The sequence below is a fragment of the Dromaius novaehollandiae genome, chromosome 3 (assembly GCF_036370855.1).
Source record: "Dromaius novaehollandiae isolate bDroNov1 chromosome 3, bDroNov1.hap1, whole genome shotgun sequence".
Classification (NCBI taxonomy): Eukaryota; Metazoa; Chordata; class Aves; order Casuariiformes; family Dromaiidae; genus Dromaius; species Dromaius novaehollandiae.
Window position 1 is genome coordinate 22,688,815 of NC_088100.1, and position 1,153,433 is coordinate 23,842,247.

General features: G+C 38.6%; 8 protein-coding genes and 2 long non-coding RNA genes across 44 annotated transcripts; 8 read left to right on the plus strand and 2 right to left on the minus strand.

Moving 5' to 3' along the window:
- Positions 1-9,409: 9,409 nt before the first annotated feature.
- Positions 9,410-44,817, plus strand: FBXO25 (F-box protein 25). 7 transcript variants are annotated; one of them, XM_026101871.2, is made up of 12 exons: positions 9,418-9,533; positions 13,790-13,860; positions 14,602-14,742; positions 19,254-19,360; positions 20,320-20,369; positions 24,198-24,290; positions 30,565-30,658; positions 31,368-31,552; positions 32,478-32,660; positions 35,143-35,286; positions 39,545-39,571; positions 43,635-44,817. In XM_026101871.2, the coding sequence occupies exons 3-12, from the start codon at positions 14,609-14,611 to the stop codon at positions 43,722-43,724; spliced, it is 1,107 nt and encodes a 368-aa protein (XP_025957656.1). In that variant the 5' UTR covers positions 9,418-9,533; positions 13,790-13,860; positions 14,602-14,608; the 3' UTR covers positions 43,725-44,817. The 7 variants fall into 7 exon arrangements, with proteins under 7 accessions (XP_025957654.1, XP_025957659.1, XP_025957660.1 ...); XM_064508519.1 differs by lacking the exon at positions 13,790-13,860 and adding an exon at positions 11,917-11,981 and having other exon boundaries at positions 9,431-9,533; XM_026101870.2 differs by lacking the exon at positions 9,418-9,533 and adding an exon at positions 11,917-11,981.
- An 8,463-nt stretch (positions 44,818-53,280) lies between these two features.
- Positions 53,281-82,418, minus strand: TDRP (testis development related protein). 2 transcript variants are annotated; one of them, XM_064508521.1, is made up of 4 exons: positions 81,963-82,418; positions 70,395-70,454; positions 58,983-59,086; positions 53,281-56,543 (listed from the first exon to the last, which is right to left on the minus strand). In XM_064508521.1, exons 1-4 carry the CDS (start codon positions 82,074-82,076, stop codon positions 56,198-56,200), a joined length of 624 nt encoding a protein of 207 aa, XP_064364591.1. In that variant the 5' UTR covers positions 82,077-82,418; the 3' UTR covers positions 53,281-56,197. The 2 variants fall into 2 exon arrangements, with proteins under 2 accessions (XP_064364591.1, XP_064364592.1); XM_064508522.1 differs by lacking the exon at positions 70,395-70,454 and having other exon boundaries at positions 81,963-82,417.
- A 1,615-nt stretch (positions 82,419-84,033) lies between these two features.
- On the plus strand, positions 84,034-102,385 carry LOC135328009 (uncharacterized). Its single transcript, XR_010388731.1, has 3 exons — positions 84,034-84,088; positions 85,088-85,171; positions 102,275-102,385. It is a non-coding gene; the product is annotated as an uncharacterized LOC135328009 (long non-coding RNA).
- Positions 102,386-131,257: 28,872 nt separating this feature from the next.
- Positions 131,258-231,756, minus strand: ERICH1 (glutamate rich 1). 12 transcript variants are annotated; one of them, XR_010388203.1, is made up of 11 exons: positions 231,632-231,756; positions 211,450-211,644; positions 196,427-196,561; positions 172,187-172,285; positions 164,145-164,522; positions 161,495-161,689; positions 157,248-157,429; positions 153,455-153,591; positions 137,543-137,683; positions 134,251-134,330; positions 132,320-132,422 (listed from the first exon to the last, which is right to left on the minus strand). XR_010388203.1 is itself a non-coding variant. In XM_064508525.1 (10 exons), exons 4-10 carry the CDS (start codon positions 211,544-211,546, stop codon positions 132,267-132,269), a joined length of 1,140 nt encoding a protein of 379 aa, XP_064364595.1. In that variant the 5' UTR covers positions 211,547-211,644; positions 213,561-213,625; positions 215,515-215,612; positions 231,632-231,756; the 3' UTR covers positions 131,258-132,266. The 12 variants fall into 12 exon arrangements, 7 of the variants coding, with proteins under 7 accessions (XP_064364595.1, XP_064364596.1, XP_064364598.1 ...); XR_010388204.1 differs by lacking the exons at positions 132,320-132,422; positions 137,543-137,683 and adding an exon at positions 131,258-131,681; XM_064508525.1 differs by lacking the exons at positions 137,543-137,683; positions 153,455-153,591; positions 157,248-157,429 and adding exons at positions 213,561-213,625; positions 215,515-215,612 and having other exon boundaries at positions 131,258-132,422.
- Positions 231,757-231,848: 92 nt separating this feature from the next.
- On the plus strand, positions 231,849-699,422 carry DLGAP2 (DLG associated protein 2). 10 transcript variants are annotated; one of them, XM_064508530.1, is made up of 14 exons: positions 231,849-232,156; positions 311,383-311,437; positions 452,361-452,393; positions 586,997-587,062; positions 602,836-603,905; positions 621,379-621,590; positions 637,986-638,133; positions 641,992-642,211; positions 662,234-662,583; positions 673,431-673,516; positions 674,785-675,200; positions 684,936-685,027; positions 689,338-689,490; positions 691,873-699,422. In XM_064508530.1, the coding sequence occupies exons 1-14, from the start codon at positions 232,139-232,141 to the stop codon at positions 692,089-692,091; spliced, it is 3,138 nt and encodes a 1,045-aa protein (XP_064364600.1). In that variant the 5' UTR covers positions 231,849-232,138; the 3' UTR covers positions 692,092-699,422. The 10 variants fall into 10 exon arrangements, 4 of the variants coding, with proteins under 4 accessions (XP_064364600.1, XP_064364601.1, XP_064364602.1 ...); XM_064508533.1 differs by lacking the exons at positions 231,849-232,156; positions 311,383-311,437 and adding exons at positions 364,736-364,859; positions 387,589-387,760; XM_064508531.1 differs by lacking the exon at positions 586,997-587,062.
- LOC135327818 (uncharacterized) lies at positions 462,581-465,709 on the plus strand. The gene is made up of 2 exons (XR_010388213.1): positions 462,581-462,731; positions 465,297-465,709. It is a non-coding gene; the product is annotated as an uncharacterized LOC135327818 (long non-coding RNA).
- A 29,286-nt stretch (positions 699,423-728,708) lies between the features above and the next one.
- Positions 728,709-735,065, plus strand: CLN8 (CLN8 transmembrane ER and ERGIC protein). Its single transcript, XM_026101866.2, has 3 exons — positions 728,709-728,863; positions 729,877-730,541; positions 730,931-735,065. The coding sequence occupies exons 2-3, from the start codon at positions 729,999-730,001 to the stop codon at positions 731,243-731,245; spliced, it is 858 nt and encodes a 285-aa protein (XP_025957651.1). The 5' UTR covers positions 728,709-728,863; positions 729,877-729,998; the 3' UTR covers positions 731,246-735,065.
- A 9,230-nt stretch (positions 735,066-744,295) lies between these two features.
- Positions 744,296-862,639, plus strand: ARHGEF10 (Rho guanine nucleotide exchange factor 10). 6 transcript variants are annotated; one of them, XM_064508535.1, is made up of 30 exons: positions 744,307-744,420; positions 757,743-757,814; positions 759,156-759,231; positions 777,385-777,555; positions 778,815-779,105; positions 780,345-780,411; positions 781,541-781,620; positions 782,699-782,755; positions 785,579-785,742; positions 789,275-789,391; positions 790,629-790,743; positions 792,652-792,764; positions 797,856-797,933; positions 798,150-798,329; positions 798,922-799,038; positions 800,990-801,082; positions 802,569-802,739; positions 803,413-803,558; positions 806,365-806,540; positions 821,842-821,957; positions 823,592-823,719; positions 824,240-824,340; positions 825,624-825,745; positions 829,204-829,290; positions 830,714-830,937; positions 832,108-832,265; positions 842,406-842,548; positions 848,695-848,869; positions 856,475-856,597; positions 858,615-862,639. In XM_064508535.1, the coding sequence occupies exons 3-30, from the start codon at positions 759,195-759,197 to the stop codon at positions 859,127-859,129; spliced, it is 4,065 nt and encodes a 1,354-aa protein (XP_064364605.1). In that variant the 5' UTR covers positions 744,307-744,420; positions 757,743-757,814; positions 759,156-759,194; the 3' UTR covers positions 859,130-862,639. The 6 variants fall into 6 exon arrangements, with proteins under 6 accessions (XP_064364604.1, XP_064364607.1, XP_064364606.1 ...); XM_064508534.1 differs by lacking the exon at positions 757,743-757,814 and having other exon boundaries at positions 744,296-744,420; XM_064508537.1 differs by lacking the exon at positions 757,743-757,814 and having other exon boundaries at positions 744,296-744,420; positions 800,993-801,082.
- An 8,121-nt stretch (positions 862,640-870,760) lies between these two features.
- Positions 870,761-893,732, plus strand: KBTBD11 (kelch repeat and BTB domain containing 11). Of its 3 annotated transcripts, XM_064508542.1 has the most exons (4): positions 870,761-870,879; positions 879,506-879,613; positions 885,672-885,803; positions 886,083-893,732. In XM_064508542.1, the coding sequence occupies exon 4, from the start codon at positions 886,178-886,180 to the stop codon at positions 887,975-887,977; it is 1,800 nt and encodes a 599-aa protein (XP_064364612.1). In that variant the 5' UTR covers positions 870,761-870,879; positions 879,506-879,613; positions 885,672-885,803; positions 886,083-886,177; the 3' UTR covers positions 887,978-893,732. The 3 variants fall into 3 exon arrangements, with proteins under 3 accessions (XP_064364612.1, XP_064364610.1, XP_064364613.1); XM_064508540.1 differs by lacking the exon at positions 879,506-879,613; XM_064508543.1 differs by lacking the exons at positions 870,761-870,879; positions 879,506-879,613 and adding an exon at positions 871,184-871,305.
- A 38,568-nt stretch (positions 893,733-932,300) lies between these two features.
- Positions 932,301-1,002,433, plus strand: MYOM2 (myomesin 2). Its single transcript, XM_064510197.1, has 37 exons — positions 932,301-932,407; positions 933,443-933,565; positions 935,259-935,397; positions 935,598-935,755; positions 936,654-936,746; positions 945,164-945,252; positions 945,332-945,382; positions 945,676-945,840; positions 950,640-950,801; positions 952,803-952,944; positions 954,576-954,775; positions 955,952-956,005; positions 958,603-958,730; positions 962,014-962,197; positions 965,573-965,747; positions 967,135-967,256; positions 968,147-968,167; positions 969,569-969,756; positions 972,373-972,499; positions 975,707-975,885; positions 976,059-976,173; positions 976,763-976,919; positions 977,025-977,131; positions 979,709-979,753; positions 980,230-980,366; positions 984,441-984,585; positions 984,699-984,758; positions 986,200-986,267; positions 990,181-990,294; positions 991,651-991,738; positions 993,479-993,517; positions 994,176-994,281; positions 996,047-996,210; positions 996,535-996,571; positions 996,699-996,721; positions 997,595-997,650; positions 1,001,745-1,002,433. The coding sequence occupies exons 1-37, from the start codon at positions 932,301-932,303 to the stop codon at positions 1,002,087-1,002,089; spliced, it is 4,413 nt and encodes a 1,470-aa protein (XP_064366267.1). The 3' UTR covers positions 1,002,090-1,002,433.
- Positions 1,002,434-1,153,433: the final 151,000 nt, after the last annotated feature.

Genomic DNA, 1,153,433 nt, shown 5'->3' on the forward strand with positions numbered 1-1,153,433 from the left:
CTATTCACACTCTTTATTGGTGTTTGCTAGCATAAATTTCCAACTTCAAAGCAAGTTGCTCATTTCCTGCTATTTCTCTATTCAAATACAGATGTTAATGAGTCAGTTTTATCTTAATAGGGTGTCTTTAATCATTTAATTTTTTGCATATTGCTTGTGTTTCAAATAAAGAATGAAATCTACGTGACCCTCTTCCAGTACTGCAAGCCTCTGACAATGAAGATGTTTAGTTTAATTATGATCCCTCCTTTTCTATCAAAATGTGCCAGTAAAAAGATTTTTGCTAAGCCCAGGTCCCTTGTTCATGTTTCCTAAAAAATACCATACTTTGCCATTTAATAAAAGAGATTTTATATTTAAGATGTTTATAAAATTATACTTAAAGTTTCCTATAAGCAAAGGGAAGAAATGCATATTCTGAATTAATAGTTCTAAGCCTTGCTGAGAACTGGACAAAGTGTCTGCCAAAAAGTCCTGCACTGTGTAGTAGGATAGCCCTAAGGGCTGTGCAGAAATCTATTTGTGATTCTGAACAAAATTTTGTTTTTGTTTCTCTCTTCTTGGAAAAAAAAGGTAAACAAATCTTAGATTTGCCCAAATATTTCATGACTGTGTTCAGTGCTGGACTGGCTCTGAATTTAACTACAGAGTTAGAATTTAACTACAACTGTAGTTGTACATATGCAGATGCTTTTTTTATTTATGAGCAAGCACTCATTAAAGAATTGCAAAAGTAATTTCATATGCAATTAAGTTTCCTGTATAAATAATCCTGATTCGTTTCCTGTGAAATAAAGGTCAAAATCCTCCTTGACTCCCCTGGGGTTGGGATGGCACGTAAGAAAGGCTGTCATACAAAGTGGTGTTCACATTAGTACAGTAAGCAAAGAATTAATAATCAAATGCAGGAAGTTAAACCCATAAAGCTTTATTGGACTAACTCACAATAATAACAAAAAAACAGCATTCCAGATTCATCAGTAGGCAATGTGAATTTAGGGATTGTAATTAAATGCTGAGCAAGGCTGTGAATAAGGACAATCAATGTATAATGTGCTCCAGTATCACTGAACATATTATTAAGGCTTTCTGTGTTTAGCACTTCCAAAGTGAACTCTACAAACACGAATCATGTAGGACTACTAATCATAAGGATTACCAATCATGAGGTATAGGATTACTAATCATGTACTAACCTGCAGTGAATTTTTAATAGTCAGATTAGCTGTACCTAATGCAACCCGTATCATAGTCAGCCTTCAGGTTTTAGTTTTACTCATTTGAATCACTTATCTTCATGTCTTTCCAAGAAAGACTAAAATTATTCTGAACCCCATCACTCTAATGTCTTCACAGCCTACCAGCTAAAACCTTTGTCAGCTTTCTTGCTGTCTCATCTCTGTGTCAGATTGATAGTCCATTGCTGGCACTCTCCTTTGGCAGCAGTGCAAATTACTCTATCAGAAAAAATGGCAATATGTTAATTATAACCACGTTATTTCTCATAAAGCCTAGTAGGAAGGTTTACATGTGTGTAAGGACTAGATAAAAGTTAATTCCAGCAGCTGTGAGGGATGGGAGACACTGCACTTTAAATTTGATAGTGACTTTCTTTGGCCAGAGCCATGAACAATCTGAGCTCAAGAATGAGCTGAACCTGCTTTCTGAAGGGAAAGCTATCATGACTCAGAACCTCCTGAGAGAGGAGGAAGTGAAAATGGGAGGATTCAGAGTGGTTTGAGGACACCTGAAAGGGATGAAAGCATAAACTGTACCTATTTTTCACCACTAATGGCAGCAAAAGCACATCTCAAAGAAAGTTGCCATTAAAAAGCAATCTGATATACAAATATCTATGATGATGCAATGCCCCAAGGCCAGTAAAGCATCACTTCTTGACAAAAAGTCACTTGATTTTGTTTTAAACTTTAGAATGGGCTAACAAACATAATCCAGGGTATTAACTACTTCTGTAATAAAAAATGAGCAGCAGGGCAAAGTCTGCATCCGAAAGAGGCAGACATATTCACCAGCAAAATCTACAATGCTCCAGCGTTCACCGTCTGGTCATCCCACAAGCCTGATTCTGCTACCAATCTCTACAGAAATAATTGCTTTCATTTCACATCTCTCCTTCCTTCTTTTACCTCCTACCTCCTTTTAGCCTCCTCTCCTCTACATTGTCAAGACTCCGAGTAGAACATAAGACATGGAATCTGAAAACTACCAAAAAGTAAAGAAATTAAACCATACAGTTCAACATCTAAAATTTTCCAGACAGAAATCTCCAACAAGAGTGCAAGATGTACCAATTCTGAAAAATAACATAGGCATAAAAATAACATAGGTTGAAATAAGAAATTGGTTACCTCATTTTCAGAAAATTTCTCTGGAGAGAAATTTCAGAAATTATTCCGGAGACTGCTAATTGCAGTGGAAAGACATACTGACTTTAAGGGGTTTGGATCAGATTTTTTATTGAGTAAGACCTTTTTTCTTTCCTTACTACGTATCTGCAGTTCATTTCAGAAAGCAAACCTGAAACAGGACATTTAGGTAGCTGAAACTACATTGCATTGACATCAGTGGACTATACAATAACTAAGAGCATGTGTTAACCAAGAACACATTTAGTTTTATCCAGAATTATTATAAATTAGGATTCTGCACCTAATGTAGATGGAATGCTTAGTGATTAAAATGTGTTTGCTGGTTGCCATTAAAATTTTGGTAAGTCAGAGAGCCTGATTCTGTTCCCACACTGTCATAAGTAAGACTACCTAAGTTGACTAACACAACTATTATTTAAAGGTGCTTCACCTATATAAGTGAAATTGCAGTAAAGCTAAAGAACTTTTTTCCAAATGCTTTCTTTTTTTATTCCCTGAATTGTCCTGTTTTTCCAAAAAAAAAGTTACTGTCATACCAGATGCAGCTTCAGCTGTTAAGATAAAGGCAGTTATTCATACCATTAGTAATTTAGTTTGGTTTTACGCAATTCTATTAAACAATGGTTATTTCACAGATAGATGGTTAGACAGGATAGAAGTGTACTATGGACAGACATTTTAATTATGACTAGATATACAAAAGAAGATAATACAGCAAAAATGGAGATAGCTAGGTAAAAAGTAAGTGTCTGTTGCAGGAGACTGCAAAGTGGGAATTTAGGAATTGTAATCATAAGGATTCAAAGAGATCTTGCCTTAATACACATGACCTTTCATAAAAGATTTCTTTAAAAAAAGAAAGACATCTCATTTAAGAAAAGGAAAAAACAGGGGACTGAATTTTAACTATAGTCTGAAAATGTATAGGAACGCTGACAAACCAGTAACATTCAATATGATCTATATTAAGATCAGTTCGTGCCAAAATTTATGTATTTCTCATCTCATGAAAGACTCCTCAAGAAATCATTAAATTTACACAGATTTACTTTCCAGTTGTGCAGGGGATATTCAGCATGTCTCATAGGGCATGCAGGTACCTGAGCTCCATGAATTATCCTCTCTCTGCTTGGAAAGGAAACAAGGCTCCCCTTTGAGTCCAAGGCCAGAATTAAGGAAGATATGGATGTCACGAGCCTTGAGACTCTTGAGTCTCTTGAGACTACCATCATACCTTCCTTTGTGGCCTACTGAGACCTACATGACAATGGAATAGTAGGTTTTGCGGTTGATACAGTTTTCACTGCGTTGGGGTGGGCACCGGACAGGAATGAGAATCTTGTCCAAAGCCCTGTGCTGTTGGGAAACCACGGAGAGCAACGACTTGATCTATGTCTTTCTCTTACTCCATTTGAAGAAAAGGGGGTTGGAGTAGGGCCTCAGAGGTCTCTATCATGATATATCCATTGTGTTCTTGCTTACTGCAAGCTGGCTAACTACTGACCATGAGGAGCCAGGAGTATCCACAGGGCAATAACCATTCCCTTATACACAGGTATGGCACTCAAAATGTGCCATACTGGTGAATTCTCAGTGACAGCTTACAGTTATAATGCAAGTACAATGTTTGGCTTTTTCTCAGTAGCTTAATATTGTTGATTCATGTTCAATCTATGGTCACTGCAGTCCCTCAAATCCTTTCTTTTAGACCTCAGCAGTTATCCCCAACTCGTCCAAGTATTTCTTCTCATTTTTATTATTTTGCAGTGTCTGTAGGGAACTTCATTCTGTTTTTCAGACCACTTCTTCATTTTCAAAACTTAGCATATCTTCCCACATTCTTACAGATCCTCACAGATTCCTGTTGTCTACAGATTTACCATGTATACTCTCTACTCCATATTGCTAAAGAGAACGTGTTAAATTACATATCTTTCCCCCAGAAGTTGAAGCTAAATTGACAAATTACAAATTATAATTTCTTGTTTCTATTTTTTCTTTTTTTTAATAGACAGTATATTTTCCCTTTTTCCAGTTCTGCAGCATTTTCCATATTTTCCATATGTTTTCTAGATAACTACTACGATTTTTGAGATCACTTACTGTCTAAGCAACCCAGTTCATCAGGTCCAGCCAAATTGATGAACACGTAATTTCTCTAAGTACTCTCTAGCTAGCTTTCTCTTACACTAGCCTGGAAACCTTTCCTTTGTTACTAGCAGTTCTGTTAGCCATCTCCTTCAGTTGAGCATTTCAGTAAACATTACTGTAGAACGCTTTGTTGAATAGTAAGACCAACACTTTCTTTAGCCTCTCTGTTACCTCTAGTAGTTTTCATTCAGGTCCATACAGTCAGATTCAAATACATCATATAGTCCCTTTCATATACTGATAAAGTCTCTCTTTAAAATTTATTAGATTACTTTGTTCCAATTCTGGGGAACAGAGTTGTTCCAGAACCTCTCTCCTATAAACAGTTATATAGCTTCCAATTTCTAGATTAAATTTATGCCTATTTTAATTATTCCAGTGTTGTCTTCAGTTTAGATCAGTTTCCTCCTTGAGCTGTATACTCCTACCTCTGCAGCAGCAATCACTTTCTCTGATGAATACATTTGATGCCACTGATCCAAAACAATTAATTGCTTCCATGGATGCACATAAATATGGTGAAAACAGCTGGTAACTTACCAATACAGTAAGATGGTCTACTTTTAAAATTTCTGTTTTTTTTTCTGATTAAAGCCTTCAGGCAGAACATTAGAAAATCTTTCACCATCCTTCATTAGCATAAAAGCAACGGACCTCATTTTTATGTCATTTCGTGTGTATTTCTGTAGCTTGAACTCTCACACAATTCCACCACCCCATACAGCAACTTCCTAAACTAATTCATTTCCTTTTAAAAGCAGTTACTTCCCTCTTACATCAGCACAGCTCCTATCATTTGAAAAATGAAATTTCTTCTCCAAAACTCATTTTTGACCTGACTTTTCCCCTACTTTGAATGAGTTAGCTGCAGTATCTCACCTGTCACTGACCAAACAGTAGTTTCTGCTGGTGTCCCATTGCTTTCATTTAAAGATTTGTTTCAAGTTACGGAATATGCTGTTTTTCAGATTGTTTCTTTGGAGTTTAACTAAAATCATGTTTCTCATTGCAACAGTAAAACTTCCTTTGTTTCTCCATTACTGTTATGTCCCAGTAGACTGTTACCATCTTTTTCTTAGAATAATCACCACTGCTCAAAATTCTTTGTCCTACATTATATAATGCTTCTTCCCACTAAAATAAACCTGTTTTTACATTCAACAATGGATTATTACATAATATAACACCTTTTGCATTAAAATTCTACATCCAACATTGCTTTGTGAATCTTTGCTAAAAATTACATCTTTGAATACAATTGTTAATAACCCACCAAAAAAGTGTGCATCTCTGCATTCATTTTTTTTTTCACAAAGCTCATGTAAGATTCTTCTTTTCATGAGGACTACCCATTCCCCAAGGTCTTGGGAGAGCAATATGTCTCATCTCATTTTGTCAGGGTGCAGGGAGGGCTGGCAGCTCTCTGTGGGCTGGGTGCTAGGAGCCACAGGGGATCCCTGGGCTGGAAGAGCAGGGGCTTCACCGGTCAGGGCCTGTCCCACTGCCCCCACGAGGGAGCAGGGCAGACCAGTGTGGGAGCCTCTCCTCATAGTCCCCAAAGGGAAGGGGGCTACCCTCCCTCAGCTGCACCAGCCCTGAGCTGGCCCTGAACCCCAGCAGCCAAACCTCCAGTGTGGGGGGATGCTCTCAAGGCCCTTACACATTTATCATTACCTTAGTACAAACGAAGTATTATTACTTTAATTATTAAGTATTATCTTCTCAAAATTTTGGCAGAGTAACAAGCATAATGAAGGAAGAGCAGCAATATTACCTCTTGTTTTGACAGCGCTGATGATAAATACTCAGAAAAACTGATGCCAACAACAAAAGAAAGCTCTCAAGAACTGTGTAATACACTGGAAAACACCCATTAAATAATATTCAGGACAATGAGGCTTTTGTCCAAGCTTTGTTTGTTTGTTTGTTTGTTTGTTTAGCAGTTGGAAGCTTTCCTGAAAACTGTAACTTTGAGCAACTGACTCCTTGGAAAAAATATAATTACTGGGATTATTTGTTCTTTTCTACATTTGGTTTTCCTTTAAAATACTATGACTTCTGTCTTCATTATCATCATGAGCTTCCTTCTGCTGTTTAATGATTTTGTTGTTGCTGCATCACATTCTTGTTTCTTTTTGTTAACGTTAAATGTTGCTAAGTAACTCAGTCAGGCTGTGGTACTATTTAGCATAACTGTTGTATTCTTTAAAATATGAATGGAGTTGACTCGGCAAACTGAAAATGACTCTCCCAGTGGCAAGAAGGCCATTAGTATCTACCACAATCCCCATCTTCAGACAATTCTCAGAAAGATTGAAAGTGAATGCTATAAATGTGATGATGAACATTTCCATACTAGGCATTTCAGGAAATACAAATGTTGATGAAAAATATTTGCACCTTCTCCATGAAGCCTGTCCTAAGTCACCATGAATAACAAGAGTTATTTTGCTTTTAATTATGTGTCTGGGCTCTTAAAAACAAAATAACTTAAAAGCAAAACAGCTTTCCATCAGTACAAGCTCATTTAGAGAATTCACCTTTTGCTGTGGTTTATTAGAAAGAAATCATAATTCAATTAATTTAATAGGAAAAAAATGGGAGAGATGGAATTTGCCATTTCATTTAGCTCTCCTAATCTCATGTTAATGTGGCAACGGCTTAGCCTGCCTCATCTGTATTGCTCATATGGACCTGCTATCAACAAGCACAGTAATCACCAAGTTTAAAAACAGGAGACAGTCTGAGTTCAATGCAATCTTCATTCTACATCCCTCTGAAATAGTCAAAAGCAGTAACAGTCACACTGCAGATCAGTCACAAAAGACTAAAACTGCTTTAGTACTAAATAAAATAGGGAAGGTCTACAAAAGGATTGTGACACTAGAAAAGAAAAATCCACACAGGATTTTAAGAAGAATGTCTGAACCAGAATGAACTTACTCAAAAATTTTTTAAATTTCTTAAGGCTCATTAGAATTGTCTTAAAAGTTCCCATGTCCCACTATGTTATATTTATGTTTCAACTCAAAAAAAAACCCAAAATATTTTCTTTTGTATATTTTTAACCTAGGCGAGTGGCTTTGTGCTAAAAAAAAGGCCACATTGTTGCAGTTCCTACTAATGTGTAATTAATATAAATAGGCTGAAGCCAGCAAGGAAAATACTGTAATAGCTGGATCTGAGCGGGGGTGAATATTCAGGAAGTAGAGGAGTTGTCATGGAAAACCCAATTACTGATGTACCTCAGCTATTAATGACTGTATTAAATTTGCAGGGCAAATCAAAATATGTGACTGCCCAAGCTGGGAACAAACACTTGTTCTTCACCTTCTAGTACCTAGACCATAAAAGAGAAAAAAGGTAGAAAAAACACATCTCTGTAGCCTCTGCATATTTTATCCCTTCTAAGGCATGAGGTTCACAGGGCTCCTATCCAGCAAGGGGGCTTGATAATAAAGACAGCAAGTACTAGTTCTGGGTGTACCACCTCTATTTATGCATGGCAGCTATGGCTTGCAATACTTCTGCTATTTGTTGCATGTCAGCATCTTCCTAAGGTCCTCCAGCCCTCAGAGGTTCTGCACAGACCCTATGCACAGCACTATTCACGCATCTTCATCTGAATTTTTCCCTTCTCCATGTTGAAGTTCCTCAAATGAGACAGGAAGGTGCCAGGCTCCACCTTTACCAAGTTTACTTCTAACATTTTCCTGTCCATATAATGTGTATAGTGACTCCTTCCCCTTAAGATACTCCCACCACGGTGGCACTCATCTAATAGCTCTGGGAGAAGAGCAGGAGAGAAATGTCTCAGGACTTTTCTGTTGGCAGCTTATCTTCTTTCTTCATTGTTTAAGAATCTATTCAAGCATATGTAAATGCTTGTGCTTTTGCACCAAAAATCTGCTGTCTTTCAGCATTTGCTGCCTAGTCCTCAGCTAAATACAAGAATCCTGTATCATGCTTTGTGACCTGAGTCACTCTTGGATCAGATGTCTAGCTCATGAGGTTCCTTCTACTAGTCAAATCCCACCTGCCCTAGAAGATCAGCCTCACCAGGACTGCGAGGTAACTGCATACTGGTCTTATGTCCCGGGGAGAGAAAAAGGAGACAGAAGTTAGAGATGAAAGGGTTTTTGCCACAACATGCAGCAAATTTGTAGAACTAGCTCCAACAGAGCAAAGGAAGGGTCTTTTATGGGCTGAGCAAGGAGATTTACAAGTCATTGGCAGACTAGTGTGGAAACTAAGTGATGTTGATTATTAAACTTGCTGGTTTATCTTCTTTGCTTTTCAGGACCAGGAGCACTGGAAGCCTCAGGCAAATAGAGAAGAGGTGCACCCCGACTCACCTCCACCACCCGTAAGGGATACGTTTGGCACAAAATCACCATCGTGTCTTCCTCCAACTGCCTAATTTCACAAAACTTGTGGGAACTTGAGTATCTTTGAGACAACCACTTCCCCTTCGAATCGTAAGCCTGTGAATGGGTTTAAAAACTGAAGCCAAGAACTGGCAGCACAACCTTTCTTCCCTTAGGATCCTAGCTAAGCTAAAGTACTCCCTTGCCAGACACGCCACGGAACTGTCACACGGCCGAGCACCCCGCAGCGCCCTCGCTCCCGGGCTCGCTGCCCCGTCTCGGCCGTTGGGCGGCCGTTGCTCAGCGCCAGCCGCCCCGTCGGCCAAACGTGCCGCCCCGCCCCCAAGGCCTCGGCCCCGCCCCTCCCGGAGCGCCCCCCTCCCTTCGACCAAAACATTTACACGTGCGCCTAGCTTCCCCCATCACGTGACGCGGCTGGCCCGCGCCTGCCGGTGACGGCACCAGCCTCCTCCGCCAATGGAGAAGCGCGCTGCCGGGTAGCAACAAGCGCCGCGACCAGCGACCAATCAGCGGGGCCGGGGGCGTGGGGAGCGCAGCCCGATGTTACTTCCGTCAATAGCCCCACGGCCCAGGCCTAGCGCGCGTGGTGGTGCGGGGCCGTCAGGTACGGGGGGCGCGGTGTGGGTCAGAGGCAGTGTAGGGCGAGTGTGATGGCTGGGGGTCAGAGGTGGTGTGGGGCAGGTGTGAGGGGATGAGGGCGGGGGAGTAAGAGATGGTCTGGGGTGGGTGTAAGGGACCGGGGAGGTCAAGGTGGCATGAGGGGCCGGGGGTGAGAGGCGGTGTAGGGTGGCTGTGATGGCTGGGGATCAGAGGTGATGTGGGAGGGAGTGCTCGGAGGCAGTGTGGGGCAGGTGTGAGGGCTGGGGGTCAGAGGTGATGTGGGGGAGGGGAGTAAGTGGTGCTGTGGGGCAGGTGTGAGGGCCGGGGGACCAAGGCAGTGTGAGAGGCTGAGGGGCAGAAGTGGTGTGGGGGAGGGGGAGGGGTGAGGGCCACGTGGGGCAGACGTGGAGCCAGAGCTCCTTGGTCGAGCAAGGGTTGGGACTGCAGCAGGTTGCAGGGAAGAAGCAGAGGGTACAAAGTTCAATTGGGGTGGGTGAGTAGGTGTTAACGCACCTTGTTTGGAAGTGAAAGTTGGATGGGCTGTTTGCACTTAGACTGCTGTATGGGGAAGTAATAGCCAGAACAGCAGTGGCCAGGAGGAGCTGGTGAGGTGAGAGATGGTGTGTGGGGGGGTGTGACTGGCTGGGAGGGAGAGGTGGTGTGGGGTGGCTGTAAGGGCTGGTGGTCAAAGGTGGTGTGGGATGGACATGAGAGGTCAGAGGCGGTGTGGGGCAGGTGTGAGGAGTGGGGGGGGGGAGGTCAGAGGCAGCGTGGGGCATCTGTGAGGAGTGGGGTGGGGGGGGTCAGAGGTGGTGTGGGGCAGGTGTGAGGAGCCAGAGCTCCTTGGTTGAGCAAGGGCTGGGACTTTTAACAGGTTGCAGGGAAGAAGCAGAGCATACAAAGTTCAATTGGGGTGAATGAGCAGGTTAACACACCTTGTTTGGAAGTGGAAGGTGGATGGGCTGGTTGCACTTAGACTGCTGTGTGGGAAAGTAACAGCCAGAACAGGGGTGGCCAGGAGGAGCTTAATGGGCCAGAGACCGAGGCAGTGAGGGGCTGGGGATCAGAGGCAGTGTGGGGTGGGTGGGAGGTGGGGAGTCTGAGGTGATTGGGAGAGGCCCGGGGGATGAAGGTGGTGTGAGGGCCTGGGGGTGGTCAGAGACAGTGTGGGGCAGATGTGAGGGCTGGGGGGACCAAGGCAGTGTGAGGGGCTGGGGGTCAGAGGCGGTGTAGGTGAGGGAGGGGGAGGTCAGGGCCAAGTGGGGCAGATGTGGAGCCAGAGCTCCTTGGTTGAGCAAGGGTTGGGACTGCAGCAGGTTGCAGGGAAGAAGCAGAGGGTACAAAGTTCAATTGGGGTGGGTGAGCAGGTGTTAACGCACCTTGTTTGGAAGTGGAAGTTGGATGGGCTAGTTGCACTTAGACTTCTGTATGGGGAAGTAACAGCCAGAATAGAGGTGGCCAGGGACCGAGGCGGTGAGGGGCTGGGGATCTGGAGCAGGTGGGAGGGGGGAGTCAGGGGTGGTGTGGGGTGGCTGTGATGGCTGGGGGTCAGAGGTGGTGAGGGGCTGGGGGTGATCAGGGGTAGTGTGGGGCAGATGTGAGGGCTGGGGGGACCAAGGCAGTGTGAGGGGCTGGGGGGGGAGGGTCAGAGGCAGTGTGGGGCAGGTGTGGGAGGCTGGGGGGGGGTCAGAGGCAGTTTGCAGCAGGTGTGAGGGACTGGGGGAGTCAGAGACAGTGTGTGTGGGGGGGTGGGTCATGGCCACATGGGGTGGATGTGGAGCCAGAGCTCCTTGGTTGAGCAAGGGTTGGGACTGCAGCAGGTTGCAGGGAAGAAGCAGAGGGTACAAAGTTCAATTGGGGTGGGTGAGTAGGTGTTAACGCACCTTGTTTGGAAGTGAAAGTTGGATGGGCTGTTTGCAGTTAGACTGCTGTATGGGGACATAACAGCTGGAACAGGGGTGGGTGAGAAGCTGAGGAGCTGATGCTTGTGATCTTGTGGAAGTTTGAGGTTTGGTTTGAAATGGTCATTTGATATGAAGAAATGTATGGGGGAGAATGAAGTGTGGAGTCAGACTAATCTCTAACTCCCAGTGGCTGACTGGGTTAGCTCCAGGAAGATAGTCATTTCCCTGTAGTGTGAGTGTAAAGGAAGAATTTCTGTTGAAAACAGCTGCTGAAAGGATTTTGCTAGGGTGAGGGAAGAGATGAGGATGCTGTTGGCATGTTAGGGGGAATGGGAAGGACCTTGCTTATTCCAAACAGTCTTGATACTGATCAACAAGGGTGGTCTGGATCTCAATTACACATTCCTAAGTCTCTGACAGATCTTCCCCAGTAAAGGGGCAGAGTAATAGGATGTCTTGCTGCAACTTTGAATGTTATTATAGTGGTGTTTACTTTTGTGGTGAGTTACCCACCTCACTGAGAGCAGAACTGCCTTAGGAGTGCAAGGGTAAGTAGAGCAGTTACTGTAATTTCAAACTGTAGTAAGCTTGACATACACAGCCCTCTTCTATGCTTCTTGCTGGTGATTCTTATTTCCTTAGTGGATTTTTTGCTGTCTTCTGAGAAAAAGGTGTTTGATGCAAAGTGAAGAGCCCTGTTCTTTTGAAATATAGACAAGTCATTTTGAGTGGTAGAGTAGTAGAGAACCCTGGCCCCATTGCATTTTCCCCAAAATCTAAGTCTAGGGAGCCAAACTTTTGTTGTGGTAAAAGTCTGAACATGGCAACTAGTTACTTACTGAATGTACGCCTACATAAAATGTGCAGAAACTCTTGGAAGCCAGCTCTGGTCTGGAAGCCAATGCTGAAAGTGTTGTGTTAGTAGAATGCTGTACTGGGAAGCAAAGAATGAGTAGATGCAGAGCAAAAAAAAAAAAAAAAAAAGTCCAAGCAGACATACTCCATGATCACTTGCTTTGAGAGATGTATAGGGAAGTTGTTTAGGATAAACTGCAGTTTCTTAAAATTTGGCCACTTTTGCACTCCTAACAAGTTAACAATGATCAAGTCTATGGTCCTACAAATAGGCTTTGCTAAAGGAAGTGAGATGCAATAGGATTTCTTTCTAATTGTGTATGAGCTGTTACTAAATGAATACTTCTACAGTTCTGACTCCATGAGCTATGCTTTTTGAGCATAGGTAAAAGTCCTTTTGTGGATTTTCTACTTGTGGGATGCACTCCTAGCTTGTGCAATAATGAAACTATGTCTTGGGCTAAGAATATCTATTTCTTTGGGGGGGGGGGGGGGAAATAGATCAACATGTACCAACCTTGCAGAATTATAGACTCTCTAAACATCTTCCACAAATGCTTGAGTAAGTTTACGTAAGTCTATGTTAAAGTAGTATGTGATTTTTTTTTTCTAATAGCTTTTCTTTAGTGTCTTTAATCTTTTTTTTCAAGTTATCCTGTTCAGCCTCTAACGGTCTCTGTGGTTCTGAATTCCTTCAAGTTGCTGATTTTGGGGTAGTGAGGTGCACCTACAATATTGCTTTATTTCTGGTCAGTAGTTCTGATACAGAAACGGGTTTTGAGCTCTGTATACCTACATGTGGTTCAAAAATTTTCCTTCTTTGTTGGTCTAAGACTGTATTTTTGACTTGATGTCTGCTGTTTTCATAGTTGCTTTCAGTGACTTAGAAATATTTGAGATAAAGTCTGCTGATCTTGGAGGGATTAAGATGCTTTAACCTATGTTATTCTGAAATTATGCATGAGCACCAACTACTTGAACAGATGCATCATGAAAATGAGATTCCTTAATTTCAGCCTAAATGAGAGATTTTAAACAATTTGGCGCAAAGTATGTCATGGCTCATATTTGTTAGGAAGCAGTAAAAAACTGGAAACCCAGATAAGGTATGAATAGAGACTGTGGTGGTTGGAGAAAAAGAAAAATTGCTGTTGGATGGCAGAGGAGGGCAGTTATGAATAGCAAGGGGACTTTTGTCAGTGCTGAGGCTAAACAATGCATTCCCAGATTTTTTTTTAAAATCTGGTTCATGTAATATGTCTGTCTTCAGGCTTTATGTTTCTGTTCCTTCTCCTGTTCTAACTAATGTATCAAGGAGGTTCTGGTCAGGAGTGCAAATGGATGAATCAATTCATACAGTCATGTTTGACTGATCTGACCTAATGTGTTTCAAGTGGAAAGAAAGGTTAGGAAATGCATAGTTACTAGGAACAAAACTATGGATGTTCTATTTTAGTGTATATTTCAAATATGATAGTACTAGTTCTTTCTCTGTTTACAGCTTGCACATGAAATCTCTACTTAAGATAAGGAGCAACATGTATATAACAAATGGGAAAAAGAGGATAAGAGGTAATAAGATTCTTTAAAGTGTATAAAATGTTTTTCTTGAAATTCTTAGAGTTCATGTGTCAGAAATGAATCCCCATTTCAAAAAGGGGTAGCAGAACACAATGATACGTCTGTGATGAATATCTTTGTAGGTATTTGTAGGTAGACGTTGACTTTATATTGCAGTCTCCATTTGTCTTAGATATCTAGTTAGTAGCTGAACTTTGGAGGTGACCCTCAACAACTGAAAAAAATATTTGGGAAAATGAGGCTTCCCTTACTGAGAATTCATTGTATCACAGTGTAGCACTATCTCAGTATTTAGAACTCTTATAGAATAAATAATAGGAGCAACATGGACTTGTGCCTGCTAAATTTCTTGATAGTCATTTGTTAGATCTCAAAATTGGTAATCTGCTTGTATCCTGTATAATCTGCTCTGACATGATCAACCTTGCTCTTTTTGATATCATCTCTTTCCTGGATTACTGTGACACTTTCCTTTGTTTACTGAAGAAATAGGAAACCTACTATGATCTGACAGATGCCAAAGGGGCAAGAAGAATGAAGTTACAGAATCAAAAAAGTACTAAGGAAACCATTAAATCTACACCTTAGCAGAATGCTCTACAGAGAACTTTTTCCTCAGTGTAACCATAATTGTCTTTTAAGTTTGAAGAGAACACTGAAGTAATGACAAGATGTTCTGCAGCATTCGTTAATTATTAAATATTGTGCAAACAATCTTCTTGCTGCTTATAGAGAAACCATGCCGTTTTTGGGCCAAGACTGGAGATCCCCTGGATGGAGATGGGTCAAAACAGCAGATGGATGGAAGCGATCAGAACCCTTCAGTCCTGCACTTGATGGGAATAGTCAGCATAGTGACATCAGTCACACTGTGTAAGTTCCAAAAGATGATTGTCTCAGGTGATAGTGGATGGGAAGGCAAAGATTGGCTTAATTTGCATTCAAACTGGGAATGTTGTAATATGTGATCTTGTTAGCTTATTTAAGAAGCATACAAAAACAACCATGTGCTTTATTTAACTAGGCAGATAGGCTATTCCTCTGGAGACTGTTTACATTTCACCCTAAACTTTATAGAGAACTTGACCATATTAGCAGGATTGCTTTGCAAGTTGTTTATTTTAGGCAGACTAGATGCCATCCTGTATTGTATGTCTTTAAAAAAGAAAAAAAAATAAATCAAGTACTGTTTAAAGATGAACGTGATATTTATAAGTTCCAAATGCAAAAGGCCTATTGAAGTTTGTGTTAATTCTCTAAGACATATGACTATATATGCCCCTGTGGAACAGGTGAGAAATACATTAGTTTGAGACTGAAGTAAAATAATACTTGTGGCAGATATCCATAGACTGGTGTGATATAAATGACTTTGTCCAAACAAAATTCTACTTGGTTTCTTCACCAAGAAGTAGTTCTCAGTGATAGCGTTCTTGGCTATAAATTACAGCTTAATAGGTTTGTAATGAGAAAAGGGGGCATTCAGTGCTCTTCCTGTTAGTCCAGTAGAAGATACAGTAAATAATGTGTTTTAGAGGGAATTTTTTGGCTAGCTAGGACCTGCTGAACTCATACACCTGTTTTCTAAATATATAAAATGAACCTCAAGTGAGTAATCGAGCAGTGAGGAATTCTTATGTTATTAAGCTTGTCTCAAACTATTGTTTTCTTCATGCCCTTTTTATTTTTGTGCTCACCTGCTGCTGATATTATTTAGCCTTTATTTGCTGATATTATTTAGGACACTGAATATGAAAGACTGTTTGCCTGGAAGACTGTTCAGTATGCCTTCAACCTCAAAGCTGTCTTAAATATCTGTGAAAAAATCACTTCTTCCCTCTTTGTATATATGCTTACAGATACAGTTGACAAATGAAATTTAATTTTGATACCTGATTGTGTAGTCGCTAAATCATTGTTTTGTAGGCTGCTTTAATGAATATTACATGGCAAGTATGACATAAATGATCATTTTTGTAAGTATCAGTGTAAATTGTCAAGGATTTTGTTCTTCTGATCCTAGCTGTATGAGCATCTTTTCTCCAGAGAACCAGATGAGGTTTTTGTATCACTTCAAGCAAAAACATCTTTTTTTTCCTTAGTCTTCAAGTACTGGAGTTGTCTTTCCAGAGATAGATTTAAAACAGCTATTTTTGGAAAGACATCGGAGTCTTAAAGTTCAAGATTAAAATAGGAACATTGGACTAATTTGAAGAGGCTGGTCATGAAGTGCCCTGAAAAAATTGTCATGATATTTGAGGTGCCAGTGACTTGCATTTCTTAAGCTAGCTTGCTACTTTTTCAGAATCCCAAACTTGTGTACCACTGTGTTCTTCAGCAGACACCTTCATCTGTAATGATCCTGCAGTTCCCCATTGTCATCCTACACATCTTCTACTTACCTAAGCCAAACTGCACCACATCAATTCTATGTTCTGTACCTTTTTCTATTTTTACTCCGCTTCTGTCTATGCGGTTAAAAATACATAGTGTCATCTACACTTAAACTGCAGAATCGAAGTTGGTGGTACTTGGTATAGTGGCACTACTTTGGAGTAATTTCACTACAGTTTGAGAACTTTGGGTCTATGAGTTGCTTACTTTTTGCTGTTAAATGTTTTGCTGTTAATGCTTATTTACACAATATCATAGATTAATTAAGGTTGGAAAGCGCTCTCAAGGTCGACTGGTCCAAACTCCCACTCAAAGCAGGGCCAACTGAAATCAGGTTGTGAAAGACCTTGTCCAGATGAGTTTTTTACATCTCCCAAGGATGGAGACTTCACAGCCTCTATTGGCTCCTGTTCAAAGTTTTGTTAACCTTGCTGTAATTGCCTTCCCCCACCCCTCAAAAAAAATCTGATAGGATTTTCTGTTACTGCAGCTTGTGTCCATTGCCACTTGACTTAACTATTGTATCTTCACCAGGAACAGTCTAGCTACATTTTCTTTATACCCTCCCATTAGAGTTAAAGATGGTAATAAGATTCCCCCTCCTATCTTCCTCCAGCTTTCTCTTAAGACTAAACAGACTCAGTTCTCTCATCCTCATGTATCATGTGCTCCTACACCCAGTCATCTTGGTATCTTCTTGCTGGACTTGTTCCAATATGTCAATATCTTTTTCATATTGGGAAGCCAAAAACTGGACACTAGTCCAGATGAGATGTCTCAAGTGCCAGCTAGAGGGTGGTGATGACTTCTTTCAGCCTGCTGGCTACCTACACTTGTGTTAATACAGCCCAGGATGTGACTGGCATTCTTCAACACAAGGGCCCACTGCTGACTGCATTCAGTTTGTCCACCAGGATCTGTGGCTTCTTTTCTGCAAAGCTGCTTCCTATCCCATCTGTGCCCAGTCTGTACTGGTGCATGGGTTATTGCATCCCAGGTGCAGGACCTCATATTGAAATAGAGCAGCATATTGTGTTTTGCTGACTAGTTGTACTGTATCATCCTAAACCATTTGGAAACAAGTATCCGTTTATTGAACAGACAGCTCAGCTTAGGATATCTATTCATATGATGTAATGCTGAATAAAAATGAGGCTGGGTGAAATGTAGAACAGCTTCCTTCCTCATGGAAGAAGCGTGTAGTAAGCAATATGTAAATATTTTTGTGTGTGGTTGGTGGTTTGATTGTTCTGTGAATGTGCTATTGTATAAAGGGATGACAGTGAATACCAGTCTGGTTGTTCTAACAGGTGTTTTATTTTCACCAGTTAAAATAAGATGCTTTGTTCACCAAAATATTCTTTAGAAGCTATACTAAAGATAGCATACGGGTATTGTGGTTCAGAGAGCAGTGAGGGCAATTCTTTATTGCATAGAAAGAAATTCAAGCTACATAGCTGACTGAAAAACTCAGTTTACTATTGCTTCTGTTCTGATCTGAGAGAAGATATGGACAGAGTTGCTTGGCAAATCTAGTCTGACAGCAAAGCTCTTACCTTCAGATGACCTCCGAGTTCAGAGATCTAGCTATGTGTTTCAGGATTTAAACTGGGTAATTCAGATCAAACAAAATATTTTGATTGAGTTTTCTCAATTTGTGCATCTTCAACCTGAGCCAGCTTTTTACTGACTATAGCAATTTTTAAAATGCTTTTTGTACAGTGTATAGTCATCCTTTTGAAAAGATAGTTAAAACTTTCCATCTCAAACAATATAAACTAGTAGCAGTAGACTTCACTATTTAATGTATGCCATCTAATGCCTAGCTGTAAGTTATTTTTGAATACACCCTTGTCCTTCAGTTTGAAAACATTGAGCTATTGCTGGAGTAATTTAAATTTAAACCTGACAGTGATAAATAGATTAACCTGGCAAATCTCAGATTCTTTTTTTTTTTAAAGTGAATGGTAGTGAGTGGGAAAAGCTTACATACAATTTTCTTGTCAAAGAATGACAGGGAAATAAAACGGTCTGTATAGTTAAGCTTCAGTTCCATGTAGCCTTAGTTATTCTGCTTATCTGCACAGGACTGCTGCCTTTAAATGAAGAAGGATCTCCTTTATCTGTGTACTAGAAAAATGAACACCCATTCTTATCTATATTGCTATTCCTTATAATATCTGTACAAATGGAAAGCAAAACCTTAATGAACTGTAGACTTTTATGTAGCACAAGGAAGTTTTTTTAATATGAGTTTTAGAAGGGTCAGTTTATACAGCAAAACTGTTTTTTATATTGCTATTCTATATAACAGTCTGTCAGGTTAGATAGCTGTCTATAAGAAGTGACATAGGTATAGCTGATTCTGCCTGAGAGAAGGGAGATGTATTGCAAGATTCTTGATGTCCTACCAATCACTGGTAAAACAGTATGGTAACTCCTAAATTATGTACAGTGTTGTGATTAGGGTTTTTAAAATATTCATGCATTTAGCCAAAAAAAGTGTTTATTTACCCATAAGTTGACAGTAGTAAAAAGAGAGATGTCTGTCTTTCCTAGCTTTCTATCTAGAAAAGTATGTGCAATAGTTCTGTACTGGTTTTCACCTATATGTGCTGCAGAGTTTCACAAGGCTTGGTCCATTTCAAAAAGTGGTTTTTATACACGAGCTTTGCAGACAGCTAGTTGTCCAGCTAGTATTATCTCCTGAGTAGTCCTTCCTAAATGTCACTAATGACTTAATTTAAAGTATTTTTCTAATAGCTATTTTATATGTGCTTAATTACTTTGACAAAAAAGTTCAACACCACTGTGAAAAGAGCAAGACAGCTTCTCCCTTAAGATAGGTACTGCTATAGACCTTCAGATACTGGAACATATTTTAAAATACGTTTTTTCCAACTGGCAGACTTTTTTAATGCAGGGAGTTATAAGCTGTGTGCAGTTTAAATATTTAATCCCTGCCATTTTAATTAAATTTTTTATTTCAGCATCTTAACTGATGATGATGATGAAGAAATATACAGTACCGAACACTGTGAATTTGCGACTAAGAAAAGGAAAAAAGATCACTGTAGGAGTAACACAGATTCACAATGTAAGTCTGGTTTATTTTCACTTGTTTTAGAAGACTTTATGTTCAGCAAAATTAAATATTTGTATAATGGCCATTCATATATGGAACAGTCCTCTGATTTACATCCACTTCTCGTGTGAAACTTTGTTGAATATTTTCTTCATTTTTAAATTGAATTAGCAAAGCCTTTTGTGTTTATTGTTGAAAGAATAACTGTACTTTAGGCTGTAAATATATCCAAGACAGTGAGTAAACTTCTTGAAGTAGAGAATCCAGCTAAGTAGATGAAAAAAGACTTCTCAGGCTTCTTTTTGGGTTACTAATACTTTTGATTTTCCATATTTCTACCTTCCAAAACTATAACAGAGATGATCTCGGGGAAAACTGCAAGCTTCTTCAGGCTTGACTGGGCTTGAAAAATGTTTCAAAAATTTTGAGTGGTTCTATATAAGAACAGTTTCATTTGTCAACATATCCAGATATATGAAAATGAAAGGTCTATGTAATTGCCTTTAGTCTTACACAGTTGACTTCCTGCAGCATCCAGAAATAGTTGGAACAACTGGATGTAGACCAGGCACCTTAAGAAAAGAAAATAGACTGGAAAGGTAGAGTGTTCAGGAATAAAAATGTTACTCATTTCTGTTCCCTTCTGTGTTAAGTGCTGAGGAGTCTTTTTGACTGAAAAGGATCAGGAGTTTTGTGAGAAATTGGTTGCTTTTGGTACACAGTCAACAAATTGTATTACAGCTGCCAATTGTATCCCAGCTCTTGAGTGTCCGATTTATACATTTATTTAACTTTCCTTTAGTGTAGTTTTTTTAAAAGTACATCTCTCCTGAAGAGAGATGTACTTGTCTCTCTGTTCTAATACCTTTCTTCTTCTGGAGCAGTTTATTGAGGATGATCCATTTTCCTCAATTTCCAGAACACATTATGTGAAGTGGAAGTTAATTGTGTTTATTTTTGATTTATTTTAGGCTTTTATCGTGAAAAATGGATTTATGTTCATAAGGAAAGCACCAGAGAAGTAAGTCCTGCATGCTGTGGGCCAAATCCTACAGTTCTTGTGCTTCTTAATTGATGAATAGCATATATAAATAGATGTGTGTGTTATATCTTCACAGAAAGTATATTCAGCTCTCTTTTCACTTGTAACATGTATTCACATGTTGAGAGTAATGGCAAATAAAAATAACTCTTACATGGATCACTGTGACAGAGATAGGGAATTTACAAGGATGTATATGGTGGTTCTTTACCACTTTTCCATGAGCTCACTTATTTCTATTTGTAAATACTGTGTGTCTTCCTCCGAGTAAAAGTATTGAGGGGTAGAGGAGAACAGAATCCAAGCAGTCTCCAGAGAAGGCATCTGTAGGCAGCTACCTGATATTTCAAAATCTTGATGTAAATTTGAACATAAACAAGTAAAACTTGTTTCAAACTTTACAAAGAAGACCTTTGTATTCTGTGAGGTTCATCTGCCTTCAATCTGGCATACTATCTGTATCATGCAACTGTAGAGAAAACATGAAGGATCTTGGGATGAGCTCCTGGAAAGCCAAGAGTTAAAAGTATATCCATTGTGTGTAGAGATGGACTATTGTGAAGTTTGAGCTTTGTTTCAGGATAGATTTCTGTGGTTATCTGGGACAGGTGAAACTTGGATACCTGTGAGGGTGTGTCTCACCCACACAGTAAAGCTAACCAGGAGAGAGGGATTGAGGAGAGTCTGAGGACCCTAGCTGAGCAGGCCAAAGTTGACTTTGAGTCTTGCAGAGAGAGCACAAAGAGCACTCTGCTCAGGAAGAGCATGTTGTGGAGAGTCCTTACACAAAGGAGGTACTGGAAGACTTCACATGGCAGGCCAGTGAACTAGAGGCTGCTCTTCTAAATCTGAAGGATATATCACCAGATTCTTAGACTATAATCTCAGTTTTATTTTCAACTGTGATAGATGTAGCTTACATTTGTCTGCAAGAGTCTCTTATATCCTCTTTCCCTTTGCCATTTCAAATTTAGGATGATTAGGAGTGAGGGGGGACAACTGGCACCAATCTTTGCAGCATTTTGAATAAAGCTGTTAAGCTGAGTTTTCAAACTACATTGAGGCCAATACATATATTGCCTAAAAGCACTCATCACTATCCTTTGAAACCTTATTTTCTTGTGCAGAAGTTAATGTACTGGTGATGTGTGACTATTTGCTTGAGTTTCTTGTCCATTCCTAGAGTGGACAAAATATAGGTTTTCACTGCAAGAGATTTCTTGACAAGACAACTTTGTGGCTATAAGAAATGTGGAAAAAGTTTGTTGCACAGATTAACTTTTTCTTGTTGCTACTGCTATATCTACAAACAATTGATCACCCATCTTTCCAGTTAAAGATAGTTTGGATGGTTAGAATTAATCACCTTTCCCTTCCTCCCACCCAGTAATTGCTTTCTATAAGTTCAAATACATAAAGTAAAAGTTAAAAGTCCAGTAGCAGAAGGAAAGTGTCAAGGAACAAGCACTTATTAACTTAAAATTATTGCTCTGAATTTTTGGTTAAATGTTCAACAATATAATTTGCAGAGGTTCTTGGTTTCCTCCTATGTCACTTTCCTTCACTGCCTCTTAGTAACAAATACAATCTTACTTGATTTCAAAAGGGCTGGGTATGGTCACTAGAAAGTGTGTTTTTGGTTTTTTTGCCTCCTTTCCAAACTGGATAGTGAATTTTAGGGCAAAATGATAGGAGTAGGAAAGTCTTGATAAAAATGTGTGAAAAATATAATGGGCGAGCACTAAAAGCAAATTGAACCAAAATTAACCCAAGTGTACAGTTGAAATAAAGGAGGAGGTGCTGTTGTATACCTTTCTCCTCATGCTACATTGGAAGGAGTTTCATAGAAAGTTTCATAGAAATGAGTTTCCTAGAAATGTGCTTCCAGCTGTTCAAGGGAGTGCACCTCTCCTGCACCCCCTTCACAATTAGTCTGAGTTTTTATATAGTGTGAAATATGAAGAACAGGTTTTTTTGAGAGATCACCTTACTAGGTTCACCATCAGGTTTTCTATCTGATCAGTGCTGAAGAAAGTACTGATGCACTAGTGTTCTATAGCCCTCAGAAAACCTGCAGTTTTTCTTTTTTCTGCTAAAAATGTGTGCTAAAGAAGCCAAGCTAATGTGACTGATGTACCTCCTTTTTTTAATCTTTATTGAAACTCCTTGCCATATAGGAAAGAATTTTAAATGCATCTGTCACACTGTATTCTGTGCTCCTTTCCCACTTTTACTCTGTGTTAATATGCACCATGTATTCCCATTATTCAGATGCTGTATTCACTGCAGTGCTTGATGGCATTCTTTCAAGGGCAGAAAAGAGTCTTTATTTAAACCAAATAAATATTTAATGGTTTTTGACTGACGGATAATTAACTGACCATTAGAGAATTTCTAGAAACAACAATGGGAGAAAGAATCTTGCTGTTTCAAGGAGCCCTGGAATCCATTTGCACTCCTACTGAATTAAAAATGCATAATGATATCCAGAGAGGGACAAAAGTCAAATCAGTAGTAAGCTAAGTTCCGTCTTCAAGCTTTCTCCACAAAAGAAATTTTGGCTTAATAAGGCTTTTAAGCATGGCTTTAGTAGTTGTTTAGCCAGGGAACAGTCACAATTGTTTAAATTTCAACAAAAGTTTTGTCATCCACAAGCATTAATTCAATGCTGTCAGTCAGCCAAGGCATGCATATTGTGAAGTGCGCAGCATGCCTGAATCTCAGTGATATTAACTGGTTGAATAACCAGTACACTCTAGAATTTAGTAACTGATGAGCAATAATTACCACAAGTCCGCATAGTGAATTGCTAACTTTCTCCTGTCCCATTGTGGTAGCTTCAGGGTAAGCCTTCATCAGGTTACAAAAAGGAATATTCAAGTTGTACCGCCATCCTTGCACCATCACACAATTTGTGGAGGAAATCTGCATAGGAATAAAATTGAAATAATTACGTTACTTTTTTCTTTGGGACTGATAAGCCATATGAGCAACATCACCTTCACTAGCTGTAGGGGTTTGCTAGCCTCTTTATATATGCTCCAGGGAGATCACTGTGGTAGTCTCATGTATGGCTTTGTGGCTCTACATTTGCTCAGTGTATGTGATTCCATGTCATTTCAGGCTGCCACTATCATGATAACTACTTCCAGAACAGCCTCTGAAATTTCTGTTTTCTCCTCATGACACTTGTGCAGAAACACCAAAAGACAATGCTATTTTTTATTTTCCTGGTAACTAAGAAAAATTGTGGCTAAATCTCTAACACCCAGAAAATAAATTCCAGATGTTGAACCACTTGCTCTTCCTGCTCCAGGAGCAAATAGTCCTGTTCTTACTCTACATATGGGTATAAATTTAGTCAGTGAATGCTTATGGTTGCAAGACTCAGACTGCTGTATGTCTTATGTCAAGTTATACCTTGTGCTGAGACAAATATAGGACCTGGTAGCCACAAGACAGTAGCAGCAATGTGGCTGTGCAAAAATAGGGTACGATACTAAGACAGTCAGATACCAGTGATTACAGATTCTGTGATTTGTACAAATTTAAAGGTCTTGCTATCCAGTGATAGTGCTTAGATACCTGTTAGTTCTAAGTACAGTTTCTGCAGTTTCATCTGTTCTACAAGAAAGAAAATAAATCTTCAGTCCAGATACATTACACTTCCAGGGAAAGTGGTATACATATACTTCAGTTACATGTCAGAGTGCTTTCCTGAATATAGGCCTTCATGATTGTTGCATTTCTTTTGTCAGTTTTGTCCTTGTTTGTTCCTGTTTAAAGTGTGTTTATTCTTCTTCTCAGAGACATGGCTATTGCACTTTGGGAGAAGCTTTTAATCGCTTAGATTTTTCAAGTGCAGTTCAGGACATCAGAAGGTTCAATTACGTGGTCAAAGTAAGCTTTTTCTGTGTGTGTATATGTGTGTGTGTATTTCAAAAATGCATTTGCTGATATGTCTACATAAAAATAAGTTTTGCACTGAACAGCTGGTGGCTTGCAACTGCATAAATCTCCTGTATAAAATTTGTTTTATACTGCATGAAATAGCTGGGTTTTTCCTTTACACTGAGTAGTTTTTCTTTGAAAACTGGCTGTATTGCACTGTGAAAGTCTGTAGCTTGAAAAGGATGGTGATAGCCAGTACTCTGTTCTGATGTATTTACAGGAGAACATAGATGGTGGTTTCAGTTGTTGTTCATCTTTTTGGGTGGTGAACTCTTTGGAGGCAAAATGATTCCTATGCAACCAAAAATAGCAGTGTAGTACATCTTAAAATATGCTTAAAATAACAATTTCCAAAATAGCTTGTGTAAATGTTCAGCAGTACTTGTTAGAACAGTTGTGTGACTCACTACACTCCTTTTATTTGTGTAATGTGTCTCTGACAAGATATATAGGCATTTACCTCTTAACTTTCCTTGGAATTTATTTTTAGAAGACACAAAATGGAAGACTGAAAGCTGAAAAGTCTCAAGTTTTATTTCAAGTTGTCTTTCACAAATAATGCAGTAATGTGAAATTTAGAGAAATAATTCTGCTATTTTAATGTCATGATACTTCCTTCTTGGCAAGTCCATCTTTCACTATATTAGCTTCTCTGGGTCAGATCCTGTTTTTTTAATAGCGTATAAGGTGAGAATTAAGTGCATGAAACCTGGAAGTGCTGGACAATAGTCCCATCTGCCTGTTTTCCACAGCTACCTAACCTTTAGTCTAGGGAGCCCTGTAATGTCATGCCTTAATTTCCTAGATGCGTAGCCAGCTGTGCCCACAATTGCCTTTTCTGGGAGATACTTACTTTTTTCTGGGAGATACAGCCCTGAGTGTTTTGTTTTCTGACTTTAGTAAAGTGTCTGTGTCCTGTCTCCTGAAGGAGCTCAAAACATTAGATGTCCTCAGGACTACAGCTCAGTTGAGTGGTGAGGGTGCTCTCAAATGATGTGGTGGTTGGATTGTGTCCAGAAAGTGAAGGGATACAAAACAATTAGTTGAATAAGCATATCAGCAGAACACCTTTACTAGGCAATGGAGTATTTGGAAAGCAAACACATTCTGCCCATCCTTGTAAAGCTGGGACAGTATCCTACACCTCCAGAAAAACAGGAGTTGTGGGACCAGAGGAGAGGAAGCAAAAATAAATTGTTACCAGGTTAGTGGTTAGAGTACTTGCCTGTTCTGTTTCCCTTGCAGATGTTTTGGTATGTGTATGCATTGTATTTTAGACTATTGCATTTTAACATCGCATTCAGAGCAGAGGCAACAACCCTGATCAAGGGAACCCTGTTCAAGTCTCAAATGGAAGAAAAAAAATCTAAAGAATGTGTTTCATGTTATAAATGGGGTCACCCAAACTCTCCCAAGATGCCTGTCTCTATTACCTATGTGGGGGAGTTACTTGCTGTAGACTCCATACCTTGGGTTCATCACCCAAATGTTAAACTTGGCTGGAACGAATCCAGATGAGAATTTCAGGTGCTTTTTAGATGCTGCAGTGCCTAAGCTGGCTTGCTCAAAACAATAGATCTGAACACAGTGCAAGTCTAAAATAAGTGCATTGACCAGTTTATTTTCTGCTTACCAAAGAATGTAAAATGACTAAGTTAGGCAGACTTAATATTGTTGAGAAAGCAGCAGTCCTTCAGAATTCAGAAATTTAGCTTTGTGACTCAAACAGTAACTTGAGTAATGGTAGACTACAGGAAATTAGATGTGGATTTAAAAAAAGCAGACATTTCCAAAATTTTTTGAGCACTCTGGAATTAATTTGAAATCTTTAATTTTAGAATTGGATTACAAGAAAATGATATCTTTGCATCAGTTCCTCTGAGGTAATAGAAGCAAATTTATTTTCATCAACAGATGCAGAAAATGCATGTCCAAGAGCTCTGAAAGTTATCAGTTTCTCAGACATGCTCATTATGAATGACAGCTGCTCTACAAGATTGCACAGAAGTAAAATTTGTAACTACTTAAAAGATGATTTGTATGGAGTTATGCATCTCCATTTTGCAAATTGGTTGAAGTAATCAAGAACAATAACAAAATGCCTGGGATACAGTTTTTTCCATAGGATTGATCTTGGACGCCATTAATTTTAAAAGGAATAGGGATTACTGCTGATAGGTCCTGAAGTTCCTGAAAGTCCTCTTATGACCCTGTTTTCTATTGCTTATAAAGTATAATAGAAGATAAAAGGTATTTGACTCATTAGCAGAGTTGGTAGCATCATCTGTAACTGTTACATTATTTTGAGATTTCTGTGTTTTTCCCCGCTTTTTAAGCCTGTCAGAATTTACCTATTAATTCTGAACTGGATAGGATATTGGTTTTGTGAGATGGATTGGTGGGGGGGGGGGAATTTATTACCTCCACCGTATGTTTTCTGCCACAATCTTGAAGAAAAGCTGTGGAAATATCTTTTTGTTAAACCACATGATAAAGGTGTATTACTGCTTTTACTCCAGCCACATGATGAAGGCCTATTATTGTTCTAACTCTTGTTAGCCCTACTGAAAGGAGATTAGTACTGTTACTGTAAAAATTTTTGCCATGCTGGTAAACCTGTTGCCATCAGTGTGATACTACATTGTGGAATTACTGCTTTTAGTTGATTTTTCTATTCTCATTTTAAGTAAGCAAACTACACTTGAATATGTTTGCAGTGTTATATTTTCTATCTTTTAAGTGTTTGTCTTGCACGCTTAGTGTCCTGTTGGTATTGCATCCAGTAACTTGTAATTCCAAAGATACTTAACAGGTTCTAGCACAAAAGTTGCATAATAATACATAACTTGCATTATAGTCTTGCATCAAGTGGCTGGAAGCCAAAGAAAAGATAGGACTAGAGGGCAGGTTATCATTGAGATGTGTTGAATATTCAGTACTAGTTCCATTCTTAATATGTACTATAGCTTTGAAAAAGCTGATGTGGGATTACAGCATTTTTCAGTTGCAAAAAAGTGGGAGACTAAGTGTAGATATTGCCCTGGACTTCTGTTATAATAAGTGATGAGAAATATGCCCTGCTAAAGTGTGACTTATCTCAGTTACAGCTGAAACCTAAGGTATGACAAATTTAATTCTGGCCCAGTAGTAGTTCTTTTTCTCTGTTGATTACAGAGAGCTGAAGGTAACGTTCAAATGTAGACATCTCCAAAGTAGATGCTTAAAATCAAGGAGATGAATCCTACCACAGTAGGAATGGCACTACAACAGCAAATCAAACCGTCAATAAATGTGAAGCAATGTATGACGGAGGAGAATAATCATCCTGGTATCAGTAAGAGATGGTAAATCAACTCTGTCAACTCAAAAACAGATGTTGAGACTGAATATTAAATTGCTATTACAAACTAGCAGTTTGCCTTTGTCTGGGGGTATTGTCATACCTTTTTCAGGTGGGTATTTGAGAACGAAGGGATATTCAGAGGGAGGTGATAAGAAAGAACCAAAACTTGAACAGGAGAGGGGAGCTGAACTATCAAAAAACCTGAAATTTCTCATCCCAGGAAGGAGATCTGTAAGCAAGGTTAATAAATTATATAGAATAGTGAGATTGGGGGGAAGAATAGTTCCAGGTTTTCCTTGCTCCCTAACAGAAAAATAGGGAGGGTTAAGAGCAACCTTTAATCACTGACAAATTCGTAAACCAAAAATCCACTTCAAACAACACACAGATAAGTTGTAGAACTTGTTGCCTTGAGAAAGTGATGAAACCACAAAATGTAATAATCTAACACAAGTATGGATATTAGGAATATATTAAGTTGCAACAGATTTTGGAAGGGATGTTTAATCCATTATGTTAGGTTTTAAGCCAGTTTGCAACTGTGATATCTAGTACAACAAGCAAGTCATCCCATATCTATATGCTTTATGCAAATTCTTATTTCCTCCCCTGAAATGCCCAGTGGTGGTGATTTATGTTGATCTCATTTGAGCCAATGTGGCAGTTCCTGTTTCTTTAAGAATTATTTTTAATATGTGCAAACAAAATCATTATTTTTGTGTTGTTCTGCTTGTTGCATTTAAGACTGCATCAAGAAGAGTTTTCTTCTTAAATGACAAGCTCTGCTGAATAGCTCTTCTTGGATCACAGTCCATCAAGATCATCTGTTTTGATTCTCCAGCTACTTAAACCCTTCTACTGTTTTTGAAGGTCAATGCAGATGTCTGCCCAAGACCCTATTAGTCTTGGTAGTAGGAGAAGGTTGGGATCAACTCTTTTCCTGTAATTGTTCATTCTGTAGGATAATAATCACTTCTTAGCTGTTAAATTAAATGCTAGATACATTAAGTTTGATATGGACAGCCTTTTTAGAAAATGTTTACATTTGACTAAGCTGATCCACTCAAGGTTGTAATCTCCAGTACATGTAGACACCATAAGCAGTAGCTTTGGTGTAAATTCTGTAAATTTGAACTTGGGTTGTCAGAGCCTGGTACCCATACACCTGCTAAAATTATCCTGTCTTAATCCTTGTATATTAACCTTGAAATTAAAGTTTTCATTAAAACTAGCCAGGTGGAATTTATTTCTTTGATTTGATTTTCAGCTCCAAACAAGGACCTGAGTGGTAAGTCCTTAAAATTAATCAAGAGAAACATACATACTTGCTTGGATTGGCAAATTGCCAGAGACTTCTAGGTATACTCTAAGTTATTGCTTAAACTAAGCTTTTGAAAATGCCAAGAAAGAGGTCCCAATATCTAGTCTCAAAAATCATATAAATAGATCATTTGTATTTAAATGTTGTGAAGTATTTCCTCCTGTTGTAACACGTTTTGTCAAGGATCTTGCAGAGAAGCCAGAAGGAGCATTGTTAAATCAGGGAGAGAACAGATGTGTTCTCCTCCTTCTCCAAAGGAAAATTAATGTTGAGTGTAGTGACAAATCAGTGTTTCAGAAATGAAGATGCATAATAACTTTTGGCAAGCTTCATCTTTGTTGATGCTCTGTGCCAATATTTGATGATCTCCTACAAAGCATGGCTCTGCAGGTTGGCCTTTAGAGCACTCTGTAGAGAACTCTGGTTTCTGCTTCCTGCTTTCCCTTTCTGATGCACTGTGTACTTTTGTTCCTAACTCAGCATTCTGAATTACAATCCTAGAGGTAGGTGCCATACTTCTAAACATTGCAATACTGTCATAACAGCTAAATCACCTTTATACTTGGTCCTTGGAGACCATTTCTTGTTGAAGAGGCAGTAACCCTCGTCAGCTGCAAAACTAAATCTAAACTTTAAAAGCAGAGGTGTAAGAATAGAAAGGGCTGCTTCTAGTGGTTAAGGCTTGACATTCATGTGCAGCAAATCTTAAACTGTTCTGGTTGCTTTTCTGTAGACCATTACCCCTGTTTTCACCACCCTCTTCACAGTGGTTCCAGGGAAACCTATGGACAATTAGACAATTAATTATACTTACTGTGTAGTTAAGAGAACGTTACTGATGTATGTTATAGAAATGAGCTCTATGTTAGATCTTTAATAGCATATAATTTATTTTCTGAAATGACTTTTATGGCTATTCATATCAGTTTGGAGTGCCACTAATATAAAGCAGTACTACAAGCTATGTTATATTATACTATTCGCTATTAGATTACTGTGGCTTCCTCCACCTGGGAGTTGAAGGTAGTAGTACAGAAGTGAATTTTCAGTTTAGGTAAAATATGGCAGCTCCCTGCCATGAGCCAGTAGTAGTGCACTAAGTCGATTGCTCCTGTGTTTGACTGTGATAGTGTCACTCGGAAATTGGTAGTTTGGTAGTTGGTATCAGTTCAGCGTGATGACCTTGGCCACCAAATCTGTCAAGGGATTCAGGAACCAGCTACATAAAAGACCATGTTTCTACTTGTGAGCTTCCAAAACAGATTTCCTCTGTTTCATTGTAGCTGACAGAGGTCAGTTACCACCTGCTCCACTGTGGAGATGAAGCTAACACTTGCATAGTATTTTGAAAATGTACATTTCTTCAAAGCTTAGTCACAAAATGCCAGTGGGAATGCTTAGTTTTTGGCGTTTGCCTTGTTTCATTTCCCTAACTCAGTAGTTACATTTTAATGAAAAATAATTTTAGTGCTATAGGTGAATGTATGTAATGACTCTGTGTGTGTTTGTGTGTGATATTATCTTTTATTATTGTTCTAAGTTTTAATTTTTTATCCCAGCTTTTGCAGTTAATTGCAAAATCCCAGTTAACTTCACTAAGTGGTGCAGCACAGAAGAACTACTTTAACATTTTGGACAAAATTGTACGGAAGGGTAAGACCCAAGGTTTTGTTATCTGCTTGTTCAGATTTCACTTCTGTGATTGGATAATCTGTTTTTGAGGGGGAGGTTAGTCTTATTTCTGTTTACATTGTAAGACAAAGTAATAGCATATTTAATTAGTGAAAGATCTAATATTTCACATCCAGTTTTAATAAATTGTTTTCTCTATTATTGAATCATGTCTGAAGCAGGTTTGTGAAGTCAAATGACAACTAAATTCTATTTGGAAGTTATTGACTGCTATTAATTTTACTCCATGAAATGTGAAAACTCTTAGATGAAACAACTGTAATAAGAATAATAACATGATTATTTTTCAATTTGCATAATGTACTAATGTAGAAGTAATAATTGCTTTTTGCATATAAAAGAGCTGTTATAATGTTGACAAACCATTTGGTGTGATAACCACGCTAAGTGGAGATGTCATACTGTCAACTCTGAACAGGGGAAATCTCAAAGTTGTTATTCAGCATTAAGTTTATTAAATGCATAACAAAGCATAAATTTTGCTTGTGAAATTGTGTTCATTATTGATCTGGCACTTACAGAAGAGCATTAATGAATATCATTGTGGGGATTAGGGCAGTTCTCACAAACAATGGTCCTGTCTCTAATGAGTTCAGCTAAAATAATGTTGATTAGCTTGGGTTAGCTGTATTAGAAATAGAAGTTGTATTTGGTTTGTTTTATTTTCTAGTCCTGGAAGACCAATATAATCCACGATTAATCAAAGATCTTCTACAGGATCTGAGCTCTACTCTCTGTATACTGATTAGGGGAGTAGGAAAATCTGTCCTGGTAGGGAACATCAATATTTGGATTTGCCGATTAGAAACTATCCTTGTGTGGCAACAACAGCTGAAAAACCTTCAGATGAACAAGGTATGTTGTTAAATCATGCTAAGAAAGTAATGAGGGAGAGAAGTATATTAAACATTGGTTTCTGATTTGTAAATGAACAAAATTTCAAATACATCTAAAACATTATTACTTGATTTCCATATTTTTGGAGAAGTGATATGGAATTAACAAGATTAAAATTGAACTAAATTTTCTAATATTTAAGTCCTCTTCTAATGAGGGTTGCTGCAGCACCTATACTATTATGTCCTGACATAGGTGTTACAGATGCAAATTTATTACCCAAACAAACTTCAAAATAAGTTTCTTATTTTACATTTTTCATCTCTGATATCGAAGTAAATGTGCTGTTACTAAGGAAATACAAATCTGAAGGAAATTTTAGACATAGACCAAGAGTACGTGAGTAAACTATTCAAAGTAGCAGTTTCACAGCTTTATACATTAGCAGAGTTGCTTTTAGAGGAAAAAGGATAATGACTTTAGCATCTGGTCTTTGATCATGCAACTTTCTTTAAAACATATGGTATGCGTTGCTCCAGGCTGTTACAGTGGAAACTTTTGGAGAAAAGCAGAGATTTTTAAGGCTTTTAACTTGTCTGGGGTAGTCCTGGAAGAGGAGATGCTGCAAGATATTGCTTCCAGTAAAGTGATGAAACTGTTTTATCTGTTTGCTTTCAGCTATGAAATTTTGAAATTATCCTTGCTGCTTATGCTGGGTATCTGAATGAAATTGCTGTACCTGTGGTCATCTAGATTTTTCAACAGCACCACTTAAAAATGGCAGCCAAATAATCAAAGAATCACAGAATTAAAAATGGCTATTACTCAATACTTCTGTACAAACTGAACTGAAATGTCAAATATTCTAAAGAAGAAAAAATCTTTTTTTGTATCTTATACTGATAAGTCTGCATAGTTAAAAGTCTTCAACTCTTATTTCCAGCAAGTCAACAATGGCCTTACGCTTAGCGATCTACCTCTGCATATGCTGAATAACATCTTATACAGGTTCTCTGATGGCTGGGACATTATTACTTTAGGTCAAGTGACCCCAACTTTATATATGCTCAGTGAAGACAGACAGTTGTGGAAGAAACTCTGCCAGTACCATTTTGCAGAAAAACAGGTAATAAATTCTATCACTTGCATAAATGTGGTTCTTACCTCTGTCATGTTTTACAGATAACAAAGTGTGAACACCCCTCGTCTTTGAGATAAAAATGTGACAGAATATGGCAATAGTGAAAATGGTCTGGGACTTTGTTTAAATTAATGCAAGGAAGCATTCAAATAAAGTTATCTTAAACTCACAGAAGTGTTGAATACAATTTTCAGTATGACCCATGCCAAAATACAAAACAAAGTGTATTCTAAGCTTTTTTACTACACAATCCCTCACAAGTGTGGCAGAGAGGATCTTCAAGCTGTTATTTTTTAGTACCTAAAATGCAATTTGTTTCCTCTTACTAATCAAGCTAGACAGATTTGATTGCTCAAACTTTTAGACTACATGGACAGTCTGAATGGAAATGGCCTCTTTGTTTTCAGTAGCCAAAAATGGATCTTCCAAAAAATGAATAAAGCAAACGGTTCTGATATTGAAATTAAGAACAATGAGAGAAATGGGACTTTTCTATTACTTCCTTATAGCAGAGATCAAATATATCTATGTATGCCTCCAGAATTGTTGTCTTTTCCAGCAAGAACATATGTTGGGACAAAAATCAGACTAGATGAAAAAGTCATGGAAATAGGTAACTTCTATTAGAACTGGAAAAAATTTAAAAAGCTAGTACATTCAAGATAGCAGCATGTGAAAATATTCTGTCTTAAATCTGGCAGGTTGAAGTGGTATAGTTTGGTTGGTGGCTAGCAAATTAAGTGTTAGTATAAAAAAGGGAAGGTAGGAAAAAAGAGCAATTAACTTGTGTGCAGTTGACCCAAATATAAATTTTGGGTAAAACAAAAGGCTTTAGAATGAACTTCATGGAAAGTATGTACAGAGTCAAAGGCAAACTGAAAAACCCTTATCGCAATTTCTCTCATTTTTGCCGAAGTCTGACATTTTTTTTAATTCAGTAGTCAGTGTTTCTAATATAACCAAACTAATACACTTCTCGGGGTATTACCTCAACTGAATCCATACTGGCCACTGAGGAGAAAACACTTGGAAAAATTTTACAGGCTGTTTTGCTGTTAAGTCTGTAGATTTTTCTGGTATGGCCAAGAACATGCCTATAATACTTATAAGCACTGAGGAGAATATAGACTCAATGGGTGATGGTATTATTCAATAGCCAGTGTAACTACGGAATGTATTAAAATTGTTACCTCACTTTGCTGAGATGTAATAAATTCTCTATAGTAATGTAATAAAAAAGGTGGTTGGGGGGGGTAAAACAAGCAATGAAAGTGGGAGGAGAGGCAGCTTAGAAGGCAAGTGAAAGTATAAGAAGTTTGAGCTTAATGCAGTGGTTGAATGGATTTTGAGGGCAGATGGAATAAGAGCTTCTGAACTGTGACCAAACTGGTTGGAGAAGGTGTTATACTAAGGTAATGCCAGGAAAAAGATCACTTACGCATTCAGCTAGGCCTATGAACTAGTGCTGTGTTCTATAAAGAACATTTAAACAGTGTTGCTAATGTGTTTCTAAATGTTCACATTTAATTTCTGAAGCTATTAACAATATAAATAAAATCATTAGATCTTTTTCCATGATCTAAACAGAAAAGACTGAATTTGAAATGTACTACCTTAAGCTACAGAATAGCGTTATTTTTCCTGTCCTCTGCAGTATATTTGAGCTACTGAAACAACTAGAAAAACATACTTTATCTTAAAAGCACTCTTGGAAAAAATGAGAGCTTTACACAGGGAAGCTATTATGAAACAAAAGTGTAGCCTACATCCCAAAGGCTGTGCTATTCTCTCCCATATGGCAACCTTCTTCAGTGTGAAGAAAGCCCTCTATATATTAGGATTAATCCACGCTCAAAGTGGAATGAGATGCATTTTATAAACAAGCTTCATAAATCTTGTCCATGTGTTAAGCTGGTTAGAAGTAGCTGTTCTGCATCAGCTACTCTTTACATGCAAATATGTACTCAAGAAGTACATTAGTCAATTGTTTGTTGCTGTATTTCTAAAAAGGTAAGTAAATGTGAAAAAGAATTAGGTATGTTCTTTTAAACTGAAAGACAAAGCATTATTTAAATCCAGAGTTTACTGCCTTAATAGGAAAAAAACACTAGTTGTAATGCTTGATCATTTATCTCATTCCTGAAGTTTTTTAAAAGTGTAAAATGAATTATTGCTCTAAATATTGTTTTTGTTATATAGTTAGCATTGACTATAGTTAGAATCATTTCAAGACAGTAGAGTTACATCAGCTGCATATGGCCTATTTTTCTTGGCAAATCTGCACTCTCCTGTTCCTTAGTATTTATCTTTTTTGTCTGGTTCTCTATTGCTGTTCTTCAGAGATGTATACCTGTCAGGCCGTTGATTTCAGGGTTCTGGTTATAAAACTTAAGTTTAACTGCCTTTCAGTCATTTGCTGATTTGACTAGATCTTTAACCATGTTAAAGGAAGATATTTTGTATCCAGTTTTGTAGGCATTTGATTCTATCAGAAAAAGGTCACATTGACTGGAAGCTGATGTACTTTGCACTTCAGAAATATTATCCAATAAAGGAACAGTATGGGGACACTTTGCATTTCTGTCGACACTGTAGTATTCTGTTTTGGAAGGTAAGAGCTTTGAAATAGATGATTAGAAATCAGTGCATGCAATCAGCTACTGATGATTATCTGAAAGGGAAAAATATTAATGTCATGTCAGCTTTCTCATGTGAAATGTGATTGGACAACTAATATGCAAGTTTAAATAATATATGAAACTTCTAAATAAAACTAGTATTAAATTCTAAATTTTTTTTATTTAGCATTTTTCTCTTAATATCTGATAACTTAATAGTTAGAATTGCAAGGAACGCTACCCTGTGGAAGGAGTTGCAGCTCTTTGTCATCTTGTGTCTCTTTAATATTACAGAGTTGTAAGAAACTCGTATGAAGTTAGCCATTTTATGAAATCCCTTTTCTAATGATGGCTTGGCAATCAATAGACGTTTCTAATGAAAACTTATAACTGTAGTATTCCTACCACATTGGTGTAAAATTGTATCTATTTTTATAGTCTCCTTCTGTCACAGAAGTTTGGAAGAACGTGTGAAATTTCTAAAATGTCTTTTATGTTTATTTTGATGTCTACTGTGAAGCGTATTGTCTTGTACCATGATTTTTTATTTCTGCAAGGCATTATCCTGTTTAACTCATGTGAACTCATAGTCCTGTTTTGACTTCATTTGTTGCACCATAATCTAGCCTTGTCAGTCAGATTTATTTTAGCTTTTATTATTATTATATCAAAGATCAGATATGAGTAGTGCCAAGTAGAAAATAAAAAACAAACATTTGAGAAATCTTGAAAAAATATTCATCTTCCTAGTCACAGAAGTGACTTGTTCTTGTGCCTTCTTTCTACAATTTTAAGACTAGCTGCATCAAGCCAATAATGCCAGTGTGAGGCTTTTTTCTTTTCCATCTAAAAGAATGGGGCCTTTAGCAGGATAAGCTAACCTTCACGGAAATAGTGTGGTCCTGAATGATGTTATTTTTAACCTGAGTATCCTTGATATTGCAGGAGCTTTTCCAGATACCAGTATATTTCATAGCACTAAATTAATAGTAGGAAAGCATGTAGTCTGTTTCTGATTTGAAAAGCGTGGGCATTTGTTGAAGAACCTATGTCAAGAATGACTAAGAGCTGTTGATTATAGTGAAATAAGTCTTATAAAATGTTGCCTATTATTGAGGGTAAGATTTTTCTCTTTGAAAACAGAAATTTTAAAGGTAAACATACAGTTCGCATGCTGGGGGTGAGAGGGAAGAGGAGTTTGTCAGATTTGTTTGGGTTTCCTATGTTAAGACTTTGCTGTGTAAAGGGATAAGGCTTTTTGCAGTGTTTTTTCTCTCATTCTGATCTTGCTATAGTTGTGATAAAGTGTAGCATTTGCAATATTAGGAATGATTAAATAGTATTTGGAATTTAATATTTAACATCAGTCAATGGCCTAGAGGAGGCATTAGTGTGTCCTGTAATCAAGCTTGCCGATAACACTGTATTGAAGGGAGTATTCAATACCCTTGAGGGCAAGGCTGCAATGTAGAGAGGCCTAGGCAGGCTGGATGAATGGGCTGATGGGAACTTCGAATTTGCCCTTAGTTACGAAGTCCTGTACTTGGTAAGGAAGAGTTGCAGATGATACAGGCTTGGGGGCAGCTGTGCTGAAGAGGCCCTGATTGGCAGTGAGCTGAGCATGAACCAGCAGTGTGTCCTGGCAGTGGAGAAGGCCAGCAGCATCCTGGGCTGTATTAACAGGATTGTAGCCAGTAGATTGAGGGGAAGTGGTTATCCCCCTTTACTCTCTAAACTACCTCTAAAGTACTGTGTCCAGTTCTGGGTCCCCCACTGCAAGAAAGACTTTGCCCTCTCCTGAACTTGCTCCAGTCTATCAAAACGGCCAGGGAGGCTGAAGTGTGAGGCTTCTCCTGTGAGGAGAGGCTGGAGAAGATATTGCTTCTGGAGGGCCTAATAGCCTGCCTATACCTACAAGGAGGTTGTTGAGAAGATGGAGTCAGGCTGTTTACAGTTGTGCTGGACAGGTAGATGAGACAACAGACAAAAGTTGAAACAAGAAGTTCAGACTGAGCATAAGGAAAGCATTTCTAACCCTTAGGACAGGCAAGCAAGGGTACCCTGTGATCAGAGAGGCTGTGCAGTCTCCATTCTTCAAGGTTTTCAAGACCTGACTAGATAAAGCCCTGAGCAACATGGTCTGATCTCATAGCTGACCCTACTTTTAGCAGAAGGCTGGACTAGAGACCTTCTGAGGTCCCTTCCAGCCTGATTATTCTGTGAGTCTACGTTGTTAGGTCACAGAATCTAAACAGTATCTTGATCTTAAAATGTGTTTGATCAGAGTGAAATAGGCTGTGTTAGACTAATTTATTTTTGAATGAACTGGCACCCTGACTGGCAGAGATGCTAAAAGATTAGTCGTTGGTCTGAAAAACAGTTCCTTTGTCTACCCTGACAGGGCAATGTGAGTAAAGCAGTGCTAGTCATACTGAATTCTTGGGGGTGGGGGGTTCAGTTATTTGTATCTATATCCTTTCAAGCTTTTTAAACATGAGAAACAAAGTGTGGGGGACTTCATCAGTTCTAGCAAAATTGTATTGTAAATGAAAATACCTGGTTTAAGCAGAAGAAACTGTACCAGACTTTGACAGTTCATTTAAGTTTCACTAGTGTACTTGATTAAACAGATTAAATGGAATCTGTATACGAGTGGTTGACACAATTGTATGTGTGTATAATGTACACACTTGTTCACAGCTGAAGCTTTTATTCTTTAAAATACCATTGAACATACAGAAGAAAAAATTTAAAAAAACAAACTTTGATGAGAAATCACAGATACTTTACAGGGAAAAGGTACCAGTGTCTGAATCTTGAAACAAGTTGAAGCACTGGATAATTGGAATAGTTTAATATGTAAAAATTTCAAGTTTTTTTATGGTGCATTTAAAAGCTGCCTGTTTTTTAAAGTGTATTCAAAAACTTCAAAAAATGGGCTCACTACACTTTTTGGTATTGCAATTGCTTTTATTCCTGCTAAAGAACAAAGCAAAACACTGGAATAGACAAAGAAGAGAAAAGTACTTAAGTGACATAAAGGAGACTAACAGAGATTAATTTCTTTTAACTTAGCTGTGTTAAAGCCAAGAGGGAACATGACTGATCTCCATAAATTCTCCTCAGACAGGGAAGGGATGAATAAACGTGAGACTACAGAGAGAAACTGTTTAAGCTAGGGGTTAGCCTTCATGCACATAGGTTGTATAAACTACCTGTGGGGTAAATTTAATGCTGGAAATTCAGAGTTTCCAAGAATCAAAGTAGCAAGGTTATGGGACAGCCACAAAGCACAGGCCTCACTAGTTATGAGAAGAATTGTCATTGTTTATGAAACAGATGATATGATGTAGCTGCCAGTGACAGACAAGAGAGGGCTAGATTTGATGACCTGAGAAATCCTTGCAGTTCAGCATTCTGTGTCCTTTTAAAGAAGGACTTGCAGGAAAAGGGAATGAAGACTAGTGAAGTGGATTAGCAAACAGCTGAAGTAGGGAAACAATTTTTCACTTTTCAGTATGTTACAGTAATCTTAATATTACTTTTAGCAAGTCTTCAAATCTTTAAACAAACAGCATTTGAGGCATTTGTGTTGGCTGTGTTTAAAACCTGTGACCATAGTAATATTAAATACAATGGGAAAGAGATTTCAAAATTCATCATAGGAACCACAATGATATAACAAATAGCTTGTATCATTCTAAATTAAGGAGGGAATGACTATAAGCAAAACTCTTCATATCAGATGACCCTTATCTTTGAGAAGAGGCTTTTTAATAAAGGATTTGTCCACACTGAAAGTGAGCAAAATATATAATTTCAGTCATGTAATATTAACTGATGATGCTTGTGTGAATGCTTTTGATGTATCCTAACTCTTCTGTTTCACTAGGTAGCATTACCGTTGTGGGCAATTCTCCTATTTTTCTTACTTAGCTAACTGAATAGTACATCTCAATTATCTGAGATGGACATAGAAAATAGTTGAAATATTTTCTTTCTTTCAAGACCCAGGGCTTTATGTAAAAGGATAATTGTTTCACATGTGATATGCTCCACACTTGGTTTTAGTCTTACTGGAGTTTGTGATGATTTTGGTTTTCCAACTGATTGATTTGCTGCAAAAGTACTTCATGCTAAATGTTTTATAAAAAGACTGTTGTTCCAAGTGGCACATAGTTCAATAAACCTTAACTTTGCTTCTTTTACTTTATGGCTCTCCTTCCTGCTTCCTTCTTCATGATCTCAAAGGACTACCATCTTGCTTTGTTACTCAAGGTATTTCATGTGTGTCTCATCTCTGGTTTCACTGCTGACTTCTGTAATGTCAAAGTGAACAAAGTGTTCACTTCTAATAGCTTAGGTATTTTTTTCATATCAGTTTAGCAGCAGGAATAGTTTGTTCCTCATGACCCAATCAGATAAGGTAGTGGTGGATTTCCATCTTAATTTTGCTTCATCTTTGTTATTATTGAAGTATTCCCTGTTAATGCTGTTTAAACTAGGGACCATAATTCAACTTCTTATGAAAATAGGTGCAGGTGTCAGTGAAATGAGATTCACCAAGGAATAGGTTTCCCTGTAGTCAGCATTAGAAACTGTTTCTGCACTCCCTGATGTATTTAATTCAGCATTTAAGTCTGAAAACAATAACATGAATGTCAAAGAACTTTCTTTATGCAGAGGTAATAAAATGGATTTTACTCCACTTAGAATACTTAAATCATGCCTAGATTTATGAAGGATTCTCTCTGAAAAGAAATTTCCAGACTACATACAACTTGGAGAGGGGTAGGGAGGGAAGGCAATTATCTCGTTTTTTGAATGAGGAGTTTGTATGAATAATTATACAGTAAAGGATTGTAGCTTCAAAGTTATGGTGGGAACTTCATTTGCAGTTATGATAAAATTTGAGAAGAAAAACAATTATTTGTCATGCTTGTGGTGAATTCTTTTTGTTAATTTAAACAAATTCTGTTTTAGTTTTAAGTAGATTTATTGAATATCAATCTGATTTGAACAATAATGAACAGCATTAAACTTAGGGAAACTTTTCCTGGAAGGAAGAACACTCATGGTTGCATGATTCCTCTTTTAATCTTTCATGGAATTTCCAATTCCTATCACTTTTTTCCATTGCAAATTTGTTGTTTCCATTTCTTTAACTAAAAAGCCCAAGGACTGATCTTACTGAGGTTTTTTTGGATCTGTACTTCCTGACTGAGCAAAGCTTTCAAAACTGTTCTGTGATGTGCAGAGCAAAGCACACAGCATGTTAGAAATTAAAGCTAAAGTGTACATCCAGAATTATAAGTATAAATGAGCAGTAAAATAGGATTAAAAACCCTAACTTCTTTCTCAGGATCCTAACTCTCTTTTTTCCTGGAAACTAGAAAATTAAACCCATGACAATGGGGAGAGTGGATAGTAGTTCATTAGCAACTAACTTTGAGAGTGTGTTTTTCTGCTGTTGCATATCTCTTCCTTGCAAATGTCATTTCAAGGTGAAGGTGTTAAGTTTAGTCCTTTGGGTATTTTGGGGTCTTTTGCTTTTTCTTTTCTGTATCTTTTCTACAGAGGCAGTTCCACTTGGTGGCTGATTGATCTGGTGCTGTCCTTTTTCAATGGCTTTTACCTGTTTGTCATTAATGTAACACCTGGCTCCTGGGTGATATTAAAGTGGGAGGATGAGGAATTGATATTGCATGATATTTTCATATGGTCATCTACAGGTTAATGGAAAGCACAGACAATATAACTAGAATAGCAATTTCCATTTGAAAAGCTGAACAGTATCTAGAATACAAGTTCGAGCTAGTGCACTTTGTTGCAAAGAGACTGGAAGGGAATGTGGCACCCTTGACAGTATTTTCCTTACCTAAGTTTCAAAGTCAGAAAAAAAAAGTTCCACTTACAGGTTCTTTCCTTCTATTAACTGAATATAATTGCACATAATTTGCTTTCATAGTGAAACAAAAGAAATGAAGACTGCAGTGGTCTGTGACCTACTTACCATGTACTTATTCTAGCTTTTTTTGCCCCACATGAATTAGTTCATCAACACTGGTAGGAAAGAGAAAGAAGCCCCTTGAAATCTAAAGGACTGCTGGAGCTTTATTACATTGAACAACATATTGTTCAAGATGTTTAACTTCTTCATTGAACTGTCTGGGACCTTATTCTCATTACAGCTGTAGCATTTTCTTCCAGTAGAGGGTTCCAATAAGGTATAAAATTGAACTTTTCATTATAAGATGAATTTAGTAAATATCAGGCCTTTGTGCTGAGTTCAAGTTTCTGTAATATTAAAGTAAGTGCTGCAGTCTTAATGAATTTGTACTGCAAAAGCCTTTTCATTTGAGGTCTCCAGCTCAAATCCTTACCAAACAAATCAGAAAATTGACATTTCAGTAGCCTGTAGAAGACAGATGCATGATGTGTTGGAGGGATACCTGGCCCAAGCTGGTACAGACTCTTTAAAACTTAAAATACTGTCTCACCGAGAAGTGTAAAAGATTGCTGCTTTGTCAGCTCCTTCCACAAGCCTAAGGAGCTACATGAGATTTTCTGAGACAATCAGCATGAAGAGTTTTGCCTACAAAGCCTTTCATGTTATAATTCATGCATTTGAGCTAATTCTAAGTGCTTCATGTTGGTTGTACTGTACAGTAGAAGAGTGCTGTTTCTTATTACTACTTTGTACCAGATTCTGAGAGGATAGAAGTAGGACTGATGCTTTTTGCAAGTGGGTCATGCTGCTGTTTAAAATTTTCTTGCAATGGATTGCAGTTCTGAAGTGCCTTGTTGTTAATGTTTTCCCTGTATTGTTAATGGAATAAGGAGATAGTAGAAGGAGAACAAAAGATAAATTTTGCATCTTCTAATTGCATTAGCTGTATGGAGACTGCCTTCCTGAGCATGTTGCTATAGCTATAATAAACTGAAATAAAGTTTTACTATGGGGAATAAGAATAAAAGATGAGATGGATTAATGTTCCTACTGCACTCATTTTTAAAAACTTCACCTCCCAATAGTGTCTGCTAAGCAAGAGCTCAGTGGCTTTGACAGGAGACATATACTTGCATCTTTTTAGCAGTTTCTTCCTATATACTTTTTCCTCTTTAGCTTATAGTTGCTGACTGACCAGTTAGGACTCTTCCATTCTGTGTTTATGCTGCTGATTTACCTCTAAGAGGAGGTATGTGGGTCCATGGGTCTACATGCCTATGCACACAACACTCCATTCTGTAGACCTGGTCACAACATGCCACAATGTTAATTTGAGTCCTGTTTGAGCCCTATATAACCTCTCATCACATAAATAGTCCTACCAGGGAGGAGTTGAGGCAAATTGCCAAACAGTATTAATCCAGGGGCTGTCAATCTTTAGCCTTAAACTAGCATGACTGCAGTATGATTTCTTTGGCAGCCTTGTTTTTTGCCTTCTGAACCATTCAGAAAGCCATAGTTTAAATTAATCTTCTTGAATGTGACCCATTGCTTGCAAACTTTTATCTTCCATATTGCACCTTCCTTGTGTGAGTTGTAGGGTTTTCTATTTTATTTGTGCAGAATCTTCTCCAAATCCTTCCTTTGGTCAAATTGCTATTGGATTTGTTTTCTCTATGTTCTTTCTATATGTCACGAAATTAGAGGTGACAATGATTTGAGGGAGTTCCTTTGTGCATCCCATCTTCCGCATTCCTGGCTTGCTTGGGTACAAACTTGTATTTTAAGGCAAGAAATTCTTTGTGATTTCAGCTGGGGAAGGGGTAGGAGTGAAAGAGGAGGAAAGATGTTGGGGAAAAGAACTCCAAGCAAGGTTGAGAGTCTCATGGTTTGGACATCAAACATGATGCTATTTTTTTGGGGGAGGTGTCTGCTGACAGAGCTCATTGTGTGCTCCCCCCATCCCTGATGAAGATGATTTCAGTTTTTTATTGAACAAAGTCAGTTTAGGTTCAACAAGGCATTTGTCCTTTTTAAGACTTCAGCATTTATTTCTTAACTGTTTTAGACTAGGTTTTTAGAAAAAGGACCCTTCCCGTTTGCAAGTAGTGTTGTAAGACAGCTTCAGATTACAAGAAAACAAACAACTTCTGCTGCCCACAAAACATCCTGAGTCAGAGCTCTTGAAAAAAATTTCATATCTTGACCCATTAGTTTTTGACAAATGTTGTTTAAAAGGGGGGGGGGGGGGGCAAGAAATTCCTATCAGTTTGCTTATAGTGAAAGTAGTTGCATGTGCCTATGTGTGATCTTTGTTTTGTTTTTAATGGGGAGGGAGGGAGTTTGGCTATAAAAAGAGAACTTATTTTTTTCCCCTCCTTCATCTTGTAGGACACAGGACACCCCTGCACAGCCAGTGATCCAAACACCTGTCTCATGCCAGTGTCTCCTCAGCATTTCATTGATCTCTTCAAATTTTGAGATGTTCAGTAGCTGTTTTCCTGTGTTTGTGGCTGTTTTTGTGAAGAGTCAGGCAAGATACATTATGCTTTTTGTGCAATATATTCTTAAATGTTATGTTCTGTGGTTTAAAAGAAGTTATGTTGGAATATTATTGGACAGACTTATTCTGTGTGTTTTTTTTGTGCAGAAAAGAGCTGAGGAGAGGGAGACGTACTAAAGAAGCAAAACAAAATATTGCTAGGAAATCTGCAGTGGATGACTTTTGAGTCCAAGAAAGACAGTTTTAATCTCAACTTGAAATCCATTCTTTCACTGCTTTAATAGTGGGTTAAAACTCTGTGGAAGAGTTAAGCTATTCTTACAGGGACCAAAGGAATTTTCTGTTAATCCTTTCTTCTTTCTTTAAGCCACTGTTTTCAGAGCACTTCTATATAATTTGCACCATTATGATGACTAGGCTGGTATTGTCTTGGACTCATAATGTCTCAATTACCAAGGTGGCACTAATCATTGTGAGCTAGTGAATGAAATATAGCTGTGGTTATCTGTTGTTGAACCTATAAATGAAGGAAGTCAATCAATATTTGTACATACATTATGCAAAAATATTTATTTTTTCTTAAAAGGACTTTATTAAACAACATATAACCTATCTCAGCACATCCTATATAACCCAAGGGACAGATCTGGGGCTGCTGCAAAATGATGGATTTTTCTGACAGTAGCCAAGCCTTCATTTATACTCTGTTTAGTGTTGAACTAATGCAGTTGAAACTGTAGACATCTCCTAAAAAGGAGACATTACTGAAATTTAATGAAAATGAGTTACTTTTTTCTAAGCTGGTACAGTGGCATTACATTATACTACCAACTGAGGTTCTAACCTGACAAGTCTTTATGAGCTATGGGAAACCCTGAAAGTCGGTCTGAGCTGAAGTGCCCTGAGCTGGGTAATCAGATAATAAATTCTCCAGGAAGCTATTTTCTATCCTGTAAAATGAAAGTAATTGCTAGGCTTAGGCAGGTATAGGAAAAATTTGTGAAGTTTGGATTTTGTCAATGAAGCTTAATATTGTAATGTACAGAAAAAATAAATGTACTATATTCTGCACTGGCTTGTTTTGAATCTAGTTTTGTATACAGTGTAATAAATCATGTTTTTGTTATTGCTAGAAATATCTTTTGCATAGAAATGAATCCGTTTGAATTTTGTAACAAGGTCTTTTTCTGTAACCTGTTCTTCGTAATGGCTAACAATGACAGACATGTAGCCTGAGTGACACTGCTTTCCCCTAAATTGTTTTATTAACAATTAGCTATCTAGCTATCCTGTAAAAAATAGTAATAATAATACACAGCTAATTGGCTGCAAAGGAAGAAGATGACTATATACTTTCTCAGAAGAAGTTTTAAGTTGAAGTGTCAACTGTCAATGATGTACTAACCTTACCCCCTTTTTAAGTGAAGGGGTTTACCTTGGCTGCTGTAACATTCAGGTGCAGAGTCATGACATCTATTCTTATTCCAGTTCATTCAGCATGTTGCCGCAAGCCTCACTATCCTGGCCTCTGTGTTAGTGTTACTGCTGTATTTGTTGAGGGAATCAGTGGCCCTTATTTAACACTGATTTGCAGCCCTATTTCACTAATCTAATGGTTGCAAACTTGCTTTTCTAAGACCCTAGATAACCTTGTCACTGGTTTGTAACCACTGGCATCCATTAATCATTTCTTTAACATTTTGCTGCCCTCATTGACTTCTTGCTGGGCTGAGATGTCCACCTGTCATGCTGACAAAGTCTCTGAGGAACCACAAAGAACCAACTCTTCTGCAGGCTGAATATAAGCTCTTAGGGGAAAGACCATTACCTAAAAAGCTGTCCAGCTGAGCCCTGACTATTACAGAAAATGCAAGTAGTGTGAGAATCGGTGTAAGGTGTTGGGTGGGGGGACAGCCCTTACTGTCTTAGTTGAGGAGAGAAAGGAGTGACTTGAAATGGCTTTTAAGATTTTTTTTTTTTAATAAAAAGTTTGGAACATCAGTATTTGCAGTAAATTTTCATATCTCTTGCAAATGTGTTATAGACATTTTCCTTTTCATATCCCCTGTTGCTGTTTTGCTTGCTCCTCTGTAACAAAAAGCTGTTAGCAGGATGAAGGAGATGTTTGGAGGTACTCTTCTTGTGTAGGCCATTAATGGTAGTGAAAACATCCTACTGCTCTGAGAGGGATTTTAGTCCTCTGCTCCAAATAACTCATTTTACAATAAGATGGCTTTTTAAATCTGCTGTTACTGGAAAAGGGAAAAAAGAAATGCAAACATCCCCCAAGCAGCAGTTCAGTGCAGGGTGTGTGTGTGTGTGTGTGTGTGTGTGTGTGTGTGTGTGTGTGTGTGGTGTGGTGTGTGTTGTCTTTTTCTTTTGTTGGGTTTTTTTTGGTTTTGTTTTTTTTTTTTAAAAAAAAAAAAGGCTTTGAGGGTAGAATGACACTGTTGTCAGCAATGTTACATGTTTTTCATGCTCAGCAAAACTGAGCTTTGGGAGTAGTTTCACAATCTAATTAAGTATTCAGTGAACATTTTTCTTAGCCTGGGTAAATAGTGTAGAGTTTGATTAAAAATGACTACATGGTGTGAATTCATCAGCTGCATGATGAGACAGATTTTAATTGTGTCCCCTAAGCAAAAAGCTAAGGAAGTGATTCTGATCAATAGTTCTCCCCCCCCTGCCCCCCCCCCCAAAAAAAAAATGTGGAAAGGGGAGAGGATTTCACCCTCAGGATAATGATCTTGTTAATACTTCACCTGTAATAAAGAACATGTTCTGACAACCTGAATTAATCTCATTGCCCTTTACACCAACACTCACTTATTCATATAACTTCAAGTGTTGTAACTGATCAGAATGCTGAGTTCATGTGCCTTAAAGTGAAACCTTAACCAGCTGAACTCCCTACTCCCTCTTCCCCTATTGGCTAGCCTGTGCAAAGGCAGTCTCTCCTACAGGCAAAACCTTGCCTGGAAATGTGTACCAGATTTCTCACAGCTTTCTGTTGCTCCAGAACTTTTGTCCAGAGAGCCAAATCTGTTATATATATTTTGTACTGGCAGTGATGGGAAACTCTGTTCTAACTGTGGACCCTACATTATCACTTCACAGTATTAGTTGATTGTTTTATTAAATTCTAGTCCTGAAAAAATCAGGACTGAGTGCCTGAGAATGAGCTCTGCAATGGCTGAATAGCAAACAGGATGTAGAGCCAGGTGTTGAAAATGGCCACAGGTGTTTAGCATCTGATGAGAGAGAGTAAGAGACAGACAGAGACTCAAGCTAGATTTCCTGGGAGCTTATTACCTGCACTATTACTTTCAAAAGCTGAGAAAGGGAGCTCAGCTCTTCCAAAGTGCATGAGTGTTGTCATTGCCCCCCCCCCCCCCATTTTACCCCACCTCATCACAGTTAGAACATTCTCTGTTGGGGACTCTCTGTCCTGGGAAAGATATTTAAGATCTCTCAATAAACAGCCTACCCTCTGCCACTCAGCAGCAAAAAGGACGGGTCTTTCAGGGACCATGCCCATAGCCGGCTTTCTTGATGAAGCTCTTTCACTTGTATCTAGTAATTAATTCTCTCTCACACCTGGTGAACATTTAATTGGTGGGCTACATGTTCAGGTGCTCACCTGAAAAAAGAAAGAAGCAAAGAATCATGGTCCAATACAGGCAGCAGATACCTAGTGGTGGGGCAGTTCATCCAGTGTATGACCAAGAGTTTACACCCCAGCATGCACTGCTAAGAGAGGGCACTGGAGACAGCCCTCTTATTTTCCAAATCAGGGGTCCTGCTAAAGAGAATTTTTTTCTCTACATTTTTGCTTCTTTGTGCTTGGCATTAGGATAAAGCTAGAGCCCTAACATCCAATTAAGATCACAAATTCAGAGATACCACTATAAATAAAGAAACCAATATCAAATGGAAAGCATTGTTAAATTACAGTTCAGGCTATCCAAGCATTAGCTAATTATGTTACTTCTTTGTAACCCTTTCTATGCTTTCAGCTCCAAGGCTCAGGTCTGACTGCTTAAGGACAGTGCAACTTAATTCCTAACTCCTACAAAGTTCATTAGGCAAGAGATTACTTTTAAAGCTTGTTAATAGCCATACCAGGGAAGTGAAAGAGCAATTGATTCAGAGCATGGCTGAGGTGAGAGTGCCAGTAAAACTGGGTTCCTTTTCTTTCAGTTCCCATAGTCCATTCTCTGTGCAGCCTACAGGCCTGTCTCCCTGTCTTTCAGACATTACAGTGTTAATGGTCAGCAAACAAGTCATTTCCCTCAGGTTTGTTTGTGTACGTTCTTGTACAAATATGAATAAAAGGTTCGGTTTTATATTTGTTGCACTTTTGGGGCAGTTAGGTATTGTGCCTCCAGCTGAAAGCCTAACACCTTCCAAGGCATATACAAACAGCCACTACTTAATTCTAAACTTACCTAAAGCTAGAAGTATTATTTAACTTTCATATACTCTTTCCCCCTGAATGCATTCTATTCTATAGTAATTATGACTAAGTAATAACAGAAGAATAATTCATTTGCTAAAGTCAGTTCTCCTTCCCCCACTATGCTTAATTATAGAAAAAAATTTTGCATGCTTGAGGCACTTCTCCCCCATTCAGTCCCCATTATTCAGTCAGACACAGCACTGCTATTTATAGACCTTTTCTTATCAGAGACTTTTAAAAGTTGTAAACCCGTAGTCCCCTTCTTAACATGACAATATCCTTTCAGAATGTTGCTAATTTACAAAAGTAGTATTTTTAAAAGCCACTGAACATAAATATCATTTAATACAATGCAGCAGCTCTTTAGTTAGTTACAGCCTCCAGCCTGTAACTCTGCTCTGTTTTCCTTGTCGAGCTCTATGGTGTATGGCCTGATCCTCAATGTTCTGCAGCCCTTCTCCTCTTCTTACACTGACACATGAAGCTTAAACATTCACTGCGCAAAAGTGAGAAGAACATTAAGCAGGTTGTTATTGCTCCACTGCATAGTTAACCACATTATATAAAATGCAACATGGACTCCCTGACAGACAGGCCTGTGTCTTTGGCCCTGTTAAGGCTATGTGAGGCCTTCAACACATTGCAGGTATGCCTCCTAGGCCCAGGAATAGTGAACACCAGAGCACCTGCTTCATATACTTCTGCACAAGAGGCTATTTTATGACATATTTTGAAGATCTGTCCCCACTGGTACGTCTACAAGGACTCCTTCAGTTTCCAATTGCTCAAAACATGGTATCTGGAAGCAGGAGGCAGAGCCCAGGCATACAGAGCACTCCGATCACATTCTCTTCCTTTCCAAAACGGACAAGTTCCCAGTAATGCTTCCTAAAAAAAACAGATTTGCAAGTAGAAGCAAAAAAAAAAAAAAAAAAAATCCAACCTGTAGTATGTAATTCTTCCAATAAAGGGGGGAGGGAACTCACAAAACAAAAATCATGGCACTAATGAGGAATCACTAAAACCATGTGAGGCACCAAAAAAAAAATAGAAGTCAGGGAGACAAATGCTTAAATGGGTCCAATCAACGGCATAAAAGGCTGTGGCAACAGAGAGTAAAATTAATGAGAAATGAACTGTTGGTTAAAGAGATAAAACAGACCAAGTCAAAACATGTCTCACACTCAGTGATGGTGAAGAGAAACTCAAAGTGTGTTTGAGAGCTGAGAATTAAAGTGGAGAAGGAAATTTTGGCTTGCCTCTTTCTTGGAGGAAACTAGGAATCAGAACAAACTGAAAGGCAGATCATATGATCAATCTGTGTTTATGAGGGGGATTTAAAATGTCCCCAAGATGAGGAAAACAAGACTGCAAGCAAGCAAGACCCTGAAACCAGGGATCTCAGGGAAGAGGGGGAAGGATGGGAAAGCTCTTCATCTTAGAGATCTCAGAGACCTGAGAAAAGAGCAAAGAAGGGCTTAAAGTCTAGTACTTAAAGTAGAATACCAGGAGCTGTTTAGTTCAATTAAACCTTCAGTAGTTTCATCCCCCCACCACCTAAGTTTTTGCTGCAAGCTGATCATATACCTTCTTTTGAACCTATGTTTAAAGCTAGTCTTCTACATCTGTACCTGCACTTAACTCACTTTTGATCAATTAAGTCTAATTTACAAGTGTAGTACAGACTAGGTCTGGAAGCATGCTTGCCATGATCACCTCTGCCTCACCAGCCTTAAAGGCATTATTATCCCTGAAGAGCTACCCGGAAAGCTGTATTTTGTACCTGTGCAGTTTTTCTTTCCAACTAGTCATCACAGCAAACAGTCCCATTCTGGAACGGGATAACTGAGGAAGGAAAAAAAGAAAACAAAACTATAAAATAACCTAGTTCTGTCTTAGTTGTGATTCTCTAACACTAAATCTCCATTCTTCAAGAATATTTTCAGATATTCCGGACTTTTTACTTCTCTTTATATTGTGCTTCATTCCCCGATGCCAGAAAAATCTGCTCCTGCACTTGTCTTGAAAAATATTCCCTCTGACCCACTCCAGCTCCACTGCGCAGGTTGTGAGCTCAGATCTTCCACCAAGAATTTCACTGCCAGCAAGGGCATTCATTTTGGCTTCAATGGATTCGTTTAACATGCAAGTGTGGTCTTGCAGGCAGCAGTGTGACAGCCACACTATGCAGAAAGGATAGTACAATTCAGGAGACAGGCAAGAAAACCACAGCTTAACAGAACTTGTTTGTTAAATATGTCTCAGCTTGTTTTAACATAAAGATCCAAAGGTGCTTTTTTTGTCCCTCTCAATAATGATACAGGAGAATTTCCTAGGTTGTACCAACATACTGTTGTTGATGACAAAAAACTACAGGCACCAACAGGGCCTAAATCCTGGCCTAACTTCAGTACAGGCCTGAGACCATGAGAAGGACAAATTTTCTACATATGTTTGACTCCAGAAGTTATTGTACCATGGTTTAAAAATTAAACAAAAATGTATGTTTCATTAAATCTCAGATATTCAAAATAATTCTGTGTGAAGTGTTACTGTATTTGTAGTATGACTTTTGGCAGTTTTGGAAATCTTGTGCTTCATCTGATCAAACAATAGTTTACTTCCTAATAGGAAATGATGCTTGATTTGTTTTCCTTTGTCCTGTCAAATGCTGGTTGCCAAGTTTCTGTCCAAATGTTCAAAAGATAAACTGTTTACAGGCATTAAACTGAATGGAAGTCTATCTAAAAATGTGTATCATGAGAGAAATGGCAAACATTAGGTCTTTACGTAATCAGAGAGGAGGTCTTTGCATATATGACAAGCCTACACTGTTACTAGGGACAAGCACAAAAATACACAGAATAATTAATATTAACTATCGTGCACATAAAAAAAAAATCAAAAAGCTTTAGCAGCAAAGGAAAATTATACTAAGTGCAGTACTTATATGTGGATCCATATGCCTGCCTTCTTTTCTGCAGTACAAACACATGCACCCTGGTAAATTGCATAGATTCAATATTTGAATGAAAACGTACCACACTGTTTTTCTCTGTCTTTGCAATACCAGAAACATTTAGCAGTGTAGTCTTGCAGAGCAAAACTACAAGACAGTTGCAGCACTGCCAGACAAATAAGATGTTCTAAACAGCAGCATTTGGAGTCTTCAAGGAGAGAGGTACAAGATAATAAATGCAGAAAGGCATTGCTGACTTAAAGGAATGGTTCTGTTTCAAATCTGAGTTATTTTAGTATACAACCACAAATCAGTCTCCTCTCTGGAAAACTTGACTGTTCAGTTAGTCTTCTCAAAGGTTTAGAGCAGCCAGACAGGAAGAAAGAAGAAGAAGAAGAAGAGAAAAAAAAAATTATTTTCACCTGTAGACAATCTAGTCTTAGGAAATATGGTCTTGCATTTTTTTTCGGCAAAGTGTAATACCTTTCCTTTTCCAATAGAAAACTCGTATTCAGCATCTGTTATTAAGCTTTCATTGGTGTTATGTAAATTTCAAGGGCTTGAAGTGTCAGACAAGCTTTTACTAGATTGTTATGGATTTGAAAAGAATATAGTAGCTATCCTGCATCATTTAGTAAACACTAGATAAAACAGGAGAATTTTCTTTCCAAACACAGAAATAAATACCAGTTTTTCAAGATCACTGACATGAGTTTGTAAATACCCTATGAAAAGCTAGCATCTCTTTACACTGGATTTATTATTATATATTTTCATATTATTCTCTATTACTATTTATATCCCTTTCTTCATGCTATTACTTTATAGCTATAGAAAAAAAATCAGGTTTTTCTGCTATTGTGCTGGTTGCATTTATGATAAACGTGACTATCTCCTTTCAGTTTCTAAACTTGGGATTCTTGGCTTACCTGTTCAATTCCCTGCCTTTTATGGTACAAAGCACTCATGTTACAAGAAGTTTTTAAGAGACAGACAGACAGACATTTAATGATATAAGCCTTTGCAAACTTTATCACTGTTGACCAAGTCTTTTAGGAAATTCTTTTTCTTCTTCATAGCTCTGGTTTCATCTCCTAGATATCTGTATGTCAAAATCTGGCTAGCAGGCATCCAGGAAAAAAAAAATTCAATTAGAACAATTTAGAAATGCAAAAAGCAGCTAAACAACGTACGTATTCATATTCTTTTCATACTTTCTTTACAGAGATGAAACATGGTTTTGTCATCTGACATTCATACACATTAACAAGCATTTCAAAAGTTTCTGAAACAGAGATAGATGCTGGGCAGGATTCAGCTGGGCTGTGGAATCACCCATGTTCAATATTTGGCAGGTTCATGGTCTGGTCTGGTTCCGTGTTCTGTAAAGGTACATCCCTCCACTCCCCTTCAGCTGCCCAGATGTGCACTCCACCCAGCTGGGTAGTCAAAGGCATCTCCGCATGTAACAAATAGGGTTCCCCTCCCACCTCCCCCCCGCCTAAGTAACTGGTATGAATAAGAGGTTGTGTTTCAGCTAATTCACACAATCAGATAAAAGGCATTTTGTTGAAACACTTTCCCTGTTAAGTCTGCTTAGACAATAACAAAGCCAGTAAACAAGAATGGAAGCATGGGAATCTGAAAATATGCTTTCGATACATGATCTAGTGGCAACAGCAGCTGCATCTGCACTTCTGTCAAGGTTGAGAACGTGGAGGTGTCACCTTGTTACGGAGCCTGTGCATGCAAAAGCATTCCAGGGTCCCCCACGTTACATGTAGCTAGTGAAATGTTTAGGGAAGAAGTGCTGCTCTGTCCAAGCTTTCCTAACAGCCAATAAATTAAAAAAAGTTTAAACCAACAGTTACCAGTAAAACAACATATCTGCAGTTTGTCAAAACCAACAAATTCTTCCCACTATGAGAGCAACAGATGATGTTTTAAATCTAGGATGTTACAGCTTTGAGATGGCATGATTCACTGAGTTCAGATAAACATACCCATTGCTTCCTTGGATGTATTCTATGATGACGTAAGTAACAGAGATCCACACAGACAGAAACAAATTCACATGAGGGCAACAGAAGCAAAAAAAGAAAAAAAAAAAGAGGCATTTCAGTTCAAACTAAATCTTTATTCATATGGAAAATACTTTTTTTTTTGCAAATGATGCTAATAAATAAAAATACCCAGAGAGAACTTTGCTTAGAGTTAAGTGACTAGTTACAGCCACATGAAGCTTTTAATTCCCGTTAAAACCATGCCAACAGTCATGCAGATTGGCTACGAGAAAGCAATATAAACTGTATTTTATTTTGTGCCATCTTATTATACAATCTTAATGCTATCTTCTTCTAAACCATTTCACAAAGATTGAAATGCAATTTCAAAACAAATATTAAGGGACATATTTTACACTTATTCCACATATGGAGTTGTATATAGCTTAAGCCCATAAATGTATAATGTAATTAAGCATTTAAAGAAGGTAAAAGAAAAGAGGACCCCATTCTGAAAATTCAGACAAGCAGGTTTATGAACATAAGAGAAGGCTCACACCAGTGAGTTCTCAAAAGACAAATACATTACCAAAGCATAACAATAAATTATATTAAATTTAATAATGTTCATCCTTAAAACAGTTATTTCTGAGGAAAAAAAAATCACTTAAAAAGCACACCAAAACTTACATCGCTAAGAGTCAGACTTTAAGTATACATATCCCAATTTCCCACTTGGATGCCATTTTGTTTTATAACAGGCTTCAGCTTTGTAAGCATATTCTTTATCATAAATTTAAAAACAAATTGAAAATTTTGCAGTTAAGCTGTGCATCAAACACATCATCAAGGTGAGAAACAGGCACTTGACAGTATAATGTGCAAGGCAAAACCTTTACTGGTCACAGTATAAATAGTTACTTCAGGAGGAAAATTAAAAGTTCTCAGCCCATTTTTGAGAGTAAAATATTGAGGGTTGCTAGTAGATCTTTTTCCATCAACCAAACTATACACCTGCTCATGCCTTAGAGGGTATTCCATAAGCTATAAAATGCAGCATACCTCACCCAAGAATACTAATTCTTTTCTATAATTAGCCTCAGCATACATACTTGCCAAAGGCGAACATGGAGTTTTACTACCAGACTAAATGATGCAATATAAATGCTAACCCTTTCTCCTCTTTTTTCAGTATGTAATGCCAATTTTATAAAAGCTTTGTGAGCTTCAAGATCCTGTTTTCTCGCACAAAACACTGATGATCTTTTATATAACTTAAAAACAATGTCTCTAACATCCTACCAAAACAGGAAAAAAAAAAAACAAAACCCACTTTGCTACAGTTTCCCTCCAGGCACATCTAGAAACTCTGAAGAATAGCTATGTAGAAAATATAAGCCAAAAAGCATACATGAATCTGAAGAGAGAGGAGAAAGAACTAAGAAAGGAGTAATGTGGCAGTAACAGAAGAAAAAAAAAACAACACTTTGCTACAGTTTCCCTCCAGGCACACCTAGAAAGGAAACGCCAAAGAACAGCTATGTAGAAACTGTAAGCCAAAAAGCATACATGAATCTGAAGAGAGAGGAGAAAGAGAAAACTAAGAAAGGAATAATGTGGCACTAACAGAAACAAGCTATAGGGCTTAGAAGAAAATTGCATGCATCCCTTTTCATTAGCATAATCTTGTAAAAATAAGTTCTTGTAAAAATGTTGATTTTGTCTGAAATGCTGATTTGATCTTCCTATTGTACCAGCCATACTGCTAAGCAGTCAACAAGTTTCAGTTCCATTATACCAGTTTAACAATCAGGAGAGAAAAGTCATTTTTTAATGATTTATCTTTCCCATGAGCGTTAAAGTAGTACTTATATAGGTCATACAAACAAAATGGAAACTAGTTTTAGATCTGACATTGGTCACCCTGCTAATGAGAGACAATATGCTAGAAAGAGGCACTTTTAGTATTCCATATACATTTCAAATCTCAAGTTCAACACTTTGCCCCCTTTTACCAAAAATGAAAGTATCAGTAGCTAATAAGACAGAGCTTTATAATAAAAACGCTTCAGAAGTCATGTGCATGCACATACTTGCAATGGCTCAGTTATCCTGAAAATGCCAGAGTGTAATTCAATCACTGCTGATGGAGAAGAAAAGCCAAACATTTGTAGAACAAGGATCAGCTTTTGTAAAAATGAGAACATACACCCTTCCATAAGAAGTAACATACCCCTAGATTCACGACTACAGATTTTGAATACAGAGGCGTTTTATGCTCTCTACTCGCTGATGCTTTCCAGATTTTCAATAATTATTTACATTTTAATTTTTGGCATGACATGTCTCTTAAAAACTGAAAATTGTAGCTATGTCAAACAACATTCAGTATAAAAAACTTTGGAAGACCCGTTTGACCTGACTCTTAGAGAAGTTCCTGTGATGGAAAGAATTACATTAGAGCAGTATTTTCCCGTTTCGTACACAGTACAGCAAATTGTGACAGTTGAGCATCTTGTGTGCACAAGCTTAAGCATATGCTGAGGCTGAAGATTTGGAAAACAGTGTACTGTGTATAATCATTCTTCCTGCAAGCTACAGGTCAGTACTCTTATTAAAAAAGGGACAGCATCAAAACTAAAATTTTGAGTGACCCTCAAATACCAGAAAAAAACCCAGGACCTCAAGCTAGTGGAAGTTCCTACATAAGGCAGTCAAATTTACAACCAGTGCATACATTCACTAAGGAATTACATTTTTTTTTGGTAAAACCAACAATCCAACATACTGCAGAGTCTGAATGTGAAATATAGGCACAAAATAGATTCTCTACTTTTTTCAGTGTGGAAAACAGATAGTTAACAATGTAATAAGAAAATTCACTATCAGGTGAGCAAAAATTTGTAATAATCTGAATAAAACGAAGTACTGTATAAAGGTGCAATATTGAGCAGATTTGATTTTGGTTTAAACATACAAGTAAATCATGGAATCTTTCTCTTATTTATAAAGTATTTCACATTACCAATATCATTCTAGTTCTTCCCAGTTGTCAGTAAGGTTACCTTTGCTCTGCCGTCTAATACTAACCAGCTTTCCAGCTGATTTGATACTCCACCTGGAACTGTTTCCTGAGCTGGCCAGGTTTGTATATTTTGTGGAGCCTTTGGTTTCATCTTCCCAGCCTGACCAGGCTGTATAGTCACTTAAAGTATTTGCTGCATCACTGGTAGAGTCAGCAGCAGTAATCTGTGGTGGTTCCCATCCCTCAATCTCATCTGGTTTCCTAGATTGGACATTCTGTTTTATCACCAAACTGTCCCAAAAACCTGGCTTCTTTTCTGACTTCATCTCGTCCTTTAATTTTAGGTTTGTTCTAGAAAATAACAATGATGAGGCGATTATTAAAATTTCCTGAATTTCATTGTCAAATAATGTAGTTTCTTAAACAGCCTACGTAATAGTCATTAAAAAAATTCAATTAATTTATCACGTTTTACAGTAAGGAACCTTAAAATTTTGTTCAACGAAAAAGCAGCATCTTAAATCTAAATTTTATCCAAAGCTATGTCTACATGTTCACTAATGAAAAAAGATCATTCTATGAGAGCACATATCTACAATCCATTACCATCAACTGCAGGAAAAACTTCTTGTACTTGTAAGTCCGGGCAGAGTAGAACGTTGCAGTGATAAACAGAAGCAGATTGAATATGACCATTTGCTGTTATTATAAAGCTTACAGCTTTTTTGTGTGTGTGTGTGGTTTTTTTTTTTGTTGTTTGTTTTTTTAACCTCTCCAGTGAGTTACACAGAACTGCCTTTGGAAATGTACAAAATATTTCAGCATGCATTAGAACAATTTAGGACTTTAAAAATAAAAAACAAACAAAAAGAACCCCTAGGATAGCAGAAGGATTATGGAAGTATTTTGTCTGCCACTAGCTTTAACATTCACTCACTATTTCTATCAGTTTCTCATACCAGTTATCACCTTTGCCAAGTTTAAACTTACACTCTAAAATATCTGATGTACATTACCACCATTTTATCGATGCCATCTTTTTTTTTTTCTTAAGGAAAGATCTGCATGATATTTTGACAACAGTTGTTTTGTATTTCTAATGAAAACAAATGAACAAAATCCCCCTCCCAAAAAAACAAGAAAAAACAACCTCTGTGTGTAATCTATACTAAATTCTCTCTCAGAGAGAATTTTAAAGGGTATTCATAATATACTTACCCCATTAAGTATCTTCAGTCTGAATTAATTCATATTTTCAGTGCACAGCATTTAAAATACAGAATGTCAAATGTTTATACCTAAGTGTATATACAAGCTTATATATGTAACCAGCTAACAAGACACAAGGAAAAGTGGAATACCTGAGTGACACACACAACCTTCAAGGTTCAATAGGCTAAACAGAAAACTCAAAGCATTATCTGCTACTAGCATACAAATTACCTTGCCAAAAAAAAAAAAAATTTTTTTTTTTGAATATTTATATTGAAAGAGCTCTTTTTCATTAAGGAAAGCTTGATATAAGCAACTTCATATTACTGTATTTAAATAGAAATAACTGAGCCAATACCTTTAAAATGATTTTTCCTTTACTGAATTTGGAATCTAAGAGCAGATTTTTCAGAATTTTCAGAGTCACAGAGTCCAAACACTTTCCTTGTATTTTGTGGCTAGAAGACTTAGCAAGTTTCATTTTTCTTTAACAAAAAAATAAAGAAAAAAAATCATGGGATATGGTTATGGGGGGGGGGGGGAACACCCTTAAGATATATATAATTTTCATAGTAGTACTAAAATAGCTTTCCACATTTATGGTAAAGTAGTTTTCATATTGCATGTATTCTCTTCATAAGTTAAAAGCTATGCAAAGAGCAGGTCAATAGAAAGAGCAGCATCAACAGGTGTGTCTAAACTTAAACTGGGTTCTTTTATATTTCAGCATCAAATGCAAAGGATCTTTAAAGTATGTTAGGGTCTTAATACCACTCATACAATAGGACAGAGATTGTATGTAGTTGGGAACTTTTTGATAGTTTTAATAAACAGGTTCAAAATAAAATGGAAATGTATATGTTTATATTCTAAATATATGCGGTATATATATAAGCACATTCTTCAATGTAAAATGGAAATAAAACATACTAAGGCAAGCCTTATCCAAGTTTACATTTCACTTGAACAGCTATGCTGATAGGTGGCTCATTTTTTCCTACTTGTAACCAAGGTAACTATGTTGGTAAAACCTACATATACCTGTTATAACACCTCTTCCTAGGATAGACTATTCTGTTCAGAAAATTGCTCTAACTATACCAGTAGATAAACTGTTACAAGCAAACACTTCAGTTCCAACAGGGAAGATACTGGTACAGCTACGCTGCTTAACCCTTTTAGGTGTAGGTAAGATCTCAAAAGAGGAACTAAAGCATGCAGAAAAAGTAATTCCTATACTCAACCACAACTTATACTTCAGGGGTAGAGGGGAAGACTTTAATTCAGAAACCTTTACTTCTTCTCTACAGTAAAAAATTATTATGCAGCTAAATTCCCTTTTCTTCCTGATGCACATAAAAAAAGATCCTCAATAACTGTTCTTCCTAGTACAGCATGCATTATTCATTTTAAGTTCAAAACATATATAATTTTGAAATGGACATAAACCTTTCTGTATGATTCAACTTTCAATCAGTGAACCCTATTGCTTTTCAGTCTCTACCTTCACTACCCAGCACAAAATATTTCCTATTTCAGTTTGCACATTTTCTATAGCACACACTCAGTTTTACTCACCCTTTGGATTTTGGGGACTTGCATCCTGCTAACAATTGCTGTTCATCATCTTTATTGAACATAGATGTCACTTCCTTCCAACCCCGGAAACTTGCACCTTGAACCTAAACAGAGAATTAAAAATACTCATAAATATCTATTACATACTTAGGAGCACAGAGTAGGCCTGGCAGTACTGACTGGCTGGGTGGCTGACAGACAGCAACAGTCCTACCTCTCATGCTGTGCAGCTGGGGACACAGAGGCATTACGAGCCTGCAGAAGATAGCAACATTTTGAAAGTACATGGGTTGGGTTACAGCGGAGAGGGGCATTTCCTGCTGAGCAAAGCCCACAAGCCCTTGCAGATGGTCAGCAGAGGCTGGCAAGTGATGCCAACAAGTGCAGCTGGGCTCCTGGACGCTCGGCTGCAGGCAGGAGCTGCTGGCTCCAGTTTGATCTATCACATAAGATGACAGACGTGGGGAATCTAGGTAGTTTGAGCAGCAATCTCAGGGGGCTGCCATGTCTCAGGAGAGAGAAATTAAATGAGGAGGCATTACTAGAAGAAGGGGCCACAACAGACAGGACAGCTGGCTGAACCATCAAACTCCTAAGATTTAAACTGCCTTGGGAGCAGCACTCATTTTCCCCGTTTTTAACTCACTGCAACTATTTCTTGTGGCCCTGCAAGCCAAAGGGGATCGCAAGAGGGCTGGCTCAGCAGTGAGGTGGAACATGGGGAGCTGGTGCGTCACTTTAACTTTACTGGGACAGTTAAACATATAGCATAAAAAGACTTTTAACATTATTAAAGGTTTGATTACCCTCCTCAAAGTGAAGAAACAGCTTTTGATTAATTTTCTTCTGAGAGCATGCTTAGGGACTCTTAACAGAAATACATGTGTGCATAGCATAGAGTAGCAAAGCACTGTTCATTCTTGCAGGGTCTAGTAAGAACAGCCGAGCGATTCTAACAGTGTTGCTGGATTACATTAAACACACAATGGTACACTGCAGAAAATAATAGACAATCAAAACTAAGTTATAGTTGTCAACACAAGTGAAGGCTAATTCATCACCTATTATGCTTCATTCTTTCTGCAGAACTCATTGGTGCAAATTAGTATGAATTTGAAGTTTATATTTTAATTGATTACAGATTATAACTGGTACGGCCACAAAGGCCTTGAAACATATGCCTGAAATGATCACCTACAAATTGAGCACAAACACCGGGCAGGAAAATACTGATACTGCCAACTCCTCACCTTACAAATGCCCACAGCTTCTGCAATTTAAAGGCGTAAAACAGTGCCCTTGTTACTGCGTGTCAGTCACAGCAGGTTTCCGTCTCTTGTTCTTCTATTCCACTGTGTCCTGCACCTCCACTTCTCACCCACCTTCCTCGCCCACATCCGAACAGTCTCAGCTCTCAGACTCAGGCAACACAACAGGTCCACTCAGGACTACGAGCTAGGTCTAAGCTAGACCTTTCCTACCACTCTAGTTCATTTTGGTTAGATGCAGACACATGGATCCAGACTTAAGCAAAGCAAATTCTAGCTCTCATTTCCCAGGTATGGACAGACGGGGTACAGAAAGAGCCAAGTTCACTGCAACCTGTGCAACTACTCTGCTCACCTCTTTCTAAACCCACTCCTAATCTTATCATAAATCATAGCATTCCTCCAGGCTCCATTCCTCCAACAGCTTCTACAAGTATTTTTCCACTATGAGAATAAAGTGAACACAGATTATAATAAACACTCATGTTTAATTTAAACATATGCTATATATATTTTTTTCTTTACAAAATTAAAAATTTATATATAAACAACTAACATCAACTTTGGATGCCTGTGGTATATTCACTATACCAGTATCATAAAAAGCTGGTTCTGTCAACAGTATCAAAACAAAAACAGACAAGCTGTGGATAATACCATCAAACAGAAATCTCTATATACCAAATCTTTGTGTTTAAACTATCAGCTTCTGCAAGCTGTATTCAATATTTAATGCATCCATGGTATTAATAATGGCCTAATATCTTAATTTTGGCCTTTAAAAGCCTAATCATGTTATCTTCTGCTGCTGTTCAGTTAAATTCTGTAACAAGTTTAACATGAGGATTTTGTTACTCTGCCTTGGATTCCTGTCACTGCAAAGTAGCGCATCCACAACAACCCCTCCCCCAAAATCTCCAAGACTTAGCTCTTGAATATTCAAAAGTAGAATTTCTTGAAAGTAGAATAGTCTGCTTAAAAAAAGGGGGGGGGGGGGCCAGGGGCAGGCTCTACAAAGCACTTATCCTTTCATATATAAAAAAAAACAAAACAAAAAAACCTCCTTCCATTACAGGAGACTGAAAGAAACTTTTAAGCAATAGGAGTAAACCACAATAGCAGAATGACTTTGCAGCATCTAGCCGTGAAGAAAAAAAGGTGCGCGGAGGGAAAGGAACGTCTGTCACCACAGGCAAATCCACAATTAAAAACAGCACATAACAAGTCTTACTGTCTTAATCTTTTAGGCCTTTAAACTAGAACAAGACAAAAATATACCCCAGCAATCTAATTTATATACAAGCTTATCTTTCTTCACTAATGATGGTTCATCAAGCCATTGCCACATAACAAATCTGCAGATTAAGAAGAAAAAGGCCTGTCATTGGTCTTCAGCTAGCAATTTAATACAAAGACAGACAACTAGCCTAACTTAAATTATATGTGCTTTTTAAGGACAGCATAGGCCATTTGGAGATGAGTCTTTATACACACACTTACTTATAATCTAAAAAACGATATACACACACACACTTTTTAATCTAGGAAATGATACATATTTCACCTATACAACCCTAACCTTTGCTGCATTGTTTTGAATACTCTTTCAGCAATCCTCAGGCAAAAATAGACCAAAAATATCTTATTATAAAATCCTGTTCATATCTAGCCAAAAAAATTCTGCATTTTTAACTCTGGATATTTGAAAATTTAAGTTCTCTAAATCTCATGCTGTTTTATAGATATTAGAAAAGGGCCATTCAGTGTCAAGCAGATAATGTGTGCAAGTCTCCATATAAAAAATTACAAAAGGCTGACTGTGCACTCTTTCTACCTGTGCGTAAATCAGTAACTACTTACAAGATCTTGTATTATTCCTTTGACATGTACCAATTTATATTTTCATAAAGAAGTACTCCCACAATGACTGCATGTGTTTACCAGATAAATAGGAAAAGTAATAAAATCTGCTACAGAATTAACTGATTCACTATTCTCCCAACTCTCCTGAATGGAAACACACATTAAGCCTTTAAGATACAGTTCAACCACTTATTTACTTGGTATTTCCAAAAAAACGATGCCAGATTAATGTACATAAGAGCATCAGTGTCCAAGTGGAATATATTTTGCTAATATGTGTAAAGCCCATTGTGTAAAGCCTAGTGGACATTAAGTGGACTGGGCTGAAAGAAAGTGAAGCAAAACCAGGATCTCCACCTACCATGCTCAAGCCGCTGCTCCCGCGTCCAATGGCACCTGCGCTCAGCCCCTGAACTCTCCCTTGACTCAGCTGGAAAAAGGGGTGGGGGGCTCGCACTTGACAGCCTTCTCAGTGGCCCCATACTTATGAATATAAACTTTAGCAAAGGAAGAGGTCAAATACTTCTTTCCTAGTTCAGGAAGCTTTTCTCTAACCACTGAACTCTTTTCTAAGCCAACATTCTCCTCCTTTTTGACTATGGCTGTCATGTTACTCTGTCACGGATTAAAGACAAAAACCCAAATCCCCTACGTCCCCCCCACCACTGTATTTATGTATTTCTCTTCGATTTTCTTTAAAAATTTTAACCTAGACAAATGCCGCCGACACGTGCAATGCTACCGACAATGCAGTTGGAGCAGCTACAACTAACTGCTGGTAGTTACAACTCGGGAAAGAGATCTTGAAGTCACCATTCTCCAAGATCATCAGTTTGACATGCAGCAGCAGCAGGTAAAAAGCCAAGGAAGTGCTGGGCACCATCAGCACCATCAGTAAGAGACCAAGACAGAAAGCATTATGTAGCCGCTATGTAAACTCCTGCAGCTGCCAACAGTTCAGTACTGTTTGCAGTTTTGGTGTCCGCATCCCCAGAAGAATGCAGTACAACTGGAAAAGGTACAGAGACGGAAAACTAAAATTATCAAGGGGTGGAGCGGCACTGGTATGAGGAGAGACTAAAAAGACTGAGACTCTTTAGTCTGGGAAGGGAGAAGCCAAAAGGGTTATGACAGAGATTTACAAAAATCACAAAGGCAGCAGATAAACTGAATGCGGTTCACCAAATCCCATAATAAAAGAACTAGGATGACCCCAAAGAAACTAAGAGAAGATTTGTTTAAAACAGGCAGAAGTACTTATTTACATACCATGTGAAATTCCGTAACTTCCTTCTGCAAAGAAGAGGTAAACAGTACTGGCAAATTCAAACTAAGATTAGACAAATTCACAGACAGCAGGTCCATAAACAGACACCCTCTATTTAGAGGGTATCCTCTAATATCCCAAAACAGTAATTCTTGATGTTGGAAGAACAGGCTAAAGAAAGCAGCCAAGGTACATTCTTCCTAAAAAGCATCTCCTACTGCAATGATCAAAGACAGACTATGAGGCTAGATGGACCTGTATCCGATTCAGTAGGGAATTTCTTATGCTCTTACAGAGCATGTGGAAAAAAGCTCAGACTCCAGAACACTTAGCTTCCTTGCAATGGATGTCAAATGAAGGTGAGTAACTAAAGAAGAAATTGCATTTTGGTTAGCTGACTACTCTCCACACAGGAGAATTATTTATATAAAGAGATTAAAGTTATTCAAAACATGAAAATACATTACTGATACAGTCTTAGAGCATGAAATCACTTGTAGAAATTCCACATTTCATTTTTAAGATTTAACTGCATACACAAAACTCAAGAGTGCTATCTAAAAATTTTGAAAAAGAGATCTATATACACAGAATCACTGAATAGTTGGGGTTGGAAGGGCCCTCTGGAGATCATCTGGTCCAACTCCCTGCTCAAAAATAATCAGCTACAGCAGGTTCTCCGAACCACATCCAGTCATGTTTTGAATATCCCCAAGGATGGAGAGTCCACAACCTCTCTGGGCAACCTGTTCCAGTGCTCAGTCACCCTCACACTGAAGAAGTGTTTTCTTCTATTCAAGTGGAATTTCCTGTATTCCAGTTTGTGCCCATTGCCTCCCATCATATCACTGGGCACTCCTGCAAAGAATTTGGCTCTGTCTTCTTTACACCCTCCCATCAGATCTTTCTAAAGACTGGTAAGATTCCTGCTTAACCCCCCTCCTCTCCAAGCTGAGCAGTCCCAGCTCTCCCAGCTTCTCCTTGTATGAGAGAGACTCCAGTCCCTTCATCACCTCAGTAGCCCTTCACTGGACTCACTCCAGTCCATGTCTTTCTTGTACTGGGAAGCCCAGACCTGGGCACAACACTCCCAGTGTGACCTCACCAGTGCTGAGTAAAGGGGAAGGATCACCTCCCCCAACCTGCTGGCAACACTCTTTCTAATGTAGCACAGGACACTTTTCCTTCTTTGCCACAAGGGCGCATTGCTGGCCCATGTTCAACTTGTCCACCAGGACCCCAAGGTCTTTCTCTGCAAAGCCACTCTCCAGCTGATTGGTCCTCAGCCTGAACTGGTGCCTGGGGTTATATTCCTCCGCAGGTGCAGGACTCTGCACTTCCCTTTGTTGAACTTGATTTTAAACACTACTGGCCCTCGTATCAAGCCCTGGGGGTCAACCACTAGTGACTGGCCTCCAGCTGGACTTCACGGTGCTGATCACAACCCTTTCAAGCTCAGCAGTTCAGCCAGTTTGCAGTCCACCTCACTGTCCACTTACCTAGTCTGTACCTCATCAACTTCTCTATGAGGATGTGATGGGTGACAGCATTGAAAGCATTAATAAAAAGTCAAGGTAAGCAACATCCTAGCTCTCCCTTCATCCAACAAGACAATCATCTCATCACAGAAGGTTGGTCAGGCATCATTCCCCTTTAAAAAAAACCATGCTGACAACTCCCAATCATCATCTTGTCCCTCATACGTTTGGAAATGGTTCTCAGGATTACATGCTCTGTCACCTGCCCAGGAGTCAAAGCAAGACTGACCAGCCTATAGTTCCCAGGATCCTCCTTCTTGCCTTTCTTGAAGATAGGGCTTACATTTGCTGTCTTCCAGTCCTCAGAAACCTCCCCTGATGGCCGTGACCTTTAAAAGATTACCAAGAGTGGCCTTGCAATGACATTGGCCAGCTCCCTCAGCACTCATCCGCACATCCCATGATGTCCCAGGACTTGTGTATGTCCAGTCCATTTAATGGTCCATAATCTAATCCTCCTGCGCTGACAGCAAGTCTTCTTGCTCCAGATTTTCCCACTGTCCCAGGGACCTGGGATACCTGAAGACCGGTCTTACCAGTAAAGACTGAGGCAAAGAAAGCATTCAGGACCTCAGCCTTCTCTTTGTCCTTTGTGACCAGATCCCCATACCCATTCATCAGTGGGCCCACATCTTCCCTAGTCTTCCTTTTGCTGCTGCCATACCTGTAGAAAACTTTCTTGCTCTTCACTTCCCTCAACAAATTCAACTCTTCCCTAACCCCATCTCTGCATGCTCACATAGCGTCTCTATATTTCTCCCAAGTCACTTGTGCCAGCTTCCACTTCCTATATGCTTTCTTTTTATATCCAAGTTTAGTCAGGAGCTCCTTGGTCATCCATGCAGGCTTCCTGCCACCTTTGCCTGTTTTCCTGCTCATTAGGATGGACCATTCTTGAGCTTGGAGGAGGTGATCCTCGGGGGGACACACATACACACAAAAACCCAAAGCTGACTGACATCACTAGAATATATTCAAAGCTCCAGCTTTTAAAAATGAAGTGAGATGCCCATAAGGAACTGCAAAGAAGACAGAGCACTACTAAGAAGGACTAGAATTCTAGCACCAGATGTTAGAAAGTCCAAGTCTTTAGGGGGCTTTATTGGATACTGCAGTCTACAATTTTTCAAAACGCCAAAGAGAAATAAAGCAGAAGCTTCAAGATGCCATTTCAATATTATATCAGGCAGGATTATGGACACCTAGCTGGTCTCACACTTGTTTGACTATGACAGCATGGAGTATCCCTATCAAAACAGCCATTAATAAACTTTCTCCCCATCTTCCATTTCAGATGTTTAAAAGGCTGTGCAGCAGCATCCTGTGCAATCACCTAAAAGAATCAATGGAAGTAAAATAAATACACACAGATATAAATGAATCCATCAACTGGCAGATTAGTGAAAAAACATCATCATCATCTGTCCTACTAGGCATCCAAAGATCTCAAGTCCTGAGCACAGATTCCACTTCAGGAGATTAAATTCCCATTTATGAATACTCCACTCCTCCACCATGAAAGAGCTGCCATTTAATTAGCATACCTTCTGAAACTGGTAGTACAAGCAGTCACTTCCAGAACATCATGTAAAGGATGCAGTCTGTCTATCCCTAGTAAAACTGCCTGCTGTTTCTCCCCCTCTCTCCCATTCCCTCTGCTTTGATGACGCTTCCAGTATCAGTGTCCATCTGTTAGACTGATCCTTGAGGATAAGTTTCACAAGAAGGCAGATCTGGTCTATCAGATACCCATGCTGAACGGGGTGGTCCCAGTCCATTAACTCCTCACACTTATACTGCTTTCCTTACGCCATGCTTTTGTATCTGTGTGAATAAGTTAATTAAAGGATGTCAGAATCGGACAACCATCACACATTGTGGAAGTCAGAGGCAACCCTGTGAAGCTTGCAGTTATCTAACCACTTTCTTCTATACAGCCTTGTACATATAGTATGGCTTTCCTCAACTCAGCTCCTGAGCCTCATTCTATAAATTCAGTCCTTACAGTAAGAGTTTTCTGCTTTGTTGCCTATGCTGATTCAAATGAATCGACTGTATATAAACTGTGTATGTTGACTACAATTCTTTCCTTCTTTAAATAAAAACAGGAAACAAATGTCTACGGACAACCTACTTTCAATATATGTGCCCCAGAGAGGGACAGCTCCTCTTAGGTTTGGAAGCCTCCTTGAGAGGTTTGAGAATACTTGAGAAGTATTACTACAAATAACTGACTTTAGGTATACCAGTTTTCTCCACACCAACAAATTCTGACGATTCACATAATTCTAAGCTTCCCTTACTAGGCAGGCACCTGTATCTGTCAATGAATAATAAATGAACAAGCGAACAGCCTACTAACAAACAATAAAGCATTACTGAGAAGACTTTTCAGTTAATTTTACTGTTGAAGGCACATAATTCACCATAAGAGCTCTACCAGAGGGCAAGAATATTCATGAAAAATTGGAACCCACACCAGAAATCACAGCTAAACAATGACCATCTGGGAATTCTAGTAGTTGGTTATATACTAAAACAGTAAATCCCTTCTAAAAGCAAACTGAAAACTTATGTCACAAAACTAATATACATAGATACAGATGAACATATACTAAAGAGAAATACTATTTGTAAATTTAACTGATAAAGTGAATGTGATTAATGTATGCTAACACCTTATCAAGGGGAAAAAGCATATAATTCAATTTATTCAAAGAATAATATCAAGGAATTGGGGACAATATGTTAGATATATATGATAAACAGTTAACATTTCAAACCAAGACATTACAGTACACTGGAATATTACTTTAACTAAAATGGTACTGCTTTATGAATAGGTACTGGTAGTTTGGATACATTCTGGTTAAATTTTTCTACTTCCTGACTGCCTGACCAGCGGGGCCCTGGAGCACACAAGTTACTCTCTGTGGGTGATGAGAAGCCACATGACAACAGTCCTTAGGACCAAAAAGAGCAATTATAGGGGATTCTTGATCCATACCTGCAATGAGAATCGGCATGTTTAGCACCATTGTGTAGTTAAGCAGCTAATCCCTAAAAAAAAATCTCTGCTCAGCGTATATGAAATGCTATTTCCAGAAATTTATATTTTCGCTAAGTTTTAGCAGAACTTCGCAAGTATTTTCACATCACAGGATTGACAGTTGGTGGATCAACCCCCACCAAATAAAAGGCACTCCAAAACACTTGCAGATCTTTTTTTAATGGTAAACAAAAAGAACAGATTTTCCTCTCAACCTTGACTGAGAAGAAGCAATTGCTTGTTCTACAGCTTCCGTTTCTCCTCCCCCAGTAAAATGAGCTCCCCACCCACCCACAAGGCTGGAGATGGAATTTTCCATATAAGTAGCTTACAGTTCAGTGAAGTTACAACAAAGTGTTTTATAATAAAAAACATCAATCAGCTTTAATTCCAGAAGTGTTGTTATCACATTACAGGAAAGCTATTCATAACATGTAACAATTCAAGTAATAGAAAATGAAGAAACAACCCCCCTCCCCCAAATTTGTTCCAGATATCAAAGCATTTTAGGGGAAAAGTTCAGAATTCAACCAGCTGCTGATGTGCAGACCAAGAGCTACTCCATTCTGTGTCTCAGATGAGCTGAAACTCCAGAATTTGGCCCTACCAGAATGTCCTGGCATTTCCAATTCCGTGTCATTAACATGTTTTTTTTCCTCAGAACTATTTTCTTTTCAAAAGTAGGCCTAATAATCGTTGTAGATGATGCCTTCACTATACTTTTAGCTCAGAATTTCTGCGCTTTAGTAAAACACCTGAGATTAGCTTAGTCAAGGCCAAAAGGCCAGATGCAATGTGAACACATTCTAGATTTCTGCATTTCCTGGCGTACCACTAGAGGGATCACAGCTCCTCACTTTGAAATGCCACAAGGCTTTTAACCAGCTGTACCTGCCCTTCAGGAGAACTGTGAAGAAGGAACTAGAAAACTTTTCATTACAGTTAGCACGTGCTCACTGCTAGGTGGATAGCTTCCTGCATGAGCAAACATTAAGATCATTTTCCAACCTACATCCACTGACATTAAGGCCAGCTCACACATACTTGTGCACCTCTAAGCCTAGCTCAAAGGTTTTCCTGTGGGAATGGGAATCGGGATTGGTTTAAGATGCAATGAAGGATATCTCCCCTAAACGGCAGACGTATCAGTTCACTTCCCTTTTCTTCAAAGAACTTTGTTGTTTTTCATTATAATGCTTCAACACAGAGAATGATATATTCATGAAATACACATACTGAAAAGGCCACACACATATTCATCACCCCTTTATCAATTATTCAGTGTTTCAGAACTTCTGGAATATCACTCTGTGGATGGCTTCTAAGACAAAACAACAACAGTAAAAACTGAAGTGCCTTCATTAACATCAATAAACTATCAGAAGATGAGAATAAGGAGCTTTGTTTGTAAATCCATTTTTAACATAAGGGGGTTTTGTTTTTTAACACAGAAATACTGCAGCTCAGTGGATTGCCTGGTGACTTTTTTTTCTTGAAACCAAAGCACACACTTAACAAGCCTTCCTGAATGATTAAGAAATGAGCTAAAAGGTTTTGATATAAAACTAACAAAAAATCCTAAAATCACCACCTGGCATAAAACAACCAGTAGTTTATGTCTTCTTAAAAAGGAATCTGTTTTTTCTAAAAAGCAGAAAAATACATAGTACAATCTGACTTCTACTTTCAGTGAAAATCATGCTGCATCTAAAGTAGAACAAAAAAGTAGCAACAGAGGCAGATGTTCAGTTTATACATGTTAATGTAAAGTATCCTATTACACTAATAAAACAATTTTAAATGCTTTTCGCTACACCTGTGGAATTTCAAAACAAGCTCTAGCATATAATAACAACTTCCAGTTCTTTCATCTTCTACTAATGTATTTTAAGAACATTCAAAAAAATTCTTGGACACATATCAAGGTAAAGAATTTTCACTTGTATGCGTACTTTTCTTTTCTGAAAGAGATACAAAATACAATCCTTAACCTCCTGTGGTCAGAGAGCACACTGAGTTACATATAAAGTATGCAATAAATAATACAAATTCCTTTTACCTTTCATGTTTTTATTGCCTATTATAGCTTTAGACTGAGTTTCAGTTATTCCTTCTTACTTTGTTTTTTATTTTAATATACATAATCTCTATTTGAAGGAAAAAATGGTGAAAAGATTTTTTTTTTTGCAATAATGAAAGGAAATAGGTCAGCTATTTTATTGAACTACTACTACATTGCTAATATCTTACTTGGAGGAGAACCAACCCTGACAGTATGAGGAAGAATCATAAGTAATTTAAAAATCATCCATGAAGTGCATAAATAAGCCTCAATTCAAGCTGTATGTGAAAATAAGCTCTTAACTGACATTGACTGAAATATATATGATATAAAACATGCTACACTTCCAAAGAACAGATATTTACCTTTGTTGCAAGTTGTGACACTGAAGATGAAACTTCATCATGAAGAAACTGGTCTTTATTCTCAAAAAAAGGATAAAGATAAAAAAGGCACCACAGTCAGTTTCAGTTTGACAATAAACAGTGACATATTTCAGAGTATTCGTAATGCTTTTATTTTATTCAGCCCATCAGAATAGAAAATTGTCAAAATATGATCACAATGCAAAACTAACTGAACACCACCAATAACTAAAATAACAAAATTACATTTAGAATGATGAAAAATGCTTCACCAGAAGTAAAAACAAAAAAATCCCCCAAAGAAAGCTCAAAAAATTTACATAATACCACATTATAAAAAAATCTTAAATGAATATTTGTTTCTATATTTTTATTATGTACATTGACTTTCTGAATGCCCTATTAGATGATAGTCTATGCAGTGTCTAGAGGTTTGGAGGTTTTTTCCCTCCTAAAATTATCTTCTCTATCAAGTGAAGAGGAGCTGCATTTCCATAACTTAACAACAAGCTTTTGCCCACACCCCTTCCCATTTATAACTTTAGATTTCCAAAGAAAACCAGAGTCCTGAAGACAGCAGTGATGGTAGTTCAGTAGGGCAGCGTCTGTGCCTGTCTCTGAATTAAGTTGCTGTCTCAGTACTCTCACGCCATCATGTTACTACCAACATTCTCTTCAAGACAGGACAAGATCAATGTCAGGAGTACTTTAGAGGCCAAGGAAAGATAGGAAAAGCGGGATCGAGTATCCAGGAATTAAAAAAAAAAAAAATTCTCATTAAAACCCAGACTGTAAAAATGAAAATTATTTGCTGTACATATACATCCAAATACAAACAGGGCCAAATACAAAATACAAACAGCTACCTATAACTGAAATCATTTAACAACAATTCCCTCCCTCCAAAACAAAACAAAAAATTACAGAGTGGTTTATGGAAAACGTCTTCAAAGCGTCGATTTTGCAGAATCTCCTGTTTTCACTTCAGTCCATTTTTTGTTTATGACAGTCAGTTACTGTTTCAAAAATCAAATTTATCAACTTTCCACCACCCCAGCTAAAGTAAGGGCTAAGAAGCTGATATGCTCTTTGCTTAGTAAGCTCAATTTTTTAAAGTAACTCCATATAAACTAACACATATCTCCACACATACATACCATAACAAATACAAAACGCACAGCAGCCCAACTCCTACACATTTCCAAAGATCTGAACTCTTGCTGACGCTATCAGCAAAGCAGATGAGGGTGTCTGCATGAGGATCTTCTACGTTGTTCAAGCGCTACAGGTAGGTCTTTAGATATTTCTTATGATCTGGGGCCCAATTGCATCATCTTCGCCTTTGAGAAACCAGCTTCAGATCCCATGCATCTTTTTTTTTGTTATATTAATTTTGCCTATTAACATTTTCCTTTATAGGCAATACTTCATATTATATTCATGGACAAGGAAGGAATTAGGAGCATTTCTAGAACCACTATGAACCATCATACTACAGTGCAGTCGTAACTATATTTTAGAAATACTCTGGAATTACTTGTTGGGACAGAATACAAAGTCAGGAACTCCTATAATCATTCAAAATGAGAATATTACTTCCTGTGAATCTTAACAAGTTATTTAACTTCCAGATTTTGGTTAGCTGTCTTTAACACAGGAGGATATTATTGTAGATGGAATACCAAGAATGACAAAGTTTGGATTTGTGCAAGACTCTAACATGAAATTCAGTGACAGGTTTGGGTTTGGAGGATTGGTTTTTTTGATTTTAAAGGGAATCATTGGCAATGTTTTAAACAGAAACCCCCCCACACATACAATTTCAGAAATTTTCTGTTTTTTCCTCAACACTGTCAGTTGCCAAACTTTTGGATGAGGTTGCAAAGCCTTAACTTGATGATAACTCTGCTTGGACACAGGACAACAGCTACAGCATACTTCATCTAACCTTTCAAAATTTTTACCAAAAAGAAAAAAATAAATCCAGGAACTACAAAAGCTCCAAGAGGAAGTATGTAATGATCACAGACGTCCAGAGCTGTGGGAGCTGCAAGTTTCAGCTACCACTATCATTGTCTCCAGAACAAACAACATGATAGGCATTAGCACCTTCCAGAGTAACACCACCTCTTAATTTTAATTTTCTCAGCTCTCAGAGTATCTTAGGAAGGGTAGTAAAAGCATGGAAGTACATACAAAAAAGTTCATGCCCTACTCTGGAAAAAAATGGAGATGTGAAGGCATACAGCCTCTAGCAAGCCAGAGGGCGAGGAAACAAGTGTGAAGCAGCTTTCACACTGCAAGCTTTTTCGGGAAAAGACAAGAGATGCAATGAGCACCACATGTGGATATGGAACCAGTTTACGGGCATAATAAAATGAGAAAACTGTCTTTGATGAAAGATGTAATTTGGGATAAATGGTAGGCAAAAAGGTTAATTATTTTTTTCTTAATGTGTGACAACCAGGACTGTGGTTTTTGTTAATACATTCACATACAATGCTATGTACTATGCATAAGTAATGAAGAAGTAGCTTACAGTACCAGTATTCTCACACAGTGGAAGGAGGCTGACAGTAAAGACAACAAGACAAAGTTAAAAGATATGAAATATAAAGATGAAAAGATATGAAACCTTCAGGAAAACAACTGGTGAGAAGCAATTACTTAAAATACTTTTTTCCAGAGTGGAGCACTTACCAACTTCAGGAGCCCGACTATATACAAAAAGGAAGCTACATTCCTTTTAAGATTTGTTTCCTAAGAAGAGAGCCAGACAGTTCTGCTGTGTTTGTGATGCCCCTGCATGTGTCCCACAGGCTTGCTATTACTATTCTTGATTGAAATTGGCCAGTAGGTTTCAATTTAGCAGTCTCAAAGATTTCTAAACATTTTGTGAAAAACCTATGGCTAGGGAAAGCAGACAGAACCAAATTAATGTCCCACAGCAGGAAAAAAGCATGGCAGGAGTGCAGGCTGCCACAGCACATGCTGACCCTCACGCAGTTCATGGGGAGGGACCTCAGGGCCTGCAGGTTAGGGATAGACTGCGGATAAAATAAATAAATAAATAAATAAAAATTTAAAAAAGGACAGAGGTGGGAAGATCTAAGAAGAAAAGGCATATCATATATCATATCATATACAACTTCTTCTGATATGTATTCTTGACTTGTGTTAGCGTTCAAAGTTTGGGCATCTGACAATTTATTTTTAAATTTTCTATATTTTTTTTTTACAGAAGAATCTACTGTAGAGCTATTTGAAAAAGTCAAGAGGAGCTTGCTTTATCATGTCACGTAACAAATGTTGACACTGATCATTTATGAATTACTTCATTGTATTTTAGCCTAGTGAGCTTACAGTTATGACAACTCATTTTTACTTGAATTTAAAAGAAAAATTTGGACTACATTCCTATAATATCTAGTAACTAAGCAGGTGACTAAATGCTAACACTAGTGGGAAACGCTGATCAACAACTTGAATAGCCTTCCAGTTCTGGCAAGGGAATGTTGGTATGCACAGTGTGTTTTCATAAGGAAACAAGTGCCCTTTTGTTGGACATACTGCAAACTATAAGATACTCAAGGGATTAATTCAACTAGCACACAAACCTTTTTGTACAGAGATCAAAATTGTAATCTACTTCCCTCAGCTTCCTTTGTGGTAAAGTAATTAATTAGTCTCTTTAGATCATTCACTTTAATAATTCAGTCCAAGATGAGAAACACTGGACTTCAAAGAGTTAAAGCAAATAATAGCATCGTCTCACCCTGCGTGCCCTTCTTTTGTTCTAGTACATAAAATGGTATACTATTGATTTTCTCCAGGCAGATGTGGAACCTATATGAGATGTAAAGCTGAAAGCACATAAGCCTAAACAAGTTATTATTTTAAGAGCAAGTCCTTTCAGTGTAAATTATTGGTCTTCTGCTGTCCTATTAAATCCCCTGTGCCTATTGCCATGGCTCATCAAGGACTAAGCATAATTTAAAGTCTAGGTTATCATGACTGTTAGTGCACATTAGATTACAAACTACAGATGAACAGCTTAAGTGAAAACAAAACAAAAACATATATCACCTCAAGAGACACACTCCAGGGCAGAATTTAACACAATTCCCAGTATTACACAAACACCCAAAATAATTTAGCGATAGGAGATTGGGGGGGGGGGGGAGGGGAATACTCAGGAAATTACAAACCTGAAAGTTAACCTCTGAAGCTGGAAAGATTCCCAAAACACTGATTACAAACCAAAGAGTAGAACAGCTATACATACACAGGCTGACCAGAGACAGCACAGATACAGAAGAGGAGATCACACTACTGGATCACTGTCTTAAAATACAGTTAATAAAAATGCATAGCTTCCTTGAGTTTGAGGAGGATTTTGGTCTAACTTTAAATGAAATAAACCAGACTAAAGCAGATTGTTAATGCAAAAGTCGTCCTGCTTCTCTAGTTCTATAACTGAAACAAAAGCAGCAGACAATGCAAAGTGTACTTAAACTAAGCTGAGAGGGAAGTTATCAGCAGAAACTCAGTAGTATTGGGCCACATTTTGTTTGTCGTACATAAACATATTTGGAAAAACCAATGCGTGGATATATGCTTTCAAAGCCATGAAATTGGGACAGCTTCCAGAATAGTGATCAAATGTAAATGAACATAGAAATAGCTAAACTATTTTAATATATTCTTAACACAGCTGAAAAATAGAACTGAACTGTACCTGAACACTTGCACAAAACTGAGTATGCACTTTAAGGAAGCAAGGTTCGCATTTTTAACAAATAAAGGATGTATCAGACAGTCATACACAGGGCACTGTCTTCTGGGCCACAAGCCTGTGTGCTCAGCAGGCATCAGCTTCCATGCTTGACCGTGAATTTCCTCTGCTCCTCTCTGGCAGAGGTAATGTAGATTAAGATCATTTCATTAATCTTGTCTTTATATTTCATCTACTGCTATACCTCCAACTTCCATTCGTATGTCCTTAAAGCAAGCAAATGAACCAAACTAGTCACATGGGCAATGATGTAACTTGAAAATTTCCTATCGATATCACCAACAAAAATATTAAACTAGGCATTCCTAAAGTCTGTTCATGCTCAGGGCTAATTTTTTTAATTGTTTTTTCTCATATATAAAAAACACTTTTCCACTCCAAATTGCTCATTAAACTTAGAAAGCATCTACATTGTTACAATAAACCATATAAAATACCATTGTGACTACTACACTGCAAGTTTTCTCTACCACTCTTTGGCAAAATTGAGAGTACATTTTCTTTGTGCACAAAACAAAGCCTAAAGATGTTAAATAAGTACACTTTCACTGTTGCATATATTTATTTAATGACACTAATGTCTAAAATACAATTCATCAGCCCATTTTTAGAAGAACTTATTTTGCTCTGACTCTAAAAAGCCCAGGTGACTATTTCAGATGCAGCAGATAACCTACCCCATGCAGTGAAAATGCTTCCCTCTTCTAGGTCCCAGTCTTTTGTAACTACCTTTCACTCACCAGACTGACTTGAAGATAAAAAGTAGTCTTCCTATCTTTTCATCTTTTAAATTATCAAAACTGAATAAATTAAAATGAAGAAGATACATTTTCCTCCTACAAAAGATCCCACAGCTGTCAAAAGCTTGCTTAGCATTTTCATAAACTGCTTCTAAGTTTTAACTGCTGATTCTTCTGGTTATTGCTTTGCAGTCCTTGCATTTTCAAATAAAATATCTAAATTATTTCCATATTTTTAGTGTCAATTGATGATAAAGGCCCAAATTTACTGGAGAAGATTAATTTCAGACTATAAGAATATACATAAGAATAGTTTTGTACTTCTAGAATTTATTGTCATTACAAAATAATATCTGAGCATCAGATTCCTATGCTTTATGTTTTTACATCAATACAGGAAGGTTTTATTTTTTTAATATTAATTGTTCATATTATTGCACATTTCTGTAGTGAGTGATTTTACTCAGACCATGCTTTTCAGCAAATGCTTTTGGAAGAACATTATTAAACACTTTAAAAAAATTAAAAAGCTCAGCTCATTAAGAATTTGGTTTTGCCCAATGTGATTCAAAAGTCGAACTTACAGTATTTAAAATATGCTTCAAGAATTGGAAACACCTATATTAAGATCAAAATAACATCAGTGTTAAAGCTGAAAGAAAATAAGAAAGTCAAATACTCAATTTGACTTGAATAGCTTCAGCAATTCAAATACTCCAGTGAAAAATTTTCCACTTTTATGACACCAATCTGACTAAGAATCTTTCCATCAACTATTTTTAACAACTCCTCCGTACTAGGAGTTCATATTTGCTAACTCTTTCCTTATCCAGAAAACAAACCAACACTAGTTCAAAAGACAGTAGCAGACATACTATTTTTATGCAGTCATTGCCATTTCAAATTAAATTATACATCTAAAAAAAGATCTTCTAGTAGTAATGACAATATTTGCATAATACAGTTTCTGCAAAGTAGTATCAAAACAGACTGAACACACGATTTTTTGTTGCAGTGTTCACCAGCAAAGCCACTGTTTCTTTTCGACGTATCACCTTCAGCGTTCACATAGATCTATCAGAACAATATCTGCAGTCCCAGGTCTACTCAAAAAGAGCTGATGATGAAACTCTTTGGAAATACACTTTTATGATGATAGAACTGAATACTAGTCTACCTGTTAAAGTATTCATTCACTTGTAATAACTCCACGTAAGGATACCTCTAACATATGTAACCACTGACCAAAGACAGTTTCTTATATAAAAGTAAGGAAAAAAAGACATACACCTATTTTAATAGTTAAATATTCAGTGGATGAAAAACATTAGTTCTTGTTCAAAAAAGCACGGTATTTTAGTTTGTATATTAATGGCACAAAAAACTCCAGCACTGCTAGGAAAGTACAACTCTACAAACCTTGCAAAACTATACAAAGATAGAACAAATAGCTTAGGGAAAGTAGATTTCAAGAAATGATCTGAAGAAGAGAATAGTGGTTTTATGGATCAGTTGAAGAGGATAATTCTGTCCTAGCAAGGAAGCCTTCTGGCTAGCAAGGAAGAAGACAAACAAGGTTAGTGGCAAACAGAGGCTACCTTAGCTGGTAAAGCACAAAAGAAGACACAACAAGTGATAACACTGACAAATGGGCAAGTGGAAAGGGATGTATTAAGAAAAACCTTGAAAGCAGGGACAGAAATTTGACTTTAACTGTCCTGAAACAAAGGGAAGCTAGCTGAAGAATTTAAAACAGAAGGATGATGCAAGCTTTATGCTATAAGCAACAAAAATATCAGCAATGGGATTTATACGGACTAGAGGATAGGGGAAATGCCATGCAGCTATTGGAAGCTGAAAAAGAGGAAGTAATCACCATCAGGATAGGAAGTAAGGGTCTGCACAAGAATTTCAGCTGTCTAGACAGAAAGAAAAATAATAAAAGAAAGCAGACCTGGATTTTATAGAGGACACAGCAATAAAGTATAGACACAGATTCTCTTTTGCATAATAGATAAAAATCACAGACAGCCTTGAGCTTGCTTGCTTGAAAGAAAAAGATAGATACTGATGTTGTCTGTAGTAGGAGACCAACCGGAAAACAGGTGCTTTGAAAGACTTCTGAGAGTCAGAATTAAACAACAAAAAGGAGTAAGAGACAAGAAGCATAAGTAAGCAGGGTCAACGATGTAAAGATGGCAGTATAAATCAGAAAGTGAAGTACTTCAGAAGTGAGAGTTTTAAAAAAATAAATAAATAAAAATAAAAATACAGCTCTGTAGAGCTCCATGCAAGTGGTGAGAAAGAAAAAGGCTCCACTCAAGGAGCTGCCGACAGATGAATCAGACACGGAGGAGGAAGAGCAAGAAAGGCAGGCCAAGGAAGGTTCAAGAAAGTTTTCACCGTCAATCCCACAGTCTAACGTTCAAGAATGATGACCAAATTCAGGTGATGGATTTTAGCCAGGAAAATGTCACTGAAATGTCATAAGAACAGCTTTGATGAGAAGAAAAGAAAAACCAGGCTAGCATAGAGGGGACTTGTGAACAAATCAGAAGAGTACTGTAGGCAAAGCCATATGGGACACATTTAAATGGTTAGAAAGTGAAGAAAGACATTAGCTGGATTAACATTTATTGTTTTATTTTTTAATTAAAAAATACTCTTATTCAATGTATTAGCAGAACATATGAAATTCTACTCAATTCCCACCCATTCCTTCAGGGCCTGTCTGTGTTCTACTCATTTTAACATGAAAGCTTGTACTTAAAGTTGTACCAGAGACTTAAACATATTAATTAAAATAGGAAACTAAAATTCTGTATAGCTAGCTTTAAAACATCCAGTGAACAAGCCTAAACAAAATTCAGCATAAAACATGTTTCTGCACATACTTTCTTTGTATTTTCTGTTATATTCTTTGTCATATTCAGAGGAGAACAGGTAAGGCTAAGGATCTGAAATATTTTACTTGAAACATGAAGTCCCAAAAGACAATACAGTTCAGCTTGCATCAATCAACTACCCTAATATGTTTTTAAAAAGTTGAGCACCATTTTACATGAGTTACATGAAATATTGACACATCATTGACATCTCTGAGACTCATTATAGTAGACTTTAATCAATGAGAACTTAGCATGAGTGCAAAAACATTGCCTTGCAGAAGACAAAAACAACTATTGTTCTCATTCCAAAAAAACCCTACAGTTTGAAGCATAATGAGCATCTTACAACCTGCATGTATGTTTGCCATGCACTGCTATATGTTTCTCACGCATTTTCAGAGACATAAAAAGCACATTAATTTCACTTTATACATTTGTACTATTTACATGTATTAATGTATTCATGTATTAATTGTAGCTTTAGCCAATAAAGCACGTTCACGTTGCAAAAAGAGACTAAATATAAATTAAAATTAGTTTTTATGACTGAATCTAAAACTGTCTGGTCTAAAAAAAATATACAATTCATACAGTTATTTACACAAGTACTGTTTCAGAATTTACTTGTCTTTCTTATCTCAGGAAACAGCTTACTATTTTAAACAAGCATTAACAATTCAAAACACTTTAATGTATGCAGAAACTTTTTGCTGAAAAGTGGCTAGAGGCTGACAATTCCTTCCCATGGCAATTTTCATGTTCTAAAATTTCTTTCTGTTCTCCCCTGAAACAGAATCAAGCCATTCTCAAAAACAAAACTGACAAAACTTCTGTCTTCAGATAAAAGTAAGTATTTCTATTTGAGAAAGTGAGACTATCAACTTCCAGTTCACACAAATTCAAATGTCTGCCTGAGTAAGCCTAGATCAGGCTTCCATATCTAAATGAGATGAGTAAAATTTTTATGGAGTAACAATGTTTTTTTTCTTTTTAATTTATAGTAGCTTAATTCTCTGTTCCTTTCTACTACTACAATCATCAGGTTGCTCAGTGAGAATTCCTTCTCTCTTTCTCAGCATTGAAGAAACGTCATATATCAACAAAATTTCATTACACTGGAACACTTTCAATCCACTCTGTTTTTAATGGCACAGATGCCACTACCATATTCTGTAAGTAAATAGTTTCAGAATTATTTATTTTATATTTGAATGGTAGAAGCTTAGCAATATCCTACCAGCTTGCTCCATTAAAAATGAAAATAAAGTCAAAGGATCTTGTTGGGGAAAGCAACATATCAAAAATTAAAATCAAAGTGTTATGACTACAATTAATCTTCCCTTTTACCAAATGATGTACCAGAAAAGAACATAGAGAAAAAAAATCTAACAGTAAGTTTATGCCCCAAAGCTACTGCTGAGCTTCTTAATTTACTAAAAAGCACTCAAGTTATTTAGAGTTTGGCCCTAACAAGAGAAAACTGGGAAGTCCTGGATTTTTTTTTCTCCTGATGAGGTAATTGTTCATTCAGAGCTGCATGACAACAACCAGGAGCAGAGACTGAAGAAGACCAAGACTTTCTTAGGATAACTTTACTATCCCCAAAGGTAGCTGCGGATGCTGGTCAGGACCCTACAGAGCTTACCATAGAAATGGACAAAAAAGCAATGCAGAGTCAGCTTGGTATTTCTTAGTCATAGGAACTCTGCTGCACAAAGTAGAGGATAAAACAGTGGGAGTACTGTCAGGACAGAAGACTGACCTTCTGATCTGGGGGGCTAGGGCCAGGGGCCTCAAAGTGGTTTTGGAGTATTCGTGGCCAGAGAAGAGAAGCCGTGAATAGTCAGTGGGATTTAAGGGAAGCTTTCAGGGACCTTTGGTGCTCAAGGAAGGTTTCAGGAGGTAAGCCAGAACGGTAGACAGCAAACCAAGCAGCAGAGTGAAAACAGTGGAAGTTTCCAAGCATCTCAGGATAGGAACTGCAGAAGGAAGGAGAGATCAGATGTGGTACAGGAGGGTACAGGAGGCCTCTCAGGCCACCTGCAATCGCACAGTCCCTCTTCACCCCCAGAATGGGTCACCAACCCCTCTCCAAAAAGTGTGTCTGTTCTACCTCTCCTACAGCACAAGATCCTGTTCACCCACACACACCTTCACAGCTGCTGTCAAACAGGTAGCAAAGCACAGAAGGCTCCTGTGGCTGCAGAGCAGCAGAAAGGACCAGGCCAGACCCAACTGAGGAGCAGACTGGTTATTCCTGACACTGGTGAAAGCTGGGAAGAGGTAGGCACGACTGCTGCTACTGGGAGAAACTGCTCTTAGCTGTGGCATCAACAACCCATAGCTGTCAGTGGGAGGAGGACCAGGAACTCGAGCAGAGGGCAGGTTATCCAAACACATTCCTGCTCTTCTAGCAAGGTAGTCAAGGCAGTCATGGGGCAGGGAGCTTTTTTTTTTGGGGGGGGGGGGGGGGGGACGTTAGATACAGACGTCAGCAGCGTGCAGCCCTGGGCAACCGCCTGCTTTAGGCATGCCTAAGACCAGCTTTGTGGCAAGAGAAGATCAGTTCAGCAACAAAGCAGCATCAGCCAGCGTAACAGGCTACCGAGCTGGATGGCTGCCTAATTGTTATCAAGTTTTTGAAAGCAAGTCAACAAACATCCCTTCAGCTGTTTCGCCTCATACTCCATTGATACCCTTCCTCTGAGATTGTATTCGTTTGGCGATCAGTGCACGGAGAAGGTCACTACTGGTATTTAACTTATCATTTAACAACGGAAGTTTGCAAATAGGATCGCGGCTATTTAAAGATAACAACTGCCATAACTAAGCCGCGCCGGAGTTTCGGCGCTCCGCACGAACGCACCCGCATCTGCCAAGGCTGCGCTCCCGCAAGTCGCGGCGTCACCCGCCGCGCGGAGGAAGGGCCCCAGCGACAGCGCCGGCGCGGGGCGGGCGGGCAGCGCGGTGGGGGCAGCAGGCCCTGGCGGCGCCCTGGGGAGGGAACCGGGCAGCGCCCGCCAGGGCCCCTGAAACCAACCCAGCGACCGCGCCGAGCCCCGCCGCCGGGAAATCTAATTACTCACGTCGCGGGCGGCAGAGCCGGGCCGGGGCCGGCCGGGCGCGGCGCGGCCCCCGCTCTTACCTGGGGGGCCGAGAAGGCGGCGGCGGCGGGCGGCGGCGGGCCGTGGGGCCGACTCTCCTCCTCCTCGGGGGAGTCGTCCAGCAGAACTTTGCTGCTCTTGTTGAGCTTCCACATGGCGGGCGCGGGGGCGGCGGCCTCGCCTCGCTTCTTCCTGGCGGCCGGAGGGGCGAGGCGGGAGCGGGCGCTGCCTCCGCGGCCCCCGGCCGGGCGGCGCGGCGCGGCTGTCAACCCGCCGGGCTGCCGCGGCGGCAGGCGGGGAGGAGCGCAGCCCGCCCACCCCCCGCGCCGCGGCTGAGAGCGGCTGGGCGAGGAGGGTCCCGCCCGCGGCCGGCGACTGCGGCAAGGCGGCCCGGGGGGCGGGCGGCGGGCGGCGCCGCCGCCCCCCCGCTGTCCCTCCTCACCTGCGGCCGCTCCCCGCCGCCGCAGCCGCCGCCGCCATGTTTGCGGCGGGCGGAGGGAGCGGGCTTTCCCGTCGCCGCGGCAACCGGCGCGGCGCCCGCCGGCCTCTGACAGCGCGCCGGGCCTGCCGCCGCCGGGCCGCGGGGCCGCAGGCGCCTCTCCCCCACGGCACGCAGGCTGCCGCGGCGCCCGGCCGTGCCACGCTCCGGCGCTGCCCGCGGTGCCACCGCTGCTCCCCTCGGGGGACGCGCCCCGCGTCGCCTCGGGCGTTAGCGCGCTCCGCGCCCGCAGCACAGCCCCGAGGGCCGCCCGGGCTCCGGGCCTTACTGCGTGTCGCCAGCACGCGGAGCGGCCCCCGGGCAGCCAGGCCCGTCCCCTGCCCGCACACGCGTCCCCGCTGTGTCCCTCGCACCCCGTGCAGGCCGCCCGCCGTCTGCCCTCGCGGCTCGGCAACATGCAGGATAGAAAGGCCTGACACATCCAGCCAGCGAGCCACGACCCGGGTGCGGTAACTGCCTGTTCGACGGCACTTAGGCGTGAAGGCTGACCAACCGCGCCTGGATCTAACACCCCACCTACCAGCTGCGAGTTCCTGCACTTCTTATTTTGTTTTCAAACAGATGCTAGCATGCTTCTCCATAAAAATGCTCACCCAGGCGCTTGTTTTTCCATTATTTTCCACTCTGAGTTAGGGTTGGATGTCCAAAGAACCATGAAAATATTCTAGGGAGCTGCTTTGGGTTGTACCAGTTGCTTAACATTACTTCAGTTTTTCTAGTGGAAGGCCGTAACCTTGCACTCCCTCATGTGTATCACGGAGAGACTTGCAAGTCTTTCCGTAACTACCCGATCTCTTTGGGGGCACAGCAGCAGTGGTTAGGCAACTGCAGTGCTTTGCTTCACTTGCTTTCAGCTGCAGTGCACTCCTACCTGTTCAGCTGGAAAAATGTTCATCTTAGCGGTGGAATGCCGAATCTTCAGGGCCTGTTAGTCCACGTGCCATGCATGGATAAGGGGAGTTAGTTTAACCCAGTATCAAGAGTATAGGAACACCCACTGAGTCAAAGTTTACCATTAAATAACAGTACATTTCTGTCACAGAACAAAGTATCCATAACAACTGACACTCTAACCTTAGAGGCATCATCCTTTTAACTATAATCTCACTTCTGTACTGATTATAGATTTTTGAACTGGTTTAGGAATGTTGTGTAATGTTGTGTACCTAACTATAATTTACTGCCTAACTGCACAAAAGACACATTCACTTGCCTTTAACCTGAAGTCATAGAATTTACATCAGTGCAGTTTTAGCCCTCTGTGTTCAGAAGGAACTTAGCAAAATAATATTCATATGCCCAAAGCATGTACACAAGTGTTTGAAGGACTGGAAAAGCTTTTAGTTTTGGAATACATTTCTAAACAAAATATTCTTTATCTCATTTTCAATCCTTTCTCTTACAAGACCAAAAACTACTCAAAAGTGAACCACAGAATTCCATTTCACATCTTGCGTTAATATTAACCAAACCTCAAGAGAGTAGGAGACAAAACACATTCTCAATTATTAAAGGCAGATCAGATTTATCATGAGTTTCCTCTAGAAGGACAGGTCAATTTTTAACTAGTTCTTTAACCTCTCGCTCCTTGTTCAGATTTAAACACAAAAATATTCAGTAGGCAGAGCTGAATATTTCTAGTTTACATTGACTCCTGTTTCAGTAAATGTAAGTACTAAGTACGCATTTTAAATTATTTGATTTGACTTTTGTATTTGGACTCTTAAAAAGATTAAATAAGTTTTTATCACTGTATGACCCTACTATATTAATCTATTGCCTTTCTTATACTATTTTGCTTACCCTCCTTTGAAACATCAGGTCTATCAGTATGCTTAAATCTGGCAAATGCTTATGCATGTGTTCAGTTTTGGTCTCGTGAAGAAATGCAGTCATCATTCCCAATACAGCTATGCACAAAAATTAATATTAACCACTTGCCTTTTTTTGTTTAGCTTTCTTAATATTAAGCTTTTGGACATTGATGTGAAATCTTGACTTTACTTAGGTCACTGAAAATAGGTCCAGTTGACCTCAGAGGGCTCAGGATTTCACTCCAGATTTTCTATTTGCCCTTTGAGATGCCAAGGCATGGTTGGGCACTGTTTTGTAATTTTAAAAGAATTCTATTTTTTGTCAATCTGTTCAATAGACTTCATGCTTGCAAACTTATTATTTCCTTTTAAAAATAATTATATAAATCTAATCAAATGAATTTTCCAGATTAGGAAGTTGACATCCACAAATTGGAAAGTCCTGGGATGAAAAAGAATGCAAAACACTTGAATATAAAGTTTCTTCCTTTAGGCAACTACTTGTGATCTTTCCTTAAGCTGTGTGGAGGGGAAGGGTGTGAAATCCTGTCAGGAGGGGTGTGAGAGTCTCCTTGAATAGTATTTAAAATGTTTTGAACATTTTTATAAATATCATTATGAGGAAAAGTTGATGATTTCACTTCAGAACACCAACCCTGTCTCCCTTAAGCACACAAAACAGAATAGGAAAAAAAGAGAAGTAACCAAAAATACAGCCTTTGTCTCTAACTCTTATGGAAGACTGAGCTGTTTTGAAAGAAAAGCCAGACAACATGGTTTTAGCAGTCACTTCATGACCTGGCAAAAAATTATGCTACTGAAAAATTGCTTCTCATTTGCTCTTTTAATCCAGGCTCTCACCCAGTGTTGAAAAGGGTGGAGTTCTTTTGGCCAAACAAACCAGACTTTCAGGAGACAGAAAGCTAAAATGAGAAAGGTAAGAAAGAGCAGTAAGGAGAAGGCCTCCAATGTCATACTGCCTAACCGCATGACGACTTACAGCCTTTTTAGACTTTTTCGCATAACTCTACTTCAGCGACCCCAGGCTGGCAGCTCTTTGGGTGTTGCTGTGCTCTCAGATACCTGCGCCCTGCTTTCAAGTATTGTATTTGCCATAGTAGCTCTCAGGGTTTGTCTTTGAAATCCCTGTTGCTATGCATGACATAGCTCACTTATCTGTGCCACAACTGACATCTTATATGAGGGGCTTTATCACTCTTCAATTTCCAAACTAATGTTGCTGTAGCAGCATGTTCTGAAAAGTGCGTGAACCGTGAGAACGTGAACTGGAAAGTGCATTCTGCTGCTCTAAGTAAGAAGCAACAAGAAGCGTGGAGACAGCAAGGCCCATTGCATAAGAGACCACAAATCCACTTCTGATGCCACCACTGACCATGTCTCAGCTTCACTTAGGCATTCAGAGTGCTTAACCAAATTGTTGGAGACTATTGCCACTGAGATAAGGTTCACCACTTCCCAGCAATGTGAGGCATGCATCACAAGTGTTAAGAAACATCCTTCTCCTCCTGCAGTGGCCTATTGTTAGTCATTTTATGGTCAAAACTGTCTCCATGGCCCTCTGCCAGAAAATAGCACAGGCGCTGAAGTATCCGTATATCCCTTCCTGTATTCCTATCCCAGTGTAGAAACAAGTGTTTTTCACTTTCTGGAAGCTGATAGTGCCAGAGTCCCAGGCTGGAATTCATCTCATGTAATTTTAAACACCTAAAAGTTAGATGTCTCATTTAGTTTCTCTTTATAATCAGTGGAGAGAAATACTGTCTGGACTTTTTTCATCTTACCTATCTTAGATGTTTACTCTAGGCTGTACTGTATCTAGCTACAACCATACCAGAACTCATGAGAATAAGCAATGCCAATGTTACTTTCCCAGAACTGTAGAAGGGAAGACAAATTCAGCAGCTATCAATAAATGGAGTTCAGGGATAGCAAGACTTTATTCTTCATTTTCCCCCCATACACTTTCTAGCAGTTCTGCAACAATATTTTAAGCTAAAACATATGTAATATTTATCAGAGAATGCATATTGTGTGATATGATCCAAAGTTTTTGTATGAATTCTGGATGACTACAGTACATGAGTTCTGCAAGTCATCACAATGTCCGAGATTATTTGAATGAAATCTGTATATTTCACCTTCCTATACACATGCATAAGTCATATTTATTACTGAAAAGATATTCTAGAGCAATTTGAAGAAGGTTGCATTTTTAGGTTTTTTTGGAAAGCTGTTTGTGACTTGGGATACATCTTAGTCAATGTGGCCCTTTGTCCAAAGAAAATGTGAGGGGGAGAAAAGCCAAATAACTACTGAAAAATCCACTTATTAAAAAAAATAACAGCTATCTGAATCGACTGGAAATCAGTTCAAGAAATACCAGAAGTCACAGAGGAAGCAGCTTTAGTGCATGCAAATGCATGCTAAATTAATTTATACTCTGTCATTACAATTTATTATATGGATTTTATGTCCCCAGGGATGACATAGCAAAAACAGAAGACAGCCAGAGCTGATGGCAAAGATTGTTAGACATGGAAAAATATTCTTATGGAGATGATTAATACTACTCTTTAAAGCAGAAATGAGTAAGAGGAAATGAAATACATGTATACAAAAAATACCGAAAAGGTAGACTAATAGAATTGCCTCTTCTCACCATAGATAAACAAGGAGACATCCATTAGATTGAAAGACAATACCTTTATAACAGATAAAATAAATATTTTTCAACTGTGTAACTGCACACTGTGTGAACCGATTTCCAAAGAATGTCATTGAGGCAGGATTCAAGAAATGGGAAGTTTATGACAATAACAAGAACATTAAATAACACAAGTAGAAACCAAAAAAGCTAGCATGCTGTAAAAACCTCAGATTTAAGGGAATATAATAACATCTAGATTGTGAAAATTAGTTAGAAAGTTTTCTTATGAGAGCTTATTCCATTATTTCCTACTTCAGGATTTCTTGCTGTAGTATATATCAATTGGTAGGGATTGCTAATGGAAATAAGACATTAGACTGATGTAGCATACCACTGACCTAACCTCAAATGGCATGTCTGTTCTTGCATTCCTATTCTTTTTCACAAGTCTTCTTCATCAAAATTTCTTCGAAGGCATGAAGGAGTTAAGATACAATGATCTGAAGCAGTGCTGTTCATTGTCATACTACATTGGAGAGAAGGTTCACTCAACATATTGAAAGTGCTAAAATTTAATTGTCTGTAAGAAACAAATATCTTAATTTTGAGTGGGTGCAGTTCACCATTTTTATTAAAGATATGTTGTATTTTGTATTATATTGGTCAGAAATAGATTTGCAAGAAATCTAGCACGCTTACATTTTGAATTATTTAGCATAAATCACAGTATCAAAAAGTATCAAAAGCCAATGAGAATGAAAAATTACAAGACTAACTCTTGAGATATCAAAACCACAGGACACAATGCTCATGAGAGAAATTACCCAGACTCACACAAGAATATCAAGCATAGTCAAACATGCATCATCATCATCATCTCGACTACTCAGACAACAAGTTTGCAATACGAGGATTAAAGAGCACAGCTAAAAGAAACCTTCCCAAAGCTTTATTTAAGTCACAGGAAAACTCCTTTGGTTGCCAATTCAGGCCTACTCTGCCTGGTGAACTGCTGATCTCAGCCTGTCTTTTCATTGATGTATCAGTGCTCAGAACAGGCAAAGCACTTTTACTGCAAATATGGCTTTTTGTTGCACAATACCACCACTATCTGAGTGAAACAAGGCATATTGAAGAAAGGAGTCTGATCTGCCAAGACACAGCTGACTGCTGGCAAAGCTATGGCGGTGATGAACAACATCTCTGCACTATGGGGCTATTCCAAGCTATGGCAGAAATGGCCTCAGTTGTCTATGGAGAGCAAATTTTCACCCAGAATTTTGCTCCAAATCTACAGCACAGGGATTCTAAAGAGCATAAACCTCACCTCCAAGCTCAGCTCTCCTTGCTCAGACCATTTTAAGACCAGTTCTCACAAATAAATCTGAAAAGACAGACTCAACAAAGTGATTGGCAAAGAGTAATACTCCAGGAACGTGTCAGCCCAACACGTCTTCTGCAGATTGACATCAGCAGTGGAGAGAAAACAAAGGAAACTACCCATCTTGAAGGGAAACTCTCAAGGCACTGGCCTGACTCTCCTGAGGCCAATTATTCTGCAAGTGTTTCTCAGTGATGCAGTGAGCACATGAGCCCTCACTAGACCATGCAGGCAGGTGCTAAACAGTTTTAATTAAGTCCTGTTGAAGCCATGTTCACTGTCATCCTCCCTTTCAGAGCCAGGTGCTAGCCCAGCTGTATCCAAACTTTCAAGCCCTCTGAGAAGAATAAATAGTTAGAAGAAAAGAAATTGAGGAGAACAAAACCCAATTCCAGGGGACAAGAAATGGAAAAGGGAAGGTGTGTGTGGGTCACAGGCTCAAAAATAAGTTGAGAGGCACTGGAGGTGCATACTGAGCAGAGCACCCTGAGACAGCATCCATCATTCCTGGAAAGTGTCCAGGGAAGCAGTAGATGCAGCACAGCAATTCTCTCTCTGTTGATGTGAAAAGATGAGGGACTGGAAGCAGGTGATACCAGGCAGGGTCCTCTCCAGTTGAGTTTGCTTCTTCTAGTGGCATGAATGGCCAGTTTGGCCAGGACTAGGAGGAGACTGATGAATACATCATATGTTTAGTGCCCATTAGATTACAAACAGCTTAAGTAATGATTAATGAAAATGTGTTTGAAGAGTAAGTATTCTTTAATCTAGACAGGACTGAAATGACTGTTCTGCATCAAGAGAGCCTGCTTTGTTTATATTTCATATGTGATTTAATGCAGATTTTTTGTTTATTTGTAACATCATTCTTTCCAGACTTTTAAAATCTTCTTTATTTGTTATACTTGTAATGGGCTTCTGATACGAGAAAACAAATTATATACTTCCTTTATAGAGCTGCTTCAATACAATTATCAGAAGTACTCACTCATATATTAGTGAATTCATCCTAACAACGTATTTCTTAAATAATACTTTCAATGGCTGGAAGCTGCATCTTACCTTTTTTGCTTCTTGTTCAAAGTTTGCTATTACTGGAATCAAACAATAAATTATGATTAATAATAGTGTTATATTTGCTGGAAGTCAAAATACAGATATTTTTCTAGCAGGCTTTCTCAAATCACTTACTAACCAAACACCAGTTTTATGACTTTGCATTCTGTTGTTTAGCAACTAGCCCACTTTCTTTTCCAATACCATATCTACACTAGCAAATGTTGTTGCTAGTATAGTAACTGCCAAGTATTGTAACTGCAACTACTATAACTGCCAAAAGTACTCATAGATTGTATATCCATAAATAAATTTCTTTAAGATAACAAAACTCCAACTGTTCTCACCTGAGCCATACAACCTCCCCAAACAGATAGAAGCCTTCATCCAAGCTACAGCATAACAGGAGCATAGATAGACCTTGCCTCATTTATGTTCTTCCTAACAGTCTTCCAGTTCCACTGTGGCCTGTTGCCTCGAAGCAGTTGTCCAGTTTGGCCTTCTAAAGCTCTAGGCTCAATGTGATCCTATAGCAATTATGAAACCTTCATATTTGAGAAACACTTGGTAGTTTTTTCCTCTGCAAGCCCAGATTGCAGGCAGGCAGACATTACCTCCCATAAATTGAAAAGATACTTAAACAGCATGCTTCTGCCTGGAAAGAAACAGTATGAATCTCGTCACCATGTGGAGAACGGAAAGTTTAAGCTTATTTATGGTGCAACTGTAGGAATGAGTATGTTTATCAGTAAATCGGAAGAGATGCAAACCCAAGGAATGAGAGGCAATGTTGCTAAAAGCGAAACATCGTTCTGGACCAGTAAAGGGATATTTGCATTAGTAACACGATGGGAAAGATAATGTGGGGCAATGATACCAAAAAAATCTGGTCGTAGTTCTATGGGTGGACCAATGGCACCCACTGCAAAAAGCCCTGCAGCATATTGGCAGAGGAAGGCACCATGCCTCCCGGAGCAGCCCTACAGTTTCCACTGTCATCTGCTCACTGCAAGAGTGCTCAGCGCTCAGGTATGTATTTACTCTAGCAGCATTGTAAAGACTTTCATAAGATGACAAAACTTACTATAACTTAACTTTTTATTGCTTGCACAGGACAGCTTTCCATATCATATCCATATGCATCTCATACTGCTACGCATTCTCAACTCTTATTGTCATTAGGAGAAGAGGTGGGCACAGTCCCTTGCCGCTTTAAACATTCAATAGCTGATAGTCTATGAGTATGAGGAAGCGAGTGCAATACTGAGTCCAGAATCCAAAAAATATGTTCAATCTCTAATTTATGGAAGTATAGAATTGTTCATACTACAAAAGTATTTTATGAAAGTATAGAATTTTAGTTAAACAAAAGAATGCAATAAGAAAAAATACAAATGTATTGAGAAAATAGAAGTTTGAAGGGAACTGGAAAATGATGCGTAATGCTAGCTAGGCAACAAAACTGGGGCAACTGTGTGACGGATAGATTATAAATCACAAAATTATACCCTATAATCTCCATAGAATTTTGTAGCATGAGACATGAGGCCAGAATAAGACCACATGTGGGCCTTGTATTCAGAATTAATCATTTAAATTAATTTTGCCTACTACGCTTCAGAAGACTTTGAAAACTAGATTGAATTATATTTGGTCCTCATATGTACAGCCTTACAATTAAATTGACCTTGATTTGATTTAGTTTACTTCATTTCCAAAGTAAAGTATGCAAATTAAATTAGGGGTGCTTTAATTCTGAACCAGTGTCCACACAAGATTAAAGGGAGTTTGATTAATACACTTCAAAGTCACACCTGTAGTTAATTCAGATATTTCCTTGAATGTTTCTACATGATCAAGGCTACTGTGACACACAAGTGTGGGAAACCCTGTTGTAGTCTTGGATAATGACAGAGTAAGGGAGACAACTATAAATGTTTCTGCAGAAGTCATTACCCAGTTTTGGTTATTAATTAATTTTCTAATAACATATGCAGGAGTCAGTGGAATTTTTCTAAATTTGCCTAGAGTATGTGCCATTCCTATTAATTTTTTTCTCATTCTAATGAATTAGCATGAAAAAGTATGTTCCCATATACAGGCTGATGATGCAAGATAGAGTTTCTTTTTATATCCATGCTTAGACCAACTTGCTGAAATCTTGGGCACATTGAAATGGGTGATGAAAGTTTTCTCTGGCTTTAGCAGAGGTGTGCTTTAATTCAAAATAATGATACACAAAAGAGGAAGAAAAACCCACATACATGCACTGAACTGTAGGGACAGCAATTTAATCTAAATAGGTATGTTAGCGGATTAGTTCTTGGTAAGGCTTTTCTCTATGGACAGATCAAGAGGTTTTAATTGGAGGTTTCCTAATCTGTTAATAAAAAATTATAATAATAAATCATCCAAGTAGTTTTACCATTCCTTATACCTTTGAGAACAATATTAAAAATGAGCTTTTGCTACCCAGCTGGAGTTCACAAGAGAAAGATTTACTTTTGAACTGCTTCAAAAACTATTTGGAAGAGTGATTTTTTTTTCGCTCTCCCCCTTGATCATAGTAGCAACATCAGATCATAATAGGAAAGGAGACATGGCGTTTGCCCCAAATCCCCCAGCAGAGCTTTACTTAAACAATTCTGAATGAATGACTGAAATGACAAATACAGATTTCAGTGGATGTTGGAGCAGGGCCTTACATTCTATTTTGGTAAAAATTTAGATTATTTGCAGTAATGTCCACCCAAACAGTTCAAACTACTCTTCAGCTGCAGAGGAGCCTGTCCAAACACCGAAGAACCTCTTACCTACTTATGAGTTCCAAAGCTTGAGCTGTAACCCTTGAAAACACAGGATCGTCATCATGGCAAATTTGGGTTCTAGATAGAGCTGTAGACATAAGAAGTAGTCAGGATTAGTGTTCTAAGCAGAAGCATCTCCTAATCATGACATTTTCAGGAAAATTAGTCTTGGAGACAAGCTCATGCCATCAATTCTGCCAAATTTCTATACGCTCCACACAATCGTGTAGATACCTAAACTTAGGAAATCAAGTTAGCAGTTTATATGGCTGAGTCTTTGCAGATTTGCCAGTCTCTCACTTTGCCTTCACTGACAATAGTTTTCTCATCATTTAACGAGTCTAAAAACAGAGCCCAGGAGTGCAAAGTGCTTCCAAAATCATAAGGTCTTGAACAGTCAGTTGCTATTCATCACTGTTCTCTTTACGCTAGCAAGTAAATCCAGTGCAGATCACTAAGGAAACAAGAAGCTTGCTAACTTTATAATTTTCTTAGAATATCTCCAGTGAGACATAGATCTACAATAATCTAGAGTTTCCACTTTTTAGAGCACTTACAATTTTAGCTCTATATAAATTTTTCCCAGGTGTTCACTAGTACACATGACAGAAAAGTCCACTGTAAAGCAGATATAGGTGAAATAGCTACTTTCTAAAGGCTAACACTGTTGTCTCTGTGTGCATGTGTGTTACCCTTAATGTAGGTCAGGTAGAAGAGACTACATCCCTCATGTTTGGGGATAAGGGAGTATAATGCTTGCTTCTGCCACAAGGGGTTTATTCCACTCTAGGAATTCAGTTTAAACTAAAGCTAGGGAGATTTATGCCAGCTGAGAATTTGCTTATGCTTAAGAAGCTTATTTTGATTTGGAGAGTTCAGAGATTTTAGCAAAGGCTTCAATTAGAAGACTTTATCTTCTTTAGGGAAAATTTTATAGTAGTACTTACTTCTCATAAGAATTTTGTAACTTAAATTTACATAGTTTTTATTTATATTTAAATAATTTTATTTAATTTTTGTTAATAGAATTTTCCCTTCCTTTTTTTCATGAGTCTACAGCATATATTCACATATGGTAATTGTATTGTAAAATCACTAGCTACTTTGAAATTCCATTGTATCTTTCTCCTGGCTTTAGTAGTCTAAAACTTTGCATATGTCCCTTTTCTTTTAAAATCATGATAATTTGCTACCTAGTGTAGTTTTTCATTTGGCTCAAGAACTTACATTTCCTGTTATGAACAAAAAATGTAAAACAAAACTATCAGTTTCATAGTTTGAACTATCAAGGTTGAGAAATTTGTATGCTTCAGGAGAAGTGTAGATAAATATCAAATCTAGTAAGCTTACATTTGCTATGAGGACAATTGTTTAGATTTGTCTTTGTAAATAGTTCTGCGTCATCTGCTATAGCCTTGTATAGAGCTGTGATATTATAATCCTGCTTCTGCAAACATGTTTTTAAATCTTCATGTTAAATCTGACAATTGGTCTGTTGATCCTGAAGCAGCCATTATGTGTGCGTGCATAGTCAGTCATCATACATTTCACTCTTAAGAAAAGTAAAGTTTCCATTGAATTACAAAGTAAATAACATCTAGTTTATCCATACTGTGCAAGGCTTCTGGATGAGTTCAGCAGTGTAGGAGCCTGCAGTTGATCAGTTCTTCCACTGCCTTTGAAGGCAAATACTGAAATATTTCAGATGGTGTAGGATAACTCAGCTATCAAGCCACCAAATTCATCAATTTATACATGATAGATCTAAACACTCCTGTTTTGTTTTCTCATCCAAGAAAGGCTTGGCCTCTTAATATAACAATGCATCTTTCTTGTGTAAGCTGATGAAGCCATTTCGGAAGCAATGGACCTCATCCAAGTGACCTTGATTGGGAGCTGGGTACCCGTTGTCCAGCTAAATCCCAGATTACCATCCAGGCAGCCTGTTTTACATACTGTTTAAAAAAAGCAACAGACTCCCTAAGTGCCAGGCCTAGAATTTGCTTGCACAGCTGCAGCAGACTTCCCCCAGGCGCAGCAGCGCCTGGCTTGGGAGAGAGGGAAGACTGGTGCCTGCCTGACCTCCACTGCAGTCTGGTATTAGGAAGAAAACCATCTTAATTCTGCTAAGCTCCCTCAAAAAGGTTTTGGTTGTCTGGCCCACATTCGGTCTTTCTGGGCTGCACTGAAGCAACAAGGACGAGATCATCTCCTATTTACATGGTAGACTAATGGCCGATGTATTTCCCAGGAAATCAAGCCTGGGCTCTGTGGAGGCAGGACACACCCCTCCAGCCAGGGGAGTGTTTCTGCTGCTGGGACACTGGGGCATCCATGGGGAATTCCCTTCAGCGCTCCTGCCAAGCAGGCCGTAGCATAGTCCAGAGCAGGGGAGCCTGGTGCCCTGGAGAAGATCAGAAAGGGAGGACTCTGGCAATCAGGTGGTTTCCTAAAAGCTGGAAGGGAATATTCCTAAGGGACACCCCTTCAGGACTTTTTCTCAGCTGCTCAGAGTCTAATGCAAAGCACAGATATATTCCAGAAAGCAGGTCTGGAACCCTAATTCTCTTCTCTCCCATTATTATGAAGCAACTTTTCCCAGAGAAATGTGAAGGGGAAGTGATCCTTGCATTTCCATGGACACACAGATGACGGCTGACTCTGGCCTTTACAGGAGAGCTCTCCTTGTATTTTTCCACTAGCATCCTGTGAACAAATGCAATATGATACAATGTTATATAGAGAGAACTACCTACCCAAAGAGTAACAGAGAGACTATTTAACCATGCAGCTACTGTAAAAAAGGTTTTGCTCAGGGTGTTTACAAACACACCTCCAAGAAATCTGCTACCGCACACACTGACAAGGGGTAGATGACTCAACAGGGAGATCCAATGGTGGTACATCCATTCCTGCTTTGTGCAGTTGGCAGTGCTCACATCCAAATCCACCGCCAGCTTTCCTCATGCTACTGAACAAACCCCACCAAAGGAGCAGGACTTCAGCCCACAGAAATGAGGAATTTTTTCAGTGACTCCTCTGTAGACCTCCATCTGCTGCTTAGCAGAGGTAATGCAGCCTCTGTCTTATCCATCACTGCAACAGAAGATAAGAATTATATTATAGCATGGGTACCTGAATATATAAAATGTTACATATTTCTCTTTAAATGCCTGAATCTGATGGTCTGGAATGCTCTGGAAGCATTTAATTTTATTCTGTAATTTTAAAAAGCTTGGCCATTACAATTATGTTTGAGAATAAGTACAACAAGGCAAACAAAACAAAAGTTTTTAATCTAATTACATGAAAGTTCAAAGAAACTCAGCTTGTCAGATGTATATGGAGATTTTCTCCATTAAACAAGCCCACAGGGAAATGCCTGAGTAAACAGAATTACGCTTGCACGTAAATCAATAGATCTAGTCAATAAAAATAGCCATCCTAGTTCTGATCCCATCCATGAAAAAAGTCGCTGTTGTTTCTCCTGAGGGACTGTGGAAAAAATAATATAACATTACTAAAGCCTAGCTTTTGCCTTCCAGTACAATCCCAAGCAGGGGTTATAATGCAATGACAGGAGTCAGAGAATAGTCCAGAGAGGCCTCATATCCACAAGATACTTCTTTCTTGATTATTTCACTATCTGAAGGCAGGCGAAGTTAGAAATGTTCCATGGTCTTAGAAGGGGAGCACCGTGTGTAAACTGCAAATGCCACGGGAGAGTAATTTAGATGGTGAATACCCTTTACCCATACTGGCACGTAGTTGCCTTTCTGAAAGGTTATTCCCTAGTACTACTAGAGATGTAAATTATCTGATGAATTACATTCTAGAAATGCAGTATAGTCTAAATGAATTTTGGTTCCTTTTGGTCCCACAGCCCAAGTGATTGTATAGGGGAATTCCTAGTTGTTCCAATAGAATAATATCACACTAGGTACACTGGCAGTTCTCTTCATGTAGACATTATTCCTGAAGCACCGTAAGTTGAATCAGCAATAAAATATTCCCTTTATTGAAGGATAACAGTGTCCATTTTTACCAGTTTTACTAGTGAAAAACAGTAGCTTTGCCAGTAAAATTCCTCCCATTGATAAAATGATATATGGCATTTTAGTCAAGTGCAAAGGCTAATGGGGCAGTGCACCATACACAGCACCAATGTATAGTACTAGGGACAGCTGAGATCTGTAAGTAAATAATGTTATTAAATGCATAAGTATTCCAAGAAATAGTGTTGTACTATGTCTTACTGTAATATTTATCTCCTCGAATATGGAAGTGAGTGTTTTAACTCACTTTTACAGGGAAAATGATTTACAGTGCCTTTAAAAAAATGTGGTTTCTTACAACCTGAAGATGTTCTTCATCAATGGTGAACATTCATATTCTACACTTTCTTGCTGATACTTTTGATTTTTAATGTGATCAGTAATGGTTCTTTATAAATTATAATGTGAAAAAAGAATACTTCAAGATAGCACTGCATTTACATCTCAGGCAAAAGACATATCAGCACAACACACATGCTATGAAATCAGAAATAGCAGAATCTCTTATGGTTATTTAGTGCAAGCAGAAAGCAAACTCTTTTGTAGTATTTGCTCTTCAGGTAGTGAATATTCGTGCAGTTGGAGGTGTTCTATGAAACATGACCCCATAGTAAAGTTAATTTCTCTTACCCTATTGCAATGGTTAATAGCTATTTCATTTTAAGCTACTGCATTTCTAGAATTCTAAAGCATAAGTCTTAGCACTGCCACTGGTCATGGGGATGTTACCAGGTGGCTGCAATAAGACATTCAAGTCCTTTAGGGAGGTTATATCTTGAAGCTAACATATTGTGAATAAAAACTGCAATGAAGCTTAGTGTGTTCTGATTGAACTGGCATTGATGAAGCAATTTGGGCTGGTAATAATTTAACTTCTGATAAAGAAACACAGAGAAGTATCTATAAGTGCTGTTAAGGTTGTGACAAAAGCTGTAGAAAGCAAAGAAGTTCAAGATAAATTTTATATTCAGTTCAAAATTGCCTAATGTGTGTTACAAAGTGGCTAGCATCATTCACTGAGCTAGAAATTTTGCTATATCCGAATATATAGCAAAGCAGTGTAGGAATGTCAAATTTGTAGATCCTAAAGCTTAGCATGGTCCAATTTTTACTTAAATGTCAATCTGTGTAGGGAATGACTTGGATTGATAGTGGAAGAAAGTCTCATTTAAAAAAATTCCCAGATGAGTCATTCTTTTTTTTCTTCTTCCCTGCAGGATTGCTTAGTTAGTAAAACCACATTTTTCTGGTGATATGAGCTGCCACATCACTCTGTTTGTTGTTTTCCTCCTACAAATAGTAGAAGAACAGAGATTGTGTCTCTTCCAAAAGTTCATTGGGCTATGTCAACACAACAGAGCCTCTGACCTCTGCGGTTTCGTAGGGGACCTGAGCTGCATTTCAATACTGTAACCAAGCAAAACAAGAGCACACACCAGTCTCGCCTTCCCCCTGCATTGGTTTCCACAGAAAGGAAGCCCTAAACCTTCAGGCTGTAAGAAAGCCACGACATGCCCTGTGCCAGCTCCCAGCCTTGTCCCAGTAGGACAAGGGGGTACCAGGTCCCTACAGTGTATGAAGAACACCAAGCAGTACACCTAGGCTTTAACAGACAAAGATGACTGCAAGATGAGTGGAAAAGAGGGGGGGAAGATTTGAAATAAAGGCAATTGAAGCCAAAACTAGAACAAAAGCAACACACTCAGATGCTCAGTATTATGCAGCACCTCATTCTACTCTCTACAATTCTACCTTGCCAAGCCAGAGTAACAGAATAATCTACATCTAATCTAATGTGGAAGAATAGATTAGATTTTGTTGAAGAATACTTGCTTTGGTCTTGGGAATGTGAGGAAGAAAGGAGACAGTAAACAAACATGAGAGAGCAAAAGGCTCAGATCACAAAAAGGGAATATGTAACATTTATTTATTTATGATTACTGAAGCTTTTTATCCACAGTTTAGGTTTTGTTTCTATTCTGTGCCTCTTGCCAAATCTTGGTTTGCTAACTTGTAAAACTGGTATGCTACTTATCTCACAGAAGCCCTCTGAATATAAATAGATGAGTTAGATTCCTCTCTAGTTCTACTTGGCTCGAACTTGCATGTGTTTTTTAAGATTCCTGAGTAAAAGTCACTGGAGAAATACAAAATAATGTTATTATTACTCTGAGCTTTAGTGAAGTCATGTATCATGGACCTGACATAATGGGAATAATTACAGTGACACACTTCAATCAAATTCTGCATTTCTCATGAGGGAAAAGTTTTGACTGAGAACTGCAGGATTTATCCATAACTGTTAGCATAAGGGTCATGTATTAAAGGACAAAAAAGAGCATGAGGAGGATGGAAAGACAGTATGTTAAGATCTAGATACTTAAAAAATCTGTGTTTAGACACCTAAACAGGATGGAATTTATAGCTGCTGAACAATTCCAGATGTCAGCAACTTCAAAGGATGCTGGGAATACTGCAGCCACCTAAGTACCAATAGAGAACTGGCCTGATATTTAACTATGGATTCAGAAACCTCGAACACGCAGTTTTAAAGATGCTGTTAGAAACCTTTGGATATTTGACAAACCAAAAAATCCCCCAAATCCTCTGCTAGTAGCTATTAGCCCTTTCCAAACTGGAAGATCTGTAGAACAGCTTTCAGTAAATACTAGTAAAAACATAAGAAAAACAGGTTTCTTCTCTTCTCTTTGGTGAAAAACTCCCTAAATCCATTTCTTTCAGATGAACAGTTGGCAATGCTCTTCCAGAAATATTAGCTGCCAGTGTAAAAATGTTGGGCCTGAGTCAGCAGTACCTAGCACACTGTAAATATTGAAGCTTGTGGAAAGAACTACAGTGTGGGAGTAACCTTTTATTCCTTTGTGCATACTTCTAGGCACTCCATGCCCTTTTTCACAGGTATAAGTGATTATACGTGAAGCAAAGAGCTGTCGGAGACTTTGGAGTAATGCTGGATGTGGAGGGAGAGCAGGTGGCTCCATGCTTTCCCACCAGTGGTTTAAAAGGTACCTTTAGCCACAGTGCTTGGGGTGGACACTAGGTGAGATTCATGTTTGCTCGACCCTGGGTATGACTGAGCGACGAAGCTCATCGACTAATGCAAAGGGGAGATTTTTCTGCACTAAAGGAATCCTATACTGCCCTAGGAACCACACCAGGGACAGAGCACGGTTAGTGGTACCTGCAGGCTGTGTCAGGCAGAGGTGCTTAAGTTTGCTTTAAGCAAATTTTCTTGTGTACAGCTAGTACGGAAGTCAGAATAGACTCCCCTAGGATTTATATGCCAATAAATAGGAAATACCTTTCTGCTTCACTTAGAGGTATGTCTGAGATTTGGCCCTTCTTTTCAAGGCTTAATAGTCTACTGAGAACAAAAGGAGCGGTAAGATGCTTGCTGTTTTCTCTTAGTGCCTGGTAGCTAGTGATTGTAGTAGATAATGCCACCTAAATAAGCATATTGTATCTCTCTACGCAGGCCACTGAATTAACAGCAGTAATAATACATCACATAACATTTATTTCCTGTCCACTCAATGAGGAAATGATAAGCATTTGTTGCATATTAAAATACCACAGTGGTATAAGCCAAGCCAAATGGATCACTAAATTATCCTGAACAGCGGTATAATGTATTCTTCTTGTGACATCAGATGCCCTTGGTTTTACTTCTATTTTTTTAATGTTTTTTTTGGTAGAGCTTACATCATTTCCCCCAAATTTAAAAACTGAAAGCAGAAAAAAGTATCATGCTTTTGTCAGTACGATTGTTTAAATCTCAAAAATGACACTCCTAACTAGCATTACAGTGGCACATTTTCTAATACAGGTCTGGACTTTTGTAGGCAACTGAGAAACAGCAGCTGTTGTAATCACATTAGCATTTCAGCTGTTCCACCTCAGGTATTCCCGCAGGAATAATAACTCATTTCCTTTGTGAAACCAACCAACAAACCAATTCTGGTCTATTTCAAGATATGCAAACGACAGACAAAATTTCAAAGTGAACATATGTTTGGTGACACAAACCAACCAGGTATCTTCAATGCTTCATTGCATAAAAAGTAAAAAAGTCAGTGGAGGTATTTAAGTATTTTGTATGTTAATTGCATTAAAGCCTGAAAGAACGCGCTACTTCAGTACAAAAGGTTCGATTACATGCAGGAACAGAAGAGAAAATACAGGGGTATTTTTACAAGGTAAACAGTTTTTCTTTTGTTTTAGAAAAGGCCCACAGGATATCCTCCAGGGAAAATCAAAGCCAGAGCTGTAAGAAAGTGCAGAGCAATGAGTATGGTTTTGCAGCAGGAAGAGGAAAGAAAAAAGATACATTCAGAGCATACTGATCATTAGTGCTGGACAGGATATAGCAAAACTTCTACAGTTAAAAAAAAAAAAAAGCACCTGTCCTTGTATTCCTGTTCTACAAGACCTCCTGAAGCCCCCTTCAACCACCTAGAGCTGTCCCTGTCCCCAAGGGACCAAGGAGACGTAGCGGAGCAGAGAGGCATGACATGCATCCCTACACAAGCTGCAGGGCATGGGGGATCATCGCCCATGTGGCAGCCGAGGGCAAGGCTCTGATTTCTCCTGCGCCCAAGGTGAGTGGCCCAACGGCAGCCTGGCCGGGTAGGGAAGAGGTTCTCCAAGCGTGGAGCCATTCCATGTGCTTTGAATAATTAAGGTGATGAAGCAGGGCTCTAAACACCAGAGATTAAAGCCCTGATCTGAAAGGAAGTAATAATCATCCCATCCACTTTATAGGAGCCTTTCCTCTCTCATTCCCCATGATATTAAGAAGAAAAAAAGTGCTTTTGTGACTAGGCAGATACCTTTTATTCTTCTGAAACCAATGGTTAAAAAAGCAAACATCCACACAATCTTTCATATTCATCAACTGCAAGACAGATTGCATGAAATACAATGGCTGGCCCTCTTCACAACGTCAGGCAATAATTGAGCCATATTTCAACACATAAACACACACTTAGATGCACTTTCTCAAGGTTCCCATTGTTTCTGTACCGTTTTGTCTTTGCACTATCACTAGATTGCTTTGGTAAATGCATTTAGTGTTAGGGAAACCCCAGCCTTATGGCTGTGTTACCATCACTGTGTTTTCCAAAATTAGCACTTCGTTATGCCTCATGTGAAATCCCCATGAAAAGATGGAAACCTGCAAGGGCAATGGACCGCGGAGGACAAAGCAGAAAGAGGAGTGTCAACAGTTTGGCAATGCAAGAGGTCACTGGGTGCTTGAGGGTCTGAGTCTTTTTGTTCACCCATGTATCCATGCTCACTGAGGCTTCTGGTATCCGCAGACCTTAGGATCAGATAGGGAGAACTAGGGCATATAAGCAAAAATGTTGAAGAAGAACCCTAATGCTTTTTTATTAAAATAAATGGGTTGTGTAATAGACCAGGAGGATTCTCTTTTGACAGATAGTATTATAATTCATGCAATAACAACAGTAAGGCATATGGTGTCCCATAGAATCACCTGGGGCCACTTTGGGTAGGTTTGTGAAGTAAAAATGCTTTTTTGCCCACTATCTCTAATATAGTTGAGCCTCTGCAGAAGTCTCAAATGAAAGTGAAACATTGTTTTAAAGTTACTCCAGAATAATTCTGAAGCATATATTTCCCTTTTAGTGATCCTACATTATAGAATATGACAACAACTGAAAAACAATTCTCCAGGAAAGATTCATGCAGACATCTATAAAAAGCAGTTTCTCTTCACAAAGGTAACAGTAACTGCACTGGGACAGACAGGTATATCTTTCTGCTGTCTGACACCACCAGTAGCTGTTCCTCAAAGGAGAAGTATTACAATATAGAGTAGTGTTTCTCCTAGTATACCTTTTATTTTAGCTCCTAGCAATCTCCTACTTTGTGAATTCAATAACCCTTGACAAAATGTCCTCCTACAAATTTGTCCAATAACGCCTTGAACCCAGCTATTCACCTGACTTTCACAACCTGTAGCAATACATTTTTACATTTCATTTTTGCAGTGTATGAAAAAGTGTTTTTTCTTCTTTTCTTATTTCAGAAATTTTGCCTGACAAATTGATTGTACGCCCTCTAATTCTTGTGTCCATGCTATTCATGGTTTCAAAGACTAAATACTATCAAACCTGGCATCTCTCATGTCTCTTTCAAGGTAACGAGCCATAGTGTCTTCAGATTATTTGCCTTCCATTCTTGCTTTCTGTGACCTTTTCATGACCACAGTCAGGTGTTGTCAGAGACATACGTCATCTCTGGTACAAGTCCTCATTCCACTATAAACTTTCTAAAGTGGAGAAGGAAAATAACATGCAATATGCAAGATGTAGCTACACCATGGGTTTCTATGCTGCCATAATATTCTCTGGTTTGTTCTCTAGTTGTTTCCTAACAAAGCCTAAATTTGCACTTTTGACTGGTATTTCAAGGCATTGATCCCACTGAGTCCTGTGGCTCCATTACCTCTTTTTAACTTTGCTGGCATAACCAAATAGTGAATGGAGAAGTGGTTCAAGGAACTGATCCAGCTAAAGAGAAACAAACAGAACAACCTTTATTAATGCCCTGTTTTCTGAGTAAACCCTCTAATCTGGCTTGCAGTGTCTACCCACAGACAGCCCCGTGTGAAGCTGGTGATGCTCTCCAAGCTGCTGGAGCCACAGCCGCAGTAGATTCTTCTGCTGTTCTCTGTAGACACTTTTTGCTCTTATCAGACTTCCATGCCATCAGCAAACATTCTTAGTTTCTTCACTTCAGATTGCAAAAGTTTAGCTATGTTTCAATTGGATTTGCTGCAATAAAGGTCCCAAGATGTTGCTGTTTGAATGGGAATCAGTCAGGCCCTTGTGAGAGCACGTGAACTGCTCAGAGAGCACTGCCTGACCTAAAGCTACTTGCTCATGTGGGTCCAGCTGTGGTTGGGCAGGTTGCTCTGCCTAGGGAATATCTCAGTGTCATCATATGCCATCAACCATTTACTCAGCTTAGTTCTGTCTGCCTGCATTCAGATATGCAAGAGGTCTAACTGACAAAAGAGGTAACATTTCTAGAAGAAAATGTCTAGAAATGCAGTTTCCCACAAAAATCTTCCTGAAAAATAAAAAAAAAGAGAAAGTAAGATGTATCTTATGTAACTACTTGCTTATCAAAACCACACTTTATTAATTTGTTCAAAAATGGTTAGTATGTTGTATATTGTAAATAACTGTGCTAGCAAATTCAAAATAGTTCTATATACCTTTCAGAAATCAATATATATTTATTTTGTATTGCAAAAATATACTTTGTATTGTATACTTAGCTATGAGGTATGTAAAAGTGCTTACATATATACTGTGCTTGTTAACATATGTCTGCAATAGGAAAATAACAGAAACACTAAAAATAGAAAGCATGACTCTTGTTGAATCACAGGCAGAAATGAAAGTTATAATTGTATATGTAAATAGATTGCAATTCAAACAGAGAGGAAAAAACTTGTATTTCTATAGAAAAAGCTAGGAAAGTGAACATGAATATCCTTTACACCTTCATTATACTGTAATAAATGCTCAAATAATTATCTCACTATTCAGTCTGAGAAAAAATGTTTCACATTAAAGTTTTATTTCAATTTTTCTTCAGATCTCTATGGCAGATGAGGGAAGAGAGTGGGAATGGGAAAGAAATACAATTTTTCTCTGAAAGCTTATCTGTTTCCAGACTCATAGATCTGTTTAGAACATTCCTCTGTACTGTTCTCTTAAAAAAAAATAAAGGAGACAAATGATAACAAAAAACCCCTGGAAAATGAAGATAAAAAGGCAACTGGTGAGAAGAAGATCCCATACCGAATTTTGACCTTACAAAAAGGAGTGCAGAAGATGAGTCCTTTACAAAGAAAAAATTTGCAAGTCCAGCAGGGGTATGGCGATGCATGGTTGAGAGTATCTTCCCAGTCGCTATTCTCAACCCCAGGCTTGCCAGTGCCACGATGCAAAGCTTGGCCGCCCTGACCCTGCCGGAAGACCTCAGATTGCCTGCCCTGAGGGCTCCTCTGTGCTTGGAAGTTCTCAAAAATAGCTATTCCAGAACATTATTTGGGCATATGTCCTCTCTGGATGCTCCTGTTTCAGAATAGGAGTGCTTTTTTGGACTGACTAAAAGCCATATTCAGAGCTAACTCAGTGACAGCGTGGCTGCACAAAGCCTGAAACCAAAATAGCTCTTCCAAAATAATGATTCTGGAATAATAATTATAGCTATCATTTTTGCATCAAATCCAATTATTCTAGAATACCTCTTTCAGGGTATTTGCACATGGAGAGGAGCCCTGAGCACTCTACCACCTGTGTTTTCCTCTGTCAAGTGAAGGAAAATCTTTTTGCCAAAGTCCTGGGAAATAAAATGAAAACCCTTTAAAATGCTGCTCTAGACTATAGTTATCTTGACAATAAATCCATCAAAGGTATCACACACTATTTTTGGTGCCTGAAGAAATGAATTCAGAGCTGTAGCTTATGTTGCTTCATTGAATTACTCACTGCTTCAAGCTTAAAGAAGGATGATTCATGGGCAATTAATGCCAAGGAAGAGAAATGGCACTTGGAATGCTGAAATAGTGCAGTAGTGCTTTCCTTTGACATTGTTATTCAGGTAGGTGTTTACAGGCTCTCACTGACAACAGGCACAAGGCTTTGGTACTCATGGGCTATCCTCACACAGCCTGCTTGTACCTTAGCTGGGGGCTCAAGATCTCCTATAAACCAGAATTTCTTGGTTGTGCGGATGGCGGTTAGCTCACGCCCTAGAGCAAGCCAGCTACCTTGTGCTCTGGGGGAAGTGGGCAGCAGGTGGAGACTGGCTCAAACTCAAGCTCACTGGCACGGCAGCCTGCATACAGCATGCTTAACACCGTGCAACGCTGCAAACTTGAGCCCACCCTTGGGCAGAAGCAGCAAGAAAACTTGCTGTTTTCTGCAAAAGTCTCCAGCAGAGAGAGCTGGCTCTGAAAGGCGGTGGCGAGGGGGCAGCTGTGGCCAGAGCACTCAGTCCTCCCCCGCTCCTCGGCCCCGGGAATGGCCCCACCGCTCCACAAGGAGCTGTCGACCACAGGTGAAATGCTGCTGGGCAGGAGAGGCAGCCGGTTGGTGGTTGTACATATTCCTGCAGGGATAACTACCAGTTTAGCACTTTTGTTAATAATAAAATGTAACGGTGGGTTTTTGGAAGCTTGGGAGGAAGGGTATTTTTGCCATGAACTTCAGGCACTTGGGTGGCCGCCCTTCCCCTCTAACCAGGAGTCCATCAAAGGGCAGCTGGGAGCAGCAGCCAGGCTGAGGTGCCCTGAAGTGCTCTCCAGAAGAGACTTTCTCCCTCCCTCTCCCCCACAAAGGAAGATTATCTAGCTATATAAGAAGCTATCCAGCAGTGCATAGTGTGAATAGTTTCCCAGATTTTTAGGCCTGTAATTAATGTACAACAGATAGCAAGAAAGGGAAGATGAGAGTTACTTTTTTGATCCTGAACATAAATGTAGAGAAAGATGCTATGCCTATCAGAAGGCAGATGTCCGGCTGTTGTGACTTCTCAGCTACAAGAAAGAGATAATAAATAACCATAAAGTCATTCTATTAATTCCTTTACCAGCTGTGGCCAAAAATAGGGCTCAGCTTTTTGTAGCAGAGATAAATACTGGATGAATACTGAGAAATAAATTGCTCTTATGAATTATCAGTTAATAGATGTTGAAATGTATAAATTACAGATATGAAATAATTATGCAAATTATATTCCTTCATCCAATCATTTGTTTAGTGAAAACACTTACACTGTATCTTTACAGAGTGACTGGTGGCTGGAACAATCCTGTTGACATATAGCCTGTCAGACTTAGAAGTAAACAAACTTCTGTTACAAGTGATATTGTCTTTCATTCAGGAAACCTCAAAGCTCTTTATAATGTTACTAAGTTCTTAAGTAAGTAGCAGAGAAGGGGGTGGGAAAAGCTATCACCCCCGACCAAGGTGCTGTGATCTGCGATGGAGGGGCGCTGGCACTGGTGTGAGATACAGTCTTCCTACACCACTACGGGAAGACTGTGTCTGAAAGCACTGCTGAAACATTGTTTTGCTGGAGGCTGGGTGAAATCCAGCAAATATATCTTTGTTTTGCAAACTAGTCACACACAATCCTCACTGGATTTTATGGTTACACTGGCTGCTTCTTATTCAGACTAAATGGGCAAACAATTAAATATCCCACTGTTCAGTCAGACCTAAAACAATGGTAGCGACTGCCAAGACTAGGCTGAATGTAAACACTGACACTGGGAATTAATTAGCTAAGGGGTTACATGTGCGTGCCTGCATTACGGACAGCAAGGGCAGGCAGAATTGGAGTAGAGGGCCGTGCAGGCAGGAAAAGTCACATCTGTAGAACAGAAAGAAAAACAGAAGGCCACTTTTTGGACAGAATACTAGTTGAAAGGCAGGTTTGGAAATATGAAAAAGGAAATTGGCTCTGCGTGATCTTTGTGCTTATGAGCATATTATTTGCCAGCAAACAGGACTGCATCCAAGAAATAGCTGTCATCATTTTCTCCCGTTAAAAGGAATGCACAAGTTGCTGTGCAGAGGTCAAATGCCCGTGACAAAAAGAAGGAAAGCGCGATATCTGACCTCTTGCATCTGAGTACCCTACTGTTACCCATTTTGGGCTGCCTACTAATGAGAAATCAGAGGATTTATACGCTGACTTTCGTATCCCAGCTCCAAGCGCTGCCGAAACGGCCCCGACGCTGCCGAAGCCTCACTGCAGGCCTGCCTGAGCTGACGGGCCCACAAGCCGGCACGGGCCAGCGCACACGCTGCCTAAGCATCCGGCCGTGCCCAACACACGCTTCTAAGCTTCTCTTTTGCTGAGAGCTGCAGCAGCGAAGCATCTTTTGCTGATAGGTAGCATTTTTAGACGTACTGCTTGCTTGTTGAAATGAAACTGCTGCTGGTACAGAAAGCTTTCATATGAAACTGGGGTGAGGTAACTGGAAAATAGGACAATTTCACTGTTTGACCAAATGTCCTCGTGCGGAGGGGTGAGTGAAGAGCTGGGCACTGCCCCCAGCACGAGCAGCAGCACTTGGCCCACGGCATGCTCCCTTCAGCAGGAGATGTGCTAACCACCGACGTTGGGTATCACACCACTGCCACCTTGTTACGCTTTGCTGTGCTCAGGTGCAAAATATGCTCGTTAGCAGGGATGCGGAGTATCCTTGCCTCCACCATCCACAGCTGTCTTGATCCCTAAAATGACAACTCTCTGGTAACAATTTCTTTCCCACAGGGCTAGGCTGCGATTAATTACTAGTTTTAAGTGTGTTGAGCAATAAACAGGTTTCGAGGGATTAAGTAGCTACTAGTCATTACTGTTCCTCAACTTCAAAACAGACCAGCTGCCTAAGCAACCTCCAGAACAAGTGACCCCTGACTATTATCAATACATAACACTAACAAGTAACCATGATGACCGAATTACTAACTCTGAGATGTAATGAACATGTAATAGAGGGTGCATTGCCAAGAGGAATAAATAAGCAGTAGATCCTAAAGTAATCCCTGGAAAAATTATTACTATTTTCTCTTTGATAGCCCCAAATCTAATTACATTTTTCTAATTCTTGTTTTCTTTTTCTCCATTCCTAATTTGGTTTCTCTGTATCATTCTCCCCATTCCTTTTTAAAATTTTCTGTTTCTCTGTACATTTCTTTTCAATAAATGGGAATGAAATCCTGTGGTCCTTCATTTGAATGCTCCTTCGTAGTCAAATCGGAAGGAGAATATATGGAAGAGAAGGAAATAAAAAGGCCTTCAGATCTGCAGCAAGTTGTCAGAAATATATCTGTGCTGATTTGCACAGTTATTCTGTGCTCACTCTACTGTTGTTACCAATATTTATACTTCTAATTAGCACAAATAAAGAACAGAACTCAGCAGTGAAGCTACAAAAATTTACAAGATCATTTCAAATGTTTATTATTTTGCTAAAACCCTGCTCCTGTAATCAGCTTCAGAGATTATTCCTTGCACTTTCCTAATGCCCTACAGATAAAGTGTAAAATAATTGTTGCTCGATAGAGTAGGTCCCAGTGTTAATATATGTCTGTGTTCTTGATGTCAGGAAGGAAAGAAGGAAAGGAGGAAGAAAGGAAAGAAAGACAGACAGACAGACCCAACAAACAAATAATGTAAGCCTCAAGTGAGTTGTCTTTCTGGAAGTGAAAACAATCTTGGTGATCAAAAATTGCATGAAACTGTATCTGAAGAACATATTGTCCCATGGTAACTGATTTACTAATTGTTGCATACAATTTTCAGCAATATCAGTCATTCCAGTGAATGGAAGTAATTTGTCAAAAAAAAAGTTTAAAGTTAGTCACAAAAAAAATTAGCAGTGTCATATGAGAAAAAAAGTTCTCAAAGCATCAAATGGCATAAACAGTGTGAAATAGAAGTCAAGAAGAGCTCTTCTACTGCTCCCAAATATGGCACCGGACCTGTAAGTGAGGTACCCCTGCAATATAAAGAAGAAACACTTCACCACCTGATATTCCCCTGCTGTAATTAAAAAAGGAGGTTCTTTTCCTCATACTCCAAGGAAGAGTACATTCAGAGAACATGGATTTCTTTTTGCAGTTTTTAATCTGAAAGACTTTTTTTTTTTACTTTCATATTAGCAGGCAGGTGGGCAAGGCCATTGCTCATGGCAAGCTCGCAGCATTTTTGTGTCTCTACACTGCACGCTGGATCTCAAAAAGTGCGGAGCCAACAGCACCACAGGGAGAGGATTTTACTCTTACCTAGATAATTTGCAGATTAAAGTTAGATCTTGCCTCAGATTATGCCCTACACACCTTTTGTGAGCTAGGCCCCATCTCTCATCCTGCCTCATGGGTGGAATTAACCACAGAAACTTGAGTTTGTAGCAGAGGTGACCTCGCTTCAGTCGGTGTCCATAGGAATCAACCCAAAATTGTCTGATAAATGACAGAACTCCAGGCAAGCAGAGTGCACACCAGTTAGCCAAACTTCAACCTGTATCTGCTGGGATATGTTGTCTATTAAATATGGGAAAAGAACATGTGCATTCTGCCAGGCCCATGCAAGTGGACTGCGTTTTTCTCTGCCTTAACCAGCTCATACCATGATCAGAACTTTTGGAATGAGTAAACACTCCTCATTCACTTCCAGCTGACCTCAGAAGGATGCAGTCATCTAGCTGGGTGCTTGAGCACTCTGAGCAGCCACTTTGATTTGGCACATGTCACATTAGCTTGCAAGGCTGTTACACAGAATTCCATAACACCTGGAATTTATATGTAGTCCAAAAAAAAAAAAAAAATTGGTCTACTGTGCAGTCAGGGAAGAAGATACTTATTTATCATAGCTTCCTGATATTTTGTCAAAAGGCCATCACATTGCAGACAGACATATAGATGTAGACTGCTCTCTTATCAGCAAAGGTCAACAGAGATGACAGACTCATTGACAGTCAATTCAACTGTTCTCCAAAGTCCTCCGCTCTCAAAACCAATATTTCATTGACAGTAGGAAACATCCAGAGTTCACTCTGAGGACACCTTATGATGTCAAACCTTTTGTTCAAAAAGTTGTCCCAGCATAGACTGTCGAAAACAGCCTTCCTGAACTGCTGGATCAATACCTCCAGCCTATGTCTTTTCACTGACCTTCTTTCTCCCCAAGGCATATATGGGATTGGGGTGACGCAGCCACTCCTGTTCTAACAGCTCCCTGTTAGCAGAGTGACATTGGTTAACACAGCTTTCCAGCTGCCCAGGCTAACTTGTGCACCACTTCTGTGCTCTCCAGGCTCAGTTCTGCAGGAATATGGTCAGACTCTTCGTCCAGGTCTGATGATCTTCTAGTGGACAGCCAGTTGCCAGCTCACGGGAGAGCACCTACAGAAATCATTCCCTGCAAGAATCCCTTTGAAAGGTAGAAACTCCTGTACAAAGACTTATTTCTCTAAGTGAAAAACAATTTCAGCCTCAGCCATTCAACACAACTTTGACTTGGGGAGGTTTAATATGCCAAATAACCTACATTATGTTCTGATGTGAGAATTTTCTTGCGTAGCTACCCTAGCAGATTACCCTCCAATGTAAAACTTCTTTATGGAGCGCAACAACCAAAATAGCCATGAGTACAGGCCAAAGCACTGGACCACATAGGAAATCTTAAGCAGGAATTAATTTAGCTAGAGTAGTATTTGGATCTAATCCCAAATGCAGGATTTTGTGTACTTAATTGTGGTGCAGCTGCTCATGTCAATGTGCCAAAAGCAAATAGCATCCAGGAAGCTGGGAGAGCATTGATAGCATAGCCTCAAGGGGTAGCACTAAGAGAGAGAAGAGATGTATTTGGAAATCATCTATTTAATTCTACAGTGATGAGAAAAATCAGAATTTTTAAGTCACAGCCCCTAATTTAAGCTGCTGAAATTATGCTCCTGCTCTAAATCACCTTCTCTTTCTTGACTGCAAGAGTCAAGGAAATAGACCCTTAATTTAGACAGATTACATCCCTCCTCTTGCATCTCTCCTCTCTAAACAAAGACAGTGCCAAAGAAGTTCCCAATTCACATCACGGGTTTTCATCCTAATAGAAGCAACAGCAAGGCCTGGCTGAATACTTCAGCCCAAGGCAATAACAGCAATATTCTTTAAGACAGTGATATACAAGTGCTTCCCTTCAGAACAAAGTATGCTACTGAAAAGCAGATTTCACCTGCAGCAGTGATCTGCTGCCATCCTCAAGGGAACTAGCCCTGGTTTGCACCAGTGCCGCTGAGGATGTCAACACACCAGGGAACAACAGGCCACTTTCATTAAGCAGCTTAACAGTAATTGTCCAAATATATTTCTCTTACCCCATAAGAAATACAAGGTCATTCTAGACAGGTTGCTCTGTTTCCACCAAGAGTCAGAATACCTCATATTTGCCCTGGAGTAAAATCTTTCATATTAGCGGTTGCTGTGTCATGGCTAACATGCAGCATATGCGCAGAACACCAAAGGCTGGATGAAACAATAGGAACAGGTTATTCAGTAGTTGAATTTAATTAGGATTCCAAACAGAGTGGAACAAGGGAAACAAGTGGCTAATAATCTCATGATAAGTCATCATTTATATTTTGAAAACCTCTGTAGCTGTGTCAGTTGAGGAGGTTACTCTTCCCCACTAGCCACCCTTTTCCCTCTTCCGCCCTCCATCCGGGATCTGCTTCACACCACTGGAGGCATTGGATGGTCTACTCCTGTGATCTCTGTCTTGGGGAGAGTAGACAGGGTCAGCCAGGATACTTCATATAACAGGTCTGGAGCAACATGGACTCTCTGACTGTGAGGCAGCAGTCGCATGCCAGGGTGAGGGGGGAGCCAGGGATGGGAGGATCTCGCCTCTCACAGGCTCGCAGGAAGAGGGGCCCTTCTCCAGCAGGCCTGGGCTGGGGGGGGGGGTCTCACAGGGAGAGACAGAGCACTTTTCAGCATCCTTTCAGGGGTCATGTCTGTGAGCAGGAAACATGGGCAGTAGTTCTTACCTCTCCAACTCATTCTTCCTTTCTGCTTTCCTGTTCCGCCTTTTCTGCTCAATTATGGAATGTTCCTTGTATTATTTTAAATTTTACCCTTCTGGTGATGCTTTCCTGTGTTTCTTCTGCCTCTCCTACTGAGCCAGACCCTTCAGTCTCCGGGCTTTCATTCAGCTTGTGGTCAGAGACTGGACTCAAATAGCACCAAAGGGCTGGGGGCAGCCAGCAGTAGGGCTGGAGCAACCAATGCTGTGATTGCAGCCGATGCTGTGATTGCAACCAATGCTCTGATCACAACCAATACTCTGATTGCTGCCCACAGGCTGGGATGCAACAAGAAGCTTCTTTGTCTTTAGCCTCAAACGCCAAGTCTTGTCATCACGATAAATGGCATAATTAAATATTCTTGTTCTTCTTGTATTTCTTCTCCTTCCTCTTGGACCTTCCAACACTTTAGTCACAATCATATTATTGCTCTCTTTGGAGCTTTACTCTGTTTTTATCTTCCTGGTTTGGGTTGGTTTTCTTTTTTTTCACACTGGTTTTCTACTCTCTTCTTCCAGACCTATGGAAATGTTCTTCCAGCAGCTGAGTACAACAGCTGCAGTACCACAAACTGTACTCTAACAGCTATAAGTGGTCCTACCTATGATATTATCTCTTCTTTGAACTAGTTTATTTAAGAAAGGCCATATCTTGGAGGACTTTTTACTGGTTAGGTAGGAAAATTGGTGATGAAGTCAGGTGCTTTCTTGAAGCAACTGCTTTCCTGAAAACAGCAGTAATTAAAGAACAAATTGTACCATCTTTGCTCAGAGTGCCAAGCTTTTTCCTCTGTCAGTGTGTGGCTGAAAAACTTCTTTTCTTTTCCTCTTGTTGGGGTCATATTCTAGTTCCTGTTTTTACTTTGGTTTCTCTAGGCTCTGTGCTCTGGCGTTTTTTCCTGTTTCCCTTCATAAAACAACAGCTTGCCAACATCCTCCACCTGCAGATATCTTGCCCATGCCTTTGTTTCAGGCAGTAGCATGTGCCAGTGCTGTGGGTGCTCTAGTTTCAGGCACACCATCCCATAAAACACTTTTACTGTTTGTTACAACTACTTTAAACAAAAGACAGTTGTAGGTTTGTCAAATCGAAATGTAACAGGGTTTTGTTGCATTTTCAGGTTTTTTTTTTTTAAAGCAGACTTTGTGGTAGCTCCAACTTCTCATCGCATGGCAGTTCATTGGCCTTATTGATGACAGTGTTAGTACTGTCATCAGAATGGGCTCCCATTTTCGCTGAGTTTATACGTATGTTTATATAAATATTTAGGGATGCGTGTGTGTGAGTATATGTCTTCTAGGAGCTTTGTATCTGAGCTATTGTTCCTGTCTTGAACTTCCAGAAGGATAACTCTAAATCACAATGTAACTGCTGGGTTGTTAACCACAGACTCAAAACACAGAGGGGCAGGAGGTGCAAGCTGAGCATTGTTTTCACTATGTATGCAAGACCTGGCTGGTTTGACCACAGAGGCAAGGATGGTGCACAGAGCTGGAGTCCAAAACCCTGTGGGTTGTGATCTGGAGAGCTTGGCCTTGCCGTCATTGAACCTTTCCGGCTCACCTGCTGAAATGTAGCTCCCTTGTACGAGTGCTCTGAGAAAGGATCTAGTATTTATAAAGTGTTGTATAAAATAAAGTTGCAAATTGTTATCTGTACTTCAGTTACTATTTATAGGAGTGCTAGTTACTATAGGTGAAGTAACCAATGAAGAAGTTATGCTCGAAAGAATATTTACTGTCGGTAAAAGAAAAAATGTTGACTGGTCTCATTACATCTAGTTGAAAGGATTGCATTGCCATGTTTAGCATTAGGTGTTAAATGTCCAAAAGCAAAAGCTAGCTTGAGGTTAACAGTGTAAAACGTTATTAATATCATGGAACAGTCAAAGACTATTTCCAAAACTCCTTAAACAAGCATTGCAATGGAAGCTTGAAGATCGTGACTTTAAAGTAAAAGGCTTTGACAACAACTATTGCACAATATTGAAAAAATTATTTAGATTTTTTTTTTTTACTGTAGAGTGTAATGATAAAAGAACGAAACTAGAAAGTGTGCTTTTCTTCCCTCAAGAGTGACCACATTCTGTAACCTGTATCTAGACTGCCTCTGGCTTGAACCTTAACAGTTTAAAGATAGGATTGAACTTTGCCAGCACTTCTGTGACACGTCTCTACAAAAGCTTTCTGACGGTGATGGCTCACAGAGCTTCGCTATTGCCCTCACGCACTCACTGACCTTCACACTGCTGCACAAGGGTGAGGCCCAAGTGCTGTCCTCTGCTTCAGATGGGAGGTAGCTCTGGAAACCACAAGCCTACCTTGCCATCTTGATCTAATCTGGGTGACTGTCTTCTGCTCTAAAATGGTGGCAGACATTGTGAGATCAAAGCAGCAGTAGCAGTCTTAGGAAATATGAGATGAGTTCTTCAAAAAAAGAGCAAGCAGGCAGCAGGTCTGCGTGCTCAGTGCAGTAAATAGCAAATATGGCTATGTAGAGGCAGAGGCGCCAAGCCAAGACACATGGCTGTGGGTTGGGGGTCCCAGCCTCTTCCTGTGCCCTGGTGGTGGAGAGCCATGTGGGAACCTGCTCTCCGACCCTCGTCTCCACATTCATGGGCTGTAGATCGACCTCACGCAAGGGTGCGGGCTGTTGGGGTTGCCCTTGTGATTAAAAGCAGCCTCGTGGTGTTGGCTTTCCTTCCACCACAATCACTAGTGGATTAATGTTATTAAAATAATAGTGCCAGTGTGGGAATATAGCACCAAACAGGATGAAGACCAGGGCCAAGATAGGCTTGGTGGGTCGTGAGGGACGTGCAGAAACCTAGTGGTACCAGGCACCAGCAATTCTGGGGAATGCTGACGGGGTGCTAGCATGTGCCTTCCCCTGTGGTAAATCCACACCTAGTGAAAAACACACCAAAGAATGGGTTAGCTGAAATATATAAATGTATCTGTAGGGTTCACAAAGGGAGTTTTGCCACTGACTTGAAAGAGTGGAGAGTGGGGCTTATGGACAGGAGATACTGGGAAGAACAGAGGGGTCTTAAAAATGCCCTCCAAAAGGTCTTACAAAATTTCTAATTGAGAAATGGCATCCAGTTTTTGATTCTGTTCATTTTCTTACTCTTTTCTTACTGATGGCATTTTTAAGCTATATATATCAATGGATACAAGAGAGCTATGTAGGAGCTTTTTGAGGATACCCCACCATTGTAGGATATCCCTGACCTGAAACTTTTGTCCAGAGGCTTGTTATTTTCTTTTTACAGATTTTATTTAATTCCCAGGAAATAGCTTAGACAAAAATTAAATATTGAGTAAAGATTTCTAAAGATGGCTCCTTTATTGAGAACAATGACTGCTATTAGATTTCTCCGGGAGTGGTAAGATTTATGTCCAAAGAAGAGTATCATGCACTGCTTGCTTCAGAACTGTGAGGCTATTTCAGGAAAAATAATTGAAGAGCTGATTATCTGAAGTAGTTGGAAAGTATTTCTTGGAAGAATGTGCTTTTTTAACTTTCAAAATCATACTTTTCTTTGCATTCTCTTCTTCTTGAAACAAAATATTCAGAACCGTCTAGAAAAAGGAGGGTATTAATTATTACACTAAGGACAATGTAGTGGTTGCAGAAACTTCAGACAGGAATTTTCAGAAATAGCTTTGGGCAACTCAGCTGAGAAGAAATGTGGACAGACAGCCAGGAAGAGTGATTGATTTCCAATTTTCCAGCCACACTAACACTTATCTGATCAGACCAGTCATACTTTTTATTTTGTTTTCTTTAGAGTGTTCTTCTGTGGTTTTCCACAGACCTGCTTTCAGTTAAATATTATGACAGAACTTCCAGTTTATTCACTTAAATTGACAGATGTCTCCTTTTTTGAGAAATTATTTTGAAAATGATGAGGGAATAATAGTGTGGAAAATGTGGATTAATAAATACTATATCTGATTTTTTATTCTTTGATTTTAAGAAACAACTCTAAAACATAATGAAAAGAAATCAGCATGGAGGACTCCAAGAGCTAATCACACAGTGTGCTTTTTGTGTTGTTTATTTGATGGCATCATCACATATATTGAGATCCTAATCCAACCCACTGAAGTCAAAAGAAGGCCACCAGCATCCGTAGACTTTCAGTGATGTCTGTGGGGTGTTGTCTCAGCAGGTAAATGCATTTAAGTAGTGAGTAGTTGCTCTCTCTTCTTAGCACGCCTAAGCACAGTCATAAGACCTGGTAGTCAGAAGCCATATTATCAAAAAATTAAGCAAGAGAGCAACAGAAACTTGAAAACTGTATTCCCACTATCTGTCCAGCTTTTACAAGGTCAGATGGGCTTGTGTCCACCTGAAATGAGGGTGAGACTTGAAGAGTGAAATGATTCAGGATAAAAATACCTCTTTCAACCCCAGATCACTTCCATTTGATATACGGCATGATGCCACAAACTGTCGTACCAGCACAATTGAGATACAGTTAAACGAAGTGCAAAGGCAAGAATGAGCAAATGGTATGGGCCTATAAATGGGGTGCAAGCAAGGAAAAACCTTCTTAAATAAATTTTGATACTGAAGGGCCTTGCGGTAATGAATATTCAGATTCTATTATTTCAAAAAGTAACTCTATGAGGCCCCCAGAGATTACTAAAAACAAAACATGTACATCACTTCTATAGAACAGCCTCTGTAGGCAACATGGAGAAATGATGTGCAATCAGAAGAGGGCCATTAGCTGCGGGTGCTTGGGGTGTGCTGAGCTCCAGGCCCCAGCTGGTTTCTGCAAGCCCTGCAGCCTGCAGGAATGCTGCCGTCCCTCGGAAAGCTCGTTTATCCTGACTTGACATTTCAGCACAGGTTTGCACAGAGGTAATCACCTTCACCAGGGCAAGGGCGTTGACTGACTTTTGCAACTACAATAAAATGATGCCAGTTTTGACAGTGAATGTTTAAATTTAAACCCCTCTGTGTCACCAGCTACAAAAGGTGTCCAATATTTTCAGAATGTTGGCAAAAATAGTTTTAGTCTGGTATTTTCCAGAGTCCCTTGAATTGTCCTAGACCTGGCCAAAAGGAGAGCTAGATTTCAACAGAAGGTTAGCAGAAATATGAAACTCTCTACTGAATATTTTTATCCTTTTTTTTTTTTTGGACTCATTTTACTTGCTTCTAAATTTCTGAAAGACCCATCCTTTCCTTGCTCTTTTGGTCTTCATATTTCACCTATTTTAGTGCTACATGAACAGTTCAGAGCTAAGAAGCAAATCTGCAATAACATTTTTGTCTCTGGATGATCTCTCTGGATGATATATGAAATAAAAGCTCTATTCCTAAAATTAAACTAGGAATTTCTTCTATTACATTAACCTGACTTTACTGTAAGTATATGAATCATTCTTTAGGTTATATAATATTGAGTAGTGAATTAAAAAAAAAAAAAAAAAAAAGACTAATGCACAGGACCATGCCCAGAGAGGAGAGTAACAAAAAGAATTACAGGTATCTACAAAGTCTAAAGCTAAAACTGGGCATAAAGTGTATATGTGAAAAGAATGAAAACTCCAGGATGGAAAGAATAGAAGTGCTGAAAAGAGCAGATATTTATATAAAATTATTATTATGAACTCCAAGCAGCATCAGCAACTCTATCCACTGCTAAAAAAAAATTCAGGCTGGACTGCTGCATGCTCATGGCCTGGGCTCTGTGCTAGCTGACCTAGGTCTGATTCTCTTTGTCAAACAAAAAGTCCATCCTGACTGCTCAGATTAACTCTTTTACGTGAAAGAGGTCATCTAGGTACACAATTTATGTTTCATGGTACAACGGTTACATTATAAGTCTCAGATACCTTTCCTACTCGCAATCAATGCATTAACCCTTGAAGCAATATATCAAAATCGGGACTGCTTTTGCCTATGATCAAGACACCCAAAGGTGGGACCTTAGTCAAAGCTGGATACTAAATTTCCCTTGTGGTCAAAGGACGAAAACAGAGACTTGTATGAAGGACATCTATATTAAATACCTCAGGAGACAGTTTGCCCTCTGGATGTGTGGGGGTGACTAGTGAGACCAGATGTCCAACAAGCTGAATTTCGGTGCAATGACATCTGAAGGGGGAGGCAAGTGTAAATATCAGAGACTTGTCTCTATCCATTTCCCTGTGAAGGGACTGTGTGCAATTACAAACTTACTGGATTGTGCAACCTTGTAGTATGTGATTCAGTATTCATCTGGGATTAGGTATTTCACTGAAGATGATTATCAATGTTTGCAAACAATCTTATACAGAGAACAGACAAAATCACAAGTCTGTCTCAGAGTTTATAATGGAAATGAGAATGAAATTAATGAGATTTTACAGATTACTTAAGCTGAAGTTCAGTCAGCCTGTTTTTACTGGTTAATTACAGTTTTTGGTGAGACACGGGAAAAGCAGAGAGTGCACTAGGAGACCTGCAGTTTGAAGTTTTTGGCCTAGCTCCACACCCTGGAGTACTCTGAAACTACTGTTGTGCTCCTACGTCCTTGCACTTCCTACAGCTCCACACTCCTGTATTCCCAGCTGATCTTCCACAGGGACCTGCTGCCTCCTGAGGCCTCTCTGTCGCCCAGGGGTCTGGGCACTGCACTGGAATGGGAGATGATGGAGGCAGGGAGTCAGAGCTCCCTGCCATGGACCTGGCATCTCATCCTGGCCTCGTCAATCTGAGATAAATGTGGTGACCACTTTACGAAGAGTGATGGCATGGCACCCTCCCCTCCAGCTGTGTTTTGAAAAGCACGTACCATAGCTATGTTGGTATATCTGCTTTTGGAAGGGATTTCCATGATCTGTGTCCTGAGTGAACAGGAGTGCTTAAGCACCAAAGAAGGCTGAAATTTCAGACTGGTATTTCCAAGCAAATGCCCTGCTGTTGGGCCAGGCTTCTGCTCCATGCACAGACCCCTGGGCTCCTCTTCGAGGTTTCCATTCCTCCTGTGCACCTTTGGGGAGTCCTGGCACTCCCGGACATGGTATGGCTCACGTCACTGACGGCAAGCACTGCAGTACCCAAAGAAAGGTACCTGAAGTAGGAAGTCATGATCTTGGCTTTGGTCCCTTTATACATCTAAGACAAGCCTTTTGTTCTTTTAATGCTGTGGACTCTTCCCCCTAGGTAGAGTGCATAGAATAGGAAGAGAATTACTTTGTTGGAACTTTTTTTAGTAAACAAAATTAAAAAACATGACATTTTCAGCACTGCCCTTGTACTAGACAGTTCTTGGTAACACAGCCATGCACATTAATTTGCCTGTATGCCAAACTACAGGAAAGAAAAGGTCTGAAAGTGCTCAGTCTTTGCTCGCATGTTAGGTGGCATCTTCTATCTGACAATCTTTAACATCAAATGTTGGTCTTTATATTGTCCAGTTCCAACATAAACTTTCCTGATCCTCCTGTCCAAACCAGTTTTATCCAGAATTAACTTTGCAGATGCAACAGTGTGCATGTGACTATATTATATATCAACTAAAATATTGTCAAGTGGGGCAGCCTTATCCTTGCAAGAGTTCTGTAATGCATAGTACAGTAGGTTAGTGAAAAAAATGCTAACTTACTGTGAGTCAAGAGCGGCACGGTGTGGCTAGGGTGTTCATGGTCAGGACTGGTGGTGAGAGGGTTGGGTCAGTGGAATTTCCTGTATCAGTCTTCCGCTTTCTAGGCTACTGGTTCATTCAGTCTTTCTGTGTACGTCATATTTTCCACACTTACTTTTGTCGCTTTCCTCTGAACTTTCTTTAACTGGGCCGTCTGTATCTTGAAGAGTGATGCCCAAAACGAGATACAGCCGTCTTGCTGTGCACTGCCAGCACCAGATGAAGCAGGAAGACTATTCCATGGGCCTGCCAGATAGAATGCCTCTTATGGGCTTCCCTATGATATTTCTTCCCCACCCCAACGAGCGCTGACACTGGGTACTTCCGTAGTGATTCACTCCATCGATCTTGTGTTGCTCCTCATCCTGTGTTTGCACAGCTGATTGCTTTTGCCAAAGCATCAAGCTTTTTGCACTTGTCCCTCTTGAAAGAATACAGTAATGTTTTTTGAGACCATTTTTCAAATTTAAGATCATTGTGAATTCTGCTCCTGTCTTTAGATGGCTGGCAGACCCTCCTAGGTTGCTGTTTTATGCATACTCACTTTCATAATATGAGTCATTAGTAAAAATATCAAGCTGCCCCAGTTCACAGTAGCGTGCAGCAGCCCGTTCTGTACTTTTTTCCAGACATTCAGAGAATACTGTTCATTGTCTATAGTTTTCAGACAAGGCTTGTAATATCATTACAGTAATTCATTTAAGAGTGCATTCACCGAGCTGGCATATTATCAAAGAACATGTCAAACATCCTACTAAAGTTACATGGTATGATGCTATTTTTCCCTTGCCCACTTGCTTGTTCTGCTGTCTTAAAAGGGAACTGGGTTGGTTCCACATGATTTATTCCTGGTAAACATGTTAGCTGCTTTTTATCATTTTGTTTTCTGTCTGGGTGGGGGGTTGCAGACGGCTTATATGATTATTTGTTGGGTACTGTTGAGTGTTTGTTGAGTATTGCTGAGTGGCAAGTTGGAACATCACTCCTAGGCTTTTTCATCTGAAAGATGTTTACCCTTTTCCAGTTTTCTGGACTCTCACCTATTCTTCATGCACCTCAGATATAACCACTGATGGATCTGAGACTGCTCAGCCAGATACCAAAGCACTCCAAAGTGAATTTCATCAGTCCACCTGATAATAGTATAGTTATTAGGTGAATGCTTACTCTCTGGCAGTGATGGCTCTCAGGTAATCAAAGCAAATGGTTTCTAATATTAAAATATTACCTAAAAAACCACAAAATGATTATATTAATTAGATATCACAACTAAGAAATAAGACTTGCTATGTACAAAGCATCTGAGACATTGGCATGACTCCCTTTCAGCATTATCTAATACAGCACATTTTCAGCGAGGTTTATGGTCTGACTGATTCAGTCATTTCCTTGTTCTCCCCGTGCAAGCATATTGATATTTTCCCACCCTTTTTATTACAAGCCACTGGCAAAAAAGGCAGGGAAAAAAATCCATTTCTCCTCTTTGATTTTTTAGAAACGCTAAAAAGTCATCAGAGAAAGCTGTCAAACTGTGTATTACTCATTCACATGGAAAGCAATCTGGGCAGGAAGTTATGTCTGGTTCATTTGTGTGTGCCTAGCACAATAGGGACTTCCTTGAGGCCTCTAGGAGCAATTGCAATAGAATTAGTAAATATTCATTCATTAAGGACTGATATCATCCTTGGCTTTAAGACACTTAACACACTACTTAACACAGCTGGAGAAAGAGAAGACTGCTGAGTCAATTACAGATCAATAAGCAGCCGGAAGACTTGAGACCTTGGCTGGTTTTGAACTTTTCTTGGGAGGAGATAACCTTAAGCATCCAGGAGGCCATCATTTCTGTATGAGATTTTTTAAGCCACAGGCCATTGTTTTTTACTGTTGTATCTTTACCTATGGCAGTGGCTCATATTCTTCCTAAAGAAGATCAGGGCTCTTCTGTGCAAGCACCTGCGTTATCAGGAGGCGGAGAGGACTATAGTCAGACAGAGTAACACATCTAGCAGAGCTCTGACTGCACAACCACAGGGAAGGTCTCTGCCTTGAAATACCACATTCGGAGCTTGTATTACCTGCAACACAGAGGGCTGCCAGAGTCAGTGCTATTTAGGCAGCCATCCCTCTCCTTACAATACACAGAGCATACAAGGAGCAAGGAAAAGGAAATACTGTTACCTGTATGCCAAGTGAGGAACAGAAACAACTACTAGACACCTTAATCAGACAGAAATGTAAAACTTGAGCTCTACTCTCCATATATACTGTCTCTTTCTTTCTTTCTTTCTCTCTCTCTCTCTCTCCAGTGTATGATTTCAGGTTCTTGGCACCATGTCAGCTCACACAGCACGAAGCACACACAGCATTTTATTTACAGTACAGTGTGGATCTGCAGATAATTCACCTTCTTATACATAGAGGCATATGTTGAAAATAAATTAAAACTTTTATTTATTGAGAACTTTTCAGCAGGTCCTGGGATTGAATAATTTAATAATCAGTAACATTTTATACAAAACATTGTGTTAACAGAAAGAATACTACAGTATAGGTATTGGCATAAACATATTTCATTTAGAAGGCTGTTAAACTACAAAGAGTATACGCAGTCTAGCTTCAAAGGAACCAAGAAAACCAAGATACAGGACAGCTCACTTTTTAATTGAATCTCAAGGACAATAGTGAAGTTCCCGAGAGCAGCATAAGACAGCCCAAGGTAGATGGTGTTGACCTGTACAAGGTCTTTTCCATACTACTTCACACACTTTTCACATGCCTCGCACTGTGCCAAGGTGCAGCATATCTCTAGATGACTGACATTATTTCTGTCTGAAAAAGACTGTGGCTTTGTTGCTTGGGAAAGCCAAGTGCTAGGAGCCACCTTCTTTGTTTACCCTGGCACCAAGTTCAGCTTGGTCATTGATACTGGGAGATTCAACACTTAAGCAGACTGTTTGGAGATTGTCCTGTTCTAAAGCAGTTTGCAGTGGAAACCATCAACCACTGTTGCCTGGTGTTTCATGGTCAGCCAGACATAGCATAAATTCCTCTCCCAAACTTATGTGGAATAGCTGCTGTTGCAGCAAACGGACATGTCCTTTTTCAGTCCCTGGGACCAGTAGAAGGGCACTGACAGCAACTGTGTTTCCCCCACATCTTTACTCTGCCTGGGCCCTCTAACCTCTTCGTAGCACCACTGCCTCTGCTTCATATGAAGGGGGGGAGAGCTGGGTGCCATGAGCTCATTGCTGACATCAGACGTGTTTCTCTAGAATTAACATCAAGAGAAGTAATATTTAGAGGCAAAAGCCTATGCTGCTGCTGGCTTTCCAGGAGCTCTGTGAGAGAGACGAGGAAAGGCAGAGTAATGGCTGTGGCATTACTTTTGCTTCACTGCACTCAGCCCCCGGTCTTTCCAGTGGTCGAAGGTAGTTCTTAGCTTGAGTGCAAAACAGCTTTGGCGTGTGCCCAGCACCTCAGCCATGGAGAGCTGGGAAGAAGGAGGAGCACCATACTAAGCTAGGAAGCAGTACGAGCCATCCCTTGAGCAAGTGGGAGGATGAAGGGCCTCAATCAATCAGTCTCATGCCTCCTGTGCTTACTACTCTCTAGCTACAAGGGCATATAATGAGGAAACAGCATAGAGTTTTCGTCAGCACTTTGCTGGCAGTGACAGTGGGCAGGCAGCCAGCTTAATGCAATTCTCATCACCCTGCCAGGTCTTGTGAGTCAGCCCGTTCTTGGGACGGATGTTGAAAGCTGCTGCCACTCTGCCAGTGCAAGGGTGAGCGTACTGTGAGGGGAAAAGGAGACTGCCCATGGTGGCAAACAGTGTTAGCAAGGACAAATCTGCATTTGGAAAGGACCTAGAGTGAGCCCCACTCTGGGTCACTCTTCCAAAGAAGGGGAGATTACAGGCAATGAGCGGTGAGACTGTGGATGTATTTGGTGGTGGCTTCTTCAGGATGTGGCAATTTCAGAGTGTCTGGATGCCTTTCCTCCTGGGAAGGGCATTAAGTCTTCGCCTGCCTTCTACTGCTGTGGGAAAGGACGATAAGTAGACACCTGCCAATCACCTGTCTGGCAGCTCTCAGCTGCACAGCAATAACAGTGAAGACCTGATGGCAAAGGCTTTGGCTGACAAGTAAATACTAAATGTCCTTTGTAGGCATGTACTTCCTGCTTTGAGCCTGTGCATCTTCACTGCAGTATTTCTTATGCCAGTTAGGTGAGCTACTATGAATATGCACAGCTGTATTTACATGTCCAGTGTAAGCATAGTCTTACTACATGCTGCTTCAGGTGCTCTGAATTTTCCACATGCCTTCGTATTTTGGGTCAGCCACTGAGTGGTTGCATTTGCTGGTCAGTGAAGAGACTCTCCTTCCTTGGACCCAGAGAAAATATTCAGCTGGTATGTCTGAAAGTTGCCCAGAGCCTGGCAATGATGTCTCAAAATTTGCTAACTGATTATTTCAATATCTGTCTTCAATGGGAAATTGCTATTATTGGATTGGGACTCTAGCAATAGCAATTTATCTCACCTATCTTGAGCTTTCTAAAAGTGTGGTGTCCAGCCTAAGTGAATCCTCCATGCACCTTCTGTCATCAGTACGGAAAGGGCAGAAACACACCTTCAGAGGATCACCTCATCTAGATATCTATTAAAGGGGATGAATTGCTCTCTGGAGGTGCTGAATTTTTGCACCAGCTTTAGAGAGAACCTATGGAGGTAGCTTAGGCCAAATCTTTAATATGCAATGGCTCAGGTTTAGTGAGATAAAGGTGTAGCACCATGCTTCAGTGTCAATATCCTTGAGAAAACTCTGGGCTTTTTAATGTGCTGCTCAGTGAAGAATTAATTTTGCAGTTATGTAGGAGAGCAATCATGAAGTAGAAGTCAGGCTATATGATTTAAGAATAAACCAAATCTGTTAGTGACACAGTATAAGTCAATTGGTCCAATTTCATCTTTCTTTTTGTTATGAATTTGTACTAAGACAGTTGCATAGTCAAACCACAGCTAAAACTACACAGAACTGAATGAGTCCCCAACTTTGTTAAATGTTTGCAAGTGGAGCATTAGCTCATTAAAACCTCTTCTGGCTCAGACTGATCCCAGGCTTACTGCATAGCCTGTGAGTTCAGATTTACAACTCCTCGCATCTGGTTGGAGGGATGTTTGTTCTGCTTCTCTTCACTGAATTCTGTCTGTCCTTTCATCGCATGGTGCTCTGCAAGATCAGGTCAGCTGAGGCCTCAGTGCTTTTCTATTTGGCAAGGAAAAGACAGAGAGATAGAGACATGAATACAAAGAGCAGAATTGTTCTTTTTTGAAAAATTGAAAATGAGGAAAACATCAAAATAATGCAGGTATCTTTTCATATATGGAAAACATTCCTAGTGTTTCTTCAGTTTCTCCCCTTGATACTATCAAATTAACAATAAAATCTGAGTAAGGGATGAATGGTTGAAAACAATCCCTTAGATGAATCCAGGAGCTAATGAACAGGATGTAATCAGTAAATGACTGAGATGGAAGGAAAAGAGGAATCTGAGTCATTTGATAAAAGAAGTCTTGCCACAGACAAAGACTCGGACCTGGAAAGGAGTGTATTTTATTTTGGTAAGAGTCAGGGATTTGCACAAATCATAGATTATGTAATGACATTCCTCCTCTCACCTCTTCATTACTTACCTTCTCCTGCAATCTGAGTATCACAACACTGCCCTTGCTCTTGCACGTGTGTCGTTTCTTTGTCTCCTTTTGTGCGCACGCACTCACACGCACCCCACACATACATGAACAAAGGGCAGGTCCTGTCTCTGCATCCTTCAGTGGTACAGAGAAGCCAGAAAGCAGTTCTGGGAGCAGAAGGCAGCAGGTGATACAGAGATATGGAGTCACTCTGGTCAAATCTCAGCTTGTCACACAGCTCCTATTGCCAGTGCAGATGCTGCTGCTCTCTTATCCCTCCCAGAGCGTATGCTGACGTGTGGCCTGAACATATGTGTGTGCCCTGACACCCTCTGGTGACACAAGAGTCCCTCAAAAGCTGTTTGAGACAGCTGGGAATAATACCTCTACAACTAGATACTTCTACAACTGAGTACATCTTTGAGCCCTCAGTGAGTTATTGAGAGGCTGAATTGACTCTGCCACCCTTGGGAATTTTGGTAAAGCAAAGGCGTCTGGGCCATTTCCATGGTTTCTGTGCCATCCCACTCTTTCTTTCCTCGCCTACCAAGATGATCTACCATGGTGCAGCTGAAGATCCAGCTTAAGGAGCACAATCCTATGCATTGTTTTTTCTTAGATAAAAGTTTGTTTCTTAAAAAGAAATATGGATCAGTTATGACAGGAAAGCCACACAATGTTTGAGTTATTCCCAGCCCGTGATGATTCTGTTCAAGCTTTTATGCATTTTGGCTTTATTTGCCACCATCCCATTTGAGCTGATAGTTCCAAGTTCCTGTAATTCATTATTGAAGAACACATAGTGAAGGACAAAATAATATATTATTTGCTATTTTTTTTAAGATTCCAAAATCTTTTCTAGCAGCAGGGTTATTTTCCCTTGTATTTCTTCCTTACTCTGGCTTAAAGAACAGCAACAAGACATCCCCTCTGCCTCAAAATCAGGAGAATGATGGAAAAAGAAAACTCAAACACTAAGTACTTTGATGTGTAAGGAAAACATCCCCATTCCTTCAGCTCATTTTAAAGTACCTGGCAGGTAGCTTGGTGGAACTGCCTTCTAGAGGGATCCAGTTCTGATGTCTACAGAGGGAGCAAAGGGAACTGGTATACTTAGTTGTTTTTTAGATAGCTAATATTAGCTGAGATAAATCCCACCCATAATTTCTAAATGAAAACACACACTAGCAACTACTGAGAGTTAATTCAAGTTCTCAGTTTGGCATGGGACACCTCATTTAACCACCCTGCCTCAAATTTCTCATTTGCAAAATAGATTTCATTATTGACGTGCTGTAGATTATGTAACTTCCCTAAATGCTTCTGAAAAGGTGTGGATTCTTGTTATCAAAGCCCTTTGTACTCTTAAAGGAAGGTCACTCACAAAAATCTACGAAGGTGAAGAGGCATTGCTTTCTGGGCTTTTTTGGACCATTTTTATATCTATAAATGCACTTTTTCACTAAAATGAGAGGGGCACTCTGATTAAAAGTCAGTGACATATCACAGCTCATGACTACATGCCTGGTTAAAAGCTGAAGCAAATGGAGCTTTAGGAACCTTATAAATCTACCATTTGATTAAACTGCCTTTCAGCTACCTTATTAAATTACTATACTTGTAGATCAGTAACAGGCAAGTCATATGAAAGACTAGACTGATTTAGACTGTTTTTTGTTTGTGTTGTCATTGATTACTTTTAAATAAGAGGGAAAAAGGCTATGACATAAGTATTAATATCACAGAGAAGTATCATTGCACTGCATGGAGAAAAACATTCTCTCTTAAATCCCTGGGCAATGTAAAGTTCCACAGGGGTCTTCTGATTTCAAAGAAAGAGATGAATTACGATTAAAGAGCTGCTCTGTCATTTATAAGTTGACTGCACATTTTGTAGTTCAAAAGGTGATGTGGACAAGGAACATATTTAAAAGGCAGCTTCCACACAGCGTGAGCACTCCCATTTTTATTGTTGGTATCAGTATTACTGCTACAGCAGTACCTAGAACCGTAGCTGAGATCAGAGCTCCATGTATCTGGCACTAGTAAAAATACTTGGTGAAAGACAAGACCTACTTGAAACAGATACGGAAAAAAAAGCCAAAACACAGAGAATTGAAGTGACTTATTGGGGATCAGGTCACTAAGAGAACTGGGACTTGAATGAAGGCCTTTTTAGCCTTAAAAGGCTCAGAGTCACGGTCATGTTACCACTACCTAGTAAGTGACTACTTGTCAATGGATTGGAAACTATTCAAGTTCACTTGCTTGGTCTATGGCGTATCTGGAAAATGACAATCTGCAACTCTCTAATCTCCAGCTTTATTGCTAAATAATGTTTTAGAACTGGGGTTTTGATGCTGAAATATATTTTCCAGAAGATTTGTGAAAATTATCAGAGATGTTGCATCCGTTTTTTACTTCCCTTATTAGCAAATGAGAATATTATCTTGAGTAATTGTCCTAGGCTGTCTGCCCTGATGTGAAGATAGAAATTCTGCTTTAGACAACTTAGTATTATCTATATGAAAGAGTTTTTCACAAAACATCCTATTTCAAGTGAATTTAATGGGCTTTCTTCAGCACAATAGATCAAGCTTGAATGTTTTCTGATACACACTAGCAATGTAATTTATCTCAACTCTCCAATCTCACTGCATCTATTTGAAGAGAATAGCAAAGATGTTTGATTTACTGATTATTTAATACTTCCATTTCACTTGACTTTAAGAGGTAGAGTCAGGCATACAAACTAAACAGTTAGTTACAAAATCTCATGGGATTCCTTCTCAAAGAATAAAACTATTAACTTGATGTGTCAAGACATAATTCAAAGCAGAGAAGTTATTGCTGACAGAACTGGATTAGTTTAGTTAAAAAGTGTTTGGCATCAGGAGATATTAACCTTGATTTGCCTGATTTTTAGAGGTAAAAACAATAAGAAAAACTTTATGAAAGACTTTTAAAGTGTATTTATGAAGAAGGTCTACTATTTAGTTGCCTAAACAGCAATTTTATTTAAATATTTTTACAAGCTAGGAAAAGTAAAAAGTAATTTCTGGAGCATAATTCCTCAAACATAACAATTTATGCCAAGTGAAATCTATCGCTGGTGTTTCTTAAAAGCTTTACAAAACTAAGCAAGCAGCATTAACTTCCCAAGCTCACCAGGCTCCCGAGTTTCACCAGCATTCAGTTGTTGATGAATTGCCAACATTTTTGAAGTGAAAGCCATATAAACAAAAGTACAAATATGTTTAAAATGCAAATGCTTTTGGGGGGAGATAAAGGACGAGATTAAAGACTTCTGTTTCACAAAGAATATAAGGATGTTCCTTAAACACCTTGAGTTCAACAGGACATAAACACACGCTTGAAGCTGGCATGCACAGAGCTTTAAGGGCTAAATTCACGAACAGTTTTGGGAATTGCAACAAGGAGTGGTATCTTGCTCAGCTTTTATCAGCCCTGCCATGCACTGGAATCCACAGGCTGAAATTAGATGTCTATTAGATGTCTATAAACATGGTAAGATTCAGGTAGAGTCCAAGAACGTGGCATACACGTGTCAACACGTGTTAAGCGTTGACTGTGGGAAGAGGCAAAGGGGCAGACCTGGCTAACATGGAAGTAGCAGGAATAAGTCTTCAGCTTGTCCTTGTGCTGAATTTAGGCTCCTTCCTGTAGTGAATGTATAGGTCTGACTGAGATTCATTCATACCACGAGCCCCCTCTAGGAGTCAGGAATCTATGGGACTACAGACTATGCCAAGTCCTTTCTGAAAAACATTGCAAAAGGTATAGTGCCACACGCTCATTTGTAAGAAGACTTTTGCAGGTTCAGTTTATTCTTCTGCCAAAGAGTGTTTGCCCTAACCAACAAATAGCTGGACAAAAAGGAATAGGCTTCTTCTGCTGGATGGAGTCTTAACTTTTCACCCTTGGAAACTTGAATACAGTAAAGAGGATCTTCAGTCCAGGCCCAAGGCATAAGTGGACATTTTTAAATGTATCCATTCTATAATTAATTTCAACTATATCTTCCTGATGCTTGACTGTATATTCCTGACGGTCCCGAGTCCTGCACCTATGCCAAGTCTCCCTGCACTCTGTTTTACCTATTGCCTGTGTTGTCCATTCATCATTTTCATTGGCAATAAGTCTTCCTAAACTCTTACATGTAATTTTTATGGAAAAAAAATGCACATTCCTCATGAGTTTCATTCCCACAAAACAATAAAATGAGAATATATCTCTGTTCAGTATTTTATTTATTTCATTTAGTTCAAGTATATTTCTGAAAATTATTTTGTTATTACATTAAAGAGCTATGTATAAAAACATGATGCAATTTTTTTCTAATAGAAGAGTTTATATCGTGATCAGCAGGACAGAGTCTAGTTGGAGGCCTGTAGCTAGTGGTCTCCCCCAGGGGGTCAGTACTGGGTCCAGTCTTGTTCAACTTATTCATCAGTGACCTGGATGAAGGGACAGAGTGTACCCTCAGCAAGTTTGCTGATGATACAGAACTGGGAGGAGTGGCTGATACACCAGAGGGCTGTGCTGCCACTCAGAGGGACCTCAAGAGGCTGGAGAGATGGGTGGAGAGGAACCTCATGAAGTTCAACAAAGGCAAGTGCAGGGTCCTGCACCTGGGAAGAAATAACCCCATGCACCAGTGCAGGTTGGGGGCTGACCTGCTGGAAAACAGCTCTGCGGAAAAGGACCTGGGAGTCCTGGTGGACAACAAGTTGACCATGAGCCAGCAATGTGCCCTTGTGGCCAAGAAGGCCAATGGTATCCTGAGGTGTGTTAGGAAGAGTGTTTGCCAGCAGGTCAAGGGAGGTGATCCTCTTCCCTCTACTCAGCCCTTGCGAGGCCACATCTGGAGTACTGTGTCCAGTTCTGGGCTCCCCAGTACGAGAGAGACACAGAACCACTGGAGAGAGTCCAGTGTAGGGCTACGAAGATGATTAGGGGACTGCAGCATCTCTCCTGTGAGGAAAGGCTGAGAAAGCTGGGCCTGTTTAGCCTGGAGAAGAGAAGACTGAGAGAGGATCTTATCAATGTATACAAATATCTGAAGGGAGGGTGTCAAGAGGATGGGGCCAGACTTCTTTCAGTGGTGCCCAGCGACAAGACAAGAGGCAACGGGCACAAACTGAACCACAGAAAGTTCCATCTGAATAGGAGGAAAAACTTCTTTACTGTGAGAGTGACAGAGCACTGGCACAGGTTGCCCAGAGAGATTGTGGAGTCTCCTTCTCTGGAGATACTCAAAACCTGCCTGGACATGATCCTGTGCAACATACTCTAGGTGACTCTGCTTGAGCAGGGGGGGTTGGACTAGATGATCTCCAGAAGTCCCTTCCAACCTCAACCATTCTGTGATTCTGTGATATTAGCATAATAATGGAACTGATAACAGCAAATGGTCTTACATTCACTTTGCATGGGAACAGAAAAACAGTTGACAAAAGTACAACTGACCAACATGATGTGCACTGATTAGAAAGCCATAAGGATTACAAATTGGGAGGGACAATATGTATCTTGAATCTTTAGTTCCTGAAAAAAGCGGTTGAGTGTGATATAGCTTTCCAGCTATATCACTCTTATTTTTTTCCAAAGGATCATATTTTTTTTTCATTTTCATTTCTTGTAAGTGAAGGCAGAAGATGGAATTCCATCATGTGAGGTTTTATTTTATATATAAATACGGCTACATAAGATGGAGGTAAATTGTGACCTGGTAAATTGTGAAAAAGTACCGGCTAAACATTCATTTTCTGATCTTCTTGAATTTATCCACAGCTGGGGAGGAGAGATATTTCTTGGAGGGAGTGAGAAAGGGAAAAGGGGCAAGGATAATTAAAAAAAAAAAAACAAAACCCAAAACAGATGAGAATTTCAACCAGAATCAATTTGTGGTTTATAATGTTGCACTGAACAATCTGAAGACTTCAAAATATTCAGCTGTGTAGGATGCCCCTTAGTGGCTGAATATAAACACTGTTGACAGAAGAAATAATTTTAAACACTGAAAAAACAAAAACAGTATTTGTGTTTATTAACCGAGAACAAAGGAATTTAAATACTAACTTATACATACAGAAGAGCTATAAAGCCGTGTTTACACAAAACCTCAGAAACAATTTGAAAAATGCTAACTGAAACAGAACATTCCTGAATAAACTATTACATTCAGTGAGAAAAACAAGAAAACAAGGGGAAAGGAGAGAAAAAAGGTCAATCTCTTTTTTTATTTTAATCAGAATGTGTGTTATGGGATGAGTGAGTTTTGCAGAGAAATGTGAACAGATGTTGAACTCCGCAACAAAAAAACATCCAATATTTTTACTGGTTCTTTCCAGAGTAGAGAGTTTCTGTACAGAACGCCAAGGTATCTGGTTTGGTGTCAAGGCTCCTTTCCAACAACATACTTAGGGTGTAGTCTCCAGCCATTTCTGCTGTTATATAAGGATGTAAGATTATGCTACAATGCATGAACATTTCTACACAAAAGGCATGAAATGTTTAAGACTCAACACTAAAAGACAGAATGCACAAATCCTGTAATACAAACAAATTTATGTATCTAGAGATATAACAGTACTAAGACAGAGATGCATTATTTGCTCTAACACTTGTCATGAAGAATATACTGCTTCCAACTTTCCTTTTCAAAACAAGTCTTTGTATAAGAGTCTATTTGCAAAAGCTGTAACAAGGTGGCCTTAACTGAGCATGGTACCCCCACCAATATCCTTATACCTACTCTGATTTTAACTATACTTTATACCTTTAAATCTCTCTATGTATACACTGGATAATGAAAGAAATCTGTGTTTACAGACAATTCATCTTACTTGGAAATCTAATGCCTCTGTTAGTCATTATTCTTTTTTCTTTCTCAAAGAAATCTGTGATTCTTCAATTTTTTCAAGTTTGCATGTGGAAATCAGGACTGCAAACTGTCTCATGACCTTCAGACTGATAACTGAGAGTGAAAAGCCACTCATCAGCACTACTGACATATGCGTTTATTTCTTGGGTCACATCCCAATGCAGCTTAAGGGAAGCCTCTTCTCTTGAGCTAGCTGGTGTGTGCTGTAGCTGGATATACTGATCCCAAACATTCCCAGTAGCAAGGCTGTACGTTGCAGCAGTGTGTCTGTTGAGTTGAAAACTATTTTTCCTGCAGCTTGAGTCTATGGGAAGGAAAGGGCAAGTTACATGCTGATTCTGCTGAGTGTAATAAAGAAGCAGGTCTTTGGAACCCACAAAGTTCTTTTTCATTATGTTTAATATAGTACGACTGTGCTTTCTGCTGAACAATATGTGGCACAAACAGATACACATTTTGGAAGGTGACCCTTTTTATCACAATAAGGGGACCCTTTTTATCACAACAAGGGGAAAATTTCTGATATGACCTTTCATCCATTTGCAAGTCTCTGATTTCAGTGACTTTAATGGGGTTCCTTCTGCCTAGTTGGCTGAGAGGCAGAGCTGAATTAGGCTTAGATTTTTAAGAATAAAGGGAAGACATTTTCTTTTTCTGTGAAATATAAAGATCTCTTCCCACAGATTAGCTACTGGAGTGTCGCTCACTTCAATATTAGTTATTAATTCAGGAAAGCAAGGCTAAAGGGGATCAGTAACATCTTTTATTAGCTCAATGGATAGAACTAGACCAAGGACACAATTTTTAACAGTCTCATCATCGAATCTGGCAAAGAAGCAGGTAGTGCCAATCAAAGGGAAGATTAAAAATCAATTATTTACTGATTATCTGAATAACAATCGGAAAATAAATTAAGTTAGTACTGCTTGCCTAACACATATGATACACTGACCAAGAAGCAGAAATATAGTTGCATAGAATGTCTAGAAAACAAAACACAAATTCTTATTATAAAAATTATATTGACACTATGAGTTAAAACATATCATGCATATTTCTAATTGCAGCATTCTTATACGAAATAATGATATACGCCTATATAAAGATTTGGGTTTTTACTCTTTCCCTTGCACTCAGTGGACGGAAAGCATGGCACCATTGAAATGAGTGACAAAGTTCCCATTCAAGGAGCCTGATTTTCATTTCCAGATCACAGGTATTCTATACAAGCGCGCATAATCACAATTCTGAGCTTTGACCTTGATAACGTGACTGACTGTATGGCTACTTTAGCAGGGAATAAAAAAAGATAAAAGGAATTACAAACAAAATTACTGTGTAAGGTGATATCAGAAGATACACAGGCAGGCATGAAAGAAACTCACTACGAGGACTGAAACATAGTACTCTTAGCTCAGGTGTATCACCCATAAAGTACTATGCTCTATGATTTTGGATGCGGATCACATTGTTAAGAGCTGTGAGATTCTTGAGCAAAAGAACATACACTCCACAAATATCAAAATATGGCCTACATTAAAGAAGATGTCCTACTTTAGAATATTTTTTCTGTGGCTGTTTTATTCTCAGTTATTTAGCTGATTTAAAACATTTTCTATCCATGTTTTTATTTTTTCTTCATATAACAGTCCATTCGCTGGTCCCTTGGTGTTCCAGAGGTAAATACTGTTTGAGATTTCTTTATCATAAGCATAAAAGTAAGTTGAAATGTTTCACTGATAGTTCATTTTAGTTGATTTGGAATCCCACCATTCTTATTATTATTAACATTTTCCTACTGCCTCAAATGCACAAAGCCATTGCAATCTAAGAGGATGGAGAAATAGTTACTATTTAAGTATTACAGAAACATAAGCTGTATCTCCTTCCTAGCATTCTGCACTAGGTATTCCAGAATGATACAAATTATCAAGAATTATCATTATTCATTTACATTTGAGCAGATGCTTAATTAAGACTTATTTGAGTAGTTATGAAAGTTAACCCACCAGAAGCCAGTGCTCCCTTGGGTTGGTCACACAATAATACGAGATAAAATCTATCTGAGAAAGACAGATATTGGTAATTCAAAGATCTAATTAAAAGAGGAAAAAAAGACAGAATTTTCCTACCTGCAATAACCTTATATACCCAGGTGTCATTCTCCGTAGACGAATAACCATTATATCTAAGTCTTTGTAGAATTTCAGCCCTACAATTTTAGAACACAGAAAACATTACTAAATCCAAGGGTTTTTTTTCTACAAATGGACCTCCTAATGAAACAGAAGACTAAATCTAATATGGCTTGTCATAATGCCAAAAAACTCCAAGAAGGAACATATGCAAACATTTTTTTCCTCACCTGGTGCTTTTTCCTGTAAGCCCGTTACCTGCTAATGTCCTGCCAGTATATAAAGCCCAGCTCAGTTGCATAAGCTGTCACATGTGATCTATCTGTAGAACTTAGGTGTTGGCAGAGGCCGCAACTGTCTTGCCTGGGGCTAGGTATGTCTGCAATATTGGAAAACTCTCTGGGAATGCCTGAAGCTTGTTAAGAAAGCAAAGCAACAGCTGACCTCCTTAAGAAAAAAAGGGCCTAAGCCTGTTTTATAGATAGCACTGGACATAAAAAGGGAGGTCATTATCGCATTTTGTATCGTATAGTGACAGTGCAAATAGGATTTGACTGCTTTTATATAACTTAGAGCATATATTTATATCCCTACTTGACAGTGTAGGAAGTTTAATTCAGCTATGACCCAAGTTGAAAGGATGTGTTAATATAATAGTAGGGTTATATGGAGATACATATAGAAATAAGCTTTTTCTTTTCTGAGGGCATTCTCCTTTACATGGTATTCGGCATGTTCTTGACTCATTTTTCTAATGGTAACATTAAAAAAATCGAATCCAGTATTTATTATTACTCTTATTACTGTATTTTCCTACTGTGATTTGTTTTCCCTGTAGTGAGCTTGGACTCAGTTCTGCTCTTGGGGTTATGGGGGTTCTGCTCCAGGGGTACACAGTGTGAAAAATGGTGGTAAAATCTGATCAACAAAATTAATTTATCCATGGCTAAACTGTGCTGAGAAAGCTTCTTTCTCCCCATCACCAATATATGCAACCTTGAATAATGATAGCAAGGCAGAATTTAGCTCCAATTAGAGTCATACTTCGAAACATACAGGGCAAAATCTTCAAGTGATGAAAATCAGTATAGCACTAGTGAGCACAGTGAACCTACATCAATTTTCATCAGAAGTGCTCAGCAGAACAGCATTAATTTACAGCCCTTCAGTCGCTTTCTGATAAGGCAATCTAAAGTTTTTGGAGAAATATTCCTTCTAAAAAGCAGCAAAATAATGAAATGCTTCTACTTGGAGAAATACTCTACATTAGGTGTTCCGCAATGATATCAATTATCAAGACTTATCATAACTCATTTACTTCTTGCTTAATTAATGTTATATAAAGGAATGAAGCGGTGTTATTTTGAGGTTCTGGGTTACATAACACACAGCGGGCAGATCTAATTTTTCTCTTGCTGCACCACATTTATAACATATGAACTCTGCAGGCATCAGTGGAGTTATGTCTCATTCACAAAAAAAAAAAAAAAAAAAAAAAAAAAAAAGGTAATTTAAGCTGAACCAGTCCTAAAGTGTCAATTTAAATACTAAAAGTAGAAGAAGTCTGGGCCTTTATTAATATGCAATGGGTACATTGACTCCATGCTAAATCTTAACTGCTGAATACCTCCATGGGAAACAATCAACACACAATTGAGAGAGAACAGAAGTTAATGAAAGTTAACTTTCCCAATTTGGGTTCACGTTGTCATAACACAAGAAACCATTGAAACACAGTGTATTAGTAAATCCAAGCCAGTGTGCCTGTACAATGAGTTTGTCATTCATCATCTGTACTCTAAAAATGCAAAGGCATTTCTTGTTTTTGTTTTTGACAGTGTGCAACATGCTAACTTTTCCGTACAAACAGAAAAGCAGCAGGATTGCTGCCCAAAGCAGGTTATAGCCTAAAATTTCGGAACTTGCATTCTTTCGGAAATATAGAGAATGTTGACTTTTCCTTTAAATTTCTGGTCTTGCTCCTATTCAAAGAAAAAAATATTTTCCAAAGACTTAACTTACTATACTATCAGAATTACAGTAGCTGCAAAAAATGCATCACTAACTCAAATTTTTTGCGCAATTCCTTCAGTTTAGAGAATGAAAGCAAAAGCAGAGGCAAAGGTCCTGTGCTATTGTATTCAGAAATTGAGAGCTTTTATACCGTTTCTTTGTGCCGAAAATAAAAGGAAAGGAAAGGAAAGCAGTATGCCTTGGACACTACATCCATCCTTAGAAATGATTTCTTGGCCATCCTCAACACTGCTAAATTGTAGAATGTTTTATGTAATTATAGGTGTTACCAAAATCTGTATTACTTCCAAAAGAATAACATGACCAACTTCCATGTCATTTCAGGACTTTGAACCCAGAAAGGTCTGCCCCACTTCCTTTGAAAGTTCAGGTCTCTGAGAACTGAGGCTCCAGCTCACCACTTTAGACGGAGAAAAAAAGAGAGATGAACATGCCCCTCCACAACCCATTCTTGGGCAGGGGCACAGGATAATGGAACAGGAAAACCACAAATAGCAAATGGCTCTCTTGGCATATAAAAGAAGATTTCACTTTCAGAACAGACTACTCACTCCATTCATCTTCACTACTTGATGCAGACACTGTTTTCTAATAAGCATCAAGTAAAGAAGCAAACTGTGTGATATCCTCCCTCCTCCACTTCCCCATCACAGAATTAAAGATGGACTCTTTGAACCAAGCTGTTAGTATTTACAACCTTGTGCTCTATTTCCATTAAGAGGAGAAATCAATAATGGAGTTGGATATTTCTTTGGTGTAATCTTGTTATCTCACAAAATCATGCTCAACCTCCCTGGTTTTCCCTGATGCTTATTTTCCAGCTCATTCTCCCACTTCTTTTCCAGTACATTTCCTTTGTTTTTAACCTGAAGAAAGGACAGCTACTTCAACATTATCCCCTACAAAAATACCTCAGCATTAGAAGTTTCTCTTCAGAAGACAGACTTGTGCTGCTTTCTTCTACTACCAAAGCAGGCTGTTGCAGCTGTTTGATTTGGACTGATTTCTAGCACGGGCCATGTAGAATTGACAGAATCTGGATTCTAACGGGCCTCGATTCTCACTCTTACAGCATTCCACTCCATTCATTTAGCCATGCTTTTTTACTCTGTGCTTTCTTATTTCTTATTTTTTTTTCTCAAATTTCTAAAAATTGTTCAGCCATCATGAAGCAGAGGAAGAGAGAAATGAGCAAGCTGGGAGAGTGCATGTGTTAAACCACACACAGTTAGCTATTAAGTGCTGTTTCTCTTACCTCTGTGTGAAGTCCTAACCACTGGATTGCAGCCAACATGTGGTTATTGTACAAAGGAAGTTGAGACAGGTTCACATGTACACAGATTTATTAGTGGGGTCTGCAGCTGATGGCGTACATTGACTCCAATGTTGAAAGTCACTTTTGGCAAAAAAATGAAAACAAAAAGGGGGAGGAGAGAAAATAGTAAGAGGGAAAAATGGAAAACTATCCTCAGTGACCAGCAGGAAGAGAAATGATGGAGATCCCCATGTGAACAGCCTCCTCTCAGCTCCCCTCCAATGCAGCAAGGTTCCCCGATAACACTTTTCTCACAGTAACTACACAGGTGTCATCAGGACCCACTCAAACTGCCTGTTGGTGCTTCCTGCTTACGATGCTGTTAGCACTGATTAGACTGGTTGGGGCTGCTAAGCTCTGTGCACCTGTATTACCGGGTCCCCTGATGTCCCCAAAAGTTCCAACCAAAGGGTAGGAAAAGGGGAGAAAGATGGGGTGATTCTCCTGCTGGCAGCAGTTGCTTCCCATGTGAACCTGCCACAGCCATGCTACCGGCTTTGCCAGGGCAAGGCCATGAGAACGACAGCATGAATGAAGAGCCGGAGATCAGCAAGGGGATAATCCTGTCCCTGAGGCCCTGGGAAACCCTGCCCGACGGCTGGGGTGGCGGGTAGCCAGCTGCCAGTGGAAGGCCAGCTACACAACTGCAAATATAAGGCTCTTACACAAAGGCTAAGGCACGTAAGGCACTGCGCGGCATGGTGGTGGGGGTGTATGTGTGTACAGGTATTGATTCATTGTGATCTACTATATGCTCAAGTGATTAAAATTGATGTCTCTCAACCATTGTTGCTCCTATCTGGAGCAACTGGATTAAGATTGGAGGCAGAACATTACAGGTCATTCCATTTGTGTGGCTGCATTTCTGAATAATAAAGTTGTTCAAAGCAAAGATTCTCCATTGGCTTTGAGTGTCATTAAACTTGATTTATTCTAGGTCTTCAAAACTGACACAGGTGCAGTATTTTAAAAGAGGATGTTCCATAAATCATATACAACTTTCATTCTACCACAAGACACCAAAGTGTATTATTTTAAAATAATTAGTTTGAAAATAATTCAAATATTTAACAAAATAAATACTTTCCAAAATTCATCATTCTTATATAGGTCAGGGTGGAGGAATATGGCTAGGGCCCTGAACTTACAGATGGCTTCCAATTTGACTCTGTGTAGGATAGAAGTAAACAAAAAGTACTCTCACCTTAAACCACAGAACAAACCTTATAAAGAAAACAAACCAACAAATCTTCCTCAGCATACAACCATATGACTAATCGTATGCTTTTTACTTAAATAGTTATTAAATATGAGAATACTTCCTTGCATATAATTCTGTGCATTATTTTTTAAAAAAAGCTAAGTTAAAAGGAATTTTGTGCACAATAAATGTAAAAAAAACACCAGTTCTTTCAGGGTTATGGGACCAGACACCGCCAACTCATAGAAGGACATGGTCCAGCCCCAAAGAGCCTACAATCCATGTGGAAGCAGATGGATACAAACAGATGGAGAAGAACAGGGAAGCAAAGAGAATGGCATGTGAGGCAATGCTCTCAGCTCACTAACAGTGAAATTGTTTCCAATTTTTTTGTAGGCGTTGCAGCAAAGAACAGTGTTAAGGAGCGATCTGAAAATGGTTAATGAGTTTTAACACTATAAGACAGACACGAAACAGGAACGAAGTCATATTGTTGCATTACACAGCAATATCTTTGTGGAGCACAAAATCAGGGAAATGTATGTTGGTGACGCAGAAGTAGGAAATACTGCCAATAAAAGAGAGCTGGAATATAAGTGAATTGAGGCATAGATAGATGATTGCAAGTAATTCAGTCCTCACGGTCATCTAAGATTATGGTTGGACAGTTGCAAGAGATTGCATTGCTGAGGCTTATGGAGTTACCACAAAGTGGCTTAAACTACTCATTTTTATTTTATGTTTAGAATTGACTAGTTCACTTGCTGCAGCTGAACTACCAAGTGGTAACTCCTGTATTTGCAGGAGTCTGTATCTATACAGACTGTTGCAGACTGCCTGTATTTTGTAGTACGAATACTATCTTTAATAATAATGAGGAACAGAATAATAGAAACAGGAAAATTTAATAGCATAAAACCAAGTTAATTTCTGCTATGAAGAAAGGAGAAATGCTGCTATGAAAGAAAATTTTATGTTAGAAATTACTTAAGATTTTATCTGTTAGAAAATACAGAAAAAAGACTTGGATGTACATTTTGATCAAAAGATGGCTATGAGCCCTTACCGTGATGCAGTTGAGGAAAAGGAAAAAGTAATCCTGGTATGCATTCTCAAAGCATTTCCAGCGTAAAGATAAGTAAGTATTAACATCACTGTATAAGGCACTAGCATTAGTCATCTGGAATACAATTTCTGGTCACTCAGGGCAGTTGACTCTCACCAGAATTTAGACCTCTATAGGTCTGTAGATGTCTGCCTTTGAGCTATCTACATTAAGCTCCCATTGCAGTTTACCTCTTTTAGGTATCTCCATTAAGATAAAGTAAAGAAGTGATGACTGATAATACAATGAGTGAATACAGCTAGCTCAGACACAGACACCAATAGCATAAATACAGTCACATGAGCTGCACCTCATTGATCAGAATGGATGAATTCAAAGTGAAGCGAGTATGAAGAAGGACTATTAACATGACAGATACAAATGAAAAGTATGTATTACAAGAAGACACTATAAAAATTTGTCTTGTTTAACCTCGTAAAATGAAGACTGGAAGAGATACAATTGTTTCCTATAAATATGTATAGGAACCAGAAAAAAAGAATTGATGTATAGGCCAAAGGTCAATATTGTACAAACAAAGAACCAAATCTAGACATGGATAGATTTAGTACGGAAAGAAGAAGGCTTCTAATGAAGTGTGGGTTTCTGAACCTACTGCACAAGAGAGAAAACAGATGAAATAGTTTTAATGTACAATTTGGCTCTTCTTCTGTGTCCCAAAGCCCTAGACATTGAATAGAAATGCTATCATGTAGTGTAACAGCTGGAAAGGCAGGTGCATAAATTTATAATATAAACCTTCTGATTCATTCTTAACTGTTTTAAATCACAGACACCGTAAGGATCAGATGACAGGAAGTGGTTTCCTTTTAATGATGCTACTGTTATTGTAGTGCCTAGTAGAAACAAGTTGACAGTTTTATGACAGTTTGAAAGTATTCAGAAAAATTGCTCTTAGACTCCTAATACAAAGAGTAGTAACAAAATTACTCAGTCTCATTCTTCTTTATATTGTATCATGCCTTTACAGTGCAGCAATCAACTGAATCAGTCCAGGCAGGGCTACAAATGCCACTCTAGTTAACTAAGTTCCTACTCTACCTTTAAGAGCTGTGGCCTAGGCATTTCCAAGGTACCTGTTGCTACTGTAGAAAACACAGCCTTAATTATTTCAAAGTTTTCTGGCTGATTCCTATGCTTGGAGACTATGGGAGGAATAAAACTTGTTCTTCTTTGCCTGTATTTGTGACAGGCAGCTGTCAACAATTAAATGTTTTCAAATCTTGTCACTACTCACTCAGGTAAGATCTACGAGTGGAGACTCTCTACTTTATTCATCTAGTGCTAGTCTTTAAATGTGTAAGGATACTGGCCTTTGAGATTCACTCTTTTGCAAAAGCCAGTACAAGAATATTGCTGAAGTTCTATTTTAGGCCTTTCAAAACTGGCATATAATCCATCTCAGTAAACACTGCCACCTCTGAAATGGGACTTAGTTTCAGGAGCACACAATAAAGACTATGTCCCTATTGTCTTTGGTAGGATAACCAGAAAGCACTGTGGTCAGTCTCACATGCACATTGTCAAAGCCTCAGAGTCTCTGAGGCGGTATGGGTTGTACTTACGCCGCACATTGGCCAGAGAGACAGCTGTGCTTTAATCCCTTGCATCTCAGGAAAGCAAATTCTTCCTCTATGTAAAACTTTGTGACTTGTTTGCTTCATACATATGCCCATATCAGCGTAATCAGCCTGAATGTCAAGGTCAAATCACCCTCTCTTTGCAGTCTCTTGCTACTGCTGATGCTAAGTATTGAGCCACAAAGGATCATCTCAAAGGGCTGTACTAACACATGGGATGGGGTGAGGCAAACCATGAAAGGCTACTTAGAGCTTAGGATCATCAACGTCTTTCTCTCCTCTTAGACACTGAGGTGATGATGTCCTTGAACACTGCTTTTAGCCTCTTTCCCCAACTGCTGGACAGGGTCAATAGCCTAGCTCCATCTCCCCTTGCTCAGTGGATGTCTTCAAAGAAGGTAAGAAGCATTAAAAACTGAGTGGCCCTCTACACATGGAAAAGCCAAAACATGAGAAGGACTGCATTTAAGGCCCTGCATGAACAGGTAGTACCTGACCTGGTGTGAAAGTACACTGTCTGGGGTGGGCATCTCGAGTGTCCAGTAGACAGCCATTGCCAGTCCTGACTTCTACTGATAAGTGAGCAGTAACTTTGGATCAACAAATTCACTGCCAAGTTTGTTACAGATAATGTGTGCACTAACGCATAAGTATTTATCCTTTTAAAACTGAAAACCAAAAAGGCCCAACCAGAATAAACCCCCCAAAAACAAATAAAATAAGCAATGCACAAAGGTATTAATAGAGACTTGGGAACCTGCAGGTCTGAAGACCTTAAGGGAGAACTAGTGAAAACTGCTCCCCATACGCACATAGACACCTTCTCCTCTCTTTCTCAAAGGTGCAGTTACATTCAAGCCTACCACTGACAACCCTGGTGTTTGGATCCACCCTAATTATTTGTACAACTTTGGAGAAACTCTATGTTGGCCTGCATCGGAAAACTGGCCTGGACATATGGGCAGGGTGAGGAAAGAGGGGAGAGGCTTTTCAGGGTCTGCTGTGTAAGTGACATTGCATCAAAAGCACTTCCTGTTGTGTCTTGTGCTTTAGATCCACTCCTGGAAAGCTGTTTGAAACCAATAGTGGAATGATGGCTGTCTTTTTTTAGCAGCTGTTTTATGCCCTGCTGCTTCTGAGGATGGTTCAGGAATCAACCAGGATGACACACTACCGGAGATGCTATAACACTATGGACTGCAATTTATCTGGGGTGCATATTGGCAGAAAGGTTTATCTACATCCATTATTCTGGGAAGGTTCACATCTGGGAGTCAGTGACCAGACCTCTAGCAGAGGTCTGGAGTCCCAGTTAACCCTGGAAACAGTTTGTAATACAGCTCTCTTTCTCGCAGCTCTAATATACTGACTTGCAACCATCCCAGTATGCAGAGCATGTGTCAATCACTTTAGCAAGGTAGTGCAATCTTCCTTCAGCAAGTAAGCACACACAGTGCAATCCTGACAGTTGTTTATGAAGAATGGTGGGTATAATCATATAACATTATGCCATTTTCCAACTACCAAGGCACTGCTGATCCAGCTAGGGAAGCATATGGAGGACCTACGGATATATCTAGATTCAGAAGCCTCGCAAGACACATCACACCCCAAGAGCACAACCACTCTTGTGATTGGGTGGGACAAGATGGTATGTTATTTGTTGCTCTACAGGAGTGACATACAGTAGCTGCTCTTTTGCAAACACCCAAGGCATTAGTCTCTCCTGTAAACACCCTGCAATTTCCTTTCCATTTAGAAGGGATGGAGCAGAGGGGTGAGCTTGTTCAGGAATAAAGCATGTCCCCTTTCTCTGCTCTGCTCCACTCCACAATGTCTGCCAAATCTACATCAAGATACCCATCAGATATTGGCTCCTGGGCCACGCTGAACATGTTCTAGTCCTCCATGGGTGCCTTCCATTAGGAGAGGAATTATATTACAATCTGCAGTGAGAACTCTTGCTCTTGCCTCCCTTGCTGTCTCTATGGCTGAGGAGGTAAAAAGCTTGACTGTCAGACTCCATGGTCTCATGGGCATCTCTCCCTCCATCTGCAGAGCTTCACTGACTATGAGAGGTTAAATCATAGCTTCCCAGATATCCTCTGCAGCTTGATACACAGTGTACAGCTACAGTGACCTGCAGTTCAGAGTTGTTACCTAACCAATGCACGTACACATGAAACCTGAAGCTTTATGGATTTGAACCACTGGTTTGTAAAAAGCTGGACAGATCATTCACTATAGTTTTACACTGTTGCTGGGAAATTTTCTAATCAATAAAATGGTGCATATGAACAGGTGCATATGCAACTACTCAGCAGAGTTCCTTCTCCTCCTCCTCTAGGTTCCACACTGCAACCCCTTGCAGATATGCCAGATCTTCACAGTGATTCACACAAATAAAACACCTTCAGAAGCAGCTTTCTGACATATAATTCCAGAAGTGCAGGTGTTTGGTTATGGCACTTGAGGCTGGAGAGCCATGAGATCTTCTGTGACACTTGTGGATGACTGGAGAGCTTGGGAAAAACTGCTATATTTTATGTATGAGAAAGACCCTAACATACACTATTCTATAATCTGTAACTTCCTTTTCCCTAGTTAGGGACATATTTATCTCAGTGCAGAGCCACACTGCAAAAAAATACATGCAGTAATGACATTTGGGGTACCAGAACTCTGAAATGAGAAAGGAAGCATTCTAAGAATATGGATGCATTCAAAGCAAGACCATGATTTATTTCCAATTCTAAAGCACTGATTTACAACAGAAGCACACAACTCCAGTCAATCATTTTACTGGTACATCTCTGTTCTTTTCAAACAAAAATTTTAGATAGTCCAATAGTGTGGGTTAGTATATTCCATATGGTTTTATAAATTATGAGTCATGAATCCTACAAAGACAGGTTGCTTTTTTTTAAATGCCAGCTTTAAAGTTTCCAAAGTATCTGTTCCACCTCCTAAACAAGCCTGCAGAATCTTCTTTTCAGAAGGACTGAAACTTGTTCTTTATGTGATCACTGTTAAAATTAATCTGGAACTACTATCAGGACGTAGAATTTTATTTACAATTGTTATTACTGCATACGCAAATGTATCCGAACACTGAGAAAAAATTCTAAATCATTCCTCTTAAATCTTCTTTAGCAGTCTGTTAGGATAATTACTTACATTTGGCAATAATAGACACCTAGATCTGTAACACCCACAAGCGGTTTCCAATTCAGAAAATGTAAATGCTTCAATCCATCCTTGCAGATATCCAGGCCTGAATCAATTCTGCTGTATGCTGTATATTTCCAATGCAACAGGCTAATGAATTAGTCCAACCAAAATACATAAGGTCTGTTAATTCTCTTTTAAGACTTTAAACTACAATATAGTAACATATAACTTACTGAAGCCTTCTAAGTATGATAGAAAATGCTTTGAAGCTTTAAATTAAATTGCATAGCTGTAGTGGAACTATTTTGATTCTTGTACACTTTCTGACACATTCACTTGTTTTGTTTCCTTGTGATAGCCTTCACATTGTCAATTATATATGGTTCTCATTCATTACTATCTGTATTCCTATTTAAATGTTCTAATCCCTTATTAAGACATGCACATGGCCAGCACAGTTGTGATCATTTAACATAATCAGTAAGGCATTTTTAGGCATCATCCTGTGCAAAGGTACATTTCTTACGTTGTGAACTGTCTAGCTGAACACTGAAAGATTCTTTCATTGACTTAAGCAGAGGGCAAAACAATCTATGAGGTAAATAAAGCATGACAAATATATTAATCAAAAAGTAGCATTTCTATAATGTTTAGTTTTTCATTAGGCAGTCTTTATTCTGATTAACTGCTGTGGCTGTCTTAGTGTAAGGCCAAGCAGAAATGATTAAAGCAGAATTTAAATTACCTACTAGTGGAAAGCAAACATGAGGGAAGAATAGTGAATATTTGCACTTGAGCATGATGCACTGCACTTACTATTGAGTTCTCTTCAGAGATTATATTTCCCATGACACAACAATAACAAATCACTGGGACCAGATGGTATTCACCTAAGAGCTCTAAAGCGACTGAAGGATGAAATAGCAGAACTACTACCTGTGGTGTGTAACCTCTCACTTAGAATTGTCCCAGTATCAGAGGACTAGAAGGTGGCAAAAAGGCTGATTTTTATAAGGGATTCCTGGGGTGATCTGAGGAATTACAGACTGATGAACCTTATGTTCTTGTTCAGCAAAGCAGCAGAACTATTCTACAGAACAGAATGAGCAGACACATGGAAAATTATACTGGGAAACAGTCAATTAAGCTGCTGTAAAGGGAAGTCATACTTCACAAGCCTACTGCCGTTCTCTGAGGAATCAAGGAATAAGTGGACAAGGTGTGCTAAAGTCTACTTGGATATTCAAAAATCATTCGAAAATGTCCCTTACAAAAGCTTTTAAAAAGTGGAGTCTCATGGTTTAAGAAGAAAGATCCTCATCTGAATGAATAAGCAATAAAAAGACACGAAATAAAAAACAGGAATGGACAGTATTCACGCTGCAAGGAAATCATCAATCGAATGCTGTGGCAATTTGTACTGGGATCTGTGCTGTTGAGCAAATGCCTAAATGGTCTGGAAAATGATCTGGATTCCCTCATGAATAGTGAGGGAACAGAGATTGATGGTTACAAGAACTGAAACTAAAAGCTGACTGAAGAGCTAGAGTAGGACACCCTGAATAACTGTGTGATAAAATGACAGATGAAATTCCATGTAGGTTTTGGAAAGTGGTGCACACAGGAAAAAGCAGTCTTCACTTTAAATACCTAATGTTTACAGAAGCTGATTATGACCATTCAGGAAAGAAAATGTCAGCTCAATATTGAGTAAGGGGTCAAAAAAGTAAATAAAATTATATGGAAAGGATTAGACAATAAAGCAAAGCACACTGTGTAAATGCATAGTGAACCTATATTTTTAATAGTGTGTGCAGTTTTGGACCTCTCATCTCCAAAATGATATAGCAGACTTGAAATAGATACAGGAAATGGCAAAAAGTGTAACCAAAAGTAGGAAAAGTTTATTTATGAAGAATGAGTAAACAGGACTCTTCAAGTCCTAAGTGCCCCTTTACTTTTCTCACTCCTGCTTCCTCACTTTCTCTACACTCCTTCTTCCCTCTCATGTTATTGTATTCTCACCAACTTTTTCACAGGCTCCTCAGATCTGTAGACAAATGGAGTTTTTGGAATATAAACTGTTGGAATTTTCATTCCCCACTCAGAGTTACAGAGAAAGCTTATGGCAGTGTTCCTGTACTCCTTCTCCAAAGCAAGAAATGCATAAGGATATTCCCCCAAGCTACAAAGGAAAAAGTTACTCCTTTGAGATTTTTATCTCCTTGCTACATCACAACCTTGTCAACAAAATCTTCATTCATTATCAGACATGGTTCTCCTCGGCACATTTTTTACAGGTTGAACAGAAGAAAGTTGTGACACTGACTTCTCCAGTCTTGAAGCTGAGAGATTGCTTTCAGTGCAAGGCGTCTCTGTGAATTAGCTGTTACGATCAAACCATCCCACCTTGAAGCAAACTGCATAAATATAGTAACCTTAGAGCTTTCTCCTGATAGCTAGGTGGTACTACTAGCTAAGCATTGTGACAGTTACAAGATTTTGGTTCTTCCTGTCACTTATGTGAAGTTTTTGTGTTAATTATATTTGGATACTGGAGTCCAGGCACTACAATAGCCAGGGGGTGCAAATGACCTGGCTGCTTCAACTTAAAATTTAGCTCTGACCAGCTTTTGGGAAACCCACTCCAACTGGAGAAACACATTCATGGATTCCCACTCATTTGAGCTAAAGACTCAGGAACTGAGAAACACACTGCTTCATTCCTTGGATCCCATCACTTCAAAGACTAGCCCACGGCTCAGTTTAGGAGGAACAGCGTTGATGAGCTGCTGGCTGAAAGCTGCCCTTCTCATAAGTTCTACAAAGACTTTCCAAGAGATACATATCAATTCATTCCTATGAACTTTCATACAAAAGTCTTTCCCTACCAGAGATGATTTGTTTTTTACATTGATCTAAAAGAAGAGTACAATTGATAAAGATTACAGAGAACCTCCTTTACTTGGCCCCCTATAGCAAGAAGCACTGATCTTGTGAGCATTAAAAACTCAGTGGAAGGCTACTCTCAGTGTAGCACTGTGAAAAAGTATTGCCAATCGTGATAAAAATGCAAAGCACAAGAAAGGGAGGATGCGTTCATCTCAAAAAGACAGCTGTAAAATTGCTTAATAAAGATAGCTGGAAATTTCTGTTTTAATTTCTTCCCAACTGCAACACAGCGCTGAATGGCTGTGTACTGATAAAGCCATTTGTCTTGTTGTAGGCGTCTAGAGGAAGTCTCTGCATTGAAGCAACGTTGCCAGTTTTACAGTTAGTATCCTGGTGCACAACACTCTTGAGTTGGATCACAGTTACTTCTGCTGCCTTAGGATATACTGTAGAGCAGAATGCTTAGTTGTAATGATTCTTGCTTGCAAGCACAGACTGCCAGATTTGGGAAGGGGAATGATTACACCGTACAGGGCATAATGGCAATGCAAGTACATGATTTCCTGCACTGCAATAATATCTAGATCCATGGATTCATTTGAACCCAGAGAAGAGAAGGAACAGAAACCTTGTGTAGATTGTTTTTCCTGGATTGGTTTTTGGATGATTTGCTTAGTCCTGGACACAGAACAACAATGATTTGGGGGCTCAAAAAAGAAGGTAGCCTAGTATGGATTTCTAAAAGTTATTTTTATGGTTTTTGTGGTTTTATACAGTTTTTTTTCAGACTTCTTTGGATGGCTTCAAACAAAGAAAATGTTGTGCAAGAACCTGCAGTACAAAGCTTCTATTATTTCAGAATACCAGTAATTCCTGTGATTTGGGTCAGCCTCGGACAACTGGAGCTGCAAGCAACATTGACAGGGAGGGGTCTTAGTTATTATTCCAAAGACCAATTATCCTGCTCTCTCTTCTTAGAGATACCTGCCCAATACCATCTCATCTTTATGACTTTTACCTCCTAGGTTTCCTACCACTTTCATGTGAAAGTGCAAGTCTCAGGTTATCCACAAGAATGCTGTTCAGCACAGAGCAAAGCAGGTCTGGGAATCACAAATGCAGCCTACAAGGGAATAGTTATTACATGCACATATGCATAGACCCATCTTTCCATCCCCCCTGCCCACATCACCCCAATAAGTTGCTGTTGCATTCTGCTTCCCAGGACCTGTCCATGTTCAGATTCACCTACTGCACCTGTGGGGTAGTCTGGGATTGCATTTCACTTGGTGAAAGAGGGCTGACCTCCCTTACACGTGCTACAGGGCAAGGTCTTGCGACTTATGGAGAAAGTGCATGGGCATGGGACTTCTACAAATACAGCAGTGACCTAATTATTTGTGTCTAAAGTGCCCTGACAAATACAACTGAAGTGGTTTTGGCTTGATATCTAACTTCGATGGGTTTTGCTTATGCATAAGGGAACCAGATTGAAAGAAGGAATGCTCCCAGGGCATTTTGACAGAAGCACTGATTTTTTCCTAAAGCCTTTAGTGTAGGGAAAAGCTAAAAATCTCCTGGAATCCTACAAACCATGTTCTGCATTAGAACAGAATCAGACTCTGGGAGTGGGAGGCTGTACACTTCGTATTTTTATGAGTGGGGCTTATACAGCCACAGGTCAGATTATGGCTAAGGCAATTAGACTTTCCTCAACCAAAGCTGCAAGACTGAGTTTACCAGTTCAATTCACATTAAGAAAATAGATCAATATATATTTCTGCAAATGTCTCTTCTCTTTGAGTTTTTTCCTTTTACTATTTTTGCTATGAAACATTTCAGATTTCTCTTCTGCCTTCTAATTGAGGGCTTCTGCAGGTGGTACAGGAATGGATACTTCCAGTTATAAGTTGTTTAAAAATGCTTTTTGTTTCATGTTCAGTTCCCACAATAACTAGCCCTGCTGTGACTTTGTTGGCTACTGCACTGCTTCACTGTTATTACTCCTTTGCAGCACCTCCTGCAGCTTTGGGGACAGACTGTGACACAATCCTGACTAAAGGAAATGATGTGTGTGATGAATAACTGCACTGAAGTGGGAATCCCACAAGTTGCTTTGATACAAGGATCCTCCCGAGAATCTGTTTCTCTTCCTTTCTGGACAGTAAGCAATTAGGACTTCTGCTCTGCCCTTACTAGCTCCAACAAAAAATACTAATGCTGCCTGCATTTTGATTCATGCTACCACCTTCTCTCTTCTGCCAGCTGGCACTCAGTGAGTAGTAGAATTTTAGAGCCTAAAGATGTTCAGAGTTAGATGCCTGAATATCTGATGAATTCTCACACTAACAATGGCTCAGGGTTTAGAAAATGTTTAGATATTTAATGCTAATACTGAGAATTAATGGGTATGTGCTGTGTCCTGGATATCTGTTCAGAGAACTGCTTGTGTAATAACTTGAAAATTTGCATGCTGCACTATAAAACTGTGAATGCAACTTCCTAAGCAAATTTGTAGGTCTCAAACCATTATTTTTCATTGGTAGTGAATATGCTTATCTCAAGGATCTTCTCTAACCTACCAGCTGGAAGAAATATAACACAACAGATAACATACGTGATAGACACCTTCATGGGATTGTCTTTTTGAAGACAGAGAATATTTGAAACATAAGACTATATCACATTTTGGTGACAGAATTAAAGATATGGATCACATCTTGCATGAAAATAAACAAATACAAATTTTCCTTTGATGTTTGAAAACAAGGAATCTTTCAGAATAAACATTCTTAACTAACAGAAACCATTCCCTGCAGAGCAGCAAATTGAAAATAAACACATAAGACAGAGTTGAAAGGCTATTTATTGTGAACACCTTTCAAATATTCTGCTTCCCCTTTAAACATATTTTACAAACACAGTTTTATAGTTTTCTGTACAGGGTGTATTTAGTTTGGACTCTTATTTTTATCTGAAAAAAATAATGTTTGTTCTTGTAAAAGACTGAAGAAGTACTTGTGGACAGCAGCAGACAATCATTATACCTTGTGGTGTTACTCTCTTGTGAATTTACTAACTTAGTGCCACATGACTTTATGATTAAAAGAAAAACCTATATAAGACAATAAAGTATATTTTAAATACACTAGGAATCAGCTAGGTGACAGCTTTTAAAAAGGAAGTATCGATAGGAAATCATCACTGAATGATACTGTTTCTCTTTGGATCCCAAAAATTAGTACTAGACTCTGTTCAGGATTTTTATTAATGATCTGTAAGTAGATATATAATCATTGGTGATAAAATTTGCAAATGACATCAAGATTAGCAGATAGTAGATACTAATGAAAGCAGTATGGGCAGACAAAACAGTCCATCATTTACTAATCTAGACATAGTCAAAGAAAATTAATGTTAACACGGTCAAATAGAAAGTCAGACATCTAGGAACCAGAAGTACATAACTGGGGACTATATCCTGGACAGTGATAAATCTCAAAACTGCCTATGAGTACTTGTCCGCTACAACAAATAACTCCATATGGGCTCCCAACACAATCTTATGGCAGAAAGTGTTAATGCAATCCATGGACTCATAAACAATGGAGTAGTGAGTAGGAACGCTGGCACTGCTAAAATTTTAAATGAAGTGCTATGTGCAGTGCCAGCACACTTGCTTTCTAAATAGTGTAAAAGAAAAAAAAAAAGCTGGAGAGGATGTAGAAGAGAGCCACAAAAACAATTTGAAGGCTAGAGAAAATGCCTTAAAGCAAATAACTTGAAGAGAGAGATCTGTTTAGCTTATCAAAAAGCAGATTGTTCCATACATTGACTATACTGTTCAAATACTTTCACAGGCAGAAAATACTGGTTAGTGAGGGACTACTTAATCTAGGGAAGAAAAGCATACCAAGAACAAATGGCTGAAAGATAAATCTAGACAAATTCAAAAGAAAAAAATATTTCTACCAGTGAGAGTAATAGAGTCCTGGAATAAATGAGCAGGGAAGGGGCTAAGTCCTCATTTCCTCATGTCTTTAAATCAAGCTTGTATGTCTCTGCAGAAGACATTCTTTAGCCTAAACCACAAATTGTGCTTTTGTCAAATTCAAATATGGGGCTTCATCCTGAAGTAACAGGAAAATTTATGACCTGGGATCTAGATGAGGTCAGAGAAGATAATCTCATGTCCTTTTTAGCTTTACCCTCTATGAATCTATCAGTTTACTGAGTGAGTACAGAGAAAGAAACTTTCTGAATGACATTTGCCTTCTGATTAACAATGTGATTCACAGCAGAGCTGTAAATCACACAATAATATGTCAGAAACTATCAAGAGGAATACATTCTTGCAATGCCTTTTAATTTAGAAGTTTAAAATTATTTAATATTTTACACATTAATTTTATACTGGGTAATTGGATTAATGTGAAAGGGTTAAACAGGCAAGCTAATGAAACACTGTGCTATGTACTTAGCTTAATGTGTCTGGAAAAATCAACGCACTTTGGTCTGTCAGTTAGCAATCTCACATTTAATTGAATAATATGTCAAGTATTTTAAACTGTTTACCAATGTAAATAGAATCCAGCACTACGGTAATGGTGATAAGCTAAGATGCTCTTCCTGAATTCCAATCAGATTTGAACATGACCTTCATTTTAAATTCCCAATGTGTTCAGATACTGATCAAACAGCTATAATTATGTCTACAGAGTTTGGTGATGACCCCTATTATTCAATCCTAAATTTGCTATTGATTCACTATCTAAAGGATAGGTAATGGATAATCAGCTTGATGCTCCTAGCAATGGTTACTTCTTCCCTGTGCATTTACATTCTCTTCCACTTCATTATTGTTACTGAAAGGAGAAATAAATCATACAGCAATCTTTTACTCAGCTTATAAGCCTATCAGATAGACAGATGATGGAGGGCAGTTTGCACATGAGCGTACAAAGCTTATGAGAGGAAAAGCAGGAAAAACTCCTCCTCAACACTTTTTGGGTCAGTTCCAAGCATAGCTGTACAACAGCTCCTTACTCTTCTCCTCCTCCCTTTCACTAACGCCAGGCACTGGCTTCCCAACATGAGCATGAAAGGACCAAGGAAGGAGCAGGACGCTGTCTAAATTGAAGGAGCACGTCACTACCAGGCAGGCACCAGCTGAAGGCTGTGCTTTTGTAGAGCCGAATTGCACCTTCCTGCCTTTTTCTCATATGCAGTGAATGAATTTTTTTGACAAGATCCAGATGTCTGCAATGTGGACCTTAATGTGGCTCCTTTAATGTAAAGAAACAAGTTTTCCTATTGTACCATTCTTCTCATCCTAAAATAGATGTTTACATGTTATCAGTTATATTGGGTTTTACAATTATTTCCTCCCAATGACTATAAAGGTTCTTACGGTAAGCAGCTCAGATGAAAACCTCTATACTGTAGACATCTGAAGTTTGGAGAAATTAATCCCGCCCTGCAAGTCTCCAAGCTCTCCTCAGCAAGCTGCAGATGAATGCTGCCCCCAGTGTAGCCAGCACCTACTAGGGAAAACCTGGTCTCTGTGTTAGTAGACCAACCATTTGAGCAATACAAAATTACTCTTCTGTTTCTAACTACCAGCTGTCTTGCTTACAAAATGTTCTAGAATATTCTTAATTATAATTTAGTCTGTTATATTACCATAGCACACCTGCACCTCAGATGTTTTAGAAATCCACTGTGAGCTTGTACAGCGCCCAGCACAACACCTGCACCAAATTGTTGCTAGTCTAAGGAGGAGAAAACAGATAAGAAACTGGGCAGAATGATGTGAGAGCATACAGATACAATAAGGCAAGATTATTCAGCACAGCAGGCAGTTGTCTTAGCACACTACTGACCTAGCTGTTGCCCAGCTTTTTGGCAGCATCATGGATAATGGAAGCTAGTACTCGAAGCTGAGGGGATGGGAGAATCATCATCTGTGCATTGTGGACTGAGGAGACTGGCAAAGATCTTGAAGGTGAAGAAAATAAACCTACATTTGATGGAACAGAAAAGAGGAAATTGAACCACAGATTCATTCCTTCTCTATTTTTGTGAAGATCTCTTCAGCCTCAGATAACAGATTTTTTTGCATTATGTATCCTAAAACAGGACGCAGCATTGTAGTAATAATGTAAAACACAACTATAGCTTGCTTATACATATTACTAATGTAAACAGTTCATTAAAATTCCTACAGATTATTAATTCTACAAAGTCAAGCTGACATTCAAATCAGAATGTCTAATCACCATTAATGTATAATTTCTCAAATCAGAAGAACAAAAAAAAGCTTTCCACACCATGAAGAATCTATTTCTATTGGAAATCTTAACTTCTTCCAGTCCCTGAGTAACCTATATCTCTCAGAACTATATGCAATTAATTAAGGAAGGTAATAAATGAGGAGGAAGTAATGGAAGTACCCCATCTAACTTTAGTATGCACAGGGACTGGTATGTGCTACCAACAATATAGACTAGTTCCTCCACTGTTGCCTGCTATGGTAAAGAACCAAGTGGCTTTTTGGATTCTGTTTCCCTTCCTAGCATGCTTGGGTAATAGTGCCCCTTTGCTCAATGTATATAAGTGCTAAAAACGAAGACAATAAATTATTATGTTACTGCTTATGCAATAGCTAGATCCCTGAGTTTATATTAAAATTGCATTACTAAAGTTATGTAGCCAATCTGTAAGGGTATATGAAATGCGAGAGCATCTGCTTCATTAAGGTTAGCAGATCAAGGACTTTTCAGTTCAAAGGGAATCCTAAGTAACAGGGAAAGCAATAAAAAAATGCACAGAAACACAAACCTGACAAGCAAGCTGGAACCAGTCACTAATTAATGAGTCATTAAGAAACTACAGCCATAGCTTTGGAAATGGCCAATCTGGACTTGTAACTGCTAAGAAGGGGGAAACAAGATGAACATGAGGTTTTTGAATACTTCAGGGGGGCCTGTGGGACTATGCAAAATTTCTTAAGCAATGCTTAGGGGAAAGGCTAAAGGGAGAGGAAAGGGGGGGATTGGGGAGAAACAAGGCAGATGGAAATAGAGAGGAGGAAAGATAAAGGGGGCGGGTTGCACATAAGCTCCTGCTGGTCAGTACGCTTGTCTGACTGAGCACTCTGCCTGATCACCACCGTCTATCTTCTTATTAATCCTTTCTTAACTATCTTTCCATCTAATCTCACTCTCTACCCCATGTGTGATTGGTGCAAGGTCTAGGTGCCAGCAAATGGAGAGACTAGCATGAGTGAATCAAATGTCAGCAACTGGAGTCGGACCTCAGGCGGTAGCGGCCCACGTGCTTGTGGTGCCAGCAAGTCAGGTCTCAGTGTCAGCATCTGCAGGGTCCACAGTGTCATTGGGCCCGCATGTCTTGGATGCCAGCAACTGGGGTGGGGGAGGGTGGGGCAAATGAATTAAGTGCCAGCAACTGGAGTCAGACTTTGGGCAATAGTGGCTTGTGTGTCAGTGGTGCCAGAAACGGGAATAGGGACAGAAGGCCATGTGCCTGGGGTGCCAGCAACTGAAAGGACCAATATGTTTCTGTTTTCCCCTAATCTGATGTGTGTGGTGTGTATGTGTAATTAGCTGGCGAGTAGGAGACTGAGGTCCAGGCATGCATATTACACAGGCTGAGAGCCCGTTATTCAAAGGATCTGCAAATGTGGGTATGCTTGTGCATCTAGATAGTAAGGGCACGTGTGTTTTCACTAGCGAACTTCAATCCCAACTAGCTGGAGAGAAGGAACAGGATTTGGCTATCTAGACTTACGTTTTATGTGAGTTCTGGTAGTGCTATATGTGAATATTGTTAAAGGTAGTATACTGTTTGTGGCCGTCTGTGGCGCTGGCCACGTTAAGTGTCCTCTCTGTGTGCCTCTCTCAGATACACACTCAGCTCTACTGCTGCTGAACCTGCAAACAGGAAAGCAGCAGCTGTGTCCATTCTCCTGGGGCAGAGGGACCTTCGGGTCTCCAGATGCACAGGGCTGGGCTCCAGCAACTGAGGAGGAATCACAAGGTCCTGGAGTCTGCAGCCTTATAACATCCCTTAACAAAATCACTCAAAAATAAGGAACTGCAGGAACTGCATTCATTTGTACGATCTTAATTTGGCCTGTTTTGTTCTTACATTTTATGCTAATGTCTTTAATTACATGATCTAATTTATTTTTTCACATTCACGGTACAGGATAGATGATGCTTACTTAATGAGCTGCTATATATTCTTTTTGTGTGGTTGTTAAGCCTTATTTATTGCACAACATTCAAACCTTAATCTGAGGATGAAGTGATTAATTTCCTGTGGGGTCTGTCAATAGAGTATCTAGGTGCTTCACACACTGAAGCAGTATTTTCTCCATTCTACAGATGTGGGACTGAGGCACACAGCGTCTCAGTGAAAAGCCACAGCTACAATTGGGTGAGTAAATGTCAGGAAGTCAGGAACATTAAAACAAGGAGAAGACTATTAGTTCCCCCCTTGCAGAGTCTGGTTTAAATATCTTTCCTATCAGATACAGACCTAACTGAAGTTCTCCAGGGCTGCATGCAGCTGCCTTAGGGATGAGACCATTTTTCCTGAACCTGCAATCCTGTGACATACTGGACCCCTTTTAATTTTTTCAACTTAATGAGAAAGAGGTATGGTTGTTTTTCTATTATCTATACTTGAGCATCACTATAAACAATGCCTTGCAATAGGAAATATCAGGCAATGTAATAAAAAGAAGTATTAAAATAAGTAAATAACTTCCAGTATTTACATAGTACTTCCCAGTAATATCTCTCCAAGCACATGCTAGAAGAGATAAATACACTGTTCTTATTCTACTGATGAGGAAACTAAGACAATAAGATAAGAAATGGCTTGCTCTGTATCACCTATATGGTGAATGACTCAGCTGAGACAAGAATACCTTGCTTACAAAGCACTTTTTCTTAAAAAACTCCCAAACATGTTATAACTGTGGATATTATTTATTGTATAATCTACAGATGAATAAATTTAGGCACAGAAGGACTGTGAGAGAACTTGGTCCCATAATTCTGTAGTCAGTGAAGTTCTACTAGTCAGAACTAGTCAGTGAAGTTCTACAAAGTCAGAACCAGCCCACTTTTTCTAAACTTTTTGACTTACACTTGGGAAATTACAATGCACAGTACAATGGAATAGTCCTGAAAATGCTATCCAATTTCCTATATAATTTCAAAGAGTACCTACATGACCCAGATATAGAAATTTATCTATTTCCATAATTTAGCAGTTTGTTCAGCAAAAATACAATCCTCAGATGTATTTTTGCTTCCGTTTAAATACAAAAATATCTGTTTACCTGAAAAACAAAAATGTGTATGAGATAAACAAGAAAAGTCAGGAAATAAAACTTCCAGAAAGGAGCTATCCATTTGTAAACATATAAATTAAATAAATCAACTTCTTATAATACTTTTGATACATATTAATTATTCCAGCTAATGCCTTTATCCTAAAGGGAAATAAACATACTGATCCAACTACAGACTGGGGCCATATAACATATGCATGTTCTTGACCAACCAAGCACAAAAATCACATGCAGTTTTATCTTATTTACTGTCTTCTGCAGTTTGTAACAATGAAAAACAATTCATTTACCTGAATGTGTAGCATGTACATTGACACTGCTCTTCCTGAACAATTGTTACTTGGTTAAGAGTTTGTATATCACATTTTAACCCTGCACATATGGACACAGGCAAGGGTTTATTTCCTGTTCCCCACAGGAAGGATATCTGTAATCCAGTACAGAAACAGAGAAGAGACTATCTTGATATGATCTGAAATGAAGAAAACAAATTCTTCCTGAAATATCTCTATGACATTTCTGAACATTAAAGAAAAACAGTTGTTTGAACATCTGTTTCCATTTGGTAGAAGCATTTCATAAAAACAACACAGAAATTGGAGCTTGATGACTAATACATTAATTCCTAGATAAACAGGCGCAGATTTTGTAGGAGGTCAGTTGTTTGTCTGAGATCCCCTGTTGGTCCTATATTGTGGAATGTCATAATTTATTATTCAATAATTCAGAAAAGAGGAGAATGAAATGACATGGCCATATGGGTAAGGCTAAAAGAGTGCAATCTCCTCCATTTCTTTCTGTCTGGACAGTGGTTTCAGACATTACTATTTATGTTATAGTAGCACCTAGAAGCTCCAGTTAAGAACAAATCCTCTTGTGCTAAATCACATATAGACAGCTGCATGAAAGCCCCAAAATGCCACAGCTTTTGCCCTAACTCAGAGATTACCTATTTACCTTTATTTTTAACAATAGGAATTTCCACAGTACTTATCACTTAATGTGACATTAAAGATGATTCTAGGATATTGTTCTAGTAGAGATTTCCCCTTTAATTTTCTTTGAATGCTCATTCAAAACAATTATTATTTTTGACTATTTTAGAGTCTCTGTGTATCCAGCCTGGGTATTGTCAGCATGCAGTAACTGTATTACTTCTTGTGGTCTGCAAAATAGACTCTCCACATGAAGGAGACATATATAAAGGACAATTCTCCAAAAAAAGCCTGTTAAAAGTAGTTTCTAGCTATTCTGTGAGTGATAATTTCCTAGGCAACAGGAGAAGAGTATATTTTATACTTGATACTCACCAACAAAGGGAAAATGTTAACAGATAAGAGAATGAAACTGATGAGTAGAAACCGAACGAATTCATAAATTTGGAGATAATGACTTTTTTTTTAAATTAGGTGATCACCTATGCTTTAATAATTGATGTGAAATGAGAATTAAGTAGCCCTTCTTTCAAAAGCTAGTTTCCAACCAGAAAATGGAAGCTTTACCTCCAGTCACAGCTTCCCCCCCCCCCCCCCCCACTGCACTGTGAAGGATCATGAAAGAGTTTGGCCTCCTTTTCAGAAATGGCCACCTGCTTTCTGACAGAGATCAGTCAAAGTCCTATCACTAGAAATGTGTGTCCATTTGATTTCTAAACCATCTCTTCCCTGGGTTTATAGAAAACTTTAGGTAGAAGTAAGTATCTGTCATTAAAGAATTCAAAACAAAAGGAAACAGTAATGTGATTTTTTTTTTTAAATCTGAGAACACAGACACTTCAGAAAAATGGCCTTTTTCAAACAAAACTTGTTGACCAACCTCAGTTTTGTATGACTGCTAAAGTACAAGGTACTTATTTAGATTCTATGCAGTCTCCATTTATGCGATGGAGGATGACAACAAGATAGGTCAACCGGCATCTCTTAATCACAGAGATTCTTCTTCTCTTTTTCAGTGTGCTTTCTCACTTTATAAGAAGGAGTAAAGATAATACCTTAATGTTAACAACTTTTCTGTTTCATTCTGCTTAGCAATTTCCCCTTTCTGCAAAATTTTTACAGACCCTACCACCAATCTTCTTTAACTTTCTTCAGAATTGCTGCATATCTTAAGATCTAAGAGGTTAAAATAAAATATAAATTTGCTTTTTCTTCCTTTTTTATTTCTTCTCTTGGCTGAACCATAATTTCAAATCTGAATAACATGTGGGGAGGTATGAATATCCTTCATACCCAAATATGGAAACTCCCAAACATGGTTTTGAACCAGTGGTTTTCAACTTGAGGTCTGTAGACCTTGGGCAGCCCATCATCTAAAGAGTCTGTGAAAAGTAACCAAGTTATATAATATATAGTAAACTATATAATGATAACAACAACATACTACAAAGTATAATAGCTTTAGACTACTATTATCTCTATAAGGGAGTAAAAATATATAATTGTGTCTTTACTTCATAAAGTTTACTAATGGAGAATAAGTGTCTATATAAAAAGGATGGATCCTTTCTCACTGCTTTTTTCTAGTCTTTCTTTGCTTGATTTAAAGACGAAACAGAACAAAATATAGAACATACTACTACTCATTTGCTGCGGGCATCTTAAGTTGAATCATAACCACAGGAAAAAGGGTTAACATATTGCTTCTTGAAGTACAGGAAATAAAAGGGGTTGGTTTGAAAAAATAAAATACCTTGCTAATACTAAGAAAAATTTTCTTTTCATCGTGTTAATAAGGAATGACCTTTTCTTCTAGGAGATCACATCCCAGTAAAAAATAAACAAACAAAAACAGAAAAAAAGGCAAGATAATCATATGAACTTGGAATAAAACTGCAGTTACTATGATGTACTGTACATTCTTATGTTCATGAACAGCCCTAACTATTTCTATAAGAACTTGAATTTGCTGAGACAGAAAGTTTTAAAATTAACTAAGGAAGCTGGTCTACTTTTATCACCTGTTCATTGTGAATGAAATATAAAATTTAAAAAAATTTGGCAAGACAAGTATTATTGAGCCAAGGTAGAAGAAATAAATGAATAAATAAAAGTCTACTGAAAAAAAAAATTCAGACCACTAGATTCACTTTTAATGAAATTCCTCAATTAAAACTAAAAGTATTGTTAAACTTTGCTGAATCAAATTAATATATACCAGGTGTTTATTTATCCTTTAATAATTCGCAATACTATTTTTCTCTTACTTACGTTGTTGTACCTCATGAATATCCAATCAACTAAATTACAACATGTATGAGATTAGAATTAAGCCCTCACTGACAAAAGTCACTAGCAGAAAAATTAACTGGAAGAGTAAACAATTTCAGGCTATATCGGCAGAAACATCAAATGAATTCAAAAAAATAACTCAAAGCTGTTTTCTGCTTTTTGAAGTGACAAATAGATACATCAGCAAATCTCGCTATTTGCATGGATTTGTTTCTAATTTGCTTCTGATTTTCTTTTCCCTCCTCAACTTCCTATTTCCACTACATAGAAGTAAACAGAGAAGCTTATCCAAACGCTGTAAAACCTACAGAATTCCTACTGTATTCAGTGGATTTGGATAAGATGAGTCATTACTTTTCAAAAGACTTAGAAAACTACCTCAAATGGTTGAGATTCTCTTGTCCAATAGCAAATGCTCTCAAATCTCATTAAATTCTTCGGGATGTAAGAATATTCAGCACATTTTGTAAATTTGGCTGATGCTGACAAATGTACTAATAACAATTAACAATGACTTTTTAAATGATGACTGCTCAGAAAAAAATGATTTATTATGCCTTCCATGGACCCCATGCTGATCCTGCCCTCATTTGAGAAACTAGTAACTATCCAAGAAGGAATTCTATTAAAATTATTGGGACTCAAAGAAATAAATATAGTAAGAGAATAATTTCTCTTTTCATAAATAACATCATCATTATATTCATTATAAGCAGTAACTCTAAAATTTTTACATATTGAACAATTTTTTTTAGTAACTTTAAGTTAAACAAAACTGTAATTAAACATTAGCATGTGAAGTTTAGGTGTTAAAGAACCCAAGTAGGTGGCTAAATAAAAATGAAATAATGGGATTATTGATGCTTGTGCATTTAAAATTAAACCTAAACTGGGTAAGTGAAATCTCCAAGATTTACAACTTCACTGCAGTGATTTAAAATGAAAAAATCTAGAGAGTTCTAGAGAAATTTCTAGAGAAAAAGAGAAAAAATGTTTTAAACTTGTTTGAATCTTAAAACAATTAAGAATTAAAGAAATATTGTGTTTTAAGAACCTCAATCATCTTCTACTCAGCAGTTCCTGAAGAGTATGAAAAGTTGCTGTATTGATAGAAAGAAAAAAAGGGGAAAAGGGACAAATTACTGTATTCTGCAGGGAATTACACTTTCAAATTTTGTACAATCATGCTTTTACCACTATATAACTATTGACGGCTTTCCAATCTCCTATACAAAAAACTGTGGACAATCTGAATTTTAATCAACATAGAAAAGAACATCAGTGAAAGAATATGAGTGAATGGTATATACCAGGAGGCATCAGGGAATGTTCTTGGAATTGTTGCAAAGCATTCTTCAATCTCTCAATATCCTGTAGCAATACAAGGGATTTCAGTTCATGTAGAAGAGTCACATCTGAAGAAGCCATGTTGCGAGATTCAAGATATTGTAAAAGCTCTTGGACAGTTGCTGAATTTACAGCTGGATCTGTGCATTCTGATTTATCTAGACAAACAATTGGAAAATAGATTAAAAATATTCAGTGAGCATGGAGAATTTTCCTAATGATGCTTTCTTTTCGAAGACAGTACCTTTCTTTTTAAGACAACTTATAACCAAGCACCACATACTAAAGGGCAGTCTGTTCCTCCCATTTTCTGCTAGATATTAAAACACTGAAAAGAGGAGAAAATACCAAATACAGAAAGTATAAGGGACAATTGGGTTCATAACAACAGGAATGCAATAGGAAGATGATAGAGATCTAAGTCTTTAAGATTAGTACAGGAAGAAGGTATGATGAAGAATCTGTATTGTAGCCAAAGCACTGTTTCCTATATACTGTTTATTACAAAAATGCACATGCACATGGAGACAGAACAACTGTAGGGAACTACCACAAAGCATTTCTGAGGCATCCAATTATCTCAATATTGTACTTTTATGTTTTTATTTAAAATCTGTATATTAGAGTACGCAATACAGCAGAAAAGGACAAACTATTGTTTTTACAGCTTCATTCTTCCATTCTAGTAACAATGAATAGTCTGTCCCTTTAACCAGACTACCTTTAAAGTTGCATTCTTCTGTTTTTTTATTAGCAAACGATAAGAATAGGTTATTCCCAATTCAGCTTTCTTACATAAGTACAAGAAGTACACAAGTACAAAATCCAGCGTGACCATTTGCAAATGCTGTTAAAGCAATGGCTTCCAATTTCATCTAATAAATGAGTGCTAAATTCACTCAACTAGACAAGGCGAACAGCACAATGTCAGATTTATATATGTAAAGTAGGATTTGCCTAACAAGAAAGTTAGTCACACTCTGATTCATGGATGTGACACCTCATCTGCAGGTGAATTTGCTTTTACCTGAGAATTTATCTCTGTGGATCTCAAGGCCTTCATTAGCTTAACTTTTTAATCTGTGGGTTTGAAACCGGGGCTTGTCAGTCTGTCAGTCACTGCTAAAACTTGAACACGACAGCCAGGGAAGCAGGGCAGCTAAACAATTCTACAGGCAATGCAGCTATGGACAATAGACCAGGTTTCTGTTCTGGCTCATGTATTAATGGCAGCACTGCTAACTTAGTTTACAATTTTACTCAGTTACTCTGGAATTAAATTAACACAAATGCAAGTCGTTTAGTTTACACTTGCTTTGACATATACTGAAATAGTAAAATTCTTATTTTTGGTGATGAAAATACTTTAGCCATTAAAAGATGTCGACTTCTGGATGCTAGACTTCGTAGGAAGACCTAACACAGCAGAAATATTTTAACAGTAAGCAAAGAAAATTTTATCTATAAATCTTGAGAAAAATTAACATGAAAAACCTATGTTACCTTAATAGGGTTCTTAAAGTAATGCAGTAGTCTAAAGATAAATTCTACAGGACAGGGACTGACAGTTCTGAATTAAGATAAACAGGTAGGCAAGGTGTTTAATATTCTTCATTCAGCTCCATCAAGACAGTCAAGGCCATGTATTTTGAAAGGTTTTTACTGCTTTTTTCCCAGTTTTACACGATAGTTATCATTTTAAAGCTACGCTCTGTGCAATTAAAGAAAACACTAATTTGCCTTTAAGAAAATGTACTTAATTCTAGATGATACCAACACAGTTTTGTATATGTACAGATAATTACTATACTTATCATTAAAACATCATTATCTCTGAAAGGCATTTATGACATAAGCACCATAAGAACAGCTTTTTAGGAAGGCAATGGAAGAAACATCTTTAACTACAACAGTAGTAATTTCCCTGATCTTAGCAGCAAGAATGAGCATTTAATAGGTCATTATGGATAACATTCATGTAATCCTTTAAGTGCCATGGGATGCACAATGAACAACCGTCCACATTTGTCTTGTCCACATGCTCTTTATGCTAATACTGTTAGCATTGGGAAAGTGTATCTTCACCTTTCCTCTTGGATGCTGTCTATCTGAATTTCCTTAGATATCACAAATAAATCTCCTCCTGAAATAGAGAATTTTTTGAAAAGCAGGATCTTTTTATTTTTTTGAAAAATAGGTTGGTCCAGAGAAAGAAAGCATGGAAGTAGTTTAGAACTGCTTTTGCCCTCCTGAAGTTTTTTTGAAAGCAAATAATCCTTCTGGATATTTGCTTGTAGAGGAAAAAAATTTGGTCCATTTTAACCACTACATTTACCCAAAATGCACTGGAATGTTTTAAAAGTGAGAAAGCAGTATTATCTATATTTTCAAAGAAGGAGAAGCAAAGAGATTAGGATCACTTTTTTTTATGCTGATATGTATTCATGTAGAGACCTAAAAATGGGACAAATGCTGAACATCTGTTCCCTTAACAAGTTCAACAAAGACATTTTCCCTAATAGATTTGATCTATTCTACACGAATAATAAGAATACATCTATTTCTTCTAAGTTGTATTGCTCATGAATAGAAAGGAGCAAGAGTGGTACGTACTGTCAGCAAAATAAATTTGTTGTGTTGCCTGTAAGAAGTCCAGAATGTTATCTGCCTTTTCATCTATGTCTTTAAAGTCTGCTCCTTCTTCACTGTTGTTTTTGTCAGGCTGATATGTAAAATCCACACCAGTAGTTTTTGTTAGTAAGCCAGCTGCTCTCATTTTTTCCTTTTGTCGCCTTTTTTTCATTTTCCTCTTTTTGTTTTTGCTTATTTTGGGACTGTCTATCTGCTGTAGCTGTAAATTATCTTGCAAAAGAGTCTCTTGAATTCCAGATTCTGTTTGCTCTCCATGTAAATTGCTAGGGTTTTGCAAATTGTTCTTTTGTTTCTTCCTTCGAATGCGCTTTCTCTTGGTTTGTCCTTGATACTCCTCCTCTGCAGATTCAAGAGAGACACAATAGTTGTAAATAAGAAGACCTTTAACAAGCATTTTGGAACTGCATACAATGAAATATTACTGCCTTCAAATTCTTGGATGTCTGAGTGCCTCTAAACTTCTATGCTTAAAATGCCTTTCAGTACTACAGTGTCAAAGCAAATTTTTCTGAATGCACCAAGCAGACAAGCTCTCTTCCCTTTTGCTTTCGATAAAGACTGTACTTTCCTTTGTGCTAGGTACTTTACATCATATTTACTTTCTTAACGCACATAACAGCGCAACAGAGAGAGTGAGTTCAAAAGAATCCCCAGGGCAAAAAACATGGGCAGAGCTACCCAGGCTGAGAGACATGGGATGAGAGTTCTCCCTAGAGGCCCACAATACCAGTTGGTAGACTTGACCAAGCACACAAGAAGGCAAAATGCACTTTACAATAAAACCTTGATGCATACCTCCACAATAGCAGTGTGCCTTAAAACCACCAGGCATCTGCTTCTGATTTGTCTCCTTTCCCCTTCCCAAACATCATCTTCCTTTGGGACATCTTCCTGCTAGCTCAGCTTTGGACATCAACTTTATGGGGAAAGCATCCACAGCATCATCGACCTTGGCTAGTAATCTCTGATCTTTCTAACTGCCTTAGTTCTGCCATTCCCTTGCTACTTTATAATTTCCTTACTAGTTAATTCTTCAAAAGGCTCAAATATCAAGGGAGAGAAGTCCTTCTCACTTTCTGAGTCAGCTTTCATGCTTCTTTATTCAGATCTTATCACTGTATGCAAAGGCAGAATTCTTAAGTCATTCCTGACCCTGAACTGGCTTCCTCTCCTCCACACAGTCACTTTTCAGTGCAAGCCTTCCTGTCACTAGCAAGGGAAGACTGCCAGAATCCATCTTCACTTCTACTGCACTGCTGCTGAAATCCTTATTTATGCCTATAATAACTTTGTGTCTAATTAACTGAAATTCCCTCTTTTATGGTCTAACAAAATCCTCACACATTTAAATATCACAGACCCCAGCACTGTTCTAATGTCTTGCTCTAGAAAGCAAAGCCATTTATCCTTCCCTCAACCTTCACCTGCATGTTTCTAAATTCCTCTTAATGTACTGAGCCTGATTCTCTCATTTACCTGGGTTTAGCCCATTGTCATGAAGTCAAAGAATCTTTCCCAGACTCACACTGAAATAATGCAGCAGAGGCACCTGAAGCCCAAATCTTGGTTTCCAAATGATCTGCAAATCCTCCTGAACTACCTCTGACATTTTCAACTTGTTTGGCTTTCTCATCACTCCTCCCCCTACCAGTCGTTGCCTCTATTTTCTCAGGGTTGCAGGCCCTCGCTTTCATTTCTGATTCCTTTCCTGTCTTGAACTCTGTCAGCTCTGAGCTACTTTCTCTCTTTAAATATCACTAGAAGACTTTCAGTTCTTTAGCTGACAGATGACTCACTGCAAAGCAATTTTCCATATTTTCTGTGAAGGAGGTTGTATAAAAATAAATTCACTGCATTGTAATTGAACACCACAGCATGTTGAAGATGCACCAAACAGCACCTTGTACCCACATTATGGAACGTTTCACATGCATGGCATTTGAGCTAAACATCTTTATATACGGTTAAGACATATGGGATGTAGGAAAAATAATGTCTGTGTAGCCCTGCAGGAGTAAAATATCAGAGCTGAAGGCAGATATGAATGGTGAACGATAACATAAATAAAGCATCAGTGTTTCATCTTACCATCTAACTTGGATTTTCATGGCAGTGTTTGTGTCATAATAGGTGAATTCCACTTTAAACACAGATACATTGTTCCTTAAAATTCCTCAGTCCTTGGAGAATGTTTAGATGAACTGTTTGCTAATAAAGCTACTCTAATTTGTGCTGTCAGCAAAGGGGCCCAACATGCTTTCTAAGCAACCACGAATCACTAAATCTCAGCAAAACTATGACATGCTGTGTAGCTGAGCATTTTCAACAGGTTTGAAATAACTTAAAAAAATGGTGTAGAAGGGAGAATAGGTCTTAAGATAATTAAGTTTTGAGTCAAGTCCAAAAGTATCCTTATCTTTTGTAGCTCAGGACAGCAGAAAGTCTGAAGAGATCAGGGTGAAGCTGTCAAAAGGCAGAATGAATGCAGACTTCTCGAATGTATTTTACTGAGAGAAGGATATGACTGAGAAGAAATCAGAACTGTGCTGAGCTTCCTCCAACATAGAAAACAAATCAAACCCAAACCTTTACCTAGTTATCTTCAGGAGTTAAACTTACAGGCCTCTAGCAGTTTTAATCATTCTTTCCCCAATATTTTATTATCTCTTTAGTAAGACTGAAATTCTGCCCTTATTATTCAAGGGTTTTCCCTGCTGGTCAGTCAGCAAATTTCAGCCTCAAATACTCTGCCATGTGTGAGAGTAATTTGACATGTAGGATCAGATGAAGTTAAATGTTGATAAATGCAAAGCAACACACACCTAAGGGATTAATCTGCACAACTCATTGCTAGGGTCAGAATGAACTGTTATCAGTTCAGGAAAAGCAAAACAAAAACCAGACCCGGGCCTCAGTACAGAAAGTTCAATGAAAACATTTGCTCACTGGGCATCAGTGAACAAGCAAGCAGCTTGTTCAGCTAGACAGCAAGCAGCTTGTTCAGCTATATAAGAAACAAGATGGAATATAGTAAGAACAATATTACAAAGCTATTCCACACATCTGGGGCACTCTTCATGCTTGCAATATCAAATTAGCACAATTCCAGCACTATAAGACTCTGGCAGACAAGAACAGGATTCTCACAGAAGTTATCATAGAAAGAAACTCCAAAAAGATTAGGACTATTTGACTTGAAACAAGGGTTAATAATGTGGGCTCTTTTTCTCTCTCCTCATGCAAGAATCTAATCTAATTAATTTGAGCAGGTGCACAAACAAACAATAAAAAAGTAAACACCTGTTTTACAAACAGCTCAGTTAACTTATTGAATTCACATGCCTGAGATAATCACTGAATGCAAGAGCTTAGTGGGATTCAAGAACTGTATGTTTACACAGACAGCAAAGCTACCTGACTATAACAGCTATGCTAAAATGTAAACAGAAGTTGTAGAAGAAATATAAGCCATGGTGTTCAAGCCATAGCCCAAACAGTGAACTTACAAATGAAATACTCAGTGGGATTCACCTTGCATAACTAGCTGTCTGAACGGTAAGTACCTAGCATACGTTTAGACCTCTGCTCCCTCTAATAAACCAAGAGAGACTAACATCTTCATAAAACGATTCACCCCATCCTAAACCAGCTGAGAAGAAACTGCACCCTGAAGGTGTCCATTTCTCTCTCTCCTTCTTTAACTATAGAAGATGTAGATGATTAATTTAGACTATATGCTTTTAATAACTGGAAAGAATTAATCTCTTCTACAAAAATCATCTTAATGATATGGAAGAAGGTACTTCTTAATATAAGCACATGAGACTGATTTTTACTAATTAACAAAAATCCACTGAGTTCTATGAAAAAATACTTTTGACTGGTTCACTACATTTCATACCAGCAGAGAGGCTTGATAAAACTTCACAAGACATGAATTTGGTTCTAATAATTTTTCTACTGACTGAAGAGGTTTGTTATTTCAAAGAAAAATAATCATAACAAATACAGGGAATGTATACACAAGCATTTAATAACATGTTTAATATATACTTGAGTAACATTGATAGCAACATCAGCTTTTGGACCACACTAATGATAGCCACAACTGCAGCAATAGCTTGTCCTGATTCCACAAGATTCCTTTTCTCCCTCTGTTTCATAATGGCCTGTCACCTCCCTCACTCCTAACACTCATCTCTGCTCCACAGGTAGTCTAATTTATTACATAATTAGATTACCTAAAACAATTGTATCTAAGCTGTTTAGTCTGGATTTGGTGAGCTCTGTCAGATCTGACAAATGGCTTCAAGAGAGAAAGCCCGCATACATTTTCCAGCCATGGTCATACTTTGACAAGTACTTTTTTCAGCCTTAATAAGGACATCCTCCTCGGGAAATGTTCAGAGTTAAAAATAACTATTTCCTTTGGTGTTTTTTTTGGCAGGGTTATTTTTAACCCAGATTACTTCCCTGATCCAGTTTACCATGCAGCTGCATAGTCATACTAGTCTGACTGAGAAGATGATGTGGACGTGGGAATGAGCAGCCTGAAAAAGGAGTTTACCACCAAAAGAAAAAGTCATCTACTAACAACTTATCTGGTCTGGTCTGAAACATTAAAAAGTTTTCTCCATGCAAACTGCACATCCCCTAAGCAGAGCAGAGGCACAAAAAAGGACTTCAAATGCAGTGGAAGATTCAGTTTATAAATATAGCTTATCAAATTTTGTTAGAAAAAATGAGTATGCTTAGTTTATATCTTGGAGGAAAAATAATAAAAGTAATGATTTACATAGAGATTCTGTTGACTTACATATTGACTTTACTAACTATTATATTAGTAATATTATTCTATATTCATCATCAGGGCAGCTGGAAACATGGAGACACTAAATACAAAGCTGAAGATAAGCTATGAGCAACAGGTTTTACACTACTCCCTTTGATTTTATCTCCCACCCAGACTAACCATCAGTGGCCACATTGCTGGCAACTACATGATTGAAACGATGAGCTGTGCACTGCTTCTTCAAGTTCAACTGTATTATTTCAGTTCCTTCAGGCAAAGGCAGATGGAAAACATTCAGCAAAGCCATCACATAAGATAAACAAAAATGGGGCACTATTTACTTAGGTCTGTGTGTAATCTTCACTTGATACTTCACGTAGGCAGTGTGTAACAGTATACAAAGTTCCTCAGTACAGAAAACCAAAATGTTTGGCTTTCAACATTTGAAATATCTGAAAAATTATCTGAAAATAAACTGGTGAAGTTGGTGATGCTACGATTTTTGAAAATCAGGCCCCTAAACATTATTAGAACACGCCTCTCAAACAGCACAGGAAAAGAAAGAGTAGAGAAAAAGCAGACTGAGGAAAAGATATTCAAAGAAAATCCTCTAAGCTTTAGAAATCTTCTCTACAATGTGCTCATCATGACTCAAGTATGGCAGCTGGCTCTCCTGTACTTGTTCAAGGACCAACTCCCACAGTAGGCTTTTGGATGTTGTTCATGCTAATTTTGTTCTTTTGCTCAAATGAAAAAGGACATGTCCCTCTTTCCTTATTTTTCATCCAGTTTAAACTTTTTTTTCTCTCCCTGATCATTATACACTAGATGAATTTTCCATGGTGTATCAAGTAGTCAATGTAAAATAGTTTCATTTTGGTTTAGGATCTTGCAAGAGAAAAAATGTTACTTTTAGTGCAACTTAAAATATCAAGAAGCTATAATTTGACTAAGGGTGAAAAACTGTTGCTAACTAATGCAGTAAAATATAACAGTCCATTGGGATGACAGCAATATTGAAAAGATCTCAGGAGCACAACAGTAGACTTTAATATTTTCAGTTTTTTTTGAAATCATTTCAAATCATCACCTGAAATCAGAAAAAAACTAATGGTTTTAGTCATCCACAACACTTTTGACATGGCAGAAAATGGCAAAACATTGGAAACTGCTCAGGATAGACTGTCTTTTATTTCTTCATTCCTATTTCTCTGTTTTTATTTACACGAAGAATTCGTATAAAAATTCATAAATGTTGCATGTATACTGGCTACCACAACGGAACACTATTTTCCTGACTTACAGTAAAATCCAATATGACAATAATAGATATCACACTGTCCATAAGTTTTCTAACCTAAACATTTACCCGACTTTATACACATGTGAACTCCTCTTATTCATAAGCTGTGGCAAACTCCTGACCTAAGAACCATACTGGGTCACAACCACCCCCTACCTAGCACTATAACCTGTCTCAAACAGTAGCCATGCACGGCATTCACGATAAGAACTGTAGATCTATATACCAGTATAATGATGTTTTTTGTTTTGTTCTCTTTAATAATTCCCAGCATTTCATTTGCCTTTTGACTACTGCTGAATGCTGAAATGATGTTTTCACAGAACTATTTATCATGCCTCAAAATCTTATTCCTATTCGAGAAGGGTCACCCGAGAGCCCATCATTTCACATGTGAATTTTGACTAGTTGTTTTTTTCCTAAGTGCATCACTTGACACCTAAAATGAATTTCATCTTTTTTTTTGATTAATCACTCAATCTGAGATGTCACTGCAGCCAGCTCTTGTCTTCACTGCAGTTGATATCTCTGCATCATTATGAAACCTTCTGACTTCACTGTTCACTCTTTTTACTAGAGCATTAATTGAACATAAGCCTCCAGTTGTGACCTCCCTCTGTTTTGAGAACTGTTGCATTTTACTCATCCACTTATCTATTCTGGGACCTTCTCTCTCACACATTGTCTTAAAAACCTTTGGTTTTTGGGGGGGGCTTTATCAAAAACTTTGTGGAAATTCAAATAAACATCAGCTGGATCACCTTATCCACACATTTCCTGGCTCTTCAAAGGACTCCAAGATAAATGTGGATTTGCTTTTTGCAAAATTTATGTTGGTCTTTCCCATGTAAATCATAGTTATTAAGGCATCCATGAATCTTACTTCGTATTATAAATTGTGCTAAACTATCCAAAGCAAATACCAGGATTACAAGCTTGCAGTTTCCTTGGTGATTTAAAAACCTTTCTTAAAAACTGACATCACTCTGCTCAGCCTCCAGGTTTCTGGTAACAGGGCAATTTTAAGCATGTGGCTACACATCACTGTCAGTTATTTCGGAATTTTTCTCTTACTGTTTTTAGGTGAATATAGTGATTTTGTTTTATCATTCATTTTGTTCCATGACCTCTAAATCATTTGAATTTGATGTATCCTGTGAGAAATCCCCCAAAGGAGGGTTCCACTGTGGAGTTCTCTGCAGTTTTCTCTGCAGATAACATCAGTGCAGAGAATTCATTTAGCTTCTCTGAAACAGGTTTCTCTATGCTTCCTACATCATGATACTTTGGCTTGACAGACTGACAGGCATATCATGACGCAGGAGAAGTAAGACAGTACTAGTTTTGATTATTTGCACTAATTGCCCAAATCTTCTTTGGCCTGCCTTACTGTATTTTTACATTAAAATCTGTTTACAACACCATTTAGGTGTGAATTTAACTCTTTGAAGGATATCTACTTGTTTCTAACAACTTCCTTCACTCTGTTGTTTAGCTATGCAGGCTTCCTTTTGCTTTTTCCTCAAGCCTTTCATGACTAGTGGTGGACGATGGCCCACTTCCCATGGGGTGTCCTTAACTAGCTTCCACACCACATGGAACAACTTCCTTCTCTTAGTTGACCTGTTCAGCTTCTTTTTAGTAAATATCTTAATTTTTGTGTAGATCACTTTCTGGAAGTAGATCAGAATTGTTATTGACTTTTTCTTTTTGTTGTTTCAATAGGATGTTGAACCTAAGTATACGATGGTTGCTGTTGCAGTGAGTTGATCTTCTGAAACACAATCTAACCCTACTCAGCACCGAGTCAAGAATTACATTTCCTCTTATAGCCCCTTCCATCCAATGGCCTGGTTCTTGACTGTGTCTAAAAACTGAGACTGCACAACACCCTGATGTGACACTCACCTAGTCTGCAAAGGGAGCAAATGAAGTCTCCCATTACTTCTGTATCTCCAGCTTCTCTGATCTCTTTCGGCACACAGCAATGAGCATTCACAATCCCAGCTGGAAGCAGGATGAAACAGACTCTGAGCTTGCCCTTTTTGATATGTACACTGAGTACACAAACACATTGATCTACAGCATCTAGAAGATATTTGAAGTGATTCCAAATTAATTAATTCCAAAATAATAAATTAATGTTGACAATATGGTTCAGGCGTCCTGTCACTTTATGCAAAAAGCTATGCTTGACGAAGCCCCTGAGTAAATTTTCTTAAATAACAACTTTGCTATCATAACTTCTATACAGTTCAATGACTTAATCTTTAAATGAAAGCAAAGATTTTGACCTTTGAATGATTTATTTATTTATTTATTTTAATTTTAAGCTCGTTGCCTTCATTCATTTTGGCTTTTTTGGTGGTTATCTGCAAACAATCTGAGTTGGTCCCCTTTAGATAGAGGCATCACTCAGCTTTTCATAAGTGGGCACAATGGTACTCCCCAACGCCACTGAGAATGATTTTGACTCACTGAGCAAAAAACTGACAAATATGGAGTTGAACAGATTCACAGCCACGAAAGAAGAAGAGAGATTCTATGACAATTAATGACTGTTTTGAAGGCTACCAAATGGGAAATGCTCAAATGTTCTAAAGCTGCCTATAGTTTTTACAGTTAAGCAGCTGCAAAGACTAATTGCTACTAAATACTGAAATCTTATTAGTCTTTGGCTAATAAGATTACATTTTTATGTGTGAACAGAAAGCATCACCACAGACTGGAGGGGTGAGATTTGCAAAATTTACATTAAAAATATTTCCAACATTTCATACCACAGGTACACTTAAAAATATGTTCTTTCTTCTAATTTTGTAGGCCACAAATTTACATTTCAAAGATTTTTTTTAAGTCTTTTCTTTTTTCAAAGCTGGTTTTCAATGAATGCTTAGTTTAAAGACTCCAAAGCTCTCCCTTTGCTCAGAATAATAATAGAAAAGATGAGAAAAGCCACAATCTTAAAACCATGATCAGCATTTAAAATATTCTTTTCAAATTTGCCAGCTAAGTTGCTGTAAAATGTAAGAAGTTTTTTGGACTACAGGACCACAGACTATCAGGTGATAAGCAAACTAATGGAAACCTTATACTTTGTTTTCCATTATGACAAAATTGTACCAAAGACCACGTCTGAACTGCAAGCCAAAAGTACACTCTGAAATAGCAAAATGAAGATTCTCAGTACTAAAACTCTGCCCCAACTTAACAATTTTAGTTATCAAAGTTATCAGATATTTAAATGTGACACTTCAATTCAGTTATTGTGATGTTTTATACTCTTTACAACATTTCTTAATCTTTGACATAATGTCAAATAACCAATCACATTTAACCCAACATACAATAGAGTTTTTACAATGACATGACTACAATTAGTTACATTGTTCTATCAGTAAAGCCTATTTCAAAATAATGTGGAAAAGAAAAGTCTGAAAGAATATGAACTTTCCAAGTGTTTTATTTTGCAATATTTCCTTAATCCAGGTGTCTTTGGATCTTAATTCTGATTTAATTTAAATTTAGTAATATAGTATTTAAGCAGTTTTGTAAAAACAGGGATGTTTCAGGGTCTGTGTTCAGCTTATTTAAGTCACATTCCAATTAATTTTCTTTAAAAGAATAGTTAATATTCAGGTAATTCATTTCTGAATGACAGACTGCTTTATGTTGAGCTACTGATATGTACAGATACACAAGCAGGCATGCTATAGAAGTGAGAAACACCATACGCAAGACCCTGAACAGTCCTGTAAGTCAGTAAATACAATCATATGTCACCAGAGCTCTACCAATTTGTAATAGTTGGGAGACTGGTGACACAGTGATTTGGGTTTGTTCTCAACTGTGCGCTGCAATGGGGTCCTGACCTGTCCAGAGCTGTGAGGTCAGGCTGCTCAGACATTTTCTTCCATAAGGAGCTCTCAAAAAGACCGAAGTAGCTTTTAAAAAAGAAAGCTAGATTTTTATTAGAATGGCCACTAGGGCAGGTGACTTTTGGGGGGAGAAAACTTAAAGTGACCAAAGAGGAGGGCAAAATATATAAATAAATAAATAAAAAGCATTAATATCTCTCCACCTTGCCTAATGCATCCTAGCAGACCAGCCCCCTTTGCCTAAGTAAAGCCCATCATTAACTTTCAGAGCTGCAGAAAAATCTGTGCAGTCTCTTTTGGGTCTCTAGGGAAAGTCCTTCTTCCCATCACCCCCAAATCTGGGCACCGCCATTCTCAGCAGACTGCTGGTCTCTGCTGTGCTCAGACTGATTCCATGCCCTCCACCACCTCCTTCCCCCTTATATTCTAGAAAGTCCTTCTTTCTAGAGCAAAACTCTCCCCATCTCCTATGGGCTCCATCCCAGCCACCCTACTGTACAGCTACAGGTTTTCACAGAATGAAGCATGACTTTGTACTGTGCTTACTCCTAATAAATTGCAAACAAAAAAAGATAGATACTGTCCGTTACACAAATTAACATTGGGAAGTGGCTGAGATAATTTTGACACATACATGCTCAACAAGAGTTCATGTACTATGCATCTCTGCTCTTCTCAGGATTGATCCTGCTCTACATGTGCTGCTTTATGCTGTTAGATCACCTACTTCTAAGCATAGCAAAACATTATTGGGATAACACAAACCACTCCTTGTCACTTCCAAGATTTCTCTTGCTGCTTCCCCAAAGTGAAGCACTTAAGATAGCAATTCAAGCACACTGACTTGTGGGGCTGGCTCAGGAAAGTGCCAAGTCCTTCTCAGTTCCCATTTAATTTGGTGAAAAATAGAGGTTGCTCAACAACTCAGCAAAGGATAGTATCTTTGCTTGCAAATACCAAAGAGAGAGACTTTCTTACTGCCATTCAGTTATATGACACAATCTGTGAAATAACCCTGCTATGATACAGCAAAACACGTGCATCTGTCTGCACTTGACATACTTCATACAAATCTTAAAATGTCATCAGCTTGCAGAATACAGTGTTTTCCATCACACATTTTGCAGTCTCAATCCAGATTAGTGGTGATACTATTGCTTGCTTTATTTACTTGGAGCATTGCCTAGCACCTTTACAAACTGAAAGTTTCATTTTTCTTTTCCACTTCACAGATTTTTAGCTATCAATAGCTATAAGTCATAGATTACACATAATATAGTATGGACATGCATAACTTTTATTTCTCTTCTGTGATACATCTATACATATTCTTATACACTGTCTGTCATCAGTGGAGTATCTCACATGCTTTAGTGAACTGGCTGATGTATGCTACTATTAATCCCGCTGGGAGGAAGGCAAATCCCCTTGTTGGCATAAAATGTCATTGCTTCAAGGAAGGAACAGAAAGGTTCTCCCAAAGAGAACCTACTCCTAAGACAGATACCTAACTTAAATTTATATGCCAACTCTTAGGCAGGAGGTTCTCCATAAATGAAATACCCAGCAGCAGGTAAGAAACTTGCGATGGAAGGAGAGGGGAAATAAATCAAACTCTAATAAGTCCCCCTCTGGAGCTAGCTCTCCAGTACTATCTTTCCTCCCTACGCTTTCCATAATCTGGACTACAGATGGTAATAAAGAACGTTTGGTAGCTATAATCTAAGAGGCTCTTGTACTACTGTGCCACTGTATGTCGTTCTGGAGATATTGCCCATAGTAAGCTTACAACGGTGAGCACCTTTAGTTGGACTGGATACTGTCAGTACGCAGGCCATTCATTATACAGTTGGTGTTAAAGACTTTTTGGATTTAGGGAAGACAAAGTTTCAGAGGAAAACACCATTCCTCTCACTTAATTTTAAGATGACCACTTCCAATCTGCAAAAGCGAAAGAGAGACGTAACTGATGGATGGTTTCACCCTGATGGAACCAAACAGCAGACCAGTGTGTTTCACCTTTTACATCAATCCTTTTGGACTATAGTGGATTAGCAGGTACAGTTGACCTGGTTTACAACTGCAAAAGTCTACTATTTTGAAAAAAATAAAGTGTTTTGTATTTAATTATACAAAACCAATTTTTAAGGACAAGAAAAGGGACTGTGGAAAACTATGATTAGTGTGTCACACAAAGATAGGAAGAAGCCACTGAAGAGTTTACAACACATATTTGGAAATCTTAATTAAGAAGTTTTTTAATCTGCACTACATATAAAAATACTCAGAATACAGTATCATACAGTGAAAACCAGTATACACAACCAGGTCTGGCTTATGAGGGCTTACAAGAAAGTGACTTAAGTGACAGAAAGAAATTCATTTTTTTGTTCTTCCTGACTATTTAGTAACATTTAATATCACATATACAAAGGCTTATGAAGGGATTGGGACAGCAAAAAAATTCAGTATAATTAATGGCAGGAAGGATGAGAAGATGAAAATACAGTTCTGTGAATCAACATATTACTGAATTTGGAGTTCCCTTTTATTACAACTGCCAGTATTTGTGCAATGCCTTTAACATTGATGCAGTTCATCTGCAACTCTTGATAATTTTTTCCTGAAGAGATACAATTACATACAGTAACCAGTACTGTTCTGGAGTCCAACAGATCAGAAGCTTAAACCTTAACAAGTGCATAGAGACACCCTCAAAAGCCAGCCCTCAACTTTCAACCTCCTTGCCTGATGCTACCTAAAAGTAATTTAATTTAGAGTGCAACATTTTTGCTTCTCTTTATGTTTGTAATTTGACATGACTATTTCCAGACTAGAGTGAAAAACACAGTTTCCCATTTTCAGAAGTGGAGTACTTCAGCATGGTTCCAAAGGTGAGCTATTCTGAATGCTGACAAGACTTAATCACGACTTGAATAAGGCACCTAGCTTCAAGTCAACAAAACTGCTCTTTTGGAGTAGTGACAGGGTTACAAAATCACGTTACTTGATATACTGTATCATGTGCACTGGATTTCTGCCATACTTTAACCGAAACCTTTCCAAAGCCTGGAAACTTATTAAATTATATAGCTTTTTTCACTCAAAATTAGGGCAGCTAAGTCATAACTGTTTTTTTTCCAAAAGATAACTTCTGCGCCACAGAATGTTTTCTGACACTAAAGGAGTATTATATTTTATATTCAGAGTTCCATGACATGTCCCACACAGACTTTTCTCTAAACATGAAACAAGGTAAAAACTGCTTCATTTTACTTGCAAACATCAGAAGGGAGTCTGCTATAGGCTCCAGTTGCAAATAATAATCTCCTACAATATTAAGCCAACTACCACCAAATAAAGGTCCTTGATTTAGGTGCAAAGAATGTAGGTCTGAGGACAGCGCTTCAGTTTGTTTAAGTACTAACAGTTTCCTTAACTTTAATTAATTAGCAAGTTCAAGTCTGGCAAAAAAAAAAAAAAAAAAAAAAATTTCTTGCAAATGCAAATGCTGGAGCCAAAAGACTATAGCTTTATTTACCCTTTTCTTTTTAAGCTTAAAAGCACACATTTTTTTTCAGCAGATTAGAAAAAGCAGACTGGCTAGCTCAGTATCTTGAAATTGGAGAAATCTGTGTGCTTCTATCTAGAATAATTATGTATCTTACATAATTGCTGTTGTTCCCATCTGTACAAACTATCCAAGTGCTTTTACACTCTACTACTATCATTCCTGTGGCTGCGTCATAGCTGATGTGTCAAGTATATGAAAAACGATTGCGTACATGCAAACCCGTATATTTTTCGTGGGGATACAGGAGATTAAGTTTGCTTTCTGGATGGCTTTATCCAGGATAATAACTCCTGAATGGCTATATACTTTATGAATAAGAAATGCATTAAAAAAAAAAAAATCAATGGTCTATATTCTACACAGATCCTAAAGATAAAGGTTTTTATGCACAACTTAGCTTAGTTTCAATTCTTTCCAAAGGAAAACTAAAATAGATGCAAAATGAACCACAAAATACGGGGATGTTTTGTTGTACACTGATGAATGGCAAAGAGAAAGCAGGCCAAAATCTCAAGAAAATTAACTTATTTAAACAAAATAATCAAAGTCCAAGAAATTTGTAGTAAGATTACAAGCTACCGTGTGCACCTCTCATTAGCAAAAACAATAGTTTAAGCTTTAACTGGAACATAGAGTTTGAAATTACCACAATCAATGGCTGACTTCCTAATACCCGGATTTTCACAACAGCTGTCTTTAGTCAAGTCAGAAAAGAGGCAACACAGTTCAGGTTTCTGCCTTTCCAAAGAGCTGGAAGTTTGACTTTGGTAGCCAGTTATTGTGTTCATGGTGCCACAGCACTGACCTCTGTAAGGTCGGATTGGGGATGAGAGCCATCTGGATGGAAACAGTATGTGGCTCCCTGGTGTCAGCTGCTTCTCTGGGTAAGCTAGATCAAGAGAGACTGCAGCCTATATTTTCCTACTTGCTCATCCACTGGAGGAAAGATATGCTAGCCAGGACTTCACACAAGATTCACTTCTGCCGTTACCTTACCCTGTAGCAGGTAAGAAGGAACTTCCACTATATTAACAAGCACAGGGACATGAAAAAGCTGGCAGAAGTTCCTCAGAAATAAGACCGTAAACAGCTCAGAATAATACACAGCTTTCAATTTACTTGCCTTGTAAAATGAGCATTTCACTGTAAGCAAGTTTATGTATACGGAATTGTTATCATCAAAAGTATGTGAAAAGGGAATTATAAAAAAAACTGTTAATGCATTTGAAGTAAAGGATATATAATACACAATTAAAGTTTATACAACCTGTGATGTTCCTGCTAGAGGCATTTCTTAGATACTTTTCTATGTCTGTGCAACAGTTATTACAGCAATTGCAATGTTTTTGGCGAAGCTCTCCCTCTACGTATATATATAGTTTTGGGTTAAACACTTGAAATGTGATGTTTGTTTTCAAATGCATACATTTCTGATTATTTGCAGCTGCTGTATACTATTACAATTTCTAGATGTATGTCAACGGAAATACTATAACAACCTTTTTCCATGAGAAAAGTAATTTCTGAGATTAAACATACATCTAAATTCCATGCAATCACTGAAATATCTTACAACCTGCTTACAGATAAACGTATTTACAATACATATGCACATATATACACACACACACACACACACACACACACACACACACACACACAGTATTTCCTTAAATAGGAAGGAAAGGAAATACTGCATATTGTATTTGGTCATCTTCTATTCTTTGATATATTCTTTGATATATTCTTTTCCCTTTCCCACTACAATTTAACATTCCTCTCCTCTACAGTGTTCAGCTAAACCAAATAAAGAGGTAGTGAAATCAGAATCAACTCCTTCTCTTCTCTGGAAGAAAAAGAGGAAGGATAGGCATGACATTCTTTTCAGTAAAAATGCTTCAGTTCAACTAAGGTTTTTACTGATAAGTGTATGTTACTACAATATTCATTCCCCCTTCTGTGGTCACAGCAAAAGAGACAGGCTCCTCCAAAGGGTAAGTCAGATCCTAACTAGACTAAATCACTTGCTATCACATCACTAGATGCCTTGCTCTCTGCTGATTACATGAGTTTAGTATGAAATTCTGATGCGCTTCTGTGAAGAGGCGGAATGAATCAGGTCCTTGCACAAACCTGGCCTATTGCAACAACTGTATGTTCAGGGTAGGAAGTGACACACACCTGCACATCAACCCTGGAGTCTGCAGCAGTTGCTACTTTTCTGTGCTAATCTGTCATAACACTGTCTCAACATCCATTTTCCATGCATGTCCCATGCACATACCCTTGCTTATATCTTTATATGTTTGGGCTTCCACAACATAATTGTTACTACTTCACACAGCTTGTGATCTGACTGTTCAGTAACTTCCTGTTATCTTGGGAAACGTTCTCAACAAAGATGCATACTCAGTTCAGCTATCTTGTATTTAATCCCAAAACATAAATGTTTATAAGAACAGCACCCAAAGACTTACGGGCTTATTGTGTGAACATTGGTACAGATGAAGACATGAAGAGAGATCTACAGATCAAAGGGAATAGCTAATTAAGATTGAAAATGGATAACAAATAAAGGAGTTGCATGTTAAAGAGAAACTGGCTCAAATTTGTTAGTTAAGTACAAGACAACTAAGGTGCCTTTGCAATTCTTTTTTTGTATTTTTAGTGAAGGTCGGGGAGAAAACATCATTTTTGCAAACCACATCTTACTCTGTCAGCAGACTGAAGCATTTTATAAACTGACACATGTAATAAAGCTTATTATTATTTTTTTTTTACTGCTCATTCTTTAAGAGACGACAACAACAACAAAAGTTAGAGGTATTTACTTGTCCAAGATGAAAAAGGCTGTTTTCACTTGTAAATACTCGACAAATGTTGAAATACTAATAGATTTGAGTGCATATTAAAAATGCAAACTGAATGGAATGGTCTGTGAAAGCACTTAAAACCTAAGCCATCCAGATGAGAAAGTAACTAAGCTGCACTAAGGCAGCAGCACAAAAGGAATCAAGCTTATCATGTTTTCAGAATGTGTCTTTTTTTAATTTATTAGATGTTAGGTTCTCATTAAAGCATTGCAAGAATTTCATTTTACTTAAGATTTCTGCATCTAGTTACTCTACAGCTCAAGCTACTAATAAAAAGATTTTATGTAATTTTGTATCTGACAGCATAATTGCCATTTACCAGTGAAAAGCATTTATTTTTGTGGCAAGCTGTGCAAGGATGCTGATATCCAGTCCAGTTTCCACTCAGACCTTGGCCGTGGTTCCAAAATCATACCACCACCAGATTACCCACTAAGACTATGCTACTAAACAAATTTGAATTGGCAGAATCTGTTTGTACCAATCAGGACTTTAAGTCAGATAGCATTTTCTATCCTGATCAAGATACCTTAAAATTGGATTTATCATTGAGAAAAGGCTGCCTACGACTAATTTGACAGTGTTCCTAACATTTATGAATTTGTCTTTTAAGTAATTCCTATAATTCCTGTAAAAAACAACTTAAGAAAACTTGAGATCATATGTATTATATTAGGTTGGTAGAAGACTGGTATCATTAGCCTAAAGAAGGAAAAATGGTTCTGTAAAAGAAGCTGAGTGACTAAAAAAAACCCGTATTTCTCTCCTACTGCCTCAGCAGAAAGATACAGAGAAACAGTCTGTAGGGTGACATATATGCAAGACCTTGCCAAATATCATCAATCAACCCAGAAATAGATAGCTTTATGGAAGTAAGGTAACTCAATCCTTACCACAAGGTACAGCAGCAGGCAGAAAAGGTATGATGAATTCATGTAAAATTTCACCAGTCGATTAGGCCAAGACTTCAGGCTCAAGACTCTGCTGACTACCACCATTCAGCATCCAAGCTGTTTTACATTACATTAATTAAGCCTTCAATTTATAAGCTCACATCCTCAGCAAAGCATTATAACTGATTCTAAAAGGACACTGCAAAGATATAGCTTAAAATATCTACATCAAGCAAAGGAGGACTGTTCCAGATGCTGGCAGTGGTTCACAGATCAGTGAAGGCCATGCTCCCCAATACAATTGCACAGAGCTCAGTTCTCAGCTACTGTAAACTGGCATATTTATTCACCTCAGTACAGCTGTGCTGATTATACCAGCTGAGAATATGAGAACACTTAGAGATTTCATGCAGAGGAGTTTTTGAGGTGGAGCATCATCAGCTGGATACAAATCATCAAGTACTGTGAACCACAGATTCAGCTGTTGAAGTGATTTGCTCATTATCAGGAGAGATTGTGAATTTGTCCTATTGCCTGCTTGTGAGTTTGCATACTGCCAAAGCAGGCTGGAAATGAACTGCAACTAATGATACATATATGCAGCAAATGAATACACAACTTTAGTAGCAATAAGAAAAACTGCAGTAGCTTCCGCCAGCCAGTACATGCTGTTCAAAGCAACTGGGGGATCCTTGGAATGTGTTTAGATTGTCTGCAGTACATTTTGGCTAGATTACAGCAGTAAATTTGTGTGCTGTATTTATGCCTTTCATTTTGCTATATGGACATAACTTCCATTTTTTCAACTTTCCACAGATCCCTAGGAAGTGAGAGGGTGGGTGAGATGGGATGCATAGCACAGGCAATATATATCCTGTAATACGGAATGATTGTGATTCTATAGGCAAGTAAAGGGCTTCCTTTCTTACCCCTAGTCTTATATATTTGCACAGAAGACCCTAAGAGTGTGCAGATTACTGAAAGGGTATACTCCCAATATGAACCAATTTCCACTCACAGGGCTGAAATGGAAGGGAGAGGGCATGAAACTAGCAAACAAAAAGTATTTATTAAAAGTACTGGGAAAGGATGAAGGATGGAGGACTATTTTCAAAGCCTCCTTGGCACAGGTTACAATAGCAGAGAAGGTTGTTCAGTACTTTAAAGAGACTGATATCTGCAAATTCTGTAGAGAGCTGGAACTAAAGGCCAAAGATACGAGATGAAAAAATTTCCCAAATGGAGACTGAAAGGAGCCAGTCTACCAAAAGTTATTGCAATGTGTGGCCATATGCATACAAATTGCTGTAGTTAAAACATTGCTGTAACACAACAGTGATAAAATGAAATCGTTGGGTATGCCCGATTCTGACTTCTAACATGAGTCAACAGCACTTCCACAAGGTCTTTATCAGCAATGTTTTCTGTATGTTATACAAAATGCTTATATAAAAACACTACAAATAAAAAAGACATAATGTATAGTTATAATACTACTGTGTTTGCTACCATGCATACATTCATTTTCATGCTATCTTCATTTTCCTTATCCATTCAGCCACACTGATTGTAAAGCCTTCATGTTACAACTGAGCTTTCCACTGTTTTTACAGTGTCCAGCATATTTAAATAGCAGGGTAATAAATAACAATAGAAATTCTGCATTCAAACTGCTTTTTTCCTCTTTCTTTTTTGTGTGAGAACTGAAAATACTGCATTGAAACAAGTAAGGTTAGAGAGAAAAGGCAACATGAACACTAATGGTGAGAGGATGAGCCAGGGTTACACTCTCATGCTCGGTATTTACAAGTGTATTAATTACCTGTCAGTGGATATTTGGGTCTTGACATGTTGGACAGCAATATTTTGCCTGAATTCATTACCAGCAGGTTCTTGGGCAACAGCAGAACAGTGAAGGTGTAATTTTACATGCAACCCAATATACAATTGACAGCCAAAATGAAAATATCATGTAGATGATCATATCAGTAACGACCAGCAACTTCTCCAAGATCTACAAAACAATTGAGAGTCTCCTGCTTTTACAGGTGGTGAACTGAAACAGAGTGATGAAGCACTTCAGCACAGACCTGGAGTCAGAGCCTTAAGTTTACTGGCATGCCTTTCCCCTTAGCCCAGTGCCGTATTGACTTTACCTTGCTGCTCCACGACTCTTTGAGTACAAAAGCCTAGGCCTCGGTTATGTTTTCACGATAAAATTCAAGAAAAAAATTCAAGCAGTGTCATATTTCCAAAGAGCGTTGGGGGTCTGTTAAGTGAGGCAGCAGTTATGACAGCACTGGCCTTAAGTTGGGATCTAAGAAGGCTGCTGGTGTTGGCTGCATGTTCTCCTCTCCTTTTCCTTTCCCATCAGTTGCCTCCTGTCACTATGACAACGAGAAGCCTGGAACACAGCTGCAAGGAAGGAGGAACAGGGAGCATGCTGCAGCTGAGGGGGGAGAAGTGACCGAGTGGGTGGGGGGCAAGACTAGAAAAATATGGGAAGTTAAGGGAATGCAGTCAGAAAAGAAAAGAAAAGAAGTCTTTAGTGTCTCTTCATTCTCTAAGGCTGATCTATTAGGAGGGGATGCTTAAACCAAGAATGTTTGAAATCACTGTAATTTAAGCTAAAACAAAGCGGGGGGGGGGGGGGGAGAGGGAAGTGCCACAGAGAGAGGCCCTAATTCTCCTCCTGCTTCACATACTGCCACCTGACTAGCTGAACATACTTTAACTTATTTCCAGATTTACAGACCCATAAATGACAGGAGATTCAGTTTGACTATAGCATGAAGGGTGGAATAATGAACGAAGAAAAGATGATGAAGGGCAAGTAAGCTAATGACAGAAAGTGAAAGTAATGACCAAAGAGCATAAACATGTCTTATTAAAAAAAAAGCACTCATTGGTGAATACATTATCATCTGTTTTTATTCTGCATAAGTACAGATTTGCCTTCTTGGTTCCAACTGAGTGTAATCTTTATTTTGTTAAAATTTAAAGGCATAAGTCAGGATTAAGGGTACATTGTGTTCCATACTACAGTTACACACAGGGATGAGACCTCATTTCAAGGTACGTTTTTGTCACTCAAGTACGCAAGGCTTTTCTCAAAAGTATGCACAAAGTCAACTAATAGTTACAGCTTCTGTAAGTATACCTATTTGTAAAGTTACAGAAATATAGCTCAAAGATCTTTACTAAACCATTAACATGCAGCCATGGCTAAACTAATTCATTACGAGTATACCACATTACTATAACCTTTGTTTTTCCTCAACACATTTTCTCTCTAGTGTTTACAGCCTTACCCATCATCACAAATTTGAACCAAAGATCTGAGACAGAATTCTTTGCTATTACACTTCCAAAGACATCTTTCAGATTTTTTTTGCTTAACAGGGGATCTAAGAACACCTTAACGTTGCAAACTATCATAGTGAATAGCTGCTCAAGACTGCAGCGACATTAAAAAACTCTGAATCCATACCATGATGCATGAGTTCTGTAACAATCTCATACAGTTGTGAATATACTGGCATTTAAAGGATGTAAATAGTTACAGACAGAGAAGGTTAGAAATCACTGATGTGTGTTTATATATAAACCTAAACTGTAATTCACAGTTACAGTTTAGATTGATAGCCCAATTCTGTGTTTAAAAATCCTTGGTGGCAGCAGTGAATTTCTCTCGATTTTCAGGAGGTCCAGGCTCCTTTGTGAAGTTAAGAGAAATGATTACCAGATCCTATCTGGCTACTCAACAGATCATTGAAACTGCTTATAATACTACTACAGGGTACTGGTGGTCTGTGGATGTTTCCTAAAAATGACTGCCCAAGCTACACCTGTATCAAATGTTTATAATCTGTATTGCAGGTAGTACACAAAAATGGTTTCCATTGAAAGCAACTACACTAGTCAGCTACCTTTTGCTGCAGCATGGTACATAACCAAGCATCTGCATACAAGCATATATTTAGTTCTCGGAAAACAATAAGATAAAAGTTAAGCATATGATTAGAATTCTGGAAGATGCTTAAATCATGTCACTTTAAAAAGGAAACCTCCTCCCATTCAGACAGAACTAGGAAGAGACTAGTCAACTAAAAATTTTCCAAAGCAACAATAAATTAGGGAATTTGATTTAGGTCTCTTAAATTTACAGTTTAACTCCAATGATAAGTCAAATGATAACCGTGTAAGACAACATAAGTATTATCACCATAGAATCTAGATTTTTTTTAAAATAAACCTAAGACAATAAGTGATCAAGTACTTAATCATATTTAAAGTAAGCATTTTTATTTTCAGAATTCAAATAAAATAATTTCAGAAAGAAACCTATGGTGATTTTATCTGTTTAGAAGGTGATTGCATCTATCAAATACAAGATTTGCAGCAAGGATATTCAAGTGGTAAAACATCTGAAGTACATAGTTTTTTGGATATGACTTCCTAGCTATCCAACATCTCTACTTGTTGGTGACATCTTTCTCCATAACTAGTTCCGAAATGTCAAGTACACTTAAGCTGAAGAAGAACTTGGCTGTAGAGAAGAAAGCTGTTTAACCTCATAGACATCTAGCCTGCCAAGTCATTGATTAATCCATAAACATCAACAACATTATGGAAAGGCTTATATTAACAGCCTCAACAGAAGGGTCATTGTCACTACAGCTTCTGAGGATGACAAATACATGAGGAATGACTGAAGCTGTTGACAACTCAGGAACATTTACTATTCACAAACTGTGAGCCATATTTTAATTTCTGCAAGGACTGAGCTAAATTATAGGAGGACTCTACCACCTACAGTTTACAGTGCAAAAAATATTGTTTTAAGGATAAATAGCAAAATCCAAACTGGCAGAGAAATAAAACCAGAACATCCAAAATTAACTAGAGGAACTGGAACATCAAATATACTAATAGTAATTAAACAATATTACCCTACCCACTAGAAATGCATAACAGCCAGAACTACCATATAATCACTGCTTCTTCCTTGCTGATTTACTGAAACCCACTTTTGAAAGTAGTAATTCTTTTACAAGTAAGTTTAACCTGCAAGTTCATACTATTCTTTCTAAAACAGGAAAGATCCATGGTAATAAGTTTGGAAAAAGGAAGAGAGAAACAAACCTCATAGCAATACAGTTTTAGAAGTAGCTGAATGGGGGACAGGAAATCTTTCTTTTCGAACAAACTGTAAAAAAAAAAGGATAACTCATACATAAATCTAGTAAATAATATCTAATAAGTCATATTCACTTATTATTGCTATCATTTGAAGTACAGTTCACTGAATTTGAGTTGCAAAACACTGACTACAACACTATGTTAAGAGCTGTATTTTAGCATTCTATTTACTTACATTATTTGGGCATCTTTAATGAAGTCCTAAATTAGAAGTAATTTTTATTTTATAAGGTCCTTTAGCAGGTTTGTTGCAATCTGGATTTAAGGAATTTTATTTATTTAGCAAATGCAGAATCCTCACCCCCAAATCTCCACAGTTCCCTCAATTTGTTTTCTTAAAAGTTCTGAATATTTGAAACAAAAAGTTGCCACCATACTCACGACAGTTAACTAGAAACAGCTAATAGGATATACTAGCAGACAACCTGACTTGCAGTTTTTACTCATAGCTCGCTCTCTCAGACACCAGGTTCAGAAAAGCAATTAAGTGTGTGCTTAAATTCCTTAGATTTGAGAGAATTTGATTTTGTTTAAAGTTTAGTTTCTTTTCTGAGCAGCCTCTCACCTATTTACTTCTACAATTTAATTTAGCATTACCTATTTAAAGTAGTCATTGCTGACTACTATTAAAAGCTTTGAGATTTATAGTTGAAAAGTACAATACATACAGTATATCACAGAGATAACTGTGGATGTGGATGTACATGGATGAATGAACTAATCAAGAATTAGAACTGCAGGGAATTTTATTAACACAATTTCTCCCTTTAACTTTCTTCTACTGTTACTTCCTTCAATTAATTTTAAAACATTTAGAACTTTGATATTGCATTAAGTTCTTCAATGGTAAATAATTCTGGGAAATTTGTTGAAAATGGTATGCTGGAATGGAGATACTGCCACATGTTGAAATCAGACAGTATGACTTCATACTATGACAACCATAAAATGAGAGCTGTCAGTATATAGAGAAAATAAAAATATATTTAGATGCTCTTTCCTTATCAATACTTATTGCCTGTGGATTCATAGCACTTTGAGATTTTGAGAATATATTTTGTATTTATACTTCATACACAGTGGTTTTTGGATGGTTTGAAAAACAACTGTCAGCATAAAATTGTAACCACAGGAGGGTTCTACAGGGACTGGTAAGAACCTTGCAGCTACTCAGCATTTTCAGCATGACCTGAGATAACATTAAAATTAGTGTTGATAAAAAAACAACAATGAGAATAGGGAAGTCACACATAAGCACTACTTGGTAACTTAGTCCTTAAAAAACAAAGCTGAAACCACACACGTTTTAAGTGTGGCCAAACGCAGCTGTTTATCAAGAACCATCTTCCAAGAGACTGACTCCTGGAAAGGGCCAAGGGATCAAACATATAAAATAACTTAATACTAGTATTTGGTGCAATGCTGTGGCCAAAAATGTTGATGAAATTTTTGGACATATAAACAAGACAGTAGTGAGTAGAAACACAGAGGCGACTTTCTTTCTGCAGATGGCCTTACTGAAAACAAAATAAGAATATTACACAGTGATGGAGTTTGTATCTTAAAAAGAATGCGATGAAAAAAGATACAGAAAAGAGCTACAAAAGTGACTTAAGGTTTGAAGTAAATATCTTAAACATTTTCACTTGTGTGTTGCCCTGTCTAATAAAAAAAAATGATGGATGACTTGATTATTGTGCTTCTTTGTGGGAAGAAAATACAACTTAATAAAGGCTCTTTACTCAAGTGGAGAAAGGCAAAACAAAGGATCTTCAAGTTGTCATTTTTTAATGGAGTGAGGCCAACTAACTATTGGAACAAGTTACCAGCAGTGGACTCCAGAGATGGAGTCTCTGTGACATCTTTCAAACTTGTGGGTGTTTGTGGGTGTCTCCCCACAGCCCCACACACAATTACTCTACTCAGGATGGGCGAAGACCTCTGTAAGAGGTAGAGAAGATTAAATTACATAGTCTAACAATCCCTCGGGTTTCAAGCATTATGAATCTATTTGTAGTCTTCAGTTTCACAAGTGCTGTTACCAGTTACCAGTGGAAAAGGTTTGCTGCTGGCCTTTACTGCCTAAAACATATTGTTCCCTTGGTGTGCTGAGTACATCAGTTCTGTAACCTATCACATTCCCAACAACCTGCCAAGAATGTAAGTAGTCAATACATGATTCAAACTAGCATCTCCCCAATAAAAACACAGGCTTAAATATTATTAAGCCTTCCTAAAATGACTGCCCTGAACCTTAAGTGAATCAAAACCCACTAAAGACAGATATAAGAAGCTGCCTCTTATGCCTTTGCCAAACTATCTTTTGCTGATCAGTGAGGTTCAAACATTCTTGCTAGCAGAACCAAACTCAGTAATGCAGCATTTTGTGTGAGGTCCGATAAGGACTCCTCCAATGTCACTATCCCTCACTGACCGGGCTAATAATATCATGGGGTGCATCTTGTTGGAATAACTTAATTCACTTTTATGTAAATGTCCCGATCCAATATTGGGGGGGGGGGGGGTTTCGTTATGATCCCAAGGACAAAACTAAGACGCTAAAACCGGTCAAATATCGTACAACCGTTTAACTTTATTTTCCACAAAGTGGGGAGAAAAGGTGGAGAAAGGCGAAGGGAAGAGGGGAACAAGGGTAAGGGGCAAAAGATAAAGTTAGAAAAGGAGAGAAGCAGCTAGCTACCACCACTCCGAGTCCGATGATGTTCTGCTGACTCCGTTCGAATTACAGCTCAGGCTGGGTGCCTCCGAAGAGGGACCCCGAACAAAGAAATCCCTGGGCAGTTATACTTTCCAATCTAAGCTCTCCACCCTTCACGCAGCAGTTTGGACCAATAGTAATATTTAGGTCTGGGGTCTCCTGCTCCTTATTGGGTCCCTAGGTAGGTTGTTTACTGTTGCGGTTTCTGCTGACAGATGTGTTTTCATTCTTTGGGTCCTGCCCTTATCTCTCAAGGCCCTGACAAATTAGTACTTCCCCAGCAGTGATAGTAGGTGTTATTTCCCAAGGTCCAGACAAAGGGAATACAATCTGGACCCCGAGATAGCCCAGACCCCCCCAATCAGCATTGTTTCAGCAGCGAGAGGAGGCCCTGCTCCCCAGAGTCCTGGCACCCAAGCAGGCCTCACTTCAATGCCTTGACATCCTCCCTCCCGGAGTGTGAAGCATGGGAATGCAGACTGCTTGTAACTCCCTTGTCTTTCCCGCCTGCACCAGCTCTGGGGCCCTTTCTCACTGAACTAGGGAGTGCAGCCTAAGGCTTCAGCAAATTTAGCTACTCATGCTAAGCAAGTTTTATAGAAGTTGTGCTAAGTGGCAATAATTTACAGTCCAGGTCCCAAAGCCTCTGCCCGATCGTGCCCTGGTTCAGCGCAGGCTCGGTGTGTCCTGAATGGTTGCAGGGAGACCATTTCGGGGGTCGCAGCAGCTCAGTCCTGTTCCCGCCGGGAACAGATGGTTTGTTCAGGGTTATGGTTTGCTTGCACCTTATGTACCAAGAAATGTTAAAGGCAAAAGTTCACTCATCTGTCCGCCACAGTAAATGAGAGACAGATCTCTAGGTTCATTCCCTCTGCTCGAACCTCTTAGTACAGCAGTAGCTATTCTATTTAATATTGCTCTTTCTGACAGAGTTAGAAAGAAAGAAAAAAAGAAAAGACCAAAGACCAGCTGGGTTAACAACAAAGATGTGTGCACCTCTCAGAGAAGAGCCACCCTTCCACATTATCTCAGATTTGCCAGCTGAGTGGAGCAGAAAAAAAAAAAGGGTTCCTTCCTTCCATTTCTCTAACTTGTTCACATCATAGGAATGGAGCACATAACTGGACTCTCTTCCTCCTAGCCAAAACTCTCTAAGCTACTCAATTAGGAAGTAGGACAAAGCACAGTTAGGTCTTACTCCCTTTGTCTGTAAAAAGGGTATATATTTCAGTTTCTGTGAAACTGGGTAGCTTGTTATCAAGCTAGTAACAACAGGATATCATTAGATAGATACTGGATTACAGTTTAAAAACATGAAGGAATAGTGACTGATAAGAACAAGAAAAAGGGGGTTATCAACTTAAAAAACAAAAGTTACCATAAACAACACTTATCTTCTTGAATTCTCTTTATCTATTGCTCCTGGTGTCCTCAGTTTCTATGTATGCCTGAACTCCTACATGCATGGTCTTTTTTTTTTTTTTTTTTTTTTTTTTTTTTAATTTTCCAGTCTTTAGGTCAGGAATTTGCTCTGCCATGCATCTAAGAAACACCAAATACCACTTTGGGACTCTACATAAAAATATGCATTTAATATTAAAGCAGTTCACAGAGAAATTATATATCAGTTCACTGTTTTGTGCATCATACAATTATTTCATATGCTGTATTCTATTATCACGGCTTATATTAGAATATCTGAGAAGAAATGTCACTGGGGAATTGAGATCAAACAGTTTATCTTTTAGAACAAATAAGGTTACATTTTCAACATTAATATTTTAATGCAAAATACAGTATTTCCTGTTGTTTCATCTGTCTTGAAATAACCAGCAAGAATTTCTTAGTTTTACTTCATCTTACGAAATTAAAACACAAAAGAAATCAAAACTGAGCTACTGCTTCATAGTAAGTTAATAAATACATAATTACTAAAACTTTCCACAGTTCTGCTTTTATTTAGACTATTCTTATTAACATTATGGTAAACCTCTCAACAAATTTATCTTGAAGAAACATTTCTTAATAAATAGGTAATAAAAAAATAAATTAGAACGGAAATCAAAATTAAAAAGGTATTGACTCCATTACCAGAATTTAATGGATGATAACTTATCTATAGCTTGCACAACACACATTTTTAATGCTCTTGTCAAAAGTCTACTGTTAAAAGAAAGTTAGTAATCCATTAATATGTACAAAAATCAATACAGAAAAACATCCGAAGAAAAAAAATAAGAAGTCCTCTGCATTATTTCCTTCCTTTACTATCTAATCCCACATTACTTCCTTCTGTCCACAAAAGGGTGATCTGACTACACCATCACAGTGACTCAGTCCCTACAGAACACTTGAGTCAAGGTAGTTTTAAAAAAAGCCAGGCACTTAAGTCTAAAATTTATTTTTCTAAGTACATCGGATAAATTTTACTTTCCTTATTTTCTTGAAAGACAGCAGTCTTAGATTTTTCTTTGCATTATTAGAGGTTTGTAAAGCACTTGCTTATCTGATGAAACAAAACCTCAAAGACCAGGCCAGCTTTATTCCTCCATTCCCCTATGTCCCTCTGAAAAATGTATGAAAAGAGTATTACACAAAGATGACAAGATGCTATGCAAAACTAAATCTCAAAGCCCTTAAGTCACTTAAGCATACATCACTAGGTGACTGCATAATAGAGCTAAGGCATATATATGGTTGCAATAAATGTATTTGACATAACAGGAAAAAGTATTTGAAATGCCTAAAAACAACAGGCAGAGACAGATGCAGCAAGACAGACTGAAATATTCACATAAACATGCTTTTTCTTTTTCTTCATTAGAAGCTAGTCTGGACAGGATTCCCTTCATTCTGACGTGATCAATCATAAGGTAACTATAAGTTTAAAGGAGAGGAGTAATGGACAGAGCCCAATATATTTTATAGCTGACAAGAGCTAACTCTAATTTATAACTATAATTAACTAGACTTTTAAATGACTTCTTAGAAACAGGTCATGCCTAAACTCATATTTTAGAGACTGAAGATAGCAAACGTATATCCACGTTTTCAGAAAAATCTTGTGCAGAGTTGCATGCTCTTTTGTGAGTCAAAGAGGTGGCAAACTCTTTTCTGATGTCCTAGGTAACCCTAAACAAAACATTGTGCTGCCCAACTATAAGTACACTCAAATTCAGACATGAGGCTTCAGACAGTCTCTCAATACCTCTTGGATGCTAGTGAAATGAATTAAGAGGGATATGCAAGAATTCATGACATAGCCTTAATTGCTGCAGCCATATCTTCCAAATAAAGCAGTTTCTTGAAATAAACCTGTCTAAATGCCCTGTCTGAACTGGTTTGATTCAGCTGTTGTCCACATTAAGAGGTGATCCCATAGATAATTCTTGACAGAAGGCTAGTCTTCCCTTATTTCTTCTGAAAGCAATAGAAAGATTCCTTCACAGAAGTATTCAAAAAACCTCAAGTTGGGCTTTTGGCTCTGTACATCAGCTCTAGAACCTGCCAAGGAGACTAGCCTGCTCTACCTGAAGTGAGCTTTCAAGAATAGCTCCCACACAGCTGGGCCTAGGTGAATTATTCTAGTGGATGCACAAAAGAGCTAAGATACTTTTGCTTATTTTTAAAAGAAGTTTTCATGAGTGTTTATGAAGAAAAAAACCTAGTTATTATTTGAAGAGATGCATTTTCAAAGAAAAATCATAAGCTTTGAGAGAGAAAGACTTGGAATGTCACCCAGCAATATCAATACTCAGTGAGGACTCAGAAGCTTGATTCTGGTGACTGTCACACTAGTTTGAGGTTTAGACCCTTGAATTTGTCACCACATGTTAACAAGCTGTTATGCACAATCTATAGTAAATAGATGCACACTTGAGCAAAGTAATTCAAAAAAGCATAGCCTTTAAGAGGTTTAACCTTACCTGAGTTATATAAACACAGATTGAAAGCATGCACTTGACATTTACCATTGTCACATTTTCATTGGTCCATTTGGGTGTTGCAGGGTTTTTGTTTATTTTTGACAGCCAGACAAATTCTGACCTTAGAATCAGATTCACATTTGCCCATCTAGACAAAATATCTAGATGGATGTATGTCTGATTAGTTTCTTGGTTTACTTAAATTATTTTCTGATAAATACTTCTAGAGAAAACTTGTTTCCTGAACTGAGGAATCAATATCACACTATCTTCAAACAGGCAACATTGCTTAGGTGGTAAGACCTCCTCCCGCTACAAACATACCAAAGAAATTACCCAGTATATATTTACCTACTTTACTAAGGGCACTGCATCACATTTCTATACATTTCTCACTGTTCAGTTATGCAACTAAAACCAGGCCCACAAACTAAATAATCCATGGTATGATAGTTTAAACTATTCCTATTTTATTTACATCAGTGTTGCCTGAAATTACAGCCTTAATCCTGCAGTAAGTTTTATTTATATGCTTAATTTAAATACAACGAAAGCCATTAACATGTGTAAAATTAACTATTTCCCTCAAACCTGCAGGATTAGCACAAATTTCTATTTCTACAATTCACGCTTAGATAGGACAAACAACAAGGAGCTTAAACTGCAGCAAGAAAGATCTAGGATATATAACAGACAGTGAAACACTAGAACAAACTGAAAAGGAAGGTATAAAGTCTCCTTACCTAGAGGTCTTAAAGAACAAATTACTCTACTATCTAGCAAGAATTCCATTTATAGTAGAGCCTACCTTGGAAAGGGAAAACATATGCAAAATGTCTAAAATTCAATTCCAGGTTTATTTTTCTTGATTTTATGATAACCTGCAAAGTCAAAAAACAAAACATCCTCCCAAAACTCAAATATATTTGTCAACTGCTGAAAAGGGGGGCTGAAGTCTCAAATCTACTCTTCATGAGCCTATTTCCATAGGGAAGGGACCAGCTATAAGAGATCACCATCTACTGTCAACACTGTCACTAAGCAAAACCAGAATGCTACTGACTGCTATCATGATTGAACAGGTTTGTTTTGAAGTACTAGAAGAAAAATGATCTAAAAAAATAAATAAGTAAAGCCATTATTCAATAATCTATTAATTGTAAAACTGAACAAATATTTATCCACTCTAAAAAGAAACAATATCATGCTATCCTAAATTACTTTATTGTTATGTAATAACACCAATATTTTATATGCACCACATCTTGATTCATTTGTAGATTTTAAATAGAAGCTGAGCAACTTTGCCGTAAAAGTTCTGGACTGATACCTATATAAGGATATCACTCAGTTCTGGTAGTGCTGAGAGGGCTGTTTCTTAATGTTTTATTTCACTTAAGTCCACTTATAAAAATGAATGTTATAGGGCTAATTACAAGTATTATGACAGTTAATTTAGCCATGTTTGCAAAATACAGAAGAAGGGGTATGTACCTCTAATATTTGAAAGGAGACCACAATGAATAAACAGAGATTATAGAGGGTGGAGGAAAGGAAAGGGTGCTTCAATATTTGAACAAACAGCTTGAATTCAGCACGCTTTAGAACAGAAAACCAATGAACTGTCCTAGGAAGCTGTGTAATTAAACTTGAGGATAATATAAGAAGAGACTCAGGATTCTGAATGCAGATCCTATCCAACGCCAAGGGAAAAAGCACAGCATGAAAGTTGCACAGTAGAACACCTTTCTGCCCATAGGCCCAGTAGCATCAATTTTTACTGTTATTTTGCTCTGATAAAATAATTTCTTCCCCAGTCCAAAAAATACTTCAAAATCATTTTATATTGAGATTCCTGATATGCCACCTTAACGCATGCTGCACTTAGTCTTTTAGACTACTTTGAAGGTTTTCCTTGAATTCAGATTCAAACATTTATCAAGGTCCCTGAATGTTTTCCCCACACAAAGGTGAGATGCCTTGTTGCAAATTACACACAGTGCTGACCACAGGCTTTGTTATGAATGGAGCTCAGACTGCAATGCAGGCCCAATTTCCAAGCTAAAATTTTACCCCCATGGATACTGTTTTCAAAGGAAAGGCAGACTTGCCTTTCTTTACCTCAGATTGAATCTCAGATTTTCCTTAAATTTAGGCAATCACCAGGCCAAAATAGATATAGTAACTAAGTAAATACTGCTTATCAAATGTATTCCTTCAGGAAGCTCTTCTAGATTTTCTCTTTGCTGTAGACTGTCCTTAGCAGCTCTCAATAAGGCAGTAGCAAATGACAGTGAAACACAATTTTGGAGAATCCTACATATCTGCAGGAACATAGCAAATAGAAAAAAAGACAGTAAAAACCAGACATCTAAATGAGTTTGTCTTGTCTAAGCACAGCACTTCTCTCTAAAAGAGACAATCAATTTAATTCTGGTAATGTCATTCAAAAAAAAAAAAAGCCATGCTTTTAACTGGGGTCAACTTGCAGCCCACTTCACAGATCTTGTGCTTCTTCTCTTGCATCCTTTGGCAACACTAAACATTGGTTCTGAAGTTCTCTGGTCACAGTTTCTCATGAGAAAGCCTCTCCGGGCTTATAGATTGATATCTCCCCTTATCACCTCCAATCAAGTAAACTTCTGGTCTAACTGTGATGGGTAAATTTGACAAGCGAGTTTAAGCCATTGTCTAGCTCCTCAGAAAATAGCGAGTAAGACTTACCGAAACAGTTTTATCTAACAATACTCATAAAAAATAGTATGCCTGTAAGCAGGCATGATGTGAATAGACATGTGGCACCTGAGTGGGTGGAACTGCAGTCAGACTTTGTCCTCAGTTACACTTAATGTAACTTCAATAACATGAATGGCACTGCATGGCTAGAACCAAATGCCAAACCTAGTCTTCAAATTCTAAAATAGGAAGTTAACCCACATAGATACATATCTTCATTTTGCTTATGTTGCAAAACAGTGACACCCACTGGCAGCAACAGTTTGAATACCTAATTGTTGCAATTTGGATTTACTTGATAGGAGTTGCTAGAAAGTTTCTCTGGGAAAAAAATCATGACAACTTACCTGTTGAGTCAGCACTACTCTCTGAGTTTTCAGAAATTGAGACATTATCAGTATCTGGAGCAACTGCAACATAACCCTCAGGAGGAAGATTCACTGTGTACATTCTCCTTGGAGGCAGGATTGTATTGTCACTACCTACAAAATAGAAAAGCAAAATGTCTGGCCATTGATCTCAGTATAGATTTTCTCAAACATTTTCCCAAATACAGCAATAACAACAAGAAGTCTCAAAAATTCTTCAGAGAGGACAGAGAGTGAGAGGGAGATGTGGGACATTAAAATTTTCCTATGATTAACAAAATTGCATTGCATTCTGTAGCAGCTACAAAATAGAAAAAAAAAACACTCCAGAAGTTTGTTCTTTCCATCAGATGCATGTTTTTTCTTATTTCAGACAATTCTTCTGCCACAACTTTAGAAGAAGCTTCCATTTAACAGTGATACTTGAAAAGACACTACACACTTCTCCCCATTCAGCTTGGAGAGACTGTTTCTGTAAGAATTGTTTCATAAAAGATGGATGCAGAGATGCAAGCCAATTACCAGAGCAGAAGCAGTAGAAGTAAGTGACAGAACTGTGGTTCATCAATTTGGAGACTTTTTAGATTTAGTCCAGCTGCTGTTCTTAAGAGCACAAAGACAAAGAGAGTTTGAAAACTATTACTGAGGCTTAGTCAGGTGTATCTGTCCACCAAGAGGGCTCATTGCCTCATTTCTTCTCTGCTTCAGAAGTTCTTTCTGAACATAAGGAAAAACTTATTTACTGTGAGAGTAACAGAGCACTGGAGCAGGTTGCCCTGAGAGGTTGTGGAGTCTCCATTCTTGGAGATACTCAAAAGCTGTCTGGACATGGTCTTGGGCAACATACTCTAGGTGACCCTGCTTGAACAGGGCGGTGGACTACATGATCTCCAGAGAGACCCTTTCCAACCTCAACCACTCTGTGATCATGTGCTTTTTTTCTGAAGGAAGAGTGTTTGGGGCTAGTTTTTCCAACCATTTCATTGTATATGAAACTTCATTGCAACGATGGCAGTAGAATATTTTTGAAAGATTTCTTTCTCCTTTAAAAAAGGGATTTTAAAATACATGCAAGATTAGCAGTATAGGCTTGTCATTTGTTCACTAGATCAGAAGGAACTTTGTACAAATGACAGAGAAGCATCTCTGTTCCAGTTATATGAAGCCAGTCCAAATAGCAAGCTGTATTTTTTGCTCAATTCCCATTAAAAAAAATGACATTAGAGATTGACCACAGGGAGACAAAAGCCTTTCCAGAAGGCCAGGATGTTCATGGTGTCTCCAGATCCTGCACTAATTTTAGATGGTTCAGTGTGTTCTTTTTACACTCAGCCAGCTCCATAAGCCAGTGCAGATATAGCACTACGAGTTTCCCTTTTGGGGGGCAATTTGCCCCTTTAAAATAGACAGACAAAACTGCTATATAATGTACAATATAAATGTCTTTGGCGGGTTCATGCAATTAGCTTCTTTTCTCCACAAACTTGCCAGAGGATCAGAGATGATCCAAGCCCATTACAGAGCTGCAGCAAGCGTTCAAACTAATACCTAAATATTTCAAATGCAGTTGAATCTAACAACAACAACAACAAAAATCCCGTTAGGAATGCATGTTTCTACAATCAAATAGCTTTGGTTTACCTAAATCAGACAGACATCTTTCTACTGGGACAACACACTTACCCAGACATGTAGCTATTTCTCAGATAAAAAAATTCAAAAATTCAAACAGAAAAAAGTTCAGCATGATTGATCACTTTAAGTATCTGTGATAGATACATTTCAGAACATTAAAGATACTTTTGACAAGCTACGTTACAGTTGCTTTCAATATCAGGATGCAACCATTTTGTTTGAGAACACATTAAAAACTGACAGCTTTTCTTGAACAACCCATTATTATTTTAGCACCTAATAAAGGAAATTAAACAAATAATACAATAAGATGAAAAGTAATTACATGATTTGGAAAAAGATCCACCAAAAATTATATTTATAAGAATTCTTCAACAAAACCATTTCACCAAGATGATGCCAAATCACTGAACTGCCAGTAGCTGGGTTGATTTTTTCCTCTTTCTGCGTTCGTTAATGATGAAATAAGTGTTAATCAGTGATGTATGAATGTTTCCGAGTTATCCCCTACTGAACAATTACAAAATTTTCTTTTTTGCCCTCTGTACTTTCTCTTTTTTTTTCCTTACATACTAGTTCTGTAAAACAAACCAAAAAACCCATGAAAATATTAAATTCAATTTGCAGTACTCATGACTAACTTAAACCCTTTAGTCTTATAAGCAGTGATAGGATTCAGACACTTGTCGCTGCTGAAAGACAGACAAAGAAAAAAAAAGCTTCTTTAGGTTTTCTATTATTTAATCATGACAACACTTAAATGCAAATAGCAGCATTTATGCTGGGACATCTATAAACATCTTTGGACAAAGTACTTAAATGAAAACTTTTGGGGGAAAACTAAGACTTAATCTTCCAAAGAAGAACAGTAATAGTTTTTATTATATAAATGAGTGATGAATCAAAACTTTCTCTCTCTCTCTCTCTCTCTCTCTTTTTTTTTAAAGTCTATCTGTTCAAATGGGAGGCCCCAAAGGACATATTTACCCCATACATGCCTTGAAGCCATCTGTAAACCATAAATCATGCTCTAGTCTTTGCTAATCCCGTACATCAACCCAAACTGTTACCATATCATAAACAAAAGTATATGCATAACCATATTTGATAGATTGTCTTTATAGATAAACAACATGAACTGCAAGAGCAAAGCTATATTCTAATCATTAGAACTTTTCAGTCTTTCAAAAGCTTTCAGAAATCTGGGTCCTAATAAACTTCTGAACAACAGAGATAAGTTAAGAATACTGGATAAAGGGAAAGAAAATCATGCATCAGTCAAGCATCATCCTACCTTAGAAGCTAAGATAGCAATGAAGACACATATGGAAGACTTCACTTTTACCTCTTAGTAAGAATCCTTGATTAATTCACATTCCAATATGCAATTAAAAAAAAACAAAAAAACAAACAAAAAAACCCCCCCACACAGTGGAAAGTCCTCAAGACACCACCAGACACCTTCCTAATTCAGCTGTTTGTTCTACGATAGTAGATAATGTTTTTTCTGCAAGGAGCCTAGAAGTGAAGGGAAACTTGACAGAGACTGAAGCCCACCAGATCAAGAACAAAACACAAAGACAAAGGCTATAGAACTTTTGACTCAAGTATAAAAGGCGGCCCCAGATCTAGTTAACACCGTAAAAATGCTTAGCCTTTGCTTGTGCAGGATGCTGCTGTACATTCTCTTATGATTGTTTTTTGTGGATCAGAAAGCACAGAAACCAAGGAGCCAGCAACAAGTGTTCACTAATGGCAACTTGAGCATCACTTCCCAATGACCACATACAACCCCTCTTTTTCGCCGCACAGTATAGACACACTATCTTTTCCCCTGCGTTGATTAGCAGGACAAGTGTCTTTGAAGATGGTGAGAATCTGAATCCAGGGATAGAGAAAACTCTCTCCTCCAGAAAACTTTTATAAGCTTATAGTGTAGCAAATGTGATATCAGCAACTAAACCACAACAGTAGACTCCAGAACATACATACCTTGAGGCTTCTCCTGAGCTATGCTGCTGAGAAACAGGTATCATCCCAGTTATTAATGCAAAGACAAACTGTTCTTCATCAGTATGAAAAAAAAAAAAAAAGTGATCCTGAATATCTCTTTCTCCTCTACCTCAATTTATACATATTTTTGTTCAGCTGACATCCAAGTTCCTAACCATCAAGCTATAGTGGCTTTAGACCTCCCTGGTAAGGTATGAGAGAATAACTTCAGGGCCATAAGGTATTATATTGCATATAGGGATCCACCTCTGCTCACAGGTTGACTTGCACAGAATTATTTTCCATTTGCAAGTCCACAAGCGTGCACACAGTTTCTACAAAGGCAAAACCCTTTACCTCAGGTAATCTCCTGTGCAACTAGAAAGTCTAATTCTTTTCCTCAGAGTGCTGCACAATTCCTGCTGCTTGAGCAGGATTTCTTCCCTCAGTATTGAGGTATTGTTACGGGAATGGGTAGAGAGGGAGAAAAATGGTAACAGTAATAAGCAAATTAATAAAGAAATAATATTCACTTCCTGCTGGTTGTATGTTTTACTCAAATGATAGCCACCACCCAACTACAGGCATTTTGTGCAACTTTTCTAGGTGGAGTAGTTCATGAATTCTTCCTGTACAAAATCACCACTGCAGGAAGGCATTCAACTCTCACAGAATTATGGAATCTCTTTATAAAGATATTAACAAACATCATTTACTAGTATGGTCTAATTTCTCCAGCTTGTTTAAATCCTCTGAAGGGGCAAAAATCTTCTTATTTAGCTAATCTAAAATAATCTTTCTTTTGTAAATAGTAGTGTCCAGTTCACCCCCCCACCCATACTTTGTTGTATTGAACAAGGAAGAGTCAACTAAACACAATTTTTGACTGAAAAAGATGCACTCCACTCCTTCCAAAGGTTCTTCAGCACTTCCTAAATAAAAGTTTATTGGATGGCTTTCAGACAACCAATCAGCCTATATTAATTTGTGTTTGCCATGCATTTTATTGGTACCAATGCCTGTAAAGTTAATCCTAGAGTTGCAAACTGTTGGAAAACACAGTGGGGAAGTTGTACAGTATGCTTACTTTATTCCAAAACTCTTTTTGACAATACTATTGGCCATCAGGTCCAGAATACTGGTTTAGAGAGCAGCACTCAACTTTTGGATTGATCCAAACTTGTGTTATTGGGTACGCAGTTGTCTCCAAAGAGAAAAGTATTCCATTGTCCTTTGATCTTCAAGAAATAGCATATTTTTACTGCGTTCATACATTTCTGATAGCAGCCTAATCATGTTGTACAGGACTACTCCTGATTCTTAGGGTGTATACCATTTGTGCCTGGTGACATGCTCATTGAAGTCAGTTCATTCCAGCCTCCATCCTAATATTGCAAGTCACTAGAAGTGCTTCACTTTATTAAAAAGACTAAGCCTAGGACTACAGAAGCTGCTCCTTCTTTGCAAGTCATGGAGATGAGTATAAAGAAATTTTTAGCTCACTAGCAATGTGAGCCTCTCCTAAGCATTCTCTTTATCACTTAGTGATGTAGCAAACTAATTAAATAAAGAAAGTAGCTCTTCAACACATTTTCAAATCAAAATTCCTTCTACTGTCTACAGCCTCTGTGGTTCTTTGGTCTGTGCTCACTTGTGAGAATTATAAAACAGCTGGAAAGCTAGCAAGATGCAGGAGCAGTTTCTTTTTCATCCCCTCTTTTCCACACATGCAGAAATAAGACTAGCATATGATCATGACCACTTGGTCTCTCAGGAACAAGGTTACCCTAAACAGTTCCCTACGGAACTGGTATTTGCCTATGGCTTAGCACAGACAAAAGGTCTGGAACCAACTCCTACAGCAACTCCCTCCCCAACTTCCCTCCCACAGGGAGGGTGCACAAGTTTAACAGAATGGCAAACAGAAAGAGTAACAGAGTAACTTTGGCCAGTCTTATGAAGACAATGACTAAATTTTTGAATGACACCAGATCAAAAAAAAAAAAAAAAAAAAAAAAAAAAAATCACACAGTGGTAGCCATGGGTTTTATGTGATGGATTCCCAAACTGTTGGGAATCTACTTAATTATCATGCTACATTTCAGCCTGCTCATTCAAACATAAATATGATTAGAGGGGAAGGAATACAGAAAGATAAATAAATCACACCATCCAAATCATGATCCTCACCTAATGTTAAATATGGCACTACTTGTAGAAGTATTTGAGACAGTGCAGGCATCCTTTTGTTGGGCCCTGTGTACTTTGGGAAGGCCACCTGCTTTGGATTTTATTTGTTCTGCTTTTAAATTGTTTTGTGTTTTAAACAAAGTTTCCATTTTATTAAAAGCTACTAAAGAGGTCCAAACACATCTTGCCAGGTCATCTTAACACTTCCTTATTCAAACTCAATTTCATAATCCAAATGAAAAACATCTACTAACTACAGTGGTTGTTGTTATCTAGTAGCAGAGATCTTCAGCTCTTAAAATTGCTCTTTTTTTTTTTTAGGTAAACAAACAAACAATGGCAGACTCCTTTATTGAAGATATTAAAGATTTCAGTATGGATTTTCTATTTTTTTTTGGGGGGGGGGGTGGTAACTGTTTGACCATAATTTTTCAAAACTCTCACTATTTTGCTGGCCTACTGAAGTCCTTCCCACACATTAACATTTTGTCACGCTGTCTTACTTCTGATTTCCCTTATTCTAAAGGTTGGTAGTTTATTTTCACCAACACATTTGCATATATATATATAATGTATAAATATTATATATATATATATATATACACACACACACACTATATATATATATAAAGATTGACACACTTCTTATTTTGCTTTTCACTCCTTACACACATTTTGTGTGGTTAGTAAAAATGACCTATAATGTTTTACAAGTATGTTTTAAACCAAACTTTAAGATTCCTAGTGAAATAATTGAAAAAGTTATCAATGAAAGTATTAAATCGAGACAGACACATGGAATTTATGTTCCTCATTACATGAATGAGGAATTAGATTTCAGGTTGAAAACAAAATGTTTGATACAACTGTACTCAGAGAACTAGAGCATTTAAAGGAACAAAACAATATGAGAAAACCCTCAGAGGTACTTCCTCATCTCTTCCTTCAGCTCAATGGAGACTAAGAACAGCTTTGGATGGAAACTGAGGTCAATAAAAACATAAGCATTTTTAGAAGGCTTGAATTTGTGATGGGAAGTTCATAAAAGGCAAGGAACAAAAGACAGCTCAATTTTATTTCTCTCACCACCTCTCCCATGTACGCTGACTTTTAGATCTTTTTAGACACCAAGAAAGGCTGTGTTATAGCCCATTTTATTGAAGACAAGATTTACTAATACAATTCAGTCCCGGTTTCACTACAGAAGTGACAGAAATTCTGCGTCACAGAGAGAAAAATGGATTAAAAAAAAAGTAGTGAGCCTTCTTCTCTTGGTCTCACCCATCAACCAAGAAAGAACTTTTGCCATGAACTGTTAAAACATCTATATTCCTTTGAACCAACAACAAAAACAAAGCACAAAACAAAGTGGGAGTGAAGCAGGTACAAACCATAGCTAGGGAGCAGAGAAATAACAGAACACATTTCAGAGTAGAATCTGACTACAGGTGGACAGCTGTTTTAAAATCATGAGACAGTTAATTTATATAGTGATACAAGCTATTTTTTATTTTGTGAAAGTTAGATATATGAGGTAATGAGGAAACCAGCTTTATAGCTAAGAGTTAAGCCATTTATATAGCTTTACACCTTCAGAGTCTTGTATACTTCCTAGTGTATGTCTACAGGCAATATTCTGGTTAGATGTGTAAGAATTCTAGTTGTATAAACAGGAGAACAAAGCCTCTTAAGAATGTTAGGTTAGCACTTAGCTCAGCTGTTTCTCCTAGTGCTGTAGATCTTATTACTTCAATGTGCCCTCCAAAAGCCAAATACAACTCTGTCAATCAGTGTAATTTCCCCTCCCCCCCAAAGGCATTGCAACACTGAATCTAAAGGGTCATGTCTATGTTGCAATTAGTTAATTATTCTCACTGATTAAGTGATGACTTCCGTGAAACTAGTCCAGGAAGTAAACAGATGTGCTGATCAGAATAAAAGTAAAAACAAAGTTTAAGTTTTTAAACTAATATTTTTTTCAAAGCTTACTGTTATTCAATAATTGGAAGTAATCAATAAGAGTTCACTCCTGTTTATATGCAAAAATAATGCAAACCACAGAAGCACAAAATATACATTTATGGGGGGAGGGGAGGGAACAACAGCATTTGCCTTGAACTTGGTTCAGTGCCAAGTTATAAGCTATTTCACTAATTTCAACTAATGGTTGGAGGGTACAGTTGGTGGGAAAGACAAGTAGGAAGTAAGCATGCATATCATCAGAAAACATGAAATTTGACTCTTAAGTAACTACCGTTTTGACAGTGAAAGTTTAACTAATGCATTCCCCAGTGTACACAGCGGCAGCAGAGACATCTTACATGACCTGTTTTGTGATCACTGTACTGAAAATAATTTCAGACAAGGAGGCAGGGTGGACAGCAAAAAAGCTAACACACACACACACAATTACTAAACAGTTAGACTCACCTCAAGTTCATTTGTCAGCACCCCCCCGCCCTTTCCCTTTCTTTCCCTGGCTGAAAGGAATACATTTTACCAAGTTCTTGGACACAAACCATTTTCTGTTTTCCTTCTCAAGATAATTAGTTTTCCTGCAGCTGGCTACATTTAGGTTTAGAGATTGTTTACACTTACAGCTAATGCTGGCATTTTCTACTCCAATTAGGCAACTGCTACATACTATTAGATGAACTATTTGTTCAACCACTTTCAGTTGTCACAGAAGCCAGCAGATTTCCCTCTGGCAGCTAAGCTGTTTGAAATTAAGATGTAACCCAAAAAAGCAGTGTTTGTGTGCATGTGCGTGTGTGGAAGAAGACTAAGAGGAAGGAACAAGTCAACCAGCAGCAAAAACAAAACAGTAACAAAAAACACATTGCTAGGAAAACTTGAGACTGACCTACAGGGCAGTTTCTGTAATGACAGAAGTTACAGATATTGTACACACAGCCCACCCGATCTAAACAGAGAAAGAGGAAGAAAAAAAAATTCCCCAAATCCAGACCTCTACATTCCCCCAACCATACAGCCACCACCTTAGAAATCCACTTCGGTACCATTTCCACCCCAGTCACAAGACCTGGGGTTCTTTAGTTAAGAACTAAACTTTAGAACTAATCATATTTGGATATCTGTCCCATTTGCACAGTACAACACCACTGTAATAAAGCATGTAATCAGAGTATTTTTAAACCCCTGAGAGAAGACAAGAGTGTGAGACACCGCTTTGTTGTGTAATAACTATAATCTCCATTGCTCTTTAGCTTATTCACAATAGACAGCTTTTCAGAGTAATTAACAGCTAAAATGAACCTGAATTGTTTAATCTGTCTTTAAAGCTGTTTATTGCACTGTGTACTGCTAGAGTTTAATTTCTTAAGCATATGCACTTTGGCAATTTGATCAGCCTGGCAGAGTGAATCCTGCCCATACATATTTTACACACAAGTTTCATCTTCTACACACTTCTGCCACAAATTGAAGTTTTCTATAGAATAATGACTAAAGGAAGACAGGATGAGGGTTGCAAGGAGACAGTCCAGGTGACCCAATTCTGATGATTTCCGAAACACAGCATACCGAGAGCATAAATAGTATTAATGGAGAAAGTGAGCTGGAACACACAGAAAAAAAGCCATGCAACTGTATTGAATTCTAACAGGAACTCCTTATATAGGACAGTAATGCAGGGATATTTCACTATTGACGGACATTCACATTTTCATTCAAAGAACATAGATTAAATTGCATTTTGTCTAGCTACATAGCATTATATGATTTTTCCTTTTTAATTAAAACTTAGGAGTAATACTAGCTCAGCTTTTTTCTTCTTCATCAACTCTTATTTAAAAATAGATCAAGTAGTTTGTCTCCACAAGATTTCTGACGCGGGTGAGGCTCTGTGCATTTCAATACCCTTCCTCAGAAGCAGGGGAAAAAACAAAAGCCAAGAGTGGAACTGAATACTGCACATCTTACTAGTAGGCAATTATTCTTCTTCAGCCTCTTCCTTGTAAAAATTAAAAGTTGCTGAACACCAATCAGTAAGCCCAAATCCTTTAAACAGGGGTTAGAATCCTGACCAAGGAAAATGCCTGAGACTAAGAAGGCCATTAAAAAAGCCAATCCTACAATTAGTGAGTCTGCAGGCAGAAGCATGTAAGTCTAGTTTGAATTCATACTGAAAGGTACCATAAATGATAAGCAAGATTGGAAAGCACCAAGAAAAGTAAAGAAATCACAGAACTACAGATCAGAGAAATATCAACCTGTAGGTTGATATTAAGCTGTAGGTAGATCCTGCCCTAACAAGAGTCAGAAAGCAAAAAAAACCCCAAAACAAACTTAATCCTCTTTGAATGCAAAATTTAGACAGTTTATATCCAAGTGAGTCATTCACACTTAGAAATGCTTTCACAATTAATCCTTTGCCAAATACTTTTCTGAGATACAACAGGCTCTTAAGCATTTGTAATACTGCACTTGGAGACATACTGGCAAGCTTAGTTGGAAGAAGGAAAAATTAAGTCCTACTATTTGTAGTGGCTTCTTTCAGTTTTCCATTTGTTCTTTTTAACACTGTCTGTCAGCGAGGTTCAGGCTAATTTTACACTTATGCCTAACTTCTAAGTAGCTTAAGGTAACTCAGCTATTTATCTAGACCCTCTCTAATGTTACACTGAAAGCAAGGAAAAAAAAAGTATTTTCTTACATCTATTGAAATTAAGGACTACAGCTCTTGCAATGGAAGAATCAGGTTCTTCAAAGGAAGAAGTGTTTAGAAAGTCTCATCTAATTTTTCTATTGCTATACAAATCTCTATTTTGGTTATATGAATTTTATTATTGATTATTATGGTAAAATAGGAAAAGATTCTTATGTAGGAGAACCAGAATCCAAAGAGCAAGTACAACTTGCATGCTAGTATGTTATAAAAGGGAAGTTTTGGCTACAGTAATAAGCTGACTTTTAGAAAAAGTGATCTCTCTCTCAGAAAAAGGGGTCAACATGTAATGTGATTACCCTTGTCTTTTGGGTTTTGAAGAAAAGTGGTCTTTCCACACCTTTCCTTCCATCCCCAACAAGATTACCACCTTCCAAAAAAATGCATTCAGAAGATTAATCTGTAACCACAAAGGCTATAAATTTTCATTCTCTTCACTTGTTCTTAGTGTAAAAATTAAAGCAAACAACATCTCATCATATAAGGCAATCAGATTGGTCAGGCACAATTTGCCTTTGGTAAATCAAAACTTGCCTGTTCCCAATCCCTTTCCTGTCTTTCACGTGCTTGGAAACAGCTTCCAGAAGGATTTACTCCATAAAGGCTTGCACTTTCCTAGACCCTCCTTTATGTCTTTCTTGAAAATGCATTTGATGTTTGCCCTTTTCCAGTCATCTAGGAACTCCTGATTGACATGTCTTTTCAAAGATGATAGAAAGCAGCCTTACAATGACATCAGCCAGCTCCCCTGGATGCACTCCATCTGGTCCCATAGACTCGTGAATTGGCTTATGTACTTCCTAACTCAATCTTCTTCTATCACAGGTAATGCTTCACTCCCACAAACTCTACCACTAGGTTCAGGGACCTGGGAGGCCTAAGGAGAAGCCTGACCAGTAAAAGCTGAGGCAAAACCAGCACCAAGTACTTCAGTCTTTTCCTTGTCTTCTGTCACTAGTCCTCTGCCCAGTGAGCAGTGGGCCTGCTCCTTATTTTCCCTATCCTCCTGCTTGCTGTCCCTGTCCTTCTTGTTGCTTTCCACATTCCTCATGAGTTTCAACTCCAGCGGAGCTCTGGCTTTCCTAATTTCATCCTAGTATACTTAGGCAATGTCTCTATATTCCTCTTAGGTAGCCGTAGCCTGCTTTCACCTTCTGTTACTTCCTTTTTGTGTTGTAAGGGCCCAGGGCACATACCTTCCCTTCCTAGGAGTTTAGCTGCCTGCACTCAGGGCCAGCTCTCTGATACGGTGCTGTTGTTGATTCAGACTACTGTAAAGAGCCCTTTGGAAACAGCAGGGGCTCCCCTCCCTTTACTCAAAAGCTGCCTGTAAGCTGAGCCTTTGGCCCTGTTTCCCTGTCTGAGCTGGACTGCAGTCATTCCTGTGTAACACGCCACTAGAGGGGCGTCCTGGATTCTTTCGGATCCCCAGATTCAGTTGCACTGAACTCGAGAGCGCATCATTTGTAAAGCGTTAGAATCTGTTAGAGATGAGAGGTTATAACAAAGCTAGAAGTATAGTAAAGCTAGAAATGTAACAGAACAGAAAATATGTACAAGCATACCTCAGAGATATTGTGGGTTTGGTTCCAGACCATCACAATAAAGCAAATATCATAATAAAGCAAGTCACAGGAATTTTCGTGTTTCCCAGTGTATGTAACAGTTGTGTTCACGCTATACTGTAGTCTATTAAATGTGCAATAGCATTATATCTAAAAAAAAATATTGCATGAAATATTGCAAGAATTACCAAAATGTGATACAGAGACATGAAGCGAGCACATGCTGTTAGAAAAATGGGGCCGATAGACTTGCTCGAAGCAGGGTTGCCACAAACCTTCCATTTGTAAAGGCCACAATATCTGCAAAGCACAATAAAGCGAAACACAATAAAATGAGGTATGCCTGTATACATATCAGAGCTCCACAGTTAAATCCCAGGTGCATGGTAAAGCAATCGCTCCTGCCCTTTAAGGGCCACCCTTTCAGTCTAGTCTTCCCCGGTTTTACCTCACCATGCTGTTGATATCAGGGGCATCTCTGCTGATGTGGGGGTCCTCAGGTCTACACACCAGCTGACCCTGGGTTCCAGTCCACACCAAACCTATATGGCTTACTCTATTTTTACATCCAGTCTAAACAACACCAACCCACAGCTACACAAAAGCTGTATGCCTCTAGTCAATAACACATCAGCAGGTAACCTCCTGCTCAGCCCACAGCCCCGCTCAGTGGGTAACAACACGCCCATTAGCAGGTCATTGTGTGGGGAATGCTCCACAGCAAGGAGATGTCTATGGTGTGGGTCTGCAGTGTCACTTGCCCTTTGTCTGGACTTGTCAATCGTGGGGTCATTACAGGGTATGTCCCCAGGCTACAGCAACCCCACAGTGTGGTAGCTCCTGTCATGGTGCACCCTGCCTTTGTTAACTCTTGGGAAGCACCCTGGAGCAAACCCCTCTTCTATTGGCTGCACCATCTGGTGTCCCACGCTTGCCCGTGTGGCAGCTGTCAGCCTGTCCCATGCCACATACCCTTACAAATTTGCCTTCCTAGCTTAATCTCAGACCTGTCTTTCCCCTGCTGACTTGCCTGGCGATTGCCAGACGGCTGGATGAACCTGGTTACTGTCACAAGGCCTCCTCTGCTCTCGTCTTTCAGGTACTGTGGGACTGTTCCCACAGTGAAGACACTGCCCTTCTGCCTGCCTTGTTCCAGCTCACCTTCCCTGATGTGTGTCTGAACTCAATGAGGCATTCTGCCACGCTTGCTCAGTTTTATACATGTTAGAATGGGCCATTCTTGTGCTTTAAAGAGGTTATTGTTGAAGACCAGCTAGCTCTCCTGAGCTCCTCTGCAATTCGGAGCAGTCTTCTATTGGTTCCTGCCAAGCAGATCCCTGAACAAGACAAAAAACTGTTCTCCTGTAGCCCAGGTTTCCAATTCTACTACTCATTTTGCTCATTTTTCTCAAAGTTTTAGATCTCCTGCTCCTGCTCCACACCTGCAATCATTTTTTCCTTGTTTGTGAGCAACACGTATGAGAAAACAATTGCCCTAGCAAAAGGTCTTTTTTTTTTTTTTTTTTTTTTTTTAAAAAAAAACTCTCAGGAGATATGCCCTACTATTTTTGCTATAGGTTTTAACCTTTCAGGGATAACAGAGCTTTTAAGCTACATACTCTTTCAGTATCACTGGACATAAATAACGTCATGTACCTTTTGGTTACTACAGCAGACCACCAACATTGATCAATATGGGAGGGAAAAAAAGTATAATAGCCAGGATAATCTAATAGCGTATGTTTTATCACAGGAAAACATTTTTGCATTTCATTTTGCTAGCACTATCCACAAATTCATCACAGAGTTCAGAAGAGCTTTAGATTCTCATACCTTCTTTAGTACAGTCCATATAGAATAGCAAAGATTTTCATTCAATGACAGGAACTTACATATATGTATGGTAGGGGAAGGGAGAAAGGTAGAGCAATAAGGAGGATCTGGAGAAATAACTGTGATAAAGCAGTAGTAAAAATCTATACATGTACACCTTAAAACAGAATTAAACAACAAAAACTTTTAGTCCATAATTGAGACTGAAAGATATGTCGAATGACTTTCCAGAATATGAATATTATTTTCAGTTCTACCTCCAACTATAAATGCAGCATAACACTTTTTTCTGAGCAGTACTCACACCACATTCATTTACTCCAAATCACATTCTCCAGATAGTACTGACTGCTCACAGTACACAGGGCAAAAAAAAAAAAAGCCAGTTTAATGACCTTTTTCAGTTAAGGCAAAACTTGATTTTAGGTGAACTACAACATCAAGCAATCCATGCTCATTCTACACATAAGTGCTGAGCCTATCACTCACAAATATCATCAGTTACCCATTTTACAACCCCATCTTTTGGTACAGCATCCACATTTTATAGATCATTTGAAACAGGACTTTTACTTACCTGTCAAAATATTTACAGGCCACTTTAATTCCATCCACATAAGCTGAAAATAATGCTTTTTACTACTAACACACTGCCTGAATTGATTATATTTGCCTTCTCTTATATACACGTGCACCTGGGCTTCCATTCTAACATGAGGATAGGAAGAAGTGCTGAATCACCAACTCCCTCTAATCTGTGGGTGTATCTTTAATTACTGCTAAAACTCTGCTCAGCTTTTTAACTAATCTTCCCACTGTTCAGCAGACATTACACCAAAGATAATCATAGCTTACACTGTTGTTTCATATTAGCTACTGCTAAAGATCGCATACGCACATATACATCAAGACCATTTCCTTACCTTTCAGATGACTGATGCACTGACCTCAAGTATTCCAGGTATCAAGTACCACTAGCTCTTTTATTCAAGTTTGTCTGTGGGTATCAATTTGATGAAAATCGTAGATACTACGGTATACTCAGGTAAAGGAAATATGTTTAGAAGTATGTCATCAGAAAAAGGACTACCCATTCTCACCTTGAAGTGATGTGCAGTGTGTATCACCTGATGTGCTGGCATCTGCTGACAAAGTCTGAACATTCTCCAAATCCTTCTCTTTGGATTTTAAGTCCATGTTTCCAAGAACCGCCTGCTCTTCTCTACTTGAAGTATGCACAACAGAAGATGATGACGTTTCAGCAAAGAGTCGTTTCAGTACTTTCCCTATGAATACTGTAGGATAATAAAACTCTTTTAAACAAAAAATGCAATGATTTAAAGGTAGTTTAAGTCTATCTTCTTTTTTAAACTCTAATTCATAAAAGGCAGACTTGCCTTGCATATGACAGAAGCTATATTCAGCTGTCTTTACCTCTCACAGGTACTAAAGCTGAGACTAAAATGTTAAAGTCCTAAATTGAGTCAAAAAAGCAGCTTTAAAACCCAACTGAGTTCACTAGCAAGGTTACATACACAAAGTCCTCTATTATTTAACTACATTTTGGTAATAAACGAACACATTACATTTGCAGACCAAAGTAGTAGTGATATCTCGGTATGCATACGTAATCTTTAAATTTCTTTAAAACAAGAATCTTCCTACATGAGTGTTGTAAGGCTGCTCAAAATGCAGGTCTCTTCTGTCACGGAGACACTGTAATCGAATCAGTAAATTACAACTATTCAACCATATTAAAAAAAAAAAAAAAAAAAAAAAAAAAAAGAGCAGGCAGCCACAGAAACACATGGTATCCCAATTATTTCTACAGAAGTAACAGCATTCTTATACGCCTCTTCCTCTTCTGGGCCCCCTTCTCATGACATCTGCAATCTGCTACTAGTTACTCAAATGCAAATATCATTTGATTAAAGAAAAAGAAATATATGCAAATAATCTAATCAGTAACAAATTATCATCTGTATGTGGATACATGCATATTTCAATCACTTGAATGTATTATATAAAGTAATACTAAGAAATTGGTATTTATTACAGAGCACCAACAGTTTCCAAAATTCTACATGATCAAGCAGATATTACAGGACTGAGGGGTGGGCAGATTTGGAGAAAAATATGTAATCTTAATTCCAAGATTAAGTTTGACAGAAAAAATGTGTGTGTACTATACAAGTGACTTGGTGATGATTCTTAACAAGATAATTTTGCCTAGAGAAAAGGATGTGTGATAACAGGTATAGCTTCTATTGTAGCTAGCAGAAAAGTGTACTATCATAAAACTCTTTTCAATATATGTTTCCTTCACAGCTGAAGTTTAACACACACGCTAAGAAATCATCTTCACAGAGTTGGGAAATCCTTGAACCACTAATATTACTTTCAAAGTTTCAGATGCAAGACACCTGCCTTTTTTTTTTTTTTTTTTAAATGAATGGTATAAAAAAAAGACAATGATTCTATCCCTAAAAAGCATTTAAAGCTATCATAATTAATCACTTATGAACGCAGTTATTTTCTCACTGAAAAACAGGCTTGTAAGTGTTAGAAGCGGGGAGAACATGTCAATGCATTACACTGAAACAGGAAGAATTGGAATAGCCTGTATAGCCAGAAAAGGCTGAATAATCTCATTTAAGAAAAGATTAGTATCTTAGAGAGAACAGGAGAAATATTTGAAGTATTTCCTTATTACAAGCCCTTAGTTAGGATTCAATTGTGTAGACTATATGTACACACACAAAGACACTAAGTTAAGCTCTTGATAAACTTTTTTTTTTTAAAGAAAAAGAAGTTCTCTATTAAGCAAACAGGTATTTAGAAGTATGAGCACTAATGAACAGAATTAGAGACAGCAATAGCCAATTTATTTGCAACTTTCAGTACCCAGCAGAATTCTAGATTTTTGTTACCATAGGTAGAAGTAGTCACAAACACAGGACTTCATCTGACTTCTCGATTCTCAAATAAACAAATAAAACAACAATAACTACAAAATCCCCAAAACCCCAAAGCAAGAGAGGTCTACCAGACATCTCTAGCTAGGGAACTAAAGCTCTTAATTTTAACTAGGTATTAAAAATTATGGGAAAACTAAAGGCTAAGAAAGGTACAGATTTTATGTTCATTACAATTTTATCCTCTGTATACCATCTGCAGAAAACTCTCCCATGTTTCTGTCAGATACACTTACCTTTCCCATCTCTCTCCCTTTCTGTTCTACGAACTATTTCTCACAAAAAGGGATCTTGAGGGCACCTAAAAGAGGTTCAAGCAGCAATTTATAGTTAACTTTGAAATGTTGTCCTGAAGTTTTGGATGCTGAAACTGTAAGTGGTTGAAGAAGCAACTGATACAAAAGAAGTCTGTCAGGAGTTAACTGTGACCGTAGCTTTGAGCACAAAATCCTCCACCTCATCCCACAAACAGGGGGTTCTTTTCTTGACAGTGAAGCCTTCAACCAAGAAGTTATATTCCAGATTGTAATTGGTATCAATGTTAAAATTAAATCTAGAGCCAGGAAGAAGAAACAGGCTTCTTCTGCCACCTTTCCACCATGTCTTGGCATGTTCAAAGGAGAAAACGTGACATGCTCTGCATGTTGGAAGAGTTCCCAAAGTTTGTGGTCCTACTCAGTTTGATACATGTTTTGTTCTTCATTGGCATCTGATGACAAATAGTCTTCACAGCTTCCCTTTCCTAAATAGCTGAGAAAACCTATGTCAGAAGAATCTTCTTTACCAGAATTTAATAAAGGTAAAGGGCATCTCTTCAAAGGACTACAAACTATCTTCCTGCTATCTTTCCACATGGACCCTGATGGTGTGTTTCAATTGGCACATAAAAATGGGGGAGAATATCTTGTTAGACTTTTTGAGCTCTTACTAGTTTATACTTCACTTACTCTTTGCTTGGACCCAATCTTTACAACAATCATTAACCTTACAAAAAGGCCTATGACAAGAGGCAAGCCGGAAGAGATACTTGTACAGAAAGCTTTGCCTAAAAAGCGTGAATTTATTTTTTCTATGCTTATCATCATTCAGTGACATGAAAAATCCAAAAGAGAGTGCCAGAGGTGTCCCCTTCAAGTAATCACAATCACATTTTGCAGATTAAGGGTTAAGACTACTGTTCCCAAAAGGAAAGATATCAACAGCAAATGTGTATTGAATATGTATTTCCTCTTCATCAGGTTCCCCTGTGAGGATGTTCTACATTTAGAAAGTCAAAGCCCGCAGTTATTCTCCTCAGAGGATAAGTAGAGGAAACAGACAGAAATGAGCAGTGTACCAAGACAAGGTTAACTGACTTCTGCAAATCTCTGACTCTAAAGCAAGTTATCCAAGAGGCTGACCCTGCATCCTTTCCCCAAGTATGACTACTAACACTACAGCATTTTAATGAGCTCTAGTAGTCCTGTTACTAAATTAACAGTCAAGCACTTTTACTGATGAAACTGTTCTCCCAAAGCAAATGATCACTGAGATACTGATGAACCTATATAACGAAAAAGATTTTCTCCAAGTGTGCAGAGGAGAGGCAGTCTCATGTTGCTACAGTGGATTTCATGGTCCCCGTCTTGAATTCTGATTTCTCTAGCCATCTGTTCAGATACCCACATGCAAAAACTAATGCTGTCTTTTTCTTCTCTTATTAAATACAGGGACTACACTCACACTCATGCACAATAGCACTGGTTCAGAAAGCAATACGAGATCAGTTTTCATACATTCATTCCTTCTTATTCTCACGGGGCCATCCCCATCTGTAATACCTATGTTTGACTACAAAAGTTGAATCAATGCTTGCCTTTGAAGGGCCTGAATACAGAGGGAACTATTCTTTCATAAAAATCTCTCTCACTTAGAATAGATATAAGTGGTAGTGAAGGATTTATTCCAGCAAAGATGGGGTTTAGCTGGCAACACCAAAGAACCACTCAATCTTATTGGCTAGAGGTTTCAGCACAGACATAGAAATAAGCTGACTGGGTTGGGGTGGAGGTCTTCTCTGCCCGCAGTATTTTCACAGCTCTGTCAGCACCCTTGTCAGCACTACAAAGGCATCCATTAAGAGGAGTAGTAAATCCCAATATCCATGGGAATCTGCAGCACAGAAGCACAGACCACGGCATGACAAGTTACCTGTTTGGAACCAGATGTATTTCAAGCCTCCTGAGCAGAGCAGGAAGTAGTGTATCCCAGCAATACACCTTTCTCAGGAGAATGAAGAGGCAGTATTACTAGAGGACAGGTGAAAAACTGATTAGTTTAGTCTGAAGTATTTGGAATCCTAAGCATATTTTAACCTAAAGAAAAAAACAAAACAAAAACAAAAACATATCTGCCTGTGGCCCAAAACATTTTTGAACAAGTTTGCCCCGCATATCAGTGAACAGGGAAATTAGGCTCTGTGGCATATCTATCCTGCCACACTCCGCATTTGTAGCATGTAAAGCAGCTGAATGCTTCTTTAAGAGTCCTTCTTAGAGCTAAGCTACCAAAACATTTTTCAGATGGAGGTTGCTCTTTTTCCTCAGAATTTTATTACTGTGAATGCTTAAAGACAAGCCCTGTAACATCCATGAGTGTTGGCTTAACCACAGCATCAGGCAAGCCTAAGCTCCTACAGGGCAGCTTTTCTCCCCTACTCAGAACTCTCCTTAACCTGATGTACTGACCTGTGATACTACGTAATGCCAAAGACATCTGGCACAAACCACTCAGATCATCAACAGCAATTACCTCTTGAGATGAGACATCCAATATGAGTGGATATGAGGAAAATCATCTGCTTCTAAAGACAAACTTACCAGTTCCCAAATAGAGTAAGACTTGCTCTCACCATACCAGTAGCACAGCTAAGTACATGCATGTATTTGTTGCTGTTGTTTTCCAGTCAAAATAATGGAGAGAGGATCTGCACAGATTCATGTAGTCTTTCAACAGATCCATCCAAGAACCCTTTTCAACTTTTGGTAGCAGACTGATGAACAAGCATATGCTTTGAGATATGTTTTTGGAAGACCTCAAGAGTTGTTTCTTGAGCAAAGAGAAAAGACAGATACACTATTTGGAATCAGAACTTAAGAAACTGCCAGATTAACATACAGCATTAATGTGCAAGATGCAAGAGTGAGAGTTTAATAACTCTGACTGAATAGGTTTTGAAGGACATCCTTGAAAACTGTGTTCATTTATTACAAAACCCAGTGTTCCATTCTGGAAGAGGGGAAAAAAGATAGCAAAAGATAGTATAAGAGAAATTATCATTATCTCTGGAACCAAGTCCATAATTGAACAGGAAAGAAACATGAACAGCAATAAAAGGCCTACTACAGGGAAATGAGAAGCCTTGTTATAAGGGCTACTGCAAGCATATCTCCACTCTTAGAAGAAAACAGTCTCTTGAAGTAAAAGATGAGGAACAGGAAGCAAGAAAGGAAAGAAGATAAGCAAAGAGGTTTGGAGACAGGAACAAAAGTGAGATGGGGGCTGCTGAAAGCAATGCAGAATCTGTATGAGCATTATCTCTGTGTTGCTTTCGGCTGTCCTTATTTCCCCACAAAATCTGGAACTGCAGATGGTAATCCAAGAAGTTTTATAGGGCATGGACCAGATAGGAATTATTCAAAAGACAACTTAGTTTGCCCAATCCACAGTTAACTTTAAAAAGCTACCATAGTGTTTTTGGCATACCTTCATTTCTCTGAGGTACAATCTCATTACTCCCAACCCACAAAAAATTAAAGATACTTTCTGAGTTCTGTAGGGAACGTATTCTGCAATCTGAGGAAAAATTTCCCCATAGCTATACATGACTGAAGAAAGGCATGGTTCTGAACTCCTGGTCACAGAGTGACAATTAAAAGAAGTTCTAGTTGCTCTAGCCTAGAGGAACATGGGAGAGGTACCGCCATATTTTGGAGTTCTGTGTTAATATGGCAAATTTAGTTACCATTTTAATTCAGGAAAGTATGTGGAAAGATTTATCCATTGCTGATGTCTCCAGAATCCAGATAAAGTGAAAAACAAAACTGTGAGAAAGAAGTGCTTGCTATATATTGAGGACTCTTTCCCTTCCAGTAATCTGACAGGATTTAAATACTACACAGATAGATTCTTTTTACAGTGTAAGATACACATTGTTGAAACCAAAGACACTGAAGATGAGAGAAGCAGGAGTCTTTCTGTTATCAACTAAAGATTGCTTTGTACTCTGAGCTTTGCTGGATTTGCCAGACCTCAGTGCATGCGGGTGTGGTGGTGGGGCCAGCATTGCAGGTGCTACACCAGTACTGCTGAATGGATTTAATTCAGCTCAAAATTGTACAGGGAAATGAGATTCAGAATATGGTGCCTAATCAAAAAGGAAGCACTGCTCAGCAATAGTATTAACAGAAGTATCTAGTCCAAATCCTGGAGGTTTAAAGAGATCCTACACTATTTTGCTTTAGGGAAAGAGTTTGGCTGACGCTGCCTCTGTTTACAAAGCTGGCAAGTTTAAAGAGCTAAATCAAACCTTAAAGACTATTTATTAGGATCACCATGCTTAGAAGGACAAAAAAATTCCTAAGTGGAAATTCATCAGCTCGAGGTGATGAAAGCCTGTTGTATTATGATTCGTGAGAGAGATTCAGTCACCACTATGATTAAGGTCATGTATGATGCAAACGTAATCCAAGACCCTATTGGGCTAAGCATTCTTAATCCAAGGTAGGAAAATATAATATATAATATAAGAATCTAAAGACACCTCACTGGAAACATTAACAACCTTAAGCCTATTGTGTACAAGCTAGTTGAACTCAGAGCAGGTACAGAAAAGAGTTCTTCAAATAATCAACAGGACACAGAAGAACAAGGAGAGCTTGGACTGCTTAGCCTAAGAAAACAAACACCAAGAGAACTGTAAGCATGAAACAGTGAAAACGTTATGCAGTTCAAGGCTAAGATTGCACTGAACCATGCCACAAGTAAATACTGGAAACTAACAATGAATTAGAATCACCAATCTAAAACCTTCCTGATGAGCATCCAGACATTTTGCAACAATCTTCCAATAAACAGGGCAAAATAAAACAAAGTAGCTAGGAGTTAGAGCTTGATGTAAGAGACATTCCTATAAACACTACAAAGTTGCCTGCAACAGAGAGGACTAGAACTGAATGGTCTCAAAAATTGCTTTTAATCCTACAGCCCTGACAGCTGACTCCAGGGTTTCTTGCAGTTGGTTACTGATATGCATATAAAATAAGCCAGAGATCAGGTGAATGTGATCCATGTCACACTGGATCCTTTGTTTGTTAAAAGGAAGTAGACAAAATATATCTTAGCTATTTTGAAGTCCAGAGGAAAAACAGAAGATTCCCAAACATAATGGTACATCTATTATACACAACAATTTTTAGATTCATTACATCTATTATACGGGACAGATTTAGACCTACAAGATCTAAAATAGCTTTTTGTGAGGTTAAAACTAGCAAAAGGGAGTCACGGCATATCATGTAATACCAGATAAGCTGACTTTCACTACAGCCACTACTAGTGTGCAAGTCAAAAACTCATAAATGAGTTACCAGTTGTACCCACTAAGTATAGCTCATTTTTTGAAAGGGGGAGAAAAATACATAATATCCTAGCACAGCAACCCAAGAGCAGTAAGTAAAGATGCATGTATGCAGCTCTTGTTTACAGCATTAGGGTGAGATTTTGCTCAGCTTCCTGAAAGAAATACAACTAACATCAAGTTTTCTACTTAAAGAAAAGGAACTGCAATTTGGCTTACAGTAGTGGTAAACAACAGTTTAAAAAGCCACCAGAGGAAGTCAGTCATCTGTACAGCCACTGTATTTTCATTCAGAATATAATTAGATTTAAACACACTTTCAAGCTTCCTCACAACACTGTTAAAAGCCATTTTACAGTGGAGTACATAGCTCCTATTAGATGTACAGGAATGGTAATAAATGTAATACATTCCGTGAGAGAAAGGAGAACAATTTTGTCTGAAAATTTAAAATAGTTAAACTCCTTCCTAGAGGAACAGAAAAAGCAACAGTAAATTGCTACATCTTTTTAACTGGATGTATTTGCTTGCTACTAGCTTGTATGTTCAATCATTAATGCGAGGGTCAGACAGGTTGTACCAGAGCAAATCTCGTTTATTCTCAAGAAAGTTCAGACTTTGTTACATTCCAGTACAATTGCGTTATCACTAAAGCAACAACGGAAACAAAACCACAATTTCAGGGGGAAGATTAAAAAAAACACCAAACACAAAACCTAGACAAATTATCCCAGCTTAAACATTCAGTGATCAGGAAATATCCCTAATTGGCAAAATCAGAACATAAAGTACAGTCTTCTGTCCCCCTGGATGTGAACTCCTATCTAAAGGTTTAAACACACCGGAACAGAAAGCTTTCCTTGCCACTGCTTCAGAGGGTCTTCTGAGGTTTATCAGTATTTTCATGGCTACCAGTCTTGCACCTCTGACAGGTATGAAGTTCACTCAGAGATACAGCCATGACAGAAGGAAAAATGTTCTCTGTACTTAATAGCAGCATTTTTCTTTGTAGTTCATTTGTATTTGTTTGAGGCTCATCAATCTGAGAGCACTTAAAGTAGAATGGGTAAGATACCATATTTAAGTGTATTTATACCCCAAGATGGCACAAGCTATTATAAAGCAGTGCTCTTAATTTCTCATATTGCAGCTGTTCAATTATACAAAGCAAGGGCAAACGGGAAGTCCTAACACAAACTGCAGTTTCTGTGCAATAAAGGCACCCATGCCTAGTCAGTACCATGATAGAGAAAGGGATCTGGGCTAGAGGTCTTATGTATTCTCCATTAGCCCAGTATTCTGGGTTCTGTGATTATACTTTTCATACTTTCATCTCTCTTTAGGTGTTTTATTGCAGAGACTGTATGAGTGTGTAAGCAAACACTGCAAAGCCTACTAGTCATCATGCATCAGATGTGCATCTCTGGTGACATATAAGTTCTCACCGAAATTTTCACTGCTAGCCCTGTGTGCAGGGCTGGGGTAGGATGACAATTCTGTTTAATCCTCAAAATAGAGGCCACTCTAGAAAGTCTTCTTTCATGCCTTGGCATTAGCTTTTTTATGAAGTGCCATGGGCTATGTATTATGTTTGAATGTATATTATGTTAGAGAGATTACAAAGCATTTTAGCTGTATTTCAAGTATACCACGTGCCATCTAGAAGAAAGTTTCATTTAACTGAAGCTAGAGAGATGCAAACGGCTGGTGCACATTTCAAAAAGAAAGAGCTGCCAAGCTGCTAACTAGTCTCCATTTACAGCCTGCACATACTGTTAAGCAAGAAGAACCTGATATCATTAAAGAGATCTTTGTGTAACTTACTCTAATTTTAAATACCTTAAAAATTCTCTTCTTCCCTGGTCCTTTCCTACCCTTCTGTCTTTCCCTTCACATGCCCATGTAAAAAGATGCAAGTTCTAACAAATTACTGGCTTTTTTTTTTTTTTTTGGGGGGGGGGGGGGAACGACAAAAGGATAGATTCCCCATGCCTGCACATACATCTAGCCACACTGCTTGCCAACTCTTACTCCGTATTTGCTAATTTTTGTCAGAATTGCTTAAAGTATTGAAAGAAACTGATGTTTCTTTATAAATCAAAGTAAGCATCAACACAACCAAGAACACTGGAATTGACTTCTGTATTTCATGCAACTAAATCCAGATTATCTGATCTTTCTTGTGACCATTTTAACATCTTCAGAACCCCTAGCTGCAATGCTAACAAATTTTGAAAACATGCTTTATCTGCTAAAGGAAGGATACAGCTCCTTGCAAAATAAGCAGACCCTAAGCACTAGCAGTACTCAAACTACATTTAAGCTAGTGAAACTTAAAGATGTCTAGATCTCAAACACATACCCAAGACCTCAAATGCTTATGGCCTTGAGTTTGAAGTGCAAAGAACAGTAAATACAACATTAAGAAAAGTAGTTGATGTATTTCAGTAGAAATTTTTTATTCTAATAGACCAACAGAAGTAAAAAAGCATGCACGCTCTAGTCTTGACTTCTGAATCAGTTTTCTATTTAGGTTTCAAAAGTTAAACAAGCTCATTTTCCCACCAGCCAAACTACCAGCCAGTAGGTGAAAGTACTGAATGTTCCTACTGTGCAATGATATTGAAGGAACACCAGAAGACCTATCTTTCGATGAAATCGTTAGTGAGGAGGAGACAGTATTTTCAGAAGTGAGAACAAGTTGCAACAGGTACCACACTAGTTCTGCACCTAGTTCTTGAAAACTCTCAGGTAGAAAATGTGAGGAATAAACATATGCATCAGAAGATTGAAAAGGCATCAGGTGTCTACTGCTTGACATAGGAGAAACAAAGCAAAATACAACTCCAAGAAAAAGGCTACAGAACATGTGCTGGCTAGTGATTCAAACTAGATTAACATCCAGGATCTTTGTAGTCCTAATTACTAATTTTGTAAGTGAGAAGAGTAAAGAGATAAAAAAGCCTTCCTTCAAATAAACACATTGCTTAGCACCTAAGTATTAAACAAACACTACTTCAAGTTTCTTGTATGCATATGAGCAAACTCCCCACAATTACGCACATCAGTATCAACATACCATCACAGATTTAAAAAGGTTCCCCAGTGGTTGAGAGCATTATCAAAAATTCAGTTAAGGCTACAGACTGTATAACCAATGCATGCTGCATAACTAAACAAATATAATTCCAATCAACATCAGAAAAGGTCCCTTCCAAATGAATGTGGGAGGAGATAGTTTCCTCAAAAACATTTCTGTGGAGAATGCCTGCCATGCTCTTTTGGTTACTTGCCTTAAGTACTGCATGCACCCCCACCATGTATCTCACTTGGTCACTTGCTGTCTACTCAAATGCAACTTGGACAACAAGAATAAAGTAAAGGGCATCAAGAGTGTTGAATGCATTAGAGCTCTGAGAAGCCTGCAACTTGCTCTGTTTGTTTTTTGTCCTGCAAACACAGAAAGAGTCAGGAATTTCTTCTGAAGCCATCCCACGTGTAAAGACATTTAAAAACCTTGCTCCTGTTAATGCAGAATAACAAAAATACAGTAGAGCAGAACAGAAGATGGAAAAAAGAGCAGAAGGGATGATAATGCACATGCAAAACACATGGACAAAGCTTCATTAAATGTTTAGTTCATCTCTATTAGTGCAGAACTACTCTCCAATATTTAAAAGCATTTAAATCCTTGAAGTCTCCTGTCTTGTGTATCACATACCTCCTACAAACACCACGTAAAGAAAGTTACTTTCCTGAAAGGTCACAGAATCATCGAGAAGCTGAAGTTGCAAGGGACCTCTGGAGGTCATCTGGTCTGACCTCAATGCTCAAAGCAGGGTCGACTAGGGCAGATTGCTTATGGCCTTGTCTGGCTGGGTACAACAACTCCATTACCCTCTTGCTCAAACGTTGCTCAATAGCCCATCCTGATCAGGGATGTGAAAAGGGGGGGGGGGGGGGAAGAGTTAGATGCATGGATTCCATTAGGATCCAAGAGATGAGGTATTTAAAAAAAAAAAAAAAAAAAAAAAAAAAAAAAAAAAAAAAAAAAAAAAAAAAGGTTTTAGAGTACTGTCAAATACAGAAAGTATTAGCCAGTGCGATATTCTTACCAGCTACAAGGCTGAAAATTTATAATGGGAATTTCAGGCTAGGGGCTGAGATCCATCCCCTTAAACCATTCCCTACAAAGTTTAACATGTTTTCCCTCTGCCTTCTATCACATAAAATAAGGTTTCATGTCTTAAGTCTTCCACATTACTTCTGAAGGAGTTGCTCAGCTGGCTGAACTGATGAGCAAAGGTCTTCACTCTAACATACACTGATCCTGAGGTCATGACCCTGTAAGTCTCAAAAAGACCACAACCAAATAAAAGCATCCAATTTAGACTTTAGACACTAGGGGCAGAATTCAGGCTACAGTTATGATACTTAACTGCAGGTATGTGCTAGGTGTCATACTCTGTTTATACATTACATATCTCTCCATAGAGACCCAATCCAAGAAGGCAATTCAGCTGACCAGCCGCAGTGTAAGATAAGATACTAAAGTACTATCTAGAGTGACACTGCACTGAATACAAGCTCCCATTACAGTCAATAGAAACCAATACCTGGGACATCTGAGAACAATTAAGTATATTAAGCTTGACCTGAATTTCACAATACATTAGAAGCCACATATGCATCGCTTCCACACAAAAATATACCTCAAAAAACACCCCAAAACAAAGAGGCCACATCTGATAGGTCAAAGACCTCAGGACCACTGCTTTGAGTGGCAGAGACCAGAGGCTTGGCTGAAGCCAGTTCTGCACGTGTGTGTGTGTGTATATGCAAGTTTGAGCCCTGGTGACAACAACTAGACATTTAAACATTCACTTCAAGAAGCTTTCAGTCAAGATTACGTAGCAGCAAAGAAGATTCCCAGACTTGAGACACCAGTTCACTCACTATCAACAGATTTAAATCAAACAAAGAGGAAAGGGAGGAATTAACTAGAACAAAACATTCTATGACAGCTGAACAGGATATCACTTCTGCCTCCTCCTTCCCCTTCTTTTCACTACCTTCCATACAACTTTCCTATTTCCAAAAGTGTTCTCAAGCTGCAAGGAAACAAAAGGAAGAGAGCAGGAATGCAGTGACACGCGATTACATCCTGTATAGCCTGACAGTTCAAAACATCACAAGGACTGTTTGCCATATTTAAGAAGGGATATTCTTCTTTAAAGCAGGAGGAAGACAGAGAACAAGTCATCTTATTTTCCTGCTACCAGAGGCCAGTTTTGCCAAGATCTGGCATACTTTCATTCCACCATAGATAAAACATGTACAAACCAAAGCAAAACACAATCATGGGGATAAGAAAACTGATCTTCCAAGGGACAAAAAAGTGCAAGATAAGCAAAGTTCTGGCTGTGGATAGAAATGCAGAAAATAGAGCCTGAAGTGGACTACCTCTTGAAAGAGGCACTTGTAACGTCTGTTTAGTTTCTGGGTTCATCTACAAGACCTTGTGCTTGGTCAAAGAGGATACCATTCTGCAGATCATCCACAATACCTTCCGTTTTCATAACGTAGACCTGACTGTATCTATCTACAAGTGCACTGCTCTACATATTTAGCTCTGTTCTTTAGTTTCAGGAAGTCCACTAGTTTCTGAAATTCCTCCTTGAGAAAGATATCAAACAAATTTTCAGTTTCAAATTTCAAGGCAGAATTCACACTTCGATCTTAAGGCCAGAATGACCACTAGGTCATCTTGACTGAGTGACCGTAAGAAATAATTTTACACAATTACTTGCATTCAAACAGACAACTTGTGTCTCCATAAGTTTAATATGTTCCAAAAGACTGTGGAGGCCCTTCAATAAGCAGAGAATCCAAATCATTCACACTAGTTTATTCCATTGCTTAATCACCTTTGCCACTAAAACCACAAACTATGTTTGTTATTTACATTTGTACAACTTGAGTTTTTTGATCCACATTCTTTTTCTGCCTCTCTACATTAAAGAGTCCTTTATTATGTACTAATTCCTTTTCTGTGAAGATCTAAGAGTTAGAAACCTGGATTCTGAAGAAAAAACCAAAGTCTTTCAGCCTAGCAGGCACTGTCTCTCAGCCCCAAATCCCTAACTTTTTAGTATTTGCCTTTGCAGATAAAGTGCTTTTTTTTAAAGGCAAAGGCTGTTTGCTTCTTCCTCTTGTTCTCCAGTATAGATCTATTATCATCTGAGTCAGCAGAGCTCAAGGAGGGTGGGTTGCTTATTTTTGTTTTTTAGAACTAGCAATTGAGTGGGAACACTGGGATAAAATGCTAGTATCAGAGATTGAGTATTTTTTAACTTTATCATCTTCTTATATGATTCGTAAATTCTACTATCCTGATGAAACCTGAATGATAGATAAAGGGAAAAATGTCATGTACATTCTTTCAACTGCATATCCCCATGTAATGTGGGAATGGTTCTCACTCTTCCAGTTTCACAATTTAATTCACTTTACATTCCACAAGACACAGATCATTTCACTCTTGAATTGATAAAACTATTGTTATACATTCAGGTCAAAAAAGGAGAACTCAGACCTACAGTCTGGAGATCAAACAACAGAAGAATTTACTTTGATCCAAGGTCGCATGAATTCTATGCTTGAACTACTAGATGGGTACTGAGATGCAGACAGCTCAGTTGTTAACCGAAATATCATGGGGAGCTGCACAGGAAGCTCAGATGCTGTCGTTTTTAAGTTTAGCGCATAACGCTAACTTCACCACCTTATAGTTTGTCTCAAAACCTCTGATGTTATTCTCACTGAAACAGCATCTATTAGAGCTCCATGTCCCATCAGACAGTAAAATTGGATGCTAAATGCCTAGATTTTATTCTTGTCTTATTCTTACAATTTGGTAAATGCATAGTGTAAAAAGGACTCCAGTTTTGTGATTAATACAGCAGTCCACAAAATGTTAGGTTCCATTTATCTTTTCACCTAGCGGTATCTAGTCTTTTATATAAGGAAAAAAAAATCACACTGTTCCCTGAAACTTGAATAATACACAGTCCTCCTAGCGTTGAGGCAGCATTTGAACAAGAGCAACTTGTTTTAGTATACATCTTGACACATGTCTATAGGGCAGGAAGGAAGGAAAGGAAAAAGTATAGTGATACCATATCCCACCTTTATGTATTCACCTAAATTAAGAAGCAAGTCACAACAAGAGTTATTTTATACTTTCACCACTGTGTGCATACAGCTCAACACAGCTCACAGCAATCGCAGATACAAAATAAGTAAGTTATTCACTACAAAAAAAAAAAGCAGGCATTTATTTTCTGTTAGCTTAGATGAAACTGATTCAGCCTCACTAAGCACGATCTCTGTGTCACATTGTAGCTTCTAATCAAGATGACTAGTGTTACAGCTGTCAGCCTATTCTGCATGGCTGTGTAGTTCAATAAGAATCTGACTAATGTTTCATGCCATCCTGTCTTAACAAAGGCTTTGGAGATCTCTCAGTAGGCCACCTTAATCGCGACTGTGAGCTCCTAGACATCTAATAAACTTGACATGATACAGGAGAGACGTGATAAGAAGCCGCATAGCCAACACAATGAGAACATCAGCATTCTGTTCCGGCTGTTCATAAGAACTCTGCCTGCCTCAGAGCAAAACTTGTCATAACAGTACTCTTACCAGAGTCCTAGGAAAATGGAGCATTTTCACCATTATTTTGATTTGTGCATGTTATCCATGTTTCTAAGAATCTTTCACAATACATAACAATACATTTTTCATACAACAATCTTGATCCTACCTGGCACAATCAAACAGATCTCACACAAAATATCAGAAGATATCTCACCTTCCCTTACTAATACTCAGCTCTGCTGACAGAAGAAGAAAAAAAACCAATTAGTAATTCTGGCTACTCAAAGGTAGCTAACTTTTAATCATAATAGTAAGAGACTTTCTTCCAATCCTGAGACAGAAGTTGGAGGAAAAAACCTAAAGCCTTGAGCTTAAAACATCATCCTCTTAGGTCCACTAACCAGTGCTCATACGTCTACAAAGTCTTTAGCAAAGCAGCTGATGCTTTACATGGTTTCCCTTCACATTACACCAGTAACAAAACTGACAGCGTCCTCATAATTATGAACAGGGAGTTGGAATTAACATTCCCAATGTACACTAGACAAACAAACAAATGAACTATAAGGACACCAACAATTTACTTCAGAAATGAGAGGAAACAAATGCCTCTTGTACCATACACGCATCACAGTAGTCCAATTACATGATCATGTACTATTTTGTTTTGCTCCCGCTATGACCCATGCCTTACTCAGAGCAGAGATCAGCTGCATGACAGCATAAAATTAAGGTTGCACAAAGAGTTATAAATCTGATATTTCATAAGAGCATGACTGAATAATCTCTTTGGTTGTCAAGTCCAGCCCCCTGATTGTGAAATTTAGAAAGTTTATCGATACATTAAGTTTAAACCTTACTTCAACATAAAGAACTCTTACCACACTTTATGCATGCAGAGAGAAAACAGCACATGCCCTAAAAAAAGTGTCAAACCAAAGCACATATCTGGGCTAGAGTTCAAAAGAGTAGCCTTTTCCTTTTGAGCAACTACAGTGAGAATTTTCTAAACCTCACAAGATTCTTGTTACATTCTAATTTAGGAATATCTTTGGCATCACCAAGTAACTTTACAGTAGATACTGTTAACAACACAGAGAACAGAAAAACAGTGCTATAATGGCCTGAAATATTGCCATAAGAATAGATGAAGACTAGTGTGTGTTTGCGTGTGTGTGTGGGGGGGGGAAGGGTCGCTCAGAGTTTAGACTACTGAACAGAAAAAAAAAATCTGGAAATTTTAAAGAGATAACTTTCTCTCTCTGCTTAAAAGAAACTAAAATGAAGCTCAAAATAATACCACAGGAAAAAACAACAACAAAAAACATGAAACTGGTGGGGGCAGCATCACTGACTACAGGCAAAAGTTCAAAAAACAATGTCTCATTTAAATTAAATTGCAAAGTAATCTTTCTAAGTTCATATAATATAAAAGAGAGTAAATACAATCAAATGTCTACATGACCTTCCTCAGGAAGTAAATATAGTACAATTTCATATGACTTGAAAATTTGATCATGACATAATACCCAATAATTTCTGCATAGCTCCCCACATATGCATATAATAGAAATCGATACAAATATCCCATTGACACAAAGTACTGAAATTTTTAAGAGGAGGATTTCATGTTTTTCTTTTCTTTGCTGGTTATGAACTCAGAAAGGAGTTTTAGTATAAGCCATTATGCAACCCTTAGTAGAAGTGCAAACTTCTAGACACATGGTTTTCAACCTTTTGAACTGCAGGCAACTGAAAGCTTAATAAAGAAAATGTATTGCATATTGGATTTTTTTTTAAATAGATTACTATAGATTCAACTCCAGGAATCTACTAACCACAGCCTGAAAACTAGTGTTGTTGAGTGAAACACTTCACATGCTAATTGTTCTAAGAAAACTAACTTTGTAAAACAACAGAAGTACCTAGACCTGTTCCTAGAAATATCTTTAAATAGCGTTCTGTCTACCAGTTGTGAACCATCCTGTCTCACTGAAAACGAGATAAGAAAAACTCTTTCTAAAAAAAAATAAATGCAAGGCCACATTACGTCAGGCTACGGATATTCAACAATCTGCAAGCATGAGTTATCCTCACAGACTTTCTAAGTGCAAAGTCGGTGGATTTATCATTTCTGCCTTTTCCTTCCTTACCATGCTGGCCTGCCTCCCTGATCAGACAACTCATCTAGGCACAAGCAATGAAAGACGGCCTATGAAAACAAAATTTCTCGTTAAGTTTTAATGGCAGATTCAATTACACTTGCCCTAATGCAACTTCTATTTTCACCCTAAGAGACATTCTCCCCCCGCAAAATTATTTTTTTTGTAAAAACTGACACAAAATGTTTTCAAACAAATTATACGAAGACTTGAAAAAAATCCCGTGATCTGTAAGAAGCAAGGTTATTCTTAAAACAGAAAAAAAAAAAACACTGCTGTATCTGCAAGAACTAAATATTTTCAGATATCTGAGTCTTTAAACATCTCCCCCAACATAAGGGACTGCAATCACAGTTGAATCCCTATACAAATATGAGCCCAATAAACAAGTCATTTTACTCATCACAAAGAGGGCAAAATAGCATTCCTTGATGCAATACTCCCTACATTGTTTAAAATCTTTTGTTACTGTTGTTGATGACTTTCAGTTGACCACATCTAATTTCCAGTATAATCTCTCAAACAGGAAATCTCCTGTAGTACTACTACATTATCTTTTGTGTTGCATAGTAACTTTCGTAGCAGTGCTTTCTATCAGCAGTTAAGGTTAACCGTGTATACCTACACCAATATCTTAATTCTACCATTTAGTAGCTGGAACATCAGGCTCATCATCCAAGCATCATCTCAAACATCATCTTAAAGGCTCTATAGACAGTGTTAAAACAGATGAGACGGTGTTACCTTGGAACTACACACACATTCAAGAAGAAAGGATTGAGGAATATGGCTTTAAAGATACAATTGATGATGTTTATGAACAGTGAATTCAATAGTTCAGTGGGGGTAAACATCCCATGAGTAGACCTGCTAGTTCCTCCAGCCTGTTACTTAGCATCAGTGTATGAGCAACCAAAAATAAATAAAAACTTTGCACTTTCTCAGTTAGAGCTGTCCAACTCTTTCCTGGCAAATCAAACCTTAAATACATTTTGCTTACTTGTACTGCTAACTTCCTGTCTTTTAGTTATTTCGATTTTCTCTTCAATGAAGGTTAGCCTTACTGCCAATCTGCCTACTATAGATCAGTTATGGCCCCGTTCAGTACAAAATTAAAAACTTGGATTTTCCTTTGTAATGTGGACAAAATCCATCTGAAGCATCTTCTATCTTCTCCTATACATTGGACCAAAAATAACCTTAACAAGAAGTACCTGAACTTTCTTTTTTTAGCTCTTCTGGCACACCTATCATTTTCTGTCTGTAGATTCACACAATACTTTGTCAACTGTTTCCACAGATGCTATCTGCAACAGCAGAGCAAGGTTGCGATCTCTTCCAATCTTATTTCATCCTTTATTTTCCTCCCAGGGTGACCGCATGACATCCCATCATCCTTGTGTTCCCTGCTATATTTTCTTCCCACCGTTAATACTAGTGCTGATCATTCAATCCTTAGCGGCCACTGAAGAAAACATTATTGGTTTCTAACCTTATACTGTAAAGACACACAGCATGATCATTTAAGCCTTCTTTCACTCGCACAGAAGCAAGTGGTTCTTTATTTGACCTCTAGTTTTAAACTGTTCCCTGCTCTCATCCCCAGTGTCACCAGTTTATTTACAAGTGAAGAAACTCGCAGCTCACTAACTTCTTCCCATAAGACAACAGTGTGCACTTCTCTGCCTTCTGTCAAAGGAGGTCTACACTATGTGCAAAACAGTTACTCCATCATCCTTCCCTATCACCTGCAATGGAGCTGCATCTAAAACAGAGACTACTACTCCAGTCTTGTACTCCCTTCAAAACTTCTTCCCACTAGCTACTTACAGTCACCTAGCAAGTAGTCTATACATCAACCCTTGGTGCTCAGTCATGTTCTCACATTCTCACCCTTGCAGGAAGGATTCACATTTCAAGATGCTGGAACCATTTGAAAACTTGAAAACCAGCCAGAAAATCACTACAGAAGGTAAGCATTTCACTCTGTTGTAACTCAGCTCTACTCGAAAACGCCTAGACAATAAGATATCACTTAGCGAACACCTCTATTTGTATTATTATGCTATTCCTGCTCAAGCCCATGTCTTATAAAGCAAAAAGTATAATAAAACAGACCAAAATTCTGCTTGGATTAAGAAAAAAATATTTTTGCAAACAAACTGTGTTGGCTATTTCAGAATTGTACTAACATGCTTTAAGTAGGCCAAACTATATAGTCATTTACAGTCTGCAAGAGCACATACACACGTGCATCCTAAAGAAAAGGGTGGTCATCTTAAAATAATTTGTGATTAAAGAACTAATTTTATTTTACTTTCTTCTTCTTCAGGCACCAATACGCATCAGGAGTTTTCCCGGGTGCCTCTGAGGCAGAGGCGTACAGGACAGGAGCTTTGAGAAAGGGATACAAAATTAAGTAGCACAGCGGCTGCCCAGACAGCCATGCCCCTCCTCGCCTTGCACCCCTTACCGACCTGACTGCTTCGCGCCTCCCCACAAACTGCCACCGCGGCGTCCCGCAAGCAACACGCCCCGGGCGCCCGCCTGTCGCCTCACCCGCTCTCCGGCGCGGCCCTCCGCTTCCCACTCTCCCCGCCGCCCGTAACGGCCGGCGAGGGCGCCGAGGGGGCGGACACAGGAGCCCTCCGCCGCGGGCCGCTGCGCGCGACTACAGCAGCGCGCTCCTCCCGGCCAGGAACGCGCCGCCGCCGCGGGCGGCCGCACCCCCGACCGTTAAACCGCCGCGCCCCCCGACCGTTAACTACCCCCTCCCCCCGCCCGGGCCACACAGCCAAGGGCGCTCACCGCCCTCCGTTCCCAGCCCCAAGGAGCGGTCACGCGGCGGCCTCATCCCGCACTGCCTCACCTTCCCTCTTGCTCACAGCCATGGCACGGCCCCACGGCTCCCCCAACACCCTCCCCGCGGAGCCCCGCGCCGCCAGGAGCTCGCCACTCGCTCTCCTTCCGGCTCGCCGCCGCGCCTGTCGATCAGCGGGCGGAACGCGCGCCATTGGCGGAGGCGGCGGAGGGGCGTGTCCGCGCCGCCCGGCCCCGCCCCTCCCGGCCCCGCCCGCCGCGGCCGGCAGGCGCTGCGCCCGCGGGCGCCGCCAGGGGGAGCGCGGCTGCGCAGAGCCGGCGGGCGCCGCCGCCGCTGCCGCGCGCGCGGGGGGGGGCGCGGGGGTGTCCGCGAGCGGCGAGCGCGGCGGGCAGCCCCGGCGGCAGCGCGCGGGGAGCGCGGGCGGCGCGGCGCGGGGTAATGCGGTGTACGCGCCGCTCCTCCGCCTCCCGCCCGGGTGCCGCGTCCTCCTGAGCCGCCCCGCGAGCCGCCCGCCCGCCCCGCGCCTCCCCGCGCCGCACCGCACTGCACGCTGATATGTCAGCGCTGAAAAAGGTAAGGGGCGGGCGGCGGCCGCCGTCGGGCCGGGGCACGGGCGGGCGCGGGGCGTCGGGGTGCCGCGGGGCCGGAGCCGGAGCCGTCGGGCGGCCGGAGCGGCGGTGCCGCGGGCCGAGGGCGCACCCGGCGCCCGTCGGCGGTGCCCGCCGCGAGTGGGCGCGGAGCGGGCGGCCGCCTGTCGCGGGGTTCCGTGGGGCGCTCGCCTCGCCGCTGCCCGCGCGGGACGGGTGCGGAGCCGCGCGCCGCGGGGCCAGTGGGGCCGGAGGGAGCCGCCGCGGGTCTCCGCGGGGCAACGGGGCCGCCTCCGCGCAGGGCTGCAGCAGCGGGCGGCGATCCCGGTCTTGCGGAGCGGCGTCTTGGGGCTGCTGCGTGCGGAGGAAGCCCGGGGCAGCGGGGCCGAGACCGGCCGCTCCCCCCTCCCCTCCCACCTCGGTGCCAGACCGCGGAGGGGGCGGCGGGGGGACGCGGTCCGTCCGCGGGGCAGGGCCCCTGCGCGGCTTCCCGCAGCTGCGGGCGCGGCGCAGCCCTGCCGCCCGCCCCCGCCGGGCAGCGGCGGGCCGGCTCCGAGGGGCCGCCCTGCGCGGGGGGAGCGCAGCGCAGCGCGGCGGCCGCTCCGTCCCGCGCCCCGTCGGTGCCGACGGCGAGGCCGCGGCGGCTCCGCGCCTCCGCCCCGCCGCGGGCGCGCAGGGCGCCGCGCGGAAACCCGGTGGCCGGCGCCGCGGCTCGTAGGCGCGTGTCCGCGGGGGCGCACGCCCGGCTCCCGCCGCCCCGGCAGTGGGCAGCGCCCGGGGCCGCCGCGGCGGGCGGCTCCTGCCAGCGCAGCGCGGTGCGGCTGCCCGCTGCGCACCGCTCCGCAGGGGCGGCCGGGACCCCGCGGAGAGGGTCGTATTTACAGCCGGCCTCGCGGGGCGCGTCCGGGAACCCGTGCAACAGCGGGCAGAAATAGAAATAAGGAGGCGGCAGCTCCCTTCCCACCTGCGCCCGCCTCGCGGACAGGCCGGGGGCGGCTCGGCGCAGCGGCGGAGAGCGGTGCCGGGGGGACCTCTGCTGCTGCCCGGGCTTCGTCCCCCTCCGTAACCTACTTCGTACGCTGCTAGTGCCCCAGTTTTAATAGCGATTTCGGGATCCTGCAGCTTGGCGTTTGCTTATAAATGCACATAAGTGGTTCAGACTCAGCTTCCCTAAAACTTAAAAGGGTTTTTAATCTTTAGCTGTAAATCTTTTGTTGTTTGTTTCCGTTCGTGTTTTGTTACAGGCACAGGCTTACACTGGTTTAATGTGTCTTGGGAGCCCGTGATATTTGAATCTCCTCCAATTTAAAGCACTTACAACAAAATCAAGTGCTCCCGTTGCTCTAGGTGCGAGCCCGCGAACGAGGCTGTGAGGCTGAAGAGCTCTCCTCATTGCTGGAGTGTTTTGTGTATATATCTGTGCGCTTCAGAGGAGCTCCAGAAATGGAGCTCTGGCAAAATTCAAAATACTGAATACTTTAAGTTAGTTAGGTGCTACCTGCCTGGAAGCAAGCATGCTTCTAGGTGGAGGTGTCTCTTGAACGTGAGTAGTAAATCCAAGTGCAGATGCCTGAGAAGTCTCGCATGGGGTCGGAGAACCTGAATCCTTTGTAACATAGTTTAGGATGTGTCAGGGGAATGTGGTAGTTGTACTGGATTAATGTAAAAAAGTGACCCTGGTGTAGAGCAGGTGAAGACATCATTTTATAATGCAAATATATTTCAGATAGCTGCATTATATATCTATGATCAGCTTCCATTTCATCTTTGTGTTTTATCTGGAAAATAGATGAAATAGGGATAGTAGAAGTTTTATATTTCTGTGCTTTCAGCAATATAGCAATTATATTTCCAAAAGTCATTTTCAGATGGATTACACAAAGCATTTTCTTTCAAATTTGCAAGTTTAAATTTTACTGGGTGTAGCAATTTTTACAGTGTTAACTAGATTTTATCTTTTTTATTTAAAAGGTTATGTGTCCCCCAAATCATTTGGCTTGCTTTTCAGGATGTCTGGTGTCTGCTTAAAATGGAATCAGAAGATGTTTGGCAGTTTCATGAATCAGAATGTTATGCACTGGAGATTTAAGTCTGAGTGCTGTAGTCAGGCCCGGTGTGATCTGACATAATATTTCCAAGTTAAAGAATGTGTTTATTATGCCATTGTTCAGTTAAACATGAAGTAAGAACTAGGGCTGTCAAATAAGTTTGTTGATTATTTTTAGCTTTTCAGTTTAGTACTATAAAGTGATATTTGCTTCTGGTGACACACATATCCAGTTTGCATTAGAACAATGTAAGGCATACCTCTTGGTTACCTTTTTACAATTTTTAGGCCCTCTTTGAAAATTGTTTTAATATTTACTATCATTTTAAATTATACTAAGAACAAAGGCATAAATGCTCAAAACGAGCATTTGAGAACCAGTGGACAAAGATTTCTTGGCAGAGACATTGAGGAGAACGTGTTGCGTGTTTGTAATGTGGACTTGTGCGGTGGAATCCGAGCTCCGCTGGAGCTGTGGTTGTGCTCCTAGCGACTTAGTGGAATCGCGATTTCACGTTTACGTAGGGAAAAGTCCCACCAGTATTAGAGGTGATGTTGCTGGTTATGGCAAGCTATTAAAACAAAAGCTTACCAGATCAAGACTTCTAAAAAACGTTGTGCACCTCAAAGTCCATTATGGTTAACTAATAATTGTATTCTGATAAGATCCAATGTATAAAGTGAGTTAATATTAGTATCTGTGATACCTGAACAGTCGTTCTACCTGATCTTGAGAAATGGTTGGGTATTCAATTTTCACTGTGTCTTAACACCATTAGCATCCTACCCACACTATAACCTCTATAGGTTTCCCTGGCTGTTGACCACCCTGGTCAAGTTGCCACTTCACAGTTGCAGCATTTTATTTTGACGGTGGATGGTCTGATAGAAAGTATTCATAAATGCTGTCTTAATGACTAAATTTCAGCTTGATTGAGAGCTTTATCTGCTGAAATTATGGAAATTGGAATAATTTATGGGACGATTTCTGTGGTGCTTAGCAAAGGTTGAAAAATGTTATTTTACATCTGTCTTTAATAGTCAGGAACATTTTTTTCCCTCCCCATTTGCAATTACACATACTCAAAGCAATTTCCCTGTATAGCTATGATAATCCTGTGAGTAGTTTTGGTAATATAAAGAACATTGAAATAAACCCTTGTTTTTTCTAAGGTGTACCATCAGGGGGCCCTTTCAAACTACATCAATCAAACAAAAACAGCTGCTTCAGTTCTACTGCATGAACAAGACAATTCTTATTAGCTGCTTCAGTTCCTCACTACAGTGAATTAGTTTATTTAACCATGCATGGTAAACAGAGGACTGAGTATCACTAATGTGGAAAGTTAATGTTAGCTCATCAATTACGATTGTGTTTAAGGGACGATTTCAGTTCTTAGAAATGTAATATATGGACCAAAGTATCCCATCTGAATCTAAAATATTATGCTTGTTAAATGGGTAATTCTGTTTAAATAACTACAGAAAAAAATAAATATAATTCAGTTTGCCTTGCAAAAATTCCTAGGCATCCATGAACCATATGGCTTTCTTACCTCTAGTAGAGAAATGCATCTATGCATGGCAGATACAGTATGTCAACAGCTATGATCAAATGTAAGTAGAGGCAGGCATGGATGAATCAGAATCCCTTTTAAAGTAGACCTGGCCGAGACCACAACTTCTCATATTTCAATCCATAAATATCTCCATTAGAGAACTATATTTCCTGAAAGAGATTATATATACATCACCACAGCTAATTTCTGTCATAGGGGCCAAAATGATTCATTAAAGTAAAATAAGTACTTTTCCTATTATATTTATTTAGGAAATGTCAAGTAGCGGTTTATGTATTTAGCACACAGTTGTGATGAGAGGATGGGAAGCATTGCACTTAGATTTCTCAATTAGTGTTTCTACGCGTGCTTGTACATTTGGTCTCACTTTTTTCTCACTGTGATTTCTTAAACGCTGCTTTTGTGGAGAGAAGTTACTCACTTACTACGCATTTTCATTCTGTGTTTTTCATGTTTCTCTATCCCTGCCAGTTTTGAAAAATGAACAACAAAATCCTTCCAATATGGTGTTAGCCTTCAATCCTCTAAATTGTTTTTTTTTTGGTGCTTTTATAAGCATATATTCTTGCTATTTAAAAATACCTCCACCCACACTTTTGGTGGTAAATGTAATATACACCTACAGTCAACCGAGATATAGTAGATATTCCGTAGCTAAAGGCTTTTATATCACAAAGGGAGTCAGTATCTATTGTCTTCCATAGACATTGTTACATCTATGTCTAACGAAGTAGACAAATTGACAATAATGAAACATATCGCAAAATATGGTCAAATAGCTACATAAATCAGAAAATGGTAAAACCTGTAATTTGGAGATGCAGGTTGTACATATGTACAGGTAATACAAGAAGTATACAGAAGAGCTTTCTATCTCGCAAGGGCTCCCTTTCTTGGGTCCTTCCTACGTGCTCTTTCTCCTCACAGAATCCTTCCCTCACTCTTAATCTTGTATCCCCCCTCTTGAATACTCTCTTTCAAATGCAAATTTGTCACCTCAAAGGAAAGAAGAGAGGTTTGTCAGATTGACCTGAGTTCAGTTTGAACACTGAACAAGTTGTTGCAGAATAAATTTTAATCTAGCAAACTCAAAGGTTAAGTCTTGATAATACGGTTGGAAACAGAGTTAGAAACGAAAACATAAAACTAAGAAAATACAAATTTAGGAAGTATAGGACACGAGTCTCTTGTGTAGTAGTCATTTAGGAAGACTGATGCATATTTCAATGTGGAAGCTGAGAGGCTGGTGCAGCAGCCGTCAGCCCCTGGCATGCTGCCTTTCAGAGTGAAAACTCCCCTGCAGTACCCTAGAGAGGCAACAGGTCACTACTGAGAATGGAGATTCAAAGCATTTTTTGACCTACCTCCTTATTGTCTTTCTTTTTATCTTTTAATTTAGGAAGAGTTATGCTGCTGTACTTTCAATAAGCTCTAGGGGTGGGTGAGAATGCATATTAATTGCTTAAGCTTGTCTGCATTCTAATTGCCCATAACATGCAAGGGTTTTCTAATAAGTCGATTTCCTACACTAGATTTGTTTTCATGCATAGGAGGTCAACTGAATTAGTTTACTGTGGTTCTTTCCTTCTTGACAGTGACTTGCAGCATAAAACTTTTTAATGACTTAATATTATATAAATTACATATCATAAAATATCAGCAAATTATCCAGCAATTCTGATAATCTTGCAATTGGATAGGCTGGTGACTTTTTATAGAAACTGTATCAAGTATTATTAATGATGCAGATAATCAAATTAGCATTTTAGGAAGCTTTGTCCAAACCATTTCATCATTGCATTGTCATTTTTAGAGCTCATGTAGCTGCAGGGATACAGAAGCATATTTTTGTATTATTGCGTGTTTTATTGGTGGTGAGGAGTGGAAAGAACTTCCCAGTTTTCACGCTTTCTTTCTAGCTTCACAAGTAGCCCATAAAAATAGCACAGAACAAATAGCTTCAATAGCCGCAAGTGGGAGGTTATTTTTGACCCTGTTTTTCCTCCGAATGGCAGGCAGTAGAGAAGGAATCTCAAGAAGTTACTACACCATTTATTCTCTTATGGTGATCTATAAATGGGGGCAAAAAGGAAAAAAATAAAAATAAAAAAAAAACACTCAGAGGATCTTTCACCTCCTTATTGATTTACGGCTTAATAAGTTGTTGGGATATAGAACTACAGAGTATAAACACTCTTACTCAGTTGAATTTGTCTAAACAGGGTCAAAGTAAGAGGAAAAGATGACACTTCTGCTTCCTTCCTGTGAAGTGAAATTCTCTCCAAAGAGAATCAGTACAAGGCCTACTTTGTATCCTCTGCACGGTGACAGATTTCACCTTAAATGAACAAATTCTTTCATTTTAGCGATTGATAACAATCATCTTCCCTGATAGGCAGAAAGCGGGGCATAGCTTGCTTTTCTTCCTTTGATCTCTCAGGCTTTCAAATCCTGTGTAGTTGAAGCTACAGTAGGAGTCTGGGCCTTTTTTTACACCAGAAAAGAAACTGAAGTTAAGGTTCTTGAAAAATTTGTGCAGCTGTGTGACTTCTGTGTTACTCCTTAAAGAGGCTTCCTCATGCTAACGTGATGTAGATGAAATGATATGTAGGCTTTGTAATGCTTATTTGTCTTTTCGAATTTGGGCATGGAGACATTATGTAGCAAGAGGATGTTGTGTAGGTAAGGAGTATTCTTGTCCTCTGGCAGGGAAGACTTTGGGCTCCCGTTGGTAAGAGTGACACAAGGTTCACCTTTGCTGTGAAGTAAAATTCAAGCCTCTTTGATGTTTCTAGCTCTTTCTGGCTGTGGAACATGAAACTAACTTTTATCTTTTCTTTGATGGCAACTCTTGGCTTTGTCATCCAGCGTCTAGCCTGTTTTGTGGCCGACTCTATTTCAGGGTTATCTTTGCCGTAGTGTTTTACTTAAAGGTAAGACATTTTTAAAAATGTTAGTGTGTTAAGTGTGCAGTTATACATTGGAATTTGATTTTTATTTTCAATCCAAAATGTTGCACTTACGCATTTAAGGGTCTGTTTACTAGTAAAGCCATTTAGGAATAACTACTGTAGTTTGTATTCATGCCTCAAGTATCAAAAACTAGTTTTCAAATTTAGACAAATTATTGGATTTAGGAGAATAACTCTGATACTGAAGAGACTTGCTTTAAAAATACCCAGTGTAAGTAATGTTTTCTTAGTAGCTATATAGGAAGTAGCAAAATCATGTGTTCAGAAATTAGTTTGCTCTCTTCTTGCTGGAATTCAAATGGATAAACAGGACTACTGTTTTTTTCCATAAGTCCTAGTAGGCTAAGGAGTCAAAATGTTACACATAGCCTAGGCATGGTTCCTTCACAGCATATAATTTATTTAAACTGCAGTGTATTATGACTTGTAGATTAGAGTGCTTTTGTCACAGGTATCTGCAGAGAGCGCTTTACAACATTTTACACAGAAAATGCACCAGAGCATCTGAAAGTGCAACATTACTTTTGCTGTCTGTCCTGAAATGCATTTTACTGTATAACATATCCCATCTTCCTGTATCTCACTTTTTATTGATTATGCAAGAGGTAAGTTGTCTCAAAAGAAATTTTGATAAAGTTGAAGAGGGATATAATTAATTAGGATATCCTGTTCTTTTATACTAATATTATTAATATGAAGTATAAAAGTAATTTGATAACACTTTTCTTAAATGGTAATTTAGAATTTTACTACTTCAAAATCTTAATATATGCAATACTTCTAAAAGAGAAAGCTGCTTTGTCACTACATTGTTTTTCAGCCTTATTCCTACCTCTGTAAATTAATACAGGCTTATATAACACTGACCTCTCTGAGGAAAACTTGGACTATTTAATACGCTTCAAGATTTGAACTGCCATAAGACTTAGAAAGTTGTGCATTACATTATGAATTCAAAGAAATGTATTTGGACTTTTGAAAATAATGAAACAGACGGTTAAAGCATTGTAATAGAACTAAATAGTTAAGCTCAATAGTTTGAAGATTTCTGGAAATTTCTTTTCAAATTAAGAAATGTTACATTAATTTTATATGCTTCCCAAAGTGTCTTCTCTTTTTCCTCCAAGGGCCAAAAAAATTGTTAAAAGTTACATAAATCAGTGCAAATATCTTTAGATCAACCAGCAAATGATCATCTTTAGCAGTATGTGTTCATTCTTGAGATCATTTATAGTGCAGTAATGTTATTTGATATTGTTTTTGAGTTTTCTTTTCTTTTTGCCATACCTTTCATTCCTCTTCTTACTAACTACTATATTTCAAAATAATATTTTTGTTTTCTGGTGCTTTTGGAGATTGTACATGCCTAGTAAATGATACATATGATACAAAGAAAAAAATGATACATTAATACTGTTGTCCTTTAGACCAGGCTGGTCCTTTTTAAGGTGGAAGTCATTCAAAAGACTTCTATTGTAAAGCAAAATTCTACTCTCAGATACTCCTTTTAGTGTATAACTTAAAGTATACTTTCTTTGCCAACCAAAGTCAGGTCTCCCATTGATTCCCTGTGAATTTCTATTTCTTTTACTTTGTAAAATTGTCATGAATTGCAGTCCTACAAATGGTGCAGAAAGTGAAAATATAAAGCCAAGAACTACAGTGTATACCAGACTGTGCAATTCTTTTTTGACCAGTTAAATACAAAAGATTCTCCCATAGAGCTGTATTATATTCAGACTACAGTCTTTTTCAGGAGCTTGCCTGACATCTCTTTGTAAATAACCTGCTATTTTCTTGTGAACCCAAATAATAAGATACATTTTGTTTTTCTTTGCATTTTTTTTGTGGAGTTAACAAATGCATTTCTTTAGCTTGCTTTAAAATTATCTTTTCCATCTGTTTATTAATTTCTTTAATTACATTTCATTATTTAAAAAAATGGTGGAACTCTTATTGGCTTTGGTTAAATTTTGTTTAAAATGTTCTGATAATTTTCCATCTGTTACTACACAGCATATACATGGACACTGAAACTTATCAAACTGCAAAATGTGATATCCAGGAAACTAGAGAATGTGGGAAGGCTTACACTGTGATTACAATATTGAAAGACAAAATTTTGCTTGTCTGCTTGAAAGATCAGTGCTATAAGTAAAGCTTATCATGTTAACGTTTGTATTTCTGTGTACTTAATGTTGCAATATATCAGCTAAAAGGTCACTTACTAGAGTAAGCCCATGTTGACGTTAGAAAGGTAGCCAAAGTGGAAAATACTCTGGAAGGGTTTTAGGGAAGCATTGTGATAGTGCTTGGGACTAGAAGAAAAGGAGGCAAAGCATCAAGGATATAGATAAAAGTGTCTGAATCTAATACGAAAACCAGTGAAAAGATCTTAAAGGCTTCCAAACTTCAGTATTTTTATGGGTGCAAGGTAAAGCTGTGCAGACTGTGGAACCTTCATCAGCATCAAATAATGCATGTTAATGTGTAAAAATATTTTGACGAGCCTCATGCTGAGGTAGTGATCAGGCTGTGTTTCTAGTGTTCTTTACTTGGAAATTAGTTTACCCGTAAAATAGGCTGACCGGTTCAAAAACCTGAAGAAATATCTGATCAGTTATTATGGCTTACCACAAAGCTTGACCAATGGAACAATGTTTTTTTTTTTTTTTTTTTTCTGAATTTGGAGCGCAAGGAGCAAAGTATTCTTGGCAGCCAGGCTCTTCCTGTGTGAACTCTCTTCCGAAAGACATCAGCGTCATCATTCACTTTTTCAGAGCAAAACATAAAAACAACTTCTCCAGCCTTGTCCTCCCTTTGTAAATATGTCCAGCTCCTGTAGTCACCATCAACCACAAGATCTCCTCTGAAAGAAGAACTGCAAGAAGTATCAAAATGAATAGAAATGTATGTTCACACAAGATGTTCTAGTCAGGAAAGACTGAGGGACACGCTGAAAATATTACTCAGTGAAAACTTCTTGATGCATTGCCTTTAAAACTGCGTGTATGAAAATTTTCATTACCTTCCGGTGTTCCTATATTTTGGTTATACCTACTAATATTGTGTGGTTTGGTCTAGAGGGTTTTATGGTGTTATTACTTGACTGATTTTTCATATATTTTAACACAATGCCATGAAAACCCATATACTGTAAATTTATTAAAAAATAAACTTTTTATATAAGCAATAGATTGTGATTACACCAAAGCATTTAAATACCTGTCCACAAAGGAGAGTGGAGAAAGAGTTAAGACTGCAGCCCTAGCAGTAACTTGTACATCTTTAGTATCTTAGATTTCACAGATATTTTAACAGTAATTTAAATATTTCCATAGGAAGAAAATAAAATAAAAGTGACTAAAACCTGGTAAAATAAAACAGTTGAAATTCACAAGAGAAGGTAGAATTAACAAGTTAATATGGAGCAATAGCAAATCAGTATTAGTACAGTCATTCTGAAGATAAAATTAGTAATAATTTCACTTTTTTTCCAAAAGGAGACACTTAATTGTTTCTAAGTGTATGGGAAAACTCTCCTGAATTAAGAGGGTAAAATGGGATAGGCTGGAGTCCTGTAAAAATTGAGATATGATACGATATCACTTAGGGGTTATTCATAAAATATTTTTCTTTCTCATGCATGATTCAAAACATATTTTTACTCAAAAGTGAATTGAAAGAATTTCCTGGAATGTTGTGTGTATGAACAGGTAATGACAGTGATGTTGCTGTTAACTTATCATGATAAGTTAACACTGCTTCCACTGCTTATTTTTCCTACAGATGTTTTCAACAGATTACTTGGAAATTTCAGCTGTTGCTGGAGTGATGTATTTGTGAGTTCACTTAAAAACACATTCCACCTGTGTTTCTGCATGAATCTGGGCCTTCATTTAGTTTCTAGGTGCAGTAGGAGGCCTTTCAGAGGACTGAAATCCATCCTTGCATTTATGGCGTGGGTCCCGTGAAAACTGCAGGCTTTCTCGTCTGCGCTGGCGGTTTGTTTTGTCTGTGCGTACTTGCTTTGGTGTCATTTGAATCACTCTGAGGGCGAAGGGGAAATTCTCATTTTTGACACGGGGGAGTATTTCGGCAGGACTGCCTGTGCTGGAGACTGGCCCGTCATGGCCCAGCGCCGCTGGAGGTGCCGTGGCACGTGGCAGTGGCCCTGGCCGGTCGGACAGAGGCTGCGTCCCTGGCGCTGTAGCCTGGAGGCATGTTGGGTGCTCTAGAGTGATGCTTTGGCCTTCAGCCACTGCTCCAGAGGGGTCTCCTGAAGCCCCCGTGCCACGTACACCAACTTGTTGCATATCTGCCAAACTCCGGTATCTCAAGGCTTCTCAACTAGACGCCTATTTGCAAGCAACCAAATCCTGCCCCAGGCACGCGTTTCAGTCACAGCAAAGGAAGCTGTTTAACAGGCTGCACCTTACTGTAAGCATTGGCTTTGATGCAAACAGCTTCATAGCGAAAACTAATGTAAAGTTAACTGATTCTAGAGGTTTAAATGTATTAATGTTTACCATTTGGTATAATAAATGAGCACGCAGAAAAATGCACTCCTGATATAACTGGAGAACAGTGCTGCCTGCATGCAAAGTCGAGCTTTCACTTGCTCAGACTCCAGTTTATTTGTATTTAGTTTTCACAAATTAGCCTACTTACCACTGAAATCTAGCCATCGCAAATATTTGAAATGTTAGAATTCAGCCACTTGAATTAAATGTGAATGAGAAGGCATTTGCCTCTGAATGCAAATCTGGGCTTTTAGGCCCTAATTCACTAAGGGATCCTTAAACATGCGCCTGTCCATGAGGATTTTGTCTGGGCTGTGTCATACTTCCATTCTTTTGATTGTCGCTTTACACAGAAAGAGTGACTCAGAGATTTCAGCTAAATGTGCTTAACAAAAATAATTATCTAAATTGGGCAGAGAGTGAGTATATGGGCATTTTCAAATCGTGTAAAGAGCTAAGGTTTGTTACAAGAGAAGCTATATTTTTAGCTCAACTATATTGTATACAAGCAAGTGATCCACATTCATATTTGCAGTATAATGGAAAAAAGATGGAATTCCTTGGCTTGGAAACAGCATTTTCCTTCTGTTCTTGCTCTTCTTAGAGGACTTGCAAAATAACCCAAAACACTGGGCTAGGATATTGGTTTAGTGGTGATTAAAAAGAGAGCACCACTGAACGTTTTAATCACCTTTCTTCTGTAACATGTGCATAAAATGCTGAAGGTGTGCCAGGCATCCGAGACCAAGGCTAGGCTGCACGGGTTGCCATCGCGTAACCGGCCTTGCCTCTACACATGCCGCCTTTGGGCTTGGGATGGACTGGAAATTGTCTGCCAAGTGGGCAAATGTGTTGTTCTGTGGTGTTGTGAGTTGCCCATCTCTGTGTGGACTTGCTGCCTGCTGCCTCAGCAGTCACTAGCACAATAGGATTTATTGAAATATTTGGGGCTGTTCCTTCTATGGCATTGGTGCAACCTGAAGAAAGAGAAAGGCCTTGACTAGGGAAATGTGCCTTCTCCTTGGAAGAGGCTGTTTTCAGGCCATGCTAACACTAAGAAGCATATAGTCTTTCACTACCAAACGGCAATTTCAAGCTCTAAAACTTGCTATGGAGGCCCGGACAGAAGGCCATGCCTGCTGCCATCATGCCTGCCGCCTGGACAGTGCTATCCCTTCAGGTTGCTGTGTTTTGGGAACATCACAGTCAGCACTCTTCTTTGCTGATCTCAAGAAATGACTGAAAAAGAAAAGGAGACAGGTTTTGTTCAGTGTTTATCCAGCGCAGAGCCACGTGTGCTTTTTGATCATTTTTAGAAATTTCCTTTGAAAGAGCTAGCAATGCATCATCTATTTTAAATACTGCTTCAGAAGATGAAATTATTTTTGGTCTAAATGAAATCAATAAGACAGTATTAAATATAAGATTAGGCTTAAGTGAGCAAAAAAAAATCCAGTGACCTTCAGTATTTATCATATATTTCAGGGCTGGTGTGGCAACCTTTATTATCTAATAGCTAATATCTCCCTTTTGTAAAACAAATAGTTTATTAAAGAAAACAACAACAGCAAAACCTTCTTGCACCTAAGTCCTTTGAAGGCATATCAATAAATAACAGCTGCACATTTGGTTCATCCTCCTTTACTCCAGACTTCTCTTTCTTTCCCAGGGTCCCTATTGCAAGTAATCCTTGACCTTAGTCACCCCGGCTTCCACATGTGTGTCAGGAAATGTTTCTAAGCTTGATCTGCGTAGCCACGCTGAAGTCAGGTGCCTGTAAAATCCTGATTTGTCCGTCTCACTTGCGCTGTTACAAAATCCTCCGCACTGATGCTGTGCAGTCTAGCCCTCCAGGCTCTGGTGTCTGTAAAACAACACCGTTGCCTCACAACAGTGCTATCGCCTGACAGAAAACACACCTTTCCTCTGCCCCTACTCTCACAGTCAAACTTCTTGGAATTGATTTGATTTTCAAGCAGAGGCGTGCTTTAAATTCTTTATAAAAATTAGTGGAGCTCTTCCTTTCCAGCTTTGCTTCTAGCGGTCTCTCTCTGCTGCCTCTTGTCTCACAATCAGAATTCTGATGTTGTCGGTTCTTCCATTTGATGTATTGAATGTTTTCTGGAAGAAATAGGAACATTACTTATATCTGTGAACAATGCCAATCCCATACATATGGTACTAGGAAGTGTTGCCTAGCAAATTCTGTGAATCTTGATGAAACACGTTAGTTCCTTTTCGTAACTTACATCTGTTATTTCTCACAGTATTTGATATATTTTACATGCTTTTGTGATCCTGATTTTAAAGCAAAGAGAAATTATGGTCAAATGGACTCAAATTTTTCTTTGAGACTTTTGTCATTGGACGTGAGATTCATTTGATTAAATGTGCATGTTGAAGTTGTTTCTATGTGAACAGTAACTACTAGTTACTGGTAACTCTTGCTTCCCTGTATAGTGAGTGGGGTCAGATGGGCACCTCCAAGGGTAATTTAATCCTGAAAAGTGCCTGCTATCTCAACACGGGAGCCTGGGATGACTGGCTCAAATGCAGATTTCTATAATAAAAGATGTATACATTGATATGGTGAATTCCATCTGGGAAATTACAGCTAGTCTCTTTTTGGATATATTCCCATAAAATTTTGGACATATGGTTAAATAGGTCTTGAAGGAATGAATCTGTTTAATCTCAGTTTCTCACTGTTGCTAAAGATGCTTTTCAAATCAGCGCCTATGAATAAAGAGAGCTAAAATATCTGATTTGCATTAGTGTAAGACTGCAATTGAACACACTATTATCATGTATTGAATTCTCTTCTATGGCAAGTGGAAAACTATCATAATATTGCCTTAACTTTGAGTTTTATGTCCTGCGTACACATCCTTGTTTTTCAGCAGAAAAAGTCTGATTTCGCGTACTTGCACAGGAGCAGGGTTTGTGGTATTTTTTTTTCCCCAGTATATATTTTTGCCCAGTCTTCTGAGACACTTGGTGATTTTATCCTTTGCTGAGCAACAGGAGGTTAAGAAGAAAAAAAAAAGGTGTATCTGGAGCTTATTTGGAACATACCAATAATAGCAGTTGCTGGTAATGATTCTATTTCTTATGAGTACGTGACGTGCTCCTTCTCCCTTGTGATAAAAGCTTTAAATGTTAGTATCCAGGAAGTCTCACATTCTAATTGCTCCCTGTAGTTAAGTACATAAAAATATCAGATGCATAATATATTTTGGCCTTAAGAAAAATAGATGGGTAAAGAAATCGGATACAGTTAAGAATTCAGGAATGTAAGGCAGAAGTGAAAGTGTCTACTTACAATACCAGGCTCCAAAGATCGGTGAGCAAAGTTTAGCCACCAAGGATAGTCATGTAAGAAACAGGTGTTTGTATCCCCTTACCAGCTACATTTGAACGGGGAAACTTTCCTCCCAAAGTTGGTCCTCTTAACATGAAGATTTTTTTGTTTTGAGGTAGTTGTCGTCTTGGTTTCATAACGCTAAAAAATGGAAAACTGTATAGTAACCTGGAAACGTCAACTCCATCTGTACTGTTCTTGGAATTTACACGTTCTGTATTTACTTGGCTGATTTCACTATCAATTTCAGAAGCGGCAACACAGTAGTGTGCTACCTTTATACTCTAACTTATCCCAAAGTTAAAATTAAAAAAGTAAAAAATGAATTATAAGTGGTACTGAAAAGTCTTTTAAAATAAAAATAATTGTTATGCATTTTAACTCCAGCTGAAATTATTTTGGTGTTTTAGTTAATTGGAACTGCTGCTGACCATGTGAGTGTTAAAGAGAAAATTGCCACTGAAGCTGTGTGTTCAGTCAAAAAATATACTTCCTGCTAACGTGCAAGTGATTACTAAAATCCATTGTATACATATCCATTATTTTTGTCAGTAGCAGATACACCTGATAATTTACAAAGCTTTTTAAAATTTAGCATTTTTAATTGAAGGAAGTCTTTAATATGGGTTTTAAAAGAATGTGAAGTTCTTTTTTACAAATCTACAAACAACTTTTTAGAATTGATACAAAGTTTCTCTCAAACTGAGTCAGTGTTAGAAAGTTTCAATTGAGAATGTCTGGAAAGATTCAGACTAAGACTTCATTTTTTTATATGTAAAAGATTATGCCAACACATGTTCTATGTGTGAAGACTTTGAATACCTAAAAAAACAAAATGGATGATGTTGGCACTGTTCCATATGAAACTCTTATAAGTCATTGTACTCCTACTGAGTTTACCATCCTCAATAGAATATGCTCACCATTAGACGTAAAGCCTTCTCTGTTGTCCTGTCAAAACAAATCAAATTTTGTGGTTCTGTACTCAAAAAGCTTTATAATAGATTCCTGATTCTTCTCTTTAATTAGAAAATCAATTTTTTTCGTCCTCTAGAGAGCCTGTGTGGCCCTCAGCTAGCAGGTTAGAAGGACTCCAATCTTTCTTAGATCCTGTATAATCTCTCCCAGCTTCATGCAAGGCTCTTGAGTAACTAGGTATTCCCAAAAGGCATTAGACACCTGTATTTATGCAACTGACTCAAGCCGTATGTATCTAAGCTGGATAGCATAGGTCAGTTCAGGTGATCAGCCGCTGTGTGCACAATAAGCACAGGTATCCCCTTGGCATTTTAGATGTTCTAGGTTATCTGAGACATTTGCATGGCTTAAAACATATGTTGTAGGACCAACAGAGGATATATGCTCTTCTGAAGTGGCAGCTGGAAGTTAGGTAGGATACCCAAGAGCATTTCCAATGACACTAGACACTGGTATGTGAGCAACTGAATTGAGCTCTCAGTGTCCCTGTTGACTGTAATAGAAATGGCTTAGAAGGCATTTTGTTAACTGTAGACACCTCATTTTGGGTATTGTAGATCTGTGAGTTGAATTCCATGTTACTGAAGACTTGAATATTAATATAACATAATTTTCTTGTTTGATTATTTGCCTATGGCAACTCAGAACTTTTTTGTCATGTGTATATAGGAAGCTCCTAGTCCATCAGCTGAAGAGTCCCATTCCCATAAACTAACCCTCTCTCTTGTCCTCACCTATAAATGTTACTCAGGGTTTTCACTTAAGTCCGAACAATTCCCTGCTTTGTACTTCTTCAATGTCTGAAATCTTTGGTTCCCATGAACCAACATCCCAGTAGGTAGGACCATGATTGGCAAGTTACATCTGGTCTTTATTGAGTCAGACTTCTATTACTGAAATGTCACTCCAGTTTTATGAACCTCAAATACATACAGTGTGGGAATCTGAGGTTTATTGTGAGCTTCTTATCCGAGTACAGCTGGGTAGCATGAATAGGCCAAAGTCAGGGCCAAAGTCAAACTCCATAATAACAACAATAACAATACCTCACAGGTGATCACCTTTTGCCTAAGGATTTTAGTGGTTTGCAAACATTAATTAACTTCACAACAGAGTGAAGTGTATACTGCTAGCTTAAGCACATGTCTGTGAGAATGAAAAAGAACCTGTGAACTCTTCCTGAGACCCTGCGAAAATCATTCATACTGTTTACTTCTACTTCTCTATCTGGTGCTTCTTCCCTATTCAGTGGAGAACTGGGAGGATATACTAGTCCATCTAAAATAGTAAGTACAGGGGTGTTTTTGCAGCCAGAAATATTGCAAACGGGGGACTCAGTACATGCTTCTTATTTGCATTTATCACAATGTGTGGAATTCATACAGTGCAGATGTCTCTATCTGAGCTTGTTGCCCTCAGATCCCTTTACAGTCAGTGGAGATCTAGGCAGTGTAAAATGCAATTAGTCTCATTCAAAAATAGATGTCTGAATAGATCAAATGAATCAAGCCTCGGAATAGCTTATCTACATTGACTGTAAAGGAAGCCTGGGGGGTGACTAATTCAGATGTAGGAGAACAGAATCTCATCCTACCTGTTCTGTGGGCAAAACTGCTATGATTCTGTCTTTAAGAATATGCATTTAGTTCTACTGTGCTACAGTTAGCATGCCAGATGTAGGAATATCTTAGAATAAATCTGTTCTAAGCATTTACCACAGATTGTCATATCAGCATTTTCATGTAATTGAAAATACAAAGTAATTATTTCATCATTTTATACAAACATGAGGCTGGATACCCATTATGTCTGTATGGGTCATCCAGAGCAGCAAGGAAGGAAATGAACACAGTTTTGCAATATAGGACTGAGGAAATTTCTAGGACTTCTTAATTCAGTTCATCTATGCATTTCCTTAATGTTATCTCTTGGACCAGTGTTCAGTTTCCCCACACACAGTCATCTAATGCCATACTGGATGCCCTTGCATATCCTAGCTTATCTCCAGCTGCCACTTTAGAAGGTCTGTGTAGCTGGGTAACTTGTGTAAACAGCTACGTTTGGATCTCTTAAAGCTATTCGTGTCTAGAAGGAAATGATGTTCTAGACCCTAGTTTCCAGCACTGAGAGCTTCTGAGCAAACATGGATGATCCACACTGGAACTACACAAATTTGCTAATCTGAGCTGTTATCCTGATTATCTATAGTTTCCTTCTGCCCCATTTATTTCACAATCATGCCTGATTTTCCTATTGGGAAACAGTCTTTAAAAGTAAATAAGTAGGATTTAAGGCATACTTAGTATTATTCTCCATAATCAAAGTTCCTTCTCTTATGATAGCTAGATGTTAACATTCTACTTCAAAAATTAATACAAGAATTGTCTTATTTTAATGAATTTCCACAACTTTCAAAACTGTTGCTTTGTTTTTCTTTTTTTTAAATGTTTTCACATGCTGATCACGCTATTTACTGGTGAATTCTTTGAAATTCCATTATGTATTCAAAAGATAAATGATTTAAATAAGAAGAAACACCATGTTGCTAATTCACATTAAAGTGGATGAATATTTAAGCTCTCCTTTTGCTATGAAACCACAAGTGGTTCATTGTGGGACATCCATAGCAGTTGTAAAAGTATATTAAGTGATTCATAGGGTATTTTTCCTAAGGAATATATATTCTAAGCAAGTATGGTCAGTCTAGCTATAGAACTCAGATATCCTGAAACCTATTCAAGTGCCGTAACCACAAGGCATGTATTTAATATCTTATAGTTTAAAATTTATCATCTATTTTTAATGTTTAAACTCAAGAAAGTTCAAATGTAAACTCTTAAGTTGGAAGAAAAAGTCCATTAGCACCAATCCAGATTTAGTACCAACTCCAGAGCCCTTTGTCTTGCTAATGAAAATGCTAGGCAAGAGGAAAGTCCAGATGTGTTAGCAGTCTGCCAGTCAGGGATTCCCGCATAAAAGGGAAATTAAAAAAAGTCTATAAGATTTACAGAAAGCATTTGAGTTGTGTTAAGAATCAGTGTGAATCTAAATGAAGTGGAGTGGACAATTGTGTATTTGCTTTATCTGTAGCTAGTACACAGTAGTACACATATTCACTTCTCAGTTAGAAACAGTGTAAATGACGTAACTAAATGGAGGGATGATAAAGCAAATTGTAAAGGAATATCTTGTCTAGTCTAAAAGCTATGAAATTGTGTGGGGGCAATGCTCTGCGCAATCTAATAAGTCCAGCTGTGTCTGTGAATGCATGTGTTAAATTGCACTTTTTATGATTTTTCTTGCCACTTTTGCTGACTATCGTAAGTGCTTGGCCACGATGTATCTTGAGAAAATGCAACTCATCATGCATATTCAGAAATGAAATGCCTGGCATTTAGGTAAAGAGATAAATACAAGAAATTAACAAACATTTCAAAGTAAGCATATGGAAAGGAAGCTTTTTATTACATTTACCACTTCACTGTGAAATTTATTTGAAAACTTTAGCGTCTGTAAAGTCATCAAGGCTTTTAATACTTCATATGGAAATACCATTTGGGATTAACCTTTTTTTCTGAATTTAAACACTGGTTTTCCTACAGGAAAACATCTGTTTTGCATTTTTTGAGAGATTTTTGCTTGGGCAGAGGGTAAAATCTGACCAGATTGGGATGATAGTATATTATATTCACATTGCCCTCATTTTAAGAAAAAATTTTAGATCAGTCCTATTAAATGTTTTATTTTGTCTTCATGTGATTGCATTTAAATAAAGGTATTTCTGTCCTAAATGGAGAATGGAAAGCAGAAAGGTATTTCTATCCTGAAAGGAAAATGAAAAGCAGATTAGTAGTACAACCTCTTCACTTTCTATTCAAATTTTATCTCTAAATTTACATCAGGATAATAAGTAAGAACCTAAAGTGCAGATTTTGAAATCCAGAATGGAAATGACTATAGGAAAACATTGCTCTAGTAGTGTTAACAGCCGTTGTAAAAGTTAAGAGTTGACAGAAGAAACCTACATTATATGAAAGATAGGGAAGCAGTTCAAAACATGATCAGATTATTAAGAGCTTAATGCAAGACTATGCTTCATCAAATGAGAGCTTATACTGTCTACAAAATCTTTTGTTGTACGGCTTTTGGCTCTGCACCTCTCTCCTATTTTCCATTTTAACTGATTTTACTTCATCTTACTCTAGTCACACCCTTAATCACCCCATTTGTATTCTCCTGTTCTTATCTTCAAGCCCTTGCTGCCCGGTCCTCCTGCACTTAGCCATGCCTCCATTTCTGTGAATTTCGCTATGAACAAAGCATTTCCAAGAGCCCCTATATTCTAAGTTTCCTCCCAGAGTACGTGCTGTTGGAAACACAGTTCTGTTGACTTTTAAGGACTTGTATTTCAGTCATTTATGACCAGCTGTCATCGATAGGCACAAACGCAAGAAGATGGCATGAGAGCAGCTGACTTGAGAAGGAGATGAGAACCCAGAAGGGCGGTGGACATAGCAAAATTCAGAAAGCTTTCTAACCGGATTTCTAACCATTTGCTGATCAGAAAACAATGACTCTCTTGAGCATAAGGTCGAAACAATGAGCCCTTAGATAGTAACAGCTATTTCATGGAGTGATCCAGATACAATTTCTAGTCAGGAGGATCTGAAACCATCGATTGTTGAAAGCCAGCTAAGGATCATTCTGTTTCTTCACTCTTTCCCTACATGTCTCCTCCTAACCATTGGTGAAAGCAGGACACTAGTGTTAAGTGGCCTGCTGACCTGAGTTAATATAGCCATTTGTATGTTAATCTCTTAGAGGATATGGGCATTAGGCCAAATCCTGAGTTAGTAAAAATTCTTTAGACTTGCATTAAAGGAATTACAGAAGTTTACATAAACTGAGGTTCTGTGTTAGTGTGTTCTGTTTCTTTGAAAGTATTAACCATATGTAGGGACTTAAAGAATTTAAATCTAGTCTTTCTTGAGGAATAACTTACATAAAACAGTGTCTGCTTCCCAGTCAATAGCTTGGAAAAGTGCTCATCAGCAAGGAAAGTGAATTAGCAGAAATACTTTACTTCATGTATCCCATGTAAGCCTTTGGCTATCAGACTCTGGCTGTCTAAATCTGTAATTACATACTGTTACGCCTTTGCAGCTCGAAAGGTTGGCCCTTCTTTTAGCTTTTCAGGTTATTTTACTGGGAGCATAGATTTTGATTTACTGTTTAATTTCAGAGAATGAAGTAATTTTTTTTTCCTTGAAAAACATGGAAATATTTCTTTGCTTGCCATTTCAGCCCCTTCTTGTTCTTTACACTAAGGGCTTGGCGAATTGCAGCCTAGATTTTGGATGTGCTCTTCTTGTTTCAGTTACCTTGTTCCCTGAAATAGTTTTGTCTTCTTACATGTATATTCAGTGAAGTACGGCTACTATCACCGTTAGCAACAGTAGAATTTCCTTAGTCATTAACATAATTTTATATACAGAATAAAAATTATTTTGTGCACTGAATGAATGAGTTGGGAGTCTTTCTGGTCATCAGTCAATCACTATGTAATTTAATTTTGTATCATAATGCATATTCAGAAGGACCAAGGTAAAGGCAGATATGCATTTCGTGTTCTCTGACTTTCAAGTGCCTGACTTCACACCCTAAAATATTTTATTCTATTTTATAATACTAAAAGTATTAATCTACTTTTCTAGATCTCTTTTAATGTAAGAAGAGCAAAACCAGTGTTTTCGACAACCTTTACATCAATATCATTTACGTATTAGTTACCACATGCCTCTGTCACTCATGCTTACGAATTCAGTTTATCCAACAAGAGGAGAAGGCAGTTTTCTGAGGTAGAACAGTCATGGGAAGAAGACAGGCAATACTGGGATTGGTGGGAGATGCATTCAGCAGTAGCCAAGCACAGATACTTGGCTGACTTTGAGCTACATGTCATAGCTCTGCTGTATTTCTCTCATCTTTACTTATTTGTACTGTAGTAGTCCATATGTCTGAGGGACTTGACTTCCATTTGTTTCTCACAATCTGTGTGAGTAACACTGTATTAAAAAAAAAAAGAAAAACAGTAAGCAAGAAAGCAAACACCCTCACAAAGAAGTGGAATGTCTTGTCCAGGGTTACAAAACAAGTATCTCCTGTACAAGACCACAGTGCACCAAACCAAAATGGGAGAGGTCTCACCAGGTTGTGCAGCTCTGCTCCTTTGTATGGCCCAAGAGGTACACAGAATTCAGAGGACCAGCAGAAGCAAAGTTGGGACAGATGGTGCCGTACTTCGCAGAGCTGTGCAGCTTCTTCACAGCCAGAGAAGCAGCAAATCAACAAATAAATAGATACAGAAATACAAGATGCGGCAGAGGCGTCTGATGACTGTTGATGATTCTTTTCCCCTTTTTTTTGTCCCATGTGGCTATTGGACTCTGCTAGAGTGAGGTGCTGGAATAGGCTTGCCCAATAAACAAGAATTCCATTAAAAATGACTCTACTTAGGAATAGAGTATTTAAGACTGGAAAGAATCACTTGGATCAGTGAGGTAACAATGTCATATACCTCAATAAGATTGATTTCACTCCCATTTTAATTGTAGATATTGTTGGTTATTTTTACTTTTGCCCTTATTTCATATATTGGAAAGCTGTTCTAGATCCTTGCTACTCTCAGTGTTTAAAACCACCTAATGTATTCTTGGCCATATGAAACAGCATTTATTGTGGAAAAAGGACAGCCTTTGTCCACTCCCTTTCTCCTTCCCTCCCAACTCAGTACCATCAAGGTGTTTCTCTAGACGGTAGGAGACCAGTATTCAACTCTTGCTTTGCCTAGAGTTAGTGGCTAGACTTAATTTGTCTCTTCCATGTCACTGGTGAGTGTTCTAGATATGAAACTATTAGCTGTTTTTCCCAGCCTCACTGAGAAGTATTTTCAAGAACTAAGTATTTTTCCAAGTAAAATATCTGTTATCAAAATGTTCCTAAACAAATTTAACTCTGACACAATGTATGAACATCAGAAATAGAATATTGAGGAATGTTACCACTTTGACAGCAATGCACTGTGCTGTCTGAAACATGGACAAGAAATGCCTGTGATGAATGATCTTCTCCAGATAAAAATGGATTTTTTGTGGGGCAAGGCAAAAAGCACCTCCTTGATTCATGTGCCTGCTAAATTTTGAAGCCTGCAGAGAACTGTGAAGAGAATACTTCAAAGCAAAAGGATTTTATAGAGGAAATTAATACATAATAGAAATACAAGAATTACTGCTTCTTCCCTATCCTTATCTCAGAGTCTGCAGGAAGATAGTACTCAATACAGGCAATACTTAGGTTTGTGAATTTACCCAGTTAAATAAATTGAGTTACTCTCATGGTTAAAGTTAGTCATATGTTTTCAGGGTTGGAACCGCATGCTCCACATGCTGCTCCAGCTTCCCAATTTCACAGTGCATCTTTGTTCTCAGCTCCCTCCAGGCCTTTCTTGCATCAGAATTCCTCTCCTGGACATCATGACTAATATCTCAAAGTCCTCTATCCCTTTATATCTATTTTAGCAGTTTTTCTGGTATCTTGATAGGTCTAATTCACACTTTCATTTCTCTTAGACAGGATGTATCACTGTCAAGAAATCTCTGTTCCTCATATGCACTGTAGTGTCATGGGAATTTACAACTTGTCCATAATAGTTTTGTTTTCCCTATCTTCCTTTTGTAGAAATATCCTACTTATGTACAAATAGTACCTGTCAAATGGTGTTTCTGCTGGGTACCATATTCCAGCTACTTGTGCTTCACTAGTTCATAGACTGTAAGAGTAAAAAGCGCTGCTCTGAATATCTGAACTTGCCTCCTGAATGTTGCTGGTGATGGAATAATGATCCTCAACCCATGTTGAGGACTTCAAGACTCTGCCTATTCTTGCTCATGGAAACTTGAAATTAAAAAGTCTAAAATTGAGGCTGACAGGGAGAGCAAAATACGGTGTTTTCCTGAACTGATTACCAGTTTATGATTGTTACTTATCGCTCAGCAAAGAGTGGGGAGTTCCTTCCCTAAAATTTCATCCAAGAATTCCTGCCTCAAGTAATCAATGTCTTGAAAGAAAAAGGAGATTATTATTATCATAGAGGGAAAAAGGGAAGAGAGAAGTCTGGCTGAGAGATGGAATGACAGAAAATACAGAAGGGAAGTAAAGCAGGTAATTTGCTTTTTCCAAAAAAAAAAAAAAGAAATTAAACCAGGCAACAGCAATGAAATAGAAATGGAGAGAAGACATTGCTGTTACAGGCAGAATACTGCCAGATGAATTTCCCGTTGTAAGCTTGCCATGTGGCCAGTGCTGATTAGGCAGATTTAATAATTAACCAATCGGTGCTTTTTCTTCACCTCTCCTATGTGCCTCTCTTCTTTCAATGAATAAGCTGTAACTACAGGCAATGCAACAGGTACAGCTGTGTTCTGGTTATCTTTTCTGTACATTAACACACATTAAGTAGTATTAGAAGACTGCTCATGAATATAACATTTTCCACTGCTTTTAGCTTGTCCTTCTACTGTAGCCTAAAAAAAGAGGATTTTACAGCACACTTTGAAGGTTAACAAACCTGAGCTTTGAGAAACCCCGGGGGTAAGTGAATCCTAAACTGAGACCCCATCACTAAAAAAGCCTTCTCATTTATACCATAAAAACACAGTTAAGCATCCCTGCGGGTCTTGGCGGCAGTAAGATTTCACACGGACAAAAGCAATTTCTCAGGTAAAATGGTCCCAATTCACACAAGGCATTGTAGGTCACAGCCAGCATTTGTCTCCCACCTGGAAATGTATTGTATTTTCATTATAGTATAGAAGAGATTCAGGTACTTTGTTTCTCTTTATTAGAAGTTTCAAATTTAGGCCACAGGCCTCTTGCTATGAACTCCTGAATATGCCTATTTGCTTGCCACAGGAGGTGCTTGCGTAAGGGGTTCTTAGGATGGGGAATCAGTAAAGCTGGCTATTGGGATGACATAAAACACTGCCAGGTGTTCATTAGCCTTTTCATTATGGGCTGCCAATGATTTATAGTCCCACTTTTACCTTCATTCCTGTGTTGTTTTCCTACTTTCCTACATGCTGCTTTGGCCATGGATCTCGGGTGAGATAGACATTGAGCCTCTCCTGCTGCAGAGTTGTTGGGTCAGGCAAAGGAAGCCTCGGCTTAGGTAGGCAGCCTCAGCTCTGTGACGGGGATACTGAGTACCGCATTTGCTACTGAATTGTAAGTCTCAAGTGTAGCATATTTTGTACTCAGTCTAAGGCCTGCTGACGTCAGTGCAAAGACTTCCACTGATTAGGATGGCCTTTGGATGTGGCCCAGACCTATCAACTAAAATGGATTTAACTGTAGTTTAATGAACAAATAATTACAGCTAAGTATTCACAATTAAATGAAAAACAAATAAGCTAAATTATTTTCTGAGTCAATTCTGTTGATTTCAGTGGAGTTACACAAATAACTGATTTGACCCAGTATTTTGCTTACAGGAGAGCTTATGAAATGCTAATTATATTGGTCACATCAGTGAGAAACAAATAGATCTCTGCTTTGTTTGTATGGTTAAACAATATAATCATGAATACTGGAAATGACAACTAAGTGTAATTTGGAATACTGAGCTCTAACTAAAAATGCGTAAGTGAAACGCTTTGTTGGGAGTACATACTGTACAGAAGCTGGAACATATTTTTGGACGGCATCCCTGGCTTTGCAAATCAAATGCTAGGATTCAGTGAAGATGAGTCTTGAAGGTAAGGAACACTTTAGCAGAAGAAAATTGTGATATGAGTGTTAGTCATGGATTGCATTGCATTGTGAATGAAGACTCAACTGAAATAATTTAATATTAACAAAGATATTTAAACCATCTCTAATTCAGTACATTAAAGCAATTTGCCCGTTGCTTAATTTGCTGTGTTTGAGAGTTAGTGTTTCTGCTTTATGTGAATGACGCTAATCTGAAGAAAATTACCCATGCTAAATAACAACATGTAGATGTAATTATAATTGATTTTCTTTATATTATCCTGTTTGGCCCAAGCCAAATCCTGGCACAATGTTCTAATATGAATCTGTAGAACAGAAGATACCACACAGAAACAGAATTTAACAGTACTTTGTTATAACCAAAACACATCATTTAAGTTTAAACTACTCTCAAACCTGTTTTGTTAGACCCAGTGGAGCGAATGGTATCTAAGGCACCACATACAGCAACATTACATGATAAATTAACATAATATTTTAAAATAAAACCACTATATGCATTTCAAAGGAATTCTTTTAATATGGCCAAGCATATTTTCAAATTACCAGTCTTTGATTGCAGGTTTAGATGCAGATGCTTCCGAAGGTATTAGAAAGTATTGAAAAGGTAGTAATTGTTAACTACATGAAAATCTAGTTAAGAAATATGAGGTGGAATACCAAAACTGAAAATCTTTACTCTCTTTTGCTGTTCTGTGTTTATGAGAACAATAGCATTTACCAGAAACAGAGGTGCTGCACTAGCTTTTGCCATCCAACTCAGTAACTGTGTTTAATGCTGATGTATAGCTCCACTTTAAACATCCCTACCGCACTCACCAGAATTGCCGGCAGTGATGAACTGTGTGACTGCTGTTCTGGCTAATGTCCATTAAACAGGGCAGCCACACATTTCTCGTTATAGATTCTAATACACCCGTCATAGATAAGCAGCTATTATATTCACCCACTTAGCCTCCTACTCTCTCATAATACACCCTTAGTTCACTGTCAGAAATATCTCTGGAGTTCAAATGATTTATTTTTGCTTAAAAGGTATTCAGAAACACTTGGGGAGTTCTTTGTTTTCATTACACATTTTTTCTTAGTAACCAGTGGGGTGAAGATTAAAAAAATTAAGCCTTTGCCTCTTGTAAGAACAATTTATAGTTTTAGAACTTCTCTTTTCCTAAAGGACCCTTGTTCTTTTTTATTATACCTATGGAGAGTATTTCAAGGACTATGTTACCATACCAGAAAATGGTTTGCCAGTTTTTCAAAGATGTAGGCAATCACGTATATACAGAGGAGTAGCAGTAAGAGAGGTTTATATATTTTAAGAAGTTGCTTATGAAGTTGTCAGTTCAGACAAAAGTTCTTCAGGCAAAAGTCCTTATTTTGCATCAAACTTTACTGCTTCTTAGCTGACCAGTTAGACAGTCTAAGAGTGCACCATTAAAATGCTTGCTCCTTAGTTTGCCTATTAAACCCTTTTAACGTTAGAAGCTTTTGGTTGCTACTTTGTGGCTGTACGACAATTTATTGAAAGTGTCTATTACTCTCTGATGTTCCAACTCATCAACTTAAAACTACTTTTTGGGCAGGGATCAACATTCACCGTGGTATGCATCTGCACTTAACACAGATGAGTCTGCTATTAAAGCAGTGATTCAGAATATTCTGTTAGGAAGTTTGAATGTTATTTCATTATTAAAATCATTCAGTCCAAAGAAAGTTGAAGAAACTTCTTAAAAGGTCCATTTCCAATTATTTCTACTCATAAATTGATTTTAAAATTTTATTAGAGACTGATGGGTTTTTTTCCTCCAGCCCAGGAAAGATTGATGCAATATTTCAATAATTATTTCATAATTTTATTAGGCTGTTTCTTTAAGGGAAAGTTTATCATTTTGAATAAAACAATATGAAACAAAGCTTTCTTCTGGCCAATGCAAGTGACAGAGGCCCCCATATCATTCAGCTTTCACTTCTGTCACAGTCTAAGATCCACCAGGACAAACTTCAGCTGGTCTACCAAATAGAGGCTATAATGAGATTTCCAATCAAACTCATGCTGCAGTACAGTGCTTAAAATCCTTTTCAGCAATATTAAAGTCTCAGGGGTGCCATCATACTGCAAAAATACTAGTAGAAGGGTAGTGTTACTTGATATTTTGTTCTCTCTTCTTTGTTCCTTATGGCTTCTCTTAGCTTGTGGAAATTAATAGACTAGACTTGAGTATTGCACTTTATTCTCTCAGTTTAGAGATTTATATCTGTTCCTTCCCACATTTTTTTGAATAATGAGGAAAGGAAGAAAAAAGCATACTTTAGTGGGCTGGGTAGATTCAAATATCAGCCACTGTTGCCCTTTCATTGGTTTTCAGCAATCTTTGTGAGACTGTTTTGGGAGCGTCTCCAGCACATGAATTTGCAATCTGCTATTACATATGCTACAGAGTTGAAAGTGTTTTTCATTTATGAGAAAACTCTCAGAGCATCTTTAGGATTCCAGCACTGATTCAGACCACCAGCAGTGTTATCCCTTAAACTACATCAATGTTCAGCAGGTGAGATGAGGCATCAGTATTGCTAGGTAACAAATTAATTTCGACTACTAAAAAAAATATATATATACACTTGTCTTTCATATATTACTAACCTGTACTACAACAGATGAACTTGCTATATTTATGCAGAAAACATTTTACTACTTTCATAGTTACAATATCAATTGTATAAAGCCTTGCTATTACGTACAAAACACACTCAAATGTAAATACAAGGTTATACTACTGCTCATATGTTCACACTTAGTGTTACTAAAGTAATTTTATTAATTTCCTGACTGTACCTGGGGCATGGTCTCCTTTAAGTTTAAAGGATAAAATTCTGAAGTGTCTGTTAGAATCAAATAGTTTAAGAGTTCTAGAACTCTGAAAGGTTGGTCTAAATTAAGATTTATTCTTTAAAATAAGAAAAAAATAAGATGATGCAAAGTTTATAGTTCAAAAAACACCCTCCTTAACTTCCCTTTTTCATTGCAAATAGAGAGTAACTTTTTATTCTTTTATAGAGTTTATTAAAAAATGTTTTTTGGGGGGGTTGAAGACCATACCCATTGCAGTCTGAAATCTACACAAGGAAAGGTCTCTCTTTTACTTTCTCATTTTTTAGAAGACTTACATTCTTTTTTTTTTTTTTTTGACTAAATGACTTAACATTCATAATACATTTGTAATATGTAATTAAAGATTTCCATAAAATGTTCTGGAAGTGCCCAAAATATTATTAACTGATCATTACAAATTACTATCAAAGTAGTTAATACTGAACCTTAAACAAAATAGATATTTTAAAGTTTTGTTCCAGACCTGGGACACACGTACTGAGACAATAGATAAAGCTATATGGCTATGACGATGGTGTCTTCCTTGATGCATAGGGATCCCCTACAATGAGAGAAAAACAGAGATTTTTTAAGAGTTTCCTTAATTATCTCGCATATTTGTGTAATTCAAGTAAACAAGGAAAATTTAAGCTTATAAATTTTTATATGGACCAAGTGTCTTGTATATGGAAAGAATTGTGTATGAAAAGGATAGTTCTTTATATACAGGAAAGCACGATTTAAAAAAGCTGATACTATAGCAGTACATTGTACTTATTTTATTAGTATTCACTTTTAAATTGTTACAGAACTCCATCTGACAGCAAATGTTTTCTGTAGAGAAAGGTTTACGGACTAAAAAATGGTGGCCACCCAGCTTAGTCATCTACAACAATGTTTTAAACCCAAGTGATCTCAATTGTGAACAATAAAAATGTGCCCTAAAGTTTCCAAGATACTTATTAGCTCTTTTTTTTAAGTTCTCCATCAATAAATCCTCTGAAGTGTAAGACAGTTACTTGAGCAAATAACTCAGTTTCATCATATTCCTATGCAAATGATTATTTTTCAGCAATTAGCAATTTATAGCTGATTTGTTTCTCACTCCAGCATGCTCTCTCTCTTAAGTTCAGATAACTTTCATTACCCAATACTTCTTTAACATATGGTAGATACATCTGGATAGAGCATAGCCTGTTCTATAAAGAGAACTGAAAAATATTTTCTATCTCCACCTATCAAAAGTGAAGTCATATATTTCTAGTGTTTGTGTTATCACAAGTCGTCCAATGGAAAGAGAAAACTTTCATTAAGGTGAACATTGCTGTTGCCTAAACGTTTATAATTGTCCTTTCTGATGCATACCTAAAAGAAAAAAAAAAAGAACCCTTGATTTGCAATTACACTTGTGCTCAGGCCAAGGTCAGAAATAATGATCAAATGCACTAAGGTGAAGGTTTAAAGGTAAAATATGAGCATATAAATGTCAATAATCTTTACATTAAATGTTAGTTGTAATACCTCATTTGATGATAAGATGCTTTGCATTCCTTTTGTCTCATGTATTTCTTTCTTTAAAATTCCCCGAGTTTCATATCAGTTCAAAGAATAGTATGCAATTAGGTAATGTATTAGCTTCAAGTAGTATGAAAACATTAAGCTGATAGATGTTTTAGTGTTCAGTACTTAGATGAGTTGGTTATATTTATTTGAGTTATTGCCTATCCTTTAGTCTTCATACTTCAAAGGACGCTTTAACCAAATGACCCTCTAATATTACATCTATATTTTCCTGAATCATCAGGGGGTATGGCATCAAGCAAAGAATATACACAGGACTGAATGAGTACTTTGATTCATTGGGTCATACAGAAGCTTTGATATAATGACTGTTTTAAGGAATTCAGTTAGTCTTGGCAGTTTGAGGTAGTATTAATTTAAGAAAGTTCAGGATTAAGAAATGACTATATATATGCCTATGGGAAATCATTCCTTAGAATTCTGATACATCTTCCTAATTTTTGACCCAAGCATTAATAAGTTTATAGTTGAGATAAAATTGTTCAGATTCTTCTTTACACAAAGGTACAGTGTGCTATTCAGACAACTTAGTAGCACACTCACTTTAAGACACCTTTGTCAATGAAGAGATCTTAGTGGTACATCCACAGAAGACCTATGCATTTGATATCCTAGCAGTGCAATTCCCAGGTTTTGATCCCTTCTTCTGGGGCAGAATCCTGAGCCCGGAGATGAAGTCCACGGGAATTGTATACCTCACGTGGGGAGAGCTGAGCGTTTCAGAACTGTATTTTAAGCAGCTAGCATGTTGAACAAGAAAACCCTTCAAGTAGCTCAGTGTGAGGCCATGTAGAGCTAGTCAAAAATGATGCTGAGTGTCCTAAATAGATGTGACCTACATTTTAGACATTTGTAAGATTCAGATACCTATTGCAGGGTGCTCCCTGAGCTCAGGATTTTTTTTTTGTTTTGGTAGGGTTTTATTCAAACAAATCCAAACCCCTTCTGAGTTCCTGGTCCTGTTCTGATATCCTCGTGCATTCACAAGAAGCAGTGTCTCATTTTTACTTTCCCCTTCTGCCTGAGAGAACTGAAGTCCACACCTCTCCCCTTCATGTAGGATCCTGTAAGCTAAGGAAGGATTCTCAGTGCCTCTTGTGGATATTGTGTCTGTTTGCATGGGAACCTACTTCCTCATACTGATCTAGTGCATATGAGAGTAAAGCCCAATAATACTAGAAAGTCCTCCTGTAAAGTCCTAAGATACTGAAGAGTGCTTATTCCAAAAAGAGCCTTTGAAATTGGTATTTTTGATGACTATACTACAGTTTATATACAGTAAATTTGTCAACAAGAATAAAGTGATCCAGTTAAATCATTGATTTTAGAAAATGTGGACTATATTTTCAGTGACATTATTATCAAAGAGAATGTAATCTGTGATGTATGGTATGTATCATATACCTCATATAATGATCTGTAAATTGAATATGGTACCAGGAAGCCGTATGCTTCAAAGGCCACTGTGTTCCAAAATGATTAATATTTTCTGCTAGCCTTTGCATTGCTGCAGGAGCAAATGAGTGTGAGGTATAACCAAAAAGACCACCAGTTTTCTGTTTCCTGGCCCTGCCCAAAGCAAGGGGTAAACAGATCAGCCAGTCTTGGGAGAGTGGTCAGTCTCAATTACTTTCTGTGCTGAGGGTCAGGTGAGAGTTCTGGGAATACTTCTAAATAAATCCAATGTAGATAATCTAATCTGCTTAATCCAATCCAATCCAAATAAATCCAATTTATTATTTAGAAACACTAAATAATAGTATGCACAATAATAAATTAATAATAATAGGTATAAATTCTAAATCCAATGAGCAATTATCTGTTGCTAATATTAGTATTATTGTGCAGTGCCTGGGTGCCTGTGAGGCTGGCTCCGCGGCTAGGCACCCTGAGAGTGTGAAGTGAGGAGTTCGTCTGTTCGAATGCAGGGACAGACCGAGCTCATCTGAGGCTTGTCTGAATTTTGAAGCTCTTGCTTCTGTCCTTGGTGGAAATGGCAAGGTTGTTTTGCGGGTTTGCTCCCCGACTTTTGCCAGACATGGCTCTGTGGGCAGCACAGTTAGTTAATGCTGTTTTTATTATTATCTGTCGCTCAGGTGGATGTACTCTGCTATCACATGTCAGATCCTTTTGTATGTTTTAGTTTGTCGGGGGTATATTTTGTCACTTCAGTTGAATTTGACGTAAAATTTTGAGAAAGCCAAATTGTCACTTTGTCCTGTAATGCTGAAATCTCTTCCCCATACAAGACAAGCCTGATCGGTCAGGTATACTAGCGTATTTTCTTTGTGAAACAATACATGGTGAAGCAAGAATTTTGACCTTGCTGTATAGACTAAAACTAGTGGGAAGCATGGATAAATTCTCCAGCATCATACAAACTGACTTGATATGTACAAATAGTATATATTGGACTGAGAGATGAGCTGTACTTCAATTTTGAGTGTTGAGAGGCAAATCAAATTAACTTTTACTTTATTTCTGAAGGCTAAAATAAAAAATATTTTTCTGGTTTCTGAATCAAAATTAACTTGCATTGATTTGATTTGATTTTACTTAAGTGAAAATGTCTTCTTCCTACTGTAAATCAAACCAAAGAGCTTATGGTATATGCCATGTGGCATATATATGCTATATATGGTAAATGCCAGTATAGCTAATAGAGATATTTTTGGCTTTATCTACATTGCTGTATGCAGCTTTCAGGACTAGGTCCAGACTAATGTAGCTAGCTGCACATCCATGTTGCTTACCTGTAGGAACGCCCCCTGAAAACAGCTCCGATGCAGCCCTAGAAGTTTTGGGGGGAAATTTAGATGCCGCTTTTATTAAGAGATCACTCCCTCCCCCAGAATTCCCTTATCTCAAGAGTAACTGGATCCAGGTCTTCAGCTATTGTATTTGGCTTTGCAGTAGTGTGGCTGAAAATACAACTCAGTGTACTTTCTTGCAGGGGTTTGCTGGGAAAGCCCTGAAGTTGCTTGCTTCAAGGCCAATGTGATTCATAGGCAGCCTGGAAATGGCTACTGCTCAGTATAGGGAGGCCCATCAAGTAGCTGCAGTAGCTGGACATCATCCAGGCTCTGCGTTACCTATCCTTGTGCCAGCACTGTGAGCTGGGGCATGCTTGCACAGGGAAATCAAGGCACATCAAACAGGGAATGGGTTTTGAGCTAAGATGCCGAAAGCAATTAAATAACCTGAGTGCAGCACCACAGTGTGTTTGGAGTACAGTTTAGGTGCTCCCAGTAAATGGAATTACACATTTATAAAGCAGCTATTTCCTTAGTGTAGCCCTTTCTACAAAGGACGTACATAAAGAGCTAAATCTTCGAAGACTTCTAGGCAGGAGTTAGGAGTGCAAATCTAAAATCGAGAGTCGTAAAGCAGAGAAACTAGTTTCTGTTGGTAAAGCTCCATCTGCCCCTAAGTAGAGGACTGGCCATATTTGTAGTGAGAATTCACTGGGGTATTTTCTGGAACGCACATCTTCCTACTACCAAATGTGACTTCTCTGGTCGTTTTTTGAAAGAAAGGACATACTTGTGCAGTTTTTGAACAAAAAGAATTGATTTCCTAATTCTACTTCAGGGCTCAGGGCTTAGTGCTTCAGTCACCAAAGAGAAGGGAGTTCCTTGCCATTGTTTGCTGGAAAGCTTTTGAATTCCAGAGAAGAGTAAGTATTAAAGTACTCCCAATTCTGTAATCTCCAATAGGTTACCTTAATGTGCTGACTTATATGGGTCTCACTCTTAGGTACCTCAGATTTTGGGGGTATGGTATAGGAAGCCTAAACACTGAATCTTGAATGTCATTGATTCTAGATATCTGGATAGTCACTTGTAATGTAGGTACTGCGTTGCTTAGCATTGTGGGAAAAAAAAATTCCTTGAATACTATACAAATAATAGCAGTTTACTTCCCAGACAGCCTTCTGTGTTGTGTAAGGCTTTGTCTGTGTCCTTTCAGGTCCAATTTACTAGCTTTTTGACTACTTGTCGGTTGAGTTGTCACGTTGTCCGAAGTGTCCATGGGATACCCTCAGAGCTTTGACAATGTTAATTTAACAATAGCACTGTTGTCCAGACATGATCCCTTGTCAGGCACAGGTCAGCTCTGTGGTGCACACACTATAGGTCCAACGAGTCTCAGATATGCTGGCTTCACTGTGAATTTACCATGTAGTTTTTCCATGATTCTGCCTGCAGAGTTCCAAACGAAAATTAAACAACCTTCCCAGAAGATCCAGTTCTATGCTCTATTCATATATTTTTATGCCAACACAGAACTTGCCTGACTGCACTGCTGATTTTATTGATTTGACCCAGGTAGTGCCGGTGTTAGTTAGCATCATTATTTTAATTTATTTTACTTAACTACATGACATCTCCTTTTTTCCCAGTACGGTATCACATCTCTTGGGTAGTGTAAGGGAGCATTCAATACAGTAATGCACTGTATTTGGCACTCGGTGGACTTCTGATTACCTATGTTGGTATGCTGATTATCCTAAACAAGCTCAGTTTTTCTTTAATCTAATCTTTTGTATGTGTTTGCAATAGATAACATCCATCCTACTTGGTGAATGGATGAGTAGGTGATTCAATTACAGGTTTCTTTTGTATTCCTGTATCTTGCATGTAAGGAGCAAAAGGATTGTTCTGAACTGTTTACAGTTTGTGATGGCAAAGCTAAATACATCAAAAAGCTTTTTTTAATGGTATGATTGTTAACCTGCAGTGTGTGTCGCTATGCTTGCTTGTTTCATGCTACATTACTGTGTTTAATTGAATTAAAACCTGCTTGGGACCGTAGTTTTATTTTTGTTTTATGTGCTCACCACATGTACTTAAACCCCCTTCCTTCCTTTTTTTTTTTTCTCCCTCTTTCTCCCATTTTTTGGGGGTAAGGTCATCTTCATTTTTATCAGAGTTTCCCCATTTCTATTAATTCCTCATCTTAGGGTTTCTCATCCGCTGAAGCACTAGTGTGACTACCACAAGTTCACCCACTGCTGCTACATGTGAGTGCCTGCAATGTGCGCAAGGCTCAGACATGGGGACAGCTCAGGTACTGCTTTAAGCTCCCAGGACAAATGCCTTTATTTCTAAAGGAGACTCTGCACTGTGAACGCAGCATGACTCTCTAGACCTTAGTTCAGTGGTGTGGTCAGACGTGCAATACCACCTCTGGGGCAGGGAGAGTAAGCAGAGGGTATTGCTCCCAGACTTGTCACTCCCCCCACGGTGGCATTGCCAACCCCTCCTTCCTCACCGATATGCCACGCAGTAACCTGCCAAAGCGCTCCATTAAACCCCCCAACTGAAATATATTTAAGCTAACCTAGATCAGCGTGATAGAACCAGGTTAAGGAGAGTCTTCTGCTGGGGTTGTTCTGACTGGTCTGTGGGAACAGCAGCCCTCCAGCGATGGAGAGTGGTGGGTAGTAACCTCCTACCGCGGATCCATGGCAGCCAGAGCCGCTTTCCTGAAGGTGCCCTCAGCTAAGGCCGTGCATGCGCTCGCTCTGCCGCCCTGGCTGGTTTTGAGTGAGATGAGCAAAAGCAGAACCGCTCCTAGAGGAGGGTGTTATGCCAGCTTAGAAGTGGCAGTATGTGGCACAAAGGAGAATTATTTGTGTCTGATTATGTGCATTGACTGTTGGCAGAAAATTTTGCGCATAAAAATGTTTTCCAGAAAGCTCTTTAGTTGCTTAAATGCTGTGAAGTCTTTATGGCTAACACTTCAGTATTCCAACACGCTAACAAACAGAATAATTCTGTTAAAACTAGAGATAATTAACATTCTTGGGAAGAAATGCAAAGTTGCCAGTTTTCATACTAAGAATACTACAGCAATGCCCTCTAGTGTTGTTTTAGTTAAAGTGTGAATAGTTTCAGGATAAAATCACATTATAAGGAAGGCTTCATCCTTCGTTCTCTGCTTGCATCAGTAAGCCATGGACAAAATACACATAAGAAAAAGATCATATTCTAAGTATTTGGTCTTTTCCTCATATGAAAGTTTTTGTCTGAAAAAATATGAGTGTGTGTATTTATATATATTTCCTTTTTTAACAGACTGAATAATTTAAAAAATGATAATAATTTTCTACTGTAAGATTTTTTTTCTGAAAACTTACAACTCAAGAATTAAAGAAAAAAGTAAAGGTCTAGGCCTTAAGCCCATTTTAGGTGTTCATGTCCTGTTGGAGTTTCATTTAGTTTTATTACATTTAAAGAACAGCATGTTACTGAAATTCTGAAAATGCTTGAACTGAAATAATTTTAGGTTTTTTATTTGTTAATAGCTAATTAATTAACAGTCCTGTAAGTGAAAGAGCAGAACTTGAAAACTGAATTTTGGGTTGTAGTATCTGATATTAGAGTCAGTTATCATCTCTATTAACTATAAATAAAGCTAAGTATTCTGCATTATATGTACTGCAGATCACATACAGATGTATAGGTTCCATTTTCTTTGTGTGGTCATTTTTTGTTGCCCAATATCTCTGTAGTCTAGAATAGTGTACTATTAAAGGTATATCTGGAAATATGGATGAAAGGTTCATCCAAAAACTCTCATCACATGAAATGCAGCACTTACAGATCCTGTTTTTTAAAAACACAACAGAAGTTGTCTTCTTTCTAGGCTTTGACTTTGGTTTCTAATTATACACAATAATCATAAAGTGGTGAAAAATGAATAGTGAAAGTGAAGAGAGGATGGATGCAGTAGAAAATGCAATTTGTTTAAGTTATTTATCTCATATACTTTAAGAATACATTTCAATATCAAAACTGATTCTGAAGGAATGAATGTAGTAATATGGAAATTTCATGGAGAGAAACTGAGTAATCAAAAGGAAATTAATCTAAGCCCATCTTTTGCAGATACATGTTTCAAATTGGTTGAATCTTATTGTCATCTTTATATTCTAGATTCACTAACCTTGAAATACTGAGGGTTATTAGTTTTAGTGGCTCTCGGTTCCTGATCTGCTTTTCAAGTAAACTGTTGGCCATTAGTATGGGCAGGCTACTTCTCTTTGCAGTAGTGTGAGTGATAAAGTTTCTAGAGAGTTACTCTAGAGTTACTAGAGTTACTATCTCAGGCAGTGCCTGAGATATAAAGGCATGTCCTTAGGAAGGAGGAAAATATATATCATCAGAGTAAAGTAACTCAGTAATAAGTACATTATGAATGAATCATAAAGATCATCACCTTTTCCAGGCCTTGCAATTTAAATATATTTGTTTGAATATAAGGTAGCTATAATCTTCAAAGCTATCTTCTTTATTGCATTGTTTTATTTTCTAATATCTCTTTTCTAATCTCTCTTGCTGACCTAGATGAAAATGTTAATCTTTTATGTGCTCTTATCTTAGATGCTTAACTACATAACTGGAAAATGTTGTGGGTTCTCTGGAATAGACCAGCTACAAACATATAATGACCTCTAAAATCATGCTTTCTGTTCACAGTGTATATGGTGCATTAATATAAAGCAGCTTTTGAATTGTATTTTATTCGTTTTTTCCTTTCAGCTTACAGTTATTTTCAGCATTAAATATAACCACAACTCTAGCAACTTATTTGACAAAATATCTAGCATCCGATGTATTTGTATGCAGTTGTTCTGAGGCAGCCGCTACACTCAGAACTGTTGCTAATCACAAAAGTGAAGAGCAAAGTAAGAAACCTATGTTTTTGTAAAGACTCACAGCGTAATCTGTGCACTCTGAGGGCTTAAGCAAAATTTAAGTGATCCACAGGTCTTCTACTGCCCCTTTGCCTGTAAACCATTTTGCACTCATGCCAGCAGTTCTGAACCATTTCTGTATGTGACTGCATGTAATGACAGAGCGATTTGGGGGGAATCCCCCCACCCCCCATAAATGTTGTTGCCTTTTCTAGGCTATTCCTAAGAAAAGGGAAGCTGCTTCCATCTGAAATCTATTCAGGGTTCTCTCTTGGTGGAAGGATCAGGGAGAAAGGACGTATAAATTAGTCTACGAATAGTTCCAACCTCATAAATACAAAAAAAAAAGTGATGAAAAACAGGAAAGCATTATAACAATATGCTTCTTTAAAAAGAAAAGCACCACCCAAAACTGGGGGACAGAAAAAATGTGTTATACTTGCTTTTGGTGAGCACAGTACTGAACCTTCATATCATAATCAAATGAATTTACTTTGTAAGAGTAATTTTTTGTTGCAAGTGAAGCAAATGCACATAACAGATATAAGGTAATCTCTGTCTGTTTAAATATATAAATTAAATCTGTATGCAAAGTGCTGTTTGCACATGAATAATTGCTTTGTGCCCCACTGCCAGGCAGGCTAACCTACTCAACAAACACGCAAAAGGGGCTTGATTGCTTTCTTCATCTCTGCTCTTATTCCATGACTATAGCATTTAGTTTTTGCTTTAAAAATGTGTTTTTGCTGCAGGGTAACTAGTTGATACAAATCATGCTAAGGTAAAGTTACTGTAGAAAATCAGTGTGGTTTTTTTGTTTTTCAAAATGTGAAAGAACACGAAGATAGCATGATATCTCTGCCTATGGTTGACTTGGCCTAGTTTATCTCATGATTCAACTAAAGTGGTTTTTCTTCAGTATAACCTTATGCAGATATGGCTTTTGTGTTAGTTATATCCCAAGGTCAAATTATACCTTTTCTGACCAGGGAAGTAAAAGTTCTTAGAAAGTGTGGCACAAGAAGTGATGACACCATTGTCATTTAAAGCAGAACACTTAAAGCAGAACACTAACTTGTGTCTCATTTTTGGTTAGGCTGCTGAACTGTGATAGTCTACATTTCTAAATTTTTTAAATTTCTAAATTCTAAATTTAAGACATAAGCAACTGATTTCCAAGACTATGCACATGGGTGTTGATCGTCCGCATGGTCAGTACAAAGAACTTTTCTCTTCTAGTGTGTATGCTATGAACTTTAACTGCAAATATGATTATTTATTTCCCATGTTATTTTTATATCCAAACACACATAAATTCACCACAAATCCAGATTTCAGAGAAGACTAAACCCATTGGTCACAGTTTCTTTTAAAAAATAAAAATAAACAGTTACCAAACTCTGAGTTACTCAAACAAGGGCTGTAGTTAGTACATCATTGATTAAAAAAAAAAGAGCAGCCATTTTGATTTTTCTCAAGAATCCTGAAATCTGAAAAAGAGTTAGTAAAACGGAAAAACTCACGAAAGAGGAACAAGGACAAAGAAGGACACGGAATAGCTTCTGAATGAGTAACTGGTAGCACCTCTTCTCCCTTTCTTCCTGCACAGGAACAAGGGGTATCAGCTCAAGCTTGCAGGTGGCACATTCAAAATATATGAAGGGAAATGGTTCTGCATACACCACATAGTTAAAATGTGGAACCCTTTGCCGCAGGATACTTCAGATGCCAAAAGTTTCAGAGCTTTCAAAAAGCAATTAGATAAATTCATGGAAGAATAATATATCAAAGGCTATTAAATCCAAAGGGCTTTAATGGGTTGCTGGCACCTGTGTCTTCTAGTGTCTTTTGAGATGCTTCAAGGTATCCATGACATCTATATGGTACTGTCACTGGATTTGTGGTAGACCTGTGCCCTTCTGGAAGGGGAGATGGAGGCCGGGTGGGGTATTGTTGGGCATCAACAAATGGCACTCAATGCCTGTGGGGTAGCAACTGAGTGAGCCCAGCGGTACTGCCTCTGGCCAAGCCACTGGTTGCTGGAGGCGGGCACAACATCACTGAATTATTGTGCTGTTGGTGGAGCTGAACTAGATGATTTTCAGAGGTCCCATCCAACGTCAACCTTTCTGTGATGCTGTGGGCCATGACTACGTGGCTCTGGGAGCCCTGGAGACACGTCACCCCAACAGTGGAGGGAGAACTACATGCCCAGTGTGAGTGGCTCTGCTAACACTTGGCAGGTAGGGTTAGTTGAAACGGTGTTTGCTGGAAAGGTGATATGATTGTTTCACTGGAGCACAGTTATCCAGTATTGAGGGGCAATCTAAACAGCCTTAAAATGAAGCAAGTGCTGGTCTGTGACACGTACCAAAGGACACCTACTGAGGTTTGTGTCTGAGCAGTGAAATGAGGGGAAACATGGAATCCACAGGTTTTAATTTTGATTTCCAAAATATCTGTTGGGTTGCCAGAATTTGTCAAAGCTCTGAAACATTTCTGTTCAGATTAGATATTTTTGTTGACTTGGGTCAGATTTTTCCATTTTTCATAGAAATTTCAATACTATTATAGGCCTTTTCTAATGGCATAGCATTGGTGGTAGATTCTAGCCAGCTCTGCCAGTTCACACTGTGCTGGGTTCCTCAGCTTCACTCAGGCTGACGAGCTTGTTCATGGCCATACCGGGCAATGAGAGAATTGCTAACGTAGAGGAGAACTCTGGAAGTACAAACCTGGAGGGCTGCCCTCTCTTCCTTCAACATTGTAGGACATGCTGGGAGAGGGGTTGGGAAATACAGGGGGTAAATGGTGAAGAGCAGTTCTGTTAATCTCCAGGCAGCCTATAGCTTTGGATGGATTTTGTGTTAGTGGCATAGATTAATGTAGTTTAGTTGCTTCAACTGCTGCTGGGCCTGGTCCCTCCTTGAGTCGCAGAACCTCAGCTTGCTCTCTAGACATTATCCCTTCTTAACAACTGAAGGAGCTCAGACGCAGAGAACCAGGCCCTATTTTGCTTTCTGGATCATAATTTATGGCATTTTGGCTTACACAAATATTCCAGAAGCCATTTTAGGACTTTGCTGTATTGCTTGCTGTTCTCTTGTTTTTACCTTTCATCTGTAAGCAGAGAATAGATAGCATTGATAGCTTCTAAGTGGTCTGCAGCAGTCTTAGCCCTGTTGCCCTGAAAAAATAAAATTTATGTGCAGATGGCACATTAAAAAAAAAAAAGATCAAACAAAAAAGCACCACTGCAGGCTTGCACTGTTATCATTCACTTGTTCCAATTAATGCATTTTCTATTTATAGTGACTGAGTTAGAACTCTCCATCACAAAGCAAGCAATATCTTTAATGGTTGGCTACAGCTGATCTTACTCCTTTTGAGTCCCAAATCCTCTTTTACTGCTATTGTTTTTTATTCTGGATTTTAGGAAGTTCTTTCTGAGTGCTGCACACACTATGAGTCCCTTTGAGAGCCACATGGTTTGACTGCTGAATAGTTTATCCTAAGGCTTTCTGAAATAAATCTCTCCATGGGCTGTAACTAGTGCACAGTGATACTAATATTATTTTAATATGGTTGAAACAGATCGAAATGAGTAACTCCAGCTACACGGGAGTTTTACTGGCTCTCTGTTGAGTCTGCCCGATGCTTTATAAAGCAGTGTGTAATTTGGATCATATGTACAATGACCCTGCTCTGCAGTCTGTGCCATGTTCCTAAGTTTTCATAAGCTGGCTTGTTATAATCTTGCATTTTTTTTTCACAAGTAACCAGTCCCATATAACATGACAAACCAGTACAACATGAACTTTTGTTTATCCTAAACAATGTGAAAGTCGTGACCCAAAACACGTACCAAAGACAAAAAAAGATATGAACATAGTTTTCAAGTTAAAGTTTATTTTTAAACATTTAAAGGAAGCATGGATTTTGGGGGGTAAAGGTTAAGCAAGTATTAATAGCAAAATGATTTGCTGATTTTGTTGTAAATGATCATGCTGCATCAGGCATACAAGTAATGTAATCTAACTCAAATATTTTGGCTCCTGGATGTTTACTTGACAGAATTTCATGATATGTTTGCACTGCTAGAAGTTAGCTTTGCCCAGTTAAACTTCAGCTATGGTAGCCTGGAGCCCTAAGCAGGATGATTTACTTAGCCCAGTTAGCTAAAGGTACTAAACTGTGTATGTGTGTATATATACATGATGCTATATATGTATATATGTGTGCTAAGGCACCCATCACAGAATTCACCGCTGCTTCTCATTGATTTCTCTATGAGCTGTCTTCACCCACATGTTATCTATTCAATGAATATAAGATATGATATGGATTGTATGCTATCTTCTTAAGCTTCAAATATGAAAATTAGTTCTGAGTGGGATTTATCATTGTGGACCTACTGATTTAATCTAGAGTATGCATAAATATATCTTAGCCCTTCTTCTGACTTACGTTTTCTATAAGTGCTGAAATATTTGTAAAGTACCATTTGATTGTTTTCTGTAAATGGTGCCACTTACTCCGACTTTAGAGAGTATTGCATTATACCATGCTAAAAATGCTAGCCAGTGTGTATGTAGACAAAGGCATAGCAGACAATGAGACTAGGTTATTTCATGAGAGTCTAGATGAATGAACTCAAGCAAGCAGTGTGCTTATCCTAACAACAGACTAGCTGAACAAAAACCCCTGCAAGGTTTGTAATAAAACTGAGAAAGTTTAATGGGAATTCGAAGGTCCTGATTCCTTTCATTCATTTGCTGAATGCACACTCAGCCCTGTGCTACTGAGGATGTCGCTGATGGGAAGAGAGAATAACTACTATGTTGCTAGCTTTGATTTCTGCACTACCCCCTTTCTTCGTATGTTCATACTGTGAGCAACAATCCCCCCAAAGCTATGTTCCAGCTGTGCTCTTTAAGTACAATTCCTTTTTTTCAAAGCCCAAATTGCTCCATACATCAAGGAGATGTGCAAGAAATAGGGACAGTTACTCTGCACCAGCTGAGGCCTCCCACCTAAATCCTGGAATTTATAGAATACGCATTCATTTACCTGTAGGGTTCATTCTGAGAAACCACTTTCCAGTTAGTACTCTGCACAAACAAAGCGTGCCAGAGAGCAGACCCCTTTTCCAACAATAAAACAGCTGGAGCATTCCCAGGTAGATGAAGTGGTGTTCATTTCCCTCTTCTGTTTGAAGGAACTTTGACTCCACTCTTCCACTTTACAGGCAATAGGTCTGAATTTCTTAGTTCTTTCTCTTTGGAGTTTCTCCTTTTGCAAAAATAATTAAATCCTAGTGGGGCAAGAGAGAGAGAAAAGGATGCTAAAGCTTGGTGTTGACAGTACTTGTCTGGGAGAGGCAATGCTCGTGTGGTCCCTGGGACTGTGCACACTTAGTACTCCATACTCACCTAAATAGCCCCATACTCACTAGAGGAAGGATTGATTTCCACCTCTCCTGTCCTGTATATTTTTCCCACTCTATTCCACAAAAAGAAAGATTACTCCAAAAAATTATTTCATGCAAGATGGAATAGCCGTAATAGGAGGGATCAAGAACGTGAAACTCCCCAGCAGTCTAGTAACCAGAGAATTCAGCTCAGTGACAGAAGATTCTGGTTAAATCTAGTTAGATGTGGCAAGAACTTAAATCCTGTTTTTTCACATCCTGTAGGAATTTTAAGCACTCCAGCTGTATTTTGTGGGAAAGAGCTGCCATAGGCACCTAGGTACACAAGAGAATTCCAGATTGGGAAATCCAGCAGCCTGAAATTAGGTGCTTAAGAGAATGAGGGTTCATATCACATTTGCTCTTAATTATTTCCATAGGCAAGCCTAGGCAATGCTCCCACGCAAGTGCTGGGGTCTTGCGCTTCCCTGTTTATGCTCATGAGCTTTACTGAGAACATGTGCTCCTGGGTCCCTGACAGTTTTGCTGGTTGCTCTAGGCACCTGAGTCCATTTATGAGCCTCCCATTTTGTCTCCTTGTCAGTAAAACATATAGCACTTTGTGAGCAGTAAATATATAACATTATAGGCATGCAAAATATAGAGTTCCTCATTCAGGAAATTATTCTAAACACTTGCTTGGTCCATATGTATTGAGGGCACCAGACGCAGCCAGGCAGGCAAGCAGCTGCCTGGGGCAGGTCTCTGGAGGCAAGAAGGTGGTGGTGGCTGGAACAAGGAATCTGAAAGCCAAAGTGGGGGAGAGCCAAGAGAGGGCTTCTCATGTCATCCTCAGGGCTGGCAGCAAGTGGCTGGGTGTGAGCATATTAGCCTTAAAGTAGTGCCTGACGGAGACACCTTTCTTGCAGTGCCTTTCTAATAGCCCTCATCAAAACTGTACAACATAATAGTCTTGCATTTGAACTTGGACAATAGCATTTTGGTACAGACTGCCAGAGAAGTCACGTTATCATTATGAATATTCTCTGTCAGATTCTTTGGTATAAATAAGCTATTTTGCATCTTGCATAGATTGCTGTGTACGTCACTCCTTCTCATCAGATTTGGATGCTGTGAATACTCCCACATCTAGTAGATTTGAGGGTATCTTGATTATTTTGTACTGCTCTTTACAGTTAATGCTCTTCTGATCATTGCATACATGCTGGTCTTTATTTTGGACATTTTTCCCCATAAGATACTATCACTGAGCACATTTGGAAAGACATTTCATTAATTAGAAATTAACATTTATTGTTAAGAAAGCACAGTTCGCACAGGTGGTTTGACACACCTCTCATTTGCTGCCCAAGATTTCACATTCCTTCCATATGCACCACATTTAGCTGTCTGTGAATAGACTGGATGATTGCGTTCTTTTTGTGATAGTCTGATTTAAAAACAGACTCTGGGCACACTGAATGCATGTATCTTACATTGTCCATGCTCTCAAAGCAAAATTTTGTTCAAGTTAGGATCTTACCTACTGGTGCTTCACACTTTCAAAATATCTTTGGCTCTGCTGCATTGAGACTCACTTTCCCAGTACCTTGCAGCTGTCTTTCCATTTCTGACTTGTGTAAGAGATGTCAAGGGAATGACTTAGTGGAAATAGACCTGTTCAGAATGAATGAGTGAAGTGTTTTATAGGCTGGCCATGGTCTTGCCAATGAGAGCACCCTTGAAACACAATGTGTTCACAGCTGAGATAGTCAAGAAAAAGCACAAATTCAACTGCCCAAAAGGACTGGTGCTAAAAAAAGGCTATGTTTCTGAAAGAGTCTTTTTGGAAATGGAAATGAAGTGATTGAGGATCATCTTTTCCTTTGAAAATGGGCTAAGCTGTGTAAGCGCAATAATTTTTCCAGCAAATTCTGTGGCTTCTTCCAAAACTTGGCAAGTAAAGATAATTTAAAGCGTTGTGTATTTTTTTTAGCTTTTATAAAAATAGATTGCTTTAAACTTGTAATACCAGGATAACAAAATAGTTTTTAATTTGTACAGAAACATTTTAATGGAATACAGAAACAAGGGTTATTTCCATATTTTATTGCATAATGGAGATAAATTAAGAAACTAATTAAAGTGAGGCTAAATTGGCCACAGTTCAAGAGTTCTTGAGGAACAAAGCCTTTTCTCAATCTTTTTTTAAAAATGATATAAAATATTGGAGATGTGCTTTAAACAATTTGTAAGCAAAAGTACAGCATTTTGTACTTTTTTTTACAACAGTAAGCATTTTGTAACAAAAGTACATTACTCTCAGGTAATGAATTCCATCAAATAAGTCTCTTAATTTTCTCCTTTATTTTTCTTATATTTCAAAATTTATATTCTGATTCAAACAGACATGGCCTCTGCAAATTTATACTCTCTCAGAGTACTAGAAAAACTGGCTGTAAATTGAGATTTGCACAATGAACTGTCAGTGAAATTCAGCTTTGTTCAGAGATCTGGAATAGGAATTATGCTACATGTAAGTCACATTAAGGCCTCTGTGGAAAATCAGATTGTTTAACTGTAAGATAATGCATAATTGATTTTATCTTGGAAATGTATACTCTTACTCTTCTTTGTATAAGAAGAATGAATCTGACAGACAAAATGTGGCATTTAAAAGGCAAAAGACGAATCATTGTCCTTTCATTTCCTTCCTGTCTTTATGGGGACATCTGAATTCTTTCTCCTTATTTTCTTCTATTGGAGTTCCAGATGGGTTTCCTCATTTTCTCCCATTGAGTTTATGCCTATTCATTAGTTGTAGTAGTAGTTATATTACTAGCAGTGCTTCACCTCAAGAACCAATCTGGAGTCATGTGCTTTCTGCTAGAACTGTGCAGGCAGGTAACAATGAAGCAGTAGCAAAATCTAGATCTCTTTGAATTGTAATTACACTATTTACTACTGTGTTCAGAAGAAAACAGCAAAATGGTAATAAATGCCTGTAACTAGTTATATTGCTATGGCATATATTGCCGAACCAAAGAAAAGTGGTAACAATAAATATAAATTACAAGTTGCAGATGAATGATAAAGGTGGTCAAAAGTGCCAGTGAATTTCAGTAGCCAATTAACCAATAAGAAAACATTTTAAACATGTATTGGAAGCCAGAAGATCATTGGGTTATTTCTGTGCACAGCAAGGAAAAAAGTTAATAAAAAGGCCAAGGTACAAGTTGGGTTAACTCTAGAGAGAGGCAAAGCAGACAGTTGTTTAAGGCAGCAGGCTGCTAAGAGCAGCAAAACAGCCCTGGCCTTGAGGCTTTAGGTAAGCAAGGCCTTGGAAAGGCAAAAGGGCTTTTGGTGCTACTGTGAAATAGCTAGTTGCCTAACAGGGAAGGAGTGGGCCTCTCAGGGGCATAGGGGGCATCCCTTGCACCCTTCAGTTGAGAGGAGGGCATGGGAACAACAGCAAGCTTGGCTCTGAGGGGCTTTCCCTGGCTCCTCAGCCCCAGCTCTGCCTCATACCCTTCCCTTTCAGTGGCCGAGCTCTCACCATGGTCTCAGCAAAATGCAGGCAGCGATGAGCCAGCCTCAGATGAATTTTCTGAGCTTTTTTAGTTTGCCAGTTCTGGGTGATTTGTGCCCACGAGTTCTGGAGAAAATAGGTGAGGGGACTCTTGAACCACCGATGGGAATCTTAGAGAACTCAGGAAATTTCAGAGTTGGAAATGTGCTGATGCAGTCCAAATGTCTGAGAAGGGTAGAAGATGGCTCCTAGAAATTCCCACCTTGCCTGAATTTAGACTCCAGGAAAATAATGGAATGGTTAGCTTGGGACAGTGAACAAAAAGGGTAGGTTAAAAAATTTTTAAATAATGTAAATAAAATATAAATAATGCCAAATAATGTAAAATGGTTAGATGGAAAGGAAGCCATCAAATAAATCTATTATCTTTCTTTGACAAGATTATAGATTGATTGATGGAAATAACTGTGTGGATGTAGAAGCAATTTCATTTCTCTAAAGTGAGACTCTTGGGCAAATGTCCTAAAAAAAAGAGCAAATGCTATCTTGAGTGTATAAGGGAGGAGTATTAAATGGAAGTTGAAAAGAAATTTTGTCCTGAACTACAAGCCCTAACTGATAAGGCCACCGTCAGAATACTGTGGTTTGCTTACCACATTTCAAAGCACACACAGATGTCCTTGAAAGAGTTCCCAGCCAGACTGCAGAAGAGGTGCAGCAGCTAGATGGTGAGCTATGAGGTCTGCTGCTGAATGAGGCAGAGGCCCTGGTGACAAAGGGTATAGAGAAGGCAGAGATACTTGCTGAATTCCACCTTTGCTTCAGTCTTTACTGCTAAGACTGGCCCTCAAGAATCCCAGACCCCAGAGACCAGGGAGAAGGTCTGGGGAAAAGAAGACTTTCCCTTGGTGGAGGAAGGTTGGGTTAGGAATCAGTTAAGCAAACCTGACATGCACAAGTCCATCGGCCCTGATGGGATACACCCACAAGTGCTGAGGGAGCTGGCAGATGGCAGATGCTAGGCCACTTTCAATCATCTTTGAAAGACCGTGGTGATCAGGAGAGTGCCTGAGAACTAAAGAAAGCAAATGTCACTCTAGTCTTCAAAAAGGGCAAGAAGCAGGACCCAGGGAACTACAGGCCAGTCAGCCCCACCTCAGTCCCTTGAAAGGTGATGGAGCAGTTTGTCCTGGACACCATCTCCAAGCATACGAAGGTTAAGAAGGAGTAGTCAGCATGGCTTCACAAAGGGGAAATCATGCTTAACCAACCTGATAGCCTTCTATGACGGAATGGCTGGCTGGGTAGATGAGAGGAGAGCAGTGGATGTTGTCTACCTTTGACTTCAGTAAGGCTTTCCACACTGTCTCCCATAACATCCTTGTAGGCAGGCTCAGGAGGTGTGGGCTAGATGAGTACACAGTGAGGTGGACTGAGAAGTGGCTGAATGGCAGAGCGTGGAGGGTTGTGATTAGTGGTACAAGGTCTAGTTAGAGGCCTGTAGCTAGCGGTCTCCCCCAGGGGGTCAGTACTGGGTCCAGTCTTGTTCACCTTATTCATCAGTGACCTGGATGAAGGGACAGAGTGCACCCTCAGCAAGTTTGCTGATGATACAGAACTGGGAGGAGTGGCTGATACACCAGAGGGCTGTGCTGCCATTCAGAGGGACCTCAACAGGCTGGAGAGTTGGGCAGAGGGGAACCTCATGAAGTTCAATAAAAGGAAGTGCAGAGTCCTGCACCTGGGAAGAAATAACCCCATGCACCAGTAAAGGCTGGGGGCTGACCTGCTGGGAAGCAGCTCTGCGGAGAAGGACCTGGGAGTCCTGGTCAGTCCTGGACAGAAAGCTGACCATAAGCCTGCAATGTGTCCTTATGGCCAAGAAGGCCAAGTGTATCCTGAAGTGCATTAGGAAGAGTGTTGCCAGCAGGTTGAGGGACGTGATCCTTCCCCTCAGCACTGGGGAGGCCGCAGCTGGAATGCTGCGTCCAGTCCTGGGCTCCCCAATACAAGAGAGATGTGCTGCTCCTGGAGTGAGCCAATGAAGGGCAACTAAGATGATGAAGGGACTGGAGCATCTCTCCTGTGAGGAGAGGCTAAGAGAGTTGAGACTGTTCAGCCTGGAGAAGAGAAGGCACAGGGGGGATCTTATCAATGTATACAAATATCTGAAGGGAGGATGTAAAGATGATGGGGCCAGACTCTTTTCAGTGGTGCCCAGCGTTAGGACGAGAGGCAATGGGCACAAACTGAAACACAGGCAGTTATGTCTGAACATGAGGAAAACCTTTCTAACTGTGGGGGTGACTGAGCACTGGAAGAGGTTGTGGAGTCTCCATCCTTGGAGATATTCAAAAGCCATCTGGACATGATCCTGGGCAACATGCTCTAGGTGACCCTGCTTGAGCAGGGGGGGTTGGACTAGGTGATCTGCAGAGGCCCCTTCTAACTTCAGCCATTCTGTGCTGTGATTCTGTGGATTTCCTCAAGATCTCGTCTGTTCAGACAGTCACAAGACCACTCAATACAAGTACTTAAACAGAGTTGAGAGGTCTGATAGGAGCTTGCTTTTCAGCCTTGCAGACAAAGTCACAGCATGAACCTATGGCTGGAAATTAAGTTAAATTAATGGGAGTTTTGATTTGGAACTTTGGAATTTACCCACAGCCCTTGAAGTAGAGCTTGCAGTCTGGACATCCTGATCTAGGTAGAAGAGGATGATACAGCAGGATGAAGCAGATAGTGAGGCTGAGATTAGCCACTATATTTAATACTCCTCACTGCCAGCCTCACAGTATGTATGACTCTTGCAATGATGGCAGAGTTTTCTTTCCAAATGTGGATGTTATGTCTCTAAATATCTCTGTCCAAGAGGTACATCTTGCCTCACAGGTAAAATATATGGCATTTTTTAGAGCAACAGTGTTACTACCCTAGCTCCAAACCTAGGGAGAATTTTAAAACAGAAGTAAACCTGGCTGCCTCTATTAGCAGGATGATACAAGTCTAATCCAAAGCCCATAGAAATCACTGAAAATTGATTGCTGTTTCAAAGGCTGTGGAAGAGCCTAGCAAAATATTAAATGGATTATGCTAAATTCTCTTGAAATAACCAATAATGAGATGTATATGATTCTATACATTTGAGATATGGTATATTTAAAAGCATAATAAAAATCTTGAGTAGCAAGCTTTCAAATATATTCATACACAAATTTTTTAAAAAACAATTATACTTGATAGTGAAGGCCTGCAATGTATTTTTTAAAATTTTCACATTGATGTGTATGTATATGCTAAATATAGATGTATGCAAATATATTTTAATTATAAATATTATAATAAAAAGTCTTCCATCCCTTTCATCATGGAATATAAAAGAAGCAAAATATGAAACTGACTGGCAGGTGATTATAGTATTTAAACAAGCAAAAATGAGTGATTTGTTTTCAAAATTCAGGGGACATAAAAATCCAGCATAAAGTGTGGGCTGATTTAAAAAATGTAGTTAATACAACTTTAATGAAATCATTTTACTTTATTTTGAGCAGTAGACTACACAGCTGTGGATGCTGTGTAGTTGGCCTTCATAGTCAATGGAGAGAACAGACCTTCAGAGATGTCTCATCTATCTGCTGTAGAAACCCATCTGGACTGCTCTCTCAGGATGCCTGCCCCTTTCTGTTGCCTGTGGAGAGTATCCAGGGTGACAAACTGAGATTTAGCTGTATAATTTTCTGTCAGCTAAGTAGACTGTGAATCCCAGCTAAGTAGATATGAATCCTATCCAATATTTCTACATCATATACAGAGTTATGGTTGTTTGGCCTTTTACTATTCCAGTCCTCTTTGGTAGGCATTTGTGGCTGTCTGTCCCTGTCGTGGACCTGGTGGGCTCTTGTTTACAATCTGCTCACATCCCCAGATCCACTGCTTGAGTTTGCCCATGTAAGACCTTGCCCCAGAGCTCTTGCATTATTGCAGTTGCTGGCTGTCTGCTTATAGGTTTTCCTTTGGGGCACAGTCCGTTATTAAAAAAAACCAAAAAAACCCAAAACTGCTACCTGTGCTTCATGAGATCTAAAACCATCATGATCAGTGAAGCTGTGTATTGTGGGATGACTGCTTGTAATTTCTGTTTTTAGCAAAAGATCACAGATCTTTGGAAGGCAAACATGTCTTCAGGAAAGGACTCTACTTAAGGGAGCTTCTGTTTTAAGAAGCTGCATAGCCTGCAGTGACATGAGGCACTGGGGATAAAAAAAGTAGGGGTGATGGTGGATATCAGGCAGAATTTTGTTCTATGTGAAGCAGGCTGGAATACAAGAATTCCTGTTCCTGAATAAAACACTGCCAATTTTTGCATTTTTTTTCATACTATATCCAGGTTTTTCAATTTTTGAGGGAAGAAAGAAGACAGTCAGAGTTATGGAGCTACAACAAGCCAATAATCCTAAGGGCAGAGCCTTTCCTTGTGGTAAAAGAGGTTTGGGGGCATTATTGAGAGCATTATTTGTTGACACCAGAGCTTGTTACACCAGGCGGTGCTGTTGGGCTAGCTTCTGCAGCAGTGGTATCCCCTGCTTTCCTGACGTCCCCTCATAACCATCACTCTAGTACTGAAAAGATCTTGTTTTTTCAGGCCTGCCTGATCTCTACAACTTGACTTCTGTGTGCACCCTTGTATGCTTGGAGCTTTTCACTGTCCTGACCCTTGACAGCATTCAAACACTCCTGAGATACAAACTCCAAGGCTGATATCTCTTTTCAAGAGCGGAGCTCTGTGGTGCAGTTCCTCTAGCCCTCCAGGCCATGTTGACATGCTGTTCACCCAACAGCTTGTGCACAATTTCTTCATGTTTTCCCCATGCTGCATACTCTGGATTCCTGTCTTATTCTTCAAGGCCTGTGAAAGTGAACATTAGGGACAGGCAGGCTCCTGGCAAATACATTGCTACATTAATCACACTTTATTCCTAGGCAAAATACAAGAAAGAAGCACCTGCAAACCATCCTTCATATATACCAGTATCTCCTTTCCTTAAAACAAAAGAAATGATGCCAAGATGCAATAAAAAACATAATCAAGGGTACAAGCTTGCAAAGTGTTCATGAAATAAAATAGAAATGTATTAGTTCCCTGAGGCAGATTCCCAAACTGTCATATTTAATGTCTACTATTAGTTCAAACTTACAGGCACTTCAGAAGAAGTGAGCCAGGTGAGAACAATGTGCAGTATCATGTAACGACATACTGAACAGTTATGAATAGCAAGAGCAGGCAGAATATGGAGTGTGCTCTGTTCGTATGCTGAGGCAGAATCATGAAGACTGGTTTCACTTTAATTTGTGTATGTTTTGCATAAATATTATCAATGGTTTGTTTCAATAAAATAAATGCATTGGAATGTTCTGGATGTTAAAAGCACCCTTTAAAACACACAGGGAAGTTTTGTCAGCACATTGGTAGTATATTGCATGGTAAGTTGCTCTCTGCTAATGTTTACAGCTACTTCCGTCCACCTAATATATGTGTGTCAGAGCTTTCCATTTTTATTTTGCTCTCTTTACTGCATGACACACTGTTAGGGCTTTTAGTCACTGATTCTTCTTTCCCACAAAATATAATCATTTAAATATTTTTCATTTGTGTACTTGCATCCCTTTCTATAAAAATATTTTTATTTTTGGCTAAACCTCATACTTGCAGTTAATTAAAAGATACTGTCAACAGAGCTAGAAAATTGTCACCAGAGAATGGTCTCCTGCAGCTAGAGTGCCGTACTTAATGTTCAGACATTTATTAAAAATAAATGTAAAAGGAGAATAGATGGACTGTGAGACATTTATCCTGTGACAGTATTCAGTGCCAGTGACCCCTAATCCCTACACTAAGGGATTAATTATGTTGATTCTTCCTCTCCCCCTGCTCCTTTTTATGAGCATCACTACAGCGTGTTTAAAAAGCTGCACTGTGAGAGCAGCTCATGAATGAATTTGTGCGTTTCAGTCACCCCCGTACTCACCGCCTGAAAATGTGAGCTGCTCTCCATCTGGAGTAAGAAATGGAATATCTTGCCTATCTGCCTGACAGCTATGAAGTACGTCCCTCCATCTTTTTCGTTTAGTCTGCAGTCTGCTTTGGAAATTTAGTATCCACTCCAATTACAGAGCACCTTAGACATTATGGAGATGGCTGCTAGGTGACAGCTGGTATAGAAAGCCTTAATAAAGATGGATCATTCTGTTTCATTCACTACAATTTCCTGTTTTTACTTGCTTTGATCTGACCTTCATTTTCAAATAGTGAGTTGCTTCCATTTTCTCTTTCTAGGGATGTAGGAGCTTCCATACAGGTTCAGACTAGGGTTTCTACTAATGTAATATCCTGTCTATATCACATTCTTCAAAAGAAAATGAAACTCCTATTTGGCAGACTTGTAATTAAATATGCCTTTGCAGGAGAATTTTCTCAAACTACTAACAGCCCTATTTAATTTTAGATAAAGAGAATATAATTTTTATATAAAAAGATATAAATTTTATATAAAGATGATATAAACTTGTCGAATAAGGCTGCATATTCTTTATATTTTTCAGTAAAGTAGCTACAAAAATACTTATATCAATGTCTAGTGCTTCTTCTCTTTTCAAAATTGCTTTGTTTTCTGCCTTTCCAAGTCAATAAATTGTTTAGGCCCCACCAAATTCATCATTTCTCTTCATCTCCTGTTCAGTAACTTCTTAAAATTATAATTTTCAAGTTATATATAATTATATAACTGTTAGATAAGTCACCATTACTTTCCATTTTTATTTGGAGGGAACTACAGTATTTGAGCAGCATCTATACCTGTAGATGGTTTAGCTTTTGTGAGTGTCATTTTGCTATGAGCAGTGTTTACTCAGAAAAGAATCCATCTTGTTAGGAAAAGTGGTTGGTACTGAGCATGCACTAAATACACCTCCTTCTTCCATCTGTTTAATATCAGATAAGGTAAAAGATTTGAAAGAAGCCAGCTGAGAACTGCTGAACACTAACAAGTGGTCTAGTCAGAAAACCTGCAAAGAGGCCAGAATTCATCCCTGTTGCCTCCAGCTCTCTTCAAATATCACATCCCCTCTGCTACTTTAATTCTCTTTAATTCTTTCCATAGTTATCTTCCACGGATTCCATGCTTCACTGGGATCTACTCCTGTGAAGCAAGCCGACCACTTCTCTCCCGACTTTCTTTTGAACTTGTTTCCTTCCCCCATGTATTTTCTTGCCTGGTGTGCAGTGCAACTGCAGTCTTCTTTCAGTCAGTTCTGATTCGTGTTTGTTGATCTCTGAACATACTTCCCTGTTCCCTGTGAATGCTTAGCGTAGACACTAGCCTGTTATTCTGTCTATTCCATATTCTTTCCTGTTAACACTCACTACTGCAGCTGGTAGCATTATGTGATACAAATAAAATAACTGATTAACTGATTAGCTCTCTTCTCTCTTTGTGAAGCGGTTACATAAACTGATTCTATTTGTTGTCAATTTATGCATAAGCCTTTGCTGAGTACTTCAGATACATATTTTCTAGTCTGTGGGTACTTCACAAACTGCTTACTTTGATTATTAGCTTTTCAGTGTGTGATTAGTCATCTAAATCACAGGGTATCAGTATTGCCAACTTTAAACATCACAAAGTCATGAGTCAGTCCCCAAAAATCATGGGATTGTTTAAAAATGATGTGTTTTTTTTTCCTTTTAAAAATGCTTTTGCAGTTTGTGTTTTACTTGGCTTCTGAGCCTTTAGGTTTGATTTGCTTCATGTTTTCAAGTTTTTCATTTCAGTGCTGTAGATTAGAAGACTTTTTAGTTGAGAATAATCATTTTGCAATCACCTGATTTAATGATCTGGATCTTCAAGAAAAAATTAAGAAGACCAAAATAAAATCACAAGAGTTGGCAATGCAATGCTATACTTTCTGTTGTCTTACTGAATGGCTGAAAATTTCAACACAGAAAATAAGGAATACCAAAAAAAAAAAAAATAGATGAATAAATATAGTAATTTTCTGTATTTATTTAAATTCGTATTGTTTAAAGCCTTCACACTAAAAAGCATTAGGCCCCAGTCTCATAATGATTTCCATGCAGCTCCTGGGGGGAAAAAGAATGTAAAAATGTGTATATAGGAAGCTGTTTAACTCAAACTTGCAATAAATGGTTGAAGCAAACAAACAAACAAATAAATAAATGGAAAAACAGACTAGGGAAAATGTGGGGTCACTGCTAAATGAGGCAGGGGCCCTGGTCACCAAGGACACAGAAAAGGCAGAGATACTGAATACATTCCTTTTTTCAATCTTTACGGGTAAGACTGGCCTTCAGGAATCCTGAGCCCCTAAGACCAGGGGGAACGTGTGGTGCAAGGAGGACTTACCCGTAATGGAGGAAGGTCAAACTGGACATAAACAAGTCCATGGGACCTGATGGGAAGCACCCATGAGTGATAAGGGAGCTGGGCAGTGTCACTGTGAGATCACTCTTGGTAATCTTTGAAAGGTTATGGTGATTGGGAGTAGTTGGCATGGCTTTACAAAGGGGGAATCATGCTTAATCAAGCTGATAGGCTTCTACAGTGAGATAACTGGCATGGTGGATGAACAGAGAGCAGGGGATGTTGTTTATCTCGACTTTAGCAAGGCTTTTTACACCGTCTCCCATAACACCCTCATAGAAGAGCTGGCAAAGAATGGGCTAGATAAGTGGACAGTGAGGTGGGGTTGAGAACTGGCTGAACAGCTGGTCTCAAAGGGTTGTGATCAGCATCATGAAGTCCAGCTGGGCTGGAGGCCAGTCACTAGCCGTGTACCCAGGGGCCAACACCAGGGCCAGTGCTGTTTGCCGGCTGTGTGCGGCAGGACAGGAGAATAGGGAGAGGAGGAACCAGGTGGTGGGAGTGGGACCCTCCTGCCCTCCTCCCACTGCTGGTGGTGCTATGACTGTCTGGATGTCATTTCTGAACAGTCGGTGGAGGCCGCGATGACCAAGAGAAATACCTGAAAGTGGGAAACCACCTCTGCAGCTGCTTTTTTCTTTCTCTTGTACTCCACACCACCTCTTCAAGCTGCTTATGCCACTTCCATCACCTGGACACCACATGGGTAACAGTGAAAGGGCATGAAAGGGCAGACAGTCCACTGTGAGGAAACCCTTTAAATATGATTGGGAGGGGGATGTCAGCTCTCAACACTGTTAACCTTTTGGCATTGCACCTTACAAATCATAAGGTTCTCTGTTCTGTGAGAAAGCATGTTTATACAAAGTCACCCTTACAACAAGTAATTTAAGTAAAACTGATACAAATTTGCACTAAAACAAAGTAAATGTCATGCTTAACTTATCTTATATTTCTCATAAGCTATACCAGATACAGCTTAGTTAAAGGCTCAAAACCCAATGTAAACAGCTTAAATAGTATAGTATATTTTGAATCATACCTGTGTCACAGGTGCTTGAAAACATTACCATTAGAATTTCAACCTTTTTTGTCAAAACTGAAAATTCTGAAGATTTGTTACTGGCCTGAATGACTGCCAGCTCAGTCTTCAGCAACTTTTGTGTGATTTCTCTCCTCTATTCTCCAACAGGACTTTTTTCTCCATGCCACTGACTTTTCCGTAGCAAAGAAATCTAGTTGTCTCTGTAGGTAATTCTAGTTAGAACTCATCTCTCAAGACCTTCTGTTTAACTGCTGATACTGCTCTTCTATGCTCAGCAATAACAACCCTTTCAAAGACTTAAGTGTTCCTCTACGTCTTGGCATTTGTGTTAGAGCAAATTGTGACCATCCTAGTGTCCCTCACCACCAAGACATGTAGTCTAACATTTCTACAAATTAAGCACTCACCAAGATGAAAACAGTCATGAACAAGTCCTGTGAAGCTACATTTCAGTTGGGCAAAAAAGCTGATGATTCAGCTATTGTAGGCAGGAAGGTATCGATACCCCTAGGCAGCTCACAGATCACAGCGGTGTTTAGAGGACAGCATATGATACATAACTTTACCCCTATAGCATCTTTCCTCTCTTGTAAGAAAACTGGCTTTGAGAAGAAAAACAGTATCAGGGCTTGGGGCTGTGCTTATGTGGGAAAGCCAGCACTCTTTTAGCACTACGCTCTCTTGGTAGTCAGGCTCCAGAATTTGCATTCCCTTCCAGCCCTGTTCACAGATCCCTGCCCAGTCTGTCCCCAGGTTGCTTTGTTGCTTGATCTGCTTATCCTCCAGCACCGCCCTGTCTGCTTTACAGCTCTCTGTGGGTAGATCCATGGTGCATTTACAGCAGCCTCCAATGCGCTGCTCATGACATTGATTGAGTACGGTGTGTCTTGGCACACTTGATGTGAAAGTCAGGGATTTTCCATGCTGCTTCAGGCACCTCCTTGTTTTCTTACCATGTCACAGGGGGAAGGGGCAAGCTAGTTGTCACTGTGCTCCTCCAAAGCTACCTCCATGGTGGTAGTTACCGCCATAGCACTACGGGGGTCTTGTATACCACTGACCATGAGCAAAATGGAGCTGCACCTGAGCTAGCTCTGACTGAGCTATAGCAACATGGACTATGCACTGTAGATATACCCTAAGTTGTTTCTCTCTTGTACCTTTTTCTTCTACTTTGCGTCACAGTCTTTTCCACATAGGAAACAAATATCTCCTCCAGGCTTCTTGCTGCAGCTGCAAATATTGCACAAAATCCTTCTATCCACCCATTCATTTCTTATCAGTGTTTTCTTTCAACAGCCTTCCCACATACGTTGCATGAGTAGCTAATTTAGTGGAGTTCAAACAACAGCTGCTACCAAAAATTAGATAGCTGAAACACCTGTTTCTAGCCAATATGCTGGAATGGAAGGGCAAAAGATGCTTAGATTTATAAAAGCATAAGACCAGTGTGATGAAAGTATCAGTTCTGCTGTATGGACTCATACATTGTATTGTATTGATTCTCCTTCAAAATCAGTGTGAGATGTGTGTCGGCGGGTACTGCAAGGATGCTAAAAGTAACAAACATAACCATAAGAGCTTCTTTGGGTACAGCTGAACTGGGGGATTTTGGAGCATTTCCCAGCCCCTTCAATTGAATACCCAGGCCAGATCTTCACTGTTTGTTGGACAAAAACCCAAAACACATGAGTGAGCCATGGTGTGCTCCTCAGTGCTCTCCCATCTGGAGCATGGAATCAGGACTTTGTAATAGCTCCAAAGCATTTGTGAGCAAAAAAAGAATAGTGAAGGACAAGTCTGCTCAATTCTTCTCTCTAGATAATATGCATTAACAGTTCAGCTGCCATTAGTGCTTTGGATCAGTGTAGGTCTAAACCACAAAGGACTGTTGCAGAACTGTTGCTCATTTCCTCTTCCAGAAAACTGACTAATACAACATTTTAAAAAGTGACTCTATTTATGACTTTAAAGATGTGCTTTTGCTGTCCCCTGCTGTCTTACATGGGATGTTGTAGGGAAAAAAGGACCAACTACATTAGGGTTTTGTAACTACAGCCCTTGGCTTCTGGAAAACAAAGAAACCTCAGGAAAGGACAGAGATGCAGCAAGATATGATTAGACTGAGAATGGAGAGATGTAATGCTTTTGTTGCATATTTAACGGATTGTTTCCAGGCATGAGGGAGCCTTGTAAATCACTGGACATGTGGAAGATAGCACATTAGTGTAAGGTCATAATGATAATCTATAATGACAGAATGAGAGATCAAGTATATTTATTTTAATATTGTAATACTTAGTGAACAGGAAGATTTCCTGGGGCCAAAGTACAGACAGCAGAATGTTATTCTATTGACAGAATTTCATAAGATGTTGTGAATTTATCTGCAAATGAGTCCATATGCTACAACATCTAACATTAAATGCAAGAGCAAATTGCTTAAAGAAAAATTATCTTTGTATGCAGTATGAGAATAAGACCAGCTTTGGAGCAGCTGACTTATGAAAAACGTTAGATAAGTGCAGTCAGGGAAATGCAATTAAGACTCTTGGGTCCACATCCAAAAGGATCTTGAAGTTGGGTGACTATCTCTGGGAGCCGAATTCACAGGGGTTTATCTAAGCCCTAACTTATTACATAATAGCTTTCTTCCCTGGCAGCTGAGGAAGTCTAGGTTTTCAGCCCTTGGAGGTTTAAACCTGAGTTATAAGTAAGTTGCCTAAACTGCTATGGGTCATTTTAGAGAAGAAAAACCCTGCACTGCTTTTCTTTTGAAGTTTAACTACTCTCCAGGAGAAAAGCTGATCAGGAAGATGCTGACTTTGCAGCCCTCTGTTCAGCGCTCTCCACTGGGAGCAGAGGCTTGTCATTCTGATCCCTGCTTCCAGGACTAGCTTATGTATTTTTCTTTAGGCAGTCACTGAACAAAATCTAGAAGCCATCTGGGGAAATTCCACTGCTTCAGAGGTTCTCCTTGCAGAAAAACACAGTGAACTGCTTTACCAAGTCATGCTTGGTCCTTAGCCTTTTTCCTCAAGATCCTTCCACCTGCATTTATGTCATCTAGATGCAATAATCTTCCACTATCTCTGGCCTGGGAGACACATGACTGAAATGTTACCAGAAATAGCCGACTCCACATACATAAAAATTTTGAGTGTTTCAGTTGAAACAGTTTATAACGTCACCCATATTTCAGAAACTGCACATAAATTCCTTTGGCAATCTTGTAAGAGAGAACCACTTAGGCAGACATATAATTTTTCAGCTGCTTTTATGCTTACAGAGCACTACAGAAAAGAGTTTTTCATAAGATGGAATCATTCATACATAGTAGTTTCACTGTCTGGGGACTTTGAAAACAGTTCAGGTATGTTTTAAAGAAAAAGAAGGCAAAACCCACAGCCTAAGCATTGAACAAAGCTAATTCTCTGGATACTTGATTTTTAGTCCGTGATCTTGATTTTTTTAAAGATATATTATTACTGGCTGTATTAATACTCAGAGATGACCTTTGTCCTTGATGAAGTTTAGCTGATCATGTAAAGACTCCAACATGGATTTCTCCTAGGAGTGTTTGATTACAGCCAGATCAGGTTCCTGCTTTTCATGGCACTAAGCAGAAAGTTTCAGCTGAAAGCTCTTCTGACTCTAGCCTTTCTCCAGTTCTTGCAAAGTAACTATTTTCTTTTCCTCTTAATCTTTGATCCTTTAAGTTTAAGCTATTTTAAGTTTTCTCACAAAAGAAGTAGTAAGGTTGTGAGCTGAATTAGGTAAGTCATGCAAAAGAGTTCCTGCTGTGGTCTGCCCTTACATACTTATCACCTTCACTCCTCCCACTGAGGATATTGTCCTCTCAGTTCCAGATCAGTCCCATCTAAAGGACTTGGTTTAACTTTTAAGCACCTAATAAAAGGGTTTCCTGCTGAAATCAGCACTTGTTAGACTTGGGGTGAGGTCTGAGGAGAACACTGAGCTCATCTCTCTCCAGCCACTGGTTCTGCTGCTATAAAATGGGGTGGTTCTGCTCTGTCTTACCTCTCCTTGTTCCTGATGAGGTGGTCCTGCCCTTTCTCTTAGGCTGATCTAGCTCCATAAGGCAGTTGAAATTCATTTGTTTATTAAGTCATATATTTCTGGATTTGTTTTCTGCCACCTATAAACTGAAACTCTGTGTAGAGCTGAGCAAGGAGCAGAACCAGTATAACAGGAGCTGGCTGGGCAGCAGGACGGGACAGGACAGCTTCTACTGCTGGCAGCAGCCCTGGCTCAACTTGTCTCTTTTAATGACCTTCTAGGACTCTGTGCTGCAAACTGTGGCAGCTCAGCAACTATTACTTGATGGTCTGATAGCTAAGCTAATGTGGATGTAACTTCTACAACAAGGTTAGTGTGGGTAGTGAAGGGCAGGAACCACAACAGCCTTCCCAAGGTAAACCATCCTCACTTCTGCATTTGAGCACTTTTGTTTTCTTTTCTCCTATATACCTAACTCACAGGGATGAAAAGGTTTTTTATAGACTTTCCAAAAGCAGCAGGCACAATAAAACTCAAATTGTAATTAAGCATCCCAGATGCTGTTTTGGATGAAATCAGCTATAGAAGGATAATTTTGGAGAAGGAGAATGAGCAGGTGAAAACAGTGAGGTTATAATGAAATTGATAGACTTAATTATAGTATTTGCTGCTGTGAAAGCTATAATGCTGTCTAATCAGTTTAAAAATGTGGAAAGACTAAGGAGTTACTGTTTTGTCTACTTAAACTGCTATTTTTAAGGTTTATTGAATAACATACCATGCAGAATGTAAAGGTGTACGTGGAAGTATATAAGCTAATTGTGTATTTGGAAAAAGCACAAACTGATAATGCTTTTCTGAAGCATCAGAAAGCATGGTACAGCAGTATTGCAGGCTGTGCATCTGTATCTTCTCTCTTCTTCTTGTTTACCTGATCAGCTCTCATTGAAAAAACTTCACTGTAGTAAATCAGAACTTTTCTGTGTAAATTAGAAAAACAAAAGGGTATTATTCCTAGCTCTTACTGGAATAAATATCATTAGTAATATACTGATACTGTTAAAAAAATACTGGGTTAATTTGTTTCATTTTTCTGGTCTAGCTGTTCTATGATACTTTGGTAATGATTATTTTGCATCACTGATAGAGCCAGATTTGACCAGTGAATTATTTGAAATTTATGTTTTTTGCTTCTTCGCTTTTGTGGAGCTGGACAAAGCAGCAGGGGCAGGGAATTATCCTCCAGATTTGAGAGACGGTGCAGCACATGTTCCTTTTTGTTCTGTATTTCCTCCAATGCTGTGGCTCTTTAGAGATTAGCCACATTCTTATCTCATTTGTTTTAGTAGACATCAATAAAATACAATAAGTATGGCTAGTGTTAGTTTAAATAAAAATAAATAAGGCAATTAGAAAAAAAACCACAAATGCATTCAGATAAAATGCATACACCCAGATTTTGACTTACACTGTATAGACTTACACATACAGGAATATAAATGGTATATTCTTCTTTTCCATTATACCCTCGGCAGTTCCTATCCTCTTACTCCAAGCCCACTGGCTCCAGGTAACTGAGCCAGCAGAAGTGGTGCTGCTGTTGCAGGGCATCCTCAGGAGACTGCTTCTGATTTAGTGAATGTTATGTATCATCGTTTTCTCAAAGCAGTACCTGAAAGAGGAATCTTACCCTTAGATGCTAAAACATAAAGCTATTGACCAAATTGTTTAGAACTTTTCTTTACCCATATGAGCAAAGTATTCTTGAATGAAAGAGTAATCAACATTTCTAAGTGCTGCAGGTTTTTTCACAGTATAGGATACTAGTAATTGGAGATCAGCAGTATATTCTACTAGCTTTGCTTCTGCAAAGAAATTTTGAAATTCATTCTTATTTTAATACCAGTATTCAAAGCCCTGCTTGCTGATTACATAAGCTAATCAGTTGCCAATCAATTATAATGTTCAGCTGTCCAATATGATATTTCTGTCTCTCAGCAAAAGGCTCCAAAATCTCAAAGATGTAATAAACTATGTTTAGGGCAACAATGAGGTGTGCTAGCACCTGTAGTGTGAGTGTGATGCAGTGAATGAAAAACTTGCAAAATATATGGATATTAATGACAGCATCATAGCTGTATAGCTACCAAATGATAGTGAACATGGATAAATGTTTGCTTTTTGCATTATGCTCACTACATTAAATTTTTCAGCTGAAATGCTCATGCATGTTGGTTTTAAAGTTGTAACCCAAACATATATGTGGCAAATGTTACTAGATTCACTAACTTAAACATTTATTAATTTAGGAATAGTTTTACTAGTAATAACATCTGGTTGTAATCCAGCAAAGCACTAAAGCACATACTTAAAAAGTTAAGCATGTGATTAAATGTGAGCAGACTGCTGAATCAGGACTGTAGTCAGTGACTTGTGAATAGATATTAATCACAACTAAATATTAAACTCAAATGAGCACATCTGTGCTCCAATAAAACATCATTGTGCTGAGTCAAAGAGCAAACACAGCAGGACCCTGGAATATTTATCCTGGTGTTTTGTGGCTCAATTAATACGATTTTGTTATGTTTCCTCTAGGTATATATTGATTTCTGTAAATCTTACTCTGTGCTGACATTACTGTGCAAATACCTTAAAAAAGGCTTATTCTTTTGTTTCTCCCCAATAGCAGTTGTTAAATCTGTAACCACGTTCAGACTTTCAATATTTCTTGTTTTTAAGTGTCAGATTTCATGTAAAGAATGCTAAGTGTCTGTTTCCCATGTCACACTGCTCTAATTCTTTGTTATTAAGGATGAGAAGCGCACAATACATTTCAGTCAGGAGTCCAGTGCTGGGAAGTGGACCAGCATTCAAGCTGTTTTCTTTACGATCGGGAATGGACTCTATCATATCCATGAACTTGAATAGGTTACATCATGAATTAATTCTTTCTTATATAAATGAATAGGAGGAATGTCTACAAATGTATTTTCATTAGTAACACAATGTAGAAAAAAATAAATATTTTCTTGTATGATCATATATATAATCTTGATATTTCCTTCTAGGCTTGTTATCTTAGATATGAATAAATAGACAGGAAATAGCAGGTTACCTGTGAAAGACAGGAGATGTTTACTTACCTGTCACATAATTCAGTATGGTATTGAAAAGAACATCCTTTGCTGGAGCTGAGTCAAAGGGAAATATCTATGGGTATTAAAATAGTAATTTTTTTTTGAAAACCTTAATTTTATTTAACACTATTTTTAAAAAAATTACCATGATATGAATTTCTGCATAATGTCACATAACAGTAATGTTTTTGCTCTGTCTTCTAGCTCAAAATGTCTCCTGCTGGTGTTGTAATGGGATAGTTCAACAAGATGAGTTGCCACTAATGCCATGAAATAGGAAAATGAAAAATGATAAAATAAATCTCAAAATTCTGCAGTGATATTTCAAACCCCCCAAAGTTTCCTAGCATTTGATTACATACTGTTTTCTGTGCTGTCTTTATTGGTTGCAGCAAACCCCCAACTTTTCATTTTGTATATACTGGGCACTGCAGGTTCAGTTACCACCTGACTTTTTGTGTTTGAATAATAAATACCAATCTAAGGCAGAAGTCTGAAATCCAGTGGGATGTTATACTACTTCTTCCTTAAACTGTCAGAAGAGTTGTGTATTTCCTATTAACTCCAAGCAGGAAATATTTTGCAAAATTTTATTCCATTATGATCTGGGGATATAACAAGCATTTTTCAATGATAGTCACTCATTCGGGAACCACACCCAACATTTCAGTTGCACACTATGGTTTTCTTAAATGTCTTTCAGAATATTTGGGTAAATAAATGGAATGGAAGGAATGGAAGGTTGGCTGGTATCAAAATAACATTTTTGGTAGCTTTCTTAATAGCATTTGGCTGGAGTAAGCAATAAAAATGGTGAATGGCAGAGCCTTGTAGTATTTTTCTGGACAGTGGTATTGGAACAGGCTCAGGCAATTTCATTGCTAATTCTAGATTCTGGTTTGAAGAGGCAGAGTTCAGTTCCTGGAAAAACGAAATTGCTGGTGTTTACCAGTGATGAAGTAACATCATTGCTGAAGTGTCTGAAGATTGGATGACCCATGAGAATAATTAAAATGCTGAAACAGAAGCATATGTCAGTGCAGACAGCTTGTCTACTGGTCAGGTTGCTCATTCTTTAATATTTTCAGTGGTCTAGACTTGTCAGGCAAACTGGTTATATAGTTCAGCATTGCATGTCGTAACCTTTTGTTCTCAGGAAGTGACATTTTCTTGAAAGCAATGTGAAGGGAAGAATTAAAATAAGCAGGCTGAAAACAACCAATTTTCAACTGGATGGCCAAGACAGCAAGAAAAAAGAATAACTCTCAAAAACTACATTTATTTCAGCTTATAGTTAAGAAAGCATACATGTAAAAGCTCTGTTATTATATGTATACAGTTACCAACACAAAAATGTTCTCCTACTGTTCTACAGTTTCTTGTACTTATTTCTCTAACGGCAAAGGAAAGCTACAGAATCATCACCATAAAAAAAAAAAAAAAAAAGCCACTAAAAAATTTGCACAAGTCAGAAAACTAATCGCTCTGTGCAGCCCTATTGCAAGGCTTATAAACCCCTCAAAGCATGCAGACCTATAGGAAGGTGTAATTGTTTCCTTTTAGGGGAGCACTTAGCATGCTCTTCTGAGATGTAGCCGACCAAATCCAAATATTCCTCTGCTTAATTCAAAGTGTGATGTCCACCTTTGGGCTTCTTGTTCCTGCGAGAGTGCCCTAACTTGCACTGATACTCTAACATGGGGGATGTTTTGTTGGGCTCTGTGAAAGTAATTCTACATTATGCAAAGTACTTAAATGAGTGTTAGCATACAGGCTTGAACTTGTCCTTTTTAGCAAGTCTTCTAACCACTAAACAGTAGAGCTCTTTGTGGGCTGCCTAACATTAAGCGAATTGTGCAAAATGGAGAATCTTTATCAGAAATGGTGAATCTCATCTCATAATAACTATTAGACAAACAAACATAGTCTTTTAAAACATAAAAGGCTATCATATGTATTTGGCAGAGGTTTGATTTGCAGCTGAATCTCCCATATTCTAGATAAGTTGTGCCACCTTAGCCGTTTCCTTAAGAGGTGAGACAGCACCATCACCTCCAGTACTCAGTTTAAGACTATCCCAGTACAGGTTAGATCTTTGGTGACTGCTAACTTTGGTAACACACCTGTAGATTCCCTTGGCTCCCTCTGGGTCCCTTCCACAATGTTGGAGGAGCATAATCCACAGAAAACTAGGCGCTGGTAAGGTTAGGGGGGACCTCTTCGCAGGTTTTGGATCTATGTTTTTTTACCTTTGTAGTCCTCAAAATCCTTTCTGTGATCCTTTGGTTCACCAAGTGGTATGTAGACCCCAACCTGACTATAGATTAGAATAGCCTATGCAACCTACATAATTTTAAGTGTGGTATCATCAGCTCCCAGATTAAAACTGCCCTGCTGCTCTTCCTATTTTGTGTTCTCGAGAACTGACTGCACAAATTATGCAGTCTCCTTCCTCAAAAGTCCTTGCCAGAAGCAAATCTGTTCAACTGGAATAGAAAAATGATACCCTGCTTACTGAGACCTATCCTTACTTTATACCAGCAAAATCCTTACTTCAGCAAAATCCCCCAAAATGACTGGGGCCTGCAATACGCTCTAGTATTGTTCAATATTGAATGAAACATGAGTAATAAAGACAAATTATTGTTTTAAAAGAGAAAGCTGTTATTTCCATAAGAATGCCTGCTTGTTGGGGAAGAAGGTGTGGGTAGTCAATTTATGTTCTGAAATCTATGTCCCTCTGTGCTATGAAACATTGCTCAGGGCATGAACAAGGCTCAGGCATCTTTGTCTGTCTGTTCTCTTTGCATGAAAGATTTGCGTAACCTAAATCTGTGAAATAAGTATTCCCCAAAATAACCCTTCCTTCTTCTCTGTTTTTCTGCCATCATTTGCAGTTGTCCATCAGGAGTGGAATGTCCCAGTTCTGTTCTGCATATGCATGGATTCTGTAGTGTACTGCTACCTCAGTTAGTGTTTGGGCCAAAAGGTGATCAAATGGACTTGACTTTCAGAGGAGGACACTTTAGAAAAAGCTGTCTTTGGAAACACCATGGCTGCTTTCCAATTTTCAGGCTGTCTTTCACCTGACCAGAGGAAATAGCTAGATACAAATGCAGGCATCTGATTCATCTCTGCAATTGCCCCACTGAAGATAGATAATACTACGTATGTTTAGATACTGTTTTATATTCTCAACTTCCCTGAAGTGAGAAAAGTTTAAAAGCTACCTTTGACATGTAATATCAGATAATTTTAATATGTATACTCTGGTCCTACTGTAGTGAGGACTGCACTTGCCCACACTTACATAGGTGACTTCTATTTCTTAGCTATTAATATCAATGAACTTGAATTACTGAATAGCTTCTAAAATCAACCATATATCAAAGTTAAACTATTAATGAGTTGTAAAGTAGTAGAGGACTTCTTTGCTAGTTCAAGTTGTGATCCACCACTGCTGATACATGACTTATTCTTTGATTCACAGTGAGAAAGGTCTGTGCTATCAGGACCATAAGTGCAGGTAAACAGTTAGGATGTTGGTATTTTTTGTGATAACATCTATACTTAAAACATCCTCTCTTGCCTTACTTATGGCTTTTGAATTTCCCTTGTACATATGTGGTTCCTACACAGTAAAATAAGCAGGCCATTGGGATAATTTTGCTGTCAAGTCCTAGTACAAAACCATAAAATTTAATTTTTAATGAAGATTAGTTTGTTTCTAACAATGATGCAGGGAAGGACTGTTACTCTATTCTACATGTTTAATTCTACGCTTCTGCAGTGCAGATACAGGTATCAAAATCTTTAAGATTCTGGTTCCATGTACGCAGAAATAACACTCAAGATTCACTGCCAAAATTTTGTATATATTATTATTATCTTAATAATAGGTGCACTTGAATCACACAATTTATTAAAGTTGTGAATTAAAAAGACTTCATGTGGCAAGCCATAATATAAACACATCCTACTGCACTCTGCCTCCAAAAACCTGGGGGTGGGCAAGGTATGGCTGGTTTTGTTCAGCAGTATGTGGGTGAGATGGAAGTAAGGAGAATGTATCATCTTTTCTCTAATAAAACCTTTGAGGGGTTAACTGCTGCCCAGTGAGTCACCAGCCGCACCGCGGCCATCAGTGCTGCGAGGGCCAGCCTTCTCGGCGATTGCCAGGCACTTCCACGTCCACAGCGCTTGTTGCGAAGTGCTCGCAGGGGAGACTTTTCCTTAATCAGAAAGATTTTTTTCCTCTGTGTGTTTCTGTTGCAGGCTGTTGCAGGCACAGCCATGTCTCTCTGATGGGGATTCAACTCTGAGCCCTGTGAAAAGAGCAGTTTAGCCTTTAGGATTCACTGTGACCCCTGATGAGGACTCTGTTCAGGAGAAATAGTTTACGAGACGAGACCTCTCTGTTGCAGGGAATCCAGCGTCTGCATCTGCAGGGTGTCTGCCAGCAGTCTGTCAGCCGACGTCAGTAAGTGAAGAGTGCTTTGAGATGGCCAGAACCTATCTGTTAAAGGATTTAAAATTCTCTAGGCTGAAAACATTTATCATGGTTTGCTGTAGCCTTACTCCATACTAACTTTTATCAGCACAAACCATGTTGTCATTTCAGTGGGGAACCTTATAGCACCACAATAATAAGGATAATACCAGGGCAGCCTTTTCCCCTGGAGGACTGCTCTCTCACAAACAAATTTATCATTTATCTATACCACTGTAGTACTTTAATCTCCAACTAGGAGACCTCGTAGTCTAGGCATTGTAAGGTACATATGTACTTTATATATAATATATACATACAAGGGAGAACTATTACTATCATTTTTGTATTTCAGAGAAATAAAATGTACATGTTTGTTCTGGTCAAATAAATATAGATAGCAAGCTTGAGACTTTTTTCTGATTTGCTCAAAACACAGTCAGATGCCTAAGGATAGAAAAATCATAATAACTCGGGAAAGATTTATTTTTATAAACAATGTCTTGCCCCAAATCACTCTCCACAGCTCGCTCTTAAATTTGTTAAACAATTGTAGCCCTGGGGTGACTACGTTATAACTTCTGAGGGAGTAGCTCTCTTTAGCTGACTCCTAAAGTTGCTATGCTTCTGTCAGGTTTGGGGGTTTTGGTTTTTGCATGTGGATGTAAATGCCTTCATTATTCAAATTTAAGATTCATTAGTAGAAACAGAAATTACATATGTTTGTTACAAATAAATTTTAAAGGGGAGGGAAGAACTGTTGAGTTATAATACTATATCTTAGTGGGATATTTGAGTGCAATAGTATATGAAGTGTACTGCATTAGAATTGTAGAATAATTTAGGTTGGAAGAGACTTTTTGAGAGCTCATCTAGTCCAACCCCCTAGTCAGTGCAGGGCAAATTTCTAAGTTAGAGCAGGTTGCTCAGGTCTTTACACAGCTGAGTTTTGAAAATTTCCAAGGATGGAGATTTCACAGCCTGTCTAGGATATTTTTCTTGATGTCCAGTCAGAATTTCCTTTGCTGCAGCTTGCGAGCATCACCTCTTGTTCCTTCACCGTGCAACCTATGAGAAGAGTCTGGCTCTATCTTTTCTATAACCCTTTAGGTAGCAGAAGTGGACTTAGATTCCTCCTTAGCCTTCTCTTCTCTCTGTCAGGACCCCTCCTGATTGCCGTCATCTTGCCATCATCAAAGATGACAGAGCGAGGACTCACAGTGACACCAGCCAGCTCTGTCAACACCCTTGGATGCATCCCACCTAGCCCAGTGCAGATAAGCAGCTCAAGGGTGTAGCCTAGAGGCTGGGTGAATCTCAGCAATTGCTCTGTGACATCCAGGATCTGGGCTCTGGGCAAGCAGCAAACTCCTGAAAGGAGTGTCGTTGTCCCCTACAGCAGGGAGTATTCAACCGTTATTACCCTTTACTTTCTTTTTTTGACCTGTTCATCAGGCTCAGTCACCTTCCAAACTCTGGAAAACACTAACTACCAGCCTCCACCACTGTCCAGCACTGGGACACTGTGAGAGTCCCAGTCTGCCCCCATCCTAGAGTAGACTCTGGTCATCCCTCCATCTGTGCAATATGAGGCTTGGACTTCTGCCCCCGCAGAGACTCCATGGAGATTTGTGACCAACCTTTGCAATATTAGTGGATTACTACAGGTATTTCTGATCCACGATCCACATGAGCCACACCAGAGAGTAAAAGCTGTCTCGCATCTAGGTATGGCCATTTGGAAGGAGATGCTACTACTGCTGATGGTGGTAACAGGTGGAAGAAAAGTTTGTGAAATCTGTTTTATACCAAAACCTGTTTCTCATTTACTTTACATATGTTTTTAGGTAGCTGGGTGTGGTTCAAAGTCTCTTTGTCTTCTCTGTGTCTTCCCTGTGTTTCTGCACCTGATTGGAAGTGAAATTGAGTCTGTTTAGGTTGGTTGCTTTATATGTAGTACAATGATTATACATGTCTGATGAGTAGGTTAGAAATACTACTTTGAAGGAAAGTTGAAAATACAGCTGAATTTGTCCTGAAATTTATTCTCCTCTTGTTTTGCATTTCGAAAAAGGAATTACAGAATCAATGGAAAAGTCTTTTGTCTCTTCCTCCCAGCAATGTTACTGTATCCTTTTGGGGGCTTCATCATCTCTCTGAATCAGAGATGTTTTAGGAGATCATGGACTTGGACATTGCTTGTTCCAGATTTTGGATCACTTCAGAACAGGATATGTTGCAAGCTTTCAGAATACATGTTGTTTTCTTTTTTTTTTTGTCTAGCTGTTCTATTCACTCTGCATATTATATTCTTATATGGAGGCAGTATACTTTACATGATAACTTCTAAAAGATTTCATGTTTATAAGTGATTCTTAATCATGGGACAATTCTAATGCATCTTACTGCTGACATGAACCTGAAATCTGTCATAGTGATGATCATGTTTTCTTTCCTGGGTCATCAAGAAGTGAGGTAACTTTCAAACTCATCTTTGAGCTTAACTTGGCATGGTGATTTTGATGGCTGCGTGGTAACAGGAATAACAAAGCTTTTATTAGTGTAGGGACTTTAGCTATGCTATCTGAGGTCCTTTTAACAATATTCTTCTAAGTTTGCTTTCCCTTATTTAATTTTTGTTCCGATATATGAAATGGATTGTGCATTCAGTGGGTTCCTCATTACCTAAATCCTCTGTCTCTTTTAGTTGAAAGCCCTTTGCTAAAGAAACATTACTTCTGTTGTTGGTATCAGTATTTCCTTTAATCATGGCAGTGATCTTAGAAAATTTCCATCTTAGTTGAGACATAATACAATCTGAAAGAATACATGTATGCATATTGTAATATTTTCAGAATATATCTGAGATTTATCTTCTTCAACACATTTCCTTCTACTGAACAAGAAAAGGAGACAATATGCATATTTAAATATATGATAAATATGTTGATACGATACGAACATATTTGATATGCTACTATGAATATGTCTTTTTCAGTAAAACTTGCCCTTTCAACAAAATCTCCATGTTTTATTTATGTTCCTGATACTTAATTGGGAATGGTGGAATAAGGTAGAGGATGATATGAGAAGAAAATATTTCTATTAAAAAAAAAACAAAACAGATGAATCGTTAGCAAGTTCTATTTTGACATTAAATTAGCATGAAAGTTCACCAGAGTGTACGTGAATTTGTACATCGGACAACAGCAGTCTAGTAGAATCTTGAAGAGACATAACTGGACAAGCCTGGGACATCTCATCAGGATACAATGAAACCAACTGACAAGACAGGCTTCCCCTGGAGGTGCAGGGGGCAGGAGGCGTTTGGGGGCAGCCTGCCTCTCCCGCGGGATGGAGCTCCTCAGGAGCCATGCCGGCGGTCAGGTCCCAGGGAGGGCAGGGAAACTGGCAGCCAGCAGCGAAGGATTGAGAGCTCTTGCAAAATCTCTGCTATTTTCAGCAACACCAGATACACTAAAAATTGGAGTCTAAATATTTTCTACGTGAGTAATGAGAGCTGGAGTTGTGCTGTTATGAGTGGAGTCGGTGTTGCTCAGGCATGGGAGGTGTGCAGGTTGGGGTGAGGCCTGGGAGGGCAGAGCAGCAGCAGACTCTGCTGCTCTCCTTCTCAAGAGCCGGCTGTTTCAAGGACTGATTTAGTCAGTAACTGCTGCTGATCCCAGTGAGTGTTGTTTCAATAACAGCTTCAAGTAAGGCTCAGAGAAAAACCACTGGCAATCTCAGGTTGCTTTTGGATACCTTAGGAACTGAAATGATACCAGATGTTTGTTGATATGACCCCTTAAAAAGCATAGCAAAATATAATTATGCTCGTTACAGTGGAATGAAGTTCAGATTTAGCTTCTCGTAAACTGAACCCATTGCATGTTGTTAGGAAGCTGAAATGCAATAGCTTGGTGCAATGTTTCAGCACCTGGTTACAAGTACTTGTCTGCTCTGAAAGAAGAAATAATGGCAAATCGCCTTTGATTTATAATGGTTCATATCATGCAACAGCTTGAGAACAGGAAAGCTTGACTACTTCTCATTCCCTTTCTGGGAGCAGATACCTTTAAGGCACGTTAGATAGTTGGCTGCTATAAAATCCTGAATCGCAAATCCTGAATATTTCCTTTTTGCTTAAACAACAAGCAGGGACTAGGTTACAAAGCAGGATCTTCTCCTTTTAAGAGTGTCATTGGGAACAGAAATGTCTAACATCCTCAAGTATGGAATCCAAAAGTGAAGAAAACTTAATAATAAAAGGAAATCAAAATAGAATATGTTCCCGTAATGGCAAGAGGTAGCAAGAGACATTCAGAGAAGTGAAATTGCAGCAGAGAGAGTTAGTGCTGACTTTCAAATATTTTTAAGATCTAGCTGTTTACAAACAACATCTTGAAACATCTCTATACCAGTTGATGAAGAAATCTTACCTAAAACAAAAGCCCTGAGATGAAAATAAGGATAAGCAAATAAAGTGATGTAATGAAATATGATCCTTAGACCGAAAGCAATTAAAATTTCTTCCACTAGATTTGTGAGGATAGTAGGAAAGCAGCAATGCTTAATACATAGCAGTGGAGTTAGCAGTGTCTAGGATGCGCCTACCTTTTTAAAAGAAGTGAGGCAACATTTGAAGGACAAGAAGATAGGGATTGTCTTACTGGATCAACCCAAAACATCTGAACTATTCTTTCCAATAATGTACTGCTCCAGCAGAAGATGCAAGGGACACTTTAGGGGATAACTATGCCCTAGGACCATTTCCTTGGTTTCTTTGATTACAAAATCATCATTGCATGAGTAATGCTCCGTTCTGAAATATGTTTGCTTTATGTAACTTTAAATCTATAAACACACATGTTTTTGTCCACTGTATCTTTGATATATATTCTTCGGACTATTGCCATATTCTTGCAATCAAAATTTTTCATATGCTAAGTGTAATAATTTGCTGGGGAAGGGAGGTCAGGAGAGAAGGAGGGTTATCTGAGAGGCAGTCCTTGGAGGTGGTTGGACATGAGCACAAGGGCCATCCATGTACATGGCCTGTGAGGTTAGCATGGCCCTAAGGATGTATTCTGACTTTGCAACCTTTGGAGTTGCTGGGTTGATAAGATGTATAAAGCAGAGACAAATGCCCACATCTCCCTTTGAGACCTGAAAATCATGTTGAGGTCTTTTCTTCTGGCAAGTTATATACACAGTAAAAATTCTTTACGTCGACTTCTACCTTGAATTTTACCTATACAATGCTCTGACTTATTTTGGGTGTTCTGTAATTTTGGACCTGTAAAACATTCATTTTCAGTTGACTTACTTCTCAGCAATGGTTTGTGATTTAGTAAACATAAATTTAAACAGACAGGAGAAAATAGTATCCAGCTCCCTCTCCTATGGCCATATTACCAGTACAATTATATCTAGAGTAGTAAGCAGGCAGAACATCTTTATCATTCAGTACCATAGGGAGGCCTGAACACATTTATGCAGCAGATTCTTTTAAGTGAGCAGATATCAATTTCACAGAGACATTTTTCCATAGTAGAATCATTTTGCTTCATATGCTTCAGCTTCTCTGCGTGGGGTTTTTTTTTTTTTGTTGTTGTGTTAGGGGTTAACTTTCCAAACTTAAAACGATTCTATAGGAATTAATTGTACTTCCTATTAAAACACTCTAAGTATTTCAGGCTGAACACTCAAAAAGCCTCAAATGTTTTGTTCTATTATGAAATCAAGGAAATTTCCAAACATAGATGTCAAAATAGGAACTTTACTAAATTGTAAACTACTCTGTGTTGCTCTGAGAAGCTTTCTGCATATCTATGTAACATAAATAAATACAGATACAAATTTGAACATTAATTATGACAGTTATTTACATATACCCCTGATCAATATCTACTGACATCAGAATTTTTCACTTCATTTGAGGAATCTTTCAATCAACACTATGATCTAAGATTTACTCCTGCTACGTCTGAAAGCACAGCTCTATACTGTAGACCAGAGATAATTTGGCTACTGCTAGGGAAACACCTTGACATTAAGGACATGCTACCTGCTGTAGTATTTATTCTATTTCTGCATCTATGAAAGTCCATTTTTAATTTAGTATTGCAATTCTTTAGCTCCCAGCTGGGAGCTTATGAAAGAACTGCAGGTTAAATCTTCAGCTTAATAGAATTGATACCTGTTTCTCTTTTGTTAAGGAAAAAGATGTATGCTCTAAATAGTCTGTTCCCTCTTTTTTCTTTTTTCTGTATGTGGAGCCCTACAGCTGCTGTCAGGTTTTGATTTCTATAGCTCCAGTCACTCCAGGTCTGATTTGGATGAAGATTCTAACTCAAATTGTCTGTCTAGGTAAAGTTGCACACCATGAAAAAAAAAATCCAGGGTTTGTCTGTAAAATTAAAGAAAAACCTCTGAAAAGTAAGGCATTTTAAGGACTAAGATGTGCATTACAGCATGCAAATGAAGGAAGGGAGCAAGGGAAAGGAGAGACATGTAGAAGGAAAGGTGACAATTTTGCTGAGGAATTCTCCTGTCAAGTCCTCCCTAGGGAGGAGAGAAACGGAGTGGGGAGAAAGTGGGAGGAGAGCAGTTTGAAGAGGCTCTTGGATACCATGGAGATGGATACAGTGTAAAAATCTGTATACTGTAGATAAGCAAGTGGGAGGCTGGTATCAAACTCCTACCAGCCAGAAAACAGCTTTGTACAGGGAAACCACGTTACAGGGGTGGGGAGAAGGAAGCATTGTTGTAGCCTCTTCCATGCTGTTTCCATACTTGCCACTTAAAAGAGAGGAAGGAAGGGACAAGTAAATGTTTTTCAAGCTTGTGACCTTTGGTATGACTATTCTCTTATCTATATCGAGTCTACCAGAAATGAAAAATTACTTGCTAGAGCTTCTTGCCATTGAAATTGTCTTGCTACCCCAGACTGGCTTTTTCTGTCTCTTCTCTTAATTTCAATCTTAATTTGTTTAACTGGGCCCTCATAATAAATTCATAATACTTCTCCATGGTTTATGAATGTGGGGAAGAAAATGTGACAGATTTGGTAGGAACTAAATGATACTGTATGTCTGAGTAAAACAGCGTGTTTTTGAAATTCAGTCTTTGCGTAACGCTGCTTTGAAAGACTGTCTCTGTTCATTTTAGGATTTCTTTGTTTTCTGCCTTTAATTGTTATGCTTTCAGTACCTGTAGAACTGTGCTGTTATTTATATCCATGGGCATGAGGAAGATGCTGTAGTTCATAAGTATTTTGTTGTACTCCTAAAAATCATTGGATTTTTTAGGTTTAAACTTTAAGAAACACTTAAGAAGCAGAATGGTGACTGTAGTTTTCAGAAAATTGTTATTCATGCTATTGATTCTTCTTAAAATACAAGCTTCTTGCTGTCTATGAATCAGTGTAAGGCAGGCTGATACTATGGTACAAGTGCTATTCTATTGCCTTAAATAGTCCTACTGGAAGCAAATAGGCAAGTTCTGAGACTCCTTCAAGTGAAAAGGGTTTCTACTTAAGGAAACAATTTACTTACTGAAAGCTCTTATGCATACCAAAACAGATGAAGAGCGACAGTACTTAGCTGGCATAGCTGAGCATGCAGAAATTCAGAAATAATAGATTTATACCTGTCTGCTCCAGCTTTGCTTCCTTGGAAGTGTGCTCTATGCGCTGTGGAGCAGCCGGCTGATGGGGAATTCAGTATGTGATCCTGGAGTTAAAGATTGTATTATAATGCAGACACGCAAGACATCAGGACTGAAGTTGCACAGACAATAATGACTCTAACACTACATACTTGAGCTTGCTGTCTAAACAACATTTTTTTAATAGAGCTTCCTTAAATAACTTTTTTTTTTTTTTTTACATTCAGCTGAAACAACCTTCCCTTACCCTGCACTGACAGTGGGATTTGAGTGCTGCCTAGGTAGTTGTGCAGCTCAGAAGAATGGGCCAGTACTTTGGCACTGAATACATTAATTTAAGGATGGTGGGAGCTGTTTAAATGGGGTTACAACAGAATAAACTAAAGAGCAGTGCACATCTTGGAAGTAGATGGGTGTAATCCTAACACAGTTTTCTTTCTTCCCTCATTTCAAGGGTGGCAATGGGTGATGTGTGAGGATTTTGTGTCATGTCTACGGAAAGAAGCATTGGTCTGGCAGCTTCCAGAAATCCTGACAGTTATAAACCTACAGCTCCCAGAGACAAAAGTGTGTGTGTGTGTGTGTGTGTGTACACGTGCGCACACGAGTGCATGTGCGTGTGTATGAAACGGGTATTTGAGAGTTAAGAAGAATAAGCTACTAAGTCAGTCAGACATGTTTACATGACGTATAGTAATGTGATAAAGCCCCAAATGTGACCATAGATTGTACTTGCAACTGAGGCGATACCCGATAGTCTCTTGCGGGGATCTGCTAAGACATCTCCCTTGGACCCAGCTCGATTACCCTGTGCCTAACCTCCTCTGCTCAAACCCAGTTTGTTTTCCCCTTTATTGGCAAGCTTAACTTTAGGATTGAACCAGCATTGGCAAATCCTTTGTTTAAGAGCTTATATTTAAGTGTTTTGCCTTTGGTAGAATTTAGAGAAATTGGAGGAAACTGTTTTGTCCCTCCTAGTTCTCCCCACTGCCTTTTATCCAGGACAGCTTTCTGACCATTTATCGACTCCTGAGGATGCAGTGGAAGTAAGAGCGCATCTTTGCAGTGGCGCTGCCTCTGCGTGTGTGCATTCAGGAGGAAGGATGGAGCAACAAGTTTCTTAAGCCTTTAATTTGTTGTGCTCGGGGGCTTACAAGCCAAGGTATTGGCAGCATCCGGAGTCCCCCAGTGGGGTTACTGGAGCATATATTGGAAATGTCCCGCAGGGAGAGCATCCATGGTGCTGCCACAGGCGCAGTGCGTGTCTGACTCTTAGACTTCTCATCATGTTTACCTTGGCCAAACAGGAAGAGCATTCCCTGTGATAAATAAGCATGTCTCTAGGCCCTAAAGTATTTTCCTTCCTGAACTTCAAAAACTTAATACAAACAATAGAGCCTTGGATAATCTTAGTGCTTAAAAACCCAGCATTTCCAGACAGTGGTTATGCTGGGCTCCTGTTTGGTAGAAACTAGTAGGATTTTTGTTATACTTCTACAGACTTTAAAGGGTGTATGACCCCGAAGGGTGAATTTAAAGAGGCCATCTGAGAGCATATTTTTTAACTGGCTTTTCTCTGAAATAGCAAAGGAAAATCTATTTAACTTTGAGCTACAGTTATAAAGATGCTGACAGCATTGCAGAGGATGTTAACTGTAGATTTCATAGTGAAATTAAAATAAGTACAGGTCACTGCTGGCAGGAGGAGAAATGGGGGCAGGAGCTGGGGGGGAAATAGGGGATGGGAGAAGGGGGAGACACATCCTGCTGCTGAAGCTGCGGGCTGGTCTTTCTGCTGACAAGGGGTGAGGAAGGAAGGGGAGGGAAAGGCTGGAGCTTCAGCTGCAGCAAGGAGAGCCGTCCTCTTTGACCGTTTAGGCAAATTCACTACTTGAGCTCCTGCTGCCAGAAGCAAGGGCTTTGGGCTGAGTGGACCTGTCCCAAAGCTGTTGAGCCTTTTTATGATGACAGACAGCACCAGAGCCAGTCCTCTGCACCAAAATAGGTGGCTTCAGTGCCTACCTCTGTGAAGAAGGGTAAGCTCCTGGCTCTAAGGCTGTGCTAAGAGCTGGGAGTGGCAGTGGGAAACTTCTGCATTTCTTATTGGCTGCCCTTGGCATCTCGGCATGGTGGACGCAGTGAACCACAAGTCGAGGACCATATCTTTCCCTGTGTGTTTGAGTTTCCTACCAATCTGGGGGCAGTTGTTAGCTACTGGAACTGGGTGTCTGGAAAGTGAAATGCTGTCTTCTGGAATTTGACCCTCAGGCATTTATAGTAAGCTAAACCTAACAGCCCTAAGGAACAATATCCACTGTCCCATTTTTATGAGAGACAGTCTGCAACATGTACAGACCATGCGGATAGTCAGTAATGCTACTGAAGAGAGGACTTGTGTTTCCTCCCTACTCTTCTTAAACCATGTGCTTTAGCTATCCCTTGCTTTCTTTTACCACACTGAATGGACAAAATGACTAATAAAAGGTATTGTAGGCAATACTCTCGTGAGACATCTGCTGTTTTTATATATACAGTGGCAGTGTTTCTTAGCTCATCAAAAGGAAGTCATATTAAATCAAACGGCTGTTAGTATTCATCTTGAAACATCAGGGATGATCCCAACATTTCCTGGCACAGGTTATTTTTGTACACTGAGTAATCCATCAAAATCTTGTCTTCTGATGACCCTCCATAGTCTTTCATCTTTAAAGAAGTTTCAGGAAAGAAAACTGGCCTAACAGACTCCAGCACCTCTTTAGGAGAACCTTTTGGAAGGGACAATTCTAGGAAATAGCACCACTTCATTTATAATTCAGATATCTTAAAGAAATTTGTAATGCACTTATAATAAAAATGACAGTTAGTACTAACGTTTGTGGTAGCTGGGAGGAGTATTGTACTGTTGGGCATTTTTTAGGTAGGGGACATCCTGAATTCTGTAGGTATAAACAAAAGCATATCCCATCTCTTTCTAGGCACGTTATTGAATTTGCATGGTTAGTTAGATATATAATAAGTCCTGATTTTTAAGAATGGGAACTTAAGCTGTTATTGGTGAGAGTTGTGGGCAGTCTCTCAGACCAGATCACCTGAAGTCTAGCATCCAAGATCATTTGCCCAAGGTCACACATACAAAACACCTGATGTACACTTAAAATTCAGGTTTGCCGGCAGGTCCCTGGTTGGGGGGGGGTTGTTATTATTCAGATCTCTTAAGACTTGATGCTTGTAACTGCACTCCAGTTGTGTTTACTTAGAGAAGAATGAAGCTCTGCCAGTGTCTGCTTTTCTAACTGGTTCATAGAAAAATATCAGTCAAACAATTTTTGCAGTGCAAGTTGTTGGATGATCTGCGCTGCATATTAAAGAGGAATAAAATACATATAACAAGGATCAGTTTTCCTGCCTATAAAAATGTTATAGGCATGCTTTAAAATAAACATCCAGGAGATTTACTGGCCTTCCTGCTTACCCTGTTTGCCCATCAATAGATGATAACAGCATTGGTAAGGATAAATGAATGAGTACAGTTGCAGTGTTCTGGCTCAATACGTTAATTCACAGTTGAGCTGCTGTAATGGTCTGTGTGTGTGTGCTGTGAAACCAATCAAAACTACAAGAGAAAAGTTCAGAAAAAGAAGCTAAGCTTATGAAATTTACTTCAAAACTGGGGGAAGCGGAACATATTCAAGGCCAGGAATAGCAGCTTCATTGACTGGTAGTATATTATCTTGCTTTAAGCTCAGCATATTTAATTATGTGCTTATGTTCTTTTGCTGCGCTTTTTAATATTGTTCTCCATGGGAGAAGGTAAGATGAGCTTTGCAAGCAGTTAGGAAGCAGCTATTCTCATAAGAATCTTCTCTGGGTGCAGTTCCTAATGAGTGGGGTTAAAATTTGCTTTGTATAATGTTTCATATCCAAAATAAGAACACCAGGCTTGATCAGATGCATACTGCAACAAACATCGGCTCTTCTTCATATAATGTTAAATATGTATGTATATTAATGTCTATTTCTTTGTTGCAATAGGTTCTGCCTGGCATACTGCAGAAGCATTGCTGTATTTTACCTGACAGGAATACAGGTAAACTTTTTTCTTAATAAGTTAATATAGCTTGTTTGTAATATGGGGAAATACAAACACAAAACTGAATAGAATAGTGAAGTCTTGTTTGTTATTTATAGTCACTGAAGTTCTCTTCTGGGAAGTGAAAACTTGGATACTTAATTTGTTTAAATGATCTGCTTTCATGTAAAGATTTTGTCTTCTATAAAATTTCAGGAGTTACTGTTTTTGTAGAGACTGCAATCAGTTCTTGCTTATGAAGGTGTTCGTATGAACCCTCTGAACTGTCTGCAGTGTTAGTTATAAGGGTATATTTTTGGCAAGGAGAGAGGTTTAAAACTGGAGTGTCTTTGCAGTCTGGTCCTCTTGATTTGCAAAGGTGCTAAGCAGTAAGTCTTACGTGTAAGTGACCGCAAATAAATATTTGCTTTATGCTTATTTCCCAGAGAGTAAAGGAGTGGAATCTAGCACACTTTGAGAGAGTATCATTAATGATGCCTTGCTATTGTGCAGGAGACTTAAAGCAGTAAGTTTGTGATCTAAGGAAATCAATTGAAGAGAACAATAATATGAGAAAGAAGTGATGATTTAAAATCAAATTATTTTATTACAGAAGAAACAATGTATTTTACAACAAGTTTTAAGATCCTTTTTAGATTTTTATGAATTTGATTAAACTGATTGCGTGTGGAATTGTGAATATGATTTAACAGACTAATTTCAGAGTAATTTTTGGTATCTGTTTAATAGAATATGTATGACTGGTTGCATCTCTTAAGATTTCATTCCCACTCCCCCCAAGTAGCTACAAATTAAAACAAACCAGTTTGTTCCTTGGCTTGATATTACTAGCATTTCAGGTACAATTTGCACTGGGCATAATTGCATAGGGAACATGACCACTGTGTTGAACTGTTGTGTGACTCGTGGTTACCTGCAAGTGCTCAAAGAAAAGTTGAAATCTCATTTCCATTTTCATCTGTGAAGATGAGAGGAGTACATTGTAGTAAGACAGATAATAATATGCTTCTTCTAGCAAGACTTTGAAAGTTTGTAATTACTGAACAGATTGTAGACAGACTTTGGCCTTTAAATTCTTTTCAAATTTTCCTGAAAGCTCTACTTAAGAAGCACTGTAGAATGACCACAGCCAAATTTGTGCGTAAGGATCTCTAATCTATAATCTGTGTCTGATCATCTTTTTTTTGTTGTTTAATCTGTAATATAAGAATTTGATCCAGGTTCTGTCAATGACAAAACTCCTCTTGACTTGTATGTTAGTGTATCAATTAGATCTCAAAGCCGGTGTTATCTGCAGTGATTGCCTGGAGCTGGGCAGTTAGAATCAGACCCTTTATCTAAACAGAGTGAAATATGTCTTTATAATCAATATTTAAGAAGATGCTTATCTAAAGCACCAACCACCTACCCAATCCCAGTCACCTTCAAAAGTGCCTACATTTGGATCTAAGGGGAGGAGGGAGCTTTTAGTGTAAGATTTGGTTGGTAAAATTTTGACCTAAGCACTTTAAAGAGGAATCCTATCAGTTTTTGGTATGTAAAAATTGCTGTACAATTCAAGCACGCTTAACCATGAAAATAACTATAACTTCTATTGCTTCTATGTGACTGCCAGGAAAACTATTTTTTATGCATACCTATTATGTAGCTCAGAATTGCCAGCAGGTGGCAAACTAAATAATGCAGGTGTTCCATTTTCCCCATTTATGGCGTATAAATACTTGGTGGAGAGGAGAAGAATAAAAGGTCAGACAGGATGTGGGGGATTTTTCCGTTCCTTTCTAGATGAAAAAAATGACTGAATTTCTAGCAGGTTACAGATGCAGTTGCTGGACCCCAATACAAAAGAAGCTCAGTGAAGCTGAAGGGAGGAACCGTGTGTTGGCTTAGTTGCAAGCCCTCGCGCCAGAGTTTCGGGTGCTTAGACTTTGTCAGTCTGTTGTCCGTGGGAGGAGCTGTGCTCTCCAGGAGCTCTCTTACAAAAAGAACTGCGACTTTCACACGCCACAGCAGGACTCACAATTTGTAGCCCTGAAAGGAAGGGTGCAATTTGCTTCCCATACTATTCACCATTTTGTGTGGAGCTTAGAGTGGTGAATTAAGGCTGTACATCCGTTCTTTGCTCCTTCCTATCCCTATCTCCTGCATGTTTGTGCTTTAATGGAGAGAGCAGCAGTTTGGAACTACTTCACAGTGCTGGATTTACGTTGCTGAGAGGTTGAGTTTGACTGATTGAGTATGGTAGATATAGGTGAATCATTTTCTGGTATGATTATATCTGAATCCACTAGTCTACACTATGAAAAAGAGATTAACTAGATACATGTAAACTTGGAACCTGCTATTTACATGCAAACGTATACATCACATATGATCTTGTCCAGCCCTGTTCTCATGAAGGAGCCCAGAAAAGTGGCCTAATCGCATCCTTCAAATCTGCCTTTATGTTCAGCCACTGATACTTGGAATAATTTAGGATTGTGCAGACTTAAGTGTTGTTCCTACTAAAAAGGAGAGAACGAGAAAGGGACATGAACTGGAGAGAGGGGAAATGGGAGGAGAAGAATGAAGGAAGAAGCATGAAATTAGGCTTCCAAAACCGTTAGGGAAGAACACAGATGCTGCGAGGTCTAGGATGGGTAAAAGGGAGAAACACAGTAGTAATTTCCCCACTTTTTTATATCTGCAGAGTAGTTCAGGAGTGTCCAGCCCTGGGGCTGGAGCTGCTGGTTCAAGTGTGCTCCTACAGCCAGCCTCTGCCTCGCTCCCGGCACAGGAGCTGCGGCCCAGAGACGTGACTCCTTGGGAGCAACAGGGCCAGTGCTGCCAGGCCAGCCCTTCCTCGAGCCGCGTTTCAGACCTAGCGTCATGGCGATTCTTGGGGAATATCTGTAATTAGTCCTTGAATTAGTGTGGCCCTGGATTGCCCATAACCTAGAAAGCTGCATGTCCTAATCACTCTTCCTGAACTATGTAAGAGCTTGAAGTGGCAACATTTATGCTCTCAGTCTTGACTTCTTACATTTACAACTCAAAATACAGAATTATACATGGAAAGAAAGGTTTGTGTAATCACCGATCATGTTTCCCGTGTGAAGGTATGTTAAAACTTATGCTATGAACTCTTATTTTCAGTGTTTATAACCTGGCTATAAAAGCATTTCCTACAGAGCTCAGCTTTTCAAAAGAGACAGTAGCAAATTCACTCAGCTGTTAGGTAGCAATGGAGTTTCTGAAGGAGATATTCTGTAGTTACATGAGACTTGATGTTTCAAAGGTGAAAGCGTGATTCATGTTTTCAAACATGTAAAGCATTTATAAAATCCCATTCTCTAAGTAAAAGCACTGAATGCTGCAAGTTGGTTGCTTTCATTAAGCGTTTCTTATTAGGTACTGATGTTTCATTTCTTGAATTTTATTTTTTGTGGTTTCTCCTTAATCATAAATATATTTTCATTATTAAATTAAAAGTGCACATAGCATTGACTTGTATAATATATGTTCACTATTATGTTATGCTTGTATCCAGAACTTGCATTTGTCACATACCCCCCACCTCAAGACAAGAGGTCCAGGATCAGAAACCTTATTTTGTAGTTCTCTTTTATATTCCACAGCCACAGTTTAAGAGCTGTGTTGATGTTCCTTCTTGGTTTCTTCGCATCTCCCATGAGTTAACCAGCCAGCAACAACTGGGGTGAATTAGCAGTTATAAAGTTAATGGGAAGAAAAACAGTTACATGCTCTGTACAGGTGTTACTAACAGGATTGTAAAGGGAAACAGTGCAAAGGTACTAATGACCTGGTGGGGAGCAGCTTGCTCATTTCCTTGAATTATATCCCTCTCTCTCAAGCTGGGAGTAATAACCCACTCCTTTTGAGGGACACCCACCACCCTCTGAGTACACATGCAGGCCATGCAGCCAGCTCCAATTCCCCTTATAAATATTTCCCAACAATGATCCATCCCCTACCTGCAGGAATTCTTCAGCTAAGTCAGAAGCCTCCCCCCCCCTTTTTTTAATCCAAGATGACTTGTATAGGCTGTAGCCAGATACTAATGCTGTTCCTCTCCTCCTAGCCCTTTGCAAGGTTTGCAGTTATGATAATGGTTTACTGACATCTTTGCACAGTACAAGCAATGCACTTTGTTTCTACCCTGGAAATGAAGATAGCACATCCAGACATGCTTGTTAGCCTTTTAACACAACATACTTCGGCATTCCTTTTAATATATATATGTGTGTGTGTGTGTGTGTGTGTGTGTGTGTGTGTGTGTATGTATATATATGTGCATGTATATATACACACACACATGCACTTGAGGGGTAGGAATGCAGCTTTGAAACAAAGTCAGTTTAGAAAAGAAAAAGTCAGTCAGAAAGTCAGGTAATGTTCCTTAATGTGTATGTTATGGTTTTCTCTGTTTGTTTTTTGTTTTTCCCAGCCTTGTTTTAAATGGTTAGAGCTCTTCAGGTGGTATATGAGTTGCTTTAGCTGTAGAAAACCAGAGAAAATATATATGTGAAAGTATATGTTTTTGTGTATGTGTACATACACATTATGTGTAAGAAGACTTAGAGGAGATAAGTGAATTCTGTGGGGTTTGAGTCTTGTTTCCACCAGAGCTCCCTGTATCCTGATCTGGCAGAGCGGATGATCCTCAAAGCAAATACAAATATATTTGGTGTAGTATAAAATGAGTTATCAATGGGAACCATTATCAGAATATGCTCTATGGAATTTTTACTATTGCCACAATTGTTAAATGGACATTCTCACACTGCAGAGATACTGATATCTGCATGCTTTGTTTGTCATTTTTGCATTCTTGATGCATAATTATTAGTTTCATGTGATGCAAGAAAATTGGACAAACAGCTTCTGTGCTACCCTTTTCCATCATATGCATGAGTTTAATATGTTTTGGACTGCTAAATTTGGGCTTGTTGTTTCCATTACAGATCCCCCCAAAAAGGAAAGAATCAATAGTCACCAAATGCTTATTGGGCTGATTTGTTCTCTGATGTTTTAAGCTTGGATTTCCTCGCATGGTGAAGTAGAACGTAGGTTCAATACAGTAAACCTACATGAACCTGGCTGATTTGATTCTGATAATATCTCTGTTAAAGTTTAAACAGCACTCTTGTAAAAAATGGATTTATTTTGTCATATGTTTTTTCTTCATCATCCATTTTCAGGTCAGCTCTTGTGTGCTGATATTGAACTTGCACAAGACATTCAATCCCTTGTTATAATCATTTTTTTGTCCACTGTGTTGGCTAAAATTACATTGGTTACACTTTGTTTCAATGTTCTGTTCTCTACAGAAAATGGATAATATCTATTTGAAAAGGTGGTAATTGCTTTAGGTACAAAATCAGGAGTTTAATAATAACCAATCTTGCTTGAGTAAAGTATTGCCCAAGACAGTAATGTTTTACTCTTCTCTTGTTTGATTTTATTCCTGTTGCTTGCAGAACAAATATTGGACAAGAGAAAAATCTAAGATGATATTAAAAAGAATTCCTCCATGAAGCTTTACTAAATAGGGTAAAGAAGCTAAAATTGTCTCTTCCCCCACCCCCGGCACACACACACTGTATCTACAATCGGGTTGCTTTAGTTACTTTTAAAATAAAAGTAGTATGGATTTGTGCTCAAAAGCAATGATGTGGTTTATAACTCGCAAATAAGTTACTAACTGCTAGTTAATTATTTCCATATTTATTTATTTATTTATTTATTTATTCAAAGACAATGCCTGTTTATAAAAAGAACCATCCAAATGACTGGACTCAAAATGCATGTGTATGAACCGTATAGCAGCCAGTTTGATTTCTTAGAAAGAGTTATATGATAGTGTTTAGAAGCCAAATTTCTCATTAAAAAAACAAAGTCACTAGTATATTGCACCTGATCATTTTGAAATGTTTTATTAATCACAACGGATGTGCCAGTGAGATAAAGCAATTTTATTCCTTTGTTTTACAGAAAAGAGAGTTAGATGATCTGCTAGTGCAATACAAGAATATTCACCAGGGTTATGTATAATCCTGTTTAGAAGTCCTTTGCTTAACTTCAGACTGTCCTTTTACTTTTAAAATGTAGCTATAGATTTTAGACAGTTCCTGCAGGCTTCACCTGCTGTCTGCTTGCTGAGTTCAACATGAGCGTGCTCATTCAGCTGCTCAGCTGCAGACTGCCTGCTGGTACTTTCCAGCCCTGTTTCCATGGAAATGAGAATTAGAGGGGTGAAAATAAAGCAAGGGTAAGTACTTTCTTAATCTTTCTACTTAATCCGGAAGTTCTCATACCTTGGTATCAAGGTTGTTTTGCTTTTAGCTGGCTAGTCATATAGTGCTAGCTTTTGCTTAAAAAAAAAACGTAATTTTTTTCCTGACAGTCGAGCTGCTTTGAACAGTAGTTGCTCCTGTAACTCTGTAGAGGTTTATGGGCTCACCAATAAAGTGTGAAGAAGGAAGAATTGAACTGGACTGTGCAAGGATAAACAGATGAAAGGGTGAGGCAGGATCAAATGGCAGAACTGATAACCATGACAAAACTTCTTGTCAAATGTTGCTTGCATTATGAAAAATGTTGACAGTAATTAATTGTTGGATAGTGGCACATTAACTTGGGGGAGGAAAAAATTCAGAGAAGGACTAATTTAAATGCTCAGATTGAATTTGAAGCAAAAGATGCCATCTAATGCATTCTGAACTTAATGTAGGTTTCTCTTTCTCCCTGGAGATTGCTGCTTTCTCTTCTCTTTTTCTCTACATTGCTGAATCTACCACATAAGAAAAGTCAGGATTGTGGAGACATTAGCTATACAGCTGGGAACATGGTAATGTAAACTCTCTAGTTATTGCAGGCATCATATTCTCGTATTCACTCTCTTGTCCTTTCCCCACTGATTGAACCTTAGCCTATGCTTCATGTTAGCTTTTCCTTGGGAAGAGGAGGTCCAGGGTCTCTGGAGCAGAACACTGTGTCTCTTGTATTCGCCAAAAGTGATAAATAAAACTAGCATAAATGAAGAATGGGAAGGGTCCAGGTCTATGTCATGCCTTACCCCGAAGTAGGATCAGCTATACCTACATCTTTCTTCATGGATGTTTGTGTAGCCTATCCAGGCCTTTTCTTCAGCTTCACTGATCTTACCACTGAAAACTTTTCCTTATGCATAACCTGATTTTCCTTGCTGCAAATTAAACTCGTTAACTGGTACAGACAATAGGTTCATTCTTTTTCTCAGCTCCTTGCAGATAACCTTTATATATCTGAAGATGGCTGTGCTTTCTTCCCTCCCTATAGATTTCCTCATCTAGGTTAAGCAATTCCACTTTTCTGCTCTTTTTTTATAATATACTATCATACATGTAAACTTGACCTGGATTTGTTTAAAAAAGAATACAGGGTATAGCAGGAATTAAATTGTAAACAGTTCTCTACACATGACATGATACTTGATTAGCTAATATCCAGATGTTTCATGTCAGTTTGTACACTGCATAAACTGTCATATACATGTAGTCTGTGACCTTTCTTCTTCTAGAAGACTTGGTTGACCATACTAATATGGATATAGACTTGAAGTGTTTGTGTGTGGGGGGGTCTGTTTTGTTTTTTTGGGGGGGTGGGGGGACCTGGAGGTTAAGTAGAAGTCTGGTTCTGGAATGGTGATCTGATAGTAGGAATGAATATGATTTATTTTAAATTGTTAAAAACAGGGAGGTTTGAGTAAAGATACTGAAATCTTTTATTTTAATACTCCTGAGTGGGTGGGTTTCCAGTTCTTGATTTCCTGATTCTGTTCTCCCCACCATGCCAGCCCACAATGTTTTCCTCTAGCTTTTCTGATATCAGTGTAAGATCAGCAGCACATGGAGCATAGCCATAAGGGACTAAGGCATTAGTTACTTCCACTTTCTCTCAGTGATTCAGCACCTGGATAAGGAGCAATTGGCAAAAGCTGAAATGCAGATAGTTTGCAGTGATGTTGAGGGGGAATCAGCAGGCTGTGTAAGAAATCATTTTCTAACATCAGCTTGCATCCTTTGGGTCGTTTTGGACTTCTTAGTACTGCTAGATGTCTAGCAGGAACTAAGGACCTCCACACTTTCAGTCTCACGCCAGCCAAAAGACTGCCTGGTCTTAGTGGATTCAGATTTCTTAAACAGCCTGCTGCTACTGTCTTTGCACAGTATCCTAGCTGGATGGTGAGCTTAGTCCAAAGTACTTTCTGGTACTCAGGATCCTCCACTATGATCAAGTCCTCCAGAGAGATGGTTTTTCCCACTTACTGCTATTATGAGAAGTTGTGGTTGTGTTTCACTGAAAATTATGTAGTTGTAAAAACAAAACCATGCAAGAGAATTCACTGATGTTTAGATGCCGCATTAAATGTTCCAAGATCAATACAACATGTTTCCCTAAAAGGTGAGTGCTGACTAGCCCCTATGCTTTGGGAACTGAATATAAACCAGTAACTATAAAATACAATTTTCACAGCAATTGCACCTTTGCATGTGCATTGCACTGTGCATGTACATGTATGGGGGGAGCAGGGAATGAAGAAGGCACTCTATTAACTCAGTGAACTTTAATTCTGGGGGCAGAAATATGCATGAGTACGTGTGTTTGCAGTCTCTTTGTCTAACACAATAAGAGTCCTGGTGGCTGAAGGTGTGTAGGAAGGAAATTCTCTCCAGAAAACAGTATCCCTTGTAAGAAAACTTACTTGACCTTTATTGCTGAAATGTTTTATAAAGCATTCCCAGTGTGGACAGCTAAGCTACTGAGGGAAGAGATAACAAATACACCACATCAGCAGCACAAGCTGCATGCAACTCTGATAACTATGGTCATGTTTAGTAATGTTACTAAGTATTGCTAAATGAAACCACTATGTAGAATGACTGATTTCTGTATGCCGGAGTTTGATTGTTGTTTTTTAGTGGTTCCATTTATTTGTGAAATGGTTGCCTAGGCAGTACATAAATCATGTGGACTGAGGGGGAGTGTATGTGTGTGTGAGTGTACTATGCACAGGCATTCTCTTGAGGAGGAATACAGTTTTGAAGTCCACTGCCAAAATCTATGACTTGCCAACACAATGCAGTGTGTGGGCAGAGTTAAAGAGCATGTAATTGAGCAGAGAAATCAAAAGATAGAAATTTCTACTCAACACAGCAAGTAAGGTAAAATGTGTTTTTGAACAAGATAAAATGTTAGTACTGTTTTGTAGAATAGCTACCAATTAATAGAAAGGAGCACATAGAGCTCATATAGGTCTCAGAGGAATATAGCAGTAATGCCAGAGTAGTCTTGGATTCACTGGTTTCACATGGATGCAGTGAATCACACTGGTATTTCCCTACCACTGGAGGATCTGGCTGTGGTTATAGGCCAAAAGATACTGCTCCCTCGCCTTTACAGGTCTTGGGCATGCCTACAAAGAGATATCTTTGCTCTCTGTTTCAGTAGTGTCTGGCCTCACTCTAGCTGCTGTGGAGGCAGCTCAGATGTCTGGACAGGTTTTTTGTCTGGTATGCGTTAATTATGCCTAATTCAGTTGTGCAAAGCATAGAAATAATAGATATGGTAGTTATTTTTATTTGCTGCTGATTTCTTAACATCTTGATTGTATTCTTTATTTTCTTTTGATAGGATGATGTTTTTTCTTAAATCATAATTCAGTTGTTCAAATGGATTGTTATGCTAACTTTTCAGTTATTTCTAACTTTTTAAGAAAATATCTAATTCAAGAAACTTGTATTTGTTTGTCCCTCCCCCTGCCCCTAATTTTTAGGATTTGTGGAAGAGCATGAGGACTCTGGGTCTACATCTAAGACACTCAGTGTTGGATAGCTTTTATTTTTATAAGATGCCTAAACAATGCTCGTTTGCTGTAAGGAGTGCTGCTTAATCTGGAGTAGTCTGATGCATGTTTTGAAGGAACAGATTAGAAATGATATAGTATACAAACCTCTCCATGCCATAAGAACATGAGATCTGTCTTTTATTCTAATGCTGCCTTTTCTAGAAAAAGGCATCCCACTTCCACTATGGTAACTGTGGAGACTTCTTCCAGACATTCCTTTTTTTCTTTCAGGTGACTTTATTAGTGTACATTTTTTCCTGTCCTCCTTATTTCTTGTATTACTCAGGGGTGTGGGGGGGGGGGGGGGGATAGAGTACTAAAACATGCATTTTGTTATCAAAATATCTGAGCTGTCCATTCTTTCTATTTAAAGGTAAACTACAATGATATTCCATAAGCTTAAAATGTTTTTTCTATGCTAGAATGATTTTATTTGTAGTAATGCTGCGTGACGTGGTTCTACTGTCTTTTGGGATACTATAACATAATAGGCACTATAAATAACAGCTGCTAATGTCTACAGTCATGCACACCAGGCAGTAATTTATCCACTTGTCTGCTTTCTGTCATGGTGGGAAATACCAAACGTTTCTGCACCAATAATGCATAGGATCATCAAAGTTAGTGGTGGTTACTGTAGAAGTGTATTACCAGAGGTAGTGCTACACTCTGTGCACTTGAAATTAAAACCAGGCAAATGCTTTCACACATGTGGTTGAGTTTTCTCAGTATGACTCTGCCTGGGATAGGTTATCTGCTGTATCTTGGAGAAGCTCTCCCAAGCTGCTGTCCAAGAGGAGCAATGCTGTTGAGCAGTGAGGACAAGCAGGTGAAGAACCCAGGGAGAGCAAAACCTGTCCTGTTCACACACACTCCTTGCGCAAAGGACAGTGGGGCAGCGAAGAGGAAGGTGAAGGCATTTCACCATAAAGTAAGGTGATTCGCCAGTACACTCTGTGAATATAATTCCATAAAATTAGATGCACATTGTCACTTGTAGATGACATCAATCTCATTGAAATAGATTGGATTGCTAGATTTATGTGGTTAAATGCTCAAGTTAAGAAGTGTGAATTTGTCGTTGGCTAAGGGTGCTGTGAAGAGCAGAGAAATAAGGGCTCTCCGAGGCTTTTTTGCCCTTTTCAGATACCTCTAAAATCAGGGAAGAAGCCATAGGGAGGAGTACGGTACCATAGAAACTACGAGAAACACAACTTGCAAATGTGCTCATCTGACAGCAAACCCTGGGGATGAATCATCTAAAGATTTTTTAGTGGGATATAAAGGAAACCTAAACTTACCAAAGAATAACGAGGGCATGACAAAAAGCCATGGGGGCATTTGCAGGCTTTCATATGTTATGTAAATGCTTCTTGAGTGCCCTTTATAAACTGAGGACTGATCCTTTGTACTATACCTTAAAACTTCTTGTGAGCCAGGAACCTCCGTCCTGAACATGGGTAGAACAATGCTGGAGGCTTCAGCTGACAGAACTCTAATTCATGAACCACCTTCACAAATATATTTGGAAATTGTGAGTCACAGAAATCAGCCCACAAGGCAGAAGAAATTACATCATGGTTAAGCTGTAGGTGATTATAAGTGTAAGGGATAAGATATCGCATAAGCTTCAGAGAAACGGGGAAATAGATTTTCAAAATGCTTCAGTACTTTCTTCTCACCTGCTTGTTTGGAGGGCAGTTTGAGGAAGCCATATGGAATTGAAAAGCCTGAGGAGGAAGAACTAGTATGGTGTGGACTGAAAACAAAGGTTTTCTGTAGTTTATTTATGTGTGTTAAAAGAAGTGTTTTTGTGGTACCATAAAGAGTTAGAAATAATGTACAGTCATGAACACCTCTGCATTAGGATTAGCGATCCATGTTTAATATACCTGAATATAAATCTTGCTGATATTTTGCAAGCACTAAGTATATATTTTAATGATTCTTTAAAAAAGATCATTAGAATTTGTTGCCCAGTGCTGAAATTTTAGAACTCTATCCTGTTTCTATGGAAACTGTAATAGAAGATACAGTAAACAAATACACTGCATTATAAGCCTCTACTTTTGTAGGGCATTCATTTTATTAATATCTGTCAAAATTACTCTGGTGACAAGTGTTGTGCGTTTGACCATCCAAACAGTAATGTATCTATTTCCTTTTCACTGAAGACTTACCTTTTAACGTTAGGGGCTTTTGCTTCTCTCTCCAATCATTTTCTAAACCAACAGTGGGGTGGTATGTGCCAGTAGTTAATACAGTACTGCTGCTAATACATGCTTAGCTCAGAGTAGTGAGTGCTTACTAATGTTTATAAAGTGCTTCAGAAATGGGAAAATCTTAAAATGTAGAAGTATAATTATTCTGGTGAATGCAGAAATCTGAAACTTCTTTCTCCTGGGACTCTTTGAACCCGTTGGTTGTGTGGTATGGCCCTCCAGGGGCGAGGCTGGAGGGGCATAGCCTGCTGTCTAAGAGTAAATGATATGCTTTGCATGGAACAACGTACATCTCACAAAGTGGAGGGTCACTTTTTGGAGCGATGCACAATTGCAGTCCTTGAAGTATGTTGGGCTGCAGTGGGAGCACTGTCCTGTTCTGGACTGCCAGACACCGCAGAGCCTGTGAGGAGGCTCACCTCCACTTACCTCTGCTCTACACAGCAGAAGTGGCTGGTTGTAAAAAGGAGCGTGTAGTGCCTGCTCGGCAGGGCTGCGGACCCTGTGCCTCACGGGCACGTGCGCCGAGCCAGGCAGCTTGAGGAGGCAAGCTCTGTACTTGCCAGGGATGCAGTGAACTTCTCAAGATTAATGACCTGACCTTCTGTTTTAGGAATGAACCTTCCCTCTGTGAAACCAGTTTCAGGACCACTTACCACTGCTGAAAAGGGCAGTCAGATTCTGAAAGCCTAAAAGTGTGGAAAAAGAGTCCAAGTGGCTCATTGAATTGTATAGTAAAAGGCTGAGGTTTAGACTAAATACACAGTATGATATTAGAAGGGCCACTTTTTCTGTGTTCTCTCTCTCTTCATGGAAAATAAACAGGCCTAAGCCTTCAGAAATCTAAGCTTTTGATGAATGGAAAATGAGTAAAGCAAATTCTAATAGCAATAGTTATTTGTTTGCATCATGTCCTCACTGAAGTAGGATTTTTTTTTTCTTTTCTTTTAACTTTGAACAGAGCCTTTTGCAGACTACGCTGAACTTCTTGGGTGGTTTATGGATAAGGCTGACTGCTCAAGAGGCACCTTGGAAATGGGAAAGGGGTGAGGGGGTGTTTAAAAGGTTTGGGAGTTAATACTGGGGATGGAAAAGTCAAAACTGAAAAAGCCGAAGTTAGGATGAGGGAAGCATATTCAGTTTGGGTATGGTGAAGAGACCGCTCGTACTCAGGGACATGAGGATTTGTTCTGAACTCTTCCACTGTGTTACAGGATGGCAATGAGGCCGTCATATTATTATTTAATATTACTTCCATTTGTAATATTAAATTAACATCAGCAACTTACAGAAAGCTGCTATATAAAAAGTGAGATACTTTTTTTTTGCTATGGATAGTCTGTAATACTTATTTTGGTGAAGAACTGTGTTAAGTGTTTGATGAAATCAGTTGATAAATTTATTTAGCAGTAGATGCTTTAAAAATACACTAGAGAGATTGATGGGGGTGGGGGTAGAGAAGGAAAGATATTGATCCTTTCCTCAGGAACGCAAATTGTAGCTTGAAGCCTTGCCGCTCCTCTGTTGCGGGGGGAAAGGGGAGGGGAACCAAAAAGCCAATTTGTAGTTTTCTCTTTTCGGATTCATTTAGCAGTGTTCTGCATATCATTGATGCTACTGACATGATACATCTGATTCAGAAACTTTTTGGATGTTGGATACAATGGTGGCAAACAGTGCTCTTCAGAGGTGCAGAATGCTTTGATGTCCAAAAGAAGTATTGAATTCATTCAATACTTCTATTTACTTCAATAATTCAATTCATTCTTCAGTTGAACTGAGCTTAAGGTGTGTACTTCTGTCCATATGAATGTGAATATCTTGGTATCATCCAAATGGGATTGCTACTTTAGGCTGGCCATCAAATTTGACAGAGACCCTTAATACACATTGCAACACTAGATTTTTAGAGAGACCGGCTCCATGAGGAGCACCCTGTGCTAAAACAAGGTTCTTCATAGCTGATGAACTCAAGGTGCTAACGAAGGTGCATCGATTTACATAGGTTGAGAAAGTGGTTTTGAACAAGATTATCTTTTTTATTATTATTTTCTTTGTTGTTTCTTGATGGGATTTTTGTAAGCCTTGGATATGACTGCCTTTCAATTTCTTGTATCAGCTTAGAACAAAATAGGTTGCACTGTACTTTTTTCTTCTTTTTTTTGGCGGACTTCATGTTATGGTGAATTGCAATTCCATAAGAGGTAACTCTGACAGATAGTAGATTGTTTGTCCTTTAGATTTATATGACATTTGCCTACATAGAGAGATGCAGAAATTGGCCTTAAGCTTGACTTCATCAAAATCTCAACCTTGTAACCACAAAGATATTATTCTGGTGGGAATCGTTACAGGTGATAGTTGCTGGGCTGTATTCATGGTTTTCTGCTAGAGCTGTACTCTGACTTGTTTACTCGAGTAATTTATATATGGGGAGGCTTAGTAATCTCTCTTCTTTTGAAACTCTACTGTACAAGTCCTTGTGGAAGACATACTATGTCATTTCATTATTTTTATTTTGTTGAGCTGTAACTCAAGAGCATCACAGATCACAGATATATTCTCTGATGTTTTGTGTTTTCCTTTTCCTTAGGGCCTTTCAGAACTCAGCGTACTCAGTAACTCCACTTCTTTCCCTTGCTGGTAGATCTTTTCATCCTTTTTCTTTTTTTTTCTTTTTGTGGGAGAGGGTGGGGGGAGCAGCCTTCTCACTTTATTAGCTGTTTTGTTGATTTCCATACCTAATATTTTGCTATTCCCTGTAGGAATTTTTGCACTTACCATATACTTTCTGCCACTTTTTTGATCTTCTAATTTTGCTCTTTATAACTTATCTTTTATTTTTTTTCAAGCATGTAAGAAACACTTCCTAGATTGATATTCACTGTATTTACATTTAATTAATTTACTCTTTTGGGCTTGCACATTCTTAATTATTTGTCGTTAATGTAATTCTGGGCTGCAAAAATCTTTCAGCATATAGTCATGCAAGTTATTGACAAACAGCTCCCTACAGTAGACCGCAAAGCATCCTTAAGTCTCGCAGACTTCTCTGCTTGGCATTCTGGAAGACATACGACTTGCTAGAAAACTGATATGATGTCTATGACATTATTTGTCTTGATTTTTTTATTCCCTTACTGTTGAATCTTCTGACTAAGGTTAAAAAAAACTGCACCATAAATATTTCTCCCACCTTTTAAGGAATCTGCTGTTAGTCAAGGCTTAACCCTCATCATTCTAGGAGAATCTAGGAGGTTCAACTTCCAATACACGTCGTTGTTCATTCTTTGCTCTTTTTCTCTCTGGCATCAGCCATACGTACATAACACATTAACTCTTGGATTTAGTGTCTCGAGCCATATGAGTGGGATGGGATAGGAGTGCTGAAAGTCAGCTTTCTTTTTTGTTGTTGTTTTTGTTGTATATTTGCCTCTATTTCTGGTATTGAAAAGCAAATGGCATAGGCCAACACAACAGACCTACAAAATCAATGCTTCTTAAATGGTATGAATTGGAATCATAAGAAGGAAGGCCTAGTTTCAAAGCTGTTTTAAGCTTTGAGCTGTTTTAAGCTGTGAGCTTTTTTAAGCCAGCTATATTTTCACTTACGGATTGGCTCCCAGTTATGTAGGAGCTAAGGGCACAGTAACTTCTTCATTATCAAATATACTTTTTCTCCATTCTTTGCTTTCCCTATCCCTTCATCTGTGGTAAAATAAGCATTTTTCTTAAAGCATTCTTCGGTCTGTATGTCTCCTTACCTATACTATTTAGTTTATTCCACTGTATTATTTTAGAACTGATCTTTCCAGAAGGGCAAGAAAAAAATTTCGTGTGTTCTTGTTAAGTTCAGACTTGGAATTTTTAACATGAAAGCTTCATTTATGTTATAGTAAAGGAAACTGTGATTTATTGACTTTGGGATGCACAGATAATACTGGATGAGCAGCAGTCAATGAGTAAATGATAGTCAAAAATCAGTTGGATGACTACAGTGGCCTTGAGTATTTCTGTATTTAATATTGGCATATTTTTGTAAAACAGCTACCACAACAGTGATAATCCTTGTTTGTGTTACTTCAGTGTTTTTAATTGAATATGTTCACATTCAAATTACATACTGAGAAGTAAATCTGTAGGAGTTTAATGACTTTGTTTTTATGTTATGCAAAATATACAAATTCAGTCAGCCATACTTCTGCACTGATGATTTTGAACATTAAATATTTTATGCAAAGGAATTAAAGAGTATATTTGCCTATAGTAAAAGCTGCATAATTAATTTCCTTCTATCTAGATTTTTTTCTCTTGCAAGTTTCTTTACTATTAAAATATAGTATGGATCATCCGTAATATGGATGTAAATATGAAAGAATTTCTCTAAAATTTGTATCTGAAATGAATAACTGGAGGAACCAAGAATAGCTATGAGAATGGCAGGTTATACAGTTTGATCTCATTTCTGTCTAGTAAGCTGGACCCATTCTAGTAAAATTGTTTCCGTTTGTGGGAAAGCAAAATTGCCCATTAGGAGCGAGAAAGGAAGGTCATGATGCTAGAGAAAATCAAAGAATATATTCTCGGAAGTTGCAACTTTCTCCATTCTGTTTTGGTTGACAAGCGGATTGACATTTTGTTTTAAGATCATGCTGGGAGTTAAAGGGCTAAATTAGTGTTAGAGTGTCTAAACAGAGGACTAACGAACAGGAATGGGGAATGGTTTTAACCTTATAAATGGTGCACTTGAATTTGGCTTAGAACATTACAGTTTTCTTTTTGCTTGGATTTTTTTTAGTGATCCTGGAAAAATTTATGATTATGCAGAAAAGAGCAAAATAGTATTTCAGAGCTGGGTAAAATGTCTCACAATCACACACAGAGCTTGATCTTTAGCTTTTCAGAAATGGGGGTGTATTTTGGCTGAGCTAGAGAAATATCACTCCAGAGTGAGAGCATCATCTACTACAAGATTCTTTAATTTATCTGAGAAGAGTGGAACAAGATCCCAGAAAGGCTGAATATAAACCCAAATTTTGCAGTGGAGAGGATGGTTAGCCAATTCTACTTCCTGTGGAGTGAATTCTTCATCTCTGAATAGCTCCTGCTCCAGTCTGTTTTGCTACTGTCACGCACAAGGAATTTTGGTTTGACCCTTTCGGCTCAGAAAGGCAGGCTATACCTGCCTCTCAGGTGGGAGGTTTATTTGTATAATATGCATGAGATATGCACCAAGATGATAACTGTCCAAATGATAACCCTGTCGAACGACTGCCTCCTTAGCCTTTCTGCCCTTGATTTATTGGAAATTGCAGGTCAGATTCCTTATTAACACAGATCAGGTAAATATAATGACCTTAGTGTTTGCTGTTAATTTATTTACTTGCATAACAAGGTGCATGCACTTTTTGCCTTTAATGTTGTAATTGTTGCTTGCCAGTTTTGCTAAATTTAAAAGTTATATATTGGCTGTAGTGATGTTTTCCCCTCTCTTTGTTATTCCATGTGCACCGTTTTCTCATTTTTATTTTTCTGCAAATGCTTTAAGCATCAGAATTTCGGGGGCCAAGATACAGATGCTACTGCCAGTAAGATAACTACATAGACCTGGAGTGTGCTTCTTTAAAAGCTATCCTTTAAACAAACAAACTGGCTGGCATTATTGTGTAAAATGTAGATGTCTGTGGAGAAATGGAGACTAAACTAGACTATTTAATGATCCTTTCCAGCTATTTGTGGAAACAGTGAACTGTATGTGAGTTGCTCTTCAGGTAATTAAGGACTTCAGGAGCAGGCCCAAAGTTTGCCAAATCTGAAAGATACTGGGCATCTTTTTATTTTTATTTATTTATTTTTAATCAGATCCTGATAGCTGTACAATGCAGGCTGTATAGTCTCCTGAAAATTGCATTTAAACTAGTGGCTTGTTCCCAGTCGTCTGTAACTTCAGAGCTTGTAGCTTTGATCTTTATCTCGTTGTGGCTGGATCTCTCTGCCTTTCAAGTAGTCCTTGCAGAAGCGCGCATTAGCTGTGCAGATGAACAACCTGAAGAGCAGGGTCGTAGCAGTACTGCTGAATGAATCTGGATGTTGAGTGTAATGTATGTAAATGTTACTTATGATGCATATGATGAAGAGGATTTGCATGAGATTAAGAGCTGAGGCATGTTTCTCAAAACATTGAAAAGTGCTTCGTGAACAAAGTAGCACAATTTTTTTCCTGTTGCATGTGCAAATTTTGTCATTGTTGTAATGAGACTTGTGCACATCTTTAAATACTTTTCCTTGATAAAGAAGGACTCAAGCTGTTGCCGAAGTGTCTAGATGAACTCAGGTTTAAAGCTACTTTGAAAAAAGAAAACCCTAACTTTTAACTATATTCTTACTATGTAAGTGCCTTGTCTACCCAAGAGAGTAATTAAGCAATTTTTTTTGAAAAAAAAAAACCCTATATCACAATATCAATGCACTTTAATTGTATTTAATTGTATTTATAGAAAAAGTTATCTTTGCTAGTTCAGAAGCATGTAAATTAATTTAATCAGACATGATAGCAAAGGTATCTCTGTTAGATGAGTTACTGCATCCTTATAAATTGAAGCAACAGTTCTGCAACCCTATCTCAGGGATAATCCCTTTGACCAAGTAAAACTATACTGATTTTTAGTGGGTTCCTAAGAGGTTGTAAGCTTAGTGGTCATTGAGTCACAAAAGTTCAGAGAATCTTGTCATAAAACTGTAGTTTTGCCAAGCATATCCAGAGTAGAAAAGCGGTAATTCCGACGGTTGAATGAATTAGAAAATAAATACATAATGTTCCTATGTTTTAAGCATTTTATGAAACATTTCTCTTTTGTACAAATATAAAGAACAGTTTTACTATAACTTCTTATAAATTGATAAGTCTGTTGTTTAATAGCGAATCTGCTTTTGATGGCTGGAGCCATTGGCCAAGGCAGGCTCCATGTATCATGCACTGCAAAAAGATCAATCCACTATTGATACAATCCAAGATTGGTGACAACCTCTTAACTGGATTTTATAATGCAAATGATAACGCTCGCTTCAGAGAGTAGAAATTTTAAACATTATTAAAAACTAAAAGCAATTACAGTGACTCAGAAAAAAACAAATATAATAATTGAAACTAGAAAAGACTATAATGAGATTATAATGGTACAATAATAATAAAAACAAATAATAAGCAAAGGAAGATTACACTATCAAATATGTAAAGCTCCAGACAATAGCTGCTGAAAAGGACGGGTAAGATAGATGGGGAGCATTTTGGACACTCGACGAGGCAGTAATCATCTGTGAGGTATGTCACCGAGGCCCTGCAGGTGGTAGGAGATGGCCCGCTTGGAGAACGGGCATGCGTGCCAAGCCTCAGCCGCTTCAGGTATGTGCTGGCAGCGGGCAAGGGCCACGCAGCGGGGACACACTACCCACTCTTTTCATCGTCAAGTTGAAGGCGGGACATGCCTTGAATGACTCATGTTCAGTCATAAATTAATTTCCCATAGTACCAATTCTGGCCTGAGGTGCTATCCTATTCCAGCAGTCATATTAGAATCGAAAAGTGAGACATTAGGTAGGAGAGAGGTCTAGATGCTGTTTTCCTTTGTACTGCGCTAGCTCCCAAGGGTATCTGCTGGAACCTCTGATTATCCTTGGTGGTGTTTCTGCAAAATCACCAGTGATGACACCATTGACTTAGGTGCTAGGACTCGCCTGAGTTACCCGTGCAGCAGCGTCCCCGAGGGGCTCCCCCCTTTGGAGGGGCTCAGCTGTCCGTCCTTGCACTGTGGTCGCGGGAGGGCTTTGCATCAGTGCTGACACTGAGCGCTCATCCTGAGCTCGGCTGCCCAATCCTCCGCTCCCTGCCACGAAGCTCGTGCAAACTTCAGTGCAAGCATACAGCAATTGCACCAACCCAGATTAAAACTCATGCTTTTAACATGGATTAATTGCCAGTTATGCAGCTACAAGTCCCATTGCAAAGGTACAAGAAATGAGTGTACAGATGTTGGAGTGGCAGAACTGCCTCTCAAAAGCCCTGCTTGAGTTTGCTGGCTTAAACTAGAATTGCAGTGTTAGGTACCAAGAGAGGTTTACTGCAAAGTAGACACTAAATGTTTTTCGACAGCTACTCTCTGAGTTTCCAGAAGTTGTTTTTTTCTCCTCATGTCACATTTTCCAGTTTTAGGTCCAAATATAACGTTATATAATATAATATACACCGAAAGAAGAAGTATTTTGTTCCCATCCAGGATTACAGAACTTTAATCCATTTACCATGATTTTTGTTTTTAGAAGATCAGTAGCTGGATATTTTTGTCCCTCACAACAGGTTGTGAGATGAGCTCTTCTTACGAGAATATGTTCAAGTTCCACTAACTGCCTTAGTGTTATTTTAACATAGGTTTTGTGTTGATTTTTATTTCTAGATTGCTGATTTTATTTTTTCTTTGTTTGTTTGTTTAATTAGAAATGACAGATATGTTTTCATCTGAACCGTAAATAAGGACCTAAACTACATCAATGTTAGTAAACAAAACAAGGCAGGACACAGATTCTCTTATTGTCGCATCATTTTCCATACTATTAAATTGTTAGCATAGTTCTGTCACTGTTTTGGCTGGGGCCAATTATCGCTCACTCATACAGCGCTTAGGCACAGGCTGGTAATAGCATAGGCTAAGGACAAGACCAAGTGGGCAGCTTTTTGGATGCAGCCTCTCTATTTTGGTGGGTAGGAGAGTTGTGGGGACATGTTGTGCATGTTGGCCTCATAGTAAAAGAATGTTCCCTGGTGTATTTAGTTTTCTAGCAGAAATGTGACACAGACCTTTGAACAGAATAGGCAGTATCAGGAGTGGGTTATTTATAGTCTGTAGTCCAGGATGGAACAAGAATGGGGTGGTCTGCCAGTGGGATTCAGAGCTTCTTGCTATGATACCAGAAGAATAACACTGAGTATCAGAAATCCGGAATCCTTGATGACAGTCAGGATTATCCCTTATGCTGTCTTATTTCCAACCTCTCCCAGCTCTGATTCTGCATCCCAATGCTACTACTCACTTGCTCAGCCAGCCTGTGTCTCTCCCCCTCAGACTCCCCACTCCTGCTTCTCTTGCCTAGGAAGTCTGAGTCTTCACCTCTTCTCATTGCAATCTCTCTGGTGTTGCTTGGAAACCAGAAATACTTTGAACCCTGTATCTCAATTTGGCTGTTGCTAGTAAGAATATACTTTCTTGCTGGGGGGGAGGAGAAAGATTGCTAACTGGTGATCTGACCCAACCAAAGCAGAAGAAGGCTTCGAAGGCTTGGGTCAAGGCAATTAATATTCTTCATTTGGTCTCTACAAGTTGCCCTGAAAGTCTGTTTGGACCTGACAAGTTGTACATCTGGGTAGAAAATTTAGTATCTGAAAGAAAAGGTCACAACCTCTTGGAAATCTTATACACAAGGATTAAAAAAATAACAATGGGCATTGCTCATGTGGACATTCAGATGGATCGATAAAACTCTTAAAATATAAATAGGATATGCAGATGCCCTCAATGCAGAGAGCTGTCTTTGTTTCTTCATAGTGATTGCACACATATCTGAGGTCTACTTGTCTCTTCCAATAAAAAGGTAAATGAATCTGACAGTGACCTATTTTGTTTAAGAATGGAGGCTGTATCACTCTAAAGGTCTTTCTTCAGTTGGCAGCTTTGTTAATATCATACTGTTTGTACTGTTCTTTGGCAATTAGTTCAATTGGTTCAATTAGTTTTTGCGTGCTCTTCACAGAAGCTGTTCAGTTGCTTTTTTTTTTCTTTTTTCTTCCTAATGTTGAATACTCTCGCAATGAACACTCTGCAGTGCCATCTTGGCACCATTGTAGAGCCTCTTCTGGAAGTGGTGGGAACTTGGGATTTGAAAAGGGCATGGATATTGAATCACCAACATCTTGTATTCTGATGAAAAATAGATTTGACAGTGTTACAATGACATACAACTTGCTTTCACTTAGAAAAAAATTCACTCAAATGTTAAAATGACAATAGTAATGAACTTCTGGTTGCACATGTTTGAAGATAGACTAGCAGCACTGGAAAAGGACAGGGTTAGACCCTTCCAAGGTTGGGGTCTCCTGTGCCCCAGCAGTCACTGCTGTGTGTCCTCTGGAGGTCCCCAGTTCTGCCAGCTTGTTCCTCTGCTTCTGCCAAATGAGCTTGCTTAAAACAGCAACACACATTTTATAGTGGGGCTATATACAGCCACCTTTGTCATTCTATGGAAAATGGCTTAATCATGTATAGACAGGCAAATCAGAGGAACTGAGGAGGCAGTAACTTTTTTACAAGTAGATTTGTTGCCACAAGGAGGGCAGTTGATAACTGTATAACCTAGGCCAGTGGCATCTAGGTTAGTTGAATTGTTCCTGTGTGTGCATTCAGCAGCTTCATGCAAAACTTTTGACATGGAGGATACTGTAACACACCTCTGAGATCACCTATGATCAATATTTTCTATCTAAAATAGAAAACTATAGAGTTTGGGCAGGAGATCTCTATATGCAGAAGAGATTTGCCTACACCATTGGAGTTTTTTAGTATATTATCTGTTTTCTCAAGTTTACGATGTACAGAAATGTAATTTAAATTATTATCTTGAATTCAGATGCAAACAGGAAGTAAGTTTTTCAATTTTTTGTTGAAATGCAATTAGTGATGCACAAAATCTTTCAATGGAATGTTAACATAAAAATATTTTTCTTGTTATCTCTAGCATTGTTTCTTTGCTGCCTGTGAATGGAAGAAAAACAAATTATTTGTTACTCCAGTTAAGGTCCCACAAACGTTCTTCATGGCAGCATCTAATATTTTGAATATCACAAGGTGAATATGAATAATTAATTTTTAATCTATCTTGTTTGATCTGTGCCCAAAAGCCCAGTCTGTGTAAGGGAAATACCAAATGCAAATTTCTTTCAGTCAATTCTTGAGGTCTAAGGAAGAAGACATTTTCTCATTCTCACTTTAATTTTTTCAGCTAGTTTAAATATCTCCTATCATCTGAATATTTGGAGAAGTCTCAATGTTATTGCATTGTGATTCTAACTAAACTATTTTATTTTATAGATTTATTTTAGGAAAAAAAATGAGACAGCAAACATTATTAATTGCAGTGTTCATAATGGTCTGAAAGTTTAACTTAAAAAAGGAGGCAGCCTGAGAACCAGAGAGGCTGAAGTCTTACTTTCAACCACACTAGAACTGCAGCAACTTTATCTCTTCACAGCTGTTTGTTTTTTATGTGAATAGTTGGACAGGAGGAAGCATCTGCAAGGAGGTCTGGATGGATATCAGTGGCACATAAGGAAACCTCAATTCTCCTGAATTACACTGTGGACCTATGGAAAGCGGCAACCCCATAGAGAGAGTGAGTAGACTGAGGTTATAATTAGCATGGCTATACTCAGGTAAAGTGAACATCAAGCATAGTAAAATTATACATAACTAGCTGAACTCAACACCTCAGGAGTCTGGTTGTTAAATAAGCTTTAGTGTCTGGGAATCTGAAGGTTAACTGTAGTTCAGTTTTCCTTCCCTCTGAAAGAGGCCAACAGTATATATCTTTTTACCTAAAATATCTATTATGCCTGCTGTTACTGAGAGCAAAGAAATCATCCTTTTTATAATATTTGATGATCATTTTTGCAAACTTTAGTCCCAAAACATGTCCTTAATTCCATGAGTGCTATCTCATGCAGTGCTTCCCTTATAGTAGTGGAAAGCCTGTGTGGAAAAAAGAAAAATCATTTTCATTTGGGAAAATGGAACAATAATCATAGGAAAACCTGAATAGAAATAAAACACCCACAGCTTTTATTTAAGAGTGTTCTCTTGTCTTAGCTCTTCCACTTGCTAGTGCAAATGTCAAATGAATAAATATAGAAATATCTCTAATAGGATCATTTTTCTTTCTTCTTTTCTTCTGTTCAACCCTTTACCTGTTCGCTTGTTAATGATGGAGTGCACTCTGGCATGTTTGTGTCCGGTCCATAGGGAATATGCTGTCTGTTTTCCTTGAAAATACATGACAGACTCCCTCTGTGCTATCCTTTCCTTGTCTTTGCCTCTTGCTGCTACTGTATATTAGTGTCAGGCCCAGGCTCTGACTTAAGCTACCTTCTGTGGCGCGTCTAGCAGTGCTTGCTAGGAGATCCGAATTGTTTTCTGTGTTGGCCTGAGGAGTTCAGGTCATTGGGAATCACCTTGCTGAAGTGTGATTTCAGCCCGGTGGTGCAAACAGTGATTGCTCAATGCTATCACTACTCGGTGAAGTGGGAGATTCAGGGGCCTAAGCACTGCACTTGCCCATCTCTTCTGTGAGGCAAAGCCTCGAGGACAAATATTTTTCATAATCAACGATAGGAATGTCCTTCTGTTTTCTTTAGTTTTGTGCAGATGAATAATGATCATCTTGGATCTAAAGCTTTAGTGCAATGCCATTTCTTTCAGGGGCATCAGCTACAGTTTCATTGTCTTTCAACAGGGATACTGCTTCTTTGGCTCTCTACCAGAAATCTGAATTAATGCTGAATGAAATAACCCAGATGTTCATGCTGAGGGCAGTGCATAACAAATGGGCAGCTTAGGCAATGGAAGACCCAATGCACAGTCTAAGGCAGACTGTTAATCATCAAGAATACTTAATATTAATAAAAATAGATCAACATTGTTAGAATATCATGTGGTCATCATGCATTAACTTCCTACAGTATAAAAGAAAACTGGTGTTAATTCTACACCTCTGGTCACTGCATGTCATCCCAGCCTGGAAGCTACTCAGAACATCACTAAACAGCAGCCTGTACTGGATGAAAATCCCATCCTGAAATAAATCTTCCCAGAATCACCCTTCTGAGCATTCAAACTACCCCCAACTTGGCTAATGCTGTTGTGCACAAACTGCCTGCATACTGAAACGAATCAGGGCATTAGTGTGAACTTCTGAACTTAAACTTCACATGTCCACACAGGGGAGAGCCGTCACATAAATTTCCCAACAACAGAACCAAATCATTGCATTTCAGATCATGGTATTGTGCTTAGTAAGATGTAACATACTTTATTCAGTTCACCAAATGGCCTTAAGATAGCTGTATGGGTGAACTACTGTTGTCATCTCATGCATCTCTTTTGAGGTTTGCTGTTCTGGTTTTGGACCTAAAGTGTGCTCCCCAACTTGTCTCTACTCTCCCTTGCGTACTTGAATAGTTGATTAATAACAAATTTTTATCTCTATACATAATGCTTATTTTCCTGGTGAGAAGACCTATTTGCTGCCTCATTCTAGTTCACCAATAGATGGTGTAGAAAGTGCCTTTAATTATTTAGATTCATTCAGATCATAGCTTTATTGTAGATTAATTCTAGCCTAGAATAAGTTATGTAACTTGATAGCAGCTTTATAATTGCTAAATAAAATGAAATTACGTTAAAGTAACTTGACTAAACAAGGGTTCTGACAGAAAGACTTCCTTTTACCTCAGCCATTCTTTGGTATTCTAGCACTGAAGAAAATTTTTTGGAATATACTATTGTACACAGCTGTTTGGTAGGAGGAAGTGGGGGTGTCTTCAGTGAAACACATAAGTTTTCCATGCAAAGACTACTATTTTTGTTCTGCATTAATATTCAGATTTGGTAAAGTTAAACTGGATCAAGAAGAAACAAGTGTTGTGATGAACAGATTCTTGACAGTTACCAATTCTCTGACAGGGATTTCATAACTAAATGTCCTTAACTTAGTATATAGCCTGCCAAATTAATGGCAGTGTGTACCTCTCAGAGAATAAAATGAAACCCAGTATGATGCAGGCATTTATTTTTTCCTTTTCTATGTTATGTTGTTATGATTTATTATTCCTGAATCTCTCTGTAATAAAATGTGAAATGAGATTTGTTTGACTTTATCTACTTGGTGTTCTTAAGCTTTGTGATGTGAAACCTAAAAGTCAAATGTAAATGCTATTTATATTCATGTAGTACTTCTTTAAACTGTGAGGGGTCTTTTAGTATATATAAAAATCAGGCTTACAGAATAGAATTCATACAGAGTGAATAATAAAATGTGTCTTCTCTTTAGAAGTGAAATAAATAACCACTGCACAATTTAGTACTTATACCTGTCTTGCTCTTACCTTGCTTCTCTTCCATTTATTCTGTCAAGTGTTGTCTCTCTAAGGCAGTGATTTGCACACTTGATCACTGGATGATGATCTTCTAATGCCACTGAAATTCAAGAAATATGGAAAAGGTCCTAGCAATTTTATGGTTCAGCATTTTAGCTAGCTTTTACTTTTTTTGTTTGTTTTATTTGTTTTTTTCCTCCCCCAGAATTACAAACCACTTGGGAAACATAGGCTTGAAAGTTCAATTAGAACAGAAACATAGTTAGGTCCTTATTCCACTGTGGTAGTAGGCTTCACAAGACAGAGCGGGACTGCAGCGGTGTCTCCCTTTCAAAATGCCTGCAGGCAGAGAAGTGAAGAGGTACCCCAGGGTGAAGTGAAGAGGATACCCCAGGGACTGGGGTATCCCAGATGTGAAGGCACTCCAAGCCTGTGGAGTTTGACTACCATACCATTTGTCTAGAGGAAGGGTAATTTTGATTAATCATATAAGCCAGAACATTTTCAAAGAAATAAAGTATTTTCTCATCTGAAACCTTTCTGTAGGCAATCTGAGGTTGTGTGGTGCCTGACACCTTTTATTTATTTATTTATTTTGATTATTTATGACCACTTAAAATGCAATAGTACTATTAAGCCCTAATTAGCAGTGAAGTCTCTTTTATTGCCCACCTGTATAGTCCTGTGATGTGAAGAGTTAAGTCTCCTGCTGATAGTTGCTTGAATTCTGCCCCCCTCATATTCTCCTTGAACCTGATGCCAATAGTGATGTCTGTGTAAATTGAAATAATAATAGACACAATGGGAATTGCCTGTACCTGCATTTGCTTTCCCTTAAAAAAAGGAAATAACATTTTACTAAAGTCCATTTCTCCTGGCTGCTTGGAAAAGAGGCCAGTCCTGTCTTGTGGTTGCTCATGCTTCAATTCTGCTGCTGCTTACAGCTTGGTCTTGCTCTTTCTTCTGCACTCTCAGTGCCGTGTTAAAATTTCCTGCCAGACCAATGAATAAATAGTTGATGACTGTCCTTTTTGCCCAGCCAGGTATGCCTGTAAAGGAAATACCTGATCTGAAAGAAAATTGGTAATGAGGAAAAGAATCAGTCTTTGACCTGAGCAACAAACTATTGTGATATGCCTGAGAATGGATTTTAACCCCAGTCCTGAATCACAATTCAGATGTATTTTGACATGTTCCTGGCACAAAGTGGCCAAGAAGCATCAGATGCAGCTTCTGAAAGAGCTCTTTTGGTGCTGGGGCATCTGTACAGCTCTTCAGGCCGTGACCTGAGAAACCGAGGCTCAGCACAGCTCCTGACAGCTGGACCAGTCATTTCACAAAACCAGAACAGACTAAAAGATTTTCATTATGTTATTTCTTCCTTTAATTTAGAGCCATTGAATTACCATTTTTCAGTGATGTTCGTAAAACAGGGATTTTTTGTAATAAAGTAAAATATTACTTTTATGATTCATTTTAACTTTACAAGTAAGTCAGTCCAGACTTCTTATATGTATTTTGCAGTCAGGGTAAAATATGGATATCAAGATGGAGGTGGAGGCCTAAAGACATAAACTTATCTGTAGTTCTGTTGATTATGAACCCAGAAGGTCTGTTGCAGTTGTCTTGCGTGACTTTTGTATACCACAGTTCATGGGACTTCTTCTAAATAGTAGTTATTTGAAGAAAACTACATCTTTTGGGGGGGAAGAAATCTGACTCTGTTTTAAAAAATACAGTCAGTTTTAATAAGGACTGCCCTTTCATTGTTCTGTTCCTAACACGTCTGAGCCACAGACTTAACTGTGATTTACCTTAGTGCCATTTCAATCCCCGGTGAAAACTTTTTCATATATCTTATTGCAAGAGCATAGATAATACCCAGTGCCTTCATGGGACTTTGTTAATTAAGCTGCAATTATTTCTTATTTCTTAATGTAGTGGTTCTGTAGTATGCTATCAGATAGACTTTACACAACTCTTTACTGTCTTTATGTCTTTTTGTATATTTGGACTTCCTAAGAATGGTTTTTATTTTCAGTAGCACACTTTTTTAGAACTACAAGACAACACACACAAAAATTAGAGAGTTCCTGACTATATTTATACATCTTTTGTAGTGAAAAATGTGAAGTCATTAAGTTTACCATACAGTATGCAATCAAAGGGGAGAGGGTTAGCTTATTGGTTGTTGGTGTTTTTTCTCCATTATGGAGTTCACAGTGTATCCAGGATTCCAGTGAAGAACCACAAATAAAAAAATCAACGTTTCCCAAATAAAATAGTCTTTAATTGTTTTTCTCAGTAAGGACTTCTTCCACCTCCACATTAATAAGCATTCTTCTGTGCTTCAACTAGCTACCCACTCGCTTTCTCTCTTTAAAGACATCGGCTGTTCCAATTACCATTGAGAATTTTCGGTCTCTCATTAAATCTGGAGCAGTCGGCAATTTAATCAGGTGGTGATCAGTGTAACATTAGAAAAATGACCTTTAGAAAATGCATCTCTTCCAAATAGGGATACTCTGTTTTATCAAGCGTGTCCTTAGTGTTTGGTTTTAGTTTACAGTTCTTTGGGAAAAAAATGGTGACTTTTGGACACCATTGGGACACATTAAAAAAGTACAAATAATGTATTTCTCTGAATGTTATTTGTCTTTACTTTCAGTATCATCTCCTGCATATCAAACAAATGTGCAATTTTGTTCTGTTCCACAACCCCCAAAAAAGCTGTTTGTACAGGTTCAAGAGAACCACAAACATGGAGCTGAGGGGCTGGGACATTGGTTACAGCACAATTCTCTGGACAAAAGCCACATTCTGGCAGTTTTTTTTCCTACCAGAAGTTTCATGTGTCTTTTCTTTCGTAGAACGAACAGTTTAGCGAACAGAGATTTTACTTTATGAATGCTGATTTGCAGCAGCTGCATGGGCTGTGGGAGCTGGGCTATAGGTCTGTGGGAGCTGCAGGTGACCCAAAGGCGGTGAGGCAGCAGCTGCCCACCATCCTACGGAGCTTCATCTGCTCTGCTGTACAGCCTGGGACTCCTGGCTTAACAACTTCTAGAGATCCCTGTTCCAGAAATCTCTAGAGACTTAAGGCGTTACTATGTCAAAAAGTATGCTTAACCTCCAGCAAATGTGTAAACCAGGAAAACTGCGAGACCCAAATCATTTTTATGCTGGCATAGCATGGTTTGGCATGGCGCTTGTTCCAATGAAGCATGCTAATCTGTTTGGTGTGGTTGCTGCCTCTGCTTATTAGGAGCTGGCAAATTATACCTAGATGCCATTAAGCCTTTGCAATTTTTGTTTGTATAAACAAGATCCCAAGAAACTCACCTCCCCTTGTTGTGCTCAGATCACATCTCTGTTTTTTTTCTCCACAGTCATGAGACTACAAACATGTGCAGTCCTTAAAAATTCTGGAATATGCAGCTTTAAGCCCTTAGACTCAAAACCCTAAACTCAAAACCCTAGACTCAAAGCTAAGTGACTAGGCTTTTTAAGTGTAATCCAGACCAGTTAAAGCTGTCCACTCATATGCCATTGGAGATGCTATCGTGTCAGCATCACGCAAGGTGAGTAGCAAGTTGGAAAGGTAGAACTTGACTTTTGAGGGAGTATATATTTTGCCACTTCTCCTCCAGCACTAATATAATTGGGTCTATGCCCAGGAGTTGTAGATTCAATCTATTTTTTTTTTATTTACTATTTACACACTAGCATTGTCTGAGAATCTAAATATCTTTTTAATGTTGCATTACATTCAGTTCTGCAATATAGCAGTATTTAGCACTGCCAGCCACAGAGGAAGATACATCATCCTCTTCTGTGAATTCTGATCTCTGAATTCCTTTAAACATCATTATTAAATGTTTCTTTGGGTAAGCCCCTCTCATGTGCTTTTTTCAGTGAGGTATCCATAATAAAAGTTTTCATGTCAAGGAAGCAGGACTAGTATGTTCTAAGAGAGCTAACTTAAAGGTGTTATTGTTATAGCAGTTCTGCTTCAATTTTGATGATGAAATCTGGATCAGTTCCCTGATCTCCTGTTTCACGAGATCAGAATTAATGAAGATGCACTGATTCTTCTCCTCTGTGGATTAGAGAAAATAACAAAACAGCATACCAAAATTTAACATCCCAATTCTACCCTGAGTACACATCCAGGAAGAAAATTTGACAGTGAAGCAGTATTCAATACTCTTTCTTTTGCAGTTAGTGAATAACGAAAATACTCAGCAAATGAACCTCAAGAGAGAAGCCAAACTCAAGAGCAACTAAGTGAAAATTAAAAACCAAAAGACAGAACTTTGAATGACTGTTTTATCTTAAGAGAAGTGGGTTCCCAGTGCTGTCTTCTTCTGGATTAAAAATCACTTTTGCAAAATATTAAACCAGAGCATTAATATACTAGCCACTGATACACACTTCTATAATTTGTTAAATATTTTAGGAGTCTGCCTTGAGTTGTTGTCTCTAAGCAACACATCAGACAGGGTTGCACTATCTAATATAACTATAAATATATATATATTTTCACCTAAATAGTGAGATTGCTAAAACCTTTGAAGACATCTATGTTAAAGGGTGGACTAGTTGCTAAAAGTCAGTAGATCTATACCTAATTGTTTCGATTTTTCACTGTGAGCCTCAAATGGGAAAGCTGCTCATCAAAAACTTGCTTCGAAACAGGACAAAAAGGTAAGATTATGAAACAGTATGCTTTTAATATCTTATAGCGCCTAAAATTATCATTAAGTTTAAAAAAAAATTTAAACAATGTGTTCAGTAGGGCTTAGTTTTAAGGGCATACCTATATCCTTATTCAGATATGTTGATTCCTGAAGTGTATAACAAGAGATGAATTGCAGAAAGGTCTGGAGGAAATTTTACAGATGTCCTAGTCATGAGAAACTTTGTAAAAAGCTTGTGAAGCTGCCCACAGATTTGAAGCTGTGAGAAATCTGAAATGTCATGGATGACTATGATGCTACTTAAAATTACTGAGGTTAATGGACTGCATGGTAGGTATCATGAATGTCTCTTATCTGCACTGCTTTTACAGAAAATAGTTTTTCTCTTCTCATAATGTTAATTATGAAGCACACATATTCTGAGACAATATAACGGATGCTATTGTTTCATTTGTGAAAACACTTGATGTTTATCAGTGCTTGTGAGGGACAGCATACTGCATAATTCTGCTGTACTTAATTTTATAATGTTCATCATACGACACTGCTTCATATATACTTTTTGCATACCAGTAGAACATCATGTTTTTTTCTTTACATTAGAACATACAATAAAAAGCTGTTCCCATTTTTATTATAGTCAAGAACGCAAAGTGCACCTCATCCAATACCTTCATTATTTTAGAAAATGAGTGAAGGATTTCTTCAACCTAGTGAGTATTCTTTTTGAAGAAAATTTAGTCTGATCTTCAATACCTTCAAGTTTCTAATTACTGGGTTTTTTTCCCCCTACAGGTCTCCTGACTTTTGTCTACTGCAGAACTAATTTGGATTAAATCAAGACATAAGCAAACTTACCAAATATCATGAAACTAGTGTCAAGGGCGTAAGAGCTGGTAGACTGCAACTGCTAAAGAGAGTAGAGTGCTACATTCAAAACAATATTAACTCCTGTCCCCTTCCTTTCCTTTCCTCTGGAAAATGTAGGAGATGGGACCATTTCACTTTTATCCTAGATATGCAAATACATATGTCTTAATAAAGACTACTGAAAATTTGTATTTGTGGGTTTTGGTATTTTGTTGTTGCTGTTATAATCAGATGAAGTCAGAAGACAAAGACCACTGATGTTCATCTTAAAGCACTTTCTACAGAATGAGACTTCATCAAATATTTCTTGCCTCTATGCAGAGAAATATTACTCTAAGATTTGAATTATTCCTGGAATTTCACTGGTAACCCCTCCAGATGTAATTGATATTGGTCATGTATGTTATTTTACCCTCCTCTCTCACCCTCTTTCAACTGACTGAAGCATTTGAGATTGGGAAGGAGTTTTCATTTGCTGTTATGACAGCAAAGTTTAGAATATAATAGAGATTGACAATACCCCGCTATTTCAGGAGCTCAAGACCCTGCTTTCTATAATATGTGTTTCCTACTAGATTCTGGTAGGTTCAGAGCTTAAGTACTTTACAAACTACAAAAGTGTCTTTGAGCTGTGTTTAGCTGTTTCTGAAATGCTGTGAATAAAACATTCTCTGCATCTTTATTACAGGAAAAGAACCATTGATTTAGAGACAAGTTGTTGAGGATTTGCTGTACTGTTGTTCATTGCTCTGAGATAATAAGTTACAGAAATTTCTATTGCGTTCCCCTGTCCCACACCCATTTCTAACAAACTGTTTTACTGAAGGCTTCAATTAACAATATTGCAACAATAAAATTCACAGCTATTGTTCAGATCCGTACTCAGTTGCTGTCTGCTCTCTGAGAACTTCCAGACTCAATAAAGAATAAACTTCATCCCCTACCCCATCTGGTGTTGCAAAAAAGGACACACTAATTACGTATGTTAATAGACTGCTTTAAAGACATTCTTCACAAAAATGGTGCGTATGGAGAAAATGAAAATGATAATAGTTTTTAAGTGAAAAACATGGAGATTGTTGATGTTAAGTATTCTAACATGTTGCAGTTGGGAAAGGACACCACTGAGTGCTCCATATGCTTGTTCTTTCTGAATGCCTGGTTTGGGCTTCCTTTGAATTACCTGTCTGTAAAGGGAAAAAAAACAATCAAAAAAAATGAGAAATGTCTCTGTGCCTTTTACAAATGAAACTTTTGAAAATATCTTTTTAATACACAGTTCAAATTTGGCTTGGACTTAGTCTTCTGTGACACATGTTTAAAGATGCTTTGAGTTAGAAATAACTTTTTTAGCTCAGTACTGACTGAAAATTATGTTTTTGCTCTTCAGTGGACTATGTAAGATGAATCCAACCCCTGAAAAATGTCATCATAATCAGCAGAAATCTAGTCAGTTTTATTATTTTCAAAAAAAGATCATTTCTGAGCCCAGTAAGTCCTTGTCCTGCCATCTCAGCTAGGACGGTGAGCCCCGTTAACTGTCATGATGTAGGAAGCATGTACAAGTACTACTGCTGCTCTCAATGCTCCATCAGATGAAAGACCTCAGCTGCTAAAAATGTTAGTCTGTAAAGTGCAGGCTTACTGTCCGCTTCCCTTTCGTTACTGTTGTAAGCAGGCATGGTCTGTGATGGGGTTGTACAGGGAAGGAAGTTCCCTTTCCAAATGCCATTAGCGCTGCCCAGTGCTCCTGTACCACTGATGCAGATCCACAGAGCCCCGTTTGCACTGGGGTTTCACCCTGATGGCCATCCGGACTGCAGTACTTACAATCAACGCTTAGCCTCTGTGTTTTCCTCTTGAACTCCTGCAAGTCAAATAGACTATGATTACAATTCTTCCTTGAAAGAATGAAAGGGCGATTATAAAAATGAGAGAGTAGCAAAGCATTTATCAGAACTCTGTGTTTTAAAGTGTGTGTTTGAAATGGTCATAACTAACCTTTTTTTCCTCGCTCCTATAGGCTATATTGTATGTGTTGTCAGTGGAACACAAATTCAGAGAATACATAATGTATTGAATGCTACACAGTCACACTGAATTCTTCGCTAAGAGTTGAATCCCAAAAGTTTTATAAGATTGCCTGAGTCATTGACTTCAAGAAGGCTAAGCTCAGCAACAGTTACTAGGCCCAAGTGTATTTGCTGTTTAGGCCAATCCTCAGGGAAAATCTCATCGAAGAAGCTAATCCCGCTGTCTTTCCTCATGTGAGCTTGGACTAAGCAGTAGAAACCATGATACATATTTTGATTAATGGTAAATATGGGAATTCAGAAACGAGTTATGTTTTATGAAATAGGAAGCATACCCATTCATTCAGTAGTTTTGAATGGTAGGAGGTTAAACGGTGGAAGAAAGATAAAGTTATTATTATTAGCACACATAGGTTATATAACATGCCATTAATTAGTGAATTTTCAAAATTTCTATCTCAAAAATCAATGTTGTGAACCACTATATAGTGAATTTAAGCATACTGACGCTAGATTTTTTCTTTGTTATCTTTTGTGGAACCCTTAGTCCATGGAGTACTAGGAGTCTATGGATCACAAGAAAAACACTGATTTCCTCCTAGTATCTAAAAAGTCTGCCATTTTATTGTGTATTTCTCACAAATCTCTGTCTCAATTCTGTATGGAATTCATCTGCAGTCAGCCAGGAGGCAGGAAAGAGATCTCCCAAAGGCTAATTAATTACTTGGCCATCTGTTTTGGATCAAGACACTATGGAATTTGATTTTTGGAAATATATGTTCTCGCTGATCATCCATTTCCCCTCTTACGAAATAACAATTAAGAGAATGTATTCACAAAGGTATTGTAGGAGTTAAATAATATGTTGAGTAGCTTAAAGCAGAAGCACTTTGCATGATTAAGTACTGTTTTAGTTAATTAGTTTAGGAATTTGATCATATTCTGTGTGGACTTCTACAATGGTTCATTTGGAAGAGTGTCCTGTGATCTTCCCATGGGAACATAGAGGATGTTGCTTCCAGAAGACAATGAGAATCCTCATCTCAGTCCCTCCAAATTAGACAGCAGTCATTGTTTAGTAGAGAAGTTCCGTTTCTTTGCATCTTCTGCTCCTTCAAATAACTAATTACTGAATGTGAGTGGCTATGGGGTGGCCAAAATTACTCTTGTTATTCTACAAAAGTATTAATTGGACGGGTTTACGTAAAAATGTTGGAGTCCAGAGGAAATATTGGTGCTGTTTCACAGGACTGCATACACGATTGTGCATTATTTTCTTAACTCTCTCCTTGATCCTTAGGACTAACAGCTCACATACCATGTTTTACAATATGCCTGTGATCATACTTGATATTTGGTATACTGAAATAGAGTTTGGGAGGATTCTACCAGGTCTTCTCAAGTGTTTCATTGCAGCCTGCTTGGTCCATTTTGTGCTGCTTGGGAGATGTCAAAGGGGCACAGGAAGTCAGGCCCAATGACTGAATTCCCATCTCTCCTGCAGAAATAAAAAGTTTTATGTGGTTGTGCAAGTTTGTACACGTAAACAATAATAGCTTGTTTTTCAAGGCTGCTCTTCTCACTGGAAATTGCAGATAAGGCAGTCTTTATCTGGGCATGCAACGCTGACTATGATGGGTGTAGTGCTAGTAATAACAGAATGCCAAGAGCAAGAGTGAGGACGGAGCACTGCGGTGTTGCATTTCAGGAGTACAGAAATTCTCTGGTAAACAGATCTGTTCCTCTATAAATCAAAGACAGAAGTGCAGTCTCTTTTGTGATAAAAAAAAAAAAAGTTCACAGTAAGCGCAGATTTCTTAGGCAGCACTCTTCAATTATAGGGGCAAGTGCACAGTTGGATGGAAAAAATAAGACAGTCAAGCTTCTCATTATTTTTGGTAAGAAAATCTTGCTTGCCCTTATTTTTCTACTCCTTAAGGAGAGAAGGGAAGAGAGATTATTTCTTGATACTTTGCAGATGTAACCCTTCTTCCAAACTTTATAAGACTGCATATAAGCCCAGCATTTAAAGACTCCTCTCTTTCTGGGATTTGTATGTTTGACCTTTCACTCCTTCTTTCTCATCATTAGTCTCCTTCAAAAATATCTGTCAGTTGAGTTGTGCTCAGGAAGTGCATCACTTCTTGGACTGGTTAATACTTACTAAAATGCTTGCTTTGCTTTGGGTAAGCTTTTGTAATATTACTGATTCGTGCTTTTGAGGCCACCAAGCTTGCAAATGCTTCAAGTATTTGAGGAATTTTAGCCACAGAGGTAGTTTCCCATTGCCTGAAAATCACTATGATCTAGCTCTAGACAGATAGTCACTTCTGAGCCTTTTGGTCTATTCTATGCAAACTCAGCTCTACTTTTAACTTATCTCCGCTTTGCATCATTTCATTTGCACTTGTCCTAAATTGTTAGCTCTCTGTTTGGTGGCTAGCGCAATGGAGCCTGATTCCAGATTGTGGCTTCTAGATGCTATGGAAACAGAAATAAATATTTTTAACATTTTTTGTACTTCGTATTATGTAAGCGCACTAGTGACAATGCATAGCACAGGGAATGCAGTAATTGAATGTACTGTACTGAGCTTACTCTTTGTTGCTTAGCAATTAAATGTATGCATATAGCAGCAGCACTGATAAAAATGCTAATAAAAGGTGACAAGTTATATCTCCAGAAAAAATTACACAATTAAGGAAAAAATCTCTGACAAGATACAGGAACAGCAGCAAATGGTACATACTGATAGATCTTGTCCCTCCTGAAGGCAAGATCTTCAGGTACTGGCCACTAGAGGGGCTGAGATGATGGGAATAGAAGGGATCCACATTTATAGCATGGGCTACAGACACACAATTGTGCAAACATCATGGTAAGGCTTTTTGTTGTTGGTGTTGTCATTCCTTTATTATTTGTACGTGTTTTTCTCTGTAAAATGTCTAAGAAACATGTTCTGTTTTCTTTGTTTCATTTTTTCTCCTTGCTGTTCAGGTTTGCAGATTTTTCACAGCATCTGTTTCAATCAAATTTCTGACTTTCCTAGCAGATGCATATGTCACAGAGTAAGGTTTTATTTATATAACGTGATGCAACCTATCGTGTTAATATAAATAGGTTTATCTATAAAATTGGTTCTTTAATAATGCTGAACTGCTTCATTTTTTTTAATTCAGAGCAAACATGAAGCAGAGGAACTGCATTGTAGTCTGCAATTCTGAAAAAGCCCAGCATTTAAGGACTCCTTTCTTTCTGGGATTTGTATGTTTAACCTTTCACTCCTTCTTTCTCACCGTTAGTCTCCTTCAAAAATCTCTGTCACTTGGGTTGTGCTCAGGAAGTGCACCACTTCTTGGACTGGTTAATACTTATTGAAACGCTTGCTTTGCTGTGGGTAAACATAGTGGTCAGGACCATTTTAGAGCTTTTGCCAAACAGTCTTGACACATTGTTGCATTAAATTCTTTTCACTCTGTTGAATTAGAGAATTGTTTACAGGCTGGAAATAATTGCTGTTACATAGTTTGTTAATGTCTATGGTATTTAGCAAATATTGCTAGTTATGTACAGGATTTCAGTACTTTTTCTTCTAGCAGTTCTTTCTTTTTTTCAGAGCTTTCCCTCATTAGGTTTCTTCTGACCATAGCGCTGATTCTGCAACTGACAATCTGCCTACATAGTGAATTGCAGGATCTGGGCCCAATTTTGATCTATTTATATTATAGTCCATTTCATTTTAACTGAATGCAACTACTGACCTGTCCATACTTGCTTTCAGTGTTATCTCAAGTTGTGCCAAATCATCAAACAGTCCATTTGGAGTTTTCTGTGCTTTGCTGAAACTCCTGTGTTTTTGGTCAAGTGCTATTGAAAAATACTGCTATTTATCAAACAAAAGTAGGCTAACTTGTGGCTTGGTTCAGCTATCCCAATTCCCTATCCCTCTTCTTAGAAAAAAAAAATATTACCGAACCAGGGTTCTGGGTGCGGAATCAGTGCAGATCAGATTGTCTTCTGGGGAAATGAAATGAATCAAGCTTGTTTTAATTCATGTATTATACTTAAGAAATAAAAATGAAAACGCGGTAAAAATAATGATGACAAATCAGAGCATTACTTGTCTTCTCTTTCCTGGCTTCTTTATGAGTGTATTGATAGAACAGTAATTGAGATAACTTTTTGCACACAGAGCAATGCCATCATATGATGCAAGCAATAAAAAGCTGTTTACTCAGAGAGATTTTTCTAGTTAGCTCATTTTGTGTTCACTAGTTATGGGGTTCCCTCCCATTAAGAAGTCTTTTAGCATGAGTTAAGCAGGTAGGAATTATTCCGTACAGATGGAACTATATCTAAACCCCCAAATCTTTCCAAGACAGCTAGAGTAGGGAAATCAGAGTGCAAATTGGAAGGGTATTAGAAGAGCAACAGATCATTGTGATAAAATATTTTGTATGCATTTGGTTGTGATCTTTTTCAGTGAGATTGCTTGTATCTGATTCAGAGCCTTGACTCAAATGTCCTGAGAAGGAAAGATTTGAATCCACTCAGATGATATAAAAAACAAATTTTCCTGATTTCGCTCTTCCTTCTTTCCCCCACTCCACTAAATGTTATCATGGCAAAGTAACCTTTGAGGGGATCAGTTTGATTTGTGAAATACTCTTCTACAGAAGCTTCATTTTGAAAACTGTCTCCAAATAAGCATGTGCTATCCAGAAGTAAGAAAAATGTTTTATGCCATAGGAAGATTTTTGAAACATATTTATGTGTTTCTTCCTTCCCACATTATCCTGCAGTGACATGCAAACATGGTGTGTACACGTTTGCACATATGCGTGTGTGCTTGTGTGTGTGTATATGATGGTATATAGAAAAGCAAATACTTTATAGAGATGCCTATTTAAATGTCTGCCTGCAAATACATGCAGTATGTTCTTTTTTAAGTAGCCTCCTCCTGGTAGTACCTTCACTAAGATTCACACCAGTTCCCATGTAGTGTTCTGTAAATACCCTGTGAGAATGACTAGCAGGGAGGATGGTCTTGCATAACAGGCAGCTGACTAATATAGAACAGAAACATTGATTTACAATGATAGAAATAGTCTCAGCCTTCTTCTGATTTTGACATTTGAAGTTTTGGGATTACACTTGTGAATATTTCTGTAGTTCAGTTTCCGGAACTCACTATGGGTGTTCAGATATTGTACCATTTTTGGGTGGAGCAAGAAAGTCCTAAAGCCAGAGAGAGTAGGATTTTGTGAGTCATGCATGTTACTGACACACAGAGAGGTTATGTGAAATTTAGGTAAATGATCTCTACCCTATACCACTTCTTTAAGTATATAGCATAACAGACCTCCATATTTTATCCATCTTTCTGAACATGCTGCCTTGTCCTCTCTATTTTATTCACCTTGCAGAGCACTGTATCTTGTCCTAAGCGGTTCCTCTCTTTTATCCAACTAGACTATTGCAGGGTTTAGTAAAAGCACTGCCTCCAGAGATTTAGTCATGTAATGGAAGCCTCGTGTCCATCTCTCACCTGCATCTTCCTCAGTTTTGGACCACTCATGTAAGGACTGGGGTTGTGGGATGTGTTTCTGAGGTACACTAGTGGTGCCACTTCTGTGGCCATCTAGCCAACTGATTTTCCAGATGTTGATTTAAAAGTCAGTGCAGCTCTGGCAGAGCAGGACATTGCAATGTGGCAGGACTTGCCTGAGGACTGGTGTGTTGGGAGCGTGAAGCCAAGGATCGAAGCTTACAAGGTGGGAATGTCTTTGAGCAAATGTGAGCACTCATCAGAGCTGCTTGGAGGATGGCTCCATGTTTTCATTTGGATGGTATATACAGATTCAGTGCCATTGAGTGATACATGGTATTTACAAAGACACAGGAGAGTCCCCATGGTGATTGTAATTTCTTTGCCATCGCTGAGCTTGCTCTTCATCCATGATCTTGCACTTTTGTTAGAAAAGACCTCACAAAACTTCAAATACAGTATCATACATTTACTACATAAATAACCATACATCACGCTTTCTTTGCTACCATAAAAATGTCACTGCAACTAATTTTATTTAGGGTAACGGTGAACTGGATCTGAATTCCTAACGCAGGAAGAAGTCAGGGAAGAAATGACTGTGTAGTTTGCCAGTTTTAAGCAATAGTTTCTAATACCTAAGCCCTGAGAAGAAATCAATGCTTTATGGAATATACACCTACTAAAAGAAATCCCAGCTCTTAGAACTGCAAAATTTGTTGTGTCTGCCTCTGTTTTTAGCTTTGTATTTGTATTGTAAAAATACTGTAAAAATACATACCAAATGAGAGAATTAAAGAAAAAGAATAGGTTAAGAAAAGAGTAGCCAGTTGTGCAATAAACGTATTAGGAGAAGGAGCATTCATTTGTTCTTTTTTTCCCCAAGCCTGTCTTGCTTACAATAATCAGCTCAGCAGTTTTAATCTTAAATTGGTTCACATTTACTGCTTATGCCTAACTTCCAAAATGCATCATTATGAAAGAAGTAAACTTGTTTGACTCTAAATTTTCTTCTTCACTAACAAGCACAGTAAGAAAGTGATGGGTAAAATTGAGAACATTGTTATATAATAAATGAGTAATCTGAGTAAATTTAATGCATGGAAAACAAGAATCTCTCCTTCCTGTGCTTGTTTAAAACTAAATTTTTGACTGGAGTAATATCAATTTATAAAAGATGCATATGTGGTGATATATAAATTGTGAACCTTAAAAACAGTAAAGAATAATAATACTATTGATATACCTGGTTGCCTATTTGAATAAGCCATTAGGGGAGTACAGACAGTACATTGTAATTAAAAAAATGTAAAATTGTGTAAAATGAAAGTTTTTAAAATCACACTGTGATACACGTTTTGGCCTGGGATTGGGAGAAAGAGGAGTTCAGAGACATCTACTCACAGGTTTTTTATTCCTGAGCAGCGCGGGAGAGTTATTCTGTGAGAACAGGCTGCCACAGAACCCAGATCAGAGCAATGGAAAGGATGAAGCTAGACTTGCACATTGTCACTTTTGAAGTGTGGTTTGGTACTCTCAGGATTGTCAGACTCCATAACAGTATTATTATGTTGCTGGAGATATTTCCTAACTGATCAATAGAAAAGAATAGCTTGTTCTTTGTTCCTTAAAAAAAGCCTTTGCAAGAGAAAGGATTAGAAACATCATCTTTGATAGTCTCAGATAGCATTTTAAAACATTTCTTTAACTTCATACTAAATACCAATCTTATATTCTCTACTAAATAAAACTACAGATGTGTTTATCAAGATCTCAGTGGGAAATACTTTGGCTGCTGATTTCTTGAGGAATACCAGTGGTAAGGAGTTCACGTTTCCTTTGTCTTTGGGATCCATTCACTTCACTGGAATTAAAACAGCCTTTGATCTGTGGCATTTTACAGATGTTGTCTAGCAGGCTTGGTGTTGGACACTGTTCCTGGGAAGAGGTAGGTTTTGGGGAAAGCCTGGTGGTATTTTTGGCTGCTCGGACTTTGCAGAAGGCGCAGTGGCTGAGCCTTGAGGCCAGTCTCTGTGTTCCCGCTGGAGATGGCTGCCACAGGGACCAACAGTTTGGCAGGCTTTTTGGCATATGTGCTGACCTGTGGATAAATAAAAGACATTAGAGTTGCAATTATGCCATTATAAGAGCTGGAGGAATATTTGCCCTCTAGATGGAGCTGTCCACTTGTATTACAACCGAGTTAACTAAAAGCATAATGATTAAAGATGAAATCTTTCTACTGGAAGATTGGTCGGCAGAGCCCTGTTGCCAGCAGACACCCTACTCAAGCATGGCAGTGGACAGTAGTTACAAACTTCACTTTGCTGGTCTTACACATATGGGTATCATAGAACAAGCTATAGGGCAGATTTCTTTATGATAGAGACTTGTGTCTCTGCTTTTATGCCTGGCTATTTTCCGCCTAGCTTTCTGTACTTCTTTTTGTTCACTCCTTGCAGCTCACTTTGTCTCTTAGCATCTTCCAGGCCCCCAAAGTTACCATTTCTTCAGCACCTTCATTTTCTCTTTAAATCTCTCTACTAACTGTGTTCTATATGATAGTGTCATTTTTATAGCTGTATTATCTTTCTACTGTGTTCTCAGTTGCAGTGTGATTGTGCGCTTTATTTGTCTATGCTTTATGTAAAGTGGGGGCATGCCTTCTGTGTGCTTGTACCTTTTCTGAGAGTGCCTTCTGATGCATAATTCAGAGGCCAAATAGTTCATTTGGCCTGTTTACAGGCCAAAAGGAATCATTTGATCCCTAGCTTGGATTACTTTAGTCTGAACAAGGTCTTTATTTTTTACAAAGGATAGTCGCAAATATTGTCACATTGGAGGTTACCTTGTTTATGGATTAAGATATTTTGTCCTGTCTGCTCTGTATCTAGTAGTGTTGCAGCTGAACCCTTATATTAAGCCATATTTAGGGCCAACTGCTAGATTCCCAAGAAGATGGGGCTATGAATTTTCATTACACTGGATATGTGTGTTCCCAAACAGAAGAAAATGTGTTTATGTGCCAACCAGCTTGTAACATATTTTAAGTAGCATGGTGTGACATACTTAATAGTTAGGATACATAGGTCACTTTAATTTTTTTGGCATTTCTCCCAGGAAAGAAGGCAGGAACACAAATAAGTAGGCAAGAGTAACAGAAAACAGCTTAAAAGCCATAGAGTATCGCTCTACCAATAAATACCAGCCTTTCAGTTTTCGCCCTTTCTACAGTTACCCAGCTTTTATAAACTGCCATTAAACTGCTATTCTGTTTTGGTGGAACCCGGATACCAGTGCATTTAGTAAGACTTCATCAGAAAGGAAACCTATTTCACATTTTCATTTATATTGAAAAATCCTTAGCAGAGAGTTGTTCAATACTATTTAAACCAGTTTCTCTGACTTACCTAGATATTGATGATACCTACTGAAGGCTGCCTTCTGACATGTTTGTCCTTGAAAGTTGGAGATTTCAGGCAGTGGATTGAACTGTTTTACAGTAATATCTGAGCCCTTTGAACTTGTAGAAGGTACCTTCCTGCCCATTCTTAAATGTACCTAACTGGCATGAATAGAAATTATGCATCAAAAAGTGAGTATTGCCGATTTGTTCTTTCTTGTGACACTTAATGCACTGCCCAGAGTCTGTAATTCTGAAAATTGGGGATTACAGGAAAAGTCTTTTTCTTTTTTTTTTTTTTTTAACATTGAATTAAAAATTAATGGTGTGGGAGATAGTATAAATAGTATAAGTTCTTACAGATTGGAAATATGATCTGAATATACTCTAACAGCTCAAAACTCAGTATCAAAAGAAATTTTCATTTCTATTTTTAAGAAGGTGAGTATGGTTTTGGGAGAGCTCCATTTATGACTTTTTGGGGGGTCGCTGTCTGGGTATTTGGGGCTGGCAGTACTAGAAGAGATTACGTGCAGGTGGGCGCTGAAGGTAATAAAGGTATAAGGTAATAAAGGTAATAAAACTGCCTGAAAGGCAAAAAATAAGCCTCTGAAATCATCACTTCTTTAAAAACTATGATTCTAGCTCAGTATAATTCCTGCTGATGGTTTCAAATATTCTACCTGCGTGTCCTGTTGTCAGTAAGTACTCTGGTATTGCTCAAAAAGAGGGAAAAAGTTTTCAGTAAAACCTTTACAAAGGACCTCATTGAGGATGTGAGGAGTAATTTTAAGGACTTTCATCTAAAGGGATCATCAGCAAAATCAGATAGAGGGAAAATGAAAGGAAATGGCTGCCCTCATAAAGGGTGCATTGATCTGCCTCTGTCACAGATGTCCCCGGATGATTAAGGGCAATTAGCTGCAAGGCAGTACTGAGGCAAAGAGAGGGAGAATGGGTTACTTAGACATAGGGAAGTGGGGAGTCTTGTTCAGCAGGTTTTCAGAATAACAGGCAATAGCAGTGAGCAAAATCACCTGGTGTGCTGGGAGGAATTTCAGCAGGAAAGCTACCTGCAGTAAAAGAAGAAAAGTAAGAAATGATTTTTAGTGACTGTGAAGGACTCAGGCATGGACACAGAAAGAGGAGTTTATGGTATATGAAGTGACAGTGAAGTCAGAAGAAATATTAGAAGGGTTATCCAGTCCGATATTTATGTAAGAATTCTAAAAGGAAGTATCATGCTATAAAATAAAGCAAAACAAAAAAAAAAGTTTTATGCGTAGCTATTTCTTATTACAACAGACAATCAGGGAAGACCAACTTTTTATTTTCTTAAAAATGGAAAGATTTACAGTAGTACTAAGTGTGTTCGTCTGAATTTGGCTTGCTAAATGCACAGCTAATGCTTCTCGTTCGGCATCCCGGATGGCTTGTGCTGGCTTTCGGCTTCGCCCTGGCCAACAGCAGAGCTGTTCCTCCTACAGTGCTGAAGTTCTATCTAATAAAGCATTTCCATTGCAAGGTTTCTAGTGCAGTAATTTTCACTGTAAACAGATATGTATTAATATGTTTCAACTAAGGGCCTAAACTGAAAAAGATAAAAGCAACACAGCTACTTATAAAGCACAGAGCTTTTTTTTTTTCTGTCTGAATAATTTTGGTGCATTTGGTGAATTTTAATGCTTATGGAAATGAAAGATTTTATTGGAGGCAAACCAAGTGTAGGCAGTAACCATAGTGACTTCTACACATACAAGCTTTGCCAGTGTGCTTCAGTTCTAGTCCTCAAAATCCTAGTTATCAAACATTGGTAGGTTCTTTTTGGGCAATTTCGAAGAACAGCTGATGCAGGGGGTTATTGTCCTTTACATAAAGGACTAGAATCACAGAAACACAACAGTATTGTGCCAAGTTTCTGACTGAGGTGCAATCTAAATTAGCAAAACATTAAAGGTTGCCATGGGATATATATTAATATTATTGCTGATGCTTTTCCTCTGTGAACTGGCAGGGCTAAATAATCTATCGGTGATACCACATTTTTGTCATATCATTCTCTGGCCCTCAGCCACACTTAAAGAAGAGCCAGTTGACAGATGTACTGTAATATGCTTTTATGAGGTATTACTAGAGGATTTTACTGTTATTCCATACTGCTATTAATGGATCGGCTTGTACCAATTGTCTTTCTGAGAGAAGCACAAAAATTAAGAGAAGTAGCTTATTGAAAACATACTTTTACTATTTTGTTTGCTGTGTCAGAAATAACTTCACTATTTTTAGTAGCCCTGCTAAACAGTCCTTCCACTGTACATTTTAACAGTGCTTATGCTAGAAGCCTCTGGATTTATTCAAGTAAAAAAATGGATTAAAAATGGTAGTATAGGTCAGCTTGAGAAGTTTGTTTTGGAGCGGGAGCAAGGTTCTCTGAAATGAAAATGTAGGCTAATAGAGGAGGAGGAAGGTCTAAGTGCTATTATATGAAATTATTATCTATTTTAATACTAAATACCGTAAGGCTGAATATTGTAAATAATTTCATTGAAGTATTCTGGGGTTTATTTCATTACAAAAAAGCAGTTTCCCTGGCCTTTGTTGTGAATGTTTTTCCCCTAAAAAGAAACATTAAATGTAATTCAACTTAGTTTCTAAAATAAAATGCAGAGTCCTTAATAAAGTAAGTTTCTTAAGTATTGTGATAAGTCAACATACACTATCTGTTATTTTGATGTTTGTAATACATGCAGCTGTTTAATTTGCTACTTTAAATTAACATGTAAAATTGAAGAGAATTTGCATCAGAATGTATTTTTACTGCGTATTTTGGGATCTAGTGCACCACATTTTCACCCATTACCATAGTAGGGGTTTTTTTGGACCTAGCTCAGGTTTGGCGCTGGGGAGAACTCACTGATGCACTGCAGGCTTTTCAGCCTTTGAAAAGCTTACCAGTGATATGCTGATACTTTAAAGTTTGACTTCTCAAATTTGTAGGGGATGAAAACAGTATATTATTAAGCTGTTACACATATTCATCACTAAGGAGGGCCTCAGAAGAATGGCCAGTCAAGAGGGCTTTGTAAAATGGATAGTAAGTAGCAGGCAGTCCTTGCCACAAAGACCTCTCAGTTTATTTAAACAAAACAAAAAGTCTGGTCTCCTGATTCTCTTTCAAGAGAATGTAGCGAGGCATTGGTGTTTGAACTCAGCTTTCTGGAGGTTTAATCTGGTATTCTGAGATGCTCAAAAACAGCAACAAAAAAATAGCGAGCTGCATACTTTTTCCTAAGAGCTAAATCGTTCCATCTCACTTAACTAATGTATTGATTGACTTTATGGAGTCTGTAATAGTTCTCAGTTTATGAGCTGTGATGCCTGGAAATGGATTAGTGCCAGTGCCTGCGATGAGATATGGCCAGAAGATGACTATTTTGTCTCATGGCAGCTTTTGAGGTTACAGAATTTGACTTTATTTCACCTTCAGAACAAAGTTTATCATCTTGGATCACTGTGTATCAGCCTGAACAAGGACTTCAACATGATGTCCATCCCCACAATGTGTTTCAACTTGAGAAGGCCAAAACTCTGGTACTCCAGCTGTTACAACTCAGTACAGTGCTTCCACATGCGAGCCCCATGTGTGTGGGCCTCATCCTTTGGGCTCACAGGTCCCTGACAAAGCTTTCTGGCTGTCTGCACCACTGACATACGTCTCTCTTCCCCCTCCTCCCAAAATCTGCTTTATCTGCTTTTGCTTTTTTGCTGGTTCGTTCTCCTTGGTTTCTTATAGAAAGCCAAATCTCAAAGTTGTATTTTTCACAAAGCTAAAGCTATCTGAGCTAAAAACCTCAGATCTTCCTTTTCTCTTCAAGTAGAAGTTCAGCTTGTATTATAAGTGAAGGATTCCTTTTTCCAATTCTTTTATTTTTTTAAGACATACAAAGCTCATATTAAAAAAGACATATTAAGCTCAGTAAAGCTTAATAATTAGAGGAAATCTTATCGAGCATGATTTCCAGGAATTCAGACTTCATAATTCAGGTGTGGGTTTTTTTGTCTTCAAACTGTGTAACCAGGAGCTTGGTCCTGGTAGGTTCACTGCTTACCAGTATTTTAGTTCTTAGGTCTTAGTCTAATACCTGGCAAGAGCCTCCGTGGCTGAGCATAACGAGTAGCAAGCTTTTCGCAGTGCAGATCTGATACACCTAGAAAAGATGTTTTACCTGTGTTTGAATTTCTTTACACTCACCTTAGTGCAAAGTATTCTTAGTTATTTACAGTGCTTCATGTTCACCTCTGCAAACATGCAATATGTACACCATGCATTTAAGACCCGGAAGCTCAAACCTAGGCATTCCAGTCTATGCCTTTGTTGTCTTCACATTTCATAATTATAATTTGTGGTCACTACAGTCAAGTGTAAAGAGGGAGATTCCAGCTTTAGAGAAACTTACATGTTTTCCCCCTTGCATACAGTTGACATGAGCATGTCGTAAGCCCGCAGTCCTGTCCCATTGTTATTCTCTGAGATGTTCTGCATGTGAGGGGCGTATTGATCACGTGTACAAAGGGACAGTACCATTGTCCTCCTTCAAGACCTACTGGGTTCTGCATTGTGTCAATTCCTAGATATAAGATTTAGCCAGAACCTGACCATCGTTAAATCATCTTCAAGTCCCTCCTCTTTTCTATACTTTTTCCATAGTTCCCAGAATAATTTCTTAAGAATGGCCTTTTTAATTTTGTCATAAAGTCTACTGTTCATCTTTCAGGACACCAGGAATGCATAAAATCCTAAGATAGGAAAACATTGCCCTGCGTCACTTTTTAGTCTATACAAACTTAGACATTCCTTCCTCCCTTCCTCCCTTCCCCCCCTCCAAAGAAAAAGAAAACACTGCAATGCAAATGAAAAAGCTGTGCTTGTGATGTGACATAGATTGGGAAACAGAAGGTTACGGTGATAAAAGCCTGTCATTTATTGTAAGTTACCTGCAACTGTTTTTATTCAAAAAAATAGAGGCTCAGAAAGCCCACTGACAATGCTGACATTCTCAGACCAGTGATTTCTGAGGCAATGTTACCTGAGAAAGATATTTGTAAGTTTGGTAAAAATAAAGCCCTAGTTATAAAGTGTGATAAAATTTAGTATTATAAAGTTGAGAGACTTCCGAACAGGTATAAACTAAGAAGTCATCACAGAGAGGGCAAGTGTTTACTGTTTATTTTTCTTTTCCAATAATCACTTTGAGGTACTAAGTTGTTGGGTACATTCTGGAAATACTACTGCAATGAAAAGGGCTAGAGACTCTGAAAAGGAAGAAAGAAAAGGTAGGCTATTAAGAGCCTCTAAATTAAGCCCTCTGGAGATATTGGTAAGAAGAAAAAAGTGAACTGTTTTGTCATCTTTAATAGAAAGTATTTGTGGTCTTTTTCTTGTGTTATTATTGGTATATGGTCTTTCCGTATGGTCTCTCACTTTTTGTTGTTATTGCTGCCATTCTTCAGCACTTGCCTTGCAGGCCAGCCAGAAGTATGTTTTCACACTCTTGCTTCCAGATGGGTCATGGAAAGCTTCACAGAGCAGTCCTGCTCACAGTGGCGTCTTGCACCTTGGCAATAATACAGGCCTACAAAGCATTTCTGATATCCTAACCTGCAGTAACCCTCTTTTTGCATGGCACAGGCTTAAGACCATACCATAGCTGTGCTGGTCATTGATAAGACCATTTTGTAACTTTGATCTTCAGTGGAGAAGACTCTTTCTCCATGAATTATCTGCCTGTTAATGAAAATATTTGGTCACCATAGTTATAATTTATAGAGAATACCAATTCTAAATGCACTAAGAGTTAGACTCGTAGGAGATGAGGATGAAGTCTTCTTAGCAGCTGACCTTTGGCTCTTTCTACTGGGCATCCTGCAGTATGGAAGTTTATGGCAGAAGAGAGTATTTTGTTATGGTTTATATTGAGCAGCATTTTGGACAGCCTCTCAGGTCATAAGTATTTCAATGGAGCTCCCTTTCAGAGCAGTGGGGAGTTGCACTGAACATACAGGGACTTAGTAATGTGCATTGTAGTTCTCGGTTTCAAATGGAGAACGACATTAGACAGAACTTTTTATCCATTCCTTCCAATCGCCCAAGCCATGGTGATTTATTTAGGAGGGTCACTAGTTGCAAACCATGCTAGACCCTGTCAATTAAAAAATGAGCTAACGGAGCTTTGAAAAACGAAGTGAAGTGCCCCCTAAAATTTTTAATGTTTCTGCTCTCCATTATTTTAATATTCATATGGAGATGAAAATAATATATTTTCTCATCAGAACTTGTCACTTTTTATTTGCTAGATATTTTTTACAGCTGTATTTCTAATGGAGTGTGAAATTAAAATTAACATTCCTGTTTTCTTTGTGGTACCAGGTTTGCAGTTGGTGATATACAAACGAGCTCACGAACAAAGTTTTCTTCCTGATTATTTTGGCCATAAAATAATCATTTATTGTGATTATTATTATTAAGAATTTATGGAGGACTGATGTAGGCCATAGATACATCTAGCTTTTTGTTGGGAGTAATAGGATTTTGACAAGTAATTAAAAACTTGCAGGTTGTTCTTCAGTATCATTATTATAGTATGCCAAATTGCATTTGAGCATAAGAGGTTGAAAACCCCCTTTGGAGTTTTCTGTGATCTTGCTATAGTGGTGAATCTCAGAGGGATTTAAATGAAAATCTTTGCTTAAGCACATCTGTGTGATGCTTTTCATAGTAATGTCCATCCAGTGTGTCCTATGACTTAGGCTCAAATCCTCAAGAAATTTTAGACACAGGTAGACCTGGCTAAAAGGAGGAGGATGCCGTGTTTAGCCCTTAGTATTTCTAATCCTAGCTGTAAACTATAAAATTGATAGCAGACAAAAATGTCCTTGTCTCGCTTAATTTTCCTGTTTGCTTGCTGCAGAAATGAGTGGAGGTGCAAGTTCTTGTAAGGTTTTTCTTTGTCACAGTGTTCACGTTCCTTGTTAATAAGCACAAACAAGAGGTGACCTTAGTATCACCATTAAAGGAAGCATCACACAACATGCAGGAACAGTTCTCCTACTCTGCACCTGGAAAAGGATGTCATGTGAGAATTCACCTTTTTATTGGTACTGATTTGTTGTTGTTTGCATTTTAAAAGGAAAGCTTTGCATTCTTTTTTTTTAATATAATTTTTTGTTCGCTTTGCATTTTCGCACTAATTAATAAAAGTTACAATGGTACTTATTGGTGGCAGCAGGGTTTCTTGCTACTTAAATTAGCAGATAAACCTCATTTAACTGAATCAATTCTTTCCATCTCTACTTTAAAGAGACTACCTCCTAAGAATGTGCAGATTTATAGACTGGCCTTAATGTGTGGAGAGATTTACTTTCCAAGTATGCTAGAAAAGAATGAGCCTAATAAAAGGAAGACCATAGAAATTTCAAAGATGGTCTATGGACATTTCCAGTTGTTTGTTAGAGTATCATCAGTTCCATTTCTGTTTTCCAAGTGTAAAGCAAAGACATTAAGAGGGATAGGCTCTTATCTTGTGTCACATATCCCCTTTTTGCTTGTTTAACATTAGGTGTTGAAGCTTATGACAGTCACCCCTAGATAGAATACAACAGCTTTCCTTTCACTAGCACGACTCTTCCTTTTAGTGTAATCATCTAGGCAATTCTTGAGACAAAAATATGTTTGGGACATTTTCTCACAGTATTGCCCTACACAAATGATAACTGCTTGGAAATAACGGTCCACTTTCTTTAGCACTCTCTCTCATAAAGTCTAAGTGTCTTTAACCAAAGATCAGAACCATCAGGAAGGCATCTTCCACTGGACCATTTTTAGCATCCTCCTCTGCATGGGAAAGCTGTGTTTGCTTTAAGCTCCTCACTGTGTGCTATGGTAGGCTCAAGAGGTTCACAGAGAGTGGTGACATCCTTTCGCTCAGGTTACTGTTTTAAAAAAATGCATGTTTTCCCACTGTGTCCTGGAACATCCTTAAAAGTCTTCTTATGTTACCAAGAAGATCTGACATTGTTTGGTCTTTTCCCAAGGCAAGCCTAACTTTGATGGAGCAGTGATGAATATTCATTTTAGCTATTTTCTGTCCTTTCTTTCCTCATTCCCACTTCATCTTCTTTTATCTAGCCAAGAGAGAAACTTCTAGACCATGGATCTCTGTTACACTCACACATGCTTCCACTTTCTGTTTCTTTTATTATCTTTATCTTTTGTCATGGAAACATGGAAAATATTTATGCCATCTGGGCACACAGAGTATATGCTTTTCTACTTCCACCCGGTACTGAAATGAAGGGGCTACAATCCCCAGAATCAAAACTGTATTTATGTCATTGCCTAGACAACAAATCTCCAAAGGCCAACAAGCACTATATTGAAGCCGAGCAAAGTCAGGAGAGGGGGAAGAAGGAAATCACGTATTGCTCACATCTAAACTACTATTTGGTGCTCTGAAATGTGTTTCTCTGTTGATTTCAGTCTCCATTGAAGTTCTTCTTCTCTTTAGGGTGTTTTTAGCAAATCCACTGACTTTTCTCCATTGACAGCATAGCTATTTCTTGGAGCCATGGATGCTGTAACGGGGAGGCTCAAATTTTGCTTTCACCCCATCTAGACGTGATGTGAGTCACTGAGGTAGTAGTCATCTCTGAAAGAGGCCAGGACCTATTGTTACTAGTAATATTTGCACCACTTACTTTTGGGACCCTCTTTATGTGTAAGACAGAAATTTAGTGAAGGGTGGTCCCCTTTTATGAACTAAAAGAGAGATACAACAAGGGTTTTCCAGAGCAGAGGAGCTGTGTGTTGCAAAGTGGACTGTACTGTGATAGAACTACGTAAGTGGAAATGTATATAAAGTCACCTCAGTTTTTGTGTTTTTAAGCATTAAAGTTTTCTACCCTGAAACCTTAGCTTGACTGAAGTTCGAGTGAGCGTTCAAACACTAATGTGGATGGATCCTAATGTCATGCCTTTCTGTCTGCATACTAAAAAGGAGTTGTTTAGATGCAGCTCAGTCTATTCAAAGCAGGACTATGTAAACCATGGTTTTGGGAGATACTATTGGAAAATGCACCTAGACCTCTGTAACTTTTTGAAACTAAGAACCTTCTTTTCTTTTGAAATTCTTAACCAACTTCTGCCTGGAAAAATATTAAATGTGAAGTTCTCATTCAATTTGCATTAGCCACTAAGAAAAACAGAGTCCCTTGGGGAAAAGGTGAGGAAGCAGGGGAACCTTGTATCACCACTTCTTTAGCTCTCCTCAGATCTCAGTTTGTTAAAGCAGGGAGATGGCAGCTGATTTCAGCTAGCTGTGACTACCATAAGATTTCTCAAATATGTGTATCTAATGGAATGATTTTTTAAGAAAACATTGATCTGAGAAATACTTACATGCAGTTAGACCATGGAGCAAACCAGTCTAGCAGACTGATTTCAAACAGTCTAAGGATAATTTGCTACAAAGTTTATATTCCAAGCTACTGTAGCGTGCAATTGCTAATTCTAAAAATATTCCATATGAGTGGACTAATTTGTGCATCTTTGAAGCATTGGCCCTTTTTGCTGTCAATGTGCATTTTGCAATTGCAACAAAAGAAGATATACAGTATCTACTATTTGTTAGAGAGAAAGTGCAAACTACACTTGTTAACGGAGAGGGATTTTGTTCCTGTCTACCAGTATCCTTGTGAGTGCACGAGGCATTTGAAAAGGTGCCATTGCAATGTGGTTATGTCTTATTTGTCTTTGCTACCTCTCTAGAAGGATTTTTTTTTTTTTAAATGAGCTCCACCAGATAGGTTTAGTGTTTCTCTTCATTTTCAGCCTTTTAGATGATAATGCAGGATTCATGATATCACATCAGCAGAAGCCGCTGTAGATTGATGGGACCCCATCAACCACCCTGCCCACTCAATATTATAAAGATTTGTGTCGTCAGTGGTCATGACGTTTGGTAGGAAGTTGCCCATTTATGGATACTAGAGCAAATGATATCATCACAATAGGTGGCTCCTGTCTAAATAGGATCATTTGTGAAATGAGATTACAGGCATTTATCTGGGAAACAGGAGACAGAGGCACCTGCTTTATGTAATTGATATCCTGGGGAATTATTGTGTACAGTAATCAAGAAAAATCTTCATTTCTAATTCTATTATGTGGGAAAAACAACCTTTTTTTCCTGCCTGCACAAAACAAAGCCCACTTCCACATGGAATAAGCTCCAGACCATGTTTTCTATTATGCTTGAATATATGGGACATGCATTGCAATCCTATGCTTGCCACACTGCTGCAGTATACTTGTTTTGCAGAGCTCTGTAGCAGGCTGGTCAAAGCTGTGACTAACCAGACCCTTGGATACATACTCTAATCTCTGGCCTTTATTTTTACAATGAATTTGATTTGTTCATTGATTGTATATTTTTTCTGATTTGTGAGAAGCTTCATGCTCTGTATTTGGATGCTGACTGCAATACAACAATAGTCTTTAATACGGTAAGTCAAAGATGACTCATTTCTTACTCTCATGCTTTCAATTTATACTTTCTACAGCACCATATCATCAGGTAGAAAATTATGTGTTAATTTACCTTAAAGTAGTTAATTTTCAACAGATGCTCTTCTCCTCCCTCCCCCCAGTACTTTGCACCATGTTTTTTTTCCTCCCCATGAAAGCGATAGGTTTGAACTGTCTTTAAGTAAAATACTCTTACTCTATTATTTTTAATCATATTGCCAGCATTTTGTCATATTCTTTAATTTCAACAATACAAAGGAAAATAGACCATGCACACAAAATTGCAACTTAACATGTGACGCTAAAATAAGATAAGTTCAGTTCAATATTAACGTTTATTACAGTGAACACAATTTGAAAGGCAAGGATCTTTTGGGGATTAACACTTTGGATAAAGTAGAAGGGCTTCAGTTTTCATTTGAGAATGAATACAGTCATGTACCTACAGTTACAAGAGCCATTATTTTAAGTGAAAGCAGTGGGGAGAAAATGTCTTACAAAAAGACAGTTTTCTTTGTAATGCAGTGTGCAGAAGAAGATTCGGTAGCACCTCTTAGCAAGTGCACTAAATGAGATAAAAGAAGAAAAAAGAATTATTAGGTGCACAGTGATAGCATTATATTGTAGAAATATTGTGAACAAAAATGCTATCAAATAGAAATATTCTTTAAAAAGCTTTTAAAACAGTGCTGTCATCACACTCATAATGTGCACTCTTTCAAATAGCTAACTTTTTAATTGTACAGTAAGGGTTAAGATTTGGTCTAAGAATTTTTTAGAGAAACGTACAGTTAAGCGGAGGTCTGGAGGATCACTGGGTTACTAGGTCTCCTTTGGTAAGATTCATTCAGTCCTGGCTTTAGAACTGGGCAACTTTGTAGCAAGTGAACAGTGTTCAGATGGACTGAAACCTTTGGATCTGGGAAGTATTTTTTCTCTCTCTCTCCCCACCCCGCCCCTCATGTCTGAAACTTTTCAACAGTAGGTTTTTTCCATTAAGTCCTTCTAATTAGGATATGCCTATCCAAAATAAATAAATAAATAAAAATAAAAATCTGTATTTGCCAGTATAGGCTGTTTCCAGTGATCAAGTAAAATAGCTCACTTTCAAAAAGTTTATTCAGGAAAATAGCCAAAAAAAGGGAAAAAAAGTGAGGTCTGTATGAAATAAGAACAAAGATATGTCTGACTGTGATCTATTCACAGATTTTAATTATTGCAGCTTTTTCACTTCTATTAAGAAATTTTAAGGTTTGATTTCTGTATTACCAAAGTGATTATTTTGCAGACATGCATTAATATTAGCTCTTGCATTTGCTCAGATGTTGTTCATGGATCCATATCTGTCATGTTTTCCTGTCATTTGAGACAGCCTACATCCTCTTTATTTAGCAACAAGTGATCAACCTGATCACTTAGTGCCCAGTGCAGTACATTTCAAAATGTATGCTCTGAAATATAAAAGCAATTAAATAATATTTACTAGGTTTATAAGATCTACATGTTTAGCAAACTTTGTGACTGCAGGCATCCAGTTCTGAATTAAACATGCGATTTTAAAATGCTAGAAGGCAAGTAAAGGTACCTCAGCTCATAAGCATATTAAGCAGTAGCATACCACCAGGCGTTATCCTTTGCTTTTGCAAATAACCCACAGAATAATGGCTATTTTTGTCTAAAGATTGCATAACTAGATCTGCTTAATATGCTTTATGGAAATTATTTCACTGTAAATGCCTCTTAAAGTGATCTAGAAAAATGAAGACATTTCCATAGCTTTCATTTATGCATATTAAGCAAAACCTGTAGGAGAGTGGCATATACTGAATGTAGAGGCCAAATTACATGCTCTATAATTCAGTCATACAACTGTTATGTAGCTTAGCTGATCAAATTTTAAATAGCAAGTGGTTTGCAGCATGCATCTTTCAGAGAATAAATGTGGACAAATGATAGTGTAGTCATTGCTTTTCATAGTCCACCTACAATTTAATTTTTTTTTTCAAAAAATGTTGTTAATAGTTCTCTATCAATTTTGCCTCTGCCTTATAATTTTGCATTGAAGGACAGCAAATTTTACAGAAGCTTTTTAAAAATAATAAAATAATTTACAAGTAATAAGAAAGAAAATCAACATAATTACAGTAATAATTAAGCTGAAGGACATAAATAAAAGTATTCCATCTGTTATGTTTAAAACAATACCTACAGTTATTGATTGAATTTAACAAATATAGAGAAGGAGGAATGGCCATAGCACAAAGCATACAATGTTCTACTTTTGCTTTATCTAATAAGTTTTTAAATTGTATATCCAGGAGTCACACAACTATGTAATATAGATTACATCATACTAGTCATGCTCCATAAATTTTCCTTATTGATAGTATTTGTAGCAGTCTAATATTGCCAGTACGTTAGAAATCTTAGCCATATTTTTTTGAAAACTTTATGATCTTTATGCTTGAAATTTACATTCTTATACACTTAATATTATGCTCTTAGCTTAATCATTGCAATAAGTTTATATAGTTAATAATTAGATTGTACATTTTTTAGAAGAATGTCTAGAATCTGAACTGGAGTATATCAGGGAAAATCAAGAATAATTGCACTTACATACATTGAAGTTTCATGAGTATAGGATAAATGAGATCAGATAGATATCTTGATACCCTCTTGAGATGTGAATATTAAGGTAGCTAAAGCATGCTCACTAAAGAAAAAATATGAGGTCCACACTTCTGTGTTCTCTAGTTGCCATCAGGAGTAAAGTACTGGTAAAATATTTGTGAGTAGTAAGGAAAATCAGGCAGCTTTTTACACTCAGTTTAAAAGGAAGCTCTGTTCACTGATAAGACTTTAGTATGGTGAAGGGTTTGCCAGCTTCATTTGCTCTGAATACAGGCAATACTTTTTTTCGTTTTTTTTTCTTTATGCACTTCAAAATGCTGCCCAAGGTCAGTGCGAAGGGGTGGAGTATGCATGAGACCACACATCCTGGACTAGAGAGCCCATGGCTAGATCAAATTGAATTGCTTTTAGTTTCTCATTGTGTAGTATAAAATATTCATACCTGCAACAATGAAAGATTTGCATTCATTGGTCCGGTATGAATTATATCTGTTATATAATTTAATTGTCTTTGACAGATACACTTGCAAAATTGATATTAAAGCCTGAAAATCATACAGGACAGTGCGAATGCCAGCAAAGTATTCAGGAGGCAGCTAAGTAATTCTGCTTAGCAAGCTATTAATTCCTCTTAGCAGTACATTACCAAGGCACAAATAGGGTAACAAGTCTGTTACTGTCAGACAACTACAGCAGAGCGCTTAGTGATATATAGAGAAAAGCACGTAGTAGTTCATAGATTTCTTTTACTCAAGGAAAGTGAAACTGCATCATAGTCACCATTAATATCTTAAGAGTTACAGTTTGCAATTAATAACTGCAGCATTTATGGTAGCCATAATTACTTGCTGAATCAAAGTCAAAAAGATTTAGAGGTGACCACTGCCCATCAAAAGGAAGAGAGAATGAAGAAGATCCAAAGCAGAAAATCACATATGGATCATGCATTTCCGTGCAATTTCTGAGAAAGACATTCTTTGTCATTAGACTCAAGGTTTAGCTGATCTGTATAGTAATGTGTTGTGAAAACAGTTATGTGTTGTCTGTCCTCCCGATTCTTACCACTGTGTTTGTCTCTTGATATGAGAGCAACGACATCCCTTATAAATTTTTGGTTCATCTTCTAGGTGACCCGCCATCATAAAGTCCTTGATATCTAGGGCTTGAACATGCTTCTGCCAAAGCTGATGGCAAAATACTTACTGTCTTGACTGGGATCATGATGAGGGCAACCCACCGTTTAATAAAACAGGCCAGGAGATATCAGGCTGCTTTTTCACGTCAGCTCCCTGCACTGTTCCTGCAGGCAGACATCTCACCCCAGTTCACGAGGAGGAAGGACTCTTCCAGACCTTGCGTGCCTTCCCCTGAGAGAGGAGGAGCAGGAGCACGCTGTAGGGGTTAAGACAAATATCCTCGTAAGGCAGTGCGGAGGATGGCAAAACTCCCACACACTGCTCCGGGCAGCAGCTGACGGTGGTCCTTGGCCACGCGCGCGGGAGCAGCGTGCCGCGGCGTCGGGGCCCGGCTGCCGGCCCCCCGCTGCAGGCTCGTGCTTTGAACGCACAAGGCGCCCGAGCAGACGCCTGAGCGTTTCAGAAATGAAACCAGGGGATTGTGATCAGGTGTGAATCCAGCACAAAGCCAGAGGAACTCCCTCGCTGGGCTTCTGCTCTGCTTGGGGACAGCAGAGCCCAGGCAGAGGCTGGCTGCTGCGCTGGAGGGGCAGCGAGCTCGGCCGGGCACTGAGGAGCGGGCCTTATCCAGGTGCTTTTGAGGGAATCCGACTGTTCATGGGAGGTGCTTGTTATTAGAAAGCCCATTTTGTTCTGCGTCTCTCCCTTCAGAGGAGAGGACTGGGTTAACCGCCTGCAAGCCTCATGCACCTCGCCATTTGCCTGGGCTGAATGGCAGCGGTAGGGCACGGGGTTCGGGGCCGTTCTCTACCCTTCTCCAGAGGTCGTCTGCTAATCCCAGTTTCCTTTATGTATTTTTCATCGTACAGATTTTGTCAATATCTCTTTAAATGGGATATTCTCATCTTCACAATCATTTTCACATCTGATTTGTTTTCCTTCCATCCGCCCAACTGCTGATAGAAGTAATAGCCAAGAACTGGGAGAAATTAAAGGCATATTTTTTCTGTTTACTCGGTGTGTTTGACAGCATTTTGTATCTATTCAGTCTCACTGTTTCCTCAGTGCAATCATTTGGTGTCTTCCCATTTGTGCAGGCTTAGTAGCAGCTGAAGGGAGAAAACATCTTAAACCAAGAGAAATAATACTGTAATATCATAAAGACTGGCAGGCAAAGTAGCTGAATCTCGTAGGGGTTCTCATTTTTATTGATTATATGGAGTCAGTGGTATTTTTCTTATAAACATATAATCCATATACATTCTGATAGGCTTAATGAAAGATAAGTTATACCTTACAATCAGACAATTAATTTCTGTTACTGCTCTGAACTGCCTTCTAAGCATCTATTTCCCCTCTAGACTTCCTTTTTCGTTCTTTCAATGGCTCAATGAAGAGGAGTGAAGCTTTGATGTATTTTTGTTGCTGGTGATGTTTTGGTACAAATGCCTGGTGGCCTCTTTAACTTAAGTTGTGGCATGATTTCATTATTGCTTTAGCAGATCCATTTGAAGAGGTTTTCCTCCTGCCCACAGCTACTTGTTCTTTCCTGGTCCCCACCAGAATTACCCCCAGTTGTGTTGAGTTAGCTGTTTCTGTGACCACACTCTAAACCACAGCTTTGAAGAGATTTGCTTTTCTAAAAGCACATGCAAGCATGCTTAATGAGCTTTTTTTTTTTTTTTGCATAGTTCCATTTTCTTTGACTGTACAGTTTCATGGTTCCATTTTAAAGTATATCAGATAACTCGGTCATTAGCACGACTTGGGGTCTTTGAGGCTGTTAGAGCAAAAGAGCTGGAACCAGCAGCAAGATGAACATCCAGTAAGAGCCTCTTAAATCAGAGCCACAGCCAAAGAAATAGTAACAAGCCTGATTGATAAGTTTATCTAATCTAAACACCGGATTCCTAAAATAGATAGAATGAATAACCAATGAATAACCTCTTGTGAGGGAGCAAGTATCTGCACGATTTTTGCAACCAGGTTTGATCCAGTGTTTCTCTTTAACATTACTACAGGGCAGGATGGCTTGTTTGTAGTTATAATTTCCATTCTAACAACACCTGCCATTCAAATTAAGGATCGAGACTTCTGGAACTTAGCACCGTATGAGTAAGATCTTGTTTTTATAGTAGCAAGCAATGGTGATCCCCTGTTCCTTAGGGTTTACAGGGCAGCTATCAAATGGATTCAGCAGGTTGATGAGAGAGATCAAACCAGGTTTGGGATACTTAAATATAAAGATTTTAAAATAGCATATGGAGGGGAAGTAGAATGCCATAAAACACTTCTGAGTGATAGCATCTAGCATTGTGCAGTCCTTTGGGGTGCTTTGTGTCTTACAGTGTTGACTTATAAAAGAAAGTAGTTTTGTGCATTTGGGTGCACTGTCGATCAAAATGAGTATGAGCTTCCCCCTGATTTTAGTGGTCTTTGATCGGACTCTGTGGCAAAAGGGAAATGTATTTTAACCTAGTAAACCCTCCTTCCTGGGGCTGTGCATGTCACCTCAGCCTTTTCTGTTCAGTCTCACTCGAAGCTAGGTGTAGCACTACTTCGATGGGTGCCTCGTACGGCTGCCGTGCAGCGAGTGCCTGCTTGTCGTTCGCAGGATTCCCAGGAAGGGCAGAGCTGTCCAGACACTGACAGCTTGGTATTAAACCCCTCCGTGTCTGACTTCACCTTGGGGCTTCATGGACACATCTGTGCTTTAATAAGCAAGAACAGATATGCATTTATTGTAACATAATCTTGAGATTCGCTTCTGATTTCTGTCGTCCTCCTGGGATCTTGTGTCTTCTGTACCTGGTCTCATGCAGGAATGCTGTGGTATGTGAGCAGAGGCAGGCGCGCGCTTGCGGGTGCACACACACATGCACGCCTTCAGCCAGAGCGGTGGCAAGAGCAGCATCCGCCTCCTCCGAAATCCTGCCAAGGAGCCGCAAAGGATGTTCAAAACCAGCTGAGGCCTTCCCGCAGATCATAATTGCGCATGCAGTGTGATTAATGGTGAACTCTGACACCAGAACTCTAGTGGTGGGCTTGAACTCTGGACCTAATTGTTTTAAATATAGGTGTATAATTCCTCAGGTAATTCCTTTAAGTATTGCCTGAATTTTAAATAACTAAATGAGGAAAAGATGAAATTTGGCCTAATAATTATTGTATAGTAATGGGATTCTAAATAAAACTGTTGATAAGTTAATTTTAAATTCCCACACCTAATTTATACACCAAGTATTAACAGCCTCCTCCAAACTCTTCTCAGGGTTACAAATTAACCATTTCATAAATCAGTCTTCACTCTTTCGTGCAATGACTGTTTATTCTATCTTTGTAAGCCAGGCCCCTGTGGGACCGCTACATGATTCTTCAAAAAGGTAACAAAACAGTCACATTAACTTCTTTACCAGATTAATCGCTCTGATTCAGATATTCTTCTTTCACTTATGCTCATGCCATTATCTGCCAGCAGATAATACAATGATAAATGATTACCTGGCTAGAAAAAGAGCAGGACGAGTTTGTCAGGTACCGTGGTGGAGGGTGGAGATACGACTATGCTGAAAACATTTCTGGTTGTCAATAAGTCACATAGTTTCCCTGCAAAATAGCAATGATGATACTTCACCATATAGCACAAGGCTGTCTTTTTTGAGATAAATATGCAGGAGTTGCCCACTTACTATATTTGGGAAGCACTACTGACATAAATTGATAGAAATTACGTCTGATGGTGCCCATAAATGTTTCTGTGTAAGTTCAGGAAGGGGAAATTGTGCTCACAGAAGGGCACGCATTTCCCTCGACTCTCATCTGTCCGTTTGCTGGAAGGCTGTTTGAAGATGCCCGCTGAAAGAGTCTCTGCATGCAAAAATTAGTGAAGACAAGCAGGGAGGCTGGCCTCCAATGTGCTCGCTTTCAGATCTCTTCTTCAACCTTTTTTTTTTTTCATTTCTTTACATTCAAAACTAAAATTATAACAGTAGTCAAGCAGGAACAGCCTTAAAGGCCTAATAAAGCATCTGTATTTGCATCAGTTTCCAAAAATTAAGGCTTTGAAATTGCAAATATATAAAAGATACCGCCACTGGTGTGATTTGGTTTAGGACTACTATAAGGAAGTGTTTGAAAGTACAAGTCTTTTTAACATGTTCTATGCTATAGAGCTTACTTTTATGAAGGCAACTCATATTTTAGTTTTCAAACACTCTGAAATATAGTTAGCCTGATAGGCTCCAGGTGTGTCCTACTGCATTGGGCATGACAACAAAAGGGAATTTCTCCACAAATCCACAAGTAGCCTAGAGCCCTGGAAGTCACCTGGATATTCAAAATTATGAAGGTTACAAAATAATGTTAATTTAATAGTACAGTTCCTACTTTACTTATTTCTATTCCAAATACTATTAGCAGTTAGGTATCATGAGATCAACCATTACCTGTTCTGTTCTTTTCTTTTTTTCACTGCTAATTTTCTGAATACAATGACAACATTTCCCCACACATTCTCCAAGAGTGAAATAAAATGTTTTTTTTTTACTTTCTGGAGTTTTCGCTCGTGTGGAATGTACAACACAAATTATTGTAACTGCCTGTCTTCAAATGAGTTACTTTGAAAATAAAAGAGACTGCCCTTGAATTTCCAGGTAGCTTGCCAGTAAGAATCTGAACTGGTTTTGAACAGATGAAAGTCCCATGGAATTACAGGCTGTGGGTCTGTATAGCTCCGCTCACGTGGCTACGGCACCTGCATCCCTGCTCCGAGGGAATTCAGACAAAGCTGATGTGCTTGTGATTTCTACAGAGACTTTGAAATCTGTGAACAGATCAAACCTTTTTTGGATATTGAATAATAGAGATTCTTCCAAACAAACCATTTTAAATTAATGTTTTCATGCTTAAATTTAAGTGGTGTTTTTCATCCAGCGATATTGTGTCGTGATCAGAACAATAGCGATTGAAAAGAACAGGATTCCTAGCTGCTGTTTCAGACGCAGGAGGGGACACTGTGATTACCTTGCTAGCAGCTGTTCTCTTCAAATGAAGGACACCCATATGGAGAAGTGATATAGAATGTGATAGCAATAAAATAAAGAAGTCTCTAAGGAAAGTGAGATAGGGATCTACTGAAGTGTCCCTAAACCTACAAAATCAATAGTTTAAACATCTGACTGAGAATTCTATAGGCTGGTTTCAAAGTGATGTTTATCCGATTTTGATGTACTTTTTGACGTAAGTTTGTAAAATCCTCTCAGTCAAATCTTTGGGGTATTTATTAATGGGCAAAATCTGAATGAAGTAAAAGTACCCTGATGTAAAAGTAACCCTACCCCTAGCCAGATAATTTTGGTTCTTTCTGCTCAACACAATGCCATCTTAAGCTACAGTCTTGGCCCTTACTGACTCATGTAGCAGCTATTAAAAATCATATCCATGGCTTTAGGGAATAAAGTTGGAAGTCAGGAGAATCTGTTAGATGCTCTTCATACATTCACCAGGTTCGAAATAACATTAATGGGAATGCTCATGGAAAATTATAAAATATATATTCTGAAAGTCACTTGATTCCCCTCACATGTTTTATCCATGGAGGCATCAAAAGGGACCTGGACAAATCAAAATTAAAACAATCTTACATCAGCGAGAGACTTTTTAGAGCTTTCTTTTCTCTCTATTAAAACAAAAATAAAGCAAAAAAGTGGTGATGCAAACTTAAATGAAGAAAAGAACATAGCCTAGTATATGGCCCAAATAAAAGATATAAGGCAGATAGATGTATTGTGGTAATAAGATATGAGTAGCATCTGCTGTTGAGGGAGAAAACAAAGCAAGCTTTTTGCCCAAGAATGAAGCATAAATCTGAATTGAGAGTTGCAAAATCCTTGTTTTCAGCAAGACAACATTGATGTGTGTAGATTAATAAGAGCATGTTTATATTACAAGTAAAAACTTCTTGTAAAACTGGAGATCCAGTTTGGTGGAGGGGTTAGTGATAGCATTTGTAAGCTGGAGATTATCTTTTCAATCACTAAGACATTAGTTTAAATTATTCCAAGTCTGAATCACTGTAACTAAGGCTTAGTCTGGGGAGCTGATTTGATTTCCTTATGTGTTAGCTTGGACTAGATTGCTCATTCCCACAAAAGCGCCCATTCCCTACCTCCTCTGCTCAACAGTATTTTTATTTCACTCACCACTGATGTACTACAGAGGTTAAATATACCTATCCCAATACCAAAATTAGTTCTTTAGGCAGAATGCTGGGCTCCCTTTTCCTACACTGCTATTCAAAGCTTGTCAGATAACCTAGAACAGTGGAAGATTTCCACCATTTTTATTCTGCAGAAAGTAGATTTCTTTAGAATCCACTTTCAACAAGGAGTAGTGTTTTTTTCCACCAAGTTATTTAGCAATTTTATGAGATATTGTTGTTATAAAAAGACAGGTAAACATTCATCTGGTAATCTCTTCTGTAATTCTGAGCTATTGTACAAGCCTGTGCAATCAAAAAGTATTTTAGTACAGATGATTTAAAACAGTGCTTTTCTTTTAATTAAGAAAATAGCTGAAGTGATGTACTTAATATCTATAGCAGTGTATATTTCTGATTTCAGAGCTTTTTGGGGAGATGCTTAAAATAAAAGCTTCTTTATATATGTGACAATCATGGTACAGAGCAGTAATTTAAAAAGGCTTAGATAATACAAATGGAGAAATATTGGTAGGGATGTATAGGGAAACCAAATAGAAAATTCAGTAATATACACTTTTTCTGCAATTGCATCTTCCCTTTCCTCATGAGAAGTAAGCAGAGTAGGACAGACCTGGATGGAAAATGAAATCCAGATCTGAAATTTCAAAGTTGTCCTGAATTTCTTCTGTTTAAAACCTAATCTATTTTATTCTGATGTATTTGGAAATTTTGTTGCACTAATTTTCACAAGTGACACAGAAAAGTTTCAGGTGAGGAAACGTAGTTTTTAGTAAACTGAAATATTTCATAACTATTTTGATAAAATTCACCTCCTGTACTTTTGTTTTGAAAGAAAACTTAAATTTGACCATGTGGGTAAGCTACTTAAAAGACATTTCAGTATGAGGAATAATATTTTTATAGAGGCAATAAGACTCATGTCTTTTTCTGTGTCCATCTTCAGTATGGTCCAGACCTTTAGCTGTAATCTGGCATCCAGTAGGTATCAGCACAAGTAGGCACCTAAGCAGCTAGTGTGGCTCCATGCCCCAAGCACAGCTCACAAAGAGGGAATGAGAGTCGCTCACGCTGGAGAGTGGAGGAGCTCTGTTTTTTCCGCAGAGAATGTCTTCTATGAGCACGGAGGAATGTTTCCGCAGCAGGCAGCTGGCCCTGATGTTTTTGGTACATGGCACAGCATCTGGTCCTCCAGGAGCTCCCCTTCGTGGGGAGCATGAGCCAGCACACTTCCTTCTTGACAAGTGAGGGTTTCACTGTGCTCCCAGGTACAAGTTAGTCCCTGTAATATGTTGGTAGATTATCTTCCCGGTTACCTGAATGAGACATCCTAGCAATGCTGAGTTCTTCCCATGCTGCAGAAGCACCCCTGTAGAGACCAAAAGTGTTTGTGTTTTCGGCCCCACAGCAGTGGCAGAATGATGCAGTCGCATGTTTTTTTTTTTTAATTTCTGCTGGCAAAATGACACCTGTGTAAGTCCACAGACATCTACAGCTGTAGGAGAATGAACATTGTGTATATTTAAACTACAAGTTCTATGAGAACAAACCCAGAACAAATACCTCAAGAAATTATAGAATTCCAAAAGAAAAGTTAGACACCATAAAAAAGGGTGTTTATGGTATCCTGATGACAATAATGTAGGCAACACATGATTTGTATTACAGTTAAATTATCTGAATATACTCACACAGGACCTACCAAAGTGTGCTAACCCTTTTTAGCAGGGAGATAGATACACCATCTAAAGAACCATAAAGAACCACTGCATTGTGCATGCTGATTCATTGCGCTGTGGTGCTGACATGCAAGGTGGAAACACGAACCGTGTTGTGCCAGTTTTCAGTAAATGCCTTTTCTTTGTAGGTGTTGTCTCGATTTGTCTATATAGCGTTCTTTTGATTATTGTTACTGAATAGGTAGTCATTATATAAATTCTACTAAGAAATATCTGTGGTTTTGCTGGAGATCTGTCACACAGTTTCAATGGGATTGACCAGCCCTGTTTATTAGTGCAACATTTTATTAGATGCTTTTTTAATATCCCTTTTCAGCAAGCGTAACTCCAGTACTTACTACAGGGAAGATACAATAATGAAAAATATAGGAGAATGGGGTCTGCACTGTGGTTCAATGATGGCAGGAGATCAGCATGTTTCTTTTAAAGAGGTGTGGACCACACTAAAGGAAATTGTTGAGAATCTCTTCCTTGAGCAGTTCAGCACCTGTGAAAAAGCGGTACGGATTTGGAGCCAAACATCTTTGTTTCTTTTTTTTTAAACTTATTCATCAGCTCTGGCTACAGGCTTGGTCAAAATCCTCAAGTTACCATGGCTTGGCTTAAGTTTCTTTGATTTAATTGTATTCATTGAGCTAGAATGCTGCAAAAGAAGGAGGAAAATGATAAGAAAAGTCACTCTTAAAGGTAGCTTAATAGCTTACACACAGACAATTAAACTTACAAGGAGATGCACATGGTGCAGACTTATTCTTGCCAGAGTTTCACAAGCAGGCATTTCCAGATTCTGGATGAAAAAAGTTGCACCAAGCTGTGTCAATCTGTCTGTGTGCAAGGCTGACTGTCTCTTTGACTCATGGTTATTCTTTAATATCATGAGTGCTACTGAGGCAGAATTACTATGTAACATATTGTGCATGGCTATGCCTTGCTCAAAGTGCTTAGGGCTAAATGCAGCTCTGGCAGGAAAATTAATGTCTTCCTTTTCCGCTTTATTTTATTTTAATTAAGGAAAGTAGTAAAGCTGCTCAAAGAGGCTTTCATTAAACATACAAAACAAAATTCCAAACAAGCCCACTTATATATGCTCACAATCAACATGTTGAATGCCAAAGCGGCAAAATACCTAGGAAGAATATTCCACTAGTTGTGCTAGATGGATTTAGAAAGTATATTGTAAAGATATTTATCTTTACATCATCTTCCCCCTTCTAAACAAGCTTTATTGCTTGCTGATTTTAGGAAAGCACATGAATCTTGGGATGTTGATCTAAACTCCCTGCGCGAGGCTCTTGAAATTTGTCCATCACTAGGAAAAGACGTGTGTGTGTGTGTGTGTGTGTGTGTGTGTGTGTGTGTGTGTATGTACACACTAATAAACTAATGTGATCCTGCTACATAAATAGAGTGAACTAATGTGATCCACACTACAGCAGCCTGCTTCAGTCTTCATCTGAGCACCCCTCTGAAGTGGGAAAAGCTCATTATCCTTATTTTAAGAATCAAACAGAGGCTCGGTGACTTCCCTCGTGTCACTTAAGAAGCCTTTGGCAAAGCACGGAACTAAACCCATTATTCACCAGTCTGCTGCTACAGCCATAACCGCTGCCCTGAATGATGGACACACTACAATTGTCTCTGAGCTTTCATAAAAGTTACTCACAATTTTTTTTCCACATCTGCCAACTGTATGTAACAAAATAGTAGTGAAGCAACATTCAGACTACTTCTTAAAACTGGTATATATAAGCAGATTCATCACAAGGGACAGGAACTTCAGTTGGTATAAATTGATCCTATTGAGACATTGCTAAAATGTTTCTGATATACATCACTGAGAATCTTCCCTAAAGCAGTAAGTGATTTTATTGGCCTTGCTCAGACCATGATCAGCCTCAATATTAAGTTGGAACTGTTCTAACTTTTCTGTAAGTGAAAAAACTTAAAACTCTAAAGCTAGGTCTTATTAGAACAGAAAACTAGCAAATCGGAGTAACACTTAATAGAGGAGATTTTGACTGCCTGTAGTGCCATTGCCAGAGAGTTTCTCCTTGCTGTTGCTGTGGTGCTGTTTTTGAGTCCTGCATCCTTCTAAATTTTCAGCATTGAATCAACTCATGAAGTTTCATCTAGGTCCTTAGAAAAGTTTTTTCTGGTCACTTCCACAGGCCTTTTCCCAGTCTGCATTTATGCTGTAGACTTGCCCTTTGCATTGTCTCATGTGCTTTTGGCCTGGGCTCCTGTTTCCATGCTGTGAATGTTCGTTGCTCTCAGGGCTAAAATAATCTTCCCCTCTCTCTGAGGGGGTCCCTGTCACACAGAGTGTCAGGGAAGTGCAATCAGACAACCTTCCTCCCTGCCATCCAGCTTTGCTGTACGCACAGTATACATTACATTCATATTAAATAGAAAATAAAAGGTTTTATCATTCATCATAGGCACATGCTTTCTATTTTTATGCAGAATTATGCTGAAATGGTTGTTGAAGGAAAGCTGCACCTTTTCAGTTGTATCTGATGATGCATGGCTGGGTGAGGAGGAAGGGAATGGGTCCCCAGGACAGCCAGCATGGTCAGTGTTGTTTCTCCAGTAATTGTGCTACAGCTTCATATACCCTGTACTGACTCAAACATCCTTTGCTACCTGGATAATTTGGTTCCTACCTGGAAAATTTGGATCTATGTGAATATGGAATCTGACAGCAGAGGGGATAGAAAATTTTGCACATAACTTGAATGTCGCTGTTCCTTGAACTGAGAACAGGAAAATTCAGAGGTACTCCCTCCACAGTATGCCTGACATAGTCTTGGGACCAAATAGCTTGCATCCTCTACATAGACTTGAACCATTTAGGTTCAGGGATAGGGTTATGTGGGAAGCTAGGGCTGCCTCTTAGTCAAACTAGGGAGAGTGTATGTGACGGTCTTTTCTGGCTTGCCCAGTGTGCAAGCCATCTTCATACTTGCATACAAGCATGATGGGACTAAACTCAGTCATTAATGGGAACACAATGTGCATTACTAATGTCAAAATCGTGTTTAAGTTCCATCAGTGCACAGTGTGAATATGTGCTTTTGATGCAAGAAATCAAAGAATGCACCTATACACTGTGATAGAATGAAGTGTTAGTCAGATTGTTTGGATAGGCCCTTAGAAAGTACCATACTTTAGTCAGTAAAAATAAGTGACAGACATGCTTCACAGATAATAAAGACCTGATTGGTAGACTATAGTTAATTTTCTCTTGAGATATGTCAACACTGTTCTGTCTAATTTCATCTGGAATTGCAGTAATATATGATCCTGATGTAGCCATCAGCAACTGTGTATCAGGTTTCGTGGTGCACTCTTCCTTTCTGAATGTAATTCATAAGTGTCCCTTCAGTCTGACTTTTATTAATAAAAATAGCATGCTAGGTGAAAAAGTTAATCATTTCCCTTTTTAATTGTCATGTTTGAAAAATGTGCAGGATACAGGAAAAGAGACTTTTTGTATCCTTCCTTTGTTCCATGTCAATGTCTATGAGTAATCAGTAGGCATAAAGATGTGACCACTGTGAAGGATGTGAAAATAAAATATTTGATATCATACAGTTGTTTTCTCTTTTTCTTAGATGTAAAAAAAGAAGACAAAAAGCAGAATTTAAGAGATTCCCAAAGCAAACAGCCTAACGTAAAGTCCTTCAGAAAACCATGCTTTTGTTGGTATCTCTTATTCCTTGAGTAAATTTTACTGTGTTAGAAATGGCCTTCACATCGGTAAGACTGTCTGTGTGGGCAAGAAAGGCACATCCTGTAGCAAACACTAAAGGATGACAGCAGTAATTATCCAAAGCCCATTGAAGTCAATGGAAAGATTGACAGGCGCCTTGCATTAGTACTCATAAGAGCAAAAATACATCCCAGTATTTTTTTTATCCTGCTTAGAAAGATTCAGCAATGTTAACTATTACTCATCTTCTGCACCTCTTCGAAAATAGTTTCCTCTTGCATGTGTACTTACCAATTTTAACTTTATCTGGGATATATAGCTAGAAATAGACCCTGTGCAGGCAGCAGTGTTTTTGTGATGCGGTCTGTGAAAAATATGTGCCTGTAAGCAAGTACAGTGCGTTCAACTATGCTGCACAGATTGGAGAACGTGTATAGATGATACCTGCAGTGGGAACAAGTGTCTTTTCACACACACTTCGGTGCCTATAAAACAGCAAGAACTTTTGTCTTTTCACAAATGTTAAAAAGAACAGCTGGACACAACTGAGCCATAATCACTCTTATTCCCCTTTTTGTGTTTTGAATCAGCATTGGGAATTGACTAGGATATGCCATGATTTGTTAATTATAAGAATGTCTCTGTTCTTAGATGCAACCCAGTAACTAGTCTGTAGAGAGCTGGAGAAGCAGCACTTTGCGTTCCCTGGCAGAGCTCTGAAGCCTGGATGTTGACAATGAAAATCAGAATTGACACAAAAGGTGGTGTCATACTTAGGCTCCAGTGTGTCCTCTGAAAATTTGTACTGACACTGCTGCTGGGTACAGAATTTGGTTACATGTGACATGCACACCGAAGAACCCCCCAAAATAATTCTCTTCGCTTTAACTTAAACCTTCTCTTTCCTTCCCACACACTGTTACATCTTTCTAGAGCCCTTAATTCTCATTTGCAGATGGGAAGTCTCATAGTTTTCACATCTTCCCTTCCTCCTCATCTTTCCAGGCTAAGCTGCCTTAAAGCAGCTAGTTGTTGTGGAAGCGTTAGACATTGCCATGGCATCGTGGCTTGCAACACCACGATGAAAAAGCCTGATTATTCTGAAAACTCATTTCTGTTGGTGTCTGATGTGTGCTCTTTTAGTACAGCCCTCAGAGAAGCTCCTAAAACTGCAGTAACCTCCAGTCAAGAGTTAACAGCTGTTGCACACTTTGGTTCACGTATGTAGCACACATAAGGATGTATATACATCATCTGTACATCAGGGTGATAAAGGTAGTGTGACAGTCTCTCTGCTCTGTAGTGGAAAGGGAGCAGAAACTATTTCACAGAGAAACTGCTGATAATTTCCCCAGGGTCCTGGCTCAGAGAAACGGAGGTAGAGTTGTCTCCAACATGGGGGAGCTCCAAGGGCAAGGGATATTTTTAGGAGAGGAAGCTAAAGGTGCTGAGGCATGCCACAGCTGGGCCAGGTTCAGCTGGCAGACTGTGCCCGAGGCTGCCCTCACCAGGTCGGGGCAGAAAATCAGAAAATCAACCGAAATCGTGAAGCTACCAGCTGGCTCCAGTTTCTTGGTTACCTATGAAGAAACTCTGTGCCTATAGCTTAAGGTCTGGCATGCTTGTTGAGGAGATGAGCCTTCTTTAATCCATCCTGTGAGTGGGTTTAACATCTTATAAATAGTCGCTGCAGCGGCACGCTGTGAGTCTGCTCATTTCAAGTAGGAGGAATGAGGAGCAGGTTTAGGGAGTAGTGTCTTCTTGAAGCAATGTCTCCCTGCTGCCTTGACTTTTCCTAGGGTAGCCTTTTGCACAGGCCAAGACAGAGTTCAGCGTATGGGCCAATATTCATACGAATATGTAAGCAATGTCTCTAAACCGGGGGTGAAAATAGTACCAAGAATTAGCAGCACATTGCATAGGGCTTTCAATTATTCATTGAGAGCCTACTTATATTTCTCTTTGGCATTACACTTAGAAGTGTAACCATGCATTTTCTATAGATTTTATGGATTAGAAAATCATAGGATTAGCCAGTCCATAAATTAATCCGTGATGTATATTAAGTAACTCATCTAAAAAATGGATGCTTCCTATATGGGAAATGAATAATTAATTTTGTTTTCCTGGTTAAAAAAAAAAATCCCTCAGGTGCTTTTCTGTTTTCTGCTGAAGCTGAAAATTTTTAGTCCTCTGACAATGTCTTAACACCCTCCAATATGTCTTGTTTCTATGGAGACACCAATGAACTGCAGCTTGCATTCTTCTGCATATCACAATACAAGGTTTCTTCAGAATTTTCCTCATGCTTCAGTCTCTTCTCTTTTGATTAGAAATTAATCAATAGTTTCCATACTGTTGTCTCATACACTCACAAATGCATGCACATACCCGTACGATCCCTGGGAGTTACTGTGAGCCTGCCTATAAGCACAAGGTACACGTTCTTAGTTTTATTTTAGAGAACAGCACATTTTATCTTGGGGCTTATAGGACTATCATTCGAAACTCTTTTGGATAGAAGGATGGGAAGATGGGAATCTTGTATGCAATAGACTAGATGGGAGGATTGTATGATACGTCATGCTTTTTAATAACAGGAAGGAAGAACAGAGTTCTCACATGGCTGTAAAATGTCAGGATCTTTGAGTTTTATTCCCTTAATATTACCTGCATTATTGTTTGGCCTCTTTGAACTCTCTTAACTTTTACGTGGAATTCCCCCCCCCCCCCCCCCCCCCGCCCATCTGGAATGGTTAATTATTGCGTGATACGTTCTTTAGATTTAATTCTCCAAGCCGTATTCTTCCTTCCCTCTGTGTTCATGGCTCCTCTTGAGGACAGTGGAAGGTAAACCATTTTGTGGCAAAACACAATGTGTTTGCAAAGCACATAGGAAAGAAACTATGTAAATTACTTTTTTATTATTAAAATTTTCTATGAAGTAAACAGTATTTTTAATTATGAAGAATCAGTGAGATTAAATGATGCCAAACCGGAAGGTGTATGCTACTATTAGTGGGCCCTTTGAAGTCAGTAACAAGCCTTGTACATCTGCAACACAGCCTGAATTTTTTTCACACAGTTAAATTCAACAGGCAAATTAGTGCCAGGATTTGTTATTACCATGAGATTTTTGTTATTAGTTCATATTTTATTGAAATGAATTTCCAGAAACAATTCAAAATAGTATTTGCAGAGGCCTCATAACTGATGTGTTATAAACCACCTGACGATGGCAACAAATTATGTCTAAGGCTTAGCTTGTGCGCTCATGTGCCGAGATGTACGCTGAGCAACTTCTTTTTTATTGTTTCTTTGTGCTACACATCTGTCTGTCTCCTCCTGCTGTCTCTTATACTTTGGTTGTAGTCTCCTCTGGACAAAAAGTATATTTTTGTCTTCTGCTTTTTCCCAGCTTATTTCTAAGGTAGGACTGCAGTTCTTAGACGCTGCAGCAATTCAGTCAAAACCACAGAGTTTTGATGGGTATATTGCTGCCCAGTATTTATAGCCAGTATGTTCATATATGTATGTGTGTATATACAAACACACATATACATGCGTACATACATATAAGTGCATGTATATGCCTTTTGTTACCCTTTTTGTTGTCAAAAAAGCAAAAAATTAAATTAAGCATTTTTATGTAAGATGCATGCTTTGTTTGAACTCTGTGAATATTTATTGCACTCTCAATTTATTTTAGCTGGTCGGTATTTTTGTTAACATACACAAAAATCAAGGTTTAACCTCTAAATGGACCAAAGAACATTACTGCTTTCTCAAGGATAATAATTGTAGCTATGCAAGCTAGCACATAACAGTTAAATATATCCTTGCTTTTGACAGAAGCTAGTGCAGTTGGAACAGAGATGAACATAGCTTATTAAATATAGCTCTTATGAAGACTGCTCTATAATTACTGTGATTTTTCTTTGTATCATTATGATCATAGGCTGATCTGAAACAATGAATCGTGTGCTTTCAAGAGGCCGAGAACTATTCAGCCATATAAAGAGATCATAGCTAGAGTAACAGCCCTGTTAGTTTTCTATGAGTAGTCTATGTAAATAATACACTCTAAAGGTTAAATAGGTCCTTCCACTGAAGTTCCTGATAAAAGTTAAAAACTTGGAGAATGCTCCAAGGAGGACCCAAAACACTTCATGCCATGAAATCTCATTCATATTCATGAACAAATCTTTTGATACTCTTTTTTTTAATTGAGACGAGATTCTTGGTATAAAAAGGGATTTGCTGATTATTTTTGCATGTCTGGAAGTGTTTTCTGAGATCAAAACCTCAGAATGAAATGACCTATATATCCAAAATGTTATGAGTTTAAAAATGGCCAGTCTTCCTGTGCTGTTGGCTCTCACACTCCAACACATCCAAAGTAGATCCAGGGACCTGGACTCAAATATTTTCCATCTGCTCTAACCCATGAGAGTTGAAAACATGGCTTTCGATGCTGTATGGAGAAAAATAGCAAGGGCTTGTTCTAGTCGTCCCGATTATTTCCTTTTTTTTCCCAGGCCTGTGTTGATAGGCCTGGGAAGGCCGAGCCTCACCTGGCTGCCCTGCGCAGCGCGGGGGGAGCAGAGAATGGGCAGAAACCGGGGCTTTTCAGCACAGATCTCTGCCGGCGCTCAAGGCCATTGTTTTCAGCAGCGGCCTTGTTTGTGAAGCTTTTCGCTATGCATATTTATTGATAACGAATGGTTCAGAGGTCAAAATTTTAGCACTTGAAATCTGAGCTGCCAGCATCTAGCTAGCAATGAAGAAGGCTAATTATTTCACCTGGTTGTTTTCAACTCTCATGAGGCAGCTTAGGTGCATCAAAAACGTGCAGTATTACTTTCAGACGTTCAGTGTGCTTGCAAAGAAGCAGGAATCCTAAAGACAAAGTTTCTGTTTAAGATTTGCTGTTATTTACGGCCGGGCTTGTCGAGCTGGCAGGCAGATAGGGCCAGGCACGCCTGAGACGAGGGCTGGGTACGCTGCCGTTTCCAGCAGCCGCTCGGCAATTCCTCCCGTGAACCGCTCCAGCTTTGTGTAAAGACAGTAGTTTCGTTGCCTTGGCTACGTGTACTAGAAGACTGATCTGGAGCTTCACTTTCCTGGTTGTTTTTATATAGCGTCTAATTTCTAGCCTAATCTATTCACAGTCAGCCTGTTCATGGGCCACCAGTAACTACTAGGTAAAACAGGTCTTTTCCTTCTCTGTGTTTATTTGTTTTTAATGTTTAATAGAGAAATCTCTCTCACACTTCACTTAGTTATGGCAAAAACATACTTGGAACAGTTTGTGTCTGTCGTCTGTTCATATACGTTCATGCTATGTGTGTCTAGTTAAAAAAATAATACTATCTTCTATTAAATATTATTTGTTTGTTATCATGTATTCTCCTCTCACTTTTTAAGCAACTTCAATTGTATCAATTGCATGGAGTTCTTTGAAATATTTGAAATCTGTAAGGGTAAAGTAGCATATAAAATAGCAAGTATGAAGAGATTAAATAGAAAGGAAAACTGAATTAAATAGTTTAAATTCCATTCTGAACCAAATCCAAACTTTCCTGTAAGTTTGGTTTAAACAAGGACAGAAACATAAATAGGCAGCTTTTCTATGCCAAGGTTTCCCAAACAGCTTTCTGGTAATGCCACAATTAAACATCAGTCAATTCTACGAATAAAACTTATGGAAACCATTTAACAGGGATGATTTTGACAAATGGGCTTGTAGGCCTTGCTGCGGAAAACCTGGCTGATGACACATTCCGGTTGTCTGATGTAGTACTGTCTTGATTGGACTCCGTTTCAGCCTTGTTTAACAGATTCATTAATAGTATTAAAGAAAGAAAGTGAACAGCATGTTAACGAAGTCAGCAGATGATGTAAACAGCAGGAAACAGAAAATACAACATACTTAGAGATTAGAAACATGAGCAAGAGGAGTTAGCAATGTATCATATTCAGATTGAGAAAAAAGATAAGCTAATGTATCTGGGATAAATTAGTTCAGAACTGACTCTATATAGCTAATACATATTAAGGGTACAGAAATATGCACACACAGTTACCCATAAACAGTCTTTTTGTGGTTGAGAAAGGACCAGTTTGTGTTCAGTGAAATAACAAAAGGGGCAATACTGTCTCTGGAAGAATATGTAGATAGACTGTTGTAAAAGAGTAGACAAGTAATTGCTGAGTTTTACATATATAGGTGAATTGTAGGAGCAATTTGCTGTTGTTCAAGCAATAGCAAATGAAAATTAGTGGTTGAGGGGACTGATTTAAGAGAAAAGATTGAAATGCACAGACTTGAAGCAAAGAAAGAATGGGGAGGAACACTACAACAGTCTACATGCCTGGAATACCTGTAAGCGTTTAGGCAAAAAAAGGCTTTTTTAGCATTGCCAAGAACTTGATAACATTTCAGGGGAATGTTCTATATTAGCTGAAAACAACCATACCATTTTATGTCAAAGAAGTAAAAAATAAATACCTTGAGGTTGTATAACACAACCTAGTATCAGTGAATGGAAACCTAAAATAGACTGTAGACTGCAGCTCACTAGCACCTGGAAAAGCTGAGTCCCTTGCAGGGGGTGGCAGATGCCCAGTGTGTCCTCTTGCCCCACCACACAGCACTGAACCCCTAAATTGTTAGATCCCGCCTGTTCTTTCTCTCTCTCTCTCTTTTTTTTTTTCTTTTTTAACAATATCCAAATTATAGGAGAAGAGACTTCCCAAAAGCTCCATTCAGCAAACCCAATCCCACACAAGCTTTAAAATATTTCCCCTTCCTCGGTTGGCGACATGCACACTGCAGGCAGACTGACAACTTCCTCCTCCAGTTAGAGCATGTAATCATCAATACCATTTTAAGCTCATTGAAAATGTGACTAACTCGAGTCTCAGCTCATACATGTCAAATCCCACTTGGTGAGTCTTGTTCCTGTTCCAGCTGGACACGGGCCCACACTGGAATTTGGGAATCTGGTTTTCATGTTCCAAACCTGAACAAAGAGACTCAGACTTGTTTCTAGATTTAGTCTCCTAAACTGCAGTCGTGTCTGTAAGTAAAAAACTGAAACACTAGTTGTCTGGGAAAAATAAATGAGTGATGACTTTAAGAGAGATGCTGTGGCTACTCAGTGCAGTAGCTTCAAGCTTTTTGGTGCTGTTCCCAGAAATGCTTCAACCATGGTGAGGAGCTCAATTCTCTAATTAAAAAAAAAAATTGTATCAAATATTTTTCAGCTTTACACTCTCAAATTAAAGCTTAAAAACCTCCAAGGAAGGAAAGGAGGCCAGATTGGAGGGGGAGGAGGTGAGAGGAAGGAAGCAGGTGGAGAAAACCACTATATTCCCAAGATGCAAGGAAAGTTGAAAAGTAGAAGAAAAAATATATTAAATCAGTGTAAACTAAGAGGTAAGTTTAAGGCATTTTTTTACATTGAATGTATGGTTTTTTGGGGTATTTTTAGCAGTAAAATTCTGTATACTTTAAAAACATTTAAAATACATTGAAGTGAGGTGATTGCTTTTTTTCACTTTGTCTGCTATAAACTTGATCTATTTTTTTATTAAGATCTATCCAAAGATGTGTTGTGCTGGGATTTTGCTACGTTTTTGCTGTTACTGGTTGGAACCATCTATTTCCTTACCAATGACCTACATGAAGGGAAACAACATCCCATGGCAGCAGGCAGGGTGCTTTGTTGTAGAGCTCAGCTGTGGAAGTTAATTGTTTATGGAGATTTAATGAGCATCGTGCTCCTACTTACCTGCATCACTGTAATTCAGTAGTGTGCTGCTATAGCTTGGGAAAAGAGGCTCGAACATCAATAGATGTGGGTATAGTTGGGAAGACAGTTGACCTGTTCTCTTAAGTTAAGGTCAGATCAGTGTCTTTTATATATATATATGTTGTTTATTAGTGGTGGTGGTGCTGCTGCTACTTGGGATGCTGCCTATACAGGGGTTGTAAAAGTTAAGTTTTGATCAGAGACCACATGCCAGCAGCTGAATAGTAAAGTCTGGCGCACTTTTAAAAGCTCATTTATTAGCAGGATGTTTGTTGCTATACTGCCAAAAGCCTGCCAAAGAAGCAACTGAATAAAAATATTGCTGATTAATACAACTGTGCTTGTGTTGTAACACCATGTGATATCAAAGACTTTGTCACAGATGAGTTTAGAAAGGAAGGGAACAGAAATCTGGAAAAAGTAGATACAGGTGTTACGCATTTCTACACAGCTATATCAGACAGCTGTGCAGAGTGGGGAGGGAGAGAAATTCTTGCAGTCCTCAGTACTTGCCTCTAGTGTATAAATTGCCCTGGGTTATTTGTAGCATTTTCACCTTTCAAGCTTGGGAGTTGGGTAGGACAAGTGGGTGACAAGTACCATTATAGGAGAGACTAGAGGTTTCAGTAGCTGATGCTGAAGGGGGCTGGGGAGGGGGGGTGTTGGGGGTGCTGCCTTTCTCCCCTGATACTGCCCTAGGTCCTGATGCACCCGAGTCTCCTTGGGCTGGCGGTCCTACTGTGCTTAAAAGCTTCCGATGTCTCAGCTGGTCACGAATTTAACTATTCTTGGTTTTGAACCTGTTTATGTTATTGGTCTCATAAATATGTCATGGAAATGGGTTCTACAAATTAATTGCATTGTGTTTGTTTTAAACCTGCTGTTTGAGGTTTTTATTGGTTGCCTCAAGAACTTTTATTGTAAAAAGTGAATATTATTTCTTACAGAGGTGCTTATAAATGCCACCTTAAGATGTCTAATTATAGGCTGAAAAGCTGTGGTCTGTTTAGATTCCCCTCTGCTACATATATCTGATCACCCTCGTTGTCTCTCTTTGTACATTTTCTAGCTCTGCTATATTTCTTCAGTGTTTCTGATGAAAATGTTAAAGGTTTGTTGCCTTCTGAAGAGATGTCTCCCCTATCTCTCCTTGCTTGTGCTCACCATTTAGCCTTCCTTAACTTTTCTAAATATTTTTTTCATAGTTGTACTGAATGCTTAAATATTTCTACAGATAGCAGTTACATAAATATATGCATGGCAGCTGTGCACTTCAAGATGAATATATTATGGATGAAGAGCTTGAATTCCACAGCATTTGTACTATTTTTATTCAGGCACATCCTGAGAAGTTAGTATCAAATGGCCTAATTCTGTTCCAACTGAAGCTAAAACCAGTGAATTAAACCAGAAACTCCTCCTGGTTTCAGTGGTATCAGGATTCATCTCACCTGCTAGTGAACAGAACTTGACACTGTTTTTAGAATTGTTCTGAACTGTGCATATTGCACAATAAACATTGTGCATATTAACAAGTACAACCTTTAATCTTATGCCGGAAAGAAAACTTAAGGCAGAGGAAATGCAATTGTTTAGAGGATGCGATATTAGGATTGAGGAGAGGCTCGAAGATGGGGATGGTGGTGCAACAGGAGGTGCAAGAAGTGTGCCGGGAGAGCGGGCTGGCAGCATGCCCTGTGGTCCACCACCAGAAGCTGAGGGGGGCCGTGGTGCCGATACATAGTCAGATGTGCTGAGGTCAGAATTTCTTCAGCCTTAGATACCAAAGTCCTGTGAACAGGAATTTGGCATCCCAAGGCACCTCTGGAATTGTTGGGACAGAAACAGAAGTAAAGGGCTAGGTAGAAATGACATTTAAGGACAGACCAGGCATCTGGTGACTTTAGCAGTCTTTATTTTGTTTTGTATAGATTAATGGAAAGCATTCTCCTCAGACAGTTTTTAAAACATGACCTATATCTGAAAGAATTTTAAATAAATAATTGATATGGCAATTTCATCAAAACTCTATCACTATGCAAAAGTATCCAACCAAGAAATTAAACATAAGGGTATCTTTTTCAGTACCTGGCATCTGTACTTGTGCTCTCTTTTCTGGGGAAGTTTTGAACAGTGAATGGGTTCCTTTTAGGCTGATACAGTTTAATATGGGACCAGAAGAAGAAACATATGTTTAAAAGAGGTTCTATATGGAAAATTATTTTCTTCGACATTTTTCTTTAAGTCAGATGCCTTTGCTCATTGATAATGGAATAAAATAGAGCTAGGATCTCAAAGGGGCAAGACCCAAGTTGCTAAAAATTCCATATATAAAAATTCAGCCTTTACTTGGAAACCAGAAACAGCCCATACAAGTTAATACATTGGTATTAATTTACCAGGTATGTTGCATCAGCTTCACTTCCCCATGGATGTGAGATGTAGAGTGCCATGAAGAAATCCAGACTGGCAGTAGTAAAGCTATGCACAGTAGCTCTTCTGGAAGAAAACCGGACTCTTATTGCATATTTGATAGTTTAACAGAATGTGCAAACAGAGTGAATCTAACCAGCTGCTAACAAACTAGAGTAACAAACAACAAATACACTCTTTTATCAGGTGTCACTATGAGCCTTGCTGTATCCTCTGACTAGCCAGGCAATACTTTTGTCTTATATGGAGCAAGTCTTGGTAATATTTCAGCTAGTGTTCACCCAAATGCAACTGGATTAGACTGAATGGAAAATATACAGATTTAAGGACCCTTGGACATTACTTTTGACAATAGTTCTACTGGTAACTGGCAATACTAGAGAGGCTTTCTAACTGCATAGTATCGCCTTTTGCCAAATTTTGTCCCCTTCCCCTCTCCCATGTCGTACCAACAGTACACCTTGTCCCTCTTACTGTGTGTGACCAATCCCATGCATTAAGCATCCTCAGATACCTACATTTTTCAGTCTCCAAGCAATTGTCTTTCTCCATGACCACTGGGCGTAGCTAATAGATAAATGCAGACAAGAGAGGAGAAAAGCATTGAAGGCAAATCCTTCATGGTAGATAACATCTCACCCTAGGTAAAAAGGTTTAAATGATGAGTAGACTAGCAAAAGTAGAAAGCAAAACGTCATTTCTTCTATCTTCTTCCTTCTGAGGTCCTTCAGCCAAAGGAAGGAAAGATCCTCTGTTCTCTGCAACCATTTATATCCCTGCAGGGGATGCTTCCCTCTCCCTCAGGGAGCCCTTCCCCTTCCCCAGTAGTCCCTTTCTGGCCAAGAATTCTGTGTGAGAGCAGTTCTGTAGCCACAGCAGCTGTTGGAAAACCACAGAGTTCCTAGCAATAGATGTCTGAACTTCATCTCTTTGCTTTTCATCATTGTTATGAATACAGATAAAAGTAAAAACAAGTTCCTTTAATATGTTCATTTTCTTTTTTACAGATGTTATTTAAAAAATATTACTATGTGATGAAGTGCATTACAAATGGCCAGTCATTACTAGATTGCTTTCCTGTCCTTGCACATTTATAGGCATTGTTCAATAAGAATTTCACACATGGCTCCCCATGTTGGCGATTCTGGGGCAACACAGGTGCCACCGCCAGGAGAGAAGGCACCGGTCTGCTTTCTGGTTAAAATAATTTTTCTTTTTCTTCGAAAGAGTGTAAAGTTAGAGTAGAAAGGAATGAAGGAAGTACTGAAAACTGTTTAATACCTCTTAGAAGACTTACTGATTTTTATTTTTACAGAAAAAGTGTTTCTAAGTCGAGGAAGAAACTTCAGCACCAAATTTGAGATGAACTTTGCCAAATTTCTTAACAAATGAAATAACAAGTGTTTTAAATAATAGCTTTCATGAACCCAAGAAGAGTTAAATATTTAGATTTTCAATGGCTTCCAGATTTTGGGTGCTTACACTGTTATTTTAGGTGTGTAGCACACTATAACTTAGATATGAATATTAAATGACTAATGACAAACATATATCCTGAATTTTGTGGCCCTGTCAAGGTGTAAGGAAAAGGAGCCTTCCTCGCACCCAGAGAGTCTCTTGAGCTCTCCTGAGCTATACAAGGATAGGAAAGTGATTTTTCACTGTAAGCTGAATGAAGGAGTAAGGAATGGATCTCAAGGAAGCTATGCTTCCTAATTCTCTTACAATGTCTGTGGCAGGCTCTGTGTAGAAGAAGGGATCTGCTGTTGGCTTGAGTCAGTGAAGCAGTATTGTTCCTTGGAACAACGAAGGAGTTCAGTTTTGGAATAGTTTGCTTCCTCTACAGTTTGGCTAAGCATGCTACCTACAGATAGCCCAGAAGAAACCACAAACTGCATCTGAAAAGGTAAACTATGCAGGGAAACAGGAGAAAGCTATTTTGATGGAAAAACAGCTTATGCACTATTATTTTAGAGTTATATACATTGAATAATATGGTAGTACTGAAATACCTTTTTGACCATACAGTGACCTCTAAATTGTATGTACAGAACTGGTTATTTCAAGCATTGGCCAGTTATCCCACTTCAGTGTGGTATTCAGTAAGAGAAGGATTAGTAAAGAAAAGAATGTGGATTAAGTCCAGTTAAGAATCGTCTTTCAAAGAAAAAAAAGGAAGTGGATATATATTTTTATCATCTTTATTTAATGAAATTGCCTAGACTGAAAAAGTGTTGTTCCATGCCGACATTTTTCTGAGAAAGTTGCCTTGCTAATGCAATAATAGCATTAACTTTTGTGTACTGTCAAGCCTAAGATTCTCAGGCAAGAAATACCATACTGACCTCCAGTGTCATCTCAAGGATATCTATGAGCTCCTACCTGTTCAGTTCACTTCTGAGACCACAATCATGATTTGAACTTTTATGTTGGGGGTTCGTGTTCAACAAAAGTTTTAAAGTGTAGTTATTTCATAGAATCACAGAATGGTTAAAGTTGGAAGGGTCCGCTGGAGCTCATCTAGTCCAACCCCTCCTGCTCAAAGCAGGCTGCTTTGGATAGTTTTTGAAAGGTTTTGGATATCTCCAAGGATAGAGACTTCACAACCTCTCTGGGCAACCTGTTCTGGTGTTTGACCACCCTCACTGTAAAGAAGTTTTTTCTTATGTTTAAGTGGAATTTCCTGTATGTCAGTTTGTGCCCGTTGTCTCTCATCCTCTTCACTAGCTACTACTGAGAAGACTCTTGCTCTGTAATCTTTACACCCTCCCATGAGATATTTATACACATTGATAAGATAACCGCTGAGCCTTCTCTTCTCCAGGCTGAACAATCCCAGCTCTCTCAGCCTCTCCTTATATGTTAGATGCTTTAGCCCCTTCATCATCTTTATGGCCCTTCACTGGACTTGCTCCAATATCTCCATGTCTCTCTTGTACTGTGGAGTCCAGAACTGGACACAGCACTCCAGGTGTGGCCTCACCAGTGCTGAGTAGAGGGGAAGGATCACCTCCCTGAACCTGCTGGCAATGCTCTTCCTAATGCAGCACAGGACACTGTTGGCCTGCTTTGCTGCAAGGGTGCATTGCTGGCTCATGTTCAATTTGTCGTCCACCAGGACCTCCAGGTCCTTTTCTGCCAAGTTGCTTTCCAGCCATTTGGCTCTCGGCCTGTTTTGGTACCTGAGTTTATTCCTCCCCAGCTGCAGGACTTTGCATTTCCCTTTTTTGACCTTAATGAGATTTCTGTTCGCAATTTCTCCAGCCTTTTGACCTCCATCTGAATGGCACACAACCATACTTCCAGAATCTAGCTGTTCTTGTGTATCTGGTGGAGGATAGTTACAAACAAATGAGAGGCTATTCCAGTTATAAACTCCCGTGTATTCCCTCTGTAAAGAATTTATCTGAGCACAATAAGTTTGTAGATACAGTTAACCAAAATCTGTGTGTTGCAATGAGATCGTAAATTATATCAACGAAAACAGTTTTTTCCAACACATCTATATTTAATTGAATATCATAAGACTTTCAGATCCTTCAGCACCTAGTCTCTCAGTGAGCCAAGGCAAAGACTGGTGTCTGCCAACTAGCGTATATGAGGTGAGTGAACTCAGGCCTGTACAGAATGTCTGCAGCAAGGAAGGCTAATGATGGAAAATCAAGACCGATCATTTAAGGGGCTGGTTGGAAACATGCAGAAAGAAAGGACACAGACCATCATGTCATGAAAACATCATATCTTCATCAAGAGGGACAGATTGTATACCAAATACAAATTTCAATGCTAAGTGCTAAAACATACTAGACATTTTTGAGGGACATTTGTAAACTACAGAAAATTGCGCTACTTATGATGCAAAGGGAAGAACATATATATGAAATTATTGTCTTCATTCTATTCTTTAGTTTAAATCTGGGACAATAATCTTTCTTTTTAAAAAATAAGCAGAACAGAATAGGTAGAAAGTAAACATGAGCAAAAATTAGAATTTGGTGCTTTACTTTCCTTCAGTGCCTTTGCAAAGAGGTCAAATCAATCCTTTACATTCAACGTGTTTTCTAAACAAGTTCAATGGGTCCCAGTCCCTCAATTGAATTCAAACCCAGTAACTTGCAAGACTGCAAATCAGGTACTGTGTAATTTTGGATTGTTTCAGGGTAATTTAGGACCTGGATTCTCCCAGTAGCTTTGTAGAGTGTCAGCAATGACCTATATCACCATGCTTCTGCCAGCATTATATCTTACTGCAAGAGAACCCTCATGTGCTGATCATCTCATGGAAGTCCGAGTGGCAGATAAGGCCAGTCTCTAGGACAATAATGTTCAGCTGTATTTCATGACCCAGGAAGCCATCCACATCATGATCCAGATTGATACAGAGTAAAGCACAAAGGCAGCCACAGTGCATTATTTACACAGTGTTGATGCCTCTAGGTGGATGAAGATTTTTGACTTGTCTTCTGGTACACATTCATAGAGAATGTTTTGCTAGGAAAATCTATTTATATTCACATTTACTATTCTCCACAATAATCTTTTCTCCACTTACGAAAAAAAAGTAGCCAACTGTTTTTGTCATTGTAATTCACAAGCTTAGATCATTCTACAGGACTACATAGTGCAATGGATAAACATCCAACATGGTTTCTTTCATTTCTGTTAGTATTTTAGCAGCCATCAGTGCTCTCACCAGAGTAACGCTGAATAATACTTCACAAATGTGGATGGCTGGAAGCCATTATATCATAAGCAGGTGATGGGTGATATATTTGATTGTTACCTGTAAGAAACTCTTGTATGTAACAGATTAATATTTTTTTTCCTCTTTGAAGAGGAATTAAAGATTACCCTGTGGTTGCATGATGGCGTGAAGATGGAGAATAGCCTAGATTTATTCCAGGTACTTTTTTTCAGCTAAAAACTGGTTTCTGCAGTCTCCCTATGCTGTCAGTGGGAGGCTCATCTCTCTCTCACCCCATTGGCTGTAGAGGAAAGGAAGATTTCCAGCTTCCATCTTAGGGAAATGCTCAAGGTTAGGTGGAAAGAACTGAAACTGATAACTGCTTTAACAGGATTAGTCATGTCACCATCTAATAACTTAGCCTTCTAAATGGATAGGTAAGGGTGAGCTGTGCAATTTTAACTACAGAGAATCCGTTCATATGTTGTAATTTCACTGAATGTTAATGCTATTCTGACTTCAGCTGTAAGGAAAGTAAGTGTTCTGATCCCTTTGACAGCAATTTTGAGTGGCAAAGATATTATTAGGCAGAAATCTCTGTAAACTAAATGGTTTAAAGTTTTAAGACTTCTCTGTTGTTGCAACAATACCACAAGTGATAAAAATTAATTTTGCTCTAATAACTAATAATACTTACTGAAAGATGTAAGGGAAGCTAGGGCTCTGCCTTGCTGTAGGAATATTGTTTTACATTGATTTTGAGGGACATGAGTCATATCTGATCCTGAATTTCTCTTTTTCACTCCACTGTACAAGTTATGCTTTATAATTTTGCTCGTCCTATTTTGCTGAAAATAATTTTTCTGTCACTGTGCCAGTGCCACTGAAGATAACAGAAGTCCTTTTCATGTATGCCTTCATCTGACTGGTAAATTATTTGGATAATATATAGTGAGATAACAAGGAATTTTTTTGATATTTTTGTGTATTTATCTGTGCAGGTGTACATGTATTAATGTCAGGTTTATTCTGACTCATTCACATCCATCCTGAAAAGCTTGTTTCCTGATTCAAAGATATATTGATATATATCAGTGCTGCAAAAATGGCAGCAAAATATATTTTCAGCTATTTTATAAAGCTTCTAACCATCTTAAATGTTTCAATCAGATCAAATTATCAAAATTATCAAAAATGTATTCTATGAATACATCTACTAAATATGCATTTGATTTGCATGCCCTTGCATGAGAACATATTTTTGTGAGTCTGTCTGTCATATAGAATCACTGCAAAAAAAGGATATGATGTTTAAATCCTTTAAGTTATTGCATACTCATACAGAATTACTGTCTCCACCTCCAAATGCAAAGAAATACCAAGGACCTGAAAGTTAAAAGTTCTCATGTCAAAATGTATGATAAACCCCATGCTGAAGACTCAACGGTGTGATGGTAAGGTCTGACATGTTGTACTAAGGATAATTCATTTCTGTAGACCAAAATTTCTCTTATTCATTCTAGGGTGACTTGCATCTTACTAAAACTGTTGAACTTTGGTTAAGTAGGTAGATTAAGAGGATAACCTAACAAATAAGTACAAATTCTATTTCTGAGGAGTATCTTTACATGTTTTTTTTTTTAGTTATCATTGTTGCAAGAAGACAGGTGTTTTGATATGTTTTAAGTCTGCAGTAACCATCAGCATCTTCCTTTCTTTCAATTATTTCCTTTGTGTTTTCTCCCAAGCTGCAAAGTTATTTTTTTTCTTGGGTGAATAGTTTCCATTGGTTTCTTTACAGCTGGACTTTGCTTTTGTTTTCACAGACTTCTTTACCTAGCAAGAGCTCATTCTAGCAGTAAAAGAAAGGAATTATCTGGGAGAGTAGGAAGCTTGAGCGTGTTAATTTATTTTCCAGTCCTCTTTAGCATATTTTACTAAAAAGCAGATGCTTCAAATATTAGAGCTCCAAAACACATTGTCACGTGACATAAACTTGAACAAACATTAAAAGCTATCAAAGCTGATAAAACTGTATGAAGTACACTTTCAAGTTTGTTCTCTTCATGCTCTCACAACAGTTTAGAGATTTCCCTACTAGTCTACCCTTTAGAATTTTTAGTCTATATTGGTATAAAAATGGCAATAAATGACCACTGAGAAAAATAAAGTGCTGGTTATTAAACAAGTTTTCATCCTGACATACATCATCTTTCCTTCCAATCTTACCAACGTTTGACTAGAACAACCGGCATAACCAGGGTATAGCTTTAAAATGACGATGCTGTAAAACATTCTTTAAAACAACTCTAAACAAAGGTGTCTATGATAGAAGTAAAAAAGTATATTGAAGGACAGTGTAAGTATATACTAGAGGGCTGATAAAATAGGATCACTTAGGTTCAACGCTTTCAGATTTCTTATAAGAAATAGATATATGGAAAGTAGGAAAAGAATTCAGAATAAGGTTTAAAATCAAATCAAATCAAAGATGTATTAATGCATATGCTGTCTAAGCATAGATGCTGCAGGGAAAACAATTGCTGCACCATCATAGGTTCAGTTAGTCACTGGATATTTCAGATAGTATGTCAGGGGAGTCTGTGTTATAGAGAGCTCATTATGAAACAATTTCAGAGGTGAGATGTAAAAATATGGCATATGGATTTAAGTGAAGAATAATTATTAACTTTTCAATATTCTTCGAAAGCACAAAGGCTGGCTATTTTTAGTTTTTTTATGTTTATGAATAAATGGCATTTTCATTAGTTATCATTGCTAAACAGCAATGAAACAAGTCAAGCAATAATTACAAAAATATTGGTGATACTTCTTGAATACTGAACTGACCCTGCAGGACTGCACATAATTGCGCTAGAAGAATAATAGCCTCACAAATCTTGAAGGAATGTGTATGCTGAGAATATGAAGATACCACCTGGCCAGTGGTAGATCTTCAGAGATTTCGGGGATGTGCTTTCAAAGGAGATATGCAAGCTGTGAAGCTGATGATTCACAGCTAAGAGAACATCCCTTAGCTGGTTAAACCATCTAATCTCTCTCACTGCAGCACAAAAATTGTCACCCTGATATGTTTTCCTAATGCTTTATCCAGTTTATAAATGACACAAGAATTTAAAGGCTTCCATACTTTTATAAAGAGATTATTTTACAGTCCAACAAATTCCATGGCTAGATACGGCTTCCTAATAAACTTATATTAGTCTCAGCTCAGTGTCTCCAAAAAGGGGCAAATCCCCTGCCCAAAAAAAGAAAAACAGTAGACAAGAGACCTCTTACATTCAATTAAAAGAAAGGAGGCACAACTTCAGTGTTACACCTTCATATATATTATTGTTCTTAAAATCATTGGTGTAAAATAGAAAAGGTTAATTTATTTTTGTTCTCATTAATGGTCTTGATTAAAATCTTGGTAAATATATATCCATGTCTTGCAATGTGGCAGAATGTCATTGTACTCCCTTCCGGGGGTTTGTGCTCACATGCCTTATGCATGCAGCACTGAGTCTGTGTTACTGACAGTCTTATGTTTCTCTTATTGGTTTATGCTTTCCAAGAGGAATATGTTTTGTGTATTTATGACAATATGCACTTTCAAATTCTCTAAAATTTGTTATACTCTGTGTCAGGTTTCCTTATGATAACCAATTATCTTTGACATATAGCCTTATCGAATGCTTCTTGAAAAATGCATACTGTCCACGTCATTCTCTTATCTATCACGGCAGCATTATCTTCAAAGAGTTCTATAGACTTAGTTATGCAAGACATTCCCATTATACATTCATATTGGCTGACTCTAATGGAATTAAGCTTTGCTTAGTACTCCCTTGCCAGTTGCTACGAAATTGTTTTCAATATGCATTAAGAAATGTTAAGCTAGCTGGTGATTATTTATTTTGCCCTATCTCATGACTTCTTTGAATAGTGGTGCTGTGGTCTCAACTTTTCAGTCCTTCAGGAATTGGATCTGCTGTCACAGAATATTGACTGCGAGAGCTCAATAAATGCTTTACTAATTGGAAGGCAGTAGTAAGCAAATCACACTGATGTACTTAAATGACAGAAACACAGAAAGAAATGGCGAATTTCAGACAGTGCAAGAGAGGAGTCTAAAATTTAGAGGAAAATTGTCAGTATCAATAATTAGAAAACTACAAGAATGCTAAAGAAAATTAACTTGATGATGCTGTAAATATCATACCTTTAAAATAAGGTCCTGAGGGCCTGGAGAACTTCAAAAAAATTTTCATTGCTTTTAGGAGTAGGAGGGTTATGTTTGTTATATTCCTTATTTTTATGTCATTGGCATAATTGCATTTTAATACTTGAATTATACTTATTAGTAGATTATCAACTTAAGTGTTTTGAAGTGAAATGCAGTATATAGATATAAAGCTAGATATGTTAGCTGATTATTAATGGTGTATCATCAAGGCTATTGCCTCAAAAACAAATGTCTAATGGTAAATAATAGAATGCCTGAAAATAATACAAAATGGGAAATAAAAAGAGACTTAAAGACATGGTAGAGGTAATAATCATCTTTCTTATCTATGTGAGGACAGTTTACCAGCAATACAGTCATTATATGGCAGAGTGAAAAGAAGTAAATGGTAGAGATTTGCTGTACAGCTTTGAAATGGAACCATACCTTTGCATTCATGTTCATCATCTTGCAGGGAAGAAATAGCTCAGAAAAAAGATACATTTTGTTAGGAGATAAAATAGAATGTTGTACTAAAGGTCTTCTCCCACAACTCATGATAAAGCTGAGCAAGTGAAATAAACATAGATTTTGCATTGAAGAAGCAGAAAAAATCCATGTTTGTAGAGAGGGAAATTCATATTCTTTTCAAATATTGGAGAATATGCTTTAGTTTCCAGTAGCAACTGGATCTATTGTGATATGTGTGATATAAATCTCAAAAAAAAAAGAAAAGTAAGCAAGACTTTGGAAGGCTGTATATCACCTACACTATGAAGCACTGCGAAATAATCCATTGATTATATAGTGGGAGTATGGTTAGATACTGTAAACGTAATGAATAATTTGGTGAAAAGTGGATATTGTTTTCTTGCAAAACTCTCCCAGTAGACAAATAACCAGTTTGTCTCCTAAACTGAGAACTAAATCATTACTAGTAAGTTGAGTGCTGTAACTTTAGCAAATTATAGATCTTTCTTTCTTCTCACTTAAATCAGTGGGAATCCTGATCTGCTGAGGTTTGGTTAGCTCTGTGTTGTTCACAGAAATGAGTTATATTTAGATTTTTGTGGGAACCACAATTAAGAGAAACCTAAATTAGCTACATCTCACATTTACTTGTTACTTTAGAACTGTAGATTTATTTGGCTATTATGTAAAATATAGAACACAGTATTTACAACAGAAGAGGTAAGTGAAATAATGTTACATGACTTTTGTTAGCTTTCTTCGTAGTGAAAGAGGGTATATATCAATTTGTTTAGAAGACAAATAGTTTCAGAATAAATCCCATAAATTGCCGAGAGGTGACACATCATCTGGAGTTTTTTTTCTCAGATTATTATATTTATTGCATTGAGTTGACCTCTTAATGTCTTTAAGAGAGAAGCTGGGAACTAAGGTAAAAAGAAAGTTAAAGAACAATTTTCTCCATTAAATATTTAACAAATTTGATGATCGTGTAATCTGAGTATATACAAGCATGAATTCTGATTGAGTCAGCCATATGCTTTCAGATCCATATCATGTATCATCCAGGCAGTGAAAAACTTAAAACTGGATCTGATTTTTCCATCAGATATTGAGAAACAATTTCAAAGGTTTGTCACATTCTTTAGAAAGGGTCTTTCTTCTTAGTTTTCTGTTAAAAATGCATGTCACGTAGGCATCCAAACCATTATGGTGGTGATGGCATAAAAACTATTCATTAAGTCCAGATAATGCAAGGAAAATCGAAGAAGCAACTTTTTTCCTTTTATTTTCTAGAGTTTGGTTTATATAAATATGTGTGTGTATATATATATGTATATATTCATTCATGCATGTCTAACATTGGCAAAATACTTTTCAGTGAAATACTTCACTTAATGTACACATCCACCTTATGTTTACCAGCTGTAAAAAGAATGCAGAAGACAGTTGGTAGTATTAGCATCAGATCTCATATTGGCAGGGAAAAATTGATTCTTGCTAGCACGTTATGCATTCTCAGGAGTCATCTTCTGTGTAAATGACTGTAGTGCCCCTGAGGGCTGCCAGGCTGCCAGTGCTCTCCACTCTGGTCTTCTCCCAGGCTCTGCCCAGCACAGGGGGCACCTCTGCAACTACCCGCCCTTCGTCCTGCGCTGCCGGGATGAGAGACAAATCCCCATGTCAGGGTTGTCTCTCTCCTCTCCCCGGGACATTTTAGGGTTAACTTGCAATTTTAGGGGAATTTGCAATTAGAGTCCATTTGTCAAATTACAGCTCTCTGAAACAGGAGGGAATTGTTACATTACCTAACCTATTCTTTTCTTTTGAAAGTTTATTCCTTACTGCCTTTTTTCTAGTGTTTTGTTTCATTAAAGTTAAGGTGTTTTGTAGCAGAAACTTTGATCTTTCTGAAAGAGAAACAACCCTAAACACTAGTGGTTTTTACCGACTACTAGGGAAATTCATACTTCACAGATTTTCTTTGGTTTGGGTATGAATTTTCAAATGCTGAACATTTTCAGAAAGGGAGATTTTATTTCAGATTTATATGCATGCCATACATTTAGGAAACCCAAACTCTGGCTTCACAACAAAGTTACTGGTGAAACTTCAGTAACTTGTTACTGAATGTTCTTTTCCTAATAACTTTATAGAGCTCCCTTCTGCATTGTTATTATTATTACATACACACTTATGCAGAACAGAATGATTTTGCCTACCAACTGAGTTAATTTTGGAAACAAAATGGGCCTACAGCACCTAGCTGGATAGGAACAATAATTATACTGTTTTAAAGCCATGAAAAGCACTTATTTCTAGAGCCTGATAAAATATCAGGATAAAATGCCTAAGAATTAGAGTGGTGCTATTACCTTCTGCCATATTTTAATTCAGTTACTTGTCTGGTTGTTAAAGAAGCTTTTGTTTACATTGTCGTAGTTTATTTGGATATCAAGATTCAGATTGTTGTTTTGCTGAGTAAGTAAAAAGGAAAAATATACTTCTGTGATTTGTATTATGGCAGTTTATATGATTTACCATATTACATTTTTTACTATAGTTTCATTGTTTTTTGAAAGAAAGGCAGAAGAACATTGTAAAAGGAAAGGGTACAAGACAATGAAGACATTTTTATCAATACTTTTCTTTCTCTCATGGCTGACACTTTTGAGGCAGGCAGTCAGCAACTCCTATAGTAGTTGACAAACTGGTAGAGTCCCTTTAGCTTTTCCAATGTAGTAGTGACTATTCTTTAGTCCTAGTATTAGGGCAAATTTCTTTACTACCTCAATATTTCCTTCAGTATTAACACAGGGGGAGTCACAGAATCACAGAATGGTTCAAGGGACCTGTGGAGATCATCTAGTCCAAATGCCTGCTCAAGCAGGGTCACCTAGAGCATGTTGCCCAGGATCATGTCCAGATGGCTTTCAACTATCTCCAAGGAAGGAGACTCCAAAACCTCTCTGGGCAACCTCTTCCAGTGCTCTGTCACCCTCACAGTAACAAAGTTTTTCCTCATGTTCAGATGGAGTCCTTCAGTTTAGATCTCATCTTGACAGTGGTTCAGAGTGTTTCAAGCTTCTTCATACAAGACATTAATAAATAGCTTAAAAGGCAGTGTGTGCACTCCTTATTCAGTCAGAGTACTCCCTTCCCTCCCTTATTTGACCTTTATAGCAAATATTTGATAAAACAAGTTAAGCTCTTCACATAGATTTCATTGTTTATGCCTTGTTTAGCTGCATCTCCTTAGCTGATCCCTTTGTCTCTTTCTGCCTGTTTTCCCAGGAACAATGATTACTTCTTTCATATCCTGTTCTAGTTGTGGCTTTCATCAAGTTCATTACAAGAACACTGTAAAAGTCAATGTGAATAGTGTGAAAAGTTCCATCAAATATGTGTTAAATCAGTGGAGAAAAGCAGCAAGTGAAAGCTCTTAAATTGGAGATTGATCCAATCAATTATTTTGAGTTTTGTCTGTGTGGAGACTGAAGATCCACCAGGAATGAATACTTTTTCTCAAAATCTCCATGTCTATTTAATATATTTTTGGTGACTAGCATGCCATTGTATGGGTGGCATCATAACAAATGGGAAATTCCAACTTTGGAAATAAGTAACTAGTCTTGCTATAGTAGTGATAAGCAACATAGTGTTAAGTTAAAAATTTGGACTTTCTCATTCTTAAGATTAAATTCATTATGGTGAAAGTTAAAAAAAAACAGGTAAAAGCAGCTGCAAATACTTTTAGACCAGTTTTGTATCTATCTTTCCATTAAGTACAGTGGAATTGAATATACAACAACTTCAGTGCCAGAGTGGATTTAAAAAACAGATGCCATTAGAAATACATTTTTGGCATCATGTATTAAATTATGAAAACATAATGGCAGCAAATGGTGGAGTTAACCATGATTTATAACATGAGCTACACAAAAAGAATGTTTTTTGCTAGCTGGACGTCTGTAAAGTTGTTACCATGGCCTGCATAGGTTTTTATTAAAGTTATGGTATGAAAGCTGTAGCATATTGCGATAATGCAGCTTCAAAAATAATGCACGATTTTGAAGGCATGGAATTTCTTACGCTCTTGAAGCAAAGGGACTTTAATATGAAATTATTCATATATTATCCTTCCTTTCCATCAAAGTTTTTTCAGGATTTCTGCTTTTCACACTCATCTCTATTACTCTTTTAAATTATCCTTAAGAGAATTATCCACACACTTCAGGCATATAACATAATCAGTAGCACTTACCACACAGCTCTGTCCACTTTTTCTAGAAGACATAGCCATGTGTAAACAGAGTTTTTAGTAGCTTTGTGTTTGCATTCTAGCCACGATCCCCCAGAATATTTCACCTAGTCACTAGGGCTCTGTGCAGAAGCACTGGTTTGCCATCAGACAGTCACTTGCAGGATTCAGACCAGAAAACTAAGCTGATTTTAACTGGATGCCGGGACGTTTGTGAGGAGCAGTGGCTCAATGGTCCAGGCGCTGGCCCTTAGGATGTGAGGTCCTGAGCCTGTTCCTGAGAAGTGCTGAGCCTGTTCCTGAGAAGTGCTACGGTCTGTGTGACACCAGATCTAGTCTCTCTGCACCTTTTTGCCACATGTAAATAAGGCTGAGGAAAACTGAGATGATATAGTTGCAGGTAAGTACCTGGATAAGTACCTAAAATAGAAAGTACCATTTGTAATTTCTAAAGAGACTTGATGATGCTGAGGACTCTGTTATTTTTGAACCTGCCATTCTGCGTCACAGATTTTTCACTAGATAGCTGAAGAATTCAATAGCCATCTGAAAATAATCTCCCTTCAGTGTAATATGATTTAATTTTGTCTTGCTTGATAAGCTTAATAATTTGTAATTGTTTGAAATTACATTGTACATTATTTTGACATATTCATCTATTAAAGGAGCTTTGTAATAACTATATGGTATTATATAGTTATTATATAGTTTTGTTATGGTAGCAATCAATAACCATACCACTGTATTTCTCAGAAAGACGCTCCTGAGATATTCAGAGATACCTCAAGTTTTCCATTCAGAATTTTGCTAAGCAAATGCATTTATATCTGCAGAAGAACCACAAGAACCACAAGAAGGACACTACTTTCTATATGTCATGCACATCAATGGTACTAATGGTTAGAGAGCTTGTAACGAACAAGTAGAATGTGTTTTCCTTTCATAAAGTTTTGGATAAATTAGCAAATAATAAAAGCTCTATTCTGTCAGTGGTATTGGAGGCTGATAAATTTGGGAAGAAGAGGACATTCTCAGGTCAAGGGTGCAAAATAGAGGACTGACATTCAGGACTCTTGGATTCTGTTGCCACTGCTGTCGTTCACCAGTTTTGTGATTCGGGGCAGGTCATTTCACCTGATCATTCCCTGTCTAGGAAAATAAAAAAAATAGCACTATATGCCTCTGTACAGAACTTGGTAATTTGTGAATAAAGGATAATACAGAGTTCTTGTTTTCTTGAAATTGTATGTTCATCAGTGTCCCATCAGTAAAATAATTTTCCAACATGATTTTTATGAAATTTGATTGTGATACGTGATGTTTTTCATGATTTGGGGATTGAAAGATGTGATGTAGGAGCAGAGCCTTTACAGTTGTTAATGTAATTTGGATAGATTGGTATGAGGAAATCTAGATAGATTATTAAATAGAAATGGGAAAATTTATCTACATATCTCCCATTATTTTATTTTTCATAGAGCAATTGTTTTTTACTCCCACTATTGACTCAGAAAAACAGCCTACCATCCATTTTGCAAATCAACCACTTCAGATCACATTCACAACCAATAGGACCACAAACTATAAATGAAATCTTTACAGTCTTTGCTGTCATCTGTTGAAGCAATACTTGTTCTTCAGGAAGACAAAATTATTGGACTAGAAAAATTAATCACAAAAGGCATTCTACCTCTTTATGGTTGTATAATGGTATAAAACGCTGGCCTTTCATAGAAATGATTTTTTTTCTTTTTTTTTTTTTTTGCTGTATGGTTGGGGATCTTGACAGACATTGCCAATTCTGCTAGTATTGAAAGGCAAAATGATATTAATGACACCAGAAACTGTGAAGAAATCTGTGTTGTTGCAGGTGAATAAAATTTGAATCACACTTTGTACCTTTTTCTAAACAACTCTGTGCATTTGGAGGCAGAGTAAATTCACATTCATCCCATAATGTAGCATCTTTCAATACCAGCTCAGTTTTCCTGAGAGTATCCCAGAAATTGCTAAAAGGCTCTGAGTCAGTTTCCATCAGTTGCATTCCCAAATTGCACAGCCGCTGGAGAAGGATAAGCCCTAAGTATTTTGCAAAGAAACTCTCCAAAGTTTTGAACTTAAAGGAGAAGTTTCATAATGGTAAAGTCAAAGTGCTGATTAAGCCAATCTGATATTTTATTTGTTTTACTTAAATGTTCGTTACCAATTCATAATATAATACACTTTGATTTTTTTAATCTTCCTTAGTCAGAATATCCTATTTAGTTTTCATAGAGAATCTTTCATTAGTCAAATGATTTGAAGATTTTCAGAACACGAGGACTTATCTACACATCTTCCTTTGCAAAAGAGATATAACTATATCTGCTTTGAAAATCTCATACTAGGATATTGCATTATTTCCTTTTTAAATAAATTATCTTTAAAACACTGGACCAAATTTTCTGTTTTCTACAGCATTAGTCAACAGGGAGTTTTCATGACTGAAATCAAGAGAATTTGCCTCTGAAAGGATATTTTTTCTGTATTTGCAATTACCTCTGCTAGTATGTTACCGTTAGACTGACATTTTTTAGTGTTACAGAATTGTACATATGCGGCATTCTTCTCAAACACTGCTTTGTATTTGCAGGACATTTTACACTAGCACATGGTAAGGAGACATGTCAAGCCAGTGTTACAGTAATTTGATTCTCTAAGCCTTATTGCAATAACCCATGCCATCTAGAGCTGATGAGGAACCTGAACTCTTTGATCACAGTAATATTCTTTAGACAATTGCTTTTTTAAAAGTATATGTTTGGAAATTAATGCTAGCTATGACAGCCTTTATTGGGTGCACTTGAAATGGTTTCAGGTTGACTAGTGTCCAAATGAAAAGTGCATGTGTGAAGACCAAATACTGTTATTGACAATTCATACCAGAAAGCAGCATCTAAGACACTGTCAAATGTACAGTTCTGGCTGTGCAATTGCACCGATTGCTGGGACAATTACCAATATCTCTATTTTAATGGGGTGTATTATTAGTTATCCCAGCTTGGACTCTCACTTCAATGCTTCACGGTCAGTTTACTGCTGACATTTGCTATGCTTTTCTTGCTTGGATTTTTTTGTATCAGGGATACTGCCTCATCTCTTTTCCTTTTTGATAGTAGGGAAAAGAATGAGGAAGCACATGGCTGGGTAAAGTGAATCTGTAGGAGATGCAGAGCATACTCAAGCTAGCCCTTTGTTATGGTTGTGTCTGTAAATGGTTCTATTCTAGTTTGTAAAGGAGATTATGCTCCTCATGGCAAAGTGTATTTTCTATTAAGCTTTCATTGAGAACTGAGAACTGTGGGAGAGTCCAAAATTGCCAGAGCTTTGAGGTAGTGCTGCCTGAGGCTTTTCCATAGAAAGAGCTCACCAAAGAGGATCCAGCGGACTTTTAAGTTCAAAAAGCCAGGTTCTCTTAGGCTACGAACTGGAATAATTAATAAAAATAGAGAAAACTCCCAAGTGGGGAGGTGAAGCAGAACAGAAATATAAAAAGCTTTATAAACCAGTGTCCCCCTTCTCCCTTTGACCTTGTAGGAAGATCTTTGCTTTCAGTCAACTTACTCACTGTTGAGTCCCTACAAACTGACAGTCCGAGTTGGTCCTTAGTAGTAGCTCCTCTCGCTCTCTGCCCAGGCTTGGCTGCAGCTCTTCGCAGCTCTTCGCAGCCATTCAGGCTTTCTCTGAGCCGCAGGACACAGCTCCTTTGTGAGTGTGCGTGCGCGCTCTCTCTCTCTTTGCCTTTTCTGGTCTCTGCCCTGCAGTAACTGATACTGCTGCATTTCCCAAGGAAAAGTACAGTTTCTGCCACCTTCAGAGCCTTCCTACCTGACTGTCGTTCCTGTTAAAGGAATGAGAACTAGAAGACTAATGGAGAACAGACAAATTTAAACAGAATCATCAAAGGGAAAAGAAAGCACGTTTGCATCTCAAACAATACACATGTAGTTTGGCAGAGTGACAATGAAATTTCCCTTTTGTGCAATCATAATGACATGGCAGGTGCATTAGTTTATATATGCATACATAGTGCATGCAATTTGCCATGTGCCACTGTACATATCCAAAAGTTACGCTAATCCATTAACGTATGTGCTTGTTTACATTTTTATACTGACATTTCATAGTATATTCTGTTAGGAGATATTCTGCAAATCAGTTAAAATATATAAATAGATTTTTAAGGATATCAGAGGTCTAGAGGATACACAATGTCCTAATTGATAAAACATAAGTCCTTCAAAACGATGATGTAAAATTGTTTTTCTTGCTTGTTAATTGCTTTTGGGACCATTTAATGGCAGCCTGTCAGCTTAGTAAGTGGTGTCCCTACTGTCACCTTTCAAAGTGACAGGTTTGGAAGTTTAGGTGGATGGATGAAATTGAAATCGAAATGGAAATTACAAGAAACTTGCATGGACTGACCTCTTTTGAAGGAATAGTCTTTTTTTATACAGAAAAAAATATTTCATTTTGCTTATCTAAGAATTTCTCCTTTATTTAAAATAGTATTGAGGGTAATTTGACTTGAGAAATACTCTCAGAAGTATTTCTGAGTCCTTGAAAAGCAATTCATGATCCACTGCTTACCACACAGGAAATTCAGGTTTCCTTGTTTTTCGCTTGAGCTAAAAGATGAAGTTACTGTCATGGCATGGATTATTCTGACATGACAAAGATGCATGAATGCATGATACAAATGTCTGGAATCTATCCCTGTTCATTTATAAGTTGTTCTTGCAAACCTCCCTTTGGATATATATGCATTTAAAAAATGGGTGTGTGTAGTAGAATTAGAATAGGTACAAAATGACTAGATACTGCTTTTCAGACAGGTCTAGATGGTATTAGTGATCTATTGCATAAAAGTAGTTTGAGGGATGTTTCTGCTATTGGTCCTCCAGGCCATTTACTGCCCTTCACCCAATGCACCATCCTTATTAGTACTAGTGTTCATTTGTCTTCCCAGGGGGTGGTTTGCTGTTTTAGGCAAACTGACTTTTCAAATTCAATGCCTTCTGTCTTGAAAGGGCACAAGCAATTTACAGCCATATAAATGAAACAGTTTTTGGCGTCAGGTTTTCAGGATGTCTGGGAAGTGACACATGGTATGTCACACAAATTTTCTAGCCTGGAAGCTGGGAGAGTTCTTGCTGAAGTAGGTACTGTGCATAGAAAGTACCTAATTTGGAATACTTTTTCTCCTGTTAGATATATGGTTGTCAGTTTAACTATCTATGTATGAACAAGCTGAGTTGCTCGATTAATTTTTATTAGTATTCTTTGAATATCTGAATTTCACAATCTGTATGTTCAAATCAATAAGTTCAGCTATGTTGCAGAAACATAACAGGATATTTTGTCTTATTATAGTAATTGAGTCATATATCCACCTACTTGGCCAGGTCTTCCATTTATATGACTTAGCATAACTCTACTGAGCTTTAGCAACTGAATGAATAATAATAGTTCAGAATTGCCCCAATTGTTTAATTAAAATAAGAGATTTTAAAATCTTTACTACTGTATTTTATTTTACTTTGTCAGCTAAAACTTATCAAAATAAAAAATGGAGTTGGCATTGCTCTGTTTGAGGCCTAAGCTTGCATTCCTGCTTTGGTATAAGGACCAGGTCTCCCATTGCTTTATATCCAACTGCTCGTATTTTTGTAGCCTTAGATATTGGTTTATGTAGCATGTTCTATGGCAAGTTTCTTAGTTCTTGCATGGTAATTTCTCTTAGGAACCCTTATTTATTGAATCGGACACAAATTCTCAGGTGTATATGAGTTATCCCATTAAATCCAATCAAATCACTTAAGGCAGGTCCTAGTGCTTGTTGTTCATTGATATGCATAAGCTCATTCATGGCAACTGCAGTGCAGTTCCTTTGGATGCTGAGTGCCTTCTGTTCATACTGAAGTCAGTAGAAGTGTGGAAGGACTCCTCATCTCCATCTACGAAGATCATCCTTTTGCGCACACAGAATTATCAGGTTTCCTCTTTCTCACCCAGTTATTTTGAGGAAAGAAATTATTGGGCAAATAATTTAAGCAGTTTCCTGGCTGTACTTGCTATAATAATTCAAGCATGACATATTCTCTCCAGTGTTCTCTGCCATTTGGTAATACTTCCAATGGCAACATTTTTGGCTATTGCAAATTTTGTCACTTCCTGGCCTTAGAGTTATACTCTGAAAAAGTGTAAATATATGTTAGCATTATAAAATGATAAAGAAATATTTTTATGTTCCCTGTCATTGTCAATAGTAGTAACTTGGCTGTTCACGCTGTAAACCTTCCATTCAGTAAAATGTGCAGCTTTTGGTAATCTCTTAAATATTTTAAGACTGCCCTATGTTTAATCCTTTTGTACATCAAGTGCATTTAGCTTCTGCTAGCAATCAGTCTCAAGATCAGATCTAGTTATCCTTAACGTTGTAGATGTATTCATGAATTTAAATTAGAAATAATAAACAAACAAAGGAAAAACAACAAATCCTTCCAATGTGTGTTCCTAACCTGAGTGGGTGTTACTTCTACAGGGCTCCTTTTCCTCTCTGACTGCAGGTCTCTATGCATTGGCTACCACCATCTGTTGCGCGGTAGCAGTGATTGTACTGGTGATCTTTTTGCCTGAGGCTTGACTTTTCCCAGCCTTCTATGGAGCAGTGAATACACATTTCTAAGTACTATAAAATATGTATGATGAATTGCTTCTTTATTTCAGACAGGACTCAAATAGTATTCTTAGCCTGTAAAGATAGGTTCAAATGATGAATTCAGAAAATGTGAATGAGTATTCTCTGTAAGGCAGAAAACAATGTATGTTAAATGATATGGATTTAATAATCGGATAGTAGGAAGCAGAGACCATTTAGGAGAGGTGATGTTGAATAAAAAGTAGTTAGTATGACTGGATATTCTAGAGGAGGGGAAGCACACAAACAAAATCCAGCTTGAATGATAAAATATTTATTAAATAATCAGTTATGGCTGACAGTGCTTGCTTGGGGCATGTTGCTCTCTTAGCAGATGTTGTTTCTCTTGAGGAAGGTCTAAGTTGTTCCAAAACATTCAGGCATGTGGCTTTTTACATTCTGCGTGTATGGAGTATATGGGAGTTGTGGCTGGAGATCAAGGTTCAGCTTCTTGGTTCCACTCTTAACAATATAAAATTATCTGGTTTAGGTTATATTTACACTTGTTTTAAAGCTTCTGTGCTGCCAGGTAGTACAGTGGACCCCAGAGGATTTGAGAATTCAGAAATGAGGTTATTCAGTGTGGGCTAAGCTTTTCTGAGCTGGAAATTGAACCTGGGAGCATAGAAACTAAAAGAAAAGTCTTGTTATCTAGTTGTCAACAAAAGCAAATCCTTTCTCTGCTCTCTAGGCCACTGAATGCTACTCATCCATTGTATAGAGATGCAGTTTTAAAAATCACTCAAAGAGGCACCTGCTTATTATTATCCTTCTCTGTGATTCTTCCCCGTGTGGTGTACTATAACCATAAACACTGAAGCAAAAATTGTATGCTAGTCATAAGTTCTCAGGAGTTCATAAAGTGTCTGCTCCCATCAAAAGTACAGATCAGGTTTCAGAGTAAAGTTTCTCCCAGGAAAGACAGCATGGTTGTTACTACTTTTTCTGTTTTCTGAAGAATGAATTTATAACTTAAAAGGAAAAAAAAAAGATTTAGTGTAAACTCAATATTTTGAAGCAGAGAAAACAGATGTTAAGAGAGGACACATTTGAGAGAAGTGTTCTCAGGAGAAAACATACTAATAGATGTTGCAGTAAGAAAGGAAAGTTGGCCAGCCATGAAAGAGATCATAAATAACATAATATTTTTTTGTCTTCCACACAGCCTTCTGGTATATTACTTCAATATCTATCGTGCAAATCCAAAACACATTTTCTCTGTTGATTCTTCATGATCAGCTAGGAGAAGTTTATGCTACAAGAGAACATAAATATCACAAGATCACCAAGGCTGATGGTGAAGACAAGTGTGTTATGATTTCATCTAACCCCATTGGGGTGAGATTGCATTCTGGCAAATAGCTTTGATACAACAGAGGCTAATAACTGTACTCTCCATTTGACTATCATTTCCCTATGGTCTTTAAAGCTTATATTAAATATTATAACTGTGAAAAGGGCAATGCATTAAATAATGCAAAATGCTTTCAACTATAGATTGTGAAGTGCCTGCCAGGCAAATGTGATTCTTTGGGCATCTGTTAAAAGCTTAGTTCTACTAATTAACATGAGGAGAAGAGTTGTTTCCAGCTGTTGAGGGAGCAGTGTCTTTTGTGATGGGTTGCTTCAGTGGAAGAACAGTGGGAGCATGTTCTGTATATATTTAGTGGCTATCTCACCTAATAAAGTATTTATCTATTAATGTGCTAGTTAAAATGTTGCCTCTGCTTTGAGATAGAAAGCTTGTATTTAGTTCTGAAGCAAACAAAATGTTTGAGCTGTAGTTGTTCTTTCTCTTACACCTGACCTGTAAGTAATTAGAAAGAATCATTTTAAGATAGTTTTACATGACTCTTATAAAATAATATGCATTTACCTGTATGAGTATATTCAAACCTAATGGATGTTTCTTTTCTGTTATGAATCAATATATCAGGTTGTCCCAAAAAACTAAGTTACCAAGTTCTGACAGATCTCCCTGTGTCAAGCTCTCAGGACACTAAGACCACCTTAGGGCATATGGGCACATAGATCTCAGAGGCAGCTCAAGATCTAACTCTCACTTCTTAGCTAAATGCTATTTTCAGAAATAAACTAAAGTTATCCGACTTTGTTTTTCTAATGTCCTGAAACAAGCCCAGATAGTTTGCCACAGCCCTATGCTGAAAGGATGGTATTCTAGTTTCTAAATTTCTGTACGATGCTTTGCTTTTGCATAAAATTAAAAGCATTATTTCAAAATTCCTTGATGTGAACTCGGTTCTATTTATGGGGATGTAATCAAGTCTGAGGATATAAAGGTTGTTGCTTGTTTATTCTGATCACTTATGCTGTAATATACCAGTCTGAAAAAAAATGATCTTCATATCACACCAACCTATATGTCTTTAAGGGGCATGCACAGCTATAAGTGAGTAGAACTTACTTCACAATCCTAAGGATGCATCCGAAGAAGAATAATCCAGTTTGCTGTTTGCACACTCCAAATATATGTATGTTAAGTAAAAACACACAATTTTTACATGGTTCTTTTTCAAAATAGAACAGAGCATTTTTATGAAAGGGTCCTCATATGTCTTGTACTTTGAATATATAAAACAATCCTGGTATTTGTGATGAGTAAGAAGAGGAAAATCATCCTGTGTAACACCTGTTATTGACTGGTCATTACAATGATCTGAGTGTTTTGTTCTGTCTTTACTCTCTGCATTATGACTCCGGCGAAGAAAGCATAAAGCATATATGTAGTAGCAACTGAAATGGTAATTTTCACTTCAAAGCATAATGATAGCTTTTAGACATTATGGAAATTTTGAGCCTAAAAGGCACTCCCCAAAGGAAAACATGTGTTTCTCCCAGTTTATAAATTGGTCTTATTCAGTGTTTTTGCTAGGCTAGGTCTGCATAGATCAGTGCAGAAAATGTCAGGTTTACTCTGCCCACACCATAAGCCAGGCAAATGTGTGTGGCAGGTCTGGTAAAAAAGTTGCATTTTAGTGAGTGTGTCCAGCCTGGTAATCCACGCTGCGCAGAGGAGTGTGCTTGCTTGGCTACAGCACTGTTCCTTACCCCTGTAGACATGTCTGTGTGTCTGTGTTACTCCAGGACAACGTATCAAATTGCAAAGGTTTATATAAACTCATGCTGGAAAAAGAAGCACCCATACCATGACCTTCATAAAGAATTGCAAAGTTCACAGACAGGAAGGAGCCCTCAGAAAAGGCATCCAGTATTAATAGGGTGCCTCATGTTGTGAATCTTTCTCTTTCTGAGGTTTCCTTGTTGTAGGTCCATACATTGAAATGGACAGACACAAGCTAATATAAAACAAGAGATGCTTCCAGTGGTAGGGTGAAGTGTATGAAAGCTTGTGCCAGCATTCATGTGATACATAAGGTGAGTATTTCTGATGTGAACATGTTAACAGAGCAGAGGTGATACGGAGATGGTAAACAAAGATGTGAACGGGATCAAACTGTCTGGGCTGAATTGCATACTTCATAAGTCACGTGAGGGAAGTCAGTTTAAAGCTGCTGATTGTCTTACTTCAACCCAAGATGTAGAGTACATGGGTTAATGGAAACAGAAGCAGCTGTGTTTTAGCAAAATTGGAGATAGGAAGGTGAGTGAGAAAACAAGCTGATCTGATCCAACCAGCCACTTGGCAATTTCATAAGATACTCCGATCCATCATAAGATAGCTATGCAAAGCAGCAGTGTAGCAGGAACATGCCTGAGATACAGCCTGCCTCCCGTGGATGAGCAGGTTCAGTGAGTCACAAGGGCAGCCAAGCTGGATGAGGTGGGAGGCATCACCAAACTGCCAAACCCTTTGGAAACAGCCTGCTCATGAGATTGCACGGGCTCCTGACTCACAGCATGTCGAGCCACTTGTAGCAGAAAGGCGATGCAAATCCTGCGGTTGCTCAGCGATAAGAAGTCTGAGACCGATTGCCGCCACTGCAGGTACCAGAGGGTCCCCTGCTCCCGCTAGCACCTTCCAAGTCATCTCTGTCCTGACCGGTTACCTGGTAAATATGTTTTATGCTGTGAACAGCTCTACCTCGTATGTTTGTGTTCCTGGGTGATGCCAGTTGCAGTGCTGACAAGTTGTGCTCACTGTTAATGAGGATGTTTTAATGACATCTCCCTTTGATATAGTCACAGCACGTTCTGTTTAATACTAGCTAGCCGTGAATCTGTCTTCAGAGCGAATTTATATTGATGATGCAGTTGCCTTGAATTATGTTCTTCAGCTTTATGTGTTCTGTTTCTCCTCACCTTTTCTGTTTTGTAGCCTTGTTTTTGTGGCCTTGTTTCCTATGCAGGCTAGGTTTATGTGATCACTCTATCTAGTAGTCCCTTCCCTAATCATTATGAACCCGTGGCTAAATTTGACAGGAATAGCTCACTCACCATGGCAAGAGAAGGTGGAGAGAGTGCAAGATAGAAGGCAAGGATAGTTCAGTTAGAGTTATTTCTATCTGGTAGTACTCAACTGAATAACCAGCATGTGTGTACTGGCTAACACAACATCAAGGCTAAAAATGTTGATCCAAGGGCTTGGGAGTGTTGTAAAAGCTCTGTGGGGGAGGTAAATGCAGACCATGGAAATTCAGCGAAGAGACTGCAGTGTGACATGTGGGACGTGAGATGTGTACAGCGTGTAGGGGATGCTGTTGTACAGAGGTGTAGCAGGGAAAGCGGGGAAAGATGGGGAAGAATTGTGTGCAGCTTAGAGAGTATGAGAGAGGCGAGGGATTGTGGCAGTGAGAGGCGGGCTGTGGGGAAGGTGGCATGTTCAACTTTAGGAAAAAAGCTACTAGGCCAACCTGCTTAGCAAGGTAACTTGTTTAGGCTTCAGACCTTAAAAAACTTCGATATCATTTTTAATTTTGTAACGACTTTTCTTCAGGTAGCTACAACTGAAAGACAGTAAAAAATTCAAGAAATGAGCAAACATATTGAAAAAAGTTTGTGTTTTTGTGGTCATGGCTAAAATGTATGGAATGATAAAATCAATAGAAGTCTTATTTGGAAACAAGATTTTCTGCAAAAAGAAAATCTTGTTTCTGTCCTTCAGTCTTAACCTCTCAATATTAAATGCAGGCCTATTACTGATAAACAAATATTAAATTTTAATAAGGCTACTATTGTGGTCTAAGTCACCTGTAAAACAAATAAGATGACGATTACTACTACTACTTCTAGGAAAATTTAGTCTAGCATCAGAGATGTATTACTACATTTGTCAGGTACATATGCATTTGGAATATACACAAGTGCATATTGTTCTTCTTACCAGTTTTGATGGCATCAATTAAACCATAAAGCTCTTTTAAGCTTTTTGTACTGGTCATGGTTGTTTTTTACAAAACTCACTTTTCTCTTCCCTGTAATCATTTTTGAAGCTGAAACAGCTTCATAACTTATTTTGCAATGATAGTGTGCACAGCAATCTGCATTGTTTCCTAATCCTCATTGCTATCAGTATGAGTCCTAGTACTCATTGACATGGAAATTTTCAGTCAGTGGTCTTGATCAAGACCACTTTCAACCTTCTCCTACTTGAAAAGGAGGAGTCATCCCTTGGATAATCTTCCAAATACCTTTCTTTGTTCCTGGACCCTCATTCCAAGCCAGCAGCTCAGGTGTAAAAGGGAGGAATCGATACCTATTGGATCTGACTGACAAGAGTGCTGCAAACTCAGAATTTGAGTTAATTTCCATCAATGCAACCTGCTTTGAGGGGGAGAAGTTGCATCGAAAAAAACTGAAGAAAGTGCACCACAGTAATTGGATAAGTGGCACAGAATAGCTGCGTTGGGCTAGGTGAATTAGTTTCTGGGGATCGTCTATTTGCCCAAAAAAGCAGTTTCATTGAGTTCAATGCTCATTTGAGTAGAACATATTTACTGACAAATCTCTTTGCTCTGCTCAGTCTCCAAAACCACTGGGGGAGCTGAGGATGATGGTGCCAGCATCTGATTGACCCACTTGCCTATCTTTTAAGACAGCGGCCTGAGGTGTGAATTTCCTCCTCAGCCTGTGAGGTTTGAGGTCACTCCTCATGCACATGCCCCTGCCACGGGGCCATGGAGATCCTCCAGTCCTGCCATGCCAAGGGTGTGCTCCTTGGGGACAGGGTGTCCACCGACCTTGGTACCTCCTCACCTGGTCGAAAGAGCCGTTCTTTATATTTATTCTAGCTCAGGACCTGGAGGGGCAACAGAAAAATCAGTTTACCCACTTCTTATGCCGGTTCCTCACTGCTTTACTAACAGCAGTACCACCAGCGTTTGAGCACTGACCCTCTTCCCCAGATGGACCAGCTACCTAAAGTTTAAAGAATTGCTTCAGTATGAGATTTCTGCATGTGGAGCATAGCAGCTAATACTGTGGTGAGCAGACAGGTTTATTGATTGTGAGCTAGTATGTGGCATGAAATAGAAAAGAAAAGCACAGTTTCTTTTCTGTTTTCTCTTATTTTTCATCTGAGCTAAAAGGAAGGTTACAGGGATTTGTCTTGCTTATAGTAATGTCAAGGTTAATTAGTGAACACTTTTCAGAACACTGTTAAAATCCTCAGATTAAAGGCTCCAAATACTATAAGTGTAAAGCATTCCTATTTATTATTCATTTATTTTCAGCTGCTTCGGGACATACATAAAATTATTTTCTAATTAAAAAAAACCTATTAATTGTAATTTGGGGACCACATTTCTCTCTCTCTCTCTTTTTTTTTTTTTTTTTTTTTTTTTTTTTTGGTCCTCTCTGGAGTGAGAAGCCAACCACAAAAATTACAGTGGAAATGAATGAGCACAGTTTTATTGATATTCAGGTCCTCTACAAGAAGAACATAAACATTAAGACCGATGCTCTCTTACATACGCTAAATTTTTAAAAAGTGCAGCCTCAAATTTTCTTCCTTGTTGTTAACCCATGCTCTTTTTCTGCCCCCGGTGGTCTTTGCGCTGGCTGAGCTGCTCAAAACAGGATGCTGAGGAGAAGAGTGGTGGCAATGCTTCATGCTCACCTAGCCTGCAGCTCTGCAGAGCACTAAGAGTCATTCCTGGCTTTGCCTTGTCTGGGCTGCCCAGTGGCTCAAAGAGGAGTTGGCCAAGAGTCCTTTTTCTTGCACAGTCGCTCTTTGCCTTTAGCCAGAGGGAGCTCGTGTTGAACCCTTTGTCTCTGATGGCTGCTTAATGTTGAGAAAGAGCTGTGGAATAGCCAAGTTGGGCACAAGTTCTGGATCATGTTCTGATGTATTAGCAAGGTTACAAAATGAGGTTTGGGGATCTAATATTTTTATTATTACAGTTTCACAGCTTATTTTTAAACATCACTATAGAGTGTCAGTTTATTTGAGATGTGCGTGTTTCTAGAGCACTCTTTGCTGTAGTTTCTGAGTACTTGAGGTGCCAAAGTTATCAATTTAACTGTGAAGCTAAATTAGGCTCTAATGCCCTTGAGTTTGTATTGTCCAGATCCGGCAATAATCTCCATGATTATGGGCTCTATTGTGTATTAATTGACCATGACTTTTTATGCATCCTAAACTGAAGATGCATAACCTATTTCAAGGTCAGTTATCTCCTGGCCAAATGTCTCACTAGGGTGAATATTGATGAATTCCTTTGTGAAAGACAGATTTCCCTTTAAAAATTGCTCTTATAATACATGCTTTTATATAACACATTCAAGGCTTGTCTTCCTCAGATCTTCTTAATGCAGACATTTGTAACAAAATTTTCAGCTTTTTATAATTAATGAAGAGAGACAATGAATTATTAACTTTCGAACTATGACTAAATGCCCTTTCAAATGGTTGTTTGCTGGGAATGTGGAATGTTAATTGTGCTTTGGTGAAGTTATCTGTGAATCTGTGGAATATTACAGTGTGGTGCCTGCACAGAGAGCAAGAAATTGCACAGTGCAAACAAAAAGAAAATTCTGAATGCTTAAGGGGGCTTGAAGTAGTGGGCAGTGGAAACCAAGCAATCTGTTTGCATTATAAGCTCATGTTTTAATCCATGTTATGGAACCCAAGTTCTAGATATTCCTATGCTAAGTTCTCACTGACTGAATGGGAGTACTCTGTAACAAAATTGACCCAGATCCATGTGTAATGATCATAAGTTTCAAAAAGAAAGAAGAAAAAGGGTGCATGTGTTGTGGGGATACCTACGTGAATGGAAAGAATAGAGAGACTTTGCTTTATTGAACTTCACAGCAGTAGATGAAGCCTGGGAAGACATTTTCAAAATGGCCCAAAAGCTGTTGATTTTTTAGAGGCAAATGTCTTACTTTTCCAATTTTAGTGAATTATAGTGCAGAAATTTTAAGTTACTATAGTCATAGATGTTCTTTTAGCACATACAGTCAATACGAAAATTACACTATTCTGGATGTGTGCCTGTATTTGTGTGTTATTAAAATGACTTGCATTTATCCGAAGTTTGCTGTTTGTGTATCTCAGTAGTCTTTATTAAGGTGACCTAATCTTTATTATCTCAAAACCTTCAAAATAGAAAACTGAGAATAAAAATATTAGCTTGATGGAAGCTGAAGAGGAAATCAGCAAGGGCGATGGAACTCAGTAGTCCTCTCTTCACCCTGCTCTGTCATATTAATGCAATACAACTGCATCTTGGCAATGACTTGAAGCTTGTGTAGCACTTTGTAGTTAGTTCTCAGCTGACTCAGACATTTCATAGCCATTTTAGTGTCAGTAATGATTAGCACAAGAGCAGCCACCATATCTTACTTATTATCAAAAACATAATAATACATATTTCTTGGACAAGACAGTAGCCAATAGGCTTAATTAAAATGATTTTAAATAGGATATAAAGTGGTATGCCAGAATTATTGTTTTTCCTCATTTACAGAAAGTTATTTTGGATCACAAATTATTCAAAGTTTTTTGATTTTGTACCTGAACTAGAACATGTACTACAATATACCTTGTGGGTAGCATAGCGCTTCTTTCTAGGAAGAAAAGGACATATTAGAAGCTTCCTACATGCTTGTGACAGATAAATAGTATCTTATGTTCTGAAAGCTTCATTTTTAATAGATTCATCACTCATTGGTGTTTGTTGTTGAAAACTAAGCCCTATGCATTTTTAAGTCTTTCTGTAACAATAATACGAAAAAACGACAGGGTCACAGTTGGATACCTGTGTCTACCTATAGACTGCAGGTCTTGCTGCTTTCTAAAATACAATATACAGTGAAAGGTGCTAGCAAACTATGAGTCTATTTAAAGAGATGCTGTCCAATTACCAAATAGTGGAGACATGATGCTGTAATTGTGTTTACTGCCCTGGGCACACTTTATGTTGCCATCACAAGTTTAGTCAGATGCTAAATAAGACTGTAGTTGACAATAAGAATCTAATACAGAAAGTGGACAAGGTAGTGATCTCTATTACTATTCTAATAGTTACATGAAAGAAAATTATTGTAACTATATATAGCTTCACATATATTAGTTTACCTTGAATTCTATTGAAGAGGATTTTGCAAGATGGATAAAAATGTTGCTTACAATTAAAAAATATCTGAAAACCAAGAGGTTCCTGAGAAGAACTATTCCCGTGAAATGATTCAATAGTCTGCATATTTTGAGGTATATTGCAACTGGAAGACAAGCTGTATATTTTTAGAGAAGGAGGTAGGAGGTAAGCTTTGTTATTATATCTGGTATGGTCCTCATCCTCAGTTCTAAAATTAATATTGCTGGCTGGAATTTTAGCTGGATGCGTGGAGCTGGCTATGAAGACCAGAATTTCTTAATCTCTCTGGATAGAATTCATTTCACCTAATGATGTTAGACAGTATAATATAGATATCTGTATATTGAACTGATCACCTCTGCCTCCTTTTATAGTGAATGGTGAGAAAACTTTAGGCTTTTAGGTCTGCCTTTTTTCAGGTCTGTACTTCCAGATGAGGTGAGTCATGCCCTTAAAGTGACCATTTTTCTCCCTTCACTGTGAGACAACTAGTTCATATGTAATTCAGTGTAGTCATCTACATTTGATCATATGAATCTCATCCTATAGTACTTGTTGCATAATAAAAAAGAGTCCCTCCCCAAGTACCTTCAAAATCAGGTAGACTAGCCTGGAAGAACAGCTCAGTCCAAGGTCATTTTTGCCTGATTTGACTTTTCTCTCTATACACTGCCTGTCTCATCTAAAGAATTATGTTTAGCTGTCCATTAGTCCTGCAGAATACACCATTACTCTTTTTTCCCCCTTTTTGCATTAAACTTCACATTCATAGATAACAAAATTGTCCACAATAAAAACATAGCTATAGAAAAATGCTACAGTCTTAATGGGCCCAGATATTTTCAGTCTAAATTTTCACAGCAGGATTTCAAAATGGGTGTGATTTCTTTTGGTCAAGTCAGATAAATACAGCCATAGCACAGTCTTTTGTGGTTAGGGGACCTTTTATCTCTCATCTCACTGAGTGTCATTAACCTAGAGGCATGAGGAAAACTGTGCATTTAAGAGTTTGGCTTGTACTGGCTGATCCTATGCATGGACATTTAAAGGAGAGAGTTAATAGAAAGGTGATTTTTGTGCTGCAAAAAAGAGAGCTCTAAAATAATTCTTTGGTATAGAGGGTTGTGTGACTTTTAAACCATACAGCTCTGTGATGGGATTCCTCTAACTGCATGGTGAATTTGGCTCAGTTTTTCCCTGGGACATGAGCTAACCAGCAGGCTAGATGGTTTCTTAGAGGGAGTGTGCTGAGAGAAACCTCTTCCTCCTATCTCAGATAGCAACTCAGTGCTTTTGGATGCAGCTCTCGGAGCCAGTGCCCTCTGTTGTTCAGCCAGGAAATCCGCTTCCTAGACGGAGGATGGGTGATTGCCTTTCCACGTTACTTCACTACTGTAAAGTTAAAATTGTTCTGATAAAGAAACAGTGAAGGATTACCCAGGGGCAAAGTGAGTCCACAAGGAGATCGGAATAAGACCTAACAATAGGAGGAACAGGACATAGGAAGTCAGGCTTACAGAGAAAGTGACACTCACGGATGGGTGGCACTATTAGAAAGTCAGTATTTTCGGGCCGTTATTTTTTCATGGAACAAAGATAAATTGGATGTTTCGTGTTGTGACTGTAGGAATACACTGGAATATCTCAGAGATCAGTAAAATGACTTAGCAAGTGTCACTGTTTCTATAGCGATAGGTGTATATGATAAGCATCAGGGCTGTAGCTATGGTATGGACAGTGGATTCCTGTATCTTCTCTGCCTTTTCTCCTCTAATACTGTATTGTGGTAAGATGCATTCTCCAAACTGCCCCAAAAGTGTTTACATTTTCATTAGTCAAAGGATAAAAAGCATAAAAAAGGTTGACTTGCAGGGATAGGAAACTAGATCTTTCTACTGCCAAGCAAATGTCCTTCTAACAGAGGTGCTGAAACATACTCCCTCTTGTGTTTTAGCTATGTGCCCCTATGGCTTTTTCATTCTTCATTGTCCATGGGACCATTGTCCCCATCCCAGCTTTGCCTCCAGACTGTTATTTAGGTCAATTTTTAGGGAAAAGAGAGATGTGACAGCAAAATTCCTACTGCTGAAGAGGGCTTTGGAAGAGTCCTGTTCTCCTACTTGTTGAGTAAGGATAACTCTAGGCTGTTACAGAAAAGATTAAAATAATTCCCCTTCTTTTTCCTCATCACCCTTGTGTTTTATCAATGGCAATAGCTACTGCTACTTACTGAGTTAAAAGCTGGTAGTGTCTTAGACTTCGTGTCTCTGAGCCTATCTACCTGGCTAGGCATCTGAAAGGAATGTAGGTGAAGAGACACTTTGTTTTAGAACCTCAAAGAAGGCAGTAGTTTTAATAATGTACACAATAAAGGCTTTTACACAAAGAGCCAACTCTTTCCATGATAGTTTTTTGATGTTCTTTTAATGGTGACCAATGCACGTAGTAGAATTTTTCACTTTTTAGCTACCAGTTGTGCTTCCTTCTCTTATGCTTATACAATTTTTCTAATACAAAACCTGATAAAGGAGTAATACTTGTCTTTTTCTCATGTATTGCAATTTATCCTTAAAAATCTCAGGCTCAAAACAGAGTAAACTTTTTTTAAAGTATAATGTGTTAAAAGCCAAACAGATGTTCACAAGTAATTAATACTAGCACATTTTTCTTTATTTCTGTTAATAAAGAACATTATGAATACTTCAGTAATGTTAATCAAATTTAGATGGTGAACATCAATATTTTAGACACAACTTAATCTAAATTGGCCCTGATTTGAGTTGAAGGTTGGACCAGATTACTCCTGAGGTCTCTTCCAGTCTAATGATTATAGTTAGTCTATAACCACTACAGAATATTTTGACAAAACTTCTAAATCCCTTTTCTGGATTTTTTTGTGTCTTTTTTCATTGAACACATGCCTCCCATCTTTTTCGCATAAAACAGCTCTTTAAACTTGGTAGATTATTTGCTTTATTTCCAAGGCAAATCACTGGCAGCTGTTCCAGAGTGATTCATGGTGTCTACATTTAAACAGTGATGCCTAATCATTATAAAACAATCCATCTGGATTTTTATTCTACAGAGGGGACTTTCTGTGCTATGAAAAGACACAAAGCATGTGACACAGGGATATTTTAGTATGAGAACATAGCAAATGCTCTGTCTCATAGCTTCCTAGATTCTTAATCTCCCCCTAAACCCTAAATGGCAACATATAAAGCTTACTTATGGAAACTGTAAGTTGCTGACATAACTGTCCTGTTCTTTATTTAGGGTAAGACTGTGCCTATTGGCATAGCCTTGAGCAAGAGGTGGTGTGTGAACTGCATCATCGTAATACCAGCCTGGGGAAGTATGGTGACTCAGATATTCCTCTGAATCACATCTTCTCTTCTGCTTCTTCCTTGCTCACAGGGAATAGTAATTTACTGCTGGAAATTAGTATCTCTCTGCAGTGGCTCAGCTGTTCTGGCCAACAAGTCTGGAAAAAGAATCTAATCTCCACCCATTCCCCAGCCCTCCCTGTCTTCTTTCTGCCCACCTGTTTCAAAGAAGATATAGCTAGGTAAATAGTCTGGCTTACTCCTACACACTCAGGCCTAAAATTTGGGTAGTTTGCATGGGGCTCTAATCGCAGGGTTCCTGTTCTTCCATTCTCTCTTGTGTGGGTGCATAGTTACAGACTAAACCTTACCGAGAAGACTACAGATGTGATAAGGCAGCCTAAACAAAAGAAATAACATTTTATTTTGGCTCAGTCATTCATGTAAAACAGAATTCATAATTTGGCCATTCTGTACCAAACTGTGAATTTATTTTTTTGTTTATCAAAGAGCTTATAATTTTGTACAGCAAATAGATTCAGTCCTAATGCAGTGCGAAACCTAATCTATCACCCTTTAGAGCTGTGTCCCCTCCCTGACTCTTGCCACTTTGAGTGGAAGTTTCTTGACATCAGCCCTTTGAGGTGTATTCTACTATCCCTGCACATGATTAATAAATGGTATGTGGAACAGAATGGACATCTTAGACCGGATACAACTGTAGGTAGGATGGCAGGAAGATTGGATGGTAGGTATCAGCACTAGTTAAGCTATAGCTAAACCAAAAAATTCTCTTTCTATTTTAATGTGTTAATGAAAAATTTGTCCAATTGAAGTCTAAATATGATATATTGTTGCATCTGAGATCATTCTGATCTGGTGCTGCAGTGCTGCAGTCACCTTGCCATGTGGGAGAGAGTTGGTGCAGAAAACACACACACACACACACACACACACACACAAACACACACACACACACACACACACACGAGCCATCTGATTTGCTTAACATAATTATATAGTAAAAGATAACACTTCATATGTGATGGCTGAGTTGCAGAAGCAAAATGTGGTGAATGGCAAATCAAAAAGCAGTGCTTTTCCTCTGCTGAAAGGGTACAGGGACTTTCTGGCAGGTAAGTGGTGGCACTGATCAGGTGCAGCATCCTTCACTGGGAGGAAAGTGCTGGAACAATGCTTTTCTGTTCTTCCTTTGTCCTCATTCCTGTAGGGGCCATGACCGTCTTTTACACCTTCTTGTTTTCTCCCTTGAATTTTCACTACATATAGGAAGGCTTACGTGTTTGATGTATGTTTTTTATTTTCTTTGTTATGCTCTAAAAGCACTTCTGCTGAGCTCTCAAAGCTGTGCTCCTTCAGTGGCCAGGGATTGACCGTTTGCAGTATGTGCTTATTCCCTTGGGACCTCCAGTGTTACTCTGAGCCTGTTCTCTCAAGGCATCTGTGATCATCCTGTGCTTTTACTCTCAGAGACTCCTCTACAATGCAGACTTTATTATAACCGTATTCAGAGGCTATGATAATCGAAGTGTGTAAGGCTGGCGTTGGCCAAAGCTGTCAGTGGTGGTGTTGCCAAGATCCAACTGCATAGCAAGATACAAGATCCAACTACATAGCAAGGGAGTCCTGTACATTGTACACAAGCACCTTGGTCTAGACCTCAGCATTGTTTTATGGTGAGCAGTGATTATCATTTAACTTTTATATTTTTTACTGATCAGGAAGGGTAATGCTTGTTTTGCTACAAGAGGAGGAAGCACAGAAGCATTTAGAACAAGCCTTTTGTTAAGAGCTACAGGAGGCCTGGAGGGATTAAAGGTCTGTACAACACAAATGCTCTGCTTAGTGTCTCCAGTGCACATAAACTTAGATAACCATTCAAAGGACAAAGTAACAGTACAATAAATTGTAATGTACTTTCTACTCTATTTGCCAGACAGACCTGATCCAAACATTGCTTCAGCCATGCTGCGTTTTTATACTCAGCTTTGTTACATATCTTTTTTCAGTTTGAGCTCATTACCCAGGTGGGGAATCAGAAAGAATGGAGAATATTCTGTATTGTATTGAAAGAATTGTTATGCAAATCTATGTGCTGATTACAGGTTTTTTTATAAAGTGTGCATTGGGGCAGTTACCTATAAGAGGTTTGTATGAAATACCATACCTTAAAATATTTTACAGTATGAGTGTGTGATTCTTAAGACAGCATTTATGATTAAAGACCAAAACAGTTTATTTTGCCTATTTTTAATGTCATATGTTTGCAGAAACATCTGAGAACAATGTATCTTATTGCCCAATCCCATGCACCTCCTTCAGTCTTGCATTATGATTAAAACACTTTAAACACGCTGGTCTTGTTGCTGGTCTTGTTGCTCTCCTTTGGATTTATTCTAGTTTATGCCTTTCTTAAAGGGGGCTGCTTTTTAAGGCATAATAATCTTTGGAGGGCTGTTCCACCTCCTGAAGCTGAATGATTGACACTCTGTCTTAGGCATCACTCATTAACACATCCCAGAAAGAGATATGTCCTTTTTGTGAAATTACATTGCTATTACTGCTTAATCTGTGATCACTGTTAACACCTGGATTCTCTGCAGCCAATTCTTGCCTAGCCATATACATCTCATTTGGTATTAGTGCATGTGATTGCCCCTTTCTAATATTTCTGTTATTTCTAATAACATTTTGCCTGGTCTCTATTGAATTTTGTCATGTGAATTTTGAACACACTCCACTTTGTCAAGATCATTTTGAATTCTGATCCTGTCTGGCAAAATGCTTTTGATCCCTAGACCAGTATGAATGCACTTCCTCTGCCATTGTGTACATCATTACTGATAATAATGTGTTACAGACCCAGGCTTGGGCCTGCACTCAAGATATCTTCCAAATTTGGTGGCTCCCAAGTTTGGTGACCAACTGTTGATGATGACAGGATTTTTTTTTTTCAGATAGTTGTGTTCATTTCTGATAGTGATTATATTCAGGTTATAATTAACAAGGTTGCTCATTAGAATTTGCAGCAGTATCACCGTCCATATAAAAGTCGTGCTGTATCATATTTTCTGATGAACAGGCAATTGCATTGGCTTAGCTACATTTGGCAAATTCTTATTGGCTGTTTATAGATTGTCATCTATTCTTTTTATGAATTGTTTTATAATTGCTTTTCCAATATTTTTACTTTCAAAGTTACACTGATATTTTTTAATTTCCTAAATCTTCCTTTTTCCCAGTAGGTAGGTGTGCTGTGTTTGCTGTTCTGTTACTTCCTCCATGTGTTCTCCAAGGTGATCTCTCTGAGAGACTGCCTTGGCCAATTAGAAAAGTTTTCTGTGGTGATTCAGACTCCGAAACATGATATGTCTGCCTTTTCTAAATATTGTTCAGCTTCTATTCTTTTGCTGGTCTGCTATTTAAAAATTCATTTTGTTTAGTAGCTGATTATAATTAATTTTTCTATGTATAAAGACTGAAGCAAAGAAAGCATTGAATAGTTTAGCCATCTCCGTGTACTATACTTATTTTCTTCTCTCCAATTAAATAATGGACTTTTCCTTTCTTTTGTCTTCCTCTTACTCTCTAAAGTATTTATAGATTTTTTTTCTCGTTGCCTTTTATGTCTCTAGCTAATTGAAACACAGTTTGCACCCCAGCCTTTTTGATTTTTATCTGTATGGGGCATGCAAGCTATTCTTTATGCTCATCGTTAATCATTTGCCTATGCTTCCACTTTTTTAACGATTCTTTTTCTGTTTTCAGGTCATTAAAATACTACTGATACAGTTAGAATGGTCTCCTTAAATTTTTCCTACCAACACTTCACAGCAGGATTGCTTTTGTATATTCAGTATAGTTTGTCTCAGTAGGTAGTGACTCTCATGTACTCATTTATCCTTTACGTTTATCCTTTTGAGAAATCTTACTGTGGCTTCCTTTTTTAATTTTAATAAATCTGGGGTTTTTTACTCAGAACAAAGAGTTCAAATCATTTTTCAAATAGTAAACCTCATCATTTCATGGTGACCCCATATAAGCTTTGGACTCTCAGTCGATTCCCCATATTAGGAAAAAACAAATCTAAAATAGGTCTTCCCCAGCTGCTTCCTCCACTCCTTGGAACTTACTGAAACTTTACTTCAAAAATTTGTTGAATTGTGTGTCTTAAAAAAAAGTCCCCAAACCTGTTTCTTGGCAATGACTCTGTTTTCTCTTGTTACGCCCACCCAGAGACATTCAATAGCTTATTAGTTCTTCCTGAATTTCAGAAGTGTTCTACGTACACAATTCAACACCTCCTTGCCTGTGCTTGTTAAACAAGTTATTCCCTTCTGGTCAATATACCAGACCTGCAATTCCTTTCACTGTGTCTGTGATAACAACTATGTTTATAGTTTTTTTTTTTTTTTTTATGTATATAGGACTTCATGTTTTCCTCATTAGTTCCCAAATATCTGGCATTCACCAGAAGATTCAAATAAAATTCCATTATTCCCACTCTTGTTTCTTTTATAGCTTTATTGAAATGTCTACTTTCTAGCCCAGATTTATGTTTTATGAGTAGATCTGTATTTTGTAAGTGCCTATGGCCTCCTTGCAACCACTTAGTCTTATCCTACTGTAATGGCACAACCTTGCCCAGCTGCCTTGCATCCCAACTAAAAACTGTTTGTGCTTCCCATCAGATACTATCAGTTACCACCACAGTCTTTATGAAGGTTGTTGAGATTCACATTCTCTTGAGTTTGGAGTCATTTTCTCCTGGGTGCTGGACTTTATCAGGGGAACGTGCTGTTCTTCTTAGCGTCTCATCTGGCAAGACAATCATTGTTTCTCTCAATCTTCCCCTAAAAATATTAAGGTATGCATGCAGATGGCTAATCCTGACTTGCTGCACTTCTGAGAAGGTAACGACATGAGGAATAGCAGGATGCTCCAGATGCCAAAGCGGGAGGGATGTTCATGCAGGCGGTGCAGCCTGTCCTCTGGTGCCGTTCATGAGACGTGGATGAGAGGCAGCAGCCCTGGAGAGAGCAAGAGGGGGTGCTCGTTTAGCAGAATTGATAAGCAAGGTAGGAATTACCAGGGTAACTATCACAGTCACCAAATAAGATGATTAGTGATACCAAATAAGCGTATAAAGTCAGTAAAAAAAGAGCCAATGGGGAAAGGGTAAACAGGGGTAAATAGAGGCTGTTTATTTGGGAGGGGATGAGGGTGGTAAAAGGGAAGGAATTAGGAGGGGGAAAAGGAAGTGTAAGGTGAAGCAATCACGTACTTGGGGCTGTTTGGGGCAGCCCTGCTCCTGACCAGCCAGCGCAGCTCGTAGGAGGACAGCATGCCTGCTGCTGCTCTGCACTGGTGGCTGACTGGCAGCTGCTGGGGGAGACTGGGACACTCTCCCTAATGCCAGCAAGGGACAACCCCAAGGGGCCACCAGGCAGCCCAGCAAAATGCTGGTGAATGCCTTGGTCTCAAAGAGATGAAGGGTTTGTAGCTTTCCTAACAGGGAATGAGGAGAGACCTGAACCCAGTCGGACTGATGGACAGACTTCAGTTGGGCTTGGTAGTCGGCAGGTTGAGCAGAAGGTGCGTGGCAGCCAGCCAGCTGGCACCCCGCACCAGCACCCAGCTGCTGGGAGGCCTCGGGTGGACTGGCCGGTTTAGGGAACCAGACAGAAAGGGGGAGGGAAGGAAACTAGAATTACTGCATGAGGGCCTGGGAGCACTGAGAGAGGGTGGACTGCAAGAATAACTATGTAAGGAGCTAGGACACTGTGAGAAAAATAAACAGAAGAAAAATGTTTTTTTAGCTCCTACTTACAGAACAACTTGTTTGAGTCCCTATGGATTTCTTCCAACACTTTTTTGGGTGAAGAGGAATTATTTATTTAGCCTCCTGTTTCCACAGTGAATCATACTAATCTTCCAGGAAAGTAATCATCACAAACTTTAGACTTGGTTATAAAAATACCGTTTTTTTCCTTGCTTTTCTTTCAAACTTTATCTGCAAATTATTTCTATTGTTCTGACTCGGCACTGATAAAATATCACTCTTATTGTCACAGAACTAACATCATCTGCAAATTATCTCCTTTGTTCTGATGTTTTTGCCATATTATGTTCACTGACTTCACTTATGACAGGCAATCTTTGTGTCATTCATTTGGGTAAAGAATGTAGCATGGGTATAGCACAGCTCTAGAGCTGTTATTGTGCAGATCCCAAATGAAATTTTCTACTGTCCTCTAGTGTGCTGTGTTCACAAAAATAAAAACAATGAGTCAAATAAGTAAATCTCATTTTATCGTTTAATCAGAAATATTTGACTTAAAATTCAGATGAACTCGTAACTGTTGATAATTTGGGCAAAATTCAGCAATTTCTAGTCATAGAAAACTCGTCTTTAGGATTACTTGTTGCCATAAGGTAAAGTAATAGTGACACCACCTAAAACGGAGAAACAAGGAGGCAGGAGCTAGGGGCTTTGATTCACAAGGTTTTGACACTGCTGTAGTTACAAATAATAACTTTGCCCCTGTTATCTTACCTGCTGGCCTTGGCAACCTTGCCATCTGCATCTCTACCCTCTTGTGACTTCAGGTTCTGCAAAAGCCCCTGTGTGTTCAGGCTTATGTGCCCATCAGTTCAGAAATACTAGAATTAGAAGTCAGAAAAGCCCCAAATCTGCATGCACAATCAAAGGAACTTGACACAGGAGGGGACATCAGTCTGACTTCAAATCATTCCCTTTTGGTTGTTAAAGTAAAGAAAAATACGCCCAATATCCCTACCCATACACCACTATTGTTACTTATCTCTTAACCCTTTAAAGACTGCTTTACCTGTCTATAAACAAGAAACAGCCTACCTGTCTGTAAACGAGAATCAGCGTGGTTCAGTCATGTTATTATGACATAACATTAGTGTTAATATTCAGAGAAGCTGTAGGCGTTCAAGTAATTCTCCTTGTTTTCTTTGAAATTTAATAGAACAAATTCTGCCTTTACATGTAAAAAATTTGAAATTTGTCAGTGGAGTAGAAAAAATAAAAGATAGGACATGCAATTTATCCCCCAAATGTTGTTATTTTATTCTTTAAGTTTATACAATAACCATTTCTTCCTTTTTCTTTGCTATCTCAGAGTGTGTTGCGGTTGAGCACAATGACTTCATACGCTGTTGCTTTCTCAGCATACAGAGATGTTTTTGATATCTGTATAAATGCATTTTCTGCCATATATATCCTTTTTTTTTTGCCTGGTAACTTTCTGTGATATATGGTAAAAGCTGCAGGAAAGTCAGGTTGTATATTTTGAATAAAATATCTAAATTTTCATGTGAGCCTTTATGTTGAGGGGTTAATATTTTTTACATGGAACACTTGTACCATAAACATCCTGTTACATTCCTTCGTAGTCTACATATGCAAAAAAATAAAAAAGCCTGAAATCCTTTGTAACATATTGAATGAATCTATTAGGACAACTTATTTTTATTCATTTTTCTCTACAGCTGAAATTGCTGTGATCTGACTGTGTAAATCACTAAAATTTAAATGCCTTAAAGTGATTTAAACTAGCTTTCTGTAAAGCAGCAACAAAACTCTCAATTTTAAGTGTGGTTTGTGAGACATATGCTGGGATCCTCTGAGGAATGTTCACTTCCCAGTAACATGAAGTGCCATTTGCTTGCTCAGTGGGAATTGCCAGATATTGAATGTCAAGCCTGTCACTGGTTCATTTGTACATTTTGGACCTTAGGATAATGTCATATGGGGGAGGAATGAAAGTGAGAGAATGGCAGAAGAAATGCACTCACAGGAGGGAAAATGCATTTCTCTAGAGACAGTGGTATGTTTTTAATTGCAGCTGTTAAAAGCACTTCTCTGAGGTTTGGCATGGTGCCCTGTGTCAAAGAAGGCTGATTACACCGCATCCTCTCCGACCTGAGAACGGCAGCGGTGCCTGCTGCCATAGTCTTTGCAGTCTTCATTCCCTCCATGCTTGGATGACTTGATTACTTTGCGTAGCTCCTTGCCACCGCTGCCATTTTCTGTTTCTGTTAGGCAGCACCACCCGCGTGCATAGGGCAGTGTAACTTTGCCTCGGGCATGCTGTCACCCCGAGACTTATTGAAAACCACCTTCTTACACTAAACAGCCTGAGCACTGAAGAAAGGATCATTGCGTGTATGTCATACTTGAGATGGTCTTCCCTCCTGGGAGGTAGCCAAGCAGTGATGACTTTTTGCCTAAGATGAGACTTTGCAATGTCGGCACCAGAAGGAAGGTAGTAAAGAACTGAGATCCTCTCATGCTGCTGCTTTTCTTCCATAGTGAAGTGGAGGAATATCGCTGAGATGGTCTGTTGGGCTAGTGGTCTTCAACCTCCACTAACTGGTTATTCATCCTTGAGGAGGCCTTCCAAAGCTGCAGGTGCAGGAAACACTTTTCCAAGGAAATGCCCCTTCAGTTTGTAAATGGGAGAGGTCCATGAACAGCGAGTGCTCTGTAAAAGGCCCCTCCCTTCCCTTTGAGACAGGTTTCTCATGAGCTGCTGGAGCCATCCGCAGTTAATGCTTTGGACCTCCTGAAAAAGCTATTGGCATTTGAGGAAGGGCCAGGTGATCCCTTGGCTGTCAGTGGTCTGATGTAATGTGGGAGAGAGAAGGTTATATTAGAGTTGGAATATTTTAAACGGATAGAATTATTTGTCCAATATTGCTTTGGTAAACTGGCAGGAATCTGCGGTAGGTGTTATGAAATTTAAGCAGTAGTGCCTATCAATTATCTTACAGACGTAATATAATTTAATGACCTTTCTATATGCCATTTTAACAGAACCTGAATATCATGATTCCTTTTATGTAAACACCTACTTTATTCCTTACCCAGTGCAATCTAATATATTAATGTGGTCTAAGTTGATTTGTAACGATATTGTTTTAGCTTTATAATGACAGATTAAACAAATAAATTTAATAAGAATCCCCTTTAGAAGGGTGAGATTTTCCAGCAAACAGTATTGTGGAGGTAATTTTCTAAAAAATACTTTACCTAAAGCATATGCTGCTAGCCAGCACATCAGCTTTCTTCTTGCCCCTTCAGAAAAGGAAAAATCTCTAAAAACAAGAACAGGCAAGGTGGATAGAGAAAGGCTCAACCTGTATTCAAGAAGCAAGAAATCCTTAGGCAATTTTATTAATTATTATTAAAATAATTGTCAATCACTTTTATTTTCTTTCTCTGGACAAAGTTAAGTGCAGGAACTATATTATTTCTTATGCTTTTGGCTCTGCTTTTAACCATATTCAGCCCATGAAATTAGAAATGAGCGACCACTGCTTATGTCAGGAAGCTTAAGGAGGAATTTTGTTTTCCCATGTTCTCCTTTAGACATTGTCATGCCCCAGCTCATGTACAGGCTTCCAGTGAAATATCAGTTACTGAAACATTTTTCTAGTTCTCTGTGAAAATGTATGCTAGGGGACTCTGACCCCCACCCCCTTGATCATAACCTCTTTTTCCTCCAATGGCCACTTCCTCATGTTCAGAAAAAACAAAGTCCTTTCGCTAACTATCTGCTGAACGGTCAGCTGCCCACATGGGAAAGGGAAATCACTTGATAATGCTTACTGGAGACAAAACAGTGGAAGCACTTACAAGAATCTGTGAGCACAAGAGTTTACTTTACAATTAGGTTTTGAACGTACAGTCATTTCGTAATACATACATAACTCTTTCAAACAGAGTACTCTTATCTCCAACTTTACAGTGAAAGGAAAATACAGTCACTTCTTGAGGGGCAACCTTTATATTAAGCCAATCTGTCTGATTCCACTGGTAAGCAGAGTGAGAGCTTTGAATGACCAGCAGAAAAGTAGCCTTCACCAGCTGTCCAGACGAAGGGACTGATGGAGAGACATAACAGATTTCAGTAGCCTTACGCAATTTATTTTTTGATTAAAATGTCACACGTCTGTTCCCTTCCTCTTCTCTTTTCTACATGAGAAAATTCTTTACAAAAAAAACAGAACAGGTCAGCTTCAAATGCAATGATAAAAATATAAATAATGTTGTAGAAACCTTCTTGATGGAAAAACATGAATAAATAATATTTAACACTTCGCAGGTTTCATCATGCCTGGGGTAGACTCTTTTATTAAATGTTGATTTCAGTAAAGAGGAAGTTATTTAGGAAGTTCCGCTGATTTTCATTACCTCTTCCATGATCAAGGAAAGCATTTCCAGCAAAATCAGAAATTTTCCTGCAAGATTTTGAATTTGATGAACTTTTCATAATGAAAAGGAATCACTTCCATATCAGGCTGGGTCAGCCAAGTTTCAAGGTTGTGCCATGTACAATTGTTTTAATTTGGGATAGATACGGAACTGCAAAAACTTCTACAGTTTTTATGCCTTTTAGAAAATCCTTTCTCATACCCTTTTTATGGACTAGGCTTCCTGGACTGGTCTGCTTCCCATGATATACGTGGTCATATGTTTCATGTTGTTCGCGTAGGAGCCAGGTGGCATCACAAGGCTTACCCTGTGGTTAGGAAGCTTGCTTGACAGTGGGAGGGGAGGCATGAGAAACCACACAGCACAACAGACTTCAACCAAACTAAATCAGACAGAAAAAAAAAGTTTATTTTTTCTTTGATAAACCAAAATTAAACATTTCAGTTTGGTCTGGGTCAGAAGTATTTTGAGCTACAAAATGGGCTGATGTTTTTGTTTTGCTCCAGTTGTGGTTGAAAGCAATTGCTGACATGTAGACCTTAACCATAGGACAGAAATTCTGATCTGTGTTAACTAAACTACCTTGTAAGTAGTGCTAAGTACACAGGTTGGCAATGAATTAGAATGGCACTTTAAAACTAATCTTAATGTATACAGTAAATATGGCAGTCCCAAACAAAAATGAAAATACAATTCTATGCAATCATGTGACCCTAGAAGCATCCTGAGGATAAAATCTGTCCCAGAGGCAGTTTCATTCCCACTGCTCTAGTAAAGTACTAATCAGGTGACTGACAATCACAGAAGCAAAGTACAACTTTACCCAGTACAAGTAAATTTATGATCATATAGTTATATGAAGATAAAGCTACTTGTTTCACACCTACTAGGTAGAAAAGAGGAAACAGGCAAAGGAACAAGAGAGAAATAGTAGGCATACAAAACTTTACAGTAAAGGTCTTACTCTTTCTCATAGATGTGAGTTGAAAGCAGTCCAAAGGGCAGTCAAGCTCTAGGGAAATAGTCTGAGGAATAGTAATTTAGAGATTGTTTTGCTAATTTTTTTTTTGCTGTGATTTTTTAATATTGATTAAAAAGTACTTTAAGTTCACTGATTCTCTGCAAGAATAAGAAACACAGTTAAAGGAAACATGTATAAATGTGTCCTGTTCTTTGATAAATTAAAATTAATACCCGGGCTTCATCAGTCACTATGTTAAAATTCTTCCACTGAATATACTGGCTCTGATGACTTCTAGTAATTTAATAGTTCAAAATTAGGCTTACGCTGAACACTCCAACACCACATGAATAAGGCTATTGTATTTGGAAAACAAGCAAGTTGTTTGGTTAGTACTGGAACTAATGAACGTTTCCTACAGATTGGTGACCTATGTTCCTCTGTTACAGTAACCCAGTCCTCTGCATCCCCACTCCTTATAAATAACTTTCCCCTCACCCCAAGTAAAATCTTCACTTCCTCTGTAACATCTGTTAAGCCTCCCTAGCCACAATATGCTTGGCTCTCTCCCATGTCCCCTAAATCCCAGCTGCTGGGGAAGCAGCAGCTTATATTATAGCTGATTCCAACATAATACTTGTGCTGATTGGGAAGCTGAACAAATCCGATAGTTGCTGAGCTTGTATGGCTGCCTTTCCCTCGATGGGTGTCTTAGTTTGGGTTTCTGTTTCCTCTGTTCAGACGCCAATATTCTCAGACTTTTTAATGACTTCTTGTTTGCAAGGTGTCGAGCTCCCTGTTGAAATGTGGGCAGTGAGCAGGGGTGGAGGGGACAGGGACTGTGAGAGGCAGAGAACTGACAAAGGGCCAGACAGTACAGCCATGTATATTTAATTTCCCTATCAAATCAAAATTGAAAAGAGAATGCAGTGTGGTGGAAGAGCGAGCAGCTTCTACATGTGTGTCCCTGTCCACTAGTGGAGCCCAGATTAGTGAGATCCACACTGCCTCAGAGCCTCCCCTGTATTTCAGAGTTTATTCCAGAGCAGCCCTGTTCCTCATAGTCCACCTGCAGCTACTCACAGCCCTCTCCGATCCCACTGTCCCCCCGCCACCATGTCCCACTGCCACCCATCTCCTCTTCTACCGTGTCCTGCTCCTTCCAGGGAATCACCCAGCTATGTCCGTGGTCCTTGCCCAGGCACCCAGCCTGGAGCCTCCCACTCCTGCGCTCCCACCGTTTCCACCTCCACCTGTCCTGTGCCAGGTGCTGGAGCTCAGAGCCCCACACCCATCCACCTCGGTCCACAGCTGGGTTCACGTCCCATGACTGACACCAGTATGCCTGAGACCCTCTGTTCCCCTCACCTGCTGGATTTGTTTCCAACAGTCTCTGTCACTGACTTGTTGCCTGCTGCAACAGCTGACCTCATCCTTCTCCCTGGGCTCCTTGCTTACTAAAATGGATAGATATGTGTCATAAGTGATTCTTGCAAGCATAGAAATCGATTCCTTAGAGCAGAACTCTGCACTGGAATAAAAGTGTGCACTTGAGCTTGTGGTGATCAAGGAACTGCAGAGTTTACTTTACAAGAGAAAAATAAAATAGGTTGACATGTTTTACACAGCAAGGGGAAGGCCAAGAAGGGATATGATTGCCCTCTATAAATACAACAAGGTACTAAACATCAGAAAGGAAGAAGAGCTGTATAGTCTAAAGGATATTGCTGGCATAAGATAAACTGGCCATGAATAAATGGAGGTTGGAATTTAGCGGGCTGATTTTAACCATCCAAGACTGAGGCTCTGAGACAGCATTGTAAGAACAGTGGGAACAAAAAGCCCTAACTAGGTTTCAGGTAGCATTTATATAGACATTAATGAGCCTCGAAGAGGTTCAGTCTCCATGGCACTAGAGAGCCCAATACTCCAGCAGTACCACTGGCACACCACATTTTGATCTGTAATGTGCTATCCCGCCACGCATTCTGCTGCCTGCCAATGCCAGGTGGAGTCATCTAGATGGTTCTCAGTAAGTGTTTTCAACACTAATAGTATCGCTTTTACTTTGTGGTATATCTGTCTATTAATATAACCTGCTATCATTTTTGCCTTCTCTTTACCAGCAGCTGTGAAATGATTTGATGGTTTTAATTATTTTTCATAATAACCCCCAAATTCTTCTCTTGATTAGCTTGCTAGATGAGATTTCCGTTTAGTACATATTCTCTAACTTGGTGTTTGGTTTCCCTGCTAATTATCTCACATTTTGTCTGTGTTAAGCTGCATTTGCCATCTGCTCATCCAGTCCCAAAATATAATGGAAAACCTTTTGAATCCAATTGCATTCTCTTAATTACTGGCTCTGTCTCCAGTTGTGTCATTAGCCGCAGTTTGGCAGATCTTGGAACAAATAATTGGTAAAAGTGGTGAAATTCCATTGATTTTGGCTGAGCCATGGTGACACATATCGAGAGCCTGATCTTTCAATTCATACTTTTGTATATTTTAAAATAAACATGTCTGAGTCATGCTTCTCTCAATTTTCATATTCAGTATTGATACCATTTTTCCCACACTTAGGCCAAACTCCTACTGTGAATGAGTATTTCATTTAGCTGTACTGTGAATGTACTTGCTCTATGTAATTCTCCTTTAAGCCAGTAATTCCTCTGAAGAGCTTCAATGGATCAGTAAACATAAAGTCTCTGATGTGGAGCATTAATTTATGACTATACATATTTGAGCTTTTGCAGATGTTTTAGAATGCTTACAGCATTTTAAGAAATCTTTAACTTTTCATATATATCTTTTCTTCTTTCTCTGGATCTATCAATTTCCTTCAGTTTCTCGTTGTCTCTGAATAGGCATTTAGTGTAATTATTTTAAGCCTTCAGCTTTGGTTCTGTGGTATTTGTTACTTTACTTGATGACAAATATGCCATTTTTGTGAGATGGTCTCTTCGATCCTCAATTCTTGTTACCAATCTTTTTCTAACAAAGTCCATTCTTAGCCTTTGTTCCTATCCCTATATTTACTGATCTTTTGCTAGGTTCTACACAAAAGAATCTGTTCCTTTCACAATAGATTCTCACATTTCCAAATCAGTGAAAGTAAAACGGGATTTGGAAATATTACAGTAATAAGACCTACTATGCAAATTATGCAAAAACATTTTATTCCTTTGTGAAAAAATGTTCATATAAGTATAACTCATGTAAGTCATTAGTGTGAGCAGTGGGACTAAAATGTCATGACAAGGACATAAAGTCATAGGCAGTACAAGGTGATTGCAACATTTGGCCTTTTGCATCAGCAATCATAATATTCTTGTGAAAGGCTCTCTTAAAAGCAGAGTCTTGACTCCTAGTTTATCTAAATGAAACAAAAGCAAGTATAGAACTGTTTAAAAACACCTGGATCTCCTCAGGGTTACCAGTTTTTTCCTATTCCTAATTACTGTTTCAACAGCAAGACGTTATTGATCTTGATTTTTCTGTTTAACAAAAAGAAATGGCAGTTGAAAGGTAACCTGTAAGCATCTTAATCGATGCCCTCAATGTGAAGCAGTGCTAATTTGGGAATATAACTGCAGCTTTGTTTGAGAGATTATTTCCTGTTGCCTCTCAAATGTGACTTACTTTTTGATATGAACACTTCTCCATCCCAATTTTTGATTTATTTGTACTGCAACTTATTATTGTATTATCATAATCAAAATGTGTGCATTGTGCTCTCTGTTAGTTGACAGAAGGTAAGGTAAAGAGGAGGGAATGGGTGTTCTCAGATTTCCTTTATTTTTCCTGTATAGGCATTTAAGGACCTCCTAACCTGGCCAAACTCAAAGCAGACACATTTAAGAAAATGTATAAAAGAGTACTTAGTTCTGCTGAAATCAGTGCTAATTAATCACATTTAAAGTTAAACATGTGATTAGCTGGGGGGGGGGGGGGTTGTACGTTTAGCATCCCCTGTATGTATGTCAACTCATGTAATTTCACATCCATAATTTTATTTTGTTATTGGCATGAAAAATCTTTTAATTAATTAATTATTCTATGCTATGAGGACCAGATAGAACTAAAATTACAACCCTAGTGAAAATTTTGTGAGCCTTCAGAGCATGGAGAGATCAAAAATATATCTTAAGAAATATTTTATGAATATTTTCAAAAGAAAGTGAGATTCAGATTCTTCCAGATAGTTTGCATGTTAAATGAATTTTTTGCTGGATTGTTATTCATATCATAAAACTAGGGTAGACAATTTATACCATGATACTTCACATAACCCAAAGTGTTCTAAGTCTGATGGATAGATTCCTGCTGTTGGAAGTATATCATACAGTTAGGTATGGTTATCAGAGAAGCCTGATATATTAATGATGAATGATACATCTTGGGAAACTTGTTTACATTTGTACACCATCCTTAGCCAGTATTACGCTTTCAAACAATATGAGGCGTGATAGTCTTGAAGTCAAATGGTGCTTGTCTGGTTCCATCATCCAATGACTGAAACATTTCAAATAGGAAAACTTTTATAAATAGTGCTGGAAAATAGCCATGGTAAATCATGTGGGTTTTTTTTCCTTAGGATGAAATATTAAATCTGACAGACAGCTAATTTCACACCTGTGAATGTCTGTTTTCTGTTGATTAGTAATTCAGTGGTGTTTCTGTGATTAAGCAAATTTAGCACTATAAACTAGTGGTTTATGACATTTATTTATGAGTAACTTGCATATAACTATTTATCATTTCACTGATGCAGGCTGGATCCATTACTTGTCTCTTGCAAGTAATTCAGTATTATCTCCTTGGTGATAAGAATCTCCTTAGTTTCAAATTTTCAGGAATTTACCCCTTAGTTACATCTCATAAATAATTTGAAGGAGGCCAGTCAAACTGTGGAGAACCCATAGTGTGCATGTTTATAATCTCTAAATTCATACCAGTTCTGTAGACAACCTCACTTAGGCGATTGTTTCAGAGGCAGTCAGCAAGGCAGTATGGTTATCTAAATGAAAAGGCTGCATTAACAACAAACTTCTCATTATGGAAGCACATTTTCTCCCATTTAAATATTCAGACAGAAAAGCAAACTGAGGGTGGCAGTTTCTTGGCATGGGCTCCAAACACTGGATCATATGTCTTACAAGAGGAGCTGCTCAATTAATCTGTGGTTTTTCATTTTCACTATAAACTTGCTTCCAGTATCTTGTAAGGAAGCAGAGAAAAGTTCTGATTACTCTAAGATTCAAGAGACATTCTCAATTACAACAGAATTTTTTTAATGGTTTTGAAAAAAAAGGGTCGTTTGGAAGTAGAGACTGAAATTCATTTTGCTGCAAACTCATCTGACTAATCTGAGAAATTACAGGCACTTAATTTGGGCTACTGTCTTCTTTTGCTCTTGATAGTCTTGAAAGAAGTGATGTGTAATTATACAGCTTCATCTTGTATTTGTCACAGCAAAAGGTTTAATTTCCAACAGGCAATAGCATTCAGATGGGCCAGCAACAGTATCCTGCCCTCAGGCTAGACCAGTCAATGGAAGTTTGTGACAGTGATAATAATGCCTCTATTTGTACTGAATTAGCCGAGTATATTATGCATTAATTTCAGCTTGAGAGTTGTATGAGTGTTTTAATATATTAATAACAATGTCTAAAATACTTAGGAAGTTTGTGCTGAGATTCTAATTTCAGTGATGTTTAACAATCAGACAAAAGCATCACATAGGAGTTTCAGGTGTTTGCACTTCAGGTTCCCCAGGTTTTCACGGTTTCTGGCACACAGAGATCTGGGATACTTAGCAGTCACAACTAGCGCATAGTGTGTGTTAACACTTGGAACCATTTTTATATATACCTTAGGTCTCCTTGTGGTGATTGTGCTCTGTGCATAGACTCCTGTTACTACCAATAAGGACTTCCTTGTAGCTAACTGTTAAAGAAATCACCAGAGCATTACAGAAGTGTTAAAGAAGTGAAGGTCAAAGCAGTGAGAGAGCACGCTGGCTTGCTGCAGTAATGTAAAAGGCAAGGCTGGCTGAAAAGAGGCATACGTTGTTGTGTACATGATGTACTAAAAGAAAAAGGGCTACTCACGTAGTTGAAGAGAAATAGCAGATTTAAATCTGCTGTTTCAACTTCACTTGTGGCTATTTAGAGTTGAATTTATGAGTGTTTTTGCAAAAGGATCAGATTTCTAAGTCATTGAACTCTACTTTTCAATTTTATCTTCATGAAATAGTTTTGGACTTTCAACCTCCCGTTCTATATTGCAATTTTATACCTTTTTGTCAAAGGACATATGTCAAGCTCTCCTGTTTGATGTTTCAGTTGCAGCTGGAATTTTGGATTGTTCTTGCTTCTGAAGTTTGACTAGGAATGCTTGCCCATGGAAAACTTCAGGCATTAGGAGTTTATAAATGTGTCCAGTCTTATGGCTTGTTGCAGTATGGGGGCTCTGTGTGGGTGTGGAGGCTCAATTCACCGGAACAAGTTATGAGCTTGGCATTGAAATTGGTAGTTGTTTCACAGAGAATGGCAAACCCACTTTTCCTGATTAATTTACTGGAAATTTTCTATTATCACAAGGAAATCTTTATTTTCTATTGTTATTCTGAACTGTGCCATTGTAATGGTCATGGCTGAGTTCCTGTTTATAAATCCAGTGAGATGGAAGCATTTAGGCTCATCCACAAAGTACTTTCTTTTTTTACAGACTTTTTTCCTGAGGATGTTCAAGATAGAAGGGGAAGCATATTTTTTATCAGTTCACTTTAAAAATTTTCCAGATTGCATTTATTAAAGTTTATTAGTGTGGTGGCAAAGGCTATTTAACATAAACAGTTTTTTTGTTTTATTAAACTAACTTTCATGTTTCATGCAACATTTTATTTGCTCACTTCATCTCTGATAGAGAGCAGAGACTATAGGGAAGCTCTTCTCATGAGATGCCCAGATCGCTTCAGTTACATCATTAGGTCCTGAAAGCCATTATAGACTGGTGAAAACAGAGCTCCTTACAGAGGATAGTTCAGTGCTTAAATACATAACCAAGCTTTGTTCACCTCAGCTCATTTTGAAAGAGGAATCCATAGTGAAGACTCAGGACAGTAGAAATTGCTTCTTTGACAGATCAGGCCTTGGGGTATGGGCTATGTTTGTTGGGAGACAGTGCCTGGTGCACTACAGTTTGCTGCTGTAACACCATCGAGTTATTGCTTTGTGTGTGAGGTCACTACACATTTGAGACTGGACCAGCTTGAAGCTTTAATAGTATATCACAATCCTTTTAGGTTTGAGTGTCTTTTTATTAAGATCTCAGAAGTGTGTCTTTGCAGCGAGGAAGGCTAACTGCATTCTGGGTTGCACTGATACAGCTAGTAGGTTAAAGGAGGTGATTATTCTCCTCTTTTTGGCACTTAGGAGGCTGCAATTGGAGTACTGTGTCCAGTTTTGTCCCCCGCCCTCCCCAGGACAAGAAAGACATAAACAAACTGGAATGTGTCCAGAGGAGGGCCACAAAGATGGTGAGGGTGCTGGAGCACATGGTGCACAAGGAGAGACTGAAGAGACCCAGGCTTGTTCAGCCTGAAGCAGAGGAAGCTAAGAGGAGAGCAGAGCTAATTGCTGTCCTCAGCTGCTTAATGGGTCGTTACTGCGAAGATGTGGCCAGACTTCTTGGACATGCACAGCAAAAGGGCGAGAGGGAATGGGCAGATGTTACAGCAAAGGAAATTCCAGTTAGATTCACAGAAAAAAGTTTTCATACTAAGGGTGGTCAAATGCTGAAACAGCTGCCCAGAGACATTGTTGATTCTCCCCTCTGGGGGATTTTCAGAACTTTAGTGGACAAGGCCCTGAGCAACCTAATGTTTCTAGGAAGTTTGCAATGCTCTGACTGGGAGGTGGAGGCAGGTGGCCTCAGGAGATCTCTTCTTGGAGGAAATCTCTCAACTTGTTTTGTCCTAAGATGACATACATTACTGACTTTACATGAAGAACACTGTTCAGATGCCTTGCCCAGCAAGCTCTCTATTTTCCAGCTGTGGATATGCCTTGGACTTGATCTCTCTTCATATTGAAGTCTGTTTTATCCCTCTCTATAGTTATGCCATGCTCTTTCCCACTTTTTTGTACACTCTTCTTAAATCTGTTTGTCAAGGTAACTCCCTCCTTCATTCAGACCTCTCTGTTATCTGATTCTCACATGAGAGGTAAGAACAAGAAAGGAGAGAAAAAAAAACAATTTAACCTTTAAGATAAGTATGTGGTCTACTCCATAGCTCTACGGTCCGATTCTATACTTTCTGCCATCTGTCTATTTGGTCCTTTGTTTATTGTATCATGCCCAGCTTGGCTTTGTACCATTTTTACTTGTCTTTATGAGGCTCTAAGATCATTGGTGAAATTTCTTAATAGAGTAAAAGAAGGGAGAGTGAGAAAGAGACAGAAAGGGAGGAATGGTAGCCTGGCTAGTTTATGCATTAGTACGCTGCTGAGATTTGACCCGGACTCTGCTGAACTCTAATGAGCCTTGCATTGCCTCCACTGGGTTTTGGAGCAATCCTCTGATGCAGACTCTCTTCAGTTTTGTATCTCATGGCACTGTCATGTGTCCTAGCTCTCACAACTTTTTATCACCAGTCTCACTCTACTTGGTGTTTTTCATAAAGATGTAAGGCTGTGATTAGGGGATTTGGCAAGTTTCTTTCCCTCAGCAGTGTGAAGAACATGACTTACTTTCCCCTTGGAAGTTCAAATACTGGAAAATGAACATAAAAGATGAGGAGGAAAGCATGTAGATTGGCTCTTTTTAAGCACATCTTCTGTCTTTTTTGGCCTCATACAGAATATTTGACCTCTCCACTTTGGTATTGTGTATTTGAAACATGTACCAGAAGTGTGCTAAAGCACATCAATGTTATTACTGTGTTTATGACTGCTGCTCTGAAGAGAAAGTATTTGTATTCAGATCACCAGGAGAAACATTAGTATTTTTTTTTCTGAGTGGTTTATATTTTGCCTTTTATCGCTTCAGTTATTTTTATTTTCCTGTGAAAATATTTGATTGCCTGGTCTCATCATTCTTTTCTGAAATCTCTTTTGGCTTGGTTAATGCACGTGTAATGTGTAAACTCCATATGGAGAGAGATCTGATGTGCAAGTACTATGAATAGGTTCTGGCATTGCTTTGAGCATGAACCTTGTATTTTCATCTGGGGAAAATAATAGGTTGTTAGTGGTTGCTGTATACATATGGTTGGTTGTCAGTTCGTTTGCTCAAAAGGATACAAAGTTAGCTGCCAGGTTGGTTGATTTTCTTCTGCTTTAGGCTCTTTCTGTTTTCCATAATGGTTATTCTATATTCTATTTTTATTTGAAGTTCTTTCAGTCTCTGTCCTTCCCAGGGCTACTTATTCTCCTTGTTCTGTCTTTCCCAGTCTCTCATAGGCAGCTGTTTTTTTCTGCTTTATTTTTCCTGGTCTCCAAAACTAGTGGATATTTGTTTTTTCTAACCCCAGGACCTGATCCTGGGCAGTAAAAGGCCCTTTGCTATGAATACCCTAGTTAAAAGGAAAGATTCAAGAAAGCTGTTCCGCATGTCAGAAATTGCAAGCACAGTACAGTCTCGAGAGTGGTCAAACTGTAAATGATCAGCTGTGAGAGGCAGACAGTCAGGAAAGCAGGCACTTAACTCAGCAAGACGTGCTTATAGAAATGGCTCCGGAGGCATGAAATACATTTATTGGCTATATCCACAACAATTCTAAACTGATGTCTGTATTACATTTTTAAGTAAATTCTGCAGGATACATTGACTGTTTGTTGTTATTTTTACCTGTAAATACTATGGTCTGAAAGCAGAAAAAAAGGGTTTCAAGGTGTGTGTATATATATATGTGTATGCATGTGTATGTGTCTATATATATGTGTGTGTAATTGCATGCATTTTATTTGACTTGAACTATTTTTGTTTAGCTCATCTGTGACAGCTGATGGAAAAATACCCTAATAATGTTTGAGTTCAAATATATTTGGTTTCTTTTCCTCTTGTACTATTTGCCAGCACTCTAAATACTGTAAGGAATAGAATGTTTTGATATAGTGTCTTTTTGATTATTTTTGCTGAAATAAATAGTTTCAAACTAAAAAGTTGTAAGAAGAACCTGGAATACTTTGTGGATTTCACTTGGTTTACATGGATTACATGAATAATGTCCTTGCTGCAAAAGCAGAACAAAAAAAGTATCCTTTACTTATATCATTTTGTTCTTATGATGGTGATGACCTAATGTACTTTTAGTCCAATTCCTGTCTATCAGGATGAGATGAGATCTCATTTGAATGAAGAAATGGGTGCTGTCCTAAATTTTGCTAAAGTCATTCTTAGAAATATAAAAAGAATGCAGGAGTGTAAATATTCTACTCTATCTGGCAACCTAAGGGCTTGGGTGGTGCACTGTATTCAGTTTGGGACCCTTATAACTTTGAGGTATAGCTAAGATGAAAAGAGTCCAGAGGAGAACAACAAAGATGAGCTGAATATTAGAAAGTGTGACTGTGAAGAAGAACTGAATGAATAGGTCTTATTTAGAATAGAAAAACAACACCTGAAGGAAGCAATGAGTATCTGAATTAGATTGTTTTTTAAAAAGTGCATGAAAAATTTTGTTTTTCATCTGCATTGTTGAAAGGAATGCATGTTTGGGCTATGTAGGAATTTTTTTCTAACTGCAAAGAGAGTTTAGCAATGAACATGATTTACCTGAAGATGGTTGTATACCTTGTCATCTGAGGTTTCTAAGAACATTTTAAAAAATTTCTGTAGGGAAAGTCTAAGCTGTTCTTCTGCAGAAGGAAAGACTAGATGGTTTTTGGAGGTCTCTGTCAACCCCTTACCTCAATGGGTGGTTGAACACAGAGCAGATGTTCAGGCATCCATTTGCTATTGGAAAGCTGTCCAAAGGGCTTGCTGTATCTTCAGTGTGAACAAAGGATGGTGGCTGTGAATGAGAGTGTTGGAGAACTTGATAAAATCTTGCAGTTTATCCCACAGGGCTGTCACATCAATATTTCAGCTGATGGTATTGTACAACACTGGGATATCAACGGGAGGAGAAAGATACAAATAAAGACAAAAGATGTAGGAGAAAAGGTAGACATGAAAAGCGAGAATGAAAAACATAGTTCATAATACAGTCGGCTTTTATTGACTGTTATAGCTGTGTTTAGATACAAATATTGGACTAAAAACCTGAAAATGATTAAAAGTCTCGCAGCATGGTCTTAAATTATACTTTGCTTTTCAACTGCACTAAATCTCAGTATAATACATAGCCGCTCTATTTCTCTTAAAGTGTCACAGAGTTCCATTCCACTGACATCAGTAAAATGATGTAAAGAGACATTGATGAAATAGTGTCACAAACAGTTGCATTCCTTGGCATTGGAACCAGCAAAATGAAAGTCTGAAGTATTACCTGCTAAATTTCCTTACTGGAACGTGAAGAATTAGTCCGCAGGGCAGACCACATCTGTTTCCCAAATGCGGTGCTCCTTTATACTATGACAGGTTATCCCCAGCATCGCTTGTTGCTTTTGTATTGTACTTGTTGTATGGTTGCTTCTGCATATCTTGGTCAAAACTCATCCAGGCTGGACTACAGAATCTGGGTAACTCCCTGCTGAGATTAAAATGTACCTTGAAGTGTAACTAACTGTTAAAACGAACACAGAAACATGATGGCTCACCCTGCATTATTTTAGTCAAGGCTTTTTAAAAGAGATGCTGTCGCACAGATAGAAGTTACAGGCTATATGCTGAAATTTCTGGGAATACCTATGGGATGATATACAAAGCATTGACATAGTGCTTGCTTCTGGCTTTCTGAGTAACTACACTGAGACTTGTTAAATGTTCCTGACCATATGGGAAAAGAGGAAGACCTGTTTTGGTTTACATGGCAATAAGGACAAAAATTGGATGTTGCATATGTCTTCATTGAAATGTTCTGCAAACTCTGAAAATGTATTAGTCAGTTGTGTAAATAAGCGTGACTTCACTGAGGTTACATCAGGGATGAATTTGAACCATGACTTTGGTTTGAAAGCATGATGAATCATGTTTTGTGGGTTACGTGAAGTTGACTGTTCTAGGTCAGTCACAGATACACAGAATCATTTGGGTGCTTTGGGCATAATTTCTTTCCAAACTATTCTGCTGAAACACCATGATAAATAAAACATGGGCTTTTGGTCTTCGTAATACAGCTGTTATTCTTCCCATGTTTGTATTATTTCCTTTGACAAAGAAAAGAAAAATTAAAACCAGTAGGAAGGAAAATATGCAAATTTTTTCTACTTCCAAGACACATTTTTCCTAAAATTATACCTCAAAATGTTTTATAACTGGAAAAAAATTGTCTAAAAATTGATATTGTTTGTATTTGAAGTTTAATTTATACCTTTAACAGTTTGTACTTTGAAGCTTGAATTCTGCCACTGCTCTAAGCAGTTACAGGCAGTACCTCCATAAATTGTTAATCACTCAGTAGAAGCTGAATTAGATGAGGCAAATATAGGGAGAGAAAGGATCCTTGTTTTATTAGTTCAGACTTCAGAAAGCAAGTGCTTTCCCCCAGATTCTTTGAGGAAGTATAATAATTGATCATCAGACTCTGTCTAGTGCCATGTCCTCAAGCTTAACTGCTTGTTTATACATTTCAATACCATCTAGTATTTTCTTTTAAGTGATTTCAAATACTACCAGTGTTGTGTTTTCTTAGTCTTACTACATTATATAGCTTGCATGAGTATTTTTTATTGTAATTCATTCATAATGGCTAATTTGTCTTTTTCATCTGACACACATATTGTGTTCTTTTTAGTTCTTTATAGTAGACTGTATTGTACCCATACCAGTACCCTTTTTTTCTCTTAATACCAACCATACCAAAAAAGTATATACAAAGCAAGGAAAAGTGAACGTGTTTAGTACAATAATTTCTTTTCACTCTAATTTAAAATTGGATGTTGAACTCATCCTTTTGAAAAAAGTATCAACTTTTATGTTTGGGTTTATTAGTTTTAGTTTCAGTTGCTACTTTGTTTAGACAAGAAATATTACCAAAATAAAATAAATTTTGTACTATTTCAGGAAAAAAGAGCTTGTGTCTTCATGATAAATCTGTTTTTTTCAAAAGATCTTTCTTGCAACCAGTTTTGTCAGTATGTTCTTAAATCTGGGAAGATTGTTTGTGTTAGCTGGCCAATTCAAAATGATAGAATGAGATTGATATATTTATATTGGGTTTTCTTTGTTCCATTGGTTTATTGGGTCCCAATTCTCCAAACACTCACTGTTCTTAGTCATTTTACTTTTGAGAACAATGACACAGGAGTTACTCACATGTATGAGTGTTCGCAAGAACAAGCATGCCTTTGTGAAGTGCAACTGATTATCAATATACTAAAGAGAAAGAACACATCTTATGTATATATTACCATAATATCTTAAATTAATTGGATGAAGGCATGATCCATTAATAAGAAATGCAAGAAAGAGAGGTTTAAAAAGTATTCTCATATGAAATATGGTAACAGCTCATGTCTCTGCTCCTATTTATTACAATTTGCCATAGCTTAAGCACTTTCATTTTGCATTCCACTGGGAAAAGGTAGACTTCATTTCATCAAGTGTGGACATAAAAAAGTAACTTGTCTGATTAAAGAGATTATTATCCCCTCTTTTTGGCGCTGGTGAGGCTACACCTGGAATACTGGTATTCAGGATTTGAGGCTCCCTGGCTCCAGAAGCATATGGAGAAATTGGGACAGATCTAGCAGAGGACTGCCGGGGTGGGTAGGAGACTAAAGCACACGGTCTATGCGGAGATAGGCTGAAGGAGCTGGGCCCATTTAATCTTGTGAAGTGGAGGTGATCCAATAGCAGCCTGCAACTACTTGAAGAGGAATTACAGAGATGGTAGAGCCAATGGTCATGAACTGCAGATTGGGAGATTCAAGTTGGACATTAGGCAGCTGGTGCAGCACAGGAGCAGATTGCCCAGCGAGGCTGTGGCATCTCCATCCTTGGTGGTTTTCAAACTTCACTGTCAAAGTCCCAGCTGATCTGAGCTGTGTTGGCAGCAGCCCTGCTTTGAGTGGGAGGTTGGACTAGATGACCTTCAGAGCTCGTGTCCAAAGAAAATTTTTATGTTGTTATGAATGTGGTTGTGAAGCCATAGCCTAAGTCCAAGACCTCTTACAATACAAAGACAGAAGTGAGTGCTTACAAAAGTTATTCATCTTATGTTAATGTAGGTTTGTAAAGCAAGTTAAGTGGCTGCTTCTTTTCCTTGACTAATGAATCTTGAAAGGCAAGCCTGGTTTTGTACTATTTATGCTGAGACATCTGACCTTAGGCTATATGCATCCCACACTCAGTAATGATGTTTCACCTGAAGGAGCTGTAGCTTTTTACACTGTTGTAGTGTTCTTGATTGCTGTCAGATGACCCCAGAACAGAAACTTAAATAAGGCTGAAAGGAAAAGTTCCAAATTAATACAGGTGTTTAGTGTTGCGTTATCTCCCAGAGAAACCTTTCCTACCAAGATACAGGAACTTCCTTCCACAGAAAAGAAGCTGAAGCAAGTTTCTTACAGGATTTTGAGATTTCTGCATTTATATATGATGTAAATCTACAAATAACATGTGCATGTTGTGCATGCTGTATATGGCTTAGGGTTGGAAACATGGACATGCAACCTCTCAACAGTTACCATAGCATGTGCAGGTCAAAATAGACTTAATCATTTCCCACATCATATGCAAATATGTCTTTTCCTGCCAGCTGCATTAGCAACACCAGTGTGGTCTTGAATTTTTTTTCTTCTTCATGCTTTGGTGTAGCTATAGTCACTGAGCTTTTAAAGACATGCACACACACACACTGTGAGGCTGCATGGAAATCAATGCTCCATGCAACCTGCCTGTCATATCCCAACCTCATCCACATGGCCAGTATAAGTAGTTGTGTTTTCATGTGTGACTCCATCTGTACGCGCCGAGCACAACAGAGAGGTACCTAGTGCTCCTGCAGAGCAGTGGGCTGACGCGGGGGAAACCTGTGGACACAGGCTTATCGGTGAATCATCCACAAAGTCTGCATCTTACCAATGTAGAAAAGGGACTGCTGTCAGTCTGAAATGATTTCCAGCCTCAAAAAGGCATAAATCGATGAATTAAAACAAACTCTCTGCACCAGTTTTCCCCAAGTGTGCTGAGGTAGGGGAGGAAGCACCTGGCCTGCCCTTAAAAAGCGACTCTTAAACACATACCTGAAAGAAATCCAGAAAAGCAGTTGTCAGTCAGGGAGGGCTCTGGGAGCTAGTTAGGGGGTTCTTTTGTTTTTTGTTTTTTGTTTTTTTTTTTTTTTGACATTTTTCTGGCAGCAGCTGTAGCTGTGAGCCTTCATTTTCAGCTTGTGCGAGGAGAGCAGCTATCCTGCTGCAGATTTGCAGCAAGGGTAGCGTGGAGGCACGTGAGCAGTGGGGAAAAGAGGGATGCCGATGGTTCGTGTTGTTGAGGGGGGCCTGTGGGAGATGGCAGTGAGAGTGGCCAAAAATGTTGGGCAGGCTCTGTGGGCCCTAAAAAACCAGGGAAGCAGTTGTTAGCGGGATGCAGAGGATCAGCAAAAGTCAGGAGTTCGGAAAGCACGTCCGCAGCCTGTTCTCCCTTATCAATCAGGATAACAAACTGCCCACGGGCAGGCAGCCCCTCTCGCTAAAGCCTTGCATGGCCTTTGAGTTAAATGTGCACAAAGTCTTCTGAGCTGCATCCTCCGCATCACCGCAGATCATGGCAAGTGCACTTTTCATCCAGCAGTCACCCAGCGACAAGCCTGTGTTATCGGAGACTGAACTTTTCGCGCTTTTCATTGCTTCTTCAACCTCATGCTTCACAGTGCTGAACTGCATGGAAATTCATTCTTTTTAAATGCAGTTTTCCCCTCTTTAAACATTGTCATCCATATATCAGCAGCAAAGTTGCCTGAATAAAAATGTAACTTTTCTCTTTCATTTCCATCATGAACACCACAACCATTGATAGTATTTAAAAATAATTAACATTTTAAATGTATATGAAAGCTGTAGGGTGAAGTACCCATTACAGAAGCGGGTTACTCTGAGACAGCCTCCCATTTGTATCAAGAAAATACTTTTCTATCATTGGTAATATCATAGAGGCAGTACAAAGGTCAGTCATCTCAGTGTCTGTATTTTATGTTCCATGTCTGGGGTGGTTTTTTTTCTTTCCTTAAAGTCAAGATTACAGCTAAAGTCCAATCTCTTAATTGTCATTCAAAGCCCGGGATAATTTCAGCACACTTTTGAGCTGAATGATTTGTATCTAACCAGTCATGTTAAACTGTTAAGATTTTTGTGTTGAAGTTATAAAAAAATGAGTACATATATATGTGTGTGTCTGTACATATATATATGTTCTTTAGCATGCTTCTTGCTGTTAGAGATGTCATTTTTAAGAAGAGAGGAGGTTCTGGAGATTTGAGATTTTAGGATATACTATGCTACCTTGTCCTAGTAACACTAGTTCCAGGATTGCAGAGTTATCTGCTGTTGATTGCGTTCCCTGGGATTTCGCCTGAGTGCAGTAGTTTGGTCCTGAACAAAAGCATTGCTCTACAACTTTATGCCAACACCTGAAGCAGCTCAATCTCAGTGCAGGGGTACTTTAAAATATTTGCTGTGTGTGCCTAAATTTGTACATTATGCAAAATAATTTTTAAGATAGGCAACTTCTAAATAGTGATATGTGAAAAAAATGATTATTGTACATGTAGAGATGCCGTCTTTATTATGGAGGAGCTTTATTTCCTTTTTTTTTTCTATATCTGAATATTTCGCAGAGTAGATCAGCACATTTACATTGACTGTTAGACTTAGTTCACTTACCTGGGAGGACTCGAAAGTCTTTTAGGACAAATGTGGAAGCAAAAAGCCCTGCTATCTGAATGCATTCATTTTGAGTCTCTGGAGTTTATAGTTACACAAGTGAAGCTATACATTTATGTAATTTTTTTTTTCAAATCCTTCTTGCAGAAATTTTTTTTGAAAGTTAGTTTACAATTATTAAAAAACAGATGTGTCATAACGAATATAGAATTGCATTTTTCCTGCTAAATTTGTGTTCTATCAGACTTGTTACATTGGGAATGTAATTATGACTTCCTAACTCTAGAGCACACAGATCTTAAAATCAAGAAATAATAATTAATCTTTTTTTCTTTGCAGAGTCACAGTGTACACTCTGTGGGGAGCCTGAAGGTGAGCATATTTTCCTATTCATATTTTTCAGAGCAGCTAGTGGTGAGCACTTGACTCAAATGATACATGTGTACAATAGATTGGAAATGGTATCAGAATGATGCTAACCAAAGAAAGACATTCTTCCCTATGCTAGATACAAAAAATGAATTGAATTAAGCTGAGCAAAGCACAGTACATGCTCCAGGCGGAAGGAAATATCTTAAAGGACAAATATTCCATTACAGCAAAAATGGAAATATTTATGTCTTACTCTTTTGTGTGTTTGTCAAAATAATTTGGGGTACGAGACAGTGTGAAGAGACATTTAAGGACATCACTTTGAGGATGGAAAATAAAGTGACTGGACATAAAAGGGAAATGAGAAAATGTTTTTATATTTGGTCAGACTTACAGAGCACTGAGTGAGGCTGACACTTTTCAGCAGGTGAAGTGAATAAACAGTACTTTTGAAATAAGGATAATTAAGCAGTAACTGTAATGCAGTGCAAATATATGTCCAAATGAAGGTGTTTGGTGGGTTTTTTTTTCCCCAAGTGAATAATTAAATGCCAAGGTGAAACCCACAATTTACCTAAATAAATGTTGAAGCAATGCTGAGATTATGATTTTTGAAGCAGGCCATTATGGAAGAAAATCTCTTTCTCTCATGCTTTTTTTTTTTTTTTTTTTTTTTTTTTTTTTGATATTGGTACTGTTATAAAGAAAATGTAAAAAAAAAAAGAAAAGGCTCTGGTTTTCAGATCAACCATCTGGAGTCTTTCTAAGAAAAGTAATCCAGAATAGCAAATTTAACTTTGCTGGAGCAAAGTATATTCATTAAAAAAATTATAGATTCTAGGTTGTTCCCAATGAGGTTAGTCTGAATACCTTGAGTGGTTTCTGAGACATAAATTAAACTTTTAACATTTTTATAAATTTAAGAGGGAGAAGTTGGCAAGAGATGAAGCCCGAAAGTAAAAGGCTTTGAGACCTTGCAACTAATGAAATAACTCAGTAAATTAAACATCAATTATCCACTACTCCCTTGTTATCTACTGACAAATAATTGTTTTAGAAGTTTGTTTTGACTTTTCATTCCTTTTATAAACAGTCATTTCTTGATTAGTTCTTTTTCATTGTCCTTTACTTGATAAACTTTATGATAGCACTGATAATCATATGAAAAGGAAAAATAAGACAGGTGTGTGTTTGCCTTGCATGAGATATTCTTTTCATACTAGAACTGGCCAACTATTAAGTTACACATTTGATTATTAGTTTTATTACATGTTATGTCTGCTTTATAACAATAATGCCCTCTCTTTTCATTTCCACTCTTTCATGCCTACTTAACTTTGCAAACTTGAATAAACGTACATGCGTTTTTTAAAAAGGCATTCCAAAAAAATTTTGGTAATAAATTTGCTTAACATTTATGTGACTAAAACCCCACTATCAAAAGAGAATTATATGTATTTCTGTAGGAACAGTCCTCAGCAGGATAATGTTCAGTTTTTAGTTGAGTCGAAATAAACTTTTCCAGGAATTAAAGTCTCCTGTATCACCAAACTTTCTCCTCAAACATGGTATTACTTGAATGCTAATTATTAATTCTCAGCCTGAATTTTACACCATTGACATTCATTTCAGCTGAGACTAATGGAAAGACCTACAATCTTAACAATTTTTCCTTGGCAGGTTAGCATAATTTTAGATTTAATGCTGCACTTATACAGAAGTTTTTTCTGTGATATTGTGGTGAAGAAGTAGCTGCTCAATAGATATGATTTTAGTTTTTAGAAGGCTGTTCTAAAGAAGTTTTACGTCTTTAGAAGGCTGTTCTAAAAGAAGCTTTACATCTTTGTTGTGTAAATGGAAAGCAAACAAAAAAACTCAACCCAAACCTCGGAAGATGGAATTTTCCTCTAGATTATTACATACATTTCGGAATGGTTTAATAGAAAAGTAATTGAATTACCTGGAAAACTAAGGGAAGAATTCAGGAATCACACTATTGCTATGTTTTAATTGGAATGTCTCATTTTTCTCTATAGTCTTCCTCAGGAATTTGAGATACTCTGGGACTTGTAGTTTGACATCTTAGGCAAGTTCAAAGAATTTCAGTTAATCATAGGTACCATTTGCCTCCAGGTGCCTTTTTCTTTTCCTTCTCCTTTCTAGAAAAAAATCAAAATCAGTACATTGAGATGAATTTTCAAACTATTAATTCAGGAGAGAGATGCTGTGGTGTAGGCCCCTCTATTAATTTCTACAGCGACAAGCAGAGACTCGTCCATGAAATAGTATGTAGGTCTGGAGGGAGCTCCCTGACTTGGGAGAGAGGAAGACAGGACATCAGCCCTTACCACTTCTGAACCCCGCCGAAGCTGCTGCCGATTGCCTAATTGAATGAAGAAATCCATTTATTGACTAACCTCCAGACAGCTAGGGGTGAGTTTCTGAATGATGCCTTTACATTTTATAAAAAGTTGGCAGAGCAGAAGCTCATTGTGGGCCACAAATTCTGATTGTTGAATTGGTCAACTCCGGTCTCCCCGAGCTGTCTTGTGATGGTTTATCATTTCTCTGACCATCAGTCCCATTTCAAAACCAGTGAGTCAGTCTTGGATCGGAGTGGAGTAGGGAGTGACTGTGTAAAACAGAGCTCTTCTCTGTGGCCACTTTGCAAAGTTTCTAGCAGCTAGTCCTGTGCTTCAGGAAGCAAGTACATTTGCCACACATGCACTGTTACTCACCCGGGGGACAGGGTAGCTGTGTATTTTACAGAGTGAAAAAATACCAGATATAGGAGGGAGATATAAATTGTCAAAACACACATTTCTTGTTTCGGTCAATCATATGTTTTGCTTGTGTAATCTGTGGATCAGTAAATAAATGTGTGTCACGTGTTCCCTTTTGCAGCCAATCTAAAGAAAATGAGCTGGACAGCACTCGGGTCTCTGAGAAGCTGTCTCTAGTCTGAGCTGCAAAGGCGCAAATGTTTGGCTTTAAAAATCATTAGCTTGATCTATGTTATTGGCAAGGATGTTAGCTGCCCTAACTGTCACTGTGACATGCTTGAAGACCAAAAGGTATGTTTTATATTGGGAGGAAATTAAAGTTGCAGAAGGCAGAGCCACTAGTCTAACAAATCCCGTTAGTGCAGCTGCTCTGGGCTGCTCCAGCCTCTGGGAATGCCGGAGCAGCAGTGAAGTGTTTTCAGAGATGACAGCAGGCTCCTTTGTGGATGCAATCTGCAGGCAGCAGATTATGTTGTTGTGGTAAACACTGGGTCTTGTTCCTGCTCTGCTTGTAAGTGAGGATACCACGTTACAGACACGTGTCCAACTGAGTCTTTGTGACAGCCCTCATGCTCTGTTAGGACTGGTGTAGTCGTGAGGTGCTTCAGGGACAGTTACTCTGATTAATCCTCAAGCAGATGTTGTTTCTCTTCTTCCTAACTCCTGTCAGTTATTCACAGAAGTTCTCAAAAGCGTTATATTCACTTGTTTGCTAATTTTGCTAAACAGTTAATTTGGTGACAGTTAAGATTTCAGTAGATCACATTGTCCTCTCAAAGCCTGTGGGAATTGAAGTTTCTCTTCCAGAATATATATATTCTTCACAACTCCAATAGTGACTTACAGTTTCTGTCCGTGGCTTTTTGTTTCAGTATTTTTTGATTATTCTGTTTCTTTCCTTCTTAAAGATATATGGGCAGCCCTGTGCGGTACACACACTTGCCAGCTTTTTGATACAAAGCCCTCTCTATGCATTCTCTGATAGCACAAGCTTTATATGGACACACAGATCTGGAAAATGTGGTGTTAAAGAGGAATGCCATTGAATGGGGTTCCAGTGAGGTTTGAACAAAATTGATACAAGGTCTAGCTCTTTCCAGCATTTCAGTCTATGACCTGTTCCAACATAAGAAAATAATGATGATGATACAACCCATCTGGGGCAGTCCTTTAGCAGTCACTGAAAGATAGGGCTATAGATTACTGCATCCAGGTAAAGCATCCTTGTATACTCTGCCTGTGCTTAGATACTGTCCTTAAGAATAGGGAGTTTTCTCCTTGTTTGGAGAAAAATGCTTTTCTCCAAGTACCTGCTACTGATTGTTATGCAGGACAGGACACGGGGAGCACTGGCCTTTGATCTGATCTTATGTGGATGTTTTTAGGTGCTTAGGTTCTTATTAGTTTGAGATAAAAATTAGTGGCTATATGTGAAATTTTGTTTGCTTGGATAGCCATGGGAGGGAAAGCCCAGAATAACTTTGCTATAGGTAGAAGCATTTTCCCATGTTACTGTGATGCTGATGGCAATTTCCAATTCATTTAGAAGTATTCTGTGATGAAAATGAACTTCTCCGTGCAGAAGCTCCTTGCATGTTATGAGAGTGGTAGAATACTTTAGGTAATTATGCAAACTCTATGGTGTAGGTAGGAGGTAGTTTTACTATTTTTCATTCTTTATCTGCTTTCTCTTGATTGTGAGGTCTGTTTACAGACTCTGTAATATGCATATCTTCTTTTACCAGAGATATTATGTGACAAACATCCTCTCAGTTCCACAGCACTTAGTAATTAGGTCTGGCTCTTTATAGCATTGTAAAAGATACTGATATACACAAAGGCTATGAGTAACAATACTTCTGTGCTTTACTGAGATCTATATTAATCTTAACAGCATAGAAAGAAGACTCAAGTTTTATTATGAACAGTTCAATGAAGACTTTTATTCATGGTAATGTATAAACAAAACAAACAAATATTAATGTTCATAAGGAATGAGATGGAGAATACAATACAATACATTAAAACACCACTTGGGCGTATTAGAAATACCCTAGTCTGAAATACTGAGTTGAATCCTCACTTCTCCCCCTCAGCAGAAAAGAATATAATGAAGAGATTAGGGATCTAGAGATATATAATAAATATGCCAAGGTATGTGAGGAACAATCCCAGATGAATAAGCAACGAGGTGATTTGCTCCATGTAATTTAGAGGAGGTCCCAGCCAAAGAAAACAAAATATACCTCCTGTATGTCCATAATAGTCTAATAAATCATGCACACCCATATATCCATTTTCATAATATATCAGAGCAAGTAACTATTCAAAAGCAGAACAAGTATAACTGCAAAAAGCAAGTACATTTGTGGAATTTGCTGCCACAGTGTGATTTTTGAAATTGACTTCAAATTCATTTGCCATTGGATGTTTCTGTGAACAGTAGGAATGTTCCTACTGATTTGGGATGGGGGAAGTGCGTTTATTATCAATATATGTCTTTACGCAAGAGGAAAATGAACTCTCTTTACTGGACAAAGAAGATGCTTCTTCTAGGGGTTGGTTATTGTTTCGTAAACCATTTCTTCATCTTAGCTTTTGATTACCTTTTTAGTGACCATATTCAGAAGCTGAATACTCTACTGGGCAAACTGTTAGCCTGGTTATGTAAATTCTCATATACCTTCTGTGAAGGTCTTGGGAGTTTCTAGGAGTAAGCTTCTAAATAATGAACTGGAGATGTTCCCCCTTTCCTACACCATCTAGGCAAATAGGTCTTGTTAGATATGCTCCTGCTGTGGGGCAACTCTGAATCCAAAAAATACAGATTGGGGTTGATTGAACTCGTTGCAGTTCTCTGTGCACGTGCTCAGGTTTCCATCCAAAAGACAAGGCCATTCAGATAGATGGCATACAGAAAGGTCTTGTCTTGAGGTGAGAAAAGGATACGACAGTTGCGCTTACCACCAGGTCCAGGCCAGAACAGTGCTGCATGTACTGCACCTGACCTACAATGTAAAAAAAAAACAGAGATACCATGATAGAGAGATGATAGTCATCTTGGTATTTTTATTCCCAGTGACCAAACTGACAGCCAGAATTGGGGTCTTACAGCTTGTTCCAGTTTGGAGAAACTAGCAGTGGAGTTAGGGACGGTTTTACTGTCCCTTTGTACACTTGCAAAGAATGAAGAAGTCCTGGGCAAGGGAAGGTTCAAAGACCGAGAGAAATTTTCTTTGCCTTCAGGTAACCATGTTGTCTCAACTAGCACTGTAGACCAAAAAAATTTTTTGTCAGCCTCTCCCAGGGTTCCAGGATCTGCCTGAGCTGGCCAAGTCTGTCACACTTTCTGGTGCTTTCACTTCCTTCTTTCTCACTCACTCTTTTCGCACGCACTTTCCTTCAGCAGTGCTAAGCATTCGTCCAGAGAATTCAGATTCTTCCTCAGTGTCTCAGATATGTTTTGGGCAGTGGTATGCACCTAAGGCTTGAACTGATGTCTCCCATTATTTCCTACAATCAGGTGGCACAAGAAGTGATTGCTAGACTTACTGGTTTCAAGCTTGTGATAGGAACCTTGTAATAGTAACTTAGTAATAGTAACTTTCCATGTGAAAGCAGGGTTTAGGAGAGACCTGTTTCTTGCTGTACTTCAAAGTGGATAGTGTGAGGAAATAATCAGCCAGTGCATATATTCTGCAAGATTCCTCTTAAAACAAACAAACAAACAAAAAACCCACAACATACAAGTAGCAGATGATTAAGATGTATTTGGTGAAGCAATCTTGTTTAGCTGTTATGTTTAGGGAGGTGTTTGAATCACCAAGAGATATTCTATCTGGCTTTCGTTTTCACTGTTGACTTACATTTTCAAGCTAAGATGCCAACATTATTTTGTCCTTCTCTGAGAAGAACTGAGGTTGTGTGAAAAGTTTTAGCAAAGTTACAAGAATGCTAGAGAGTAAGCTGTTCATTCTCTCCATACAAAATTTATGTTAATTAAATATCTAAGGCTTTTTAATATGATTAAAAATAGATGGTGGAATTAATTTTTTTAAGTAAAAGATCGAAATATTTTGTAATCTAAATGAATGATACTGTTGAATTGTGTGTGTTTGCTCATGAGATGCATAAAATATTCACTAGAATTTGTGAAATACAAGAACTTTAACTTTTGAATATAAATAATTGACAGCAACAACAAAAACCTCTTGTTTTCCTTGAGCAAAAATGGCTTTTATAAATAAATAAAGAAATCTATGTAAATGTGAATATTAGAGTGGTAGAATTATTTCTGGCACTGCCAGCATTGATGCCATCTGTGCTTCTAGTTAATATTAGTGTATTGGGGTTGGGAGGGGGACAAGTTTGTTTTATATTTGTTTCTGGGGGAGAGTTAAAATAAAGAATCTGGACAGTAGGTAGTTCAGAAAAAAATTCTTAAAATCCTTTAGGGTGTTTATAATATTCACAATATTCCATCTGAGTAATTCTGTACTGGCTCCAAATATAAACATTTCCCTTGGTATCTGGAGAAAGACTATTAGAGGCATCTTAATAACACTAGAGAATTTTGCTAATCTTCATTTCAATAATCTTATTATTTAGTAATCCACCCCTCAAATTGGCACTCTTACCTCTCTTAGCAATGACTTTCAAGAGTCCTGTAGTCTTAATTTTTCTTAACTTTTAAATTCTTATGCTGTATTTACTAGGTCAGCAATTACCAGTAATCAAAAATTGCAGTTGTCTAAGCAAGGAAAGTACATTTCATGACGCATAATCCTGACATTTTAAAAGAAAGAATAACACATCATAAAGGGTACTTTGCCTAATCTTAAAATTGTTTTTTTCTTGCTACTTGCAAAATATTTCACAATTGTTTGTTCAAATTAGAAAGTTTTCCTTGTTTTGTGTATCTACCGATAAGTTATATAGATTAGTGTTCCTGCTGTTGCTGTAGTAGTAATTAATCATTATTACTTGGAGCAATTGACATAATGCTGTCTTTATTCAGCCCTGTGTGAAAGACTTTGTGTAAATACAGAATTGGTCTTAATGTGAATTTTGCTTTGATCCATTTGTATGCCCGTTCTTTCTTTGGGAGGAGAATATTTGCATTTGTGTGCTTGCTTGAACTTTATTGCTAACATTTTAATATGTAATAGTTTCTGTAAAAGTATAGTTTCATATTGATAGTATGAAACTTTCTTCTCAGCAGAGTATTGCTAATATACCTGTGTTTTATTTTTAATGTGTTGGCTACTAATCTTGAAGTGAAATGATTTGATTTTTCATCTTCATAGAAACTTCAAAATTGCATAGTTCAAGTTGAATTGAAATGTATTGCTGTTGTTCTCCATCATGTATTTTGTAGATATTGAATTGTTTTTAACACTTAGAGCCAAAGGAAATATGCAAGTTATGCTAGATACTTTTTAAAATAAAATAATCTGCAGAATTTGCAAATCATAAGAACCTATTATTTTTAAACCTGTCACTTGCCTTGTGTGTCTGATTTTACTCATTAATTTTTTTAGGATAACAAGTTATAGTATATTAACAATATTTCTTACTTTTGAAATGTAGTGTTTTTTATATAAAATAAAGAGTTGAGATATGCGAGTGTCATGTTTTTAGTAGTGCTTTATAGTATATTTATATTCAAGCAGTTTTGAACAGCATATTGCAATTGTATTTTCATGTTGCATGCATTTGGTTAGACAGAGAAAGTGATTTATAGTGTGCCTGCTAAAGATTTAGTTGAAGAGAAAGTAATCGATTACACTTGAAATAATTGAATATTTCAGTGTGAACTCTTCTGTTATATAGCTTATATTTGCTATAGTTTGCACACTTTTAAGGTTATATGCGGCAATAGTAGCCTGAATGCTCTTGTCAATGACAAGGAATAAAGTTACACACTTAGTGTGTTAGTGTGTAGTAAACTCACACACTTAGTGTGCTTAGTTGTACTGAAGTCAGGAGCTGGATATTTAAAGGGCTAGGGCTTGTATACGCCAAGTGCGAGATATGGTGTTCTCAACTTTAATATGTATTTCTTTTATGGAGCATCTTGTGATAATTTTAGTAAAAATCTTAAAATAAAAGAAAAATCTCTCAAAGTATATCATAAGAATGAATAGAAGTTCTTTTCTTTAAAAAAGGGTTTTCCAGGCCTTCACCTGTCACTTGTATATCTATATAAATTAAGCACGTTGCTCAACTATTTCTAATTCTCACATGTATGGGAAACAGCTGTTATTCTCAGTTTTGCCATTTACTGATTCACTCTCCTGTATTGTACAGGAAAAAAAAAGAAATCCTAATTTCATTTTTATTTAGACAAATAGGATGTAATCTCAACTGCAGAAAGTAATGTTTATGCATTGATTTTACATTGTTCTGATTAAAAAAAAGGAAAACAAAACCAAACACAAGAACTATCTCATCTTTCCTGCTCCAAAACGAATGAATAAATGTAAAGCTCATTTGATATCTGTGGGGGAAGAGCTGGTCTCAAAGGTTATAGTCTGCAAATAATTGAGGTTGCATGAAGAATTAGTAAGTGAACATTCTCACTGACAGCAATGAATGAAGTTACACATTTTTTTTAGTTGTACAGAAGTTAAGGCTTAAGTGTTTACTAGACTAGGGACCAATGTAGGCAAGGTCATTGCAACCTAGAAGATTCTGGTGTCTTAAATCAACCTTTGACTAGGAAAAAATCTATCTATACATATATATACATATACACTTCTCTTTTTAATTGTTCCTATTTTATTAACTGTTCAACACTTTTATTATTACATGGAATGTCCTGTTTTAACTGGTAGTAGGTATATTTCAGATCTGCTTGCTGTATGTTAATTTTCACAGTAGCATGTTTCTCTTAAAGGTGCTATTTTGGAACAAAATATTATCAATAAGAACATTTTTTTCATATAGTGTAAACTGTCTGTGCTTGAAGATTATCTACTTTCCTTTAATTTCTCATCTTTACGTTCTGCAATAGTTAGGGTTTATTTATTTACTTAACTGTAATACTCCTTGCTACATATACGTAGCTGACCTCTTTAAGCTGTTAGGTTGAGCAGCAATGTCTCCAGAATATTATATCTTACTTTATATTTTTGAAATATACTTTTGTGCCTTTGTAGGGTAAGAAACAAGATAGGTTTCTGCCAAAACACAGAATTCTTTTTAAAGAGGCCGCTCAATACTTATTCCTTATTTAAGTCACTATGGGTTTGACTGAGTAAAGTCAAAGTGGCAGATCTTATAGGCCAGCCTTAAGCACTGCAGCACGTAACATGGGGTGGATAGTTTGCAAGGTTGATGCAACGTTCCTCCCCTAGTGCCATGCTGAGGGCTTCCTTGCTGTAACTCCTTCCACACAGCCGGTCTGGCCTCTGCAGGCGACTCGTCCACAAGGCGGCAAAGCCTGCCTCAGCCTGCAGCCTCAACCCAGCAGGAGCCTTGTGCTACAGAAGAACTGGCAATGCCCTTGCCTTCTTCTAGGAGCGGGTGAAGCAAAGTTGAACACCAGTGAGAGGTAAAAATGATTTATGGTACTATGAGATCTTCTGTATGCAAGATGAAGTTACTGTTTCTCAATCAGCACTTAATTCTTCTGGGTAGGGGTAAAGTAATTTAAAAAAAAAATTGGTTGTGAGGCTTGAGAAGCATAGCTGTAGTACAAAGCAAAGAAAAACCTCCTACACAAATAAATTATAAGTTATTATTGCACTCATGTATGCATTTCTTTCTGTCTGAGCAGATCATGAATGATTACTACTTTGATTCAGGGTCATAAGTCTGAAAAGGTTAAGAAATAGTGTATTAGGATTAGGAATCCTTTTCTGAAGCCAAAAGCTGCATTAATTTAAATGAGATTTCCATGCTGAAGGAATGCTGACTTCTCCTAGAGTGTATGTTTGCATAAATCTTAGATAACTTCTGGCAACATTCACCTCAGTGATGCATGAAAATCCAGAGTTCTTACTCTGTGCAGAGCTACAACTGATATTAGTGAAAGTATTACATAAAAAAAGAGCAAGGATTTTCACAGCAAAGTACATGAAGCAGAACGATTTAGACTTCTGTGCCTGCTGATTATTTTCCATCAGCTTTCATCAAAAGTTTAGTTACTCGAATCATCAAACACTTTATAAAATATTAAAGCCAACATTTGTCTGTAGTCATATGTGACAAAGAAATACCTTTGAATAGGTGGTTGGAAATACTTTTTGTATCTGCTGAATTACTGTCCATGAAAATGATGAATAATATGATAGCAACAACTGTGTTAATAACAATTAGCTTGTGCAGCTGGATGTTAGGCAAACTCTCCCGTGCTTTACTTTTTGCTTGACTCTGAAAAATGGTTCTGTAAAATGCTGACATGGTAGTGTTCCAGTTTCCTAAAAACGTGATTTCTGGGCCCATTTAGAGGCTGCATTTCCCCCTCAGTGAACTTTCTGCCACAGTGCTGGTTTTATGGATTTTAACCCCATGTAATATAACTGAAACTTGAGTCTTCTCAAGTCAAAAGGATCTTTTCCTACAAAATATTTGCCTGAAATAAAGGTTTTGAAGTCAAATTAGGTAACAATCAAAACTAATGCAAGTCAGTCTTCCAGCATATTTTTCTCTCAATGGTACTTTTACAAATTGACTACCTTTGTATGTCTCAGCATGTTTAGTTATAGGAATATAGCAAACTGTTCTGTTAATGCTGCACAAAGGTTGCAGTTTAGCCTCTGTTTTACTTAAGTAACCTCTGAAATGATAATAGGAAGAATGTATTTTGTGAGGTACACGACTTTGCGGACACAGTGCAATGAGTTACTTGGAAGAAAAAGAGAACCATTTTGGTCATTTTTTTAAATACTTTTTTTTTTTAATTAGAAACTTCTAGTGTTGCACTCAGTTTCATTAATGTCCATTATCAGCCTTCTTAATGACATGGAATAATTATTAAAACATGGCATCATTTGTCTTTCAAAATACTAGAGCTAGTAAGGTCTCTTTTATTTTAACTGTTGTATTTTCATTATGCCATTACATTTACTGCTTGTCAAGTGTAACATGACAGTGTCCTTTTTAAGAACTGAATGTGTGTGTTTCTCAAGTAATGTAAAAGAGTTACAGTGTTGATTCCATCTCAACGGCTTTTGATGTGCTTTAGCAAGAGAATCCCAAACTCACAAGAGAATCACATTTGTGATGTCGATTAATGTAAATTAGGGATTTCATGAACTGAACTAAGATGCCTAAGTTGGAGTCAAACTTTTCAGTATGGTCATGAACTGTACTTTAGAGATTTTCCTTTGCCTTTTCCTCAGTAATATTCATGTCATCATACTGATACAGAAGAAAATGAATTCTCCGGGTACCCGTGAAGAAGATGTGGTTGTTTTCTTTTTGCTTTTGTTTTCCTTTGTATTTACTCTATAAAAATTGCTTTAAAAGAAAGAAAATTCTAGACATACTGGTTTTCGTTTTTATGGCAATGGTGAAGCAGTTGATTAAGTGATTGTTTAACCATTTTAATATTTGCCTTGTATCACAGAAGCAGCACAAAGGAGTTGGAGAATACTCCTGAAGCTAAGCCAAAATATTGTATTTTTTTGTTTAGGCTAGCGTGCTAGCCACTTTAAGATCAAGTTTAAATTCTGGCTTTTTTTTCTGTTAGCTATATCTGATTCTTGATGCCATAAGGTTTATGTATGTATTATGTTTTCTAGCTAGCCAGCTGCTGAGAATTTAAACCCAACCTGGGAGAAGATTTCTTGGAATGATATATTTTATAATGTAAAAATGCTTATAGCAAAGAATATGTTATGACTGTCTTTTCCATTAGAAATTCTTTAGGGGCTTCATTATGTAATTTAGGAATTCTGCTTGATACCAGATATCCTCTGTCTGTAAAAGTTGAGTCTGAGTGCAAACCCTTGTTTTTAATATGGGGCTTGTTCATACTCTGTGTCACTGAATGTTTCCATATTGAACTACAAGCTAAAAAAGGTAACAGGAGACATACTTGCTTCAGACACAAGGCTGACAATGGACAGCAGCTAAACTTTGACAATCACCAATTTAATTGTAATTCCCACAGGTAAGGAGATAGTTATTGCCCAGAATAAACTCAGTTTTCAAATCTGAATTCCACATGTTTGGTAAATAAGCTGACTGATGGAGGACTTGAACAACCTGGCAAAGGGATACTCAGACTAACAGAAAGAAAGGAGAAAGGAAGAGAAGGGCATACTCATGTAACAAAGAGGTGAAATTCAACTAAGTAAAGGAGAAAACAGCTGCATGAGGTTTTGGATGATTGGACTTGCACAGGAGGAGAATCGTGGAAACTCAAAGAACCTCTGAACTATCGCCAGAGACTACTCAAGAGCAGCGAGGAATGAAAGAAGGAATCTATCTGTGTTTTATTTTATATGACCCTATATAAGTTGTTTTTCTTGTCTTGTATCATGGTTTGCATCACAATAAGATAATAGTGACTTACATGCAGAATCTTTACAGATGTTATGTGTTAGCTTTCAGTGTCTTTAATCCCTGAAAAGGTAAGCTGTAAACTCAGATTACCCATTAAGTTGCAACTGAGAGGAAAAAGCATGTTTGTGACCCCCCAAAACAAGATAGCTGAGCTTCAGGTTCTCATTTCTGTGAAGTGGCAGTAGAGAGGCTGCAGGAGAAGATTAACACACCCACTTCTCTTACCGAGGAAACTTAACGCAGCAACAGCATCCAGCAGAAAAGCTCTGCTGTGGCTATGGTAAAAGACATAAGGGAAGAGGGACCAGGTGCGACTCCAAGGCTGGAATTCTCCCCATGCTCCATTGACACCACAGGTCTCGATAGCTGTGCCAGGATTTTCCAGCATGTTTGTTTTAATGCTTCCTGACAGTCACCAAACTAGAATTTGTTTTTCTCTCGGGATGGCTGTTTTAACACCTATAGTGAGTTTGCCCCATTTTAGCGTTGTAAGTTGTGCCTGGAAAATATTTGTACTCAGTTCAAATACATATCACCTTTCTGTCACAGCTACTTCCCAGCGTCAGGCTTAGGGTTTGATGTAGTGTGAATGACTAGGCATCCCAAACTGAAACGGCTTATTTGCTTGAAAAGAGCAGGTTGAGGAAATTTTGCACTAAGTTTCTTCTACAAGACAAGTGAGGCTGAAATCTCTGTGCCTGCGTCTGTGCACCGTTCTCAGCGTTAGCTTTTAGAAGGGCTAGACGCTGAATATGAAGACATATAAAGACTTGTGTAAGATCTGTGTTACTTTATAATAAATTCTAACTAGACACTGATAAATTAATCATTCCAATTCACAGGGGAAGTAGACAATTCGTTACTGACTCCATGCTAATGGAGATAAGAGGCAAAAGAGTTGGAGGAGGATCCGAAGTGGAACATTGACAGAAGCAGAACCAAAATATAGTCCCAGCTGACTGTCGACTCTTGTGATCAAAGTACCCTTATTAGTTCGGTCTAAATGACTGGCACTATGTAGCAAACCTACATTATCCTTGTAACTAAAAATTGGATTACTACATTAATATGTGATCAGTTATAGTTTCAGTTGTATCTTCAGAAAGAACAAAAGCTAGAGACATAAATTGAATACTAGTAATTAAAAAGAGATGGTAAGGTTCAATTTTATATTTTGAGCATGCTACTAATCCATTATTAAATATAACATATTTATATGTAGCTAAAGAAAAGAATTCAGTCAGGCTATAAGGCTTTGAGTTTTTCTGCTTTGTCTCAGGATATTTTCTTCCAGCATTAATTATTATTGAAAGCAGTGCTGCCGGAGAACTAAGTGGTTCCAACTGAGAACTATTAAAAAATCAATATTTGGATGACTTTTAAGGATTAAAAGTTGCAGTAGTAAACAGTATGATTTATTTTTGAATGAAATATAGGAATTCCAAATAAGGATATTTTTGTGGATTCATAGCCCTGTTTATTAACAAGGCTTCTTTCAGAAAGGATTTTTATACATATATATATGGTAAAAGTTCAGTGTTGCATCATAAGCTGTTGTGAGTGGGCTCTGATCACAGCACACTGCTGTGCCGTTCAGTAGGTTAACTAGCACCAGCACAAGCCGTGTGGCCACATTAATAAAAGGCTCTGAGATAGACACACATAACATATATATTTAGTTTTCAGTACCAAATGGGTGTACTCTGGTCAGGAGAGTTATGCTTGGTTTGTATTGATGGGTTGGTTCCTAATTTATAAATTTCAAATAATCTCAGGAAATGTTATGACAGGTTTTGTGGCTTATGTTGGAACTATAAGACCAAGTCTGATATGCTTTGACTGAGTTCACAGAGACCTTTTTAATAAGCTGCATGTTCTAGAAAAGGATCAAATGTACAGTGAAGCCAAAAGAAATTTGTAAAGTGAAAGTGACACTATTTAGCAGAAGCAACACTTCCATGCAATTTGAGGAAATGAATGATAATTGTTTTCACACTAAAATGTGGGAACACAGCAGGGCAATTCCAAGAAGTGCCAGGATCTTCCTCTCTCACTGGTTTAGAAATAGATAAATGCATTGTAAATATTCACAGCTTTGATGTTCCCTTCAACTCACCAGCTCCTTATACCACATTTTTCACCCGGTGGTAAACATCTCTCCTGTCTCACTGTGAATTTATAGCCCTAAGTTCCCATACCATTCTTCTTTCTGCTTCTGTGCAGCACAATGTATCATGCTCTATCTATTGTTAATATGTGCACAGTGGAGGATTTTGTTAGTTATTTGAACGTGTAATACATTGATTAATAAATGCTGCATAACTTACTGGAGAAGTGATTGCTCATATGGTGATAAGTTAAGCTTCCTAGCAGTATAGAGCTTTTGCCAAGCTTTTACTGTATGCCTCATCCTTCTGGCCTTAATTTCTGGTGGAACAAACTGATGCAGCATCTCTCCTCGCTCGGGAGAAGAGGCCATAATTAATACCAATTTTAAAAAGATGATCCAAAATTTTAGGGTGAGGTTCATTTTCATGGAAAAGCAAGATTTTTTGAAATGAAAACTTTTCATGGAAATGTGGGAATTCTGATGAAAATGTGCTTACTAATGTCTCTTAAAATAAATATACCCAGGAGTTAGTTGGCAAGGTTTGCCCTGAGAGGGTGCAAGAGACTTGTGCTTCAGTCCCTGCTCCACCTAATTCAGAAGCTGGACACTGAACCTGAGATTCCCACTTTCCAGATGAATGCCCAGGTCTGGATTATTGCCTAATTTAGAAAAGATCTCTTCTGTGACTGCCCTCACCAGTGGGCTATATAATCACTCTTTCTTTCTTTGAGACACTAAATGGTTGTTTTTCAATAATGAGAAGGTACAAGAGAAATAGGTAAACACATTGACCAAAAAATAGAAGCAAAAGATAGTCTGCTTCTTGCACTTCTATTTATAAGAAATAGTGGTAAAATGAAGTTTCTGGAGAAGACAGCTCTGTTTAGTGAATTTTAGTTATTTAGTTTAGTGAAGGTTAGTTATTCCATTTTCCTGACTTCAAATTTTTTAGTATTTCCTGTGATTTACATTCTTCCATTTAAGAAATGTTCATATGGATAATCTGATCTGAAGCGTAGCCCCTTGGTGTGTATCCCAATATGTTTAGGTGATGTTTATAAGAACATCATGTTTTAGAGTGACCAGGGACTGGATTACTAGGGGTAATGCCTCAATACTTACAAAGGCAATTTTACCGTATATTATTTGGAATAATAAAAGCAGAATCTTGCTGTGCTGGTTGCCAGTAGGTTTCTGGATAAACTTGATGATGAGCTTCAACCTATAGGTTTTGGATTCTCTTTATTGAGAGACAGCTTCTTTTTGTGTGTGACAATGAAGCCGCTGTGCAAACGGAGATGCTTGAGTTGAGAGCCCTGGTGAAGAGGACAGGGTGCTGGTTCCTGAAGGAGTGCTGCGCTAGCCTTGCCTCGTCCCTGTATTCATCACTTCCCAAGTGTTAATTTCTAACCAAGTGGCTTCCTATAGTGACTAATCCAAGTCTGGCCACTTCATGTATGATTTTGTGTTTTCAGTGTATATGAGAAACCAAAAGAGAGAAGAATACACTGTTCTTCAATGTGTTTTGTTTACCCTAGAGTTAGTCTGTGTCTCTCGCCACTTTACTGCACTGACTGATGAAACAGCCTTGATCCTCAAATCACATCTGTGTGCTTACATGAAGTAACAAAGGTAGCAAGCCCAAGGTCGGAGTGCAGGTCAAAACTTTGGAGTGAGTGGGTTTTTCAGTTTTGTTTTTTAAGAGGAAAAAGAAGTCAATTTTGTAATTAAATAGATAGATAGCAGGAATTAAACACAATCCTGAAACAGAACATCTGAGTTGCTCAGGTAAACATGATATCCCAATCCATGTCTGTACTTTGCCTTTTTTCTCAAAGACTGAGTAAACTGAAGTCCAGAAACAGTTTCCCTCTCTTCCTTCTATGCTTGCCCATTTGTCTTATTTCTGCTAAGCAGATTTCTTAAATGTCTAAATCAAATAATAGATCATTAGCACTCAATTTTGTTTTGGTTACTAATATTCTTATAGCTATATATGCAAGGGATAAGATAGCTGGATAAATATGTGGATAGCAAGAAAACTTACAGCAAAAGAAATAATAATTTAAGGCCAAAGAAATAATAAGAAATAATAATTTAATTTTATTTCTTGTACAGAAAAGCATCTAAATATTTTATTTTGAAAAATCATTCAAATCTTCTCTGCTTCCACTGCCCCCTTGCCCTAAATGTCCATGAATTGCAGTCATAACAAGACCACAAGTGTCATATTGCTAGCAAGTATGATGCTTGACAGAACTGCCCTAGAGGTTCATTTACTTGGGTGTGTGGTGATGAATGAAAACCACCACAGCTCTCAGAAGATCTGCAGCAGACTGGCAATTGTTTGATCAACTGTGGCATCCCCGTTAAAGCTCTGGAGAGGCTGGAACGTTTCAGTAGTTACAGGATATGGGCATATCAGAGCTTTGGCCTTTCCCAAAGCACAATATGGCTGTAAAGATGGGGGGAAAGAAGCCTACTTGCAGAATCACCATTGCTGTGCTCCATGTCTGGAATGCATATAACCCTAAGATAAATATTTCAGTAACTGGGGATGAGCAAACTTCCTATTGACACCTTTGCTAGAAGAAGGTGAAATAATCTGTTCTTGGAGAAAATCCGGAATTGGAGAGGTTACAGAAAAGAGGATATAGGAAAGAAGAGTCATGGGAGCAGCAAAAATATTGCTGATGCAGTATTATAAAGCAGCTAGGCTTGCAAGTTAGTCCAAGGATCATTATCACAAGACACTTGTGCATTCTGCTGTTGACCTCATGGACTGTGAGGAAAATGAAAGCAATCCTCAGCAGGATCTCAGGAGACGTTCTGAAGTATATGGTTGTCAGGCCTCAGACCAAGAACAGTACGTGCAATTTTGCATATAAAATGCAACTGTGGAAATTGCTGGCAGTATCATGTAAGAAATCTTAGTAAATTATTTATTTAGGCCTCTACTGAGCTGGGCAATTGAGCACATGCTTTACCTTTTGCAGTCAAGTTTAAATTTTTCATTATATTTCAATAATGAGCTGTTCAAGCCTATATTGACATTCTTTTTTGAATTAGGTATATGTGTTTGACAGCCATGATAAAAGGAAGCTCATTTGTGTCATAGATCAATAGGGCTGCTTTACCTGCCATTGAATTCCCATTGAAAATTAAGTGTTAACTAGGTCCTTAATTGTAAAGATGGCCTTAATTGTCAAGATCGTACGGCTGCATACTAGTGAAGCAAAGTGAAATGGAACAGAAAGTGGTTTTTTGAGTACATATTGTGAGTTTCAAGGGTGCACACATGCATCTCTGCTGTGCTGTATTTACATGGTCAAGTGATTTTAAAAGGCTGCCTTCCATGAGACCATTGCTGCTGTTACTAAGTGACAGTCAGGGTGCTTATATCTGTGGTATCGAACAAGTGAATTTTCCATAAGCATGATACCTTTAGGGGTTAACTCACCCATTGTAAACACAGGGAATGAAGCTTAACTTCCTGTTGAACAAAATCTGCTTTTGGGTGTCTTCGTTGTTACAAAAACAGCTAAAGACATTTTTTTTTTCTTGGAAGAGACATTCATACAAAAATAAATGTCTTCAAAATTAGATTTTTTTATTACTGTAATCAATTTTCAGCTTAATACATTTAATGTAATTTATTTACTATTTAAGGTAAGGACTCTTTGGTGAGAAATGTAACTAGTTAATGATCTGTAAAAAGTCTATGAACCTGTAAATTCCAAAAGTATTTTACAATTAAGTAAATTTAGTATGTTTTGAAACTTGACATTCTGGGAATATTCTAGCAATTGATAATGAGTCTGCTTTCCATATGTACATCAAATTCTTTTGTGCATACAGCTGGGCCCATAATTTTAGCTATGAATCAATGATCTGAATACCTAAATGACCATAAGATAAATGGCCTTAGATTTAATACTTTTAGCGTAAAAAAAAATTTAGTATAAAAAATGTTCTGTTCTCATGTAGATAAAACTGTGTCACACCTGCAACTATGGTTTGTACATTCAGCTGTATGAATACTTATGTTTTCCTGTAATATGATGGCAAAATATCTGGGGAAGAAAAAAGATGACTTTTGTTCAATGTTTCCACCACTTTCTCACAAGTGATATTTCTTAGATTAGCTTAGATTTTTAATAAGCTTTCTGTTTAGTTCTTCAACAGCCCAAGATCCAAGGAAAAAAACTATTATGGGAAAACAAGTTCACCACAGGGGGAAAAGCTCAGGATGATCACTTCTATAATGTTAGTTGTGGATGAATGTTTTGATTTGTTTTCCATTTACATGTATTTTTTTACAACCACCTTCTCTTCTCTTTAGTCATATAAAACAGTTTCTAAAGAATGAGCTGCCTCCCCCAAAAAAGTTAAATGTTCAACTCCTTTTTTTTTTTCTTTTAATAAACTCCAAGTCCCAGCCTGTAGAATTCCTGGGGAGCAAAACTGAGGAACTTATTATTAATGTCTACAGACTTTCGTAAACTTAGTTCTAAACTTGCTTTTAAAAAGTAGATGAGCTGTTGATTTCTCACCTTCTGCACAAGTCCCCAGTGATGGAATTAAGAAATAAATGCGATAACTTGCTTTAAAATGCAAAATAGAGTCAATGGCCCATATATGAATCTTGAAAAAATAATTCAAAAGGGTGTTTTGTTCTAGGTGTCTGGGGTAAAGATGAAGACTGGAAAAACATGTAAGCCATGAGCCCCATTCATAATAAGTCTGTGTGGGTTACATCTCTCAGCCACATACTGGGATGTAATACCATGTCTCCTCCAGCCTGGGCACCCGCCCTCTTTCGCTGCTGTGGGCTATTCATCATTTTGCAGATCTAGTTACTGTCCTTGCTTCTCCCCCCAAGCGTATTACCTGGCTCTTCACTTGCTCTCTGTTGTTTGCCTTTCTCATTCCTCAGCAGCTTCAGACTCACCTTCAAACCTCTCATGTCAAGCCTGCCTACAGCTTGGCTCGCGCTCGGCCCTGCTGTGACTTGTTTACTTTGATTTAATTAAAATGCACCCATCCAGAACTCCGGGTGTGTTGCTGACTGCCCGCCTTGCAGCACCTTTCATTCCTGCAGTACTCTCACATTGCTTTCTGTCTGCGCCTGGAGCAGCCTCCTCCTTCAATTACACCCAGCAACCTAACTTTTCTCCTTCAAAAACACCTTGCCTTGCTAGGATTTAACTACCAAACCTCTACTTTTACCTTCTGTAGCCAAGCAGGAATTTCAGTTGTTTCGAACACTGAAGAAATAAACTATATGTGTAGTTAAGGTCTGAGCCTAGCTCAACTTTTAAGTCACTCTGTATCAGTTTGGGGGGGGGGGGTTGTGGTTTGTTTTGTTTTGTTTTGTTTTGGCAGTGTTAATATTTTTACACTTGTATTAGGAAAGCAGCTCCATCGTATGAATACTAATTCCTGTACTGTGGTGGAACAAAAGCACTGTTATCTTCTGTTATCCAAATACTTTTCTGATTGGAAGATTTAGCAAGATGGAAAATTCTCTTTTCTTCTTCTAAGGGAGACAGTGGTTAATCATGTTCACTGATTTAAAAAGATGTTGTGACTTTATCATATGCACAGACTAGGTTTTATTCTTAAGTGTCAAGAGCATCAATAGCACTTTGTAAAAAATGAATAATTCAAGCAATTAGGAACCTGAACAAATAGAATTTATTAACCTTTTAGATGTGTTTGTTTTTCAGGCAAGAGAGCTTTCTTATCCCTCTTTATTTCCTTCTTCATCTATTTCCAGTATGTTCCTCTAAAGCTCTTCCTTATCCCTTCTCCCCACTCCATCTTTGTCCTACTCTTTCTCTCTGCATATTATCCATGTATTCTTTGTCTTTTGCTTTGCATTTTACCTTTTTCATACCCTTTAGCCATAATCTAATATCCTGCACCTTAGCTTTTACTGCAAGCAACGGAGAGAAATAAGCACATTTAAAGTCTGCTCCTCTGACCTTCTGTAGACCTTTTTAAGATGAGATGAATCTCCACTGATAAGTGGATGTCAGATGCAGATTTCAGAGAAAAGCACAGATGTCAGCTCTTGGTCAGATGAATCCCACCCTCAGTAACTGCTCAATTCACTTCAAAACATGCTTGTGGAAGGCCTTGGTCCTTCACCCCAGCAGTCAGTCAGTCAGTCGATCGAGACCTGATACTATCTGGATTGCCTAATTCCTCCTCTGGGTCCTCCATGAGGACTTCTAGTGCTCTTCTTTTTGTGCATAGAGAGCTTCTTGTGTATACATTGCACAGTGAAGAGAGTTATTGCTACTGTTGGAGGCAGAAGCAGCTGGCTTAGTATTTACATGGATGCTAGGACCTTAATGTAGCTCTGCTGATATATAAACGTGCTCTTGGGAGAGGAGCTTACATGCTGAGGCATAGTAGAGGTATTGCATTTGCTGCTTTGCTGCTCCCGGTGCTTATCTGTTTGCTAGCTTCGTAACAAAACTACTTAATTTCATTGTTTGAACATCCTTGCTGTGGTTGGTGCACTGCTGTTCTCAAGACTGCAGCTAGTCTGTTGTAAAAAAAACCAGGGAAAACAGGCAAATCTTGAATCCCTTTGACTTTTGGTGCAGTTACTAGGAAAAAACTCAGAGGTGAACAGTGGGGGTTCAGGCCAGCATGATACTCAGGCAACTCAGTGACTGTCTGAAGATTCCCAGTTACAAAGTCGTTCTGGAAATGTACCTTTAGAAAGCCTTTTTTGGAGTAAGACTATGTGTACATCTCTAGAAGTCTCATGATCCTGCAGTACCATTTTGGGGGAATACTTTCTTGCTTTCCCCATTAGTAAGTAACAACATCGATGTTACTGTATTTAGAACAAGATATTTATTAGAAAGTGCTATACAGGTAACAAAGATCTTGAGAGAACTGAAGTCCTTGTTTGGGTTTTCACATGAAAAAGTGAATTTTGGCTAAATATCTTCATTTCTGTTATTAATTTGACTTTTAGTGTTTTGATATTTTTTGCATTTATTTTTTCTAACGATGGCTGAAAAAGATAAGGTACCATCACAACTGTAAAATGCTTATTTTCTTCTCTAATCAGGGTTTCATTTTCATTTTTTATTGGCTGTTGGTATACAAAAGATTGTTCTGTGTGCTACAGATTACAGTTCTGTGTTTTTCTCTCTCATTTGATGAATATTTCAGTCCTAGAAAATCAAGCTTTACTGAACTTCAGTCTGAGTCTAAAGGTGGTTAAAACTGATCTAATATTTAGTTGAAGAAAGAAAGATCCTGCTATATCAATATACACTTTCATCAATGTTTATTCTGCAGTATGCTTCTAGGCTGTAAACAGAAATGGTAAAACTGTATTTTAGAGTTTTCATTTTCATTTCTTAATTTGGGGAGACCTTAATTCGTTATTAAAATATTTGGTTATCCTCAGCATCGTTCAGTATTTTTTCTAATGAGAGTCACCTTTCTTCTGTTTGTCTCGGAGTTTTTGGCTATGCACTTATTGTGTAGCTTTTTATGATTTCGAAACCAGTGTGACTGAAGAAGAAATTTTACTTTACTATAGATTAGAGTATAGTATGTATCCCATTCTGGTGACAGGCCCATAGAAAATACTAGTTTCCTAAGACTGCCAGCTAGAACGCGAGTAGATACACAGCTCAAATAAGAAAAATGTTTTTAGCAGTAGATGTTGTGGCCTCATAAATGCTCAAGTTTACAAATTTTCAGTACATCACTTCTATCTTATTTGGATTGGCATTTTTTGTGTTGTAAATGAGCACAATTTCATTAAAAACATATCTGTCCTTTTTAGTGCACATGCTTTCATTTTGAAATTGAGAGATTCTGAAACTTTAGGCTTACCTGGTTCTTGACCTGCAAGAAAATAACACCTTTTCTCGTCAGTGCTTTCTAATTATTTTGGTATTTGTATACAAGGGCTAATTAAAGCAAATCTAGACAAGTGGAACAAATTTGTTTTATTTCAGGAGCGACAGATTCTTGTTGCTTAGCCTCTCTGTCCGTTCCAGTCTCTGACTTGAGCAGAGTCTGTTCACCAATATGCAACCCTGACTGCTCTGGACTCCACTACAGCAGCAGATTCTGGCATTCAGAAATACAGGACCAAATTCAGAGTACACCAACAGTGCAAGTGATTTAAATTGCACAGTATTTCAGATCCTTCTCTATATGTTTGCTACACCAACTTAGATTATGTTTACATTGCCCTAGGCTTTATCACATGAATATTGTACTCCTTTTCTGTACCTTACTCATCTCCATTATCCTTTTATCTGCAAATTCTGCTGAAAGTTTGACCAAAGTAGCTAAATAAGAATTTATTTTAGCTTCACAAGAAGAATAAGTAGCTGCCATTTAAGTCGCTGAAGATACTAAAAATGGATTAGACTGAATGAATAGAGTATGTTCTGAAATATTTTCTTTTATGTGGCTTAGAGTTAACATTAATGTGTTCCAGCACGCATTTAGTATGTTTCTAGCTCTAGGAGGTCATTCAAGGTTATTTCATTTTAATCTCTTTCTTCTTGCTACATAATAAGCCCAGTAACAGCATCTACATTGATGTGCCTTTGCACATCAGTAAGGCTTAAAATCTGCCATATAGTATCCTCAATGTAGATCAGATTAATTGTGCCTGATTACGCTTGGGCTAGATTAATTCCTCTGTTAACGAAGGAAGCGAAGGTAATAACTCCCATTAGCACTAGCAATCGTAGAGTTAACACTTTCTTTATAGGGAGAGAGTAGAAAAGCAATGTCACTGTACTTTGTGGGAGCCTGAAAACTGTGACTGGTATGCTGTACACAGGGACAGGGACAGTGCTGTGACACTACAGCAAGGACATATGATTTGAGTTACTTTAGTGCATACCATCATGAAGGCCCTATATGTTTCTCAGTTTACCTGAGTAGTCTAGAAAATATATTCATGCTAAAAATGCATTTAAGATCATAATCTTTTATTTTTCTCATAAATCTCAAAGTGACATCCAACCTAGTGTAAAGCTGTGGTAATTATACTGAAAAGCTGAATTACATTGAAAGCCATGTGCTTCATGGATCATTGGATATGCTAATTACCTTTTACTAGGACTGTCACCTGTATTTATGATGAAGTAAGCAACAGAATAATTTCATGTACTTAGTAAAATCAGTTGTTATAAAGGTATTTTAATTGTCTTTTTTATATAATACAGAAAAATTTCATACTATTCTTTCTCTATACTCTGGCTAAATGGAGCCAAAGCATCTTAATCTAAGGAGGTCTGCTGTGTTTTCTGTTCTCTTAATAAAGTGTGTTTGCAAGGTATGACGCGTTTACTATTGCAGACTGGTTTACACGTCCTTTTACCTTTCTCTAAATTGGAACAAACTGTTCAAAGCTTGGGTTAGATAAACAGATCTATTTTGTGTAATTCAATAACTGCTGATAGATGGTTCATATTGCACAGGCTGGGATGGTATCAATACCTTTTCTCTCATCTGCCATGGCACAGGAGTGCTCAATCACTGCCATGAAAGAACATAGAATATCAATTGGATTGTCATGGTTTTCTCATAAAAATCAGCTACAATTTAGAGCAGTGGCATTCTAGACCTTCCTTCATTTTATATTTATTTTAAATTTTTATTTAGCTATTATCTCTAATCAGGTAAAATCATCAATCGAATAAATCTGCATGAACAACTAGTTCAAATGTAGCCAAATTCCTCTTTGAATTTTATCTGACAATGGCGTAATGACAAATATGACTTCCCTGTCTCACATTAATAGCTTCCGTATTAAAAAAAAAAAGGTCAAATTAGGCTTTTGAAAAATTAATACATGAAATCCACAAGGAGATGTGGATAGTGGCTTGTAAAGTAAGAGGCCACATCTATCTGATCCCTTTATGGAATCAAGCTTAAGTTTTATAAACAATAAAAAATGTTAGGTCAAATAGAAACTAGCACTATTGTTTTTATCCCCTAAAAGACTTTTCCACAGAGAAAAAATAAGTTTTCCAAGTCAAAAATTTTATTTATTGTAGACATTGTTTTGACTTGTGATCACACATTTACATGAGAAATAATTGTTGTCTCTCTAGAGAAGTTCCTGGTGATATACAGGCTGTACCCAGATGGATGACCTCACTTGGGCTTTTTGGCTTTCTGTTGCATTGCCAGAGTGACAGCTCCCAAAGACTGCCGAAAAACTGTTTCCAAATTCTGAGTGACCTCACTGAGGGTGCAGATAATAGAGACTGAAAAAGAGGAACTCAGAGAAAACTAAGTGTTTTTAGTAGAAAAGAATAAAAAGACAATAAAGGTACATGTGGTGATATTCTCTGTTTGTCTACTTCAAAAAGCCATATTTAAAAATTATAAAGCTCTTTTTTATTTTATTTTTTTTTTACTCCAGCACAGTTACAACTTAACTCAGTTCTTCCTCAAAAAGCTATAGGTGTTCTTCAGTACTTCCAGGTGTGCAAATTGTTTATCTGTCCATATCCAGGGCTATGATTGTGGTAACAGTGGAAATTCTGAAGTGGGCTAAAACTATATATGTAAACACTCCCCTAAGAGCAGCAATAGATCTTCAAAAGGATGTAATTTAAAAATGAAATCCCACTTTATTTATATTAAAAGAAATGTCTCTGGTGATATCTCTGAAAGCAATGTTGACCTTTAGGTTGTAACTCCACTAAATCTACTTCTACATAAATTTGAGTACTTCACGTGTTTTTCAGATTTATAACTTTCAATCATCTTTCTGAGTTTTTTTGTTTGCTTCAAGTTGCATCATATAATATCTATCAGTATGTCCTATTCTTTTTTTATCTTCCCTTCTCCTGGTAAATGAAACTATTCATTCAGAAATGTTACATATATAGTGAAACTGATGGGACTTCCAGTTTTGTACCTTGAGGTGGTTGTTCTGAACCTGGTTCTGGATCAACAGGAATTTTCCACTGTTAAGGTACGCTGAGTGCCTGTGTGAAATAATGTGGTAGACTAATTCTTGGGCTGAATGTCCACCTAATAGTGCAGGGTGATTGGTATCAGGCTGAAAGTCTCAGCTTGTCCAGGCTGTCAAGACATCAAAGCAGAATTGTTATTCAGAAGTAGCGTGGAAGCATGAGGGGGAGGCTGATTCAATTTTGTAACATACCTGCTCTGTGAGTAGATAGGTGCCCCAATAATTACCGAAGGAACTTAGGTAATGTCAAAGATGAAATCTTTAACCTTTTCATAGTTTACAGTGATGGGTTTCACAATGCGTTCAATATTGTAATGTTTCCTCCAATAACAGCCTTGTCAGCAGGGGCTTTCAAATGCACAGATACCATTATATTCCTCATGGTCATTAATTGTCCATTTGTTTAAATGCCTACTTGTTATTTAAACATTTGAAGTCTGCAGCTATTAAGCTGGCACTTCCAGCTATAAAGGATTCATCCCAATGGATTGAACAAATTAAAAGCTTGAGGTAGCTTCATCAGTAGTTATTCTTTTGGAAATCTCTAATATTAAAAGTGGCATATATTATTTACTCATACTTTTTTCATCTGTAGTGGCCAATGTTAAATAATAGATTCAGATAGATGAAATCAAGAAGAAATGTTTAGGAGTAGTTTAGTCATCTCTGTGCTATGGCAGGATCAACTAAACCTAAACAAGCTGGAACAGCAATGGATCTGTTCTTAGAAACTTCCAAAAAGGTGATTCTATAATATTCTTAATTTCTTCCACCTTAACAGTTAAAAGTTTCTGACTATGCAGCTTAGATATCCTCTTTTTTGCAAATTAGATTGGTTTCTTCTCCAGCTTGCAGTGGCCACTGAGCAAAACAGATCACTATTTTATTTGTAACAAGCTTTTATATGTTGAAAGAATATTGCTGCATCACTACTCAATCTTCTCATCTATAAAATAATCAAATTCTATTGCTTGAACCTTTGCTCACAGGTCATATTTTCTTACTCTTTTTCTAATCCCTTTTACTGTTCCCTGCAATTTTCTTTGCTTTATCTCCATCTTTCTTAAAGTGTGGTTGTGAAAAGAGGACACTGCATCACCTGGAGCTTAATGGTGCTGAATAGAGGACAATTATTAAATCCTTATCTTCTAGGCTGCTGCTTACCCTGTCATTCCATGTGTTATGACTGTACATTTGATTGCTGTTTGCCAGGTGTAACACTTTGCGCTTGCCTCTACTGAATTTCAGCCGGTTGCCTTTTAACCCTTAGTCTAAAAATAATTTTCATTCCAGCCTCCGAGGTGCTTAGAACTCCTCCTCACTCAATCTAACGATCACATTTGGGCTTGTCTATGCCATTATTGGTGGAACTGATGAAAATGCTCACTAGATCTCAGCCCTCCCAGTCCCCTATCTAGTCCCACTTGAAATCCTCTTCATTTGACAGCAAATCATTGATAACTCTTCATTGAGAGCAATTTTTCAACTGGTTGTCCACCCACCTGATGGTGATTACGTCTCCTGCCTCAGCTTATTTATGAGAATATTATATGGAATAGTGTCACAAGCTTTAATTAAAAGTCATGATATATCCTATCTACAACTTCCCCTTTATCCAGTTAGCTCGTCAAAGAGGGATAGTAGACTGGCTTGACATGATTTCTTTTCGACAGATGCATATTAGCTTTTTTACTATCTTATCTTTTAGGAACTTACAGATACAATGTTTAATCCTTATTTCTAAATTTATTAAATTGAATAGATAGTTCTCTGTTAGCCAAGAGGGTTTTTTTTTTTAATTTTTTATTCTTTTCTACAGGTCCTTGATAAATGCTCACTAATACTCAGAAATTCCTATGACTTATTTCCTAAAAACTCCAAAGTGATTATTTTCAGGCCCTGCTCCAGTGCTTACATTTGACTGATCTATATCTTCTCTCAGCATGTTTTCTCCATCACTGCTCTTTTAATAACCTTGTTAAGTTAATTCTGTTAAGTGGTTGTTCATAATTTATCTTTCATGTAAAAATTTAGGAAAAAGGCAATTAATATCTTACCCTTCTTATTATAATCTGCAGTTTAGTCTCCATTCTCTTTTGCATTCTTTTGTTTTCTTAATTCAAGTATAGTTATGGACCCTTTCTGTTGCCTTCTCTTCCTTGTTGTAATTTTGCATGTTAGCTTTTTTTTGATTTCTTTTCATATGTACTAAAACTATTCTTTTATCATTAGTCATATGCACTTGTTATAATATGTTTCTATGATTCCTTTTCTACTTTCAGATCATTAAAGAGCTCCCGACTCAGCCAGAACAATCTCTAACTTTGCTTCCATTATTTTCTTTGCCTAGGAATTTTGCCTTTGTGCATTTGATAAACTGTACAGTCTTGCTAATGTGAATGAAAATTAGGCTTACCGTGTTGCTGTAATTACTGGGATGCATTCTTTGAATAAACTACTAAGTACCTCACTGTGTTTTTTTTAGAATAAGACAGGGCAAGACAGATTTTAAAGCATACATAAAAAGATGGAATTTTTCTCATGGCATTGGTGGTAGCAGAAGCAGCAAAGGATTCAGCTTTCAGCTAACTAAGTCACCTAGATTAGCAGGTTCTTAATTGTTTGATCTTTTCTGTAGCTGTTTACAGGAATTGCCAGCCCTTCTGCACTTGATGTTTTGGATCAGGACTTTTTCAAGGGTGGCATAGACATTTGGATTGCATTTTGTTTTCCCAAAGGTTAGGGCTAAGTCTCAGCAGGAAGTGGAAGATACTGCCTCTCAAAAAGACAGATTCTGTCAATCACATTATCACTTATAATGTTCTTTTATGCAAGATTGCAGCTCTTGGCAATTGCAGAGCCTGGAATTGAGCAGGAGCCAGGAGCTGGAGACTTGCCTTCACCAAGGCCTCTCTGGCGATGCTGTCCCTCTGGGTCCTGTATTAGCCCGGCTTTGGAGCACTCCCTAGCTACCTCCACTTCTTTAGCATCTCTATCCTAGCTTGCTCACCCCTGACTTAGATTTTCTTTTCAAGAGACCCTGGAGGTTTTTGAAGTCCATTACTCCTGTTTGTTTTACTCAAGCTTCCAATTAATTGAAATAATAACTATGACACTTGTTTTCCCAGTTAATTTTCTCGGTCTAGATTCTCAGTCAATTCCTCACTATTAATCAAACATAAATCTAAAATAGCTGCTCACTGGATCAATAAAAGGAGAAAGCTTTTTCCATCTTCATTTGTTGCTCAGACCCCCCTGAATTCAGAGGGAGCATGCTTGATAAGTAGTATAATACTTTTTTTTTCTTTTTTTCTTTTTTTTTTTACTTTTTCCATTTCCTTACAATACTAATCGTACCTTTCAGGTCAGTATTACAATCCTGTGATTTGTCTCACCCAGAGATGGTGATAACAAGTTTTTTGTAACTTTAGTTGTTTAGTAGGACAGATGAAATGTTCTTGTCTTGAGAGAAAATGATTCCACGAATAATTCCAGAGCAGAAACATGCACCAGGGTCTAGTTGAGCTTTAAAATACAAGCAGCAACTTGCTTCAGTCAAGAAGTAATTTGAAAGCTAATGAGTATGGGCACCAGTTATTTTATAGGCAGCTGAAATGTTATCATGTAGCAGCAGACACCAATACACTTTACGTGGAAATTTTTGTCACATAGTGTTATGTGGGTTTCCAAGGTTTTATATAATATCTCACCATTTGTCATGATGCTGTTTGAAAATGCAGTGAAGTCAGAAAGCATCACTACAGTGTTTTGTGTGAATTTATTCTTATTCTTTTGCATTCCTTTTTTGAGGACTAATCAGGAAGAAGTGTGACTATCACCATTCTGGTTGGGTAGTGTTGTTATATTCACTTTACACTCATTTCCACAGGTGACAGTGTTTACACTTAACATGAAAGACAGTGAAGATATGGACCTATGTTTTTTTTTTTAATAAGAAAGTCTTTGCCAGACTTAGTCCTTTGCATACTCATATGAACAGATTAGGAACCACTTTGTGTCTCTTCATGTGAATGAGAGATACATATGCTAGTTTACGTAGACTTACAGAAGGAAAAGGAGATGCTTAATCTAAATAATTTTATTTGAAAGGAGGAGGGAATAATGTTAGTGATGTCAATGCTTAAGAAGGAAGCCTGTTGTAACTGTTAAGGGTCTGCTATACTACTCTGGGAAAAACTCTAGAAAAACCCCAAACTGTGAGAAAATTGGATCACATAATTGCCTGCATCTTGGAGTTCCTTGATGATATTATTTTACTGTCTTTTCCAATAGGGCTCACAAATTCAGCATCCTTCTTCTCTGAGGCCTGACTTGAGGCCATGGGGTCTGGTGTGGAGGACTGCTGTGGCCCCGCAGCTGGGACAGAGGCCACAGGGAGCACTGCTTTGAGTATTTGATGGGTTACACGAAATTCTCTGAAACATTGGGTCCCAGGTAGTTCAGAATGGACATTCATTTTAGCTGAAACTTATGACTTTTTCCACGGTATTCCTCAATTCTTCATACATAGAATGGGGTGTAGAGAAAATAAATCAGTTTGTGAAGTGCTCTTAAACTCTCAAGTTGAATAGCCTGGGAGGATAGTAATAACTACAGAGCGTGTTTGACTACTCACTGAGACAAGAGAATATTGTATAGATGCATGTTAAGTGAGCACCCACCATTGTGAGTTTTGAGTGAAGCCAAAAGCCTGTGGAAAATAGAATAGGATCATGTAATTAAGGGTGGTAAAGCTAGGGTGTCAAATCAAAGTACACCAGGCAACTTTATTCTTGCATTTCCTAACTATTGAAAGGCTCACTTTGAAAGTAATGGTTTTTAATGCACTTTGTGTGTGTGTGCATAATATATATTTGCAGCCAGTTGTTTGTGATTGAAACTAGTTAATTGTTATGTTGTTTACTGTTTTTTAATGGAAGTAGTTTTTTTATTTTTATGTATTATGTATAGTGGCATCTTTTAATACCCTTCCAGAATACAGAGCAGCTTGTCCTAACTTTCAGTGTGAGCAACAGAGTCTGTCCCAAGGAAAAAAATACCACAGCTGGTGTTTCAGTAGGAGCTGCAAGCAGTGGCTATAGGCTGTGGACAGGTACTTGAGCTTGAAGACTCAGGCTTATGAGCCTAGGAATATATGTAAACTTTTCTCCAAAGAAAATGGTGAATACAGAAAGGACTCTTCCCTCATCTTCCTCTCCCAAGCAAGCTAGTTGCCATTGCTTGTCCCACCTCAGGGCATTTGTTAACTGGGTGCCAGTGTCCAGCTGCCCAGACCAAAGGACTGTGCAAAGAAAGATGAAGTTCTCTCTGCTGTTTCACTCAGGAGCGTAGGTGGTTTCCTTGGCATTTGCCCTGTGGGGGAACTATACATGCCATAAGGAGAAAGAGAGGAAGCTGAGAGAGGAGCACTGCAGAAAACCTGCCAAAATAGAACAGTAGGACCTAGAAAGGTTCACCTCCCATAGCAACTCACTGCTAATACACAGTACAAACCTGAACCCAAGTATGTAGTTGTGCATGAAATAGCAAAGAAACTCAGAACAGAGCATGTAGGAAAGGGTCAAAGGTAAACTTCAGAGAGCACAGTTCGTTGTAGCTTTTACCTCTGCCAGATTGAACATCCGTCTTCTCAAAGCCATGTCTGAAATACTCTGCAAGGCTGACACATAGTCAGAAGTAGGCCAGTGAAACCAACTGCTCCCTCCATCAGAACAGTGCAGAAAAGCCAGCAGCAAGTTCTCACGATACTTCTTGTTAGAATCATTGCTGTAATTCTTCTGAAAATGCAAGCATCCTAAACATTTCCTACTGGACTGTGTGGGAGGGATGTGTAATATGATCTCATTGTGTTTCTCTTGTATATCTTCTTTCCCCCGAAACGTATACATGGTGATTTTCCTGGGATCTCAGCAGGAGATCACTTTCTTTGCAATTCATCAAATTGGCTAGTCTTTATTTAAATAAATGTTAACATTCATGTGCAATACTTCAGATTTCAAATGTTGGTGTGCCTGTGCTTAAATATTTAATAGAATTATCATATATTTTTGAAAATATTTAAGAAATGTCCATGTGAGAGAGGCTGAAAATACTAGCTTCAGCAGCTATGAATAGTATTTACTGTGTTGGAAAACAACATAATTTACCAAAAACTCTGGTGCAAAGTAGTTTAAGTGCTAAGATTATTTGTGTTTATTACTATAACTCTGATCATTTGAAACAGAGAGTGAAGAAATGCTGAAAAAGGGATCCACGTACTTGTAATATCTTTCAAAGGAACTAGCTATGAAGGTCATGTTCCCTGAGGGAATCCCATTTCACTTTCATGACTGATGGTTTCCCCCTTCAGGTATTCTTCTTTGCTTCCTCCTATCTCAATAGACAGTTCCACGTTGTCCTCATCACACCTAACTATTTCCACCTTTGCACTGGTTTTGCTGGAAAATGTCTCCCATATATGTCCCGATCCAATATCGGGAGGGTTTCGTTACGATCCCAAGGACGAGATTAAGACGCTAAAACCGGTCAAATATCGTACAACCTTTTAACTTTATTTTCCACGGAGTGGGGAATAAAGGTGGGGAAAGGCAAAGGGGAGGAGAGAGAGAGAGAGAAAGAGAGAGAGAGAAAAGGGGGGGAGAGAAAGAGATATCACCACCCGTGGATCCAGCGGCATCCCGTTGGTCCTCTTCACCCTGGGTGTAAATTTTAGCGATGCGCGTGCAGTAATTACAACTCGAGCAGGGTCCGACCCTAGGTTCCCGCTGAAAAGTTTGGAGCCAAATCAAGGCAAATTAAATAAATAAATTGTAATGACACGCGTGCAGTAGTTACAGCTCGAGTTGGGTGCCTCCGAAGAGGGACCCTGAACAAAGAAATCCCTGGGCAATTATAGCTTTTTCAAATTAAGTTTCCCACCCCTCACGCGGTAGTTCAGACCAATAGTAATTTTTGGGTCTGGGGTCTCCTGCTCCCTATTGGGTCTCATCGTTGTTCCCAGGCAGGCTGCTTTTCTCCCGTATCTTTACTGTTGCGGTTTCTGCTGACAAATGTGTTGATTCCTCGGGTTCTGCCCTTCTTTCTCAGGGCCCTGACAAACAGGTGTTGTTCCAGCAATTAGCACTGCCCCAGCAGTGACAGTAGGTGTTATCTTCCAAGGTCCTGACGAGGAGGATATAATCCAGACCCCCCTAATTAACACTGTTTCAGCAGTGAGGGGAGGCTTTGTTTCCCAGGGTCCCGGCACCCAAGCAGGCCTCACTTCAAAGCCTTCACAGCCTCCCTCCCGGAGTGTGAAGCACAGGAATGCAGACTGCTTGTAACTCCCTTGTCTTTCCAGTCTGCACCAGCTCTGGGGCCCTTTCTCACTGAACTAGGGAGTGCGGCCTAAGGCTTCAGCAAATGTAGCTACTCATGCTAAGCAAGTTTTATAAAAGTTGTGTTAAGCAGCAGTAATTTGCAGTCCAGGTCCCAAAGTCTCTGCCCGATCGTGCCCTGGTTCAGCGCAGGCTTGGTGTGTCCTGGGTGGTCGCAGGGAGACCATTTCAGGGGTCGCAGCAGCTCAGTCCTGTTTCCGCTGGGAACAGGTGGCTTGTTTGGGGTTATGGTTTGCTTGCACCTTATGTACCAAGAAATGTTTAAGGCAAAAGTTCACTCATCTGTCCGCCACAATATACTAAATGTGTTACATCTGCTGTTATATTTCTTATCCCCCAGGCCTGTCGTGAAGCTCTTCATCTGTTCAATTCTTATTATTCTTTTCTCTCCTTTCACCAGTCCTTTTATAGTTCTTTTTCTGTCCTAATTTTTTTGCCCATCTTTTTTTTTCTCCTTTATCTTCCATCAGCGCACCATAAACACTGTCCAGCTTGCTCCTTTATTGCTTCCTTGTTTGCCTTCTTGCCACAGCACTGTGACCGCTGCAGTCACCAAGATGATTCCTTTTTAAAAGCCACCTACTTTTGGATATCTTTCTCTTTTCCAACTCAGATGCTGAACACATAGATGTTAATGCCTGTGAATGTGGACAACTTTAAGTTCAGAACCTTTGATTACATCTTTTCAATGGTAGGTTGTGTTAGGGCTTGCAGAATCTGGTAGCTCAATAGATGTGAGGCTTCCGTGGCTCTGTGTCCCCAGGTTCAGCCAGTAGTGAGGCTGAGTACATATCTGTGAAAGGCATATATATGTGTGTGTGTGTATCAGTATACATATATGTACATATGTCTATACATAAATATATAGACATGTTTGTCCATACAAATCAACAAAGACAGAAAACACTGCTTCTACCAGCACTCACATAAACATATTACAGCACTCACACAAATATGAACAGTGTGGACAGCCTGATCCTTTTCCTTTCTTCCAGCTGAGCAGGATTGAAATCTGCTGGTGGAATATACATATATATACATATATGTATGTGTGTGTGTATGTATATGTATATGCACACACAAATGTGTGCTAAATATCCCTCCGATCGCTGGGCTTAGACATTGAGTCTGTCTAGTAGCTGCCCTGGATCCCTAGTCTCCCCAGTTGCTGGCACCTGGGCATAGGAGCCCCTGAGGCCCGCAGCCCCACTCCACTTGCTGGTGTTCAGACACCTTGTCCTACTTGCCACCTACTCCAGCCTGAAGTTTGCTAGCATTCACCCATATCCGCTCAGAACAGAGTGCACTCATGCAGAAGATAGAGGAAATCCTAGAAATGGGATTTAATGAGACTATAGGATGTGGTAATCAAGCACAGGGCTTAGCCAGACAGGCATACTCATCCACTGCCTGTTCCCACTTGCCTGGTTCCTTTTATCTCATTTCCTCTCTGTGTTCCCACTGTTATTCCCTCCGAGCCACCTAGAAACCTCCCTTCCCCTCCCTTTGGTCCTTCCCCTAAACATCCCATAATGAGTTTTGCACCTTCTGACAATCCCCTTAAAACATCCCATAGTAAGTTTTACACTGTCCCCAAATGCTCTTCCCCCTGCGTCCCATAGTGAGTGGTATATCCCCGCAGGCAACCCGCCACGGGTCTGCCAGGCGCTCACACAAGGGGTTTCTTGCGTTGGCTCTCCTTGGCCGGTTTCAGCCCCAGGACCAGGGTCCGGCCACCCTCCTTGGATGGCTGCAGGAGCAGCTGACTTGGCAGGCCCCGTTTCGCTGATTCGCTTACGGGTGCTCCTCCACCTGACACTGTTTCTCCGATCCTCTCCAGCTCTTGTGTTGGTGGTGATTAGCCTTTCATCACATAACCTAATGCGTTGGGACAAGGTCTGCCCCATCTACAGTGTGTAAATGATAAAGTTTTGTGAAAAAACTTTTGTATTTATCATCTTTTGAAAGGTGTGGTCAGTACACTTCTGGGTTGGGCTTTTTAATAAAATCTGGTGGTAAAGACTCTGGTGCACAGAGAAGATTTTTCAGAAGAGTTATAGCAATCCAGATTTGATTATAGGTATTGAGGGTTAAAGACTCATATGTTATGTCTTCTTTGGTTTGCGGTCTTCTGTGGTGTGGTAATATTTCATCCAGCAGCAAATCCATTGTCTTCTGCCTAATTTCTGATTCCTTAGCACTTGTAAAGTCCATTTTCCATGACTGCAGAATCACTCAATGGCCATGATTAACTCTTGCTGTCTGCTAAGCGGTGTTACTTAGAACCAGGGAAATGGTACTCAATGTAAGGGAAAAAAAGGAGGTGGGAAAGAAAACAGCTTTGAATTATGGGCTCTATCACCTTGTCATGCAATGACATTTCAAGGCTATTTACACAACATGTTCAGTCATTTAATAGTGTGGTCTCTAGCTCCGATCAAAATGACTGAGGGCGCGAAGGGGAAATAAGTGAGCTTTCAGTTCTGATTTAGGACAAAGGAGAGTTAGCATGGTTGGACATGGAGCAAAAGAAAGACTGGGATAATGCTGAAGAAATGACAGTAAATGTGGCCATGAGCGCTGACAGGGAGTGTAGGGTACTGTCAGATCTCTTCCAACTCTAGTAGAGTGTGAAGAGTGGGCCTCATGAACAAGTCCATTCGGATTAATACTGAAAAGTTTGGAAGGCAGATAGAGTGTGTGCATTACCTTCAAGAAGAAGAAGCATCTGAGCAGTGATTGTAACCACACCAACAGTAGTCATATAAATCTGGTTAAAACTTGCAAATTTGTGAGAATTTTTAACAATCTGATTTTTTTTTTATTCTGATTTCTAAATGAAGTAAATATTTCTGTCATTTCCTGTGAAATTAATGTTAAGAAAGTATTTCAGTTTTGAAGAAAAGTTTGACAAGTTTTGAATATTGTTCTGTTTTACTTACTAAATCTTATTTATTTATTTGCATATTGTTTCATGACCTGTCCAGACTATGGAAATAGTAGTTGTAATATTCTGGGATGTAAAGGTCCAGTTAAAATATAGCTACACAAACACACAAACACTAACTGCTCTTTATGTGTATCCTAATATTAATAATGGACACTTTGAGTAACATTTCTGCTGATCAGTTATATTTTGTAACAGGAACACTTAGAAGGAACAATATTAGAGCAAATGATCCCAGGTTCAAGAATATGACACCCATTTTTTTCTATACTTCAAATATTTAAATTCAGAGATGTCAAAATAGTTGTTTTTCTGAAATGTTATTAGCCTGAAAATACTGTATTATTGACAATTAATTATTAACATGAATTATGTCAATTAATTATTAATTATTAACAAAAATAAAAGTATGAAACAGACCATAGGCTATTTTATTTCAAGCTATGAAAGGCAGTTCCTGAAGTAATGAGTAAAATATGGTTAGAGCAGGATGTGTGTAGATCTGGGCACAGTATTTATGATGGTTATGGATGTAATTTAGTGCATGGTTGTGCTATGCCATCTTACCATCTTAAATCCATTTAGGAGTGCATTCTCTGTGTCTGCTGTGACTGAATTCAAAGCCATGTAAGAAACAAGAGTTGACTTTTTTTTTTTCATTTCTGCACTCTAGGAACAATTTCTTTTTCTAAAGCTTTAGTGCTTGATGTGAATTATTCCTATGTATTCAGTACTGATTTGTGAACTAATGCAAAAAGTTTTAGTTTCTTTCAGATATATCTTTAGTTTATAGGAAAGGAATATCTACTCTAGAAAGCAACATTATTACTCTACAAAACATCCTTCCCAGGGAAAGTTATCATAAGATACTCAACACAGACATTCATAAACTGAAGCAGATGAAGACAAATTTTGCTTTGATTTATAGAAAGAAATGAACTCTTGTCAATTTTACAGGACAGGGAAAAGCATAAATCTGCAGTGGAGGAGAAAGGATAGTAGAAAGACCAAGTGTAGTAAAGAGAGAGGAATGATCTTTAGATATAAGACAGGCAGCAAAGCAGTAATGTTGGAGGTGATAAACTTCTGGTTTTAGGAATAACCAATTTCATGAGCATTGAGGAATTTTAGAGGGAGGGAGTCTGGAAAATTGCAATAGATGGTGGATTAAAGGCTCAGAGATAAAGCGTGCACATGTAGGTTAAGGATGAATTCTACAGTGCTTTGGAGCCATTTAGAAGGTTTGTGTAGAAGATATATAAAAGATGAGGAAATTAAAAATCAAAATAACTCTAAAAATTCTGGTCTAAGACAAAGGGGGTTGGGTGTGTGCTGGTGTTTATGGAGGGAACAGGTGGAAGGAATTCATCTCATTTGACATGAGGTTCTGCAGTTCAGATTTCTGTGTGAGAAAAAGTTGTACTGTACCATCATCGTAACCCCGAGAGAGAAATAGGCCATTCTAGAGTGCAACTCATCTGACATGCTCAGATTCCAGTTTTAAGATAAAGTAAAATGGTGCCTTAGAATTGCCTGTTTGTCATGAATGACTTTAAAGGGAACCTAAATGGTCAGTGCAGATACAATGTGTATATTAGACATCTATATTTGTCCAGTGAATCCCCCTGTTCCTCCTTGTCCTGTCCTTTCTATGCTAATTTACACCTATGTTGTTCACTTTTTTGGCAACCTAAGGGGAAAAAGCATATGAGGCTAAAAGAATGGGTGGTGAAATTTTTCATGTCATTTCAACCCTTTGAGTAGTCTGAATCAAAACTGAGTCATATGTTACAGTGTCCAAAATTGGCATCTTCAGGCAAAAAATAGGAAGGGCGGAAAGGAAAACCATAATCTACTCATAAATGCATAGCCCAAATGCTGTGTCAGAAGAGAACCCTTGCTGAGATACCTCGCATTTTCTTTTCCATTTCTAGGGCAGGGAGTGCAGAGCCCATTACAGGATTACTTAGGGACCCTGTCAGCTGCTCTGTGCTGCTCTGGGGGGTTCAGGCTAACCTAAAAGGACCAGGTAACTAGATCTGGATTGTCACTTTATGGAGCAAAGAGTCCAACTGTATCTTTGCCAAACCGGAAGAGGATTTAATGTATATAGATGAATTCAAGTACATGTACACCCACCTGTGGAGCATGCCAGATACCTTTACATGCAGTGTTATGCCGATGCAATTACACAACATGAGGGATAGGACAGTTCGAGGTTTGAAATGGGCTGTTAAAAAGTTTTGTAGTACCTATAATTATTAACTTTTGTTCTAAAATTTATGACAGAGTCTCTGAATATTCCCAATCTCTTTCCATTTCTAAACTCTCTTTTTCAGCATTGGTCATGTCTGCCTCCTGCTGTTCTTTCCTATTATTTTTTTCTCACACATTAACTTAAGAGTATGTGACACTGCTGTCAGTGAAACGTGAAGAATTAAAAGACTGGCTGTGCTTGATAAGCCCAAATGCTAAAAATATTACCCACTTATGCACCCACGCTTCTACTTTTTCTTTCTTATTACCTTATGGATATGTGGCTTTGCTGTCAGTGTGCAGTGCAATGGAGATGAAAGCTGGTCCTGTTGCCCCAGTTAAAAGTTTTTCAGAGGTAGCCACTGTAGGGTGTTACTGGCAAGACCAGCCCGGGATTCAGCAGAGATGCTGGGGAAGGTGTGGGTGCACATCAGGGCAGTGCTTCAGGTCAGGCTGGGACTTCTCCACCTGCCTCACTTCTGCCCTGTCTCTCGCACCATGTGCTGTACTGCATGGCAGAGGGACAAGGACGGAAAGGACCTCCTGCCTGTGGAGCCCGGTACCCGGCTGCCACAGGTAGCCTTCCATAGCAGCCAACAAAGGCATGGAGTGTTGCTGCAAGCCTGACATAGAGGCTGTCTCAAGCCTGAAGCAAGCTATAAGTGCATTTAGTGAGATGTTCAGCGTTGTTCAGGTGCTGAATGGAGCGAGCGATGACTAAAAGGCTAGAAAGGTGACAAATCTATTACTTGAATGAGTAGGAGCAAGAAAGTAAGAGGCTGGGGTGGATGGATTTCTTTGCTTGTGGAGAGCAGTGAAAGCACAGATGGTATGCACAAGAAAGCTTTGCCTTAGCGAAGAGCAGCTAGGGTGAATGTATATTAAATGTTTTGAATAGATTCACCTTTGATCACGGTTGCAGATTGTAAGTTTGTAAGTTTATTAAATTACTGACTGTTTGTAAATGATTACTCAACAACGTAGTGAATTGGGAAATGGCAGCATAATTATCAAATCCGTTTTGCAGATGGAGTCACACTGATAGTTCTGCATCATTGGGAAGCTTTCGGCACTATGAAATCTGTAGACAGTAATTACAGTTGTACCTATTAAGACAGGAGGAATTTGTTCCTTTTCATAATTTTGCTCAGATGCATCAAAAAAAGTCACAAAATCTAAAGATTACCAGTCTAGATAAAAAAAGAACTTTCTATTATCCTAGCATTTCACCTAGTTAAATTATCTTTACTTTAGTGAGATGCTTAATAAACCTTCCATGTACTGTGTACACAAACAGTAACATTAAGTAATGTTTATCATCAGCCTCAGTACCTGATCCTAGCTGTATACTGTCAAGTGTAGTGTTATTGATTTCTCCTCTATCTTTTAAAGATGTTTAGTGAGATGTTAAAAAAAACCCACATTTTTTCTGTGCCTCAAAATCCTAGTTGCTCATGAATTCCAGGTAAAAAGATAGCTTGCAACTTCATCTTATGAAAATTTGCAATCTGTAATGAGTAAAAAATTGTTTTTATTTCTAATCAGCCACTGAGTTTCGAGCAATAATGCAAAGAGAGCTCTTTAACTGTGAAGAAAATTTCTTAGTAACAGGATTGGTCTTTCAGTCTAACTAGTGCTGACCAATGCAAGGCCTTTTTTGAATGACCTTTCTTAGTCTAATGATGGATTTTTGCTGTTGGAGTTATACAATTCAATTCCCATTGATCATGAACTTTGGGAGTGTTTAAATATATGTTGTGGGGAAAAAGCCCAAACTGGACTTGCATGTGGTTCAGCGTTAATATTGTAATCATACAACTCTCTCATGCTGTTCTGCCTAGTTCAGAAACATTAGGCTGCTTGATACCATCCTTCAACCATCTGTTGGGTCTCTCGGGTGTAAAACCTGTGCACAGTTGCATCTTATCATTTGCTCGAGTACTTCTCTTAATATTGATACCACCTGTGTTGCCCTAAAATATGGCTTTGCATTTAATTGAATTTTTTTTCTCCTGCTTTGCAAAGCGGTTTGAAATGTAGCAGTGCTTCTGTAACAGTATTTTTAAACACGCCAGTGTGAGCCTGTTGGGAATAACTATGCATAAATAACCCTAATAAGTAAACAAGTGTTTAATCCAGTTTAGGGCATATCAGTGTAGGAAATATCTGAATCCTAAAAGACAAATTATGAAGCGTGATACTACAAGCACATTTTTTCTCTATGTAAGGTTATTTCCAAACTGATTGTCCCTTATCTCAGTATGAATCTGTCTCTTTCAAAATGCCAGAATGTTAAAAGGTGACCAAAGGTGGTGAAATAAAAGGAAATACTTGAGCTCAGGGAGGCAGTCGTGTTCATAATGGCTCTCTCTGATTCACAGCATAAACATGTGAATAGAAAACTGATGTTTTCTATTTGTGTATCTGCTGCTTACATTTATTTAGGAGGAGATCAATACTGTTCAGAGGCCTGGCAAGTCTGTCAAAATAGAAAATACAGGGCGAGGTAGAGGATTTGGGCTGGGTCCCTGCTTGCAGGTGATCTTATCCCAGTTTGCCTTTACGTCAACGGCGGTTGCCGCAGCCCTGCACACTGTGAGCTGTTCGTCTGGGCTCCCAGAGCGCCGCAAAACCTCTGCCTGGAGGTTGCATTAGCTAGGTTAGGCTGGGTCCCTCCCCGTTCAGCTTACACCTCCATCCTCTCTGCAGCGTTTCTGGGCATCGCAGGGTGCACAGGAAGACAACAGCCTATAATTTTAGGATCCTGGCTTCTAACCATTCTGCACCCTGATTTCTCTCCCTGAAGGAAGAGGGGTGATGGATTCCAGGAGGCCTCATTTCTCACAAAAATGGCACAGACTGGTCAGCTGCTATTACAACATGCAGCACCTACAGGGAGAAATGCAGATGTCCATTTCAGCTTTAAACTTTCACATTTACACTAAACAATTTGCTTGACGATTTTCATTTACTTGTCAGCCTGCTCTCCCTCCTTCAGAAAAATCACAAGGTAGGAACGTTTTATTTCCAAAAGGCCAAGCTTTGTTCCTTAGAAACAGGGGTTTCCCAGAAAATAACTGCAGAAGTACCCTCTGCAAAAGACCTTGCGGACTGGGAACACAGTATGCATTTGTGAGCTTGTGAAACTCTTTACCTGTCTTACAAAAATGACCCCCATTGCTGCCACAGCTAAATACCTCTTAGCATTCCCAAGGGAATCCAGCCTCACTTTCCAAAGGGGAAATGTGCGCACAATTAAAAAAAAAGAGTTTCCTCTAGCTACCACTAAAATGCTATCAGGTCCTGGCAGAAGTTTTGAGCTCAAAATTTGGATGCAGACACCCCTTTTTCTTCCTCCTTTGCCTTCCCTGTGTGGATGCGCAGGTTTCTAGAGCAAGGACACCCAGGTATGTGGCATGGCAACGAGTCGCCAGTTGCTGTGACCAAGTCTCTGTTCTGGGTGACCTGGTGATCAGGAGCTTGCAGGTTATTATGGAGTGTGCTCATGCTTCAGTTTACATGCAGCCAACGTCACTTTCCCTAGTATTTCTTAACTAGTCTTAATAAAACTTCTTAAAACATACAAAGATTTCAAAAGTTCAGAGTTTGAAGTCCAGGCTAGTATCTTATCCCCTGGTATGTAGCCTTAGAAAATACTCATAAATTCTGCTAACTCTCTCTCAGCTATTTAGCCACCAAGTTTGTATTGCTTTTAACTTCTTTTTTAGCTAATTTAAAGCAGTCTAATATTTCAGACAACGTAAAGTATATCAGGCTTTAGAGAAGCTAAGTTTTTAAGCTGCTTTCAAGGCCTTAGATCTTGTTAATCTTGCCTCCTCTAAAGAAGGAAAGAAATCCTGGAAACAGGTTGAACCAATAACTAAGTGACTGAAAGTGAGACCATAAAGGAAAAGTAATATGGAGACCAGGACCTGCTTTGGTTAGTGTGCTCTTCCCGAGCTGTGCTTTCCGCTTCTTTCGGGAATGTGTTTCGCGTGCTCAGTACAGCACTCAGACACTCCTAACGTTTCCTGGAGAAACTTCTGTTACAAGCTTGGTGAAGGCTCTACTGCTTATCCTGCTTAAGCTTCTAAAGTTTGAGTGAAATTCTGCCGCTGCTGAAGGCAGTAGGAATTTTGCTGTTGGATCAAATGCCCATTTCTAAAAATTCTCACTTTTTGCGTAGGTTATCAAAGTAGCGTCTTGAGCAACAGTGAGAGTGTTAAGGGGATAACACTGCTGAGGCACTTATGCTATAGCCTTTTAGAAGAACAAAGACTTAAAATCGTTTCTTTTAGCATTCAAAACAGTAAAAAAGGATATTTGTAAATATATGTTATCAACAAATGTATTACTCACTAAAGAAGCCTGGAAAATGTTAAGCCCAGAGGGTGAATGTTTTAGAATGAGAATGTGAAAATGGCAATTACATTGGAAAGCACTTTGCAACTTCTATTATAGCAGATTCTGCCAGTGCAAACACTAAAACAATTTACAGACATTTCATGCCACTATTTGCTGTTCTAAAAAGATTTCAGCAACAGTCTGTCCAGGTTTTTTTTACCTGCAGTACAGAAGTGCTGCACTAAGTGAGTCTGTCGTTCCCGAGCTGGCCATTCATCAAGGCCCTGACTTAACACCGTGGCATCCACAAGTGCCTCTCCAGTTTGTGGTGCTGTGTAGATTGCTCTTGCTATTGACTGTTACTTTCTTGTCATGATGGCTTGGAGAAGTCATGAAATGGGTACAAAAAATAAATAAGGTTAGAGTTAATTTATGTAGCAATGATCCATTAATAACTTGTTAAAAGATTCTACTTCTAGAAAGATTGTATGGCCCATGGTAACTTTTTCACATATCCTGCTTAAAAGAGACTCTGCACGCTCAAAAATTGAATTAGGTGATGCCTGTATTCTTTGATGACTCTTGTGATCACCTCTGTCTTATCTCTGTTCATTGTTTTACAATCACAATTGGAATCTAACCCTCAGGAGCTGATAAGTTCCAGAGGATAAATTATCTTTTAATTTCTGCTTGTGCACTGCCCAACACAGAAGGACATCAAATCAAAATCAAATAATTAAAGTTAATAAAGACTGGTAAAACATCCCAGCATTCCATCAGTAATGTCCTGCACTGGCGTATATTTTCAAAGTTTTCTCTTTGTGTTCCCTTTTCCAATTATAAAGCAAAAGATAACAGGCGTGATAGTGAAATATTATAGGACCGAGGAGACTGCTGGAAAAAAATAATGCTTATTTCTAAAATGAAATGCGAAACCCATAATAAACAGGAAATGCTACTGTGGGGTACATTCCAAGGATTGGAGAGCTGCAGATAAAACCTGAATATTTGAGAGAGAGACTGAAAGGAAAACAAATGCCTTTGAATACAGTTTTACAATATATTTGTAAGGCACTGTGAGTATACTGAATAGCTAAGAGCTCTTATTTGTTAAGGACTGTTTCACCAAGGTCACCTTGCTGCGGTTTTTTGCCTAGTTTTCAGAGGGAAGTGTTTGGGGAGTATAGTAGACAGTGCATAAATTTTTGCTTTCTACACCATTTATTATTCCACTAATGATGTTGACATAGTAAAGCTCTGATTTGGCTACCTTTGTAAGGAAGTTTAAAAGTAAGGCTGGAAATCTACTCTGATGCAAAATGATAAGAAGTGCTAAGATGTGAAATTCCAGCTGCATTGTAATCATTACCCCTTTTGTGAGGGATGAAGTGGATGCAGGCTCTCATACAGACTTTCACCTGTCTTACTAAATGCATTCAGATTTGGTGCAGAGAGAAAAGGAGGTTTCAGCAATTTATCCTGGGTGCTGTTAGTTATTTTGCTGCTAGAAAGGATGGTTCTGATTCATACAGGTGGGAAGTATATGTGAGATGATGGAAATTCAATGATGTTATTTTTTTTAATAGATAATAGCCCAACTAAAATCCCATAAATCAGATGAAATCCAGATTTTCTGCTTGAACATTTCTGTCCAGGAATGCAGTGAATAATGTCCAGGTTTTTTGCTTGGTTTTTAAATTAGACATGTATAATATGAGATACATTTTTAAATATGATGTGTGTTTCAGTGTATTATGGCTATATATCTATTATGGCTTAGCTGAAAAATTTGGTATAATATCATTAAATGTAATGAAAAGTATATAAACATTGTTAAATTAAATTCATTAAATACTAGTTTTCAGCACATATATTTGCAATGTATTTTATATAGCTCTCAAGTATGATCATAGTTCCCTTACCATCTCTCTCTAGTTTACTAGAATGAGAACTAACAGGTTACAGTCAGAATCTGAGCCCAGTTCTGAATTGTACTGATCTGTGAATTGTCTTGTAATTATAAATGCCGATACTGATATTGCTGATAGGATTAATACCTAGATGTGAGACAGTTCCCTGGTTTGTTGTTCTGATATTTGTTGACTGTGTTTTTCTTTGTACACCTGTAGTGTGTCCCTAGTGGATTTATAAACTGCACAGCTGCTCTTGTGTGCCATTAACAAGTCCCTTACAGAAGTTTTCGTTGCTTGTGGGATTGCTAGATTTTCGTCAGTGAGTTTTTCTCATCTCAGCGTTGAACATTAATTGGCTATTTTGTGTTCCATGTGGCTGATAGCTAGCTACATGCAGGCCTCTTCTCAAAATGCAATGTTGCTCCTTCATTTTACTTTTATTTCTATTTTTAAGGAGGCCATCATTTGTTCCAAAGGGTAACTTTTGTTAGGTGACTAATAACCTTATGTTTAGTAATATGTTTCTTCATCATAGCTGTTTGGTCCTCGTGTTGTGATAGATGATGATCCAGAGACAGCATGTGCCCTGTTCTCCTGTGTGGCTGCCAACTGCAGTACAAATTTTTCCCCTTTTATTCAAACAGTTTTGGTCTTCCCTGGTGATTAGTTTTGCAACAAAAGCATGGCATCACGCCAGTTTGGCATAGCCCCCGGTATCTACTGATTCATGTCCAAAGCAGAGCGCTCCAGGGTTTTCTGCTCTGTAAGCAGTGCACCTCCTCTGTGCGGTTTTGTGGTGTGAAGTTTGTTACTTCAGCGCCCAGAACTACTAGCAGTTATGTCTGAGATTATGTGGAGAGGGACAAGGAATCAAGAGTATTGGAAAAAAGCAATCATAGTGCTTCACTATAAACAGAAGAAAGAGAACAACCTGGCAATTTTTGTCAGGTGAACATCAATCCTTTGAAAAAATTTTAGAGCAAGGAGTCAAAGACAGAAGAGGAGCAAAGCACTAGCTATCATGCATCTTAAATTTTGCTCCAGCCAGGAGCAAAAGGGCCAGAGACAGGGCTGGAGACAAGGCTACACCGTGGGTCCAAAGTCCATCCAGGAGATGTGGCCAAAGACAAGGCTGGAGTCAAGCTGCAACACGTGTCCCACAGGATGAGCCCATCCAGGAAATGAGCTACCTACAGTGCAGGTCCGAGGGCTGTCCGGGAGATGGGGCTACGGCTGGGGCTGGAGCCTGCACCGTTGCGTTGGCATCACTGGGCAGGGACTGACAGCCCTGGCCTGGGCTGAAACTGGGGTCTGGGTCTGGGGCTGTGGGGGAGCCCCAGGGGACACAGGGATGGCTGGGAGAAATGGTCCTAGAGGAGTGTGCATGATTTCCATTTGTTCTTCCTGAGCTGCATAAGCTAGGTAGACCTTGAGGTACATGGTAATTATCATGCGATCGCTCACTCTTGTCTTCAGAAACTGAGGGTCTGAATTCAAAATCAAGCAATTCCGTGCTGCGTTCACTAGTGATTTCTATTTCTGTAAATTAAATTATGAAGTTAGGTTTATTTTACTAAAATGAAATAAACAATAAGAGAACTTTTGTTTGATTGAGATAGCTTTGGCAAGCCCAGTATAGTTATCCAGATGGAGTTGTCAATGTTGCTGATATTGAGATATTAGCTAATAACTGGAATAGATACTCGTGGAGAAGTTAAAATTCTTCTGTTGTTTTCTATGCAAGTAACTTTTATAGCTGTCCAGCTGTCCTTGTTCATGCTCACACCTCTATCAAGGGAACATGCTCCTGTCTAATTTAATTCCTTATTTTAAAGCTGTATTCTACCATTTCCCCCTATGTTCACAAGAATTTTGAGAAATAAAGGAAGAACTAATTTACGAGTGGCAGAATCAGGACCTTAGAAGAATTTAACTGACAGAATCTCACATCAGCTTGAAGTAAATCTATTCTTGAGTATAGTAATATTATTGAACCCTTAAAAAAAACAGGATATTTTCCTCATTTTTCTCCTTATTACCAAATCTACACATTACAGTAGTGTAAATTCCAAAGTAGTCTTTGAATTTTCTTCCTCTACAATTTAGACTAAATATTTAAGCAGAATATCAAAGTTTTCTGTTGGATGGTTTGTATTCAGTTTGAACTACTTGCTAAGTGTCACCTTAGCTATAAAACTGGGATAGTGTAACAGGTGCTTATTGTCTTGTTCTTCCTCATTGTTTTTCAGATGTTATGTTTTGGCATATGTTAGTGACTGTCAAGGAGATATTATTGATCTGCTGAGACATCTGCTCAACTCACATTAATTTGACTGTTCTTTCATGAAAGATGAGTTCCTTATGAGTGCCTGTTCCTAGCACAGTAATGCTGACCGAGTCTTTGCAGCTGGGAAATAACGTTGTTTAAACACAAATTATGTCCTTTTTGCTTGCTTCTAAATGAATGCTATTCTTATTGTTGGAATTATCACATCGTAACTATCTGAGGAATGAAACCTGAAGATAAAAATAATAATTTTATTTTAAAAATGCATTTTAAATTAATTATCATTGATGTAGCAGAAAAAAGCTTTTTTTTTTTTTTTTTTTTTTTTTTTTTGTCATACAAGGCTTCAGAATATTTTAGGGAATAATCATAAGTCTGAAAAGAACCAATTGAATTTCTTAAAAGTGAGAAAGAATTAGTAGATCTAGGCAATATTATACTTTCAGTCATATCTCTAAAAGAAAAATCTGATCATTTTATTAAATTGGGGAAGAAAGGAAGAGAAACATGATAAGGAAGTGAGATGCTATATGCAAGAACAGAAATACTGGCAGCCATCAGTTAAGCTAGTACTCAGAAAAGTACCTCCAGTTTCCTTCCTTTAATTTAATCTATGATTCAAAAAAGCCTCTAATATCATCTGGCTTGAAAAATGTGCTCTTATCTTGAATTAATTCAGTGGAAATAGTACAGCTTTAAGGACACTTGAAGACACAACAGTCATAAAATCCAAGTAACTTCTTAACTTCCCTCTTGCTTGAGCTTGCAACCGCTGCAGCTGAATTAACTAAAGTATTATTTCTAAAATACGTCATTTAATTTGTGTCTACAAATACATTTTACTTTTAAAAACTGAGTGAAGCTATGCTTTGAATATCCGTTCTACATTTCTCAGTAATTATCCTTATTCGTACTCCTTTATATCTTTGAAGTGGTAAGCAGATTAGTGAATAAACTGGTTTGCTAGCTGTGCTCTAATGTACATGGGCTCAAAAAGGAGGAAAGGAAACCTGGTGGAAATTTCCACTCACGCCTCGGATCTCACCAGCCTTGTGAGCTGACTTGTGACCACCTCACCTCGCCCTTGTCCACCACTGTGGAGAAAGACCTTTCTCCTAGAAACTTGTTTAGCCCTCTGGTGATTAACTAGCAGCAGTTGGCTATTATACGGGTCCATGTATAGGACCTAGAATGTATCGAAACCCTGTGGTGCCTTCTAGGCTCACAGGAACAACTGAGTGTGAAAAAGGAATGAAGAGGAAGAGAGTGAGGGTGTTGCAGAGGAACACAGGCAAAAGGGAAGCGAGGTTAGCAATGGTAGCATTGGGGTGATAAAGAAACTGATGACTGTGACAAGCCTAAGTCTTTAGAGGCAGAGAAACAGTGGCCAGATTTGCAAACATGATTGAGATACCATTGTATTGGTTCTTGTAAAACGCTATCGTCTATGTCTACATCGTTGTGACCGTTAGGAAATTCCTATGCTTATTGCCTATGACATGATTTTTACAAGGTCTTGTACCAATAATACTGTACCTTGGAAATCAGTTAGCTATTTCTAAGCCCTATATCTATCCTTAAGAGAAAGTGAAATCAGACATTGTAAAGAAGTAGCACAGAATTTTGGAAGGGAAAAAATGGTTTCTATCTCAAGGCTGTGGTATCATCTCCATCAAAAAGAGTATGTTTCCATTGACTTTCACAGGGCATGAAAAGTTAAAAATTCAAATGTTCATGATGGTTTTGAAGGTCATAAATTTTATTAAAATACGGATATTTAGTTAGGTAGATATAGACATATTTCATTAGCAGTTCTAGGAGCCCAATAGAAGGGACATCATGCTTCTCTCTGTGCTAAACCAATCTGACTGTGCTATTTTCTTTGCTATCACTTATTATCATACTTAGTTCTGTCTCTGAAATATCAAATTATATTAACGTAATTACGTGTGCGCTATGTAGGATCTGGTCTTGCTTCCATTGAACTCAATAGCAAAATTCCTATTAATTTAAATGGGAGTAAGAATGATCCTCAAATGTTCCTATTGAGCTGTTCACAAGCTGTGCCTTCTTCATGTTAACCAGTAATGAATTTTGTTTGTCAGTGCAGCTGATCGTTTCACATTAAAATAATAATAAACAGATGTGACAACAGCCTGCCATTTTTCATTCCTTCAGTCAAATGCTTGATGTGATGGACTGTGTGATTTCCTCGTTTACTGAACTGCCAGCTGAAGATGCAAAAGCAGCAACCAACACAAATCAAGTGTGTTGTGAAAAAAAAAATCTTCAGTATAATTTAAGAAATATTTTTAGTGAAAGATGATCTGTTGGTTAATTTCCCCTTTCCGACAAACAACTTCTGGAGTTCTGTACATTTAAATCTAACCCCGTATCTTTGAGAGAAGGGAGGGGAAGAAGGAGGAACAATGCGTTGAATAGTTGCTTTGGGTTATGCAACCACATGGCCTACATAAACAAATAAGCACAAAAATTCAAAATAAGAGCGTGGCATGTTTCCTTTAAAACAGATTAAACCAAAATCACAGTTTCAGTCACATCTTCCTGCTCTCCTCCCTACTTTCCACATATGGAAGAGATCTTTGCACTGCTGCAGAATATGATTTCAATTACATGCTATCTTCTCACACACATAACTGTAACCTGTGGAACCCTTTAGGTATTTGGAAAAGTAAAAGAGCAAATCTTGCCGGCATTCCTGGGTGAATGAGGACTGCCTAAGGCTTTTTCTTCATTATCTTCTGCCCTCTTTTACTCACCTTGTTGCTTTTGAGGACACTTAGCTAGCGGTATTCATTTCCATTAACCAACTGTTCAGAAGCAAACAAAAAGGAGAAAAATGAGATTAAAGTGAAATGAAAGAAAAATTGCTAAAACGGTCCTATTGGCATCTAATGCTTTTTCAAATGGCCAGCAATGTTCAGTGTTGCTTTATATTTTTCCTCCATAAAATTCTGGTAATTTGATATATAATTGACTATCTAGTGCTCTTCATGGATTCTTTCCTGTACTGCATAATCACCTAGAGCAAAGCTCTCCCTGTTAGTGCAGAAGAGAGACTAAAATCTGTGTGACGTGGAAAAATGGCTTGAAAACAGTTATTCAATTGAGTAAAGCAACCCCTAGAAGCATCCACCTCTGTGTCCTCTGCCATTAGAGCCAGTGCACAGGGTTAGCCACCGTGGAATTTGATGCATCAAGATGACAAAAAATCACTATGTGTTTCCAAAAGACAGACCCACTGGTGCAGATCTCTAAATCCTATCAGTTCCTCTAAGGCCCTTAAGGCTTGAAAGAGATTCCTACATAAAGGACATGTGGAACAAGAGTCTGTTCTGCACCAGTGCCCTGGACAGGGACAGAGGGGAGCTCAAATACAAATGCTGAGTGTCATTTCTTTTACTGGCCACAACAGATGTTTCTCAGCAAGAGAAATAAAAATGGAAAAGAGTCTGCTGATGATGGCTGAGTCAGTGTCTTAAAGGAATTGGACTGTACTGCTTTAAAAGGGAAATGTACCATTGATAAAATTTGTAAAAAAAAATAAAAAAAAATAGCACCAGGTTAATCACTTGTGTTTTTCTGTATAATACAAATCAAATGCTTGCTGAAAACAAACAGCCTGTGTTCATAACAGTTTGAAAGTTGGTATTAATAACAGAATCTGGCCCAAAGTTATTTGTCACTGACATTTCATAACCTTAGTATTTGTTTGAAGATTTAGATGTTATTGTGATAGCTCTGAATTATTATAAAAATGTAATAAAAATATACCTAAGACCATTTTTTGCAGTACAAAAATTATGCAGAGAGATTTTTTTCAGGAACATTCATAGCTGAATTGGTGGCTTATAGAGGTGCATTTCTAAAGAGAATTTTTAGCACTGCTTTGCAACATGACATCCTTCATTTTCCTTCCTTTTACAAAAGAGATTTCAATGCATGTTTTTACTTGCAAGTACTAATTATTTCCGTATTAGTTCCTGGAAAGTTGTCTATGTAAATTAAAGTACAAAACTTACCAAGCAAGGCCCTTAAAACTTAGACCCTTCAAAAAGCTTCCTACATTCAAACTCCAATATATCACTCATCTCAACACTCAGCGAGATGAGCCAGAAAACCTCATTTGCTCAAGTAACAAAAAATGACCCTGAAACAGTGTGTTATAATTGAGTGAGAGTAGAACAGCAGTCTCTGTTTGCTGACATGTTATAGATAGATTTATTTTTTCAAGAATAAATACATAATAAAATACCATCCTTGGTGCTGTGACTTGACCCGTTTCTTCTTTAAAGGATGTAGCAGAAATCTGCTCATTAAACTTGTTTTTCATTTTCTAGTCACGTTTTCATTGACAGTGTTCAGAAAAGCCAGAAACATTGAGCTGTAGCTATTTGAAAATACAGATCGGCACCAAAGAATATTGTTGATATACCACAGCAAATACTACTACATTGTGTACATTGAATTAATACTAACAGTACCCTGAAAATATGTGGAAGTATTTCCCTCAGACTTCTAAGTACCCAAGTTAGAAAGCTAGTTTCCCTGTGCTTCCTATATCATCGAGAAATAACAACGGTCTCCCACAGGCTCAGTGTAGGAGCCTAATTTAGGTGTCCTTCCTCTCTGTTGAGCAGCCTAAGGAGTCCGCGTGCCTGAAGACAGGCGTTGTGAATATGCCACAAAGGCCCAGTTGCAATTTTGGTATTTGACAAAATCAAGTTAATTAACTGTACTGCTTCCCAGGTAAAATAATTCCGTTATTGGTGTGATGCCCGAGAAGCCTAAACAAGGACCTTCCTGGCTCAGGTATTGTCCTTGTCCCCATTTGCAGTAAGATCTCTGTACGCTTTTGACGGAGGCTCTAGGTATCACTCCAGTATGATTTAATAATTATGATGCAGACATCACAGTCTAGAGCAGGAGGAAGTCCAGGGACGAACAGGCTCTGTAAGCAGCACGCTAACAATATTCACCTGTTGCATCCCACTTTACTCTGTCTCAGTGCCACGGTATCAATCACTTTGTCATGTGGAAAATTGAAGCAGAAAACACGCTCTCACAGAGACACATGCTGCTCTCTAAAATTGTGATCTACTTAACCCAGCTCTATAGTAAAATATAGCACTTTGCATGCAGTTGCTGGGTTTTAGTAATGAACCACGGTTCCCCTCCCTGCCGAAGGGCCGTAGCAGCCCCAGCCAAGGGGCACTACTGCAGCCTCTCTGCTCTCCCTCGTCGTCCTCTGCTCCCATTTTTGCACAGGCTGTGATTCTCAAATCTTCCGATTATCTCTGTTGTATTTTCACTATATTTAGGTTGGATGTAGGTTGGATGTATAGTCTTTGTCCTCTTCTGTGACCTAAAACTGGCTCCGCCTAGCTCTCAATGTTGTATTCCTTTAATGACTGGTAATTGACCATTGTGGTTTTGACAATAATTGTAAATAATTGACAGTTATGATTTCTGTTTATACCCTCAGGCATTCTAATACCATGCTGTGCATGTACTTTTAAGGTTTTTGCTATCATCGTGTGCTTATGCTCTCAAGGACACCTGCTATAGTCATATGCTTGTACCGTCAGGAAAGGACCCTTTCATATTTAGGTATAGTTATATTGTAGAAATGTATTTTTGAGTTTTTCTCTACTTCCGACAGAACCCAACCAATTTATACCAGAGCTAACTCATTATATGGTGATGCAGAGCAACTTCCAAAGACAGCTTCCAAATATCAGTTCATACTTTTTATGACAATTTCCTAATCTCCTTGTCTTGCTGATGAGGCTGTATATAACCGGATTGTCATCAATCATAAAAAGTGCTTTCACACCACAAATATGGCATTACCTTTGAGTATCACATATCAGCCTTATTTCCTACACTTAAAATTGATAATAGTCAAGGACCTCAATGGTCCTGTCAGTGATCTAAGGGCTAATATGTAGGGTGAGTCCAAAGTGACTGGCAGAGGTTACAGAAGTTTGTATTCCTTAAAAAAGTGGCCATGTTTCTGTAATCATTATAGTATTACATTCAAAGGACTGCATTTTTCAGAAGTAAATACCATAGATGCTTTAAATCCTTCCTCAAATCTTCCATGTTCTCACATTTTTTTTTGATATTCTTACTCCAAGTGATGTTAGGCTAAAATGCTCTTTTTAGGTGCCTGGAGGCTGCTTTTGCAGGGCACGGTAGAGCAATGTTAGACATGCTGCTCTGTGCTGTTCCTCTTGTACCGCACACACAGGATCAACACTACTCAGATTTTTAAAAGATACCTCCATTATTTTGCATGTTTTCAGTATCCATAAAAATATTTAATAAGTTCTGTTATCTGAGACATTGCTGACTCTTTGTGCTTTCTTCTGCTTTGAAACACGAAACATTCATAAATATTATTTTTTTCCTTCAACATCTTCTTTTAGCTTGAAAAAAGCTGAAAGTATATATTGGCAGGACAGGGCTTGTGAAATTAGTCTAGCATACTGTCCAAATTATTGGTAAGAACCTAGTATGCTGTTTTGTAAGTAAGTTGCTCGTTTGTCTAGGAAATTGTGAATGGCAGTTATATTTGGGGAGTTTCTGTCTTTATGGTATTATCCCATGCTTTTATTTTCATAATTTCTCAGTCCTCAGGAGAACAGTGCTACTTGAGTTTTAGTTGTGTTTTTAGTGTTCTGAAGGCTGTCTGAGACACAGTTTAAAATATGCAGTCCTTGTTGACTGAAAAATCATTAACTCAATAAGTAGCCTCATTTTCATAGGCGATGTTTCTAATTACCCCCAGGAAAATACAGGTTCTCATCAACTGAAAACTGGCTCACTCTACTTAAATGTCTAAGATTTTGTTGTCTACTAGTAATTTTCATGGATCATTTTTTGGAACAGTGGCTATAGCTCTTCAATAGCTTGATGTGAAATGCGTTGTACTTCAGAATTTTGGTGCGGGTGGGGATTAATTTACCATAAGGCAAAAAATTTTCATGTGAAAGAATTAAAAAAAAAAAACTAGCGAGAGTTCAGCATATTGGTAAATAAATACACAGCACCAAAGCTAAACTAGCTTGGTTTTGTCTTCCACTTTATTCTTTTAAGGATTTTAAAATTTCCACAATAACACAGACCTCTGATTAATAAAATAGTGTGAAATATTTAGGTACTAGTTATTATTTCTCCTCAGTGTTTAGCATCACTCAGAGATTAAATTCTTCTGAGCTGCACAAACACTTACTCATATCGGTCTGAACTATTCATACTTTCATACTGAGAAAGAGTGAAATAAAACAAGCAAGCTAAATAGAATATTTTTAGATTTTATCTTTTACTAGTATCTATGAACAATTCCAGAGAAAATTGTCATTGGCAGTAGCTCTCCTAGCATAGTTACTCAGCTATTTTGTTTGCCTAATTCTTCTTCTTTCCTTAAAGTATATTTAGGGAACATGTGGGGGAGTTAAGAAAGACCACTGCATGCTTAGCTTGTTTACAAGATATGAAACACCTACATGAGTTTCATTTTAGGGTTCTTCAGGCTTTCAGGCTGATGGAGGGGAAAAAAAAAAAAAGGATTTTCTAAGATGTATAAACCAAAAGGAGACAAATCAAAAAGATGACTTTACGCAAATACATTTCTAGGTATGATAAAAGACCAGGGTGCAGCAAGGAAAACATTTTACTGCTCTGTGAGTTTTATGATCAAATGCATGTGAATGCAGCAGCTCTCCATTTCCAGTACAGATGAATGCCATACCCACAATTCCAGCAACCTCTCTGCTTTTGAATTGCTTCTCAAAGCTTCCACCTCTCTCTTTTCACAGGGTCTTACTGATTTTTTTCCAAGAGAAAATAAACAGAATGTGGCATGACCTTCCCTCTTTCCGTGGCTTGCTTGTTCTTCCCCTTTCCACCTTTCCATCATGTTCAGAGAAGCTTCTCCTTTTCTTTTCTTCTCTCACCTTGCCACTACTTCAATTCCTGTAGCAGTCATCTCTCCTCTGTAAGCTTGTAGCTGTTTTACACCTAGTTTTTCAGCACCTTAGCAGGGGTTGTGAGATGAGGTTTCTGTTAGACGAGGCTCCGGAGGAAGCAGTGCCTGAGAAATAGTCCTTGAGCATCTGTGGAAGTCAGGAACTCAAGGGAGAAGCATTATTTGATGATTTTCTGTACATTATTTTGTTCCTCCGCTCATTCTTCACTTATCTATTTATTTATTATCTTCGGCCCTTTTTAAATCTATTAATTCTCACCTAAAAAACACAGATTCTTAAAAATTATAGAAATTACATGTTTGCTTCTAACTCACTGGTAATTCTTGATTTTTTTCTATTTTTTTTTTGGCTGTGTCGACTGTATGGAGTCGCACTTGCTATAAGAATGACCATGTCTTACACTACAGCTACACAACACTGAGTACATTAGGACTTTACTTCTCAGCTAGCAGAAAGATCTTATTCCGATAAGCACAGCAGGCCTGATTCAACCAATCCAAGGTGTGTCTGCACCTCAGGATCTGCTCTTCCCTTTTAGCTATAGTTCCCTCAGGTGGGGAGCTATTTCTTTTGAGCTAGTTAATAGGAAAAACAAGTACAAGAGCATTGATTGACTTCAGGCTGTGTGTAGCTGGAGCAATGTGTGCAAATATGATATATTTATTGCTATCCTCTGCTGATATTTTAAGACTAATGCATCTTTCCTTCTACAAAAATACAATCCCATTTAGAAATCTGGTGAGCTTTTTCTACTGCAGTGTGTGATTCACATACAAACTATGTTTTTCATGTGGGCGTTTAAATCTGGCAGTCTGCATGCAAAACATCTCTGAGCCAGAAGACATCTCTAAAAGCATACAAAAGATACTGCTCTAGTCTGAACATTTCATTTCTTCTGATGACATACTACTACACCAGTTTATAAAGTAAATACACGCATACACCCGTTTACATATAAAGAGAGCAATGCCATGGAACCATGGCATGCCATTTCTCTGAGCGAGAAATAAAAAAGATCCTCGGTGACCATGATATGGGGGTTAACTGACTTAAGCAAGTGAGATATGGCTATAGCAGTGGGGTTCACACCCTCAAAACCTCTGTCAAATGCTCACATTGCCATAGCTTCTGTCATATTGATGTTGTAAGCTTTATTTTGAGCTAAACTGGAAAATGGCAGAGCTTTTATTTTTCCCTGTTTGATGATCAGACTGTAACAAACGGGATGAGAAATGAGTATTTGCCTTTCTATTACATCATGTTTCAAGACTGTAGATCCCCAAAATCACTGTTCATCACTACATCTTTAATCAAGCCTCGCAGTTTAATTTTATCAATGTGATATTCTTCACACAATTTTTCAAAGGCATTTGAAGGACTTTCTTGACTGCATATTGTTTTACAAGTATGATGAATAAAGTAGATGTAATCTATGCTGAAAATGCTTGTAATATGCAACAGCAGTTCCACTTAGCAAACCTAATTTTCAGTTTCCGTATTGTAAGAATAGGAATTGTCTTATGTATATAGGTCTGAGAATGACTGTGAAAAAGTTCACAATGACTCTACAACTTATAGAATAGAGCTAATTAAAAAAAAAAAAAAAAAAAAAAAAAAAAAAAAAAAAGATCATTTCAGGCCACAGGATTAACTGATTTATTTTGCAAGAGCTCCATAGATTTAGCAAAGTTTTTCTATTTTTTCTGCCAGTACTACTTATTCATAGTAAAAAGGCTATATTAGAAGTAAATAGTAGTAGATGAACCTACTCCTGGAACAAAGACTGAAAATTCGAGAGTCCACTGGAGCAGAGGATAAGTTACCTGGATTAAAAGCAAATGTCTCTTAAAAACAAAACAAAACAAAAACCTGTGGAGAAAGCAAAACAAACAAACAAAATATACAAAAAAACAGTCATTGCTTCTGTAAGGGTAGAATCTTCTCTTCTCTTCCTCTCCCTTCCCTCCTCCCATGGAAAATATTTGATGGACTCTGCTATTGCACTAGTCATAGAACTGCCACCCCATTCTGGCACGTTAATAACGTGATTATATTTGATCTATGCTACCAGGAGCTTCTATAGCTGTCTTTGGCAGTGACCAGGTTTTCTGTAGGAAAACTTGTATTACTGATCTTGTGACTAATTTCTGAGGAAATTCTGATTAGGGAGTGATTTGTATCTTGTTCTGAATGTTTATTTCCCCATTTTGGCAGTCTTATCTCTAGTTTCTTCCTGAGTGCATAGGAAAAACTCCGAGAAGATCAGTGGCTGAGAAAACTTCACTGAAGTATCTGTAGGCAAAGACTTGCATGTATGACCTTATCTTGATTTCACATCTAGTACAATACAGGTAAAATAAGGGTGATGGATTATATGTAGTAAGTGAATCAGAATCAACTAACATCCAAAATGTATTTTGAGAAGAAAAGTATACTCTGAAAAATATCGTTTTAGGTCTAAAAATTAAAAGTGTTTATGGAATACTTCTGAACTTATCACAATTACGGAATCTATGTAGCTGCAACAAGGCTGATGTGAACTTCAAGAAGCTTTCAATTTTTCGATTTTTTTTATCTCTAATTATAAGAACTAATCTTTTCCTGGGAAATCAATATTTAAATTGTAAGAAACTCACATGCAGTGGGACAGGATGCAAACTGCGACAGAATAAGTAGATCACATGTTGTTCTAGGGTTCATGATTCAGTCTTACCCCTCTGGGTACAGATCATATTTCAGGATATTTGAATAACAGCATAAAAAAAATCAGTTCCCTTTATAGCTAAATGAACTATGAATTAAATTTGTTATCAGGTGACCAGTAGCTACTAAGCATTTTCCAGCTGAGTAAGCTAATAAACCTATTTACTCTTTCTGCATGAGCAAGCCCATTAGCTGCAGATGCCTTCAGCAATATTCTTTGACATATAGAAGGTCATTCTCCTTTCATTGTCTTCATATCTTTATAGTTAATGGTTAGCAAAAAGAACAGCTGCATTAATACATGTTGTATTGAGTAGCTAATTAGTAATTTAAAACTGCAGTTGTAGGATTTTTATCCCCTTTAACCTCATTCTGATGGATTAGTGCTTCATATGCATTTACTTTGAAAACTCTTAATTTAAACTGAAATCACCTGTAGTAATTTAAATTGTCAAAGAGGATTTATTAAAATATGGCAGTAAAATACCTTGCACATCAAAGGCCTCTTCTTGCTCTTGTTCTTCTATTTGTTATTCAATATTTGAGTGTTTTCTTACAAGACCTCTGTCAAGCGATGGATCGGGCAGAAGCTAATGAGTGATGTGATTTAGCACATGTTCTGATGGGTACTGCACGCTTTCCCTTTCTGTGACACAATGGCAGGAGAGGTTTGCTTTTGTAATACCTTTTTTCAGGATCTGTTGCACCTTTTCAAGCTTCTGCAGTAGGATTACCAGAATGAAAAAGCGTTATTACTTTTGTTATTATTACTGCTGTGTTTTCTTTAGTGATTTCAGTTACAGCTACTACAGCAGGTTTCTGTGTTCTCTTGCAAATCTTTCCCAAGAAGATGCAGCCTGTTCACAGTGTAAGTTCATATCACAAGGGACATCAACAGGAGACAAAAGAACAGATTTCATTTTTGCTTTACAGGAGTGATAAACTTCATGATGTTTCCTGTTGAATCTATGGAGCATCACTTTTGGACCTATGAGTTGTTCTGCTTGATAAGAGTAACAATCATTTTAAATTTGTACTCTACTGCAGGGAGTAAGAGATACCTGAAGGAACAGAATATATTCCCACTCACTCCAACTAGAAAATGCTCTATTGCATGCTCTTTTCTCTTCTTAGGGAGTTTACATCCTGCCTAGCAATATCCAATTGTTCCTATCATTGCCTCGCTTTTCAATTTTATTTCTATTTTATTATTATTATTACTATGCTATGGAAGCTCTTCAAGCTTCTAAGAGGGATTTAAATGGCTGCTTACATTTCCTTGGGATTCTCGTTTCATTTCACGCTTCCATTTGTTTAGAATGATTTCAAAGTTTCTACAGTTCTGCTGCAGCCTGGTAGCATCCTTCTCTAATCACTTGTACTGTGCAGATAACAATCACTAATAAAGAATTATTTTTTACTAATAGGTTAAAAATATTAATTTAATTAATAAATATTGTTATTTTTACTTTCATTATTGATGAAAGAGACTAGAACTATCTTCAAGTTAAATGACATTAAATCCCTATTTTACCTCAGTCTTTCTTCTGTGTGCTTCAGAGATACCCAACTGTAAAGAGTTTATCAGGAAAAACAAATTAGTATAAAGTTACTTCAGCACTTAATTAAAATTGGCATGAATAGTAAACTATCACATCAACTGCAAGAGACTTTTCATCAGATGAAGTTCCTGCTTGAGGGTGACTTCTTGAAGATGTATGGCTGATTATATTCTTTATTTTTGCTGGATCAGTACTGGTCTTTGCTATATATTGAGAAATCTTTATCTTGCTCAGCCTCCATTTCTCTATTCTTTGAGTTCTACTGTCTTTGACCTTTCTATAATGGAAAGCCTCTCTTTCCTTCTGGTTGTCTCACAGCTTTTGGCATAGTTGCTTTCATTGCAGGTAAAATTAAATCCATGGTCCTTTTCTGTATTCAATTAGGGTAGACAATATGCCTCCCTTCATTTTGATAGGATTTAAGCGGTTGGTCTGGGTCAGGTCCTTAAGCTGGTCTTTATCAATTCTGCAGTTAATGCATGTGTAAGGAAGTTAAAAGTTCTTGTTGCATGAGAAATTTATAACCATATGGCCTGGTAAAGTGTTTTTCAACACCTCTGAAGTTCTTATTTCAAAACTTCTGAAGTATCATTTCAATTCCACAAATGTTTGAGAGTTTGAAGAGCTCTTATATGAACAGTCTTATTATAATGATCTGGTTCTATAATTCTATTGACTTCCATAGTCTTCAATTTACTTTCACAGAGAACCTGGCCAAGAACCTCTTGGCTTCTCGGCGCAGTATTTGAAAGCTTATATTATTACAGTTGTTCTTCTAAACCATACCGTACTCCATTAAACAGCTATCCAGGATTCTCATTTTATTTTCTGAATGTGGTGATCAAGATGCCATTAAATAATTCTTCAGTCTCTATACACCCACAGTAGGGGACAGTCCCAGAACTTCCAGGGAGACTATACCAAACAACTGATAACATCAAATCTCTGTTTGCACTGAAGGGGCATAGGTATAGTAGAAACCAGTTGAGATCAAGCAAATACAAAAATCACGAAGTCTGAAACAAAACACAGATTAAGAATGAGAACAAAGCTTTAAACAGAGGCACACTGACTACAATATTTTCTGTCAGTCTTTCCAAAGAACATCTCTCTCTCTTTTACTCTTGATTTTCATCTAGACAAATGTACTGGTGCATATCTATAGTTTTATCTAAGTATACACAGTTTTATAACTCTTGAAGTAATATTTTTGTAAGAATTTTATGCCAAAATCTGTTGGAAATGGAACAACAAAAAAAAAAGATTCTGAGTCTTGAGTTAATGAGACCTGCAGCGGGTCTACCTGCAGCTTTTGCTCTGGACCTTATGACCTAATGGGCACCTCAGAAATGCTGTCAAGGGCTTTTAAATTCTAAAGTGAGTTTTCATTGAGCAGATATTAGAACAGACAACATTTGAAAATAGAAAAATGTCAAAATGAGACAGAACAAAAATAAATGTAGTTCATAAACCAGTTTTCCTCCTGCCCCCATGTCCTTGCAGGAGTCGGGGGCCCTTTCTTTCCATCTTGCTACCAGGCCAGGAACTTCTCAGTCGCCCTCCTGCACTGCAGCAAAGTTTGTGCAGTTCCTTCTTGATAGTTAGGAAAAGTCTCCCTTTCCTTGGAAGTCCATCTGGGCATCTGCTCCCTGCCAGCCATACCTTCTTGAGGTCTGGCTGTGCCATAGGTTCTCGGCTTGCTAAACTCTCTCTCTCTTTCTGTTTTTGCCCTGTTCTGGAAGCCTCTCTCCTGCAACATGTTTCTGTGCTCCCCTGGGGATCATCCCTCCACAGGATCCCCTGATTCATGGGCAGCCACCAGGAAAAGGCAAATGGGAGTCTCAGCTGCCCAGCCACAGCCTTTTGAAAAACTGTAACATTATACACAGTAGACAAATAAATCAGATATTGTCTGTCACAGTCAAATTTTTCAAGAGCATTCAGAAGCCACAGTTTTGGGACCAGACTCTGGAATTAGAAATCATACCTTGTTCCTTTTTCTGTAATCCATACATTGACATTTCTAGGGCAGTCCTAGTTTGTCTTACTATGAATATTATATTCATAACTTCTGACTCAAATTTAGTTTGTCAAACTTAGACAATTGCTTTGCACTTAAAATTTAAGAGAATAGTATGCCATCCCTCCAAGAGTAAGTGTCTGAGTGCCATATATAGGCAACAGAGAGAAGCCAGTGTCACTGAAGAGCATCAGAAGGATTTTTCCTCTCTGTTGACATTATAGTGCTTACTTCTGGAGGGGTGATTCACTAGGTGTAAATTAGGGAGTTATTCAGTGTTTGGTTTTCCCTGAGGACTAATTTGAATTAAAGCCAGCCCTCCTTATGTGAAGGCTTATTCTTGTCCCCATACTGCCATTCGCTGTCTCCTTAGTCGTACTGATGCAGCTGTTCCTGAGGCTGTGGTCTGAGAGCTGGTGTTAAACTAATTACTGAGCTCATCCCTCCCCAAGTAATTTCTCTTTAACCTTGAAAATTTCAGTGACGTGATTTACCATGCAGGCCTGCAAATAGCTGCACGCCCCTATTTCCTTCATTACAGTGCAAGACCAGAGATCTGATGTAGTTACTCATGCTGCTCTCCCCAGCTCTCTGGTAGGTCTTAGAATACAGCTAAAGCCCCACAGCCTCACTGTTACCATCCCCTACCAATTTTGCTGTGTTTTAGTTACAAAACTAGAATTTCTGTACTTCTGAAATGCTTCTGCGCAGGTGCTTGTGTGAGCTGGTTAGACCCAGTTTCAAAGTCCTTTCCAGTCAGAAGCAGTACCCCAACTTTCATATGCCTCCAGAGCAGTAGGAAGAGGCTGCTGAAATATGTCTGACTGGAACCATAAAATTTATGAGCAGTGCCTGAGTCTTCACTCAGTGGTATTAACTGAAATAATAGGAAATCAGAAATAAGATTATTGTATTTAACAGAAAGTGTTCACTGGGAGTATGTCCTGCATGGTCCTTCTTATTTTCATAATACTTTTAAAATACAATTTTAATTTAAAAAAAAGTAGGTGTTAAGCTCATATCTTCTAAGGGTTTGCATGCCTGAATGAGATGATAGGGGATGTTCTCTTGGCTGACAATTCCAAACCTCTTTCAATCCAGAAATCTAGAGGAAAAAGTGAATTCTCTTTATTTTTTCCCCTCCCCTATCCCTTCATTTTTTTTACCATTCCTTGGACTTTTGCTTGTTTTTCTTCTGTCATTTCAGATTCAGGTGTGTAAGGAAGAACATCCAGCCAGAACTCCCATACAGAGAAGAAAACCCCCTCAGACTGTATTTGAGTTCTTACTCCAGCTTTTGTCCTGCTGATGTGTGCAGTGACTTCCTTTGTTTCAGTCATTTGTTTGGACTACTGTCCAAAAAAACTACTGTGTTTTCCTTAACCTTAGATGAAGAGCACCTGTGACTCTCCCAAGCTTCACAGAGTCTTGAGATTTCTAATAAATCAAAGTAACATTCCTTGGGAACAATGAAACTTTCAGAAGAAAGATAGCAATAACGATGTGCTTATAAACAAAATGATTGTTAGATGTTTATCACCTAAGGCCCATAAAAGAACAAATCAGGGCTTTATTTCTATAGCCTACCTATAAGCAAGGGATAAATTGCAGTTTTATGGTCTCTTAGAAGATAGGTATAAACTTATAAAAGAAAACACAGAATTGTACATGGATGAAGTTCTCTGTATGTCCATTACTTTTCCTGTGATATTAAGGTTTCTAACCAACACTGTGTTCTTTTCAGCCTCATGTCTCTTTGACTTTAATGATGAGTTGCAAGTAAGCATCATGTTGCAGTCTGAGAATTTTTTTATTATTGGATGCTTCAGTTAGGGTTTGATACTTGCAGTGCTAGCCACAATTTTTCTTTCTTCTTCTAAATTATGATATTTCATTTCCTTTTTCACTCATTTCTTTTGGTTTGGTCTAATCTGAATCAGCACAGGAACCATACGAATATGTATTCCACTAAGTATCATGAAATATTCTTTTATATGTGCTTTAAGGGACCTTTTAAACTTATTTTTCTTTTCATTTTTAAGCTATCTGTATTGCATTGAGATTTCTCTCATGTTGATAGACTGGAAAATATATAGTTCTACTGTTGGCTGACTGACAAGCACCAATCTAATATTTGTTCACAGTATTACTGTATATCCCTGTAATAAACAGAATATATGTTCTTAGAAAAACAGGGCTAGAAAAGAACTCCACAGAACACCCAGTCTATTCCCTGCCCCAAAGCAGGGCTGCTGATACCTAACAGATATTTGATCTAACCTGCTTTTCAATGCTTCCAAAGGCATTAATATCCGCAGCAGATCTGTTCCTCTCCTTGACTATCCATGCAGTTAGAAAGTTCAGCTAATGTTTACCTTGGGTCTTCCATGTTTTAGAGAAAGCTCATTTTTTGCACATGACAGTTGAGGTTGGCAACAGCATTTCATGTGCTCAAAGGCTGATATTGTCCTATGTCAGTCTTATGTCCTTTAGACCTAAAAGCAATACTCTTTCAGTCCTTTCTCATAGCTCATATTTTCTAGACTTCTGATCAAGCTCTTCTCTGGACTCTCACCCCTGTCAAAACTGCACACAGCAGAGGCTGTACATACACAGGGGAGGAGGACTTCCTATGTCCTGCAGCTCTCTTGTTTACACATCCCACCATGACGCTTACTTTTTCCACAATAGCATGATATTGATGACTTATATTTAGCTTGTGACACACTGTAATAATGGATTATTTTTCTGTAGAATAGCCACATGACAATTTTTTTCTCTACTAGCATGAAATTTATTATTTCCTGCTAAGTTCAGTATTTTGCACTTGTTCTTTATTGAACGCAATCCTATTTTGTTTAATTTTTTTCCCAAGACATTTCTTCAGTTTGTCAAGATCATTTTGAATTGTAACCCTGTCCTCATGCTGTTCCAGTTCTGGGTCATCTGTAAATTAAACATAATAATAATAATAATATGCCATTATCCATTCATCAGTACTGAATGGAAACGTCCCGTTTTGACTGTGAAGCACTGACTGCAATGCAATATTTTGGATTTCCATGCATTCAATCTAAAGTAATTTCATTTAGAATACGTCTCTCAACTTGTATATGACATTGATGATGAAGTCATGTGGGACAGTATCAAAAGCCTTAGGAAAGTCAATGTATGGGACATCTAACGCTTCGCCCCACATAATAGAGCCTATTCTATTGCAAAAGAAATCAGAGGTTCAGTACTGTTTCTTTGAGACAAAAAGACTAACTGTTGCCTGCTATTAATTTCTTTTTCGTCTTCCAAGTGCTTATAGGTCTTTTGTTTGAGTACTTGTTCTAGAATCTCTCCAGAATTTCTAATTAATACAGCTTTCTGACCAGTCCTCCTCCACTTTTTTCCCCCTTTCTCTGCTTTAAGATTTAAGCACTATGTTTGTCCTTACAAGTCTTTTAGTGCCTAGCCCATCCTCCACAAGATCTGGCATAACGTAATATTCTGTGTGAAAACGATGTTCCTACTTGTCCTGCAAGCTGCAGCTATCAAGGAGCAGTTTGCTTCTGCCACAGCAGAAACTTGGGAGCCTTCTGCTCCAGATCTCTGTCACTCGTTATGGTGGGCTCTGCTCAGCCAGTCACTGCAGCCCACAAGAAGCACATTTGTTGCAAAGTTGATCCTGAAACAGGATTAAAATTCTTTGAACTAAAAGGAAAAATGTGCACTAAAGCAACTATCTTGCTGTCTTCCAGCTACTTGCAAATGTGCTTTGATTACTTGTTCCACAAGTTTTTCTGAAGCTGAAATTGAGTTGTACACAAACATTAGTCTAATTGTTTTCAGACCTGTCTTCAGATGAAATAAATCACCTTCTGGAAATGTATCTTTCTCTATTGATTATAGGGGAAGTCTGAACATAAAACTTATAATAAAAATCTAACTTTTTATTGGCTAAATGCAGATACAATTAAAAAGGGAATTTGCTGAAGTAGCTCAGCAGGCCAGTAGCAGAACTGGAAATAGGCCAACACATCTGAACTCCTTGGTCTGGCCATTCCATATCTTATATTGCTGCTTTTGTACACTGTATTACAAAGGAGAACTTAGCATGCCTCTAAAACTTGGAAAGGCCAACCTTTTCTATGTCTTAAAAAAAAATAAGAACTTTCTGTTTAAATCTTAAGATTCAGAGAACTCCCAGATAATAGCATATTGCTGAATGTAATGCAATTTTCCAGTTTGATCTTTTGAGTTATTTTTAATTCCACCACTTACTTTAAATGCACCCAATTTATGCACCAAATTGCCAGATATAATTTTGAAGTCTGCCCTCACAGCTAGAGTTTGAGATAGTATGTATTAATTATACTAATGGAGATCAATGTGATTCCACCTTTTTGATGTATTTTATATTTCATTGATTATGTTATACAGTTTTCCTTTTGACCAGTGTAGAACAAGGTTACTGGAGAGAAAATTTAAAGGAAAGATGAAGATTTATTTATTTATTTATTTATTCTTTTTTTCTTGAATCATTTTGTTCCGTGGGTTTGGGGATTAAGTTTGACAGAATATTTGCACAACCTCTCAGCATTTTAAGTTCTTGATAAGAATTTTTCAGCTCTTATGTCTAAAGAAATCTGTAATCAAGTAATTGCTTAAATGAAGTGAATCCTTCAGCAAGTGATCAGAAAGGTTGAGGCCTCTTTGTATTGGAATGCCCAAAGATTATTTTATCTGTTCTCTGAGGAAACAGCAGGTCAGATGTGGAATATGCAGCAAGTCAAGTTCAAAGATTCAGTCATATACTTTACAGATTTTTCTGTTCATAACGAGTGGCGGCAGCAGTGCTTTCACTGCTGGTCGTTGGCTTCTGTGTTTGAGAATCTGATATTTAACAAAAATCTAAGAAAAGTGCATACAGCTGGCTTGCTGGCAGAGGAGTGGTATCTGTAACTGAGGCCACAGGATTCTCCTTCAGTAGCCTTGTCAATAAAATAATACTGATAATGGAGTCTCCACCACCTCAAGGTGCATATACAATACTTCAGACATTGTTAAAAATTATGAAACCTGATGAGAAAGAAGTTAGGGCATATTCAGAGCCTCTGCTTGGATCTGGCCCAGCATTGTTGTTGCCACAAAGCCTTTTGGGGGCCTCAGTGTGCACAGTGGCTATTCAGTCCCCAAATTTTACAGAAGGGCTAGCTCCATTAACATAGCAATTGGAAGTTAACCAAGTAGCACAGTATAGAAGCTGTGGTTGCAGTTGTACAGAGAAGTCATTAATTTGGTTGATGGACACTGTCCTCTAGGCAAAAGTGCCAAGCTGTGGCATTCAGAAAGAATGGCGCTTCAGTTTGATTCTCTAATCCTACTATTCTCTAGCCCTTTTGTCTGTATATCTTTACCTCATACGAGGCACACAGAGGCTACCTGTGACAAAGGTGGCATCTGATGAAGGTTAGAGAGAGGTGGGAGAGGGCAGAAGGAAGCTGAGATAGAGCCAGAATTAGTTTTGTGGTGAAGCAGCTGGAGTCGTACATCCGAATCTGTTTAACCATTGGTTTAACTGATCTGCTGCTCATACTGCCATAGCTTCCTGCTAGTCCCTTTCAGGCAAAACTAGTTCTCTCCGAACCCAAAGGTGGCTGCCTGCACAACAACGATTTGAGGAGAAGAAAGATGATGAGTTGTCAATATCCTAATAGCTACTGAAGAAAGAAGTAAATTTTAGATGCATATTGTATGAGGAGGAAGGGAAGGGGCCAGGGACTAGGAGAGACCTAAGAGGGAAGAGGAACTGCAGAATCATGATGGGAAGAGAAGTGGAGAGGAACTGAAGGTACCTGTCTGTGAGAGCCCTAGCGACAGGAGCAAACTGTGCTTACCATTGAGGCTGTAATGGTTTAGAACATATTAGAGTTTGTTGTTTGGGTTTTTTGTGTGTTTATTTTATTTTATTTTATTTTATTTTATTTTATTTTATTTTAAACAGAACTGAATCTAATGAAGAAACTTAGGACAGCTATGGTAGGGATATCTTAGAAAACTTAAGTTAGAAAACTTATGAATCTTAGCAAATTCTTGACACTAAATAATATGTTTGGGTGGAATACTGTTTGAATTTATTTAAAATCCTTTCAAAAATTGGAAATCTGCAAGTTTTCTTCAGAGTACAGAAGTTTTTGAAAAACCTATCTTGCGACATTGTCTCAGAAAATAAAGAAAAAAGAAGGAAAAGGTAAAAAATTCATTTAAGGTTAATCTTATCTCTTCTAAGATTTTAAAGCCACTTCTGAGAAACGGTCTTGCCTGAGGCTGCTGACTTTTCTCTCATCATCAATCTTTCTTACATTGTGTGTGTCGTATTCAGTTGCAGTAAGGCAATTAAACTAAGAAATGTGAAAGACATATTATCCTTTCCACTTTACATCAATGCAATAGTGTTTCTAACAAGTAAATCACTGCAAGATTTGTAGGACACAGAAAACATAGCTTCCATTTGTGAAAATAATGCCATTGATAGTAAGTGCCTGGAAACAATCTAATATTTCTGAATCTTTTTGAACATGAGTAGTAAAAATTACATGTTTTATTATATTATCAGGTTACTGTATCAGGTTAAATGCTAAATTTAACTTGAAGACTAGAATCAGAAATTGTTTTGACTTTTTTTTCTTGCCTTTTTTATTTTTACATTATAATCAAAGTTTCTGACAGGCATACTATAAAATAAAATGACAAAGCAGTGCTACCAAAGTCAATTAAAACTGCCGATAGAAGCAAGTGTTACCATCCTTAACAATGGGCTTTGAGAGTTTTTATGATGGTTTTGTAAATTGCAGAATTTATTTTATTTTGTTTATGGCAGATCTCCAGAGGTTTTTTTAATGGCTGGCATGATATGAAAATTAATGTTGCATGGAATTTCATATTCATAATATACCCAGACGAGAAGACATTGTTTTTACAAAGTTAAATGAGTGAATTTTGGAAGTAGATCAAAGTTGGTCAAAATTCATTTAAAAAAATCTGATTGTTAGGCATTTTTCTTTAAAACAAACTGTAGAACTCATAGTATTAGGCATACTAGGATAAGAAAGGAGGTCTTTGTCATTTTCAAAGGATGAGATCAAGTTTCACACTGTACACTAGATTCAGCCTTCAAATACAATTATTTTAGAATATTCTGATAAATGTTTTCCTTCCATTTGAAAACGCTGATTTTTGAAAACTCAGTCAATCCCAGAGAACAAAGCAGTTTCAATGACACTTACTTTGGATAAGCTTTTCAAGGCCAGAGTGGAATTGGACAGAGTGGAAGGGACCCCTGACAATTTGGCTGCTTGCCTATTTGCCTATCAGTGCCCAGAGTTAATTTCTAGCTGACAGATATGTAGCCTGGTGTCATAACTGAACTGTTTGCTCTGTTTTACCTGTGCATTCAAGCATTTTATAGTAATGATCAGAAGAGTCATGTCTAAGACGTAGTTTATTACTAAACAGTTGTTATTTTGTTGGATATTGAAAGCCTATAAAAGCAAAATCTTCTGATGGTGAACGATATTCTGTACTGGAGCAATTACACTGACTTCACTGGGTTTGCATCAGGAAATAATTTTTCTTCTCTGATTATATTCCATGTGGAAAGTGTTGAAAACACACTTGCATAAAACTGCACTGAAAGAGTGCTAAGCCAACCAAGTGCAGCAATCAAATCTGGAAATGCCTATGGGCAAAAGACAGTTCAGCCTCAGCTTTGTTCCCTTGTGCGTAGAGATTTTAATTACATTATCACAAACCTTTTCACATGAAACGCACTCTTGTTTCATGGTCTTTTCCTCTGGAATTCAGTGAAATTCTCACCATTATGAAATTGAAGGGGGTCTTGGGATCATTTCTGACACCTTGCTGAAAACATCACTGAAAACATCGATGACATCTTAGGTCACAGCTTCAGGAGTTGAGTATTGTTCAGTGGATAAGACATGAGTGACACAGCCTTACGGTCATATGTTGTGCTGCCTCATGTTATCTATAGGTTGTTGACCCATTCCTATGATCTTTTTCAAAATAGTCATTGCTCCTTTGCCCTCCATTCCGGCTGTGGGAAGGGGTAAGGTTTTTTTGTTCATTTGCTTGTTTTTTACAAAGGCCTCCTCTCGGAAAAAGATATTCAAAGAAAGTAACAGCTTGGCACCATGTGGACTCGTCAGCTTGGGCCCTGAAGCATTGTAGTTATGTTCAACAGCTTTGATTTTGGCTTTGGACTACAGCTAGTAATCTTGAAATGGCTTGTTAGCTTGGAAGTAGCACATGGCGAACATGCCTCTGCGACTCGCTGACCCTGGTCTCCATGCGGAGCTGGCAGGGCCTCTGCAACAAGCTCCCCGGCGCCTCTTTCTAGCAGCAATGAGCAGAGGCACTTGCATGTCTCTCGTGCGGTGGCCCAGAAATTGCGTGGAGTCCATAAACTCTCCTACTCTTTGCTGCTTCCTCTGACACCTTGGCCTGTTCATATGTCTTTTCCCTGCATGGAGAATGGGGACCAGTGAAGAGGAGTAGCTTATTTCATGTTTTGAAGTTTAGTGATATGTAGCTTTAACATGGTTCTTATCTCTATCCAGGCCCACAAAGCTCCTGTAAGAGCAAAAATACATCTTCTGCCTCTCTCTCTTTTTTTTTCCCCCCAACAAAATCATGTCGATGTTACAATTAACAACAGTTTCTTGAACATTTCTCCCTTAGAGTTGTCTTGCATAAGCCTATGTCAGAATCTATCTATATCTTGAATACCATGATATGATGGGACAGGACGAATACCTGCACCTGGTGCTTTTCTTATTGATGTCACTGCTGAGAAAACTCAATAAAAGCAGGTCTGTGGCTCAAAGTTTTCAAAGATTTAATTAATTTTAACACAGTCTCTTCAGATATTGCCACAGGCTTGAGAAGGCTTAACGAAACAGAAAGTTTGAAGAGACAGTCAGCAATAAAGAGAAAGTAAAAACAAAACAGCAGCCAGCATTTTATTGCAGCATAATGTTTTAACATCCATGTTGACTGATGATATTCAAAATATTAAGAAAAGCCTTCCTTAATTTTCACAGTACACAAAGCAGTTGTCAGAACATGCCGATTTCCTAAACTAAGGTGCACGTGAGAGCTAAAGTAACACTGTGATTGCATCCCCGTGTGCATAAGAAAACCAGTCTCTGAAAAGGATATTTTTCTCAAAGAAATAAAAAGTCCAAGTGTTTGTTGATCTCACATAAACTTTAAACGTCCTACAGAGTATGCATTTTAAATTACAAAATGATCCATTTTAGGGTTAATGCTTTAAACGCCCTGAGAATGAATATAATTATTCTTAAAAATGCCTTGGCAGCACAATTAATATCAAATGGTATTACTTACATTTCTGAAATCTTAGTATGATCACTGAATTAAAAACTTCTGTTTTAGCACTGGCTTACTAGACTTAATACTTCTTTTTCAACAAGCATGACACTTTTCAATGATGCTCATACCTTGTTTCACTTTAATCATGAGTCAATGTATTTCCTTTTTTTTTTTTAAAGAAAAGCTTTCCTATCACAATCAATAGGAATCAAGCTCTGTGTGTAGGCTACACTTTCAGTATTTTTTTTCTATAATCCAGTTTAAATTTATTTGTTGACTAATGTATTTATTTTTTTCTTGATTAATGTAGCACTGAGTCCTCATTTGTCTGTCTTAACCTTTGATCCAAGCATCTGAAAATCCTGCTATTGTATTTTTTGAATTCTAGGTTTTAAGTCCTGTACCATTTACAACATTTTTGTTCTTCCTGTTACTTTCAGCCCTTCTTAAGTTTTTTAGTCTTTAGGTTGCCTTTCATATAGAGAAGGTCAGTGGGAGAGGGGGGTTACAATTAACATGACAACAAGCTTTGCCCTGTTTTCTAATATCATCTGGGATATAGAAGTGCTATGTTCCTCTAGCACTGCTCAGTCTCTCTTGCATACCAGTTTTGGAGATCACAAAATGTACACGTAAACTGTGCCAAATCTCTTCTGACTTTTCCTCCTTCTGGATGAGAAGCTATTGTCCATTGGCAGACTCCTGGGCTTGCCTCGTGGAGCTGCTTCATTGCCTGTACTTTGCATGCCTTTTTTTTCTTTAAATACTTAAATATAAATACTGCTGCATTTTTTTTTTCTGCTAGATTTCTCTGCAACTCTAATGTACTTAGAAGACTCATCTTGTTTAGTATAACAAGAATTGTCCTAATATGTAGTAAGTCACTGAGTCAGCTTTGTCATATAAAGCTCAGCTTGGCACTTTACATGCCAATATATAAAAAAGATACCTAGTCTTTCTGAAACCAGCCAGGGCATCAAAGGCTTGAAAAATTGCTTAGTGATTGCTGATAATTGCTCAGTTGTAGCTGATAAAAGAAAAAAAAAAAGAAAAAAGACAGGAGAATGAGCATGGAAAAATACCTATAGCCTAGCCAGCACAAGATAATCAATGATATATGAAAGACCAGATCAAGCTGAGCACAAACTCGAAAGCAATCTGATATGAGTTAGAAGAAGGGAAGTTGATGCTGAGGTCAAAATGAGAGGAAAATTGCCTTTTGTTTAGAAATGCTTGCTGATTCAAGAGCTTATCTTTATATGAATTTCAATGAAAAAAAAGTACCTAAAAACAGAGAGAGTGTGAGAGGAAAAGGGCCCTTTGGGGGGGGGGGGGGAGGGGGAGGGAGGAAAGAATAAAATAGATGGAAGGAATGTGACAACGCGAAGAAGTGGCTTCCAAAAGACATGTCAGAATGTTTGACATGTAGAGGCACAGCTGAATTTCACGGGTTTTCTTGCCTTTTTCATGCAGAAAAACAGATTTAGAAAGAAACTGAGATAAAACTTAGAAGATATATTACTTTGCAGTCTACTTTTCAGGAAACTGACAATTTTTTTTAATTGAGATAGCAAACCTCTGGTTATAACAGTTCTGACTCTGCCCAGTGCTTGGCTCCAGAATTTCATCAGGAGACTTCACAGATGTCTCAACACTTGCTTAAAGAAACTAGGTTGATTTTTTTTTTTTTACCTTAGCCTATGATTTTTTAAATTTAGTATATTTAGCATATTTTTACTCCATTAATTGTATGGTTTTCTGGTGGGGAAAAAAATGATAGCTTGATATTTCTGAGAGTCGTGAGATATAAACATATGATGTGTATTATTCCAGGCCTTCTCCTGAGTCATGGAATGCATATGTTTCACATTAATTCAAAATAAATATATATTTTTTAATTTTTCATATGGGAATGGAGTGTGACTGAATGCATATAGCACATGCAACTGGAGTGAGAACTTTACAAGCTATTTGCTGTAAGATATTGAAACTTCACCTACCAATAACAATTTTTCAGAGGTTAAACAAACATAAATAGCCCATGGCTGTCTGTATTGGCTGTGTCCTTAACCTTGAAACTGTGTTGTCAGATATGCCTGCATGATCATTTTCAGATAAATTAAATAGTAAAGTGTTATACTTGCCCTTTGAGTAAGCAAGATACAAATCTGCTCTGACCCGAAGTGTAGGGTTCAGGTTAGCTGATGAATGCACTATACTAACCACAGCTCCTTGGATCTCGGTCAGTGTGTACTTCAGGTCTGGCAGGACTAGAACAGACTTAAAAATGTCTGTAAAAGGTTGTCACTAAATCAGTTAGAATTAAGCCTTTCTAGAAAATGGGTTTAAAGCATGGTTTGTTAAATGATCAGCCAGACATCAATTTAAGTGTTCCTGAGCTTAATAATGTTTGTAGACACAGTTAGAAGTTGAAACATTAAGAAATTAGTTCTTTCATGTCCTTCATGACTAAACAGCTGCACAAGTGGAATTAGGTGGAAAAGTATGAGATACATTTGTATTGATGTTTCTATGAAAGTTTTTCATGAATGTTACACATGTACATGTGGGATTTAGGAGCTGCAGCGCTCCCAGGTATAGTTTGCCTGGAGATGCTTCCCAGAAGCACTGGGATTATTCTGCATGCAGTGAGGACAGCATGCCTATTGCAGACCTCAGGGAAATCCTCACTTCATACCGGGCAATAAGACTGTGGTGAACTGCAGGGGGTCCCAAATTACAGTACATCTACCACTAATGGTATGCATCCTCCATCACTACTATCAGAGAGCTGGTGAATGCTGTCTAAATAAAGACTTTCTGCACAGGAGTAGAGTGGATGCTGCTACCACTATCAACACAGCATAGATCACTGCAGGAAACCCAGGCTGGGATTTCTGTGGTAATGTATTTTGAGTTTCCTGATGAGAGCTACTTTGGGGAGCATTAATGTTCTGACCTTGAGATGGCTGCACGCAGCTGTAGGATCTCCAATGTATTTCAAGATGTTATTTAAAAACCCTGAACTGAGTTTAGATAAACTAGTCCTGAGGCCATGATTATCCTTGGAAGCATGAAGCAGGTAGCTTGCTTGAGATCAGCAGAAGGAGAAAATGGATTAATGATGGCTTTCAAAATATAAGGAAACTGTGTGGGCTTTTTTTTCTTTCTTTCTTTCTTTCTTTTTTTTTTTTTTTTGGTGGTGGTTGAATGTCTTTCATTTTTTAAGTGAGATAGAGTAAAGAAATGAGGAGACCAGAAGTTGTGAGGGAAGAGAAGCAGACCATGATACAGATAAGCTGGCCAGAGTCAGTAGATCTTAGGTTTTCTTCCTTTGAAGAATATTACTGAGCACACCCACTATGGACCTACTAAAGGAGCTCTGCGGAGTCAAATTGGACTTGGAGGGTACGTTTGCATGCAACTCTCTCCAATATCCCAAATGATTTTAAAAGTTCTATGCCTTGTAAAGTGTCGTGACATTTTTTAAGAAAGGCCTGATAAATGCGGCTCCAAAAACACAGAAATGAAATTATTCTAAGGAAACTAAGGACAATTCATTCATTTATGAGGTGAATGCCAAAAAAAAGTTAATTGTATTTTAACAGCATTCTCTGTTTTAATAAGATACTCTTAGTAAATCTGAAAGTATATTTTATTCCTTTGTCCTGTTGCTTTGAATAGAATAGTTTAGGCATAGTGTGCATTTGGTAGTATTGCCAGCTTTTGTGATTTTTAGCACAGCTCTTATAGAAGGATACATTCGCTTCTGGAATAACAGGATTTTAACTCTCCCACTAGCTCCCTCTGCTAAAGCATCTGCTACAGATTGCATAGCGGGGGAGCAGCCACACTGCTATACAAGCCCCTTTTGTGTGAGTTTGCACAAGTGGTTTCTCTAGGTACCTATGTGCACGGGTGGAGAAAGTTACCGGGAAACAGGCTGAAGAGAGGAACAGTACATGCTGATGGGCGGTACGTAACAGCCTCCCAGGCACTGATAAGCTCCTGAGATTAGTGGTCCAGCTAGGACTGCAAGGACTGATAAACTTGGGGCAGCAAGAGTTGGCTGAATCTGACCCCCTGCACACGTGGGCATTGACAGGGGGCTGTACAGCTGGGACCCCATCCAATGGAGTGGCGCCACTATATGCCAAGACTGCAGGATTACACAGACACCTGATGAAATGAAGGACCCTCTGAGGGACTTTCTGAATGCCCACCCAGGAGCCCTGGGTGTGCTGGTACGACTCTCCGTCTCTGAACTGGGGAATTTACAGCAACATGGCTATACATCTTTCTTCTGTCCCATCAACAGTGCAGCTGTGTCCCGCCCTTGGATTCTTGCAATGATTGGTATTATCCGTCCAAGTTCTAGCTGCAATAGCATGAAACCATAAGGCAAAATGTAAGACAGCAAACATCATCCTATATAATTATATGTCATAATTTTGAGGTGCTGGAGGAAATGGTCTGTGAGTTTCTGCACTAGAGGCTGACAGGGCAAAGTTTTCTTTTGTCCAGGACTCATTTTAACTAGCCATTTCAGAGATCTGAGGCTATCAGGTTTACCAAGAGCAAAGCAACTAATACTGCATGCCTGAATCATTCCCATATTTTTCTTGTGCCTGTATCAGACTAGAAATACATATATGTAGATTACTTTCCTTAAAGATATTCTCATGGTGAGATTCAGCTCCAAATTTAAATGCCTATGGTATAGGTTATGTAGGTAGCTGTCTCAACTCCCACGGTAGTCATTACAGATCTAGTCAATGCAAAGAGCTAGTCTAACTATTTGACTGACAAAGTTTGGTTTCTACTTTTGGGTGAAATGAATTGATTGAGCTTCAACTATATCTTCATTGGAGCTAGTGGGAGCTCTGACACCTTACTCACATGTAGACATCACAATCGGAGAAAGGTAAATTTGAATCCCACTTTTAATGATACCACCAAAAAGAAAACAGGCAGAATTAAACTCTGGTTACCACGATAGATGTGGTTTACCTGTTTCAATATGATGCAAATTTTAATCATTATATTGTTGGTATCAAGTTAAATCAGAGAAATAAGTAGGGTTTGTAATGCCATATTATTAAGTCTTCATAAGTGTCTGTTCAGCTATTTTATTCTTCTTTGAATTATCTCCAAGAATAAAATAATCAGTTCCAACGACTAGCACAAGTGATCAGTGGATTTGCAGAACGGTAATTGCACTCAGCATCTATAATATTACAGTCTTCAAACTGATTCTTCTTTGTTTTTTCTTACAAGGGAAACTCTCATAGCAAAAGTATATATTCACATTAAAATCATAATTCTGCTGTTAACAGGAATAGTGGCAAATGAATGCAATAATACAGCAATGAAAATAAGCAAGAGCCTGAAAAGTAAGTTTTATTGCAATAGGTTGGGGGCACAGTGGCTGGATAAGTAGTGGAGATCCAACTCTAGGCAGGAGGGCTGTGTTAGAATTGCCTCTACAGGAAAAAGAGCAGTTTAGTGAATAATGCACGTCATTTCTGCAGTTGAAGGAAAGATCCCCCCTCTAGACATTAATGTGGAGAAATACTTATCTGCTTCTAATTTAGCCTCTGGCTTTGGTTTTGAGCAGTGCTATGTTAAACCTCAAATCTAGGTGCTACTAAATCCAATAGTAGGTGCCATATGCTGATATTCTTCACTGTATTAAATTGACAAAGCTACAGTTGTAACTTCTGATCAGGGCAAACCATCTCAAATCTTTAGCCACTGCTCTCACAATCTTTACTTTCTTCTTTGTGACCAGTCTTTTTACTTCTCTCCCTTCACATCCCCAGTTTTACAAGAGGCTGGATCTCACCTTTCCCTCCTGATTTAAAGAAGGAATAAGCTTTGCAGAGCTCATGGTCCATGTGTTCGGCACATCCACAGTGGCTTCTGAATTCTGCTGCACAGTGATGGGTTTTTAGTGAAATCAGGTTGAGTCTGGCTGTGAATGTTTAGCAAACCAGACACATTCATTTCCTGCTGGCAGCATTTCTTAAGCACGTAGAAGCAGGCAGGAATCATGTATCCTCAAAGGAGCATCATTTAGCATTCATTTAGCTTCTTCTAACCTTTCTAAGCAGGTATCAGTTGCCAGAGATGGTCTGGTATTTCATCATCTCACTGACATTCCCAGGGAGAGTTCTTAATGTTGCGTGTTAATGTTACATGTGCTCTGCACCTTAAATACATTTTTCCAGTGTACCTCCAAAACTGTCCCTTCCCCTTAGTTGTTGTTGGGTCTTTGCCAAGACATGTGAGCTGTGTTGTGCAGTGGTATTTTGCTGCGAGCTCAGCAGTGGGCATACCATGCAAGTGGAAGACAAAGCTTGAATGCTGGACTGTACAGTATGCACTATTTCTGAAATGGAACGGGGCCTGGAGGCAAGACATAGACAGGACTTCAACTTTGTAATGCTAGTCAAATCAGTGCTAAGAAAAAACAATTAGCTTATTGGCATGAAAAGTCTTTACCGTCTCCAACGTCTGTTTTCCACTGATCTAATGAAATGATTGTGGCGTACCAAAGATACTGCCTGCTGAGAAATACATCCTCTTTCCCTTTTCAAAAATCATACTATGTAATATAACTGGAAGTCAGTCTTATCTTCCAATCACTGCTTTTGTCTATTTAAATCAGTGAATTATAGTATAAGTCAGGTATGGACTGCATGAATATAATTCATTACTAATTGCTACTGTGGACATGGTAGTTATTCTGCCTTAATAAGGGGATGGAAATGTTTCACTTGTATGTACTCCACTTTCATCTCATATTCCTGCTCTTTGCTCAGAAAATTTTATGTATGAAAACGAAAAGGAACGGTGCCAAATCAGGGCAATTCATTAGATAAATGGAATGTAGGGAAATTGGATTCCATCTGACCAGATTTATTTAATTGAAAATCAGCCCAAGAAACTGCAAAGTCTTCTTAACAATAACAGGAAATGTTCATTTTTCTGTTGCTCTTTAAGTCCCTAGAAGAGTAGAAGAAATCTTATGGCAGAGGCTGAATACACCAGTTGTTTCAGTCACAGCAAAGGTTTCATTCCATTATAACTGCAGTAATTGCACGTATTGAAGTCTAGCAGGGAGATGCTGCACACTGTATTTATCTTTATATGGGAAACTTTACATTGCTTGCCTATGTGCTGTCAGCCCATATCATTCTTTGTGAAGAGGTAATGATGGAATTGGGGCATGTGGATCATGATTTGTGGGTTCAATATATCATAAACTCTTCTGGTTTCAGCTAGCAAAGCAGGTCTGATTTTATTTAACAGTTCACACAGGAGACATGTACGAGGGTGACAAACTACCTTGTTTTCACCTAATGTAGATCTACTTGAAAAGAAATAAACATATCCACAATTTACATCATTAGCTTAACATGTAGTATTACAAAGTAGTACTTTTTATGCTGAGACAAGCACCTAATTAATTCACATTAGATTATCTGCATTAGTTTCAGAATAGCAGTTTTACAGTGATTTCTGCTGCAAGTCACAGTGTGTGTACGCACTTTTCAGAAATAGCTGTCTGCTTTTGTTTGTTTTTTAAATGTAATTGTCCCAGTGCCTTGGTAGATATTGTTCCACTGCTATAGGAAGACCTTTTTTTCCTGTTCTTTCTCTTGCATTTCAAGGTTTTGCATCAGGAGTCTTACCTCAGCAAGATGGTGCTGAACAGATGTGCTCCAGCAGGTTATTGCTGTGGCAGGATGTGCCGCCATGGCGTGCGCAGTGGCAGCAGTTTGGGCGATGCAAGGGTGACACCATGACGCAGTCGTGTGGCAGAGTCCAGGTGTGCATGGTGGCTGCATGCAGTGTCTGCGCTTTCGGAGGACACTGCCTGGATAGCTGGATGGGGAACAGCTCCTTTCATGAATTATTTGTGTTCACTGGCAGTTTTATGGGTGAAACAGCAGTCTTTTGGTGAAAGGTGCTGAGACTTGTTTTTTGTCCTGCTGTAGCTCATGATGAAGCTTGGTAGGACAGAGCTCGAGACCCCACACATTTGAGATGTTAGGTAATGTGTTGTGTTCACTGTCTTGGAAAGCAATTCTCTCTAGTAAATTCATCACATTTTGTGTTGTCTTTTCCGCCATGTTCACTTACAACATTGAGCATATTCTCAGTGCTCAGGAAATTTATCTCATTTGAACAGTTATAAATTATTAAATCCAAGCACACATTCCTCCTGCCTTCCAGTAGGAGAATTTGTATATCAAGGGATTCAGTGGTAAATATTTTCCCACCATGATTAATTTTTAGACTCAACAACGGTATTACAGGAAGTTCAAGATTTCTGTGACATCAGCAAATAACCGGGAATGTTATATTTGTTGCTCGTTGCAATCAGGAAAGAAAATCTTTTTTAAGAGGCAGCAGTTTAAAAATGGCACAAAAAGTGTCTAACAAATTGCTTAGATTGCCCAACTACCATTTTCCAGGCAGTGCTCATAAACGCATTCAATTTATGTATATGTCAAGTGAGCTTATGCGTGCACATATTAGGGTACACTGGTCAGCCACCACCTGCTTGTTGTGCTGCCCTAAGGCAAGCGCAGCTGCTGCTGCCCTCTCCCATCCTGCTTTTGAGATGATGGGAAGGAGGAAGGAGGCCAGTTGGAGGGTTGCACACTTTCCCCTGTCTTGGTGAGTGTGATCGGGAACGGGTGGACTGCTCTGAGCTCATCAGGGCTTGGGTTCTGCTGTAGCCGCGTCACTGACCTATGTGTCAGTGCACTCCATAAAGAGGTTGTTATTATTTTTTTTTTGACATGCATGTCTGAGAATTGGCCCTTTCCCTTGATGATGCAATAGCAATGCTAGCTTCTGTTGTGCCCATACTTTATTGGAGGTAACCTCAGTTTTAGATCAGGCTGTAGATTTCAAAGTGAATCTCTGAGTGCGACTCCTCAAAGTTACTAAGGATGTTGCTGTCTGCGAAGAACCTGGAATTTCCAAAGCAGAAATTCTGCCTTCTGGTCCCAGTGCGAGCCTGGGAGGAGGCCGGCTGGTGCCGTTGGGGCCACCAGTGTTGCTGCCTGCTCTCTCTTGAGAGCAGGGAGATCAGTGAAGTTCTCGTTTAGGCTTTTCAGTGTCTGCAGTAATACTTCCAGCTTTTGTGAACTTGCACTTTTGAAATAGCTAACTTTCAAAAAAAATCAGAAAGAACAAGTACTACGATAGACCGAATGAGGTCTGTTATGTTTTACAATCAAAAAATATATATTTTTTAAATGTTGTAATTTAAAAAGCATTCTGCAAATTCCTAATTGTTGCGCTTATGTACCATATCAGAACAAATGTTTTTATATTCAAGAAATAAACTTCTGAAAGCAGAGATTTGGAAGAAAACTATTGTAAAATCCCAATTTAACTGTGGTGTGTCTGTCTTAAATCCATAACAGTAAAGGAAATTAGCCTCTTGTAGTGTTCAAGACTGCCAGCTTTAAATCATACTTTACATTTTTATAAGACTATGGAGAGAAAAGTTCCATAATGTAATGCTGAGGATGCTAATTTTGCTCTTCAGAAATTTGATCCAAATTTGATATTGGTGATAATGAGATTTTTGGTGCCAGTTAATTTTTTAAAATTAAACTAGTGTTAAAAGTTATTTATTTCATTGTTTTAATTTCATGTTCAGATTCTCTAGTAGGGCATGCATTTCCAGGTAAGGTAGCAGTTAGATTAGATTGTGTTATTGGTGTCTCTTATACTGAGTTTGTTCAGTTTACTTGTTTGGGTTAAAATTTAGTTGGTGTGGTTCTCCCAACATTTCATTACCTGTCACAATTGTGCCATTACTGTAGCATTGTTAATATTAAACAAAACAAGGGAATAAAAGCATCCATCCAAAATATCAAATCCTAATGAAAATATTTCAAGTTAATTCAAAGTGGCATGTGATTCTCTAAGATTCAAGAAGTATAAGATTGAGTTTCCAGTTCTGTTACTAAAAATGTACATGAAACAGGTTTTGAACAGTAAGAGTATAATTTTCAATAGAGAATCAAGTAAGGATGAGAAGACAATTATGTTCTCTTAATTCTACTGTACACATCTATCTCTTACGCTGCATCAAAATTAACTTTAAAAATAGTTCCCTTGTTGGTTAATAAAAAATTTTATATTCTTACCACTGTAATTCCTTAATGAATTCAAACTTTTTTGAGTTGGGAATTTTTCAGCTAAATTTGATGCCTACTCATCACATGAACTTCTGTGTTTCTGTAATCAAAATTTTGGCACAATAGGAATATAAATTAGCGCTCTGTGTAATAAGGTGAATTTCTTCTGTTCCACAAATGTCCAGATGCTTTCTTGTACTCAAAATTGTCTTTACAATAATGCTTCAAATGAAATAGACTGGGTCATGAAAACTAAGACATAATTTAAGTATCCCAAAGGAGTTTTAACCAAAATTTTTGATTGTATTTATCAATAGTACAACAGTGTTGGAATTTATGGTATAATTATATAATTAATCTATTAATATAATACTCTTCCTTTGGTTGCCTTTTAAAGCAATATTCTTTAAAAATTCTTGGAGAGTAGATTTATTCGAGCTCTTCCAAATGTTAGTGCATTGAGTATTGGTGGGCATTGGTATACTATATCAAAAAAAAATTAAAAGTTCATTATCATGAAATTTGCTTGTAGTGCTCTCAGAGCCTTTCTGTTCTCAAAGCACAACAGCACACGAAGAGATTTCTGCTTGAGAAGTCAACACTCTACAAGTGCAGGTTTTACCATTTCCACCGCAGGATAGGAGACTCTTACTCTGAGTAGTCTGGGTTGGTTGGAGTAAGAATGCTCATGGGATAATGTGCTGCTTAAGATGACCATCTTGTAAATACTGTCTTTATGATCAGTGTAGTATCCTCTGCTGTCAGACATATACATGTATCACTGAGATAGAAATCGAGAAGCAGCATCAGTGTATATTTGATTTTTTTTCCTTTTTTTTAATTAAACCTACTTTTATGGTACTAGTATTCTTATCATGGTGTATCCCAGTCTTATTTTGAAATATGGCAGTCTTAACATAATGATCCTAACCGATACTGACAACAGAGCCTCAGGACTAGTATGTATTGTACAGAATTATAGGAAGGAGAAACCATCTTTATTCTGTATGGAAAATATTCCATGCAGAATAGTGCAAATATATTCCAAGTCTAAGTGCACACAATTTAATTGAATGTCCCATTGGTTAGTACAGGCAGAGCTCTCTCTGAGTCTAATTCACTATCAAAGGGATGTAGGAGAATAGCATGTGTAGCTGTGAAGAAGAAAAGCCTGGAAATATGGATTTGGCTTAAATAGATCTCAATTTGGAGACTCACAGAATTGGACACGCTGTTCTGCACCTCACAGAAATCACTAGAGGAATCATGTCTCCCTTACTCCTTTATTTGGCAGAGTTGAGACATACCATTTTCTCACACGACTGTAATATCCTATCTTGCCTAATGTCCTACCACCAGAATGTCTTCTCTTGGGTCTAGCTTTACTTACATTTAATAATTAAATCTTGACAGTATCTTGCTAAAATAGTGCAGATTGTATCATTACAGCTGTAACTATATTAAATGTCAAAAGGGACACTTAGGTGTCTAGTTACACATGGAAATCATAGACAGCCAAATCCATCCTGATAACTCTGTGCAAACACGATAGCTCCAGTTAGACTGAAGCATGTTAATTTTCAGGAGACAGCAGAAGAAAATAAGGTGTTACTTCTGCCTCTTCAATAGCAACGAATTAATTAGATGATATATGTCCAGATGACCTTAGTGTATTAACAAATGATTTGGATCTCACACTGAACAAGCACAAAACAAATTAAATTGAGATTTCTGTTTATCAAATCTTAGGATTAGTACTCTGTTTGAGCCATTCCAGCAAGATTTGTTATCAAGACCTCCAAGAGTAAGGCGATCCAGTAGATTTTGTTCTGACGCTCTGCCAACGCTCTGGCACTGTGCGAGATTTGGCAAAGCATGAAGCAGCTCCCTTGCAAAAGTCACGTAACTGTGTTAGTGCAATGCTGAGCTGGAACTGATGCCAGACCTCTTAGCTGGGCACACAGATCAAACTTTGCTCTGCACTGACCTGGCCACATAGTTCTCGGTTCAGAAGTGGTTTGCGTCCAGATGGCTTCAAGTTCAAACAAAGTGAGCTCACATTAGGGTAAGACTGCTTGGTGAGTTTCAGACTGAGAAAAAGTGCTTGCCCTATCACCATTGGCTACTAGGTCAGCTCCCCCTGGGTGTCTTCTGTAGATCTCTGATACTGCAGAGATAGATTAGTATATGTACACCGTAACAAAATATCTGGCTGATTGTATGTCAAGATGAAAATAAATTCTTTATAACCCTTGCAGTTGACCAGCTGAAACCCTAAAGTATGAGATTTGATTATAGTCATTGTCTTAATGCAGAGCTGCAAGTGTTATGGGCATGTTGAGAACTTCCAGAAGCTGGATTAAAGCACCTCTTTTACAGTGATATCTAATCTCGTCCTAAAGCTCCAAGCGATGGCGAGTCCACCGGCTCCCCTGGTAAGCCATTCCAATATTTAATTACCCTCAGCGCTAGGAAATTGCAATGTTGTGGAAAGATTGAATTTGTCTAACTTCAGCTTCCAGTCTTCCTTTTGCAATGCTTTTGTCAGGAAGACTGAAAGTGTCCCTTTTTCAGATATGTTTTCTGAATAAGTCTCTACGAAAGATTGGTTTTCACTGACCTGTTGAAAAGCTGTGTGCCCAGAAGCTTGTGCACTTTTTTCAGTTATGCCATCTGGGCTAATGAAGTTATTGCCTTGGCCTGCAAACCTTGCATCTTCCATATCTTTAGACTATCACAATTACAACGTCCTTATTACTACTCAGCGCTTACATATAGCAATCAAGTCACCTTTCAATTTTTGTTTTGATAATTTGGATGTGTACTCTTTAAGACTAACATTGTAAGGTTTGTTTTCTGACTGCTCAATCTCTGTCTCTCGTATGAATTCTATTATTTCCAAACCTATGAGAACTAGAGAGAATATTCACGTAGAAATTTTGAAAATGCTGTGTATAGAAGCAAAGTCATTCCTTACATGTACTTAACATCTTCTTTCCCACTCCCCCAGTTTACACATCTAACAAATGCTTTTAGCTACAGTTCTGAACTGCCAGCTCAAGCCCAAGCAGTTGTCTGTATCAAGCAATCAAGGTGGTGATCCCAAAATCTGGCTGATGGAATAGGAATGAATGGCTTTCCCCCAGTTTGATGTGGCTAACATCACACACGTTGTGTGTGAAATCCAACTTATTCCACTCTGCTCATGCCTGTGTAGGCATCTAACTTTGGGTTACTGTTATTGCAGACAGGGAGGAGGAATTGCCAGCACATGTCTCTAAGGAGCAGAATGAATAATGTCAGAGACTTCAAAGCATGTAAGGGTATGAAATTTCCTCCAAACTTTTAGGATCCTGCTAAATGGGGTCACTGCAACAGGAAAGGTGGTGTTGGCAACTGACTGTAACAGAAAGCTTTTCCTCAGTGTTGTCACCTAACTACTCTTATTTACTTAGGTACTCTAAATATTCCTTCTTAATCCTGTCAATGCCTTTATGGCATAATCCTGAGAAATCTGATTTCCAGGATTGTATTTTTCTGTCTGACTAATAGATATGCAACAAAATTGGCCAAATTATAAGGTCATGCTTTTCCATAGATGCCTGCTTCCCAGAAGAAAATCTCCGACGCTTTAGGTCCTACCTATGGCCTTTTTTTCCCCCAGATGTTCCTAGTTTTCTGTTTTTCTGCTTTAAAACACTTTTTGACAAGCTATGACTAATTAACAAGAAGATTCCTATTTTCTGTGACGGTAGCTTGTCCAAAGCAATTATTTGCTTTCCTTATGACATTTTTTCCTGCGTAGTGTGAAAGAGACAGTCTTGGACTCTGGCGCTTACTTGAAGGATAAGTTATGTATTTTGTGTTAGTCTTTGGATAAATGCATACACTGCAGTGGATATAAAGGTCAAATTGCGGGATCCCTCACTCTTGGGGAGTATCTTTAGGAGTCAACTGCTTAACTCATGTTCTGTCATGGGGGGCATAGCTCATGCGTTCCTTCTTTATGCAATGACCCAGTTTCTTAGGACAGACAGAGAATGGCTCCATCCCAGGTACCCTTGCAGAAGGATGTAGTAATAGTTTCACATGAGAAGCTGAGGAGCCCTGCCCATTTTCTTGGCAAGTGCTTTACCCTTTATTAAAATAAAAAGAACAAAAAAGAACAAAAAAACCCACAACTGCTTCCCCAGTATTCCCAACTGTGATGCAGTTTCACTTCTGTTACATTTCTGTACTCAAATGTGAACTTAGCAGTTGGAATTGCAAAGGTACCAAGGTGCTTACTGTTGCTACACCAAGTTATGCCTCAGTTCAAACATACTGGGATACCTGCTATCTTGTGTTGCCTCATTTAAGAGGTCAAGAATGTGCATTTAATGCACAGAAGCTCCATAGAGATGTTTAGAGGCAGGTTTATACCAGCTGTCTGGGTTGTTTTCCTTTGGCTATGAAAGGAGCCTGCAAATTCCTGTTCTGAATCACATGTGTATTAACTTGGTGCCACCTGAGTTAGGAATCTGCAGTAGACAATCCAAATGCACCTCTCTTTTGTATCTTCTTTTAATTCTGTTTTAGTGTTAGCTGAAGCGTCGTCTTCTTTCCTTAGGAGCACCCAAAACTAAGGTGTCCAAACTCTTTTCACAAGATCCACAGATTTATTCTTCTTTGCATTAATGACAAACACTATTTTGTTGCTGTTTATCTAACTAAGCTTGAAGTTGTATGAAATATCCCAGGGACAAAGTTATGGCTGGGTTTATTGAGAACTTTAATAGTTCTTCATTGTGAACAATATAATGGTAGCCTTCAACTTCAAAATGTTTTTTTGTTGTTGTTGTTTCTGAAAATCCTGTTAATGGTTTTTCCCAAGTCAAGGTCTTGGGAAAAGAAGTCGTCTTAAGTGCTGTCAATGGACCTAAATAATTTGTGGTTAAAGCTAAGTGGAATTTGCACTCTCAACTCTTCATACGGTGGCTCAAGTTGTGGTAGGAATTTGGCACATGCAGTCCTGTGAGAATTGTTTAGAAAAAGAGGGTCTCAAATGCTAATGAAGAGTAAACCCGTAATGTACATTCTAATTCCTGTGTATATCTAATCAAAGTGGTTGGTTGGTGACCTGCTCATTTTCCAGAAGAAGTAACACTTTGTCCATATAATGAGTATTAATTCACAGGCTGGTTAATCATCCACTGTACTGTGCGCGTTCGTATTTACAGATCTCCTAAGTTAAGAAGTTAAATGGATATCTTATTTATTGCACCAGTACTAGGGTTTTGTAGCTGAAATCACAGTTTATTTGCAAGCGTCCGCTCAGCCATATTATTTGCAGTTACAGTAGCATTCAATCAGGAGCAGCAGTAAGTCTTGTCTCGTTTATCCTTTTTCTCTGCATTTGCCAAAAGCATGTTTAGGTTTGGGTAGAATATTAACAAAGAATGGATGTTTTAGAACAAATAAGACTGAATGGAATTTAGTCCAAGATTATCAACAACAAAATATCAAAGTTCAGTGTTATTTGATTAGAGGTGACAGATCTCTAAAAAACAAATTTAGAGAAATTACTATTTCACAGATGCTTTTGGCTAGCTACCCTCTTGATTTTTTTCCAAGGAATGAATTTTTTCTAACCTTTCTACTGAAGTTTAGTGCCATTCTTTTTTAGTTAGATCAGGATCGAAAAGAGTAAAATATTTCAATTTAGCCTGAGTACAATTTTGATAAAACACATAAAATGAAAGCGATCAAGCCATAGGGAGACAGAGTATGATGAGGCAGTAAACAGAAGGAAAATATTGGCACTCACACTTGAGCTCCCTTTGTGCTTCCTGATCTGCAAAATTCAATAGACAGGATCACAAACAAGAAATAAGTGTTCTTTCATCTATTACACTTTATCTGGCATAGATACTAGCTTCTGTTTTAATAATAATTTTATAGTTCTTTTAATTCCTTATACATCTGTGTTTGCCCCTTCACTTTTTTGCCTCAAGTGAAAACTGTGAGGAGAAAGTTTTTGTTTATGCTGTACTCCTGTGGCCTTCAGAGTCTTAAGAAGAATTTAACAGCGCATAGTTCTTCTGTTCAAAATATCAGGCTGCCAGATAACCCTTCAGGTAGAAAACCAAGAATTCCATATCGACATGAAAAGTCTGATAGGTGAATTTGCACTGGAAAGGGAAAGATAAAAAAATTATTTTCAAATTGATTGAAATTTATTTTGTGGAAGTTTTTATTATTTCTGAGGTCTTTCAGGCTCCTGGTCCCAAAGAGCTCCTGAGTTTCCTGACTGGGTTGCATTAGAGCCAGCCTCTTATAGGCGCTTGAGCACTGTGGATCGCACGGGATGGGGGACGCCTTTGCTGGGGCAGGGATGCAGGCTGGGTGCGCGGGGAAGTGGGGCTGTGCCGCATGCCCCGGTTTGTTGCCCCTGAGTGCAGGCTCTGTCATAGAGCAGCAAAATGTCTGTTTATTTTCCATGTAAATATATGCAAAAAAGGAGAATGAAAGGGTACTAAGGTTTCCTGGAAAACAGGTAATTTCAGACTTAGAAGGAGCTGTATACTCTTCCTTTGAAATGAGGAGTTTCACGGAAGCATATGATGCTGATGCTTTCCACACGGGTTTATTTTACCCTTTAGAATTATTTGGTTTCATTGCTTTGGTTCTTCACTGTGTTTTATATTTGTTGGACAAGAAATGTTATAAACAGCCATTGGTATAGACATACAGATGACTACATTTCATTTCTTAGATATTTGTATAACATTCTTCTGGATGAGATCTGTACAATTCTTGATCATGTTTAATGTCAAGTTAAGGATTTAATTTTTAGTTGTGCTTTTAATTCATTCAGTTTTTTGATATTTTATTAATTATTGTTGATAAGTGCTCTGAGGTACTTCATGTTAAGGGTACAGGATGAATCAGAGTAATTATGTGTCTCATTCATTACCAGCAAACAGAATTAAAAGGAAATAAAATTAAAAAAAAAAAGATTTGGACTTTAGCTACTAATTTATGGCAGAGTTACGTGATAGATCTTTGATTTACAAATGTATGAATTCATGGCTTGTTTCTTTTTTTAATTAAACATTTTCTTCCCAGAAAAATCTGAAACATAATTATTTGAGAGCTGCAAGGGCAACAGTAATTATGATACTGGGCTTGTCAAATTATCCCGAACATTCTATTAAGGCAGTGATTTTTCTAAACTGTCATTCAACCACTCTTGCTCTCCATTTAGCCTGTGATGCTGCTGGAAATTGTTGTGAACCTATTACACTGCAGAACATCTTAAATAGCCCGAGCACTTCATAATGTTGGGAAAAACAGGTCAAATGAAGACTCTGAAATGTTAAAGTCTTCGAAAAGAAATATATTCAGAAGTTTTAAACTAATTCTATACTCCACAAGAACATATATGAAGAAGGATATTAAATTGGAATTATAGCCGAAGGCAAATTCTTAAGGAGTATAATTTAGAGTATGAATGAAAAGTGGACAACCATGTTGGCTCAAGGCATAAATTTGACATTAATCTGACCAAGTGTAGAGTTTTTATAGATTCTGACATATCTATGAACTATTGTGTATAATTATTGAGCTTTCCGTTGTAGTTACTATTAAAACCTGTCTTGTTCTAATTTTGCATTGGATTTTATGTTTCTTAGAAAAGAAACTGACTGTTTTCTCTAGTATGCTGTCAGGAAGTAAGAAGAATGGTCTTAAAGTTGAGACAGAAGTCTGACAATCAGAAGTTAAACCTTGACTTCTTGTGATCTTTGGCTGCTCGCTTAAAACCACTCTCCTTTAATTTCCTTGTTTTAATAACATGGATGAAACGTAGCCTTTTTCACAGCTAAATTTGTGAAGTGTTTTGAAATTTTCAGGTGGTAGCTGCTTAAAATAGACAAGTATGGAATATTTCATTGACAATGTTTCTGATTAACTGTGATTACATACTACTCAATGCTACCCTTTAGTTCCACATTTAGGCCAACTTGTAGCAGCTGAATGTTATACCTAGAATATTTTATGCAATGAATTGTTCATATTCATGCATTTTTCCATTCTATATGTCCATTTTCCAGGACACAATATGAATCATGATCATTATGATCCTCCATGGCTGATTAAGTGATTAAGCAAGCCCTCTTAATGAATATTGATTGTTTGTGTAGACACCTAGGTATATTTTAAAACAATAATACTATGTGGTTATTCTAACTGATTTTTTTAAAGATTAATTTCTCAAAAATAATATCACCTCAGAATATTTTTTAGAATTTGTAAGTTTATTTTTTACATTTATTTTTGTTTAAGACCTTGGCTTTTTTACTTCTCTGGTAATTAACAGTCTCAGCTGTAGGTTCCCAAAGCTGTGTCAAGGGCAAGAGGCGTTCAGATAACTTGCCAGAAACCAACAAAATCTGTGCATAAGTTTAGTGTACTGCATAGATCAAGAATCAGATATTTCATTCCTGTTACAAGATGTTTAACAAAAATAAATCATACTGCTATCATACTTATTCTTCTGAAATTATTAAATGAGACTACTCAAAGTTAAAATGTTGTGCACTGTCTCTGCTATTTCAAAATTTACTTGACGATATACTTGACTTGACTTTGACATTTTTTATTTAGTTTCAGATAGTTCTAGAAATGTTTCCTAATCCTGATTACAGTCCAGAAGTGATCAGGAGGATCAGAGATACAACAGCTAGTATTTTTCATTGCTTTGTTTCTCTCTGACTAAACATGGTTGTGATTCCTATAATCAGAAATTTTGGATGTAGTAGTGTGAGACATGTCTATCAAGATCAATGACTTGTGTATGTGTGTATCTGATTTTACCACAAGACTAGGCTATGCTAATTAATATGGAGATGGCTTTTTTCCAGTCTTGGTGGTTAACACTTCATCAGCTTTTGCAGAACCAAGATATTTACTATTTTGTCCAGTTTGATAGGCACAATCAACCTGCCTGGTGGCTCAGGACCTCAAAATTACTGTGTTGAAATCCATGAGAGAGGACTGAAGAATTTGTACCGTAAGACAGTAAAGCGTTAATGCACTATTTAAGCAGCATAACCCAATGCTCATTTGTTGTATATGTTCGGCTGCATGGGAAAAAATGCTCTTGTAATAATGGCTATGGTAGGTGGAATGCTTTTTCTGTATCAGCTGAGCACTTCAGGCTCCATCAAAGTCCTAGATCATACGTGCTTAGTTGACATGAACGAAATAATAGGCAGGTCCTGTATATCTGTTTCAGTGGATGTAGAAATAAGTAGATTACTCCTCTGTTTCATGGCATCATTGTCTGGAAGCAGGTACACATTGCATTGGTGTTGGAAAAAATAACTAGCTGCTGTGGCTTCTTTTTAAATGTTTTTTAGTTGAAATTTGTAAGTGGTATATATTACATCTCACACATTCATCCTTGAATTGCCAGTGTCAAATTTGCATGTTACCTACTCACAGGACAGAGTAGGTACGCCAGCACCACAGCTGCTTTTCCAACTACCTGTCTCAATTCCTGTCTTTGGTACGCTGCTCAACTCAGCAAAATGAGAAATAAATTCAGTCAGATGAATTCTCTCCATGCTAATGTCATGCATAATTAATTCACAGCCATTTAACAGCTCAGTGTTTTTACCGTCCATATATTTGGGCAGGAAGGAAGATCCATGAAGAGATAAGTGCCTTAGAGTGCTTGTCAGGGGCTCAGAACAGCAAAACTTCAGGGGTCGAGCCAGCAACCTCGTTAAAGAGCGTATCAAATACAGTGGGCAATGCAGCTTGCTTTCAAAAGCAGCAGTTACCCATGAAGAGGTGGTGATTCACTTGCTGACATGGATTTACGTCTCTCCTCTGGAAGGAATTCTATCCTCACTGAAAAAATAGTGCAAGATACCGTTATTTGCAAGGAAAGGATTGAAGACTGGCAATCCTAAACTTCCAGCAGATAGAAATTTATGGTGCTCCTCCCCAATCTTTCCATTTAGACCATACCAAAGTGTAAAATTTCTGTGAAACTAGAGTGAGAATATCAGTTCTGGTATCTCTTGTAAGTCATCTTTTGAAACTTTTTCACAGACTTTTTTTGTGATTGTTGAAAACTATAGAGCCGGATGTTTTCAAAAGTTCTTGAAAGTGATTCAGATTAATAATGGGATTCAGAGAGGGAGCGTGTCAGCAGTGTGTTAAGCTGGTAATTTAGCAGTGTGTAGGCTCAATCCAAGAGATTTAACAGGTGTCACAGATATGTTGTGCTGACTCCCTGTGCTGAAGTGAGTCTTATTCTGGTAACTGAGGGGAGGAAGGAGAGAAAGAGGGAATTTGCCAGCTAAGTAGCTGCCTCTGCAGATCCTGAAAGGAGTCAGACTAAGGTAGAGGCAGGCGACCTTCAGGTGCCTTTGGCCAGAGCTCCTGTACTGTCAGGAGAGCTAAATTAGTACATGATAGGTTGGGGATGGTAGAAAATCCCGTGAAATACAGGTGAGAAGAGAAAGCAGCCTTTACTCAGCCTACATCTGAAGTGAAAGCTGTGTGTACTTCGGGATGTTTCCAATGTTTTGTCTGTTTACCATGTCAAATTCTTAGAGAAACGAACTGCAGCAACAATGAAGTCCCTAGAATAGAAGGCAGCTATGTTAGCTAAAATATGTTGCCTGTTGCTATGGGAACTGTAGCTCACAAATTTTTATATAAGTGCTTGAGATAGAATTTTTATGACATCTTATTCTAATAAAATAATATTAATACTTTGTCCAGCATCAGGTTTTTGCTTTGTTTAATGACAGCATTGGGCAGTAATCCCCAAAAGCAAACACTGAGATGATACATCATTTCATGCAAATATCTTTCATAATCATTAACTAAGCAGTTTTCAAATTGCAACATAATCAGGGAGACATCACCCTTAAATCTGATTTATATCCCCATTGCTGATGGTTTAAACACATGTAGTTACAGAAAAATGAAATTCAGGCTAAGCAAATATTGCTTATTCTGAATGTTGCAATTAAGACTCTACTTGCCTCCTTTCTGCATCCCCCTTTGCATCATTTTTCTGTTAAAAGTTGCAGAGGTAACCAAAAATGATCAATGTTAAAATAGGCTTAAGAATTTTAGCCCAAGCCCTTAAGAATTTTAACCAAAACCTAATTTCATATTATATCTTATACAATATTCTCACTGAATTCAGCCAAAAAAGTAACATTTGTTTTTTCCCATCAAAGAATTACCGACATTCTCATAACACACTTTCCACACCACACAAGAAGCATCCTCTGTAGCTGTTCATTTCTTATTCAATAAAGAAGTACTATATTTGTCTCAAATACAGAAATTGGAATTTGAAACTCATATTTTTCCCCGTGATATTATTTTATGAAATTATGTAGTCACTAAACAGAGATTTATCTATCTGCAAGAGACCAGAAATAAGTCAAGCAAAAGATATTTCTCTGAAAAACTGTATTTATGTTTCAGCATGTAATCCAAGTAAAATAGATAAGTATTATAAGAAGAAAGTAATTATTTATGATTATAAAGATGCATTCACTAATATATTTAAGCTATAAATGTAGGATGCATTTTTCCCTTGAAAAGGATACTATTTTTCATTTGTCTCATAATGTGGAATAACCCCGACAAACAGAGTGGTTATCTTCTTTAAACTCTTCCGTTTCCATTTGCCATGGTAATTTGGCTTGTAGGTTCAGATGTGTTGTCTTCATCTCAGAGAAATCCTAGAACAAATCCTTTCCCTGGGCAAGTGAGCTAACCACTGATTCAAGACTTGCACAGTGTCCTGTGAAGCATTTTGTCGGTCATTGCTGGGATCTGTCTTAATGTGCTCTGTTAACTTCAATGGAAGAAAAATAAGTAGTAATAAAACTGTGTTTCTCCTCTCTCTTGGATCAAGCCTTGCTTTCCTCCTCGTAGGACTAATTCTCCAGTCCCTCTGTGGTAGGACTGAGCCTGTCATCCCTCTTTTACGGACCTGCTCTGAATGCCAAGTGTAGCAGGTCAGTGGACCTTCTGCCCAGGGTCCACCACTGTGCCCGCAGCAGTGAGCTGGACGGGACCAGGCTCTGACCCCTCGCTGCCAGGTGGCCGTCCACACGGTTACGACCTCGGCGCGCTCCTGCTGCCTGTGCTGGGGCATATTTCCAGGGTTAAGGCAGGCCAGGCACCTTTCCCGCGAGGCAGTTTGGACGCAGGCATCTCATTTGAGGAGGCTGGGGGGGGGGGGGGGGGGGGAAGTGATTTCAGCTGCATGAGCAAGCGCTGCGTCGTGCCAGCATGTCTCAAAGCCAGTGAGATGTCTCTGGCCTGTTTTATTTACAAGTATAAACAGCGCCTATACCGATATTCCTAAGCAACAGTGTTTATTTGTAGTGATATAGTCTCTCGATCTGCCTATTGCAGTTGTATCCTCTGTGGCCATCAGAGGGTTGAGTTTTCCCTACTTGAGCCTGCATGAAGCTGTGGGGCTGTTCTTCCTCTGGTGTAGGTTACTGTGGCTCCTTTGAAGCTAATTGAGCTATGACACTGCAGCAGCTGGGAAATTGATACACTGTGCTGCTGAGTCCCTCCCACATGCACCGCGGTGATAACCCTGTTCAGCCTTGCTCTCTAATACCTGTGGAGCTTCCTGGAGATGCATTCATGATCTACCTCAGAATAATCTGCTTTTAAAACAGAAGGAAAAAAAAAGCTTAAAAGCCCTTCGCACTCCATCTCATAAACAATGTTCCTTGCATGGTCTGATTCCTTTGTGTTAAGTCAGTTCTGTCATCAGGAATTTTTCTGCAACTGCATTATTTTCCAGTGTTTTCTGAAACCTTTCTGTTTTGTCTGATTTTTTTCAGTTATCCTCTGGTATTATTCAAGATAAGGAAATAAATTCATTATTTAAAAAAGAAAAAGAAAAAGCCAAGTTATTGCCCCATTTAAGTCAATGGAAGAACTCCCAGGTTGGGATTTGCTGGATGTACTAGCTAGCTATTGCCAAAGTGAATTATAGCTGTATTTGTTGACCGTCACACCTTTAAATGGCATTAGTGAACTTCATGCTTTGGATAGATGTCAAATTATTCAGTCCTCATAAACTGTGAAAAGTTATGTAAAGTGTATTCTTGCTTTTGTGTTTAAGACCTGAGCTTGTGTCTTCTCAACCTCTCCTTCTGTATGTCAGTGCTTAGTCTTTAAAATATTGCATACAGTATGTGTGACCTTTCACAAACCTCTTCAACACAGTATGTTATGCAATCGCAAGAATATGTACAATAAGCATTATGGAGATCATAATGTGAATTATTAAAGGGTGGCGTTTTATGTTTTTGAAGGTATCTTTTTTATTCATTGGGCAAAACTACATTTTGTAAACAGGAACTTTCTCAAATGGATAACAAAATCCTACTCTATTTGTGCAAGAATTATGGAATATAGCAAAATAGTTTTCTTGAAACAAAGTAATGCTAAAAGATTTGGGTATTTTTTATGATTCTGTGGCTGAAGTCCAATCTGTTTTTTCCATCAATGCTGGTTGTGCAAAGAATGCTAGGTAAGGTTTTGCATATGTTAGGACAAGATGCATGTATAAACTATTGCTGCCTGAAACTGTTCTCATGGCAGCCTGTGTATTCTAAAACTTTCTAAAAAGTAGGAAAAACAGAAGTCCTATGAACAGGTTCCTTACCAGCCTTAGTAAAACTTCCTTTTGGATTCCTGTGGCATCTCTTGTTGTTCTCAAACACTGATAGTTCAGTTAATTAATACCTATATATTATGCTGCAGGTTTGCCTATATTTTCATCACCATACCTAGGAATGGAAGTGAATGTGAGCGTAACTAGGGGAATTCACAGTGCCTAACTCAGAGCAACTAATTCCTCTGTGCAGGCTGGTTCCTTGCATTAGTCAGAGGAGAAATACAGCCTGTGGCAGTGCTGTGGATGCTGGAAGCGCTCGCTGCTGAATTTCCATGTCTGGATGGGAGCCTCAGCCCCAGCACAGGGCAGTGTGATTATGAGAGCTGGGAGAGCACCGGCCTTCGCCCCGCGGGTGGCCTGGCTGCCAGCCATGCTGTCCGGCCACAAGAGAGCCCCAGCAGGCTCTGAGCAGGTTGCCTCATGGCCTGGGTCCCAGTACGTATGTCAGATGGCAGCTCAAAGCGGGGTCCATAGCCGCTTCGGGTGCCACAGCGTACGCCTTCCCTTTCTGCGTTGGCATCCTTGCGCATACGAGTCACCGTCTGGAGGGGTCTGGGTGACGAATACTCAGAATAGGTGCTACAGAGTGTTCTTATTAACTGCAGTCTATAATTGAGTTTCATATTTGATTTGCTTACAACTTCACTTCTTTTTTCCTAAAAAAAAAAATTTTAAGTCTTGTCAAATCATCCTAGACAACTACTCAGTTTGCCAAGTGAGGGGCAAGATGATCTGGGGTAAAAGTGACAAGCTGAAGGGGCAAGAAATCCGTAGGAGTGGGGAAGGCAGGGCTGTAGGTGTCTCCTGCTGGTATTAAAAGGAGGTTTGTGCTGTTGAGGGTCAAATTTGGGACACTGAGAAGACCTCAGTTTGGAAGAAGAGACAGTAGGGACCCTCTGGTTCGAAGTAGGGTGACTAGTGCATCTGCTACATGTAAGCATCACACGCTAGCGTAACTGTTCGAGGGACTGTTCTTCTCTATCAGAGATAGAAAACAAAAAGTGCTGAAAAATGGAATTTGTTAATCAGAAGTAATCTTTGTCTTTACTTTTAGGAAAAGAAAGATTCAGCTGGGATTTAATGAGATTTTTCTGTTCCTTCTTGCTAAGGAATTTCACGTGTGCTGTTGGAACTTTGACATAGTTTTGTTGTATATTAAGTATCTGATTCTACATTTGAATTTCTAAGGTGATATTCATCTCACCTGACTCTGTTTACACTGTAGGTGTCTATGCTAAAGCTAGTTACCCTAGCCTCACTTTACAGTAAATGGAGAGAAGCACTTTCAGGATATGATTCATCTGATCTATTTTAGATGTCTGTTTTAAGATTAGATGAATAGCACCTTAAAAGTACTTTATCTCCACATTGACTATATATGGACTCAAGACTGTGTGCTCAAATTCATTTAGGGAGATGAATCCTGCTTCTGTTGAGTCAAATAATCATACAAGAAAAGTTTAGGAAGTGAGTTTTAAAGTACTTGAAAACATGACGATATTTTGGTTAAATTCTAGTCAAGTAGCATAAACCTCTTTATTGCAGTTTTGGTGGATAATCAAAATGATTTTTCCATCAGCTACTGAACTGGTACTATATTAAATTTATAGCAAGTCTTAATGAATCTGGATAATTGATGAGCAGGATAACCTGCACAAAACAACAAGTTGTTATTCAGACAAACAGAAATACTATAGTCTAATTTCCTATGAATTTGTGTTTTTTGTCTTAATTTCCATCCCCTCTTCCTGTGTAACAGCCCATACAGTAGCAACGCTGTTGATAACCTGGACCTGCACAGTACTGTCTGGCTGATATCTGTGTGCCAACTGGGTGACTGCTGGCTGCTAGCTCTGCTTTCATGGCTGGATTCTGCCTCAGTGGAGACACTAATTTGCCTTTCTTTCCTTTACCCATTTTCTGGTTTTCACAAATTATCTCTGGGAATTCTGTTTGTCTCTTAAACAGGCCCTTCAGTTCACAGTTAGTGGTTAGGAAAGTGCCAACTGCCAGGCAGGTGGACAGCCCAACTGCAGAAGTCAGATCTTCTTAATAACCTAATAATAAAAGTACAGATAAGACATATATAAATAAGACTATAAGGATGTTAATTAGAGTGCAGTGCAGACAACTGGTACCAATAATGCTGTGGAATATGAAGCACAGATATCCCTAAATTAACATTTGCTTGAGTGCTAAATCTACATAACACAGTGCCGCGGGTGTGCGTCTGTACCATTTGGAGACTAGACCAGTCTGTACAGAACTTCTTGACAGCATAGCAAGTCCTCAGCTGGAATAACCTACCTGTTGCGAAGTGAGCAGCCAGTGTTTGAAATGTCATTATGAAGACGCATTGCCAAAAAAGGAGGCTGGGGTACCTACAGTATTGGTGTGAGAACCAGAAATGCCAGAGTCACAGTAGGAAAAGCTCACTTCGATGCAGTGCCGGGCCACATGCACAAGTTGGGACTAACCAGGGCAGACATTGCCATCTGCCTGGAGCAGCGGAGGGACTTTGTCTGCATTACCCTCTGCTCCCAGCGATTCCCAGGTGACTCCCAACTTGGGGTTAGCTAGTTGAGCAGGTAGCTGGACTTCTCTCCAGTGAATGTCTCATCAGATGTTTCCCAGCTGCTTCATACTTTTTATGATCTTTGTGCATAATAAATTTTAGCTGAACAGATATTTGTGCCTTTTCAGCGCAACAAATTTGGCAGGATCTTGGAGGGACAAATAGGCAGAGCAATATTAAAATAAAGTAAGCCAGGTCAACTTAAGGTGGATGGAGCTGGCTCTCTCACTGTAATTCATCATTGTGATATATATGTCTGTATTTGTAGGGACGCATGAATTCACTCTGCTCAGGCTCTGAGCTGGTCATTCATGAGCAAGTTGCAGGCCAAAACTTATGTAGCCATAATTAGTGTGATACAGTAAGGAGCTAATAAAGCCCTGCAGAAAACTGAGATGAAGCCCAGCGCTGCGCTAATGACAACTTACATGGCTGTTGCATAGAAGTTGGCACACATGTAATCATGAGAGCCTGTCTTTTTGTAAAAAGCTTTATAGATACCCTCAGTACTGGTGATCTCATGCTGTATTTTACCTACGGTTTATGTGAAGGAAGAGCCGACTGAGACATTAGGCTAACTAGTAAGCCTTGGAGAAGCACAGGATTCAGAGAACACCATTAAAGATTATGATAATTTTGAACAGAACCTCTTTAAATTTGATCTTTAAGACTGACTAGAGTGCCACTTAATATGCTCTTTTAAAAACTGGTCTTTGTATCCAGCTGCCAGCGAGAAGTCTCCTGAGTACTTCTACAGCTCTAATCATGATACTGTGCTTTTGAGGCATCTTTTTGCTGATCCTGGCTAAAAAGGTCAGACTGTTCATGTAACATTCATTACTTTGACCTGGCAGCATCAGGCATCTGTAGTAGATAGCTCATAGTGGGGAACTATTATTCTCTAACGCTGAGCTTTTTATTATTTTCTACATCCTGAGCTTTGAATTTGCTCATGTTTCAACAAAAAGATTTTGCTCTTGAAAATGACACAAACTATACTCCAAATATATCAATAAGGTGGTGATGTGGGATGGGAATAGAAGAACAGGAACTGACTGCCAGCAGTGATCCTTCTGTAACTGTTGCATATTAGAAACACAAGGGTCTGGGAGTTTGTGTGGTTCTTTTTTATAGTATTATTTATTTTAAATATATATTTATTTATTTATGGAATCATGCTTGTCCCAAAGGCTTGGGAAAGTGCTCTTAATATGTAAAGCATCTGGCTGAATGAGAACTCGCATTAGACACTTCTGTTTGTCTCCATAGAAACTGAATGTTCAAATGTGTTAAGTTATTTTCGTCTTTGGAGTCTTTATGTGTCTCAGAATTTGGACATGTGCTCAGAGGGAAAATCTGTGAGATCTCAATTAAACTGTGTTGCCCCAAGTATCATCGGCAGGTGAATGAGATGTGTTTGAATGACTGCTGTAGCAAAAATAAACTCTGGAAAGAAAGAAATTCAGAACTCTATAACATAAGTGAACTCTTCCTAATGTTTTATAAATTTGCAAAATCTGTACAGTGAAATGTATCCTGTTTAGAATAGCTGGAGCCAGCACTCTGTTGCTCCTGCCCTTTGAAATCCAATTGAAATAGAGAAGGCCATTGAGGGATATCCATCAATATGACTGTGTGAAATTTAATCTCAGCTGTTACTTTGTCTCTCAGCAGAGACATTTTGCTTCCTCCAAACCAAGTGGAAACACCACTGCAGTTGAATTAAAGCTCACTTTATTTGGCTTTTTAATGTGGAGTTTTATTTAAGAAAAACTGTAATCCAAAGAAGTAGCGCTCACAAAGAGAAGCTTCACAGGGAATGGCTTTCTTCAGTCCTATGACTTAAGAGGAAAACTGGCATTTATATTCAGTGTTGTTATTTGGATATAGGTAATGCCTGAAATCGAATTGCTAGATGATGGGGAAAGTTTGCTTTTGTCAGTACTGAATTGCTAGATATTGTTAGTAAATACTCTTTACTACTTCCTAGTAGGTATCAAGAATCACTCTCTGTATATTTAAATACATGTTTTTTGCATGAAGGACAATTAGAATGAGTGATAGTAAAAACAACAAACGATAAACAAAAATGAATACAAGATGAAGCCCTATTCATTGTGTCGTATAATAGTTAACATTTCTTTGTTATTTTATGTTGCAAGTCAGAAAGACAAAGGGAGACAAAGTAAAGAGAAACCATGGGAAGTGCAGGGAAGGTGACACCTAGAACGCAGTGTTAGACAGAAGGAATACCATGCAGAGCCAGAAAATTGTCAACATAGAGTGGAGAACAAGCTTGATATTTATACAGATGCTGTGACAAGAACACAAGCACACATTATGTCTCCATAGCAAAGAACTTTGCTGCCTCCAAGCTACCATACAGTAGAGTCTCTAATTTCTCTTCAAAGTCTTCTGGTTAACTAAAGCGCAGTCACACATTTCATCTGCAAGTAATAAAAATCCATGGGGTGCTAAGAAGGAGAGTTTTAAGGAAAACAAGGTAAGCAGAGTTTCATGGAGAGGTATGCTGGAAAAGGAGTCAGATAGCAGAGGAAATGAGTACAGTAAGCTTTTATGTTGCAGGTAGCTGTGTAAACTCAGAGATATGTTCTTTAATTGCATGGCATTGTCAAAAAGTGCCATGTTTTATAGACTAAATCCAGTTCTACAAGGATATATTTTTTTAGGGTATAGAAAGTCATTTTTAAAGGCCAAGTAAATTTGTGTTATCAAATGAGCAGAAGGCAATCTATTTATTAAATGTACTAGGCAAAGAGTGCATGCTACAAATGGAGTGCTATCTCTATTCAGAGAGCAGTCACTAAATCACCTAAAACAGATGCTAGCAAATATCTTGTTAGCTAGAAAATATCTGGCTTATGAGCATGCTGTACTTTCATTGTTGCAGTGTCAGACTTGCAAAATTATTTCTTGTTTTTAGAATGACAAATATGCTACCTTATTTTGCTGAAGTAAAAATTGAAGTAGACATGATGTTAAGCAAAAATACCAAAGTATGACTCTACTCACTCATGATAAAAGATGGGCAAAGGTTGATGTAGTAAGCAACAGAGCAAAGACTTTTGTCATCCACAATATTAATATATGTAGTACTACATATTTTATTAGCAAATTATTAAATATAGAATCACAAAATATTTTAAATTGGACAGGACCTCTGCGGAACATCTAGTTTAGCTCCCACTCAAAGCAGGGCCAACCTGGAACAGTTTCTCCGGGCCTTGTAGAGTCAAGTTCTGAATAGCTCCAAGGATGGAGATCTCTCCAGCCTCTCTGGGAAACCTGCTCCAATGTTTGACAACCCTTGAGGATACACTGTGGACTAACCTTCAATGTGGTGTCCACCAGAAACCCCGCATTCCTTTTCTGCAAAGCTGCCTTCTAGCCAGTTGGCTACCAGTGTCTGCTGTGGCATGGGGTTATTTCATCCCAGATGCAGGACTTTGCATTTGCCTTGAACATCATGAGTTTTTCATCCCATTACTCTAGCCTGTCTGAATCCGTCTGAATAGCAGTCCTATCCTCCAGCGCATTGACCGTTCCCCCCAAATTGATACCGTTGCTGATGGTGTGGTTTGTTCCATCATCCTGACATTAATTACGATGTTAAACAGTATTGGCCCCAGTTTTGACCCCTGGAGATGTCATTAGTAACCAGTCACCAGTAGACTTTGTAGTGCTGATCACAACACTGTAAGCCAGCGGTCCAGCTAATTTTCTATCCACCTTAAGGATATAGTTCACCTATCCAAAATATATCTCATCAACTGGGCTACAAAATATATGGCTATGGATATATGAATTGGTATTAATTATACTAATAATATGTATGATATTTGTGAGTGTTGATGCATTTCACTTTTGTTGTTCTGACTGAAAACAGTATGTTTCCAGTACATGATTAGTATGTAGTCAGTACACTGAAATGTTTCTGGCTATGCAGCTGTTTCCGCTTCAACCCACAAAGTGTCTTTGGTTCCGGATATTTTGGATACTGATATTATCTGATTCTGTGTTCAAGTACTGTTCCAGGTGGACTGATAAGAGAATATTTCTAGAAGCAGTGTTATGTGGCTAAATCTCTACAGGCCTGATCCCAAGAACACTGAAATCACTGAAAACAGTCCCATCGATATACCTCGGTTTTAAGCGAGACTCACTGAACTCCCAGGTCTGAGTCTCTTATAGTAATGAAACAAATGCAATTACATCAGTGAGGAACTGGTGAGAAGAACAGCAAAATATAAAAGAAGCATCTTAAGTATGAATAATTGTAGTTTAAACCTTAATCTGTAAAACTTTGTCTAATTCACAAGAAGATTTCACTACAAATATTCTCATATTAAATTCAACAGGGGCTGAGGCAGTGATACTTTGAGCCAGGGTCCCAAGCAGATACTCAAAAGAATTTCGGAAACATGGGATTATTTAAAATCTTCATTATAAAAAGTATCAGGATAGATTAGGCTTTTCGTCTTGAAATGTTCACTCATCTCTTAGTGCAGAGAGAGTAGGTGGTGCTTTCGCTTTTGAGTTATAGTGAAAAACAGAAAAGACATATAAGTATATGCACACAAAGATAAGCTCTAGTGCTCTGAGAAATATTCAAGAACTACAGTTTTGCCCTGTGGCTACCTTAGCTGTTTGGGGAAATGATTTTTCCCTTACTCATCAAATTGGAAACTTCTCACGCTAAATTTCACTCCTACAGAGCTCTCTGTTCATAACGAAACTAAGCAGTAAACTTTGTGTTATCTGCATTTTAAAAGCTGTGTGTACCTTCACCTACAACTTTGAAGCATTTCAAGCAGTATAGAATTAGATATGCTTCTGGAAATTGTGGTGTGGCGTAGCAATATCTACCTGTATGTGTTAGGGCAAATATAATCTTGTTTCTAAAGGCATGCTATATTTTGGAGAAGGATTTATATATGTTTTTCTAGGGTTATCATTCAAACTTCAAAATAAATGTTCTAGCTGGAATCACCCTAAAATATAGATAAACCCAGAAAAGAAGTTAAGAATGGAATGACTTGGGTTAAAAAAAAAAAAAGAGAGAGAGAGAAATATTTTAAAGGGCCTAGGGGGTGTACTAAAATGATTCACTCACCTTTTTGTAAAACAGATGCCCATTATTTAAAATAAAAGTATCTCAAAGTTTTTCCTTGAGTCTAGTATTTACCTACCTACATTGTTACTTTTACATGTCCCTCATGAAGCTTTTCATTAGCAAGGTGACTTCTGCTACACCTTTAAAAGAAGGTGAAACACCCAAACAAAAAGCCAGAAGAGTTAATTTTCTGAAAGTTTTTGCAATAATTTGAGCTGAATCCTCTTATTCATTTGACAAACCCAACCAGCTTTCTGCACCAGAATGCAAGCTCAATAACTCAAAGCTGTTTCATGTTATTAGTACTTACGTGTCACCTGTTAGCACACTTTGATATTCTTGTCTTGAAGTATCATATGCCCTTGCAGAAGGCTCAGGTCAATAATGTAATCTTTCTATGTTATTTCTAGTGTTATGGTAAATTTTCAAATGTTACAGCTGTTCTCTTCACCATTTGAAGTTGCTTTTAACAAGAAACATTGCCACAGTGGAGGGATGATGGAAGGTGCTGCTTTTCTAGAGAAATTCTGCATTAGATGTAGGTCATTGTATTGAATTGAGGAAATCCGTGGCAGTTTATGCACACCAGCTTGGCTAACAGTCAAGTCACATCAGTGAACTGATGATGAGGGCACTACATAGTCCTGAGAAAGAGCTGCCTCTCTCCTTCCTTCTTGCTGCCAGCCAGAAAAGGCAATCTGAATAATGGCAGTACAAGATATCTGAGGAATATAATCAGGACTATTACCTGCCCAGCATTGCCGATTTTACTATCAGGGAGTTATTACAGTTACTCCTTTCCTTTTAAACAGAAGCATCATTTGTGGTGTTGCCGATAGTAGTAGTGCTGATTGCAGTAGCTCCACATGACCCTAGTAGAAAATCAGTCTTCATGTTCAATGGAGGAAAAAGTAAGGGAAGGAAGAAAACACATTTTTTCATTGTCTAATAACTTCTATATCCTGAGCTAGACCACACTTCGAAATTTCTGTATTGTAAACCTGAAATGTGTAACTCTCACATTCACTGTCTTTTATTTCAGTTGTACAAAAGATACATTGAAAGATTACGTTGTGCACTGGTCTTTCAGGATCTTGATCAGATCTTCAGATATAAGTAATAACTCTAAGTGTATCGTCTTAAGACTAAATTAAAGCTCTTCATATAATATTGCTCAGCTAGTGGGAAATATATCCTCACATAGCTTTTGAAGCTGTTATTCATGATCATTCAATTACTTAGCAGATTGCAGCAGAGAAAGACATTGTATGTGATATGTTTATGTTTTGTCATTCTTAATATGTTTTATACATGTATTATTGATATAAGTCTAGGAGAAAAAGTGAAGATGTTTTAGGCAAGTGCACTTTCCTTTAAACTGTCACAATTGCTTTAATCTTTTTAGATTTCCAATTTTACATGAAGTCTGAGTGTAAACTGAAGATATGTTATTAAAAAATTGACAGGTCATATGAGATCTGATCCTGGGTTACAAACACCTCTTAAAAACTGAAATGCTGCTGTTCCACTGAAACAAATAGGGAATTGTACACAAAGTGCAGGAAGAAGAGTGAAGTGAAAGGGATTTTGTAGAAACATGCCCTTTATTTTGAATCCCAACAGATTCTCAGACTTCTTCACTTAATTTATTTCTGCTTCGGGTTTAGACAAATTCCAAGATTGCCCTGAATTTGTTGTATTTGTTTTCTTGATGCACTCTGGATTTCAGCTGGCTCTCCAGACATGCCAGAGGTTCCCTATTAGGGCTTTAGCCTGAGAGACCTTTAGGTAGGGAGCAAGAGTAAAATATTTTTATGTTGTATTAAAATCAATGGGGTGACTTTGCTTTGACTTTAGTGAAACAGAATTTACTGCTTGTCTTCCTGAGCATTTTGTGCAGCATGTGCAGCATGGTCCTGATCCTCAATCATAATTTCCCATAACCTGTTCCTGATTTTCATAGAATTCAAAAGATTGATTTTTGCCCTTTTTCTAGTCTTTTTATATAGTCTTCAGAGAGAAATTACTTCTGCAGAGTGTGAGGAGGAATAAAGCCATTAACTGGAAATATGAGGAGGAGAAAATAAAAACATGGGGGGAGTCTAGATACTTTTCTCAGTTGCAGTAAAAATCATAGAAGGAGTTACAGCTCTCATTTATAAGGTTTCCACTCATTTCTCTTTTTTTTTAAATTCCTTTGAAATAAATCCTAAGAAATCACACATAAAATATAGTGAAAGAATTTCAGGATGAGCTGAGATGTTGGGGCATGGCCGTGTCAAGACCCCCTGTCAAGACCCACCTTTTTAACTAGTCACCTCAGATACTTAACATTGCCTGTTTCTGGCTGACAGCCAGTTTTTAATCAATGATGTCAATATAGTACTTGTTCCTGTCTTCTCATTTTCCCCACCAATTTCTGATGTGACAGCTTATCAAATGCCTGGGTGAAATACAGACAGATTGCTTTCATCACCTTTCTGCCATCTATTTTCTTGGTCACCCTTTCAAAGAACTTGCTTGGATTTGTCTAGCCAATAAATCTTTGTTGGAGTTGGGGATTTTTTTTTCTGCCTGTCATCCTCTAAGCAGTACGCCCTGTTTTCCCTAATGATTGATATGAATGTTTTGCTCTGAGAATAGGTTGGTCTAACGAGTCTCTAGTTGCCTTTCTCATTTCTGCTCCTTTCTTGAATAGAGTGGCTAATATATTTAACCCTTTGCAAGCTGCTAGTCTCTAACAGCACAGGCTTCAGCAAGGCACTTCACCTCTGGATGACAGTGGAATATCAGGGAAAAGCAAAAAAAAAAAAAAAAAAGAAAAAGAAAAAAAGAAAAAGAAAAAGAAAATCTGTTCAAGTCTCCTGATGTTCCGACATATCACCTGCTATGGGAACTTGTCTGGGGAGAGCCTGGGGACCTTCTGTTTGCAATTTCAATCTGTTAACTGTGTTACTCAGCTGGTTGCACACTGTTGGGCTTTGTAAGCATAACCTAGAGAAGTCAAACGTTAGGCTCTCCTTCTGAAAGGTTTCAGTAAATAATAAAGACCGAAGCCAGGGCTGTTTCATAGGGTGGTGATTTTTGCTGTCAATATTCTGTGTGTCACTAGATGCAGGGGCAGATTCTCAAATGGCAACCCTCAGTGGGGACCTGGCCAGCCCCACTCCGCAGGTGGAGGGTGTCAACTTCGAGTCCCGTGTGGCCGCCTCTGGAGTGGAGGTGATCAGGGGCTGGTATGTGCTGGGGGATTCAGAGAAGGAAATGGAAAGAGTAGGTGATGCTGCAAACCAGCTCCTAGTTGCCGATGACTAGGGTTTCTGCCTGTTGCATGAAAGTGGCTGTGGTAGTGTGCTTGGTGCTGAGCCCAGTGCTGTGGGTGTGAGTTGTCAGGGGTTCCTGTAGAAGATCAAGCCCTCATGGAAATTCAGACAAAAATCAGGCACCTGGCTGGTGAACTTGAGACTGTAGTGGGGCTGAGCTGGGTGTCAGATGTCTAGTTCTCCAATGATCATTTTCCAAAAGCATAACCACTTGAGTGTAGACTCAGGGGGGATTTTGTGGCCAAACAAGAAGCTACTAGTGAAGACCAGAAGATGCTGGATAATTTCTGGATCTCTCTTAGCATCTGATTCTATTAATCTCCATATTTAAGGTTGCTGAATCTCATATTTACTTGCTAAAATCTAGGTCGCACCAAGTGACACACAGTATGATAAAACATTCGTACTCATTAAATGGGTTTGTTTCCCTTTACAGTCTCCAACACCTTGTACAGCTGACATTTTATTGACTAACTCTTTCAAGGACTTTTTTTCTGATATATGTTTGCTTCAGCGGAGTAAGACTGTTAGGTGAATTTCTGGAAAGTTCAGTGTTAACTTTATGCAGGACTGGGGTAAAAGTCCCTAGCGCTGAAAAACTGCCTATTATCCCACGCAAGGACAGCAGGCCGTATAACCTCCTTAGGTAAGGCTCTCATGACAATGAAGGCTTGATATTATTTCTTTGACATTATGCAAATACATGCATTGTACTAATGAAAGGTATGACTTTAAAATTAATTCTATGATACAGTTCAAGTGTATGGATCATAAAATAACTCCCATAGCGTAGAGTCACCAATCAGAAAGAATCTATTAATTTCCGCCCTTTTATAAGCTGAGAACAAGATTTTTTTCTATTATTTTATCCTTTGATTATCCCTCTATTTCAACTTGTAGAGAAGGACAAAATTTAATATTTCTTGTTAGATTTGAATTTAAATACAGATATGAGCTGGCTTAATTAATCATCAATGCATATGACTAAACTGTGTAATACCTACTGAACCAATTAAAAGATAACTAGCACTGTTAAAGCAACTTGGCAATATATAATAGGTACAAAATAGGAAAAAAAGACATAATCATTGGCCCACAGAGCTTCTATTATTCTTTTTGCATGCAGATTCATAGGCAGTAGGGCATGCAGAGAACACTAGATAAGATATGCTGGGTGGAGGAAGTGTGCTCTGGCCCGTCCAGACATTGCGTCATGGGTAGCCAAGTCTGCCCAAAAAGAAGATGAGAGTTTGAGAATCTGTATTTAAATCGAGTGCACTACATTCCTGTAAATGTTTTAATTTAATTTATGTTTATAAAAGAGTAACTATAAGCTACCTATGTTTTCAGTATAAAACAGTGCGAATTGTAGTATCTGGATAGACCAAAGTCTACCACCCGTGTCCAGATCTTGAGCTGTGACACAACCTATATAATTCCAAACAATTACTTTGTCTTGACAATGCTACAGTTAAAGACTCACTATATTCCTGTGGGTTTTAGTTTTGGGCAATAACCTTTCTGAAAGTTTCAAAAAGTTGGGGGGAGAGAGAGTGAAAGAAGGCAAAGGGATTAATTATCCTGTTCACTTTTTTTTTTTTTTTTTTAAAAACAGTTGTACACTGCTCTGGCATCCCTGGATGTAATAGGTGAAAAAATAAAGTGGTCTTCACATATTTGTACATGTTGCTCCTGTGCCACTTTAGCCTGACAAGATTTACTGTAATGCTGAAGGATAAAATTCAGCAGCATCTTTCATTGTTAATTAATTATAAATGTTCCTCTGCAAATTCTGTCCTTCTACAGAGGCAGGAAGGATTCTGCAGAAATCTAGTTGCTATATAAATAAATAAGGATAAAAAGACCATGCTCCATTCACTCATGAAAGTCGCATTGAAATTGCATATTTAACAGCTGACATAAGGTGTCCTTGTATCAGGTAAAAAAATTATGATTTAATTGAGGTAACTGTTAATTCTGCCTCAGTGAACATTTCAGCCATGAATCTCCAGGGAAATTCAGTCCCCCAAAAGAAACACAGTCAGCTGCAAATGAGGCTCAGCTCTTTGCTGCGCTTCTCAAAAGACAGGCTACACATTAATACATGCCCAGGCTCACAGTATCCGGTGTGCTAGCAAGTCATGCAGATTTTACGTACTGCAGCATACTGCCATTCAGAAAGAAATGAAATAAATAAAGTGCAAGCTGCCGCTTCTCTCTATGGCAACCATTGCATGGCTTGCGCCTCATGCCACTTCCCGAACAACTAACTGCACACAGGAAAATAAGCCAGCCTCAGGCACGGGGAAAAATAATGGGGAGAGGTTTACAGAATCTGTCCAAGCTGTCAGTCTTAGACTTTCTGTAGCCTTTTTAGGGCTGCATTTTTTAATTTTGTTTCAATATGTTATGTAGAGTTTTTCTAACTTGGCCACCCTGCCACATGGGAGCAGGAGGTGGGGGACTAATTAAGGCTGGATGATGCACAGCCTTCCCCAAGCAGCAGTCTCCGGGATGGCTCAGCTGCCCCACTGAGTGACCGCGGGGGGAGGCAGCGTCGGATGACCGGCGGCCCCAGCTCTTCCCAGTGCTGCGGACCGGCAGCGGGTCACTGCAGCCCTTCATCCCAAAGGCGCACGTGGCTGCGCTTGAAACCAAGCTGAAATAGCAACAGGTACCACGAGTCCCTGAACGGCATTCAGCTCCGCATGGGCTGTCGGTTTTACCTCTTTAACTCAATCTGTTGCAGCAAATAAAGTGGACCAGAGTAAGTGGCTAAGCTCCCTTCCCTCTCAGCACAGGGTGATCTTGTCCAAAATACCGATGGAGAAAGGCCCTGACACATGGCCAAGTGTTGCCTGGGTGCGAGGTGGGAAGGCATAAGCCCTTGCCAGCAAGCGTGCTGACAGTTAAATCCCGTGGAGGGCATTGGAGCTACGGTTTCGTGCCCACCCTGGTCCTCTTAATAAGTTTCTAGATAAAAATCTTTGGGAACGGGTTGATTCCATGGTGGCATAAATATGGGCTATGCTTTGTTTCCAGTTTTGCCCTTCAGTTAGAGCGTAGACCTTGCCGAGGGGCTGGCAAAGTGAGCAGCTGCACGGGGCTGGTTTGCCATGCTTGTGGTGCATTGATCTGGGGAGGGACAGGTTGTAGCCACATGCCAGTCCTCTACCAAACTTTTTTTCTTGCTCTAGATATGTGATTTTGTAGAGTTTCTGATATATTTCTTACTTAATAAAGTTCACAACAGGATTGCATATAATTCCATTTCCTGCAGGAGCAGGGACCAAATTTCATGACCCACAGCTCCACTATATGGAGACATTTTTGGATCTAATGGGTTGTTCTGCCTGCTAAAGAGTTCTAAGAATTCCTCAAGATTGCTTTTTAGGTACTTGGTACCATATGAGAGATAGAAACATTGTATATACTCTTTTCCCCAGCCCATTTCCAAAAAAGATCATAATTAGAATTTCAGAAGTAATTTTTTTAAAACTCCATTTTATGATTAAAGTGATATTTTCTGGTTCCTTCTATAGTCTTTCCAGGGAAGGTTTTTTGTTTTGGGGTTTTTTTTTTTAACTGTATCAATGCACTGTGTAGAGTTCTTGCTAACCTACCAGCACTGTAGCAGCCCCTGAGCATCACTGGATTAGGAGACAGGCGGCTGTTGAGAGAACTAATGCCAGGATGAGAAGAAAAACTTTCTCCTTTTTGTTAGGGATAAATTGGCTGTAAATGCTTTTGCAGAATGCTCTCTTATCACATCAACAGGTCAGTTTGCCAGATGAATGCCCTAGCCACTAGATTAGAAAGACACACTCTTCATGGGTCACTGGATACTTAATTATTTAAACAAGATGGAACAGTTCCAACTGGAGAGAAAATAACTGTAGCCTGGTGGTTAGAGTACTCAGCTGTCACGGAGATATGTGGAGTCAAGTCCCTGCATCAAAGCAAGCAGAGTATAGATACTAAGCTGGGCATCCAACCATTTTCCTTTTGGCTATTCTCTAGCAGCAGTGTTTCCATATCATGTTTCTCATGACAAATTCTGAAATATCTGAGTTTCGTTCCAATGCAGATTAAAATTAAGGCCCAAACTGCATTTTAAAAATATTTTTTATGAGAAAGAAGAGGATGACTAACCAAACTTCCTGAGCCAATACTGAGAAACAGTTTGGGATGATTTTTTTTTTCCACTGAGTATGTAAAATGTGGTGGATTTAATCAATTGAAATTTTAAGGGGAGTGTGAGTGTGTGTGTGTGAGAGAGAGAATGCAGGGAGAAGACGAAGAAAGATGTCATGGGGAGACTAGTCAGAATCATCACTTTACTGATGCCATTGTCAAGCAGTTCTTTTGGAATTTCTCTTTTTTTCTTTTTTTTTTTTTTAGTTTAGAGACACGTCCTCATAGCTGAAAAACAACTATAGCCCATTTCCTCTTGGCATACATTGAATAGCTTTGCTGTTCTACCATTCCTGGTGTGGGAGATGCTCTCTGGTAGCTGAGGTGCTGTGCTTGGAGTCAGTCAAGGTCTTTTCTGCCGTTCTGGGACTCCTGTGGACTCCCAGGTAGGGTGGCAGCCTGCCCGGGACAGCAGAGGCAGCACCCAGCGTGTCCTCCCAGTACCATCAAGGAGTATTCAAACATGTAACTTCATAGTTTCCTGGTACTTTTCTACATGTGGTGAGGTACCTATGTTATTCTTAATAGAGCCATTTTATAAAGCTGTGCCATTTCAGCCTTATTTAAGCAGTGCGTGTTACAGACTGGCTATGACAGGTGTGTGCCGTAGCATAACTTCTTGAAAGCTTTTCTAACATAATTTCTTGGGAAAACATAAAATATCTAGACAACATATAATCAGGGAGGAGCTTTAGAGATGTGTGCAATAGGAAGCTCAAGATGAGGACTCTTTTCCTTTGCTTAGTGTGAGGCCCATGTGCAACTCCATTGATTTCAGCAAGAGATATATTTTTACGTCCTAAGGTGGATTTGAGCCTGCAAGACATAGTTTATGTGTGTTATCCTCATATGATTCCTCGAAATGGCTGTGATGGGTGCTTTACAGAGATGTGTGCAAAAGCTCGAAGCCACTTCAAAAGGTAGTTACTCTTTGAAGAAGTCAGTTAAGACTAATCACCCTATCAAATTTTGAAGTAATGAAGTCATCATTTGGATGCTGCATCCAGATAATAAATGGTCAGAATGAGTCTTTCTTTGTATGTCTGCGCTGCTCTAATGTCTCTGCAAGTCACATCCTTACTGTATTTAATGTACACATCTTAAGCCACCTTTAAACTAGTTTTTGCAAGTCCTGGTTGCAAAGCAGCCCCAGTGAGCCAGAGCTCCATGTGGCTCTCGCAATATACCTGTTTTATACCCTGTGCTGAGTGTTTTACAACTGCAGCAATGCAGCTAGAAATACCGGCTGTTTGCTGACTGCAATATAAACCGAACCTCTGCATGAAGCTGACAGTCAGTTGTTGGCTCTGGGTCTAAAAGAGTATTTTCTATGTAGATACAAGCTTGCTCTGTCCTACTTCAGGGCAAATGAAAGCTGCATAAATGTGGCTAACACCATGCCGATCCTCCCACGCAATAGGCTTATTAGGTCAAACTCATCACCATGCTAATTGCTTTTCATGTCTTACAAACATAAGCCATGTAGGATGGCAAGTAAACACATGTCAGCTTATAAATAGATACTCAGACACTGAATGAGCCAAGACAAGGAAACAGTTCTGGTGCAAATGGGAGTAAGACACAGCAACTTCTTGAGCTCAAGTGTTTCCTCTGAGTTTCCTATAAAAGCCCAAGTATTGTGTGTCTCAAATAGGATGTGAAAGGGATTTGGGATATACAATTACCTTAACTGAATTTCTTTGTGCTTCTTTCTCATCTGAATGGTAAGCATCCCAAATCGCAGATTTCCATTTGACATAAAAGAACAAGTGTAAATCCTTTTATGTGCTTTCTTTGCTGAAATAGAGAAATAACTAAAGACTATTTATGAGTCTATGAAGAGCAACTGACTTAAAGGTTCTGTCTTTAACAGTTCCTATGTGTTCATTGCTTATCTAAGTGAACTAACAGGGATTCACAAGACCTGTTTTTTCAAGTAGCCTGTTGCATGACTTCAGGCAAGATACTTTCCTTACTGTTTCCTGATTCATAAAATATGAATAATGACCCCAAATTTCTTAGCACTTTGAGATGTGGTGATGAAAAGAGAAAATATGAGAGTATTATTACATTCATTATTTATTTCTTGGTCACAGGACCATTGTTGTATTGTCATTGGATAATATTTAATGCATTTCAAGTATTAAGACAGGAAAATTTATGGATATCGTAATCTGGCAGCTCAGTGCAGAACAGTAAGAGTAGAGTTTGAGGGAATGGGTTAAGTAGGTGAAAATTGCCTGCTTTGTCTCCTAAGGTAGTATAGGTACTCCCTATGCACTACCTACAACAACATGTTCAAGACAAACAAAGTCAGTGACAAAATGTTTGGTGATCAGGGTACATTAGATATAGCAACATAGATGCTGATGGGCAATTGAGTGGGGATCTGAGAGCTGAATGTTTGGACTTCTGCCTATATAAATAGGGTCAGTTGTAGGCAATATATATGTATGTATGTATGTATGTATATAGGCACATACTAAAAGATCAGACCAAATTGAGTATCTAGGTCCTTTTGTAAATTTAGCCCTGAGAGTTACTCCTCTAAGTTTTTAACAGGAAGTCTGCCAAAATGAGTACTTCAGTTGTAGTATCTCACGTATATACTAGTGCCCTAACAATGATATGGACCTTATTTCTTCTCAGGACATTATCATTTATAAACAAAAATAAACTCTATAAGGGTAATACAAAAGTATATAAAGTTGTTCACAGAGATGAAGCAGACAGTACTTAATGGCTGTACAAAAGAAGACTATCACAAAGAAAGTTTCTGAGACTCTTACTCTCCCCGGCTTTCAGTTTTGTATTTCTATTAGCAAAGAAAATGCAGGAAGGAAAAATAAGGAAAGAAGTGGAGGATACTTTTTAGAACACTATGTAATTTAGCACAGATTGCCTTTATCTCCATGCTCATGTTTTTCACAGGCCAAAGGATTAATTTTCTGTGAAAAGAATAGAAAAAAATCTAATGCAGATTAGGAGGGGAGAGGGAGAATTGCTTGGTTTCTTTAGTGAGAGTTTGGTAACAGCTGTAGCACAGCTGAGTGCTTGTAAATGTAGTTGGGAAAAGCGACACCATTAATGGTAGAGTATTTATCTTATGCTGCTCTGCAGACTCTGAATATTATCTAAGTGCTTTGTGCCAAATGTAATAAAATGGCCAGGATTCTCATTATAGAAAACATAAATTGCTCAAGGCAAATATATTGCCAGAGAAACTGTCAATGTGATAATCATGCACTCCTGTCACTAAATTACATAAAAATACATGTATTTATGACTAGGCTAGCCCTCAAGAACATTAACTGATTGGATAACTGGAAGGGTCTCCACTGGGAGTATCCAGCTCTTTTTGTCCTTTTTTTTTTTTTTTTTTTTTTTTATTGCTACGTAGCCCATAGAGATCAGACATTACCCTATATTTGAAAAGTATTATGAATAGGTCAGGATGCCACTATTTGCCTGATCACAGTCAGACACTTGTAATAATATCATCTTAGGAATTACAAAATCATTTGAGCAATAAATTAATTTTCAATTCAAGGGTAATGAAAATCAGTCAATGTAAGTTGAGCCTTTGTTAAAAAATAAAGTTATCTGGTTTTACTAATGACACACGTTTTTCTTATATATTAATCTTTTAAAATGCTTTGGGTGATGGTCATCAAAGAAGTACTGGCTAAGATTGATTTAGCAGTTTAATAGTAACAAGTAGCTACTTTTCATACATGTTGAACTTCAAAAGTAATTTATTACGAAAATCATTACATATCAGTATTTAAAAAAGCAGCACTTGTGTACTTTGAATAACTTGTGGTTTGGTATCTCCCGCATGAGTACTGCCTAACCAAAAGAATAAGACATACTCAACCAATCTTTTGACTACCATCGTACTATTTGTTAATTTTAGGGTTGTTTACAAAAAGCATGATGCAATCATCAACTATTAAATAAAATGCAGCAGATAAAAATTTCCCAAAATGGAAAGTCCAGAAATGACAATGCCATAGAGTCAAATGAAAATTCACCTGCACACAGCAGAATGGTTATGTCAGTGGGGCAGGATCAGAAGTGGCCAGCCTGGAGCTCTTAACCATCCATATCTTGGGTGGTTTCAGGGCATTCCCATACCCAGCCTACATCACCTACCAAATCGCAGGACTGTGCTGACCTGTGCTTCAGCCTGTGTTCCTGTGCTTGCAGCTGGCATGTTCCCAGGTAGAAGCATGTTAGCTGCATGGTCAGGTGAGGGACCACACCTGAGCGCAGGCTCCAGCAAGGAGCTGACATGGCCAGGAACATGTAATGGAAACTGAAGAATGTGAGCACAACCAAATGTCTGTACCGAAAAATACATCTCAAATGTATAGAATTTATAAACTGTTGAAACGCTTCAAAATGGGAACAGCAGTAAGCTATTTAGCATAGAAGAAAAAACTATTAATTAAGGAACATGATAAACACAGAGAGAATCTCAAGAAATGGGCAGAGTCCCAGCCCCAGGGGAAAAGTCTGGAGAAGATACGGATAGGATGGGAGGAGGAAAGAATGTGTTTTGTTGATTCATCTTTCTGTTTTGTAGCTTCACTTGCAATTTTGAAATCAAGAACATTACTCTGTGCTTTTCCAGCAAGCAGGAATGTGTTAGGTGGAACTCATTTCATGATTAAAATGTCACATATAGGTGTCTACATAAGAGCTAGATGTCCAAGCTCTGATTATAATCAATGAAGATCTCATCAGTGGAGCCTGGAAGACTCTTCAGCTCACAATGCAGACTCCATTGACGGTATTGAATAAATGTCCTTTGAGTATATGGCAGCTCAGATGCCCTACACACATGTAGACACCTACCTTAAATGTGCAGTTAGGAATCAAATCTCACCCATAGGATCTTCCAAAAGAATAAAGAATTATAGTCCGATGTTTGGCAGTTGTGTGCCTTTAAATAGTGTGTGGTCGGGTGGCTAAGTGCTATTTCCTGCCCTTAACATTCCTGCACATATACCATAGCTGCTTATATACTAGTAAACTAAACATGCCCAGGAACAGTGCTGGGCACTGAAGCCTGCTGGTATGGTCTGATCTACCTTTATTCTAGTAAATCTGCAAAACTTGCCCGCGTGGATGGGTGCTTGCCTGCAAACTGCATATCGAGAGTGACAGGGAACTGCTCATGTCCCTGGAAGCTTCTGATTCCCCTATCATTGCTGGGAATGTTTTAGGACTGTGCTAGGTGGCACAGGCAAAAAGACAATGCAGACCAACCTAACAATTTAGCCATATAGATGGCAGTATAGACAACTTAACCACTACACACCAGAACCTGGGAATGTCTCTGGGCATTGTTTAATTTATTAGTGTAGTTAGAGCTCATAGGTACCATTTCTGATCTATCTAACTTGCTTTGTATGCAGCATGGTAGTCTTAGCCTGAAAAATATTACAGTGCTGGGAATAAAATGTAGTGATTTGGTTATTACTGAAGAATAAGGATAGTTTAGAGCTCAGAAAACAAGCAAACAAAGTGCTGACCCAAGAAATCGGGCGTTGCTTTGTTTCCACCTTCCCACAGCTTATGATGGCTCAGTACTGATACAGAGATGCAGCGTTTCTCAGGATTTTCTAATAATGCACACAGAACAAGTGGCATTGGAAGGCAAATGGTGCCATGGAAAAAGAGTTTATATATTGACTTGGGCAGCATGGTACCTTAGTCTAGGACTAACAAAAGCATATATAATAATTATGGAAAATAGATTCTAAGTGTGACTGATTCTCACCTGAAAATAGAAGCTAATTCAATTAATTTATGCTTGCCTATTCCCACCCTTCCCCCTACCTCCAGCCAAAAGTCTATCTCGCAGGACACTGAAATGAGAGATTTTAATGTCATAGAGCTGTGCCTACTGCTTTTTAGTGGTAACACATGCATTTTTCTACGGTATTTGAATACATTCTCAAGTCTGATTTCTTCCCATTATCTTTACTGTTGGAGTAATTCAGTCAGCTTTAAATGTGCTGAAAATCTCTCCCATCACCAACTTCAGTGCAAACTGAAATTTTGACAGCAGATAAAAGAAAAAATCAAATTCAAATGTTCCTATACAGATAGCCTTGTGAAAGAAAAACAATTAGCTTTTATAGTAAAATATGGAATTGGTGAATAACAACATGTTTTTAATACTTTGTGTTATCAGCTTCTCTTTAAATTACTTCTAATTTAAATGAAAAGCATATTGGTCCCCTTGTTTCATTCTTTTGTTTGTTTTGCACATGGCTTTTTTTCCAACTGTTGCTGAAGCGTTGTAACTACCAACAGATTTTGGTGTGTGCTGGATCTAGTCTTTAATTTGCAGTGTCTTTATTACTGGGAGCATCTCTTCCGATATGTTTGAAGATCTCCATATCACTATTCCGATCTATAAATAGCAGCGTATGAGTGAAATAAAATCCTGTATCCAAGAGAATTCAACAGGATTTAAATTTCTGTCCCTACTGATTTTGAATGAGGTGTCACAGGATGCTAGGATGCCTAGAATATATGTGTTTTCGTATCTAGGATGGAAAAGTGGAAACAGCACATGACTAATATATGCCTTATATTGTATTTTATAACCACTATATTTATAACAATTCTATTTATAAGTCTGTAAGGCCAAGAGGGGTAGCTGGAGTTTAGAGGTGGGCCGAGGGCATCCACTGCCGAGGTCCCTGGGAGCGGCCGCGGCCTCGCTGCAGCGCTGGCACCAGCAGCAGCACGAGGCCAGATGAACGCAGCCCACCCGCGAGCGTTCCTACTCCCCGCCAGCTCCGCAGTGCTGCTTGCCGTGGGCCCATTGCAGCCACTTTGGCAGGGAAGACTCGAATAAACTCAAAAATAAAAACTCAGGAGTTGTCTTTGAGGAATACAGCTATATTTAACACTGCAGGGATGGAGTAGCTGAGGCAGAAAGACTCTGACTTGCCCAAGGTTTTCAAATCAAGCCTGCAGCAAAAACAGTAATTAGGATCCATGAGTTCCTGATTCACAGTCTTCCGTCATTTGCCCAGATGCTGCCACTTCTGCATTCTTTTTTTTTTTTTTTTCCCAGAAACTTAACTGCAGTTGTGGATATTAGTTCATCTCACCTTGAAAGACCAGGACATGCTGAAAGCATGTCCAGTGGTGCTCACCTGTCTCTTGAAAATTGAAAAGAGGACATTGAACTCAGTTTTGCATATTAAAATGAAATATTTATCACAGGAAATTTAAGAAAAAGGATGCTGAAATGTCAAATTTTCCATTATGGTCTAGCAACAGAAAGGACAGCTCAGATCTTCAGAGAATAGCTAAAGCAAAAATCATACTTTAATACTTAAGCTTGCAATGCAAACCCTTCCTTTATTTCATCAGACTGTGTCCATTGCTATTCAGCCCTTTAGCTCCACTGACAGTCATCTATGAGAACTATGCTTAAGGTTTCCTATCTATTGTTTTTCCTTTCATTATTTTTCCAGGACTGTAGGTGCACCTTTTTTCACATTCAGAAGCAGTTCTTAGGAAGCAAAATCTTTGCAAAGTGAATTCTCATGTAGCTTTTTCTACACTATGATTCATTATCTACAGGTGATCTACATTTTTAAAAAAAGATACAGGAATCTTCCATCCATTCCTACCTGATAAAAGCTAAAACTTTCTGCAACTTCCAGGTGCACAATTTGCAGCCTATGGTCTGCATAAAACCCTGCACATTGTTTTTTACAGCTTTCTGGTTGCTCAACCATACATAACTCAAGCCTTCATGTTTTTAATCATTTCAGACTTTCCGTCAGTGTTGTGTTTGATTCCTGTCTGTCCTTTCCTTCCACTTTGGTCGTTGACATCATCTTATATTTGGGTTTTTTTTGTTTGTTTGTTTTTTATGAAGGAAGAGGTCTTTCATCATGAGATTCTCTTCTAGTGACCAGAGCAACATTCTCCCCTCTCCCCTTCACGCATTTCCATACCTTACAGAGCATGATTAACTTATTTTATCTTGCCTTTAAGGCTCTGTACTTTGCCTTGTCCTTGCTCCAGTTATTTGTAGTGAGGTAACACTCTAAGTCTTCCATTGTGGCCCTTTTGCCCTAAGCACCCTACAAATGCAGAAAATCAGCTCCCTGCCACAATCACGTCGCAGGCGGAATAGCCGACTAGCACAGGAGGGAGAAGGGAGACAGTACACAAGGCCAGCAGAGCAATGCTCAGAAAGCGAAAACCAGGTTCCAGGTATTTCATTAGAGTGTAAGCTGTATGAATCATGAAGAGGAGTTATCAGTAGGAATATCATAATAGGAGGGAAAAGAGAGTACTAAAATGAGGAAATGATAAAAGGAGGTGAGTAAAAAAGGTCTATGAACTGACCCCATTCCCTCTCGGTTAGTTCATTTTTAATGCACAGTGATGGCAAGTTGCATGTAAATATTACCGTAAATCAGTAGTGACTCAGATTAAGGGGTAGTTGGATACATAATTTGAGATCTAAGAAAGCGTGAATAGAAAAGGCCTATTGTTTGTCTGGTGAGTCATTTCTAATGCAGAGTATTACCTCCATAGTATATTTTTCCATTGACTTAGTTACTTGGAAAACAAGTTAAGCAAAATTTTAAACTTCTGAAAAGCTGTCTTCTGTTTCTGTGTTTGTTTGTTTGTTTTCTCACAAAGTTGGCTTTGCCTACAGAAAATAAGACAGTTGGCATATCTGGAGACAGCAGTCTCAGAAGTCCAGCCATGTAGCAAACTAAATTCTATTTTTATTGCTAATGATTAAAAGCAGAAAATCAAAAAGCAGATGATAACACCACCTACTGCAACTTTGTAACTCACACATAGCAATGCAAAAGACACAAAAATGTAAATAAGGTCACATTAATTCAGTAAGCAGAAGTCATTGTCAATTGAAGAAATGACAGGTTCAGTTTGGCCAAAAAGACTATATTTATGCCAAATAGAATACAAAAAGATACTTGAAACTTAATAACAATAATAAAAGTTTCTACTTTTTTTTTAAGTTACATTTTTATCTTAAGCTTTTTAATCGATTATTGAATTGGAAAGTCTTGGCTGTTGTCCTCAGTTAGGCTTTTAACAAGAGGGAAGGGTAATAGCTAGTCTTTAAGTAGACAGCAAGACACATAAAATGGGACACACAAAATAAGACCCTCTGCTCCTTAAATCAAGCTAGATATGGTTACCTACACTTCTTACACATCCTGGATACCTGACTCTGTCCATTTGTCTTGTTCTTGACTCTGTGAGAAGAGATAGGCATCACTGTGTTCTGCTATGGTATACAGATATTATTGAACACAGTAAAGAGATAAACTGGTGTTTCTCTTATGCAGTGAGTCATCAGTCATCGATTCTGCTGATTAATGCCCAAAGAAGAATCATTTATAGCTTCTTTGGTTCTTAGACTTATACCAGTTCCTTTTGAAAGACATCCTTACTTGTATTCTGCGTTCCTCTTTTCTGCTTCCCTTCACAAAAGTTCTTCTAATTATATTTTTTTCAGGAGGGGCATTTTCTTCCCTTTTTTTTCTAGCTCACTACATTATTTAAAATGTGTAAAAGCTGTAACTGCAACTAGGGATTAAAACTCATTTCAGGGAGGATTTTGAAATTCTATTTAATTCCAATTCAATGTGAAAAGCAACAAATTTGAAATTCTTCAACCAGAATTCTTCCACAGTATTGGGTGGCTGTGACGGTCCCAGAGCTGCAACTGCCACCTGGCTGGGTCCCCGGGTTGCGGCCGCACTAGTAAGGAGCGGAGGGACAGAGCCGAGAGGAAATGAATTTGTTTCCCCTGCTGAGTTTGGGTGAAGCTTTGTTGGGACCAAATGTCTCCACAAAATATTTTGACTCCAGTGAACAGGAGCCAGAAAGCGTTGGATATTTTTCTGAGCAGCATTGGCATTAGCAAGATTCGTTTTTTGGTATTGCCATGGAAAAGGCCTACCTTTATGTGGTTTTGATTGTTATGAACTATTTCTTTTTTATCTGCTTGTGAACTAGTTTTTATCTCATGCACTATGCTTTTTAAATATTTTTCAAACAAATGTTGGCTTTTCACCCGTTTCAACGAATCCAGGCAAAATAATATTCTCTTCTAATTTTCTTGATATTAACATTTTCTCACCAGTGGTATGTGCATAACCAACTGTTTCAATAAGCCTACTGACTTTCTGGGTGCATTGGTACATCATGTGTTATAGGAGATGCAGACTGATGAAACAGAAAAATGGATGTAAGATCAATGAAGAGAAACAAAATACACTGTTTATAGCTGATGAACATGTTTAGATAAATAAACACTGATATAAAAATGCAGTTTAAATGCCAGAGAATGTTAATTACTTACAGTTTAATGAGGAAATTAATTAAGGCACAGCTCAAGTACAAAGTAAGAATGCCTCTTGTTTTTCTCAGTAGATAATCCACAGCTTTGAAGTACTGAGAAAAGCCAAGCTTCAGACATACAGGGCTTTTTATAAGGCCTAGTCTTTCACGTAGAGGTGAGCTGTGGAGACTTATTGAGAAGAAAGTTAACTTCAAAAAGGAACTACCAAGAATAATTTGGAACCATAAGAAAAATAATACATGTGTAAAAAAATCTAATAAGGAAGTCAGTGAAGAAAGTGGTACCTGTAGTGAAGTCCCAGCAATGTAAGTAGGCTGGACGTATAATTGAGATGATGAAAGACCCTTCCAATTATCTTCTGGGAGGTTAGCTCCCTATCTTTTGACCTCATGGACCAAAATGGATAATATCACACAAAATGTGTAATTTTTTGATGTGAATCATCAACAATAGGAGAAAAATAGTCTTGGCTAAAAGTTTGGGGTAGCTGTGAAAAAGACCAGTGGCCCTTGGGATCAGGGAAGCTGTAACAGTGTCATGCATATACTCCACAGCTGGATGTTTTAAATATCCTAGCTAGGAAGGATTCTAGTAATCTATTCTAAATATGATGCTCCTTCTTAGTATATTGTCTAGAGATTTTTCCAATATCCATTTGCCAAACAAACAGTAAGTTTCCACCATTGTTCCTATAAAATTTATGTATTATAATCTGATCAGTCCTGCTATAAGGGAATTTTATTTTTCAGCCAGATACATTCCTTTCAGGAAGTTGTACCATCTTCCTGCTGATTATAGTCAAATGGATAAAAGAAAAGCAGAGGGAGAACAACCAAGGGAAGCATCAGTGGCTACCTGGGAAAGAGTCCCAGAGACTCTGTTTGCAGTAATATTACATTCCATAAAATAATTAAACAGCAAAATACAAATCTCCAAGACTTATTCACAAGTTGTATTATTATAGACCAAAATGTTAAAGTCTTTTTTATTCATGCTGTTACATGTTCTGTTTAGTCTTAGAAGCATCTTCAGGGGAATGCAGATTCATAAAAATGGAAATATATATGCAAATTAATCATGGCTCTTGGATTCAATACAATTTGACAGCACAGTCATACATTGCCACTCCATTTATATACAGGTCCATTTATATAGTATTAACAGTAGGTTAGTGAGTTAATTTCCAGAAGTGTTTTGTAGGTATTTTTTTTTCCCCTCATGAGAAGTAAAAGAGAAGTATAGCCACTGGTGGCAGTATGGGAAACTTAAATACATTCTTCTGCTTTTTATAATTTAGGCAGGTCAGTTTACTAGACTTTTGAACAGCTGAATCAACCTCTCTGTGCCTTAATGAATATTTACTCATTTAAACTAATTTGAACAGCTCCAAGCAGAGGAAACTAGAAAAGATAAGGCTAGAAGATCAAGATTCTTAAAACACTTTGTCAGGTTGTGAGGGACTTGCTTTCTAACCCTAAACCTGACCTAGATAAAGTAACAGCTGACAGCTGCTCCTTCTAGGCTCTGAATCAATGTCAAAATCAGCAAGTTCTTCTAAGGCAGGTTTCCTTCCCCCTTTGGCTGGAAGAGGAAGCTTTCATTGAAATGGATATACTCCTGCCAAAAAAGATTAGTTCTCAATAAGTTGATATTTTCCTGAATAGCAAAAACCAGCTTTACTTATCTATCCATCAGGGAGTAAGAGTGAAAATTTCTCATGAAGTCAGAGAAGTTGGGATATACATACAATATAGGTGGCTGTTATATACAATAAGGCAAGCCCGGGAATTATGTTTTGAGTAAGAGATTGTTGTTGTGTGTACAGTGCAGAGCACAGCCATTGGCACTTCAAGAGGTAATCATACACGCTGATGTCCTGTAGGAGATAATTTCACACTTGAGAACTAAGGGAGCAGCAGGCATCTTTAACCCGCTAAAAGCTTTCAGCACTAGAAAGTCATTTCTATATGGGTGATGTCATTTTGCTGTAATTAGTTTTAGCCGCTGCCACTTTCACTCAGTCATGTTCTAACAATCATGTATAAAAATGTGGTGTGTTTTCAGTGACTTTGGCATTTTTCATTGCTCTGACTCAAAATAAAGTTTAACCAACTGAAGGTCTTGTATGAACAGACTGCATAATTCTACTCAAATTAGCTTTTTGCTCAGAGTCCAGAGAATGAATGCAAAAAGTTGTATTACTTACAAAACAAAATCATTAGTAATCATTAAAGCAGCAGTCAAATGCAGGCGGCATTACAGCTGCATAAAAAATGGAACTGGAAGTCAAACATTACTACTAATCACTGTCGTTGTCCTGAAAAAGCAGAAATTAAGCACTGATTTAAACCCATTGGAAAATCCATTACTGGGAGACCAAATTGCTAAAAGTGTGGAGGTCTTACTCATGGATTTCTATAGAAGAAAGACAGCTTTGCATTGTGAAACACTCACAAATGTCCTTAAGAAATGCAAGACCGATAGCACAGGAACCATGTCCAATTACACAGGCGAGTAATGGCTATGTGGAGGCAGGATTCCCAGTACTGCCTTGCTGATATGACTTGACTCTGATGGGGTGAGAACCTGAGAAGCTGACAGGTTATTTTATTCCTCTTGCCCTTTCATTCTGAGACAACAAAGAGTAGGCAAAAGTTTTTTAGTGATGGACACCTTTCCTCTGGGAATTGACAGAATTTGCTATTTCATTTTCAGCCAATGAATTTGTCCCCACCAGCCCCAGCTTGATTGAGCAATACATCAGAAATGAAAATCTCGATATTGCATTTGCAGCTCCCTGACCTTTCTGGTGGCCCCATTTATGGCTTTGAATAAACAAAGACATAGGGAAGCAAAATGGGCCTAACAGCAATTACTTGGTTTCCTTTTGTAATGTGAGCTTGAAGACTCTCATACAAACCTTTTTTCTCCTTCCCCTGAAAAGGAATACTTTAAAAGCAATCATAGCTAAGATACTGCATGAATGTTTATAACATCACAGCAAATAGCAAATGTTTATGGATATCCCAGTTATTAAAGTTTGTGACAAGGAATGATCACAATTGAAAGATACTGTGCTCAGGGTAAAATTACTGTCCAAAAAGTAGCTGTAAAATCAATGATGGGTTAGTGCCATGTACGCTTAACGTACATGATTACCAGAACAAAGTAAAGGCCCTACCCACCATTAACGTACTTTAGCTTAACAAGTTACCATGTGTCTGCTGAGCCATGGTAACTGAACTTGTTTGCTCTGTTATCTTATTAGCAAATATGAGCTAATTCCAGGTAGTGTTACCCCCAAGCTATGGTTTAGCTGATCTGATTTACCTTAACAGGCAGGTGGATAGTCACACCAGAACTGATATGCTGAAGAATGTTAAACCATCAATATCTCATCAGGTGTCTAAGCCCATATCTTTAAACACATTTTTTCCTTGAATTTGTCAGCTGTGTGAGGTCCTCCAAAGAGCAAGCTGGGTGTAATCCTGACCATGCATTGTCAGCAGGGCAAGAAAAGGCCAAGCTGACATCTGTCGAAAGTACATCATGTATTACAGATATGGGAATAAAAAGAGCCCAGGAAAATGCATGTCAGTGATTTTGGCTCTGCACAGGTACAGGGATTTGCCTTTGTACAGATCTGCAGGTGAATGCTGAAGAAGATCCGAAGGTCTGAAACCTGTCTTCCTTGTGTAACTCAGGCAGGGCTAGCAATACCTAAATGTGGAAGAAACTTAGGTTTGCCCTCAGTGTAGGAGCTACAAATGTAAATGCAGATAGGGAGGTGACCTGAAAAATAACATTTCTGTTGAAAGAGCAAAAATGTGTGTCCTGTTTCTCAATTCCTTTGTAGCTAATCACAACAGCCTGGCTTAATGTCATTTGGCTTTAAGCCCTGACCTGAGGAAGGAGGTGCTGAGCCTGGCTGCCCAGCTGTCCCTTGGGTCCCTGACTGGGGGCTGTGGGTGAGCCACACCTCTCTGTTTCTCTCCATTGGCAGTAGAAGATGATCACACTGCCCCAGGCTCCAAGGTGCCTCAATGAAAAGCTGGGGAAATGAAATGAAAGTTCATCTCTTTAGGTGAGATCAGTCCAACTAACTTTAGGATTAAGTCTCAGCACTGAGGAACTGGCCAAGCATTTGTACAAAATCCTCGTCATTGATTCTGCCCATCCAAAATGCAGAACTTATCATTTTGCTTTCCAATTGCCCTGCCCACGTATGGAACTGATTCTCCTTTGCCTTCATTGCTGTTTGTGTCATAGGGAAAGTCCAAATAATCCAGCAGCTGCACAGATTGTAGTAGGATGGCACAGCCAACAAACAGAAAGGTCCACCTCAGCCCCAGTAAAACTGGATTTAAAATATAATGTGTCAGTGTGTCTGTGTATCCTAAATAATCACAGAAATTCTGTATTACACAGTTTCTAGAGCAACAGGAGAGACCTGAGGAGGGTTGCACCCACTATGCAGTGTGCTGGAGATGCATTAGTGAGAGCTCACTGTGAAGTAGCTGGCAGAAGCCTTTTCTTTGTAAAATGCAACCTTCCTGAAGCTGAAACTGTTTATGGAAAAAGAACGGTTCCAAACAAATTCCTACTTTAAGGGAAGAAAAAATTGTTGAAGCACCCCATTTTAACATTTTCAAAAGCTCCATTTTTCCAGCTTGAATGTCTGTTGCTTCACATTTCATGTAACTTGTTTTGGAAAAGGTCCATGCTGAATGGTATTATCTTGAAAATATAAAAGTTTCTTTCATTTCAGACTATAACTGAACAGTTTTTCCTTTTTTTTAGTTTAATTTGATCCTAAATTTTTTTTTCTGTTTGTATTTTAAAAATGCTCTTTTCTTTGCTTGTTTTAATTAGTTGTGGTCTCCCATTAAAGATCTTGTGGTATAAATAAATAAATAGAGCGTATAGTTGGGAGCACACGTGCATGCCCAAAATAATCAGGAGGTCCTTAGCCAGTGACAGATTACTTGCACCTCCTTTATATTGTGGCTGAGGTTGGATATACAGGAAAGAGAGAAGGAAGAGTAGAAAATGAATTAAAGTTTTGGGGGGAGTGCTAAAAGGAAAAAGTAGGGAAAAAAAAGTTCTGGAGGAGATGGAAAAAAGAGGGATATGGGAAAAGGGAATTATTTACATATGAGAATGATGAAAGGAGTCAGATGAGAGCAGGATTTGCATTACAGCAGCACTGAGAGGGGTTGGAGGCACTGAGCAATCACTAGAGAAAACAGGGAGTCTGAGAGGTCAATTTGAGGTGCTGATCATAACTACTATGAAAACACACGACAAAGAAATTAGGTCTCCTGGTCCATCAGCCTATTGCAGTTGCTCTAGTGCCCTGATTCATTCTGGGAAGAAGCCGTATTTTGGTTATTGCTATTTTTCAAAAGGCTCATTTAAAAGATACTTTTATTCCCCATCTGCTTAAGTTGCCAAAGAAGCTGCATATTATATCTTATGTAATTGTCATTTTTATCATATTTACCAAATTAAAAAGTATGAGCTGTCAGTCACACCACCCTAGTATTTACATGTTCAGAGAAATCCTCTCCAAAATTGGCTTGGATTTTACAAAATATGAAGGAATGTATTTGAGCTCTCCTTCTGCTCCCATTTCCACCATTTGTGTTCAGGATAACTCACAGGCATCCCATCTCTGATAGTGTAGAGCTTCATCATCTAATGTCAAAAGGCCTTACTGAGGGTTTATACAGCTGCAGCTACTGATAGCTAATTTCAGTTTTCACTGGAACTGCTGACTGCGCCCTCATACCACAGCAGGGTCAAAGTTTTTTCATACTATATGTCTCCTACTTGGGTAAACCAGTGATTACTATGACTGATTATATAACCCAGATCATTGTGGCAAATTCAGTGGTCCTCTGATGTTAAAAGATCGTATTTATTGAGCAGCTGAAAGACAGGGATAGTACTCGAAGTAAAGGAATATTCTTGTGGACCTTTTGCACTACTGTAAAACAAAGCTGTAAAAACAGAATGCTGTGACCTGCTAGTAATAACCATTGTAGCTTTTTGTGTTTCGTACCAAACAGTACAGTATGGACATATTGTTTCTCTAGTTTTAACCTGAAAATTGAAAGGTTAGGAAAGACATGTTGTTCTGTCAAACAGAATTTAACATGAGAGATCTCAGTCATTTTTAAGGAGAGCATCTTAAAGATATGCTTTTTTCCTTGAAGTTCAGTCTAAATATACTAAATAGACTAATCATATCTACATTTTTTTCCTTAAATGTCTGTTTCATCTTTCACAAGATAGGAAGAAGGTGATGAAATACCTACATCTACTCAGTAAGACAAAGACCCTGGATTTTCCCTTAACAAACTCGGGAGATCCAGGATATTTTATGTGTTACTAGGAAAGATGCAATCCAAAGTTGTTGACTTTTTCACTCCTTTCCCACTACTGGACTTTGTCCTAAACTTTTCCTGGAATTCCTCATTTTGATCTCTCTTATTTTCGTGTAATTTCTTCAGATATTTTAATAGACTGAGTAAGCATTTGACCTCTCTGGCACCAGAATGAAGCCTCAACAGCTGCACAAAATCATTCAGACTGTATTCCTGACCTGCCTTTTCTATTTACTCTCTGGCAAGACCCAAGATTGACTTCCTGGACTTCCTCAGGTGTCTGCTGTGAAGGCAGCTGCCTGTCTGTCCAAGAATGTCACAGTGGGTGGAAGATAAATGCATAGAAAAGGCTGCTGTCATCTTCTACGTGGAGGGAGGAAGAAGGACAGATGCTGAAGAACTGGCAGGAAGAGCTAGAGATTTTGCTGAGATATCCAGAAGTCTTTGTCTCACTGAATAAGGATCATTATTCATGAAAATTAGCTAATATATTCTTTAATTTTCCCACTCTTTTTAATATAAAAGATTTGGGATTTCTCTCACAGATCCTGAAAAGCAATAAAAGGTATAAATGGCTCATTGAGGAGCTTGACTCAATCTTTCAGCCGTGAAAAATCAAGGAAGAAAGGGCTTTTAGGAATTTCCTAGGCTGTTTGAAGCACACGATCACACAGAGCCGTGTCTGAATGCAGTGTGTTATTGCTGGCTCTCTCTTTTTGCTAGCAGACATTTGTTAATTTTGATAAGGAAAGAAACAGCTATTTCACTGAATTGGTCATTTATATTCCAGAATGACTGCAAAATGAATCTACTTTAACACTCTGCAACATTATTCAACACCTTTTACATTTATTGCTTGAAGGAGGACAGGTAAGAGGGAGAAGAACTTGCAGGTCTCTGGGGTAAAATGGATGAGGGAGCTCAGAAAGGTTTCCAAGGAACGAAGCAACGCTGGCTGGCTAGAAAAGGCTGTTCTGGGGAACCAAAGCCTTTTAGGGTGATCACCGCAGTATTTCTAAGGCAACCTGGATTTTGTGGATGCCTTTCAGCTGCCAATAGCTGCGAGGGGAGAGCTGGTGCTGCCAAGACCAAGATGACCCCCTGACAGGATTGGTGATCCCCAGCAATATATTTCATTTTACACTTTTTCAGAGTTAGGACCTCAGGAACACAGCCAGCTTCCTCTGCTTGATTTAATAGGCTGTGTGCCTGGCTAGTTTCTCTGGTAGCTGAGGCCTGTTTTCACAGACCTGGAACTCTGTTATATAAATGTGGACAGACTGGATGAAAGCACAAGACCAGAATTTCCTCAGTTCTGCTCTTCTGGGGGGGGTGAGGGGGTCGTTTGTTTGTTTTTAGCAGTCTTGGTGGTAACCTGAGCTAAATAAAATGCTGGGTCTCTTCAATATTTATTAGAAAAATATATAAGAGAAATGTTCTTGTGTAAGGGGAAAGCCAAAGAAATTGTCTCTCTTGGGCACAACTTAAAATGAATAATGAATTCTCTGAGTTATGAAATGGGCAGATGAAAATATTAAGGAAAAATAGAAAACAAAGCAGGGAACAACATCATGCCACTGGGAAAAGCCCATGGCACTGGAAAAACCCATATCATAAAGCTGTTTGCATTTCTGATTGCTGTATCTGAAAATGATATAGCAGAACAACAAAAATGTACAGAGAAGGGTAAGAAGGATGATGAGAGGTTTAGAATGGCTTCCCCATGATAAAAAAACCTGCATAGATTGATTCCTTAGTTTGGAAAAGAGAAGACTGAGGCAGGGATATGATAGAGGTCTACACAATTATAAACAATATAGACAAAGTGAATAGGGATCAGTGATCCATTATTTTTCACAGCAGAAGAAGTAGGGGCACCTAATTACATTATCAGGCATCCTGATAAACAAAACAAAACAAAAAAGGAAATTCTTTTTCAAATAATGCATAATTAAATTGTGAGGCGCACTGGCACAGGATGCTGTAGAGGCTATCGGTATAAATGGGCTCAGAGAACATTAGATGAATCCATAGAGGATAGATCCACTGGTGGCTATTAAAAACAATGGTCTAGATTAAACTTCCAACTCAGGAAGTCCCTTAAGTGCCTTTTGCAGGAAGCTGGGAAGGTATGCTAGGCAAAGATGATTCAATCTACGTATTTGCCCTGTCCCTGTCCATGTTCTTTCCCACAGCATCCACTTTGGGCCAGTGCTAGAGCCAGCATACTGGGATAAATGGATCTTTGTTGGAGCCATCAGGGACATTTTTCTGTGTGTATGTAAGAAACTGTAAGAACAAAAAAGAGGTGGTGATTAGAAAAATAAAAGCAACTTAATTAAATAATATCTTCCTCTTACCGTTAATGCTTTACCGCTAATGCTTTTCAGACAGATCTCTTGCAAAGGAAACCTCAATAACCTTAAATCTCCTAATATCATCTTTAATTTTTACTTCAATCAGAATTTACCCACCCCTGCTGTGCTTCTGTGTATTTATTGCTTATCATCATGCTATCAAAATACGGCACATATTCTACTATTCGACAATACTGCCACCTAGGCTACATCTGTAGTAGTAAATTACAGTGCCAAGATAAAGGCTTAAAGAATTTGATTATTTATAATGTTTTTTACAGAGGTCCCTGTTTTAGGTTTGACCTTGGCCAACTAATTTTTACTCTCCCAAACAATTCCGAGGCTTGATTTGGGAATTAGCGTTATTGGGACCATTCCCAGTAACAGTTTAGATGGACCCAGCCTGTTCTGGAGGGCATGGCAAGACCTGTTGGCCTCATGGCCAGAGTACAGCCCCTCCCCATGCCTAATTTGCAATATGGATGTAGCAGTGTTGATCAGATGGGAACTCTTGCAGATCAGGTGAAAAAAAAAAGGAGTAGATCACACAAGTGACATTGGCCTCCTGGGGAAAGCTTGAACCATTGCCAGTTAGCTATCTCCCAGGAGGAATAAGGGGACCATAATGGTGCCCAGGCATGTATGCATTTGGTCATTTCCCCTAGATCAGGATCAGAATACTAACAGTTCTCAGTGATATGTATCACGCAGCACACTTGGGAGATCTTTAGGTAGGGCCAAAGATCACCTACAGGAAAAACTTTAATTGGAAAGCAGGCTAGTGGACTTTGAGATATATAGACTGTCTCTCAGGATCCCCGCAGTTTCCTCCCTTTTTACCTGGTATGATTTCTAGTCTGGAAGAGGCAATTTGGTTTTCTCTGATCATGGAGTGATATGGTGAGAGCCCTGTATTTCATACTCTGGACACATTTTATGCTTGGTAATTATGTGATCAAATAAAGTTGCACCTGCTGTTTAATCCAGACATTTTAGTGCCTGTGTTTTCTTTCATCTGTTGTCAGAGTTAATTTGCCAGGTATTGTATAAGACACAAATAAAAGAACAACAATTATCCTAGAGAGCTTACAGGCTAAAAGAAAAACATACATACGGGCAAAATGCAACGGGAGGTCCCCCCGTTTATTATCAGAGACTGATAATAAATGAATTAAAATCCAGAAAAATGAGAAGGTCAATATCAGTTCTAGTTCAGTCTCACTCTTATATTGTGATGGAGAAGGCAGTTAACTGATTATAACTCTTGCTGATGTGAGCCTTTTGAAGGATGTGAGCAACAAGTCCACTGCAATTGGGGCCTATTTTGTGTATGGATGTGTTATTGAAGTGTGGCTAGGGGATGGAAACAGTGTACCTTTTTATTATAGGCTGAGCAAATGGATAAGAAATGAGGGCCAACATAAAGGCATATCTTGGTGCAAGACTTCGAAGGTGAGGACAAAGGATTTAAACTGACATATCAAACTCAAAGAACAGATCAAGAGGTTAAAACTGAGACGATAAAATCTGATGGATAGATGAAGTAATTATCAAGCTGAGGAAAAGAAGCAATGCCAGATGGCTTCTGTGCACTGACTGTCAAAATGCTCACTTAGACCACAGGCAAACAGTAGGGAGCAGGAGAGAAGAGAGTATCTCCATTAGCCTGTACAGAAATTTCACTTACCTGACCCAGAACATAAAGTAATATAGCCCACTGGTGTCTCAATCCAGTACCAAGCTCAGCTCAGGCAACATGAAAATTGACCCCGAAAGATTAGCTGCATCTCCTTTACCCAGGTTTTATGTGGATGTAATTCTGTGGCCTTCAGCAGTTTTATTTTGGCCTTGCATTGGACTGTAATCTATCTCGTATACACAGAAAGTCTAGGTAGAAGGCATCAGGCTTCTTCAGTCTGTGCTTGTTAACGCATTGCAACACTACAGATGTAGTAGCCTCAGGGCTGGATGAGCACCCCAGATCTGTCATGCTAGTTCCAGCTCAGCAACCTCTCCTGATATTTCCAAGCTTAAGTCTGGAGAACTTTAGCTGAACAAGCTTCTTATCACAGTCTTGAGTATCATCTGAGCATTCTTGCCCTGGAATGCATGACAAATCCATCAGCTTTTGAAAAGAAAGGGAGATATTAGATGTAAATGACAGTTTGTGCTTTCTCCATTATGAATATCAGAACATCACCTTACTATACATTCAACTTTCACAGAAGCAGACATCTCTGCATTTTTAAAAGCTCTCATTTATTGTGGCTATTTTTGATTTCTATTTAGACTAGTGATGGGGTAGTTTGTACATTTAGGAGGGATTTTAACCTGTAATTGTTTCCCTTGTCTGCAGACTGTGTGTTCTTTACATTGTTTAAATCCTTAAATTGTAAATTATCCTATTTTCGTAATCTCACCTTTAATTGCACTTCATTGCCCATCAAAACATTGCACACTAAGTCTACCGTTTTCCTGTTACGTCTACTGGTATGAAATTTCCTGCCTGTGGGGCCACCTTGAGCCATGGAAAAGCTGAAACACTATTGATCTAAGAGACAGAGGAGGTCAATGACGTAGCAGTGCCAGTGCAAGTATTTTATGCCACGTGAATTTTAGCATGCGCGAGAATTCTGTGATGATCTGCCTGGCTTCATTACCATGAGATAGGAAGGTTACTGCTCTGCTCATGAATGAAAGATATGCTTTTCATTTCTGTGGCCAATAATAAAAATGATAATTCCTAGGAAAAATGTCAGCTGAACAAACAAAGACCATGTATGCCTCTTGTTGAAGGAATAATATGACTTTGAAGTACAGTCCAACCTCACACAAAGATTGTCTTTGTAATACCGCATGAGACTTCAGATTAATTTATGCTTTGTAAGTGGAGGATACAAAATTTGAATCTCTTCAAGGGCTGAAGGAACTGGCACTAGCCTTTTGAAAAGACTGTCTAAACAGTGGGTTAGTGATGTGAATAGGTAAAGACATAAAATATAAAGAAATAAGAAATGTTCATGCTCAGGAAGTAAACTAATCACTAAGAGCTACTCATATCCCTCATCACAGATTCATACATCTGAGTATATCACATGGGAATTTTAAATTCCTGTGAAACATTTGTGATTGACCCTATTCAAAACAGAGTACAGCTCTTTTGCAGGATGGGAATTCTAACTTTCTTATGCTCTTTATAGGCTTTTATAGACAACAGCCTCACTGACATTAACAAACGTTTTCATATAGGATAGCTATGAGAAAGAAAAGAATTATAATCCTAACTTTACACCTGCATAACTGAGGCAAGAAGAGATTACTGAATTGTCCAAATTGACACAGGAGTCCTATGGCAAAGTCAGAATCTGACTCATGGATCCAGTTACGCTGCCTCTTTCTCCAATATGGAAAGTTATTTTCCTTTTTTATCTCAAACACATAAAACTTAAAGATTTAGTCCTTTTTAGTCTATCCCTAAAACTTTAGCCTAGTTTTGGGCAGAATCTGTGAGAATAATGCTGACTTCTTGCAACGGTGAAATCGTTTTATGCATTTTATTTTCTACAGATCATTTTATAAATGTTTTTGAATACATGTACATTACATAACTTTGAAATAACTCAATAACTTCTTTTTCAGAAATACAAGACTGCTGCTTCAATGTAAAGCTTTGTTATTATGAAGTTATCAGTAATATCTCCAAACTATTTACATGCATCTAAAGGCTGTTTGAGAACATTTTTTGCTATGTCTTCCACTTAATTCGTTACTCATGTGCAGCCAAATTAGAGGCTCCACATATGAGTTATACAATATAGGCAGATCATGTGAGCAAAGTCTCCATGGAAACTGCCTAATTTGTGCTTTTATTTAATTAGACTTGTCCATTACCTCTCCAAATGAAATTTAATTTGAATTCATATGCCAGTCATTTTTAAAATTTGTATGACTTTTTTCCATCATTTAACTAGATCTCTAGTAGGCTATATTTTAGCTGAGTGAGTTTACTTAACAAGTGAATTTATAAACAAGATGTTTATTTCACAGCTCAGCTTTTCCAAATACCTTAACATGCTCAGGATTTATTTTCTATGTAGTATCTATGCTATACTTTCCTTTGTTATCATTTCTTAACCCCAGGAAGTGTCAAACCCAGGAACGATTGTATGAGAGTATCTACATGAGTATATTCAATCATTTCACTTGCTGTGAGATAACTGGAAAGAAATCCTACAAATTAAAAGTGCAACCAAGACCAAGAAATATCCAAAATGCATGTATTTGTTAAATGGAGCATTCAAACAGGCAAAACAGTGTGTCTGTCGTAAGCTGAATTACAAAAAGCAGCTTCTCTGACATAGTGATTGAGTTACCCGAAAGAAGAGTTTGGGTTGGTGCAAACGTCTGGGAATGTCTGCCTTAGAATATGAGATATGTTTACTCATGTAAGTTATTTAGAAGTCACCTGTCTTCAGTCATGCACAACAAAAACATGGTCTGCAATACTTGATTTTGTCTTTCTCTGAACATAGAGTGAGAGACTATGGACTCCTCCATTCTTTCACTCTTCTTTTGAGGGGGCTGTGCTTGGTAAGAAAGTGTACAATGTAAGGCTGTATATAGTCAAACAACTTCCACTTGGCTGAGACACCAGAAGGCATGAAGATTAGGGCAAAAACATAGAAGACAAAGTAAAAAAATGCATTATCATGTACTTATATGAAACACATTACTGTACTATTTTGTATCCTAATGTATGTATTTTCAAGCCATTCAATGTGACAAAACAAAGCTGAAAAGAATGATGTAAAAGATGTTTAAAAAGGCATTTATGAACATAAAAACACTAGCAAGGTGAAAAAGAGTGGTAAAATTAAAAAAAAAACCCAAACATTCAAAAAACATTAGGGAAACAAGAAATAACAAGTGGCAAAAGAAAATAAATATTGCAGATAACAGCACCCCCCCCTACAGCATCACAGTATCAGAGATACTGAACGGTAAGAGGCATCACTGGGTGGATTTACAAACTAGTGGAGAGCTTATGTCTGGGTATACAGAAATATCAGAATTATTAAATAGCTACTTTGTTTCTGTCTTTTCAGAAGAAGAGGGTGGCGATCTGCTCAAGTCGGGCTTCAGTTTTCCAGGGACGCCAGAGGAGGAGCTAGGTACAGATATTGTCTCTCAGATAACTTGTACTGCTTGTACATGCAGGGGCTGGATGCAGCCGTGGTGGGGATGAGGCAGGAGGCTGCTCTGGGGTACAGCCTTTCGCCAGCCACAAAGCCCAGAGCAAGTGTGGCACCAGGCGGTATTAATGAGAGTGGCCAAAAAGCTCTCAGCCCAGTCCTTCCAAGAAATTCTCACCTGCTATATCAGGTTAGAGAAAGGCATCTTGGCAACTGAGAATTTGAAAGAAGGCGTTGAAGGAAATTACCAACTTTCCCTCTTTTGTCTTTTCCTTTTTATCTTATTCTCCAGATAGCATAACAATTGCAGAAGGAGTTTCCAATGTTACCTTTTAACTTTAAAAAATAACAGAAGGAAAAAGAAACCAGAAATTCACATAGCCAATGAGTGAAATCTTAATACCTCTTTCTCCCAAAGCTTTTAGTAAAGTGTCCCACCAGCTTCAGTGTAGCCAGATTTATACCTTTTAGGCTGTGCAAAATTGAATTTCTGTTCTTGAAATTTCATATTCAGATTGTCACTGTTTTATGTGAAATACATCAAAATTTTGTTCTATGTGCAATTTCTTTTATGTGGGTTTTTTTTTTTTTGGAAGAGAAATATGGAAAATGGTTTCTGTGTGTTTTCTAGTTAAAGCTGCCTTTATTCAAGGTATTTCAAAGTTAGTGTAATTTAGTAATTTTTTTCTTCTTATACAAATGCTCGAGTTAATACATTGCAACAGTTTATTTTGTGTTATTATGGATATTTTTTGCATTTTGACAGGAATATTATAAACGCCTACCCTACTCCCTGACCTTCAAGTTGCACATTGATAGAAAGATAAATCATAGCTGCTATATTAAGGGGAAAAAGAAAAAGAAAACAGTTTGAACGAGGAGCATGAATTCAGGCAGGAGATGTCATTGTGCTTAAATCATCTCTTAGAAAAGGCTTTTCTAAAGTAATCAGTGTAGCCATGACTCAGGTACACTCAAGTCAGGAGATTCTGTAAACCCTGATTGGAAAGATATCTGTATTGGAATTGTAAAGATATCTGTATTGGACTTGTTTGTCTAATTGATATTAAAAATTAAGAGGAAGAAATCTATGGGATAGGTTCAGAATATTAGACTGAAGGATATGTTAAAGAAGAGACTGAAGATCCTTTAGTAAGCAGTACAAGTTTTGCAGTTTCTGCCTTCATTCTGCCTCGATTATAGTAGTGTAGGAGGGAAGATACGATCAAACATGAGGTTCCCTCGGGATCCCACAAATGAATGCTATGGAGGAGTCATTGAACGAGCTCCTTCTTGGACATTTGTTCCTTTTTGCCTTGCTGCTCCACTTCACAGTATGTAGTACAGAGTTCAGATACCTTGGGTGAAATTCATCTCATCTAACAGTAGAAAAGTAGTTCAGATGTCGATGTCTAAACTGCAGGTATCTAGACTTCCTTTAAAGTCAACATAGAGTGATAGACATTTCTAGGACATAGCTGATCTGACCTATTTTAGAAGCCTAACTTAGGGTGAGATGAATGATGTCCTAGAAGTATGTCAAAGCAGTTTTCCTTCCATTTGGTTGAGAAAGAACCCCTGCAAGATGTCTGAAGCCAGAGCAAATAGTGTATAGGTCAATAGTAGCACATGTTGGGTGGCAGTTGCTAGAGGTGTAATGGAGCTTCATATGAAATAGGTAATCAAGGATCAATACAAACATATAGGCTAAACTGATCAATCATTCAGCATCCTGATTAGGAAAAAGCTTCAGGATTTGTCAGCAAAAATGAGGAACAGGAAAGCAAATAACAAGAATAAAGTCTCAACAACAATACAGAGAAACTAAGCTGTTTTAGCAAACTTCAGCCGTTTACGGACAGAGGACAGAACAAAAGATAATATGCTAAGGGCAGGGAAAGATCTTTTCTTCCTCCTAAATTTTGGGTGCCTAGTGGAATCCTCCAAAAATAAATACGAAAGCTCCCTAAATGAGGAATGGAGAGAGGTGGATGCCTTTAATATTTCCAGAAGAAAATCCTGCCTACCTGACTTGGCTGCCAAACTGCAGATGGCCAAAATAGGTGGACTGGATCCCATCCATAATGTCAAAACGTATGAGGCCCATTCTCCCTTATACAGAATCACTGTAATAGAGGAAGGTGCATACTATGGAAGATGGAAATTGTGAAAACATCTACGAAAGTTTTGGGACAGTCAGCTAGGTTCAGTGTAGACAAACTCTGTAGCGACCACTGTACTAGTTATGAACGCCTCTACAGGAAGCTGCAGTTTATCTGTCTGCCTGTCTGTCCCATGGTGTTGTAGTCCTTTATCTGAAGACTTGAGTTCAAATCCATGATCTGAACATGGACTTGAATTTCTATATCTTATGTTATTGCCCAAGATAAATGCTATTAGATCTATCTCAGTCTCCAGTTTTTCCTGCTGTTGTACACGTATAAAGTTAGGTATTCACTGAAGAGAAACCTGAACCTGGGTGAATGCTGTAGTCACTGCATTATAGAATTGGGCTCTATCTCTCTCTGTCCCAGAGAGTATTTAATTATTTTGTATGAGCAGCAATAGCAGTCTGAGGAACTGCTAGAGATATCCATTCCTGAAAACCCTCAGAAAGGGCTTTCCTTGAGAAGTGCAAGTTCTAATAATTGCCCCAAGTAAAGGCAGAGCAGAGATGCTATTCTTTAAGGTAGCTCTAACTGCTGGGCCATGCATTATTTTAGTCTCTCATGCTTGCTTACTCTCCCAAGGTGCTTCCAGTTGCAATCTCTCTGGTATTGAAAGATCTTTGGCTCTAGGCCCCTATTTATAAAATGGGTTTAATATTTCCTACTGAGGTTTCAGGGCTTTGGTGGGGATTAATTAATATTTGTGCAGTATTTCACCAGGGTAAAAGTGCTGAATAATCACTAAATAATATTATTAATGAATGATCCACTACCTTAATTGGGAAAAGGTATCAAGAGACAGGACTGATCTCAATTCTGTTACATTATTGATTCTGTAAAAGTGCTCATCAGTTAATACAGGCCGAAATGCAATGGATTTTTTTAAAAAAGCTTACCCAAGCACGCGCACTTAGTCTGTGCTCAAGAACAATATTTCATAGTTTTTCCATTAACATTTGTTTAACAGAGATCAGGGTGGTAAGTATTTTCATGGTTACAAGATTCACACTCTTGCCTTGATCTGCAACAAGTCCTATTCTTTTCACTGGGAATGTATAAAATGAGCAACTTGACAGGGGTAGCAGGGCATGGTAATAAGAGCAAGAAATCTGACATGCTGCATGGTCTCAAGCAGCTCACTCTAAGTCTCTGAATCTGGAAATTGGAGTTCTGAAGCTCTCTTCCATCTGGTAGTTAATATAACTGGACAATGTAACATATTAGGGAACAAGCATTCTCTTTACTGTATAAACTGGAAACTCCTCACGGCCTTAGTTCCTTTAGGTATGTATAGGGTAAAGCAACAATTTGCTTTTAAGTGTAATCTTACCAAGAGACATATGGAAAATGTGTCATGCTTAAATGTTATTAGAATAGAAAAAGAAACATTTGAACGGGGAAGATGGGCTGAACTTTTCCTCAAGATTGTTTCCTTTCTGTAGGTAGGAAAGGCATTTATTTCACATGAGTTTAACACTTGGCAGCTTTTTGTGTTAGGCAGAGAGTAGGAGAACTTAAAGCTTTTGTTTTGATAAATAACTGGTTTGTCTTCAAGAAAGGGAAGGATATTGAGCTGATGTGAAGGAAAGGGTTACAACCCATAAAATGAGCTGCAGTTACTAATAATGCTATTAACCTGCCCCAATTGCAAAGTAAACTGTGAGGGAGTTTAAGGGCAGGTTATAAAAATGTTTTTTTCATTTCCCAGTTATTGCAATGCTTTTGATTAATTGGTACAGTTCAAGTGTCAGACACTAACTCGTGGTTATTCAATCACTTTTGATTGCATGATCATGCCTTTATGACAGCAAGTGTTGGGAAGAAGAAAGGACATAGCCTTTTCTGAAATTAAAAAATAAATAAAGGCCTGACTTTCCAGTTTGTCTGTCTTTCCACCAAATCATCCAGCCTTCCTCAGTGCAGTCAGTATCTGAATGCTTAGTGCACTTATTAACAAATTCCAGCTTCATAACATGGGCATGACTTAAGAAATTTTCCCAAGGACAGACAAGAGTTGTCCGTGCCTTGGCCCACCTTCCCTCAGAGCATCCAGCGGCAATGGGCTCTGGTATAGAGCAGCTATAAACTCTGACTGGAGTTGATGGGACTTCACTCAGACACAGGGGTTGGTCACACAGAATAAACTGCCACTGTGACACTTACCTGTGTAATTAACAGGCACAGTAAGAAATACTTTATCTTAAATACTTTTATGGGCAGAATATGAGCTCAGAAGCAGAATGTTTCCCTGCTTTTTGACACTAGCCCTCAGAGATACAGAAGTTACTTTCATTCCTACAGTATGGAGAACTGAGGCAGGGAGGCTGTAAGAGATATCCACAAAGGCTAACTTTAACCTAGGGAGCCAAGGTTTTGTTTTTCGTAGACAGCAGAGGTAGCTGAGCCTGTTTGTCATCACTTCCCAGAGCCTTACCCTGGAATTCATGGTTGGCCAGGAAATCTTGAATGGAGGTCTCCCAAGTTAATGCCCTAACTGCTGGACTGTCCTTCTTCTGTGTAATAAAAATACACAGACAGATGGTTTGGTAGACAAAGAACTCATTTAAACTTACAAGTGTTTTTAAATAACCCAATATGTCTCTATGTCATATTCGCTAATTGTGACTAGCTACACGATTGGACAGATACTGCAAAAAATAGGCCTTTTTCTGTGAAGATTTGGGCATACTTCTAAATAATTCCACTTCAAGTTCTTCCTTGTGCCTATACCAAGATATTGTAGTGTGGAAGTTTACTGATACAATGGTTGAGAGCACAGAAAATATTAATGAAATAATGCAGTATGTTTTTCAGAAAACCAATTTTGAACTTTAAATTCCTTATAGTTATGCTTGAGAGCTGATTCTGTGAATTACTCATTCAGTCATAGGACAAAATTATGTCATGTGGTCTGAGTGTCCTATATAAACTTACTAAATATCCTGCATTTTAATTATAAGCTATTGGCAACAAATGCTTACTAACAATCTGTGGACCAGAAGCTATTTGTAAAAATTAAGCACCTCATAATGTCAGATAACTCTGCAAAAATCCTATTAGGCCCAAGGTCAATTCACAAACAGGAAAAGATATTTGTAGGATGTAAGATTAATCAAATAGGTTATTTGTTATGAATTATTCATCTATTTCTACTACAGAATACAAAGGGGTTTGTGCATTCGTTTCTTTGCCAAGAAGCAAAATATTTTTGGTCCAAACGATTTATGCATTCTGATCTGACTATGTAGCTGAGGAGGCTCTTAAGTTCATTTGAAGAGGAAATGTTTTTTTCCAAACTGATAAACTTGTGTCAGACTCTTAGACCTCATCTTGAAACACTGCCTTCAGTATCTGCCCTAGAAACTTTCCAAGGAAAAGAGAGATGAAGTGGGGAGAAGTTGAAAAAGCTTGAGCTGTTTCGCGCTTGGGATGTGGGATGATAGCAAAGGAGTGACTTTTCTCTCTCTCCCGTGCTCCAGTAACCTGCACAGCACCTGGATACATAGATCTACATCAGCTAGATCTGCAGTATTTACCTACCAATAGAGTAGAAGTGCTCCAGCAGGAGATGAGGGACCGACTCAGCTGACCCTACTCAGCTGTGCTCGCCTTCTTCACAAAGTGTCTTCAGTGTATTGTCTTCTCTTAAAGGGATAAAACGTACAGCCTTTAAAACATATTCTCATGATAGGCAGCTTAAATGATGTGCTATCCAGTTCCTTGGAAAATAAGTTACTGTGCCCTGCCATCAGCGTGGCCTGTCAATGGCTGAGGCCCTATCTAGAGTAAGGCAGCTTGTACATGCACAGCTAGAGGGCTGCGGGTGCTTATAGCATTACCTGACCAAGGCTGCCCCTCACAGTGCCAACCACATGGTCCACTGGTTCGCCTTATCTTCATGAGGGGATTTGCCCCAGGACAGGATAAGTACAAGCAAATATTGGCATGATAAGTACAAGCAAATATTACTAGTATAGTCCAGACTTTTACTTGTGAGTTCAGCTGTCACCTTTCATCATGAGTTTCTTGTTCAATTCCCTTTCTTTTTTTTTCCCCCTTATCTTTTTACAAAGTCATTTTCTCTTCATAAATAATCAGACAGCAGTATAATATGATGCTCTGTTTCAGACTTGCCATGAGTGTGCAGTCTTTGCCCCAGCACGGCTTCCCAAGGGCAGGGTTTGTAATTTGACCCTTCACTGCCCCATGGGAAATCTGGGTGCTAGGGGCTGCAGGAAAAGGCAATGAATATTTGCAGTGTTTCTCACAAAGCCAAAACTGATCTGTCAGCCAAGCAGAAAAGAGACAGCACCCTGATTTGAAAAATTCCCAATCTGAAGGTTATGGAAAGAGGGAGGTTTTCTGCCTGTTACTATGGAAACATGTTTGAAAGGGAACTTATCGCCAGACTGCTATTTCTTCCTGCACCCCATAGGAAAATCAGGATGAGACCTCCTCAGTCTCAGTGGGTTGAGCTGAGCAGAAAAGTTCAGCATACAAAGACACAGCAGCAAGAGGCAGCACCAAGGGCGTACAGCTGAGCAGATAACGATGAATTCCAAAGAGTAAAAGAAATAATTGTTTTGAATCAGACCAAGGCTGAAACTTTGAAATTTTGGGTGAATCAAAAGGCTGCAAAGAACTGATGTTGAAGCAAACAAAAATCAAACCATTTTCTTCAATTTTGACAATTTAACAGCAGTATTGAATGTTTAAAAAAAATAAAAGGGATTTTAAAGTAGAAAGGTATTTTAAATTGAAGTCATTAGTTTTGCATCTCCGATCAATGCTTTTGAGAATTAATTTGTAGGGTGTATTTCTCCACAAAGAACACTTTACAAAATGAGCAAAATCTTTAAAATATCTTGGGGTAGCCATATACACAATTTTTAGGAAACAATAAAAAGTGATTTTGAAGAGTTATATGATAAATATTTTTACTTGGATATAGTAATATTAGTTCTTGTAGTCCCCAAATTGGCAATGCCTTCAATTAGTGAAAGAGATGTCCTCCTCTCCTAATTTGGTCCGTTAAAATTGATTATCAGCATACTTGACCTGTCTGCTTCTCTGTCCCGTCTTCAGTTCCCGTAACGAAATGCATTGACCAAAATCACTTTCAGTATTGCATAGGATGGTAAATAACTGATACACCATCATAAATAAAGGGGAAATCAGGAAGAATTTCAGAAATATTGAGCAAAAAAATTCAAGAAAGAAGTTCAGAAGTGTCAACATTATTTCTTATGTTTAATTTTTAGCTAATAATCAATGAAAAGTATTTCTTATTAGGAAAGCCACCTGGGAGATTTGGTAGTTTCATTCAGTTGAACAATAAATGGTTTGGATCCCTGGGCTAAATCTTGGCCCCTCTGAAATTCGTGGCAGTACTTCAGCGTCACCCCTTGAGTCTGTTTTCTTCCTGCCATTGGGATCTTTCCAGTGATATATCCAGGCTTTTTGCACATTTATTCCAGTCAGGCATGAGTTGTTTTTTTTGTAATATACCATATGGATTGGAGACAATCCCCTTCGAGTGACAACAGGACTTGTCAAAGTAACTACAAAGATTTTGCAGAAAATTTAGGACTAACAGCAGCCCCAGTGGAGTTAATGAGAGATTTGCCATTGCCTTCAATGTGACTAGGATTCCTGAATGTGTAGGTTCCTGAATATCTCTGAGCTTGACTACCCAATTGCTTTGGCTGTCTTTAATTGCTGAGTTGCATGGTAAACGCATAGTCAGATTCTCTCCTGAGAAAATGGTTGCAGTTTTAATTATGCCAATGGAAACTGATTCTCCCCTGTATTTGGCCTAATAACTGCAAGCTGCAACATTTTCTCCTTTGAGAAAAGGAATCTTTAAAAGCAGGTACATAAGAAACAAAAGAATTTTAGTGGCTTTGGGCTGTCTTTCCTAGCCTGTATTTGGAAGCATTATAACTTTCTTACATATTTTTCAATGACACTCACATAGTGAAGCCCTGGTTGGCTCCATACAGCTGCATTTTTCCGGAAGATTACAGGAAATAGCTTACATGTTAGTTAGTTTAGGTGAGTCAAGTCCTTATACTTTATATTTTTGTCACTAGCTTCACTGATCACACAGATTCTGTGAAAAAATGTTAGCCATAAATCAATCTGTGGAGTTACCTCTGTGGCAGCACTGTTGCAAAGGTGGATAGTGGCGGTGCACTTTGAACTTGAAAAGCAGCGTGAAGGGCTGTGTGTTACATGCCAATCAATACCAGGACATCACACACTTCAAGTCGCTGGAAACTGATTTCACATCACCCTGAGGACTCTCTACATCCCTCCACTCCAACCCCTGGGGCTCCGGCACTTCCCACATTGCCTCTGCAGGGCTTCAGCCCAGTCCTTTGGCATGGTATGGGCACTCCCAGCCCCCAGTCAAACCAAGGCGCCCACTATCCCCCCTATACTGTGTGGGGATAGCTTCATTCCTCGAATGCTGTTTCCCTACTTTTTGCCACTTTTCTCCTTTTTCAGAAATGGCATCCTCTGTTCTCCACACCAGGGGCTCTGTGTTGTAACCATGCTTTGACGTGCCCCCAGTCATGGCTTTCCCCCGTGATCGCTCCTATGTGCTTCTTTTCTCTGAAAGCACCCTAGTTTTTGTACCCTGAAAGTTGCTATTCCCTTCATCCCCCAGCTCCCTCATAGCAAAACGCCCTTCTCTCTCCTGAGCAGTGTTTCTGTGCGCTTCTCTGCCTGCACTGCCATGTCTCTGATCATGCTTATCTACCTCAGAGAGAAATCCACTGGGATGTTGGGTTGCCAATCTGCTAAACTCTGTTTGAAAGACGGATGGAGCTGAAGGAAGAAAACTGTTGTGCTGACAGATCATCCTGGGTAAAACAGTCTCGACTCGGGGAATTTAACTTAATTTAATTTATTGTCAATTAACATAAACTTTTAATTACTGATTTGGGCACTGAGAAGCAGAGAAGACATCTCTTTCACTATTTGAAGGCATGTGTCCCAGCGTAGGTCCCCCACAGCCGCAGTCCCTCGGGGTGTCCCTGCCCCGGCGTGGGTCCCGCACAGCCGGACCCCACATTGACCAGCACGGGGCCCCTCACAGCCTCCACACCGGGCACCCTGCAGCCCCAGCCACCGAGCCCTGCAGTTATGCCCAATACACAGATACCGTCGAGTGCTGTCAGATATTTGTGCCACTTGCAGACATCTGCGTCCGTGCTTGAAACTGCAACTGAACTAAACAGACGGCAGCATCTGCGTGCCCCTTATTCCTCCCTTCGGGTTTTCTGACTTTTCTCTGAATCCGTGTGTTCTGGTCACCGATGCTGCTCTAGGAACAGAATTTGCAGGTCCATTTTTATCTAACAAAGGAGCCACATGTGGTTGCACTGAATTAAACCATTGGCCAGGTTTTAGCACTAGGCATGTGTTTCATGCCTCTGTCTAACTTCAGATATTTATGATGTAGCTTTCTGCATCTGAACCTGTCATCCCCAGCTTCCCCTGTTGTCAGCAGAGAAAAATATGCTCTTGAAGGGTGGTATTCATCTGATATTTTTTAGACATACTTCAGGATGAGATGAATCACACCAGTTTCTTACACTCCAAAATAAAACCACATCCAGACTGCCTATTGGTAATAGTCATTGGCTCGTGTTATTCCCGAAATCATGCCAGTGCTTTGTTTGGAAGAGTGCTGCTTACTCAGTCTGAACCTATGATGGCAACAGCTTAACTGTACGGACTGATCCCATCCTCTCGCCCGGCTCAGCCTGCTAGTATAAACTCAGCCATAGGTGCCTACCACAAGGACCACGCAGCATCCTGAACAGGCAGACATATTTATTTTGTGGGCTTGTGTCAGGTGCCTAAGTGTCAGAGCAAACCTGGGATTCAAATGTTTACTCGCTAGCCTTGGGCATTTTGCTGCCTGGGTTTAGGTCCTCAACTGCCAGCTTTTCTCCTTTGACTGCACAGGGAGATTGGGTGCGTGAAATACCTTGTTGTGATTGCCCCAACAGAGCCAATTACTTATTTTGGAAGGGTTGCTACCCCTCATACTTTAATATTTGAAGTAACCAGCCTAGGTTTAGAGTGTAGTTTTTTAGTTTGATGCCTTTGCTGGGACATTAGAAAGGAGGAATTCGCAGACAGGCGGTGCAACTGCATCCAGTCAGTACTACAGAAGATACAAGACATCTCCTACAGCTGGACATTAAAATCAGGTAGTCACCCAATCCCTGGATTTTTGTGTAAATTTTATATAAAGTGTTATGCTAAATAAATAAGTTGGAAAACTCATGAAACCAGTGGAGCAGTTTCAGGCTTTTCCAGAATTTCTTCCTTCCAGCTGTCAGGTTAGTCATTCTTCTCAATCTGTGAAAATGTTCACTTTCAAAGTTAGAACTGAATAGAGAAAAAATATTATAACAAATTAATGAAGAAAAAATGTTCCTCTAATGCTGGCTGCTGCAGTCCTTCAGCAAGCAGAGCTCCAGCTAAAACATTCTATTTATGTATTTTTAATATTTAATATGCACTTATTTTGATTAATATCCTTGTTGTTATGATACTGAATGTTTATATTAGTTATAGGTGGGCTGTGAGGGCCATTTCTTCATGATGCATTGCAGTGCTGATTAAACTGAGTGAAACAGCACAGTGCAACAACTTGGTTTTCTATACCACATCTCTTTCAGAGCTAGGTTAGGTATCTCTTTCTAGCATCGTATTTCTAGCATCGTATTTTGTTGACTATCCAAAAGAGTTCTTTCTTCTCCAATGGAAACAGTAAAAATATTTCAGATGTGTAAGCAATTAGCATACTGCTTTGTTATAAGCATAGCTGCCCCGCATCACTTAGGCCCCTGCCTGACTTCCTGGTGTTAGCTCATCTTCTCAAGCTCCATGTGAGAAAGACCCTCAGAGTCCCCTGAACAAAAAAAAAAAGAAAAGAAGTGCATTTAAGAACTTCTTTTATACTAATTTTTTGGTGTAAGCTTTGCCATGTACTGAAAAAAAAAGGCTTATAAATATTAGAAGTGAATATCTACTAAATTTGTGGCCTGATTACAGAAATGTTTACAAAGGGCTTATAAGGTTAAAGCAATTTAAATTAATTTCTCAGTGAAAACAAAGTGTTTTGCAAAAGAAAAAAAAGAAAAAGAATGAGAAAAAATCAGGCACCATTTAGTAGTTCCAGGAATTATTATTGTTTTTTGCTCCTGAAGCTTGTTTTCAATACAGAGCACACAAAAAGATTTGTATAAGGATATTTGTGGAGACATGCACTTGTTTTGAATGAGACATTTTTGGTGTTTTTACATTGAATCCCTTTAGCAAAGACTTCCAGGTACTTAGAGATGCACAGCCCTGATTTTTCATTGCTTAAAGGTTTTCAGCCCTTTTGTACATTAATATGAATGGATCTAATTCATCATTTCAAGCAATGCTCTTAGTCATCGTACCTGTCTTTCTTCTCTTGATTACTGACTGATACAAGGAAGAAGCTTGAATGCTCAAAAAATTATGACCAGTCCCTGAAGACAGGCAAACGAACATCTGCTTGAAATAAGAGAGCAGCAGTTTTCATATCAGAAAGTAAGGAAAAAATAATCAGGAAAAAAAGCACAAAAGGGCATGACACAACAGGGAAAAAGATGCAATAGACAGAAAGGGATGCAGAAATCCTTGCATCTGTCAAGGTTAAAGTTTGACCTATGTCTATACAGTGGTCTCTGGAAAAAAGAGCTTTAAGGAGTTTTCAGAAATTTAGAATTACTGGCTCCTGTCTGTCAAAATGAAATATGACTCTGCCAGCATGTGTCTGTGTCTACTTCCTCCACAGTCTGCAATGTACTGACCCAACGGCCGTTGGAGTCAATGCAAAGATTCCATTTTGCTCTGATGGAACCTAAAAAAGCCATTAATGTGCTCACATGTAAGATACTATTCTTCTGTTTCCGATCCCTCTGACTACTTAGGGTTATGCTGATTCGTTCTTCTGTCTCCCTTCAGTTCTTTGGTTCTGATGGTGACACTTTCTTTAAAGGACTAGACATTAGTACCCTCAATTACTTTGATATTTTTAAAGAGACATTATTCTGAGAAAACATAGAATCTGCACTTGTAAAAGAAAATTTATATTTTATTCTGTATTTTATTATCATGAAGAAATAGACTAAAATTCCTGTCCAATCCAGCGCTGGATCTTAATTAATCTGGGATCCTTATTTTTTAAGGATTCAGAAATAGCATTAATATTGAGGCTTTACAAGTTTTTCAGTCAGCTGAGCTGTGGATATTGACTATAGACAGACTTTTAGCCCCTTGCAAAGCATTGTTAATTTAATTTAATTTTAAGGTAGCACATTTTTCTTCCTGTTTCTGGAAGGCTAAGAGCTAGCACTCAGTTACACTGGTCTGGTATTATACAGTAATTCATCCAGCCATAGCTTGACGGTTTCTTTAAGCCCTGAAACATGTGTCCCAAAGAAAGGTGAATGAAGTATCAAGCCTAGAGAACTTGACAATTTTATATAATAATTTAAAAGTTTGAAGTTTTTGAGAGAGTTGATAAGAAGAAATAATGGTGCCTAGGAGCATAAGACAGATTTTGTGTTCCAAGCAGAGCCCAAACCTAATTGGAGTGATAAATTTGGATGATGCACATGTAAGTAATTTGGGACTTTACTTAGTATCAGTTACTCTCTGTGGCAGATTTTAGAGGAGAAAATTACTTCTGGAAAGTGCCCCCTTTTAAATTCAGTTTTTAATTATTTTAATTATGCTTATTAAATGTCTATAGCCATTTCTAACCACTATATTTCAAACAATAAATTCAGAAATTCCACCAGGCACATGAAACACTGTAAGGCTATGAAAGCAATGTACAGAAAATTGTATCTTTCTGTAATTGTGCTGGGCTAGAATCATAGGGAGTCATGAGGGATGGAAAAGCTGTTGTTAAATTATCCATAGCAGTGTGATCAAATCATGCTGTCTCATACTCCTAGGGATCCTACAAGACGAAAATGTTTGGAGCTTTCGGGCTATGTTTAATGCTGTGTGAGGCCAAAAGAAATCACCAGAGACTAGCAGTTCTGCTCCAGAGAACTCATTTAAATGAACTTCTTGTTCCTGGCTAACTCTTTTCTTCCTTCTGGATCTCTGCCATGCCCTTACTTTTTTGAAAATAGATTGGCAGCTCGTAGCCCTAGTGCAAGAGTTACCTTCATTCATAGATGTGCAAGATTGTGATGAAAAGGTTCAGGAGGTGACTTTAATTGTGGTGTCAGATGGAGAAGCCTCCTTTGACCTCACTTTGTGAACTGTGAAAACTAAAATCAGCAAATCCACAGGCACTTTGGGAAATGTTGCCTGTGTTCCAGTTTGCTTTCCTGTAAAAGGAGAACAGTGACTTCCGCATCTCACAGGATTGTTTTAAGAAATAATGCAGTAATTTCTGTCAGATGCTTTGGAAACCCTTTATGGGAAGTACAGTGTAAGTTCAACAGATGGACCATTATTATTCCCCTGATAATGTTTGATAATATACTGATTTAAGTACCATTTATTACAGTGCTACTTATGTGCCTGAATCACAATGCACTCTTACACTTTACTGCTTTGTCTACATGTAGCTGTGCTTTTAATTGGATAATCAAAATAATGTTATTTCAGAGAAACATTTATTTTTCCTTTTTGGAACTACATTTATGTAGGGTATTATAAGCTACATAGTACAACAGCCTGAGTAATGAACAATGATAAGTTTTCTTTTTCACATGAAGATGGCCAAGAATTAAGTAAAAGAAACTGGTATAAAAACAAAATAGAAGCAGAAAAAGATATATACACATAGGCATCAGTTTCACACTATGATAAAGTTTGGAGGTGAAATTTGGACCCTTAAATTCATCTTTGACTTTAATGTGGCAGGTCTGCACCTAGGATGCACCTAATGTTTATTAGTTCAGTGCTACATTTAAAAAAAAATCACGTGGATTTCTATTGAAATTAAGATGTAATAAAATTATCTAAGCATATTACACTATAGAGAATTTAGGTTATAAGACTGCTGATGCTAAAGACTTGCCACAAATTGTATTCTGGATTGAAATTCTTAAAAAACTTGCTAATTTAATAAAATTAAAGAGGCATAGGTATTGATTTGTTTCATGACCATATATGGGTGCTATGTTTTAATATGACTTAGGAGAGTTTTCACATATGCTTAGGAACTCTTCAGATTGCTCTTGACTACTGTGTTATCTCTAGAAGCTGGTCTCCAGTGTCAGGTTATATTGTATATATAACGAGTATATACTCTTTGTTTACATAATGAGTACATACTCTTTAGTTTTGTTTTTGGCTCAGGCAGCCTATACTAACCTGCACCAGCTTTCAGATTCCTTAGGATCTCAAGAGCAAGTCTGCAAAAAGACTGTGCTAAGGGGGTTGTAAGCACAAATACATATGCATCTGTATGATCCTCTAAAGAATTGTCTTGTATCCTATATCTATGTCTGTTTTTGAATTGTTTGCTTAAATAAGCTGAAATTTAAGAGGAAAAATGAATGCCCAAATCAAATTGAAGCATTTCTGTGTTTTTTCAGTTTTTTGTTTGTAGCATTGGACAGCTGCAAGAAATTGCATAAGAGAAAAAAAAATCAAAGGCTAAAGTATCAAAATCTTCACTTATAAGCTATCTTTATTTTGTAGTCACTTCTTTTTAATAACCACAACTTGGCATGCCCAATCCATAGGAACAAATAACAGAGTATATAAAAATCTGTAGGTTGTACTTGGAGATACTTGTTTTATCAAGAATAACACAAAATGGTTAGATAAATATCTTTTAATTTGGACAGAAGCATGAATGGAAAAAAATTCCTAAAAGAGAAGACTGTACAAGTATGGCTATGGCCATAATCCATCTGGACTAATGTTAACAGAAGTTCGAGTAGTATGAAATGTTTATTCATAAACTGTTTAGTGATATAAAAAATAGGCTTGATTTCAGAATATTCATTTTTTTTTAGCTGTGCTGCTTATTATTTATGTTTATGAACAGTAAAATTGGGATCCTGTAGCTGAGATTCATTTCATAAAGAAGAGTTCAGACTGTGATAAGATAATGACTCTTTCCATGGAGAAAGGATGCATGAAGGTTAAGATATCCAATTGAGAAACCACAGAACTAGAACTAGACCCATGGAACTTAGATGACTAACCACAAAGCTTGGCATACCAATTCCAAATACCAAATAATAAACTGAACACTTGAATGTATTCATTAAATGTGTTTGAGTAAATTTGCATAATGAATAACTTGATAAAATTGTAGAGCTGCTAGCAGAAAATTTTGCAAACCAGAAGCTTCTTGCATTCACCTCATAAATTGCCCAAAGTGAGCAATTTTAACCAGTTTTAATATGGCGAATCAAATCCCATAAATGATAAGTAAGACTTTTCATTGAGTTTACAAGAAAAAAATAGTTGAGTTTTACAATATACTTGTATTTTGCAAGTCAATCTTTTACTTAGATATAACATAGGTTTTATGTGTTCTCCTGACAGACCAGCAGTACTCATGGTCGCCTTCTCAGCACTTCAATGAAGAAAGATACTCTCCTGCTCCGAGGAATATGAAAGGATTATCTGGTAGTCGCAATCAACCACAGTTATGTTCAGCTCATACTTGTGGCTTAGCATCCCCTGAAGATTGTGAACACACCCACGACCATATCCACCATGGGCAGGAGCCGAGGCAATCCTATCTTCTCAGCCCCACGGAGAGTTGTCCGATGGACCACCATCGTTGCTCACCACGCAGCTCCATCCATTCTGAATGCATGATGATGCCCATGGTAATGGGCGATCACATGTCAAGTAGCACTTTCCCCAGAATGCACTACAGCTCACATTACGACACAAGAGACGACTGCGCCATGTCTCACGGGAACCCCAAGATTAACCGCATTCCTGCAAATCTTTTGGACCAATTTGAGAAACAACTTCCTCTTCACCGGGATGGGTTTCACACTTTACAGTACCAGAGAACCTCAACAGCCGCAGAACAACGCAGTGAGAGCCCAGGAAGAATACGCCATCTCGTTCATTCAGTCCAGAAACTTTTTACTAAGTCTCATTCTCTAGAAGGATCATCCAAGGGAAACGTTAATGGGACAAAGGGAGACAGTCGAGGGGATGATCATCATCATGGACACCATTCCAAGCATAGCAAAAGGAGTAAAAGTAAGGAGCGAAAACCAGAGAGCAAGCATAAATCTGGAATGAGCAGTTGGTGGAGCTCTGATGATAATTTGGACAGTGATAGCACTTACCGAACCCCTAGTGTGGTAAATAGGCACCATGCAGATCATATATCCCATTGCTACCCTGAAGCACTCCAGGGCCATTTTGGGGATCTCTCATTGAAGACTTCCAAAAGTAACAATGATGTGAAATGTTCAGCGTGTGAAGGGCTAGCAATGACCCCTGATGGTAAATATATGAAAAGGAGTTCTTGGTCCACACTTACAGTAAGTCAGGCTAAAGAAGCTTATCGCAAATCATCACTTAACTTAGATAAGCCTCTGGTTCATCAGGAAATCAAACCTTCCTTGAGGCCATGCCATTACCTTCAGGTAAGAGGAAGATTTTCTTAATATTTTTTAACAGAAAAAGCTTTATAATTTATGCCATAAAGTCATTGTAAAAAAATGCAAGGGTCATCTGCATATCTCTCTTAAAGAAAAACAGGACTGGTTCACACAATGCAGCCATTCCATGAAAGTGGGAAATCTCTAGCTTTAGTCTTTGTTTATGGGGCACAGATTAAAACCTAGATGAAACTCATGTAATATAAATTAGTTTAAGGTTAGTGAATGTGTTTTCACCTTCACCTTTTGTGTTTGCACTAAAAATCTTGATAAAATCCATACCTCAGATTACAAAAGGGGCAGTTCTCCCAGCAGTTTGAGGCTAGAAAAAAAGTATCAAATACAACCATAAATGAAAGATTTTAAAAACAGAATGTTTGGAATTCTGTTTTTGTGTTCTTTTATTCCTTGTCTCTAGGTTTCTTTAAGTATCAGGAGAATAGATTTACCGGTATACTCAGTTGCTTTGTCTTGATGACAATTACTCATAAACTTTGTTTTAGTGACTGGGTCACCTAAAATCATATTGAACTGAGCCTCTTTTGAGGCTCTCATTGAGCTCACTGAGCTATTCTTGTTAAAAGTTACATTGGTACATCAGGGAAATAAATATTTCAGGTCTGATACTATTTGGGGTATTGTTCTGTGGTTTTGTTTTTTTTTTTTTTTTTAGCAGCAACTAGTTCTAAAGATGCTCCCATCCTCACCTACATTTAAACTCTTATAGCTGCTACCACTTGCCACCTCAAAGTCATGCTGGTATAGCCATTTATGATGCTGGACTGTGCTCTGGATCTTGAAGTGATATGGGTATAAAAAATAGCTTCCAAAATATTTTTTAGACATTTACATCACTTACATGATCTGCTTCCAGCACACTCCCATGATAAGTTGCATCAGCACATCACGGTGCACAGAGAGCTGCAGTGTAAGCAGAGCAGAAAGGAAGAAGTAGCTGGGAGGGTAACTCTTCCAGTTGGCATTGCCACTGGGAAGAACATATTATATAAGCATTCCCTTAGGAATTTCCACAAAGTACAGCCTGCAAAGCCCACATTGTTCTCAGTACCTTCTCTTCCATTTTCTTTTGTAATGAACTTCATCTTCTGTAGAACTTCTCTGATTCTCACATTAACACATGCAAATCTCCACTTCAGATTTATATATTTAGAGATCTTCAGTTCCTGTGGGCTCTGCAGAAGCCAACAGACACAGAATAACAACCATTCTACTTCTATGCAGAGCCCTCTTTCTCTCCAAGTGATATGGGACCAACAGTAATGAGTCACAGATGAAGAGATGAATCTTTTCAAATACATGTACAGCCATCCAGAATCAATCCTCCTTACCGTAAGATGGGAAAATTCCTCATTTCAGAGAAGGGAAAATAAAGAAGTTGCATCCCTCCTAGCATTACTATAAAAACTGATTCCAATTTTAGGCTGACAGCCATAGTGTTTTATCATATTCAAGTACCATTCTCATATATGTAAAACAGCCTGCTCTTTCCTGGAAGTATTTGATCCAACTCAGTGAGCCAGAGCTGGAAGCGCTTCCAGTGCAGAGTTCCACCCAAGCTTCTCTTCTAAAATCAGGGGTACTGCTCTTGCAGTAAAGAGAAGTTTAGTTATTGCTAGCTTCTTTCTTACCATGACACACTTGTATACGGAGAGCTCTGGGTCCTTTGCATACCTGGTCAGTTTTGTGCTTTCCTCCCTGTCACATTTCCTTGTTTCTTCTTCTCCCATCTTTATGTCTCCTTTTTCTTTGCAGAAGCCCCCAGTTTTTACCTTTCATGTTCCTCTTCCTTACTCCCCAGTTACATCAGTGTCCCCAAGTGAATGTGAAACACTGAGTTCACAAACTGACTTGGTTATCAGTAAGCTTTAGGCTAAGAGCCCAGTAGGAATCCAAGGGCTAGGGAACAGGAAAGCACATTTCTTTCAGAAATCTTTGTTTTAGGCTTTTTGTGAATTTGGGATGATTGAAAGGAAGTTTCATCCAGTGATTAGGGTTCCAGCTTAAAAACTAGGAGATGCAAATTTTAAGCTTTTACACCAGAGACTTCCTCTGCAATCTCCTTTTTTAAGCCTTCTTTAAAAATGGGGTAATAGCAGTTCCCTAATTCACAGAGATGCTGCAACGTGAATATGTTAAGACTTAAGTACTCAGTTACTACAGTAAAGAATGTATAGCAGTGTCTGAAGCGATAATACCAGCAATTCTGTGTTAGGAATATTCTTTTTACAGATATTTTAAATGAAATGTAGGTTCTGTAGAATCTGAATATGCTATTCAGAGCATGATATCCTTCAGATTGACAGGCTGGCTTATTCGCTAGCCCAAGATCAGCAAACAAATGAGGGACCCTGTTCTGCCAACGTCATAACTAAACACAGTTTTGAAACATCTACTTTGAGGGATGCTGTGCTGTGACCCTGTAATCATTGAAACCAGAGATGTGAGACCTGTTATTATCTCTGCCATGAACTTTCTCTTCTGACCCAGCAAATGTAATTTGTTAATCACTGCACACTTCAATTACTCTATCAGCAAAACTGAGGAAGGATATTTAACTTTTTTTACAGCAGTAAAAGAAGCATCAGTAAATAATGATTGGATGAAAATAATCACTAAATCCAGAAAGTGAAAAAGGTAGAGAAAAGAACCCTAGCCAGGACAGTTTACTGCCTTGGTCCAGAATATCTGGAAATGGAAGTATTCAAGGGATTATGAAGTTGATTATGCAGCAGCATATTTCCCTGAGGTGCACAAATGAACAGTTTAGCATAAAACCCCAGGCTCTTTGTAGAATCTCTGTGTTTATGGCGTTACAACGCGTGATATTAAAAGGCATTTCTCCTGAGCAATGGTATTTCCATGTCAGCTATACATTTTAAATCCTTTTTAAAGCAAAAGTGTGAAATTATAGTCCTTCAAAGATTTTATATATGTACATGTACACATACCCCCAGCACAATAAAAATCAGTATGTTTGATGCTTTATATATTAGCATTATAAATTAATATTGTATGTATATATTTTACTCTGCCACCTATTTATATAAGGACTCACTGGACCTGAATCTCCTGATCTCCCTCTTATTATTTTTTCTTTCAACATCTGTAAAAGTTATTGCTATTCCTATTTTCCACTGGAGAGCTGTGGTGTATAGAGTCCCAAACCGGAGGTGCATCGCAATGCCTTAGGCCTGTGCTTGAAACCATGTTTTCTGAATCTTGCTTCTGGACTTCCATTTTGTCTTGCATAGTAACTCCTGAGCTGCTTTTTCCTTAGAACTGAAACTTTAAAGAGTACAGAAAGAAAACAGCTATTTAAAAAATGAGCTTCTCCAAAACTCAGAAATGACTGAAAAAAGAAGATGAGAAAAAAGGATTTGAAGCCCCATGCACATTACATGCTTAAGTCATGTCCTAGAGTTGAAACCATGTAGTTTTTAACCTGTGAAAGCTCCAAGCTTAGTCTCTGGCTCCTCTCTTAGGGTTTCATACTTCCCTGCTCCCTTGGGGTCAGTGTAGCAAGGAAGGTCCTCGCATGGAAGTACATAGTTGCAAGTTACAGGTAATTTGGTCAGATGGCTAGCTGCCGTATTGCTCTCTGCACCATGGATGGTCATCTGTCTAAAGTGGACAGTTTCAGAGAAGAACTGAATTAGTAGAAAATAAAGCTGTATAAGATAGCAATTATTTTTCTGATCTAAAGCTACCAGCTCTCACTACCAGATTAGATTTGCATCACTCCAGCTACAGTGGTGGTGATGGCAACGTGCAGATGGAAGGGAGAGGGGAAGAGCGGGACAGCCCCTTTACACTCCAGCTAGTCATGAAATCAGCCTAGCTGTAATGTGAACCCATACTAGTCTGCTATCGCAACAATTAGCTTTGCAACTATGCACTAATAGCGTTTATCAGATACTTGTGAATGATTAGCAACAGTTTTTATCTGTGGGCCTGTAATTTCCATTTTAAACACAGGCAAATTTAGCTACAAATGCATCTCTGGACACCAAACACTTCTGTCATCTAACTCAGCAGGCAGATGTAGATCACACATACAGAATAAGCATACATTTATATAGCTTTAGCTACAGTGCCATGCTTTCCATGTCATTTTACTTTTTCATGTAAGATATGTGAAGAAAAAGACAAATGAGTTGTGAGATCTCTTTTATCTTCAGCAGTTGTTTTGGCTAACCAGGTTTAATGCGTATACAGTGCAATGACTGACTAATTTTACTTCTACATGAGTGCTTATGAGGAGCAAAGTTTCTCAAGAGGAAAAATGCATATGAACTAGGTAGCTGTACTAACCTTATGACTATGAAAGCGTCACTTACAGTTTCCAGGACTGAAATATCTGTGAATGCTATTAAAGAAAAGTGATTGAGACAATAAACCAAAAGACAGGCAAGAACAGAGCACTCACCATCACTAAAGTTCTGGAGCACAGTGCTATGTGTCACTGATTAATATACCTCCCTCAACCATTCAACAGCCTGGGAAGCAGCAAGCAATAAAGGCAAACATACCACAAGGTACAGTGAATGAGTCAGCACTAAAAAAGAAAATAGTATGTTGTTCTAAAAATGGTTTCAGCCCCCTCCTGTCTTCCTAGTGCATTTAAGTACTAGCGTCATCCATTACAGCACTGGCAGTGCTAAGCATGTAGGTAATAATGTCAGCTGTGTACTCTACTGAATGAAAGAAAAGCACAAGAGTTAGTTTCTTAAAAAAGAAAAATAAAAAGCAGTAGTATCAACAAGGGTCTATGCTGGTTTAAGATATGCCAACATGGAGAAGAGCTTTGAGGACAAGCTAATGGAGCAGCAGGCATAAATCCTCATTTCCATATTTTGAGGAACTCTCCTGGGGACATGACAGAATCTAGACTGTTGCTCTAAGGAGGTGTAGTACTGCTTTGCAAGGGTGGTTTTCAACCCCCTGCACCTTCCTCAGCACCTCGTCTTTGTGAAACTGAATTGTATCTGTTGGTTGACAAAATAAATGTGTGAACTACAGAAACTACGTCCAGTACTTCTTCAACTGATACATACTGTTGAGTTAGGTATTACTAGTAGAGTTGTGGTACTGGCATCTGTGGCCAGGTGACTTGGTCACTATCACCCACACTGCCTTCACAATGATTTATGTCGCCACCACAGAATCACCACCCACAGTCATCACTCCAGAATTAACTGAGTTGTTTCCAGGGCAGGAAAAGCTGGTGTAGATCAAACAATAATCTGCATCTGAAATCAGCATAGACATGTGCTGTACTGTTTTCATTTCTACAGCCCAGTTCCATAAGGATGTCTCAGCTGGTCTTTTGCCCTCCCAAAGTCAGGAGTGGAGCATGTGCAAGAGAGGCCTATAATGCCCAGTCACTAAGGGGCTGCCAGGAATGCAGACGTTGGGGCAATAGCGACCACACACTGCTCTATGCTGCTGGCTTGCTGCCTAGGGCAGACCTGGCTCCTCTCCTGAGCTATCAGTACCATTTGGCCTGCAAGAACGTGACTGTAGAAAATTGTGAAGCATTCAGAAATGTTGCTTTGATTTTTTCCATCTGGTTTTGGCAGTCTCACAGTCCTGTGTCTAAGGACTTCTTTTTAAGGTGGAGTTGCGTCTGTGCTTAAATGGCTGAATATCTGTATAGACAAGGTCCCTGGTATTTCTGGTAGGGGAACGGATCTTTTCAAAAGTATGCAGACAGTTAAATATGACCTAGTAGCTAGACAGGACAAAAGAGGCAAATATAGATGTTCATATACCCTTTAGAATTATTTTAAATATGTTTAAAAGATGTGCACTATTTTTTCAGTATCAGCCTTATAAAAAACAGGAAGAAAGTGATCTCATTTCCTGTTTGGATTAAATAAGACACTGTTTACTTCAGGCCTTCTTTTAGGTCAGGGCTAGGGATGTCATCTTTCATGTCTTCTTCCCTGTCTAGCCTTAGTACAGCTCTGTGATGGTGGGGTCCTTGCTACATCTACAGACTGTGGTTTTGGAGATGCTGTGTTGTAAGGATGTGGGGAGCACCTCTCATTTCCTTCCCATAAGAGCATTTTTGTCTTTCACGCCATAATTCTGTGTCCATGAATGGTTTGGGGGGGGGGGGGGGGGCCTTGCCCCAGTCACATGAGTAATGCTAAAGTGACAATTCTGAATTTCCTTAATATCTACAGTGGTAAAGGCAAAGATATTTCCTGAGGGACCTATAGCTGCTTTTGGCTGAGAGATCATACAATGAAGGGAGTCTGGGCCCATGGGCTGATGGTACTCTGTCTTTCCTTTTCAAATGCGGATAGACATAGTAAGTGTGGGTATAATAGTAAGGCAGGAAGGGAGGACCTGCCTGGTGGATTCACAAGCTGAGAGCTCAGTGTCAATGAAAGAAAAGACATCCATCCAGTGATTAAAATCCAGTCTTTAAAGTGAAAAGCTCAGTCAGAAGATGTAAATTGGACTAAAGCTGTTTGAAGATAGTGCTGCCCTATGGCATGGTCCCACAGGGCCCAGGCTCTTCACCTCTAAAGACCCACCAAAACCAACCCGCCAGAGCCAATATTCCTCTACTGTTTGGTCAAATCTATTCGCAACTCAGGAGACACAATTCCTATCCTATTTTCTCAGCTGCCAGGCACTTTTCTAGGCTATTTGCACACCTGTAACATCTCTGTGGGCAATGCAGGGAATCTGAGTGCCTGCGTCTGGCAGAGCGTGGCAGTCCACCTCCCTCAGCAAGTGGCCCAGCATGAGCCTGGCGAGCCAGGCGCACGCAGAGCGAGCCCAGTGTGCGAGTCCGGCAGCGCCCACACCACGCCTGGGCAACGGCCTTGGGGAGTGCTCAGATTTGAGGCCGCGAAGCCCCAGAGATTCTCGGGCCGATAACCTGGTGTGTGCAGCGGCACGTGTCTCACGTACTCAGTGAGTCTTGTGCACTTTCCAAAACTTAATGGGTATTTCATCACATAAAAAATTACTTCTTTTCTCTATGATCAAGGCTGGGTGCCTTAAATCATTAAGAAGGTCGTGTGCTCAGGCTATCAGGTGAGACAGGTTCAGAGCTTGGAAATAAAAGCAGATGAGCCTTTTGCTACACTTAGCAACAATCTAGAATTTTCTCTACTGGCTGCATCAAACTTTTCCCTTAATACACTTTTTTTTTTTCCTTTTTCTGTGAGCTTGTTTCATCTTCTGGGGTTTGCATGTAGGACACACAGAACAGGTCTCCCAATAGGATCTACAGAACTGGCTGACTTCAGGTGTTTTAACGTGATGTAAGTGTCTGGAGATGAATAAATACAGGAGCAAAATTCATCTATGATATAATTGCAGTAGCTTTAGCAGGGAGAGGCTTTGGGCACAGCTGACAAACTGACCTTTAAATGTTCTGAGAAGCAGAGTTCTTTTCTTATTCCATTATTACTTTATTAAATCATTGAATGTATTTGTATTACAAAATTCACATACTCCTAAACTTATGCAAGCTCTTCACTGTATACAAGCTAATGAGCTCTAGCAGATTCCAGTTTCAGTTTTTAAGTTGCAGTTCTTAATTTGGGCATAAAACTAGGCTATACACTGCAAATGCAATTAGGCCAATTAGATTTTTCTAGAGTGAATGTTCTTCATGAAGAGATTCGCTCTGTTGCTCCTTAAGGCCCCTCTCGTTTCACATCAAGGCCTGTGTAACCAAGTTTAATGCATGGGTTTCCAGGATAGCAGAAAATAAAGCCTATCTCTTTTCCCGAAGCTCCTTAGCAGCAGCAGGTGTGCTTTATGCTTGTGTCTGAAGGCCTTGCCATGTTTTCCCTGTTTGAAACAGTAGCTAATAGATAACGTGCCAAGAAGTGAACTTCTGTTTGTTTCACTTCTTTTGTCTCACATTATTAGGGAATATACAGCAGGAATCCCACAAATTAAACTTCATGATAGATAAAAGTCTTGCATCCTGCATATAGCTTTTTTGTCTATATGCATATCAACACCATTTGTACATCACGCAGTCCAGAAAAAGGGAAGTGACAGCAGAAATGCAGATATCTTCATGACAGAAGAAATGCAGATATGCAGTCCTACAGCTCTTGAGGGAGGGTTAGTTTCCAGTGAGTTTTTCCTCAGTCCTGCTTAATGTCTGACAAAACTGCAGCAACAAAATCAAAGACCTTTCCTTTCTTGTTTCTGGGGCCAGTGTTTTTCAAAGCATGGAGAGAACAGATGATATATAACCATCTATAAATTCTAGAGAAACATAATTTTGTCTGCTAAAATAGCTTTCATTCCTATCCCCTCCCAAATATTCACAAACATTATTCACAACGTAAAGTATTAATTGTCATAAATTCAGCTTAGAGCTTTTGCCTTTTCTGTAATTTTTCTTTACTGTGCTGTGCAGATACCAGGCTCCATCCACTCTGCAAATGTTTTCCAGGCAATTCAGCCTTCCTTTCCTAAAAATATCTGCCAAGGAAACTTGTAGCCAGCTTCAGTTGCTGATACTGTTGTCCCTTGGGCCTTGTCTGCTGCCTGTCATTCAGGCAGCCCAGCTGGCAGGTATATTCCTGGCTCCCCTTTGCCTATAGTGACAAGCTGGACTCCAGTCTAGGTCTTTGGCCCTTTGATGCTTGGCTTTAACAGAACTCACATTGTAATTCAATTCATTCCACTTATGGAGAAAGATGTGGAATAAAGGCAGCTACAGGCTGGCCCACCAGCACAGGGAGAAAGAAGATAAATTCTGGTTGCATGGCTATGGCAGATTAATTGGCAGGAATGCTGCATTTTGTGGCAAGTGTGAGAAGTTCCAAGTTTTGGTCTTTAATAGTTATGCATATCTCCATCATCAAAAAAACTTGCTACCTTAGTCTACATCTATACTAGAAAGCTGAATAATGTCAGTAAAGGTTCCTTGGCACTGGATCCTTATCTCCTATATTGCTATGTTGTTCAACTTGTCTATGGCAGTGTTTAGATCCAAGCCAACTAGTATTTTCCTAAGCAATTCCTGGATATGGTTCAGGACTTATCACAGGCCAGGGACCATTCCTAGCAGTCATGCTGTTCTGGAAGCAGAGAGCTCAATAGCATAGATGCAGGGTGTTGTAGGCCAGTTGGCCTCCAGGCAAGACAGTGGGTCTTTGTTTACTAATGTACACATAGCCTTAGAGTAATTATCATACCATTTTTATCCTTGCAAAACCCTCACGAGCTAGAGAAGCACAATTAGCCTTAATTTACACACAAGAATTAAGGCACAGCGAGACTGAGTGTGCAATTTCCCTGTCAGCCTAGGCTACGATTATATTGCTGCCCAGTGGAGTGGGACTGCCCTCCCTGGCCTTGGGTTGCCATTCCCTCTATTTCGTTAGCATGGACGATTGCCCAGCAGCACAGTGAGCTGGAGCAGCACACCACACACTGAAAACTTATCTTCACTGTGTTGTTGGAGTTACTTTTCAGGCAGCTATGTGAAATGATCTGAGTCTGTAAAGTAATCTGAAATTGATAGAAAAGATGAATGTTATTTAAGGAAAACTTGGCCCACTGAAGTTGATGGTAGTATTTTTTTTGAGTTGGCTTAAGCTGACTATAAAGCAGCATCCTGAGTCGCTTACCAAAGGAAAGCAGCAGCAGATCAGAACCAGCGTTTCTAGGTTAAATCCCCACAGATTTTGTGTCATGGATTGATAGGCTGTACCTAGGTTCTCATTTAAGAATAGGCGAAGCCCTCCCTGTAGTCCAGACCCATCTCATCTCAAAATCCCACCACAAGATCTTGGTGAGCCTCAGGCTTGGCAGAGAAAAACCACTTCTAGTGTGAGCAGCCCCCCCCCCCCACTGCCCCCCCACTGCCATCTAACTGCACCTTGCTTCACCATCTCAGAGGTGCGGGACATGCTTTGCCCGGGGGCACCCAGCAGTGGAGCAAAGGCTGTGCGGGTGGCAGAACTGCAAGTGTCCTTGTGCATAGTGTGAGTACACGTGGCTCCCGAGATGGGCACGTGGCCCACATTCCTCCAGACAATATAAACACAGCCACAGAGTCCTCACAGCCCTGTTTACACTATTTAGCCATCCTTGTATTATTATTTGCAGAGTTTCTGGAGAATCAGTTCAGAAATGCAGTGGTGGTTCATGTTTTTGAGTTCAACAAGATAAGGATTAGAAAGTATTACTTCAATGAAAAGAATGCTGTTATGGAGAAAATACAGAAGTGGTGACTAAGCAGTCCTGAGTGCATTGGACATAAGTCTTCATCGCATTAAGAATTGGTTAGTGCAGTTTTGCTTGGGGCTGCACATGAAAAACATCTAATAAAATCAGCTAGTAAAGAATGCTGCTACTGGTTTGCTTCATCGGACATCTTCCAGCTGGAATATGATGTTTGAGCTTTATGATCTTCATGGGTGTACAGTCCATTTCCAAGTGCAATTCAAGGTGTTGTTTCCAACCTGATGTAAAGCATAAAGTATTTGGGATCTATCTGACTTTCTTCCTCTTCTTCTGATACTATGGCTGTTCAGATCAAAGCCTAGAGAGAATCACTGGCAAAACAAAGGTGTCTCTTCCTTTCTTGGATTAATTCCTGGCTTGATGGGCAGCGTCGGCTGACTTTCAGGGAGTGTTGCAAGAACTCTCTGTGCTTCTGAGCTGTCAAGGAATTCAGGGAGAGGGGAATGGCATGTGAAAATCAAAGCTAATTAAAAGGAATGGCATAGTTACTGGTGAGGAGGAGTTCCTGACATATTTTGTAGAGATTTTTGAATGGTTTTCATTGTATAATTCATATTCTTTGAACAGTGAATCAGCACATAAAAATAAATCAGAAAAACTACATAAAAATGTGCACTGAGGATGGGGTTGAGAGGGGCACAAGGTTAGCTACTGAGGAAGCAAGCGTTTTATTTATAGATGCTGCACTGTTCCCTTCTGCAAAAGGCTAGACCAACAGGGTCTAGAGTAACTGGACTAGAGTCTACAGCCAGTAAATGGTGGAATGTCATTAGGGGGCCTGATTCTAAAATTTGTGTGACAATAAAATACTTCACTTTGATTCAGAAAAGAGGAAAAATTATATTTCCTTCAAATATGGATGCAAGAAAATTTCAAGTGCAGTCAAGTATCAAAGGAAAATGGAATTTTCAACCCTTTCTATTTTGTGGTAAATATTCTATACACTAATGGCAGCTCACAACAGTTTTGAACATACTGTTCACTCCAGAGAAAGGGTAGATAAACAAATATGTTCTACTGTAGCATAGATTTACATTTTTTTTTAGAGCAAAAAGGGAATGTTGTTTAGAGGCTTACTAAAATGGTGACTGGGAATTCCCGCTCCCCCCACCCCAACACAAACCAAAACCAGAGTCCTTAAGAAACAAAAAAGCATAAAGAAATGAACTAAAATGCAGAAAAGAAATAACCAGCAAAAATAAGGTAGTGAGATTTAGTTACGGAACCATCAATTGGCTTCTTGGTACCTATCCTCTTCCATTTAATTTAATGCAACATAGTCTTCTTTAACTTCAGAGGAATATTCTACTAACAGGTCAGTGTTCAACAAAACAAAACAAAACAAAACAAAAACCCTTCTTCAACAATATTTTCAAAAACACAGGGCATCCAGCTTCCACGTCCCAGTATAATATCAAGGAAAATTTCTACCCTGCTAAAAAGCATTTTGTCTTCCTTGCAAGTTTGTCATCTATTTTCATCTTCTTATGGCTGTGCACAAGGGCTTTTCTTCTGAGGGTCTTTGAAGGAGACCTGGTTTAAGGGAAAATCTCATCTATGCTTCAGGTTCTGTCCTCCTTTTTTTGGGTCATCTTCTTTTCCAGGCTGAGAAAGCATAAAATTACAACAATTATCTCTCTACTATGTAGTGTTTCATATCTTGTCCTTCTTCATATCGATAGTCTAATTTCATGCACAGACAGCTTTGGCTTCTGGTAAAATGTGAAATTTATATTAATAAAATAAGATTTAGGTGATAATGAATATTTCAGTGCATTTTACATCTGTATGCTAATTAAATTTCACAGGACTCCTGTGAGATAGGTAATACTCATTTTAACCTTTGAGAATGAGAAATATGAAGAAGTGATAGTCAGCTCCCTCAGCTAAAGCCATTTATTTAGAAGTATTTTAATTTAGCTAGTAAAGTGAGATGCCATATTTTAAGCAGATCACCACTTCAGTGGTAGAACTCCTTTGAAACTCTGAGAGTTTGGAACAAATGCCATAGAAGCAGGTGGAACAACAGGAGCAGACCTGTTTTGAAAGGCCAGTAGCAATTTTTGGATTGGCTTCTTTGGCTAAATCCTAAATTGAGATCCAAAAACATGAATTATCAGTAGTCCAAGTCCAGAGAAATTAAAATTTCATTAGTTCTTCTGATTTTGACATGAGTATTTTTTAGATACGTTGCATACTCATACCATTGAACTTTAAATATCTAACACTACTGCCTGAATGGGAGCCTAGATGATCTATCTCTGATTAGATATAATGAAAAACTTTTTTACCATTAGCATTTACCTGAAATAGACTCCAAGAGAGGAGTCTCCATCCTTGGAGACATTCAAAACCCAGCCAGATGTGGCCCTGGGCAACCTGCTGTAGCAGGAAGCTGGACTGAAGACCTCCCTGCTTGAGCAAGAGACTGGACTAGAGACCTCCAGGGTCCCTTCCAACCTCAGTGATTCCATGATTCCAAGTTTGTTCCTTTGGTTTCGTAACGTGAATTCATCCCCCTTCGCTCCAACAATGTGCTTCTGCTTATGTGCAGAATTTGTGTAATGTGAGAAGCTGGGGACAGACCAATAGCTGAAGTCCAGTCAGGGGTCAGAAATTAGGCATTGTTCTGACCTTTTCATCTGACCGGTCTAATCTGAGCACAACCAAGACACACCAACAGCAAGGGCTACAAGGGTAGTTACCTTTCTTCTAAAGCAGAAAAATTCTTCTAAGTAACCACAAAGCGTCTAGAACACTCACTGCAAAGATTCAAATTCAGTTTCTTCCTTAGCCTGCATGAGTTCACACCTGTATCTTCTCAATCCCCCAAAGAGCATCCTGAGCATCAAGTTAAAAGGCATTTGCAGTGAGGCCACTTCTTTCCTTTTTAAAATTCTCCATGAGTTTTATCCAAATGCTGTTTGTATAAAATTTATGGGCAGTCTTTGGCCCAGGGACTGTAACAAATGCCCCTTCTTCCAAGTACGTGCCTGGACCACAAGGCTTTAACAACACAAGCCTACTTGTATGTGAAGTTCTTCTCTTCTAACCAGCTCCGCCCAGCCTTCCCCTGGGAATCTCTGAGTGTTTCATGAAAAGGGGATGAGTTAAAAAATGAGGAGGAGAGCACACAAGCTTATGTGTCAAGCCTAAGTCTTTTACTTCCTGAGTGCTCTCATCATTATTATTTAGAAGGTGGGCATTGAGGTCTCCGACTTCTGTAGCACTTTTGTCATAGAAGCAAGAATAAGGCCTGCGTCGTTCTTTGAAAAGAAGATGGTCTCAGGCTATGAAAGGTGAAAGACAGAAAGCCCTTTCTGCTACCTATAATCAAATACAGTAAGCCCCAGAAAGGAGAAGGATTTTAGACTTGTTTTCATGCTCAGCTTTCTGGCTGGCTAACTACAGGCAGCTTGTTTGCTTCCTTTTGGATCCTATTCTGAAGGAGCTAGCTCTCCTTAATGCCTTTTATGGGGAATTTAGGCTCCTACCTAAGGCTCTGGAGTTCACTCCAGGGATCAGCTGCATAAAATGTGGTAAGGTAAGTTTCAGGTACTAGGCAGTTTATTAAATCTGTCCCTAGAGTAACTAATCTAAGATATCATAGTGAATGAGCACTAGAACAATTTTTATAAGTACCAGAACAATTGAGAGCTCTCAAATTTCCTGAACTTGGTGGTGCCTCACAGCAATAATGCATTAAATTTGTGAAAGAGACTCATCGTTTCTATAGTAGTTATAACCAAATCAGCAGCTGATGACAAAATTAAATGAAAAGATCTAGACCTTGTCAGCTCGTTGTTCTTACAAAAGGAAATTCAGATGGTAATATGCAGTCTTACTCCTCTGTGGATAAAAACTGCATATACAAGGATTCATGTTAACATGTAGAACAGGAGGAAGGCTTTTTTAGAAATTATAAATATCAGCACTCATCACTATACGCAAGTAGGTAATTAGGGTAATTATTCCCAATTAGCAGCTGCAAACCCTGCAGATGGGAATTTCAGGGACTGCTAACTATTGTAAGAAATCATTTCTGCAATCCGTGAAGCTCTTTGCATGTTTTGGGATATATATATTTAATGACCCTTGCACTTTCTGCAAAATATTTTTGTTAATATTTCAAAATAAAGAAAAATCTTTCTGTGCACTATTTTACCCTTTTGCTTTTCTTTAAGGCTATATTGTGATCTGAGATAGCCTGGATTTGAAAAGATTTTTCCAAGCATTTAACCTTCCAGTTAAAGTAAATGATGAGCCAGTACTGACTGAATTGGGACCCAAATTTTGCTGTTATTCTTAATCCATGAGGGGGAAAAAATGCAGGGGTCTTTTGAAGACAGTAGAAAGACTCCAAGCTTTTTCCTAGGCCCTGCATAAGATCTTCTGAGGGAAAATAGTGTGAAACTTCAAAGCTAGGCTCCAGAACCATTTTCCCTTGTTCATGGTGTTCTGCTCCTTTGAATGGCTCAAGGTTAACAAAAAATATTCATATTTTTATTGTATATAACTTTTTTTCAATCCTAAAGGCTTTTATGAACGTCAACAAGTTACTCTGATTAGAAAAGGGATTAAAGGATTCTCAGTGCATTTATGTGGTTTGGGGCTTATTTATTTTTTAGCTTACTTCGGAATTCATTTAACGTATGAATTGAGGAATTGAAAGAAATTCAATCAACAAAAACAGTGAGGTATATATCTGGAAGATTTGTTCTCATAAACTTCTTTATCACAGTAAAAAACCCTTTTTTTTTTAGATACTCTAATGTGAACATCAGCAATTCCTATCTTTAAAAATAAGATTTCAAGTTCAAGTTACAATTAAGCTTATGTTTACTTACTTAGGTCCGAATCATTATTTAGCTAATAATGATTATTTCAGACAAAATTCAGACAATTTCAGAATTGTCTGAACATTTCAGACAAAAGAAAGTTGAGAAACTAAGTTTTTTGTATGTGAGTAAATATAAAGTTATTGATCAATATCTTTTCAAGCTCTCTATGTAACATCTTTGAGCTAAAATGAATGAGAGAAGTTTCAAGCCAAAATAATCTTTCTTTGAAAAAGCTATAGGTTTTTGAAAAAGAATATTAAGAATGAATGTAATAATTCATTTTTAATACAGAAAATTGAACCATATAGCTTGCAGTGGGCCCATCTATATGCCAATAAATGCTTTTTCAGCATTTGGTTCTTGTTGTTAGCTATGCTCACATCCAAGTAATTAAGAAGAATTAAAAGTGAGAGCATGTTTGTATGTTATCAATTATTTTTTCTTAATATAGCACTCTAATTCTGATTTTCAGTTAACAGTGTTGCTAGCTGTGGGTAATAAAGTTTAAGAAAATAAATTTATTTTGTTTATTATAGAAGTCTGGCTATTATAACTATTGTTACTCATAGATATTTTTAGTTCTTCTAGAATCTCAGAAATCCTTCCTCTGACATAAATTTCATACATAAAGGGTTTTTGGAAGACATAAGGATGATATATCACATTTACAGGCTTCAAGTTTGGGAAGATGTTTCATGTTCCCTTTCCAAACCTCATCCAAAGCAGAATAATATTAAGGATTTCTTTCTTTGCATGATCTAAACCGCCCTTTGTTTAGATTCATACTCAGTCCTATTACTTTATATGCGAATATAATTCATAATTTTTTCTGAGTTATTTCTTTCCTACATTTTTCTAATCTTCTTTATCTCTTCTTTTCTGACTTCATCTTCAGTCTCTCTTTTTCTCTGCTGAGTTTGTTCCTTTAATTCAATATCTCTATCTTTACTTGTTTCCCCCTCTTTTAAAATTTCATTTGCACCTGGATCCCTTTTTGGAACTCAGAGCACGATGTCTGTTCACCTAGTGCATGGCTAATTCGTGTATCTTGTAAGGGCAGTAGACATGACAGGGAGAATGTGACAGGGAGAGTTACTTAAATCTAGCCTCCAAGCCTGATGAAATCAATGGGAGCATTTCCTTCAGTTCCTCATTGAACTCTATGTTTGTAGAAAGTCTCAAATATTTTTGACTTAAAGTCTTGATCTGACATCCTACTTTGCAGAAGCTCATTAATATATTGTTTAACTTGAAGTCCTGATATATAGCATATTGGTAAATAGTGTCATTGTTCTGTGTAATATATTTTAAGTCATTATGCTGATAAAGGACTTGATGCTGCCAAGTGCATCAACCCTGGTCCACCAAAGCATTTAATCACATCCTCCTTTTTAACCATGAATCATTATAATGGATTTCAGTGAGTCGCTTATATACTTTAGGAAAATGCTTAAGTGCGTTTCTGGATTAGGACCAGAGGATTTAACACCTTGGAAGATTAAACAAAAAGCAAAGCATGTGTAACACTGACAGAGACAGGCTTGCTGAGAGTTTCCCCAGGAGTCTTAAAACAACGCTGATTTTGCTGTGGATTGGAAATTCTACTCCTGCTCAGTTCTCTACCAATTTGTGGTGCAGATAGATACCACCAGCTATGGATTGTCTGGCCACCAGACTTACTATTTGAAAAAGCACCTCAACTGTATGAAAACAGCCTCAGCTATACAGAATTAATAATTAACTGACTACATTCCTGATATGTTACATCCCCTATGAAGTATTTTGTTGTTTCTAAATAAGAAAAAAGACAAATTTCCACATTTGCCTTTTTTCACAGAAGTTTGCCCTGACTCAGAATTCCATCCATGCATGCCAAAATCACAGCTTAATTTTGATTAAATACTTCATTCCTCTTTCTGAAAAAATGCCAAAGCCTCATGTCAGGAGAGTGGGTAGAATACTCAAAAGTGCTCAGCTTTCAATAAGTTTTAGGTCTAAGATATATGATCAACTTATTGTTCATTAGCTTTATATGTGCATGGAAGCTTTTAATAGAGGTTAAGCTAAGCCATTTACTGCAATTTAGGGCATGTGTACAGATAGTTACTGCAGCCTAGCTGACAAGCAGTGACTTGATTGTCCTTTAGGTTCTAACATTTATAAACTGGTCCTGAAAATGGGATTAAGAATTCCGGATCATTTGGAGAGTTTATAAATGTTTTCCTAAGTGCTTTGTTTCTGATGTACAAAAAAATCCACATAATTTGTTTCTGTAAAATGAAAAAATTGAAGCAAATATTTCAGTATATGAAAAGAATAATGCACATTTTGCATGTGTGCTTGATGTTCTCCATTAGGTGCCTCAGGATGAATGGGGAGGATACCCTGCTGGTGGGAAAGATGAAGAAATTCCCTGCAGAAGAATGAGGAGTGGGAGCTATATTAAGGCCATGGGAGATGAAGAAAGTGGAGATTCTGATACTAGCCCCAAGACATCACCAAAAGTAGCAGTTCGACCAGAGTCGTTATTAAAATCCATTGGACAGAGACCACTGGGAGATCATCAAAAGTAAGCTTCACTATACTGTGTCGCATGTCTTGCTGAAGGCTGCAATGACTTATGTCATTTTTCTGTGTGTTTTATTGACAGTGATCAGTATCCACATGAAAATATGTTACCCTAGTTAAAAAGCTAACTTAGGTATCTCATCATTTCATTTTAAATTAGCTTGATGACTGGATGAAAAATTGCCATCCTCTATCCTTATAACAAACCTGCTACTAAGAAAGTTTGTTATGTTTGCTAGAGGAAATATATCCATCTTTGTATCAAAACTTTAACATTCTGAATATTACTTCTCTAGAAGGATTTTTTGGTATTGTAATCCTTTGTTATTTCATACCTTTCTCTGAAATAGAAAATACATGCTTTTTTACACTAGGTGTAATAACAAATATGTAGTTGTATCATATATGCGGTATCTTACACCACATTTATTAGTATGATACTTTCCTATACTGTATCATACTCATGTAAACACATTGTGGAGGGTTGTGTTTGATTGATTTTTGTGTATTCATAACAGCTACGATATGGCCTATCAAATAACTAACACATATTTTAAAATTATAAGAAAGTATGTAGTTATGTATCTTTTCCAATACATCTTTATTTCTCTCTCCTTTTTATCTTTTCAATATACCACTTTATAACAAAACTGTAAGTATATTTCTGAAGAAAATTTCTAAGTTGTAGCCTGGTTTCAAGTCTGAGCGTCTATTAATGTGACTGGGTGTTTCTCACAGCTTAGAAAAATTGATCTTTTTGCCTGAGAGAAATACATAAAATGAAGAAATTAAGAGTGAAACTTTCAATCAAAGGTTGCTTATTGTTCTGTAGGTAATACCATGCATAGTGTACCATAGTGACTCACACTTTCATAAAACAAAACAAAGCAAAACAGAAACTTAGGCAAAAATCCCTTTGACTTAATTAAATTGAATTATTTAGCTTGCAAACTGGAAGAAAAACTTTTGCTATTACTGAAGAGAACAGTTAAATACATTGTTTTGTCTAGCTTGCTCATGCAACTCTGTAGGCTCAATTCCGATGAATGAACATAGGCATCTGTTCCATGAGATGCTGGAGATGCTGAAATCTTAATTTCAAGACATCATGAAACAAGACTGACAGGTCTCTCCTCTGCATTGGCAACTAAAATCCAGACAGGAAACCTTACAGCATCTCAGATGGCACCAAATGCCCCTGTTTAGGTAACAGAATCAAGTTCTGTGTGAATATAAAGGCTTTGCTATAAAATTAGTTCAAAAGATAAAACCATGGCCTAGAACATAAGTATTGTAGTCAGCCCCATATGTGGTAAGAGGACTGAATTTCAAAGATGAAAAAACGAGCTCATAAAGACAGTGGTTGCAGGCAACATTCATATTTGTGCTATCTTCATTTGTTGTATCTGGGCTGAATTTCAGGTTTAAGGCATTCCTGGCTACATCAATTGGTTCAGTAAGAATCTCTCAAAGTACCATGGAAACAAAGAAGGAGATGAATTTTCAGGTCATAAGAATTTGTCAGCGGGAGTGTAAAGGTCCCTCAGGATGAGGAGTACGTAACTTCTCAGCCATGGTGAAGGCATATTTTGTGAATTCTTCAGTCCAAGATTTTCTTGCAAATGACTGCAAAAGCTGCTAGATATCAGGGCAAATGCTATTGCTTTGTAAGAGAACTTCAACAAAATATTTGGTACATCTCTCTCCTATTGAGTAGTGCCACTTTTGCTATTGTCCTACCTGGTCTTGCAAAAGGGCAATTATCTGTGTGGGATAAAGCATGCTGGTGAAGAGTGATCTAAGGTCTGTGGCTTGTTTAAAGAGTGGTCCATCTGAGGGGCATGGGAAAAGGAGAGTAGTCAGCTCTCTCAAGCTTTCACACATTGACCAGCTAGTAAATTAAATGTTGCCAGGGCACAGGCCTGAGCACTGAAACGTGGCTATGTACCCTGTCAAGCTTTTGGAATGGTCCCCAGCAAACTTGTCTGGGTGAACTAACAGTGTCCCAGGAGTGCCTGGGCATGTTCTGGGCATTGGTATAGGCCAAAAGGCAGTTTGGATGCAGCCTCTCTGTTTTGGAGGGTAAAGACTTTAACGATATGGATATGGCCAGACAATGCTTGTTGGCTTCAAGGCCAAAGAACAGGCCCTGGCATTGATTAATGTATTTATATAGATGAAACCACCAAGTCCAAGGAGGGTAGCAATCACATCATCAGTTAGATCTCAAAGTATCTGGGGACACCAATATCAAGTAATGACTAAAGGGAAAGCATCCATTTGAGCATCTCTCTGCCGTTTAAAATCTTATTGAATGCTCTGCGCCCGTTGACAAAAATATTCCTGTGTTGTCTTAAAGCTGGCACTCCTGTGTCAGCAAAACTGCATATTCAGATTGGTTGCCCTTTCAACAGATATAGGGTATGCCTTATATTACAACAGGTATATAAGGCCTATATAAGATACGAGGTATGCCTTTTACAGGTGAAAAGGCAACAGATCTGTGAGATCTAAGGGTGGGCCGATGTTCTGTCAGACAGCAGCTGAATTATGGGATCCAGCCCTGGACAAAATGTAGACACAGCAAGGCTGTCAGGGATGAACATACTTAGGAGATGGTGTAACAATCCAAGAAGAAAGTTCATCCAGAAACCAAGACAGTGAGAGTTATCACTAAATCCGTGAGCTTTTTCTGTAGTAACTTTATTTAGAGACAGTTTGATTGTGCAAGTATTTAGGCCAAATAAAATATATTTTATTCTATTCTTTGTCCTAAGCCACAGTAGGGCCCTCCACCAAACTAATGTAGGTAACTACAAATTTTCCAGTAGGTGTGATTCTATGCGAGTGGCAGGTCTCAACACATACCCTAGACCTCCACAAGTCTATGAACTGATCTACTCAGGATCTAGAGACATGCATATTTAAACAAAGAATATGTTCCAAAAGGAATTTTGATCTGGTAAATGCTGAAGGCAGGTTAGTAGGTCAATATTAAATGGTGTGTCTTCTGTCAGTTTTCCATGTATTGCAAATATGATGTTCAAAGTATAGTTTTTAAGAACACCAGTGTAATGCTGATGCAATCTAGTACGGTTGACAGTTGTGCCTTTTCATGGCCTCAAAGGATTCAACAGCATAGTTATCACTAACTACAGTCAGAACAGGAGGAAGTTTGTTGTAATACTTTGAAATACTGTTAAGGGCTCTGTTGAGGATTTGTCGTAAACACTGCACTAGATAATTGAGCAGCCAGACTGTTGCTGATATATCTTTAAAATCCTGATTCTTCTTTTAAATTCAGGGACAGTACCTTGAGTCTGCCAGCTAGGCATACACATTATTTCCAGTGAACTTTAGACAGAAATATGACAAATATTCTGATTCTTATATGTCCTTTCTACAAAAATATGCAAATTCCAGCAGCCCTTGTCATTATGTATCACTTTGGGCAAGAAGACAGAAAATTTCTTGTTTCACAAAAATTCAAAGTGCTGATCCCAAACCTGGGTTTTTACCACAAGCCACCTCGTCCCAGTACCTCTCTGTCTCGCTGTCACTGTGGTTACCTTTTATGTCTGGCAGATTTGTATGAAGGATATAGCAAAGGATTATGGTTATGGAGTTTTCCATCCTCCTCCCGCACAGGTCAGTAATCCCTGTTACATGCTGAGTACCCTTTGTACTGCTGATCATGCAGCTGAGCCAGAAGCTAAGGTTTTGAACAGCATTCCTGCGTGTACAGCAGGAGTGAATAGCATTTCTGGCATGTATTATGAGAAATTACATAATTCAAGATGTCAGCTGTATTAACTGGCTTTTTAGCTTGTTTATCAGGGTGGAGAGAGCTAATACACAGAGATAAAATGGTGCTTATACTCCCTTAGTCCTCTGCATGAATGGACAGTACAGCTCAGAACTGAGTTCTGAAAGTACACCAGTAAACCCGTGATATAAATACTGATTTTTTCAGTGGTATGAAAAGATGCATAGGCTGCAATGCATATATACGTGGGCTTCATGAGTATAAGCATAATTTTTTATCACAATCTTGCACAGAATAGAATGACAATTAAAAAAGGCTTCACTTAACATTCAACAAACCTTTGATATGTTACATGCCTCTCCTCTGAGTTTTATCAGGTACCTTTGCAGAATTGTTTTTTCAATTTAAAATGTTTCTATTTTGAAAAAAGTAAGTGGCCTCTATTTTTTGTTTCGTGTTGTTCAAAAATGTTTCCTCAGCAAATTGAACATTAAAAATTCATAAACAATAAAAATGCATATTCATATTTGAATAAATAATTGTATTTAGCAACATACATGTAATGTAACTGATTTAACAGAACCATTAACATTCTGAATTCATTCCTTTTAAGTAACTCTTGGAAAGGAGTATGTTTTCATGCAAGAAGGAATAAAAAAGAAGTACTGGGTCTGACCACTGCTATTTTTTGAAAATGGTGGCAGGAGGGCATGGACCCAGGCTCTGACATTTGATCTCTACATCTGTGAAACCGTTAGCACAGCTAGCATGATCCCTGGTCCGCTTTCAGCCTAGGCCAGCTGGCTCTCTGCTATGTAGCTCCCAGACAAATTTCAGGGATTAGCCTGTTTAGTTGCAGCCACCCTTTCCATATGGTAAGAAAGTTATACTGTACAGGTCAGTCAGCCAAATGGTCGGAGAATGGAGCTGGGTTATTTCTGAGTACAGATACAGCCAAAGTGACTCAAATTTTGGTGGCTTTTTCAAAAATCAAATGCCTCTAGATACCTACATTTTACTCTCTGAAGATGAAGATATTTTAACTCTTTCTTTGTGAGTGCTGTTTCAAAAGAATAAGAAGTAGGATGTTGCACTACTTGCTATTATAACATCAGGTGAAGGACCAGTGTAATCCATTATTATAAAATTGCATTTGAGTGAAATATAATACAATAAAGGTTGCTGTTGGGGAGATGGGACAGATGCTTGAAGCTGCCCGCAATCCAACTTTTTGCTTTCTTGAGATAGTGCCAGCATTCCCATTTATTGTGGAAATTATCTTGACTCCCACTTGTCAGGGGATAAAAAAAATACAAAATGTTTTTCACAGAATCACAGAATGGTTGAAGTTGGAAGGCGCCTCTGGAAATCATCTAGTCCAATCTCCTTGCTCAAGCAGGGTCACCTAGACTTTGTTTTATGATTAGACACACAAAAGCTTTTGAATGTCAGATTTGGGATCCTATAGACAGATCCTATAGGCCTTTCCAAGATGAAATGCAAACCTTTTCAGTTGTCCATTGTTTTCTGCTGCTGGGGATGCAATTGAACTGTGTTGGAGCTGGTAGGCCCTTTCATTTGCAGTAAAGGTCAAAACAGCCTGGAAGCCTGACCCACATGATCTCTAAGGGTATCCCTCCAACCTAGTAAAGTTATGTGCAAGGCGCTGTCTAGATTGAATGTCATTTCTCTGTATTTGTGACAAACAGCTAAAAGCAGGGCAAAACTGCCAGATAGGCTGTGTTCCTGAAAAGAAAGCTGAAAATAAAAAAGAAAATTTGGGGCTAGGTGATGGAACAAACTTTCTAACTATGACTGAAGACAATGTTTCAGTTATTTGGTGCTTCCTGTATTCAGAAGATAATATAGAGCTTATGTAAATGAACAGGATAGCACTGTAGAAAGAGCAAGTTCCTTTATCAGTATCTCCTTTTTGAAGTGTCATGAAGGACTCCGAAAACTGCTTAACTATTGAATCAAAATGGGTAACAGCGGCATTTAGCCTGGAGTTAAAACATTCTGTTTGAAACTATACTTATTTCACTCATGCAAATGAATAATCCTGCTGTGCTGAAGTTTTCCATTGTGCTCTGAAGTAACTCATGGGAAACTAGATGCTGAAAACATGAAGATGAAATAGGTTAAGCTACAATAAAATAAAAACAACATCGGCAATATGTACTTTTGTTTCCTGATCCTCTAATGGCAGACTTTACTGTGGCAGCTGGTACTCCAGATACCTTAAGTTTATGGCTGAGCAGGCAGAAAGACATGTAAGCAGATAGATAGTATAAAAATGTAGTGTTTCAAATTGGAGAGAAATCTGTCATAATACAAATGATTTGGTGGACTAACACAGTACAGTACCAGTGATGCTTTGGTTTATCTTGACTATATTCTCCATTTAAGCCTCTGGCAGGTTTTGGCCTCTATACGGAAATGAGCGTCTTGAGTCATCTTCACTATACTGACAGCCATATTCCTCTCAAATGTTTGTAACCTCCTCTGCATTGGATGTTATCAAAGCCCATAGCACGCTTGCAGAACTCAGTGTCTGCTTACATTTCAGCAACTGTATTTCACAATCTGATATCTCAATGCAAGACCACTTCCATCAGTACTTTAAGCTAATATGTCTAAGTATGACTTGAAATGGTTGAGCCACAAGTGCATCCTGGGCTTATGGTGAACCAAATTAATGCACTGATTTGAGTTAAAACTAACCTTTCCCCGCTTTCCCCTTTTCAGGATAGAAGATAGCATTTCTCTGTGGCCATACTAAGTTATCCTGACTTAAAAAATATGTGGATTATGGCCTAAGCCATATCCACATGTTCTATTCTGCAGACTCCATAATAGCGATAGAAATGTTGCCAAAGGGCCAAAGCACACAGCAAGGGGATTAAAATGCTACAAGAAGATCTGCCATAGCTTATCTGCCAGAGCTCTTGGGTCAGCAGGAAGTCTGGGACAGCTTAGGATCCTCTAAGACATGTGAGAAATCTCCATTTACAAAAATTCTTACCATTTGTAACTTTTAATAGCATACTTACGTGAGAAAGTGAAAACAAAATGAGCAGTTTGGAAATACTGCATGAAGCCAAATCTCTGTTCTTTCATCCATCTTTGCCCTGATAGTGCCAACATCGTATCCTTTAGTGATGGACAAATTTGTAGCCTTTTCTCCTAGTGAAATACTGTTTGTTAAGTGCAGAGAGAGAAATCTTGACATTACAGGCTGGAGATGAGAAAGTGAGAGAGAGAGTGAGTGTGTGTGTGTGCGCGCGCGTAAGAGAGGTAGGTGCTGCAAAACCTTCACAAATTGAGATTTAAGTACAGATTCCTTGCTAGAAAAGTTAATGTAATATTTCAACGGTATCTGTTGCTGCACATCAGTGCTGCAAACCTTTTTTTTCGTTTCTAAGAGTAAATTTCAATTTATTCTTAAATCTCCATCTGCATTTTAAAGTAGGAATAACTTAGAAGCCACACCTGAGGAATATTTTCAATAGAGGAGATGGAAAAATCACTAGAAAAGTAACCCTCATCTTTTATATGCTTTTTATTTATCTTTGGGTTGTTTTTTTTTCTCAATCTCTAAAAAGCCTCATTACACACTTCATTAGCAGCTTTCTGAGGCCCTATAGTGCTGCAGTGCTCAGAGCCTCTGAGGGGTGAAATTGGAGATTTACTGAAGAGAGTTTGAGGGCTAATTACAAAGCCTTATCAACTAATAAGGCAATCAGTGGGCCACTGGCACAGTGATAGTGTTCTCTGCTACAGTCAATAAGATTGGGGTTAGATTAGTCCACAGGGTTAAGAGGGAATGCTGATGAAGGGCAGCTAGTCATCTGGCTACCTAGGAAGAATCTTTTTGGGGGCAAGAAGAAGGTCCCCATCCCTTCCTCCTTTGCCGAATAATAGGAAATGCTTTTAAGCAATGTAAGGCACTGTGTTCCCTTAGAAGCAGCGGTTGTCTTTCACCAGTGTCCCTTTGAAACCCAGTGAGTGATTGAACCCATATCTTCTGTCTTAAAGAATACCAGCTTTATATTGTAGGGCTGAATTGTATTACTCTGGATTGGGTACAGAAAGGGGACTCAAAGGGTCTGACCAAAGTGCAGAGTCTTCTCAGAAATAAAACAGCCTTTTGTCAGAAAGATACAATTATGTGATGGAGTGCAGTGAAAATGCAGTAAGATTCAGGCCAGTGGCACAAGCACAGGAACTGAGACTTGAGAGCAAATGTGTTTCTGTTTTTATAGTAAAGTGCCTGTTCATTCCTACTTTCCCTAAATATGTATAATATATATATTATATAAATATAGTATATAATATATATAATATATATATAAAACTTTTCACATGAAAGGCTGGATCAAGATCTGTTTGGCTCATTTGTTTATTTTATAAAAAGTAAATGAAGCCAAAAAGTTTATATGTAAAAACACTCTCTGCTTCGGGCAAAGATTTGAAAAATAAGGTGCTTTTGGTTAAAAAGCAGAAATTACATATATATTTCCATTTCTCCCACTTATACTCCAATTTTTTTTAGAAATTACGGTCTCATCTATATCCTCACTACAGTATGGGAAGATCCCTTATTTGCTTAAGTTCTATTGACTTTAATGGAATCACACGCATGTTTAAATGAAGCTCATGCTCAGATGCTTTACTGAATTGTAATAGTCTGCAGTCTACATTTGTTTTGTCTAGTTATGGTTTTATGCATACACATAAATGTGCACATGTAGCAAGTAAAAGGAAAAAAAAGTGGAATAGCTCCCTGGAGAACATAATGAATGCCCCAATTCTAAAAGGGATTTAGGCACGTAATATTAAATCCAATATTTAAGTTCTGCTTAGATCCTGAGATCCATTTACTGACCTGCTACATGATGCTTTAAATGCATCTGAGTTTCTGCAGTAACATCTGCCTAAGTTTTGTTGTTGCTGACCAGCTCACTGTCTAATTCCGAAGGCAAGCTCAAAATAGGATACTGGGAAAAGACTTTTAGGGTTAGCTGTATGTGCACATCTGTCACCTCTTACAAACAATAGCTGTGAGTTCAGATTTCCCAAATGAGACCTTTTTTATTACATCCACATTCTTCATGATTTGGAGTACAGGCGTGATTGCGCCTACATCCTCTGTATCTTTGCAAAGAGTGACCAAACCGTCAGACTGTTGATATATTCTGGATGATTTCCTCTCATTCACTTCTGTTTCGTGTTGCACAAAATCCCTAAATAGTTAACAGTGAGAAAAGTTCTCTCTGCATTCTGGTAGATGTGGCACCTGCAAGTTGTGCAGTCAGATCAGGTTCTTCTGAAGTGAGAAGGGGAACAGAAGATGTTTTGAGAATACATCTCCAATCTGCTAGATGAGATCTTTATCCCTAGTTACCTCATGTTCCTCTTTCTGAGAAAGCTCTAACTTTGGTGTGTAACTAGAGGATGGGTTACCAAGATGCAATAGCAAAATAGACAAATGAGATAGATGTAGTTAGGTATTTAATGCTTTGAACTGATGGGCTTTAAACTCTAAATTCTGGTTTCATAAAGGCATTTAGGAGCCTAAATCCTGCTGAAGCCATGGTCCTGATGATTTTAATAGGGTGTTGTCTCCTCAGTACCTTCTTGGATTTAGTCTTAAGGAATTTTAGAATGATTTAGCAGAATAAGCCTCAAACTAAGAGTTACCGAAACTTGGAGGCTTAATCCTAGCAAAAATCAGTAGAGGTAAGTTTCTAAGTTACTTATAAACTCTTGAAATGTCATACCTATGATAAGCAAAGATGAGTCATAAGAGTAAATTAAATGAGAAGTGAAGTATTGGTGTCACTAGTGCCTAGAGACTTTAGGCAAAACAAAACAAAACAAAATTATTTTTGAAAAATTATATGACTAAAGCCCTAGCTATAAAAATCCATAATTAAATTCTATTGGGTGTATTCCTTGGGATGATGGTGTTACAGAGTTAAGAAAGCATCTGTTTTCACTGAAATAATAAAAGACCTCATTTTCAATCCAGTGATTAGCAGACATTTCACAGGGAGGGAAGCAACAGTCTGTAATAAATCAAATGTTCAATATCTCTCAGGTACCTTTCTAAAAGGAGGTGATAGGTCAGTAGTGAAACATATAAGCTTTTTAAAAAATTAATTTGCCCCAAATTCTGATATCTATCCCTGATCAAAGAGAAGCTCCAGTGTGACAAAGATTAGAAAAGAAACTCTTTGCTACAGATAAATTCACCGGATTTATGTGTACGTTCAGTATTTCAAAGAACCAGACTTACTGTGCTGTTCCTAGGGGAGCATCAGATTTAATGTCTATACTCTGAGTTCTCCAATGGACTGCACGCAGGCACATCTGTGTCCCTATGCAGAGCTCTTTGACTGCAGCAGGGATTCACAGAGACACAGTATGACTTCAAGCTGCTATACAATGCCACTGCTAGCTAAGTTTAATCATTAGATTCTGGTCGATGAGCTATTTTATGTACCTACAAAGACATGGTTAAGATAGATTTAGATAGAGAAATGAATATCCATTGAAATGCAAATCTTTCAATAAAACAGGTTTTGATAACTTACACTACCTTGCTAATCCTAATGCACCTGCCTTTTAGATGCCCAAGATGAATCCTTTTACAAATTTTATCTTTTTTGTCCCAGAATGATACTTCTGAATTGCATATACTGATTTAAACAGAGGTGATTGTACTTGCTTTAAAGCTCCCATTCATTCTTAGATTTTTCTTTTGACAAATGCAGGGATGATCATGAAAAATAAGAAAGTACAACTTTAGAATATTACAATTCTGAAAATTAATTTGATGGAAAAAGGACTTTCTTTATACTTGATACTCCCTTAACAAAGGGATAGACCCCTTCAAAATCAGAAGGTGACTTTCTTGCTGTAACTTGTAGAGGCAGGGAGTCAGGATTTGAAAAAAGATTTTAATTCACTTTTGGTACCTTCTTGACCCAGGGGTGCACTGGTGGCTGAACATTTGTAAGAGAACAGATACTCTGGGGAGTAATCACTATTTTGACTGTGTGCGAATAGTCCAAGGAATGATCTTGGCAAGTAGATCACGTTGTTGTGATCATGTACATGCTTTATTTTTTTTAAGAAAAAAAAAGGTATTAGCTCTATGCTAAAGTGTATGATACCAGTCAATACAAGCAAAAATACAAATACAAATACAAGCAGTCAAAAGAAAAATATGCATGATAGAGGTTCCCTTCTCAGGACTCATACGCTGCATGTTCTCACTAGAGTTGTCTTGACTGTCAAGTACTGCTGTACAGGAATACAAATTTGTAGGGGGAAGTCAGGGGTTTTTTATTTTGTTTTGTTTTGACCTTGGCTTAGCTAGAAGACCATATCAGCTCTTTCCCCTAAATCTGGCATTTCAGGGTGTCCTGAAAGTGATCCCACATTGTTGCACTATCATACATAACTTTTCACCAAATTTCAAAAAAAAATTGTCTTCTGCAGAACATCCAGTGGCTGTATAAGGGCACAGGACAATATTGTGTTGTAATTCTTGCTTATAGTAATACTAGTCATAGAGTGATGACACAGACTTCAGGAAACAAGCCACAGATGATCCTGGGTGTTCATCAGCATTTGAACACAGTGATGACTAAGCATGAGCTCAGCGGTACACAGAATAGCATACTTCAAGTGAGTGGTGCAAAGTACTGAGGTACCGACCACAGCAGGACTGCCTCAGATCCCCTCAGCACTACATGCTGGAGTTGATGGACCATTTCAGACACATTCCATGGTTATAAACTTTCTAAAAGTTATATAAAACAATAGAATTTAGGAAAAAGAATGAAAAAAAGTTATTTACTGTCCACCTAAAGTAAGCATCTTGCTTCTTCTAAAGATACATGGTTAACAGCAGAGGAAATAGATGGCTAAATAATAGATGGCTAAAGATGAGGAAGTAAGGGGTCTTTCCCCAGCAGTAGTTAATGCTTGATTGCAGTTATTAGATTAGCTTACATGGTTGTTCCATTCATTAAAGCACATTCTTAATAGCTCTCTAGTTCAAAAAGTCTTGTTCTCTCCTGCCAAAATGGGATAAGTGGGGAAAAAGATAATGGCATGTAAACATGCTCTTCCATCTCCTGAAATCTCTTGGCAAGTGTCATGTAATGCTTTTTGATTGCAATATAAGTAAAGCTAAACTTGCTCCTGCATTTTTGCTCTACTTGGTTCTGTGCAAGGTGACTACATGAGATGGCAAACACAACAGGAGATTTGTCTTCTGGAGTCAAAAAAGGTGCTTGTCATTACTCTCTTTTTTTAATGCATCTTGCTGCTTTCTAGCAGAGCTACGATAACAGCTATTTCCCAGCTTTTTTTTTTTTTCCTTCCTTTTTACTCTTAAAGTTCAATCCTGGTGAGGTGTGAGCAAGTACAAATGTTTTTTTTCAAGCAGAAGGTGAGGATTTTGTTTTTGTGAATGATGAAACAATGTCTCCCAGTGAGAGAGCAGAATTAGCTGGCTGCAGCAGCCCATGAGAATGTGAGGTGGGCTCTGCTGACAGATGGGAACATTAGGGGTACTTTTGAAATCTACTGAGGACAAAAAGAGGAGAAGAGGACAAATACTGGCTTCTGTGTTGGGGTATTGGAAGCTCTGGAGTAGAACTGAGAGGGGTCTAGAGAGGAGGAAGCATTAGGATCTGGGGTGGTCAAGAAGGAAGGTGAGCTGGATTCAGGGGGACTGGTATAGCTCTGGGGCTGCAGGAAGCTTTTGGAGAACACTGGTTGGGCATTTGAGGTCTGGATACAGGAGTCAGAGGCTTTGCAGAAAAGTAAGAGGCTTTGCAGAAAAGTAGAGGGCTGCAGTAAAAAGAAGGCTGTGATGCAAGATTCCCAGAAACCTCTAAGCGGGACCCCAGTTTGGGCTGCTGTCCCTTCCCTTATTCTTTGTCTGTTTTTTGCTCTTGGAATATGGGACCTAACATCTTTCCCAGTCACTTGATACCTGAAATGCCTAAAACCAGACTACCCCAGATAAACATGTTGTGCTGTTGTTCACTTTAAGCAGTTATAACATGGTACTTTGTCTTCTTTTAACATGCTCAGTCCACCTGCTGAGTACTGGAAGTGTTGCTGCAAATTTAGCCATCTTCACTGGGACTCCTAAACCTTTCTTCTTAGAGTAGAAGTTCTTGAGGTCTGCAGGGTCATAGGGCTGTTGAACATGGGAAGTCTGAGACTGCCTCATTCCCAAAAGCTTCTCTAGACTTTGAGCTTTGCTTGCTCACAAAACACATCTCATCGACTTTAAGCACCTCCTCCTCACTGCCCTGAACTTCCTCTGAAGCCAGTGGAAAAGGGAAAGCAACTCTAGACAGCAAATAAACTTTTATGTGAGAATCCACTCCTAAGAACTTGTCCGTTTAGAAAAGCAAATGTGAAGAAGACTGACATACCAATTTTTTTTCCTATTAGTCTTCCTCTCTTTCCATAGTACCAGACCTTGGGAGTCACCTCCTTAATTTTAATGTGTATTTGTTCTGTGATACCGGACATGAACTGTCAAACCAGCTCAGGTGCTCAGGCTTGTCTTGCCCTTCATCGATGGTCAGCTGAGATATAAGATCATGTGTTACAGAACATAGAATAAAATTATTTTCTTTTATCAAAGTGATAGAGCAGTATTTTTTTGGAAATGAAAGTCAAGAGTTTTGTTCCTGTGCTCACAGATAGTGTGGCTGACATTAAAAAGCCAGCATTTACCAATGTCACATGGAGTGTTGTATTTTGTTGACAAGCATGACAGTTCCTTGAGCAGATAATGATATTTGAGAGCAATTTCCTTATGTAACTGTTGTGCCTATAGTGTTTTAGTTCTGGATCATGGTAGTAGCAAGATCATCATTTTTTTCAGGCACTGAGACATTTATCCTAGAGGATTAATTTGAGTGTGTATTGTAGAAATGAAAAACAATCATTTCTTTTTATCAGCAAGAAAGTTCAAAGTATTAATTGAATGGATATGAAATTACTTTTACAGCATAATATATGTAGCATTTCTTTTATTCAGCTACAGTCCTTTAAATAAATTGCTCTCCTCTGATAAGTGAAAAATTATTTAACTACCAGGTAATGTCCAAACTCATCCATCAAAACTCAGCTGCTTAGTAGTACCATGGTATATTGGGCTTCTTTCCCTAATAAAGTATTGCTGTAGAAATTGTTGATTATAGTTAATGATAGCAATACCTCATAAGGATCTTAGATTGTTAGAGCATTACTTAGCAAAGAAGCCAGTTATTAGGAGCCAATCCTAATTAATTTTTAAGTAGTTTATAAAACAATTTATTTCTATTGCCTCGTTCTTTTCCTTATGTGGCCTCTGAAAATCCTATGTTTTCATGGAGAAACCCCGAATTCCTCTTTCACAAACTGTTTCAGAACTCAGAATCTAAGAATTTTTGCCACCCAATGACAAGAGAGGGTCCAGAGGGGACTCATCTGTTTCAAAAAAAAAAAAAAATTAACAATACTGGACAGATTTAGTAAAGTATATGCAAAGAGTCAGGACTTGTCAAAGCAGATGACAGTCATCAGCCTGCTGCTTATAGAGGAAAGGAGGTTTACTTCCATCTAACACCTCAATACAGAGAGGGAGGCTCTGTGCTGCTTTGGCTAATCTATTATATTTGTCCTCATACCTATGGCAGCAAAAAATACTGCTACAATTCTTCTTTTCATCATCTAAAACCAAATTAGACCCACTGTCAGAGAGCTGTCTTAATCTGCAAATCACTTGGACTTTGTAATGACTTAATTAACCTATGTTCACATGCCTGCATCAATCTCATACATTTTGATTTTGTTTTTAGTAGTTAGAGCAGAGTTTCTGCATACTTTACTGCTGTCTTGAGGCTGCAAAGATCCATGGAAGGCACTGAAAAAAGTCAAGAAAAAAAATGTTTGTCCTTCAGGGAAATTTCTCAAGAATTCAAAAAAAAGTCTGTCTTGCACCAAGATGAAAACAAAACAAAACCTGTCTGTATTTCTTTTTTTTTTTTTTTGGGGGGGGGGGGGGGGAGAAGTAGCCCATCTTAAAGACCCAAATACCCCAGCCATTAGCAGATTCATTGAGGAAGTAAGGCTACGTCTATGCTGAGCCTGTGATGGCCAAGTCGGGAGAATGCATGGGAGTCTTTGAGAACAGATCTCACAAATAAAAGGTCAGAGGGTCTGTACATTCCATCTGCTCACGGAGCTGGTGGTGTGAGGGATGCTGGGTTGACTCACCTGTCCGAACTCACAGAACATGGCCACACAGGGAGGTGGAGCGCAGCATAACTTGCTGTCTTTAGTCAGATCCATGCTAAAGGGCTTGAGATTCCTCTCTGAGTGCACTTCAAAGATTGCTTCAAACCCGGCCCAAACTCAAGTTTGTGTCCATCTAGTGAGGAAGGCTGATGTGTCCTTCCTCAGACATTGGCCCATGTTCATGCTCAATGTATCGTAAATATAGTCTAAGAAACAAGGTCCTGGTTTGTGCCTCATTCTGAGCCAGGAGTTGAGCCTGTGGTCTTTCTCATCTGCTGAGTGCCCTGGCCCTTCTGGAGGAGAAACTTCCTCTTCCGTGGGGAAATTCCCGCCGGCTCTGGTGTGGGTCACACTGATTAATTCTGCCAGCTTGGCCTGAAATGGCAGCATTACCGATTCAACTGGCCCAAATCAGTTCCTAGCAGAAATTGTGTTTTTGTTAAACCTACTCTTAAGAAATAAATATAAGGAATACCTATTTACCACATTAAAGCCAACGTTTTCTGAAACATTCATGAATGTGTCCACTGCTGTTTAGGGAGGAGCAACATCTGACTCCTAAATCCTGATTTTCAGAGGTAATCACAACTGAATCACAACTTTATTTTTTTAAAATTCTACAGTTCTTTTCTTAGTATTATTTTTCACCTAAAGTGTCAGATAATCAATATACTTATAAAGCAAGAAGACTAACATACCTTTGCAGTGAAAGGGTACTGAAGAGGGACTGGGTGTGCTGTTAGGGTCCCAGTCTGATAAACTGGAAGATATGTTGTAAGAAGAGCATTTCTAGAGCTTGGTGCTGTTGCTCTGACTACCTTATTAATCAGTCTTTCTAGCTGAAGCACAGAATATTTTGATCTTTTGCAAATATATATCAGTCTTTTGAAGATAAAAAGTCTCCTGATGTGTAACAACTTGATGAAAAATGGATGACAAGTAACATTTTATTTATGAAGAAGCATTTTAAGTTACTTTGGTTATGCTTTAGCTCTAGTTCTTTTTCTTATTGACCTAGACATTCTCTTTTATTAAAGTTTAACATTAATAGCCAGGAGGATTGATGAGGTTTAAATATAGTAAAGATGTTTAAAACTTTGTATCATCTAGGTAGCAGAATTGCAGACAAAGTCTCTGTTTGTGTAAAATCTTTTGACAGCAAGAGATCTATGGTGCTTTATACAGAGAGAGATTTTGACCCTGGGGAATGGATTTGTGAGACTCATACAAATTATTGTCTTTAGTATCCTAATTGATTCTATCTGTAGTTTTACACCCTTTGCTTTTTTCTTCCTCTTTCCTTTGTAGTCAGAGCTACCTTCCAACTGCAAGTGACGTGCCTGGGGGTCACAACCTGGATCCCTCTGCAAACTACAATTCCCCAAAGTTTCGCTCAAGGAATCAGAGCTATATGAGAGCAGTGAGCACGCTCAGTCAGGCCAGCTGCGTTAGTCAGGTGGGAAATTCTTGTTCTAACTTTTCTTGTAGGTTAATCATAGAAACAAGAGTTGTTATTAGTGGATGCTATTAGGGTTTTTTATCTTAATATCAAACTGAGGATGCAGATTGCCAAAGCAATTCAGTTCCAATTATTAACAATGTGACCCTTGTTAATAATTTCAGGAATAACACTGAATATTAGAAGTGACACCATCAGACATAATATTTTCCTTTTTTTCATAAAAAGGTGAATATTGGTATTTTCCTTTTCAGTCTATATTAAATATTGAAATGTTTAGAAGACAGATTGAGCATAAAGTACACACTCCTAAGATATAGATTGAAATACTTATGCTCCTAGAAAGCAACGATTCATCTCTGAACTCAGTCCCTTACTCTTTTTGGGTGAAAGAATAAGTCTCATCAAATATTTGACATGTGGGGACTTCTGAAGAGACATTTTCTTTCCCGCTGGTTTTATGTTGGTTAGGTAGTACCAATTCATGCTGAAGTGAGTTCTGAAGCAGGCCTGAAGTGCCAACAGCTGCATGAGCTCTATGGATGTTCTGTTCAGCAGAGGACTTTACACAAAATTTCCAATGTTTCTAATGTTCATTTGTCATGACATTCCTTCTCTGTATTGCTTCATGACAGCTGGACCTGCCCTCTTCCCAGGCATCTGTACTTCATTTTTCTTTGTGCATTTATTGAGGCACCTAAAGGTACAATAGCTAATTATTCACAATGCTGATGTTGAAAAAACCTTTTAAATTATTTTTGTGTTCATGTACATTCAATTTGTTTTGCATGGCTATTCAGGCCTGGATTCAGCTCCTCTAACTTGAGGCTCTTAACTGAGGCAAATAAGCAGATAGGAAATCAGTTGCCTAAAGCTTCCTCTGCAGTTAATGGAGAGAAATAGTTTCTTCCAGGACAATGCACATTGTAACTGGGCTGAATAGCCCTCTGGAAGTGCATGTCGATCTCCCCTGTCACTTGAGAGCTGGGAGGGACTAGTCTCCTAATAAAGGCCATTCAGTCAAGTTCCTTAACTTATGTGGCATAAAACTAACTATAGTCTTGTATAGCATGTGTCAGAATTGGAAACGGTCAGTCATTTTCCAAACCTTTTGTTATTTTGCATAACTCCCTTGTGAAACCTGCTCTTCACATCTTTTTCTTACCTTTATTTCCATTATTCTGGTTTGGATGTTTCTGTTTTTATTACCCTCCATTTTGGGGAAAGTTTGACCAGAATTAGATCCTGCATTCAAAGCAAGTGTTGTTGGTTGTCACCTTATATAATGCTATTCTATAGAATTACTCTTAACATCTTCTGCTTTTTTGACCATCTCTGTACATGGAGATGTCCACTGAGCTGCCCATAATGCCTAACTGGTTTCAGCAGTGGTTCACATTTTTCATTCCAGTGTGCATTACCCGGAAAGATGTCCACAATGGATTTCATTTGCAGTTATATTGCTCAGTTGGCCAGTGTAATTAAGTCCTACTGGATACACTTCCTTACTTTATTTTTTCAGTCTTGACTAATCTACGTAATCTTGTGTCAACCACAAATTTTCTACCTCACTGTTCAGCTATTTCCAAATCAGTAATAAATATATTAAATAGTGTACAAAGTAAATGCATTAAAATAACAAGTTCTGAACCTTTGCTGTTTCCTGTTCTTTTTCCATGACACCATCATCTTCTCATCCATTTCTATAACAACATTTTGTACAAGCTTGGTTATTTTTAGATGCCTTTTTTCATTAGCTCCTTCCCCTTTCCCGCCTGACCAAGGGTACAGTCAAGAATGATCCTGGATTCCATATCTTGTATTTCTAATTGAAGTTTTAAAATGTTTATTTTTCTACTGTTGATGAGCACAGTTTGAAAGAATTGGTTAGGACATACAGTGTTTGTGGACTACATTACCATGAACTTCTTGATCAATGATATAGGCAAAATATTTCAGAGTAAGATTTTTTGAATCTTTTTGAGATTGCATTAGTCTACTTAACTTTATTAGAAGTACATTTTATGAAGGATAATATAATTCTTTGCAAAGTAGATTTAGTAGCCAAAATGTCTTACATAAAATTAAAATAACAGTTATTCATTATCATCAGAAGGTCTGTATGAAATTTCCATTTACTTAATCAAAATCCTGAAACATTTGGAACACTTGCAGTCATTCTGTTTCCATAATGAATAATGTACTAGAAACAGTAATAATGAATAATGTGCTTAGCAGCAATGTATAAAAAGTAATATCAACTAGATGTGCTGTTTAGTGGCGTTAAGAATTTAACTTGATATTTGTACTGATTCTGAATTCTAGCACTCTCTTTTTAAAAATTACTATCGTGAGGCCATATCAGAAGGTCTTGTATTTGTCTTGGAAATATTTAGCTTCCCATCTGGCTTTGGATAAATGCTATTTTGAGTTAATCAGACACATTCCAGAGACAGTTAGGGCCAGCTTCAGAGAAGCAGTTAAAAAAATGATTTAGGTAGAGTTTAGGCTCTCATCTTCAAAACTGCAATACGCAGTTTCCCTTTGCGAGGTTCCCTAACCCTGGCCAGCCTGCCTAAGCCCGGTTTAGCATGAAAGCTACCTAAGCATTTACAGTTTTGCATCATGCCCAACCTGCAGGCGCAGCAGGTGGATGCAGGCTCCTGGCCGAGCCTTCCGGGGAGCCAGAGCCTAGCGCTGAGATCCCCGAGGGACCCAGTCCGGTGCATATTCTCGGGACACCTCTAGCATGCTCTGACAGAGAAGGTTGCTCAGCCAACACAGCAGGAGAAGTTTTATGCTTAAAGTAATGCTGCTAAGGACAAGGCAGCAGTAGTGGCTACATCCAGTTTTTACACAGCAGTTGAATGGCTGAAGTAGTTATCCAGGAGTTTGGTTTAGGGCCCTTCGCAGCTGAATGTGGTTCAAGCATTGCTTTCTCCTCTGGCCACTTCTTAAAAAGAAAAAAATAGTGTTCTTTGCACAGTTTTTCACCTCTGTTTCAAAGAATGCTTGTTAGCGCTTTACCTGTGGAAGAGGATATGGGGGCGATGTATTACAAGAAATTGCAGTTTTATGCCCTCAGCCTCAGTTTAGGGACATAGCTTCACGGAGATGCAGGGACATCAGGGAAGTGACAGTGCTTTGCATTTGCTGTTGGCTAGCCTTGTGTCCACCATGCCTTTTCTGAGTAGTTTGCCTGAGGCAAGTAACCCTTTCTCATGCATCACATGAGGTGCCGAGCTCCTTTCCAGTGCGGATGTCACAAAGGCTGTCCATCCAGTGCTTCACCGGACATAGCGTTAGATGCAACATTTCTCAGGCTTTTTAGAAGCATAACATCCTTTGAACTCACACATTCTCAAGTAAGAGATACTTCCGAGAGCTCCCTTACTGCAAGAGGAAGAGAATGACCTGCAACACAGGCTAAATGTCCATATGACTAGTAACTTTGCTGAAAAGTGAGGACTCTAGGCAACCCGTCCTCACCTTTTGAGAGCTAATATTAGCTTAGCTGGTGTCTGTTCTCCAGTCCTGGCAGAGCACAGATTTCTGTCAGTGCAGAGTGATCTCAGATTTGTTCATTACCATTAAATCATGTATTTAATGACTGAATATGCCAAAAGATATTAAATGTAAAATTAATTTTATGGCATGTGTGATGTACTTACTATTTACCTATAAACAGCTGATGTAAGTTAAAAAATGTGAATGTGATCAGAAGGGATTACTAAATTTTAACTATTTGCTAAAACAGTTCTTCATCAATGTACAGGTGTCCATTTGAGATGTTGAGGCCGTGATGATCACAAAAAAGCAAGTCAAAAATCAAATGCATTGTTGTTGTTTATTCAGATGAGTGAAGCAGAGGTTAATGGGCAATTTGAATCGGTGTGTGAATCAGTGTTTAGTGAAGTTGAAGCTCAGGCAATGGATGCCCTTGACCTCCCTGGATGTTTCCGAACAAGAAGCCACAGTTACTTGCGTGCCATTCAGGCAGGCTATTCCCAAGATGATGAATGTATTCCTGCGATGGCATCTTCCAACATCACCTCAACTATCAGGTCAACCACAGGTAAGGAAATCTACACTGACCTTTCCACTGTTGTGCATGTGAAAATATATACTCTTGTTTTGTAAAAAGATATGTAACACTGGAAACAATTTCCCTCTGTAGTGATAATATCTGATACCAGTATTCTTAGTATTAAAGACTGTATGGTTGTGACTGCAGCTTGGAATAAGTTCTTTCTAGAGAGAATCATGTGAGCATAAATAATGGAGTTGGATTTGACCATGGCTTTGGTCTGACCTCCTTTCTTTTATACAAGTGCAAAAAAAATGAAAGTATAAATGATATCATTTAGATACTGTTAGACATTTAGATATTGTTGTCTATCAGGAAATTGATCGTCTAAATGATATCAGTTGCCCTGGCCTTAATTTAGATCTTTAAAATACCAGCAGGAAAAGAGAAGCAATATTTTAAATATTTGGTCTAAACACTTACAGAGAATTAACTTAATGGAATTAATTATTTACTTTTAACCAGTTGTATTGATACACTGAATCATAAACAGTGTGGCAACCTTCACATATGTTTGTTATTACTCATCAGTAATCGTTAGCATTCATTGTTATACCATTCATTCTTAGGATCTTTTGATATTCTTAGAGTGAATTTCTTTTCTCTTATTAGTTGTTTAATAAAGATGTTAGTTTTATTAACTTTAGAAAATTAGCATTTAGTATTGGTAGAGAAAGATTGCACAGATAGCAGTTAAAAAATGGAATCTATAACAAATACATATTCTTTATTAAGTGATTCAAATATGCTTTTATGTTTCCAAATGTATTATGTCATTTCCTGAGTATGATATTGTCCTTGCCACATACTGTTAAATTGCAGTGAAAGTTGCTCATTTACAGAATGTAAAAATTTAGCTCAAAATGTAACAAGCAAAAATACTTTTAAAATTATTTGCTTGACACATCTGTTGTGTAACAGGACAGTGGGAGCTTAGAAAGTAAGCTGAAGCTGAATAACACAAATATGCGCTTCTAGAAATAGCATAAAATGCTATTTTATCTTAAGCATAATATTTTAATTGCTATAGATAACGTTAGTGTAAAACTGGGAATTGTGGCTTCCATTAACACCCCGTCCCTTGTTCAACGGAGATGCTATCATGACATAAAACAGGACTTTGTTGCTACTTCAGAGACTAACTTTTCCTGTTTGTCATATATTTTGTAATTATTAGGAAGAAACCTTCCATAGTCAAAGAAAGTGTTAAATATCTATTTTCATGCCTGACTCTGGGTACTCAATTAGAACACTTTCAGAATTAATTTGGCAATCGACTTGATTGATTTTCACCTAAGTTGTTATAAGTTTATATGCCAGGTAAGCCCAAACATCTCATCTGAAAGGAAATCACTTTATTTTCCTTAGAGTCACAAAGCTGAATAAAATATGATATGTTTCAGAAAATAAATAGATTAGGCAGTAAATATGTTTGCATCTCAGTGTTTTCATACTTATGAAAAATGTTTGGGATTGATTAGCAGTCGCTGGTTAAATAATGCAGTTTTGAAAACTCTAAACTTCGTTTCACACATGGCTTCTTTCTCATCTCTAAAATGATTTATCAGATAGGTTTTATTACCTAAATATGTAATCTTTCTCTTTTGTTGTGGTTAGACGATACTGACATTGTGGAGAAAAAAAGATCTCAGAAAAAAGATGGTGAGAGATTTTGTCCTGAGCCAAGGCTGTTATTCCAAGCCTATGGACTTTATGCAGTTCTGCATGTGGTTCTGTATTCAAATTATTATCCTTGTGCCACTGAACACGTTTGTCCTCAGCTTCTATGTAAGACAAATATTCAAATTAGGAATATTTATCTAATTTACAAGGAGAGTAAGAATTATGTGATTCGTTATTAATTGAAATTTTCATTTGCCAAATAAGATATTGTTTATAAAACCACAGGGTAACTCTTCCATATTTCTGTCTTTAGCATTTGTCACATTGGTGGGAGATGCTTCATTTCCTATTACTACTAAAGTTCAAAAGATTTCTTACTCCTCTCACCCTGTCTGAAAATTGTAAAAGAAGCAGTTGCTTCAGCAGTTGGTATTGGCAGATATCTGACACGTATACAGACATCATCCAAATAAATGTCACAAAAGTCAAAGTTTCACATCAACCTTCAGTTCCAATTCAGTCTTTGGAATTGCTAGGAAAATTACATTAGATTAATTCTTTTTTTCCTTCTGATGTTACAAACTCTTTTGGCAAAGAAACCAAAGCAATTTCTTAGAAAATTAACAGGCATTGCAATTCAATTATTACTTGAAATTTTAGTGATATAGGTCATGAATGCTTCTTATCAGTGTTATGAAGCAATTAAATCATAACACACAGGCTCAGCTAAAAAATCAATCATGTAACTAAAAATGTAAACCCGAAACAAAAAATGCGATATTTGGTCTATGAATTCAATTATGAAACTATGGAATATATATTTACAACATGCAGTTTTCTAAAATGTTCCTAGGCTCATGAGCACCTTTTAGCAGGTAGGAAGGTAATATAATGAATATTATGTGGGACCTTACTAACAGACTCTGTTAGCAAGATTTTTCTAACAGATGGAAAACAAATGATGAATAACTAGCTCTTCTAAAGCCAGATGTTTCCTTCATAGTTTCTGTGGTACTAACGAACACATAACTTTTGCACAGACCAACGTAGTTTAATTATTTGTGGAATAGGAGTTGTCGGTCTCTGCTAGAGACTGTGCGCCAAGACGCAGGGCACTACCTGTTGCTCCAGGTGTAAATGGATGAGACGAGGGATGGCGTGCCAGAGGCAGCCTGCACAGCTGGCTTGCTGAAAGCTAGACCCGGACTCCATGTGGCCCCTGCCAAGACTGACAACATTTCCCTCTGATTAGGTCATTTCTATCCATTCTGTTTCATTTTGTACAGAGATAATGAACCCAGCAAAAAATACTACATAGTAAAAGTTACAGCCCTGAATGACAGAGCAGTCCAACCGTATCTGTTCAGACTCTGCACAGCATCTGGTTGCAGCTGTCAGATGCAAAGCTGAGAAAATACAGCTCCAGCTGCTGCTGCCTCCCACCTTGTCCCTCCACCACAGACAGCATGTAATTTCCTGAGTGGGAAGTTGCAAAGTGCAGACATCCTACTAACAGTTAATTCAAATACCCTTGTGCAATGCTGGATTGTACCATGAAAACATAACCAAGAAGGAGATCTGGAAGATCTGAACCACTCTCTGTTTTTTTGTCTTTTTCTGCGACTGCTAGCTGAAAGCAAAAGGGCTCTGTAAAACTAACTGGCCTTTTCATTTAGGACAGAACCGGAAAAAATAAAAGCAACAAATATGGTTCAGTCAGAACCAAACAAACCATTTTTCAGCTTCAGTTAGTGAAATGAAAATCTGAGTAAAAAGAACACTTTGTTTCCATTTTTGGCATTTCATGAAAACAAATGAATCAAAGAGCTAATGTGAGGATGGCTGTTCACAAACAGTTTGAGGAAAGGAGTTATGCTTGATGTGGGAAGCTCTGGTTTCGTGCTCCCTTTTATTGAGGAGGTCAACTTAGTTTTGTTACATGCCCCATATGTGGAGAGAGTACGATATATGAAATACTCTGTATGTGATAGAACATATTGGGATGTTTCCTTACAGCTTTTTTCTGTTGATATTGTTTGATTTTACCTTGATTGCTGAAATACTTACTGAGCTAGAATGAGACTGGAGCTAGCAGTTAGGATGGTCTGTTGTGAAGCAGAACTTGTTAAAATCCCTCTTCTAAGTGCGACAGAGAGTAATGGGAATTTGCATCTTTAGCCATCCAACTGAATATCCTAAACACCATGTTATTGTATATTTAGATGTGGAGGACACACTCAGTTTCTCCTGATAGCATTATCATACTTTGGATAAAACACTTTCAACTTCATTGAGAGAGAGACTGCTGCTTTAGCCCACTGCTCAGGACATTCACCTGGCAGGTGGGATATCTGCTTGGTGAATATTGCTTTTACATTCAAAGTGAGACAGCTTCCACAGAAGAAAATGGAAATATCCTATAACGCAGGAATTGAAGCACTCTGCTGAGAGGTAGGAAATCCTTCTCCCATCAAAGAGAACTGAACATGTGACCTAACTTCTCTAGCTTTTAGGCTAATGAATAGAAGAGAGCATCAATACCAGTTTCTTAAAACTAGCTAACATTTTTCTGAAACTCAAATTATTTGGCTACAACAAAGCCTGTACTTTTTGATGAATTGACTAATGACCAAAAAAAAAAAAAAAAGCTCTAGACTTCCGCACAATGAGAATTGGGTCATGGTACATAAAAGCATCCTGGATTTCTTCTCCTAATGTTAAATAGTCAGTTCAAGATCACTTGGATCCCCCACTGCTGATTTCAGAGGATGTAGTTACTAACTGTAAGTGGCCAGTACGCTCCATTACAATTACTCATTTCTTTTTATTTCTAGAAAATGTAGTGTAATGCAAACCTTTAGTATCAGTTATATGCAACCCTTTTCAGCTAATTCATACTAGGTGACTCTAGTATATTAGTGCTTACTGAAGAGCTGGCAAAAAGATGAGACATTTGTCTCATCAGACAATTGTCTTTTTTTTTAATTTTGCTTTTCTCAGCCAGTAGGACTCTGCTTGGCAAGAGTAAACTTAAGAGAATTCCGCATTTACTGAACTATTGAGCAGTAATTCCAAAACCAATTAATTCAAACAAGATCACATTGCATGAGGGAGCTTTCAATTACAGCTCAGAATGCCTGAGGAATTGCAGGTTTCCTTTCTCCTGATTCAAAGCCATTTTCAGCTTTCCATTTCTGAAGTAAGGGGCTATGTAGGGTGAATTTTTAGAGTGCGGATTTGATATTTATCCACAAAAATGTCATTGTCAGTAAGGGGACCGCATGGTCATGTACCTGTAGACATAATGACATGAGAATATCTATTTTATCTAGTGGCTGCACAGTAGTTGCTAGTACTGCTATATGTAGTACTGCTGCATAGCACAGCACTGCAGAATTCCAAAAGGACTGATTTTCTGGTTGCTGTTGGAACACTAACAGCATTTGTTATACTTTTTTTCGAAAGATATGAGGACACTAAGTACAGACTAAATTAGAAGACATAGATTGTCATAGGGATTCTGACTATGCAATACAAACTTGTTGCGGTGCTGTTGTGGTTGTAATACTCTGTCCTTGAGCACTATCTGTATATATTCAAGATCAGAAAAAAAGCACTCCTAAATTCTTAAAAGAAAAAGGAATTATGATCAATAAATACATGATTTTCTTTCAGTTTTTCAAGAATAAGATACTTATCAGGCATCTGCTTGTATCTTGTTAATCTAGTGCAATATGGCTAGGAAAATCCAGCCAAACAGAGGAAAATGAATGCATGAAGTAATATCTCCAAAATTTATGTTCTCTCTATACAAAGAATGGAAACAAATGCAGAGTCTTTGAGGTTATTATTGGTATCCATTGCTAAATAATAGTTTACAGCAGTGTCCACTATAAGTATATTTAAACCCCCACAAAACTTAATTTCGAATAAGATATAGAAGGCTGTTTTCTTAATTATAATTTTCCCATTGACTTTGTTTAATTACTGTTGGGGCCCCGTGGAATTATCTGGCACTCTAATTCTCTGCAGGAAACATAACATATATCTGTGGGAGCACTTGGGGATCCTGAGTTATTACTTTGATGCTGTGCCAACTTCTGTGCATATACTGTGAGAATAAATTTTATACTAACAAACGATGAGCCCAGTTCTACTCTTGGATATGCACACATCATTTTCATTGCTCTGAGTGTATCTGGGGGGAATAATTAGTCTCTAATTCTTTTAAATATACTATTCTCCTCCTTTGCTGACACCGTGGTCAAGCAGCAGTTCTACATTATGGAAGTGGTCCAGGGAGTCACTGGGATGAAGGTGACACAGGCCCTTTGGTTTGAGGAGTTCAACACAGGATGGCCAACGGGCTGCTGTAACTCTTCATAACTCTGGGATTCCCTGAGATCAGAGAAAGGCTGTGCTAATCGGGGCTGTCTGGCTGCCTGGCTTCTTCAGGCTGATGAGGCGTGCAAAACAGTTGGAGCAGTAGCCAGGAGCTTTTTACAATTTTCATTCTCTTTGGTACAGATGATCTGCAGAGGCAAAGATAAAAAATGAAGTGCCTGCCTTGCATCTGTGGTTAGTTTTAAAAATGTGTAATGACTGTCTTTCCTATGCTCCTGCTGTTCTGTGCTTGACATAATTCCTCCGTAACCTATTAGATTTGCCAGACAGCTGGCTCTTTTTTTTATTAAAAAGGACACCCATGCTCCCTTCCCTGGAAGAATTTGGCTTCAAAGCTGCTCTGTGAGATCAGTTTTCACAGTTTTCTCAGTTTCATTTTCCAAATGACATTATAAGGAAAAGAAAAAAGAAAAGTAAGAGCAAAAAAAGAAAGAAGAAATCATACAAGGAAGGGGATTCACTGCTCAGGTGTGTGAAGCCTTCCTGGAAAGATAGAAGCTAATAGCAGCAAAGATAAATTTCAGCCCAGCTATTTAGCTAGAGTCTGCCAGAGGGTTTTGTCCTTAGGGGGGTCGGCATGGCAGTGGGAAACTCACAGGGCGGGTGAGCCTTGCCTAGCTGAAATGTTCCTAGGGCTTCCTTTTACATTGCCAGGACCCTCTCCTGGCAATGCTTCTCCTTCTCTGTTCCTCAGGGAATGGAAAAAGCCTCTTAAGGAATCTTCTCAGAAGCTCTGCAATTATCCAATCCTGTTTTTTTAGAGAAGTGTATGTCAGGAGCTGTAACACTGACATGTCCCCTGGAAAACCATGCTTTCTGTGCTGGGTATAGAGAGCTTGTTTTGATTGTGTTTTGGCAAGAGCTTTGTACTAGTTCAGATAAAATATTTCATCCATCAGGGGCTCAGTTCATCAGTTAATATAAATAAGCCTAGTATTCTTGAAGTTGATGAAAGTTGTGGCCTCAGCTCTATGGAGCTTTCAGCACAACAAAGGTGAGATCTCTATTCTGCTCTAGCTTCTTCGAAATCTGGAAAGTCTTTGTAAAAACTGTGTGCACAGACAGGAGAGAAAGACCCCTCCATGTGTGGGTTCTAGGGAAGGTGCTGTGGCCTGGAGAGGGTATCTGGGTAGAGACAGGGCTGCATTTCGAAATAATGATATACCCCTTTATGGCAGGGCAGATCTTGCTTCAGCAGGGTCCCTTCAGCTTCTAGAATAGCCATCAGCTGGTAAAACCATTTCCAAAAATGTATTGTCAGATACATAAAGAGATAAATTAGGTGCTTTCCCTACTGTTCCACCTCATGGAGAGGACATTTTGATTAATGCTTGCCCCTTACGAATATGCTTCTCCTGAGGGACATTATTTATTTCTAACTTGCAAAATTGCCATTTCCAAGAGAATGGGATCCTAGTGGGTGGCTGCTACCCAAGTCTTTCATAATGATACAGAGATCTGAAGGTAGAAACAAAGCAAGTTCATTACTCTTTAAATAAAGTAGTATCTATATTTGAATGGAGAGGCTCAGAAGTCAGGCTTTTCTCAGAAAGAGAAAGACTTTTATAGTTAGCTTTAGGTTTAGTTCCAATGAATTCTCTCTCTGTTTTGTTGAGCTGAAAAGCCTGCTGGGATGCTTACATGTCTCTGCCAGGCAGATTCCGACCCTTTGTCAAGACCCATTCTCTAATCTGACTTCCCTGAAATGGAGTCTAGACAAAGGTCAAGCTTGTACTTAAGTTTCCATTTCTGCCCTGGAGGTTTTGTTCAGGTCTATTCTAGAAGGGCAGTTGGTAAACTTGACACTTAAAATATTTTTTTTTCAGAGGTTAATTGAAAATAAAGATGCTAAAACGAATGACATTCCAAGGGCATTACCAGATGAAATTAACCCTAGGCCATAAAGGTTAGGTAAATGGGGTGGGATTCGGATCCAGATGAAGTCACTTAAAAACATATGTTTACATGGGAGCTAGTTGTCTAAGTTCCCATGACAGTAAATTGAGATCAGTTCAAGCATTAATGGCTGGTATCATTTGAGACGTCTGAGAAATCCACAGGGGACCTATAGGAGAATTGTGGCCTTCTGGACAAACAGCTGTAGGCTAGGAGAATAGCCTAGGACATGTAAAAAAGCATTAGACACCTATGTTTAGGTGAATTTGACCCAGAGTGAATACCGTGTATGGATCCTATTGTACACCAACAGACAGCCAATGAACATCTACACTGAGATATTTTGCCTAATGACTCGCTCACCTAATGACACACTGATCCTTAACGACAAACTCCATACTCACTATATATGAAATATTCCAGCATGCTGAAAGTGCAAGGTTTAGTCTCAGCATATAGCCAGTTAAAATATGTACACTGAAAACCATAGTTACACAAATATCAGAGCAATCCAAACATCTTATTACTACTCCTCAGAGGCAACCAGAGGATATTCTAACAAGTTTGGGGAAGATATTGAGATTGAAGTGAGTAAGTCATCACTTGAGATTGGGAACATAATATCAAGGACATATCAGTGAGTCATAACTTTCTGTATGCATTTAGTTTTTGTTTTGTTAAATACAAGTGAACCTTCTGGGATAGTTCTGTGTCCAGAAAAATACATATATTTCCACTCTTAGATTTCTTCCACTCCTAATCTCCTTCCTCACAGTGAAAAAACATAAAATTTCAGTCACAAAAATTCTTCTCACCTAATACAAATATCTAAAATATAGCTGTCAAAGGCAGTCACATTAATGTTCTATTATAGTCAATGAGATGTGATTTATCTCCTTTAGGATTGGTATTTGTTATGAGGTTAGTTGTCCTCCCGAGGCCTCTATTTCTCTCAGTTGCCTATAAAAATAGTCTACAATGGTGGCTTAGGTATAGCTAGCTAACTTGCAGAATTATGAGTTAAAAGTCAGTCGTATTCAACTTTCATTATAGGATGAAACTGAAGGTTAAATCCTGGTCCCACTGAAAACAAGGATAAAGTCCCTACCTACTACTTTTAGAGAGCCATGCTCTGACTTTATAGGGTTGAGAGCTCAAAACGCGTCGGAATCATTTGCCAGACCTAAATACAGGTCTGATAACCTGGAAGTAGCTTTCCGAGCACTGTTTTGACACTGATCTTGACTCCATTTGTATCTTGGGTAAAAGGATTTCTTGATTTGACTATCGCCTGTACTGTTACGATCTCAGAAGTGTACTCTGAGATTGTGTCCAGAGCTGTAGCTTTCTACAGGTTAAAAAAATGATGTAAAGGTAAGCATTAAATTTTCTTTAAGTAAAATAGCTTTTAATCTTTTAAATTCTTTAATGTAGGACAATTATCATAATGCATGATTAAAATTATTCTACTGCACAACACTTCCGTAAGATTAACTGAGGAAACTTGTGTCCTTTGCAGCTTGGAATTTCTTATTAGAAATTAAAGAAAACCACAAGGTACACATAGTTACTATAAGAATAAGACTAGAAAATATACAAACTGAATAATAAGCCTGAATAATAAGCCTGAATAATATGTCTGTGACTGTGTTTCAAGAGGCTGACAGAAAATATTTCACTTGAATAATAAGGTTACATGGGGAGTCAAGAAAACAGATTTCTTTAAGTACAGAATTACACCAATATTGGTTTGATTCTTTTCTACTGAAAAATGATTTCAAATTTTCCATTGCTTTCAGTGTGAAAAGAGTCTCTAAGTAATAGTGGCTCTTAGCTTTTGAAGCTCTTTTTCTCTTTATTTCTCACTGTTTTGGTGATGTGACAAATATAATCTCTGTTCCTGAAAAGCCACATATACATTCTGTAAATGAAATACAGAATAGGTAGAGGTACCTTTTTACCTCCTTGCCACTGAAAAGCTGAGATGATGTTTTGTAATGCAACTTCAGTATTTTAGAGGTGCACAGGAACTGTCTTGAAGAGCAAAGCAGCTGTCAGCATTTTGCTTTGCTGTCTACAGGATGCTAAGTGCTGGTTAGGCTATAATTTCTTGCAAATTAACTGATCTAAAATAGAACCCTTTGTAACTAGTCCATCAGCGATCCATGAGGTTTATGTTGCCCACATCTCTTTTAACTTTGGCAAAGGCTTACAGTTTCTGACCTTGATGTCTTGTTTGATTTGCATTTCTGTTTTGAGACTAATATTAATTACACTGTCAAAACAGATTTTATCATTTACGTAACATGGGCTGCCTACAGAGCTTAGTTTCCTCAATAGAGAGGCAACCATTTACGCGCTAAATGACTTGATTACAGTAATTCCTTTTATACTGGTCTCCTTCAAGTTCTAATTGGGAGATTGTAGTGTGTTCAGATGCTACTCTTAGACTCCAGCTTTTCCCATATTTAGTAGTCACATTTCCATGTAATTGTTAGTTTCCTGTCCAAAATCAGGTAGACATACAGAGCTATAGCCTAAAAGGGTCTACTGTAATTATTGAGTCTAACCTAGTGCACACACTGATAAAAAATATCTTGTCCAGTAATTTTGCATTACTCTGCAGTAAATTCTGATTGAGTTTAGGTATCATACTAGTGATTTCAGGCTCTTATCTCAAATGCTATGTAGATTCTGTTTAGCGGAGAGATGTCAAGAACAGATGCTGCTTAAAAAATAACATTTTGTATGGGATTCATCTGGCAGCAGTGTTTCAGTGACATGTTATTTTGAAAAACTCGTTAAAAATAATTATATAAAATAGATACAAATCTTGCCTATGTTGATAAAATGTTATGATAATGGTCCAGATCCTGAGTTTCTGTGAATTGTTCTAACTATACTGACCTAAATGTCAGCAGCTTTAGTGGAGCTAAACAGCATGGTCTTGCTCAGTGTCTAAAACTGTACAAGAAATACAAAGAATTTGCTTTTAATGCTTCTGTAGAGCTACAAAGGGACCTTAGGCCAAACTATTACTAGCTGCTATATAGTAGGTCCAGCAGAAGGGATCAAGGAGCATTCTTGCAGGAAATTAGCTGTCAATCAGACCCTTAATGCAAGCAAATGCCACACAGGCTTGTTTTACTAGCCAGCTCACAAGGTCTGTGAAGCAGATGAGATGAAGCTCCCACCTATCCAATGAACCCAGGTTACAGAAGTTAGTTTTTTTCCCAGGTTTTGTCATGCCAGAGCTTTAAGAGGTTGGAGTTTGTCCTACCCATTTAGGCACCTGAAATTAGATACCTAGATCTGAGCTGGTTATACTTGATTCCCTTTCTAGTCAATGGAGAGAAGTAGGCACCTGCACAGGTGTCATGAATCATCATCCATTTCCGGTAAAATAGACATCTGAGATGTTTGAGAAGAACTGCCTTCCAGAACTGCTTATTTTCTCCAATATTTCTCAAAGAGACCAGACAACTAACTTAGACTTGGATCCTTTAAAAGACTAATGTTAGGTGAGATGGATTCCACTGCATAGTTCTCAAAAAAGGACAGTGTCTTGAAGGTATGATAAAACTCATTGTTACTAAAAGACCCAACTCAAAAAATCTGGCACAGAATAAATGCAGCATTTTGCTCCCATGGACTGTGGCAGGATGAGACTGTCAATTAACATCTGACATTAGTGTCTGACAAATACCCAGGTTTACCTAAATATAATGCATCTAAAATGACCTATCAAGGGAAAAGTTTAGGAACTTGTAGATACCTACTACCCAGACAATACTTTGCATTATATAGCTGAAATTTAAAAAAGCTCATCATATGGACAGATAACTGTGCTGATAGAACTCATCTGGGGGTAAGCAGTCTTCCCAGGAAAATACCTGACAAAAATACCATTGTGGATACACCGGCTGTTTCTTACTGCTTAATCTGTAAAGCAAGAAAAGAGATTCTTTCTGCAGGGAAAGAGATCATAATATATCCAAACACAAAGATCCTCTCTACTGAGAAACAGAGATACCTGGTATATTTACTGGACAGGATTCGCTGTAGAGGGCAGAATGGGAAAAGAATAGAAACAAGAAGATATGATAATAACTAAAATAGCCCTCTGATTAGGTTTAATGGAAAATAATCTTAGATTTGTTTAAAAGAATGTATTTATTTAAAAGCAACATTCTCTCTTCAACATCAAGCACAGTATGAAAGTGGTAAGCTTTAAAGACTATTTGCAAAGTTTGAATATCCTTACAATTCAAAAACAATACTCTTCTAGCCTTACAAATGGAGAAACTCTTAAATCTGGAGAACCCTCAGAAGTGACAGGATCTTTCACTAGCAGAGCAAGAAACAGAACTGAGCACCTATCCTAGGAGTAGCAAACAAAACGGCTGGAAGAGACAGGATTGTGTGAGAATGTAGATGTGAGGTGTCTCCTCACCTGCCTTACATTCAAATACAGACATTATTTCAATTTTAGTACAAAGTAGTTGGGTCTGAGTAATATTCTGAATACCTTGCATTTACATTCAGTAAATGCTGCTCAAAGTCAGGTAATGAAGCAAGGCTAAACATTTTTCTTTGTGGAGCCCGAGCACATACTGTTCCAGCATCAAGAAGATGAAGTAAACCCAAAATCATAGGTGTAGGTCATTGAGGTGGCCACTGATAGCACACAACTAAAATGGCAGACTGGATCCAAGCAGACTAATTTACCCTAACCTTTACCTCTTGTTCTAGCTGATCACTCTTTCTTAATTCCATAGTCAGAGGCTACACCTGTCAAAACTAAGCATTTCTAAATCATCTCATTATGACCAAACATTAAAGGTATTACTGATGCAAGAAGCCGCTTTCTAACATTTCACAATATGACTTTAGAAAAAGCTATATTTGCTATGTAAAAATTAAACTGACCTGTCTACACTTTCCTTTTAATTATGTTTGGCATTGGAGACCAGTGTATGAGGGAAGTTGATAACTTACTCATATATAAAAAGACATGTCCCAACATCCTGTCTTTTAAATAGGTACTTTCTAAATGTTTTTTAAATGTTCATCATTCTTTGTTTTGAGAAGTTATTGTTATGCAGCCACAAGCACCTTTTTTATTTTAAGAGTATTATTGTCCTGATAAACATGGTGAAGTGTAATGAAGATGCTTCAGGGCATTTCACGGATGACCATGTTAGCTGGGACAGTAAAAGCTTTTGACCAGAAGAGTGTTCACAGTGGTCAAAGGATGACAGCAAGAACTGAGTAATCTTTACATATAGGGTTAGATTTAGTTGCTTTTTCATTACAAGAAGGTTTCTTTTCAGTATTCAGAAATGATTTCAGGGTTAGCATTCACCTTCCTTCATCTAGCATCTGCTTGGAGGTCCACAATGCATTTCCTTCACTGCTCTGGTTCCTGGGAAAGTCTCAGATGTACCATCTCTGCCTGCAGCAACATGCCCCGGGGGACTCTGCCTCCAGGGCAGCTCTGCACTCCCAGCAGAGTAATTATACTCATTCTGAATAAACCTCCTTACAAAACAGAAAATCCAGTTTACTCCTTCTGTGTGTCATAAGGGACAACCATTGCCTTTAATTGATGGTGCTTTCATGTAAATTCATCATACAGTTAACTTTGTGATCTCAGCCTCAATAATGTTATTATTTTACTTAGTGCTTAGTGGTTATGTTGATTTGTAAAAACCCCTCAGGTGATTATACCTTTCAAATGGACCAACAGCAGTGATTTATTAAAAGACTGCCTTTGGAAAGGTGCTCTGAATGTCACTTACAGCCACCGATACTTCATCAAATATACCAAGTCTCTCTTTCTGCCTTTTTTCATAAATCTCTATGGGTAACCTGAAGTTAGATCTCAACTGAGTGCCTTTAGTCATTTTATTTCTAGTACAGACTGTTTGGCCTGAAATATGGGCAGAATGCCTGACTTATTTCTATGGCTGAAGCTACAATATCCTTAGCCAAGTTTAGTCAAATGCAGTGTAGATTAAGAGTGGTATTCTGCTTCCAGGTATATTAAACAGAAAAGTTCCTGTTACTTAAGAAATCAGTAAACTTTCCTTAAACTTCTATTGTGTGTGCCTGAACAGTTAAACTGCGAGTTCTCTCGGGCTGGAATTGTCTTCTTGGTCACTCTGCAGTGCTGCCACAATGCCTGGTACTCTCGTTCTGAACAGTGCTTCCCAGCTGGTATCACAAAGCACAGAAGAGACACTAATGTGGTTTACAGAACATGTCACTTGGGGCCATGTCAGTGCTAAATTCAGCACTGATAGGGAATTTTGTATATTTGGGGGGGGGGGGCAGTGGTCATTTGTCAGTTAAGATATCAAATGTAGCTCATATACTAGGAGAAGGTAACTGGAGCACGCATAAATGGGAAGTGCACTCTACATAATGACAATAGTTCTTGCAAAAACAAATGGATAAGCGTTACACTTTTTTACTGCCTGAGTGCCAAATCAATACATGTTGTGCTGCTGTCCTACCCACTCCTTTCTTCTGAATAATTTGTACCTAATTTTCATCATTTAACCTAGTCCAGTATGAAGAAGCACTGAACCACTTGGTGGGCTCTCCATTTATGTAACAATGTCCTTTCTTAAAGGAAAAACCCAGTGGAGCTGATTGCACATGTTTATGTTGGAGTAGGGCAAATACCTGAATGGTCAATACTATGATTAGAATGATAGTCTGAAATACCCAGATATGTTATTATTAGAAGAAGGTTTTTTGACCATATTTATCATTTTGTTGATGATCATTAACTAACAGATGGAGACAGATTGAATATTATGATCTCCAAATAAGGATTTTTCATGCTTTATTAAACAAAAGTAAAAAATAAACAGAGATTTCTATATTGAGATAGCTTCTGAATACACCAGGAAAGAAAATTTTTTTTTCTAAATTTCTTCTACATTCAGTTTAAGTACTAAGAAGATGCATTTCTTTACCTCTTGTGCCATCTACTTTTTTTTTTCTCTTTGCATTTCAGAGCAGCTGCAGATTTTTACAAGCTGATTATTGCTGTAGCAGAAGGGTGTTGCTTTTACTTTGCTTTGGCCTCAGCAGGACTGGCTAGAGAAATACCAGAAATGGCCAGCTTATGAACACCAAAATTACTCAAGAAATCAAAGGAGGTCATCTCAGGTCATGTTTTTTGAGCCACAGAAACAAATGACGATTATGCAGAATTGATGTCTTACATGTCAAAACGTGAGGCATGCCTCCTTACGCTGAAGTCCGTAATTTCAGTCGGTCTAAAGTTGTATTGTGGCAGCTGAGCCTTCAAGGCGCTCAGCTCTCGTATGCCCCCAGTCTCATGCTGTATTTCTACCCCGGTGGCTGTGCTGGCCCCAACACTTGACTCACCCCTCTATGACTGAAGACAAGGATCCTCCCTCTGAGTCTTCTTCTCGCCAGTTTAGTTTTCTGCCTCAGCTCCCTGAATGGACCTCCTTGGGCATCACCCGTGGGTCAGCGCTAGGCGCTCTGGGGCTGTGCTGCCTAGCCCTAGACCTCCCCGCCGGGAAGGGAGCTGTTACACTGCGGGCAAAATGCGGCAGCTCAGGACTCTGTAGGATGATACAGCAAAAAACACAGGAAAGATATGAAGCAAAATGGAAGAGATTTTGTGTTCTTCCTTTAGAATAACAATGATGTTGCGGGATGACCGACTATCTTTACAGTCCTGGACCATATGGGTTTCGTGTGGCGTGAGGGAGGGCAGAAGAGAGAGAGAGAAGGAGACTTACTGCATGACTCCAGAACTTATTTTAAAGACCTAAATTTACTACACAAGTTACAATGGTACAAAGCAACAATTCTTATCAACAGAAACTTAGTTCAACTAGAATACTTATTTTCCAGTGCTAATTCATCTTACCCATGCGTCTCCTCAGTGCCCAACATACACTCAATCCCAGGGCAGTAAGTGCAGGAGGGCATCCCTGTCCCAAGGGCATCCGCAAGTTGACAGACCTGCAAAGAGCCCAAGAGGGCATCAGGGGCCGACCTATCTATATGCTTCAGGGGAAGGTGGAGGTGGAGTCGCTAGGCCAGTTGCAGCTCTCTTTGCGCAGTCGCAGTCCCTAGCTCTTGGCTGCTGCAGGGTTCAACTCTTCTCTGTCGTTGTTATGACAATCGCACCCACAGTCATGGGGTGAGGAGGGATAGCTGAACACCCCCAAGGACAGGCTAACTGCCTTGAGCACTCTTCAGCACTAAAGAAAGGAGTTTGAGTGACTGCTTTACTCTTGCAGTGGTGGTCCCCAGGAGAGATCCCATAGCTGGGGTAAGGAGTTAATTCCAGTCCACAGTGATTAACACTGCCCCAGCAGTGAGAGCAGGTGTTATCTCTCATGGTCCTGATGAGGAGGAGATAGTCCAGACCACCACAGTTAACACTGCCCCAGCAGTGAGAGGAGGCTTTGTTTCTCAGGGTCCTCGTGCCCAAGCAGGCCTTATCTCAAAGCCTGGACATACTCCCAATGCCTGAGCAGGCCTTACCTCAAAGCCTTGACATCCTCCCTTGTGGAGTGTGGAGCACAGGAATGCAGACTGCTTGTAACTGGCGCCAGATGCGGGGGGTGGGGGGGGAGCTGGGAGCATCCCCCCACAAGTGAGTAAGGCCAGTGAAAGTTTGTGAAGATGTGAATGGTGCAAAGATGGCAAAAGCTCCTGTCCATCAGCATTTGAGGAAAGGGATGATAAATGAAAAGGAAGTATATTTTCTATTAGGAAAAGGAAAAGTTTCTTCCTATATGTAAAATGTGGTACTCACTGCTGCCAGGGCCAAGAACTGGGCGAGATACAGAAAGACATTGCTTCTGGTAACAGGAACACCCACAGATATAAAAATTAATGAAAAAAATTTGAAAGTGACATTAAATTTCCTGCTCCAGACCTTACTTATTAGAGACTCAGGACCAAACATGGACAGTAAACTGTGGATTATAGGGTAGCTTTTCTCCTTTAACATGTCCCTAATCTATCATTTAGCCATCATATCAAATTCATCTGAGTCTAGCCCTGGTAGCTTTATTCATATAAGTTATCCCATTAGCTTCACTGGAACCATTTGAATGATTAAAGCAAATAGAATTTGATCTTAAAATTTGCCTCACAAATTCATGCTTCCATCCTCTTACCTGATTTTGTTACAGTTTCCAATTAGTCCCAGATTTCTGTGGCTCTGAAACTGGTGTTCCAGATATGAACTCATTAACTGCTTAGAGATGGATTTTTATTTCCCTGCTCAATATTTGATTTCTGTGACTGTAGCTTAGAAATTAATCGGATTTCTTTCTGTCATGTTTCACTGTAAATATGTATCCTGTTGCCCATGAACTTTAAATCTTTCTCCTGTTTTCTTCCCCTTTTAGAATATCTGTGGGTTTTCCTAATTCCTATTTATTGCTCATGAGTAAATGCTGGCGAGAATACTACAGTAACAGTAAGACTTCATGGCTCCAAGACACATCACCCTACCGAAACAATCTGAGATTTCCAGAAGAAAATATTCAATCCAAAAAAAATAAAATGATCAAGTAACTGTTTCACTTCTGCCACAAGGAGGTTTTTTGTTTTGTTTTGTTTTAGAAATTTAAATGAAAATTAAGTTAGCTGTGAAAGGTTGCCATATTTAACATTTATATTCATTAGGCAGAACAGCGATCTGCTACCTGAGTAGTAGGGATATACTTGCTTATGATGTTTCATTATTCACTGCTATTTTTTTGGATGGAGACAGTTGGTGAAAAATAATAAATTAGTCATAACAGTGATAACCTGTCTTGTGTTATAGATAAAAATAGCTTCCTTATCTGGAGTTCACTCACACTCTTTCATCCCATTGTCTCTATTTCAGATGTTTCCCAGCACTTTGATGACTTGCATATACATTTGCTGGGGTGGGCAGGGGGAGAGGGGTGACAACAGTATTTATGGCAGTTCCCTCAGTGGAAGCATTAATTTGAGCCTTCGCTTAAGCTTGCGAGGCACTATCGTAATTTCCAAGCATTACAACCACCCTCCTTTCATGAGCTTTCTGTATTCCCTGAAGCATCTGAAAAATATCGGGTTTTCCTTTCTTCTTAACAGCTGGTTACAAAACTGACAGGAGATAAGATTGGTGATAGGACAACAAAACTGCACTTTAAAAAATGCTCACAGTCTCAGCATCTGAAGAGCATGTTTTCGCTGTTTCACTATGTTAGAGCAATTTAGTTCAGAGACAAGACTCTTAAAATCTCTGCCAGAATTTGAGTTGCATCAGTAGTAATTCAAAATGTGCTTCACATGAAGGTTTTCACTTCCTAGCTCTGCCTCGCTCTCCTTTATTTATGATCACCATTTTATTTATGATTATCGAAAATCAAAATGTAAGCATGGTTTCCTCTAGACTCAATTTCCTCATATGCTAACCTGGTGATTCATGCGCAGAAGAAGTTCTAGCTACAGGCAGATTCCTAAAACTGTTTTTTCTCTCTAGAGAGCTTTCTCCAGAGAGCTGTAACAAAGCCTCATATTAAAAAGAACTACTGGAAAAGCACTCCTGCTTTCATTGCTCCTCAGCTGATGTCTGTATAATGAGAAGGGGAATACTCGTAGGATGGGTTGTACTCAAGTAACCCGAATTCCAAGGTTACCTGAATCACCATTATGGTGTCCAATGCATTTAGCAAGACCTGAAAAATGACTTTTTATTAAAAAGGTTCACTAGCTTAGTCTCTGCATGTATATATTACACTATTTTGGCATTATTGGTATAGGGAAAGATAATTTCCTTTCTGTTGCTGCAATTATATGAGAAATGAGTTGGTCTTGATTTTCCTGTACAGGAATATGGAAAGCTATATTATGAAGCGCTTTTGTACCAGTCTCTAATTTTATGAATTATATGATTTTATCTGCTTTGAGGGAAAAACTTTCCCGTAACAGAAATGCTTTTAACAAAACAGTATAGTGGGGTTAGACTATTTGATAATTTAGCCATGTGATAATAATCACTAAGTAAATAGTTTTCAGTCTCTATGGAATAAAGACTCTGTTTCCTAAAATTTTGTAAGGAAGCAGTATTATCACAATTCTGCATTCTGTAAAGCTTCCTTGGAGGCTTTATTGAGCCTTTTGCCGCAAGGCAGAATCCAAGCCAAGCCAACCTCAAACCTGCTGTGCTTGTCAGACTAAAATTCTTACTTCCGCTCATGTGTATCTAGTCTTTCAGTGTTTCAGACCCATTTTTATGTCTGTATTTTTAATGATTCTTTGTGTTTCAGTGTATCACCCTTTAATGTGTGTTCCAAGGATTTAAAACTCACTGAAGGATAATAAATAAAATGTCACTATGTTTGATATTATTTGTAGCCTTGTGTGTGTTGTCCAAGTATTTGGTAGCTTTATATATTATAAATACCTACATGCCTGGATATTTAGCATATCATGGTTATTTTAAAAACATATTTATATGTCTTGTGTAAGTAGCCAGGCTTGTCTAATTGCAGCAATAAACCTGGAAGTATTTTTAAAGGTTAAAGTGTGGCATACTGTTAAGTAGAAGTTTTCTGAAGAATGTTTTGTTCTAGTGTATTAATATTGCTTTCTTAATGCACTGTATCAATACAAAGTCCACAGTTCAAATGATTACAAGAGGAGGGAAAAAAATCATCCTTTATTTCTCTTATCAACTTTATCCTATACTGAAACAACCTCAGAAGCACCAGTGTGTACAAATCCAGCATAACTCTCAAGTCTCAGACACGCACACACAAATCCTTGCTAACCCCTTTTCACCTTCATCATAATCTGGGGCTCCCATTTTAACACACGGAGCATTTTCAAACCTTGCTTTCTGGTTGAAATAAAATGTTGCTATGGATACCCCTCTGAGTATGAGAGACATTTCGAACTAATAGTGAGGTTCACAAAGAACACTGTGTTGCATTGCCTTCGTTTTTAACTAGCATAATCTCAATGTTACAGTGGTTTCTCTTGTGATGTTTCAATCAAATTAATCTTGTTTTTCTCTTTCTTGTATTTTCATTCTTTCCATAGCTGTCACTTACACAAGTTACAAAAAAACACCACCTCCAGTACCCCCTCGTACCACTTCCAAGCCACTAATCTCAGTCACAGCACAGAGCAGCACAGAATCCACCCAGGATGCATATCACGACAGCCGGACTCAGAGGATTTCCCCATGGCCTCAAGATGGGCGAGGGATGTACAACTCCACAGACAGTTTGGACAGTAACAAGGCCATGAATCTTGCCTTGGAAACTGCGGCTGCACAGCGCCATGCTTCTGAGAGCCAGAGCACCTCAATACGAACCAGTGACAAGGCCATTTTGGTGTCAAAAGCAGAGGAGTTTCTTAAGAGTCGACGTTCCTCTATAGGGATTCAGGTAGCCTATCATTAACATCTGCTCTGTGATGAATTGCTTGCCTTCTTTCTGTAAATAGCGTAGAATGAGTCATTCAGCTTCACTCGTTCTAATAATCTAACAAACAACCCCTGGCTGCTTAGCGTTAATTGTAATTCACATCATGGCAATGTGGCTGTGCAGAAAAGTCTTCAGCTAATATGCTGTACCTGGAAGGAAATGAATGAATAAATCTCTAGGGAGGTTACCTGTCATTAACACTTGATATGAAAATTATACTGCAGAGCTACAGGTGAACAGCACGTTCATCTCCTTCTCTCCATGAATTCACGGTCCTCTTTATAGAATTATGCCAGCTTTAAAATGCTTGACTATATTTTTTCCATTATCCTTTCTTTTGACCTTGGAAAACACGTAACAATGCCGGATCCTCAATACTTTTTCACCTAAAAATCTAATCCCCCACTTTACTAACAGGCATTGTGTTGGGGAGAAGAAGGTACCAAGGGAAAGAAAGAAACTTGCTGATGTAGATAAAGCATAATTATAGGTGGCCAATAATTAAATAACATTAATAAGCACGATCTTTGAATATTTCTCCATTTGTGCAGCAAAAATGTAGTATTTATTTCAGCTGACAAAATGCCCATCAGACTGTGGAAAGCTCTGTCATGTTCAGATGCATGAAATAAGATGATTCTAGGTGCATGTTTTGAATGATGTACCTTCTACTAACTGGAAGGCAGTAGACAGTAATGGTCACTTATTTTAATCTGTAAGAAATACCGAGTATTAATAAAATTAGCAAGTTGAACTTCCAAAGAATTCAGGGTCCTTTGAGACAGAGGAGCAGATTAAAATTTAGGCCTCTCTCCAGCTCATACTTAGACACACATTTACTTTTGAGTATGTGAATATCCCTCTTTACATCATTGGGTTCATTCCTGTGCTTAAAAATCTCTCCTTTTGCCAGATCAGCTATAGAAGAAATGCTGTATATTTTTGCATAATTACAGGTATTGTTGAGATAACAGTACAGATCTTGAGAATAGTCTAGAGCAGTAGTATTCTATGTAAATAAGCTCAGTGAGAGACTGTCCATCTCTTAGGAAGTAACTGTACCAAAATAATTATTCTTTTCTTAAATAGTAGTAATTCCATTTCCACTAATTTCAAAATATGTTCACGAGTTAACCTTTGGGTTAAGCACGTCACTGCTAACTGTTGAACTTCACTGTCTAACACCATAATATATTTTTGCTATTATACAATGTGAGTATTAGACTTATGGAAAGACATAGGCTTTGTCAGCATGTTGCTTGTCTCTTTCTCAGCAGAAAGGTATTTGATCATGCTTTTCTGCATATAGAAGAGTATGCAATTTAACAGCGATGGCAGAACATTCAGATCACTACTTTTCAAATGTTTTACAAAGTAATTAGCGTATCCTAAATTGATCAGAAAAGGGACTTTGCAGATAACAGTAGAAAGCTCAAAGGAGCAGCAAGTAATTTTTGGTACCTTTTAGCCCCAGCTCGAAACTTACTCTTCAGAGAGGAATTGTATGTAGTGTTGTTGTTCTTATCTCTTCTTTACAGCAGCTGTGCACAATGGTATTTAGCAATGCCGGTGTCTTGCTTCAGTCCTGGTATTTCAACAACTAATTCTGAAACTTTGATTATATCACTTAATCCTGTTTTTTGCTACAGGTGATGACCAGCACTTTTCACGGGGCTTTGACCCTTCTTGGTATGTGCTTATGATCCATAAAGACATCTGTACAATGATTTACATGAAGTCAGTGGAACTTCTGTAGCAACTTATCATCTGATGCTTGGTCCATAATATTAATTCTCAGGTGTACACACTGCAAAAGGCAGACATTTTTTTTTTTAACAGTAGGTCTTAGAAGGCTGAAATATTATTTTTTGGAGAAGTACAAGCTGCTTGGTTGCACCATTTGGTATTAGATAAGGTTAAAATTGCAAGATTGCCCTTGACATAGTACCCTGATGTCATACTTTCGTTTTGTTTTTTCTGCAGTAAGTTTCAAACATTGCATTCATGTGAAAAATACTCATCTTCTGCATTTCTAAGCAGAAAATGCATTGTTATATTCCAGTTGCCATGTTTGTATGGATTAATAACACAGAGCAGAATACTTTTATTTGCAAACTACATAAATAGTAATTTATACCCCCAAAATGCAACTGAAGTATTTCATTTCTTTTAGATTTCTGCATCAAAGCATCTTAGAAAAGGATGTTTTTTATTTGCATATTTCCTTGATTGACTAAATGACTTGTTTTCTCATTAGCATGCCATGCCAGGGTATTGCATCGAATTTGCATTTATTTGCATTAATTAATTTGCTATCAGGACAGTTAATTTGTGCATTTTTTAATGTTTCATTGCTTTAACACATTGGTGTGAGAGTGATTGCTAGTGGAGTTCTGTACAGTAGGAGGGAGGTAGACAGATAAAGAAGGAGCAGCAATGCCTCTAGAGGCAGGTAGAATTGCTGTGGACCCAGCCGAGGGCCCCAGTGTCTTTGGGATATATAGTCTGGGCAGCGTATGTGCAATGAGCAGAAGTCTTCTTAGAAAGTTCTGGCATAATATGCATGTGCCATGGGAGTGATATGCACATATGTAGGAAACCTAACACACTTGGGGAGCATTGGACTTAACCATACGTGATCAGTCTCATCCAGCCTGCACAGATGGAGAAAAGCCCAGCTATGGTAACCCATTTCATAGTGTGTTAGCCCTCCCCAGCTGGGGCTTTTGCAGAGAAAAAGCTTCAGAAACAAAGTTTTCCCAGAATAAAGCTGTTTTTTTTTTTTTTCACTCCTGTATTTAAGTGAAGAGGAATATCGTCAGAAACAAATGTTTTAAGTGTGGAGACTGACTCATAATGATATTTTTGGAGATAAACACTAATTGTAGCGGCACAGAGAATGGACTCTGTCATCTTCATTATCATCAGGAGATCACTCTTCAAAAGATCTACTTTTTTTTCCTCCAGGTTCTTCATTAAACAAATTGTTCTTATAAATCAAAAGTTGTATTCAGGAGGATTAGTGCAATAACTTGCCACCCTCATTTTTCTATCAAAAGTGGATCTTCTCTCTCTTTTCTTTTTCATAAACAAAATTATTATTAGCACTTTATGGTTTATGGCTTTGTTCAAGAAACTCTGCAGCCGCAAACTGAAATTTCCTTTGAAGGCAAATCGTTTTGCTCCCACGTGGTGTACTTACTTGGATGACTGTGTATAGGTTATACCATCCCTGTCTGTGCTTTGCTGCAGCATACACATAGACCTCTGCAATCAGAAAAATATTCCCATTGGTTCCACTGGTCTTGGGATCGTAAATGATACAAAGTTTTAGTGGTAAACTTTGATCGTTGTCCTCCTAAAATCATTATCAAACTATGTTTTTGTGAGAGAGAAGTGGGTGGTACCCCTGGCCTGTGGAAGTCTGTGAAAGTTTTGATAACACATCCGTGGTTTACAAGTTATAACTTGGCCTTTAAATTTAATGTTGAGCAACACAGTGTCAGAGTTCACAGGGTTGCCGGTTAGCAGCGTTCTCAGCCAGTGGCTGCATTTTGATGTCCTCCATTTGTTAAAAAGCTCGGCGTCTGAAATAGTAGCTAAAAGAAAGCTATGGTTATTTTAGACTTCTAAGCTTTTATTCTTCTCACAAATTACTGTTGCTTGTTTTGTTAGCTATCAGTTAACATTATGAAACATTCAAACTGGGAAAGACCCAAAATGCTGCCTTGCAGAATATTTAAACTTGGTTCAGAATAATTTGCCATATAGCATTAAATGCACCAAAAAAGTTAGGAGTAATCACTGTTGTTTGCATTACCTTGTGTTATTATCTCATATAACTTAACATGAATTTCAGTTCTAAACTCTGGCATTCATTTTTAGCAAATAGTGCTTTCTTGAGAGAGCTGTGCAAGTTTTCGACCTGTTATGTGCTATTTTTGCAGTAATTAGCACTTACTGTGCCACACAACGTATCTGAGTAGTCTGGATGTTCTGCTGGGAATCAGTAGAGTAGCAAAATGGCTCCCTATAGCGAGACACACAAAATCACTCAAGCATGCAGATTTTGGTACACTTTGGTGTGTTTCTAAAAATTATTTTGAAATAATATAAGCTTTCTGGCTGATAAAAGTATTGTTCGAGTTAATTAAAGCAGTGGAAGTTAATACTGTAGTTTTACTTTAAAGTATTTTTTCCTGCTTTGAAGTTACTGCATACAAGTGAGATCTTCCTTCACCTAAGAACAGTTATCTGTGTTCACAATTGCATTTACTTGGTCTAGTGTCAAATGTAGTGTTTTCTTCCTTTTTTACTCTTGTTATCACTGAGAAGCCTACACAAGAGAGGAAAGGTGAATTATTTTCCTTCCTGTACATCATCACAGAGATTGTTTATTAAATTCTAATTATAGAACAAGTTGGTTACAGCAGTGAAAACCCATGGAGGGCAGTGAGGTTGCATGGGGAGAGAAAATGTGGCCTGAAGGACTCTTGTTCCTGATGTTTAGGAGAGAGAATAAGAAGACGCCAGGTTAAAATCTGTTTTCCTGTGCACTGAATATATTTTATTCAAACTTCCCTTAGAGACAGTATGTACGGAATCTTAGACTGTGATTTTTAGAACAGTGAAATGTGATTTTGCAGTGCTCTTTCTGAGAGCAGGCTAATACTTCAGTACAGAAATAAAGGTCGCTTTTTAGGTGTTAAAAATTATCAGCTAAAAAAAACAGTTAATACTTAACAGAAATAATTTCATCATTTCATACATCCTTTTCTAGAATGAGTGCCTATAAACAAACCAAGATTGATTGTAATATGCAATTTAATTGCAATACTGATTTGCATTTATTCAAATAATTTTGTGTAAGTATTATTTAGTCGTATATGGTTTATTACCAAGTTGCTGCCAGTATCTGGTAGTTAGTTTTTCCAGTTTTGAGCTGGACTGGTCAGTCATCAGTGGTCATAGAGGTTTTATAGTATTGTCTGTTCCTTTTATTGGCAACAAAAACAGTGGAGGGGAGTATTAGGCCCATATGAAAGGTAAGGCAAATAAGACAGAAATAAGTACAAAACAATGATTTCTTTTTCCCGTGTATAAATATGAATTAAGACTACAGCCTATGCTGTACTGTAGGCTAAACTTGTTTAAAATAGTGTTAATAGAAGATCAAATTTTATAGGGGGAATAATTTAAATTCAACCCATGACAACAAAAATGTGATAATTTCCTTTGGGTCTCAGTCCTCCATAAAGCCAGATGCTCACCCCTCATACTATGCTAATCGCTCTGCCCTTTGATCCAGTTCCTCCTCTCTTGGCAATGTAACCTGCTCTGCACAGGAGCACTGTTGGCCCTGCAGCCTTCCTATGAGTAATACCTTTGCAAGGAGAGGGGAAGGATTGCAAGAGGCTGAAGAAGGATTCTGGCCCCAACAGCAGGAACTTCTTCTAGATCTTTCCCTTGAAAGTGCTTTCGATTACAGAAAATTGTCTAGATTTGCCTTGCTCCAATGCATTTACTGTGAATGGCATACTATAAACCACCAAAACAACATTTTTAAAGGCATAAAGGGCCACATTTTTAAAGAATGTTAGTTCTTCGGTTGCAAGGGGAGAGGAAGATAACCTGCTATATTAGATCTATTCCTCTTCCTTCTGCTTTTGGTTGATTTCTGGCAAGTTTTCTGTCAGACTATATGAGACTACCTCGTAACCAGACAGCCATAGCTCTTCTCACATTATTTCACTTTGTTGAGATTGCGGGGCAATTTGCAAATATGAAAGCTTTTAGAATCTATGCAAGTGAGTATTAAAACAATAATGAATCATGAAGGATAGCATCAGATTTCTTAAGGCTTATTCAAGATTCAGAAGTCACACAATCAAACCAAATGTATTACTTTTTCTCCTCTGCTCATTTGAATTTTGTTGGCCAATCTGATTAAACTTAAAGAGTTTCCTGTTGTCCTCTAACAGGAGTCTTTATACCATCTGTCATTCAGGAATACAATTTGTTTATTCATTTGTTTCTTTGTGAGTGAAAATTACTTTGTTATTCCCCACTCTAACTTGTGTTGGCATTTTCCTCCTTTTTTTTGGTTATTACAATATGTGCTCTACAAGATTGTGGAAAAAATTTATTTGGCATTCTTCTGCTGTTACAAGGCACAGTAAGGAAATGAAAGCATTAAAATATGAAGGCAATCATGAAGTCATTTAGTCAGTGTCAGTCTTGGCAAGCTGGATTGAAGGATAATTTGGCAAGAGTTTATATTTAGAGTTATCTAATGCCATTTCCATTTTGATATCTGGGCCATAATTTCCTTGATAATTTTGTTTTGAATAAAATTTTATAGTAGATTACTTCATTTATGTCTGTAAATTCCAGGTGTCAGTTACATATTGGGGAAATTATCCAGGGTATACTTCTAGGTGAAACATCAATAAGAAAGCACTTAGGTAGAAATGATTTTTCCTAGACATGTTACATCAAAGAAGCAGATCAAGCAAAATATACAAGGGAAATCTGCCCCCCAAAACATCAAAAGCAGAGTTCAAAAGAAGACATACTATCTGTTACTAAACCAAGCAATGTAGTTGCAAAAACAGATATGCCTTTGATATCCAGTGCTGAAGAAAGGTGTGTGTTCCAAAATGTGTCTGTTTTATTCCAACAATATTAACTGGCCTAACTAATCTGCATACAAATCTCTTCTTGCTTATATCTTTAGACCGTCACAGTTACAACAGCGCTATGTCTGAGCTGCTGAGAAATCCACATGGAAGCCCAAAGTCTCTTCTCTGTCCCATTGGCCATTGCTCACCTTTTACACTTTGTTACTAGCTGTGCATTAGCCCCACAGGTATGAGGCCATTGACCTTCCTTAGCCCACTTCCATATCCAGCACTTATCCTGTGGGACTCATTCAGCGGGTCCCAAGGGGCGTGGTATGCAGAAATGGTCATCCCACGGGTTTTGTGAAGGAAGCTCAGTGCTTTGGAAGGAACTGAAGACACAAGACTGCCAAGTAGGGAGATGTGAAAGTCCTTAAATGAAGAAAAACACTTCCCACATGTCAGAAGGAAAATAACTTTCTAAAACTTTTGTTACACGCACAATGTATTTTCTCACATCAATGGTAACATGCCAGATGGTACCACTGCAAAAACATGATCATTGAATCCTTTGAAACTATCAATCAGGTGAGTTGTGCTGCTGTTTCTACAGGATCACTCCCTGCCCACAAGCTCAGGCCAATTTCCAGCCAGTTCCACACGTGATTCAGGGCCAGTGAGCAGAATTAAGGCCCCTTTACCAGCACCATACTTGCATTGTCGGCTTAGTTGCTTGGCTTACATTCTAGCTCTCAGATTCTTGGTCCATTCGGCTCATAAAAATACAGCTGAATTATTGCTGTTGTGGTTTCTGACCATCTTTCCCACTGGAAAAAATTAGCCATTATAACCTTATTCTCACACAAAACTGTTAATTTGAAGTATTACCTCCATCTGGACTAGGCTACAAAAGACTAATATCAGTGTTCATTGTTGTAGCCTGTTGTGCATATCTGTGGTGTTACTCGTTTGTCACATAAGAACAAATACTCCGCTAGTGAAATTAAAACTTAAAACTGAAGAAAAATTCATTCATGATTGTACAGTGAGAAAAGAAGTATGTTTCAGCCCTTTCTTCAATCAATTTTGCAAATTAATTTTCTCAAATGTCCTGACTGACACAGCCACATAAATAAAATAGGCTTTAACAAACTCAAATTCTTTCAAGTATAGATGCTTTCTTACTAAAGTAACCCTTTCATTTAAAAGAAATAGCATTATGATGTAACCATTTAAAATATTATATATTTACATGTTTATGCCTAGATGATTTTTGAATCATGTATACTCCCTTAACATTAACAGCCCTGACTCTGACCCCTAACCCTACAATCTAGCTTGGTTAATCAAAATCAAACTCATTTCTTATGTTCTTTTATAAACCTAGTATTAAAAGTATTTTGAATCAAACCTCTTTCCTTGCAGCTTAGTCTGCAGGTAATACCCCTAGTGAAGCCTGTGCAGCATCGCTGATTTCCAGTTTTCTGATCTCCACAGAAAGGTGAAATCTCTGCTTGAAGACCGCCCTTTCCATGGCATTACTTTTTGCAGTTTCAAGCTCAGCGAGGTCCTAAATTGTATGATTTACTTCAGAGTGACTCTGGTAGCTTTGGGGCTCTTTCTATCTGTCCTAGAAGAAGCTCGAGCACTGTAGCTTTTAGCAACGTTCCTGACTGGTGCAGACGTTGCTGGGATTCAAACATCAAGAAACTTCCTCCAGAAAATGTTTCCCTAACTTTAACATCATTTTCCTGTCAGCATTCATAAAGGTGCCCTCAAGAGCCATAATCTAATCCTTTTGTGCTATCTCTTCTTATTCACTATGTGACATCTTCTCTCCCTTTGAGAATAGGTTGGCTTCATTCTTCACAACATGGCTATGCATATTTGACTGAGCTCTCAGCATTGTAGGCAAGGACTGCCAGTGTAACTTGTTTTTCATGGTGTCCCATTCATATGAATCTAATTTAGCAGGAAAAAGCTGGCACTGAAAATGACAAAAACTGAATAAAACTAGTTTCTCTGTGCCAGAGAGGAAGAAGGTTCTGCAGTGACTACTTTTCGGCACCAGAAAGAAAGGGATAATGGTAATCCATCCAGGACAGGAGGCAGCTGCTCTCCTGCATTCGCAAATGCAACTTCAGAGATAGTAATACCAGGTCACTGGCTAGAACTAGGAATCGCAGCGTGTGCACACATGTGCGTGTGCATATGTGGGCTCTTGGCCCAGTTCAATTAATCTCCATTTCTGCCTGTCAGTCTCTAATGAAGAAGAAATTTCATATCCAGCTTTTCTGAAGTCCCGGAAAGGGCTAGCTGAATGCCTAGTCCCTCACTTAGACTTGAATCTATTATTCAAAACTCTTTTGGGCCTTTGGTAACTTGCATGCTATAAATAAGGGTATCTATCCCAATAGCTATTGATTGTGCTAAGAGACTGACCTTATGGCTGCTCTACTTATAGCAATGTTCTTTAGGGAGAGAGTGATCTTCCAGGCTCAGCCGTAAGCTTCTCACCCACGTTGTAGCTGAGATCCACCTTAACTAGGGAAACCAACTTGCCTGTCTTTTTTTCTCCCCAAGCCACCTACCTCAATGGCTGAGGCTGTTTTTCACTGCTAACATCAGAAGAGAGCTTTCTTTTTATACTGACAACAGCAAATCTTTGAGACTGTTTCTGAGTCTGATATCTTAGAGGAAACAGTTCTTGAAATGCACAGCCTGTCCAAGCAAATATAGCAGGCTTTCATGCAACTACCAAGGTGGGAACAGATGACAGAGCATGCTTTCCTCTGCAGCTCATGCAGAATAAATGGAGTTGCTGGGAAATGTGTCTTTCCCTGACAGTTTCCATGCTGATATCTGGAGCTCTTTGCAAACCTGTGCCTGACACTACACCATACAGTTCAAGGGCTGCTGTAACACTTACTAAAGGGATCCTGCAGTAGCTTTTCATTAAGATCTCCAAGACCCACAACCAGGTAAATATGAATGTATTCTGATCACCCGTTTTGACTCCCTTCAGTGTGAATATACATGGAACTACTGCTTGAAGACTGAAAGAAGTTACCAGTAACTGGCTTATTCAAAAAATGCAGTCCACATGTACATTCACTTCCCACCCTGCTTCCCCCTTCTCTCCGCACCCTTCCAGAAGCTGGTGGGATTGGAACTGCGCAGCTAGGAGAGAGCCGTGAAGGTTGTTGGGCTCATTCCAGAGGGCCAGGACAAAGAGCAGGGTACAAGTGTGCTGCCTGTGGCTGCTGCAAGGGGAAGAGTTGTCTCATCTTCATCGTAAGATATACTCTTTGAATGCACTCATGGACTATGCATCTTGAGAAACTGGTTGCTGATAACAATACATTTTTTTATTTAACAGTGAAACTATCATTCAACAGGAAAGTATGTGCTACTGCTTTTTTCCCTAATTCTCCTTTGATTCAACATCATGTGCATACTTTGCAACATTCATTACATCTGTGTCAAAGACCTGGGGGCAGTATGGTGATGGGGAGTGTTAGATAAAATCCTACAGAAATGTGTGGTAGAGATGTGGTCTCAGTTATGAAGAAAACTCCACTGTAAATGTATTTTGGCAAGCGTATTTCCGATGGGAATACTATAAAAATGCATAAATTATTTGCTTGATATAGCATTTTCAGGACCATGTTATTAAAAAAGGTGAGATATGGCATTCTGCTGTGTTCTTCATGTCATTTAAATGGTCTATATTTGTCAGCGCAGTTGCTGATAAAATTTCATTGCAACATTTCTTTTTATCACTTGCAAGTTTATGGGGCTACTTGAGTTTTTATTTTATTTTGTAAATCATGGGCTATAATGAGAATGTTTTATAATAATATAACAGGGGTTATCCTGTGGATTCCTATTTCTAAGAAAAGAACTTTCCAAGCCAAGCTTACTTCCTGCTTCCACTGAACTGAGTAATTGCATTGCTTAGAGTTGAAATAGGGAATTACATAGCAGAACAGAAGTAGTTGTGCAAAGCTTTATAAAACACAGCACCAAAACAATATCAGCCTGAATACTTACTTACTTTATTTTACTGCGTTAGGTGCTTCTTAGCAGTAAGACAGGAAATATATAATTAATTTAAATAAGTGCAGGTAGAAATAATGCTGAGTTGTCAGTGCTCACTCTGCAGATATATCTTTTGTGTTGCATTAGGTGGAAACAGCAACTGATTCAGATACTGAGAGCAGAGGTCTACGGGAGTACCACTCCGTTGGAGTGCAAGTGGAAGATGAAAAACGGTAATTCAAGCACATACAAAAATTTGCAGTCTTTCATAAAACAAAGCATGTTTATAGAAAGAATTAATAACAAACATCTTGCAAGTGCTGCCTCCAAATAATTCACAAAGTCAAATTTGTTATATGCATGCTGTTGATTTGGTAAAATTTGTGGAGATTATTTAGTGGTCCCTTAATATTTAGTCAGATTTCCAGATTTTAATTAGAGGGAAGAAAGTGAAAGTTTTAAATGGATTAATAATATCATTTCATTATTTATAAAACAAACGCAAGGAGCTATATATTGGAATATGTTTCCTTCTATAGGACCCCTTGTACTGACAGGCTTCTGCAGTTCTTGCAGGAGGATATAAAGAATAGGATGTAAGCCAGGGTACCTTCATCCTAACATAGGATGAGCTTTTACACTTGGCCAGCCCTTATCGACTCTGATAAAACTGCTGGCCAATGTACTAACCTACCAGTTATCCCTGGCAGAATCTGCCCATTGAATACTGGACTGGGACTGTTATCTCATTTCACAGTAGCTAACTGACAGTATCTAGCTGCTAATTGCTTTTTACCACCATTGTCTAGCAGTGATTTGAACCAATAAGCCTAGATGTGAAAAGATTTCATGAACAATCTTTGTCTCTCTATATAACTTTTTAACATAAAGCTTTTCTTTCATTATGTCATTATTGTCATTATGTCATATATGTCATTATTCAGTTGCATATCGCGATAGAAAATCAACACTTAATCGTCATTCTATGAAGCAGGAAGAAAAACCATCTTAAAACTGGTGCTGCTATTTTTCTTTTTCTTTTATTAAAGAATTCGCAACAGTCTTAACTTAAAAGATTTTCAGATTTCATCTGATTATGATCTTTAATATTTGAATTTTTTTATATGTGTACATAATAGTCCTCCATCAAGAGATATAACTCTGCAGTCCTGATAGTTATTTCCATTTCATTTAGCAATGATACACAGTATTTTATAGTATGAGAACAAATCAATATTTGCTTCAAGAGATAATTTAAATGATTTTCCTTTGTATCTTTGCTCAAATCAATAATGCCACTATAACCCCATGCATTTGTTTTTTTCCCCTCTGTTGTTACTCACTGTCTTATTTTAGTCAAATAAGCACAGGGAAAAAAACCTAGCCTGAAGTTCAAGGGGAAAACCAGAATTCATTCACTAAAGCATTATTCTGTGCCCCTACATAATCACATATGTATTTATATTTTTTAATCTCTTTTCTTCCTTCCCTCACCACCAAGACATGGACGGTTTAAGCGCTCAAACAGTGTAACAGCAGCTGTGCAGGCTGACCTAGAACTCGAGGGCTTTCCAGGACACATAACCATGGAGGACAAGGGACTTCAGTTTGGCTCATCGTTCCAGCAGCACTCCGAGCCCAGCACTCCTACCCAATACAGCGCAGTGAGAACTGTACGGACACAGGGACTCTTCAGTTACAGAGAAGATTATAGGACCCCGGTTGACACCTCCAATCTTCCACCACCAGAACCCTGGCTAGAGCCAGCCATTGAGACAGTAGAAACTGGTCGAATGTCGCCTTGTCGACGGGACGGATCTTGGTTTATGAAGTTACTACATACTGAAACTAAGAGGATGGAAGGATGGTGTAAAGAAATGGAAAGAGAGGCAGAAGAAAATGATCTTTCTGAAGAAAGTAAGAACATTTCACTATCTTCTTTATAGATATCTGTTAAAATGGGAAATCTGTTAGGGTGAAGTTGTGGTCTGTAGTTTTTCCTTACTTGTTTTGCAGTACCACTAGAAGACCCCCTTCTCCTGTAACAGATTGTGCAAGCAGGCCTTTGCCAGAGTGAGGTTTAACGGAAGTAGTTGAGGAGCCATCTGTATAAAGTCAAGCGCAGGATCAAAGTCTGGTGCTAAATATGGCTCAGATGGCGCTGTAACTCCATCTCTGACACATTATTCCCACCAACTTCTGACTCTAGTGCCTGATCCTTTGCCAGAGTGTACTAGGCAGTCCTGCGTAAATATTTTTTGGTTGTCTTCCTAAATCCTAGGAATTTGCCTCCTACTTGGAACAACTATTTTTAGAATTTTGTCATTCCTTTACAGGCACTTCTGCCTAACATGAAAGGTTTGGATAGTTGTAATGGAAAGGAATAGGCAAAAATAGCAGTTAAAGCACTTTTGCAGTTACACAGACATGTCAAGTGTTAGATAGTTCGTCTACATTTTCTTACTATAATTTTGTCAAGAATCATTATTATTCTCTTGCTTTGTGTGGACACCTTGAAAGGAATGATGGGATAAAATGAAAAATAATGTAGACTATTTTGGAACAAGATCCAAGCCAGCACTAATGATAGTAATATATCAAAGTGGTCCTAGCACTCGGTAGCCAGCTTGCTGTGATTCCCTCTGAGGTCAATTATCTTTGTTCTTCAGTGTCAGTTTTAGAAATATTTCAATCCCCATTGATCTGAAATATTTCCTCAACCTCAGTTTTCTCAGATCACAAATTAGTTCATATTAAGTTTTTTTACTATCTTTTCCTACATTTCACAAATCTCACACAACAGCTCTGAACATTTTTTCCTGATTGTCTTCTTCCCCCTCAATGGCTTCTTGTTTATGTTCTACCCTCAGATCTTGGGCTAGGCCTACATGATGATTAACAGGCCAATTTCTATTTCTTGCATTGACCTTTTGGGGAGAAATAACATCTACATTTTTGCTTCATTATTTTCATTTTGCAGCCATATTTCTCCACTATGTTGGGCACAAGTCTTTTCCAAGTAAAAACATAGAGTTTTGGGTGGAATGGGGGACATGAGGCTTTTTTTTTTCCTCCAAACTCCATTGCTTTCCAGAGTTTGGAGTTTTGTAATAATTATCATCATGACAGTTTGAGCTGAGAATTTTCTTTTTGTATTGATACTATGAAATATTTAATGCACTCCTAGGTGCTGTTAAAGTACCTATAATAAAATACTGTGCTTCACTTAGCATGTGTTAGGGTTCCCCAGCCTTCTTTCATAATAGTTATTTTTTAATACTTCTTATATACCTTATAAATCTTATTTTTCAATTCCCCAAATCTTTATACTCCTGAATATTGACATTTCTTTGCCATCATTAAGTATCCCAAAGTGTCAGGTTCCCAGGCAGCCTTTTACTGATGTGGGCATGCCAGTGATTGTGATCTGAAGCAATGCTCCAATGAGCAAGACTTAAGTCTCCTTGGCAAGAGTAAAATTATTAGGGAGAAAAGTGGGGAAATACATAGCCAGTTAGCTCCTCTATTTCTCTAGGAAGCCAATTAGGAGTCCTTGGGCAATGGGAGGACCTCTCCCACCTTCTCTCTCTGCAGGCCTTTCCTCTCCCACAGCTCTAATCTTATCTCCAATCCAATGAAATGAGCAGTGGAAATACTCTCACGTCAGCACTCTTTCCTCTGTTGTAGACACAGTTATTCTCTGGCATAGGAAGCTGACTTTGTATTATGTTAGTAAAACTTGGAGAAGGTGGCTTTAGATGACTACCAGTTCATAGGTGCAGAACCACCTTCCCTCCTCCCATGTGCAGCTATGCTCTTGCAGTCTAGAAATAGTGTAAAACCCCTTACCACCCAGGGAAGCAGCAAGTAGGAGAATAGCTTTCAGACAATTGTATAGAGGACATGAAGACAGATTGGCCTTCAATGATTTTTCTCACTATTTGGACCTAGAGAAACCATTTTAACCTAAAATAATTTCGGAGAGAAAACAAAATGGAAATATGAGGATTTTATGTTTCCGCATTTGCAGAGTGACTCTACTCTGTAAGAGAAAAAGAGAAAACAGTTCCCTTTTATATATACTTAAACACAACTAAAATGGGACTTGCAATCCACTTTTTAAACTAACCACAAAAGGTTTGTTACCTGTGTTTGGTACCTCCCTAATATCTTAGTGGAATTATTATAAAATAGGTCTATATAGCACAAACAAAATCAAATTTTTGTCTTCAGAAGATTGTCTAAAATGATCAGACTTCCACTTGTCCATTTCATGTGTCCCACTTCAAGAAATGTTCCTCAGATCATTTCCAAATTGCATTATCTTTGAAAAAGTATCCCATCACTTAATATAATTTACATCAGGAAAAAAGAAGTTATCAAAGAATTATTTCTATGGAGGGAATGAGCTTCTCAGCATTTTAAGATTTCTGTGTGCATATTTTTTTTCATATTGAGTCTTTGACACATTTTGTATCCCCCATTTGAGCCATGGTGGCTGAAAGGTGTGTATCCACAAGAACTGAGGTTTAATGATACTCCAGCATGAAATGTATTTTGACATATTTAAGCATTTGGCAGTTCCTTGAAAAAATACTCTCAAATGCCTGAGCCAGAAGCAACTGAATATGTTTTCCCATTTTCCAGCAGGAGCTACTATTCCCAAAACACTTCACAGCAAAGTTTGCTCATTTGGACTGTCATTGTTAGTGCTGAATCCTTTATTTTAAGCCAGGTTGTATTAATTATACCTCTAGAACAAACATAGCTTTGCATCTCATAGGAGAAGGCCATCTTTATGCTACCATTTATATTTCGTTTGAATCATAGGAAGAGTTAAAATAGAACTGCATTTTAGAAAGCAATTTCATTTTGTGTGTTAGCACAATAGCCTTGAGATCACAGAAAGCCGTCTGATTGCTGTATTGATTTTTTCTTTCACTGTAGCTTCTCTACCATAATGTTGTTTTAAGAACTTCACTCATCAGATCTTTGAAAAGGAGGGAATAATCATTGCAACAAAAATAACCTCTCTCTCTTTCTTTTTGCAGAATGTATTTATTTGGTCAGTGGCCATGAATTGTATTGTCGAGTCTCTGTAAATTTCATATATTGTTTATGTGGGCAGTTATTTGTGTTCTTTCTCAATGTTTATTATAACATATATGGATGTATGGATGTATATGGCAGTAGCTGTTCCCAGTCATCTGATCATTTATGCTAGCAGAGTACCTCCAGGCAAGGATACGTGTTTCTCAAGGGTAAAGGCTGGAGTTTCAGTTTTGCACTCTGGAAATTGTATTTGGCTATTAGAGATGTGTAGGTGATGATAAGAAAAATGCTCTTGATTGTCGCAAGGCTACAGAAGACAAAGAGGGCCAGGACTGTGCAGCTGGGGAGCTCTGCCAGGATGTGCTCTGTGCCGTGAGCGCTACGGAGGAGAGCAGCCCAGCCCAGAAAGGAACGGTGACTGCGGGCATCAGTTGCTGCCCAGAGCTTGTAGATTTAGCAGAGAGAAGCAGAAGGAGCTGAGGACATCATGGGCTCCTGAATGTCATGCATTTTTTCAAGAAATATTTCAGTATACAAGTCAAGCAGAAAACAGACTTTACTCTCATGTCAGAATCTAACAGTATATATACACCGATGCTTGCAAAAAATTTCCCTTTGTTAGAATAGAGTATGAACCAGAGTATAAGACCAGTATGAACTATATCAGCAAAAGGATTGTTTTGCTGGTATCTTCTGCTGGTATCTTTGTTAAGAGCTCTGCTGGCATAGCTGCACCTATTGAGGTGAAGTGAGCTCTAGTTTAGAAAAGGCATTAGAGAGAGCGCACAAAATATCACCCTTCCCTCCCCCTACCCCTTCATTTCATGGATGCCTGGCTTTTCCTTGCTAAACCTCTGGCTGATATTTCCAATGTGCTACAAGGGATTTAATGACACATGCAAACAGTAACAGAAAAGGTAGAGTTAAATCTTCCATAGTTTGGAAAAACAAACAAACAAACAAACTCATAACTGATTTATTTTGGCATATTCATCAATTTGTCATCCATAAAAGCTTTCTCAAGTGGTTGACCAAATGCAGGTTATTCTATCACTTACATAATTTTCCTTATGTTTTTCACAACTCTGTCCTCCAGGAACTGTTGTAATTTACATCTGGAGTGTTGTAAATGACTAGAGAATGTCTTCATTTCCTTGAAACAGTTTCTAAAGTCAATAAGAGACAGTCTCATAATGTGGAATCTAAGAATCCCTCTTAGCCTTTGAATTGTTTTGCTCAGCTTTGCTCCTTTTTGACCCAGCTCCATTTAAATAAAAAGTCAGTCTACATAGAGGCTCAGCTGGTTCACATTTGAATCTCACTTGGATCCCATTGCCCTACTGTTGTGATTGCCCTACAGACTCTAAGATTAACACTGTGGAAATTTGTCGTTAGGATGTATCTCGATAGCTTGAAAGCTGCAGGTTTAAAATCTTAAAATTGATATGGAGTTTAAAAAAGCTAAAAAGTTTTGGTGTACAATCAGGACTCTCTACTGTGCTTCATTCTTTTTATAAATCATGCCATGCCTTATAAAATCCTGCCTTATAAAAGTCCTCACAGACTTCTATTGAAATTCTTTCATTTCCAAATCACATCCTTGGCATGTACAATATATGTATGATGTATATTGACATATTAACATTCATATTTATAGTCTGAGCAATATCATTCCAAAGGCTGTACAGTTTATCTTGAAAAATAGACACATTTTATACTTGCATTATAGAACACTGCTAATAGGTAGCTGTGCTGTCCAAAAATATTGTCTCACTCTAAACAGTATGCATTTATTATTATGCTTATGTTTTGTGAAAAAAGCACATATTTCAGATCAAAGATTACTAATTTAGGAGGTTAAGAGATTAGACAAATAGCTGGTTTACATGCCCTGGTATGAGTTAGGAGGATGAACTAAATGACAGCTTGAAGACTTTTTCCAGGCATATGTTTTCTGTATTGTGTATGGAACAATTTATTTACAATTACAGAAAAAGTGAAATAATTGAATGAAATAAAAATTTAAAATTAGAATTAAATGAAATGAAAAATTGCTAAAGATGAATGAACATTAATACACACACATCAGTTAAATAAACAGTAATGAATGCCAGGAAAACAAAAATGATCAAGCACAGATTGATTCTTAGCGGTTTCTCATCTCTAGTATAGTAGTGGCACAAGTGAACAAAGCTTTTAACCTGTCAAAAATAGAGTTACAGCATCGGATTATGATCTTGATTTCCTCAACATAGATCTAATTTTTCCCCTTCTGTCTCTGCGATATAAAGCCATATTCAGTTGAATGATTTTGTAGTACTTCTCAAGCAGTAGAACATATATACCTATAATTTCTGATCTTATTATATGCTTATTGCAGGGAAAATGCCATTGCATTAACTGTGCATGTTGTTACAAGGAACTTGCACAATCTTGAACCAGAGAATAAATCCTGAGCCTGCTTCTACTGAAGTCATGGTCTAAGTTTTGTATGTCTTCAGAGGAGAAGCCATACAGGTCCACACAACAAAAACTGAATGTTTCATATGCTTCAGGGAGCAGAATTACAGTTGTGTCACTCTTTCCTGACTTTCAAGTAAAGATAGCATTATCTTAATGGGGGGTAAGGGGAAAGATGAATTATATGGAATTTATATATATTTTTGTGAATTGGTTGATTTTATCATCATTTATTTACAAGCAAAATCTTCTAGGCATTACCAAACATCTCAATCTCTCCAGTCTCTAACATTCATCATTCTTTCATGGAGATAATCAATCTGCACTCATCAGAACAATTCCCCAATGCATGAAATTAATAACAAGGCTTTGGTTGTCTATTAATAGTGTGCTAAAGATTATGAATTGAAGTGTTTTAATACTTTAATTTAATTACAGTAAAGCAGAGTGGCATGAATATGAGAGATTCTATCATCTATGTTTTATTAAGTCTGATTTACTTATTGAAATGGAAATAGAGTTGGGAGATCTTTAGTAAATGGTAGGCCTGTAATTATATGTGTGTATTCACTACTATTAGAGCCATTTTTAAGAACTACTCTATGCTTCATTGTACCTAATATTCCTGGCAACCGGGCCCTAGTTCTGCAAGTTATTTAAAATTGCCATATGTACACTAGCACTGTGGGAACAAGGTTCATTTCGCCTGGGGAAGAAGATGCTAACAGGGGATCTAATTATGGTTTGCCACTGACTAGTGAGTGAATACCAAGAAGGTGGAGCCAGAGTCTTCTAAGAGGTTCACACTGAAAGGACAAGAGGTAACAGGCACAAGTTGCAGCAAGGGAAATGCCAGCTGGACAGAAGAAAAAAAATCCTCAGCATGAGGGTGGTCAGACACTGGAACAGGCTACCCTGAGAGGCTGTGGTTTGTCTGTCCTTGGGGATTTCCAAAATTTGAGTGGAATAAGGGCCTGAGCAACTTGATCCAAGCTGACAACTTCAGACATCTCCAGTGATGTCTGTGAGAGGAATCACAGGCACACCTTTCAATCTGGGGGTCTTCTGCTCAGGTGGGATGGAGAACCTCTGTGCTTCTTCAAAAGACACAGGAGTCACCCAGCACCAGGTTGCTTCCATAATTTCTGGTGAGGCATCTTCGGCGTATAACTCCACTTGGTGATGCACGTGAGTAGCATGGCACCACTGTGCACGTGTATCACACTAAAATGCTGCACTGCCAGTGCCTAAATCTTGTCTGGTCTGCCTGAACTTTAAATCATAGGTGCTTGTTAACATGATCCTTCAGGATAATGAAGATCAAACAAATGCTTATTTTGGAAGGGGTGCCTGGGCCAGGCAGGATGTCCTTTTCTCAGACTACGCATTTCAGCTGTGAGCTGTACAATTAGATGGAGGAAACTAAAACTAAAATTTATTCCTTGTCAGATGAGCACTCTAACCATTGGCCTATGGTTCATCAGCCTATCTCATTCTCTTTCTGCTCAGTAAATAGTTGAATATAGTGTTGAATAGTTTCAGCAAGAAGATATCAGGGAGACCTCCTATAGCAAAATTCCTCATCTTGGCAAGGAAGGAATTCTGACCCTACATCTGGAGTTTGTCTTATGTCCTGAGCTACAGAGCATCAAAGGGAAGGAGAACCCAAGCTTGTTTGTCTTCATGTTTATTAAAAAATACTGAAAAACAAATTAACGCAATTTGTTTCATATCAAATGAAACATTTCCTTTTTGTTCAGGTTTTTGTGTGTTTGTTGGTTTTCTAACACCCAAAACGTTGCTTTTCATATGCCAAAAACTTCATAGAGGAAAGTGAGGGTTTTGGTCATAACCAATTAAAATGTTTTACTTCACTTGACTGACAAAACAAAAACAAAACTCCAGTGAATTATTCATGCAGCCCTGAACCACTTAACCCTTTCACAAATGGGTGCCACAAGGGACTGATGAATTATGTATAGTACTGTTTAGTTTAGTGTTGTGGTGCAGCTGTAAACTGTTTGTCTAACAGAAAATGTAATAGAGTTTGAGAACCACAGCTTTACAAATTTACACGTGCATTTAAAGTTAGAGAAACATGTATGTTTTCACAGACCTGGAGCCTAAAACTTCCGAATTATTTCTTGCTTCTTGTGGTTAGGCAGAGGTCTCACAGGTCTAGATAATGCAAAATGAAAGCATAATGCCTATTAGCAAAATATTTTTTCACATGCCATCCAGTCACCTCTTATTCTAAAAACAGCAAAATGTTGAGCCTTGCTGGAGTTTAATGTTTGTTATATCACATGTTGCAGTGAAGTTTTCCTGTAATATTATAGCTTCATTCCACCCTTTGGGTGCTGTTTGAATTATCAATTTGGTTTCCTCAAATTATGAGGCTGTTTGAGTCTGAAAGATGTCAGAATTCCTGTCCCACCCCTACACCTGCATCTCCTTCCAGCTTTGCCCACAAACACTATTTAAAGATCTGGGAATACTCAGGAGAAACTCAGTCTTCCATTGAAACCCCAGCCTATACTGCTTTTTAGATGTTGCTTTTTCAGCATAGGGAAGGATGTGTAATTTGATCTAGGAACATACATTGCTACCTACCAAAGTATGGTATTTATCTCAGCAAATGTGAGTGTCTAGGAGGAGTTAGTTTTCTAACCAGTCCTCTTAAGCTCTCTAGTCAATAGAAAGAAATAGGCATCTCCAGAAAGAAATTCATCTCAATCAAAATAAACTGCTCACCATGGGTGAACTGACTATTTGTTTTCATTAGCTATACAGCAGGCATACAGAAATTTTGATTAGACTGTTGACTCTTGGAAGCAGTCAAGTAAAAAGAATTTGCTCCCGTTCCCCATCGCTTATGCACACTGGAAATGGCAAGTAACAATGACAGAGGAGAAAGCCCAACAGACCATGCTGGTTGATCATGACTGGGCAAAGTCCTGGAGCACATGCTTGTGTCCCACTGTGCTGCAGCTCCTGTGCTTAGGTCTTTATGCATTTTTCCAGAGTAGATGACCTGCAGCTCCCAGTGGGGGTGCCAAGACATGTCTCAAAGACATGAATCCTCTAAGGAGATCATCATTATGGTAGGAGCACTATTTGCTATAGTTTAACATATTAACCTTAATCCCAGTACAGATAGGATAAAGAGAATTCATCCAGGGATCACCCACACAACTGAGTGAAGTCATTTGTGATTGCAGAACCAGAAGATTTTATGCAAGGTACATTGAAAGCCCCCTTTGACTTCAGAGACAACAGGATTCTACCTTGAAGGGCCTACCTGGTTCTCAGGACAAGAGTATTTCAACAATTTTCAGTTTACATGATCAAATCTAGGTCCAATTTCCTTTATTTTTTCTTTTGTTGTGTTTCCATAATGCATGTAGAAAATATCTTTATGGATTCAGATAAATAAAGTATTGATGATGTTAACAGAATATTGTCCAATGGTAATTTAGGACTTTATAAAAACAGAATTTTTCTATAAATAGGTTTATGATACCATCTGAAAAATAAAATGATAATCTTATAGGAACATGATAAATGATGTTCCTGTATGGCGTCTGTGGAGTAAAGTTATCTTTGTTAGTTGTGCCTGATGGTGCTCAGGAGTTAAGTCTAGGAAAACTGGTGGACTGTGAAGTTTGGTGATAACTCAGTAGTTTTTGATGTCGGTAGACCTACTGAATTGTTTGCAGTTAAGTTCTTTGTCAGATCAGGATTAATGCATTTGCTAAGAAAACATTCAGAATGATAATGCTTATCACTAAGCTTTTTTTTGGTCATTTACTTTGGACTTTAAGATTGTTCTCAAAAATATATGTATAGATGCCCACTTCAGCTAGCTATACATATGCCCTTGAATATTTCTAATTTCTTAAGCAAAGATAGGCTGTTGTGCTGAGTTATTAATATATCATTTACTATTGCCAAAGGATAAAGTGCCACAGAGCTTTCCAATATCTCTAGCTTCCTTAAAATTATTTTATATATATGAACTCAAAAAGCATAAATGATATTTACTTCTCTTATCAAATAAGCTGTAATTTCAGCTACGTGTTTTCTTCAGCTGGCATTTTGCATTTACACACATTAGTAATAACCTGTCTATGTGCTCAGTCCTAGGTAAGATCCGAAGTGCTGTTGGAAGTGCTCAGCTCCTCATGTCTCAGAAATTCCAGCAATTTTATTGGCTTTGTCAGCAAAATCTGGTGAGTCACCATCTCTGGCCATTCTTGAAGAGTTTAAGTAGTCCACAAAAAAATAACTTTAAATTTTAGAAATTAACATTTTAGTTCAAAGTCAACAGCAACAACAAAAGTGTAATGTATCCAAAAATCTGAAAAGTCATTTTCATGTCCCACTTTTGTCTTACTGCTCTTTTTCTTTAACTTAATCTTTAAGTATGGTGTTAGTACAATTTTTATTAAAGCAAACTTTTGGGTTCCGTTTAGGTGCATTTTGTCTTTTCATTTTTGCTGTATTGGTTAAAGAAAAAAATATAAGAGAACAAATGTAAGTTTTCTGAGGCATAATATTATGGCTTATTTTTGTAACAATCTGGAATAGCAACTATCATTCTGGTAAGACTGGAGCAATTTCTCAAATTACAGTAAGTGGAGAATAGTATGATACGTGATCCAGTTTTCTATCTACCTGAAAATAGGACTGATCTTGGAAATGGGAATATACATAGTGTTCATAAAACTGGGTTTCATAATTTGTATTGCCAATTATATATAAGGCATCCTAGGGCTAAAGGAACAGATGCAGTATATTACTTGTAAGAGTTACTGCTATTGTTCTAGAAGTTCATTAGAGACTAATTCAATTCAAATGTTATCTTCATTAAAATGACAGCAGCCCTCAGTGACAGGAAAATTGTGGCAAGACGTTACTAATCAATAGAAGAATGTAATTCTCACTCAGGCTAGTGATAGAACATCTACTTTCCTTGGCTGACTTGAAGATGAAGTATAACTTTCATCTTTTGACTGTCTCTACACCTCATATATTAAAAGTGCTGAATTCTGTTGCGTGCCTAACAGCAGACATGACCTATATGTCTGGTTAGATACATTTCCTTATTTGTATTTGCTACATGACTTTTTAAAGCAAAATATTCATTCTGTAGAGACTGATTTGTTCCATTTCATCTATGAAGTTAAGCATCTCAAATTGTAATCAAATATTACTGAGAAAGTCATGCCAAAAATGTCCTAGCTTCTGATAGGAAATGATAAGATATATGGTCCTCATTAAGAAAGAATTCAATTATCTACTTCAAAGGCTTTGTCAGAGCAAGAATTTTTATAACAATGACAGAAGGACTGAAGAAATACACAAAGTCCGGCAAGCAGGAGATGACCATGTTTGTAATATCAAATATATCACGTATACTATCATTTATTTGTTTGGTGATGAAAGAAAGAAATCTTCATTAATGTGTAAAAGTTACCACAAATTTCAAAGTGGCCTCCATTAGCTGACTGATTAAGCTATGCAAACTGAGCTTTGGAGCGCCCAGCCTCCATTCCACTTCATTTATCCTCAAGTGGGTCCAGCACTTGTGTTTGAGAGCATTACTGTAATAACAAGCACAGCTCCCTCTCAGCATGGCCATCGGCTGTTTAGAACGATTCATTACAGTGAAGGCAATAGGAACACAAGGGACAAATCCACACCTTTGCAGGCAAGATGACCAAAGAACTGGCAAGATTTTATTTCTCTCATCCTTATTTGTTTAATAAACCTTTGAACTCCTTAACAGAAGCTTTATCCCATTCTTACAATTTAGGCTCTGAATATTCTTCAGCCTCATTAATGTTAAACCAGCAACAGAAGCTACAGAAAGCAGCAACTGCAGAACGAGGCTTTTAGCTCATTCATGTTTTGTGGCTTTTCTTTTTGTGCTTAATGACAGGGTTTGTTGCTAAATATTCACTAAACACATATCTACAGCAGGCAATCCATATGCTCCTAACACAACATCTCTGTACTTGGTGGGAACTCGGCCAGCTATCAACCAGTTACTGCATTCTCCTACTGGAAAACATGCATAGGGGTACAATGCAGTGCTTCTCTAACAGTATTCAGCAAGAATAAAGATAAATATAGGACAGAAAATAATGGTGTCTCCTTCAGCCAATTCAAAATGCAGCAACGGTTCAGGAAGATGGATGTAGCTACTCAGATTGGAATTTAACCAGGGAATTCACCTATCACCCACAGACTTTTGAAAAGGGTTATGGGAACTTTAAGCAGCACATTTGATTATGCTCTTGGTTTAGATCTCTTACAAAAGACTCTCAGTCAGGGTAAATTCAGAACATTGTCAGCTTCAAAGAAGTTTTTCTGAAAATCTGGCCTGGTATCTCCTACAGTACAGTGCCCCCATGAACTGCTAGAAAAAAACATCACTGGTTAATAACTACTCCCTCCTGAATTTTTCACATTACCTCTTGTAACACCCTGTTTTTTCTTTGAAGTGTCCTCCTCCATACTCTAGTCAGCACAGATCCTGCTCAGCTCGTGTGAGATCATCACTCAATATGTCATGGTTGTAGGCAAAAAGAGAGCAACGTGAGTGTCAGCTAGGTACTTTCTGATTTTGCTTTAGGCAAAATCCCTCCTTCAGAAGGAGGGCTGCAAAGCTGAATTCCAAATAAATGAGCAGATTCTGAAGAGAACCTGATTTAAGCCAATCTTTTCAAAACTTATCTAGCTTTAATAGTAATCATTTTCACTAGTGTTTAGCAGTGTGACTGTGGTCTATCAATCCCTAAGCGATAGCAGCAGGAGGCAGCCCTCTTGTGTCCAGATAACGTAGGACACATGCCTCATGCAGCAGCTGAGCTGGAGCTGTGCTATCCTGAAACAGGGAATAGCAGAGCGGGGAGCGCAAAGGTACAGAAGAGCAATTACCCTTGATTCAGAAGGGAATGGCATTTCAATGAGTGGCATCTTTAGAGGAAACTGGGGAGAGGGACTGATGATACCAGGCTGGAGAGAACAGATTGCAATACAAGATATATTGCTGTGAGTGTCTCCTGACAAATTTCAAAGAGGGAGTCAGTTCTAGAAGCCCAAGATACTGACCTTTGTAGGGTAACTAATGCCACTGACATAGGCTGTAAATGGCTGTAAATGGCAAATTTCAGTGAATAGTAGTCTGGAGTTTTATCATGTTTCCCAGATGTTTGTTCCAATCTACATGGGAAGTTCTGTTAAGTCCCAAAAGGTCCCTACGAACATGAAACTTTCTTCTAGCAAAGTAGGACTTCCAAGTAGATAGGCTTTTAGGCTGTTGTTCTTGGCCTAGATTCCCAAAGGAATAGGCAAAGGAATTATACATGGCTGACACTGTATGTTGTCATGCCTAAGTTCAGGCAGTCGGCTCCCACAGTGGCATTTGCAAACCCAAGTTATGTTCTTAAGTAGCAATTCCTAGTGTAAGACACCTAGGAATGTGGAATTCAAGGGAGGAAATCAGCAGAAATACTGACTTGCCTCTCTCTCAGATTTATGTGGGGTTGGGTTCACTATCTAAAATCCTTTGTCCCCTAAAGTCCTAAAATATGGGGCACAGAACCTTGCTTCAGTGTTCATTTGTTATATAATAAACTAACCATTACAGCTGTTGCTCAGGAAGGGGAGATCTTGTTGGCCTGAGTGGGTTCAACTCCATCTCTCCCAGCTCCATTGCACAGACCGCCTTAACTATTTCTTCCTGCCCTGGAAGGGAAGAAACCTTTTCCCATCGTCTTCACAGATGGGATATTTCATTAAAGTGACAAATCTATGTTCTTGAACTAGAACTGATGTCTACAACACAAAGGGTTAAGAGTCTGTATAATGCTCTCTTGATGTAATTTGTGCTGTGCAGGTTAATAGACAAATGAAGGGTAGTTTTCCTAGATTGCTACCATTAATATTTGCTCCATGAAATCTTTTGCACATAGTGCCACCTAATTGCAATATCTGGGGATAGTACCTGTCCGGCTCCTGAGCACCATTTGACCCCATGGAAGACAAAAATCCAGCATTCTGTAATTAAAACTTTACCTTTACACACAAATTTGAAAACCCAAGACAATATAAACATTGAATTTGGCATAAACTGCCAAGTACTTTATAGCGTTATTTCTTCTTCTACTCAGCTATCCCATATGTAATTTTTAACCAGAAAGACTTCACACTGGCTAGAATACAAAGCACATTCCCCTTCCCCATAATAATCAGCAGACATAGGCTGCCAGCTTGCTACATTTTAGAAATGCAGGTCAGCCCAGCATGTGGTGTTAAGGAACTTCCCATGCTGCAAGGACTCAGAAAGGCTAGCATATGACATCTAACTCATTTATATTTGGGCTGTGTAGGAGGCAAAAGTTTCCAGTCACAGCTCCCAGCTGTAAAACACATGGTGCAGCACTCTAATCTGCTGCAATTCCTTTCCTGCCTCAAAGCACATTGTTTAAAGTCTCATGGTCTATTCATATTTTCTCCTTTGTGTACGTGGCAGGACCCGAGTGCCATGCCGAGACCAACTTCCCAGGACCTAGCAGGATTCTGGGACTTATTGCAGCTCTCAATTGAAGATGTCAGCATGAAGTTCGATGAACTGCACCAGTTGAAACTCAATGAATGGAAAATAATAGAATCACCTGAAAGGAAGGTAAGCAGACCATGGACAGTACCATTTACTTTCCATTTGTAGTTCTGTGGTCTTCTTGTGTTAAATCCAATAGTAAAACACGATAGCTTTCCAACCCAAAGATAGAAAGTACCTAACTGGCAATACGCAATCCTTCATCAGATGTAAGGGTATTTTCTTCCCTTTAACAAGGCTGAATTGAACTATATAGCAAATGAAGTGGATTTTACTAAGTCTTGTCAGTGTGCTCCCTAACCACTTTTTTTCAAATTATTTGGGTTCAAATTATAAGGGCCAGAAGTGAAATCTTTTCTGATTAATTCACATTGAGAAGAATAGCATGAGAATTCAACCAAGGTCAACTCCAGCATGCTGCCACATTTGGGGCAGCTTAAGGCTGGGCACTAAGTTTTTAATCCTGCCTGTAAGAGATAACTGATACTAGAACAAGAATAAGAAAAAAAACATGTGACAAAACATTGGATAGCTCAAACAAAAGCTTGGCCTGTGAAAGTCTGTGGGACAAGGAGTACTTCTGTCTGGCACCCTTCTGACAGCACCCTGCCTGCATCTCTGAGCTGCAGCTCCACAGCCCAGGAAACACCCTGGCCGTGACACTTGCAACACAGGTTGTGGAAAAATGTCCACAAATCAGTGTAATTCTGTAACTGCCTTTCCCCTTCCTAGAGCTGCATGCTTTCCCTTAATTATCCCACTGTCCTTGCCGATTGTTGTATCAGTAAAATGGAGACAGTGTTTACTCTGAGTCAGTATTGTTGGCCTCAGGTGGATACTTGTCTGATTTGGGAGGAATTAGGAGGCATCTTGACAACTCTTTCATTCCTTCATTCTCCTCTTAGATTTTAATTTTCAGCCAACTGGTTGGCGGATGGTGAGTTTGCAGCTCTTGCTGACTGGTGACAACTAGAAGTAAGAAATTATTATAATGACAGGAACAGCAATGTTCCCAAGAGGAAAATAAAGAAAAGCAGAAAAAAAGGGGAGGAGGAATGGGACAAAGGGAATAGAACCCTTATGTTCTTGGCTGAAAATAGCAAACAGAAAATAATGACTGGAAGAGCTGACTCTCATGGAGAACAGTAAATGTGTTTCATCTTAGGCTGCTGCACTGTTGCCGTTGAGAAGTAGAGAATGTAGAACTATGTTGTCATATAACTTTTTCGTCTAGTCTTAGCTAAGGTATTTTGCTAGTAGATTCAGAATTACTTTCAAAAAAAACCGCAAAACAATAAAAATTCTGCAAGCCGTAGGTCCTTCAGGGTTTTTTTTAAACATTTATAACCTGTAGTGGGTCAGATTAACTGTATTTTCCCCAACTAGCACCCCATAATCCTGACTATTTCTGTCACTTTAGAAAGTTCACTGGCAGAAAGGTATGTGATAGTAAAGGTGAAGTTGTGGAATCTCCATCTTTGGAGATACTCAGTCAAGTATTAAGTATGACTTCAAACAACCTGCTTTCACTTCGAATTTGGACCTAATTTCAAGTGGGCCCTGCTTTGAATGGGAGGTTATATCAGATCACCTCCGGAGGTCCTTTCCAGCCTAATTTATTACATAATTCTGTGATCCTAGAAATCTTCTTAAGGTCCTTATGTGATATTTCACAATCTCTGGATTGGAGGAAATGGAGGAAAATACCAATTTCATACTTCAGAACGATTCTCAATTCAAAACTTGCAGAAGTCATTTACAGCTTGTTTGGTACCCTAATATATTGACTCTCACCTTATAGTCTGATAATTCTTCAATATGATTTTCTTAAAAATAGTCTAGGCTGACAAGTAGAAAAAACAGCCCCTCTCTCTGGTTGGTGTTTGCCTGTTTCCATTTAGCAATTCAGGGAGGAGACTAAACTAATAGACAAGTATACACAGCTGCTATCTCATATCCAGCTGAGACTAAATTCAGTATGATTAATTTAATTAAAAATCCTGTCCTGCTAATCTTAGACAGTCTTTTCACTTGATCAGACCACACAGATGTGCTGAGTCCTTATTGGCAAGCCAGTCTGCGTTTCTGTTCATAATGAATGTAATAATGTGTCAGCTAAAATTAAATGGATTCATATGAAAGTGAGGTACACAGATTGCATGTGTAGGGTACCTGCAAAGAGAGTAAAAGGAAGTGTAGTAGTCTTTGTAAAGCATGGGACTGCAGAAATACAGTCAAACTGAATCTGTAATTGCTGAAATAACAGGTTTTCATCAGCGTCCTAGAATGGATGGTGATTCATGTAATCCATTAATCAGCTGATTTTAGAGTGCAAGTTGAGCATGCCTGGTGTATGTAACCAGTGTTTTTCACATCTTTAATTTGCACATTCTGCAGATGGTATTTTCCACACGCGGTTCACTTTTCAATTTCAATGCCCTATTGCAGGAAGAAAGAAAGGTTCCTCCTCCTGTACCAAAGAAGCCCCCAAAAGGAAAATTCCCTATCACAAGAGAAAAATCTCTGGACCTACCCGACAGACAGCGACAAGAAGCTAGAAGACGGCTAATGGCTGCTAAGAGAGCAGCCTCTTTCCGGCAGAATTCAGCCACAGAGCGTGCAGACAGCATTGAGATCTATATCCCAGAGGCTCAAACCCGGCTTTAAAGACAGAATGCTGCAGAGTTTCTTTTTTAAACAAAATGCTTGTACAGTTTGTCACTTACCTGGTAATTTTTGTCTCATTCTCTCCACTAAATATGCCCTTGCTGTTGTGTTCTTTGTGCCATAAGCACAGTGGAATGCTTTTGATTTCCTCAGAATTTGCTGAGCTCATTGCAAGAACAACTTCTTTTGTATTTATTGTCTGACTTACAATCAGCTACAATGGATAGGGCTTGTTGAGACCTGACTTATCCAATATATTCTCAGAGGACAACAAGAAACACCTCTTGAGATGGAACCCAGCTTACTTTTTTGTTATTTATATTTTTATAAAATGTGTGATAATTAGGGATAAGAATAACAAACTATAAATGGGTGCATCTCACCATTCACTAGAGGCATTAGCTAATCCAAGTAGAAGGTGCTACAAATGTAAAGAGCAGGAAAGAAAGAACCCATTTATCTCTCTGACCTCCAGTTTCTTTTCCTTGAACCCAGCTAAAATATTTGCCCATGTGCTCTGCCACTCTACTCATCTTTGTTACTGCAAAATAACATTCGGCCTCTCATGTCATGTCAAGTTTCTGGAGATGAACAGGGATATCCAGCCACTAAAACTCCAAAGGTCATCAGAAACCAAGAAGCATGCAAGTCTGGTGATGTTGGGAATGCCCGGTGAGAAACGTTTGCTGCTAGCAGTATAATGACATTCTGAAACCTAAGCAAAATTATAATGCAAGAGGACTTGAGTGATGGGTGAAAGGAAAATGGAAGCCTTAAAAAGTTAGATCTTCTGTAGCAAGATGTGTAAAGAAAAGTTATACTTACTCCTTTGGAACACTCATTGCATTTTTAATGGTTCTTTTATGTGTTAACATTTATTTTATAAACCTTCTCTCTTTTATTTCAAGAGCTACAGTACATGTAATATTTCAAACTCTTCAAAATGTTATATCAATTGAGTTTCCAGGGTATCCTTGAGAAAAAAATCTTGCTTGTTTAAAATGCCAGTTGTGATGTTGTAACCAGTTTAAGAAATATGAATGTGAGTGGTAAGTATATCTAAGTTTAAATGGTTATGTTAAGGTAAAGGTGAACTGTGGTTTACAGTTGTATTTTTTTTAGAACTATTTTTCTATGCAGTATCAGTTATAGCAAGAATAAGCTTCTTGCTTGCTTCAGACATAAAAAACATGACTCAAGAGATAAGTGATTTCCAGACATGGAATATAAGGAAAATAATGTATTTCTAAGCCTCTCATTATCAGAAGAGAAAAGTGGTAATTACCACAGTCAAGAGGCTTTAATTTAAAATAAATTAAGATAGAATTATTCCACTTCACCTACCTTCCAGAGGCAACTGAGCATCCCTGCACTTAGAAGTCTTCAGGTGAAGACGCAATAAGATAAGTAACTCACAGACCCCAATTCCAAGGTTCTGAATACTCCTTTAGGTCAAAACCATGTCAACACAGGGAGACAGACAGTCCCAACTGATGCATCTCCTGTTTACCTGCTTTAACAAATGCAATGTACTTAGCCATAGGCAGAACAGCTATTTAATTATACTCTAGCACTTTGGTTCTTCACCTGACGAGCACTTTAAATGTGTCCCATGCACCCTGCAGCCTGACAGATGAGTGAAAATGTGAAGTATCATAGGTTATGCAGATCTGACATTGCTTTGAATCTGAGGGGTTTTTTTTTCTTTTTCCTTCTCTTTTTTCTACAGTGTGTAGTGTTAAGCATGAGTTCTGTCTTTGGAGCATAGCTGACAAAGCATGTTTAGCTTCAAGATATGAATCTTTAGAGATGAAGTTTTGAGAAGTTTCTGTGAGGAGAAAACCCTGTAAATTGAGCCTGATATCTGGTATATATTTTACCAAATAGCCTTAAACTATATTTGGAAGCAAAAACCAAGACGAATGTATATCCTTCAAAAATGCAAAAAAAAAGAGAAAAAAAAATCCCTGAAATATTCTTCTATAAATGAAAACATTATATTTCCCATCCCTGGTGTTTTCAAGGCATTTCCTATTAAGGAAAGAGCTGAATCCTGGGTAGTGTACAATATTGATGCTACTTCCTATATTTGTTGTACTATTTTAAATACAAATGTATTTGCAGACATTGGCGTCTTTAGTCTTGAAAAGTGATATCTTATTTAAAGTGGAGCTGCTTATTAGAAATATCCACATAAAACTAAAGCCAGTGTCTTTCCTCGATTTTGGAAGTTTAAAATAGACACATAGACACATAGACACATAGACACATAGACACACACACACACACACACACGCACACGCGCGCGCACACACACACACACACGCACACGCGCGCGCACACACACACACACACACACACACACACACACACACACACCCCTACATATTTATTTATTTATTTATTTATTTATTTATGGCAGCTGATGCGTTTTATTTAATTTCCCTGTATACTTCTAGGAGAAATCACACTTGACTCACTTGCTTGAAAACCCCCACCTGCCGTGACAGGTCATGTGGTTAAGACAAGCTGTATTTGATCCTGCCAGTATTCAGACTTTGTAAAGACAAATTGTAAAGAGAAACAGATTACAGCCGATAAGCTTAGATCCCAGTTTATGTAACGCTGACTTGGAGCAGTCCGCAAAAATCTTTAATTTTAGCATTATATTTTGATAGATTTTTGATATTTTACAATTCTTTGGATGTTCTCAGGCTAAAGTAGGCCTGCATGAATGACACCAACTCTTTATTTTACATTTCCCATGCCATAATTCGAAAATGGTCAGTATAAGTTTTTGGATAGCTATGATTCCTGCTTGTTCCACCTTTACTCCAAAAAAAGAAGAATCAAAAGTAAACTAGATGCCTAATGAAAAATCTGGTAATATGTTATCTGTGCATGTTACATTTTGAAGTGCAATATATTATTAAATTCTTGTACAGGTAACATTCTATCGTTAAAGGCAAATAAGTCATTTCTATCTACATATTGTACATCCGGCTAGTTTAGAAAAACAACATTATGTTTATCATACTTGTGTTACAAATAAATCAAAGTCAAATCACTTTAGTTCCTGACATAAGAAACACAGCACATGGTATCTTAATAAACACATGAACAGATCCATTGTAATCTGACCCCATATCATAAAAATAAAATTCAATTACAAAACCAATGCAGGAGGAACATAAATAAACATAAAGATAGAAAGTGAAATGCTTTTTATTTAAAGACTTCATGCTGTACATCTACACAGAACAGCTGGATATAACAAAATATTCTCCTATTTAATCGAATACTAATTGGACTAAAATTTATTTTAAAGGATGAAAATTCAAGAAAGCTTCTGTTCATTTCCTCATTGCCTGTAAAACACAAGTATAGTAAACAGAATTATGAAAATTTCAATAAAGAAAAAAACCTGACTGGTAACATCTTTGATATTTGCCATACTTATTTTTGCTTTGTATATTTTTTTTAGATTTGAAATTCATTGTAAATTGGTGAAGTATGTTATGAAGTGTTTTATTATTTCTTGTTGACCTGATGGGAATGGCCTTTGGCAGGGTGCAGAGACCAATATCGTTGTACAGTTTAATACCAAAAAAATTATGTTTTGGTTCACGCTTAAACCTTGTCGCTTGTTAGATCTGAGTGAGCTGAGTTAGGACAGAATTAAAGTGTGCATAGGAAGGGGTGTGGATTTCATATACACAAATCATTTCATACGATGCAAATTATTTGTTTTAAAATAAGCCTGTCTCCTGCTGTATCAGTACATTACTGCTCTAGTTTTTACTTCCTTAGCACTGCTTATACTGGAAAGCGAGGGAATCATTCGGTGGTCTCGAAAGGGAAAGGATTTACGACTAAGCGATCCAGTGCCGCAAGCGACCCGCTGGGGCCCCGCGCGAGCGGTGCTCCTCCGCCGGCTCTTGCCCCCAGCTGGTCCTGTCCCCATCCCGCCTGGTCCGCGGCGCCCGCCGGAGCCATGCGTGTCAAGCCGCGGTGGCCAGCCGGCTGCTTCAGCCTCCTCATGGGCGCCGCGGCGCTGGCGCTGGTGGCAGGGATGCGCCGGAGCCTGACCCATCTAGTGCCAGTCCCTGCAGGCTGATTTGGGGCTGAATTTGGTCCGTTAGTGCCAGCTGCCAGGTGGCGCATGCCGAAAAGCTATGAAACCTTGTGAAGCTGGCGCCCAAGTATCACACTGAGAGCTTCGGTGCGAGGCGGTGGCACCCTGCACTGCTCCCAGGGCAGGTTACGGTGGAGTGGCATCACTGGCAAACTGCGGCGCAGGCGAGGAGTATCAGCAGTGCTGCAACACCCGGCGAGTGCTTCCCGGTGTACGGCAGGTCAACACTTACATTCATATAGTGCCTTTCATCCAGAAGGATCTCAAAGCACTTTATTAGCTGGCAGGCAAACCCGAGGCCAGGCTCCGGCTGGCGTGGGGAAGCGCTCACCCCGCGGCAGCCCATGCACCGGCAACGCTTAGTGTTGCCCCTCCGGAATTTAGACAACTAAAGAAAAGTGTCAGATTGCGTTTCCAGAATACACTTTGCCCCTGTGTGTCCACGAGGATGGCAAGGGTGGCTATGGTGAAGGAGCATCACTGGGAGGGCAGCGCGGGGAGAGGCAGGAGAGCTCTTGCCGGGGCCGGGCATGGAGGCTCCGGATGCCTGGAGCCAGAGCCTTCTCCATCGGAGACCTCGGCAAGTCTCCCCCTCACCAGGATACCCCTTGCTTCTCCAGCATGTGCTGCAAAAGCGGCCTCCCCGGGGCACCTACCTGCCCAGTGCCCTCTCCTCGCCCCTTCATGGGCTGCAGGCGAGCTAAGACGGGTGGCAAAGCGGAGCGCAGCACTTGGGCTGAAGGTTCATGCCGTGGTTTGGGCAATTGCTCTTTACTGAGATGCAGCGCTAACCCTAAGGGTTCTTGTATGAAAGAGCAAGGGGAAACCTCTCTCGGTGCTGTCGAGAGGGGCAGATTAGAGGCAGCCGTTTTGTACTGTAGATGATAGAAGGAAGACATATGCATATATATACATATTTTTCAGTGTAATGGTTCCCGGACAGTTGGATCCAGGAACCACAGCCAACCCTCATGCGTTCGTGTAGACCGTGCCACTTTCCCGCAGCATAGCCACAGCACCAGCGAGTTTGTCAGGTGAACTGCTGAAGGCAGTGCCATGGCCCAGCTGCCACTATTCGTGTTCACCTCCAGGGACAATGTTTTGGGAACAGCTGTTTTGTGGCATACTTGTATGCACACATAGACTCCAAGAAAGAATTAAGCCCTCTGTATACCCAAAAATTGTTCAACTTATCTCTGAAATGCAGTCACCTCGATGGTGTAATGCTGCAGCTGTTTAACTGCATAATAGGCTGTTCAGGACAGCAAGTATAAAACTGAAATTGAAATGGAAACTTGCCCAAAGAGAATTTAGCCAGAATATTTAGGCTGATTCAGCTCCTCTTAACGAAATAAAATTCTAATGGCTGCAAGAGGCCATGCACTCATTATATCTAAAAAGCATCTTCCAGAACCCTTCTTATTAACCATGTATTGCATTTCATAAATAATGATCGTAGGGAAAGACTGCATGTTCACAGTTCCACCTTCCCACATAAGCGTGTTTCTCCCATTACTGTTCATTGCTAAAACAGAATTGGGCTTTTGCAGTCAGACTCCTAGGTAATGTAGATCAGTATGTCTACACAGAAGTTAACTGAGCAAACAGTTTTCATCAGCTGGCGATTTAGGGCTCTCTTTCATTAGGGCCAAGTAGCTATTTTTTTAAGTTGATTTTGTTGAGAGGATTCTTTACTTCTTTAATAAAAAACACCAATATTTTCACTAAGCATGAAATGAATGGGAGGTTTATTTGAAGACATGGTTATTATCACCAATACAGCCAGTTAGTGAGAATTCTTCATCTCCTTCCCTTATTCTTCTTTCATTCAACACATCAGCATTCCCATTCTTAAAGCTGAACTGTCATAAAAAATTCACGTTTGTGAGATGAATTATTGTAGAGCTTTGGGCTAAGTTCTGATCTCAGTTATATTAAATCAACCCCGAGAAACTTCACTGAAGTCAGAGCAAAATGTCAGATGTGGACCAATATAATTCAGATCAATGTCTGACTCAGCAAGTCCCATTGAGGTAGAAAGGACTTATTGTGAGAATTAGCTGGTGCATAATTGTTTTGTAGGGTATATTGCTTCCTTTCAAGTAGGTCACAGTTGAACAGAGTTTTCTTTGGTAGGTTCATGTCTCTGACTACAGTCTTCACAAAGAATTATTAGCTTTACTTATAATTACCTGTGGAATTCACATGCTCATATCCATGCTTTGATTTACATTTTGGAGGTTTAATAGTATGGCCATCTCATTTTAAAAGGGCTCGGCATGTATGTATTCTTTAGTCCACTTAATTTTCTGAATAAACAGATTTTCCCTTTCAAGTAGTCTGACTTATACTGCTCTAGAACTGTTCTTTCCTGAAGAAAAGCCACTATGACTGTGCAGGATTTTCTGTGCAGAGACAAAACTCATACTTTCATTTACCATGTGACATGCCAAAATATTCAAGTGTGGCCTAAGGACTAAATTAAATGCCTCCTGTAGAATTTCAAGGAATGTTAGAACCAGGAAATTAGCTGTGTAGTTATCATTAAAAGTATATATAAATATATATAAATATATATATACATAAGAAATCATATCAACAATGAGGATGAACTGAGTGCCAAATATTCACCATCTGTACAAAGCTACACTTCACTAGAATTAAACTATTTTATGTAATTCTCTTTCTCATGCTTTTATGGTTCTTTTGATAAATTCTATTTAGTAGCATGCAGGATACCTGAATTGAATGTACAGTATGTTGTTTCATTGCTACAATAATTTCTCGCTTCTCAGTAATATCTTCTTTACCAGAATGTTATTCGTTACTTTGAAGACATATTTGAGAATTGTTTTATTCTTGAGTTATTCTTTTTTCATGGTTCTCTGCTCACCTCCAGCTGATTGTAAGGAAATGTGCTTCACTATTTTGCCCCATGGCTCTTTTATGAAGCTGCCTCTTTCAATTGGTTTATGTATTGTTTATGTTCATCTCCTGTAAATAACTCTGCAATTAAATTTTTTGAGAAAAATAGAGTATACTCTTTATTACATTTTAAATTTTGCATTAGTTAAAATATGCCCTTTCCAATCAGACAATTTGTAGACCACGGTAAATTATTACTTTAGACATGTAACCTTTTGAGTATCTGTAAATGCATTATCAATAAAATATTTTTGATTGGGTTTTATCTGAATTCAGAGAAAGACACATGTAATATCTGAGGGAATTTGGCAAATAATAGAATCAGTTATGCAATGCTAACAATGTATTTTGATTAATATTCATACTATAGGTATAGAATATCATGAACTGCTTTTGAATCAGTTCATTGTGCTTCATTAACAGAAAAGATAATAGCCTCCTTTGTGTGTAAACCACAACTGATATTAAATTATTTGTAAGTAATTGTTATTAGGTGGAAGTAACTGGAAGACTGGTTTGGAAAGCTGAATCTTGGAGGGTGTCTGTACACGGTTTTTGCTGTTTGCAACTGAATAGCCAAAAAGAACTTTTAGGCCACTTAACGTTTTTCAGCTCCTACCAGGGCAGACAAGTCTCCTTCAGGGAATGGTTTGAACATCTCTGCAGAAAAACTGAACCATACTTTGCATTGGACGAAATTCTTGATAAGCCTGAAGCATATCAAGAGTATGAGTAAAATGATGATGTGTGGAGGCTCTGAGTCTAATTAAAGGAGGTTCAAGAAATACTATGACAAGTATTTATTTGGGGAAGAAAGGTGCTTAATTGCTTGAACATTTGGATTTTTATTGCTGATTTAATATATACTCTATCATAACACTTAGGATCCTTAGCTATGGATCAAGACAACATTTTAATAGGCATTGTGCAATTACAGAATAAAAGGTTTTCTCTTACCACAAAGAGTTTATAACCTAAACATCAGGTGAGAGACAACAGATAGACAGATATATGAGAGAAGCTGAGGGAAACAATGAGACACTATTCATTAAAATGAAGAGCGATGGTTGCAGCATTGCAGCAGCCTATCAGTTGTCAATTGTTTCATAAGCATGAGGATAAAAAAAGAGGATAATGAAGTGGGTTGGAAGATATCCTCAGGGATGTCTTCCCAAGAAAGAGGGGAGCCCAACAAGGATGTTGTTTGAAAATTTAATACAGAGATGATGAAATTTGGCATCAACTGGAGGTGGAAGCTGACATCTCAGTAATTAATGAATGATGCTAGGTACACTATGGATAGGTGGTATATGAATAGACTGTGAAAGGTCTTGGCAATAAAGACCAATAAAATTAAAAATTCAGTATTCTGCTGGATCATTATTTGTATGAAAGGATTTTCTTCTTTAATATCTGTTGTGGAAGGCTCACAATTTCCCTGCAGTTCTAATGAAAATGAACTGTCAGCAGTTCTAATGAAAATGAAACCTAAAGAGGGAGCTTTTTAGCACAGCTTAGCTCTTCTTCTTGTGTGTCTCCTAATAGCAGCGATTGTGACCTAGAACATCATCCATATAAGTTCTGTACCAATATTTTACAACTAAGAAAAGCCTTGACCATTTCTAGCTGAAATTCCAACAACTATTTAGCTTGTCTTAACCTACATGAGTTCCCTAAAAAAGGCTGATCCTATCTGGAATCTGGAAAGGATCACACAACTAACAAGCAAGCTGTTTCTTGCACAATATTATTAGAGAGGTTGCATGTCAGCCTCCACATTAAAGACATAGCCGTATAACTGAGGAGAGTCATTGCTGATGAACTAGTAAGGTCAGTTAAGCTAGAGCATAGATGTGGCATATTTTTGTTTCATTTGCTGAACCAAATAATCAGGTGCAGAATGCACGTTCTGATATTAGCATATTTATTCCAGCTGAACTGCATTGACACTGGTGCTGGGTTTGTGGAAAGCTGTTATTGTTTTAACTGTAGCAGCACAGCTGAAGTGTGAAAATTTTGAAATGTAGACAAGTGACTTGCATAACCTATCACAGTTCTAACATAATCCCTGGACAGATTCTGCAATGAATTTTCAAACAATCAATTTATAAATAGTGAGAGGATAATACACTGATAAAAACTAGGTAATACTGATTTGCCAACATTCAGTCATGTCAACAAATTTAATTTTCTTCTTTGACAAGATGGATGGCCTAATGGATTAGGTGAAAACAGTAGCAGTGATAGATCTTCACTTCATTAAGGTTTTGGATACAGTTCCAGTGTAATAATTTTGTACAAAACTAGGGAAATATTGTCTAAATAACATTGTTGTAAAATAAGTTCCCATGCAGCTGAAAATAATATTTTAAATTATATATATCCTTGCCCTATTTTGAAATCAGAAGAGCTTTTCAAGTGGGAAAGAGAGAATCTTACAAAAATCTAACTTGGTCTCAGTACTAGTCAGTAATTTCACTGGCAACTTTGATGATGAAATAAAAAATATAACATTTGTGATTGTGTGATACCGACCCGAGAGAGCTTACAGGTGCTATAGAGGATATGATCAAAATTCAAAATAAACCTGAATAACTGAACATACATTCTAAACCGAACATGTTGAATTTCAATGAAGAAAAATGCAAAATGCTATACTGAGAAAGACACAATCAATCTCAAATGTGATTGAGTGTCTGGTTTAGAAAAAGTAAGCAAAGAAGGATTAAGTGGGCTACGGTGGATCACAAACTAAATAAGAGTCAGCATGATACTAAATCAACACAAGCTAAATCTCACACTGTTAAAAAAGGGGAATCTAATTCTAGAATGTATTAGCATATCATTAAATTAGTGTGGCTTAACAAATTACGATGCTGTGTAATCATCCATGTATACACAGTCTTAACTTGTGGCACATGCACATTACTGGACTTGATATTGCAGGCCAAGCTAAAACAAATAACCCATTGGATGATGAAGTCTTCAGATCCATAAAAATCAAACTTTGGATATTTGAGGCATGGCTCTTCTTCCTCCAGCTGGGCTGCTCAGTAACTGTGCCCACAACCGTTTGCATTTTGCTGCATGTCAAGTGTTGAAGGACTTCTGACAAGCTGAGCCCTTTTTAGGACTTAGGTCAAGATTATGCACCTGTCTGTCCCAGGCCTGAGACACAGTAGGAGTAGGGCAGAAGGTAGGATGCTTTTAGTGTGCTAGGCTGCATGCATTTAGGACCCCATCTGCAGTCAAAAGTTGGGGTTCCCAACCGTACTGAGCCTCTGCCGTATTAGGGCAGTGGTGCAACAGAGACTCTGAAACACTATCTTTGACCTAGCCAGTTCCACCCAAGTCCTCTCTGAGATGTCAGAAATTATCATCCAAATCTCAGCCAAATGCGCAAAGACAAAACCTGAACCAGCAATATAGGTAGGATCATTTCAGAACAACTAGAAGTGATGTTGAATGATTAATTAATATGAATCAACAGATTCATGCCACTGCAAAAGAGGCAGGTCAAGCTCTGGGGATGTAGGTATACCTCTCCTGTATATATACCTCTTCTGTTGTGTAAACAAAGGGTTTCTTGCTCCACCCTGTTCAGCAGTTCTGAGGCTTTGGTGAGAACTGAGAAGCATGTGGATCAACTGGAGAAACTTCAGAAGAGAACAACAAGAATGATAACAGATTCAGAAAGCATAGCCTATGTGAACAGGGTTGAGAAAATGGCTCAAGAGAAAACTGACTTTTTTTTTTTCCCAAACAAAAAGTTTGTTATGGACTTTTCATGGGATTGTTTCTCCCATTCCCTAGAAGGAGGTTATTAGCTTATTTACGGTAATAAGCTGCTTCCTTGTAGGAAGTAAGTTTAAAGCTTGACTTTTTTGGGGGGATAATGGTGGTTTTTATCCTGGAAAAGATTCACGGACACAGTAATATAAGGTAGCAGGCATACCCTAAAAGACCTTTCAGATGTGACCCACATTTCAAAAGTCTCCTGGAGGCCACATGAACTGCACCAAGAATCTGGGCTGCGTGCAAGCTCAGAAATGGATGTGCCTCAAGCGCCGGTTTCCTCCTCTCACTTGTCACGTACTCCTATTTACAAGCATCTGGCCATTTGCAGGTGTAAAAAAGGTATTCACCTGCCAAATGCTGCTCAGAGATCTATGCCCCGTCTTTTCCCAACAAGACAAAGTAACCAACTGGATTCATGCCAGAGGCTAGCCCAGCCGGCAGCCCCAGCTGGGTCCCCCGGGATCTCCCTGGTTAGATGTAGCTTGGCCTGCCACAGGGCTTGCCGAGACGAATGCTCGGGGTCACAGATGGCGCTCTGTTTCTTTTACTGTGCATTGTGGTTCTGTCAGATCATCACCTTCAAGGAATGAAGCTAGGCAGTTCTTGAATAAAAGGCCTCAAAGCTAAATAAAGAAGCTATAGAAAATTGGTGGTAGTGGCTGAGTCAGCAATGTTCTTTCTTGAGTGCTCGATCTGCATCCCATTTCAGTATTAGCATGCATGGGGCTGCTTGAGATGCTGCAGTTAAGGAGAAAAGTAAAAGAAAGTTTCTGCTCCATATGAGGAGTAACATCACCTTAGCATTTACTCCTGAATGGACACTCAAATCTTGATCAAGTTTAGAATTAATTAATATGCTTAGCCAAAGTCTCTTAGGAGGTCCTTGTGGTTATTGTTTGGATATTGTATTCTTCATAACTCGCACTAATTCATGTTCAACATACCCCTGAGCTATTTCGGCAATACAGACAAATATAGAGGGGCTTATTTGTCAAAAGGATTGTGTGCCTGTAATTGTGATACTTGACCCTTCTGAAATTCACTCTGGCTGATACAGCAAGAACTCACTGCAACTGAATCTCATCATACTTGTTGCAGAACTTGGCACTGAAATATTTGAGGACAGGGCTTAGACCAATGGAACGGAAAATAATGACAAATCAATTTAAATGCAGATCCTTGGGGAGTATATGATAATAAACTGCTTCAAACAAATTTAAAAAGGAAATTAGCTTTGGTAAAAAACAAGGATTCTAAGCATCAAAAGTGACATAAAACCAATCATAATAGAGGTGATAAATCAGTTTTGCCAGATAGGAAATAAATCACAAGTGAATTGCAAGGGAAGGAGATGAATGTTATGCTTCGGGATTTGAATATGTCAAAATAAATTCTGTAAAATATTTATAAATTTGTGAAGAATTGACAACATCTTAGAAAAAGGCTGGTATTTAGGATTTTATGAATGTTTATATTTATATATTTGTATGAATTTATGTGGGTTTGGATATGTGTGTGTATATGTATGTATGCATGTATGTGTATACATACATATCTATATACCCAAGGTATACCCATATACCAAGATCAACTGTAAGTGCTACGTATATTTACTTTTTAAAAAAATATAACAATGTACACTTTATATTTAGTTTGGTTTTGTGTATATTTGATAATTATATCCTGTCAAGATGAAACCATTTGCCTGTCTAAGTCACAGAAAGAGACAGCTGAAAAGTAGGCTGAGGAGGATACTGATGAGGAAAGGAGAAACCAAAACAAATATAAATGCTATGTTCTGTATTTTTTGCTTATTGGGAATATATGATTAATTTAGCTGATGTGAACTAGGATTTTACCATAATTCTGCTCATGGGTGAAAAAGCATTTTTGGGTTAATTCCCATTATAGGTCTGTCTCTATAGCCAGCTCCAGAGTCAAAAATACATGTACATACTGTGCCAGAAAGCAAACCGTCTGCTCATGAGATGAGCTAATTCATGCATTTTGACATCTTACAGCCTAAATTAGGACAGGTACTCATATCATTTTGAAACAAACTGCTATATAGCAAATTCAAGATCTTTTATCCCTTCACCCAGATTCTTTCCACTGTCCCAAGACAATCTTTCCAAAATACATTTTATTAATTAACTTATTTCACACAGAATGGAATAAACAATTTACAAGATCCTTCTCATTTGTAATAATTTGTAAGAAGTTGTAATATTCTACCTGATTTTACTTTCTGAGCATACTAAATCAAAGAGCAAAAAAAAATCTAGTGTATGGAGAGAAATGCAAATCCTTCTCGTCAGAAGGGTCATTTAAGGTCGCGAATGTATTAGACATGACAGCACATTTGCAGGGGAAGCTCCACTGTTGGGATATCTGGTTATTCATCTTCAAATATGAAATAAAGTAAGTGCAATTAAAACAGTGTTGTAAGTCAGGAGTTACAATGTTCTCCCTTGAGTGAATTGTGTCAGGACAGAAGTGGCATGTTTCACTGCAGTGTCATTTGTGTTGCGAGACCAAAGAGGTTGTGACCCTTCCTTGATTTCTTTCTGTGACCAAACTGTTTTACCTTTGGAAAGCAGAAGGAGTGGCTGACCAATGAGCTGCATAATACTTGGCTTTATTATCACAAATGAAATATCCGTAAATATATTCTGGAATGATCTTGGAATATACTGTACGCTGGGACCCTTGTCTTTTCTGAAGATTAAATGCTTCTCGTGAAGCTGCTGTTGTATTTTCAGCTCTCAAGATAGACTAGGTGAGTTCAGGGACAAGACGAGTGATAACTCTGAGCCAATTTATGAAAGGGTGTTGTTTGCAAGGTAAAATATATGGGGGAAATCACTCATGGGGGAAGTGGGTGGAACATGTCATAGATGGACAGCAGTGAACAAAGCTGCTTTTCAGTCACCAGCTTATTTCCAGTAGCTAAAAAGGAAAGAGTATTACAATCAGAAGGCCCTAACTTGCTGTAATTCTGGTCCTTGCGCTAACTCACACTTTCCCAGGAAGATCTGAATTTCAGAAAGCGTAAAGGGACTGACAGCCATTTCACACCCCATCCCACCACAGCACTGTCTGCTGATATGTCCACCTTTCTGAAGCTTTCAGAAGGTATAACTCTTCTTTCCTTTTCCTCTTAACAAATAGGAAATACCAGGATCCTGGGAGCAGGATGTGGCTAATTAGTTCTGGCTAATAACAAACCTGCTTTGAGTATTTGACCCTTCTTGTTTCATTTTATCTTATTCCAGAGGGACTGTCACTCCTTCTTACGTTTAGCTGGATGAAAGGCATCTTTCACATACCCTAGTGTAATGTAGTTCTCCCACCCGCAACTAACATAGTGTTGGTCAAGAAGCAAAAGAGTAAACAAGTATACTGAAGGATCCTTTTGAATACCACGTAGTGTGACAGTCTGGGGAGGCACTAAATTCTTCAGCTCTTTTTGGCTATGTTGCATGTCAGGGAAGAAACGCTCTGCAGTCCCAGTGCACCCTGCAGGTGCAACCGGAGCTAAGACTCCTGTACAACGAGGTTAGAAACAAACTACACTTGGGATCGTGCTGCTGCATCTGGGCTATCCGTGTATGTTGTTGCAATAAAGCAATGCATGTTTTTACATAGACTGAGCCTGGAAAGAAGGTGTCAAACTAATGCATCAATAGCTGGTACAGTACAGCACATTTTCTAAAATGGAGTTGATTTCAGTCTTTTATAGAGACTTTTGATAATTTGAGCTTGCCATATAGTTCTGCAAATCTTTCCTTGTGCCATGAGATATTAAAGAAATTATTAAAGAAATTAAGTATAGGCACACTTTTCCTGTTCTGTGACAGATTCTACTATATCCAAAGAACTTTGCTCTTACTTTTTCTCCCTTCAGCTACATCTGTTTTAAAAAATAGGTACATCAGGCACGCACACGTGTGCACAGATGCAAACACACACACACACACACACACACACACACACACACACACAGAGGTAGGTAGCTGATAAGTCCCCTTGCACAACTGCTTATTATTAAGCTAATTCCGTCTCAAATTTTCCATGCTAGTTGTCAGGGTCTGGTGAAAGTATCTGGCAGGACATTTTTAGGCAAAAGAATTCACTTCGATGAGTGAGACTTTCCTGTATTAAAAATCTGTATTAAAAAATGCTAGAACCATTTCACTGACACACTGTAGCACTGAGGACCTCCATAGGGTATCTGGGGTAAAGCTCAGCTCTGCACAAGCCCTGTGCAGAAAAACAAAACAAAAGCCATTTTTGGGCGGTTAGCTCAAGCTGGCTGGGGTCTGTGAGCGCTAGGGCCAGAGGAAATCTCGTTGCCTCGCAGAGCTGAAGCATATGCTATTTCTGCAGAGCAGCTGAGGGGAGACCCGGATTTTCCTTCTTGCTGTTTCTCCCACCTTTGAAGAGACCCCAGCAGAGGCAGAGGAGCTTTGGCTCCATGGCCGGCAGGGAGCCCCTTCTGCTCTTCGTGCTTTCCCTGCTAGCGCCTGGGAGGCAAGGAGAGGCGCTGAAGGTCGCGGCAGCTGGCTGCTGGGACGGAGCAGGACCTGCTCCTCCCCAACCCAAACTGACTTCCGGCTCCTCGGGGTAAATATTCAGCTACTGTTAGCAAGCACCGCTGAAAAAACAGTACCGACAGATATGTCTCAACCCTTTCAAGCGGCCAGCGGACGCGGAGGCCAGCAAAAATGCTGGGAGGATCCACTCCTTTTAAATACCAAGCTGGATTTTAGCTGGGGGGAGGGGGCTATAGGAGACTTTAAATAGTCTACTCAGAGAGCCACTTGCATAGTGCTAATAGGAAAAAATCTGTCCTTTATCCAGTAAAGAGTAAATTTAATGCAGCTCATCTTTACACCAAAAGAGCAGGTGGAAAGTGGGATAAGGCTGAAGGACTAAGTCCAACCTCTCTGAGAGACCAGCCTTAGAAAAGCTGGGCAACAGGGGCATGGAGAGTTCCTCAGCAGCCTCGCTGCACTTTTTCAGTATCAGTGTTGCCACATAATATGCAAGCATGAGAAGCTATAAACAACGACAGGAATTTATAATACAGCAATTGGAAATATACACAATGTAATAAAACCAAGTTCCTATCTGAGCACAGAGGAACTTCAATAATTTTAATTAATGGCCTGGAGACCCATTGCAAGTTACTAGACAAGCAGAGAAATAAATGAATAAATAAAAGCAGTAAGAATGCTGAATCACAGGATACATTTTTCTCATTTTATTTATTTGTTGTTATTCATTCAAATTACAAAAAATACCCCACTCAGAGTTCTAGGTGATATACACTTCATGTCAATGCTTGGGAAAAAAAGCAATAGATCAAAACCACCACAAAATATTGCAAAAGTAATTTAATTTCAATAATGTGCAATAAGTCATAGTCTGTCAGTGGGTGTTAGCAGTGTATTCTTCGAATGTAAGGAGGTCTCAGGGATACCAGATCTTATGAAAGTATATGGTCACTCAGTCTTTGTTCTGGAGAACAAATTGCCATTTATTTGTGAGGACTGCATGAGGGTGGCATAAGCACTTGTTACATCCTTCAGAATAATGAGGAAAAAAGACCTATTAATTTTTGTATGGGAAGAAAAAAGCACAATTTGAGAATGAAAAGAAAATTTGTGACAAAGCAGGATGAATTGTCACGACATAAAAGCTGACATGAGAAAATATCTTCTTCCCCAGGGCTCCACTTCTATGCTCCAGCCCAACAACATATGCAATGGCCAAGCAGAAGAATCAGTAAAGGCAGCTTTGCTCCGAGCTGGTGTCAGTCTATGCTGAGCAATTTTTCTCTAGTGAGGATAGTAACATAATTTTGTACATTCTGGGTTGGAGATGAGGGGAAAAAAAACCAAACCTTGTGCCCCGTTCTTGAAATATTAATTAAATATCTGTTGTGTTTATCTACCTAGAGAAGAGACGGGGCACTTCTGGGTTTATTTTAATGGACTACAAACAGATTTTCAAATTAGGAAGAGAGGATCATTGACTAGAGTCTGATCGTAGCTGCCACACCAGGAAGGAGTCAAAATGGAACAGCCAGGGTCCTAGCGGACAACCTAGTGAGAGCAGAGAGGACAGAAAATATTCCCCACCATCTGTAGACTGTATCTTCCATAAAATATTGACAGCAGTTTCCTGCTAGAAATAGGCTCTTCTAGCACTATGCCGGATTGGTATGGCTCCAATACTATTTATAGTGTACTCTTTGAATAAGTACTGTCTACATAAGAAAGGAAAAAATAACTGAAAAACCAAAAATTAAAAGCTTTGATTCTATAATGAAATACAAAATTTATGCCTAATATTTTTCCTAAAATAGGCCAATTTTGCAAGCCATATCAGCATCTATGAAACTGAATATTGTGATGGAGTATTACCTGGCCAACTCTACACAAGGATATTTCAGACAATGATACCTTATCTGCTACACTTCTCTGAGTAAAATATGATGTGAATTTTATTACTTCATGGAAGATAGGTAATATATATTCTCCTGTGTCTCTGTCTTCATCCTCAAATCTGATTTTCAGAGTTTCACATAAGAATATACACATAGGAGAAAACATGTTTAAATATACAGGGATTTTTTTTCCTGTTGATCATGATCACAAACAGTTTGTTTATTAACTCGTTATATATACATCCAGTAGGATCATACTTTCCTGTCACTTACATGAACTATAGACTATCTTGACTGAAATGTAGGAAATACTGCAGTTTTAAGCAGAGTTACTGACAGCAATATTGGCTTTTAAGAAGACAGTTTTACTGTTCCTCTGCATATAGAGAACTAGAGTTCAAGCTTGGCGTGTTTAAGCATAGAACACACCACTTTCAGATAAAAGGCAAAACACCACCTCCCTTCCTTCCTTCCTCCTTCCCTCCCTTCCCTCCTTCCTCATCACAAGCCTGGCTGAAAAAATAACTTCACAGACATAAAATATAGTTAAATTTTCATATCTTGAGGCAGCAGGACTCTGATTAAAACAATTAACACTACACAGTATCACATATTTAAATGGATTAACAACTGAATGATTTGAGCTATCTAGAAGAAAAAAGAGGGAAAAAAAAGGAGAATCATCATCAACAAGGATGTTTCTAGTAGGGTTTGTTCCAGGAATCAGCAGCAGGACTCAAACGGTTTAGTATCTTCCAGAATGTCTGGAAGTAAATATAAAATCAACATTAATTAGATTTGCCAATGACATGGAGACTGGCTGAGCGGTGAACAATAAAGAGCGGGCTGCCCTCAGGAAAGGATTTATACCTTCTCGAAATTAGACTTCCAGAAATGACACCCGCAGGCCACTTCCACAGAACAAGGCTATCTACTGAAAGGCACTGATTATTTTAGATTAAAACATCTTCATTTCCCAGTGCAATGCTGTAACAAAATACTTTATATCATTCTATACCATTCATATATTAAAGGAACAAAGTAAAATAGAATAAGGAAGTCAATTTATATGTGGCATCCTTAATAGCAGAAAAATAAATGGAATATCAATTAAAGTTGTTCAAATCTCAGATTGCTGGTTTCTAGGAAATGAATATTCCAAATGTGTTTTCGTCCTAATATGTAACAAATCCCAAAACCTTTGTCACATTTTTCCATAAATCTTGATATCATTTGTTTTACACTGTTTGGTGATATTTATATGTATGTAAAATGAAATTATGTTCATTTACAGATCAAAACATGACTTTTTATATTATATTGCAACTATTTGGCTCTATGACATAAGTGGTTTTTCTAACAAAGGCTCAAATTATTTATGACATGGTGGGAGACAGTTTGCTCTATAGAGATTACAGTAATATATTTTAATCATTATTAGCAGCCATCATAAGTAATTTTAGAACTCCTGTAAGTTAGAGTATTTCAACTGTCAACAGCAGTATATCATGAAATGTATAAGTAAGACACATAAAAAAACAGAGACAAATTGTGAACGAAAATTTGAATTCCAATATGATTTTTTCAATGTTTCTATGATGAAAAGAAGCAATAATTTTAAACAAGTTTTTACATGTAAAACAGCTGGAAAAATAAGTTCAGCTGTAATTAAGCTTGAAGAAACTTCAATGATATTTTTGTAGTCCTCATATGGTCTTTAAAAGACATTGGCAAATTTAAAGTGTCACTGAAGTTATATTAAATGTGAGAAAATGCCTCACAGAATAAGCATAAAATAATTTAATCTATTTAATCAAAAAAAAAAAAAAAAAAAAAAAGAAAAAAAAACCCTGGCAAATGATCTGATTACAGAATACTGGTATTTTGCCAGGGAGGAATACTGAGAATTAATAGGCTTCTTAATCTAGCAAGCAAAAGTGTAACAAGCAACACAAAAAGTGAAGCTAGACTACTTGAAGTGGTAGAAAAGGCATGCATTTTAAGACTGAGATTAGTCATTGGAACAGGCTCCTAATGAAACAGCAAATTCTTTATTTCCTTAGGCCTCCAAATGCACACTAAATGGCTTTCTGAAAATATGCATTAGTCAAACTCAAGTTATGAAGCCCGATAAAGGAATGACTATATGAATGTTAATGGCTTGGGATGTACAGGAGTTTAGATTACATGCTGTAATGACATCATCTATCCTTAAATGCTCTGAGTAAATACAGCATTGTACTTATTTCCAGGGTAATGATCAGAACTCGGCAAATCCACCTTTTTCTTCTCCATTTAAGATGTTTTTCTTCAGAAAATAGGGAGAAAATTACCATGTGCCTGTCTGATTGCTTTCTTATTTTTTATACTCCTAAAGCTTGATAAGGAACAGAATTCACTTATGACCCCTTGACACTAACACAGCATTAATACAAACTAGAACTGGGTCCATTACATTTATCAGGCAGCAAAGTCCAAAGAAATGACTGAGCATATTGTAGCCTCAGGCACGTGAGATAAATGACAAGATTTTAGGGACTCCTTGAGAGCTTCAGATCTCATTTTAGTTCTACCAACAAATGAAACACTACAGATGTCTTAGTAAGTGTTTGCTTAAAAAGCATGTTTTTTAATGAAAACAGTAGAGGAATTTAAATTCTTCAGATTTGTGTCACGCATGTTCCCACACCAGCTTTCTGCCAGCTACATCTTCTAAAGTACTATTGCTGTATCTGTTTGCAAAGCAAGACACCATCATTTCATACTGAAGTATTTCTAGCACCAAGTTAAGTTTAAATGGGAGAACAGATAGAGGATTTGTTAATGGTATCATTCTTGAAACGTATTGAAGTGATGCAAAGAAACAGAGGTTGGAAAGGACCACTTCCACCGTTCACTCTAGGGGGTCACTCTGCAGGTAAAGAGCTACATCCTCAACCTTTTCAGCAGGCTCTTGTTTTAAGTATGCATGTGGCATACCTGGCACAGCACTTTCTGAGTAACTCCTGATCTTCCCTAGCAGGATTCCTGTCTGTCTAGCAGAGAAACAATTCATACTGCCCTCCTGGGACGAGGATCTTGCCCTGCTGCCTGCAGAGAGGGCAGCGCTGGCTGCCCGGCAGTTCGGGGGCGCTGGTGGAGGGCAGGTGCTGGTGCTGCGGGGAGGACGGCTTGCATGAGCGGAGAGACAGACGGGAGGAGCAGCAACTGAAAATACTATGTCTGGGGCTCTTATAGCTCAGGATCAGCAGGAGGTTTGGAGGCGTCAGCCGTGGGGCGGGGCAGGAAGTTGGGATGTAGCTTCTGGTTGTGAAGGAAGCTTGGAGAATGGCTGAGTCCAATCTATGGCTTGCATTTGGGCGCCCAGCTGCACTGGGCCTGCGTCCCCGTGAACAGGCCCATCCATGGCCACGGTCCGAGCCCTGTTCTCCACAGCCGGGAGACAAAAGCACCGAGTATTTTGTGACCCACATGGCAACGAAGATTTTACTTAGGTGTCAAAGGGCTGGCCAGCTGGGCTGCAAAAGAGGGTTGCGTCAGGAGTCTGCATCCCACTAACGGATATGTCACTACTGCACCGCTGGGGGCTTCTGTCGCTTTGGAACAGGTAACAGAGTTTTGACACTTGCACACAGAGCGTCCCCTTCTCTGTCGCTGTAACAAGCCAGGATTAATGTTCAAACATGCAAAGAGAGAGTGGGTGTAATCTCCATATCCACACAGATCCTCTCGACTCATCTACAACAGGAAAAGCGGTTTCTGCAGAAAACTTTGGTGGAAGTTTTAGGATTGCCGCAATTTAAACTGAGTAGTTTAAGACTCAGTAAAAAGACTCTCATAATTTACCAGCGGATTGGTGGATTGATGTTCCTAGAAATGCTACCAAGACAGGGAAAAAGGTGATCCCTATTCTGCTGAGTTCCCATTCCAGCAGCTCCCCCTTCCCTTCCCCGCTCGGATTTCTGTGCGGCCGCAAGCAGTTCCTCCGCAGCTCGGGGAGGCCCTCGCAGGATGCCTGTTCTCCAGCATCCCGATTAACCTGCTTAGCTCTCAGACTTCACTCTGCAGAACACATTTGTGCTCCTCTGCTCCTTCAGCCTGCATTTGCGTTTCCCTCATCGCCCAGCGAGAGGAGTGTACCGTTTCGGCTCTCACGCAAGATGGCAGCAAAGGAACAATCTGAGCCTGCATTTCTTTATGTCTGTGAATCCCAAGTATTGCTCAGGGAAGGGTTTACTGAGCAATAAAGCACTGTAGGAAGGCTTGAGAGGCAAGGGCCTGCTTGAAACCTCCCCCTGCAGCTGTCCTCAGCATTACCGCATCAGGTAACACTGGCAGTGTCGCCATAAAACTACAGAAAAAGTTCCAGAGTTTTTTCCCAGAAAATAAAGTTGTTTTCATGTTTGTTTTCATAGTTTCAAAGCAAAAAGGGAAAATAGTGAAAAATAGGAGGTTACTCTTTCAAAAAGTAGTTTGGGAGTTGAGCTACCTGAGCTGTGGGGCATCACAGCTGGGACGCCTTGGTGGGATTCACTGGGGCAGGTGCTCCACAGGACGCTTTGAAGGTCCTCTGAGTTGGGAACCCTGACCTCGGAGATCTTGGCCACACTGTTTCTACAATGAGAATGGTTGTACAAAAACAGAACTTTCTAATCAGAATACCACATGCGAGTTCCCATCCAGAAGACATTTCATTACATTTTTTTATCCTTTAACCTGTGTTGCTGTGCTGTATTATAATGCCACTCTAAAATTAAGACTTAATCTGTGGCAAATGAGATAGAGCAGGAAATGTCTTTTACACTCAAAATAGTTGGAGACAACACCCAAGACTCTTCTGAGCACTTGCAAATCAGGAGAGTCCTGGTCTTAAAATGTTTTATTTACATATATGTACATATACATATTATATACATATATACAGGTTAGCTACAGCACTTCTACTATGAAGCTTTCGAATGCTGTTCTTATTATGAAGATATATATTCATAGAGCTTACTGCTGTGCTGTGTTTGAATATTATTGTAATAACTATAAATCACGTATCAGGATATAATTTAACAAGTTAGTGGATAAGAAGAATGAGGCAACTATTAGATTTTGTTCATTATATTTCTTATAGGCTGCTTTTAGATCACATTAAGTTGTAAAAAATTGACTATGCAGAAATTAGGAAGTACATCAAGTAAAATGTAGAGTTCTCGTACATGATTTTAATCAGCCTGTCATAGGTAATGATGTGTAACACTTTTGAACCGTGTAAGTTGTTTGTCCACATACCCATCCATGGCCCCACAGACCCTATCCCATTTACCAAATGCTGTGCCTCTCAACCTACAAACTAGGTAAAATTGCATCCCTCACAACTTCCTGAGACCAGATTCGGACTGAAGTTTAAAAGTTGAGGAAGAGACCCAAACTTATTCCCTGACCTAGTCTTCTGCACCTGACATCCTGCTCCACTTGGACAATATCTACTGGAAAGATTAAAAGGGCTTTGGCCTTACAGCTCCAGGGAATGGCTTTTGAATAACCTGCAGCAAGTCCATAGCTGGGCCTAGCTGCTCAGGAAGTTGGTAAGGCAAAATTCAGCCACAGAGTGGAGGAGGAACCACATAACCAACTCTGTGTCCTGTGACCCAGCTGGGTACCACCTCACCTGGGGACTATAGCTCCTGCAAGTCCTGTAGGGACGCTGCCTCCAGCAGCTGAGCACTACTGCTTCACTTCAGTTTGATAGAGGAGCCTTTAGAAAAGCTGCAAGATAAATCTGTGGATGAGCACTGTCTGTGAATGTCAGACAAGATAGAATTTTTGTTTTCTGCAGACTTTAATTTCTGAAAGAATCTAATTTGCCTTGCTGGGCCTCTGCAGTAGTTTTTATCAGTAATTTCTTTTTTTAATTAAAGAAAGTAAACACAAATGTCAAAAAACAAATGTGAACTGGAGCTGTTTCTTTTCCGATGGAGTCCAAATTCTAAAGCTTCAGCAAAGTCTGCTTCCATATGGTGCCTTGTGACATATGAACGCATCAATATGAAGGGACAAAACCTCCTGGTATTACAAAGCCAGCTGGTCAGCAGACATGCCGACTGACTATTTAGACACACACTACACATTTGGATGCTAGGTAGCACCCTGTTCCACTGTGACACACAAACATCAGCACTATGAAGGCATCCATCTGCACTGTGGTCCAGTCTGCATCTCCCATGTAGCTGGGTCCCTGCTTGAACAATTAAGGTCCACTGGACAGCCACAGGTAGAAGCCCTGCAGGAGGGAGTCATATAACATTGGTGGTTATCCATTTCCATTGCTATCTTCTTCACAGAGGTACTAGCCATAAACAGGATCCTGGACCCTTTATCCTATACTCACAGTGGAGATGCCAATGCTACTGCACTGCTCAAGACCAGGGTGGGGCAAAAACAAGATAGCAAGGGCCTCAGAGATTCCTGAGGAGACAAAAAAGCAACTATGCAAAAATATTTTATTAATTGAACAAAATAGTTATTGAAAAGCATAAGAGTGAGCTAAGGAGCTATTGATCTTGCACTCTTTTTTCAAAACTTTTCCATGAAACAAGAAGAGGGTTTGCGTTTTTGGGGGGGGGTTCCTCCTTCTCCCCTGTCATCTGGTCATGATTTGCTTAAGTTTTCATGATATTCAAAGCCATCTCTCCCCCCGCCTTGCACCTAGAAGCCTGCTGCTGCCAAGGCCTGCTGCTGCCAAGGCCTGGAGTTGGTGTGGGAAGCAGGGGCTGATGTTTCCCCCTCAGCATCTGTGCATGAATGTAGCGTTTGGAGCCACACCGTCATTGCACTGTTGCTTAGATACAGCCTCCTGAGTCATGCTCTTCTCAAACACTGCAGTTGTGTATGTGGAGCTTAGGCCAAGCTCATTCTTTGACAAATCCTATCCTAGACAGATTGTGTACCAGACCATGCTTGAAGAAGACCACCAGGCAGGATGGTATATTAGCTATATATTCCATGAGCTTGGGGCAGGTGGCAGGACTGAAGAGTCGGCACTAGTGACCTGTATGGCTCTGCAGCAGTCTGCAGATTGGACTGCAGGCAAAATGGAATCTGGCTAGAGGAGTTGAGAGAGAATGAGTTAATTTTTGCCTCTTGTACTCACCTACTAAGTGTACACCCAGGGCTCAGCTTAAGGGAAATTCTATAATGTCAGCTGATTAATACACATATACATGAGACAAATGCCGCTGAAGAGAATTGGTATCATTTTTCATTTACCTTGGACAAACCATGCCTTTTTGTTAAGGCAACCTTCTAACAGCATAAGTGCTTAACTTAGAATATATTAAAATGAAATAACACAAGTCAGTAACTGAAACAGCTGAGAGCTATTAGGGAAACCTATAGTAGAAAAATAAGTGGCTGGCAAACAATCTTTTCACAGGAACTAAGCAGGTCTAAAAACTTTAGAAATAAATATTTTGTAATATTATTTTATTTTGCGCATTTACTAAATCACAACAAAGAAACTGAAAATCAAGAATTCTTTAGACACACAAATGAACATAACCTACATCTTAACTATAATATGACAGTGCATTTGAGTGAACTCTGTCAAATGGCAACACTGACAAAGGGGTGAAATCTGTCCAGTTTAACATGGACAAACAAGTTTCACATCAAAACTCTTCCCAAACTCAAAAATCAAACTCCTACTCTCCTTTTTGTTTCTCCAGTTCTTTTCTAGGGTGTTTTTTCCCCACAGAGCTCTGCAATGAGGCATTCCATAACAGAGATAGTTCACATATTTTCAGTTGATATTTATTATACGCAAAACATATGTATAGCTTATTTTTTTCCATAATCAGTTTTGTCTCCTCTCTTATAGTTTTCTTTTTTTCTTTTTCCTCTGCAGGGGCTTGTAATGTACTGAACAAAGACGTTCAAAACTACACATTAAACATTTGCCTGTCTGATGACTCTACCACCTACCCTGCGCTCTCTACACCTCTTACTCTGTTCACTACCTCTGTCCTCTCAGCTATCCTCTCCTCAAATATTAGCACTGCTCTTCATATGCAAAAAATATATATATTTTAAACACTCTCCATTCAGAATTTCCTTGGATTTTACAGGTCATATTTTCTGTCCTCTCCTTCAGGCGGTTGTGAAAACTGTGATGTAAAACATCCATGGCACAGCCTCCACAGTCATCAGGTGGTGCTTAATGATTCCATTGCACAGCAGCTCATAAAACTATTCACATAAATGTTTTTATGGCTATGGACTTGTATGGCTTGAATTTCATATTTCTTCCCCAATTTAGTACATTAGTGCTGAACTAGCTCCTGATCTCTTAGGACATCCCATTGTGCATCTGGAAAGAGGTTTGGGCTAAAAGCAGATAAGAACAAACAAGCCCTTTGTTCCTTCAGGGTTGTCAGCCCCTGAGGAGACATTACTTAGCCATTGAGAAATGTTAAATAAGAAATACATGTAAGGCCTCATCTTGTGTGCAGCTTAAATTTTGTTCCTCATGTGCAGAAAAAGCTCTTTTAAGCTTTAATTGTATAAGATTAAAGATTTCATTGTAGAAGATTCCCTTCAGACCTTCTCAAGCTATTATCCCATCAGCAGGAAAGCAAACATGCTACATTTGTTTACTGTATCTGTCATAGCTGTCATAGCCTGCTCTGAAAAGCAGACCACTCAGCCACTCTCACTCCATCTTTTAAAGTATCTCACACAACATGCCCTGTGAAGTGAGACTGGGCCAAAACATAAGGAAAGAAATACCAGGGGAAGGATTAAAAAGGCGTATGGCATGGAGAGGCCAGGAGTAAGAAACCCTGGAGTGTTGGCATGGCTTTGGATAAGGGGCTTGAAAGATAAAAGTTGGTAGCCTGGCAGCTTTGAAAGTAGGGTCTTGTGGATGGGGCATGGGGAAGGGAAGAGGGCATAGGCTGGGGGACTGTTGCAGTAGGGAAGAGGGAGGGTAGACATGAAGACGTGGTACTTTGCAGTACCAGGAGAGGGGAGGCGGGCAGTGAACTGAGGTGATAGGAATTTGAGAATCGAGCCTCAGGGTACTGCAAAATGGAAGAAGGGAGTGGACATAACAGGACTATTAGACAAGCCTAACAACCCTGATCCTTAATGCCCTCCCCATGCACATGCAGACAAATGCTCTCGCAACACCTTCTGCCTGGGCAAGCAGTTACCAACGGTGAGATGATGCACAGTAATATATGTTTGCCGCGGAAGGTTAGCTGTCCTTTTTCTTAACTAATCACTGGCTGATCAGCAATGGTTAAAACTGTTTTATTCCAGGATGGGTGTTTTCTGTCGAGTAGCTGCTGCACTGGAAATGACTGACTGTGGGAGTCTAGTGCTAGCCTCGTGCTGGTAAGTTGAAGACCCTAGTGACCTACCTGGTTATTTGAATTGTTTTACTGCAAATTTAGTTGTGATTTCTAACTGTCCCTGTACTTCTATTGTCTGGAGTCTTCTGGGCAAGATTCATAACAAACTTGGACGAGCAGTCTGCCTCGTGTTTTCCTCTGCCCTCTCCAGCTGATCATTATCACAGCCCAGCTCTTTTGACATGGTTCTGGCACATCACAAGTCATACCCGTTTCTTTGATTTCTTCAGCTTTATTAGTCTGATGTCTATGAGCTGCTTTCCTAACAAACAAAGAGTTTTTAGTTAACACTATCTTAAGAGAGCAAGCTTTTTCAGTGTGTCTTCTTTTTAATGAAATAGCTATAACATGTTTTCTTGGCCAGAAGAGTGTGGACAGTACCTATAACCGTAGATTAATGATTTTATTTAAAAATGTGTGCATGTATAAAGACACTTTTCTCTAAAAATGCATGCCTCCTACTCCCTATTTTCATGTAGATAAGTCAGAACCTGTATATTGTGTCAGATCAAAGTGCTTTCAATAACGGTTTAAGCTCGCCATGTTGTCTTTCGGGAATAGACTAGCAGAACTCACACAGTCAATTACAGCTGAAGAATGGTTTAAAAATCTGTCACCTCTCAGCTACAGTGTCTCAGTTAAAAACTGAGCTCAGATGAACAGGCTTAACACCTGCTAATATGTCCGATGGGAATGCAAACTTGACACATGAGCAGGCATGCCAATGAATTAGTTGAGATCAACAGCTTGATCACATAGGGAATGTCTATACAGCTATCACAGTCAGAATCAAGGTGATGAGTCCAGGCACTGAGAACACAGGCCATACAGCCAAGAGAGTTTTCAGGAAAAGGAAATGTGGAGACAGATTTAGAGATCATTCTAGTAATCCTTGCGTGAAAACAAAGGCTATCAAATAGAAACAACATTATCATATTACTTGCATATATGCTGCTGGTGAAACAACTGCTAGAATACTGTGTCCAAAAAGAGAAAGAAAAAAAATAGAGGAAAAAGTTACAAAAGTTGTTATAGATTGCCTAATCAATCTTCGAGCTTGATCTATTTAAATGATCAAAGATTAAAGGGCCCCTTGATGACAATTTGTAAATGCCAAAGCTGGCTGTCGAAGGTATAATGAGATTCAATGGCTGGGAGATGAAGCTAAGCTAATTCAGACCATAAATAATGCTCTCATTAGTTATCTGTGTGCATGTTAACGTTTGGAATAATCTATCAAAGATTGTCCATCATTAAAAAGAATTAAATCAATGTTAGATTTTTATTTGACAGACATGCTTTAATTCAGCAACATCTATTGGACTTGAAGCAAATTCATTCATGGATGTTCAGTGATCTATGTAACTCAAAAGGCCAGAGTAAATAAATAAATATAAAGCTAGAATTAATCACTGAGTTCTTTAATTTATCCTCGGCAAATAACCATCTCATAGCTTAGGTATGTGCTGCAAGTCTTAGGTATTGATTTGTTCAGCCTCATCGCAGTATCAAGATATCCTTTGCAGAGGATATCTCCATCTTAGCAGATCTACAGAGAGAAAAAGTATCAGTTAAAACAATTCTGTCAAAAAGGTGATCTTTTTTTCAATATTAAAAAATCAGGCTGTTTTCCTGCTTAGTGAAGTTGTCAAATTCTGTGCAAATGAGAAGATAGTGTCTGGGAAGAAGTTAATCATTACATTGATCCCTGCTTTATTTAGAAATGTCTGCTGGTTTAAAACTGCAAAATGGTGCAGAATACATTTTAATTTTCCTTGTGCTGTATTTTGGAATGCCTAAATCTTCTGAAGTGAAACAGTGCAGCAAACAGTAAAACCCACCCATTTCAGATACAGTGTGTGCATCTAGTAAATAGATAAAGTATTGTGCTCTAGAATCAGCCTTTTCTAAGAAAGGAGAGTGGTTATGTAACTAGCAGATCTTAGCCTCCACATCTCTAAGAACTGGATCCTTCCATAGCCTGCCAGTCACTAGTAGGGCTATGCAGCAGCCTAATCTTTAAATCTGGGGAAACACTCATACATACCTTACTAGATTACAACCTCAGTCAACAAAGACTTGCTCACATTTTTTCACTGTGCAGAATCCCATTGAAATCTTTAAAAGGGGTGTGAACTTTACTGAGAACAAGGCTTTGAAAGCCTGATAGCACTTCCGAGTAACCAAACTGTTATGAGAGAAGCAAAACAAAGGAGACCTGTTTCTTGTGATTTTTGTGTCCTATATTTTTCTCCTACTTCCTCTTCTATGGTTCTTAACAACTTGCAGGATGAGCAGGTTTTGTGGTCGATTCTGGACTATCTGTGATGATTGACAGGCCTGTAGTCAAACAGAATACAAAACTGGTACAGCCTTTCCTTTCATGAGGGTCCTGATTTGAAGCTTTCGTCTACTGATTTTTTAATAAACTTTTAAGAACATATTTACTTTGGCCAAAACTGGTCAATTGGTTCAGAAGGTACTGTGAGAATCTGCAATGGGCTGATGCACAAGGGATAAGGTTATATAAAACCTTATCTCCTTTGAATTTTATTGTTTGATGGTTGTGTTTTCTTTCACATCTCCTTAGAATATTCTAAAGGGTACTATAATGGGCTATATCCATAACCTATTACAGCTCTTTACACTTATTCCAGTGGGTTTTAGTTTAAGCCTGCAAGAAATATGAAAGCATAACCATCAGAGAATTCCCTACCACATTCCTCTTTCTCTTCTTCTCACCCTTGAAATATATTCCTTTCTCTCTGTAGATTCGACTCTTGTGAATGGAAGGCCTCAAGTTTTACCCTCCAATATTAAAGTATATGAAGAACCTACTGTAGCTTGCAAGAGTCCAGTGAAATACAGTTTACATTTCCCTGAATCTTCACTTTCAGTAAGGACGGAATACAAAGAAATGGAAAAGACCCACAGAGAGCCTGACCATCAATCGGTATAAACCAACTGAGTGTCATGTGCTGGACAGTGCCTTCTGCTTCAGTACAGCACAGGGCTGCCATACTGCGGTGTATAGCAGACCACGATGAGATCACTAGAATCATTGAGCACTCTGACTCCAACAGATCCGTGGCAAAGATCAGATGCTTGACTCTTGACCACTTCATATGAAGCTGGGTTTGGAGAGAAATGAGGTATTAGGAAGGCTGTTCAGTACCAGAGGCTTAGTTAAATTACAACCTGTATTAACTATTAAAAGAGACTAGATTACTGATGTTCACTTACATTAAAAGAGATCTGTAGAACTTGTTTTTCAGGAATATCTGAAGTGAATTGTTAGAATATTCTTATTCTGAATAAATTTAAAAGGAGGATCTCCATTTTTTTGCAAGTCTGAAATAATTTGCTAGGAAAGAAGCTGTCAACTGCTGTGTTTTTAATCTTTTACTTTCCTTCCTACTATCTCTAGTAAAATGTTTTAACAAACTTCCTTTTTCTTTTTGTTTATTTTCCAATTCTAAAATTACCTCATGGATATCAGCTTTATACTGTTGCCATTATTGCACAGTACTGCAACTTGTGAAATACCTGAATGTCTCCCATTGGAGGAAACTGAAAATAGCTTCTCACCTGCCATCCTCTGGCACTGCTTATTCCAACAAGTCATTTAAGCTGTTGAGAACTTTGTCAATGTAATGGATTTCTTGGCATTTTACTGAAATCCCCAAGATTAAACTTACTAAATTTCTTGACTAAGGCCACAGAAATGTTGCTGGTTCTCCCCCCTCACCTCCATCATGGGCAAGCAGTAACTGTGGGGTACTTGACCTCACCTTTGATAATTTCCATAAGAACTTTTTGCAATTGTCTACAGATACAGCTAAAAGATGGGCTGAGGTAGTAATCTGGAAGACATACAGGATTTTTCTTTGATTCCTAAAGAGGCACCAAAGTTTCTCACCTGTGTGAGAAACAAGAAAGGACTAGAGAATCTGGGTATACCTGAAGCACCAGTTAGACTACCCTTCATGACTACAGCTGTGAAGCAAGAACCTATTATGCATTATTATGCAGAATAACTTGTTCCAGCTAATGCTGTTAAGACATATGGATTTGTGAGGGAGGAATAAAAAGGTTCAGCTGGGAACCCAAGCTTGTGTCACCACTTCATCCTAGTTACCTCAGGCCAACCAAAAGCAACCAAGGCACTTACATCCAGGACTGGATACAGTTGGTATTATTCTTATCTATTATTTCTGTGGGGTAAAAGAAGCGGTTATAATGTCACCAGTGATGCTGGGCACTGTGAGGAAAAAATGCTCAGGGAGGACTATAAAGAAGTACAGATTGGCGAGGGATCTAACAGAGTTAGGGAGAAGAGGGAGGAAAAAACTTATGATGAAAGATATTTAAGTAGTGATTCAAGATGTTTATGGTACATGGAACATAAAAAGTGCCTTGAATAGTAGCAAGAGAGTAAGGTGGTTTTGGAGTGAGATGTGAACTTAAGGAGACAAAGCAGACATGAAGCACCACCACCTCATTTATCGCAATATTAATTGCAGGACTAAAGGGAGAGAGAAGCTGAGATTTAGAGAGATTCTGGAGAGAAATGGTTGGGCTAAGCAGGAGTGAGCTTGAAAGTGTCTTGTATCAAATGGAAAGAAATGGGGATTAGAAGAAAAAAGATAGGATATCTTGCCTTGAATAAAAAAAGATGAATGAGAAGGGAGAGAAGACCCAAGGACAAATTGCCCAAGGGCTGTACTTGGTGAGGTCCAATTAAGTATTGGACAGGCAATGGCCAGGCACCAGAGTCATCACAGATAGCGTAAACATCCTTGAACGGTGTATAGAGAGCCTTTTTAGCGAGACTGGGACACAGGGCACTACTCAACAGAACTTGTGTATCTCCAGCATTTTCATAAAATGTTTTGGAAAGAAAAAAACTAGTGTTATCCTTGGAAGGAATTGTGCAAAGAATCTTCAGTTCTTCTATATGTTTTGAATTATCTGGAAAGATTTGAACAGGCAGAAACCACCTGTTTCATTTATGTTATTTTCCCACAACTGTTAGCTCTAAATCTGGCTGCTCAGCAAATCTAAACTTTTAAAAATATTGAGAGTAAAAAGGGCTTCATAAAGATAATTTTTATCACTATCTGTTGTGGAGGGTAAAGAGTTAAAGTTGACTACATCATTTACAACTGACCATAAGCGAAACTGAAAAATGGTTTGCAGAAACTTGTTCTGATCTACAAGTAGGGAGCAAAACAAACTGGCCTGGGCAGATAAGCACGTTCAGTAATGTAGAGACTTCCTGAATCCCTGGCACACAGTGAATCTTTGTAATGCAGGTTTTTTGAAGGAAGTTGGGTATGTTTCCTATTATTTGAGAGGCAAAACACCTTAAACACACATGTTCAAAACAATTCTTCTTGGGATAACTGTAGTTTGCATGTATCAGTGGTGCATAAGTACTTGTTGGGCACAAACCAGCAAAACTTTGAGGGTATGTGTAAAACATTAACAAAGTTAGATAACACATTTGGTATTGCCACTGAGTTCCTTGAGGCAGGATGTATGTAGTAAAACTCCCACAGATTGGAATGCAGACTGCAGGTTAGCAGCTGGTAAAGGAGGAAATTTTGGCAAGAAAGAATTCAAGCAGCATTTCACTGAAAATATATGATTATGTGACAGGTCAGCAGAAGTTGTGTGCCTATGTACATATGTATGCATCTGTGTGTGTAAAATATGCAGTATTTTCTAAAACCTTGGGAAGAGAGGGATAAAACCTTTTAAAAGGTCAATGGGGTCTTGACTTTTTAATATTAGTAGACTTTTCATGCACAATTGGCAATACTAACAGCTCAGCTTTTATTTATACCCATAGGAGTTAGTTAAATATATAGCACCGCTGACTACAGGTTTTATGTACTCTGATACTAAAATATGAATGAAGACAACCTAAAACAATAACTTTGGTTCCTTCACATGCTTTGCAGAGGATAACTCAAGATTTTTTTTCTCTCTGTTTATTCATGAGTTCCATTCACCAAAGACCCAGGGTTGAGATTTTAAGGGACATCACCAAGAAAACAGAATAGATATGAACAAAAAAGAAACTCATTCAAACTAGTCAGAGGACTGGGCTGTATAAATAGCTCCAAGAGTCATCTATACTGATAGACAGTGTGGTTGCTGAGTGCTGCCCCAGTAAGGGTGACACATGTTCAAACATTTCATACACATTCATGCTGCAGGCTTAAACATGACTGTCAGATGGCACAAGCCACATTCATACCGGAGCACAATAATTCCAAATTTCTCATAGCCTCGTCAGTTAGAGTCTTTAGGTACTCCTCCAAGGGTGGACTCATTTGAACCATGAGTGAAACATGAATAGATAAAAGGTCTCATCTATTACTTAGTTTAGTCACACTGATACTTCTGTGTTTGTTGGCCACCACATAAAATATCCTGGACACCATTTCTGCAGCAGGGCATATCGGACCATGACAAACTTGCTCACCTAGTGCCCCTTTAAAAGATTAATGATAATTAGAAAGAATATTATTTCATCCTATTTCAAGGCCTTTAGGTTCACCTTGCACTGCAACAGTGGCCACATAATTGCGTGCATGATACCTGCGTATTTAGGACTCCAAAATCTTTGCAGTAGGCTGGGGCAATGCTCTAGTGTGTGAAGGCTCTTGCCTCCTCACTGTTGTTGATGCTGTTCACCTTCAGTTGCCACGCAATGCCTCAAAGCTGGACCCATAAAAAAGGCAGACTTCTGGGTGGATTGTATGGACTTTTCTGTCCCCACATGTCTAAGGCCACACATCCTGCAGCCATAGCACACAGCTCTAGGGGAAGAGGAAGCTACTACTCTGGTAGTATAATGCCAGGTGATTATCAGTGCTGCTTAGCTTCAGGCAGGTATTGGGACTCAGTAGGTGACACCACACGCTTCCCAACCTTCCCATGTCCTACACTCCCGTCAGTGAAGGTCTCACTGCTTGGCCTGTGTCCTCCATCGACACCTCCCAAGCCTCTGCCGATAGGGTGCTCTCACAGCTGAGGGTACTAGTCTGCCTCTGAATGTACAGGGAGCAGGAGAAAGACATCAGATCATGGCACTTTGATTTGGGGAGTGAAAAATTAAAAAGAGGTTAAACTAAGGACATTTTTAACCAGCATTGGCCAGTATATTAGCAAATAAAACAAAGGAGCTACTGATTCATTACTGTGTACAATATTTAACCATTGGTATGCTACCTGGAAGAAGTTTGGTCTAACCTTGCTAGACAGTTCCCAGGTATGTGGGCATTAGTCCCACTCTGAGCAGAAGCCTTGTCAAGATGACTATCAGAAGCCAACAGATGCCACAGATGTTTTGGGGCATAGCATGTGCCAGAACTATATTCAATGGGCAGCTTGGATGTAGCCACCCTGTTTCAAAGTGAAAGATAGCCCCCACATTGCTCTTGGCCTGCTTTATTTAGTAGTACAGATGTAGCCCTTGAAGCAAGAAAATGGATATATGTTGTAAAGTGCAAAAAAACTTGCTCAGTTCTTAAACACAAGCAAGCACTACTGAACTGGTGTGAACAGACTGCTTCCAAGGACTTAGCTACAAGGCGTGGATCATCCAGGCTGTATGTACAGCTCTGGGAGGTGCTCTTTGCTGTTCCACCCGTGGTTTTCTGAAAGTGCCAAGAAAGTCTTCCAAAACCAAGACAGTGCGGTCAGGAAATTTAGCTTTAAAAAGGGCATCATGTAGGATCCAGACAAACTGGCTCTAAAAGTGTCTGAATATGACATAAAATGAAAAATGAGCCTCATTGCAGGAAGAACCATTTTGTAATACTTGAAGTAATCATAATTACCATAATGAGGCACTTATTAAAAAGCTGCCAGTAAGCAGGGTTGTAATATCAGCAGACTCAGAAAGTAACACTAAAACATTATGCTATGGCTATGGCTGGTAATAATTAAAATGTTAGATTTTCCTTGAGAAGGCAAGAAAGGTAGCAAAGAGAGGGAAAATCCAAAAAGAAGACAACAGTCTGTTTGGGCCCCTCTGTGATCCTGTTTCTTACGGTAGCATCACAGGGCCTTATGTATAAGTAGAACTCAAATCTCCTGCCTCAAGGTGTTACAATTTAAAGGAATTTTTTAAAGATAGCTATAGAGGGACAAAATTAGGGGAAGCAAAAACACATGATCTCAGTGCGTCAGCTCCAGCACATTACTTAGGAGAGCAACTTCTCACAAAGGCTGGGTAGTTTTTTATCCTTTTTATGTGGCCTGTACCCAGGACAGGACTGGCATCTGCTGTGGGTAAGAGGTTATTCAATAGATATCCACTATCAGTTAAGAAGCACTTTCCAAGCAACCGCTCCCCTAGGTCTTGTACTTAGCATGTCTCAGGCCCTACAGATTTTTTTCCTCTTCAGCATTAGTGAGCAGCTCCGACTGTAACCCAAAGCTTTTCAACAAATCTGCTTTTGCTTTTGTGAAGGATAAATCCTTCAGTTTACAAGAACTTGCTAAAGCATGTGACTAGGATCCTTGTCACTTGATCATGAGTGTGCTCTCTGTTTGAAAAAGTATTTTGGCTGAAATTTCTTGCCCTTCATTTAATATTGAGTCTTGGCCTCTTGGGCAGAGATTACTTCTGGCCAAGTGGCAGGTAGGCTCCAACATGTGACTCACCCAAGACACATGGGTGGTGTCTGTGGGTGCCAGCAAGGCTTCCAAGACTTTACCCAAACCCCCATGTCCCCTGGGGTGTCTGTGGAGGAGCTCAGAGAGAGGGCAGCTTGAAGAGCCTCATGCTCTGCACATAAAACCCCCTTCCTCCCAGTTACCCTGCTGCTGCAGCACAGCTCGTTTTTTTGCAGACAGCAGCAGCTCTTGCCTCACACGCCGGGAGCAGACCACCCACACAGGTCGGACTGAGGGGACTTGCTTCCCAGCTCAGCCCCTTCACCCCACGCAGACGCAGCTCAGGACGTCAGGTGCTCTGGGCCAGCCCTCTCCGCAAGGGAGGTCGTGGCTTGGTGCTTGTCGGTTTGTGGTGGAATCACCCGGTCCACTGTGGGACTGAGCTCTGCCTTGGCGAAGCTCTCAGCCGCTACCACCCAGCCGCGCAGATGCCAGGCAGGGAACTGGACACAGGCCGGGAACTGGACACAGGCGTGAACCAGTGCTGCGAGCACCTCCTAGGGCGGTTTTGCCGCCTCTTCCCCAGCGCTGCTCTCTGGAGACAGCCAGGCGGAGTCACCCTGATGACAGTACTGATTTTCACTGGTATGGAGGGAATCGCGTAGGAGAACCCTGCCACATCCATTTTATAATTTGCTGTCTTTAACGAAATTAGGTAATTATAGGTAAAGGTACCTGCTATGGCATCACTGCATTTCTTGTTAAACAGGCATCTACTAAATATTATTTATGAGTCTGTCGTTTAGGTAAAGAGAAAAAAAATCTTGTAAACACGACGTTTCCCATTCGAAAAAGTAAAAAACCACGCAACAACCGTCGCCCCCGGGATTTCTGCCGAGGGAGGGCCGGGAGGCGCCTGCTGCTCGCGGAGATCTTCCCGTTTGCAGCGGGGACGGTGTCACTCCCGCCGGCGACCTCGCCCGGCCCGGCCCGGCGGGCTCCTGCGCCAGGACCCCGCTGCCGCCACGCCGGATTCACGGCGAGTGGCGACGACGCTCCGGGGCGCCGCTAAGACCTGCAAGCAGTGCGCAAGCCCTTCGGGGGCGGCACCACGGCAGCGGAGCGCCGCGCCGGCGGTTACCAACCCGCCGAGCGCGCCGGCCCCCTTGTAAACAGCCGGGACAGCCCGCGAGCTGAGGCGGCACCCCCCGCCCCGCCCCGGTGGTGCCGGCCGCCGCCCCCCCACGGCGCATGCCGATGGTGCGCGCCACTGGCCGGCACGCGGGGGCGGGGCTGCGCAGGCGCGGCGGGGCGAGCGGCGCGGCCAGTCGTGGGTGCGCGAAGGGCGGTGGCAGCGACGCGGGGGCCCCGCAGCCGGGACGGGCCGGTGCGGGCCGCCATCCCGGGCGGCGCGGCACAAGCGAGGTCTGTGAGCCGGGGCCGCCCCTGGGGGTGTGCGGGGGGCGGCCGGCGGGGAGCGCTGGGCCTGCGGGGCGGCGGCGATGCCGCGACCGGGCCTCTCCCCCTGCCTCTTCTGTGCTGGGGGCTGCTGCGAGCAGCGGGCGGGGCGGGCGGGTCCCGGCAGCGCCGAGGGCCGGGGCGCTTCGCGGCGGTGGTCGCTGTGCGGTGGGGCAGGGGGCGTCTCGTCCCAAGCAGCTGCTGGCGCTCGAGTGTTTTCCTATCATCCTGGCCCCTGTCCTTCGCCCGTGCGGTCGTTGTCCTTAAGCTACGTTGTGTTCAGGGATTTTCAGCTAACTTGAGGCACTGACTGCTGGTCTGATCAGTTAATTACAGTAATGCTGTTAATAATGCATATTAATGTTACTTGTCTGCATTCCACGCTCTTCTGACATTTTTGGAATGTATTTTCTGTTGGGAAGTGGTCTGGTGTTCAGGAATTGATTGCAAAGCCTTGTTTTGAGATGCAATTCTGAAAACCTTTTTTTGTAAGTGGTCCCACTTACTGGAATAAGGTTTTGCTGGTTTATGCCCCAGATTTGGCTTTGAGATTCTGAATTCCACCAAAAGCTATAGGAAGTAATGGAAAATCAATGAGGGAAAAACTTCTGTAGCTGGGGAGGAAAAGAATAGTGATTAGTGACTGCACACTGCTGTTGAAATGAGGCTCGTGCAGAGGAAAAAAAAAGCTTGTTTCTAGAATGTTTTTTCCTCTTTTTTGCTTTCCTGCTTTGTCCTCTTGCTTTTCTTTCAGTGTGTTAATTTGTACTGATAGAGATTTTGCATGCTAATTGTTAATCATGTTGCTTAAGATTTTAGATAGACATTTGTCCTTGGAATGAGTGTTGCTAAGGGAAACAGGACCAAACTCTTAGCTGTAGTGTGAGTGAGTTCTCTGTAGTTCAGGAGCTATGTATACGGGTAACCTTTTTTTTTTCTTTTTTCCATAAGACTCATATATTTTTTTGTCCTTGTTCCAGATGGAAGAGTTCATGGTTTCTGGTTTGCATAATAGCAGAGACTGAGTAGGCATAAAGGAGACTAGCGTGTGGGTGAGAAGTGTCAAGCCCCTTGCAAGGCTTTGTACTATAACAAAGAAGAAATGAATCCTATGAATGATGAAACAGTGCTCGGCTCCATATTTGACTGGGACTATCTGTTATGGGAAGTTCGGCTGACATTTCTAGCTGTTGGGTTTTTAATCTACCTGGGAGTTTTTCTTCTGTCTCACTGGCTGTCTTCATGGATAAGTACCACTTATCGTGCCTTGCATGCGAAGGAGAAGGTGTTTTGGAATATGGCGGTCACACGTGGTGTGTTTGGAGTTCAGAGCTGTGTTGCTGGTTTATGGGCTTTGCTCATAGATCCCGTTTTTCATGCTGACAAAGTATATTCGCAGCAAAAGTGGAGCTGGTGTAACTGTTTAATAGCTGCTGGGTTTTTTTTGCTTGAAAATGTAGCTGTTCACTTGTCCAACATTGTTTTTAGAACATTTGATGTGTTCTTAGTAGTTCATCATTCCCTTGCTTTTGGTGGCTTGGCTGGTCTAGTAATTAATGTAAAATCTGGACATTATCTACCTTTGATGGGAATGTTGCTGGAGATGAGTACTCCCTCAACCTGCATTTCCTGGATGCTTTTAAAGGTAAGAATTTGATAATTTTCAAATTATGTTTGTAACAGTTTTTATGCCTCTCACTTGTGCATAGAAAATCTTTGTGGTTTTGTCTAGTTTTGCAGCAAGACTGTACTCATCTGATACCCATGTTGCTAGAATACCTGCTTTTGTCCTGATGATACTCCTGCAGGCCTGTGTATAGGTTTCTGTGTGATGCTGTATGCATGTGGGTGGCTTACATTCATTCTGAACTGGGGATGCTGCACACATGTGGAATATCATAGCTCTGCATGAAAAATGCCTGAGAGCCTGTGTGTGTAAAAGCTGGATATTTGCATTAGTTCTAGAGAGTGTTCACTTCCATATCTTGAACTAACAATCTCACTTCCGCATGCTTTCTGTTCTTGTTTTTTTAGGCTGGCTGCGCTAATACCTTCTTCTGGAAGGCAAACCAGTGGGTAATGATCCACCTGTTTCACTGCCGCATGATTCTTACTTATCACATGTGGTGGGTGTGTATTGCCAACTGGAATTATGTGATGGAAAATCTGGGACTTCTTCATTTTATTGTTTTATTTTCGGGATTATTTGCAGTCACACTAATACTTAACCCGTACTGGACATACAAAAAAACTCAGCAGCTTCTCAGCCCAACTGACTGGAACTTTGAAAATAAAGCAGTGGAAAATGGAAAATTAAATGGTGATGCATATCAAAAGAAGAGGATATAACACTGAAACGACTGTCTCCTAAGATAATAGTAGAATGCTGCAGAAGAATACAACGCAAAGTAATTCTTTGTCCATGAACAGAAGCATTTGCAAGAAGCTCGTTAACACAATGATTCCTTGCTGTTAGTATTCTATGCATCAGAAGTATTTAAAAGCATTGTCTGTATTTAATATATACATACACATGAGATCCTTAACATCTTAGTTAAGGATTATGCCAGCAGTTTTTTCAGGTTGGGCAGTATTTCATGATTTAGCAATGACAGCCTCTCTAATGGTGTCTTTTGTCTTAACACTTTCATGTGGCTTTATAGTTAATTTGTCTATTAAGCTTAACTTCCATCAAGTTTAGCATGAATCCCATGGAGATACTGATGCTGATTATGTTAGGAAGCTTTTTAAAATCATTTATGACCCAAGTTAGGTATGCATAGGTACCTAGTTCCTGTGTGCCATTAAATCATTCTGAGTGGTTGAACTGGTTATGTTACAGAAAGCAGTTGTAGCTGGGCTTTTGTTGATGGTTTTTTTCTGTTTAAGTGCACTTGAGGAAAAGGAAGATGATCATTAGAGCATTTGCTGTCAGGGTGAGATACAGTTTCTAAGTTGCCCTCAGACTGGGAGGAGTTCGTATCTACCACAAATGTTCATGTGGTAAGGAGTGGGGATGCAGACCTTTATTATGCTGGTGGGCTAGCTAGGTAATCATAATGGTTCTTTCTGGATTGGAAATCTGTGAAATCTAGGAGTTAATGATAAAACTTTTGGCTCTGTTTCATCCTTGAAAGGCTTGCTGGTTGATGGGTGAAAATATTCTTATTGTTGGTCCCAGGTGGACAGTCATGCAGTTCATTCCACTAGCGCCCCTGTTATGGTTCTTCTTTTGTTTTGGAAATCCTGTTACAGAGGCTTTTAGAATCTGGGGTGACTCCTCTTTAGAGGAAAACTCATGTAATGTCACTTAGAAGTTCAGTTGTTCTTTTAGTATTTTTATTTTACTTTGGAGAACATATGAAGTGAGGCAAACAATCCTTTGCACTTTATCTACCACAGCTCTAAACTTTTCCTTGACCTAGGGAACAGAGTTGTTTTCTAGATAGGGGCTTGGCAAATTATGGTGGATGTTCTCCCACAAACGGTGTTGGTCTGGTCGTTCCTGGCTGAAATTTTCTGTTGAAAGATCATGATAAGAAAGAGTGACACCTGGTGGCAAGAGAGTGTCGTAAAGATATTGGTTCTAATGCACTAAATTAGTGATATAAACAGCCCATCATCTGAAACTTTCTTTTTTATAAAATGGCATGACTGCTACATAGTTAATAAATTTATTTTCCAAAGTAAAGCAAGTCTTGAGCAAGTAAAGTCTTGAGCAAGCCCTGTGAAGAATTTTAGGTCAAGGCACATATTAACTAGAGGCTTTGTGTATTGATCTGTGGTAGGAGATACCATTTTAACTGTGTGGAAAACACTGCATTTGGTGTAAATAAGCCCATTTTATTTATTTTGGTTGTGGGTGTGTTTGATTTTTTTCAGAATAAATGCGTGAAAATAGTGGTCATGTTACTGTGTTCCCTAATTCTTTGCTTGAGTATAGAGGAAGAGTTGCCCTGTAAGGGAGAGAAAACTTTTTGCCATTAGGTCACAAATTGATAGCCAAATCATGTTGAGAGTGACAAAGTGGTGATTATCTGAAATCTGATCATTCAGAATTAGGCTGAGAAGGTCATAGTAATTTTACATAGTCACACTCTCTAATACCCTGCAGATATTTGGTACAGAACATTTAATTTTGTGTGGCCTTCTTATTTCCAGGCAGGAGAAAATGAGGTCACACTATTTTGGCATTATGGTCTGTGTGGATGCTGTCCTGTAGAAAAAAGGTTCTCCAAAGCTGGGAATCGCGTACTTCTCCTGAGGAGTTGTATGTGAGGGAATAATATCAAAAGTGCTTTAGAAGAAAGCAGAGGATAAATTCCTGAGAAACAGTTCCCAAATATGTCATCCACATGCATATCTCAGAGAATCCAAACCCCACTTCCATGAATTCCAGAGGGGAAAGGTGGAGGGTAAGTCACCAGGTATCAAGATGATGATACAGTCTATGCAACTTAGAATTTAAAGGTCTGGATTCAATGGAACAAGGTAATAGTAATAGAAATTCTAGCTGGAGCATTACAAAGAATCCTAACATAAAATGGAAACATCAGAACAGAAATAAGTTTGGGCCAAGTATGGAATTTTTTTGGTGGCTGCCTAAAGGAGGTGAAGTTTGCATGTGCTGAAGTAAAACAGTTGGAAGGTTTGGGGTGAGTAAATTTGGGGCTGAAAAAAGAGATTGTGTGGTCTGAGCAGACAGATGGATAGTTATCTCAATGGCACCAGACATCTAAGATTTTTTTTTTGGCATTATTAATTTACAATGTTCTTCTTAAGTGGATTTTAAAACTTGCATTAAAGGTGTTTTTGATCAGAACATGGCTTTTTTTTAATGTTTATCTTAGTGTGAGTTGTTTCAGGTAAAGATCATTATGATATATCTCTAAAACCTTTTCATGTCTTAGTATTTAATGAGAAATAGCTAACAGCACCTGTTAACCCAAGCAGCATATGCTGGAACAAGAGAACTATCCAATAAAGCAAATAACAGTATTTATTTTCTATTTATGTTAATTTGGGCAGAGAGGGGATTTTACAGTCCAGCTAGAAATACAACAGGACATAAAAATACAGGCAACCTTTCTTCTTCATCCTGATGGTCCGACTTTGGAGTTACCAGTTCTGTTATGCTAAACCTGTTTTTCTACTCCATTTTTTTGTTCCATGACTTTTTGTTGTTCCTTTCAGGAATCAGTTTATGATTGTTGGTGATTCTGTCTCATTGCTCTTAAACAAGATTGAAAAGCTCTCTGAGGGTTGTTGTCTAATTACTCTTAAAACTGACTACTGCATTTCAACCCAACCTAGACTAGGCATAATTTGTTTATAAACTTTGATAACGTGAAAGTAATCCCAGTCTTGTTGGGCTTCTATTATAAGAGTTCATCCACAATCTAAGGGAGAAAAATTCACCATCAACTTCAGTGACAGCTGGATCAGGTCACAGCATGTGCTGCTGCCATGTTTTGGAAAACTTTTGCATCATATGTTTTTGGGTGAATTTTTTGATTGTCTAGGTGATTCTTAAAGACTTCATTGTGCTTTCTTGCTGAGCAGGCTTACTTAAATGCTGCTTGTATCACCTTTCTTGCTGATGCTTCATGTACATTTTTTTTTCTTTTTTAACTAATCCAAAATACCCTAGGCAGGCATCTGGTTCTAATTGTCTTCATAGAGCATTCCTAAATCATGGTGTTTGCATTCACCCTCAATTTTGTCCAGTGTCTTCTGGTTTTTTGGGTTTTTTTCCCAAAACTTACTCCAGTCATTCATTCATTCCATTCATCCTCTCTCTCTGTCTCTCTCGTCTCTCTCTCTCTCTTTTTAATATCTACTCTTACCTATGGTACTAGTCATGATTTTGCAGCAGTCACATTACTACAATGATGCCTTTGTCTAATTGCTCCCTGCATGCACTTTTGCGCCCTTCTGTTAAATATCTGTGTCCAAATCTTTCCATCTTTTTTTCCTGATAACACTGTTAAAATATTAGGCATCATGTACAGTTGTAACAGACACCTCTCAACCTCAGGAAGACTCCCACTTGAAGTGAATTTAGAGACATTAATGAACTAATAAATTCGGTTCTTTTCCTTGTACAATGTAACATTTGTTAAATGGATCTTTACATTGTGTGCATAAATAAATATAATTTATTGAATAATTGTCTACTGTGAATTTCATTTACTGTTGAATGTAATGTCTATTAATTATTTTGTACTTGCTACTTGTAGCTGAAACAGTCTTTGCAATGTATGTACTAAAAATATATGTACTCTAGCCATGAAAGTACTTCATTTGGTACCACATGACACTTAACAGTTTAATATGAGCTTTTTTTTTTTCCCCCCCCACAAATGTCTCATTGCTAAATAGCAAAATATGATTCTAAGCATTGAGCATGCATGTATTGGGTGGTACTCACAGAACTTAATTCCTGATGCTTTTGAGCATCAGAGAACTAAAGGAAAATACAGTCATTACTGATAAAATTTACAGATGATTCAGTGATTGGGAGAGCATTTAAACAGCAGGGGATCTGGATCACTAGCTAAACTGGGAATAAAAAAAAAATTCTGATTTAGGTTTTTTCTGGTGCAAAATTATAAGTTTAGAAACAGCAAGTGCTAGTTATGTTTACAAGAACAATTCCTTTCCTGGAAAAAGTGACAGAAAATGGCTTGGTAGGAAGGGAACAGCTTTTACGTTTACAGGACTATAATGTTTACATTTACAAGACTACAGCATTTACAGGAACAACTCCTTTCTTGGTAAAAGTGACAGAAAATGGCTTGGTAGGAAGGGAAAAAGTCATGTAGGATAATTGAGCATGAGCTCTGTCAGAAAATATTTATGGCTAATAAGATCTTTAGATATTTTTAAAAAGTGATCATAGACATAAAAAGACTGTATAATCTCTGCACTTGCCACTAATCTGACTGCAATTGGAATATTGTATCTGCATCTTGTGTCAGCAGCTGACCTTGCCTACAATTTTAATATATTTATTTTAAAAAAATCATAGGTGTTACGAGAAGAGCCGTACTTGGAAATGAAAGATCAAACTTCTTTGGTTTATTTAGCATATAAAAGAGAAGATTAAAGAATGTAGGAACAGGACTTTACACATCTTAGCACAACTGAAGCAGTCTGCAGATTTGATGTTTGGCCATTGCTGATGACTTGCAAAATACCTACCTAAACTGGCTTCAGGGCTAAAACATTACAGTTGTGTGAATATGTTATGATGAAAAATTTAAAAAAATCCTTTCTCATCTTGCCATGAGAGAACTGGCTAAAGAATAGCAATAATAATGGAAGTCACTAGGAGGAAAAGGAACTTTTATTTCCTCCATATGTATTTGTTATTTGGAGGCTCGGTAGACTTGAGCAATGGTCCAATTCAGTCCTACCTACAAGCTCTTGACCACTAAAAAGTTTGGGCAGACGTATACTTACTAGGTGACTGTTTGCTTATAGGTTCAATTTGTGTCAAAAAATGTTGTGCCTTGCAACAATTTACTAATACCTTTCCTGACTTCAGCTAAGTTTCATTGACTGAAGTATATGGGCAGGTCCTCAGGTGATATGAAGTAATAGGGAGAAGGAGCAGGTGTGACTTACAGTAGAAAAGCATATACCTCAAGATGATTACCACCTTGTGGTAAAAATCTAGGCCACCAGAAGTAGGAAAGCACTGGCTGAACCTAAATCTGGGATCACTGCAGTAAGGAGAAAATTGCTCTGTGTTGTAATGTGATAAGGAACTTACCATCTTTGGGAAACAGGTGTTTTAAAGCCTTGGCTGTGACTAACCTCACAAATTCTGAAGGGAATTAGAGTACAGGAAAATAGTGATTAATTAAAAAACAGATACATTCTCTTTAAACAGTAAGTGATACCTGGTCTAGGAAGCTTTAGTTGAGTGATTTTGACACAACTGTTTCAAATCTCTCTGTGACATAATTAAAGTTCAGATTGTGGCTGGAGGGAGAAGAATTGGTTTGGGTTTCATGTTTTTAACTGCCGCTGCCTGGTTACAACTCCATTTGTGGTTCACCTAGCCTGTTGGCTTGTGCGCGACACAAGGGAACAGGAGTGGCCATCTATTTTCAGAAAAGTCAAAGCATCTTTGTTGCATATGTAAAACAGGCGTTTATTGTAAAATCTATGTTTTTTCGGAGTCACTGTTACAGAAGGCATGAAGCCAAGCTAAGACATAGGCTTGTCCAGAGAGTAATGCCCCAAATCGGAAGCTGCCTATCTGTTAATGACATCAATCATTCATTATTAAAATCATGGTTTTGTTTTCTGAGTTTAATTGGAGAATTGAATTGGTACATTTCCTGGTTCTCATGGTGGCTGAAGTTGTTTTAGTTTGGATTATTAACTGCTTTGGTAATCTTGAACTCGCCTTTTTTTTGTTGTTGTTGTTGTTGTTAATAATCATTAAAATGGAAAGGGTTGTGTAATGTAGGCAAGGTTTCAACTAGAGTAACTATCTTGTGTCTTTTCCACCCCTGACAGAGGTTGGACACCATTCGCATTCTCAACAAAGCTCCACAGTTTTGCTTGAACTCCTGGAGTCTAGCACGGATAGGTGGGGAGCTGTGGAAAAGTTGTGCTGTTGTACTATGTGGAGAGAAATAGTAGTGCAGCTGCGAGGAATGGGAGATGAATACAACTCTGGACCCTTTTGCTTCCCCTACCCTGCACAGCATATGAGAAATACATTTGTTCATTTAGGTAACTGATGTGTTTGAAGGAAGCTGCTAAGTAGCAGCACAGTTCTCAGCCATCAGAGAACATAATTCAGGTATAGCCAGCTCCACTCTGATAAAGGTTGCATAGCTATGCACTGACTGAGTTAATACTCTCCAAACAGAACACACAACACGCTGTGATCCATAAAAAAGCGCAGCACAGCATCACAGGACCAGGTAGTGAGGGAGAGATGGAGGAAGAGGAATAGAGCAGTGGTGATCCTGTGCTGCTCTACAGCCATCGCTAGTGGAAGCTGTGCCTGTGCTGAATGGGAGGAGGGGGATTTTTCAAGCTAGGATTTAATTTGACTGCCGGATTTTGCAAAGGCTGTTTTTAAAATGGTTGAAACGTTTGACTCCAAAAACAAGGTTGAGACAGTAATTGTCCAGGTGGGCATTGGGTATTACATTGGGTAATTCTTAGTATAAATTTTTCCAGAAATTACATTTTATAAATCAGGAATAAATTCCAGATGATTCCCCTAAAAACATTTAGTTTCTAAACTTGATAATGGTAGTAAGTAAAAAGCCACTGTCTTCTGATCTATAATAGCCAATAGTATTGTTAAGTTTGACCTCCCTAAGAGTTGTTTTCTAACTGATACATTTTCCCAGTGTAACAGGAACTAAACTGGGCAAATCAGGCTGAGATCTATGTATTTATAGTATGAAAGTTTGGTAGTTTTTATTAGTAGTATTACAACTTCTGTTGTAGTAGCCCACCCATGAAGAACCTGGCTAGGAAGAGTGCTCTTCAAGCATGCACGCAGAGATAGAGTGCATGCCTTCCGGAGCAGACACTTCCAGAGTCTGTTGCTTGTGCAGTGCATTTTTATTGCCAGTCATCTGGCATTTTTCATTATTCTTGTAAGAACGTACTGTGCAAGCAACTGGCTGGCATGATTTTGGTAGTTGCATCTGCAGCAAAGTCCCCAAGGTTAATTGATGGAGAGGAAGTAAAGATGTCCACATACAAAGCTCCACTAACTGTGGAATGTGTGTGGGAGCAGACTGGGGTGAGAAGAACAATTCATAATGGTACTTGTATGAATAAAGTCCTTTTTTGTAAATAATCTGCAAAAGAAACATTAATGTTATTAATGTTTAGCTATTCAGACATTTTCAATTAATAGGGAAATACATTTTACTTTGTAGTTCTTACCTTACTCCCAGAAAAGTATTAGAACGCATTTATGCTGAGAGCGTTATTCAGTAGTTGAAATCTTTCGATCTTGTGTTATGGTACTGACATTTAAGTTGATAATTTGGAACAGAAATAAGTGAAGGTCTTTAATTAAGCAAATTACCCAATCTGTTGCTCTAGTAGTCAGCCCCCAGATGGGCTTCCAACCTTACAGGAGATGTTGCGGGCTCTGGATCTGATTGACTAATTAGTGTCCTGTAAGTGATAGCATGGCAGAGCAGAGGCCAGTGCTCTCGCAGCGCACTCTGCCTTCCCGTTCTTCCCAGGCAAAACAATATCGAGCCAGGTGGAGTGGCAAAGATAATGGCACAGGAAAAAAATGAAAGGACCTAACTATGTTCAAGGAGGCAGAGACAGGCCTAACTTAAAAGGAAAGGAGTGCAGCCTACTCAGATGTCTGACAAGGAAGACAAAAGCAAGCAAATTGGCTGTGCGGTTGCTTGCAGCTGTATGTGTCTGTGTGTGTTTTCTGATGAGTCAGCTAGAGTCGCTTTTGAGGCCTTAAAGTTACATGACCTGAGCAGAGGGAGTGGAGCTTTAAAACTAGATTTGTTTATCTGATACAATGCATGTTATTTTTGGTCTGAAATATTTTTCTTCATGTAATTATCTTTTTACCTGCCTCTGCTGCTTTGAATACTTAGTTCTCATTAGAGTAGCATCCAAGCTAACGCTGTTTTCACTGCGATGTCCTCTGACATTTACTTTAAAGACTTGTGAGGATGTGCATTGTTTTTGTACCGATAATTGAGAGCCGCAGCTCCAGGTACTCATCTGGCCCTGTTTTGGAAAGGGTGGCTGGTATGTGGCAGCTGGTATATATTGCTGAAGCTGTAGCTGTAGTCTGCAGCTTTCCTCTCCTGCTTTGCTATTTCTGCTGCCAAAAGGACTTTGCCATGTGAACACTGCCTTTTGCCACCAAAACTGTGTTCACTGGAGTGAAAAACTATACCAGAGAAAGGACTAATTTTGATTTTACAATTGTATGTTCACATTATTTGTAGTTATACAGGTCAGAGAGCTGACTTTCCCACATTCCTGGACTGTATAGTTATGCTGGCAGAATCTTTTACGAGTAAATCAAGGTGATCCCTACAGGGTCTTGAAAGGCAACGCCATGTAGATGAAACCAGAATAGTCTAGGGAAGTAGTCTGCTTGCAGTAGACAGGAAGCATCGAACAAGAGCTTGATCAGCTTGTCTTGTTGGTCATATTTACAGGAAGAAAGTGTATCCTTGAAAGCAGTACTAGTCTTGCTTAGGGGTCACAAAAAAATAAATATGACTTTAAGACTTCATGACTTAAAAATGACTTTAAGAGGCTTTGGAATGGGGTTGTTGAGGCTGGTTGTTATGTTGTACAGTGCTGATCAGGTTGTAGTTGGGCATTAAATAAGTAGATTCTGACTGATACTTTAACTCCTATTTTTTAACTACTTACTATTACAAGTATCACAGTGACATAAAATTTGCCATGCGGAGTCAAAGTGCTTCTAATTCAGTATTTTGACTCAGACGGAGACCAGTAACAAATCCCTAGGGAAAACAGATTTAGAGTAGGATTTTCACAGCACACCCTTTCAGGTTCTGACAGTCAGTGACTTAAGGATGTTTCGAGCCAAGGGTTGCACTGGACTTGGTGTTTCAACAGCTGTTGATGAACCTATTTTCTCTGAATATGTATAATCCCTTTTTGAACTCCTTTGTATATCTGGCATAACTGGACAGAGAACAAAAATGGTTAAGGGTAAGTTAGGACCTCTTCTAGGGCATCAAAGCTCCCAACTATTGTATAGCCTAAGGCTAAAAGAGCCCATAGTGTATTCTAATTCATATCAATTTATTCTTGTACTATCATTGTCTTTTTATCTTACATAATTATTTTCTATCCCTTGAGGCCCTTTGCATATTCATGAGAGCAAAACAATCTGCTCTTTTTCTTTTCCTAGTTATTCTGATAATTCTAATTTGCCTCTTTTCCAGCTTGAATTCCTCTTTCTTAAATGTTACTGGCTAGAGTTGTACATAGCATTTCATATACAGTCAATACCCTGTATTACATTAACATTTCCTTCACTGGAAATAGCTCTGCTTCACCCTAAGGTTGCATTTATCTCTCCTTCGTGGTGGCATGACCTTAGTGCTTCATAGCCCTCCCATGACAGCTAATTCAAGGGGGTTTTTTCTCCCTCACTGATTTTCTACAGATGAGATTCCCACTTATAATTAAATTTTTGTCTTAAGTTCTTGACCTAGACAAGGATGTGAGATCCTTAATGTGAGACTTTTTCATATATCTGAAAAGCACCCTGTTGCTATAACTTAGTCTACAGAACTATCAAATGGATGATGTCAAATACCCATCCTTGATGTATTTTGGATATTGATGGGTTTTGCTATAGTAGGATTTTGGAAGGGACCTTTCAAGAAAACTTGTTCATGCTCAACTTTCATTGAGAGATACTGTTTCTATATAATCAAAACTATGAGTTTTATGTAATAGAAGTAAATTCTCATGTATATTGACTGTGGCATCGGTTAATGTGCCAGCTTGGACAAAAAGGAGTTGATATAACAGAAGGGTTCTGGTACAGAGGGATTTTGAAATTTAGGGAAATTTGTACCTAGTCTAGCTGTCTGAATTGTCAATCTGAGAATGTGACTTGCAAAGATTCCCCATAAGCAGAGAGATTTAAAAGGCATTGAAGAAGTTCTAGTACTGGTGTAATATCACAGTGGTTATAAAAACTGTGTTATCAAGTCCTGGTACACTCAGAATTAACAGATTATCTCCTAGTAACGGTGCTGATATTCCAGGAGACCTGGAAGTCTGGGCAGCAGTGGATTTAATCTCAGAAACTAACTGAACAATGCTGGTGAGTTATTAAACCAAATGTCAGTTTGGTTTAACAGTCTGGATTTAAGAAAGTCATTTTTTAATGTAAGTACCATCACTCAGCATTGGTAAGGGAAGCTGAGAAGAGCTGTGTCTTTACAAGGCCCCAGCCTGATTCTGCAGCTTCTCAAGTTAAGCAAGGCTGTGGGACGTCCTAGCCTGGAGTGGTTTCTGAAGGACTGCAGTAACCGAATGACAGAAGTTCGTTGTGGGGGAGGTAGTTGAGAAGAACAAGAGAAACAACTATTTGAAGCAGTTTCTGAATTTTCTGTAGATTAAAACTCCTTAAGAGAAATTGCCTGCTACATTGTCTGGTAAACAGAATGAAGAAACTGAAAAGGCAGGCTTTTGGAGATCTTGGTAATCTTAAGTTTTAGTTATCTCGTTCACATTTCGTGCAGCTTTTTGGGGGGAGGAATGTTTTACAAAACTTTTTCTTGGGGTTGGGCATGCAAACCAAAGGAATGACATTTTATTCCCTTAGGTAAGGGGACATGCTCTATTCTGATGAATTTCTATCCGTGTTCAACTACCCTAATTTCCAGGGAGAGGAGAAAGGGGTCCGTTCTTCACAGCACTGCATCCCAGGGGGCCACTTGGTGTCCAAAGTGTCTGTAAGATGCCCAGTAGATGATGTACTGGAGTAGATACCTGACCTGTGGTGGCCTGGAGGTGAGAGGTATCTTTTGCTGGAGCTCCAGTAAGCAGGAATGAGAGTAAATAAATCCTGATGAGGTATCCTATTGTACATCTGTCACCAATAAGGCCGATTTAAACAACACCATCTTAGGATCTGGTTGTACCAAGCATCGCGTTAATTTCTGGAGACAGTCATATCTGTGTTCTAATTATTGGCCACTAATTATGAGTAGATAGATAATGAATTTGTGTGTACAATGATTAGATGGTGACAGCTAATAGGATGTTGCCTTAGAAAATACTAGGAGGAGTGGAAGATATTTTGGAGGTTAGTACTTAATTATAGTTTGATCTGCTACTGTTTGATTTGTCCAACAAGTTTTCCCCAGTAACTTTTTATTGGAATTAGAGAAGAATATTGATTCTGGTTGCCATACTTCAAAGAAGTGGTTGCCAAAGATCAATAGGATTCAGAAAATAGGTTTTTCACTACCAGTGAAAGATGATTATGGAGGGGAGAGATTAACACACAACTGGATCGTGAGTTGGCTGCCAAAATGCGAAGGATATTGCTAGTAGCTGATGTTTTCAATCCAAGAATCATAGGCTGGAAATTGAGTATTTGGTCTGGAAATAAGTCTGTACTTTAACATGTCCCTTAATGATAATTATTTATTAAAGTTTGCCAAAGATAGATTCCCTGCTGTTTGAATTCTTTAAGTGTTAGTTAGATGTGATTGAAGTGCAGTGTATTTTAAAAATTACAAGATAAAAGCTTGATGTAGAAATGACTGTAAAGAACAGTCACTCTGCTGGAAGTTGAACTGAATGTCATAACGGTATTTATGCCTTTGCCTTTCCAGCTGGTCCAATTTTCTCTTCTCAATTTCTTTCCCATTTAAAACCTACTAAGTTATGTGAAAACTATTTTAAATCCACACTGTAACGAAACACATTAAAAAGAAATAACTTTGTAAAAACTGACACATTTTGAAAGTAGTATTTTTAACTATTGATTTGTAATACAGTTTAAATGGACTGATATGCAAATGTTGGATGGTTGTGCGCATGTGCCTAATATTAAACTATAGACAAATGAAAAATGTAGGAGAAAAGTGGATTGATCAAAAATTATTTTGAAATACCATTTTCTGTTAACATTCTTATGTAATGATATTGAATTCACTATATTTTGGCATATTTTGTTATTGGCTGTAGCATCACTGGACAATGCATTCATTTTTGGATAGCATTTAATTTAAAGCTTTCAGATTTGAAGTGCTCCAAGGATATCTAGTAGTATTTACAGGTATTAAACAGATGTAATTGATATCAAGGACTGTGATGTATTTACAAGCACTTATTTATCATCACGCAGTGTGACAGATGTGTACATGGACATATTGTAAAGTACATGTTTTCATAATTCTGAAATAGCTGTCGTGACTCAGGAGACTTTACGCTTCGCCCGTTCCGCCGGACGCCGCAGCTGCCGGTACCCCCCGCGTTGCCCTGCCTCGGGCCCCCGCGGCGAGCAGGGCGGGGCGGGGGGGGGGGGAGGCCGCCCTGGGCGGGGCGGGCGGCGGCCGCGGTCACGTGCGGCGGCAGGAATGCGGCGCGCGGGCGCGAGGGGAGGGCGTGGGGGGGCGGGCCCCGCCCCCGGCCGCGAGCGGCGGGCGGCTGCGCCAACCGGGAGGCGGCGGGGCGACGCGCTGGCCAATGGCGGCGCGCGCTGCCCCCGAGGGCAGGGCGTGGGGGGGCGGGCCCCGCCCCCGGCCGCGAGCGGCGGGCGGCTGCGCCAACCGGGAGGCGGCGGGGCGACGCGCTGGCCAATGGCGGCGCGCGCTGCCCCCGAGGGCCGGCAGCGGGCGGGGGCGCGCGGCGTGCCGAGCCGTTCGAGGCCGGGCGGGGGGGGGGGGGCCGTGCCGCCGCTGCCGCTGCTGCCACTACGGGGGAGGCGGGGGTGAGCGGCTCCCCGCTGGCACTCGGGAGCCTCTGCTCTGCGCCCGGCGGCAGCGGTGAGTGCGCGGCGGCGGGCGGGCGGCAGCGAGCGGCTCCCGGCGGCCGCGCCGTGGGGGGAAAGATTCGTGACGTGTCCGGCGGGCGGCGGGGGCCCTGCGCGCCGGGGTTCGGGCGCAGCCCGCGTGCCCCGGGCGGTCGGGGCCGGAGCCGGGCGCGGCCGGGCAGGTACCGGCAGGTGCCGTTCCCCGGCGGGACGCGGGCTGCTGAGCGCCCAGGGCCGGAGTCCGCGGATACCAGCACCGGCTGCTCCCCAAGCCGCGGGCCGTGGCTTCAGCGCGGCTTCTCCGTGCGCTTCATCGCTGCGTTTTGCTGTGCGCGCGACGTGCTCGCGCGGGGGCGTGGGCTAGGTGCGCGCCCAGCCCGGGGCCGCCCCGCGCCGGGGCCCCTCGGCTGTGCCCCGCGTACGGGCACGGCCGTCGGAGAGCCGAGCTCGCAGGCGGACTTGGGGTTCTTCTCTTCCCCTGTCCTAGGACACTGTGCTTGCTCGGCGTTAGCTTTGTATCTAGCGATTAAAATAAGTTAACTTTCTTGTAACCCGGGAACAAAATACCTTGGCACCATTGTAGTTATCCACTTCTGTAATCTTTTTTTCTGTGTGATATATAAAGATTTTCTTTGATTTCTTTGTAATTAGCATTTTAAACTATCGAGGGATTTACAGAGTTGTCTGTGGTGGTCCCAGACCATGTGGTTGCTTTTGGGAGATGCCTTGCTCTTACAGGGTAAGGTAAGAAGAACTTTAGAAAGTTGGTCAGTCATTCACCTAGGGAAGTGATCTTGGTCAGCAGAGAATACAAGATGCTTGGAAAGACTGTTATGAATAATTTGCCCATAGCAAACTTTTTTTTAAAGTCCATCAGATAGTACTTAGCTTTTTGGCCAAAAATACTTGTATCCATCCTGCATTCTGGCCTCTTCAATGTAAGTATTTATTCCATCCTCTTTTCTTCAGAGCTACCAAGATCTTGGCTTTTATCTCATGGTAGCAGTTTTTAAGTTGTTCCGTATAAAAAGTATTTTCTTTTTCCATTTGCGTAACTTCAGTGTTGCAGTAAAATGAGATATTCTTTTTTTTCATGAATCAGTTTTATTCATGGAATAAGAAAATTTGAGTGTTGTAAACAGCTTCATGCTGAATAAATATAGTGAGGGTATATCAACATATATTAGTTTGTGGTTATTACTATTGTAAAGAAAATGATTGTTTTCCTAAAGCCTTTACTCTGTTTAATAAACCCTGGTGAGCAATCAGTTCTGTAGTAAAAAATGAAGTATTGCATTTTTTGAATTTTCTGTTGTCACTTAGGAGATGTGGATTTATTGCTTGAATGTGGAATATGGTGGACATCCACAATTGCAAGTGCATTATTCACACAGGAGTTCTGGCCATTCAGCAGTTTTCTTCAATAGGCCCTTCATTCTTTTCACTTGGGTGATCTGTTTGATCTTGATAATCTCTCTGACTTTCTTCATTTAATCCATCTTGTCTTTCTTTATCCCGAGGCTCAGTAGCCCATGAACTAGTTACATGTGTTTATCTGGCTATGAACAGTAGTTCTTTAGACACTAACTTGAAATTCGATACTTCCGAAAGTTTTACAGTGTTATTTCAACACTTTTATAATACAGCTTACGGATGTCTGATTTTACCTATGGAGTTGTGTGTGAGGCACTGCGTGTTATGTGAGTGGACATAGGTGTCTTGTGATGGGACGGACAGTGGGTGTCCAGTGTGTGGGGCTTTCATGACTGATAGCACACGTGTTGAGTCATGTGGGGGGAGAAAGGAATGTGGACACAGATTGATGCTTGATGAATGCGTTATCCTGTGAGTCCTGCGGAGTGGCAGGACCCAGCAGGGAGGTGCAGTGCAGCGCGAAGCTCTCCCTGGATTTGGGACTCCATGCACTGCATAGTATGGGGAGGAGCCCTAGTGCCGTGTATGGGTTTGTGCGATGCTAGTGTTATGGCTGATTAGCACACCAAAATACTGCAAAACACTCTTTCCCCTATAAAGAGATATATCTTCATGCATGTCCACAAGACCCCTCTTCTCAAGAGGAAATATAATTACTCTCTGGAGACAGGATGTGGGTTCTGCTGATCAGTAGAGTATGGTAATCCTTTCCTGGAGCAGAATACCGTGAAACAAACTTTACATTTCTTGAATTTAAGTTTAAAAAAATCCATAGTATTACATAAATAGTATATTTATACTCTAATTTTTATCATATTTGTAAAATAAATCATGGGTGTAGGTACCCCTTATTTTCTTCTAGTCCATTAACTTCAGTGGAAGTGTGCTGATTTACAGCATGTTACAATACTGAGTTTAAGTACTTACTTTGGATATATATCCAGTACAAAATTGTTCTGATTATCCTAAACCTAGCAGCTCTTTAGCATGTCTTAACTATAGTTTTCCAGAATCCAAATTTTATAATGTACAGTCTTAGTTTTGAATAGCCTGAATTTTTAAAGTTAGATATTGAAGCTTTCTTTTGAAATGTTTTTGGAGTTTTTTTTAGTGTGAATATGTTTCTTAGTCTATGTAAGTCATACTTCTTTACAAAGCCTATTATACTGTTAATCATTTTATGTGTATAAAAGCTCCTGTTGACTGTATTTCCTTTTCCCCAGAATATTCCATTACTTACTACTTCATTGGCAGGGGGCGTCTTTTGTTTCCTATTTCTTTTAAGGTTGAAAGTGTCGGCATTAATAGATATTGACTTGAAGAAACGTCAACAGCAGTGGAGTTCTTTGATTCTGAGCTGTCGAGGAGTCCTTGTATAATTTATAAATATTTGAAGGGAAAAGACAAGCTCGTCTTAAACCTAAACTGCTATTGTCAAACATCACAATTGTTAATGGAATTTAATGCAACTGGGAATAGTGCATTACTCATTTTGTGTAACAGAAAGTCTATTAAATGCTTCTGTATAAAGTAGGAATTATTTTTAGAATCTGTTGTAGAAAATTTATCAACTACAGTCCGTTTTGGAAGAAGTCAGTTTTCATTGTTTGAAGTGCCATGAAACAAGTCCTATAGTTTGGGAGGAGGAGGAATATTTTTGATTCAATCTTTCAGATTAAAAATTGTGTGTTGTGCAGAGCTGCAGTCAGTTATTTTGTGCATTTTTAATACTACACTGCTCTCTGTTTTGTATATAATGGAGAAATTAGCAATGTGTAGTATTTTCATCTTTATGCAAGTAGGATAGTAGGGTTTTTCCTGCTTCTGGAGGGGATCTTCTGTTTCATTGTTGACTTTTTAATTGCATCTTTCCATTTTACAGTTTCAGGTTAGAACTATAAAGGGGATATCATGGAGAATCACCTTACGGTCTCTAAACGTAAAGAAACTGTCCTGTAGTAAGTTCAGCTTCCTGATGGCTTCTTGAACTGCAAGTGCATTTCCATACCATGCTTGGATGCTTCCTGTAGAATACGTGCTGCAGCAGTTATTCCTTATAGAAACTTCATTTGGAGCTATAGTGCTTTCTCTTCTGTTCCTGTTCATATGAACTGCTGCTTGTTGCTATATCTGTATATTCTTTATGGTGAAGAGGGGAGGTGCATTCGGATCATTATAATTTTTTTCTCTATCTTTAATACTGTCTTCTGTTTTCACTTATTTCACGGTAGTGTCGGTGTGTACATATGTAACTTGAAGAGAACAGAAACTTGGGAGTCAAGATCTGTCACGCATCTGTGGAAGGAGAATGCTGAGTTATTAGCATCTATTGGGTTCTGAATTGCTTGCATTTTTTTATAGTAGGAATTTCACTTTTACATCAAAATACTTCAGTTTATTTTGAAACCACAGGTATGTAAGTACAACTTCCTTTTTTCAAGGTGAAAGAAGATGAATAAAGCTAAACAAAATTTGAAAAATATTTTTGCAAACTTGTGTTTTAATATCAGAAAGATGATTCATATTTTATTCTGAATTGCGTGAATCAGCAAAGCTGTGGGAAGCAATGCATAACTGCACAACATTGATTCATGTCCTACACGTTAGCTGCTCAGTCAGGAAGCCTGAAGCTTAATGTCAAATGCGTAGGCAAAGCAGTTAACCAGAGCAAAGTAAATTGTTCTACTTAAGTGGTGGTGAATAGGGGCATTATCTTGGGAAAATCAGTTTCAGTGACTTTACTGTACAATACTTGTTACTTGGGACTGAACCATGAATACAGACTGCTAGGATTCAGCTCAAGGTCAAAAATTTGCTCTCATTTCTGTTCCCTAATCTCTTTTTTTGAAGTGCTTTTAAGAAGATTGCAGAAACCATGCAGATATTTTTTCCAGCCCAGAATAAAGGAGAATGTGAGCACTTTCAGATATTTCTGGGTGATCCCCCTCCGCCTCCCCTCCCCCGCCCCGGCTCCTCTAATTAAAGATACATAAAAAGTATACATCTCAGAAATTTAAAGAAAGGAGATAAACACTGAGATCCCATTTTACAGGTGAGGAAATAAATTATTAAGAAATAGTAACATCTAAATCTCCTACAAGGACCACAGTGAATGTTGAGCCTACAGCTCTTGACTCTCTTTTTTACACTATCTTAAAGCATTCAGTGTCTTAACCTCAGTGTTATTTTAAAATTGTATACATAGTATTTACATTGTTGCAAGCCATGGATTGAGTTATGTATGAGTCTGAAGACTCCACTTTAGAATTACAGAAGCTGGAGAAGAAAGAGGTCTACTTCATCAGTCCTAAGGCAAAGAAAGAGTGAAGTTCAGTGATGGCTAAAATGAGATGCAGAACCCATGTTTCCATGGGAAAATGAATGCCATTATACTTTTATTTTATTTTTATTTATTTATTTAAAATGAGGGCTTGTCCCGATCCAATATCGGAGGGGTTTCGTTACGATCCCAAGGACGAGATTAAGACACTAAAACCAGTCACATGTCGTACAACCTTTTAACTTTATTTTCCACGGAGTGGGGAGTAAAGGTGGGGAAAGGCGAAGGGGAGGAGAGAGAGAAAAAGAGAGGGAGAGAGAAAGGGATATCACCACCCGTGGATCCAGCGGCGTCCTGTTGGTCCTCTTCACCCTGGGTGTAAATTTTGGTGAAGCGCGTGCAGTAATTACAACTCGAGCAGGGTCCGACCCTAGGTTCCCGCTGAAAAGTTCGGAGCCAAATTAAGGCAAATTAAATAAATAAATTGTAATGACACGCGTGCAGTAGTTACAGCTCGAGTTGGGTGCCTCCGAAGAGGGACCCCGAACAAAGAAATCCCTGGGCAATTATACTTCCAATCTAAGCTCTCCGCCTTTCACGCAGTAGTTTGGACCAATAGTAATATTTAGGTCTGGGGTCTCCTGCTCCTTATTGGGTCCCTAGGTAGGTTGTTTACTGTTGCGGTTTCTGCTGACAGATGCATTTTCATTCTTCGGGTCTTGCCCTTATCTCTCAAAGCCCTGACAATTTATTACTTCCCCAGCAGTGACGGTAGGTGTTATTTCCCAAGGTCCAGACAAAGGGAATATGATCTGGACCCCGAGATAGCCCAGACCCCCCAATCAGCATTGTTTCAGCAGCGAGAGGAGGCCCTGCTCCCCAGGGTCCCGGTGCCCAAGCAGGCCTCACTTCAATGCCTTGACATCCTCCCTCCCGGAGTGTGAAGCATGGGAATGCAAACTGTTGGTAACCCCCTTGTCTTTCCTGCCTGCACCAGCTCTGGGGCCCTTTCTCACTGAACTAGGGAGTGCGGCCTAAGGCTTCAGCAAATTTAGCTACTCATGCTAAGCAAGCTTTATAGAAGTTGTGCTAAGCAGCAGTAATTTACAGTCCAGGTCCCAAAGTCTCTGCCCGATCGTGGTCTGGTTCAGCGCAGGCTCGGTGTGTCCCGGGTGGTCGCAGGGAGACCATTTTGGGGGTCGCAGCAGCTCAGTCCTGTTCCCGCTGGGAACAGATGGCTTGTTTGGGGTTATGGTTTGCTTGCACCTTATGTACCAAGAAATGTTTAAGGCAAAAGTTCACTCGTCTGTCCGCCACAGGGCTGTTCTGTGCAGGTACTCTTGCTATTGTTCCTTACATTAATTGATCTTTTAACAGCTCTATTAATTCATTTCTGTTTTATTTGAATAATGTTTTGGTGTTACAGGAATTGAAACAAAGAAACTTGTGTTATATTTCTAGAGTGTGCACTATGAATATGTAAGTTGTGATTTAAAAATGTATTTCCATATTTTACTCCAAATTGTTACTTTAGAAACACTGGAATAAGAGTCTGTTTATATTCTTAGTAACTTTATTCATCAATGGTACCCAAAGAACTGAAAATGCTTAGGAAAATTTTCTCTCTCAGGGCTAGGTTTGCTGATATCCATAGGAACTGAATCTTCAGTTCAGTGTATCATTTCATTTGTATCATTGAAAAGAACTCCCAATGGAAATTTCCTTTGATAGTCATCAGTATCTTGAAACGCAGCTATGCTTTATAAAACTAGTACTCACAGGTTTAATGTGAATTTGAGCATGACTTCCTGCTTCTGGGTGGATATGAGGATTGGATACAATTAGAGGGAAAAATGCTACATCTCCTGCATCCATAAAAACATTTTCTCTTTTTCTTGGAAGCCAAGATTCTTCTGTAGTAAGAGTTTGATTTGATGGGGAATTAAAATAGCTTTCAGAAAGAGGCCTCTGCCCTGTGGCAAAATTGCTGTATTTTACAAATGGGGCTGATCAAAAAGCATTAGAATTAATGACTATATTGATGCATGTTTTATAATTATTTATAACGTTTCTGCATAAGAATTCTATTTATCATTATATATGTGTATTATATCAATATATATGCAACTAAAGTGTCCATGGATTTGTATCACATTTGAAGTGTTATGGAGTATGTGAGAATCTTCATAGAAATCTCCATGAGAATATTTACAATTAATTTGGTACTTGACCAATAGTGAAACAGAGTAGTTTGAATGAAGTTTAAAAGAGGAAATTTTGGAAATAAGATTATTTTTCCAGATAAAGTTACTTAATTGCAATCAAATTAAAAAAAAATCTTTTATATATATATATTTTGATTTTGTTCATGCGACCAAAAGAAAATGGTCTTGAATCATTGACTCAGCCCCTATTTGCTGTGTGGCACAGAACAAAAAATCAGCCCTGAGTAAAGGTATGTGACACCTGTATTCACTTTTAATTCTTCTGATGCTTCAATTGTTATGGCACACTACCAGCAAGGAATCCAAAACCCATGGTGATGCCACTATTCTTCCTTTATGATACACAAAAGGCATCAGGGATTTCAGGATGGGATCCATAGTACAGTTAATTGACTGATAGGGAATTGTTAAGAATAGGTGTACCATATTAAAACAATTGCCAACACAAAAGATAGAATGAAGAACTGAATCAGAGTCAGGTTCCCTAAGTGCATGTTCAGGTGCCTGCTCACTTTCCTGGTCTCAACTACATTTTCTGTTCCTCCCTTCCTTCCCTCACTCCCTTAGATATCTGTATGTCTTGGCTTTCCCATCTGTAAATTAAGCATAGTGATAGTGACCTTAATAAAGTTATATACTAGTGTTGGATTCAGCAAGGTCGTTTGCAAAATGTCATTATGGTTTGGGCGGATGTACTGCAAGATGGGTGAAAATCTGGCAGGATGGTTGGGCTCGGAGGTGGTTCATGGGTTGTACTCACATGGAAGCTGGTAACAAGTGGAGTGCTTCAGCTGTCTGTCCTAGTGTGTGTCCTGTTTAACATCCTTATCCATGACTAGGAAGGTGACAAGCTCTTGCTCGCAAAGTTTGCAGATGACCCCAGATCAGGGCAAGGGTGGAGCGGTTGATGCACTTGAGAGCAGGGCTGTTGTTCAGAAGGGCCTAGGCAGGTTGGAGGAGTGGACTGACAGGAACTTCAGGAAATCCAACAAGGATGAGTATGAAGCACCTGGGAAGGATGCGGTCCTGGTGATAATGCAGATTGGGGCCTGACTGCCGGGGCACCAGCTCTGCTGAAAAGGGCTTGGGGGCCTTGGTGGGCCATGAGCTAGCAAGAGCCAGCAGTGAAAGCTATGGCATCTTGGACTGTACAGAGACAGAGCCAGCAGATCAAGGAAAGGGATTCGCCTTTACTTGGAACTTGTCAGGCTGCATCTAGAATATTTCGTCCAGTTTGTTGCCCCCCTAATACAGGAAGGATGTTGATAAACTGGGGTGAGTTCAGTGCAAGGTCACCAAGATGTTTGGGGCTGGAGCACTTGCCCTGGGAGGAGAGGCTGGGGGAGGTGGGCTTGTGCAGCCTCGAGCAGAGACAGCTTTGGGGGGACCTAGGAGCAGCTCCCCAATGCCTATGAGAAGATATCAGGAAATTGTCAGGAAAATAGACAGTGGTCATAAATGGAAATGGGGGGTTCTGACTAAGATGTAAGGGCAATATTTTTCTCTATGAGGATAGGCAAATGAGGAAACAGGTTGCCCAGCGAGGTTGTGCAGTCTTTGGAAGTTTTCAGCTAGATGATGCCCTGAGCAACCTGGTCTCACCTCGTAGCTGACCCTATTTTGAGCAGAAGGCCGGGCTACGTGACCTCCTAAGGTACCTGCTAACCTCAATGAGTCTATGATTCAGTGGTCTGCATTTTGCCTTATATTATCTATCCTCAGAGGAGAATAAGCACATAAATACTAACAACTCCTTGGTGCTTTCTGCTTGTGTTGTGGGTAGGAGTCCTCGAACAAATGTGCAAATAGAAATGTTGCTCTTTCTTCCTTCCTCTTTTCCCCTCCTCGAGTTGATGTACTAGGAAGGAATCCAACCTAGGTAAAGGACTGTTGTAAATAATTTCCCTGAAAAAGGAAGAACAGAGTACTGAACATCTTCAGTCATCTTCTCAGTGTGTCCCTGTTGACTTCTCATACAGTGCTTCCTGCCATGTTATCTTCTAGCTTTAAACTGAATGCTGCTTGGTGTGAGAAAGGGGGGCAAAAAAAGAGATTAAGTGCCTTTATGGCAAATGGATTGTGCATGCACTGTTTGAAAAACATGCATCTCCATGGATCTGATCTTATTAGCGTTGTGGCTGATAACAGAATTCCCTCAACTTTAACTAAGGCAGGCCTGGATTTGTATGCCAAGAATTAGGCTTCATATTTATATTCTGTTTGAGCTGATACAGTTCATTTTTATTCCACTACTTATGATTTAGGTATTTTATTCGTAGCATTTTTATTCTTAAATTTATTAGCAGAGATGTTAGCTATTTATTAAACCTAATATACATTAAAAGAAATGATGATTCAGTCTTGGTACAGCCTTCCTCGATAGCTTCCAGCATGTGATGATGAGCAACTATAATATAAATGCCTGCTTCATTCACACTGTGTGTAGTATAAAAACATCTGATTAAAAAAAAGTCTATGATCTGTGGTTCTTAGGAATAGTCTTATACAGATAACAAATTGTGCTATGATTTTGGGGGGGAGTATAATAGAACTGTATTGAGGAATAGGAAAAAATAAATGGAAATTAACCTTTGTTCTTCTACATTCTTTTCTCTCCTTGCTTTTATGCACCCCTGAAAGAGCCTATATATCAAATTTTAGCAAGATTTGCTTCCCAGCAGGAGTTCTATGACAATAGGTTGAACAAGACTCAATTAGGCTTTACACAGCTGTATTCAGTAGGTGACATGGACACAAGAGTATTTTAGATATTCGCAGGCTTTGTGTTCACAGATTTTTTTTTTTTTTTTTAAGGCTTGCAGGCTGTCCCAGAGAAGTTATTTCACAGCTTGCCTGCACTGAGCTTTCTCCATGAGGCACAGCTCCTTGGATATCAGTCTTCCAGTTTCATCTTTTCTGTTTTCTATTAAGTAATGCTCACTGGCTCGTTCTTTCTGCTCCATTAGGAATAAAGAATCTTCATGTGACTGCAGTTATAATACACATTCCTTTTCAAAGAAAATGTATGTAGTCTTTACAATTCTTAGGTTTGCAGAGCAGAAAAACTTGGCAGTGTCTCTCTTATGAGCTCAGTGGATATTGTGCTGTTAGGTCTGAACACTGAGCTGCCTTGTAGTTTTGGAAGAGTTTGCATTAGTCCTGTTTCTGTTGCCTTCTGACTATTGTACAAGTAATGACTTTCGGAAAATAGTTTCTATGACGTAGAAATGCAGATGTTGATCGTTATTTCTGCCCTGCTAGTTGAAAACTGATGGTCTGTTATTTATCCCACAATTAGAAGAAACTATCGAACAGGATCTGAGGTGTAGCCACAGTTGAGATACTTTCTAGTCCCGGTAGGTAGAAGGATTTACCAAAGATAATCCCAGTACTGTCATGAGAGGGCAAACTGATTCACAGAAAGGAATGCTGAGTTTCCCTTATGGTCTTTGGACAAGTACAAAGGTGACTTTAATTTTCTTGCTAAAATTAGTTTGTCATGGAATCAGAATTTCGGTCTTATCAGTACCAGGGCAGTGGACCTTTTATATAGAGGCGTTAGTGCTCCTAAGGGCTTATAGTCTGTTGTTGGACGTTGCAAACCTCTGTTTCCTCTACACCGGATTTCATGCTCAATGATGAGTGCTCTTGATGAAAAATTTGAGGTAAGTTTCGGAAGCTATCCTTTGAGATTGTTTCACTCTTGACAGATATCTGGTTTCAGTTCCATTTCAGATCTGTTTGCTTTCACTGCATATGACTTTTTCTCTATGTGAGGAAGACCATCCTGGAAAATCTGATTTTAATCTGAAATTTATTGTAATTCCATAATTTATTCTTAAATATCAAATTAAAATTTAGAAATTATGGCAAATTGGTAAAGACCTAAATATATCACAATACATTAAGGCATCTGAAATTTTTTTAAGTGTACACACTTAGCATGTTTTTTGCTGAGTTTTACTGGCAGTCCAACTTACAAAGTTACTGGTTAAACCCCTAGCACTGGAGCTTACTGACCTGCTAGAAATTGGTTTTTTTAACAGTAATAGTCTCTTAGGCTCAGAAAAAACAATTTTCTTCATGGAAATCTGTTCAAATAGATTGGTTCAACAACTGAAAAAGTAGAAAAGCCCCCTTTACTCTTTCAATCTGTAAATGTGAATGAGCAATAAGAGACCTATTACTTCTAGAAGTTTGAAGGGGAAGGACCAGATAAAGATATGAAGAAAGAGATGGTGGAAGTGATGGCCAGTATTTTGGCCAAATGATTCCCCTGCTTTCTCATAAAAGTACCTGGGAATCTTGTGCCTTGGCCTCTTTCCTGGCATCGGCTGGGCATCTGCTGCATGTTGGGGCACACTTTTGCATGCAGCTGTGCAGGGCGTGGGGAGAGATGGAAGAGAGGCAGTCTGTAGACCACCACCATGGTCCATGTCACCCACTGCTACCTCTCTACCCACACCTGAAGGAAAGGAGATGACGGGCGCTGAGCCGGATGAATTGATCAGGCAGCCTGAAGCCAATGGAAAATTCTAGTATAAGCACCTTTGGGCTAGATAACTTCAAGAGGTCCTTTCTAGCCCTGTGTTTCTGTACTTTCTGCAGAGCCTGGACGGAAGTGGTTTGAATCAATAATTAGAGATTATACTGCATTTGAGAAATGAATTTTAAATGGAAAAAAATCCATATTTTGATAAACTTCTTGTCATGTCCAGTACTTCATGGCAGTTGCTCGGAGTTACTCAGATTCTCAGTTTTATAATGCAGTACATGTGAAATGCATATGATACTTGCAATATACACTAGTTCATGTGTTTCCTGTGTGGTAGGTTTTTTTTTTCCCCCCTCCTATTTATAGTTTGGAAATATTCCTTTGGAACAGGAAATTGGTATTCTATGGTTTAAAAGTACATGTTTATTAAGATTCTTAAATAATTTGTTGTTAAACTAGATAACACCTCCTCAACTCTCATGATGCTGCATCTGGAATACTGGGTTCAGTTTTAGGCCCCCAGTACAAAAGAGATACTGAAAAATTGAAGCAAGTCCCATGAGGGATACTGCCATTGTTAGGTGGTTTCAACATGTGAGGAGAGGCTAAGAGAATTAAATTTGTTTAGTTTGAAGAAGAAATGGCTAAGGGGAGATCCTCTGCTCCCTAAAGTGGAGTTGTGGAGAAGATGGAGCCAGACCTTTTTCAGAGGTTCACAGCAAAAGGATGAGAGGTAATGGGCACAAGTTGCTGCAAGTGGAAGTCCAGTTGGACATGAGGGTAAAGTTTTTCACAGTATGACTGATTAAGCACTGGAACAGGTTGCCTGGAGAAGTGGTGAGATTTCCATCCTTGGGGATTTTCAAAACTTGAGTGGAAAAGGCCCTGAGCAACTTAATCTGATTTTGAAGTTAGACCTGTCTTCAGTGTATAAGAAAATATCCATGGGTCCCTTTCAACTTAATTTTTTCGATGATTTCTATGGTAATTGTTTAAAGGAATATGTATAGCTATACATATTAACAGAAGTTCTAAGTTTTAACAGCCACGAGAATCAATGGGGAAAAAAGCATGTGGGTTACAAATGCAAAATGAATCGTACACTGCTAAGTGAATTAAATTGTCTGCTTTAATCTTGATTTAAATCCTTTCATTTTAATTTAGTTCCTGTGTCTCTTAGAGAAAGTTTTCACTCTTCTGTTGTCTTGTATGCATGATGCCGCTAAAGTGTGTTCCATGAACATGCTCTCTGCAATATAAAATGACAATTATTCTATTTTTATGGAGGGTATAACGGGAACTTACAATATACAAGCTCTCTTTGCTGACAGAGCATTTGTCTTAGTAATTAAAAACTGAAAACAAGTCTGTGGAACTTCAAGACGAATTAATGCAATGTATAAGTCAACCCATAAGGCATTCTTAAGTGAGAAAGCACGTCTTTCTTCATGTGAATAACTGCACTGTTCAAATGAGAGAAAGCAGCTCAGTGGTCAGGACTCCAACACTGGATCTGTGTCCTTCCTCTGCACAATTCCTGTGTGATTTGAAACATGTCACTGTGAGCTAGATCAAAAAAAGAAAATGAGATGAAACTTTCGTAGCGCAGATATACATTTTATTAGTATTTGTTTGTAAGGAAGAAAATGATTTTTAAACTAATTACTGAACTAAGTTCCGTGTATGTTTAAAAACTTGCAGCATATATTAAAAAAAAAATCAGAAGGCCTTTTAACTACCCTCGTAGAGATGTATTTGGAAGAGGTATTGAAAGTTCCACAGGTTTGCTGGTTATTACATGTTTCATCTTTGAAAATCTAAGTTTCAATGATGATTCAAGTTTAAAAAATAAGAAAAAGCCTTCTCCTGAGACCATAATTGTTCCTTTTTTTTCCTGACAGTTTTAATATGGCAAAATGCATTCCAGTCATTCATAAGTAGGAACATGCCTTTTATCTCAACAGAAATAAAGGGTAAGGAGGGAAACTTTAGAAGGGGCGATATAGAGTGGAAATGTGTAGTGTAGTACTTTGTCAGTTAGAATGGAAATGTTTTTGGGCAGAGTATGTGCATTGCCTAGTACAACAGATCCAGTTTATTCTTTCAGATGTTACTGCAAAATCACTATTGAATACTGTTTTGGAGAAGGAAGGAAAATTTCTCCTGTATATTCTGGGCTTTGCTCTCTCCCAGGGTGCATTCTGGGCCAAAGTATGGAAATGGTTTTATTCTTTAGTTTAAAACATTAGACTTAGCATTAGAGAAGAGAGGAGAAAAGCTAGGTGCTCATGCAGATTCCTCGCTATTACTTCACTTTCCTCAGGAGCAGTGAAAGCAAAGCAGGCTCAACCAGTGTTTTTGAACTCTCGCTTCCAGAAAAAAAGCTGTGTATAAAGTGTGTAGTTAGAACTTTAAAGTGCTTTAAGAACCTTTTTAACCTTTTAACCTTTTTTAACTTAGGTGTTCTCTCTCTTTCTCTCTCTTTCTCTCTCTTTCTCTCTCTTTCTCTCTCTCTCTCTCTCTCTTTCTCTCTCTTTCTCTCTCTCTCTCTCTCTCTCTCTTTCTCTCTCTTTCTCTCTCTTTCTCTCTCTTTCTCTCTCTTTCTCTCTCTTTCTCTCTCTTTCTCTCTCTTTCTCTCTTTCTCTCTCTTTCTCTCTCTCTTCCCCCCCCCCCCGGAAGAAGAAAACAAAAGATCTTTAAAGCTAGGCAAAGGATGGTTGAAATGGGGAAAACACAGCAGTTGCTATGGTTGCTTCTTTTCAAAATGACTGTAGGGACTCCATATATGGTACTACAAATTAAAACAGTATAAGCAGAAATGGTACATTCCAAGAGAAAAATAGTTGGTGTGCATTGACGAGCTTAGTAGGTATTAGGTGCTAGTGTTTGTGATTTTCAATATTAATTGCCAAATGGAAAAAAGCATCATCAAGACCGATAAGCTTTCTAAAGTTTTTATCCCTCCCTCCTACATGAAGATTTTGAAGCAGAATATTTGGCGCTTACAGGCGCTAAAATAACATCTTTTAATGATCTGGCTGTAGTTGTCACAATGGGAGCTGCAGAGTACCAAATAGTTTAAAAGCTTCATCTTTATTCAGCTGGCGTATTGAGAGCATTATAAGAAATGGCTCCAGTGCTAAGGGCTGTGTACATAAAAATTTGGACTAGATGTAATTTGAAGCTAGAAGCCAGGCACATTTCCTCTCGTCCATAATGGTATTAGCTAATAGGTATGAGCTTGGCCAAATTAAAAAGGAGTGTCCGAAAATCTGGAAATGATGTTCATCAACAAAACATGTTTTCGTTTGCAGGAGTTTTTGGTCCGCTAAAGGCACAGTGGATACACTAGAATGGACACAGAGGAATTCCCTCCCCCACCTCCAGAAGGTAACTAAAATACTTAATATTTTTAAAATCACTTTCATTGTAACAGGTGAGATTATTTTTCAAACAATATTTTTACCTTCCCAGCAGCACTCCCTCCCACCACATCTGCTTGAGACTTGCTGATATTCTCTCGGGGGTATTTGGCAGTGCCTTACTCAGACATAAGTTCCCACCATCTGTCCTGCCCCGTTCCTGGAGCTGGCTCACTGGTGTTACAGGAGCATGACAGGAAGAAAACTGGGGAATGGTTGGTTCTTACAGTCCTAGTCTGCCAATATGTTTTCTATGGCAACATAGCGTGATGTGTGTCATTACACACTTCATACAGCCCTGAGGCCTCATGCACATGGTGCTCCTTAGAGAAGAAGCCAACAAACCCTTGGCAAGGGCAAGATATCTGGGCCAGTGGCACAGACGCCTGGACAGATTTGAAGTCTGAATTGAGAGGACAGAGAGGGGTGAATTTTTCTCTGTTGGGACACGTGCTGCTTCCACAAGACGTGCTTAACCTGGGGGATGACTACTGAGGGCTGTAGCTGAAGAACCCCTTCTTTTAGAGCTGTCCCTCTCTTGCAGGGCTGAGAGCCGTGCAGGCTCAGGGCTCAGGCAGCACACGTCCCTGTGGGAAGTGGTGTCGAAGCATGCATGACTGAACCTTTGTGTAGCTGGAGCACAGAAATTTTTGAAAGGTTGCAACATGTGTTAGACTGTGGAACTGCTTTATGAAGTCCCCTTGGTGCCCTTTGGCTGCTCTAGTAGAGCCCAGAGTTCAGAGGGCTTAAAGAATATACAAATGCAATGTGTCCTTGCATTGCAGTTATGCCTGTTTTAAAGAAATATCACCTATAGCTTTTTTGTCTGATTTCCTGTGAACATACCCTTCTGTGCTATTTGGCATTGTGTCTTTTAAGTCTTAAGAACATTTGGACTTTGATAGTTTGAGGCCGGAAGACTTGGGAGAAGTAGTCTGATCTTGTTCTTCCCAAAGCATTGGTTTATGGAGACAGCAATTATGTAGACCTGCAATTGAACCTAGTGCAGCTGTTCTTATTTAGCTAAATTCACTAGTGTTGTTTGCCAAGATAGTGACTTTCTATAGTCTTCCCATAGATTTCTGATGTATCCTTTTTATAAAAATTATTACATTTTATTTATTGTTGATGCAGTACCTATATGAAGGTTTTTAAATATGAAAAAGGATTTATCTTAGTTTTGTTCAGCCATAACTATTTAGGAACTTGGGAATTGTCGTCCTAGTTAGAAATTTCTGTCTCTCTAGCTTAGACACTGCCACAGGTAGAGGTCTAATACTAGAAACTACCTAGGGAATTGGGAATGTGAAAGAAGCAGGAAGTTTTGAAATCAGCTTCTGATGGGAGAGGAATATTTCTGGCCATCATTATTGACAGTTTTATTTATGTTCTGAGATATCATTGAATATTGTACTGGCAAAATGAGTTTCCTGCCCTTGACTTAATCTATGTGGTCGGGACTCTGATTTTAACTCTGTTTTATTTAGTGACAGTTACTATGAAACTATCCTTATCAGATTATTTATCTACAAAGAATGTACTGCTGTGGGAGAAGAGTCACCCCTGAAGAATCAATATTTCCACGTGATTAGGGTCTGCCATTGTTCAAACACAGCTAATAATTGTGTCAACAGCTCCAACTTGGTGAAGCATGTTAGCACATGTGATACTCTAAGCATTTCGTATACACAAAGTCAGTTCCACGTGTTATAAAGAGCTTTGCAGAGAAAAAACCTAAATTCCAGAATCGTATTGAGCGGTTACCCTGAATTTTCATTAATTTCAGACATGTCGCTCCTTAACATTCTGATTAAACTTATTTAACGTAAGTTGAGATTTTGCTCAAGGTATTGCTATATCTGATCTTGTGTCAATGGATGCTTTCACTGTCATCTCAAAAAGTTTTGTCTAAAAATTGTTGGAACTAGAATCTTTTCTGACTTTACCAACGCTAATTTTCTTGAGAAGTCATTTTAATAAAGACAATATCACTGAAGATAAAGATAAGTCTTCTGCAGTGCAGAATACTATTAAACATTTCAATAGTAACACTAAAGTATACTTTAGTTCACTTTCTAGACAATCCCCATAACCCATTTTGCAGGTGGAAAATAGGTGAGAATTTTAGGAGCACGTAAATGTGTAAATTCACATATCTGAGTTAAAGGGAAAAAGGAATAGGATTAGTTTGTAGTTATTAAGTTTTTCTTCTGCTGTATGTATACACCAGCCATCCAGGTGTCCGCTCAGAAAAGATGAGCAGGACCTGCCTGTGCCTTCAGACAGTGAACTGATGGGCAAGTTACTGCGGTGAGTAGTGACATTGAGGGTCCCACTGTGTGCTGAGTTCAGGAGCCTCTACTACATCTCAAACATCATTTCAGCTACTGCATAATGGTTATAAAATCCTGAACAGTGGCTACAGATCACATCAATAAATATTTTTCAGAAATTATTCTAATTTCATGGAAATTTTTTCTTTTACTGATTCACTATCTTCATAGATATAGCTTTAGTGATGAAAGTCATTTGGGTTCTTCTCCGTTTAAAGTGACAGTATAGCCTGCATGATGAATCTCCACTGTATTACTATTTAGTGGGTTTTCAATGTTGTTTTTGGACAAGTAAGTTCACCAGATCTGTTTATATCAATGTTAATGTATACAAAGTGAAAAAATGACTGTAAACCTTTATTTTTGTCATGAAGATGTTGTGAGAATCTATATTAAAGCTATGCAACTAAATTCATGTTAAATAGTGTCTTTTCATCAGCGGTGATCTGAATCTCTACCATGTTTGAGAAATGAGCAGTTAAGGTCAATGATAGAGCTTCCTCTGCCAGTCCTTGATAGGAAGAAGCATGCATATGATAGAGGAATGGGAGATAAATGTTTTATCCTTGTTTATTTCATATATTATGCTTATGCAATATATCTGCCTATTGCCTATAGCAATCTATTACTGCTGTTTGGACATTCCATTCATACATCTTTAATTAGCGACAAGTTTATGCTAATTAATTCTCCCACCGCAGAGCAAATGCAAGCTTTGAAGAATTTTACAGAAATTAAATACCCTTATGTTCCTTCCTCCAGAATGTTTTAAAAACTAATTCTTCTTTTCATGATGCTTAAGTATTGTTGTTTATATATTTTGAGTCAATGTATGTGTTAGCAGCCAGGGAGCAAGGGTGGGGGAGTGCATTCAGATGTAAGGCTGGATTAAGAGCATAATCACAAAAACTGCTTCCAAAATTGACATTTGTGATGATAGTGCTAGCTTTTCTTCACTCCTTCAATCTGTATGCGCATAGGAATTTATAAACAAAATGCTGGAATTTATGTTTAAGACTTCATATTTAAAAAAAATCACCGACTATTTTGTGAAATAAAATGGAGGAGGATTATTTATCTCCCCATCAACACAGAAAATCCTCCTTTAACAGCTAAATGAAAATGGTAAGTTTTTTCATGACTGTAAATTACAATTATGTTGTAATTGATTACTGTAAAGGAATGTACTTCCCAAACCCATTTAGACAAGATAGGCTGGGGACTGCAGATTTTGCAGTTAGGAATTTAAAAGCTTGCAATTCTGAGAATGAGATGAGCTCTGATTTCTGCACACTGTTCTCCTGTAGAGGTGTTTTCTTTGTACTGGCCAGCCAGGACTGGAGATTGGTTATTTAATGCTAGAATGGTGTTCACTTAAGATGGTCTGTGCTTGTTCTATTACTTTATTAGGAGGTATGGTACCTGGCTGTTTTTTCTTTCTTCATGTGGAAAAATGTTCTGTGATCTTGAAAAGTAAAAGCTGTATTCTTTATATGAGGACTTAGAGATGTTTATTGAGCCTGTTTTAAAAGGAAAAATGTCTTTCTGTGCTTAGCAAGAATGGATACCTGAGAAACAGCTCCTTGCCTTAAAGAAGTGGGGAGTGCATTCTTGTTTAACAGGTTTCTGTCTTTGTACTTTCTTCTCTGAATAGGTCTCCTCTTCATTATTCTTGGTACATGGCACTGTGACTCATGATTTCTCCATGAGAACTATTAAAAATGCTTCTCACAGATATCTATCTTCTCAATTATTCAACCCAGTCTTCCTAAAGCAAGTTGCCCTTTATAACAGTCGTAGGACCTAGAATAGGTTTTAAGCTTTGCTTTATAATTAATTGAGTCTGTCAAGAGGTGTATTTCTAGTAATTAGAATTTTAGTATTGGTACATAGCAATATGGTTCTGGTATCATGAATAGCCAGCATATTTTGTTTTTTAAATATTTAAAATAGCATTGAAGTTTCAGTGTTCAATACAAGGACAATGTGAGAATGATTTCGATTGTATAATCTTCATACTCCTGTTAAATATTCTCTTTACCTGAGAAATAATCATCTATAACTCTGCTTCATCTGAGAAATGTGAGGTACAGTTAAAGCAAAGAGCAGGTGTAGTAATGAGCAGTTGTGTATGTTCTCTCACCTCTTTTCCTTGCTTATGCCACTATCTCTTACTTGTGAGTAGAGCTAGATGAGAAGCTTTTGTTCCGCAACTTGGACATTTCCAAGTTGTTCAAAGCAAAACCAGACTAAAGATATCTCTTAGATACGGATTGTAAAAGCATTCTGCACACCTTTTTTTATATAAATGATTGGCTGTGAATTCTAGGGCTGTGAATGTGGATTTCTATGCTCCTGATACGGAAAGCCATAAATCAAAGAGGCCAAGGACTTAAATCTGGATTCCCTGCATGTGATCAAGTGCTATGTGTCTGGGTTTTTTCCTGTTTTTTGTTGTTGTTTGCTTGCTTGCTTGTTTGCCTGCCAACCCCAGAGTACTAAAATAGTCATAGTTCCTCTGTCCTTGAAAAGGCAGTCTGTATGGAATCTGAGAGAGCTTTCCAGATAAAAATTAGATAGAAATAACTATACTTTCATAAAAGTTCTCATTAGGATGAATTTGCATATTCCAACAAAAGAGCTTTAGAAAAACTCTTGATTAGCTCTAAGAGGGAGCTGTTGAACAGCTGCTGTGTTTTGTTATAGAGATAACTATTTCTCTGCTAGGTGAACTGCTTTCTCTTTTGTGTGCTATATATTATTTTCAGATTGTTTAATTACCTTTTGTCCTGTTTAGTGAATAATTTCGTAGGTTATTTAGGTTTTAACTGTGTTAACAAACTCTTTTTGTGACTGATGCAGTTAAATTGGGCCTTTTATAATATTGACAAGAAAATCACATGGTGTATGTTTTACGATTTGGTTTATGAAAATGAAGAGCAGTGAGGAAATGAGGTTGCATTTCAGACTAGAGTAAAATAAAAAGACATTACTTAGCATAATTGGGGGACTGAAGTAAGAACACTGCTTATATTTAACTGCAGCTCTGAAGGGAGTTGGTCTTAGGCTATATGGCGTTGTTTGTTAGGCACATCTATTTTCAGCATACAGACAGTTACAAATGATGGTAAAAGGGGAGCCAAGATTTCAGAAGAATGAGAACAGAATATGAATTGTAGTTATGAATAGTCCCTTGTTTTTGAAGCTGGCTGTGCCTTGTTGGTGTCTGACATCCCATTTGTAACAGAACAATTTATTTATTTTTAAAGATCACATTACTGTCTGTAAAGGAAAATGCATTTGTTAACATAAGGATCAATTATTTCATATAACAATGCGGACAAGCTGTATAACAAACAGTAACAAGAAAATTCAGATTGCAGAAATGCTCCGATGGTGTCACGTGTCACTCCTAATTATGTCTTTTTTTTTTCTTCTAGCCAAGCAGATATGGGAGTTGAGGAAAACAACAAAGAGAAATAGGTTAATTAAAAATTATTTCTGTTTTTAGCATCTGCAAAACAAACACAGTTTCTGTAGATGTAATTGTATCCTCTCTACTTTGAAGTAATCCAGTAACATCTTTGCTAGACATTTATGATTTGATAAATGATTAAATGTGATTTAGCAACACAGTGTTCTAAGTGACTAGCATCTTCATTTTGGAAGTATATGATGATTTATTTCTGAATGCAGTCTTACTTTTTAGTTAGCTTTTTATTCATAATAGTTTTTTATTCATTCAGCTGCTCTGTAACATGACTTCAGTGCCGGACTTAACTTGCCTAGCAGTGTGTAGGGACAAGCCCCAGATACGTTGACTGAAAAGATTGATTGATGATGAAACAAAGGGATACTAAGGGGTGTCAACAAAACAATATTAATTATCCCAAACTAGAGATGAAGTTTGTTTAAAAGACAAAAAAAAGTAAAAGAAATTATGCTGATTGTTGGGTATTCCTGCAAGAATATTTATGTAAGCTAAGCTCTGAAATTTGAATTTCAAATAGCAAGCCAACATATAAGAAGAGGTGTGAACTATGTTTTGTTTCTTTTGACATTTTAGGACTTGTAACTGGCACTAACCAGCCAGAATAAATTGCTGCCAAGTAACAGAGGGATTTTTTTTTTGTTAATTCCGTTTCACTGATTCCAGCAAATGTTCACCAACTGTGCCTAAAACCTCTGTAATGTTTGCATAGACAGATTTACTTTTTTATACCTTCTTCTCTGTTTTGTATGAGTGTTAGTAAAAACTTGTTTGCATTAAGATAAGTTAAATAAGTGTCTGAATTAGTGAATTAAGCATTTATTAGGTGCTACTTTCTTTTTCTGCAGAGAGGAACTGAAGTTATGCCTAGCAATTTGAGGAAAATCTACTTTTGGAAAAACATTTGGAAAAAAACCCCTCCAGTCCTCCACATAGATTCTTTCTGGGAAACCAAACCTTGTCATAGTTTCATATAAGTGAATAGAGAAGATGATTCAGTATGTCTAAGTAAGGTCCTCACAGGAGTAACCATTGTTAGAATAATCTGTTGTTAAACTCAATAACATTGGTTAGATCATCAAATTCTGGAAACTCTGCACGTTCCAAGTGGGATAGTCTTTAAGTAAAATAATGTTCTGTTCTGTAAAATATGGAGCAGCATTGCTGTATTCTGTAAGCTACAGATCTTGCAGTTATTTGTAGGAAGAAGAATGGTTGATGCTAAAGTATAGCTGCATGTTTTGTACTCTCCTTGTTTTGGATACTCTTTCCCTGTAAATGAAAACTTCACTGTGTGGTGTTGTGGTTTGTGTTGAGGTTTCATAGTTTAGTTTTGTTCTGATATAATTCTGCTCAAAACCAGATTTTTGTGAACATGAGTGCGGAGGAACTTCAAAGACAGCTGGTAGAGGCCTGGTCAGTGGAGTCCCTGGAGCCTTGGTAACCGTTCAGCTAAAGCAGATGCATCAGGCGGTAGTGTGTTGGGGAGAATGTGAAAGAGAAAGAGGCTAAAAGTGAGAACAACCCAGAACTTCTGCCTTGTTTGAGCATGCCAGAAGATATTTTGTGTCCATGTGTCAAGTTTTGCCATCTCTTGGAAGTCTGCAAATTTCAGGCAGCCTCTCTGTTTAGTGCAAACTGTTTGGTTGTTACTGATCAGTGGGCTCTGGGTATTAAAATACTAGGGATCCACTTGATCTTCCAAGATCATTTCCACAATTTTCCTAAAGGCTGGTCAAGTGCTATTTTGTCTCACCAGAAAATTGCCTAGGTGATTGTCTAAGCCTATCGCATGGCAGCATTGTTTCATTTTCAATCTGTGCCGTCTATCTCTGTGCAAATTTGAATCAAACTTTCTTTACAAATCAGTTTATCTGTATAGCACTCTGTAGGCTGGGGAAAGAGTGGGAATGGGAAAGATGTATATTTAAGCATGTGAATAGGTTTCATGCACTGCTTTGAGAGTATAAGATAGAATTATCATTGTGGACAAAGTAATCTGTTGCAGCATGTCCAAGAAGACAAATCAGTCCCCAAAACAGCTCATACCTTCTGAACCCCATCTTTGTCATCCATCTCAAGTTCTGATACTGAGGTCAAATGCTTTTAGGTTTTCAAAGTTCTACTTTTGGGAGTGCCAGCAAGTGCTTCATTTTTGACTTTGGTAGAAAAAGGATTGTTCAGCCCTGGACTAATGATCTAGAAAATAGGCATCCCATTGCCTAAATCCAGCTGAGGGCTTGATCAAGGGTGCATGCACAGCTGATGACAAGATAGGAGAAAGAAACATGACCCAAAGTTGAAGCCAGATCCTTTCCTCCTTCATACCCAGAATGTGTCAGCATGGTGAAAAGATCTTGCTAGACATGGTCCAAGACCTAAGGTACTTCAGCTTTTTTTGGTCTAGGTAAGCTCCAGCTCTTTTTAGTATCTGATGCACAGTATATGTGCTGAACCTGTATGTTTTCCTTCTATGGAATTGGGATCTCACAGTCTGCTTGCTTTAGGCCCCCAGGGTAAGTGCCACACTTTCTGTCTCAGAAGACTGCCAGTGACTCTCAAGTCATTCCTGTCCAAGGTATTTGATGATACAGCAGTTTCATGTTACTAATTAGAATTAAACAGACTGTATTAAAGAAATGCATATTCCTCAAACCTTTAAACAATAATTACTTCAATGTAAAAAGTAATCATTTGTGTAACTAGATATAATAGATGGTACCCTTTGGGGGTGGGGGGGAGGAGGGGGAAGTAAAGAAGAACAAACCAGATTCTTTTCTGTCTCTTGTGGAGAATTCCATAACATATGGCTTCTTTCTTACAGATATATGAATTATGTGGGCAGAACTAGATTTCCCAGAAAATCTTCCTTCTCCTTTCTTTCCTCACATGACACTTGCATCCTAGGGTTAGCCAACATGCTTCTTCCCTGCAGTTCCAGAGCTGGACACTTTCTTCATTTTCGCAAGGACTTTGTAGTCCTTGTAGTCCTTCTGCTGTTTGATTTCTGCTTTACTAAAACTCACTGTTTCTTCCATACCTGGTGTGGACTGTCCATTTGGCAGCCTGTTGTGAGGGGAGAGTCGTGATTCAGCCATTGATGTGCTTGGCAGTTGAGGCTGAACTTGGCTACACGGTGGCCATCAAGCACGTGTCACTTGCAAAAGTGATGTCCTGCAGCCTGCAGTTTTGCTTTGATATCTTCAGAAATAGAGTGGTGTTTCTCTTGTTAGATGCTTGGTGGCATTTACATTAATTCAGACTAGTGACCTTATTATTACTAAGTGGTGGAGCTCCTTTAATGCTGATAAAAAGTTAATATCCTTTAACACCAATAGAATTTATTCAGCATGGATAGATATCTGTTATGTAGGAGCATATTTATACAGATTTCCAAATAATTCCCGCGTGTACTTTTCTTAAAGAATCCCATTTTAAGTACTTCACTTGCTGCAAGTCAGTGGCATTTCACTGATGGAATGTAATGGCAGAATCTATTAATACAGTGCTGGTGTGGAACAGATTTCCCCTTTCCAGGACCAGGATCAGTCTATGCTTGTTGCAGTGACGTGCAATATCAGTGTTGCCAGTATGTTGACTATGAAAATGTGAAGTCAGCTAAAATGGTCACAATGCTGCTTCTATATAGCAGCCTTTCAGATTATAGTGTAACTAGCATTGAGAAGTATCTTGTAGAGTTGCAAAGGATTACACCTTTTTTGTTTGTTTGTTTTGCTGCCAGTAGTCTCTGGATAGCCTTCTTCCTATCTAACCTTGTCATTTTAGCCTTTTGGGTTTTTTGCAACTCAATGCTCTTAACCTTTAGTTAAATTCAAGCTTGATTTTTAGCATAGTGAGTAATTTATAAGAATCAATGCTTTTGGTATTTGTAAACCTTGCCTAACAACCACAGATATGTACTTCATTGCAAGAAATAAATTTATTTAATATTCAGATTATTATTGCTAACAGTAGACTCTGTCTTAAGCTTGGACAGGCAGATTCATGATCCATTTGAGTTCAATTTGGATTTTGCTTTTTATCCAGGAGAATAATTTCTCTTATACTTGCTTAAGAGCATAATTAGTGTGTAATGTGTGTATTTATCAAATATTAAAGAGATGTTTTTACTTATTTCTTTGTTGTTTATTTGAATGGAGAGCCTGTTAATTTGTGTGGTTTTGCTTTTGTTTCCATCACTGGAAAGACTTCTTGTATGAATGTGTACCATTTGGGTTTTCTCTTGGTTTGTTTTTTTACAGTTTCCACAAAGACTTCTAATGATCATATTGTGGTCTTGCTTTGGATTTGTGTGAGCTTCATGTAATTAGCAACATGCTTAGACCACAGGGACCTGAGTTTCCTGTAATGCCAGTTTAGCACAACTGCAGGTGAAAGCAGAAGGAAAGTCTTGGGGTCTGATCCATCTCCACGACACTAGATGGAAAAATGTTCACCAATCCATTTCAGTGTATGAAGTTTTGGCTTAGACTTTTTCAGAACAAAATAGGTACAGTATTATAACAATAGATACATCTATTAATAGATACATCTGTGTGACACTATGGGAACAAATTCATATTCATTGATGGAGCACTGAAAAGCAGTGTAAGGTACCTGGGTATGTATTCCCCCATGCGGACAGACTCTCTGCGAACACCATGTGTCTGGCTCTGCACCGCTTCCCGGGGCAGTCAGCAGCTCGGAGGATGTCCCAGTGGGGTAGCTGAGGGCTGTAACGGCCTGAGCTGCCAGAGGCATCCACCATGACTCTTGACGGCTGGGCACAAGCTAGGATGGGCCTTGAGGCTGCTCTAACCTGTCCTGCCAAGGAGCTGGTGTGCGGAGGCTGCAAACCAGGAGGAGAAGAGGCAGTGCAAATCCTTCCTTTCCCTAGTGGCCTGATGCAGACTGCAGTTCGGGTCCAGGGGTAAATGTGATTCTTAGAGTGTATATGTGTTTTTTAATCAGTTTGCTAAGTCTTCACATAATTAGGTAGCTTCTGAAAGTTTTGGTCTAAGATGCCATTGGGTAAACTCTCTGTTACAGTATTTCTGCAGCTTGAATTCATTCTTTGAGGGCAGAAGTTTAGTAGGTAGAGGTAAATGCGCAGGCTGTGATCTATATGGAAGTTGAGATACTTGAGAACATTCAGCAAAAACATTGCACCTATGCTTTAACCAAAGGGATCTAAAGGGAGAATGTCACTCAGTGATGTGGAAGTATTCATGAATGGGGTTGTTTGTAGCAGGATTCCTAAAAGCCAACCTTCTTTTCTGTGACCTAAAACATTTATTTACTAATGAAACCATGCAGAATAGAGGTTGTCTTCATTATTACTTTCTATTTCAACAGCACACTCCTAGAGACCTTGAATTGATGTTAGGAAATCCTGGCAGGAAAGTCACTTGGATAACTTAAAAACTTTCTTTGTGCTTTTTTCATTGTGGAAACAGTCTATAATTATGTGATTGCATTTTCTGTTCTTAAATAGCTTTTATAGTCCCGTTTCACATTTAGCACGTAAGCATATAATACTCCTTGATTCTGGCTGCTTGGCTGAATGTTGTCCTCCCATTTGCAGCCTCCTCCTTCTGTCTGCCAGACCCAGCTGATGCCATTTCTGTTCTTGCTCTCCAGGTTCCTCCTTTTCCAGCTACCTGGCTTCCAGCTCCCAGTCTTTTCACACTGAAATAAGTCCATATCTCCCATCCAAAATTCCAGTTTGACCAGACTTCTGGCGTCATCTTACTTCTCTCCATCCTTCACTATCCAGATACGTTCCATGTTGCACTTGGGAGTCAGCTGGCTTTCATCTTCACCTTTCTCCCTGCATGGGTGCTAGCCAGAGGTGCTGTTTGGGGAACACAGAAGGGATACTGTTAAGCTGAATACTAGAGTGAAAGAGTATTTAAGTTCATTTTCCTCTCCTGGTACTGAAGAAGTCATGGTCACATGTGGGAGATGTGAGCAGAAAGAAAATATTTTGTTGCTCTCTGGCTGTAGGAATGCAGTCTAATCGGCATTAAGAGGTTGTGAAAATCTTGAGATTACCCAGTGAAGACTGAGTCTTAAAACTGTTTTTGTTTGAGATGTAACAAGTTTCTGCTGAATATGAATCAGCTGTGGTTTCTTGAAGGTTTACAAGCTGGTCACATTTTTTACAGGAACACCGGAAGTGCTCGCTATCACAGGATTCACCTTCCTGACAAATGTCAAGTCTCTGCTACAAACTTTCACCTGAAATTGAAAGCTAACAAATTGAGAACCACGATGGTACATTTAAGCCCTGATAGTTAGTTTTGGAAAATCAATGATAATTTGAAAGATTCAGGTATTTCCTGTTACAAGACTAAAAATGAACAGTTTTCAGCTCTACCTGTGATTAAATGAGAATATTTTCATGATTACGTACATTCTTTTTGTACAGCTATAACAGTGGTTCTGGACTGATGCTGACTTTTGGAAAGGACATATAGCAGGTGGCTATGACTTAGAGGAAAAAGTATCTGGTCTGAGTTAGTCCTGCATATATACTTATACCATATGGGAAGTACAGTGTCTAAAACTGTTTTCAGGTGGAGCAGTGTAATTCTTTCTCCTTCCAGAATTCAGGTTTCTTTTTCAATACTCCTGCAGAATGTTAGTACTTGTGAGGCTATTGAGTACTTAAAAGAAGGTATTTTCCATTTGTTGAGAAGAGCACTTTCCCAGTTAGGTTTTAGCACCTTGCTGTTTTCCAGTGCAATTCCAGTTCTTTCTTTTATGTGGTGTCTTGCACATTCACACAAGGAGCTAGACAGATTCTGAGTGTTAATAAAAAGAGTCTGGAAAAGCAAGCATATCTCATCTTAGAAGAGGGCTAAAGAGAACATTTCTGGTGTTTATCAAGGTTGATATGCACTGGGATTGTTGAGTCTGCCTTTTTGCTGTGATTTGTAAACTTCCCAAGTTACCAAGTTTTACGACAACTAAATACACTCTGAGATAGTAAACTTCTTTTACTGAAAAGTTTTGCTTTGAAGATACTCAAGAATTTGTAGAATGTAGAAAGCATTGGGGGGGGGGTCAGTTTGAAGGAAGATGGATCTACGGTCTTCCAAGTATCTTGCTGCAATCCAAAATGCTTAAGTAAAACAAAAATGTTTTCAGACTGCACACTGGAATAAGAACAAGCTTCTTTCAGTGTCTGTGTTAGATTTAACTGTATTAATAATACTATTTTACAAAAGAATAATATTTTTGCATCTGAAGCAAAGCACACTTACATTTTCTTCATCTGTCAATGTAAGTTGGCAATATGGGTAAAAGCGATTGAAGATATGTCACTTAGAAGCAAAAAAATTTGACATTTAGTGAATATGCAAAAGAAATCCAATTTACATTCCAGAGGTGAAACAATAGATTGTGTACACTGGAAAAAAAAATGACTATGAGAGGGAGAAAGGAAAAATAGGTTTCCCATCTGGGAACATGTGCATTTACCATCTCCTGCAGTCTTTGAACTGTTCTTCAGTATGGAGTCTTTCAAATGTAATAGGTTTATTTCGTCTTTTTGTTCCATAATCTCCTGTTAACTTAAAAAAAAAAAACCCACAAAACTGGTTGCAAGGTTGACACTCCTAATTATACATAAGCCTTCATTCAGTCTGTAAAGGCAGTTTTCAAACCTTATAACAGGTGTGTTCTGATGTGAGTATTTTGTGATAGCAAGATGCCTATTTAAGTACAAGGCTTCCAGGTTTATTGTATTTATGCTCCAGACTGCTGAATTGTTCCTGATCAGGAGTCTAATTCTTCCCATACATAGTTTTCCATGGAAGAAACTCAGCTGATTTCCTTAGTATCATATCTGATTTACATGATTACAAGTGAGGACAGAATTTGTTGTGATTTTTTTTTGCCCTCTGTGTTTGCACTGTATTCAAAATTTAAAGACCTTGGTAATAGGTGCCATTTTTTTTGTTCTACTTCTGTATCTTTTTTTGAGGAAAGCAGTTAGTAAAACTTCACTAGCTTAATCTCAGGTTTAAAATTAATGTCACTCTTAAATTTGTAACATTTTAGCTGTACTATGTTAAACTATAAATTGTTTACAGAAAAGGAATTGGAAAGTGGATGGTGCCAAGAGAGCTTTGCAATTGGCAGAGCAATCAAAAATTGTTTAAATTTGGTTATGCCGCAGCGGGTCTCTGAAAACATAGTCTGTTTGATTATTTTTGAAGTAAGCTTAAGGGAAAAGTCATTTCACTGAATAACATATTACAGAAAAACCTCAATTTTACTTTGTTAATCCACATGTTGTGCTAAAAGTTATCAGAATAATGATTCCTTCATCTAATTTGAAGTTCACATTTTCACTCCTAATTTAACTCGAAGGCAATTTTCCCATTATTTCAGATTTTTTTTGTTTTTAAAACTCAAAATAGAAATGTTTAGAAACATAAATATTTCTCACAAGCCACAGAATGGTATTGGCACAAGATGAAGAAGGTAAATCAGTTACTGTCTTTTCATTGCTGGCTGACACACATAAGGTTAAGAATGTGAATAGTAATAAGACAGCAAATTAGATTTTTAGCAACTAATTTAATTATTTGAAGTAATTTTGGATGGACACTGTAATGATAATCCTGAGATGTCTCTGATTATGACTTGGGAAAAATGATGAATTTTAAAATGATGTAAAAATGTAGTTCTTTTTTATGTGATTGGGGGGGTGTTTTGGAATAATTTTTTCTTCTTCGGTTTTTCTCTATAATCACAATTGCTTGGAAATCCACTTTTCTGTTAGATCATCTTGGCTTACGTTTAAAGGATTGGAGGAACTGGCACTTTTCTCATAAGCATGACATTTTGCAAGACGTGTTTTTTTTTTCTTTTTTAGCCAGATTCAGACCAAGTTTAACTATGCTTTGTGTCATCCTGATTTTTGTAGAACTTCTCAAGAACAGAAAAATGCTTTCGCGTGTGTGCGTTGTTTTGACATGAGAACATAAACTGTAGCAAAAGTACGTACTTTCAAAACTGGAGTTATGCAAGATGTCTTTTTTGTATGACATAATCTGTGTTTATCTGCAGTGCTGGATAACTCTAGGTTTATCTTCAATTAAAACGTGCCCCAGCCTCTCTTTATATGTGTTATAAAAATACTTTGTTTCCATTAAACAAAATAGTATACCCTCAAGATTAAAAGCTCAAAGGAGAATAATTATTAGACTGAAGGGATCACTAAATCTAAAGACTAAAGGTTTACCTTTAAACCTGAAACACTAAATGAATGTAGAAGTGACACAAAGTTAAAATACAGTTTGAAAACTTTATAAAGGGTAGTTATTTGGCTCCAGTCTACCATTGCTAAAAGGTGTGTAATTTCTATTCTTTTTCTTTTTTTTATTCTTAACCCACTATTCCATCACTGATGTAATTTAGGAGGACTTCCCATGCGGTACTGTTCAAATGCAGGGTCCTGTGCTTTGTTTACCTCTGAGGTAAAGTCAATGTTTCTAAATAAACAAAACAGGACAGTATTAACAAAAACTATAATAAAAATAAGGTGATCTTTTATTTAAAAAAAATATATATTTTTTACCTAAGTTGGGAACATCAATCGCTATGTCTGTATTTCTTCCTTTAACCATAAGATGTATATACAGTGGGAGGAGGGTGTTGAAGGAAAATGGTACATCAGTTCACCGTGTTTTGCCCCTGGGTCCTTCCTTCTGCTTTAAGCGTCTCAGATCACATTTTTGCCAGTGGCAGTTCTTGTCTGTCCCTGACAAATGGCACTGCGCTAGATACATATGCCTGGGCAACTGCATCAATGTAGAATTGAAGTGCTGAAGTAGAGACTTATTAGGTACCTGATACTTAAGCTGCCTTTATATGCATGAGGTAAAAATTTTGATCCTGAAACTCCTTAACCTAGCAGCCACAAACCCGCAGAAAGGCCTGGGGCTCCCTAGGTGTTTCTCTGCGTGGCTTGGGTATTTTGTGGGCCTACACCGGTTTTCTTTTGCCGATCAATGCCTAGAATCGACCTCCAGCGAGCGAGTGGATTCGCTGCGCTTGCTCGAGCAACATCTGCGTTCCCTGAGCAGCTCCTAATGCTGCAGCAGCGATCAGAGCATGTTCCACTCATTCCAGTAAGCTCGTCTTCTACCTCCTCAAAAATACAAAATGCAGACATAACCATTTCATGTCGTTGGAACTGCTGCTGCTGATCCCCGCATTGGTAGAGCACAGCAAGGGCAGTGGCAGACAGCAGTGTGTGAACGTTAAAAGTTGTGATTGCTGCGGTCAGTACCTGCTTACTGACTAAACATCATCTCACACGCTGGTGATCACAAACCTGTTCCACTGGGAAAACACAAACCTGTGAAATACTAAATTTGAAGTACTTGGATATACTGAAAACATACCAAAAATTCCTCCCTTCTTTCTTTTCTCCATTACTGTCAAGTAGAAAATAGTCATGCAAAGCTTAGTCTAATGAATGCTGAATTAGGAGGACTTCTGTGCTTGGCTTCAATCAGCTGGAACAGCTCTGCAGAATTTTAGGATCTTTCAGAAAAATATTGCTAATGGACAAATGCAAATATGAAAAGCCTTAATCCAAAGGCTGACTTCTTACCAAAGGATTTTAAAAAAAGCATCAAAATTGAATTAAATGTCCTGCTGCCTCAGCCATAAACCATGGCAATAAATGCAGAATAACCGCTTTTTTCATTCCTTAGTATTTTTGTAATTAGTTCACTTTTTTCTCCTACAGAAAGTCTGCATGAAAGATCTTGTTATTTGTGGCTGTGATAAAATATGCTGGCTCAGCCTACCTGAAGAAACAGAAGCCTTGGCAAGAATGTTTATTACCATGACAGTCTAAGCAGTCAAGAGCTATGGATTCTGTGGGTTTTATCACAAAGATACAAAACATGTTCTAGGTGGTAGAAAAGCTGATAATATCATGATGAGTCAGGAGATCTTACTGTCCGTGCAAGACTTGTTTTTAGTATTGTATTACCTGAAGTGGGGGGGAACCTTATGAACTTCATTTACATTTTTATAACATATTTGTGTATTTATTTATAATATTAAAAACAAATAACTATAGCATAAAATATATATATTTAATATGTTGTTGAACACCTATATAAAAGTTAGATTTGGCTTGTGAGCCTGAGGCAAAGCTTGGGAGGAAGGCAGGCCCGGCCAAAAAAATTACTACAACAACCACTTGCACCTCAAGGAGACTTCTGATAAAGGTTTTCCCTTCAGAAGGTAGGAGAAGAGCTATGGATGGATGATTTGTGGAGGTGGGAATGAACCCTTTGTCTGAGCGACCTGCAGAGAAGGTTTGTGGACACGGCACCCGGTGGGCACGGGCTTCCCACCAGGCAGCTGCTCTGCTCCGGCAGAAGCTTTGGATGCTGTGCGCGGACTTCCAGTGAATGTGCAGTAAAAACAGCAGTGGAGATAAAACAATGAGAGATTTTAACTCTTCAGGGGATCTGCGTGCCCCTGTGGATACGAACAATAGCACAGAGGGAACTGCTCTGCGCTTCCTGCGCCCCGTCCCCACCCTGGCATTCGGTGGCAAATCTGTATGGCGTTACTGCAGCGCGTTCATAAGCAGAGACAAAAAAAGGAAAAAAAAACTCCACTCCTACTTTCTAGCTGGATTAGAAAATAATGTTATTATTTCAGCCAGTACTTTTTCAAAGGTAAGAACTGAAAAACCAGCGTCCCCACCCCACGACCATACTTTCGTCTCTCCAAAGAGGTTACTCATTGACACGTGGTGTACACCAGGAAAGCAGCAACTTCCCTGTGACAAAACTTCTCCTTTAGCCCCTCCCCCCCTTTTTTTTAATTTGGACTGCTAGTTTTGGATCGTTGTGAAAGAACAGACTTAGAAGAATTAAAAAGGAAAAAAGACTTGAAGTCATAAAGTCCCAAAGTTCTGTTTCAAAATACAAATTCATCTGTGAACCTTTCTTGCTTAAAGAATTGGCTGTTTAAACATGTTCATAAAAATAATTCTGGGTTTAGTTCATTATGACAAAAGCAAAGATATTGTATTATCAGTTATTTGTTGCTTTTCAGTAATTCCATTGTTAGCATTAAAGGGCTTATTGAGAACTATCTGAATTTATCAATGCATCAAAGGGGTTTTGGTTTATTCCATTAACCTAAAAGTCTAAGACTTAATTATACAAGCTTCATTCATAACTGGAACATTTACTAATCACATGAAATCATTAATAAGAACAAATAACAAAAAGAGTGTCTTTCTGCATAGTTCTAGAGAACGAACCCAAAGTCACTGGTACAAATGATGAAGAAGAGGAAGAAGGAGAAGAGTTTGACTTCGATAGTGGAGATGAGATACCGGAAGCAGACAGACAAGCTCTTATGCCACCTCCTTCTGATTCTGGAAATAATATAGAGCATGAAGAGGCTAACATCACAGGTGAGGCAGCCTGCCAGTCCCATAGGCTGTGCCTCCCGTAGGCTGAGCAGAGATCAGACTGCTGGAGTATAGGAGCCTTTTTCTGATGGTATAATTAAATAATTGTAAGAGTGCCATGGAAAAATTATACAAAGATGTGCATGGAAAGACTATACAATGTTCTTTTCATTCCTGCTAGTTATAGTTGTGGTAGATTTGACATTGCAAATGCACAGGTCGTGTCATTTCGGTGAGGTTTCCCATCTGCCTGTGACATCCATCCATCCATGTCCATGCAACTGCAGCTGCATATGGGCGGCTTGAGATAAATCTTCACAGCCAGCATGCTGGTTGCTGATCTGAAGAGGATATGTATATAGAAATCAATGGACTCGGAATGTTGGAAATTTATTTGTAAGCTGAAGTCTTCTTTTATAAAACATTAAAACCCTTATACTTTGTTATAGCACATGCAGATGTTCCCTGTGCTGAGGTATATTCTGGAAATCACTGGATTCTGCTCAAATCTACAACAGCTAATTTTACTGGCTTCCATCCAATTTCCTTTTGTAAACAGAGTCTTTGTGCTCCTGGCAATTAGAGACAGATACCTCTTCAGGTGACTGTACAGTTTGACAACCTGGAACTTAAACACTGCCTAACTCTGAAAACTTTTTTTGTTGCTCACTAACATTTTTGTGAAGTTGCAGTTAAATCTCATAAACTTTTAATTACTTGGGCTCCACTTCAGCTGGTTTTAAAGTGGCCTTTGGTTCCACTGTACCTCAGCTAGTCCCAAGAGATATCAGGAAATTTGTATAGCAGGAAATAATTTATTTTTAAGGAAGAAAACTTGGAAAGTTACTTTCTTTTACCTTTTCTCAGTAGAGTATTTTCAGGAATGTTCTTTAAGGAATGAACTTCTAGTGAACTTTTTCTTTCTTCTCTTTGTAGCTATTATTAAAATATTTCTTGTATCATATATGACACAAATTCGTCTAGAATCCAGATGTCAAACTTCAGGTTTTAAGGCTCTTTTCAACTATGTGCTCTCTGAGACCCCCTGTCAGCCTTCCTTCTATACAGGATTTAGGAGTCCTGGAATCGAGTTTTTGTTCTTCCACAGACTTTCTGCATGACACATCTGTAAAATGGGGACAATAGCACTACTTTAGTTTGTAGGAATTTTGTGAGTTATAGACTGTAAGCTACTCCTTAAAGTAAGGCTTAAATATGAAAAATATAATCTTATTTTTTTGTTATTCATCTTTCAAATAAAGGGACTGATAATTTAGAAAAAAATGAGAAAATACAGACATCGCCATCTGCTGCAGAGGGCACTCCAACAAAAGCAAACCCCTATTCAGTTATAAATATTTCACCAATCCAAGAAAAGGATCCATCCTCATCACCAGAACCAAGCCCTCAAGACGAAAGTACAAGTCCTAACTCATGCAGTGGATATTCTGTTCCTGTGCCCTGTGGCTATGCTGTACCATCCAATTTACCATTGATACTGCCAGCATACTCCAGTCCTGTTATAATACGCAGTGTTTCTGTGGATGAAGAAGGTACCGTATCTACCAAATTTATTTTATTTGGAGGGGAATGCTTGTTTAACTTCAGGTAACTGTACTGCCTTGTAAGTGCTTGTGTGGCGCTGTTCCTTGATGTCTGTGGGAGATTTCGTGTCAAAATGGAAAACAAACTCTATTCTAGAGTAGGAACTAAAACTAATTATCAGATATTACCGAAAAATGTTGGTTTATTAAAAAAAAAAAAAAAAAAAGTTCTTGCAGGGCTCTGCTTGCAGTACTGTGATTGAGATATCAAAGTAAAGAGGTATAAGAAAAAATATAGACAGAGTTGGTTCTTTCTCAACCCTTTACTTAAATGAATGATGCTTGACCTTTGGTTTTTCAGCACCGTATTATGATAGATAACGTGAGTCAGGGCTCTTGTCTTATCTTGCCATTAAGAATGATTAATGTTAATGACATGAATTTCCAGATTAATAATTCAGTGCTCAAACCAAATGTTTTTTCACAAACCTTTATCATGCTTTAGCTAGGTCCTGGCAGAGTTCTTGTCCCTTTTATCCCCTTATATGCATTTCTCTTTTCTTTTCAATCCCAGTGGATTTAAAGTTGGTGGGGGTTTTTTTCCTCAACTATTTGACAGATTCTATTTGTCCTTTAGTCTAATTTTAAGATAGAAGGGGAAGACTGGAAGGGAAGTAACTATGGTTTGTTAAAGAAACAGGGACAATCCCCCTCTTTTGTAACCAAAAAACTGGCAAAATTGGCAGCCTAATATTGAGAGAGCAGGAAGAACAGAAAAATTCCCATACCATGTCCTTTTTTCTTTCTTGTATTTTGAATGTACTAGCCTTTAGCTAAGCAGCAATTCTACTGTAATTCCATATGTAGTGATATGTTTTCTTGCAGCTATTGCTGTCCACTGCCATTAGTCATGCTAGCAGGTAAAAACAAATGTCTTTGTGTGGTTTTTATTGCTTGTAAAGGAATATATATTTCAAAAATTAGAATTAAATGCATCAGACATTGTGATTTCCTCTTAGACTAAACTGCTATGTCTCTGTGAATTAATTCTTTCATTCATAAAAATAGTGCAAAAAAAACTCTTAAAATTTTTTACACATGTTCATTTAGGGATAAAAATGTTGTACAGAAGTAGGTGATTCATTAGCAGTTTTAGTAAAATCAGTTTCATATGCTAAAACATACCATTTAAACCACACCTACATTTTATTTCAAGTATTTTGATGATCGTGTTTTGTTTCTACTTAGCAGGTACGCAGTCAGCAACTGAAGAATGCCATTGTAGTTCTGTAAACTCAGAGGATCCCCAAAATAGGTGATTGCTAGTTCAACACCATTTAATGATCTATAAAACCTTAATTCCTGAGAAAGCTTGCATTTGATAAGCCAAACATTTAATTTTTCATTTCTGACATTTCCATTTTTTGTCTATTTTCATTTTCTTAGCTCCGTAACTCTGCTTGTGTACCAAAATCAGCACTGATCGAGGTCTGATATGTACAACCATGCATGATAGTTTTCAAGGAATAAGGTTTAACTTCATAGAATCATAGCAATGTTGGCTGCAAGGCCAAGATCTCGTAGTCTAACCTCCTACTTTACAGGAGGACTGCTGCCAACATGAAATCAGATCAGCTGTGGTTTTGATAGTATCTCAAAAATCTACAAGGATGGAGATTCCACAGCATTTCTGAGCAATGTCTTCACTGCTGCACGACCCTTTTGGTGAACAAACTGTATTTCCCAATCTGCAATTTGCTGACCATTCCTCCTTGTTATGTGATCTGGCACTGTAAACAAAAATTTTGACTCCATCACCTCTGCGGCTCTCAGATAGTTGTAGGCTGCTATTGCGTCACCCTGTACCTCCTTTTCACCGGGTTAAATGAGCCCAGCTCCTTCAGCCCATCTCCGTGTAGGCCATGTGCCTTAATCTCCTGACCATCTTGGCAGCCCTCTGCTAGACCCTCCCCAATTTCTCCATATGCTTCTGGAGCTGAGGAGCCGCAAATCCTGAACACAGTGTTCCAGGTGCAGCCTTCCCAGTACCAAAAAGAGGGGAATAACTGCCTCCCTCAGTCTGCTGGCTGCATGCCTCCTCATGTAGCGCTGTATGTGTTTAGTCTTTTTTACAGTGAAAGAGTAGCTCTCATTTCATAGCTTTCAACAAGATAGTTTTATGTGTTCTGGTAGAATAATTCAGAAACAAAACATTTCCATGGGAGGGGAAGCAATTTCAGTTTCTTGATTAAAATGGTCAGAATAGAGTATTAGACTCTGAATTCCTTACTGAAGTAGCACTTTTTAGTAACCTGCAGCCTCAGAGTGAGAACTTGAAGGCAGTGTTTTGTTTTGTTTTTTTTTTAATTACCTTGTCTTTACGGTTGTTTAAAATTATTATAGTGTAGCTTTTAATGCTTTTATTTGGTGGCATTTTTTTCAAGTGAAGATAACCAGATCAGGAGAGAGGATGATGCTCTGGCCAAGTGGGTTGCAGATCCGGCAAATACAGCATGGATGGAAAGTAAGTATCAGTGATCACTGAAGTACAGCTTTAGAAGATCATCAGTTTTAAGTTGTGATCAACTCTGTGTGTGTGTATATATGTTTTGTGTGTGTATGTGTAGAGATTATGTGTATATGTGTATGAAAGTATATACGCATACACACATGCATACATTTTACAGGGATGTCTGTTTTCACTTTTACTTTATTTTTTAGATGTGTTCCAGAGCCAAGTTTTACCAGTTAAAAATACTCAATAGTATAATATTTTAATGTAAGATTAACATTCACTCTTGCATGAAGTACTTTTTGAAGTCAAGGGAATCACATGCTATTGTTTAAGGCAAATCATTTGACTCTATTGGATATGTACATAGTGGAAATTTGCTGAAGTCCCCTTTGTGGCTGTATATGAGTTTGCTTTTCTCATAGTTTCGCAATGAAGTTCTTGGAGAAGGTGGAAGGGAAGAAACTTTTCCTTAATGCTTCTCCTTGTGTCTTTGCTGGCAGGTGTGTTTTAGACCAGAACAGAGACTATGCAGTTTGAGGACAGATTGTCCTGGCTATCCTCAGCTCAGACTAAATGAGGCTTCCCACTGGGCTGGAGGTTCCTCTTACATATCATTTGAAACAAATGAGGAATTTGCATCATCATCTCAACCTGCCTCTTAACTTACTAGAATGATCATTACATTATTTACAGGTTTTGTTCTTTAAAAACAAAGTATATTACAGCCTTCTTAGAGCTAATTAGTAAGGCAGCAAGCAGTGCTCAGCAAGCATAGAGCATACCATAGTGCTGTGAAAAGTAGGGAAAAATGTTGGCTGTGGAAATGGATTTCTGTTTTCAGGCTCCCAAAGGTTATCATAAACAACGCAGAAAACACTGTTTGAAATTTCTCAAATATCTTATCATTACTGTTACTGTGCATTCTTGTGGTATTTGGTTAATGATGATTGGATGTACTATCAAGATGCTGATGGAGAGTGGGTCATACCTCCATTATATTTGTATGTGCCAGTGTAACCAAAATTCATTGTTGGTCCCAATCAAATTTTATGGGATTTCTCACTTCTTTTTCCTGTTTTGCTTTTAGACCCAGATGAAGTAATTTATGATGATGTGCCAAGAGAAAATTCAGACTCTGAACCAGGTTTGAGGTCTTTGTAATATAAACAATGTAGATCTATTTTAAGCTGAAAGAAATGTAATATGACCTATATGAATATGTACTGAATAGACACGTTCACTAAAAATATGTCTACATGAAGTTAACACTGTATCAGTAATCAGTGGGTCTTGCAAAACTCAAAACTAACTCTTGACAGAATTTATATCCACAGGTCTCCTATACTATTCTGTTCAAAAACTGAATCCTGCTGTATTGTACAGATATCGTACAATACCGTCCCAATGTATACTGTCCCAAATCCCTGAGTGGTGGTGTTCCATGTGTTAGAGAAAAGACAGAATTATATTTTTGGATATTGTAGCCATGGTGACCTAAACAAGGCAAAGTGTGTAGGGAAAGGATATTTTTAAATAGCTCAACTGATTTATGATAATGCATCATTAGCATGGTTGTACAGAGAACTGCTCTATTCTTTAAAATTCCACTTTGCATAAAAATATCTGATAGATGAAAAACTATGTTCAGATCACTGAACATCTGTTGAAGAGGAGATTCAGAGAGGCTGTTTACCACCCTAACTGTGATGGCAGAAATGTTTTATTTCAGCTTCAGAATAGTCTAGCTCCTTATTTTGTGTCCTTTTTTGGAAGGGCAAGAACAGATTTCAAAGCAGTTGCTGGAGCCAAGATTTTGTCTTGACTGGGAACAGTGAAACTAGAAGTCAAGAAGCTTTTTTAAGCAAGGACTCTCTATTTGTTTTGCAGTTTTTGGTCACAGTGAAGACTGTGCTTAATGCTTTGCTGGTTCTAACAGATTTTGTTTGACTGGAGTGGCTTATTAGGAACTCAGCATCTACTTTTCTTGGCTCTCAGAGGGTACAGGTGTTTGCTGAATTTGACTATGACTGTGTTAAGGATTCAAAAAAGCACTTAAGCTATAGTGTTTTCATTTCTTATTCTTAGTACTGTTCATGCAAGACATTCAGCAAATTTTATTACTGAAATATGTTTCATTTATTATTAGGATTTATTACATTAATGACTTAAGTGCTTTTATTCCTGGGGAGTCCCTAAGTGGACTGTGCCAGTCTGGGCAGGGACATCTTCCAGCTCAGTCAGGAAACATGTACATGGCGGCTGGGACTGAGCTGAGGAGGTGAATGGGATGTGGGACAAAGCTTTGCTCAGCATCTCAGTCAGAATTTTCAGGTTAACCCGGAAGTTATTAACCCAAATTCTGGCTTTTCATCCGTATCCACAGACATTGAAAGAGTCGGAGAAAATACATAGTGAGGATAATTTCATCTTTGTATGTTCGTGATCTTTATGTTTTGTATGTTAGATTGTATGTTTTGACAGGGAGGCACACCTGTTTCACAAACATTGCCATCTGAGTGCCCCATTCTGCATTAGTGTGTGGGCAAGATATATCCACTACATCACTGGGTATATCCTGCCTCAATACTGGCATTGAGAAGTTTGGACTTATATCATTACAGTGATGATTCTTTTAAAATTTTCATTGTGCTAATTACCACTAAAACTTCTCCTTCAGGAAGTATATTTTAAGGACAGTTTTGATATACATGGAGATAAAAAAAAAAAGCATTTAATTATCTCAAATTAGAGGAGATTACTTCATGTTAATTCTAAATAGTGTCATTAATGTTAATATAGGAAGATTATTACTGGTCAAAACATAGTTTTTCAATCATAGGATCATGAAATTAGGCAGATGTGTAAAAGATGTCAGTTTTACTTTTGAGTATGTATTTTTTTCAATTTAAATACAACTGAAATTCTAATCTTAAAACAAAAGCACAAATTTTGTTTACTGAGTTATGTGATGCAGCTTTAAATGCTAAGTAATAGCCTCTGACAACAGGGATCCCTAGTAGAAGTGTCTACACTTCTCTAATTGTAGTGGGACAAATGATTATGTATGTAAAGTGCATGCCTGTTGACTGATAAGTATTTGATAATAAACATTTTTCCATTTCATTTTGAGTTAGTTTGTCAAATCTGATGTCTGTGCCAACTAAAACACCAGCTGAGGTAAGGAATGGAAAGTAGAAAGTAATAAAGCCATTAAAAATACATCCTTAAAACAACGTGGACCAATTTTGTAGCAATTTTTTACATTAGTATTTTGGAAACACTTTTCCAGTATCTTTAACTGTTGGTGCTTTGGTCAGCCTTTGAAATAGAACTTTCTCGATCTTAAAAGGATTAATATTTCAAGCCTAGTTTATGGGCAAGGTAGCTTGCGGATATAAGAGCTTCCTAGTAACTGGTAGAATACCAGTATAGATGCAAGAATGATAAATCATAAAATACCATGCTTTTATTATATGCTTCTTGCTAATTTGGTCTGATCTGTTCTGATTTAAGTAGTGATATTTTCATTTGATTTTCACAGTGTTTCAGCATTTGTTGTTTGAACTGATCATGAAAAAAATCCTAAAAACAAATGGCAAGCTTGCAAATGGAAGGTTGATTTTAGTCTGTGCAGATCCAGGTTCACAGCTACAGTTTCAGCTTACTCTGAATCTCCTCTAAAGCATGTCATGGGATTTGGACAAAACAATACAGTTTGAGTACAGCACGTTTTTAAAGAGATCGTGGTGTGTACCCAGAACACTGGTCACGTGTCCTGTTTAGTATTCTGTTTCAACAAAGAAGACCTACTTTGGCTGTTTGAACACTGCATCGTTTTATTTCTATAGAAAGTGTCCATACAAAAGTCTATGTAGTTCTTTATAGTACATAGTGAACAAGCTTTTTGATGTTTAAAAACAGTAATTTCAGTGTAGCTTAATTTTTTATTTTGGTGTAATTCTTGCAGAGGAAATGATTTATGATGATGTTGAAAATGGTGATGATGGTGGAAACAGCTCCCTGGAATATGGGTGGAGTTCAAGTGAGTTTGAAAGCTACGAAGAACAAAGTGATTCTGAGTGTAAAAATGGAATTCCCAGCTCTTTTTTGCGAGGCAACCACAAGAGACATGTATGTATCCCCACAGTGCTGCTCAGTGATTGAGATTATTCTGATTTTCACCACCTGCCTTTCTCAGCTGTGTTTCCCTTCTCAGTGCAGTTTCAAATACCAAGAACATCTTTTTAAGAGAGACATGAATCAGTGCGGGAATGACAATTCACAGCAAAATATAGCAAGGAAAAGAAAAGATAAAAATGTTAAACAGCTTCATAAAAAGAAATCCTCAAATTGGATAAAAATGGAATTAAAAATGGGGTGATTTTTTCCTCTTAGGCTGTTCCTCACCTTTTCTTCTTTTGCAGCTGATAGATTAGTGTAAATGATAAATAAGTGTGAAAAATAACGTGAAGAGTGAATGGGGTAACCCTGAAAAATCTTGAAGTTTGGGATCCCTCAGGTACTCAAGTGTTCCCTGCTTTTTTATCTTAAATCTGCATCACTTCTTTTGCTTGAAGGTGACTATGCTTATTAAAAAAAAACCAAAAAAAAAACCCCAAAATAAGTTTTTGTGGTCAGAAAGAAGCCTGTACCATTTAGTAAGGAGATAAAAGGTGGTGTGCTGGAAATGATCTATCTGCAACATCCCTGGGTCCTCTGGTCTAATACCTTTGGCTGCATCTGTGCTGTAAGAAGCAGGAGGATACTGATGACATGGATATGTGCTGCATCTTGACTGCGTATCAGCAGACCTAGACTTTCATAGGCTGCTTTGCCTCCTCTCCTTTTGCCCTCATGCCCTTTCTCTGAGCAGAAAGTCCTGGCATGAGAGCTGAGGGACCACACTGTGCTTCCTGCTGCGAGTCCCTGCTCTGAATGGCTGGAGGACTGAGGTGCGTAGCAGAGCCTTGCTCAGTGTCCCACTTCACTGAGCAAGGGGATGGGGTCCAGTCCAGTGCCTAGAATAACTGTGGAAACCTGAGCATTGCTCTGGTTTATACTAACTAGTAATAGACACCTGTGAGCTACTTCACAACTGGCACCATCGGAGTACACAATGCTTCCAACTGCCCATAGAGTGGTTAAGAGGTTGCAGAGTAGCACCTGCAGCTGGGGCAACATAGCAACAGAAAGAAGAAATACTGCAGGCTGAGAACTGAATCTGTTTGTTCTGTCTGTATTTTCATAGAGGCATGCTTTCTTTCTTTCGCTGATTTCCGCTGCTTTGGTTCTAGATATTTTTTGCTCTAATTTAACTACTGCTTTTGCTTCCATCCTCATTTTGCACCTTTCTTTCAGGGAATGCAATCCCAGTAAAGTTGCACTTTCAAACAGAAAATGTACAAGAAGGATCAAAACTAGGGAACTTGCTCAGGACGGGAATACTGAAGAGACACCGTATATTCTTCCACAGGACCCATATTTTGATTTTGCAGGTTTCTTATCTCAGTGAAAATAAAAACCTTACTGTATATGTTTCCCCCCAGTATCCACTATGTCCTCTCCCCAACCTCCATCCTTGTTGACAGCCCTTCAGAAATCAGGGAGTGAGCAATTAACTGAAGGATTTGATCCTACTCAAATCAGCACTTTGTAAGTTGAGTGCTGATCTTTTGTTTTTGTTTTTTTGCCCCTGACTAGAACAAACTTAAGCTATTGCAGCTGTTTGAGAATTTTTGAACTAGACTGAGGCGAACTGAATTTGACTTTTGAATACCTTTGGAAGAAACTGGGGAATACTTTACATGTGAGCATGTGAGTCTTAACATGGCTGCTGGTTTGTTTCTTTGTTTGTTTATTTGTTTTTTAACACTTCTTTTTCCTGTTATCTGTAGCTTCAGCTTTGGCTGTAGTTATAGGAAGTTAGTTATATGTAGTTATAGGAATCTATTTGCACACATGCATGGAGCAAGCTTTAAAACTATTAAAAATGCTTATAGGTATACTTTGATCTCCCACAGGGAAATATTTGAAATGCAGTGAGAAGATGGTGCCAGGAATAGGCACAGGGTATCTGAGCAAGAGACTGAAGAGCGGTGGGAGGGAAGGGGCATGCTGTGGGGTGGCTGGCATGCAGCTGGGTTTTCCGTGCTTGTGACAAAAGATTCACTGCATTTCCCAGACTTGTGACCAAAGGAATTGCATTTAAGGAGGATGGGGATAATGTGCCTAGAAACACATTAGTCGGGGGATGGAGAAGTCAAGAGACTACCTCACCTGGGTGATTACTGAGAGGTGGAAAATGACTAGAGATGGGGTTTGCAGAAGGATTAGGAAATCCACAGAAACTGTGGGATTGTTAGGGTACAAAACCTGCACAGACTTTCCACAGAGGCAAAGAGCACTCCTGTCTCTTTATATCCGTTCCCTGTGTCCACGCCTTTCACTAACCCTCGCTTCTCATATCTTGCAGTAGATCTTGCAATATTTTCCCAGCATGTCTCCTTGTATAGTTTTTCAGAGCTTATGAGGGAACTGGCTTGGTCATTATTATTTGTGTACATTGAAAAGTACAGGAAAGTTGGCAGCATGATTTTAGTTGTAAGTGATGATATGATTTCCCTCAAAGTAACTTTTTAATTTTGTCTTTTTATTTATTTTTTAACAACTGGGAAGTGTTTATACAATTAAATGTTTCTAGATTCTGAACCAGATGCTGTTCTTGATTATATTGGTATAATGCCAGAATCATAGTGGTGGAGGTAATCACATCTTGACCTATCCTAGTGGAGCTAAGCCATACTTGCCCCTCTGTGTTCAGCTCAGTAGGCATTCCCTTTCCTTTTACTTTGCTCTCTTGCCAAGGAATTCTGTTGACATCAAGCTGAGTATTTTTCCATTGGATTTCTTTTCTATTATAAGGCATACCAAGTATTTCTTTTTTTTTTTTCTGATAACATTTCTACCACTTTTATCTGGCCTTCTCAAAATGTTTAACATGTTAATTAGTATTCCAAGGCATTTCTCCTGGATAGTCCCCTCACCTTGCAAATGGATGTATTCATGTATGAGGTGGTTATGCCCAAGGTCATTTGGTGAGGCTGTGACAGAGCTGAGAAAAGGACACACACTTCCTGACTCCCATGTCTGTAATCTGTTTACAAGATTATGTGTCCATCCCTAAAGATTGTTGTTACCCAACTCACTATCACTATAGTTTTCTCAGGTGCTAGCAACCTCTGCAGATAGTTCAGCTTTGAGAAATCTTCTGATTCACCATGTTGAAGGACAGTCAGAAATATACTTGCTGGGGTTCGTGCTTCATGGAATGATGCTCTCGGTTAAAGTTAATAACACTGTCTCTGAATGGTTTGTAAGAGATGTGCACTGCGTGGTTAATATGCAGTTAGGTTAGACTAAGTGACTTTGTCTTTACATAGTTGCCAGTGTACCACAAACATACCTGTTTCAGTAAGTACAGTGATATGCGGAAATAACTCGAAGTCCATTCATCACACTGGAGCTGCCCTAAATGATTACATTCTCTCAGTTGTCTGTGTGTCAGTGGGCAAGCATGGCAACCTGCATGATGTACTCAAGTACTTTCGTGTTAAGTTTGTACTACAGGCTTTTTGAAAAGATTGTGTTTTTTTATACACTGTAGCTTTCTCATGACCTAACGCGTTTAAAGGAGCATTATGAAAAAAAGATGAAAGATTTGATGGCAAACACAGTGGGAGCAGTAGAGATTCAGCAACTAAAGCAAAAACATGAGCTGAAGGTAGCGTAGTTGATTTTTGTAACTAGCTATGTGTTAAATGATTGTTTTTCCAACATAGGCAATGTTGTCTTTTTCTTTTAAATAATAGCAACTTGAATCAAAAGAGTGAGCAATAATTTATATAAAACGAGTTCTAAATGTGCTGGGTTATTATGCAGTTTGTTTTAAAAGTACTTTGTCAAGGACTTTTTCCCATGCTTACCTCGTCATTGTAACAGTTTCAGAAGATCAGATAGGACAGTGTCCTTCCTCACTGCCTGATGCCCTTGTCCCAGAGCCTGAGCCAGGAACACAGCCCTGGTGCCTCTGTGAAACCCCACGGAGCTCCATAGGGCTCCCATGACCCGCCTTGTCTGTCCATTTTGGATCAAATGGTAGCACTGGGAATCCTCTCCATTCTGAATGGAGCCAATATGAGAAGGCTGTGTTTTTGCTAAAAACTTCAGCTCAAATAGAGAAATTGCCCGATTACAGGAAGATAGCTTTGTTTTTGTTCTGATGTGGTTGATGATGTCAGCACAGTTCTGGCAGTAGTGTTATTTTTTTTGCTGTGGCTGCATTCAGGAAAGGCAGAGTACAAAGGAGTTTTTAATGAACATTTCCTAGCAAAACAGCACTTCTTTTTTTCTTTACATAAAATTTCTTTTTAATGTACTACTTTATTATAAAATTATACTTAATTCTTAATTAAACCAATTTCTCAATTTCTTCAATTAATGAAATTATTAGTTATAACATTTTCTGCAAAATACAGTGTTTATTTAAGAATATAGTTAACATAGAACTGAGTCTAGGAGGTTGCCTTAAAACAGAAATACTTCAGCAGAGTTACAGATACATTGTAAGATGATCTAGAACACTGGTAGTTATTGACCTGTTCTTAGTACTTATTTGCCCTATAATGTAAAGCTGAGCTTTTGAGACTATTTCAAGTTCAGATGTTTGGAACAAACGGATTCTTAAAGCGTTTCTACTATTTTGGAGATTACAAACAAGGTTGCCATAAGTCCCTTTCTCCAGGTTTGATTTTATCAAGAAAAAGTACAGATGCGCCAATGTGAGGTTTGATGGGTCTGTGTACTTACCATATAGTCCTTTGACTTTGGGCTATGTTTAGAACCCAAACTACTTGACAATGTTCTTTTAAAAGATGTTTTGATCAAAAGTATTCCGCTTGGTGTGTTTGAATGTGTCCTGTTATTCACAGGACATGTAGATTGTATTTTCTGTCTTACAGATGCAAAAGCTTATGAGAGCTGCTAGAGAAGGTACCAAAGATGGACTTGAAAAAACAAAAGCAGCTGTGAAAAAGGGTCGTTCTTTCATTAGAACTAAATCTTTTATTTCTCAAGGTATGTGTCAATTATACCGTGTTTACATTACACTTTCCAGTTCACACTTGTAGAAAGGAAGTGAATGATCTAGCATTTTTTTGTACTGTAAACTGAGTACAGGCTGCATGAAATCAGCCATATATTGATAAAGCATCTTATAACATTCAAGTTCAGATAACGGTATGGTCAATGCTGCTTGAGTAGTTTTAGATTTGGGATGCAAACCTCAATGACCTGAGAAACCCGAGGACCACACAGAAGCGTCTGCTTGAAAAAGCATAGATGTTCATAGATGTGTCATAGATGTGATCTAGATATTGGCAAATGAGATTAGGGGAATTATGTTGAAGTACTAAATCTTTCTATTTCCCTCCGTCAAGTAACTCTTGAATGACTGTTAGCTATATAGTCTGCTGTTATGACATCGTTTTCAGTGGAGTGATATAGCTGACTATTTAAAAAGTCTATAATGAGCAAAGGACAGCAAACACTTTCTCTGTGTAAGAGAGGAAGCAGGACAGGGAGAGTCTGTTTTGCCTTATCACAGTTTGGTGATTTTGGTAAAAGCTGCTTTTTGAATTGGGAACAGTATACTGTACAGGATAAAGGGGCCTAAAAACAAAAAGCTAAAAGTATTTAAGTTCTTTTTCTAGTTCAGAACAGCAACAGCAGCAGGCCACAGTTAACTTTTGTGAGGGGGCAGGGAGCAGTAACTGAATACAAACTTCTTCCTTCTTCAGGGTAAGCGTGGGAGGTATCTGTCTTTCTGCTGAAGTACCAGCTAATTGAATGGCTGTAACTTCAGTGCTTATAAAATTGCAATTGTAAGAGTTTAAAAATACAAGACTAGAACAAGAAGTTTTTAGTGAGTGAGCTAGAGAAAATGAATTAGCATAAAACTGCATTCTACCTGTAAGGACCAGTACACATCTTACATACCTGTCATAGCCTCTAACTGGTTCTGAACTTAGATAATTCACAACCAGAAAATAGAAAGTTATTTGCACAAGCTTTAGTGCCCCAAATATGTCCTCACCCTCTTGCTGTTGCTCAGGAGAAACTGATCTTCATCAGTAGGGCTAGCTTACAATGGACACAGCATTCATCCTTACGTTTCTAGAGATTAAGTAGCAGGGATAGGTTATCTATGGATGATTTAATCTCTTAGCCACTTACCAAATCAGCAGGGAGCTGGTAATGAATTGCTCAATTAAACTCATAAATTCCACTGCTAAGAGAACTGCTTCCCTTAATTCCCTTTTTGTTCTAAGCCAGTTTCTTTGTGCTATCCTTTCTCAGCTCACCTTTGCATGTCTGGTTGTTTGGGTGGCTCTGTACTGGCACCTATCACTGCAGTTTGGTGATGCTTTTTGCATAAAATTGAGAAGTACATAGTGGACCATGTAGAATCTCTTATTCTTATTCCTTACAAAGGCCAGCATTTTCATATGTTTGGTTACTGATTTAAATTCTGTTTATGGAGGGCTGTATGGCCTTTCTTGAACTTGATCATATGAAGGTATTTAATTTTTTTCCTGAAGGTTATTTCAAAACCGCAACCCCTGAAGCCACCGTGCTTTAACGCCAGTTGTCGTGTCAGAGTACATTCTGGCAGCCTTGTGCTCTGGGCTGTGAAGATGAAAGAGAGGTCAAGTAAAAGATGCATAGGTTGTCACCTGTTGTGTGGATTTTAGGACTTTGAGATATCTTTTGAGATAACTGTTTGATGGTCAAAGTGTTCAGATGTTTGACATTAGAGCACCCATCAGTGCTGAATGTGATTTCACAGGTGCTATAGAAATGCTGGGAAATTTCATTTATTTGTTGAGTTCAGATAAGACTACTAATTGCTGGCTTTGGGAGGTAGGATCTTTTTTAGCCTATATGTTGCAAAAGTTGATATATTCACTGTTCAATTATTCATAGACCATAGATCACCATGTCTGGAAGAAGAAGAGCTGAATTTATTTATTGATGTGGACTGTATGCATACAGAAGCAATTATGACCCCTATGCCTGAAGGACTATCACAGCAGCAGGTAGTAGGCTTTGGGGAATCTGGTCTTCTGCCTCTTTTTGCTCCTTTCTGCATCAGTGGCTTCTACGTGCCTTTCCCTTCAAACATATTGACCCTTAGCTTAAATTAAATGGAGATCAAATTCAGACCTGAATGAGTATAAGCATTTTTTGAAAATTAGTATTTGTATATATGGTTGCATCTGTCCTGAATTCAGCAAGAAATGCAAAATGTTGTTTTGCATTACAATATTATTATCTCTAATAATTATATTACTTCCTGAATACTTAAATGTAGATGGTTTTGAGAAAAAAAGTAGCGTTCAGACTTTTTCCTGGAGTCAGAAGATGTTGCTGGTGCTCCTGGATTTCTATTTTAAATGTAGAGAATAGCCTACATATTTTCTAAATCTTAAGGTTTCTTCTGATTTAAAAAATTTGCCCACAGTAACATCAGTTCTACAAAGGAGTAGATCTTGTGGTGTTCTCCCATTCAAACTCTGTAGTCACTACAGAGGCCACTTCAGATAACACTGAAATCAGCATGAGCTAGAAGTTTTGGTTGAAAATAAATCCTGTGGGTTCATGTTATCATCTTGTTATGCAAGGTAATAATAATCTCATGAGAGTTTTTATCTTCTTGTGTCAAGTCCTGAGTTGGTCAGTACCTTCAGAAAATGGTGAATAAGTCAATGATATTTCTTGAAAAAACAAATTAATTAAAGAACACTTGAGGTGAGTGATACAGGGTTTTTTTTTTTTTCTCTTGAAGTTTATTTTTCTAATGTTTAATGTGTCCAGCACAATAAAGTGCTGCATCTTGTATGACTGCAACTACCAAACGGCATTTCATTATTATAAGATTTCATTATATTGTAAGATCCCAGCATCAATCTGAATGCTGCATTTTCCTTCTTTCCAAATATGTGTTTGAGCGTTTTACTGATTTTTCTAAGCAGCTAGAAATAAATATACCCTCTTCAGGAAAAAGATCAGACAGAGCTCTTACTTTGATATAAATTAGTAATTGTTGTAGAAGTCATGGTATACGTTGTGAATCTACTGAGAGTACTAAGTGATATATTTGGTAACTCTGTAACATGTAGGCTTTGCTTTTCTGAGTTTTCAGTTCTAGAAAAGTCCCTGTTTATGGCAGTAAGACGCCAAAAAAAGTGTCCCACAGGTTCAGGTTCTAGAAAGATTCTTCCTCCCTTCAGTGTGTTTTTTACTTGGCAGTACCGAAATTGCTGAAAAAGTCTGTCTGTTATAGCTGAAATTACAAAACTGAAGCTGAGTTGGCAGAGAAAATTCATACTCAGCACAAACTCAGCTGACTTTAACTGAGAGACCTGAATAATCTGGAATCAGGCAGATGGAGACAGTTAGTTCCATAGCATCCAAAGAAATGGGAAGATTTCCAAAAAAGATAGTCAAATATGAGAGGCCTGTGTGGCACAGAAGTATTAAAATTCCCCACTTCTCTGAGTATTGTGGTGTGAAGGATGCAAATAACATAATTTCGTATTTAAGTTTCCGTACATGACAAGCAGATTACAATACTGTTAGTGTCTGGAGATGTATGTTTTTTTAAGTTTTGAGAAGAAGTGATGATTCTAGATGGACAATATGAGTGTAATAGCTGAAGACTTTAAGTAGTGAGTGGATTTGGCCCAGATGGAAATGAACCCTCATAAAGAGAAAAAAAAGATCTATTTTGAAAATAAAACCGGAAAATTTCTATCAGTATTGTGGAGTAGGAGTTTTTATTAGCATTTTCTGTAATAATGAATTGTGACTGATGAATCGATAGGTGCTCTATTGGACCTGTTACTCCCAAATAAGTACTGGTCAAGGATGTGAAGGCTAATGGGAGCCTTGACAGCAGCAATCATATAGTGATGAAGTATAAGATCCATGAGAAATGAGCAAGATGAATAGCACGATTACAACTCTGGACTTCAGGAGAGCAGATTTTGGCTTGTGGAGCTTGGCAGGATCCTGTGGAAGACTGCCCTGGATTGCAAAGGGCCTCAGTAAAGCTAGCCAGTCTTCTAGGATGACCTCCTCAAAGCACAGGAACAGTCCATTCTGATATGCAGAACATCAGGCAAGCATGGCAAAAGGCCAGCATGGATGAAGAGGGTACCCCTGGCTGAGCTTAGATGCAAAAAGGAAGTACACCAAAAGTGGAAGCAAGGACCCAGGGGGAATGTAAATATACTGCCTATGTGGGCAAGCTGGGAAAGCCAAAGTTCAACTGGAGCTGGAACTAGTCAGAGATGTGATGGGCAACAAGAAGGGATTCTATATGTATGTTGGCAGCAAAAGGAAGGCTAAGAAAAATATGGACCTGCTGCTCAGTGAGGCAGGGGACCTAATGACAAAGGGCACTGAGAAGGCTGAGATGTCTCAGTGCCACCTTTGCCTCAGCTTTTACTGGTAAGGTGTGTCTTTAGGCCTCCAAAGCCCATGAGCCTATGTCCAGATCCTTGCGGAGTGAAGCATTACTGTCAATGGGCAAAGGTATAATTAGGAGATACTGAGACCAGTTGCACACATACATGTCCCTAGAGCAGATGGGATACATTTAAGACTGCTGAGGGCAAAGCCACTCTGTCTTCTTAAAAAGATCACTATGATCAGAAGATGACTGGAGAAAGGTCAGTGTCACACCCATCCTCAAATAGGGCTAGGAGGAGGATCCAGGGAATTATGCTCTGGTCAACCTCACTTCAGTCCCTGGGATGGTGATGGAGCAAATTCTCCTGGGAGCTGTTTCTGGGCTCATGAAGTACAGGGAGTGATTGGGAGCATCCAGCATAGATTTGCCAAATGCAATTTGTGCCTCACCAACCTGAGTCCCTTTGAAATGACTAGCTTGTGGACAGGGGAGAGCAGAGGACGTTGCTTAGCTTAGCTTTAGCAAGGCTTTTCAAATGGTGTCCTGGGGTATCCTTATAGCCATATAAGTGAGATATGGTTTGGATAGGTGGACTATAAAGTGGTGGAAAACGGACTTGGACCACCAGACTGAAAGGATTATGATCAATTGTATAAAGTCCATCTGGTGACCAGTTATTAGTGGTTTCCCTCAGGAACTGGTATGGGGCCAATGCTGTTTAATGTATTTATTAATGATATGGATACCAGCTGCACGTTTGCAGGCGATACCAAGTCGTCGGGGGCAGTAGGTAATGTGCTGGAGGTTGGGGCTGCTATTCAATATGACCTTGCTGGGCTGAAGAAATGGGTTGACAGAAAACTCAGACAGTTCAACAGAGGCAAAACACAAAGTACTACGTCTGGAGCAGAATAATCCTGTCCCACAGCACAGCCTGGGGTCTGACAGCCTAGAAAGCAGCTTTGGGGGGTCTTAGTTGGACCAGATGAACTCCACAAGTCCTTTACAACCTAATTGTTCTGTGATGTATGAGCTGACTTTATGAATGTGCTTGTTTTAAACAGTAGGTGGCACAACAGCTTTTGTTTTAAATACGGTTCCTGTTTAAATACTATATCCCACGTTGGGTCTCAGTCATTCTGGTTTTTACATCATTTTAATTCTGTGATCAGAATTCTTGTTATATGTGGTATATGTTTATATATTTATTTTGTTTATTGTTTATAGTTTTTTTCTACTTGCAATAGCAAAAATGTGAATATAAATGTAAGACCTGTACACAAGCCTCTTTTAAGTAATGCATGCCTACTGCAGTAACCTGTAGGCTCTACTAACTATTTTGTGTATGCTAGAGTCTGGAAAAAAAACCTCTTTCTAGGGATGTTTATTCTTTTCATATGAATGAACTATAACTAAACGCAGAGGTATGACTAAACGTACCGTTATTAGAACAGCTGATATGGTTAGAAAAAAACAAACTTAAGCTCAGACTTTTTCTGTCATACCTGATAAGAAACTGCTAAGTCTAAATACAAATTAGACACAATGAATTTTTTGCCATGTATTTGTGTCTGTAACTGAGGCCTTAAATAATTGCAAGTTTTCCTTTAAAAATGCCAGTACTTCACAGAAGATCCTTACATAACTTGCACATAACTTGGTAATACAAGTGCGGAGAGTTAAAGGCAGCTGAGAAGAAAGCAGGAGGCCATGGTGATCAGGAGCAGGAAGATTTCAAGAGAAGTAACTCTGTAATTCAAGTTTCATGGTCACTTAGTCTGGCTTAAAATAGTGAAAGAAGCAGTTTTGCCATTCCTTGTACTTGTGCAGAGTGGTTTGTTCTTGCCCTTGTATCATCTTCTCTGTCATAGAGAATCCAGCTTGTGAAAGCCCTGTGATGAATTGGATTAGGAAATTGATTTGAGTGAAAACAAGTCCATAAAAATAGCAAGAAATGTAATCAGTAACAAGCAGAAGTTTTTCGTTTAAGCCAGGTCAGCTTCCCAGGCCTTCATCTCACGTTCCCTGCATTTGCATACAATGTGTGCTTCAGGTGAATTGTGGAAGTGAGAAGAGGAGGTTATAAATAGCTCGTAGTTTGTAAATATGAAATCTGGTAGTATTTAGTGGAACTCTTACAACGCTCTCCATTGGTATGAACGTTGGTGAGATGGGGTTTTCAGTTGTGCAGGGTAATATTGCCCAGAAAGAATCCTGACTTTTCCAGTGATATAATTTTATTGCTTAAAAAGGCAATTTCTGTTTATTTGTCCTTCCAATTAGTCCCCAAGAGTTTAGAAAATATGAAACAATGAAATTATACTTTGAGACTGATTTTGAAAACTCATCACCTCTTTTATTGTAGCAATTCACTGAAATAGCTGGCATCATCTGTTCCTGTTATTTATATTAAAGCATAAATTTATGCATCTAAAATTAAAAGGCATATTTCAAAAGTAAAGCCTGGAATTACAACTATCAGCAAAGATTATATAGGCTTACAGTAACTGTTGTATTCTTAAAATAAATAATTTTAGAGTAATAGTAAATTTGTTTGCTTTGAAGACGTACAATATTTATTTTGTTGTTCCACTATTGAAAGTGTCTTGTTTCTTTCATTTTATTAATGTGAGAATTTTATCATTAGCATTCCTAATCATGATGAACATATTACCTAATTAGAGTTTTAGAGAGAGCTTTGTTCCTTCAACAGGTTGTGAGAAGATATATTTTGGGCTCTGTGGTTGACAGTGAGAAGAATTATGTCGATGCCCTCAAAAGAATCCTGGAGGTACCTAATATCTTTTGCTTTTTAAAATTAGGAAATTTGGGAAGTAAGTAAATCCTTAGAGAATCTGTAATGTGATTCACATGGATTTTGTTACATATGCTTCATGCCAAATATTTGAAGAGGCTTTGTGTGTGTACGTTTATATAAGGGGTAGGATTTTATGTTAAGACCCAAATTTTTAGCTTGTTTAAATCTATGTATATGTTTTTTCCGCAGCAATATGAGAAGCCTCTTTCAGAAATGGAACCAAAATTCCTGAGTGAAAGAAAACTCAAAATGGTCTTTTATCGAATTAAGGAAATTCTTCAGTGCCATTCGATGTTTCAAATAGCCCTGGCCAGTCGTGTGTCTGAGTGGGATTCTGTTGAAATGATTGGTGATGTCTTTGTTGCTTCAGTAAGCAAATGCATTTGAACAGATAATCTATTTTGATTTTAGAAATGTTGTTCAGTGTCCCTATCTTTCTGTCTAACTTGGCCACTTTATTCCCGTATTCTGCAATGCCTATAGCAGCTGCCAGAATCAGTATATGCATTCTGGTAAGGCAACTGACACCAACACATCTCACCTTGGTTAGCAGACACAGAAGAATTATGGCGAAAATTTTCAAGCTTTGATCAAACTTTCAGACATTTAAGTAAGTGGTTTCTTTTTCAGAGGAGCTAGACATTTACAAATCCACCAAAGCGGGATCCTAGCCACAGTTTTGGATCTCAGTGGAGGCCGCTTGATTGTCGGGAGTGCCTGGGCTTTAGCTGAGTGAATTTACACTTTGTAATTCACAGCCTTTATGTCTTCAGGTTCCCATCCTTTGTTCTACACAAAGGTCACTTTTTGCATCATCAGTGTTTCTATAGAGCCACCAACAGGGCGAATAGAAGACCTGAACTCCTAAGGAGGAGAGTCCTTAGCTGTCATAGGTCTAAATAAATATGCTTTTGGGTGTCTTCTGTGTTTATAGTTAAGCTTTTCCTTTTTACTGTTTCAGTTTTCTAAATCTATGGTATTGGACGCATACAGTGAATATGTAAACAACTTCAGTGCAGCAGTGGGGATTCTCAAGAAAACGTGTGCCACCAAGCCTGCTTTTCTAGATTTTTTAAAAGTGAGTACATTTAAACTTAAAACAGGGTGGATGAAATAATTAAGGCTGCATAAATTATAAGTTAGGAAGAAATTTGGTTAATGATACTGTGTATTGTGTGACTGTTTTTGTAGACTGTGGATACATAGATTTCAGAAATGGAAGAGAATTCACTTCCACTGCAATCGTTTCAGAGTAATAACATGCTTTTAGATCTAGGATGTGTTCTGAAGTGCACTGTGGTTTTGTCGTTGTTCAGATCAATTTTATTTGTGTTTGCGTGACTGTACTTTGCAAAATATTGGGTTTTTTTGCATCAGTTGAGCTTACAATAACAGTTCACTATCTGAGGCCTCTTATTTGAGATGTATTTTACTTCTAATATTATATTGTACAGAGTGGTTAAGAAATTGTATTTCTGTTTCACAGCAGTTTTCTAGTGTTCTGAAAATCTTTTTTCCAACTTGGGGGATGAAATTGAAAATAGTTGTGCAGCATCTGCTGTGATGAATGCGATGCTTCTGATAAGAGCTGTGTGCACTGAGACCCTGACAGACGCAACAGAAGTGCCTGGAAAGCCCTAGGGGGGATACCCTATGGAGCATGCACAACAACCATCCCATGGCTTTTTGGCTTGCTGTTTTTGTGCTGGGAGCCTGGAAGCTCTGTTTGACCCATTTTCCTGGGGGCTGTGGGTTGGGCTGCGCCCCTAGGAGCTGTCACTCTGTTGGGTCTGTGGCATTGGTCTATGAAACACTGAAATTTGTTGCCCTAGACGGTCCACACAGTGAAGCTCTTGGGTTGCCTTGGAGGACGGTGGGGGCCCCGATTCCCAAGTCTGTCTTCAGGTATTAAAATTAACTAAGAACCTTTCGGAGCACAGTAACAGCACTGTACAGGATTATGTTCTGAGAGCTTTAGGACACACCGAGACCAAACTCTCCAGTGAGGTTATAGTCACTTCATACTTCTTGCACTTTGAAAAGGCCTTATTCCATTAGTGGCATAATTTACAGCTCCCCTTGCTCGTCAGTGCTGACACTGATGCTCAGAACTGGGGAGCTGCAACCAGGCTCTGCGCAGAGAGAGTAATGTCACTATTCTCCTCTGTGCTTTTGCCCATCTGCGGCTAACAGACTGTGGACCAGAATCTTCTCTATGATTGGGTGGGCAAAAATGTTTGTGGAGGTGAACACAGAAAATTGCTTTGAAGCTGAAAATTCTAGCAATAAATAGAAATTAAGCTAACAAATGTTGACAATTAACAAATAGTTATGAAAATAGTTACACAAATACAAATAGTTATGAAGTTTGTCTGGTTTAATCAGCTAATTCTGATAATCAAAACAGTTGTTTTTCTTTCTACTAACAACATAAATCAGTGTTTTTTTCCTTAATTTCTTTTAATAAAAAAATTAAAATCTCTTTTTGTTTACATAGCATTGACATAGCATTGACATTATGGTGCTTTCCTTTTAAAAACACATTGGTAGATAAAGATTTACAGTCTCTTAGCCCTAGGAAGAAAAAGATTTGCAATCTCAGCCCTAAGAAGCAGCGCAGCAATAGCAAATTATGGGCTGTAAATCAACAGATAATTTATTTACATTTTTCAGATTTAAGACCCTGATCTAGTACCTTGGATTCATGTGCTGGAAGTTAAGCAGATATTTCAGTGCACTGCTTACATGAAAAGCCTGAATGTACTATATTGATGTATACATAGATACTGTATTACTGTTGAGACTTCATCCCAGCTGTATTTATTTAAGGGGATTTCAGTTTAGTGATATGCCATCATTTTAATGGTGATTTTTTCAAAAAGATGTAATATTTTTAAATGAAATTGAGAAATCTTTACAGTATCCTTGTTATAATGGATGTAAATGCTATAAAATCATTTTCATTTTTCATCTGTAACTGATGGAAATGCACCTGTGTGAGTAAACAGTTTGATTTTTTTGCATTGCAGCAGTGCCAGGAGTCAAGCCCTGATCGAATTACACTGTATGGTTTAATGATGAAACCTATCCAGCGCTTTCCACAATTTATTCTATTATTGCAGGTAAATAATATTTACAACAAGACTTACCTGATAAATGCTCTTGTTGCATTCACATATGGGATTGCTTTGCAGCTGTGTTCTGCTGGAGGAACATGCTGCAGTGGGTTTTCCTCTGTATCTTAGGAAATACCAAGAAGAAATTTCAGTGCATGATAATGTCCTGATCTCGTAGTCTGCTTCTAGGGACAGTCAGTAAATATACTGTAGGCAAATCTAAATAAATCAAATTTATTCTCGATTACTTGCTAAATTAGATTTAGTTTGTAGATCACGTCATAGTAGAACTGCAGTTCTAACACGCTACTCATTTATGTCAATTTGCTAGGTAATAATGCTTCAAACACCACTAAGAACTGTGTGCTTTTATTTTACTTTCTGTTTAAGTGACATATAAGAGAAAATTCATGTGTTGGATAGTTCAGCACACGTGGAGACGCTGGAATAAATGTGTTCTTTCCCATACTGCTTGTCTCACAGTGCCTGTTAGAAGGTGGCACAGCTCCTCACCTGCAGTGTCTCATCTTCCTCCCAAGGGACAGGTGGGCTTTCGGGGTGCCCCAGGGTCTCGTCTCAACACAGAGTCCCACTGTGGGATGAGCACAGTTCCACAATGTAGTTGTGCATTTAGCTTTAAAATTTGAGGACCTGCTACAGGCAAACACAATATTTGTAAATCCTTACAGAACCTCTCCAGGTCTATGGCAGAGAAGACCACTGTGCGGTAGCTATTTCTCGTAGCTGTCACAGAGCAAAACAGGAATCAGGATGAAGTTCCAGGAATTACTGTGGAAGAAAGAGCAAAGGTAGTCGTGGGGTGAGCTCACAGGTAGGCAGCTATGGCTAGAACCTTTGAGGAAGGAGAAGAGATGGAAAATAATGTGGTAGGAACTCGTAGTGAATATGTAAGGATGCTTAAGTGTTGTCGGAAAGGAGCAAAACTTCATTCAAATGGTATGTGTATGTCTACAAAAGAAAGATTTTTAGAAATTGTTGTGACCTCGATGAGGCAAATACTGTTATCCTACTTTGGGATTAGCACACTGTCAGTGTATTAGTGAGAAATAATAACAGTAATGAGAATAATATGGTATTATTGTAATATTAAATATCAGAAATGTTTAATCTTCATTTGAAAGATACCTACATATACTATAATATTGAGTTTCAAATTGTGTTTAATATTATTTGCATTTTCTGATATTTATTATTATTCATTTTCAAGTTTCTTCTCTATACTTTCTTCCTATAAATACGCTGTTTTTTCCTTGCTCAGTATCTTTTTGAAGAACTATTAGGATATTCAGGAAAATAAGTGGAGTGCTGTTTGAATATTCATTAGGAGTTTTTTGATTGGTCTTATTCTTAATCCTAAGGTAAAGAATGATAGTGTAACTTTATACCAGATGTGCTATAAACTTCTGTGATCTTTTGAATTTGACTTTGAAATTAAATCAGATTTTTATTCTGTTTTATCATTTTTCCTCAGGATATGTTGAAGAATACTAATAAAGGACATCCTGATAGGTTACCTCTACAGATGGCTCTTACAGAACTTGAAACACTGGCAGAGAAATTAAATGAAAGGAAAAGGGATGCGGATCAGCGCTGTGAAATAAAGCAAATAGCGAAAGCAATGAATGAACGTTATCTGAACAAGGTTAGGAAGTAGGATGTGTGATGGAAGAGTTAGTGTATTATTAGTTTCTGTGCCTTGAGCAGTCTTTAGAATGGGCACAGAAGAGACACCTACAGCCTTTTCTGTAGTGCCCAGCAATATAGGGTCATTCTCTAGGTAAGTGTGAGATGTAAGTTATCTCTAGGACTAAATAGTTTCACTAGTTAAAACTACTGTGATCTGAAGCACTGACAGGCTGAAATATCAACAGCAGTATCAGTGTTGTGTGACAGCATGGAAGATAATGCTGTTTCCTCTTTCTATAGCAAATCCTCATGGAGATCGACTGCATGAGACTTTGAATTTATCCTAGAGTTGAGGAATTACTCCTGTATAAAGGCAAAAAACAGCTTCTTATACTGTCTTGTTTCTAACTAAAGAGCAGTTCAAGATGTGCTACTGGATGTATCCAATATCTTCCTTGTTTTAAGGAACATCCCAGCGTATTTTGATTATTTATTTGGATCATACAATAGAAATGTTTTTAAAGAATTTTCAAAGACATTCAGTGGGAAAGAAGGAGCAATCTTCTTTGAGTTTGTTAGTGTCTAACAAAAGTATGGCAAGTGATAGTCTTTTGTATTTTCTTATTTTTTGCACTGGATATTGGATGTACCATGTATAATATACAATTTTGATTGTTTTTAAAATCTAGCTACTTAGCAGTGGAAACAGATACCTCATACGGACTGATGATATGATTGAAACAGTTTACAATGACAAAGGAGAAATTGTCAAAACCAAAGAACGACGACTTTTCATGTTAAATGATGTGTTGATGTGTGCAACAGTAAATATGCGGTAAGACTTAATTCATATTTTTTAAATGATCATTCAAGCTTGAGCTGGGAAAAATGGCACTTACAGGAAGGCTTGGTTTTTGTTTTTGTTTCTAGATTTTTTTTTAAACTAAGGCCACTAATTTCTATCAGCTATCATAATAAATGGACAAATAGCTTTATTACATTTTTCTCTGTTGCCTGCTCATATTTTAAAATTCTAGAATAAATCTGTAGAAAATCTTTATCAGTTGGAGATTACAGATGGAAAAGTTCTGTAGTGTCTAGGTACTGCTGTCTATTAGCGTTTAGTGGAGTGGAAGTTTCATAGGTTCAGTACACTCAATTTAGTGGAGGAAGATGAGTTTGAACTTAATTCTGAGGTAGGATTTTTCTCTCTCTCTCTCTCTTGTTGGTTAAATTCACCCTGTCACTCTCACAGACACATGTGCACAGACACATGCACACACACCCCTGTAATTTGACAACAGTTTGCACATTAAAAAAAAAAAAAGAGAGATGAAGCTAATGCACGTGGTCAAGCCCTCTCCTCATCCCAGAACTCACTAACAAAGGTCCAACTGGAGAAGAGTTTCATCTCTGAGAGCAAATACTGAAGGATTAAAGCTGAGGTGCTTTGAGGAAGGCATTTTTTCACAGTGCCTACTGTGTTTTAGTTGGCTACAGCTATTACTGTTAGTCAAGTACCTCTGTGTGTGCCAAGGTCACGCTTGCATTCAAGTGTTGCTTGTAGCATAAATTGCTTTATATGTTATTACATTCTGGCAGAGAAAATGTGGGCCATCAAAACCCCTCAAGAACAGCTTATCTTAGGCATAATTTGAGAGTTGGTATCTTTTGTCCATTCCTGAAGTGTGTAAGTTATCTCCAAGTGTGAAAACACTCAGACTTTTCAATCAGATGAATGCTTAGTGTTATATTAGTGAGTGAACAGTGCCTTGTAATAACTCTGCTTTTCAGAAAATGCACAAGGTAATGCCCAGTTATCCCAGAAGTTACGATTCTTTTCCTTTCCTCTTTATTGAGTTCGTTATTAACAGGTGGATATTTACTTATGATTCTTTGGTGGAAGATTGCTTTTATTCACTTATTTTATCTTTTTATGTGACATCATTGTTTGTATTTTTTGTGATTTTCTCTGAAGCAGCAATATGCAAACTGTTTTTCTTTTCCATATGAAAAGTTCATGATTTTGCCAAGTTGCTTATTAAGTCGACTGTTTCAGTTATCACAAACAGCACTCTTGTTCCTGTGGGCATTACTGGTAATGAGCAACCTCCTTAGGGATGGTAATCAGGCATGCATGTGTCACAGGGAATGGTTAAAAAAAGTTTCAGTGAATTCCTTCCTTGTACTTTTCTCCGGCAGTTTAAGGTTTGCTTTCTAACCCAGTTAATTTATGCAACAGGGGCTTGTAATCTAAGCTCGGCTTCTTTTACAGTGGTGATTTTCAAACTCTCCCATTTGTGCATGCCTACAAATTTTCCTGTGCAGCTGTAGATTTCTTCAGAAATGTTATGTGCACAGGCAGCTGTGCAGTGTATCTCCGCTCACTTTTCTTAGCCACCTTTGGTCAGACTTTCCGGAAGTAGTCAGAGATCCCAACAGTCTGTGGATGATAGGTTCAAAACTAATTTTCTATAGCTAGCAAAAGACATGTATTTCTGCAGAGCATGTGCTGCTCAGAAGGTCCTTCTTCACATGTGATCTAGGTGACCAGCTTAAACCAGAGACCTAACTTTCAAGGAGCAGGAGTTAGATGAGGTGAATGCTGTCTCTAGTGACTGAGCAGCTGTGCTCTGTCTTGTCTTGTTTGCTTTCTTTTGAGTTAGATCCAGAGTTCATAAATATTTACTTAAGCTATGGTATTTAATGTTTTTTTTTGTTCATACTTGTCTCTTGATTGAAACTGTATTGCAAAGGTAGCTGACTACCTGGACATCAGTTTTGAGAGACTGTTTTCAGTAAATACCTTTTACTGATCTCTCCCAAGCACTCTTTTGGGTTGCTTTTAAGTTCTTTATTTCAGCCATGCTTTCTGTGAAGTGAACATTAAAGGAAACAAAAGTATCTCTTTTGTCCTTTAGAATACATGTGTTATGTGTGCTTGAATAAGGAAGTAAAAGAAACAAAGGCAAAGGAGTATGAGGACCATTTCTGTTCTAAGTGAGCTTCCTCAGCAAGCTGTTTCCTCTGAAATGCCTACTGCAATATATGCTTCCTTTAGCAGCCGCTTACATGTAGTTTGCACTCAGATACCACAACCATTGCAAAGAGTCTGCCGTGAAGAATATCCTGGGTTGGGGAGCTGTGCAGGAATGTTGGATCATTGGCCCTTGGGAAGTTATCGTGACCTTCCTGCTCCTGGCAGTTGTTCAAAAGTCTTATCATCCATACTTTCTTAAATACAGCAGTTACTACTCTTTAGCACTGTTTCAGGCACTTTGCAGTTACCATCAAAAAGAATCAAAAAGAATTAGGGAAAAGATGGAACCACAGTACATCCTAAGCACATTTAGTAGGATGTTGAAATGCATGCTGATCTTAAGAGATGGTAATTTATGTTTTGCTGTAGAAATATAGGGTCTGCTGTTGGCAGTTGTATGCTGTTTGTAAACATGATTATGTGCACCTGCATTTGCATTCACCTCAAAAGTCAGTCACAAAAGTCAGTTGGGTGCATGTATTTGTTTAAAGCTGTACACAGTGCTCAGACTGGAATACAGCAGATTTTGGAAGTTAAAATAATAAATAGAATGCTATGAAATATAATTGCTTGTCAAAGCAATAACTTGTGTGTCTTCCAGCTCTTCCTACGAAAGCAGTGGCATCGTGACAACTGGTCAGAGATATTTATTGAAATGGAGCGTACCACTGGGACAGGTGGAAGTCATAGAGTATGGCAGCAGTGAGGGCCAAGGGGAGAACTGCAGGTTTCCACCTCAGCACTCTGCTGAGAGCGTCATCATTAACTCTAAGCCGAGTAAGTGACAGGCATTTTTTACTTATTTTAAATCTTTATTAAAACCTGTATTTGAATTTAAATGGTCTACTGAAAGCAAAGGAAAACATTTCATGCCTGAAGACTTCTGTAACATGGACAGTAATATAACTTCTTTCTTGAAAACTGATAATCCATGAAGTGATAGCCAGTCTCTTGCCTTGCAATGTGAATTACTTCAGTTTATTTCATCTTACAGTTTTATGGCATAAAAGCATGAATGTGCATGGATATGCAAAGAGATTATTGTAGTGTGGTGTTCCAGCTATCCTACTGTAATTATCTGGGCATATGTTCTTATTCCATTTTTAATGCAGGGAAGTTTCCCTTAGTAAAAAAGACAAGCTATCCCATTGCTGTGAAATAAAAGCATGGACACAGGTGGTTGCTGCAGGGTAGAAGTTATTTCGCTGGACTCCACAATATCCCACCCTTCAACACAGTATCAAATACTTCAGAAAAAACTTACAATAATAATTTTAATGAATGTTTATGAAACAATGTGCCAGTAGGTAATTTCCTCCTAACCTCTCCCCAGAATGACCTCAAACTCTGAAGTTAGAAAATTCTTTTTGTGCTCCTTTATCTCTCCTACAAGCCTGCCAACTACCCTCAAGAGATATATGAATTTCAAAGGTTTACTCAGTAGCTAGCCTTTTATATATAATGAATTATTTTTATATCATTGCTTAAATCTTTTATTTGTAAGTACATTTAGTATATCTAGATTCTAATCCCTTGTGAGTTATTAATGGATTGTAATTTAGATTGATTTCAGTGCTAACTCTGGGCATTTATTTCACACTATGTTTATTTAACATTGCATTCTTGCTTCATGAGTTTTACCACAGTCGTTCCCTAAGAAGTAAATATTATACTTCAGAACTGTCTAAGATGCATCTGCAGTATCTAATACCCCCTTTATTCTCCAGGTTGGCTATTGTGAGGCCTTCTTGCTCCTCCCTTTGTAAATAGCTCAAGAAAATTTTTAAAGTACTTAGGTTTCAATTTCAAGGTTAACTTCATTCTGTAACTTCTTTTAGACATTACTGAGCTACTTGAAATTGAATGAAATTGAAGCTCTTAAATTATTGTTTACCAGCTACTGTATATATGACCCCAAGGGGAGTGTGTATAAGGAGGGTATTACCTAGAATTGGGGGTTCCTTCCCCGAGAGAGTGTGAGAGGAACAGTCCATTGCGATACTCCTAGTGCGACTGTGCAGCAGCTTCACAGTTGATTAGATGAAGTCCTTGCCCTTCAGGGAGATCAGATAGGGAAGCAGAGGACGAAGGAAGAAAGAAAAACCCTCACCCAAACAATCCTGTAGAACCTATTTGATTATCTCGGCATTGAGGTTTCTTAGTTTCATGTTTGGTGACAGTATCACAAAAAGATCAAATAATTTTGCACATCATTTGGTGTCTCAACGTTCAGCTTAAATGGTATTCAACAGGTGATAGGCAAGCTGAACTTGCTGTTCTGTTGGCAAACTCTGATCATTATGTTAGTTCAGTCTCCCTCTGACCAAAAGGGTCAAAAGGTAAGAATTAAAAATAAAAAGAATATGAGGGTTACTGGTTATACAAATGAATAAATCTTCCTTCAGCTGTGATTATACATTTCTGCCAAATGATTCAAGTTAATCAAATACAGTCAGCCATGAAAAAGGAAATGAGCATAACCTTCCTATTTGCATATACTCCTATGTCAACACTAGCTGTCACTCTGATTACAGACTTAGGCGAGCTGTCTCAATTAGAGACAGAATTAATTGTGTTAGTTATTCTGTAGAATTGCCTCCTTAGTTACAGTTTTCTTGTCTACTAAAGATTAAAGAAGCCCAGAAAGTACAATTTTCCTGCACAGAGGAAGGACTGGTAAAACTTTGTGTAATGGTTTACCATTTCTTATTTATTTACACCCACCAAGATACTGTATTTTATATTCAGTGATGACACAGTCCTCGCCATGGCAGTATTGCTTCATCAGTGAGATTATTGGGTACTTACTACAAATTACAAGGCAACCAGCTAAATATTTAATCATTCTCTGGCTGAAATTGCATGACTTTGTAGTCATTATATAGTTACATTAAGTCGCCTTCTGTTTTCACGGTATACTGAGAAATTGTTGTGGTGAAATCCCAGTGGCTTCATAGAAGGTAGTTTTAATAAATCCAAAACCAAAGCAGTCTAAACATCTAATGATCAAGAACAGTTGGGATATTACATACAAAATCCTGGCTTCCGTGAGGCCAGGTAAGAGTTCTGCATGTCTTAGCTAGAACCATATTTTCAGCTCCCGTTTCCAGTTTGTGGAAATTGGAGAGCTATAGAATAATGATGATTATGTGTGAAAGCAGTTAGTAGTTGGGGATTAGCTTTTCCATTTCTGGAAGACTGAGAAAAGAAGGATTGTATCTGTAGCGCACCAGATTAAATATTTGACTCCTGTAATGCTAATATTTTCACATTACTGTTGTAATCAATGAGGATTCTTGATGAATTCTGATTGTGTCCTTATGAGGATTATTGGTTGTTAATTACATTTCTCTTATCATAGTATTTTTTCCCCCACCAGAATCCTTTGTATGAGGAGGCAGCTGTCGTAAGTGTGTCTCCCTATTATTGATCTAATCTGTCTAGCTCCATACTCTGTTCTTCTTGGGTAATTTCTGTTAATCACTACTTTGAGTCAGGGTTGTTACTGCTATGTGATCCTTCAGTAGCAATGCTGGCTAAATTCAGTTTGCACTTAGGCATCTGCTGTGCTGCAAGAAAGGATAGTGTAGTTTAAAAAGGCAGACTTCACTTTGGGTACTGCAGAGAAATTTGAATTTGCTTTATAGGTTGTAGTATCCAAAGAACTGTTGGAAAGTTGAAAGGTTTTACAAGTACATTTAAATCAAGGGCCTGCTTTAGTACTGTTCTATGTAGGAAACAGAGGCTGCATGAACATTGTTTTCACTTGGCAGAATCATCATTTTGGATTTTTTACCCAGTTGTGCTTTGTGTACTAGGTTTTTGTCCCTGAATTCTAAAAGAGAAGACATTTGGGAGTTGGTTGTCTAGCTTGTTGTTTTTTTTTTTTTCCTAAAGTGTTGTGTCTTTTGGTGGGAGAAAATGCATGGTAGCATGGAGAAAAAGAATGGAGGAAAATTTTCCTGAAGTGTGTTCAGCTATACTGCTTCTGTTTTTCATGTTCTTCTGCCTTATTGCTGCTCTTCTGTCCTAGCACTGAAGGTAGCATAAGAATTCTCTCAGTTATGAACATAGAGAAAGCTTGAAGTCTCAGCTGTTTGGCAGAGTCGTTCTATTTGTAGGGTTCTTAATGCTGTTTTCTAATAGAGTGAATTATAACTTCTGTTTATAACCTGCAACTATATTTAAAACACAAAATATTTCACATTTTGATTTTATTTTTTTAATGGCATGTTTATCAGATCTCATTTCACTTAGCAAATCAGGCAAAATTCTGTTTCCTGTACTGGAGTTACTCTTGCTTGAAAGTCTGTGACATCCCAATCAGATGGTTGCAGTGGAAATATTTATCTTAACTCTATGTGCAAAAAACCTGAGATTACAGAAGAGGCCTAATGTGCTAATTTTCTTCTGTGGAACCTTTTGCAGAAAGATAAAAGATAAAGTTCTTCCCATATAAATCCACATACTGTTTCTGGTAAGCTATTGCTAATTGTTCTTCTCTCCATCTCAATCTTTTAAAAAGTGCTAATCCATGTGAAGAAGCATAATCACATTCATAGCACCAAAGAAGCTGAATTAATATTGGAAAAGAGGCATGAACATCAAGTTGTATGTTCTTGGTTTTGATTTACTTGTGCTGAAAGAATTGTGTTGTATAACAGAGTTCAAAAAGACATATATGATGAGTGTTTTACGGAGTTATGAGTGCATTTGGTTTGTTTATATAGGAACATATGAGAAATACTGTGATGTTAGGTGAGGTTGCTAAATATAAGATCTATGATTCAAGCCCGAAAGAGAATTCGGCAACGGGATTATGTAATAGGGGGACATTCCTATGTAATAAATGGTTGAAAAGCTCAAAAGAAGAGACGCTTTCCTTACTTAGTGTCAGTTTATGAATTCTCTTCTTCCACATGGTTAAATCCCAGTGAATGATATTTATTCAATAAAAAAGGATGAGAAGTTGATTGTATTTATGGAAAGAGGGGGCTCAGTAAGTTAAATGCTACCTGTATTCTCCTGATACGAAAGAGAATGAGTTGAAGAGCAGTGAATACAACTTCTTTAGTGCAGTCCTAAAAGTGTCTTTTCAATAAAATATAAAAATGTGTCCAAAGGCAATTTTTTAACTTCTCATCAAAAAGAATCAGAACAGTTGACCTGCACTTGTAAATCTCCCCTCCACACATCAAAACACTGAAAATACGTCTTTCACTGCTCTTTAAAGGCAGTGAAAATAAGCAAAAGTCAAGTATACAGAACAGAATTTCAGTTTCTTAGACCTTTGGCAAATATTATTACTAGTGGTAGCATTTTGCTCAAGCTGTTGAAGGACAGTGACCTGTGCATTCTCTGCTGGGATGAATTTCTGTTTGCTGCTGTAGTGGAAGCAGCCACATAGTGTTTTTTCTGGTTGTCAAGGCAGCTCAAGGATGAAAAGGATGAGCTGTAGAAGTCTTTCACAATGTCTTTATTTAAGAAGACGAAGTTATAGAGACTCTGAAGGAGCAAAGGGAGAAGACTAAACATTTTTTGATTTCTGGGGGGAAGCCAGATGTCTGTCAGTATGTCTTGGCTTACTGCTGCTGGTTGTGTTGATCAGGAGTGATAAACACCGTAGGCTATTACGTAAGCAAAGAATCATTTAATTTTAGCCATATGGCTAAAAATTGAATGAGAAAATGAGCAAGGCCCACCTGCTCTATATATCCTGTAGCTATGAGTGTAGGAGGTAACAGTAAAGTGAAATAACACTTCAGCATATTTACATTTATGGTGGAGGTTTAATGTTATTTTTAATTTCATGGGTTTACAGTTCATAATAGGGGTCAAACTTTAGTACTGCTAAACTATGACTTGTCTCCTCTCCTGATCAGACTTTCTGGGATAAATTGGTACTCCCTTTCCACTTGCTTGTGTTTTAGATCTCCGTGGTTTTTGTTTGTTGTCAGTCGTCGTAGTAACACCACACTGAAATGCAGAAGTGATTCTTCGCTTCTGAGTTTCCTTCTGTTTTATGCAGTCAGCTCATGTAGGTCTCTGAGTGTTGTCAGGAAAACAGGTAGGGTGCTTTGTGGGCTAGTGTTTGCTTGTGTTTGTCAGTGTTTTGCTCGAGATTATCAAGTCCTTTTCAAAGACAGAAATAACACTGCTCTGATAGCCATTGCTGTTGAAGCTGATTTCTGCTGGTTTGTCGTGTGAGAAATACGGAATTGGGGAAGGAAAGAAAAGTCAACTTTATCATCACTTTAAGACTGGACAATTGTAATAAAGTGTCCAAAGTAAACAAGACTAAATATTAAATGACTTTTCAGGTCTAGCATTGATGATAAGGTTTTAAAAATGATGGTATGACCTAAATTGCTAGTTTAGCCAACTTTCATCTTTGTGAAGTATATGTAGAGTAACAATGTAAATCTTTGTTTTAAAACTATTGAAAATAATACTGTGTACTAAAGGAGATGTAATGTTTTCATAAATGTAAACTGTCATTGATATATGTCAACAAAAGACCGGAGGTATTAAATAAATCTAATTCCAGATGCAGCCTGTTTGGCAGAGCAAACCAGGTGCCGTTAAATAGTTCACTTTCTTAAGCAGATAGAAGTAACCAACTGGTGGATTAGGCATGGATTAAATTAGGTGTTACATGTTTGTCTCACCCACTTAGGATGGATTCTTCTCTTTTCCTGTCATATTATTTTTAGTGGTTACAGGGCTTGACATACGGCTCTCATAAACCTTCTTCTGAATTGCTAGGGGTCTGTTTCACATCATGACACTAACTAGGAAAATGAGTAGAAACCTAGGTATAACCAAGCAAGCAAGAATGAAAGAGGGAGATAAGCTCCTCGCAGTACAGTTTCCACATGAGTTGCAGATATCTCTTGTGGCTGAGCCCTCTGAACTCTGGTGAAAACTTCTGCCAGCTCAGCCAGTCTGTGATCATTGGCAAGCCTATGCTCAAGAACCTGGCTGTACTTTCATTGTTTAAATGTATTCACATGTGCACTTTCACTCCTTTTTTATGCTGGTTTTGATCTTCTCACATCCAGTTCCTCTCTCACCCTTTACATCCTTATGGTTACACCCCCCACGGAGGCACCATACCAGCTCTTTCCTCTTCTTTAAGAGGGCAGAGGCTTGCCAGCCTGTGCTGCCTTCACCTGACCTTTGGGATGCTGCAGGAGGATATGATGAAAGGGCTGTGGCAAGTCTTTTCTTTCATTCTAAAGCCTCTTTTCTTCTAGGTTTGCCCTTCCTCATGGGAACAGGGCTGGGGACTGAAGCTGCTCTGATCCATAACTGCAACCAGGATGTAGTTTGGGAAAACACCTTGTAGTTACCACTGTTGGTGTGTGGCTGTGGAACCGGACTGCGGGTTCCAGATTTGTCAGTATAGTGGGACTCCAGCTCCTTTCTTCATGTTCCCTACTACTTTCACTTCCTTCTTCTTCTTTGGCACGGCACAGCTGTTTCTGTCATCAGAAAAAATATTTATGGCATTATATCTCTAAAATTCCCTGCCCTGTCATGATTAACTGGTGTTTTGTATAAATCTGAAGCCACACTCGTAATGTAGGAGCTACTTCTCACCCTCTTAAAAGGCTTTGCTTTTCCTTGACTTTCTTGCATAATTTTACTCACTGGTGGTATAGCACTCTGAAGTGTTTGCATTTAATACTTTGCACTGTATTTGCAGTTGAGAGCTGTTGATTTTATCTTCCTATTACTCAAGCTGTATGAATAAGCAGTTTTGTGGTTGGACTGTATCTTTTTATGCAGCCTGTTTGTCTTTGGTGTTCAAATTGGATACAATGAGACACATACTGAGACAGGTCTCAGTGTTCATGTAATTACCACTCCAGAACAAGGCATTAGCAGCTGAGGGGAACGTGAAGTTAAAAATACTTGTCAGAGTTAAGACCTGGGAGGTTTGTTTCCCAGCTCTGCTGTATATGCACTGAATTACCTTCGGGGCTTGGTTCTTTATCTGTGATTAGGGCTCATAGAGCTCCCCTGCTTTGCATGACAGTTGGAATAAATACATTAAAGAGTTTTAGAAGCTCAGTTTCAGTCATTAAGCTCATAGAAATTACTTCTAGATGCTTACATGGTTAAAGTATGATTAGAATTTATTTATTTGGAGAGGTTAGGCTGAATAATGTCATCTGATCTTTATGATAAGGCTTTTCACGTTGAATGATGATAATGTTATGCCCTGACTGTATTGATAATTAGATTTGCTTGCTCTTTGTCCGAATTTAATAGTTTGTATTCTAATAATCTCAGGGTTTTATTGCTTATCACTCTATATGTGTTTGTGCTTTTTCTTTCTGTACTAGGTTAGATTATGTTAATAAATCTAATTTGGAGTTATGCTGTAGTAGGGCTGCTCACCATTTTATTGATGCTAGCCAACAAAGCTCTTGTTTTCTGAGATCATGATGGATTTCCCATTTGCTTTAGGTTCAGAACTAGAGATTGATATTGCTGTATAAGTATTTATGTGGTTTGGTCCTGTGAGTATCATATAATCTAAGGCGAGCTCATTTGAGCTATAGTGGCTCAGATTTTTCAGGAGCATTTAACTATTGAGATCATGAGTTTGATTTGGCATAAAAGAACAAATGGGGTTAAAGCAGAAAGTCTGTTTTTCTTTTATAAACTTTAAATTGATATATGGTCTTACTTGCTTCCAATCATATTTCTTAAACCAGGATTTTAGATTCACAGGACGACGTTTTTGGTATTGCACTGAAATTTCAATTGGCTATTTAAGTGCTATTGTAAAAAGACAAAAAAAAAAAAAAAAACCCTATCCACATGCTTTTCTTAGGTGTCTATGGAAACAGGAACCAGTGTGTGTAACCAGGTTGAAAGACACAAATAGAGTGAGTGTTGTGATGGCACAGCTGTGAAGTGTTTTGCTTACATAAGAGAATGTGCAGGAAGTTTGTAGTTCAGCCTCTAAAAATAAAATCTCATCTGCTTTATCACTAGCTTTAACATTGATAAAGAATTTTCAGAAACAAGGAATTAGAGGTAAGAAGAAGCTTCCCTCACATCTGGCTGGTGGGGTGATTTGTCAAGTTTTGTGCAAGAGAATGTCTAAGGACAGCAAGGAATTTTCATCACTGGCCCTCTAAGTGAAAGCTAGGTATTTTGTTTCAAAGGTTTTTGTAAGTGAGAAGTGTACAGTACTTTACAATGGGCATTAGTATCAATTGCTGAATGAATGACAATATTTTCAGAGGTTCTTTTCATAATCTTTTCCCCAAGTCTGCTTATCAATTGCTGAAATAAAGGGCTTATATATGAAAATGTCATATAAGGGTATTCTTTTCTCCTTGCTTTGAAACAATTAGTTTCACTAGACTTTTTGGGGAAGGGTGTTCTGCCTCTGTTGTACAAGATCTGTTAAACTCTTTACAGCTGCTGTGGTATCCTATGTATTTTGCATTCCAGTACATCTGTAGAAGCAGGATCCAGTATCCATGTACTGGGCAAGAATTCCTGAGTTGCAATAATGGAATCTCAGGCCTTCTTAATGGTTTCTGGGTTTCCTTCTTTACATTCATACTCAAGATACTCAGAGAACAGGAAATTATTTTACTTCAGGTATAGCACTGTCTCTCGAACAGGCTGCATTCTTGTCCTTCTCAAAGGTGGGCATATTAAACTGAGCAGTGAGACACTCTCTCAGCCTACTATTCTGCTTTGTAAAATCAGTGAAAGATTCCCAGGATAATCAAAAACTCATATTTAAAACAAACAACAAAAAAACATGGTTCTGATTGCACTTAAAAATTTTCAAATGTATTATTTCTACATTATTTTTAAAGATAGGTTAAACTGTCTCATGAAATCTTTCCATTTTATTATGAACTGATCAAGAATTCATCTGGTATCATTAACGGATTCACTTTTCAGAACAATGTACAAATTTCTCAGGTTTGAATGCAGACTTAAATGTTGTGGAAGGGGCCTTTTTTTTATTTTGTTAGAGTGCATATTTTACAAGTTCCAGTTTGTTATGCCTTTCTCAGACATAGCAACTTTTAAAGTTATCTTCCACATATATAACTTCTCCCCAGATCCCAGATGATTTTTATGCTCAAAATGAAGTTTGAATCTTTCCCAGATTTCTTCCTTTCATTATACTTGAATCTTTTAAGTTTCAGGATGCGGCATGCATACACATAGATGGTTCAGTGGGAGGAAGCAATATAAGTACACTCAGCCTCAAAGACCAAATCACAACTGGCAAATCAAATTTGGGATCTATCAGCCTTCAGGATGGTCTTTAAATCTGGGATCTTTTCAAGCATGCCTTTAACTTTTTGTTGCCTCTCAATAATGCTGGAACTGTACTCAGGAAAATAGCCTTTCTCAATTTTGGTTGTGGTTTTCACATGTCAGCGTTCACTATCAAATTTCATTTCATATAATACGTAGTCTCACTTCAGAGCTTTATATGCCTCAGAATCAGTCAATGTAATCTTTACAATAAACTTGAATTTCTATGAAGCATCAATTTTAATTTTATATCAGTACATTTGTTTCAAAGCAATTTATATTGAGGTATTATGTTTTTGAACTGCATGGGGAAAAAAGTCATTAATGTGATCATACTCAAGGTAGATCTTGTCAAGATAAGTTATTTTGCAGTTTTTGCTTTTAATATGATATATGATAGAGAAATATATGAATAGGTATACTGAATGAGGCATTTATTTCATTTGCATGACACTTGGGTTTATGTGATAATACTACTTGAAAAAATCCTTCTGATTTTGGAATAAATGGGAGTTTGGAAGGGACAACCTGAGTCATTATGTCTGCCTCCCCAGTAATGGATGTTTAGTTTATAGGGGTCTGCATCTACTCCAGGCATTGTAACACTTTTTGTTTTCGTCTTTAGTAGCGTAAATCTGTCATAAATTAGTAATTCACAAACGAGAATCAGAACACACAGCAAAAGCTATTAGAAAATGTGTTCAAGTAATATCACCACTATAAATAAACCTCTCCCTTAGTAATTCATTGCGAGCAAGAACTGGGGTGTGATCAGCTCAGGATTATAACATCCAATATGCTTGCAGTGCCCACGAGTATTTAAAATTTAGAGGAGCCAGACAGCCAGTGGTGCCAGGGGAGTGGTTGCTTTGTGGATACCCACAAAAGAGCTGCTGCTGTGCTGGCCCGGCAGGGCGAGCTGCAGGAGCTGGCTGCGGGGAGCTGCAGCGAGCAGCGCAGGAAGAGCTGTGCATTGGCAGAGGCAGGTCAGCTGCATGAAAAGGGATCACTCCGAGGCAGCAAGAGTCGTGAATTCAGGTCTGGTTTCTTGTTGATCCCAGAGCGTGGCAAAGTGATGCTCTGAATTAGACAACTCTGCCCACACACAAGAGTGAACACGCAGATGCTTCTGCTACGTACATATGCATGCACAGCTTCTACCTCCTAATTTTTCCTGAGCCAAGTCAAGCAGACTTTAACCACACCCAGGGATCCACACCCCCTACTTTTTTATTTTTTTTTAAGTAGTTTGATGTAAATGAGCTAAAGATTACTTCTGTTTGAGTTCATAGGAGTTACTTCAAGCCAAGCAGTAGTGGTGAATTTAAAACTGTGATGCTGAGAATAGTACTGGAAAATAAGCAGGCAAAATAGCTGTTTAGTGTTATACTCAAAAAAATCACAAATAAGGAGTAATTGCTTTTAAAAGCACAATCTTCCCCACCCCAGGTTCACTTAGCAGCAAAAATCAATTTAAACTGTAACCCTTTTTCTTCCTTCTAAAGTAAGTGGGTGGTTGTTAATAGATCTATCTTGAATATTGAGCAAGGAACTATGTATTTTTGCATGAATTCTCGTTTTTTGGCACTAAACCTGCCTGTTGCAGGGCAACAGGCCTTGAATTCTTCTGGTAAGATCTTAGCAACGAAGGAGTTGCGGAAAAAAATTCCTGCCAGCTTATATGTGGCTAAGATTTCACCCTTCGTCTGTAGGTGGAATGCAAGAACTTTGCCTCCTGAGTCATGTATGTGATTATTGGTTATAGCACACTGCATCTTTTCTTGCCCAGGCACATTGTTCTCTACAACACTCAGGATGTTTACTGCTGGGAAGAACCTTCTCAAAACTCGTGGGGGTTTTTCACATTGGATAATAAGTTGTTTTGGGGCTTGATAATTAGCAAGAGTAGCTTAGAAATGGGAAGGAAATGGCTTTATCATTTGTAAAACTTTTCAAAGTGAAAAAAGAGATCAGTCTGTACTGGGATGTAGCCAAGATTTTTTTCAGTGCTTTCCATGGAAAGAAAGAAAGAGTGAACACCCACCCCAAAATAGCCAGCAATGTAACAGTCAGGGAACATGTGTAGGCTGAAGCAGGCAGCTGTTGAATAGATTCTTGCTCCCTGTCTGGCTCTGAACCAAGCCATACATCTAATAAACGTTTTGTGACAACTGACACGTTTCTAGACTAGAGTGCGCCCCACGTCCTTCACCTAGGAAAAAGCCTTCCATCAAAAATCCCCAAATAAATCAGCTATTAATAAACATATTGTTAACCACCTAGGAGCTAAACAAGCTAATCCTATTTTAAAAGATGTTATGATTAACCCTTACAGGACCAAATTCAGAGGTGAAGTTGCTGTAACTTGTAACTCACTATCTAGACGTAAATCAAAGGGTGAATGCTGAGAGAATTCTCTTCTGATTAATGTATCGTTCTTGATCTCTTAAGCTCAATTACTTTTCTATGTTTCAGTTTGTGCTCACTAACAACCTCTATGAAAAAGTGATGATAACCATGGCTATTCACCTGGCCTTGACTGACCGATTAAGTTTCTTCGTAGTTTGGCCACTTTTCCTTTAGAATATCAGCAGATGGAGGCAAATTCTCTTTTTAATTATTTTTTCATTTGCTTTTGCTTTTTCTGTGCTAAAATCTTGTTCTTTAATGAATGAGCCTAAAATGACTTCAGTTCAGTTTTCTGCATGACAGGATTTCTTGCATAGGTTAGTTTATTTGTTTTGACACTCTTATTGCACTTTTTTATCTTGATTTATTAAAAGCTTATGAAATATGCATGCTGCAGACAAAATAGACTCAGTTGACAATTACTAAATCAAGTTCAAGATTCATACCTTATTCTCAAGGCTGGGACCAGGATATTTATAAAAGCATTAGAAGCTGCAGGCAGAGGATTGTGGAGGACAGCTGTTGGAGGTGCAGTGGAGGTGTGTGCTGCACAAGGAAAGCCTGTCTGTGTAAGCGGATTCAGCTTTTTTTATGGCCACAGTTGAGGGCTATGCCACAGGATCTAAGAGTTGCCTGAACCCTTGCTGTTAGTTTGCAGGTGTCAGTTCTCTGACCTGCTTTCAATAATGAAATGAAATCTCAGATAACTGTCCTTATGAAGCTGCAAAAGGATGTTACTGCCCTTTAAACTTTACAGATAACGTAGCTGAAATTCACTTGAGTGAAAGCATCCATACTGTGCAGGGTACTCCTTGCACCCTTTCAGCTTTTCACAGCATGGTAGTTCTAAATTTTCCCTTTGTTCAGACCCACAAGTATAAATTTATGAAATATTTATGAAATAGTTATAGTACTTTTTTCAGTGTTGCAGTTGGGGTTGTTTAATAGTGGAATTTATAAACAACAGGTAAGTAAATGAATTCCTGCCAAAAACTAAACTAAACTCAGTACTTACAATCAGGCTGAACTATGTTTTGCACAAGTTCTCTTCTTGTTATAGAAATTTGGGACAATAATGGTTTCATTCTGTGTCCTTCACAATGCTGAACACATTGTCGTGGCTTTCAGCTAGATTTTGCCAGACTCTTATCAGCACTGAATGGTAATTTTCTTTGCAAGTAGACCCTTTGAAATCAACAATGTGGTGCGTCTAGGAACTAGCCATTCTGGCACTTAATAAATTATAGTTATTGTAGACATTGGTTGGAAAACAGACGTTAGCTAACAGAAGAAGAGGGATACAGGGAGACAACTGTTTAGAATTTTCAGATGTTGATTTTTGTAGTATTTGGACTGGAGAAAGTCAAAATGCAGCTTAATGAAAGTATGCAGTCTACAGTTACTGAAAAGTATTCACTTTCTTTTAAACAAATCTAAAAACATACTCTGCAGAACATAATCTAAAAAGTCTTCCTCTTAGGTCTAGTTTGGAATTATTTCTTTTCATTGTATACAATATATTGAATAATCTTTTCTTAAAGAGTGATTTGATTGTGAGGATAAGAAAGGCTACATTGTACTCTTAATTAACATGCAGAACAGGCAAAGAACAGTGGATGAAAGTTGCATCTATTCTCTGGCTGGGTAAATAGTAGTAAGTGCAGTCGTTCCCTGTTTAGGGCCCAAGGGCAATATACAGAGATCTTTTTCTTTTTTTCTTTTTTACACCGGTCACAGGAACAGCTTTATGGAATAGATGTGCTATTTGTGTCATAACTGGAAAGTACGATGTGTCCAGGATGGGCAGCAAGACCTCTTGGCACAGCTTGTATTCCTGCTGCTGGACTGTCTTATCCCGCAGGGCAGGTGGCCGCGTGCGACAGCCGTCGCTTGTGATGGGCGCGTGGCCTGCACTTGCTCTCGCAGCACACGGAGCAGTTACCTGGCTCAGGCCAAAAGCGTGCCAGAGCGTGGCGCTCTTTTGCACTTCAGAGGCTGCTCAGTGCGTTTCTGGTACTGGGTTATCTAGTCGTGTCGGCTGTCTGGCATTGCCTTCAGGCAGAGCGCTCTGTCTGACTGCAGGCTGGGAGTGCATTCCCAGCGCTATGTTTCGATTGTATCCTGCCAACACTGCCTTGACGTTATTCTGCCCGGGGGAGTTTTCTGCCTACCAACCAGCTTCCAACACTGTGGCTAGGGTGGGGTAAAGGGTCTATCGTTCAGTTGCTGAACTGGGTGAGCTAAACAGCCTGTGGAGGGTTCCTGGGGAAGTAACGCAGTGCAGCTCCTGTCATCCCGCCGAAGGGGAGCCTGTATGCGTCAGGGTAGGGGGTCTGGGGGAGAGCATCGTTCCCACGAGAGCTGTGTGGCCAGCCGTACTGCTCCTAACACTGCACTGTGAGCCGAAGCGTAGCAGCACTTTGCAAGCTTTGTGCTTTCACATAGGCAGCTTATCCTATTAATCAGAATATTTTTCTGAGTTACAGTGTTATTTTATGAACGTAAGTGTACTTATTGATGGTCAGGGCAAAATGTTTCTGCTGCTGCTAAGATTTGGTGCTGATCTCAATGCAGATCCCTTTTACACTTAGTTAGGATTGTAATACAGTTTCAAGCGGTTCAGTGAGATTGCCGGTTTATCTCGGAGTTAGGGTGGATATGTGATCCAGAGGTGTCTTGTTATCAAGGTTTAACAAGTTATGGGTTTTAAACCACCATAGTGAAGGCTGCAGATAACTTTTTTGGACTAGTCACATGATCAAAAGCAATATTCATGAAGGTCACTTAAACTAATGTATTACAGAAAATCTGCTGATTGGTGCTAATGAAAAATTCCACATCACTTAGAGATTTTAGGGAATTAGCCCTTGCTGAAGCCAGTGAAGCTTTGATGTTTGGCACAGTTATAGTGCATGCTTATTAAAGTTACAGACAGTGTTCTCCTTCATACTAGATGAACAACCTCTAGTCTTAATTGTAACTGTAAAAGGCAATGATAAGGTGAGCAGAAAGGAAATGCCTGTGGTAACACCAGGATATGCACAGATAAAATAAAGTGTAACACTGCTACCTAGAATTTCCTGTGACACATTTGCCAATTATCTGGCTGTGGGGACATTGAAAACATGGAGCAGCAAAGTAAAAGGGCTCTGATTTTCACAAGTAGTGAAGACCTAGCTGCATATCAGTGTATTAGTTGTTTTTACAGTATAGAAGGAGCAAAACCTATTCTATGTGCTTAATTTTCACACAGTGTTAAGAAGTAGTGACTTACGTTATTAGTATTACCTTTGTCCTGTTTTCCTCCTTTAACTGAGAATTGCATTTTTTATTATATATAATCTCATGTTTTTATTCATTGCAGACAAGCTGTATATGGGACCAGGGCAATTGTACCATGATCTGCAGAACCTCTTACATGATTTGAATGTGGTTGGTCAAATTAGTCAATTAATAGGTGGCCTTAAAGGAAACTATCAGGTAATAAACAAAGCTGGATTTATTTTCAAATATGCTCCTGTTGTAATGTAGTATAGTTGTCTCTCCCTAGGATCTCTCTGTAGAGAGTAAAATGATTTTTAACTCCAGTAATTCATTTACTGTTAAATGGTTAGAGCTATAAGTAGATTACAGCTGTCTTTCTAATCTTGTTTTTCTCTGTTGTTTTATGTGTGGGTGGATACTACAAGTGTCTGCATTTGCTCAGTAGCTGCTAAGCTTATATGGAGCAGAATTACATTTTAGTCTTAAGAAATTGCTTTCTTACAATCAGACAATATAGTAGTAGGAAGGTTGATTTTTTTTGTTTGTTTTAGTATTTATGGAGAAAGCACTTGATGCCCATCCAAACACATAATCCTGGCTTTTAGGGAGAAGCCGTACTTAAGACTGGGTGCACATCATAAAAACATTAATGGATTTTCAATGGAATTTTGAAAATAATTTGCTTCAGCTTTATTCACATCCCTTTTTCAGGATGTATTCTGGCAAATATATATAGTAAAATAACACTGAATTTCAAAATGAGTTCTCCACAATCATAGGACTTAAAAGATTTGTTTTCTTTTTTGCCTTTTGATTTATGTGTGCTTGGGCACATTGCTAAACTTCTGCCTGCAACTGTAAGACTATAAATGTGTGCGCGTGTGTGTGTGCGCATGTTCGTGTGTGCACTTGTGAATATAGATATGGAAGCTGAGTTTCTGTTGTGATAACTTGCCCTCAGAGTCAAGGGCGTTAAATAGAAAATCAAACTTGGTGAAGGCATGCACTATGAAGGAAGTTTATGGAAACAATAATTTTTAGACAAACTTTTGCAAGTATTTGAAGATGAATTTCAGCTGAATTATTAGGCATATACATACCACAGATCAGACATAAGACATTCACCCACTGAAATATACAATTACATTTTGCAATTGTAAAATTTGAGCAATGTTCCAGGTAGAGATGCATAAATTAATTTAAACAATTTAGTTGAGGAATGAGGTCAGCTTTTTTCTTTTGGGGAAAAAAAGCTTCAATTTTCATAAAATTCTAACTGTTTGAAATTAGTGTACTTTTGTGTCGCAGTAGCTCACTACTATCAGTCAAATATACTTACCGATGTGACTGCTTACTAGGCTTGCAGGGAGGTTATTGTTTAAGCATCCTACTGGAACACATTCCAGTTACACAAAGACCTTTCATGATTGCCACATAAATATTTTGACTCAAGTATTTGAGCAAAAACATATTGAAAATATGATTTATAGGCTTTTTCCATCAGAGTTTTTAGAAACAAAATTTAGGGTGTCTTTGTAATTGTTCATCTGAAGTGAAGAAAAAGGGTCATGCACACACTTGAAGCAAATTCACGTTTGTTAATCAGAGAAATATTTGTTAATATAATTTGTGTGTCATCAAGCTCTGAACAATTTGAGAGTAAATCATGGTATAAAATGTATTATCAAATCTTTATGGATATTTTTGAAATGCATTTACAAATCTGGCTAAATTATTCATGATTAAAATGTCAATTTCAGGAATTGTTAGTTTTATGCAAAGATCACCTTAGCATACTGGAAGCAGGCTGATAGGTTAGCGTTGAATCTAAACTTCTTTTAATTTTTCAGAACTTAAACCAATCAGTTGCCCATGACTGGACATCGGGCTTACAAAAACTGATCTTGAAAAAGGAAGATGAAATCAGAGCTGCAGATCGCTGTAGAATCCAGCTACAACTTCCAGGAAAGCAGGACAAGTCAGTAGTAACTTGATTCTGAAACTTTCTAAATGTGCTTATTTCTTAGGCATAGACACATCAGGGAGGATTTGGGAATCTTTAGTTCTTCCCTCTCTTCTGTCTCTACAGTTAGCCTCTGACTACTGTTCCCATGTCATTACAATGGCAATTTTCACTCATTCCAGAACATTGTAGGTTTTTCCGGCATTGTAGGTTTTTTCCTGTTCCTCAGTGTGATTTTCCAGATGAAAGAGTAGCGGTGGCAATGACACCCTATAGGGAGTAGCCACTGTTGTTGTACTGATTTACCAAGGGGTGGTCTCTTTCATGTGATTTCATGTAAAAAGTGTTAGAAGAAGGGCACATGGCATATTGCATCACAGCCTGCATATTTATATCAGAGCTGTGTCTTTTCTGAAATATAAGAAAATAATGAGATTTCATCATCTGGCTCAACATTTTTAGCCTTGACTGTATCTCATACTCATACTTTATTCAAGAATGCCTTTTTTTTTTTTTCCCCTCTCCTCTCTTGCAGATCTGGGCGGCCTACTTTCTTTACAGCTGTATTCAATACATTTACCCCTGCAATCAAACAGTCTTGGATCAACAATTTACAAATGGCTAAGCTGGCCCTTGGTAATTCTTAGTTACTTAAAATAACTGTCAGGGCAGTTCTCAATGTACAGTATGTTGTGGAAAATGAAATTGTTTTGTGAAAGTCTGTCTGAAGATGTTAAAATTGCAATACAGTATATAGTAATGTTTGTATATCATTACAAGGAAAGGATGTTCCAAAAAGGATGAAGGATTCTTTCTGAAGGAATATAGTTTCCACAATATTTTAATGAAGTCTGCTATAATCATTACTAACTGGTATATCTATATCAGAATTAGTGAAATACGGTAGAGGACAGAGAGATGGGAAGTTGCTCCATTATAAACTTATATCTTCAGATCTTATAAACTTTTCAAACATACGCCTTTTGGGATCAAATTTCTCAGTTTTGGCTCAGGAACGATTTTAGCTAGAAGATGGCAGTAAAGCTGTTGGGTTCATTTGTTTAGCTTTCTGAGCATAAAATAAACTTACTTTCATCATTTTAAAATAATGGAATATTTCTGTAGGTGAATACGTGAAACACAAGTTTGGGGTGGGGGGAGATATTTACTTATTTTAACGTAACCCTGTCATCTTCACTGGAGAGATCATCAGTAACGAGCCTGATCTCAGTGGGAGCAATAAGGAATGTGCTGTACTGCTATGTTATTAGATTCCTGTACTTCCACAGGGGCCTAATTTCAAAAGTGTCCTGGCACTTTGTGTGCCTAAATTGAGATACGTTTAGGATATGCAACTAATAGAAAGCAAGTTTTGCTAGCACCTTCTCAAAAGAAGGTGCGTATTGTATCACATGAAAGGCAAAGAAAATAAAAACAAAAAGCGGGAGCAGATATCTCAATCATTCCAGGAGGAAGAGCCTTGCAATTACGATAAATAGTAGTTGTTAGTGATGTAACTTATGCTAGGCAGAGAAATGATGGTGTTTGCAAATCATATTTGTTAGTCTAAAATGAGATTTGATAGAGTTTTTTAACAAATGTGCCTGTTCCTCTTTTAATATCCTACTGACAAGATAGTTAAGAAAGTCTGACAAGACTGCTAAGAAAACACCCTTCACATTTTGCTGGTATTAGGTGTTCTTTTTTGTGTTAACAATATGTATGTGGTCTACTATATTGAATTTCTGCTGATGCTTTTAAGCCATCATTTGTTCCTTCAAAAGCATAGATGGCATAAATAAGGACCTGATCAATACTAACCAACTCCAATGAAGTTCAGTTCTGTTCTGTGGAGGGGTATAAGCAATTATTCAGTGAAAGTACTGTGGGGTATTTATTGTTTGTTCTTGCCATTACAGCAGAGGATAACCTGTTAGGTTGGTTCTGTGTGGAAGAGGATGGGAATCAGATCAAAAAGGAGAAACATCCGCTTCTTGTTAGACACATGCCAGTGATGATGGCCAAACAACAAGAGTTTAAGGTAAACAGAGTTATTATATGAAATAACAATGGCTAAAGGATACCATACTGTGGGTAGTTCTATAAGTTTAAATTCAGCCCTACTCTCTTGAATTGCTGCTAATATACACCTTGCTGTAAGACCAATAGCAATGGAAACCCCAAGGGGGTCACAGGAGTGCAAAATAACTGCCATCTTTGAGACACCAAGGAACATAGTGTTTACTTTTACATGATATGATATCCAATTTCAGATGTAAGCTCAGCACTCAATCAAAATAAAACTACTAGAAAAATTCAACTGATCTTGAGGTTTTCCTGTCTTTGTTTGGAGTGCCGAAGTAAACTGCAGTTTAGAATCGGGGTGTAGGAATCTCATCACCCATAGCTCTCCTGTACCAGTGTAACTACACTGACTTGTGCTCAAATTTCAGATTTTCATGAATGCACAAAGATCAAATTTTTGAAAATAATTCCATTTTATAGGGTCATATATAAAAATGTAGTTCTGTTCTGAAAGGTGATATAAAGATTGTCTTAATGCCTTGGTTCCTGTGTCTAAAGTCTTATCTACCACTGGCTTTAGTGATGAAAATAAATATAGCATGTCAAAGGGAGGAATGCTGAGTACTTTCTTGCTATGCATCAACAGGATTTCTTATGCTTGTGCAAAAACACTGATGGAAATAAAGTTGTATATGTATGGCCAGAATCATAATGTTGACATTATCATGTGGATACTGCTTAAAGCCCGAATAAGTCTGCAGATCTTCATTGCTAGGACAGTCTATGCAGGAAGGAAATTCAGCTGGTAGCTTCGCTTCAAGAATGAGCATACAGGCCTGGACATTAGGGGAAAGATAATTTCTTGCTGGAAATGCATTTGAAATGTAGAAGGGTGTTAAGTGGAGCCATGCCTATGACACTGTTTTTCAGAGTAGCACTGCAGTTTACAGCAACCAAAGTCTACTGAAAGTCTCCAGTCTCCCATAAAACCATAGTCATTCATATGTTATTAAACACTCAGCTTTGACTATAATGAGCACTTTCTAAAGTCACCACTGGCTAAATAACCCAACCAATTTAAAGGAAGTTTAAAATACTCTATGTTTCTTTAGAGCCAGTGTGTTTGCAAGTCCTATAGGTCCATGCCAAGTGCTGTGAATGTCCAGGTCCAACTTTGGTAATCAAGTTACAACAGGATCTGTTTGTTTTGCAAGGAAATGAAAGCCTCTTGCGCCTACAGTTGTATAATAATCTTTGCCATGGTCACCTCAGCAGAAGACAGTGCATGCCAGTGTTTGGCTGAGCTCCAGGTCGACTGCTAGTTTTACAGCTCTTACAGCTGGGTTTGAGCCTGACTGTCATTCCTCATGCTCCTAAGGCCTAGATACTACTGGACAAAATCATCTAAGTATTACTTTTGTTTTTCTGCTTCATCTGTGGTTTGGCACTAGGACTGCAGCTCAGGGGTAGGAAGAGACTTTTTGCTTGGCTGACCCAGCTTGTTAGCCCTTAGTATGCTGCTCAGACTGATTAGCAGTACATGGAGCCTGTAATTTCTTCCATCAGAACACATTTGCACCTGAGGCCATCGTTCTGCAAAGAGCTTCTATCAAAGTTCAGAGCTAAGCTACCACTGTTTAAATATGGAAAACATCATCAGTTTCAACTATGATACAAACTAACATGGAAATGTAACAAGCAGCTCAAGAAACATCCAACATGCAGGCTGCCTTTTCTTTCATTAGTGATGTATTTAGCTGTCACAGCTACTGTAAATCACCATTACTGGAATACTGTTTCAACATGTGTTAAACAAGACAGGCAAGAATTGGCATGGCGAGCTCTGCTTCCTCTTTTCTTTTTTTCTTGCTTTTTCTGATCTGTCTGTTTACAGCTTTTATCTTTATGGTGAATTATTTGGTAAACAAATAACCTCATTTTTGCTACTGCTAATCACTTGGTGATGCCTGCTGACTTCAAGGAGAATTGTGAAATACTTTGCACTTTCAAAAATTAAATAAATTAAACTGGGAATTTAGCAGTCTAGCTTACACCCGCTCTTTTTTTTTAATGATTCACTTTGGTGATAATATATTGCCGTGTTTTGTAGAAATGGCTGAGTTAATACTGTCCCTAGAACCACAAGCAATATAATCACAATATCATTGTTGTGGGACAAGAACACCAGAATGCGATATAGAGAACTTTGTCTAAAAACATAATACCATACCTCATCAGAAACTTTTTTTTATTCTGCAGAACATCATTCTGTATGCTATTATGAATTGCTTTAATGTGTTTTAAGGTGTTTACATAAACTTTAGGGTGTTCTGCTGTTGATATTGCAGGGAAAATGGAAATCCATGGCTGCTCATAAAAACGCTTGTGTTCAAAGCCTATAAATTGGTTCTTGCATGCTTCTCTGAATTGAGACAGACTTAAATTTAGTGGATTTACCTTGAGTCTGATTTTAGTTTGAGCATTTTCTTAAATGAGCAGGATGATGAAATCTTGACTGTGCTTATTGTTTTACTGATAGCACCAGAATGACATAAAGTTCGGAGGGAGTGGGAGTGTTATGGAGGATAGGATTAGCGTTCAAAATGAATAAAATACCTGGAGAAATAGTCTGGAAACAACATTCACTAGAACAGCCACAAGGTATGCTCAGGCAGAAATAAATAGCTTCACAGGTACAGATTGAGGAGGTGGTTGAGTAGGAAGTCTGTAAAAGTAATTTTTAGTAGACCAACCAGCTAAGGATTGGTAATAATGTAATATTGTTACAAAGAGCAAATAACCAGTGGGATGTACAAACAGGGTTCAGAAGAGTTACTCCTTCACTGGTAGTATTACTAACATCTCTACTAGAACAGTATGTTCATTTTGGAAAGTTCTGCACTTCCAAATATATGGAGCTGGTGGAGAGATGTCAGTTGGAAAACAGTGATAATAATCAGGAATTTTAAAAACAAGATTTGTTAAAAATAATAATAATAATAATAATTGCATTACGTGGTAATTTTTAGCCTAACGAAGAGGAGACTCAGGGAAGGTCATGACATATAGCAGCCTTCTTATATGTAAAAGGTCACTGCAGAAGGGAAAGAAATAATCTGTCCTGGTGACTAAAATGAGAAGTAACAGGCTGGCAGTTACAGCAAAGATGACTTTAGGTTGGGTATTTGGAAAAAATTTATAAACGTTGTGAAGCATTTGAGCAGAACAGGTAGTGAGTTTGTAGAGTCTTTGGCATGTCACGTCTTTAACAGCAGACTCGATGAAGAATCTGCAAGGAATGATGTGCGTGCAGTGGATGCTGCCTACTGGAGGCTGGATGGACTAGACTGGCCTCTTGCCTTCTCTCCCTGCGATTCTGTGAAACGCTTAAATGCCCTAGTTAATTACAGCCTAAACATGAAGAAACAGGCATATCTTTTTAATGTGTTAACTGTTCTCTTTGTCTTTTTGAAGATTGAATGTGCTGCCTATAATCCTGAACCTTACCTCTCTGGTGATACAGAGTCAGATTCCTGTTCCACGGAACATGGCTTTCTTTGGGTAAGCTTAATTTTTAAGTATTAAAAAAGGAGTTTTGTCACCTATTTGTTGTTATTTTCTGTGATTCTTAGCAACATATAGATCTGAAATGCATGGATTTTTTTTAATTTTTATTTCAGATTGACTTTTATAAAGGATAATTAGTAATTTTGTCCATGCTATCTCACCATTTTCTCTATGTGCTTTTTATTTGTGTGTGTGATTTGTCTGTGTGGCACAGTCTGAATTCCAAAGTGTTGAGCAATTTAGAAGCAAGTTATGTACTAATTGATAATGAAGGCCACTAAAACCTATGTGAGATTGCACTGTCCCACCATCTATTTCCATATTTTTAAAAAGGTTTTAGTCATAAATAACCTATTTAAGACTGTATGTGGAAAAATTATTCTGGCATATTTTCACGACCCCAAATATGCAGATATTCCAGCAGGCAAAGTGAGATAGCCAATACATTTTTAAAACTTCTAATGTCTTCAGTAGCTTTTCTTGCTAGTACAATACTGTGATTATAGCAGCTGACATTTTGGAACCCTGCAGAATTAAAAGCAAAAATTAGGAATAGTTTTTGTCAGTCATCTTTTTCAAGAAGACCTGTAATTTGTTCTTGTCTGTGCTAATTGTAAATGGTCATCACAAATATATGCCAATAAAATCTTTTTACTGTAGTATGATGTTCTTTCTTCCTCTTTGTCACCCCATTTTGTTTCATATAAACATAAAATGTAATTATATAAAAGCATTTTGTTCTGCTCAGGCAGACATTTTTCACTCTCTCCAGCTCCCTAAAATATACAGATTTGAGGACATATTGATGATATTTAGCCTTGGATCAGGGATAAGTTTCCTGTATCAGTGATAAGTTTCCTGTATCAGCAAGTTTAAAAATGGATGATATTAATAATCCTTCTTCCTGTTGGGTTACAGCATTTACTTGTAGATGTGTTACTCTGCAAAGGACAGGCCTCAGCTATATTATTTACTGTAAGAATATCTGGGATAACTAAAACTGGTTATTAAAATACTATATTACACAGATATTTATTGTAATTGCATTATATTATGTATGCACATATGCATATGACTCAGACCTCAAAAGAGGCCATAATATTCCTCCTTTCAAAAAAAGAAAAAACTCAGAACTGTTTTTATGAGTATACAGGGGATTTCTGTGTTCTGAATATATATAATAATGTTTTTAAATCTATTATATTTGTGCTGAATTTTTCTTGGTTTATGTCTTAACTTAACCTGTGAAAGCTCATATCCCTGTGTGTAACTTGAGATGTGCTCTTTAACTTTCCAAGAATTCATTCTTGTTAATGCTGTTGTTAATATAATGATCTCGTTAATGCTCTTGTTAATGTAATGATCTTGCTGGGGACAGGTATCAGTCTTTGCCCTTGCTCATCTCTTTCTAATTCAGATTGGCAGTTGTACTAATCAGATGGGCCAGATTGCAATAGTGTCATTTCAAAACTCCAGCCCCAAGGTTATTGAATGCTTCAATGTGGAATCACGGATTCTCTGCATGGTCTACATACCAGAGGAGGAGAGATCAAAACAGCTAAACATGGCTCCTGACTCTGAAAATGTTCTTACAAAAGCTTCTAATGTGCCTACTGTTTGCCTCGGCATGGAAGAAGGAAGGTGATTCTCATTTTTAGTGTACTGTAATACTATACTGTGTACTCTTCCTGTCTTATAGTACTGTGTACTATAATTTGTTAGCTTTATTACTCTATAGTAAAATTGTGAGACATGATGTTTTCTTTTCTAAATGTATTTATGAATATCCAGTGACCTTAACTTATCCTTTACAACTAAATCAAAAAAAAAAAAACATTCTGCAGGATTTTAAAATACACTATGTAGTACGTAAAATGAAAATAACATGCATCTTTGAAAGAGGATTAATCTGTCTTACATCATGTCTGAAAAATACAAATATTGCTTTTGTTATGTTATAACATAATTTTAGATATTAGAGAGTTTTGAAGATGGCAAAGCCTTAAGTGAGGAGTTAATCTTCTACATTGTGATATTGTGCAGGATTTTTCATGTGAATAAATAATATTGCTATTTACTGCTAACATGAATTATTGTGCTCTGAACTGATGACCTTACTGCATCATCACTTGATATATATTGAAGAACAGGGCTACGTTTTCTAAACTTATGGGTCAGTAAGCTAACAAACTGGGATGTAGCTAGTGAAAGCATAAATGTGTGATTTTTGTGGGGGTCTACAGCCAGTATAAATAAAATGCAGGGAAAAAAATTCTCTGTAAGAAAAATGCTGTTTCCAAAAATTCCAGCATCTAATTGTACTGGTTATCTTTGAACATTAAATACAATTAATTCCAGACTTACCTATTTAGTATTCCTGACATACCCACGGTGATAATCTCTAAGAATCATGGAAAGTTTAAGTATAATTGATGCTGAGCTTTTCTTCTCTTTTACCTAGTTCTGCAGGAACATTTAATCCATATTTTTTGAAACCAACAGAATGTCTTAGGTAGACACTTAATAAGAACGTTGGGCAGGACTCTTATTATATCTCTTGGCTGAAGAAATGTTTCTCCAGCCAAGATAATGCAAAGAGTATTGTCATATGTCATAGTTAAATAATGGTAAATTGCCTGTATAGACATTTTGAAGGGTCAAGATAGTCCCTTTCATCCTCATCGTCCTATGAGTGGAAGGTGAAAATCTTTTTTCCCTATATTTTTTTCTAAACCTCTTTGATGCATGTTCTAATAGGAACCAAATAAGACATAACTTTGCAGGCTTATTCTTTCTTGCTTCTTTTTATAGCATATCTATTTACAAAAGTTGCCAAGGCTCAAAGAAAATTCGACTTCAACACTTTTTCGCTCCTGAAAAATCAACTGTTATGAGCTTAACATATATGTCTCAATACTTGTTTGCTGGCTTGGTAAATGGGAACATCGCTGTCTACACAAAAGCAGAAGGTAATGTAGTTCCTGAGGAACTCCCTTGTCAGTATATTTTGGCAGCAGCAGATTTCCACTATTATATTTTTCCTCTTCTGCACAACTGCTGACCTAAGGTTACTACAGTTATACGAAAAAAATAATTCTGAAAAGATATTTCACACTTTTTTTTGTCTTTCTGAGGGATAGTAGGTTCTTTGCTGTGGTTCCCAATTTATTTTCTGCCATAAAATACATATGAAAACTTAAAACTGTGTCCTGAAAACTTAAAACCTAAAGTCTTCAGTGTTGTGAAAGTCCAGAGTATATGAGATAACAAATGGTATACTGTATTTTACACAGCACAATGCTAATTCCATTCTACTTCCCTGCTTTTGGGAAAGACAAAAACTCCCTATTAGTAGAAATTCCTGTATATCTCATCTGAAATGGTGACCCAATTTTTATTGTACAGATAGAAATCTTTTCTGTGTGCATCTCATATTTTACAGTAAGGCTTCTTTCTCATTACCATTACAGTCAGTTGTTTTGTATCTAAATAATTGGCTAAAATAATTTGAGTAAAGGAATGGTTCCTGGTGATACTGAACCAGAACTGGCTTCTTCAAAGCTGATTTGGGTGCTTGTCTCTGTAGAACTGCTCGTTCCAGAGGGTGTTATTAATTTTCCTGCCATACTGCATAAGTGTAGAGCTAGTTTGGTTCAAAAGCCGTGACTTACGAGCCATTTATTCAGAGTTTGAGAGCTGAGTTTGCAAGTCCCTCAAGAAGTGAGAGGCTAGCCCAGAGACACCTAACCTGGCTAAGTGCAGAGCCAGCAAAGAGCTGGTGTACCTTACTAATGTGAGCTGCATAACTGTAGTGGTGCTTATGTGATCAGACCGGCTCTATAAGCAGTAGAGCTGCATTTAGGTGGCACTGTTCTTCAACTAGTAAATTCTGCCAGCCTTCCGCTGAAGAGACAACTTCAGTGTCTTGAATCTGTGGAACAAATGATACGTAACACATATCGTCCAATGTTAGATAATACAAAGGCTTAGTTTGGGAAAGATTTGAGGTATGTTTTTTTGTTGTTGTTTTCAAGCAGCTTCCAAAAGAAGTGTTGGGAAAGAAATTTCCTTTCGCCAGTTGCCATCTTCAGCTCAGTGGGTTTTCTCTTGTCTCCTTGACTGAGCTGTCTTCTCTGATCCTAAGCCAGATATTAGAGTTCAGCTCCCTTTAAAAATATTTTCTCACTGAATAATAAATTTGGCCTTGTTTTGGAGGCACAAGAATGGCCTTGATCACTGGCTCACAATACCATTTTTGAAGCTTCAGTTCCCCTATATATCTGGATGGGGTATAAAGATGGACCTGTCATCTTCTCTGAAAGGGATTGGTATATTTGAGCTGTATAAAACTGCAACTGAACTTCTTCCAAAAAAGACGACTTCAAAAAGAAGGGTAGCCTCTCTAGCAGTATAGATAAGAAAGGACACATGGGTTGCACGTCTACAGAGGAATGGGGCAGAGCTGTTAACCAGAGAGAATTAGCTTGTGAGCTGCAGAGTATATTTATCTGACTAGCATTGTAGCGTCCTCTGTTCTTCCTTCTTCTGAAGAGACCAGTTCTGTGCAGCTAGATATTCAAAAAGTCTGCTCCTTTCTATTTCAGAATAGCTGCAGCTCTGAGATGGGAAATAGACATTCAGGTTTTTTTCTGACTCATCTTGAAGTGCCTTCCCTTACAGTTTGACCAGATTGTTAATTCAGTTCTCCATGCCTCCTAAAAGTTGTGCAGATCAGTTGTTCCATATTAGCATTCATGTTCCTTATCGGTTGCTGCCACGGTCATGTGACGCAATCAGCCCTGAAGGGGTGTTTTTATGAGCACTGACCTATTTTACCAGACAAATGAATCTAAGCGCTGAAATCAGAGGGACAGAGAACGCAGCCTAGTATGTGTTGTGCAATTCATCAACGTCAGGTTGTGCTCTATATAGGGATCATTTTGCAACCACATACCTCTATTTTGTCTTTGGCCTATAAACATAATGAAGATTAAGGAGAGATTTAAAAGTGAAAGTGAAATACAGTCAATTTCTAGGAAAAAACTCACCTCACTGCTTTACAAGACATTCTGATTTGAAACCTATATTTAGAGAAGGGCAAATGTCATCAAATGCACAGATAAAATAGTTGTGCAGCGTTTTGTGAGATTCCATGAAAAATAGGGAGGGATCCGTCTTCCAGGCTGCAAAGGCACCTCACAGTTTTTATTGGGCGTTGTGATCCTTGTTTCTTCCTCTGAAGCCATACTGTGTAGTGGGTAAGTTCAGCTGCTGGTGTGCAATTGCTTTTACGTAGGCAGCCAAAGATCTACTAGTTCTGTGATTTGTGTTCAGTCCACAAATAGCTTTGACTTCTCTTCTTTTCAGATGGCTCAATACGTGTAAATATTCAGCTTGTTTAGAAATAGCAAGTGCTCTGCTCTGACTTTCTTCGCAAGAGAATTTTATCAAGTCCACAGCATTCAGAATGCTGTCTGGCTACAGAAAGCATTGTCTTGAAGTAATGTAAAATGGGAACTAAAAAGAATGTATAGGAAACTGAGGAATACATACCATGTTAGTGGGAGAATTGGAGGTTCACAGTGTCACTTCTTGCTTTGTGGGGGGCAGTCATGTTTTACTGGGACCCCTCTCTATCAGTGTGCTTTCACTTATCAGTTATAAATTCTTTGAACCTAAGTGTATTTGAACATAAATTAAAAACAAGGTCAATGGGGCACTACGTCTTAAAATCTATGCAGTTCCTAAATGCAAGCTAAGATGGAGATTTGTGAAAGTGTCACAGAAATACTAGGATGTAGGTGAACTAATATATTAGTCCTAAAAATAAGTGAAACACATCCTTAATTTTATGCAGGTGATAAGACTCATTTGAGGAACCATAAAAATGCTAGTGTATAAAGGTTGTTGTTATATAAGGGAGTGGTAGTGATGCTGATTGTAAAGTTTACCTGACTCTTTCTTTCCATGTTAAAAATCTGTTTTCAGTGCTAATAACTTTGCAAAATATAAGTCTGAAATGTTGTGTATTTAGAGTTTGCCTCAGGCCGAATTAATAGGAATATTTCCAGGCAAAGCACTTCTACATGAGGTTTAGGAAAAAATGTATTGTTCATCTGTATTTAAAATAATTTTTAAAAAACTTTGTCAAGCAGATGTGTTTTCTGAGTGATGTAATAGCAAAAAAGGTCAGTGCATGTTTGACTTTCATTCACAAAAGTATCTTAGGAAAGGGAAATCACAACCTTTATAAAATACAAGTGTATTGTTCCTGGCATAGTGTAGTCAGTTCCAGGTACTTCCTTCTCATAAGGACAGTGATACACACTTCCTTCCTGAAAAGACCTGTAAAGGGTATGGAGAGAAACATGAAAAAGAAAATAAAAACTCAGAATGGTTGTGGCAAACAGTAGAAGAATGAATGTACTCATAATTTCAGAAAGAGTTTGGTTCGGTTAAGATTAAAGAATAGATGCACAAAAAAGTCTTGCTGCTGTGACCCTAATGACTACCACTTTTAGGCACGTGATGGAAGCTGCAGCCTCTAACTTGTGTGTGCAGCACCTGGAAAGAGTCCTCGCACTCTCCCGCCTGAGAATGAAATTCGCAGCACTCAGCATGCTGATTAGAGAAATGTCCAAACAAGGTGATAGAAATTGGAAAAAGGCGTTTCTTAAAGTCCCCCTATTTCCAGGTTCCTCTGGAGAAGTGGAGCTGGGCTGGAGAAGTGCCCATCTCCACTTGTGATTCACAATGCAGAACTTGCACCTAGTATCAATGTCTTAAGTTGAAGAATGAGTGGGGCATTCATTCCTTTTTTAAACAGGATAGGAGGAAGAGGACATGTAGTTTCATACAGTATTGTAATGGCTAAGGCACTAGTTTGTCAGCAGAAATGAGATCTCTATTTTATCAAATCGGAATTAATTAATATTCAATTTAATACATAAAACCTTGCTCTGTTGCCCTCTCACCCAGTCTTTAATTCCTTTTTTGAAAAGTGGATCAGCTTTAACAGCAAGAAGGGATCGGGAATGCCATTTTTTCCATTCAGAGTAGCCGTAGCCTAGGTGGCTAGAGTTCTGCTTTGGAAGCCAGCAAATGCTCGTTTGAATCTCTTTCACCATAGGGAGAATTGAGCCCACACATCCGCAAGAGGAAACCTCTTACATGTTTTAATGAAAACAGCACTTGCCATTAGGTTTTTTGCAGCGCCTGTTCCTTTAGTTGCACACTGTTAGGTTCTGGCCCCGAGGTTTAAGTTTAAGGAAGGAAACCTGAACTTTGAGGATTGCAGTCAAATGTGAATGTGATATGAGAACAAAATCTGAAGCAATTCTTGCCGTGCACAGAGCAGAATTGTACATTGTTCAGAGAGACTTAACTGGTAAAAACTTAGCCATCTCTGGGGTTAGTCAAGAGCTTTGAGAACTTATCAGTACAAAAAGGCTTCATGACACTGATATAAATCCTCTGCAAATTATAATCGATTAAGGAAAAGGAGCAAAATTAAAAGCAAATGTAAGAATAAGGGGGAACAGTTAAAAGTGGTCAGGTCAGTTCATTAGGAAGATAAATGTCATGTTGATCAATACATGTACTTTGACAAATGCAAGAAAGGAGGAACATGTGCAATGTCAAGGGCTGGTGTCGCATTTCAGAGCTGGGGTGGATTCACCTGCTGTTGCAGTGTATCTGAAGAGTCTGTGGTTCTGGCATGTGGTCGACACTTGAAGTAGAAATGAGGGGTGTTGTTATGAAAAATAAGGAATGATACTGAGCTGTTGGGAAATGGACTAGAGCAGTGCTATTGAAACAGAAGTAAATACTGGTATCTCAACTGTATTATCACTTTTGGCAGTATTCCCTGATACTGTTACCAGGAGTATCTTGACATTGCTATCAGTCTTATTTGCTTAACTCGTGCTGGGACTTCTAGGGCTACCTGTGTCTGCAATTTTAGGTAGGGCTTTGTCCTGCTATTTAGCATGCAGAATTTGTGGCAGGTCTAGAAAAATTGGCTATACATATGTGCAGCACAATGTACTCCTAGGTAAACTTTGTTTAGAAGGGCAGATCCAAGTCCTTCAGTTTATTTCCACATGACAAGAAATGTGCTAAACTTCTCTTTATTTCTGTATCTACCAACTTATCCCTCAATAATGCTGGTTTATGTACCATGTGATGGAAAAAAATGTTTGTGCTCCACTGCACAAATAAACTAACAACTGCTATTCCCAGGGCTGTGTTGGCAGCTCTGTTGAAATCATCAATAGTGCTGCTAAGCAGAAGAGGAAGTTACCAACAAAAAAGCCCATTAATTTCAGCTCTACTGAAAGTGTAGAAGGGAAGGGAAAATTACTACACACTGTAAAATGACTTTTGAGGAGAAAAAATGTGTTTTATCAGGTCGTATCATATAGAGACTTGAGAGCACCAACAAATTATAAAACATTATTTCTTGTCTTCATTGGGTTATATGGAAACAAAACACAGAGAAAGTAAAATGGCCAATATTTTGTCCTATAAAATGAATGCTGCTTTTAACACTTTTCTTACCTATTTGATTCGGTTTGAGTGAACAGAAGGATAACTGGTTTTCTAAAAATATCTTCATAAAAATCAGTTTGCATATGACAAAATGCATTAATGGAAATGATATCCGTATACATGAAAGGCTTAGATGTATCTTATTAGTATAAGATTTCTTATTTTGATGCAGCTAAGCAGCCTGATATGAATATTGCAGGATACTTTTCAGCATTGGGATATAAATTATGGCACATATGACACTGGAGATATGTAAGTTACAGAGGATATTATAAACAGTGGTGGAATGCAGGTATTAGTGCATAGCAAAAATAGTGCTTAAATACTGTGTTCTCATGTTTTAAACATTCATCTAATATGTAAATATTAGAAGTTATGAGAACTTATTTCTATAAGGCACTATATTTGATTTTGTACTTGACCTTGTGCTCAGATTTTTTAGATACATTCCAGCACATAACTGCACCTGCAATCCTTATTGATTACTGTAACAGAAGACAGTAATGTTTAGAGACTGCCAGAGACTGCCATGTTGTAAGTACTGGGCATTTGATATATCCATAGTAAGAGCATATCTGCCTTGATGAGGTCATTCTAAGATCCCAGTCCGCTAAAATTTGTGAAGTTATCTTTACGTATTGCACAGTTATCTTTATATATTGTTAACATTTGCATGGATTTCTCTGACAAAGCAGAAAGTAATCCCGATCTGTTCTCCCATTGTTTCCTCCCTATTCCTATTTCCACAAACGTCAGGCTTTGGCCTTATATTTGCTCAGGGTTCAAACTAGCTTTTTGTTTCAGGATGTATGCACTGCATATTGCATTTCATACAGTAGTATACTTGCCTGTAGGTAAAAGATGAATTTATTGTCTGTGGCTTTTCAGCATTCCAGAAATAAGGATGACCGGAAAACCCTCCTAAAACTAAAACAATGCTTTATTTGAAGAATAGAAATAAAGTATTGATAAACACAACTTTAGAGCAGGCCACAATCCTATGGACTGTCCTGTGGGTGTTCTCCAGCCAGCTCTCTGGCAGTCCCATTATACATATCCATTGCTTGTTTTTCTTTTGGTTAATTCTTGGTTTTCACAAAATACTTTGGAAGACTTTGCAAGGGATCATGCTGGGCTCCTTGCCTGGCTTTGTCCTGTTGTGTGTCTTGAGTGTTTGTTGACAGTAGTTTTGTTTCAGCCCTTATGTCTTGTTTCTTTTTCTTCTTACAAGAAAATCAATGTATTAATTTAGTAACCGTACAAGTACTTATAACTACGAGTGAAGCCATGCCATATCTTTTGCAAATGCTCTGCCTATTTTAAATACATGAATAGTGCAAATGAACTTGTTAGAGCTACTTACATAGTATCTTGAATCTGCTAGTATCTAGACAAGTAAAATGGAAGTGAAAAGAAATATCATCTCCGTTTTAGAAGCTATGAACTTAGTATCAGATTACCGGAATTAGCCAAGATCAAGGATGAAATCTGTGAAGTCAGGTATTTAGTAATGTCTGATGGGATTTTGCAAGGGAGGCAGACAGTAGTATGTTTTCTGAAAAGTATGATTTTGGCCATCTTGAAAGAATTTATGAACAAGACTGAAATTTTCCAAGTAACTTGGCTATGAGGAAAAAATTCTTGGTCAGCAAAAAAAGTCCTGTCCCTTCTTTTTAGCCAGCAGCCTGTGGTTGAAGCATTCATAGAAGTACGTTGGATTACCAGGCTTAATCCTTTTCCTTGCTTGAGAGGATTTGTGCCCATGCTTCCAAACTCTTAAGAGATTTCCCTGGTCACCAACAGAGTGAGAGAGGAGAGAGAAGCAAAGCCTCCTGACACTGTCCCACTTTGTATAATTAATTAAACATTCTCTGATGCAGGGAGAAGAACACAGCTGACCTATCATTTAAGTACTGTCCTAATTACCAGGCTAGAGAGCCTTCCCCCCTGCCCTTTTTTTCCTCTTCTGTTCGCTGTCTAGATCTAGAAGGGAGCATTGCTTGCAAAAAAAAACAAAAACAAAAAACAAAACTACAGAATAGCCATATCACACGGCTCGAGTCTGTGATTTTTCCTGTGCTGATGTCAAAGTGGGGACTGGAGTTGCCTTGCATAAAGTCATAGTAGTATGAAGAACATGAGGTCTGCATCTAACCTTTTTCATCTGTCAAATCCCACTGAATTCATAAAGCTCACTGGACTGTTAAGTGCTGTGCTGATAGCAGCAACAGAAAAAGGTTTTGTGGCAAATTAGTTTTGATATTCATATTTGTTGAATCTCCTACAGATAATGGCCAGTAGAATTGAAGTCCACCTTTTTACCTTGCAGTAAACTGCTTTTGAGTTTGTTTTTTCAAATTAACATCTGCCTGGCATTGGTGCTAATTATCCTTTTTGCTCAGTAACTGTTACACTTGACAGTCAATGACTTTAAATAAGACTTGATCAAAACCACTAAAAAAGCTTAGTGCTTATCTATCTGAGGAGTCACATGCAAGCTAAGGGCATTAAAATCCATATCCAAAAAAAGACCTGAAAGGAGATTTGAGCAAAATTTAAATTCCAGAGTACACCTTTGGGATGCTGAAACTACCTGCTTACCTGTCACTTAAATATCAACTATGCTTTATATAGAGCCTACCGAATGTATTTAAGAGGAGGAGTTGTGGAGTTTAGTGAGCAGCTTTGTCTGCAGGTGAAATATGTTGTTCAGTCTGAATATTAACTACACAAAGAGGAAAACTTCTTGCTGAGCACATTTGCTCTCTGTCCAAATTCTCAGTCTTTGTCTCTCAGAAGAGGCAGTAAGACTGTACTAGAATTATGCTGTTTTTATCCCTAAAAAGGAAATATGGTCTTGGAGCTGTGAACTAGATGCTGCTATGGCTTCTACAGTTGATGCATTTTATACAAAGAAAGTTGCAGGCAGGCGTACATGGGCACCTCGTGTTTTCAGAAGGCTTCGCACTGAACGATGCACAGTGGTTAAAGCATTCAGGGGTATGGGAAGTCCCCACCTGAGAGTTTAATTTGAGAATAATGTGGTAGCTAGCAAATAAAAACTTTTCCAGAAGTTTCTTTATTACTAATGGTACATATGAGTCACGAAGAACATAGGATGACTTCGACATCGCTGGGAGAGTGTGCGGGCTAGTGATTGGAAACACTCTTCTCCCTTACAAACTCAAATCATGAGAATGATTGTGACAGCCTGAAACTAGATGTCATTTTTACAAAGATGCTTTCAGAACAGAGTCGCATTCTGGGAATGACTCAGCGAAGCTTATATAATTGCAGATGGCAGCAGCAATCAGAAGTAGGCAAAAGCTGGCACTTATCGTTATTGTTGTTGCTCCTGTTTTTGTGAAGCAGGAGTTTTGGTACCCCTTGTACCAAAGCAGGGAGTGGCTGTAACAGAGAAAGAAAAAATATATTTTACGTAAGTGCTTGCCTAAAGACGTGCTTACCCTGGTCTCATAAATGAGAACTTAAGTGGTTACTGCGTTGAAACCAGTGTCAGTGAAGTGGACAACATTTCTGTGGCTTATGCAGGGAGAAGGGTCTCAAGAGAGGAAATGAGGTCTTTTTGATATGTATTTTCTCTCAATGTTAAAACAGATACATTATCATATTTTGATATTACTACTAAAGCATAATGGGCAGAAGTGCTGTGTTGTAGGTGTTTTACATTTAATGAGTGCTTCTGATAGAAATACTAAAACGATTGTTCTGTCTAGTATGTCAAACTGTAAATATAAAAGGCACAGCTACAAATATTTGAAGAAGCTTGTGTTGTTAGCTGTTAAGTTTGGGGAGAAACAATCTGCTTATCCTTGCTTCAAAGAGCTGTCAAGTGGGAGTGACCACAGCGGTAAGTGGCAGCATGCACTGCGTATCAGCAGGTCTCCGAAAAACTGATTCTGCAACTTGTACGTGCATAGCGTACTTTGGATCTGCCAAATGCAGTCCACAGGAAACTGTGTTATAACTGGGGAAAAATAGCAAACCTGAGAATAGTAGAATCAGAAACTGAACACTTTTCACTTTCTTTCCTGGTTGAAAGCTAATTTATCTTGAAACAGGTCAATTGTGAGCTCCTCATTACTTGGGAGAAAATTGTTACAGACATGGATTTCTGACTGCATTTCCTCCAGAAAGGAAAGCAGCTGTATGAAAACAGCAACGTGGGATTCCTTGTTAATCAATTAATCCAGATAAAATTTGCTCAGTTAACAAATATGAGCATTTGTGTTTTTTCCTTGATGTTCTATTATCCTTACAAATCTAGGCTGGAAAGTAAAATTAAGCAGATGTTAAAAACAGCAGAGTTGAAAGTGGCAAGTTGCAGAGATTTGAATGACAGCCTTTGTAGTATCGTTACTTCCATTCTTTGTATATTTACAAGTTTCATGTTAAAGCCTATGGATTTGTCTACTGATGCTTTTCTAGATGTTCCTAAGTCAGTCACAATAAACAAAGACATAATGTTTCCAAAGCTATGTTAAAACAAATATTACAATTCTGCTGTGTGTAACCTTTCTTCCTCTTTTTTATTAAAGGTGGAGCATGGAGTACGGAACCTCAGAAGATAGTGAAATTGGGAGTTTTGCCTGTTAGAAGTCTACTGGTGATGGAAGATACCATTTGGGCTGCATGTGGTGGACAAATTTTTTTAATCAGTACTGTGACACATGACGTAGAGGTAAATGCTTTTAAAAGCATTATTTGCATACTATGCTGCAGGGTGTAAGTGGTGAAAATTAAAAATTAAAATCTATTTAAGAAACTTCAAGATTCAGGAAGCTTTTTATGAAATATGACTTCAGTTGGTTAGCTTTCTGTGAAATGTTGCTCCTTCCAGTTTGAAATTCTACCATGGCTTTCATTGCTCATGTCTGATTGGATCAAGGTTTGCTTTCATTTTCTCCAGTGTTATCATAAGGTGCTTGGTACTTGTTGAGTACTTGGGGTAATAGGTTGGCTTAGAAATGAGATTCAAGGAAACACAGCAAAGAAGTGAGTTCCTATAGGAATTGTTTGTTAATTCCAGAACAGGTTTAATTAAAAGAGACTGCTTCTGCATAGTTAGATGTGCCTTCCACCTTGTGATGATTTCTTAACATACTTTTGATCACTTTTGCTTCTCAGTGGCACACAAAAATTTCCTTTGCGTAAGGACATTTTCCGATGAATAATCATGCAAAAGTAAGCTTTTCTGGAAGAACAGAAGAATGTTAAGGTTTCAAACTCATATTTATGATGGCATTTGCCAAAAAAAGCATTAAGCCCTCCTTTCTTTTAAAATTGCAGCAATCCACCGAAGTGATGTCTTAGTGGCCTGAACAGAGTTCATGAAACAGTAGGGATTAAAGCCTCTCCTTCAACCTACAACACAATTGGATTGAGTTCCATGATGTTTACAGCCATGAAATTCTTTCAGACAGGATTCTGTGATGAGATCACAGCCTCCTTCTTTGCGTGCTTTGTTACTGTTTTTTTTTTGTTTCATTGATGATCATGTTGTCTCCCTACAATTGTCTCTTTGGTACAATTGATTCTGTGAGTCATTGTCATGGGTTTGCAGGGAAATAGTGAATGTCATAATTTCCTCTGTCTTTAGCTGTGCTTTTTTGGTGACTTGTTTCATCTGAGTAGAAGCTCCAATCATATGTTTTCCTATTTTTTTTTCTTTAATGTTTGGTTTGTTGATAGGTTGGATGGCATGATGAGGGAAAGACTTAGGAAAAGTGATTTGGACAGGTGCTTGAAATGGACTTTCTGTTAGCTTGACTTTCTGTTAGCAAACCTTTGGGACACCTGGAATTACTGTCTCAGACTTTTATGATCAATCTCTCTGATTCTCACTGAGAAATACATAGCAACAGAAATAATCACAGTCAGATTGCTCCTGTGTGAGTTTAATTATATAAAGCCAGATCTCTTGATTAATTAGTTCAGTAATTTTGGCCTCATTCTATCACAGAGTTCCTTCTAGATTAAGTGGTGTTGCTGCAATTTGGATTATGATGTGCTATTTTGGCACAACAGAACAAAACCAGGATTAGACAAGCTTTAAGGATTAAAGAATGTATCAAGCGAACTCAACCAAAGTAAAACATAGAGCAGTGGATTACAATACTGAAAACAGAAGTTCAAAGAGACAAAATAGCAAACGCTCTATCAATATCTCATAGACATGGTAACTTAATTTTTCAGCTGTTGCTTGAAGTATTCCGCCCAAAACATCACAGGAAGTTTCTTTTCATTCTCATGGTGCTTTTTAAACTGGCCTATCTATTATAGTTCAGACTTCAGATTATTATAGATCGACTGATTTTTATAGCTGTAATTAATATGCAGACAATGAATATTGCAGCAAACAACATATAAGAAATGGTGCAGCTGGAAGTGGTGTGGGCTGAATAACATTTTTTCAGCACATAATTCTATTCAAGAACTTGACAAATTTTGATAAGACTGGCTGACAGTCATCTTTTTCTATTTCACACAAATATCCACACCATAGCGTATCATATTCCTCATAGAATTGCAAATGATGATTTTCTGTTGCCTTTTTATTGGTTCTAAGACATATACCAGTGCTGATCTGTTTTCATCATCTCACCTGACTGAACATATCACTGACAGTTTCTCTATTGCTAGCTGCTCAGTTACCTGAGTTGTTTTGATAGTTTCCTAGTTTTATACTTCCAAATGTGATCTCCCATGATGTACATACGATGTTTATTGTCAATATTGTTTCAAAATTGTATCCTATACAAAGAAATTTAGATTCTTCCTTGGGAGAATATTTTAACAATATTAGCAATCAAATACATCTGAGCTCCATCTTCCTGCTGTGCCAAACAGAAGCTTTGCTGTAGGCAGGGAAACAGCAGGAATGAAATGTTTATTCTCCCTCTGTGTCTTCTCTTGTTGGGGTGGATTCACTGACTCAAGAATTTTTGCATAATTTTCTTCTTTGCCATCTCAACAGGAATCCAGGTGTTGCACAGGGCTCAACTATTACTCTTCACTCTTTGCAGAGCTCCTTTGTTTCTCCGTATTCTTCAAATTAGAGCTGCTTTTTTGCCCATCACTTTGTATGATTGTGCATGTGGTTTGTATGCTTTGTATCATGTAACTTAGCTATAAAGGCACCCGAATGGCCTTTAAAGCCATATTTGTGCAAGCCAGGAACATACTGAAGACCACTTCGTGAACGCCTTCCCAGTGTGGCCCTCCCTGCTTCACAGGTATCTCATTTTAGCTAGTGTTTTTGCCAAGTGCAGAGTACATTGTCCTCCGAATGCAGTCTCATTCCATATCTCCCTGCTTTTCTAAGACTCTCAGATAAGCCTTTCTTTTGGTACTTTTAAAAACTATTAGTAAATGAACAGGTTTAACATCCTTTATGTTGTTTTTGGACTTCTCCCACTTTTCTTCACCTTTGGTATGGATAAGACTCTCAATTCACTTGTTTTAATGATATGTTACTGTCATAGTCATAATGTTTTAGGAAGTGGCTTTTACTGGCACAGTGCCTTAAGCTCCTTGGCAAGGGACATGTGACAAGTACATCAATTGCTATTATATATCAATGACGTATTCTGATACTCTTTCTATGAATAAGGAATTTCTCCTGAGTCTTGACCCTAAATCTGCCAATTGTTGTGTTGCTGTTGGGTACAGAGCTTGATCCTGTAGCGGTCTCCGTGCATGTAGACCCTTAGGCCCTGAAAAGGCAGTCTGTGTTTGTTTAAAAACAAAACAAAATCCCTGAGTATTTAGCAGAATAAAAGTCACCAAATTAGTGGTGTCCCATCCTCTTTTGTTTTGTCTTGTTTTTAAAAGTTGGCTAACTATAGATAAGTTACTTTAGTTTCAACAATTGAAGTAGAACAAGCTGAAATGTGTAGCTAAATAAATGAAAATCCCTGCTCTTTAAGTGTGTGTTGCCCAAGTACTGTAACCTCTTCAAAGTAATAAAAGTCATTTGCTTTACGGTGTGCACAATGATACCCATTATGCACCTCTCACTGAGCCTGAGAAATCCTGGTTTAGTTCTTGGCACAGCTGCTTGGGTCTGGAATCACAGCCGTGCAAGTGGGCAGCCCCTAAAAAGAAAGACTCCCGCTCTGCGCCATACGGCTGAAACAGCAGCGAGCCGTGTCAGCCTCTGCTGCGGGAAGGACTTACCGTGGCGTCCCAAGTGCGTTCTGCAGCTCAGATGTTGCTACAGAGTTTGAACAAGAGAGCCCAAGGCAGGGGAAAAAGCAAGGGGGGGAGAGCTAGACTGAAGCTAGACTGTGAGGAGAAGGCAGAGAGGAATGTAGTTAAGAAAACCAAAGGAGAAATGTAAAATGAAGTTGAGATTTTTTTTTAATAACAAGGAATAAGACATTTTTGTCCCTTTGCATCTGCATTTCTTATTAAGAGGGAAAAAAACCTTTGAAGAAAAAGGCTAGCTATTGGGTTTCATACAGAACTGTAACTGAAATAGAGGTCAAAACTATCCTCAATACAAAAATTCTGTATTTGTAAAAGAATGTCGAGGTTTGGGGAACGTTCCTGCTGTATGTTAGAAGACCCTCTGAAGATGAATAGTTCTTTTTAAATGCTTCTTGTGGTGCTGAGAAGATTAGTTTTTCTTTAAATGTCTCTGAATATTTCAACAGACAACTGTACAAACTGCAGGACAGACAGAGTGGGAGTGTAATGAGTTAGCTGGTAAATATGAAATGTGGCAAAAATGCATGTGTGAGTTGTTTACAGTTCCACTAACAGAATTGTCATCTGTGGGATGGTCAGAATACAACAGAGAAAATTATTTTTTTTATGATGAGCTGAATTACATTTCTAATTCCAAATGCTATTAGCTGCTGGTCAGATTGACTTCAGTGGCCTTAGGTCAATCCCTGTGAAGGTTTTAAAAAGGCAGTTGGTCATCAGAGTAGCAATGCATGATTCTGTAAGGAGGGGTTATTGTTTTGAAGTCCTATTTGCCATAAAATCTTTCAATGTGTTATGAGAAAATCAGGAAATTTAGGACTAAGACCTGTGTCTGGCTCTGAGAGATGTTGTTCATGGATGGATTCCTCTGTTGAATAAATTGTATGATTTGTAGATTGTATATATCACTTGATAAATAATGAATAGAGGTTACTTGAACAAAAGTGCAAATATAAATGTACGTGTCAGAGGTGCTTCACTTGCATTCTACAGTGTCATTATTAGAGGAATGAAAAGGCAACACTCACCAACAGCAACACTCACCAAAACTGGACGAGGACCTAATAGCTAAAGGGAAACTTCTCTATTCATTTCCTGAAAACTGAACACTTCAAGAATAGTGTAATCAAATGAACGTATAAAAGTCTTTCCCTTATTTTTAAACAGCCATTTTGTCAGTGGAAAGAACCAATTTGTACAGTATTTTGGAGTGTTCAGTAATAAAATGGAAAAAAAATGCCTCAAGTATAATATCAAAAGTTGCAGTCTGTGAAATATTAAAGTTCTGTCCTTTATCTATGATTGTAATCTGTTCACTGCACTTAGATGCAGAAATTGAACTATATATCTATTATCCCTTGTATTTTCATCGGATAACTGTCTTAGACTAAGAAAAGAGCTTAGTCTGAGAAATGTGTGATTTAGATTTGGATGCAAAATGACCAAAATGTAACTCTAACTGTAATACAAGGAAAAATTAAGGGTGCTTTTAACAAAGAAGTGCGTGCTGTGGATATTAGAGCACTTATTTACTTCTGTATCCTTTGGGGAAGGATAGGCATCCAAGGAACAGTTTGTCATTGGTTTAGCCAAGGAATTTTTATGTTTATCAGAATAGCTGCCTATATATGATAGTAGCTGGCAGAACATTAAAAGGCTGTGTTTCACTTCAGAGGCAGTTTACTTACAAGACAAAAACAGGGGGGAACTTCCCTGCATCATGTTAATGATTAAAGAACTTTAGTACAGCTTTCTCTTGCACTTTAACATGGGCAGCTAGAGAGGTTTCAGCCTTCCTGGAGCCATGCAGAAGTTCTAACTGTGAAGACACTTGACCAAGGCAAAAGGTCTGTCCTGGAAGTCTTTGCTCCACATCTTCAGAAGGTGGATTTTGGCATTTCTAACAACTAGCATCTATATTTTGAAGGACAGGACTATGAAATAGCTAATACTTACGAAATTCAGAAATGCCTGAGTCAAAAAACAAGCCACAGTATTAAGGTTCACATGATTATGTATGTAGCTGAGCAAATAATAATGCATATATATTCATAAACAATCTACTTTCTAAAGATGATTTTTCCCTTGATTTTGTTGTTGTTGTTCTGAAATGACCCCTAATGCACAGTACAGAAAAAAACTCTGTGGTGTTTTTTGGAACAAGAGTTGTGCTGCAGATAAAAGCAACATATAAGAAAAATCTGCCCACTCCCAGGCTACTTGTATGCATTAGTTTTCCCAGAGGAGTATCAATAAAGAAATATAAAATTCCTTTAAGTCTCAGCCAGTACAGGGTTGCCAGTTTGCACCATGCAAATGTTTTATAAATATACTACATCAGTTACTTTGAAGTTAGTTTATCATAAGTTGTAGCTCTTGCTCAAAAGCTGGGGATCCTTCTGTAGTAATGGTGATGCATTTTCCAAAAAAAAAGCAACAGGGAAATTAACACATCTTACACAGCAGCCAAGACATCCACGAACAAAGTGAAAAAAGCTAGCTAGTATTCGACATGGAGAACAAGGATAAAGTGCCAACACTGAAGAGCTGATAAGGAAGGCTGAATGTTGCAGTTCCATTGCATCTTCTCAGCGATTGCTTGTTTTTTTCTTATAGAGCCAGTTTGAAGCACATCAGGAAGAAGGGATGGTAATCTCTCACATGGCTGTTGCTGGCGTGGGCATCTGGATTGCCTTCACATCTGGATCTACACTTCGCCTGTTCCACACTGAGACCCTGAAACACCTCCAGGACATTAACATTGCCACGCCTGTTCACAATATGTTGCCAGGTGACTGAATCACGTCATATGATAACATTTTTGTTTTGTCTCTAGCACTACTATTCTCCAGAGTGTTGTAGATGTAGGCCAGAGCCAGAACATTTGTTTTGGACTTTGAGGCTGATAACTATCTCACAACTCTTTGTTTTGGTAGACTGTAGTCTTGCCTGCTCAAAAGAGCGATGTGTGCAGTGAGCAGCTCTCCTCGTTAGAAGTTATAAATATAATTATATCTAGATGAGGAGGTGGATTCTCCTATTTTGTCTGTTCTTTTTTGTAACCCTAAAAGAGTAGGGCAATGTAGTCTCTCATGAAAATGTTTGCTTTGCCAAGTTTAGCATTTCCTTCTGGAACTTGGTATCAAAGCACATAAGGGAGTCGATTTGCTTAGGATCCAAACCAGCAAAACGCTTGCTTAACTTTAATTGTTTCAGTAGTCCCAGTGAAGTCAGCTGAACTCCTCACATGCTTCCATTCAAGGGTGTGTTCAGTGTTTTGCTGATTGGAACTGTCATTTGTATAATTAGAAGATTAGTCTTGTAAATAAAGATGAAACCTGTGGTTGTTAGGATAAACAACAGATCTTTAAGCGTTTTGAGACAGAAACTGTTCAGCCATCCCAAAATCATCAGTATCATAAACAGTTGCTCTGGCCTGTATTAGTTTTGCTAGCAAGTAGGTAGGACTCTCGATGTAATTAATTAGGTTACTAAGTGAAATACACCCATTTCTGTCACTTTTTCTCAAATGCCCAGCACCAGTTATGACAGACTGCTGTGGGCTAGTATGGATCTTAGCCCGATATAGCACTGCAGAGCGGGGGCTTTGGGATGTCTTTGGCCTATGCTGTACTGAGCTGGCTTTGCCTGGCCCCTGGAGCCAGCGAGCGCCCCACGTGCAAGCTGTGGCAATGCCAGCAAAAAAGCCAGGCAGAAAGAAGGTACCGGCACCGCTGGGTGCGAGTTGCCTGTGAGGGGACAATTGTGCTTTATCGCTCTTTCTATAGATTTCAGGTGTTGATTGTAGATATATAAATGAACTAACTGATTTGAGGTTTGTATGACCTACACAGTAAAGGTGCTTTAAGTGCAATAGACCCGGCCACTGCAGGTGTTATTGTGTGTGCCAGCTATATTGCTTTGCTTTTAGCAGAAGCACTGAGATTATGTTTATTTTCTTACAAGTTAGGTATAAATTTTACACCAAAAGATGTATCACTTCCTCAGTCTCTGTCTTCTTACCCTGTTTTCTCTCAGACCACATTAGCTTTGCAATAAAGCTCTATTTTAAATTGTGTCCATTTTTACGGTGTTCTATACAGGGTGTTTTTTACACTTGCTGTTTGAATGTAGCTCCAACACTGAGCAGCAGCAAATGTCCTGCCTTTAAATAGGTCATTTTATTGAATTCGTCCCAGTTATGGAAAGAAATGAAGATTAGTATAAAAAGATTAACTTTTAATATTTTCTACTGTTTATAGAAAGAAAGTAGGGCCTCCCTTATACATCATTTTTTGAGTATAAAAATCTTCAAAAATTTTTAGCTTCATTGTGTATTGCCATGGTAATAAAACTGCTGGTGTAATAGACGATCTTTTTTTTGTAAAAGAGTTTTAGGTAATTATATCTCTTTGGTGTCATTCTTGTCAATGTAAGTTTCTTGTCTTTATTTTTTTTTCTTTTTCTCTCTCTGCAAAAAGTGCTTCAGTGAATGGAAATTTATTTCAGGAGCAGATCAGCATTACAGCAAGTGTTCCAGAGGAAGAATCCATTCTAAAAATGAAATGAATTTCAATTATTTAGCAGCAGCTCTTGGGTCTATTTCTATGATCCCAGTAATGCTGCAACAACAATAAAGGCTAAAAGACAGAGGAGTAGGAGGCTTACATAAAAAAACAGCAGTAAGAGCCTTTTGGAACTAAAAGCAGCCACAGCAACAATAGGTCAAACTCTGTATAGTATACACTGAGATTTAAGAAGAAAAAAAAAGGAAATGGCTCCATATTTAAAAAATGTGAGGATTTTTAGGGGCTCAGTGATTAATATTTAGAAGTGCTGCATGTGCTACAGGAGGTCTTTTCGTTGTAAAAGAAACAGCTCTGTTAGTTTTCTGAAACCCAGCGGGTGTTCCTTAATATGTAAAAAGAAAAGATAAATAAAAATTCGTGATGTATTGAACTGAGAAGGAAAGAAATTTGTGTAAAAATATTGCTAAGGGTCTTAAGAAGAGACATTAACAAGAGGAGAAAAGGTAGTGAAAGATCATGATGAAACTTCCAAGAAGCTGGACTCCTTTTGCCAAACTTTTTGTAGAAGCAACAATGTGTAATATTGACTTGATTGGCTACCTGGAGATGTTACCTGAGTATTCATTTAAAGCAACGTAAATGAGAGAAACATAACTCCATGAACTCAATGACATTATAGTTATTTTATTATTATACAATGAGACTAAAAGAAAAATTTACCGTCACTATGTCAGGAATGGTCACTGTGAGTTACAAAGAAGTATAGCTGTAGTAACCAATTCTCATAACATTAATAATTAATCCTCATAATATTAGTAACCAGTTCTCATATAGTAACCAGTTCTCATAACATTAGATTTTCACAATTTTGTTGTTAGGAGAAGACAGCTTTAAATATCATAAAGGATGTGCCTACTTTGCTTTAAGAAAGATAACCCTGCAGAACACCAGGTAGGACAGAGTCACAGGGAGATGGCACAGGAACTGATTGTCATTACAATTCAGCAGAGTTTAGTAATTTAAAAAAGCAGACGGACCCCCAAAACATGAACCAAAAATAACTTTTTTTCTAAATTGAGTACTTTATCGTAATTCATTTATGGAGAATTCATTTATACACCTTGTGTTTACAAAGTTCTGGCTGCTTGACTGGAGAATACCACCCAGTTGTAGATCAGATTTTGGATATATTCACAGCTCATGTACCAGCTAAATGACATTAAAAAGGACTGTGATGAATCTGCTGAGAGATCTGAGCTGGTACTAAGTGAGTACAGTAACCCAGAATACCCTCTATCAGCTGTGTCTCTGCAAAGCCTAGTATAGCATGGTTGTGCTCAGTCAATAGTCCATATACAATAAGGTAACTGATACTCCGAACTACATTGGTCTGTGACCAAACTGATGGCAGTATTGGCTTTCTCAGAATGGGGGAGACATAGATGTGCCTATCAGATCCTTTTGTCTATAGAACATAACTTTTTAAACAAAGAAGGGATAATCTCACTTTCTGGAATTATGGGAAGTTTGTATGGAGGAACTTGGGACTGGAGGGTATACCTTGATCACTAACATGACCACGGGATAGACATTTAATCCAGAGTGGTCTGCAGAACCACTCTTCATATACCATCAAAACTACACGCCACAAAATACTCGCTAATACTGTGTAACAAGTTTGTGTTATATGACAAAATACCAGAAAGCACAAATACAATATGAAAAGGAAGAGAATGGTTGAGATAAAGGAAATCATCATTATAGGTCCTGGTAACTGTTTGTTTCACTATCAAAGGTCTATTTTCACTAAACACAGTAGAGCTAGATTGCTTTTTAGTGGCTCAAGCAGTTCTCTGCTTTCTGAACAGGGGGCATATTGAGCAGCAGCAAAAATCTTTAATATGAAGACATCTCACTAATGCCAGTGCAGTATAAACACCTCACTAATGCCGATGCATTGCAATATTTTACCTAGCAAGTTTATACTCAGCATTTATGATCTGTAGTTCAAACCTCAGCAAAGGCAGCTTTGCACCAGCCTTTGTCACAGCTCGCATGGCCTGGTTAGTAAAAAATCATAGTAAACATGGGTACACAGTCCACTTGTTATTAATAATCTTGTTTTGTCATAGTCACACTCAATATTTCATTATTCAGAAAATATCCTTAAACATATTTATCCTTTCAGCTGTAACAGAGTTGTCTTTTTAAAGAGATTATAACCTTGATATATGTAATTCCTTTGCTCCTATGGATGATGACAGGTTATGTGTTTAATGAAGAGGTGATTTCCGTTTATGTTGCTGTATTCTGTTTATATCCATATATCCTCTATTGGTACATGTGTATTTCCTAGAAGCAGATGAGAAAAGCAAAGAAAAAATATATCATTTCTTCTGCAGAAAACAAACTATCCTTTGACAGCTACAGCTTTCTTTTGTCCCCACCAGCTGCCACTGCATAAAAAACAGCTGCGTTGTGATTTTACTGCTCTGAGATCATAAAAAGATGGGGAAAAGTTTAGGTCACGTCAATAGATTTTTATAGTGGGCTCTTTTAGACAATTTTTTATATAATAATGAGAGCAAGAGCATATAAGAGGATATGTGCCACCTACCTAGGGCTGAATTCAGAAGACCTGCATGGGAACACAAAAGCATTTACACATTACAGACCCTCTTGTGCCTGTGTCAGAAAGTGAGGCCTGAGAAGGGTGAACACAGAGCAGAAACATAGTCAGTAAAACTATTTCTCCATGTGTAAACTTAATCATTGGCTTCAGTTCTTGGTAGAATCAAGGTCTTGGCTAGATTGTTTTACAAGTTTAATGATTTCGTCATTGAATTGATGCAGTGTGTTCTGAAAGTTTTTATTTAAAGATAAGAATATTTCATTGTTTTTGGCATTTATGTTTGTCTCCTTCCCATAACCATAACCACTGGTATTTTTTTCCAGTGCTTACTGCACATTCAAGAGAGTTGCTTTTTCTTTTTTTCTCTGAAGTGGAAAATCAAAATAAAAAGCAAGATTTCAAATCATGCTTAGCAGATAACAAATTAATATTTTTAATAGATGCTTTTATCTGTTTATCATTTTTTAGTTATTATATGCTATTTCAAAATGTACTTTCAAGTGCAGATGTTTCCTGCTTTTCCAAGGTTTGAAAGCAAGCATTTTTCCTTTTGACCTCACTATAGATGGTTCATGTATAGGTTGTCCTGTGTGTTTAAGATTCTAAGTTGCTGGCTGATAATTTGAAACAATAATGCAAATTTCCAGTTAGAGTTTGCTTCAGGGTTGGTATATGAAAGTGTGTATATTATCTTACATTTCAAAACCCCCCAAAAGCATTGAAGATCTATTATTTAAAAATGTAGGCATTTTGCTCCTGAAAGTGGTTAGCCAGGCAAATGTAAAATTGAAGATTTTGACAAATTAAAAAAATAATAAAATTGTACTTAAATATTTCTGCTTGTATGTTGCAAAATAAGCTTGCTGTGAAATGGCATGGAATTAAGCTAAGGTGCAATTACTTTGCATTTGCTGTGGCCCAGGTTGTGGGAGATACCTCACTACATCATTATAATTTGACATGCTCTAAATCACAAAATTCAGATCTTGATTTTTTGAAAACTCCTGTATGCAGAGAGGTGTTTGGACATATGCATTTGAACTTTGTTTGAACTATTAGAAAGATATTGGCAAAGTTCATATTAGCAGACGGCCAAGGAGACTAATACTATGTATTATATGTACTGGTTTCGAAAACAGCACAAGCCATTTTTATTGTGGGATTTTTCATGACTGTTTTGACTCTCAGATGTAGATTAGGGCTGCCACTTGCATCATTGCTCTGGGTTCTGATGCCTTTTTTTGGGGGGGGGGGGTTCTGATGCCTTTTTTTTTTTTTTTTTTTTTTTTTTGGTATGTCTTTGGTCATCTTAATGCCCTCTATCCTCCGACTACATCAGGATGTACAATTTTCAGTCCCCCCAAAGGGCTGTCCATCTAGCCAGCGTTGAAGGAGCACTTTTGTGTACTTTGTTTTGGAAACTAAATTCCTCATATAAAAAAGTCAAGCTTTAAAAGACTTGTAATTTACTGATAGACATAGACCATCTGTAGGAGGATGATGCAATCTTACTAGCATAGATACCTCCACAGTTCCTTGAAAAAGTGTAGGTGTCTCTGATGACCTGCAGGAGTAAATGGAGCCTGTTCAAATTATTCATGCTTATTACATCTGCAGGGAGAGTGACCTAATCATCCTGCCTTTAGGGTACACTGAGAATAGACAGAACTGCTGGTATTCCAGATCCGGCCCTGGAGCCTGTGTACACCTTTTACAGTAGACCATTGCTAGATAAGTATTTTGTTTTTGTAAAGTTCTGTGAGGAAAGACTTGAACTCTGGACTGCCTACTGCTTTCCAATTGAGTGCTTTAACCTTTGGGTTACAATCTGGCTGCTCCTCTGCTTTCCCGCTAGGTCTGTGATTCATGTGTTCTTGGCTGGAAATTGGCTCAGCTTCAAGGGGAGAGATGGAAAATGCACTCACTTGTGATACATTGTAATGAAAGTACTTTTCCAAAGCCTGGAACATGTGGGTTCATCTAGGCTGTATAGTATGTGGAATCCAAATTCCCTACTTACTGATGAAGTGATTAACAACTTGATTGTTATAATAAAGTTGGGAATCTGTGCTATCATAGCATGTGAAGATAGTCACAATTCCATGAACATGTAGTTTTTGAGCCTGGAGGACTTCAGCAGAGTTCAAGTGCGCATCCACATAAACCTGGGTCATGCTAGAAGTTTGGGCAGGCAGTAGTTTCCATTTCCATTTCCCAAACTTGTCAAGGACATTTTGAAAACACAGCTAAATTAAATCAGTTGTCTTTAGTCTATAGTCGTCTATTGTAAGCAAAGATGACTTTGTTTTCTATAAGGAAAACAGCAATCCCATAAATAGTAATTTGTAGAAAATGATGTAATCATAGAATAATTTTGTTTGGGAAGGACTTCTGGACATCATCTCATCCATCCTTCCGCTTGAAGCAGACCCAGTTAGATCAGGTTGCTCAGGGACTTGGCCAGCCAAGTTTTGAATATCTTCAATGATGGAGATTCCACAGCATCTGTGAATAGCCTGTTCCAGTGTTTGACCACTCTCATTGCTGAAAAAGCTTTTCCTTACATCTAATTGGAATTTCCCATGTTTCAATTTTGGTTCGTTGCCTTTTATCTTGTCACTGTGCACCTTTGAGTAAAGTCGGACTGTCTTATGTATGCCCTCCCAACAGATAGGTGTAGACAGCAGTTCTTGTAGCCTGTCTTTGTACACCATGCGCTCCAGCCACCAATCATCTTGTTCCAGTATGCCAATGTCTTTCTTGTGTGGAGGAGTCCAAACCTGGAGACAGTACTTTGGGGAGAGTCTCACAAATGTAAACTAAAAGAAAAATGTAATCATGAACAGATTTGAGTCTTGAACTTAGTGTGTTACTTTAATGCACTATTAATGAATATTGTGAAACAGAATGTCTTTTTTGGTTTTATTGTTGAGAATATAAAAACATGATCTATTTGTAAAAGCGTATTTGTAAAGATAATCTATGTCCAGTTTTAGATACTGTTGTTTAGAGATTTCACAACAAAATATTTTGGAAGTTTAGTAGTATGTAAATTGTCACGCAAGTAGAGTTTAATACCACAATCCAGCAATGTGTTTGCACTTCTGCTAAGGATTTTGCTGAATCAGACTGTGACAGTGTAACTATATGCAGTTTACTGTGTTTACTGGAGGTCACTTTGATCTAAGCAAAAATAGTCACTCGTAAGTAATGCAGCACTTCCTAAACTTCACAGGGCAGCAGCGCGTTTCTGTGACCAGCCTCCTGGTGTGCCATGGTTTGTTACTGGTTGGAACAAATCTGGGTATAATAGTAGCACTGCCAGTGCCTCGCTTGCAGGGGATTCCCAAAGTAACTGGTGAGTGAATTTTCTCAAATGGATTGTGTAGAATGGTTTTATACTAAAGACTTCATTTTTCTTCTGTCAGTAGCTTAAGTCAATCAGCAAAATTATATGTATTGTTTAGATATATGTCACAGCTTTGTGATGAAGTTTTATTTGTTGCTGTTCCTTAGCTTTGCAGTATATCCAGACACCTGTCTAGTTCTGTCTCAGTTGTTTGATGCAGAACAGCAGTTATTCTTTAGGGAGCAAAAATAGGATAGACATCAATCCCATCTGAGTAGAGTCTAATGTGTGAGGATGAGAAGAAAGTCCAGACAATCTTTCTTCCAGATTTGGGGAAAATATATGCATTAGATAGGAGACATAGGTACTGAAAATTCAGTATGTTCTTTGACTGCTTATTGTTGTTGTTTTTGTAGGTTGTTTTTGTGCTCTTTCTCCCCAAAACTGTGGACTTGAAATTTATGACAGTGTATTTTTCAGGTTTTTTGAGAATGATGAATATCTTTGCATTTTGGAGAGGTGGTTTTATGAGTTATTTTCACATTACACCATTTCAAGTGCAAACACACAAATGCCACTGGATCATTTTGCAAGTGTTTTAACTACCAGCAGAAAGAAGTTTTTAAAAGTGTGTTTAATGGGACCTTGCCAAGCTACATTTTGGTTTTAGAATTCTGCCAGAGCTTCTGAGCTGTGGAGGGAAGTTGGCAGATTTTATAAGGCAAGCAGTCTGTAACTTCCTTCAGGAAAATAAAACAAAAGAACAAACAAAAACCCCCAACAAAACCTATGTAACTTTGCCAAAATGAAAACTAAATCTGCTGTGTTCAGTAAAATATGCAGCGATAGTCCAGTATGACAATGGATAAATATTTCTGAAAAAATGTGGAATCTATGGAACCTATGTTAGGAAAAATGTGTACAAATAGATGCAATATAAGAAAATGCATAGTTGCAGAATCAAAACATCTTCTATTTTGATTATTGTGGTTTATCTCCCCTGTATATTCTTAACATTTATTTTGTGTCAAGATCTGTCAAATTTCACAGATCTAGCAACATTATATTTGGAGATCTATTTTCATAATCCTCAGAGTATTTGTAATTTGAACTGAAAAATCAAGATTTTTTTCCAATGGTGCTTCTAATAGTGATAATTCATCTTTATATCATTGCACTTTCCATTAAAGTAGAATAATTTTTTATCACAACCTGGAATGTATTAGGGAGTTTGGAATGGATGCGGTGATTTGTAGGTCTGTTTTTTTTTCCCCTCCATAGCCTAACTCTTTCAGATTGTAGCTTACTTGGAAGACTGCTACATTTTTTTTCTTCTTTTTCTTTTCTTCTTTTTAAACCACATACTTAAAATGTCATAACTTCTGAATCTGGCCCTAAGCAATACGTTTCTCATACTGTCTTATGAGTTGTGCAGTGTAAAACTTCCTTATACCTCCAACATCCCACTGTTTACATTCTTTAAAAATTTAAATTGAAATTATTCACTCATTTCCTTATGAATCTACCATGGTAACTAGACAGCCATTTATAAGGATGAGTTTTATTTCCTGCTTTACAGTGTGGAAAAATCTATTACAATGAAACAGATGTTTTTATGCTATTCTGGAAAGGTACAGTAGATTTAATTGAAAAACAGACATTTTGTTTGTGGATTATTGGATAAAACTTGCAATGTTATGCTTGTGACAATGCCAACAAAAAGAAGATAGTGGATAGTTTCTGTACTCTTGCTGTTGTGAAAGCAGAGCACAAAAGTGAGTCACCTTGAACTCAGAAGGTCTTGTTTTAGCTGATTTTTAATACAGTCCTAAAATACCTTTATGGCACATTAGATTTGTTTGGTACATTTTTTTCTGTAAATTCTGTACCTACAGGGCTAAAAACAGAAAGGATGCATATAAAACAGTTTTAAGAGTTATGCTTTTCTGAACTAATTGTGGTGGAACTCTATGGTGAAAAAAAAAAATGCTTACTGTCCTTTAATTGTCTCTTTTTCCCTCTCCAGGAAGAGGAATGGTGTCATACCATGCACATAATGGCCCAGTCAAGTTTCTTGTAATGGCTGCAGCTATAAACAAGAAAAACAAAAACAAATCCAGGAGCAGTCTGCCTCCTAGCTCCGAATCCAAAGAAGATGAGCAAAAGAACGTTGTGCACAATGAGAGACCAGGTTCTTCCCTTAGTAATACCCACAATACTGCAATTTGGCTGGGAGGTTCAGTAGGATCCATTACACAAAAAAGTGACTTGTCTTCATCTTCTGGATCCCTAACGTTGTCTCACGGATCAAGTTCCCTAGAACATAGACTGGAGGACAGTAACATTTATGAGCTTTTGAAGGATCAAAGTATCTCATTTAAAAGTAAAAGACAGAGATCCAAGAAAATGAAAGCAAGTTCAGTATTAGTCATTTCTGGTGGTCAAGGACACAGAAGAGTCAACAAGAAGACCAAACAGCAGCGACAGGATGAACTAGTGTCTTCAGTGATGGTTTGGCAAATCCCGCTATTAAATATCTAAGTGAATTAAATCCAAGATACTTTCTCCTATTAAAAAAAAAAAGGCTGATATCTTTTTATAGCAAATGCCAGATTATGACACAACCTGATTGACTTTATACATGGGAGCAATTTCACTAGAATTTGATCACATGATTAAAAGCTGCAAGACAGTGTTTTCACATATTTAGAACATTATGCAGTATTAGGTTATTGGAAAACATTTAGCTGTTGATGCTGTCTTTGATCCCTAAAATATAAAGGATTTATTAGACCTTTTTAAATGATTTTAGAATCTCTACCTTATTTATATGCACATTTATAAATATCATCATTATGTTCTATAGCACTTAGGGAAGGCAAGGAACACATGCCATGTTGCATGCTGGTTTTTGCTTATGTAAATCAGCTGTTTGTTTCTTTTCCACAGTGATATATTGCATGGACTGTAGATTTTAACAAATTAGCAAATATTTTTAAACAATAGATATTCTAATACATTCTAATAATTTGGTAATCTCTGTAGTAGTTCATAACATAATTCTACAGGCCTGAGTTTGGTCTAGACAAAAACATTCAAAAGCCACTTCTAGCAACTGATTGATCATTTTTATTTCGACATAGAAAATAGATGTTTTATTTCTAATGCTCAGTATTATTGAAAAACTTTTCAGGATAAAAAGTGCATTAATTTTTTCAGTAGGTGCAATGTGTCTGTGACTCACCTTCACTGTACAGAGAAAGTTCTAGGACATTGTGGCTTAGGATTAATAGAAAACATAGATAAAGAGCAGCTGTGCATTCTAGTGCTGCTAACAGCTTCTCTTTCTGGCAGTGGAAGGTGCACCCCGTATCAAAAGCCAGGCGTAGACTTTATGCCATTTTTAAGCAGGTGTGCACTTGCAGTTTGTAGTAGTGAAGCAGGTGTAACATGAAGAAGTGCATGTACACCCAGTAAATTAACAGAAAACACAGAAGTGTACTAATATTGCACAACCTATAGGGAGTGCATGTAATCAGTGTGGGTATTCATGTCAGTTGATTTGGGCTGCATCCTCAGTAAACACCTTTCACTTGAAGTCACTGAACAACTGCAGACAGCAGGGATATGGTTATACCTGAGCAGTGGTCACCTCTTTTTACCCAGAAATTCAGAGGAGTATCGTCTTGTAAATGGATGTTGTGAAAATACTGTGCAGTTTCTTCTTGCATTTCTTCACTCAGTGGGGCAAGTTGTTGCTTTGGTAGTGGTAGGGGGCTGAATTCTAAATGGCAACCTAATCATCCTTCCATAGTGAATGAATATATTTCTGAAAGGAATTTTGAATTTGGTGTTACTGCTAAAATTGTGTTTTGTGCTAGGGTTTTTCTGTCTCTGTGCATGTGAAATATCAGACAAAGCCTTCAGCTCAAACATTACCAAAAATGGTGAGGTTACACATTTTTCAATCAAAATACATGTTTAATTCAAATAGCATGTTGAGTAGCACCACTGAGGATGTCCTTTTCCTTTGTCAATAGACTGAAAGATATAGAAAATTTAGGACTATTAAGTTTCATTTGGATATGTTAAGGACTCTAATACCAATGATCAGTTCAGTAAAATATAGATGAATTATATCTGATGCAGAGCATATGTCAAACGTTTGCATTGACTAGAATTAAGTATAACTTTTGATTACATTGCGACTCTTTTTATTCCAGTAAGGGAGTGGAATGCCCTTATATTATGTTTGTGATTTCTAATATGAATGCCTTGATTTCTTCAACATGTTTTGTTTCAATGTGCCTAGTTTGAATCAACATCAACCATAAACACAGTGTTTCCCAGCATGTTACATTTCAAGGTAAACCGTACTAGAGACTGCAAATTATTTTGTTCAATATAAGATAGAGTTTAAAAAGTACGTTTTTTAAGTATTGCTGAAAATTTTGTTTTTATTTTGCAGCAGATTCATACCTTTCTAAATGCTCATTCTGTCTGCTCTAGAAAAATGATTCCAAGGTCAATCCAAAATCAGTGAGTGGGCTGACTTGCTAAGCTGGATAGAGCAGCACAATAACATTGTGTCTTCCCTGCCGCAGGACACAAAGTACACAGGACACAGGGAATACTAATGCAGTGGATCTTGTCTGGTAGATGGCACCAAAATGGACCTTTCAGAGATGACATATCACATAGCTTCCTTTTCAGTAGAGTTTGGGCCACATCCTACATCCCAATCTGAACAGGAGGATTCTTGATCCATAATAGACAGCATGGATTTCAGTGAGTCATGAAAGACTTCTGTTATGGATTGTATTGTAGGCTTAGGGTCTTCATTACTGCTTTGTGCTTTTATTCTGTCTTTCTCTGTGTATCTCGCAACTTCAGTGGGGTGTCATTACTGGTATCGCTTTAGTGTTAGCATAAGTCCTGGTGCAAAAAAAGTAGAATGCCTCTAAACCAGCCTGCTGGCAACTTTTTCCCAACATTTCCTCCTCTTCCTGGCCTAGTGCCTGATCTTGCCTGGCCTTGAGGGATCAAGACAGTTGCATTTTCTGTGCTCTTCCATAGCAATGGCCCTGGGAGTTGCTCTTTGCCCACTATGTGGAAGTACTAAGCTGTACAGTTTAATGTATGTATATTGAAAAAATGTTGAAGAGATTTTTTCTGTTTATAAAGCATATATAATCTAATATTCCTTTGCTTCACTACAGTAAAAAGCTTTCAGGTTTGATTCTGCATGTTCCTTAGATGTGGAATTCCATTTCCTTGCTTTTGGGGCTGAAGGATTACGCCCACTCTCTCATGGGTCTTTATCACTAGGAACAGTAAGCTGAGTCCACCACATATTCAACTGGAAATCCATGCATAGAATTATTACAGGATCTGCTGGTGATAATGCATGCCAGTTTTAAACTTGTAAGTGAAATTCACCCTATCTTCCAGCTGAAATGTAGTTTTTTTCAGTTTTATTAATAAAACAGTAGAAACAAAGTACAAATCTCTTTTGAAAGTCCATCAGAGTTTTGCCACTGACTTCAGTAAGAACAGAACTGGGTCCCTTATTTGCATTATACTATTTTGAAAATAAACATGTCTGTCTGTCTATCTATCTAAGCTGTAAAGTAATGGAGAAGCTGTATGTTTTGTTATAGAAATACACATGGTCATGAACTAGATTTCTAATTGAGCACAACATGCAATGTTTGCTTTCTAACACTAACTGACATTACCTTACTCTGAAAACAAACACAAACCAAAAGTTATTTTACAGCTGGCAAATAATCTTTATAGCTGTAGTAGACTATGCTGCTAGGCAGGTTGGATTTTGCTTTCTGATGCTGCTTTCCTAGATTAATAGAATTTATGGAAAAAATTAGGAGAAAAGGGGAACAAATGTAAGCATTACAATATATTCCATATATATTTTCTAATAAATAATAGTCTTTTATAACATGAGCCATAAAACTTGTGTATTTATGTCCGAAGTATAAACTGAAAAAATTGTTTAATAAAAAACTGTGATAAAAAAATTAACTTCAAAAATATATTTCTCGGGTGATCATTTTAACAAGAAGGCTACAATTTATGGCACGCATTAATGAATGTTTTTCTAACAGATTCATGAAAAGGAAAGTGGGGTTTGTGATTAGGACAACAAAGTGATTTTTTTTTTAACTTTTATAGTTTCTAGGATCTAAACACCAGTAAATGCAATCTGTGAAACTCTTACAGTTTGACCACTGTATCAATGGACCCAAATAGTGACTAAGCAGCAAAATTTCTACTATGCTGCTTACATGGGAAAAAAGGCAGCATTTGAGCAGCCCGCCTGATGATATATAAAAATGAGATCCATTAATGTTCAAAATGAGTATGGCAAAGGAAGAACATTAACAGAGTAAAGTAATTTTCAGCTGCTAACTGGAAATTCATTATAATTAATCTGTCCTAAGGATATATACAGAATCCCATGTTTGCATTTAAATTCTATCATGAGACTTGTGTTCATCACTCAGCAATAGTCTTTTGTGTGTACCTGCACTACTATAAATAAACTATAAGAAGAGCTATTGACAACTGTTTGGTAAAATGAATTATTACTAAAGCCTTTGTTTTGTTCCTGTTTTTACAGCACATCTATTTTATTTATTGCTTTGAAAAACATTGACTTTTTATTCTTTTTTCTGAAGATTATTCATGCCTTCTTGTGTTTCCCTGCCATTTTTATTGCTACAATAGCCAAGATACAAAATTAAGTTGCATGAGTGCAGGATACTGTACATTCACATACCTTAAGGTGGATTCTGTCCCAATGGGAATTTACAGCTCATTTATGAGTGGGAGGCTGAGTCCTAGAAATTGCATACTGCCCCTTTGAGACAGGGCAGACTGCTGGGAAAAATCTGAACTGCGGCTCAGTACTTAAAGTTCATTGTTCATCTCTCCCTATCCAGATTTTCTAATCACGTAAAGACAAATTACTCTGTGTGGAGTGCATTTGGGGGTGAGAAAAAATCTGTGGTTTAAAAGGCGCAATTAATGGAGAACTCGAAAGAGTTAATCTGTATTGCAACAAGTGATGCTGTGTAGCTAATACAGTATTTTTACATTGATTTATATATCCTCAAAGTAATAGTACTTCACATAAAAATAGTCCTGTTAAGAAGGGAGATTAATGTTATCTGTAGCTCAGAAGAAGCTGAGCTGAAAAGCCTCGCGGTTAGTCTGTGGAAGAATCCAGATTAAAGTTGTTACTGTTTTCTAGGCCCAGGAATAGCCCTTTACACTGTGCCTCCTCCCTGCAGATGTCCTGGAGGTGCTGTTGTTGAAATTGTCTGTACCAGTAAACTGGGCAGGACCAGGGCTACAACTTGGACTCTGCGCTGTGATCACAGTGCTGGCCATGGCATGCTCACTGGGACAGAGCCTAGTCAAGCCTGCTCCCATTGGGCAGCCCTGATAAGGCCACTAATCTTGGATCTTTTGCAGAGAAAGGAGGGAGAAAGAAAGCGTGTGTAACTGCATGGATGTAAACTGTGCAGTGGTACTCATCTTTACAGGGTGGGGTTTCCCTGTTTGGCTTCTTGATGCTGATGTAGCTTAAGACATATCCATATGATCTACTGCACATAGGATGGGACTCTAGCAGTCTAAAACCTAAGTGGATAGAAATAGGTTGATTCTTCCCACTGGTCTTAATCATTTATTTTATGCCACTGATGATAATGGGCGCACAGATTATTAGTGTAGACCTAACACCTACAATATGGATACACATGTTTTTGATAAAAGGAGTCTCAGTGTTCGAGTCTGTGGTGGTTCTAAGCTGATTGCATCATGCCGCGGCTCAGAATTCTGGGGTTTACTCCCTTCGTAATTCAGACAGAGAAGTTTTCCACAGCTGAATGTATAATCTGTATCTTTCTTCTCTCGCAAATGCGGTTTGTACTCTGCTAGATCTATCTGCTATTTGAGATAACTAACTCAAGATTTTCAGGATTAGTTGATTTTCTGCTCCCTCTCACTTATACTTACTTGAACATGGCACTTTCCTTAGAGGCATGCCGGAAGCATTCTTCTTCACCTGCCCTTGGAGGCTAACTAGATTTTTCAGGAAATATATATATATATATATGTATGTATATATCAAAATAATTACACTGAAACAGTTTCAGATTAAAGGATCTGAAAATTTCCTAGCAAGTGAAGATCTACTATGTGGCTCCATTAGAAACTTAACCATGTGGACATATGACCTAAAGCACTTCAAGTGCTTTGGCTAAGCTCCATAAACTACTCTATAAAGGTGGTTAGTCATTCACAGCATGACCTTCAAAGGTGTACAAAGGGAAATTTTTCCCCCCTGCAGCAAAACAGGCCTTGACGGCAGAACTGCAAGTTCTCCTATCATACATATTGTTATACTCCAGGCATAACCACCATGATCATTAATGTGTCCCCCAACCTGGAAGATGAGCCAGAACACCCAGAAGTAAGACAAAAAGTCCTGGGAGAGATGAAATCATTCTGAGAACTCACTGGAAACCTGATTTTAAAGGGCATTTTGACATCAAAAGATTCAGATGAGTTTCTAACGAACATTTCATAAGCACCTAACTACCTAATTTCCACTGAAATCTGTATATTTACATGCCTAAATACCTGTAACAAGAAGGGTTCTAAATCCAAGAAACCAGATACTGCTTAGATACAGTGTTACAGAATTTCTTTTTATTTTCTATTACCCTGACTGGAGAAATTTTATGTGTTTCTGAGCATCAGGGCCATCTTAAATGTTAGCATAAAAATATATTAATTCAAGCCTTGCAGAGCAAATTGTAAAGGTTGTTTTCTGTGGTGGGTTTCTTTTTTTCTGACTGCATTTCATATTACATATATATATATTTCATATACATATATATGCATATATATATATTTCATATATAACGTATTACAGAAACATATTTCATATTACACTAAACACTTTTTTTGATGTTATCTTTCTAAAGAGGTTTCTTTGCTGGAGAGTTAGATAGCACGGACACTGTGCACAAAGGAGGAAGATTACTCCCAGTTCAGCCAAAATCTGTAAATGCAACGACTTTTCTACATGTTGCTAAGAGCAGTCTGTGAAGCCTTTAATCCTGATAAGAAGCAACTGACACCATCAGTCAACTCCAGCTGCATTGCTGAACCCAGGAGCACTGCTGGTGTCGCTCAGATGCATCCCAAATCTGTACCAGATGGCATCCACATGACACTCCCGTCCCCGCACACACCCTACCGTCCAGGCGAGGAAGGTTGCTTAGAGCGTATAGCTATACGTGATGAAGTCTCGTTGGTACATGAGTATTTTAGAAGTGTAGCAATTACAAAGTATTTTGCTCAAAAGCAAAAGAGCCATAGTCATAGGTGCATGTGGAAGAGACAGGTGGTGTGACAACCCATAGCTGGTTATGACTGGAAAGAAATGTTGAGTGGTAATTTCATAAGACTGAGAAAAAGCAAGGACTAGCTTTATTTCTCTTTTTCAAATCCATTCTTTTTTATTATCTTTTAGTGACTTAAGAGATTATGCACATTTTCTTATTTGTTCATCTAAGTAGACGCTATATGTTCCTCCTCTTTTAGCCTTATTTAATGCCTTCAACTTAATTGAAAGCTTGGTGATAAAAGTCTGCAATTGTACAGCTTCCTTTGTAGTGCCATCCTGAAAAAAATATTTTTTCTTAATAACAAGATCAGTCTGTCTCTAGTGCATAAAACTGTGCAACCCAACACTGAAGAAAACTTTATGATGTATTTTTCCTTATGGCTGCCACCATTCCCTCAGCTGTAAGATGATAACCCTTCTGTACGCAACTTTTCTTTAAATTCTGCTATTTGGCGGTATTACATGGATGTATGAAAATTAATAGACAAATGCAGATCAGCTTGGTGAGCATCAGATGTACTCTTCTCCAAATACAACTTACACCTACATAACATGCCTACAGCATGTTTGTGCATCCCAGATATACAAGATTTGATTTTAGGCATCTATGGCTGCTCAGCAGAAATATAATAAGCTGTTTCTCTGTGCCAGCAATAGAAAACAAATCAATCCTTGAGGCCATTGTGTTATAACACCAAGAAACATTTCACACAGGAGTGTTCAGCTGTAAAACATTGGATGAGCAAAAGGAGTCAGTTTTGGGTTTTTTTTTTTTAGTTTAGTTTACATTTTGGCTTCTGGCTGTTTACCGGATCTCAGGATACTGCAGGCACCACTAATATGAACTACTGCCACTGTCTGTGGCACACATATTTGATGCTCACTCCAATATGCACAGGAGGAAAACAAGTGAGTTTTACCTATGCTAGCTCCAGAATTTTGATTTTGCAGTGTTCATCCAGGACACTCTTGTGTCAATCTAAAACACAAAAGAATAGCCCACATCTCTGCAGACACTGGGAGCACGTCTAAACCATATAGACATACCAACACCACTACCTAGTGTGTTGGACATGCAGCCACAAAAATACGGACTTGGCAAGGGCTGCACAGCCCACCCAGTTAGCTGGATAAATGAGTGAGCATGGAGTCAGTGCTCAGCTCCAAGCTGCTATGGCTACGCTACCTGGAGGACTTTACCTTGCTTACTTGTAAAAGCGAGCCTGTGCACACCTACATGAGCTACATGCTGAGCCCTTTACCCACAAAGGTTTGAAACCTCTTAGTCTGTAGGATATGCACTGAGTACTTTACCTGGGTGAAATAATGACTTTCTTAAATGTTTCCTAACTTCCTTAAATAAGAAATTCTGTAGCTTCATTGGTCAGGAATCAAACCTTCTAAGACTGGGCTGATTCATTTTTCGACATGATGCACCTGCTAATTTTACTGAGGAACAGTGCATTTCTGCAGTTCTGCCAGAGCAGCCCAGTCCTGCATGACACCCTCAGAGCTGGGAACCACAGCAATGCAGTTACTATTGAAGCTAATGGGAAAAAGACAAGAAATATGGTATCTTCTACAAGACCAGAGCCCTGATAAGCTCTGGGCAAATGTACGTATGTCTGGATCTGGATGCCATTTGGTATCCTTATAATGAGAACAGTATTTAGCCCTATTGCCCATTTCCACACAAGAGGCATCACGGTCTGATGTCTTCCGGGAAGAAAAAAACAGAGGTGCTTTTGTTTTGCCCAACAAGCAGATTAAACAGAGAAAAAGGTGTCCATTTTGTGTCCAAGTTTAGGTGCAAAAGATGAGGAAAACTTCCTATTCCAGTTTCTCATCTGGATTTTATTTTTTAACCAGAGAAACATCTGATAAAGTTTTTCTGTTACAAACTGTACTTCCTTAATTTTATTGAGCACTATGGATGGTATATGAGAGGCAGAGAGGAAAGGTTGTGTCTTGAACGAAGTCCACTGTGTGTGGACTAGCTGGGGTTTCTGGGCAGCGCAGAGCTAAAATCTAGCTCTTCCCTTTCTGCCTTTACTTGCCTCACTATATTCACCACTCTACAGCTGTTACTCCAAGCTAATCAGCTGTAGCAGAAGACAGGTATCTCAGCAAGTCCTGATGGCTAGTAGCAGCAATTACAAGCTATCAGTTCCCCTGAATATTTGTCATGTCGGCTGGGCTACAGGAAAGTATGACAGAAATACCAAATGATGTATCCTATGAGCTGTGTGATACCCGATTGCCAGGACAGGGCCTTCTCTACACAAAGCATTGATTCATCTCCCGTAATTTAGGTGTTTAAAAACTAATTGTCAGAATCTGTATCAGCCTTACTTTATAGCTAATGGAGTGAAACAGGCAATAGCAACGGATGATTCACTTCATCCTAAGATCAGATGTCTAAGATAGGTGAGAAGAGTTGCACTCCAGACATGCTTATTCCTGTGTACTAATATCTCCTGTAGCCTCAGGGAACTCAGGTTAAACAGGGAAACAGACAACTAAAACTAAGAGGAATTCTACTATGAGTGTCCTAGTTTTTATAGTCATCTACTAAAAACTGAAAGGCTAGTAGATGAGCAGCCTTATTCTCCAAGGAAAATTTCCCAGCCTATAATCTGCAGAGCAGTGATACTTTGCAAAAGTTACAGTAAGAGGTCTGCAGGTCCTAGAACCAAAATCTCCCTTATATCTCTTTTTATTTTAAGGTTTGATGACAAAGGTGTATGGTGGCCTAAAAAAAAGTTTGAGTGTGGACAGCAGACTAGGGCCCAGAAAGTTTGGGAATTGCTGCCCTAAGCTAAACTTCCAAAAAACAAAAAGGAGATGGTTTAATCTGATCTGCCTCTGACAATGCTCAGTCAGAGCAATTGAACACAAAGTCTGCAACAGCCAAGTGCTACCTGACTTCTGAGGCTAGCCCCTCTGTGGAGTCCAAGTTTTGAACGGATCTTCTGCAGGCTGTATCCGCAACGGTAAGTCTGATCCATAAGCACATGATATGCCTCTTTCTAGCTACTGATTTTCAATTGTCTCTAGCAGCCACAGCTCAGACACCTGTGTTTTAACACAGAGATGAATGTGGTGTAACAATTAAACCTGGAGAGGAGCTAACCAAACTCAGTAGTTCTTAAAATCATCATATAGTCAGAAAACATGAGTCAGAGAGATCTCAGATATGATACTGTTAGCACAGTCACATAACTGTCATTAATGTAAACAGGAGTCAGGCATCTCAAAGAGAGACAATACTCCAGACAGAAAGAGCAACGGGGATTTAAAAAATGAAAATAATTTTCCAGACTTGTATTAGTTGTCCAGTTTCAGTGTGATCTTGAAATACATCACATTTAAAGTAACACAGAATAGCAGGAGGATTAGTTCCTGATGTCAGGAGAGAAGAGTTATTTCTGGCAGGCTTTAAAGCATCTGCTTGTATTACATGGAAGCTTCTTCCAGCTAGCGAGAAATAAATCCGTGTCCAGAAACCAAAACTCCAGTAATGTAATGGATCCAAATTAGGCAATAGCAGGAAATTCACAACTATGCTAAAGATATGTTGTAGCGAGTTTAAGACTCTCTGCAACACTATATTACTATTACCTATTTATCTTGAGGCACCAAAAAGCATGCTGGCTTCTCTCAGTAGGGATGAGACATGACCTCAGCCTGAAAACTGACGTTCCAGTTCAGCATCGTACTTCAGTAAGTGCATAACACGCGTGCAGCCAATGATTTTGAGTGCTTACAGCACTGTATGCAAGTACTTTACTGTACTAAGGACAGTAACATTTAACACATAATGCATGAAGAGTTTCAGCAAAAGAGAAGATGATGTAGGAGCGATGGCACAAAGCAAACGAAGACAGCTAGCCATGCTAATCATCACCGTCGTGAAACTGGAAGAACACACAGCTGCAGCGGCTACGCAGCCTGCACCAAAGGGATGAATCTTCAGGCTAATTTTGAGAGAGGAGAAGGGAGCAGCTTTGCAAGTCTGCTCGAGTGTCTCCAAGAGCCAGAAGCCACCCGCTAGGCTGTGGCAGAAGAACCAGTCTGACAGGATGCTAGAGGTAGTGGAAAGAGCTGTAGAAGAATAGTGTTTTAAGAAAGCAGTATCATAGGAAACAATACATCAAGATGGCAGTATGAAATATCCAGACACCATTAACGGCTTAGAAAATTGGCTTGGAAAATGAGGTATCTGTTCATGAGGCACTGTATACAGTCTTGGTAGAGGTTTGAGTGCAGCTTGCAACTCTGTAAATGCCACTGACTTCCTTAGGAGTAGACGCAGAGTTTAAGTAGTCGAACATGAGTTATTTCACGAAACCGGGAAGAGGGTCCAGTTCTGGGAATCTTCATCAGAGCCTCAGCTTCGAAGAGCTGGATAAAATTGGACCCAGAACCAAATTACGGTCGAAGGAAAACCACCTGGCCTTTCTCCAGTCCTTTCTCAGTCGACAGGAATCTGGATAACCCAGAGGAGCTGCCTGGAAAACTGCCCCGTGCTGGGTCTGTGCAGGAAAGCCGGGGAGGCGCCGGGAAGCAGCGGCTGCGGGGACGCGCGCACCTCGCGCTGCCGCCGGCGGGAGACCCCGCGGGGGCCGCCGCGGCCCGGGCACCGCGGCAGCCCCGCCACGGACCCGCCCCCGGCCCGCGGCGGCCGCGCAGGTAGGGGCGTCGCTGCGACACCCCGCCCCGGCGCGGTGAGGGGCGGCGCCGGCCGCGGAGCGCGGTCGTCGGCGCTGAGGGGCGGTGTCGCCGGCCGCTTCCCGCCTTGGCAGCGCCGCTGGCGCCGGGAGCCGCCGCGCTGCGCTGCCCGCAACAGGTCTGTGGGGGGTGTGTGTGTGCGGGGGGGGCGTTTTGGGGGGTGTGGCGGGGGGGCGAACAAAGGGGCTGCGCGGCAGCGCGGCGGGGGCTGCGCGCGGCCCTGCGCGGCGCAGCTCGGAGCCCGGCTCGCACAAAGGCCGCCCGGCGCCCCGCCGCCGCCCCGCTCCCTGCCGGGTTCCCTTCCCCGCCCGGTGGTGCCGGCTGCGGCACGGGCAGCGCGGCGGCCACTGCCTCCGCGAGGCGCGGCGCCTCCCGCCGAGGCCTGACGCCCCGCCGGTCCCGGCCGGCGCGGGGGGGGGCCGGCAGCGGGGCGGGCGCTGAGGCGGAGCGGCCCCTGCGGCGGCGGCGGCGGCGGGGAGCGCGGCGCGCCGGGAGCGCTGCGGCGTGGCCCGGCCCGGCCCGGCCGTCTGCGCGCTGCGCGGAGGTAAGTGCGCGCCTCGCCCGCGGCCGTCGCCGCCCCGGGTGCCCCGCGAGGAGCGGGGGCAGCGGCTCGGGCCGCGCCGGTGCTGAGGGGGCCGCGGGACGTGGGCGCCGGCGCTGGGCAGCAGCGGAGGGAGAAGCCCGCAGCGCGGCAGCCGTGTGTGTTAGCGGGGCTGTGGCGCTCCGTCATGTAACCGTGTTTCTCCCTGCCGTCGGCCCCGTTAATCCACCTGACCGCCTGCCCGGGGGCCGGGAGGGGGCGGGCGGCCCCCCCGCGTCCCGCCTGCGCCGCCGAAAGGCCGCGGTCGGTGCGCGCTGCGTTTCACGTTAGCTGCTGCTGACCGGCTCGAAACCCGAGTGACCCCTTCGCGCTGGTGTTTCGGGGTGTGTAACAGCAGCATCGCAGTTTCTTCCCGCTGTAGATTTTTTATGGCATCGCTCCCCAGCCTGCTAAAAGCGCATGGATGGTACAAGCCTTTGATGTACACGCGCACGTGATTTTGCAGCGTGGAAGGGGGCAATGCCTGAAGAGAAGTCCTAAAGAAATATTACTCAGTAAGGCTTTTCCACAGCAATTAAATTCAACAATAGAAAACTAGAACAAAAAGTTGGAAAAAGTAGGGCAATAAAAATTAGGAAAGTAATAAAATAGAACAATCATTTTATATGATCTGAGAAACTGAAGAGCTCCTCTGCTTTTCACAGATTTAACCGTCGATCTCCCCAAAAGGTATTAAGTGGGATGCTTGCGGAAAATGATAATTAAATTGTCACTAGTATTGACAAAGCAATGTTTTGTTGCCTAGTGCAACTCTCCAGCCCATCACCTCTCCTGCCAGTTCTGTGTCCTCCCCTTCCCAGGGCCCATCACACGCTATTTATTCACTCTTTAATTAGGACATCTAAGGCCCGCCAGTCACCCAGTGCTAATGGCACTGTCTGGTGGGAACCAGCGGCTGTGCCAAGGGCCGACCCCTGCCTGCCCCAGCCCTCCCTGGCTCCGGTGACGGTGGCACTGGTCAGTGATGACACTCATAGGAGCTGGAGTTTGCAGGAGTTTGCCTGACAGTGCAAAAAGACTGAAATCATTAACAGCCTCCATGCTGCTGATTTGTTTACATCGCTTTCCTATGTAAAGAAAAAAAAATCCAAATTAAAATAATCACCAAAGCTTTTTCTACAACCGAATGTTTTAAGCCTGTAATATAGGTAGATTCGAAACTTCAGTAAATATTAGATCACCATTATTTGTCAAGTGCATTCAGTGAAAGCCATTAACTATCCCATAGTAAAGCATGCTTATAGTATTTACGGCTGGCCTAGGTTACCTTAGAGACAGGGATGTGGTTAGATGGCTGGATCCAGAGCCTGCTTACCGGAGTATTCAGCATCCTAAAGTATTCTGTTGCAAAAGGCTATTATGGGCAGCTGGTTGGTAAAGATTAATGTAATAAAATATGAAAGGAAATGGTGCAATTTATTTAGAACAGGATTAAACTCTTTTTTTTTTCTTTTGGTCTTATGAGATGCTGGATGGGTTTTGCAGGGATTTTGCTATTTCTACCAACTGAGATTTTACAGCATTGCAGTTAGGAGGCTGTTTCTTTCCCATGAACAGAAGCTGAGAAGTCATTTTTTACTGCTGGTATATTTAGACACATGGAAATACTCATTAAAAAATCAGCTCATTTGCATTGTGTTTAGTCTTATTAGCCCTACTGGGCCATGACAGTTCCTGTATCTGCTGTTTTACTTATTAATGGAACTGTCATCATCTGTTCTTTCTGCTTCATTCTTAGTGTCAGTATTATTTTATCAGAGAACAGGAATGCTTAGTTCCCTTTATTGAAAAATAATTACTTTACAGGAGTTCAGGATTTGACAGCCAGTTTAACCCGAAATATGGCTGAGCTGTCATTGAAAGGGGAAGGGACCCTGCTCCATCCCTAGCCTGGGCCATGCATTCCCGCACTCTTCCTTGTGCCAGCACTAGCAGCCACGTGACCCCGTAGTAAACAGATAGAGATTTTGCCTTCCTCCTGCAGTGGCTTAAGCAAACGCTCAGTTTACATGTATGCAGAGTTCAGCATTAGTGCAATTAACAGGGCTACTCCTGTGATCAGAGCCAGGTGTGCATTTAAATCCCCGCAGGACTGGGACTGTAGTAAAGTTTTTATTAGACAGTGGTGACAATTCTGTAGCCTTTTCTCTGTCCTCGTCTTATAATGCTGATTGGATGCTAACTGGTAGTTTTGGCTTTGAAAGAATTACGGGATTGGGTCAGTATTGTATAATAATAATGCGAGTGACTGACTATTAATACAAAAAAATGTTGGCTAGATCCTTTGTCCTGCACTGCACATTTGGTATTTTCTAGTTTCTTACAGCTCATCAGTGAGGATGGCAGGAATTCATGATCAATTAGTTCTGTTTATTTAATGCAAAACAAACTGAAAAACTCCCAATAGTTGAACAGATTTTGCACTGTGTGTCAGAGGGAGAAGAAAGATGTGTCACATATGTGCTTTTCAGGTGCGGTGTTTCACAAGCTGCCATTGCCATGCCTCTGGCTAAAACAGCCTGGTTAACAGCCTTTTTTATTTCACATGGAAACATGCCAGAAACTGCGACCTTTCCATACAAATCTATGTAAGTTGGACAAGCAGCTGCCATGCTGTTATGTTGTCTGTCACAACATGATTTGCACTGATAAGTAGTATGGAAATTATTTTTTACACACACACATGCACAGGTTAGCAAAAGCAGTTTGTCTTTTTTTTCTGGACACTGATTCCGGCAGGAGTGTTTAAGGAGCAGAGTGCTAAGCTTTGCAGGTGGATCCTAACTGCTGAAACGTGTTCCTGGACTTTTGAACGCCTTCAGAATATCAACCTGTCAGAGGTCTGTAAGTCCTTTTTTTTTTTTTTTAACATGGAAGCAGTTTTGCTTTCTCTCTCCCTTCCTTGCCAGTATATTGAAAAAGAGGCCCTGAGCCCTCGAGATAAATTCTTATTTCTGCGACCTATTTTAAAGACTTAGATGGAAAGAACTGAAAACCAACCCTTTGCTGTGAGAATGGTATGCTAACAATAAATGTTCTGATTCAGTCAATCAAAGACAAATCTTCTTCCTGGAAAAGCTTTCCTCTTTATCCTGTAGTTTTCCTTCATTTCTCCTTTGTTGCAACTCCCTGAATTGCCTCAGTTTGAAAGAAACTATCATCATACACATTTCTATGAACATACAGTGTAGGAAATCCTGATGCTAGAGAAGGTAATAGAAAATCTCCCCTGACTACAACAGGGATGGGACTTATAGTGATGTGAGACTCTGACCCTATCAAAAAGCTATGTGAAACTTAGATAAAATGGGCAGTAAAGGTGCAAGGTACTTCTTGTTTAATAACAACTTGGTAACTGTTCTGAAGGAGTTTGTTTTTCACAGCAAGTGCAGAAGTAGTTAAGTAAATGTCACTTGCTTGTGAACTTTGAAGTTAATCAGTAGCCTTTTTCTCAAGAGTTTTACACTGTGGTGTAGGAGAAGGAAAGCAAAGATTGTTCGTTTATGTTTGTATGATAATATCCACTGGTGCTGCTTCTGGCTGGTCAGGATGAGGCCTGGACCACTTGTTTGTTGGTCTCCTACATCTGTGACAGAAGGCCAGAGCTCCTTTATGTTGGATGACAGAGTTGCAAGGATCTATTAGATTGTTCATACATTAGCCCAGTGCCTGGGCTGTATCCCTGTTAAGAAATTATGTATCCCCGTTAAAGTATATTAAGATATACTGTGCCTGTTAAGATATTATTACAGCCTTATGGGGACATAAGTAATTTTATTGCACCCCCAGAATCAGATAACTTTTCAGAGTAGTGTCTGAAAGCCTTAGTATATGCTGTGAGAAGGAATGTCAGGAAAGAAGGAAAAAAATCTCTTCCTAGTTAAAGGCAGCCAAACTTCTCGACGTGTGAGCAAAATATCAAAATCTTGAAATGGTCAAAAGCCACAAACCAAGACCCTCAGACCTGTGCTTCTTCTTACAAATCGTAACCACAAAACAAAACTCCTGATTTGAAAGTCCTGGTTCTTACTCCAGATCCCCACGTCCTGACTCAGTTCAGCTCTGCCCTGGGTGCTACCTAGCAAGTGCAAGGAAAACATCACCACTGTTTCACATGATGCAAATTTAATTGCAATTATTAACAAGGTTGTATCCTGTAGCACTTGCAAGAGCCATGTAGTTTAGCCAGCCTTACTATAGGCTTTACTTCTCTGTGTAAGGAAGTCAAAAAGCAGGTGGTATAATCCTAAAATAGCTGTGTCATCCTTCATGATTATGCTGTCAGTCTGTATGTCTGTTCAAAAAGAGCACAGATAAAAAGGATAGAATAATAAAAATTAAATGCAAAGTGAAGAGTACCCTGTATATTTCTTCAGCTTCTCCAAGATGATCCATTTGACACCTGATTTTCCAGCGAGGTCATTACCCGAAACAGAAACCACATAGCTTTGAGACAGATGATTAGAACAGAAGAACACTTTGACCTAATTTAGCCAGAGGTTATTGGCTTGGTGCAGGAGTGAAATTCTTTGGCCTATTCGTGCAGGAATAAGTTTAGATAACCAGGCAGTCCTTTCTGTCCTTTAATTCAGGAATCTTAAGTGTTACCAAACTGCCCTATTAAATGAGAAAAATATATATATCATGGAAAATATTGAATCACTTGCACTAAATTATAAATCTAAAAACTGAGCGTAGTCAAAGACAGAGGAATCAGTAAAGCCGGAAAGCTTTTTCCAGAATACCCAAACTCAGCATATGAAATTCACATTATAGTAAAAAAGTATGTTACACAACAAATGCATAAAGTGTCAAACTATGGAAATAATAGTATTTAAATAGGAACCTATTATCTTTCTATCCCAGATTGGTCAGCAACTGTCCCCTTCTGGTCTGTGGTTAACTTCTGTTGTAACGTAGACAGCATGCATTTCACTGAAATTTCTCTTTTCCCTCTGTTCTGTTCTGCTGACTGCATGGAGTAGCCTTATATTTTGATAAGCCCTCAGCTATACAGGTGCTATTAAAAACATTGCTTGGTGAGGTCAGGGCTGATAGCCTACTGGTTTTTCTGACAGTAGAGTCTTGCCATCAGAGTGTCTAAGACTCTCGCATGTGTTTCTGCCATGAAATCAGCAAAAGTGTTTTTTAATCTTAGCGGAAGCCATGATGGATCTCATTCTTAGCTAGTATAGTTAAGCCCTGCCCCACAGAAAGCAATGGAATGGGGCCAGTACGCAGCAGCTGAGGAGCTAGCTTGGTGTCTCCAGATGTTCTCTACAGCTGGAGGTGCCGTGAACAAAAACAATCACCTGGTAAACTGCTCTTACATTTGTTTTGCTTAGAACATACACAGTACATTCCCTTGCATGCTTTTGTTTTTACCACTTGTTGTTTAGGCCAGGAAAACTAAAAAAAAACTGTTATTTTAGAGATCAAAATGCTGCAAAGTCAGCAGATTTGAAAGTGAAAAGGAAACACAGGACCGAACAGTAACATGGCTATGAAAGAGTTGCAGAGTCAGAGACTCACCCTTCCCAAGTATGTATATATTAGAAGCACCTGATTAGTTTGTACATTAAGGAGTTCATTATTTTTCCATTTAACATGCATTTGTCTTTTAAAAATAAATAATTTCGAAATCTAATGAAAACGTAATTTAAAATGCATATAAGAAAATACTGTATGACTATCAGGCTAGCAAAACGGGTAGATTTTGCCATTAATGCTAGCAAATTATGTTGTTATTTAGCATTGTTGCATATGCTTGATATTATGGTACCCCCTGTAAATCAGAGGAATGTGATGATAGATCCAAATAACGTATCATCTCACATGTATTTTGCTTATGTACAGAAATCAAGATTGATTAGAAGAGAAGGAAGAGGGATCATCCCTGATTCTTGCCTGGGCATCCAACCAGCCAGCTGGATGATAGGGGAGTCCTGGCTTCCAAGCCTTACTCCAAGAATCATTTTCACTTTTACATTGCCTTTTAATTTGAAGAGTGAGAAATACATCACGGAACAGAATCCAAGATTCTTCTTTCTCTCTCAGTAACATTTTGATTGTTCCTATACAAAGTAATATAGCTTTAGGCTGAAGGAGAGTAACTGACCTTCTGTCATAGTCCAGGGCTTGATCATTAGGGCACTCGATTGGCACTTGTGGGTTTCAAACCTGTCAGACAGAGGAAGGAACATCAGGAAGTTTCCCATGGTCAGTGCTCTGATCTTTGTAGTGAAAGGGGAAGTAGCAGCAGCAATCAGTATTGCTATCTTTTAAAATAATTTAGGTTTCTATTGAAGAGGATTCTGATCTAAGGCACCCAAAGCAAGGATTACCACCTCCTGTCCGCATGAGTTGAGCACTTCGTCATCATGGTCTTTGTTATTTCTCTGTTGACTAGCCCTTGGTAGGTCTCATATGCTAGCTTTCGAGGATCCCAATAAACTGGCACCTAACTGTACCCACAGACTGCAGGTGAGCCTGTCTGTATGTTCCAGATTGCACTACAGGAGCTGGTTACAGATCAGTAGTACGGTGCAGTTGAGTTCAGACACACAAAATGTCCAGGAGAACTGGGATGTGCATCCCACCCACAGATCAGTTCCATGTAGGGATATGGCCCCAGGCCTGCAACATATCTCTCTGCCTTGGCTTGGTTTCCATGAAATAGTAATAGTAAAAAATCAGACTCCTGTGAGTCACCTAGTAGTTCACAGTTAAAGGCCCAACAGAGCATATTCTGCCAGCAGCACTCTTGCCATGGCAGACAGAAGTCTGTGCAAGCTTTTGCTTCCTGACAAATTAGGGAGTATGAGCTCTGTGCTGTCATGCTTGACTGTTCCTGCTATCTGAGCTGGTGTCTTAGGTCCATCTCTATTGCATTGCCATCTGCCATATAAACTGCCCGCAATGTTGGCCTTTGCCACATATAGAATTGTGGCACCTCTGTTGACCACGCATCTCTTTGAATCAGTCCTAAGTCTGTGTAGAGATAATGTCTACAGAAATCTGAAACTATTTTGTAAACCTGACTAGAAGTACTCTAATTCTGAGCTAGAGTGATTGAAAACATCATGCTTGAAAAAGTGTCTGGGTAAAAATAGCAAAGAAACAACACATGATCTCTAGAAGTGAGAAGAATACCATTCACTGTGTCTCTGAGAGACCTATACCTCTCTAAGCATCGCTTACTTAATTTGCCCAGAAATCACTGAGTCAGTTCAGTCTCTCTAAAAGTTTTTTCCCCTCTAAGTGCTTGATTTAGAGTTTTTCTGGGGAGAAAAAAAGTGTTTTCATTATTCTTTTCTCTAGAAGCTTTCCTTTAGGGAAAAGGAATGCCTCTCATAGGCATAAGTATCAGAAGAATGGGATTTTGTTGGCTGTCCTTTGAAGTATATTGTTACTTGTCAGATTCCTTCTTTCTCAAGTATGTTGGTCACATACTTTGACAGATCTCCAGTGCTTTCAGCTCTTTAATCTGTATGTCCTTTCCATAATGACATTAAAAGCAAAGCTAGTTTTATCTTAAGTAAGGAATTATTCTCCAAATGTATTGGCCCATCTTCCCTATTGAAGAGCAATACATAGTGGGTGTGTTGCAAAAATGCAGTAAATTCATTGGGAGCAAATGATCTGCTAATCTGGAAACTACAACCAAACTTGACAGTTCTTTGATTTTCCAAAATCTATTTAGAGAAATCTGCTGATTTGCTTGATTTGGCTTTTACAGACTTCAGTGGATATTCTCCTCCTCCTTTGTTAGTATCAACATTACTGAAGTGTTCTCAGAGACTTTGAATGTTTTTGCAGTTAGTTTTTTACAACACTGCTTGATGCTGAAAAGCATTTCTGCAGTCAACATCATGACAATTCACCCCACTAACACCAAAACCAGGCTTTTAGTCATACGAGCTGATGTCTTGCTCAACATGAATAGTCCTGGTATACAGAAATTTCCAAAATTTAAGGTCAGAAAGGATCACTAGATCAACTAGTTTGATCCTGTTAAATTTCATTCCCCTGGACTGAGACCAGTTGTGTGTTTGGCCAAGTGCCTTCCAGCAAGGCATTCACTCCTGATTTGAAAATGTCTAGAGACAAGTAACCTAGCACTTTCCTTGATCATTTGTTTCAGATTCCTCAGATGAGCATAATGGTCTTCCTGAGTCAGGTCCAATTAGCCCAGTATTCAGCCTCCCACAGTTACCATGATACGATATACAGAGAAGCATGTAAAAGCAGGGTAAGAATATGTATTTCTCTATGGGATACTGATTTATCTGTGAATATTCTCTGACCATTTTCTAGCTCAGGGTCCTTCGCTGGATGTAGTTTTCTGTTTGGTATGTATTTGCTAACTTTCAGTAGATTCTGTTCCATGAACTGGTCCTTCAGTCTCCCCATGAATTCATGCAAACTTTCAGTATCCATGATATGCTATGGTAATCTCTTCTTACCTCAGTGGTATAAATATTTTGCTTTGCTTGAGCTTCCACTCACTGGCTTGTTTAGGCCTTTCTCCATTAGCCTAAGAAGGCCAGCAGTACGCAGCGTTTTTATGTGTCTACACTTGTCCGCAGTGATGAAGTCACAAAATAAACATAGTAAGCCCTTAAGAAGTGTCTGCACTGCGTTTCTCAGCAGACAGAGGCTTGCTCCACCTGTTTGCCAAGCTACTAGCATGAGCCAGCGCCTCTCCAAAGCCACAGAAGTGCGGTTGTGGGGTGGTACCCAAGTTAGGTACCACCTTTTTGCTTGGGAGCTGGGCTGTCTGGCAGACATGGTGTGCAGTCAGAGTAATATTGTCTGTTCTGAGTCTCTCACTGGAGTGTTTTTCTCTAGCTGTTAAACCATTGGTACTTTTCTGTTTCCTCTCTCATTTTTCACTAACACTTCCAAAATGTAGACCCTGGAACATACATACATACATGCATGCAATACACAGTGCTCCACTGTCAGCCTACTAATGCCGTAGATGAAAAGGTAACCTTTTCCCTACTGTTACTCATGATTTCTCAGTTTACACATTCAAGAACTGCATTCACCCTTTTGGGTGTAGCATTATGCTGCTGTATTGCATACAGCTTTTTGTGTAATGTGGTATTAGCTGCGTCCAGATACGATGAAAGAAACCAAACTTCAGTTTATCACAGATATGACCACATGTTCTCACCATATATCTAAAACTGCAATTACAGGGCAGTTTCTAGAACTAGCAGCAGTTCTCCATAGCAAACTTTAATACATTCAGTATGGTATTGCCATGCTGTTATCTCCTGCTCTATAGTGCATTAGTGACAAAGACGCTGGCTCTGGAGTTTTCCCCAAAGGTACTGTAATCATTTAAAATCTTGTTTCTGACTGTTCTTTTTGTGTTAGACTTTCTTTCTTCTGAGAGACATTAGAGAGGACTTGCACTTAACCTTTGCTAACTTTTGCTTTTGTGGGAGTGTTATTTCGTTCCTGGTGTGAGAACTCCTAAGAGACACTGATCTTGCCTAACTACTTTTGAAGAGTCTAAACTGGAAAGAACTCAAAAAAATATTTTCCTTTTTAGAGAATATTCATCCCTACACATATTACTGTTAGGAAAGCTTTTCTCTGGTTATGATGACTGTTTAAAACTTGTATATTTTTAGTTTTCATTTGCTAGCTACAATAGCTCTTTCATCAAGATTTTGATAATATTTTTATTATGACTGACTTCCTCCCTGTGACACACGCATCCTTTTCTTCCTCTGAGTTCCTGATGAAGAACTGCTACCCACATGTTTCATGTGTGGTCTGTAATCAGAAACTGCATTTCTTATGCAGTTTGCAGTTATGCAAAACTCCATTTTTCCTTGTGGTTTCATGGAAATTTTGCAGTTATGAGATGAAATAATTCATACCTCGCTTGAATGTCCTGAGAAAATTATAGCACTGTGAGAGGTCACAAGAAAGCTGCAGAGGCAACTTGACTCTGGATGCAATACTTTAAAAGATATGCATACAGTAGGCAGGGTAAAACAATAGGATTGGATTGGATTGTAATCCCAATTTTGACAACTCCTAATTTAAAAGAAAAAAGAAAAGAACAAAAGTAAAATCTTCCTGAAATTTTTCTAGGAGTGGGTCATTGAAAGATCATTCTTTTTACTTAAAAATAGGAGGTTAGTCAAACAGTTAAGATGTGCAGTTTAAAACTGCAGTAGAATGCAAGACTGAAGTGCTGCAGGCCCTTTCAGAGAAGTGGCATCTCTATTTAGGTTCTGAATGTTTTTACCAGTTAGGAAAAGACTTCTTTTCAGATTTCACAGATCCGCTCAATAAGCAGAAGTCTATCAGACCATTTTTATAAGCATGCAAACCTCTTTACACTTGTCTCTGCCCCCTCCCCCCGCCTCCAAAGATTTTCTCTTCTAGATTGGAGCTGGGTGTCTTCATTCTGTGATAGTACTGGCCAATTCTACTTTTAACAGTCTACTTTTAATTTTCTTAAATAAATACAAGGGATGTTTTCTCCCTTCTAATCCTGCCTTATTAGAGTCCTTAATTGTCTCAACAGTCAGATGACTCCTGTGTCCTGAGGGAATTCTCTGCTGGGGTAAAATTTGGCAGAACAAGTTTTTATAAATGCATCTCCTGGACTAAGGTGGAGCAGAACTGCATTCTGTCAGTTCTAAACTGGTGTATGGTCCTTGGGGAGGTTAGCCTGTTTATGTAAATTAATGTTTCTTATGTTAGGGGAAGCACTGCTCTGATTTACCCTGGATCTGAGTCAGAGTTGTTTCCATTTGTGAAATGAAGAACAATAATTCCTCCCACATGCACCTATTCCCCAGAGAAAGTGGGTCTTGCCCGGAGGACAATGTTTTGGTCAGAGGCTATTGGCACTGCACCAAAAAAAAAAAAAAAAAAAAAAATCCCCCAGAACAATCCAAAACAAGCATTTAATTAGATTTTATCAGAAGAACTGCCAACTGAATGCAATGCCAGGAAACCTTACCTGCAGCTCTTCACTACAGTCCCTCTCTCAGAAAAAGCTACATCTTATCTGTTCTGTTACTGCAGCGATGTATCAGAGCATCTGAGATTGGGGGCACACATCCAGGATACTGTAAATATGTCATTGCCGAGTCTGTAAATATAGTTCATGTGTGTTGGCTGTTCCTCTGTCCATTAACATTACATCATCCCTGGACCAAACCCATGATAATGAAAACAGTTTCAGTCCATGTAATCCAGCTTTTGTTTTAAGAGTCCTCAGTAAAAAGAGGTGACATCAGCTCATACATGCCAGGTACTCTAAACAGCTTGCTCCCTTTTCCAGCACCTATCTTGTTTGCAAGTTTTGACAAAAGTGCTAAAACCAAGTTTGTTCTAAGCTAAGCCAGATCAATAGGAGTTCAGATCTTTTTGAATTGGCAAAGTTATAAATTCAACTATCTTCGATTCTGTAATTCGAGAATGTTCTGTGGCACCAAAACGGCAATGCAACACTTTCATCAATGTTAAAAAAAAAAAAAAGTCTGTTTGATCCTAACTGCTAACAGAGGAAGGAGGAATTATATTTCCATCAGCCCATTTCAGCTTCCTGTTTTAGAGTAAATTCATGACCTTTTAACTGGGAATCAGTCATGCTGCTCAATAATGGAGAGGTTCCATAGCTTCTCTGAATTGTTTTTCAACTTTATCTTTGTGCAGTTCTTACATGTTGTTTTGAGTTAGGCAAAAGTGCTGAGATTGCTACAGTAGTCACTGGTCTGTAATTTACAAAGTCCTCCAAACCTGCTTTTAGCTTTTTTTAGGTCTTCAGCTTCCCTGTAGTGTTCTTTGTTGCCTAAATTGCATGTGATATTTTGATTCAAACCCTTCTTATGCTCAGCATGAATTTTGACATATTCATGGTAGTTAGCTATAAATACACCAGAAGACATCATTTTCTTTAGAATTCTTCTGCTTGCCATTAGTGAGCTGTACCACCAGTCCTTCCTCATTTTGATTGCTCAAGAGGATGTTAACACAGGTGTTTGTTAGGACAATGGTGGGTGGTAGCTTCTTTCTCAATTACTTTTCCACTTGGAAGTTGAACTTCCAAGCCAAGTAGATATCTGAATGTGTGAAAAGGTGTGATTATTGTGCTAGAGGAGGATCTCACCCTTTCTATTTTCATCACTTGAGAAAGTTGTAGAGACCACTTTTTCTGGATGGCATTTTTAACATCTTTGGGTGTTATAATTGGTGATGTTCCTTTTAGACATGATGCAGGAAACACATTTCAACATACATAGATATTATTGGTATTATAATTATATTACAGCTACTGTTTGTTGACTTTCCATATTCAGTCAGTCACACTTTTGATTTTCAGTAGCATTTCCTTTCATTTTTTCTTTATTGCTTCACTTTCAAAATCAAGTAGTAGACTAAGAGCTTGAAACTATCTAAAGCTGCTCATTCCTTCCTGTAAAGAGGGATGTAAGTCATGAGGAGGAGAAGTTTAAGACGAGTGGTCACAGAATTGAGGTGTCTGGATCCTGGAAGGATCATAATGTTGACAGCAACGGGGGAAAGCATATTAACACCTTTTTAGTGTTATTGGTGGAGGAGGTCAAGCTGTCCAGAATAGCAGCAAGATATGGTTTGAGCATCATAGCACTCAGAGATTGCATGAATGAGCAGAGCAGACAAAATGTTTCTTACTTATGTTACAAATTATGTGGTATTGGTAGCAATTTTCTTAATGGAAGACTACATCAGAAATTTCATAGTAAGTTCAAGACCTGACATTCTAGATATTTTTCTTACCATCTGCATTTGTTCTTTGTCATTTTGGAAGTACCAGTTACAGAGACTGCTTTTGAACAAAGCTGATCATCGGGATTCTGGAAGGCCTGGAACAGAAACTAGATTAATCTTAGTGTCTAAAGTGTAATAAATTAAATTAAAACTTGATTACATAGTAAATTCAGTACTGTGAAGCCTCACTGAGAAATAAAATGTCAACAGGGATGCTACCCCGTTTAAGCTGCTAATAAATCAATGTATCTTACACATAAGCACCAACTGTATACCCAGAACAGTGCAGTTCTCCTCTTCTAGATAAAGCTGCAGAAGAGAGATGGGTTTCAGAAGACAATAAAGCCTAATCTGCCGAGTTTGGGTGTGGACTCAAGACATTTGCTATTAAGGCTATCCCATAAAGCTTAATGAAATGTTTGTAACTGCCAGATTTTAACAGACTCAGATGATAAACACAATGTTTTTGAAAAGTACTCATTTTAGCAAGGAATACAATGCTAGATTTGCTTTCAAATTCATAACCTTGTTATGGTCTCAAAGGCTCAAATATCCAGGAATCAAACCTCAGTATCAATTTCTTATCTAACTGAATGTACTCAGATGTAATACAAAGGCCTTTGTAGGGCGAGTGTACAAAATAGAAATCCCTAATCCCTGATACTACCATGTCACTGAAGTTTGTTTGTGCAAGTGTGGGCTTGTAGGGTTCATCTCCCTGTTCGGAGTTCCCAGACAGAGTCACCTACCAATTATGTTTTCAGGAAAGAAACCACAAAAGAGTTAGATTTTTCTAATGTTAATTTAATAGGCTAAATAAATAGTCTCTAATGAAAGGAAATCACAAAGCATATTTTACATAGAAGTAACTTTTTTGAGGATGGTGAAAAATATGCCAAATAGAATTTTAATGGAAATCACTAGCATTGTTAATAATCTAATCAGAAGCACAGCTCCATATTATATGAAATTAAGTAAATCTGGGCAAATTTTATATAGATCTCATCAAAACTTAAACCAAACCTGAGAAGTTCCTAAACAAACATGGGGCAAACACAGCACTTTTTATATTCTAAAAACTACATTTGTGAAATTAAGATTAAACTCAGTAGTGATCATGATGTGTGACAAAGACAAACCCACTTTCAGCCATGTCCTATGGCCTCTATTTTCCCAGGAAAAACAAAAAGTCATGTTCTAATTATCTATTGTGATTTTTACCCCCTTCTGCTTTTTACCAGCAGAAATCCTGAATCTTTCAGACATGAAGCAGTCCCTATAAAGTTTTTTCACATCTCTAATGTATTACAGCTACATAGTGTTACATATGTGCCAGATTGCTTTTGTCATAACAAAAAAAAATCCTCTGATGTGTTTTGTAAACAATTAGGATCTTATTAGCATAATTTTGGTCAGTTTATTATAAAAATAGTCCCATACTTCTGAGCGAACTGCAGTTAGCGAGCTGAGAATAGATCTATTTTAAAACTGATTAACTTTTTACACTTTCTTTTAAACAGGGGCACTGCCTATCAGAAACAGTGATACGAAGAAACCTTCACGAAGGTGACACCAAGGAGACCTTGGCTAAGGGGGAATCTTTGTCATGAATATATCATGACCATTATTTTCCACTGAAGCTGTTGCAAAAGGTGAATAAATTAGGGCAGTAGTCCCAAGTAGCTGATTGCAAAGGGTGTTTTTCCTCAGCGTAGCGAATAGCTGCCCTGAGGAATGCTGCACAGGTGAAGGGCTTCAAGTTTTAATAGGATAACAGGAAAAAACAGAGTTGCTTTCCAGGCTTTGTGGCAATTTTGTGGCCAGCAGGGGTTCAGGTGTTGGTGGGCAGCAGCTCGGGGGGCTGCGTGGCAGGGCCGGGCTGGGGCGGTGGGAAGCCTAGCTCGGCTCAACTCTGCCCTGTGCTCCCGCAGGTGATGGCCATCGCCACCAGGCTGGGAGCTGCCCGGGAGGGCGCCGCGGTGCCGCGGAGCAGCTAGCGCCGTCGGTGCGGCCGAGGTGCGGCGCCATGGAGGGCAGCAGCACGGCGGCGGAGAGCGGGGCCGAGCATGGCGCCCCGCCGGCGCCCCTCGCCGCCCCCTGTGGCCTCAGCTCCTCGCTGTGCTTCAACGCCGCTGAGCGCGGTGCGCAGCAGCAGCCCGGCAGGGCCGACGCTGATGCCGGCCGCGTGGTGGAGAGCCAGTGGGAAGTCAATAGCACGGCTGCCGAGGTGGAGGAGGCAGCGGGCGGTGGCGGTGGTGACGAGGCTGGGGACGAGGCCGCGCTGCCTGGCCTGCAGTGCCCGCCGGCCGAGGAGCCCGACCTGGTGATCGAGGTGTCAGGGCGGCGCATCCGCGCGCACAAGGCGGTGCTGGCGGCCAAGAGCGACTACTTCCGCGCACGCGCCTCGCGGGACATCTTGCGCGTGAAGGGCGTAAGCTACGCGGCGCTGCGCCTGCTCATTGAGTACGTGTACACAGCGCGCATGGGCGAGGTGCGCCACGACAACCTGGCCGAGGTGGTGAGCGGCGCCCGCGTGCTGCAGATGCCCTGCGCCCTGCACTGCGCCGCTGAGGCCATGCGCGCCCAGCTCCGCCTCGACAACTGCTACCAGCTGCTCTGCCTGGCCAAGAAGCAGCGGCTGGCGGAGCTGCGCGAGGCCGCCTACCGCTTCATGAGCGACCGCTACCTGGAGGTGCTGCGCGAGCCCGGTGTGTACGGCCGCCTCAGCGGCGCCGAGCGCGACCTCATCCTGCGGCGTCGCCTGGAGGCTGGGCGGCGCTGCCTGCTGGTGGCCGAGGTGAGCGACGCCTTTGAGCGGCCAGGCGGTGGCAGCCGGCCGCAGAGCCGAGAGAGCAGCCGCCCGCAGAGCCCCTCCTCCGTGGCATCGCTGGAGGACGGCGGCGCCCTCGTCCACTGCTACCAGGAGGCCAGCTGCGAGTGGCGGGTGCTGACGCGCCTGCCTGAGGAGGCCAACGCCAAGGGCTGTGCCATGTGCGTCCTCCACAACTACCTCTTCCTGGCGGGGGGCATCGCTGCGGGGCCGGCGGGCGGCGAGCCCCGCACCCGCCTCTCCGACAAGGTCTTCTGCTACAACCCCCTCACCGACACCTGGAGCCAGGTGCGCCCGCTGGCCCAGCCCCGCTCGCAGCTCAAGCTGCTGGCCCTGGATGGCTACCTGTATGCTGTGGGCGGTGAGTGCCTCTTCACCGTGGAGAGGTATGACCCACGGGCTGACCGCTGGAGCCCTGTGGCACCCCTGCCCAAGGGCGCCTTTGCCGTGGCCCACGAGGCCACCACCTGCAATGGGGAGATCTACGTGTCGGGGGGGTCCCTCTTCTACCGTCTGCTCAAGTACGACCCGAAGCGTGACGAGTGGCAGGAGTGCCCCTACAACAGCAGCCGCCGCCGCTCCACCGACATGGTGGCCTTCAAGAACTTCATCTACCGCTTTGACGTGAGCAGTGGCCGCGGTGGGGAGCAAGGCCCCGGCAGCGGGACCGGCGGCGGCGTTGAGGTCTTCCGCTACAACACGGTGGCCAAGCGCTGGAGCCAGTGCGCCAGCCTGCGGCCCAGCAGCGGCCCCATCCAGCCCTTCCGCTGTGCTGCCTTGGGCAACACCATCTACTGCGTCAACCGGACCGGCACCCTCCGCTTCTGCCTGGCCCAGGATGGCGAGGTGGAAGCGGACGGTGGGCTCAAGGGCACCTTCGATGGGGAACTTCTCAAAGCCCCCTTAGACGCCAAGGGTGTCCTCCTCCCCTTTGTGCTCACCCTGCCCGAGAAGCCGGACAAAGCTGGGGACCAGGAGGGCCCCCTCCTGCTGTGAGGTGGCCAGCTTGCCTTGTGCCTCCCAAGCGGGGACTGGATTGTGGCTGTGGGGGACCCACAAACTCCCTCCCGCAGAGGGGATCCTCTCTGGGATGTCAGCAGAGAGGAGGGTCTCCCCCTTTGCTCCTCTTCCCTCCCAAGATACTGGTCTAGAGCCACTTGGTGGTTGTAATTCTTCTCGCATTTGCTGTGCTCTGTGTGAAAAGCCAAGCAAATGAAAGGAAAAGCTGCTATAAAGGATCATCTCTGGATTATGTTTGTGCCAATTTCCAATCTTAGAGAACTTTTTTACAGCTGGGTTTCTAAAAATTCCTGACAACAATGTCATAACCGGGTGTTACTGATAGTGTTGGCCACGTGTATACACATAGTTGTAATCTGGGTGAGAGGCTTTTCTGCTATTCGTTTTCTCTCCTGGATGATACTGAGTGATAAACACTGATGGCAATGTAGCTTAACCGAAGTTGTTCTTATGTTAAGCCAACTGTTTCCTGTGTTAGAAAAGTATAGGAAGATCATCCGAATCATAGCCTTTCATTTTTGGTGCAATAGATTCTTTAAGCAAGACGTGACACTGTGTGGTCCCAAGAATTTCAGCCACAATGAATGATTTAACAGATACCAGACTTAAAGTTTTAAGCAACACAAATGTGTGCCACATGTTCATATTTGAAATAAAAAAAAAAAAAAGGCAAGTTATCTTTTATAATGTGGCAAGTTATAGCAGATATGAAATGTTCATATGTTCTTTATCTGAAAAAGGCGATGATTTCTGTATAAAAAGAATGTTTTATTATTTTTTTTATCAGAGGTTTTAAATTATAACAAAAATGAACTGAAGCTGTTTCAGGCTGTAACAGATTTACATGACACCATGTATGCCACTAGAGCTGGGGAAAAGATTTTGTACTTCAGCTGCTCTTTAATTAACTGCAGGTCAAGGAAATTAACCTAAACCAAATGTAAATTCTTTGAAATGGACTGCAGACAGCATAAATGTTTCACTGTATGTTCAGTATCCTGTGGCAAGAGACTTTTCCAACTTAGTGCAAGACCATCAGAGGAGGACAAGGAAAACAGGAATGTGCTATACATATTGATTATATTGTATACTAGCATGATGTTGTTTCCCTATCTTTTGATTGAGAGATTGCTTTATTTATTTCGAGCTAATGATTGCTTTAATTAATAAGTACTCATCAATTACAGTACAGGCTGATGACATATGCTGTCATTTGGATTTTGAGACTTTAGAGAGTATTGTCTATGGAGCAGCATCCTAACAAGATGAAATGATACAAAGGTTCTTCCTGCCTGTGGAAAGCTGGAGCATACGTTTTGTCAAGTTACTCAGAACAGGAAAAGTCTAAGATGTCCACACAGACATACTATATTAAAAAAGGCACTTGCATTTATTTTATACTTTTTATATGAAAAAATCAATAGACAAGGCAAATGTTTTAGCTTTACAGTAAATCACTGAGAAACTTTTTTCTTAAAACAGAATCATTGTTTTTACTGTTGGTAATTCAGCCTGGAATTGGCACAAACTGTGGAAGGGAATTGTTTATACTCAAAATTCTAGTATAGATTCATAGTCTAGAAAGACATAGGGTCGTTACATCAAAGAACAGCAGTTCTTTTTATGTTGTAAGATGTTTCAGTTGAAGAGAATATTAACATTCTTGTATCCTATTGCTAGTTCCAAAGGAAGGCAGCAGGCTGTGTCCTCAGGGACAGCATCTTAGCATCTTCACAGAAAGAGTAGTGGAGTTCATAAATATTTCTTTCCTTTCCTTTCCTTCTCTGATTTTTTTTCCCCTCTTCTCCCTTCTGCCTTGTGCAGTGTTTTAAAACAGCTGATCTGATTAGCTATTCTCTAGAAAACAGTGGTCCCGTCTTAAAAGTTCTTAGCCAAGTGAGCCTACTCCCTAGTGAGCTAACTAGAAGCATCACCCAGATGGAAGCTGTAGGACTGCAGAGTGTGGTGTTTATCTTAGCCCGAGTACAGACTTGTGCAGTGCAGTTTAGTTCTGCAGATGGCATATTTGTTGGGGATACACAAAGAAAAATTTCTTTTTTTCTGAATGATAAACTTAATTCTCAGACAGGAATTTTTGGAAATGTTGACTATTAAATTACAATACTGTAGCTTGAGCAGGAAAGAAAAATGGTGCATTTGCTTTCAGCATCATTTTTTGTGTAACTGTAGAAAGTATTTCAAATTCTGTAGTAAAACACTTAGGTACATACTTAAACTCAAGACATAAGTGCTAGACCAGATTTCGGTTTAGTAAAGACACCAGAGATGCACAGTGAAATATCTATTTTATCTTACAAGACAATACAATTTCTTATTTCAAAATATTTTGTAGTATAGTCTTTATACTACAGTATAATGAGGAATCAAGCCAATTTTGCATTTCCATTCTTGCTAAAGCATGAAAATGCTGCCAGATGAGTTTTGGGAAGTTGCTGTGATTTAAGCTGCGAAAATATGCCACAGACTTTCAGGAAAGAATGAAGTGTTTCCTTGCTTCCAATATTTGTTGCTGTTTATTGTGAATAAATATATTTAGAAATAATCTTTACACCAATAAACATTCTGCAAACCTGCAGTGGTATTTCTGCTAGCTTATATCATTAGGAAGGGTTGTATCAAATGCCTAGCTACTTTCACTGTTTACACAGTCTAAGTGAGAGCAGAGTCTGGTCTTCATTAGCAGCTGTCAATCAAACCTATTTCCTTTATATGCTTTTTGCATAATTGCAGCCTGATGACTGACAACAGAAGTGTGTTTCTAGCTGCATTTCCTATTCTGTGGCCTCTCTTGCCTCCCTGGTAAGCCTGAGGCAGGTCTGCTATGAGTTGTTCCCCCTTCCACCCCCCACCCCCACCCCCCCATTATATATTCAGTTCCAAGTGAAGTGCAGGTCCAAAAAAGTACTTGGGTACCAACACTGTAGATTTTAAGTAGATTTTAGGCATTGAGGACCAAAATGGTCATCCCTGAAATCTCCAGTTTAACTTAAACTGGGTAAGCACCATCCCTTTGACCTGCAGAAGAGCTAAGTGGTTCCTCTCCATGCATTCAGGCATGCTCCGGCTTGAGCAGTTATGCGCCTACCTAGCTCCTGCCTGAACTCCTTTGAAATCAGATGATGTGATACCCGCAAGCCACTGATGCAATATGTTTGTTTCACATAAGCTAAAGGGCCAGGCCATCCAAAATGTACTTGTGTATATTTTTGCTTTTAAAACAGCTATTTTATACAATAACCTGAAGGCTAGAGCATTTGCACGCGAAGATGGAGATACATGTTCTCTTTCTTGGCCTGCAAGGATTCAATCCACATGTCCCACCATCTAATTGGACAGGAGGATTTCTGGATGCTAATCCCTGATCTCTGAAATGTTTATGCATTTTGTATTATAAAATCATTAGCTAAAAATCTCAGCAGTGATCCAGGTAGCAGAAGTCAAGTCCCCATCCTCACTGAGTGATCCGAGGCTAGTGGGAGAGGCATATGCCTCTCTGCTGTCTTTCTTCTCCATTAATCTTGCCATTCCCTTCTCCCATCTTTAACAGGAGGTGCATTTGTTCTGCTTCCTCCCTAGAATACTTCTACTGTTAAGGTCCTCTGCTAAGAGACATAGGTTTGAATTTCCTTGAGCTGAGTAAGGACTGAACTCAGGCCTCCCACTTCATGTATATGTATTATTAACTGTAGATGACTATTTGGAGGAAGAGCATAGGGACCACCTCCTATGGCCCATTTTTAAGGAAAAGTTAATGCAAATTCTTCAAAAACACTCATAGGCTCCTGCAGTCTCAGTTCTGGGTGGATTCCAGGCTCCAGCTTCTGCATGGGAAAAGGTGAATTTCCATCACATATTGGTGCAATTGTGTAAGTTTTCTTCTCTAGAAAGCTTTCCAGACAGCGTATTTTTTGGTGTGCCTGTTTGAGGTGATTAACTGCATGTACTGTGCTGGGTGACTAAGCATGAAAATTGGGTTCCTCTCCGGGGCTTGAGCCTTGGTGAAGAGGCATTGCAGTGCTTAACATGGAAATGCCTAAAGTCTTCACTGCATCTAAGCCTAAATCCCTGCTTGAATAAAGAAACAAGCCCTTTCAGCAAATGCTAATAGCAGATGGACATTTACTATTTCCATCTATTAACTGGTTCCATGAAAAGAATCTCTACTGCAGCAAAGCCATTTGTACAAATTCTGTTTACACTTGGAATTCAAGTCAAAGAAATAATTGGCTAAAGAATAACCCTATTCGATCAAAATAGGCACTGTTAAGCAGACATGGGAAGGATGCTAATCATACCCTATTAATGAATAAAATTGTGCAGTAGCTGGTGTAAATTTTGTCCACACACACACACGAAAAAACAACTTGTAAATAAGTACCTGGTAGAATTTCAACTGATAAAAGAATAAATTACTCACATGAAAGCTGTAGCTCTCCTGTGCTGTTTGATTGGCTCTCAGAGTGTTGTATCCTGGTTACCGCTCATGAGCGGCCTATTGCTTTTCTGCTTTATAGTAGCCCTTCCATTGACTGCTTCATAGATGTGTTTATTATTGTTATCACGGAGCTTAACATTGGTACAGGGGTGATCTGCTTTGTGCCTAGGCTGACACTGAGTGCTTTCTGCTTGAAAGAACCCAGAGGATCTAGACAGAATTATATCTTTCTTTCTTTGGGCTTTTTTCAATGACATTACTCCTGGGACACTTAAGAAAGCACAGGAAGGGGAAATGTTAGTACTGTTGAGTAGTTATAGTAACAGGCATTTAATGACTTTTTTTTTGTCTGCTGTTATTCTGTGCACCAGAGTGTCATTGAATTGAACAGAAAGTCTCTGCATAGCGGTTATCAGTATGATTGCAAGTAATATTGTAGCAAAGTATTTTTTTTGTTTAAGCATAGCTACTGGGTAAACTCCTACTCTGAGATGTATAATAGTTCCACAAATTTCCTGGATTACTGGAACTATTCTGAATTTACATTACTGCTGCTAAAAGTAGAGAGAGACACAGAAGCTCCGTGAGTAAAATTCTGCATTCAAAATATGCAGTCACAGAAATTTCTCTGGGTTTGAATGCTATATTAACCGTTGCTGGAATGAACCCACCAGTATTAGGAACCGGTGTTATGTTTCAGGGGCTCTCTAAGGTTCATAAATTACTTGGGGGGAAGAAATGGGAGAGAGAGGGAGAGAGAGGAGGGAAGATGAGACTTGGGAGACAGAATATCTACTCTATATTCAGCTAAAACAAACAAAATAGAGGGGAAGGGAAGCCAAAGTTAGTACCTGAGACAGTGATGAATACATGATCAAACTTTTTCTAATGTTTCTTAAAAAGTCCCAGCTTTTAAAAATTATTTCATTAGTCTTACCACTTTGCAGCCAGAACACATTTCAGACAACTACAGTGTTTAATAAGCTACTTTCTGCAACAGTCTTCTGCTTTGCTTTTGAGTCTTAGTGGATAAACCTTGGACAAATTTGTGAAATTATGAAATAACAATGTTGATGCTGCCACTTACCACAGATTAACTAATGCAAATGCTTCAGACACTCTGCACAATTCAGGTGAATTACATGTGTAACTGATGTATTAACAGTTCATTTTAAAATTATATAGAGGTAAGGTCACTGTAAAGCTTTTTATGTACCCCAAATTATTCTGTAATGAAATAAATGCATACAAAAAGCATATGCTCCCCCACAGGGATTTCTGGGTAATTGGTGTTTTTTGTCATTCCTTCCAAACAGTAAACAGTATTGTATTTGTTCTTATTATAACGCAAAGACAAAATCATATGGATTATCACAAAAGTAGAATGTTTAGGAAATGTTTCTGAGACTAAGCAGAAGGGAGTATTTTCTTTTCATACCTTTTTGCACTGCAGAGTTGGAACCCATTTCACCATACCCTGGGTATTGTGAAAGTGAAATATTCTGCACTGAAAGCACTTCCTGAAGTACAGACTAGTGTAAACTCTAGTTCAGTTAATTTTTGCTTCCTGTATTTTTTTTCTGTCAATAAGTTAAAATACTTTATTTACTTATAAAGGTTATATGTAAGTTTTCCCAGTATACTCTCCTGTGTTATGTCACAAATGTCAGATTTTTGACTGGAGTAGATTCACATCAGTGTAAGTAAAAGAATCACACTTTGAATTTAGTACTTGTTTCTTACTCCTGTTTTCTCTCATCAGATAGTTTGCTTGAAATGAAGTCACATAACCAGTTTGAAAGCTCCAAGATTCACAGACAGACTAGGTGGAGTATGACTTGGTGTCACTTTCATTATTTCCTTAGCCACCCTAACATGCAAGCTGTGCCCATTTCAGTTTTCTGAAGTTTTCTTCATAACAACCCAGTTCTGCTGTTGGTTAAACCAGGATAAATCTGGAATAGTTCTACCATATCTATTATAGTGCTGGAGCATTTGGCCCATTCAAGCCCCAGAGTTTTCAGTCCATTATATTTAACTGGGGGCCTGTATAAGAATGGAGAAAGAGAGGCTGCTAATGGAGTAGATTCAGTAGGCAGTCCCTGGTGTGAGCATACATTTTTTTAACTTCACTAAATGTGAATTCTTTAACTCTTTGTCATTTTTTGCTGGGCTGTAAATTAGACATCAGGAAGCATACTGCAAATGAAACTGTATCTCAAGTGAGGTAAGTGTATACTCCTCTTTGGTTCAGTGAAAATTTTACAGCACGTCTCTCAGGATGTTTAGGCGATAGGCTCTAGCTTTGTTTGTATCTGATAAATGGTATGGCTGGTTGCAAGAGCTTGTGTCCTGATACATGGAGCTGGAAGTTCCCAGTTCTGAAACACCAAAACCATCCGCTGTAGCAGAAATGCATTTGGGTTCCAAAGTCATCTTAGTTTGGGTGCAGAGGATCCCATGTTAACATTTGTTTCCAAGTACAGTGCACATTTTTATTATGATTTACATCCATGTATTGGACTTCAAATATCCCAAAGGATTCCTTATGAAAGCATCTGGAGGTATATCGTGTTGACTTGTAGTTGCCTGAAGGGCGAGAAGTCTTCCTGGAGAGAAAACGAAGGGGTAGTCTGTCTGTTCCTAGTCTGCGCAGGCAGTAAACCCACAGATCTGGCAACTCCCATGATGCACCAAGTAATTATCAAGCACAAGAAACAGCAGTGTCATCAAACACAAGTTTACAGCCTATGGACAGATGTACACATCGTGGGTGGGGAAAAAGGCAGCTCAAATTAGTAACTACTAAAATGGGAGATCATGCCCAGAAGCAAACCCTCGTCCTGGTTCAGGATGGCATTGTCTAGGCAGCTACACACAAAAGAGAAAGAATTCTCAGTCTAAATAAAACCATGCGGCTAAAATGAGGTCATGGAAGCAACAGCCAGTTTTTACTCAGTTATGACAATACCTGCAGGTTTCTTTCGAAAGCAGCGCAAAGAGCTTCTGCATCAGGCCATCAGGAGCAGCTGCTGGTGAGCAGTCTCAGCTGCCGAGGGACGAGAACAAGGCATGACACAACAGTGACACCTGCTTGACAATTTGCTCAAGCATTAAGGAATAACAGAAAGGAGATGAGTTTCCTCTGAACGATAGCGACGGTGATGAGAAGTCCTTGGAAAGGAGAGAGGAAACAATATATGCCTGGTAGTTTTACTGCTGTTCCTTTCCTTTTCATTGCTGTACTCTCTTAGTGTGCTGACAGCCCCAGTTCTCAATGAATTTCCCAGTGAGCAGCTTACACAAGGGGAATTTTGAAGGTGATACCACTGTGTCTTTGCTGTTGACTTTTTTTCTTCTTTTTGTTTTTCCTTTTCCTTTTTTCCTTTTTATTTTTTTCCCTCTTTCTCTGTGGGTTGATTGTACTTCTGTCTCTGCATGGTTATTCCAGTAAGCCATGAAGGGGGGCTGTGAATTTGGAGAAATTCCTTTTCATTTTTTCAGGAGGAGGACTTTTCCTTCCCTAGACTAGGCCTTTCTAATTTTATTTGCCTCCCTAGAAAGAAAAGAAACAGCAACAATCTTATTAAAACCTTAACTTTCTAGATGAGGTGGGGAAGACTTAATCTATCTGCTTCTTGGCAGAATGGTATAATAAACCATGATCTGTTTCCTTTCCAAGGAAAAGAATAAAGTTGCAAGCAATTAAATTAATCATACTGCAGACTTAAGGCAGTTGCCTGTTGAGTTTACCTGTGCTTTTAGTCACTGCAAACCATGGTTACAGTGGGCTCAGCAGAGATAAAGCAGCTGCAGGATAAAAGTATCGAGCAGGTAGGAGGTCTCTGGGGAGGGATGCAGGAGCACAAACTGCTGCAGAATTAGGCTCGTTCCTATACCACTTAGAAATCAGCATCTCGGGGGTCAGTGCTTAATTTATTCACAGCTTGTTAGTGCACTATAGATTTGTTGGATTTTTTTCCTCCCACTCTTTTATGGTTCTTTGCACATATGAAAAATCATTGTATAGCTTGTGAGTAAAAAAATCTGCAGCTATTTTTATCCATTGTGCATCAGTAAGCAAATATGTCATCTGCTGTGCTGGATTATACTTACTTTCATATTTTTTCTGGATAAAGAAGAAGCTGAGTCTTGATTAGAATTAAAGAAATAAAAGTTGAAATTAATAATTTCTTAACTTTGGGGAACACAAGATAATGAATTTATGCCATCATCGTCTGTCTCTTTTTAGATCATAATGAAGTTCTAGATCCAAATGCCTCTGGACTTTGTATATGGGAAGTTGCAAGGCATTGGAGAGAGTGGAAACAGACATTCAAATTTTGCATTTATAATAAAAGGATATATTTTTATTATCAGATTTTAAACTGTAAGTTTGAAACTGTAAGTATGATGCTATCTGCCTCTTTCTAAGAGTTTTTTGTATTTCTGTTGTATAAACACTGGCCATGACACCAGAACAATTAGCAGCAAATGAAACACAAATTGCAGGCAGGCAGTCTTCTTTAAAATATGATTTAAAATATTAGGAAAACTTCTTAAAATCATGCAGATTCATGCAGATAAGATTACTAAGAAAAGTTGAACCACTTTCCTTTGATTTGTTACTGTAGTTCTGTGCTCCTACATATCTTTTTTTAAAGCAAATACTGACTCAGACTTCATAATCACATTAAATATGTAGTTTGATTTGATAACATACCTCAGAAGTGCAATACAACACCTCCTCCCCTTAAAAAAAAAAAAAAAAAAGAAGCTAAAATACCACTGAAAATAAATTGCTAGAATCACCTTAATTCATCAGTGAATTCCTGTCTTTTAGAGAGAGCTTTTTATCTCCTTGTTGGCTAAGTACTGTTTCGATCAATCAAATGTTATTTAAATGTAGATTCCAGCTCTGTCCAGCTCCAGTTTGCCTTTAACAGAGCTGGAGTACAAAGGTGTGATGATACTGCGTGTTAATTATCACATGAAATTAGCATGTTTATTTGAACTGTCTAGTCCAGACAAGATTATGCTGCCCCTAATTCAGCTAACGTGGATGCACTACTGCCAAGGAGGAGATTTAACTCAGTCTGCTTCATGGTGTTTGCTGTTGTTGCTCTGCTAGGCTTTTTAGACAGGCTGTCAGTGTATAGACATATATCAGTATATATCTGTATTTATACCAGCCTGCACCAAACTTTCATCCCAGCCTAGAAGTGGGCATTGTGCCTCCAGCCAAGAAGATGGAGCAGAAGCTGCTCACCTGATACTCCCTGTTGCAAGCAGGGGCTGGAAGGACATGGGGAGCAGAAGGAGTTTTGGCTCCCTCCATTTCCTCACCAGGCTGCCCAGCTCACTGAGCCCAGACAGGTGTTATTGGCACCACTGCGAAGAGTAAAGCTATGTATTCCCTCTCCCAAGAACAAGAGAGGAACAGTGGCTGGGTTGTTACTCGTTTGTTGGTCTCTGGGGACAGCATGGTTCCCAGCTTCCTCTCACTCAGGTTACAGGTAGCCCTTACCTCCTGAAAGCCGAGGAAATAGCTCAGTTTACATGTGGTAAAATAAAACTTAGAAAAGAGGTTATTTTTGAAGGCACAGTGAAAAATCAGTATTCACATTAGCTACCCTTGATATTGCTGCTATATTTGAAGCAACAGGGATGTACTGCAGGTTTCCTAATCAGTCCCAGGACTTCCTTGCTCACCCTTTAAATGCAGAGGGCCCCAGACAGCATGTTCTCTTTCTTTGACCTTGCCCTGCTCTCTGAGGCCACTAAGAAACAGACGGACAAGCCCGGGCAGTGGGGTGACTGCAGATGTCACCTCCACAGAGCGGTGGGAGACCCGTGTGCCCTGGCTGATGGCAGTGGGCAAGCGAGAAGCAGTCAGAGGAGTGACAGGAGGCTTGTGAGCCAGCTTTCTCAGCAAGGCGTGATCGTAGGTGCAAACCACCTGGGAAACAGCTCCCAATTAAGGTTTTTCTTACTCCTACATGTCCTTGCACACTCTGAGTTTAGATAAAAGAAGCACAAATAATCATACAGTGACTGAACAAAGGAACTATGGTTAGTTTCTAATGCTCTTGCAGTAAGAAATATGGATATTGGGAAAGATTAGTTTTGTTTCTGTTCTGTATGAACTGCTGTATATTACTGGGGACAAACTAAGCTACAGTTTTTGCTGAAGAGAGAAGTGTGGTGGGGAAGAGAAAGAGGATTCATCTAATCAAGTAGTGGAAATTAATTCATCTTTGCATGAGTAAAGCACTATGGGAATATTTGGTAATACTTTTACTGTTTTATTCTACTGTTTCATTTTTATGTGTTTTGCTCCATGTGAACAGGATATTTTCTAACTGTGGTGCTGAAAAGAGAGGAAAGAAAAAAAAAAAAAGGTAGAGTGCAACTGTTCCTACTTTGGTCCCTATTTGTGGCCTTCTGCAGCACCTGTTGTTCCTGAACCCAGGACATTCTTGAGGTCTGAAGAGGCAGGGGGATGTATGGCTTTCTCTCGATGCACAGACGTGAGTGAAGGAGGAACCAGGTAGGTTAATACACAGACATTCACAGGCTGGGAATGGTAATGCAACTCCTGTGGCTATTCCACTACCTTCACCTCCTGTCCATTCATTTTCTGCTCACAGAAGGATGTGTAGGGTCTGGAGAGAAGCAGAATGAAAAGGTGGGGTTCCCCTTCTCGATGTCTTTTCTGCTCTCCTTCACCTGAAGTACAGTTCAGTACTTCACAGTCTACATACAAGTACAGTGTTGTAATGTCAAAGTTCTTATTTTTTACAGTAACATTTTGGGGCTGATCATGCAGTTTCTGCTGTCATTGTCTTAATTCTAACAATCTGGAAAACTCTAACAAGCTGGAAATCCTCTGCCGATATTGATATTTAGCAAACATGGCAAATTGTCACTTCTGGGTGCTTAAGCATCCTGCATGGCCTGTTGCATCCACTGTCACAAGCTGGTTGGGAGGAGGGGAAAAAGCCATGAAGAGGTGTTATAGGAAGAATGCTTTTCATCAGTCTCCCGTTATGACCACTTTGCAGTATTCTTCTGGGCTGCTGGTCTACATAAAAATTGAAGCCAAATATATCTAAGTTTAGGTGTATTCTTTTGATAGTAAGCAAGGCATTTTCCTGCATGATGAGGATACCAGAGACAAGGAAAATAGCCTATTAATCCAAGCCTGCAACTGTGGATATTACTTGCTGACTATGGTTTCAGTAGAAACCTCACTTATGAAACTGCACAAAAGGCAGGTAATTGGAAACAGAATTTGGCACAAGTATCTTCAAAAGTTTTGCATGGGGCTTTGAATTTGTAAATAAAAAAGGCCTGTGGTTCTGCAGTGAAACCATGGTTCTTCCAGCAAATTTCATGAAGGAAATAGAGACCTTATTGTTCTCGCTTTCTCCTCATATAGTTTTCTCTTCCTTTGTTTCTCTCTTTGATCTAAGAAAACCAAGGGGCAGCTCCTTTAATTAAAGGGCAGTAGGCAAAGATTTGTGTGCAGGTCAGTGTTTTATGCTGACAAACAAAGCCAAGCCTAAAGGCTATGTTTTTTGCCACATTTCTATTCTATTTGAAAAAGCATGACACTTTTCATATGACCTTTTTTAAGGTTATAAAGTATTCTTTGTTTTAAGGAATACCTGGTTGTTTTTTGAAGAGCTTATGTCTAGGCAGACAACACACAAAAGAACCTTTTTTTTTACTATTGTACTCAAGAGTGTTTTTATGAGCACCACACTGATGGTAATAGCTCATATAATTATATACAGGAATCATAGATGTCTATTCTTAGGTAGCTGGGATTTCAATAATTTCCTTAGACTGTTGTGTTGTTTCTCACTCTTACACTGTTCTCTTTTTTGCTTCTCCCCAACTCCTTTTACTACTATTTATAAAGTGTCAGGTATGAACACAATTGTAAGCAACTGCATTTTCAGAAGAAATTATTATTTCTAATATTTTATTTTATAATAGTCACATGGAAAACTTCCTGACTAAAGAAATGATATATCTTTAGCTGATTCACCCTGCAAAATATGACTTGTCAAAGTTATCGGTAGCTAAACTCCTACTCACTCAGCATCTCCTAGGTTACTATGACTGCATGTACTCCAAGATATTTTAAAATAACATATCCCATGGTTACAATCACTGCTTGAATTATGATGATGATAGTGTGGTTTGATATCCAGCAAAGAAAGCTCCAAGAGGCTGCTGGTATTTTAAACACTGTTTGCTAACCCCGCCCAGAGAGATTCACATAAGACAGAGTTTAAAGTACTTGTTGCAGTACTTCAAGTTAGCTTGTCTATCTGACCATTGCAAACATCAGTGGAACTGGATTGGCTGTATGAAAAAAGAGGGGAAAAATCCATCGAAAATAGCTCAGGATAATACCAACAGTATTTTGAGTCTTTTGACAGATGTTCCTACAACTGTTAAAAAATCAAGTTCTTCCAGAAGCAGATGCAACTTGCTTATTACAGAAGAAACAAAACTATTGCTCCACTACTAGTAGGTAGAATATGAATCCAAACAAAACAAGCAAAAGTAAAGCAAGGGACAGCAGAGAGATGCATAAACATGTGAACCTGTGGGTTTGATCACAAAGAATGAGGCAATCCTGTGAGTGCGGGAGTGCTGGAGCGCATAGGAGGGCTGACAGTCTCCTGCTGTAGATGAGACATGACTAGAGCATATGCAGCCGAGGGAAGATAAGAAACGTGTTCAGACAGAAGGCCTGTTCCCACACTCAGCCTTTGGTTTCCTCTTCCAGCATTGCTAACTGCTACTCTGACTAACTTGCTTCTGGCGTAAACAAAGCAGAGGCTTGAGAGCTCTAGAGTAGATGAAAGGTTCACTGCTGGAGAGCGGGAGAGCTGCATTCAGCTTCCGCTCAACACGAGAACTGAAATGCCTCCTCTAGGTCACATCCTTGGTTCGCTGTTGCTTATTGCACTTCCTTAAAATCTTTTGTTGCAGCCAAAGAAGGCAAACCATTTTTATTTTGTGATTTCAGATCAGGCTATTGAGGAAAGCACTGAAATGCTTACAGAAAAAGGGATGTTTTGTTTTCAACCATTTTGACAATTTGAAAGAGTTTGTCATTATGAATAGCTGGGCAAAAGAGCATCGAGGGGTGCCTGTTGCAGGCTTAAGCCAAACTGAAAGATGCTAATGGCATAACATACAGTCAGGAGTTGTATGGGAGGAAGCTGTCAGAGCTGTACTGTCCATAGCTCCGTTTTCTACAAAGTGCTTAAATGCAGAGCGAAAGGGATTGCTAGATACCCTTCAGCAGCCACTGATGATGCTGTCACCTTGGCAATGTCTCCAGTGGCCTGCGGTGACCAGGGGAGAGAGCAGGGGCTCAGACACAGCCTGCTCTTTGCCCCTCCTGTTCCTTATGGCTTCCTTCCGCCCATAGAAGTGCTGTCCCATCACTCCCGTGGCCACCACCAGTGGCTGATGCCACCAGCAGCTGGCGAGCTTGGATGAGCAGCGAGGGGAAGGAAGCAGGCTGTGGCAATAGAGATTTTGGCTGCTGGGGCTTGGTCAGTGGGATGGCAAAAAAGGCACTTTCGGCCCTTGTTACAGTCCTGGTGATGTCAATGTTATATTTAAAGGACTGAGGAAACCTCTGCTGCCAAGCCTGCTGGCTCTCCATGCTGTTTCCACTCTCTGGGCTGTACCTGAAACAAATCAGCTTTTACACTTGTAGTAAAGTGCCAAGACCGTCCAGTTCTTCAGAGCCTAATGAACATTGCGTTTCCTGCAGTGTGGGCAGCCCTGACACTCTGAACCCTCTCAGCCACCTCCCTCTCTCCCATCTTTCTTCATGGCAATGTCAGTGACCAATATTAAACACATAATAGACAGTGGTGTCTTCCTAGAAGAATTCTGATGCTACCTGTCCCCGTGGCTGAGGGATATACAGGCTGGATTTGAACTTGGCTGCACTTATGCTTCATATAGGGGCAAAGAGGTGTGCTGGGTCTCTGAAGCACTGTGGTCTTCATACAGGAGATGCTGGACTGAAGGAATGGAGGTGGCAGTATCTTCCAGTTAATAAGAAATCTGAGTTTGTCCAAAATTATCTCTCTGGAATAGAAGTGCTCCAATTCACTGGTATTCACACAGCAAATTGCTCTCTTCTGTTAGCTGCCCAAAATGACTATTTTCAACTGTGTGACTGGCTCTATTCCTTTAAAATCTGTGGCAGTTGTGCTGCCATATCCTTTCTTAATAGTGTCATCACTTAAACCTCTCCTAGTGCCTTTTGTACTTAAGAAGTTGAAAACCACATTGTTCTAGACCCCTCAGGCTGAAGGCAGTCTTAACCTCTCATGTCAATACAGTGCAATGATGCCAAGAGATGCAGGGCAAGACAGACAGGACACAAGATGGTGCTTGACACTGCAGTCTCCTGTGCACAGGCTCAGAGCTCTGGTCTTTACTGTCCATGTTCTTCAGTTTGTATGCAACATAGTTTTAATGCAAAGGGCACAAGGCCCCTGCGGTCAGAGCCAAAAACCGTGTTCCTGTGCCCAGCGGTGGTCCATCATCACTGCCTGCAGTGATGTCTCTTGCTGTCACTCCAATCTCATGCCTCTTGCATTCCTCTCAGCAGGGCAGCCCAGTTGCTGCTATGTATCTGTCTTGTTTAACAAGGGAAGTCAAAAGGAATAGCACAGCATGGTGTGAAAGCAGGAGAGTTGCATTAGACTTATATTTAACTTTGCTGTGCTAGTTTTATTTCAGGTTTAATTCACCCCAGCTTCTCCACTGGCTACTGTGGAGTTCCTCTGGCATCTCATATTGGTTCAGCAGCGTGGAGAATTGAGCTCCTAGCTGGAAACTCAGTGCAATGATTAAAGCAGCAGCTGCATTTATTATTTGCTCATTCAGTTCTCAGACCTCTCCTCTGTGTGTCTTTTCACAGCAGTTTCTCTTGCTGTGTCAGTTTTGTGGTAAATGATACTGCTAATCATTCAGACAGGGCTTCTGTATGCAAAATGCTTCCTCTTTGCTGACAATTTGCCTGTGAGGGATTTTGTGCTGCAGACCTTGGCAAAAATAGGAAAACAGAAGAGATAAGTGTTCATTTTCCTCTTTTGTCTGTGTGTGAAAGTGTGTGTGTGGAATTTTGGTTATTCAGCTGGACAAAAGGGCCTGTCTCTTTGGTTATCCTTAAGGCAGAGTTTCCTCACTGTTCCCACCGTTCTTCTCACTGCATACCAGTCAAGGAAAAATAGGGATAACTGAATGTCCTATGTCCTCTGCTGTTCAAAGGGGTCATTGCAGCTGACATAAAACACACTGAATCTTTAAAACCATATTCAATTCATCAAGTGGTTATTATTCAATGTGTCACATCAAGGTATTTTTTTCTCAGTTTGAATAGCTTTAACAAGACTGTTAAAGGCTTTAAAGATATAGCACCATATACATGCATTATTTTTCTCCCTAAATAGGTATAAAATATCCTCAAACCTTGGCTAAAATAACCTCTGTATATGCAAAATATAATGCTTATGCTTAACTGTTAGTACTAAAACAGTCTTATTGGTGAAATGCCGTAACCAGGTGAGTCAATAGAAAATTTTTTTTTTTTTTTTTTTTTTACCCTAATGGGATCAAATTTTGCCCGTGGGATTCACTGGGATTATTTCTGACTGAAATTAAGCATGTGTCAGTGTCACATTGGTGCTGTATTTGCAAACAGAGGGAGAAATACCACAGGGAGAAAATCTCATTTAAATGACTGGCAAAGATATAAAAATGTGCCTTTTCTGGAGGACTTTGCTTTAACTTGTTAGGACTGAATAAAATGTCTCAGCTTTACCCTTCTTTTCTTTAAGAATGGCCTTGAAAATTCATAGGAAATTGCATGATAGATTTGGACAAGCTGACGACAACTCTGTCGAGACAAGGTAGTACAAAGATGACAAATATGTAACGTTGAAGAACTAGAAAGTGCACCAATAACAGGACATAAGGTCTTTTAACCAGTAAGCCTAGTATATTCAAAATTATAACAAAATCTAGTTACTGCAGCTCCAGGAAGCATTTACCATGTGTGCCTGATGTGACTTTTTTGGTAGATACAGATCTTGCTTTTGCTACTTCAGGATATAACTACTGTAATGCAGTTTTTAGGGAGACACTTGTGATACTGCCTTGCCTATTACATGTAGGTCCAAGTGTGTCGCACATAACTGAAATGCTCTATGACTGACTTGTTTTTGTAGGTTTCCAAAGTGAGCTCAGGCTGTTGACCTGAACACAGTGTTCCTCTGAAGGCCTTTGAATTTAGAATTTTCTTCCCTGAGCCCACCAGAACCAAATTCTTCAACTCCTGGACATATTAAAGAACCAATTTTCTTCTGTCCGGTCACCAGATTGTTTAGGCAATGCAATACTTGAAATAAACTTTTTTTTTTGGGGGGGGGGTTAATATTATGTTGTCCGTTTCACATCAGCTTCAGCAAGGAAAACTAGCTAGCTGGACACCGTAAATATGCCTGTTTAACCATTTGGTCTGTCTTGTGTTTGTCACTTTCTTGTAGAAACAAGCATTCCAGTTTCCTGCTGTTTGCTTTTTAGATATTACTTTCTGCCTCATACACACAGAGAGTGTCAATGTCTTTTCTCTATATGCCATGGCTGGCAATAAAAAGGAACTTGTGAGCAAGGAGGAGTTTGCTGTTCAGAACTGTGTTATCCCAGAAAATGTAACAGGATGCATTTTCTTCCTCATCTTCTTGTGGAGATGCAATAGCTATTCACTGCATGATTGCAGTGAATAGCTATTGTAAAAAGTCTGAAATAAGGCCAGAAAACTGTGGCCTATTTCTAAGTGGTAGGTAGTAGCAGGGTATGGAGAATTTACAAAGAAACCTGGTCTCCAAGTCGAACACTTTAAGAAAAAGAAAAGAGAGAATTACAAACACAGAGCAGCCACTCACTAAGAGGCAGATAACTCTGTCAGGAATGACATATGGCAGAATCATGATAAAGATGAACTATGTACATACAGGTACCTACCATGTATGCAGAGAACTTAGCAGAATGGGATCCAGAATGGTCACACTTACCTAAAAAATGCTGGATGCTTGAAAGAGGGCTCTAGCAGAATCTATACTATTATAAAGATTTGTGAAGGTTTTCCTCACTTCCTAAGCAAAGGTAATGGCTGGCACAAAATGCTGCACTTGTGAAGGAGAAATTAAATGTGAAATGCAATTAGTTTCTGCCAGGTGATGGAACCTCACCAAATCACGGGGTGTGGTATTGGAAGAGCAAGGATATTGGATTGCAGACAGTGTGATACTGTTATGTACCAAAGGGAGATTTGCTTTAAAAAAAAATCTGAGCAGCAGCATTATTTATAAGGCAGGGGAATTAATTACATTTCTCTTCCTGTCAGAGGTGAGACTAGCTGAAATACTGCACCTAGTTTTAGACACTGTCCTTGATGGGAAATGTGGATCCACTGGAGAGAATTCAGAGGGCAGCAAAAGGACCAGGAGGTTTAGGGAATGAGGAAAGTCTCAGACCACTGAATGTGTTTAATCTAGATAATGAAAAACTGAGTGGGGAACATGAGAAGTCTTCCTTCCTAAGGAATTATGTAAAGGAAATAATGATCAATTCTCTCTTCCTTTGGAAGAGCAAGAAAAAATCAGATTGTTTTTTGCTTACTCTGCAGCAAAAAAGTTTCAGGATAAGTTTAGGTAGTAAAATTCCCTGCTAGGCTACGTAAGGATGCACAACATCCACATTTATTCATCAAGTTCCTATTGTGAATCTCAATGGCTGAAAGGTGTTTAAGGTATACTTATTCTCCATTTTGTAACTTCCTGAAGTGTCTTCAGGCCACATAGTGCTATGCCTCTGAGTGCCTTCAGGACCCTGAGTTTTCAGACTGATTCATTTCTGGATAAATTGTAAAAGAATGCCATGTTTCTCACAATATGTGCTTCTAATTAGTGTGAGAGCACTGTCTGAGAGCCTATAGGCCCACTCATTGGTGTTAATACTCTCGTCTAGCTTTGGCAAGAGCTAAGAATGCTATAGCCTGATCAAGTACAAGGGGAAAGTAATGTGGAAAATCAAAGCCTCTTAAAGAAGATAATAACAAAAGCATGGGAAATAATTGATTAATTAACTGTTTGATGGAAAGAATGCCCAAAGATGCTGCGGGGGAAGAAACAGTTGCAGGGGTGTGAGAAAGTGACCTCAGCACAGCTAGGCATGCAGGTGACTAAGGAAAAACTTCCAGACACAGAGCTGTAAAAGAGCCAAGTGAAAGTGGAAGAGTGGGCAGATTAAAACAGTGGCAGATGAAGTGTAGGAGGCACCAAAGAAAAGCTGCAAAATACATGAGGATGAAGTAATAGACTTCTTTCCTCCTTCCTTAATTTACTTGATAGGAGGTGGGTCTGGTTTGAAAGAGCTGTAAATGAGAGACAAAGTGTTCTTCAGTCTGGAGCTGCCCTGCTCAGCTCTTGAGGAAGAAGACTTGGTGTCATCAGAAACCACTGGCTCGTTCCATATCTGACAGTTCAGAGGCACTTTCCTATTTTGGACACTGGAAATACTCAGTGGTCTCCTGGAGTTCATGTTCCTCCTTCAGTGCCAACCTGAATGTACACAGAAAAGAGAGGTCTGGTCTGATTTGGTATCTTTGCTCCTGATGAATCCAGATTTTGCACTTTAATGATTCCATCTCTTCATTTTAATTTTACCACCTCTCTCTGTATATTATTCTTTCCTGATTTAGTTATAGTCTTCCAAGATTGCTGGTGACCCTGCCTTAATATGCATGGATCTCCTTTGTAAGCTATTTCACCTCCACACTGCTTCTCCACACTACAAATACCAATATTGCCTAGAAGTTTTTCATTCTCAGCAGCTGCTCTATTTTTAAATCTACCAAGTTCTGGGCTTACTAACCAAATATTTACTAATAAAATAAACAGGATTATGGCTGTCATCACTGTCTCCTAGCCCAATTGGCATGGGCTGGCCATGACAGTTTGGCCAATTGGCACGGCCAGACCTCTATGGTAATGATCCCTTTCCCATGCTGAATCCTGACTGTACGCAGGAGTTGTTGTGCCATGTGATCTACTCAAAAAGGGTGCCAAGGAGCACCCTGACACTTCAATAGTATTGATGACTGCATTCGCGTGGCTGGGAATATGGTTTTGGTTCGTTAGTATGGGAATAGCCACTGAGTTCTGTCTTCAGAAGTTCCTCTTGGAGAAGTTCAATAGTCTGAGGTCTGATCCAGGCAGGCATAAACAGGATAGTGCCTGTTGTCCATTTTGGCATGAGCAAGAATAATGATATATATAGTATATAGTGTGTGTGTATATATGTATTTGTATATATGTGTGTATATATATATATATATATATATATATAAATGCTATATATACAAGGATAATTAACCTTTTTCAGGTGAATATAATATAATATAGTTATATTATTGTATATATGCACTACATATAATCTGTATTGTATGTATAATCTATAAAATATATGTAGCATGTATATTTTTATATATTACATATAAAATATATATTAAATATAATATATGAGGGGAGTTTGTCCTTAGAAAGGGACATTTCCAGATGTCAGTAAAGCGGGGAGAAAATCAGCTATGCTACCCTGCAGGAAATACAAAAAATTTATCTTGAGAAGACTTTTTCTTTCTGTAAAAGAGAGAAGCAGATTCCTCTAACTGGTGTGTATTGCTGGATCCCTCTTTTGAAGTCAACAAACAGTTAATGAACAGTTTTATCCCACCACAACGTGGGTCAGTAGGTAAAAGTAGACATCATCAGCAGCACTTATTTGTAATACGAAGATTCAAGCTCAAATCCATTTCCTACCTGAGGGAACTCTACCTGCCCTGCGGGGATAAGCTATATAATACTAGTAGGCCACATTCAGATCCACTAGATTAGGAAAATCACCGACAAGGCAGTAAATCTTCAGCTGGCGATCAACTTTGAGCAGACTAAGTGAACAACAGTTGTGGGCCAAAGTGATTACGAATCAGAATGATGTTCTGGATGAGTGGTTATGACTCTATTTGGGGAGTGCAGAGATTTTTGGCTTCTGACCCCATCTCAGGTGTTATAAGTGGAGATAGATAGACATTTTCTTCAGGGGACAATTTCTGAAGCAGGGACTGGGGGGGGAAGTTGATGGATATCTGTGAGAGGCTGGATGCCCAGCAGACCCAGCCATAACTGAAAGATGTCCAAGGACTATGGCATGTGGAAAACATGTTTTCCTGAGGAATGCTGCTATTGCTGATATCAAAATAGGGTAGAAATATATGATGTTGCTCATGTTATTTTGTCAATGTCCTCGCTTGTGGGTGGGTGAAAGCTTAGATAGATGTGGTCAAAAATAGATATATCAAATTGTCTGAATTTTCTTGGTAGAATACAGGGACATCTTTTTTTTAAGGACTTTATTCTTTTTAAGGATTAGGTTGCCAGCAATTTGGGGTTTTGAGGTTCTATGTTTTCTTTCTGGTGTAGATGTTAGTAGAATTTAAATCCCTTTATGAATGGGGTTCCAAATTCAGCTCGAACTCTTAAACCTGTCTTCACTTCTGGTATTTCAAACTTTATTTTACCGTCGTTACTTTTTTCCCCTTGGAAATGCGGTTTCTCAGGGCAGAGCCAGTGGTGTGAGTGCTTGCTGAGAACTTCTTGCCTTGGGGCCCCATCTAGTGGGTAGTGACTTGCACTGAGGAGCACCAAAAGAGACTTTATTTGTGTCACTTTGAGAAATAGAAAGCAATAAAAGGAGCTGATGTGAAGATCCCTACAGAACCTAATAATCGCAAACAAAATCACTGTGTCTTTATTCTTCTCCTTCTGACATTGATTTTGTTTTTCTCTCTCTCCAATGTTACTTTTCATTTTGTGCAGAAGCATTTTCATTACTTTGCAGAAGCAAACCCTAATCCTAAAAAAGAAATAAAAAAGAAAAATCTTCCATTCTTTCTGTACCTCTGGACCTGTTGTATTCTTTTAAAGGAATGACTGCATTATTTCGCTAAGTATTCCACAATCACTGGTAAATGATTCAAGGATGTTAGTATTACTCTATAAAAGTTTCCATAAATTAAGAAGCTTATGAGGAAACCTTGAAAGTAGGAAACATTCCAGCAGTAATAAAAGGTCTGTTAGAGCCAAATGTTTAAAATCTGTATTTTATCTTGACAGAATTGCTTATATTCCTGATTGCTAAAGCAGTAACCATATTCAGACAAGCCTTGTGAACTGTTTGTTGTACATATGTATTAGAAAAAGAAAAGAAAGTGGCTTGAGAAATGGAAAAGGATTTTACATCTCTATCCAAGTAACTTTTACAAATGACATTTTTCTAGCCCATCTGTCAAATGAATTTAGTGAGCCAAATTTGGATCTCAATTGTACTTAAGTAGTTCAGTGTAACCCAAGGGAGTAAGATGGATAGCTAGACAGAACATATGGCCCTGGCTGTCTAAAAACTTGCGTTTTTGAAAAGAAAAAGGAAAATAACGATGAAATAGCTAGACTCTGGTAAGAATAAAGCTGTTTTCTCTGGCAAATATGTTTTACAGGACTAGTTATTTTCAAGACAGCTTCTGTTACCTTACATAGCTCACAGTGTTTCAATCTAAAATGAACTCTGATTTAAATGCTTTCTGAAAAATTTTGGTGCTATCTGTGCTTTCAGAGAGGATCACAATGGGTGGAGCCTGAGCACTGCTGAATTTTTGTGACAGGGTAAGGATTTTTTCACAAAGGACGGGCTGATTATTTTCATTTAATGGCGTGGTGGGGGTGTTTAATGAACACTGCATGAAACTCTCTAGGAAGAGATATTGAAAGACAAATGAGAGTCTGACTCCAATAAAAAGAGCATTATTAGGAAAGAAACCTCTTTTTAACTTTGGCTAGTCAACCACGATCTTGCACACGTCTTGGCTTTAATTTTTTTTTCTTGCTTTTTTTTAATTTAGCGGAAAAGAAAAAGGATGAGTGACTTAGTGTCCAAAAGGCTTTCCCTGCCTTGACAATCTGACTCTGCAAAGAGTTTACTTTATTTATAAAGGAGGAAAATGTGTGTGTGTGTGAATGTGTATGTGTGATTGACAAATGATTAATCTTTCTTTCTATTTGACACCATACCCATTTGTACCATTCTCAATTATTTTTTAACATTTCTTTTTCTTCCTCTGTGGCTTCTGTAACAAATGCTCCTGTTGCAGCACATGTACAGTTCTCTCTTTCTATTGCCTAGTTGATTTTACACTGTCTCAGGAGTCACATAGAGAGTGGGCCACAGCTTTAGCTGTGCAAATCCTATGCTTATTGGAGTGGAGAAACTCTAAATCTTTTTTCTGTGCTCTGTTGTTTCTCAGTCCACAGGGGTTAAAATAGTTTCTAAAATAAATGATCCTGGCAGAAATAGCTTTCAGAATAAATGGTCTGAAGCAAAGGGCCGGCATTATGACTGCTGTAATGGTCCCATAGGAGCTGTTCCTCTGACCAACAGTTGCCCTAGCTCTGCTCCCCAAGAAAGGCATGAAGGGCTGACAGAGGTGAATGCTGATAATGTTTTCAGGGAATAGATCTTATCTGAGAGAACCATTGTATCACAGCTATATTCCACTCTAGACCAGACAGAAAAAGTCTTTTTCACTATAAGATAATTTCTGAATTTCAGAAATAGTTCTTGAATGGAGGCAATACTGACACTCATGATATTTCAAATGAAAGTCCCTCCCTTGACCGTATTGAGGGTCAAGTCCTGGCCTTGACCTCCTGTATCCTCTCCTACCTGTGCTATGTCCCCCTTGTATAGCTATTTGACTATTCAGATTTTTAGACAGACTAAGCACAGTGGCAGAAATGGTCATTTGGAGAGGGAAGAGTTAACCCCTTCTTTAATCTCTGCAGCAGTTAATACCAGAGAGGAGGAGCTGCAGTGAGACCGGACAGAGATGATCCCAAACACCGATCACATGAGGGTGAGGGGTGGTGACAGGCAGATGTGAGGCAGTGTGCTAACCCTCAATGCGCATGGCTGAGCACTGCCACCGTCTCCTGCCCTCTCAACACAGGTGGCAGCCTGTGTCCGCAGGTACGTTCACATAATAGTCTAATGCTGCTTTCTTCACACCAAGGGTTAGGTTTCCAGCATCAGGCAGAAATGCATGCTCATCCTCTTCTCCTCTTCTCTGACCTTGGGCTCGGGCAGGTGAGCCAGGAGCATTAAGAGCTATGAGGCTTTTGGGAGCAGCTTCATGTACAGCTGCCTGGCCGGTACATGCTTGGCCTCACCTCCCCTTCAAATTTTGTATTACAGGTGGGACCCGACACCCAGAGCTTCCCCAGGCAAATCCACTCTCTCATATTTTTCCGGTGTGAACAAGAGGACAGTCAGAAGTGTAACCCACAAATTCAAAAACAGTATAAACATATCTTGAGCGTGACCTGAAACAACCCTGGGGAACTGAGAAGCCTTTCCTAATACTTCATATCCACAGAGGCGCAGGTACTCCTGTAGAGGAAAGGCTTGGGAAAGGTATTCAGTAACAGAAACAAAATTTCACCAGAAATTTCCTGAGCAGCTCTATTCAGCTTCCCAAAACATCATCCTACATCCAAATATTGACACATCAAACCTGAGTAATGGATAGACATAAGCCGGTGCTGATCTGAGCTATGGTATCCACATGGGGCAGTGCAGTACTTTGTGGGAATATAGCTGTGCTCACAGGTAAACCTATAAATCTGTCTGGCTTATTAACTTATGTTTAGAAACACGCTGATGTAGCTTAACTGCTGTTGGTCCTAAAGAGGCTTGACTGGTGTAATTCAGGGTTTTCTGAATCATGCATCATTGCCTAGTATAGATATATCCTGACCATCTGCTAGCAGTAACTTATGTTGCTTATACAGGCTGCAAACATGTTAGCTCCCTTTCTGTTGAATGTAAGCTAATACTTCATATACTGTAAGTATGATATTTAATATGAAATTCAATATTTATCAAGTATATGGCATCATAAAGTTTAAATAATTAGCAATACTGAAATAGTTGCTCATTAAAATTTACTTATTTGAAACCAGAGCTTGAGATTCATAATATATTGCAAAAGTTAAATGAAGCTTTAAAAGAAAATTGGCCAGCTCTAAAGTGCTAATTGTCTAAGTGCCAATATGCTAGCATAGAAACCATGCTCCGTTCTTTTGGATTCCTGACCCACATAATGCTATATTTTGTGTTAAGTAAGATAGTAGACATTTCCTGATCAATGCAGTTTCACTGACGGCGAACAGTATGCAGAATATTTGAAAAGCAGTCAGTGGGGCAGAGGAGAGTTTCATCTGCTTTTTTTTTGCGAATGTAATATTTCTGTAAAAAAGGAATTTTTTTGCACTTCATTATTATTATTATTATTATTGCAATATATTACTGCACCACAGTCTCACTCCATAATGAAAGATCATGTCAGGGCCCTGTCGCGGCCCGAAAGGAGTCGTTCAGGACGACCTCCCTCCCCTTGGGGCCAAACGACCAAGTTCGTGATGCCCTTGGACTGAATTAAGGTGAAACGACACCAGCCAACCGGTTTTAAGATTTATTAACACAAAGATAAGGCATGTGGTCAAATAGGATAATTCAATGGCGAATACTGCAACTAGCTAGACAAAAACAGATCTTACCAACATTCAACAAAAGAGAGGGAGAAAGAGAGAGAGAGAGAGAGAGAGAGAGAGAGAGAGAGAGAGAAAGATATCACCACCCGTGGATCCAGCGGCGTCCTGTTGGTCCTCTTCCTTTGGGAGTCTCGGCAGTGGGGGGGGCTCCCGTCTGGTGGTAGGTGGGTCCTCTTCACCCTGGGTGTAAGTTTTGGTGGTGCGCGTGCAGTAATTACAACTTGAGTTGGGTCCGACCCTAGGTTAGCTCGGAATGACACGCGTGCAGTGGTTACAGCTCGAGTTGGGTACCTCCAAAGAGGGACCCTGAACAAAGAGATCCCTGGGCAATTATAGCTTTTTCAAATTAAGTTTCCCACCCCCCCACGTGGTAGTTCAGACCAATAGTAATTTTTGAGTCTGGGGTCTCCTGCTCCCTATTGGATCTCATCGTTGTTCCTAGGCAGGCTGTTTCTTTTCTCCCTTATCTTTTCTGTTGCAGTTTCTGCCGACAGGTGTGTCTTCCATCCTATAGGTGTGTCTTCCTTCCTCGGGTCCCACCATCATCTCTCAAGGTCTTGACAAAGAGGTGGTAACTCCAGCAATTAGCACTGTTTCAGCAGTGCACAGGAATGCAAATTGCTGGTAACTCCCTTATCGTTCCCGCCTGCACCAGCTCTGGGGCCCTTTCTTACCGAACTAGGGAGTGCGGCCTAAGGCTTCAGCAAATTTAGCCACTCATGCCAAGCAAGTTTTATAGAAGTTGTGCTAAAAACGGATCCCAAAGTCTCTGCCCGATTGTGGTCTCGTTCAGTGCAGGCTCGGTGTGTTCCGGGTGGTCGCAGGGAGACCATCTCGGGGGTCGCAGCAGCCCAGTCCTGTTTCCGCCAGGGACAGATGGCTTGTTCGGGGTTATGGCCTGCCTGCACCCCATGCACCAAGAAATGTTTAAGGCAAAAAATTCATTCATCTGTCCGCCACAGGCCCCGAGGGCCCCCTTCTCCCCTGGAGCTCCCCCGCAAAGCCCTGGTCTCATCTCGGCTCAGCCTGGGGCCGTGGGTCACTGCCCAGCGATGCCGCAGTGGTGCTGGCTCCAGCCCTGCCATGGCCCGGCCCTGCCCGGCCGTGAGACCCCCCCAGCCCCCACCGCAGCCCCGGCCCTGCTCCACTGGCAGCCCCCACCATCACCAGCCCCCACCATGGGAAGCCCCCAGCCTGCGCGGCGCCCTGACAGATAATCAGAGAATTGCGGCATGCCTGAGACTGAAATGAACCTCTGGACTCATCTAGTCCAGACCCCTGCTTCAAGCAGGGTCAGCTAGAGCAAGCTGCTCAGAGGTGTTTGGGTATCTCCAAGGATGGAGATGCCACAGCCTCTCTGGGCAGCCTGTTCCAGTGCTCAGTCACCCTCACAGTGAAGAAGTTTGTTCTTATGCTTAAGTGGAATTTTCCATGTTTCAGTTTGTGCCCATTGCCTCTTGTCCTGTCACTGGGCACCACTGAGAAGAGTCTGGCTCCATCTTCTTTACTACTCCATATCAGGCGTTTACACGTATTTGATCAGATTCCCCCTGAGCCTTCTCTTCTCCAGGCTTAACAGTCCCAGCTCTCACAGCCTCTCCTCGTGTGAGAGGTGCTCCAGGCCCCTCATCACCTTCATGGCACTTCACTGAGAATGTTTGTCCGGAAAAATGTACATAAAGATTAATCTAAGAATGGTAAAATGGAATGACTTGGCATTTTCTAAAATGGGGGACAGATTATCAAGTCAGGAAACTACCTTGCATGCTTAAAGAAGTCTGAGGTTATTCAGAATAGTATTGCATTTAAACACCTTATATAGATGGTCCTATTTATGGACAGCTACTGTTTTAAATTCTTTCATGTTGTTGATCTTTGGTGGGCAATTGACCATAATGTATTAACTAGAAGAACATTACTGTACTTAGCTCCTTTTCTGATCTCTCCATAAGCCCCTTCCATTTCCAGGTCTCTTTTATGTGCACTCTGATTTGTCTTATCTGCTTATGTGGTTGCAGTTTCCTAGTCTTTTGTCTCAACAATTTACATTCACCAAACAAATGTTCATTAGCTTCTGGAGTGTAAATTCTTTCTTCCTTTCTTCTTTAACATCCTTGGATGTGTACTTTATAAATGTTGTTTTAACATAAGAATAGCTGTATTAGACCAGGCCTAAAGGTACTTCTAGTGTCCTTTCCCTGTCTATGGCAAATAGCAGATGCTTAGGAAGGATTCAAAGAACAATGCAAACATATGTATTGCAGTCTCCATCCTCTTAACCAATTTCAGCTCAAGGGCTCCTTGAGAGGAATATGGTGCCTTTGCAGCTGTGAGTTTGGAGGGGCTGGATGAGGAGGGCTGCTTTCAGGACCTGGTTGGTGCTAGTGATGAGACATATCCCTTTTCTTTTGCTTTTTGTGGATTATTAATGGAGGGAAAGGAGAAGAGATAGCAAAAACAAATAACCAGGCACACAGCAAGACAGTAGTTGAAATACTGAAACAGCTGCTCTGTCTCACTTGAAAATGGGGCTTTAATGGAATATTTCCAGGTAGTTCTCATGAGGCACAATTGTTCCCCAGAGCATGTGACACTCTGGAAAATAGCTGTCATACTTCCATTGGACAAGGAGTGGCACTGCACATATATCCTTTCTCCTAGTAGGGAGATACATGTGGAGTGATCTGTTCTCTTCTCAGTGACATATTTTTTAAAAACTGGGAATGGAGACAGTATTTCTGTTCCAGGATATATCATACATAAGGTATAGGTATACTTCATCAGAGATCCACAGAAAAACAGGTATCATCTTATGTTGCCCATCTAAACTCACTAAGACCCAAAGAGAGCTCTTACTTTCCCTTCCATGCACCCCTTTTTGCTGACTCCTTCCTGATTCCTATGAAGATGTGACCTTCCAAGCTGTCAGCCAGACTCTCAACTAGTAGCTGTCACATTCAATGTTATGCTGATTACTTCTTTATATTCACCCTACCTAAGATTAAGCTGGAAAAACAATCTACAAAGTATAATGTATTGCCTTTCTCTATCAACAGAGCTAAAGTTCAAGTTGAGGTTTTTATATCACATTACAGGAATGCAATCCAGTCTTCCTCAGTTAGGACTCCCCAGAAAGCCTCTGAAAAGATGATAATCCTATGGTGTCCTTTTGCCATGCTTCCTCTTTCTACAAGATTCACTTTGTCTAACATACCACTTCAAACTACTTGCTGCATTGCTAAATGTTTATCTTGACCTATGTCTATCTCTGATTGACTATCCAAAGGTAAACACTTAATACCAACTTCTTTGTTTACTTGTATTTTCTATGGAGTCACTGTCTTTTCTCCCATGCTCTTCTTCACGTCTGGGAGATTCCATTATAAACATCACAAAACCAAACTTGTTTTTCTCCTTCAGTCCTCCTCACTATTCAGAGAATACCTGATAACAGGCTGCTCTGTGCTCGTGGGCTGCACCAGCATCAAGCAGTCAGAAACAGATATTATGCCTGGCAATTGTAATGGGGAGGTTAAAACTGTTCATCTCATCAGAAAACCCCTGCTTGGTCATCAGCACTGTATCCAGGACTCCCTCATTTGCCTATATTCCTGTGTTATCTCTCTTCTAAACCTTATACTGTAAACATTTCAGTGAACACCTTCTACCACTAGCGTGTGTACAGTATCTAGGTCAATCCACTATCTGTGCCTATAGGTGATGGGTCTTAATTTTGTTAGAATTACCTTACAAGAAGGAAAGATCACGTATAGTTGGATTAGTGTGTGAGCACCTTCAGAGGGAGAAAATAGTGTGTTTTTCAAATCTGAGAAGCCAACAGGAACTCTAGATGGAAAGCAATGCTGGACAAATTCCAACTCAAGGGAAAAAAGGCACACATTTTTGAGAGTAAATATAAGTAAGTACTGGAGCCAAGTACAAGAGAAAAGGAAGTATTAATCTCTGGAAATGTCCAAATTAAGACAGATTTACTTTTGTGAAAAATGTCACCACGCACATGACAAGTAATGCTTTTGATCACACATTTTTTTCAATTTCATGATGTCACCATACCAAAGTAGCAAACATAACTGAACAGACCATGATGGACAAATGAGATGACCCTGATGATTTCTCTGGCCTCAAACTCTGTCTTTCCATTCAAAAGTTCTCACACATTGGAAACACTGAACAGCTGATTTCAGGCAAGGATCTGTCACTCTGAGGTGTCCCAAGCAATCCCAGTGGTTGCTGTGAACTTACGTTGTTGTTGATATTGTCCTCTCGTAAATGCCCAGACATCATGACAACTGCACTGAGCTCCAGATTTTTTCCTCTCCTGCACTCCTGTAGTATTCGTGTCACTTAGGGAACCCTGCCAGAGAATGGGATCAGGTACAAGTGTAACCGGACAGGCCACTTGGGGCAGGGAGGGAGGACAGCTGTCCTAAGCATTCAAAGTTTTACATTCTGTGCAGCTCTGATGTGACCTAGGCCTCAAGATATTTATTAAGCTGGAAGAAAGCCTTTTTTGGTCCTGACGCTCACTGAATCTGTCTACCCATTACTTAGGATATGCTACAGTGGAATCCACGGTGGTACCTAATTTTGCCTCATTGCAATAGAAAATTAGTATGAAAGAATCAGGCTCTATATTGCTTGTGAAGCAAGGATTTCACTGCCATCTCTGTGCAATAATATCAAGCTATCTGTGTATATGGAGCTCAAAACTTCCTCAGGTTAAAGTTAAGAATCATGAAAAAATTTCTTGATTCAGATATCAATATGGTTTATCAATAATATCAACTAATATAAAAACTGTAATATTAAAATGTGTGTATTTTTATCTATAAAAGTTTTCCAGTCAGCATGTAAATATTAACTTGTGATTAAAAAATGTAGTTTCAGAGGAATATTCAAGAAGGCCAGCACATGAGACAAGACACTGCTAGATGACTTATGAAAAAAATTTACCTAAGTTGCATTGAAATGTGAAGCGTGTTTGTTTGAGGAATCCTACAGTCTTTATTTGGGTGAAAACTCCCTTTGAAATCAAATGAGTCTTTACCTGAAGAGGCACCAAGGACACTGGTGTCAGCTCCTCTAGGTGACTGATTTAGTGACAGTTGAATGCCAAAGAAGGAGAAGAGTAAATATCAGTTTAATGGCAAGGACGAAGAATTCAGTGAAACTTCCCTTTCAGGAGCGCTTGCAGCTGTACAACGGCTGCAGAGCAGTAGCAGTGATGGTTAGAACTGGCAAGCTCCAAACATTGCCTGATCTGAAGCACCAGAAAATGTACCATGGAGAGAAACAGCAGTTAGAGACTGGAACAGAGTAACCAAATAGGTTTCTCTTGTTTGCTTTCCATAATGTTGCTCTGTTTTATGCACTGTGGCACTACCTTTGAAGACTTGGAGAAGAATCTGCAGGACAAGCAGAGATGGGTCAATGGGACTGAGTTAGTGGCACTTCTGCAACACAATATTTTCTTCTTTTAAATGTGCCAAATGTTATCTGTTAAAATAGGTCAGTTGGGCACCTGCCTGGGACCAGCAGTGCTAGCACACTTCTTGTTACACCTACTTGTCCTGAACTCTGCTCTTTTAGTGTTAACAACCTGTCCCTCAAAGAATTCCAGTAGTACCAAAGAAGAGAATTAAGGGATCCAGCAGCTGCGATTTCTAAAGAATGCCTGGGATCTATCCACAAGGGTGCTTGCTTGTTTACAGTGAAATCCTGGTCGGAGTTCCACTGTATTACTCCTTCTAGTAGTTGTGGATGTGAGTCATTTAGCCCTGGAACCAAACAATATCATTCTTTCAGTGAGAAGTCAGGAATAAATACACTAACAGCTCATTATTTGAGAGCGCATTTACAGTCATATGCAAGGCTTCTATAGGCCTGATAATGTATCAGGCATGGCACGGGCTGTACACAGCATAGGTATGGGAATAGTCCTGAATAGTGGGATAAGCCTGAATTTCATACAGTTCAAAGTTTTCAAGTCAGCTCTCACCATGTTCAGGCAGGTGACCTGGGTTCATCTCCCCACGTCCCTCCCCCAGGTCCCTCTGCAAATGCAGTTTGTCTCTTCCCTTTCTAGCTTGTGACAATAGTCAATCCTTCTCAGATCTTACTGTGCACCCTCCACATTGGACTCATTGTGCATTTGATCAGCAGTGTGATCTGTTATGTACTCATTTCCTTCTCCTTCTTCCATGTGAAACATGAGCAGATAAGTTGCATGTTATCTGAATAAGCCAGGTCAACTGCCCTATGCTGAAATTCTGGCCCCTTTTATTCCCATACAGCCAGGGACAAATACAAATTCAGAAGGATAGGACAGGTACTTGGCTTCCGAGAATCCACAAAATCAAATTCTCTAACTCCTCGCTTACTGCAGAGGAATGCTGAGTTCCCATACTCTCTGCTGGAGTGCAGAGAGGGTGCAAATTATCTGATATAGAGAAACGGTGGGGAATAGGACAACCAACATTCTCTAAGGCAGCTGCCCCCAGCTGGCAGCTATCAAAGCCGGAAGGCATCAGAACAGAGTTTGCATGGTGTTACCCACTGATAGATTTGGGGCTGTAGCTGTTTCTTTTGCATTTCCCACCATGGTGAAGGCTCTGGGCAACATAACTGTGATGCAAGTAGTTCCTATCTCTATCCTCTTACAACCTTTGATTCCATCTAGATTTAATCTGTTGTTGCTGAGATTCAGATTAGTTGATAGAGACAAATGTTGCTACAACAAATATCTGCAGAACATTTTGCTAGGTATTGTATGACACTTGAATAAAGATAGGAGGATAAGACAAAACGGTTATGGTCCATATCTTTATACCTGGATAAAAAAATTAGTTATCAGATCGTATTGGTAAATGAAGCACTGCCACTGAACTGATATACAGCTAGTGGGGTCTCCCATGGTATGGTTTGTCACGTTAACTGTGGTAAATGTTGCTGTTTACATTAAACTTTATCAGAAAAAATTTCCAACAAACTTGATTAAATTAAAAACAAACAAACCAACAATCTTTTGAAAGCTGAACTGAAGCTTCATGTGACTGGCCATAGACTGTAATTTGCTTGGCTTACCCTAAGATTTAGCAAAACATATTTAGTTAAACAATTCCACTGGGCCAACCCCCAATTTTAATTACAGTATAACCCATGAACAGCTCTAGAGTATTCTATGCTGTCCTAAGCAAAGTGGAAAATACACTCTCATTACCACCTGCAACAACTCACAAAATAAACAGTTGAAATATTTTGCTGCACCAGGCAACCCTGTATTTTCTGTTTGTGGTTGAGCTAAACCTGGGTCAACTCCTTAAGGAGACTCTAAATTAAGTAGGATATGATTCAGAGCTTGTCTAAGTCAGTAATATCTTACCACTGACTGATGTGCTCCAGAGTGGGTCCTTGGACAGTGGAGTGACACATTACAATTTAAATATCTTAAGAATGATTGACCTGGCACTCACTGTAACTCACTGGTGTGTTTGCCTTCTTGGATATAAATAAGGACACTTACTAAAGGATTCACTTTATCTTATGTTGCAAAGAAAAAAATCCCAACATTTTGTATATTCAAGTATTTTAGCATTTGTTCAAGGGCTGGTACTAGAAGTGTCGGATGTTCTGGAGGCAGTTCAGGATGACTTTATAGAATTGCCCTTTGAAAATCCCAGTTGAGATGTTTAAAGCTGCCTTTAGCAAGTGGTATTTGCTGCTGCTCTTGTCCACTGTCCCAGGAGCTGCACCACCTTCCTTTGGAGGAAGAGAAATGACATCAAAATATGAAAATAAACAAGAGAAATGAAAACAAGACAGGAAGTAGAAAAAGAAGTGTGCAAGTGTCTTAGAAGCTGGGAGGGAATGTTCTCTCCCCACCCGTAAGAGACGGTCAGGAATGTCCTTCCTTGCAGATTTGTGCTCGGGGGTTACTGGTGGGTGAACACATTCACAGTGCTGCCTGCTGAGCCACGGGGGGCTGTTACTGCTCCTCTGTCAGCTAATCTGCATAAGAGGGAGCACTGCCCCGCACAGCTTTGGGAACTGGATCTCTCAGATGGGCAGGGAAGGCCTGGGAAATTTTGGGCCACTTTATACATTCTTCTGTTTTGAATAAGACATGTGACCCCACACTTAATACTCCTGAACTTCTGACAAAGTCAGTAGCTGATGAAAGAGTGTGATTTCTTAATTCATAGTTGAATTTACATCCATGTTTTTTGTCTTTCATTTGTCATGCCAAGGGAGATCTGAGAACCTGGATATCAGTGAAGGAAATCTATGCTCTTTGATTGCCAATATCCACTGTTATGTCATGGTTTTAAAAATCTCACCATAGGGCTTTGTGAACAATTAGGACAGCTGCAGAGATGGGAAACTTCATTTCTAGCTACCAATCTTCTAATTCATATGAAGCTATTAATATGTTATGAGCATTTGAAAAAATTGAGAGCTAAAACGTTAGCAAAACTTCAGAAGCCATCAGACAAGGATGCATTAGGTTTTTTGGAACTGCAGAAAGGTAAACGCATGGGGCAACATGTCCTAATAACAGTCTTTGGGAAACACACTGTTGCATTCAGATGCAAAAAAGCCACCATTAAGGCACTGTAGGCTAAAAAACATACCTCTTCTAACACCATTACATTTCATTATTGTTTTGATGCTCCCTCCAGTAGCCACAAAGCTAATGCAACCTTTTTCAGGCTCCATTTCATCTCTAGGTGTCCTCCTTCTGGGGAAATGGCGGAGCCATTATTTAAACTTGTATATGTCTAAACATCCCAAATCACTAGCTTGATGTAAGAGAGAGGTAATTCTAAAACACCACATTCAGTGAAGGATTTTAGCACATGCTTAAAGTGCTTGAGTAAGCCTGATACCCTGCTAAACCTAGGCTTTAAGAAAAGTACCTTTTAGGGAAGAACTTCTACGTGTACAGGGATCAGGGAGGAAATATATTTGAGGCTGTAATATAAATTATTTTATCATTAAAATGCTGGATAATTTTTGAATAGTATGTGCTCTGGTGCCCAAATTTCCACATCATTGTTTTACACTGTATTACAGTTTCCACTCCTACCCTGTTTTGTGAATAACTATGATGAGAAAAATCTATCTACTGACTTACCTGGAGACAACGTGGGGCCTGCACAGCTGCATGACTTGTTCCTGCCTCTGGTGTGTCCCCTACAACCCTCAGGATGTGCTTTCACATTTTTGACATCTAGCCACACCCTGAAGAAGTAACTTAAAATAGAAGAGAGCTCAAGTGTAAAGGCAGACAGAGCAGGCTGCACATTCCTCCATGTTTTTAAAGATAAAAAATACAGAACAAGAAATTAAAAGCAGAGTATGTAACGATAACATTAAAGTTTTCCTGAAAACCAGCCTCTTACCTCCCACAGGAAAATGCAATAGGAAAGAAGAGAAGGAGCTGTGTAAATAAAGTGGATTTGCTCTGGTTTATTACATGCTAATTACTTTGACAGATGCTTCTGAAGCAACATCTATGCTCCGTGCACATGCACTCATTCCCCTGTATGCGTCTCTGTAGATCTAATTCTGTCAGTCTAAGTTATAATTTAAGATCAGTGAGAATCAGGAAGAAGTTTACGTCAAGCACATGGTCGTTGTAGATGATGAGAGGACAACGGGAAAGATCCTTGGTCAGAGCTATCAAGGAAGCTTGGATGAACACTGTGACTGCAATTAGAATGAGCTGGTTAAAGGCTTTTCCACATCTTGCTCTGCTTCCCTTATGTGTATACATAAAAGAAAAATGAGACTTAAAAGAGCATCATTCATGTTTCAAAGTTTCTTATAGCAAGCACTGAAAGATCTTAATTGTCACTTACTGAATTTGGTCTTGACTCCATTCCTGCAGTGATATACATTACATTAAACATATACACATATACAGTGATATACAATACATTAAAATACAGTTAAATCCCTATTTATTATATACTGCTGACTCAGTGATCAGCTCTCTCATTATGGACCCAGTCATGAGGTTTACTTAGGTCTGCCATACACCAAGGTTTTCCCAGAAACGTCATTTTTATTTTCAGACTGAATAAATGTGATTATCTCTTCATGCGTGTCACAGAGCCTTGTCAGGCTTCCTCCTCCTTCCTTGACTCCTGTGTGCTCATGTCACAGGACAAATACCTGCAAGGTTGGACACCTCCTGAACGGGGCAGGATTCCTGAGCAGCCACTATTGCCCAGTCACATCTGAGCATGTCAGAGCCACCACAGCGGTGCTGCATGGTGCAAGCCACCGTGCTTCTGCCCTCCAGTTCCCAGGTGGAAATCTAGGAGCCCTACAGGCACTAAACTTCCATTTCAGCCAGTAGTAATCAGGCACTGTCAGAGCCTCACAGAATCACATGCTTTGGTTGTGCTTATTTTCTGCCCATATATGCCTCTACCCACATTAATTCCTCCCACTTAACAAACTACCTATAAGAGGCAGAGACATCAGTCAGGCTGACTGGGGGTATTCTGGATATAGAAATAGTGAGTAGGAGCTGGATGCTCCTTAAATCCATGTTAATGAGACTTTTCATATAGTTGTCATGTCTTAACATATCACAGTCATGTTCTCTAAAATCCAGGCAGCCCTTAAGGAGGCAATGGAGAGGCTCATTTTACAGCCCGAGGCACCAAATGGATCTCATGTCTCTACTAATAAGATTCTGGAGTTTAAGGGTCCTTACTGATCTTCTAAGTCATTGATCGTTTTAAAACTTCAACCATTTGCAAATGAAATGTTCAAATTGTTTTCTCACATTAAACTGTTTCTCACAGACCATAAGCTTGGTGTTCGCTGGGAAGAAAACCGCTCTTTCAACATCAACAGCTGCTGTTTTAGGAGGGAGGTTTATTAAAACACAACTCAGAACTTGATGTTGAGGAGGGGTTTTCTTCCCCTTTATGTTATACCCTTTATATATATACCCATATATATGTTGCTTATTAGGCTGAACTCAGTTTTGGGAGAATCACTTGGTTAGTTCTAAATATAGAATTGCATCTGCCCTTAAATGGGAGTGAAGGGGCAGTAGCCTTTGGAGAGGGGAATTATTTTTGTTTTCCTCAGCCGTAGCTTACTAAGCTGGGAAAGGTTGGTCTTCCTCTCTGCTTTGCAATTTTTCTATCTTCCTAGGTAAGTCTGTTTTTCATCTATTTTTCTTGTTCAGAACAAATGAGAGTAATTATGGAGCAGGTGTTGGGCACTTTACAAAATAAATTACCTTTCTTGGGGATAGCAAGCAATAACTGTGACGCTGATTGATTTATGAAAAGACAAACAAAAATAAAAATAGAATTGTTTCATTCTGTTCATGATCAGCTTGATTTTACATTTCCTGTTTCTTTCTGCATATACAAAACTACATCATACCAACCCTTAGTTCCACTGGCAAATGTACTTCCCCGTTTGCACATATACTGAGAGTGCTACTTTCTTGTGTGTTTATGCTGTACAAGGAGACAAAATGTAATTTATCTGGAATATATACATAAAGAATTAAGGATAAAAAATGTTATACTAGCTGTCAAAATTATTTGGTATGGTGAGAAATAGGATGTCACTAGGACAAGAAGTCCTACTTTTATTTTTTGTCAGTCAGACTTTTAAGTACATATCTTTAGAAGATGCATTTCTGGTTACTGCTATTGCTTTAGGCCATGTGATGTACTCTGTGCTACATGAAAATTCCAGCTAAATACCACTGATAGAGCCTTGGGAAATCGTGTTCATGTTCTTGAAACTGTGCCTGTGGGTTGATAATACCCATGAGCCAGTATGAAAGTATCATAATGAAGGATAATAAATGTTGGGATGATGGCAAGTGACTGACTTTCATAATCTCACTATCACACATTCCTTGCTGTCCAGTTGAAGGGAGATAGCATACTTGCCAAGTGAAGGGAAATCTCTATTGGAAAGTGTTGCAAATCTTTGTGCATTTGGAGTGTTAGGATGGCAAAGCCTCAAGTCAATGTGGCCAAATTCAGTCTTTTTAAGTCCCAGTGAAGTAAGAGCATGAATTCATAAGAACAGAGCTGCATAAATACCCTCTCTGGGCTGCATGTGGCTTGACTCATAACAGTGATATGATAGGAAACGTTAGATTGGGGGCCTTCAGTCACTACCATTGTGAGCTGTGTAAAAGCCAGCCAAAATTCCAGTTTTTACACTCACAGAAACATAAGAACCAGTGCTCTCCTCCACAACAATGACCTCACTGGAGACAAGAGGACTAGGGGCAGAGCCACAGCTCTGCCTCCTGCCTATGTGCTGCTGAGCATAGGTGGTGGTTAAACCATGAAGGGTTGTAGCTGTGATCATGACCAACCATGGTATATGCCAATCTGTCTCCCCACTGACCGTTATGGTTAGTGGCTGAAACAAACCCTTCAGGGTCTATTGTAGGGTCAAGGTATGCATTCTACCTAATCATTCAGCATTTAACATACAGACATTCTAAAATTGCGCACATTGAATATTAGCTTAGTTATGCTATTGTTAATATTTTTGGAAAGCATACTTTATTACATGTGCTATAGCCACACGATGGTGATAAAACTCTTAATCTAACCATATGTCTCTGCAAGAAGAATCACTTGATGTAATGAAAAGTTAAACCTCTGCTCAACCTGTAAAGTTATTAGCAAAGAATAGACACATTTGTGATGGTTGGTGTCACCAGCTACTCGGAAATACTGCATTGCTGTACATTGAGAGGTCTAGAAATTGATTAGAGAAACTCTATTTTTAGGCTTAATGAGGGAAGTAATGCATTTACTACTCTGAGAATGATTTGAACAAGATCAGACCTGTTGCCCTCAAGAATTCCAGGCATCTATTTAGAACCAATTTGAGAAATTGTGCTAATATTATTCTCATACAAAAGAACTGTGATCAGTAAAAAATAAGTCCATCTATGCTGTAGCTAAAGATGTTAGAAAAAAACCTCTGGGACCTCAAAAAACAAGGGACCTCACATCTTGCTGAGTAGTGTCTGAAATTCCATATGGTTTAAGCATATGGGAATTCCATATGCTTCTTTAATTTCAGAAGCATTTGTGTTCTGTTGTCAACAAATTACAATTGAATTCTTGTTATAAAGAAAGAAAAAATTCTTCAATGAGAGGGAAGCATCTTATAACAACAGTTGATTATGTGCATTTTTTTCAGTTCATCCCTTCATCCTTTTTCAGTACATGGGACATAAATTTCTGTACAAGATCGAGATACACACATGCACACAAAGATAAAAGACTGAGGAGAACACTACCATTTAAGAAGTTTTATTATCAAAATGAGGAAGATATTACCAGACATTCTACCTCCCATTATTTTCTAGATTGCAGTGCCTATGAGCTATGTAATTATCCATGCTTGTTTTACAAGATTTCCACCAAAGTGAGTTCTCAGAAGGGATATGTTTTCATATTATTACCTACTGTAATTTTTACAGGATTGATATAACCATCTGGAAAGGACCACATGTTTTCTCATGCAATATGGTAACTCTTCAAAATGGTCATTAGACTCAGCTAATGACTGGAAGTCTTTTTTTCTTTTATCTTCATCTTAGTATATAGGCTGTATGGAAGTAAATATATTTTATAAGCTAAATATGGTGGGCTTTAATGTACCATGGAGGTATAAGGTGGCAAAACAGTGCTTACTAATTTGAGCACACTTACTTGGAGTAATACGGAAAACAGCAAGCAGAACTAAAGACATGGAGAGGGGAACAACACCCACATCATAGTAAAAACAGAGAAACCCTTGAGTCAATGCAAATGATGAATGATATTTAAGGGAGATGATGTACAGAGGACGAGCAAGGCACACTAAGAATAAGGATATGTAGCTAGGAGCAGGATGTACTGATCTTTCAGCGAACAGGAGGGTAGGCTATGTGAGAGCAGGCAAGAACCTGCCAGTCACTTTTGGCACTTCTTCAGATGGACAAGGACAGAGATGAGCAAAGAAAGTGCATATTGACAGGGCAGGCTGAGAAAGTACATGCTGCATAGTGCATCACTCATGGCAGGAACCTCCTGTGTTGAGGAATGCAGGTTGTCTATCTATGGTGAGCACAACCACGATCTCCTTCCCGTGGCATTTATCAATCCCATCCGTCAATTAATTTCATTGCCTGCCTCCTCTCTGAGGCTATGTGAATGATCATGCTAGAATTTACTGCCTGTCCTTTAAATCTTAAATTAACTCACTTATCAAACTAACAAGGTCTATATCAGACCCTGGCTTCTCTGCTCAAGAATGTACCCCTTGTCATGTGGTCCTAGATTATTGCTTTCTATTTGGATCAGTATTACTATGGCATGAAACTATGCGTATCCTGGCCTGGGAACTGTCTTTTACTCATGAAAAAGTATCAGTTGTTACATACATGCTATTAAATATGTGGAAATGTATCTCTGTATAAACTGACTTGATCAGTCTAATTCATCTGTGTTTTATATCATTGTTCATATATCATTCCCTTAAGGTTAAGGGAATTTTGCCTGACTTAGTCTTCTGAGTGGTATGTACAGCAAATAGATTAGTGCAGTTATGTCCATGGCATTTACAGTGATAGAAATAAATAAGATAAAAAGTAATATAAAAGCAGAATGGTTCTGTGTCCTACCAAAAGAGTGAGGACAAGATGTGAGACTAATTATTTTAGGACCATCTTGTTCTATAACTCTGGATCTTTACACTAAAGTCCAGGGAAGCTAATGGGATCTGAGTAGATGAAGTTCAAGGGTTGCTTGTGACACACTGGCCTTGTTTTTCAGAAAGTTCACTGTAACTCTTAGAATCACATACCAGCAGAATTTGGTGAATAAAACACATTTTTACTTTGTTATGATTATTATTGCGATTAATTTATCTTTCTGTTGGGACGTTTGTGTGATTTTCTGTCGACTTTTCCATTTCCTGATGTGAAACAGTTTTTTTTTTTGATGCATATTTCAAAGCATTGCATGGATCTTGCTGTTGGGTCAGTTCCACCAATAGACTTGCCAGTATAATTAGGTCTCTAGCCAGCTGCCAGTAATAAAATCTTGATTCACCTAAGTCAGCAACTTCACAGGGGCTAATATGCCATCTTCTTATCATGTTATCTAACTCTGTTATCGATATGCTGACTAAATATTCATATATATTTCAAACATCTCAAATAAATGTATTTCAGTAGAAAACTGGGAAAACCCAACAAGTGTCCTACGAAGGCAACAGAAACTTCTTTCATCCTAAACTCAGATACCCTAAGTTCCGTAGTTCTGTGTAGACTTTGCTGAAGCATTTTTTACTGCACCGCTGTAATTTTGCTCTTCAGATACTCATCTTTGCAGCACTATTAAGTATTAAATACATACTCTGCAAGCATCATTGTAATTAACTGATGATGATTATTGCATTTGGAACGGTTGCCAGGCAGTTCTCCTCTGTGTTAGCAGAAGGCTAAACGAGTCTGGCTGCTAACAAGGTCTGTTAATTGCTTGTGTGGAGGGAGGATAGGAGTGATGGCTATGTGTTTCTGTTCTGTAGGGGTTTGGGCAAACTTGCAAAGTATTGGAACTCAAATTTTGAGAAATCCTGGCTGCTGATTAATAGAAAAAGATACACTAATTAAAAGGTAAGTTTTATATTTAGGGGAGAATGCTAAACTGTAAATAGCAAAGATGTTGTCTCCCATCTCAAAAATGAAAATAACCCAGGCTTTGATCTGTCCAAACACATGAGCATTGTTCTACAGCCCTTATGCATCAGATCTGAGTCAGACTTATACATAGCAACATATAAATTGCATGTGGATGAATTCACAAAATTATTTAACAGGGTCACACATAAACATGAGTAGCTCTTAACAGCTGAGTCAGTCTTATAAGGAACCTATGGGTTTGCCCTTTGCACCTCCATTTAAGTGAAAGGGCTAATTATAAATAGAGAAGAGGCAACATTATACCATTAACTGTCTGGTTAAGGTATGAACTAAGGGGGAAGTGAAATGTCATATGCACAATAGTCACACAGTGAGGCAATGGGAAGAAAACCTGTATTCGATGTCTGTGTGCATAGCATAACATCATGTAGGGAAACCAAAACTAGGAGAGGCTGAGGCTGCTCGTGGGTCTATGCAGCCATGTCCATGTAACTACGACAGTGTGGCAGCCCATGTGATGAGTGCGACAGCTCAGTGTTGCATGAGGGCATCTAATGAAGCTACCACCTCTGCAAGGTGCTGTGCTGTGCTGTGCTGTGCCATGCCAGCTTGGGGCATGTTAGCTTTCTTATTTCACTAGACATGTGGTGATACATTTCTTTCAATGTCTTATACTAGTGTCGTCAACCTGTTTTATTTGTCTTTTGGTATCTGATGTTTTGCCTAAAGCTCTCATTCCTGAGCTCATGGCTTATAGCCCTCATATCTCCCAAAAAAAGATTGAAAAAGTAACAACAGGGTATGCTGAAGGTGCAGTTATCAGGTGGTAAATTATAAAAAAAACTCATCTCTTTGAGGGTCATGACTTTTTTTTTTTCTTACTAAGATGGTCTCTGCAGGAGAAGACATTAGCTCTATTTAATTGTAGAACCTTTTTCTTGGAAATGAAAACTAGTTGACATGAGAATGGCATGATTTGGGGGGCATCTGACTCAGTTTTTGAATGCTTGAAACTAACCGTCACACAGCTAGAATATATTACAGTAACCATTACTCAACCAGTAATGATTATTTCCTCTTGTCATTAACACTGTATGCTGGAAATACTGGTATTTGCAGCTACTTTGCCATGTATTAAGGTTCAATTTTATAGTCTATAAAAGTGTTTTTTTTTAAATTAATTTGGTCTAATCTTATAGTAGTTAGGCAAAATTCCCAAATAAACACATGAAATGGAGCTACTTACCCGACTAAGAACAGCAGTCTTTCATTGAATCATTTTATGTTTTTCTTCCTAGAAGTATGATTTACTGTATAAGAAATCTAGCTCTAATTTTCGAAGAATAAATTGCCACAACGAAACATATGAAATGATTTCTTTTACAGATACAGTATATCTAGTAATATAACTAGTAAAAACATTAAAAGTCACAGCTGAAAAATTCATGCAAAAGTCATGAAAATGTCTGTAATTCTTCAACATTTTTATTGTTAATTGTTTCCCATTCTCAAATGGGTATTTTGCAAATCATTTTTCAAATCGTAAGATAATAATTATAACTCCATAATGTAACAGAAAGCATTGCTTTCAAAATAAGTAATAAACATTTAAAAACCTATTTTCAATGATATTTTATTGAACTAAATTTATTGCACATACTTTTATTACAATAAGAAGAGATTAATGAAACCAAAAAAGTTCTTTGCAATTTGAAAGTTGACAATGAAGTAGTGATTGATATTTTTAAAATTTTTTTTAACCAAATCTAATTTTATTGAAACTGTTCATCATTTAATTTTAACATGTGTACTACTCATCTTTTTTCCCAAAGTGCATGTCTCTAGCTATATGATATGAAATAGAACATGGATTAAAATCTGTGAGTACCACTGCCTTTGAAATTAAGTAAGAGGAACTTACATTGTATCTAAATCAGTTTACAAGATTTCTGTTCAAATCCCCTTGAGTTTTGCATTTTATATGTGTCATGAAACTGCCTACTTATGGGACTTTCAAATGCAAACGATTGGTATCGTTCTAAGGATTTTACTCATAGGCAGGTTCTGCAGTGGGTAAAATGACCGATGAGGATGGCAGTTGTCCCCTTTCCCTTTTCAGGTGGCCCCTGGATGAGCTGGCCTTGCTCTGTGCCCACTGTCCAAAGCTGTGCCTCTGCCTTTGCACCAGCTTCTGGAGTGGAGCTGCCAGACTGCATCCCACCTGGGAGTAAAATAGCTGGTGCTCTTCCCTCACATTTCAGCAGGAAACTAGGTTTTATTGGGGGATTTTATTTGTGGGATTTGGCGCAGGCTGTTTTATAAACCTTATATGGGGAAATTGCTTCCTTTGGTACTGAAATGCAGCCGTCTCTTGGGGAGCGTGGTGCTTGCTGATTGCCCACTGCAACCCCTCACAATCATTTTGGCCAAGTGGCTCAGATGTAAAGAATCCCATATTCGACTGAGACTGCAAATGGGACTTAGAAAAGCAGACTGTAAGTACACAAGCAGGCACCAAGCCAGGACATGGCTGGTCACAACCCCACTTCTGCAAAAAGTTGTTAAGTGTATTTCTAATGAGCATAAGTAGGCAGTGCTTCTGGCTTATTTTAACGCCATGCTTGGGAATTTGCTTAACTCTGGCTCTGTGGGAAACACACCATCCACAGAATCACTTGTGTACCTTCTGGGAGCTCCCTGAAAGATTCTGAGCACCTTCTAGCCAAATGCCATGCTTTGGAGAAAGTCCACAGGGGAACAACCAGAATTACCAGAAGTCTACAAAAAACTCATGAGAAAAGCTTGAAAGAATTGGTTTTGTTTAGTTGAAACAAGAGAGCTCTGACAGGAGCTTTGAACAAAATCTTCAAATCTTCAACTGGCTGCTGCAAGAGTGGGTGAATGCGATCAATTTTGTGTTTTTGTGATGAACTAGTCAAGAAAGAGTGACCTTAAGTTACAAGGGCCCTAATAAAAGGTTGAGAAGAGCAAAGCGCTGAAATGCCCCCAGATACCCCCAAAGCCGTGGAATTGCCATCCATGGAAATTTCTAAGGAGGTGTTAAACAGCATCTGCAAAGAAGGAGGGAAATGATCTCCTCAAAGTCTCTTCTAGCTCTTTCACCTACAATTCCGTGATTCACTGCTTGGCTAATAAAAATCAGCCTGAGGTGCCTGTGCATACTATTGATGGCATTATTTGTCATAAATTGACGGAATTTTATACATTTGTGTGTGTACACACACATGTGCATGTATATAAAAATATCAAACCTAAATGTTAGAAATATTTTGGTAAATGTGATTTTATTCCTCATAGGAATTGCTGTTTGTAACAAACTGAACTATGTCATCGCTAGTGGTACCATTTTACCAGAGGAGACACAAGCACTTCGATCAGTCCTATCGCAACATTCAGACAAGATATGTACTTGAGGAATATGCAGCAAGAAAGTAAGTACCATGTATTTCACAAATGTACCACAGAGAGGTTTCTATTTTGGGGAATCAGTTTTTAGAAGCAAGATATTTACAGATTCCCCCCCCCCCCCCGCCTGAAGTCTTCCACTGATATAGTTAGACTTCCTAGCTTTGTAGCAACTCACCTATGCAGATCTTTTAGCTGAAGATCCCTTCTGTTTACTACCTCTAAGTTGGAAACTCCTTCCTTTAGGCTATGATTAAAACTCATTCTGATTTAAGAAAAATAATTGGAATTTATCTTAAATCACAGAAGCAATTTTTTACCTATCCTCCCCGTATGACATGAGACTATTTCTTGTCCTGAACTTGGCTGTTCCAAATTATGGTTTCTGTTATTTAATTTCATTTTTTAAAATTTTTCATTAAAATGTTTAATTCCTCTAATTTGAAATCTCAGACTTTTATCCACAAGATCCAGGTTCTTTGTGTCTCAGACTGGACCTTTGACTCTGGGTTGCTTAATAGTCACTGTTCTCCCCCTTCAGTATTTAAGGTGAATAATTACCTGATTGCACCCTACTGGTGTAAATGGGAATTAGCTGGTCCTTTGGTCTCAGACCTTTGCTTTGTCAGACTTCAGAGCCTCGTGTGCTTGTCCAGCTTTCTGTATGTTATGTGATGCTTAGAAACACAGGAATATTTAGATGTTGTTATAAGGATTCTGTGTGTTTTGTATTATAGATTGGCTGGTACCTTTGTGCTTCACTGAAATGGTACCATAGCACTAAAGGATTGGAGGCTGAATGAATATAAATTTAACAGAACTGAATGAAGTAAAAAGACTAATGATCCCTAGTGACTGATAATGGGCATTTAGCCTCCGAGGGACAAGTGAGAGTTGAAGCACCCTAGCAGCAGTGCGGTTAGTGAGGAATACAGAGTAGGTTTCTCACTGAACAGCGCTCAGTCCTGGCATTCAGCTCATTTAAAGTAATTTCTTTGACTTTTGTGAGTTCATGTTTTACCATAATTGCTGGATTATAACAACATCTTTTATATTTGAAGGGCTGCTTCCAGACAGGCTGCCTATTATGAATCATCTGGCAGCCTGGGAAAAACAACATGCAGACTGTGTGCCAGGAGGGCACGTACTTTGGCTCATGAAGCAATGCAAGAATCCAGAAAAAGGTAAAGCTCTGATCTGTGTGGTGGCTCTGATCCCATTTAGTGTCTGTCTTTTGCCAGGGCTCTTTTCAGGGTCAGCAAGACTGGAGGCTTCTCCGTCACTGTTCTTCACTAATCTATTTTGGCTGGAATACTAAATGATTGAGTGTCACTTTCAATCTCATGTTTCAACACAGAATTGTTCTCCACTGCCCGGTTTGACCCTTGAAAACAGCTTTAAAACCAAAAGAAATTAGAAACTACATGGAATCCAAAATTAATTTTTCTAACAAATTTACTGCACTATTCCTGCATTTCTGGGTGAGATCAATTTAAACATTTTGTGTTCTTTCCTTAATATCAAGAGGGCTTGCTGTCACATCTCAATTACAGCCTTGATATGAAGTCCTATAGTAAATGTGCTGACAACAATGTTCCTGTTAGTGAATCTGCATGTTTCTTCTCTGCTATGCTCTGCAGTGACTGCACCAAAGACATAGACAATATATGCTGTAAGAAAGAATTTTGTTTTCTCCTTCCTAGAGAATGTTTAGAGAGAATCATACACATTCATGTTTCTGGTATTTGTTTTGAAAAATATATCCTAAAAACTGGATGTTCCAGGAAAATCAAACTTGTTTGCCTACTCTGTTGTTTTTGAAACTGTTTTAACCTCTATTAATGTAAAATAATACATGGCAGAACAAGGCTGGTATTTAGAGTACGATGAAATGACGCAAATAAATAATAATAAAAAAAACCCAGACAAATAATAGCCTGAACTACAGTTCAGTGAAGTTCATGTAAGTCTTCTTGTTTGCTTCAGTGCACGTTGGTTATGCCTTAAGAGTCCTGCTGCATTCTATAATGACAGTCATGTGAGAAATTTCAGATATTCAGCTCCTTTCTTCATCCTGTTGGCAAAACAATGAGTAGTATAGGCTGCTTACTGACTCAGCACAAATGAAAGACCTTGGGCTAGCTCTTCCTAAATACATTGATGGGATTTTTTTACGAATTCTGAAAAATCTATGCAATCAGTGTTTCCTCACTGTTCCCCAAAGTTGCTCACTAACCCTTTTAAAAGCCACAGGTTTCCCAAAAGCTTGCTTTTTCCTGGCAGTTTCTGCAATACTTTTCACTTACTTCTGTCCAAGAATAGCTTTCTTGCATGCAGCAGTTCATCAAACACTGGTGAACTCCATGGTCTATATCTTTCAGGTGAGGTCAGTTGATAGAGCCCATGGAGCTAAATACAGTGCTTCCCAGGTGCTAGATCCAAGGGTATGGCATGAGCAAGGTGAGCGAGGCCCAGGTCGTTTCAGGGTGTGACATATGAACAGAACACGCCTTCACTCCCTGCCCTGTGCTTTCCCTGGGAAGGAAAATCAAGGGCCAGAGGGATGCTAGCCAGGTTCTTGATCTTGATGACCAGAGAACTAGGACTGCAGGGTACCGTGTCAAAGTCAAAGGGACCATACCAGTTTCCAAGCCTGAAACTATGGCCTCACACATGTTGGGGAAAGGAAAGGGAAGCAAAATTCATGTTAATGTCAGGTGCTCATTCGGATAGGCAGAGACACTAAGAATAATTCCTAAACTAGATTTTACATGCTGCTGATAGAATTTCAGAGCCCTCAGTTGCCTACTGTGTATGAGTGATAGTCTTAAGCTTCATTTTAGGTTACTCTTACCTGATTTCTTTCTTGTCCTACAGAACTCATGAGCAAAAGTCACATGTGAGTGAAGAGAAAAGGATCCGGTTTGCCAGTGAGTTGTCTGCTTTGGAAAAAGAGATTCACACAGCCAGGCACCGTGCTAGAGAACATCTGGACAGACTTGCTATACAAAGGATGGTACAGTGCTGAACAGTTTTTGTTCCTATGCAAACAGAATTGTAAGATAAACTGCAATTTAAGTCTGTGTTTCAAACACGAGTAGGAACTTCACATCTTTTAATCTTGTGGATTTAAGACTAAATCTCAGAGCCCATTTGAGTCTGGTGCTAGACATTTCTTTTCTCTGCCTGCCTTCATTTCTGTGCTACGTTCTATAGGTAGAAGAAAATATGGCCTTGGAAAGACACGCTATTGAGGAGAGCATAAGTCGAGCTCCTGAAATTCTAGTGCGCCTGAGGTCTCACACTGTGTGGGAAAAGATGTCTGTGAGTCTTTGCTTCACTGTACAAGGATTTCCCACCCCTGTTGTACAATGGTAAGAGACTGGCCTTTCCCAGGCCTTGAAAAATGTTGTTAAGCTTTTTTCATTTGAAAGTTATGGCATAACTGATCAGTTTCACATACATAATGGCTATGTTAAAACCCGTTTATAATCCTCATAGATGTGCTAGATCATAGCAGTTGATACTGCAGTGGAAGGAGTGGGAGGACACATTGCTGAATGGTTCTGCGTAGTGTGAGAGGCAAACTTGAGTATTTCAGAAAGCAGACTGTGAAAGGCAATTCCAGTTTTCCTGTCCATCAATTTCCTTGAGGATGAAATAGCAAATGGCAAAATACACTGCGCTTACAGGCTTGTTGCTCAGCCTGGGTAAACTTGCACAGCACCATTGCCGTCATGGGCAGTACCCATGTTCATGTTGTGTCAGCCCCTGTTGAGGTACCTCCGTTTGAGTGTAAGGTCCCTGAAGCTGCCCTCCTTTCCACACGAGTGCAGTCCTGAGGATGTGAGAGCCCCAGGATGAACTATGAAGACCTAACCTGAGGCATAACTTTGTTGCTGCTTCTCTTTTTCGAGCTGAAGCGTGTTACTGTAATTTAAGATGCGGTTTGCTTCCCACCTTGTGTCAGGGCTAGTGGACTGGAAAGTTCAAGTCACATGCCACCCTCTCCCTGCTTCACAGCCTGCTCCCTGGTTTGGGTGGGCAGGTTCTTCTCTTTCCATATTCCTCCAGGAGTGATGGTCCTCCTTTGCGTTCATGGCCCCACACATATCTATCCATGCATACTGGAAAATACTCTGTTCAAGCAGAGAGTATTTTCAGAGACAGCAGTCAGATGACAGTAAATAATATCTGGATGTAAAAAATCTACTTAATTATTGAAGTGAATAGTAGCTGCTATTAATGAGTTCATTTTTTCTTGATTGTCAGGTATAAAAATGAGGAGCTGATTACCCCTGCAAGTGATCCAGGAAAGTACGGAATTGAGAGCAGATACGGAGTACATGTATTGCATATATACAGGTAGATCATTCTGATGGCTATAACAGGTTTTTATACTCTATACAAAATATTTTTTTTATCGGATATAATTGAGAAGTCATACAATGGCTGCAAGAGAGCTGGTAAATTCAACCCACTTGACTTCTGCTCTGTTGGTACTCGTATTTGGGCCAGAGAAAGTTCACTAAATAGCTGATATTAGATCACTGAAATAAAAAAATAGATATTTCTGCAGGTAGATAGCAAAATAGAGGTAACTAGCTAAAAGTAGTAGTTCCTTTTTTTAATTAGAATTATATCTCGTTAACAGTCAAAGTGGAAAATTATCTGTATACTTTGTTCCTCCCAAGATGAAATTCTTTAAAGTAAGAAAAATTTTAGCTGATCATGGCAAGTATACCCAATCTCAGAATTTTTTTATTATATGGTAGGTCTGTTCTGTTTACTTTTTCATCTCCATTTTTTGTTCTCCAAAAACTAAATGTTTGCTAAAAAAAATATAGTTCTAATTTAATTCATTGTGTTTTACAAAACCATGTTAATCTTGTGGTATAGGAAATGCCTGGGTAGAACAGCTTCCCTAAAATAATCTTAACCTGTCCTAAACAACTGAGATATTGCATGTTAAATGTGACATGGTGCAAGATTTTTTAAAATAAAAACCCAAAGAAAAATGAAGTAACTGTGGTGTTCAAAAAGAAAATTAATATTTAGTGCAGAGGCACACAAAGACAAAAGTTGAATTTCTCCAGAATGTGAGCATTAGCGGTGCTCAAACAGCTGGAATATTTGTGGCTAAAACGTGGCTAGTCAAACGTTTCACCTTCTTACCCCATCTCCACCTGTCAGCAGCGGAAAAGAGCCCTGAGCATGGCCTTGTGGCATTAGAGCAGATCCCCCCCCCCTCCCAGCAATCCCCTTTGCAACAGGGTGAATGAAAGTGCCCTCCTCTGTCTGGGTGTGAGTGGCAGTCAGGAGATGAAATGTAGGCAAGGTCCTGCCAGTGAGCAGCTGTGCTTGCGCTCCTCTTGCTTGGTCCGCGTTCATGCTTGGCGAGTGCGGGCGCCCAGCGCATCCTGCCCAGGCTCCCTTTGTGACATGAGTAAATGGCATTTTGCAGAAATGAGAATGGGTGTGGATGCTGCTGGGTGGCTTTTTGAACATCTATAGCTACTGCTGAAGGGTGCTAATGGCTTATATCCCCTCGACGCCTTTTTGCTCTTTCCTGTGCCAGTCGTCATAGTCATGTAGACACTGTCCATAATGAGTTTCATGAATGTTCAAACCCACCAGTGCTTATGGAGACACACGATGGTGCCATTTATTGGCACCCACCACGGATTCTTGCACCCACCCATAGTCACCCACTGGCAATTACATGGGAACAGTGTACAAAGCCCAGACTTGTACGTAGTCACATGGGCTCAGTCACGTTCAACCAAGCTGCCATCTTCAGAGATGCTTGCTTTGTTTTTCTTTCCTTCTATCCAGCAGTGTATTTTTTTTGTCAACTAAAGATGCCCAGCTGCTCTCCAACAGGTTTTCCTTCTCTCCTTAAAAAAATATTGGGGGATCATAGTCCCAGAGTTATGATTTATTTACCATAGTTTTATACAGTTTATTAAATTAAAATTTCTAAGCTTGAATATATCTCTTTATTACCACTCTACTTTGTTCTAAAACTTCAGCATGAACCGTACAGTGCTTCCCATAAGACAGAAAATCAACATGCAGGAAATGGAAGAACATTTTGACAGTGCTTTTCATTACTGTTACTGGGTGTTTCTTGTATTTCAAAACAGAGAATTTATAGCTAGTTGGTTAATATATATATATATTCTTAATGGTTTATATATAAACATATATCAATTAACTCTTCAAATATCTTTCTTCCATACATATCTCTATATATCTATATATACATATATTTGGAAAGTTATTTTTTTTCCTGGAAGTAGAACAGTTAGGATTTTCTACCCATCCACTTCTGTACTCTCCTCAGCTGTTCATACCAAAGTGCTGAGCTGCACGTCATCTGATCCGCAGCTACTCAAAACAGCCTTGGAATTTCTTGGCCACTTTCTTAGCGCTTCAGTGGAGCTCAGGGAGTGAACTTTTCCTTCTGATGCAAGTGTGATATTTATTCCTATGAATATTCTTTGAACCCAGTGGAAAAATTCTTGAGGCGCCAAATCCAGAACGTCACCTTGTTATCTTAAAGTGGTAACTGGACACAATTTCATCCCCCCATTTGCTGTCTTCCAGGGTCCATAAGCCTACAGAGTAGCCAGATCATTTTCATTTCATTTCTCTGTCTCATATTTTTATGATGCCCTGTGCTCAATTTACCACATTTTCTGCATTCATTCAACACTATCATTATCATTTACTGCTGCTTTTTTGCTTCTCCGAGTATTATTTTAGACTTTTTCAGATGGAAACTTGGGCTCAAGGTCTCCCTTGGGCAGTAAAGAAAAAGTATTTGAAGCTTTCTTTGTAATTTTTGCACATCTCACAGTTATAGGGGCAGAGACATTTCCAGCCTGCACTGTGGCAGTGGTCAGTCTTATTTTTTATCTTATTTCTGATGGGTGAGCCAGAGGAGACTGAAAGGAGCCCTCTGAGAGAAAGCTGCTGGTATTTGAAATGACTGATACATGTCTGAGAAAATGAGGGTTTGTTTAACTTGTGTTTCTTTACCCAATCTAATTTAATTATGGATGGTCACATAATATAAGAAAAGATTTCTATATCAGAGATAATCAAGATGAAGATGCCCTCTTGCCTTATAACATGGCTAAGGAATATGTTCTGCATTAGTGTCTATCCTAGTACCTAAAAAGTATGTAGAAGCACCCAGCTGGTGCTACTTGTTCAGCAAATTTTTTTTTTTACCATCATGCCTAGGCTATTCCTCTTGCTGATAGTAAAGTGAAATGACTCTTTAAATGACTCACTTGTCTTTATGCAACCTTAAATGGGTATGTTGTGTTTTCTGATATGGTGCTGGGGCACAGAGGAGACAGCAGTGTGCTCTGGGTGTCCCTTTACCCCGCAGTGAGCCAGCAGGTGAGCCACAGAGGGCCAGATGGTGGAATGAGCAGAGAAGGAAGTTCGATTTTTCGAGAGCTCTGTCCACATGGCTGCACAGTGCCAAATATGCACGGCTCAACATCTGGCAGTGTTTTATCTTTTATTAGGGCCCTCTTCCTTTCCTATTTCATTAAGTCACCGTTTAAGAAGTGCCTCTAATTGCAGCAGGGAAAGGTTTACAGTTGCATCAGCAAAAATGTGTGCCAAAGCCAGCAGAGTGCAGTGTAATACCTGCTGCCGGTAGGCATAGCATACCCGCGGATCAGGCACTCGGCTCCTAAGAACTACCAGCATTCCTCCAAAAAAAGGCTTAAAATCTGAATGAACCTTCTTTTCTAACTATTCTCATTTAACAGATGACATTGTGCAGTCAGTACATGACTATTTTCATTTGATCAGGCATAAAAGGCTTGAAATGATTTAATCCGGAGAGGCAGAGAGGGAGGCCTGCTCTTTCTTCTGCAGTAGGTAGAGGCAGGGCAGAGCGCAGGCCCTGCGGCAGAGACAGGAGACGTGGCTGAGACCGAAGGCAGCCTCTGGTTTAGCAGGCAGAGCCTTTGGGCTGTCTGGGGCAGATGGGGTGATGACAAACTGCAGCTCCCAAGGCTTCTCAGGTGTGCAGTACTTGTGTGTGTATAGATATTGCAGGTGCTTCCCTTCTTCCATCCTTGCTATAATGAAATGAAATGGTCTGTGATCTTCTGAACTATCAGCCACTGTTCCCTGTAAGCTCCAATACTTGGGATCTCTGTCTTGAGGCTGCCACCGCCTCTCAGCATCTCCCGCCTTTGGTAAAAACAAACAAAGCAAGCAAACAAAACAAAACAAAAAAATCAAAAAAAAAAGTCAAATTTTGACCATGTCTAGGAGACAGTAGTTCTAGAGAGCATTTCTGCATTTTGCTGTCATATAACCATAGCATTGAAGGTAATTTTGTCATCTGAATTCAAAGGATGCAGTTTGAACTCTACATAATTTACTGCACTCTGCTTTTTGTTCTGGACATGGGCTGAATTGCATTCCAATTCAGGCAAAAAAGTTATTTCACTCTTAACTTCTGAGTTTAAATCTCCACCAGGCATAGGGACGAATACATGCATTTTAAACAGGAGTATCTGCCTGGGGAATATTCCTCACACAAACATTAGCACTTCAGAGCCTGATGTGTATTCAGGGCAATTTAAGTTTCACAAGAAGTATTAGTATCTTGGGACAGATAGAGCTCGGCACTCACACTTCATGGTATCTAAATGTACTCTATGCAAATTTTGTCTGACCTTTGTAAAGGCTGGAAAACACACTCTCCATCGCGATGCAAGAATAACCATTGGAGAGACCATACCTTGTCTCCTGGGTACATTAAATATAGTTTCTAACTGGTCTTGAATCAATGCTCTTTGCAGTGTAGTTTAGGAAATCTAGAGGTTTTTTGCATACAGGAAAGCAGATAGTTTCCTGGATAATCCTTGGTCTGAGTATTATCTCACACCAAAGGAGAGTCAGGACCTGATGTAGCTGGCCATCCTTTCCAGCTCCCTTCAGAGCATGCATTAAACTGGTGTGCTACATAGCTCTCCCCACTAACCCCATACAATTCCACTATGAGGTTTGAATGTAGTCTGCTGAATATCAGGCTAGTTAATATTAGGCTGGCATGATTTATATACTGGAAAGTCAGGTTAGAGAGCAGAGCAAGCAATAATCCATTGTAAAATGCTTCCAAAGCAGTGACCTTCAGAAAACATGTAGAGTTGTTACAACTTTTTAGATAGCAGAAAGTGCCTAGACTGTGCAATAGTTACATGTGGTTATAGTAACAGCAAGTACCCTGTTTCTCCTCTTAAAACCAAATTATGTTGTAAGTGTGTGGTCAGTAGTTTGATCAGCAGTTTCTTCTTTCTTTTCTTCTCCCTGAGGAAAATAGTTCTCACTCCATCACTATTCCAGACAATTTCTGTCAAATTGTTGCTTTCAGACTTCGAGCTACTTGTGCTAAAGGAATGGGCCTTTGTGAATATCCTGCTTGTCCTAGTCATTTTTATGATCATATTCTGTTTTCTCTACCTTGGAGACCCTCAGAAATGGGAAAACATTGTGAAGAGATGTGTTTTGCTGTTGCTTGTGAGAGGGCAAGGATTTGGGGAGGGGACTGAGAGGAGCACCGCTATATATCAGTTTGAAAAGTTCATCAGGTATCTGCCATTCTGCTTGCTCGTTCTGCAACTCTTTCACCTCCAAATTTCTGATGCTTTAAGTGGCCAAGCACAGTCTGGGGCTGCTCGTTTGTTTACAAAATACTTTTTTTGAGTTTCCTGATTATTTGTACGCCACCTTGTGGTTACTGGTAAATCATGCTTTTAATCTTGAATCCTACATAAATCTTACAAAAATGGGTTCCTGTTAACAGTTGTATCTGTTTTCTACTAGAAAATGAAGCCCATACTGAAAGCAGATAGCCACTTAATTATTTTAAAGCAATAGCTAATCAGAATGAACCTCAGTTTAGATGTATTGCTATTTTGTCCCTGTTGATGACACTCTAAAACAACAACAAAATGTTGAAGAACAGTGAAGGGTATTTGGCAGAAGCAAAGCAACCCGAAGCAAGGTATCTGCTGCCCGGCCAGGGCACGCGCCTGGGGAAAAGCCTGCCGGCTGTGCTGCAGCATACGCCCGCCACCGGCATGTCGGGGATGCCCTCCTGGGCTATGCTTGCTGTGGAAAATCAAATATGTTCTCTGCTACAGAGCCCCCTTGGCGTGGGATGGGCTCTGCCCATAGCAGTAACTCTCTTATCCCTCAGGACAGGGCAGCTGCATCTAGCCCGTCCTTGGGGAATGGTCCCTGATCTGTGCGACCTCCTGAGAGTGCCCAGAAATCCTTTGGGAGAGCTGGCACATACCAAAACGTGCCAGGGGCTGCTCTGACACATCGACACTGTGGTGATCAACATCCAGTTTCTGGGCACATTCCTTGGCACTGTTTCAGTTTACAAACATGTAATATATCTTATTCTATATAATGCATAATATTACAAGTAATATATAGCATATAATATGTAACATATAATATATAATATATATAAAAATATGTATTATATGTTACATATTATATGCTATTTTATATTTATATATTGTGCCTTAAAACAGATGCAGTGTAGAGTGTCTGGAACTCTGCAGAGTTCCACTACAGTTAGTACTGCAGTGCCCCTATGAAGACCTCTGAGATGCCTAGCTTGGTGTTAGCTTGTCCCACCAGAGCAAGGCATTGCAGTGGGCTGTGAGGAGTGTATGAATTACACTCATTTAAGTATACAGGCATTACTACGTGACTTAAGGAAAAAAAACACTGTAATGAAGTTTTACTTGCTTTTGGCATTTTATCACATGACTGTTAATATTGTGAAATTAGGATAGTAAAAAGACTGTCTTGTTTTTAAGAAGTTAGTGGAAGGAAATACTGTCAACTCAGATAGCTTTCAAGCAAGTCCAGAATCAATTAAGCTTCATATAGATTTGTGAACAGGTACTGGCATTTTTTAAATCCTTCCTGAAAACCTTAAAAAAAATCTAGCCTAGCATTTCAACTTTCTTTTTCAGAATTACTTTGTCCAGTAAGACACTCGAGGGCTTCACACCCAGCTGCAGGCTTTGTTGGTTAAGTGCACTAATCTTGGGACTTACCGCTGTGGCTTTGGTAATTAGCTGTGAAATGTGTGGCTGAAGATTTGCCTCGGGGGGAGCTATGAGTCTTGTATGTTTAAAGAGATAAAACTCATTTTAACACACCTTTCATCAAGTTGTTTTAGGCACCACAGTACAGATGGTATCATTTCTGTGATATGACACTGTCCAGGATATATGTATGGGCTGAAAAGCAGGTGTCTGATGTACCTGTCACTGGTGTGACATACCACAAAATCGGCATCCTGTTATGCAATTTACATCAAACACTTTCACATATTCTTTCTTCTTTCACACCTGGGATATATAACCTCTTAGAAGACAAGTGCAGCCATAATTTCATCCCTTTCATGTGACAGCTTCCAAGAAGATACAGATTCATTCTTTTGAGGGAAGCTAAGTGCATGATGCAGAACATTACAGCTCATCACTGGCAATTCCCGAGTGGCCTCCATTAAGTGCACTGGAACTACACAGAAACAGGATTCAGTTGTGTGCATTTCAGTTAGCACTCTGTGAATAACTGACGGCTCGACCTAACAGAAATCCCAAGAAATAAGTTAAAAAAAAAATCACCAATTTTGTGTGACATGGACATATTTCTGAATACTCAGCTAATGGAAAAGTTGCAAAAAAATATTGAATTGGGCCAAATGAAAAGTTTTTTTCATTCTAAACAAGGTTTTGTTTTTCATATTGGAGTGTTTAGTATGTTTCTGAAAATAAACAGGAGTAAATTCTGAAATAAATGTCATTTTGAATTGAAATGTTCATTTTGAAATATTAAAATGAAATATTCAAACTTTTCAAGATTTTTTCTTCCTTTGTACTAAGTTGCTTCAACATAATTGAAAATGTCTCATTCTACTCAAATCTGCATATGACCGAAAAACAGCCCAAAATATTTTTAACCTTTTCTAGTCAGTGGTTATTTATATTTATTAGAAACATAGCAGATAAGTCACTTCAAATGCAAATTTGAGTAACTGAACCAAAAAAATTCACAGAAAGGGTTAATTTCCTTTACTTTACCTCAATTTTATGTCAGGATAACAGCCATGTACTAAATAAAAGAAGACTGGGATATAAAAGTTTGTACTGAAATCTTAACATTTGTCTTTATATCTGATAATGTAACTTCCCCTTCAAGGAAGGATATAGTAAGTGAGATATTCTGCCATCAGTCCCTATACTGCATGAAGAAGTAACTATTTTTTGTTTCATTTTCCATTATATTGTCCTTGCATAATAAAAATATTTTCTTACTTAAAAAAAAAAATCAAGCCCAAACTATTTTGCCCAATTAACAATCTAGGTCAGATTCTCTGTTTTTGTATCATTTCCTCTGGACTGCCTAAGAGGTGTAAGAGAGGCAGCAAATGCCAATAGCTGCCTGCTTGCAATAGCCTTAGAAAGGAGAGGTCATTTCCAGTTTGATCAAGTTAATGTAGCCTGCACTGTTTCTCTGATCAAACTGCAGCAAAACCAGTACCAACTTTCTGATGGTCTTTCACCAACTTCTTGTACTGCCTCATGCCGGCGAAGAGCTTTAAACACTTTGCTTGGGTTTGGCATATCTTGGTTTGTAATATCAGTCATTAGGACCTTATGAGCATTGCTGGTATTTACACAGTCATCTGTTTTCCTCCTTGCCCTTTTCAGAGCTGATTTTGATGATTCTGCTACCTATTCTGCAGTTGCAACAAATGTCCATGGGCAGGCATCAACTAATTGTGCTGTGATTGTGCGAAGTAAGTCCTACTTCATGATTAAAACAAGAAGTAAGTACTGTGCTCATTTTGTTGATTCCTTGCTGTCTGTGTTTTATAGGGTTCAGAGGAGATGAAGAGCCTCACCCAGCTGGGATAATGCCCTTCCACTGTAAGCAATTTTTTCCTTTTTGCTTAGATAGTTTATGTGCTCTTATCACTGGTCAGAATCAAAGTAATGTTCTACAGATGAGAAAACTGGATATAACTTGATTCTTCTGGCTTAGCTTTCTAAGCATTCAGTCACAATAGCAACTGTCCAGATGCTTTTAATTTTCAAGTTGCATTTCTAGGTCAGCATAAAGTATAAGAGAACTCCATCTCCTGTTCAAATCAGACAGTAATCTGTTGGTTCCAAGTGCATTTTACTTATACTCAAGAATGTTTTGATTTTCTCATGCGTAGTGCCCCTGTCATATGATGTTTGCTTCACCCATTTTGATGTCCAGTTTCTGGAGAAATTTGGAGTCACCTTTGGAACTGAAGGTGAAACACTGACCCTTAAATGCTCTGTGTTGGTTACCCCAGAACTGAAAAGGCTACACCCTCGTGTTGAGTGGTATCGAGATGGTAAGTTGTTTTTTCCTGAGGTACTGCATCTGCTCTCATATACATGATTTTCAGTTTTTTTAGATGCATATTATCTCTCCTTGAAAACTTTGTGGAAATTTGTATTCACCTATGACAATTATCTTGGCTGAATAACATCCCTTATTGTTCTGGACAGTTATCCTAATTACCATATTTATGGAGGGGGAAGAAGGATGTGACGTGATAGCTGCAGGTGATGCAGGAAAAGGGGACAGTTCAGAAGAACCCGAGTCAAAAGAGATGGCTTAATCTATGCTCATTTCTGAGCACCTGTATTGCTAGCTGTGGGCAGAACAAACCTCACATTGTCTTTGGGCAATAGAAACATTAACTGTATTGGAGCACCTAAGATCTACAAAGATCTGAAAAGCAGGTCTTCATTCCAAGAACATCGTTGTGCTCCTGAAGATGTGCACCCCCAACCACTCTTAGCACTGCATATCTCTGTAGCAGAGTGGGGAATGTTGGCTATGATACTTATCTACATTTGTTTTTCATTTAACTTCTTCGCAAGTTTATATTCCACACATGGATTCAGGCAGGGCTCTTACAACTAAACATGTCATAAGAACTAATTAAAGCTTTCTCTTCAAAGGATTGGGGGTACCAGTAAGTGTTACAGCTCCTGTGATTTAAATGTTTAGCTGCCTTGTGTAGCACTGACCCATGTTAGATGTCTTGGTGTCCTGTTCAAACGCAAAGGAAAAGCTAAAAGCTGAGTAATATCTACAATAGTTACTACTACTGTAGCTACACACTAAATAGAATGGAATACAGTGCAATAGTTACAGACTAAATAGAAGCTATCTGGAAAATCAAGGAGGAAACACTGAGGAGAAAGGTCTGGCTTCAAACATAAGACTTTCAAAACTAAATTCAGAATACAACAAATAACTAACTCCAGCTGGAATTCATTGTCTTGAACTCTCTTGAAATTGGATGACTTGGTCAACGCTTTCTTGAGCACGCATTTACAAAAGGAGGAAGTGATCATATATTATCTAATAGTGCAATAACTCTAAGATTTACTCACTAGGTGGAAATGCACACTCACTTCCCAGATCTGAATATGCTTCATAATTGAATGCTGTGACCACTGAGCTGAAGGGTGTTCACAGAGCAGTAAATTAATGAGGTGTGGGTGTGGGCCTCTATTTCCATATCTTGTTCCAGTATTTATTGTGATTTTTATATTAAAAGATGTTTAATTTAAAGTACAGAAATATTTATTGGAGCAAGACCTGGAACACAGGACTTTTCTCTGCTGTACAAGTGCCTTGTTGGTATGTTGCTTTCTTTCTCTGTTTTGTCAGTGAAAAACTATGCCATGCCAAATGGAACAGATTTAACTGGAAGTACCAAAAAAAGCTTTACTCAAGCATGTTCTACAGTCTGGTGGATGGTACACTAACTCTGCATGAATAATGTTTGTTCATCCCACAAAAAAGGTCTTGAAACATAAAACTAAGGATACTTAAAGTTCAGTAAACTATAGTAGATATTTAGCTCACTAGCTCTCGCCACAAACAGTGTCTGCATAGGATTCTGAAGTAAATATTCTGTTTGAGGATATAAGGAAAGGCTTGGTTAGTTTTGAATGGTGAGACCCTTCCCCCAGGGGACCACATTTGAGAATGGAGAACTCCTATGACTGGTGTTGAGACTGGTTGCAGGCAAGTTGGTAGAATTTTCCATAGTTGTCAAAATGTGGTGGATAAAATAAGGACTGACAAAAGGATTAATAAGGCAGTCAAGAAAATTCAAGATTAGGAAATGCAGAAAAAGGATTCTTACATAGCTGCTAGTTAAGCCTTTTTTCCCCATATATTCTATTTTTTACATAGATTCACATCTGACACTTCAGGGAATATACTGCTATTTACTCTTTCACTCCTACTTTTCTATCGTTGTGGATACTTGATTGTGTTGGGGCTATTAGGTGCTATTGCAGTGAAAATACTTAATAATAAAAATAGCTGTTTTGTCTGGTGAATAATCTAAAATCTGAGGCTTATTCTTGAACCGAAGTTCTGTTCACACTAAAGTGTACAGTGATTTGTAATGGCTATAGATAGACTCTGAGATGACCTATCTGTTTCAATAGTACCTTTAGTCTGTCTCCTTCTGCCCACCTTAAAGGTACCACATCTCTGAACTTTCTGAACCTCAGAACAAATCTGGTTTTTGGAACTGTAGCCATGAGAAATTTTTAATTTTCTAGAGACGCCCCATGCTGTTCCAGTTTTCATCTAGTGAGAATTGTTCTAGTTCTACAGTTAGGTGAAAATGAGTTTTTGGCCCTTTCAGTTTAATCCTTTATGATACCAATGTAATTTCTTCTTGATATGTAATATTATGCTATTTATGTTTCTACTTATTTGACATAACACTACCTTCTCCATGAAGACCTGAGGTGAAAATGGGGTCTCTTTGAAAGCAAATAGATTTTTCTAGTGACTCAAATTGGAAAGGCTTTTGCCCCATTATGCTATAGATACTATAGGAAACAGAATCATATGAACAAGCTTAAAATTGTCCTTCATTGCACACACATGGATCATGGTATGTGTGTGCATCAACAAGCAGAACTTCTTCCCAAATGCAGCAGGAATTCATGCGATATGAACCTTTGCTATGTGCTTGAATTTCTTATGCTGAGTCTCTGAGAGCTGGAGGCAATGCATAAATGTAAATGATAAGAAGGTTAACAAATTGTTCAACAGTATGAGCTTTAAAAGTGCTGTTCTTGGAGAGGTAATATTTAATTCTACTCTTGTATTAAGACAATCTTTATCAGCTTGTGATAGAAGCTTTCTGTTATTGATCTCTGATACAATAGAACTATTATAAAGCTGTATGCACAAATATTCTGCAGCCATTTATACTGGAGTCTAACATAAGATGACTGGAACTCCTAGGAAAAAAACCATGGAGTGAAGAATTTTGGAGAAATTTCAACAGATCACAATACACGAATTGGGCAATTAGGATGAAGAGAAACTTCAAAATATAGTAATTTCCAACTCCATATATGAATTATCAGCAGAGTAATATTTTAGGGAAAATATCTGTTATAGCAGCATGGCAGGGTTGAGTCACAGTGTCTTTGAAGGTTAGTCTCTTCCACGTTCATTCTTTGGTAGATTCTCAGAGAAGTGATAGAACAGAGCATGTGAATAGACTGGGGGTCTGAGCACAACAGTGAGTCCCTGGAATCAGTGGCACAGTCTAGTTGGAGGCCTGTAGCTAGCGGTGTCTGCCAAGGGGTCAGTACTGGGTCCAGTCTTGTTCAATTTATTCATCAATGATCTGGATGAAGGGACAGAGTGCACCCTCAGCAAGTTTGCTGATGATACAAAACTGGGAGGAGTGGCTGATACACCAGAGGGCTGTGCTGCCATTCAGAGGGACCTGGACGGGCTGGAGAGATGGGCAGAGAGGAACCTCATGAAGTTCAATAAAGGGAAGTGCAGGGTCCTGCACCCAGGGAGGAAGAACCTCATGCACCAGTACAGGCTTGGGGCTGACCTGCTGGGAAGCAGCTCTGCAGAGAAGGACCTGGGAGTCCTGGTGGACAACAAGTTGATGATGAGGCAGCACTGTGCCCTTGTGGCCAAGAAGGCCAATGGTATCCTGGGCTGCATTAGGAAGAGTTGTCAGCAGGTCGAGGGAGGTGATATTCCCCCCTCTGCTCAGCTGTGGTGAGGCCACATCTGGGGTACTGTGTCCAATTCTGGGCTCCCCAGTACCAGAGAGACATGGCACTACTGGAGGATCTCATGAAGGATCTCATGAGAATGAGTGCAACTGAATTTATTTTGGATGCTTCTCACAAAACAACTGAATACTTAGGTGACTGTGTAACTTACTGCTTTAAGTTTTAATAGCCTGTCTCTTACTGATGTTCTATCATCTGAACATAGGCCACTTTTAACATCTCCTTATGCAATACAGTAGGTAACTGGGCAAACCGATTCCTTTTCAATTGTGTGAGTATCTGCTCCAAGGTGTTTTTAAGCAATAGAATAATAAACATATCTATAGATCTCCAGCTCTTTTTAATACAACTCTGGTGCATTGATTAGAATAAATTAGTATGGAACAGGTCTTATGGGATTAAAATAAAAAATAATCCAATCAATTATTGAAAGAAGATGACAGGAACTCCCTTGACTAGCATAAAATATTCTGCTCATATTTTTGCTCTAGTTTCACTAGGCAATCAGATTAATTTACATTAATCATGGGTCACCACCTCTCACCTGTGAGAAATTCAAATTTAATTTCATTCACTGCTCAACAGGCATGCCTTGAAGAATTAAATTTAGTGCGTATTTATAGCGGTCTTCAGATTAGACTGAAATCTGGTCTTTAAACTTGAAGGAAGAAATTGAGTAATCTGACATCTGACCTTAACAGATAGCAAAACTTATTAAAAAGGAATCAAAGTTCCATCCTGCATCTATTACAGTGAATGGCGGGTTTTTGCATGATTGTTTTAAAATGTGGATTAATATTTTTCCCTGGCAGTGTATTAGAAATGATAGTGAAGGGAATTCAGTCCTTGGCACCTCGTATTCTCTAAAATTCACCGATGAAATAAGTTTGGAGGGATCCAGCTTAGTCTCTGTAGAATTTTGATAGCATCAAAGCACCGTGACTCTGAATGCACCTGGCATAGAGGGCTCTCGGTGCCCCTCACCTGCACAGAACGGCACTGGGAGGTCGGTTGTTCTGGTCAGTACGGGAACTGGTGCCTGATGGTTCTTCTCTTCCAGATGTGCTAATAAAGGACTCCAAGTGGACGAAGCTGTACTTTGGAGAAGGTCAGGCAGCTCTGTCTTTTACCCATCTGAACAAAGATGATGAAGGTCTATACACCCTACGTATAGTTACAAGAGGTGGGGTGAATGAATACAGTGCGTTCCTGTTTGTCAGAGGTAAGGTTTTCATTTGTTTCTTGGGGAGAAATTAGAAAGAGCAGCAGAAAAAGTAGTTTATTAAACAATCCCATGTAATGAAGGAAGTATAAGAGATATCCAGCATTTTGGTATTTTACAGTTGGTTGATTTTGTATAGTAGTCTGTGCTAGAAAAAATACAGTGACATTACATGAGTGGGGAGCTTCAAAAGGAGTTTGCTTCTGAAGCTGTTTTCCTTCCTGAAGAACCAGAGAAATCAATCTTGTGAAGAAACATTTTGTTTCCTCCTTCACTGTCTCCTTTATCTGCTAGGGACTAAACATCCTTGAATCCTACCTCTCCTCACTGTGATGATTTTTACTCTAGAGGTTTCCAGATGGGAGTGATTCCCGTGTCCTGTGCCTGGACTTAGGAAGAGGCACAGGAGAAAGCAAAAGAAATATTCCCACCAACATACCAGTCACAGTAACCTCAATAATCAGAGAAAAGAAGGGAAGTAAGAAATTTGTTCACTGAAGAAATACAGTGTTCACAAGAGACATGGATAAAGGGAAGATAAATATATTAAAATAGAATAGAGGTCAGGATTTGCCCTCGCATTTGCATGTTCAGCTCTCGATGAAGTGAGAATGAGCTCCTGTATGCACCTCTGGGCAGAACTTACTTTCCCTTTTTCTTAATTGCAAGATGAAAATATGTCTCGCTGAACTGTTCTATCACTCTCTTAAATTCTCTGGACAAGATCCACAGTCGTAGCAAACTGGAGTAGCCTCACTGAAGCCATTGGAGCTATATCAGCTGAAAACAAAGAGATCTGGCTTGTTCTTCTTAGAAATGTGTTGGAACACACATACCTTGCAGAACCTTTTTCTAGCCAGTTTGTGTGTTGTGGATGGCAATTAATATTTTTTTGATGGGTCACTGTTAGGTACCTCTTTTGCCTATTTTTACTCTGTCTGATCCATTCGCATGCACAGGACCCTGGACTTAAGCTATGTCCTCTCTGGTCTATGGTACCCTCTGTTGCCTTCCTCCTACCTCTTTTCACATGGGCTGCGATCTGATGTTACAGTGTCATTTTCATGTGTACAGTCAGGCCCATAGTTGAGAAACCTTGCAGGGTGTTGCAGGCCTGATGCTGAGCACCAGCCTCCTTACAACTGATTGACCTTGCAGTAGGGCAAATGTTCTCAGTCCCCTAGGGTTTCTCTTCTGAGACACCTCAAACTCAGTGCAAGAAACACGTGTAAAGCACAGCAAAGTACAGGTGCTTCTTGGCAGTAGGTTCTAGAGTCACAGTGGTTCTTGCAGATATTTTAGGAAAATTTGGGAAACCATCAAGATTTGGGTTCAAATCAAGCTTGAGACTTTTGCATGGTTATTTCAGCAAAGGGAACCCAGAAAGTGAAAAGTTTGGACTCTGCCTAGATGTCTAGGATATTTACATGTTATAAAGCCTTTCCTTGGAGGAAGAAAACTATTTGTTAGGAGATGTGATTAGCAATTGTGGGTTCGCACCTGTCAGCTCCTCTCAGATGAAGCCACAGGTATCTCAATGAAAGAACATTCGTTATTTAGACCTACTCATATTGTAAGACTTAAAATAAAAAGTAGCCTCAAAAATGTACCAGAAGTTTACAAACTTCTTATTCCTTAGGGATTTGTTTTCCTTACTGAGTACTTTGGGCTGATCAGTAACCCACTGATAGCTTTTAGTGGGAAAGTTTATCAAAAACATGTTGGGTAGTCAGGCATTTAATTCTCATGGAAAGTAATGGGTCTTTGATGCCTAAATCACTTTTCTACCTTCAAAAATATCCCTGAACTTCTTTACCTGTCTGGGGAGATAGACGTTATAGGCTTGACTCTTTAGTGCAGTGAATTAGCCTGTATGGAAATCTTTGGGCTCCCCCTCATAGAAAAGAATAGCACAGTGAACTGGAAATCTTCCCTTCTGTCTTTGCTGTGTATTTCAGAAGAATCAGGGTCAAAACTGATCTATTTTTATTTGTGATCCAGATGCCGATGCGTTAATCGTGGGAGCACCGGGGGCACCAATGGACGTTAAATGCCACGATGCAAACAGAGACTATGTTATTGTTACTTGGAAACCACCAAACACAACCAGCCAGAGCCCAGTCATTGGATATTTTGTTGACAAGTATGTAAACATTGGGATTTATTTAATTTTGTTTATTGCCAGAGCACATATCTACTGAAGGGGGAAAAAAAATACCATTTTTATCCTTTGATACTTGTGTCGTTTAGTTATATCTTTACAGAGCCCAGTTACTGGAACCCAGCTGTCTACTTTCTTAAATTACTAGAATGTTCCTTGGAACAATTTTAGCCCAGGTGATCTAGTACTTTCCTTGGAAATTTCTGGGCACAGCCTGGAAGTTAGCAAGGGCAATGGGATCATTCTCAGTAATCAGTTTGCAGGCAGCCAATCCTTTATCAGAGATGAAAAAGGTTCAATAGCATGGGTTTGGCCAAATCAGAGAATGAGCAAGTGCTGGCACTGTTTGACTTACAGAAGCCAGAATCCATTAATCAGATTTAAGTCTTTTTAAGCTGTACATTACAGAGCTGAAACCTAGAGATTGTTACATGATCTGTTTACTTCTGCCTTAACAACAATATTCCATGAGTTCAAGGCATGGGTTCCTGGGAGCTGGTGGTTTAAATTCGAAGGGCAGCTCTCACTCCTCCTGCCTACTTTGCACATTGTCGGGGGTTCAGCTCAGTGCAGGCAGCCCAGGATCAGGGGATCCAAGGGTTATTCTGCATCTCTTCCTCTGAAGTGCATACTCTTCCCCTGTAACTGGAGCTGAACACTGGATCTTTAGTGTTTGAAAATGACAGTCAGCAAAAACGTTACTGAAGTAGTTTAATAATGTATTTCTACCCTTAAAAACAACATTTGCAGCTCAGTGCTATCCAGTACTCTATAATTTGGTCTAACTCAGAGACAACTATCTGGAAACTGCTGGAAAATATTGGCTTATGAATGGCTGTCAGTATGGAGAAATTAGTTTGGGCCCTGGGGACTCTACCATTTATATCCAGTTTGTGCAGTGCATAGATCACGGGAGCATTTCACCTATTATGTGTATAATCTACACAGCTGTGCCTTTTGACATTTTGCTTGGATTACTGCAGTGCCTAGGAGTCCTTGATCATGACCCCAGTTTGCTGGGTGCTGTCAGAGCAAAAGGCATTCTCCACCACAAAAACTTATAGTAGTATGAGACAAAGGAGATATGTGCAGACAAAGGAGGCAGTATGAGGACATCACTGTGCTTCATGATGACTCCTGCACTCTGTGGCCCAGCCACTGTTGCAGAGAAAAGCACAAAGGTGCTCACTTAAAAATATAATGAGAAAGGGATGGAAAAGATCAGGTGAATCAGGTTGCAATTTCAGCACATTTGTGGTGATACATGTCAAAAATAAAGGTGAGTAACTTGTGACATGGCAAGGGATATGACAAGGAAGGGAACCTGGTGGAAGGGAAGTAGAGGGAGTTGACAAGGCCAAAAAACATACAAGAAAAACGCCCTTTGCAACTTCACTGTGAAGAAATATGAGCACAGTGAGACCAGGTTAGTATGGTCAAAGGAAAGGTTGTCTAAAGAATGTGTTAGAATTAGTAAATTGTATGGATTAGTTCCTCAATTTAGTGAGGATAGCTTTTATGACTGACTTGGTGTGTGGAAGTATGGTCTATGTTTATTGCGGGATGACTTTGATAAATGAACACTGAAAAATGCTGTCTTGTACTATTCCAAGATGTGAAGTGGGTTTGGAAAACTGGATCCAGTGCAATGATGCTCCTGTAAAAATCTGCAAGTATCCTGTGACTGGTCTCTATGAGGGACGGTCTTACATATTCCGCGTGAGAGCAGTGAACAGCGCGGGCATTAGCAGGCCTTCTCGAGTCTCTGAACCAGTGGCGGCTCTTGACCCTGTTGACCTGGACAGAACACAAAGTAGGTTGTGCAAGGCTGGAACTGGTGTTCAATATTTGATCTTACATTTATTCAGATTCTGTTTTCAGATTCTGTTTGCTTAGTAGCCTAAGGAGCAGGATTCACTTCTTCCTTTGAATGAATGGGTATCTCATTAATTTCAAGGTGGGGGATACAGCTGCAATAATTCCATATGGACAATTTGTCAGGACTTGAGGATCCTATCTCAATTGTGGCTGGTTTTACTTATCTTTTAAATATAAAAACTTATTATCACAAGGAGCAATGTTTTCAAAAGAGGCAATATGTCCTGGAAGCTTGCATCATTTCCACTGGGAAATTGGCACTCAGATCCCACAAACCTTCACATTTGCTGGCAATCACTTTTGAAAAAGTTACCAAATATGCCTACTTTAGTTAAAAAAAAAAAATCATTTGTGATGTGAATTCACCACCCCAGAGACTCTCCTATTTACCCACTCCTCTTTTGATAAGAGAAGTGCCAACACTGGCACAAAGCTCCCTTGCCGCAGGTTGGGGGCCTCTGTTATTGCGATTTTCCTAGCAGATGGAAAAAAGTCAATCTAATGAAACAGCTCCTTCTGAAAACTCATTTTGTGCTCAAGGCCACTGCATTCTGCAAAGCAACCTTCACAAGACCTTCTCCATGAGTGAGCTAAGCTAGCTTGCTCTGAGGAGTAGTCTTGTTGGTTTAGCCTCGTCCAAAAACCCAGCACGAAGGCTACACACATCATATACTTGCACACCTGTTGTTTTGCATGCTCCTTTTATGCAGAGGAGAATTAAATTCATTATGAAGACTTCAGGTCCTAATGTTGCTTGTAAAGCCTGAGTTGAATATGCTATGTTTCCATCAAATTTATTACTAATTCTTATGGTAAAGGTCCAAATCATGGTATAGTTGTCCTCCAATCTGCCTGAGAATTGTGACCATGATTTTTTTTTTTTAGTTCATCTTTAAATATGAAGTCATGCTTAGTTTTCTCATGAAAGTGAATGAAGCGGTGTATAACTTTCAGCTGATTCCATCTTTGGAAATATTTAGTAACAGAGTTATACAAACAGAGGTATATAAAGATACAGAAAGGCTTTTTAACTGCTGATGAACAGTAATTTGCAAAATTTATGAATATATCAAATTGGCTCAAGAAACTAACTGAATATTTTGGTTAACAGTTATTCATGTGGATGAAGGGCGAAGGACTGTAATCCGAAAGGATGACCTTGAAGGTATGCCACTTTTCCACGATTTCATTCCATCTGTCTGTATCCTAGCAATTTAAGATTATAACTAGAAACATAGCAAATAAAAGAAATACACCTAGTGAGCAAACTCTTCATAAAAACAAATAAAGACAGATATACTGGCTTACAAACCTGAGAGAACAGAAGGCAAAGGCAAAGGTCTGAAAGGACAGACAGTTATGACTGTTGACTACACTGGTATCATCATGTGCTGACAGCATCTCAATGTTTTACTTTGGTTAGTGATAAGCTGTGTTAAAGCAGCAGAACATTGCATTTGATCACATACATTTCTCTCCCTCTTATCCTTCTGGGAGACAAATAAAGCTTTTTAAAGAGAATTTCATGATTTGAGCAAGCTGTTTCCATTTTCCATTTAAAAATATAGAATCCAGCCTTATTCCTTAATTAATATATCTGTCTGAATAAACAGGCTTTTGTTGAGGAAGTGTTATAGACATTGTTTTTTCTCAGGAGAACTGGAGAGATTACTGCCAGCTTTTGGGATAAAGCCTGAATTTCTTCTGTCTTTGGTTGTTTTAATTTTTTTTTTTTTTTGGTCTGGATAATGATCTTCTCTTCACTTAAACTGTCAAAAATGTGAACAATAATAGCTCAGTAGTATGTATATTCTGTCTGCTATCTTCCACAAAGCTTATATAACCATAACTCCGTTAATAACCTAATAAAAGGAAATTCGCCTAAGAATAGGTGTAATTCAAAAAGAATCAGGCTCAGAAACATTAAATGATTTTTCTTCCCCAGTTGGATTATCTCTAGTTTGACAATGGTATCCTAAATGAATTGATATGGCTGTTCTCACATTATAGGATCAAGAACATCCTTGTCTTACCTGTCTGGCTTCAAAGGATCTACTCCTGCTCTCAGGATTGCCTGAGAATGCTCAGAGTGGTTAAACAGCCAATCTGGTATAAATATAAATAATGATATTTGGATTTCTGTTGTGATGATTTGCACATATTTAATCAAAGAATATAAATATCCAAATACTACTATTTATATATATCATTACTTTCATGTTCAAAATTGGAGACCATTTTTGAAAAAGTAATCTTACAGATCACAAATGGATTTCCTTTTCAGTGCCAGATGACCTTCCACTCTGAAAGAGCAGACTGTACCATCATACTATATCATTACAAATTATATCAGGTTTGGGTTTTTCAAGAATGTTTATGTATTAAAAAAAAAAAAAGTAGAGGTTTGGTTTGTAAAACCAATTGAAAGCCTTTCGATTGTATGCATCATGCTGAAAATTACTATTTTTAAGGCTTAAAATTTTTTTCTTGACTGTTCACTGGCAATTTCTTAAACTCAGTGGATTTATGTGCCTTTCTTAATGAAAAAATATATTTGTAGGACATCAAGCATCAGAATGCATTGAGAGAAAATAAATTTTGATTGGATAAGTTCCAGTTTGCTTTAAAAAAGCCTGTTTTTGATTCAGAAAAATGTACAAGGAGATAACTTTAGTGGACATTTTGAGCCTGTTTGGTTCTAGAGATGTTTATAAACTGTCAAACTTCACCTCCATGATTTAGAGATTATTACTGAAACATTTTTCTTTTTTTAATGTCAAATTATGAGCATTTAGAGGATATATGCTCTTTGTTTGCATCAGAAGTGACAAAACTTATCTCAGAAGAACTAAACCTTTGCCTTCTCTATTGTAAACCATAAAACTAAAATATTTACAGCTATCTGCTGAATTGCTATGTCTGAACTGTTACAAAAGAGGAAGCTTCTTCAGAGCTGTGTAGATATATATGAAGCTGTCCTTCATAGGTCTGAAGTTCTCCTTATCTCTGGCTATTTTACACCACTGTAATCCCACTGGTAGAGCAAAGAGCCCCTTCTCAGTGCTGTGGTGGGAGAGTGCAGCCACAAAGGGACGTTCTGGCCCAGGTTACGCTGGTCCTGGTAACGCGACAGCGAGAGTGGGGAGGGGGTGGTCGATCAGGCCACTTCAGCTGAGGTAGTCACCAAAGGGCTGGTGACATATTAGTACATCTCTGGTCCAGAGGTCTTAGAGGTCCTCTAGATTATCCAGCTGGTAATACGATCACATTACTGGAGATACTGTTAATATTCTCTGTTTCCTTTTCCACTTTCCACTTTATTTTAAGCTGCTTTTCTCCTTGAGTGTACCTCCCTTTCAGTTATCTTCTTCTAGTCTAATTTCTCATAATAACTCTTTGGACTTCTGTCTTTGATCAAAAAATAGCTCTTATTTGCATATAGTGAGTAGGTTTTTCAAAGACATTTTGCACAGCAGATTAAAGTAATTCAAATGTGATCAAAGAAAAAGAATGTGTGACAAATGCACAGCTTTTCAGGGGAATATTTAACTTTGAAAAAGTAAATAACTAACTTTTGACATGGATGTTTCATTCCTCAAAATGGAACTGAAGCGAGAACTGAGCTGCACAGCTGATACTGTAGCCCTTAATAGCCAACCAACATGCTGCAGGGTGGGAGTTCAAAAAGATGAGCTGTAGCACAAATGCTGACCTGGGGCTTAATCTGCTGTTTAACACTCACTATGTTTATTACTCTTCCAGGTGATATTCAGATTCCAGGCCCTCCCACCAATGTACATGCCTCAGAAATCAGCAAAACATATGTTGTACTCAGCTGGGATCCACCTGTTCCCCGTGGCAAGGAGCCACTGATGTATTTCATTGAGAAGGTACTGTACTGTACAGTGGCATTGAACTGTGAGGCATTTCATTGCCACATGCAATTATATTCAACTCATTTTCAGAACTACAGCATGAACAATAAAACTAACACTCTCTGAGTCTTGCAGGACTTAGCAATTGGATGTTGGAGAAGGCATGGACACTCAAATGTCTTATTGCATGCTTTAATGAGCATTGAAATTCAAAGTCCAGTGAAATGAACACCCTGTGCTATTTGCTTACTGCTTTCTAAAATGAGAGCACACTTACATGTGTAAGGTAGCTGTTTAATAGAAAAGAAATACCTCTGATTTCTCCTCCCTACAGTCAGGGCTGGTAGTTTGCAATCTGTCCTTATTAAAGGGAAGTATATTGGGGTCCTGCAGCAGAGCAGGGCATAAACAGTGACTCATCATGTGATCCTCACCTTGCTTTCCGCAGGCGTACTGCACCCTCTGCTATTGCCTGACATTTTCAGCTCATTCCCTATGAAGTCAATAGAGAGAGGTAGACCTCTGTCTCCAGTTCACTGCTCTCTGGTAATCTTTGCGGCTGCCTTTCTCCTCCCCTTGACTTGACTGGGAACTTAGGTTCATTCTTCCCCCACCTGGGCTACCAAGATTTAGATACGCCTGTCCCTGAGCCAGGTGTCTATATTAAGTGTGTTAGATACCAGCCAGAGGTCTTAATCTTTCCTCCTTCCTACAAAGTTTCCCCATCACCTCAGTAGGTAAATTGGACCTCATCCCTGACCTCTCAAACTCTTGCATGCCAAGCTATACTTAGTCTTTTGAATAGTGTCTGTAGCATATGCCCCCTCATAACAATCCACAAACACCAAAACCATCCATAAAACTGCCACACACTCAGTTTGCATCTTGAATATTGCAACAGACTTTCCTCAGGTCCTTACCATGTAATTTTTCCCCTCTCACACCTGTTCGGCACATTCCTCCAAAGTTCATTTCCTAGCCAATAATTCTGTTCATATCACCTCTCTATTTGCAGCCCCCATTTCTGCCTGCTCTTTCTCTGTCACATCAAAATGTCAACTTCAAAAGCTGTTCATAACCTTTCCCTACCTTATGGATCATCCATCAGCTGGTGGATGTAAAAGGAATAAGTGTAAGATGAAGTCCACTCACTAGTTAAATTTTCCAACCAACATGTTCATGATTTCTCCCACTCTGCTTTTCCCATTTTAGAAAAGTAATGAAAATTTCCATAGGAATAAATATCTATTTTTTTCCTGTACAACACAGCATTATGTCATTGATCCTTTCCTCTGATTCTTATTCCCTGCCATATACATGCTGTCTTGTCTATAGATTGCAAGCATGCTGAGGTAAAGATTTTGAATCAGCGCTTTATCCTGTGTTTATGTATCAACTAACAGGGAAGTTTTGGTTGCTGACTAGATTTTCTAGAATAAGAAGAATGTAAGTAAAAAATAACCCTAATCAGGAGCATGTTTTGGATCACAACCTGGTGCTAAGTGTGGGATTTATCTTCACTTTAGTTGCCTAAAATTTATAGGTCTACATCTGAACTAGTTACCTAGACATTCCTATAGTGTGGAAGGAGAAACAGGAACTTTTTGTCATGATTCAGAAATCATATATTAGATGACCACTGCAGGACAAGATGTGTCCTGAAAGTACTTAGTTATTTCCAGAGCCTACAGAAATAGTCTAGATCAAAAGCTCAGATGCAAATTTCTATTGAGTGGACACCTACACTTGGTTAGTTGAATTTCATTCTAAATATGCATTGGAAATGAGTATATCCATATGTTTTACAGAAATAACTCTATGTAACAGCACAAGCAGTACAGAGCAGTGGGAATGATGAACAAACAAATCTTAATTAAACCCCAAACTTACTGAGGGAGACTGAGACTGAGAATTAAAAGGATATTACTAGGAAAAAAAAAGTTTCATTATGCTAATTAAAACCTGACTCTAAAATCCTTTGTCATTAAACTAGCTGTTATGTATATATATATAGACCATTCAGTTCATAGGTGAATATTTGTTCTTTGCTTTGCACAGACATCTGTTAAGTTAGGAATGCACAATTTTAAATTAATTTATTTTAAATAAAGAAGTCTCAAGCCTCAAAAATAAAATAGAATTTTGAAAGGCTTCAAGAAACACAAAATGGAAGTGAGTTCTCCATTCTCTAAAACAGTGCTCCCTTAACAGAAGAAATAAATCAAACTACAGAATAAAACATTATGTTGATTCTTGCTTCCATCAAAATGAAACACAACAATTAATGTTTTTCATGCTGGAATATAAGATACATGGCAAAATGATGCTCCTTTCATATTTTCCATCTTTTTATTAATGAAGAAAATTACCTTTCTTTTTTGCTACTTAGAACAATAGGTGGGTTCAGTATCTATGAAAAAGATTTTGATATATGGGTTTTCCTGTTTACCTTTTTATTATTTATCTGTAATAGTGCACATAGTGGTTTCTAAGCACCCATGAAACATTATTCCTTCTTTAACGAGTTCACACTCTAACAGATTTTGTTCACAGACTCTCTGTTCCATAATTTTATGAAAAAATAAATTTAATGCACCTTTCTGTGTCTTAAGGCAATTTTATTTAGGCTGTTTACTGGACACTTGAGTTTTAATAAAACCACTGATATAGGCTATGGGTTATTTTTGTTTTGGGTCAACTGTTTATTTGAGGAAGCTACTGGAGAGCAGAATTCTCTCAGAGTGCTGGTTTGCTATCACTCCTCCATATGGAGGTGTGGTAATAATTAGCTCAGCTGCTATGCTGAAAATATTCTAAAGTAATTATTTCATCTGATGAATACTCTTATGGACATGACTTTAGTCAGCAGAGTGCATAAACATATGGTAGCGAGTAAAGAAACACCCCCCTCCCCACCTTTCTACAAGATGTGGATCAGGACTTGCTTGCTTTATAACTAACCTTTGGGTGTTCAAGTGATTTTTGCAGGACATGAGAGTAATTCTCTTGGGAACAATCAGAGGTGACAGTCAAGGCCTTAACTGAAGGTTAGCTGTGTGTACCAGAGGGCATATATTGGTGTCTAGACAGACAGGGAGACATTGATGTACTCAGACCTTTTCTGCAGAGTAATTGAATGCACTAGCAATGCAGATTTGCATATGTTAAAGCAAGACATTTGAGAATGATCCTTCTCCTTTCATTCTTAAACAAATTCATGACAGGATGCAATATGTTCATTTTTGACAGTTCCAAAATGATCGTCGTCTTTCTTTCTTTCTTTTTTCTTTTTTTGTAGTCCATGGTCGGCAGTGGAAGCTGGCAAAGAGTCAATGCACAGGTTGCTGTAAAATCTCCTCGCTATGCCGTGTTTGACCTTGCAGAAGGAAAATCATATGTTTTCCGAGTCTTGTCAGCAAACAAGCATGGAATCAGTGATCCATCTGAAATCACAGAACCTATTCAACCACAAGATACTGTTGGTAAGGCATTAATTGTATGGCATCAATATTAAATGCAACTGATATTAAAAAAAATGCAAATAAACAAGTGTCATCACAACTAAGTTAATATTATTACAATAATTGTAATCAAATTCATTTGTGTTCCAAGAAGACCAAGATGTTAAATTTTGGAAACATTGAGAAATTTTCCTAAAGATCGTAGATCTCCTTGTTGAGACCAATAATTGTTATGAAGTTAAATTAATTTTAGTCAGTCATTCTTCAGAGTGCTCTATCAGTGTGACTTATCAAAAAAGTAGGATAATACTGGTTAACCACTAACTCAGATAATTATATTGTCTGGCTCAGGTAATTATTTATTACCTAATTCCCTACAGTTTCAATTGGATAAGGTAGCCTTTCCTTTCTTTCCGAGTAATCTAAGTTGTGAATTACTGCTGGTGCAGATTTCTTGTGGCATGCAGATGACTAGATTTCAGTGATAGGGGAAGTTATATCTATATATTCAGTGGCAACTTTCCAAATGAAAGTGAGGGGTTTACTTTGGGGCTGCATTTAAGCATACAAGCAAAAATTTAGGCAGCAATTACTCATCTTGTTGCTCAAAGATATGGTTTACTCTTGTAGTTTAGCAAAGGTCACAGATAAATAGTCTCATGCATTGACAGCTGTCACCTTAAGAGCTCACATAGCTTACTAATACACTTGCCAGAAATATAAGAAATGACTACAATAGCTGATATACCATAGTGCACTAAATGTTGATAATGCAGTCTTCTTCATGTTTACGATAATTTAAAAAATGTAATCCAGCACCTTGCCTGATTTGAAACTACACAAGATGAAATAAAAACAACTCGTGCTTTTATGTATTCTTGATCTGATAACTCATTAATACATATGAATTATTTAAACTGTTCAACATTCCCCAAGGTAGGGAAGAAACATACTGTATTTATTTCACTTAGTACAGAAAATAGGCTACCCCTTAGGGGTTAGTGCAAGAAGTTCTTAATAAATCATAGCACTAGTGGAAGACAGAAAGCACAACATACTATTTTAAAGAGAAACTGCAGTACTTTGGGAAATGGAGTTAACTACCTGCACTAAAATACATCAGGGATGCACATGGCTTTGTTTAGTTGCCTGCACATAGTGCTGTTTGACATTCCTGCAGGTATCTGAGACAACTTCATGGGGCTGGCAAACATGACACAGGAATTGTGGGAGGCTTTCTTTCTCAAGCAGCAACTAGAGGACGGATGGGGTATCCTAGGGCACCCAAAATGACACTTAGTATATGTGCATAGGTAATTTAACTGAGTGCTAAGAGGGAATTCAGTTTGAGATTGACATCTAAATTTAGGTATCTCCATGTAGGCATCTACAAGCACTCTAGAGGTCTCTGCTCCCACTGCAATCAGTGGAGCCTAAAGGATAACTTGGCTGACCACCCATTGGGGGGGGGGGGGTCTACACTGGGGTGAGATGAATCATTCTCCGCGCTCTACTGACTGCTGGTTAGCGGCTCAGTTCAGTTGCCCACCCAGACATCTAGTACCTCTTGAGCTGCTTTCAGTTTGCCTTTTCAGAGGGCTGCAAGTATCCTGTACGTCCTGAGTCATATTTGCCAGCCGCAGGAAGAAGTCTGCAATGCACTAGAATGTCTAAAATGGCACTAAATATGTTTATGCAGGTAACTGAATCAAGCCCTAGATCTTTGACTATAATGGCAGCTGAGGAACATGCACTTGTAAATGTAAACTCTTGTACATGTAAACTCCTACATTTAGGTACCTTCATCTCAACCTCAATCCACTCAATGTTACAACCCTACTGTATAAACTACAATATCATGTAAGTATTATTTTTTATTTTGAGATTGAAAGACTGAATGAAAAAAAATTGCTGCCTTTTTTTTTGTTTCATGCTGCTTGCTTCAGCTGTAGTTCTGTGAAATATATAAATTTGGGGAAAATAAAATGCCTTCGATAGACAAGTGCTGGGTGCCACTCTTAACCTATCATGAAAGGCTGAGACATTGCTTCAGTTCCTTATGCTATCAAAGCTCAGAAAGGTATTTTATAGTGTACAGACTGTTTGAACTGACCCATATTAACTAAGGTATTTTGTTCACATTTAGATCTTGATGTTTCTGCTTCTGTTTATGCACATTCAGGGTGTCTAGCTGAATGTACACCAACAATGCGTTTTCATTACGTATAGTGAACTGCATACTACGCTACACTGGGAGGACTGTGATGAGCAGATTGAAGGAAGCTTTATTTCTCTCTGCTTCATGCTGGGGAGGTTGCTTCTGGAGTACTGGGTGCAGTTATGGCTCTCTTAGGTTACAGGGATGTGGAGAAACTGGAGTGGTCCAGTGGATGGCAACCAAGATGGCCAGGGGCCTCGAGGTTGTGACCTATGAAGAGAGGTTGAGGTAGCTGGAGTTGTTTAGGCTGGTGAAGAGGAGGCTAAGGGGTGATCTAAAAGCAGTCTACCTCTGCTTGAAGGAGAGTTACAAAGATGATGGTGCCAGACTGTTCTCAGCAATGCTAGAGGATGAAACAAGAGACAACAGCCACAAATTATGGTTTGGGAGTTTCAGGTTGGACATTACTTTCTTAGTGAAAAAGGTGCTACAGTGCAATACTGGAGCAGGTTGTGCAGAAAAGCTGTGAAATCTCCATTGCCAGAGGTTTTCAAGACTCAGAACAAACCATGGCTGACCTGTCTCAGAGTTGGTGGCAGTCCCACTGCTGTTGACAGGTTGGACTAGATGACCCTCTGAGATCCCTTGCAACCAACATGCCTGTGCTTCTGTGAAATGCATCTAGTTAAGTTTAGCTAAGAACTTAGCATTCAAACACTTAAAGTTGTCCTGAAAGGCTGTCCATTCTTGAATTGGGGTGGTCATTTACTGACTGGAGGGTAGTATTTCCTAGCTCTCATGATACTGCACTTAAATAGTTTATGTGCATTACTTACTGATGCAGTAGTGCTACAGGAGGCATACATGAAGCTGTTATTCTGATTTGAGAGAGAATATTTTCATACCCGTACATATTTATCAGCACTGATATTTGAAAATATGTCTTCCTATAACTCATTCCTCAGAAACCTGTATAAAATCAGAAAAAGTATGGAGACTAGTGGCTTAGAGTAAATTTACTATGAGAAAACCAGTACAAAAATAAGTATGTACACACATATATAAGTATCCAGACAAGTGAATTACTTGCAAAATAAATACACTAAAATGCATATTATTAACATAGTAGAAGTCATAGCTATAGTGATTAAATATGGTAAAAGTATACAACGTTGTATCTAACTTAGTTTTATTTTTGTTTATTTCATTATAGTGTATATTTTCTCTCTTTTTTTCAGTTGTTCCATCTGCACCTGGTCGGATAGTGGCCACAAGGAATACAAAAACATCAGTTGTAGTTCAGTGGGATAAGCCAAAACATGAAGGGGATTTGTTTGGCTACTACATTGATTATTCTCTTGTGGGATCAAATCACTGGGAACCTAGTAACCACAAACCTATTAAATATAACAGGTATTGACAATGCTTTTGTGTTTCCAGGAAACCTGTAGAATAGTTTTAAGCCAATTTATGTGGTAAGCAATGGCATTATCATGGAAGATGAATGTTTGTGTGAGGAAAAACAGTCTGCAGACTCTCAAGCCTGAACCTTTCAGGTTGCAAGGCAGACTTTCCATTTTTGTTTCTCCAGAGAAGTGTCTTTTTCTATTCCATGCCTTTGAGTTATAAAAATAGGTTTCAGACACATGAATCTGTATGACTTGGTCCTGAATGAGCATAAAATGAGCCTTTCTTAACATCTGGATTATGTCTAGGGTAAAATGACCTGATGCACATGAGAAAGAATATGAGGAGAGGGGATGCAGAAGCTTTCCAGGATGTTTCTGCCTGGAGCCCGTAGTCCAGGCCATCAGGGCACATGGCTGTTTCTGCTATAAGTGTGGTGGGGAAAGTGGTACTGTTGCTGAGACTGCTGTGTATGAAATCCAGGTGTGTTGCCCCAGAGACATCAGAGCTCCTCAACCTGCTAGGTCTATGGGTAAAGAAGAGCCCCTGTCTTTAGCTCCCCTGTCGAGATAGTAGCCCTGTCTGTATTTCTGCTGATTTTTTACTCCCTCCAGAAAATGTCACTTTGTTGTGTGAGTCATCAAATAATTTCCTTTGTGAAAATTAGGACTACTTTTTTGGAATTATTCACCAAATGCAAAGTTTGTATATGTTATTTATGTATTCTTATGGGTAGACAATGAGGACATAGTATTAATTTATAATTTCTTATGGGTAGATAAGAGGCAAATAGTATTTAGTGTATTTTGTCAGTTATTAATTAATTTTGAGGGACTGTATTCAGTGAAATCCTTTGATCAAGCAATCAAGGAACTTGATCAAAGAAAAAGTAGAGACTAATTCTTGGTCAAAGGGACTGGGACAGCATAAAAATCAGAAAAAAAAATCCATTTTTTCCATATGTGAACACATCCTACACTAGCACAGTCCTGACAATTCTATCTTACAATAGTTACAATAATTGCCTAGAACTTCACATCAAAACTGAAAGCTCTTTTTGGCAGTTACTATGAGGACAGTGAAAAACAGTTCCTGCCAAGAATAGATTAGAATTTAGCAACCCCAAGTTCAGAAGGAATATGCTATGGTTTATCTGACTCTACACAGTAGATCAGCACTAGCAATTTAATGAGTCCTGTAACTTTTGTTCCAGTGTCCCATCCAATTATACTGTACTATATATTTGGTATTAGGGTTCTTTCTTGAAAATGTTTTCTTTGTGAAGCACTCATGAAGCTAAGCTTGCTTTTTGTGGTCAAGATTTCATTTTACAGCATGGAACGCTTCCTATAAAATGTAAACCAGTATGTGATGCTGTTTTTTTTTAACCCAGGTTTGTTGTTCATGGTTTGGAAACTGGGGAGCAGTACATCTTCCGTGTAAAAGCTGTGAATGCTATAGGATTCAGTGAAAACTCACAGGAGTCTGAGGCTATAACAGTCCAGGCAGCCCTTAGTAAGTATGACTGTGCAACTCAGCTTCTTGTTTCTTTAACAAGTTGCAGATCTGCAGCAACCAGGTCCTTTGGTCTCCTTTACTATTACAGTACATTTTACAGCCATAGGTCACATCCCGTTCGTCGGTTTATACTGTGGCACGTTGCTGTTCTCCACAGAAAAGTAATTGTGGGGAAAAAAAATAGTTATTCATACAGTCTGTTAGAATTATTGAGTCAGACTCACTATAATGGCCAGGCTGCCTTCTGCTCCTCAGTTGCAACAAAGAAAACATATCTTGATTAAGTTAGACAGTGGCTTTTGGGTGATCTGGATTGGTGCAAATCAGTCTAGCATGACATCTGCTCCATTTAGAAGAGTTTCAGGAACTTCATTATTGTGCTGGACCAAACAGAAAAGTCCCTTTGGCTGCTCTAGGCTGGGAAGCAATCTGTCTCCTCTGGTACCCTGCAAGCAATATTTCAGTGTAAGAACAGCCCACTGCGTGTGCCAGCCCCACTAGTTACAGTAGGAATGATACATACCTAGTGGAGGGCTGAATAATTATTTAAACCTTAAAGTACACAGAGCTGGGCTATTAAGATCTCTTTCTTTTTGAATTTTCATTTCTGCACTGCATTCAGAGCCTTGAAACTTGAATGAAAAGTTACAGAAAAGACTTGTACTTTGGAGGTCAGTTTGATTAGCAGTTTTAGTTTCATACTGAAAAACTTTCACACTGAAAAAGTTTCGTACTGAAAAGCACCCACCTGAGTGGCTTCCTCTTAGAGAGGAACACACATACTCGTCTGAAGTAAAATATTTGCCATTCAGAATACCTTTTAAAAGATGCTTTCTTAAATTTGGGTGAGGTGTTACTGACAAACCTACTCTTTTTGATTGTTTTAGGAGGAAGTGTGTCTCATATGGGTAGGTGGTACACAAACACTTTTTAATCTGCCACCTTTAGGTTGTATATGCACTTGCACTTTGAAATTTTGTGGCACCTTTCGTTTTGTCACTGTGTGTGTTTGAAAATGAGGGTTGCATGGGGTGTATCACCAAACACAGACCAGGTGAATCTCACACACTCTTATGGCATGTGAATAGCTTTTATCCATTTCAGTAGTCTTAATAAGAATTTAGTAGGACTATTTGCAGGTGACTCACATTTGTGTAGACAGAATCCTTCTGTAATATTGGTTTAAAAGCATGTATAGGAATTTGTTATGGTCATTATTATTTATCAAGGAGTGATATAATTGCAAAGGCCTTTTTTATTTAGTCAGAACCAGTCTGAATATCACAAGACATTTGAGAAAAAGAACAAAAAGTCCACTTCTGCTGATTACTGTCTGTTTTCATGCTGATCAGTATTACAGCTATAAGTTCAGGAATTGCATTAAGGGCCCCAGCTAACATGTTCTCTTCTAAATGAGATAAATCAGATTCTCTTAAGAAATACTGGTAATTCAGCTGAAAAGACCGGATGAGCTTTAGGGTCAGGAGCTTAGCCTGCACTGACTGCAGCACAACAAGAGCCAGGAAGGAGTGTCTTCAGGTGAACTTTCTTGCACAGAGGGAAAGAGCAAAATAGTGCTTTCTAGACTAGAAGGGGTGTTTTCTGGTAAGAGGGGTGCAAAAAGTAACTCAGGAAACAGTAGGAAGCTGTCTGGATGACATTTCTGCTTCTGCCATAGGTAGGTCTAGTACCTGTGGGGAAAATTCACAAGGGAAATGTCTTTCCTGGCTCCACATAGCATAGGCTTGTGCAAGTTTAACCATTTTCTGTTCCTTATGGGCCAGACAGCAACTTCAGTCTGAAGTAGGCATAGAATATGGGGATAGGAGGGAAAAGCATGGAGGTCATAGGTGAGACAGTCATATGACTTCATTTAATTTGAGCTCAGAGCCTTTTTTTTTAGAGTCTTAATCCATTCCAAAAATACTTGATCAGCTTATTTGGTTCTTAGCAGGAAAATGTCTTCTGATTCTTCTGAAATCTTGTAGCATGGTATTTGATCTGGAGACATTTTCACTGGCACTACCATTTCCATACTAAAGATTTTAGTCTGTTCCTTCTTTCTGTCCCCTCAGAGGGCAACTCTGAGGCAGATGTTTCATGAGGAGATTTTTCATAAGGGAGTTTCCATGCTTATTTTTGTAGAGAAAAATAATTTTATTAGCAGCTTTACAGCTACTTTTTTACTAAGATGTAGCTGATAGATAGTAGTATATTGCAGAAAACAAAGATAGTACAGAAAACCTAAGCTTCTGCATCTCAGTGTTTTAGACTCTGTCATAACTCTCAGTATGCTTATTTCCTTCCAGCTTGTCCATCACATCCTCATGGTATCACACTTCTTAACTGTGATGGTCATTCAATGACCCTTGGCTGGAAAGCACCGAGGTTCAGTGGAGGTTCACCAATCCTTGGTTATTATATCGATAAACGGGAAGCTAACCATAAAAACTGGCATGAAGTCAACTCTTCCCTTATTAACCGGACAATTTATACGGTTAGTGCTTTTTAGACCTTATTTTTCTATAGTTGGTTCGTATTATGTCATTACTTTTGGCAGAGTTCTACTTTCTTGCAGAGACATTATTAAAGTTTACCTGCTTCACCCCAAACAGGCCCTTCCACTGTGTATTTTGGAGTCCAACAAGCCTAAGAGCTGAGGTGGGGATACAGTGAACCAGTGCCATCCCTTGCTATTAAATTCTAAGATAAACATGGTCGTTTAGATGAGGGAATTTCTGAGTAAAAAGTTGTGAAGCACCTTTCTTGCTAAGGACAAGATGAGCTATAAAATGCTTCATAAACTATATTCATTAATGACTTCTCTCTATATATATACAGCGTAATAACATGCAGAGGAAAGATGGAAGCATTTAGCAGGACAGATGACCGTGCTCTCTGTAGAACTGAGACTTGAAAATAAAATGGAGATAGGCTGAGAACAAATGGAAGTGGCCCAATCCTTTCGCTCAACATCTGCCTTCAGCTAGAAAGGGGAGCTGTGATTAAACCTACCATTATACCTCATGTCCTCCTTTCCAAAGAGTGCTCCAAAGTAGCAGACAGCTGTGATTTTAGTTTTGAAATAAATTATTTCTGCTTGCTCTTATAATGGATTCACTATTTCTTAACAGAGGAAATGCATGATGTAAAATTCCATGAGGAAACGCTAGGCAAGATAGACTACAACAACCTATTAATCAATATGATACTTGTGAAATTAAGGTAAACAATCGGACATTTATTCCCAGCTACTTTTTAAAATTACCTCTGCAAGTCAGCAAACTTCCTATAAACCTCAGGGCAGAAATAGATCTTTAGCAGAGATCTGATGCTAAAGCAGATGACTGCGCTGCAGATGAGCTCAGTAAGAATGCTTCACGCACAGGAGAGAGCGCAACGCGTAGAGGCAGTGCAGTGCTCAGCCGCATGCATGGAGGTTTGTGGCTGGGTTTACAACTGGCATCTCTGGTACAGCAGATGGAGCAGGGGTGTTGAGAAATAAAAAAGGGCGGATAGGCTAGACGTGAAAGGGCAGTAGTTAGAAACGCTTCCCAGGTATTTTAATTTTTTAATGCATTTGTTAAACAAATGAGTAATGTAAATTAAGGGAAACTATTCAGAGTTTAATTAATTTGATATTTAAGGTCTCAGTCCTGCCAGTAACTGTATTTGTGCCTGAAGGTGCGTCTTCATACATTATTTTGAAGGACTGGAATCTGAAATGCTAATGGGAAATAAAAGCAAGAGAGCTTTTAAAAGCACAGAATATTTTATGACATACTGCAAGCAGTCAAAGCCCTCATACACAGAGTATAGCACCAGGAAATCAATAGAGATTTGTCCCTGACTGATTAAATAATTCTGTGGGAACCCCACAAATATTTGTTCTGTTATTAACTTGGGTTTTAAACCGTTTTTATGGGCTGAACTTCTGTTCTCTCTTGTCATTTACGATATACAGCTTTCTATTGTCGGGAAACTCTGGCTAAATCGTATTAGTGACTGCCTCCTCCTTGTTTGCTTTGTTTTGCTTTGGTTTTCTATCTATCATCTGATGCTATTTCAGGTAACCATCCCATCACATATTTGTTCCCATAAGAAAATAGATATCACACTAAAAGCCTGTTTTATCTTCTGTTTTTCCCAGAGAACAGTCATAGCTTATTTATTTGTGAAAAAATACAGCTGTTCAATATCTCTACCAGAAGTACAGCCCTCAGCTGTATATTTCTTTTGAGAACTATGATAAAATATGATTTCAGGAGAATTATCTAGAGGCTTGAGGTGCAGAAGACCTGTTTATTAAATTAGAGGTGTTCTGGGAAATGAAGGGTGGGAAAGGGCTGCTACCATGATGTGCGCAGGTTGTGGAGAGGCTCAGCCTGTTGGGATGCTTTATAGCCTGTGTACCTTGACCTCAAAATCTGAGGTGGTGATGTGGTGATAGCCTCATTGGATAAGCCAAAGTTCATTTACCAGGAAGAATGGCAACAGGATGGCATCGGTTCTGCTCATGCTACTTGCACTGCTTACTGCCTTACTTTATAATGCTAGGTAATAATAAGAAAAAGACACATATAAACCATGTAAAATTACGAACAGAGAATATTTCCCAGAGTTATCTCCATATACTGCTGAACTAAGAAGTGGATCAGTTTTTCCTTCAGTTTCCTGTTATTTCTTCTCAGCTCAGTCAAGTATGACCAAACACCATTTGAACTCTTACTTAAGTGTATGGTCCTTCATAAGCAGTACAAGAAGGTATTTCATGTAAGAACACTCTTCCCACAGTACCTACTAGTTGCCATTCATTGTATGGGCTCCCTGGACCTTTACTCTAAACTTTTACAGCCTGTCCTGCCAATATGTTGAATGTTGTTCTTGTTCCTAGGATGACGCAGCTGAAACATGGAAGTAAAATCTAGACCTCTGCAGTATGTTTGGTTTAAATGTAAAATCTTCAGATTAGAGTCTCCCAGCACTCCAAGCAGAGCAGTAGAGTTAACCAATTACAGAATGCTTATTTTTAATATATTAAGTTTTTAATTTATTATAAGAATGTAAATCATAGCTTTTCATATACATACATTGATTTTTTTTCTCCAAAAAGGTAGAGGATTTGATGGAAGATGCATTCTATGAATTCAAAATTGCTGCTGCAAATCTAGTTGGTATAAGTCAACCTTCAGATCCCAGTGAGCACTTTAAGTGTAAAGCCTGGACTATGCCAGAACCTGGTAAGTCTATTAATTTCTCATGAATTTCAGTTTAATATAAACTCTTTGCAACACAGTCAGTGCAATGTTCCAGCCAAACTCTGCTAAATGTCTTTTGGTTCCAGTGTAAGAAAGACAAAGTCTAGTCTACCTAATGTGAGCATATAAATTGTGCCTAAATGTTAGGCACCTAGGGAATTGTTTCTCCTCAGTAATGCTTGAGTTCTGTAGATAATCTATGAAGTGTCTTTGAAGGTTGGCCTGCCTAATTTGTAACACCCTCACTCATACTGGGCAGCATTTTTGCTGAAGCTATTTGTGATGTGGGCTACTGATTTGCCTAAATAGGAGGTGTCACAGTACAGCCCATAATGAAAACACCAGTTTAATATATTTCTACCTCTTTTTCCCCCAAATGCTCTAAAATACTGCTGTGTTCTTAACTCAAAATCTATTTATAACATAGAACCAAAGTATGCAATTAAAGATCCATTCCAATACCTGCTTCAGTCATCAGGAGTTGTCTGACACCTACACACATCTGTTTCATGCATAAATGTTCATACAGTTATTTTCTAACTAAAAAAAAAGACCCTTAAATCTATTTTTGTACAACTGTTGACATTTTCAGTGATTCCGAAAAGGAATAATTAGCATAAGAAGGCAGGACAATTTCATTTTTTCTTTTCTATGGTATAAATAAAAAGTAATTCTTGCCTGGAACAAGAAACAATTCAGTAGGATGGTGGAATCTTTTAGTAGGAAAGACTCTCAAATGCCACCTAGTTCAATGGCTTGCCCAAGTCAGGATAAACTATATCTATCTTACTGTTGACAGAAACTTGTCTAATTGATCCTTACAGATTTCCACCAATGAAGGAAGTCAAGGTTCTTTGGGCAGGTTTTATTCCCGATCTTATGACCCTTACAGTTGAGAAGTTTTTCTCTCTGAAGAAGAGATCTTGCTGCTTTTCTTCAAACTTTTTCTAGTTGGTTCATATTCTTATTGAATGACAGCACACAAACTTGACACATTATTCCAAGCAAAGAGTTGTCAATGCTGATCAGAGAAAATGGTAACTTCACAGGTCTACAATTATGTGTCTGCTTATAAACCCTCTTCAATTTGCCTTTTAAAAAAACCCCACTAAAACTCAAAAGTTCAAAGTCTGCTTCTTTTTAATGCCTGGATATTTTTCTGCAAAGCTGCTTGTCAGCCAGTTGTTCTCCACACTTTCTAGACAAATTCTTCTCTGAGTTTTTAAATCTTACCTTTTGGATTTAATGGCATGACAAAACTGTCAATAAAAAAAGTTTAATTTCTTGAATTTAATCCCTTTTGTGCTAATTATATTTTTTATAATTTTGTAATATTTAGTATAAATATATCATCAGTGGACCAATTATTTTTCTAAAAGAATCAAATTTGTCTGTAATTTATACTCTCTACAGTGTTTTCACAATGTCAGTGGAATTGCCCATTGTGTAAAACAGTGAAGATTATCTTTCATTTTAAATGATATGTAAAGAAATAAAATAAAAGGCACTTTCAGGAAATGAAGAGAGTGAAATTTCCATTTTCATAATGAACAACGTGACCTTTCTACTCCTTGGCTGATTACATTGTTCTCATTATGAAGCTAGCTGAACAGAGAGCATTGCATTCTTCCCGCTTTAAAAAAAAACGAAAGCACCACAAACAAAAAAATAAAAAATCTCCAAACCTGTTAAAATATTTCCCAAGGCTTTCTTAGAATAATTTTTAAAAAATGGCTTAGCAATAATGAAAAGGAATAAGTGAGGTTTAAGATTGAGAGAAAGAGGATGATCCTTTTCCTTGACTTACTAACGATACTGAAGACAAATGTAATGTGACTGCAATATACTCCAGTGTCAACGAAATATTCATCCACATTTTGATATGGAAGGGAGGTTTTCTTAGAAAAGCCAGAATGCCTGGCAAGATTTCCAGTGTGAGTGATAGATTCCTTGCCCAGAGCCTATTATTATTTTATCCCTCTGCAGTACTCCAGTCTTACCTATAACTGTGAGCTTCCATGAGTTAGCGATGATAGCTAATGAATTATTTTGTATGACTTTAAAAAAAATGAAGCATCCCTGGTCTCAGCATTCTCAGAATAGAACATACTTCATTATACATTTCCTTCCACAGTCTAGGTTTCTAACAGTTGCATCTGTCAGAGGAAATTTAATTATCTGTGACTATATAGACATTCAGGTTGGGAATTTTAAGAGCCCTGAGAGAAGGCTTTAGGCTTCCTGAAAACTCCAGTCTGTCCATGAAGAAGTATAGTTTTTATCCTCAAAAGAACTGCAACAGGTACTCATAGTTCTGTTTTCTAGAATATAATTATCCACTATGGAGAAACACTCCTTTACTGCTTTTTTGCCATATATTTGCTGAATCTCATCCCTTACAGAATTTCCTGTGCATTCAGCACTAGTTAACATCGTATAGACTGGAAGGGCAATTGGATTTTTTTGAAAGATTTTTGTACTTGTCTACCTTTAAATGATGAGACAAGGTTTTAGGGAAAAGTAATATCTTGACTTAGAACAAAATCTCACCACTAAAAAAATCCCTAAGTCTCAGGTACTTTCAAGTTTTCTTACTACTAATTTAAAGCACAAGGAGCAAGCTTCCAGCTACGTTATTTGCCTGAATAGCAGTATTCTGTCACAGATGTTGTCACCACGGTAGAAAATTGGTATGATTATGCCTTTTACTGTGCTGATACAAGTGAATATCAAGAGTATAGTGAAGAAAATACTACAAGTTAAACTGGATGGCACCAGAACAGTTAAATGAAGGAAAAGGAAATATAGCACCGAGAGCGTAGCTTGATAGCTGAAAGATATGAAGTCACACTTTCTCAGATCATGAGCATGTTTTTGGTGTAAATGGTTCTCATAACAAATATCCTATTCAGAAGTTCTTCCAAACTATCATGAAATTATTGAGATCCAGCTAACAACGTACGCTTTGGAATACTAATGTTACACCTGCATAAAACAGGTATTGCTGTATACAGACACAGTGGGACGATGACCTAAATACCATATGTACCGCATTTACTGTTAAGGAGGAGATATTTGAAAACAAACATAGTCAAAACAAAATTAAAATGACACATTTTACCCTTTACAGGGCCAGTTTGCAAAACGTTATTATACTGAAGTAAACTTCCAATATTTGAAATATTTTAGGTCCTGCCTATGATCTCACAATTTGTGAAGTTAGAAACACATCACTGGTTCTTCTGTGGAAAGCTCCAGTGTATGAAGGCAAAAGCCCTATTACTGGGTATTTAGTGGACTATAAGGAAGTAGATACAGAAGACTGGATCACAGCTAACGAAAAACCAACTTCACAGCGCTATTTTAAGGTAACATTTTCAATGCAATTAGTGTTAATTCAAAATTCAGTTCTAAGAACATTGGCTTGAGTACAACAGAGATACATTTGAATGTGGGCTTCTGCTAATATGTTTGTGTAACCAAAGAATATGAGTTTAGATTTTTTTTTAAAAAATTTGCTTTGCTCTTTATCTTGTTCAAGGTCACTGATTTACATGAGGGTCATACCTATGTTTTCAAAGTTCGTGCAGTGAATGCTGCTGGGGTAGGCAAGTCATCTGAGGTATCTGAACCAGTGCTTGTTGAGACAAGACCAGGTAATGAAGTAACTGTTTTATCTACTCCTCCCCTTCTAGAATACTGAAATGCTTACAAATGGATTTAATCAATCTGAGTCAATATTGTAGCCCCAAAAAAGTATTTCCAGAGTCCAGAAGTTCTTAGCCTTAAATCCTATTTAAAAAAAAAAAAAAATCACATAGATACAGAGGTACTGTCAAGTGTTTGTGTTTTACTTAGCGCAGGGAATATTTTGATATTCAATCGCTTTAATTGTTCCTCTGATACACAAAGATGCTTCTTATTGAAGGTGAAAAGAAACACAATTTGACAAATTTATTAAAGCATCAAGAACGATAATAAAATTAACTTAAACTGTTCTTATCTTCTCACTTTCAGTTTCATTCTATAGCTTTGTTCCTTGATGAGCACAGAGTTTGTAGTCTTCCTTTCCTGTGAAATGTAAGAATCATGTTCGTACGTGACATAAAAACGTGCTTAAACATTGCAAGTAAGATCAATAGCTGTTAATGAAGAAGGATAGAATTAGCATGGGCTTTAGTCATTTGTGAATTGCAGCTCTGAAGAAAAACGCAGCCTCCACATGATTTGATTCCTATTTTGCAGGAACAAAGGAAATTTTTTCAGGTGTGGATGATGAGGGTAATATTTACCTGGCTTTTGACTGCAAAGAAGCTACTGATGCATCTCATTTTGCATGGGGTAAATCCTATGAAGAGATCGATGACCCTGATAAGTTTGAGACTGAAACAGAAGGAAATCAGTAAGTCATGCAAGTCTGTGTCAAAATATTAGAAGTTTGTCCTGATAAAACCTTAATAAAATAAGAAAAGCCACTAATTATATCTTTCTTTATTGATGATTTTAGTTCTAAGCTGTACTTCAAAAATCCTGATAAATCAGACTTGGGAACTTATTCTATCTCAGTTAGTGACACAGATGGAATTTCATCCAGCTTCGTTATGGATGAAGAAGGTAAGTTCCTTAATGTCTCAAGTCCTTCCTCTCTTAACACCTGAATTGCATTAAACATTGTACAAGAGAAACAATTAATTCTCACATTTTCTCCTATGCATGAAGGAAAAACAAAAAAAACCTCAACACACCAGACTTCATGGGATTAGCTATTTTTCTGATTATCACAATAATGCATGTTGGAATAGTTTATGGCAATATTTTGTTTAAATAAAGGTAAAGAATATACCAAATTATTATTATTTATGCTGGGACTTCAATAGTGCAAAGATCTATTTCGCTTTCACTAGAAATGAGTTTGTCTAATATGTTTGACTTTCTAGCCTTTCACATACTTAAAATAATTGGCTCTTGATTAGCCATAAAGTTACCATCAAACCTCTGCCTCCTATTCAAGAAAACGTATATAATATAAAAAATACAGAGACAGCCTTTGAAGCTCTAGATAGAGTAGCATATAACTGAGATGCAATGGATTACTGAGAAGAATGTGAGAAAAAGGATGTTGCTTGAAAAAATCTGAATATATTGCCTTAATTCATTGATTTGTGTAAATTTAGAATTGTTTTGCTTTATTTCATCAAAGCTATCTTATTTCATTGGAATTGCACTGAATTTGCTTCAGTTTGATTTTGTTTTACTAGTTAGAGAGACTGAAGAGAAAAGTAAAGCTGGAGGAATTTCCTATCTTTTTATGAAAATGACTCTGGTGCGTTCCTGGTCCACAGGGACTGATTGTTATGCCCAGTTCAGCCCAGTTAGTTTTACCTATGCTAATGACAGCTAAAAACAGTGGTAGGGACAAATAGCTAGGAAGTTGCCCATTCTAGGAAGCTGGGAAATGGCAGGGGAGTACGCTGAGCATTGAGTTAGGCAGCTGCACAAATTTTTCCATTCACGGGTGACCTCGAGGAGTCTAATACTGACTCTAGGGACAGTCACAGGCAGCTTTGTTGGCTTATTTCAGAGCACTCTTTACAAGAAAATATTGCAGACAATTAATCATTGCTTTCTGGTATGGCAAACAAGGAAAATGCGCTCCAGAATCTCTTCACTAGCTACACAGAGCCTTTCACAGTTTGTGCCTATGTGCTCTTTTTAGTGTTTTCTCTCATTTGCACAAGTGAATCAAAAGAGCTTTAACTATCTAGTTATATTTGTCATTCAAAAACTGTGTTTAGTTTTATCTTCATCTCATCTTTAACACCTTTATACCTTATAATGATGCTTGACTGTTTCCAGAAATTTAAGGCAAACCTTATGTTGTGTAGTTTTCAATTTTTGCCATATAATAAGGGCTGCTGATGGTGCTTTGGATCACGGAATTACTACTATTCCTTGTATTAAAAGATAGAAAGGATCAGATCCTGGCATTAACACAGCCAATGGGAATTTAGCTCCTAACCAAATATGAAAATTCCTCCAGTTACATTCTGAATCATTTAAGGAGAGGAGATGAGACTGAGTCTGAGTCCGAATCTGATCAATATGCAGGGACTTTATCACAGTGTGAACCATGTCAACTTTCCCAGTCAAAGTAGGTGGTGAGAAGAAGAGTGCTATGTGGGCTCAGTCATTACTGGTATCTGCTTGTTCTAGGGAAGCTAAACATGTAATATTTTTAATTTACCAATGAATATTTTTTGAAAAGACAGACAAGCATTTGATCATGAGAACTTCCCTTTGGCTTAGTGTTGAGGCATCTCTCTGAAACCTGTCTTGTCACCTTCAGTCCTACCATCCAAGCTTTTTCTGTACAAGAGCACTGATGGTGTTTCCCATCCCTCACTTAGGTCATGTCTTTCCTGGTCACATCTGCTACTCAGAATGATAATTTTATTTGTAGTGGCTCTCTCCACAAGTATCAAATTTGTATCTTAGCACTGAAAACTACTGTCTCCTTGCCCACTTACTGTCCCAAATGCTACAAATTCTGTATTTTTTCTAAATCCTCTAAATTATGTCATAAATTCTTGCTAATTTCCTCTTACATTATCTGTAAATTTGGAATTGGCAATTAGGTCCTTCTTCCAAATCTTTATTAACAATGAATATGATAAATAGGATTAGTATGAAAACCTTACTGTGATTTCTAGACTCTCATGCAGCCATCATTAGGTTTTAGTGCATTAAGTAAAACTTTTTGTACCTTTTTCATACTAACCTGCACTCAATCTTGTTAGCTATCACAGTAAAACAAGTGTTTTAAATACTGTGTCAGAAAGGAGGTCAGCAGATAAAAGAGCCTCAGAGACTATGTAGAAGAGATTGTCTCCCATCTTTAAATCCCATAGGAAGTTTAAAATAGGTCTCATCCCTTGTTTAGATTCTTTTGCATAAGAGTATACATGAAAATGCATGAGATAGGAAAACTCACTAAGTCCATGTAACAGAATTTTAAGTTTCTTAAATCTTTTTTTATTGAAAGATATTATTCTGAGGAGAGTTAGATATTTTGCATACAAGACATAAGGAGATTAATTATTTGCTGATGCTGATATGTATCTGCTTTGACACTTGTATTCTGACTGTATTTTTCAGAATAAATTAAAACATGAGTATTATTCTTACTTTCAGAGTTGGAACGTTTGATGGCACTAAGCCACGAAATAAAGAATCCAAGTAAGTTGAAGAACTGAATGTACTGGGTAGTTTTAGAAGGGAATATAATTACACACTAATGACTGGAGTTCCCAAAAGCTTCTTCCTGAGACAATGGAAGCTTCATTTTTCATGGCACAACTTGCTTCCATATCTTTCTATTCATTTTAAAGATTATTAGTTTGTACTGAATAAAAATCTTCATTACCTAAAAGTCTTTTGCAGTTTAACTTTACTTTGGCAATAAGCTATAGGTAGCTATTAGCTAATTCCTTAGACATTGTGCAAACTATAAGCTGTAAATTGTGCTCTTCCTTTGAGAAATTAATTTAAAAAATCAGCCAAAGACTGCATTAGACCTCTTTTCCCCATATAAATTATATTATGTGATTCAGCATTTCCTAAATAATGGGGAGATACTAATATATTACTATAATAGTCCTTTTTCTTACAAGGATTCATGCATTATTGACTTTTGATTGATTTTCTCTCTGCAGCAATACCTCTGAAATCAGAATTAGCTTATGAGGTTCTTGAGAAAGGAGAAGTCCGTTTTTGGATTCAGGCTGAAAGCTTATCACCAGATTCTACCTTCAGATTCGTTATTAATGATAAGGAAGTTGAAAACAGTGATGTAAGTACATGTTGAGGGCCATATATATATATGATTTTGTTTAATAATGCATTGTGCATTAATTGTTAGTCTATTTTTATAGTTGTTTAAAGCCATGTTATTAATATTGGTCTGATAATACCTGAAGAGAATGATAATATTTAATCTGAACATTTTTCATAATACAGATTTACTGTCCCAGAGATTTCAGTGAGATTATTCATAGCAAATAAAAGAGCAAGCTTTAGCTTTCAGAAGTCTGTATTCATTTTGGGTAGCTAGATGACCAACAGCCAAAGAAAAAGAGAAGTTAGTTATAGAATGTTAATAAATAAATCTGATATAAAAATAATATTTAACTCAAGACTAAAAAAGATGCTTCAAGTATGGTTTTTGACTGCAAACCAGCAAGATATGTTATTTCCAGAGACCCTGTGTGGCTACTGCTACTAATTTTACATATGATGTGGGAAGCACATGACAATGCAATAATGATCATAAATATCAAACTTTTAGGCAATGTAACTTTTTTTTTTTTAATTTGGGGCCTAGGCACTATGTGGCCATTGAATGACTATATGGAGATGAAAGGGCAGGCCACAAGCTTCCTGCATTTTTGTAGCTCTAGGAAGGCCTTTTGCAATAAGAGACACTAAAAAGTGGCCAGATAGGGCAGAGAAGAAAGCAAGGTCATGCGCTTGTAGGGTAGGAGTATGTTTTGTCCACTGGGCATTAAAGTACAGCACTGGAAATATATTTTCCTGTGAAGAATCCACCTGCACTGCAGCTGTTTGAAAGCATCAATTTATTCCTGCGGTTGCAAAGCCTCTTTTTAGCCAGAGAAGCTTATCAGCATTTTAACACCGTAGAAAAGCAAAATGAATTTGCCTTAATTACATATTGACAGGCCGAAGAGGAAGTGTTTCTGAATAATATACTTCTCCTCTCTGTATTTCTTACCGCAAGAAGTAATAAAATATAGCACTGAAAACCTGAATATTAGTGACTAGGATGTTATTGAAATGACAATATTCTGTCTTAGCAGTGTTAGCGGAACAGAATAAGTTATTTTTAGTATGCATACGTTTTGAAAGTGTTAACATCAGAGAGAGAGTCTTGAAGTGGAGCTGCATTATTTCACCTCTTTAATTAGTAACCCACAGGTGACATTTACATTTCGAGATTGATGATATTTTTGTGGAAAGTCACATAAAAGCCTGGTATTTATGGTGCCCATAAAATCATTGAACTTCATCTTGCTGCATAATGGCAATAGTTAGAAGCCTAATTACACTCTAAAACCTGCCTGGAGACTGGACTACAGTTACTGAACATGTTCAACAGACTGTTATGCTTGGTGAAAAGTATTCTGATTCTTGACATTGACTGAAGTGATAAATTTTTCCGTCTAGGTCCTAACAGGGAACAGTTTCTGAAAGATTATTAAAAAATCTGAGAATGGAATTAACTGGGCCCTATTTTCTAATAGCTGTCATTTTAATCTTTTAATATTTCTTTTCCTTCACAAAATTTTAGAAAGTGTGATACAGGATAAAATTAAACCATACGTCTTTCTTTTCTTGTTCTGCTTCTGGCAAATATCAATTTATCACTCTCCCTGAGAGCACATTTCCTTACCAATGAAATGAATGCAAGCGTTGTGCTTGACTTCAGTGGGCAAGGGACTGTAAGTGAGAATTTGAATTTGCAGTTTGATAATTTACCATAGTTTATAACTTCTCTTTGTAATCTACCTGGCCTATTTGCTATATTCTTACAGATAGACATGTATACAAGTCAGTTTCTACTTAGTTTCCTGACTAGTTAAATCTTCTCTCATCCTGTGACCTTATATCTTTCTTTGAACTGCATGTGGAAAAGTGCATATCCAGATTATATAAGCATTTTTCCCTGTAGTTTCATACAAATGATATACCTCAGTCTCTTCTTTCTAATTCATTTATTTAATCAATAGCTATCCTAATGAATCTGTTGGTTAGTGATTTGTTAATTCCATTATTTTTTCTTTTTTTCTCTTTTATTCTTCAGTTACCTAAGTAAGATTTAAACTAAACTAGTTTCATTGTGCATATTTTTTTGCCTATTTTGTGTATATTTTTAACCTAATATTTTGCCTATTTTCAGTGATGTCTTCTCCTATGTAATTTTGGTTCTTCCTTTTTCAGATATTCTGTAAGATCATACTATATTCATTATATAAAGTTGGATACCTGTTTCATATCTTTTTCATGATTTTTTTTCTTTTAGTTAGAAGCTTTAGAGCGCTTTACAATATCATGCCATAGTTTATGCTTGCACTATTTGTACATCTGAACACACCAGTAATGGATGCTAAACATGTTGACTATGCCTACACCATTCTTAGATAGGTATCTCAAGTAGCTGTGAGCATGGCATATTTCCTCACCCTATGGCTCTTCTTCAGATGACTGCTTTGCAAGGAGCCCCCAGGCAGCCTACATGGATGTATCAGACTAGAAGTGAGGGGGCATGCTTTGCGTTGTGTCCTGCAGCTGCACCCGAGCTGCTCTCCCAGGTTTGCTGTCCATACAACAGTGAATCTATTCTTGAAGATGGCCAAGAGGTGTCCCTCAAAGCTGAAGTAGATATACCAGGGGTAGTAGTATTCCTACTAATTTTAGGTCAGTACTTAAAGATTCTTCCAATTAATGAATCAGTCCCAGAGAGTTTAATAAATGATATTTTTACTAACTTTTTTTTTCTTCCTTTGTCATCTTTCCTAAATGATGTGGCTTTGCCTACCTTTCTCTGGTTTTAGACCTCCAAGAAAAAGATTAATCAAGAAACTCTGTTTACAAGACATCATGTCTCCTTTTGTCAGCAACGTGGTCTATACCAATTTACTGCAATGGAACGCTTCCTAGAAAATGATATTTACTTTTCTGTCCAGTCATAAACAAAACAATTCATGTGAAATATCCTTATTCTCATTAGTTACCAAAAAAAGTATTCACCAAGTAACTTCTATAAATTATTTTTGCTTTGCTCTGGGAATTTGTTAGTTGAAATTCCAACAATATCACTTTTGGTGGGACACACAGTCCTTACGGCTGTTACTTGCTGAACAAAGGATGATATTATTTACAAAAAGATAGTTGTATCTAAAGCAGTACTTGTAAATGCAAAATACATATTTTGCAAACATTGTCCAATATTTACTTATAATTTCCTGTTTCCTTGAACATTTTCAACAATAATTTATCTTTCTAGAATACCTAATCAACACAAACACAAAAAGGACACATGAACAATGAAAAGCATATATAACTTTGACTTCAAGTCAATATTTGGCATTCTGGGTATTTTCCAAGCCCTTAGTAGATAACAAGATGTTTTAGCAGCATTTTAATTCTGTTTTGTTGGACTCAATCTATTTTTTAGTTCAGAGAAAGTTTGCTAGTTTTACACAGGGGAGCCAGAAGTGACTGTTCTCCCTCATGGTCCAGCACTTTAGTGTTCTCTGAGAAGAACACCTAGTATAAGAAGAGAATAACATTATACTCTTCCTAAATGAACTTTTTTTTAGTTAGAAAATAAGGCCCATTTTCCAGCTGCCACATATATGTATCTCAGAGGTATTTAGTACGTATGACTGTTTGTATTTGTTATGACCAATTTATTTACAAGGTACATATTTGGAGATCCACATCTGTGTCTGCAAATGTAAACTTACAGCTCTCTCTGGACTCTGCTTAGGGATACTATTTTAGACTAGCAGATCCCCTTGTTGGACTGGAAGCTGTAATGTGTCTGATGGCCAGATGTGTAGGCTCTTCCTCAAGCATGTATAGTTCCATAAGCTAGTATTTTAAAACCAAAAATAGCTATATTGTGATGACTTGAGGATTCCAGTGCAGTACAAAGGTTCCTGTCACCATGGGACCTTGTTGTACAACAGTAAGTACAAGAACAGCTTTCTCCCCATAGTTTACAATTCAAAGGGCATGAAAGAGATAAAGTGTGGAGGTGTGGTTATAACACATGATTAATTTGTTAGGGAATTATAAATAATTTACACCATACTAGAGTAAAGTTATTACTCATTTATTTCAGAGGCATAAAATAAAGTGTGACCGTTCTACTGGCCTAATAGAAATGGTGATGGATCGATTTACAATTGACAATGAAGGTACCTACACAGTACAGATCCAAGATGGAAAGGCCAAGAACCAGTCTTCATTAGTTCTCATTGGAGATGGTAAGTTCACTGAAACACTGAAACTTTGGCTCAGACGAAGAAATGCTCTTCAATTATTCTTTGAACAGTCTTGTGATTAACTCGTGTTTTTATTCACCTCTTCTAAAATTTAGCATTCAAGGCAGTATTGGCTGAGGCTGAGCTCCAGAGAAAGGAATTTCTCAGGAAGCAAGGTAAGATGAAGTAGATTGGTGACTTTAGGCCCAATTTGCATTTAATGATACACCCCTACTGATTACTAAATGCTCCCAACTTCCATTGACTTCATTAGAAGCTGAGAACCTTGCACATGTTGAGGAGATACTGAATCCTTGCTGGATGTGGATGTTATTTTCTAACACTGCCATATAACACGTGCAATTTGTGCCAGAAATTTCACTAAGCAGAGAAATAAAGACAACCTCCTTACAAGAGGTTATCTTTGCTGGATATTCATAAGAAGTGCTCCTACTCCAGGCTCCGATCCAGCAAAATACTTCAGTGCATATTTAGTTTTAGGCACATGAATTATCTCACCAATATAGTTGACAAAAATATAGCGTCAGACCAAAAAAAAAAAAAAAAAAAAAAAAAAAAAGATTCTATCACTGTGGAGTCCTTCCTTGAAAAACTGAGATTGAGCTCTAATTTATAATTATTGCTTAGCAGACACGTGGGTTTCAGGATGAAAGTAGTGATAATAATTACGAAAAACTGAGATTGAGCTCTAATTTATAATTATTGCTTAGCAGACACGTGGGTTTCAGGATGAAAGTAGTGATAATAATTACAAAGCATTTACTACAAATACCATAGGTAAGTGTATCTGTATAAGCAGTGTAATACTGTTTTTCTCTATTTTCTTGGTTTTCTTGTAGTTTTATGAAAGAAATGATACCATTCAGTATATAAAATCACAAGATCTTTCTCCTGGATATTGCAGCTGTAGGGCCTGATCCTGCAGACATTAAAACATACTCATATGTTTACACATGAGTAACCACAAAAATTTCAAAATGACTATGTATGTCAGTAAATTTACTTAAGAGCATATATATTTTCAGGATTGGAACCTGAGTAAGGAGCAGAAATACCTTCTGTTCTGCTTGTAATACTTAATACACTTTTAAACTTCATATAATTTAGACAAATAATGTCTGGCATGGGATTTTTGCTTTGAACATTTAATTGGATGAGTGTTTGGATACTTCTGTTTATTCTGGAATCCTCTCTACATTATATGTATCATTTGTACACTCGTTTATGTATACGATAATGTAACTGTATTCTGCTTCTTTCCTATGTTTAGTTGGCAATCTAGTATGCTTAGATTTAGTAAACTAATTTGTCTTGCTCACTAACCTGTTTTACATTTGGGAATGCTACAAGGCTTACCATGCAAATGGAGATAAGCCTCAGATTTCTAGTCTGTACTGTAGATACCTGGGTCAATAAGATGAATATAGATCACAAGGTTTTCCTTCTAGTGCATGGATAGTTCAGGAAAGCCCTATCATTGTTCTGGTGTAGGGATCTTAGAATATAATTGTCATCCTTTTTCTTTCTATCACTGGGTCTCTCTGATCCTCTTTTCTTCATTCTAAGGATATGCTTTAAGTCTGTTTTGTTCCTTAGGTCCTCATTTCTTGGAGTTTTTGCATTGGAAAGTTACAGAAGAATGTGAAGTTTTACTTGCTTGTAAGGTAAATAAATATGCTTGAAGAAATTTTTTAGAAAGTTTTATAGTTGAGCTAAGAAAATGTGAGGAAACATTTTGACATTTTTAATATGAAACTTTCTGATTTCTTGTTTTTAAACAGTAGTAGTCTTTATTAAAACAAATAAATGAAAATTACAGGATTGTAGCCTTAATGGAGAACAGGACTAGGCTTAAGAAATTAGAAAAATAACTTTTTTGAAATATGTTAACTAATCCAAATTTTTAATAATAATAGTTGTGAGCCATAAAAATTATTCAGACTAAACATGCAGATCTGAATGCCTCATTGTTCCTTCCTCAAAAAATAGCAACACAATTCAGTTTGAACTCTTTCCTTACCCTTTTCTGATTTGGTAGTTCCTCTACGAAAGCATCTATTATTTAATCAGCTGTTATCAAGCCTACATCAAGTTTTCGAGAATTAATGTTACAAAATAGGATTTTTCCTGAATGTGGCCAATGACTTTTGTACCCTAACTAATGATAATGTACATAGAATTCATAGTAACTTCTGCAATGTCTTTATGTGCTATTCTAAAGTGATATTTTTTCATTTTTGTTGCTCTTTTCTAGAATGACTAATTAGAGGTCTGAATAATTAATTTAATTCAGCAAGCATCAAACTCTTCTTCATTGCCTTTTTTGTGCAGTACGGGCTCTTTTGTATTAATTTTATCCACTTCTTTTGAAAAAGTTTTTGGTTTTTAATTGGTCCAACTTGAATCATTCATTATCAGTAATTTACATGCACATTTGATTTTTTTTTCTTCTATATTTTTCCTGCTCATTAATTAGAGGGCCTTTAACCTCTGCTGATTCCCAGCAGAGCTGACCTGGGTGGTGAAGCTGCCGTCCTGTGTGCCCCCTGTCTTAGGGCTCAACACTCATTAGCTGACATGGTACCTTGGCTGATACGGAGCTGCACAGCTGGAGCGATTTATAATCTCCACATGCATTTGCCTCAGGCGTGAACCGTGCTTATCCTTTCATTCATGGGGGGAATTAAATGGTTCTGAACCAGTTATACTAGAATTAATTCTATCCAAATTAATCTGAAATTATCCACCTTTTCATTGACTTTAGAGCCTGTTTATGCCACTTGAAACAGGGCAAAAGGCTGAGCATCTGATTATGTACTTTTCACCAGTGTATTTTTTGTTTATAAGGTCAGAAATGCAATCCAGGATGTAGGTTGTCTGCAAACTCATCATTTTAACTATGCTATTGACCTTATAATGTTTGTTACTTTTAGTGTGTGACTGTCCATTAGATCCACATGGTACTATTGTTTATGCCTGTTTAACTGATATTTTTAAGGTAGGAAGAGGCTGAACAATAAAGCCTGGATTTCTCCTACTACCTTCAGGCACCTGACTAAAGCACTCAAGTTAGAAGTGTGGCTGCCCTGGACTATACCTGCAGTATTAAAATTGTCCAAGGGGCAATCTCTGCCTCCCCAGGCCAGCTCATTCAGGGTGGTTCACATCCACGCTGCTCAGAGGTGGCTCCCTGGAGAGAAGAAGACAGGGCATGAACAGGCTGCATTACATTTGGCCCAGGTCTCCTCTAGGCTTTGTCTAGTGCCCCTGTGCAAAAATCACTTCCGTGTGTTTTCATGTCTTCAAAGAGCCTGGGATAACATGAAGGAAGTGCTGTGACCTGTGAGAGAGCTGTTTTATAGCATGTCAGGACTTTCTTGTATGCCTTGGCATGACATGGGGGAGTTTGGGAACCAGGCCAACTGGAAGCTTGTGTAAGGCAGAGGACTAACTGTATGATCCAAACCCATAAGATTAATGATGAACAAATATGGATTCTGTTATGTAAGAGTATATCAAAAGTAAAATATGTCACCTCTGGTACCACTTTATTTCTCATGTGATGGGACCTAACTAAATTTTGATCAACTTTGTATTTAATTCTGAAATATCTGGGATCAACAACCATATTCTTGGTTTTGTAGCCCCTCCCTGCATGCCAATGGGGCATGCTTGTCCATGGTCCTGGCTGCTAATTTGATGGTGTTTGCTTTTTTTTCCATGCTTATTTTTCTTTATATGCCAACATCTACTATTATTTTTCTTCAGATACTGGTTTTTTTTTTGATACAGTTTCAGAATGTTAGTGTTCAGATGTTACCCACTCTTGCATACCTTTGACCCTTATTTGTACTGGCAGTGTTAAAAGCAAGATTTTTGGTGTATGGCTAAACAGTAGAAAAGGTAACTTTTTACAGTAAATGTCAAAATGAAATAATTTTGGCACTGCAAATTGCATTTGACTGAAACTCAGTCTATTCCTTGTTAGATCGAATCCTAACAGTTCTTGATGAAAAATTGTTGAAAAGCATTAAAGGCTTGTTCCTTCAGGCTTGTTCAAATAAGATTGCCATTTATGTCATACGACAAATAGACCATAAACCACTTTCTAGTTACCGGCAAAAGTAAAGTGCTGCTTGCTTTTCTCATGCAAGGTGTTGTTTTCGGGCAGATTGTGGTCTCAAATACTGTCAGAGATCCATAGCAATGACACTGGCTATTAAGCAGCAATATGTGTGATTAATGCTAGCAGGATCTAGAGAGATGTCTGAGAATCAACATAGAAGAAGGAAGAACTGTCCTATTTGTCTGGTCATCTCTATAGAAAGCTATCAATGAGCTGTTCGTCTGCAGAGTAAAACCCCTCTAATATGAAAGGGTTAGAAACTGGTGCATGTATTTTCCTCTAAGCAAGACACTTGACAACTACAGTGGAGCTGTATTAACTTCTGGGCTTCCCTGCATCCATTTGTTCAGTCCCCTTTTAAGGAGATTTTTAACTGACTGCCTGGGGACTCAGAAATGTCCTGTCAGCCCTGCTCTTCTACCAAAGTCACACTGACTGGGAATTCGGGCTAAGTGCAGAAATACAATTGCATTTCTGTGATTTTTGGAAGGGTATAGGGATAATGATCTTAAATAAACCATAGTGTTTCTTAAAGGGGGGGGGAATAAAATACATTGCCAGGTTTTCTAAAGAGAGCTGGGCTTTTAGCTCCTTTGACGTCATGCTTTGAGGCCATTCGTCCAGCAATATTTTAAGTGTCACCAATGCAACAATTGTATTTTAAAATTAGAGTACTACTTGAGGTACAGGGTAGTCTATTTCTGCACTGTGTAGATGAGCTGCTGCTACTACAGCAAAATTGTGGCTTTCAAGCACCTTCTCTGAATTTGTCCTGCTATATTAAGTTCCTTTGTATGAGGAGAGACTGCAATTTGCAGAATTCTTCAGGTCTTTGTACTTCCCGTAGGGCACAATTGTAGTGGGGAAAAAAAGGAAGATTCTCTAGTCCACCTCACAATTTTGAAGTCTTAAATGCTTTCAGAATAGTAATTTCAGTAAGCTTCTCTGCAGTTTAGTCCTGAAAGACATTGCTTAGATAACCAGGATAGATCTGCGAATGGGCTAAAGACCCTCCGTGATAGGGCCTAGATTCTGTGTTACAACTGTCTGGAAGCATATGGCAAATACAAAAAGATAAATGAGAGTTCGGCAGCTACAAGCCTACTCTAATTTCAAGGATATTTGGCACAGATATCTCTAGATGAACTGCAACCCACATAGGAAGGGTGCAAAACACTTTAAGGGAATAGATGGACGAGATTTCCTTTTAGGATTCAATACTACTCTGAAGCTGCAAACTACACACTTCTCAACAGTTCTGGGCTGCAAATAAATACTGTAGCACTAACGTTTTGTTTAGTATGACTTGGTCATAGTTGTTTTTTTCTTTATTGCTTTATTTGACATATGTTATTAAAAAATTGGCTTCTTGCATTGAAAGTGTGACTACCTACAGTATGATATCTTTTGTCTGGATGTAGCTGTGCTTACATGCCTATTCTGCTGTACAGGTGGCAAACACAAAGAAGGAGACTGTTTTCAAATGGTATAAGGACGGTTCTGGGATTGAGGCTGATGAGGTGCCTGACCCGCAGAAGGCAGAAAACCACCTCACTATTCCCAGGGTATGGTATCATCTACTGATTAGAAATGAAAGCTTCTGCTTGACATGCTTTCGCTTTGCCAGGCAGAGCACTAAACCAGCTATTATGATTTCTGTGAGCCATTTAAGAAAAGGCACATTTGCTACCCTTCAGTTAGCTGGTGAGTGGCTAATGCTGGTAAAAGAGTGTTATTTTTGTTATCAGCTCAGCCACTTCATGCTTAAGTTACTTCAGGATCCGTAGATGACCTCTCTCCAGTTCTACGTCATACTGATCCTTAGTTTTTCAATTTGCTCAAGCACCTCTTTCTGACAGCGTCTCAAATTTATTGCCTAAAATTAATAGGTTTGAGGTATATGGTTTCTTCAGATTCGTCTTGATGCAAACAGAATAACCTAACTTCTGTCTGAAGCCATATCTTTCTTAGTTGCTGTCTTTGTCAAGTCCCCAAAACTCCCGTGGAGTCTTTCTGCTCTCAGTGTAATCTGCACTCAATTTATTTTTTTTAATTTATTTTTTGTCTTCATATTCTCTCAATTTCCCTCCTTCATTTACTTGCTATAAGGTACTGCCTTTCTAGTGGCTCCATTTTTATTGAGTTAACTTTTCTGGGGAATGGTTTCTGTTTGTCTTTAATTGCTCTTGTTACTTTTCATTTAACGATATGATCATTTTCCCATTATTTCCTTGTTTGTGAGATTTTATAAATCTTAGATTCAGCTAAATAACTTCCAACCTGAATATAAGTATTTATATTTTTCCTTTGGGTTTCTAATTAAATTAAAGTCAATGCACCCAAACAAAAAACCCACTTTTTTAAAGCAGTAACACTCTGTTAGATTTTAAAATGTAAGTTCTCTATGGATAATGCATACATTGTTTATTTAGCATAAATGTTATTTGACTACAGTTACTGCTTGAATGAAAGCCAGTGAGTTGAATTTAGATAGTTAAAGGGTATCGATCCTTTTTTATGCTCTATATAGATTGTTTTCAAAAAGTAATAGTTTCAGTTGAAGAAAAATTGCCTCTCTAAAATATATGTGGGTTAAAGTTACCCTCTATTACATCTAACTAAACTACTTGTGATTTCTACTGACCAGAACCAATCCTGTTATATCTTTATGGAATAAGAGGAAAAAAGCAAATTTCTCAAGGAAATTGAAATGAAATCACAGTATGTGTTAGGCTTAAGGGCTAACTATATCTGCATAAAAATTCATGGACAAGCCATTCATAGTTTCCCATCTCTGCTAAGATTACTTAACCAGAATGCAGTACAATGTATGCTATTTGGTTTAGAAAACTGTGCCATGGTTATGAAAATGTTGTATTCTTATCAAGCTTGAGATGTAACATCTTGTGATTTCCTTACAGCTGTCTCGCAAAGATGAAGGAGTTTATAAGGCAACACTGTCAGACGATAGAGGTCATGATGTATCTACTCTTGATATATCAGGAAAAGGTAAAATACAGTTTACTATATTGAAATAATGATCTCCAAATGTTCTAAAAAAGTGACAGAAATCTACCCTTGCAAATGGAAAAGGGAGCAAACATTTGTTCAAATTCAAAATTTCAAAGCTTTTCTTATGTTACAGAGATTACCAGTTAAGGAACTGCAGCACTGAACATTTTAATGATTAATGAAACAGAAAGGATAAGCAGAGGAGTTTAGCAAGAACCTGGCCCTGGAAGATGGTATATGGTACAGGGCAAGCAACTTTGAGCTCGATGTGCATTCTTCCTTTGGCATTTGAATAAAGATAAATGCAAGTAAGGATGAGAGAACCTAGTCCAAACAGTGTTTTATCTATTATCAGGTATCACAGTGGGCTATTCTAATTTTATGCATATTTAATTTTTTTCAGAAAAATAGCTGTTATTTTACCTCCGAGTCTACAGCAAAGACAGATCTATGGCCAGCATAAATGAATTTCACTCAACCTTGGCAGATTGTCTGGGGCTCTCATGTTTAGGTCTCACCAACAAGCCCAAAGTCGACCTGTATTCAACCCATCTACATTTAGGCACTTTTTTTTTTTTTCTCCCTTGGTCCTAATAATGGAGAAAGACTCCTTCAAAAGTTAATTTAGTTCACCAGATATCTTAAAAAAATATATTCAGGAGACTGGTGAAGTGCCTAAAGTAGGAGGAAGGGATGAATCTCAGGCTGAAGTCTTAAGCTGCCCTTGACCTGAGAAGGCTGTATCATCTGAGAGACTGCATAGTCTCTCAGGCATTTTTCCTATGCATAAGCTCTGCCCACTATCCCTTCAGAAAAACATCTTTTTGAGACAAGATAGGTATTATTGCCCTGCTTTTCCAGATATCTACCATGTGGTATATAATTCATCTCCTCCAATCAACATGACAGTGGAAACATACTGAATTTTGCAAAGGCTTCCAGAATTGGATCACAATTTATTTTAGCAGAGACAAAAAATGTGCAGATCAATACAGACCAAATATACAAGTAGCATTTTCCCAGCTTCATGCATTTCACTATCCTCCATATTCATAAAAATTCTTTAGCATAAATATGGGTTTTAACTCTCCAGTCTTAAGCATGCCTTCTTCAGATTATGGTGCCGCTTTCCTTCCCTCTCTTTCCCTCCTACACAGGGAACATTTTTTCTTTCTTGACATTGAATAGGATTCTTCTGCCATGAAAGAGTGTCCCACTCTTCTGGACAAGCTGCCCTTGTCTCCAGGGATCTTCCCTTCCACAAAGCCGTCAGCTCGGTGATTTTTCAAAAGCTTGATAGGATACCTGGTTTCTTTCATTTGCTGTTGAATGACTTTAAATTGCCAAATGCCATCCTACAGGGAGCAGGTGAAAATTGTTTCCACCCAGAATGTGATGATTTTTCTTTCCCTTGTGCTCTCCTTTGAATGTGAACTATCAAGTTTTAATGAGCTTTTATTGTTTCTAGCCTGAAGGATACAAAACGCAAAGACCTGATAGCGCACGGCTGTCTCCACATACAGTGGAGGTATTCAGTGACACAGCACGGAATTCATATACTTTACACAGATGGAGTCTCCAGATTGTCCCGTATACCTATTGCAATTTTAATGGTTTTCTTTGCTTAAAGATGTGAAGATTTCCCACACCACTTTAATTAAACTAAACATAACAAAACTATATTCTGATTGAATTTTGATGGTACATTTTCTTTTTCTTTTTTTTTTTTCTTTTCAGTTTATGATGATATAATTCTGGCACTGAGCGGAGTCAGTGGTAAGTAAATGCTGTTTCGGATTTTCATGTAGTTTTTTTAATATTAAAATAACCTGAGCCTGAGGCAGACAATTTTTATTGCAAGCGGGAAATCTCTGGAAGTCATGATGCTTATATTATTATGGGATTGTTATTAAGTTTCTGAATAGGCATTTGACCTTGCTAATTGACACTATTAAAAGGGAACAAAGTGCTATTCCATCTGGCTTGTTTGGTTTAGGTACTGTGAGAATATTATAATAATGGTTTTCCTTATACTACCCATCAGTAAATGAGTCTTATGATATAGAGAGAATTAGATTCTGATCCTATTGTCAATAGTAAGTCACAAATCATTCCAATGAAAGAACAAGGTTTGCACAAGAATAGAATAGTTTTGCAATTACAATCATGACACTATTGTTTCATGGCAATTACAGGACTGGTTTATTTTTTGAGAAAGTATCTTGCTTGTCATAATGCTTTACAGTAAAACTGTAGGATTGTGTTGAAATTAGCAGATATCCTTTGAAAATCACAAATCTCTTTGTTGTGGTTGAGAACCATGACCCAAACCTTGAACATATTTTGTCCTGATTGATAGTACCAGAACTCCATTTGACTATTTCCTCTTCATTCCAATATCCTATTTGATCTCCATATATTCTATTTTATATAGGTAAGTCTGCTTCTCCACTGAAGATCCTTTGCACAGAGGAAGGAATAAGACTCCAGTGTTCCTTGAAGTACTACAATGAAGAAATGAAAGTTAGCTGGTCTCACAGGTAGATATCTTTCTCAAGATGGAGCCTACATTCAAATTTATTTGAGCAAAATACAGTCTGAATGATTTACTATTTACTATTCTGTAGCACTCTTTAGTAACTGAAGCACATAAATGAATTTCTCTTTCCAGAACTTCATTTTCCGTTTTCACAGATAGTGAACAGAGTAACAGGAAAATTATAGACTTGTCCAACACCTATTGGGAAGGCTGTAACAGAGCCAGGAAAAGAGAGTCTCCAGTATTTCAGCCTCTTTTTCAACACAATACTGTTCATCTTCCACTATTTACCTGTTTGGTTCAAAGACAGTAACATACCCAGGCACAGTTGTCTGATCAGGCCTGTCTTTTTTGCCTCTCCCTCCTGCTACATCTGCCTGAGTTTTAAAGGTTACTTAGTCCATTCCACTATCAAGTGCATATAAATAGAAAACTAGAGAATGATATATAGAAAATCTAGAGAATGATATATAGAAAATCTGGAAACATCAGCATGCATATTTATATTTTTATATATACACCGCCAATCAATATTTCAGATTTTATAATAGGCCTTACATGTTGATTATCCTGAAAATCATTAAACACAGATTTTGAAAAAAAAAAAATTTCATTTCTGTTATGAATACAACAAGCAGAAGCCAGAGTTGTTATGTAGAGCTAAAACGAAGACTAAAACAAGCAAACAAACAAACCAGCCTTCCCCAGGCCTCCCAAATCTACCTAGTCTTTTACATAAAGTTCTGGCAAATTATTCCTGGAAGACAGAAAGGCTAGACAGTCACTAGTTTTCTTACCATCATTTGCACAGCATAAAGCATAGCATGCAATTTGCCAGCTAGCTTTGAATTATCCACTATACTGCATAGCAGGGAACATAATACAAGTCCTAAAGCCAGCATGCATCATCCGCTCATTGTACAGGGGAAAAGACAAGATACAGTACGTTCTAACATATAGTAGTTTCTATCCGGGTATCTAATTTGGTACACTGAGCTCAATGTAGTCCTCTCTCAGAAAGGGAAATGTGCAGTAAAATTTCCTTTTCCTCATCAAAGAATGTTTCTAGCTATGAAGCCAAATCAGTCCTCTCTAGACAAATAAATTAACTGATCAAAGAGAAGCTAATACTGACTTTATCTATTTAAAAATTCAGTTAAAGATGCTTTGGAGGAAGGAAGAAAAGGAAGATTTCTTTAGTTAATGAAGGAAAGGAGAAACTTCTTTGCAAACCATTGAAAGTGGCCAGGTTTATGTGCTCTCCCTAAATACCTTCTTCTATTGTCGCTCTGCAGGACAGGTTATGGGGTAGGAGAACCACTGATCTGATCCTGCAGGACATTTCTTACATTCTTAACTGAGGAAGATATTTTTCCTCATTGAAGAAGACTATTTGCCTCTAGTTTACCATTCTGATACCTTCTACTGTGTGCATATGAAATGTACAGAGCTCTAAAGTCATGTAGCATGTTTGCATACAGACATGCATGGGTGTATATGGCTATATACCTAGAAACATATGTCTAGGTATGTGGACAGAGAGAAAGTGAGAGAATGAAGTGGAATGAAAGCTCAGGCTAATGATTTTAAAATGTTTCATACTCACACTAGGAAGAAAAGAATCTCCTGTGAAGTTGCTCTCAGTAGTTGCAATTTATTTGAAGTTTAGGAATGGTGTGTAATCCTTTGTAAAATTTTATAGACTATCTTCTATGGAGAATATACATGAAAAGAATGTTCAAACCCCTTTCTATTAATTTTTCAAGGGAATCTAAAATTTCTTCTGGTGAAAAGATGAAGATTGGTGGTGCAGAGAATTTTGCCTGGCTGCAGATATGTGAGCCCACTGAAAAGGACAGGGGGAACTACACCTTTGAAATCTTTGGTGCAAAGGAATCCTACAAACGCACACTGGATCTATCTGGACAAGGTAAATTTGTAAGACGTGGTGACTTTTCATGGATTAAATGGAATTAAGCAATAGTAACCAGGGAAATGATAGTAAAAATAGAAAGCTGTTGATCAGAAACAGTTGCAGTTCAGTTCCATAACTTTTATGATCATTTTAATTTTAAATCTATTTCTACAATATGTGATAGTGGGTTCCAGGGGTTTGGACTTCCATTTTGATACTATGTAAAATTGTCTTGGTTTTGAAAGAGTTTGTACATAGATATGTGTTACAAATTTTATACTGAGTCTCAAATGCAATTTTCGTTCATGGACAATAATGCTCTCAATTGTTTTGTTACAGCCTTTGATGATGCATATGCAGAATTCCAGCGACTCAAGTAAGCCCTCCATCTTTTGCATTTTAGTGCTATAATAGCAGTGCCTTAACTTTTGGGAAAATATTTCATTAATAATTTTATTAATAACATTATATATTTCTCTTCCTCTCCTTCTCAACAATTTTAGGGCAGCCGCTTTTGCTGAGAAGAGTAAGTTTATTTTATGTTTCATCAACAATGTTGTACTTCTGCTTTGGAGTTCTCTTTAAGGCATTCGTTGTGATATGGTGCCATAGCTTTCAGAGTTCAGTGGTTGCAGAAATGCCCCATTACTGCAAAATATTGCTGCAGAATTTGTGGTTTTATTTCTCTTTAATTTTGGTGGAAACCAGATAAACATGCATTTTTTCACATTTTGCAAGCCTCCAACTCTGTCTCCTTGCACCTGCAAACAACCAGAGTTTCTGTGAGGTGTGAACTTCTGGGTGTAGCACAAGGAGGTGTTGACTCTGATAGATGAGGATGATGACACTGAACACTAGGATCTACCTATTTAGCAAAAAGTAATGCTTGTTGGATGCAGTGCATGCTGAGAGACAGTGTGGAAGCTCCTTGCTGTTGGGGGTTGCAGGAATTCTGGTACTTTGATATCAAGTCCCCTGATAATGACAAGATGCTTCTGACCTGCCCACAAAGAGGCGGAGAGTGACAGAACAAATTTCCCTCAGATCTTAGATACCACCCAGATGCTAAAAACATCCTCCTTACTTTGCTCTGTGCCCAAAGCACAAACTGTCAAACTCTGCAGCAGCTGCAAGGCTGTTATGTGTATCAATTTAAAGCTTCATAGCACAAGCTCTGCTAAAAATCTGAGGGAAGTATAAAATACAGTAATATGAAATAACACAAAGTATCAAAAAAAGTATTATTTTACATTTAATTAACAAAGAACATCAGATTTTTTAAGATAAGCTGAAACAGAAGTTATGACTAATATGGCACCAGGCTATAAAATCATTAAGAAATGAATAATTTTGAGTTGTAAATGTCATGTGATCAGCATATTTTTCTTTTAATTCCTAGATCGTGGTAAAGTCATTGGTGGTTTGCCTGATGTTGTGACTATAATGGATGGCAAGGTAAGAGTAGTTTTTGTCAGTGAGTAATGCTGGCTGGTGAGATGTTTCCTATAATGGGGAAAAGGGAGGAATACAGATGATTCCATAGAAGCTGAGAGAAAAAAGAAGAGAATTCAAACCACCTAATGGTAGTCATTTAATTGAGGCACATGAAAAGTCGTAAGTGAGCATAGTTACCGTAAGCTCTCTGTACAGTCAGGGGGAGGCACAGCTTGATTCAGATCTTAGGTGAGCAGGGTCAGCCTCAGGAGGTGCTGGTCTTTTGTGCTGATTGTACAGAGACTCTGAGTTAACTGTACGTTTGAATCTGGGCTGGTGTACAGCTATGTGTATGAAGGGGGAGTTCAAGAGGAGAATCCACTCCTGCCCTGGAGGACACACCAAAGAGGCAGAAGGAGGCAGCCGCCCTCTGAGATCCAGTGTAACAGAGACAAAAGCTAGGGCCCATTCCCCAGCATGCCAGATACAGACTCTTCCGGCTGGTAAGAGTAGAGGAGGGTAAAGAACATACCTGGGACAAGGGGATAAACTCTTCCTTCTTTGGCACGCAGTCCCATGACAATATATAATTACCTCGAAGACCAGAGGATACACAGTTTCTGATAGCAGTAATAACTAAAAGCCCAGATACAAAGTCAAAATTAGTAAATCATCCCAAAGTCCCTTCACGGGTCTGTTTGATGGGTGGAGATAGAATTTCATAAGACTGACTGACTTGTGTCCTTCAGCAGGATTTTGTCATTGCGGAGTGGGATCTCATAAAATCTCAGGCCAAACTCTCCAGATACTAGGAGGAAAGGAGAAAGCTATTAGTCTGAGCTTCAGTCAGACTTTACAGATGCCAGACACTGAAACTCTCATCCTGAGGGTGAGCTCCAGATCCCTAAGCCTTCAATCCAGGAAAGAGAGACCAGTTTCATCCTTCCAACGCAGGGAGCAAGGTCTTGTCTACTTTCTCCTGCAGCCAAATCTTGTTCTAGTGGGTGTTCTGCCCTTTCCTGCAAGGAGAAATGAGATCTCTCCCATCTGGGAAAGAGATGACTGAAAGAGAACAGGGGGGAAAAAACAAAGAAATCTGCAGCATTATACATGGTGCAGAGGAGGTACCTGGAAATGATTATTCAGCACTTTTCACAGCACAAGGACTAGGGAGTGCCTAATCACATAGTGATTACAGGCTTCAAGGAAGCAAAAGGAAGTAGTTTTTATTGTGGTACATAATTAATTTGAGGTACTTAATGACTTAGACCAAAATATATTTGGGTCCAAAAAAGGAAATAGGCAATATCAGAGACTAGTCCAGGAGGGACTATTAAACAAAATACCTGGATGCAACCTGATCTTTGAACCGGTTTATAAGCCACTAATTTGTGGAAAACAGGACGTTATACTGGCACTAGGATCACACTATCCATTGCTTGTATTTTATATGCTTTCTGAAGCAGTTGCTTTTGACCTCTAAAAGAGCTAGATGGAGTTTTAATCTGACCAACCACAGTGGATCAGCTCATGAGCCAATGTGACTTCTACCATCTGCCGGCTATCAAGAGCTTGTTCATCAGGCTGTTTATGTCTGTTGTCTAAAGTGCATCTTCAGAGGCTGCAGCTGTGTTGCTCTGTTTGGAAACTGCCTTTCTCGTGGCCAAAGTAAGAGGCTGCAAAGAGAAAAAGTTCTTCCAACTTTCTGTGTAGTTGACCATTTTCTGGCTATCTGAGAATAGTCTTTTTAGAAGGAAGGTGGATGAGGTGGGCCTTGCAGTGGATACTGAATCCTGCCTAACTCTGGATCAAAGGTGATTTTCCTCTGGCCTCAGTGGTTCATTCTCTTCTCTTTCTCTAGTGGGTATTCACATGAGGTCCTTTCCTGTTGTGGTAGATACAGGTACCTCACAACGAGAAAGCCAGTTTCTTAGGAAGTTAGGTATAAGCCTCCTGAAAGCCAACATCTTAAAACACTGTAACCGTAAGGAAACAACTTGAAAAAGTCACCCCTGACTTAATGCACAAGTTTCTTCTTGCAAAATCACACCCCAAAACCCAAGACCTTAAATTAAGGAAATGCTACTAAGTCAGTTTCAAGAAATAAAAAGCTTTAAAGGAGACATAATCATGTGAGGATTAAATAGCTGAATGTGTGAAGAAGAAACCTCCAATTCCTGAAATAAGGCAAAACAAAATGGATCACAAGGAAGTCAATTTTTAAATTCACCTCTGAATTAAATATGAATAGTTATCAAGGAAGATTCATGTAAATACAAGCATGAGAAGTAACTATAGGAAAGAAAAGAACACAGAATTTTCTTCATGCAATGGAATGGTATTTCTACACAAACATACGAACACAAGACAAAGCTTTACTAGTACTTACTAAGAAAGTATAAATGGTTTTAAGTCACATCTACAATTTAACAAATTAGAACAGTCCCAAATGATCTAAAATGACTGTGGAATATATCTAGAAAATATCTTGTCTCTGGCAAGTTTTTAATATTAACATACTGAGACTTGATTAATTATTATGAATTAATTATTAATTGCTCTTAAATGAGGTCACATTTGAGGGTAATAGTAATGAAATGTTGCCTGAGTTATAGAAGGGACTATAAGATTTAAACTCATACTATTAGACATTAGTTTGATTTTCCAAAATTATATTTTCAGGTTTGCTTCATTACTCCTTTAATTATTTTATGGTAAGGCTAATTTCTACAGGCCATTAGTTTACTTTACATCATACATGTTATCACTCCTCTTAGAGTACTTACATTCTTAGGTTGTCACCAGGTTGTACCCAGAGCATGTAAATCTTCCTTCAGTGGTCCTCTCTGACTTTGGAGACATGGTATACATAGTATACAAGATGCCTGCTATTTGAGGACATACAGGACTTTTGATCACTTAAAATTTCTGCCTTTTTTTTTGTTAGTTATTTTTCTCATTGGTTTATATCACACCATTCATTAGAATTCAAGAAAAATACTTCACCCAAACATGCACACGTGCACACAAGCAGACCTTCTCTGCTCCCCCTGGATCAGGAGCCTGTGGAACCTGAAGGCAATATATGGAAGCATTCTCATAGAAACTGTCAGTTTTTCTTTTTCCTTCCCTTTCCTTTCCTTCCCTTTCCCTTCTTTCCCTTTCCCTGTCCTTGTCCTGTCCATCCTTGTCCTGTCCTGTCCGTCCTTGTCCTTTTCAACAAAGGGATAGATATGCAAAATTCTTAAGACGACTTTAAATTATCTAGGTAAGAATTTGGGGCAGAAAGATTCAAGCAAAGGTGGACAAAGTAGGTACTTACCAATTCAATTCCTCATAAGATTCTTTCATTTATTCTATCATAACCATTCCAGAACTCATAAAATGTACATACACATATGTATTGTGGTCAAAATTCGGTTCAGCAGTAACTATATAAAATTTGGAAAGAATAACCATGAAAATTTTATGGGCTTCATCTCATTTCAGCCCTTCTTGGAAAACATCTGCGTTGCCAGAATGGCCTACTAGATCATCTCAGATATTCTCTGAGTACACTATACATATGTGCAATACTTTTACAACCTTTATGTATTATTTAGTCTTCATAAAATATTTCCACTCTACCAGTCAGCAGCACCTGGAAGACAACTTTCAGTGACTCATGTTATGTACTAATTCTCTTTAAGTGTATTTTTTTTAACTTCTTCAGTAATAATCTCAGGAGGCCTAGGTCAGAAAAGATTTGCTCAGGCTTCCTCCCTGCTGCGTATAGGGAATCTTCAAGGAGTTTTTTTAAACCTATCATTGCCTGAACATCATGTCAGAATAATGGGTTGTCAGGAATCTCCTGCAGGCAAGATGGCAATGACAGTCTAAAGTACCATCTTCAGAGAGTGTTATCCTGGGGCTATTACTGCATCACAGTTGCTGGTAAAATGGTGGAAAAACTGAATCAAAGCAAAAAAAAAAAAAAAATTGTTAACCTTCAAGGATATGATACCTGCCTTCCTTTAACTAATTAAGAATAAGAAGTGCCTGAAAGCAATACTGAGAATATGCTGGTTAAACAAATCTGGCTGATACTTAAAATGACATCTTTTTCCCTCCCTTAGTCTCTGAATCTGACCTGTACTGTGTTTGGAAATCCTGACCCAGAAGTGATTTGGTTCAAGAATGACAAGGCCTTTGAACTTAATGAGCACTATACTGTTTCACTGGAACAAGGAAAATATGCCAGTTTATCAATCAAGGGAGTGACTTCAGAAGACTCAGGCAAATACAGCATCCATGTCAAGAACAAGTATGGTGGGGAAACAGTGGATGTCACTGTAAGTGTGTACAGACATGGTGAAAAAATGCCTGAAATTAAACCTGGCCAGCTTGCTAAACCCAGGCCAATACCACCATCAGAAGAAGTCCTAGCACCTGAGGCCAAGGCAAAGTCCAAGAAGAAGTAAAGCTTGAAACTGTATGTTTGAGAAACAAAACAGTAGAGATGAGTTGCAGTTGAGGTGTTCCCACACATAACTAATTGGTAAAGTCCAAAGGGAAACTGAGCTTTTAGAATTGTGCTCTAGGGAGGCAGCTGTGCTACAGCACTGTACACACGTGCAACAGTCTCAATAGGAATACATGTAATAGAGTGGGACTTACAACTAGTGAAAAGTCAAATGCCTAACAGCAGTTCCTGTGTGCAACGGCAGGTCCCATAAACTGAAAATAAACCTCCATTTCCACCCCCTCCAGCCATCTGAAAAAAACCCCAAAACCTAGCCCCCACAACACTCTTTGAGGACAAATGTCCTCATACAATCAATGAAGGTAATGGACTGCTGTTAGAGACATATTCAGAGATGAGTCCTGCTTTCTTACACGCACACAGTCCCTTTGGCTTTGAAGCAGGTGCCCACGTGAGTAAGGCTAGTGGATAGTTCCTCTTTAGTAGTGATATTGTAATTTTATAGTTTGAGCTTGTCTAGTAGAATTTTACAAATGTTCACTGTTTACTCATTGAAGCATAGGTTACGTGGTTGTATTTTGTTTTCCTTGCTTTGTGCTAATAAAACTTTAAAAGTCACCTTGTGCTTCTCACTGCACCAAATCACACCTAACTAGTTCTGTTTACTCTGTTTCATTGTTTAATTATTGCTTATTGCACAATTTCACAGCTGGTAGCATGCAGACAATCGACTTTCAATAAAGAAAGCAAATTATGGTTAATCACAGTCACTGGGTGGCACTTGTGGCATTAATTTTGCTCTTTACGATACAGGTCAAGATGCAAACTCGAACTGGTACCAAAGACATGTATACAATTCAGTCACTTGGGATAATTATGTGTTTGATTCTCCTCTATCCAAAATGAATAGCACAGCTCTTCAGTGGGTGAAGTGATGTTCCGCTAGGCAAAGATTTAAATGTATGCTCATCATGAAATATTCAAATAGAATGGGCTTCAGTGAGACTGCTCATATGTCTGTCGTACAGTATATGCTTGAGCATTTGCAACACTGAAGTTTTTTAGACTGGCTTCTCTATTTGTTAATGGTCCATTTATCTACTTAGATGAATCTGTATAATTTGGCAACCAGCTTCCAGCAAAGAGTTATTCTCATGGTAGGTAACAGTGGCAAGACAAATGCCCTTGATGCTGCCTTCCTCTCTTCTGACTTTTCCCAGTCTACGGAGTAGGATAAATGTCAGGAAAGGACAGCCTGCTGGGAGGGAAGGGAGATGGGACTAGGGGTGACCTACAGAAATGGCACTCTCCAAAATCTTCACTGGAAAAAATTGTGTGAAAATGTTTGGAACAAGCATCAGGGCTGTAAGTTGTCTTTGGAGATCATGGCTGAAAGTCAGACCTGAGTCTCCAACACTGTGCTGAATGGATCTTAAGTACAAAAATATGGAAATTGATTTTTGTTTTTCAGTAAATGAACTAGAAAACCAGGAAAATAAACATTTTCAGAGCAAACAATTTTTTTTGCCTGTTTTTTCTCATCTGAGTGACATAGACCTTCTATTGTTTTGTCTGGCACACAATATTTGATTTTTGAGACAGATGAAAAGCAGAGGAAATGAAAAGCCAATTTACAAGCTGTCAGATAAAGTAGGTTGGAGGAGTCATCTGGGAGGTAAGGAGAGCAATATTTAGTCATTCTCCTTCTGCCTCCTCCCTATCCATGGGCATTTGAACCTCTCTCTGACCATCTAAGGCAAGTGCAATAACCTTCAGTCTTCATTGTAATTGGAGGTACTGCTTCTCGCAGCTGTTGATGCTTTTTCACTTTGTGTGATTAGGTAAACAGGCACTGAAAAAGACCCTTGACCTAGATGTCCTACCTCTCACGTGAGTGTGCTAAATGTGAGGCCTGGGAGGTATTCTTCACTTCTTGTGCTTCATCTTAGTTTCTAGTACTGAAGGAGGGTTGAGGGTATGGTACTGCACACTGCTCAGGAGCCTGATGGTTTGCACACGTAATTGGGGATGAGAATGGATTCACTGTGGTTTGAAATTCCTCAGGTGAGAAAGAGTGCAAGCCTGCTCTGCAACCCATTAACTGCTGTGGGCAGTCATGATAAAAAAACACCTGGCCAGCTCTGGAAAGGAAATAGTCTTTAATCACATTATATTAAAAAATAGTTTACTTTTAAATAAATGTCTTTCTGGAGAGATTTGTATACTTAGAGTGAAAAGGGAGGTATAAACAGTCCAGAATTACATTGGACAGTGATGAAAAATGTCTTATTTGGAGTGAAAAAATCCTGTATTTATGGAACCAATGTGTCTGGTCGTTGAATGAAATTATCTGAGAGGATTAAACAGTCAAGAACATGATATTACTGTGAGATAGTTTAATTAGGAGATTTTAGAACATAAAGCAAAGCAAAATTTTATTCTTCAAATATCTATCAAAAATAAGAAAATTAAATATTTCTGTGAACCTGACACTACAAGAACTTCAGAAAGTCTTTCAATGAACTAAAATAACTCATTTTTCTTTTTCTTCTATTCTAATTTAGTATTTAAGGCCTTTAAGGTTTTCGATTCTTACTACAGCAGGCTCACAAAACATCAGAGCCAGTCTCCGTAGCATACAAAGTGAGTATCAGCAAGAATTTAATATTATTCTTATCTCCTTCTACAGTACACAGGTTAAATTTAGCTGAGACTATCAAATTATTATGGCAGCTTTTCAGAGGTATCCTTGGGCACAGAAGACAAGGTTAGCTTCATCTCAGTTGTACCTCTAGCTGGCTGTCTTAGTTAAGCAAGCTTCACTTATTTTCTTTCAGGCAAAAAGAAATAATTTATTATGACAGTTAATCCTCTGCTGAAGTGCAGAAATTGTCATTCACAGGAACATCATATTCGAAAGGCTAAGGACTCGCTATAAACTGTTTCATATTTTTCAGTGTTTGGTGTACCTTTGATTCTTTTGTACACATTTAAAAATGTTGTTATCAGTGCTAGGAAATGAATCAGGCTAACGCTGTTTAAAAGGGACTATCTTTTCAGAGAGAACATGCATCTAGCTGCCCAGAGGGGGCTATACAATTGGATAGACATTAGAGGGACAAATAGGATGCTCTTGTAATCAAGTCAGATGGAATTCATAATGAGGCATATTAGCATTTGCACATACCCTTCGTAAGGCTTAGTGTCAGCATTAGTTTAATTAAAATACGTTTTGAAGGAGGGAAGAGAAGAAAATAAAGTCTGCTGAAAAAGGTCTGATGTAAATGTGCATACTCCCACAAAGGTCAACAGAGAACTATTCATTTATATTGGATGTGAATTTAGTCTGTTGTTTCTACAAATCCATGGGCCCATAGCAGTGAGTTAGCTATTTCTTTTACCCTTAAGAAGAAATGCTTTTCTGAGAATGATTTTCTGTCGCACTGGTGAGTTTTGCGTTGTCTGAGTTTCATGTTGTGCTTTTCTAGGCAACGCTAGCATGAAACGAAGCATCGCTGAGTTGTCACAGGAGGCAGATAAGGTGTCAGCCAGTTGTGCTGACGGGCCTGAAGTCATGGCTGCGTCTGAAGTCATGGTTGTGTCTGTCAGGTTGGCACTCGACTTTGAGGCTGGCAAGGCTGCTTTTCCTCCGAGCACCCGCTTACTTTGAATCAGCCTTGATATGTTACAGTTTATTTGCTTGAAAACAAGTTCTATGAAAATTCCTCCTAAGGCCAATTTACAGGTGTTTTTTATGTGGAAAATGTTTTTTTTTTTCCATGACAGTATTTGCCTCTAGTGTAAATCTTTTTGCAGTCCATAAGGTTCACTTGCATCTTGCAAATTAAAAACTTGGACACACTGCATTAATCTGCTCTTGTATGGAGACAGAGGTTCAATGATAATAGCACCCTAAGTGGTGTTAATGCACAGACAGTTTTTAAAGAAAACTTTTGAAATGTAATAAAACACTTTTTTTTACAAGTTCATAGAACTCAGAGATGACAACCTCTAGATGGCACCAAAAGAACAAGATAGAAATGAATAGGTCTTAAAAAATTCTGCCAGCTACAGCACATCCATCTTTTTGATGCAAACACATCACTTAGAGGATGGGAGATTATTAAAAGAATTACACTTATGCCAGTGACAAGGACAGGTCCAGCAAATGACTGTTTCCCGGAAATAGCAGGTGATTTTGCAAGCAATAATGTCACCTCTTAATCTTTGCATGATGCACATTAGGAGGTTAAGCATGCCATGTAAAATATTGCAAGACTCTTATCACATCAAGTTTCTTCTTAGGATATGAAATCCATAGCATATAGGCTATTTACAAGCTTGAATTCAAGCTCTAAAAGTAAACCTTTCAGACTTAGCAGTCTGTAGATTTTCAACACACTGTTTTTAATATTGAAAGGCCCAAGCCCTACAATTTTTATTCAGCCTTTGTAGAGGGATGATTCTGTTTGAAATTAATGAGCGGTCTGGGAGCAAAAAGTGCAGGATCTGGCTCTCAGCACTGCCACTGCAAGATTCAGTGATGTCAAGACCTGCAAGAAACTACTAGTAGCTTTCTATATTAATATTTCATTCCTCATTGGAATGTGCAGTAACTCAGTACTGGCTGTGTCCTTGGATATTAGCTCAAGGTTTATCAGATTGTTATATTTAAAAATAGCACACTTGACCTCACATTGTTTCCTTTATGAACATTTGAACTTTGTGTGGCTGCACTAAAGGGCTGTTAACTTATAATAAACTTGTCTCATTTTTTAAGTTAATGTAACTTCATTTTTTGTTATTGTTGCTCTTTTGTAAAATTAATATCGTACAGCTGACAGTCAGACAGAAAAAACACATAAGACACTCTACTAATATGGTTAAGAGCAACAGCTAAAGCCCTACCCATGACATCCTAACCTGTCCAGCAGGGCTGTCCTGTGCAGATTTCACCTGGCATCCGTGTCCCTCAAAAGTGACTACCTCCACCCTGCCAAGGGCCCCTGATGGGAGGTCGTTATCTATCCAATGACGCCGATGCACACAGCAGGTAGGAGAGTGGCAGAGGGAAGGAGCTACAACTTCTGTTAAACACAGAGCCAGCGTAGCTCTTTACCATGTTAAGTCATGGTTAAGATCAAAAGTTTAGAGTCTGCTGGCCTACAGTGACCTCCACCGGGCCATTCTGAATGAAGAAAGGCACTAAAAGCCAATCCAACAATTGTAAATCAACCCCAAAGCCAGATCTCCTGATTGCAAGATAATGCGTGAAAAAGAGCCCCACATAGTCATGCGCTGCTTTTGCTGTCTGAGAAAAAATGCCTTCCACATATGAAAATGGCAATCAGCCTCCTGTGTGGTGCTTAATGGGAGGTAAAACACAAGACGACTCCCTGGCTGGAAGTTATGAGGCCACATGCAGATGTCTCCATCTGAGCTAATCACTGAAACTCCCTTCTTAGAAAATGGAGAGACACAAGTAGTAGTAAGGCACAAGTCACGTCACTGTAAAGCAGGTGTCTCAAGTGAATGAGATGAATCATGTCTGTTCTTTCCACCGACTATAAAGGGAGCTTACAGCATGACTAGCTCAGATGGGAGACATCTCATGTCTGATGTTTAAGGTTGGGTATGATAAATTCGGCAACATGTTTCTCTAATTGAATTGGCTCTTTAGTACAAAAATCTATTTACAGGGATACTTCATAATAGCTGGCATTTTTGCCATGTGTATACAGGCTGGCTTCCTCTGCAAAGCTCTGGTATCTGGCGGTCTCTGCTCCTTTCTCTGATTTTTGTGTTATTTTTGAAATCTCTGTGCAAGCATTTGTTGATTTCTAGGTGCCACTTGTTCATAGTCGACCCTCACGATTTGGCCTTTACCAACACACTGCATTAGGCCTTCTGTTCTAAATATGTATTTCTTCAACCTTTCTCCAGTCACCCAGTGTTTGACTGGCTGTGATGTTACAGTTGGTATGGGGCTTGTTTCTGCCCTTCCTCCTCTAAGTGCCATCCCTTTCTGTCAACATCTCAGTCAAGAGAGGCAGTAAGCCTTTCATGTTCAGTTGGTGTCCTTCTGCCAAGCACATAAGACATGCCTCATTTGCAGTGTCTGTTGCGCTCATCAAGCAGGTACCCTCAGTGCTGGAGAAGCACAGCTCCAAAGGGTCCGTACGCCAGACTCCCTTCCACACGCCTGGGCCAGCTACTGGCCAAAGCTCTGAATCCTCCTGGTCCTGGCCTTGATGCTATTTGTTTTGGTCTTCTGGTAGTCTCTAGGTAGTTCCCAGTTACCTTTCTTTTCAACTCTGCTACTCTCTTGACTTCATGGTTACCTGATGTGATCAGCATTGCTCTGTAATTCAGTAAGCTGTCTTTTGATACTGCTTTAATGGCAGCATCTGTATCAGTCGATAAAACTGCCAGGGCTCATTACATAGTCCATGGGCTAATATCCCACATACATTATGGGAGGGTACATGGCATGGGCACTTGGCAAGCTGACACCTTAAACTTCCTGATCTTGTTCTTGGCTTTTAGATAGGCCTGGGGCAGTTTTTGCTATCAAAGGTTCTGTTCTGACCTTTCCAAGATCAGGTTGAGCTCTCATGAAGCCTTTCTCCTTATCCTGCTGCTTCGCTCTAGCATTTACATCTGGCCAATAGACTCCCATTTAGCCTCAGACATGCCCTTGTTCTCCAAGTGTGACACATGTGCCTGTTTCATGATGTCATCAGGTCTTACACCTACTCTTGTGTTCCCTTTAAATGCAATCTTGTTTTATACGCACACTTCCCCTTTTACTTGGTTCAGGTGAGTAACTTCCCAGGGATCTTACTCCTTTCAGGATTGCTTGTCTGAAGTGTGTCTACATCCCATCCTGTCTGGACTGCCTGTTGTGTCCCATTGGAGATCACAGAGTATCTCTTGCAGACCTGTCTCCTTTATCATCAAGTTAACGGTATTTAGTCCATTTAATTACCATCATTTCCCCTGTCAGTACCTTATCTTTACCTCATGGTACTAAAGACTCAAAAGCATTATTTCAATCACTTTGAGAGCTCAGAGATGTCTCCTCCATGACACTTTCTGATGGGTTTTGGTCAGGCCTCATGTCCTTACTGTGCCAAAATATGAACTGATAGGACTGTTCCATTCCAAAGAGCACAGCCAGCATCCTACTCCGTCTGAGCACAGACCCTCTGGGCCTGACAGGCTCTAATTGAAAATGCCATGGGCCAATGACTTTGCCGTAACTGTGCTCCCAAGTCTCCTCCTGAGGCCTCAGACTGTAATTACAGATGCTTCACAAGCATTTCAGAACTGGCAGCTTGCTTACATTCATCTTTATTCTTTCAGATAATTTTGCATCATGATGCTCTTTTGCGTGTTACATCATGATATATCATCTATTCCTAAGCTTCAGAAGCATCTGATAGGTATGTGCAAAATATAGAAATATAGAAATATAGAAAAACTGCTGACTCTAACTGTACACTTCTAGGTATTTCCTTGATATCTGTTCAGATAGACAAGTCTATCAAGTGCTGACTGTGAGAAGGACACCTTCTCCCAACACCTTCTTTGGAATAATTTTAATACTACAGAATATTTTTTTTCCCAACATGATATTTCAAGATGTTTGGGGGGCAGCGAATCTTGGCACACAAGAGTCCCTTTGTGTTTGTTCCCTTTACACAAGAGTTCTCTGGAGCCAGATAATTGAAAGATAGAAAGACCACGTGGTTTTAATGCCAGTAAAAAAGCTCATACTTGTTAAAGGGACTCAGTTCTTACCATATGCTTGACTTGAAGTCAACAACACTGAGCTCACAACACCTAAGATTTGAAAAGTTTCTCAAGACATTCTCAAGCTTCAGTTAACTTTGTATTCAATTTATTTATTCTTTCAGGTCTTTTCACACATGCTTAGTCTTTCCTTAACCATTTCTTCCTTTGCTGAATCATAAATAGCAGCTATCAGCTATCACAGTGGGCCTCTTCTCCTACTGGACTAGATGCTTCAAAATCCAGACTAACTGCAGAGAACCCCAAGGATCTGCTGCAGTGTAGAGGAAAGTGGGACATAATGCAGTTCCCTCATAGTGGGTAGGAGGTGGAGTCACTGAAATCAAGGAGGCATCCATGGATTTAAGGAGGCTCTGGATTAGGACCTTCATTGAGCCTTTACATGTAAGCTAGTGTATGCACGCACAAACCCAAGAAGAATACTGGAAATTATGTGCACTCAGAGAAACAGAATTCTGGTGCTGGTGTCGAGTGAGGATTAACTTATTTTTTATTTTTTAGGAGGTATGGCCTAATCCTTCCCCTCTGCTCAATCACTTACCCTATTTCGCAGACAGAATTCCAAGCCGCTTTTAAGGATGTGGAAAGATGACGCAGTGAGGGAGTGGGAACGCTGGTCTCCCAAACGTCTCTGTGCTATTAACAGTCAGGCCACATTTTGCATGTTATTGTGTGTAAACAGTTGTCAAATAGAAAATTCACATGCAGATTATTTTAACTTCAAATTCCTTATCAAAGAATTACTGGAAATGAAAACTAAGTCTAAAAAATTGAAGGCACTCTGTTCACATCAAATATGACTGAAATCTGGGTTTTGTAATAATATTTTTACAATGCCTGCAAAACCTAAGACTACCAGTAGCATCCTCCTTTTCCAGACATTTCCAATGCATTCAGGTATTTTAGATCAACAAACAAGCAGATTTCTGCAATGTTTGCAACTCAAATAGTGCAAAACTGGGTTTGTGCCAAAGAAACTGGAACTGACTAGAAACACAGCTAAACAGAATATCAGTTGACTAGTCTATATTCATTGCCTGAACTAAGAGAAAGGCAAAAAAAGTAAAAAGTAATAAGATAACAAAAACAATGTTATTTAAATCTGATTTTTAAATTCTTCATGCACAATAATCTATCATGTTATTTTAATACATATAAGGATAATACATATCTTTTCTAAAAGAAAACTCCAACTTAATTGTTGTTAGTTCTTTAAGTGTGTTAATTTGAAAGGCGTTCCTTCTCTAAAAGCATTTTCATTCAATTCTTACTTTTTCTTTTCTGCTAAATGAGCTGGTTTTATTAAGGAGAATGAGATAGAAAACACCTATGGAAACACAGAAATACAAAAAGCACATAGTGCATACAGTATTTGCACTAATTGATAATAGTACTACTCCATGCATTATTTAAATACCACCATCCCAATCCTATCTGCAATGCAAAAAAATTCACATTAAAAACCAATTTTAACAACCTTACCACTTTTTGAAGCAATTTTAAGTAGTGAAATTGTACAAGAGAACATTTCTGTTTCATTGGGTTTACTTATGTGAATAAAGCTTATTTATTTCTCTTTGAAATCAGCATTCCCACTGACTGAAGATGTGCATATTAAAGCTCACCAGCAGTTCCCATTAAAAAAGTCCTGTTTCTGACTTCAGCCTGGAGAAGGGAAGACTGAGGGAGGATCTTATCAATGTGTATATCTGAAGGGAGGATGTAAAGAGGATGGGGCCAGACTTTTCAGTGGTGCCCAGTGATAGGACAAGAGGCAATGGGCACAAACTGAAACACAGGCAGTTCTGTCTGAACATGAGGAAAAACTTCTTTACTGTGAGAGTGACTGAGCACTGGTCAGGTTGCCCAGAGAGGTTGTGGAGTCTCCATCCTTGGAGATATTCAAAAGCTATCTGGACACAATCCTGGGCAATGTGCTGTAGGTGATCCTGCTTGAGCAGGAGTGGGTTGGACTAGATGATCTCCCTTCCAACCTCAACCATTCTGTGATTCTGTGATTCCTTATAAGTTTGACAAACTGTTACCTTTCAGGGTGAATTTGTCTATGTTTTTCTTTCATTAATTATTTCATTTTCTTTGGGGAGGGAAAAGGGAATTTCTCTGAAATCATATAAATGGTTTGTAAGATCAAAGTCAGGGGAATTATGCAATGTATTTTATATACATACACATACAAGAATCTATACTGTATATTATATAAAGTATATCTACAAAATATATTTATGACCCACATTATCAAAATAAAAACACTTTGGAAATTCTTTTCAACCTTCCAAACATATGGGGAAGGGTCTTGAAATTTGGCTTGAGGAGACTGAATGAAGAAGAGTGGTAAAACAGATTTTTTTTTTTTGCCTCTTGCTGTCTTCTTGAAAATCTGTCTAAATTTGGCCAAGCTGATAAATGGTAGTTTGCACATGAGTAGAGAGTTCCTAGAGGTAAAATTCTCTGATGATTCTGTGTGCATAGGTCAAGCTCCAGCCAACAAGCACGTTGCCCTTTCCCAGAGATGACTCCTCTGGGATGCTGTAGGCAATACGTGCTTACCTCCTAACTAGATGCAACATGGAGCATCTCTTTTTCTTCCTTGCGCTCCCCTCCTGGATTGGGGGGTAAGGGGTGGGGAAGCTGCCTGATGCAAGTGAAGAGCAGGCAAGGGGAGAAGGAGAAGAAGAATGAAGGGAGGGGAAAACAGAGGCTGGCACACGTCAACTCATAGGGGACGAGAGGGTTGTGGGGAGCTTGGGACTTCAGTGAATCCCCTCACGTACAGTGCCAGGAGGGGAATAGGGACTGTGGAAAGACCAGGTGGTGTCTAGTAGAGTGAGAGAGCAGGACAGCAGAGAGTATCTGAGCATGCATGTGAAACCAAGCAGGGTCTGGGTAAGGGAGGAGAGTTTGAAGCTAGAAAGCTAGCAAAGATGCACTAACTGTAGGGTAAGGCTGTAATGTGCGCACAGGTGATCACGGAGCCAATGAAGAGAGGCGCTCTGCTCGACCTCGTACTTACAAACCAAGTAAGCTTACAAATCCAGCCTTCATTCTGTTCCTTGAAACATGACTAACTGCTAAACATCCAAAAGCAGATATTAGCAGGAAATAGCCATACTTGAGGCTATCAGAATTCAAATTGGAAACAAAATGCTCATTTTCAATAGTGAGAATCAAGTAACAAATGGGGCATAGCTTTCAATAACGAGACAGAAGGTCTTTCTGAGTAGTTACACTTTAGTTAAATCACAAGTTACTTAAGAAGTTTGTATTTTGGAGAAGGTCAGGCTGGAGACTCATTTTCTTCCTGCCTCAAAAATCTATAGAGCAATTGCAGTAGTCTCATAAAATATCGAGGCATTAAGTGAAACTCTAATTCATTTGTGGGCTCATGGATCTAGGGACAAGGTCCTGAACAAAAGAATAAGTGGCTCTGTCATTATGAAGTGTGTACAACTCCACAAAAATGAGAAGCAACTGAAAGAGGAAATTTGACTTGATCTTTCTGTGAGAGATCTCTTCTCTTACAGAGCAGGAGAGTGGAAACTTTTCCCAGTGTCATAGATATATGCCAGCATTCAACTTTCTTTGCATCAAGAAATGGGGATCATTAATGATCAGGAGTTGAGTACAACTCCTTATACAACATCAGGCTGAAATTTTGAGTTACAAGCTTACCATATTATTGAAATAAAAGGGGTCATGTTAAGTGACATGTTCTTGGGCATTCAGAAGGTTTGGCCCTCAAGGGCTTTATTCATCTGTGCTAATTCTGCTAATCAATCAAACGGTGGTTCACATTTAATCCTGACTCTAAAATATTCTTGCAGGATACTCTTAATTTGAGAGCTCTTTGTGTTCTCTGGTGAGCCAAGAAGCTAAACAAATCTGATATTGCACTCCCCTGATAATGAAAAAGACTGATGCAAATAAGCGAGAGTTTACAGCAGTCCGTCTCACTGAATTGTTTTGCGTTTCAGTAGTAGGATGGTTTACTTTCAAAGTTGTGTTTATGGTACAGAAAAAAAAAAAAAAAAAGGTCCAACAGTCATACTAAAAATATAACTGTTCATTCTTTTTATTACAAGAGCATCCAATTTTCTGGTAAATATCATGGCTGAATAGTGCTAGAAGTTGTACAAATAAAAACCAGATCATTAAATGACATGTTATTTTGCCAAGGGCTGCAATTTTTATTGCACCATCTCATAATTTAGAGTCCAAGTTCTAGGCAGATGTGAGAATCTCTGTTTTAATTTAAGATATAAGAATACATTTCTAACTTTGTGGTGGTGGAGAAAAGTTTGAGAACATGAACTAGAAAAGGTAAGAAAAATGAGAAGGTAGCAAATAAAACAGTATATATCATTTGCTGTTAGCATCAGAAAAAAAAATCACGTGCATCTGGGCTTATTCTGTCTAGTCTAACCACATTATTGATAAGTGTGGGTTCTCCGGGTCAGCACCTGGAGTGCTGCCACTGGAGCAGCTTAGACCACCAGCTGCTCTGGTGTCTCTTTCCTTGGAGGCAGCACAGCATGTGGAGGACTTTCCTCTGGCCACAGGAATTGTCTATGCTGCACCATTTTTCCTTGCAATTCCTCCCTCATGATGTGACAGTAACTTAACCAATATGTTAGACCTAAACCCCAGTCCTTGGTTGCTACTGAATTGCCTGAAGAGAGAGGGATGTTGAAAGCTGGCCATATGCTGGATTATTTTTTCTGATGGGCCACATGAAACCTACAGGCTGTGGGGTGAGCATCCCTGGGTTATAACGTTACGGTTAAACCCAAAGGCATTTGGCTGATAGCTAGTGATAAATGAACACAGTGAGAGGAATTTTATCTTCATCTGTAATTAAAACTGTGTCAGAACCAAGGTTTATCAGAAAAAAATCCTCCTCAAAACGTAAACCAAAGCTGTCCTTCATACAAGGGTCTGATTTTCAGGCACAACAACATGCTTATCTGTGTGAGAAGCCCTCTTGTTCATACTCACACAGTAGTGTACTTACTGAAACATACAGGCGAAGCAATAATATGATGTACAGGTTTAATGAGAGACTTATCTTTAGCCATAAACTCATAAATAAGCTGCTTCATCTAACTAAATATGCTGTCCTTTCCATTGTTGCAGCATTTTCTTGTACTGCTCTAAAGCAATTTTTGTATGTTTATTAGCATAATTCTCATAAAATATCTCTACTTCTGAAAAGAGAAATATAAGCCTTTATTTTTCATCCTTTGTGAATGAAAACTTATCTACCACTCCTTTGTAGAAATGAAGATTAGTCTGAACACAACTCATGTTAAAGCAGGAGTTTAGTGACCTTGAATGTTTATTGTTCAGAGGGGAAAAATAGGGTTTAGGTGATAACTAGTCCTAGAAAGATCCATAAATCATCCAGTTTAACTCTCATTTGCAAGTAGAAGACTTACCAACATCTAAAAAGATCATCTACAACTTCATGAAACAAATGTCCCAAATAATAATAACAAACAATCCCAAATAATAACCGGTAACAAATGTTAGATCAAGGGTGAAGACAAAGAGGAGGAAGAGGAGTTGATTCCTTATTAGAAAAAGAGAAGAAATACTCCCATGATGCCAAAGATACGCATTCAATGTACTCAATAATACTGAAAAGCAGATCACTTACACGGGTTCCTAAATATGGGTTAATGAATATTTGGTCATGTGTAGCCTCTGTACAGTGCTGCAGTGTTCATGAATCAAAGCAGGGCAGCATCTTTGCAGACTGCAGCATCCCGGGAATGCTAATGAGGCAGTATACAAAAGTCATAACTGTTGCCACTGGCAAGTGACCATGAAAATGATTATCTGGTAAGATATTGGAGGCCGAGCTGCTATCACCTAAATTCTCGTGGAACTCATCTGATTTACTAACTTCTCATTGCATCGAGTTTTCTAGTTTGTCATGGCAACCTGGGAGCAGATAGAGAAACACACAGGATGCCATGAGGCAGCAGTCATAATGCAAACACAAGTTAAATGGCTCTAAAGTTAATGATCCAGGCTCTTCACTGCAACCACGAGGCACACAGTGTAACTTGGGGGAGGTGCACAGATGCTGTAAATTACTTTGGACACCATTGCCATGACCCTGGGCCAGCTGTGTATCAGGCCAGCGCCACCGCATAAGTTACAATATTCTAATGGCTGCTCTAAGTGGTCCTGAACAGCTGCTGTGGCAGCGCTGTAATGACAGTGTAAGGCTGAGTCCCTGCCAGGCTCCTTTTCCCTTTTCTTCTTTACGCTGGCTGTAGGTACCACAGGAATTGCTGCATTTTTTCTACACCACTAGTAAATTGCCTTACCCTGGATAATCCTTCCATTGGTGCTGGCCCAGATTTAGGGCCCTTTTAATTCAGTAAAATGCTGTAAATTGTCTTGAATGCAAGGGGCAAGTTAAGCCAATATACTTTCCCTTGATTTGCATTTGTTTCTCTTTTACTTTCTATTTTATCATAATAGCATGGACACTAATTCTGTTTTAATTGTAAAGCCTAGATCCAAGGAAATGCTTTTAACAGTATCAAAAGACTATTCATCTGGGGAAAAAATGGTAACTGAAAAGCAACGTTATTGACAAAATTATCCGTCAGTGCAACAGCATCCTCTCTACAGTTTTCACAGTGTGATCATATTAGTGCATGTTAAAGCTGCCTGCCTGCTCTGCTGCCTGCTTTTTGGTGATAAGTATTATCTGCTATATTGCAGAGGATTTTGGTTACAGCCTTGTATATTTTGCAGTTTTCTGAATATATTTCAAGATCTTAAGTTCAGTTTTTATCATCTGCAGATAATTGTTACAGACAAACTAGTAGAAATTAATCTAGTGAAAGGGCAGGCAGCAACATCTGCAGCTGGGGACACCAACAAATAGAAGTTCAGAGGTATCAATTGAATCATGTGAAAGTAGGACAGACCTAGCAGGGAACAGCCACTGCTGTCGTCTGTGCAATAAAATCCATGCAGTTTAAGTCACAGTTGTAAAGTTAATGGGGTTTTGGTGAGCCTCCACTCCCTGGGGATAATATCCAGCCTTCAGAAAGCCATCTCTAGATTTCTTGCATTCTCTGTTCCTTGTCCCAGTAACCTAGGCTGCTGAAGTCCTTTTTGCACTGCCCTCCCCTCTTTTTTTTGAATGGAATATGACAGAAACTCTCATAAAACAGTCACTGAGCTTAGGAGACAGAAACTCCCAAAGCCTGGGTAAATGTCAATGCTATGGAGCAACTTTCACCCCTAAAAGGTCACATACTGCAGCTCCAACACATTCTGGGCCAGCCAGTAGGCAACCAGTCAAGCGCATCAGTTCAGTTTAATACCATATTATTATATTTATCTGGCCAGCATTAAGTGAACTGCAGCCCCATGCTTTGTTTTCCTTGAATTTAGGCTGGCCATCCTAAAGCTGTTCGTTCAAAGATTACAAAAAGGCCACGGTGCCTGACATGAGATTTAGACTGAATGGAAACACCTAACTCCAAAATTATGATCCTCAGACTCTCACTGTCAAATCCTCACCATTTACATTGCATAATTACTTTGTGCAGCCCATTAAAGTTCTCCAGTAGCACCTCAGTCGTGAGGGGGTCCGGGAGCCCCTCGGACAAACTTGCACCTCTCTGGACATGCGCCTTGCCTGTGTGCCTGGAGCTTGTGTTTGCAGGGATGTGAGGCTTGTTCTTTGAGATCACATGAGCAGGGGCAGTCCTCTCACCACCCTAAAAAGAGCAGTATCTTGAAAGAAAGCAGTAATCCCTGCTCTCACTTTTTTCGTGAGGGGTGTGTGTGGAAAAGGGGTCTAAGAATTTTCCAGGCTGCAAATCCCAGGTGGATTCCCAGACTATGCTGCCTGGCAGTGACGAGGCACTAATTCAGTGCAAACCCTCTCTTCAGGACTTTGCTTTAGGCTGCTTTGTGCTTGATATGCTCCTTTTTGTGGGTCTACCTGTTTTACATCTGGGTGCCTAAAGGACAGGCACTGCATAGCTTAGCATTTTGATTTCTAAATTCTTCTGGGATCTTATATTTTGCTGATTACAGCTGGTTGCCCTGCATATAGGAACATATTTTGGGAGCAAGAATTTTCAAATCTGTTTAACACATTTGTCAATTTTTAAATGTGAGAAAGTATGCTGGGGACAGGTGAGTATTTTTCTTGAATTTACAGAAATGTACAGTTTGTTTTTTTCCCAGACAACAGCACTAGGTCTTCTTAGCAGTGGTGGCTGTTACTAGGCCCTTCAAACTGTTACTGATTGTGTGTTGCAATACAGTAGAGATTATATATTGATTTCATTACATTTTTTAAAATATAAGCTGAAATTTTCACAGTCACCAAGACCCATTATTTAGAAGACTATTGAGAAATCATTCATTTGATAATTATTCACTGCTAATGACTTTTTTCCTTGGATGATTATTCTTTTGGAGTTTATTGCACAAAGTATAAAACTTTCCAAAGCTGTATTTTGTGGGTGTCAGCCAACACTTTGTAAAAGGCTTCTGCATATTATAACTGCACTGTTTGCTGAGGCAGGCTGCTGATCATTGCCTTCACTTTTCTGAACATTATCAGAACATCTAATTTCTATTCTGCTTTAGGGTCATGCTAAGTTACCAATTTAGAACAGTTGCTGTGATGTTGACAATTTTAATTCGTTCCACTTGATATGCTAGTAGGCCTATTGTCTGCTCAAAGTAGATTTTGTGGTTCTGAAAGAGACAGTTTCTGTATTTTCTGAATGCAATGCAATTTGTACTCATATTGCAGCTTCAGACATCTCCTTGGGGGCAAGTCTAATTTAAGTTGCTTGATTTCTGTTACTAATCACAGTCTTTTCAAACTGTGTTTCTTTTCATCTCTAATGCTTTAAACTTCTGCTGTATTAGCTGGCCCACTCAGGTGTAACATTTTCTCTGAATCTGTCTGCTTGACCACAGCCCTCTGGTTTGCTTTATTTGGTCTCTGAGCTAACATTTAAAAAGCACCTGATGAGCTCCGAGACTGTCTGATACCTATGAGAATTTGTTTATCTTTTCTTAAAATTACTGCATGTAAATTAAATCATAGATCTAGTTCTGCCTTTCAGCGAGTGGCACCTTAAACATGGGTAGTCAGCTTCAGTTGAACTTCCAACAGTCCAAGGCAGGAATTAGTCTGGATCCAGCCCTCTATCATACAATATTCATTTAACGGGCTAATATTTCAAAAGTTCCTAGAGAAGTTACTTTACCAGATCACTGTGCAGAAATTGTATGTGCATTTTTACCCGTGAAAAAATTGGTTTTGTTGCCAGTTTCCATAGTATGCAGTGGGTTATGAAGAAAAAAATAAAACCTTATATGCACCTGCATTACAGTTAATGGAATTTGTAAAAGAGAGGTTGAAGATGGAAATTTCCACAGCAGTACATTCTCCATGGTAAAAATGCATAGCTATAACACACACTGCTTTAGATTTTAGAAAAAAACAAAAGCATGTAATGTATTACTTCAGGGTTTTAGTTACTTACTCGATTTTAGCAAGATGGCAAGTTCTTGACATTCATGGGTCTTTTATATATAAAAGCCATAAACAAAACTCTGTTAAGTGTAATTATCTCACCATTAATTATCTCCTGTATTTGGACCTCAGTGTAACTTGCATTTTAATTATCTTCAGTTTATGTTAAATATTATGCCTTGTGTTAGACTTGCATTGCAGGCATATCAGAATGACTTTTTTTCTCTTTCCAAGTAAATGGCTGGTCATGCTAAGCTTTCTTCCCAGCAACTCATGAGCTGGATTTTTCCAATTAGTTTTCTATCCACCCACAATGTTTTTCCTCACTCTGTTTCTTCTTTCAACATTTAAAAGTTTTCTTTTTTTAGAAACAAATGTTTGAAGTTGAATGTGCCTTTGATTTAATACTTGCCAGCAAGAAAGGCAATTAAGGAGGAGAGATGAGAAAGACTGACCAAAGATTCAGGATCTGGTGTGCACCAGTGTCTTTGACTCCACTTAGCACTGACTGGTCTTCCCAGTTTGGGCGAATCTCGGCAGCAGCTTCCCTTTCCCTCCCCTCAGCACTACTCCCTGAGGGAAATATTCTTTCCGTTAGGAAAGTCCCTTGATGGAGGATGCAGGGAGGGAATTTACAGTGTTACAGGATAGAGGGTGGGAGGACCAAGTGCGTGACAGCAGATAGGGCAGGGTGGCTGGCAGGAGCTGTGTCTTGCTGTCTCTTAACGTGGTGGTGTGTTACAGCTCCAAAATAATACTGGGCCTCTCTTGCCTATGACTACAGTTTTGACACAGCAGTTGGAAGATTTACAGAGCCTCTCTACCATGTGACCTCCATATGCTGAAATGCAAGCCCAGCTATGGAGTGTATAAGGCAGGAGGCAACTGTAAGTTTCCTGCAAAGCGTACAAGATGTGCTTTATCGTCTATAATCCAGAAATGGGGAAATGAGACACAGCAAATTTAGTCATTTACTTCTGGGAACAAATAAAACCACAGTTAATGCCAGTAGCAGAAATAAAGCACTCCTGCTGCTCAGTTATATCCCTATTTCACTTACATTTTGTCATAAGGCTGTATATAGAACCTCATTTCATTTGTGAAATTCATTTCACTTGTGAAATAATTTGGGATACAAACTCAGATCTCTGCAGAACCTCCACAAATATGTTAGAGTGTTTCAATAGTAGCTAGACCATTGATTATGAATTAGCTGCTATTAGATACTACTTTGAAGATATTCATGAGCTAGATCCAGAGCTATCACAGATCACCATATTTCCATTGAAATCATACTTCCTAGGCAAGCTCAGAATTGTGATATTTCCCTAAGTAATAATATAAGTGGAGTATTCCAACGATTATAGTATGGAAATTATGGACAAAACTGCTATGCAAGGAGTCATTATTGCTAATCTTTAATAACATATTATATGCACAAGGGTGCCATCGTACAACATAATTTTTTTTATTTCAAAAGTCTTTTTAATGTGCAGTATTTTCATCTCATATGTAACATTTTAAAAGTGTTCAATTAAAATTGTATGCAAGGAAAATCTTACTTTTATACAAAATCTAGACACGTAATCTAAAAAGATACAGTTTTAGAAAAGCTCCAATTTTTGCTGTGTGTGAATAAATGCACATAAGAAAACCTTTTTCTCAAGGGAATGATGACCTTTGAGTGACTTACTAAAGGAAAGTGATTGCCTCAAAAGAAAATCAGCATTTGGGCTGAGGTACTGAGGATGTATTTGGATATTTGTAAGTCTTTGCTGACAAAATTCTAACATGTTGTTCCCTAAAATAATGATGCTCCATTTTGATTTCTAAATATCTCATAGTGCACTAAAAATGCATGGAACTAGTGCAGTTTACTGAACCATGCCATGAAAAAATAGAATTGTTCTGCATAAGCCTCGAGAGACTTTAGCTTGTACATGAAGCTTTTGTTAAACTTTTCCTGTTGAATTTTTCATAACATTAACTCATAAAATAGATGGACCAACAGACTTCTAGTTACTTTAAAGTATACCAAATTCCAGCAAGATCTGAGAGAGAACTGTTGTATATACCTATTTCCTTGGTAGCAAAAGTTTTTAGAAGGTTCAGCTTGTTCATTTAAGTCATCTCCCCCAAGCAAGGAAGACTATTTACATAAAGAATGTTTTATACTTACAGCACATGGTGGCCATACTAATCCTGTCAATACCATGAGTAGTGAGCACCATTCATCAAATCTCTGCCGCTGGAAAGAGTAGATTTTTTTTTTTACATATACTTGGATGATTCAGCAGAATTTAATAAACTTTTTCTAGCAAGGCTCTTTGATACAAATATATGGCTTACACACACTACTGCTGTTTTAAGCTACTGAAACTAGTCATGATATGTACATTCATTACTGTGTGGTAATCAGCATGGCCTTCCTGGGTCAGCATGCCAAATTCTGAGATATATTAGTGTGTTTGCTTTTAGGAGAGACTGGAGTGGAAAGTTTCCAGTTAGAGATACTAATTATAGTATAATTTATTAGAGCTTATTTCAACTGTTGACATTTAAAATCCATAGCCCACATTTATTAATTGAGCTCAACACCAGAGCATCATATTCAGTTTACTGTTGACTCCTACAATTTATTGAAAAATGATATTGCTTAGCCTTATGTATCATAATCAGTTTGCAGAGAGCTTCTCTGCTGCAGAGGTATCTACATTAAATTACTACCACAGATTAAAAGAGAAGGAAATGTTTAAAATGCCATTAAAATTGAGCAGTAAATCTTTCACTTTAAAAAAGAGAGGAGGAGGAGATCTCATTTCTCATTTCTCATCAAAGGTAGGTGACTAATTAGTCCCACTGCAATTAATGCCTGTGTTATACAGATGATTGATTCTGTCTAGATTTTTATCCTTTGAACATATGGCAACAAGAAACCTGGAAAGTCTTCTTCTTTCAAGTTGGTACTGCTACCTTAAAGTGTGAATGCATGGGTTATGTATAGATGGTGGTGTATTATTTTGGCTGCAGAGATAAGTACATGCTATTTAATCACTTTTATTTCTACTATTTACAACAGATAAAGAACAGAACCTAGGCCAGACAGAAACTAATTTTTATCACAGTGCTTTTTTTGGTCTACAGATGTCTTCTGAAAGCATATCCAGACTCAGGATTCCAGTGCAGGGAAGAGGGCGTAATGTTTAGATGAAAAGAAGATGTAGAGACTGGCCTTGAAGGCCTTTCCCAAGATGACCTTGCTAAAAAATCCCTAGCCGCTCTCAACTTCCTACAGCCAGTCCCATGAGGCTGCCCAGTCCCCCCAGCTCCTGCTGTCTTCCCCTGGCTGCTAAGCCTCCTGCCTGAATCACGTATTTCCACGCAGATGGTTAGACATGGACATAGGCTGGACTAGCCAGCCTGGGGCAAGGTTTTGGAGCTCCAACCTGCTTCTTCAAACAGGAATGCTTTCCCTGTATGCTGCAGAAGCACATACTTGCACAGCATTACCAGTGTAATTCAGGTTTGCCTAGTAGTGCATGAAAGCAGACCCCCGAGGAAAAAGTTTGAACAAAATCACTGGCTGAAGATGCCAAGCAGTATTATGATGGAGAAGGAGGGTAGTGGGTCAGGCACCAGGAGCCCAGGAACATGGGCTTTTGGGCAATATCTTGGACTACTCATGCCTATGCCTGGGCCTGCCAGTGGTAGGAGAGGTGCCAGAGAAGCAATTGTGTGGATAAGTGGTAGCTTCTGCAGTCTCCAACACAGACCACTGACTTTGTAGTATATAAAAGTGACTAGTTTCTCAATTTTGGAGAAAATATTACTCCCTTTGAGAGCTGGTGAGGTATAAAAATTATCAAGCTGTGTGTTAATTTTTCCTTGAAAAGATTTAAATATGATTAGCTGAAACAGGTGCAGATTTAAGCTTTACCATGTTCATTATGGCTTAGGTTTTCTCCTGGCTGCTGAGAGGGCAGATCTCTGACTAGAAGGATGCACAACCAAGTTACCTAAGTAAAGAAATTCTTATCTTAACATACCATGCTCTCACTTTCAATTGCCTTCTATGAGCTCTTTGCCTTTGGCTGTGTCTGCATTTCTCCAGTGCCCTCTATGCCATTTTTCCTTAAAAAAAAAGGTGGGGGCACTGTTTTCCAAGGAACTCAGTAGAAATCAAGTGCAAATTCTTATACACAGATGTGTTGTGTGTAGGGTTTTGGCATGTGACTAGGAGGTACATGCACACTCAGAGAGAGTGCACTAATGAAACTGATTTGGGGGAATTAGTTTGGATGGTGCCTACACGTTTGGGATCTCTAAGGTCGAGGGTAGACGTGTGCAGGCTAAGGTCCACATTCCCAACAAGACTTACATACAGATCATGAGATTCATAGGTTCAGAGTCTTACTTCACAGAAATAAAATACAGTCTTGTAAAAGCATACTTATCCTGTTATCAGGTTCCTTAAAAATAGTTGCTGGTAATGCAAGATTTCTACTACAAACAAAGAACCATACCATACCAGTCAGTCCTTTGTTGGTTTAGTAACTCTCAATTTAATTTAATAGGGGCTATATCCCCAGGAATTCCTGTGACAAAGGGAGTCCCCCAGAATCTGGAAGATTATTCAACTACAATTTAGAGAAATTTACAGCAAGGATGACTGACTAAAGATAGAAGTCTCTGAGAGCACTAGGAAAAGAGAAAGAGTGTGAGAGTGTGTGTGAGAGAAAGCTTCACTTTCTCATATGAGTAAAGTGAGGAGATACCTGTCCTTAAGTTTTGTGGTGAGTGGAGTCAAAGTCCCTGGTGTTGGGTCAGGACCTGCTTGCTTTGCTTCCTTTCTTCTACTTTTCTCTCTCTGCTATGTGCGGACCCCATATTTACATGAAAAAGTTGCATTGATTCTTATGGAGTCTTTTTAGATGTCCATGCGTTAACAAAAAGTGGCTCTTAGCCTAAAAGCTCTGTTTGGGGCAGTACCAGCAGAAGATAACAGATTGCTGTTTGTCTTGGGCTGAGTCCAGGGAGTGGTAGGTGGCTGCTGCTCCTGGGAACAAGAGGGAGGTTCTTGAGAGCCCTTATCTTGGAAATCCCACCCAGAGCAGAATCGTCAAGAGCTAACAGCAGCTCTTTCTAGCTCTTTCTAGGTACTAGGAGTTGTCTACAAGAGAAGACTGTGTTGTCGTGCCTGGAAAGAGAACTGTACTACCATGCATTCCCATCCCATGCAGACCACAGGTTTCGCAATCCCTGAGCTGGCACGGGAGACTGTCCAGCAGATTCAGATGTCCCATACGGTCGGAGAGGCAGTCAAAGGTAGATTTCTCAATGTCACCAAATGCAGGTTCACTGCAGACAACTGCAATCACGGGGCCACCCGCCTCTGGGACTTTTTGCGTTTCTGCAGTTCAGAAGTGTTTCCTGGCACAGGTCACAGCAGGGCTGACTGCAGCTCTTTGCTGACTGCTGCTGTAGTGGCCTACCACAAAAAGGGAGAGGACTGCTGAGAAGTGGACTCATCAGAGCTACACTTCTTTCCTTTTCTGCATACTTTCCTCTTCCACCTGTACATGGTGTGCTTAGGAAGCGTAAAGTTAAGGTGTTACTAAATGTAGCTCTTCCTGGAGCAAGCAAAACTCCTGTTAGGCAACACCGTTGCGTAGCCACCCTTATTTTACAAAATCTAGCTTATCTGGCTCAAAGTCTCCAAGACCATGATGCTTAAGTGTGCTCAGAAAATAAGTCAAAAGAAATTCAGTCATGCTGAAAAATAATAACATAATTTGAACAGTATAAAATTGAACAATGTTACTTCTGTAAGCACTTTCTGGCCTTGGCTTGTAAATCAATTCAATTCTTGATAAAAAAAATCAATGCAAGTCCAATATTCTTACTTCACTTGTTGGTATACCTTGCTAGAGGACTGTCTTTCTGTAATAAAGCATATTTTCTGCACTGCTGCACTACATTCATCTGAATGGGATCTGCTTCCTTCGGATTTATACATTCACTTGAGTGGGAGGCTTGCCTGCTAGAAAAAGGGAACTTTATGAATCAAGAAAACAAGAAAATCACGTCTCCACAACCACACTCTTGGATTTTTATGGCACAGCATACATGTTAACAGAAGAATTATTACAGTTCAAGTGTGACCACCAGTAGCTATTCAGGTTTTTGCTTCCTCAGCTGTTTACATACTGGCAGGAAATATTACAATATTTTGGTGATTCACCTGAATCTGAGAAGACAGTATTTCTGTGACACAGAGAGAGAACTGGCTTGGAAACCACTGTCCTTCTACTTTTCCAGTATTTCCAAAGTACTTCTGCTTTTGCACATTGCATCTTGAATGGCACCAACTGTGAGCAGTTTGCTCCTCTGTGATGAGGTGCTTTGCTTTCTTGGAATGAAAGGGAGCTTGAGGAGCCAGATCCTCAGCTGGTGCGAATATCTGAACAGTGCTGCAGTAAATATGCTGCCATTTAGGCTGCCCCCTGATGTTCCCTTTCATTCCCTGAGAGTGATGCATGTCATCACACTCACACAAACCTAGCATGGCTGATGTTATTCAAGATGCAATTTGCAAAGCAGCAGTGCTTTGTGCACAGTAAGGTGAAAGGGGCAATGATTCTCTATCCAGTTCTTTCTCTCCACCATTGAAATGCTGTTCACAGGCTGTTGGCTCAAGCAAATCACCACAACATATTTACTTCCAAAGCAGAAACCACTAAGCGGTTACTCAAGGTTACACCAGTAAATTGAAGACAATGGAATTACGGCCGTTTACTCTGATTGAAGGTCTGCCCTAGATTTCAACAATATATCTTTTATATCTGACCCAGCTTTCATTTTTCACACTCTGGTTTTATTGCAAATAACTTATTTTCCTGGTGCCCACCAAGTAAGGTCAGGCATGTCATGTACCGTGCATAACACTGTGCAGTAACTCTCTTAGGTTGCATCTAGATGCTGGAGAGCAGAGACAGCATTGCTTAAGAAGCTGAAGGGAGGAAAAAATGGAGAAGGAGTCACTGAATAATATACAGCAGCAAGGCACTGAAAGAGGCCCCAGAGGAACTCTTCAAGAAAGATGAAACGGAAAGAAGATTCAGAAGGCAAATGGTGAAATACGAGGAGAGAGGCAATAGAAGAAATATAACGAAAGCTCTAAACTTTTGTTTTATTTGGCAGTAATTGTAGGAAGATAAATGTTGCATTTTGTTTATACAGTCAGTGGTACCTGCACCTGTAACATGGATCTCTTGAATGAGGTGGTAAGAATACTTGGTAGTGTTTCACAAAATTAAAATAGTAACAAGATCCAATATAGTTTAGGAAGCTTTGCTGTACTTTAGGAAAACTTTTGTAGATTTTCCATATGTATTCCATTTAAAAATTAGTGATACCTCTGATTTAATAAGTAGTCATACTACAAGTATTATTTTGTCATGAAGTTGTAATCAAACTCTTTGCACTGCTTTTAGAATCATTTAGATCAGATGACTTGCACATAAAAAAATATCCTGATCTCTTTCCTTTGACTATATAGGGTACCTCAGGTGACTATCTGAGATATAGATGTCTGAGCAGCAGGTTTTAGATTAAGTGAGCTGATCACCACTTTTTCGCTGGGCTAATAAGAGGTGAGTTCCTGAGCTGGAATGCCAAAGGAGACAGCCACAGGTCCCAGGGGAAGGCAGAGTGGGCTCCACCCCTCATTATAAACATCTATGATATACGTGTCTACGTATGAGCAAGGAGTTTGGGCTTCCTTTAGTGTCATTGGAGAGAATAAGAAATTCCTAGGGTGCAGGCCATTTGGACTGTTTCAGACTCTGTTTTAGAAGAAGGTAACTTGTTTCCTGGCCAGCAGTGCAGATGTCAACACCTGAGGCTGGATGAGGAAAACATCATGTGAGGTGCCACACTATCTTTGAGAATATGGGACCTCTCAAATAATATCTCCCACCTCCTGTCGGTATTATGGATAGTAATTCATTACATATATGTAAAACATGCATATGTGTCAAAATTCATGGAACAAGCCTGTAAGTAAATAATGAATTAAACCATCAGGAGTTTACAAATATGTGACACTATTCTATTGAACAAAATAATCCCACGTCAGTATCTTGTTGTTGCTAGGGATTTAGAAAAGTTCAAAAGACTAAAGTGACAGTAGTCATGATATGCATTCCTATCACAGCTATAAATTTCACAGCTATAAAAACAAGTATATACAATTAATTGCATTTTCTTGGCTGAAGGACAAATCAAAAGAATATCCTATAATATGAAACGGCCTTAGGATACAGCTGGTGATCTTATATAAATATGGTAAAAATAAAACTGGCTTTTTCACTTTTTTTTCTTTTCAGTCTTTGAATTGTGTAGCTAATAAGACATTCAAAAGGTATTAAAAGTTTAATAGAATTTACTATAAGTTACATGCAGACTTTTTTATTCCTAAAGGGTAATTATAATTATTTGAATTCTTCACTTCATTAAAGATGTCTAAAATGAAGTCAGGGAAAGCACATGAACATTCTTCCATGGCTCAGTTCAGATATGAATACAACATTGCTGCTCTGGAGAAATTTGTTTAGTGAAACAGAACATCTCTTTTTGAAAGAAAACTAATTCCTCTGTTCTTTTCTGGATTATGCATTTTAGTTGGCTGTATAGATATGGTTAGGGGAGTTCATTACTGGGGCTTAATTCTTCAAACTGATTTGGTAGGCTTTCTGCATCTCTATAAATTGCTCAAAGGAGACTGCCCCCTGGAGCTAATTGGAAGATGTAAAATAAACCTACAAGCAGCCTAATTCTATCTCAGTTGATAACACAGAGGTTGGATTCTGGTATAAAGTTTGATAAACCTAGTCCCATGGTAAACTTAGATGACAGTAAACCAGAGTTTAATTGAAACAATATCGAGTGTAAATTTGTACATTCGTATAGGTATGGGAAATACCTATGTGTTGGCAATAAAAAGGAACAATATCTACTTTTTCATGAATTTCTTTACAGAAGATAATATTTGCAAGTGGTAATAATATTGTAAAGTTGTGGAGTCAAGTGAATGTAACAGGACTTCATTTCCGTGAGCTATGTGCAAACATGAAACAGAAGGATTGTCCTCACCCCACAGAACCTACAAGTAAGAGTCAAGATGGATAGGGAAGAGGGATGCATGAAAGAATGCAACGAGAGGATCCTGGTTAGTACTGCAGGCCAATAGCCACTGCACTGTCTGGGTTCTCATAGCCACCTTGGCAAAGGAAAGCTTTAAAGGGTATGTGAAGGAAGATAACACAGGAATGAGGAAGGTTTCAACATCTTTTTTTCCATCCTGATACTAACCAGTCAGAACAATCTAAACCCTTGGTCCTGTGTGGTGTGTCCTCTGTATTTCATGCCACTTCACCAAAATCTTGTAGTTGCCAGGCATATCCAGAGAGAACTGATTTTCTTGGGGTTTTAGTTTTAGAAATAGGGATTTTCCTATGTATCGGTGTGTTTATATATTAATGATTACTGCACATTTTTGTGTCTACTGCTTATTCTTCACAGAATCAGGCAGGTTTGTTTGAAAGTCCCAAGTCCAAAAGCACTAGTACGTGCTTGACCCTCCTTATGGAGGCCTGCTGTGGTTCCCCTGCTCCACGCAGACCCAAAAACTTTCCCTCTTTTCGATCACTTCGTCACACTTTGTGGGCTCTGACTTTGTCTCCACGACTCCTGAATTTTGTGATCCAGCTACCCTACCCGTGGGAGCAATGCTCATCTTGGCAGTTGTGTGGGTATTTGTCACCAAATATATCTTTTCATCGGCAATCTGTAGCAAGGACATAATATAAGGGCTGCCAAAGGGGTTATAGGAAAATTAGTCTCTAATTTTGATGACACACATGATGTGTAGGTCCAGACACAAGCAATGAGACACCTGCATATACTGCTTAGTATGTCCACCACCCAGAAGTAATCTCTGGCATATTGTCAGAGTCTTTCAGTGTGCCCTTTCCTAAGTTTATCTTCTGTTTCAGTCCTGAATTAACAGGCTGCCATTTCCTCTCTTTTTCCTTTCTCCAGTTACATTTGTTCATAGCTGATCAAATAGTAGAAAAAAGACCTTTCTGCTACAAGAGCATGGTCTTATAGTTCCTTTCCAAATTTTGTGATTTTAAAGACTGGCACTTATTTTTAGTTTCTATGGGATGCCTAAATTGCAGGATTAAGCAGAGATAAAACTAACCAGTTGGGTCCTGGAAGCAGCTTGGCAGCATAACAAAGAGCAAAGTGAAGGCTAATTTACTCAAAAGAGAAGTGGAGTATGCTAGTAATACAGATGCGTATGTGCTGTATATGGTATCTGAGCTCCATGCGACCACAGCTCACCTGCTCTCAATTTTTTGAGCAAGCTTAGATAAGAATGGTAGAATTTGTTTTATTCGTCTTGTATATCCTTGTTTTAAACAGGTAGACATGCTCAAAAATTAGTAAGTCCTTCTAGTCTGCTCAGTCTAAACACATATGATGACACCATGCACAGAACATGTCCACTTATTTGCCACTGCCAGGGAGCATCTGTTGAACACTATAAGCCTTGGGACCTTTGAGACCTCTCTGGTTTTGCAGTAATATTTCTGTCTCTTAGAGACAATAGAGGTACAATCGAGGACTGGATTATTAAAATTCTTCTGGAAACCAATGAATTGCAAGCAAAGAACAATAACAGCAAGGATTTTTCTTGTAAGTGCACTGTGAAATAAAGAGGCTGATTTTTCAATTTTTTTAGGTCGTACTTTAAATAAGCTCTTCAGAAAGCTCTTGAGCATTACCAAAGCCTCAATGTGCACTCATTCTTGGACTTAGACTGAACATCACCTTTAAGCCCAAACCCACAGGAAACCTCCAGGGAGAACTTCTGAGCTTGGCTCATGACTGCAGTTCATGGAGCTGGTGGGAAGGTCATGTTGGAGATGAAGCTTCACCTCCAAGCCCTCCAAGCTCATTCCTTAAACCCTGTAAGCACCACAGCACTACGTGACCAGCAGCCAATTTCCTATTCCTGACTTCCTGCCCTCTGTAGCCTGCAATTAGTTACCTGGCTGAAAGGAGAACCAAGACTGTCTCTAAGAAAGGTACTGTCAGAAAAGGAGCCCCACAAGTGTAAATAAAACATAGACACAGAACAAACTATAACTTGGCTGCTTTGGTTCAGGTAGATGGGGCAGATTGAACCCTCCACATCCTCTGTGTCTACTTTTCAGGAAAAACTAGACATCTACCATCCCAGGCCTTTCCCATGGGTTATTTGTGCTAATGTGCACTCAGCTGTGAAAAAGCAACATCAGCTTGAAATCTGTTATACTTTTTCGTGTTTATTTTCTGTATTGAAAACAGAAAGAAAAAATAACTCAACTCAAAATATGTGTGTCTTTTAACAGTGTAACGGATTCTAGTCCTGACAAACTGCTATTCCAGCGAACGGACAAAGTCAATTCCTAAATCAAGTGTGCCTTTATTGCAGCTCTGGGAGACTCGAGGTTTCAAGCACTCTATTTGTAGTCAGCAGCTTTCCACTTAACTTACAAATTAGTGCTGTAGCATCCTGTTTGCATTTCAGTTGGGGATATTGGAATGCTGTGTACTGTAAGCATGAATTTGTACTCCAATTTTAAAAACAGAAATGTATGAAGAGAGAATACCTTGGTGTTTGCCAGTCATCTTGAAATCACCATAATACAACTGTAGGTTAATGTATGCATGAATGCAATGAGATGAGAGCCATGCTTTAGAGTGAATGCACCAAAAGGCACCAGTGTTTTCCAACTGAAAATTAGCACTTTAAGAGAATATTAAATTGGAACAAGATAAGTTTTAAACAAAGGGAAATTTAAACATGATAGGCAACCCTGATTAATTAAAAAGCTTGAAAACTTGTCTGTCTCCTGCTCATTGTGTCTTTTCTCAGCAGGTCCTTTCCTTTAGTCCTCTTTCTAATCTAGTTATCATCAGTGGCTTTCTTGAAACAAATTCCACACAGTGTCCTGTGGATTTCTAAGAAAATATTTTTTCTATCACCTGAGAGTGTTGAATTTTGACCATGTTGCTGGCAGAATCCTCCTCCACTTAGGATTCAGTCACTCTGTATGAAAGTGTTTGCTTCTGTAAAAGGCAGAACATACAGCTATTCTTGTAAGTTGTATATTAATATTTTCAATGACTGAAAGATTTGATGAAATATTAAAGTGTGACAGAAAAAATGGCATTATGACATGTTTAGGCACATTTTCAGAATAAAAATTTTAAAAACACATCTTAAGTCCACTGTTGGCGGCAGCTAACAAAATTATAAGTAGTGATGCAGAAGAGAAGGACTTTTTCATATATTTAGAATGTTCTATATTAAAATATTTAGTTAACAAAGAAGCTTCTTATAAATTTTATCAGTAGAAGGGATGTTAAAAGTCTATAGCAAAGGAATATATAAAATGGTATCCATTCAATTTTCACAGATAAATAAGGATAAATAATTTATATTTAAGGATATTAAAGGAACTATGTAAGAGTATTAGTTAAGATAACCAGTTAAAATATTGATTTGGTTAATACTGGAATTTCCAAAGATTTGGACAGCTGTGACTGTGATTTTTAGAGTTAAAAGAACTTAAACTATGGATCAGTTTCCTGGGCATTGATCCTGGGAAAAGTAACGGTTGGTATTTATAGCCTACCAAAGAATTTTAGTTTCAAAAAATGTAATTATAGCCACACATTAAGAACCGTTTTTGAATAGATTATATATATGTTTGATATTGACAGGTGTGTAGTATAGTATGGTATGCAATGACCTATAGAATTACAGAAAATATATCAGATGAATTAAAGCCTAGTCTACTGTAAATCTCTAAATTTACATGTTATTTGTTAACAGAAATCCCTTGGACCAACATTTTAATATTTATTTATATAGCAGAGTTTTGATGATGATGATGAAAATATTTAACAGGTAAATTCTGCCATGACATAACTACTGATGGTAGATAAATTATGAGGACTACATATTCTTATATAGGGATATAAAATGCTTAGGTAAGTGGCAGATGCCAAAAAATTGTGCTTCAATGATGCAAAACAGGTTAGTTTAGCAAAAAAATGTAGATAGTCTACAGATTAGGTATGTAAATCTTGGAAAATAGGGCTGCAAGATACCAGGAAGAGTCAGCTCCCCTTGTGCTTCACATTGTAGTGCTGGGAGCAAGAATAGCTAATGTGATCCTTGTAAAGGTAGAAAGTAGAAATAAGGTCATGAGCTTGCCTCTGGCTGCACCACTCTTAAGGCTGAAATGATAATCCACTGCATCTGCTTCCGTAATTTAAGGGGAATGTATGGAGACAGTTTGAAGGAAGACCCTCAAAATGACTTATGAATTGGAAAACAATGTGAGACTTAATCTGCTCGACTTATTGAGCTTATTGAAAAGTAGGCTGAAAGGTTGTTTCACACATAAATCACTCTGATGGGTGGGAACTTCCTAACTTGCCTAGGAAAAAAAAACAAAATGGGATTCAATGTCTGGAAGTTAGAGGTAGACAAAATCAGCTTTAAGGTAAGACGTAATTTACATGCAATGTATGTAATTAAATATGGGAGAGGTGATGGACTCACTATTGCTCAGAGAGATATAAACATGCTTGGATATTAAAAAAAAAAAACCACCTTTAATCCTTCTTCTGAGAGCCTTCATATTGCCTACATAGCTGCAGCTCAGCATTAGGACAAATGGAATAAGAAAATATTATTTACTAGTATTTTCTTCAGGATTTGGAAAGAAAGTTTTCCTCTAAGCACAATCAGCCATATTTTTTTATATTTGTTTATATTTGATTTTGTTTTTGTCTCTCTCACCTCAGAGGTGATCAGGATTGGATAGTGTAAAGCAGTGCCCTGAGGTGGTCTGAGTCACCCCTCCAGGGAAGAAGCCAATCATTCGTGTTCAGGAAAATACAGGCTGAGCAACTGTCAGCATTGAAGTTGGGAAGAAATAGACTTGCCATGCAGATTTACAGGGCTGCAGAGTTCCTCCCTTTTTTTTCTTTTCTTTTTTTCCCCTGCCCCTCGGCAACGCGAAGCAGAGAGCACCAGCAGGATTATCGAGGCATGCATCCTCTGTTCTGCTCCCTGCTATTGCGGGGCCCTGAAGTGCTGCTGCACCTCGAGCTCCCCTGCTTCTCTGCTCAAGCAACGGTCTCAGCTTCCGAGGAGTGAAATGGTTTAATGTAGGATAGGGTATCTGGACTAATAAAAGGGTTGCTGGGTGAGAATAAATGGTCTGTGATATCCAGGAAACCAGCCTAGATGATCTGAAGGTCCCTGAAGCCTCAAATTCTATGAAGCAATGAAAAATTAATCAAAGTAGTACATAAAAGCACAATAAAGCTGATTCCTTTAGAAGAAGTATGAGCTGCAGGATCCAAATATTAGCTCTGAGTAACTCTAGTCCCCACCACCTACTTAATTCAACGGCAACCCCTTTGTAGGCAAAACTGCCATTAAAACCTTCGAGACCTGTTTACATAGGTGTACACAGGACTGAACCACCAGCAGCTAGTTTATCATGTTATCCACCAACTTGTGTCTGACCAAGGGTTCTTCAAACAGCACTGAAACAAAGGAGTTTGCCTAAGACCCAGCAATCAGTAATATTAATACCAACTTCTGCCACATCAGTAGATAGAAGTGTCTAGAAAGTTCTCCCGTTTGGGTGTTTGTCAGTGAGTGAGAAGATCACTTTAAAGCAGCAGTGTCAATAAATTTCGAAAGTGAGTTTCTAATTAAATGTTAAGTTTGTTTGCCTTGGGCTTGGAAAAGAGATAAGAAGCTGCTTCCTGCCGATAAACAAATATGCATGCAACACAACAGGACTTTGAAATCACTAACTTTGCTTTGCAGCAAGCGGAATTACTACTTTTCACTTCATTTAAATAAGAATTGTAATGCCTAACAGAATGTCTGCTTACACAGGCCTAGAGCATGCTTGAGGTTACATTGCTAAAAATGAAAATCAGACTTGGTAAGGCGGTCTGTTCATTGCTTGGTGAGTAATGACAAATAAGCGCTACTTTACTTTCAGATGTGTGACCTGTAAACTATCCATAACATCCCTGCATTTCATCATCGCTACAGGTGATGTATGTGTGTAGGTGATGTGAAGAAGAAGTGAGCCCAGAATTCCCTCCTCTCAGATGCTTCCTCCTCTCCAGGACTGCCCTGGCCCCTGAAGCTCCTCATGGGACTTCTCTCTTGTTTCTGTGGTCTTATGTAGGTTGTCTGAGGATATGGTTGTCTTCAGGACTTATTTACAAGGGAGCTGTCCTGATGTCTATGTGCGGAAATAGGTATTTTCTTTACAGAAGAATTTAAATTGGAAAATTCCTAGTGTTTATGAGTAGTTGATCTTTTTGTCTGTGTTTTTTTCTTTGTTTTTATTGGGTTTATGTAGCAAAAGTTAAAATAGTAGTTTGGAGTAGATTTTGGAGAACAAAAGCTCACAGTCCCCAGGTGAAATTACGTAAGTGACCTGCAAACATTCAGTGTCATTTTCGTTGAGAAGGGTGGTTCAGCAATGGCAAAGAAAACAGGAACAAAAGTCAAGCACTGAATAAAAACCAGCACTTTGTTCTTTTATTTATGTTGCTTTAGGCAGTCACTAATGCTTCTTAAGCTCAGTTTGATCCAAGAAACTATTTCATTTGAATGATTTGAACATTAGAAAAGCTACACAGAGAAAATAATATCTAAGTGGAGGAAATTATTTTGCATCCTATCCTTGCCTATGCTTACAGATGACCCATTTGGCAGGGGGGAAGAGTTTTAAAGTGTAGGCACCTAAAATGTGAATTTATCTATAAAATTTATGTTTTCTATCCTCCAATGTAAGACAGTTGACTGCAAGTCATCTACTAGGAATGGTCCATGGCCAATGTTAACCCCTGAACCATGCCAAGGAGTTATTTGAGAAAGAGCTAGTTGGTTCAGGCCAAAAGGATGCCAGCAACTGCTCTAGCAATTTAGTAGCTCAGAAGGTGAAGTTTCAGGATGCAGAAATGAATATATCATAAGGTGAATTTATGAAGTGAATTTAAGGCTGGTAAGGCTGGTAATTGGACTTTTTTAAAAAAAACAAACCCAAAACAAACAAACAAAAAACCACTTCCTTTCATTTGTTTCTCTTCTTCCTCCAGCCAAAGGTTATGGTATCAAATTCTGATGTAAGAAAGTGTAAAAAAAAGTGGAATTTTACACTACATTGTATCCCAGATGGATTTAGGCTGACTGAGCAGCCTACCTCATCCATAAACCCAGTGAAGACATAGAAATGAGGGATTTTTCCAAACAAGAGTCACAAGAAACTTGTTGCAGGCTGAATTCTCAGAACATGCATGACACACATCAATAGTATCTGGTACTTCACAAAGTTACCAGTTGCTTCTGTATCTTCCTAACAAGTTTAATTACTTTCTCAACTTGTGTGTTCTGGCACATGTCTCCCTTGACAGTGTTTGAACTGTCAGGAAAGGGCCTTCTTTGGGCAGAATGACATTGGCAGCCCTCTTGTGGAAGTGCAGTTTCGGCACTACTGTGGAAAAGTGATGTCAACAGTTGTTAAACAATAAGAATATGTAAGAATAAGTATGACTCTGTAAGGCATGAAATTTCTGTGGGAAGAGGTGATCTGGTTTCCCTTCTCCGCTCCCAGGACTATTCCTGGATTTTATACATTGACTATGCAACAACAAACACAGCTTCAGTGGTGAGAGAGGGAGTAAGAAACCTGGATTTATCTAACACCATGTAGGAAATTACAGCCATCTAACCAAAGCTGAATCCTGTAGAGGGGCCTAAAAGTTAGACACTGTGTCTTTTTGCTGTGTTGGGTTAGTAAATAAGATAATGTCAAGGAACATTTTTGCAATCTGTAACTTCACCTTCTGAGCTACTAAATTGCTGGAGCAGTTCCTGGCATCCTTTTGACTTGAACCAACTAGCTCTTTCTCAAATAATTCCTTGGCATGGTTCAGGGGTTAACATTGGCCATGGACCATTCCTAGCAGATGACTTGCAGTCAACTGTCTTATATTGGAGGATAGGATGATTTAGTACAATGGATGAAAGCTGTTTTGGACAGATGGGCCTCTATTAAAATTTATTCATTGGCACATTCTTTGTTGTCTTCAAAGACCACTCATATTCAGGAAAGTTTCTGAGCTCTAATATTTGTCTTGTAAGACAAATTCTGACTCAATGAAAGAACAGACAAATAGACAACCACCAGCTGTTTGGAAGCTCCACATAGTACAGAACACAACAGAATATCTCATCAGCAACACACAGACTCCCATAAGCGCATTACATTTGACTGTTGGTCTTTACATTGCTTTCCCCCAGAATAAACTCAACAGACTTTGTTTCCCCTCTGTTGGCCTTTCGGTTGCTCAGTTCAGCTGAATGAAGTGGGGTTCCTGTTTTATTCTATAAACATAGTTGTTGAGGACTTTTTAATGGGTTCCTACTTATTTCATTTCCTTTGTTATAGAAACACATCTCACACCAAGAAAACTTTGGAATATCAAAAAATATTCCACTTAGTTTGTGCATAGATGTGGGTTTCCTACAGAAAGCTGGTGATGCTTTACTATTCAATGCTTTTGCTTGTCAAATATCAAGCATTTATTGCAAGCCACAGGTACTAAATTTATTCTAAAACGTTTAAATAATGGCAACAGAATATTCATTTCAGTCACTGTACTAAAAAATCACTGAACTGTTTTCACCCAAGTCACACAAGAAATGCCTCAGGAAGGCAGCAGAGGCAGAAAATGTCATTATGAAAGTTAGAAATTTGGAAAATTTGACTGCAAGTATAAGCAAATCATTTTCAAATATAAAATGATACAGTCTTAGCTATTGAGCTCAGACTTGCTGATAGCTCAATATGAGCTCATAGCTCAGTGTTGCATCTTGTTACATAATGCTGCTTCAGTAAGAAGTAATAGGTAAACTTATCAAAGAGATTTTCTTCTGCTACTTTCTAAGCTGATCTTAGCCCAGATGAGTCATAAACAATAGAGGTTCATATTTGTTTTGTGACACTGAAAACAGAGTAAGAGAAAGGTGCATTTGTCAATAGCAGGATAACAAGAAGCAGTCACTGTGATGGAGCTGTGAAAAAAATAAATGTGATCATGGGAATTATCAGGCGATGGGTTTTTTCCAGCGGGGGTAAAGTAGTATATTAGTATAGTTAGAAGTAGTATATTAGTATAGTAGTTATTAGTATAATGCACTGGTAAAATCTGACAGTTCTGGTTATCTATATTCAGGAGAGATGATTCAAAGATTCTGAGATGGTAAAAGGAATAAATAATTTATTTTATGAGAGGAAGTTCAAAGAGCAAAAGTGCTTATGTTTAAACAATATTGGCATAGGAACAAAAAGGTGTAAAGGGGCTATGAATATTAGGTTGGGAGTTAGAAAGAGTCTCATCACCACAGGACTGAGATTCTGGAAAGCTCCACTGTGAATAGCAAACCTGAAACAGCTCTTAAGGTGGACCTTGATCAATCTATGAAGCAAATTATTTGTGATAATGGGAGACTAAACTGATGGTCCAGGAGATCTCTTCCAGTTCTATACATCTTTAACCTGGTACAACTTCAGTGTTCAGTGGGAATATTCCCTGCAGACTCTCAGGATTTACAAGCTATAAAACAAAAGTAAGCCATCGCAAGAGTCTTCTCTCATTTTTCTTACTGCATCTCTCATTTTCTTACTGTAATCTCCTACAAGGTCCTCCTTCATCATCACTGACATGCTGACTTCTAAATGGGATACCACAGTAACATCAATTACTTCCAAGTGTTCTTAAAATTTCAGCTATTCCCTCCAGCCTGCACAAGAGGCTGCAGTACCCAGCTCAGTCACTGTCATCATGGTTCATCATCTGTGAAGAAGGCTGAAAAGACTCACAAGAAGTAGAGACTTCCCAAACAGTTCTTAGCATGTTCCAGTTACAAAGTACAGGCTTTCCAGCATGAGAAAGGCTATTGGGTTGTTGCAGTGAAAGTCAAAATAGAAATCACAACTCATAAACAGTATATTAAAGAACCAATAGCAATGTGAAACTGGGAAATTAAAAAGATACCTTCATGCCAGCCTATGTGACTTCCACTTCCACTGATGAAGAGCCAGGAAGTAGCCTGGACAGAGCTGGGAGATGGCTGACAAAGTGGCATCCTCTCTTCCCCAAAGCTGTGACCATCTTCTATTGCAAAACAAGACAAAATGTGGCTCTGCCATGGCAGTGACACACTGTTTTGTGGGCCCCTTGGATTTGTGTGCAGTCTTTCCTCCCTTTGTAGCACCACAATTATTGGTTTGAGTTCAAGCAGGACTTTTGAACTCTGAATATAAAGGCAGAGTGGCTGACAAATCCTCTGTTGTTTGGAGGGAACGAGGATGCACCTAGCAGGCATCAGGCATGGCCAGGTACTGTAGATGCTGAAAGTCAAAATGGTATCTAGGATGTATGTGGTACTGGAGCAAGCAAGATGTTTTTCACCCATGGCATCCAAGGCTTACATTGCTAGAAAGATTTGTGTTCAGCAAACTCAGACTAGCTATTCAATCTGCAACATCAAGCAGGCTTTCTGGAAAGGTGCTGGGGGCATGCTGCATCTGTCTGCAGGCACTCCCGAGGTGTTGGGTGTCTTGTGACATTTAGTGGGATTTTTTTTCGAGATGTGCGGCTTGCTTTCTGTCAAGACATCAGGTGCTGTTGTAGAGGATGGGCCGGGTAAATGAAAAGACTGGGTATCTTACGTATGAAGGCAGATGAGCCTGCGGAGGTCACCCTGTATGGGATCTGCAGATGCAAGAGTGTGGGTTTTCTACAGTGCGTCATGAATTTGAGGCTGTTCCTGCTTGAGAAAGTTCAAGGACAGTATAAGGCTAGGCATTGGTGATTTTAACTTTTCTGCAGCATAAGTATTATCGTGATGGTCCTGAGAGCAACTGAGTACATGCTCAGGGTGCTCAGGGACTGAGCCAGGGAGCTGGAGTCCTAGGGCATGGCTGAGATTGTCCTTAGAGGGAGTTCAGCTGCGGTCTGCAAGACCAATTGCTTTTGCAAAGATACAAATATGCTGGCAGGAATCTACCTCTCCTCTGCACTGCTTTTCAGCCAAGGTCAAATGTTAATGTAAATAATTATACAATCTTTGTATATTCTATGAATTAATATAAAGCATGCAGACTATTTGAAACACTGTTGTTTCCATTCCCCCCCCAAAATGCATAAATACAGCTAAAAATAGATGAATACAAATAATATAATTTGACCTGAAATTAAAACTGCTTTATGTCATTTTCAGGGGCTTTTGAAATTTAATTAAATGTAAGGGCACATTTTTCTTAAAATCTTTTTTCAAAAAAAAAAAAAAAATTGGAAGAACACAAATCCCTGCAGATGTTAAAAAATTTAAACAGTCTGATACCATATGAGAATATCTTGCTTCTCAAATCTTTCTCCTCACTTCATCAGTTCATTAAATACATGGATGTACTGAGTCTCAGTCCAAAACCATAGGAACAGCTAATGTTTGCTGTTTCTGTGTTTGCTACACTAGAAAATAGCCTTTTAATTTCTATGTGATGTTTAGAGTCAGGTACACATATTTAGAGTCAGAAATAGCAGTAACAGCTCAAATTGCAACTGTAGAGTAACTACACATACATATTTATTTTAATTATAATTACTGAAAGATTACTGTAATGGCAGGAAATTAACATATATGTTTATACCATACAGAAATTAAATTTGATCACAAGATGCTGAATGCTGACATTTGTCACTCTGAAAATAGATTTTTTTCTTTTCTTTTTTTTTTTGAACAAAAAGCATAAATTTCAGACAGAGCTGGCACGCTCGGTATGATGTAGTATCATATGACCGTTTCATCAATAATTTCTATATGACTTATTCAATAAGGAGGGAAGAGAAAGAAATGAATCATCTACAGATTTGATAGATTGGAACTTTACTAATTCAGAGGCATTTCAATTCAAAACTTGCTATAAAAGCTATCTGAGAGAGAAGAAGTGGAAATTTCCTCAAAGCCAATGTATAGCCTGTAGACTATAATCCCACTGCAGGATTCTGCTCTTAAACACATTACAGTAGAGTAGCAACTAACTAAAGCTCATTGAATGAGATCTGTGAATCAATTTGATTTTTTTTTTTAATTTTAAAAAGGAACTTTCACATAGCCTGCTTTCCACCCAATTGTTATAATGAAAAACACCCCTCCCAAAGCTGAATGATGCAACCAAATGTACTAAAAAGTGTTAAACCCGGAAATTGCTTGCTATGGTATTCAGTTAATGTTGTGGCACTTTATTATGAACTTGGGAGAGATTTTTATTAGTTCATATATTCTGAGACAATGGTGATTACTGATTATCACTTAATTAGAACATAGAAGTTGAATTTGATTAGGTAACACTTCTTTTAAAATCCTTAATGAACTGTAAGACTTCTTTCATATTGTAATGTTCTTTCACAACCAGATGATTCCCTTATACCTTGCCTACCCCATCAATGTGACAGAAGAAAATAGGCTAATATATAAGTGAGAAAACATAATATTATTTTTATAATTGCATTTGTTTTCCAGCCTACGGGGTTTCTATTAGTAAATGATGAAGACTATTTTCAAGTACCAAGCACTTTACCTATTACAACTATCATGAGTTATTCCAACTGCCAGATTATTGTATAACACATATGGGGTATGTACCTTTCCCAGAATTTAAGGAAGTTTAGGACACAAAATACTTTTATATTGTATCCATTTCTCTACTATTTATTCTTCAAATGTATCTTCCTCTTTATTTTTAAGCAGACTTCAGACAAGATGCTTTGCAGGAGAAGATGGCACATGTTGGAGCAATTGTAGATGTTGATCAGTTTTCTACTGCTGCTACTGAATTTGCTTATATATAGTATATCTATGACTAGATCTTTATTTTTCCTCAAGAAGGCCCTTTACCACAGGTTACTATGGTATCTCATGGTAAAAAAGGGAGCCTTAATAAGCATTTCTTCATTGTGTGCTCCTGTGCTCTGCCATAGATTGAACTGCACAGGGTAAGGCCCAGAACCTCAGTAAAATAGTTGTTAAAAATTCAGCAAACACTTCTCTCCAAAGGAAAACATGAATTCAGTCTATAGTCTTTTAATTTGGGCATGGTAATTGCCTATATTGAGCAAGAACATTAAAACCAGCATCCTTACACCTATGGAAGTGGAGTCCTCCATTCTGCAATAAGCTACTTCAGCTCAGCAGCTGGTTTCTCATCACATGGCAGAGGAGGTGCAGAAGATGTCCATCCTGTCACTGAGAAGCAGAGGCTGGTGGATCACAGAGCCAGAATGCAGTTTGGGCTGGAAGGCCATGAGGATGGCCACAACTTTTGATGTGCGTCTTAGGTTCACATTGAGAGATAAGGTCGTATATGAAGTCTAATGCAGCTAGAGGGAGGCATTTAAAAAAAAGCCTGAATACCTGAAATTATAATTTTCTTCAATGTACAATGGGGGAAAATGCAAAATATTTTATTTCTTATAGCTGATATTTATCAACAAATTCTTCCATAGCAGATAACTGGCATGTTGCTATTCAAGGGCTGATACCTAAGACATTGGGAACTACATCCTTCTTCAATTTTTAAATTGTTAAATTATCCTGTTTTTTGTATAGTTCAGTCATGTAGCAGCCCTCAGATTTTTCTGTCAGATATAGCTATTTGGCTGAAGTTACATGTTTACAGCAACTTTTGAATTACAGTATCGGTTTCTAGTTCTTGAGACCTTTCCTTCTAGATCAGATACTTTTTCATCTCAGTCAATTTTTGATCAAGACTATCCTTCTGAAATTTCAATTCTGCTCTCATCAATATAGCAGGGAACAATTTCCTGTGTGATTTTAATATCTTTGCTTATATTGTGGTATCAAAGATTTATTTCATATTACTATAAAATGTCTAGGTTTTTTTGACAAGTATTTTACGATGTTTTCATCTTGCAGAAGCACTTCTTCAGTTAGTGTAGGTTATATCATGTAATTTTAGAGGTTATTAAAATGTAACTCCTAATGTTTTTCTCTTTTGAGGTACTACTTGGGATATAAGGTAATAGGAAAGTTTCTGGCATTATAACAGGAAGGATAAACCAATAGTAATAATGAAAATGTAAAAATATCTCTATTTTTTAAAAAAATCCCTATCTTAAAAATACGATGGTTTAGAATACGTGGTGACTCTGTGTGGCTTAGCTTAAAAACATTCAAACAAAAACCCCCACTCTAATAAGTTATTTATTTAAGATGAAGTATAGCAACTTGTGTCAATTATAGGAACTGAATGGAAATGCAGATATAAGAAACAGGAAAAAAAGAAGTTGAACAATTTAGCAGCAGCTTTTCTTCAAGAACCTTAAAATTTGGCTTCAGTTACACAACTCATGAAAGCTCAGTTGATATCGATGCTGTTTTAACTGCAGATCAGGAATTTTAGTGTCAAATACAAGAAGCAAATAATACTAATGAAAAGTGACTGCAGCCAAAACTGAAATATTATGTTTAAATAATTTTATTGCCTAGATAAAATCAGATGCTTTTATCCGCAAGACTTTATAATCAAATCTTAGCGCTTACTGCTATATGGAAATGCTTCACGGAGCATAGCCTGGACATATTTGTTTTAACTGAGGATGGGTAAGTATACTGGCCAGTGACCTGATTTAAAAGTCTTTGGACAAAAATTAGAAATAGATCCAAATCAAATAGCATATTTAAGTTTTGAAAAATAGCATAGGCTCATTAAGCTGAAATTAATAGACCAAACAGCTATTTACAAGAATTGCATCTTTTTTCAGTTAATGATAGTCAAAGAATCTAGGACTGAAGAAATACAAAATTAAAAACTGCACAGAGCAGTGTATTACTTGTGAGGAATACACCTGCATTGTTTTTAATACTTTGCTCTGACAGTATGTATGAAGAGTGTTGAAATTCCTCTGCTTTTTAGTCTTCTACATCAGACCACTCTCACACACTCAGAGGTTCTTAGGCATGTAACACCTACAGATTTAGGAGATAAGTATTTAAATACCTTCAAGCTTCTGGGCCTTGATCCTAATGCTGATTTGAGGAAAGCAGTGTCTATATTAGCAAGATATATGGTGCAATCGGAAAGATTATGTACAAAAAAATAGTTGGTACTAAGGACCTGACATCCACACTGCGTTTTGCGGGGGGTGATTTGGAGCAGCTCTAGAGTGGTCCTGTGGACTGAATACCCATTAGCTACTGGAAAACATTATGTGAACTTGTGAAATTTAGTTTTATCCAGAAGTAATTGAGTTTACATGCTCCAGGATTACTCATAGTATTAAACAAAGTACAGTAAGTGGGGACATGGAGAAAGGTTTAAAAATCTCTTCAGTCTACTGGATAAAATTTACTCTATATTAATAATTACTATTATAATGGTGATATTCTTTCGGAGATATGAGGTAAGTTTTCCAGGGAAGATAGGGACTGTTCTCTCTTAATTAAATTTATTTTATTTTAATCTTTATTATATATGAGGCTGAGTGGAAGCGTCTTTGGAGAAATAAAGAATCAATTTTCAGAAAAATAATTCTGAAATTTTCTCTTGTTAACCACATTTTTACTGAGAATCTGAAACAAAACATCACAATTGGAGAAAGTTCAAAAGTCTAGCTGCTACATTTAAGTGTGATATGGGATATATTTGGATTTCATCTGCTATTTTTGCACATGGTATTTATTTAAAATTTTCCTTCAAGGAATAAAACTTTCTTCATTGCCTTTTGCTTGTCTGCATTGATCTTAACAGAATGGTTTCTCCCATGGCAGGTTGAATCCATTTTCTTCCACTGAAAAGTATTTCCTCAAGTACTACAGGAACCGGGTCTAGATATAAATTTGCCATATGAGTAAATTTACTGATGCCAGAATCAAATTATGCCTTTGATAGTATGTTTAAAATTTTGTTATAAGCCTGCTAATAAATAAATTTCAAAATTCAAAAGTAAGTAAGTACCTAGAATGGACTTTAAAAAAATCCTATTGTACTTTCTGGGATTTCTTTTCTTTTTTGATTGAACTTGAGCCTTTGATTTATAAGATATATATTAAAACAACCAGTGGGTTAGCCAAGTTCCCGCTGGAATGCGCAGACTGACAGCATAATTTTTCTGAAGGATATAAATCTTCAGCATCAGATAATATGCTGAAAGTATTTTATCAAGCTGATGTCAACCATTTTTTAACTTTCTGTCAAACTTCTGTCTTCTTCTAGAAGTATATTGTGAAGAAGTATAGTACAGTCATTAAAGCTGAGTCACTGAAGATATTTTTCCATCATCAAAATGACAGTGCAACCAAAGCACAATTTTGTTTCTTATCTGGCCCTCCTTGTTTGGTTATATGTTCTCCTTATTTGTTTCTTTGAAATCATTCCACAGGATAACACCTGACACCTTTTCTCCTGTAGTTCCTGAAATATGACCTAAATATCTCCTGAAAATATTGGCTCTTTCATCCATACATGACGAGGTAATCATGTTTTTGGAGCTCTACCTTTTATGCTTCCTTCTGACCCATGCACATGGGCAGTGACAGCCCTTTCTTTGTCTTAATTTAAAATGATGTACCGATGTCTAAAAACTAAGGACTATAGTTTTACCCAGTCTTACAATCCTGTGCTCTACAATGGAGATAGCTCTCCAGAGAAAGATGGGGTCTAATTCAAAAGAACAAACATTTCTGCTGTTCCCAAGAGGTGTAGTAGATAATAAAAGTTTGTTCCAACTCAATCCATACAAATGTCATGAAAAATATATTTGGTTCAATACCATTCTCTGATCTTCCAGAAAAAGCAAGCGCTGAAGGAAGAAGGGAGAATGGGCACACACAGCATGTCTGTGATGGGCAAGCCAGGTCACCCAGAGACCTGAGTGCAGGAAAGTAAAATGGTAGGTGCAGGGATGTGGGAAGAAAGGGAAAAGCAATTTAAGGAGGCTTTGGAGGGGAGAAATAGTGATCATGAAAGAAAGCAGAATACAGAACTAGTTCCTGAGGAAGACGGTTCTGGGGACAGGAAAGGAGACAGAAAGAGGGAATGAAGGCATGCAAAGTGTACTACTCATATAACAGGCCAGAGACCACTCTCTAGTCCTGAGCCTAGCTGATATGCCCCAGCTTGCACCCACATGCCTAATCTCACTTTTCCTCCGAACCAGTTATCTCCAGACTGTCCGCTGAGAACTGTCCCTAGAACGTTTAATAGCCCCGGCTCCTGAGTGGTGCCCAGGCACTCTTTAGGCTAATGTAGGTTACCATGGGCCTAAGCTGTGTCGGGAAGCATATTAACTCTGCATAATTAACCTAATTAGCATAATTAATTATTATTGACAATTGTGGCTCAATGCTTGAGCCTATGGCCTGACCTGATCTTACTTTTTATGATTTCCCCTGACCTTAACAATTTTTCAAAAAGGAGAATGAGTTCTTCTTACTGCTATTTTAAAGTGTGAGTTCTTTAAAGAAGCTAAAACAACTGCCTTTTCTTTAGTATTTAGGCAGCGCCTAGCTCAGTGAAGTCCTGATTCATGTCTGCAGTCTCTTGGCACTATTACAATACTAATAAGTAATAATTACAGCAGCAATATTTCTCTGTCAGTGGCATGTTTTCTGCAGCTTTTTTACTCCAAGCAATATCACAGAGAGCATTGTGTGTGATGAAGCTCTAAAATTCTTCTGAAAAGACGCAAAGCACAGACAGGTTCAAAGATCCAAAGCTCTAAGACACAACCCAGTGAAATCATCTAATTTCTTTTTATCGATATCAATGAAATTTGAATTAACTCTGAAAAAAACCACATCACATGAAGAGAGGTGGGAGAAGGGCATATGAAGATAGCTGGAAGAGAACAGAAAAGGGAATAAAACCTGTATACTTCAGTGATGTATAAACAGATCAGCTAAGTTAGCTGAGACAAATCCCGTTCTTGGTATCTTCACTGGAAAGCAGGTGGCCTAAGTCCTGACTGCTGAAGTATGGCTAAACGGTTGATGGCAAATGCTTCCTCAAATTATACATTTCCCCTTTCCTGAGGGCAGGGGTATTTTGGCGCATTAGCTGTATGTCCCAGATTTCCTTTGAATTCTTTATAAGTGTACCCAGTCTCAGTCTCTGGGTGTTTGGAGAGCAAACTGCATGCACTGAGACAGCCCTGACTGATCTTTATTGATATGCTTATTCTTATAAAGCATGAAGGATGGCTACAACTGGAAATGGCAATTGAAAAAGGGAATGCTAGCTGGAAAGCCAGAACACAGATCTGAATAGGAAAAAAGAAAAACAGTGGGTGTAAATCACAAACTCCAGGATTTGGTCACAGAGGACACAGCTTTATGGAGGCATGCTAAACTGCAGATAAATATTTATCTGCTAAAATGCAGATAAATATTTAGTTGGATTAACACCCCACCACCACCCACACATACACTGGGAAATATAAAAAGATAACACAAGTGTCACCTAGAGGGGATAAGCACTTTAATAAATTTCACTGTATACATGTTTGCATCTTAAGATGCCCAAAAATCTGGCCCATGGGCCTGTGACTGCCTAGAGAGTGTTTTTACTCTCTGAATACAGCCTGCATGCTGATCTGTTCAGCTATAATTCTTCTCAAATATTTTTAAACTGAGGAATACACAAGGGATATATCAGCAAAATCATCTACCTACCCATATATCATAGTTAAAATGTGCCCTTTCTGTCTTAATTGCCTGGGCATCATTACAATAGCTGTCAATTCTAAAAACAATTTATATCCCTTGATATTAATATATTTTTATTGTTATCTTCTAATAAAGTTCCAGTTAGGCTCATAATATCACACATTTATCTGTATGTAGATAGCTGAAAATTTCCTCATTTCTTTGCTAGGTTTCTTGCATTTGGATGTAGGGACTTTAATAACCCTCTATTAATGAGCTTATGTCCTTCTTTATTAGTCTGCATAAATCCAAATTTAATCTGTTATTTAGCTCATTTCTACCTTGAGTGAACACTTTTGTTTTATCTTTATTCCTATCAACCTCTCTTTACACCTTCCTTCCTCTGCTTTATACTCCTGCATTTGCCATTTCCCTCTCTGTCCTACTTAAAATACTTTCTTTTTTTTTATTTTTTAAAACCAGTCCACTAACCAAGAGTCATCCTTTGTTTGAATTCTTTCAGTATATGACCCCTTCAATTCAAAAGCACACCTTAAATAAAAGTTGCTGTTTTCCTGTTGTTGTAGCAAGATTTTATAAATCAAATCTATCTTGAATTATTTCTCTTCCCATCTCTTTGTATGTTCCACACATCTGACACTGGCATTTTCTCTTTTTCTTCTTTCATGTTACTAACTGCACCTTCTCCTGATCTGTCTTTCCAGTTCCTCAGTCTCACACTTTTTTATTCTAGAGAAGAGAATGGGCCAAGGATCTCTATGTGAATCTTGGAACAAGTGGCACGGCAAAGCAGGGATTTATATGTGTAAACTTCTTCCACTGACCCCCCAAAGAAGAAAGAAAGAAAGAAAGAATGAAAAGGAAAAAAAAATAAAAACCAACCATCAGGGCCTTGTTCTTGCTTCTTGCTGGGAACTTGTCTATACTGCCTGACCTAGATCTGGGCATTTTCTGGGAGAATATGTTGGGCCAAATGGAAACTGTGTCAAGAAATAGTGGGGGTAATCATGGACCAGTGCTGAAGCTCATGCCCTTGTTCTGTTCATTTGCTAGCAGAGAAGTAAGCACAGATCTCACTGAGGTATTCAAAAACATCTGTTTACATTGTCTTTACTTCAAATGATGTCTCTTTCTATATTGCTATTTTTTAAATATATATTTAATAATTTAAAAAAATATATAATAATTCTAGTGAAAGTCTTGGTAGCAAATAAGGCTGCTTTGAACTTAGCATATTTTTAAAGCTGCAATTAGATTTTGAATATTTACCCAGTAGCTTTAGATGTTCCGGACTTTTGCTTTGGATTCTGCTTTTTCATTTTTGATTTCTTCTGAGGATGTTTTTTTCTAACTGACTCCTTCCCTAATGACCAGAGATTATAACTAATTAACTCTCCAGGTCCAAATCTAATTTCAGTTATTCAAGCTACATTACAATTCATGAAGACATGCTCGTCAGCCAGATTTTCACTGTCGACCAAGTTTCCTATGTTAGAAGCAAGAGCTGGCTGTTCTTCTGATTAACCTTTTTAGCTAATTTATTAAAGCTGATGTTTATAGATCAGCAACCTAGTAATAAACACAGCAGCTTTATTGATATAAGCAATATCTTGTTCTAGATACCACAGAGATAAAGTTCTCCAAACTGAATTTTACCTCCCACTGAATAGGGGTAATGGGAATATTTTTAATCAGTACCAACAACATTAAATATAATTTTCTTTTCATCAAGTGCAACAGTAAACATCATTGTTCCTCAAGCTCCTTGTATTACTCACATGGGCAGCAGTATTTAAAATATGGACAAAGAAGTAAACAAAAGAAAACTCAGAGTAGTCCTGTGGAAGGAAATAATTTCAATAACTTAGCTCTGCACTGAGCTCCGCTGCTAGAAAAATAGCCTCTTAAGTAATTTACATATTAGCACAACAGTGAGAAATACTGAATTAGAAACAATTTCTGTCATTGCCAAAATAGGCCTGATTATTGATTCATCCAAGCCTTGCAAAACTCACAGAATTGCACTAGCAGACTGTCTCCTTGATGGCATGAGAGTTAAAAGAGGCTACGTTACTTGAAAGTCAGCTTCATTCAAGGACTGTGTGTTCAAGAACTAGATTAGGCTCTGGCCTGTCCTTCACATGGGCAGATGCCACAGCAACGATAAAATCTGTGCTTTTATCTCTCTCACAAACAGCACAAGACAATGTAAAGTAGCACAAAGCAAATGAGACTTCACCTGTCCTTTACAGGCATAGAAGAGGTTGTTAAAATTACTCCTTTGGTTTTGAGATAGAGATTACTTTTTTTTCTTTTTTTTCTTTCTTTCTTTTTTTTTTAAGAATAATCCTGCAGCCAGTTTTGAAGTCATATCTGCCAGCTAGTCATTTACTTTCAGAAGTTCACTTGGGTTTGAGTGTGAGGTAAAACAAATGGTATCCTCTCCTAGGGTACAAAGCTGCAGGTATACGTTCAGCTGCAAAGTGCTCCCATTTTGATACTTCAGTAGTGCATCAGTTCATGCTTAACAGTGCTGCAGGAATGATTCACATTGGGACAGGCTGTCTTCCTTGTGCATCCTGTCTCTCTGGCGTGATGTGTGGTTGGTTGACATTGAGTAGATAAAATGGCCGGGGTATCTCCTAGAAAGGGCTTGACAAGGTCTGCTGCAGAGGCAACTGGAGCCTGGCTGCCTACAAATGCAGCTAATATGGGTAGAGTTGGGCTCTGTTGAGCTTCAGGCAACTCTTGGCACCCAGTGATAGTGTAGATGTAGCCACAGGATCTGGGGAATCTTAGCTCCATTTTTTCCCAGCTGTTTCTCTCAGCTGGATGTGATGTATCACCTTGGTGTGATTGAATACTGAGTTCAGTGATTTGAGAATGGGTGAGAGCAGCAAAATCCCAGCTCCAACTAAACAAACCAGGACAAATATTCTTGCAAGAGCCCAGAAACATTTCTGAGCGCACACTGTTATCTTTGTTAAAAATGAATGCACTCAATAGGCAAGGAGGTTCCTTAGCTGTTTGGCTCCCACACCAAGTCAGTCTGCTAACTCCATTCAGAAAATACAGTAGTAGTTCAGGATACTTCATGCACAGGAAAGCCCTTCTTTTGTAAAAATGGCAAAGAAAGATAGATGGCCAGGCAGGCAGATGGAAAAAGGAGAGTAGCTCTCTTGCTTGCCTGGTGTAATGAGACTGGTGCTCTTGCAACTTCACATCTCCAGACCTTCCCTCTTTAAAGAGATGGATAGGATGGCAGGAGAGACAGTGGAGGAGACACTGTCCCCTGTGCATTTGCCAGAATGATGTCAACCAAAACTAGCAGACATCACTGGAAGGAAGAAGGGCTGAGGACTCCAAAAAAGGGATCATGTGACATTAGGATAGAAATGTTTTTTTATCCTGAAATATTAAATTAATATGGAAAGGTGAGCTTGGAATGCTTTTCCCAGGAAAGGTAGATCTAATAATTGTCATATTTTGACTGCTGAATCAACAAGTGATAGTGTGTGTAAGAGGAGGTTGCTCACCAATCACTACAACATTAGTGCAAAAAATATGGAACATAATATGAAGAAAAGTGGAGAATATCACACAATACAGCATTTTGGAAATCATATGGGATGTCTGCTTCAAAGAGGATCAAAAGATTAGAGTGATGAATTTGCAACATAAATAATTTGATTGTTTCTCTTCTTTTCTTGTCAAAACATTTTTCACAGAAGATTAATTTTCTTTAGCATGCTGCATCCTTCCTACAGTATATGTGAGCCTTAATGTGATTTCAGTCATGTTCTCTGCATCATGTGGTATCCTGTTTTTAAATAGTTAAAATGTTCATGTAATTAAATGGGAAGATTTCAGATGGAGTATGTTATGCACAGAAGTCAGAATCTGTGCTTTAATACACCTCTGATTTTTGCAAGAAAGTAACCAGATCTTTTTAAGCATGTGTAAATTTTAAGTAGTCAAGGCTTAGACTTTGTGGTTAACTTCAAGCCTAGTGTATCTAAAATTGGCACACGAAGTAGGGAACATGTTCATTTTATATTTATCACTGATAAAACAATCCTCTAAACATACATATAAAAGAATCTTTCATCCATACCAATAATTTTCAGGATTAGGTACTTCATATTTTTAAGAGTAATCTTTCTACAATACTTTTAGCTCCTCCTCCAATGACAAAACATTAACATAATTTTTGCCTGTGATTATCTTAGGAAGATTTTTATAAATGCATCCTAAACTGTTTGCAATTGAAATGTATATGTGCTATGATTAATAGTTCTGCATGGTAATTTGGTCACATTTTGCTGCTTGATGAAAATGATGATTTAATTATGAAAACTTGATGCGGCATGCATTTAAAAACTCTCCAGAGGTTTTTTTTTTTTTTTTTTTTTTTTCCCCTAAATTCTTGATTAGGACCAAGGTCACAGCTGAAATGCAAGGTTATGTATGAGTAATTTATGATATAGTTATTCTGGTTTGAATATTCAGATTTTCCTAATTTTGATCTGTTTCAAATGCTAAAATCTTAGGTTTATAGTGATTTTATTGTGCTCAGTTTTACAGCATATGGAAACTGTCATTAAAAGCCACTATGCTCTTTGAAAATGAATCATATCAGAGCAATGGAAATTACTTTTCTCTACCATTTTCAAAATATGTGCTGTCTCTGTGGCACTGACCAATACTCCTAGGACTCAACTCTTCTTCTCTTACTGAGGTAAAATTCTATTAAGTCAATATGAGCTCAGGGTGAAACATAAGATAAAAAGGCACCATTTATGTGTTATAGCTTTGTGTTCCCTCAGGGGAAAAATGGCCATGGGGCTAGTGATAATTTCTGCCAATGGAGTTTCTAAATATCTGGGTTGAACTAAAAGAATAATGGAAGACTTGTCATTTGCTATTCTAAAAGTGAATAGGAGAAAATTATCCGTCCTTTTCAGAGATGGGTTGAATAAAGCAGGTAGAGTGCTGTGCTGTGACCCTTCTTGGGAATAGCTAATAAATTGACTGAGGAATTTGAATAGATGAGAGGAGAGCTAAACATGGCAAAATAACTTGGAGGGATTCAGTTACACATATCTGCACAGAGAGAACAAAGACACAGAAGAGCTTAAAGTGATGAGGAGCTGAGAGAAAGCATGTAGACAGTCTCTTCCCATACACAACGTTGTACTCTCTCATAAGCTTGCAGCATTAGCTGGAAAAAAAATTAAAGAAAAAAGAAAAAAACTTTTTGAAGAAAATCAAAGAGATTTTCACACTGAGGTGTATTTTTGAACACAGTTCAAGTCCTCTGTAAATTGTGAATAGATAATAAAAAATGTATATTTCATGTAGAAGATGGATAAATCTCTGCAGGTGGATCAGTGTACTGGAGGGATGAAATTTCCAGATGTGATGCATTAGCAACCTTCCCATTCTAAATGTTCACAAATACCCACAGTGTCTTCACACCTCCCTCCCACTGGCTTGGGGCTGTCACAGAGAACTGGATTCCTTTGTCCACAAATGCTTTTGCTTCCTTCTCTTCTGGAATCCTCTTCTCTCACAATCTCTGCTTAGCTTTGGGTTTACGTTTAACATCTTTCTCTTCTTCTTTTCTCTTTTACCCTCATGCTGGTTACTGTTCAAGCTCTGCACCACCTCACTGAACCTGTACTATTTTCTCATTCCTTTGAATCTGCATATTTTACAGTTTCCCACACACAGTGGAATATCTTTTCTGAAATACTCATGAAGGCAGTCTCTCTTCACCACAAATGTGCTCTTTCCATTCAGTTCTGCCATCTGTCTAGCTAAATAACTATTTTCCCAGATAATTTAAATCTCTGTAGTCCCATCTGCCTTTTCCCACCATTGACAGAGACTTCAAACCTTCCTCTCCTCTCCTCTCCTCTCCTCTCCTCTCCTCTCCTCTCCTCTCCTCTCCTCTCCTCTCCTCTCCTCTCCTCTCTCTCTTCGCCTTTTTGCATATGGGACCTTGCCCATGCAGCATGACTTTCTCCTCACCTTCTTTTCCCTCTGTTTTCTTCCTGGAATTTAATTCTACTTCTCTATTGCTCATGATGTGTATATTTTTGACTAGTCCTCCCTTCATATCTGAAACTCTACTGCACCACTCGTAAACTTGCCTGTATTTTCCACACATTTTCTCACTACTTTCTGGATCTTTTCCTTCACAGCATAGACAGGGAAGTCTTTGCTCTGTAAAACATATACCATCCTTAAGTGAACTTTTCCCCTCATTTATTGTCCATTCTTCTCCCTCTCTTTTACTTCAAGCTCATTAAACAGAACATTTACTGCTGGAGTCTGGATTTTCCCACCTATTTACTACCCTGTTTTTCCCTTGCATTCCAAGGTAACTGCTTTTGACAAACTCTTTAGTGGCATCTTAGCAAAATTTCAGACTTTTCAAACCTGTCTTCATCCCCTTTGACCTCTACACTGCCTGTTATTTTGTTTGAGATCTTTTTCTGTCTTTGCTTCTGTGATTGTTCTCACCTGCGCACCACTTTCTGCTTGTCTAATCATTCCTCTGACATATCCTTCAGAAATTCCCTCCGTATGTCTGCTTCCTGCGGGTGCCCTATAAGGTCATGGCCACCATTCTCTTCCCTTTTTTCTGGTTTATCTCTAAATAACATCATTTGTGTATACAAGTTTGCCCATCATATTTGTGCTGGCCTTTAGATTTAGGTTTCTATGCCAGAAGACTTTTCTTTCTGCACAAACTAAAACCTAAATAAAATTACAACTTCAGTTAAAAGTGTAGGAGTATTCTAAAGTAACTTTTGTTTATAGATGTATTTATTCTGAAAAAAAAAATCCAACAGCACATAAAAAAAGTTTCTACAGCTTAAATGAAGTAAATTTTTTAATAGTAGATTTTATAGTATTAGCAAATAGAGCAAATAGAGCTTTCATTCTGTTACAGTTTCTTTTTTTTATTTAGATCTTCAAACACTGTGATACTTGTAAGAAGCTTGACTGATCCATAGCACTGCATTGTAAGTCATCAAAAGAACAAAATGAAGTAGGAGAAAGTTTATCATAATGGCTGCCAGCTGGTATGCCAGCTATACTCTTGATGAACTATTTTTGAACACTGTTTTAATCCTAAAATAAAGATGTGAGGAGATGGGCTCTTCTGGGCTCCCATTCAGAGGTATTCACAGCTTTGCATGAGTAGGGCTGCAGTCAGTTGTGTGCCACAGTGGTACTAAAGGGAGATGTCATTCAGATGGTTGTTCAGACTTCATAGATATTGTGATAACTTGTTCAAGCATGTAATGATATAAAATTAACATCGCACTTTGATACCTAGTTTTACTCTCTGCAGATGACTTCATGCCTGTATTTAGAGCAATGGCCAGTGATCAATATCAAGAGCAATAGAGAGCTTCGAAGGAAAGAGGAGAGTGTAGGCAACAAAGAAAATGAATAAACAAACCCTGTAATAGACAAAAGGAACAGAATCACCAAAACAGAAGTAAGAAGAGACTTCTTCAAAGTAAAGTAAATGAATAAAAAGAATCTGGAAAGTGAAAAACGTGGAAGAGAAAGAACTGTTATGACACACAGTGAGACTGAAAGAAGGGTGACTGGAGCCATCAAAGTTATCTTCCACTTGAAATCAGAGGAATAATGCAAATTACATATCCCCATCCATTTGGGAACACTGTTGATTTAATTGATGAAAAGAACATTTTTGGCCTCCCTCTATCCATCGTCCACTCTTGTTATTAAACAGAATTTAGAAAACATACAGTGTTGGCTTAACTCCTTCACTGCTGAAATTGATTTTAATTGAAACAGAAATGAAACACTCCCAAATACTTTTGTAAATCCCACCTTCCAATTTCCAGGTGAGAAATCTTATCTTCTTCATAATGGAGACAATAGAGCTTAGCACATTGTCATGGTTTATTGAGTTGAGAACCACAAACCATGGGGTTTCAGTGAGGAATTCACAAATCAGGAAATTCAAACAACACAGTCTTCATTGTATATTTTACATAGTGATGAGAGTAGATTATAATGTCAGTTTTCAGTCACACATTATTGAATTATTACTGGAGATGGAAAAGTGTTAATAGTCTCTTTTCATAGGTTATGAGCTATGAATTTCTTAACATTCAAAGCCATCTTAACTAGCAGAGCTCAGTGGTCCCTTCTGCTCAAGTTAAACATGATAACTGACATCCCAGCATCCAAAGATATGCTGGATGCTTCTGAGAAGGCTCTGAAACATACGGCTCCTCTGTGAAAAACTGAGAGAGCAGAGAGCAGATGGGAGGCAAATATATACAGCAGCTGAGTAGCATGGCAGCTTAGCTTAGGCATGTGAACATGTTTGCTGATTCATGCATTTTCTTCCTCTATTTGCAGATCGCTAAAAATGAAGAAGATGGGAGTATGAGATAGTAATGGAAAAACATGCTTCTCTTCATAGCAAGCCCTTGCCACACAGAATTCAGAGCTGTACTAAATTTGCTTTTAAGATTTTAAAACAAGATTTATTTTCAAAAGATAATACACTAAATAAATGTTTTATTGTTCTGTCTCTTTCTGCCTAAATCACAATATTCACTAATGGCACTTTTGGTGACTCTATGTCAGGACTGCTGGGAGAGATTAGCAAGTTTTTATTAGGTACAATGTTGTGAATATTCACTTAACTATTACATGACTAAAATGTTTAAATCAGGCCTTACAAGGTTTAATCAGAATGCAGAGAAAGCTACTCAGGATTCCTAGCTCAAGAATTAAAACAATTGTACCTGGGCTGCATATTATAAAATCATCTGACCATGAGTTGCATTTAATAGTGGCAGTTTCAGTAATAATACTAGGAAGGCCAGAATTAAAAAAAGTAAAGGGTCCAATCCAGCCTAGAATGTGGCCTAAATCATGCAGAATTTCAGAATGGCAAACAGTACTGAATACAGGTTCCATAAAATGACTGGGCTCAGCCAACACCAGATATTTAGAATAAAATGCTAATATTAATTTAACACAGGCTCCTTGCCTATCATCTTCAGCTTGTACTGAAATCAGAGTTGAGGACTATCCAGAATAAGGTCTAATAGAGAGATATTTTCTAATGTCAGTTGGTTTTGTAACTGCTTTGTGTCAAAGGAGGAAAGAAATATCACAGCATTGAAGTAAACTGTTAGTTAAAAATGCACATAAATTCATCTATGTATTTAATTTCTACCGCAGCATTATTATCGCAGCATTATATTTTGGCCCCAAACATTATGTTGTGGCTCAAAATTTTATTAGACTGCAGGTTCTAGATTGTGATTTGAAAGAATTAATTAGAAGTTAAATTGGTTATCAAGTAGTACTGTCAACTTCTGCCTATAAGCATTATTTAAATATTTATGTTCAAGTGTAATGGTATAATGGAAACAGTTCAAGTGAATGACCAAATTTCTGTTGAGAAAAGAGAAAAGAGTGAGAGGGAAGCTATTTCAGCTTTCTTTGTGTGTTCATGAATTTTCTGTTGAGTAGAGATCTTGAAAATCACTATGGGTACTTTCTATTTCTCTTTGCATATGGCTTAGCCTAAATGAACATTCAGTTCAATACGATTAATCAAAGCGTGTACTTTACTGAATTTACAAAATCTTAAAATAATCACCCTATTAAATGTCACACTATTCTGCTTGTCTTACAGTATAATAACAGTATAATAAATAGAGACGGTATGATCTTCTTCATTATTTCCTCTCTCTTTTATATTCTAATGCTTATACTTGGGCACTTTCAAGCAATGATCCCAAAGCCAGTGAATTACTGCTGTTGTTCCTATTGTTATTCCTGTTATTTGCATTTGGTGTCCCATTTCAGTGCACAGTGAGAAGAAAGCATTAAACAGAGCAGAAAGAAAGGCTACGTGTCTGTCTCACCCTAGTGCTGCGGTCTGGGTCCTGCACAAACTTCCTGGAGAGCCGGAGGAGATGGATATGGCCAAAATGGGTCCCCTGGGATATTTCTGAAGCAGGCACCAGAGAGTAGATCCTAAAACTAGCCTCAGTGCAGAAGAAGATTCAGTTGTTCTTAACCAAAAATACCGATGAAAATGAAGGAATTAGAATAAAATTCTGACACAAAAAAGAATCACAATTTAATGAAGCAAAAGCCAGGTAATAGATTCCCTTTCAAGTTTTGTATTTTGATCTAAATTGCCTACTGATTCTGATCTTCTCCTGTTTAGACAATTAATCTTTCTGGAATTCGTTTAGTGTTCTAACAAAATACTATTATTATAGCTAGAAATATTTAACTTCTGATGGTTTACTTATCAAAAATTTTGTGTGAAAATTGGCTTTTGCCAATTTTTTGTCCTATTCTAATCTCTTCTAACCAAACCTGTTCATATACACATTTATTCTTTAGTATGTTTGAAGCCTTTGGCAGGCACAGAAGAGTGTGTGTTCTGTGGCATCAGCTATCCAAGCTCCTGTTCATTCCTATAAGATCTTTGTGTCTCCTCACATTTAACAAGACTTGGGAATGACTATTTTGTGCCAGAATGCAACCATTCACCCTGCAAAGGATTGTGTGGCTGTAATAGTTTACTTTTTGTTTCATATGCAATTAAGATAATGGAAAAGAATATTTCCAATAGCAATGCAGAGGCAAATAAAATAGACAAGGCTTTTGTGTATAGATAGAACTTTTGCTCCCTTTAAAGCAAGAGTCCTGAGTAAAATCCTTAGGAGTATCAACTGAGAGAGTGGAAAGGCAGTAGACAGGAACAGCTTCTTAGTTACTGATGGGCTGCTGCTGCTTGTCACAGACATAACTCAGTGTATTCCAGGTGAGTCAGGAACAAGAGTGAATTTCCACTGGATTTCTAGGAAGAGCTTGATACTTTTTTCCTGTACAAGCTAAAAATCTGTCTTATACTTTTTAAATTTTCTAGCTGTTATGCATTTTACTTTTTAAAGAATTTGCTTAAGGGTTAGCATCTTCTGGTTTGATCTTTTTTTTTTAAGACAAAAAGAGATTTCCATATTGTGAGTGTCATTCTTCTTACTGTTATTTATGAATTTTCTTTGCTGCTACAACAGAATCTCCTCATGCCCTGACAAGGAGTCATTGTACAGATGGAACTGCAGACGGGCTAATTATAATTCCAGCAGCAAAGCCCTGGATCCAGAAAATTTGTTGTGTGTGCTACCTGGCTTTAGAGCCCAAATATGTGGCTTTACTGACTAGGATCTTTTCATTACAAATCGGCCATTTATCCCACCATGTATCTTATATTAAATGCCATGACAACCACCATGGCTTTTTTTCAGGTTGTGTTGATAGATTTTATTAAAAAATGACTCGCTGCCATTAATAAATCCTTAATTCTTCTGCTGAATGAATTGTGGAGTTTTAAAGTGTTTACTTTGCGTTCATCATTTATTATATATTGTGATCCACATTTGATGCTTACTCATCTAAGTGGGACAGAACTTGACAAATTTGATCCATGATTTAGTGCTTATGCTACTTAGCTGACTAACTTTTCATAATAATACAAAATGCTCTAGGATTCTAGAAAGACCTGAGAGAGGAAAAAAGAAGTCAGAACTTACTGAGAATTGCTGGATGTATTCTCTTCTACCTGTGTGGGTATCCTGGCACTACAGGCCTGTGGTCCTGGCATTTCGAGAGGTTTGACCCCATCTGGTTGGCTCCTTTCCCTGTTTGCCCGCCTCTGTGGATAAAAGCTGCCAAAAAGAATGGAGCTGCAAGCAGATAGACCTTTTTAATAGTGTATTGCAGAGCGGGGAGCAAGGTGTCCACAAGTTCAAGTTTGCTTTACACTTTGCTTTCATACTGGGAGAAGCAAGGGAGGCCAACTGCTCTTTCTTCTTCTGTTTGCCTATCTGTCATACTAAGTCTGGGAAGAAGACAAAGGAGAAGGGCTGGCTGCTCAGGCTGTATCACTTGGGTTTGGGAGAATGGGATGAAAGCAGTACGGAGATAGGAAAGGCAGGGAGGCTGGGAGAGCTGCTGCTGATCATGCAGAATTCATGGTGATCAGAGCTGATGCAAGAAGTATGGAAATGTGCATGCTTTGGGAATTGGGAAGGGGAGGATTTATTATGGCGCAGAATGTAGGAGGGGTGACAGGAAATGCTGGTGTTTGGTGGGAAGAATCACAAGGGCCAAAAATCATCTTTCAGTACATATGTGAATGAGTATGAATCACTGTCACACACCCAGGCACAGAAAGTTCAAAATGTTACAGCCAAATGAGTTTAATGGTATAATTTTTTTAAAGAACATCTTATCTGTATTACCAGTTTGATATTTTTTATTCACCTGATTGGAGATTTTTGATCTCTTTAAGTTGGTAAGACTATGCGCTAATCATGGAGACTTTGAGTGAGCTGAAAATATTTTTATTTTTCAAATGAAAATGTTATCATTTTCTTACCTAATCGTATTTCATGAATGAGATATTGCAAAGAAATAGAAACCCTGCATTGCATTTACCTGAACTTAAAATGCAGAGTTAAAATAGAATATCATGTGTAGTGTTAAACCATGCAAATTAACTTCATGAAATTATTGTCAGGCCGTTCATTATTACTACTCTGCTTCAGAAAGTAATTCTGATTTTTTTTTCCACATTTAAACAATAGTCACAGGAAGAATGCATGAAACTCAGTGAATTATGAATGAGTAAATTGTATGGTCAGAGATAGCAAGTTCAGATCAGCACCTTCTTCCAGGAGAAAGAAGACCTAGTTTTTAACTGAGTTTTGTTAGTGCCTTGTTCCATGATGAAGGTTCATTGGTTTGTTTAAAGGAAACCTTTAAAACAAGAATCTTAATAAGTTAGGGTTAAAACTATACCTATTGTAATTATAGTCTCACAGCAAACCTGTAGAATTTAACACAGCTCACAGGAGAAAAATAAACTGAGTTCACAGTATCTCAAAAGCATAGCTCAGAGAGCTGACTCCAGCTTGATAAGATTCAAAAACGTATTTTCTCATGCACTTCAAAGCCTGAAGTTTGAGACAGCTTCACTCTCAAATCACTGCCTGCTCTGGCTGTCATGTCAGAGTAGGCTGACTCAGAGTATACTGCAAAAAAAAACGTTCCCCTTCACTACCATTCTCATTTCACTGCACTGAGCAACATTGTGGTTTAGGTTTGCCAGTAAAAAAAGTGTTCACATGAGAATTCACTTCAAAAATCACCTCAGGAGAAAAAGAAATGATTGCCACCTACCCAGTGGCCTAATATTTAGAGAAAAGGCTATGCTATTACATGCCACAGCCATCTGGAGAAGGTACATGTAGATGTTTCTTTTCATCAGACCGCCTTGTCTTTCTCCTGCAGTCTTCTGTAAGGACCCACCGAGCTGAGCTTTGTGAAAGCCCCTTAGCAGTGCTCAGCTGGAGCGCGGGGGCAGCGCAGCTTTGCTGACCTCCGCAGCCAGTCCGCGCTGGGAGGACGGGGGAGTCGGTGCATGCTGGGGCCGTGCGAGTTGGGGCTTCATTTCATTCGTCCTCTGGGCTCACGACAGCCTTTAGCAGGAGATAGCCTGTAGCTCTTGTGCACCATTTCGGGAAGCCTTCTGCTTCTATACAACCCAGGAGGGCTTCCATAAGAAGTACTCAATGTCCTCTTTGCAGACAGCTTTCTTTCTAGGTGCTACCAGTTCTTCTTTCAGTGCCAGAATCTCCTTATCTGGTCCTTGGCCCTTGTTTTGCCTTTCACAAGGTATTTTCCCTCTGAGAGGCTTTTATATATTAATGAAGTATTGCGGAAAGAATATGTGACCTCTATGTGATCTCCTCAGTGCATTTTCATGACAGGTAGGCAAAATCTAGCCTTTTGTTTTGTTCTTTTAAACTGGGCTGTCAAGGATTACAAACTGTATAGAAAATGTCTATGAGGTTTCTTTTCTAATGGGCTAAAGTCCAGCCTTCCTGCTCAAAGAAGTTCTGAAAGCCTGAGATATTTTAATCTGAGAAATAGGTAAAACTGTAATTTAAGAGAAGGCTACAAATTGCTTAAGCAATATTATTTGCAAATGTGTTTTATTGCAGTGCAAATCATTTATGGCAGCTGGTGGGGCTCTTTGACAATAACAAGAATCCTCTGATTTAGGAGATAAGGACCCAGGTGAGGTACATAGCTGACACTACCATAACTATCCCTAAACAACTTCATCTAGAAATGTAGGGACACCGAGGTACTTCCCCGCCTGATCTTCTAAAAAGCATGTATCCATCTAAATAAAGTCTGGAGGGCATAATTTCATATCTCATGAATCATCTGGTAAGCACTAGATAATGTTGATTTGCAGCTCCTTGCCAATCTTACTGCTCAAGCATTTCTGATCTCACCCACCTACTTCCTACTATGACTCCCAGCAGTGGAGTCAGCTTCATAAAGTCATGATTTTGCTTAGTGTTGAATATTTGAAGAAAATTTACATTTCAGTTTTCATCCACTTCTAAATTTATTCTGAAATAAAGCAGATGATTTTTTGTTTTAATACAATATTACTGTATTACTAAAGAGAAACAGACCTTAATAAATGCTGACATAACATGAGACATAAACAGTTTTTATATACTGTTCATTTAAAATGCAATAAGAAAAATCCTGTATAAACTACATTTTTATGTAACTTTTCTACTTATTATCTCCTCTTACCAAAACTTACCATTTTGGATATTATAAGGTTTTATTCAATAATGTTTCCAAAAGACTCTGAAATTGGATGATTGAATGACTATACTGAGGTGTTTCAGCTTCATTATTTTAATTAGGAAGCACAAGGCCACAAGAAGAATCAGACAGTGTTTCTGATCTATGGAAATTAATTTTCTTTATATTGTATCTTTTTACCACATGCACCCAGGTGTATGCACTGTTATTGCTGTCTAGTTTGCCCTTTAGTTTCACAAGAGTAGAACAAAAATTATTTTACTCTAATGTGGTCATAAAACTAGTAACGAAAAAGGAGGAGGAACTGTCTGCTGAAGAGGACTTACAGTACATTTATAATGTGGACAAGGATACAGAGAGGGACCCCGCTGACTCTCCAGCCAATGTTTGCCCTTAGGTAAGAGCAATTCTGTATTGAGCATGAGTGTCATGGCCACATACTGAGCACCCAATCAGCATTAAGGGCCCAAGTTAGTAAACTTGAATAATTGCAAAAAGTTGCATGATCTACAACGTTTTGTGCTGAGTTTCACTGTGGTTTTGCCCTTGTGCTCATGAATTTGGAACAAGAATTATACAGCTGTTAGAGCTGTTCAAGACATCTGAATGAAATGTAAACAAAGCTCTGTGAACATTTGTGTGGAAACAAAATCGTGTGAAAATAGCTGTGTTTTTTCACCTGAGAAGTTCAGAGAGGGTTGTTTGGATCCCCGTGCCCTCTCTCAGTCTTGTGCACATTAGATAAATCACCATCTCATGGTACCTACATTTCTGCAGAATAATAGGGACATAGATGACTATCTTCAATTAAATGATTAACTTTTAAACAGATACAGTAAACTCAGCTGAAATTTATCTTTGCAGTTAGATTTGTAAAACTATATAGGTGGCTAGAGACGTAAATAGCAAGATACTCAAAAGCTCAAATAATTTCTGACTTGAAAAGTCATCTAGACACCTAGCTACCTCAGTAGATGCTTAAATGCTTACAGAATTCTGGATATTTGTAAAAATTCAGAGAGGTAGATGACAAGAACAGTGTACTGTCTGAGGCTCAGTGTCATTTCACTTTTGCCTGGATTCCTAGCTTTCTGAAGGTATGTTCCACCTGGAAAATGTGGGACTGATGGTATATGACAGAGTGTATTATGTATATACAAAAAGTGTGTATGCTGGAGAAGAAGAAACAAATGTGCAGCTGAAGAGAGGACAGGTCGACTTTGCTCTGCCTGGAAAGATTTTTTTTATTGTGTGATCTGTAGCTCGGATGAACTCCCACCTCACTGCATCTTGTCTTTGATGAGGGCTCGGGGATAATGAGACACAAGAACCACCAGGCTAAAGGGAAAGGCCCCAGTGTTATTTCAATCTCATTAATAAAAGCAAACATCCCCAGCTACCGTTAGATTGTTGCCTTCCAGATCTCAGATGGCATCAGAGACCCTGATAGACTCAACCTTGAGTCGGATGAGAAGGTCAGACTTCTTAGAAACATACCAGCTGCCAAAAATCCTGTCTGGAGGCTGCCATCCTCATCTGCCTCCATGCTGTGTAACAGAGGAGAAGAGGGCTTCCAGATCGCAGAAACACTGAGGCAGGCATGCCTCCACCTCTGGGTCTGCATGGAGACCAAAAAGGGAGTTATCCCAGTACGAGAACTGAGCCATTTCCTAAAGATCCTCAAACCAACATTCAGCTGAGTTAAATCCTGTATCTCTGGAGAACGCTCACGAAACTGAAAGTAGAAATAGTGCTGCTGAGACAGCCAAGACAGCTACCCCTCCAAGGAAGGACATTCTCACAAAGTCCTTCAGTACCTGAGCGAGATAATCTTCAACCCTTGGTGACAGTAGCTGTGTAGTACACAAATCATAGAAACAACATGCAATTCACATATATGCATGCTGTCATATAGATACTATGAGGCAGAGGAAGGGAAGGTTTTTGGAGCAGCAGCACAAAAGCAGAAGATGGAGAGAAGGAGAGGATAAAAATGAGCATCTTTGGTCCCCCCTCCTTTCGCTCCAAAGTTTCGGTGCTCCTAAACTCCTGAAAGCCTAATTTTCAGTAGCAGGATGGACTTTTTTCAGTACTCTCAGTACTTCTTAAAATCTTATTCTACCTCTGCAATGAAATAAATGGTGAAAATGTGGAATTAAGAACAGAAAATGAATTAAAATATAATAAAAAAGCAAATCCATTGTTACAGCTGACCTGAAAAGAAGCAGTCTGTTTAAATTTAAATGAGTTATGGTATGATAATTGGAAGAGTAATTTCTACTTTAGCAAACACAAGAAATATTTTGTGTATTGTATCATGTGGAAAATTGCCAGGATAATTAACAATCAAATTGCCAAAAATAAGTATACAGTGAATGTTATCCTTCAATAGCCATGTAATTAGTACAGAAACATCTCTTTCAAGTATTCCCTGAGCAACTACACCTAAAAATTGTGTTTTTACTCCCACCACAAATAATCAAAGGAAATTTTGCATTTTGGAATTTGTGATATAGTCACTACATGATGGAAGAAATAATCAATTGCTTATAAGACACAAGGCTCTACAGTGAATTGCAGTAGCACCTATCTTAAATGAAAATGAATCATGCCACTCCAAATAAAGTGTGAAAAATTCTCTTTAACCATATACAGATTTTATGTGTACTGGTTCAATGATATATCAGGTTATTTCCCTCAGTGAAGGTTGTTCTTGCACTCTTATCCTCATCAGCCAAGGCAGAAAATGAATATTTAAATTGATATGGTTACACATTTGCGACTTGGTGTAAGCAGGTGATTTTATAATAAGTTTTCCTTAGTTTCAGCATAGCTATTTGCATTGAAATTTAACAAGTCAGTAAACATACATTTTTTTTTCTTATGGTAGTGACAAGGAGTATCTCCTGCATATGCTGCCTGACATTCCAATAGATGGTTGCAACTTTGTTTCTGTTAGAAATTATATATTGTTAATCTCAGAATTTGACTCTAACATACATATTCAGGTTTTACAGACCTTTGGACCCTTGCTACTATACAGTAAAATAGGACTCTCCTGGATTACTAATATAGTGTTACTGTAATATTTGTATCTTTGGGTCTTCTTTAATTTTTGCAGTGTATATCTAAAAAGTAAATTGGGGAAGATATTTTTTAAGAAACGCCAGCTAAGCTATTTACTTCCTTAAGATGGAAAGAAACTGAATTATACAGAGACATGTTTGTTCTTAACAATTCACAGTTACTTCAGTACAAGGACTCATTTTTCTCAAAACTAAGAATTTGAAGAGGACATAGGATTTAAATAGCTGTTTCTGCTTTTGGTACATTTTAATTACATTTTAAGCACAATACTCTACCTTTTCAGCTTTTATTGCTTCACTGTTTCAAACTAGGAGGCAACTGAAATATAAACTGTGTACATAAATACAGGAAAATAATTTTATTAAACAACCTTCCTTCTTCTGAATGCAGAGTCATGGATCAGATGGTCATGCAGAGGCTGTTTAAAACTGTTTGAGAAAGTACGTAAGAGTGTGCTGAACATCTAATAATTGTATGTATTAGAGCTTATGCAAGTTCATCTTCTGCTGATAATCTGAGAATCTTTTATGAGATCACCAGGGAACTCAGGTAGGCTTTAAGTCAATCAGATTTTCCAGAAAGAGTATAGTCTTTTTAGAGGTTTCAGTAATTGGCAAAGAGTAATGTGGGCATATGTGGATCCATATAGATGTTATATGTGACAGCGAGAGAGAGATGCATATATATATGTGTGTGTGTGTTTGTGTGTGTGGGAAACATCTTGTAGCTTTTATTCTAACAGGTCAAATCATGCCCCTTTGGGAGTAACAGAAGGGAGATCCCAAATGTGGGCCCCACAGAAACAATCCCAAGTAGGGAAGGGATATAAGGTCCAGCACAGCAGACTTCATATGTGCCCCTTAGTGACATTTCTTGCCCAGGACCAGGCCAGCCTGGCTTGACATGACCAGAGAGAGGGTGCTCAGGTTGGCGCTGCTTTCCAGAGGCACAGTGCTGTCCTGCAGTGCTCCCAGGGTGGTGGCAAGCCCCAGGCCCCTGGGCGGAGGAGGCTGGGTACAGACAGGCTGGGGCATGGCTGAGGAAACGTTGGAGCGGTCAGCCAAGAAGTGACAAAGCTGAGGAAAATGTTTTCTGGAGTGTGGGCTCCTTTCTAACAGATTAATTTGGCAGAAACAGGTAGTTAATGTGACAGAGTCTATCACCGATGTTCGTCTCAGCAACTAGTAGCAACCTAAAAGTGACCCTTGGTGTTTCTAGGCAAGATAGGCTCTTCCAAAGAGTTTAATCCTGTTTTTAGCTTTCTAATATCTATGCAGTGAATGACCCTTGAAAGAGTTCCTCTCTCCATTAATGAATGAGAGAGATGACTAGTTTAAGACCATATGCATTACCTAGAAAAGGCATGTAGTGTTTGACACTAAATATAGAAAAGATGGAAGTAATAATTACTTGCATTTAGAAAGTGTTTAAATAAACACAGAACTTAACTTTTGTCAATTAGTATCCTAATATTTTTCTTCCAAAATCTTTATGTTTTCAGTTATGCTAATCTATTGTATTTTCCTTAAAGGGAAAAAAAATGTTCAGCAGCGCAGAATAAGTGAAGTATGCTTATTTTATAGTCAATGGGACCCAGTACATCAGCGCTTTGTGCATTAACATACTTGAACATGAAGTACTCACTCACACAGTTAATGTCAGATATCGGTGGACCACCTATCAGTAATGTTGGTTGTTGGATTAGGCTTTAATTTCTCTGAAATATGTTTACTTCATTTATCACTACACACTACAGACTCTACAAAGCTATCTAAGGAAAACCAAGAAAAAGGAGTCCTTTACTTACAACTGTTTCCTCAAAGGTAAATTCCTTGACTTAGTAAAACTCATTTCAGGTTTTTTTTTCCATCCGGCCAATCTCTTATACTGCCCAGAGATTCCCCAGAAGCCACAAAAACTTTGACAACAATTTTTGACAAGATGAAGTGAAGAAGAGTTCAGTTTAAAGTGCATGATGCAGGAAAGGGAGCTGCTGATTCGTCCTGCTTGTTGTGAACTGGTATTTTCATAATGTGTTGTAGGAAAGTTCTCTCCACCCTGTTGTAGCACCATGATATACCTTTTTTTCTTCATCCCAGAGTGAATCCTGCGTTTGACCTTTCAGTTTCACTGTATGTTAATAAAAATCATTCAATTTTCCATCCGACTTTTTAGTTTTAATTAAATCCTCCTCCACCTGGGTTATCTTGCTCTTTTGCTTCACTTCAAGAAATATGTTCATTTTGTGTCTCTTGAAAATAGAGACCATCTTTCTTATTTTAATAGCTCACCTTTCCTGTTTTTATTTACTTATGGTGTTTGAATAAACATTTGCAACTCAGAGAGGATGATAAATGTTGCTAAAGAAGAAGAAGGGGAAGTAAATTGTATCCCACCCACCTATAATAGGTCTAATAATCTCTACTGCTATCCACATGATTTAAAGGTCCAAAAAGCCAACAGAAAGGATTATCTACCTCTAAAAGGTACTAAATCATGATTTACTCAGCATTTGCCATGAAAGAAACCACACAAGAGAAACGAATTGCAACATTTGATATAAAAATCCAGCCGCCTCATGAGCATACAGATAGTGGATGTGCTGGAGGATTGCATAGGCCACTCTGTAATATATCTGTACTATGAAATAACTGCATTGGCTAGGTAGGATGTACACAAAGGTCAGGGATAATGCTGGAAGCTGAGCAGGCAAAGCTGAACTCTGCCCAGGTTGCCTCAGTGCTAGCCCCTGTTTAGGTAATGGAGAGGCCCAAGTTGTTTCATCAAGGCCTGGCGATGTACTGTGGCTGATGCGTCCTTGAGGTCCTGTTGGGGAACACCTGCGAAAGGGAGGTAGCATGCACATGTAAACCAGTGGAGCAAAGACAGAACTCAGTCAAGCCTTTTCTCTGCCTGTCTATCTCAGAAACTTTAGAATAGATCCAACTTACTTTTTGACCAGAAAGAATTCTGTAACCTTTACAGTTAATAATTGTGAACAGAAGATATTTTGAGGTAGCATGTATTTGGCTTATGCAGCGTGCTCAAATGCTTTTTCACAAATCTGCCAGTCTTAGTATCTTGTTGACCTTCCTGGGTTGAAACATATCCCAGAATACCTGTTTTGTCATTAATGTATCAAGCATCGGCTCCTACAAATTATCATCAACTCCTTTTTGCATTTTATTTATTATTTATTTTATTACATTTACACATGCAGACTGCAATTCAGCTCAAAAACACCTCTGAATGGATGACTTGCACAACTCCCAACACACGTGCAGCAAAGACATCTATCCCATAACGTTTTCCTGGATACTCCATGTCTGTATCACATCTCTGTCACTCCTGTCCTTTCAGAAAGATCTTGGAAAACTTGCACTTTTCTTCTTAAGGAGACACCTGTGGAAAGCCAGGCACGCAGAACAGGGTTAATCTACCTTTATCAGCCACTGCTCATTCAATCTCTTGAGGGGATCCTCAAAGCTATCTTGACACCCACAACACTCTTTCCTAGCAAGTCTACATGCTCCACAAAGGGCTCTGGGCCAGCAGGTTGACCAACACTGTGCATGTTCCCTGGGGACACTCACACAGGCACACAGCTACTCTCTGCATGATGAGCTGTTTGCTTGAACATTCTCCTTGCAAAGGCATCCCACGCCACTCAGGTGGAAGTATCCCATGTACACAGCACGATTCAGTCCAGCCCAGCAGGATGATGAGGCTGGAAAGACAGCAGGCAGAGTGAGAAAATCAGTTATGCACCAGCAAACATCCTGGGCACATAGCACCATGAACATGCCTGCACCCAGAACCCCCCTTCACCCTCTTCCAGCTCTGCACTGCACAACATTCAGGTGCCACTCACCTGTTCCTCACATCCCGTGTGGGCCATCTGCATGGGCCTGCCACCAGCAAAGGGTCCTCACCTGCCCCAATCCAGCCAGGGAGAGCAGGGGCACATGGCTGGCTGCCACCCCTTTTCCCTTTACTAGTCAGCTCTCTTGCCAGGATGCAGACTGAGAAGGAAAGGCTGCTTTTGTTGTGTCAATGGATTGAATTTAGTACTGTGTTAATAAAAGGGATTATGTAAAGACTGACTAATCAGAGTGCAAGCAAGTCAAGTACATGCAAGCACACTGTACATTTAGATCAGCTGATGTTGGCTCTGAAAGTTTCATAATGTGACATAACATTTTATAAGATTAAGCAATCCACTAAACCACACTGCAGACTTAAGAGATGGAAGAGCAGTAAGAAACTGATAACAAATATGATTCACAGAAAGTAACTAACTGGTTCAACAGGCAGTGGGAAACAACACAACCCATCATAATTACATGACAAAACTACTACCTGGTTTCACTAAACCTACTCAATTCTTTTGTCCAAAAAGCAATAATATTTTTTGCCTCACAGACAAATGCTCAAATCAAAAACACATGGTTTATGAAATAAAAAATGCACAAAAATATAGTAGGGCAACTGTGAAATTTACATGACCTTATGTCATGTAAATGTCTTCTTATATTTTCTCATATACCCTTATTATTGAAAGGTAATTTGAAAACAAATGGAATGAATATGAATAATCACAGCAGTAAATACAGACCAAATAAGCTATGTCTTCAGTATGAAAGCAATTAGTATAGCCCCTCTTAACTTTGTGCTGTGATTTACAACAGCTGCTGAAGAAGGAAGCCAATCCCTAGGAAAGTGAACAGAGAACTGAGATGGATTCTTATTTCTATAGAATTCCTCTCTTGGTGTGCTTTTCAAAATAAATAATAATATTTAAGTATTCATCTTGATTTAGAGAAATTCTGAAAACAGAATGACATAAAATGAAAAAATATTTCCCTTTGAGAGAGAATTAGATCAATTGCAATAGCTATTTAAGTATTTATAGGAACAGTCATACTTCATGATATATCATAGGTGTGAAATGCAGAAAGAAGAAAAATAAAATTACAAGATGTTTAAATAAGTGAGCATAAATATCTGCAGCTGAGCAAAATAGCTGATTGCTACTCAAAAAAATAAAAAAACCCAAAAAACAAAAATCCCTTCAGGGTAAAATATTTATTAAAGTAACCTGATTTTGACCTTAAACAGTCAAATGGACTTTTTTTCATGGACTGCTTTAAATAGATTTTCATTTAGTCTTCAAATCCTTTAGGGTAAGCACAAGGAAATTTTACAGACATGCTTTTTCTTGCAGGTGTGAAGTATGCAAGTTTTCATACTTTTTGTTAGGAGTGGGTAATACAAAAGCTATGACCCAAACAGCCTACTTTGTAAATATGCATGAATGAAAATGGTGGGATAGATGACCTTCCAGAAGCTCTCATTTAGAAAGTTATACTCTAGTTTGGTGAAACTTAGAGTAAAGCATCTTGTTTAGCAAGTGAACTGGGCATGTTTATATCAAACAATATATTGACCTTTAAGAGTCTATTACTTCTGCTCAACTTGCAAATCTAGCTGGAAGTGATTGATGAACTATTTTATTTCAGGGACAGTCAGGAAGGAAATAGCTCATATTAGTACCTCTCCATTAAGAAATCTATTCTAGTGACCTGAATTGAAAATCCTATATATATGTTTTATGTGCACCTTTTACTGTTAAATTTTATGAACCAAAATGTATATAAGCAGTAATGAAATGTACCTGCCATACAGTGAGATGAATGTAAAGGCTATTCTCATTTCAATTTTTTCCTATATACTCTGTTTGTTACTCCCTTATCAGTAGCTCATTTTGCTGATCTGCATAGAATAGTCCAAGAACTGCAATATATTTCTAACTGTGACTAAATTAAGCCTTTGAATTTTTTAGTGCTTTTCTCCTTGAACACAATACATAAGGACAGACTTTTCAATAATCCTATTACTTGGTACAGAAATAGGCTAGTGCTAGTGGAGTGTCTGATGTTTTAAACTTCCAATTAGTGACTGCAGTTTCTGCATATAAATTTGCAGAGTAATTTAGCTGCAGTTACATTTATCAAACAAGAAGCAGAAATGCTGCACACCTTCCAAGGAACCAGATTTTAAAGTTATTATCACCTATAAATGATATTATTTACTGAAATCTGCTTCCTCCATTACATGTTGTGAATTTAGAACACTTTGTGCTTCTGTAAGATAAATTCTTTTTTAAAATGACTAGGAAACCAACTAGAATACCTCAGATGATAGTTAAAACCGTTATTCATTTCTCCATTTGAATTTACATGGCTGGTTATCAACACAAGTTAGATTGTGCTAATATTTTTCTTCCATCAGGATTTGACTTCTTTCTGAAATTACAGAGTTTAATTTATGCCTACAACTTGGCAAGTACCAAGCACTTTAAAATTCTCTCATCCTTTTTCTCTCAGACACTCACAGACCTAATATCTTTGCAAGGAGATGCAAAGCAAGAGGTCTTGATTATAGCTAAGCATGTGTATGAGTCAGGGATAAGAAAACTGAATCTGTAAAAACAGGAACCTCCTATTTATAGAATTAAGTACTCAAATATGGAACAACTTTTGGGAGTGCTTTTGGAGAGTGATCCTGCTAACTTGGGAGGCAGCACTGTTACTTGGATAAAACCTACTGGGATGATTTTTTGATCAGGGCATTAAAATAAAATATGACAGTTCTTCCTTTAAGGATAAAATGTGAAAAATAAAAAAAAAAAAAAAGAGGCACAAGTAATGAACATCTTGCTGGAACATTGTTTAGCATTTGTGCTTATATAAGGCCTTTGCTAAAGCAATAATCAAAGTAGACATCATAGACCCTGTGACGAACAGTTGATCTATTCATCAAAAAAGAATGAGTTAACAAGGGCAGAAGGTTGGTGCAGCATGTGCAGTATTGACAAAAGGGAATAATGGAGATAAAGTTGCCAAACACGGGGAAACTCTGCATTTCTGTGATAATTATGGGGCAAGAACCTCCGTATCAGAATGTAGTTTGGGATTAAGGTTCAGGATGTGTTGAGACACAGCTACAGTTTCTTTAGTAATTGTTTTGATTAGTGTAACTTGTTTCCACATCTGTACAAAACGGGAGCAGGAACCCAGTAAGCTTTGTATTGACCTAGAGGATATTGTTTGCTGCCAATACCCTGTTGTGGGCAAGCACATGATAACATCTTGTCAGAAAAAGTGTTAGTACTGTGCCTTGCTGAATAACCTGGGTGAGTCTTTGTCAGTGATTCAAGTCTGTAAAACAAGATTCGTGTTGGACTTTCCTAATTGAAACATCAGAACTGAGACCACCAAGACACAGCTCTGAGAACACATATGCTCTCAAAAGAGTTAACAACAGCTGCTACAACAGGCCACACTTTACCACAAAAATAATATTGCATATCACACAATCAGATACCTCACAGACTCTTGAAAGCTTTAGCTGTAAAAAAAAAAAGACTAGAAAGACCAGTTGAAATCTGTAGCAAATATCACATACACCTTAGCAAATATGTGTGTCTAAGACAGTTTTTTATTTTTTTTACACACACATAAAGAAAGAGAAGTTGTAACTGTGTGATATTTCAAGCTAGGTAACATTTACTAGGTTCACCGCCATGCTGAGGACTCTCTAAAATGAGATTAAAATGGGTCCTAGTGTAGGTTCTACATGTTAGTGATTTATTTTGGTGCTAGAAGCTGTGGTCCTATTAAGTTCCTTCTTTCCAAAGGAGTACAAGATTATTCACACTGCCCTTAACACAATCATGATGATTGATGTTCTTCATTGAAATACTATCCATGAATCATTCTCACACATTATATACCAGAGGCCAGGGATATTTCTTTTCACCTCACATGTATGTGATTATACACAATTGGGTATTCTTTTGTTTGGTTTGGATTCAGTGCCTTTTTGTTCACCTCTACTGCATTCCTCTTGGCAGCCATCACTGGTGACAGCTAGAGACTGGAGAGAGGACAGCAGTGACTGTCAGGAGATGCTTTGAAGTGGAATAGTGTCCTGGATACCTGGCTGTCCTGGTCTTGCTCATACAGGCAGGGTCATACTGATTACCAGATTCAACCTGGGAAAAAAATTGACTACTAAGCTTTCTCCTCTCCCTTCCCTCATCTCTCCTGACAAATTGATGGCGATCTTTGTAGTTATTCTATTTGGCAACAGAAGGCACAAGTCAAACCTGGGATCAGCTGGGAGCATCATCTTAATCAGCTCCCTGCCGTTGGAAGGGATTTGAACACTTGATGGTGCCTTGGTTAAATCTTTTGAGAAATTAGCACACCTAGCAAGGCTTTCTAGAACTGGCCAGTAAGAAATAGTAAGGTGCAAAAAGTTCAATGCAGAAGAAAAATCCCAGGTTGATATTACAGTTGTCCATCTCTTTCCTTGAATTATACAGGGTGCTTCAGAGTACCAGGTTCCACTCCAGCCCACCCACTCTTTTCTAAATCTAGTTCTTAGTCTAAGAAAAGTGTTTGGGCATTCAACATACTGAGTGCATGAGTTAATGCTTTATCTCCTTTGACAGTCCAGACTAGATGATCTTGTGTCCTTAAACTCTATGCAAGAAGTCAATCTCTTGCAATCTTTACCTTCTTGCCATAAGTACTCTAATAAATACTAGAGGCAAACTGCTGAATGCATTACCTTTAAGTCCACTCCTGCATTTCTGAGTGCTCATGAATGATGAAGATTCAAGACATTTTTTAAAAAATAATGGTGCCAAGTATGTGTTCTTCCTTAATTCAATCTAAAAGGAATTACCTTCAAATTTACAAGTACCGTCAGCTATAAAAGATATCTTTCACTTCCTCTCCTCAACTGTTGTGTAGTGTTGTTCTAATGCTTTAAAGCAATGATTATGTATCATATATTTGCACTTCAGTGATGGCTTAAATAACACTTTCCTATAGCTGTTCTGAAATAGGACACTGAAATTGGATGTCTTCCTAAAATAGTCTTACTTTGTGTTCATTTTTTATTTAAGTACTAGGCCTGTGCATCTTGTTTTACAGAGGGTTGAGCCAGGAGCGTAATGTGACCTCTTCTGATTTTAAAAGCTTTAGAGTATGTGAGTTCTTTTAGCATGGAAGACACTACATTAAAGGTTATTGCCATTACCAGAAAAGATATCAGACTTTTTATACATAACAACTTCACAAAATTTTCTTTTCTTTTCAAATGTGATCTAAATTAATATTAGGCTCAAATTTTGTGATTATGCCTCAAAGAAGTCACAACTGTTGGTACGTTTTTATATGCTTTGTAAGGATATAAAATTATGAAATATTTAATTATTATATTTGTATAGAACTGCTTGCTCCTGAGGAAGATGCCCTGACATATTTGCATAGCTGGAACAATTACTGGACAATGATCTGAGAAAGATGGAGGTTTGTCAATCACACAGACCAAAGACCAACATAAATTTGGCCCTGGAAAATAAGCTATCACAGACAATTCTCACCATGTCTGAAAAAGATGCTTGTTTGTTCTATCCAAAGTCTCAGTAAGGCAGATGCCTCGCTTTGAAGTTTTATATTCCTGCCAATCATTTTTTTCTGCTGAGTAGTTCTACAGTTTTGACTTGCAATTCTGCCATGGTGTTACTTCTGGAGTCCCAACTTACATCTGCTCACTATGGGTTGGAGTAAGTCACTGCATATTTATAGTTGGAGCAGAACATGTTAATGGACAGTTATGTGGAGTAGATGGTAGCTGTAACTTTGCTCCCAAGATTATATAGTAATAATTGTTCATCTACTCACAATGTTTGTAAACTTATATTAGTCCTTGAATGAGTTAAGTTCTGCAGAATTTGGGAAATATTGAGTTGGAACGTCTATCTGGAGAGATGACAGGAAGGTAGGCTGTGATAGCTCTGTATAGCCCTACCTTTGCTGCTGGCACAGGAAGCTCTGGGGTGTCTTGTCCAAGTTGCACAGTTTTGGTCGTAGTTATATAAAAGTTTCATCCAGCTGTCCAGTGAACCTCAGTTCTCACTGATTCCTTGCCATTCACAGACTACATTTAGGTTCATTCTGAATTGCAATAAACAGAAATTATTTTATAAAATGGGGTACTTGCATCCTGCAATCTCATTCCTTTCATCAGTTTGATGAGATTTAACTGGGATTCTATTGCACTTTGAATTAATTGCCGAGTTTAAGTTTAGATTCAGATGCTACTGCAAAAGACCCTTTTCTATGGACACAGAGCTGAATCTGTACTGAATAATCATCTGGTAAATGGATGCTGGCCATTCTACCAGCTCCTCTCTTCTTCAAAACATAGTTCTGAAAGCTGAAATCTTTGCCCCAGACAGGCAGACAGGTCTGATAGCTTCAAAGCTGGTTGATTAATATTTCAGTCCTGGTTGGTCTTTGACGGGTATAAACACCAAAGTAATTGCCTGCCTCATGAAAACTGGGAATGCAGACATCTAGGAAATTCTTTATTAGTCGTAATGTATCTCATAGGCTGATTATCAGTTGATTGTCAGCCTACAAAAGCACCACCCTAACTAGCAGAGTGAAACAAAATATTCTAACCAGATTGACCTTTGTGTGTTATTGGAAAGAGACACTAACTCCAGGATGAAGAAAACCTTGAGGAAGAAGCCTAAAGGGAAAAGTTATTCTTCATTGAACTAATAATGAGAGTTTTCCTCAGAGAATCTTTGGCAAATTAGCTGTTTTGACAAGATTATATTTAACATCAACAGCAGAGGAGGCTATTTGAGGATATTTTTTCAAGCACTGGATCAGTCACTGGAACTTTCACAGCCTCACTTCAGATGTCCAGATATTTTTGAGGAAATGGAAGACATCTCTGTGTTTTACATTCAAGAAAAAGCACTTACTAAATTCGAAAAATTAAGTTTTTCAAACTTAGTTGGAGCCATATAACTGCAGGAAGGGTGTTAAGAAATGGGATCATCTGTGATAACTGTCAATCCCTTTATGTTATGTTTATATTGCAGCTGGATATGCAATAATCAAATGGACAGCTATTTTAATATCAAAACATTTTACCACATGTTCACATGCCACTGTCTGAGCATTTCTCCCAGTCCCACTGAAAGAGCTTTAGATCCTCTTTCTTGTAAGGAAGAGAACCTTTCATGATAAAACTTCAAGATTTCATCTTTTGATTAACTAGGAATAAAACTTAAAAAATTCCCCAGAGTATAGAGCTATCCCATTTTTTATAATATTTTTTCTATAATAAAGATTATAATTGTGTCATTTTCTCCTATTATTCAGGAGAATTATCTCTATTAGAGAGAATTGTTCAACTATTCACCGTAATGCCTACCAAAATGGCGAGAACTGGTAAAAAGAGGTACTATAAACTGCAAGAGGTGTTTAGGAAAAAGTGTAGTTAGCAGGAAGAGGACAAACTATTTTCTTCTCATTTATGTTGTGGGAAAATATACAGGATTTATATATTTATAGACCTTTTTTTCTGAAAAGGGAAAAGAATCTAAAAACTTCCAGGTCCATGGGATCCAACATCTGAAATTGTGTATTCATAACTTTTATAAGGTTGTGTCTTATTCCAAGCAAAGTGGTGTCATAAACTGATTGCTGTCTAAGGTGGTAGGCAGTTCTTCAGGATGATGACTGCATATTTAGGCTTTAATCTTTCTCTGGTGGGCTAGGCATGTAGCTCATGCAGGCAATGGTCATTTATGCATACAGTAACTCTGTGCAGGGAACAAGAAGTCCAGAGAGAGGAAAAATGGCTGCCTAAAAAAAAAAAAAAAGTATTAAAGGGATATTCTAAACTAGTACAACCTATAGGTCACTGTTTTAAACTGTTACCCTCATAAGCAACAATAGTACACCCAAATAAGGGAGAGTGTAGGCCCTTTTAAATAATAACAGTTTACCCACAGGTTTGAAGAATATACCAGCTCAGGTGACTTCTTATTGAGTACTGCAGTGAATTTATTACATATTGGCATGTCCATTTAGCTGGATTCAAGGCTTTCATTGCATTATGGTCATTTTTAATCACAGTGGTCTTAGAGTGATGCCATCTGTAGGTGGTCTTTTGGCCTCCATGATTTGAGTGTGCTGACACTCTGGAGTGGAATCCGAAGGGACTGAAGCATCCAGATACATGGCAACACTCCAGAGCTGTCTGTGGCAGGAACAGAGGAAGGCTGTAATTAAATAGGGACCACATATACATAGTAAATTACTGAAAATACACAGCATTATAATTTCAGTCTGCTGAACTTCTGAGCAAACTTTTGGCTTAATTAATACCTTTTCAGTAGAGTAGAAGCAGAGTAAGAAAGACTTAGGAAAATTGTTATAACCTGTGTCTTTCATATCTAGTTCACTGAAGTTTGAGTCAGGTCACTAAGGTCTGTAAGTTATCATTATTCTGTTATGTAAATTAAGCTGATGGTCTCGGTTCCATTGCTAGTGAGCAAGGATACAGAAGCTTGTGCTAACTGCTCATGATGAAATAGTTTAGTGTCCCGAGGATTTTAGTCTCCACTTTGCTTGCAGAAAGCCACCTTTCAGAACAAATGATATTTGAGTTAAAAATTAGGGCAAAAATAAGATAAGTTTTTCTGAAGACTTTCTAGTCAGGAGACATACAGAACATGTCCAGAGGTTATGTGAGGAGAGTTCTGATGGATTTATCTTGTGTATCCAGAATTTACTGAGAGTAATAAAAGACTTTTTTGTAAAACCATCAAAATGGAGTCATAGTGACTGATGAGACATTAAACAAATGGTTCCCAGACCTTTAAAACCTGGTAGTATTGACCAGTGACTACTCAGAAGAGTAAACTTACCTCAAAAGGTAAATGCAGTTTATCTTTTAAGTTTGCTCTTCATTATGCGTCTGACAGCACATTACACAGTGCTAATGTATTTAGCCAAAGCTAAATATAGGATTGAGTGAAAAAGGTGAAAATCATCAGAAAACATATATTCAGAATAACCTTGGAAAAGCTTGGCTGTTTAGCATCATAAAAATGTCTGCCAAAATCTTCACTTTGTGGGAAGCATTGGCAAAAGCTGTTTGCCCAGTAGCATTTATGGTGAATACAAACTCAGAGGGAGAAGCTGGTATCACACTACTGTGTGTTGGCCTGAATTGAAGAAAAGAGCATTGGACCTCTGAGTTGGAGATGCAGAGGGCAGTGATACTGAGGATTTTTAATTTTGGTCATTTTGAAATGATCAAAGAGTGTTAAGGTGATAAGAGAGTGTTAACCTATGAGGGAGTGAACAGGCCCCTGGTAAAGAATATTTGCTAATAAGGTTTCAGAATGATATTGGAGTCTGAGTAATTAGCACATGCAGGATTGCAATCACTCCCAGTATTTGGTAATACAAATGAAGAGGGTGAGCATTAGGTGGTAAATTTGCAGAACCAGAGTGAGAGGTAATTGATTTGTAAAGCACCCAAGTCATCCTGACAGTGATTAATAACATGTTATCTAACAACTGAAAGGAAGAAGTAACATAAACCAAATAAAGATAGAAAATTACTATAATGAGAGGAAAAAAAATCAGCCTGGGAGTATTGGCAAGCTAAAAAAATATGGACAAGTGGAGAAACTGCACTATCATGTCATGTAAATCATGGAACAAGATCTCCAGAGCACCCAGCGAAAGGAATTGTCTTGGTCTGTCTCCCTAAGGAGGAGGTGTCAAGTTCCCATTGACATTGGAACATGCACAGTCCTATAACTGGATCTATTCTGCAAAGACATCACTGATTTTTTACTTTAATCTTTACCCCATCTGTGCCAGAGATATTAGCTGTATAATAGATGTGATCATACCGGTTACTGAGCAGGCATTCCTTGGCTAGATTCATAAAAGAATGATCCAATATTTCAGAGAGAAGCTGGTGACTATAACGTTCAAATAGTACCTTGTCAGGGTTAATGATCCACCTATTTATGGGGACACTAATCCTTTAACTGGCTGGAATTGCTAAGACAGCTGCGGAGGACAGAGGCAGTTTAGCTACAGTATAGCAGTGTCTTTAACTCCAGTAGAACAAATTGAGTCTAGTGCAGCAGAGTCCCATCAATCACTGTGGCACGTTACCATGGCATGCATGTGTTACAAGGGGTCTGCTTGCTCAATAGCAGGATCTCAGTTATGTCACCATAAGACAGAGACAGTTACTCACAAAATGCCATACTGCATTATGGGATGATGTTATGTCCTTCCCTGAGGGAGGAAGGAGTGAGATAAAGTGAATGGTTGTGATGGATCCTCCTGTGACAGAGGAAGCTGTTGCTTTTCAGCTCAGATTTAAGCTAACTCAGACATGACCTCAACTCTCCAAAAATTTTACCTGCCAACAGGGGAGAAATCTTATGATGGTGTTACCCTAGAAGAACAACCCTATCCACTGCTGGGATATTACTACTTACCTCCAGATTCATTAATGGGATGTGTTGCAAGCCTTTTAAATGCCTTTTAAATGTGAACTTCAGCCTTTTAGATTTGATGAGAGATTATCTGGCCAAGAGCTCTACTTAGGCCCATGTACATTTGTGAAGGCAGAATGTCTGAAGGGGAAATAGGCTGGAAGATATCTTAGCCTCTGACATTAATGTAGGAGAAGGCAAAAAATATTTTGGAGATTGTTAAAAAGTTATTTCTTTTCAATCAGCATTGTAAGGATTGAAACTGAAAAAGATTTTTCCATGAAGGAGTTAGAGCAAGAAAGATGCTTCTATCAAAGAAAAGGTTACTGAGAACATATTTCTAAGCAACCCTAGGAAATTTTAAAGATAGAAGTTAAATCTCAACTAAATTGGTAAACAATTTTGTCCTTGCTGAGAGCTCTGGCCAGAGGAGAGACAAAAACTTATCTTTTTAGTCAGACTCTGCTTGGTCCTATGTGAGCAAGAAACCAGAATTCCCTGTGCAGTGCATTAGTCATAGCCACCCACCTAGAGCCTCCTGGAGATTCAGTTATTCCCCAGGTTTCACAATGGCAATAAGAACAGGGGGAAAAATAACAGCACCCTTCGGAGGTGAAAGCCACGGGAGAACTTCCTTTGGGTGCTCTTCTGGCTCAACAACACTGAGTGCCATGCAACACCCATTAGGCTCAGTCTTGTCCTGACATCTTGCTTGTCTGGCAAGCACCCCTTGAGACTATGAGGGAATCTTACTGTTAAGAAAACATCTAACTGTAATTCTGGAAGTAGGAATGGCGCTAACTAGCGCATTTATTGGCAGGAAACAAAAAAGCTCCACCTGTGCACATTTTATAGAGAAGCTTCATTGCTGTACATCACTGTGGGGGAAGCACCATCTTTCAGTTTCTCACAAGGATGTTATCAGCCCAGGGTATTCCCAATAATAGCAGCTCCACTTTCTGAGCAAAAGAAACAAAAGAGTCTGTGGCACGCAGTGCTTTAGATTCTTTAACTGAATGGCAGGAAGATTGCCCCAGTCTGTTTCAGGGTCCTAACCTACCCTTCCTTCAAGGCAAGCAAACAACTATTGCAAGATCTGCTTTCTCCCCTAGGAAGAGGGCAGAGAAACTGCCCTTCTGCTCCTTTGACAGCTGAGTATCCTCCTGCAGGTCACCCAGAACAGAAGCTTGTCAGCGTGCAAAAGCAATGGTTTGTATCTGGAACTAGTTTCTATGTCTAGTCAGGGTGTGTGTATACCCAAATTCTGGAGTGAAGCGAATTCTTAGGTCACAGAGTTTAAACATAACCAGAATCTCTTAACATGCTCTTTTCCATTTCTTACTTTGTATACAGTCTAAGCCTTCCAATCTGATGGAAGTCTACTTTTTAACCTTTTCTTCTTAAAAGTGATAGATCCCAGTATCACATCATGGTTATCCTCTGAGGAAAACTTCAGTTAATGTCACTCTTCTAGTTAGGCAGTGGTAGTGATTTGAGGAAGGAGGCAGGTGGAGAGGAGTATAAACCAACACTAGTACAATATAGTGTCATTGCAAAAATGAGGAGGAATAATTAGAGTTGAAGCATTGACACTAGCACTTAAATAGTATACATAAACCATTTCATCATTGGCAGGTAGCAATAGTATTTAAATCCTCAGCAATGAGCTACAGTTTAAACTTCTGGTCTGAAACAAGCATCTGTATAATTTTCTTTGAGGAAAATGCTTGGATTTAGCTTCACTGAGCAGACAACAATCTTTTTAGCAAAAAATGTGCAAGTTAGGGAGAGTTTTTGAATGTATTTACACCATCAGTTGTTTATTCATTGTGGGAAGGACATTCTCATTTATGAATGTTATGCTTTTCTGAACATATATTTGCTGACAGGACAACATAATCTCATCTGTGCTCCAAGGACATGTAGATTCTATATGATGTGTTGGCACTTACTCTTTGGGATATATCATATGGTGCCCTTGGGAACCTGGCACCCTGATAATCCACCTAGAAAAGGCAGCTACATAGTGGCTCAATAGTCCCAAATACATGTCCAACTTTCAAGAGAATCCAGAGCATGTGATTAAAGGGGAGATTATTTGCCTGAATCTTATCCTATTATGAAGTCTAGGTAAAGCCAGGGTGTACTCTTGAATGTAAGAAATCAGAAGCACTTCCAAATCTAGTCATGTAGATATTTTCATGTATTTTTAATCTCTCATTCCAGCTGTTTTACACCTTTTAAATGGCATCTGAGTACTTGGTGTCTATAGTTGACTTCAGAATTCTCTCCACATAAGCACCCTCCTCAAGTTAGAGGGTGATAGTGATTTTAGTCCAACTTTGCCTTTACTTATTTTTCAGGACTGTGATCAGAATGAAAAGATCTCACCATATGCAAAGGATTTTTAGTCAGGATGCCTCAAATGAGTCTTTTGTGGTGATTAAAAGGTGTGGATATAGCCACAGATCTGCAGAGCAGATCTGAATGTGAGAAGAAATGAAAAGACCCTTGGACAGTCAAGAAGACTACATGGCCACTATTCAAGGATGAAAAAAAATGCAGCACGCAAGGAAGGAAAATTGAATGACGGGAAGATGTTGAAGAGTAAAACTGGGTTGACTGCAGTGGTGACTAGGGTGAGGTTACCATAACAAATGGAATTAGGGATGAAGAGTAGTGGAGAGAAATCTTGGCAATAGAGATGGCTTACGCAGAGATGGACATCTCAGATGGACTGGCGAGAGAGATATCACAGAGAATTGTAACTTCAGTCTATGGACATTCTCCAGTTTGGTTTTAAGTTGTGGGTTGGGTTTGTGTTATTCTTGTTATATGGCTGAAATAAGAAAAGTTATTATCTGGTGTTAGTGGAAATAGCTGGGAGAGAACTAGAGCTGTATAATTTACAAATCAAAAAGAAAAATGATTGAAATTTGTCTAGGCATTTGATATAAAAAGAGCATAATAGAAATAGAATAAAAAGCATAATAATTTCAAAACATATTTGTTGATTCACCATATTCAAAGAAACTCTCTTTGAGTTCTCAGCATCAGAGAACTCAGGAACTTTAATTTCAGTGGAAAGATGCTGACATATTTTTACACAGCTCAGCTTTGAGGCTAATCCTTAAGCCTTAGCAAGCAAAAGCTGACCTAGATTATACAAGAGGGAGCCTCTGGACTGGACATTGTCTTCTCATACTGGTGGAGCACGACACATTTCAGCTATATATTTCAGCAAGAGCATTTGTATGTTCCTTGCAGTTTTAAGTAGTCTTTGCTAATACGGCCATATCTCGGAGTTACTGTGGGTTTGGTTCCAGACTGCTGTAATAAAGCAAATATCACAATAAAGTGAGTCACACAATTTTTTTTGGTTTCCTAATGCATATAAAAGTTACGTTTACACTATATCGTAGTCTATTAAGTGTGCAATAGCATTATGTCTAAAAAACCAATGTACATACCTTAATTAAAAAATACTTTATTGCTAAAAAATGCTAACCACCATCTGAGCCTTCAGCGAGTCATAATCTTTTTGATGATGGAGGGTCTTGCCTCGATGTTGATGACTGCTGACTGATCAGGGTGGTGATTGCTGAAGGTTGGGGTGGCTGTGGCAATTTCTTAAACTAAGACAACAGTGAAGTTTGCTGCATCAATCGACTCTTCCTTTCACAAAGGATTTCTCTGTAGCATGTGATGCTGTTTGATAGCATTTTACCCACAATAGAATTTCTTTCAAAATTGGAGTCAATCCTCTTAAACCGTGCTGCTGCTTTATCAACTAAGTTTATGTAATATTCTAAATCCTTTGTTGTTATTTCAACAGTGTTCACAGCATCTTCACCAGGAGAAGATTCCATCTCAAGAAATCAGTTTCTTTCCTCATCTGTAAGAAGCAACTCGTCATCCGTTGAAGTTTTATCATGAGATTGCAGCAATTCAGTCACATCTTCAGGCTCCACTTCTAATTCTAGTTCTCTTGCTATTTCCACCATATCTGCAGTTATTTCCTCCACTGAAGTCTCAAACTCCTCAAAGCCATCCATGAGGGTTAGAATCAACTTTTTCCAAACTCCTGTCAATGTTGATATTTTGATGTCTTCCCATTAATCACGAATGTTCTTAGTGGCATCTAGAATGGTGAATCCTTTCCAGAAGGTTTCCAATTTACTTTGCCCAGATCCATCAGAGGAATCAGCATCTACAGCAGCTATAGCCTTACGAAATATATTTATTTCTTAAATAAGACTTGAAAGTTGAAATTACTCCTTGATCCATGGGCTGCAGAATGGATGTTGTGTTAGCAGACATGAAAACAACATTAATCTCATTGTACATCTCCATCTTGAGTGACCAGGTGCATTGTCAATAAGCAGTAATATTTTGAAAGGAGTCTTTTTTTCTGAGCAGTAGGTCTCAACAGTGGGCTTAAAATATTCAGTAAACCATGTTGTAAACAGATATGCTGTCATCCAGGCTTTGTTGTTCCATTTACAGAGCACAGGCAGAGTAGATTCAGCAAAATTCTTAAGGGCCCTAGGATTTTCGGAATGGTAAATGAGCATTGGCTTCAACTCAAAGTCACCAGCTGCATTAGCCCCTAACAGGAGAGTCAGCCTGTCCTTGGAAGCTTTGAAGCCGGGCATTGACTTCTCCTCTCTAGCTACATAAGTCCTAGATGGCATCTTCTTCCAATATAAGGCTGTTTCATCTACATTGTAAATCTGTTGTTTAGTGTAGCCACCTTCATCACTTATCTTAGCTAGATCTTCTGGATAACTTGCTGCAGCTTCTACATCAGTGCTTGCTGCTTCACCTTGCACTTTTATGTTATGGAGATGGCTTCTTTCCTTAAACCTCATGAACCAACCTCTGCTAGCTTCAAACCTTTCGCCTGCAGCTTCCTCACCTCTCTCAGTCTTCACAGATATGAAGAGAGTTAGGGCCTTGCTCTGGATTAGGCTCTGGCTTAAGGGAACGTTGTGGCTGGTTTGATATTCTATCAAGACCACAAAAACTTTCTCTATATCAGCAGTAAGGCTGTTTCGCTTTCTTGTCATCCGTGTGTTCACTGGAGTAGCACTTTTAATTTCCTTCAAGAACTTTTCCTTTGCATTCACAACTTGGCTGTTTGGCGCATGAGGCCTGGCTTTCAGCCTGTCTCAGCTTTCAACATGCCTTCCTCACTGAGCTTAGTCATTTCTAGCTTTTGATTAAAGTGAGAGATGTGTGACTCTTCCTTTCACTTGAACACTTAGAGGCCATTGCAGGGTTATTAATTGGCCTAATTTCAATATTGTTGTGTCTCAGGGAACAGGGAGGCCCAACGAGAGGGAGGGAGACGGGGGAGCGGCCGGTTGGTGGAGCAGTCAGAACACACACAACATTTATAGATTATGTTCACCATCTTATATGGGGGCGGTTGGTGGTGCCCCAAAACAATTGCAGTAGTAACGTCAAAGATCACTGATCACAGATCACCATAACAGATATAACAATAATAAAAAAGTTGGAGATATTGCAAGAATTACCCAAATGTGACACAGAGACAGGAAGTGAGCACATGCTATTGGAAAAATGGCGCCGATAGACTTGCTCGATGCAGGGTTGCCACAAACCTTCAACTTGTAAAGACTGCAATATCTGCAAAGCACAATAAAGCGAAGTGCAATGAAATGAGGTGTGCCTGTACAGTTTATTTTCACTAGAATAGAATAGGGAGGGCTCATACAAGAAAGCTAGGTGGCAGAATTCAGGAAACTGGTAACACGCAGAAAGGGAGCAGAGGCAAACAGCTGGGAAAAGGTATGATGGGGAGGCTAAGCACTTCTCCTTCAAGTTCAGTAGAGACAAGAACGACTTCCTTTGACATAAGATAACAAAGCAGGACCTGATTAGAGAATGAATGTTTTCAACAGCAATTTCAGGGGGTAGGAGCTTGCATGGCAAACTTCTGGGTATTGAAGGCTGAAAATCCCAGAGAAGATGAATGACCAGAAAAGTGGTTATGACAATGGCCTGAGAGTGAACAGAAGACCTCAAATCTTCTGGTATGGAAATACTGGAAAGTCACACTTGGCAATTTAGGGAGCACATAAAAAGACAGTTCATTCTTTCTTTAGACCTCAGGCATATTATTTGCAAGCAAATCACACTGCATATAAGAAATACTTCACATATATCCTCTATTCCTCTTTGGAAAAGGAACAAGTGAGCTTGACCCCAAATGATAGCTGCTATGGGAGACCTGTGGATTTTGCTATATCCAGCAAATCACTATACATGGTTATAGAGATCAAATACTTTGGCTTTGAGCAAGTTTGTCATCTGGGACTGAGACTGTTCCCTGTTTATTTCTACTTATTCTGTATTTGCTTTCATTAGGCTTGGAAAATCTGGGCTAGGAAATCATGGTTAGTCAGACATTTGACTTCAGGAAGTGAAAAAATGTTTATATTTATGGTGGGGTGAAAGGGAATGTGAAGGGCAGACATAAAATAGCAGCATCCTTTAGTTTTCCTTTACTTGAGGAAGATTTGAACAGACGGCATATTTGAATAAAAAATATTACATTTCTTATGAAAATAAATTTTACCCCAGGCAAACATTGTACCACTTGATAATCACTTACCATTCTGATTAACATTACACAAGGCATATTTACATGTGCAGTTTAAATACAATAGACTAATTTAGTACAAATTTTGAAATGTATTTATTCATTTAAAATTCTAAAAGGGAATAAAGGAGTTTATACGCTCACTTTTATTTTAATGGAAAATGGCCCATTTACACATTTTATTTCTCTAGAGCTCTATTTCAAACAGAAGACTGAGGTGCAACATTCATTCTTAGTCTCTGATAAATACAAAAAACAGAGTTCTCTGATTATTAAACCACTTCTAGGCTAGATATCGTTTGATTAATGTGGATGAAATAAAAAAAAATACAAAATAAAACATGAAAACAAATAAATGGAAGGCCTGATATTGGCTGAAGATAGGACTAATCCCTTTGAAACAAGTCAGACTTGACCCTGTGCTTCTCTGTTTAGCACAGGAGAACTGATCAAAGGCACTGTGGTAATGCAAATAACGGGTAAAGGTAATACATCATAAAAACAAATGAGTTTTTAATAATGAACATAAGGACAAATGTACTTTGTCAATCTAAGGTGCATCTAGCCCAGTATTCTGTCTCCAAAAGTGATGGAAAATGCATGCTGAGACAGGGTATAAGAATGGGGCAAGCATACTACTTTTCATTCTCTCTACTCTCTACTTTTCCTTCTGTAATCCTTTTCCGTTTAGGGCCTGTGTCCAGTTTTGTAGTGACTCCAGTACAAGAAATATGGTGTCCAAAAAACTGGTGTCCAGCAGAGCACCACTAAAATGTGTAGAGAGATGGAGCATACAACATAAAAGGAGAAGATGAAAGGGCTGGGTTTGTTCTTCCTGCAAAAGAGAACACTAAAGAATAATCTAATTCTTGTATCTAATGGGAAGTTTGAAAGAAAAGGGAGCCAGACTATTCTCAAAAGTACACAGTCAACAAGTAATAGGCAAAAGTCACAACTTGCAACAGGGGAAATTTCAACTAGACATAAGGAATATATTTTTATCAAAAAAGTAGTTAAGAACTGTAACTGTTTGCTCAGAGAGGTTGTTCCACAACCTCTCAGAGAGGAGTTCCACAGCTCAACTACCCACTTGCTTGAAGAACCAGCTCTTCGGTTGTTTTTTAACTTAGTTCCTAATGGCTTCATTTGGTGTCCTTGTTCTTATGCTGAAAGATAGGGGAAACAATCAAACCACTCTTTCCATGCTACTCATGATTGTATGGACTTCTTGTTCATCTTTTTTCAGACTGAAGACTCTTAGCGGAGTTGTGTTCATGAAAAGAAAGCTCATCCTGATGCTGTTATCAGGTGTCTGTGTCTCTGCGTAAACAGCTACCTGATGCTCCTACAAAAGCATCAACAGTACCCACTTCAGGCTGCAAACACTTTTGTTTGTAATTCTTTGCAGAGTTCTGAAGAATGGTAACAGCACTGCATTGCACCTTACTATTGGCTGCCAATAGTCCAGCTCTTTTCTCCTTAATAGCAGACCATGAAAAAACATTACTTTCTGTGACAGCTTTTCATCATCCTCTCTTGACTCATGGTTGTTATGCTGTACCTTGAGCTGCTGGTGGTTGCACTGAGGATAGTGCTCAAGCTAAACAAATGTGACAGAATATGGACACATGGAACAGTTCTACTCACTTTCCAAACCTGGAGGAGATGCCATTGAGTAATTCCTTTAATAGTGTTCTGTACTAAATAGCCAAATAAAATATTTTGCTCTCTTTGCAAGAGTGCTTCTTCGGAAAAGAAGGCTGTGCTTCACAGAGGGCCTGATTCAACACCTTTGGTTCCAGCAACAACAGAACCATCCTCTGTGTCCTGCCTATCAGCAAATTAACAACAAGGCTACTCGAGCTTTATGGATGTTCTGCAGTAACATTTAACTGACCTTTCAGTTAATTCCAGAAGGAAATTTTATTTATGTGTTTATCTTGCAGTCCGATACACAATTTACAGTCATTTAAACTGACAGTATCTTTTTTCATCAGTTTATTTTATTCCTTTACATACTACTAGATCAGTGCTGGTTCATTTAAATGTGCTTCTATTGCTTTCTTTTCTTTGAATTTCTAGAGCTTACTCTAACAAGGTTAGTGCAATATGCCTGCAAGGAAAACAGCACAGCTATTACATTTTCCCAGTATAATATCCCTGTTAATATCTTACTGAATTTGCAAGACTCATTTGTTTTTATCCCTTGCTTCTGTGAAGACAGTCCACTGATTTATGCAAAGATGCAGAAACCCAGATTCCTCCCTTCTAAATTAAGGAATATCACTGAATTGCGTACATTTAGGGGCTTAGTCACCCTAAATTCCTTCTGTAGTCAGCGGAAAGAGATGAGTCTTTCCTTATTCTCTTCAGAAGGTGCTCTAGCCTTTCTAAGACCTGAATTTCTTTCAGGAAGTTACATAGGATGAATCTGGACTGGAGTTCGCTTGCCAGTGGATTTCTCTTCTATACAGGAACATACGCAACTGCAGCCACTGCTCTGACATTCTGGGATGACTTTCACTGTAGGATTCTTCGTACAAATTCCTCAAAGTATTACTGCAAAACCAGTTCTGAAGTATGAAATAAACTGTACCAATCCAGGTTTTGCCACATTCTTTTCCAGAACTTCTATGGGCATGATGCATAGACTTCATCTCACCTACCAAACATATCCGTTTGAGCCTGTCACTTTAGGCTCCCTTTATAATTAATGGGAGAAACAGTAATTTTTAGAATTTGATACCTCATGAATATGGAGTTTTCTCAGTGTTTAATTAGCTGGATTAATGCTATTTATTTTATTCTTGCTGTTTTCTTCTGAATCAGCAGGGACGTGCCTCTGTCGGAGCTGGGGCACTGGTCAAAATGGACCATTGCCCTGAGATGTCTGGAGAACTCCCTGTATAAGAAAAGCAGATATTGCTCACTTATTCAGGGTCACAGACTTGTGAGTTTTCAGGGTCTGGAAAACAATCCTCTTAAGGTCAAACTGGTCTGTCTCTCACAAGTTTTCTTCTGCATGGAGCAAGGCTAGTCTGCAAGTATCATCTGATGTATCTTGCAAAGGATTCGGTCTTGGAACCAGAGACTGGAAGACTGATCTTTTCCAGTCTCTACATATGATACACAAATTTTATGCTGATTTTAACATCTGACTACTTAACATATTTGGTTGTAAAATAAAACACCTCAGTATAAGATATCCTGTGATATAACAGTATATGAATCTTAGTTTTGATAGAATGATGAAAGACAATTCTTAAAGAGCTTTTATGAGTGAAAAATATAATTTTAGAAAGTTGTAATGAGGTGAGGCAAAAGTTCCTCAGATTTAATTTATACAGATGCACGTATACTGTAATTCCAGTCAGAACACATGAAACATGATTTAGACAGATGGCAACTTTCCTCTCCATCTCACTTTAGCAGAATCATTTGTGTTGCCCTAAGATGACCATCTCTTTCCAAGAACAGTTCACAAAAGGAAGACTTATATGATGGAACTTGTCATCTTCCTTGGAACAGAAAGCATCCTAGGGTAAAATATACAACAGAAATGAACACAATAATCATTCTCAGGAATTTCTTCTTTTACTTAAATGAGATTATAAAATGAAAATACATCAAGCTTGAGGTTCTTTTCCACTGTTTTATATTTTCGAGTGCAAGAATATGCAAAAAAATCTATGAAATATTTAAAATAAAGCACTCAGCCTTTCTTTATTATAAAGTGACAATTATTTGCTAATAAATACAACAAAAACCTCTCAGTCATGCCACAAAAAAATCAACTCTCTGTGACTGGTTAACCATAAAAATGAAGCATGATAAAATTAGAGCAGAGATTCAATTAGAAGCAGTTGTTTGCATATGAAAAATTTTCAGCTTCATTGAGCTGCTGTTTGATTTTATAGTGGTATCTTTAGTAAAGGGCTGTCACAACATTGAAAGTCAAAATAAAATCTGGACCTATTTATCTGTTGGTCCATAGGGGAATTTTTAAGGATCTCACACTGAGGCAAAAATGTAGGAAAATTTTATGTTTAAGAAGGTCATGGTTTTCACAGGCAATGCTTAAGGAATTTGATGTGGTCACTGATCAGTGAGCAAAAGAATCATCTCCAAGCTTTCCATTACTGTTAATAGGAGTAGCCAGTGTAAAATCCCTGTGCGTTAGTGGCTCAAAAGACTTATTAATGCTCCCATCATCAGCTTAATTTTTGCCATCCCCACTTTTCACAGCCACTGACTCAGTTGAATTCTCAGTGCAGCCTGATTATTTTGAACCTTTGCTTTCATGTTACAGGATCATATTAAGTGGTTTACCCACAGGGTGTTTAGGAGAGCACCTAAAGTGCATGTTGATAAAGTGATCTGAGAAAACAAAACTGTTGAAATTTTTGTTTGAAAAGAGTACTCTGTACATGCTCATTATCTAATGGTAAATCAGAGCAGGGATGTAATCTGTTGGTTTGACTGCTTTCATAGCAGTGTATCTCTCCGGACTTCAGCAGAGTGAACTCTTTCATACATCAGTACAAGTGAAAGGAGAAATACATTATTAGATTTTAAAATATTTATTTTTAACGTGTGCTTGGCCACATCACAGATGCTATAAAATGTTAATTTCCAGCTTCTCTCAAAGGTAACTACTAATTTCAAGTCATTATCTACTGGTGCAGGAAAAATGAAAAGGAGAGTAGAGAAGAAGCATGATACAAGTCTATTTTTATGTTGTAAACAACATGATTACTCTTCAGTTTTCCATGGCAGATTCAATAAATGTTGATTGAATTATCTAGTATTAGCTGAAGTGGACATGAACAAAATAAGCAATAAGAAATCACAATAAGAACCAATGGAAATGATTTATATCCTGGAGATCAAATCAAATAACAAGGAGGATCAAATTAACTAGTGATCACATTAAGTGAAAATCATTGTAGTAGTATGTCGCTTCCTCTAAGCTAAGGTCAATAGTCACATAAATAAACATTACTAAACAGCCTTTTCCCTTTGTTTATTCCCATTGAATCTGAAGCACCTGTCTCTGGCACTACATACCTCTGCAGACACTAAAATACACAAATACCAAGTTATACAACCCCCCCAATATGGATGCCCACCAAACTGCTTGTAAAAAAAACCCCTACAATTGTGTAATGAATAGAAAACCCTCGACATGCTATTCTTTATCTCCTACTCATCAGTCCACTCTCTTCAATGTCCCAAGAGGACACAATGAGCATTGTAGAGCATTCTCTGAACTGTAACACAACTGAGATCTCTTCCAGACTGTCCTAATCTGAAATATAGGAATGAAATATTTTTGAAGATGGTAGTTACACCACTGTAACAAATTGGTCTTACATTCCCTCAGAACAAAACGTATATATCCACTTGGATCCCTACAGTGGTATCTAGTCAAGTCTTGGCTGCCCATGTAGAGTCAGAATTCTGATTCTCAGAATCAACTTGTGATAATGCTAGTTTTAAAAGGTATTCAGTTATATGAAGAGAAGAGCCAGACTGCAAAAGCTTGTGTTTTTTTGATATTCAAAAGGTTGAACTAATGAAATAAAACCTAAAATCTCAACACTCCTTTCAGTCTGATACTCTCTCCCTCTTGCTTATTCAGTCTTATCATCATCCTAAGTTTTGAGTAAATTTTGAATTACTTTCCATTTGTACTTGACATCTAACACTTGGTTAGTTTAGGATTATGCACAGAAGTGAGATAATCTTCACAGTTCATTGCCCAGTTAAATTCCTACAGATTAGAATACAGATACTGACAAGCATCCAGGCAAGGATATTAACTCCCCAGACCAAGTAAGACTGTCAGTCGTTTTCTAGTCTTTGGAGATTTTACCTTCACAAAACATTCACATATGCAATCCTGTAATCAATTCTCCAGTGTTTCAGAAACCCCAAATCTGGGTATGGGTGTAACAAGATCAATGCAGAAACAGTAATTAGAGGAAGGTTGTTTATATGGAAAGAGGCATAGGCAGAAAATGGGAGGGATCAAGGTAGATTCAAGGAGAACAAGCATGGCAAAAACAGAGAAGGAGAGATAAAAGGGGCCAGTCTCATGTAAGCAGGCAGCTAGTCAGTTCACTAGTAATTTTTCTGTGTGAGTGTACTCTCTGGGGGGGGGGGGGTGTGTGTGAAGCTTGCAAACTTCAAGCCAGACTAGCCAGCAAATAGTTCAAGAGGTCTGGAGCCAGGTCCTAGAGAGACTATAGGCTAGGGGTTGGAGGGATCCTCTTGAGTGTGTGAGACACTAGCAAACTTCAAGCTCTACTAGCCAGTGAGTAGGACAAGAAGTCTGGGGGCCAGTGACCAGAGAGATTGTGAGTCTGTGGGACAGATGCTGGAGGGGCCACAGGTTTAGGCCACCTAGCAGAGCACCTTGTATATGTAAATATGTGTGTGTGTGGGTGAGACGTGCTAGCAATCTTTGAGCCTGATTAAAAAGAGCATTAAAAAGAGGATCGAGACACTTGATTCAGTCCCATTCGATCCTGATCCTGGCAATCCGATCAGGCCAGTTCATATTTACGTGAGTGCTGTCTGTATGTGGCAGATCTAGAGGTATTATTGCCATGTTTGGGTTGAGCTGTTGGTGGTCGGCTGTTTGTGTGCAGTGTATGCATATACTGTGTACAGAGTGTGTGCATAGATTGGAAATACATGCTCAGTCTCACTGCAGGCTGGACCTGAGGGCCAGGAGCCACAGCAGCCTCACACCAAGCAGATCAGGAAAGGGGAATCCCTTGGATCCCAAAGTCCACTAAATTTGTTCTCAGTGAAGTGGGAGGAGAAATCCTCTGGGTCTTAATGTGCATTAGATTTGGCTACTGTTTAGTATCCTACACCACCTAATTATGAAGAAAATTCATTTGGGAAAGAGGAAGCATGGGAGAGTGGCAATGCAACCAGCATTTATTCTCCTGTAGATACTCTACTGTTTAAAGATAAATAAATAAATGTACCTCCCAAGTCATATATAGCACTAATTATTTATGAAGAGAGCTTTAGAAACAGCCTGAAAGCATCTTGGTGTGGTAGGAAAATTCATATCTTATTTTTCAGATAAGGGGCTGGGACAGAGAATTTAATTGCTTTTGGTAAGGTCAGATAGGAAATGTGTTGTGGAAAAAGAACTGACCTAGTCTTTTAAGAAATTCATTCAAAAGAACTGATTCAAAAGAACTGATCTCCTAAACTGCAGTGTAGCCTCTCAGGTACAAGGCTATCTATTTTCCGTCTGTCATTCTTTGTTACCATTGACAAAGAGAAGTAGAATACCATTACAGTAAATATGCTGTTGCAACATCTCTGTTCTCTTTAAACGTTCAGAGTCAAACATATCACTGTGTGCATCATCAAAAGCTGATTTACACAGCTGAGTTTCTGGCTCCTAAGGAGAAAAGTGGTAGGAAGAATGTTCTAATTAGCATTCAAAAGTTGATCAAAATAGCAAACACGTTACTGGAACAGCTGATTTAAATAACCTGTAATTGTAGACACCCATTTCCAGAGCTTGAGGGGCTGCAATAAAAGCAAGAACAAATGAAAGAAAGAGGAAACAAAACAAACCTTACTCAGGCAACTATTCAGGTTCAGAATATGAATAAATTGTTCCCTCTTCTAAATTGTCATGTTATTGTCCTTGAAAGTCACTTTTACAAAAAGGTTGTTTGCAGCAGTCATATGTATAGAGTGAAGGTGATAAAATAAGAGCTTACCTACCCATTTTATAGTACACTGTTCTGATCTGTAAGGTTTCCTTCCCTCTTCCTGGCTCTTCTCTTCATTCTATTTGATGCTGCAACCATTTGCTGAGTATTTAACAGTCCTTAATCACAGGTCCTGGGTCATGCTTTTCCAAGAAAGACTTAGTGTGTGGACAGTCAGAAAGCCTTGGAGAGGATAAAACTGCCAGGGTCTCCTTTTGGCTTTACTGTTCAATTCCCTTAATGGACTCTGAGTGCAGTGGAATGGTCTCCTTGCTTTCCTGACCAGGCAGGTCAGAACAAAACTCACCTTGGTTTAGGGACATACATTTCAAATTCTAACTATTTCAAATGTTAAAGTGGATTTTTTTTACACATACACTGTAGCAGGAAATTGGATTTTTTGTATATTCAGTGTTTGGACAGAACAAGAACTGACCTGAACCTTCACCCCAAACTTGAAGGTGGAGTAGGGTAAGTGCCACAAAAGCATTAACATGTATAGTTGTTCAGACGAACTTGTTTACCACATGCACATCTTTTTAATAGTGTCTTTCAAATAAACATTTGGGGCAAGATGCTTTTCTAGTTTGAATCCACAGAGAGAGGTCATCTGAGACTTATTCACAAAGAACAGAGAGACAATAATCTCATGTTTAGAGCAATGAGCAGAGAGTAGGAAATATGAGATATTGTGAGAGCGATGGTCAGGGTCCATAGCCACAAATATATATCAGTGAGTGAAGAACGTGAAGGATGGAACAATAGACAAGCCAGGCTTCTGTGATCTTCTAGGTAGCAGCCATGGCTTCCTATCCTAATCCCTCTGCCCTGACCAGAACTGATGCTGCATTGCTGCTAAACTCTATACCTCCAAAGAAATCAATACATGCTTTGCTTGGAAGAGATTATAACCTAAACAGGCAAAGCAGAACAGAAAAGAATGAATAGAAAGAAATTACTTTCTCCATTTTACAGATGGAGAATTTAAACCACAAAGTAGTTCAGAGTTAGACTCAGTCCAACCACAAATCAGAAACTTAACCACAAAATCTTACAACTTACTGCAGGAACTTAATCAAAAGATCACATTTTTCTTGAAAAAAAGAGGAGAAAAATCTTGCTACTTTCATTCAATAAATTTAGTGTTATAAAATGAATTACAACTATAACAAAGTAATAAAGCCACAAATCTTTCAGCAGGACATGCACAAGCCCCTCTTCTGATGCAAATAATAGAAACACTGACATATGGCCTATTATGTCAGAATTTATTGAAAGCTGTCTTCTTGATCAAGAATAGCAATAGTGTTCAAAAGCATTTCACAAGTAGGACTCAGTTCTATAGGCTACATTCACAAGTAGGCTTCAATTCTGGTAATATGATAAACAGCAGTTCCTAGTGACCTGCACATGTCCTCAGTGAAATGGCCAAGATATTAACACACCTAGCTAGCAACCTATCATGTTCCTCAGCGTTTGTTATTATCGAAACACTCATAGCAGTTCTCAAGCTTGGCTTCCGAGGATAAGCTTGTGAAAGGGTAGAGTATATTTTATTTGTCTTCATTTAATCCAGGCATTATCTTAGGTCTTGCTGGTATAATGCAGTATGCCATGTAAATAAATAGAATTGTTAATAGATGTGGATTTTCAACACCACTTCGAAGTACGGTGAAGGACTGCATCAGATTTGCTTTCTGTGTTCAGCTTGAGGTCAGTGACTGTGACTGTTTAAATTCCACTGCACTGTTTTCTCTAGAGGTTTATAATTAGACCTTTGAAAGAAGCAGTGTCTTTTTATTGGTAGTGGTATGGAAATGGATTCAGAAGCAGAAAGATATGCAGTAGAATATCATTGCATGTTCATATAAATGAACGTTAAAAAGTTTTGATTTATATCTATGCAGGCTTTAGTCAATCAACAATATTCATGTGTTTGCATGCAGAGCATAGGGCAGAGTATTTCAGGAAGCAATGGAAGCATTACTGCCTATTTAAGGAGCATGCTTTCTGCAAAGCTCTTTTTTTTTTCCCCTCTGATTATTCATGGATAGCCATTTTTATAAGATTTGGCATTGTTGTTTTGAGGTAAATATTAAGAAAGCGCATATAGCAATATATTTAATTTTTAAATTAAATTTTAAATTTTAAATTAAACCAAGTGCTAAAAAAAGCTCGATTTCAGGAAGAGTTTTAAAAAGAGAGGAGATGCTAATTTATTTTAATTGTGCCTGGGAATTTTCTTTCAATACTTTTATCTACTCACAGGTTCCAGTTCCATTTCCCACTTCTCCACAAACCCATCTCAGCCTTTTACAAAACTCTCCCTTAATAATGGAATATCCCTCCTTAGCCCATGTCCAAATACACTTTCTTGTCCTTTTCATGCCTCTTTGTTAATGATGCCTCAAAGAAATATGGCAGCTAATCACAGTGAATCTAGGGGGAGGGGAGGGAATGTATCAAGTAGATTATTAATATGGTCGTTTACTGAATCAAAAAGACATAAAAACAATGAAGCATGTACACATGCTGGTGCACACCCAAATCCTGCAGAGGAGGGTCAGTTTAGAGGAGTATAAATTCAGCAAAGTTCAGGCCATCTTTCCTTTACCTTTTATATAAAGTTTTTCTTAGATTGTCAGCTGAGCCAGGGACTATGTTGGGCTGAACAACACTGATTTTAGTAGTGTGAAAAATAGCATCAACGATGAGGCTGAGAGAACTCATACGTAGGTGTGTACATATATGACTGTACATTTGCAGAGAAGAAGGAGAAGAGAAGCATGAAAACCCCCGTAACGGAAAGACTATCTGACCACTAGGTGTCATTCTTGTTCCATGTTACTCATTAGTCATATTTCAAATAGCTAGTCAATAGGGAGTTTCTGCAAAATTTAAGTTTTTATACCCCTAACACTTTATGTCTGGTGGTTTTATTATGTGCGCTACTGCCCACCAGGGATCATACTGCTAAACATATTTTCTCTCAGCCCACAGGTTAGTATTGTTCTGAGCACTGTGGTCGAAACCTGCTACCTTACTCGGCCTTAATGCTTTCATGAGTTCCTCAAAACAAAAATCATTATAATAATCAGTAGTCGTGCCTTGCCTGAGACATCAGTGTTTTGATCTGTGTCTGAAACGTTAAATGTCTGTAGGTATAATACTTTATTAAAAAAAACCAAACTCTTAACATTACTTACTTCAAAATGGTGTCTATGCAATTTGATAGAAAGAAAAGTTTAATCAGTATTTCGAGATGTTTAATCAGAACTTCTACATGTTATTTGATAAGTAAATAGTTACAGTTTATCTGGAGATTTTTGCATGTTATACCATAATGTTTAAACCTTTAACAAGGTATTTTTAAAAAAGTATTTGCCCCTTCATTTGCTTTAATTCTGGGATTCTATGCTCTTCTATTTACTCTATTTTAAAACAAATTCTAGATATTTGAAGGTTTGACCATTGCTTTCTTTTCTATTGCCTTTTTCTGGAAACTTTTGGTTTATATCTAAGGTTCGGTAACACCCTTCGTTTAAGCCAGGACAGAATATCAAAGTGAATTACAAACTGCTGCAGTGGAAGAGACAAATATGACTGGGCACTAAAATGATATTGCAAGTGCAACAAACATATCCCGGATTATACTGATAAAAGCTGCATGCTGTTTAGTATGGCTTTTCTCCCTATATACCCAAGCATATTGATAAAAAGCTTTGAGAGGTATTTTAGGCTTTTAGAAGTTTCTAGAATTTTGTATGTATTTCTGACACATCAATGACTTCTTTTCCAGGCAAAATTACATTGGCATTTTACCTGGCTGAAACAATTCACTATTGTATGTTATGTTTACACGCTATTATGACATGCTTTGAGGTTTAAATTACCCACATATCATTCTTAAATAATAACATAAGCATATATTTGATAATATTCAGCAAATTGAAGAACATAGTTAAGCTCAATAGTTCCCTGATCATTTTTGTAGCTTTCTATATGTGAATGATACGTTACTACAAGTATTCACACTGAAATCTCTGTTGCTATGCTCCTAATTACTCCAGAAAAGGATAACTGTTAGCCCTGGTATATCAAGAAATAGTTTTTGCAGGGGGCAGAAGAAGGTAAAGGAGTAAAGAAAGATCAAAACCTGCCACCTGGAGTTTCTTACCATTATTTAGAGCTACTGTCTGCTTTTCAAAACTATAATATAAAGCTAGTTGGAGAACTAAATGCTGCATATTACAGGAATGTGGTGGTGGTGAGGAGCCTGGATCCAATTTTAGTGGTTTTGTTGGAAATACCATAGAGACAAAAATTAGATTCTTTCTGTTATTATCGGAGAAATGAGCAATGTCATTAGAATAAGGAAAATATGCATGAGTTCTATGCTGTCATTGGCCCTCTGTTATCAGGACAATGAAAGGAAGTTCAAACTATTGTGACTCAGGCTTTGCCTATTTGTGTTGATGTTGTTATTCATTTAGTTTTATTCTGACCTACACAAAATAACTCCTCAGGAAAACAAAAGCATTCATGCGCTAAGTGAACCTTGACAAGCATTTAAAAGCATTTTTGAAGTGAGTTAGCAAAAGGAGTTCAGAATAAACCCACTCTTACTCCCTCCTTATGAGCAGCTAGCAGGCCATGAGATTTATTCATGCAAGAAACAGCTCCTTTTAGAGAAATGTTTGTGATACTTCTTTTTGTGAGTGCACTCTTTAAGTACAAAGTGCATTTCAGACATAAAAAATGAGATTTTCATAACTTGCTATCCTTTCTCCATGACTGAGACAATGTTTCAAAAAAAACCAACCCAAAACTGTAACACAGACCATATTCAATTGCACCACACATGTACACAAACTTGACACAGATCATATATTTATGACAATATCTTACTTGCACCTCTTTTTACTTGGATTATATTATATTGTCTTTGACTTTCAGGACAGTCATGTCAAGTAAAGGCTTTTTAAGGGAGGGATATACTGCATAAGTATAGGTGAGCTCCTGCTTGATGCAAGTGTGTACCAGCATCTCTGGCTGCAACTCCAGGATGATCACATGATCTAGCACAGGATACACAAACCTTCCTGTTCACTCCCAAAGGATTTAGCAGTTTTGTTCACTCCTGTTAATGCATGGTGCATCCAAGAAAGCAGTGTATGACAAGGGAAGTGCTCTGTTTCTCATACCATTTAGCTGCAGCGGTTTGAGTTTGTGTGAGGCACCTCTGGAGTAATCTGCTTGCTTTTTGTATCTACCAGGTGTTCTGACAATATATCTGCATGTTCTCCTAATGTAGGTGAGGAACCCTGCATCACTGCAATGCAGACCTCTACGTAAATGCTACAGTCTGTGTGAGCCTGAGCATTCTACACTCACTAATTTATAAAATCGGATTACCATATGATCATTCTTACATAATTAGTCAACGTGAAAGGAAACAGGGATCTTGGTATCATCTCTTATCTGAGCTGATAAAGAAAGTTACCTTGACTACAGAACTGTCTGAATCATTCTGGGCTTCTTATATAATTGGTACAGCAAGCTTGTTGGTTTGTGATGCTGTGTTTAAAGGTATGCTGTCAGCTCACATTTGCTCTTTTTAAGACATATACTCAGAAGCCTTTTCCCACGGGGGACCTATCTATATAAACCACATTCACCTCTATGATACTTGAAATTTTCTCAGCATTAAATAATTAAAGCAAGTTCTGTACTACATTTGGCTTGGCCAAGCAGAGCATACTGTGGACAGCTGTTTGACTGAAATGTTTGTTTCATGCTGTCTAAGATAGTTACCTATAACTTGCAAACAAGTGGAAGGTTATGAACTTTTATTTGATGTAATTTATTTAACTTTGACTCCAAAAGAAATTAAGTTGGAATTAAATACTAATAAGATACACACCTACTGTCCATCTTGGATAGGTTGGACAGACTTGAGTGTGAACCTGCACATATAACAGTGTAACACCAGCAAAAACTAATCACTGCCACTCGCACCTTTTTTGGTGTATCAGACTGTTATGGATATTCTAGAAAAGATTTCTTGGAGGCAGGTGGAGAAAAGGCAACAGAAGGGTACAGAAGTGTTGAAGATGTGCCGTGGGTGGAGATGGAGAGAAACTGTTTGTCAGGAAGAGAGTCAGACTTGTCTAACTATGTCTTTACAACATGTCCTAAAAGTTGAAACATCTCTGGAAACTAGACCACTCTGTAGATACATCCTTAGTTTGACTACACTTTATATTAGATGATGAGGAAATACTCCATATATTAAACAATACTCCAAACAAAACACATTGTTCTCTGTAGGTACCGTATAAATTTATGGGTAAAAGGAAAGAACTGCTTGATAAATTTCAGATGTTTTCCACCTATTAATTTTAGTAACATTTAGTAATATCTCTAGAAATTAGTTTTTCATATCTGAAGATATGAAATTAAGAATGCTTTTATATATATATGCATATATACATATATGCTTTAATGTAGCTTTAATATAAGATATATTACTGCTAAATGTTTGCTTTCTTGCTTGAAGAAAAATTCTCTTTTGTTTTTTCCTCCCCCTTGCAGCTTTTATGTAACTTTAAACTCCAGCTCTGTAAATTCCTTTTTTGACTCCCTTTGCCGTGTCTGGAATTTCATTGCTGGCCTCCATTTCTCATTCAGGCTGAGAGAGTAGCTGGGAAAGGCCAAGACCCTGCCAGAATTTTTCTGCCTCTGCCCCCAGTTGCTCTTGCTGTGTCGCTTTGCATTAGGCTGTGGGTGGTAGTTCAACGACTGTGATATCAGTGCTATCATGTTAAACTCCCTAGATCAGCAGCAAAGTAGGAAGAGCTGTGGGGAAATATAGACCGCTTATAGGATGTCTACCTAAATGAAAGTGTATTTCAAAATGCATATCACTTGCATGAAGCTGGAGGTGGAAAAGAGGAAAAATATTACCCAATTCACTTCTGTTTTGAATGCAAAGTAGTAGTTCAGTGGGATCGTATGAAAAAATAAAATGAAAAATAAAGATTAAAATACACACAGCATACAATATCTATTAATACCAAAGATATCTAAATTAGTCCTATAGTCTCTAATTAGCAAACACTGTAGTGACACATGAACTAGTCGATTTAAAATATTTAGCTGTTGAGCTACTGGCAGTGAATTTTCAACTACTAGTAGATACTATAACACAGTCTCACAAGAAGTTATTACCTTTGATCTCTGTTGAAGTTTGAGTGACAAATTACCATCAGGTGCTGTACATGTTAAGTAAGCCAATAAAAGCCTAAAATACCAAGCTAACAGTATTTCCAGCTGCTAATCTCTGTCAACACTAGTAGTCAAGTCATTGACATACACTTTCCATAATCACAACTGTACTTGATCAACTACGTCTTTACCTATCAAACTAGATTTTATCAGCAATTCCTCTTGGCAGTGAAACAGAAACAAAGAGTTTAAGATGAAAGTGAAAAAAATTTTTGACCGATTATGATGACAACTTTTTAACTCCTATATTTTCTCTCCCTCTACCATTTCAGTAAGGTTGCAAAATATAAATTAGGGAAATTCATATTAACATACAAGAATGATCAATTATAGTTTGAATTTTGATTGGTGACCAGTATGGCTAAATGGCTGAATTTCTTCTTGTTTGCAGTCTCTCTTGGTTCATGTACAACATAAGGATTGGTGGGTTACAAGGCAATTGATGCTGTCCTGCCTCTTATCCCCCTCTTCTCCTTGGCTCCCCTAGTTTCTAAGAAACACGGTCACTGTGGGTAATAACAATATTGCTGTCAGGGCCAGCAGAGCCACTAAAGGTGAAGTGGTCACAGAAACAGCTTTATTTCCTTTTAAGAGAGTCCGCTTTATCTTTGGGGCAGGCATATTGTTGAGGCATGGCCAGAACCCCTGCCGTGCTCGGTCCAGCCTATGAATAGCTGGACCATGAAAGACCGCTACCTTCCATGTGCATTACATCCCATACAAATATACACTTGCCTGACAAAAACTACCAGGCATCTTCTGGCCTGACAAAATACCTGACAAAGAAGAGAAAATCCATATCCTCAAGCCATAGTTGTCTGCAAGTTAGGAGGAATGCTAAGCTTGTGGTTTGGATTACATTTATAGTCAATGGAGGGAGACAATGAGAGACAGAAATACTGCTTTCTCCTATGATTCTAGATGGAGGTTACCAGATTGGCTCACTTTGAGATACATAAGTTACTTAACATGAATTTTGGCCTAACTCATACCAACAAATATGTAGTAATTAATGATTCTGAGAAAGAATGATGTCTATTAGGAAGAGAGGTCCTCTACCATAACTGAAGTGTTTCTCCTGTAGCAGTTCTGTGCGCCAGATCTTGGGTTTACTGCCCGTTTTAATGACATAAATCAGTAATACTTGATTGATTCAAGGAAAATTAGAAGAAAAATGAGGTTCTTCATATATTTTTATATTTTGTATTTTATATAGCTTTTCCATTTGCCTTTGAAAACTTCTTTGATATTATATTATGTTAGAACCAAAGGCTAATAATGAAAAATGTAGAGTTTTGCCAGAAAGTTGCTTTTGCAGAAAATTCATTGGATTACTATCTTATATAATAGTGGCGTCTCCCCATTGCTCATTTTAGATCAGTAAAAGATATTTTGGAATCTTAGCGAATTAACTGTGCTCTATACAATTTCAGTATACTTACTTTAATTCCTACTGTATTTGGTGAATGCTCCTGTAAAAGTTTACAATTTAATCTTTTCTCTTCTCCTTTAAAGAAACACTGGTATAGAGACAGTACATCATTTAAACATTTGTAATATGTCTTCTGCAGCAATATATTAGTAAAACTTCTTACAAACAAAAAAATTCATGAGATAGATTTTTACAGGCTTTATAACAATGCATATTTAAGGCACACTTTTCTTGTCAGCCAGGACAAAAATAATCTTCTCTTTCACAGAAGTTCAGTCATATTTTGAGAAACCCAAAGAATAAAAACTACTCAAGTGTGATTTTATATTAATATATTCTCTTGTACAGCATATCTCTAGGCTACATTTAGGGTGCATACAAACCTGGCAACAAAATAAAGAATGACAGTGTATTTTAAATGTCAAAAGACTTTGTAGTAAGGTGGGAAACATAGTGACCTTGTCATGTTAAAGAACTACGCAACACAGATCCCAAGCAAGCACAGTCATAGGCATGGCACAGTTTTAGCTTTTACCACTACCAAGTTAATAGTTGCATAGTTCATTCAAATTACAAGTTCCATAATTCATTAATATCATATGCTGCTACACTAGAACTGCATGAGACCTTTTTAGCCAGCTTTCCCATAAATAACGTCTTGTGCTGATTGTAAATGCAGTAGGAAAATGGAGTGCCAAAGAACTCCTGAACTCTTGTCAGACAAAATATCCTAAGTTGTTGGCTTTTTTCTTCCAGGTTCCAGAAGAAAAAAAATATATGAGCCAGTAGAAACTATTTAGCTTGGGATTTCCCAGCACATCCTGAGACAAATATGTGGCAGAAATACAGCAAGAAGACTCATACTAGGAACCAGTTGCTTAGCAAAATGGCATTTAGACACAATTTAGCACCCCCCCAGGGAACACTAAGCCTACATCTGCATTGGCAACTAGTGTGGACCAACAGTGGTGGTTGTGTAGAGCAAAACTATTGGTGTTGAGGGCTTGACACCTATGTTTTGGGGTTTTTTTTTCTACTTTGGACTAGTTCTAAGCTGACCTCATGGACTGAATGCTTATTTGCTTCAGCAGTGCGGTAAACGTGCTGCAAGAGAATTTCCAGTTTAGTTTCATCCTGGAAGAATCTACTTCATGCATCCCAAAACAGTTTGCAATGTGAACCAAACCGTTGTAAGTGGAGATGATCCAGTCGAAAACACTTAATGTGAACATACCCTGAGGCACTAGGGTAAACCAATTGTAAAGGTCCAAGGAAAATATCTAGTTCACTTAATGGTCCCTTCTCTTTAAAAGTTAACTTCTGTGATAGTCTGAGAGGAAAATGATTTCTGATGCATCATGCACTGTATGCTCTGACCAATAATAATAGTAAGAAAGCTTAGTAAGAAATGTGTAACTTGTATTTTGTCAGTACTTTATTCTTTTTGGCATAGTGTTGAATCATTCATTTTTTGGAGAGAAAATTCATTTGTTAAAAGGAACAAATGTGTTAACTATGATTAGCAGTTCAGTGACTAGAAAAACATGTACAGCAAGTGCATGTTTAGCAAATATTCAAAGCCAGTAAAGTAACTTTTATTCTCTAAATAGTTATTTTTAAAATCTGTATCCTTACTGAAAAGCCATTAAAGTAACAGGTGACTGTTCACTAACTTCCATATACTTTGCATCAAACCTAGCTTTCCAGACTTCGGCAGCTGCATTATACAGAAGCAGAAATATAGCAAATATCAACATGAATTTACAGATACAATAAATAAGTGAGGTTGCAGAACCCCATACAAATCAGTACAATAAAGTAGACTTGTATTTGTTTTTAAGCCTATGAACATGTTGGTATACTGGGACACATAGCTACATACTGAGAGCACTGATAAAACTGTGCCTACACAAAGCAGCACTCATAGTTGTTTGTTGCATTGCTCATAATACCATGAGAATGGTTTCTAAAAAAAAGGTACTAGCTTTATTAGTTAAATATCCTCAATAAACTGTACCCTTATATTCAATGTGCAGCAATAGTATCAAAACAAACAAATCACTCTTTTTCAGTGATGAAATGCCACATAAACTGCCATGTATATTTACAGTTAAACAAGAAATTTTGTGGGTCATGGGATGTGGCAGAAGACAAGTATTTTAAAAAATGCAAATGTTATGGTATTTAATGTTTTAAATCATAACTTATACTCTTAGTCACTTTCTGCCATTAAATAGTGTTTTGTAATTTGATAGTGTAAGACCTTAATAGTAGTGTGATAGTATTCATGCTTGGTATTACATTGGCATTCAAAAATGTTTAGCTATTTCCTCAATAAAGCAGAATTTGGAAAGGATGAGCTCACTTCCAGTGATGAAACTGAATCCACTTGGGAAAAGCAGGTCATTGTTCAGGTTGTCATGATATAACTTCAAGTCACATGATTATATAGGATTGCAACATCTTTTTTTTAAAAAAAATACACAGCACAAGGAATAAAATGGAGAGAATAGAAAAAAATGTAACAAAGACTGTGCTTGTGTCAGCCAACACAATCTCTATGCACATGTGAGGTTTGGGAAGGTCATCTGTCCTTCCCATAATGTTCCTCTTTGTGCCTGGCCAGGATGGAAAAACTGAATGCAAATGATAATGCAATTAAAATGTCTTCTACCCATAGAAACTGCTGAAAAACTGAAACAGTTCCTTTCCTTCAAAGAGATTAAGGTTATTCAGGAAGATGATTTTATAGGTGCATGTGCATTAACACATCTAGTATGTGGAGTCATATTATGTTTTATTAAACTATCAACATGTGTGCTGAAACCACCAAAGTCTGAAATTCTTTTTCTCATCTCTTCATAAGCCAACTGAGCTCCTATGCTCACCTACCATCTGAAAGGGATTCCTCAAAATTCCTTCTCCTCCAAAGCATCATGACTCCTTGCATCAATATCAGATATTAATTTTGACCTCATCACAGGATTTTTCTTATTTCCTTTTCACTCTTTTGCATCAGTTCTTACCAGTTTTCCCAAAAGCTGGACACCATGGAGGTAGCCACCTAATGACAGAAACTAATGGCATTGAGAAGATAAGTGGCGTCCCTGTAGAATACTGGAGTACTTCCTAGGACCTGGATCTGGGCTGTGAAATCTTTAGCTCCCTGAGTTTCTTGGAAACAGAAAATTACGTTTTTTTCTGCCTTCTTTCAAATCTTCTATTTTCCTATCCCACCCCACTGAGATTTCTTGCACTGAATTTTCTCATGGAGTGAGTGAACTGACCCTTCAGCTCATCTGTTTCTGCTTCTGGGAGACATCACTGATATCACCAACCTATTGCACAATGATACTGGGAGAATTAAAGTACAATAAAGATTAAAAATATACTTGTTATTATTTTATATTGTCATCTCCACTTGAATAGCGGATCAGTTCAGAACATACAAGTTTAAAAAGCACAACTTTAACATACATAAGTCTGTTCTTTCAAGCACTGACATTTACTAGAATATCTAGATTTCAAATGTGCCTATCCATGGAACTGGTTATTTTATATGTTTACTCTTTTATTACAAGAGCTTAATTGGAAGTTTGCTCATCAGGCTATGGAGCGTTTAATTAAACTCAATGAAGAAAACACTGAGGAAAAAAAAAAGTAAGTGCTTAAATGTGCTATTTTTGCTCTGATTTTACAATGACATTTTTCTCCCTGATTGTCCTAGGCTCATATTAATAAACAAAACAATAAAAAAGCCACCTCCAGGATCTGCTAATTTAAATATTGGCAGCTTTCAGGCTTGTTTTGCATTCTCAGCCGGGCTTGATTTTTTTAGCATCTCCAAGAGAGCCTAGAGGGTTTTTGTTTCCTCCACTGGAGTAGATATCTCAGGCATACACAAAATATCATTTATTTGCTGCTGTTATTTTGTTACTGGGGAGGGAGACTGCTCACTGCAGCATTTGTATCTCCTTCACCAAAATTAATGGGAATATACTTGTGCATGAATAGAAAGACAAGGAGAATTGCCCACCTTGTTAAGGAGAAGAGATAAAAAGAAATATTCTAAGATGGCATTAACTAGAATGCTGCATTAAAAATGGAATCTGGACAGAGAGAAATAAGCTTATGGTGCAAGATGTGGGCATTTGTCTGGTGGCACAATGCCGTCTGTAAGCCCTCTCCTCTTGATGAGTGATTCTTCACCCAGTGACTTACTCTTTCACTCAAAATGGGTACACTCACGGCTTAAATTTTAAAATTTTGCTTAGTCAACAAACTGAGAGAACCATTTAACTTTTTCTAGCATTAATATATTTTTTGAATCACTGCTGTTCCACCACTAATTACAACAACTCAGCTACAGTTTCCCATTCTTTAACTCGATGTGCACTGTGCCATTTCCATGGCACCCATAGACATCTTCCTTAAAAAAAACTTGGACCAGGGTTAGTATTTTTTGTCTATGTATTGAATGGGAGGGGTTTTATTTTCCTCAAAGAAGGGATTTTTTCCATTACTCTTTTGGATTACAAAATCTTCTCTTAGTTATGAGCTTAAATTCAGCATAAAAACAGACTGTGGAATACTCAGACTAAGAATAGTGGGCTAGATTCTGATTTCAGTTTAGTTTAGTAATATCACTGGATTTACACTTGCATGAGAGCAGAACTTGAGTCATCATTTACAAAAAAGGACACTATCCTAAACTTTCTGCTAGCAGACTACAGGTAATTCACAGACAGCTACAGCCTGCAGACTATATACTCCCTTCTCCCCTTGCCTTGCAGCAGCATGTAAAAACCTAGAGAGAAGTTAGGGATTAATTTAAAAGCCTGAGCTGCAGGGAGAATGGCATGCACCATGGGGTAGATAAAAACAACAAATAACTAAGTCACACTGTGATTCTATAAGCCTGGCTGTCTAGAAGGTAAAGAATAAACCCTCCTGAGAAGTGGAGAAATCGAAAGGAGAACAAATTGACGAACTGGAAGGGAAATTGGTTCAGAGCACAGAGATCCACTGACAGAGACCCAAAAAAGCCATGAGCTGATTATCCAGAAAACAGTGCATTTACATCAATTTCTGCAATAATTTTCTCCATATTCAGCTACATTGACGGAGAAGAAAATACAGCCAACAGCAGTGACTCTAGAGGTGAGATCTTACTTTATTAATACTGGTGTACATTGATTTCAGGGTAAGAAGAGAATGCTCAGTCACATGTTTTCAAAACCGGACATCTCTTATCCAACATTTTCAAAGAGGTAATTTTTTATACAAGCAGAAAATAAAATGCTGCAGTCACGCCCAGTGCAAGGTATAGCAAAGACCTCCAAGTACTGGGAAGTAATGTAGAAAAAAAAAATACAAATTAAAAAGGTGCTGGATTTTGCAACAACCTTCCAGGGAGAATCGTGAAGGGGAAAAAAACAACAAATATTTAAAAATTACAAGAAGATATTACATGTTCATGCTGGCATGGGACTGGATCTGAGTATCCTTTAATCTTTGGAATACAAAAAAAGAGAGTGAAAAAAGGAAGAAAAGCTTATTGGAAAAGTCATGATGAGGGAGGAACTGGGAGCACAAGAGTGCCCACTCTGGATTATCTTTCTTTTCTGCCTACATAAAGGTACTGCAGCGCTCTAGGCCACACTGGGGACTGGAGGCCATATGTTTGCCAAAATGACCAAAAGAAGCTTGAAAGGAATTTGCTTCACTTATTTTCAGTCTATATTCCTGGAGAATTCAAGATCAAGAAGAAATGGAAATGCAGCTTCTCAGATCAGCATAGATCTTTGTTCCCAGGAAAAATAAGGTACATTTAGAAAAAATGTTCTTTATCTCACTGTCGCTTGAACTTCCATGACTTCATCATTAAACATATCTAAGAAACACATGTATAGGGGGAAAAAATATGTTAGTTTGTCCAGACTGGACAGTTTTGCAAGCAAAAACAAGGAACATGAAGAAGTTACAGGCCTTCCTAGAAGTTACAGGCCAAGAAATGCTCGCATGTTATTCTTGTCTTGGGCTCAGAGAAGGAGATACAAATATTGTCCTCTGTCTAGACTCTAAGAGTAACATTCTTTCAATGACACCCAAATAAATTTAGAGTGGCTCTCTCACAATGCTGTCACAGTGCCACAAATGAATCATAAGTTAATCAGAGCTTTGAGGTGTATCTCCCCAGACATCTCCCTCCTGATGCACTCTCCATCGAAGACTTAGAAGACAGAAGAGATTTTATGCTCAAAAGGGCCACTTTCATTAAAATGTAAACTAGAATAATTCACTTTTCAGAGAAAAAAATGAGCAAGTCAGACAGAAAAGAAGTACGTATTTACAAGGAATCTCTTTTTGACCCCTGTGTCCCTGCAGGGAAGGTGCTTGTTTCAGTATGCTCAGCAAACTCAGGTCTTCTCTCATCCCTAGCAAATATTTCCTTCTGTCACAATGAAGCCCTGGCCCTGCCTGTCTGCTCTCTGCTCCTCTCAGCAGACTTTCCCAAGCTCTCAGCTTTGCTGACCACTTCCTTTCTCCTCTCTCCTCTGCTGCACCTTGCAGGCTCGCAGCTTCTCTGCCCCCGGGTGGAGCAATTACACCACACCAGCAACCTGACCTGGAAGGAAAAGTTTCCTGCTCCCACATGTATATTTGGGAGGAACTCCTCACCTCTTCCCAGTCACTTAAATTTTAAAAGCAGCATACCAAAATCCTGAGAACAAACTAATAAAACATATCCAGTCTGTCATAGTGGTATTTTAGATTGTTTCCTCTGGACATGAAATGCAGTGTAGACACTGTCTTGGTAGCTCATCAGAACTAGAAATTATTGCTAACAGTTTTGTTGTAGGGTTTCATAAGTGTCAGTCATCCACCAGGACCCATTGCCCTCTGCTGTGCAAAGGATGAGCTCAGAGCTGGTCTCTGTCTCAAAGAGTTTAAAAATCTATAAGAGAATTGGCATCAGGTGGAGACAGATGGACAAGGGAATAAAAACCAGCAAAGCAACAAAACAACCCAGTAGTATAGGTAGTGATTTCAGCATATGAAATCTTGCCAAGTATAGAAAAGTCTCTTCTCATGAAAGATTTTGTCTTTCTTACCTTCTATTTTTCACATGTCCAGTGAAGAGATTTATTTTACAGTCCTGCAAATTGGATCATTCAAATAAACCTGAGGTAATGTAGTGCTTAAACAGCTCAGGAATCTGTGTATAATGCTATTAAACAGCTGCATAAATGGTCATAACTTCCTTTTCAAAAGTCATCACATACATGGTACAAAGATGCTTTTATATGTACGAAAAAACCCCAGCTGATCAGCAAAAGGGAGTACAAGTTTACAGAGCTCAAAAAAGTAAGCAAAAGAGAACACCTCATTTGCCAGCATAATTCTGTTCCTGCTTTCATCTCTGCTTACACATTTGCTGCTGTGAGCACAGGGTGGGAGGCAGGAATGCACAGCGGATTCAGCATTTGTGCGGTGAATGTATTGCAGTCAGGAACTGAAAAATAGCACAAGAAATTGCCTGCCAGGCAGATAATCTTATGGGAAAGCTGATATTTGGGTTCTGATTTAACTAACGCCCAGGGGGCATCGGTGACACGGAGTGCTAGCAAGCAGGGTGTGTAAACAGAGACTTGGCACTTGATGTGGAGGTTGACCTGCCAGGGGGCCCAGAGATGATGTTCAGAGGAAGCCCATGGGACTGCTAGAAGCAGTGTGATGATCGTGGTGGTGCACTACAGGACATAGTCCTTAGCACTGGCTGGAACGACTGTCCCTGGCATGTCAGATACTTTCACCAAAAAAGGAGGGAGGACAGAGCCATCCAGGTCTTGGGCTTTAGAAAGTGCCCAGTGCTCTTTAATGCCTGGGGGTGATACCTTGGTATACCCTGCTCTAGCTGAGTAGCTGAATCACCAGGCAAAGCGGTTGGAGGAGGATGCAAGCAGGCTATGCAGCATCAGGGATGACAAATGAGAGCTGGACAGGGTCTCATGGATATGCCCTGCAGGGGCAAGAGCCTGAAGCCCACATTATGTGGAAGGAGGGATGATCAGAGGCTAGACTTGAGTGCGGTGAGGATGAGGACTCTCATGACAGTGAAAGGTGGAGGCTTGTGATTTCTGGCAGCAAGAAAGCAGCTCTTTCTCCACATGCATATGTGCAGTTACAGAACAGAGAGAGGGCCCTTGGAGGAGGAGAAATTTTAGCAAGAGAGGTGCCTGATATAGCTGAGCCTGAACCTGTAGGAATCAGCAGTAACCAGTAGGTTTGTAGGAACTAGTGCCACAAAGAGGAAGCAGTAGGTGATAGTACTCAAAGACTCCCTTCTGTAGGGAAAGGAGGGACACATCTGCTGACCACACTTGCTGTCATGGGAGATTTGCTGTTTGGTGGAGCCCAGAACCAACTTGTTGCAGAGAGGTTGTTACAGTTTGTCCGACCTGGCCATGAGCAGCAATTGTTCTGCCAAGGGTGATTTTGCTAGGAGCAAGTGTTACGACAGAGCTAGGGTGAAGGGCACAGGAGCTCAGGTAGTGATCTCCTCAGTCCTGCTGGGAAAGGCTCCAAGTAGGCATGGTAGCAATACCCTGCTGTGCTGCTGGAGTTGCAGGCTGGGCTTTACCTTTTTGTCCCCCTGGGATCTTCCTTAAGGAACAAAGACTGCTAGGAAAGGGCTGGATCCATCTAACAAAGTGGAGTAAGAGCATATTTGCCAACAGACTTACTAATCTAGCAAGTAGCACCCTCAACTAGGTTTGCTGGGGAAGGGAGATCAAAACCTAAAGAGGAATGGAGGAAAAGGGGTCTACAGCTGGGAGGAAGCACACAGGGAACAGCATCATTAGGAAGGCTCTCCTGTTTTCCCTGAGAAAGTGTCATGACTTGGTTAGGAAGCCCAGGGCTCAGTGACAGATTCTGGGGGAATGAAGTATGCCCATATTACAGGAAAATCAAGTTAGGGACTGCTTAGGCAAACTTGAAATACTCAAGTCTAACTGACAAGATGGTTTGCAAACCAGGATCAACCAGCAAAGCTGGCTTGTGAGGCTGCTGTTCATCATCTTTGAAAGGCTGTGATGGCTGGAGATGTTCCTGATTACTAGAAAAAGGCAGATTCTACTTTGACCCTCAAGAAGGGAAAGAAGGAGGCCAAGAGGAACCAACCTGAGTTCCAGGGAAGATTATGGAGCAAATCCACCTAAAAGCCATTTATAGGCACATGAAGGACAAGAAGTTGATGGGAAACAACCAGTATGGATTTACCTAGGGTGAATCCTGACCGACCAACCTGACTGACTTTACAATAAGGTGCATGACTCAATGTAACCCCCCACAACCGTATAGGCTAGACACCAACTGGCTAGAAAGAAGCTTATCAGAAAGAGACTTGGCTATCTTGGATGACAAGAAGTTGAAAAGGAGTTTATTCAACTGCTGTGAACACTGCTTTGCCTTTCCAGCCATGAAGGCTAACTACATACTGGGCTGTATGAGCAAACAGCAGCCAGCTGGTCAAGGGAAATGATTATCCTTCTCTGTCTGGCTCTTGTGAGACTGCATGTGGAGAACTGTGCCCAGTTTTGCATTCCCCTGTGCAAGGAAGTCCTCCAGCAGAGGGATCCAAGATGATTAAAGGGTTTTAGAACATCGTGTATGAGAAGAGGCCAAGGAAGCTGATTTTGTTCAGCATGAAGAGAGGAGGCTAAGGAATGATATGACTCTGTCTTCAGCTACCTAATACATGGTTACAGAGAAGGCAGCTCCAGATTCTTCTTGAACACTGTGAAAGAACAAGAGGTGAAGGTCGTAAGTTTCAGCAAGGTAAATTTCAGTTAGTTTTGAGGAAAAACTTTTTCACCATGAAGGTGAACAGACACTGGAACAGGTTCCCCATAAAGGTTGCAAAACTATCTTTGGTGATTTCTGAAATTTGACAAGGTCTTGAATAACCTGGTCTGAATTCAAAGTTGACCCTATTTTGAGTGAGGGTTTGACCCCTAATATCCTTTCTAACCTTTCTGTGATTTTATTTTGCATTAAACCATCATTTAATTAAAATCAGAAATACTTAGGCTGTTGTGCAGAGGAAGAGAATTTCTTCCTCGCTACTTCTGTTCATAGTGCCTAAGTCTGCAATTTTCCATTGTCTGATGTTCAAACTGGAACTAAAATATATTGAAGAATGAACAATTTAATTCAATCCTAATTAAAAATACTGTGGAGAGGAGTGGGAAAATGGACAAAGGTAGGAGCTGAGCTAGTACTTTTATGCTTACATACCTGAGCACAGACAAAACTGTCCTCAAAGTAGCTTTAATTCATTGTGAAGTTTGTGATAGACTTTTGAAGTCATGTTTAAAACGAACCACACATCTATGTCTATTTTTTAAGCTGCAGCAATGAAGGAGCTGAGTTCATAGTTGCCATGACCATACATCATATTTAGTAGATTGCTTTTCTTTTTTTTTTTTTTTGATGTACTCTTAATATAACATTACTTTGATTCTTCCTTTAATTTTTTCCATTTTAGTTTTATTATCCAGGGTTCATTCTAAGTTCTTCTAACTCCTTGCTGGATATTTTATATCTTTGATAGGCCACTTTTCTACTTCAATTATTTTTAGAGTTTCTTGTACCTCCCTACTGACCTTTTTTACTTTTTCAGTATTTATTGCTACCTGACATGCATAACCTTTGGATACACATTAATTTAGCTTTAAACACTTTCTATTCCCTTTCCTGCCTTTTCACTGTGTTATTATTCCTTCCAACTTGCCCTGAGAATTTCAACACTTCTATAGTGGAATTCATAGTTATTTAGTTCTTCATACAAATTCTTCAGATTTGATGTACAGTATATAACATAAATACACTATTTTCATTAGCACTTAGAAACCTATACCTTCAAATAATCAGCCTTATTTTTTGAGATATTTCTGAATCTGGACAAGGGTTGCTCCTTTATTTTTTGAGGATGGTAATCCACTTGAACCTGACACCACCCTCGACAGTATAAGATACAAACTATGGTGTCCTAATCTCAGCTGCAAGCCCAAGTTCTGTCATAAGACAATTAATTATACCAACAATACTTGTTATTTTGTTTGATTCATAACCATGCAGCCTTGTAGTATGTTACTTCCATTGCTAGTAATAGGACATAAGTGTTGTACTAAGTTTGCAAGGCCTTTGGATTGATGCTGGTCATGCTTGATCTCGCCTGCAGCTTTTTACTTGGGTTGGCTGTGAGAGCAGTTTTTCTAATTGACCAGGTGTTAATGGGTAACTAATTTTATTTTTGTTAATCTTTGTGTAGTACAACCCTAGTTTTGTATAGACAGTGGTAACAAGCAGTTATTCTATGTAGAATGAGATATTGCTGAGATGACTTTAATGCAGTGGTGTAGGATAGAGAAATACATGCTGGTATGACAGCAGAGGCCTTGAGAGGTGGCAACACAGGATGTGTGGAGTACAGGGATGGTATGAAAAGAGAAGGGGCACAGGCTTGGCACGGCTATAAACAACTTGCCAATGGTCAATTAAAAAAATGCAGACCTGAAACCAGATGAAACTTGTCTTGGGAGGAATGAAGAGAACAAAGAAATAATATCTAACATACATAAGAGGCACCATATATAGTAAATTCAGATGTAATCTACAGCTGTAGACCAAAGAAGAAGGAGAAGGGTGTAAAAGTGTGTTAGCAAACACATAGAAATGACCCTAAGTGGATCCTATAGTGTGGAATAAGAAAAATCATATGAACATCATATTTCTCCTGACAAAGGACTCCAGATGCTGAGAGCTTGCTGTAACCTTCCATCCCCGCAAATGAAACCACTAACCTTCAGAAACAGAGGAGCAGGGGAAGGATGGACATAATACCAAGAAAAGGGGTAGAAACTAGGAAGTGTATGTATAACAATTTTAGTTGCACTTTTTCCCCCCCCTTTTTCTGTAACAGTTAGATCTGGACCAATAATGATTAGACTCTTAAGATTTCAGCTATACTAACAAAAAAGTCTTGTCTTTGCTTTCATATAAACTGTGCTTCCTTTTTTCCCCATAAGCAAGATTTTGAATGTCATAGATTTATGCAGGTCATCTGTCTTGATTTGTAGTATAGCTTGTTTTCCAAAAGTGGCTATACACCTGTAAACATGCACACCTTTTCGAACATGTTGTTAGGAAGTCCACTCCTGCTCATGTTTAAACTGTGTTTGATACAAGCTACCAAGCGGCATTTCAGGCGTATTATATTTTGTTCTTTACGTTAAGTGCGTACTTAAGTGCATTCGTGGTCACTGAACTCCGTCCCCTCCCTTCTCTCTAGTGATTAATGTGGTATTAAAATGTGCTTCCAAAACTTCGACAGTTTACTAAGAGAGTACTGTCACACAACACCAGTGTTGAGTTATGCTTGTAAAAAGAGAGTGAATAATATGGGAAAAGAGGACAATGCATTCCAATTTACAATTAAAATGAACACAAAACATTAAAAACAATGAAAAATCCCCCTGTTACTGCAGGTCAGATCTGAGGCTGTGTTAGGAGAATGTCATATATCTTTCCACTGATGCAGAACTGCCTTTCAATGTAACTAGCCACTGGATATAAAGCAAGGCTCGTAGCCCAACAGACAGAAGTAGAGGTGTTCCTCTTCTATTCCTTCCTTCGCCTCCAGCAAATCAAGTATTGTGAGAATGTCCTTAGCTACTCCCCGTGGAGACCTTGGCAACCAGGACATACAGACACTCAAAGCAACTCCAACGGACGAGAGGAGATACAGCAACACAGACTGAGAAATGATCGATAGGTTTAACTTCATATTTTGTTTTCTCTGGCCCCTGCTTCTGTGGCAAAACAAAGCTCAGCATGCCACTTTGACTCTGGTCCTATTTGTTCTTCTCGTAAACCTTTTTAATTTGTATTTTCTACTCAAAGGTTTAGTCCTCTGAGTTAGATTTGTGCTATCAGTTAACTTCTTATTTATCGTAAGAAAATATGTGCTCTTCCTTGTCTTTATTATCCTTTAGGGTACATATAAAACACACACATATTTTATGTGTGTTTGGATATGTATTCATTTATAAATATATACTTAAATGTAGTAAAAACAGGGGATAGAGCAGATTTTCAAAGGTTAAATGTGTATGTATAAATACATGGTATTTATAACATATTTTTATATTAAATATTTATACACCTGCACACATTTTATATATTCATATATGTACATGCATGTTTGAAAATGTTTATATATAAACATGTGCTTATATATAAATCCAGTCCTACAGAATAACATTTCTTAGTGTAGCATGCAGTGCAAAAATCAGGAAAACATCTTATGCTTGTGATATGTCCTTATAAAGAGCAAACACTTTAAACATAAATACTCAGGCACTTATTCCATGTTTCAAAATGCTTCCCATCCTCTCACTGTCTCATGTGCTCCTTTTCATATGCTACCCATATATCTGCTAACTCATTCAACTTCAATTAAATCAGTTACAAATCCCCACAGCATCCTAATTAGTGAAATATACTTAACAAAATTTATCAATAATTATTTTGAACATCTCATAATATCACAGCTAGAGAAACACTCGAGTGAAAAGTAATTAATTGCTATCAACAAAATAAAGAGATTGTTACATCTCAAATACCATCACACACACATAATTAGCTAATAAATTATAAATGCATAAATTATATAAAAAAACTAAGTTGAAGTGTTAATCATGAAAAGAGTTTTACTTTGCTAACATTGATAAACTTCTTACCCTCTGTATTTTGACCCTAAGTTTCATATTGAACACAAATCTGGTTAAGTCATAGATGACTAAAGTTACAAGAAAGATAGTTCAAATAACTTTCCCCTACATTTAAATAAAGAACCATTACTGTAAAGCAGATAGTGATACAAAAAAGCCATGTGGTAGCTACCACCTGAAGCCATTGAATTAGATGTCTGGGCAGGAAAGGATGTTGACATGCAGGCCGAAAGACCCCTGTTGCTGGCAATGTGAGAAAGGGTTTGAGCACTTGGAAGAGTTGTTATTTGTGATTTTTTTTGTCAGAGATGAAGAATGCCCTGGTTTTATGTGAAGGTGAATTTTGTAATGGTTCTGATGCACACAGATGTTAGTGAATTAAATTGCATATTATTGTAGGGTCACGATCAGCAAGAAATACAATTTATAGTGATTAGAAGTCTTGACCCTAAGAATACGTGAGTTAACAAACATTTAGGTTTCTTTGTGGGAGTAAAAGGAATTTCACTCAAGTCAATACAGCCTTTAACACACTTAGCATTAAAATAGAATGTTCCTGAATTTATTATTTTTTATGTTCACATCTCAAATTTCCTTACCAAATAGTCTTCCTGGTTCCATTCCTATCATCCAAGTGATGATGCAAACATTTTTTTTCCTAAAGATTGAGGATCAATATGCTGTGGCCTCAGTGTTTTATTTTCTTTTTTTGGGGGAGGGGTAGGGGGGGAGGAAGCAGAATGAAGCAATCTTCATTTAAAGAAATGTTCCCACCTCAAAACACTGAAAATTTCAATGCCTTTCAGTTCCACTGTAACCATCTCTGTGTACTGCCGTATCTCATGCATGCCTTTCCTTTCTCCTGATGGAAAATTTTATTCCTGTAAACCTATTCCCACCAAGAGACAACAGGCTATAATCAGATTGCATTGATCCACCTGCTGCCCCAGAATATGGGGAGATTCTGAAATATTTGTCAGAGAAAAATATAGTCCCGTAATGAAATTGTCTAGCTAATTCAAACTTAGTTCTCTTCCTCCAACCCTATATCCTGTTTTTCTAATTTAATTTTGCTAATCACCATTCTATTTTAATCTCAGTTAAAATAAGTAAACTTTCAACCTTTTCCCACCTGAACACATACCAGATGAAATATGTCATTGGACACCAACTTAGTTACTTACACAGGAATGAATTCTATCACTAAATTGCGCAAATGAATCATACAATATGACATTTGTATGTAAATTTAATAAAAAATTGACCATAAATCGCTCAGGAACAGAGTACTTGGACAGTGATAATTGCCTAATTAACAAGACTGGCAGAGGAAGATAACATTAAAGATGTACAGTATTGTATATGAAAATAGACTGTTTGGTCCTAGACTCAGAATATTCCAGTTTTCCTTTAATAGCTCAGCCTCCTGTTTATCAGCAGTATTTACCTGAGGTGGAATTAATGTCAGAACTAAATTTACAAATTCTTATTGAGCACACGGTTTAGTCTGAATATGCTACTCATTAGAACTTTCCACCCTTAATTTTAAGGCCTGTGTGATAACTTGCTTTCATATTTGACAATTTGTAACAGGTGAGTTGTCTGATTATTTTTAAATGAGAATGCACAATAGAGCTGATTTTGTTTCCATTTCCCATAATTTTGCACTGGAGTAATAGAGCAAATGAACATATAGTATAGAATGCCATTTGCTCTTTACAATTTACAGTACAGTCCTCATTCATCTTCACATGAATGAAATCATATCATGTCATGGACTTGGTGTTTTCAGAAACAGTGAAATAAAATTATGATTGGAAGATGTACATCAAATTGATGAAACACAATTTTCAGTTTTCACAGTTTATCCAAATCCCACAAAAGTGGCAATTTTCCTTTATAACTTTCTTCAGGCACAGACAGACTGAAACAAAACTTGAGATGAAATATGAAACAGAGAAAAGAGCTCAGTAAAAGGAAGTCAGATGGAACAAGAAACACATTTGATGAGATAAGTATTGATTCATCTTGAACTTTTTATATTGGGAAAGCATTAAATAGTCATACATGTTTCCGGTCCCTAAAAGGCAGGGAACATTTTTATCCACATGGTTCAGATATTGTCTGAGTGTAACATCTTACTCCATTTAATCACACAGCTATGTTTTGATTTTGTTGTGGCAAGAATTGGGTTATACTCTGGAGGAAAAGATACATTTTTTTTCCACTGCCTGAACAATGCTAAGATGCTTTTCTTTTTTTTTCCCCCATGGGAATATTTTTTTCATATCTGCCAATTTGAAAAGGCATTCTTGTGCACCATTATAGACTGTGTCTTCCCAGCATTAAATCCTTGATACTTCATACAGTTTGCCATGGTCTTATCCAAATTGATCAAGGGTATCAGAGAATCTAAAATCTGTTATTCTCAACTGCTGCTGTAAAGCCATCATTTGCCTCTCTGAAGAGAATACTGTGCCAGTACCCAAAAGGAGGAAACTTGACCTCATATGTGGCAACTAGAGACACTGAAATTTTTCTTGTGACATCCCACCAATGATTATGTGAGACAATGATTATTCTCTACACAGAAGCTCTTATTTAAAAATTTTTTTGAGGAAAAAAATACATTTTGTTACACAGTTTTTCTGTTACCATTATCTATTACAGCATATGTTTTACAACTGCAGCTAAACTACTATGCAGCTGTCCTGATGTACACTGCAGTGGAGTACAGTCCTACTACTGCCAAGTTATTATCTGCTCAAAAATCTGTCTGAATTCCTCTCAGTTTAGTAAAGAAAGAAAGAAAGGGAAAAAAGAAAGGGAAAGGAAAAAGAGAAAGAGAAAGAGAAAGGAAAAGGGAAAGGAAGAGAAAGAAAGAGAGAGAGAAAGAGAGAAAAAGAAAGAAAAAGAAAGAAAGAGGAACTTCAGATAATCTCTGATGAAAATCTGTCATTAAAGACATGAGAATGTAACCATGACAAAATGTCTGTCTGTATGTAACAGACTGTCTGTATAAATCTGGGAAGAAGGTTAGCTGACTGACTTACCCTGTTTAAAGGTGAGCAATTCTCATTGCCTTGACCACCAACAGGCATCAGAAATTTGCAGCATGGCTGTTTCAAGATGGCTGTGAAATTATGGATGAAAGAAAACAGTGGAAATAATGAGTTTGCTCTTTAAAAAGAAGTCATTTGACAAAAAAGGAAAAGGTTATTAAAGAAACTAAGCAGGCATGGGGATGAACTGTAAAGTCATTGAGACAGAGAATAGGAATAAATAATTTTCAAAACCCCAAAATGTAATAAAGGACTTCTGCAGTTCAGCATCATGAAAAAGATATTTCTGAATATTCAATAAACAGTTGATGTAAAACCCAGAGTAAAGAAGTAAAATTTACAAATGTTACATTTTTAAGATAATCACGAGCTAAAAGGAGTGTGAAGGATTTTAAGAAATTGTTAAAAAAAATGCCACTGATGTCAGCAAGTGTAGGATGTACATTGATAGGAAAAATCTGAACTCCTCATACAGATTACATAAGAGAAATTTTCAAATAGAGAGAGGCCAAATGGTTCTCAAGAAACTCAGGTAATTTGTTATTTACAGTTTGAACTCCACTTCCTCCTGAAAGATCAAATGCAATGTGAATTTTTGTGGAGAACTGGGAGAAAATAAGAAACATCAAACGAGCGTTAAGCATACACATTGCCAAAGCTAACACGCACACACACAAAAGAAACTAAATAGTTTTCTAGTCAAATCAAAGTCATAATTAAACTGTGTGGGTGTGTTAAAGGTAATATTATTTTAAATTAGGAGTAGGTCAGATAATAAAGTAGGAGCAAGTAATCAGAGCACAGATTCAGAAGTTTGAAAGAAATTTCAATATTTCACCATCTACCCCTCTGTTCATGGACAGATTAACTATACCTTGTGTCACTCCTGATGGATGTTTAACTAACCTGTTCTTAAGGACATCACTTACTGGAAACCCTGGGCAATACATTTCAATGTGTCACTATTCTTATAATATTTTCCTTCATGTCTAACTTAGATCTTTCTTGCTGTAATACACACCCATTAGTTTTTATACTATTCATCATGGTCATGGAGAAGAGATTATTTTTGCCTCTCTGTAGTAATTCTTTTTGTTTATTTTTACATGCTTGAAATCTATTATTTTATTTCCCATCGCCTTCCCTTCTTTATGCTAAACAACACAAATTCATTCCATTTTCTCTCATAGATCACATTTTTAAGACCTCTTGATTAGTCTCATTACTCTCCACTGCAAGCAATCTACATCCTTCCTGGAATACTGCTTTTCCTTCTCTCACCAGTAATGAGCACTGCTTTGCATCATGTGTCTTGTAGGGCAAACTTCTGGCCAAGACAGCCTACAATGGTGTTGGGGAAATTGTCCTGCTTTTTGTGCTCTCTTTGTAGTTGCATGATTCATCTGGTTCACAGTCAGCTTGTCATCCACTAGACCAAAACATCATTTTTTGCAGCAATAACGCACAGGTGTTCCTCTTTGTGTATTTGCTTAGTTGGCCGTTTCTAAGATCATTGCAAATAACCCTGCTGAATAGTATCTTAGTTTTACATAAACCTTCTTTCTCATTTATTAGAGCAATTTCAAATTCTGTGCCTGTTTTCTAAGTCCTGTGTAGTCCCCCATTGCTGGTATCACCCATAAATTAGAAAAGGTTTCTCTCTATTGCACTGAAAATGTGACTGTTCCCAAAATCAGAGCCGATCTCTGCAGGATCTCACACAGAACTTATTATATGCTACAGTTTTCCAAACTGCTTGTACATACCTTCTAATATTTTCACCTAGTTATCCATAAGAATGCCATATGAAACTGTATCAAAAAGCTTTATTATGCCCAAGTCATAGCTTATCTGCTTTTCTCTTTCATCCAAAAGGCCTGGATGCCTGTCAGAGGAGGATGTCTGACTGGGTTGATGTATTTGGTTCATAACAAATTCCCATTCACCATTACTTATCTCCTTATTTTGTCCTAAGTGCTTCCAAATAGGTAATTTTGCTTGCTAGCTGATCTGTAAAAAATAAGATTATTTTTAAAGTGTATCAGGAAGTTGAAATAAGCATCTGTTTTACCTTAACCCTACCGCTACCTAAAAATGTGTTAGTCGAGACAGTTAATCTCATCTGTGCTGCATATGAATCTGTTTCATTTTAGATCCCAGCTGAAACTTTTGGTTTTTTTGTGTTACTCGGCATTAAGAAAATTGTTTGATTTTGATCATGGATAAAACTGAGCATCATTACTATTACTACAGTTTTTTATTTCTTTAGTCTGTCATATACATAAGGCACAAACATGAAATTATTTCAGAAGACAAGTAGTTACACCATAATTAAATATTATATTATAGCCAACCTATATTATTCTTTTCTTGAATTAAGAAAATGCTTGGACTGCTATGAGAGCTGTGTTAGATTTCAGGGTTACTTAATCCACTGCAGCTGTTTTCCAACAACAAAAAAGCATTCAGTCCTCACAGCCAGGCTCAGAAGGGCTAAGGAAAAATGAAAATATGGGATGACTCAACACAATAAAGAAAAAGAGAGTTTAAAATACACTTTGAAGTCCATCTGTCTCATAGCCTCACGCTCTCTTTCTCATGGATCTCAGAGCTGTGACCACAATAGCCAGGATCTTGTGATAGAAGGACTTGTCATAAATCTGTGTCCAAGCGAGGACTTCAGTCCTAGATCTATGAATGTATTGCCTTGAAAGGACTGAACTGAGGATGATTTACCTCGTACTTATTTGTAGATGTCCATCCTTTTTGTATAAAATTTATAGCCCAGTTTATTTATGGATCACACATTTCCAGCTCTACCTGTTCTTGTTCTGATATTAGTTTTGAAATATTTATAAGTACATACAAAACTGAAGAGCTAGCTGCAAGGATTTGAGTTCTTTATTTTCATTCACTGAAATCCTGTGTAAAAGGTCACCATCCCTTTAAGAAGTCAGTATTTGCATGTGTTTATTTCATTAATACACCCTCACAAATCCATCAGTCACAGGACAGACAGAATATATTCCTGAAAATTTTGCAGTGCAGCTAAGAAGCTGCTGTTTCATAAAAGCAATAGTACATGGTGCAGGTCTTTCCAAGTGACAGGTCAGTTGTAATTAAATGGGAGCTTGCCAGGTTGTCTGCAATTGAAATTTAATTCCTAACTGTAAGCTTTTAGTTAGTAAACTCAAAATCAACATGACCCAGAATATCCAAATTTTGTCACAGTAATCTATAAGATGCTAGCACCATCGAATGTGCTATATTAAAGGAACTCCTTGACCTTCCCTCCCAAACACTCACACTGAGATTTACAGCATACATAATTCCATCAACCACCAGCAGAAGAAAGTCTGTAGAAAGAAAACACTAATATCTGTTAAATTTTTCTGGCATCACCATCTCACTGTAGTTTTCCAGGTTTTCTTATCCACTGCCCTCCCATTTTGAGAAAACAGGCCAAGCAGATGAAAAACTAGCCCACGTCCCAAGACAGCTCTGCTAAATTTCTTGTACTACTATAAACTTCCCAAAGTTATTTAGATAGGTAACTCCCACTCTGTGGGAGTTTGAGGCTTTCTCTGCCTTTGAGGCTCTCTGGAGTGGAGATAATGACACTACTCTTCTTGGCAAGTGCGGTCTCAGGTTAAATATGTTAGAGATTATGAAGCCCTTTGCTACTGTGGTAATGGAGACCTTGCAAAACTATGCACTGTATGAATATGATGGACAAACAATATTCAGAAAAGTTTATTATCACAGATGAGAAAAATATTAGTGCCTTTTAACTAGTTGGGAGTAAAGCAGAACAATGCAAAATACAGCTCTTAAGGTTAAGGATGAATACTTCAGTCTTGCAAGTAATATATCACGTATCTTGACATTTTGGTGAGAAAAGAAAGGAACCATGTTTGCAGGCAATTGCAGAATATATCCATTAAAGCAACACAGTCCAAATTTTACAGGGCAAAATTATTACTGGGATCTGGGCTTTACTGGCCATGTGACAACAGCGCCAATGTAGATCTACCCAGCTGGCATGGCCAGTGGAAGTCAGTCATGTCCACTCTGCTCTAGCTGCTCTTCAGTGCAGCAGCTTTGCAACTAGAAGTCTAACTGGCCTAGTTCAATCCGTATTGAAACAAACAATAAAAGAACAGTCTCTCAGACCTTTTGCCAAGGACTGGCTGTTGCTGCTCTTCTTCCTTTAAGCCTGACCGCCTCGAGCTTGAATCTTCTCTCCCTGAAGCCATTGCTTCATTTCTGGGTGGGTCAGTTTGCCTGTCCACTTCACCACGGTCAGTCTTAATGTTTCCAGGCCAGCAAAACACACAGTATCAGGCCAATTTTTCCAAATTACAGTGAAAACCTATAAAAATACATATAGTGCATAGCTTGCAATATTACTGCAAGGCCATATATTTAATGCAGGGCAGGCCTTTCTTTTTTTTATTATTTTTTTTTTAATGTAGAGACTTGAAATCAGAAAACATTACTAATAGTCCCTGTCTGTATTGTTATAAGGTGGCAATAACTGGAGACATTTTAGAGACCTTTCACAAGTGCTTTTTCTTCCTACAATGTGAGCAATTTCAAGAAACTACAAAGTTCTTTGTAAGTTCTACCAGCTTACAGAGGACCTGTTTATTCACCACTTAAAAGAAGGAATTATGATTTTAAAGACAAGACATGGACCTCTTCCTACTCCCAAAACAACTAGCATAATTCATACATTCAATCTGTCCCTCTTTCAGATTATCATTCTTTAAAACTAGATAAGCTGCCTTTGTGTGAAATATAACTATGCATTGGTTGCTGCACTGCTGTCTCCCCTTGCCCTCCCCAGCCTTTTCCATGTTTTCCCAGCCATCCCCTACAACAGCTCTCGCAGTCACCCCGACTGTTAGATTCACTAGACCGGTGAACTGAATTGGCAGGACTCAGCAGGCACAGATGACAGTGCAGTAAACACCCATTAGGTTGGCTGTATGGGACCTCGGACTCTAGATAAACTCCAAAATCCCCCATAAAGAAGGCTCTCCAATTCCAGCCAGGATCCCTTCTGCAACAAAAAGACAGCAGATGGATTCAATAGTTCGTTACAAACAAACAATTTTGTTTTTTGAACAGGAAGGAGCGATGGTGGCTTCGGCTGGGTTAGGGATGACAACAGCTTTGCTTCCACAGCAAATGTACGCTAGAAACAGGGACTGTCAGAGGAGATGTCCTTATAAGCTGCATCATGCTAGGATATTCTACGTCTCTGGTGGTTTCAGGTGTTCCCCCTCACATACAGTTTGCTCCATTAAATGTTCAAGCCACCATCTCTCAATTCATAATTTGTTAAATTACTGTTCATGCTCAAAACCAACTATAACTGTAATTCTCTAATTATTAAAATGGTAGAATAAAATCTTCTGTAATATACAGTATAACTTTACTTCTTAATATATAAAGCAGCAAGTTAAAAAAAAGCTATTATGGTATAGTTAAGAAAAGTGTAAGATACTCAACAAGAGTCTACAAGATGCTGATCAGAATCAGTCACACATTTATAATTGATCACTAAATCCTGAAGCTCCACCAGTCAAGTATTGCAAGTTAAATAACCCTTCTCCTTTGCTTTTCTTTGATGCTATTGGTTTTCTCTATAGTTAATTAGACTATATATGTGAAAATATATATTTTGGTAATAATAATTACATCACAATAGAAAGTATGCAAGAATGAAGAGATCTTAATATTCATGATGAAGAAATACAGCAAAGGCAGTACAGTTTATGGTATACAATCTCCTTCTGCAGTGATACTGTAAAAATTGTAATAGCAACTTAGTTTTTGCCAGGTGTCTCTTCATTTTATTCTCTTCCCCTGACATAAGCTGTTAAAGGGAGGATTATAACTTCAGGATCTGTGCCAGAGTTTAATGTGAGCCACACAAATGGTAGGGGCAAAGGCACCTGTGTCTTTTTGACTTGCTATAAGGCATCCTAACAATGGTCAGGCTGGGGCCAAGAGGCTGGGGACATGAGGAGGGGCTGAGAGAACTGGGTTTGATCAGCCTTAGGAGGAAAAGATCTTATTACTGCTTTGACTACCTAGCTGGGAGAGGGATACAGAGAGGCCTGAGTCAGACCCTCCTCAATGGTGTACAGTGACAAGCTGAGAGGCAGTAAACACAACTTAGCCATAACAAATCTCAACTAGAGATTAGGAGCCACTTTTTCATCATGGAGTTGGTCAAATACTGGCAACGTTGCCCAGAAAGGTTGTGGAGTCTCTGTCCTCAGAGATATTTGCAACTGTGCTGGACATAGCCCTGAGCAACTGACCTCACTTGGTCCTGCTCCGAGCAAGAGGTTGGACTAGGGACCTCCAGAGGTTCCGTCCCACCTACCTGTTTCTCTCATTCTAGGAAAATATGACCTTGGGTGCAAAGCTGAAGGCAGTGTGGTTTTCCCCTTCCTGACAACTGAGTCCCCTCAGAGGTGCCTCCCTCTCTCTCAGCAAAAGGTAAGATAATGTTCGGGTTTGTGCTCTTGCTGGGTGCTATGGAAAAGGGAAGGCATGCCAGCCGGCTGTGGGAAATCCCAGGAATCCCAAAGCAATGCATCACCTTCAGTGGCTGCTGAGCTGCTCTAAAACAGCATCTCTGCACTTCCTCCAAGCTGGAGCTTTTATTCTAACATTGTACTGCAGAGACACCTGCTCAATTACTCTTTCAGGGGGAGATGGGTTTTCTAATTCCTTTAATCTATAGCAATAGCTCTCACCCCAGGCAAATATGCTGTTTATCCTGCTCTCTTTCTCTTCAAATTTAGGACTTTAAATAATTCCACACTTGCAGAGATTTTTTTAAAGCCTTGATAGACAATGAACTAAGGCTAATATTAGGAAAAAAAATGCATAGAACTAAATGAATTCGGTTTCTTTTACTAGTAGTGGTCATATGAAATAAGACTGTTTATAATAAGCAAGAGCTTAATTCATTGTGTAATCTACAGTCTATCAACAAGTATAAGTTTGAAGGGTAGAGGTAGGAAGAGAGAAGACTGAGGTTATAGGATTTCACATCATCTTGACATTATTTATTGTGTGTGTGTATTTATATAATTTTCAGAGATGAAAATGTTACCCCTCTAGGAACTGCAGTCTGAAAAGGTAGGTATAGAAGAAAATGGTGCATAATGATGGGATGCAAAGAAGGAAAAACATGAAAACTAAAAAGACTGCAACAAATGACAGCAAAAACCCCTAATCCTCAATTTAATATAATTTCCTCTATCCTTCTCCTTTCACAAAAATGAAGAACTATGTACAAATTTTTCTAAGGCCAAATTACAGGCTAAAATTAATGAGATGGTAATCAGATTTTAAATTAGAAATTTTCATCTCAAGAGGAGAGGTGAATCCTGTTTGTAATGAATTTAGAAGGTAAGTGTGAAAGCAAATGATCTGACTAGTGTTTGTGCCTAGTCTTCAGAGGGCTCAGCAGCCCCAATTTTGATTTGCTTTAATGGCAATGGGAGATGTTAATTGCTTTGTTGGATTGTATTCTTTCAATGCGATATGTCCGAAACAGAGAAGTTTTGATATAAACAAATTAATTCTCAGTTACCTAAATAATGAAAAAGTCCTAATACTCCTAAAGAGATCTGGAAATATTTTAATATTATGCAATGATACCTAAGGTTTCCCATGACACTGACACATTTTACTTTAATTTTTAGGCTCTGAGTAGGCAATGTTTTTTACCAGAAAAATAACTTGTCAAATTTTATCTGTGTGTTTTTGACTTTTAAGGAAAGTTTATCAAGCAACCCAGCCCTACCCATTGGTAGTTATTTCCCACTTACTGATGCTAAGAATTTAAATCAGAATTACATTATCTGAGATATCATTAATGTAAACATTTTGCAATTGAGAGTATTTTTTCGGTCATTTATGAATAACAATATATATCTGTCATTCTTTAATAAAAATAATCTATTTTCCCCATTAAGTTTTTGTGCTTGCAGTCCTGGTATTTTAGTTTCTAGATGAAGGTATGTACATATAGAGAAGTAAACCAGGTACTTCTCTAATGCCGGTGGCAGAACCTTCTCTCACTAATGTCAGTTAATTGCTAGATAAGACTAAATAGAACACGGGAGACAATAACTCTTGGAAGAAATTCTGAGCTGAAATATGGGTGGCAGTAAGCTGGATAGGATGCAAATCTTTTTGACTATCAGTTTAAGGGTTCAAAATCTGACCTCATAATTTTTTCCATGTGTTTTCTTGAAAAGACTTTTTAAGTATGATGATCTTGGTGTATGCCTCCTATAACCTTTGAGGAGGAAAAAAAGATTACCAGAAATCCCTGTTAACACAAAGTTCTATCCAGCCATTTACACCTGCATGTGCAGAATTAGTGTAATTGAAAGGGAACAACTGAGTTAATTAACTTAATCATCCAGACTGCCCCACTTATCCTGGTTCCTCCAGTTTAGATAAGGATAACTCCTGCTCTCTCAGCCCTGACCAAGTAAAAGTTTATGCAGCAGCCTTGTTCCGTGTTTCTCTCTCCAGCCCCTGAATTTGATCTCAAAACTAATTATTTCTTCCTGGTTCTGTAGTTCATGCTGTCTTTCCTCTAGGCATATTTCCATTTTTCAGGAGAAGAAAGACACCATACTAACAACAAAAAAACTGATATCAAGATTCTCTATATGCTCTCTGATTTTCTATATTCTCTATAGCTAGCCAGGGTTTTGTAGGGGGTGAAGAATTTAGGAATTTAGCAGTCTCCTCTTTGCAAAGCTTTACCCAGTCTGCAGACTGCACCAGCTTTTACAACACTGCTGTTACATAGGTAATGGTGACAGGGGGATCTGCACATCCAGTAACTATAGAGATGATATTCAGAAAGATCAAAAGCTCAATGTTGAAATGCCACAGCAATACTATTCAGAGGTTTTGCAGGAGATACGTTCTTTCATTCTCCCAAACATGGCACTACCATGGGATATATAATAAAATCTACTTAAAATGGGTGCCTCTAAGAAAGCATGCCAGAGGATACTGTAGTGCGAGAAAAGATGAATATATTATATTTGCAAAGAGATGGCAATCAGCACCTCAATATATGCTCTTAAATTGTGCTAGAGCAATGTTCGAGAAGGAGCTTAGAAGTAACAATGGCTAAAAGATGCATTAAGAAATACTAACTAAATACAAACAGCATCATTAGAAATACAGAGAGTTTCAGAGCTCCGAGTGCTGTAGCTGCATGGGAATGCTGTGGCACCATTATTGCTGTTCTCTCCACTGGTAGTCCATGATGAAGTTGAATCTTCTTTCAGATCATGATACAATATCTAATAAAAGCAAAAGGCTTTCATAAGTAGGAAAAAGGTTGATTGTGCACTTCAGACAGGAGCTGAGCATGAATAATTAAATACAAGCACTTAGTCATCAGCATCTCCTTATTAAACCTGAAGACATCTTGAATAAGTCCATGCTTTTAGAAGGATTGAATAGAACTAATGTTTTTACAGTTGTATTCTTTATTTAGAATTTGATAAGACAATAAAGAACACTATAGGCAGGATAATATAGTGAATTCAATAGTGAATTTTCACTACTGAGTGTTGCTTCCCAGTGAAAATCAGCATAAGAGTCTGTATCGGGACCACAGTGTTGATTTACATTAGCTAAAGCAGTGACCATATGAGTACATCCCAGTGGCTTTACAACATTGTCAATTCATATAAACTTGTCAAGTTTTGAAAAATCCCATGGGATAGGCTAGATTTCTCAGTCAGAATGAGTAGAGTCTTCCACCCCTGCAATGCCCAGTAGGTAGCTGGACTTTCAATTACTTGAATTCAGTAGAGGAAATCCTGTCCTAATCACTTGCTTATCATTAACTGAGAAACTCTGCTTGTTTAGAAGGATCTTGGTTGCATCCTAGCATTCAATCCTAACATTTATAGAAGGATATATTAAACTAAATCTCTTGGGGATTGACAATAAAAATACTTTTTCTTTGGTTGTCTGGGCTACTGGGCCACATAGACATGCATAACAGTGGTATAGACTTATACTCATGGAGCTTATCAGTCTCATGACTGAAATATTTCTACTATGAAGCCTCTCTCCTCTAAAGCTATCTAAGGTTTCTCCACTTTTCTCTGTGTGATATATTCAGGGTTTGTGGTGAAAGAGTACTGCTATTTCTCTGGAAGAAATAGCCATGTATATTGTCATACAACAGTAGGATCAAAGAAGTTCCCTGGACTCCATCATGGCAAAGGGCAGTAATTTCCATGTGTGGGACTGAGCAACCAGATAGTAACATTTTTTTTTCTGGGTCTAAACTCTCATTGTAAACAAGCAAACCCATGAAAGACTAGAAAACAAAATAGTGTCATTTGGGGTTATTCGCTGACTCAGAAAGATGTAAGAGGGAGAGGAGGGAAGAGACATCTGGAGGTCATATAGGCCCACCTTGTGGACAAAGCAGGGCTAATTTCAAAGCTATATTGTTCGGTGCCTAGCTTCTCTCAGGCTGAAGAATTTCTTTGTTATGCCCGGTTAGAATTTCCCTTTTTTCCAAGCTGTGACCATTTTGTCTTGTCCTTTTGCTGTGCAGCTCTGAGAAAATCTGGCTCATCTTCTCTGTAGCCCCTGTTTAAGTAGAAAAATAATGCTATTGGATTTGCCTGCTCCTTCTGCCTTCTCCAGGTTAAGCAAGCCCAGGTTCTTTAGCTTCCGTATTCATGTTCTAGTAATGACTAGCTTCCAAAGTGAAAGATCCTTAGTTTTACGAAGTACATTAATGTGAAACATGATAAATGTTGATTAAATTTAAAGATACACAACAAAAGTGCAGATAATAAAAACAAGCTATATAAAGATTGACCTTTTCATTTGGAGATCTGGGTACTTGTTACACAGTTGCATTTTTCTCTGGTTCACGGAATCAGGAGTTTTTAGAAATGAGATGACATCCACCCATTCATTCCTTCATACATACAGGAATAATTCCTTTTAATTGTTGCTGATTACTTTTCTTTCTTCCATTAGTTGCTGTCAAAAACTTCCACAAATTCAGAAGGTCAGGTTATCACCACAATATTCTGTTGCTTTTTTCATAAAAATATTTGCTCATACTTGTAAAGTTTGAGTTCCATTGAATTGTAGTACATGTTTCTCCCAAATGATTCTGATAAAAGTGTGGCACGTGATAAAAAAAAATCTGGCCTCCATTCATCCTTTAATTTGCATTTTTATTCTCTTAGAAGACTAGCTAGAAGATAGAATCATGCAAAACAGGATCAGTTTCAAAGGTGTGTCCCCGGCTTTATCACCGCGAGAAATGTTCCCTGTTTGAATTGGTGAACACTAATAATAATAATATATCTCAAAACAGAATATGTTTTTAATATACAACTGCTGTGTGATTATCAATAAACTAATTTTTAAGCTATTACAACAATTAGCAAGGAATACTGTGAAACACACATGTTCAATTGTAGGGATTGCTATCTACTGCAGAAATCAGGAGCAAACAGAGCACTGTGCAGATTTATCCCCAAGAAACTCATAGTCAAAATAAACTACTTTTAAAGTAACTTGTTAAATATGAATGCAGCATCCTTGTTATTAAAATTATAAGCATAATCTCTCCAGAGACACAGTGTTTTAACAGTATCTTCCCAAACTGAGTTTAAATTCAATTATGATCTGGGAACTACTTGTTAGCTGTAGTAGGAATATCAGTGAAGGAGAACTAAAAAAAAAAAAAAATTACCTTTTTCTTGAGAAATGCTGTTCATCTGAGTCTGAGTCATCTTTTGCAGGAGTAGGCTTTTTGTGCTTATATACCTCTTGGATCATGAATGATGCCTGTAACTGACAGCTTAATTCTCACGGGTGAGAATGTTCCTTCAAGAGTTTGAGTTCTTTGATGACTCTGTTCCAGTTTAGTAGTACTGAAAATGGAAATCTTTACTGCTTTCACTCCCTCTGCCATCCAGCAGCCACTGATGGGGTTGAAAACTGTACTTTCTGCCTTTTATAGACTACTATTTCTCAAAATGAGTCTGACTTAACAAATCAATGCTTTAAGAATACTTTATACATGTTCCGGAGTTCTTTCAAAACACTAGTTTTGTGTTTGGCGGATAATCTTGTTATTGCTGTTTGTTTATATAACCATAGCATTATTGAGCTCCAGTGATCGAGCAGCACGCAATTGTGTGATGCTGTAGGGACACCAAATACAAGGTGGTTCCTGCCTCAAATAGTTAAGCAACCTCCACAAGTCACTTTGAACTGACACTTTATAACTACCAATAAAATAAGCATGTATACAAATACATATATATATATATACACACACATACATATTTGTTCATGGAGTGAACAAAACTAGAGGTACTTCTGTTTTCAAAACAAAAACTGACTGTTTGCAGCATGCTTACTCTATTATTATTTCACTGAAATAAATTTCATAGGTGCAATGTTATATGTAATAGAGCTGATGAAAAAAATGATGGTCTCATCCTTAGAGCTCTTGCTTTGAGTATGACATACATGTTATTGTTCCTACTGCTAAGGGCCTTTCTTGCATGCCCCCTAGCAACATGGGGTGGAAGGGCATAAATGCTACTTTGGAACCCAGTGGGAGAATTTACAATTTAAATGCTTGAATCTAGATGAAAAATCCAGAAGTGTATTCCATTAGCTGCAAAATATAATTCCTAGGTTTTGGACTTATGTGTCTAAATTGAAGTGCTTTCTTCTAGGGCTCTAGATACCAAATTCTTTTCTCAGTTGTAAGGTGAAGGACCCCAACCGCACTTAATTCCTGATGGCTGCCCAGCTTAGTAGGCACTCCCAAATGCCTGGAGACAATATCGAATCAGGCAGAAAGACTTGTTTAATTTGAAATCATAGATAGTGGATGAATAATGCTCATTAAACAGTTTTTCAATAAATATTTTTCAATTCCTACAGTTGTCCTTAGTTACTATGCTGTTACATAGGAGTGCTTGCCTGCTGCCCATACCGTTTAATCTGTATAGCTAAGAGAAAAGGGTTAAATGGCAAGAGAGAGAAACCAAGCAAGTACCATGCAGTGATCAGGTTCTCAGCTAGGTGAGGAGAAATACAAGTCCTATTCCTTAGTTTATTTCTGCTCTTTTTATTTTTATCTTTTTATCCAGAATACTGATTATTAAAAGATGATATACCTATAAAAGGAGCATAAACATGGGCAAAGTATGTTAAATTGAATGACTGAATATCAGTGAAAATGAAAACCTTGGTAGTGATATTTGACTGACTATAATAGGAATTTGCCTGATATTAGCCAGAATGTCACTGAGACTCCAATTAGATGTACAGGCGCATTTCTTTGAGTGAGGCTATAATGAATGAAGCCTAGTAGGTTCATGGCAAATAGACACCACTGAAAATCTTTTTAACTTTTAAGATGAAAAGAACAGTAGAGAGTTGGAAATGTAAACTACAAAGTAAGCTTTTCACTCTAACATTTTAAATTCCTTCTTTGCTTTCCCTTCAGGAGAGAATAAAATAAATGCCAGTGTTTCACAAACCTTTTGTGTCATAGTGAAGATGGCCAGGGTTTTCTTTACCTTAGGAAAAAGGAGAAAAAATAGTTGAGCGGGAGTAGTATTCCATATAATTTCATTTGTCACTACTCTGCTTCCTTAAAGAAAAAAAAAAAAAGAATACACAATGGGAATATGAAAGAGCAAATAGCAAACAGGAGACAGAGGAGGCAATTTTTATCTCACTGCTAAAGACAGACAGGGAATTACTGACCACTCAAAGATCTAGCAAAATTGTTCCTGTGTTGGGTTGCTTCAGATGCTGCTTTTAGCTACTATTTTGTCAGAAGATCATAGTCACATTGTAGAAGAGGCACTGTTGCCTGGTTAAGACAGACTCTTTAAACAGAGGGCAGAAGAAGAGCAAACTAAAGAAAAAAGGTAGATGACCAGAGAAAAGAGACATGGGACAAGGGACAGAAAATGCTCCTAAATCTAACATATAAGGTGCCACGCCGTACTGCCTGAACATTTCATCAGAAACTCCCTAATGTGAAAACAGAAAATAGCATATACATTTCTGCAGGACATTTACATATCTTCTTTCTCCCTAATCTCTTCTTTATCAAAGACACCTCTTCGTATATGGTCATGAAGTCTTAATTGTGCTATAGCATTTCAGAGAATCCCAGAAATGTTTGCTCAATTTCACCCATCCATTTCCCTGAAGCTATTGCTGGATTATGAATTTTTCCTCCACTCTCCCAAGATGATTATAATGGCTCATACTCCTACAGTTTGATCATCAATTAAACCTATTTTCTGATGCATCCATTTTGCTCTCTTCATTTCTGGCCCATATACCAGTTTGCAGGTTTGATTTTGACATACTCCTTTTGATGATATTAAGAGAACTTCTCCTTTTGGTTGATTCCATTTCTAAATCTGTAATGTTTGCTGCCTGCTGGGAAGGCCTGCATCGTAGCATGTATGGGCCTTTTATTACCTGGCACAAACTAGCTTCTATTCTGTTGCACCCTGTAATTGCTATTTATTAGAAGGATAAGGAAAAGAAGCATAGGAACTTGCACTTGCAAGATGCTGAAGAGAGCAGTGAGAAAAGTTTGAAGACTAATCTGCAGCCATGTAGAAACTAGAGGCAAGCAGATTTAGCTGAGCTGATTATGCAAAAATTATGATGCAGTCCAGCCATCTGTGATGGAATCATATGCTGGGATCCAGAGACAGAGAGCATTTAAGGAAGGGTTAGAGAAGGGAAAAGGAGGGAAAACAGAGGAGGTAGAGACAAAAAATGAGAAAAATGTCTGCATGGCTATTCAAAATGTTATCTTTCTTTGTCCTTGGAGTTTGCTTTATAAAAAGAAAAAGTGGAATCCACAGAATTGGAAGATCTTTTAATATATGGTTTTACTTAAGGCCTTTCTTTCTGTATAATGCTATGTACCTTTTTTTCCTTGCCTTGCCTTCCTTTCCCCCTTTCCCCCTTTTCCCCTTTCCCCCTTTCCCCCTTTCATTTTCCCTCTTCTCTGCTCTCCTCTTTCATCCATTTGTCCTTCTCCGATAAAACATGGGGAAGGATGCGACGGGAGAAAAAATAAAGAGGAGCTCTTGCCTTTGGAGAAGTAGCAAAGACATGTGGGAAACACAGAAAATCACTAAGGGGTGAGCAATGTCCTTTTACTTCCTTGCTGCCTGTAGTCTTTCCTCAGTTTTGCAGATCTGGGGAAAAGGAAAGGTAACAACAAGGCTGTGTTCTGCTTGCATTTGCTTCTGCAGAGTGCCAGTTTATTTTGAACTAAGTACTGTTCTTAGATGTCTGTTATTTTGTTCTTTGATTGCCTCAGCACTGTTGAACTTGGAATTTTTTTCAGTTTGCTCACGTTCTGCCTTTGCCCGGATAATCTTTAATGGCCTTCTTAAATGCTTGGCATCCTCTAGGAGCCACCATCATCTAAGCTTTGGCTTTTTCCCCTTTTTAAACATATGTTCAGAAGTTTGCTGTTAGATTCTTTTATTCTTCATTGATCCCATTCTTAAGGCTATTTAACTTGTTTTTTTCTGAATTCAAAGTTCTTCAGTACATTTCAGATTTTCTTTGTCATGGGATACAAGCCATATGCCCTGTTATATCTCCCCTAAGATTTTTTTGACCTTTGGAGCTGTAGTTAAGAATAAGATTAGCAGGCATCTCCTGCTCTGGGATGTGGAAGTTTTATTCCATCCATACTTTTGACATCTAAGTAGTCTGCTGCTCTGTGTCCACTGAATCAGGTAGTGCTGTCCCTGAATGTTAATAGTCTAATTTAATTATTTAGAATTAACGGTTTTAATGCTATGCAGCACCTGCTTTGTGCAAAAAACAGCAAAGGGATGAGCCAAGCAAAAGGGATGAGTCTTGTGAAGCTAATTAGGGCACTTGCATTGTCTGACTGACTCAAAGGCAGGTCAAAGCATCATGAGAGCTGCCCCAAGTTGCAATAACTGATAAATACTTTCTGAGGGACCATATCAACTACCTCTCACCCTCTCATCCTTCATCCTCTCATCTAAGCCTCCTTATCTCCACAGCCATGTTTTGGAGAAGGCATGCTGTAAACTGGCTGTGTCAGCGTTACAACTACCTCAGGACTACCTTTTTTTTTTTTTTGAGAGAAGGGGGAGGATAGAAGAAAGAGCTTAAGGATATTACTGACAGTCTCTGCTTCCTTTGCGCTACTAGCTGTTCCAAAGGACATGAAGCTGGACAATATTTGACATAGGTATGGCTGATAAGGGGAAAATACATTGAATTTTAAGACAATTTATATGATATTTCTATGTTCTTTCTCTAAGTTGCTTGCTTTTAAATGTATAAAGTGCATGTTCAAATAATCCTGTTCAGATATGTAGTTCTGTTCAGGTAACACAGCTGTCCAAATAAGCAAGGACTGGAATGGGGTTTTTATTTTTGCCTCTGCCAACATTTTTTCCCTAGGGCTAGAAAAAATTCAACAAATCTCTCTCTCTTTTGTCTTTCCGGAAGCAATACTGCAGAGCAGCATTAGAGAATCAAATGCAGAACAGAAATTATTCTATTGTCATTACTTATTTATTAGCTGCATACATGGAAACCCTGCTGTGAATATCAGTCCAGTAGTGACAGTCTTTTAATCTGGTTGTTTGTATATTGAACACTAAGAGCCTCTGGCCAGTCTTTTAAAAGTGATTTCAACACTTGAACAAGCAAATAGCCGCCAAAGTGCGCCAGGTAGGCAACAGTAACATATTCAGAGCCGGTACTAATCTCCCTAGATGCCTAAGCTCCCTAAGGCATCTAAGTTTCTACAGCTGGCATTTTCAAATAAACCTAACTGTTGCTGTCAACAAATGAGCTGATGAGAGCCCTAGCACAAGTGGAAACCCTGGGGGCCCTGGAAAAAAGATTTTTAATGTAGGCAGGAAAATTTCTCTCTTTCCATTAATGTCAGATTTCCTAAGTGTCCTCTGAGGGTGCTGAAGATGTGTCACTCGTCATGAGTGGAACAGAAAAATAAGGTAGACTGGCCAGAAGTCTTCTACAGTCTTGGCATACAAAGTATGTACCCACAGTCTGGCATTTGCCCACTGGACACATTTTGCACATATGTAAGGAGGAGCGATGTGTCATGTGCCAGGGCAAAGCTGCTGCTGTGGAAAATATGCTAATGATACATCATCTTATTACTTTACCCCACCAACACCTCTCTTCTGTCTGGACAGCTTGTGCACAGGCGAGCCTACTACAACACTACTGCTAAATTTAGGCACTGTGTAAGAGCAGGGTACTCTGATAAAAGAGTGCCAGCTTGAAGCCGAAAGTGAGGCTCATGCTTAGTGTATGTGCTTTGCTAGGCTTCTGATGGCCAATGAAGACATATGTAAAAGTCCATAATTTTTAGAATAAGTAGCATAAATCTTATCATGGCTTTTTTCATCAGCAAATACATTATTTGAATGGTGGGAAACAGTCTTGTGCTCAAGGTACTGTTGGGAGGTATGTCATCTTGCTACTTCTTTGTTGGTTTCTCTTATAGCAGCATTTTGCTTCTGTCCCATGCAAACCACTATTTTAGGGCCACTTCTTCCCATTTTGTATCATCTCCAAACTTGCTGAGGGCACACTCTCTACCATCATTCAGATCATTAATGAAGATGTTAAACAGTATTGGACCCAATATTGACCCCCTTGGGGTACGCTGCTAGTTACTGGCCTCCAACTAGACTTCACGCCACTGATCATGACCCTCTGAGATCTGCTGTTCAGCCAGTTTTCAATCCACCTCACTGTCTGCTCATCTAGCCTATAATTCATTAGTTTGGCTATGTGGATGTTATGGGAGACTGTGTTGAAGCCTTACGGAAGTCAAGGGAGACAAAATCCACTGCTTTCCCCTTATCTACCAAGGCACTCATTCCGTCGTAGAAGGCTATCATGTTAGTTAAGCATGATTTCCCCTTTGTGAATCCATGCTGACTACCCCTAATCACCTTCTTCTCCTTCATGTGCCTGGAAATGGTATCCAGGATTAGCTGTTCCATCACCTTCCCAGAGATCGAGGTGAGGCTGCATGGCCTGTAGTTCCCTGGGTCCTCCCTCTTGCCCTTTTTGAAGATTGGAGTGACATTTGCCTCTTTCCAGTCCTCAAGCACCTCTCCTGATTGCCATGAGCTTTCAAAGAAAATCAAGACTGGCCTTGCAATGATGTCAGCCAGCTCCATCAGTACTCATGGATGCATCCCATCAGGGCCTATGGACTTGCATATGTCTAGTTTGCCTAAATGATCTCTAATCTGATTCTCCTTGACCAAAGAAAAGTTTTCCTTTCTCCAGACTTTCCCCTTGGTCTCTAGGGCCTGAGATTCCTGAGGGCCAGTCTTACCAGTAAAGATTGAGGTGAAGAAGGCATTCAGTACTTCTTTTTTGGTTTCCTATGTCACACTGCCCCATTCATCAGCAGAACCACATTTCCACTTATCTTTTTTGCTACTGATGTACTCATAGAAGCTCTTCTTGTTGATCTTGATATCTCTCACCAATTAAACTCCAGATGGGCTTTGGCCTTTCTAGCCCCATCCCTGCAGGCTTGGACAATATCCCTATATTCCTCCTGGGTTACCTGTCCCTACTTCCACTTTCTGTGTACTACCTTTTTATATCTAATGTCAGGAGCTCCTTGTTCATCCATGCAAGTCTCCTGTCACCTTTACTCAACTTCCTGATCTTTGGGATGGACGGTTCTTGAGCTTGGAGGAGGTGATTCTTGAATATCAACTGGCTGTCTTGGACCCTCTTTTACTCTAGGACCCTATCCCACGGGATTCTTCCAAGAAGATCCCTGAACAAGCCAAAGTCTGCTCTCCTGAAGTCCATGTCTCTGATCCTGCTTTTTGCCCTGCTCCTTCCTTTCAGGATCCTGAACTCCACCATCTGATGGTCACTGCAGCCAAGGTTGCCCCCAACTTTCACATTCCCAGCCAGATCTTCCTTGTAAGTATGAGGTGCAGCAGAGCACCTCTTCTTGTTGGCTCCTCTTTCACCTGTCTCAGGAAGTTGTTATGGATGCTCTCCAGAAACCTCCTGGATTGCTTGTGTCCTGCTGTGTTGCCCTTCCATCAGATATCAAGGTGATTAAAGTCCTCATGAAGACTAGGGTCCATAAACATGAGGCTACTTCCAGCTGTCTGTAGAAAGCTTCATCTCCTTCTTCATCCTGATCAGGTGGACTGTAGCAAACACCCACAACAACGTCACCCATGTTGGTCTGCCCCTTAATCCTTACCTCTCAGTTCACTCATCATCCACCCCAGGCAGAGCTCCATACATTCCTGCTGCCCTCTCACATAAAGGGCAACTCTCCCTCCTTGCCTTCCTGGCCTGTCCTTCCTGAAGAGCCTGTGTCCATCCACAGCAGCATTCCAGTCATGCAAGCTATCCCACCATATCTCTAATCACAATGAGATCATAGCCCCACAAGTGCACACAGATCTCTGATTCCTTCTGTTTATACCCCATGCTGTGTGGATCAGTGCACAAGCACTTGACAGAGGCACCTAGACGTGCTGATTTCCCAGAAGGGCTGTGAGAGGTTTCCCCATAATGCTGTCTTGTTGGCATTTCCTTGCCTACCTGTAAATGGCTCCTACCTGCTAATTGGGAATCACTGTTTATGTATAGCAAAATGCCTACTTGCTGTCCTTTCCAGATTGTGTACAGCTTCCCCTTCTTTTTGGCTTTGGGGAAGCCTCTTATAATTTGCAAGGATTATTTTTATACTACTTTATAGGTTCTAGCAGCCAGCCAGACAAAATGGGTTCTGTTGATACTCTCAACTCATTATCTCTATGTGAAGATCATTTTTGTATCTGTTTTTGAATTTCATTAGGGACTTGCAGTCTTCAAAGCTGCCACTGGGCACCGTTTCAGCTGGTGGACAGGGGACAGTAGCAGAACAGATGCTGAGGAGACTGAAGCTTCTGTCAGAGGTGTTAAATGTATACTCAACGAGTATGCAAAAATAATTTTAATGTTATTTAAATGGTGTTTTACTCCATGAATAAAATATTATGTCTCATGATGCAAATATAAATATTTTAACACTTCTTAAAAAGTAGATATTGACCCAAGAGCAACAATTCCTACAAAGATGCACTTTTTAAATTCTTAAATTATTGACTTGAAGTTTCATTTTGAGACACGCAATGGGTTTGAGCTGTAGATGTACAAAAAAGAAAAAAAAAAGCTTAAATCAGTATGTTCACCCTTACTCATCTAATTTAAACACAAGCAATATTTTCTCATGTCTGTGTTTAAAAATAAAACAAACAAGCCCTGATCCAAATTGAGGAGCTTAAATGCCAAGTTTCAGCCCGAGGTACATTTTTATAATTGATTTATGAACCCCTGAAGCCCACCTGCAAAAGGATTTTATGGTCTTCATTTTTTTTTCTTTCCTCTTTTTTTTTTTTCTTTCCATTTTCTCTGAATTATTTTGTATCTGATTTAGACACTTTACCAGCTGGGGATTTTGCATACAAATTTTGTACTGCTTTAAAACCTTCCTTTCTACAATGCATATTTCATGTTTTTTTACCCTCAAAACCCCAAGCCGTCTTCACAAAAATTTCTGAGCACAAACTATGAACCTCTGTGGTATGCCTATCAAACAAAAGATAGCGACTTCCCAGAAGAACTGTCTATATTTTTTAATGACTGTTCTGGTAAGCAAAAAAAAAAAAAAAAAAAAAAAAAAAAAAAAAAAAAAGATTTAAACAATTTTGTGTACACAAAAAGTGTACAAGACTGCAATAATTCTCAGAAAGTTACAAGCTATGGTGTCATGATAACTGCAGCTGGGGACATTTAAGAATAGTAGTTCCTTAATAAGGTCACTCCTATTCCTAAACTGTCATCAGGAATTCAGCAACCCCCTAATCTCATTGATACTTTCTAGCAGATGAAGCTCTAATATAAGGGTACTGATCTTGGATTTGTAAGAGCTGAGCTCAGTGCTCAGTGCTGGCTCCATTCCAGTCTTCCAGTTGAACACAGACAAGTCACTCAGATGAAAATACAATTATTCTTAGAGGAATTTAGGTGTCTAACTTCCACTGAAATGAGGTCTTGAGGATCTCTGCATCTACAAATAATCTGTAACTGGGGATAACTATGTTACCCTTCCTGAAAAAGTGTTAGAGTATAAATGAATTAAAACTGTGATAACAGTGGCCATTTAATTCTTAAAACTGAATCATTCTGTCATTAGAATAAATGGTGAGGTTGTCGCTGATTTTAAAACAAGGAGGATCAGCATCTATCTGTGGAATTTAGTAATAGTAGGCCAGTAAATGCATGACGGGGTACCACTGAGCATATCTGAGGGTATAGATGATGATGAATTCACAGATATAAGACTTAGGTCCTGGTAGATAGTCATTGTCTACTGATGTCAGAAAATTGCCTCAGAGTTTGAAAGCCTTTGCTCAGGAATATGACAGAATTAAAAAGGGTGGTTAACTTGTCAGCTTGATTTAGGTCAAAGCCAAACCAAAGGAGCTCTGTCCCTCTCCCTCATACACCGCCCTGCCTCACAGTTCTGTGACCTTTCGTATGGCAGAATTTGTAAATACAGAAGTGAGTAAAAAGGCTGTTGTGAGTCAAAGCTTAAAGCATTCCTACTTTGAACAATGACACTGTTCCATATTCATTGTGTCACAACAACTTCCATATCAAATTTACTCGGTCAGCATGTAAAAGCTGAGTGACCCCAACAGCAAATCCTGCAAAGTTAGTCAAGGATGTGAAATCCAGTCTGCTCTTTCTCTCTGGCTATTTCCATACATTTCTAAAATAGCAAAATATGGGTGACAAACCTTGCCCTTCTTCATACCGGCCAGAACTTGTTGTCCTAAATGACATTGCACAGCTATCACTGAGGCAAGAATTTGGACAGAGTGGATATTTATTTTGATGTGTGTTTAGCACAGCTGTGAGTTCAGGACCCTGGGCTGGTCATTCTTCCACTCTCTTGCTTTTAAGTCCAGATCATGCTAGGTAACAAATCAGACATCAGAAAAAGCTTTCTAGATATAGCAGATTTAGCAACCATTCCTATTCTTTGCCAGCCAGAGTTACACAGCCATGAAGTCACAGGCTTAAGTCATGAGTTTCTATCTCTACATTAGGTAGAACATCATGCAGAGAGGTAGGGTGCAACTGATACTGCTAGCAGATAAATTAATCATTTCACCTTCACCCTGGATAGAAAGAACCCTTCAAGTCAGGCATTGCCATTACCACTGTGAGCTGTTATTTGTCACTTTGTCACTGATGAGACTTCCCAAGTGCTCATCCTCTATTATAGTACAAAATCAAACAGACCTTCTTAAACCACTGTGGGATAATCTGACTGGTCTGACTGCAGCAGTGTTGGCTTGAAGCACTGACAGAATTAAGCACTGTGTGTCTTGGTCGAGAACTGGTATACCCGGTAAACAATAGCTCCTTAAATTGTCTTGCATCTACATTGACGAGGTGACTCCTATTGCAAAGTCAAATAGGTTAGTTTAAACAGCTGCTGAAGGTGTTCTAAGTTCATTTGCTTCTCTTTGCACCAAAACAGCTTAAGAGGGATAGCATGCTCACCCAGAAGTTTTAAGTTTGAACTTAACTTTGTTTCCTTCTCTTGGTCCAACCTACATGCACCTTCTTCCTGAGGATCAGAATTTCTACAAGGACTGAGCTTGAGATGCACCCTTTTATAAATCCCTAGTATTATAGAGAAAAATAGATTCAGTCCTAGCTTCTCCCTGACTGTACAGAAGGCCTGATCCTAAGCACAGGAGACCATGATAGGGTCTAAGCTTAGAGCACCTGTATAATAAATAGAATATATCTGTATAATATCTGTATATATTAAACAGAAAACTTAGTCAAGTTGCAAACATAGAAGATGTTGTCTGCCCAGTGAGGTCTGCACTTTCCAGACAGAACTTTCTGCTGTCTCCAGCTCCACCTGCTCCTCCTGATTCAGGGAGTCACACAGATGTCTTTCTGCCTTCCATATCTCACAAAGCCATTTCCCATAGTGAACAGTTATCTCCAGCAACTGGGACCTGTTTTCTGCATATCTCCCACAGTTCTTAACAGAAAAGGAGCACACCCCAAATTTCCTCTACATTACATATGTTCCTAGAACCCCAGATGCAGTTGTGTATCTTATATACAATCTTGCATTAATGTAATTTGAATGAGTAGCATTGCTGTCTTTCAGCTGGTATAAGTGACAAGAGAATCAGGCTCATCTGGTTCAAATCTGTGACAGTATAAAATGAGGTAAGCAGTGGAATGATAAGAGCACTTAAGCTTGTAACAGTGTCTGCAATTGCTGTGATAAGTCATATTCAGAGACAGCGAAGTCACTTGTCAGGGATGCTGTTTGAATTAGGGATTTCTTTATGATGTAAAGGAAAGGACTAGCACTCTCCTAACGCTCATGACTATTCATTAGTGACCATTCTTTAGTCTTCTTCCTTTGGTCATTTTAAAAGTTCACAGGAGAAGTCCTCTCTCCATGCCTTTTTTACATCTTTATAACTGTTTTCATATTCTACTGAAGCTTTATTTTTTTATTTAGACATGTTCTTATGGAAAAAAAGAAATATTTTCATAAAGTAAAAAAGTTTACTTCTCTTTCCTTGTATTATGAATGAAGATATAATAATTTTCTACTGAATTATTAGCAATGACAATATAAAATGCAAAGAACATAAAAATGCAAATGCAAAACAGAGGATTTCAGAAAGTTATGAACAACTAAAATCAGGGAGGTGAAATGGAAATGCTTGCACAAGGATAGTAATAGCAGGAGTTGCTTTTAATGTATATTCAGCCAGCATCAAACTCATTGGAACTATAAGCATCCAGGTAAGATAGTACGCTCTTTGGTGATACTGGCAATGAGGAATATAAAACCATCTGAGCTGATGAACCATATAGATTTCTTCAGGCATTAGCTTTAAACATGTATATCCAGAAGGGAAAAAGAAAAAGAGTAATGGGTAATGTTTGCTGAGCAATGAATTCTTCTTTGATGACCAAATAACTTAAGAAGGAATATGGGGCTGTGTGGTCAAGAAGGAGGAAAGACAGATACTGTCAAAATAAATAATGGAACCTCATGGTGTGAGGACAAGTAAAGGTCAGATGCAGAAATCTGGAGGGGAGGCAGACTGATAGCCTCTTTCTAAGCATTAATGGTAAAAAAGAGAAGTGATAGCTCAGTTCAGATGTTGGTTAATCACTAAAGTCATTCTGAAGACGTCTGGGAAGTACAAGAACATTTTTCAACAATCTCTACTGTCTATGCATTCAAATACCCTGTTTTAGAAGATATACTGTGTTGAAACTGACTGATGCTAGAATATATGACCACTGAGTGCCATGTCTACTAAAGGTAAAAAGCAGAAACTCACACATTCAAAGAACACAGAATTAGGTGATCCTGCTTTCCTCGGTATAATTTACTAAATTTTACTGTGAAGTTTCCTTTGAGGAGTTAATGTAGAGTACAGGCTTCATTCTGACCTTTGCTAAAAACCTGCATTCAGGAAAGAAGATCACAAACCTTTGTCAGAAAAGAAAAGGTGCTATCTTGAGACCAGCACAGAAGCCAATGGATAGTTTCTTCTCTATTGGCTGTTTGGGCAACTAGTACTACAAAGCCATGAGGGTATCTGATCATTTTAGTGGTCATTGTAAAAATGACAAGTACTGTCCTTGTATTGCCAGGAAAATCTTACTTTTACCTAGATTGCGGTTCAGTCAGCTGTTTTTCATCCAGATGCTACTTCCAGCTAGTTGTTGAGATAAGGAGAAAATGTTGCTTTATGTTTCATATAAAATAAACATTGAGTTATCTTTGTCTTGCTGTCACTTCAGCTTGTGCTGCCTCAACATATGTTTGAGCATGCATGTAAAGATGTTAGATAGGATAAGAATAAAGCATGCAGGATTCCGTGGTTGAGGAACCAGACAGAGGAACCATTGCTATAATCATATTATCAGCTAAGTTAGAGGAAAAAGTCATAATACAATACTTTTCTTTATTCCTACAGCTTTGGAATTATGGCCAAAATATCTGGCAACCAGTATTATAAAGCATAAGGGAAGGTCCAACAAAACGAGAACCACACTGGTTCCTGGAAGGGAAGGACTGATCTGATCTACATCCTCATTCCAAGTCTTTTTCTGAGGGTGGCAGAACCTGTATTTCTGTGGTGGACAGCACCGTGCTGACTTCTGAATTTAGTAGACTAACTGTTTTGAAAGCCGAACGTCTCAGAACAGCTCAGTTTTCCCAACCTATTGCAGGCTGCGAAGTGGACTGCGGGTGGTTACTTACCCTTCATGGCATCAGTGATTCTTTACTTTCAGTATAGAAAGTATTGGTCTATTCTGAAGACTCAGACACTATAAAGGCTGCCCTTAAATTAGTTGTTGGTATTTCATAAGCATAAATATTTATATGATAAACTCTATAATATCATCCTTAATATCTATTTAGTTTGGAGTGCATATTAGTTAAGTGCAGTGCCCGGTGACTACTCCACCTGGGCTGTGTGGTATTTATAGCTTCAAAATATTTGAAATGTAATCTTTTTTTAACAAAATCAAATACATCCTCAAAATTGTACCTTTTACACAGGCTAGCAGACTCCATGACCCCTTTTAACATTAGATCAGTTTGTAAAATCGTATAGGTATTTTTCAATGTGTTAAAGCAGAAGTAGTACTCTGTGTGTGTGAGTCAGAGAGTGCCAATGTGTGAGACACTTAGAATATGCTAGTCAGTGCCTCCAAATCAGAAAGAAAATTTATCTTTAGGAATTCATATCTGATGCAATTACACTGCTATACAGTATGAAATCCCAAGAAGACCTCTCAAATTATTTTATTCAGTCTAAGAGAATAATTAGATATTAACAAAGCTTTGGAACTTTTAAATGATTTAGAGTAATTCAGCCCACAGAAAGTAGAACATACACACTTTTTTTGTTTGTTTGTTTTTTGTGTGTATGAAATTAAGACACATGCCTACATTTGAATGAAGTGTGAAATTTTCATCTCTGCATTTATATAAGCTAAATAGAGTTATTTCTTTATCAGGTATAGTACATACATTCATTTTCGAAAACATTTTGTACCATATGGCACTCAACTGTGATGGAAATCCTGCATGTTAACTTAAAATTATGCGAAAATGAGAAAAGCTATTAGAATAATAATGTTTATTTGTTTTCTTTATATCTTAATACATGATCAGATCATTAATCCCTAACAGATACACATGTAAGTTACCATTATTTTCAGTACATCTCATATTTTACCAGTAGATGGCACTGCGGGAGTAATGACGGCTGTTTAGATGATGACTGGTATAAGTACCTCATATCCCATCACACAGACTATAAAACAATTTTTGTCTCCCACTGGTTTCACCAGTTTAATCCTGTCACCCTATGAGTCAGATTTGCTAGGGGTGCTTACTACTGTCAGTGACGGATATACTGAAACTGCTGACACCAAATACTTAATGTAGTTTATGTTATAGAAATAGTAATCTCCTATATTAAATTACTTGCTCGTAGACTATGCCTTCTTCTAGCAAGTTTTCTGTCATAATATTTACCTACATACCATCAGCTCATGTGTTTGCTACTCAGATCAACTGCTGAGCTGACATAGTGATCACCAGGGCTGTGAATAGTATTCAATAGTGTTTAAAGTAGGCCTTCATCTGCCAGACTATCAGTGAAATTAACCCAGTTTTTGAAGCAAGGGACTTTTTCTTCAGTCCAGGCATCACACTCCACAGCAGAGGAGCTCGACTGAAGAGTGAAAAGAGCTTTTCCTACCTGCTGCTCTTTAAAACTCATTTTGGGCTCCAAGCACCAAGCAGGATTCTTTCCACATCTCATATCATCATCAGTAACAAAATTTCAGAGGGCTAAATTATGCCCTTAGTGGTACCTGTGCAATTGTTTTGCCTGCAAGGCTTTTGAACAGGTGTAGCTACTGGGACTTTGCAAGCAAATCTGTTGATGATGCACAGGATGGGACAGCATCCAGCTGTCTCAAATAGTTATGTTACCTCTGCAGGGCTAAGGGAAATAAAAAGTGGTGAGTGTTTATTTTTGTCACAAAAGGCAGCAGATATAAGCCTAAAAACACATGAGATTTGATCTAGTCAGGAAAATGGTACCATTGTTACAGCGTCATTTCTCCACAGCAAAATTGTTCTCCACGGTTGTTTTTTTCTGATGGCTGAACTCTGTGATACACTATATGCTTCCTCTGATGGCCTCTGACACACCTATCTGACCATCACCTATCTCCTTCCAGAATGTTTTTAAATTCAAAGATTGAAACTATATGATGTCTGCTACCCACTTAAAGGATAGCCTGGAAGGCTGGAAAGCCTGATGGGGAATTCATCATGAGCAGTAGAGTACCAGGGGAACAAAAAGGCCAGGATGATAGGTTTTCTGCAGTGAACACATATACCGGAAAATGAATATTTTCCTTTTCAGGACAACTAATGTCACATCAACTACAAGGTGATATGTCCAAGAAGGGGGCTTGTGGGCTGAAATCTGTCAGTTTGAAAAGGAAACCCGCCTCTGTATCTGTACTGGAATAGCAGTCTAAGTGGCAGAACGGGAGCCTAATTGGGCCCTACAGCACTTTTACTGACAGATGGCAGGATTGTTCCCTATCTGACGTGCTTTCACGGTCAGAGGTCAAAGATCTAGCCCAAATGGCTCACTGGATTAATTGGCTGAGGCATACCGGTTCTCCTAGCCAGCAAAACACGAGTGAGTGATAATGCTGGCATCATGACTGACTGCCTTTGGCCCCACAGAATAAGTAATCAGGCACCCATTTATGGCTAGGTCAAGTGACGACAGATTTCACAAGAATTCAGAGGGATTTTCAGTCTACAGGACTGTATCTGCAGAGGGATGGTGTAACGATCAGCACTGCTGCCACATCCCATGAGGCATCAAGGTGAGAACTGAAGTCCTGTAGTTCCACCTTTTCTCAACCTCCTGTGGCCAAGTCAAAGTGTCATTTTTTGATCCATGATTTTGGGACCAGATTTACACATGGGTCCATCTGGTAATAGATCCCAGAAGATCATTAGCACTCTGAGGAAAATGAGAAAACAACTAAAGCTAGCCAATGTCTTCTGTGGCATGTCTCATTTGCAACAGAGGTGGTGTAGCGATTTTGTCCTGTTCTGTCATTGAAGATTCTTCCCATCTGAAAGATGAGCTGTGAACTAGGACATAAAATATATATTTTTTTCTTTTCTTTTCTTTTTTTTTTTTTTTCCTGGATCAGGACAGAATGGGCCAAATAAATATGCATAACATGTTCTGGATTAAATGTCATTTCATAAGTTTTATTTTATTTTGCTTCATAAAAAAACAAGAGTGAATCTCTCACTGACAGAAAGTGATTTACATAAGCACAGCATGAGTAGGGTTTGAATGCATGTCTCCTTAGTTGTCTTATAAACACTTTATCTGTGAGACTACACAGTGTTTATTAACTACCACAAAAATTAGTTGCAAGGTTTTTCCTATTGTTCACTGAATAAAGTTGGAACATATTAAAATTTCTGAATAAAATATACATTAAAAATTACAAAATGAAGGTGGGGGAATTTCAAAAGGAAGAACAATAATTCTCACTGATCTTTTTACTCTGTATTTATATGTAAAATATCCTCACAAAATATTTTTTTCTGTAATTTGTCTCCAAACATTAAAGGCATATTTTCTGCTGTGCAGTTTAGCTCTACAGAGTCCTCAGATATAATTTCTTTATTATATAGAGTATTTAAAAAATGAAATAGAGCACAGTTTCTATGGTCTGGCACAAACTGTAAATTTGGAATCCAGCCTTTTTCCCAGTAAACACTGAATAGCAAAATACTAGCTGACTTCAGTGTGAACAGAAGGGGCCCTTAACTTGTTCCAGTTTTGCTGACTTCTCTCTTTTTTATGGATATTGAATCTCTATAGCTAAAATTTGCCTGTTCTGTTTTGAATCCCTAATATGTGCAGTATTTTGGATCAAATGACTATTATAATGGTAGGGTTTTTTTTTGTTTGTTTTTTGTTTTTTTTTTTTTGCATTGTGCCTCCGAGTCATTATTTTGACTCAGTTAATGCTGCAAAATGTTTGGTCTCACTCTTCCAGTTTAAGTGCCCAATCCCCTAAAACACTCAAATATACCTTACTTCAAAGGTTATCAACAGCTTTGCATCTGACATTTCCACCTCTTGAACAAATTTAATTCCCCTTACCTTTCCTCTTGAAAAGGTGTTCACAATGGAACTAAAGAATCATGAAGCTGAGACTAAAGAAAGTGTTATCCACGCCAAGGAAGGAAACCCACTGCTTTTTTGACTTTCTTTACTAGATAATTTTTAGACTCACTCATTGAAAATCCTTGTCTACTCAAAACATGACTTTGCAGTGTTGAGCCACATCCAAGGTTTATCTAGCTCAGTATCCATAGTGATCACCCATCCTCATGCATTCCCAACAATTTTGCTTTTCTAAGTGCTTCTGTACATCAAGCACCAGCTAAAATGAACATTTTTACAGTAGTACTTAGATAATTTTCTTAATTATCTTGAGGATCTGATAATTCATTTAGAATCCTGCTAAGTCTTTGTGCAGAGTGTTTCCCCCTTTCAAAGACAGTTTCCTTTCATCAGTAGTGAATGAGAATACACTGATTTTTTACTATTATCGTATTGCCCATCCATCTGGCTTCTCCAGGTCCCTCTGAATAAAATAACTGTACAGCATTCTTGAACATCCTAAGCATCTTTGTGCCGTCTGCAAATGTGGCTTCTCACTACTCCTTCCCTTTCTAGATCATTAAGCATCATGACACCTACTGTGGAGCCTTGAGGCTCCCACCATTAACCTTTTGCTAGGATTGAAAATTGACCATTTAATCCCACTCTCTTCTTTCTGTCTCCAAGCTAGATTTTGATCCATGTTACAAATCTGGGCTCTGGCACATCCCAGTGCGGTCAATGGAGGTACTATAAAGCTTAAAGGTGGTAGGTGCTCAAGCTTCCTCCAGCAGACAGAAAAAGTTTTCACCTGTGAAAAATAAAAATGGTCTCAGTTACAGGAAGAAATATTTCCTAAGCAGAGCTTCCAAAGTAGTCTGAAAAATATTTGGGTTATCTTCAATCTCTGCTTGATATAACTGTCTGTGTGTAACTGTGGCAGCAAACTGTCTAATGCTTTTAGGTGCTGATATCCTGATAGTGAGAAAATCATTGGTTTCATAATAATAAGAATTTTCCCAAAGATTTCCTTTTATAAAACTAAGCTTCACCATTTTTTAAGTACTTGAGGAAAGAAAAAGAAGAAGAGAATGTGTTCGATATTTACTAGTTTTCCAAAGCTTGAGTTAGCAGGCTTTGCATACAGAATCTCTTTTTTCACTCTATGGGTGCTCTATGGAGGAGTGTTTCAATGGCAAATGGCTTGTGGATAATTTCAAACTCAACAGCTGCCCTATCATTCTTCTCCTAGATCACCCTGCTTTCCTCCCACCCCACCCCACAATCACTCTGGAAACATCTTCCATGTTCTTGAAAAAAAACCTATTTTTTTTCCTTTGTGTAATTCATTTCCTATGCTATCACAGAGCATAATGATGGAATGAAAAGGATGCACTGGTGTAACAACTGATGTTACAGAAGTATTGTATTGAAATCAGGAACCAACAGTTCTGAAAATAATTAGGCCACTCATGTATAGCTATAAACTACTTTTGTGAGATGTCTATATTGTATGGGACTTCACATGTGAAAAGAAGCTTTGTTGGGATTTTTATTCCTGGAAAAGTAACTATGTCTGTGATGGTCTAACCTTTCTGAATTGTAGAGTCAATTTTATGCCAAGGAGCTCTCTTCAATCCACTGCATAAACAGGACTGGCTGTTGAGTCACATAGCCATAGCCTGCTGGCTCTGAACCTCTCTGTCAGGGCCCAGCTGCAGTGAGCTGGTGGATGTGAGATCCTCTTCTGTGTCTGACTTTCCAGTATCAGCACACAAGCAAAGGCATGCTCTCTGTCTTCTGTGCAATTTTTTTATGCAACATTTTTATTAACTCATGCCTTCACAGTATTTTCGTTGCTTTCTGTAGAACTGTATTTGCTCTCTGTTTCCTTCCTGTTTTTCTTTTATTCCTCCATAATCTAAGGACTTCCATTTCCTATAGTAAGACAACTTGTACAACTTAGTACAGGAATGGCTTTCTGTAGAAACAGTTAAATTAGATCTAATTATGGCTAAATTGTTATGTTTGATACTTGTCTGTCAACTGAACTTAATGCTTTGGGAACCCAGAACAGCCATTCTTAGCTCATGTTAGTTTTCCTTTGATCACCAAGAAAGTGTAAAAGCTTCATTAAAGAAAAGGAAATTTTAACAAGCTAGTAGATTGAGGTATAACCTCAGCTCCATAATCTTCAACTTGGTCAGTTTGGTCTTTGACAAACCTACAAAATCCCTCTTCTTATATCTTGTATTTTTACTATACTTACCATATATGATTAAAGACCACACGCTTTTGCCTAAAGATGTCCAAATAAAGCACTAATAAGCTACAATGATTTTCAACAATCTTATCTGCAGTCAGACCAAGCCCTCAGAAATGCCAGGGCAGCTCATGAGAAGGATTGTAGAAGGTTTAGCATCCCAAGTCACTGAGCAAGTATCACAAGATGTTCTCCTGGATGGATTCGGATGGATGGATTTTTCCAAGAAAAAAACAATTTCAGGCCCCAAAGACTTTGCTTCTGGGGCCTGAAACAAACAAACCGCTAATATCCATGATGACAAGGCCCAGAAACCCTCAGACTATACAGGCAGGCTCCTAAAGGCACGCTTATGCAACCTAAGGGAGGCAGAGGCCACCAGGACAAGCTGTCATGAGTGACCAGGTGCAAGACTGGCTGCCTAACAGGATGTGATTTGACTCGGTCACATTTCTATAACTTGGGAGGAACGTTAATTTAACTTTGCTTGGAGGAAAGCATAAGATGAGACTGAATATGTCTGTGGGCTGATTGTTTTAAAAGCCCTTTGCCTGCTGTTTTGTTCCAGTTGCTAAACAAACAAGCAACCAAACCATCAAACAACTTCGTTTTAATAGCTGTTGATCAGCACTGTGGCACTGGAGATGAAGGAAGTGGGTGTCTGAGACAGTCACAGGAGTAAGGATTTACATGGCTGGAAAAAGCCCTATATCAACTGGCCACAGTATTCAAGATGCAACCTCTCCTTCAGAGAGACTGTTACAGCTGGGAGGGCATCCCAAAGGCTGAGTCACTCTCTACCTGCCCAGTTTCTTATGTGCTTTCCCTGAGCCTGTCCTGAACACTGATAAGGCAGGATTCTAGGTGAAACACACCTTGGTATGACTAGATGCGGCAGAGCTTTATGTTCAGTCTAAGTGAAGAATTTTTAAACTATATCCAAAAGCAATTAAAGGTATCTAACATTTAAGGAAAGTACCTAGAGACATTGAAAAGACAGAAGGGCAGCTAGCTCTGTAATGTTGGCAAAAAGGCAAAATACTGTTTTGACATTTTTCTGTTGAGGCATGCTGGTACATATGTTTCTACTCATAACATGCTGTCTCTGCTCTTTGAGTTACAAAGCTGAACCTGCCTCATCAGCCACAGATGTACCCTTAATAACCTTATAATTCCACATTTCACACACATTCTTTTCTGTGTGCTCTGTGTCGTATCTCATCAAAAGCTCATCTCTCTGTCCCATTGTTTATCAAAATAGAAATGGAAGAAGACTAATATAATCTAGTATTAACAGCCAGCCAAGAAAAACAGTCACACTATTGGACAGTGAAAATGAAAAACTGTCCATTTTCCTCCCCACCAGTGAGCCAGTTCTTCAAGCAGTTATCTAGAGCAAAATATCTAGCAGTGTCATGAAGCTGACCATAGGGAAATTAAAAAATGTACCTTTATCACATCTCCAGCCACGTGCACTCCGAATCTGTATCCTACTCATAACTTTTCAACTATTTTTTTGACTTTTATCCTCTTTATCTAGGGCTGGTATGCATTAAAGCTGATGGTGGAGAAAAAGTGTATTATTAAAATTACTGAAAAGGGAAACTTAAGAAAATATACATTCTACTGAAGTTTTTCTCAAAGTCAATGCCTCCTTTTAGATTACCCAAGTAAATATGAAGAAAGTTGCTCTCTATGTTCACAGTAAAGGAGTGTGGCATCCATTTTAACTTAGCTGGACTCAGCTCTGATATAAAACTACTGCCTTTATGTTCAAAGCTTTTTATTCACAGAAAACCTGTAGTAATTTGAGAAGATGATGGTATGTGCTTCTTCAGAAGAAGCAGAACTGACCAAAATAACAACTAAAGAACAAACAAAGACAGAGAAACTTTTTAGGACATGAAAGTGAGGGGAATGTAGCGAAGCTTAAAAGGACAACATTTCTAAGGCAAGGACCTACCATTACAAAAGTGAGCACGGTCAGTTCACTGGAATGAAGCGACTTTGGGAACGCTGAATCTGAAAAAGGCACAATTTTTATGTTATTTTTCTTGTATAGCTCAACATCACGTTGTGGTTCTCAAGACTGTTAGTTACCTGCTCTTGCTTCCTAAGTGTAATTGACTGAAGCACACAAACCT

Coding starts and splice junctions, on each gene's coding strand:
- FBXO25 (XM_026101869.2), top strand. CDS start 14,609: ATGCCGTTTTTGGGCCAAGACTGGAGATCCCCTGGATGGAGATGGGTC. Junction 24,291..30,564: donor GGTTCAATTACGTGGTCAAA/GTAAGCTTTTTC, acceptor TTTTTATCCCAG/CTTTTGCAGTTAATTGCAAA. Junction 31,553..32,477: donor AAAACCTTCAGATGAACAAG/GTATGTTGTTAA, acceptor TCTTATTTCCAG/CAAGTCAACAATGGCCTTAC.
- TDRP (XM_064508521.1), bottom strand. CDS start 82,076: ATGTGGAAGCTCAACAAGAGCAGCAAAGTTCTGCTGGACGACTCCCCC. Junction 59,087..70,394: donor TGTCACAACTTGCAACAAAG/GTAAATATCTGT, acceptor TTCTCTGTTTAG/GTTCAAGGTGCAAGTTTCCG. Junction 56,544..58,982: donor AAGTCCCCAAAATCCAAAGG/GTGAGTAAAACT, acceptor GTTATTTTCTAG/AACAAACCTAAAATTAAAGG.
- ERICH1 (XM_064508523.1), bottom strand. CDS start 231,653: ATGGCTGTGAGCAAGAGGGAAG. Junction 172,286..196,426: donor GAGTAGTGCTGACTCAACAG/GTAAGTTGTCAT, acceptor TCCTGCTTCCAG/CTGGGATTGTGAATGCTCAT. Junction 134,331..161,494: donor ACATTCCCTGATGCCTCCTG/GTATATACCATT, acceptor CTAAAATTGTAG/GGCTGAAATTCTACAAAGAC.
- DLGAP2 (XM_064508530.1), top strand. Junction 587,063..602,835: donor GACGCCAGAGGAGGAGCTAG/GTACAGATATTG, acceptor TTCTCCTGACAG/ACCAGCAGTACTCATGGTCG. Junction 642,212..662,233: donor AACTATCAGGTCAACCACAG/GTAAGGAAATCT, acceptor TTCTTTCCATAG/CTGTCACTTACACAAGTTAC.
- CLN8 (XM_026101866.2), top strand. CDS start 729,999: ATGAATCCTATGAATGATGAAACAGTGCTCGGCTCCATATTTGACTGG. Junction 730,542..730,930: donor TTTCCTGGATGCTTTTAAAG/GTAAGAATTTGA, acceptor TTGTTTTTTTAG/GCTGGCTGCGCTAATACCTT.
- ARHGEF10 (XM_064508534.1), top strand. CDS start 759,195: ATGGACACAGAGGAATTCCCTCCCCCACCTCCAGAAG. Junction 782,756..785,578: donor AAATTCAGACTCTGAACCAG/GTTTGAGGTCTT, acceptor TAATTCTTGCAG/AGGAAATGATTTATGATGAT. Junction 842,549..848,694: donor CTGTGACACATGACGTAGAG/GTAAATGCTTTT, acceptor TTTTTCTTATAG/AGCCAGTTTGAAGCACATCA.
- KBTBD11 (XM_064508542.1), top strand. CDS start 886,178: ATGGAGGGCAGCAGCACGGCGGCGGAGAGCGGGGCCGAGCATGGCGCC.
- MYOM2 (XM_064510197.1), top strand. CDS start 932,301: ATGTCATCGCTAGTGGTACCATTTTACCAGAGGAGACACAAGCACTTC. Junction 952,945..954,575: donor ATTGGATATTTTGTTGACAA/GTATGTAAACAT, acceptor TACTATTCCAAG/ATGTGAAGTGGGTTTGGAAA. Junction 956,006..958,602: donor CCGAAAGGATGACCTTGAAG/GTATGCCACTTT, acceptor TTACTCTTCCAG/GTGATATTCAGATTCCAGGC.